Source organism: Ambystoma mexicanum, chromosome 2p (assembly GCF_040938575.1).
Source record: "Ambystoma mexicanum isolate Mex_15411 chromosome 2p, UKY_AmexF1_1, whole genome shotgun sequence".
Classification (NCBI taxonomy): domain Eukaryota; kingdom Metazoa; phylum Chordata; class Amphibia; order Caudata; family Ambystomatidae; genus Ambystoma; species Ambystoma mexicanum.
Window position 1 is genome coordinate 333,193,169 of NC_090923.1, and position 1,153,433 is coordinate 334,346,601.

The 1,153,433-nt window shown below is 46.6% G+C and overlaps 2 protein-coding genes across 4 annotated transcripts in view; one reads left to right on the forward strand and one right to left on the reverse strand.

Annotated features, from left to right (window-relative positions):
* The first annotated feature begins 99,224 nt into the window (after nucleotides 1–99,224).
* Nucleotides 99,225–661,011, forward strand: CCDC66 (coiled-coil domain containing 66). The gene is made up of 19 exons (XM_069643663.1): nucleotides 99,225–99,378; nucleotides 159,651–159,715; nucleotides 198,942–198,967; nucleotides 262,077–262,605; nucleotides 279,264–279,402; nucleotides 294,562–294,665; nucleotides 340,628–340,755; nucleotides 365,153–365,323; nucleotides 369,007–369,138; nucleotides 380,930–381,126; nucleotides 381,518–381,602; nucleotides 382,262–382,423; nucleotides 457,868–458,012; nucleotides 494,249–494,386; nucleotides 538,546–539,018; nucleotides 576,506–576,543; nucleotides 583,100–583,395; nucleotides 586,448–586,575; nucleotides 660,477–661,011. The coding sequence occupies exons 1-19, from the start codon at nucleotides 99,368–99,370 to the stop codon at nucleotides 660,531–660,533; spliced, it is 3,024 nt and encodes a 1,007-aa protein (XP_069499764.1). The 5' UTR covers nucleotides 99,225–99,367; the 3' UTR covers nucleotides 660,534–661,011.
* A 156,364-nt stretch (nucleotides 661,012–817,375) lies between these two features.
* Nucleotides 817,376–1,153,433, reverse strand: part of TASOR (transcription activation suppressor) — a 1,979,545-nt gene continuing 1,643,487 nt past the window's right edge. The window contains exons 20-24 of one of the 3 annotated variants that reach the window (XM_069643664.1): nucleotides 1,104,228–1,104,387; nucleotides 1,079,634–1,079,742; nucleotides 1,044,499–1,044,677; nucleotides 1,044,250–1,044,411; nucleotides 817,376–818,460 (exon numbers count right to left, since the gene is read on the reverse strand). In XM_069643664.1, coding sequence (XP_069499765.1) covers nucleotides 817,997–818,460; nucleotides 1,044,250–1,044,411; nucleotides 1,044,499–1,044,677; nucleotides 1,079,634–1,079,742; nucleotides 1,104,228–1,104,387 — 1,074 coding nt within the window. In that variant the 3' untranslated portion in view covers nucleotides 817,376–817,996. Of the gene's footprint in view, nucleotides 818,461–968,109; nucleotides 968,303–1,044,249; nucleotides 1,044,412–1,044,498; nucleotides 1,044,678–1,079,633; nucleotides 1,079,743–1,104,227; nucleotides 1,104,388–1,153,433 lie in introns of those variants that run through there. The other 2 variants (XM_069643665.1, XM_069643666.1) reach the window with 2 other exon arrangements.

Consider the following 1,153,433-nt stretch of genomic DNA (forward strand, 5'->3'; position numbering starts at 1 on the left):
CGCTCACTCATACGGCTGTCTGTGTGGCCAAAAGGACCTGATGTGGGCCCCTCCAAAACAGTACGAGACAGGATGCTCTTTCAAATGATTTTATCAGCACCCAGCTTCCAGGCCGTATTGTGCGACCTGGACTCTCATAGCTTACTGGGAGGGCTTCTCGCACCTGTTGATAAATCAAATGCAGATTGTTAGTTAACCGGTCACAGTAATCTGGAATAAGTACATGTTCAATGTCTCGCAAAGATTTAGGCTTAGGTAGGTTCCAAATTTTAGCTGGCCTACCCATAACCACCTCAAAAGGGGAGAGCCCAGTCTTAGTCAGTGGGGTTGTTCTCATTGATAATAACACGATCAGTAAGGTGTCCGGCCATTTCAGTTTGGTGCCGGCACACGTCTTATCAAGTTCGTTTTTTATGATTCCGTTGTGTCTCTCTACCAAACCAGCACTTTGAGCATGTCTAGCTGAATGGAACTGTTTATCGATCTGTAATCCCGCGCATATCTGCAGAATTACAGCAGCGATAAAATGTGGACCATTGTCCGACCAGGTGACCCTTGGCAAACCAAACCTAGGAAAATATTCCTTAAGCATGGTTTTCGCCGTTGTCATTGCTGCAGCATCTTTACCAGGAAAGGCTTCAACCTATTTACTAAAGGCGCAGATAACAACTAGTACATACTTGTAATTATTACAACGCTCCATTTCAATGAAATCAAAGTGTATGACCTCAAAGGGGACAGAAGGTGGACCAAAACTACCCCTTGGAATCGATGTGCCCTTTCCCATATTATGCTGTAGACAGATCATACAACTGAGCAAAACGTTCAGCTATTATTGGAGATGTTATCATTCACCCAGACATTTTGTAACATTTTGGAAACTTTCCTCGCACAAATGTGGGTGGGACCATGAACCATTGCGACCATCATTGTAATGTACGCATCTGGCAGCAACCATTGTCCTTCCAACTTGTCCACCCAACACCTGTCATCAATCATCCAATCTTGCCAAACCCTCAGCCCATTGTTTAGATTCTTCTAATGTGGCATCAGCTTGAATATTCTTTACAGATTCAATCCCTCATCCATAGTACAAACATTTGTGGCTTCCCTTGAAGTATACATTTCTGAATAGAGATCAGTGGCAGTCTGTTTGGCTATCTGGTCAGCGAAAGCGTTCCCTTTTCCTACGTCATCTATGATTTTCTGATGAGCTGTGCATTTCATGATTGCTAACTGAATGGGGAGTGCAAGCGCTGAGAGTAACTGTACTATCAAGGAGCCATATTGGATCTTAGTTCCATGTGAGTTCAAGAAACCTCGTTCTGCCCAAAGTCTACCGAAGTTGTGAACCACCCCAAAGGCATACTGACTATCAGTATATATATACTCTAAGCCCTTCGGAAAGTTCACAAGCTCGAGTCAATGCTATAATCTCTGCGGCCTGCGCGGAGTTATGCGTGATTCCCTTGGTCTCCACATTCGTGCTCAATAAGGTGATTGCATAAGCAGCCGTGGATGTACCATCCGGAAGTTTGAAACAGGAGCCATCACAAAACAGCTCCCCTTGTGTATTATTCAAAGGAGTATCTTTCAGGTGGATTCTGCCTTTAGTCTCTTGCTCTGTGGTGTAGAGGCAGTCATGTGACGCTTCATCACTGCAAGCAGTACCTTGCGGGAAAGCTAAAAGTTCAGCTGGATTCAGAACACAACACCTCTCAATTTTAATATGCGATGCAAACAAGATCAATTTGTATCAGAAACATACAGAAACATTGGTTTGCCCTGACAGTGGAATGTTTGGAACCCGTGAATGGTCAATGGAACACTTCTGTGCTCCTGTATCTATCAAGAATAGATGTTTCCTAGGATGATCAAAAATGTTTCTATTATCCACACTCAGTGACTGATTATCCTGTGAAAAAGGTTACGAATTTTGAGAAAACTGACTTCTACCAGGACCCCCTGCCCCAGGGCGGCCTCTGGATCATCTACCCATAGTACCAAATGCGTTATTCGACCTCTGCTGGAGGATCGGGCATTGTGCACGTCAATGACCCTCTTGTCTGCAATAAGCACATTGATTCACGTTTACAGGACCCAACGGTACATTTCCCAGTGGAGCATACTGTCCCCTAAATTGTGACGTACCCCCTCTAGGGCCTCTAACAATTTGTTGCAATAGAAATTTAGTTTTCAAGTCTCCCTTTCTCTTTTCAATTCTTTCTTTCTCGTTATTGACTCGGTTCTCATAGTACTGAGCCATATGCAATACTTCAGACTGAGACTTAGCTTGCCAAGCGCTCTCAGAAGACATCATTTGCGAGTGGATGTCAGGCAACAATCCACGCACAAATTTGTCCACAAATAGTCGTTTTCCAGACTCTGTGCTTAAATCATTCGGTAGCACCCTCAGACTTCCCTTGGACACAAGCAGTAAGTTTGCCCCAAATAATCCTTCTTTCAGGAATTATGACTTTTAGTTTTGTGACTATTCTATCAGGCAAAGACAGTATTACCCGTGACGGTCTCTCACCAGCTGGCCTTTCTCTATCCAGTCTAACTATATTATCCCATGTATCCCCTAACCCTAGTACATCGTCTACAGTCCTAATCTGTTTCCACAAATCAATAGGTAGGAGCCCGGGAAATAACAAATCTATATCACTCAGAGTAAATACTGATGACTGCAAGACAGATTCTATCTCCTTATCGAACCCTGTCGGATTCTTCCTAATATCGGGAATGGATTGTTTAATGGTGTTCACTTCCTGTCTTGAGAACGGGACGTGAACAAACTGCGACACATAATGTGCAGGAATGTCATGAGCAGCAGTACATGTTGCGACATTAGCTGGAACCTCAACTTTTGGGACAAATGTCGGAGGAACCTCTCTAAAAGGCAACTGAGACATAGGAAACTCCAAACGCTTACTGAGCAACAGAGCTAAATCGAGCACTAAAGCAGCTGAAGGAGTGTCAGACGAAAAAGCTCTCTTATAGATATTCAATAATTCTGCGGGGCAACAAATCTTTCTTTTTATGCATTCATCCTGCAGGTATTCTACCATTACCTGTATCACTTTCCTCTGCATTTCTGGCGTATACTGACTATACGTGTAATATACTTCTACGGAGATATCGACATGTCTAAAATCCATCTAATCGCATCCTTTGTGCAAATAGGTGTTTCCTCATTTATCGATTTACAACAAGGAAGGAACCGTTTTTGTACAAACATAGCACCCCAACTATCGCCATCAATTTCTTCATTCTGTAACCTTTCCAACTCCCTTTTATACTCAAAAACCCTCTTGACATGCTCATGTACTTTCTCTGCAGTATCTCTTGAATATGCTAAAACATTCAGATCCCTCAACCCTTGTGGGAGATCTATATAAATCTGTTCCACATTACACATAAATGAATTCTCAAACCTTCAATGAAATCGTTTTTCTCAGGAAAACTCTCTAGATTAGAGAGTGTGGCAAAAACATCAGCTTGTTCACCCCTCTCCATGCACTGTTTGGCCCATGGAGTAAAATCACACTTTTTCTCTTTAGACACAGTATTACGAGTTACAATCTTTGATTCTGCTCCCTTGTCATCTACACACAGAACAGAACAACTCGGAAGAGGGAAAGTAGGCAAATCTCGTACATTCGGTAACAAAGGCGCTATCACTGGTGCAGAAGGCAACTCTACCAAACCAGTAACAGTACTCAAAGACGGAGGTGCAGGTGGAGGAGCAACGATAAGAGGAGGAACAACAGCCGGAGGAAGAGGAATATTAGGAGGAACGATAGGAGGAGCAGGAATTACTACGGGAGGAGGAACGACAGCAGGAAGAGGCAAAACAGCAGGAATAGGTACATATGGGGGTGGCGCAGTGTCACTAGGCCTTCGTTCATTTAGAAGTTTGTCAATTAGCTCATCAGATACATGAACGTCTTTAGACGGATACATTGTCTGAATACCAAGTTGAAAAGCCCTATCCATATTCCTAACTGATTCAGACTGTTTATTTTGATCGTACAACAATGCTTTTTCGACGTTGGACATGTGACGGCGCGCATGTTTTTCTCTACTTTTAAGTTGCTGCATAGCTTCTTTCTTCCAATTCTGTAATACATCAAATGCTGCAGGTCTAGCCTTTTTCTTTAATAGTATAGACCCTAAATATTCTATACGAGGAATTTCAAAACTACCATTGGTTGGCCACTGAAGTTCGGAACCTTGTCTAGTTTGTCTGTGCCAAATATCATTAAACACTATACTACCAATGCCGTGCTTACAGTACATAGTACATGCCGGCGACCCCTCCATTGGCGCCGGTCGGCCAAATTCCAAAAATTGTCTGTCCTTGCGGAATAATGCCCTGAAGCAGGCAGACAATTTCTCAGGCATGTCAGATTACAGGTGTTACCTGGTCAATAATTGTGCTCGCGAGTACAATACCCCAAAACATATTATCAGGATACTTAAGAATCGGGTCACGACTCACCTGATCAAAGGACAAAGGAGGTCCGATCGGATATCTAAGGACACAAAGGACCCACGTGATTGGTGATTTCGGCAAAACTGCCTCGATATATGGATCCTCGTCAAGATGCCGTCTCGGACCATGGGCTCACCGTCCAGGGATCGGGTCGTGCAGTACTGTTGAGGTATTGCTTCTCATCCAAGAAAGAGGCCCCCTTTTTCACTGTCCGATCCCGGTCCGATAGCTGCGTCAACCTTCAACGAAATGGCATCAATCTTGAGGGTCCCTATTCGGGCGCCATCTGTAAAAGCAAGAGGAAATATCGAGGCTGAGTACCACAAAAGGAAATATACCAAACACGGGCTTATAAAGATTCACAGATCTTTAATACTGCGCAGTTACAAAGAAACAAATTCAGATAGCTATCTGGCTCTCAGTACATCGCAGTGAATACCAGCCCTTCAGTGTTAGAAGTGAGAGGTACTGGACATCTGGACATTAAGGTATTTATACAATTTCAGTAATAATGTCCAACCCCTCTGCAAGTCTAGAGTTTGTGCCAAGTTCACTTATGGCTCATACAACAATACACACGGATTATCTTTGGTTTACATTCAAACAAGTTACAATGCCAACAGTGTATGCCCAGATTTAGCAGTAAGCCTTAGCACATTTCCCTTCACAATGCAGTTCAGCCAGTGTCCACGTTCGCCATTTGCTTTGTATGTTCGTGGATTAGGCTTATTGGTGCAGACAATCCTAATACCACAAGTCAAGTATGGGACAAGGTCTCTTTGCCCAGTCTAAACATTCGGCCCTTCGGAAAGGTCTAAACATTAACTAGGTGTAAAGCTCGGGAAGGCTCGGTTACAAGTTGGAAACACAGTCCACCATTTTAGAACACAGATTTACATTTGAACAGAAATCAAAATGGCGGATGATCCTAAAATGGCGGCAAAGTCGATCCAAAATCTGAACTTTGCAACGCGGTTTTTTTCGCAGAGCGACTGGGCTTAGGCCAATATATATTAGAATGGAGGCACAATATGATTTCCTGTTTAACATACTGTCTGTCTGATATTTTGCCTATGTGGCCTATGATAAGGTACCAATGATTACTGCTCACTATACACAGTTGTGAGGGACACAGGCAAACATACCGTGGACCAGATATTGCCCTGACTGGTGGGCCAAGCTTCCTATTGTAGTCGTGTGCTAGATCTGTTTGCCACGGGTGCAGTGCCATTTATCTTTAAATCGTGGACCCTGCTTTTTCTCTCACTGCTAACTTCTCCCCACTGCATCATGTCTATATACACTGCTCTAATGTATGTCGACTAAGCTGGGGACTTCATGAACTAAGCTGCCACGGGTATTAAGGCTCCTAATACATGACCAACATGTTGCCATTCCATATTTTGGTGATAAAACTGCTGCCTCTATCTTCAGCAATCTTACACCCGGATACCAACACATTCCTCAATTTCTCATGGGCCTATGCAGATGTAATGAATACATCTGAATGTTACATATGTGCACACACCCCAACACATGCCAGTAGGGGAATTCCCTTTATTCCTGTCACCTTCGACCTGGCCGAATGGTGTTACTTCTTGAATTGGACTAACTCCCACTGTCCCACCTTACAGTACTCACTGCACGGGGTACGCATCTACCCATCCTTCAACAATACCATCCCTCCCAAAATTATCTTTCACTGATAATGGAACTAAACCAATGGGCTACCCTCCATATGACTACGTATTCTCCCGTGCCGCAAGTATCTCCCTCCACCGCCACTACAATATAACGCTTCATCCCGGTCGCACCAACACGTTGATGTCTGACAACGCTCATGGCGAACTCTATACCTACAGGGGAATGTATTTCCTTTGTGGCTCTGCTGCCTACCAGTGGCTGCCAACTAATTGGTCTGGTACTTGCACCATCAGGTACATACGTCTTACTATGAGACATACACCTCATTTTCCCAAACAGCAGCAGACACAACAACGTATACAAAGGAATGCGTGGGAATTGTTCAAGGGCCTCTTAGGTTCCCCGGTTCCTATCATACAGAGCTGACCTACATGCCCTCTCCCTATTGCTTGAACAAGTTGCAAATGACACCACCAAAGGATTCACTATTATGAAAAACGAACAGATAGCACTCAGAACAATGGTTCTCCAAAATAGAATGTCCCAGATTACCTGCTAGCTGCTCCATGAGGGACATGCAAATTTATCAGGCAAGAATGATGCACCTGGTACCTGCAAACTCCTCCCAGGTAGATGAAGTAATAAAGCACCTCCAGGGGGTTGGCACCACCTTGCACGAAATTAATACAGGATCTGAACCATCCCTTTTTACTTGGTTTCAAAACACTTTTGGTTCACTGGGATCATCGATTTTACATGGTGTATTGATAATTGTTGTCATAATTGTGCACGGTGCTATGCTGATTTTCATTATTCGCTGCCTGCTTTTATGCTGTGCAAAACAAACAGCTCCTGTTCCTGCTGCAGCTCAGCTGCTACCTCTAGAAGTTGATACAACCCTGGGGACAGAGTAAATAGAGAAATTATAGATGTTCTAGGTGAAATATCTGATGCAGAGAGAGAGAGAGGAATAATTGTGGGAGGACAGGATGAGCCCATACTGCCTGCGGCTGCGACCAGTTCATTTCCTGCATTACCCACATAAATATCCGCCAATGCCTCCCCCTCATGACCAACACCCATATGCTCCCAACAGCTATTACCATCCTTGGTGACAGAGGTGGGATGCATCATTCCCTGACAATGTGAAATTGGAAATTAGCGTGATATAAAACGGGGAGTCCCAGGGATAGAGTGAATTTGCCCTGGGGTCTTTCCCTGTTTTAGGGATGACAAAACGGGGGGTTGATGTGGTAAGATTTCCCTGCGATGATACATCACAATAATCATGCTTACACATTAAGGGCCTGGACATATACATTAAGCTGTTACGCTGACCTGGCTCCGACAGGGGTGTCGAGCGGAACTGGCCATCCACGCTCTCCACCAACGTGATGCGTAGTGCAGAGATGACTGACTGGACTGGCCCACCTAGCTTCGTCTGCTTGACCCGTAGAAGTAGTCTCCTAAAGACGGGGAAAAGGAATTAGCCACCCGTGGATTTGTGTATTAACACCTCACTACGTCCCCACTTATCACTTCTGACATTCCCTTTCACAAAGCTCACCTTATAGTTTTGTATGATGAGCTCTCCATCCTGCGAAAAATGCAGGGGCGCGTTGATGGCCAGTTACTTCACTGGCTTGAGGATATTGGAAGAGTTCTGGACAAATCTTGGCTCCAAACCTCCTGGCGAAAGGCCGTAAATATATAGTTCTAATGAGTTCAAAATGTCCGATTAATCACTCTTGTCAAATTCCTTGTTTCTTTTGCAGCTTAGACCCAAAAGATGATCGTCTTGTGACAGCTAAAAGCGTTCAGGTAAGAGTCAGTGTTTTGTAACACTGTCCGGTAAATGATGGCACAGTTTAACATGCTGCTTTCTCTTTTCTTGCAGGTGCAGCGTAGGAAGATTTGGTGTGCTGGTGGATAATAACTCCTGCGGTAAAATCAGGTAAGCATATGGTGGCAAGAGATTGTCCTTGTTTGTTCCCTTGGCTCGCCTTGTTGTTTTCTTGTCCCCCTTAGGCGCTGGAATGCGGCAACCAGGTGATGGAGACAGCACCGGATCATAGAGATGCTGCGAGGAACGGTGAGTATGGCGCGGCGCTGCTGCTGGCGATGCGACGCGTTTAAAATGAAGTCTGTTTCTGGTTCGAAGATGCGCTGAATCCGAAATCAGGTAAGAAATCCAGTAAAGTTATTGTTCTAACCTTTCTTCTTCTTTCCCTTCTTTCTAGGTGCTCTGGACTCGAGGCGGGCGTGGCAGGATGCTGGATGCTGACTGCAAACACGGTGAGTGTTACGCTGCTGGATGCAGAATAACGCGAAGCATGTGCTGCTCTTCGGGCGTGGTTTAAATAGCCTTCAAAGTAGCCTCACATAGGCTTGGATGCTTGGATCCCTTGCAGCATGGTCTGCATCAGGTAAGTTTTAACATATGAGCCTAGCGCCTATGGCGCCAGGACTGATGTTTTCACACTAAGGAAGACACAGTTATGTCGAGTGGGGAAGAGTTTTTCAAAAAGCCAAAAAAGCTAATTGCGCTTTACAAGTCGTCTCTTGTGCACTTGTGTTGTGCTAAAAGGCACATGCTCTACCACCTTGGTTTTTGCATGTGTTAGCTGCCATCCAGATGAAAGTAAACATTAATTTTAATAGGTTTTCTCTGGGTGGGCAGGTGCAGGTTTGGGTTGTTAAAACAGTGAAGAACTTTCTTCAATCGATGTTCTCTCTGGAGGTAGTTTACCTCAAACAGGAAGGGCCCCTAGATACTTAGGCAGGGCGTCCTTAATCAGAACGAGAATAGCCTGTGCGGTTCATACTGTGCACTAGGTTTGGTCGTTCTCTAGCCGATGTCCCATATGAGCCTGGCGCCATAGGCGGCAGGACTGTACCCAGATGGCCCCTAACAGGGGTTGCTAGGTTTGCTCCAGGTAACATGATGCATGCTTCCGGGGTTGATGGACTTGGTCTGGATGACCGGGGGTAGGCATCATGACATAAGCCTTGACATAGACATTAGGGCTTGCCAGGGGGGGCATGGCTATGGTGCCATGTAGGAGGACGTGCAAACTGCAGAGCTCCTGCCGATTCTAAATTGATCCTGGAAGAAACCACGCACAAAAGCGTTAAATATGGTGAGAAACATAGGTGCCCACAGATGAAAGACTGAGGCATGACTCGAGTGCCTCAGAGGAAGGATTGGAATGGAGACCTGCATTAATCCAGCTTCGTAAGATCGCCGCGACGGGGAAGGCAGCAGTCAAGATGGCGGTCTGGTGAAGAACAAAGGGACCGGGTCACATCCAGTACTTGGCGTTAGTAGGCGGCCCGCTGACAAGAGGAGTGTGAACAGGGACACCTGTGAGAGCACGTCGAGGAGGGGCTGCAACACAGACTGCCGGTGACAGTGAATCGGCCAGTACTGGAAGCCTGGAGCGAGCAGTGAGTGGAGCTTCGAGGCTGCCAGCTGGGAAGTGCGGAAGTAGGGAGACAGACAGGGACCACGGACACCTGGATGCTACGAGGGAGCTACATCTATGATCCATCCAGCGAGGGGCCGTGGAAAGGACTGAGGGCTGGAGAATAGCGCATGCAGCAGAGCACCAGATACAATGTAACACTGGCAGTGGGAAGAAGCGAAGCCAGTGGATACATTGTTAACCGGAGAAACGAACGAGGAAAAGGGAAAGTGCCCTGGATAAGCGGACCCAGCCATTGACGCACATGGATGGCTAAACGGAAGATCTGTGGAATTTGGGCCTCCCGCAGGGTGCAGTGAACACGGACACAACGGCATACTGTATGTGATGTCCCAGTTACTTATGGCACATGCGCGAGCCTCGTTTGGGCAGCGCGCATGCGCAGTGGAATAAAGCATGTCCATGCTGGCAGTTGCCGCCGGGACACGTAATAGGCAACATCGCGTCCCGTGTCTCTGTGTGCGAGTGTTCGTATGCATGCGTGAGTGGGGCCCACCCGAGGCACGGGTGAATATACAACAACTGGCAACGAGGCGGGACGCCAGCGGAGCGTTCGCTTCACAAGCGCTGCATGTTAACATTAGCAACGCTACACCGTGGCGAGTCACTGACCCGGCGCGAGCAGAATCACGATGTTCTAACATCCGGTATGATGCAGTAGCGGCCTGAAAAGGTGTTTGTAGGAGTTGGGAAATTGAAGGCTCCCCCGGTTCGTCTACATATTGACGACACAATCAGGCCCACGGCTCTCAAGCATCGGCGGATCCCAGTTCACCTTCGAGAAAAAGTGGAGGAGGAGCTCTGTTCACTTGTTAGTATGGACATTATTGAGAGGGTGGAAGGCCCAACACCCTGGGTTTCGCCCATCGTGGTTGTCCCCAAGCCAAAACAGCCCGGAGCGGTGCGCATTTGTGTAGATATGCGCCTCCTCAATGCCGCCATTAAGAGGGAGAGACACATTACCCCGACCCTGGATGATATCATAGGGGAACTGCAGGGTGCGAAAGTCTTCTCGAAATTAGATCTAAGAGCAGGCTATCACCAGCTTGAGCTCCACCCGGACTCTAGATTCATCACGACCTTCACAACGCACGAGGGCCTCTATCAATTTAAGCGTCTGAGCTTTGGCATTTCGTCAGCTGCCGAAGTCTTCCAGAACACTATTAGGGGGGCGCTGGCAGGTCTCAAAGGCGTTTTGAATATGAGCGACGACATTTTAGTGTTTGCCGATTCAGAAGCAGAGCACATGAAGAGACTCGAGGGCTCGCTGAAAAGGCTGAACGATCTGGGACTTACCCTGCACCGTGAAAAGTGCGAATTTTTCAAAGACCGGATCAGGTTTTTTGGATTTATTTTTCACGCCGCTGGTGTGTCGCCTGACCTGGCTAAGATCAAGAACATTCGGGAGGCCGCAGCGCCACTGTCCCCCACGGAGGTAAGGAGCTTCCTGGGGATGGTGAATTACTGTGGGCGTTTCATCAAGGGTTTGGCCTCCTTGTCTGAACCCCTCAGGGCGTTGACCAGGAATGATGCTGTGTGGAGGTGGGAAAGTAAAGAACAGGAGGCATTTCAAGCCCTCAAGAATGCCCTGTCCGACGGGGACACCATGGCGTATTTCAACCCTTCAGTAGAATCGGAGATTGTTGTTGATGCCAGTCCTGTGGGTGTTGGGGCGGTGCTGCTGCAGCCGGATGTGAGAGGGGACATGTGACCCATCGCTTATGCGAGTAAGGCTCTCTCCAACACCGAAATGCGATACTCGCAAATTGAAAGGGAGGCTCTGGCCATTTTGTGGGGCTGCCACCATTTTCGTCTTTACATCTTGGGCAAGCCCGTTGTGGTAGTGACCGACCACAAGCCGTTGCTGCCCATACTGGCAGGCGTGTCTTCAAAGCCGCCGCCCAGAATAGAGAGATGGATGTTGGCCTTAATGGAATATGGGGTTCGGCTAATATATAGACCGGGAACCGGCAGACTATCTTTCACGACACCCCAACGCGGAGAACACGGACAAGGACGAGGCAGTGTCAGATTGTCAAGGGCTGCTCTGTCATGTGGTAGACGGGGCATTACCAGTGGCGCTATCGAGGCTTGACATAGCAACGGAATCATCCAAGGATGAGGTTTTTCACATCATCAAAGCAGCGGTGAGAAGTGGCGATTGGAGGGAGGTACTGCGAAACAACTCCCGGCGACAGTCTGATGCCCAAAAGGACCTTCAGGCACTCTGGAGGGTAAGGGATGAGCTATCCGTCTCTGATGATGGGCTAATTCTAAGAGGGTGACAGATTGTGATCCCGCAGGCATTAAGGCTCCGTGTCCTGGAACTGGCTCACATTGGGCATCAAGGGGTTGTTAAGACCAAAGCGAGACTCCGGCCCAAGGTGTGGTTTCCTGATTTGGAGGGGATGGTTGAGCGGTTCCTGAGAAGGTGTTTGTCATGTCAAGCGCCAACTCCAGGGGACAAAGCCCCACCGATAAGCTCCATGGAGCGGAGCGAAAAGCCATGGGCAACTGTCCACGTAGACTTTGGCTCGACTGGTCGGGGCACGTATTTCCTGAGGTGGAGGTGGTGGAATCCACAGAGATGGAGTTTGCCACGAGAGCCCTCGACAAAATGTTTGCGACACATGGATTCCTGGAAGTGATGTGCTCGGACAATGGACCTCTGTTTACCGGCAGCCAGTTTGCTCAATATCTCCGAGAAAGGGGGATCCACCATCGCAGAGTATCCCCGCTATGGCCTCGCGCCAATGGAGAGGCCGAAAGGCTAATGCGTACTTTGAACAAAGTGCTACGGATTTCCGCCAGTGGGGGTGAAGATCTGCTAAAGAAGCTCGTAGAATTTCTGCGAGAGTACCGGACCACTCCCCACCAGTCAACGGGGGTTGCCCCCGCGGAGGCACTGTTTGGGCGCTGCCCTCGAGGCATGATACCGGAAATGGAAGGCCGGGAACCAGGAGTCATAGACAACGAAAAAGTTTGAGAGGAGCGTGCCATGCGCAATCAGAAGGAGAGTGAGAGACGAGGTCTGCAAAACAATGAGGTGTGTGTTGGTGATTCAGTGTTAGTTCGGAACCGTCACCCAGAGGGTAAATTGTCGTTGCCATACGAGCCTCGCCCGTGGACGGTCACCCACGTGAAAGGGACCATGGTGACGGCGGCCTGTGAACGTGGCACGGTCACCTGCAACAGGTCTTTCTTCAAGAAAGTGGACACGACAACAGAGACCGTTGATCGGGAGGAGATACCCCATCACGAGGTCATTCCCGAAGTTCCGGTTGAGGCTACCACGAGGGCCGTTGTCCCTGCTGAAGACAGTCCCAGTAGAGCAACGCAAGGCGCGTCGAGGTATCCAGTGCGAAAGGAGCGTAGACTGCCTGCTCACCTCAAGGACTACGTCCTGGAATCAGGAGAATGAGTCGAGGTCACAACGGATCCTCGTTTGTGATGGGGTAACCCGTTTATGTTTGACAGTTTGCATTGCCGTTGCACCATGATGTTATGTTGTGTTGTGTTGTTGATAAAGAAAAAAAGGGGATGTGATGTCCCAGTTACTTATGGCGCATGCGCAAGCCTCGTTTGGGCAGCGCGCATGCACAGTGGAATAAAGCATGTCCGTGCTAGCAGTTGCCGCCGGGACGCGTAATAGGCAACATCGCGTCCCGTGTCTCTGTGTGCGAGTGTTCGTATGCATGCGTGAGTGGGGCCCACCCGAGGCACGGGTGAATATACAACACTGTAGTTGGTAATTAACTGCTGCGGAAGGAGCGGATATTGCCCGTCTATAAGACAGGATGGGATTAGGTCTCGGGGCACTGCGCTGGGGGGGCTACAGAGCCAGAGGACACTGTGAATTTATTTTGAAATTTGTTTATTGGCATTTAGTTAGGGTTACAAAACAACACCATCAGCGGGTGCATCTGTCAATATCAAATGAGCAAATTTCCACATTGTACAGCAGCATATTAAACAGTAACTACAAACAACAAATTAACATTAACCGTCTCCTGAGTCGTCTTGAACAATGTTCTACTGGTCTCCGACAGGGTGGATGTTTGGGTTATGGGGGGGGGCAAAACCAGTTCAGGAGCCTTCTTGGGCCGTGATGGTTTAGTTCCAGGTAACTTAGTTGGCTGCATGGATCAGCGATTCGCCCTGGCGAGTTATTCAAGGAGGTTTGTCGTCTGGAGAGTGGAACAGTTTTACCATGGTGTCTTTCCATGCAGTTAGTGCCATGCTCGAGTCTTCGGAAGATCTGGCTACACTATCCTCCCAGGCCCTTGTTTCGGCGTTCGCCCATTTCTCAAGTTCTTTATGCCATACCGTGAAGATCGGACCTGTGGGCTTTTTCCATGACATGGCCATAGTTCTTTTTGCCAATATGCACACTAAGTCCATCAGTTTAACTGAGTGCTTGAATTTAGCTAGTCTGGGGTAGGTTCCCAAAAGGCATTCATGCGGAGTCCATGTGTACCTGGTCAGACCCGCCTTTTCACACGTTTGCTTTATTTTTGACCAGAGGGTCTGAGTTTTGGTGCAGTTCCAGAGCATATGGATCAGGTTTGCATTATCCGTCCCGCACCAGGTGCAGTTCGGTTGTGTAGAATTGTTGAATATAGCCAATTTGCTTGGGGTTAGGTAGGTGCGGTATAATACATTTATCTGGATCAGTCGAAATCTGTGGTTTCTAGAGACCTCCCTAGGGAACGCCAGTGCTCTATCCCATTCCTTATCTGACACCTCCAGTCCCATGTCCGTTTCCCACTTAGACCTAAGTACTGCACTCCGGGGGTTAGGAGTGTCGATTAGGTGACCGTATATTTGGGACACCACCCTCCCGCCTTCTCCGAGATTATATAGTAGTGTTATGAAGGGGTCCATTTCCGGTTCCTCTGGCCAGGTTACCCATTTTATTTGTGCTATTTTTCGAATCTTCTGGTACCAAAGGTATTGGCCAGAGGGGATACCATCTTCCGCTTGCAACATGGGGAATTCCCGGAAGGTTCCCTCAGCATATAGATCTCCCCAAGTGTATACCCCTTTCCTTTCCCAGAGTCTGATATTATGCAGATCGGTATCGGCCTTGTCCTGCCCCGAGATTATTGGCATTTCCGGGGAGTATGGCTGCTTTAGTTGCCTGACCGACTTGGTTCTATGCCAAATTTTCCTACCCAGGGTCACCAAAAAGGGTGCATTGCGTAGCAGGTTTTGGGGGGCCCAAATCAGTTCTTTCAGTCTTACCGGAGATATCATGTCCTGTAGCAGGGGAGTTTCAGACGTGATCTCGTCTGCTAGCCATTTAGTTACAAAGCCCAGCTGGGCAGCAAGGTAATATTTCTCTAGATTCGGTAGTTGAATTCCACCTTGTTTGTATGGTAGAACCAATGTGGATAGGGCAACCCGGTGTCTACCACTTCCCCATAAAAAGTCCCGGATTATTGCATCAAGTAATAGAAAGAAGGGTTTAGTGATGTAGAAGTGCACATTTTGGAACCCGTATAAGAATCTGGGAAGAACAATCATTTTAACTATAGAGGCCCTACCCATCATTGATAGAGGTAGCTTAGCCCAGAATCCCATGGATTTACGCAGTCCCGGGAGTGCAGCCCTCGTGTTACATTCATGCATTAGCTCTGGGGTGTGCATTATCTGGATCCCGAGGTAACGGAATGAAGTGGTTTGCCAATTTATGCCCACCGAAGGAAGTTCTTCAGCAGGCCGACCCTTTAGTCCCGCTAGCGGAAACAAGCAGGACTTGGTTTTGCTGAATTGTATGCCCGAGACCTTCGCATAATTGTCAAGGACTTCCAGCATTGTTGGCACATTAAGAAGAGGGTTGTTGACATATATAAGCACATCATCGGCATATAAAGAAACAATGTGGTCTACCCCGCCTATCCTTATGCCTGCGTCAAAAAACTGCTTTCTAAAGTAAATAGCTATGGGCTCCAGACCTAAGATATAAAGCATGGGTGAGAGAGGGCAGCCTTGCCTAGTTCCCCTACAGATGTCCCAGGCCTCTGACACATATCTCCCAGATTTTAGTCGTGCTCTTGGTTTATTATAAAGGATCTTAATCCACCTAATGAACCCCTGGCCAAAGCCGAATCCATCCAGAACTGCCACCAGCCACTCCCAATAAATAGAATCGAATGCCTTAATGGCGTCTAAGGACAGTAGTGCATAACATTCCTGGCTTGTGTCGGTTTGAGCTATTATGTGCTGGAGCCTGCGCAGATTCATGGTCGTGTTACGACCAGGCACAAAGCCGTTCTGGTCCGTATGTATTATGTCTCCAATTACTCTGGATAGCCTCTTAGCTAGAATTGATGTAAGTATTTTAACGTCATAATTAAGCATAGCAAGGGGGCGGTAAGAGTCGCACCTATCTGCGGGTTTATTAGGCTTGAGCATTGGGACGACCAGAGTTTCCCTCATGCTATCCGGTAGGGTCCCCCTTTCATAAAATTCCAAGAAGACTTCATGTAATAGCGGTGTTAAGGAGGGTTCATATGCCTTGTAAAATTCCGGAGGCAGCCCATCGCTGCCCGGGGCTTTACATGTAGCCAGGGATCTAATTGCCTCAGTTATGTCCTCGGGTGTGATGTCCATGTCTAAGGTCTCAGATTGTGTGGGAGTTAGTTTAGGCAGGCCAATCTCATCAAGAGTATCTAGTATTTGGTCTTGGGGGACTCGATCAGTGTGAGAGTATAATTGCATGTAGAAACTCGTAAAAGTATCATTAACACCCTGTTGAGTGTTGTGAGTTTCATCAAATTCATCCCGCAGTGTGGTGGTTATGTGTCTGGGGTGTTCTTTCTTGCAGAGCCAAGCTAGTAACCGGCCAGGTTTGTCTGCTTCTGCGTGTGCTTTGTTTGTTCTAGCGACAAAGTCAAATCTAGCTAATCTGCTCCATGCTTCAGCGCAATTCTCTCTAAGCGTACTAAGTTCTTCTTCCCTCTTCGGGGTGTCTATGGGGGCAGCTTCCAGTTTCACAATTTCCTGTTCCTTCCTGCTTAATTCGCTGCGCAATAGTTTCCTGATGCCACCCGCCTTAGCCATGACTTCTCCTCGCGTTACTACTTTTAGGGCATCCCATAGAGTACTGACGTGGTCTACGCTCCCAGTATTTTCTGATATGAAATTGTCTATGGACTCATGTAGCTCCTCTTTAAATGCCGGATCTTTCAGGGCTTCCACCGGCATTCTCCACATGGGGATGGGAGGTTTTGGGCCAGTGTGATTCCATTCCATTAGGAGTGGAGAATGGTCTGAAATGGTTCTTCCCAGATATTGCGCATCCCCTATCTGGGGTAAGTGCTCTCTTCCCACAAAGAAATAATCTAATCTAGTATGAAGGGCATGTGGAGACGAGAAGTACGAATAACCTCTTTCCTCTGGGTGTATTTCCCGCCAAACATCTGCCAGATCTAGTTCATCAGTCATAGCTTTCAGGGACGTGGTGGCAGTGGAGGGCCCCCTTGTTGGAGGCCAGGACCTATCCAGCGTTGGGTTGTGGACACAATTGAAATCACCCCCCCATATAAAGAAGCCATTCCTATATTGTAGCATTTTGGTACTCAGCTCCCTCAAGTGCGTTGGGATATTGTGATTGGGGAAGTACGAATTCACAATACATATTTCCATCTGCTCAAAGGTCCCCCATATTACCACATATCTGCCTTCTGGGTCTTTTTCCATCTTGGTGAGTCGGAACGGTAGCTGGGGGTTGATCCAGGTGTAAACCCCTCTTGCAAATCTGGAGTAGGAGGCCCCAAAGCCCTGTCCCACCCAGTGTTCCCTGATCTTCGCCTCTGACTCGGCAGTGCAGTGCGTCTCTTGTAGCAGAGCTATATCCACTTTTTTCCTATGCAGGTAGGATTTAATCCTATTTCTGCGGAGATAGGTGCCCAGGCCCCGCACATTCCATGTCATTATCCTGAATTGACCAGCCATAATGGTTTCAGAAGGGGTCCGGGGTCAATCCACCTCTCATAGGGGCCATCTGTTAACTTGGCTGAGTCCCCACAAAGTTCCCTTAGCTGTAGGTTCAAACCCATCAAGTCCACTATTTCCACCCTCTCATCCCTTATCCTCATATTGACGTTCGGAGACTTACCAACTTTCTCAACTTTCATCTCGAAGGATGTGTTAACCAAAGGGAACAACAAGTAACTGCCCCCAGCAGTTGTTTCAAACTCACAACGCTCGGGGGCTCCCGAGCCTCCGGGGCCTCTCCAGGCCTTTCGGTACGGGTGGTGTGTAGGCATTCGGCCAACACTGTATTGGTTGGGGCGGGTCGCTGGTGTTCCTGCACTTGGGCCCTCGTGCTCCTGCCCAATTAAGACTTCTGTTCGTTGCAGCGTTAATTCAGGCTCCGCAGACAGTGTCGTGATTGCTTAGTGTCGTGATCCTTTTCTCAGGCAGTTTCAATCGTTCCTTTATCGCTTGTTTCCTTTTTCGAGTTTTTCCGTGTCATCGGCGAGGTTGTTGTGTTCAAGCCACATATTTGCAGCCGCCGGAGTTTCAAGGAAGATTGCCTTCCCTTTGTACAGTATTTTGAGTCTGGCTGGGTACAGCAGCATATACTTCAGATTGAGTTCCCGTAGTTTAGCTTTTATCGGTACGAAGGAGTTCCGCGCTCGTTGCACCGTGGGGGTGTAATCAGGGTATATGACTATTAGAGAATCGTTCCTTCTGATCTCTCCGCCTTCTCTTGAGAACCGCAATATTACCTCTCTATCTCGGAAGTTTAAGATTTTAGCTATTATTGGGCGTGGGTATGAACCAGGTGGCGGCCTTTTCTGGAGAGACCTGTGGGCACGTTCCACAGAGAATCCCTGGGTGAGATTGCCTGCTCCAATTTCCTGAAGTAGCAGCGATTCGATGAACTCAGTGGGGTTCAGGCCCTCCATGTCTTCCGGAATCCCAAGAATTCGAACATTATTGCGGCGGGCACGTCCCTCCGCGTCCTCGGAGCGAGATTCCAGTCTAGCCACTATTGATTCCAGTTCTTGGACTTTTGCCTTCAGTTCACATGTGTCCTCACAGGTTTCTTGTAGGGAGGCTTCAGTTTTGGTCACCCTTTCCGTCAGGTTGCGGGCGTCTTGCCTCATTAGCTGTATGTCTGACCTGATTTCTCCTATCTTATCTTCCATGGAAGTTCGTAGGGCCGCAATAGCCTGCAGGATTTGAGTGTCTCGGGGGTCCGCCACCAGAGTGGGTGTCTCAGTCGGGGGAGTGATCTCCTGCGTTGGTTGCTGCCTTTGCAAAGTCGTTGTGAAGGCGTCCATCGTCGCAGTTTTTGATCTGTTCTTTGGAGGTGACATGGCCCGGTTTGGGGGATCCAGACTTGTATTCTATGGTATGAGCTTTAGCCTGTGACCAGAGGTTTGTTTCGGGTGTCCCTTGTTCGGGCGGAATATGGTTGCAGGTCCAGTGCGGATCCAGTATCTAACCCGCCGGGCTTTATGAGCTGTGTTTGGCCTCTAGTCTTCGTATTTTGTGCCTCCGGCAGGCGGGGTGGGAGCTCTACCTTTTGGGCACACGTGTGATTATTCAATTCTCCCCAACCGTTAGATGCCTCCGGCGGTCCCGTCTGGTTAGCGGTGTCTTTTGCCCTGGTAAGATCTGTGGCACTGTGGGGTGGTATTTGGGTTAGTAGGGAGCAGTGCAACAGACTGTTGTGGGTTCCCGGATGGTGGTGGTGCGTCCGGCCCCAGCCGCCTTGACCAGAGGCTCGCCTGGCGTATTACTTAGCCCGCCAAATTTCAGGCATAGAATTACCTTCTGTGGATCCTCCGTATTGTGGGTGCTTTGTGGTTCCTTCTACCGGTTAAGACAACCAGATGCGTGTATGGGACTATTCCCAGCGTGCCTCAGTTGTTTCCAGCAATCGGGTTCACCTTCCGCCTCCAACCGATGGGACCGTGTTGCGAGGAGTTATCCGTTGATAGCACTCGCGGTCTCCCGACCAGACGACTCGGCGATCCTCTTAACGGGTGCCGGCAGGAGCGGGCACCGAACGGTCCGCTCCGTCCCTGCTTCAGTGCACCGCTGGGATTCCCCGCTACCTCCTGTGCTCATCCGCCAACTGGGATCTCCTCTCGCATTCAGTACGCCGTGTATGCACCGAGGTCACAACGCTCGTGCCGGTGTTAGTCGTGCTTCGTTTCGGCTGCTCGCAAAGGGGCCCGAGACATCAGCCTCATCCAGCAAGCTCGCCGGCACTCTAGTCCGTCTCACTGTCGCGGCACTCCGTCAGCCTCCGTGCTGGAAGCCGCCATCTTGGGTGCCACCGGGGTGCCTTTTCCGATGCTCCGTTCACTGCTTTGCTGGTGCCGATTTTTTTCCAGCGACACGGTCAAGTGCGGCAAAAGGGTTCTCCTGCGAGCACGTTGATTTGTGTCTCGGATCTTTTAGTTCAGACGCCGTTATATCGGCCGTTGTAGGATCATGGGCAGGAGCACGGCGGGTTGCTGACTTCACTCCATGCGTGCAGGCCACGCCCCCCAGAGGACACTGTGAAGGCATACACGGTCTGAAGGGGATCGGGAGGCCAAAGCCCACGGCCAAACTGCAGTGCAGGAAGGCCGTTGCACTGCAGCAGTCGTACATATTGGCAGACCCGGTGAGAGACGACCCACCACTTGACATTGAAGAGCGGAGGAGGGCGGAATCATACGGCCACAGGAGCCTGCTATGCCACCAGTGTGACCAGAAAGCCACAAAGGGCTGCGCCCCAGGGGAGGGGAGCAAGCAGTACAGAGGGAATCCCGGTGAATAGTTGGAATTCCCCCCCTGCTGTCACTGCAGGCTGGGGCTGTGCAGTGACAGGAGCAAACGAAACCCCACGGATCCGTGACCCAGTAGGCCAGAAGGCCGGGGTTGACTGGGCTCAGTAAGCAAAGCGCGCACAACACGGGAAGGCACCCTACATTTCGCAACCACTGTAGGACCACCAGGGGAAGGAGCCCGTATGCAGGGACCGGCATTACATGACAGGAGGAAGCGCCCATAGCTTGCTCTCGCCCACAACGATTGGGGGGCAAAACAGCTGGAAAGGGGTGATAAACAGAGGAGGGTGGAAGCCAAGTCTGCGGCAGTAAGGGGTAAGAAGCGGAAGGGAGTGTGGGGGCCTGTTTGCACTTAGCGTTCACTCACGTACATGGTGGGCCTCCGCCTGACCGTGCCAGGAGACGTTATGCCCCGTGTCCCCACCCCCGGCTCACATGTAGAGGAGGCCCCACCAGAGTTGAACTGTGGGGCACAGTGCATCGCTGGGAGGGTATCTAGGTGTTGGCGAAGCTACAGCAAAAGGAACCTCTGGATGACGATGCAGACCGGAACACTGAGTAAAAGACAGGGTGGCCTGGGCAGAGCCCCACAAGTAAGAGTGGCAGACCAACACACACAGAACCTGGAGCATACTGGAATTTGGTGGCTTGGTCGGCACTGGCACGGGAGATGTCAAATAAAGGGGCTAAGTAAAAAAACAAGCAGACCACGCTAGAGACTTTCGTGACGAACCAGACACCCTGACAGGAAGGAGCTATGGAGAAGGCAAAGGGACTGTCTCAGCCTTCGGATAACCCAGGACCTATCAACCAACAGATTCTAGATGCGATAGGAGTGCTGATAATCAAATTGGAGGGGAAGATCGACGCAGTGGCTATTGACCTGGTGCGGCTGCGTCAGGATGTCCGCACAATTGAGGAACGCACAACTCGCTTAGAGGAGCAGGCGAAGGAGAACACTGAAATACGTGTGCAGACCATGAAAGATGTGGACGTACTGATACAGAGAGTGAAGCTGCCGGAAGATAGGGCGGAAGAGGCAGAGGGACGGGCCCGGAGGAATAATATTTGCTTAGTGGGCCTGCCGGAGGGCGCCAAAGGGGTGGACCCCACTAACTATGTGGAGAATTTATTGTTGCAGGAGATCGGAGCTGGAGAACTTTCCCAGGGGTTCACAATTGAGAGAGCGCACTGTTCCCTGGGCAGGAGACCGCCCCCTTGTACGCCACCCACACCCATGATAGCTAAGGTGCTGAACTATAGAGACCGCAAGAAGATTCTGGCCTTCTCCAGAGCAGGTGGAAGGATCCAAAAAGCCTCAGCGAAAGTAGCTGTGTACCCGGACTACACATTTCAAGTCCAGAAAAGAAGGGCAGAGTTTATCGTTGTCAAGGCTAGACTGCGGAAGGCGGTACTCAAGTATATGCTTAAATATCCTGCAATGCTGAAAGTGATCTATAACAACAAATCCCTTTTCTACGAGTGGCCGGAGGAAGCGCACGGATGGATGGACAGTACACAGTTGCCAGAGGAGCCCGAGACAGGCCAGGGTCCCGGATAGCGCCGGCGCAATGCAACAAGTCATGAAAGTGCAGAGACGAGAGAGGCTCTTGTCATAGCTCTCAACTCACACGCTTTTGGCGGGTGTCACCCGCCTTGTAAAGGGCTGACTCACCCGCCAAGCCTCCTGCACGCCCATTCATTCCAATGGGCGTCTCACCCGGAAAAAACAAAATCGGATGATTTCACCCGCCTTTGCGACACAAACGGTTGAGAGCTATGCTCTTGTGCACTGTGGCGGACCTTGATGTAGTTGGCAATATGACAACAGTATGTGTTAGGTGGTCATGATGCGTTAACAGGGCAGGAGCAATATGGGAATTGCGTTAGCCTGGCAGAGGAACGCAGAGGCATACCTGTGCCCCCCACCCCCTTTTGTTTTAGAATAGTTGAGGACCGTGTTGGCAGGATCCGCCCGTAGGGCACCAGACACTTGCCATATGGCAGGTGGAATGGAGCAGAAACAGGATTATCCCAGCATGCAATGCATAGCGGGACTAGTTATGTTTGCAGTTTTAGTAAAGGTTGTCATAGTGGTAGTTGGGTGTAAGGGGGGAGGGAGTTTGGAAGAGGGTGGGTAAGGGGAAGCCTGTCGCGATTTCTAATATGGTATGTCGATCTCCTCCGGAGACTAGCTGCAGGGCGGTGGCCACACAAGCCCTTCAGCATAAGCAATGATGGCTGACACGATCAGAATTATGTCCTGGAACGTAAGGGGGCTGAATAATTATGTGAAGCGGAAAAGGGTGAGCATGTATATCCAACGTCATAAGGTGGGAATAGCGTTATTGCAGGAGACACACCTGGACAGACAGAAAAAAAGAACCTAGAAAGGGTGTGCGGTGGGGTGCTGGTGGGCTCTACATACTCGACATATGCAAGAGGAGTTCTCATCTGGATACCTCCAGACATACCTTTCAAAGTGTTAGCAGTGAAAACAGATAACCAGGAGAGGATGGAGATGGTAAATGGCTTAATAGAGAACTGAGAGGTTTGCGTGGTGAACACGTACGCACCTAACCATGATGGCACTGTTTTTTTAGATCATTGCACGCAAGGTTGGGAGTACACAGAAGTCGCACTATGATATGGGGAGGAGACTGCAACTGTACAAGAGACCCGGTGCCTCATTACATGGACAGCGGTAAGGGTTTACCGGTACCGGAAAGGGCACCGGTACCGGTAAACCCTTACCGCCTTACTACAAGGTCCCTTTGCGGGAAGGGTACTTTAACGCATGCTGTTTAGCAGGCGTTAAAAACCAACCCGCAAAGGGACCAGGGTGCTAATTACGGTAACGCAATTTGCGGCACCGTAATTAGCGCCTTCCCCATTCCCATTATGCCCTATGCGGCAAAAATGGGAATGGGGAAGGGCAATAGGGGAAGGGGGAATTACCGCCCCGCCAACCTTGGAATAGGGCGGTAATTCCCCTTTCCACCAAGGCGGTGCCGGTATTTTACCGGCATGGACCAAGGTGCTAATAGCACCTTCGTCCTCCGCCTACTATGTAATGAGGCCCCCGGTCTTAGAGAAATCCGACTCTAAGCATAAGAGGCCATTCCCCCCCAGCGAAGGTACTGAACTCACTAGTAGAACAATTTAAATTGCGAGACTTATGGAGGGCATAGCACAGTGAAATGAGAGGGTATTACCATTACTCAGCGCTGCATAAATTGTACACTAGGATAGAGTATATGTTTACAGGGGAAGAAAGCGGTCCTGAATTCGCAGAGACAGAGTACCTGGATAGAATATTGTCAGATCACTCCCGCTGGTTGCGAGATGGAGGGTGGCAGCCTCTAGACCACCGATCCCCAAGTGGAGGCTGAGGAGTGAAGCGCTGCAAGATGTTACATTTGCCGAACATGTCAGGAAGAAAACTGTAGAATACATAGAAATTAACGAGGGGAGTGCAAGCGAAATGGGCACTGTCTGGGAGGCATATAAAGTGGTCATCAGAGGTGTGATGATAGCTGAATCAGGTGGAGTGCAAAAGGTACTGGTGAGGGAATTGGAGATGATGGAGAAGAAACTGAAAGAGTGAGAGAGGGAGGCCATGGTGGGACAGCAACAGCTGGAGGAGATGATAGCACTGAGGCATACTGGCCTCTCTCAATGGGATAGGCTGGGGAAGTTTAATTATGCTAAATATGTACAAAGGAGCCATGCATTACGGGACAAACCAGGTAAGATGTTGGCATGGCAGTCTAGGCGCAAGACCCTTATGCCCCCTATTTGTATGGTTAGAAATGAGGAGATGGAGGAAGTTGGGACGCAAGAAGGGATAATTGGGGTGTTTTCAGAATACTACAAGGCATTATATGAAGCGCCCCAGGACAGCATGGGGGAGGAGATACAGGACGTGCTGGAACAGATAGACCTGCCCAGATTGCAGGGCTCCCAGGCCGAGCTACTGGAGGCTCCAGTTACAGCAGAGGAGGTGGCAGCCATAATCAGATCTCTGCCCACAGGAAGGCGCCGGGTACTGATGGCCTTCCGGGAGAGTTCTATAAGGCGAATGTAGATATTTTGGCATCACTGTTGACGAAGGTATATGAGTCATTGGAGATCGGATTGTTACCTGCAAGTATGAGAGAGGCCCTAATAGTGCCCTTGCTGAAAGCAAACAAGGACGGTAGGGACTGCGGTTCCTACAGACCGTTGTCCCTACTGAATCAGGATAGCAAAATCCTGACCTCAGCCCTGGCAGGCAGGCTACGTAAAGTGATCATCCGGATCAGACGATTTATGTGCCTGGAAGAGCGATCTCGGAGAACCTGAGGCGGCTTCACCATGTAATACAGAGCACTGCGGATAGTCCCATACAGGGAGCAGTAGCTTCACTAGACGCTTTTAAGGCTTTTGACTCGAAGCACTGGGACTAGCTGTATGAAACGATGGGGAAAATGGGGATTGGACCGCAGTACCTGAGGTGGGTGCGCTTGATATATACAATACCAATGGCTAGGGTTAAAACAGGGTAGTCGTACTCCGAGGCTTGGCAACTGTACAGGGGCACCAGGCAGGGATGCCCGCTGTCTCCGATGTTGGACATACTAGCAGTGGAACCCATGGCGGCCTATCTAACAAAGGAATATGGAGATATAGGCATAGAGGTGGATAGGGTCAGACATGTGATATCAATGTACGCAGATAACGTGTTATTATACGTGCAAGACCCTGAAGCAAACTTGCCATATATGATGGAAGTGCTAGATAACTCTAGCAAGTTCACAGGGATTAAAGTGAACAAGACAAAATCGTGCCTGTTCCTCTTGGCGGCCACAGCTTCCCTGGAATCTGACCAATTGCCGGTACTGCCCCTGCCTTGGAGCAGGACCACGTTCAGATATTTGGGCATTAACATCCACTGGGACCACGCCCAGGAGCATGAGCACAACACGGTTCGCACTAAGGCGGGCCTAGTGGCTTCCATGGGGTTCTGGAGCAAACTGCCCTTGTCTGTGATGGGGAGAGTGGCACTGCTGAAAATGGTGGCACTGCCGCGTCTCATGCACCGCTTCGGGAATGTCCCATACGATATTCCGCGTGTTTTTTCAGGGAACTGGAGAAATTATGCAGGCGGTTCCTGTGGCAGGAAGGAAGACATAGAGTGGCTCTCCACACATTGCAGAGACCGTGTGACCAGGGAGGACTGCGGGTCCCAAATTTTGAGCTGTATTTCCTGGCGTGTCAGCTGCGGCACGTGGTGAAATGGATGGCCGATGAAGCTACGATTGAGACATCACTGCTGCAGCCCGCGCTAGGTGGACGGCACCTGAGAGATCTTCTCTGGGTTCCTTGGGGAGCGCAGAGGGGAGGCTGATACCTGGTGAAACTGAGAATTCAGATCGGGCACAGACCCTGTAAAGTGATTGGGGTAAAGGACCCGTTCTCCCTGCAGATACCGATAGTGGCGGTGGTGGGCACAGACCCTGTAAAGTGATTGGGGTAAAGGACCCGTTCTCCCTGCAGATACCGATAGTGGCGGTGGTGGGAAACAGAGCAGGAGAAAGGAGAATTATAGAAGCAAGTCAAGTTAGAAGATGTGTGGAGTGGCTACAGTTGGGGACCTGTGGAGTGAGGGGAGGTGGAAGATCTTCGAGTAATTATGGGAGGAGTCTGGAGTACAGGCAGGTCAGTTTGTGCTACATGTTACAGTCCAGGGATTGCTCAATAAGAGGTGGCCCGGAGTCAGAGAGGGGGACATAGAGAATGCAGATGTAGAGATGATTCTCACAGCGGCAGAAGGGGGACACAAGGTTTCCAGGATACAAGATGTACTGTTGGGCTGTGCTGCTCAGTCCGAACTGCACTGTAAAAGCAAATGGGAGGGGGAGCCGGTAAGGGAATTTGAGGAGTGGGTGATACCATAAGAAAGTCTCCAGAAATGCCAAGCTACAGTTGATACAACTATACATAGTTCAAAGAGCATATCTTACGCGCGCTGTAATAGTCACATATAAAGGAGCAGAGAAAGAGCCGCAGGAAGGGAGCTCAGCGATAGCCTCACAAGGGTGCGGGATGCAGACACCACCCACTACCGCAGAAGAGGAACTCAGCGACAGTGTAGATTGCACTGCACCTCGGCAGGCGAGCCCACGCTGCATGTGCAGGACGAAGCAGCGCCCGCTCTGGAGCCAGTGGCCAGGGCGGTCCGGCTACCAGAGCGACGGCTACCGAGGTACTTGGAGGTGTCCCTGATACCCTTGTGGTGCCCCAGACAATCAACGACGCGAGGCTCGCTGGTACCGCACGGGCAAACCTAAAAGCACCTGCCTCTACACCTGCCCACCAACACAGAGGACCACGAGACAGCGACGCCACCGGCCTTCAAGTAAGTGCTGCGCCCGGCGGAGATACTGCGGTGGGATGGCCACTGATACCACACAACCAGAGCGATTGCCCACAGAGGCACTGGCCTGCTCTCCCTCACACCACGGAGGGGGAGGCCATACACGTTGGAAGGGTCCAACACCCGTATATGTTTGAAGGGGGACGGACTGACCGGGCGAAGATAATACTCATCCACCTGAAGGGGACCAACGCAGCACACACCAACATAGGACGGGTGACCTCAGCACCCACACACGCCACAGCCCAACGGCGGACCCAGCACCTCAACGCGCAACAACCACCAGGGCCTCCCCGGGTGCCCATGACACATGGGGCCCATCAAGGCCAATGCTCCCTGACTAATCCCCTGGATAACCCCCAGACTCTGTGCCACTAGCAAAGGGAAAGCGGATATAAAAATTAAAAAATAAGGAACGAACAAAAGGATAGCCCGGGAAACGGCGTACAACCCAAGGCGTAGCACATCCCCCTCTGCTGAGCAATCAACCCGCACAGGATGGAGAAGACATTCAATCCCAGGCCCAAGGGACCACCATCGGGCCAGATCGCTGGTGCCCACTCAAGGGCACTGCAAACAACCGCCCCCGCAGGAGGAAGAGGTGCAGCCAGCACCACAGACACCACATCGGTGCAACCTCCACCAAAGATCTAGCAGAAGTCTGAGGCTCCCCCAGAACAAACAATTGGAGTGCTGGAAAGTGCAGAGCGGCCCAAGGCGCACGATCATAGGCCCCCACGTGCCCCCTTGGAGGAAGAACTTCTATCAGACCCCATCCAACAAGGACTACCCATACCCATACAGCAGGACGGCGTAAGCCTCATCTACAACCCCACGGGCAGACAGCGCCATCGCGACACCACCTCATTGTCAGCCTGCAAGCAAATCCCGGAGGCTCAAAAAGAACCCTCATCGAACGCTCCCAAACCAAGTAAGACAGAGGACGATCCAGATTCTAACACAATCGACCCTCCCCCCTGTGCCGCCACAGACTTAGCAAATACATCTCGGATGGCATGCAACAGGCTCCAGATACCCAACAACACCCGACCAACGGCCAGGATGGAATGGCAGCAGGAAGCCTACCCCGAACTCGGCTCGGAATAGAAATGGACGTCCAAGCGCAATTACAGGCCATACTGGCAGAAATTAAACTGATTGGGCAGCGAACCCAGGAAACCAACACAATGGTCCAAGACATCAAAAGAGACCTTCAAGACATCCAGAACCAACTATCAACACAAGCTGAGAGGACTACTGGCAACAAACAACAAATCAGCACTGTTGAGGACAATCAGGCATCCATTGGAACAGACCTAGACGGGGTCATCCGAGAGGTACAACGACTGGGGGAAAAACTGGAGGACCAGGAAAACAGGTCACGCTGAAACAACCTCAGGGTAGTCGGGTTACCGGAAAATGGCAAAGGGCCAGACCTCGAGAAATGTATCTACGAGCGCCTACAAAACAACCTGCACTTCCAAACGCCAGGGAACTCATCATAGAAAGGGTACACAGGACCCCGATACCAAAGCCCCCACTGAATGAGCGCCCGAGAACCATAACAATGAAGTTGCTAAACTTCCAACACAAGGTAGCCATATTGAAGGCATACAGAGAGACACCCACAGTACGCATAGGGGGCTCAGAGATTAAGTTCTTCAACAATTACACAGTGGAGGTCACCCGACAGAGGAAAGGGTTCAACCCAATATTCGAGGCACTGAAAACAACAGGACATAAACACTACTTAAAATTCCCCACGACTTGGTGCATGCAAATTAACCAACAATGGCACTCTTTCGACGAACTTGAATTGGCCTGGCGGTTCCTGCAGCAACAAAACATCATAACAGCAGAATGGGAAACAGCCTCCCCTGCGGAATGGGGCCATCCCACTCCACTCCCCACCAGTTTGAACGCTCAGCAGAAAGGAAGGGGAGATGGCAGAAAACCGGCAGAGGCCTTAAGGGTGGAACCCAGACCAAAACAAACACCGGGGCACAAGCTAAAGGCAACCCAAGCCAAGCACCGGTGGAAGAGGACTTAAACCACTACATAATCCAATGACGGCGGATCTCCAAGCAATCGCAGGGGCGGAAGACATGAGCCACCGCAATAAGAAGTCAACACCTAACCCACTCATGCCAACCACCCCCCCAATACCGAGAGTATATATGGAAGGGGGATGCAGGCCTCCGGCTCACAACTACCGAACCCATATATGAGCTTCAAAAGCCTTGTATTGGGCATGGGTGAATAAAAAATCCCACCCAATGTTACTGTTCACTGTTACGATCGGGTCTATGTTCAGACCACAAAGTCAAAAGAGAGGGGGTGCTCCCCCTCTGGTTGAAGAGAGCGGACATGAGACACGACACGCATGCAGACCAAAGCAATACATGGGAAGGCATCGATATACATCTCCATACGATACAACAGGACCTGAAAACCCTCTCCTCTCAATGGCTAAGCTCACTCTAGTGACGCTGAACATACAGGGCCTGGGCCACCACATCAAACGCAGACGGGCGCTAAACTACTTACGGGACACCCATAGTGACATTGCTTTCCTACAAGAGACCCACCTCAACAAAGGGGAGGCTGAGAAAATGACCAGAGGTTGGGTCGGAACCGCTGCTCACTCACTGCACCAAGGGAAGAGGAGGGTATCCATCTTAATTCACAAGCGAGTCCCACTACAGATCCTATGGACGCACAGTGACAAAGATGGTCACTTTATCCTAATACAAGGTCAACTTGCACAACGCCCAATTACCCTACTGAACATTTACGCCCCCACGCAGGACTCGCCGGCATTCTTTTTTTTTTTTTAAACAATTTTATTTGTTTCTTCAAACAAACAATACAAACCAAACATGCAGTGCATATATCAACAGTCCAATTGTACATTGCTTAATTCTGATCACTGCTTCCCTTATCCCACCCCCATTCCGAGCCTATTGCTTTCCACATTCCGTTCCTGCATCTTGTGGTAGGGTCTCCCCTTCCATGGGTTCTGCCGGGTCTTGTATTGACCCAAACAATTCCGCTATTAATAATTTCCAGGCCATCAGGGTCTCTGTCTCCTCCTCCCCCCCGGCGCTGTTTGCTTCTTGCCATATCATGGTTTCTGCATCCGCCCATTTCTGCAGGTCTTTCCACCACACCTCTACTCACGGTCTGTGACATGTCTTCCACCCCATAGCAATTCTCCTCTTTGCAAACAAATATGCCAGATCTTTCAGCTTACTCACATGCTTGAGTTTCTGCGATCTAGGGAACCCCCCCAACAAACAGGCCCACACTGTATCCACCACAATCTTGACCCCCTTCTCCGCTAGTTTTTGTGCCACTTCGCTCCAGAAGCGCTCAAAAACCAGGCATGACCAAAACATATGCACCATACCGCCTTCTCCTCATCACATTTAGGGCATGCTTGCCGTCCTGCGTTTTTAAACCTAGATATCCTCTGCGGTGTCATATACGCCCTATGCGTAATATACAGTTGTATCTGCTTTAATCTCGCATTCCTCAACACCTTCTTATGGTACCCCTGAACTCGTTCCCACATCCCGTCCTCCATCGGGGCTCCCACTTCCGCTTCCCAGTCTTGTCTCAATTGTGTTACCTCCTTCCCAACCTTAGACATCATCATCTCGTATATTCTAGATATCTCATGTCCCCCCTCCGTTATATCGTATATTATATCTATGGTAGCATCTGGTTCTTCCTCCAGTACAACTTCGGGCCATGTTCTCTTAATTCTCTGCACCATTCTATGATACGTAATATACTGGCCCATCTGTAACCCAGTTTCCTCACCCAGCAACTCAAAATCTATGATAGATCCCTCTCACCAGATATCACCCATTGTTGCTGACCCAACCGGTTCCCAGTGGTTCCTGATCATCATCCTTAGCTGCTTTTCTCCCCCTATTAGTGCAACTAGTGGTACCTGCGGGGAACATGGGGATGGGTTTTCCATCATCTGGCATGCCCTGCGCCACATCTTCCATCCAAGTATCATCATCTTGGGACGCCCTTCCATTTCTGTCTTGGGCAACCACATCATCTCTTTCAAGTAAAATGGGGGCACAATCTTGTCCAAACAACCTGGATTCTGAGGTCACTTCATCTGAGAGCCATTTGGCAACATACTGCAGTTGGCTCGCTATATAATAGACCTCATAATTAGGCAGTTTTATCCCTCCTTTCTTATAAAAGTTCTGTAGCTTCCATAGTGCCACCCTGTTTCGCGTGCCATGCCACAGTAAATCCCTGCACATACTCTTCAGTTTAATGAAGAACTTCTTGGGTATCAGGTGTGGTATATTCCCAAAATAGTACTAACGCCCATGGTATCTGTAACACTGGTAACTGTTCCATTAGAATTCCCTTATATCCACCTAATGGGAACATGCTAGATTTCTGAGGGTTCACCGCTATACCAGGCAACCCCGCATATCTCTCCATCACTTCTAAAATGTATTGAAGATTTTCTTCCGGGTGCCGCAAGTACAGCAGCATGTCATCCGCATATAGCGAGATCAGATGTCGTTCCCCTCCCACCACAATGCCTGTGTTGTCATATTGTTGTCTCAAATATATTGCTAGGAGTTCCAGGGCCAATATATAGAGCATTGGAGACCACGGACTTCCTTGTCTGGTACCTCTGCGAAGCTGCCATCTTTCCGATATCACTGCTCCCGTTTTAACTCTGGCCAGCGGTTCACTATATAGCATTTTAGCCCACTGTATATATCCAGGCCCCATCCCATAGCCCGCCAGGGCCGCCAGCAGCTATGGCCACTTGACCGAGTCGAAGGCCTTTATTGCGTCCAAAGACACAATTGCCATTTCAACCTCGTTCTCACTCCCAAACTCAATAACTCGTAGGAGTCATCTATGATTGTTGGATATATTCCTATTCAGGACATAACCCGTCTGATCAGGGTGTATTAGTTTACCAATAACCCTCTTCAGTCTTAAACGAACTCAAGTGTAAAGGTAAATGGGAATCTGAACTAAATATGCAGTTTGGAGGTACGGAATGGGAGGCCATAACACATTACCATAAAAAAGTATCCAGGAATGCCCGATTCCAGCTCATTCAATTCTACATTATCCACAGAGCCTACCTTACCCCAGACATCATCTCGAAATTCAATGGCACTGGTGCGGCGACGTGCCCAAAGTGCCAAGAACCCTCTGCCGCAATGACCCACATGTTCTGGAGCTGCCCAGCTATACAGACCTTCTAGTCCCAAGTTCAAGCTAAAGTAGCATAAGCGGATATAACACTTGACGTGCAGTCCCCTAGGGCTTGCATTCTAGGCTCATTGAGTCTGTTAAGAACAAGCCTCTTAACAGACTCAAGGATTTAATGTACATCCTGGCTAAAAGACGTATCGCCATGGCCTGGAAATGCCCCAGAGCCCCTAACGTCACAGCATGGTGGGAAGACCTCCGTAGATGGTCTGTGGCCGAAACCGGGGTCTGGGAGCTGGCGCAGCGACAACAAAAAATAGGCGACTCTGAGGACCTTCTACAGTGGATAGCCCTCACAGTGGCTCTGTTCCGCACCAAAGAAGACAGCTCCTCCGGCGAGGACCTGGACAGCCCAGGCTCACCCTAGCACAAATGGTCGACAGCACAACGTCCTGGTCTTGGTTTAATTTGGGGGGGAGGCTTGGGGGGAGTTATTATTGACACAAAACTGATTATTAATCTGATGATACTGGTTGTACTGTATTGAAAAAACAATAAATATATTTAAATAAAAAAACCCTCTTCAGTCTATTTGCCAAAACAGCCGTCAGTATCTTGCTGTGTTGATTCAACATCGACAAGGGTCTATAGGAACCACAGCTATGCCCAGGCTTCTTAGGTTTAGGAAGCGGTATTATAATCGCTTCTCTAAGTGGCTCTGGCAATCTTCCCAACTCAAACGCTTCATTCAGCATTTCTAACAATGGTGGAAGCACCTCTTCTTTATATACTTTATAAAATTCACTTGGGAGTCCATCAGCCCCTGGAGTCTTACTAGTGGGCAACTGTCTCACCACCTCCTCTAGCTCCTCCAAAGTAATCGGTGAATCCAACTCCTCTCTTTCCTTCGCATTTATCTTTGGCAGTCCTATATCCCCCAGTGTTTCTATTATCATTGCGCGACTACTCTCCCCATCATCTCCATATAGTAGCCTATAATAGTCTGCAAACTCCTGATTAACTCCCTCTTGGGTGTCAGCTACACTACCGTCTTCCCTCGTTATTGTTCTAATCGTGGGTCTGGGGGTTTCGCTCTGATATAACCACGCCAAGAGCCATCCTGGTTTATCCTCTCCCGCATGCTGTCTCTCTATATATTTTTTATAGTTAAGGTTACACAGTATTTCCCAGTAATCCGCGCATTTCTGCTGCAGCCTGAGTATCAGTTTAATTTCCTCCTTAGTGTTACTTCCTCCCCTCAATGCCTTTTCCAGTTCCCCTTCTGTATCCCGTAGGTCAGCCAGGATCCCCCCTTGCAGACCTTTAGATTTTGCTATGGCTACCCCTCTCATCACAACCTTAAAGGCTTCCCACAGTGTGCCCGCCGAGTCCATACTGCCAGTATTCGTCTCAAAATAGTTTATAATCTCCTCCCTCATATCCTCCCTAAAAAAGGGGTCTCTCAGTGCCTCCGCTCGGAGGCGCCATGTTGGAATCCTTGCTCTCGGGGGGCGGTATTGCCATCCGAGGATCAGGGGCAAGTGGTCCGAAAGGACCCTTGCTTTATATTCTACTTGTGTAATCTCTGTTATTACCTCTGGTGTAGCAAAGACATAGTCCAGCCTCGTATGTAACTGCTGAGGGGCGGAATAATGCGAGTATTGCCTTTCCTGGGGATGTCTCATCCTCCACACATCTCCCAAACCAAAGTCACCCAGCAATGTCTGCAGCGTTTTAGCAGCTGGGGCGGGTCTATCCATCTTCCCATCCGATCTATCTACCCTAAGGTTTATTACACAGTTAAAGTCCCCTCCCCAGATCACCGCACTCCCCATACACATGCTAAGATTAGTACACAGTGTTCTGAAGTATGCCGCTGTATTCTGATTCGGGGCGTATGTATTTACAATGCTTATCTCCCCGTTTTCCACCAATCCCCTCAGTATAACCATCCTCCCATCCGTCTCAGCTATCTCCTGCAACCGCTGAAAAGGGGCATGCGGCGCCACCCAGATAAGCACTCCCCTATTATAGGCAGAATAGGATGAGACCACCACAACTCCCTTCCATTTCTTAGCAATCGTCTCCATCTTATCCCGTGTCAGGTGGGTCTCCTGCAGCAGTGCAATGTCTATTTTTTGCCTACGCAGGTACAACATGGCCTTGTTCCTCTTTAAATAACTATTAAGCCCCCTAACATTCCAAGTAATTATTTTAAGGTCCCCCATGGCCTATTAGAGTTCCACCCCGCCCCCACCGGTGCTGTCCAGATCTAAGTTCCATCTCAGTCTATATAGGCTTGTTTCCCAATTTGAACTCCCCTTAACTAAAAACACACCAAACTCACCAATCGACCTCCCTCCCACCTCCCTTCCCATCCCCAACATCACCCCCCCCAACTGTTGCCCAGCTCCATCCCTGGATCTCAGGCATCCCCGCATCTAGCTCTTTCTGGAAATAGCCTGTACTCTCAGCTCAGCAGGATGAGGTCGCCCTAGTGGCTATCCTACTACTACTACTACTCGGGGGGCAGGGTGCCTTCGTCCTGCCGCTCCTATCCGCTTCAATTCAACCACGCATTGCTACTCAATTTACTTATGTACTCAATATTCTATATTCCAGTCCATTAAGTTCAAAAAAATCAAGGATATCGCATCCTGGTTTCAGCATTATCCGTCCGCACCCCTCTATCATTATCTCTATCATAGTCTCTACTGGGGTACCCCACTCTGTGTCATTTCAGTATGCATATAATATCCCAATCACTTATCGTGCTCCTCATGGGCCTGCACCGGAATCTCGTTCTGGGCAGCCCTGTAGGTCCAGCCATGTCGCTGCTTCCTCTAGGGTGTCAAAAAAGAACATTCTGCTTTTGTGCAACACTTTCAATTTTGCGGGGTACAGAAGCATGTATTTGATTCCGGCCATGCGTAACCTCCTCTTGACTGCCACATAGCTGTACCGTTGCCTCTGGACCAACATTGTGTAGTCAGGATACGCTGTGATGGTGGTTGAAGTTGTGTCGATCGTTCCCCCTTTACGAAAGTAAACCAAAGGCTTCTCGCAATCTTTATAATTCAATATTTTTGCAATTATCGTGCGGGGAGGGGCCCCAGGCTTCGGTTTCCTCATGAGGGCTCTTTATGCTCGCTCCTCTGTAAATCCTTGCGAGAGTTTGTCAGCCCCTATTTCTTGCAGGATCATGTTCTCCACATAGTCTGTAAGGTCCTGGCCTTCTTCCACCTCCGCAGGCCGACCACGTGGATGTTATTCCTTCTCGCCCTCCCTTCAGCTTCCGCTGCACGGTTCTCCAGGTTAGCCACCTGTTGCTTTAGTATGTGAACCTCCTTTGCATTATTGGTGCTGGTATCTGTGTTGGTTTTCACCGCACTCTCCAGGCTGCTCGTTCTATCTGCCAGCGCCCTGACATCTTGTCGCAGCAGGGTGACTTGTATGCCCAGTGCGTCTATTTTAGCCTCCTAGGAAGTTCGCAGGTCCGCCATTGCTATCCCCATGAGTCTCTCAACTGCATTATAGCCGTTAGTATCAGGTGGTTTTCAGTCGCCAAAGTACTCTCCGCGGGTGCAGTCGTGCCACTGTGCGTCGACGCCGCAGGAGACTGCTGTGCCCTGGCAAATGCTTCCATCGTGGGTTTCTTGCTTTTGCTCTTGGCTCCTCTCCCCGCCATCTTGCGATCTTAGTTATGTGTCTGAGGTTACTTGGTCCGTGGTGTGGCAATTCTGCTTCTATGTCTTGCTGTGACACCAGTGAGTCACTCCAGGCCTGGGGCCGTTGTCCTTGAAGAGCCCCTGTATATGTTCATGTGTGTTAAGCTATGTCTTCGTGTGGGTTATGTCCTCCCACGTTTACAATTGTCCTTACTGCTTCTTGTAGACTGCTTCCGACTTCCAGCAGCACCTTCCGTCTCTTGGGCTCATTGTACTCTGCATGCTACTGTCTGCATTCGCCGAGGTCACTCCTGTGTCATCAATAACTTGGCTCAGGCCTGTATACCGTGCTCTCCATTAGTAACACCCAATGTCCAGCCCATTCACTCTTCAGGGCCATTTGCTTATCCTTAGCGCCTCAGAGTTCATGTAACTCCTAATTCTGTGTGCCCCTTTATTTAATGAAGCGTCAGCACCAGCCCAGTGACTTAATCCTGTATCTTCCGTGGACATTGCTACAAGGAGTCCACTTTTGCAGTTATTTACTGCCGGCTTCAATGGCGAACAGCCATAATCCGGCCCCAACTTTCGTTTATGCAAGAATCCTAGTAGTCCTCACTCCCAGCGCGACTCCTATACCATTGCATGCCCCCGTCCGCCCTGAGGCCATCCTGAACACACCATTAAAATATGAGAATCTGCTACTTATGTAGCTACAAGTTTTTGCGGCGCACTCGCAGCCTCCGCTACAGTGTTTCATCCGGTGGTTACATTCGTATTAACTAGCCTCTTGCTCATGTGTCCCAAGCGGGGATGTGTCCATTCAGCCGCTCCATATAATCCCTGCCTCGCGGCACCCGGCTTCATCAGCGTCGTGCAGTAGGTCCTTTCCGATGGAACGTTTGGAAAGCCTTTGCATGCGTCTACTGTATCCACTTCACCGCTCGCTCCTCTGCTCCTGCGCTCCCGGACTTACAGTTACTTGCAACTTGACACGGTAATGTGCTTGGAGGGCAAACGCTGCTTCAAACACATGCTCCAGCAGGCACCCTGCCAGAAGCCAGTCCTCCGCTCAAGCTGCGACCCCTTTGTTGTCCGGTATTTTGTGTGCGTTCGTGCCCACGGAGCCACAAACTCAAAGGTCTATATCTCCGGCATGCTTCACCCGATGAGCTTGTTTTCTTAAGTTGTTGTGGGGTTCACCTTCCAACGCCTTTACTGGCATTTGTAGAGCATTTAGGTCATTTTATGCGTAGTTCTTCGGATCATAATAGGATCAACAGCAGCAGCTTCACCAGGGCACGTCCTACTCCATGGCTAGTTAGCCACGCCTCCTCTCGCCGGCATTCTTCACCAACATCTTCCGGGAATGTGCCCAATATATGAGCAATCTCACCATAATAGGAGGAGGCCTAAACATAACTCTCAATCCAGACATGGACCACAAAAGCTCGAAACCCACCAGCACACTCAAGGTCAATAAGAGACTTGTCCTCACAGCCCTAATGAAAGACCTGCACCTGGTCGACACCTGGCGGTACACTCACCCAAACCGGCAGGACTTCACTTTCTACTCACACAGCCACAGGCCCCTGCACATAATTACAGGGGATATGGACCCCAAGACGCCATAGTGCCGGTAGACGCTGAGAAAGCGCTTGACAAGGTCCAATGGGAATTCATGTTCTGCGTTCTGCCTAAGTATGGGTTCCCCCCCACGCCTAATCCAACTGATCAAACTCCTCTACACTAACCCAACGGCCTCAGTGGTGACTAATGGGGTGGCCTCTGCTTAGTTCACCTTGCAATGCGGCACTAGACAAGGATGCCCACTATCGCCTTTACTCTACGCCCTCTCCATCGAACCCCTAGCAATAAAAATGCTCATCGACCCGAACTGGACGGGCATACACCAAGGAACAGAGGAGCATATGTTGTCACTTTATGCAGACGACCTACTCATATACATCAGCAACAGCCCCACAACTCTCCCGCATATCAAAACCACAATGCAAACCATTGGCCCCATGGTAGGCTACAAAATCAACTGGAGCAAGTCCGAAGTGCTGCCCCTCCGAAGCAACATTCCCTGGGATCCAGGTGGGGTCAGACCGTTTTCGCTCCAAACAAACTCAGTAAAATACCTTGGTATGCACATCAGCGCATCAGTAGCGGAGCTTAGAGACCTCAACTATCCCCGGATTCTTCACAACATCAAACTGACATGGAGAGATGGGACACGCTGACCCTATCTATGTCAGGCAGAATCAACGCTCTAAAATGAACTCTTTCCCCAAGCTGATCTACGCAGCAATAATGCTCCCGACCGGCCCGACCCCCCACATGCTAAAAACACTAGATAAAACTATCAACAGATTCATCTGGCGGGGAAAGAAAGCACGGATTTGCCTGCCTGTACTCCAAGCCGATAAGCCCAACGGGGGCCTGGCGGTCCCCTCCCTCAGGGCATATCATCAAGCTGCCCAAGTGAACTGGGTAAAAGATTGCTCAATGCCGAGGATGATGCCAGCTGGCGGAACATGGAAATAGCTGCAATGGCCCCACTTTCACCCATAGAACTCATGGGAACCGCGCCACAGTACATCCCACCGGATATCAAAAGGCACCCAATCATCGGCCCCACCTTGCTTCAATGGCACAAACTATGTGCCACACAAGGGGTACAAACAGGGAGGGCACCGGCCTGGGCCAGCATCCACTCGGTCTTACAGTACCAAATGAAGCAGACAATTGACCAGAACAATCAGACACTTGGGCCAAGGTACGGATAATGGACATTGCGGAGGAGGAGCACCTGCTGGGATTCCAAGAAGTGAGCAGAATCTTGGACCTAGGACCAGGAGACCGGTTCTCCTACTGCACAATCCAGGCCATGATCACCAAGCACACCACGCTGGACACACAATTACAAACCCCCGTCCAATGTGAAACCAAAATGAAACACAACATCAACGCATTTCCGCACATCCGCACATTTTACCTAATGGCGATACCCGACAATAAGAATAGGCTACAAGCACTCGCAATGACCTGGACAGAAGACCTGGGGAGACCAATCAGTGACACCAACTTGCAGCGGGGCTTCACCACCAACCCCTCGGTCTTCCTAAACCTCAGAAACAGGGAAATCCAGTTTAAAATCCTGCAAAGGCTGTACTATACGCCAGCCAAACTTCACAGTATGGGCCTCACACCCACAGGGCTCTTCTGGAGAGTGTGCAACGCCATCCGAACATTGGGACACATGCTCTGGTCATGCCCTGCTATCGCCTCCTACTGGTGGCGATAGCAGGGCATGACCGCCCTTTACAACTCATCCAGAACAGGACTGCGAGACTTTCCTTGGCCTCAAGCCCAGGCATATTTAAAAAGAGGCTGTTGCAGTAGTCAAGCCTAGAGAGAACCAAAGCTCTGTACACAGAGAGCTTCTGGTGGAAGGAGAGGAAAGGAAGAATACCTCTGAGGAGGTGCAGTTGGTAGTTTGACTTCTTAGAGACGTCAGAGATGTGAGGGGAGAAGGAGAGTGTGGAGTCAAAGATGACCCAGAGATTCTTAGCCTCACAGGTGGGAGCAGGAAGAGAGCCAAAGGAGGCCGACCAGAGAGTGGCAGGAAAAGAAAGTGCAGGTATGCCGATGAGGAGGATCTCCGTTTTACTGGCATTCAGACAGAGATCATTGGCGGCACACCACTCCTGGATTGCAGACAGACTATCTGGGATGAGAGAAGGAGAAGAAGCGGTAGAGGGGAGCCTGAAAGCGAGCTGAGTGTCATCCACATAGCACTGAACGTTGGGGCAGAGAGCAACAATGCGGTGGGTGAGAGGTGCCAGGTATTGGTTCAACAACCAGGGAGAAAGGTTAGACCTCTGGGGAACACCACAGGTAGCGAGAGAGATAGAGGAGAGGAAGCACCCAAGTTGGACCTGTGAGAGTCGGTCCGAGAGGCAAGAAGTCAGCCAGGCCAGAGCCTAATCAGTGATACACAGGTTATCACGGAGGCGTTTAAGCAGGCTGGCATGGTAGACCATATCAAAGGCAGAAGAGAGATCAAGTAAAATGAGGACAGAGGGGAGATTAGCATCAAGATTACAGAGCAGGTCTTCACGGATGGCCAGGAGAGTAGTTTCCGTGCTTCTGGCTGCTGTGAAGCCAGACTGATGGTCATGGAGACAACTAACAGATTCAGTGTGAAGATTAAGCTGGGAGAAAGTCAGCTTTTCCAGGAGTTTGCCCAGGAAAGGAGTGATGGATATCGGGTGGTAGTTAGCCCGACAGGAGGGGTCGGCTGAGGGTTTCTTGAGTGGAGGCTGCACAAGAGAGTGCTTCAAGGGGAAAGGGAAGGTTCCAGTGGCAAAGTAGTGGATGCAGAAGTCAGCCAAGGCTGGAGCGAGGATATCAATGTGGTCCTTGATGGTTTTGGAAGAACAGGGAAGAACCTGTTTTGACAAGGCTATCATTGATCGGACTTGTCTAGAAACCTCCTCAGGGGCGAAGAGAGGAAAGGCAGAGAAGGGAGGGGGATGGCCACTTTGGGGTCAGAGGAAGAGGAGAGAGTGGAGGGAGAAGCAGCAGAGGAGGGGAGGGTGCACAGGATGTCCCGGGTTTTAGAGATGAAATGAGAAGCCAGGGCCGTACAGAGGGCCTGGGAGGTGATAGGAGATGTAGAGACTGTGGCAGGATTGGCCAGCTCCTTGCAGATTTTAAAGAGTTCCACCGAGTTGAGATCTCTTCTTAGTGAGTACAGAGAGTCGTATTGACTTTGGGGCAGGCCAGTTTGTCGGAGGATGTACAAGATGCCAACCATTTCCTCTCAACCACCCTACACTTGCGTTTAAGGGTGATGAGGTCTGACTCATACCAGGAGTTGCTCTTGGCTTTAGGCTTCATGCGGATCCTCGTGACAGGGGCAAGTACACCGAGCATGTCAGAGATAACAAAGTAGAGCATAGAATGGGCTGTGTCAGGGTGTGAGTCAGCCAGAGGAGCAGGAGGGAAGAAAAAGTGGTGGTGAAAGCCTCAACTGACACAAGCTTCATGGGTTGAATGAACGAGAAGGTGGGTGGCAGTGTGGGGGTTGGCTTGGCCTGAGTGTTAGAGGGAGAGGTGAGAGGAGAGGAGAAAGTGGTCACTCCAGGAGAGAGGGGCGGTGAGAGGGTTAGAGAGGGGGGTCTGAGGAGATCCGAACATCGACAGTGTGCCCTGCAGAGTGAGTCGGGCCAGAAGGAAGAATAGAGAGAGAGAGAGTCACAAAGGTTGCAAAAGAGTCCTGTGGCTGGACAGGAAGCATCCAGATGGATGTTGAAATCTCCAAAGAGTTGAGTGGTCGAGGCCAGGAGGGAGGAAGAGAGGTCCGCCCGCTCGGAGAGGAAGGAGGTGATCTGACCAGGTGGCCGGTAGATAGAAGCCACTGTGAGAGAGTGGCCAGGAGAGAGAGAAAGTCTACAGGCCAGGCATTCGAAGGAGGAGTAGGCCTGCATAGGAATGATAGAGGCAGGAATCCACTCTGGGTAGATCAAGGCTGCACCCCCACCGGAATAGTTAGATCTGGGCACAGAGAGGATCTTGTAGCCATCAGGGAGGAGAGTATTAACGCTTGTGAAAGAGCTGGCTGTGAACTATGTCTCGGTGAGACCAAGGACATCAAGGTCAAGTTTTTCCAGGAGGTGGCAGATATCAGAAGAGTGTTTGACAGCTGAGCGAGAGTTAAGAGAGGCGAGGTGGAGGAGGTTCCCATCCTTGAAAGACTTCGGGGAGGGGTACAAATCAGAGGTACTCCCCGCGGAAGTTTAGAAGGAGCCCGAGAGTGAGCAGAGGAGGTAGGAGGAGAGGGCAAGGGAGCCAAGGAGGAGGAAGAGGGCGCCAGAGAAGTGGCAGAGGGGAGAAGCAAGTAAGCCGAAGAACAGAGAGAAGGGACAGCGGGAGAGGAAAGGAAATTGATAAGGCGTGGGAAGTATCTATCAAAGAGGAGGAGGTTGTTCTGAGGTGCCATTCAGTTAAACATTAATGATGACCTTGGAGGATTGGAAAGAAGCCAAGAGGGCCTTCCGACCGGGTGCTACCATTAATGGGAGAGGAAGAGAAAGGAGAGAGCACAGAGGCCATATGAAGAGTCCATATGTCTGGCAAAGGAACGGCAAAGAGGATGTCGGTGAGAGTCTGTATGGAGGAAGCGCTGGTGTAGGCGCTGGTGTAGGTATCAGCTGGTATAGGTATCAGCGAAAGGGAGGAATGGGTTGGAGACCATGATATCCTTTTTTAAATTCTTCTGACCAGACGAAATAGAAGGGTAGGATTGTCAATAGAAAAGTAGTTGGAGAAGATAGGAGAAACAGAGAGCACCATAGATGATGCAAAGGAGGGAGATGAGAGGGGAGTGGGTGGGGAGTGAGAGAAGAATTGAAGTGGTGGGGGGAGACACTAGGGGAGAACACAAAGGGGGTAAGCACAAAAGAGATGGGACGAGACAAGAACAAGTGGTAAATAGATAAACTAAACTGAACTAGATGGAGTGAGCACAAAAGAACACAGGGCAGTATGATGAAACACAACCAGGTTAGCGGGGCAACTAGAAACCAGAGCAGCAAAAAGAGAACCTAAAGGAAGGAAGAGCACAGCAGCACAAATAGACAATTCACAGCAAAAACCATAACAGCCGGAGGAAGACAATGCAAAAACTGCAAAAACAAGATAGTGGACGAGGGAACCTAGAAGAAGGAAGAGAGCAGCAGAAACAAAGGGCAATCCTAGCAAAACAGAACCCATAGAGGGGGGTAAGCGGAGCAGACACATATCAAAACACCAAGAACAGAGAAGCAGCAGGGGGAGGGCATGGAGAGGGCCGGCAGGGGGCCAGCAGGGGAGTATGTAAACTCATGGGCCGGCACAAGGGTAATGGCGACCTGGAGAGGGAAGGGCACGGGACACACATGATTCGGGGTTGCGCGGGCCACGGACACGCAGTGCAAGCAACCAGGAAGGGGGGTGTGAGGAACCAATGCAGTCAGGATCACGAGGGACCGCGTGGGCTGGAACGCACAGGCGCAAGTGGCCAAAGATAGAGGAGTCAATGAAGCAAACACGATCACGGAATGTGAGGGACAACGCTGGCTGAGGATGTGTAGCATGGGCATGCTGGGAATGAGAGGACGCAGAGGCACACACGATCATGGAATGCAAGGGACCATGCAGGTCGGGGACGCACAGAGCAAACAGACAGGGATGGAGGCGCGGTGCAGAGGCGATCGAAGAATGCGAGGGCCCACGCACGTCAGGAACACACAGGGTGTGCGAAGCCAAGGATGGAGTAGCGCGGACACGAATACGTACAGGAATGTGAGAGACGACGCAGGGAGTGGACATGCAGATCAGCGCAGACAGGGATGGAAGGGCCGTGGAGGTACACACAATCAAGGGATGCAAGGGCCACATACATCAGGAATGTGCAACACATGTAAGCCAATGATGGAAGTGGCGTTGACGAACACGCGTAAGGGAATGTGAGGGGCCATGCAGGGAGAGGGCCGGGAAAAGGGGAAGACACCCGGGGCGAGAGGGGAAGTCAAGGAGGGGTCAGCACAGGTAGCGAGCGATAGGCGAGAGTTGCAAGGGACGCAGCTGGGAAAGGCTCAGGAAAAAGGGCTAAGAAGCGCAACGCAAGCTAACTTCACCAACTCCGTAACTGATGGCCTTAGACAGGAGGGTGAGTCATCCACACTCACTGGGCCTAATAACAAGTTTGCAGTTCCGGAAACAACTTTGTTTCTGGACCAGTAAACTACAAGCCTGCCTGCCGGAGCAGCTATGCGAGGCAGGTCAGATCATGCTGGACACAGCAGCCATGGTAAGCAGACCGCCATGGAAGCACTGGCACCATTATTAACAGTGACGGTGCTTCCGTGTTCCACATTCCCATAGAGTCACATGGGACTCTATGGGAATGGGGAATTACAATTTACCGGCGCCTGACTTTCTGGACCACCGGGGTTGTATTCCCCCGGTGTTACCTGCAAGCCAGGTGCAAGTAAAATGTAGAAGTCTGACGGCAACCCGCCGGTAGCACCGCAGGGTTACCGCCGGACTTGTAATTAGGCCCACTTTCTGCGCCACAGACCCCTTCATCACTAAACACTCGCGTTGCTCAACACTGTGGACTTGTCCTGCGAGGGCTTTGATGCAGAGGATCTGAACCTCAGATTTCATAGGCACGGTAGCGTGAACGTAACAAACGTGTTACTTCGTCATCGGGCAGCGTATCCTGCAAGCCTGTGTTGCTCAACACCACAGCCTTGTCCTGCAAGGGATTCAGCCCTCGCTAAACTGGTGGTCTGATGGTCATAGTTTTCTCCCATCTTTAGATTTAGGATTAGATTGGTGTTTTTCAAACCTAATTGAAGTTCAATAAACACCCTTGAACTGTGGTCAATTGTGTGTCTTATTGTTTAATACCATGCCTTCCTCACACGGCTACACAGGATAACTGGATTTCTCTCTTTTCTCAGCAGATTTTTCAAATAACTCCTTGCATGCATCCATTGGTATGAGCCCTTTTTATAATTCCTTTGAATTTCATCGAAGGTGGTTACCAACCCTCTCTTCTTCTGTGTCCTCTATTCCTGCCATAGAAGCAACCTTCAGGACCTTCATCATACCTCACAAGAACAAACCTTACAAAATCTATGAGTTGCACAAGGACGTACAAAAGAATATGATGATAAATGGCGTACCTGTAAACCCCTATGTTCACAGAGATCCGGCACAGAAACTGTGTAAGGAACCCCCATCAGTTCTTCTAGAATACCAGGGAGAATTTCAAGTACAACAAATTTGTGATTACCGATACTACAGGGGAACACTACAATATTTGATCGATTGGAAGGGATAAGATCCTGGGAACCAGCATGACATGTCCTTGCTCCTCGACTCATTCAGTCTTTTCATCTGAAACATCCTTGTAAGTCAGGTGGTCTGAGACCTGGCAGGGGGCATGATGATTGCCTTTGTTATCCCTCTGTCTTTGGCGCGTGGTTCCCTCTGTGAACCGCAGTATGTGGTCCAATCTTCCCCTAACATGACATCTGACGCCATCCACTATGAAATATGTAGGGATCTTTTGCCACAGGACTGAAGTGAGTTCAGGCTGAAATAACCATCCCGCTGGGGCACGTCTAGGGTTTTTGACTTGGACACAACATTTGCAGGACCTGACATATTCATGTATTTCCAGCAAGGAGGACACCTCGGGGACAATGTGCTTGCCTTGGAAGCAAGATGACGTAGAGCAACACAGGTTTGACCCCCAGTTCCTCCCTTAGAAACCTCTGGGTATTAAGCATGTTATAAATAATCAATTATTATTATAATAATTATAATAATCAGCGATAGCCGCTGCACCTACCAGAGAATACAGAACATCAGCCCAGATAAAAGCACTTGCTCCAGGTAAGGCTATGCATTGCAACCCTTCTTGTTGCAGGACATGTCCCTACCTGTTTCTACTTGAATATCTGTGCTTCATCCTTTCTTTACCCCTCAGTCTGTTTATGTAAACCTTCCTTTCCAAGCCCTCTAACTTCCTCCCTCTGTTACATTATTGTGGTCAGAAATGCAAGACGGACAAGTAGGCAAAAAGGTGGAGTGAATGCATGTCTGTCCCTAACCTAATAAGGATTTCCCTACCTAACCAACCAAGACTAAAGGAAGCAGACCTTATGTCAAAACGGTCCTAAGTGAATTGACCTTTTTAAAAGGGTGGAATAGAAAAATGATCGATTTGGAAAGACTGCACCGTGACCGCGCGGAGCAGTCTTTTTAAATTGAACTGTCATACTTGTCAAAACCCTGCTGCACGCGAGTGCATGCAGGGGCTGCCAGGCTGACAAGGACCCGGAGGAGCTGTTGTGGGAGTGGAAGGTTGTCAGGGTTCCATTTTATGCCCCATCGGATAATCAGAGGAGGAGTTCACGTAATAACCAACAGTCTAGTAAACCCACGGGATCTAACGTTTTTGGGTCCAAATTGAGAGGGTCTGCTACGACTCAGACCCTTTCTCCCTTGTTTCTTGCATGTCCTTTTTCAGAGTGCTATGGGTTACCATGGAAACGCTGGCAGCCATGGTATTCGCGTAGACGCTCAGGTCTACGGTGCTGTCCCGTGTGTAAGCTCAGGTGACCGACCTGTATTTAAGCCACGCCTCCGCGCACTCCGGCGCTTCTGAATTTGTCTAAATTCCTAAAGTTCCTTACCTCGTATCTTGTTTTCTTGGCTTCTTGTATCCCCGGCCCTGTCTTGTTACCTGCATTACCTCCTCCTTGCTACTAAGTCTTACCTGCTTGTACCCGACCCGGCACGGCCACGGACTGCATTCGTCTGAATCCTCAAGTCTTACCTCTTCTTACCCGACCCGGAACGGCCATGGACTGCATTTGTCTGAATCCTTAAGTCTTCCCTGCTCATACTCGACCCGGAACGGCCACGGACTGCATTCGTCTGAATCTTCAAATCTTACCTGCTCATACTAGACCTGGAGCGGCCGCGGACTGCATTCGTCTGAATCCTCAGTCTTACCTGCGCATACCAGACCCGGAACAGCCAAGGACTGCATTTGTCTAAACCTCAAAGTCTTACCTGTTCATACTCGACCCGGAACGGCCACAGACTGCATTCGTCTAAGCCTCAAAGTCTTACCTGTTCACACTCGACCCGGAACGGCCACGGACTGCATTTGTCTAATCCTCCAAGTCTTACCTGCTCTTACCAGAACCGGAACGTCCACAGATTGCAACTTCTTCATCCCACAAGTCTTACCTGTGTTTAATCTTCTTTCTGGAACTGTCAAAAGACTTTTTTGGACATTCAGGATTACCGCACATCGGCACAACGACCAAAAGCCGTTGGTGCATCGGCGCAGGATTTAAGGAACATCAGCGCAACGGTGCCAGGATCAATTAACTTTTTAGGTGTCCTCGTGCCGGCGGGTATAGGAAAACCAAAGACATTGTGTTTCCCGGACTACCAACTAATTTCCCACATTTTCTGCAGCGACTATCCAGGACACTCATTTGGTAAACTCAAGACTCTTATTTCTGCTTTCCTAGTTATTTCTTGTGCTCTTGGTAATAGTCCCTTTTTGCTTTCAGGGTACTCACTGATCTAACTTGGAACATTCGGTCCCAGTCTGATTTTCTTGTTTGTGATTATCAGTTCAGTATCTTGCTTTGAAGTTCTCATTGCATTTAGCTTCATGTTAATGCCTGATTAATTTTCTTGCAGCCAGCTGTTGAAGTACCAGGGTGTACCTTATTTCGGGCAGTACTCACCTCAAACTGTCCTTTTGTACACTTGAGGGGTATATTGTCAGAAAGCCTAAATTGCATCACGACGTGTCAAGCCACCACTACTATATTGAGCTCCTGGTTCCTGACAAAGGTAGGTGTATGTCTGTGTCTGCGCGTGTATGTAGTGAAAGTGTATTGTGATGGGAAGGGGCGGTGGGTGGTTTAAAAGGAGGGTTTGGGGGTTAACCCCCTTGTTTAAGTAAATGACCTGCTGTAGAGGGTGGGGTCACCTTGTCAGGGGCATGTGGGGGATTGCAGTAAGTGATATTTCCGCATTTAAAAGCCGAAACAAAACAGACAAAATAAATCTGTCTTTTTGTGTTCGGTTTTTAACATGCAGTATTATCACATAGAACCATCAAAATGTATCTGTCCCTCACACTAATATACATACAACAGAGTGTCTGGTAATGTGAATTTCACACAATCACATATAAACTCAGAACGACAATTGTAACCAAGGATCCATGTGACCTGATAGGTTCCCCTTCCCCAGGACCAATACAGGTTGTCGCCAACCACAGTTCAAGTTCAGTAAAGTTCCTTCTACTAGCCAAGGAGAATGTACCATCCCACAAATGTCCTTTTCTTGGCTTAGTTTATAAGTTCAGTTCCCACAAATATTCTTGAAGATAAATATCATAGCTTCCACAATCTTCGCTTAGTCAACAGAACAAGGATTCTCTTTCCATATGTCACATCAAAGGTCATTGTAAATATTCTCCATCCTGAAGACAAATCATTTTCTGTTATTACACACTTCTTCCTTTTGAGCAATGTTATTTTGGCAGGATGGTTTACATAACAGTTCATCAAAGTATAATATAAAATGTTCTCCACTCTGAAGGCAAATCACTTTCCGTTCTTTCACTCTTCCTTTTGAGAAATGTTATTTTGTCAGGATGGTTTACATAACAGTTCCTCAAAACATATTCATGGAAATGTCACTTCTTTTCCACCACAACCTTCTACTACTCTGCCATATTTTACATCTTCTTCGTGGTCCACTCGCCAGCCAGGACTAACCTCTAATTGTCCCTTTCCTGGTATACTCACCTGCCAGAATAAAAACTCATACCTCTAATATTTGTGCTCTGTTTTTGGGCTTGTTTCAATCTTTCCACACTTAATTCCTCAATGGGGAAAGAGAATTTAACAACTGCTTCTTGACTTTCAACACCATCGGTTCACAACTACGTTTACAAGAAAATGCACAAAAGGACAATATTTTACATGGGGATCTGTTTGTCTCGGGCAATGCAGCATCTACTTCTCAAGCCTTTGATCCTTTCTACAAGGAGGACCTCTCTTCTGCAGCTTTTGGTTTCCATTTACCCAAGCTATTGACTGTTGGTCATCTAGGCGAAAGTGCTCCTTAGTAGGATCTCTCTTTTTAAGCAAGTGAGATCCCTTTTGCTCTTTCAATGTGTCATTTTGGCTTTGGCAATGTGGGTTATAGTATTTCCTCATTCTATCTCTCCTTCCTGAAAAATTACACTTGTTTCCCTCAGTTTTTGCCCCCTTTTGTCTTTAGAAATGTGGGTTGTAATTTTCTTTCATTCCTTCATTCCCTTTCGAAAAGAGATATTTACTTATCTCAATTATTGCTCCCTCCTGGCTTTGGCAATGTGGGTTATCATTTTCTTCTTCTCACTTTAGTATAAAATTTCGGTATTTAAAACAAGTATTTATTTAACAGTCTACTTTGGAGTGCCCCAGGTTTACCTGTCATAGGCCAATTTACCAGTAAATCCTGGTGGCTCCTGTGGACACGCTGCTTCTGTTTCTTTACATGTCGGTCCCTCGCCGACATTTGACATCTCTGCAGTGCCTCTCTCTCATTGCGCTAACTGTCAAAGGAGCACTCACTGCTCCAAACACGCTTCAGTGAAAGCTTTTCACCGAAACCCAATGCAGGACACAGAGAGCCTCTCTCTCCATGGGGGCAGCTGGCCTCCACACTGCTTCTTACTGCACATCCTCTGCATCTCCCCAGGACTCTGACCTTCACCAATTTCTCTGCACGAATTCCTGTTTCTAGCTATATGTCGGTCCCGGCTTCTACTTCCTCCTGGTGCTGCTTCTGCTGCACACACTGCTCCCACTACAACATCCTATCAACCTGCACCTGAAGGGTTTTTACATGTTTAAAGGACTCACTCAGATGTGTGTTGTTACAACATCTAGACCACTCACTGCGGTTTAGCAACTCTGCATCCTTCGTCTTCGTCTCAGTACTAAGAACATTATGGGATTTGATGACAATAATGTTCTTAGTTGTTTTAGGAATATTTAATCTACTTGAATTACCTGTTTTACAAGATACGTTTTTACAGGAAGGTTTTAAAGGAGATAACATTTTCCTCTTAGGTTTACCTAAACCTATTATAGAATCATAACTACTAAAAGTGCTTGCATTATCTCCCTGTTCCCTATATACCTTGTTTTCCTGTTTGCAAAAAGGTATCTTGTGCTGTGTACCTTTAGGTGGTCTGGTGGAGGACGCCTTCCTATGAAAACATGCCATCAGAGATTCAGCCTCTCTCAGAAGAGGATGAATACTGCGTCCCTCCTAACAGAGTCCTCCCCTTTCCCTGAGGGCCTTCTCCTCCCATGTGATCCACCCGACTAACACCAACCCCACGATTAGGATCAGGTAGCAGCTGCCTTCCCCAATCCACATACGATAAGATATTAGGCAGGGTGAGATGCTGGAAATGCATCGGAGGGACAGGGCCTCCGTATCCTTGTCCTTTACTGTTTTTTATCATGTGTTCTGTCGTGTTTTCCACACAGGAGTTCACGTGGGACTTCTGGCGGTGCAGCTCTCTCTCTTTTGGTTTGGTGAACGGCCCGTGGGATACCCTTATGGCACCCATGGGTGGGGGTACAACCCTGTGCCCCTAGTGTATGTTTTTGGGCACCTGTGGGTGGCCCGCAGAGCAGGGTATGGGCTGGTGGCAGCTCCATGCTGAAAGTGAAAGGTGCGCAGAGTATCCTCCATTTTGGGATACCCCTGCCCTGCCATTGGGATCCGTTGATTCCTGATGGAAAACAAGATGGCCCCTGTGGCCTCTTGCTTTCTATTCCCCATTACCTTGTTTTCCCAAAGTCCTGGGAAGCCCTGACTCTGTCTCTTCCCCCTGACTGGCTGTTGGGTGGAAATGCCACATATGGCGTTGTTGTGAAGACCCGGCCAGACTAGCTGGAGCCTTCCCGGTTATGTATGTTGTGGGTACCTCCTGTGGGTGGGACCTGGGTGAATAGAGTGTCTGACGAAATTGCATTCTGTGTTGTGGGTGTCTAGTATCTGGTGGTTGACACAATGACTGAGACAACCCTGCCCGAAACCGGTATGAATGCAGCTTGGAGTGTTGAATGGCTCGGTACTTGTCCCAATACACATAACTTGTTGTGAGTGTCTGGAGAGAAGTGAATGGCCTGAATACCTCATGTGCCTGATTGGCTGCCTGCCTGCATGAATGCCCATAGTCGTGATTAGATGCTTGAGTGTGACCCAGCGGAATGAATGGGAGATCAACAGTATATCTGGGGACCTCTCACTGCTAGGAATCGTGTTCAGAAGCTGAAGTCCATTACGACGAGTAACTGGAATAACTGACACTTGACCGTTCAAGGACTGACCCAGAGAGGACCTGGTAAGGCGCCCTCTTCCCGAGCTACGAGGGACCATCGTGCACCGCTGATCTTTGCCAAAGCTCCCTGGTAGACAGACCTTCGACAGGCTGCCGACCCGAGACGGGGACTGCCGCGGAATCCCAAAGAGAAGCACTCAGACTGTTGTCCGCCACTGTCAACGACCGCCATCGCCGACCGGAGCCGCCGTGCTCCCGTTTGCCTAAGAACTTCCTTTGATCATCGGACGCTCTCGCCTGCATCGTGATCCGCTTGTCTCACGCTGGAGAAGGCCCGACCGTCGACGCGCCGTGGAGCATCCACCAGTGGGTTTCCCGCCACCTAAAGACCACAGAGACGCCGACGACTCGACGCCCTTGCTGGCCCACAGTTCTTCATCATCTCTTTGCGTTCCAGAACTATCGTCACCGAGGTGCCCCGCACGCCTCCTCCTTGCAGGACGCCAACGCTCTGTCGTTGATGAGCACCGCTAGGAACGAAGCTGCCACTTCCCTGCCGTAGTTCACCCTGTTCACCGTCGGACGTTCGACGACCCGTGACTCCTGCCTTAAAGGGAGGGCACTCAAGAAGGGCCGTCGATTCCCCGACACCGAACGCCAAGTTCCCTGACACCTTTCGACGATCCGTGGCTCCCGCCTGAAAGGGAGGCACTCAAGAAGGATCGGTCGACGCATCATCGGAGAACTCTACTCCACCAGGTACATTGGGGGGGTAAAAACCTTAATAGGAAGAAGTGAGATTATTTAACATATGGACTGGGCTTGTGCGATATATCTTATTTACAGGTTGCCCAGGTGGGGGGGATCTCCCCACAGAACTGTGCCTAGTGGTAGGGGTCAGTATTCTGCCTATTGTTCCTCCCTATCTCTATTGCTGGTTTCCTCGTTATTAATCTGTGTGACATTTTAACCGTACAGTTGATGCACTTTAATGAGATTTGATAACCTTACTGGTACCACTTTAGAATTGTAGATATTTATCATTATTGACATCCGAGTACAAAGTACGTTATTGTGATTGTGTACATACCTTTGAATATTAATTATATAAAGACTGTGTTTTCAGTAATACAGTCTGTGGACATTCCTTTGTGGGGGTTTGGGGACTACACTGTACTTAAGAACCAGCCTGCATCACTTCCTGAGAAGCTAGGCCTTGATTGCTCGACCATGTACCAATAATAGAGAATCTTGGCTGGGGTCCTCTGTGCCTCTCCTCTACCATATAGAGAACGGAAGTACAGACACCCCCTACCAGTCTTTACACAGGGATTCTGTGAGCTTTTTCCTCCTAATCAGTGAGGTTTTTTCCTAGGGTTTGAATCCTTTGGGGAGCCCTTCTGACTCTGTGTGCATCTGGAGTCCACTGTGGCTGCCCGATGGGATCAACCCTGTCTCTTCTCAGGGAAGGATCAAGAAACAAAGCTGGTAAGGCAAGTCGCTGAGACCTTTTCCCCACTTCCACTTCTCCACAGGAGGAAAAATGGCACAAGTTGGATGTCAAGTGGTCTTTCTTACCTTTGGGGGTGACGCGATTGGCATGGGAGCAACTGACCAGATGGATTCCGCAAGAGATTTTATGTTGTAACCTGGTGGGCAGAGGTTGTCCTAGCACAGACCAGCTGTGAGCCACTTCAGTATGAAGAGCCAGATAAGCTTTATTTACATATGTACAGTTCAGGGGTTCCAGTTACTCTTATAGTATATACATGGAGACAGGCCACCCACAGGCCATCCCCCAGCACACCAGTACAGGCCCAAACTGACACTCACAACTTTCACCAGCAAACACATATCAACATTCACCTGTGCTGTCAATCACTCCAAGCACCAACATTCTCTCAGCATCCATAGATGGCCAGCAGGACAGGACAGCATTTAAACATCACAACATCACCCCCGCTACAAATACCACACAACCATTCTGTCCAAACATACTGTATCCTTCCACTGACACACAAATGAATAATGCAACACGCCCCCAACATTACATTACATTAGATTACTGCATTTGTATAGCGCACTGTGGACCCTCAGGCATAAAGGCGCGGACAGTTAGACAGACACGTTACAAATAACAGTTGCCACATGGTGAAATGTGCGAAGAGGAGCCTGTAAGGAGCGGGGCAGGTAAGTGAGGGTTAAGCAAACAGATAGGTTTTTAACAGAGTAGGCACAGGTGGTGTGAAAAACCTGAAGGTGTCTACATAGCTAGTCCCAGGGGATCTGTCATCCAGGTGGCCAGGACACGGCCATCGCTATTGGATCCATTTCCTGGGGGTGGACCAGTGAGGGAGGATCACCTGGACAGCATTTCAAGAGGAGGAGAAAGACGGCACATATCGAGAGGGTGACAAGGAGAGAAGCGACCTTGCCCTTTCCGACCAACGCCTGTGAAACCTCCACAGATGGAATAAATAGCCAGCATGTGTTGCAGCAGATGTCAGTGGTACACAAGACCCTCCTCTGCTGATTACCAAGCCAGGGAGAGACGCTTGTCTCTGTGGTACCAACCTTGACTCCAAAGAGAAAGAAAGAGAAAGAAAGCCAAGCGGATCATCACAGCCAGTGAGTCGAGGGGAGAGTCAATAAGAAACCGTACTGTGTTGAACAAAAAGTAGCAAACGGCTAATTTGAACTGTGAAAGGCCTAAAGAAAGTATTGATTGAAAAAAGGGTGAAAACCAGCAACAGAGGAGTCCGGCACCACGAGGGTGCTCACGCAGGAAACTCTGGGCGATTACCCGATGCCAGAAACTACCGTAACCAGAAGCCCTTAGGAAAATGCAAAAAGAGGTCAAAGTGGTCATACAGGGGTCTTGTAAAATCCTCTGTACTGTTAAAAGTCTTTGACCAACAGATGATTGGAAAACAAAGGGAAATTAATCCCGCTTGGTGAAATGAGAACATGAACAATGTGTTGCAAAGGTTGGCAAGAGTGAACCCGGCAGAAAGATGCTAACAAGAAGGGACGAAGCCAGAAGTCCCATGACCAGTGTGTTGACAGGAGGGAACCTAGCCGAGGGATGTCCAGAGTGAATTGTTTGAAAAGACATTAAGATACGTGAAAGCAAGAAGTATTGTAAGACATGGGGAAGTGAATTGTCCCCCTTGTCATTTGGGTCTGAGCCCGACCAAGGGACACCGAGGGGTGAAATGTCATCACTCAAAGTCCATTTGGAAAGGAACTCTGTGTTTGTTTGTTGTTGAATATATCAGGACCTCGAAGGCATAAGACTTTTTATTGAAAAGAGACTTAACCATCGAAGAACCTGATAGCTGGTACGGAACTGTCGACTTGTGCTGGGAAAGCTCAAGTGCGTGCTGTGCTCAGGAGATCCACTTTGTCCCGTGCTCAAAACGTAGGGAGGGGAGACCCCTGGCAATCACATCCTGACTTATTATTTGTGAACACTTCTTTCTTTATTAAACACCCTATGCCACACTCTTTCTGTAATTAGTTGTAAGCATTTGGCAATAGTTTTTTTTAGCATAGGCCTTTTACTTTGACAAGACGCCACAAGGACTGCCTTATTTTTCATTTGATGGTCGAAGCTTGACCCATCTTACATTTAGGTTTAGGTTCAACCTTTCTTCCAACCTGCATTTACAGTTTAATAAACACCCTTGAACTGTGATTACTTGTGTCTGTCTTTACTGCTGCCACCATCAATTCCTTACAGTAGGGAACCACAAGTTGTCCATCAACCTGACTAGGATGCACCCCTCTTTGGGTGTAGAGCCTGGGCAAATCCCACAAGACCACCCATGTCCAACCATCACACATTCAGGTAGGTAGTGTTGCACGACCATGAATACAACAAAAGTGGGGCACGTAGCCTTTCACTCTTCACCATCTCTCAAGCAAATCCACAAACAACCTTCCCACTCACCTATCATACAAAAAACATGTCCATCCAGATGAACTCTCTAGCTTGACAACATCGGGCGATGGAGGTGAGTGTCCTAAGAAAACATTGTAATGCCGAGGCTCATGAAAGTCAACCAATATGTCAGTCCAAAGCCATGGTCCAACACATACACACTCCCAGCAAAGTAGGAGGATGCATCACAGACACATGCAGATGCCTGCTGCAAGGCAATGCCGTACCTGACACATACCATACAAAGATGTAAATGGCATGAGTCACACAGCGTGCAGGCCCCAAATAATATGCATGTCAGATAGCATAGCTCTTGGCCAACATGACTGACGCCGACGTATGCCTGCATAACCCACCCATGTATCAAACAACGTGCTCATCCAAACACAAATGCCAATTACCCCCAATTGTGTGGTTGATCAATTGTCCAAATGTATGTATGATGCCTATCAAAACATCACTCATGCCGTCCCTCTCTTCGACCCCCACAGGCTCTGACATGACAGCGATGGGCAGGACGCAACCCCCACAAAGACCACACCCCGGGCCAACCAGCCTTCGACCTTGAGGGGACAACCCAGGGGCAGCTGTGCACCAACTGAACTGGCAAGACACCCCAGGTAGCCATTACACTGGTGCCGCCAATGCCCGTAGAGGGCGAAGCACCACCACCACCCATTGGCCATCCTGAGGAATCAGGCGAGGTACTACATTCAGAGGAGTCCAGTTTGGTTGGGGAGGTGGCAGCCACAGCACCCCTGGCTGTGGAGGACCCACAGGATGACATATGGGTGCCTGTTGAGGACGATGCTTCGGAAGTGGTCCGTACGCACAGTCCACTGGCATTCCCCCATATATCGTCCCTCGAAAGTGACCACACCACCACCCCGGAGCCATTTGGTCAGGAGCAGATGGAAGGGCACTTCAGTCCTATTTTGACAAGTGTGGAGGCAGAGCAGGCTGAGCAGGACAGCCAGGGACCATCAACCTCCACAGGTGCACCCGCAGGGCCGCAGCAATCAGAACAGCTGACTGCCCTTGTGCGGCAGTTTGTCGAGGACAACAGACTGGCCAGATAGGAGTGGCGTGAGAACTTCGCCTCTCTAGGCAGGTCCATCACAGAGAGCACCGCCTCCATGGCCAAATCCATTGCAGATAACACCAGCCGCCTCTGCGAGGAGGTCTCGGCCCTCCGCCAGGTCTTAGGCCGCATAGCGGATAACATGGAAGGAGGGCATCCGGCTACCCAATCCCAGCAGCCAGCCACACCGTCATCATCCAGTTCGACCCAGACGAGCCTGCACCGCAGGTCGGCACTTACCCTGTGCCGGCAAGACATGCCACCACCTGGACCAGGGAGTGCCAATTGATAGTCAGGGCAGCCTCATGTAGGCATTGGTGACTCGATGGGACATGTGTGGGGGAGTTGTAGGGGATGGGGGAGGGGGTGAGGGTAAAGGGGGGTGTTGTTGGGGGAGGAGGACAGGGGGAGGGTGTGTGGGGGAGTTGTGGGGGGAGGAGGAGAGGGGAGGGTGGGGGAAGGTTTTTGCACTATTGTTAACATTGTTATATTTAATACACCTGTTGTGTGAAAAGCAAGACCTGAGTGGACATTCATCATTGCACATATGTCATTTATTCATATACAGTGCATAGTGTACATGTACCCCAGAACCCAGTGCCCTCTGTCCAACTATCATGTCACCCTCTACTGCCATATGTGTCAGACATATTGTGCAATAAAGCAGAAAAGTGCTTTATCCAACAAGATTTGGAGTAAATTTCTTTTATTGTACTGAACTTGATCTTTTGGATATGTTGGGACTCTGTGGGAGGTAAGGGGGGGTATCTTTCACTGTACATAGTTTGTTGTTCCTTACTGTGTTTGATGGATATTGTTTTGCAATGGTCTATGTATCTTGTTATTGTTTACATTTTTGAAAATAAAAATGTAAAACATTTTTTAAAAAAAATGAAATATTGTGCAATCACTGACTGGCGCACAGCACGTCCCTCCTGTGCATCGGCACCGCGATGATGTCCGGCCACATCTCCCTCATCCCCTTCATCATCACCAGGTGGAAGCAGTTCAATGTCAGGGGGCAGGGGCACGTTCCGGCGGATACACATATTGTGCAGCATGACACATGCCATGATGATCTTGGTCACCTTCTCTGCCTGTAGAGGAGTGCCCAACCCGACCGGCTGAGGCAGCGAAATCGTGCCTTCAACAGGCCAAAGGTCTGCTCAATGACCACACGGGTACGGGTATGAGAACGATTGTAGTCCTCCTCGTGCCTGTTCTGTGGGTTTTGGACAGGGGTGAGGAGCCACAGCTTCAAGGGATAGCCACTATCACCTGCATGAGAGGCAATAAAAGGTAAATGTTAGTCGATTCATGATGGACAGCTGTACTAGTCACACATGCCTGCAGATTATCGTTGGTCACATGCACATGTCCCTGGATGTATTTACCCCATTTTCAGTCCCTCAATGTGTCCTGTGCCATGGACTAATGGTGTGGGTTGCATCTTCAAGATGATACATGGTGTGCACTGATGTCTCGTTGCACATGCATCGTGTACGCATACAGCTGTGTTCGTGTCAAATTTGTGATGTGTTGTGTTCTGTGAGATTTACTTAGAGGGAGCGATGGCAGTAGTCTGTGCAATATTGGGCAATCAGCGCTGATCATTCCCATGGTGACATGCAGCACTCCTGTGGGTGTGGCAGCCCTGTGACAGACTGTGGATTCCCTAGTTCGTTCAGTTTAATGCACTCCCAGGGATGCTTGTCCTGTGTGGTGATATGCTGGAGACAGCAACATAGTGCATATGCAGTGATAGGTTTCGCCCTTACTACATTACAATGGGATTTGGGTGTCATGTACCGTTTGAGATGCTTTGGGGCACAGTGTTCAGTGATGTGCACATCATGCTGTCACATCAACATTGGCAGCATGGTGGTGTGTGCATCTCTCCCCCCATTTCAATCCCATGTGCCAGTCATGCAACTTACCAAGCAGCCAGGCACGTCGTCCAGCATGTCGCTCCATGAAGCGTGGTAGCTTGGAGCTACCGCGGGACCATAGAGTCATGAGTTGATCCGGGATATCGGGCACAACAATGTGTGATGATCTTGCTGGCGTTGCATACCATCTGCACATTGATGGAGTGGTATTGCTTGCGGTTCACCACCTCCATGGCATGCGGGACCACCAACTCCACGTGGGTGCAGTCGAGGGCACCTACACAATTTGGCATGCCTGCCAGTGCATGGAAGCCAACTTTTGTATCAAATATCTCCTGAGGACTCCGCGGTAGGGATATGTAATCCCTTGTGTGCTTGAGGAGGGCATCCATCACTTGGTTCAGAATCCGAGAAAATAAGGGTTGTGATATGCCATGCATGTGCCCCACTGTGCGCTGGTAGGTGCCTGTGGCAAGCAAGTGGAGCACAGCAGCTACCTTCAGTAGAGGGAGGATGGTGATGCGTATTTAAATGAGGCTGACAATGTCGTTGTGTATCATGTCAACAATGGTGGTGATGGTGTCCCGGTCCAGACGGTGCAGGGTGTGGATCTGCTCAGGGGTTAGGTTGAAAGGACTGGCTCTGATGCATCGATTGGGGGATGCCTGCGTGGTAACGGTGGCTGCACTGGTGTGGCAAGCTGGGCCTGTCTCACCATCCTTCTCCTCCTGCCTCTCCTCTGTGGTGCCGGCTGTTGTTGTTGTTGTTGTTGCTGCTGCTGTTGTGGCAACGCAAGCATATCCTCCAGCTCCAATAATGCTACTACTATTGGGATCATCTTGGTGTGGGAGGGGGTGTGGTGTGTGGGTGTGCTCCTTTTGTAGTGGGCCAGACTCCATTGCCTACACCTGTGCTGATTGTGTGCACCTGTGGCAGTTGGGATCAATGCACATGGCATTTTACGGTTGGTCTGCGATGCTGATATTTACGGCATGCCGGTAACCACTTTTAACACCTTCATGAAGCCGTTATTTGCATGTCCGCTTCACTTGTGATCTCCTACAGTTTACGGCATGCCGCTAATGCCAGCATGGCGGGCCGCGTGCCTGCGCACATGCCGCTATTAGAGACGCCGTAAATTACGATGCCGCTAATAGCGGTCAGGCTGGTCAGAATAGCCCGTAGCTGTAAGCGATGCCTGTAATCCTTTACCGGCATCGTTTTTCCCTTAGCACCAACCTCGAATGACCCCCCTATGTATTTTGCTTTTCGCAAGTTGCAGTTGTAGAGAAGCAGATGTGTATGTCATTGATCAAACCCGCCCCCTCACCTCCGATATACTCGATGAAGAAAAAGAAGACACATGATACCAGGTATTATTCCAACACTGCATCGAGTATATGAGAGACGTTATGCACTCAGACAACCCTACCCAATGTACCCTCAAAGTAAAGTGGTAGCAGGAGATCTACAAACTCCACTGAACATTGAAGAGCTGTAAAGGAAATCTGACAGGTGCAAAGTGATGTCATAGGGAGAAGACAGGATGAGACACTGAAGCAATACAAGAATACTTAAAGAATTAAGCCATAACTGAAGAAGTAAACATGTATGTGAATGAGAAGATACCATATGCACAAAGAAGATAAGTAACCAGACAGGTAGTAAATGTATATAAGCAGAAACGCAAGACAGATGAGTCACATAGAAGCTTGATGCAGTAGAAAATATAACACGGGTAAAGCGGCCATGTTGAAAAGATGGACATCGGCTCTGAATAATAGTAAGCAAGAAGCTTGAAGGAGAGAACCAGGGCTGCAGAGCTGACAGATGCTGGAAATACAAATGTATGCATAACAAAGAATAGCTGTTGGGCAGAGATCAACAGTAAGCTGCGTGAGAAACGCCCCTAACACGCCTCCACGCACACCAAAAAGCAAGTGAAAAACCTAATACTGCGCAAGCCTCCACGCCATCCCTGGCCCAGCATGCAGCACACTGCAGAAATTGCACGTCAACACCTCGCAATCCCTGGACGCATCCCAGAAAAAACACGTGCCCTCCCACGCAAACCCAAGCCGTACACCGGCGAATTACGCAACAACACCTTGCAATCCCCGGCTGCATCCGAGCGCAATCGTGCATCAGCACCTCACTAACCCCGGCAGCACCCCACAGAAAACGCATGCACTCCCATGCAACCCGAAGCCATAAAGCAGCAAAATCCCGTGACAACACCTCACAATCCCCGGCCGCACCCCAGCATAATCGCGCATTAGCACTGCACTTACCCCGGCTGCACCCCACAGAAAATGCATGCCCTCCCATGCAAGCCAAAGCTGTACAGCAGCGAATCGCGCAACAACACCTCACAATCCCCGGCTGCACCCCAGCGTAATCGTGTGTCAGCACCTCGCTAACTCTGCACCCCACAGAAAACACATGCCCTCCCATGCAAACCGTAGCCATACACCATCAAAATCACGCACCCTCTCGTAAGTGTAGGCTACACACGTTTAAAAACATGAATCCCCACAAACCCTCTGAACCCAGCCTGCCCACATAAACACCCACAGCACATTAACCACTGTAGCGCACACACCATCCCTGGGCACCCTCACCTGTGACAACCCCCTGCAGGCAGCCCCCTCCCCAAGGGAAACCAGCCCTCCTCACCTGTGACACCTCCCTGCAGGCAGCCCCCTCCACAAGGGACTCCATCCCCCAGCTCCCCTCACCTGTGACACCCCCTGCAGGCAGCCCCCTCCACAAGGGAACCCAAGTCCCCTCACATGTGACACCCCCCTGCAGGCAGCCCCCTCCACAAGGGACCCCAGTCCAACTCACCTGTAACACCCCCCTGCAGGCAGCCCCCACCACAAGGGACCCAGCACCTTTCACCTGTGACACCCCCCTACAGGCAGCCCCTTCCACCAGGGACCCCCCTGCAGGCTGCCCCCTCCGCAAGGGACTCCATCCTCCAGGCCCCCTCACCTGTGACACCACTGCAGGCAGCCCCCTCCACAAGGGACCCCAGCAACCCTCAGCTGCGACACCCCCCTGCATGCATCCCCCTCCACAAGGGACACCGGCCCCCCAGCCCCACTCACCTGTGACACCCCCCTGCAGGCAGCCCCCAACACAAGGGACCCACCCCTACAGGCAGCCCCACCACAAGGGACCCCCCTGCAGGCAGCCCACTCCACAAGGGACTCTACCCCCAAACCCCCTCACCCGTGACCCCCATAGGCAGCCCCCTCCACAAGGGACTCCACCACCCGGCCCCCTCACCTGTGACACCCCCCTGTAGGCAGCCCCCTCCACAAGGGATCCCCCCTGCAGGCATGCCTCTCCACAAGAGACCCACCCCTGGCAGGCAGCCCCCTTCCACAAAGGACACCCCTCTACATGTCGTCAGGCATAGTACGATAGTCGCTTGTCACATCACCGTTCGGGGCATGTGGGAAGGACATGGCATTCAGAGAGTGCACAACTCACAGAGGCAGCTGAATTGGGCAGCCACTGTGGAATATGAAGAAATGCCACTAGCGTATCCCAGTGCAAGAGGTTGACCAACACCTGAGATAATGATTACTGTCAAAACACATGCTGGTGAAGGGGAATGCACTACATGTGTGTTACACAGCATTAACTAAGTCATGTGCCATTATCCTGAACATGTAACACTCCCACAGTCACCCCACCCACATCACTCCCAAACACAGTGAAGGCAGACACAGAGTGATGCAGCACATGTGAAAGGAAATACCATTAGACAGTGCACACCCATCCTTCCACTTCACACACCACCACCGGTCAGCCACATGTGTATAGTGCCCTTACAAATAAACACATCAACAATACACATGCATGTAAGCAACCAGACACATGACTACCAATGTAGAGAATCAGGGCTACTAAATGGACTACCAAACAGGCACACGGCAAAATAACTGCTACAAACAATGACTGAGTAAATAAAACATTATATTATACAGTAGTATTACTGCCATACAGACTGTCAAACAAAAAAATAGGTGTCCATGTACATTTAAAAAAAGAAATGAATGTACAATTAAAAAATGTCCATAAAGTCTGGTTATGATTAAATCAAAAAATCACCCTAAAAATCTACAAAATAACCATGGAGGATTGTCCGAGTAGTCCACTTCAAGGAGAAAAAAATTGACTATTGTCCAATATGTCAACTCCAAATAATAATTAAAATCAAAGGAACTTACAACTACAAAACTATTTACACAGGCAGCGGGCTAGTCCTCCTCATCACCAATCTCACTCAATGTCTAGACCAGGGCAGCATCATCGAGCACTGCTTCCATTACACACAGGCGGGCCTCTGTTGTTTCCTGGAGGGCTTGCAGGGCCACCAGCATGTTCCTCTCCAACCCCTCTGGCTCCCTGCAAGTTGCCTCCAGGATGGCAGCCCGCCTCCTGGCCCGACGCAGTGCAACCTCCCCACTGGCCATTGTCACTCTCGCCTCCCGACCCCTCTGCCTCTCTGCTCTGATACGCTGCCCGTAGCGCACAAACACAGAAGATAACCTGGTTCTCAGGTGCACACTTGCGTCCTGCCTGACACTGCATACCTGCCCCCTGGTGATGGAACGCCCCGAGTATAATAGCCTCCTCCTCAGAGCCTGCTGCTGCCATAGCGCCCGATGCCTGCTTCGTGTGGACACTCTCTGGGCGGAAGACATTACCCAGGGGATTCTGGCCCGTGCCCTGCTCCTGGGTGCCTGCCCTCCCTCCATTGCTGTTGCTCCTGCCATTGCCTGGATTGGCATGGTGACCACCTCAGCTGATCCACTGTTGACTCCCAACTCAGGCTGGGATGTTTGCTCCATCAGATGGGCCGACATGGGTGGGGGTGCACAGGGGGCCTTGGTGTAATCTGTGCCGGAATGCGCCCCAGAGGATGACTGGAGCACAGAGGAGTAAGACGAGGAGGGGGTCGCATTAGTGGACAGCACATGCAACAAAGTCAGGACCAGGAATGCTGCTGGCCAGTTGAGGAGATGCCAGATGTCATTGTGATGATGTGCAAGCACTCGACAGGAAGCCCGCACTTCATCACTATGTCGCCAGTACGCCTCCCAACACCGACTAGCAGGGGTACCACTCCGACCCGAATGGCAACAGCTGCCTGCATTGGGGTGTCGGGCTGGGTGGAAGCATCCGACACCTGGGGCTGGGTCCCGGTTGGGGCATGCCGGCAGGTGCTTACAGCTGTAGCCGCTGTTCCAGGGACAGGATTTTGCAGTGGCACCTCCACAGTCACCTGCACAGCCTCATGCCCCAGGGGCAGGACTACAGTAGTCACAGCCACCTCACCACCCCAGCCTGACCCCATGGGCCGGGTTAATATGGCCCCCTTCTTGCCCTCATCCCCTGCTATCCTGGATGAATCCCAAGCGTCTTCCGCACTGGATGGCCCCTGTGTTGTCTCACCTGTCCGCCCCACCGCTGCTGAGGAGTCCACGTCCACCTTCGTCCTCTTCGACTTCCCCTCAGCAGCTTTGGCCGATGGTCCAGACGTGGCACCAGCCTCCTCGCTCCCTGATGATGATGTGTCCAGGGGCCGTAGCTGGGCCTTTCTTCTCTGCCTGGTGGATACAAACAAAAGTGAGACTGATTACCCCTCTTTACGCTACCTTGCCACTAGAAAGATGCTTGCTCATTAAGCAAATGTGGATATGGTAACTCGTATTCCACACAGGAGATGTGGTAGAGTACACACTGTACTTATATAAAAAACATGGTTTATTAAATTCTTTGCATATAAAGACTTCTTTAAGATACATCAAAAACACAAAATTAGACTTCATTGTTTTGTCATGGTTGACACTAATAAAAACAAGGTCTACAGATAGGACACAATACACAATGGACCAGGTCACAACATTTAAAACCAACAAGGGGACTTAAATTCAACAGCACTAAGACCAGATCACAAATAGTTGCAAGGCAAAAAAAATCAGTTCACATTTACAAGGAAAAAGAAGAAGAACCCAAAATTATTTCTGTGGGTATCTTAGATAGTCGACATGTTTCGGCTTGCTTTTATATATTAGACGCTATCCCTAGTGTCATTTAACTCAACAGGTTTTGGCCATCTTTAGGACAATGATTTCTTCAGTATCAAACGATGATTCTTTTTTACCCCTGATGAGTGTTCAAGAGTAATTGATCTACAAAACATATAAGGACATATCAAAAATCATAAGAATTTACACATGATAAATTCCATTGCTAATGCTTACTAGACATCTCTGACATGCACACATATCCATTCTCTTTCAAGGTATTACATGCTTATGTACATCAAACATACACTAGGTAGGGGACAAGCATATTCTTTCTTAATTGGCATAATGCTGGTAGCGTAAGACAAACTGTTTTGACTGCAGTTTCGAACTAATTTTCTGTTCAAATAAATTGGCCTATTGTTTCACAAAATGAAAGTAGGAAGCTCTCAGGGGCTCGTCATAGGCTTCCACAATTATGAGAATCAAATCACATAATCCGTGCTACTGACAGAAACTCAAAAGGTTAGATGTTTAATATTATTGAAGCTGCTCTTCCTTCTAATACTTCTGGGCCTACAAATAAGTGCAGAAGAACTCGAATTTACATTTGGCAAAATTATGAGTTACTCAAGGAGAGTCGCATTTGGGTAGATTTTGGTAATTGTCTGTTCCCAAACCATGCATACGATCCTAAGTAGCTCGGTCCCACTTTAAATAGAGGTGCCAGCAAGAGCCATACATCCAATTAGTTTGTTGCACAAGCTGTCTGTAGCTAATCAAGATATACATAATGTTGCCATGGACTTACTTATATGTTTTTTTGTCCGGGCCACGCGCAGGTGGATGGTTGAATGCTTGAGAGGTTTTTCATATATCCTCAGGATGCACAAAAAAACGGTTCTACAAACTAAAAAATTGTGTATGATTATTTTAAATGGTTGCAGGCTGCCGTTTATTTCAAGAGAAAATGAGCTTACAGTCGATTCTGCTGGGCCGGGGCACCTTGGGTCAGGCATAGCTCTCAACTCACACGCTTTTGGCGGGTGTCACCCGCCTTGTAAAGGGCTGCATCACCCGCCAAGCCTCCTGCACGCCCATTCATTCCAATGGGCGTCTCAACCGCCAAAAACAAAATCGGGTGATTTCACCCGCCTTTGCAGCACAAATGGTTGAGAGCTATAGTCAGGTTGATTGAATTATAGTTGTGCAGCATGGGATGGTTCAAAAAAGTTCTGCTGTTGATTCGATCACTATGAATGAATGAATATTTTATTTTAATTGGCTAATGCGCGTGTAGCCGGAAAAGCCACAAAATAGTTAAAAAAATTCTGCAGTTGTAGTTCAGTCCAACAGGGACTTGCCAAAATCGACTGTTCAGCACAATTAGGAGGCTTACCTTTAGCACAAATCCAGTATGGGAGACTTCTATCACTGCCTTGTAGAGACTGACATCCTCCTCAGGGGGGCTTTAAAGAATGTCATTGAGAGTCACGTGATTGCAAAAGTAACGCAGAAAACGGCTCTTGAGTCATGTGATAGTTGGAGTGACATGTGATCAGGGGTGTCACTGCAAGATCCAAGATGTTCGATTTTTTACCTGCAGTTCCGTGTTTTTTTTAAAAGCTATTCAGTAGAATCACATCATGTAAAATGTGTAGTCCTGATGTCATTTTAACCATTTAATATCTCGCGTTTGAAAAACACAAAGGGGCTTACTTATCACGTGATGCCTCGTGCATCATGTGATCACATATCTGTATTATTGCAATACTGCAGTTGTTATTGTATGCAACAGAGTGTTCACCTGCAGATATAGGGCGTCATTACGAGGTTGGAGGTAATGGAAAAACGATGCCGGTAAAGGATTACCGGCATCGCATACCGCTCTGGGCTATTCCGACCTTAATAACGTTGTCTTTAATAGTGGCATGGGCGCTGGCACGCGGCCCATCATACCGGCAATACCGGCATGCCACTAATGGGAGGAAATCACAAGTCAGGCAGACAAGCAAATACCAGCATCGTGAAGGCACTAATAGAGGATACCGGCATGCCTGTAATACCGGCATCGTGAACCAACCGTAAAATGCTATGTGCAGTGTTCCCAACTGCCACAGGTGCAAACAATCAGCACAGGTGGAGGTAATGGATTCTGGGCCAGCACAAAAGGAGCACACTCACTGTTAGGCAGAATCCAGGGCAGTTGCCTTAGGGAGCACTACCCCAGATTAGGACCACAGGTGACAGCAATAAATCCCCTTTGGTATCAGTCTGTACCACAATGATTTAGTTGGTAGCTGTGCTGAGCAGTCAGACTTATCTCAAGAGGGAGATGAGCAGTATTAAGGGTTGACACAATAGACAGTACAGTACTATGGAGCAAGGAAACACTGACCAAAGTTTTGTATTAAAAAGAGAATATATATTTATTTATACACTTCTAAGTCAACACATAGATCACAGTTAATAAAGTTAGTTACGTTTAGTCAAAAGAAAAACATATACAACTCCCTATTCAATTGTAGACAAGTTTGCGGTAGAGTGAAAACTGAGCAAAACGGCACAGTGAAAACCAACTACAAATGGCACTCTAACAATTTAACAAAAGGGAGGAAAAGCACACGTTAAACCGAAATATGTTAAGGCACTCCCTGGCAACACTTCCCTGAAGTTTTGTGAACATGTAATGCACAGTAACACTTTAACCAAAAGACAAGTGAATGAAAACTGAGCAAAATGGCACTCCACAAGTTAAAACAGTAGGAAGGAAGAGGGGTTTAGAAGATTTAGGTGCATCAACACATTTCTCATTGAACACCAATCTAGTGAGAGCAGATCTAACAAATCAGCAAGAGTCAATGGACCAAGAGCTTAGGAGCAAAAATGTTCTTGTAGCTGCAGTCCAGTATTTAGTAGAAAAATATTGAAGAGGTGGATGCGAGGCGAAAGACAATGTTAAGAGAGAAGGTGGCCGACCCCATAAGTATTTAAAGGATTTAAAACACCTTTAGAGCTACCATGGAGAAAGGGTGGCCTGGCGGAACAATGTACCTTAAACATGAAGAAGTGGCTCCTGCGGTGGCGGTTGTTCCTGGTAGTTCTCTGCAGGTCGAGGAATCCAACAGAGGAAGAGAGGCTCTCGTCATGGAGGAAGGTTCGAGTCGCTGCACTACCCAGGGATGAAACCAGCCGCGGTGCTGCCAAATGTAGTTTAAAAGGTACGCTCCCTTTAATCGCGGTCCGGGTCGATAGCTGCCTGGCTATCCGGTCTCCAAGTTCTAGGCACTGTCGATTAAACCAAGGCAGGTCCGAGGATGCGATAGGTGAACTGGTTGACCCCACCAGCTCAAGGGAAGGAGGCTCTTTTGCTGAAGATCTCCTCTCGTTGTGTGGAAGAAAAGTGGTGAGACGATCCGGCAGGGCTTCACCGGTGGTGTAGATGCTGAAGATGTCTCTGGCTTCTCTCCCCTTCGGTTCCGTAGTTCCAGTGGCGACGTCTTGCTCTTCCAGTCCACAGGACCCTGCTTTTATGCAGAAAGAGACCCATTCATACAGCCTAGCTGTCACTCACACAGTGGAGTGGTCATCTTGGCGGGAGACCCTCCAGCCTATCAGGTTAGAGTGCGACCTGAGTTGCTGTGGCAACTCTGTCCAGGGGTTCTACTGCACCTCACAAACAACAGACCCACCCCAGACTCAGAGGCGCCGAAAGGAGGGCTTCTTGGCAGAAGCCCGTCAAAATAGCGAACAAAGGATCCCCGACCTGGGTTGGGAAAATGGAGTAAAACTCGAGAAAGAAGTGGTAGCCTCGAACAATGGGAAAATCCCTTAGGAAAATATTTGCGGTCGAATGTAAAAGGTAGTAACCACTGCCACCAGCCAGAAACTTTGTAGAGGGGGACTTCAAGGTACCCTCTCGAAAATGAACATAGGGGAAAAACTATTAACCCCTTACAGTACTTCCATATTAAGATGGGGTGTAATGGTTAAGTTCATAAAAATCGACTAGTAAAGTCAATGGGGACTTTACATGTCCTGGGAGACAGTAGTCAGTCCCAGGGTATGGAGTCTATGTTTGGGGGTCGCTACAACACCCCTATGTCACTGTGCGGAGGGTGCTGTGTAACACATGTGCATAAAGATGGTTCCTATGGGTGAGAGAAAGGATCCAGTAGACATTAAACACAAAAATAGCCTAGAACACACATAGCAAAAATGCCTAAGAGTGGGAAAAAGAGTCTCACTTTTAGCAGGTAAAAAGAAACAAACCCTTCAAATCCAACAAAGCTGCTGGGGGACTCTATAGGTAAGGGAAATTAGCCATAAAATGAGAATTCTCCCTAACACCCACACACCACACTCCTTCCCACACCAAGATGATTCCAATAGTAGTAGCAATACTGGGGATGGAGGATGTCCAGACCTAAAACTGGTCGAATGACATTTGGTCGACGCAATTTGGTCGAAAGCCAAATGGTCGAATTTTTTTTTTAATTATATATTTATTTTTCGGGTTTTTGTTTTTTATAAAAATGGGTTTTTAGAAAAAAAAGGGGGTTGGGGGGGACCCCCCCAAAAAAAAAAAAAGGGGTGAAAATAAAAAAAAAAAATATTCGACCATTTGGTTTTCGACCAAATTGGTTCGACCATTTGTCTGGTCGACCAATTTTTTTCGACCAAATGTCTGGTAACCGGATGGAGGACATGCTTGCATTGCTACATCAGCAACAACAACAGCAGCAGTAGGGACCACAGAGGAGACGCAGGAGGAGAAGGAGGGTGAGACAGGCCCAGCATGCCCCATCAGTGCAGCCAGCGATACCACGCAGGCAGCCCCCAATCCCTCGCATGAGAGCCAGTCCATTCAACCTAACCCCTGAGCAGATCCACACCCTGTACCGTCTGGATCGGGACACCATCACCACCATCATGCACATGATACACGACAACATTGTCAGCCTCATTGAAATACGCACCACCATTCCCCCTCTACTGAAGGTAGTGTCTGTGCTCTGTTCGATCTAATTGATTCCCCTGTATAGGAACGCTTGGGCACACAACTCTGACCTCATTGCAGGATACACATCTTTCACATTTTATGCTGAATTGAGACATGCCTACACTCCAGGTCTGGCTACCTAATGTGTTTCCCCGATAAGAATGCCAAAAAGATCTATATGAGATCCCGCCTTGACCTAATTCATACGGGTTCCTGCATTAGGAATTGGTCTAGCAATCAAGATTTAGGGGTCGGTGAGATTTGTAGGTTCTGTGCCAATTTGAAAGAGCCTGAATCGCTGGAACATCTATTTATGCATTGTGTGCATTTTGAAACACAAAGACTTGTTTGCCTAGGAAGTTACCTGGGAGCTAACACAGGTTGGGATCGTAACATGGTTTGGTTGCGACGTATGTGGGAACGCAGCAACGCTATTATTCTGGCAACTGTGAGACTTGTGAGTATAATTGAGGCACGTTTGAAAGAGCTAAATGGTGGATTGCAAATTGATAGTGAAGAAGTGTAATCTTTATGATGAAATGTCCTTACATTTGTGACCTCAGGACTTGAACTGGTGTTGGAATCGGTGATGGCTAAATCTCCTTTTCCCTTTCTTTTCTCTTAAAACCCAGAATGCTGAAAAACAAACCTTTTTATGATGTGAAAAAATGCAAGTTGTTGTTCTATGAATTTTGTGATCATTTGTAACCTGGTGAAGGTTTTTCTGCCTAAGAGATGAACTAAGGGATGTAATAAGGGACTTGTGCCATCATTTGTTCTATCATTTGTTCGATCACGTGCCTTGTCATGTGTTCTGATTTTATGTTGTTGTCTTTAAAATTATGGAACATTGTGTTTGTTTAAATGTACAATTTTGTTCTTATTCTCTGTGAAACATTTTTTGTAAAGGTGTAAATTAATTTTTGTGTAACGCTCACCTTGTATCCACAGGGACGCCACCCAACTGGTCCGAAGCGCTTCTGGTGCTGGTTCACCTTCCCCGGCAACTTGCGCTGCGGTGGGCTTATCCTGGAAGACAGGAGTTCGGTTTTAGCTACAATCACTTCCTCCGGGGACCTGCCTCCCAAGTGTTCACCTTGCGACCCCCTCGGACCCTCGCTCACCTTGTATTTCGTTAAGGTGCACTCTCCGTCCTGCCGTTCTGTGCAGGGACGCGTCGTGGTTGGGCACCCTTCGCTGCGTTACTTCACTGGCGTGGGCCTGGGACTCCAGGCCGGCTGTGACTCCCCTCTTGAGGTAAGTCTTGAGTCTTTGAAGATTGAGTGTCCGCAATTGCTATTGCCCTGTTGACCTTCTCCTTCTCTCGTTGATGCAGAAGGGTGATGGAGATGTCGAGCTGATGGAGAGGGCAGTGCTCGAGAAGATAAGAGGATGCACAAAGCGCTGCGCTGTGAGCGTCTTTGAATAGGCTAACCTGTGCTGTCCTTCCTTACAGGTTGCCGAGAAGTCCCGGAAGATATGCGGCCAGATGGAAGCATAGCGAAGGATGGAGGATGTCCGGATGGCAGTCGAACTTCCAGGAGAGTTTCGATAAGTAGCGGAGTCTGGAGATGATGGTGTCGGAAGACAAACGCTCACTAATTATTTCCCTTCTAGTCTCTCCTTTCAGGTAAGGAAGAATAACGTTGTTCTTCTTCTCCCAGACAATGCAGGCCAAGGATGCTGCGAGCAGGTCGTGGTGAACATCACGCTACAAGTGCAGAACAACACGAAGCGCGTGCCTCAGCTTGGGCGTGGCTTAAATAGCCAGCAGGTATCCCAGGTGCCTCCAGGGCGGACCACACCCTGGATGCTAGACTGCATGATGCAGTTCCCTGTCGATCCTTGTGGAGGCAGCCATGTTGGTCCATTCCCCAATGGAAGCTCCACATGCCCTATGAGGACTGGCTCCAGGACAGCCAAGAGGGGCATGATTGGGCCCTTGGGGCCTTGCAGGAATACTGGGGTGAGGGGCAGAGGCCCTGGGTTCCCAGGCCAGGGGTAAAGTTCATGACAGCACTCCCCCAGAAGGACTCGGTCCTGGCTTGGTGGGGTACTCTTGGTGGAAGCGACGAATCAGGCGTCTCCCAAGTTCTGTCCTGTGGACCATATCCTTTCCAATCCACTAGGTAGTAGAGTTTCGTTCTAACATACTTGGAATCCAGAATGTCTTTTACCTCGAATTCTGGTTCTCCTTGAATTATCACAGGCCCAGATGGGGTAGTCACTCGGGTTCCAGGTTGAACTGGTTTCAAGAGGGATACGTGAAACACTGGATGTATCCGCATGTGGGTTGGCAACGTCAGCTTTTCCGCGGCTGGTTTTATGATGGATTCGATTGGGAGCGGTCCTAATAACCGTGGGCGGAATGTCCGGGTTCCTTATAGAGGTACATGTTTGGAAGCTAACCATACCATGTCCCCCATTTGGTAGTCGGGGGCCTTTGTGCGACGCTGATCCACGTATCTCTTTTGGCAGGCTTTGGGTTGCTGCAGATGTTCTTTGGCTCTCATGAAGGCCTGTGAAATAGTTGCATGTAGATTTGTGATGGCTGGCATTTCCAGAGTCATGGGGATGTCCAGTTTTGACGTGCGTGGGTGTCTGACATATACAGTAAAGAACAGCGTTTGCCCGGTGCTGCTATGTAGGGAGTTGTTATAGGAATACTCAGCAAGCCACAATAGCTCCTTCCAACTCCCTTCTGTTTGGTGAAGCATGCAATGCAAGTATTGCTCGAGCATTTGATTCGTCCTCTCCGTTTGACCATCCGTTTGGGGGTGATGGCTAGTGGTTAGTTGAATGTCTATTTGGGCCATCGAGCAACACTTCCTCCAGAAGTTGGACACAAATTGGGTACCTCGATCCGAAATCAAGACTGATGGGAACCCGTGCAGCCGTACCACCTGTTCTAGGAAGGTTCTAGCGAGACCCAATGCGTTTGGTAGTCCTTTGAACGGGAAGAAATTAGATATCTTGGAAAACAGGTCCACGATGACTAGGATAGTGTTATAACCTTGGCAGGAAGGTAGGTCAGTGATGAAATCAAGTGATAACGTGTGCCATGGAGCTGGCGGAATGTCCAATGGTTGTAGAAGTCCAGAGGGTCTTTGCTTAGTTGACTTATTCTGAGCACAGATACCACACAAGGTGACAAATTGAATTATATCTTTACGCCACGTTGGCCACCAGTAACTCCGCTTCACCTTCTCATTCATGCGCCAACTTTAAACAAAGAAAAACTCCACTCAATTGTAATATAGAAATATACTTCTGTATTAGTGAAAATGGGTGCCCTTTGTGATGACACGTGTTTCAACGGACTACGCCGTCTTTTCCAAATCAGGGCTAATTCGTTAACTAATTAATACCACACAAATCAAAAAATAAGGTCCAAACAGAGTCATTCAAAAGAATAAATGTGTCAGGTGTAGCATAGACAAAAAGGGGCATGGGGGAGTGGGAAGGATTCATTGGGATAAACACTGTGCCATTGAGCATCCAAGCAGAAATTCAAACATTGTATAATACCATCCAATTGAAAACATGAACATTTTGGAAACAAAAACGGGATGGGAACGGAAAAGAGTTTTGAGGAAAGGAGAGCGAGAGGAAAAACAAATAAAATGCCATGAGTTCGTTAGTCTCTGTACAAATGAATGTGAAAATGAAATATATAATCCTAAAAGTCTTTTGGGAATATTTATATTTTACCCAATTTTATGAGTTGCTTAATTTGGAACGTTGCTTTTCAGCTTAACAAAAAGATTCACGGGATCAATTCCAGCCTGCCGAACAAAATTGGTGTTTAATGTTCTGGGAGGTGTGATTAACTAGTTAAGTGCATCATGTTTATCTTTTCGTATAACAGGTTTCTCCTTACGGTTGTGTCTATTTGTAAGATCTTTGTTCGGATACCATTGTACATACTTCGTGCTCTTAACAAAAAGTGAAAGTAAGTGTTTCACAGTGTTTACTTATATAATTGTGCCTTTCAATCTAACAGAGAGCTACTTAGAGAGTGCGCGTGTATATCTACTTGTAAAAAAGATTCAGGGGATCAATCCCAGCCTGCCGAACAAAATTAGTGTTTAATGTTCTTGGAGTGTTACACTCACCTGGACCCCACAGGGGTGTCGATCGGACCCGGACAGCTGCGGTCTCCGTCAACGTGATGCGTAGTGCAAAGATGACTGTCTGGACTGGCCCGCCTAGTCTTGTCTGCTGGACCCGAAGAAGTATTTTCCTGCAAGTGGAGACAGGGATTAGCCACCTGTGGGTTTTAGTGATGGCCTCCCAACTGTTCTCGCTCTCCCCCACTAATCACCTCAGATATCCCCTTAGTAACCTCACCTTATGTTTGTAAAAGATGAGCTCTCCATCCTGCGTGTCTTGCAGGTCTCACTGGTTTGAAGGCGTTGGGAGAGTTCTGGTAATTATTGACTCTGAAGTCCCCGGCGGGATTGGTAAGTATCAAGTTCAAAGAGTTCAATGTGCCCGATGTTCACTCTTGTCCCCTTCCTTCCTTAAGTTGCAACTGAGTTTGTGAGAAGAAGGTCTTGTAGCTGCTGCTGGCGTTCAGGTAAGAGTCTGTGTTACCCAATGCTGTCCGGTAACTATTGCATGAGTTAACGTGTTGTTTTTCTCCCTCTTTACAGATGCGGCATATGAAGATATGGAGAATAATACCGCCGGTGGTAAATCAGGTAAGTCTATGGTGGTAAGAGGTATTTGTTGATTCCCTTGGCTCACCTTGTTATTCTTGTGCTCCTAGGTGCCGGAGTACGGCGAAGAAATGATGGAGACAGTGCCGGATCGAAAGATGCTGTGAGAACTGGTGAGTATGGCGCCGTGCTGGAGCTGGAGAAGCGACGCGTGCAGGACTGATGTACTTTCCAGGTCGGGAGATGAAATGGATCCGGAATCAGGTGAGGAATTTGAAATAAGTTTGTTTTCTAACCTTGTCCTTTTCTTCCTCTTTATTCTAGGAGCTCTGGATTCGAGGAGGGCGTGGCAGAAGACTGGATGCTGGCTGTAGGCACGCGGGCGTGGCAGAAGACTGGATGCTGGCTGCAGGCACGGTGAGAGTCATGCTGCTGGATGCAGAATAACACGAAGCATGTGCTGCTGTTCGGGCGTGGTTTAAATAGCCTCCAAAGTAGTCCCAGGAAAGAAGTTCCCCAGGACCACACCCGAGTAAAAAATAGTCCCTGTAGTAAAATAGTCCCATCCAGGCCTCACGTTGGCTTGGATTTATTTGCAGCATGGTCTGCATGAGGTAAGTAATGTCTATGAGCCTGGCGCCTATGGCGCCAGGACTGATTTTTATTATGAGCCTGGTGCCTACGGCGCCAGGACCGAACCCAGACAGCCCCTAGCTGGTGCTGCTGGGGTTTTTGTAAATGTCTGGATGCCTGCTCCCGGGGCTGATGGGCTTGATCCGGATGCCCGGGGGTAGGCATCATGACATGGAGGTGTGATTAACAGGTTAAGTGCATCATGTTTATCTTTTCGTATAACAGGTTTCTACTTACGGTTGTGTCTATTTATAAGATCTTTGTCCGGATACCATTGTACATATTTCGTGCTTTTAACAAAAAGTGAAAGTAAGTGTTTCACAGTGTTTACTTATATAATTGTGCCTTTCAGTCTAACAGAGAGCTGCTTAGAGAGTGCGCGTGTATATCTCCTTGTAATCATATGCCATTAAATAAGTCTCATCCCAAGCCTTGTGGGCTGGGACAATGAGACATTTAGTTCAAGCTTGTCTTACCTCTGCAGTGCCAAAATAACAGCTCCGTACGATTCTGTCCGCGTTTTCGGAAGAATCCAAAATGGCAGCTTTAAAAGGTTGTTGTTGTGGTTGTCACAGCGACCGCATGGGTCCTTTGTTAGCTGGTAAAAAGAGCGCCATCTTTTAGTGTTGTGTAATCATGCTATCTAGTAATCGCGGTTGCGTATGGTTATACTTTAAATAAATACAAATTGCATACATCTTCTTGCATTGACAAATAATTCCGTTTTTGTTTCCAAAATGTTCATTTTTTTAATTGGATCTTATTATACAATGTTTGAATTTCTGCTTGGATGCTCAATGGCACACTGTTTATCCCAATAAATCCTTCCCACTCCCCCAAGCCCCTTTTTGTCTGTGCTACACCTGACACATTTATTCTTTTGAATGACTCTGTTTGGACCTTATTTTTTGATTTGTGTGGTATTAATTATTTAACGAATTAGCCCTGGTTTGAAAAAGATGGCGTAGTCCGTTGAAACACGTGTCATCACAAAGGGCACCCATTTTCACTAATACTGAAGTCTATTTCTATATTCCAATTGAGTGAAGTTTTTCTTTGTTTAAAGTTGGCGCATGAATGAGAAAGTGCAACTACCTTTGTCTATATTGATTTATAAAGCAGAGTGGAGGAACCACATTTTCTCCGCTGTTGCGCAACTCATGCAACACAAAACATTTCTACAATAGATCATAGGGCGCTGAGGTCCACTTTGATAAGTGTCCATTGGAGAAAAGGTTCCTCATCAGGATTTACTTGCTGTACTAAGGCAGTTGGTCTTTTACGCTATAGTGTTCTCCTCTTGAACCCCACTCTCGTAGCTGCTCCTGAGTTAATACTTGCCGGACTTCATACTGCAACTCGTCTTGCGTCATCGTAGTTGTGATGCCTAAGAGTCTTTCTCCCAGAATGATGGCCACGGGGTCAGGAGGTGTATACACCACCTCATCGGTGCCCATGCTTGAAAGGGCGTCAGCCTTGCCATTTTTGACTCCTGGTCGATACGTGATTACATAGTCGTACTCCGCGAAGAATAGAGCCCATCGTAGTTGTCGAGAAGATTGAACCTTAGCACCTTTCAGGTATTGTAGGTTTCGGTGGTCTGTTATCACAGTGATTGTATGTCTGGCTGCCAACAGGTAGTGTCGCCAGGCCTTGAAATCGGCCTATATGGCCAGTAGCTCCTTATCTATGATGGCATAGTTGAGCTCAGGCGGCGAGAATTTTCGTGACAAGAACGCCACAGGATGTAGCTGGCCGGTGTGCGGGTCTCTTTGTGATAAAACTGCACCCATCGCCATACTGGACGCATCAGTCTCTACCACATATGGAAGGTCCGGGTGTGGATGTCGTAAGATTGGGGCAGTGGTGAATTTTGTTTTGAGTTCCTGAAAGGCCTATTTGGCCTCCTCTGTCCATCGAAAACGTTTTGTTTCACTTCCATAATAGCGACGTGATCGGTGTACTATTGGCCCGGACCCTGGGATGAAACGAAAGTAAAAGTTTGCAAAGCCTAGCATGCTCTGGACTCCCTTAAATGAACTTGGGGCTGGCCAATTGAGGACGGCATCCGCCTTGTGCACATCCATTCGGATTCCTTGTGGAGTGAGGATAAAACCCAGGAATTCTACTTCCGTAACGTGGAATGAGCATTTCTCAAGCTTGGCGTAGAGATGATGCTGACAGAGTTTGGTAAGAACAGCCCATACATGCCTGAGATGATCTTGTTCTGAAGCCGAATACACCAAGATGTCATTGATGTAGACTAAGGCACAGACATCGATCAGTTCTCTCAGGACATCGTTCATGAAGTATTGAAATGCGGCTGGGGCATTGCATAGGCCGAACGGCATCACTTGGTATTCGTATAAGCCGTACTTAGTTCGGAACGCCGTTTTCCACTCGTCCCCTTCTTTAATGCGCACAACATGGTATGCCCCCCTAAGGTCCAATTTCATGTACATTTGGGCTTCCTTGACTTGGTCTAGCAGCTCCGGGATCAGAGGTAGGGGGTAGCGGTTCTTGCCGGTGACTTGGTTCAATGCACGGTAGTCAATGCACGTTCTCAATTCTCCTTCCTTCTCCGGTACGAAGAATAAGGGAGACGCTGCCGATGACTTTGAAGGGCGGATGAAACGGTTGGCCAGATATTGCTTCAGATATGTTTTCAGATGTTGGTTCTCAGGTTTGGTGAGCGCATAGATTCGGCCACACGGAATTCGGACTCCAGGTATCAGGTCGATCTGGCAATCGTAGGGCCTGTGGGGTGGCAAGGTATTCGCTTGTTCCTTTTGGAACACACCTTGAAAGTCCTGGTATTGAATTGGTAAGGTAACAACCACGCCTAGGACACTTATCGTACCATCCTGGACAGGTGAACTGGCATGCTTCCCTTTTCTCCCTTTGGGATAGCAGGTGTGTGTAATCATGGGAGAAGACCAACTCTCAGGCACGCCAGTTGATCCGTGGGTTGTGCGCGACCAGCCACGGCATTCTTAAGATTAACCGGAACTGCAGTGCTTTGATGAGGTCAAAGGTGATAGTTTCCTGATGGCCATCCTCACATAAGAGGGTGAGTTCTGTGGTACACTCGGATACTGGACCGGAGGCGATTCCGGTGCCATCTACAGTGGTTACAGTCTCTGTGGTGGGCTTCGAATAGAGTGGGAGCCCCATCTTTGCTGCAAGATCCTGGTCCATGTAATTCCCCACTGCTCCGCTATCAATGTACGCTTCTAATGAATGCATCCTTGATGGCTGTTGATGAGTGATTAGGATCACGGGCAAAGAAAAATGGGAGGTCTGTAGTTGGATTTCTTCGCTCGACAATTGGACCCCCGCATTTGCCAGGCTTATTAGTTTTCCTACTCCTCACTTGGTTTCTCCTTGTCTGTGGCCCCTACGGTTCTTCTTGGTGGTTTAACTGGACATTCTTTAAGGAAATGGCCTGCTTTTCTGCATTACAGGCATAGCTGCTGTTCTCTCCTCTTATCCCGTTCGGCTTTAGTTAAAGGAGGCCTAACCCCTCCTAGTTGCATTGGTACTGTGGTGCCCTCAGATCCCCGCTGGGCATGCTCCTTGGGGCGCAGGAACATGGGGCGTGTATCCGGTTTACTTCAGTCTATTCTTCGATCTTGCAATCGATGATCGAGTTGCACCATCAGATTTATGAATTCGGCACAGTCCTTAGGTGGGTCCACTACTTGGGCCAATACGTCTTTTAACTCCCCTCGCAAGCCCCGGTGGAACAAAGTGGTCCGTTTGTCCTCCGGCCATCCTGCCTCGACCACCAGTCCATTAAAGGTGGCTATGTATGCCAACAGATCCTGGTTCCCTTGCCGAAGGGACAAAAGTTCGTTATCCAAAGCCTGCCCATGGGAGCGACGGGCGAAGAGCTTTTCCAACTCCTGCTGAAAACCCCCGAAATCGTGTAACAGTGGATCAACCCGGCTGATAAACGGTACCGACCAGTCTGCTGCACTACCACTCAAGTAGGATAAAACAAAGGCCAAACGCAATTGATCATTGCGAAACGCCCCAGGTCTGCACAAGAAGTGGAGGCAACACTGATTCATGAAGGTCGCGTATCTTCGGGGATCCCCCGAGAAATGTTCCGGTGGAGCTAGTGGTACTGCCCCAGGTAGATTGATCTGAACCGGATTGCAAGTTGGAGTTGGCATTGAAAGGCTGATTCCAGGCAACGGGGCTTGCCCGGCCTGCGATTGAAGGAGTTGTCTGCCAAGATCATCAGTTTGTTCTTTGTCTACAATTAGTTCTCTCCGCAGGGCGTTGGTTTCTTGTTGGGCGGAATGTACCTCTGCACGTAACTGCCCCAACAACTGGGCCAACTGGTCGGTTTCTGAGGTTTCCATACTAGGCGCCCGGGTGGATTATTATATTTGGGATTCGCGTTCTGTAACGCTCACCTTGTATCCACAGGGACGCCACCCAACTGGTCCGAAGCGCATCTGGAGCTGGTTCACCTTCCTCGGGGACTTGCGCTGCCGTGGGCTTATCCTGGAAGAAAGGAGTTTGGTTTTAGCTACAATCACTTCCTCCGGGAACCCGCCTCCCAAGTGTTCCCCTTGTGACCCCCTCAGAGCCTCTCTCACCTTGTATTTCGTTAAGGTGCGCTCTCCGTCCTGCCGTTCTGTGCAGGGGCGCGTCGTGGCTGGGCACCATTCGCCGAGTTACTTCACTGGCTTGGGCCCGGGAGTCCGGGCCGGCTGCGACTCCCCTCTTGAGGTAAGTCTTGAGTCTTTGAAGATTGAGTGTCCGCAATTGCTATTGGCCTGTTGACCTTCTCCTTCTCTCGTTGATGCAGAAGGGCGATGGAGAAGTCGAGCTGATGGAGAGGGCAGTGCTCGAGAAGGTAAAAGGATGCACAAAGCGCGGCACTGTGAGCGTCTTTGAAATAGGCTAACTTGTGCTGTCCTTCCTTACAGGTCGCCGAGAAGTCGCGTAAGATATGCGGCCTGATGGAAGCGGAGCGAAGGATGGAGGATGTCCGGATGGCAGTCGAACTTCCAGGAGAGTTTCGGTAAGTAGCAGAGTCTGGAGAAGATGGTGTCGGAAGACGAACGCTCACTAATTATTTACCTTCTGGTCTCTCTAGGATGTTGCTCGCGGAGGAAGACGAGGTCTTGTGAAACCCTGGAGTGAGCGGGATGCTGGATGCAGGACAGGTAAGGAATAATAACGGTGTTCTTCTTCTCCCAGACAATGCAGGCCAAGGATGCTGCGAGCAGGTCGTGGTGAACGTCACGCTGCAAGTGCAGAACAATGCGAAGCACCTGCCTCAGCTTGGGCGTGGCTTAAATAGCCAGCAGGTATCCCAGGTGCCTCCAGGGCAGACCACGCCCTGGATGCTAGACTGCATGATGCAGTTCCCCGTCGATCTTTGCGGGGGCAGACATGTTGGTCCATTCCCCAATGGATGCTCCACATGCCATATGAGTCTCCTGGACAGCCAAGGGGGGCATGATTGGGCCCTTGGGGCCTTGCAGGAATACTGGGGTGAGGGCCAGAGGCCCTGAGGTCCCAGGCCAGGGGTAAAGTTTGTGACATTTTGCTAGCAAAAACAAATAAAAAGTAATTAAAAAAAAAAAAATGTCAGTGCTCCACCTCCTTGCCACAGGCACCTACCAGCACACAGTGGGGCACATGCATGGCATATCACAACCCTTATTTTCGCGCATTCTGAACCAAGTGCTGGATGCCCTCCTCAAGCACACAAAGGACTACATATCCCTACCAGACTCCCCAGGAGATCTCTGATACAAAAGTTGGCTTCCATGCACTGGCAGGCATGCCAAATTGTATTGGTGCCCTCGACTGCACCCATGTGGAGTTGGTGGTCCTACATGCCATGGAGGTGGTGTACCACAAGCAATACCACTCCATCAATGTGCAGATGATATGTGACGCCAGCAAGCTCATCACACATTGTTGTGCCCGATATCCAGGATCAACTCATGACTCTATGATCCTGCGGAACTCCACGCTACCACGCTACATGGAGCGACATGCTGGACAACGTGCCTGGCTGCTTGGTAAGTTGCATGACAGTCACTGAAATGGGGGGAGAAATGCACACACCACCATGGTGTCAATGTTGATGTGACAGCACGATGTGCACATCACTAAACACTGTGCCCCAAAGCATTCCAAACAGAACATGACAACCAAATCCCATAGGAGTGAAGTAAGGTCGACACCTATCACAACATGCCAAACAGTAAACCACCCCACATCCCACAACACGTGCACCACTCATCAGCGGACCTCACCCTCCCTAACACCATCCAGCAACATGCAATGAATATGTTGCTGTCTCCAGCAAATCACCACACAGGACAAGCATCCATGAGAGTGCATTGAACAAAACCACCAAGGGAATCCACTATCTGTCACAGGGCCGCCACAACCACAGGAATGCAGCATGTCACCATGGGAAAAATCAGCGCTGAATGCCTAACATTGCAGAGCCTACTGCCAACACTCCCAGTCAGAAAATCCTACAGAACACAACACATCACAAATTAGACACGAACACAGCTGTATGCGTACACAATGCATGAGCAACAAGAAGGCAGTGCACACCGTGTATCATCTTGAAGATACAACCCACACCATTAGTCCATGGCACAGGACACATTGAGGGCCAAAAAATGGCGTGCATACAACCAGGGAAATGTGCACGTGTCCAACGATAATCTGCAGGCATGTGTGACTAGCACAGCTGTCCATCATGAATCAACTGACATATACCTTTTTTTGCCTCCCATGCAGGTGACAGTGGTTATCCCTTGAAGCCGTGGCTCCTCACCCTTGTCCAAAACCCACAGGACAGGCACGAGGAGAACTACAATCGTTCCCACACCCGTACCCGTGTGGTCATTGAGCGGACCTTTGGCATGTTGAAGGCACGGTTTCGCTGCCTTAGCCGGTCCGGTGGGGCACTCCTCTGCAGGCATGAGAAGGTGGCCAAGATCATCATGGCATGTGTCATGCAGCACAACATGTGTATCCAACGGAAGTGCCCCTGCCCCCTGACATTGAACTGCTACCACCTGGTGATGCTGAAGGGGATGAAGAAGATGTGGCTGCACATCATCGTGGTGCCGATGCACAGGAGGAACGTGCTGTGCGTCAGTCAGTGTTGCACAATATTTCTGACACACATGGCTGCAGAGTGTGACATGATAGTTGGACAGAGGGCACTGGGTGTGGGAGTACATGTACACTATGCACTGTATATGAATAAATGACACATGTGCAATGATGAATGTCCACTCAAGTTATTTTTTTGACACAACGGGTGTATTGAAATGTACAATGAAGAAGAAAGTGAACTAACCCTCCACCACCCTCCCCCCCCACAATCCCCCCACACACCCTCACCTCCCTCCCCCTCCCCCCACAACTCCCCACACACCCCCTCCCACTCCCCCCAGAACTCCCCCACACACCCTCACCCCCCCTCCCCACAACTCCCCCACACACCCTCACCCCTCAACCTACCCCCAAAACTCCCCAACACATGTCCAAACAACAAGTGTCTATTGCCTTCAACAGGCTGGCCAGTCTACTTCCCGCCACTCCCTGCACCTGGTGGTGGCATGTCCAGGCGGCGCAGGGTGCGTGCCGACCTGCATAGTGGGCTAGTCTGTGTAGAGCTCTCGTACGATGGGGTGGCCGCCTGCTCCATTTGGGGGGCCGGACGATCAGCCTCCATTGCATCAGCAATGCAGATGAGGACCTGCCGCAGGGCTGATACCTCCTCGCACAGTCTACTTGTGCTATCGGCAATGATCTTGCCTAGAGAGGTGGTGTTTTCGCACCACTCCTGCCTTGCTTGGGCATTGTCAGTTACGAATTGTCGCACCAGGGCAGTTAGCTCCTCCTGTCGCTGCACCCCCGCCGGTACACCTGTGGAGGTGGAGGGTGCTTGGGTGTCCTGCACAAATATTATTGGGTCCCCTATGGGACTCATGGCCCCTTGTTTGTACTCCCCCCAGACTGCTCCGGGGTGGTGGTGAGGTCGGAGTCTACCGATGTGAGCCGGGGTGATGGTGCCGGACTTGGTGTGCGAGGCATATCGGAGCAGTCGTCCTCCAAGGTCACCCACACCTCTTCCTGGGCCTCGTCCTCAGCCAGGGGTGCTGTAGCTGCCGCCTCCCCGACTGAACTGGACTCTGCTGAGAGTGCAGCTTCAGCTGTGTCCTGTGCCAGTGTGACTGGAGTAGTGGGTTCAGTGTCAACGGCCCTTGGCGGCACCAGTGCCGTGGCATCCGGAGGTGGTTTCCTCTGCGGTGCATGGCGAGGCTAGGGTTGGGCTTTTGAGGTTGAAGGCCTGTTTCCCTCATCCCGGGCCCTCTTCCGGGGTGTGGTTGGCTGTGGGGGTGAGTCCCGGGCCTCGCTGTCATGGTCTGAGCCTATGGGGGTCGAAGAGAGGGACGGCATGAGTGATGGTTTGAGAAGCATCATGCATACATTTGTATTATTGCTCATCTACACAGTAGAGGGTAATAGGTAGTTGGGTTTGGAAGATCACATTGCTTGCTATATGGGTGGGTAATGTAGACATCCATCGGGTCACTCATGTTGGGTCAGACGTATGCTATGTGACATGCATATTTGTTGTGGCCTGCATGCAGTGTGACTTATGCCATTAACATCTTAGTGTGGTTTGTGTGAGGTATGGCATTGCCTTGCTGCAGGCATCTGCATGTGTCTGTGCTGCGTACGACAACTATGCTGTGAATGTGTGTGTATTGGGCCATGGCTTGCTTCTTCAAACAGACATATTGGTGGACTATCATCAGACTCTGCATTACAGTGTTTTCTTAGGACACTCACCTCCTTCCGCCAATGAGGTGGCGCCACACTCCATGTCTCCCATGCCTTCAATGGCCTCCATGCCGATCAGGCTTGCACATATGTCCTCCCACCGGGACAGCTTTATGGGAGAGCTTGCTCCTCGGCCAGTTGCCATGGTCTGGCTCCTGTTTGCCGAGAGGATGTTGCGGACTCGCAGGGACAAGTCATCTAACCTCTTCCTGCAGTCCTTGGTTGTGTGGAGGGTGTTGCCAACCACGCTTACTTTTTGCGCCACTGGTGCCCAGATCTCCTTCTTTCAGATGACAGCCTCGCTCTTGAGGCTCTGGGCAAACACGACATCGGCATGCTCTGCCAGGGTCTCCGCCAGCATGGTGAGCTCGTCTTCATTGAAGCGCTCATTACGCTGGCGTGAGGCGCCCTTTTTCACAGCCTTGTGCATTGTAGTGTTGTAGTGGATAGAATTTGGCACACAGCAATGTACTACAGGTCCTGGGTGCTGAGGATGCCAATGGATTGTGTTTTTAAAGATGGCCGCTGTGCTCTTTCCCATTCCTGTGCGATGACGCTACTTCCGGTTCCGCTTATTTACAGTGACCGTTATTAGCAGTGACCTCTGATAGCGGTGACCGCTAATAGCGGTGGCCGCTAATGCCATCTTGATTCATGCCGGTAGTGCAATCTGCGCTTTACATGATGCCGCTAAGGGCCTTTTTCGGGACTTTTACGGCATGCCGAGAATGTCGTTACCGGCATGGCGCAAAGCTTGTGCCCGTGAAGTCGCAATGGCCCTCTATTAGCGGGCTCTTACCTACACGGGCACAGTATTTGCTCCATGCCGGTAAGGACAGTTACTTACCTCGAAACTCGGAATGACCCCCATAGACTTCGAAGAGCCACATTTGCCTGCATATTTTGGTAATTTTACAAAAACTCAATTCCTATATAACACGACACAATGAAACTTTAGGAGAAAGTCACAACAGGAGTGGGAGGGCCATCATATATCGCCAGACTGTGCGAGGATCCTCATTAGAGTGGCAGGTAAGAGATTACAAGGCACGAGATTGCTGGCATGTCACGTAGTGACTTGTGTCTCTCATAAGCACATAGCTGCAGCAGTGCAACACTGCATTAATTTGTTTGTGCAACTCCATGATGTTTTGAAAATTGTCATAAAATGGCACTATATGGTCATGTGGACTTGGACTTAGGAGGCCACTTATATTTACATGCTGTGGTAATTCTGCACATACTCAAAATGTCCTAAGGCGACAGAGGTGCTGAATCTGCACATGAGTGGAGCCAGTTATAGAAGAGTGTTCCACTCCACAGAAACATTGAGGCCCTGTTTTACTGTTTTCAAGATGTAAATCCAACGTTGCTCACAACGCGCCAGCAGATTCTCTCTATTTCCCCCTCTAGGTGTCGCCAGGATTTTTTGGATTACAAACCAAAATAAGTCGGTATACATATGTTTTTTAAGCTCCTAGTGTGCGACTTTTCCATTCAATTCAATGGATGCAGTATTCTTTGTCAGGGAACAGACTGAACACAGTCCACATTTAAAGTGCCCTACAACTGGGGGCAAACCCCATAGTGTGGTCTGTTGGACAGCTTTTTGTGGTACCGGATATGTGCAAACTCTCCTTTACTGGTGTTTACTTTCCATCCTCAATCAGGAACTCACTTGTGGGCACCATCATTTCTATGACATATGCACAGCCTTCCTGACCAGCAACATACTGGGGAATAGCTTTATAAACCTTCCAGGAGCAACTGCTTGCCAAATTGGTCCGCACGCAAATGTACACACATGAGGGCATTCTTCGGGATGTACATGGACACCAGTGTGGATTGAAACTCTCAGGATCAACAGACACTGATCTACAGGGGTCACACGAGTGAATGGTAGCATCCCATAATTCATAATGCCCTGCAATCCTCATAATCCTTGATGTCCCATATGATTTTCACACAGTGATGCATTGCATCCTCTTTTTGATGCTCCATGAACGGACAGTGGACTTGGTTAGGTCATTCCAAATAATCATTTTCATAGATACCCCATACTGTGTCCTTTCTTATACCTTGCTTCAGCCGCCACCTGCAGCATCATGCAGGTGTCCATTCCTTTTCCATGCATCTTTGACATATATATTTGCCTGCTGCAACTCATATTTGAACCTTTGTCAAACTGACTCATGTGCTATGATGAGGACAGACTACTCTTCAGCACTGTTCATAGTGACACACTTGCACCCTTACTCACCATGTCTGCCTCACAGCCATCCTGGACTTGTGCCCTCCAAATGACCTTGGCTTGTGTGCCATTTACATAATTGCATGTCCAAATTGGCTCCATGATAGCCTACTTCTGGCATTGACTCTGTCCTTCCTACATGGCCTCACTCCCTGCACACTCATCCCAGGCCAGGAATGTTGGATTCATCTTCCACTACCCCCTTCCCTTAACGCCACATATTTGTGTGATTGTCAAGGAGTGTGACTTGCAGCTCTTGATGCACACAGGTAATGTATACTTCTACAACATCACGCAGGGGTGCAATGTTACACGTGCTGTGTTACTCTCCATGCTACACTACTGCAACATCCGACTCCTGAGTGTTCCTTGTACTACCCTGCGACCCCTATAGCTTACCGAGATGATGTATGCGTGACTCTTCATTGGACTCAGGGCCAGGGCCAACGTCTCTCCTGAAATATGAATGCTTCTGAGGCTCACAGACTCTGCATGCACATATTACATAGTAATACCGGGATATCATCCACAGGGATATTTGGGTCCCTTTACCATCTTCAACACTTCATGATGATATATTACCCTTCTGTACTCCTGCATTCGTCAGGCAACTACTCCCTGTGTGTGAAGCACTTAGGTATTAGAAGGGATGTTGGTGGTTCAATTAGCTCTGTGTGATGCCTCCTGTGTAGTAGACTCACTCTCCCCCTGCACATTGAGCAAGTACTCCTTAAGGTCACATTTATCATCTAGTCCTTTCTCTTCTCCACTTCCATCTCCCACTGTATTCCGTGCTATTTATGCAGTAGCATGCTTCATGTCTATGTGATTTATGTGTCCTTGGTGCCCATGTGAGGTACTGTGTATATGGTGTACTTGCTCATGATCAGCATCGACACGTGACTAATCAATTTCATTAGTGTATTATTTTATATCCATTTCTGCCAAAGATGTTCTCCATGCACTAATCCCAAACTTTAGCCTTAACGACATCACCTGTACACTTGCACATTGTAAATTCTGACAAGACATTGTAGCCTTGCCTCCCCTTCAATTGATTGTCATGATTTCCTTGGAGTATTTATTGTCTGTTCTGCGTTGGTGAATGACTGATTCTCCTGGTTGCCCTTTGACATTTTTTGGGATATTGGATGTATGCCTGAGCTACGCGCAACACATTTGTTCATTGCTAATGGCAAGACCTCCGCCTCGAGAGGTAGTGCGATCTAGTCTTAGAAGGGTATAGTCGTCTGGGGTGGCTAGCATAATTGCTGGACCAGCTGTGGGGTGGAGCCAGGATTCAGTAATGGCTAAGAAGTCTATCTTTTCGTTTTGTAGTAAGTCTGCAATCTCTGTTGCGTGGGCGACCATAGAGCGGGCATTTATAAGTGCCTGCCTGCATATAGACAATAGCCTTATGCATTAGACTTTGCCTTATCTAATTTGTGTGGTTTACTAGACAGTAGCCCTACGCTGCATTATATTTGGCATTATTCTAACTTGTGTGATCTGCTAGACAGTAGGCCTACGCTGCATTATACATGGCATCATTCTAACTTGTGTGATCTGCTAGACAGTAGCCCTATGCTGCATTATACATGGCATCATTCTAACTTGTGTGATTTGCTAGACAGTAGCCATACACTGCATTATACATGGCATCATTCCAACTTGTGTGATTTGCTAGACAGTAGCCCTACGCTGCATTATATTTGACATTATTCTAACCTGTGTGATTTGCTAGACAGTAGCCCTACTCTGCATTATATTTGGCATTATTCTAACTTGTGTGATCTGCTAGACAGTAGCCCTACGCTGCATTATGTTTGACATTATTCTAATCTGTGTGATTTGCTAGACAGTAGCCCTACGATGCATTATATTTGGCATTATTCTAACTTGTGTGATCTGCTAGACAGTATCCCTACACTGCATTATACATGGCATCATTCTAAATTGCGTGATTTGCTAGACAGTAGCCCTACGCCTCATTATATTTGGCATTATTCTAACTTGTGTGATCTGCTAGACAGTAGCCCTACGCTGCATTATACATGGCATCATTCTAACTTGTGTGATTTGCTAGACAGTAGCCCTACGCTGCATTATATTTGGCATTATTCTAACTTGTGCGATCTGCTAGACAGTAACCCTACGCTGCATTATACATGGCATCATTCTAACTTGTGTGATTTGCTAGACAGTAGCCCTACGCTGCATTATATTTGGCATTATTCTAACTTGTGTGATCTGCTAGACAGTAGCCTTACGCCGCATTATACATGGCATCATTCTAACTTGTGTGATTTGCTAGACAGTAGCCCTACGCTGCACCATATTTGGCATTATTCTAACTTGTGTGATCTGCTAGACATTAGCCCTACGCTGCATTATACTTGGCACTATTCTAATCTGTGTGTTATATGCTCAATTGCCAAATCACAGAATTGTGCACCCACGGGTCTATATGTTTGACCTCATTTCCAAGTCCTATCCTGGAATTTAGCCTTACCAGCACCTTACACCTCACATCCATTTACTGTCCACAACCAGCTCCAAGCATACATCATGTACTTACCACCGCTCTACACGGGTATACTAAGGGCTCTCCTTTATATAATTACCCTACAAGATCTCACTATGACACAATGCCTCCCCCCACACTCGCCCGCGCAAACCTCCCTCAAGCAGACTGACATGAATACTAGACCTTGTACCTTAACACAAAGGAACCTCAAATTACGTGCAAGACTCCCTAGACTGTATGACCCTTTACCCAAAAAAGTGTCAAGTAATGTTATGACCGGTCCATGCAAAACTAGCCATTACCAACACCCTCTTCAACTTAATAGTAGACTTTTCCGAGAGACCACTTCTGCCCCAAAATGCAATCACAAGGTACTGCCATCCTTGCCCCAACCAGCTCAGTGGGTCTAGCATATCTGCCGAGCTAAATCATGTGCGTAGGAATCTAAGGATGTTCAATAAGAGGATACGTACACGGAATAAACAAACAAGCTAGTATACGGGTAGTGTAAATAACAGCAGGCGTTCGCTAGTGCGGTGTGCTTAGTTTAGGCAGGATTAATGGTGGTATGGCTAAGCAGGATGCAATAAATCTTTCGACAATCAGTGGCGGCAAAGGATTCAGCGGGAATCGTGGTCTCACGAGACTTATAGCCTAGCGTGCAACAGTACATAGGCGGCATGTAAAAGTCAGAGGGTATTAGCAGCACATAAGTGGGAGGCAAGTCTGTGCATAGTATGTTAGCTCAATATAGTACTGTATGCTTTGCTCGGGTGTGCGGTACGTGAGCAGCAATACCTTGGATTGGGGTAAGAGGATCCAAGTGCAGGAGAGGATTCACCAGCCCCAGTGATAAACGCTGACACGCCGGTGATGCTTGGTCAGCTCAGTCAGAGGATGGCCTTCTCTCTAGGCCTTACCCCGTTGGCCGGCTCTCGCCTGTCGGTGATTGGTGGCAGAATATGGTGCTGAATACAACCAATCCAGAGGCAGCAGCAGCTAGTATTCAGTCAGGCATACGGTCAGGACAAGGTCAGGCGCGGGCTACACAAAGCGCAGCGGCCATCTTAGAAAGCCCAGATCAGTCGGATTTCGGTAATTACAAATAGCACACGGGCAATGTGCACAGGAATTCTGCAGGCAAATGAGGCGGGTGGCTTGACAGATTATAGCAAGCAGAGTGCTTGACTAGAAATTCGAATTTAGATGGAATTTCGGCAGTTACGATCCGCGATGTTGAAGAGGGGCTAAAAGGCAGCTGGTAATATGCCTGGAGCTTACCTCTACATCCCGGCATCTCGGGGGCGACTGGAGCTGCTCCAGCAGCGTGCACCAGGGCGGTGGAGCTCCTGCTCGTGTTGTGGAAGGACTGGAGTTGTGCAGTTGAAATTCAGATTGGAGAGGAAGTCACCATCCCAGAAAGGACCCGACAATTCTCCCTGGAAGTGAAAGTTAAAAGAGGACAGAAATTGAAAAACCCTGATGCCTATATTCATCTAAATGCTTCTCTCCAACAGCAAGGGTTGGGGTAAACCCAACACCACTAGTCAACATAGAACATGACACCATTCCAGTAGAGGTGGATAACAGCGACTTAAAGAGTATCACTCTAGCCGCAGGCATCATTATTGGAATGGCGGTTGATGACCGACATTTTTCCATAGATTTAGGCAATGAACTGTTAGGACCAATCCCCAAGGGCTGTTTTGACTTTGATACTGATGACAACACAACACCAGACAGGATCTTTAGCCGGCATGGGGGGAACTTCCTGGTGTACACTTACTGCCCTTATGGTAAGGAAGATGTGACCTGTGACTTCAGGAGGGATGAGGTGAGTTTCCAAGTCCGCGAGGACTGCCTTCCCCACCTGAAGCAACCAGTCCAAATCAGCACTCTGACAAGGGACATCTCCACCAAGATGGAGGAGGCAGCTGAGATAGCAAAACCAGAAGTCTTTCCAGGCTTCAGGCAGATGGTTGAAGAGAGAGTCAACCTAGCTGATGCCTGTGGGACTCCGGAGCAAAAGCAAAAATTGAAACAAGTTTTCTTAGATTTTCAAGATCTTTTTGCGGTGGACTCATATGACTGTGGTCGCACCGACATCCACACAACAACAATTCCCACGGACCCTGGCATGACTCCAGTGTTTGTGAAGCTATATCGCTTGCCTCTCGCATCAATGGAGTCCCTTACTGAAACAATTAAGAACCTTGAGTCCCGTGGGATAATCCGTCCAGTCCACAGCACCTTCAAAAATCCGGTGCTGAGGATATTGAAGCCAAACGGCCAGTGGAGACTCTGCGCCGACCTTAGGGAGCTCAACAAACAGGTCCATACTTCCCGATGGCCTCTTCCCTACATTGACCAAGGGCTGGCCCAGATCCAGGGGTCACAGGTATTCACTGCAATAGACCTGACCTATGGATACTGGACTGTACCTGTCAGTAGGGAGGACCAATACAAGCTGGCCTTCACCTTTGGGGGGCAGCAGTACACATGGACTCGGACTCCCTTCGGATACATCAACTCCGGCAATGAATTCAACATTTTTCTACATAAGGCCATGCCCGACCTGGGTGAGAGGGGTAACCTGGCTTATGTACATGATGTTCTCATCAAAAGCTTAACTGTGGAGGAACAAATAGCGGAGATCCGTTATGTTCTGACACAGTTGAGGGCAGCCAGAGCAAAACTTTCCTTTCAAAAGGCACAGTGGTGTAGAACCTGTGTACATTTCTTGGGGCATGAGATTACTCCTCAGGGCCTCTGTCCCCAGGAAAAGAAAGTGGAAGCACTCCAGAAATTGAAAGACCCCACAACTCTGCAGGAACTAAGGAGCCTCCTCAGACTAACTAATTACAGTAGAAAGTTCATTGAGGACTACGCAGAGATCACAAGACCCCTGATTCATCTTTGAAGGGGGGGGTGAACTGGGAGTGGGGTCCAGAACAAGCCGAGGCAGTAAGACAACTGAAAAGAAGCCTCTCACAGGCGCCTTGCCTAGCTTACCCTGTCAAAAACAGGGAGTTCTTCTTGGAGACAGGGTTCTCTAATACATGCTTGACTGCAGTGTTATATCAGAAGCATGACAAGGTCAATAAAGTAATCTCCTATGCAAGTAAAACTTTATCCTCTGTGGAGGAAAAATTCAACGATAGTGAGAAGGCACTCCTGGCAACGGTGTGGGCATTGAAGAATTACCAGCCGTTTATCCAGGAGGATCACATCATAGTGGAGACTTCCACACCAGCCTCTAAAATATCTCCAAAGTGACAGAATCCGGGCCGGAAATGTGAGTAATTCCCGAATTACTTCCTGGATTCTGTCAATGTAAGGCTTTCCTGTGGAGGTCGGATATGGCCAAAACAAGAAGAGTCCCCTCGCGCAAGGTCTGGCTGACTTGCATGATTGTGCCAGAGAAAACTGTCTCGAGGACAAGAGTCTAAAAATCAAGGACAAAATGGAGGCATACCTCAATTCCCCACACAAAGTCTTTGAAGAAGACAAGTGTGAGGGAATGTCCACTGTCTATTTGGATGGATGTTCCTACCATGTTGACAACAACTGGGAAAAAGAACTCGTGGCCAGCGTTGGAAATGCATGGGTGAATGAGACCCCAGAACCCTCCGCTGGGTACAAGATTGGTCCCCGAAGTAGTCAAGTGGCAGAGTTGATGGCTGTGCATCAAGCCATCCTCACTGCTGTCCAACATCAATTCCACGAACTGGTCATAATCACTGATTCTGATTATGTACTGAACGGGTTAGTGGAACACCTGGTTAACTGGAAAACCAGAGGCATGTTATGTGCTAATAATAAACCCTTGAAACATGGGAAATTAATTCAAAATACTGATGATCTGGTCACCTCGATTGGGATGACCATCTACTGTAAAAAGATCAAAGGTCATTCCAAAGTAGAGGGACCAGACAAAACTGGAAATGACTTAGCTGATCAGCTGGCCAAAACCGGAGCCATCCAAGGGGATCTACTTGAGGTCGAGTCCCTGTTGGGGGAAATCCAGGTCACTGCTATCACTAGGTCCCAGACAAATGCTCACAATGAACTCTTAACTGCACAATGGAGTAAGGAGACCCCAGATGCTGATTTGATTACGGCTCAGAAGGGGGATCCAATAACTGGTACGTTTTATCAGAACACTGAGGACCCTGAGAACTTTCCCCTGATGGATACCGATTACATTGGGAAAGAGGACCTCAGAGTGTTGATGAAATGTCCAAAAAATGTTACGAATCCAAGACGGTTTGTTGGTGAGGAAATCCCTAGCTGGCCATTATCAGTGAGTGGTCCCTACCTCATTCCGAAGCCTGATGTTACGTCACGCCCATGATGCGGCCACAGCCGGTCATAGCGGGTTTCATACAACACTTAAAATCTTAAAAGAGGTTGTATACTGGCCACACATGGGGCAAGACCTCGACCAATACTTGAAGGGGTGTCTTGTGTGTGCACAATTTCAGTCAACATCCCTCACACACCATGCACCTCTCCAAAAGAGGGGGATGACACTGCCATGGTCAGATTTACAAGTCGATTATATCGGGCAAGTGATTCGCTCCTCTAGGGGGAACAAGTACATGTTGACCGTGACATGCTTGTTTACTAAATGGGTGGAATGTCTCCCGGCCCCAAACTGCAAGGCAGAAACAGCAGCTGTCCTGATGATCAACCACATCTTTTCACGTTTTGGACTACTCCAAAGCATCGAGTCAGACCGAGGTAGCCACTTCACTAGCGAAGCAATGACAAAGATGTGGGAGATACTTGGGGTCAAAAGGAAGCTACACATTGCTTACCGGCTAGCCTCTAGTGGTGTAGTCGAGAGATACAACAAAACAATTGTGAGCATATTAAAAAAGTTTGTGGCAGATTCTGGGCCAAGTTGGGATATTCGATTAGCTCTTGTCCTAATGGCCATCAGATCTACCCCTTCATCTGCAACTAAAATGTCACCGTTTGAGCTGATGACTGGACGCAGGATGGTGCTTCCCCAGCATCTGCTCTACAGAACCCAAGAGCAGACATTGATAAATGCCTCCACAACTCATGAGTATGTTGAAAATCTAAGAAAACACCTTCAACATGCTTTTGCCTATGCTCAGCGAAATCTAGAAAGATCTGCAGACAGCATGAAGACCCACTATGACTTAAAGACTACTAGAAAAGAATACAATGTAGGAGACCAGGTCTACTTATACAATTTCCAAAGGAACCAGGCCAAACAGCGCACATTTTTGCCTAGCTGGAGGGGACCTTTTGAAATTGTAGACAAAATCTCACCAGTCGCCTACAAAATCCGCATCCCCAAAGGCAGTTTGGCAGAGGGGGAAGATAAGTGGGTCCATATTAACCAACTAAAGTGTTGCCATGCCAGGCACACTCTGCAGCAACTGGAGGAATCTTCTGGAACCCCAGAGGGGGTCACTCCAGCTCCCTAGAATTCCAACTGAAAAATATTCCATCTATAGTCCATAAATTAGAATCTAAAAATGTGTCCTGATTTGTCAAAATGTATGTGTCTGCCCCACTACATTAATAGTGGTGGGAAAATGTCTACAAATATGTTTTTGCTTTGTAATCCTAGAATTGGAAACCATGGAGACTAAAACCGAGGAGGACCACCCAGCTACCGGAAGGAAAGATCCAAGGGGCCCAGAGTATCGCTCCATACTCACATCAGGACTGGGCGAGGGGAACTGGTCGGTCCACCCCTGATGGAGGAAAAGATGATGAACTTTGCCATTTCTGGAACCAAAAGAAAAGAGACGGACCATCCGAGTCTTGCGACTTCCCATTGATGGACAATCAATGCCAAATCGCAAGGGGGGGCTTGTGGGATGTTCTGACCCACTAGCCTATGCCCTGCAAAATCACTGTGTGCTGCTTTCATCAAAACAACAATATGGCCGCCAAAAAGCCTTATGTGCGGCAAAAATCTGTGAGAAGTGCGCAGGGAAACCTGAAAAATAGGCTGCCAAATCTATGTTTGCCTATGTCAGTGGTAAAACAGGAGTCCACACTGCCAAAACATATAATTGGGCTGCCCACAGAGTGAAATAGAACTGCTTGAAAAGGCAGTGCTGCATTGCCAGGAAAATCCAGAAGTGTTTAAAATCTGTTTTTCCTTGGCTGTTGAAAGTGCAAAATCATAGTTCCCAAACAGCAGTGAAGATCCAATATCCTTGTGGGGTGTTCACCATCACTTTATTTAAGGAATCCCCATAAGCACAATGCCAGGAGAAACACCTTTCATCATAAAAAAATCCACATTCAAAAGGTGCTTGCTTGGAAAAATATGTCAGATAAGGGTGCAGTACCGCCGCTCGCCTGCGTCCTAGCTGTCATTACTTATACTGTCAGTTTAAAACTTGTGTCTTAAAATCAAATTTTAGAAAAGAAGAGACTTGCCATCAATAGCAATATGGGTTGCTACAATTCAATTTCTATGTTTTAAAAAGACTCGAATGAAGAGATTTGTGTGAATATTTGTGGAAAATATAAATTGTATTTTAGAAAAGCCCATTTTTAAACAGTGTTTTAAAGTGGACTAATGTCAGCTACACTGGACTTCAAAGACATTCCACAGCTTCTCCCCGAACAAAGGAATCTTCCTCCTGCTCTCTGCTCAGGAACTGGCATTGAGTTGTTAATGGAAGTGGGAGGAGATTTTGGCCTGTTGCTCTGAGTGGAGACAAAAGACTTGCTTGACTGAAGGAAATGCAAATTCGGGCATCAACAGAAACCAACTGCCAAAGGAAGAGTGGCTCAGGTTGCTCTGGCCCAGCCAAACTTAGGAGGCGGAGCTAGACTGATATGTGTATCTGAAACTCCAGGGAAATATCTTTTTGGAAAAAGACTCATAGAAAACTGTGAACAATTTGGAAAAATATGTGTTTTATAGGTTGTTAATATAAAAATGCTGCTCACAATTTGAAACTACTCTGAACCCTGTGCAATATTCAGAGACCGGACTACTAAAATGTTGATATTGTAGCTATTTTGATAATGCTAGGAATGTGAAAGTTTACAGGATTATGCCCAGATGTCATGCGCATGTATGTGGAAAAATGTGTACGGATCTGACACTGGGTAACCAACCAAAAGCGCAGAAAACTGTCCATTTTGAACCGAAACTCTCAAGAAGATGGGACTCGGACGGATACGTGCTTTATTAAAAATCTGATGTGAATGTGTATTATTAGCAAGTTGGTGATATTGTAGTTATGCTTTCTATGAAAAATAGATTTTCTGTGTAGAAACAAAGGGGAGGTTTTTCCCTGGATTGTAAATTGCAGCATCACTATGACACTAGGTTTCCTTCTCAAATCAGGAGAGGGGTAATACTCTGACCAATTGGATTCCTAGAGGGTGGGCTTAGTATAATCAGCCTGTCCACCCCTTTGGGAAATAGATAAATAGGGACTGTTTAGGACCTACACACACACATTCACCCATCAACTGATTTACTGGCGAAGCGCTCTGCACGAGAACCCAGATCCAAGACTCCAGAACTCTGAAAGCAGAAGGCCCAATTCCAAAGCTGAACCCTTCTTAGCTGGCCTTTAAAATCTTGCAACCTGATTTTACCCCCAGACTTCTAAGGGGCACATCAAAAATTGTACAGCCTGGCTGTGCTGTTTTCTGCTTCTTGCCAAGAACTCTTGCCAGAACCCAGAGATCCAAACCAGTAGAGCAGAGCTGAAACCAGATCAATGTAAACTCCAGAACCAAACCGTCAGATCCAGTCCAGAATGCCGTGCAGAGACCATAGTGCCGTGCTCAGTGCAGAACCAGATGCCTGAATCCTGTCTGGTGGGCTAGCAGAATTCCAGTCCAAAACCTTTGACCAGATCCTGACGGGCCTATTCCAAAACCATAGTTGTGAGTATTTAACATAGAATTGTCCATAGCCAATCTCTTATCCTTAAGTAATCCTATCCCACCCATTCCAACATATCCAGAACTGCATTGTAGAATCTCTTTTGTCTGTTCTGAATCTTTCCCTCATCCATATAGTCCTTTGTTAATTGTAGTGATAATATCATCTTGCGCTAATATATTTGCTGAAGAAAGACAAGTGTCTCGGCGGGCAAAAGTCAGAGCGGCGGCGCCCTGTTCTGGTGGCTGTACCGTTGGGTATCTTGCATCTTCATAGCCTCCCTTAGTGCCAAGGAAATTATTGTTAGTAATATTCAAAAGCACAATTTTCATTTGAAGACCTTGACTCTTTCTAAAAAAATTGACCTCTACTAAAACCTTCATAACTTTTGAACCGTAAATTTAAGTGTCAAATTGAAGCTAACATCCTCAGCTTTCAAACAAACCTAAAACCAACTCCTTGTAGTTTTTCTGTAATCGCGTTTCTCGCGCGCTGAAAAGTTTGCCGCGATTCTGCATTTGGCTCAATTTCATCACATGTAAAATAGCTATTTCTTGCACTCTACCTCTGAATTCAGTTTCCTATCTGCCAGTCATTCAATCCTCGCTGCTAGTGTTTACCTGAAGCTATCTAAAGCGGCTCCCACTAGTTTTGCATCTAATTTAGAGAATTAAATCCATTTTTAGCATTTTTCCCATTCATTTAAAATCACATTAAAATGCAATTGACTTGTTTTGAAATCATTCCTGTTTCTCTCTAAGCTTGCTGGGGGAATTGGGATTGAAACTGCATTTGTAGAGTGTTTATTCCTGAAACCTGTTTTCTCCCCTTCCATCTCTATATTGCATATTAGGGGGGATTGAGCAGTATCAGGGGGAAAGAGTGATTACATTGCATTTGATTGAACACGCAAAGGTATTATTTCTGTGCTGCATTAATTTCCTATCATTGCATTTCCTTGAACCTACACAAAGTTTTATTTGATGCTACATTATACTTTTCATCCATACTCCTACTGATTAAAGAGATTGTTGATTGTAATATCACCCAACGCTGATCATTGTATAAATATAAATAGTGTGAAATCTAGATATTGTTCAAATTCATAAAAGTGTGATATATATATCTTGTTCAAATCCACCAAATAAATCTTTTAACTTTGCAAAACAACCTTCTTCTTGGTTCAGTGAGACCGGGGTGGGGGGTTCAAAGAGAGGGGCGTAATATAAGGGTACATCATTCAGAAATAAAAGAACTTTAGACATAAAAGAATATAATTAAAGGTTCCAGCTGGGCATCACACGCTAGGCATTGACTTAGGTGGAGTGCTGGGTTGAAATCACTTACAGTGCAACGGGTAGGTCCTGGGAGTGGGCCCTGGTGGGCGGATGATGGAGGAAGCAAAAGTCAGCTTCTGAGGAGGCACGGTGGGCAGTGGGTGTGGGCTCCTGCCCTCGCACGGCTGCAGGCTAATCATTCTGGCCTCGCCGGAGTTTGCTCCCCTCTCTGTTTGAGCTTCAGTCCCGGGAACCTTGGCTGGTTCTGAAGTGGCCGTGTCCCCTTCATGGGGGTCTGAGGTTGGGAGTCCAACGGATTCAATGGGCATTATGGCTATTGTACTTTCTAGGTTGATGTCTCAGGGGTTTTCAGGTTCTGTGGTTGAGTCTATCATAAATGCTCATAGACCTTCTACTCTGAAGGCATATGGCAGGCATTGGGTCCATTTCCAGGACTGGTGTTGGTGGTCTGGGATCCCTCCCCTGCGATCTTCCCATTCCTCCAGGAAGGTTTTGACAAAGGCCTGGGGGTCTACACGCTTTGTTCTCAATGGGCTTCCATTAAGTTCCTCTTGGGGGGACTCTGATGGCCACCTGGATGGAGAGGTGTTGGTGGGGAAGTTGTTCAGGGGTTTTTTCATCTTCCCGTCCCTGTTCTTATAAAGGGCCCCCCCTTGGGACATCCCTCTTGTTTTACGATTCCTTCAGGAGCCTCCTTTTGAGCCAATTTTTTAGATTGACTTCAAACATCTTGCGCTGACAACTGCCTTTCTTATTGCTATCACTTCTGCCCGTTAGCTGGGGGAGATTGGGGCTCTATTGTGTCACCCCTCTTTCCTGAGGGTGCTGCCGGACTTGGTGGTGATGAGGTGTAATCCGAAGTTCCTTCCTAAAGTTGTGTCTCGGTTTCACACCTCACAGGATCTGGTTCTCCCTGCCCTTTTTCAGGATCTGCAAACGGCAGAGGAGGTGGTTTGGCATGGCATTGATGTGCGGTGGGCGGTGTTGGAGTATTGGCGAGGACTGGCTTCTTCCCCAAATCTGATAGTCTACTGGTTACTTTTGGCCCTACTGGTGCAGGTTGCAAGGCCTTGTGGTCTCCATTAGCTGATGGATCCGGGTTGTTGTCTCCATGGCCTATGTGGTGGCTGGGCTGCCTGTACGCGTGCACATTCAGGGCGGTCCACCAGGGGTTTGGCAGCTTCCTGGGCTGATGCAAGAGGGGGTTCTCATACATGCCAACATTCCGAGGGACCTGGGAGGGAGATTTTGTCAGGGAAATCGGGAGATGTAACTTTCTCCATATGAATACATTGGGGCTAAAATGATTAAAAGCGGGAGAACGTGAAAAATAACTACATTTTTCACTGAAAAGTCGGGAGTCTCCCGCCTAAATCGGGAGGGTTGGCATGTATGGGTTCTCTACAGGAGATTTGTAGGGCTGCCACCTGGGCTGATCAAAGCACTTTCATCAACCACTATCGGTTCAATGTCTCCCACTCGGGGCAATGGTTCCTTCGGGGTTGGGGTTTTGTCAGTGGGGATGTGAATTTAGTTATTAAAGGTGTGTGCTTTTGCACTGTTTTTGGCTCTATGTCTCATTGAGACCTTTTTTCCACATTGCTGCTATGGTATGCCTCATGAGGTAAGTACTGGGATGAGGAAGAGTGGAGGTAATGCTCTGATTACTTACCGGTAATCTTCATTACTCATAGTCCTATTCTTCCTCGTCACAGTACTGACGACACTGCTCTCCCTCCCTGAGGGGAAGGTATGATATGATATGATAGGTTATTTATAATGCGCTTAATAACCAGAGGTTTCTAAGCGTGCACACGGTTATCGAACCTGTGTTACTACGTGATGTCTTGCTTCGAAGGGGAGCACGTTGCCCCAGAGCTATCCTTCCAAGGTTCCATGCTCCGGCTTGATAATATTGACCGGGTGACGTGGATAGAGGGGAGGAGTTATAGGGATTCAAAGAAAAAAAAGAAGGTCCTGTGTTGGAGGCAGGGGCCTCATGATGTAAGTACTGCGACGAGGAAGAGTGGGCCTATGAGTAATTAAGATTACCGGGAAGTAATCAGAGCAACTCTCGTAGTGTACACACCCACTGATTGACGAACAATTCAGCCACTTTGTCAAGAGTGGTATACCAGACTGAAAATTATTTCCTAAAAGAGGGGAATATTAGGAACATTTGTGTTACTCTAAAACACTAGAAATAGTATGACAATAGTTTTTTAAAATAAGTTCGATAAAGACTTATCAACCTTAAAATAATATCACGATTTTCAGAAATGCATATACGTTTTTGAAGTAAATGCGACTACTCTAACATGGCCGCGGCCCTGCAGTGAGCATTGGCGAGACCTTCGCTTTGCCCATCATTATTTCATCATTGTGCTCTCTTACCGTTTGTGAACGGGTATGCAACCTCGAAGCAAGATGCTCGTTCATTGGTTTAGGGAAGCATTGCTCTTAACCTGTGGTACGGCTTTTCATTGACTAGTGACAGCAACGGAGGTACACAGTGGAACTCCAGGAAGTGTCTGTCTGTAATGCACAGCCTGGCTACGAATAGAAAAGGATTCCTCTCGGGCTAACGTTGGTGATCCATTTATGCAGCAGAGATGAATTTGGGGTAAGCGTACTGAACTCGGCCCTTTTCAGTAGATTAGAGTTTAATGTCTGTTGAAACTGACCCATGGTTACCCCCAACAAACCGATGGCTCATGCATGAAAGCTTCTTAAAGCTGGTAATGGCTATCCATCAGGTTAGATGGGATTATAACCCTCTGTGTAGAGCTACCGTGTTTGGTCGTTTGTAATGAACTAGTTTACAACGTTATTGCGGGCAACTGACTGCGCTCATATTAAATAGCGTGGACTATAACCAACCTGCCCTGCAGGTTTGATCACCGCAGAAGATGGATAGCAAGCGCCTTTTAGAGTTGTCACCCGTTCGGATTTAGTCCGGACTGCGCGTATTCTTAAACCGTTGTCCGGTTAACGGACAATAATAAATACGGATTTTATCTCTACCTTGGGACAGCAGTCCGAGTAAGGTTCAGAGGCCAGGGACATAGCAAGAGCGCCATGTGTGGTTTTAAGACGTGTGTCAGCTAGGTCTGAATGGGCTTCCCGCAGGGTTCCTTGGAGGTGTGATTTACAGCTATATTGTCAGATTAGGGATGGCCAGTAGTCAACAATTAATGGCCCATAGGGCTAAATTCACCTTCAGCGACACTTTCGTGTGCAAAACACCCACTCGTCACGGAAAGTGCTAATGTTGCTACGTTTTATTTACAATTACAGGTATGTTAAACAATTCTGTTGGATGCGTGTTTTCACTAATGAAAAAAACAAGGGACGTTTATTAATAATTCAACTGACCCACAGCAGACTGCTGACACCACTAGTTGTTGCCCTGTCATGGGGGAATAGGACAACAGGACTGCCTCCCTTTTTTCATTCTGTCCACGGCAATACATGAAAAGCAAATACCAGAATGCAGACTAGCGCTCAGCATAGGATGCACTACTAACACTGGACTGACATGGATTGATATACATCTCTGCTTCACAACCACAATTTAAAGTGAGGAGGCAGCGGTGGTAAAGAAGCGACGTTGTGGTCAGTGTTTGCATTTTAGCTATTGCCTATTTGCATTTGATTTGTGGTACACACATTTGGAAAAGCTGAACTACAAGTCCCAAAATACAAACTACTGTTCCGATCCAGCCCTTGCTGTTCACTGAAGTGTCAGTCATCTTACCAGGAAATGTATTGATAATTAAAGCTTTGTTGGAATGTAGTCCCCTCGCTGTACATCTAATCAACTTAATTTGAGAAGGACACCAGTCCCACATCAAAGCATGTTACTTGTAGATCTACATTTCAATGTGGAAAATTAAACATCACTTTTGTATATGGGAGCAAGATATTTATAATGATGCCCCATGATGTGCTTAACAAGTGCAACAGCAAATATATAATGGCTAGATTTAATAGCATACCATTTTCCATGAAAGGATAGGAGGAACATTGGAAAGTCAGTCAGAAGTCAATGTAACCAACCAGCACAGCTTCTTATCTAACAAATGGAATAGGCTTCTAGTAGAACATATTTTTGCCAGCATTTTATTTGTATTTAGTTTATTTGTAAAGCGCAGCCAGGCCCATGGGCATCCGGGCGCATTATGATTGGCCTATTCCTCTAAAAAGTATGTAGCGAATGGGGACATCCAGCTTTATACTAGATGTGTGTAAACCGGCTTTGAAACGTTCTTGTACTTATAAAATTACTTTTGTAGCAAATACTGTCCAACTCGTGATGTGGCTTTAAGTATTTAAAATTTCTAAGAAGGTTTTACAACTGTTTATCAAAAATTAAACTATCATTGTCCTCTATCTGGCAAGTGGGTTGCAGGATGTTTTAATCGGGTGGTATCTAGCTGATAATTTTCCACCCACCCCAAATCAGGCATGCACCATTTTCATGTATTTAATAAAGTTCTTTTTATACACCTAGGACCCCCAGGTTAATAATCTTGATTCCCTATAGCATCCCTCCCCTTTCGGGCCATGAAACGCACAGGTCTGTACAGTAGGTTTTTAAAAAAAATAATAATAATGTAGACATGTATCAATTTAAATGTAAACATATCCTACATCAAGGTCAATGGTGAAGAATTTGCATTTCACTAGTCACCTTAGGGTTCAATGCTACATTTATAGAAATAGAGACGTTTGTAAGTGCACACATTACTGTGAGTACTTTTTGTTTACCACAGGCAGACATGCTCCAAGATGCATGAGGGTCCAGGATAAGGCTTTAATTCGTTAAAAAACAAACTAAATCAAAATGTCCCTCCCTATCTAAATCTCTCTACCTCCCCTTTATTGCAAAGAAAAGTGTATAGATACCCCTTTACTCAATGGACAAACAGCATTTTAGACTACTCAGTTGAAATGACAAACAACTTAACACTCCCATATGTCAATCACTTAACAAAGGAACGCATATGTATGCTAAACTCCCTTCAGTGGTGTTTCTATTGATTTAATGTGTCTAAAATGTTTTACTTTACTCATTTTCAATGGCAAATTAAAGGTCGGGAAAATAGGTAACTGTTAATAGCCATTCCCCCTTATTCTTGAGTGGATCAGCACCAGTAACAGGAACTTTGCTTGGTGATCTAACCAGGGAATGACTTAAAGCACATTACCCTTGTAAGTATGCACACAGTGAGATATTTTTGTCTCCCAAAATACTTCTTCTGTATGTGCACAATACACAGAGGTCAGGGGATCTCCCAGTATATGCACTGTTTGGGGTCTATCCTATCAAATTCTATAATTCAGACGCGCATACCCGTCTGAAATATTCCTTAACTTGTAAATAAATGTATAGACTCCCCCCCCACCCCGTCAGTACTTTCACAAATAACTGGGGGTGGGATTTACTCTACTCCCCTTTGAAATATAGCTCCCCTTGGTTTCTATACCTGCATAGGAGTTTCTTTTGGCTGCCTCAGACAGATGGGCACCCCCCACCCCCCAAGGACTGGTTTTGATTCTACCCCCGAGGAACACTTTTGCTATAGTCAGTAAGATGATATCGGCTTTGCTAGACAGCCTATCAGCTGTCTCTTCAACTTAAGAGTGCCTGGTATTTCCAGGAAGTCCTCTCTTATAGTGTACTGCTAGTAACCCAAACATGTGTCCAAAAGGAAAGCAATCTATTCTATTTCCTTTCTGTTATTGATGCTCCTTTCTCTCCCTCCTCCCCCAGGCAGTGAGTGAGCCACCTCCCCCACACCTTTTGAAATGTTTGGGCATAGCCTCTTGCATTGTAAATCCTTTCCTCCATGGACAAACAATGGTCCACCTTGGCAGTGAATGGGCTGAGTCGCAGTCGTTCAGCAGATCCCCACATCATTGCATTAGTCCAGTTTGCCAGCCCCATTGTCACAGCCAGGAATAATTTTTCATACTTCGTGAACCACACTTCTCCACATATCCCGAACAGCGCGAGAGGCACCGGAGAACCCAATATCACGGTCCGCTTACGTATACATTTCCCCCAAAACACTTGAATGTGTGCACAGTTCCACAACGTGTGATAAAAGGTGCCTCAGCACAGGCAGAGATCATTCGCCACACCCCACCATGCCAGTGCCGCACTAGAGTAATACACCCAGTGAAGTATTTTATATTGTACCAGGCAGAGCCCGGCCAAATTACCACCTCTCGTGGGAACATGAACGCCTCTACCCATTCTTCAGGCTCCATGGATCACACATCCCCTTCCCATCTATACCAGAGTCCGGTCAGTTCTGTACTTCCAAATGCAGTGAGCACTTGGTTTAAGGTGAAGGTCACCCTAGAGGTGATAGCCTCAGGGAGGAGGTTGGCCTCGAGGGGAGAACACTTCAGAATCTCGTCCAAGGAGGGGAGATGAGATCCCATGGCATGTGCCAATTGCATATACAGGAACTGTTCCCCCATCTTGTAGTTTATACTTATCCTGCAACTTCGCAAACTGGTTAAATTGACTCTCTTGTACCACATCAGCCAGGACCTGGATTCCCTTTGCCTCCCAACTTCCAGTGTCCCATCTTAAGCAGTTCATGCTGGTGTGCATTGTGCCAAAAGGGTTGGTCTAGGGTCACCCTATATTCCGGTGAGCGTATGCCCTTACCTGTCGGATCCCCATATAGCACCCATCTAGGTGGCCTCCCCCTCCTCATCCATCCCCTTTCTATCCCAATGTGGGGCAGCCTAGGGTCCCCGCAGCCCAATAGTACCGTTGGAGATTCGGCAGACCTATACCTCCTTTTCCATACTGACCTCTGCAGTGTCTTAAGAGCCACCTGGTGCTGCCCACCCCCCCACGCCGACAGAGCCCACGGAGGATGACCTCAATATTTGCAAAATCACCTTTGGTAACTGCGAGTGGGGCGTTTTGCAATACGTAGAGAAACTTTGGGAGAACCAGCATTTTGAAGAGCTGCTTTCCCTAGTAAGGTCAACGGGAGAGATTGCCAATGCCCCGTGTGTAGTGCACATTTATCGACCACAAGGAACAGATAAAGCCAATGGAAATCTGAGAGGCACTGACCCACCTGAATGCCCAAATATTTGAAGACTGAGACATGATACGGGATTGCATCTTCACCTCTTTGAATCGGGGGGAAAAGGACAGACATCTACCAATTTACCCTAAGCCTGCTAAAGTCTTGGTAGTCTGCTAGAATGCGGGTCACTGCTGGGCACAAGCTTGAGGGATTACTCCTATAAATCAGAAGGTCATCCACATAGAGCAAGACCCGGTCCTCTCTTCCCCCACCCAGCACTGCTTAAATCCCACACAGTCTGGGTGGACTGCGAGTAGTTCTATGGCCAGTGTAAACAGAAGGGGGGGCAAGGGGACACCCCTGTCTCGCCCCCCAGCCCAGTGGTGAGGTCCTGGAGGAGATCCTGTTGACTCTGACCAGCACCTCAGGGGAACTATATAACGGACAGACCCAAGACAAGAAGTTCTCTCCAAACCCCATCCAACCCATGAGTTCCCAAAGTGCATGCCAACAAACCAAGTCGGAACGCTTTTCTGAAGTCCATCGCTAGCAGAGCCAGTGTCTCCAGTATTGTGGCTTGACTTATGCCGAAATGCACTCTACTAAGGTTCATGTGAGTAGATCTAGATGGCATGAACCCACATTGGTACGGGTGAATCAGGGAGCCAATGACCCCTAGTCTGCGGTTGGCCAGGACTCGTGCCAGAAACCCCCCTCACCCACTCGGTTGATCAGTTTATATAGGCCTATAAGAGGCTTACCAGGCTTCGTGATGACCCCTATGCAGGCTTTTCTGAGGTCTGGGTCGAGGTGTCTGTATTTTCTACATTGTGCAAAGAAGCAATGCATTGACCTAATAACTAGCTCCATCAGTCATCTCCATGCTTCCACTGGGAAGCCATTAGGCCCTGGTGTTACCCTTTTGCAGCTGCTTAAGGGCTGTAGCAATCTCCTCTCCGGAGATGGCCGGCTCAACTGTGCATTAATACTTATGAGAGTTGCAGAGTCAAGAGCACCCAATCTATCCGTCCTGGGCTGCCCACCCTGAGGATTGTACAGTGCCTCCTAAAAGTCAGCTAATGCCCCGCAATGTCAACATCTTCCGTCACTTATCCACCTTGACTATCCATTATGGCCCTAACATACCCTTTGCCCTCTCCCGTCTTTCCAACCATGCTAGTACTTAGTCTGCCTTGTCCCCAGATTCATGGATCTGGCTATGCATGGCCCAGTGCACTGCTCTAGCGTTGTCTGAGGCCGCATTGCGCAACACTTCCTGTGTCCTAACCAGTTACAAAGCTGGTGTCCCTAAGGCGAAGAATTATTCTTCCGCCTGCTTAGCTTTATGCCTAGCCTCCACCAATGAGAATGCTTCCCTCGAAGCACTGCCTTATATCCCTCCCACAGGGTAACTGGGCTGTCAACTGTTCCATCATTCATGGAGAATACTCTGACGTTTTGCTGGACGCTTCCTACACGAAGTCGGGCGCCCCCAGATAGTAAGTGTTTAGGTGCCACATTGCTGTGGTCTTAACGCGCCCGTTTTTGAGCTCCATAACCAACGTGGAGTGATCCGAGATGCGTCAAGTCTAGAACTTCGCTGATAGAATCCTGTGTATGATAGTGGATGGGATAAAGAAATAATCAATACGTGACATAGAGGCATGCACCCCAGAGAGGAGTACCCACATTCCTACTCATTCTAGCTCCTCCAAATGTTGACCCAACCCAGAGCTGAAGCAAATGAGGATAATTTTGTGGGCAGTCTGGGGTTCCTGGTTCCAACATGGGTTCTATCCTGGCCCAGGTCTATAACTTCATTAAAGTCTGCACCCCCTCCCATCACCCATGTGTCCACCTGATAGCAGAGTATCAGTGCCTGGAGAGCCGTAAGAAGGTCAAGCAGGGGCAGTGCGTATACCGCCATCAAGCCCCAGGTGGCCCCCCACAATTCACCCTCCACCATAACAAATCTCACTTCTTAATTATTTGTATTTATTGTCTATTTGTAAAGTACCTATACAGCAAATGTTGTTTCAAGGCGCCACAAGACAAAAAAGGGGGCAGGGGAGACCAGGGAGAAAGATACCAGTAACTGTCCTAATAGGCCATGTGACAATCTGATCGTGCAAGTGCAGTAAAAAGGAGTGGAGGGGCGGGGGCGGTTTTGACGAGGAAGTGCTGGAAGTGTGAAATGCTAGGGTGCAAAGGGAAGTGCAGGCTAAAGAGGAGAGCGTGCAAGTCAAAGTGGGGTAGGGTGAGGGGCAAGGGGTCACAGGAGCAAGTGCCAAGTTGGGAGGGGGGGGGGCAGGTGCCAGGGTTTGCATGGGGTGAGTGTCCATATGCTAAGTACGAGGAGGGGGGGTGGCCTGGGCGGGTTGGCCCTGGTACCCTGTAGAACTCGGAGGGTACCAGGGAGGCAGTCACTGCGGCAGACAGGGGTGTTGGCAGGGGAGGGGGAGGGGGAGAGGGAAGGAATAAGAGAAAAGGAGGGTCTTGAGGAGCTTCTGTAACTTAGAAGATCTGGGTCAAGCCTGAGAGGGGCAGGGAGATCATTCCGGAGGGAAGATCCTGCGGAGGAGAGATCATAAACCCACCCCGACTCTCTGCTTAGAGAAGCATTGGATCTGCAGAGTGTTGTAGCTAGAAGACTGAAGAGCTCTAGCAGGGAGGTATTTAGGAAGACAGAGTTGGATGTAGTAGGGTTCCAGGACCCAGAAAGCCCTGTCGGTCTTAACTTGATCCTAGCAGCAACCGGGAGCCAATGGAGAGATTGTAGGGCTGTAGAGATGCGGTCCCTGGGCTTGAGGCCAAGGATAGGTCTTGTAGTCCTATTCTGGATTAGTTGAAAGTGAAGAGGGCCCTCTTGTGGAAGAATATTAGGGTGCTCTGTGAAACTCTTGAAAATCCCACCTGATAGGCCATTTTATCATTTGTTCATCTAAAAAAGATTTGCATTCTGTCCCGGCGAGATGCGTGTCTGTGAGAAGTGCAATGTCGGGGAAGTGCCTATTGAGGAATTGTAAAACTACCCTACGTTTTACACGAGAGCACAGCCCGTTCACATTCCAGGTCATCGAGGCCCTCCCCTCATGTGCCATCCTCCCTGAGAAACCGCATGAAAGATATATCCCTGCTGGGAATAACTCCCACCCCACTTCTTCCCAGACTCAATGAACTCTAGGTCACCCCCACCCCCATATAAAGCCCTCCAGCAAGACATTGAAACCAATTACCAAACATAGGAACATCCCCTTGCCCCTGTGAGTAGTCAGCAATGCGAGGCAGACAACATTTTGATTGTTCAAAAGATGCCATCTCGTTAAAGTATAAATGATATTAGTACCTGCCGAGAGTCATGCAGAATGCAACATGCATTCTGATTGGCTCTCGCCGGGTCGTTATCCTTCGATTCTCGGCCAGGATTCCAGCCACCTTGTCCTCGGTGGGGGGGGGGGGGGCGTGGCAGCCATCAGCCAATGAGGAGGCTCGAAGCGGGCCATCCCTGCTCCGAGCCTCCCCACGGCTGAGGCTCCCTTCTCCCCCCCCCCCCCCCCCCCACCGGGCACTCGGGTAAGGCTTTTTAAAAATGTCCCCTTTCCACCCTCCTCCCACCCCACTCACCTTCTTGCTGGCTGGAGGCTCCATCGTCCCCGGCAGGGGACGCAAGTATGTATTGATTTATTTATTTTTCTTCTGAACCTCCCTCCCACCCCACTTTCTGCTCCTTTCTTTTTTTCAGGAGTGAACGAGCTGGGAACATTTCTGTTCCCAGCGTGTCCGCTCCCGAAGGCCCCCCTTTCTCAGCGTTTCGGGACAGAAAAAAATGCTTTTAGTGCCCCGGTCACGCAGATATTGCGGGCCGGGGTACTAATGGCAATATGCCCCCCGCGGCGGCATAGGCGGCTCGCTTCGCTCGGGCCTATAACTATGGGCCCCGGGGCATTACCAGAGTCGGTAATGCCCCCACAGCTCGGGGCATTTTGCCTAATTAAATGCCTCACTATCCCTACACTGAGTATTTCCCTGCCTAACAAAACTAAAGGGAAACACTCTAAAAGAGGATGTCTGGCCCTCACACTTAAACATCAAATACACAAAGAAAATATGTGGCATTCAATTAACATCAACTATGATATTCATAACCTTTTAGTAACCGTGGTGAACTCCCTTCCCCAGGATTAAAGGTACATTCAACTCCAATGTTCATCAAAATAAATGGGAAAATCCCCATAGATAGCAGTCTCAATTCAGTTCTTGAAGGTTCAATATCATGTTTTGTAAACCAATGTTCCCACAACAACAAAGCTCTTCTTCTTGGTGAAATAACGACTTTCTACTTCCTCTGAATAGCATCAATGTTATTCCCAGCCACAATGCTTTGCCACCACCTCCAGTTATCCAAGAAGACTTTGTACAGTTCAAAAGAAATAAAACTTCTAGAAATACTGGAACTCAAGTCTTGGTTAACAGTTATGTCTCTATTCAAGATAAGGATTCACAATAGGTATAATTGTCAGGATGACTTCAATGTGCTGCAGCTTCTACTTCATCAACTTCTCTTCTGCTAGAGTTTACCCCAATGACCTGCTCCTTTGCCTCGTAGCATTCCACTTCACTTGTACCACTGAAGTCCTGCACTCACTGACAGCCAGATATACTACCACAGCTTCAGTACCATGTGATTCAAGACAGGTTTTGACAAGATTCACTTTAAGGTCCTTCAACACATTTAAATAGGCAAGACCCTCTTCCTCTGAATATCTCTGGTCAAAAAGGGGCAGCCCCTTTGCCTCATTTGTCTAACTGCCATAATAACCTGTGTTAGCAAGTTTCCCTTCCCCAACTTTGCCTTCACCTCTCTGCCTACTGTTGGCCAAAACAATTACCCAGATGCCTTGGTGCCACTCTCTTGGCTTCAGGTAATGCTTGCACACTTGGATCTTAGGCAATGTTGAACTTCTATTGGGGTCACAGTATTGGCTAGATTGTTTTCTGGCTCAGAGAACAGCTGCTTTCAGTTTTAAAAGGGGAACATTTTGGCTTGGATTACTTGCTTGCTCTCCAACTGCAGAAACAATATTTAACCACTTAACTTCTTTTATAAGTAATGATTGTTCGTATCGATAAAGAGGTAGAGTTCACTCTTCCTTTGAAAAGCAAAATTAGGCACACACGATCACGTCTTGATGAGTTTTGCCACGGTTAAACGTACAACAAAGGCTTTTGCAACATTTGTTCTGCGTATTGCGAGACAAACCATCCCTTCTTCATAACGTTTGTAAGGTTTAAGGGTTTAACAATGGTCTTTTACAGCGTTTGCTATTCATGCGAGTAAAGGAACAATTACCGATCACACACGAGTGCTTCTTTTCTATTGTCCAGTTGTTAAAAGATTCAACAAACAACTTAAGCTCACTTCTGCTTCTACACAAGGGACTATTAAACTGGATACTGTTGCCGGAAGTGCTTGCGCAATGAATCAGAATGCCATGTTTGACTCACCGGCTTCTGTGATCCTCTTTCCACGTGTTGCAGAACTTATACTGCTTCTGACTTCACTTGGAACCCACACCCTTCCTTGTTGAACCTGTATCCGGTCCGGCCACTCAATCAAGGAGCCCCTCTCGCTCCTATACAGCTTGACAACAGCTCCCCGTCTCGGTCTCAGACGCATTTCTCACACGGCAACCTCTGCAATTAGGCTCGCATGGGGAAAGGCAGCCTTCCTGCATTGTATTGTATTGTATTTCTTTATTTATATAGCGCCCCTGGCCCTAAGGCATCTGGGCACATGTCTTGGATTCCACAAGGGTCATACAAACATGATCATTTATAAAAGTCACAAAGTGGTTGACAGTAGTTATTTACAGGTAGATCTATAGTGCAAGTTTAAGTCATGCATACATAGTCAGTTATGAAGGCACAAAGGTTGACAATAGGTGTTTACAGATAGACCTATAGTAACAGGTTAGCAAATGGATTAGCATTGACTAATATGACATTACGAGCAGGATAAACATTTACAATATGTACAGGCAGATATAACATTTCTAGGATGTAATTTGAGAGGTTAGGAAGGCAGGGGGGATAGGTTGCTTCATCCTGGTCCAAATACCATGCTTTAGCTTTGCTTTTGAATATGCTAAAGGCAGGTTCAGGTTCAAGTCTAAGAGAGGTGGGCATCGAATTCCAGAGTTTCGATCCCAGTACAGGGAAGCTGGCCCCGCCCGATTTCTGTAGTTTGAATCTGGGGATGTTGAGGCAATGAAGTTGGCCTGTTCTTTGTGGTCGGTTGGAAGTATGTCTCGAGAATCTAATGGCTAGGTAGGGAGGTGCATTATCGGTCAGACATTTGTAAATGAGGGCCAAGGATTTGAGGGCGACTCTTTGGGGAACAAATAGCCAATGCAAGTTGCGGCAGGTGTCCATATATGTTGGTTTCTAGGGTAGTTCAGGGCGGCCCTAATGGCGCTGTTTTGGGTAACCTAGAGCTTACTGAGGTTACGGTGACTGGTCTCTAGATAGAGGGCGTTGCAGTAATCTAGCTTGGACATGATTAACGTTCTAGCAAGGAGTATGTAATTGGCTGTATTAATAAATGGGCGACACGCCGTGATAAGTTTGCACGTGTATGCTGATGCTGATGCAACGGCATTCGTTTGTCTCGTGAGCGTGACTGCAGAGTCCAGGTAAATATGTAGAGTTTTGGTATCATTCGTAACCTTAATGATGTTACCGTCAATGACAAATGATTTAAATGAGCTGTCAAGTTTGTTAAGTCTGTTATTAGAGCCCAGGATGAGGAGCTCTGTCTTTGTCATCATTAAGACAGAGCTCATGTTGGGCCATCCAAGCCAGGATTACTAAGTATATCTCGTTTAGTGCTTTATTGTCGGTAGCGTGGTTGCCAGTGATGGGGATGAGTATCTGGTTGTCATCCGCATAATTAGTGTAGGTGACACCCAGATAATCAAGGATATCAAAGAGTGGTTTTGTGAACACGTTAGAGTGTGGGTGAAACACAAGAACCTTGGGGTACTCCGCACAGTACTGGTGAGGATGCAGAGGGGGTGAAGACCCTTATGGAACGATTGGCCAAGAAGGATCTGATCCAGGTAGTGGCTTTGTCGGAGAAGTGCGCTGCCATTTCAAGATGTCGACACAGGATTTGGTGGTTAACCAGGTGGTATTGGACTGGAGCCTGCTTTTTTGTATTGATTTTTAGACTGAAGTGTTGAGATTTTGTCGAGGAGCGCCTTCTGTATGTTTGAGCACCACGTGCTATCTTTGCTACAGTTATCAGGCGGAGGGGCAGGAGTTTCAAGTTCTCTGAGAATCTTGAAGAGCTCTTTTGTATTAGATTTAGCTTGCAGGATACGTTTGTTGTATGTCTCCTTCTTGGCTGAGAGAATAGCCTGCTTATAATTAAGCAAGGCAATAGCAAGGCTGTCCTTGTTTGCCTCAGAAGGGTGGCTTTTCCATCGGGCTTCAGAATTTCTTTTTTCTTTGCGCAAGGTCTGCAGATGTGGGGTGAACCACGAGTTGAGGTGCGCACATGGTTTGGCTTTCCTAATTTTGTTAGGAGCTATGGCATCCAAAGCTTTCAGGATGGTCTTGTTGTAAGTGTCACTAGGACAGTTGGGTCAGAGCAGGATATTAGTGCTTTGTTGACAGAAGGTAGGATGTGCGGGAGAAGGCTAGTTATGTCTCTTTTGTTTCTAGTACAGGTGGTGGGGTGCCAGGTTTGGACTGGGTCGTTGATAACTGGCTACGATACTAAATGTAATGATGTGGTGATCAGACCAGGGACAGGGTGAGTTAACTATTGAGGTAAGAGTACAGTTTATATCAGCTAACCAGTCAAGAGTTCTTCCCTTTTCATGGGTAGGTTTGAGGATGCAGTGAGTGAAGCCCAAGTTGGAAATGGAGTTGGCAATTTCTAAGGCATTAGAATCGCTGGGGTCAAGTAAGCCCAGGTTGCAATCTCCTAGTAAAATCATTTGTGAGTTAGTCTTCGTTTTGTCAGATATTAGAGAGAAGTTATAATCTGCAAAGGTGGTGATGGACCCTGGTGGTCTGTAAATGAGGTACAAGGTGGCAGTTTGGTTATTTGATAAGGAGAGTTTGATTGACAGGAGTTCAGCTGATGGGATTTGTTGATTGGGTATCATTCTCATGTTTAAGGATTTTTTTTTTTATGGATGAAGACTACACCGCCGCCTTTAGATTGGTTAGAGGTGCGGTCACATCTTATGATGGTGTAATCGCTGGGGATGGCCAGCGAAAGAAGGGGGCCTGAAGCTGCATGCAACCAGGTCTCTGCAATAGCGAGGTAGTCTAGATCTTGTGTAGATATGAGGTCTGCAATATCAAGAGCATGGGCAGTAAGCGACTTAGCATTGATGAGGGTGCCTTTGATGGTAGTGTCTTTGGGGTTGTGGCTGGTCCTTGAGGTTGGGAGCTTGAGTGGTACTGTGTGGATCAGCAGAGGTGGTACTGTGATTGGGTGGCAGTAGTGTTGAAGCCAAGGGCAGGATCATTTTGGTAAGGATTAGTATGTGGTGAGGTGTATGTAATTGTGGTGTTGCTGCTCTGCTGCAGGTTTAAGGACCGGCAGTGAAAGGGCGGAGTAAGCAGCGTGACTCTAGGTGGCTAGTAGTGTTTGCCATGTTTTGGTTAATATGCTTTGCCGTGGGAAGGTGAGGTGATGGAATGCTGGCACACTGTATGAGAGCCAAGATTAGTATGGCTATGATGTGGTGTAGTGTAGGGTAGCAGCGAAATTGTACAGGTTTGTGCATGTTGTCGTGAGGTAACAGTGATGGTACTAATACAACTAAGGAGTGGCAGGACTCATAAATACATTAGTGGTCATACAAAATAAAACATTGAATATCGCATAATGCTAACATTGGTTCACAGGTGGCGTGTTTGGGTTTGGAAGGCGCATATGTGAATGAGCTGCAGTAATAGTTAGCGTGCTAGTGAGAGTATATGGGTGGCGAGCGACAGTAACATTGGCTAACCAGGTACCACGCCTGCGCCAGAAAGCTGGTTAGAGGTAGCAGTCATATGAAGCAAGGACATAGGAGCATTAAGCAACAAAGCGTGCCACGAACATAGGTCATGTGCAAATGGGAGGGGAGGTGCTATTGCTTAGGCAAGGCAGTTATGGCTACAATTGCACAAGATGCATGTAGGATGTACATCATGGAACACAGTGTACTTGTAGTGCGATGTAGCAGATGCAGTGCACAACAGGTCGAGCAATAAAAAGGTGTTCGGGACGAAGCATGTAGTAATGTTACAATGACAAGTAACAAGTCTTACTACATTTCGTTGTATCATAATGCAAGCACTGGTAGATACGAGTACCTTGAGGTAGTGGGTGACTGCTGTGGTAAAGTTAATGTTATGGGAGGGGGGAGCAGACGCATGCCTTTCACTGCGCAGTCTCTCCCCTCTCAAGCAGGTGAAATCTGCTGCATTCATTGTTCCGGGATCCCTCTGGTTCTCCCACTTCTGCGTGGATTGCCAACACTGTGCTGCCTTCTTTCTTCCTATGCTGCTACTACCACACGCACTCCAGTCACAGTTCCAGCTCTTTCTAATTGTCTGCACCCGAGTGGGCCTTATTATGCCTCTCGGGTTCCTTCAGGTGGGGCTGTTAAGCTTAATTACCTGACTACTGCTACAGCATAACTCTTCAGTCCTCTTCATCATCCCAGTACTTCTGGGCTTATGGGACTTGTAGTCCCCAACAACAAAGTTATTTCTTTTAAATAACTTCTTTATTTTAAGTGTAGATTTCCTTTATAATTATTTAAAGATGACTCATTATAATTTGTTATTATAGAGGAAGACAATTGACTTAAGGCAATACTTCTACATTCCTCACACATTATACCTTTGGGAGTAAGGAGGATATTTATCCTCAATTACCTTGAAGGAGCTTTCTGTTTTTAAGGTTTGTTCAGGTTTTATGCTATTTGTGCCGAGAGCCACAGATTTTATATGTGGTTCAGATACATCATAATGGCAATAAGCCATTACGGTTATATGTGGTAAAATCAGAGTGGCCAAAATACAGAAGAATTACCAAATTGTTTTTCTATTTTATTTTAACCCTTCATCCCACTACTATATAAACCACCCTGTTTTATTTTCGGTAAAATGACTGGGTACTGCTGTTACTTTTTTGGCAATCTTGAGAGGTTTTCCCTTTTAAAATGACAAATCTTGTCTCATCCAATGTGATATGATATGGAATTTATAACACGCCTATACACAAGTGTTTCAAGGTGCGACGAGGCAAGGGAGTGGGAACAGAGGGAAGAGGGACAACGATCCTACTAGGCAAGGTGTCATTCAGATCCACCCGCAGTACACCCCCCCCCCAAGGTCAGAATTAGGAAGTGCCTGCCTTTCCCTAGCAACCTGGGAAGGAGACCTTAGGGGTTCAGTAAGGGATCTGTAGGATTCTTCACACCCCATACTCCCCCACCCTTCGAGGAAAGGGAGGATAGGTCGGAGGATAGCTCGGTGGCAACGCACAGGTCTTGGAAGTAAGACCGTGCTGAGCAACACAGGTTCAAATCCCGGATCCGCATTCAAAACCACTCTCGGATTAAGTGCGTTATTTATAACTTGCACTTGTACGATCCTAAATGTACAAGGCTTAGTAGGATCGTTCTCTACCACCCTACACCCCTACCCCCCTTACCTTGCTGCGCCTTGAGACACACTTGTATAGGCGCATAATAAATTACCAATAAAAAAAAGAAAAAAACATGAGACACCTGTCGCCTGAAACCTGCATCAAACAGACACAAGAAAATACCACCACCCATGAGCAGGGTGCTCGTAAATGCTGGAGCAGCCGCTGCGATCCGAGATCCCCACCAAATGCCACCTATAACTCATGATCCCCTAGTGTTGCAGCAACCAGCTGTGTTTCGGTATTGTCCCAATGCTATGTTCAACCATCCCCACCTGCTACCGGCACAGCTTTCATGCTAGCGGATTGTTCCTTAGTCTGTGAGTCAAACAAAAGTGGAGATCGCCCGGGCTTGGCCTCCGGCCTAGGCCTTACCCTTAGCAGCATAGGTACCATACCATAGGAACTGTCCCCTCGTGGTACACCTTCAGCTGTGCAGGGAAGAAGGCATATTTGATCCCAAGCGTTTATTTGATCCTAAGCGTTAACAACTTCTTCGCCGAATCAAAGGACTGGCGGGCCTTCTGGACTTCACTGGTGTAATCTGGGAAGAAGACAATCCTGTGACCGTTGTAGGTAATTTGGCCAGTGGCCCCACTATCTGCAACAGAGCATCCCTGTCTCTATAATTCAAGAGTCTTGCCATAATGATGAAAGGGGGTTGGGGGGCATCCGGTAAGGGACGACTCGCTGGGAACCTGTCTGCTCAATCTATTGAAAAGAACCTTGAAAATGTCTTTGGGGCGAACACGTCCGCCAGCCATTTCTCCAAGAAGAGTTCCATGCTGGGCCCTTTCTCCTTCTCAGGCAGCCCCAGGATGCAGAGATTGTTGCGTCACAACCTCTGTTCTTTGCCCCAGGTGGGTGAGTTTCTGGGAGACTGCAGCCATTTGCCTCTCTAGCTTCCGAAGAGCAGCCTCTGAGTCAGAGATGTGCTGTCCCTCGATTCCAGTTTCCTCAAGTCTTGCCTCGGGAAAGGCACTTCCGATGCCAGCCCATTGTGTATTCCATTTTCTGTCTCTCGATGGAGGACCTGGATAGCTCCCACGATGTCTGTGAGTGAAATTTGAGAATCACGTCCACATTGGCCCCCGCCAGTGCCTGCGGGGCAGAGGGTTGCGGGCAAGTCACTGTATACTGGTCTGGTCCACTCTATTTATTCTGGATCTACCTCCCCCCCCCCCCCTTTCCTAGTTGTGTCCTTGACTATAGCGCTACACCTAATGGGACTGTGGGGAAGCCCGGACCATTGCAGTTCTTACGCACCAACTCGGCCCCCGTCTGCAAGCATAAAATACGCAGTGTTGCATAGCAATTTGCTATGCAATTCTATGGGTTTGCTAATTAAATTGACTGTTATTAAGCAAAGCTAACTATTTAAGTTCTCCTGTTCAATGAAAGCACAGCTCACCCTGCATTCCTCTTTTGCCTTGTGGGCTCTCTCCACCCTCTTTCCTATGTTCACTACAAGTTCAAAGGGGGTGGGAGAGAGAGTTGCATTCAAGTTTAGGTTACGCTATCTAAATCTCAGTGTCAGCTATATCTCATTTTGTTGGGGACGATGCATCACAGTGACGAGTGAACACAGTTGAAAATGTACATGACCACACGGCCAAATGCTTTCGATGGCATACAGAGTTCTGTGACCTTCTGGTAGCCTCCACCTGCGCAACTGGTGCTCAACCCATGAGCTAATCCCTACTCCTTGACATTCTGTCTTATCACCCTGTTGCTTTATACCAGATACCCTGAAAACGAGAGGGCAGCGAACTTCAATATTCCATTTCTTTTGCCCAGTTCTCTGCCTGCTATGCCATCTACACTGCTTGGTCTCTTACTTTCGTTCCTCTTGCACGACGAATACACAAAGTTAACATCATGGATATGCAAAGTAGTTAGTTATTTATAGTTCCATCTAGTCTGTATATCTACACATCTACTGCAATACTTGCACTGTAGTTAGCCTCCAGAACTCGCTTTGCTCTATGATTATGATTGCATTATATATTAGAACCTGTTGGAGAGAGCTGGCCAAACTGTTTTCAGAGCCTTTATCATATTTATTTATTTGTGTCATTCATATAGCTAACCTTTTACATTGTACAGACACTCTTGCAGTGCCTCGCAAAGTCTACTTGCCCACTCGAGTAGACTAAATAAAGGGCAAGTACCATTTGAAGGGGATGTTAGAAACATTTATGTAACATTACTTTGCATTAAAAGGCAAATATAAGTTTCACTGTGCATTGCTGGCTGCTGGGTGGCAGTGGTGTGCCAAGCATAATGTGGGTTTGTGGTACATGCACCATTTTACAGAAAGCACAGTTACATTTGTTGTCCTCCGTTGCCATGGGTTTAGTGCATTTCTCTTGGGTCAAGTAGGTAAAGGAATATACAATTTTAAAGAAGGTGCTAGGCCTGACTCCTCTCACTAATTCTTACATCAACAGTACACAACAATGGTATATTGATGCCTTTTTTGATGTATTTGGTACAACTTCTTGTGACGTAAAAAATATTAGTACAATATTGCTAATCAAATGGGCTACTTTTCTAATCATGAGTATTTTAATTAGCAAATTCTGCTAATCAATTTTTGAAAATGAATGTATGCCTTGGTCTGTCTGAATGTGGTGTGCTCTCCAACTTTCAGCACCAAGCTGTTAACTGCCCTGTCTTAGAGGTGGGCTTGATTTCCCCCCCCCCCTCTCTCCAGAGCTCTGCACCCATGCCGACGTGTCTTACACCCCCTCGCACTCTTGACTGGCTATGGCAGCTGTTCTGTGCTGCCAACCCTCCGTTATAGCCAGTCCTTGTTCACTGAGTCGCCACCGGTGGCCAACCTCTACTTATGGTCCTTGACACCTCCTTCTACCTGGTGTTGCTGAGCCCCGTGCTGCTGGCCCTGTGCCAGTCTTTCACTTGGCTATCACTGCGACAGGGCTCGTTTACAGTAACCAACCACCAACCTGGCGCACGCATCCTCCGGTGCTCACCCCCGTTGGCACAGCTGCTCTCAGCCTTCCCTCTCTGCGATTAATCAATGAGTGGGCTCCCATTGCGGGCGAGGCAGCACTGTTTCCTCCCTGCCCCTGCGGGTGTGCTCCTTAAAGTTCTTCCTTTCTGCTACTATGCATGGCTCCTCCCAGGCCACAGCCTTGGTCCCATGCCTGGTGAAAATTCTGCAGCTCGTGTGGTCTTGGGTACACACGCCCCAGTCTTTGGCCACTGTCGGTGCTCGGCAAACTCCCCAATGTGAGAAGAGCCCGGCTCTGTTTCAGGGAGTACAAAAGTTGTTTGTGTACCAGTGCCCCACTGCCTTATTAAGCATTGTGCTTCAAGCTGCCCAGATGGCCGCCCAGCTTCCCTGCAAATGTTTCCCTTTATGGCCTCCTTCACTGGCCGTGCTGCACTTTATTCGTTCTGCTTGCTGCACCCACAGCCAGCATGGTCGTCGGGTCTTCATCCCCGGCCTCTCCACCTGCCTTCACAGGCTCACCGCTGGAGGCCTGGGCACACAGCTCTCATGCTGCACTTTCATGGACCAGTGTTCACCTCTGCTGGCCTGGCAGCCATGCTGCCCATTGTCGGGACTGGTGTGGTTTAACAGCGGGCAGAGCCTGCACCTGCTGTGTGATCACTGCTGCTGGCCCGGGTCTCTCCCAATGCAGTGTTGCCTATGAGACCGCTCCCGCTGCGGGTTGAGCTGCGCTGATCACCCGCTGCTTCTGCTGGCACTTGATCGCTGCTCTGGTTCTGCCTCCCCTTCCCGGCTTTACCTCCGTGGGCACCGGGCTCCTGGTTTCTCCCAACCGCACTGAACAGACCGGGGTCCCATGCCGGGCTCCTTCACCTCTGCATGCCCTACCGGCAGCCCTCCTTTTGGCCACCCTGTCTGGGGTTCTCCCTGCTTTCTCTACCCCCCACTGTGGCCTTGTGGTGGTCCATTCGCTTCCCAAAAATGGTGACCAGCCAGATCTTCACCCACGGGTCGTGGGGCTGGATTCTGTGTTCGCCTGCAAATTGCACTCTGAGTAGAAGCAATGTGTAGCAGAGGCGTTCCGCTGTCGCTGGTTGTAGCAGGACGTCGGCGGGAATAAGGTTATATACCTTAGAATATTGACAGCTCTGACAGAGCAGCCCAGGCTCGCATCTCCATCAGCTCCCCCGCTGTGATGTAATCTTGGCAATGTTTGCATTACACAATTGTAACCTTCCAAAACATCATATTCCTCACATGTGATCATGTTACTAATCGGTTCATCAGATTGCTCTCACGGAGGCAAATCAAATAATGCAATTTCCATCTCAGCACGACATGGGATCTATGCTACAAATGTTTACACACATTCCATTTCCAGCTCAGAATAACAGGCTCTCCAGCATGTACGGTAGGATATATAAATCACTGGTGCTTACCATTTTTGTGTGCCAATATCCGCACTCTCCTAATTTACATAATGAAGATAACATCACAAAAAATGTTGTTTTGTATTCAGCTGATGGAGTCTTTCAAGCTCAACATTTAACAAACATTGGCAATGCAATAGTTTGGGATTTTGTTACTTGCCAAATGCCTAATACTTCTATAGTAGCCGAAACTACTGGCGTTTGGTAATTTGTTACAAGACTCCAGAGAAGGCCACGTAATGCTCATAAATTGAATGGCTGAAGCAGACCTGGTTTTATTACACCAATGGCAGGTTTACAACTCCAAATTAAGCCATTAACTCCCACATGGCCACTTTGAAAAAACACTGGCAGGCACTTTGAGCATAAAGTTTGATGTTAAGGCTATATTAAAGCGAGCTCAAAGACTTGCCATGAGGAGGTGTTTTGGGCAGGGAGGGGTAGGAACTAGGTGGGAATGGCCATAGGGATTAGCTTGCCCAGTCAATGGGTTGGCAAATAAACAAACAACTAAACACTTTGTCCTTCCTCATATGGCATGTTTCCCTTCCTCATATGGCATGTTTCCCTTCCTCATATGGCAGGTTTCCCTATCTGTACTCTAAACAACACCTTTAGGCTGTGTCCCACCTCCTGTCATTCCTCATCCCTATCTGTACTCCAAAACAGAAGTATGAATGAAAACGCTGAGGTTTGAGCAGAAAAGAGTTAGTGAATACATTGTGTATAACATAGAAAAAATTGAAATATGGGTCTACTGTTCTCCAACTATCAGCGGCAAGTGCTTAGGAAAACTTACATGTGATTTGAACAAATGAAAAAAACAACAAATGAAATTTCAACGAATAAAAAACTAAGACCAAAATAACTAACTTCTTTTTGGGGGGTACCCCCTAAACCCCCCCACCCCCTTTTTTTTTTTTCTTTTCTTTTAAAGTAATACCTTTCACCCACCCCCCAAAACCACTATTCCTGCTCCTAACCCGCTTTTTTTTATTTTTTTCCAAAATTTGTTATTTTTGTTTTTAGTTTTTTCATTCAAAATAACTTCATCCGTTTTCTATTTGATATAATCACTGCATACCTTTAGGAAAGGATTCACACATTCTTTTCCTGGTGCAAACTCAATGTCCATGAGCATTTCAGGTTTGCACCACGATTCGTATACCTGATGGAAAAGAGTCCGCAAATAATTAAGCGTACAACATGAAAAAAAAGTATTGATTTTTCTACTCCCGACCCTCATTGGAAGGCAATTCTTTTGGAAAGATGTTTACTAGAGCAAGCTAGGAGATGTCCATGGGCATTTTCAGATTTGCACTGCAACTGATTGACAAAGCCTTTCTAGAGCAATCCCAGACATTGGCTTTAACTAACATATTTGAGATTCTCGCTTGCAAACCAGATTAACAAAAATTTGCTCAAAAGCATCTCTGAGATGCTGTTGGAATCCCCTGATCTGCTCCAGTTTACAGTTTTGTAAATTTGAAATAAAGAAGCTGATATAAATGTGCTGTTCTTGCAACATCATACCGTTTTCTTGTGTGAAAAAATGTGTTAATAATGTATGGTCCTGGAGGTTTGGTAATAAGGGGACAAAGCTATGATAGATGACTGGATCTTGGATTGAACACATTTTTCAGAAAGCTAAAAATAAATCCAACACAAAAGTGAAAACTGTAGAACTAATGTGATAACAGCTGGTCAGCCTTTAATCGTCCAAGCGTTACTTGATGGTTGGCCTGCATGCCAGTCTTCCACCATCGTGTCCACTCCACCAATCCTTTTTAGAATAACATTGACCTCTTTTTCTATAGGTTCAATTGTAGTATTTACAGATACTAGCCTATTTTCTATTAGTGTCACTTTGACTTTTAGTATCTGGTTTTGAACCAAAGATAATTCTCTCCATCTTCAGTGACAATTGCCAAGTAATTCCACAAGGCTGGTGTTCAAACCGATAAAGACAGTCCATCCACTTATTTAAAAATAAATATTTGTGAATCTAAAGAAGCAACTGAGGCAAGCACCTCCAAGAATGAGGGAGACCTTTCTTGGTGACTTTCTCTCATATGGATGGCTTTGTGCACCATACAGTGCGACTTGAAATTCACTGGAACCTACACTGAAACCCGAAGCAAATGGCTTAACTTTGGAGGGATGTGATCAAAATCTCCAATTAAATGTTGCTTGAGGTTTTCTGCTGAATGCAAATAGCTTCCAAGATCACAGAATCCCCAACCATTGGGGTCAGCATAATCTGTAATGCAGGAAGGGAGAAAATAGCTAGTCTTGGTGCAAGATGGATTGCGATGTAACAAAGTGTGTATGGCTGAAATTCTACAAAATAAACAAAAGGGTTAAACCAAACACTTATAAAGCGGTTGAAAAGCTCAAAAATGATAAGGAATGTCTAAATGAAAACCATGTTGGGGATGTAGCAAAACTAAGTGTGATTTCTTCAGGTGTCCAAAGCTTTAGTGGCTTTTCTCAAAAACCTAATGTTTGTAGCCTAATTAGTTCTTGTCCCTCCAGCGACCATAGTCATTATTATCTGTATTATTATTATCTGTATTATTATTATTGTATTTATTGGCTGCAAGAAGCAACGGATCGCTTTACAGAGGTATAGAACAGTACAGATGTATAACAGAGAGCTTTTCAGAGGTAACAGAACAGATATACCGTGGGGTGTGGGGATACACCAGGGCACAGAGGAGGGCAACAGCTGTTTCATGTGGCGGTGAGGAGAGGGGTGTGTGATGGCCTAGGTGTTAAGGCAGAGAGATTCCTTGAAGAGGTGGGTCTTAAGATCTTTTGTAAATTGTAGAAGCGTGGATGCGAGCCTGATGCTGACAGGGAGGAGATTCCATTGTCTTTGGGCATAGGCAGAGAAGACTTGTTTTCTGGTCCTTTTTCTTTTTGCAGTGGAGGATTTCAAGTCTGCACATGTGGGAGACAGTGAAAGTCGATGACGGCTGGGGTGATGTGGTCGTACCTGTGTAAATCCTGATGAGGTGTGCAGCAGTGCGTAGGACACTTCTCAAGGGCACAAGGGATGACGACAGGTGGCCTTCGAGGAGTGCATTGCCCCCATCCAGGTGGGAAGAGACCAGTGCTTGGACAGTGGATCTAATGCTGTCCGGACGGAGTAAGGGCTTGACATTTTGCGGGAGGGAGAGCTTATACCAAGCTGTCTGTGTTTTCATAGGTATGTGTGGCTTGAAGGAGAGGTGTTTGTCGATGTGGAACCCAAGGGACTTGGCGCACGAGGTGAGCCCGGGTATGAATACTTCAGAGTTCATGGTTGATAGCTAGGTCTGTTTGTCTGGGCGTTCAGTGTTGGTGAGGAGTGGGAATTCGGTCTTTGAGGGGTTGAGCTTCAAGTATGCACTGGACATCCAAACTTTATCAACAAGTGGCAGGTTTTGAGCCTGTGGATGTCCTTGATGGAGTCGATCTTGAGGTATAGATGTGTGTTGTCAGCGTGTGTTTGTGGATGTTGTGTGGCTAGGAAGGCTCCCAGTTTCTCCATATATAGATTGAAGATCACTGACCATCTGTTCCTATGTCCAAACAGATGACCAATAGAATGATCACTACCTGTTTCTAACAAGTCCTTAGCCTTCTGGCTAATCCTGAGCTAAAACACAAAATGCTTCAAATCTTTGCCAACAGATAAGTTCATAAATCTTATTCTGAAATGACCAGCCCTAGTCCATAAGAATAAATAAATGTTCCCCTAGGAGAAGGGTCTTGCAAGTGTTGCAGTCTTGACCCTTCACTGGTGTCCTGCTATCACAATGCACCTCATTGAGCAGGCCAGGGTATAAAAGTGATGACCTAAAATTTGGTTTAGTTCAAAAAAAGGGTTTCAAGGAAAGCTGCTTGCCTGTACCATTAATGTTCTTCAGTGTCCCTCGCGCCTTATACGCCGGTCATAAAATCTATTTAGAACATCTAAATGGATAGTCTGAACTTCTGGGCTAAGGCCATCTTTCATCCTGCTGAGTTTTATAAAACCAGTAAAACTCAGTTGGTTAAAAGTGCTGGAGTAGGGGAGTGGCTTGGCGCCAAGATGGCTGGTCTAGCTCTCAGAGCTCCTGACCGGGTCCACTCGCTGCCATAAAAATGATCCGGTGGCCGACATCAACTGACAGTGTCCACGGCGCATAAGGGGCTCCTGCCTGCGGTGGCCGTCTTGCAGCCCGCAGGATTGGCATGGTCCTGAGAAAACCCCCAGCTGATGTGGGACCGGGGAGGTCTCGGCGCTCCCGTTCCAAAATGGCGGACGCCGCATAGCTAATGAAGCTCCCCTCCCGCCGGACGAGATGCTGACCTCGGCGGTCTCCTGGGCGGCCCCTCCGCTGGCCTGAATCCCTTCAGGGGCACCGCTCCAAGCCTGGCCCTCTGAGCCAATCTACATTCCAGCAGCGCTTTGCACGCCGCGGGCCTCTGGACGACAGGGGTCTGCCTTGCCCCCCTTGCGTGCCGGGACCAGAGTGCGGTAGGGGGAGGATCACCGGCAGGCGCTGGGGAGTGTGAGGCGGGGTGCAGAGCCTCCTCCCCCGAAGCGCCGTCACCCGTAGGTGGGCCGCACCAGGATCGGCAGCCGCGCCGTGTGTGGAAGTGGCCCCCCGACTCAGCGGAGTTCCATGTGCGTGGCTGGAGGGGTGCCCACAGAGTGAGTGGAGAGAGCGGCTGTCTCCCCCATCGACCCCAGCTGGAGCGGAGGGCGATCCGTGCCGAGCCAGGGAGGTGCCTGCGCTCGCCACAGCCCAGCAAACAGCAACAGAGGGGGTGAGCCCTGGGGGTGCGGCGGCACCGTTCGTGGAGGGGTGTGTCGCGGGCTGATCCTCCCCCCGACCCCCCCCCCCCTCCCACCCCAGGGGCTCCAGCGGCGCCGGAGGCATGCCGCGCTCGACGGGGGAGGAGACTGCTCTTCCCGCTGCCTGGAGCGGCTGGCTGCAGGGGAGGTGTGCTTCGGGAGAGCGGTGACCCCGCTCTGGGGCGGGTACGCCTGCACTGCCCACACCGGAGGCCCATTACCCCATATCTGCATCCTGACCCCGATCCCAGGGGAAAGGGGACTGGTCTTTGAAGCGCCGTGACTCTGGGGGTGAGCCCTGCACTCTTTCCCCCCCCCCCCCCTGATCTTTGAACTTCCATGCGCCTATAGCACGGTGAGGGGCGTGAGACCCCCCAAACATCAACCGAGAGGTCCATCCCCCCCTCCTGCCTGAGAGGGAGGGAGGGAGGCCAAGAAGTTCGGGTGGGGCCTCCATAGACAGCTGGCTGCATCTTGTGATGGTTGTGGCACTTGCTGGGGCCCTGAATACTACGCTGCACACCTGGGCCCACATAGCCTGCGACCAGTAGCCTGCCGACCCCTGGCTGCCTCTCGCCGGCCCGCAAAAAATGTCTGGCCCGGGGCCTGGAACCGCTGGCACCGCAATCAGGGGGCCCACACTCCAGCTGCTCAACACTTGACTCCAGTACTCCCCAGGCCCTCCCAGCGCCAAGAGATCCCTCACAATCTAACAGACTTTATACCCCCCGTACCTTGGGCGCACCCACCCGAAAGAACCCACCCGAAACCCTCCCTCTGCCTCGTGGCCCTGATATGCCAGTTGATCCAGGATCCCCACCGCAGCTCATTGGGTGCCTGGGAACCCGGCATTGCCCCAACCAACCCAGGTAGAAGTTAAGACCTCAGCCCTCAACTGACGGCCGACTAGGAGGACTGCTCCCATAGGTCCAGCGACCCCGATCGCAGAATGTCCACGAACACCAGACCCCCGAAGCAAGCGCACATCTCCGCCCTGTTCACAGCATCTACGGTGGAGAAGCCCAAGCGGGGAGGGCGCCCCGAAGAGCCCAGCTCGGAGTCCCAGGCGGATGCCAGCCTTGGCCAATCAGTGCAAGGGGTAACAAAAGGTGACCTCCAGGACCTCCTCGTGGCGATCACCAAAGAATACCAAAAAGGCACTGACGAACTGAAAGGCAAGATCTCCACTCTGGACAAAAGGGTTGGCGAAATCGAGTCAAGAACGGAAGAAATAGAAACCACCCTATTCGAGCAGAACTTTGAAATTGGGGAGAGTGCGGACCGAATTGCAGCGCTGGAGACCAGGTGTGAGGCCCTGGAGTTGAAACGGGAGGATGCCGAGAACAGATCCAGGTGCAACAATATCCGCCTGAGGGGAATTCCCCCCCATAATCTCTGATGCAGACCTGGGGCCCTACGTCAACTACCTCCTACGCTTCATCCTTACCCTTCCTCCTTACCCTTCCAGACGAGGCCCCCCTGGAGCTCGACAGAGTCCACAGAACCAGGTCTAGGCAAAGCAACGCTTCCCCTCCAGACGTCCTAGTGAGGGTGCATTTCTTTAAGACCAAAGAAGAGATCATGCGCGAGGCTAGAAACTCCCCCATGTACTCTTCCGGGACGCGGTTATCTCCCTATACCAGGACTTAGCGGCAGTCACCCTGGCAAAGGGGAAAGCCCTAAAACCATTGGCTGACTGGCTCCGCGAGAGGAAGATCATATACCGCTGGGGTTTCCCCACCTCCCTTTCCTTCACCTGGGAAGGCAAAACCCGCCATATTCTCACCCCAGAGAAGCAGCAAATTTCATGAACCCGGTGGAGATGCCAGGGGCAATGGACGAGCCCCCCCCCCCCTGTTCCTCGGGGGAGGGAACCGTGGGAGCCCCTGAAGTCCTGGACCCAAGTCGAGAGACGAAGACCACGTGGCCCCCCCCTGCCAAAAATAAAAAGCACGTCAACGGCTAAGTCCGTGTACTGTCTCTCCAGTTCAGGCTGCCCACCGGACCGCTGCTCCCCGCGACCTGGGCCCTCACACCAGATGGAGATTTCACCCATGAACCCAGCGTCTGGGGATCCGGTAGACCCATCCCCCCTGGGGGCTTGCCCAGCAGGAACTGTCCAGCTTCTTAAAAGGCACAAACTTCTCATGCTATGGAGGCTCCTAAATCTCCCGCCGAGGCCCGTTGGCCAGCCGGAGGGGTCCTCCCTGGAGTTAAACCCCCCCTCCCCCCTGCGGCACCACCATCAGTTTCACTGGTTACACAGGAGGCATTGTTGCCTCCAACTGACTCAACGTGTTGGACCGGTCGCCTGCCCCCATTGTTCTCAGGCTGACCTGGATGTTAATTCAAGGGGAGGGGGGAGGGGGAGCTCAACAGAAATGGGCCTAATCAAAAAGGGGCAGCGGGACTCTGTGGTGGAGGGTGACAGAATATTTTTCTACAGAATCACCAGATGGGGACCCCAGAACAGACTATTAAAGGGATGTCCTGGAACGTCTGAGGCCTTAACGCACCCAGGAAACGGAATCTTGTGGAGCAAAAGTTAGCTCGCCTGGGCTCGGACATAGTCATCCTCCAGGAAACGCACCTCTTGGAGCCGGACGAGAAGCGCATCAACTTCCGAAAATATCCAAGACGCTTCTTCGCCTTGGCGAAACAAAAGAAAAGAGGGTTTGCAATCCTCATCAGTGGCAATCTGCCCCTAACCCAAATCTCCACCAAGAAGGATCCTGAGGGCAGATTCCTACTACTGAGAGGCCTACTGGTCGAGCTACCGATCACCCTAATCGCCTTCTACAGCCCCAACAAGGACCAAGGCCCTTTCCTCCGTAAGCTCCTGCCAAATATAGCTGCCTTTGCCAGAGGCCAATTACTCATCGGGGGGGGGGACTTCAACCTGCCACCAGACCCCAACCTGGACAAAACCCTCCCACCTTCGAGAGAGGACTTCATTAACGCCCTAGCCCTGGCCGAATTCCTAAGGGAAACGGAAACCCTAGACATCTGGAGATTCCTCAACCAAGGAGCAAGACTACACACACCTGTCGCATGTACACAAGGGTTATTCGAGGATCGACTTGATGCTGACCTCTGGCCGCCTGCGTCGAGGGTATTGACATAGGGCACATCACCATCTCCGACCACGCGCCAGTGACTTTGTGCCTACGTACTCATGGGCTCCCGAAACCACAACACAGGCCCTGGAAACTCCAAGACCACATCCTCTCCGACTCAGCCATCAATGCCAAATTAGCGTAAACGCTTGTGAACTACTTCGAGGAGAACGCTACCCCGGACGTCTCCCGGGCAATCACCTGGGATGCAATGAAGCCGGTGATTCGGGGGTAGCTATGAATGCCACAGCAAGGCTGCGCCGCCTGAACCAACTACACCAAACCAACCTGGAGAGGAAAGTAATAGAGCTTGAAAACGGCTTCAAGAAACGCCCGGCCAAAGCCACCGGCCGTGACCTCAAACGAGCAAAGGCAGAACTAGAAATGCACCAGGCAGACCGGGGGCCAGAGCCCTGCAGTACACCAAACAATTCTACTACCTTAATAGAAATAAGGCGAAGCGCCTCCTAGCGCACAAACTGAAAACTAAAACAAGAAACTTCCTCCAGTGCCTGGCGGACCACGCTTGCACCCTGCTCTACCTAGAGGCGGATAAGCTCGACCTTATGACTCAACACCACGAAGGGATTATTACAAGACCCCCACTAGATGCGCTGGAGCAGCCAATCACAGCGGAGGAAGTATCTGACACGATTCACGCCCTGAAGAACACGTCCCCTGTGCCAGACGGTCTCACTACAAAATTTTACAAGAAATTCGCCCACATCCTGGACCCCCAGCTGGCTGCCCTGTTCAACTCCTTCCTAACGTCGGGGACTACCACACCAATCATGGAAGAGTCCTCCACATTCCTCATCTTAAAACCGGGCAAAGACCGCACACTCGGCGCATCTTACAAACCTAACACACTGCTGAACAACAACACCAACTGTTCGCCAAAATCTTGACCAACAGACTGGCCCCATCCTCCCAGACATTATCCACCCGGACCAAACTGGGTTTATTCTAGGTTGCAATATGCAGGATAACATCAGAAGAACGATCGATATCGAGTCAGCGCACAGAGTGGGCTCCCCCTTGGTGGTCCTCTCATTGGATGCTCACAAAGCATTCGACATGTTGGACTGGGGCTACATAGACGAAACCCTCCGCCATTATGGGTTCGGACCGAACTTCAGGAAATGGGCCCTCGCCAACTACCAGCATCCGTCCACCAACCTGAGATTGAACAGAGCTTGCTCCAGGAAAATCAGCATCACGAGGGGGACCAGGCAGGGTTGCCCCTTCTCCCCGCTGATGTTCGCCCTCTCCATGGAACCTCTGGCCAGCAGGATCTGGTGCAACCAATCTAGGGCTTGAACCTTAAGGGAGAATCCTACAAAACGGCCCTCTACGCGAATGATATACTGCTCACTCTCACCCGAGCAGAGGGCTCCATGCAAGCCCTATGGAAGGAGCTGGAGGAATTCAAGGAAGCCTTGGGGTTCACGATAAACATTGCCAAGCCCATCGCTATGAGGGGTCAACATGCCGGGCAGCCTCATGGAACGCCTGCAAACTTCCTACCTGATCCAGTAGGCCAAAGCGCAAATAAACTACCTGGGGGTCCAGATTCCGTCCAAATTGGAAAACATATACAGAACAAATTTCCCACAACTATTCAAAGATCGCAGAACCGACCTAGGCCGCTGGCGCAAGCAGGAAATCTCCTGGTTTGGCCGCATCTCGGCGCTGAAAAATGAACCTGCTCCCGAGACTGCTCTACCTCTGCCTGGCGCTCCCCACAACCGTCCCCACGAAAGCCCTGCAAAAATTGCAAAGAGCCATCTTGAAATATGTTTGGGAGGGCAAGAAACCGCAAATCCAAAGACACATCATTATCCGTGGCCCTGCTCTCAGGGGGCCTGGGGGTCCCAGACATGGCCAGATACTGCCTCGCAGCCCAGCTCTCTCATGCCTTTGCTCACCAACCAACCGACCCAGATGGCTGAAACTTGAGGAAGACTGGAGCCCGTCCCCGATCCAAACCCTCCCCCACCTGAAAGTAGGCAATAGCCCCGGGCATAAGGCCCCGCTACCGGCAACGTGGAACACTGTGTCGAGCTGGAGGAAAGCGGCCCTCCTCTGGAAATGCAGAAGCCTGACAGGTCCGCTCATCCCAATCTGGGCCAACCCTGATTTCTCCCCGGGTCTCGCTCCAAACGCCTACATCAGTTGGCAGGAGGGCGAACTGAGAACCATGGCGGATTTCTACATGAACGGGAACCCGCTAAACTTCGAATAATGTAAGGCCAAATTCTCGATCCCGGAGACGGAAAGATTCCGCTACGCCCAGCTCAGGCACTGGCTGTCCAATGGAGTAGCCAAGAAACTAGGCAGCAGAGAGCGCTCAGCCCTAGAGCGAACCCTCACGTCGCCTCCCGTTTCCCCCCCTCCCCCCCCTTGCCCCAAGGGAAAAATGTAGAAATGTAGACCTTATTCAAACTGCTTGACGGGTCGGACACATCCAAGAAGGAGCTGTACATGCTCAAATGGGAAAGGGACATTGGCAGGACCATGGAGCCGGAGGAATGGAGTCAGATCTGGACCCGCGCCCACAAGAGCTCCAGATGCACGACAAACCGAGAGGGCGCCTACAAGGTGTGCTACTGCTGGTACCGGACCCCAGAAGCTTTAAACAAATTCAACCCGGCCATACCCCCACAGTGCTGGAGGGGTTGCCCTGACCGGGGCACTCTGCTTCACTGCCTGAAGTCCACGTTGTTCTGGAGGGAGGTCCTGGACCAGATCAGAGGGATAATGGGCCTCACCATCCCCTGGGACCCGGGCATAGTTCTCTTGAGGGCTACTCGCGAGGGCCAGTTCTCGCTAACAGGCCTCATAGCGGACTTATGCATCCAACTCCTGACAGCAGCTAAGATCGCCCTGGCCAGACTCTGGAAGCACCCCGAGGGCCCAGCCATACAAATGTGGTGGCCCAAATGTTGGGAGACAGTGGCGGCGGAAAAGATCACAGGCATAAGATTTGGCACCACCGCCAAATTCGAACAAATTTGGTCCCCCTTCCTGGACTACACAAGGAAATTTCCGGGCCTAGCGAGACAGCCCCCCAACCTGCACCAGGGCCCTGCGTTCAATCAAGCGGAACACCCCGCCACTGGTCTCGTCAACCTAAAGACACTCGGCTCCCTCCACACACCGCCTTGCAGACAGCTCCCACCTCTGTCTCATCCCCGTCCCCCCCCCCCCAGAACCCCAAAGACTCGCCCACCGTTGGGCCTAATTTGTGGTCCGTTTCTGTTTCTGTTTTGTTGTCCTTTGTCGTTATAACTTACTGGCAGGCCTTCTGCGAAAGGCGTCTCTGATGATGCAATATTAAGCTGGCATGCATAAACCCCAATAAAAACATATTTGAAAAAAAAGTGTGTTGGAGTGGACTTAACAAAACAGAGGAGCTGAATCGGAACACGAGATGGTGATTTCCACCAATTACAAACCAGAAATGCAAAACAATACAGGACATTTCTTTAGATAATCTACTAGTTTCTACAAATGCTGTTGTTTCTACAGAGAACCCTTATAAAGAACATTCACTAAATGTACATGTGCTAAAGCAAGAGAAAATGTGCCCCATAGGTCTGGCATTCTGTTTTTCATGTCACCTGAAAAATGTTGCTATGTGGTTTTAAATGGAAACCCAGCATTGCACGTACAAATGTTGGAAAGCTGAGGTGAAACTATAAAAACTTTTACCTACAAAGAGAGATACCTTGAAAATGAACAGTTTTCAATTCTGTGTGTATCTCATGCAGAATATCTAGTAGCTGATGAGTGAAAATAAATAGATTTTCTTTTCTAATAGCAATAGATTTAAACCGTATTTTTATTTTATGAATAACTATTTGAGAGAAAAATGTCTGTGATACAACTGTAAATGAAGGCATGCAGGCTTTAAACATACCAGGAATTAAAAGTTATGAATTAAACATATAATTATTTATGTTATGGATGGCATAATACAAAAATAGGCTTTGCTAATGCTTGTTTTTCAGTAAGTCTAATGGCAAGGGTAACTATCGTTCACATTGCACTCGCAAACAAGAACTGGGGAGGTACAAATGGTCACAAGACAGCCATTTGGCAGATGAAAGCCTGTGATAAATGGGCTGCAGCCATGAACATCTGATTGCCTCAAGAGAAAAATACATCTATTTATATTCTGTGGAAATTAAATTTGTGGCCTCCCTAGCCAGTAAATTCTGGGAGGCGTTCAGACTGGAAAGGCCTGGTTTCAGGAACAATACACCTAAAAAAACATACTTGGTTATTGAGCAGATCTGTGTAGGACTAATGGAAAACTTAAACAAAGGGGCTGTTGGGGTGGGGCTAGCGCCTTCCTGCACCCCAAGCACTTTAAAATTAGGCAAGACTTCACTAAGCACTATAGCACTGAGAAAGCTTTTTTCATGCAAAAATAATCACACACAGGCGTGACCAGGTACTAAATGAGGAAAGTTAGTATAAATATAAGGTGCAAATAACCATTAGTTGAATACACGTGTAAATGTTATTCTGTTATTCTATGTGGTTTTAAAATCTCAAAGCACAGTGAATGCAGCCTGTGATAAAAATAGACTACAGGCATTGCCTGGTGTCGGCTAGCTCTGGCAGATCACACAACATGGCTGAGCAGCTGTTCCCTGTCCATCAAAACACCCAGGCCGGCTGGGGCTCATATGCACAATGTAACAGTATGGGAAACCAAGGTTTTAAGGAGAATTACTGGATCAGATAAAATAGCAGTATATTGAGTGAAGTATTGAGAGTATGGTGGGAAGGTGTGTTTATATATAACTGTTTATAATGTAGCAAATGATGATAAACGGGAGCTACAATGTATTCCTGCATAGGCAGCAGTATGCAAAGTAGTTTGTAACCTGGCCATGCAAGAAGGAAGACTGCAGCGTCCCTTGTAAGAAAGAACAGTTTTGGATGCGCTATGCCAGTATCCAGTGATCAAGTTGAACAGTATATAAGGCGCCTGCTTGGCATCAGTCTGGAGGAGCCGGCTTTAGATGGACAGAATGCTGGTCCGTGGGTGGGGGGGTGGGTGTAGTCCTTTGCCCGCCCCATCCTCTTCTTTTTTTTTTTTCTTTTTTTTTTTTTTTACAGATTAAATTGTTATCCTTGCAAGACGAGACTCTTGGCCATAATTCCCTAGAAGGATTAACTTTAATCTGATGTGAGTGTGATTAGGGGTACCCCTGCAAGTATGGGCTACCTTTCAGTGGTGACTCAGACGTGATCTCAGTCTCTCTCTTCCCCCACACCCCATATTTTGCGAAGCCCAGGCCTAGTCAACAGGAAGGAGACACGCCCATCTACAGAGATCGGTCCCCCGAGTCAAAAACCCCACGTATATTGAGCGACTTTAGTAGGAGCCATTTTAAAAGAAACCCTCACTGATCTCTGAAGCCGAGCATGGCTCCAGAAAGACAGGCCAGCTTCGTAACGGAGGAAACTCGAGTGAACAACGCCCATGTGAGTATACTCTTGCAAGTGATAACAACATGGGAGCATGTATGTATGATATGGTGATGTGAATGATAGTATGGTGAGGTGAACAAAATATTTGGTGATGGGAATGATGTACGGGGTCAGTGGAATAGTACTTTTGGTGATGTGTTATGGGATAGGGCTTTTGGTGATGTGTTATGGGATAGGGCTTTTGGTGATGTGTTATGGGATAGGGCTTTTGGTGATGTGTTATGGGATAGGGCTTTTGGTGATGTGTTATGGGATAGGGCTTTTGGTGATGTGTTATGGGATAGGGCTTTTGGTGATGTGTTATGGGATAGGACTTTTGGTGATGTGTTCTGGGATAGGACTTCAGGTGATGTGTTAAGGATTAGATTGGATAGGAGGTGGGTTATGTAGTCAAATTGTCGCGTGTTTCTGCTTTTAATAATGGAAAAAGGGAGCCCAAGTTTATAAGGACTGGGAGGTAAGGGATCCTCAGCCATAACGGGTTGAGAAGGTAGTACCAAGCATTATACTTGGATAACGATGGAAGCAATGGGATCCGCAGCATATTAAAAATGCTGGGAAGGTGGTATTACAAAGGCTATAAGGAAAAACAGTAGTGGCCCGGTATAAGGAATGGGCCAGAATTTTAGTCCATCAAATTTTTTGTATATTTTCTCTTGCTGTCTTTGGAAGGAAGGAATTGATTGATTGCCCGGTCAGACGGGGAGCATCAGAGTATTAGTTTACAGATCGAGCATCCCATGGGGAGATACCCTCATAATCTGAGATATGAGGGTAAAGTGCTAAACCCTCAAGCCATTAGGACACAGTCGCTTGATTGCTGCGTGCACCAGTCACTCAGGTCGATCCTATGTAGGATCTTTAAGTCCGACACTGACAACTCCAGGCCCTTTTCTTTGTCATAGCCATGCAAGCACCTTGTTTCGAAGTGCTTCCCTAGACTCTTTCCCATCCGCCTTCTCAATGTTGTTGATCACAAAGTTCCTTTGATCCATGAGAAAGGTTTTGGTACACGTGTTGTTGATATTAGGCATTTGTGAATTCCTAATGTGCAAGCTCCTAAAAGCCACCTGCTTTCATTTGATGTTCGCAACTGCATTTGTTTGACAGGCATATGACTGAGTTTAGGGTCAGGCAAGAGGTCAGCCTCCCGTGGTAGTTCACCCACCAAAGAGGGGGTGGGCATGACTGCCTTCATCTGCAAGGGCAGACTGAGATGGGGGACTCTGTAGGGTCTGTTTGGCAAACCTGATAGACGCCATACTGGTAGAGACTTTTGTGATGATTTTATTTTTCCATTCCTTCAAGTTCAGGTACTAATAGAATGGGCGTGTTAGAGTGTGGAAAAAGTGGGGTGAACGTGTTTGCACCTATAGACGCCACTCATCTCTGAAAGTCTTCAAGGTTAGAACAGGCTGCAAGGTCCTGCATCAACTGTTCCTTCAAAGGTCGCTGATATCTTGGTCAGCCAACCCCATATCTGTACTTGCTGCTGGACTTTCCCCTTATCTGCTCCCCTTTTAATAGTTGAGTTAACCCAAACTGTGCGCCCATCGGGATGTGACTTACAGGGTTATCAGGTTCCATAATCTTGGGATAGATCCCATCTCTCACTCCTTAATTGTGGGGGTTGGCTATCTTTAACTTGGAAAGCTTAGGCGTGAGTGAAAGGGGGCATGCAACTTTGTCATTCTTCAGTTCATTCTTAAGATCTTTGCTGATGAGCAAACGTTTGTAGAAGGAAAGTTGTTCTTGCTGGAGCTTCTGTCTCGTTTTGGCACCTAGTGCCAAGACTTCTGATAGCCTGTTGCCACTCTTATTAGTTATGTTACTTTGCATTTCTATAGCGCCTTATGTACCATTGGTATAGCCTCAAGGCGCTGGTAGGTTGAACGCCCTCGGGAACCGAAGTTCAAGTCAGTAGAGAGAGCAGAGAGAGTCAAAAGGTGCGTGCGAGCAGCGGATATATGTGCAGCTGGTGTGGCATTCGTTGTGATGGCTGCTTTTTAGCGGTAGGTGTGGTGGTTGGGAGATCAGGAGTATGTGTTCGTTCTGGCAGGTTGCAATCCAGACCGATTCTGGCTGCGTTAGGCCTGAGGTGAACGCCTAGTCTGGAGAGTGTGTAACCAGCAGTGTTTAGATGGGGTGATGGGGAGCATGAGGAGCATGACGCGGATGATGGTATGAGAACAGCTATACCGAATGGTGTCATAGTATCGCTGTGTTCTATTTGAGTGGTGGTGTAAAGAAGAGAGTAAGCATGGAGATGTGAATATGGTGGTTTACTATAGGTGCTTGAGATCGAGCCGACTCAAATAGTTCCATGTACTCCATCCGTTCCATGTACTCCGACTGCTTCACACACTCAGACCGTTCCTTTCAGTGCTCTTTCAGACGTTCCATGCCCTCTAAACCATTCCATGTACGTCACGCCATTCTATGCACTCCGATCCGTTCCATGCACTCCAATCCGTTCCATGCACTGCAACCATTTTATGCACTGCTCCATTTGTTCGTTCTACCCACGTTCTCCTTTCTCCATGCATCATCCATCCACATACGTCATCTTCACACGTTCCATCCACTTAAACTGGTTCCACCCATTTCACACGTTCCATCCACTTCACCTATTTTACATCAGTACATCAGTACATCAGTTCATCCGTTCCATCCACGTACTGCACCCGTTCCATCCACGTACTGCACCCGTTCCATCCACGTACTGCACCCGTTCCATCCACGTACTGCACCCGTTCCATCCACGTACTGCACCCGTTCCATCCACGTACTGCACCCGTTCCATCCACGTACTGCACCCGTTCCATCCACGTACTGCACCCGTTCCATCCACGTACTGCACCCGTTCCATCCACGTACTGCACCCGTTCCATCCACGTACTGCACCCGTTCCATCTTATAAATTCAACTTTGTACAGGGAGGATATTAGGCCCACTTCTAAATTCAACCAAGGCAGGCTATTAGGCACACTTCTAAATTCAACCAGGGCAGGCTATTAGGCACACTTCTAAATTCAACTTTGCACAGCGATGATATTAGGGACACCTCTGAATTCAACCAGGGCAGGCTATTAGGCACACTTCTAAATTCAACCAGGGCAGGCTATTAGGCACACTTCTAAATTCAACCAAGGCAGGCTATTAGGCACACTTCTAAATTCAACGCACCGCAATGATATTGGGGACGCTTCTGTATTCAACCAGGGCACGCTAATAGGCATACTTCTAAATTCAACTATGCTACAGGGAACATTTTCTAAATGCACTTTCTAAATGCAATTATGCCACAGATATGCTATATGGTAGACCTATTGGACTTTGGCACAGTGACGTTATTCGTGACACTGTCTAAATTCCGCTATGCCAAAGTGATGTTATAGAACGCCTATGGGGATTCACTCGAGGTACGGTGGTCTGATACAACACACACACAAGCTTTTCGCCAATCAAAGGGTGGATGGGCGGGACTAAGGGAATGAGGAGGATGGGAGGAAAACAGGGGCTGGGGGCGGGAAGATGGGGGGGGGTCTTGGGCAAGAAAACTGCAACCAGGGCACGCTATTGGGCACACTTCTAAATTCAACCAAGGCACACTATTGGGCACACTTCTAAATTCAACTATGTTACAGGGAACATTATCTAAATGCAATTATGCCACAGATATGCTATAGGGCAGACTTTCTAAATGCAATTATGACACAGATAAGCTATATGGTGGACTTTCTGGACTTTGGCACAGTGACGTTATTAGGGACACTGTCTAAATTCCGCTATGCCAAAGTGATGTTATATACACTTCTAAATTCAACTTTGCTCAGAGAGGATTTCAGGGCACATATCTAAGTTCAGCTTTAGCACAGTGATGCTATAAGGGCACACTTTCTAGATTCAACTTTAACACATTGACGCTATATGGGCACATGCTTTTTATCACAATTGTGCCTAATGTAGTACATGCTATCTTTCGCAATTCCAACTGAAAGTGGGACAGGCTATCATTCACAATGCACCTACGTGAGGGATATGCTACCCATTATAATTCTATCTAGGAGAGGCATATGCCAACATTCACAATTCCGTTTGAGCGTGATGCATGCTATTAATAACAAAAGTCAAGTTAAGAGTGGGACATGCTAGCATTGTTACACCCGTCTGAATGTGGCTAATTTTCACTATTGTCTCTAGGAGTGGCACTAGGAATTAATGCATGTATGCTAGAAAGTATTGCAGGACAAACTTTACAGTCCAGCATTGAATTAGGTTGGTGCTTGGATCTCTCTAGGTGTGCATGGGGTAATTATTTGTCAGTTTATATTATGGGAAGGTAAGGTAGAGTGGCAGGGGTTTTCTGGAGTAGAGTAATTGCTCTACACCCCACCCATGCCACTTACAGTTGTGGTGGTGTCTGTCCGCTGCTCGCTTCCCCTGCTGATACCTGCAGACACTTTGTGGAGCCGCTACTGTAGGAGCCGCCCTTGGCCTTGGGCCCTTAGCCGCAGGGGCTGCACGGGCAGAGGGCTGCCCTGGGAGGACCAGTGATGAAGGCCTCGAGCCCCAATCAGGGGGCGGATGGGCGGGACTAAGGGAATCAGGAAGCTTGGAGGAAAACGGAGGCTATGGGCGGTCTAGGGCAGGAAAACTGCAAAATCAAGGATGGATGGGCACAAAATGAAGAGTTACTCACCAGAGGAGCGTGCAGACAATGGGGGATTCACTCGAGGTACGGTGGTCTCATATAACACACACACACGCTTTGGGCCAATCAGAGTGGGGATGGGCGGGACTAAGGGAATCGGGAAGCTGGGAGGAAAACGGGGGCTGCAGGCGGGAAGAGGGGCGGTCTAGGGCAGGAAAACTGCAAAATCAAGGATGGATGGGCACAAAATGAAGAGTTACTCACCAGAGGTGCGCATAGGATGTTGAGTGAGGGAGGAGTTCCAACCTGCTCATGGCGTCGAACTGGGTACTATGTGGTCCCAACCTCGGGGTAGAAGCAGTTTTAGTAATTGTAGCTTCCATGGACAGGTCTGTGTCCTAGTTCCTGCCTGCCAAAGTATGTCACCTCGTGACTGGCATAACGCTGGAAGAGAAGTTGAGAGAGCCACTTATGGGCAAAGACCTAAACAAAATTAGACGCCAGTAAAAACCGGCGATAAGCCGCTTACCCACCACTTCCCGCCTGTACAGAGCACTGAGCGTGTAGCTGAAGGGTGCTAATAGTGCTCATTCCAGCCCAAACCACAGCCATCAGGTTGCCAAACACAGTTCTGAGACGAATACGGCAAGGGACTGGGGGACTTCAGGACTGGAGCCCGGGAGGCTTGGGGCCTAGGGCTGAAGACCGGCAGCTACAAGGATGTGGAAAAGCTGCTGAAATGCTGCAAGCGTGGCTGCGGTCCTCGTTGCCTCGCTACTGAGCATTCTCCTCTCTGCTCCACTGCCTCAGATTAGAGAAAGGGACCCAAAACAAGCAAAGCCACGTCGGACCACACCGCCTAACACAGCCGCCTCTGACAAGGCTCCCTCCTGTGATAGGATAGCTTTGAATCTCTTCTCTTGAGCAATAGCGTCTAAGTGAGGTATTAGGGACATGTGTAACACTATGGAGGAAGTAACTCCAATAAAACACATGCATAAGGTTCTGCCACTGTATTGTGACAGAATAAATAAACAATGGATGGTAGAAACAAAGGAAGGGGGGGCTGTCCTGCTCTTGGCCAGAGCAGGGCTCCCATAACAGAAACATGCTAGAAAAAATGTCCATCTTTTTAGCAGCATATGGAAGATCAGGAAGGAGAAAGAGATCCATTGTAAGGGGATATACCCCGAAGGTGAAAAAGAGATCCAGTGTAAGGGGATATACCCTGTAACGCATAAACCTGCAATAGGGTATACAAACCCAGTCTATAAGCCTCCAGTGGTAGAGGGTGTCAACAGGATTAGCAACTAGGGGGGGACTCAAGCTTTTGCACCTCCCATATAACCCATCCACATGTGCTTATATGCCTCTAGCATTTGTGTACCCAGAGGACCCACAAGCATACATAGACAACGAGTTAAGAGCATTGCGGGAAAGGTTAGTCGTGTTACAATAATAGGAAGAAGTATCACCAGAAATCAGGGTCCCGGTGCAGAAAATAGGGGACTGGAAGTTAGGAAATGTTTTGTTTAGGTTTAACCCTGGGGCAATAAGAAATGTTTGTGTTGAAAAGGATGATGGGCAGAAGGAATGGACGGTCCTGGGACAAGAAGTAGAACAAGCAAGGGAAAATGGAGGGGAAGATCAAGGTGGTAGAAATAAGGCAGGGCAAGAAGGAGATAAAGGAGAGGAGGTGGCGAGAAACCCGTCTCTGCCACAAGAGGCAGTGAGGAGGGACAGACCAAGAAATAGACCACATTTAATGGTGGTAGTACAAGATCAGAAGAACAAAAGGGTAGAAGACAAAATAGATATGCAGATGCCTCTTATACATAAAGGAGTAGAGATAAGGCAGTATGTGCCATGGCCTCAAACGGACACAAATAATTTGATTGAAGCTCTCCCCCAGCTTATAGCCGGAGCTAATAAATGGATTTAAGAATTTGAAAAACAAACAGCGGGGAGCCTTAGCCCTAGGAGATTAAGAGTCTACTGGTCACCATAGTTGGGGAGCAGGCTGGGAACATATGGGCAAGGCGGGTTCTCTGGGATAAGTCTTGCAGATAATGAACATGATGGAGCAGCCTTGGATGAGGTAAGGGCAAGGGTATGGGATTCCCTACGAAGGATGTACCCAGATAACCCTGACTTAGCTTCTTTAATGCAGTGCACAATGGGTGATGATGAGGACCCAGTTAGCTTTATTCTTTAGCCTCTTTCTTAATCTGCCTGCTTCTACTCTTCGCCCTCTGCAACTTATCCAGAATCATGACTGCGAGACTTGTCCTTGGCCTCAAGCCCAGGGATCGTATCTCTCCAGGACTGAAATCTCTGCACTGGCTCCCAGTGGTTGTGAGGATTAAGTTCAAACACCTCTGCATCGTCCACAAGGCCTTCTTGCAGAGGCCTCAATACCTTCAACTCTCTCTTCCTAAATACCTTCCTTCTCGAGCTTTTCGCTCATGTACCTCAAACTCTCTCAGGGTCAGTCGCTTCTCCAAGCAACGAGTTGGTGGTAGATCTTTCCTCGGCTTGGGGCCTCCGTCTGGAACAGCATACCTGCCTCCCTGAAACTTGAGGAGAATCCTCTTTGGTTCCGGAAACACCTCAAAACCTTTCTCTTTGCTTCTTTCTCTCCCGCTCTCCCTTGCTAACTTCCTGGCTGACCCTGAATCTGCACTGGTTACCTGGCCACCCTCTGATCTCTGGCCCAGGTCCCCTCCCCCACCAGTCGCACTCATGCACTGCCTTCCTGGCCACCCCCGCACTTTGGGACTGTTTCTGTATCCCTTCAGTCCCACTACCAGCACTTGACACCTATTGTCTGCCTTTACCCTTGCACTTGCCACCTGCTGGCCTTACCTTTACTGTTTATTTATTTATATTCCATGCAGTGCACTATCCTCTCCCCGCTCACTTCTCCTCCTTCCCCTTTCCATGCACTTGCACGATCTGAATGACACTTGGCCTAGTAGGATCGTTGTTTGTTTTCCCTCTGTTCCCCCTCCCTTGCCTCGTTGCGCCTTGAAACACTTTTGCATAGGTACGTTATAAATGCCATATCATATCAGAAGTTACAGGAAATGTGGAGAGTTGAGATATGAGATTCCAAGGGGTTGCAATGGTGGGGCGACCCTTTTTAGTCTCCGGGACAAATGCATATTCCGATTAGGACAGCCCACAGAGAGCACTCGCATGTCCAATCCTATTGATAACTGCACACCCTGAAGAGGAGCCCTTGGTGGAAGAGGAAATAGGAAACGGGCAATTTATATTTATGGTAGATTCAGGTGCAACTAAATCATGCATTATGGAGGGAAACTTTCCATTATCAGGTAAAGCTCTTTACACGCAGGGATTTTCTGGGGCTATTTCTACAGTTCCATACACTGAGGAGCTGGATATTCAAGTGGGAGGGGAGGTAGCACGAGCCCCCTTGTTCTAGTGTCTTCCCCTGTGAACTCTTTTGGTATGGATCTGCTCAGTAAACTAAATGTAACTATATCATTCACAGATCAAGGGGTAGTGTGTTCCACTCCAGGGATGTGTGTAGCTCGAGCAATAGTAGTAATTGATGCAATGACAAGGGAGTCAGTAGTCCATGGGGTTCCTGTGGTCCCAGATATACATTTATTTTTATGGTATTAGTAAAAGCAGTGACTCCAATTGCGACAAAATGTTGGCAAGTGCCTACAGATTTTTTTTTTCCAACCCATGGTGCCACCCGAGATGGTGGCAGGGACAATATTGTCATTAGATTTATAAGGACTAGCAGTATCAGACAAGAGTAGTCCTGATTGGAACAGACCAGGAAGGGTGCGAGTGGCGCACAGTCCTATCTGTATACCCTCTTAATACATATATTTCCAAAACATGATTATCATGAATATTATCTAGCCCAGTTTTAACTTTCGGGTGTCGTGTTTTTTCCGATTGATAAATTAACCAGAATGTCTTGTATAGTCGTCGACACATGTTTCAGTCCACATTTAACAGAACTTGCTGTCTTTCATTCTCGAGACCTTCTTCAGGACGTAAGGCACATACAATTGGGTCTGCCCTTGTGTTTGGAATGGTGTAAATCAGTTTTCAATCTAAAAAACATACATAAAGTGCCATCAATATCCAGTGTCATCCCATATTTCTTTACTTTAATGACTATTATTGTCATGTGTGTGTGTAACATATATCAACACACCCAACTGCTCACTCCCATGTGTTAATTCACGGGATGGCGAGTATATGTATGGAACAAATCCTTCACAATGTCTATAGCTTAATCAAGTCCCTGTGAAACAAACGGATACAAGTCCTCTATCAATTTCTACTCCTATTTCATAGTAAACTCTTGTACTTGCATAGAATTCTAGACTTACAATTATTTTGTATTAGTAGCCACAGCAACCAAATTTTCAACGGAGCTACCAAACACTTTCCATGTGTACATGGACACGAGGGCGTTTTAGTAATACTAGCCCCGCGCTTTCTTTAAAATAATTGGTGGCACAATACGCTCAGAGAGCGTCGAATGGATTTCTCCCGCACGGCATGGTCAATAAACACAGTCACTAGCCATACGCTATGTCTTTCAGCCGGGGTGTAACACCACAAATAACATTTCTTGTGGTTGATATTTAGTTGTTTTTTGGTGTCATTTTGCTACATTCTATAGACCACAGGGGCACACAGGGGGGGAGGGTTTCCCTTCTAGGAGTTAAAGAGAGCATTCAACTCTTAATCTACCCGCTCAAGGGGGACAGAAGTGAGAAAAAATGAACAATTAAGTATGTCTAGACATTGTAGACCACAATAAAGGAAAATCATGGTGGATATCTTATCTGTATCCCAGCAGATTTCAGCACCTGTATCCATGATGATGGATTCTGAGGAATAGACTGGCAGAACCCCATGATGGGATTCAGAGTCCTTTTAAGACTTTGGGTGAGTGACTATTTCTCCATTTGGAGGGTTTACAGTAGATAATAAAATCAGATAGACATGACATAAGAGACAACAGAATATTCTGTCTCTTATAGGCACTTGGAACAGGGAGAATATTGACGTGTATAAGATAACGAGAACGTTGAAAATTCGGTTGTTGTGGCTACTAATACAAAAGAATTGTAAGTCTAGAATTCTATGCATGTACAAGTATTTACTATGAAATAGGAGTAGAAATTGATACAGAGAACGTAGATGTTGTTTCACAGGGTCTTGATTAAGCTATAGACACTTTGAAGGATTTGTTCCATACATCTACTCGCCATCCTGTGAATTGACACATGGGGGTGAGTAGTTGGGTGTGTTGATATGTTATACACACATGACAATAAGTCATTAAAGTAAAGAAATACGGGATGACACTGGATATTGATGGCACTTTATGTATGTTTTTTAGATTGGAAACTGATTTACACCATTCCAAACACAAGGGGTGACCCAATTGTATGTGCCTTACGTCCTGAAGAAGGTCTCGAGAATGAAAGACCGCAAGTTCTGTTAAATGTGGACCGAAACACGTGTCGACGACTATACAAGACATTCTGGTTAATTTATCGATCAGAAAAAACACGACACATGAAAGTTAAAACTGGGCTAGATAATATTCATGATAATCATACTTTGGAAATATATGTATTAAGAGAACAATACATTATGTGTAATGAGTAAAATCTGTTTTTTAGGAAGTGAATGAATGAATGAATGAATTTGGGATTGTGGATGAAAGTTGAATATATGAAGTATATGATGATGAATTGTTATTTATAGTTTTAAAACATTGCATACAATAATGTACTATGTGTTTATTGATTAAAATTTGTAATAATATGTTTTGAATAATCCGTGTCATCTCCATCTATTGGTCCAATTTTTGTTTGTTTTTGTAAACATATATATTTTACCTGAAGGACCAGGGATTAAAAGCAGGTATTGGACCTGATATGGAAAGAACTTTCTGAGGGAAACAATCGGATGCTTGTATCCTGGGAACAATCCAACCGGAGAATATTGGAAGAATTGGATCTGCCCGTTGAGACACTCATACACAATCCAAATCGAGTGTCGAAAAAACTTTTGCAAGCCGACTGGATTCATACTCAAGAAGTGGCTTGGTCGTATTCCATCACAGCAAAATTACCAACTGCTCCAATGAAGCTAAATGCCACGCGAGGTTACTTATTGAAGTTCCCAGATAAGAACCTAAGTCGTCTGTTTTTAAGATTCAAGTTGAACCAAATAAAAACCAATGAGATCTTGGCAATTCGTAACCAAGTACCATCGAGCACCTGCCGCTTCTGTCAGCCTATAAACGCTATAGAAAGCACAAAACACCTGCTAATGGAATGTTCCGGGCTCAAAACGAAAAGAGACAAGTATCTTGCTGACCCACTGAAAAACCACCTCACCCTCGATGAGGATAATCTCTGGTCATTTCTGACGAATGGGAATAACACCAGATGTGTCTTAGGAGGAACACTCTTCCTCAAATCCTTGAAGCTTGAGCAGGAGGAACTCCACTATGCTCTAGCTCACTGAACAAAGATATGTCTAAAAGGAACCTGGACGTTTGATGTATGAAGACTACCCATGTCTTATTTTTGTAAAAATTGTGACACAATTAAAACAAAAATTTTAAAAAAAAAAAAAGCAGGTACACCCCTTTATTTTTGAATCTATGTGTAGACCCGACAGTACAATTGAAGAAAATGACTGCGTTATTTGAGGACAGTGAACAAAATGGGGAGATTATTTTGAAAATGTGCATCCCTTGTGATGTGATATGGTGCAGTATAGGGAGTTACAGTGCCTCCTGATGGCAGTGGTGACAGTCTATTTTTTGAGGAGGAAATGTGATGTGTGCCAGCACAAGTAGGGACTATTAATCCACATGTTGGGGTACTGAGAGATGTGACCCCTGTACAGATTACATTGAAGTCGGTTGCTTGGCACATCCAGTATGTGGATGATCAGTTGGTATGTAGTGAAAATGAACATCAGTGCAGGAGGAATTTCTGGTGCATTCTTGTAATTGCTGGCTCACGAAGAGTACAAGGCAGAAAAGCAGAAGCCATAATACAGCCAACAGGAGGTACTATACTTGGGACAGCTCATTTTTGCAATGAGAAAATTATTACCAGATAGGGCGGCGGCAGTACGCGCGGCCCTTAGGCCCAGTACTGTGAGGGCAATTTTTTGGGTCTTATGTAATTATTGTAGGGCATGGATCCTAGATTACGCAGTCTGCACAAGGCCACTGTTACAAATTCTCAGAGAAGGACTGAGGACTTAAAGTTCAATTGAATGGACTGATAAAATGACTAGACGGTGAGGATTTAAGCTATTTGCACGCCCCCGGTTTTAGCAATTCTGGATTATATACAGAAGTTTTATTTATTTTCCTACTCTGATGAACGGCTCATGCATTGACGGAAGGAGACATATTATATGTTGATGGGTCATAAATAATTGACCAGGGGACGGGACGGAAGCACACAGGGGCGGTAGTGGCGTGCGGTAAAGGTGGGGAGAAATAGTGACCACCCCTGTAAGTGAGACCACAGTTCCATACACAGAATTGCGCATATTACAACTGGACCATTATTACCCAAGGAACTGATCAACCCCAGGTTTAAAGGTCCATATGAGGTTGTGTTCTGTACTCCTCTCGCCGCCCGTATAAAGGAGTTAAATATTGGCTGCATCTCTCGGATGTCCGAAGAGCATCTGAGACAAGGCAAAGTTCAGTAAGGACATAGCCAAAGAATAGACATTTTTAAGGATCCATGCCTGGGTGGTGTGAAGTGGCACACGCCTGATTTGTGTTTTTTTTTTTTATTTATTTTTTCTCCCACTTTTTCCCCCTCTCCCCCTTCTTTCCTCTCCCCTCTTTTCCTTGATAACCTTTTTTTCTCCTCTCCAGCAATCAGCAAAGATGGCTGGCCGACCTCTGTTTTTGTAGGGATAATGATCATAAAGATGTTATGTATTGTAGAAATGTAGTAGTATAATTGTTTTGTGTGACACTGGTCGTGGTTGTTGGGGTGGATGAAGGTATGTCTGTTATATGGGGTGGGCATATAAAGGTGGGGATGAACAGTTGAAAAATAAAATGCTAAAATGAATGTCTATAAAAAAGGGAATACAAAAGGGCTCACTTTTTGCTGGCCATCCCTACAAGTTTTCTTAGACAAATGAAACGGGAAGTATGAATGATGTATGATTTATATTAGGGGTTGGGCTTTGAAACTATTTCTGACATCCAGCATTTAGAAACCTTGAATAGCTGGTACTCTGATATGCGCATTGCACGGAGGAATATAATCCATGAAAGCTGTTACGTGTGTGCACCTATCCCGCACACCTCTCTAAGGTTTTAGTTCCACATCCAGCCCCAATTACAGAGGCACAGTGCCTGTTACATCTTGCACTGTGGGGGATAAAGGGCACATTCAAGGCACACAGCATGCAGTTGAGGAGCATTGATCTAGACCCAGCGTTATGCAATGGCAACACAAAATACCGCCAGTGTCTACAAGGACCGTATTTTTCCTTGGGAGGTTACTTAAATGACAATGACAAATGGCAGGGCACCACAGTGACGTGCCAGGCAGATGGACTAATCGAGTACAGTGGAGAAGCAATATCAGAAATAGAGAAGGTGTGTGCGCAAATATGGTCCCAACACATCACAAGACTGACACTGTTTGCAACAATGAAGAAGCCAGTGCAAATACATAGAGCCATAGACTCAATGAAGGAACAGTTTCTGGTGGCGCACAGTGCAACCACACTCTTGTGATCCCTGATATGACGAAAGGTATGGCAGCAGTGATGGATTACTACTGGGTTTGTGGCCAACTATCCTACTTGCACTTCCCGCTCTCATGGAGGGGCAAGCGTTCACTGGCCACCCTGCACTCGGTACTACTAGTTGAAGGGAGAAGAAATGCCTGTCGAGGTGCCAACAGCCACTCTAGCACATGAAGAAGCAGAAGAAGGCTTTCAGATCACACAAGAATTTGGTATGCTGCCAGAAAAAGGATGATTTGAATGACTGGGAAGAAAGAAGAGCTCAAACTGTCTCAAAAGACTCTTCCACACTGCTCTTTGTAGCTCAGCAGAGGCTTTCTTTTTCATCTTTTTTTACTCCTGGGGTACAAGCAGCTGCTGCACCTTTATACCCCCGGAGGATTCTGAAAATGGGTCACTATCCCACGTCATCAAGGCGTTCACAATCTAGGCGTTCAAATGAAGAAAGAAGGTGGAGCTCAGAACACGGATTGGCTATCGCTTGCCTTTGATTGGGTCCCTTCATGGATGGGTGCAGCAGTAAAACTACTGGTGCCGGCGATCATGTTCTTCTTGGTTCTCTTCTGCACGTGCCAATTGTGTCTCCGATGTTGTGTTCATATAATCTCTAATAGTGCAAAGATGATGGTATCCGCAAAACTCAAACTAATATTTCTGGGATTGTAGAGCCGTCGGGTGGGGCTGAGTTTGTTACTATAGAAGTAATGAAAGGGGGGAATGTTGGGGAGGAGCTAGCGCCTTCCTGCACCCCCTAAGCGCTTTACAATTAGGCAAGACTTCTCTAAGCACTATAGCACTGAACTTTTTTCATGCAAAAATAATCACACAGGCGTGGCCAGACACTAAATGAAGATAGTATTTAAATATAAAGTGCAAATAACCATTAGTTGAATACACTTGTAAATGTTATTCTATGTGGTTTTAAAATCTCAAAGCACGGTGAATGCAGCCTGTGCTAAAAATAGACTACAGGCATTGCCTGGTGTCCGCTAGCTTTGGCAGAGCACACAAAGTGGCTGAGCAGCTGTTCCCTGTCGATCAAAACAGCCAGGCAGGCTGGGGCCCATATACACATTGTAACAGTATTTAAGGAGAATTACTGGATCAGATAAAATAGGAGTATGAGTGAAGTGTTGAGAGTATGGCGGGAAGGTGTGTTTGTATATCAATCTTTATAATATACCAAATGATGATAACAGGAGCTACAATGTATTCCTGCATAGGCAACAGTATGCAAAGTAGTTTGTAACCTGGCCATGCAAGAAGGAAGACTGCAGCATCCCTTGTAAGGCGAGAACAGTTTTGGATGAGCTATGCCAGTATCCTGTAACCAAGTTGAACAGTATATAAGGCGCCTGCTTGGCATCAGTCTGTAGGAGCCAGCCACGGAAGGACAGAATGCTGGTCGGGAATTATCCTTCCAAGACAAGACTCTTGGCCTTAATTCCCTAGAGGGATGAACTTTAATCTGGTTTGAGCGTAATTCGGGGTACCCAATAAAATTAAGGGTTACCCCTGTAAGTATGGGCTACCTTTCAGGGCTCTGTCAGCTGTTCACATTAATCAGTAATTTGAACTGAGGCCTTTGCGTGCTTGACAAGAATTCAAACTTCACATTGAACTACATTTACAGTGCAAATCCCAATTTGTTCTATAACTTTGCGACAAAGTGGTCTAGAGAAAAAGGCTATTCTGAAATCAGGAGAGCAAACCTCATGTTATGAGACCAAACATTCACTATATTACTATTTATTCTTCATAAAACAGTATAATTTTAATATGTTTTTAATTGTACGTGCTATAAATGGTACCAGACGGCTCTAAAAATCTAGACTCGCTCCGATCCATATGTCAATAATAAATCATGGAAACTGTTCCGATCAAGAGTTATGATGGAAAATATTAATTGGATTCTAAATTGTACAGAACTGCCTGTGTCCCATGTCTTGTATGCTGAACCTATCAAAGAAAGGGGTGCTTTCTCTGGGAGTGTCAACCTGGTAAACAAACCGATGGGAAGATTCCAGCAATCAAAAATCATGATGTCGATTGACACTCTGTGGGAATATTAAGAGCCTATTTAAATTCATACCTACAGAAAATGCTGAGAACTCTGGTAATTGTGAAGGTTTGCAGACGAGGAACCCTTGCCTGAATGCACTAGTGCTTGAGTGGGATTATACCTTGAGAGACCAATGTTCTTGTTCTATAGGAAGCCTAAAGCAGACTTGACCTGGAGTAGATTTGATTCCCTCGGAATTGCAAGCTGTTGGGGCTCACGCTGGTTGTCTTAAAAGAAATATCCAGAAGTGAGTACAAAAGCCCAAATGCAATTAGATATATCTTCATGGGTGACACATTTTTTTAAATCTCATTTTCTGTGCAGTGCATGCACTGTCTTTTAACCATAGCCACGTAAATTCAACCCTATCTTTTCACAGCTGTAGTTCGAGACTGAGGCTATGAACCGGTGCACAATGCTCCATAGTCTGACAGTGGATTAATAAATCATGACCTGTTAAGGCCATAATCGTTTGAAAGGACAATTTAGGAAATACCACATCATTTTTCATCTTAACATCAAAAAACATACATTCTTCATATAAACATTCAACCTATATGACCAGTGGAATGGTCCCTGGTCAGGTGAAAAACCAAGAAAGAAAAGAAGAAAGAGAAGAAAAGGAAAGGAAAGAAAAGGGTCTTGCAATGTCAGTTATTCCTCATGCTATATGCCAGATTGGATTACTTCTGCACATTGTGCCTTATCCTCCATTGTTCAGGTTGGTACAGTCATTGGGCTTCCTCCCATTTGTTCCATATTTTGTCTGCTTTCCTTGGACACCCCCTGGCTGTATGTACTCTCCGTTCCATTGCAATGCATATGTTGACGTCCGTCACCCATTGTTCGTACTGCAGTGTGTTTCTGAACCGAACAATTGTGCAATGTTACTTTTAATTATTGCCGAGGTCGTCGATAGAACCAACTTCTCGTATTTAGATGCCTCTCCCACCTCCTCTATCCCAAGCAGGAGTAGCTTCGGGTCTCTGTGTATCGTTCTCCCCAGTACCCGTGAGAGTTCATCGCAACATTTTTGCCAGTACTGTTGTATATGGTTGCAGTCCCACAGTATGTGGAAGAAGGTTCCCTCCTCCCTCTTGCACCGAAGACGGTGTGCGTCGGATGTTTTCCCCCAGCGATATAATGCCACCCTTTGGTAGCAAATATTGTGCAGTATTTTAAGCTGGATAAGTCTGTCTGGCCGAAATGGCCACCTCCCGAGGGTGCATGAGGGTCCCCACCCAGTCCTCTGGTTGTAGAAGTCCTATGTCTCTTTCCCATTTGCCCTTCAGGCTGGTTAGTTCAGTGGTGGCAAAGGAAGTGATTACATTATACATGGTGGACGTTACTTTAGTCTCTGTTTGCCTCAACTGTGTTTCTTTCGAGGGGCGTGCTTTCGGCTATGTCTTCAAGTGCTGGGAGGTGGGCTTGCAGGGCATGCTGCATCTGCGCGTATTGGAACCGTTCAGTGCCTGGGAGGTGAAATCTGGACTCTAGGGTTTCAGAGGACACCAGTCTGCCTCCTTCTACGATATCGCCCACTGTACTGATATCATGTTGTAACCATGTACACCACCTCGGAAGCTTGTTTACCTCAGGTAGATTCCTGTTGTTCCACAGTGGTTGTAGTGGGGTGATTTTCCCTTCCCATCCCAGGAACTTGTGTGTGTCTTTCCATGCTCGGGCAATGTGTGATAGCATAGACTGTGGGGTTGAGTTACGAATCACTTTGTAAAGGAGTTCAGTTTGAGGTCTAGTGTGTCCTCTGGCACTCCCCAGTCTATTGTGTGGCAACGTGGTGTCCCCATGCAGTAAGTCGTTGACCACTGCCATTTGGCTAGCCCAGTAGTAGGACTGTAGGCGGGGGAGCCCTATCCCACCCTCCCAAATGGAGCGCTGCAGAGTGCCCAGCGCAATACGTGGATGTCCGTTGTTCCAGAGGAGTTTCCTTAGTGCGTTGTCTATCTTTTTGAATTCTTTCGCTGGGATGTGTAGTGGGGCGTTTTGCAGTATATATAAGAAGCGTGGAAGAGCCATCATTTTGAACAATGCTGCCCTTCCTAGCAGGTTCAATGGGAGAGAGACCCAGTGCCTGGCATCTTCTGTGAATCTGGTTGTTATCGGGTGGAGGTTATTGGTCACATATTTGCCCAAGTCGTTTGTAATTTGTATGCCAAGGTATTTAAACTGCTCAGTTTCTAAGCAAAAGGGACAGTTGGCTGGCGGTATAAAAGTTGTGGTGCCTATTGGGAACATTATTGATTTGGGCCAGTTTACTCTTAGCCCGCTGAAAGAACCGTAGCTGTCTAGTATGTCTACAATCGTGGAGCAGGCATGGTGTGGGTCTTTTAAGTAAAGAAGCAAGTCATCCGTGTACAGGGAGACACTATCCTCTCGCCCGTCTTCCCACTGAATGCCACACCAGGCCAGTGACGTTCTCAATGCCTCTGCTAACGGTTCCACAGCCAGGGCAAATATCATGGCGGATAATGGGCACCCCTGTCTGGTTCCCTTCCCAAGCTTAAAGGCTTGCGATGGCCACCCATTCACTCTCATTTGTGCCTCGGGGGATTCGTATAAGAGTTGCACCCAGCTCAGAAACTAGGGACCAAACCCCATCCGACGCATTATTTCCCAAATTGCCTCCCAGTACACCGAGTCGAAAGCCTTTTCAAAATCAATAGCCAGTACAGCCAGGGGGCCTCGGGTGGTGGGTGCATTCTCTATTACAGTATGTAGGCTATGAATGTTCATGCGGGTCAACCATTTCGGCATGAATCCGCAATGGTCGGGGTGAATTCATGTTGTGATGACCTTTTGTAAGCGGTTGGCCAGTGCTTTTGCTAGTATTTTGGTCTCACTATTAATAAGTGAAATTGGTTGATATGAACTGCAGAGGTCTGGCGGTTTGTCTGCTTTGGGAATTCCTATCAACGTGGCTTTCCGGAGGTCTGCCGGTAGGCGTCCTCTCTCCTTGGACTGTAGGAACATTCGGAGTAAGTGGGGGGCAATTTTATTCGTACCTAGTTTACGCCACATCTCAATCGGGAAGTCGTTTGGCCCTGGTGTCTTTCCCGTCTGGAGTTCCGACATGGCCGCTATCAGTTCCTCCTCTGTGATATCTTTCTCAAGTAGAGCCTGCTGTTCAGTGCTTAGAGTGGGGAGGGTTATGTCGTTTAGTACCGATCTATTGATAGGCGATGTGGGTGACCTGTAGAGCTCTGTATAGTAAGGTGCAAAGCCCTTGGCTATGTCGCGGTTGGTCAGTAAGGGTTCAGCTCCTGCTGATCTTATCGCTCTGACCTGGCCGCTGCCTGTTTCGTGTTTTTCTAACCATGCCAGCATTTTGCCGGCTTTATCACCGGTCTCATATATTCTAGCTCTCGTCATATGTGCCTGCCTAGCATTGTCTAGCGCAACGTTCTGTAAGCGTTTTTGGCCGAGTGTTAGTGCTCGATTTGTTTCCGGTTGGTCTAGTGCCAGGTGGTTTAGTTCAGCCTGGGTCACTTGCTCTTCGGCTTCTACCAATTTCTGTTGGTGTTTCTTTCGGTGTGCAGCAGACCATGACACAATCTCACCCCTCAGCACCGGTTTGAGTGCCTCCCACAGGATCCCTGGATCATCCACCGATCCTGTGTTTAACTCAAAATAAGTTTTTGTCATTTGTATTTGCTCCAGAAAATCTGAGAGGCCTAGGTAGTAGTTATTTAAGCACCAGGAGGGGGGCGGACGTGGTCTAGCCATGTTAAGCTCTATTAGGAGGGGGGGAGTGATCTGATATGCCATGCGGCAGTAGAGTTGCCTTTGTGGCCCTGTGAGTCTCTGGCCCAGGCAGAAAGAAGTAATCTAATCGCGATAGGGAGGCGTGTACCCCTGAGTGGAAGGTGTATTCCCTCGCGTCTGGGTGTAGGTCATGCCACACATCCCGCAGTCCAATTGCTGTGGGGAACGCTGCTAGTTTGGTTTGGACGGTGGGGTTTCTTCCTTTTTAAGTGTGAGCGGTCCATCCCCACCTCCATGACTTCGTTAAAGTCCCCCCCAATTATCAGTAGGTCTGAGTTATCTCCCGAGATCAAAGGTGTAATGTCCTGTAGCAGGGTGGTGAGCAGTGTTGGTGGCGAGTAGATCCCGAGTAGGGCTATCGTCTGGTTCCATAGTGCCCTGTAATAAGTGTGTACCGTCCGCCAGTGTCTTGGGTCACCCGTGTCATGGTCAGGGGCAACCGTTTGTGTATTAATATAAGCACCCCACGAGAGCCTGTGGTGAACCCAGCATGTATTGCAATTCTGTAGTTGGTGCGTTTGAATAAGGTACATGTAGTGCCTGCTAAATGGGTCTCAGTTAGGAAGGCTACATCTGGTGTGTCGATTTAGGAGTTGTGTGATAAGTCGTCTCTTGATTCCACCTCCCATCACCTTAACATACCAGGGTAGGAGTCGTAGGGTCCTGATATCTGTTTTAGTGGAGGCCATTCGGTGAGGAGTGCGGGTTAGTCACTGGCTCATAGCACCATGTGCACATGTCGTCTGCTGATAGTGTTGTGGTAAAGCGTTCTAGATTTGAACTTTGGACCCTTTTCTTAACAAAACTGTCATTAAACAAACTTCCCATCCCCCACCCTATACTCCTAACTCGAAGCATCTGTCGCCCGAACATTCTACAACAAACCTCAGCTAACCGTAGCTGAGTAAGCCTGCTAACAAGTAAACTATTCGGGGTTGTATCCCTGTGTGTACGCTCCGGAGGTACCCCGGTGCGATGTCACAGGGTGGCACACCGGGGGTAGAGGGCTTCCGTCTGGGCTGGCCGCTTGGCTGTGTGTCTTTGTGGCCAATCTGTATACATGTTCAGCATTAGGTTAGTATACAGTACCTTAAACCCCGTATGGTAGGGTCTCGAGTGTTTCTGTTCGCATATATTTCAGGAGTCGGTGCTCTCATTCCTGCAGCTGTGGTGCGATTCCGGGTGCAGGCGGTTGCTGGTCTGGCGGTTCGGGACCCGGTCGGGCACGGGGTATTCCGTTTCTGTTGCCCCTCGTTGCTGTCCAGTCTCCCTCGATGTGGTGTTCCGCCCATCTCCATGCCTTTCTGGGGTCGGTGAAGTGGACTGTTTCTAAGTTGGGCGGGAACATCAGGCCGTATTTTACCTTGAGGGATTGTAGTTGTTTTTTCAGTGGGTCAAACGATTGTCTAGCCTTCTGCACTTCCCTGGTGTAGTCAGGGAAGAATGCTATTTTGGATCCATTATAGGTGAGGGTGCCTTTCGCCCTTGCGGACTGAATCAGTGCATCACGATCACGATAGTTCAATAGTTTGGCGATCACTGTACGAGACGGGGCGCCCGGAATTGGACGACCCGTCGGCACACAGTGGGCTCGTTCAATGGAGAAGAAATTGGAGAACGTGTTTTCTTCAAACATGCCTGTATGTCACTGTTCCAGAAATGGCTCCATATGTGGGCCCTCCGCTTTCTCCGGCAGTCCCAGGATCCTACGTTATTACGCCTGGACCCTCCCTCGCTCTCATCCACTCGCTCCTCCATGGTTTTTAAACGTGTTGTGACTCTGGCCAGCTGCTGTTCTATGTTCCTTATCCCATCTTCCGCGCCGGAGATGCGTTGTTCTGCCTCGCCGGTGCGCGATGTCAGCTTCTGGAGGTCATGTCGCAGGAGTGAAACGTCCATGCTGATGCCATCCATTTTCTGCTCCATAGAGGCACGCGAGTCGGCTATGGCCGTCATGATGTCCTTTAGTGATATCGTGCCCTCCGTTCCCGCCATGGTGTCTGTTTGGTCTTGTTCTTGCTCTGGTTGGCCATTAGTTGTTGGCGTGGTAAATTGATCTATCCTGCTCTGGGATATCAATCTTTTGGATTTGTCTTTGCCCATGTTGAATGCCAGTCCGGGCTGCCGTTGCGGGGTTGGCGGCGGTTCTTTTGATGTCACGGGCTCCCTCACCGGTCTCGGCAGCAGGGCAGTCCTCTGTGCTCCACCCAGCGCAGCTCCTTCCCGGCTCTGTCATGCGGGGATCGACCCGTACTTGGGGGGCGGAGGGGGGGTGGAGGGGAGGGGGCTGTTTCCTTTCGTTCGCCGCGATGTGTGGTGGGCGACCCGCTCGTCTTGTCTCCCTAGCCAATTCACGGGCTCCTTGCGGGGCATGTGGTGCGTTTCCCGCCTGTCTCGCCTCACCAGCCAAAGCCCCTCCGCAGGCCACACGGGGCTGCCGCCCAACAGCTCCGTTGGTTTATGCAGGTGCAGTGGACAGATCGTTTGTGTTGCGGTCCGTGGGGGGATAGTTGCGGATCTCCCTCAACGCTACTTCCCGCCGTCCTGCTTCACTCCGGTGAGCGCGGCCATTTTTATTGTGCGATGTCGCGAACGCGTCGCCTCCTTCCCGCAGCTCCGAACTCGCTCAAAACGATGCGTTTTGGCCTGGAATTTTCTGTGTGCCGGGGGCGCTTGCCTTTAGGAGGGTATGCGTTTTGGGCAGATTTGCCACTCGTAGCAGGCTATTTATTCAGGCTATTTGCTGCGGCCGCCGGAGCACCAGGAACTCACGTCCTCATCGCCCTGTTGCTGGCCATGCCCCCCAAAAATTGTGCAATTTTTAATCAACATTCAATTCTTCCTCATGACGTTGCGCCAAAGGTGAAATCCCCTGTATTAGATAGACCCAGGGGGCCATTGTAAGTATTGGGGTCCCAAAAAAATGCTGATACTACCAGCTCTGGCAGTTTGCCCGGCCCGGCATACTCCTAGTCTGCCGGTAGTCATCGGTGAACAACCGGTAAGTCCAACCTGGCAGGAGTTTAAGCTCCTACTGGCAGAGAAATAGATGAAACACTGTGAACGTTGCCAGTGCTTCAGTGGTTCCCATTCCATGGAGTCCTACGGTACTCCATGGAATGGGAACTTACTGCGTTGCCGGCACTTGGAATATCCTGGTAACACTGGGATATAGGGTTCCAGTAATGATCAGGTGAGTCTGCCGTAAGCATCGGCGGGTTACCGTCAGACTCATAATGAAGCCTCCAATCTGTGAAGTTGGGTGGGAAGCAATTATTAGTCTTGCAGAAAATTATGTTCCTATATGATGCAAATGAACTAATATTCTGTGCACTGTGGTGTACCAGGAGTCGTCTGATTAAGTAGTGCCATGGTCAAGTTTAAAAAAGAAAAATTCAAATAATAATGAAAAACATCTATCTAGCCCTACCTCTATGAGGGAAGTTCCCTACCAAACAACAAAACTAAAGTGTACTTGTCAAAGTACAAAGAAATAGTCTTAGTCCAATTGCTATTATCTAAATGGCCTTACTACTTACGAAAATGTAACCAAAAAAAGGAGTCCAGAGCCTATTTGTGGACTTCTATACTTGGCTTCTGCCTGGCATAACACTTGGATGCCTTCTCCAAGTGGAATGTTTTAAAAGATTGTCAAGGTCGTGGAAAGAAATACAGAAGTTCAGCAATATCTTGCAGCACAGTCCTCGGCCTCTCTGCAGGTTCTGTATGCCAAGGTTTAAGTATTTACCGAGATTCCATGCTGTTCCCTTTTCTCTGGAAAGACAAGGTTTTCTTAATACAATTCCACCATCTCTCACTTGGTGCTTGACAGTGTCCTTGTCTTATTTGTATACACTGGAACACTCGAGCTTCTCTTTCCTCCCAGTTCTGTTCACTGTTTGGGGTTACCAGTACTCCACAAAGTCCTCTGGCCCACAGACAGGCTTGCTTTACAGGGCCTTGGTGGGGCATCGGCGCGTTCAGGTTTTCTTGGCTCCCGTAACCCTTGTGACTCTCCCAGCCTTTAACATTAATATCTTTCTCAGGGCTCCCCAAAGCCCCCCGATAAGCTTGTTTTAGCAGGGCCTTGGTAGGGTGTCTGCCTGTTCGTGTTTTCTTGTCTCCTGTAACTCTTATAGCTTCCCAGCTTCTGAAACCATGGTTCGCCCCTCTCAATGGCGTTACCGCTTTGGGAGCGTTCACTTCCCTTACTCTACCTGGCTCAGCAGTTGTTGCACTTCTTGTGGAAAGATCGGGTTCCAACTTCTCCGCTGCAGTCTGGTCTCTGCGTCAGTTAACGGGCCCCAGTCATGCCACCAGGCGAAATGGTCTCTTTGCCGTTTCTGCCTCTCTCCTGACCTTGGCTTCTTGGACAGTTGGAATGCCAGCCTTCCAGAATATTGATAACGATTCGTTAGCTCTCCATGCTACAGCTGGCTCTGCGCACTAGCACAGCTCCGACCCTCTAGGACGCCTTCCCGTCAGAGGCTCTCCTCTACGTAGGATTCTCTCTCCTCCATTCTTGATTCCTCATCGTTTTATGTACATTGTCACAGATAAAAGGAGTGTGTCACTGTACTTTGATTGTGGAATTTGGGCGAGATCCAACATTACCTATAGTCAGAGACTGAAGAAATGTCACTATTTGTTGAGCCCAAAACAGAAGTAACAAGTTTTTCCAATTCTCATATAGATGAACAATGCATTCTCGACAGGGAGTTCCTTACAGGAATGGAAGTACTTGTCCCCAGAGGGAAGTCGCAACCAGTGAGGTCCCACTTTTGCAGACCCCCAAATGAGTGTCTTGCTTTGTGGACTCCCCTCCTTAGCCTCAAAGGGGGTGCCTCCCGGCCCGGGGAGATGGAACGAATTGAGCAGATTCGTCACAGCATTCTAAGATGAAAGTGCAGTTTCTGTAAACCCACACCTGTAGATTTGGATGAAACCTCCCCAAGTTTGTTTTTTATTTACATGCGTACTCTAGAAACCATTGTACCACATGGGTACGTGGAATACAATACCAATGGGGGAATAGAATACAATACCAATGGGGGAATTGAATACAATACCAATGGGGGAATGTATATCAAGTGTAATGAACCTGTGACGGGTCTGTAACCTTTCTGTAATACCAATACTTGTCGTTGATATTGAAGAAAATAGTGCTTTTAAGAATGTCACAAAAAAAGTAAAGCACTTAAATTGTATGGATATGGTTTGCGTAAGTCTTTCAAATATACTAGCCGGCGAGCGGCAAAGCTCAAATTACAGTATATATTGCACTGCCTAGAAATAGTTGTCTAGATATACATCTAGAATTGATTGATTTAAAGGACTGTGGGTGCATGCAAAAGTAGCACAACGTTTATAGGCAGAGAAAATGTAGGACCTTTCTGGTAATTTCCCAAGCATAAAGTTAGCGGACGACCTTTTGGTTTTGATTTCTTCATGTAAATGAAATGGAACCTTTAAGTCCAAATATATACCCGGTTTCGTGCCCCAGAATTTTGAGCTGTGATTGTGACAATAAGGCGTGTCTGATTAGGTGACACTTCAGCAAAATTCTACTTGGATTCTCTCTATATCTGATAAAATTAACCTCTGATATTTGTGTTATAGAACTTTAGTACAGAGAAAAAATTGTTGAAAAAAGTTGCTCCAATAATGTTTTGTTGTGGTGATGGTTCTTTCATTGCTTGTAATAAGATATCCTAATTGAAACTTATTTGACTGTTATGTGTGAAGACTTGGTTTTGATAACATTGATGTAGCTCTAAAAACTGGCGAGTCCCCAAGTAAGAATCCAATGCAACATAAAAGCTTTTACTATATACTGTTTTTTATAGCAGGGATTCCCAAATGTATATAATTTGTGTGTGCCAGAACATATGTAGTATAATTAACGTACATGTAGGCTGAATATAACCTATTTAGTCATTTTTTTTAAATCACGGGGAAGGCAATGCATTTTTGGCATAAAATGTACCACTGATAACCGATTGGAGGAATTTATTCCTTTACAATGGGGTGAGAGATGTGACTTGAAGACCAGATGTTGCAGGGGCAGGTGGAAACATAAACCACGGATGAGGACAGTGTTAACTTGCTGGTCTGTGTTCATTACATATTCTTTGACGCTGCAGAGCTATTCTTACCAAAATGCTGCTACCTTAAATGCCTCCTAAATCCCGTGAAAATCGTGGTATGCCATAACTATGCCAAAAGGGTATTCTACCATTGAAAAAAATAAATATTGTGATCACCCTAGTGTAAAGTGTAGCGGATCATTCACTGACAGGGTTTGCTTTTCTGCAAGTACCTTACTCCCTGTGTAAAGTGCTTTTGGATAAAAACCTATGCATACTTTGTTCTTCATCATTCTACCTACCACCAAGGTAGAGTATCCCTCTTCTGAACAAAGACAAATAGTACAAGATTTGGGGAGGCGGAAAGAAAGATGATGAAATGTTCATGGACTAAACTAACGCAATGCTGTTGTAGCTCGGTATGCTTTCATGAATAACCAGGCCTTCAAATTGGAGAGAAACTGAATGACGTTGCTGTAAGATCTTTGCATGAGTTGTTCAAAATCTACAGTGGTTTCACCACTCTTCCAACTAACGGACTGCCATTTGCATGGGACAGTAATGTGATGGGCCACCAACTCTACAATTTGCATATGCGAAATAAATGTCTGAATTGACAGATGCGCACCAATAAGCTCAAGAAGGAGCATGTTGATTTACAAAAAAATGAGCAAATGACTTGCTGCTTTTCCCCTTTGATCGTAACTTCACCCTACTCCCATCTGGGGAAAGTCGTATTTGGAACTGGATAGATCTGCAGAAATGAATTCCACTTTATTGTAATAAGTAATTCCTGAAAGTGTTTCCCATTCCCTATTGTTTGCCAACATACTTACCATGGCTATTTCAGTGTGGCAAGTAGAGCTGGTGTTTTGATACTTGTAAAGTGAAGTAAGGAGGCAGCCAGGCTGAGTCATTAGGTGCTGCCTTAGGAAGAAAAATGGTTAGAATAACGTGCCTGGTCTTCTTTTCGGGAGTCCATTTCTATGGATCTTAAATTATAATATTTAGTTTGTGCTGCTACAAAAACTGCACTATTCGAGTGTTGGCACTTTCTTGTTACGCCTATAATGAACGCTCCCTTTTTCAGTTTGTACTAACTTCTGCACATAAATACGGACTGAAATCAATCTGCTTCCTGTCTCAATTTATTTGTAAAAATGGAAATAAAATGGAAAAGCAGGTATTACGCAATGTTCTCCTTTCTGTCAATCAACTCATGACCTTTCAGACTACAAGCAGTGAGTGTGTCGAGATTGTTTTATGGCATGAAAAGTTTCAAATTTCTTCTAATTGCTGATAGCAGATATCCTAGGTCGGCAGCAGCCATTTGTCATTATAATAATGCACTCGCTAGTGATGTGGAATGACTGTTCTTTTTGTTTCCTGTGCGTCGGCGTGTTTAAAAAAAATAAATTAAAAAATTCATTTTTATTCTAATAAATTGCTGAAAAATACTGATTTCAAATTTGTATTACGAACAGTAATACATGTAGATGATTACAGATAAAAAGGCCACAAAATACATCTGGATGAATGCAGACGGCAATGACAGAAAAAGAAATGCACTGCAACTGGGAGACTTGCCTATAATGCACAAAGCATTGCACATTTTACGGACTAACACTTAATTATGATTCCTTCTTCTCTAATGTGCAGCAAACTCTCTTGTGTAAGCCAGCTTCCTACATTAAAGTAAATTTGATTAGAATTGGTCGACTCAGACTGTCAATTGTATCTTGACCAGTAACACTTTGCTATGTAATTGTGGACACAGATGCACTTAATGCCTCGTGAGACTATATACATATATCAGTGCTGTTTCTTTTAATTCTTTTTATTTCTATTTACAGTGATGGCCTGAAGCTTGAAACTCAAATATTGGATGGGAAACCCAAGTTAATTTTAGCACCATGTGGTATGGCAAACATTTCATATATACTGTTCATCTAAAGTACTGTAACTTTCTAGCAAAGGTTTATATAGAAACAATGTTTGGACCTGCTTAATGTCTGTCCTATAAGAAATGGTTGGAGGGTGCAGATCCTAGACTGAATGATACACCAGGCAATACGCACCCAAGGCACACTCTTCTCCTGCTATCAGTAGTGCCAATTTTACACTTTGTTCAGAGTTTGAAACCCTCCTTGCCCATTTAGTTTGCTGATTACGAATTTTGCTTTGTAAATATTACAAGTAGTGAGGATACCTGTGCAAAGCACACGCTAGAAAATTGTTTTGATTTTATATTGGGCCTAGTGGCCACTGTTTAGTCCTTCTCATTTTGCCATTCAAGTGTGGGGAGGGAGAGAAAGCTGGAATTGTAACCCACATCCACAGTTATGAAATTGTTGTTGCAGTTCCCAGTCTTCTAGTGAGGAGAGATGTGCTTGTGGTCATATCTGCTCTCCCTGCTTTCGCCCAAAAACAGGAAAGTACAGTCTTTCATGGAAGGATAACCCCTTCAAACAATACATACTGTCCATCCATTCATGCTTGGTTTTTGTGGCAGCTAACCAGTTCCTATATTGTCGTCAGTGTATAATATACATCAGCACTACATTACCAGAAAATACATTACATTTTTTGTTTTACCCTCGTCATTGGAAAATATTTAACCATAGTGGGATAAAAAAAAAAGTAAAAGGTTCATCTTCTGCAAGACCTGGCCCCAAATTTATGGCTCTTATTTTCTAGTATCTGTAGCTGGGTGTAGCTCAACAAAAGCCGCATTTAAGGGATGGCTGAATAATGAGTCGGGCGTTAATTGGGAATTTTACCTCCAGTTTTTGGCTGGAGGTAAAAATGTCCCCTTACCGCCCGTTTGTGGCACTATTACCGCCGCCGCAATTACTGCCAGCGGTAATAGCGCTCCCCAACCCCAGTGGGTCTTATGGACCCAATGAGGAATGGGGATTTACCGCCCAACTCGTGATGAGGCCTTTGGACTCCAAAGTGCTTCTCCCAATAAGATTATAATCGGCACCACTGTCTATTAGCATTAATAATTCAACTCCATTGACAGTGACAACCTCTGAGGTTTCTTCAGCTTCATTCCCATCCCATCACAGCATTTACAACCTGAAACACCCTCACACCGCCTAAATACTCTATCTGAATCCCCGTGCTCGCTCTCGTTTTCTTGAACATTCCCAGGTTTATTAGACATTCTGCAACACGTTGCTAGATGTCCCCCGAGTCCACACAGAAGCATTCCACGTACACTGCAATGCACTCTTTCGAATCGGCAAAATGCTGGGTACTCCCACACCCAAAGCATCTTTTCTGTTGCTGCACCGTGGGGCGATTTCTCTGTCTTCCCTTGGTTCCCAATTCTCTTTTTTTTCCTTTGTGACCTTTACAATTATATAATACTGCATGCTTCCTTTCAATAGCATAGTTTGTTGCATACACAGCTCAAACAAACTTCATAAAATCCTCCTTCCATTCGTTCCATTTTATCACTGCCTGCCATGTTGTGGCAAGAACAGTGCGCCATGACTGTGTACTCAATACAGTAAGGAAATATAGAATGGAAGAAACAAAACAAATGCCACAAACAAGCTTGGACAGAAATGGCTTCTTGTAACCAATTGAAACTCTAAGCACAGACCCATTGTCTCTGACACAATGAGAATATCTTCCTGTAACCAATAAAAATTCTTAGTATACCTCTCTTGTTCATAAAGGTATCTCCAACACAAAATTGGCAAATTGCTGCACATCAAATGGATGAAATTGCAAAAGAACAAAACTGCAGAAAAAAAGGAAAACAATTATTTTACATTCAGGGAAGGTCACTTGGCCATTTCAGTCAAAATAAATATGCCCTGATGAGATGAATGGCCCTGTGGCGCTCTACAGACCCGTTAATGCTTGTGAGCGGGCGCTCTCACTGTGCGTTGTTGAGCACAATGTTCACTATTTCCTTAACGCACGCCTGGTGCTGCTTGTAAAGCCTCTGTAGTCATCCGCACTCGGCACTCATACACAGACCTGCTGTGGAGACTAGGATTGGTCCAGGTAGGCTTAATCTTGTAGTATGGACAGGACAGGAACATGGATGGGTATTAACCGGAGTAGTCCCACCGGCCATCTTATCCCATTTTAGGCCCCCAACTGACACTCTCAGAACATTCTCACACAGATCCACTCAACATTCTCCTGAGCTGCATTCATGCATCAACATTCTAATAGCAAGCACTCCTGGCCAGTGACAAGACCTACAATATAACAGTGCTCTTCAATTAGCCGGTCACTAGGCAACTGAATGCCACCATTGAAGCTTCACATCGGAAGACCCACCAAGGGCCTTTCCACTGACATGCCGATGCGTGTTGCGTCACGGTTCTGTCTGTGCTCAGTGTCCACCTCCAGGCCACTGTGCCACGTCAGTCGTTGGCCACAGGACAAGTAAGTGTATTTACCACTCCGAAATGCTTAGTTTCAATGATGTCGTGTGCGTAAATGCCTGCCTCCAGGGCACTGTCATGTCAGTCGTTCTGGCCACAGAGGTGCTTCATTTGAATGACGCCGAAAAGAACTGCATTCCTGTTTTAGCCAATGCTGTGCTCCCTGGCAGTCCCAAGTACTGGTGGAGCGACTGTTCACTGTGCCATAGAAGTCACGCTCACTCTTCCGCTCCTTCAGTGAATATGCACTGTTGAGACTATACCAGTTGGGCGCGTTGGTGTAAACTCACCGCCAAACCCACACATGTTGGGCACCAAACACTCCAAGTTACTCCTTTGTAGAGGCACCAAACACACACTTCACCTCTACTTGTAGCCACCTGAGCAGGCCACCCACTCATCAGTATTCCTTACCGATCGGGCAGCATAGTCTAAAAGGATGCAATGTGTGCCTTTCCACTTCTGTAAAATTGCCTTTATATGTTGGCTGCTGTGAATGCAGCACTCCAACAGCAGACTAGGAAAACAAAACTTTCTCTGGGTCCTCTCCACCGCAGCCTGGGCGGGTGGTCGTCAACAGTATTGTAAAGTGTAACTGGAATGATGACAAAGACTTATAGTTGCTTTCCAAGGATTTTATTCCAACATCCTAGTCAGACTGTGGCTTCACCCTTTCCAAGGCTTCTCTTAACTGACTCCCTGGAATCTCAATTCTCAACAATTCTACTAGGTGCAACACTGACATTACATTCTACTTTCTGTAAAGATTGGAACCCATTTACAATTGGAGCATGTCAACTATGTACAGTAAATATTACTTGAAATTACATTGAATAAAGGTAATTGACTTTACAACACCTGGCTCTTTCTCTGTCCCATAAAACCTGACTTGACAGACAAATACATAGTGTCACCAGCATCCAGAGCACCAGAGAGTCCCGTATAGCAGAGTGTCTGTGGCAGAACCAATGTTAATTATCTCCCTTGTTGCTGCCAAATCCGACTTTGTTTTTTTTGGCCCATCGAGAGTATTGCCCCTACAGGTAAACCAGTGAAATTCTTTGATATGCCTTGTTCAGTGACGCTCTTTTGTCTTACACCTTCTGCTGTTTTTCACACATTTTTGGCGCTCCATGGTCTGCAAGAGGTGGGATGGGGGACTAACAAAGGAGCCGGGGCAGAAGGGCAAGTCTGCTTTATTGCAATGTTGATATTTGCAGATCTGAAAAGCTATGTCATTTTGTGTCGTACACATTTTAGATACTTTGCAATTTTCCTGGAGCCGTGGTTAATGTACATTCCAGCTTACTAATGTAATGACTGCCCACTGACCTGAGACACTCCACTGTAGTGTCGCTCATCCTTGCATGTAATTGTGGTAAAATGCAGATGGATATGGACCAATAACTAGCAATTGACAAAGCCATCATTTGGATAGTTAATCTATCCTGCCCCTGAGGTTTCTGTGTAACATCACTGACCCACGACATGGCAATCAATTCAGGGGAAGCCCTTTCCTCTCTCAAATCGCAGATCTCCCTACGTGTTACAGATGATTGTTCGATGTACATGATGCATACCTTTGTCAAGCCATGTTAAGCATACAGGTTCATCTCAAAGGCTCTTCTAAGGGTGTCCCAATCTGTAATTTATTAAGACTTATTGGCCAGTTGCTGGAGATCTCAAGTTTCCAATGTCATGTGTGAAATAATTAGCGATTCCTGGCTTTTCGGCACACAACAAAGATAAACGATGCACTTAAAACATGTTTGTGTACAAGTGTTTATTTTTGTGTGTGTAGGGCAAAGTCACAGTTTGAGAGCACTGAGAGCGACATGATGCAGAGCTGTGGTCAACGTGTGCATATATTAAGACCGATTTGCAGGATTAGATTTGCGTATTAGCAGCATAAAAGGAGCGCAGCGCAAGCATATTTTGTTGAGACCAGCCTTTATTTAGCAATAGCAGCATAACAATGTTTTACGGGGGTGATGCTGGCATGTATTGTAGAGAACAGCCTCATTACTTTCTTTGAACACATAAAGAAAGAAAGAAAGCAAGAAAGGAAGGACAGACCTCATGATCTGTTTTGGGCAGGACCTACTTGAAAGTGTTTGAAAGTGGGGCGATTCTGGCATATATTGAGGGCCCCCCCTTTTTTTTTTTTTGGTGTGGACAGTCAGCCTCTGTTTATATATTGTAATCCTTCATAGAATCTTGAGTGTGTCTTACCTTGACTTCATCAGATTATTGATGTGGAACCTAGGTGAGAGTCAGTTGGTAGTTGGTCCTGACTTGAGAAGATGGAGGGTACTGCAGTCACCACACATAATTGCCTTCATTTAGCATTACAGTTTGTTACCTGCGTTGTCCTGCAGCTTTATTATAGTGATAAAACCCAAAACAATAATTGAGGTTAATGGTGTGGATATACAAATACTGATTAATAGAGGTGCTGATTATACCTTGATTAGCAATGTGTTGTGGGAGATCAACAAGGTGTCGTGGGAAAAGGAACTTTCCAAATGTGTTTTGAAGGAGGCAAATATCAAGGCACACGCTTGTGGGGAAAACTCAATAGTGATCATTTGTGAGCTAAACGCCAAGTTGGCATTTAAAGGATTTAAAGGAAGGAGCACAGTCAGCCGAATTTATATAACTAATGTTGGGGTAATCTTCTGTCTTGGAGTTGTCTGGCTGTGCTGGGGATATAATTAGATCCCAATGCTACTGAATGGGTATACAATGATAGTAGTAATGCAGTGTTAGAGATTGACGCCCTCGGTGAAGGTGATGCAGCTAAGTGGGCTCCCAGAGTTTTCTGAGATGCAGTAGGTTGCCTCAATGGATTCATACATAAAATCGAACGCAAAAAGATGCTGTGCCCTCTGTCGCCAAACTCTGGTCTCTTCCCATGTCTTATAGGAAAAATGTTGTGTTGGTACTTGACAGGATGTTGAGAGGGTATTATTGAACGCATAGAGGCGTTGGACTGGATCAGCTCCATTGTGGTGGTGAAAAAGACCAATGGGGCAATCAGACTTTGTATACTAAGGGAAGTCAACAAGATTGTTGTCATGGAGAGGTTTCATTTGCCTAAGATCGACTAGTTGATCACTGATTTAGTTGGCTCGAAGGTGTATTCCCTATTGGACCTCAAATCAGCATATCACCAGATCTGCATGCAGCCAGGGTCTTACGACATCCTTACATTCATTACACATGTAGGGATTTTTAAATGTGTTAGGATTCCATTTGGGGTTAATTTCAGTGGCCAGTGTTTTCCAGAGGGTGATGCACAGTATTCTGGGAGGTGTGTGTGGAGTAAAATTTGATCAGGATGACATTTGGTGACCGAACAGAACATTACTCAAGATTGAAGGAGGTGTTGAAGAGACTGGAAAGGGCGGGTCTCACTTGAATGTAAATTTGGCCAATAGCAGTCGACTTATTTAGTTTCCAGTCTGTGTGAGGATGGTTTACGCCCAAAACTCAGTACAGTTAAGGCTATTATAGAGATGACTCCTCCAAATTTTATTTAGGTATGAATAATCGAATATTACTCAGTTTGTCGAGGGGTTGGCCAATAAGACTGTGCCAATGAGAACTCACCAGGAAAGGGGTCAGATTTCAGTGGTCTAATGACTCTAAGTAGGAGTGTGTACAGGTGAAGCATGACCTTATGCATGCACCCATTTTACAGGGTTTCAGAGAGGGAGCCACTACAATATTGTATACAGATGCTTCAGAGTTTAGTTTGAGGGCGGTGCTCATGCAAGAAGACAGTTCAGGCACGCACTCTATAGTGTACGCATCCATGACACTCGAGCAAATGTGGAGTTGCTATTCTGCCATTGAGCAGGAGGCGTTGGCTGTCATGTGGGTCATCATAAAATTCAGAGTATACTTGTATGGTCGAGTATTTGTGGTACGAACGGACCATAAACCCCAGGTGGCGATTTTCAATGCAAAGAGGTTGGATGGAGTTTGGAGAAGGGTTTCGATGTAGATCACCAGGTTGCAGGGTTTGGATTTCAAACATGTGCAAGGAAAGGAAAATGTCGGTGCTGATGTCCTTTCGGGCATCAAGTGTTGTGGAGGAGTCAGACATGTTCGAGGACGATGTCGGGGACATTTTCAGTAGAGGAGAGTCTCCAAGAGAGTGAGTGGGTAGAAGCATGTTAGGAAGATGAGGTTTACTAGCAGGTTAAACGACAGGATCAGGATACATGGAAGGCAGGTGTGATGCTGGAAATGCCTTATGGAGGGACAGGGCCTCCTAGTCCTTGTCCTAACACTTCTCTGTGTGTGATTTCTCTGTTTTCTCCCACTGAGGGCAAGCTTAACCTCTTGTCAGTGCAGCTCTTCATGTTTTCCGTTTGGTCAGCAACACCCATGGGATACCCATATGGGATCCATGGGTGGGGATACACCCTTGTACCACTTATGTTTGTTGTTGGGCACATGTGTGTTGCCCACAGAGCAGGGTATGAGCTTGTGGCAGCTACATGCTGACCTTTGGACACCCCTTCCATAGGAATCAATTAATTCCTGCAGGAATGCAAGATGGCCCCTGTGTCCTCTTGGTTTCTATTGTATTTTACCTTGTTTCCCAAAGTCCTCGGAAGCCCTGACTCTGTCCCTTCCTCCAGACTGGCTGTTTGTTGGAAATATCATAAATGACACCGGGGCTGCCTCCTGTCAGACTGACTGGAGCCTTCTCAGAGGCTGTGTTGTGGGTACACACCGTAGGGTTGGGACCTGCATGAATGGAGTCTGAAGTTACCTCAGTCTGTGTTCTAGGTGTCTGGTTTCTGTGTCCGACACAATGCCTGAGACAGCCCTAACTGAAATTGACATGAATGCAGTGTAGTGTGCTGAAAGGCTGGGTGCTTACCCCAATCCACATCCTTTTGTTATGGGTGTCTGGGTGGAGTGAATGGCCTGAATGCCTGTGAACCTGATTGGCTGCCTGCTTGCATGGATGCCCTTCTGCACGATTGGTTGACTGAGCCTGGCTCAGCCTGAGTGAATGGGAACCAATGTGTATAATTGGGGACTACTCGCTCATCAATTTGTTCAGAAGTTGAAGCAAGAAGAAGCTGCTACTTGAAGCCCAGCTGCAGGAGAAGTCTGCCTCTGCATTTCCTGGTGTAATCCAAAAGCTACCATGTTCTTCCAAGGACTTATCCAGAGAGGACCTGCAAAGGAGACCTCACCCGAGCTATGAGGGACCAACTTGCAAGCATGAGAAGTACCCTGGAAACCTGTGCCTGCCGTCCAGAGAAGCGGTCTTCGTGAGTCCTGAAGAGGAGTGCCCGGGCATCTAGTGTCATAGAAGTCCATTGGTGTCGCCCAGGGTCCGGAGCAGCATTTCATAACCGCTGGAAGCCGGTGCAGTCTACTGTCCAGAAGAGGAGGTACCCTGACATAGTGCTGCTGGATACCCAGAGCTGCGAAAATCCCAAACTGCCGAAGAAGATTTTGAAGGACATGGTTGACATCATCACTGACCACTTTGTCTCGCTGGAGAGAGTCCAGAGTTGCTGAGTGCAGAGAAAGATCAGTCGGTGAGTTTCCTGCCACCAGAACATGAAGACATCCCGAGGGCCCAGGATTGGTGAGGGTCCGAGTTCCACTCCAGTGGTCGAGTCCAGGTCGCCAGAAGCCACAGCTGCAGAACCAAAAGCGGGGAAAACCACGATATTCTGAAACCCCACACCAAAAGGGACATATGCACCCATCGCCACCAGAAGTCATTAAAGGGTTCCAGGAGTCTTACTCTCAACTGACTTCTACAGTGAGAGAAATCATCTACCGAAGGAGAGCACTGTGAAGGGCAAAACTACTGCACTTCAGAAAGACTTTAGTTCAATTTTTCTTGTGGACTCTGCATCCCCTTTTTCCAAGGGGGAATCTATCCTTGAAGGGAATAGTCAAACGAAACCGAGAAACTCTGCCACTTCGCCTGGCTAGGCACCAAAGTACTGTGATGAAGAACAGCATCTTCGAGCCTCGAGTCGTCCAGGGGTCCCAGATTAGTCTTGGATCCTGTTCTCCTGTGACATCTCGGGTACTTTGGGGTGGTCAAACCTTTTAAAAGAAAGCAGAAGGTTATTGAACATTATTGGACTTGGCTATGAAAGACCAGAAGCTTTTCCATTACAGATTGCCCTGGTTGGGGGCGGAGGGAGGTCTTCACACATAATTGTATATCTAGTCCAAAGAAAGCACCCTGCCACTGTTCACAACTAACCTGCCTTTCTTCCATATTCTATGCTGATATACCTCACATAAGAATTCACATGCCTATTAAAAATTGTCCGCAGTTTGCATCTATTACTGAATTTAAGTATTGTGTTGTCACATAGGGTGGTGCATATATTTACCATTCTTTGAATAGGTATTTACAAGTACAAAGTGTTATTATATGTATATCCGTTATTGGTAGCAACCTTATTTCATATAAAGAAGTTATCACCTAACATAGTGTGTGTACTTAAGAACCAGCCTGCAATTCAGAGCCCTGGCTGGGGTGTTCGGTGCCTTTACCCTACCATATAGAGGGCAGAAGTACATATACCCCCCCTCCAGTCTTTACACCAGGAAACCAGTTGTTGAGTGAGAATTTGAAGGTATAGAAGAGGGCCAAAGATGAATTGAATGTGCTAGAAGATTTTGTTTGCAGGGGTCAAAGACTGCTGGTCTTGTGTGGCATGAGGCAGACAGTTGTAGAACTAGGTCATAATGCCCATATGGGCATATGCAGGACAAAGTCGCTCATTAGGTTGCAGTTTTGGTGGCCGTGCATGGTAAATTCTTTGTGATGCGTGTTAAGGAGTGTGAGGATTCGGCACAGCGACAAGGTGTAGGAGATCAGGGTTCCTCCCATGGTGGTTCCACAGGTACCCAAGGTACCATAGGAGACCATGGCAGTAGATTTACTTGGACTGTTACGTTTTCGTGGTGCTAGGGACAGCTACGTGCTGGTTGTTATGGGCTTATTTTATAAGTGGCCGGAAATTGTAGTCCTCAGGGATGTCACTTCAGTGAATGTGATTGCATTTCTAGACAATGTGTTCTGGAGGGAAGGTTGGCCAGCACAAATTGTCAGTGACAATGGGGCGCAATTTGTATCTAATGAATTTCAGTCTTGGTTAAATGAAAATGGGGTGGTGCATAAGAGAACAGCACTTTGCCATCCCCAAAGTAATGGGTGTGTTGAGCATTTTAACAGGACAGTCTTGGCTGGGTTAGGCTGTCGGTTCAGAATAATGGAGTTTGGCAGATATTTGATTTGGAGAGTGTTTCAATACAGGGTGACTCCCCATCCCTCCAGTGGTGTTTCCCCATTTGAACTTATGAGGGGTTGCAGACCAAACATGTTACTATCCCCCCAGGTTGAATGCATAGCTCCAGGATGGTTGACACTGATATCAAACGGGTAGGAGATAGGATGAGAGGGGGTGGTGAAGCATCCAAGTGCCGGTATGATGTCAAGCACGGGTGCAAGTCTAGAGAGATGCTGGTTTGTGATTCAAAATTAATATTTGAGACTCTCATATGTGCTGAAGGATTATGGGAATGCTGTGCGCCTGGCAGGAAGTGAGGTATGGCACAAAGGACATGTTGTAAAGGCTAGTTGTGTGAAAGAGTGAACATGTAACGTATTGCTTACCCCCCCTTGCCTATAGCTTGGTTGAAGTTATTTTGTGGTAAGAGGGCTAAAGTATTATTGTTGTATAGTATATTTTGTTCTTACTGTGGTTGTTGTTTTTCATTTTGCTCTGTATTCCTTCACTCTCCATCCCATTCTTCGTTGACCATCTTTGTACTATTTGTGATAGTCCAAAGGGAAGAAGGTGGTGTGTTATATATTGTAAGTCTTCATAGAATCTTGAGTGTGTCTTGCCATGACTGCATCGGAATGCTTGGGGTGGAACCTAAGAATGTTGGGCTGAAATCAAGGAGAGGGTCAGATTAAGGATGGTACAGATTAAGGATGGTACTGCAGTTGCTACGCATTAACTGTAATGCTAAAAAAAGAGTTACCTTACCTGCATTATCCTGCAGCTTTATTATAGCATCAACACCTGTTAGAAAACCATCCTGTGTACTGTTGGTGACCTTTCACCTATTGCAGTGTTTCACGTGTGCCCTCCAGAGCACAAAGTACATTCTACATTGGTACATTCATCCCCCCCTTACCTCATTTTACAATTTTACCAGTTGCAATGGATCCAGAGTAGTGATATTGTCAAGAGTGACGCATGGAAGCACATGAAGATGGATAGTTTGGTATTGCTATCTTTGGTCGCACATTGGAAGAACTCAATTTCCCATAGTTTGTGTCCCCTCCCCCACTCCTACCACGCCCGATAGTCCTCTGCTTTGAAGCTAATATCTATTTTTTCTTTTTTTTAATACGAAAATTGACCGAAGTACTCTTATCCTGAACAAATTACATGACCATATCAAGATAAGCTGGTGCCAGAAGGGTTGATGTGCAGTCTAGAGTTATCTCACACCCAAGTGGGAAATCCTAGCCAATTGTCATTCGATTCCAATACTTAGTCACATCAAACACCTATTTGTAAACGGTAGATTGTAGACCAATGAAACCGAAGTTTGGTAACCCAACTCTCTTTGGCGCAGAGGGGCACATTGGTGTGCCAATCTGGCCCCGGGGTGCCCAAGCCTTACTGCCCCACCCACTGGGGGGGAGGGCCTGTCCCACAATATTTGGGGGCCCTCCCCCCTCACCCCAAATGGGTGGCGGGGGCACCTCATGCAGGCCTCCCTGGGCCTCCTACAAATGGCTGCGTGAGGTACACCCCCTCCATTTGGGGTGGGGGGAGAGGGCCCCCAAAAATTGTGGGACAGGCTCCACAGTGGGTGGGGCAGAAAGGTTTGGGCACCCCAGGGCCAGATTGGCACACCAATGTGCCACTCTGCTTCAAGGCAAGTTTAGTAAACAAAGAAAATAATTCCAAATGGCAGGCTGCCCTTTAGCGGGGGCTGAGGGACCCCATACACCGCCAGGTGATTTTCTATTGTGAAGGTGGGTGCACCTCTCCACCTCCACCCCAATTGGAGGGGTGGCGCATCTCCTGGAGCCCTTCCCGGGGGCAGATAAGTGGGGGTGGGCCGTCCTGCACTCCTCCCTGGGCTCAGGCGTCCCTTCCTAGGAGCAGATATCTGGTCCCAGATAGGGCTGCATGACATGGCACCCACTCCATTGCGGGTGTGGGAGACGGGGTCACGACCCCGTCCCATTAGAAAATTCCCCGTCCATTTGGGGTGCCCCACAGCCCCCCCTAAATTGCATTCCGCCATTTTCCATTTTTTTCTTTGTTTACGAAACTTGCCTTGGCGCAGAGAGGCACATTGGTGTGCCAATCTGGCCCCAGGGTGCCCAACCCTTACTGCCACACCCACTGGGGGGCCTGTCCCACAATTTTTAATGGCCCTCTACACACCCCCCAGCCCCTTTGATTTTATTATTTTTTTCTCCTCTCTCCTTTCCCTGGGGGCAGATGATCATCCATCTGCGCCCACGGTTGTACACATGTGCCCCCATGCTTTGGGGGCCGGGAGGGCGAGGGCTGCTTACTGTAAGCAGCCCTCACCTCCTCCCCCCCGCATTCAAAGACATCCGTGGTGTCTAGTGGGCATTGCTGCCCGCGCATCGAGCGCCCTGCGCCCTATCTGCGGGCAGCAATGCTGTCACAAAGGGGGTCGTTGGAAAGGGGAGAATCACCCCTTTCCAACGACGCCTTTCCCGGAAAAATCCCTGGTGGCTAGGTCCCCCAAACCCTCTTCCCATCACGTTTTTTTTTTTGTCTTTTTTTTGTCTTTTTTTTTTTATGCCCCCACCCCTGGGGGCAGATGGTCACCTGTCTTCCCCCAGGGGTCTTTATATATGTGCCCCCATGCTTTGGGGGCTGGGGGGGGAGAGGGCTTCTTACTGTAAGCAGCCCCCTCCCCTCCATGTCAAACGTATCCCTGGTGGTCCAGTGGATATTGCTGCCCACGCATCGAGTGCTCTACGCCCGATCTGTTGGGCAGCAATGCTGTCACACAGGGTGTCCTTGGAAAGGGGAGAATCTCCCCTTTCCTACGACACCTCTCTCGATCTCCGGCTTGAAATGCAGCTGCTGTGAAAATTACTTTCGCTTTACGCACACCGACGTGAAACTGAAGGTAATCCAGCCCCCTGGCAGTGAGGGGGGGGGGAACTCCCGCCTCACATAGCCCGGGGGTTGGATTACAGTTTTGTGTGATCCCTGCTTTGCAGAGATCACACAAAACAAGGTGCCAAAAAGGACGAGCTATCTCATCCTTGGCACTACAGAGTTAATATCAAGGATGAGATATCTCGTCCTTGGCACTTAAGGGGTTAAAAATATCTTTATTTATAGATGGAAGATATACAAATACAAGGCTTTATAGACTTTCAATGCCCTTATCGCCCTTTTTTTTTACTATGTCCAGCTTATATTCCCCTCGATCGGTACAGTGCTTTTACTCATTGCCCCCGAGTATTTACATGTTTACCCCTCGAACCTCCCCATACGTCCACCTCCCCCCCCCCCCCCCCAATTTCAAATTCAACTTTTGTGGTTCAGGGTTTGAACAGCATGAGTTCCTTCCCGGATGGCTGCGCCAGGTTTCTCCTCCCGTAGTAGGCCTCAGATGACATGAGTATTTTTGAGTAGTCGCGGTTTGAAGTATTGGGCTTCTCTGTCTTTCACCAGTTTGTGGAAGGGGTTTCCAGATTGTTAGAAACTTTAGGTATTTCCCTGTGTTGAGGGCACATATCTCCTCCATCGCCATCACTCCCCAGATCTTGACCCACCACCAGGCTGACTGCGGTCCGGATTCATTTTTCCAGTTCTGTGCTAGGGACATCCTCGCCGCTGACAAAAGGTGGGTGATTAGTGTGGCCTTTGCTCCTGACATTGCATACACTCCTTCTATGGGAGCCCCTAGCAGGATTGTTTTCAGGGACAGTGGCAGCTTGACCCCTGTGATGTCTATGATGTGGCCTAAAATTTCTTTCCAGAAAGTCACTGCTTTGGGGCATGACCACCACATGTGGAATAGATCTCCCTTCTGGCCGCAATTCCTCCAGCAATTAGGTGAGTAGGACTTATTGATTTTGTGTATGCGAAATTGGGACATGTACCATCTAAAGCATAGTTTGTATGCTGACCCTTTGATTGTGGTGTATCCGGATGTACCATGTGCCCTTGCCCATATATGATGCCATTCCTCCTCCATTTGCGTCTCTTCCAGGTCCCTTTCCCAGTTTGTTCTGTATGAGAGATTGTCCATAGACTGTGCGTTGGAGAGTATTATGTTGATTCTGGTCACTCCCTTCGTTGCCTGACCCTCCTGTAGGGTTGGCTCGAGGCCGGACGGTGTCCGTGTGCCCGCCTTCTTCACTGCCGGATGGGATATCCAATGCCTGACTTGTGCGTATCTAAAGCGCTCTGTTTCCCCCACTCCGAATTTCTACCGACAGTTTGTGCAGAGCGGTGGGGACCCATTATTATACATGTCACTCTGGGTCAATGTTTCTGCGCCTGACCATCCCTCCCAGAACTTTCTTTGGAGGCCTGGTGAGAAGTCCAGGTTATGCATCACCAGAGAGCAGGGGCCTAGTCCCCGGAGGTGCTTTTCCACCTCCTGGCTTTATCCCAGCTCAACAGTGACATCTTGATGGATTCCAGGAGAGACGCTCTCTGGCTCTCGGCAGTCAGACCTAACAGTGTTCTCAATGGAATTGTTGTAGCTGTGTTCTATCCGATGCCTTCCTTTGTGATTTTCTGGTCTTGCCCATCTCAGCATTGGTGCCAGCTGTGCCGCTAGTATATATCTGCCCACCTCCAGGACTCCCAGCCCTCCGAGGAGCGGGGGACACATTAGGATCTGTTTTGGCACCATGGGTTTCTTGCCTTGCCAAATGAACTTGAGTATGGCCTTTTGCAGCTCTTTAGTCTTGGCCGGTGGGATAGACACTGGGATCGAACCCACCACATAGAGCAGGTGGGGGAGGATGGTCATTTTCACTGCGATTATTCAGGCGAACCACAACGAATCCTGGGTTTTCCATCTGTCCATATCGTTCTTCAGCTGTTTCCACAGGGGTATTATGTTTGACTTGTATAATGTGTTGAAGTCCCTAGTTGGATGGATCCCCAGGTACTCTAAGGAGTCTCTCACCCATAGCACCGGGAATGACTTCGCTAAGTTCTCGATCACTTCTCTCTTCTCTGTAATGTTCAAAGCCGTGGATTTAGCGAAATTAATGGAGAACCCGGAGGTCTCTCTGAATTCCTTCAACTTTGTCATTGCTCTGGGCATCGTGACTTCCCGGGTCTCCGATGAATAGCATAACGTTGTCTGCATATAGTGCGATTTTTTTTGGGTCTCCTGCCCGTCTGTTATCCCTTTGATTCCCCACATCCTGTCTCAACTGAATTGCGCAAGGTTCCATAGCCATCGCGAAGACCAGGGGGATGAGGGGACATCCTTGTCGCGTGCCACGTCTTATCTTGACATATTCTGAGTTTTGACCATTGAGTGTGAAACTTGTCGATGGGAGCTGGTAGTTGGCTAGCACCATTTTTGTGAACTCTGGGCCGCACCCAAAGCTTTCAAGAACTAGTGCAAGATATTGCCAGTCCATGCTGTCGAATGCCCGGCTAGCGTCTAGGGCTGATATTGCAAATGTTTGTTGTGTACGTTTTCCAGCGTCTATTATATCTATCGCTCTTCGCACATTGTCCTGGGTGTGTCGACCTGTAATGAATCCTACTTGGTCATCATGGATTATGCTCGGGAGAACCGTCATCAGTCTGGTGGCAGGAATGTTGGCATAAAGTTTAGCATCTGCGTTTAGTAATGCAATGGGGCGGTAGCTGGATGTATTGCTCGCCCAGAGTTCACGGACAGTCATTGATCACCAGCGCAATTGCAGAGCCAATACTTTAAGTGCATGTAGACGATGCAATGACTTACAACCACACGCACGCTTAGAAAATAATGAGCACTTATACGGCTATTTATTCAAAGCTTGGAAGCAACAAGTGATAACACGGAAATAAATCACAGAAAAGACAGAGAATTCAAAAGAAAATACATCACCGTGGGCGTAACTGAATCCCTCATTTCGCCAGAAGCTGCTGGAAGACCCCGATAACAGCCAGGCCGAGAGCACAACAGCCCACAGGTATGCCGGACAAAGGCGTCCCCCTTCCGACTGAGGTCTTTGTACTTGTCCCGTCTGACCGTTGAGGGTTTCCGCATATATGCACTCCTCAAAAAGGGGTGGTAATTTCTCGAACCTTCTGGCAATGCACTTGCGCATTGATGGGCAACCGTTGGTTGCCAGATGGGTCAACCGACAGTAACCTCAAGGAGCAAAGCGCTTCCCTCCTCTAAACGCCACGGAAAACAGTCCCATAACTCATAACAATACTTAACAAAACCAGCTTTCCCAGCAGAATGTCCTTGACTGCATACCAGGTTTGGAAAGCATGTTTTCTTCAGCAAAGTAAATTCAGCTCTCAGCAAAATACGTACAGCTTTTCACTGAGGCATGAAGTACATATCCATTATGGCTCTGAGTGCCCCCAGAATACACTGCGCACCGGCGCCATGTTTTAGCTCAAGCATAACACTGGAACATTCAAAATGGTCATGGACCTACCCATATCGGGCATTACCTGCCCTCTTCTCTGATCACATTGAAGAGTCTTGTCAGTGGGGCGAGCAGTTGTGTACGGAAGGTTTTGTAATAGGAGTTTACGAGGCCATCTGGGCCAGGGACCTTGTTTGTTGGTAATGCCGAGATGGTGTCGCTGACCTCCTGTGCCGAGATTGGGGCCCCAAAAATGAATCTGTCCTGTTCGGTGATCTGGGGGAGGGGGATAGATCAGATATAGGAGAGCTGTAGCGCTGGGCCAAGGTTCTCGCTTCGTAAGAGTTCCCCGTGGAACTGCATAATTGCACTCAATTTATCCTGTTCTGCTGTGTGAGTTTCCGTTCTTGTCTTTCAGCTGTGCTATATAGTTATGGGTCCTCTTTCTCTGGAGTTTTGCAGCAAGCAATCTGTTCGCTTTGCCACCGTGTATGTAGTAAGTTTGCTTTGTGTTTAGCAACGATTGGGCCACCCGTTCCGCCATGTGGTTCTCAAGCTGTGCTCGGATCTTCCTGAGCTCCCGTAGTGATTGTCTTGATTGGCAGGTCTTGTGCTGAGTTCGGCCTCCCTGACCTCCTTCTCCAATTGGTGGGTCACCAGAGCTCTTTCCCTGTAATATGCCGCTACCTGTGATATAAACCCACCCCTGATCACCGCCTTCCACGCATCCCAGATCACCCCCAGTTTGTTACCCCATTATCATTCTCCTTAAAATAATTTCCGATGGAGCGCTCTATATGGGCACGCAAGGCTGTGTCTTTCAGAAGCAACTCCTTTTAGTCTCCAGGCAGGATTTTTCTTGCGGCATGTCATACCCCCACCCCCACTCCACCCCCACCAACACCAATGTGTGGTCTGATGGATATTTCACTATGATTTCTACCTTTTGTTATTAGGGGGACAAGATTGGCCGAGACCAGGATCATGTCTATTCTGGAGTAGCAAAGATGGTCTGCTGAATAGTGAGTGTATTCTCTACTCTCCCCCTGAAAGAACCACCAAGTTTCTATTACTCCCAGTTCCTTAAAGAAGCGACCCAGCGCCTGTCTGTTTTTCTGATCTGCTGATGTAGGTGGGAGAGTTTTGTGTAGCAGGGGATCCATAACACAATTAAAGTCCCATCCTATGATCAGTTGGTCCTCGCAACTGCTGACAAGTTTTCCCAGAAAGCCTGTTCTGAACATGTCTTGCCGGTCGTTGGGGCGTATATGGCGAGGATCGTGTATGTTACCCCTCATCATCCCCTTCAGCCCGAGGTATCTCCCTTCTGTCTCTTCGGAGCTGAATTTTTCTAAAATCTAATGCCCGCCCTATCAAGATGGCCACTCCCATCGTTTTCCCCCCGCTAGATGCGAAGTATTGCTGAGGGAAGGCGCGGTGGGCCAACCTCTTCTCTTCCTTGGGCAGGAGGTGTCTTCTGTAGGATCAATATTGATGCCTGCATTGCCCTCAGTCTTTCCAGTATCGCCCGGCATTTCACTGGCGAGGTCAATCCCTGTGTATTCAGGGAGACAACTATTGACTCAGCCATTCCCAAGTGGGGAGTGAGTACCTACTGTTCTGATTAAACCATATGTTACCCCTTTGCCACTTGCGTCTACTCCATGCTGCCCATCCCAGATTCTGAATCGCTTAACTATTTTTTTTAACCCTCATTCCCCCCTGCACTTCCTCTTCCACCCATCCCCAGCCCCTCCCCCCACCCCACACTCCCCCTTCCACCCGGCCCCTCCCCCTCATCCCTCCCCCTTGTATTCCCTGTGAACGGGATTCCGAAGAACCTTCCCATCCCCCCACCTCCCTAACGATCAGGAGTGTTGGGTCATTGCGCGGTACACAGGTTCCGAGTGACCAGAAATGCCCATAACTCGGAGTGGATTCCAAGGTGTGGCCGCGCCAGCAAGCCGTTAGGGTCATGTATTTGATTCAGAAGTAACTTTACGCTTTGTGGCATGAGTTAAGGCGATCGTCGTTGAGTTTCTTGTCGTGGTTGGGTGCTTTGTGGGCATGACAATTTTGGTTCTCTCCTGGGCCGGCCCCTTCATGCTGTGGACCATTCCCATGGGTTGGCCCCTGTAGGTTGAGTGTTTCGTGCTAGACCAATGTCCCTGCTGTTCTGATCCTCCTCTAGATTTAGCAAGGTAAGGCCCTTGTCACATGTGCTAATCCTTCTCACTTTGCTTTCCCAAGTAAACATTAGGCCAAAAGGATATGCCCAGCTGTAGGAGATCTCTCTCTGAAAGAGCCCGAGTCGCCTCTTGTTGAGGGTTGAGAGCGCCAGGTCTTGGAATAGATCAACGGCCACCCGATTCAACGTCGGGTCAGTTGTAGACCTAGCTGCGTGTAAAATACTCTTTCATAACATATGAGGTGATGGCCTCCAACACGTCCCTGGGCCTCGCGCCTGGGTCCATTTTCCTAGGCCCCACGCAATGTAGTATGTCTAATCCGATAGATTCCGTCATAGTGTCATGCAGCATACTGCTAAATGTTTGTTGTAGTGTGTCTTTGAGATCCCCCTCCAGCACCAACTCGGGAAGGCCTTTGACTCTGTTAGACCGACGTGATCTATTTTTGAGGTCCTCTGCTTGCAGCTCGAGGTTGTTAGTGGCTGCTGCTATTTGGTCTAGTAATTTGCTTGTCTGTTTGGTTTCTTCTGTGAGGTTGGAGAGGCCACTTTCCACTATATCTACCCTGTCTCCCAGTTTGTTCACCTCTTTGCGCACTTCTTGCAGGGAGGCCGTTAGGTCTTCCTTGAGCTGTCCAATTTGAGCCTGGAATGCGTTAGTCATCCTTGTTTCCATACCCCTCAGGCAATTCAGCAGCTCCTCCTTGCCTGTATTCATTGCGCCTCGCGATGGGATAGAGCCTGTCTTGGTTAGGTCCTGCCGTGACTGATGTGGTGCTTGGTCCTGTAGCTTCTTTTGATTTCAGCACTTAGCGAGTTGGTTCTCCTGTTTTTAGGTGAGCCCTTCACTCTTGGGGGTGCGCTTTTGTTCTAGCGCCTGGCATCTGGGCTGTCCGCTCACCTTCCCCACTCCGATGTGTCGATTCCCCGGGGCTCACAGGGGCTAGCTCCACAGGCTCGTTGTCTGTGCTCTTGGCCCCCCTGACCGGCTGTGAGGTTCCTACCCTTTGCTTCCTCCTTTACTGTCTGTTGTTTCTTCCAGCCGGGGTGTCTGGACTGTGGGACATGAACCGTATCTGTTCGGGACACCCATTGGGGTGCTAATGGTTTTTGGCTTTGCGTCGGGGATTGGGTAGGTGGCAGGAGCCCAGAGGCTCAACACTTTAATTTTCCATTTTCAGGCACCCCGGGGGCGACTTCTATTCGGTCCATCAGAGGTCTGATCTCTTGGGGGTGTGAGATGGCAATCGTGGCTGTCCACCTTTTGCTGTTGGCCCGTTTGGCTAGCTGGGTGGGATCCTCTATGCCTAGTCGATCCCTGTGATCTCCTCATCTCTTTGCAACACTTGCCGACAGGACCGCTGGGTTAATTGGGGGCTTGTTTCTCTGGATAGGGGAGCACTCGCAGGGACTCAGCTCACCCCCTCACCAACTTTGTGTCATGGGTGTGCTCCCGGCAGAGACTGTCCGTCTCAGTTCGGCATCCTTCTGTTGCAGGGAGAGTGTTCTGCTGCAGGCTGGCTTCCAACTGCTCTGTAAGGACTGGGGAGGGGATTCCCCCCTCTCTCCCGGTCCCGCTTTACCCCCAACGGGGTCCACCGGTCTCCATTAGGCGTGCTGAGCTGTCCGCTATCCCCTTCTTTAGACTCACCTCTCCGGGAGCGGGCCCTGCTGTCTGCTTGTTTGCGGGGCCTCCGTAGTTCAGAGCCGGCAGGGGTCGACTCTGCGGGGTACCTGTCTGTCTCGGGGTGCCTCCCTAGCCCCCTTTTCCTCCCCGACATAGTCTCTCGCCACCGGCTGGATGCTACCTTGGATGAGGCTATGCAGTCCTCCGCTCTCCGTTCCCCTCCAGCTGTCGCGTGGGCGGGTCTATCCTGTGGGTCTCTGGATCTTGCTACGGCTGCGGCCCCACACCTGGCTCACTTCTCTCGTCCTCGATCGGGCTCCCAACGCTTGGGCAGGGTCTCGACTGCGCACTCTGCGGGCCCTCCCATCGCCCCCCCTGTCCTCATCTCCTGCACTTCCACCATGGGTTGCTGGGTTGCCTGTGCTTGAGTGAGGGGGCTTCCCCTCTCTTGGGCTGCTGTGGAACTCAGCTTTTGGGTGTAAAGTTGCCTTCTGTAAGTGCTTTTGGCTCCTTTCTTTACTTGCTGAAGCGGAGCACTGGGGACGCGCGTCCTCTTCAGCTGGCGGCCATCTTGGAATCTGTGAATTCTTTTTTAAAAGAAATGCTGCATTCACTTCAGGCAACCTCTACTCGCTGTCTAACTAGCGACCGGCACAATGTTCCCTGATGTAGAACAGTATACGTGAAAGAACTCACTAGAGGATCAGGGGATTGAACCGACATTTGAAATGTTTGCATGGGTAACATTTAACGCCTTCTTTGAAATGACCAAGGACATCGTTTTTGAAGTTCAACTACTCCTGTTTTTCATAGAAGCAACATTTTGAGAAGTTTCTCCTGAGTCATCTGCAATGCGTCTTCGTGACACATGTGTTGCTCCTACAGCACACCTGCACGCTCTCCAAAACATCTCATATGAAAGTTCTCTGCTTAAATTGACATTCACTTGTTGTTTTCCAAAGAAATCTAACTTTTTATGAGGTGTTGAGGTGCATACATATATTGTTGACGCCCCTCTGCCCCTAATGCCATAACTGGTTATATTTGCTATTAAAAGGAGTCGCAATTCTGTCTTTTTAAAGGGTCTTGGAAACTCCACTGGATGGAGACCAGTCCTAGTGAAACAGCTTTAGCTTTGTTTTTTTTAAAAATGTGGGTTTTCATTGTTTTGTAGACTTAACTGCTGAACAACTGCACAGTGTAAGATTTAACCAGGCAGCAATACTGCACAACATTTTCCTGCCAGATAGAAATAGAAGTCGTTTCCCACATAGAAATCTTCATGCTGCCCTCCCCTCATCCTGACCTGTCTCTAGGGGTATTCCTTGCACCCTTTGTTGTATTAATGACCCTTTGTTTTTCTTGCTAGCGACTCCCCTACCCATCCGGACAACCATGTAAGACTCATGCCAGAGGAGTGTTTATCCTTGCGTCCATTGGGTCTACCTCTCTACCCTGATCCTTGCTGCAACCCTTTTTGGAATAGCCAGATATGTCTGTGGCAGGAGAAACACTTGTCTAAAAAAATCTTCAGTGGCTCCCATATGTCTCTTTGGTCTGCTTCTAGTAGGCAGCGTCCCCGCATGTTAGGACTCATTTGTTTCACAATTGGAAATGACGCACATCCAGTGTCTTGAGTGTGGGCAATTAGCGATTGTGCAACCACTGATGCCATGCTGAAGTCTACTTGTGGATCTACTCTCTCCTTCAGAGATCGCTAGTAGCCAATTCTGGGGTGCATCCAGGACTGGATCACCAACCATATTCCTAATGATCTCAATCTGTTGACATAGTACTCTCTTGCATTTCAACGCCTGGTGCAAGAAGTCTGCCGATTGACTGTGGCCCTTATACATTCTGCCGACCTCTCATGGGAATAGGAATGGAGTTGAAGAGGAGTATTGTGCCCTGCGGCATCAGGCCGCAGGGCAGGGGACACTTCCACAGTACGACGAACAGAAAGGCAGAAAGAGAAAACTATGCAGAAGAGAACAGATTAGTTAAATTGGTATGTTTTCAGCTGATGACGAAAGTTGGCCAGATTTAGTTTCAAGTCTCGCAGACAAAGGCAACGTTTTCCAGAGACTGGCTGAAGTTACTGGGAAAGCCTTCCCTAGGCTATTTTGTGCGCTTGTAGGTGGGTTGAGTCACCAGTGCCTGGCTGGAGGAACAAAGGGCTCTTGTTGGGGGATTTGTAGTTTGGCCATGTTTTCTTGCTAGTGCCCAGTAGCAGTGCGTTGCACTAATCCTAACGCGAGAGATTGGTGGCATGTGCAATGGAAGTGTAATTGGTCTCTGAGAGAAAAAGGCAAATGTTACTAAGTAGACTGAGATGGTATGAGCAAGATTTACAGGTTTGATTAACCCTGGTGTCCTGCAATTCGAGACTTTTAATTTTTTTTTTTTTTTTTACTAGAACAGATATACACAATGTTAAGTTCACTAGGCCTCACTTTAAATCACACACGACTGCACTACTTTGTTATTGCAAGCATCTCTTTAAATATGGTACTGTTTCTAACTTTGCTGTCTGCAAGCTTACAGTCCTGTTATGTAGATTTAGGATCGATCAGAGAATGTGTGACTCACGCAAGGATCACTCTGTGCACTTTGCTACCAGGCTTGCTGTAAATCCACAAATTCCTGGTATGCCGTAAGACAGTGCCATCTGTTGAGAGGATCTAAGATGTACATGCATTTGATTGAAGACCTTTACAATGAATGAAGCTAGTAGCATGTTTTGGAAAGTATTCTCTTGAACACATTTTATTAATTACGGCAGACATCCATGCCTAGTGGGACAAGGCCAAGGGCCTGACACTGTGAGAGTGGGGTGGGGGACCCAGAACTCGTTATACCTCCTGGTAATAGCAGAGAGGGCTCAGGTTCCTGCCCACCCCCTACCCCTTGTTGCTGAATGCTTCTTAAATCAGTTGCTTGCCAGTATTTTTCTTCGTGTTCCAGATACCCTTGAGATGACTAGTGCAATCCATATCAAAGACCCTAAAAACACCAGGGAAGATATTGTCCTCCTTTTCAGAGACTTATGTGCTGACGAGCAAGCATAATGACAGGAAGATGAGAGCAAAACGGATGGAGATGTAGCTTGTGGAGGAGATTGTTGGAGAAGGTTGGGTGTTGGTTAAGGAGTCATAGTGGTACTGCAATGTGAGAGACCATGGGTTTGGTACCAGTGTATAAAAGGGGAAAGTGTAAAGTGTGACTGAGAGAAGGTTGATACCAGGTGAAAGGAAGGCCAAATGCTGGTGGCAGTTTGAGGGGGTAGTAGCAAGAGGGCTGGTTGTAGTGGTAGTGGTAGTGGTAGTAGTAGAAGGAGGTGGGGTAGTGGTGGCAGCAGTAGAAGTAGGAGGAAGAGTGGTGGTGGTGATAGTAGAAGTGGTGCTGGCGGTAGGAGGCATGCTGGTGGGAGGCTGCGCGGTGGTGGGAGGAGGCGTGCTGGCTTCAGGTGGTATGGTAGGTGGAGGTGAAGTGATGGTGGTAGGAGGAGCAGAGTGGAAGGGGGAAGAGGTGTGGTGGTGGTTGGAGGAGGTGTGGTGGTGGTGGTAGGAGGCATGGTGGGGGAGGAGGTGTGGGTGGTTGGTGGTGGTAATAAGTAGAGGAGGAGTGGAGGTAGAATGTGGTAGTAGGTAGAGTAGGAGGAGTGGTGGTGCTGGCAGCATGAGAATGAAGAGGAGGAGGAGGAGTGGGGATAGAAGGCAGAGGAAGCAAGACAGTCATGGAAAGGAGTAGTAGTGGGAGAAGTGGTAACATCAAAGGGTGGAAGTAGAGTGGCGGTGGAGTGAATATTGGAGTGACAGATGATTCATGGGAAGAGTCCAGGAGTTGGAGGTAGAGTTGAAGGGTGAGGTGAGAGTGAATGTGTCTGGACGTGGGCAGATCCAACTGAGTTAGTGCAAGGCACTATTCCCTACATTCCCTAGAGCACTAAGCGGGGCTAGTGTAAGGTAAGTTCAAGGCAGTGGTAGACAGTAGGGCTTACCGATCGGTAGCCATAACCAGGGGTTATGGACATCTGGGTTAGGGACGGAATCTCACAGGTTGAGGGGGACTGCCCTGGTGGCACTTTACCAAACCCCATTTTCCAGTTGGTGCCTCCAATCAGTTGCCTGTCACCATTACTCAAAAGGTGTACTATTAGGAGGGTGTAGAGGTGCACTCGGTTTCCTTCAAATATCACTCCAATCTTAAGAAATTGTTTTTTTTTGTTAGGTCAACTTACAGGTGATCCTTGTTGGATCCGTGCTACCGGATCTATAAAGTGAGAAGGGAATAAGTGCCTCGATAAACGAGGTACAAACAAGGGCACCCACGTCAACTAAACCATTGTGCTAATAGGTATTCACACACATTTCATAATGTTTCATAAACTGTTATGACCATATGTAATAAAATTCAATAAAGATTCAAGCCGATTTTAAATACGTCAATTTCTATACATAGCAATTACTGACAATTACTGACATTACTCTGTAAACATCAATAGAATTTCCTTCATGGGTAAAAAGAAAAACATTTCTGTTCATGTTGCATAAAAATTTCAAAACATCTAAATTGAGGCATAGATTTCCCGATATCTTGATAGAAATTATTAAAGTTTGTGAGGACCATTTGTCCACCTATATGCTACTACGCGTTTCGGGCTTGTTGGCCCTTCTTCAGGTATAGATATCTGCAGTGATGTGATTCTGAAAATATAATGGAAGTAAATAATATTTCAGTATGCTATATCGAACTGCACTTATTTCTAACTTTATACAATGATTACTTAGTGCCACTGTACTAACCTGTGATTGGGCCTATCCAGTGACGGTTCCCTTCACTCTTCTTATTGAGATCAATTACAACGTCTGTAAATAAAAGGCATTCTATTACTAAGCCGTCGGAATTGGCACTAAAAAGTGGTCTCAAGTGTGACAAGTTGCTGAAAAAGCACTTTGTCCCACTTAGAGACCACCTACATTCAACAATGATCTCTTATTTTAGGTACGTATATCAATTGAGATGCACTCACCTAATATCAGTTGGGTATGCCGTGTCCAAAAGGTTTTTTGATTCTCTGGTATATTAGTAAATTGTCCAAATCCCAAGACGTGCAGTTTGTATTGCTGCAAAAGTGTATTTTTCAAGTGTTAGGAACTATCTCTGAATGGTAAGTCATTGGCAATAATGTATCACTAGTTGCCCTCGGATTCATTCAATAAGTACCTCTTTCAGATGAGCCCCTTCGGACATAAATACTAAATGAAAATAGTCTGTGTGGAAGTCTCACTTTGTATGGAATTGACCGTCCTTATCAATGCGTGCTGTACTATTTGTTTGTGCTCTTTACATCCTGCGTTCCTGCATGAAGTAAACTAGAAGTGCAAATGAGTGGTGTGTCAAGCCGTTCGTTTAGCTAGAGTACTTCGGATTTTCACATTATTACAATGTATACTTAATTAGAGCTGAGGTAAATTTTATAACAAAGCGAAATGTACTGGATCGATAAACTTGACTCTATGCATCCAAGAGGGATGAATCTTAACTCGGATTTGAATTGCTACTTATAAATCCAAACAAAAATTATTGGAGATACTACAACCTAAGATGCATATAATCCTACAAATTGTGATTTCTAACAGAAATTGATTTGATTGCTTATTTAATTAAGCCAATTGAATTTGTAACTGATATGAATCTATATAATTCGCTGTATGTTCAATACTGATAATGTTACCTTGCTCAAATGTGATGAGCAAAGGTGTATTTTCTGTACCTATTGTGATGAAAAACTACAAATGTAACTTTCAGTGAATAGCATGTACTGTTTAATTGAGATGAGGGACACCAACTACAAAATATTTGAAGTTAAATAATCCTAATTAGTGGGCTTGTGCCACGGATAGCATTCTAATTATTCTAACTACTAGCGGTCACGAGATATAGACTATATCCTAATTTATAATACCAAATGTTGATAAGCAGTCCCTTTAGGGCAGATGGCAAGTTCAAAGAACCTTTCAGGAAAGGCGACGCAGCATTAACTAGTTTTAGTTCCTAATTAAGAAAGCCATTGGGAATAGGAGGCTTCAGACTAACAACACAAATCTAATATGGCGGACCGAAAACGCCACGTATGCAACTCTCACTCTATACCTAGAGGCAATGAGGCTGCATTGCTAAGCAACGGACCGAAGTGAGGAATACACTCGTCTCACAGCGCGTTTGTCGGCAGCGACAAGGAGGGTACGAATAAATGCTTGTGTGAAAAATGGTATTTTACCACTATGGTTAAATTTAAAAATGAATCCTCAGTTTACCGACTACAATCCCTATTCCTTAAAACAATTAGAACGGGTCGCTGAACTTATGCCGATCAGCGAGCAGACATGATTGTGACAATAACCTAAAGTAATGACCAGGAATACAGTTGCCCGACTTAATTAAGAGGTTGATCTACAGCGAACAAATACCATTAAAGGTAAGATAGTGTTACCTCAGCTCGAATTAAATATACATTGTAATAATGTGAAATCCAAAGTACTCTAGCTAAACTAAAGGCTCGACACACCACTTATTTGCACTTCGAGGGGATTGGGTCCTCCGACGTATTCCATATCTATGACATGTAATCACCACAGCTATGCTGCTTCGGAAACTTTTTTCGGCGTCTGCGTCCTGCGTCGATGCGCCGTCATCGAGGACCTCCTCCGACGTCGGCGTCATCCGATGTGATAAGTAGGACGCACGACGCCCTTAGCCTCCGTTCCGTTTTTTCCACGAACGTGTTGCTTCGTGAATCTCGGTTAATGCCTCGACTTTTTGGAGTTCTGTTCGTTTTTGTGAAAATCCTTCGTGTGAAGATGTCTTCGACCCCGCATCCGGGCTTCAAGAAGTGCGGGGAGTGTGGGTCCAAGATGTCGGTGACGGACTTGCACGACGCCTGCCTCTGGTGCCTCGGGGAGGCCCACGACACGGATGACTGTATCGCTCACGTCCAAAGCCTTACGTGAACGTAAGAAGTTGTTGTCGGTAGGTCGGGTGCCCCGGAAGTCGAAGTCTGCGGGGCTTTCGACGGATGATTCGAGAGATGACTCTCCGCGTCATCGTCGGAAGTCTCATGGGTCTCCTTCTAGGAGTCGCTCTCGTCACTCCTCAGCCTCTTCGAGGCATTCTCGGAAGCGCCGACACCGGTCGTCTTCCAGGTCCTCTTCAGAGGACTCTGCCCGGCACGTCGCTTACCCCACCAGCCGTGCGACGCCGGAGGAATGGGCTTCCTTCGGGAAAAAAATGCTGGCGATTCTCGAGTCGCAGGGTACTAAGCCGTCCGCGCCCCCGAGTGGGGTCGGTCGTGAGAGGTCGAGAGACACCGCTCGCAAGAGTGGTCGGCACGAGTCAGGGGAGAGGTCCCGTTCGGACAAGGAGATTCGTTCTCGACGTACCCGTTCCAGGTCCTCGACGCGTTCAAGACCGTGTGTAACTGTGAGGTCTTCGAGGAAGACATCGACGTCTGAGGCGTCGAGGGCGTCGACAGGCTTTCTCGAGGCTCCGGCTCCGAGGAAGTCGTCGAAGGACACGCTCGGGGCTCCGGCTTCGAGGGCTGTGTCGACGCCGCCGATGCTGGTGGCGCTGCATCTGACGTTGACGCCGATTTACTCGACGCCGATGCCTGTTCTCTCGACGCCGGCGCCGATTCGCTCGACGCCTTTCGTGTCGGAGGTACCCCGTGGCACGGGGGAACCCCCTAGGAAGGCTCTGGTTAAGAGCAAGCACTCTCGGGTGCCTTCTTTTCACCACCTGGAATATATTTCGGAGGCGGATGAGGATGCTGATGGCCTGGTTTCTAGTCAGGTTCCAGATGAAATTGTCTCGGGCCATAGTCAGTTTGACGATTTGAGGCAGTCACTGCATGATGCCAGTGGACTGGACACCTCTCCGGAGGTGGAGTTTTGTAGGCCTGAGCCTGGCTCTCATGCCGATTCCTCGTACCGACGCCTTATGGCCAGGGTTTCTGAGTACTTGGGATGGTCTGCTCCCCCAGGGGAGTTTGTGCAGGATGATCTCACGGACATCCTTGATGTTGGTCCCCCAACTGACCCGGTACTGCCGTTCCATATGGCTTTACAGAGAAGGGTGGCGGCGGCTTGGACTGCTCCGGAGAGTCTCCCGGCGGTGGGCAGGTCCTTGTTGCGAAAATACTGTCCAGCCAGTAGCGACCCCTGCTACTTGACCAGGCACCCCACTCCGGAGAGTTTGGTGGTGCAGGCGGCCACGGCCCCAGCAAAGCAGGCGTCGAACCCTACCATCCCTCCTGATAGGGACGACAAACGTTTTGATGTCTGGGTGAAGAAAGTGTTTTCTTCGGGTGGTATGGCGCTTCAGGCGGCCAACTCCATTTGTGCCTTGTCTCGTTTCACACACACTCTGTGGAACTGTGTTGTGTTAGCGGCTGAACATATTCCCGAAGGGGACGAACGGGATGGTTTCCTTGCTATGGTCCAGGATGGTAAGGATGCCATGTGTGAGTCCGTTCAGTCGGGTTTGGACATGGCTGAATGCGTCAGTAGGTCCATGGCGGCGAGCACTGTGATACGCAGGTATGCGTGGTTGCGGAAGTCTGGGTTTGCTCCTGATGTGCAGTCCCGGCTCCTCAACATGCCCTTTGACGGTGAACACCTTTTTAGCAGCAAGGCTGACGAGAGCCTTGAGAGGTTGCAGACCTCAAAAGCTGCAGCAAAGTCGTTGGGCACTGCAGTTCGCCAACCTCTGCCTTTTTGTCCTAGGGGACAGCAGTGGATGGGTGGTTCCTTTCGCTATTACTCGTCCTTCTGTAAAGCGAGAGGAGCTGGCAGTCAAAGAGGCCAACGCAGGGGTACCAGAGGTGGACAACAGGGTACCCGTGGTGCCAAGGCCGCTCGGGCAGTTGCCTCTTTGCCCTCTGGTAACGCCGCAGCCGCTCCCACTCAGTCATGAGGCCATGTCCCATGGTTCGCCGGTTGGGGGAAGGCTGGTACAGCATCTTGTAGAGTGGCAAGCCATTACTTCAGATGTGTGGGTTCTGGAGATCATAACCCACGGCTACTGTCTTCCCTTTCGGCACAGGCCTTGCGACAATCCACCGGGGAACCTCTCTTTGCAGAGTCCGGATCCGCTCCCTGCGCAGGAAATTCAAGCCCTGCTGGAGAAAGGCGCCTCTCCCCCTCCCCCCCACACTTTTTGCCCCTTACCCTCCTCTGCCCCGCCCATCGTGATCTATTGGCACCTAGTCCGGCGCTACAACCAAACGAAGGTTGGGCTAACACTCCTCCAATCAGGATTGTTACCTGCCGGTCATTCCAACATTTCGGAGCTGCATGCGTGGAACTGTTTACAATGTAAGCAGCCGATTTTAGAACTCTGGTGGCTGGACGTATGACGGTACACTTCCGCATATACGTTGCCAGGCTACCTAGATGCCGACCTGGCATAGCCCCATAGCGCATGCGCGCAGGATTAGTGTACGAAATAAGGCGCATGCTCAGCACCGTACAGCCCTGCAACGTTGCACAGCTTCCTTTCGAATCGATAGACAGTCGGAGCTCCGTATTGTTGACTGGCTCCCGTATGTAAGTTAAATCATTGCCCTGATGGTCTGCTATTGTCTGACCCTCTATTTTCCATACTAGGCACTAGTCATGCCCACCCTTTCCTTCTGCCTTAATTTCGATCTTTTCCTTTGCTTAGGCAGACGCTTGGTGCTTTTTTCAGCTCCAGGTGCAGCGTCCAGCACGCCATTTTCCTTTTCTTTTGGCCAATACACTGCATAGCAGCCACAGAATTCCATGTGTTGGCGCCGCAGCACCATCTAAAGGTACTTTCCTTCCTCTCCATTTTGTACTCTTTCTACATATTTAGGATGGGGGTGGTTGGAATAATATGGCATTACAACTTCTCCATTGCACATATTCTCCATCTAGTGCACTTGGGCAGTATGCCTTTTCTAATTTTGATTTTAATTTTCAGAGGAGGATTTGATATATTTTATTATATTTTCTATGAGCTTTGACCATCTTTCTAGAACCCAGGTCGATTGAGGCCAGCCCTGGTTCACCGATTCGAGTACAACTAGACATGTACTTTGCAAGTTTAAATCATAGGGTCTTGTTTTCTTGTGACAATGACATGTTTATGTACATATCCCCGTTTTTACCATTATGTGCCCTTCAAATTTCATGTTACTTGTCTCAAGTAACCCCAGTTCCCTTAATTTTTTATAGGGTACTCCACTCCTTGGTTCCATGAAGAAGGCTGTGACCCACTAAGGCCGAAACGTCCTGGGACTCCCTTACCCTTGTAGTGTGGCGGGGTCCCCCCCAGATCCAGTAGAGATTCATTTCAGGGACGTCGATCAACTATATATTTTTTGGTCACCCTTTAGCCTGGCTTAGTTAGACCTATCCAAGGACTTTTACCTTCGAGGATAACTGTCTACAATTAGAAAAATGAAATGTAGTAGCAGCAACAGAATGTCGTTATACTTCTGTTAGCATGCACATGTATGACTTTGTCCTATCTTTTGCTACATGTCTTTTCTTCTTTTTTCTACATTTTTCTCCATTTAGTTTTATATTTGTTTATATTTTGTATATGTGACTTTGGTGAAAAAATGTACACCTGTATATTTTGTACTTATAATTTCTTTACAAAAAATATGTAAAAGAACAAGGACAGTCACTTAATAAAAGCTGTTCTTTTACAGACTAATGGTCTAGCACAAGTGGATTATTATGGTTCTCTTATGTACTGCTATCCTTCGTAAATACACAAATGGTGATATCCAAGGATAACACATTGTCGTTAAACCTAGGCTGCAATCAATAAGCGGCAGTCGGCTTAGACTTTTCCAGTCAGGACACCCCCACTCTTTGTACACAGCCATAGAACTGGTGCCTGTGGCGGAGAGGAACAAGGGATGGTATTCCCCTTATTTTTTGATTTCGAAGAAAGACGAGGGATTGAGACCCATAATGGACTTGCGCGGTTTGAACAAACTCCTCAGGAAGGACAAGTTCAAGATGGTTACTCTCTCTCTCAAGTCCTCCAGGCCCTTCAGCTTCAGGACTGGTTGGTGTCACTCGACCTCAAGGATGCTTACTTCCATGTGCCGATCCATCCCAAGCACAAGAGGTTCGCGGTTGGCGACTCGCACTTTCAGTTTCGGGTCCTGCCGTTCAGATTGACCTCCGCCCCGAGGGTTTTCACCAAGCTCATGGTGGTGGTGGCAGCGCATCTCAGGCAAGGGGGGATTCACGTCTACCCCTACCTGGACGATTGGCTGATCAGGGGGAGCTCAAGCAAGTCCTGGATCATCTGTCTGTCACCTGCCACTCCCTTCACAGGCTGGGCTTCTCCCTCAATTTAAAGAAGTCCCATTTGACGCCAACACAGCGGCTCCAGTACATCGGAGCAGTGCTCGACACTTCCCTGGGGCAGTGTTTTCCTCCCCAGGTGAGGGCTCTTCACATTCAGCAGATGGTGCACAAGTTTCAGCATGCCCAGACGCTCCCAACGTTCGAGTTCTTGAGGTTGCTCTTAATCTATTCTGGTTAAGAGACAGAGTAATAACCTGAAAACGGAACAAGCACGTTCGTGTATGAACTCGAGAAATTGAACCACATGTTTTTGTTATTTCTTTGTCTCTTAACCAAAATACATTTGATTTTACTTATTTTTTGTGCCCCACTAGTGTGATCTAATGTCATCTCACTAGGCTCTAGATACATGTCAATCCCTGCTTAGCGCTTGAAGGGAGAGGTAGCTCTGACTCACTTCCTTGTTCGCAATGTCACACCCTTACGAGTCAGGCCCCCCGTGACCAAAAAATAGGGTATCATAGCCTTTTTGCTTTTTGACAGGGTCTGCTGAAGGACAAGGCCGAGAGGTTGCCACTAATACATGGATTCCTCACTGAAACCTGTTTGAACCCGGCTGTTAACTCAAGCATCTGTTCAGTTGTGATGATCTCGACAAACCCCCACCCCCCAATTGCAATAAAGCCTATTGCTTAGTACACTTTATCATTTGTTTTACAAAGATTTGTTCAAGAACATTTCTCCGAAGTGGGAGGGATTTGGAAATGTAGGTATCTTAAAACCAGCACAATATATGTTGCCATGTACATAATAAGGGATAAATAACTCCAAATACATCCACTTAACAATAAGCTGTGCTGCATTTAAAAGCAAATAGCAGGTGAGTTGAGACAATCACATGTGAATATGCAGGTTGATTTGTGTTCTTGGTATAACATTTGAAAATATGATAACATGCTGGGAAATCCTAGGATGATTCTTTTAAATTTTATATCCTCAAATATTTTTTTGACACAGGCTGAGTTCTTTTGCTGGTAATTATATCTCAGATATTTGGTCCTCCCTGGATGTGCAGTTCCATTGCGCAGACACCGGTCTCCTGTTTTCAGTGCTGTTTCTCAAAGAAGCAAGTGACTGATGAAAATATATATTTATTGAAAATGTTGGGTTCTTTCAGCGCCTCCAGCTTTACATTCAGGTAGATACCCTGTATTGTGTTGGGGGCAGTACATTATAACAGTTGAATCATATCTGGCACACTTGAAGAAACCATGTAAAATTTCAGCATCCCTCCCTTTATTCCTGGCAGTCCTCCTTTGCCTTTGAATTCTCTACATACATACATACATACATACATACATACATACATACATACATACATACATGCATGCATGCATGCATGTAGGGATGGATGAACATGTATGCATGCATTCAATGCATACATGGGTCGGTGGATGGATACATATGCATGTGGATAGATGGCTGGATGGATACATATATGGGTGCATGGATGGATGGATATATACATAGATTGATGGATACATGGCTGGGTGGTTTGGTGGATGGGTGCAAATGGAGAAAACGGACAGCTTTGTCTCCTATTCCAGTGTTACAACCAGGGGAGTGCTAACTAGGAGAAACTCACCAAAATAAGGTGTTCAGATTGGGCAATCACAAGGTTGCGCCATTAAGACACTTGCTTATAATATGCAAACCTATAAATCGGAACAAATGGAAAAAGCGTCAATATGAAATGTATATACTGATGGGCCATATGTTATGTATTGCCTAACAGATTAAATCTGTGCAGGAAAAAAAAGATTGCCAACGCTATCAGCTAAGGAAAGTCTTCATTCTATTAAAGACAAGGAGGCGAGCATTATGTTTTTCTTTCTTTTAATTCTGCCATACCAGCACTTCAACTTAACTTTAACTTTTTTTTTTTCGATATTCCATGCGAAAAACAAAAGAATCAAATAAAGTTACAAGATTAATTTCCTTGAAAAACTTAAAATGAGTTCCAGAACTACAACTCCCATCCCCCTGAGGCCTTCTGTAGTCCTGACCTCTGTCCTTGCACCAATCAGTGTCCAGCTCGAGGTGTAAACTCTCTCACCCCTAGGTACTTTCCTCTTTCTTTTGCCATGGTCACTCAATCCCATAAGCATCCAGAACGTGTTCAAGCTACTCCATCAACTGTGCTTTGATCCGGAACTGGCTTAACGGCACGGCCCAACGGGGACAACTTGCCAACGAATCACTGACGCACTTCTCAACTTGCTCATGACGTCTTCTGCTCGTCTCCTGTGAGAACAGAGAATATCACGTGCGGGTGGGAAACAAATATCAATACTACAACTGCATCACAATTATTAGTTAATTTTAGCAGTAATGGGAGGGGTATAATGCTCGCCTCCTTGTCTTTAATAGAATGAAGACTTTCCTTAGCTGATAGCGTTGGCAATCTTTATTCTATGACAAGACAGGAGGCTCACATTATGCTTGTTCAAAGCTTGTTAAGACTCTGCTTTGTATATCAGAAATCGGTTTGAAATAAAAAGTCTTAAAGGTGGTTTCAGAAGACCAATTTGCAGACTTCATAATATTTTGTAATGAGACGCCCGTCACAAAAGCTCTAGAAGCCATTGCCCCTCTAGTGGAATGGTCCCCAAACAAGGATAAATCTATACCTGCCCATTGCATGACTTCCCTCACCCATCTCACAATGGTTGCTGTCGCTACTGCATGATGAGGCTTCCTACGCGCTATAAGTAACTGGGTCATGCCGCGCAGTCTAAACTGCGCTGTCGCTGCTTCATAATCTTTGATACACTGCGCGATGCATAACTTCTTATTCTCAGTAAAATATGGGTAGGAAATTACTCTGGAATCCGTTTTAGTCCTTTTAGCGATATTAAACGCCACTCCCTCCGGATAGAACATTTTTCTATCAATCTCCGCTTTCACATCTGAGACTCTCGAGACATGCTATCAAACATAAAAGCATCGCTAATTTGCCTGACAACTGCAAACGGGACAGGACGTCATTCTCTGGCCACCTGAGAAACAATTGGAAGACGTCCCTGACGTCCCTGACGTCCCATAAGACTGCGTATTTTGGCTCTGGTGGCCTCCTCAATTTCATACCTTTGAGGAGACGCAGTACTGCCGGGTGCTCACCTACTGGATTCCCTTCAACTGTGCTGTGTCCTTCTGAAATAGCAGATCTGTAGACTCTGATAGTCCTATAGGCGCCTCCTTCCTGAAATTTCGAAGTAAACAAATTTAGGATGTTCACTAGAGGCGCTGAAATGGGATCCAAACTGTGTTCTGTACACCATTTCGCCCAACTGTTCCAAGCTGTGTTATAGCTCCTGACGGTGGAATCTCGGATACAATCTGCAGCGAGTTCCGAAATTCCTGGCAAGTTCCATCTCCTCCTGAAACCCTGCAGGCAATCGGCTGCAGGGAGCCCGCTTCTATCAGCGGGTGGGTCCTGCCGGACGGGTCGAGTAGAAGGTCCGGGGCGTTCGGAACTATCCTCGGAAAATCCGTAGAAAGTTCCATCGCTACTGGAAACCAAGCCTGCGTCCTCCAACAGGGTAATAGTATCACCACCTCCGCTTTGTGTCTGCAGACTTTCGCCAGTGCTCTCGCGATCATTGCAAATGGCGGGAAGGCATAGTGCACTGCTCCGTGCCACGGGTGCAGGAAGGCATCTGTACCCACTGCTCCCGGGTCTATCCTCCAACTGAAGTACTTCTGCGTCTGCGCATTCAGCTGGGACGCAAATAGATCTATGTCTAAGGGTCCCCAAGTTTGCTGGATGCGCTGGAATATCAGAAGATGCAGTTTCCAGTCGCTGGAGTCTACAAGATATCGAGAATTCCAGTCTGCTATGCAGTTCTGGCTCCCTGGGAGGTATTCTGCGGTCACTGTAACGTTGTTCTGGAGACAAAAATGCCAGAAGTCCTTTGCGAGTTCCACTAACATTCTGGATTTTGTTCCACCTAACTTGTTGATGTAGCGGACCGCTGAGATGTTGTCCATCTTGAGCAGAACACAACATCTTACTCTGTCCTTCGTGAAGGCCTGAGCCTGCTAGAAGCTCGAGGCAGTTTATATGGAGACGTAACTCCTCGTTGGACCATCTCCCTCCTGTCTGAATGTGTTCGCATCTCGCCCCCCTCCAACCCCCAACCTGACCTGCTTGCGTCTGATTTATGACCAGTTCGGGACATCCCCAAAGATCGCTCGACCGTTCCAGGCCTTCATGTTCTCTAGCCACCAATGCAGCTCTGACATGGCTTCTTGATCTAAGTCGACTTGCTGATGGTACTGCAAGCCTCCTTGAAGATGTTTGATCTTCAGTCTCTGCAAAGCCCGGTAGTGCAAGGGACCGGGGAAAATAGCTTGAATGGAAGTTGCTAACAGGCCCACTATCCTGGGAGCTCTAGAATTGCTCTCACCGTGAAGCCTAAAAACTCTAACCTCTGCACCGGAGCTAAATGGGACTTTTCCAAATTCACCAAAAATCCCAGAGATGATAGGAGCTTGAATATCCACTGAACTTCTCTCGTGAGATTCTTTGTTGGATCCCATTACTAGAATATCGTCCAGATAGATAATCATCCGAATGCCTCTTTCCCTGATAGCTGCAGTCACCGGCTTCATTACCTTTGTGAAGGCCCATGGTGCTGAGGCCAGCCCGAATGGCAGGCACGTAAACCACCAGATCTCCCCTTTCCAGCGGAACTGCAGATATTTCCGAAAGGCTGTTGCTATCGGAATCGCTAGGTACGCGTCTTTGAGGTCTAGTCGCGCTAACCAATCTCCTGCGCGCAATAGGTCTCGGAGGAGGTGTATACCCTCCATCTTGAAATGGTTGTACTCCAACCAGCCGTTCAACTGTTTTAGGTTTATGACTGGGCGAATCTTTTCCCCCCCTGTGCACAAGAAACATGTTGCTGATTTAAACTTGTCCCTCTGTGACCTCCCGCTCTATCGCATTCTTCTCCATTAATTTGCTCAATTCGCTGTGCAATAGTACCTTTTCGTCTTGCGACATGTAAATGGGGGCTAGTACTGCGTTCTGCTTTGGCACGCCTATGAAATCTAGGGGAAGACCCTCTATCGCCCTTAAAACCCAAGCATCGCTTGATAAAGCTTGCCACGTCTTCAGAAAATGGAGGGTTCTGCCTCCGATAGGAATCCTTGGTGTACTCGCCGCCTGCTGTACTGGGCTGACGGAATGAACCTCTTCCTCTGCGGCCCCTTGCGTGTCTTCCTCTGGCTGGGAAAAAGGAGTCTTGTTGACGGCCTTCCCAATACTGCGCGCGTGGACCTTGAGGTCGTCTCTGATAGTTATAGCAACCGGACGAGCGACCTCTGAAGCGTCCGGTCCCCGCAAAAACACGTCCAGGGAAAATCTTTTTTCTAGAATTCTGGGCTTTCAAGCGCTGTATATGTACCAACAAATTGGGCCATCTCTTTCGCGAAGGCTTCTCCGAAAAGAAGGCCCTTGGCGCCCTCCCCGGCCTCACATGTGGCTAGGTCACCAAGTTTCTTGTCAATTTTAAGGAGGACACCCCTCCTTCTCTCCGAAGAGAGGGCGCAGTTGACGTTACCCAGTAGGCAAATCGCCCTTTGTGCCCAGTTCGCCAGTGCTTGATTATCAACTGGAACACCAGTGTCCTTTGACTTTTCGACCAAGTCCATTATTTTGGCTAATGGACCTGCTAGGTCCAGAAGCTTGTCCTGGCATCCCTTCCAGACGCGATCGACTCCTTTTCGGATGTCATTTGCAGACTCGGTTACAAAGGTGACCATCTTCGGGTCCAATTCTGGAGTGTCCGTTAGCTTGCTCGGCAGCTCGGGTCTTGGACATTCAGCGCGCATGCGGGATCTAACCTCCCTGTTCAGTGGTTTCCGGATGTGCTGCGCCATGTACAGTGCCACTCTGGGGGAGGGCATCCATTCGGAAGACCTCGGATGCCTGATGGTCTCCGGATCAAACATATCCAGAATGTTGTCTTCCTCATCGGGAGCTTCTTGTGGGAAGTGTTGAATGGGCTGAAGAATTTCTTCTTCTCCCTCTTCGCCGCCTTCATCGTCGGGGGCGTATCTCTCTTCATACTCCCCTGAATTATTCACCCCTAGGGCAGGGGGTCTGTTGTGGCTGTCCGCCAATTTAGCTAGAAAGGCTTCTTTCAGTCTGGTGACAGGGTCGCTCTGGCCTTGGGGAACGGTGTTACCCCTCTCTATTGTGCCCGCAGGGGTCAAAGAGTCTGCGCTCTTACTGGCCTTCTTACACCCCTGATTTTCAACCCTCTTCTGGGGGTGTCCAGCTGATGTCTCGCCCCAGGGCTGTCTGCCCGTCTTTTTCTTGCTGTGAGCTGCTCTTTCTGCTCGACCATGTATGCTTCCAGCAACTGTAACCTCTGTGCTAGAGGCTGCACCCCCTGAGAGACCGCCTGCGACAGCGAATCGCCCAGCACCCTCTTGAAACTGAGAGATAAGTCTGAATCTTGCCAGGTGGGCTCCTCCTCCCACTCTTGTTCACTCCATTCTGGAGAAGTGGACTGAGAATCCACAGGGTGCGACGAATGAGCCATGAAAACTGTGTCAGCAGAGCTGACTTTCTGGGAATCAGCTTAAAGGAGGCTCCAGCAGAGATCAATCCACTGTGTGCTTTCTAGCTCCTGTGACTGCACATTCTCCTTTTTTATTTTTATTTATTTATTTATTTTGTGCCCTGTATCACTGACAGGTCGTCGCTTCTCTCATATATCTAAAATGATTTAAAATTTTTTTTTTCCTCAACCCGTGCATGCCGGGAATACTCTGCGGCGCTGCTGGGTCTCAGCGCTCAGCGAATTCGGAGGCGCGAGACGTCCCTGCGCCTGCGCGTAGGGACGGCGCCACCGCGAGAGAGGGCTCCTGAGGGAAACGGCGCGAACGGGAACGCTACCTTGAGGAGAACGGGGCGGCTGCCTAAAGCGAGCGGCTTTGCCCGCGGCTCCGCCCTACCTCAACTCCGTGTACGGCGGACAAACGCCTACGCGTGCGCACGCACTGGCAACAGCGCTGCATCGGAAATGTATCGCGCAGAAAACAAACTTAAAAAGGATATCTATTCCTGTCTATACACCCTGTGGGCGCTTCTACATTCTAATAATATACACACATATAAAACAGTACTCGTCTGTCGTATGGCAGCCAAAAGAAAGAGGAAAGTACCTAGGGGTGAGAGAGTTTATACCCCGAGCTGGACACTGATTGGTGCAAGGACAGAGGTCAGGACTACAGAAGGCCTCAGGGGGATGGGAGTTGTAGTTCTGGAACTCATTTTAAGTTGTTCAAGGAAATGAATCTTGTAACTTTATTTGATTCTTTTGTTTTTCGGATGGAATATCGAAAAAAAAAAGTTAAAGTTAAGTTGAAGTGCTGGTATGGCAGAATTAAAAGAAAGAAAAGCATAATGCGAGCCTCCTGTCTTGTCATAGAATGTATTTATCTTATTGCAAGTATATTTGATTTTTCATAAACTGAACGGGTAAGTAAAACAGTTTTTTTTTTTTTTTTTTTTTTTTTTACCAATAGATGGGCACACAAACAAATTTGACCATGGTGTATTTTTTAATGCTTTGTCTACCCATACATGAGAACATGAAATAAATGGAGGTAGACGTGGTATCATTATCAGGTCTTTGACCAGATGGGCATCAGGGGTGACCTGGTTGAGAGTCAAATAGCAGTGTGATTTAAGAGTGTCCAAAGTTGGCTTGTGTGGAAATTTCTTTAATGTTCAAAATATTATTAGTACAATTATCTGTTTTGTCCCTTCTACTTCTACTGATGTGCGTGTTCAGGCAAATGCACTCTAGATTAATAATGGTTTTTATTTTCTCCTTTTCAGCCAAAGGCTCAAGGATCGGGAAGCAGGTACATGGGGCATTGTTTTTAAGCGTAAAATTGTTACCTTTTAAATCTTTTATTTTACTACTGCTTAGCTTTCTGGTTGGAGCTGATACAAATGTACTAAGAATTTAATGTTTTTTTCCTTGGGTCTATTATCTTGTATTTATATCTTTAACAAATCCTTGGTGCTTCTTTATGTCTCATAACTAAATGTAAAATCATTCTAGTGGGACATGGACACAGGCTAAAACAAGGGCCAGTCGGAGGTAGGGGCAGAACCGAGGATGTTGGATATGGGATGGTACTTGGATTGAACAAAAAGGGTTTACAGCTATTTTTCATGTGGGACATGATTAAAGCCATCTTTAAATCACTAGGAATTATTTGCTATTGGATCAATGAGGTGGTGAGCTGATTATTTTTATTTAAGCTGGAATTTTCTATGTGAGTGGTTTATTGATGTCTGGTGGGCAGTAGTCCGCTAGTGTGCGTGTACCTATTAGGTTTGCAAAATCGGAGCCGGTGGTGGGTGTGAAAGTGTTCAAGTTTGGTGCCTAAGCTATATGCTGCTTCTGTAAGTAAGTAAGTCGTCCCAGTTGTCTTGGGTAGCCGAGATGAAGCATCTAAGGTATTGTTCTAAAGACTGGTTCAGCCTCTCTGTCTGATCGTTAGATTGTGGATGATATCCAGAGGTCAGATCTCATTGTATTCCTAAGGATTGGCATAAATTCTTCCAGAATGTCGATATATATTGTGGTCCCCTATCGGAAATGATGTTTTTGGGGAGTCCATGCAATCGGAATATTGTCTGTAAGAAACAGGAGGCCATCAGAGCTGCTGTTGGGAGTTTTTCCATGGGAATAAAGTGTGCCATTTTGGTCATTGAATCCACAGTCACCATTATAGTGGTATTATTGTTCGAAGGTGGTAGGTCTACAATAAAATCTGTAGAAATCTTTTCCCAAGGTTGGTCGGGTAGAGCGGGTTGGACCAGTTTTCCTACCGGGAGCCTCCTTGGTGTCTTTTCTTGCAGACAGATGACACATGAAGAAACGTACTCTTTAACGTCTGCAGATAAGGTGGGCCCCCAAAAATGACGGCTGATCGGTTCTTGAGTGTTGGCTATTCCTCTGTGACCTGCTACTTTGTGATCGTGGCACATGTGCAGTACTTGCTGTCTTAGGGTTTCTGTAGGCACAAACAGACTAGTGCGATAGTAATATAGGCCTTGTTCTTCCTGAAGCTGGTAGTCTTGGATCTCACTATCCTTTGTTTTTCCATTGATTGCAGACATCTTGGAGAAATGACGAAACTACAAAAACAAAAGTAGTTTGCGGAAATATCTTCTCCTTTACTGTACCGTCTTCTGTTTGTAGACTACGAGACAAGGCATCAGCCATTTGGTTACAGGTGCCTGGAATGTGGGTGATCTGAAAGTCAAAAGAGGAGAAGAAATAGGCCCATCAGGCTTGACGGCTGTTTTGGCACTCAAAATTCGGAAGGACTTAAAGGTTCCTGTGGTCGGTTCTGATGGTTACGGGATGTCTTGCTCCTACCAGAAGATGTCTCCATTCTTGGCATGCCTTCTTAATGGCGAGCAATTCCTTTTCCAGAACCGTGTAGTTTTGTTCTGAGGAAGTCAAGGTTTTCGACATATATGCAATGGGGTGCTCCTTGCCGCTAAGAGAAGTCTGTTTCAACACCACTCCTATAGCCGAATGAGAAGCATCAGTCTCTAGAAGGAATGGTTTGGTTTGGTCTGGCAATCTAAGGATGGGAGCGGATGAAAAGGCAGACTTAAGTTCGTCGAAAGCTTGTTGTGTTTCCGTAGACCACACGTATTTCCTTCCTTTCTGTAGAAGTGTAGTCAATGGCTTGATGACTTTGGAGAAGTTGGATATAAATTTCCTGTAGAAATTCGCGAAGCCAACAAACCTTTGGATTTCTTTGACTCCTTGGGGAGTCTTCCAATGCAAAATGGCCTGTACCTTGTGGGGGTCCATGGAAGCCCCTTCTTTGGAAAGAATAAAGCCCAAATAAGGAATCTTTTCTTGATGAAAAGAGCATTTCTCTAATTTGGCGAAAAGGTGATTGTCTTGTAGGCGATGTAGCACCTCTGAAACATGAGAAATGTGTTCCTGTAGATTGGTAGAAAAGATCAATATATCGTCAAGATATACGATCAGTGAATGAAGTAATGAATCCGAAAACAAGTGGTCAACGAATCTTTGGAAAACTGATGGAGCATTGGCCAGGCCGAAAGGCATAACGTGATATTAGTAATGCCCAAAAGGGGTGCGGAATGCCGTCTTCCATTCGTCTCTGCTTTTGATCCGAATTAAATAAGCGCCCCTCAGATCCAGTTTGGTGAAAATGGAGGCACCCCTTACCGCTTCTAAAATATCTTGAATCAGAGGCAAGGGAAATCGATCCTTGTAGGTGACCCTATTTAATCCCCTATAATCGATGCACGGTCTCAGTTCCTTGCAGTCTCTTTTCGGTATGAAAAACAAGGACGCTCCAGCGGGACTTTTTGATTCAGTGATAAGTCCGTTGCGTAGGTTTGTCTGCAGATATATTCCTTCAGGGCTTCCTTTTCGGGATTAGAAAGGGTGTACATCCTTCCAAATGGGATCTGAGCGTCCGGTAGGAGATCTATACTGCAATCTTCTCTCCTGTGAGGAGGCAGTTCCTTGAATTCCTTGTTGGAGAATACTTTACGGTACTTGTGGTAGCATTCAGGTAACAATTTCAGATTTGGCACCACTGCATGAGAGTTCTGAGATTACAGGTGCATTGGAGGTGTGCATACCTGTTGCACCGTTATGTAGACATGTGGAGATACAGTATTCCGATCCCAGAAACATTGTTCCAGCCTTCCAATTAATATAGGGATAGTGTTTAGCCAGCCAAGGTATTCCCAGGATTACCGGGTAGTGAGCTGCCTTAATGAGATCAAAGATCACCAACTCTTCATGGGAAGATATCCTCAGTGTGAGGACGAAAGTATTGGCTGGTATGGGTCCAGAGGATAAAGATTCTCCGTCTACTCCCTCGACTGGGACAGGTAATTCTTTAGCCATATGAGGTTTCTTGTTCTTGTAAGCCCAATCGGTATCCATAAAAAGACCCGCTGCCCCGCAATCCACAAGAGCTGGAACGTTTTCGAGGGAAACGTCATTGAATCAGAGTTACCGGTAGAACCACCATATGAGGTGAATTAGCCACTCCGTTGAGGGAACTCGGAGTTCCGTGCCCGTTCATGGTTCCCTTTATGAACGGGTGGAGGCGTTTCCCGAACGGCGGGGAGGGACTAGATTACAGTCCTACAAAACATGCTTGTCCGAACCACAACCACAGTACATACAGAGACCCAGAGAGCGTCTTCTGTTTCTCTCTTCGGAGGTAAGAGGACCTCGGGTGATTCCTATTTGCATAGGTTCTTCCTCATGGGTTCGTGAGGTTTTGGCAAATTCGCTTCTTACAGCTGGAGGAGGTCCTTTGGCTTTTCCCTTCTTCCTTTCTAAGTTCCTTTCTTGGATTCGATAATCCATCTGTAGAACGAGTGTAATCATCTCTGCAAGGTTATGCGGGCGAGGTACCCGAGACAGTTCGTCTTTCAAGTCTTCGTTTACGTTTCTCCTAAAGATAGTAATGAGGGCGTCCTCTGCCCAGGCCGTTTCATGTGCCAGTTGCTTGAACTGTGTGATGTACGCCAGAATTTCCATTGTTCCTTGTGTCAGGTCTGAGGTTTTCTTGTGCAGTGACAACTAATTCTCTGCGTCCAAACATGGCCTGTAGGCTATTGGAGAACCCGGCTAGAGAGTCTAAGAGTTGATTATTAGTGGTCAGGGGGTGTAGCCCAAGCCAGAGCACTCCCTGATAGGTTGGATATCATGAAGCTGACCTTGGATCGGTCATTAGGAAAAAAGGCTGGTTTCAATGTAAATTGTACCGTACAAGAGTCGATGAATTCTTTTAGCTTTTTGGGATTGCCGTCATATTTCCCCATAGGGAGGGGTACTGGAGGCAGTTCAATTCTTGAATGTACCACTTGGCGAAGCATGGTGTTTTCATTGCGCAGGATTTGCATTTCGGTATTGAGATTTTGTACAGCTGCTACGAGTTGCTGTATCTGTTGCTCCATGGTTTCTTTTGGGCGTTGCTATCTCTTACAATCTTTCAACACCACACCTTTTCTTATGCCAGGAATGGTACTCGCGAATCTTCGGGTTTTATCGGAAGGTCTGTAAAGGAGAGAGGCGTCCCCCCGGGAGTCCAGAGACCGTGAGTAGTACCCCCTGGGGAAGAAAACCCAGAATAAGACAGGTTCCGATTGTGTAGAATGGAAGTCCACAGGATCAATGAAGAAGTAGACAGTAGTTAGCTTGCTGTTCAGTTAGGAGACTGGATGCGGAATACGATTAATCCAAGGTAAGTTGCTGAGGAGGCACTGAACCATGCCAGGAGAAGTGAACTGACACTCGAGAGACGAGCCGCCAGAGGTAGAAGAGGAGAAAGATTCAAAGTGACAGAAGGAGGAGAGGAGCCGTGGGTAAGTGAGGCCGACGGTGGAAGGAGGAAAGGAGCAGAGAGAGGCTTGCAAGACAGAAGCCGAGCGGAGGATAGAAGCAGCGAGCACAGTAGTGGCAGACGCCGGAGCGGAGTCAAAGATGCCGAAAGGGGCTAGGGTGGCAGACGCCGAGCAGAAAAAAAGGCTAGGAGAAGCTAGCAGGGCAAGCCGCGAACCGCCAGGGTTGGCAGACGCCGAGCTGAGGAAAAGCGCTGCGAGCAGCTAGCGCGGCAAAAGCCGAGCGGAGAAAAGAGCCGAGAGGGCAGAGGCGGCAGATGCCGAGCTGAGGGAAGGGAAAGGAAATTCGAGCGAAAGGACTGCAGGAGAGCATAGAACCAAAGTTCAGTGGTCCAAGGACCGGGAGCAATGCATACACGGGAGCGAGTAGCAGCGCAGAGAGTCATAGTGATTCAGAGTATAAGTAGGAGTGATCACGCTGATATTTGAGTGCGAGAACTAGACCTGCACTGCTAGAAAGTGGAAACGTGATCCAACAGGCGCCATCTTGGATTCCACTGAGTGCGCCGAGGATGGTGAATCTTCCAGTGTTTCCAAAGACTTCAAGGGGTTTTCCTAACAGGTAGTTGTACCCTCGATCCTGAGTGATCACAACATTCTCGAACTTGAAAGTGAGGTCTGGGACAGAAATGTATATACGCCGGATCAACATCTTCCGGATCATTACTTTGAACTGGGTGCAGGAGGCAACAGACTGCGAATTAAGAGGAAAGACATGGGTGCATTATTGGTCTCTCTAATGAGCTTAAAATCTGGTGATCATGAATCAAGTACTAACATCATCGAATATACAAAAGTACTTATTGACTTCCGTACAAAGGAGTCAGGAAATGGAAGTCTCACTAGCCACAGGCACGTTTAAGACGACCAAATAAAAGCTCAAAAAAAGATTGTTGGAAGGGCAAGGAGGCGCTTTAAAAAATCAAAATCACCAGGTGACTTGGCGCTTTTCAAGAAATTCAGAAATAGTTACGAAAACTGGCTCACCCAACACAAACATTCTATACTCCACCAAGACAGTGAGAAGATGTTAAATCTAGTTACAACCAAAAACACCTCTGGCATCTGGAAATTAATCAATGACACCTGTACCCCTGCAGAATCGAAAACCGTAAATCCAGTTTCAAAGTCAGCTTGGGAGGAACATTTCCAGAAACTATACTCTGAGAGGAGAGACTGTGCTGTACAAAAAACCCTCACATCGACTGAACCCTGGGACCTAAAATTTGAGTAACAGGACATACTCGATCTCATTAGCAACTCCAATTCTTCTAGGGCGGCAGGGCCCGACGGGCTCACCACTGACATTCTTAAGAGAGACCCGGAGAAATGGGCACCATTTATGACAAACTTATTTAATGTCATAAAGAGAGAAAAGAGGATCCCTCATTCTTGGATTATGTCAATAATCGTGCCCATTTTCAAGAGGGGCGATAGGTCGGATCCAGGAAATTATAGACCTATCGCCCTCTTGGACGTGGTGGGTAAGGTATTTGCTGCAATAGTCTTGAGACACCTGAATGAATGGAGTTGGTTGACCCATCATCAAGATCCTTGGCAGTCAGGATTTCGTAAAGGCATCGGAACGACCTTGAATGTTTTAATTATTAACACACTAAAATGTATGGTCAAGGAAAAAAAATATAACTCCATCTGCACTGCGTCCATTGACCTTGAACAAGCATTCGATTCAGTTGACCGTAGACTATTGTGGAACAAACCGAGAAAATGGGGATGCCCAAATGACCTGAGAGAGCCCTTGGAGGCATTGCACAGTGGAACAACTCTCAGAATCAAACTGGAGAGAAACGGAACTCTTTCGAATAACATTGTCTCACAAAATGGACTGAAACAGGGGTGTCGTTTGGCTTCAGCAGTATTCTGCCTATTTATTTCTGATATCCAGAAGTTTTCGATGCTATTAGAAGTTTCCCACCGAAGATTGCGGGGACTTCGTTGGGCAGGTTGCTGTTTGCGGATGATCTTCTACTGTTAGAACAGACAGCGATAGGTCTTCAGCGACAGCTAAAAGCATTGGAATCTTACACTCAGGACAATGATCTAAGAATGAATCCCAAAAAATCGAAAATCCTGGTACTAGGTACCAATAAAAACGTCAAGAAATTCAGGTGGTCCTTGTCTGGGGAAGCTGTTCCTGTGGTCTCGTCCATGATTTACCTTGGGATCTCACTAAACAACAGCATCAATGACGGTCTGGCCTGGAGAGGCTAAGAAGCAAGTCAAGAACTTTGCATCGCAAGCACTCTTGATCAATCAACGTTACTGTTAATTTTCATGTCGACCGCTCATCAATTTTTAAAAATCAAAAGTATCACCTATCTTGACCTACGCTGCTGAGGAAGACTTTTTCCTGGCCCCCGAGGTTTGGCGTTTACTGGAAGGCTTATTTTGGAAAAGAGTTTTGAGGCTTCCACCATCTCTACCCATTGAATGTGTGAGGAAAGAACTGGGGTTAACCTCCCGCTATACTGCTATGGTTTGGAAACCTGACTCTATGCAGCAAATGCCTTGTTCCTCCGGAAAGAAGTGGTTTTTTGACTATTAACGAAGCGCTGTCCACAAAACGGGTTCCAGTTCTAAATACATGGCAGAAAACTTGCAAGTGCATTTTGGACAATGTTGCCCAATCAGAAAACCTGTTAGTGGCTAACCCGTCCAAGGTGAAGAAAAAACTTCTCGACTGGGATCGGATCTCGACCCAGGACAAGCTTAATTCATTCAAGTCCCTGTCCTTGGTCCGGGAGGACTACTACTGTAGATGCACAGTGCTTCCCTACTTAGACACATTTCCTTCTCCCAAAGAAAGGCAACGATTCCTGAGATTCCGCTTTAACCTCTACCCCACAAGATAAGTCATGGGAAGAAGGACCAAAAATAGGGAAGATGGACTTTGTCATGCCGTTGTTGTGGTCAGGGGATCGAAACGTTATACCACCCGACAATGAGTTGTACTTCATTAACATTTCTCAGAGAAAAATGGTTGGCAAAACACTTTGAGAATTTAAATTTAAACCTCCTCAAGAGAGGTGGTCTATCTTAAGATGGGGAGGGAAAATATCTCTGACTTTAGCACTGTTGAACTTTGTGAGAGAAATCTTTTTAATGTTGGAAACTTGGTTCCTTTACGGCCTATGAACTCAATTCTGTACATTGAGGCCCAGCGCCTTCGTTCTTAAATACTGCTCTGTTTGTACATTGGCGGTTTTTATTTTTATTTTTTCTCCTCTCTAGAGTTGATTCATTTTTTGTTTTTCTTTTCTTTACTATTGATTCATTAAATGGTTAATAAGAACATTTACAGATGTAGCAGTCTCAGAATTCAAACCAATATGTAGAAAAAAGAAGAAAAACATGGGGACAATAAAAGACAAAGATGGAGAAAACAAAAGAAAATGTGATTAGTACATGTCCTGTTGGATATATAGCAAAGTGGTTGAGTGTCAATGAATCACATCAAACGATACATCAGTCGCTTCCGTTAAACAATGTACCTTAGGTTCTCTTTTGTTCTTGTGTGTGTATCTATAAAAATGACAGAAATAATCTTACTAACAATGATGCAGGAAAAGTAGCTAATGCCCACCCATCGGGCCAACTCTATATACTGTAAGCAGGGACTGCCACTTACCAATCAGAGCTTCACCTGCTGTTAAAACCGCTTGAGTACTTGAAATCACTGGAAAATTAAGAGTATGCACATGTTCTTCTAGTACTGAGAAACTAATGTGTCGCTTAACACAAAATAAATGAGTGACATAAAAATAGTGAAGATGTACCTCTGAGGCTTCGCAATTGCGGAAATGTGATCTGTCTTCCAACATTAATGAAGCCATAAGGGTGCACAATACAGCCGATTGATGTTCAATCAAGCGCAGTTATAGAGTGCCATGTAAAAGCACATATAAATGGGGAGAAACAAGACATTATAGTCAAGAAGCGAACAGCATTTTATTGCTTTGTATGTAATGTAGCGGCCGTGGGCATGGTTTAGGGACTGTTTGCGAAGAGGCTTACCCTCTCGGCTTGTATATGCCTTGTCAGGGAGTCGCAGCCGCGTCTAGCTGGTCTCCATATATTAACATTGTGGCACCTAGCGCTTTGCGTGGCGCAGGCGGAGCGATGCTTAGGTCTCCGCCATCTTGGTTGGGTGCCTGCTATGTAAAGGACCCATTGTTACCCATGTTGTTTACTCATTCTGACATAATAGATTCAAAGTACAAAGGTAAAAATAAAAGGACCACCATGTGAATGTTGGCAAAATTGGCAAATACGTAATTACATTGATAGATGCGTAGTGCTCTGCAATAGGGAAAAGTTAGTGTCGTCACAAAGTGTATCAACAATCAGGTGCTTGCATGAATATGGAAGTGAACCTGAAAGCTACTAATCGTCTCTTCCAATGTGGGCTGCAATCTATGCGGAGTCAACTGTTAGTGTTTCTCCTTGCGTGACAGCATAAAGGCTACCGAATAGATAACAGTAATAAATGCCTGTATGTTTTGGCTCTGAACTTCAGCTTCCCTAGTAGTAATTTAACCTGAGTTATAATGAATGTATATAACACCCCCCCAGAACCCCTTTCTGGTCCCTGGGGAAAAAGTATACTCTGAACATAACGAAAATGTATCTGAGATACTAGGTAATGGACTTACTGCTGGGCCGATTGACCATATTGTTATTGGTGGAGACTTTAATGCCAGATGCAGATGTCAGGACGAATGTTTAGTGACGGATTGTTAGTAGTGCTTGTATTATGGAGCAGAAAGTAGTAAACGAGAAAGGCATACAATGGTGCGATCTCTGGTTTAATTGGGGCTGTGTAATGAACGGGTGTGTCTGGGGCGATTGTCCAGGTTGAAAAACTTGGAAAGTTGCCCCAAGACAGATACGCTTGATTATTTTTTTTGCAAGTATCCCTTCCATTGTATCTGTTATTATCACCGACCTAGTATTCAGTGACTATGCTGCCTTCATTTTAAGGATAGAAGATCTTGTGAGGCAAATGGGGATTTAGAGGTAAATCCAAGTGGTAAAAAGATCCAATGGACGTAGAAGAACAGACACGGCTGGAAGGTACATATCAGTAAATAAAGAGCAATCTTTGATTCAACTGCAGGCTATGGCTGCGGATGAAATTGAGCCATGGTTGAAAAACCTGACAATGGATGTTTACTTGCAATAGGGTTATTATGTACACTGGTCAGACTGTAATTATAAACATTACTATGATGGTGAAATCAGGAACGCAAAACGAGAAATGAGAAGGACTGCGAGGAGGATCCAGGGTAGAACTCTGGGTTATCAGAGTAAATATAAAGAAGTGAGGGCCATCAAAAATAAGTACCGAAGGCATAAATCCCACAAAAATGCACAAATGCAATAATCAGCCACGTTAGGTAAAGCTACTAGAAGAATGTGGCAAATCTTACGTGGCACAAAAAAAGCCAAAGCAACACAGGTCATGAATACCATTGGGGCCAAAGAATGGGTAAATCACATCGGAAGTACCTTTTTGTTTCCTTATGCTTCTCATAAGGGATGTCCCAAAAAGAATAGCATTGATAACAACTTGGATAGCGATACAATCTTCAATCAGATCCTGAAACTTAAAGACTCAAGAGCGCCGGGACCAAATGGCCTTGCTAATGTGGTCTTAAAAAAGCACCCAGAATCTTGAGCAGAGATACTGTTTGTGCTATTTTCCAAAGTTTGTGCAGAGGGTAAAATACCTGTCTCTTGGAAAAAATGTCCCTGCTTGTCCCCATTTACAAGAAAGGTAATCGAAGTGACCCGTCACATTTTACATTTTTTGCAATGCTGGATGTCACAGGAAAAATCTTTGCATTTTTGCTTCTTGGAGAATTCACAAATTGGGTGAACTCCAATAAAGTATTATACAAGTTTCAAATGGGTTTTAGACCTGGTTCGGGGACATCTCATGTCTTCGCCTCATGGACTCCCTGATATCAGAAACTAAGATTAAGGGCAATCCATACTGATATGCTGCTATGGTGGACTTTAAAGCTGCCTTTGACACGGTGGATAGGGATAAGATATGGACAAGAATGTGTGGACTCAGTTGTCCTGACAAACCTCTTTGTGCTGTGCAAGGATTTTATGTGCAAAACAGGGAAATTGTTCCCAACAGATCCATTCATGAATCTAATAATTGTTAGGGCAATGTAACTATACAGTAAATGAAGCGGCAAGCATGTCTGTGCTTATTCAAAACCATAGATGTCGCATACATTAAATCATTGGTATAATTTAGTAATTTATTATTTTTGAACAAATGAATCAACAGTTCATTAGTCTTGAATCACTCATGCAAATCACTGACAAAACAAATGAAAAAGTGACTAGAACATATACAAAGTTCTTCTTGCTTTAAAAAAAAATATAGAACAGAGGATATTAAGTGTACATAAGAACAGTAGCCATACACATGGGGTACTTTTACTGCTACTGTCCATGCGATCCCCTACAAAGAAAAAAAGCACCCCCTGTTCTTGTCAAATTTAGAGAATAGAAAGGATACAGGAGGATCCAAATAATTGAGGCCAAAGTTCAAATTATTAGTAGCCAGTAAACACATCCCAGGTCAAGGATTCTTTGAAAACACCACGCTGTAGGGTAGATTGGATAGCAGGGGCACCATTGTACCTCTCATAATCACAAATGGGGGAGTAAAACAGGGCAGCGTCCTGGCACCCTTGATGTTCAATATATATCTCAGACCTTCTGGCAGAACTTGCACTGGAGCATAATTGTCCGCTTAACCTGCATAGAGAAAGTGTTATGCATATCCTATGCAGATGACCTGGTGCATTGTGACCGCACCTTCTCAGGTATTAAGAGGTCATTAACGGGATTACAGAGGTATGCGAAGATAAACGCTGTGGAAATTAAACATGAAAAAACAAAGGTGATGCACTTCTCCTACAGAGAAATGACCATACCCAAGGTGATCATATTGGGAAATGTAATTGAAAAGGTGATAATTACGGGGCCTCTCAGAGTTACCTGACATTGTGCCCGGCTCCTGCATTGTGGCGGTTTATTTTGGTTTTAAGAATAAACACATTTCCAGTGTTGTCGAATTTAGGACCGGAACTCGGAATGAGGCAAGTTGACAGAATGTGCTGTATATTTAAGGTGAAGGGGACCAAGGAAACTGTCCGACACGTATTACTTGAATGTCGTGAATTGGAACCTTTTTGTATATGAATATGTTGGACGGTTTTAAAGGAATAAAGAGTGAGGCCTTTTGGTGCTATTGTTTAAACGCTGAAAATAAATCAACGCACATAACATTTTACAGTGTATGGAAGGAGGAAAAAGAACAAATGAATTGGTAAACAAAATGGCATGGTACTTGATACTGGGTGAAACGCCATGATGGCAATGTATTCATTGTTTGTATTTAGGAAAAAGAATTATGAAAGAAGGTATGGATTATATATATATGTATAGGAATTATGTGAAAAGTTTTAATGAACTAATCCTATTAAATAAATAAAAATCATTGGGCCTGAGGTTCTGCTTTGCATCCACCAGTCACTGGGCCTCTGGTCATCAACCTGGGCCTGGAACTCTTCTGATGGGGTTCCCAGGACTTTCCAAACTGCGAGTTTCCACCTCTTCAGCTGAGCTTTAATACCATTGTGGTAGGCCAGAAGAAGGAGACAGACCAAGTGGTGGCATTCTTCAACTTATGTAAATGTCTCACTATCCCTATTCTATGGATTTCCCTACCTAACATAGCTAACTATGGGGTCTGGCGTGAAGTACAAAAAAATATGTCTGTCCTCTATCCAAAGCTAAGATACACTGACCCTATCACCAAGATAAAATAACAAAAAGGCGTGACTTTCATCTTGAATCCTAGGAAGGACCCCCTGGACTGCGCCTCCTACCGCCCAATATCTTTGCTAAATCTTGATACTAACGTTTTTGCCAAAGTGCCGGATCAGTCTGGTTTCATCCCGGGGCTGTCTACTGCGCTCAATATACATAGGTTATTTGCTATACTAGCTCAAATCGACCCTGAAGCGCAGGCAGTGGCGGCACTGCTTGATCTGGAGAAGGCATTTGATTTGGTGGAATCAGGCTATTTGTCTGAGGTGCTGCGGTATGTGGGTGTCCCGGAGTATTTCTTGATGGCGGTGCGTCTTCTATACGCTTGGGCAAATGCTTGTATTGGGTTGTGCGTTAAGCGGTCTAGGGCATTCGACTTGGGTTGAGGAACCAGGCAGAGGTGCCCACTATCGCACCTACTTCTCTCTAAAGCAATTGAACCGCTTGCGGCTCGGCTGCGGTGGTTCCATATCACAAGGGGCTTGACGATGGGCCGTACCAGAGAACTCGTGTCCCTGTACACAGATGATGCAATATTATATTTGAAGGGCCCGCCCAGTAAGTTACAGCTGCTGGCTCAGGAGGTTTTAGAGTTTTATTGAATCTCGGGGCTTGGAGTACACTGGTCCAAGTCGATAATGATTCAGCTAGTAAGCCTGCTGATATTGATGGTTATTGATGGGACCCGACCTCAGTGATGCATTTGGATCTGTGGGTCAGCCAGCCAGACCGCCAGCTCCCTACTCGAGGATAATCATTTGCAGTACCTTCAAATCTTAAGGTTGAAGGTGGAGGCATGGTGTAGGCTTCCCCTGACGTTACTGAGCCGGGTTGCGATCGCTAAAATGGTAGTAGTCCCTAAATAGCTCTACTTTTCTTAACGGTCCTGGGTGACCAGTGGCAAGCTTCTTTGCTGCCGTTAAAGCTTTATTGGTGCGACTGGCATCGTTTCCGAAGGCCGCCCCACCCCCTCGATTAGCTGGGAAACGTTGGTTATCCCCTGAGAACACAGTGGCATTGGCATACCGGATATGGATCTGTTTTCTTTTTTTCTGGCAGCACAGATGCATTTTGTTTCGTACTGGATTCCTGGGGCCACTTTTTATAGGTATAGAAAAATGCTCGGCGCACCCGCTTGCCCTGCAGGCGACATTGTTGTCAAGGCAAGCGTTTGATACCTGTAAATTCGATCCGGTGCTGTGCACATTACATGCATGGAAAGGAATCCTAAAGCGATTTGCGGTTGGATATCCATTTTGACCCAGGCCTCCAACTTTGGCATGTGAGGTGCTTTCCCTGACATGTGACAAAACTTTGGTTCGGGAATGGCAGGATATGGGGATAGCCTCTTTGGCTGATGTTTATCTGGAAGGCAGTTTTGTATCCTTGGATCAGTTTAAGATGGGGGATGGGTTCGTCGTAGACTACAGTACTTTCGGATGCAAACTGTGTTTAAAGACTGGTTCCCAGTATTTCCAAATATGCCTTCTGTGACAACGCTATTGCAATACCTGCTGAATTCATCCTGTGCGAAACAGAGTGTCCACTGTATATGCGTTAATCCAACGTAATTCCCCTCGAATGCCTAGAAAGTGTAAATTGCGTTGGGGGGGGGGGGGGGGTGGGAAGGACGCTGGGGTTGCGTTCTCTGAAAAACAATGGACTATGCTCTGTGCACGTACACACAGTGGGGCGTTCAATACAAGGTTTCAGTTGATTAAACTCAAGACCCTGCATCGGGTATACGCTCCCCCGCCTGTCTGCACCTGTGCAATCCTGCTAAAACAGATGGATGTCCTAGATGCAATGCAGAATCAGCTGGCTTTATACATATGTCATGGCCGTGCCCACATTTGCTGGTGATTATAGGAAGGGCTGGTGGCAACGCTTTAAAGCTTTCTTGGGTGTAAAGTACCATGCAAGCTGCTAAGTTGAATGCTTGGCTGGCTCCCGGGTGCGCAGAAACACTGTTGGAAGCTATTGACAACTAGTACGATAGTGGCAAGATGCAGCTCCCGATGAAATGGACCAGCCCGATTTTCCCCAGTTATGAAAGCTGGCAGACGGACTTGATTTGGTTGAGTGATATGGACAAGGAGTTCGGCTCTCCATCTGGACAGCGGAATAGGCCTAAAAACATGTCTCTAGTAACGTACTTGTTGACACGGTGCCCTGAGTCGTCAGCAGTGGCAACGACGTCTGTGTTAGGCTGAGGGACAAGATAAAGGATTTTTCTTTTTTATTATGGCCCGATGTGCTCTTGGACCATGAATGCGCATGATTTTGCTGCATTGATTTGTATACTGTCATTGCCCCTATCAATGGATATTGTTACATTGTTGTTGGGAACGAGACGTGAATCTATCTAAAGTTTTAAAAAACATGAATCCCAATTGTCGACCTGGCCTTTTTAAAATTGCTTTTAAAGAATTCGGTATTAAGTGCCACTTTTTGTTCAAATGCTACATACAGAATCTAAAATGAGACCTCATTCCATCGTTGGATGGGAATGTCGGTTTCCTAGGACAACTGATGCTTTCTCAAGCTAAACCCACACACATTGCCCTTCAAAGTAACACATCATGGTGGACAGGAACTGGTATGATTGCAGCCATGGCACAAACCCCACTTTTGAGCATAGAGTACTGTGTAATTTCATGATGACCTTGAAATCCGTAGAGATGTTATGATCGGCAGGAATGTTAGTGATACAAAATTGATGAATTTCCTAACATAAATGTTGGTGCGGGAGTCCTTTTGCCAATTGCGATTGTGTGCTTTGTTTATATATAAAGTTATTTGTTGTATAACAATTTAGAATACAATCCAGTTACTGCACACGCTTGCTGCCGGTCTCATTCCTCATCCCCGAAAAACTGAGGGAGCTTAAGCAATTTGAGCCTGCGATTGCAATTGGCTACATCTGCTGATATCCTAGCATTACGAACATAGATCAGGCTCTATGTGCATTTATGTTATTTTAAAAGGTGTATATAAAGCACACAATCGCTGTGGAGAAAGTCTCACTCAACAGAAATATGCATTTTAGTTTTTACAAGTGCCAACTGATGGGCAGTTTAACTCTCTCAAGTAAAGTGTCGAATGCGTTACACATTAGAATCCCGTTCCTAGATGACAACCTCTCCTTCAGAAAAGCACTCAAACCTTGGTCATTTACAGGGGTAGCCAAAGACTAGAAGAACAGGTAATTATAAAGAAACCGCTCAAACTAAATTTATCAATTAGTTGCAAGAAACCTGATCGATGAGAAAACCGAAGTAGAAAGACCTGCTTTAAATCTGCAATCAACACTGAACAGAAACTTTGCACATTGAACACAACAACGCACTGGTCTCTTTAATGATGGTACCATGAGACAATAACTCCCAGTAATCCGGAAACCCACGACAATTCAACTAGCCATCATGAGAGGGATCCTACCTGTGAACACGCCATATAGACAATTACCCTCTTCCTCATTTCTGCAAGCACTGCACTAACCCAGCAGTCGGTCGCCAAAGCCACTCCACCAAACAGTCCCCTCCACTTAAGATAGGGGAACAATAATACCGTTGTCTCAAGAGATTACACCCACCTTTAACAAAGGCAATAGGCCAGTGACACTATGTTCTCGCTCATCCCTCACTAGGCTCCCTCCAAGTTATCCTACATGGTAACAAATTGAGGCACGTTGTTTACACTACATTGACCACAGGCTAGTAATTTGTGTGATGTTGGCAACCCATGCTGTGTTATTTGTAAATTTAATCTGTGAATACGCTCAAACTGTCAACGTCCTACCTTAATCAACATTCCTCAACACACAATCCTCCGGCCTCACACAAATAGAGCACTTGCTGCACTCCTCAACTCTTAATGATCCCACCTCTCCCTTAACAACAATGAGATGCCCAACAGACTGGAAACATCCTGTCGCATACATTAACTTCATAATACTTACTATACCTGTCCATTTACCAGACCCGCTTTTGCCAGCTCGCCATTCACCCGCACTAAACTGCATGTGGGTGACTGGTTCTGACTTGCTGAACACCAACCCCCGCTAAACCCTTAAGCTTGGCGCATACCAGCCTCATGCACCCAGCCTTCCTCAAACCCTCGAAACCCTATGTCTTCAAAGTAACAGATCTAGCTATCATGACTGGATCAAGCCTAAAGGAACCCTGGGCCTGTTCCCTTCTGGTCACGGAAGAGGCAGAGCTTCATCATCCGGTTTTGCACAGTCCAAAATATGCTGCAGCAAATCTAAATTCATCCATCGGTCTATTGTCTCCCTCCTATGCCGTAGGATCAGATCCCTGAAATTGTGTCCAATTTAATGTCAAATGGGAGTTTTAGAGGGTGACGCTACCAGTCGTACACACAAACCTTGAAAACATTTTGGTCAGCCAATCTGTGCTGGTCTCCACACACCAACTCTTGCTGGCAAATCTAAAAGATGTAGATTCCAGAGAATAACCCCATACAGCCACTCTCTTTCAGGCACGCCCACAAATTCCTAAATGGCCATTCCGAGGATCTAGGTTTGAATGTAGCTTCCTATCGATTGACGCTGCGAGTGGCTGCTCTGTAACGATAGCTCCCCACAAAGCTGCTTTCTCTTTCATTCCTTCCCCTTGTCCATTTTGGGGGGAAGGTGGAGTTGTGCCCATGTCCTTGTACCCTCTCTGCTCTCCCGCCACAGTCCCCCACTCCCTCCAGTTACCTCACTGGCCTACTCTCCATTCATGATTCGTCTCCAGCCTACTGGGCTACTGTAGAATGACAAAACCCTAGCTATTCCCATAGCCTCACTTTTTTTGCTGGCAGGACAATACATCAAGAAGCAATGCAAATGGCAAATCCATACTGTAGCAAGAACCTGTAACAAAGCACAACCTAACCTAGTCTCATATTCATACTAGGAGCCTCCATGTTTCACTTCACTTGACCATATATTCAACTAGTTCCCATAGTGACGAGACCTCCCATTTGGCAAGTTTATCGGACACGGTTTGAAACCTACAGATGCTCAAACATCTAAGCTCTGACATGCTATTGATTTTCCATTAATTTAGATGCTGTGTATGGCCCAGAAGCAGGTTTGTCTGTTACTGGCAATTTTTGAGAGGGCATTGTTTAAATTGAACTAGTTCTGATCACAACTCAGTGTTTTAAGTTCTTTTGGGTCATATGTCAATATATGTACCTTACTCCTTCCAATTGGAAGCATTTATATAGTGGTTGGTTACAAGTCAACTTTCCTTGTAATAACCGAGGATAGTTTTGTTTTTTCCAATTGTGAATTCTACTGTAAGCATATGTGGTATGTCGATCCTTGAGAACAGACAAACGGATTGGCCATACTACTAATTGCCTAGGTTTACGACTCCTGATAATGCAATGTTGAGATAAGATAAATATACAATTAAAGTAGTTTATACGCCAAAGAATTAGTTTGTTCTTTTAAAATGGCATTCCCCGTGCCAAGGAGCATGTCATACCTGCGTACCAAGGAGCATGTCATACCTGTGCATTTAGCACATTGATGTGCAAACGTACTCCTTGCCAGTCGGAAAGTGCTTACCCCTTCAGATTACTTTTTAATGCTGGCTGACCGATATTCCCATGAGACGACACTAATGGGCTACAAATGTTTGCATAACATCCCTTTGATTGTCTTGTTTGTTAATTCTGGCGCCTTGTTTGGAAAAAGTAAGTGGGCTTTGTGGGACCTAATGAGCTGATGCCTCCCTTTCATACTTGTATTCCATCTGGAGAATAACAGAGTAGTTGATGAGCTGGGGCTGTTTCGCAGCCTTGCATCAAACCACGCTAATTTTGCAGGAAGGACGTTGCAACTTTTGAGAGAACCGTCTCTGGAAAGTGACCGGGCCTAATTCATTGAAGCGTTTTATAATGTCAAAACATCATTGGAAAACGCTCTGTGAATAAGACCCTCAGTCTTTTTACTCTAAAATGGAGGTGAAGGGTATGTCCTTCATTAGCTCGTTTGGTCAGCGCATTCTTTGGCAAAGGAAAGATCGCAGGCATTTGAAAATGACTATACCAATGCAGTAGCAACATTTAAATGGCTTTACTAGTGTTGGGGAGATTTTTCTTAGAACTTGACACTACAAATAGGTCCTATCTAACCACTTGATTTACAGAATATTTCCTTAAGAATTCCTGACCCTCTATGTGGTAGAATAGCCGGAGCAGGCAAGGCAACACTCCAATTTATATAAGCTGGTTTAAAAGGTGTGCAATGCATACTTTTGATTACACAATGAGTGAAGGGGCACACAATAGATGTTAAAAAATACAAATGTAATTAAAACAAATAAAAGCAAAAAGTTGTGCATAAGAAGTAACCCTAAAACATTTACAGGGAATCATTTATTGGGGATATGGTAAACACATAGGAAGTGGCCTTACAGGACATAGCATGTTCACACAAGTCCATAAGGTGGAGGTGAGTAAGGGGGCCTACAACAGGAGACCACAGCAGACAAAATTCCTGGTTTGTTCCCCTGAAGGGTCTGCAGATTCGAGCCTTTGGAGTAGCAGTAGTGATGGTTGTGGTTATCGGCCAGAGGGGCAAGCTCAGGAAATGAAGAACTGGATGCTGTAGGAACAGACTGGTAAGCCCAGCTGAGATCTGCAAGACCCCCTGAAAATGTGCAGACAAAGGAACAGGGACTCAGCGACTTGAGAGCGAAATTCAGCAATAGTGACCCCAATCAGGCGTTGCAAATCTCATTTCAACAAAAGCGTTGCTGGACATGCCACTGGAGGTCTCCACAATGGGAGATTGGTAACATGGTCCATGGTCCCTCTACACAGATGCAATGTAGAGCAAAGTGTCCAGGAGAGGCAACAGCTAAGCCTATATCCAATGGTTAAGCACAGAAGCAAGTCCTTGGACATGACCCATTAATATGTCTTCAAAGTAACAGATCTAGCTATTATGACTGGATCAAGCAGGAAGGAACCCTGGACATGTTCCCTTCTGGTCATGAGAGAGGCAGAACTTCATCCGTTTTTGCGCAGTCCAAAATATGCTGCAGCAAATCTACATTCATCCATAGGTCTATTGTCTCCCTTCAATGCTGTAGGATCAGATCCCTGAAATTATGTCCAATTTAATGTCAAATGGGAGTTTTAGAGGGTGACGCTACCAATCGTACACACAAACCTTGAAAACGTTTTGGCCAGACAATCTTTGCTAGTCTCCACACACCAACTCTTGCTGGCAAATCTAAAAGATGTAGATTCCAGAGGAACCCCATACAGTCACTCCCTTTCAGGCACGCCCACAAATTCCTACATGGCCATTCTTGAGGATCTAGGTTTGAATGTAGCTTCCTATCGATTGACACTGCGAGTGGCTGCTCTGTGAGGATAGCTCCCCACAAAGCTGCTCTTTCTCTTTCACTGGTGTTGTGCCCATGTCCTCGTATCCTCTCTGCTCTCCCTCCACATTCCCACACTCCCTCCAGTTACCTCACTGGCCTACTCTCCATTCACGATTCCAGTCTCCAGCCTACCGGGCTCCTGAAGCACGACATACGGTGTGTCTGCCTATGCGAAATAATTTTATGTGTCATGATTCAGCCTGGCGGTTTAGAGACCACAATTGTATTGCCAGTCTCCACCCAATCACACTCCTATGGCAACACAGTACAGGTCGCAGGATTTCACAACAGTAGAGACTGTGTTGAGAGCCGTCAGTAATAAATGGGTTCCCGTTTTTTCAAACCCTCTATTACTTGTGCAGCCACAAGCTTGGTGTACTACCACCAACCAGAATCAGTACAACTGTCTGGCATGAGGGGCCGGGTACTGACTCGGGTAGACTAAGGGCCACCTTGGAGATTGCACCATTTTTGGGAGTTTTAATATTCCCAAATGCCCACCGACATGTAAGGGGCACGTGCCCAGTGTGACCTGGATAGAACTCATTGTGGACAGATGATCGGAGCATCACAAAAAAACGAGCAAAAACTGAGTCTTACAAAAGTGTACAAACAAGGACTTTCTTCCTTACAATGAGCAAAGCAGTGAACTGCTTGAACCATGCTCTTGTTGTGTTAGCATTGTGATTTTTCTACGGTAGCCAGGAGATTTGTTGAAGTTGGCACAGAAACCTGGGAATCGGCAATGTGGTCATACCTTCCCTATCGGGCAAATGGTAATAACAAATACAGCTAAATCCCAGGTTTCATTTACTGCAACTCCTGACAGGCCCATCCTCCCCAGTAATTATTAGGGAAGGCTACTTTGTGCAATTTTCAAGGTGGGTGATGGCGAATACCTTCCAACTTTAATAACCAAATGGAAACCATGTTCACAATAAAGAAATGGGGGTAACTAAGCTAAATTATACTGGTCATTTTTCACGCATAACTTTGGCATTTTGTCCAATCCGTTGCACCTTTTAGAGCTTAAATCACCCTTTCCCACTTGGCGGTTGTATGATCATCACTGGTCTGGGCCATTCGGGTTTATTCCACCGTGCCATACCCTTTCCATGAAGGGACTTGCAGTGGCAAATGTATAATTCTATGTCAAGACTGGAGGCGAGCATTATGCTTTAAACTCCTTTATTACTGCTTCCAACAGCTTTTAAAATCTTCAATTTGTTTTCTCTTTCGTATATAATAATAATAATAATAATTAGGCTTTTATATAGCGCTACAAACCCTCAGGTATCTGAGCGCTGCTTATTATTACCCACGGTGTGTGGTGCTCACCGTGGGTAATAATATATATATATATATTTCTGAGGCTTGTGGAATATGCTTAGATCACATGCTGTGCATAGGCCGACATCTAGTGGAAGCTGCGGAGTATTAGTTTGTTTTTCGAAACTCGAAAATGGGCGTCGACACAGGGCGTGCCAGTAATACTATCCCTAGTGTGACATCCACTGTACCCAAGATCCCTCACGCGTCTAGGATCCTCAGATTGTTTTTTTCCGCTATACTGGTCGGAAGCATTTTGTGGAGTCCCCTGGCCTTAGCCATACTTTTGCTAAAATATTTAAAATATTAATCTATTGACATCCTTCCCCACCCCAACGTCGAACTTCGACACTCTACGCCGGCTGGAGAAGAAATCGACCGTCTGCTGCTGCATGACGGATTTGGGCCTCGGAAGGCCTCTGGCCTCGGCCCTGCAAGTAGGGAGAGTGGGGGGTTGTACATACCCCTTTTCAATTCTGCCCCAAGTGCAATCGCAAATACCCTTGGGTCGACAGGCACGCCACGTGCAATCTCTGCTTGCCGAGGGACCACCCCGAAGCGAACTGCAGAGCGTGTAGTAGGTTTAAACCTAAGACACTTAAGGACCGTTCAACGAAGCGTTGGGCCCACCACGCCAGGCAGGCGGCCATGGCAGCGGAGGGCGACGGCAGCGACGCCGTACTTTCGGACGGCGAGGGCATTACGGTGTCGAAACACAACCGAGCGCAAGTCCCCGACCTCGGAAGGTCGTCCGGCAGGGCGGCTATGGGGAAGACCCCCGGCGACACAAGCACTTCACACACTACACACACGAAGTCCAACCGAGACTCGACGACGTCGAGTTCTCGGAAAGCGGCACAAACAGAACGGTCTGATTCGGTGTCCTCCTGGCGCTCTCGATCAAGATCGCCGCATGACTCCAGGCAATCATCCACTCTTGCCAAGAGTGCCTCGCTCCCTAGGCTAACAGAAGTTCGATCGTCGGAAGACGAAGACGACTTCCACCCCCAGGCTGCGCTCCAGGAGTCGGAGCCCGCAGTTAAAATCAGCGAGGCCCCACGCTCGAAGGACAGGGACCCCACCCCCGATCCTCGACGCCAGGCATCGAAAACCTCCGGCCACTAAAGGACAGGGAAAACATTTTTCCACTCACGGGGACGGGGGAAAACAGCAGAAGAAGAAGCCTTTGCACTCTTCCACACCTGTGAAACACACCACTCCCCCTAAACAGACAGACAAAACCAGGTCTGCTGATATGTCTAAAACCAGCAAATCTACTCGAGATAAATCCCATAGACTTGCTGAGAGAGTCATTCCCAGTTCCAAAAAAATGGTCGAGTGACGACATAGGGTCATGTCAAGGATGTCTTCTTTGGCTGATTTTTATGATAAAAATCCAGAACATTTCCTCTCGTATGATCCACAAGGGGCGACACCCTCAGGCTCTAATGATCCTATTCCCCCCCCCCCCGAGTAAAAAGCCCCGGTTTGAAACACCAATGAGGTCAGACCCCTTCGAGGTACAACCATACTCAATGTATCAACGAGAGGCTTCCTTTGGTGAGGACCAAGAATTTGGCATGGTAGAAGAGCAAACCGGGACGGGCTACTATGGGGATGATGAGGACCAGGAAGAGGAAGACCCGGAAACATACAGAGTAGATTCCCCGGTAGAGAACGAAGCCCTGGTTACCGACTCCCCGGTCGATAACCAACCCCTCCTAAACGAGGATCTTGCACGCGCAGCAGAACATTTCCATATTGACACCCACGGTGTCCAGTAGGAGAGGGACTTCGCAGAAGAGTTAGTGGGAGAAAGGAGGCCTGTTGCCCAGACCATCCCTATCCTTAAGTCCATTCAGCGGAGAATAGACCCGTCCCTGGTGAACCCGAACCTCACCAGAGCCGTCAATCCCAGGGTTGAAAAACTTTTCAGGGCGGCCCAGTCTGACCCTCTCTATATAAGAGGACATCCGAAGCCAGACTCCCTAGTTGTCACTAACACTCGTAAGAGGGCTGGAACACCCTTGTCATCGTCCGAAGCTCCTACCGACAAGGAGAGCAAAAAACTATACAGTTTCGGCAGGAAAGTAGCCTCAACGTCCGCCTATCAAGCAAGGATTGCAAACTCCACCACCCTGTTGGCCAGCTACAACTGCCATCAGTGGGAAGAAGTCGCGGCACTCATAGCCTCTGCTCCTGAACCTTTAAAGGGCCAGTTAGCTCGGATTTCCGCAGAGGGTAGAGCCGTGACTGGTTGCATTTTGAAAGCAACCTTCAACGCCGCGGACAACTCAGGCAGATTGATAGCAGAACGCACTGTTATCAAAAGACATGCGTGGTTACGGCAGTCTGGTTTTAAGGCAGAAACCCAAGCATCATTGTTGGACAAACCGGTGGAAACAATCTGTTTGGTAAGGCGGTCGAAGACGCACTGAAGAATGCCAAGGACGAATACGAGACACTCAAGTCCCTTGACCAGTTAACCAATAAACCCCCTAACCAGAGAGGGACTAGTAATTTTCATCGCCCAAGCGGCCAAAATTCCCAGAGAGGATCTAACTATTCCCAGGGGCAGGGTACACAGTGGAACAACAACCAACAGTCTACCCAGGGTTACGGCAGGGGTAATAGGAGGGGTTGTGATAAAGGCAGAGGCAGCCCCAGCAAGGGAGGCGGCACGCCTCCACCAAAGCAGTGACGCTCAGTTCAGGGTCCCTTCTCACGCAACCCCAGTAGGGGGACGCATTTCCAACTTCACCCAGGCTTGGGAAGGGATCACATCAGACAGATGGGTGCTGTCAACAGTATCCGCAGGATATTGTATAGAACTATTGCAGCGTCCCCGGAACCATCCTCCACGACAAAGAGTACACTCTTTAGAACATCAGAAGATTCTCCTCGAGGAGATTGCCATTCTGCTAGAAAAGGACGCGATAGAACTCGTCCCGGGACACCAGGTAAACAAGGGTATTTATTCAACTTACTTCCTTGTGCCAAAGAAAGATTTGACAATGTGCCCAGTATTGGACTTGCGGCCTGCCAACAAGTATGTCAAGCCCCAAAAGTTTTGTATGACCACGCTACAAGAGGTAATCCCCCTCCTAAAAAAGGGGGATTACATGGCAACCTTGGATATGAAAGATGCTTATTTTCATATTTCCATGTTCCCAGCGCACAGAAAGTACTTGCGCTTCAAGGTGGACAGTCGACACTACCAATTCAAGGTACTGCCCTTCGGGATAGCTTCGGCACCAAGGGTATTCACCAAGGTACTGGCCGTGGCGGCTGCACACCTTTGCAGGGAGACCATCCCGGTGTACCCTTATCTGGACGACTGGCTCATAACGGGGGAAACCCCAGGAATTTGCAGGACAAACATTCAAAGGACTATCGACCTCCTCCACGAGTTAGGCTTCTCAATCAACGAGAAAAAGTCAAGCCTGGTGCCAAGCACCTCCAAACAGTTCCTAGGAGCAATCCTAGATACTCAAGAGGGGTTGACCTTTCCTTCAGAAGAAAGAATTCGGAAATACAACTGCAAATTCCGCATTATCAGTCCGGTCAACAAATAACCGTACGCAAAGCAATGCATTTACTGGGCATGATGGCGTCATGTATTTACCTGGTCCCCCACGCGCGCCTGCGCATACGTCCCATGCAGGAATGGTTGGCGAAACAGTGGTCTCAGGCAAGTGGTCAGTGGGACGATCTAGTGGTCGTTTCGCCAACACTGGCACAAAGCCTTCACTGGTGGACAAGAGAGAATCTCACACAGGGGAAACCCTTTTACGATCCCGAAGTACAGGCAGTATTCACTACAGATGTATGTCTGACGGGGTGGGGATCTCATCATCTCCACCACACAGCTCAGGGTCTCTGGTCTCACTCAGTGGCCAAGAACCACATCAACCTGCTAGAGCTTCTGGCAGTATTCAGAGCGCTTCAGGCGTTCGAGCACCACCTACTAAACCTGTCAGTGCAAATCCGGACGGACAGCACAACAGCCATGTTCTACCTGAACAAGCAAGGAGGGACTCGCTCGCCAAATCTGTCCAAGCTTGCCCAGAAAATCTGGATATGGGCACTCAGACGGAACATCTTCCTGTCATCACAACATGTTCCAGGGGAGCTCAGTTCCCTAGCGGATGCTCTGAGCAGAGACTCCCTCCCAGAGGAACACGAATGGGTTCTACACAGAGAGGTCGTAGAAGATATCTTCTCTCAGTGGGGTTTCCCCACTATAGACTTATTTGCCACAAGCGAAAACAGACAATGCCCAGGATTTGCATCCAGGTTCCCCCAACCAGACTCCCAGGGGAACGCCCTGTGGATGAACTGGTCAGGGATGTTTGCGTACGCTTTTCCACCAACTCCTCATCAGGAAAGTGGTGAACAAGATGAACAGAGAGTCGATGACGCTCGTCCTAGTTGCTCCCATGTGGGCAAGACAACCGTGGTTCCCACACCTACGCAGGATGGCGGTGTGCGAGCCCATCAAACTTCCAGCCTGGTACAACCTACTGTCCCAGCACCAAGGTCAAACAGTGCACCTGCAATCCAACTCAATGAACCTGGCAGCATGGCTCCTGAGGTCATAGAGTTTGGACATCTCAATTTGCCACATAGGTGTATGGACATCCTAAAGGAATCTAGGAAACCAAACACAAGGCACTGTTACTTTGACAAGTGGAAGAGGTTCGTTATCTGGTGCCAGAGTAGACAAATCAACCCGGTTGATTGTACTCCTTCCACTATTGTTACATACATGCTCCACCTGCTAGATGCAGGATTGGTTTTTAACTCACTGAAAGTACACCTGGCAGCCCTGTCGGCTTACACCACTTCCCATAGCAAGGTTTCGTGGTGGAAAGTACCAGTAGTTAAAGCCTTCATGGAAGGAGTAAAGAGACTTCACCCTCCTATTTCAAACCCACCACCAGGGTGGGACCTTAATGTGGTGCTAGCCAAGCTCATGGGCCCCCCTTTCGAACCTATGCATAAAAGCAGTCTCAAACACCTGACTTATAAAACAGCCTTCTTAGTAGCTATTACTTCTATAAGAAGGGTCAGTGAAATTCAGGCTCTGTCAGTGCAGGATCCCTTCTTTACTGTCCATAAAGACAAACTGGTTTGCACACACCCTAGGTTCTCACCTAAATTTATATCAAAATTCCATTTAAACCAGTCCATCGAGCTTCCGGCTTTCTTCCAGGACCCGCAAAGCTCGGCTGAGGTGAAACTACACACCCTAGATGTGCGTAGGGCGGTCCTCTACTATGTAAATAAAACCAGACCGCTAAGAAAAACAGATCAACTGTTTGTCTCCGTAGCTACAGGCAGAGAGGGGGATCGCGTCTCTAAAGGTGCCATCTCGAAGTGGATTATTAACTGTATCCAGCTGTGTTACTCACTCTCTGAAAGAACTCTGCCTTTCACGCCAAGAGCCCACTGTACTAGAGGCACTGGTGCCACTCTGGCTTTCATTGCAAATGTACCCCTTGACACCGTTTGCAAGCAGCTACTTGGAGCTCTATTCACACTTTTACTCAGCATTACTGCATTGACACCCATTCCAAGGCAGATACACAAGTGGGACAAGCGGTTCTAAGACACTTATTTGCTCATGACCCTTCTCACATCCCACCTCCTTCAGGTACTGCTTGCTAATCTATGCACAGCATGTGATCTAAGCAGATTCCACAAGCCTCAGAAGGGATACATTACTCACCGTTATCGTATTTCTGATGCTTGTATCTGCTTAGATTCACATGCGGCCCACCCTTCCTCCCCTCTGAGAGAAGGCGCATGATTGCTTGTAGTCTTACCTTTCTGTCTATCTGCTTGGATTATCTGTACTCCCGCTACTCCTCATGCTACCCCATGTCAGAAAAAAACACAATCTGAGGATCCTAGACGCGTGAGGGATCTTGGGTACAGTGGACGTCACACTAGGGATAGTATTACTGGCACGCCCTGTGTCGACGCCCATTTTCGAGTTTCGAAAAACAAACTGTAATACTCCGCAGCTTCCACTAGATGTCGGCCTATGCACAGCATGTGAATCCAAGCAGATACAAGCATCAGAAATACGATTACGGTGAGTAATGTATTTATATATTTCTGTTTGAAAACTGCAAACAGGAGTATAAAATAAACAAACAAAACATATAGAGAAAAATGTATCTAAAACTACAATCCCCATGTGGCCTTGCAGCCTAGTAGTCCGGCGCCTCTGTCCTGCTGTCCAATCAGGGCGCTCTCACAGGTACAAATCCCTTCTGCTCTATGTGCCTTCCCCTTCTTTTTTGCTGCAACCGACATTTAAGTACTCTTTACTACCTTACATACAGTGTTTGTGTGGAATTAAGTATTTTCATATTATGCGCAGAGAATTGTGCGCGCTATTATTGTATAACGTAATCTTGCTTTCGAATGTCACCCAGTAGAACTAAAATGTTATTCGCTCACTGGCATCCCTCATTTAGTGCGCCCAAGCTCGTACACGGCACTAATAATTGAGGCGTCGGAGGTCGCATGCGCATAACGTTTAACGTTGTGAAGACAGCACAGATCTCAATCCCTCCACTCCACAGGCCTTGAGGCAGCTATAGGAAGTGCAAGCACAGTGTTTCAGGAGAAAATAAGAGGCTTATAGTTATTTTAGCGTTTTTGGAAAAAAAAAAAAAAATATATATATATATATATATATATATATATATATATATATATATATATATATATATATATATATAATATATATATATATATATATATTCAATGAAAAAACGTTGTTAAAGGGACGTTATGGTTCCAAGTAAAACTGAAAACCCCCTGAAATTCGCCAGTTACGGTAAGCTAAGCAACCATAACTCGCGCCACCACTGTGCACTGATAAGCGTAACACCCAGGACATCAAATATGGCATCACAAATGTCATTGATGACATCACATGCCTGGCTCACTCTTTTTTTCCTTTACTCATATATCTAGGCCAGTAACAGTCAGGAACTAAAAATGCACTATACTATAGTGCAAATGACTATATGTGTTGTTCTTACAGTAATTCACTTAGGGTCCACTCAAAGCATATGAAACATATACAAAGGGGAAAACACAGACTTGGAAGACAGCAATGCTTTCTATGTATGAAGATGATTAGTAAGGTTATCAACACTATCTTATAGTTCTGTTTTTTTATTACTGTACTTTCCATGGATATGCTCATATTTGTACACATTGCGCTTACACTACTTTCCTTAGGATCTAGTCACAATATGTGATAGTTATACATAGGGAAGTAGTAGCTTTGAAGCAGAGCAATCATTTCTGTGCATGAAGATAATCAGTTAGGCTATGAAGATTGTCGGGTATTGCTGTTTTTTTTTTTTACTACACTTTCCCTGTATATGCTCTATTTGTATGTGTTGTCTGTGTTTTGCGTGTAGTAATGCAATAATGTAGTAAGTGGGTTTTATTAGGTACTTACCAATGTTTCACAGTATACAAGACTCTAATAAGAAAGCATTTATAATTTTAGTATTTAACATGGCAAGATTATTAATATTGCATCTCCATCACGTCTGCTGCACACTATGCCTATGTTGCTACATGTGTACCTTAGTATATTGGAAAAAACTTCATAATACAATGCTACGTTTGATACCGGCCGGTTGATACCAGCCCAGCAGTCCAAGTTATCACCCCAAGTGAAGTGAGGGTGGATAACGAGGTCACTGGACCATTATCCCCCCATTCCAGCCCCTGAAATGGGGCATGAACGCCATTGGCAGCCTAAGTTCCCAAAGCGGGAACCCGTGGTACTAAGAGTATTTTTCGTCCTAAACCGGGAGGCCAGAGGCGTCCCAGTTTAGAAAGGAAAATCCTTTTCCAAGATGGCCACCATGGAAAGGGAAGTCGGGGGTTCCATACAGAGCCCCGCTTCGCTTTCCATGGCAGCCTGCAGAAGGCAAAAAGAACACCCTGTGACCACATAAACATGAGCACATTTTTCTTCCCTTTCAAATGTATCCTAATTGCGAATAACTGCACCGCAAAGCCAGTCCCAGGTGGAGATGACCACTTTAATCCTATGTTTTGTCCCTTCTGGTCATGGCCAGTAGCCACATTGTCCGGATCATGACCTTATACCATGACCCCGACATTCTGGCCACTACCCATGTCTACAGTCTACCCCTCGGGCACTAAAGCTGTACCACTATTTTTTTTTTTTTTTTGGAAAACGCAGCCACATTTGCACAACCATGCTTTTTGATCGTTGGCAATGAGCCTTATGCAAATTTGCTGGAAATCCACCCATGTTTTATTTTTTCTAAACTGTCAAAAGAATGCACAAATGATTAGTCATATAACCTGTGCACAAAATCCCAACAAACTTTGTAATCTCATTCGAAATCACGTCAGAAATATTCCACCCATCACCACCCCTCACCTCCCCCTCAACTCTCCAAACATTATTTCATAAGTTTCACAAGTGCAACGCTCAGAAAATATTATTGTCCCGAGTGTTCAACCATGTATTTTTGTACATACGTTGATCAAGCGCAAACATTTCCAATTCACCTTACCTAATTTTTCCTCTTTTAGAAGCATACGAAATGTGGCAGCAGGGCGCGTCCATCTTGTGCTATTCTTATCCATTGCTGCATCAGCCTAAAGTAAACTGCCCTGACGTCACTAAATCATATGACCCGCCTCTGACCCTCACATAACCACTCCTAGTGATATTCAACACCTTTCTCTGTGACATTCCTCTTCAGCGTAGCCAAATGCGCCCATAATCACCTACGTGCCGTGACGCAGAACCCGAAAATCAACACACATCGAGTAACAACATAGTACGTCACAATTCAAAATATGAAACCGGTCTTTAAAAGAAAATAACACTGTACAATTTGTAAACTCATTTTATTTCCCAATAAACTCTCCGAGAACATCCAACTATTCCCATATTCAATCAAATCGCAAATTTGTTTCTTCGCTAGTGATCGAAAAAGTTAATCGTGAGGCACACGTTGTTCTTTTTCCATACACAAAGTGTTTCTTTTCGATAAAGGGTAGCACAGTGAATTCCAGGGCGTCTGCATCTACTTGGGCCTAGACCACCATAAAAGATGTTAGTTACTCCTAATCGCTAGTGCAGCTTACAGGCACATTGGACCTGGACGATCGTCCCACAAAACAGTCCCGGGGATCCAGCCTTTGACAATTACGTGCACCTGGCGAATGAAGAACCCATCAGTTGGCATCTGGAATCCATGGCAATCGCAGTAAGGCAGCATGTAGCTATTTGGAAAACATAACAGAAAATATGTATCAATACCCAACCTTTATTACAATACATCTATTGATGTCTCAATTCGGCATACAGTTTAAACTAAGGATTACCACACACATCAAACAATCTCAAAAAAGACTAAAAGAACGTGGAAACTGATACACAATTTGATATGGTCATACATGACATTTTAAAGAAATATTGGCGTGGAACCTGGGTGAATGTAGTGATGGACTACATACACCTATACTCTGCACTCTCCATAACCATGTAAAAAAGACAACCACACAGCAATATAGTACTTCAGTTATATTGGCAAAATTAATGTTCAGATAATAAGTTAAAGCTTGTTCCGGTGTACAGTCGTCAAAAGCAAACTTGCATGATATTCACCGTCTCCATTCTCTTTGTGTAACTCGGCCTGCAATGCTCAATGCGCTTGCACCAAAGAATATTCATGAACTCATTTTGCATGTTCCTTACAACTTTTGATATGCATAACCTGATCAAATGTTCCTTATGCCAAACCTCCTCTCACTGCATTTTTACTGAATAGTCCCTTTCCCTCAAGGTAAAAAAACAATTGACCCTTATAGTTTGTCCCATGTGTGGGCTTCCTTAGCTTGCAACCAAAAAATCAAAGCTGGTGACCTTCACTCAGAATCTAAATACATTCTCACTTTGCAACAACCTGGCTCAACGCATTCATGAGAACTCGTACTCGCATACACGTGCAGAGCCGTTGTTTCCATCAAACACTGCAGGTGGCTGCCTCAGATGCCAAACTCTAGGGGCCGCCAGTCTGAGTCCAATATTATTTTAAATACATTGTAACACAGACACATTAGTCCTTTGCCTTTACTTTACTCACATTACTTTACGCACATTATATCGAGGAACACCTGCAAATGTACCATATGACTTTCGTGACAAAAAACACAATTTCTGTTGCTTCTTGCTGCTATCTCATCCCAGCCTCATCAACCCTCACCTTCCGAGACAGTATGTGATAAGTTTAACAAATGCAATGTTGTGTTTTTTTTAAAAATGTTTTTGCAGCAATGTCCGCGGACACCAAAACATGGATGAAAGATGGCGGGCCTATTGGAACAATCTGACGCACTTCACGCTCTTCACCATCCAATGAACGAACGTGTCCCATGTCCGCAGACATGATGCGCCCGTTTAGCCAATCGTTATCTTGTCCGCGGAACGAACAGGGAAGTGTCTGTGGAGCGGACATAGATATCACAAATTTTTGGACACCTACTTTTTGGTTGTTTAAAAAAAAAAACTACTGGACGGATTTTCACCAAATTTACAAAAGCACGCTTTCGAGACCAAACCGCTGCTCCTGCCGCAAATTTGGTGACAATCCGTCCAGCGGTTTGATCTGTAGCCGTGCGCAAAGTTTCTTCCCCATTCAGTCTATGGGAAAAAAGAAATTTTGGGACACTCCCCTATAACCTTGCCTCCCCTGGACCAAACCACACCAAACTTTGCAAAGAAATTCAGAGTGGGCCATATACTTTTTCTACAAAGGGGGAGCAAAGGTATAAGCCGCCCAAAAAGTGCTTTTCCTATGGAAACAGCAACTTAACCATAACAACTGTAATTTATAATATATTTTTTTTAATTTTTTTTTTTTAAATGACCAGTTCTACTGGCAGAGAATACTGGTGCCTCGGCACAAACAGAATGGTGGCAGTGCCTTTGACTAGCCCCACAGCTTACAGAGCAACCTAACCTGGCCTGTGATATGGAAGATGAAGTGTGGAGTGAAGACAGCGAGCAAGATGTAGGAGAGGAAGAGGCAGACCTCTCTCAAAGTTTCAAAAACGTATTGGGGGACTCCCTAGTGAGAGCAGTAGCTCAGGGGGTTAAGCCTCTACAGAACAGGTTACAGGTCCTTGGAGGACATTTTGGGCAACAAAGCTGGCATACTTGAAGACCCAGGAAAGGGGACCTCCACAGATGAGCCTCGTAAATACACCAAAAAGGGGAGTGAATCGCCCCAGAGGAGGAAGGCCTCTTCTACTCCCCCAGGCTCAGAGATTGGGGCAAAAAAGAAGCCCTAGGAGGCGGCTGACACATTTAATAGACTGAAAAATGCCTTCCTATCGAAGTCTGCCTTGCCCAGCCTCATACCCCCTACCCCAGGGGCAAAGAATACAGGGGATGAGCTTTCGTCTTCCGAAGAGTTCGAACAGTATGATGAAGAGGAGGACGACAATGGCAGTATTGGTGATGAGAGCACTGAGCCGCACAGGAAATTATCCTGTGAGCCGAAAGCCAGCAAAGCGGAGAGTTCCCAAGATGAAGAGGACATGTTTGAACCAGAGGCAATCGGGCACCCCAGATCGACCGAATGGGCTCCACCACCAAGAGTAGCATTGTACATGGCGCAGAAAATGCGCAAACCGTTAAGAGAAGGAAACTAGATTCCACCTAAGATCAGAGTGTCCAGGACCCAATCTTACTGGGAGAGTGTCATGAGCATGGGTCATGCCCCTAGATTAGCCTCTAAGAATTCGTGGACCACGGCTTATCATGCTTGGTCTGTAACAAGGAAAATAACATGTCTAGGCTATATGGCAAAAGACACTTCCTCATTACCCAAGATGGCAGCCTAGTGCTCCTATGGGAAGTGATGGTGATGGTCTAGTGCTTCACACTCGCTGCATATATAAGCCTCTCCCCGCTTCTGCTCTGCGCTTCGCGTCGTCTGCTTCAGTGTACGCTTACCGCGGTGCCAGTTCCAGTCACAGTTTTCCTCAGCCCATTCTTGAAATCTCCTTTACTGTAGTTTCCATAGTTTCCTCTGAAGTTAGCCGTGTACTTCCCAGTCATTTCCACAGTATTCCATTGTGTTCGGTTCTAGTCAGCATTCTCGGAAGTTGCCTTCACGTCTGCCGCAGCACTGTTGCTGCGCTCATTCCTGTCAGCGGAATATTTTCGTTGAATCTCCCTCAGCTGTTTGAAGCTTGTTGTCTTGTCAACCAACATTTATCGCAAGTATTGGCTGTTAATGTTGTGTGCGCACTTTTTTTTAGCGTGCATTTTCCAGTCAGCTGAGTTACCTTGTTTTTGTGGCAGCTGTAAGAAGTTGTTTCCCTGTCAGTCAGCCTTTTACACACACTATGAAGTACTGCAATCCTGTGACAAAGTTTTGAGTCGTTATATATATATATATATTGGGTGTTACAATTTCTTCCAGTCAGCGGAACTAACTAGGGTCATATTGTTAGCGGTTGGAAGTTGTCTCCACTAGTTAGCATACATGGAACGGCTTTAATTGTGCTATTCTTGCCAGGGATAGTTTCTAACTCCTACCTTGTCCAAATAGCTCTCCCTCTCATATCACGCACACTAGTGGTCCTTACTCCCTTCAGAAAATTACATTTCATCACCTTTCTTCAGAACAAGTGCCCCTGCGTAGAAGCAGGATGGAGAGCTCCCCAAAAAATAACCACAGGTAACGACCCCTGAAGAGTTAGAGAGTTAATTCCTGAATTGGTGCATTAGACTAGCATATTGAGGATTGCTGAATGTTTCTCCTTAGATAACCAGACTACATAGATTAACAATGCACACTAAGAATAGTACAACCAGATTTTCCAGAGAAGTGCTCCCGCAGAGTTTGAGGTAAGCGTCACAGAGAGTAGCGGATACCCTGGAACTGGACCCCAAGATGCTCACCTTTGTGACGAAGGCTGGTAAGTACGACAGGAAGGCATGGACCGCGCCTGGAGGACATGCCAGGAAAAGATTTGTAGACTTAGCAGGGCCCATTGCAAAATTCATGGACCTGGCCGAAAGAGCGAAAGACACAGGAGAGCCAGTCGACCCACACACCCTGGCAGGCTGGGCGCAACAAGCTGTATGCTCGGGAATACAAACTGCAATTTTTTCAGAGAGGCGCAAAACAATGCTCCTAAAAATTGACAACAAATTAGGAAACCTAGATTCCTGCGAGGGAGCACAAGGCTTGCTCTTTGGAGAAGCATTTGTAAAGGAAATAAATACATTTTGTAGGAGCATTTACAGCCTTTGAGAAGGCACAAGCTTCAATTAGGAAAGTCTTCCATGGAAGAGTTTTTGCAGGGGCTGGTCGATACAGAGGCCGCTCGACCAGCCGCTTCAATGCAACTGAAGGCCTCAGAGCACAATACTGGGAATCAAGTCAGCAGGATGCCTTTTTCCCCCCCCAACAGAGGCTGAGGCTACAGAGGACAAGGATATTTCAGGAAACGGGGAAATGCCACAGGTGAGAACCCGCATAGCCTCCAGTAGGAGGGAGAACACTACTTTTTGTAAACAACTGGCGCGAGCTGTCTTCTGACGCCTGGATTTCACACAGTACAAGGTTTCGAACTAGTTTGTACAGACCCCCGAGCAGTGCAGACCTCCCTCACTCATACACATCTCCCAAACAGAGAGAGCATTGCTAGACACAGAAATCCAAGCTCTGGCACAGACTAACGCCATAGAGGGGACACAGCCACACACAGCAGGTTTTCTAAGCAACATATTCTTAGTCCACCGCAAAGGCAAAGTGCGGTCATAAATCTAAAAGACTTAAACAGTTGGCTAGTATACAGGCACTTCAAGATGGAGGGAATCCACCTCTTGGGAGATCTTCTCAGGAAGACTGATTGGCTTACGCGCTTATATTTGGAAGACGCATATCTGACGATAGCGGCAGAATGGGAAATCTCAGGAAGAACGATTGGCTAGCCCGCTTAGATTTGAAAGACACATATCTGACGATACCGATAGTGGCAGAATACCGCCCCTTCCTGAAGTTCCTTTGGAGGGTGGAGATATGGCAGTTCGAAACTCTGCCTTTCGAACCGCCTCAGCGCCGTGGGCCTTCACCAAGCTCATGAAGCCCCAAGGAGCCAATCTGCAAGCTCAGGGAATTTGGATGATCATCTATTTAGACGACATCCTATTCATGGCAGAGGACAAGGAAAGATTACAAAAACAAGTACACTGGGCAATATCCATAATAACAGGACTAGGGTTTTTAGTAAACATAGAAAAATCTGCGCTGGCACCGAGCAAGAGAACAGAGTTCCTAGGTTTCACTATGAGATCCCCAACTAGTCCCATTAGACGAAGACAGCAAGACAGAACTTCTCTGGTGGCTTCCCAATATGGAGGCATGGAACGGCAGTGCCATATTCGGAGACTTTCCAGAGCTCATCATAGAATCAGACTCCAGCAGATCAGGCTGGGGAGCCAGAGGCGGGCAGACAGAAACGGGAGGGAAATGGTCCCTACAGGAATTGGAATTGGAACTACTACTACTACTACTACTACTACTACTACTACTGTCTGGAGCTCCTAGCGGGCTCCTTTGCAGTGAAAGCGCTTACCAAGGACATGGCGCAATGCTGTATCCTGCTGTGGATGGACAGCATCTCAGCAGTAAGATGCATAAACAAGCTAGGAGGAACGAACTCCAAAATGTTAGTGGAACTAGCGAAGGACTTCCTTCTGCCCAGGAAAAAATATATCGGCACAGCGGAATATCTTCCGGTAGCTCTGAATACAATAGCATACTAGAATTCCCGATATTTACTAGACTCGAGCGACTGGAAACTACACAAGTCATTCTTCGATAAGTTACAACACAGTTGGGGCCCTTTCCATACAGACCTGTTTGCCTCCAGAATGAATGCCCAACTGACAAGGTACTTCAGTTGGAGACTAGATCCGGAGGCTCTAGGAACAAACGCTTTCCTTCACAGCTGGAGCGACCAAATACATTACGCCTTTCCCCCCTTTGCGATGCTGGCGTGGGCACTAGCAAAAGTACACAGGGACAAGGTGGAGTTAGTGATAGTGACACCAGAATGGAAATCGCAAGCTTGGTTTCCAGTTCTAATGGAACTTTCCTCTGATTTCCCCCGGAAGATTTCTCACAGACCGGACCTTCTGACAGATCCGTCGGGAGCCCCAACCGTAGTCATAAGGCATTGAGCAACTATTGATAGGACGCAGGAAACCATATAAGGCGGTAGCGCCAGCCACAATAGCTAGCTAGGTGGGTGAAAGAAATAATGGCTCTGGCAGGAATGGACATTTTCATTTTTGTGGCTCACTCGACCAGAGGCGCTATGGCTTCCAGAGATTTTGCAGCAGACTGGTCAAGCGACTCGGTTTTCAGAACTTTCTTTTTCAAGCCAGTCGCCAATATTGCCACAGCTGTGGTAGAGAGCTTTGAACAAGCATAATGCTCACCTCCGGTCTTAACCTAGAATGAAGATTGCCCAAGCGCTTAGCGCAGGTAGTCTTGATTCTATTAAAGACACCGAGGCGAGGATTATCCCTCCCAGTTCGAATACGCTGAATAGTGATTGAACAGTATGTTGTGTTAAAGGAAAAATTGCATTGACAGCAAATTCCCCTGCCTAATAACGCGATTCTCTTTCCACATAGGAGAGGATAAAAAGAATACTTGAGATTATTTGTCTACAGAGCCGACAGGGAGATTATTGAAAGAAATCCAAGTGTTGGAGCACAGGACAGTTCAAGACAGCAGAGAGCGAGGAAAGTTACCCAAGATTGTTTCTTAGACTGTTACAAAGTGTTAAAGCAGCACCCAAAAAGAAGAGGAAGGGACCTAGAGCAGCAGGGATTTGTACGTGTGGGAGAGCCCTGATTGGACAGCAGGCCCGAAGCTCAGGACTACTGGCTGCAAGAACTTATTGGGATTGTAGTTTTAGCTACATTTTTCTGTTTTATTTGTTTTATTCTCATGTTTACAGTTTTCAAACTGAAATATATATGAGAGAGAAAAAGTTGAAGATTTTAAAAGCTGTTGGAAGCAGTAATAAAGGAGTTTAAAGCATAATGCTTGCCTCTGACTTTAATAGAATCAAGACTACGTGCGCTTAGCGCTTGCGCAATCTTAATTATACACGCCACAACGTCTTCTGCAGTCCTACTTATAGGTTCCTTCAGTATCCTTTCACAATCTTGAACTTTAGTATATTGTGTAACTGTTCTGACCTTGCTCTCTCAACAATTCGTTTTTCCCACAACTTTATTTAATGTTTTGATTTAAACTACTACATTAAAATAGTGTTCCATTCGCTTTGAGGGGCGGATTATCGGATCCTACAGCACGGTGGAGCCTCTCTGGGTACCACCCAAGGGACAAACGGCTTTGGATAAGGAGCAAACTGTCTTCAATTGTAAGTAGAAAATGTGTGCGGTGTTCCCGATCAAGTGACCATAGATTCTAGCATGGTGAAGGGCACCTTCTGTTTTGTGTGCTGTTGCTGTTTGCCCTGGTCTTTTTTAGCTCTACCTGTTTTTGCCATGCCCCCTCAGCAGCATTGCAGAAGAGGGGATTTAAGTTGCAGCAGGACACTCTTGTGGCAAAGCATGCCTGGTTTAGGGTAACTGCTGTTTGGAGGTGCTGTGGGTTGAGGGAGCTGTCACTGTGGGGGTATGCCCCCGGCTCGAGTACAGAACTGTATCTTCGTTCCTGCATCTCATCTCCAATGAAGCCTGTACTGCTGAGGTGAGTGGGGTGTGGCGGTTAGTAACCAGCAGTCGCTTTATTTTTTTATTATTATGCTCTAGTTTGCAATAGTTAAACAACAACATTGTAAACAAATAAAATGAAAAAATAAAATCACTTTAATGCTTCATTCTCCATGATAAAACGACAAAAAGCAATAATCAAATAAACATTCTCTTCCCACATGAGCCAGGACCAGAATAGGTACTGCGAGAACTCAGTACCAATAGTCATTGTCTTTGTGGGATGATTTTTGCCTTAGCGCATGTAAAATGCGCCGTTGGGTCACCGAATGCTTCTTAGTTTCCAACTGTTCTTTAATATTACAAAAGCAACAAAGTCCACTTTTACTCCTGTGTCTGGCAAATTCCAAGTTCTGGTCCTTTCCTGTGTGAATTTGGTTAAGCCTAAAACGCATATATGTAATGCGTAATTTATTTAATGCAAACCACTTTAAGTATGCGGCATGTAGCACTCTTTTGCATGGAATTTTCCCATATTCCAAATACAAAGCCTAATTCGACATTGAGACAATGGTCAACCTCCAATCCTCCGTAAAAGAGTTTGAACTTCACCTTGCCTGGACAATTTAATTAATTCTTCTTGAGAAGACTCAATACTTGCCAGTAGATCTCGCATCTTCTGTTTGAAGATCTCTAATGAATACGCAGAGGAATCTTTCAACATTTTGTGCAAATCATCGTAGAGCGAATTATCTGGGGGCTGCAAAATGTTCATGTAATTCAATAACTGCCAAAACAGAGGTGATGGCTGGAAGGTTTAGAATGAATCTTAACCACTGGCATTGCTCTGTGCAACCCTCCAAACCATCGTTCTTCGCCTGCCAAGCCGTTACAGAAGGAGAAAGACCATATGCAAATCAGGCTTGGTCTCACTGTAAAGGGGCAGTCCATCCCGAACTGCTAGATCACATCCCTTCTGCATGAGACCACAAGCATCCCCAGACCTGTTTTGGCCTTGTTGGGCCTCATCAGTGAGGAGTAGCTTGGGTCTCTAGGCCCAGCATGCACTGGACCCACGTCTGCGCATACCCATCCCACTTGGGGTGACAAAGCAAAAACAAAAAGGTGATGGCTGCAAGGTTTGCATATGTTGGAACCCTTTTGCAATGGAACAGACGTTCTAATAAACGGTGGTGTGGAGGGTTGCCCAGAGCAATGCCAGTGGTTCAGATTCTTTCAAAACCTTCCACCCATCACTTTTGTGGTTAGTTTGTCTCACTATGTGAGAGAGGGTATGCCCAGACGTGGGTCCCTTGCTCGCTGTGCTATAGGGAACCAAGCTGCACCTCACTGAGGAGGCCCATCAAGGCCGAAATATGTCTGGGGTTGCTTGTGTTTCTGTGCAGAGGGGACATGGCCTAGCAGTTCAGGCTGGGCTGCTCCATTGGTTGCAGTACCTGATTGCATTGACCCCTTTTGCAATGGCACAAACGGGCTAAAAAACGATGGTGTGGAAGGGTGCCCAGAGCAATGCCAGTGTTTCAGATTCATTCAAAACCTTACACCCATCACTTTTGTGGTTGCATCCAATAACTGCCTCCATAGATGGTGAGCTGTAAGTGAAACCAGGGTGAGTTTGTGGTGAAGAATGGAATTGGGGACCGAAAAAGCCAACCCCAATACCTTTTTCCATAAAAGACACTGCAACACATTTAGGTCTTTTCCTAGATCCACAGTAGACAAATCCAGCTCATAAAGAACTGGCTCAATTTCCCTAATAATAAGCCAACACTGGTAGGATCGAAAATGTGCGCAATTTAGACATCAAACATTTAATTTGCCTAATATGAGGTGTAACCTTTACATGTAAGCTATCATTCCACATACGCCTGGAGGAAGCGTTCACAAGATTGTAGCCTAAATATAGTAACAATGTTACACACTCAATTCTTTCCTTACCAATGGACCACAACTTAAGTTTTGGCTTGATTTTTCTGGCAAAGATCATCACCTTTGATTAGCTCCCATTAGCTGAAAGAATATTGTTTACAGCATATTGATGAAACAAATTGAGTTTACTTTGTAGCTAGCCCCTTGTGCGTCTGTAAGGATGATGTCTGCAAACGAAAGCCGATGACTCCTCAAATGACCCAACCTAACCGCAACCATATTTGCCTTCCATAATTCATCGATATCACTCACATAGATATTAAAAAGTGTCGGAGCCAAAATACACCCCTGTATAAGTCCTAGATGTGAAGGCACTAACCTAGTCATGGCTCCTTCTCGTGTCATTCTGATTTTGAGAGATTAATTCTCGTCTAATAAAGCAATGCGTTGGATCAGCTTAGGGGGGGGCATTGAGTTTAATCAACCTTTTGATCACAGAATGTCGAAGGCGCAGCACATGTCCAGGGATGCCATATAGATAGGCCCTGTGCCCCCCTTTCTTCACCGCCAGCTAAAGATGTGCCAAAATTGTGGCGTTCAAGGGAGTGCCCATATTCTGTCTGAAACAAACTTGGAAATAATTATAATTGGTTATTTATATAAGCGCAGATCCGGGGATCAAATCTGTGTTGCTCCGCGTCGTCTTGCTGCCAAGGTTAGCACGTTGCCCCCGAGCTATCCTCCCGAGACGAGAGTAAAACAGACTGATGCTTAATTGTGTTGAGGTCCCTTATTAAAGTGTAGCAAACGCTGTACTCGTAGCATCGATAGGTGCTTTTGGTCTATAATTCCATGGAATGGAAGGATTTCATTTTTTTAAATTGGGATGATGATGGATTGCGACCACAGAAAAGGAATCCTATGAGTCTGAAAAATGTGGTCAAAGCACGGTTTTAAGAGCTTAGACCACAATACTGGTGCTTTCTTCAGTAGAAAAGGTGGCAGACCATCGGGCCCTGGGAGCCCTTGAGGGCTTCATTTTAGCGATGGCCCATAATAAATCATCATCATCCTCCTCCTCCTCCTCCCAGAGGCAGGATCCCTGTGTAGGATCATCCAGACCCCTAAAAGTACTTCGTAGTTTATATTTGCAGAAAGTCTATCCAAATGTCCTCTGAAATTGAGCAATCAACATGTGGTAAGGAAACCCCTATACCATAGTTTATACAGTTCCAAAAATTATGTGAATTATTCACCAGGAGATATTTCCGTATATTATGGTCGTCATTCATATGCATCTCATATTTCACAGATTTTAAAAAGTTTTAATGGTGTGGACACATTTTTTAGCAGACAGGTTTTCGTTAAGAGTTAAACCCCTTGATTTTAGCTGTTTTATAGATGCCCGTTTAGCTCTTTTGGAGGCAGCAATTCTTACATCAAACTTGTGGGCCTTACTCCCTTTATTCCACCCCAATCCCTTTCTTGTAATACACTTTAGACATTCCCTAACGAGCACATATAGAGCTTCCAGTGACCCGCAAAGTGACCTTTGTCGACAAACCTCCTTCTTAGCCATCTCCACAGCATTTAGCAACAATTATGTGAATTTCTGATTCAGATTCTGGTTCCATCGTAGTGAGAGGCCACCTCTGAGAGACATGCCATAGTCTGAATCAACTCATAAGAGGAGTGTTGAAAAACAAACTCAAAATAGATCATTAAAAGATTGCCTTTTTCGCGGGTCATAGATGCCTAAAGGCCGGCGTTTTGATATTGTTTGCCGAGAAGAAAAAAGTGGTTGATCCTCGAGGTGGCGAGTCCCCTATGCCATGTTGACCTGGGGGAAATAGTGTGAAATGACCCCATAAGAGATGTGAACTCCCAGGCAGTCAAGAATTAATTCCACACTACTCCCTGTTAGCGCCAATTGGGGAAGGATGTGGAAGGGCACCAGCTGCATACAATGTAACACCTTCCACACAATTTGAGTTAAAGTGCACCCCCCATATTATCTGATGTTCAAAGCCCTTCATTAGCCAAAGTTCAAACAGTTCCGACAACTCCCGATGAATCAATGCCAAGAATAGTTTGTCCAGGTTCCAATACACATTCACCAGCAAAATACTTACTCTCCAAATATTGTTAGTAATTGATACTGCAAGGACTTCTGAACTAAAGAACTCTGATATTAAATCCAAGGTTGCATCAATAGCTATGAACAAACCACTACTCAGTCGACCCATGTCGGCTCGGTAGAGCACAGGTCCGATACCCCCTCGAGATCCACATGAGAAGATGCCATGGATTCCTGCATAATGAAAACATTTACCGATCTTATAAAGTCTGAGTTATGAAACACCTTGTTATAGTTATTCAGTCCACATACGTTCCTTGATAGATCTTTAATCAACGTAAGGTTAGGTTAACAATATCCTCTGACTGTTCTCAACACTGGAATCATTTTAAAGATCTCCAACAGCTTAGTTCTGTTCAGGAATTTTAACACTCTTGTTGGTATATTCCCATCCTGCTATCTTGGAATTGTCTTGAGCATGTTATTGACAGTCCGCACACCCAATTGGTCTTCATTGAATGTTGGGGGTGCCACAGGTCTCGTTATATGGTTTGAACGCCCATCTGTAGTATGTTGACAAGTCTGCAACTGATTAACTTGCTCTGTAGTTGCCACACTCACTGGAACAAGGCAATTAGATGGAGGAAAAAACTGTCATTTTCGTTTGTTTAGCCTTCATACGATTCCCAGATATAAGTGGCAGGGAGTCCAGTAAAGGTAAAGCGTTTTCAGAAGCTCCCACCCTCTGCACTGCAGAATCTGAAATAGCTATGGTATTATTCGTTGGTTTACAACCAGTAAACGGGTCTTCACTGGTAGCAGCATGAGTCTCAAGAACCCTCCCCTTCAAATCAATATTTTCCTCAGAGGCAGGCAGTTGTCGTAGATATTTAAGTGAGGAATTCCGGTGATTTCGTTTTGGGTCTGGTTGATTTTCAGATTTTTATTTTTTTTATTTTTTCCTTCCATTAGACTGTATTTGACTTTATTTGTTTGGGAAGCGGCGTGGCCACAGAACAAATCAAAACCTCTTCCCGTCACTCCTACTGCTGTTGTGATCCGGTGACTTGAAGTACTCAACCTGGACATACATTCCAATAGCAGAGAAAGAGTTAGGCGTTTTGGTAATGACTGGGAGGACTAGCGTATTGGTAACCCCTTGACTCTGAGTTGAGTTCAGATGGACACATTGAATATTACTATCCTTATCCACCAGATCCAGACCAGAATGATTCACCTCTTGGCTGTATCCTTCAACCATAAAATGTGGTTCTGAAGAGATGACAAATTCTCTGAATTGTTGGTGACAATATCTGTTATCGTATAGTCTTAAAAGAAACTCTAATACCAGATGTAAAGCAGAAATGGACGCCAGGCCTTAATGCACAATACCCGGTAGCCAGGACCAATCTTCACACAACTGCCGATTTATACTATTCATTGGGGTTTTCAGGCGTACCTCACTCCTAATGCTCGTTAACTTATTGCATGTTATCTTCAACTGCTCACGCACTCCATTACAATATAAATTGTCATTCGCCTCTCTCAACACAGAACACTGCAAACAAGTTCAGTTTGGTTATCCAGAAAATACACATGTTCTATGTCTTTAGAGGCCAACAGCCGGAGTGCTGGGACTTCCTGGAGAAGCTGTAAGCTGTAAGATGTTGCTTCTCTTTAGAATCACTTCTGTGTCTTTTTTTCGCGGAAACTCCAGGAAAATCTTGTTTGATAAAGGGATTTCCGGCAATGACTTTTCAGGACTTTTTGACACACCCAGACACTTGGGACCACGGACGGTCTGGGGACAAGTAGGGAGATTAAATATGCCAGCAAGAGATTGAAGCCTGTTCCTGTTGTTGATTGCTCAAAGCCACCGGGAAGAAGTTAGTGATGGTTTGTTTTATATTGATTTGACTATCCACACCCTTGGTGGACATTGCTGTGGAAACTTTCTCTCCAATAGGCAACATTTCCCTCATCCGACACTGTATGAGAGCCCACCTTTAAGCCAGTGTTGAGCATCAAGTTCTTTTTCCCATGGTAACAGTCAGTTCAAGACGTTGAGAGCTTAAAGTTTGCCCCACTAATATCGGATTGTCCTCCCTCGTCCAGTTTATATGTGCCAAAGTGGGGGCGAGCACCATAATTTGATCATTTGCATAGATGCCTCTTCATTTTTTGAGTGTAGCCCCTGATAACAGGGGGCGGGGAGATTCCCCCTATATACAGCCCCGCACATAGTATAAGATGCATCACCCATAGCATTTGTGCTGCTTCTTCCGTCAAGTGTATATTTCTCAAATTTCCTGGAGTTTTTTCTGGCACTGTTTTTCCTGGCTTTTAACGAAAAAAATGTATTAGACTGTTTTGGCTTAGGACCCCCCTGAGCCTCCTTTTTAAATGTTCACTCTTTATTCTCAACCATTCGGACAATGATTCTAAGTGTCCTTGCAGGAGCCTGGTTATTACCCTTGTTACATAGCTTTTCCGCCACCTTACTGTGGCCTTCAATTAATCAAGGTGTGCGCTGATGACTTCAATTTGATATTTTCATACAGGCTCGAAAAGGAGCTTAATACAAGTTTCAAAGCGGATAAGTAACGGGCGGTTAATTTGACTTTGTTATTTAAGTCCCGAAAGGTGTGGTGGAGATCCTGGTCCTGCCTCTGCTCCGACCTCTGTTCCATTGATGGTATTGATCAATTTAAGGCAGATGTAGGATGGACAGTCATAAATTACGACATATCCACAAAGTCCAGAGATAATACCTCCATTACTACTCCACCCTCACCGACCCATAACCGCCTCTGGTACAATGGCTTGGTTTAAATCCACCTTTAACAAACTTCCATCATTAATGAAATAAAATTCTCCTTGTGCTCAGGATCAACTGTTTGTTCCTGGGCGAACCTCTGTACTCGTACTGGCGGTTGCAAATTGGATTGCTTCCCTAGAGTGTTTGGTAAGACCCGGTTTGCGATTTCTATCATATTAAGCAAATTATCTGGCACTGATTTACTACGAAGCCCCTACATTGTTGCTTCGTCTTAACTCTTGGTGCTAGTGCAGGGCATGTAAAGCAATTACAAGATAAAGTACTTACGAAACGCCAGGCACTACTACCTCTTCAGCATGTGTGGTTCACCAGTTGTGCCTCCCGCCATAGACTGCCACAACTCCGCAGCGCTCCACACTTGGAAAGACTGCTAACTCTGCCACAACTCTGCATTTCATTCTTTAGGCCTGCAAGTAGGTCTTGTATATCTAGCTTGCTGGCTGGGAAATCTACCAAACAATCCTGGTGATGGGGTTCATGAATCTGAGCTGATATTTTGGTCTTCTGCATTTTAGGAATTCCAGCCACTGTCGTCCTCGCCAATACATTCCCACTCTTAGAATTGTATGATTGCCCATTTCAAAAGGAAAGAAAATATCCCGTCAGGGCCAGGCAAGGTGATTCCGTGAATACTATGGGATGTTGCATGGCTATCTGTTATGCCAGCTGTGGGGGAAGTGCAAGATGGGTACGATTATGCAGAGTTTCTGACCTCAAGGACATTGCTGCAGATTATCCTTCTTGATTCTGCCTCTTGTATTCAAGATTCCACATAGACTACTTTGGGATGAATCTAAGCCCGCCTGGCTGCATTCATCCTATTCAGGGGCCCATGTATGGAGCAAACCCCTCCTCAAAAGCAACATTAAGGCACAAACCATTCATGCTGCAACTTTGTTTGCTTGATTTGACCTTCTCCACAGAAGGTACAGTTTGATTCCTTCGATTAGCATGACCGGTTCATTCCACCCTGTCCTCTGCATTGTTACTTTTCCATGGTAGAGTGTAGGAGGCCACGCACCATCACTAATATGCCTTCCTGGATGTGCTTGTAGCTGCAACAAGAGACTTCTCTCCAGCTCGTAAGCCCTTTGCCCACCCAACCCTATAACAAAATCAAGGTGTTTACTGGGCTGCTGCCACCAATCAGTCCATTGTTGGTCCATGGCCCCTCTGTTATTCCTCAGGTACCATAAGACATTGGCAATGGGTCGAAAAGGAAGCCTCCCTTGTTGAAATTCATGCAGTCTCTGAGATTTTGGCAAGCAAGATCATTCTTATTTTATTTATTTTTTATGTTTGTACCTCGGTTAATGCAGAGCACCGTTCTCTGCCATCGGACCCTACCAGTACCTATTCTGGATAGTTCTATTCTTGTAAAACCCTGGTAAGCAGAGCTTTTTCAAAGTGCCCATCAAAAAATAGTCATAGGCGCCCCTCTACGAGAACGTACACGGCTAATTGACCTTCCCAAAGAACCGGTCATTTAGCTGTGTTCGTTCTCGCAGAGGGGTGCCTATGACTATTGTTTGTTTAAGGGACTTGGGTTTAGTCACCCTAAGTTTCCTAGGGTTTCCAGACGTGGACCCCTTGCTCAGTGTGCTCAGAGAGGCACAGCTCCACCTGAGGCCCAACAAGGCTGAAACATGTGTCTGGAGTTGCTGTTGGTACTCTTGTTCAGAAGAGATTTGACATAGCATTTCGGTGCTGGATTGCACGTGTGGGCGGGACAAAGACTGATAAGCTAATGGTTATTTCCCTTCTGTGAAAGGTACAGTGAGCTAAAGTGTGGAGAGGGTACCATCCCAAAAGACGGGTCATTTAGCCGTGTTCGTTATCGCAGAGGAGCGCCTATGACAATCTTTTGGCTCTTTCAAAGTGTGCCTGCCAGGCTTGCGCTCCAATCCATGCTACCACACCGAAAATTTCTTTTACATTTACACTTTCTTCACCCAACAATCATTCCAAATTTGGTACACCCGACCTTGCCCAAATTATCCCTGTGGGGAAAAAATCTTTGACACGCTCAAATTATTCAAGATTTTTTCTTGAATATAGAGGAATGCAGCATTGGCATCTTATGCTATGGTAAGATTTAAGAGGTGCACAGGCCACACATTTATGATTTAAACCTCAATTCCTCGCAACTGGGAGCGTAAACTCAAACGCCTTGTCTCCAAATCTGAAAACCACCCAATTTAAGCTTCTGAACATGATTGTCAAGTTTGGAACACCATAACTTGCCTTCGGGACTACCAACCTCTCAAGCAGGATTCAGTGTTATGTATTTTAAACATTGTATGTGTTCAGGTAACCACATCAGCATGATTTAAGTAAAAGGGTACATTTTTAAAGCCGTAAGAAAAAACATTGCGGATTTAAGGTGCCCAGCTCACCAGGAAGAGAATGGCAAAGCGCCTATTCCCTATGGTCTTACGTTTAGAGAGGGGGGTATGGTAGTATAGGCTGTAATTCTGGTTCAAGACTCCTTCCATCCCCATACCCCCAGAAATTCTGAAGAAGCACCAAACATGGTACCCCCCTTTTCCTATAATCCCCACCTGACATTCCTTCCTATTACATGACCGCATACTGTTCCCTTTTCCCTTTGACAAAAGCTCCCTTCACTGTTAAAACACGGCAAAATCCAACGGATGCACTCTTCATTTCTATCATTGTCCCATTAACAAGGACCGGCAAACTCTGGCACCAAATGCAGAGCAAGCACACCCAAGGACTGTTAGACCACCACATGTGTATGAAAGGAGTGAGCCAGAGAAACCGAAAGAGCAAGATGGAGCCCGAGGAGGTCCTTGAGTCGGAGTATGAGAGCACAGGTGTACTGGGATGCCCAGAGAACCCGATACCTGCTGGGGGAGAACAGAGGGCCATGACACGGAGAGCCTATGGTGTAAAAGGGCTAACAGCGTCGCGAGAGAGCCGTGTCTCCAAGGAGCCAGAAGGGGGTTAAGTGCAAAGCTGCTCTCCAGAGTGAAGTCTGTGGAAGGGTGTTTGTTCTACTGGGCCAGATTAGCCACCCAGGAGAGTTGGAGGGTACTGGCGAGGAGCCCTTGGTAATCAGTCGATAAGACCACAACAGTGACGTTAAAGAAATCGCAACTGGTGAGTTCAAAGCCAGAGGGAACCCGGTTGATAGTGCCAAAGCGCGAGGGATAAAATGTTGCAAGCAGTAAGATAATTACAAGGACGAGCGTAGGATAAGGAGAGCGCTGAAGGGCAAAGCTTTGATTGTCCGTTGTGAAAGATGAGGGAAACAAAGTAGCGAACATTCGTGTGTACGTTAACGCGTGTTAAAAGGAGCTCTAGTGGACAGAGACATTGTGTACAGGAGTGAAGTTCACCGAGAGGACCAATATGGAAGCAAGTGGGGGCTATGCTTGGGGGAAATGACACACTGAGGCCCGTGCCAACTTGGTGATGAACTGTAAAACTGTGCCGGGGGCACGCTGATGAAGGTAAGCCAAGATTTAACTTCAAAAAGGTGCCGGGGGCACGATGAGAAGAGCAAGCTGAAAGAGAATCCTAGGTATCCTAGTGGTCCTACATTAGACCGAAAGTACCGTGTGTTAAATGAAAGTCTCTGAAATGTTGAACTGCTGAATAACTGTGTGTGGAGAGATAAGGTGTCAAAGTGGTCCCGTCTGGGGCTGAGGAATACTAGGCGTTGTCGAAAGGCTCTGGAACACCAATACATCAACCTGTTGTGAACTGTGAAAGTCTTGGGAACTAATAAGTAGCAGACATCCTGAGAAGGGGTGACAGAGGAATTGTTACCTAAAGGAACTTTGAACTTGTGCAACCAGAACTGTTTGAACTTTTTAAAAAGAACTTTATGCAGTGCCTTTGAAAGCCGAGGAACGCATCCTGAATCCCAAGTGGCTCAAGACTTGGGGAGGGGATCTGTGGACCAGCTCCAATACTATCCTGACCTTTACTTTGAAGCATGCTTTTTATTTAGTCCAATCCCATGTAAATGATTGTATTAGAGTGTGAAAGAGCAAGCATAGGTTTTGAACCTTTTGTTTTGACTTACTTGACTGACTTTGGACTTCTACTTTCAGTTGGTGGTCGAGACTACTCCCATTCTAGACATAGGGCAATTTAGGCAGTCTCCAAACCCCTTCCTTTACCAAATAAAGGTTTTCATAAACTTGAATCATTGTGTCTGTGTTTCTCTCATGAGACCAATGCCGGTCTCACCTCCCACAATAGGCACATTAACAAATGTGGCACTAGTGTTTTGGATGCATGCGGGCCACAAAGACTACCCAGAGTTATCTGAATTCATGTTACTCATGAGCTCTACTGATGGTTCACAAGTTTATTGGGTGTCCACTTGTGAATACTCATTGATGTAAATCTGACTCCCTACAGATGTCAAATGGGGCCTCTAATTTAATAGAGACTTTTGCCAAGGTTCAGATTGGAGGCCTCCAAAGCAGTGATTATGGAATGTACATATTTCAGTGATTCGGGAGCTGATGACATTTATTTAGGTCCTTTATATATCGTTTCCTATGCCAGACCAAGGTCTAGATACATTGATTGCAGAATGTCTCCAAAACAGCCGCCTCAAAAGGGCGCTTACGTGGCAGTAACATTGATTGTTTGCATTGTTGGTCTTTTTGTTTACTCAGATATAGTTACAATTGAGCTTGTGTTTAACACATCTGAGTTTGGGAGCGAAAGTGAGTGTGGAACAGAGTAGCAAGAGGGCCACCTTCTTTTTCTGCCATGAAAAAACTCACCAGAGGCATGGTTTAATCTGTAGATGTAAAAGTACTAGGTATTCATGCAAGTAATTCCATTATGGGAAAGGGGTGTGGTGGGAGAGCCAGCTATGTTTGCATGTCAGCACTCGAAGCAAGTTTTCCTTACAGAGCGACTGCTGATCCTCGCTGTACGTTCCCCCACACCCAAAATGTAGCAGTGGAAATACTGTAAATAGGAATGATGTGAGAAACCTCAGCAACATTTTAAATTTCCACATTGCGCTCATGAGCATTCTTCTGAGTGGACTATCATGGTAGTTAAGGCACCTGCTGACAATACGGATGGGGTATGAGCATGGTTTCTTGTGTCGGGGTGCGACAAGCGCAGTAATCTGTGGTGGGAGGACTACTAGTGTTGAAGCCAGAGCCACATCTATCCTAGAGTGGTGAAGTGCTTCTTGTCTCCTCCCCAAGTGCTTGCTTATATATGAATAATGCCACATTGCATATCCCCATACCTAAACCAACAAATGCTGGCCAGTCTCATTTATTTCATTGCATGCAAACTCCAGCATCAGGAAGCAACACAGGCCACCCGTATGAATATAGCCAATTAAAGCCTCCCAGGGGCAGACTCAGCCAGCAGATGTACGCGTGTTGCCAGAGGAAAGAGAATCCACAACTGTGGAAAGATGAGAGCCGCTGTGAACTGCATCACCTTCCAGAGAGTCAACTGCCCATGACAGCCTCCATTCTTAGAGAGACATAATGTAGAGTCGTGAAGTGGCTTATTACTATTCTTGATTCCTCCCGTCACTCTGCATTAATTCGCACATACACTACTGTGGGCTGCCATTGTTCCAGCAGAGAAGGTGCAGGGCTTAACCACCTATTTGTAAGTTCTTGCTGTTGTAACACCTCATGGGATGAGAAGACAGCACTAGGTTAGACTGGGGAAGTCTACCAATGAGGGAGGTGAAGTGTGTGTATATATAAGGGAGGAGACCGAAAACTGGAAGGTGTGGGTTATCGGGTGAGGTCTGAGCAGGAGGTTGTGGCGGACCAAATGACCAAAGCGTGGAGATATTGGTTGGTAAGAGCAAGTGATACTGTAGTGATTGTGCAAGGTGAGGGAGTTGACCTGTTCGAAAGAGAGTAGAGAGCAAGTGGAAAGTGAGTGTTGCAGTGAAAAGAGAACTGCTACATCTAGAAGAGAGATTGAGGGGACGGACCAAAGTGCACACAAGTAAATTACAATAAAACCTCTTGAACCATGCCTGTGACACAAACTATGGACCATTTATATACTGAGAGAATAACCGACTTTAATCTTCACTTGGAAAAGTTGAAAATCAACTCTAAAAGCAGAGGGTGATTGACAATCAGACTTGCTTTCAAAAGAAAGTCATAGCCTCATTCGATCAGTAATTGTAATGCTGTCTTCACTGTTACTGACAATTTACAACCCCTGTGCTGGAGAGGTTACAGCAAGAAGAGTGAGGGCAAATGAATAGTCAGTGATGGAGGTCTGTATGGAGAAGTCCTACTTTCGTTGGATCCCTTTTGTATATCTGGCTTACAACCACAGGTAAGTGGCAGCTACCAATCCAGGGATCCCATACAGGATCCCTGTGCACAGGTTATCCAATAGCAACAGAAAGGCTTCAAAACAGTTCAGAAAACCAGCCCCTGTTACTTCAATGAGGATAAGCTGAGGATAAATGCTCTCACAGTAATGTTGGAGTACAGGAGGTTGCAGGTTAATATTGTCCTTTAGATGGCAACTTTGTCAGCTGGGTTTGGCGCTTCCAGTATCCATCAGTGACCTGACTGTTACAAACATCACCTGGCTTGAAGGTGAAGAACTGTTTGTTTTCCCACAATGTTGGAGGATCCAGAAATGAACCCAGAGGGTCTGAAGGCATGACCATTCAGGGCCTCAGGACTTGAGATCCAACAGAACTCCTCTTGTTGATTGAATGCAGCAGACCAGCAAGGTCTAGAGCCCATGAGGATTGTGGTGAGTCAGAAGAAGGACACAGACTCTTAGATGGCATGATGTATGTATTTTTATTTATCCAAAAGAAGATGGAACACCTAACTTTCCCTAGGACCATAGGGGGTCCCTGCCTACTTTACTAACTAATGTGCTCATCAGTCTGTCGTGAAAGTCCAAAAAGGTAAAGTCAGCTGTCCAAAAGTACCCTAGCTGACCCTACCACTGCATAAACTAACTTATAAGTGGAGAATGACTCCCTTCTCCTTAGGATACGGCTAGTACCAGTCTGTAGAGTTCTTTCAGTAGTATGAATTTCTCACCTAATCTCTTTGGATATCTTGCATCAGTCTCTGTAACTCTTCAAGGGCAACTTGTAGTTTTCCCTTGTCCTCAGGGTTCCCCTTTCTGTTTCTTATGTCAGAATATCATTTTTTTCCTGGCCAATAAAGGTTTGTATTTCTTTGGTATGTTGATCTCTTGTTTAACTTCACTTTCCTGAATTCTCTAAATTCAAGTTCACCGTAATTATTCCAATTTGTTTTCTCTTCTTGTATGTCTTGGGGTAGTTTTCTCCCCGTTTCCCAGGGTATGGTTCTCCACAATTGGCTTCTCTGGTTATTATTCTTTTCTCTTATTTCCTCTTTTCTCCCCATAGTTGAAATGTATTTCCTCAAAGGGGACTTTTATGCTGTGATTTCTACTTAGATTAGTTATTTGCTTAACATACAGCTTATTTCTTGGCAGCCCGTTACATTTGTAACCCCTGCTACCCTCTATTCTGCGGGGAAAATGTTTCGGGAAGCCTTGTTGCGTTGTGAGTGCTTCTCCGGTCTCTGTTCTTTGTAGCCTGTGCTTCGGCATTTGGCTTCTCCTTCAGCTTTCTCTTAGTGAATTCCTGCTCAGTTGACAAGGCGTTGGACACCCTGTGTTCGTTGCTGCTTGGCGGCTTTGGTGACGTTTCAGGGACTGACTGTCCACCACGAGGTTCCAGTGGTCTTGCCACCACATAATGTTGGGATCCTGTCCCACTGTTTGCTCTTATTCAGTTGGCGCTCTGGCATCCCAGCGTCTCTCTCTCCGGTTCACGTCTCAGGATTTCTCATGCTCGGCCGGCGTCTTTGGTCTGGCGTTCCATCCTCTCGCTCTGTTCGTCCTGTCTGTGTCTCATGTTCCCGCTTCAAGCGAGATTCTAATGTGCAGGCTTGTGTTGACTCTACCTTCTTCCTCTTCGTACACCGGACGTCCATTATTTAACCTACTCATCCCATTGTATGTGACCTTAAGATTTAAAGGGATATGCTTCTTGTTTGTGAGATTTAAACATCTATTCTATGTTTCTTCGACCCAGTTGTTAGAAGTCTTGGTCGTGGTGAAACATCTCATGTAAGTGATAAGGTGGATATCTCTAGGGAGTTCCTCAAAGGAACAAGAGTCCTTGTCTGCCAAAGGGGGACTCTCTCCCGGGAAGGTCCCACTTGCCTCTATATCCCTAGGGAGGGCAGTGCAGAGCGGGCTCACCTTCCTAGCCTCTCACAGCAAGGGGCTCCCTCTTGGTAGAAGAGACAAATTCCCTTGATTCGTCACAGGATGCACTACAGGTTTCACAGTCCCAGGCTAAATGAGATCAAGGCAACCAGAGAAATACCCTCTTCAGTTGGTGGATGCCAGCTACAGGCCCAAATATTTTCAGTGCTCTAGGAAGATTACCTCTGAGATGCAGGACAGTGCACTGGCTGGAGCCACATCGACCAGTTCAAGGAAGGCAGGCACATGTAAGGTCTCCCCATCAATGAAAGAGCAGAGCTTTGCTTTCGGGTAGATGGCTTGAGCAACGGTTGTCCCTGCAGTAGTCTTCGAGCCTGTCTCTGTGGCTTCTTGTGTTTCGAGTCCTTGGCTCTAGTGGTTGACAGAAGAATCACTCCAGATCCTCTCCAGATGTACACAATCTTGATCTGGTGACCCCACGTGACCTACCAGGAAACCTGCAACATTCAAAGTCTGGGCAGCTGTCCAGTCATGGAAGCTGGCTCAACTACAGCCATAACCTCACACAAGGTCCAGGATGTGAATTTGGGCTGATCAGTTCAAAGCACGCAAAATGCCACTTCCCAGACTCAGTCTAGAACCTGCAAACACACAGATGGGCTTCACAACACAACCAGACATGTTGAGCTTTGTAGTGCCCATAGGGCTACGATGTGCATTAAAAGGTGCACCCATAAATGAGGAAAATAAAGGTATCGCTGTCAACCTCTCTGGATTTCACTTTTTCTGGAGCAACTACCCATAGTCCAAAAATAATTGGAACATGAGGTATCCCTGCACTACTCTCCTTCAGGGAGGTAATAGTGCTACAATACATATAAATAGGGGGGGGGGGGCAGGGTTCCCTTTACTGTTACCTTTAATGACTCACCATTGTCCCTGATGCAAAGTGAGTGTAACTAGGAAGTGAGGTTTAAAAGCGAATCGCTCCTTAAAGTCAGGTCAGGGTCAGCAGATATGCTGGAAGTCTCATTGAAGAAGATGCGGGGGTTAGGGAGAAGCTGGAAAATAATATTAGCTTAATTAATGGGGAGATTGAGCGATGTCACTTTCAGAGCAATAGTACATTTAGGCACAATGTGACATTGAAGCTTTTACCCTACTTTCACTTTGCAAAATCACATGTAATAATAAATGAAGTAACCAAAACCATTTGTGTAAATTGACTACTGATGTTAGGCTGGCAGTAGCTTTCTTTTTAGCACCATGTACCTTGGCTAAATATTAGTGTTTCATGCACTAATGGGCTCGTTTTTTTTCTTTTCAAGGTGACCAGACTGTAGCACGAATAGTGCTGTGGAGAAAAAGCATCAATTGACAACTTTGCGCTGTTCAACTTCTGATCTGTATATTGCATCCCATATCCTGTTATGAACTTGTAACGGGTAGTAACGGACCATGCTTCTGAGATTTCCTCCCAGATCATTGAACCTTATCGATGCTGGTATCAAATGTTTTAGACTTTTGATGGTCATGGCGTAAGTGCACTGGTTATGTCTCAAATGATAGTGTTGATCATGCCTGTTCTCCTGAACATCCTGAGTCAATTTGATTTTAAGGGTTTTGATCTTTCTTGGCTTGCCTTGTGTCTCTGGTATTGCCGACGGGTGCCTTATCACTGTTTCTTGCCTACATGGAGAGATCGCTGTGCCGAATCCCGCAAGGATCCTTACTTGCGCCTAGCTTTTTCATTTGGTATCTCCTTTGGCCTTGCTAGCTTCTTTTACCCATTGAATAAGGCTTTCCTGGTAGTGCACCAATCAAACATAGGATTGATAGAGATTGAGCCTCCAGTGCATCAAAATCATTATCTGGTGAAATAATCAGTTAATGGAAGCTTGCTTCTTGTCCGATTTTACTATGGGCACCTGTCTTGCTACAGTGCATATGTACCTCAGATTTTTAGTGGAACAGAACATGCCGCTGCTAGACCTTCTGGTCCCATGAGTAACTGAGATCTGCTTTGTTTTCTCAGTTTTGGGAAGACCGTTTTTTAAATTAAGACCCACCCGTAAAGGAATCTTCATATGCTCTCCAATTTCTTTTCAGACTTGAATATGGGAACTGGGTATTTTCTTGAAAATCCAGCCTATGTGCTGTGATGTTGGCAGTGGGTGCTGAAGGGAGCAAGTCTGATAATCATGGACCAATGGAAGATTCTAGTGAAGTGTTGTGGGGTGGGGGGAGAATTGAAGGTGCTGTGATGTGCATGAAATCATGAATAAGAGCAGAGGCCCTTGTTCTCGGAAGACCAACTTGCCCCATAAATCTCCTTGCTGCTGAAAATCTTCCACGCAAACATCACATCGACCTCAAAGAGGTCCTGTGACCAAACTGTGCAAAAATCTCCCCTAATCATCTAAAAGTAACGGGCAAATATTTGGCATCCTGTGCCTCCTATTCAGTTCTGTTCGATGTTCCTCTCTTGGTCTAAGAAAGCACCATAAAGCAGCTTTGACAGTAAACTGGCACTACTTCGAACTGCTTACATGGTATATTATCGCATTCATTCAAACAAACAATGCACACAGTTTTGAATTATGTTTATTTATGATTATTTCTTATGTTTGGATGCTTCAACATACATTATTAATTTTCACTATTCACTTTGTCATATCATAGCGCCTTTCATACCACTCATGTAATTTAAAAGGGTTTACAGCATGCCTGCAATTAATCTTCTGTAAAGATGTGGTGAATGGCAATTTGGTTGTTGTAGTAGTACCCTTGAGTATGGAGGGGAAGGGCATGCTAACTGGATACATCAGTTGTTTGTACTGCAATTCTGACCATTTATAACTTTGTCATGAAAATCTGTTTTTCCATTAATATCTTTTTGGAACTTTTATTTATATATATATATATATATATATTTCTGAGGCTTGTGGAATCTGCTTAGATCACATGCTGTGCATAGGCCGACATCTAGTGGAAGCTGCGGAGTATTACAGTTTGTTTTTCGAAAGTCGAAAATGGGCGTCGACACAGGCGTGCCAGTAATACTATCCCTAGTGTGACGTCCACTGTACCCAAGATCCCTCACGCGTGTAGGATCCTCAGATTGTTTTTTTCCGCCATACTGGTCGGAAGCATCTTGCGGAGTTCCCTGGCCTTAGCCATACTTTTGCTGTTATTATAATTTTAATTCTTATTCATTCCCTTCCCCACCCCAACGTCGACCCTCAACCTCGACGACGGCTGGAGAAGTCATCGACCGTCGACTGCTGCACGACGGATCTGGGCCTCGGTAGGCCGCTGGCCTCGGCCCGGGCCTAGTAGGCCGCTGGCCTCGGCCCTTACAAGTAGGGAGAGTGGGGGGTGGTACATACTCTTCACTCTTGATATATAGTTACATTTATATATATTCCTACACTTAGCAGCCCGCTGCCTTAAGGTGCGTATGGAGGGTACCCCTTTTCAATTCTGCCCCAAGTGCAATCGCAAATACCCTTGGGTCGACAGGCACGCCACGTGCAATCTCTGCTTGCCGAGGGATCACCCCGAAGCGAACTGCAGAGCGTGTAGTAGGTTTAAACCTAAGACACTTAAGGACCGTTCGACAAAGCGTTGGGCCCACCACGCCAGGCAGGAGGCCATGGCAGCGGAGGGCGCCTTCAGCGATGGCAGCGACGCCGTACTTTCGGACGGCGAGGGCATTACGGCGTCGAAAGACAGCCGACGAGCGCAGGTCCCCGACCTCGGAAGGTCGTCCGGCAAGGCGGCTATGGGGAAGACCCCCGGCGACGCAAGCGCTACACACCTAACACACACTAAACACACTAAGACCAACCGGACCTCGACGACGTCGACTTCCCGGAAAGAGGCACAAAAAGAACGGTCCGACTCGGTGTCCTCTGGGCGCTCTCGATCGAGATCGCCTCACGACGCAAGGCAATCATCCACTCTTGCCAAGAGTGCCTTGCTACACACACTAACGGAAGTTCGATCGTCGGGAGACGAAGACGACTTCCACCCCCAGGCCGCGCTCCAAGATACCGAGACCGCGGTTAACATCAGTGAGGCCCCACGCCCGAAGCACACAGATACCTCTCCAGACCCTCGACGCCAGGCGTCGAAAGTCTCTGGGGCCCCCAAGGGACAGGGAAAACATTTTTCCACGCACGGAGAAGGGGGGAAACAGCGGAAAGCACAGCCTTCCACCCCTGTAAAGCCTAAGCAGACAAGCAAACACAAGTCTACCCTTGAAAATAAATCACCTGCTAAAGTAATACCCTGTTCCAGGGAATGGTCCAGTGAAGACATAGACAGGGTTATGTCTAGGATGTCTTCCTTGGCTGATTTTTATGATAAGAACCCAGAACACTTTCTTTCATATAACCCTCAAGGGGCCACACCCTCAGGCTCCTCCGATCCTATCCCGCTAAGTAAAGAGCCCCGGGTCGAAAGACCTGAACCCTTCAAGGTTCAGCCTTACTCCACTCCATATTCTACTCCACTCCCCAGTTATCAGGGACAAGTTTTCCCTGAAGAGGACCAGGAGTTTGCATTTATGGAAGAACAAACCGGGACAGATTACTATGCAGAGGATGAGGACCTGGAGGAGGGAGAAGATGAGCAGGAAATTTACAGAGTAGATTCCCCAGTACAAAGCGAAGCCCCAGTTACTGACTCTCCAGTTGATAACCAGCCCCTCCTTAACGAGGTTCTCGCTCGAGCAGCGGAACACTTCCACATCGACACCCACGGTGTACAGGAGGAAAGGGACTTCGCGGAGGAGTTTGTAGGAGAGAGAAGACCGGTCGCTCAGACCATCCCTATCCTCAAATCCATCCAACGAAGAATAGATCCTTCCCTGGTGAATCCTAACCTCACCAGAGCTGTCAACCCCAGAATTGAAAAGATTTTCCGGGCAGCCCAGTCTGACCCTCTGTATATAAAGGGACATCTTAAACCAGATTCCCTAGTGGTGACCAACACTAGAAAGAGGGCTGGCACGCCCTTATCTTCATCAGAAGCTCCTCCCGACAAGGAGAGCAAAAAACTTTACGGGTTTGGCAGAAAGGTAGCCTCAACGTCCGCCTACCAAGCAAGGATTGCGAATTCCACCACCCTGTTGGCTAGTTACAATTGCCATCAATGGGAAGAAGTCGCGGCGCTCATTGCCTCTGCTCCAGAACCGTTAAAGGGCCAGCTGGCTCGGATCTCGGCAGAGGGGAGAGCCGTGTCTGGTTGCATTTTAAAAGCAACTTTCGACGCCGCTGACAACGCAGGGAGATTGATAGCAGAAGGTACTGTTATCAAGAGACATGCGTGGTTACGGCAGTCGGGATTCAAGACAGAAACCCAGGCTTCTTTAATAGACAAGCCAGTGGAACCCGACCTATTGTTTGGGAAAGCGGTCGAAGACGCACTTAAAAATGCCAAAGATGAATATGAGACTCTCAAATCCCTTGGCCAGCTTACCAACAAACCCCCTAACCAGAGGGGGAACAATAATTTTCGTCGCCCACGCGGCCAAAATTCACAAAGAGGCAACTATGCCCAGGGACAAGGTACACAATGGAATAACAACCAGCAGTCTACCCAGAGTTACGGCAGGGGTAACAAGAGAGGTCGTGGAAGAGGCAGAGGCAGCCCCAACAAGGGCGGGGGCACGCCTCCACCAAAACAGTGACGCTCAGTTCAGGGTCCCTTGCCACGCAACCCCAGTAGGGGGACGCATTTCCACCTTCACCCAGGCTTGGGAAGGGATCACCTCAGACAGATGGGTGCTGTCAACAGTATCCGCAGGATATTGTATAGAACTACTGCAGCGTCCCCGGAATCATCCTCCACGACAAAGAGTGCACTCCCTAGAGCATCAAAGGATCCTTCTCGAGGAGATCGCCATTCTGCTAGAAAAGGACGCGATAGAACTCGTCCCAGGACACCAGGTAAACAAGGGTATCTATTCAACTTACTTCCTTGTGCCAAAGAAAGATTTGACAATGCGCCCAGTATTGGACTTACGGCCTGCCAACAAATATGTCAAGCCCCAAAAATTCCGTATGACCACGCTACAAGAGGTAATCCCCCTCCTAAAAAAGGGGGATTACATGGCAACCTTGGATATGAAAGATGCTTATTTTCATATTTCCATGCTCCCAGCGCACAAAAAGTACTTGCGCTTCAAGGTGGACAGTCGCCACTACCAATTCAAGGTACTGCCCTTCGGGATAGCTTCAGCACCAAGGGTATTCACCAAGGTACTGGCGGTGGCGGCTGCACACCTACGCAGGGAAGCAATCCCGGTGTACCCTTATCTGGACGACTGGCTCATAACGGGGGAAACCCCAGGAATTTGCAGGTCAAACATTCAGAGGACTATCGACCTCCTCCACGAATTAGGCTTCTCCATCAACGAGAAAAAGTCAAGTCTGGTGCCAAGCACCTCAAAACAGTTTCTAGGAGCTCCTAGATACTCAGAAAGGATTGACCTTCCCTTCGGAAGAGAGAATTCGGAATATACTTCTGCAAATTCCGCATTATCAGTCAGGTCAACAGATAACAGTACGCAAAGCTATGCGGTTACTGGGCATGATGGCGTCATGCATTTACCTGGTCCCCCACGCGCGTCTGCGCATGCGTCCCATGCAGGAATGGTTGGCGAAACAGTGGTCTCAGGCAAGTGGTCATTGGGACGATCTAGTGGTCGTTTCGCCAACACTCGTACAGAGCCTACACTGGTGGACAAGAGAGAATCTCGCAAAGGGGAAACCCTTTTACGATCCCGAAGTACAAGCCGTGGTGACTACAGATGCATGCCTGACTGGGTGGGGAGCTCACCATCTCCACCACACAGCTCAGGGTCTCTGGTCTCACTCAGTAGCCAAGAACCACATCAATCTGCTAGAGCTTCTGGCAGTATTCCGAGCGCTAAGGGCGTTCGAGCCCCATCTACTGAACTTGTCGGTGCAGATCAGGACGGACAGCACGACAGCCATGTTCTATCTGAACAAGCAAGGGGGGACTCGTTCGCCAAATCTGTCCAAGCTTGCCCAGAAAATATGGATATGGGCACTCAGACGGAACATCTTCCTGTCATCGCAACATGTTCCAGGGGAGCTCAATTCCCTAGCGGATGCTCTAAGCAGAAACTCCCTCCCAGAAGAACACGAATGGGTCCTTCACAGAGACGTAGTAGAAGATCTCTTCTCTCAGTGGGGTTTCCCCACTATAGACCTATTCGCCACAAGCGAAAACAAACAATGCCCAGGATTTGCATCCAGGTTCCCCCAGCCGGACTCCCAAGGGAATGCCCTGTGGATGAACTGGTCAGGGATGTTTGCGTACGCTTTTCCACCAACTCCTCTCATCAGGAAGGTGGTGTACAAGATGAACAAGGAATCTATGACGCTCATCCTAGTTGCTCCCATGTGGGCGAGACAACCATGGTTTCCACACCTACGCAGGATGGCGGTGTGCGAACCCATCAGACTCCCAGCCTGGTACAACCTACTGTCCCAGCAACAGGGTCAAACAGTGCATCAGGAACCCAACTCTATGAACCTAGCAGCATGGCTCCTGAAGTCATAGAGTTTGGACATCTCAAATTACCACAGAGGTGTATGGACATTCTAAAGGAGTCCAGGAAACCAAATACAAGGCACTGTTACTTTGATAAGTGGAAAAGATTCGTTATCTGGTGCCAGAATAAACAAATCAACCCGGTTGATTGCACTCCTTCCAACGTTGTGACATACATGCTCCACCTGCTGGATGCAGGGTTGGTTTTTAACTCGCTGAAAGTACACCTGGCAGCCCTCTCGGCTTACACCACATCCCATAACAAGGTCTCGTGGTGGAAAGTACCAGTGGTTAAAGCCTTCATGGAAGGAGTAAAGAGACTTCACCCTCCTATTTCGAACCCACCGCCAGGATGGGACCTCAACGTGGTGCTAGCTAAGCTCATGGGACCCCCATTCGAACCCATGCATAAAAGTAGTCTCAAACACCTGACTTATAAAACGGCCTTCTTAGTAGCCATTACCTCCATAAGAAGGGTCAGTGAAATTCAGGCTCTGTCAGTGCAGGATCCTTTCTTTACTATCCACAAGGACAAACTGGTTTTACGCACACACCCTAGGTTCTCACCTAAATTCATATCCAAGTTCCATGTAAACCAGTCCATCGAGCTTCCGGCTTTCTTCCAGAACCCGCAAAGCTCGGCTGAGGTGAAACTACACACCCTAGATGTGCGTAGGGCGGTCCTATACTATGTAAATAAAACCAGACCGCTAAGGAAAACAGATCAACTGTTTGTCTCCGTAGCTACAGGCAGAGAGGGGGATCGCGTCTCTAAGGGCGCTATCTCGAAGTGGATTATCAACTGTATACAGCTGTGTTACTCTCTTTCTGACAAGACTCTGCCTTTTACGCCAAGGGCCCACTCTACTAGAGGCATTGGTGCCACTCTGGCTTTCATTGCAAATGTTCCCCTCGACACCATTTGCAAAGCGGCTACTTGGAGCTCTATTCACACTTTTACTCAGCATTACTGCATTGACACTCATTCCAAGACAGATACACAAGTGGGACAAGCGGTTCTAAGACACCTGTTTGCTCATGACCCTTCTCACATCCCACCTCCTTCTTCTGGTACTGCTCGCTAATCTATGCACAGCATGTGATCTAAGCAGATTCCACAAGCCTCAGAAGGGATACATTACTCACCGTAATCGTATTTCTGATGCTTGTATCTGCTTAGATTCACATGCGACCCACCCTTCCTCCCCTCCGAGAGAAGGCGCATGATTGCTTGTAGTCTTACCTTTTCTGTCTATCTGCTTGGATTATCTGTACTCACGCTACTCCTCATGCTTCCTCATGTCAGAAAAAATACAATCTGAGGATCCTACACGCGTGAGGGATCTTGGGTACAGTGGACGTCACACTAGGGATAGTATTACTGGCACGCCTGTGTCGACGCCCATTTTCGACTTTCGAAAAACAAACTGTAATACTCCGCAGCTTCCACTAGATGTCGGCCTATGCACAGCATGTGAATCTAAGCAGATACAAGCATCAGAAATACGATTACGGTGAGTAATGTATCCCATATATATATATATATATATATATATATATATATATATATATTAGTGGCTAAAGCAGTTCAATTTTCAGAAAAGATATTCCTTCCAAGCGGTTTGTTTAGTTGGCTGCCAAGGCACCTGATTCCAGGTTTAGGTGGCATGTTTAAGGCAGCAGCAGTAGACATGGCAAGAGCTGCTGGAAGAACGTGCTGGTGGTTAGCATTTGAGAAGTGCTAGTGGAGCCGAGAAAGAGGATTTAAATAGGGTTGTTGAGGGAGGAGGAATAACAAAAGTAGATGTAAATATGAAGGAGGTATTTGTGAGATGCTGTGGGAAAGGGTGGGAGGCCCCTATTGACTGCCAGGGCAAGCCTGGGAGGCCGACCATCACCCATGCAGCAGTCATCCTCAACACCTAGGCCATCACATCGCCCCTCTCGTTACATGACTCACTAGATGTCGCCTGCCCCTCCCCTACCGCCACCCGGTACAGCGATACCCCCAACTCCGTGCCCCACTCTATCCTACCCCCATCAATCCCCTGGCTGTATATCTGTTTAGTTGTTAACACTGAAAAGTGCTTCGTTCTGCATATGTAATGTTGTATACCTCTGTAAAGCGTTCCGTTATGTATCTGTATTGGTGTATATCTCTGTAAAGCGCTCTGTTGATTCTCAAAGCCAGATCCGCGCTCAAACACCATAATAATAATGACATATACCCAAACCTAAAAAATGCAGAGGTGAGGAAACCTAAGCTCACTGACCCACCTGTACAAGCACCCAATTATCCATCCTTTGGCATACCAACATACAGACCCCTAAAAATAAAGAAACACACTTTAGCCTATACAAAAGCCAGACCTGTTGTCTTTGCTGATGCATGTGTGATTTAAAAAAAAAAAAAAAAAAATTGGTATCCCATTTTCTTTAAAAAAAAAAAATATATATATATATACGATTTCGGCTTATACTCATGTAACCAAACTGTTTGCTCTTACAGACTGGTTTCAAGAAGGGATCCCAGGAACAGGCGGCTGTAATAAAACCAACTGGACAGCTTCTTAAAGCAACACTGAATCGGCAAATTATTAAAGCAACACAGAATGACAATGTTCTTAAAGCAACTCAGAATACCTTTGTTACAACAGAAAAGCCAATTTCAAAAAAACGAACTGGGTCTGGACTTTCGGAGACAAAGAGTGAAAAAAATTATGCCACTTTGGTTTCAAAGAAACCGTACAATGAGCCATTTAAGCAGGTAAAAGAAAAAGACCGAGATGTAATACTCCATCAAGATAACCATCTGGGAAAACAAAATGCACAAAAAGGGCCTGCTTCTGTTAAAAAGGATTCACAATCCACAGTTTTGTCAAAACAGAGGACTCATAAGAAACATAACCTATCAGCTGACGATCTAAGGGAAAGTTTGGTATGTTTGACCCAGGAGCAATTTCAGCAAATCTTGAAGACCATAAATCAAGCAACTAGATCCACTGACCATGCCAATGATTGTGCAGAAAAGACACCAGGTACGTTTATTTATATTCTTGTTAGTTAGGTGATGAACTGTCAGCAAATTCGACCCACAAAAGTAGTCTGTTTGTTTTTTTATGTTATTTATTTTTTTTCTTTGCTGTTCATTTCTATTACTGTCCATGTTCTAACCAACTGGCTAACTGACAGTTTTACATGATAGACATTGTTTTTGTGAGCGGCTAAGGGTAGGAGCAAAGGGCAACAACACTTTATGTAGTTGAAGTTGTCATTAATCAATAAATGCCATTTCAATACGCTTAACACTGCTTCTCCTCCAAAAGATGTAGCAGTCCTCTCTTGACCTTTCTCAGCATATTGAAGCAAGTTTGGGCCTACCATCATACCAGCAATGTTGGAACTACAAACCTCATGGTTAAGAGCATGGTGAGGCTTAGGAATGTGCCCCTGACACCCTTGTAGTTTAATACGTGTCACCAGGTTTCAGTCAATCTCCTTAGTTCTTTGGTTTCGCTCTCTTTAACTAAGTAGACCATTCACCATTCCTGCTCCAACCTCAGTCTGCAAGGCAGCCTACCGTAGGTATTTTAATGTTGGGGCTTCCTATGATCCAATAGAGATTCCTTAGCAGCGTTGAAGCAGTTACAGCTTTAGTACAGGGGTTTCTGAACTATGACCAGCCTTTCCTCCATCATTCAACACATTTAATGTCTCCTTGGAATTTGGAATGGGTGGTCCCTAGGGTTATGGGGAGAGCACAGTTCTGTAATCTTCAAACCTCTATACTATCTCCAAAGTACATAAAGCATAATGCATTAACTGTTTTATGTACTTTGTATTGACCACAGATCTTTCTTTCACACAGGTCCACACTTCATGAATTAGACTGGCTCTCTGGGTCCAGTGTCAAACTCTTTGCTCACTTAATGCATTGATTTTTCAAGTTCCTTGTATAAGGGGCTTTTCACCAGCTCGGATCCAAATATCCTGATTATTCATTATCTGGCTTACCGAAAGAAGCCACTGTGGTGGTCTATGTGGTGTCCTGTCAATTGGTCGACTGCAATTTGGTCGACTGCAATTTGGTCGACACCATTTGGTCGAATGCCAAATGGTTGAATTTTTTTTTTTTAATTTATATATATTTTTTGTGGGTTTTCGTGTGGGGAAAGAAAAAAAAAAAGATAAACAGGGGCGTTTGGGGGGGACCCCCCCAAAAAAAAAAAAAAAGGGGTAAAAAAAAAAAAAAAAAATTCGACCATTTGGCATTCGACCAAATGGTGTCGACCAATTGTCCTGTCGACCAAATGTTTTCGACCAATTGACTGGTAACCGGTCTACGCATATAAACTTATTGGCATTTGGTGAACACCTGCCTTGGGACAAAGCCAGTTGTAGATTCCAGAAACACTTGGCATGCTAGGTACACATTGAAACCGTTACTGTAAGAGCTCCTGTAGGTCCACATAATAAACTTCTCATCTGGGAATTACTAAATGGCCATTTTCCTTAGCGATGCAAACTCACAGAAAAGGTGACTTATTTTGCACATACAAATTAAACCAATAAATACAGCCAACATCATTTTGTACCTCCTGTAAAACGTACAGTCTAGGTGCAAATTATGGCTTTGGTTGCACGAAGTCCAACATACTTGAAACTTTAAGCGAAAAGGTATTGCTTTGTCCCCTTATTTTATGTAAATGGGATTATTGATAATGAACTAGAGTTGTTTTTGTTCTCTGCAACAACCCTGTTTGGTGATATTGTGTGTAGATGGTTATCCAGGCTGCAGAGAGAGGGTGCCATAGAATGTGTTCAAAAATAGAGAAACAAGGGTCTTCTTTGGGTCTTCTTTGGCGAACTTTGGCCATGGTTCATGTGGTTCAAAGTGTCAGCAAAAGCCTAAAGTAACCTCCATGTTGCCTTTTCGCTAGATCTGTTTTGAGCTTTGTGTTGTGTTAATGAGACGTCAATGTCCCAAAAATCTCCAATGGCCATGCCTTGAAATGGCCTCAAACCTCTGATTTCTCTCTAGGTTGCCGTCCTTAACCTGCACAGGCATGACGGAGGCAACTTCCTCAACCTCATCTCTCACCATTTGCCTACCTCTCTACGATCACTGTAGTTGCTTCACCATTGCCATGCCTCTGCCTTCTGACTTTCCACACGCTTCCACTACCATGTGCCTTCACTTCTGCATGTCCTGCTCTCTGAATTCTTATCTCGTCTTCTATGAGGAACACCTTTCTGCATTAAACGCAGTCCTTGACTCTGCTGAATTTAGCTACTACAAAAACATTGTTTCTAAAGCCCCCAACCCTCGGAAAACCTCGACCATCTAGGCCATGTCCCCCCCCTCACTCCCCCCCACTCCTATCTCTCTCTCGCACCCAATGACTTTGCACTGTACTACTCTTCTCAAATCTTCGAATTCAGGGACGGCCTAACATCTTTCTTATTCATTCTTCCGCCCTCTTCCCGGAACACCTCCTTGCCCTGAATATATTTGCTCGTGTGTCACTCTCCTTGACCTCACCAACTGAGATTGCTCCCACCCTTCAGGCAGCAATCCATCCTGTGTCATTGTGGATCCCTTTGCACAAAGGGTGTTCAAAGACCTTTCACCCATTACCTGCTCTCATCTCTCCCTTTCCTCAAACATTGTACTCCCATTACTCCCATCTGGAATTTTATTGGCCTGCTACAAAGCTTTCACTGTCCTACCTTTTTATTTTTATTTTTTATTTTATTTTTTTAAACTTTGTTATATTAAGAAAATGCTAATAAAACCAAACGGGCTCCATGCATGTTCAAAAGAAGTACATATGACAGGCCCAATGAACCCGAACCCCCCCCTCTCTTTGTCCCCCCACCCCAAAACATGCCCTTCCCCCTAACCCCTTAATTAAACATGAACCTAATTTTGGGCGTCTTAAACTGTTCATTTGTGTCCAGAGCTTGGTAAAGAGTGTGAACGTCGACAATCGTCTATGGCTGTGATTCGACTGCCTACCCCCGGGCCGTGGGCGCCCGTTCTGTCTTTGGTTCCTCCCAGTCCCGTCTCACTGGGCCCCGCCCCGGGCCCCTACCGGGCTTCAGTGGACGTCCCATCCCCAGGTCTGCTGCACCCCATACCAGTTCTCTTGGAATACACCAGAATCATTGTTCATCATTGTCGTTAGCTTGTCCATTAAGAACATATTTTTCACTTTTTTTAGCCAGTCATCCTTTGAGGGGGTCTCCGGGCTCCTGCGTTCTGAGCCAGGGCCACCCTTCCCACCCTCGGCATTGTTTCCCACATTATGGGGTAGCTGTAAATGTCCGTGGCCTCCGGGGGGAGACCCAACACCGTCAGAGGGTTCTGGGGGAGCAGTTCCTCGATGACTTCAGCAATCCAGCCCCTGACCCTATCCCAATACGCCTGTACTTTTGGGCAGTGCCACCACATGTGGCCCCTCGATCCTGTCTGGCCGCACCCCCTTGGACACATGGGGGACACTCCCGTGAACATTTTTGATAACTTTACGAGGTCTCTGTGCCACCCCTGCAAGATCTTGAAGTTGTGTTCCATGTCGGCTGTGAATAAATTCCCATGGAATGCTATTTTAAATATCCCTGACCAGGCGTCCTCCGAGATCACTTCTCCTTCCAGGTCATTCCAAAATGCGCGGAAACCCCGTCTCTCCACTAAATTAGCAGTGTTCAGGATCCTGTACATCCCTGACACCGTTCCCTTCCTGGAGGTCGCTGTGTCAAGTAGTTTCTCAAAGGGGGTTAGCTGTCTCTTCAGGTTCTGACCCCATGTTTGGTCACAAAGAATGCCCTTCAGGCGGAGATATTCGAATATGGAGAGGGACCCTGCCCAATAGCGTCCCTCAGATCCTCATATGGTAGGAATGCCCCCTCCCGGAAAAACTGCCCAGCCCATTCCAGTCCCGAGTCGGACCAGGCCTGTGCCTTGCGGTACCCTCTTCTACCCATATTGAGGGGTGTCCCCAGAGTGAGGACATCGGCGATGGCCACGATGTTAGGTGCGCTGTCTGGGGGCCCTCCCTCCAGATTGTCCAGAGAACTCCCAGGGTAGGATGGGTTTTAAGTCTGTTCGGGATGAACCTGCGCGGGGCCCAGAGGAGATCTCGAACTTTAAGAGGGTGGGCATCCATATCCTCCAAGTAGGACCAGTAGGTGCCCATTCCTTCCCTCATGTGCTCCAGGAGGACGCGCAGTTGGGCGGCGCGGAAATAAAGTTGGAAGTCTGGTGAGCCAAACCCTCCCTCTTCTCTCGGCAGGGTCAGGACCACCTTTGCGGTCCTTGGGGTCCTGCCTTGCCAAATAAACTCACAGACCGCATTCTGCAGAGTCCTAAAGGTTTGGTCAGGGACGCTGGTTGGGAGGGAGGTGAAGAGATACAGCAGACGCGGCAGTACATTCATCTTCACTGCCGTCATGCGGCCGTACCTGGACAGAATCATTGAGCCCCACCTCCTGAGGTCTGCGGTAATACCTGCTAAAACGGGGAAATAGTTGGTCGGGGTGAGTTTTGATAAATCCCTGGTGAGGACGACGCCCAGGTATCGGATAGAGACCTTTCCCACTGCTATCCTGTTAAGGACGCCCACAGAGTCTAAGCCCGGGTCCCGTGTTCTCATGGGGAGCAGAACTGATTTGGACACATTAATCTTCAGCCCAGAGAAGTACCCAAATGCGCCCACCAGAGACAGGAGGGGGGGAGGGAGGAGCCGGGGTCCACCAGGTAAGCCAAGATGTCGTCCGCGAACAGGGAAAACTTAAATTCCACTTCGCCCCTCTTAACCCCTTTGATATCCAGGTGTGATCTAACTGCTATGGCCAGGGGCTCCATTGTAAGGACATATATCAGGGGGGACAGCGGACATCCCTGTCTTGTGCCCCGTGAGAGGGGGGAAGGGATCCGATAACCTGCCATTCACTTGTACCCTTGCCATCGGAGCTCTATATGGTGCAGCCACCCATCCATCCCTGATATGTGCGCCAAATCCCATTTTCTGGAGGAGGAGCTCCATGTATCTTCATTCGACCCTATCGAATGCCTTTTCCGAGTCCAGGGAGAGGATGCTCGCGTCGAGGTCCAACTCCTGGGCATGGTGGAACAAGTCTATGGTTTTACGGATGTTGTCGGAGCCCTGTCTTCCCCTTACAAATCCTACCTGGTCCCCATGGATCAGTTTCGGTAGTATCTCCTCCATCCGCCTCCCGATTACCTTGGCTAGGATCTTAACATCGATGTTCAACAGGGATATCAGGTGGTAGGAGGAGCACTCAGTGGGGTCCTTCCCTTCCTTGGGCAATACCACAATTATGGCCTCCGTCAGGGAGTCTGGGAGGGTCCCCTCCTCTAGTACTGCGTTGAAGACCTTCACTAAGTGCGGGGTAAGGTCGAGCGAAACCTTTTATAAAAGTAGACTGTGAAGCCATCCTCGCCCGGGGAAGTGCCCACCTTCATCCCGCTATTGCGTGTTCCACCTCATCCTCGGTCACCAGGCCCTCTAACCCCTCTGCCATCTCACTAATCATGGCCGGCATTCGTATTGAGTTCATGAACCCTTCTATCTCCGCGTCTCCCCCATTATATTCTGATGAGTATAGTTTTTCGTAGTATCGGCGGAATGCCTCTCCTATGTGGGGAGTGTCGTGATAACCCCTCTTCGTTCTTTACTTTTTTCACCATTCTGCTTCTCCGCACCTCCCTCAGGTTCCAGGCCAGGATACTATCCGCCCTGTCCCCCTTTTTGTAGTACTTTTGCTTAACCAGTTGGAGACTCTGTTCCGTTTTGTGCAGGAGTAGATCTTTCAACTGGAGCCTATAGTCGGCCATGGTGGCGAGCTGATTTCGATCCAATGGATCTGCAGGGGGACCCCCTGGTTGGAGTTGAGCTATTTTCTCTGTGATTTTTCCTGGGCCTCCCTTACTCTTTTATTTTGGGCACCCATTTTGATAAGGAGTCCCCTTACGGTCGCCTTGAAGGCGTCCCATAGGGTGTGCGATTGCGTCTAGCACCTCCTGAGCGCGGACCTCATCCTTCAACAGAGAGTCGTTACATTTCCATCGTCCCCTACGGTCACTTAGCCAGCCCCTTGCAATGGTGGTTCGGACCATGTCGTGGTCCGACCAGGGGACGGGGTCGACTTTGTGGCCAGTGACGAATGGGTGCAGGGTCTCGCCCACTAAGATGTAATCTATTCTGGAAAAAGACGAGTGAATGGCCGAATAGTATGTGAAGGAGGGGGCTCCCGTTCTGGGAGTCGGGACCGTGTCCACCAGACCCAACCCCGAGTTAACCCTTTGGAAGGTCCGAGCCATGGATCATCCGTTGCCCTGGACGACTGGGGACCAATGCGTTTCCTGTCCTGGGTTGGATCCAGGACCATGTTGAAATCTCCCCCCACCACCAACACACCCCGGACAAAAAGCTTGAGTTTCTCCCCCACCTCCTCCCAGAATTGGGCTTAACCTTCATTTAGGCCGTATACCACCGCTAGGGTAAGTGGGGCGCCCTCCAGGGACCAACAAGTAACGGCCCTCAGTGTCTTTCAGTATGTCCTCTTTTTCGAAAACCAACATTCCTCGCCAGGAGGATGGCTACCCCTCTTTTACCCTTGTGGGACGCACAAAAAACCTCCCCTATTCCTCCCCCCTGCATCTTGGGCTCCTTCTCCCGTGCCCAGTGAGTTTCTTGTAAGAAGAGAAGGTCAAGGTTAGCCCTCTTAAATTCCCTACAGACCAGGGACCTCTTTGTGGGGGTGTTTAGGCCCCGCACGTTAAGACAACCCACTCCCAGGGCCGGCGGACTTTCAGCCATTATCTAAGATCGCTCCTCTCCCTGTCGACATATTCTCACCACCCTTTCCTGCGTGCTCCCTTCAATTCAAATTGTGCTCCCCCATTCCTCCCTCCCCTGGGTGGGCCTGAAACTTTTCCCCAACTGCCCCCCAATCCCTGTCCCGAACTGAACAACCCCAACTGTCGTGTATCCCCCCTCGCCCCTCCCCGGCGTCCAGCCAATTAGTTCTGCCATCGCTGGCTTTGGCCGCACCACCAGCCTGCCCACCTCGGCCAGGCCATCTGTGTAAAGCTCATCGTCTTGAGCCCCCTCCACCCCCTAATTGTAGCGACCCCTCTCTGGCCCCCTTATACTTGCTGTTCGTGGGGACGCTGTGAGTAATTTAACTTCCGAGACACCAGTACACCATTGTGGAGCCTGATGGGATGCCCCCATCCTCAGTCCTCAGTTGTTCCGCTCCGTCCTTCGCTGGCGATGGTGTATTCATTTTTCTGAGTTTCCTTGCGCCCTTTTTTCCTTCTCCTGTCTCCCGATGGGCCAAAGCCGCTTGGTCTGCCCGTCTCCGGGCCCGATGGGGCCCCTCCGGGGGTTTGAGTCCAGGATGGCTCCCCTCATGTCGTCTTCCGTGATCAGAGTTGACCTTTGACCCATATATTCGAAGGTCAGGGAGAAGGGATAGCCCCATCTGTATCGCACCACTTTCTCCTTAAGCAGTTGCGTTAGGGGGCAGCACATTCTGCGTTTGGCCAATGTGTAGGCCGAAAGATCCTGGTATATTGAGATCTGAAGGTTATTATAAGTGATCTCCCTGGCTTTTCTGGCCTCCTCCAGCACTTTTGTCTTTTCTGAGTAGTAATGGAACTGGACCATGATCGACCTAGGGCCCCCCGCTCTGCCCCCCGCTCTGTGCACTCTATCAAATGTGAGTTCCGTCGTCATCTCCTCCGCGAACAGGAGGGTGATGATGTCTCTCACCGTTCGGGTGATGTCTCTCTCCGTTTCTCCTTCTGATTCCGGGACCCCAAAGATCCTGAGGTTGTTCCTCTGTTCCCTATTTTCAAAATCGTCCATCTGCCTGGCCCGCTCTTCGTCCCTCTTCTCCAGGGCCGCTAGACTCATGTCTACTTGTATTACTTGGGACGCAGATGAGGATTGGTTGGTCTCCACCTGTAGTAGTATGTCCTCGCCCTTATCCACCCTCTGGTCAATTTTTTTCAAATTTCTGGGCGATGTCCGAGCGCATGTCCCTGATCTCCTGCACGATCGAGGCAAAACACTTTTCCATTGCCACTGTGGAGGGTCCCGGGGACCTCCGGCTGGGCCATTTCGCTCCTGAGGGTCGTACCTTGGATGCTACTCGCAGCCTCCTGAAAGCGAAATTCCTGCAATGTTTTCCGCCAGTTCATCTGGTCACCCCCAGTCCCCCACCGTCGAGGCAGCCGGTGATTTTCCTCCTGGGGAGCCCCGGGGGGCCAGCGAGAGAGAGGGGGGGGCCGGGGTGGGGTCTCTCCCCACCCACCCCTAGTGTGGTTCTGCTGCTGTGGGGGGTACCGGTGTTGGGCAGGCACATGCCCCCGCCGGGCGGGGGCCTCACACCCTCTCGTTTCACCGTGGCAGTCGGGGGTTCTTGGCGGCGCAGGCAACTAGGTCCGTCTGGCCAGGCCCAGAGGGGGGGTCTACGGGCGGGCACACGCCCCACTGATGCCGGGTGGGGGGCCGCGCACCCTGGGCCTCCTCGGTGTCTCCCATGGGGGAGGGAATGGTCAAAGGGCCTGGCTACTCCACCTCGCCGTCCTCACTTAGTGCCTGCGGATCCCTCCACGACTGAAGTCGGCGTGTTCGGGCTCCCTCCACTCGCTCTTCTGGTGGGAGCGGCACCTCCCGGCCCACCTTAACTCTCTCAGGCTGTCCAGAGCTCAGCGATTACCTGTCCCAATGAGTGGGGGCTCCACCGCTCCTGTCCCCCAATCCCCCACCTCCCGATGGCCTTGGGGGAGGGGAGGGCGAGGGCACACCTCGCGCTCCGGGTCCGTGCTCTGTCTCCGCCTCCTCTGGAGCCGCAGCCGCCCAGGCCTTGTTTCCCTTCTCCCCTTGTGTGCGTCGGGGCCCGTTCTCAGGCTCCACGGGGATCTTGGGGGTCGCTCTTTCGAGCCTAGGGTGCCCGGGGGGGGGGGTCACAATGCTGAGTCGCCGCATTGAGTTCACCTGCAGGGTTCGGGGGGGCTCAATCCTCCGAAACGGCCAGGCCTCAGCGGGAGCTGTGCACTCAGGCAGCCATTGCATGTGCGCCCCCTGGTGGCCTCCTCGTCCTACCTTTTCTAAAGAGCCGACCAACTCGAATAATTATCAGCCTGTCTCTCCGTTCTACTACTACTACTACTACTCCTCCTAAATCCTGGGACAGGTGTCATGAAACTACATCACCAACTACCTGCAGGTCATTTGCCTATGCAATTTCCTTCAATCTGAATTTCGCTGCTGGCACTCCATGGAGAAACCACTGATGCACTTTTCCTACTCGTTAAGGATCTACTATTCATACCTCTATCCTGTTCTTACGGTTCCATGTGATATTTTTGCCGCAAAAATATCGCGATGCAAAAATATCGCCATATTTTTGCAGCGAAAATAACACATGGACCCTGCGGGGGATACCCCCGCAACCCCCGCACCTAATATTTTCGCCACCCAAAATATCGGCTATTCATATCGCCGTTCCCAATGACCATATGTACGGCGATTTTTGCTGCCGAAAATATTACCTGATACCGTTCTTAACCTCCTTGATTTATCTACAAGTAATACATTGGACTACTCCTCCCTCCTTCTCAGTCTTATCAGCAGTTCATGGCTTTCTAGCAGTGGCTCAGAACTCGAATGTCAGATGGCCAACTGTGACTCAACCCAATGTTTCATCCTGTTCAAAATCTGGCCCAATGAGATGGCTCCTTTGCCCACACCAGTCGAAGGTTCATTTTCTAAATGCCTCATTTACTCTCGCCAGATTTCGGCCACAGTGGCCTAATGCCATTTCTTCCTAAGTCCTTCCGGCCCTAGTCATGAACTTCAGTTCCAGATTATCCTGTCACCAGCAATTTCTATATTAACTGCTGTAACCTTCTACTATGGAGTCTATCCAAAAAGGAAATCCACTGTTTCCAGTAAGTCCAGAGAATAGCGGTCTGCCTGATCCTAGGCCTTAGAAGATGCATCATACCTCTGCAGCTCTTCTTAAGTTGCACTGGCCTCCATTTACATTCCACCTTGCTTTCAAGTTCCTATGGATCACCAGAAAGGCTCATTGAAAAGGGGGCCCAAATACATAACCAAACAAGCTACTTAAAAATTCCCTCATAGACATCTGGGTTTGTAAGCATTCAAAACGTATCACTGAGCTTGGAAATTCAAAAAAAGTCTAGCACTTGCATGTCATGTACAATAGCCCCCCCCCTTCCCCTCCCATAGACATGTGAGAAGAACCTAACCAGGTTCAGATTTCTTTTCCATATGTCAATGATCCCTGACAGTTTTCAAAATATTTGCCACGGACCACTGCACACTCATTTTTACTCTTCATGAGAAATTGTGCATTTTCAGACTGAAATGGGCAATAGCAATATAGCTCTTTTAATTTGTGGATGATACTACCTTCCAGTGTGCTGGACCCTCCCTCTCAAGCTCCAAGAAATACATCACCTCTGCCGCTAAGATTAACCTCCTTTTATTACCAGTTTCTTTTTATTTAACATTGTATAACCCAGAAGAGAGTAATAGCATTATTGTTCAAACTGTATGTAGCTGAAAACCACAGCGCTAGAGGCAACAGAATTTTAAGAATGTTTCAACAGCTATATCTGGGTAAGAAAAACAATTACTGATGGTGCAAATATACTTCGAAGGGATTGTGTCCTCCGACGTATTCCTCATCTTGATGGATTACATCCCAGCTTGCTTGCCTCGGACATGTTTTCAGTAGAGGTTGCTGCGCGTCGACGTCCCTCGAGCTGATGTCCCTCGACAGCCACCGTCTCGGCGCTGACGTCATCGTGCGTATAAATGGACTCGCGCAGCGACCGTTGCTACAGTTCAGTTTTTCCACGCTTCGTGGGCCTCGGAATCGTGTTGCTCTGTTCTTTCTTCAAGTAGATTCTACTTATTCCTCGAAGATATCCTCTTTATTTGATGGCTTCCTCATCTGAACTGTCGACCCCCGCGGTCCGGCTTCAAAAAGTGTCCCGATTGTGGGAAGAAAATGTCACTGACGGAGCCTCCCAGGATCTGTTAGTGGTGCCTGGGATCGGAGCATCACTGTTCGGAATGCGAGGACTGTATCTTGATGACGACGAAAGCCTTGAAGGGTCGTAAGGGGAAGCTAGAAAGAGGTAAGAGTCTTAAAACTTCTACTCCTTCGAAAGTTTGCTCGGCAGAGTTGAGACATTAGTCTCCTCGCCGTCACAAGAAACATTCCCGTTCAAGGTCTCGAAGCAGTTCCCCTCAGGCTTCGAGATCGAAACACTCGAAAAAGAGGCTTCGTAGATCTCCCTCTTATTCATCTTCTATTTCCCCATAAAGGGTCACCTGTCCCACGAAACACATTTCTCCAGCTAAGTGGGAGGTATTCCATAAGAAAATGCTTAGCGTCTTCGAAAAAGCGGCCTCGACCCCTTCAGAGACGGCTAAAGGTGATACCCTGGGTGAAAGACCCGAAAAATCAAAACGCTGCAAGTCGTTGCACCCGGTGAAAGAAACTGCCCGAGAGCGTCATGAACCCTCGAGTAAAGGCAGTAAGACCGCGTCATCGACGCTGTCGTCGAAGGTTTCTTTTACTCATAAATCTGCAGCATCAACGCCTTTATCGAAGGGTCCGTCGCGCATAAATCGGTTTCATCGACATCGTCTTCGACGCCACTGTCAACTCTGATTAAAAAAACAGGCCTACTACTGTCACTACATCTCAGTCAGTAGAGGTGCCGAGGACTTCGACCATGACCTCAAGGATGCCGTCAACAACTTCGACGACTCCAAGTAGGATTCCGATCCTCTCAAGTACTTTGAGGTCTCTTCAAACTTTTTTGACGCCCTTTTCGGGTTTGTCGAAGCCTTTGACTTCCACGTCGACAACTTCGACATTTTCTCAACCGGTGACAACAAATCTGTCCCCTTATGGTCTAGAAATGGGTTTTAAACCATACCCGAGGTCTGATTATTTTAGAGATTTGTATTCTATATATGAGGAAGGGGAGGAGACTTTTGGGTTGCAAAGGACCACAACACCTATTCCTGAGGAATTTATCCCAGAAGAGAACAGGTCAAAGGATCTTCAAGACTCTTTACATGAGGCAAGTGGTTTAGATACTTCTCCAGAAGTAGAATTTGCTAAACCAGACCCTGGGGAGCATGCTGAGACCCCTTATAGGGTTCTGGTGGCCAGAATAATGGAGTTCATGGGGTGGTCTACACCTCACCTTCTTTTCAGAAGAATGATTTTACTGACATTTTAGTTAAAGGTCGACAGGAAGATCCTGTTGTTCCTTTTCATACTGCACTGCAAAGAAAAATCTCTGCTAATTGGGAAACTCCTGAGGTTATCCCGGCAGTTAACAAGAAACTATCTGCCAAATACAGGGTATCTGATTCAGACCCTGAATATTTGAGCAAACATCCAACTCCAGAGAGTTTGGTTGTACAAGCAGCAACTTCATTGAACAGTAGATCTGCATACCCTACTATTCCACAAGACAGGGATGATAAAAGGTTTGACGCTATGTCAAAGTCTTCTCGGCATGTAGCATGGCACTTAAATCTAGTAACTACACTTGCACGCTTGCAAGATTCAGCCATACACTTTGGGAGTGTGGTTCATCTGCGGCTGACTGTCTCCCGGAAGGAGAGGAAAGGGAAGCATTTTTAAACATCATTAAAGATGGGAAAGATGCAATGTGCAAGTCCCTTCAAACTGGCATTGATTCTGCTGACGGTATCAGCAGGGCCATGGCGGCAAGTACTACAATCCGCAGATTTGCGCGGTTGCGAAAGTCTGGTTTTGCTCCTGATGGACAGGCCAGACTTTTGAATATGCCCTTTGACGGCACTTCTTTACTTGGTAAGAAGGCTGATGACAGCCTGGAGAAGTTACAAACATCTAAGGCAGCAGTGAAATCTCTTGGAGCTGCAATCCGTCAGACCCCGAATCGCCCCTCAGGAACCTCCTGGAGGGGTAGGTCCTTTCGCTTTTACTCCGCATTCGGAAAAGGCAGTGGGCAGCCAGCTCAAAGAGGCCAAAAACGATTCACCCGTGGTGGACGGGTTAAAGGTACAAAAGCCGCAGCAGCAGGTGCCTTTTTATCCTCGACATCTGCGTCAGCCGCTTCTAAACCCCTCTGAGGTGTCTCCTCACAAGACACTAGTAGGGAGCAGGTTAACTCAACATCTGGCGTAATGGCAGGCTATTACGTCAGATGCTTGGGCATTGGAGACAGTTGCCCAAGCTTACTGCCTGCCTTTTCTACACACCCCTCAGAGTCATCCACCGGGGAACAACTCTTTGAAGTTTCCAGATCCACTCCTTCTGCAGGAGATTCTAGACCTGCTAGAGAAAGATGCCATAGAACCGGTACCTGCAGCAGAGAGGAACAAGGGTTGGTATTCCCCCTACTTCCTAGTACCGAAGAAGGACGGAGGGCTGAGACCCATCTTGGAATTACGAGAATTGAACAAATTCCTCAGAGGACAAGTTCAAGATGGTAACTCTCTCTCAGATCCTTCAGGCCCTCCAGCTTCAGGACTGGCTGGTATCTCTAGACCTTCAGGCTGCTTATTTCCATGTGCCAATCCATCTCAAACACAGGAAATACCTGAGGTCTGCAATTGGCAACTCTCACTATCAATTTCGAGTTCTGCCATTTGGGCTGACCTCTGCCCGATGGTCTTCACCAAGCTAATGTTGGTAGTGGCTGCAAGTCTAAGGAGGGAAGGGATCCACGTCTACCCCTACCTGGACGATTGGTTGATCAGAGCAGTATCTTCGAAACAAGCTCAGATCCAGCTAGATTATGTCTGCCACTTCCTTCACAAACTGGGCTTCTCCCTCAATTTAAAGAAGTCACAGATGATAACATCACAGAGACTCCAGTTCATTGTAGCGGTCCTGGACACTTCCCTGGGGAAAGCCTCTCCACCAGAGGTGAGAGCTCAAGATATTCTGCCGATGGTCACCAAGTTTCAAAATGCCCAACGTCTTCCAGCCTTCGACTTTTTGAGGTTGCTAGGCCTCATGGTATCCTGCATCTTCCTAGTGCCATGAGAATGAGATCCCTCCAGTGGGCACTAAGAACCCAATGGTCGCAATTCTCAGGAAGAATGACAGATCTCCTTCAGGTCTCGGACAGAGTGGCTCGAGACCTTCAGTGGTGGGCCTGTCGGGAGAACATTTTGAAAGGAGAACAGTTTTGGCAACTATGGCCGGAGATAACAGTAGTCACGGATGCCTCACTCACGGGGTGGGGAGCCCATGCCAACGACTTGACCATCAGCGGTCGTTGGTCTCCATCGGTGGCCAGGCTACATATCAACCTGTTGTAGCTGAGAGCTATCAGACTAGCGCTGAAGGCTTTTCTGCCATATGTACAAGGGAATAATGTCCTAATAATGACGAACAACACAGTGGCCATGCACTACCTCAACAAAGAGGAGGCGTAAGATCATCTGCCACTGTGCAGAGAGATGATGCAGCTCTGGTTTTGGGCAATTCAAGAAGGAATCACTCTATCGGCAGTTCACTTACCCGGAGAGAGGAACTTGACAGCGGATGCTCTGTGCAGGCAGAGCAGTCTTACACGAGTGGGAGCTAGCTGAGGAAGTCCTTCAAGAGATCTTCGCCCTTTGGGGAACCCCTCAAGTGGATCTGTTCGCCACCAGTATCAACAGGAAGTGCGATCAGTTTTGTTCAAGGGAATTTCCCCCGAGAGGAGCTCTAGGGGGCGCGTTTGTAGTGGACTGGGAGTTTCCACTTCTGTACACATTTTCTCCAGTCCCTGTCATTCCTCAGATGATCAGGAGGTTGAGAAGATTCCGGAAGACTATGATCCTAGTTGACCCAGACTGGGCCAGGAGAACGTGGTACCCGGACCTTCTGGACATGTCCATCTACCCTCCGATTCGTCTTCCGGACAGAGAGGAACTTCTCTCGCAGAAGGGAGGTCAGGTTCTCCATCCAGACATCAGAACCCTCCACTTTCACGCTTGGTTTCTGAAAGGTTGAGATACAAGGATTGGAACCTCCCGGATGACGTCATGGAGGTGTTGCTTTCGGCTAGAAGGCCAGCTACAAAGACTTTATACCGCTGCCGTTGGAACCTGTTTTGTGGCTGGTGAAGAGAAAAGAAGGCGGTACACCAATGGTGCTATCTTTTGCTCTATTTGGCGAATTCAGGTCTTCAAGTTGGTATGATCAAGGGCTACCTCGCAGCGCTGTCAATCTTCAAGCGCACTGCGGAGGAGCCATCATATTTCAAATTACCTCTAGTAATCCAATTTCTGAAGGGTTAACTAATGTCTATCCCCCAAAGCCATTCCAAGTTCCCTTGTGGAACTTAAATCTAGTCTTAAATTTCCTGATGGGTACTCCCTTTGAACCACTCCATTCTTGTTCATTAAGATTTCTCACCCTTAAAACAGTCTTACTAGTGGCTCTAACATCTGCCAGAAGAGTGAGCGAATTACAAGCTCTATCTTGTCCTCCTCATACAATTTTTCACAAAGACAAATTTGTCTACAAGTGGAGCCTAATTTCCTCCCAAAGGTAGTCTCTGAATTCCACATCACTCAGAAGATAACCTTACCTTCATTCTATCCTCCTCCCCATCCAGGAAAAGAGGAAGAGAGGCTACATAGGCTGGATCCAAGGCGTGCCTTGAGTTTTTATATCAGCAGACTTGCTAGGATAAGGCAAGCAAACTGATTATAGGTTATGCAGGACACAAATTAGGATTGCCAATCACAAAACAGACCATTTCAAGATAGATTATTTTAGCCATTCTAGAATGCTACAAATTGGCAGGGAAAAAGACCCCTCAACACCTTAGGGCTCATTCAACCAGGGGTATTGCAGCCTATTCGGCTCTCCAGAGGGGTACCGATTCGGGACATATGTGCGGCTGCCACATGGTCATCCGCACATACCTTTACAAAATTCTACAATCTGGATTCTTCCTCTAGCCAGGAGGCAAGATTTGGCAAAGCTGTGTTACGCTCTGTTCATTCTTAAAGGGAAATATTCTAATTTTATTCCCACCTCCGTTTGCACACCACTGCTATGGGAGTCTGAATACGTCGGAGGACACAATCCCTTCGAAGAACAAGTTACTTCTTGCCTTGTAACGTTCTTTTGATGGGATTTTCCGCCGACGTGTTCCTTATCGCCCCTCCCATCAATCCCCGCAGTAATTCTTCCCTTGTAGCTGCAGTTTACACTCCTTCAAGACCAATAACCAATTCATGCACAGCTAAATTTCAAGCTTCAAAACGGAACTGAGCAACGGTCGCTGCGTAAGTCCATTTATACGCACGATGATGTCGGCGCCAAGCCGGTGGCTGTCGAGGGACACCAGCTCGAGGGACGTCGACACGCAGCGCCCTCTACTGAAAATATTTCCCAGGCTAGCAAGCTGGGATGTAATCGATGAAGATGAGGAATAAGTCGGAGGAACATCCCATCGAAAGAACGTTACAAGGTAAGAAGTAACTTGTTCTTCTCTATGCGACCCTCAGATTTGTTAAATGGGCGTAACTTTACCATTTTATTAGTAAGCAAATGTATAATTTGATCTTTTAATTGGTATTCTTTTATTTCTGGTGCAAATAATTTTCAGAGGATAATGATTCATCAAAAGAAGAGAGTATTAATGGATTGGTCCGAAAAGCTTCTGATGCTTCGTCTGTGCAGGAAGGAAAGAATTCTTCATGTGAACAACACGAAGCAGGAACCCTAATGGCTCAGAAGGATCACATGTGAGTTGCATTGCTCTCCATCACATTTCCTAGTAGAATTGCTTTGTCCTTAAAGGAATACCATCATATTTCTAGGTGCAAGTCATCAGATGTTGGTAAAACTGCAGTGCTCACAGGACTCGGGTAGTGCCTTGCCCGCCTTATGTTGCTAATCCTTTGAATCGCCCCATAAAGGCGAGAAAGAACTTACTGTACGTGGACAGTCATGGGTTCAATCTGGTCCTTAAAACCAAATAGCAATACTAGGTTACACAGCTGCTCTCTTTTGGGCCCAATCTGGGTACGTAGTTATACAAAGTTCAAAGCAATATAAGCAGGTATCAAAAATGTATAATGCTTAATTAAAAAAATAGATGAGTCTGTTTCATGGTTGAGTATCCAGAACGATTATTTATCCTAAAGAAATTCAAAAAAAAAAATGTCACTAATGAATTCTTAGTGAGGGAGCAATTGCCACAATCCATACATAATTCAGACTGAAATATGCCAATGCATTTCGGAAATAATTTCCTTCTTCAGGGCAAGTCTAGTAATCAACATGGATATGTACAAACACATTAACATCATAATAAGCACATTTGTTGTGAAAAATAAAAGAAAATGTAACCTACCGATCAGCAGTGTTTTCAATAGTTGGTGGATAGAAAAGACAAAATAAGAATACCCTATAAGTGATAGGAAATGTAAATCAATAGCAACATAAGGCAATGAGGGGTTTAGTTTTACCTTATTGGTGTGGCAAATGGTGTAGAACAAAGCGTACATGCCCACAGAGAAATGGGCCAACAGCAATATCGTAGATAGCAGGGGTAAATATAAAATCCACTTATGTTCGTAACAAATCGAATCTGGTAATCGAAAAAGAGGATCAGATCAGATGCCTCGTCATTACTGGCATATGCTTGTATTTAATAAGGTCAAAGTGATGAAATATACCTTTTAAGTACGTGGAGCGTGCAGATCCTCCTGTGTGTGGCTTCACTGCAGTAACTCGGACTGCCGTGTTAAGCCGTTGCCGGGACAATGGTACTTTTATAGCACACGTGGCAAATCGAATCTAGTAGTCAAAAAGAGAGGATCAAATCAGATGCCTCATTATTTACTGGCATACGAGTGTGTGTAATGAGATAGGAGCGGTGTGTTGAGCATGAATCTAATACCTTTAGGCACACGGAGCGTGCGAATCCTCCTGTGTGTGGCTTCACTGCAGTAACTCAGACTGCTCCGTTAAGCCGTTGCTACTACGACGGTTCTTTTGTAGCACACATGACCGCTTCGCAACAGCGGGTGGTCACGAATTAAGTTATGTAGCAGGTGATAGCCTGCGGAAATGAAGACATTAAATATTTGAGGTATGCCGTATCCATGCCCACAATTGTGATAGCAAAAAATAGGAAAGAACAAAAATCATAAAAATGGAAGAAATACTTCATGGTTGAAGCGCAAGTAAAGGCAGCAGAAAGCGATATTCCTAAACTCCACGCGAACACCAGTATGTGAACAACTGGATCAATAAATGCAAGTACTGGAATCAACCTCGTATGCTAAAGATGATCAAGATCCAGCCTCTTCGCGGAAGGTGACACCCGTGGGTGGCACCTTGGGTCCCAGACGACATCTGGGACATGCGGTAAGGCTGATTTAGGTGACACAAAGCAAAGTTTCAAACTGGAAATAGTATGAATTCTCGGAACATGTAGTCAAATACACAATAGGAAGCACACTGGAGGCACAAACAGTAATGTATCTCAAACATAACAGTGATGGTTGATTTCTTCATTCAAACCATTCGGAACCAGACTGCAAAGTTTGTCGATCCAAAATGTCTCCCTGCGATTAAGGCGCAGTCCCAAATCTCATGGGGATTGTTCTTGGTCAGAACTTCTAGGATCGAAAAACTTGATTTGTGAGAGGTTATGATTGTTCGAGGCCCAATGGCGGGCCACAGCTGAATTAGGGTTGGAGTTGCGGATACAAGACTGGTGTTCGTTCTACCGTGTCTTCGCCACTCTGGTTGACTGGCCCACGTAGTATTTCCCACATGGGCATTTGATGCCGTATATGATGTTCATACTGTCACATGTACCGAATGTCTTCAGAAGAATCTTCTTACCTGTTTGTGGTTGAAAAATAACATTACCTTTGATAACTGAGTTGCAATTGATCCAGTGTAAACAGGGAAATGTACCGCGCTGTGTGATCAATTTCTTCAAGGGTGGTCTTGTATGTACCAGTTCATCCCTGAGGTTCCTATTTCTTTGATAGGCAAAAACAGGGGGCTCATTGAATAGATTTTGTACTCGTATCATTCTTAAAAATGCTCCAGTGTTTCTTGATGGTTTTCTTAATTTTATTACTCTGGATGGAGAATTTAGATACATATACTGGTGACTTAAGCTCCCTTGTTGGTTTCTTCGGAGCAGATAGTAGATCTTTGCGTTCAAGGGAACTGACCCTTTCAACTGCAAGATCTAATTCTTCTTGGTGGTATCCTCGTTTCAAAAATTTCTCCTTCATAGTCAATTGCTGTGATATACAGTCATCAGGATCACTAACGATCTTTTTCACTCGCAGTTGTATAACTACGTACCCAGATTGGGCCCAAAAGAGAGCGGCTGTGTGACCTAGTATTGCTAATTGGTCTTTAGCTTTTGTTGGATTTCTTTTGAGTCAGGGTGTCTCCAGACTTATCACAGCCAGCTCCTTCAGAACTACTATTCTGAACATTTAACTTTTCTCATTTTCTACATTGACTTTAATATTTAGAGTAATTTTTGAATTTTGTGGTGCCCATTCATCTCTCCGTTTGCCTTCAATCTAGTCCTTATACAGGAAACAAACCTTAGTACGTAGCATGAGTTATGAAATGGGGCTAACATAGATATTTGACTTCTTACTCTAAATATTCCAGAGGGTTGCCAGCATTAATTTGGCGGTTTGTGGTAATTAAGCACATGGAAACCCTTGCAGATGAGGAGGGAAGGGTGCTGTTTTTAGCAGTGGATATAAGGGGTCACCTTGTAGTGATAGTTGGCACTTATGCACCACAAATAAACAGCCCTGAATATTACGACTGAGTAACATTTCAATTAAGTTTAGTGGGGCAGTCGTAATATGGGTGGAGGTGGTGATTTCACTGCTGTAATGGATACTGGTGTTGATTGTTCCCACAAGCCCAGTAGAGTCTTGTCTCGGTCAACAAGAAACAGAAAGCAAGTCTGTGAGCTGCATGAGTTAGTAGATGTATGGAGGCTGCGGCATCCACTGGATAGGGAGTTCACACTTTAGTCTCAACCGCACCAGACTGCCACCCGCATTCTTTTCTTATCTGGCATGAAAATGGGTTGTGTTCAAGAGTGTGAAATTCTGCCTTGCACAGTATCGGACCATTCGCCGGTAATGCTTTGGCTCACGGTCCCACTCGCAAAGCCTCACACATGCACATTGCGCTTCAAGTCTGAGGCCCTCACAGATAACGCATTCTGTAAGGAACTATGTATGAAATAGTGCAGTATTTTGAGGTGAATAGGGGCATGGTGACTAAACATGTCTCCCTATGGGAGGCCTTCCAGTGCTTTGTTAGGGGGATGTGCATATCTAAAGGGGCAAGGTCCCTAAAGGTAATCAAGGTTGCACTCAATAAGTGGGAGTCCACTCTGAGGGACCTGGAATGAAAGCACCAGAAAGCAATGGCCCGGTTTTACTTGGAGACTCCAGCGATGCACTACAGAAATTTCAGGAAGCTGCCGCTATGAGGTGAAATGCATGGTTTGGCTGCATCAGGCCAGGCTGTATGGGGAGGGTCAGAGACCAAGTAGAACCCTTGCTTGGCTGCTGAAATTGGATTGAAAGCCTACCTCCAAACGGGAAGCCCAATATTCACACTTTCATCTTAACATTTTTAAAGAGTTCTACTTTGCGCTAAACTCGTCCAAACTGACAAGATCCAGGGATCAAATCCATCACTGTAGACGAAATGAGTCATTTCTGTCTCACAGCTGATCAGGCAGAGGCATTTTGCCCGCCATTTACTGAGCAGGAGGTATACCGGCCATATTGCAGTTACCCGGGGATAAAACAAAAGTCCCTGATGGCCTCACCTCCTAGCTTTTATAAGAATTTTATAGACTTTTTTTTTTGTTTCGCAACAACTACACATGTACAGCAAAGCATTCAAATGCAGGCTGGGCCCTGATCCAACCAAGGAGGCAACTATTATCCTTTTCCTGAAGCTGCCAAGAATCCTTATAAATGTAGACAATAAGAGTTTGGACCAAACGGCTGTTGCCTATGATACTTCAAAGTATTGTGGCTGGCCTGGCGGGGGTTCATTCCAGGAAGGTCGGTCTCCTATAACCTGTTCGGGCTCAAGAAAGCTTTAGAGGGACTCCAGGTTTAAACCTATGGGCCAACCTTAGTATAAGAATACAAATTCAATACAAAAAGGCACTATGTAATAGTTTGTTCATGATATTCAGGAATATAAATGTGTCCCTCTAAATTCACATGGATATAGAAGTCCAAAATGAGAATGTTCGGGCTCATACACTTAGTGGACTCAGATAGTCCAGCGACAGCGGTCCTGCTTGATGCAGAGAAGGCTTTCGACTCAGTGGCCATATTTATTTGCAATGCCCTACAAGATGGTTATCTCCCCACCTTTTATTAAGTTGGTTCAGCTCCTCTACACTCAGCCCCTAGCCAGAATACTGATTGACGGACTTCTGTTGTGGGCCAATGCCCCTCTGCATAGGAACCCGGTAGTATTTTGCCGCTATTTTTTGCCCTGGCAACCTAGTTCAGGGAGAATCATATACACGGGCCTTCAATTCTCTACAGACATGTTTCTCCTAGTCCTGTACGCTGGCATGCTTTTTCGTACAACAACCTCGCTTAAATCTTCCTTCCATAATGCGAGCCATAAAACAATTTGGTGACTTCACAGGATTTCAAATGAATGCCTTTAAATCAATACAATTTCCTCTTGCAGAAGTACAGGGACACCATTCTGAAATTGCCGGCCTGCATGGTATCATGAGCACATGCGTTACCTAGGTATTGAACTTGCAAAGGGCAAAGAACAGCTACTGGTGGTAAATTTTGATCCGGCCCTTAAAATGGATTACGATATAGAAATGGCATAGTCTCCTGCTGTCAATGATTGGTAGGATAGCCCTAATCAAAATGGTAGTGTAAACGAGGTATCTTTATTTACCAATATACCGTTAACATTTGCCAAAGTGTACTTCAACCAACTAAGGAGCATCCTGCTGCGTTTTATTTGATCTAGAAAAACTGCTACTACTTGGTGGCTCGTGGCCAGTACCTTTCGCACTGTTACGACCCAACCCCAGATCGGTCCTATGTGCAGGTGCTGCAAGCTCTAGCTGCCCCGGCTCTGTTGAAATCATGCATATTTGCAAATAGTGACTTCTTCTATACTCTCCCCTGCTCCCAATATGATATATTCCCCAAATCCCATAATTCAGAGGGGGGCTTTATAAGGACCATGCAGAAACTAGGTCTTGAAACATGGTCCCAGAAGAGATGTTTATTTCCTTGAAAACAAACAAAAGCCTTGGTGGTAAGTCTGTGCTCAACCTCTTATTTCTGATGGCTGCACACCTGTAGCGTCCTTTACCAACATTTCCAACTCCCCGTCCACTTTCCAACTGCTATCAATGCAAGGTAAAAGCTGGTATTCCTAATGTACCATAGAATAGCAAACCTGCCAAGTACCATCTAAGTACTGTTGGCTGTGGATTGGACTGGACTGCCCTGCCGTTTGGATTGCTCCTGCAGCGCCGCCTCTGCTTTGCGCTGCATTGCGCCTGCCTTTCTTGTTGCCGTGTGTACGGCTTGGACTTTCTGTAAGCCAGGAGGACGTCTCACTGTGTGACACACAGTTTGCCTGGCCTTCGAACGAGGAAAGGAGGTGACTGCTTTCAAAGTACTGATTTGTCCTTGCCCACTTGCCTTGTTGTCCCTCACTTGCCTTGTTCCCCGGGAGGGGAAACATTTCTTGTTACACTAGTTTTTTTGCTGCCTTACCGCCTTACCAGCGCTGCCCTGGAGGTGTGGTTAACGTTCTTTCTTTTGTGTTCCTCCCCCCTAGGTTTCCCTTTTAGAGGAGGCCCCGCCCCCCTGTGCCGTGTGACGGCCAGGAAGCCTCTTTGAAAACCAGCCTCCTCGCGCACCCGCGCCGCGCACCTGCCAAGTACCATCTAAGTACTGTTGGCTGTGGATTGGACTGGACTGCCCTGCCGTTTGGATTGCTCCTGCAGCGCCGCCTCTGCTTTGCGCTGCATTGCGCCTGCCTTTCCTGTTGCCGTGTGTACGGCTTGGACTTTCTGTAAGCCAGGAGGACGTCTCACTGTGTGACACACAGTTTGCCTGGCCTTCGAACGAGGAAAGGAGGTGACTGCTTTCAAAGTACTGATTTGTCCTTGCCCACTTGCCTTGTTGTCCCTCACTTGTGTTACACTAGTTTTTTTGCTACTTTACCGCCTTACCAGCGCTGCCCTGGAGGTGTGGTTAACGTTCTTTCTTTTGTGTTCCTCCCCCCCTATGTTTCCCTTTTAGAGGGGGCCCCGCCCCCCTGTGCCGTGTGACGGCCAGGAAGCCTCTTTGAAAACCAGCCTCCTCGCGCACCCGCGCTGCGCACCCGCCAAGTACCATCTAAGTACTGTTGGCTGTTCGCGGTTCGCGTGGAGCGCGGAGGCGGCTCCTAGACCTCCAGTAGCGTTTTGCATGGTATAGTGTGGCGAGTGCTCAGGTTTTCCCTTTGACACTGTTATTGCGCAATCCACTCGACATCTTTGTTGTAAATTCCGGTACTGCGGCCCACCAGGTCGTATACAGCGGGGTCAGCTTCTGGTGAGTTTCCTTGAGTGCGGTGCTCTCTTCTTGGTGTCTAAGGCACGATAGACATGTACCTGCTGTGTACCTGCTCTGGCATAATTTCAAAATGTTTTTCTTATGTGCTTAGAGTTTATGTTTACACCTTGGTAAACTTCTTAGTGAATCTACGGAGGAAATTTCAAGAAGTGTAGGCCTGTGCTATTGCATTACTTGGCCCTTAGTTGTTTGGCACCACCCTTCTCCTTGGATAAAAAGGGGTGGTTTTCATTGTTTGGTTTTGGGGCGTGTATAGGTGTTGAGCATGAGCCCAACTTTAAGAAGTGGCTGTAAAACTGGCTCACATCCGCAGGAACCCGCCCAAGAGTCTGTTGTTAACACCCAACTCACCCTTCCCCCTCAATTTCTGGCAGCATCTGACCTCTCACCATCTATGGCTGCCTCACTAATAGAGAGGGGGGCTGGGCTGGGCCATGAGGGGTGTAATGAGACTGTCTCAACGGTTGTACCACCTTTGGTCTTCCCCCAATCCCTACATGGTTTGCCCCCGTCTTCGGCAGTGTCAACCTTCTCAGTCCAAGAAGCCAATGAGTATGTTGGGGAAGAGGATGACGTTACTAATCATGGTCACGAATTAGATTGTTCGCCTATCCAAGGCCGTCGAGGCCTTTCTTGTTTCGCCGACACTTCTATGCTGGCCCCCACCATTGTTAGTGAACTAAGCAAAAGAGTGCGTCTCTCGTTGGGACCCTCGTCTCCTGCGTCGACTGCTTTTCCCTTTCGTGAACAAGTTCACTTTCATCTTCCCTCAGAAACCAACAGTGAAAAAGATGGCGACATCGGGACTATCCCGTCGACCTCCCAGAATAGGGGTTTGGAAGGGGGAGCCGCCTCTTTCTATGATAATATTCAGACTGGTGAAGAGTTGTCTGTAGGGCCCTTTCCTTTAGGAGGTGTGGACCCCTTCTCTTCGGTGAAAGATGAGGCAGACCTTGCAGCCCGAAGGGGTGAAGTGAGATCGGCATCTACCCCAGAGGACTTTTGCTCACACACTCAGCTCAATGAACCTTCCAACTTTCCTGTAATCTCACGTATTCTCAACTTGCTGGATAAGGGTCATGAGCTTACACATTGCTCCATAAGGGAGATGCAGTCTTCACTATCGTTTATGAAAGACAAGATGGCCAGATTGGAAGGTTTTATTATAGCAGAAGAACATTCCAGATCCTTCTATCTGGCCCAATTTCAAAAAATGCTGGAGAATGTTCCAGATAGAGTAATTCAGCACCCTTCTACTATTTTGACTTACACTCAAGGTTCCCAAACCGACCCGGGAACTTGCCCTATAGTTTCCTCACAGATTCCTTGTTTTGAGGTTGCGAAAGGGGATAAGCGGGTTATGTTGGAGCATGCAAACTCGGAGGCCATAGGCTTGGTGGAGGTTCTTAAACTCCAGCACGACCGTCTATTACAGATAGAGCAACTTCTTCATAAGATGGCCGCAACCGAGCATCATTTGGATCCCATAGATCCCCCAAGAGAGGCATCCAAAGTTTCTCCAGGTTTTGCTGCTCCTCCTGACAGCCCCTCCCCCCTGATTGACATTATTGAGGCCCTGCCTAGTCCTGTATCGATGGCGGCGGATGTATCCCCGGATTTGGAGGAAGGACCTGTGGTGCATGAAGGAAGACATTTTGTCTCGCGAAAAGCAAGGAAGTCCTTCCTAAGAGCTCAAAAACGCCTAAACCTTACCAAGGCTAGTCAGAAGAAAGCTACCCCTAAAACACCAACTCCCGGTTGTGCCCAGTTGCCCTCTGAATCTAAAGTACTCTTGGGTACTGGGACTAGCCACGATGATCTTGGTCTAGTCTTATATGATCTTAATGAGGAAAGCAGGAAACACCTACAGATTGCAGCGTTGAAAAAGGGCAATATTCAGATCGCCCCATATGGCCCACAAGGAACTCCCACGGTCAAGCTGCAATCTCAGCTTCATTCCTTCTTTCCCAATATCCAACCTAGAAAGGCGAGCACTACGATTCCAGCCGAGGGCACCGTGACATCTGCTGTGAGCCCAACTAGCGCCCCCTTACAGTTGGAAAGAGTGTCGGATGGTAAGGCAGTAGCTGCCATTCCTTCTGCACATCTCCTTGTGGTAGTTGAAGATCGCGCTTGTCCCCCCCTCCTTTCAGAAGCACCTGTGATTCTGGCGTCCCCGGTACGCCCTCCCAGTGTGGAGGTTGTGCACTCCCCACATACAGTGGCAGGGAAATCCATTCCTGACACCCTGTCTTTCATACATACACCAAAGGACATGAAACTAATCCTGGGTTGGACTAGTAATCCAGAGATAAATGGCCCTGCCCGTATAAATAGGTCTTTTTTGATGAATTCGTTTTTCCATATTCCAGCGCTTAGGAATCTTTCATCCAAGGACCTTGATTGGGTCAAATTGGCAACTCTTAACAATCAGAGAGCCCTCTGCAGAGTCCAATCGCAGATTATAACTAAGATGCTGATGGAGTTTGCTGAGGACTTTCATTCCATTGGTCACATACCATGCCTATTTTCGGATATGGATAGTGCATGGGCCTTTCTTGACTGGGTGCCTCCCACTTTGCCAGTATGTCCAGTGGGTCCAGGCATAGATTCGTCTGACTCCCAGGTTACTCAATTATCACTCCAACTAGCATCGCTAACCCAAGCACTGAGTGGGCTGGCTTGGCTGGAACCTTTGATAAAAACAGCTGCAGCCATTAAAGGGCCCACTCCGGGCTCATAATTGGCCAGTCTGACCATCTCATCTTGGAATTGTTGTGGCTTGGGCAACCTGGCAGGATGGCATAAGCGGGTTGTCCCTGAGAAGAAACCAGACATATTATTTCTTCAGGAAACGATGAGCCTAAATGAGATTACTCTCGATGGTTATTCCAGTTTTTCTGTTCCAGCCAGCCGCATACTTGCAGGCCGTCCTTCCGGGGGTATCGCTGTTCTTATTAAAAATGGTCTCAAAGCTGTGGCCTCTATACTGGATACCTCGATATCATGCATTTTGGTGGAGTTGTCGTTTGAAACCACCAAGGTCTCACCCTTGCTTCTAATGTCGCTGTATTGGAATCCTAAGTCAGTCTCTCTTGTCTTTTGGAGGATCTGGATAGGATTTTGGGCCATGTCTCTGTCTCGTGCCCCAATCACGAAATTGTGATCGGTGGCGATTTAAACTCATACCTACAGTTTTCTAATATAACATGCTCTCCTACTTCCTGTTCCTCCTACGCTCAACAAGCTTCTCTTGGAGGGCAACAACTGACAAGTTTCTTTGAAAAATGGGGCATTTACCCAATTCACTTGGCACCTCATTCTCTACAGACTTCATGGTCTCGGGGCAATGCTTCTTCCCTCATCGACTATGTCCTGGCATCCAAAGTGTGCTCTGGGTTGCTTGATCCAATCTCAATTTTAGATCTGGGCCTGAGCGACCACCGCATGCTGTGCTCGAAATTCCATATGAGGTGTGATGCCTATATGTCGTCACCTCCTGCCTGTTTGGCGGCTCCCAACAGAAGTACCATCTCTGTCAACTGGAATCCCGTCGTGTGCAGGAAACTGGTGTTTCTGGTGAATAGAGACCTTATAGTTTGCCATGACGACTCCATATCGTTGGGGAATATCGAAAAAATTAACGAAAGAAATATCAATATGATCCAGACACACCTCGTATCTTTAGCGAAGGATGTTCTGTGTAAAGGTATCCCTCTGGATACCCATCCAAACTTGAATCAGATTGCAATCTTAAAAAAGCAAAAAAATCGCGAATTGGCCAACATAAGGAAAAAGTCACTCAGTCCTCCTATCTATCATCGTGAAAAAAACTATATCATTCAGCGCTTTAAGCACCTAATAAAGCCCCTACATCAAGCTGCCTTTACCTTCGTCAACCAACGTATGATTAGTCTGCTCTGCAAAAAAAAAACTCGAGACATATGGGCCATTTTAAGAAATCCGTCAGGTAAGGCAGATACTCGCTCTGTGGCGACCATCTCGGGACTGGAATGGGAGAAGTTTTTTTCCCAAAAATATGCTCTGCCAACTATGCATTCCAAAACAGAAAGTAGTTGTATGCTATTGTCCTTTCCGCGGGTTTGTCCCTGGGATGTAAAGGATATTATATGGGCAATCTCCCAATTGAATTTTTCTAAAGCAGCTGGGCCAGATGGGCTGCCCCCCTGCGTCCTAAAAGACGATCCCTATTTCTGGGCCAGATATCTCCTTCCTTGCTACCAGTTGATCTACAAAACTGGCAATATTCCAAAATCATGGCTGACCGCCATAATCATTCCAATACACAAAAAGGGTGCTCTAAGCAATCCTCTAAACTTTAGGCCTATTGCCCTTATAGATACAGCTGGGAAAATCTTTGCACGACTGATCTTGTCAGAACTAGAAGTCCATATACATGACCTAAACATTCTCTCAAAAGCCCAGGTCGGTTTTCGGAGAGCAATGGGCACTCAACTAAATGCTTCAATCTTAGCCCATCTCCTTCGGAATGCTCACTCCAAGTCAAATGGAACCACATACATGGCAGCACTGGATCTTTCAGCTGCATTTGATAATGTGCTTCGCACTCGGCTCTGGCAAAAGATGCTGTCTTAGGGTATACCATCTACACTAGTAGCGTTAATTGCAGCACTACACCGGAATACATCTTACAGGGTCCGTATCAATGCGGAAGGGTTATTGACTGACAACATACCTACGTACATAGGTGTCAAACAGGGCTGCAATTTGGCTGCGGTCCTATTCAATCTTTACCTTGCCGATATTGATAAAATTTGGCAGGGTTCCATTTCTTTTCCGGCAATACTGGGTTCCTTGCGGCTCCATTGGCTAGCATTTGCCGACGACGTCATAATATTCGATAGAGTGCCGTTTGGACTCCAAAATAAATTAAACCTGTTTGGCGAATACTGTAAACTGAATAACATGACTATCAACTCAGCCAAATCACACATATTGGTTTTTACTGCCAAAAAAAAGCTTCCGAGATTCAACCTTACAATAAATGCCCAGCCGATCTTGAGAAAAGAAGAGATCAAGTATTTGGGCTATCACCTATCGAATGGGACGTCTATTAGCAAATGGCGCACAGTGTTGAACGCGAAGTTTAACCCACTATTGGCCCAAATGAGAATTATTTTCATCAAATATTGTCGTTTTTCCCTCCTGCCTCTCATACAATACTATACCATGAAAATAGAGCCCATTCTTCTATATGCAGTTGACATGTGCCTTCTGAATTTGGGGCCCCTTCTAAATCTCCTACAAGGTAAACTTTGGAAGAAGATTTTGGGGCTTCCCGGATATCTACCCAACGCCATCATTATACATGAATTGGGCTTAATCCATTAGAAGATAAATATCTTTGGAGGATTGTAACTGCATTTTCTAAAATGATCTCCCCACCCCCAAATTCACTTTATGAGGACTTTCATGAAATGCTTGCTGGAAAGTGTCCAACTTCGATCTACACAGTAAAAGAGAAGATACAAGCGATCTTAACTTCATTAAATATGACGCTGGATGATTTGATTAATACCCCCGCTAAAGTTAAAAGGCGTTTCTTTAAAAATTCCTGGGCTCGCAATTCCGATCAGATTGGAGGCTATTCTTCCTTTACCAACTATGCCACCTTTAGGCATGCAGTTACACCGCGGCTGCCATATATTTTATGTTTTCTGGACAAAGTAGCAAGAAAGTCCTATATGCGCTTCCGCCTGGATCTTATCCAGACGGGTGCTCGTATTAGGAATTGGGACTGGTACAGGGTTTTGGCAAAATGGGAGGGATGCAGATTTTGCCTAGATACATCTGAGCCCGAAACTCTGGAACACCTTTTTATGTACTGCGATTTCTTTGCAAAGGATAGGCAATGTTGCTTGGACGCATATTTTACATCTTATTCTCTGTTTGAATGTCACCTAGTATGGCTAAGATGCATGCAGGGTAATTCAAATTCCATTATACTAGCAACTGCCAGACTGGTTGCAATAATTGAGGAGCAACTGCTGTCACTCAATAGGACCTTTTGGAGAGGGTAAATTTTTGGGTGCTTGAGATTTTGTCTTCCTTATGATTGATGGCATTAGCCAACTAGCTGTGGGAGTAGTTAAGTTGGTGGAGGGCTGCGATGCCAATTTATCATCATTGTCATGCTATGTTTGGTTTGCTATCTGATGTTTTAAGATTCCCATTTGCGACTACTGGTGATGTATTGGAAATATGTCTGTCTTTTTACTGTTTTTAGTTGTTCAAGTATTGATCAACTTTGATCAAACTGTTTTGTTTTACATGATTTCTATGTGTTATGTATTATTTGTAAAGGTGTAAATTAATTTTTGCTACCAAAACAAATAAAATAAAAAAAAAAAAAAAATAGAATAGCAAACAGTGATGAGTAGGCCACTGCTCAGCCCGCAGCAAGTGGGACAGGGATTTGCAATTTGAAGTGAGAGATGAGCAGTGGGGATAGATTTGTAATCAAGCCAGGAAAGTGTCATTTAATGACAGATACAAACTGGTACTTCAAAAGTATAGCCATCAAATATACTACGCCCAGATACAAACTGCATAGATACTATCCTGAGATAAAGCAAGAGTGTCGGAGGTGTCAGGCAGATTGTGCAGATTTCTTTCATTTAGCATGGGCTTGCAGGGATATGCATCGTTTTTGGGTAAAGGTCTTTGAAATAATTAGCCAAATACTTGAAGAACGGGTAACCGCGACACCAATGGCGGCACTATTGAACTACACCAGGGACATCTGCACTTATGGGCGTTGACTGGCAGGGCTGCTGTTTGTCCTGGCAAAGAGGAGTGTGGACAAGAGTTGGGGCAGGGGTATGCCTCCTACAGTTGTCACCTGGCTTAACGATGTCACATTCGCATACAATACAGAAGACCTTTTATAGGGAAATAATTGTACAGGCCAGAGGATTTTTGAGCAACCTACAGGAACAATTTGGTGACTAGAGCAAATCTGGGAATTGTGGCTTGGCGTTTAACCCTTTAGCGGGAATAGATGGAGATAGCAGACTTTTTTCTCATCCAAGGGTGCTGTGGGCCGGTTTCTGATCTGATAGATGGTCAGGATATGTCATTTTTGTGTGACAAGGTGGGAGGAGGAATCCTGGCGGGTAACTATGGCCCGGTGAACCTGGAATACATGCCCTGAACATTTATTGTCTTGGTATATTTCCCTAAATGTAGTGGTTGAATACTCTTGTGATGTGTTTCAGTGCTTTAATGAGAAAATGAAAAATAAAAAAAGATAATCATTGGAACCAAGACTTCTACGAATATTAGCAGCCCTCAGACGACCCGGAGGCGGCTCCTTCAGCTGACCAGTAACCACTCCAGTGTTCTGTTGAAGCCCAGCTCCTCTGGCCTTATCGCAAGAAGGCCTTCGTCAGTGCTTCAACCACTGGGGTAGTTGGAACAACCAGTCACTCCAAAGAAAGCTGTACTGGGGCTGCGCCTGAGTTCACCGGTGTACAATCGCTCCCTTCAAGCAAAGTATCGCATCTGTCTAGACTACCCTCAATGTAGGACCCAAGTAAGAAGAACAAGCCTGGAAACAAAGTCTTGAACCTCCAACCGTGATATCCGGCAAACCCTGAGCCAGGGGGGATACATCTACTATAGTTTTGCTTTCTCCACCTGTCTCCCAAATGGTAACTAGGGGGTGTAAAGTCCTCACTCTGACCTGACCTTTGGTGGTGGAACTTGGGTTCAGAATCCCTCCCTAGGCCTATCTTAGTGTGTTGGATTTAGATGCGTACTCACCTGAACTTATATCTAACTTTTGAAACTCTTATATTAATCATAACCACTGGTACTACAAATATCTATATAACTCTACTTTAAAAGTATATACCTTGGAACTGGTGACTTTTGGGCACAATGGTTGGACTTTATACGGTTGTGGCCATTCCAAAGAGGTGTGCATATTTTCTTTACTTTTGACTACTCCTCTGTTTTGCACTGATAACTGATTTCGATGCAATTTTAATTCCTCCCTCTTAGCTGTGGTGGCAGATTGTCCAATAATATCTAAGCCGTTTTAGGGCTTGTCTGCAGATGCAGCTTAGATAATTTTGAAGTATTCATTCATCAAGAATGTCACAATTGTTGTTCTGACGTGGGTCATGCTTTGAAATAACTTTTATTACTTCTCAACCTTAAATACATTCTTCAATGATAACAGTGGTATATATTAATACTATATTTTTCTGTTTTTAGCAAAAATACACAGCAAGATGGCGACTTGTTTAGTACCCTTGGTGAAAGAGAACGAGATAAAACATTTTTGGAAGAAAAGAAATCACAATGGAGAAAGGAACTGGGTGAATGCTTTATTGCTTTACATATTTCTTTATGTTGGCATATGAGTCATCTCAAATCTTATTTTATATAGGTAGAAGTTAATTCATTTGTTTTTTCCTTCATATTTATGTTTCCAAAAATATTAAGTGCCTTTTGCCATCAAGCATATGATTAGGAAATAACATTTTAATGTGTACAGTTTATATATGTAAATGTTTCAAAACAATAAACAGTACTACATTGTAACTGTTAATGCAGAACCATACCATATTGAATTAACCACAACAACATTTAAACAGTGAATGTTGTTGCAGATTAATATAATTGTCCCTATTGTAGATCTACTTACTCTATCTTCAGTCTCTCACTCCTTCCCAACTGTTTTGGTAAGCCTGTACCATAGTCTGGATTGGAAAAAGATTCTAAAAAAAAAGATATAGTCCAGTTGAGAAGTTTGTAGTGGGGTTGGTATGCAGGATCCTCTGTGACGAATCCAGTGGAGTCCTCACGGATTCCCCGACAGTAACCTCCTCCCATGTAGCCAGGGACTGTCAGCCACTACCTCCCTCCTAGCTTCCCCCAGGGACAGGATCAGAATCAAATGGGAAGAGACAGCCACCACTGAGATGTTGGGGCTTCATTAGATGAGACCTGATAGCCCCCATTTGCCCATGAAGAAAACCCTTTATGCTCAATAACCTAATGGCTTACTGTCTTGCATCTGTTTACCCCTTTAAGGAAAATAGAAAATCCTTTTCCCAAAACCCTTCAGGCCAAATCTCTGTTCCCTGGTCTAAAAAGTAAAAGCTTCAAGAATACCTGTTCTAGTTCCCCCTTCATGTTGAACTGACATGTCATATGGAACTGTTAGGACAATTTCCCCAAGCAATCTGCATCAGTTCAATGGTCTCCAATTTCCACAAGCACCTTACAATGAGCAATGCAGAGCAGAAGGAGCCTCAAGCTTGTTGAGCGTGCTAGTTGTTTTCAGAAGGCACTTGTGCGCGTGCCATTTAAAGATTGAGTTATTGGAGGCTACTGTTCAAGAAGACGTTGCATCTCTCTCTGAGGCATCTGGAAGCTGGAAGCACGAACCGGAGTGGTGGAGCCAAGGAGCTCACCAGCAAAGAGGAAAAAGAAGGCTGCGCGAGCAGGACTTGGTGCAGAAATCACGCCAGTAACAAAGGGAAGTTTCTTGGCGTTGGGCAGCTGGCGAAAGCAACATCACCCTTACTGGGACCTGAAGGAAGGCAGCCGCAAGAGAAACCAGAAAGACATGGAAGCAATTCAGAGTGGAAACTGGTGGAAAAGCTACGCCACGCAAGCGCAAACGGGGCTAAACACCACACATGGCCGTTGACTCAACCCAAGCAAAGTGGGGACCCCAGGCATTTTCGGCGACTGAGCCAAACAGTTTGGGAACGTTGGAGCCACTGAGACAGAAACAATAAGAAGATTGTTTTCAGATCAAGCAGGCAAATGCGACCCTTAGCCACATGAGTGCATCGAATGCCGATAGGGGGGAAACTTGAAGCAAATGTTAAAACACCCAGAAATTCAGGACCAAAGAAGATGTATGAAATTTGTGGATGTAAAAGAGAAACATATCTATGGAAATTAGAAGTCCTGGCAGGCGTTGAGACCAGGCAGTTGCAAGTGCATAAGAAGTCCTGGCAGCGGAGTATACCAGGCAGTTGCAAATCTACATGAAGTCCCAAGAAAGGATTATGTTTGTGGAACAAAGGCAGAACTTTTCAAAAGACGGAACAGCAAGGTAAAATGACATTTTAGCTTAACAGGATTGTTGTGGATCAAGAAAGATGCAAAGAACTGCTAAACCAAGCAACATTGACACAGCATTGAAGAATCCAGGGGAAGGTGATCACCCTCTGGAACCAAGGTTCTGTTACCTTGGGGAACTTTATGTTGGATCTGTTCTATTTTCAATTATGAACACGTTTTGCAATCACCAGGTTAAAGACATTTACCTTTTCACCTTAATATTTGGTTTGTAGTGTGAGCGTCAGTATAGAACGTTTGGACACAAGGACGATTTTGATTTTGACATCCTGACACAGACAGATCCTTAGTTTTTGGTTTTAGCTAGGGAAATTCCTCTTGGAGCAGGGTCATAGAGGCTTTTTCTTGATCTGTTTGTTAATCAAAGTCAGTCAGTCAAACAACTTTATTCGGCCAGAAAGGCCATCCTACAAATACAATTATAAAACTAAAAATATGATTCTAATGCATGATAACAAAAACGCAACAAAGGAAGGACAACGGAACATTGCAAAAAACCGCCCCCTTTATGAAAGCCCCCAAACGGATCTGTAAACCAGTGGTTGGGTCCCGCCCGCCTCTAACCCCTGGTAGTTACCATACCGCCTCTGACCCAAATGTAGTCAAGGTAGTCAAATTTGCCCCTGAAAGGGGACTGTTGCCAGGGGGGGGTCCACAAGGGTGTGAATGGGAAATGAACCAGCTGTGATGACACTTTTCCATGACTGCCCGTGGCCATTGCACTTTTCCAAGATGGCCCTTGCCATGTGGCTGTCCCCAAAGACTAATTTAACAATAGCCATATTTCCTGAAGAATTGGGCAGTCTGGTACACTCCAACAAAGAGTCCCTGGACACAAACACACATTCCCCCACAGTCACCAACCAATGAAGACATTTGTTCCGAAGGGCGTCCCTTGGTTCTCTTGAATCGATGTATAGTTTTGGGACACCATGGAGCTGCTACAACCTTCACGTAAATGGTGCCCAGACGGAGGCCGACACAGGCCAGGGATTAGGGCACCAACCTCCCTCCCCACTGGGCGCAAAATGTCCTGGGCTCTCCTAACGGGGTTCCACAATGGTGAGGGCTCGATGCCCGAGACTGTAGTTTCGGTGATCTCCCTTTGTTCTAAAGATTCTGGGGGCAGGACCGCCTCTGGTCGGCTCCTCAAGGAAGGGGAGGCCTAGCCACAGAGGCATGGGACAGTCCAGAGTAAGAGGAGTGTTCCTTTAGCAGAACCAAGAATCGGTCCCTCTGATCTGACCCCTGATCCTCCCCACACCTCCTTCCCCCTTGTCCCCCAAAACCCCCTTAATCAGGACAAGTAGAATGTTTTTGATCTCAGCCAGCTCGGGGAGCAGGAGGTGACGGGGGCAACTTAACGGATTGGTGGAAGCGATGGAAGGTGGAACTGATGGTTAGTGTTCTCCTTTAGTGGGGGGGTTTAGAAGCCCAAAGAGGGCTAAGAAAAAAAGGAATACGCTAGCCCCCCCACATATGCTGACTCCCAAAGCTGGATGGAGAGCTGGTCTTCCCTCCCAGACCCGTACCCAAACCATCTGCACCCACACCTCCGACATCCAAAGTCATGGGCACAGGAGGCGGAAATTAGTGTGCTTCGGGAAAAACCAGTGTCGGGTGCAGAACTTTGGTATCAGGACCTGGACCAGGGGTTGGATGAGAGGGGGCCAGTTCCAAGTGCTGAGTGAGGCCAAGAGTGGGTCCAGCAGGTCCAGCAGCACAGGAGCAGGACCAACAGTCAACTTCGAAATGCCCATTTGAGATCCTCTCACAGCCATTTGCCAAGTTATTCAGAAGATCAGCAGTAGCCACTCAAAGCCCCCACCAGGAGTAAGCAAGTTAGCAGGAGGTGCAGATCCCTCCAGAGAGGCGCAAGCCAAGCTATTGGTTGAGAGAGGAAACAGCATGGTACTGCAAGTCCCAGGGGGCTGTAATAAAGGGCCTGCCAGCAGGCTGTAGATAAGGGGAATGTAAAGGCATGGGCTCCCCAGATGCTCCCTCGTTGTCTCTCTAGATCGCAAGCAGTGGCCAAAGGTGCTCCATTACATACTCCGTTTCCCTGCACGGCCCCCAGTGCCATGCACAACAAGCCCCTCATTCTTCTTCCCAAAATGGGTTTATGGTCTGCCTGTAGAACCGGGGGTCCTTGAAGTTTCGAGAAAAGAGTGGATTGCAACAGGTGGTGGGAGGAGAAGGCGGAAGAGAAGTCTCCTTCATCCGAAGCTCTCTGGGTGGGTCCCTAGGCGGGCCAACCATCATGTAAATTGGATAGTGAGATGCCCTGGGAGACCGCTCCAAGAATGCAAAAAGGTTCCAAGAGTTCCAGGGGTTCCAGAGGGAGAATATGCCTCACCACCCCTACAGAGCACTCATAGCTTGTAGCATAGCAGCTTCCTCCCCCCCCACCCCCAACACTTAGGCTCACCACAATGGCTGGCTAACCTCATAGTCCAGTCCAGACCAGTCCGGCGGGTCAGGACCCCCGCAGGACCGCAAACGCCCCAAGCGGGCTGCCACCACCCCACACCCTTAACCCTGCGGGATTCACCCGTTCGGGCTGGGGTCTGCAGCAAATGAAGGCGAGGGAGCGTGGCCAAAGGTACAGTGTCCCTCCAGGGACCAGGAAACAAACAATGGGTCGCCAACATCCCACGCCCTTAACCACGTGGGCTGTTTGTTAATAAAAGTCTTTAACCAAAAACATTGCAACTGTGTGTCCAGCTTTCATTTCGAACGGATTGTGTCCTTCCACGTATTCCTCATCTTCGACGGATGTTATAAGCTGCTTCGGGAATAAATATTCGGCAAAGGGCGCTGTGCGTCGATGGCGTCGACTCATTGTCCCTCCAAGGCCTCCATCAAGGATGATCTCATCGAAGGCATGTACAGCGCAGCACCCGTTGACCTCAGTTATGTTTTTCCCCTTTAACAGCAGACATACCCACAAAACCCGGGAGTGACCGTACTCAGCCTTGATGGAACAGAAGCTGTAACAGCAAGGGGAATTCTACTGAGGGGTAGGATGGGAGGGCAATGAGGAATAAGTGGGAGGAACATCCAGTCTAAAGAACGTAAGTAACTTGTTCTTCGAATGGATTGTGTCCTCCCACGTATTCCTCATCAATGACAGACTCCCACAGCAGTATTTGATTTGAAGGAGGGAGTAGCATTTGAATTCATATATTTTCATGGACGGAGTGCAGGACCACCTTACCAAAAGTACCATCCTGACTGAGGGAAGATTCCAGGCAATAATGATTTGTGAATCTGTGGATGGAAGACCACGTTGCCGCTTCATAAATGTTAATTAGTACGCCCCTTTGCAGGGCTTTAGAGGTAGCCATGCCCCTGGTGGAATGGGCCCTTAAACCTTCAGGAGGGTCTTTCCCTGCCAGCCTGTAACACTCTGAGACTGCCGGAATTATCCATCTGGATAAGGTCTGTTTAGTAACAGCCTGACCCAGCTCATGTCCTGTATATCCAATAAATAGTTGGTCATCAATACGTAGCTTTGACATTCCAGATGTATAAAAGCTTAACACTCTCTGAGGGTCTAACCTATGCAGTCTTTCCCCTTCCTTGCCAGGATGAGGTGGGGATATAAAGAGGGTAGAACAATATATATATATTTTTAACAACTTTATTTCCATTTTGAATAAACATACAAAAAACAGAAACAAAATCCAAGTTCAACACCAGTACATTGCATGGATCATAAAATGTAGAACATTAACAATAGTCAGATGACTTTCAATATAAGTCATGAAACAGATAAATCAAGATAACCATAAGATACTATTTAACAATACATTCAGTTAAGAATCTTTGGACACGCAGCAATCAAGACAAGACAACACGAAAAAGCACAACAATGATGTATAAATCATCCAATCCAAACCCCCCCATCAATGCTTATTAACAATCGTACATAAGATACAGGAAATCTAGTCATATAATAAATTAAAGGCTGCCCAGAGTCGTAAATAACAATCCTCCTTTCCCTGTCTCAAAAACCTATCTTTCTCATAATTGGACAGTATTTTCATATCCAGTAACCAATCCTCCACCTTAGGTTTCTCTCTCGACTTCCAAACCCGTAGTATCTGCTTTGCCGCCATCACCAAAACTTTATTAATCCAATCCGCTTTGTCCCTAGCCTTATTTCCCCTACCCCTGTTTGACAATAAAATAGTGGAACAAAAGGTACTTGGAAGTTGTTCCTCCACCACAATGGCCAGCCTATCCAACACATCAGACCAAAAGTCAGACACTCTTGAGCATACCCACAGCACATGCATCAAAGTACCTTCGCCACATCCACAACCCCAACATGAATCCATTTCCAAATGTCCCAACCTTGACATCTTGGACGGCGTCCAATACAATCTATAAAGGATCCGTTGCCTAACGTAACGCAGCCCCAGACCCAGTTTTGCTTGCACCCCCACACAAAGTAGATATTCCCATTCCCTCACAGGGATACCAAAACCAAGGTTTTCTATCCACGCCTGGCGAAGCTTATCCCAAGCTTCCACCGTCCGATTATCCATTAGCATCAACTTTATATATGTGGATACAGCACACTAGTAGGAGCGAATAATCTCACACACTGAGGGTCTCTTTCATTGCATCATTCAACATACCAGTCCGTTCAATCAAAAGAGCCTTCAAAGACCTATAACGCTCCCGTTCCCTACCCCCAATCCCAAAAGACGTCCTCAATTGATCAAAGGGAATCATATGATCATTGTGCCACACATCGCGAATCTTGAGTATGCCTTTATTAATCCGACTTTTCCAGCAGAAAGGCATATTTGCTAATTGCAGACTCATATTATGCCACAGAGAAGCATCATAATGCATCCAGACATCACCACTATGAACCACAAAACTTTATAATGCCCCCCTAGTAGCACACACAGTCTGCAATTTCACGCCCGAATTCGGCAGCTTTGACATAGAGTAGATATCACTTGGAGCATAAGGCGAAACCTGAGAATTCTCCATGATATGCCAATTGGGCACATAGCTATTTACTTCGGAGAAATAAGAAGTTAATTTTTTCAGGACAAAACCAGTACAGTATTTCCTCAGGTCCGGGTATCAAAACCCTCCCTCCTTCACAGGACACAATATATATTTAGGCACTTTCGGTCTATTGCCGCCTCCCCAGGGGAAGGACTGAAAAACGTTATCAATAGAACCAAGGACTTTATTAGTGAATTTTAAAGGGATGGACTGTATGATATAGAGAACCTTTAGTAAAGGAACCATTTTTACTGCATTCACCCTAGCCCATAATCCTAATTTCAATTGGCCCCCTTTTAGTATAACCCTTTTTACGTTCTCCAACACTTTAGACACATTGAATCCAACCATTCTTTTCAAGTCTTGGACCAAATAAACACCCAGATATTTCATATTCCAGATAACCGACCCACCTCATCAAACATTTCTTTTAGCCTGTTGCACCCCTCCGCTGGATTAGACAAGACAATAGCCATATCATCAGCATAACAAAGAACTTTTACCTCATCATTCCCGAATTGAAGGCCACGAAGATTTGGTTCCTGTGTGAGGTACGCAATGAGAGGCTCCAGTGCCAAATTAAATAGATATGGTGACAATGATCATCCCTGTCTTGTCCCCCTATATAGGAAAAAAGAAGACGACATAGCACCATTCACCCAAACCTTTGCATTCATTTGAAAGTTCAATGCCCGAATGGGATTAATGAACGTGTCCCCGAATCCCATTCTCTTAAGGGTATGATGCAGGAAGGACCAGTTGACAAGGCTTTCTCAGCGTCCATGAAAATTAACAGGGTATTCTGAGTTTTTGTCTTCGGTAGTCTAATATCAATCAGCGTCCTGATGTGATCATACCCGTACCTACCTCTCATGAACCCAACCTGGGAGCCGCCAATCAAATTACCAACACACGTGTCTAACCTATTAGCCAATATTCTAGTAAAGATCTTTAGATCCACATTTAAAAGCGAAACCGGCCTGTAATTTTCACACTTTCTACAATCTTTCCCTGGCTTTGGCAGAACCACCACACAGGCTTCTCTCATTGTGGGAGACAGGATCCCCTCCCTCATAAAACCATTATACAGATTGCATAAGAAAGAAGCCAACACTCCACTCAGCCCCTGGTAAAATTCAGCGGGAAGACCATCCAGGCTTGGTGATTCACCCCTATTAAGTTGATTAATCGCTGTCAACACTTCATCCTCTGTTATAAGACTATCAACAATCCCTGCCTGGTCTCCACTTAACCTGGGCAAAACAAGTTGATCAAAAAAACATCCATATTGTCCAGTGTCGGAGATTGCTCCTCTCGATATAAAGTAGTATAAAACCTCCTAAACTCTTTGCATATTTCACCTTTTTTGACAATAAATTCCCCATTTACACTTTCCAATTTTTGAACAAAGGAACCCTCTGTGAGACCACTAAGTCTATTAGCCAGTAGTTTACCATTTTTGTCCCCCTGCTCCCAGAATTTTTGCCTCATAAAGAACATACCTTTTTCATATTGAATATCCATCACCTGTTTAACCTGTTCCCTCAGTCTACCAATTTCTGCCTTGTCCTCAAGTTTGTTAGACACTGCATATTTTTTTTGAGCTGCATTCAGCTTATCTTCCAATTTCTGAAGGTCCGCCAATCCTTTTCTCCTTAACCTTGAAGTAAAGTTCATGAGTTCCCCTCTTATGGTCGCCTTATAACTGTCCCAGACCACATGATCAGAAGCCGAGGCAATATTTAAGTCCAAGAAAGTTTTAGTGAATTCTTCCAGGGATTCAATTACCCCTGATTGATTCTTGTAAAATATAGGAGTTCTTCCGCCATTTAGAAAACCCTGAACCTTCCTGTCCCATAGTCACTTGCATGGTCATCATTGAGTGATCAGATATCCCCCTTTCTTTAATAACAACAAAGTGGGCTTTTTCACTCAACAGATCTGAGATTATGAAATAATCAATTCTCGAATGAGAATCATGGACAGGTGAGTAAAAGGTGAACTCCCTGTTTGTAGGATGCATGAGCCTCCAAGCATCCACCGGGCTCAGACTGTCCAAAAACTCCCTAAATGCCTTACTAGAACTCTCAGCTGTGTATCTACAATGCGCATCACGATCCATCCTCCCGTCAATTACACAACTGAAATCGCCCCCTAGTATCATGTATTCGCCAGACATGTCCCTTAAAAGTGATAACATCCTATTAAAAGAAGAATTACCACCCGCACATGGGCCATAGATAGATCCAATTGTGACAGACCTACCTTCATACTTATCATCCATGAAAATCATTCTTCCTTCCCCATCCATCACCACCTTATCCACCACCAAATTTAACCCCTTGCGTAACAATATACCCACCCCCCTCGATTTGTTACTGTAACAGTTCAATAGAACTTGTGTGAACCATTTATTCTTAAGAAGGTGCATCGACTCATCCAGCAAATGAGTTTCTTGAACAAGAGCAATATCAAGCTTTTCCCTTCTCAACCTAGTTAGTACCTCCTTTCTCTTCCGCGGGATGTTGAGGCCTTTAACATTCCAAGAACATATATTTAATTAAACCATCCTCAGAGTCCTTCTGTATCATGTTTAGCCAATCAAACAGTTCACCCAATGAGTGATACCCAAGGGAGCTGAAATCGAACAATTGCACGTGTGCCCTCAAGACAAGAAACAACATTGATAAACACGACAAACAGAAACGCAAACAAACATATAGAACACATACACACCTTGAATCAAACCACACAGGTAGCGTTATCGCCAGGTGATACTGAGTTCCAATATTTACAACTATTCCTGCTTCCAGAATTGCAATCACTCCAGAGCCTACACCTGAAACCTTATTCCAATATAAATAACTTTGAAATGACCTTCCCCTGTCCCACTCTCCAGCCCCCTTCAAGCACATGAAGAACACAAGATTCATTAAGCCTCTCACCTAAGGCACTTTTAACCGAAACAATATTAATGCATAGAAACATTTGCCTCTGCATCCTTACTCCCGCAACTCCAGAAATCCCAGAGTTTATCACTGCCCCCCGAACATCAAAGTAGCAGCAAAAACACAGATACAGAAACAGCCCATAGCTCATCAATTACAATTGGCCTTACTGCATAGACAGAAGGCAAATCTGTGGAGAGACTTGAAGTAATGCGCCATAGAGCCAAAAAAAAAACTGCAAATGTTGTAGGAACCTGCGGTTGCCATACAGCGACCATTGAACCACACTCATTCATTTTTTTTTTTTTTTGAATGGTCTAATATCCAGGATGAGCTGGTAAATAATGACCCCTCAATGCATCAAGGAGCCCCAAACATCACCCGAGTCCATTTGTCCACCCCCTCCCAAGCCCAAGCAGACTGTTCTTTCTTTTACTAATACAACATATCACACACTTCACCCTAGAACTGAAACGGATGCACCGAAGTCCATTGCCACCTGGAAACCTGCCAAAAGCCACAATCGCCAGAAGCAACAAAAGGCATACATCCAGCTTCCAGCTTCTCTGCAACGGGCCGTGAAACAAAAAATAAATAACATATGTGCACCATTCCTTCCAATTAAGCAGTCTCCTAGCCTGAGAGCAGATTACACACGTTAAGCCCTGAGGCTTTCCCAGCAGACAGGCACACCATTGGACGCCATTGCAGTCCTGTTAAAAAAAAATAATCAAGTAAATAGGATCACTGACAAAAGCAGTATTACGCAGAACGGTGGGCACGCCCAAAAAAAAAAAAAAAAAGGATCCCCCGGTGCGCACCAATCAGATAATGTCATCACTTCCAGGCACGAGGTTATACACTGAAAGGCACCTTTCTGCGTTCACCAATGGATGATTCCCGTATCAATGTTGTTTTTCAGGGCCATCACGTTGGCAGTCGCTGATATGGGTTAAATGGTACAGGTTGAATGCCAATGCCATAGTGCGAGTCACCCTTCAGAAAGGACTTGTCTGGTAGATCGGCGGCATGCGGGAAGGGTCTCGGAGTGCCTCCGTTATGTGGGTTGGCTCTGATTCCATTCCCTTTGCATCGCCTGCCAGTAAACACCTCCTCACCTGCAATGGAATGGGCATGTTTTTGTCCTCCATGTTAGTCGTCTGCGGTAGTCTGTCAGTTACGGAGTCACAGGAGCTCTGCTCCGATGACCGCACATCCATGTTTACTCCACATTCCATTCACATCCACGTTCAGCCACGACGTATGAATGTAATGAACGCTGCTAGGACCCTTTCTCTAATGTCCGTATCTCGTAACACGAAAGCAGCATAAAGGTAAACAAGATGTAACCGACTGAACGGTTCACACAAGGCGACATTTCCTTTTTTTTTTTCTTCCTCTCCAACATTACTTATAAAGATAACATTAACAAGAAAGTAGAAGCAACCAAAAACATGGGGAGGAAGAACAGTAACCAAAAACAATCAATACCACCAAATTATAAGTTAAATCATCTTTTCTTTTTGGAAGGCAACGACCTCTGTGAAGTGGAAGCAATTGCTTCCATGGGCTGTTCCAAATCTACCTAATTTCCCAAGTCACTGAGATAAGCCTCCGCACTGTCATTAAAGGAGAATAATCTACCATCCTTGACAACACGGAAGATGGCATGGTACACCATGTAATATTTAAGGTTCTTTGCTTTTGCCTTGTCCTTCGCTGCTCTGAACTCTCTCCTCCTGTCTAGGACATCACAACTGAGATCCCCAAAAATCATCAGTCTATGGCCATTCCAAGATAAATCCTGCAGTTCACAGGCTTTTTTAAGTACCATTTCTTTTATAGGAAACCTTAAAAATTTCACCACAAAATGTCTGGATTGCTGGCCCATGCTAGGTTTGGGTCCCAAACTCCTGTGTGCCCTCCCATTCCAAATTCATTTTAGGGTCCAGTTTGAGTAAAGAGATTAGCATTTTCTCCACAAACTTCATTGGCTTCCCCCTCTCAGCGTCCTCAGGAACACCAGCAATCCGGATATTACTTCTCCTTGAAAAGTTTTCCTGCTCAGAGTTTCTGGGACAACTACTCATTTTTCAACTGCAGGTCTTTGATGTGGTTTTCCATCCTTTCCATATTTGCATCCATTACATTCAAGTGAGTTTCAACTCTATTAAAGTTAGTAGCCAGTTCAGTGTACCTTTCTTCTACCTTGGTCATCTTGTCTTTAATTTCATTCACATCCAGAGTCAGTTTAGTCAGCAGGTCCAATATTTTGTCCACTCATCAGAGGACACGCCTCCATCTCCACCTCGCTGCTGCCGTTTCGCTGGTTGTTTTGAATCAGAAATGATAGAATCAGCCATGGTAGGGCAGGGAATTCAGTTCAGGTGTGGGAGCTCAGCCTTCAGGCAGCCATTCTTGGAGCTGACAATTCTAGAATCCGTAGAACAATTTTCTGACATGTATGAAAATCAGAAATGATTTTGGGCAAACATGAAGGTTTGACCCTAAAGACAACCCTATCCTTGTGGAAGATGGTAAAGGGTGGCTTGAACGAAGGTGCCTGCAACTCGCTCACTCTATGGGCTGTTCTTAGAGCTATCAATAGAATATTTTTGAAGGTTAACAAGGGCACATCCTCTCTGCTGAAATATTGTTTCCGAAGCAGCTGATGCTGGACATGTCAAAGATGAGGAATACGTGGGGGGAACATCCAGTCAAAAGAACTTTACCAGGGGTAAGTCACATTTTCTTCTGACCCCTGCACACCTTCCTTTCCCTCTCCCCCCCCCCCCCCCCCATTTTATCAGTTGGACATCGGAAGAGCTTTCTCCATGTCCTTCCCCTTTTTTAGAATGCGCTTTTTTTGTTTTCTGTCTCCCCTCCTTGAGCAGATTTGTAATTTCAGTTTTTCTTTTAAAACAGTTTTTATTTTTTAACAATAATGCAAACCAAACTTGCAGTACATTCAAAATCACTTCAAAAAAGGAACTATATACTGCTCCCTCCACTCCCCCCACCCCCCTCCCTCCTGAGCCTATTCTTACACACCTTCTGTTCCTGCACCGTGCAGGTGGAATCCTATATCTGCATTCTCTGCTGAGTCTCGATCACTCAACCCATCGTACATGGGCCCAAATAGTGTAGCCACTAAATGCTTCCAAGCTGTCAAGGTTTCTGCTTGCTTCTTGCCATACTACAGTTTCAGCTTCTGGACATTTTTGTAAATCTTTCCACCACACTTCTACTATCGGGCCATGGCATGCTTTCCAGCCCATAGCAAGTATGTATGCTAGATCTTTAAGTTTGCTGACATGCTTAAGTTTACTCGGTCTGGGAAACCCTTCTATCAAGCATGCCCATGCCAATTCCACTATTAGCTTAACCCCTTTTATCTGCGATCTATGCGCTACTTCCCCTCCAGAATCTTCCAATCACTGGGCACGTCCAGAACACATGCACCATCCCGGCATCCTCCGCATTACATTTAGGGCATGCTTGCCGTCCTGCATTCGAAAATGTAGCTATTCTTTGGGGCGTCATATACGCTCTGTGGGTGATATACAGCTGTATCTGTTATAGCCTTGCGTTTCTCAACACCTTCTTATATCTTTGGGCCCTCTCCCACATCCCATCGGTCATAGGGGTGCCCACCTCTTCTTCCCATTCTTGTCTTAACTGTACTAGTTCTTTCCCGACTTTGGACATCGCCATCTCATATATTCTGGATATCTCATGTCCCCCTTCTTCTATATCATATATCGCATCTAGGGTGTCCTCCGGTTGACCTTCCAATATTGCCTCTGACCATGTTTCTTTGACCCGCTGCACCACTGTGTGGTATGTGATGTATTGTCCCCTATGCAGCTCAGTTTCCTCCACCAGCGTCTCAAATTCCATAATTCTACCTTCTCGCCATATATCACCCATCATTGCTATCCCGACTGGTTCCCAATACTTCCTAATCATCTTCAGTAATTGGCCGTCTTTTCCCATGAGCACCACAAGCTGAGCCTGCGGGCAACATGAGGATGGGTTCTCCATTGCTCGACAGACCTGGTGCCAAATCTCCCATCCCAGTAACATAATTTTCAGACGCTCTTTCATATCTGTTCTGGGCAACCACATCATTTCTTGTAAGAAGTACGGGGCGCATTCTGATCTAAACAGTCTAGATTCTGTGGTCGGGTCTTCCGACAGCCATTTTGCTACATATTGTAGTTGACTCGCCAGGTAATAAACCTCGTAGTTTGGCAATTTTATCCCCCCTTTCTCATGTGTGTTTTGTAGCTTCCAGAGGGCTATTCTATTTCTTGTCCCACTCCACAGGAAATCTCTACATATACTATGCAATCGGGCAAAGAATCGTTTAGGGGTCAGATACGGTATATTACTAAAGTAGTGCAGCAATCTCTGCAGCACCACCATTTTCAACGTTGCTCCTCTTCCCATCACCGCCAAGGGGAGCTTCGCCCAGAACTTCATTCTTCTTTCAATGCTCTTAACCGCCCTCTCAGTATTATGTTGGTGCTCTGCCTCCCCGTGTGGTAGATATCTATCCCAGGGTACCTAAACATGTCGACCTCCCATGGTATTTGTAATACTGGCAATTGCTCTAGAGGAATCCCCCTATATCTACCCAACGGGAATATGCATGATTTTTTTAGATTTACTGCTATACCGGACAGTAACGCAAATTGTTCCATCACTTCTAGCACATATTGGAGGTTTTCTTCAGGGTATCGGAGATACAACGGCATATCATCTGCATACAGGGAGATTATGTGGCTCTGCTCTTATGGCGGTACCTATCTCACTGTATTGTTGCCTTAGGTATATCGCTAGGGGCTCTAGTGCTAAGATATATAACATTGGGGACCACGGGTAACCCTGTCTAGTGCCTCTGCTAAGCTGCCCTCTCTCTGATATTATCGCCCCTGTTTTCACTTTGGCTAAAGGCTCACTATATAGCAATTTGACCCATCTAAGGTACCCTGGCCCTATCCCGTAATTAGTCAAGGCAGCTATCAGCCAATGCCATTTTACTGAATCAAATGCTTTTATTGCGTTCAGTGATATAATAGCCATCTCTCCCTCTTCCTCGTTCGCATACTCAATAACTCGATGGAGTCGCCTGTGATTATTAGTGATGTTCCTATTTGGGACATACCCGGTCTGGTCCGGATGTATGAGTTTGGTGATGACTTTTCTCATTCTGTTTTCTAAAACTGCTGTGAGTATTTTGCTATCTTGATTTAGCATTGACAGTGGCCTGTATCCGCATTCCCTGGCAGGCTTATTGGGTTTCGGGACAGGTACGATTATTGCTTCCCGCAGGGTCTCCGGGAGCTTCCCCTTGTCATACGCCTCATTTAACATTGCTAAGAGTGGGGGGAGCACCTCATTTTTGTATCTTTTTTTATAAAAGTCCATCGGCTCCTGGGGTCTTGCTTGTGGGTAATTGCACTACTACTTCCTCCAATTCTTCTAGGGTAATCGGGGCATCTAGTTCTTCCCGTTCTTCTGCACTAATTTGTGGCAAGCCAATATCTTCTAACATTTCATTTATTTTCTTATGATCGCTTCTTTCTGCATCACCATATAGGGTTCGATAATATTCTACGAACTCTTGATTGACACCTTCTTGGGTGTCCACCATGCCCCCATCATCTTTCGTGATTGTCCTGATTGTGGGTCTGGGGGTTCCATTTTTATAAAGCCATGCCAACAATCTTCCTGGTTTGTCCCCTCCAGCATGTAGTCTCTCTACATACTTCTTATAGTTCAGATTACACAATCTCTCCCAGCATTCCATGCATTTTTGCTGCAATCGAAGTATCTCCTCGTTCTCTTCCTCAGTGATACCACCCCTTCACGACACCTTCTCCAGTTCGTTTTCGGTCTCCTGTAATTCGAGCACTATGCCTCCTTGCAATCCTTTGGCCTGCACTATAGCTATCCCCCTTATTACCACTTTAAAGGCTTCCCACAACATGCCAGCTGACTCAACACTACCTGTATTAATATTGAAATAGCTCACTAGTTCATTTCTCAGACTTTCTCTAAACATGGCATCCTTCAGTGCCTCAGCTCGGAGGCGCCAAGTGGGTATCCTAGCCCTCTGGGGCTGGTATTGCCATCCCAGTATTAACGGCGAGTGGTCTGATAGGACCCTTGCTTTATATTCCATTTGCATTATCTTCAGCATTAGCTCTTGTGTGACAAAAAAATAATACAACCTAGTATGTAAATTTTGCGGGGCTGAAAAGTGGGAATATTGTCTCTCTGGTATATGTTGCACACTCCATGCATCCTCAAACCCAAGGTCCATTAGAAGTGACTGCAACGCTCTAGCCGCTGGAGTGGGTCTATCTATTTTGTTGTCTGACCTATCAATTCTTGGGTTTAGCGCACAATTAAAGTCCCCTCCCCAGATCACTGCCCCTCCCAGGCACCCGCCCATTTTACTATGCAGAGACCTAAAGTATGCCGTTGTATCCTGGTTTGGGGCATATGTATTAATAAGTTATTTCTGTTTTCTAATAGCCCTCTTACCATTACCATCCTCCAGTCCGTTTCCGCTGTGGATTGTAACAGCTGGAAAGGAACATGCGGTGCCACCCATGTAATCGCTCCTCTAGCATAGGCCGAATATGTGGCGCCTATGACAGTCCCCACTCCATTTTTTCTGTATCACTTCTAACTTTTCACGCGTGAGGTGCCTCTCCTGTATCAATGCTATGTCTATTTTATGCCTGCGCAGGTACATCATGACCTTATTCCTTTTCAGATGGCTATTGAGCCCTCTGACGTTCCATGTAATGATTTTAATGTCTCCCATTATTGATCAATATGCCTCTCCCCTCCCACCGGTGCAGTCCCTGTCCAGGAGATATGTTGCCACCTGTGGGCTCTTATAGGCTCTATCCCCAACTACAAACGCACCCAACTCCCCAACACCCTCCCCACCCTCCCCTTCTTCCCCCCCTCTATCCTTTTTACCAACTTGCCCAAACTCAATATCTACCCCACTACTACTCCCCAACCCTCCCAACTGTTGCCCAGCTCCATCCCTGGATCTCAGGCAGCCCTGCATCTAGCCCTTAACCCGACAACTCGTGCGCCGGGGCTCAGCGGGGTGATTCCGCCCTAGTGGCTTTCCTCTTCACTCTATTTACCGGGGGTAGGTCATGTCCCTTTTACGTCTCCTGCGTTAGACATCACATTAGAATATCGCTATCATCTTTTAGCTGTGCCGTCTGTATTCCAGTCCAGTATGTCCAATATTAGACATCATGAGCAATCAATGCCATGCTTAAGGCAGCCCCATTATTTTATTGTCAAGTGTCACTTCCCCGTATCCCTTTCTCGGCTACCAATAGCATTATCACATGTCACTTATCTTGTGCCTCTCGCCTTTGCACCTCCTGTCCATCCGGGTAACCCTGGGCGTCCAATTCGTCACTTCTTCCGGAGTGTCAAAGAAATGTATTTTACTTTTGTGTATTATCTTGAGTTTTGCTGGGTACAGAAGCATACATTTCAAACCAGCTGTGTGTAGTCTCCTTTTTATTGCTACATATCCATAGCGCTGTCTTTGTACTTGCATAGTATAATCTGGGTACGCTGTTATGGTCGCTCATGCTCTTTTTATCGTTCCTCCTTTCCTAAATAACTCCAGGATCTTCTCCCGGTCCCTGTAGTTCAGGATTTCTGCTATGATCGCTCTGGCCGGAGCCCCAGGCTAGTGCCTTCGCATCAAGGCCTTATGTGCGTGTTCGATTGCGAAACCTTGGGAAAGCTGGCCGGCTCCAATTTCCTGTATAATCATATTCTCCACATAGTCCGTTGGGTCTATTCCTTCTTCTCCCTCTGGAAGGCCCATCACGCGTATGTTACGTCTCGCTCTCCCTTCTGCTTCCTCTGCTCGATTCTCTAAGTTGGATACTTGCTGCTTCAGTATGTGGACCTCCTTAGTATTGCTGGTGCCAGTGTCTGTGTTGGTTTACACAGCGCTTTCAAGGCGAGTTGTCCTCTCTGCGAGCGCTCGCATGTCCTGCCGTAATAGGTTGACCTCTATTCTCACCGCGTCTATTTTAGTCTCAAGCGCTGCCTTCAACTCCGCCATCGTTGATCCCCATGAGGTTTTTAATTCTGTGATTGCAGCGAGGATCGCTTGGTCATCTCTCAGGGGGGCGACTTCTGCTGGTGCGCCCGTGTTGGGCCTGTGCCGGGGTGGTCAGGGTCTGCTGCGTCTTGGAAAATATGTCTATTGTTGGCTGTTTGGCCTTTGCTTTGCCTCCTCTGACTGACATTATTCCACTATTGGTTCTTTCCTCAGATTGCTAGTCCTTAGTTGTGCTGAGGGTCTCACGTTCCCCACTGATCTTTCCTGCTTGGTTCCGCTCGATTCCTTAGGCGGGGGTTCTTTCTCCTGAGATGTCCTCCCCATGTACTTCGCCAAACTCTCACCAGGGTACTAAGGCACTGTGTGATGGCTGATCTGCAGCCTCACTTGCCACAAGCCCTCACCCTCGGCATGAATCTCACATCAGCTCCTCACGTGCCCCTTACCCCCATGTATATGTTGGTGAAGACAGTTCACTATATCACCAGATCCATTCAGCAATATATATATATCCTTCATCCAGGTGAGCCTCGGCGCTGTCATCTAGCGCACCCACATGTGTTGAAGCCCCTCCAACCCGCCGCAGAGGCCTCCCTATCTCCTTGCTGCGGATCACCAGCACCTCGTCCTTGCACGGGACCCAAAGTCAACACTGCATCACACTCTGTGCAGTTAGGACTCCGGCCTCTGTGCCTCCAACGTTCTCCAGTACCCCCATGATTGTGGGGGTAGTGCGCGATGGTCTCCCAATTGCTCCTCAGCTGCGCTCAGCGCTCTGTCAACCACATCCAGATCAATGGCGTGCCCGCAGCTTCCTCATTATGTGTGTCAACAGGATTTCGACACCGTCCTCTATGTGGGGACGGCCGCCATATTGGTGGAATCCTCGCTGTCCTTTTTCACCGCTCTCAATGCCTTCTGGGCTTTGTTCCACACCTCAGCTTTCCCTGGAATCTGTGCGCTCGTACCGCTTACAAGGCCACTGCTACAAGCGTATCAGTGTCTAATGCACCTCCTCTACCCTGCGTGCACTCCAGTTTCCTGGGGCCAGCAGGAGTTTAAAGGAGATGCAGCATATTTATTCTCTCTGCGTTATGCTTGCGTGTTCTTGGCTCCTAGTCTCATCCACTATGCTTTGTATTTGGTGATCACTTGTTTGCAGTTCGGTCCGCGTTTCCACGCGGGCTCGCCTGGGTCTGCCAGCTGCAACTCCTTGCAGCGATACTTTGTTGCCCTGGATCAGCTGTATGTTCGTTTCCGTCAGTGTGCCGGAGCGCATCAGCTGTGAGCACTGCCGCTGCTGCCCACTTGTATCGTGGTCCTCGTTTAGCGCATCAGGCTTGCCTTCACTGCCAACCTGCGCATCTCTGCAGTGTCTTGGTGCGAATGTTTGGCGGCTCACCTCTTTGTTCTTAGGTGAGCGCCATTTTGGATCGCTTGCCGTCCGGTGGCCGCTAACTTCATTTGGCTCATATTGCAGCCCTCCATGCACAATTTGCACTGGCTTCACAACCTCTGCATGCTTTAAATATTCACGAGTTTGTAGTCTCAAAGAGGCGGCACTCTGCAGTCTCCGATTGTGTTTTTTCAATCGGATCAACGTCGAATCGGCAGGAGCTCGTAGGCATCACGTCCTAGTCTGTGGCCATGTAGCCACGCCCCCTAGATTTGTAATTTCAGTTGGCTGATTTTCTTCTAATATTTCCTCCCCCCACACGGAAGCTGTCGATGACCGGGTTCAAGCAGTTCATAGCATGTTATAAACGCTTCTCAGCAGCTGATCCTCACAGACCCTGCATAAGCTGTATTAGGAGCTTTCACCTGTTTAGTTCCTGTCAGTTCTGTGTCTGAATTAAACCAGGGTCACTGAGGACTCACTTAGTCTGCATGCTTATGAAAGTTCGATTCCACAATCCAATATGGATTTTATGGAGGGAGAGAACATGTTGCAGCCTAGCGCGAAGAGCGAGTCTGGACCGGGCCTGGTCTGAGTGGTCATCGCCTACCGCTGCCACTCATAAGTTCACTACCTCAGGTATCAATTGGATCCTCCTATCACCCATTCAGCTGTTCACTCCTGGCTTACCTTTTAGAGGGACCAAAGAACCCAGCCTCAAATCTTGGCCTGCTTTACCAGATGACTGTTCCTCCCCAGACAAGTTTCTGACGATACCACAGAGGAGTGTTCCAATTTTGCTCTGTACCATGCAGAACAGGTAAATGACACTTTGGGAGTCTAGCACTCCTTTTCTTCTTTAATTATTCCCCCCTCCCCCCAACGTTAAGTCTACCTCTCTCCATGGTCTTGGTGCTAATAAGATGGCACCAAAGAACTATTCCTGATACTTTTTTTGTTGGACTCATTCCAAGCACCCTAAGAAGGATCATAAATCTCCTTCAACACCCATTGTGGCACCTTCGAAGGCTGCTACTGCTTCCACAAAGCATAATGGACAAACATCTGTTACCTTCTACTAGGCTGGCGGGAGAGTTTGACCATTCATATATCTGATACTGCGGGGGGGGGGGGACTTTTTTATTTCATGGTACTGCTAGAACAACCTTTCAGTGCACCAGTGAGCGAGCAGCATTCTCCCATTCCTCTATTTTCAGAGGAGGAAGAGATGCCTTCTACTAGTCTGTACCTATTTTCTTAGCAAACATCAGGTACTGAGAACAGATTTTCATGATAGTTGACACCTAACACTTCAAGGGTTCCGAACCTGGTTGAGTCCTCTGTCCCCCCCTGGCTTATATGGAGGGAGGATTCTGCTTTGGACCCTTCTACACCCACCTTAAATTATGGGGCGCTGTTACATATGGTTGTATGCAATCTATCCTTTCAGACCAGCCTCTGACCAATTTGGCTTCCAATTGTAATAACAAAGGGCTGCAACCTGTCACCTTTCACTCCATTATTATTATTATTCCTCCACTCTCTAAACCCTAGCTCCACTTCACCTATTGCGCTAGTAGACTCTCTGACAGAAATGACTCCCCCGCGTGAGATACAGAGAGTTGAGGAAGAAAACAGAGTATGACAATGTAATTCCTGTGCACTCATCAGAACAATTCCATTTGGTTATGTCCAAGGCCATTCATGACTTGTTACCTTCCTAGATAAGAGAAAAGTGGACTCTAGTATAGAACACTCATGTGCTGAGCACGGTTTGTTTTCTGTTTGTCTTGTATTGTTTTGTGCAAGGTCACAGGTGTGAAAAGGTGAACCCAACACCTTTTGTAATGAAATAGTCGGTATTCCTGGTTACCTTGCTGCAACTAGTTTTCATAGTCTTGTGACTACAAGGATTTGCACGCTGGATGCAGTGTATGGAGGTGTGTGCGTGGAAAGGGTTCAGTGAAGTACACACAGACAACTCCTAATCATTTTAGTGTATAAAAATAGTTATTTATTTAGGCCTTCGGTAAACTCTTAGCAATGAGTACAGGTAAAATGCACACTACCATTCCCTACTATTATACACATTTACTTTGGTGTGCTCTGCTAAGAGCAGTACATTTCATTATATTTCACTTTTAGAATACAGTTGGCTAATTTTTTAAAATACTGTAGGATAGCATAGCAAGTGAATAAAAACCACATAGGTAACCATTAGTTGGAGAACTAATTTGGCAATATGTCCCTCGACTGCGGGCCATTACCACATAAGGTAATGCCCCGGGGCCCATATTTAATGAAGGGCTGGGGCGGCATTCCCTATGCTGTAATAGACCGCAGTTGAGGGCCATATTGCCATTAGTACCCCGGCCCGTAAGACCAGCGTACTAATGGCCACCATGGAGCAGGGAGAAGGGACTACGTGTGGTCTCTTCTCCCTTTCCGTGGTGGTCTGAAAGAAAAAATAAAATGGCCAAGACCGGTGTGAGGGACGCGCATTTCATGTGAGCGGGCTTACCATGAGGTAAGGCTCTCAAATGCACCAATCAGTGTGTTTGTGTCATTCAAAATAACACGCGCCGGATACTAATGTAGAACAAAACTCCTTCCCTAGCTATAAAAGAGGAGGCCTGACGCTCTAGAGTCTGGAGTCACAGGCTCCAATACGCTTATGTTCAGAAGGCTAGGAGGAACAAGTCTTGGAAAAAGCCAGCAGGCCATTTGTAAGGGTATCCAAGGTTGAAAATCATTTAAGATAAGTATACAGCGGACCCTTTCTCAATCCAACCACCTTGGGTAATGCCAAGGGGAGGATCCTTGACCAGAACTCCACTGATCAGTCGGGCAAGGCAAAGGTAGTGCAATGACTATAACTGTTAAACCCTATATCGATACACATGCTTACTCACCCACCTGTACTCCAATTCACTCGGGAGGGCACTGTAGAGTTCACCTTTTGGTGTCCAGCTTGTCGGCAACTCTGCGGTCCAGTGGATCAGTTCTAGACACTGGATACCTCTTCTGGACTGAAGAAAGGACCCACCACTCCGAAGACCATATCGGAGCACCCCCAAGATACTTTGCAGGCAGTTATCCGCAATGGGTACTCTGAAGAAATGACGGTAGTCGACCCTCATAGAGGAATCCAAGAAATGGGTCTTCCTTGGCCCCTTTTTGTGTTGGAGAGCTGCAATTTTGACATGGATGTCATCTAGAACTAGCAGTCTCAGCTCCAAACACTTAACGTTGAAGCTTTCCACAGGAAAGGGATTACCATATATGGAAAATCTGGCCTTGAGAGGGCAGGAAGGACAACATAAAAGGACAGGCAACATTTCATGGCATGGCCATTTTAGAGTGTATGGTACTCTTTGTTTTGGCATTATGTGGTCAAATGCAAAAGTGCACAAGATAATAAAAACAAAACAGTAGAAATGTATCCGCTGCCATGAGCCCATCCTGGGTACATTATGCAAGTAATCAAAAAGTTAGACATAACAAAGTTATAGGCACACAGTGTCTTTACCGCAGTTCACAGTAAGGTGATGTGTGCAGGAAAAAATAGAGATTTTTATATTGGAGAACACAGTTCTCCTGAACTGATACTCATGAGGTGGGATCATTGCCCCCAAAACGAATGCGCTTAAAAAGGCAAGTGAAGTAAAAAGGTTTAACTTGCCTCCTAGTCAGACCAGGTTCCAGACCATAGCAAAATCTTGGCACCCCATTGTTGTCTATGGGGGGAAAGCCTTAAAAAGAACTTCTTTCCTAATGCTTTCCCACCCACAGACTAGGGAAAGGGGGATTTAATCCACCCTTGGATGGATTTTTTGATCCAGTCTGTCGGTCTAGAAAAATGGACCCCTCTCACGATTGACGGCAAACGTATTTTGGTGGCCGAAGGCCAACCGTCTCATGTACGAAACGATAGAAATACAGGTTTCCGAGTTTTACCAATGAACGACCATTTTGATGTAACAAGGATCGCCATTTTGTTTTCTAACGATTGCTCATTGCTTTCTGTTCAAATTGCTTTGCAGCACATTTCTGCTTACACTGCTCGACTGTTATTGTTGTCTGAACGTGAAAGGACAAGGCCGCGAAGCTAATAAGAGTTTGTTGAAACACAACGTAGGCAGCTCCGGAGGGGAATGCCCGGCTCCCTCCCGAATGTAGCCTTGAAGCAGAGCCGCAGGGCATTTAATCATTTCACAGCTGCCAGCCAGTCTCGTTATATGGTAGAATATGTTAGAATAAAGCAGCTGAAGGCTTGAATTATGCTCTTCTTACGGCCCCCCTTTTCCGAGCCCTGTAGAGCGTGTCGGCTCCCAGGACACGAATAGCACCTCATAGATAGCAAGGTCTGGAATGTGACTTCCCCCCGTATGTAGCTCGCTTACAAGAACAGAAGCACTGTGTTCTGTTCAACAAAGAAAAGATGTCTCTGCACTTGCAAGGTTGCATATTGTTATAGAATAGATATTTGAAGGTGTCATATTCGTCGGAAGTGTCCATCAAACCGAGTTCAAAGAAACCCAATAAAGGGGGGTGTTAAACATGTCACAGCTGATTGTATGATATGCATTTTATATATATATGTAACTGATGTACGTAATTCACTCTCTTGCGTCCCTCGAGATACATGTCGCGGGCGTGAAACCAAGTTGGCCAACTGAGACTATTTGCTTTGCAATAAACCCTAGCTTTGGGAATACAACCTCGTGTCTGGCTTATCTATCGTGTGTGGTGACTTGCCTTGTTTCCATAACGCGAGGGACCCCTTTCAGGATGGCGCCTGAATAGGGACCCTCCCCCACTTGTTCCATCGTGTAAGTTGTAATTGAGTAAAGGCGGAGAACGACGAGGACGGACGATCGAGCCGGGATCAAGAGGTGTTTGGGGCGTCCTGTAGAAGTGATGAGAGATTCCTTTGCAGATCTGCACACATCTGATCCCTGATCGACGTTTCTGGCTAGAGAACAAGGAGGCGAGGGTCCCGAAACGAGGCAGAGCCAAGAAACGCAGACACAACGTCATTGGTTGTGTCAGTATACAGACGAATTGTGTCTTGGAGGACAAATTGATTTATCAGGTGAGTCATACCCCGATTCAAAATAATCCTGATATTGGTTGAGAGTTGACTTTGCAAAATCAAACGCCCTAGGTAAGGTTGATTAACCAGGGGGAAGGTTGAAACATGCCTGGGGTATTGCCCACCCTAGCGGGGTTTTTCCGCTGCAGTAGACAATCTTTGGAAAATGGCCAAATTGCACCACCTGGGGGAACGCCGGCATATGAAATGTATCTGAAGTATGGTGTGGGAGCAATAATATTCTGTGAGACTTGGCATAGGCAAACCAGAAAGCAACAAGACCATCAGTGGCCAATAAATGGTAGTTTTGAGATGGCGAGAATAGATCATTTGGAAAGGGTGTTGATAAGAAAGAAAGCACGTCCCGCAACATTTGATATTAAGGACTGGAGAAGGGAAGCAATGCTCCAATTTAGAAGTAGAGCGAAGCATGCGCGCAGGCATAAATCGAAAGGTGAAGTAGCGGAAGAAAAGGAGGAGGAGGAGTGGACTGAGAGTCTAAGGAGGTCAGGTAGACGTGACCAGTTGAATATAGAAAAAATATACCCACAACGAGAATTGCACATAGCAGATGAAGTGATGGAAAACATATTGATCCATACAAAACAAGGCCCAAGAACAGTAGAGAGGCCAAACACGTCGGTAACTATTGCTCAAGCCCCTCCCGTAGCTCAAACTCTCCCTTCCGTAGCTCAAGCCCTCCCACAGCCACAGACCGTGCACGTAACACTTCCTATTAGCCAACCAGGCCCACAGCAGACACTCCCTGTTCCTATTGTCCCATCCGCACCTCCCGCCTTAGATACAGACTCGGTACCGTCTGTCCCTCCAGGGGTTGAAGTTGAAACCACGTTGGCAAGAGGCGGGACTGAACAATCAGCAAAGAAAGGAAGGTGGAATTGCAGCAACTTGCAGAAATGTATATAGACAGGAATGATGGGACGGCAGCATTGGCTTTGATGTATGACTTCCGAAGGAGCAACGAAAGACAGGTAGTGTTGGAATGCATGGGTGAATATCTAGTGGAGAGATGGAAACAGTTCATTCGGAAATTACCACTGCACTGATTGTTGGACTTAAATGCATTAGCACGCTGTAGACAAAGATGTAGTGAGGGAACATGTGTATGGACTTTTTGAGCTTAAAAATGAATTGGATAATGATTATGCTGATATGTTTACTGCACCTGGGTACAGGGGTAAGGATATCGGGAGAGATGGGAAGGAAGCGGTAGAGCCATATATACAGCGACGACATTCAATGTCAGTACAGAGGGCGACAAATTAAAAGTATGTATACGAGAGGCGTTCAGATGGATGTCGGATCCCAGTATCCCTGCAATGGAGATACATGAGATATTTGATGAATATTCTATGCCCATGAAAAGAAAAGCACTGCAGTCGATGGCTGGACATTTAATAGACAAAGATATAAAAAACGGCAAGGCCAGCCCACCCGAAATAATGGCAGTATATAAGAGAGCACTAGAGCGAGGGACAGGAGAAACAGCCCAATCGCTTTATCTGGCAATATTATTGCACATGAGAGAAGGGGGAGGGACAGTAAGTAGGGCATTCCCTATGAGGGAGGTCCCACCTACCTTTATGCCAAAAACAGAGGTTCCCGCAACGGGCACCGTAGCGGCGCAGGTAACGCCAGCCCATTATCACCGCCCAGTATGTACATGTCCCTTTTTTCAGACAGGAGGTGAACATAAAGCAGACGATTCCCGATATAAGAGAATCCTGCAGGATTTTACAAGGAAGTAGAGTCCTGCCTACAATCATCCGTGCTTACCATGGGTGATATAGACCTAATATTCCCAGTGATCCTGCCAACAGACAAATGGAAGCAAATAAGAAAGGTGGATGACGTAACGGCCTATGGCGCCACATGGGCGGACTTGATAATAGAAGACAGGAATAAAGCGGTTGGAGGGACACCAGGAGCGAACATGGTAGCATTACCAGCACTCATAATACAGAAATTAAAAGAAATTGTCCCAGAGAAAAGCATTCAATGGGACAAGTTGACTGCATGTGTGCAAGGCAAAGATGAGTTAGCAACAGATTATTTCAATACATTCGAAGAAGTATTCGCAGACTTCAGTGGGCTGGATGTGAGCTCGGAAGCAGGGAAGAGGCTATTTGTTGATAAATATGTGAGGGGGTTGAGACTTCCAATTCAGAACCTAATAATGGCATCAGAGTGTGCATGGCAAGCAAAAACGCTGGGTGAAGTATTGCACATGGCCCAATATTATGAGACGAGAGTGAATGCGGGAAAGGACCAGGAGGAGAAAGATAGAGTAAATTTGAAAATATAGAGTAAATTTGAAAACAAGGGTGTTACTGCAGCAAGTAGCAGGACATAATAGAGGAAGAGGGAACGCATAAGGGAGGAGTAATTTGAATATGCATGGGGGGCCATTGGGACCAAATCAGTGTGCATACTGTAAGGAGGAAGGACACTGGCGAGCGCAATGTCCACATTTACAGAATAGAAATGGACCTGGTCAGAGAAGACAGCACAGAGGGCACCAAGGAGCGAATGGACAAAATGGGAATAGTATGCAGCAGCACCACAATAATGAAGGTAATCAAAACCAAGCCCAAAACCAAAGTGCTCCTAACCAGAGTCGGGGTCAGCAAAACCAACAGTATGGGAATCAGAGTGGGGGAAATGGAGGAAAGAATGGGAACATTTTCAATACACAGCCAAATACGTATTACAGTAATAGTAGTGACTACACATCGGATGATGTGTTATTTCCCCAATAGGACAGCCCAGGGCAAGGCTCGGAACCAGTGTCTATTCCCGTGAATCAGAGAGGACCCTACGTAGAAATGGGAGTCGGGAATAAGGAGCACCGCTTCCTTATAGATACAGGAGCGCAAACGTGTTCAATAGACCATCACTTGGTTCCGGATATCCCACTGTCGGGGCAGAAGAATGTTTCTGTAGGGTTTGCAGGTACACCAGTCATAAACCCAGTATCCCAACCAGTCCCAGTTACTATAGGACCATTCACTGAACAGTGTCCCTTTCTCCTAACAGAAAATTGTGGGGAGAACTTGTTGGGATTGAACTTGTTGAAAAATGTAGGTGCGATTATACATTGTATGTCAGACGGGGTGTTTCTGACGATTTGGCCACAAGATGCCCCTGTGTCAGAATTCATGTCTGAAACCTTGCCAGGAGAGTTATATGGGTGATGCATGACAAAGATGTAGGATGCTTGAAGACAGAGCCAGTGAGGATCCTTTTGAAAGAAGGAGTTACACTGCCAAGAATTCCCCAGTATAAAATTTCAGCAAACGGAGAGAAAGGATTGAAAAGTATTTTCAGATTTGGTGAAATTAAGGGTAATTGAAGAAATTACAGGCAGTACATGTAACAGCCCGATTCTTCCAGTGTTTAAGAAAGGCGGCAATGAAGTACCATATTGTTTCATAATTGATTTGCACGCGCTAAGTTAAGTAGTAGACCCACAATTTCCTTTGGTCCCAGACGTCACTACAATATTGACAATGATACCTCCCTCAGCAGAATACTTTAGTGTAATTGATCTAAAAAACGCTTTCTTTAGCATTCCGGTGGACAAGGACAGTAGATATTTGTTCCCGTTCACATTAGGGGGACGATCATTTACATTCACGCGCATTCCACAAGTATATACGGAAAGTCCGAGTATTTACAGTAGAGCGTTAAAAGAGCAGCTAGACATGCTAGAATTAACAGTGGGGTGTGTACTATTGCAATACATAGATGATCTGTTGATCGCTGCTGATACAGAAGAGATTTGTAAAAAGAGCACCATATTACTACTGTCGCACCTAGCGGCACATGGCCATAAAGCTCGTTTGAAGAAGTTTCAATATAATCGAAAGGAGGTAGCTTTTTTGGGATACCTACTTTCGAAAGAAGGGAGAAGGCTAACGCCAGAACGCATAGAAAGTATTTCTTGTATGCCTATTCCAAAGACACAGAAAGGAGTGAGAGCCATAATAGGCATGACTTCTTATTGCCGGCAGTGGATCAGTAATTTTGCGTTAATTGTGAAGCCAATAGTGCTATTAACTAAGAAGGATGCGGTGATGCCTTTGCAGTGGAATGAAGAATGTCAGAGAGCGTTTGATCAATTGAAAACTGCATTATGTTCTGCTCCAGTTTTAGGCACGCCGAATTATGAAAACGTTTTTAGATTGTTTGTATGTGAGAATGAAGGATGTGCATTAGCTGTTTTGACATGGGAACAAGGTGGAAGAAATAGGCCGTGCGGCTATTTTTCTTCTGCGCCGGACCCTGTAGCGCGCGCATTACCACAATGTTTGCGATCTGTTGCGGCGGCTGCTACATCGGTGAAACAAACGGAAGGGGTGGTATTGGGGCATACTTTAATTCTGATGGTGCCACATGCCATAGATGTCCTATTAAATAGTACACAGATGCAACACCTCACCTCTGCTAGACTGACAAGATATGAAATTCTTATTCGCGCCCCATATCCAAATTATGAGGTGTAGCGCTTTGAATCCTGCAGAATGAATGCCACTGCCCATAAAAGAAATTGGTGACAACGAATCGCCACCCCATGATTGCTTAGTGGTCACTGAGGAAGAAACGAAGGGGAGAGTTGATTTAAGTGACATCCCACAAAAGGAGCCAGATAGAGAGTTATTTTGTGACGGCTCTTGTTTTAAACTACCTGATGGCACATCAACTGACGCTTACGCTATCACTATCCTAGAGAGCATTGTAGAAAGCAAAAGAATTCCCTACAACTCGGCACAAGCCGCAGAAATAATAGCATTGACCAGAGCCTGTGAGATTTCTGAAAATTTGAACGTGAATTTCGAAGGGATTGTGTCCATAGAAGTATTCCTTATCTTAGATATCTCTTTCCAGCTTTGCTGGCCTCGGAAATTTTTTCTCTCTAGAGGGCGCTGCGTGTCGACGTCCGCCGAGTCGATGTCCCTCGACAGCCGCCGTATCGATGTCGATGTCATCCTGCCTATAAAGGCCGCGCGCAGCGTCCGTTGCTCAGTTCCGTTTTTTCGCGCTTACTCAGTGCCTCGGAATATCGTTGCTCAGTTTCGTAGAGAATTATTCCATTTTCCTCGAGATATTCGATCCATACTCGATGGCTTCCTCGTCTGAACCGACGACCCCTCGGTCCGGCTTTAAAAAATGCAGAGACTGTGGAAAAAGATGTCGCTGACGGACCCTCACAGGGTCTGTATTTGGTGTTTGGGAGCTGAACACCATTGTTCGGAGTGCGAGGACTGTATGTCCATGACAGCTAAGGCCCTGAAGGAGCGTAGGGGGAAGCTGGAAAAAGGTAAGACTTCTAAAGCTTCTTCTTCCTCGACGAAGTCGAGACATTCGTCACCATTCGCGCTTCAGGTCTCAAAGCGGGTCCCACCACTCCTCGAGATCGAAGGACTCGAAAAGGAGACGCCGAAGATCCCCTTCTTCGTCCTCCTCTTCCTCTGTTTCACCTAAGAGAATCCCTTGCCCCACGAAACATAGTTCCCGGGCTGAATGGGAGGAATTCCGAAAAAATATGATGAGCGTCTTCGAGAAAGCGGCCTCGACCCCCTCGAAGACTGCCGAGAGCGATGCTCTGGTCGAAAGACCCGAAGGTCCAAAACGCCACGAGTCGCAGCACCCTGCGAAGGAAGCTTCTTGAGCGCGTCACGAACCCTCGAGTAAAGCAAAGACCTCGAATCCTTCTTCGAAGGTGCCGTCGACGAAGGTTCTGTCGACGCCGAGGTCGATGTCTTAGACGCCGTTGTCGAAGGGACCTTCGACACACGGGTCTGTCGACTCGACGCCATCCTCAACACTGGCGTCGACGCCAAGGAAAGTCACGGTTGCGGCGCACCCAGTGGCTATTCCCAGGTCTTCGATGACGATGTCGTCAAGATTGTCGATATCCTCAAGCAGAATTCCGATTCTATCGAGGACCTCGAGGCCTCAACCTTTGTTCTTGACGCCACGTTCGAAGCCTTCGGCGTCAACGACATCGACGTTTTCGAGGCCGATTACAAGTTTGACACCCTCTGCCTTGGAGATGGGTTTCACACCCTCTGTGAGTTCAGACCAATTGAGAACAATGTCCTCAATTATGGAAGAAGGAGAACTGTCTGACCAAGAAGAGACATTTGAGTTGCAGGGATCTGCAACCCCAGTTCAAGAGGAGTTATCCTCAGAGGAACGCAGCTTAAAGGAACTCCATGATTCCTTACATGAGGCAAGTGGTTTAGACACTTCCCCAGAGGTGGAGTTCGCTAGGCCAGACCCGGGGGAGCATGCTGAAACCCCTTACAAAGCCTTAATGGCCAGGATTACAGAATTTATGGGGTGGTTAACACCTTCACAGGCTTTCCAACAGGATGACCTCAAAGATATTCTTGATAAAGGTCCACAGGAGGATCCTGTAGTACCTTTTCATAAAGCTCTTCAAAGAAAAATAATGACGAACTGGGAAACCCCAGATGTCGTCCCGACAGTAAATAAAAAACTGTCTACTAAATACAGGGTATCTATTCAGACCCTGAGTTTTTGTCCAAACACCCATCCCCAGAAAGTCTGGTGGTACAGGCAGCATCTTATACGGACATCAAGACTGCTTACCCTACCGTCCCACAGGACCGGGACGATAAAATATACGATGCTATGGCTAAGAAAGTCTTTTCGGCATGTAGCATGGGGTTAAAATCTATTAATGCTACTTGCACACTTGCTAGATTTAGCCATACACTTTGGGAGTGTGCTTCTACAGCGGCTGACTGCATCCCGGAGGGAGAAGAAAGGGAGGCGTTCCTAAATATCATAAAGGACGGTAAAGACGCTATGTGCGAATCCCTCCAGACGGGCATTGATTCGGCTGACAGTATCAGCAGAGCAATGGCGGCAAGTACAACAACCAGGAGATTTGCTTGGTTGAGAAAGTCTGGTTTTGCCCCAGATGTGCAAGCCAGGCTCTTGAACATGCCATTTGATGGCTCTTCTTTGTTTGGGAAAAAGGTGGATGACAGTTTAGAAAAACTGCAAACATCAAAGGCAGCAGCAAAATCCCTAGGCGCTGCAATCAGTCAGACACCTTTTCGTCCCACAGGAACCTCTGCGAGAGGCAAGTCCTTTCGCTTCTACTGCGCATTCGGAAGAGGTAGAGGACGACCGGCTCAAAGGGGACAAAGAAGAACTACCCGAGGTGGACGGGGTAGATATTCAAAAGCCGCAGCAACAGCAGGTGCCTCTTTACCATCGGCATCTGCATCAGCCGCCCCAAAACCACTCTGAGGACTTCCCTCACAAGACACCTGTAGGAGGCAGGTTAACTCAACATCTGGCGGAATGGCAGGCTATCACGTCAGATGCTTGGGCATTGGAGACAGTTGCACAAGGTTACTGCCTGCCTCTCCTACGCATACCTCAGAGTCATCCACCGGGGATCAGCTCTCAAAAAGCTCCAGATCCGCTCCACTTGCAGGAAATTTTAGACCTGCTAGAGAAAGGTGCCATAGAACCGGTACCTGTAGCGGAGAGGAACAAGGGCTGGTACTCCCCTTACTTTCTCATACCAAAGAAAGACGGAGGACTGAGACCCATCTTGGACTTGCGAGAATTGAACAAATTCCTCAGGAAAGACAAATTCAAGATGGTAACTCTCTCTCAGATCCCTTCAGTTCCAGGACTGGTTGGTATCTCTGGACCTTCAGGACGCTTATTTTCATGTGCCAATCCATCTCAAACACAGGAAATACCTGAGGTTGGCAATTGGCAACTCTCATTATCAATTTCGGGTGCTGCCATTTGGGCTGACCTCCGCCCCGAGGGTCTTCACCAAGTTAATGTCGGTAGTGGCTGCAAGTCTAAGGAGGGAAGGGATTCACGTCTACCCCTACCTGGACGATTGGTTGATCAGAGCTGTATCTTCAGAACAAGCTCAGATCCAGCTAGATCATGTTTGCCACTCCCTTCACAGACTGGGCTTCTCCCTCAATTTAAAGAAGTCACAAATGATACCATCGCAGAGACTCCAGTTCATTGGAGCGATCCTGGACACTTCCCTGGGAAAAGCCTCGCCACCAGAGGTGAGGGCTCAAGATATTCTACAGATGGTCACCAAGTTTCAAAATGCCCAACGTCTCCCAGCCTTCGACTTTTTGAGGTTGCTAGGCCTCATGGCATCCTGCATTTTCCTAGTGCCAGAGGCCCGCCTGAGAATGAGATCTCTCCAGTGGGCACTGAGAACTCAGTGGTCACAATTCTCAGGGTGAATGACAGATCTTCTTCAGGTTCCCGACAGGGTGGCTCGAGACCTTCAGTGGTGGGCCTGTCAGGAGAACATTCTGAAAGGAGAGCAGTTTTGGCAACCTTGGCCGGAGATAACCGTAGTCACGGATGCCTCACTCACGGGGTGGGGAGCCCACACCAACGACTTGACCATCAGCGGTCGTTGGTCTACATCGGAGTCCAGACTACATATCAACCTGTTAGAGCTGAGGGCCATCAGACTTGCGCTGAAGGCTTTTATGCCATCTGTACAAGGAAAGAATGTCCTGATAATGACGGACAACACAGTGGCCATGCATTACCTCAACAAAAGAGGAGGCGTAGGATCACTACCTCTGTGCAGAGAGGCGATGCAGCTCTGGTTTTGGGCAATCCAAGAAGGAATCTCTCTATCGGCAATTCACCTAGCCGGAGAGAAGAACTTGACAGCGGACGCTCTGAGCAGGCAGAGCACAGTCTCCCACGAGTGGGAACTAGCTCAGGAAGTCCTTCAAGAGATCTTCGCCCTTTGGGGAACCCCTCAGGTGGATCTGTTTGCCACCATTGTCAACAGGAAGTGCGATCTGTTCTGTTCAAGGGAATTTCCCCCGAGAGGAGCTCTGGGAGGCGCGTTCATAGTGGACTGGGAGTTTCCACTCCTGTACGTGTTTCCACCGGTCCCTGTCATTCCTCAAATGATCAGGAGGTTAAGAAGATTCCGGAACACCATGATCCTAATTGCCCCGGATTGGGCCAGGAGAACGTGGTACCCGGACCGTCTAGACTTGTCCATCTGCCCTCCAATTCGACTTCCACTCAGAGAGAATCTGCTCTCACAGAAGGGAGGTCAGGTTCTCCATCCAGACATCAAAACCCTCAACCTTCACGCTTGGCTTCTGAAAGGCTGAGGTACAAGGATTGGGACCTCCCTGATGACGTTATGGAGGTGTTGCTTTCGGCAAGAAGGCCAGCAACGAAATCTTTATACCGCTGCCGTTGGAACAGATTTTGCAACTGGTGTAGGGAAAAGAATATCGATCCCTTTTCATGTGGTACATCAATGGTTTTGTCCTTCCTACTTTATTTAGCGAATTCAGGCCTTCAGGTTGGCACCATCAAGGGCTATCTCGCAGCGCTATCCATCATCTGCGGAAGAACCATCCTATTTCAAGTTACCCTTGGTAATACAGTTTCTAAAGGGGTTAACTAACGTTTATTCCCCAAGACCATTCCAGGTTCCCCTATGGGATTTAAATTTAGTCCTAACTTTCCTGATGGGCACACCTTTCGAACCACTCCACTCTTGTTCGTTAAGATTTCTTACCCTTAAGACTGTTTTATTAGTAGCACTTACATCTGCTAGAAGGGTGAGTGAGTTAAGAGCTCTTTCTTGTAAACCCCCCTCATACAATCATTGACAAAGACAAAGTTGTTCTGCAAGTGAAGCCTAATTTCCTCCCAAAGGTGGTTTCTGAATTTCATATCACACAGAAGATTACCCTTCCATCTTTCTATCCTCCTCCCCATCCGGGGAAAGAGGAAGAGAGGTTACACAGGCTGGACCCAAGAAGGGCTTTAAGTTTTTACATTAGTAGACTGGCTAGGATAAGACAAGCAGACCAGCTGTTTGTAGGCTACGCAGGTCACAAGCTGGGGCTACCGATAACTAAGAAGACCATTTCCAGATGGATTATTTTAGCCATTTTGGAATGTTATAAACTGGCAGGAAAAGAGCACCCTCAAAATCTTAGGGCTCATTCGACCACAGGGATCGCAGCTTCATCGACCCTCAAAAGAGGAGTGCCGGTTCGAGACATTTGTGCGGCTGCCACATGGTCGTCCGTCCATACCTTTACACGGTTTTACAACTTGGATTCCTCCTCCAGTCAGGAAACTAGGTTTGGAAGGGCAGTATTGCACTCTATTCATCAATAAAAGGAAGCATGAAGTCAGTACTCCCACCTCCAATAACAGAATACTGCTATGGGAGCCTAAGATAAGGAATACGTCGGAGGACACAATCCCTTCGAAGAACAAGTTACTTCTTACCTTGTAGCGTTCTTTCGATGGGATGTTCCTCCGACGTATTCCTTATCGACCCTCCCATCCACCCCCGCAGTACTACTTCCCTTGTTGTTGCAGCTTACGCTCCTTCAGGGTGATTAGTTGAGTCCAGAAACAATTATTGTGGGCTACAAAACGGAACTGAGCAACAGCGGCTGTCGAGGGACATCGACTCGGCGGACGTCGACGCGCAGCGCCCTCTAGAGAGAAAATTTCCGAGGCCAGCAAAGCTGGAAAGAGATATCTAAGATAAGGAATATGTCGGAGGAACATCCCATCGAAAGAACGTTACAAGGTAAGAAGTAACTTGTTCATCTATACTGATAGTCAGTATGCTTTTGGGGTGGTTCATAACTTTGGTTGACTCTGGGTTGAGAGGGGTTTCTTGACATCAACATGGCCCTTTCATTCTACGATTGCTGTCTGCACTCACGTTTCCAAAGCGCCTAGCAATAGTAAAATAGGAGGCACATAAAAAGATAACATGCAAAGTGGGAGAGGGAAACGCATTTGCAGACAGAATTGCGAAACCAACTGCCACTGATTTGAATAATAAAATGATGACAGTTCAGACTGAGGAAGTACCCTGTATGATAGAAGATGGAATTGCCACTTTCAAAGAGATGCAGGCCGAAGCCACGGCCGATGAGATACAACGGTGGGCAGAGGGCTCTGCTGAGATTTAGAGGGTTGTTGGGTGGACAAGGGAACAAAAAACTGGATATTGCCAAATTCTTAAGTGACTGCAATGGTCACAATGGCTCACATCCCTACCCACATCTGTGAGAAAAAAAAATAATACAGCACCTATCTACGGTATGGCAGAATGTAAACATAAAGAAGAATGCAGAGAGGTTGGTGCAGAACTGCATTACAAGTTTACAACACAATGTAGGAAAGGGAACAGTGACTCCAATAGGCAGTTTTGACCCGCCCTCTATGCCTTTTGAGGTAATCCATTTTGATTTCATAGAGATGGAGAGGTGCCAAAACTTGAAATATGTCTTAGTGGTGATCTGTGCATTCAGCAAGTGGGTGGAGGCATATCCCTTAAAAGACTGCACAGCAATGAGTACGGCAAAAGTAATACTTAAAGAATACTTTTCCCGTTTTGGCTTGCCCCGTGTCATATGGTCAGATAACGGTCCACATTTTGTGGGTGCAGTGGTATTACAGATATGTGCAGGTCTTCAGATTGATAAGAGATTTCATAGTTCGAGGCATCAGAGTTCGGCCGGTCTTGTTGAGAGGCACAACGGAATCCTCAAGTAAAAAATTAGCAAGATATGTTTAGGGAGCAAGTTGAGTTGGGTGGATGTATTACCGATAGCGCCATTGTGCCTGCGTACGTCTGTACAGGCTAGAACTGGGCTCTCCCCGTATGAGATTGTGATGGGGAGGGCGGCGAATGTTTGGTGCGCACCTCAGCCAAAGCGGTGAAGTGGAACACCCTGTACTTAGCACTTATTGTGGCCTTTTAATGCAGAAATTGCGTTTGATTCATCAGCAGGTGCAGGAGGCTCTACCCATACCAGATATACTTGTCCGGGGCACGCGCTGGAGCCAGGAGACTGGGTGCTGCTTAAAAACTTTGAGAGGAAATCGTCGTTAGCACCCAAGTGGCGTGGCCCCTATCCAGTGCTCTGGCAACGCAGACGGCAATACGGGTGGATAGGAGGAAGTTGTGGATCCATGCCACCCATGCCAAGAAGATCCCATCTTCACTGAAAGACTTGCCCAATCCGGACGACCGGAAAGAGACAGTGGTCCCAGAAACGAAAGAAACTGCTGCCAGTCCACCGCCGCTAAATCTGTCCGAGCGGGAAGTGAAACTCGAAACAAAGCCTGAAAAGATTGCCAAAAAGGGGGGCGGGCAAAGAGTGCCCCAACGTTGCCCGGCAGAACCTATATCACTGTTGGCCGACACGAAATCTGCATTGCAATTAACGACAGATACTAAACGTGTACCCCTTTGTGCCCACCAGCACTTGCCAGAGCCAAAGACCGAATCCGCATCACTGTCGCGGCGCACACCAGAATCTGCCATTGCGCCGCAGGCTGGCTCTGAGCCTGGATCTGGAAGTGCACCGGCACTGTTCACGGATCACACAATACCAGGAGTGAGGCGATATGATTTGCGGCCTCGAAAGACAGTGATCCACAGTTCTTTGGCGTTTATGCTAACCTCTGGTTCCGCTCATGGACGGAGAAGGAATTAGAGGTGTAGAGGAGAGAAGCGTGAGAATTGTGCAAGTCGGACAATTAAAGACTTGCGGCTCCTCTGTGCGATCATAAAAAGTACATGTGTCCTGAACCAGAGCGGACAAGCTGGTCGCACATGGTACAAAGGCCATAGAGAACTGTTCAGAAGTCCTCTGAGCAGTATGAGAGAGGATAAGTGATCTTGCCTAGAACGAATAAGCAAACCAAGCTGCAAAGTGCTGGCAGACTAAACTGTTGACAATTCCTTTGAACTTATTGACATCCGTACAAGTGCGACGAAGAGATATCCACAACGAACTTTGTCAGGAAGAAGGACGGTGAGAAAAATGTCGGGACCGGTTTCAGCCTCCTCCTGCACCACTGCTTAGAATGAGTTAGTTATGAAGACTGTAAACTTAGGGAAAACGCATGGTAAAAAAAATGGTATGCTGGCTTTGACAATAATCATGTGCTTCATGAGTGTTGTAGCACCAATAACGACAGCCTTCGTGTTATGGTATGTGGAGTCTATACACCCATTGGGAATGTTTTTACCAATAGTTAATATATCCACTACCGAAAGCCCCATTCAGGTGATTACTTATATCTTGTCCCCAATGGAAGAGAGACACAGAGAAGGGTATGGGAACAGTACGCTATTACTCATCATGAACATGACGCATGCAATTCTAAAGAAAAATAATTGTTGGGTATGCGCCCATTTACCGCAGCATGCGGGGAAAGGAATAGGTTGGTATGTACAACCATTACCATTAAGTTCTGCATGCAGTGCATCTTTAAGTGCAATGTTTTATGGGAAGTGGAATAAGAGTAGTACGGGTCAATTAGATAGAACAAACATGAATGAGTTTGAGGAAATAATTGAGGCCTGTGGTTTGTTCCATATTCCATAAAGCACGAGTTTCCCAGAAACTACGCGAAAAATAACACGTCAAAATAGACAAGATAGATTGTGCCCACCAGTTAAAACATCTGTGATGATGTTTCGTGTAAGAACAGACAGGAACAAAGATGCAATTCCCCCTTCTTACACAGTGAATTACAACCCGAGAACTGTTCCGTTTTGTCTAAAAAAGAAAGGATCCTATTCAGTAGGAACATTTACTGGATGCATGAATACAGCGGTACTAAAATGGGAAATAGCACCAGTATATGTGGGAGATCCAGTCTATTTTATATGTGGAGAAAAATCAGATCCTTGGTTGCCCAGAAACTGGGGGATACATGTTACGTAGGTCTACTGTTCCCGGGAGTATTCCTCTTAGAAACAACAGACATGGCCAGGCTATCCAGATCTCGAACCCAAAGGAGTAGCGAAGGTGTTTTGATAGCGAAGGGCGTAGCAAAATCATTCATTCCATTCTTGTCCCATATGGTGAACTCCTATAACATAAGGCAGCTGTCCAGAATACTAAAAGATACTATAAACGCAACAACAGATATACTATTTAACATGACGTTAGAAGAAAAAGGAATTAGGTTAATGACACTGCAAAATAGAATGGCTCTCGATGTAATCCTGGTTGATCGTGGGGGAATTTGCAAGATTGTGGGATCAGCATGCTGCATATTCGTAGATGACTACTCTCCTACGATTTTTGAAGCAATAAAGAAAATGCATGTCCTAAGCTCCGAACTCCCTACTGAAAAAGGGGGCTGGGCAATAGAGTCCTGGTTTTGGGGAATACTGCGTTCTTGGGGATGGAAGTTGATTGCGATATTAGTAGTAGTGTTTGGAATATTCATAGCGTGCTGTTGCATACACTGCCTACCGATAGTTTGCACTGAGATAACTGAGGGATGTACTAAGGGATGTATGCATATGATAACAAAAAGAAAAACTTATGGCCGGGATGACAGAGACACAAATGAAATGAAAACAGTGAAAGAATTAATGGCTATAGATATTAATGATGATGATGTTTATAATAGCATGAAAAATTCAGACATAAGTACTTCAGACTTATCATCATCAGAGGATACAATAAATGAATGAGATGTTTGGCATACGGCCAAAAGGAGGGTTTGTCGGTCTAGAAAAATTGACACCTCTCACGATTGACGGCAAACGTATTTTGGTGGCCGAAGGCCAACCGTCTCATGTACGAAACAATAGAAATACAGGTTTCCGAGTTTGACCAATGAACGACCATTTTGATGTAACGAGGATCGCCATTTTGTTTTCTAACAATTGCTCATTGCTTTCTGTTCAAATTGCTTTGCAGCACATTTCTGCTTACACTCCTCGACTGTTAACATTGTTGTCTGAACGTGAAAGGACAAGGCCGCAAAGCTAATAAGAGTTTGTTGAAACACAACGTAGGCAGCTCCGGAGAGGAATGCCTGGCTCCCTCCCGAATGTAGCCTTGAAGCAGAGCCGCAGGGCATTTAATCATTTCACAGCTGCCAGCCAGTCTCGTTATATGGTAGAATATGTTAGAATAAAGCAGCTGAAGGCTTGAATTATGCTCTTCTTACGGCCCCCCTTTTCCGAGCCCTGTAGAGCGTGTCGGCTCCCAGGACACGAATAGCACCTCATAGATAGCAAGTTCTGGAATGTGACTCTTCCCCCATATGTAGCTCGCTTACAAGAACAGAAGCACAGTGTTCTGTTCAACAAAGAAAAGATGTCTCTGCACTTGCAAGGTTGCATATTGTTACTAGAATATATATTTGAAGGTGTCATATTCGTCGGAAGTGTCCATCAAACCGAGTTCAAAGAAACCCAATAAAGGGGGGTGTTAAACATGTCACAGCTGATTGTATGATATGCATTTTGTATATATGTAACTGATGTACGTAATTCACTCTTGCGTCTCTCGAGGTCTAGAGATACACGTCGCGGGGCGTGAGACCGAGTTGGCCAACTGAGACTCTTTGCTTTGCAATAAACCCTAGCTTTGGGAATACAACCTCGTGTCTGGCGTATCTATCGTGTGTAGTGACTTGCCTTGTTTCCATAACGCGAGGGACCCCTAGGGGCCCCTTTCAAGTCGGTTGTACATCCTAGACAAACCATGAGCATTTTTAAGTTGGAGACCTGGCCTATTTGCCATATTCAAAGTCTTATAGACAATCTAATCAGTTTAGGATTCTCACCCTTTATGTTAATTGGCCACTTTAATGGATTATGGTCAGTCTGAATGGTGAAATGAGATGGGGTCTCTGCTTCCTAAGGGCCCACACATTGGGAAAACAATCTATTTCCACGGTGACCCACATCAATTGTCTGTCCTTAAGCTGACGACTAATAACACGTATAGGATATTCCTTGCCTTTGGCCTCATGCTGTGAGAGGACTGCTTTTCCAATGTACGAGGCATCGGTCTAAACCATAAAAAGTCTGTTGGGTGCTCTGAGAATAGGTACCTTGAACAATGAATCCATAAGCCCTTAATGGTCTTCTCACACTCCTAAAAGCAAGATACCTTTTTAGGTGGAATTGCTGTGGTAAGAGCAGTCAAAGGGACCATTATGGTGCCGTAATCTGCCATGAAATTCCTGTAGTATCCAGCAAGGGTGTTGGGGAGAATTCTCAGAAATGTACTAATTCCCTCTACCTTAGAGACCCCCAGCAACTTTGCTGGATTTTGAGGACTTGATTTTTTTAACCTGGAGAGAGTGAGGCCCTTGATTTCCCGCCCCCCCAGCTACCCCCCCACTCTCGTATTTTAATGTGATTTTGTACAGTGTTTCTTTTGGTTGAGGAGTCTGACAAACTCCATAGGCATCATCTTTTACATTGTCACACAGCACCTTCTGTGCAGCGACACCGGGAAGTCTTTCAGATTTCCCAAAGGTTTAAATACCTTCTCTGGGATAAACTACTGTTTTCCAGAGCAGTAAAGTGAAATTGACTTTACTTGCATTTGGAACTTTCTAGACCCAGCACACACTATCTTACAGTAGGGTGCTGGAGGGCTTACTTAGTATCCCCTTTGTCTAGCATCTTATGTAACATTTGTAGGTTACCCTTTCATCATTGAATGGCTGGTGGGAGTGGTTTACTTTTTACTACCATTATGGGATTTTACCGCGGGCTGCATTGTCAAAATGGCCTGGTCTTCTTTTTTCGCCATTTCTTTGTGCAAAGATCCTTCTTGAGATTTCCTCTGCGCGCCAAACCAGCTTTGGTCCCTTTGTTCATTTTGCCTTTGGTGGGATTCACAAGTGAAGCCCACCTCTGGCTCCAGGGTGTCTGGAGGGGGCAGGAAGCAAGGGAGGTGCCCGAAACTCCCTGTGCTTAGTCTCCTAGGAGACAGGAATGCACTAGCTGTCCGGCAAGGACAGCCACCCTGCTGGGTGACTGACAGCTAGGCTGGAATGAATGGGAGCAAGCTGCATAAATGGCGAGGCTTTTTGGCTAGGAAGGAACCGCGGTGGTGCTATTTGCGATAGACGCGAGGAGCTGAAGCACTGAAGTGCCACTTGTTTGAAGATTGCCGGTTGCGAGCGGTGACCGCCCCATTCCAGTGCAGGAGTCCAGACATCCTTCCTCTTGTGCCCACGACTGAGGCTCAGGAACAACAGGATCTGCAGAGGTAAACCAGAGCAGAAGTCATCTGCTGCAATTATTCTTCAACCTAAAGGTACTGTACAGTCTAAGAGAACTCTCCTCTTGTTGTCCAGCCACTTGTCCTCGTTGGAGACTTGCTTGGTTGCATGTGTAGAGTTGCTATCAGCTTCTTTACCTCACAAGCCTAACCAGCTTGTGGCCCTACTTTGATTTCTTCTATTCTACCTAGACTTTCAAAACATTGTGAGACTTTCTACTTACCTGCAAGAAGTGCTTCAGTTCTCCTTGGCTTTTGCTAACTTAAACATTCGCTGGCCTGGCTCCCTGAATGACTCTTCTCTCCTCAGTGTTTTTGCCTTTCTTACAGGAAAGGGTTAACTGGCTTTACTTTGGGGGGGTTTTGAAAGTACTTACCTGTTTAAGAATCATTGTATGAATACTCGTTTTATTCTGATCCATCTTTTCTTTGACACTCTCCTAAGAAAGTCTGAATGCAAACCGTGATACATTAATGTCTACAGCACCCTAGCAATTGAAGTCACCTGAGGGCGTGGGTAGAGTGTGAGCCATCCCAAATGGGTATCTGGGGATTTAGAAAACGAAGAGTGTGTATTTCATTGAAGTCTGTGTGTTGCTTAACATTGCTCCCTTCTGTAGAAGGCTTACTAATTAATAATTGTTTAATCAAGAAACCTTGTGTGTAAGAGTTTATTTGGACACTTGTCACTGTGAATCTCTGTGTAACTCCCCCACAGCTCACATTGACCCCTCTTGAGATAAGCCTGGCTACTCTACCACACTACCAACCTGTGTAGTACAGACTTGTACCAAAGGTTGGGATCTTATTGCCAGGAGGGCAGGGTTGTTGTAGTGCACCCAAAGGTACTGCATCCTGCCTAAGAGGACCTAAAAGGCTCACCTGGGTTTGGGTTGTAGAGATATCCCAGTCTTATACCACTTGTACTTTACTGCGTAGAGGCTGAACCTTACCCCCATCAACCACATGCCCAAGGTAGGTCACTGATCCATGTCCAGTCTGGCCTTTATGGGGGAGGACCTGTGGAAGGACCTGCAATACTGTCTGGAGGTGTCCCCACGTGGGGCTGAAAACTACAATATCAAGATATGCCATGCACAATTCATCAAGTCCATTCAGGACATGGTTGACCAACCTCTGAAACGTAGCAGGTGCATTTTAATATCCTAAATGGCATTACCCTGAACTGGTAAAGAATCTCAGATGTGGAAAATATAGTCTTCTCCTTGCCATTTTCAGACCGAGATATTTGCCAATATCCTCATGTAAGGCCATTCTGGGCTGCAACCCTTCCAGATGAATTGGAATCATAGCTGGTAGGATAGCTCAGCGGGTTGAGCACTTGCTGCAATTTGTATGAGATCTGCAGGTTTGAATCCCGGCTAGACCAACTCTGCTTTTCCTACTTCCGAGGTCAATAAATGAGTTCAAACTTTGGTTGGATGTTAATTGTATGTAAATATTTGTACCATGCTTTGGCAAAAGCGCTATGTCAATAACCTATCATTAATTATAAGATCCACAGTCCCTGAAGCTTACATCACAAAGGAGGTTCACTCCTGTGGTATGAGGAAAAACTTCTGAAAGGGACAGCTTTTCCCTGTTACCAGTCCCTTATCTCGCCACCTAGGGAGAACATTGCCCAAACTGCAAAATCCATGGCCTATTTCCAAGAAAAGCTTTTCCCCAATACATACTTATCTGGAATTGATGGCTGTCCTGAGTCTTACCTTTCCTTCCAATCCAGGGGAAAGTGACTCGATATTCACTGACAAATGCAATTGTAGCATCTCACCTTTCAAACTTGAAAGCCGATGACTTGACCAAGTTCCTACATGCCCCAAATGAATTGGCAATGAATATTTCAGTCATCATGGCGATCTTTCATCAGTGGGGCTTTCCTGTTCTAGATGGACTTGTTTTGACCCTATACATATTGTCTGGGGAGGGGGGCTTCATTCCCTTGGCTAAGCTTTCAACCTAGATTAGTCCTGGAAGTTACTTTATGGGCTCCTCCCTGATTTTCCCCCCACACCCCTTTCCCTCCTCGTCAATCATTGCTTACCTTCAAGGAAAGCATTACTGCATGTTGTGTCTAGTGGACCCTTATTTCCCTACACATGTTTCTCAGACCAACTTCATCAATCAAGGGCAGGTTTCAAATTCATATGAACGTTCAGGACCTTCTTTTATAGCAAGCAGGTGTGGTGCTTCACTCATACTTTCTGTTGCTGACCTTGTTAGTACCTGGAAGGTTACCTTATTCTCGACAAGGGATAATTGATGAAAAAAGTTCCATTATCTGCACTGAGGAAATACGGTGACAAGGCAGTACGAAAGCAAACAGTTCACATTTTGTCATTGATCTCTTGTAGATGGTATTGATCTCTTGTAGATGGTATTAATCTTCTCACGCCTTCATTAAGGATTGTCCTTTCTTTTCTTTTATGCCTTATATAGCCTTATATGCATTCAAGTTCCACCTTCCAAGCACTACCTCTCGACTGTTTTGGCTTATCTTAACACTCCTTAAAGAATGAGGTTGTTAAATGAAACTTCATCCCATGGCCACCATGGGACAAACAGAAGGCACAGGGAGCATGTTTGAGGTAGGAAGGGGCACCTGTAGTCTGACAGTGGAGGTAAGGCAGGGGCCAGGCAACACCCATTCTCTGTGTGGACGTCTGAGATCGCTGGAGGAAATCCTGCGAGATTTCGGGAATCTCACGTGATGGATGGGAGTCTATTTAAAGCCCCCACACCCAACACCACGTGCTAGACATTCAAGGAAGCCTGTTTGGAATCAGCTGACCCTCCCTCCCGTGTCCAGAAGAAAGAGGGAGAGAAAGAAGGCCCTGAGGACAGCCAAGAAGAAAGCAAAGAAGAAACGGAGGAAGATGAAGAGGGCCGCGAGAGGAAGACCAGAACCTACTGGTTAGTCTCTGGGTTCTCCTTTCTGGCAGAGCTCTCCCCTCATAGTGTCCCGCAAACCCTTTGCAACAAAAAGAAAGTGTTGGTGTAGAGCTGCCTTGCCCGTATCATTCTTGGGCATAGCCCACTTCTCAGTGATACTGAACTTGGTATACCTCTAGGAGAGAGCTCCTTGCCGCTGCAGCTCAGTCCGCATTCTCCCAGGTGCATATGACGCATAGAAAAAGACAGAAAAGAAACAGAGCATTAATGTAAGGAGTGGTAAGATATTGATACATTTGCCAACCACAACCTACTGATGAGCAGACATGGATTTTGTGTGCTGTTAACCCCTTTGAGACTTGAAGCTTAAGTCCTCTTCAACGGAGTGCAGATTATTTCAGCTACTTCTTTGAGCCCCCTGAACTGTTTCCAGGTTGTTGCTGGCTGAGACCTGGGGTCGTGTCAGAGGATTTGCCTCTCCACAGAGAGGAAGGATAGAGCCTCCATCAAAGCAGGTACACAACACAATAGAGGACAAGGATCGGTTGCTGTGTTGTGGGTGAGTAAAGGGACGCACTCAATTTTTAACTAGGGTCTCGCTCTATTTCCTAGATCCGGAAGAATGACTACGCAGACGGCAGGAGGGTCCTAGAGCACCCATAAAATGGCAATGCTATTCAGAGATTACAGGGGAGACAACAAAATTCCACCCCCACCCCATTGCATCCCCTCCCTTCATTGGACGCTCCCTGCTAGCTGTGCCCTCGCATTTCAGTCGAGTGTGGAGCATTCCCGTGTTGGGAGGTTGGCACGAGCATCAGGCATCAGTGTCCAGACGTCCCCGATGGTTGGCCACCAGGTAGGACGTTACACATCCAGTCTCCTTCATTTACACCCACCTTTCGTGGATCTGATTCCCCAGTGAGGTCATATGCAACTATGCATAGCCTTTTGATATTATTGCCTCTTGTAAATTGGAACTTCTTACTTGGAAGACTTCTTTCTTCAGCTAGGTGAATAGGTGTCAAGCTTTGAGTACACACAGCTGTTGAGCTATTTTACCGTCTGTACTTCGATATCTTATCATGTTGAGCGCTCGCTGATGAGACCTGTGTAATCTGCATTTCGCAGGTTCCAATCCCAGCAGAGCCAACCTAGTCTTCACTTAACCAGGAAATGATCCTTCAGTCTTCAATCCCAAGCCTAACACTTCTTCAGCATCGATGACCTTGCACAATGATCAACCTTCCTAGGATCTTACAAAGGTCTTTCACAGAATTGGCAGAGCTTTATAACATTGGGGCTTTATGCAAGTGGAACCTTTAAGCAAGGTTTTTGGCTGTATGTTGCCAATAGGGCACGCATGGAAGTCATACGTTCCCGCTTTAGAATGCCACTATAGATTGTTTTACAAGTTGTTGTAAATACATTGCTCCTTCCAAATTGAGATCAGTACAACCCACTCGTGGTTCCTGCATTTCAAAATGTTTTCTCATCCACATTTTTGATTATTTTGAACGTTGTAATATTTTTCTTTTTATCCTTTAGATGCACAGGTTGCTTTGAAGAAGAAAGAAAAAGAAAGTTCTTCAGATCATACACAATATGGAGTTTGGGCTAATTCTAGTCCTGGTAACATTAGGTCTGTGAAAATAAATACAACTGTACAACCAAAGGCAAGTACATGAAATCCTAGTATACATACTGACCACTTATATTGCAATTGGTGAATAGTTGTCTCCATCAGTGTTGTCAGGTGATCAGCGCCTACAAATGGCTCTCTGGCTGACCAAATTAACCTGCACATTTCAATGCCTTATTTTATGTTGTGGACTGATTCAATAAGTTACTGAACTGTGTGTATGTGAATTGAACTGGAAATAATTGATGAAATTAAAGTTATAGTGGGCAAATCTATTTTCATCTATGATGTGGACAAACATGTGCATGTGACATGTTAAAAAAAAAGCAACGTAACCCATTTGCTAAAACATTGGTTTCCCCATTGATCCATGAGGCCTAGCACCAGAAAAACAAAAATCTTGTACTGGATTCTGTGCAATGACTGCTGTTTAAATGAATTTCTAGAATCTGGCCTGGTGGACAGTTTTTAGAAGGAAACCCTAGTTACAGTGAACGGGGGAACTCGAGAGGTTAGCCAAATCCCAATCATGGTAGCAATGGAGAGCAGTCAAGGCTATTCTCAGGACAGTGTGAGTGGGGTCAGGGGTCCAAAATGAGTCTACTCGGTGAAGCACACAATAAATCAATTTAGACAGGAATGTATAAAAATACAGTATTCTAGACCTCAAACAGACACTAAACAATGAAAAAAGCAGTTAATACTATCGCACAAAATACTCAATAATAAATATATTTGCAATCACAATAGGTTCTTAAAATGTATTAAATGACTTAAATCGATAAAGGAAGGTAAGTAAGTGATGCAGTAAGATGGGGCCAAGTTGCAAGAAATATGCCATAGCTTCAGAAGTCCAATCTCTATGAAGAGTGGGGCCTTCTGCCCAAAAGTCACATTTCATCTCCCCAGAATCTGTCTGGTACAGGTAAAGTACTTGTGTTGGTGATTGTTCATGAGAAGAGATGCAACAAAGGTACTGGTAAGTAAAATGTCGTCTTAGCTTTCAGGTTTCACTGCTCAGGTGCAGCGACCAAGAAGAAGTGGAATGGAACGATAGAAAGAGACTTATTCTCGTTGCTATCCTGTGGGGGTTGGGGGAGACAAATGCTTTGCTTTTACCTACCCCATGACTACGATTTTCCCAGAGGATTGGATGGGTCGCTGGATGTTGGTTTCCCTCCATTGGTTTTAGTGAGAGTTGCCCAGGAGCAGAGTGCAATGCGTGGTTGCACTCTGGCGAAATGAAGAAATGCCCGATGGAGAAATGCAGAAAGCACTGATGCAGACCTCTTCAGGACACTTCACAGGAGGGGAGAGAAGGAGAGTTCCAGTGATGCCCACCGCACACAAACAGCAGGCGCCATTCCAGTTGCGGTTGAATTAAGACTTTCCAGAGCAGGTTCCCTTGAAGCTGGGAGGCTGCAATTCGGCAGGAAGGCGGCTTACACCACAAGCTGGCAACCACCAAAGTTCTAGCTGCATATGTGGAACGCCAATGGTTCTAGCATGGTAGCCCAGTGGAGAGCTGATCAGTACACCTGGTGGTCCAGGGACACCTTCCAAGGCTCAGGACGGCTGGATCCTCAAACACTTTGAGACTGGTTGGTCCGATCAGCTCAGGGTTGCAAGCACTGCAAAGGGCCTTTGCAGATCAGGTAATCCAACAGGGCTTCACCAGGCCAGACGCAGGAATGGATGCTGGGCCTCTTCAGAACTCTTCTTCGGATCTTCAGTCGTCTGTTCTTCTACACAGGATTCTTGGCTCCAACGCTGATCTGAAGAAATGGCTGCAGGAGTCCCCTTCTTTTCCAAAATCCAGCCTGGAAGATAGTACAAGCCCACCAATGTTAAGGATCTGCACCATTCAAACAGCAGGTAGTTGTCCAATGAGGGGCAACTATTGGTTTCACTCATGCTCCACACCTAGACTCTCCTGATTCAGGAAAGTTGAATGGGACCTGACGGTCCCGCCCACTTCTTGAGCCATGCACACACAAAGGCATCAATAGCCTGCGAAAGCAGCAGCTGTTGCAGACAAGTTCATGACCGTATATGGGATTTACTGACTTGGCAAGGCAGGCAGAAGGCCAAACAACAATCTGTTCAATTAACAATCAAAAGTCTTATGGCTTGGCCATTTTGGGGCACTTGTCACATTTAGGAGCCATACGCGATAAACGCGACGTGCAGACTAGAAATAAAATGGTAACAATATGATTGCTGCCACCAGCGTGTCTCTAGGCACATATAAAAGTAACCAAAAATCCGAAGTGTAAAAAGCTAGGGTGAAACAAAAGTATCCCTATTGCACTGCATTGTAAGATGTTGTGTGCAATGTTAAAAAGTTACAAAAAGTGAAACTTAGTTTCACAGTACTGATATTCTGAAGGACTGATCATTTTCCCCATAACACAATTAGTAAAAGGCCAGGCCAGTGAAGCTGAAGACTTCACTTCCCTGTAATATCAAGACAGGTACAAAAACAAAAGCAAAAAGCTTGGGGGGTGGGGAAGTTGCTAAAATAGATCTCCCCCTTAATGCGTCATCCTGCATCCAGTGTCATTTCCATCACTCCTGACCTTTTCTGTGAGTGCCTCCAGAATTGAGCACAATATTAAGATGAGACCTCACTAATGATGATTACTTGTTATGCATGTTCCCATTATACACCAAAAAGTGATAAAGGGAAATCTTTGGATTAATCAGAACTACTGCTGTTGCTCTGAGTCACCATTTTATTGTTTATTAAATTTTCTGTGCCATTACAGAAGAGGACCAGGCATTAGTTTTGTTTCTGATGCCGGATGGAGCAGTCCAGATGGCCTGCTAGGTCATGCCCCCCCCACACGGGCATACAATCAACTCCAGAAATGTGTTGGCTTCATTTATCATCAGTGAGTTGTGCAGCTTGATTCCATAAACCTGTTTCGGATTCTTGTGAATCTGCTTAGAATCACATGCTGTGCATATAGTCCAACATCTAGTGGTAATTGCGGAGTATTGCATCTTTTTTTTTTTTTTAAAGATCGAAAAAGGGATGTCAACCTGGGCGTGTCCGTAACACTATCCCTAATGTGTAGTGTACCCATGATCCCTGTTGGGTAATATTTTTCATTTCTATGATAAATCTTCCTTACCTGTGTCAACCCCAGAACATTTTGTTTTTCCTTGTTCCTGGGAGAATGGGAATCTTTTTCCCCCTCTAATCCTTTTTCTTTTTTTATGGGCACATTTTAGTAGGTCTCTCCATAATAAATAATAGTTTATTTAGCGCTCATACACAGGTGGAGTGCATCAAGGCGCAAGGGAACAAGGGAATACAGTATTAATTCTTAGGCCTTAGAGTTTCCGAATGATCTGACAGAAAAACTAGCATACAAGGCCTGACGGCATTTCTCCTATTGTAAGTACATGAAGTGTTACAGTAGTGTATGTTTGGATTTATAGATCTCTATAACCTTTGGACTGAATGCATTTACCTATGGCAGCACACTGCACCTTATGGGCAGTGTTGCTGGTTTGCCCCATGGGCTCCCATTATTACTTTCTCTTTAATGTACGGAGTGGAGAGATGAGTGGTCGTCTGTGGCGAGAGTCTCTTTTTCCCTGCAAAGTGAAAGGAGGAGGTGCCTTATTGCAGTGTCCACATTGCTGCGCGGGGGAGATGAGTGGTCTTCTGTGGTCCTTGTGAGTTTGCATGGAAAGCGGCTGCTTTGTGAGTCGGTAAGGCTTAAACGCGTATATTTTCTTACGTTTTGCTTGCTGCCGGGAATCCTGATGCCGCCCAGCGGGCCGTGTACGCAGTAACAATAGTGGCGTCTGCATGAGTTGTGCTTAGCCCAACCCAGCTTGCAGAGGTTAGTGCCCCTCAACCCCAATTGAACAATTGACAATCTATGTAACGGAAACGGTTCCTAATACTGGTGGGACAACAGAACCTAAAAGACCTGTGGCTGAACTGTCTGTTGAACTGTCTGTTGAATTGCCTGTCGAATGTCCGGTATCTATGGAAATGCAAAATTGGCGAGGGAGGATTGAAGAGAGCCTGGGGGGGTATGATTCTGGCTGCTATGCTTGCCCGTAACTCAAACGACTCATTAGAAACCCTTGGGAGCAGTGTGCAAAGCTTATCCAATCAATCTGAGATGCAGCAGTAGACTGTGGAGCCTCCTGAGGCATCAGAGGCTTGTTGGGGGGAGGTGAAATGTATCTGCCCCAACGGTGGATGTTTCCACTACCCAAGCTGTTGGTGAGCCAGCTTTAGTGCAAGCAGTACCATGTGAATGAATGCACTTCGCTAGAAACTCTATTTGCCATACCTAGCTACCCAGCTACCCGGTCGGACCAATTGCTGTCGTGGACCCACAGTACCCTAGTAGCCCTCAGACGGAATCCTCGCTAATGCTGGAGAACCTTGAGGGCCAACGCTCTGCCTTGGCAGAGCGTTTATCCCGAGACATTGCAGAGGTAAAAACGCACCTGGTTAAGTAGAAGAAACCTAAGGGCTTCAGGATTGATGGCCCCAGTAACGGTGAAAGCGAAAGTGGGAAATCAAAATTATTATCAAAACCCGGGATTAGCACACCTGTGCGAATGCCATGAGATGCAGCCTGCAATGGGACCGGCAAAAGACCTGGTTGATTGCGAGGGCTGCCATCTGTATAATTTGGGCTACTGGGAAACCCATGTTGAAAGCGTCCACAGGGAGGGGAAGAAAAGTGTATGCTCACGTAATACGCTCACGCCTACTCCGATGAGTGAGTCTGGAAATTATTCTGTTTTAAGCACAGCAAATCTTGAATGAGGCCCATCTGTCAGCTGCAGCTGTTGTAAAATTGCAAAATAATGTAATGACGGCCTTAACAATTCCAATGGCTCTATTTTTCTAAATTCTATTCTCTTAATGACACGTTGAAAGACCAGGCAACTCTTCTGGCAATGATGCATTCAAAGCTGATATTTTTGGAAAGCTTTACTGCTTATGTGCATAGTAGATTGGAGAAAGGGGTGTACGACTTGGTTGGAATCTATAAATGCCTCTGAAATGCTGAAAATGAACCCGTAGAGGTTTAAAAAGAAAATTCAAAGATCAGGACTGGATAAAGACACAGGAAACAAGATACATGCTAACTTTAGTGTATACATGTGAAAGGCGAGCTCTTAATCAAGTGCCTTTGTTTCCTAGCCAAATTTCCGCCCCTCCCCCCCCTACTATCGAGGTTTATTTATGAGATTGTGTTTGAATATTTTGCCAACGGTTGCAGTATTGCAAGTCTGGAAACGAAGCCCGAGGGAGCCACCGATATGTAGGTTTTGTGGGGTAAAGGATTGAATAGAATCACTGTCACCTGATGGTATGTAGGGAGCTTGTGGGCTTGAAAACTAGATACTTGGAGGTAAATTATTTGTAGGCATAGAGTGGTGGGATAGGCTGTTAATTGGGGATAACCCGAGTCTGATTTTGGTAGCCATGAAATGTATAGAAGTCGTCTTGAATATGGACATGGACAAGGATCCCGAGAAGGAATGCTGAGGGGTCATATGGTTTGAGCTTATCTATGTGTTATTAATTTCAAATGTTTTTAGGTGAATGCATGGAAGTGGAATATGTTTTAGATGTGTAAGGAATGTAATAGATCATGGATTTTTGTTTTTTATTTTCTATATGGATTTGTGAAATTTCAAAGGTTTGTTACAAACCAATAAAAGAATAAAATAATTAATGTGCCTTGGGTGAACTACTATTCCCAAGGATAGAGAGGGATTTCCATCCCCTTTAAATTTTATATGCGAGACCAACACATCTCACCTTATGTGGAGTGCTGGGGGAGATGCATAGTATCCCCTTTCTCACTAACCTAGTAACAGTTTTGTGTTTCCCACCTAGGCTCTAGAGTATTTGTGAAGGCAGAAAGCAAAGGAGGAGTCTGTTGCAGCCTTTTTTCTTCTGGTGTGTCTGAAAGGAAACCATTCCTACTGGGGGAGTCGACTGTCCTGATTGGACAGCCACCCACCCCTTTCTGTAAACTGCAGGGAGAGTTTGCAGAAGTTGTGTGTGGGTTCATAGATTAGTCAGATTCTGGAAGCTGAAGACCAGTCAAACCACTGGAGCTGAATCCAAAGAGGAAGATGAAGAAAAGACAGCTGTAACTGATTCCAGCTACCAGAGAGCCTGCTGTGTAATTAGAGCCTGTTCTGACCCTCCCTTCCAAGTGACCTGGGGGTCCTGGAAATGGCTACTCCTACCCAGAGGCTTGTGAGACTCACTAGTCTTGAGACGACCTGCAAAATGAGCTATCCCTCAATGTGCTGCAACCTTGCTTGGCTGCAAAAGGCCAATACCAAGGGACCTTGAGCCGGAGTGCTGTGCATCATCTTCCAAAATCTGATTTGTGCTGAAACTTTGGTGGACTCCTGCTGTACCTTCAGAGACGATTTGAATCCCTGAAGTCCCCTCACTGGAGTGCTGGACTGAGAGAGTGAAGAGACTCCATCCAGCAGTATCCGTTCTTCAATGGGTCCTGTAAAAGGACGCCAAAACCAGAGAGCCGCGAGAAGCATTGAAGACTCCTTTGTTGGGAGCCTCTTCTGTCGACTGCTGCTGCAAGTTGACATCCAGTGTCTGTTCCTTCATCACCAGACCAAGAATCCAGGGACCGTGTCTTGAGCGGCTGCAGCATGAAGGCATCCGTCTTCTCGTCTCTCCTAAGGTACTGTGTTGTCGTGGGCAATACTTACTTTGTCATTCCTGTTTGTCTGAGTGGGTGATTTGCGTGTTTTGGAGCTAGCCCATACCGTTCACCCAGGCCTAATGCTGGAACTCATTGAGGGAGCCTTCTACGAAGTCACTGAACACGTTCTGCTAACTTTGAAGTCTGTACTTTCTTGCGGAAGGAGATATCCTCTGCAACTCCAACTTCCCTGCATCTGAGCCTCATCCTGGCCTGCCTACTGTTGGCTCGTAGACCACTAGGGTCCCTCTTCTGCCTCTGCGATAACTCAAGCCTGCAAATGGGGAAGGACCTTATAAGTATAAGCCTGTGTCTTGAAAAGATCAAATGTGTGTTACAATGTTGTTGCTGTGTTACATGTCGTAGTGTGTAACTTTGATTCCTAAACTGAATAACTTACATAGTGTCCTGAAGGTTCTTAACTTTCAATTGCTTGTTGCCCCTCTGAAAAGTATAATAGGTTATTTACTTATCTCTTAATTGTGTTTCACCCTTCTAGAAAGTAATTGAGTTGGTATTGTTTAATTCTTCTGAAACTGAGTGTAAAAGCTTACCAATAGGGTTTACTCGCCTTGAATAGCTGTTGCCATTCTAAATGTGTATCATTAGGTTATTACTCAACTTGAACTGCATATTGCTGCTCTAAAGAAGGTTATAGTTTGGTTTGCATACCATAGTATTGTGGTGTTTATTTAATAATTGTTGATGAATTATGACCTAGTACTTACCTTAGATGTATCTTTTCCTACATGTATATAAAATGAACCATTATTTTTACAATACCTAAGTGTATCAATGTTTCTTTGGACCATATGTATGCTAGAATTTCCTTGTACCTATCTACAGCCCTTTCTAAGATGAGCCTGGCTGCTCTGTCATTGTTACCAAATATCTCGGGTGGTATAGTCTTCTAGTAAGAGTGGAGTTTCTGTATTGCCTCGGGTATAGTTTGATAAATCCCTTAGGTGGACTTTAGAAAAACTGTCCTAATACCTCACGTGCCGAGGTCCCCCACATTGTATACATATATATAATCTTGTCTTCGACGATTTGACTCGACAGCTGTTTCCTGTTTCCAGTCTTCATCTCTGGCTGAATTCTCGACAACTGGCAGTGGCCTTCACCATCAGGCTTCGGCCCAACACAGGCAGAGTGTGAGCCTTTCTTCTCAACATTACTCACCTTTTCTTGTTATGCCCTCAAATTTCCCTTATCTGGCTCCTATTTTTCTACTTAATCATGGAGCAAACTCCATTTAAATATTGCCCTTCCTGTTTAGTTTCGTCATATGGAGTGTGATTACTGCGTACCTCATGGCCACGACGAGCAGCGCTGCAAGGCCTGTCTACTCTTTAAGCCTAACACACTTCAAGAAAGGCACCTGAAGTGATGGGCGTCCTACGCCATGCAGTACAAATCCTATTCCTTCACTGTCACTGTTACTGTCGCATCGGACGAGGACCCCTCCATCAGCCACTGCTTCAATTCGAAGGTTGAAGACATTGTTGCAGTCTGCCGACTCCTGCATGCCTGCCCCAGCCCCAGTAGGTGTCATGACCCTTGCCCCTGGCCCTCACTGGCAAGTCAGCCTTCCAGTTAGGGACAGGTCAAAGGCCTTAAAACCTCATCCAAGACCCTCTTGGAGTCAATCCTGGACTACTTTACCTGAGACTATTTAAACCACACCCAAACAGCACAACATGCTTTGCGTTATTCTGCTGTGGGCAGCGGAATGCTCACCGTGTCCAGTTCTTTGCTGCCAGCTTACCTGAAACCAAGGACCTGCAGAGAGAAAGAACACTACGAAACTTACCTGGAACAGTATCCTGTCTTCAAGCCATCGCTGACTTCAGTTCCACTCACCTGAAGGTTCGAACTCCATCATCCGGCACCGCATGCATCCTGGAATACCATAACCTGGAAAGAGGAGAAAGAAAGACAGCATTAGTGTTTACTCGCGTTTCCTCCCGAATGATGAAAGCCACACAATTCTTACATGGGTAGTCGTCTCCTGGTCAGAACGATTGCTGGAACATTTCGGCGCTCAGCGAGGAACATCGCAACCTGCAAGGAGAGAAAAGACACAGGTTAGCAATATAAAGGGCGAAACAGCGACGCGCATTACTCACCAGACAGCATTGCGCACACCGCGCTTTCGCCTACCGGCCCATGCTCATCTTCAAACTGGATGACACCAAAATAGCTTTTCCTATGTACAAGGAAAGAAGCAAGACATTATTATTCAAACTAAGAGGAACATAAGAACTGCATATAAAGACTGTAAAGCAGCAAACCTACGGAATCGCAGCAGGCCTGGATTCCCACAGGGGGGCTTGCACCAGTAAAGTAACTTGGGGGCGGCTCGCACCCCACATCTACGCGCCCCTGCCACGAGGAGCAGGACGGAGAATCCACCTCATAAAATATTAAGGTGAGGAGAAGGCCCAAGGGAGGTGGGAAAACATAAAGACAATCTGGTATTGAATCCAGCTCTCCTATATTGCAGACCCATCTTTAACCAGGGGCCTTACCAAGGGACCGGGAGAGGGTTCGAGAGTGCAAATCATCCAACCAGGGCAGGGTGGTGTCCCTGTGGATACCAGGTGAGCGTAACAGAAGGCATGCAAAACGCACTGCTACGGGGAAACCACCCACTCGCGACAGAGGCCCACACACTTACACCAGCAAGGCTAAGCACCCAACTCCTTCGCATCCCTTGATGGTACTGTCAAAGAAGCCACTGGCACACCTGTCTAAATCGTTGGCGGAGCCTGTTGAACCTTTCGTTTCTCGACCCTCTGCGCCTCTGTGCCTCCGCCTCTGCATTTGGTGTATTGTTCTAAGTCTTCATCTATTCAGGGAGCGCCCCCTAAAGTTTCCACGCCTGTTTCAGACCCGTAGAAAGATACGTCGCAATGCGCAATCCTAAGTAAAACGCACCATAAATTAAGGGAAAAGTTGCCCAAGGCACTTCCTCGTCAGATTCACATGGTTGTGGTCCCCAGACACGCCTGGTTTACCTCAGGGTTATGGCCAGGCCTCTTCTCCATTCTGTCCTTACAAGGTCAAAAGGGTCCTATTCAGAAAAAGCTTGCTTTTCCGCTCCCTCGAGTTCCAATTACAGGTTCCTGGACTATGGCACGGTTTGAGGAATCTATGGACAAGGTCTATGTTATTGATTTCTCAGACAGGTTTGATGATACTAGTAAGATGACTCACTCCTTTGAGGATGACCATAGACCCTGCAAGTCTCCTAGACTTCCGTCCCGTTTTCCTCTCTCTCCTGTTCATAAAATGGCTGACCCCTTCGGGATATTTTTCAGGATGATCAGTATGACGAATTCTTCTATGTCCCAGACCAGGATAAAGTATCCCAAGATCCTGCCTCCCAGTTCCCAGACGCATGGATCAATACAGATGACCATGGGGGTTTGGTCCACTACCGCTGCTCACGAGTCAGAGCCTGACAATATTTTTCTAGATGCCGTGCCTGTCACACTGCCCAGGGATCTTCCCCTATTGACTACCAGCTGCTCATTAATAATATTCTTAAGAAGGCAGAGGACCATTTCAAAATCATCACCCATGAGGCGTGTCTGATTTCGACTTTGTGGAAGACATCCTAAAAGAAAAGATAAGTCAGTCAGTGGTTCCCCTTTCTCCAGCATGGGGTCTGGCATGGATTCACATGCTCATGAATATTCCCCGTCGTCAGGCTGGGAATCCTCGGTAAAGAAAAAGCAGCAGGTGAGAAGAAGAAATCCGAGCGGTCTTCTAAGACCTTTGAGGGTGCTCCGGCGATGAGGGCCCAACAAAAGGCAAAGCGCCGATCGGTCAGGCTCCTCGGCTGCCAGGCAGAGCGCAGTATCACCAACGCCATCAACCACGAGCCAACGCTCTGGCTCGTGAAGAGGAAGTCTGAGAGCCCGGGTAAGCTTCGGGAGAAGCCCCGTCGATCCCGACGGAGACAACCGAGGGGGAGTGAGGCGACAACCCTCCCCCCGCCCCCCAGGTGAAGGCCTCGGGCACGCCCAAGTTCGTGAAAGCCCCGATTCACCCGGCTAAGGCTTCGATTGAAGGAGTCGTGGCGGCCCTGGCGAAACCTACGGAGGCTTCCCCAGTGGAGACGGCTTCAGGGGCTAGAGTTTCCCTACCACCCCGTAGGGAATCTTGTTTTCTGCCTATCAAGAAGACCCCAGTGAAACCCCAGCAGGAAAAAGGGGGACGGACACGGATACTACCTCTGAGGATGAGTTGGCTAGCAAAGGATTCGAGACAAGAAGTCTGAGGAATCCAGGGCCCACGGGACGGATCCTGACGAGGCCGACGAAGAGAGCAACGGGGGAGCCGACGAGGAAGATGAGGTCGCGGAGGGCCCCACGCCCAAGCCGTCGGTTCCGTTGCAGCCGGTGCCTGTACCAGTAAGATAATTCAGGAGCTATCTTGATGGCCATACAGGCCCTGTGTACGGAGATAAGGACAAGGATGCCCTTACCCCCACCGACGACCCTGCAGAGCCTGGACCTTTGGCGGAGCCCACCTAACAAGCGGAGATGAGTTCATCCTCCTTCCCCCTTCCAGCCTTCACTCCCATCCCCTCCTCCGAGGGATGAGACGGGAACGGAGACGGAGGCGACGGGGACAGACGACAGTGGTGACGACAGTATGGACCTCCCATCACCACACCTCGCTAGGACCCCGCCCCAGACGAAATTGCCTCCTTCCACGCCATGATTGCCAGGGCATCTGAGCTCTTCCAGCTCTGCCCCGAAGAACAGAAGGAGGGCTTCCTCTACCAACGACTGGAGGCCAAGATGAAGACTGTCCTCAGTCACTTTACTGGACAAACATCTGGGACGAGGGGCTGGCACTCCTTAAGAACCCGTCCACGGCTCCTGCTAAGAGACCGGTACGAGAAGTAGTACCGGGTCCCGGACTCCGCCCCATGTGCTTCAGAGCACAGCCGTCCCCGAATTCAGTGGTCTCTGCAGTGTCCAAGAAGAAATCGGTGGGGGTGACGGCCTCAACTTCACCTTCACCCCCCGGACGGTGAGGGAAAGAAGCTGGATGCCATGGCACGATGGGTCATCTCATTGGCGGCGACGACCCTTAAAGCGGCCAATGCCTTCGTGATCATGGCTCGCTACGACAGGGAGCTGTGGTTCAAGATCGCTCCCCTCCTGGACTTCCTCCCGGACGACAAGAGGGCCGAGGCCCTGGAAATCCTACAGGAAGGTGAGGTGGCTTCGGACCACAACATTACAGTGGCCACGGACATCGCCGACACCGGCTTTTGCCAGATGGGCAACAGCGTTTGCCTTTGCTGGCGCAGTTGGCTCAATGCCACCGATTTCCACCAGGACGTGCAGACCAGGGTTCTGGACATGCCCTTTGACGGGAACAACCTGTTCGGCAAGACATTGGGCGAGTCACTGCAGGCCATCAAGGCGGACACTGAGACTGCTCGGGCCCTGGGTGTTCTACAACGACGACGGCCGTCCTTCCTGAGCTCCAGGGGCAAGTAAGGTGCCTCAAAGGATTCGGCGGCGGCTCGTACCGCCAAGCGGCCCGCTCCTCCTCATCGGCGGCAAGGCCGTGCCGAAACAAGACTTAACCGGCCGTGGCGCTGGGCCCCCACCCGAGCACCCCGGTGGGAGGACGGCTGGCAAATTTTGTCAGCTTGTGGAAATCCATCTCCACCGACCGATGGGTGCTAGATGCCCTCGCCCGCGGGCACACTCTGGAGTTTCAAAGAAGGTGTCCCCGTATTCCACGCGTGGCCAGGAAGGAAAATCACATCCCACAACTACTTCTGGAGGTACGAGCGATGCTAAGAAAGGGAGCCATAGAACTCGTCCCAAAGAAGCTGCGGGGTTCCGGAGTGTACTCGCGGTACTTCCTTGTCCGGAAGAAGACTGGTAGTTGGTGAACCATCCTGGAACTTCGTTGTCTAAGCAAGTACATCAAGTCCTAGAAATTCTGGATTGTCACCCTCCAGCACGTGCTGGGACAGCTGGAGGAAGGTGACTTCCTGTCGTCGCTGGACTTTGAGGATGCCTACTGCCACATCCCCATTCTAAAAGGACATTGAAAATTCCTACGATTTGTGGTCCAAGGGCAACACTATTAGTTCAAGGCCCTTCCCTTCGGATTGAAGTCGGCGCCCAGGGTGTTCACCAAGTGCCTAGCACCAGTGGTGACACGGCTGTGCCTGCAGGGGATCCACATCTAGCCCTACCTGGACGATTGGCTCATCCGAGAAAAATCAAGAGAACTCGCCGTCGACCACACATCGAAGACCATCCAACTGCTCACAGATCTGGGATTCTTGATGAACTTCGCGAAATCCCACTTGGTACTGTCTCAAGACGCCATGTTCCTGGGAGCCAGACACGACACGATGGCGCAATTAGCTTCGCCGTCAGAGGAAAGGACGAAGGTTTTCCTGGGCAAGGTACAGCGGCTGTTGACCATGGACATGGCCAGGGTGAGGTCCATCAAGTCCCTACTCTGCATGATGTCATCGTGCATCTACCTCATGCGCCTATGCAGGTTGCGGATGATACCACTGCAGGAGTTCCTCGACGCTCGTTGGATGCAAGCGGCGGGCAGCTTCGAAGACAGGTTCTCACTCAACGAGACTTTCCGCCAAGCGATCCGGTGGTGGGGCACCCGCGCGCATCTAACCCCAGCACATCAGGAAACGGTGACGACCGATGACTCCCTGGAGGGATGGGGAGCACACACCAGAGATCTCCACGCAAGAGGCCTTTGGCTCCCAGAGGAGAAGTCACTACACATCAATGTCCTGGAGCTCTGAGCCGTGTTCTGGGCCCTCAGGTCTTTCTTCCGTCCCTCAAGGGCAAAGTGGTAAGGATCTTCACTGACACCACCACCATGATGTTCTACATCCGGAAGCAGGGGGGCACCAGATCCCCAGCCCTATCCAAGGAAGCGCAGGATCTGTGGCACTGGGCCGTCACCCAAGGGATGGTCCTGGTACCCTTCCATCTGGCAGGAATAAAGAACACCATTGCCGACTCAATCAGCAGGGAGCTGCGCTCGTGCCACGAGTAGGAGCTGCAGTAGGATCAAATGGATCTCCTTTTCCGACGATGGGGCAATCCCCGGATCGACCTATTTGCGACGGCGACATACGCCAAGTGCCGGAGGTTCGCCAGAAGGTTTCCCCAGCCGAGGAGCATGGGAGATGCCTTCTCATTCCCCTTGGACGGCCTATTCCTGTATGCGTTCCCACCGTTGCTGTTGCTGCTGCGACTCATCAGTCAACTCAGGATGGTCCCAGTGCAGGATGATCCTCGTATCGGCGTGGCTGCGGTAGATCTGGTTCCCGGACCTTCTGGACATGTCGGCGTCCCCCCCCCCAGTCACACTAGCAATGGACGTGGATCTTCTCGCCAGGGAAGGAGAGACACGGATCTTCTCGCCAGGAAAGGAGGCGCCATCCTCCACCACAACCCAGGATCGCTGAACCTGCAGGCATGGCTCCTGCAGGTTCTCACAAAGGAGGTGCTCACAATGGCCAGGGCATCCTTGACTCTCAAGTGCTATGGACACAAATGGAAGATGTTCTCTGTCTGGTGCCGTGCACAGAAGATCAACCCTCTGCGGTTTACGGCCCCTCAAGTGCTGCCGTACTGGCCAAGGCGGGAATGGCAAATGCCTCCATCAAGATCCATCTGGCGACTATCTCCCGCTACACCAGAACTCCTGGGCGGTCATCTCTATGGTCTCATCGCCTGGTGGAGTACATGAAAGGACTGTTCTGATCGTTCCCTCCGGTGAAGGCTGGGGCCCCGGCGTTCAAGCTCAACGTGGTGCTGACCAGGCTCATGGGGCTGCCATATGAGCCACTGCATTCAGCACCGTTGAAGTTCCAGTCGTGGAAGACAGCGTTTCTTGTGGCCATCGCCTCTGCACGACGAGTGGGAGAGATCCAGGCCCTCTCCTGTAAACCTTCATATCTGACATTCAAAGAGACGAGGGTAGTGCTGAGGATGCAAACCTCCTTCTTGCCCAAGGTGCCGTCAGACTTCCATCTTAAAGAGCCCTTTTACCTGGTTTCTTCCCGTCGCCTTCATCGCCGGCTAAGAGGACTTTGCACTCGCTGGATGTGGCTAGAGTGCTGAAGTTCTACGTGGACAACACAGAGTTTTCGGAAGAAATCACAGCTGTTGGTGAACTTTGGACCTGTGAACCAAGGGAAGGCCCTCTCGAAGGCTTCCATTTCCAGATGGCCCTCCGGCTGCATCATGCACTGTCACTGGTTGGCAAATCGAACGTTGCCCGAACGTCCGAGAGCCCACTTAACCAGAGTGATTGCTGCTACCACGGCGTTCCTGTCTGGTGTGCCCCTGCTGGACATCTTCAGGGCTGCTACGTGGAGGTCGACGCACACCTTCACGAGATTTTACTGCGTCGACCGGGATTCCAGGGAGGAGTCCAGAGTCGGCCAAGCAGTGTTGCGCAACCTGTTCGCTTGAAGGTGAGCCTGGTGAGGAGGTAAGAGATGCTTAATGTTGAGCCTTGCCACCTCCCGTGGTTGTGCATGTGTGTACTGCTATGTATTCTTGTATTCATGAGCATGTGAATCCATGCCAGACCCCATGCTGGAGAAGGAACAGGTTACTTACCTGTAACTGTTGTTCTTCAGCATGGGTCTGGCATGGATTCACATGCGAGCCCTCCCTCCAACCCCTCTGCAGCTCTTCTCTTGTTCCTACTGCCACTTTACGTGCTACCAAATCTGAAGATGGCTGCCAGGGGAGGGGCTTAGGTAGAGGGCAGTCATTGGCTGGAGGCAGTATGACCCAGAGACCAATGGTTGGTTATTAGTAAAAGGACAGTTCAGAAACAAAACTAAAACTGATTTTTTTCTTTACCAAGGATTCCCAGCCTGACGGGGAATATTCATGAGCATGCAAATCCATGCAAGACCCATGCTGGAGAACAGTTACAGGTAAGTAAACTGTTACTTCTTAACTCCATGAAGTAGTGTATCGCCGCTTCTTTGCTCGCGCCCTCCCTTACTCAGGCAGTAAACTAACGCAATGAGAAAATCTTTCGACACGCTCCCTCTGATCCCCTCTATATTCAGGGACACTCCATTCCAGATCCCCTGGTGGTCACCACAACTTGAAAGCTCGCAGGTGTTCCCTTGTCTTCGGATGAGGCTCCTCCTGACGAGAGCTGTAAAAAGCCCTATGCCTTGGGCAAAAGGATAACATCTTCTACAGCTTATAGTACCTGAATAGCCAATAACACCTTTCTTTCCCGCTTCAGTGATGTCCAGTGTGGTCTGGTCCAGGACGAACTGCAGAGTGTTCTGAACCGGCTAAATCGCAGCTCCTCGCTATTGTGCAAGAAGGATGCCAAGTAACTCTGAATATTCCCAAAAACTCATTTGATGCAGCTAAGACGGCTGGCAGAGTGTTAACGGAAGGTACTCTTTTGAAGCGTCAAGCTTGGTTGAAATACTCGGGTTTCAAACCCACTGATCAATAAGCCCATAAGGGAGTCTGCAGTCTATGGAAAGGCGATGGACGACCCTCTCGAAACGGCAAAGAAAGAACATGAGACCCAGTGCTCCAGATTTCAAGAGTAAAAATGATTTTCCTCCTTCGCACAAGAGTAAAAGGTGTCGGACAACTATCCAATTTATGTGTAAAATTAAAACTTCGAAAACCTAAGTGACAAACAGAACAGCTGTATTTCAAAGTGGTTCTAAATGTATTGTATCTGTGGAAATAATTTTCCCCACACAAGAACCTTGCATACTACCCAGCTTCATCTTCATGATACTTGGGCACAAACTCTGTTAAGAGTTACTTCGATGCCACCTAGTTACATCAGGTGATTCATAAATCAAGTCCCTCACTCTACTAGCATAGCATCACTTCTCTGCCTCTCGGGCCTACTGTTGCTGCCTAGAACTACCTGCTAACATTGGTGGGTAATTATATTAGAGTCGCAAAAGTGCCCTATGTACCCTATATTCAAATAGATGGTTTGTGTGAAAGCCAAAGAGTTTCCTATTGTGCTTGTGTGTGTTCTTTTTGTGGATGCATAGATTTAATGATGCATGGTTTAGCATAAATGTTAATGAATACATAGATATGTCTATTCTCAGCAAATGAACATCATGATGGAAAGATAAATCGGCATACATTATTATGACATCATAGAAAGTGGCTTAGTTCATGATCAGAATTTAAGCCAGTAATGCAGCGGTCCATAGAGTAAATCCAATTCACTTTCACTTTTCGTAGGGATCTTTCCCTGTTTCCTCCTCTTTTTGGTGAAGTCACATGTTCAAGGCCATAAAATCTGATCAGGTTCATCTGTTCATCATGGTGATTTTCCAAAAAATGTTTACTCAAGCGATAGCGTATGTCTTTCTGTTTGATTGAGCGGATGTGTTCGGATATTCGAATTTTGAGAGGTCTTATCGTGGTCCCTATATACAGTTTAGAGCAGACACATTTTATGGCATAAACTGAATTTTGTGTTGCATTTCAGAAAATCCTTTATAATGTAATGTGTGGCGTTAGTTTTGATGAATTCTTTCAGTCCATTTACTGCATATGCACACATTTTGCAGTTCCCACATTTGTAGAATACTTTGAGTTTGTCTGATGTCCACAATTGTTGCTGTCCTCCCATAATTTTGCTTTACAAAAAATGTGAGGGGCATAATGTTTTTCAAATTGGGTGCTCTTCTATATGTAATGGTGTCAGATAGGAAAGATTTCAGATCTTGATCCATTGTTAGGAGATTCCAGTGTTTGTTTCAAAGTTTTAACTTCTGAGTTGTAGATTGTAATAAATCTGATTGTTTGTGTCACATTTCTTTTTGTTGCTTTGGCATTGTGTGGTTTAGTTGTTAGTAGATCTTGCCTCGTGCGTTCTTTGCTTCTGTTTTTGGCCGAGTTCAGGATGTTGGATTTTGTATCCCCTTTCCAGAAAATTTGCTTTTGCTAGATTCAGATGGTTGTTCAATTCATCATTTTCAGTGCAATTGCGTTTAATCCTCAGATATTCTCCATAGGGGATGTTGTTCTTGATGTGTGTCGGATGGTAACTTGCTGCATGTAAAATGCTGTTGCCCGCTGTCGGTTTGGTGGATAGCGTAGTATGAATTTGATTGTTGTGGATGTATAGTTCTAGATCCAAGAAGTGTATTTTGTTGGTGATCTCTTCCATGGTGAGTTGTAAATTGTAATGATTGTTATTTAGGTATTGATGATATTCAACTAATGATTTATTTTCTGTCTCCTTTCCATATTATTAGAATGTCAATCTATATATCTACTCCAGTAGATTACCTGGTTGAGGTCAGAAAATGAAATATGTTGCCAAGCATGGTGCAATTCGTACGAACCCATATATAAATTTGCATATGGGGGGGGGCAAATTTTGCCCCCATTGCTGTTCCTTGTTTTTGCTTGTAAAGGTTTTCGTTGAAGAGAAAAATATTAAGCGTGAAATTAAGCATCTCCAATATCATTTCATTTTGTTTTCTGTATGAAATTGATCTTGTTTGGAGGAACTCTTGAGTTGTTTCCAATCCTTTCTGATGTAGTATACTTGTATAGAGACTAGTTACATCAAAAGTAACTAGTCTGTAGTCGGGTTCCCATTCAATGAGCTTGACAGCCACTCAAGGTTTTTGCTCCATCTGTCCTTCACCTTTGCTACTTTATTTTCCATGTCCCTCACTTTCTACCGCTGTGCTTGTCACCCTTAAGTGTTGCAATGCCATATTTTGCAGTCTATTTCTCGGCCACTCTGCCTCTCCCGTCTCTGCAATCTATTGTTGCTTTTTACCCTCCAATGGGCCTCATTACGAGTCTGGTGGTAACCGTGCCTGAAATTCCGGCAGGTTACCGCCAGACTCGTATTACCATTCCGCCTCCGTGATTACCGGGGCATTATGACTCTGGTGACCCGGGAATTCCGGAGGCAGAATTCGGTAAATCCCCATTCCCATTGAGTCCTATATGGGAAGTGGAAACACCGGCACCATCTTGTGATGGTGCCGGTGTTTGTGATGGTGCCGGTGTTTCCATGTCCCCCTGCAGGCGGGTGGTGTTAAACCCGCCAGGTCAGACCTGGTGGGATTGACACCTCCGCCTGCAGGACTCGAGATCACCCGGTATGGAAACAACGGTGGCGGCGGGTTTACCGCCACCGTTTTTTCCATACCGGGTGAATTGTAATGAGGCCCTATTTCTCACTGTATCGGCTGATATAACTCTTCCTCTCTCATGTCATTATTCTGGCTATATCTGTGTTTTCATTTTTATCGGTTGTGGTATATACTCATTTTGATTATCTTTCTTGCGCTGTCTCTTATGTTATTGCCTGCCCTTCTCTAGTCTTGCTTTTCTATTTCCATCTCTTCCCACCTGCTGTTGATCAGTCTTTTATTTAGCTGTCTCCAAATGTCTCTTTTGCTCTGCTTCTATCCCTCACTCCTATTGTGTTTGTCCTATTATTAACTCAGTTTCCCTTCTCACTTTCTTTATTGCCCTATTATTTAGCTCATTTCTCTCTCTTTTGCTCTAATTCCTGTTTTGGATTGTCAAGTATGTTCTCTGACCCTTCGTCCACCCATGCCCCTCCCCCCTCCCCCAGCCACACCTTTTTTCTTCGGTATTGCTTTGGTTCAGAGTAGCTGTTCCTTTTTGTCTCACCAGATGCAGCACTTGCTTGAATGTATATGCTTTAGCAACACTGTATGCCATTACAAGAGCCCGTATAAGATGTGTGTTCTGAGCCATAACAAGTATAGCAGGCTCGATGAGGTGTCTGTTCTGAGCCATTACAAGTATAGTGGTCCTCATGTGATGTGTGTTCTACTTCTGCACCATTACAAGTACAGCATCCCGGATGAAATGTGTGTTCTGACCAATGAACATTTAGTAGTCCTTTTGATGAGTCGAAAGTTAAGTCAACTGTGTTACAATTGAATGTTACCTGCATCTTAAATGCATGTCTCTGACTCATGAACTCACCTATTAACAGGATTTGAACTAACGGGTACCCAATAATCTCTGCAGGAGGGTTATTGACCCACTGAGTTGCCTTTCCCAACAGGCTGTTGACACAGAAAGGCACATAGTGTTAGGGTACTGGCAGTTCCATGTGAGGCTTGCCTGACATAAATGGCTTGTCAAAAGCTCTAAGCCTGTTTGGGCTATGCTAAACTAGTCAGGAGATTCATAATGAGGCTTTGAAATGTGCTTGATTTATGGCTGTGGGAGAAGCATAAGTTTTGAAAGCTTTAGACCGAGTAGAAGGGATTGAAGTATGTTACAACAGTGCCATCTTCTCACACTGTCGGAGGTTGGTGGGAAGAGCTCAAACACTGTTCTTGCTCTGTACTTTAGCTCACTGCAGAAAATGCCAACACATGTTCATACTTTCTTAGCAGGATTGCTATGTTTTGGGACAGTACCTGAATTTCTTAAGCTCTGCTGTTAAGAAAGGTGGGCATAATGCAATCAGCCCTGCTGTGAATATTTGGCATTGTGCGATGACATGCGTTCAGTATAGAAGCTCCTTTGCCTGAATATATAGCCGTCCTGTTGAGCGGTAGAGGTACAATCTGTGCCACTGAAAATATATACAACACTGCTTCTATCTGTATCCATTCTACCTGCTTGCAGTGTGTGGTCGGAAAGGGAGTTAAAGTTCAGATCACATGTCTAGCTTTGCAGTTCGTGTGCTTCTGTGATGAAAAAAAAACAAAATATGAAATGCCCAACTGTGCTGCCTCTATTAAAGCCATTTAAGCAGATATGCATCCCTTAAGACAACTTTTATTTTACATAATACCTGTATCCTAAAGCAAAGTAAAACCATATTTATGATTCAAGATGTAATAACCCTGTAACCTACAAAATGCAGGCAGTTGAACAAAGTGAACAAAACACAAATTCCATTTTACGTTACTCTGAATGTATTATCTTGATGGAATCATTAACGGAGGAGAGGACTCAACCCAGTTGCTTTTTTTAAGGAACTGTGTTAGTTACTAGCGTAAAGAGTGGATTTGCAAGCTGCTGCTAGCCAGGCTGTCACCAGTGAGCTCCATGATTTATGGGGGTGCTGCCATAAATAGCCTATGTAAGTGGTACGCAAGGAAGAATTAAAGGGGCCGTATTGAAAAGATTTCTGTGCGTAAAAAGGCCTGATGTGCACCTTTTCTGGGGGGCTGATGAGACCCTAAAATCTCTCAACCAGATCTCCAGAAGGCTGTACGTGTAGCGCAGTGTTTTTCCTACCCGCCGCTCCTTTCGGGGGTAAACCTTCTCTAGACCCACTCAGGGTTCTAATGGTACAAGAGGTTCACCCTGGTACTCTGGCCAAGGAGTGTCCAACGCATATCAAGCCCCTCAACAGTGGGGATTTCGGCGTGGCAAAGGACTGGGTAGGAATGCAGCAGCCAGAGGCGCGCCCCTACCAGAGGCTTCCCTGCCAACAAATGAATCTCCAGTACAAGACCCCTCCCCTGCATCTCTAGTAGGAGGTTGGACAACATGCTTCATCCACACATGGGAGGGTAACACTTCAGACAAGTGGTTGCTCAAGACAGTGGCCAAGGGTTATTGCATTAAGTTTTTTCAGACACCTCGGTACCACCACCAAAGAACAGAAGAATATCTCTAGACCAACTCCTCATCCTTCAGGCAGATGTGGAGGCCCTGCTGCAAACGGGAGCAATAGAACTTTTACCAGATCATCAGTTAAACACGGTTATCTATTGAATATACTTCATTGTACCCAAAAAGGATCTAGCCATGCACCCTGTCTTAGACCTGTGCCTTGAAATCAGTATGTCAATTCTCAAAGATTCAGGATGACGATTCTGTAGGAGTTAATTCCACTGGTAAAGCACATGGATTACATGGCAACCTTGGATATGAAAGATGGATACTTTCATATTTCAATGTTGCCAGCGCACAGAAAGTACCTAAGCTTCAAGAGAGCGAACACTTGCTATCAATTCAAAGTACTCCCCTCATTTCCCCCCTCCCCAGCCTCACGCAGGCATTGCCCCAGCCCTGAGGGTTTTTACCAAGGTTCTGGCTGTGGCAGACAGTCTGTTCCAGTGTACCCTTATCTAGACGACTGGACCATAACGGGGGGCATGCGTCAGGCGGATCTAGAGAATACCCAAAAGTCTGTAGACCTACTATTTCAACTGGGGTGCTCGATCAACGAAAAGAAATCGGATCTTGTCCCCAGTCAAGTGAAACCATTTCTGGGAGCTCGGGAGCTCTTATTCAGACAGAAGACAGACTTGTCTTCCCCTCCAATGAGTGGGTCAAAAATGTTAATTTTTTTAGATTCCTTACTATGTGGCCGGTCGTCAGATAATCGTACAGCGAGCCATGCGGCTATTAGGAATGATGGCATCCTGCATTTTCCTGGTCCGACATGGCCGCCTGCGCATTCGTTTTATGCAAGAGTGGCTCTCGAACCAATGGTGTCAAGCAAGCGGCCAGTGGGACGATCTAGTGGTTGTCTCGCAAGCCCTTGTTCTATCACTACCGTGGTGGACAAAGAAAAACCTTCTGAATGGGAAATCAGTCACCACACCTGCAGTAGAGGCCGCTCTCACCACAGACATATCCCTGTAGAGGTGGGGGAGCTCACCTTATACACCAGACGGCGCATGGCACGTGGTCATAATCTGTAGCGAACAAACACATCAGTCTTTTAGAACTACTAGTAGTGTTCAAAGCCCTGATAGCTTTTCAACAACTACTTCAAGGGAAGACTATTCTAGTCCTAACAGACCGCACCACAGCCAGGTTCTACATAAACATACCCATAAAGCACGCGTACCATTTACACAAACACATTTTGCACAACGTAGGCATCCAGACATCACTCTTTCCCACACTGTAGAACACACAATGCCCAGACTACGGCTCCAAGTATCCCCAAAAGATGACCAAGGGGGAACGGTCTATGGATGAAATGGTCAGGGAGATTTGCTTACGCTTTTCCCCCAACACTACTCGGGAAAATCCACAAGATGCACCACACTAATCCTGATGGCACCAATGTGGGCTTGTCCACTGTGGTTCTGGCATCTCATCTTCCGGTCAAGCTGCCTTGCCCCTACAACATGCTGTCCCAGGATCAGGGAACAGCACTGCACCCATGCCCCAAACTATGCAGCATGGCTCCTGAAGTCAAGAGTTTGCATCTCCAACTACCTCAAAGATGTTAAAGAAGCACGAAAACCAAATACGAGACAGTTATTTCAGTAAATGGAGACGTTTTGTCGTTTGGTGTGGTACATGTGACATCAACCCTGTTGATCACCCACACACACATAGTCCTTTCTAACTCGCCAGGGTTGCTGTTGGTACTTTTGTTCAAAAGGGAATTGCCATAGCATTTCCGTACTGGACTGCCCATGTGGGTGGGACAAAGACTGATATGCAAATGGATATTTCCCATCTGTGAAAGGTACATTGAGCTAAAGTGTGGCAGCGGACTATCGAGTGGGTACTTTTCCAAAGAACAGGTAATTTAGCCGTGTTTGTTCTCGCAGAGGGGCGCCTATGGACTAATGTTTTTCACATTCTACTCGAGGCTAATGGTTTGCTATTGCTTTCATTGCAAATATTCCTCTAAATTCTATTTGCAAAGCGGCTACCTGGAGTTTTGTTCACACATTTACACAATATTACTGCTAAGATACACATTCTCAGGTGGGTCAGGTGGTGTTAAGACATCTTTGGTGCTGTTCCGTCACACATTTCACCTCAATCATCTGGTACTGCTCGCCAGTCTATGCACAGCATGTGATTTATTTTTTATTTTTTTTAAAGCATATTTACAAGCATCAGAAGACATACATAATCGTATTTCTGGGGCTTTTATCTGCTTAGATTCACATACGCCCTCCCTTCCTCCCCTGTTGAAGTTAAAGGGACATTGACATCTTGCGCCTTCTTTACTTCTGTAATCATTCACGCATTCTCTTCAGGCTTCCTCATGGCAGAAGAAAACCACAAGGGAGAACTTTGACGCGCGGGGTATCATGAGTATACTACATGTGACAGTAGGGATAGTGTTCGACACTCACAGGGCGGCGTCCATTTTCGATCTTCGAAGAAAAACAAAAGATGCAGTACTCTGCGATTACCACTAGATGTTGGACTATATGCACAGCGTGTGAATCTAAGGATATACAAGTACCAGAAATATGGTTACGGTGAGTAATGTATGTCATATTTTCTTGTGCATCCTAATATTGTCTAGGCCCTCTTGTACCTTACTATACTGTGTCACCTGAGAGAATTAAAGAAAATAGTTGCCAAAGTTAATTGCTGGAGATGAATTATATTGACTTTTGTTGTACCTGTCATAAGCAAGAATACAATTCCTACTATAGATTAGAGCATGTTGTATGTCTTAACGTTATTTTTAGTGTCCAGTTCATTGTGCTTTCTCGTGACCTCATTGTGCTGCTAGTCTGGGTCACCAAGATGATGATCAATCGCAATGCCTCTCTATGACGGATAACCTTACTATTAGCACTTAATGACTGTGCACCCTGTGAAATATGTTTAACACACAAACTGAACCCGCATAAATGCTTTTGCTTCTTGATTGGCATGTTTATTCAGACTAATTACTATAATTGTTTTACAGGTTACATTTTCACCTTTTCACAATGCTGAAACAGAAAACCTGCTCAAGGCTAGTTTGGGAATGAAGGGTAGTGATGCAGTATCCACAGTTTCAAATGGACCAAGTTTAAAGCCTTCAAGTTTCAGCTCTCCAGATTTGCCAGCTGCCATACGAACTGCCTTTGTTATGGGGGTACAATACTTTATCTAAACATCTTTTAAAAGTTTTTTCTGTGATATGCACTCTCGATACTAGGTAAAGATTACTGGTAATTTCATTAAACTTAAAAGAAAAATATAATCTTTTGATTTCCATTATCAAAGCAAAGGTATTTTAAATTGAGCATTTCTAAACACTTTGAAACCAGCGTCAGGATTTCAAGTTACAGAATTTTTATAGGTGTTGTCTTAATGAAATGGGGGTGGGGGTGAAATGGCAGGATTGGTCAAGAAGACATAAACATTTGCTGCACAAACTGCAGCAAAAAGGCAAAATACTAACCGATTTCAATGAATTTGGTTACAGAATATTTATTTAGTAGGTTTCCAATTGGTTTTCGGCTCCCTGTCGGATACTGGCACAATAAAACACAAATTCAACATTGATACATCGCCATGTAATCTACATCCAATTAGGAGTTACTGTAAAGTATGGTCGTACTTGAAAAATGAGATTGGGTGAAGCGGCCAAGCACAGGTGCGTGATGGATCCCTAGAATTGAGGCTGCTAGAGCAGAACATTAAAGTTTGGTTCTGAATATTTAGGAGTTTAGGGAGAAGAAATTAAGAAATCAGTTTAAGAGGTAACACACAAAGCAAGGTCTTACAAAGCTAGGAGAGCCCCGACACCAAGCCCACACTACCTCACCCGAGGTAGGTGGAGAGTGAGACGTTAGGGAGAAAGGTACCAATGAAGTGGGGGTAAAGGGAGGGCGCCACACATTGCGTCAGACCCGGGTGCTGTGAGTTGTGGAGCCATAGGTGCACAGGAGAAAGTATGGCCTGTGTGTTGACCCTGGCGAACAAGGAACAGTGAGGGAGGAAGAGCCCTGGGAAGAATCAACCTCAGAACCACCTTTTTTAGAGGACCCAGACAAACTGACTGCTCCTGTATTCCTCACAAAGACCATACAATCGCACAATCGGCAACCTCAAAAACGAAATCGAGTAATGTGAGAAACGCAGGGAAAGTGGAGGAAATGGGCGAAAGGCCAAGGGAAGACATTTCATCAAAGCACAAAGGATTGGACAGTAGCAACACTTTAGGTGCAATAACCTCCCGATGAAACAGGGCACTCAAACGCATGGCAGCTGTCGCATACATACTAGACAACCGAGAGTCGAGCAATAGGAGGAACAGCGTAAAGATTGTGGGAGTTCCAAAAGGGAGGCAGGTGCCCAGCATGAAATCCTTCATCATGAAGTTGACTTCTGCAGCTCTGGGAATGGACATCTCAGATCACTCTGACATGACCCGAGTAAGGCCCCCAGATGAATAATTGTGAGATTTTTTAGATGCATGGACAAAGTTCATGCATCTGGGCAGGGAAAAGGCTTGAACCACATGGGGAAGTCTAGACTTTTATCAAGATCTAGGCCTGGGAGTGCTGGAAAAGAGAAGTTCACTGAAGCCAAACAAGAATTGATCAAGCACAAAATTTGCTACAGTCTCTTCGATTCCAGGTTCCAAAGGATTTCATATTCCTGAATTCCAAAGGCTTGACCAAATCAATAGTTCAAAACCTATCCTTCATTAGTCGGTGTTGCTACTAATGTAGCAACAAGGTATCTATTTTTATACAGTTTACAACATCTTGGCCCCCACTCAATCCTCTTGTTTTATCTTGTACTTCTCCTGATACTTTTTCTCGATTTAGGACTTTCTCAGTTCTTTGTCGGACTTTGGGATCTATCACCCTTGGCTCACTCCGAATTACTCAATCCCCAACATAGATACTGGTCCGGATGTGTTATGACTTTTCCCTGCTCCTTACACCGCTGGATTATTAAAAGGGTATTTGTGAAACCTTGGACTCATCCCTTTTCCTTCAGAACCAGGCAGGATTCTCCCGAAGTTATCCGAGGTTATAGAGGAGGAAACGTAAGCCTGAACACATAGGCAGACCAAGACGGAAGCACTTAGATGACTCACCCATAGCATCCCGGCCGGTACCACACTCGAATTTCCAACAGACACATTCACATAGAAAGTAGGGCTTGAGGACACCAGAACTCCTGCTCTGACATCCAAGGAAGAGAATAGACACCCCAACCTCACTACATATAGTTCACTAGAATACAATACTATACATAGTTCATTAGAGTACAACAGGGAGTGGCCACGCTAAAACCTCAGTTGTTCTGTTAGTCGTGGGCTTCTCTCCCTCTGTGCAGGACTCTCAAATCTATTGGCGTTTTAGGATTGTATTGAATTATTCAATTATTTCTCAAACCCTGCTGCGGATGGTACCATACTCAACTGTTCTGTTAGGCGTGGGCCTCTGACTCTGATATGAAGGATATCAAATCTAGCTATTGTCGCACCATGCAAGATCCCCGAAATCCAGGCATTTATCCATTCTGTGAAGATTAGCTGCAAAACATATAACCCACTAACAAAAAGCTCAAAACGTTCTGCTTACTTAACTCACACAACCACCTCTCGCACTGCAAGCCGCACAGTGTATATCGAGATGAAGCTGCCAACGGAACACTACTCCTCTCACTTTCTTACTCCCTCTTCATCCTACTAACCCACCCCGCCTTCTCTTATGCAGATCCTCCAGAGCGCCTGGGATCCTGGGGACCACCTCCGTTGTTGACGGTGCGCGGTACAAATATCTGAACATTTAACTGGCATGTCCCAGCCACGATCGACTATCTGGTAGTGCCTTGGCTCAGTGCTCTTGTGACTCGAGGGGAATTGCATGAGCTCTACAGTTCTTAAAACCACCACTAATGTTGAGGGCATTGGGTACATATAAACTTAGATACCGTTTGTCCTCTTTCAGCTAAGTAGACAATCTCTCCAAAAGAACTGCATTCCTTTTCCCACATACACATTTGAGCTCCAATGTAATCCCTAAATGATTAATCGCATGGAAAGGCACAATACCAAGTTTGACGCCACTTCTTGTCCTCAACACCAGATCCTGGTGACCCGTGCAAAGAACGCCCCCCACCCCTTCTCTCTAGCCTCCATCCCCCAAATGCATTTCTGTAAATGGGTTGTAGTCCTGCACCTCTTAAGCAAATACAGTGATACATAAAACATCCATTAAGTTGTCTTTAGACATAGGCTCACATACAGGCCTGTGGTATGCAGTGTTTTATCCTCTGAGAGTTAGTTGAAAATCATGGTGCTGCAGTGTTAGCATTATTACATCTTTCTGTGGCATTTGACACCATGAATCGAAATATTTTCCTGCACCTCCTCAAGGCTTTAATGTAGACCAGCGTATTATGAATATCTATTACATCACAAAAATGACAAACATATCTTGTGTTTCTGAACTTTAACAACAAAATCGGAGCTTTTAAAATACCTCCAATCTAATTATCTTTTTAAATTCAGTCAAACAAGACAGGAGGGATCTTTTTTTAATCAAACATTTTTGAGTCACATGATTTGCTTAACTCTGATATCAGCAGACATTTGGGGCTATTTAATGAGGCTTGACTTAATACAGCTTATCTACTTACATTTTGAAGTGGCTGGACGGAAAGAAATGTAGACAAGTTTATACATGTTTTAATTGTGTTTGCTCAATGTAATACTAATATATGTTGGGATAATTTACGAAGAAAAGCAGTAAGGACTTGTCTTAATGGCTATAATTTCTAGTATGTTTAAATATGTAACTTGTGTGATTTTAGGAAGCTGCTCCATTGGACCATGCATTTAGTGCTGTGAAACGTGAGCAACGAAAGAAATGGGTTGAAGAATTGAATAAACAAAGGGAAGAAGACAGTATAAGAAAAATGAAGGAAAAAATGATACATTCAGCGGTAAACTGATTAGCAATGATTTGGGCAAATCGAGAAAAAAAAGAACTGTAGAAGGCAGTACATTTTTGTGACACTTAAATTGCATAGGTATCTGCCTTTCGTAACAAAGAAGCCAAAGATTAGCAGCTTTTAGCTGGGTAAAATGACATGCACAGGATAGCAATCATGAGTTTTACTTATTCAAAAAAAGGTTACATTTTGCCTGGAATGGAAATGCTTATCTGAGTTTCTTTCTTTGCATTGATTGCATTTTGTTATTTCAATGAACATAGACTGCCAGAATACAGACACTTGAGCGTGTAAACCAGAATGTAGCTAATGTGATTTATGTTGTTCATTTGGAATGTTCTCCCCCAGAAATGGGTGTGTTTACAGTCTTGTGTCGTAAGGGAAGATCTCTGGAGCTTCAGGTAAGTCCTTGAATAGGTTGCTTTATTCAGTAACAGTTAGGAAAGATTTTTCTTTCACCACCGAAGGCATCTATAGAACTCCCAACTTTCTGCTGTTTTGAACCTGACCTGACTTTTGAAAAGTATAGCCGTTTTGCTTTTCGTACCTTGCTTAGCTACTCTGCTTTCGGGGCACTGAACCGTCCCTATGGCTATAAGTGCAAGGGGGACTCTGTCCACCATTGTGATATTCCTTGTTTATTTTAGACTGCACATATCACCTTCTAGTATAAGCAGGAGTCTGGGAGCCCCTCTACTGAGGACCAACATGGTTCAAATAACCTGTTCTATGGAATTTGATTCAATTAGGAGGGTGTATAACCACGTTTTAGCTCACTGCACCCTTCACAGCAAAGAAATATCGGTTTGCATTTCAGTCTGGTCCCACACAAAGCGGCAGTCCAGCACTGAATTGCTAACCAAGTCCCCTCCTCATAGTCCATCTGATGCAAGGACCTCCTCAAAGGTTAGCAGGACTTCAGAAATGTTTGTCAAATGTCTGTTGTGCATGGGGCAGAGCAAAGCAGAGCAGAGCAGAGTCAAAGGCAACATATACTAGACTTGGTTTTCACATTATCCCCCTGCATCATCTGTGCAGCCCCTGTCCCACTTGACTGGCCTGAAGATGCTGCCATCCCATTATCAGTCACCCACTACACTACAACTCACAAAGATTAGGCTAAAAGGCCCCTCACTCAACGCCAATTATTACCTTCTCGGTTAATGAACTGGAAGCAAACTTTGCAGATGTCCCCATCACAGGGAATGCCTTGGGCCTCCTGGAATAATTCAGCAACTCTGCTATGAGACTGGTGGACACTTGTGCCACCCCAAAATCTAGGCAGCCAAAGACCACACCATCCGCCCCATGGTACACCCCGAGCTAGCCTCAACCAAACTCTGTCAGAGCCTTAAAGAAACAGTGGCACACAAACCATAACTTCGGAGACCTCGCCAAACTTAGATCTCTCCACAGAAACCGTAGAATTCTGATTACTGTAAGGAGACATAAATGAGACTCGAACACAAGGTAGTCATGGTTTTGGTCAAAGACTTTTAAGATAGAAAAGGGGTGGAAAATGCCTTTGCCCCTGCTCTAAGAGGTGTTTCCCTACCTAAGACCAAAACTAAGCGTCTGTAAATGTCAATCTCCAAAGCAAAACCATCCCTTGTCCAAAGTACTATTCTGGCCTTCACCTTCCAACAAAATAAACTCTTAAGGTAAAAGGTGTAATGTCTTTGGCCTTGAGTGGTTTATAAATGTTCAAAAAGGAAAAGAGTTCCTTGTTCCAGAGGGTTGATTCCCTTCCCCTGGATTTTTCTTCCCACTGCGTATAAAGATATCAGTTCCTTGAGTTTCTCTTGATCCACAACACAAATGGCACACAAAACAACTTAGCTCTTTGTCTTCATCTTGTTAAGGATACCTGTTGTACTCTCCTGCCAGGTTTTTACTCTTCTTCCCTTTGGCTTCACACAGCCTTTTTTCTAGTGCTATTATCCATCTCAGGACCCCTTTAGGTGGTGTATTTTGTATACACTGTTCAGTTTGTCCTTGCCTGGTGTGCTTCCCTACCAGGTTTTTCTTATATGAACGCAATTGCCTGATATGTTCTCCTGCCGGGGCTTTCTTAAATATGTTTTCCTTGCAGCTTTAATTTGCCTGGTGTACTCTCCTTCCAGGGCTTTCTGTTCTCATATGGGCTCTGCACACACTTCCAAACTTGATATTCTCTAAAGTGTGCTTTACCTGATACTGTATCTGCCTGCTATACTATCCTGCATGGACTTCTCTCATATGTGTATTGCACACAATCACAAACTTGAAAGTCTTACTTTTGTTCTGTTTTCCCTTTGAAAGAAATGCTCACTGGCTCTATCTCTTTCATGTACTTAATTTGCTTCCTTAAGTTATTTGCATTTGGCATGGCTACCAATACACCCCAGTGTCACTGCTTCCATTTTGTGGACTCACCGGATCTTGCTGGCGTAGCTAGTTTCTCCTGCGGTTTTTTCAGCATTTTTCTGACTCTCCGGCTTCGTTCCTTGGCTCTCGTGGTTCCTGCTGGGCTCTTCTGCATCGCTTCGGGCTATGGTAAGGCAAGCGCTTCCTCTCAACACCTGCAAAAGCCCAGGAGCCCTGTGTCGGCTTCTGGCATTTACGCAGAGTATTCTCTCTTGTGGTGAGCTTTCCTTTTCTTCTTCCTTGAGCTGGTCGGCTCCACATCGTCTTGGTCCGTACTGAGAGAAGCAGCTTTCTCCCTTCAGCAGTGTGCCGCAGTCATTTACTTCTGCTATTTTAAATTTCCCGATCACAGCACATGCGCTCACAACTAGAGCACAGCTTGTGTTCTTGGTCTTTGCTCTGCATTACTCATCTCATCTTCCTCGTCCCAGTATTCTTATAGTTATGGTAATGGTAGTCCAATCTTGATGATTTACATGTAAAGTCTGGGTTAAGTATTCTAAATGTTCTTTAAGGGGAAGTCAACTCTCGCCCTGGATGACTTGTAGATATAGTTTGAGAAGCTGTTTTCATGAGTCTTAGAGGGTGTCAGATTTTGAGGGCTCACATACAGATCTCGCTAGGACTTCAGCACCCTTCCTAGGTGGATGAGGGGAGGTGTACCAATATGCCATTATATCATTTGGTATGAATGGGGTAGCCTCGAAAGAGGAAGGGGAATACCATGCCTTGTCCGATCGTGCACTTACGCTCTCCCGGAGGATGTCTTCTCCCCTCCACCAAGTGATCCTCCCTCATATAGCCACCCCCAGGGTCATGATCAGGTAGCTACTGCCATCCCCTGGCCACATGGGGTGAGGTTACCGTCGGGAAAGAAGTGTTGACAACATCAGATTCATCACATTACTGGGGGGAAAGACTTACTATTCCACCACCATTGCCGCAGCTAAAAGGAGCAAAGCCCTCTTTGAAGTAATGAAGCATTGTACCAAACCCTTACCTGACTCTTGGGTACCAACAGCTCAAGAAAAATGCGATGCATCAACATATCTTTTTTGAAAAAATAAACAAAATCTGAGAAACCCTTGAATCAACCTCACAGCATTAGCATCCGCGGCACCCTGGCACGCACACTGCCCCTCTGGATCGAATTCTCTACACTTTCCACTGGATCTCCTCAAAATGATTGCCTCCCTCAAACCTACTTCTTACTCTGACAATATCATTCTGGCCTCCATCATTAAAAAAATATCAGGCCCAGCGCTCAAAGCGGCCCACTGCATCATCAATGCCTTCCTCGCCGAAGGATAATTCCAGACACCCTCAAAACTGGTCTCGTACGACCTCTTTTGTAAACATCAACCCTTGATCCAGACAACCTAGCTAAGTACTGGCCCATTGCAAACCTCCCGTTTATTAACAAAATCTTGGAAAAGGTAGTTGCTACACAACTGCTTGCCACAAATGCACAATTGCACCTCCTAAATGACTATCAATCAGGGTTCTGGCCCAAGTGTAGCATTGAGACTATTCCAAATTGGTTTACCTCCTACCTCTCAGGCAGAAACCATGCTGTTCAAATGAACTTGTTGCATTCTAACCGACTCCAGGTCTCCTTCATAGTCCCCCAAGGCTCCATCCTCTCACCCTTTCTTGTTAACCTTTACATGGAACCTTTTTTGGCACTCTCCTCCAAGATCCCAATGTACTGAGTTGTACGTGAGATTAAATGGGGTTCAGGACATCATTTGCCTCTGCAATTACCTAGCCATCATCCAGTCCTGGATGCCGACTGCCTATCTCAAACTAAACCCATCCGTGACTCAATTCATCCTCATTTATCCGCCCGCTAACAAATAACTTGTCCAACAATGGCTCAATGATATGAGCCTAGAAGGATTTGGTCCACAACTCTGACTCAGCAAAATCCTTAGGCTTTTACGATTGACAGCAGCCTGTCCTTCCAGAAACATGTAGCCAAGACGGCCCAAATAGCCTGGCTCAGAATCTATACCCTTTTGAAAAATCAAACCCTTTTATCCTGCTGCAGGACTTCCGGCCAGTAGTACAGGCCTTTGTGGTCTTGCACATTGATTGGGGAAATGCTCTCCTGACAGAGCTCGCAGCTGCTAACTTGGCTCCCCTAAAAACAGTCCTCCACGCTGCAACACAGCTTACTGCAGGAGCCTGGCAATTTGACTGAATTACCCCCATCCTATGCAAACTACATTGGCTTCCACTCCAAGCCAGGATACTGTTCAATACTGTATGTTTCGTCAACAAAGCAGTCATGAGTAGCACACAAGCTTACCTGGCAGCTAAGCTCCACATATCTGGTGGTGGACACTCCTCGCGCAGCAAATATACCAGCAGGCTTGATAACACCCACTCTCTGGAACTCGATCCTGATGTCGTCTCGGAATGCCCAAACAATTGTCCAATTTCGCAAATCTCTTAAAACATAGCTTTTTCAACAATACCTGACCAAGGACTAATTCCAGTGGAGGCACATACCGATGCACAGGCATCACAGTACTGTGCTAATGTTAAGAGGGCAGCCCAAATGCTGGCTACCCACACTCGTAACCACTGCACTTGATCTATGTCAGCGTTTTAAACCATAAAAACCTCTAAAACCATTCACGTGTCAGGATCACCTTTAAAGAACTGGCATGTCAGGGACATTGTTAGCCACACGTTAAGTTGATTAGGGAACACCTCGATTTAGTAACTACATTATGTTACTTGAACAATAAACATAGTTCCAATTGTTTTATTTTACAACACAGAAGAGTTTATGGGGAAGGAGTGAGTACCGATCTTGTTCTAATTCTTGGGCTTACTAGAACATGAATAAAGTCAAGAAAGGGTCATGAGTTCATGGGTTACCCCCTTCCTCAAAGGGTAGCTACATTCATAAAGCAAAGTGCTCGGGAAGCATACAAAATCACAAATAATGCAGAACAAAGGTGTGTGTGTATGTAATGAAGCTTGGCTGGGACCTACTTGATCCACCACAGACCTTCCCCTACAACATTGATGTTGAATTGGCACCGGAAGAGGCCAGCAAACTAACCTGGGCTGTGGGGAGCAGCTATCTGAGGATCCAGCGCTCACCACAGAGGGAAGCTTCTTGATAAGGTCTGCCCGAGTAGTCGCAGCGTTCCCTAGGACAGTGCTGTCCTGTGTGCAAATAAGACTGAGAATGTTTTAATGCGGTTGGTCAACATGAGGGCCAAGAAGCTGATGGCATAAGGGCTATGTAAAGCAATTACGATATGTAGTGAGGAGAGTGGTAGGGCGCTGCATGGGAAAAAGGCATCACATGGGTATTTGTAACTGGAGAGACAATTCCTGAAGTGCTGACTGGCAAATGCTGAAGGGCACGGCATAAAGGTATATCAGGGAAGGCGCATCAACGTCTGGCCTGAGAAGTAGTGCTTATAGCGCCCTCTGGCAACCATAGAAGAAGGCATTCTAAAGGGGGCGCCCTTGTTTGAAGTGTTTCAACAATGGTCTAGGGGGAGTTCAGTGAGCAGCGCAAGAGGTATGCATCGCTTCGAATCAGGCATGGAAAGAATCATGTGGAACGGAACGGTTATTTTTTGGAATGTTGCTCCCATGCAAAGCTTCCCGACCAAGAGCAAAAGCTCAGTAAAGTACGCTGAGAGGCCACACTTCTGAATGGATTGTGTGCTCCAATGTATTCCACATCTTTGACATGTAATGTCCACAGCTGTGCTGCTTCTGAGGTTTTTCGGCAGAGGGCGTCCTGCATCGATGGCGTCTGATGTCCCTCGAAAGCATCCGTCGAGGGCGACTTCATCGGATGTTATAAGTAGGATGCATGGCGCTCGTAGCCTCAGTTCAGTTTTTCCGCAAACGTGTTTGCTTCAAGAACTCTGCGCTCTAGTGTTATCTACTTCAATAATAGTCTTCTTCTACCCCACCAACTACGCGGTCGGGCTTAAAAAGTGCAGAGACTGTAAGTCCAAGATGTCCATCACGGACCCGCACTGTATCTGCTTGTGGTGTCTGGGCGAGAGCCATGACACGGATCACTGCTCCAAGTGTCAGTCGTTGACTGCCAAGGCCTTGCAGGAGCGTAAGGGGAAGTTGCAGGTAGGTTGGTTATCCAAACCCTGTAAATCCCAAAAGAATACCAGTCTTTCCACCGACGACTCGATGGGTGACTCTCCCCGTCAGAGGGAATCCAGGGGATCTCGGTCCCAGAGTGCTTCTCGCACTCCCGGAATTGGCGTCACCGGTCGCCTTCCCAGTCCTCGTCGGATGATGGCTCCGCTAGGAAAGTGGCTTGCCCCACTAAAACCACAACTCCGGAGGAGTGGGAGGCATTCAGGGAGTAAATGCTGGAGACTTTTCGATCCCAGGGCACTGGCTTGTCTGCACCTTCGGTTGAAGCCGGCGTGAAACGGTCCCGGTCCGATGCTTGCACGCCTTCAGGCCCAGGCAGTCAGCGCGATAAATATCGGGAACTGTCGAGGTCCCGTTCGGACAAGGCTCCGGTAGATCGCCAGAGACATGCCCGATCCAGGTCGTGGTCTTCGTCCCCGATGAGACTGTCGAAGTCTGGGAAGGTGTCGATGCCATTGGTGCCGTGGCCATAGTGCGGTGGTCGGGGCCTTGCCCTCGTTCAGGCCCTCAGAGCACTTGTTGACGCTGAAGCAGTCTGCGCCCTCAACGTCATCAGGGCCTACTGGTCTGTATTTGCCGGTGGAGGCCACTAGAGCTGTGGAACCTCCAAGAAAGGCTCTGTCTAAGACTGTGAGAGTTCCTCTTGACTCTAGGCCTGTTCCTTTCCCTAGGAGGGAGTTCTTTCATTCTCTACAGAATAGATATGAGGATGAGTAGAGGTCGGATGTGGAGTTGGAGCTTTTTGATGCTCCTGGTGACACTCCTGAAGCTCCTGGCATGGTCTTTTCTGAGGAAAGTCAGCTGGAGGCTCTGCATCAATCTTTACATGATGCCAGTGGCCTGGACACATCTCCTGAGATGGAGTTTGGCAGGCCAGAGCCTGGGGCTAATGCTGAATGCTCCTATAGGAGGTTGATGTCGAGGGTTACAGAGTACCTGGGATGGTCCGGCCCTCCAGTTGAATTCGATCAGGATGACCTGACTGACATTTTAGAGCAGGGTCTGTCCACTGACCCAGTGTTGCCTTTTCACATGGCGTTACAGAAAAGGGTGGCTGCTGCTTGGAACACCCCGGAGTCTCTTCCGACGGTCAACAAGTCGTTGACTAAGAAATACTGCCCATCCTGTAGCGACTCCAGCTACCTATCCACACACCCCACTCCTGAGAGTTTGGTTCATCTCGAGGCAGACGGCATACCCTATGATCCCTCCAGATAGGGACGACAAGTGCTTTGATGGATGGGCATGCAAGGTATTTTCGGCTAGGAGTATATTCCCCCCCCTCCTTTTCCCCCCCTCCTTTTTCCCCCCTCCTTTTTCCCCCCTTCTTTTTCCCCCCTCCTTTTTCCCCCCTCCTTTTTCCCCCCTCCTTTTTCCCCCCTCCTTTTTCCCCCCTCCTTTTTCCCCCCTCCTTTTTCCCCCCTCCTTTTTCCCCCCTCCTTTTTCCCCCCTCCTTTTTCCCCCCTCCTTTTTCCCCCCTCCTTTTCCACCCCTCCTTTTTTTTTTTTGACTCTACCCTCTCCTTCTCTCCTCACATTTCTGACGTCTCTAAGAAGTCAAACTATTGGCTGCACCTCCACAGAGGTATTCTTCCTTTTCTCACTTTCCCCCAGAAGCTCACCGTCTCCAGAGCTCTGGTCCTCTCTAGGCTGCACTACTGCCTCTTTCTAAATCTGCCTGCCTCTACTCTTCGACCTTTACAATGGTTTCTTCACTGGCTCCCCATGGCTACTAGGATCAAGTTAAAAACCCTCTGCATCGTCCACAAGGCTTTCTGGGGCCTGGGCCCGCTCTACCTCCAACTTTCTCTTCCAAAACATCTTCCTTCTCAGGCTCTCCGCTCATACCACCTCCAACTCTCTGAGGGTAAGACGCTTCTCCAAGCAGAGACTTGGCAGATCTCTCTCCTCGGCTGGGGCCTCCGTCTGGAACAGCCTCCCTGCCTCTCTCAAACTTGAGCAGAACCACCTCCTTCTGGAAGCAACTCAAGACCTTCCTTTTTGCTTAAGCTTTCTCTTCCTCTCCCCTGCTGATGTACCTGACTGCTCCATGCACTGGTCACCTGGATACCCTCTGAACTTCGGCCCAGGCTCCTGCATGTCCACTTGCCCTTGCACTGCTTCCGGGCTCCCCCAGCACGTAAGGGTCTGTACCTGCAACCCTACTACAGTCCCTTCTCTCTGCACTTAAGAGCCACCCACTGGCTGCATTTTTTGAGTTACCTGCACTTCGCCCCCCACACTCCTCCCCGCCCCCCGTGCCCTCCCGGCACTAGCAACTGGTCATCCTGGGATTTATCATTCATACATGCCATACGAGGGTAGTTGTTTCCATACCCTGTCTCCCTGACTAGATTAATGCAAGTAACATTAGTACCTGCAACATGATAGGGCCCTGTCTTCGTGATTTCATCACCATCATGCAATTTTTCATTAGCTGGTCTAATGTACCCCCAGTAATGCTAGGGCAAATAACCCTTTCAATCATTTTTGTTCCAAGGCACTGCAAGAGCTCGTTTAGATCACTCGCAATCTCTTGTGCCACGATATCGTCACCAATAGCATCTCTATCGTTTTACAACTCTAATATATTTTTGGGGATATTAGTTGGTCATTACCGAAACTTTTTTCCCAAGTCCACATTTTGTTATTGTTTTAGGTATGCAGGTGCGGTTTCCCCTAGGGGGGGTATGCATGTGTGGAGGGGATTTCAGTTTAGGAGCTAATACAAGGTGAAGCTCATTGTCATTATTCACCATCTGCGGGGACCCTGCTACATGTAATATGTTGGTAATGGTGTTAGCAGCATCATGTGTGTTTACATCTAGCGTGGTCATATCCATTTCCACTAATGGCTGCACAGCCAAAGACTTGCAACAGTAAGCTTCAATCGGATTCAATCACTGCCTCTAAGACACTTCTGTTTTTGGCTAGTGTTAGCCAAAGATAAAAGTACTCCCAAATGCACTCAGGGACACATAGGCTTGCAATACCTGCTAAGGATCAGGCTCACCTCCTCATCCCACACCCAGCAAATAGCCAAACAGCATTTCCGGAGCACTTCCGGATGTGCACGCGCAGATGAGTGCAGCGGCTCCTTTTGTAGCTGTTTTTCCTGGGGTGGACGGGGCCAACCCAAACTTATAATCCGCTCACCACGACCGGCAGAACGTCCAGCCAAACAGCACTTCCGGATGCGCACAGTGATGTTACTACTGGGAAGAGGAAGAGTAGGGTCGGCTCCAATGAGCTGTCCTCTCAAATAATTGGGACAAGGAATATCAGGACTAACCCCACTGAGTCATCCCCTCAAACTACTGTGATGAAGATACAGAGTCCTAACCAACCTCTCAAAAAAACGGAGTGTACGGTCTAGTTATCCTGTCACAAGTAGCTTAAAGATGGAAGAGGGACTAACATTGTCGTCAGTCCCTCCTTGGAGGCACCACGAGTGGAGGTCCTTGCCTGCACTAGGTAGAGCAGAGACTACAGCTGCTGACCCAGATGAAATGGGGTGAGTTCCGGAGTCCCTGCCTGCTTTGCCGGAGTGCGATGTGCTGAAAATCAGCGAGACTGAACGCCCGGGCATAGGAGAGCATTGCACGACAGACTAGCAGGTATACGCTGCGTGGCCCCACGGGAGAGTGGCAGAACCGCAGAAACCGGTGTAAGAACAGGAAACTGCGAAGAGCTGCAGGAGGAAGAACAGAGACCCGAGAAGGCTGCGAAGGACTGGGAGCCCCGAGAGAAGGTAATGGGCTTCACGGGGACCTCTGGGACAAGAAACCAGTGTAAAAAGGTCTGGGACTGACACTTGAGAAGCCTGTACGAAGGGGTCTGTGACCCACAGATAAGAAGTCCATACAGACCCTGGCAGCAGAGTGCACCAGGGCTCCCTAGTGAATAACGAGGAGGAAGCACAGGTTAGGGGTCTGGGACCCGTACATGGGAAAGACAGCCCTGGCAGAAGAGTACACCAGGGCTGTCCATTGAACTGGCAAGAGAAGCCCAAGAAAGGCCTGGGGAAGGGATACATTCCCCCAACCATAGTGAATCACCAATAGGAGCCTGAGAAAGGCCTGAAGAAGGGAAGAGATTCCCCTACTCCCCTACTTTGCAAATCATACCATCCAGAAGAGGGGGTGGGGGTCATTCGTCTGGCCCCTGAAGAGCAAATCCATTTTAGTTGTGTTAGAGAAGTGTGAGGGTTAGAAGTAGGATTTTGACACAGGCTGACGGACTTTTTTGTTTTACCTTTAAATTCTGATATTTCCTTAGTTTTATTTGAGGCAGGGAAACCCCTCTTAGAGTTGGATTGGTTTCTTTCTTTCATTTGGTACAAAATAAAAGTATTTGCCCCAAAGCATGCCTCCTGTGTCAGTCTCGTCCTTCCACACCCTCACACAATGCAGAAAGCTTTTCAGTCTATTCTCTAGCCCACTCAAAGACGAGGATCAAGCTTGCAAATAAGTCAGATTAGACTATTGTAACTGAGTCTACCTGTGCCTCCTGAACTTTTTAATGAAACTTCAGAGAGTGCAGAATGTAAACCATAAACCTGCTTTCGAGCCTGGCTGGATGTGCAACTAGCAACTATTAACCACTGGTTGGTTGCCAGTTGCAGTTCAGTTAGGGGAAAATTTAAATCACTTTGGATAAAACAGAAATCAATTACTCAAAATGACCCAAAATTCTTGATTAATACATGTATTATGCCACCATCACAATCTCCACTCAGCTTGTCTGAGTCTGCAACATTTGCCTATCTCTTACTATGTGATTGGAGGAAATCTTGAAGTCATGTCCTGGGACGTGTGAAAAGAGGTAGATACCCCCCCACACCTCCCCCGCTCCCCTGAAATTTAGGAAACATATGAAAATGTTTCTTGTTGCTCCTTAATCATCTTTTTCATTTATCCTTTATTTACGATTCACTCACTTTGCACCTTGTGCTCTGAAATTATTTTAATTATTGTCAGATGTAAGTAGATTCTGGCAGGATTCAGTTATGTAATGTGGATATATGCTCCTGTCTATAACTGTCTCCTTGAAAACACTTTCACAGGCTTGGGATGCATTTGTAAAGTGCCTTTAGGATTTATGTGGATGGGAAAACCCCTACATATGTACTATTGTTATAAATGTTCTTGAGGGATGTGCATCATGTGTTTTCTTATGTATCGTGGTACAGTAAATCATTTCTAACATTGTTTATTGCCTAGGTGGAAGATCATGATCGATGGGCAATGCATTTTGACTCCTTAAAGAAAGCAAATTCTCCAGCACTTCCTTTAAATCCACCACAGATGGAGCAACTGGAAGTTCCACTTCTGATTCCTGAACAAGAAGAGCCCATTGATCTTCCCTTTTCTGACCGAGAAAAAGGTTTTGAGAATTCTTCTGACATGCAAAAGTCTAGGTGGGCATAAGTCTTAATATCCGTTTCCTTAAACTCCAATAGTCTCTTCATGTGATGCTTTATTGTTTGGTGGGTAGATGACCACCCTTATGAATTGTCCTACTTTATACATCACCGCTTGCACTGTATTTCACTGAAGGACATAGGCAAGCCAAAATTATACCATGCTACCTGGGAGGAGCACCTCCTTCTAGCAGACTTGTCCGCTTAAGAGCCATGTTAGATAGTGTTTTATATGGTTTGTCTTCCTATGCGGAAGCAGAGGCAAGACAAGTTTATGTCCCAGGGTGGTCTGGCAGATGCAGAAGTCACTTTATTTTCCTCAAGTGTAATACTCAGTTTTGTATAATGACCTTGTCTGTATAATCTCTTTGATATGTTTGTTTCACAGCTTTCTACGTTCTATGACTGCTCTTTTGGATCCTGCACAAATTGAGGAAAGAGACAGAAAGAGGCAAAAACAACTAGAGCATCAGGTAATAAACTTGCAAAATGTTACGTAAGCAAAATGTAAGCCCTTATGACTTTTTCTCAAGTTCTTTGTTAAAATATTTAATCAGACACACATAATAGGCTCTATTGTGGTAAAAATGGAGTGCTCTACAATTGTGCAGTTTGATTACTCCATTAGACTTTTAGTAAGAGATGTGCTAATATTCAATTAAGTGTGTTGGTAACCTATTGAGTGTTCATAAATTTGGAGGAAAAAGACCCTCTCAGTGGATTAGTTAAAAGACAACTTCCAATTTTATACATCTCTATCCGACATGTTGACTTAAATCACCCATCTGGTAATTATGCCAGACCTAAAAATGGCCTGGGAAGGAGTCCATACTGTGATTGCTCTTCCTCCACAAAGAGCTCTATGTAGGATAAGCACCCTGGCTATCCATCTAGTACCCTGTCTAAGATTCTCCAAGTAATTCCTTATACCGAAACATCCTATCCAGTGCCAGCATGGGCCCTGTGAAAGGTACCCAGAGAATAGGTCCCCCTATCTTGCCAAATAAATATCAATTGAATAAGGGATAGCTTTCTTCTGAATTCAAAATTCTCTCCTAAGACTTAAGTCTAGGCCCATGTTACAGAGACCTGTAATGATTTGCTCTTTGTTTTATTCAATGTTTACAACTAGAAAGCCATAGCCGCTCAGGTAGAGGAAAAACGCAAGAGGAAGCAGATTGAAGAAGAGTTGAGACAACGGGAAGAGCAAGATGAGGAACAGCGATTGTCATTGGAAAGACAACTAATCCAAAGACAGTTTGACGAAGACCTGTTAAAACAAAAGCAAAAAGAAGTATGTATTTTTATTGTCAGTTTTTCATTTTATGTTTAAGTGAGATGTGCAATACAGGGCTTTTTACATGCATGGTGACCTGCATGGAAAATGAAAAATAAGCTGCAGCAGTGCTGCCCTGCACCCCAGACAGGTTACTAGGGATGCCGTAACCTGTAACAGACTGTTTTTGTGTGCCTTTCCGACTGTGGAAAATAAAGACCACTTGATTCCGGTGGATTGATGAACACTTTACTAGTCAAAGTAGTAAGCTAACGAATGACCAACAGCAACCCAGGACCTCAGTGCAAGTGAATCCAGTATTTTATACTCCCAGGACTACATGGATGCCAATGAAAGAGGCTGGTCTCAGGCTTGTCAAGGCCACTCCTTGCGCTTTATTGCTGAGACAAAGCCCTTCTTGTAGTCTTTTGTTGCCAGCTTCATTCGGCAGCACTTAGTGTTATCAGTAGGTAGCACAGTGTTAACGCATTTCTTCAAAGTTTATACTCCAAAACGCTTTGCATCTTGCCTCGAAGCAGACGAGAAGCCTTTAATATGACATCCACCTGCTAAAGCCGCCACAGTCTAAAAGGCTAGACCAGAAAATGCGCTGCTATGCCAGAACAGATCTACATCAGAAGCGTGAACAGTGAAGGCGAGCATTTTTTAATAGGTGACGCGCCTCTTGAGCAGGGCCGCGCACACGGAGGTTCAGTACTTTGCGTTGTGCGGCTAGGAGTAGTGGTTTAACATGGTGTATGACGAGCAGAATATGCTGTTACATAATGACGGAGTACCAGGGGAATACATATGATTTAATACTCCCCCCGCCCCCCAGTCTCCTCCTATGAGACCTTCTCTCCAGTCCATTACACATTTTTAATAGTGCATACTTTACATCTAGCCATGTCATAACAAATTGTATCTTCAGCTTCTTCACAGTACATTATTTGAGCAGTTGGCGAACCATCAGGACGGGTGCAGATTATACCATGGACAGACAGGACATCCCTAGGAGTATAACCACAGCTATGAGCAGAATGTGCCCAATAAACGCTCCTTGCGGCCCCAATAATTCTACAATCAATTATCTAAAGGACCAGGCAGACTCTTTGCCGCATTGTAGGCGGGTTACGGTGGTATGAATGCAAGTGTTGTCCGTGATATTGCTGGCGTGATTTTGTGTGACTTCACGGGTCCCCCCATCCCCCACCCGGGAGGCTAATATGATATCTAGGGCCATGCGGTTCTGGAGTACCATCAAACGAATGGACAGCTGTTCCCAGGACAGCAATGATGGGGAAGCAGTGGTGGCATTAGCACCTTCACCTGCTTCTGCCACCCCTTAGTCCCCTCTGCCACCACCGAACCGACGGGTGTGCCACATTCCTGTATGCCTCCTTGGAAGACCTTCAAAAGTGGCAACCAACTCCACTTAGCTACCCTCAACTCTCGCTCTGCTGTTAAACACTCCTCTGACATCTGCCACTTCCCCCGAAGACCTCTACGCCCTCGCTCTCACTGAGACGTGGTTCACGGGCAGTTCTGTCACGATTTTTGGCACCCTCCTCCTGGAGGGCTACAAGATCCTCTCTAAGCCACAGCATATCTGGTCCAGGGGCGGAGTGGCCCTGGCCTTCCCTGAATGGGTCACTGCTACTATCATACCCACTCAGTCCTACCCCCCCCTCCCCCTTCAAATGCCTGGTCTGCAGGCTTTGTGTCTCACCTATCCTCTCTGACTCTGGCCACCATCTACAGACCCCTGGTCTGGTCTCCCTCTTCCTCAGAGTGGTCTGACCTTACCTCTTCTGGCCTCCAACTCCAAGCTTCTCCTCTTCGGAGACTTCAATATTCATCTTGACTCCCTTGATGCAACCTCTGGACTCTTCCACAACCTGACTTTCATTCTCCATTCTTCCCTCTGGTCCGACGCACTCAGCTGGACAGACATTTGATGCTCTCATCTCAGCAGACATCTCCAACCCTCTCACCACACCTCTCTCCTGGTCTGATCATTCTCTCTAGTCCTCTCACCTGGACCTCCTGGGTCACCGAGCTAAGCCCCCCACCCGCGCTGCCCGTCTCCTTCTCCATCATTCGACCAGTGAATATCCTTTACTAACCTTCAACTTTCAATTTACAACACTCTGGACATCCTTGGCCCTGTCATGAGGATCTGCATGAAGCCTGCCTCCAAGCGCAACACCTGGCATGACTCCGACCTGGCCTCTCTGAAACACAAGTGCAGAGCTGCTTAGCAGAAGTGGCAGGCTTCGAGCACATCCTCTAATAGACTGTCCTGCCACCTGCTTCAAAGGCAATAGAGACTATCCATCTGCACGAAGATGAGGGCCTATATCCAAGCCTGCATCTCTGGGGCCACTAACAACGCAGTGGGACATTTCAAAATCTGCAAGGAACTTGCCACTCCTAATGCAGTCTCCATTTTTCCTCTGCACTGCACTGGCCTCTCACTTCTTACTAAAACTCAGGACATCCTGCCCTCACTTCTCTCCATCACTCCCTTCTTCCTTGCCTGTTCTCAGGCCTCCATTTGCCCCCTCCCCTTCTCTCCTATATCACCTGATGAGTTCTCTAGACAAGTCTTCTCTATGAAAGTTTCATCCAAACTGGTGCTCCTCTGCTCCTCCAGAACTACCAAGGACAACATTGCCTCCCTTGCTCCAGCCTTGGCTGATTTCTGCAATCACTCCTTTGCCACCGGATCTTCCCGCTACTCCTCACAAGGCATAAAATATGCAGTGTCGCATAGCAAGAGTTAATATTGCTTGCTTTGTCCCACGACCTACGGTCGTATAGTTTCCTGACTAATCTTCTCGATGACTGCCTTGTGGGCTTCCTGCTGCCGAAGACATCCACAACTGCTCGGCGGCTGACAATCCCGTGGCCTCAGTTAGGGAGAATTCTCATTCTTTGGCTAATTTCCCTTACCTATAGAGTCCCCCAGCAGCTTTGCTGGATTTGAAAGGTTTGTTTTTTTCTCCTGCTAAGAGTGAGACTCTTTTTCCCACTCTTAGGCATATTTGCTATGTGTGTTCTAGGCTATGTTTGGTGTTTAATGTCTATGGGGTTTATCTCACCCTCATAGGAACCATCTTTATACACACGTGTTACACAGCACCCTCCGTGCAGTAACCCAGGGGTGTCATAGTGACCCCCAAACTTATACTCCATACCTTGGGACTGACTGTCTCCCAGGGCATGTAAAGTCCCCATTGACTTTACTAGTCAATCTTTATGAACTAAACCAGTACAACCCATCTTACTATGGAGGTACTGGCAAGGGTTAATAATGTTTCCCTTATGTTCATTTTCGAGAGGGTACCGTACAGTCCCTCTACTAAAAGTTTCTGGCTGGTGGCAGTGTTACTACCAAAAATATTCGACCGCAAATGTTTCCCAATGGGATTTTCCCATTGTTCGAGGCTGCCACATTTACTGACAGCCTCTAACATACTGCTGGTTTATTTTTATATTAACTTTACTCCGGTAGGTTTTATTTGCCAGAACTTTTATAGAAATTCTTTCTCGTGTCTTTCTCTAAGATCCTAACCCAGGTCAGGGATCCTTTGTTCGTCCTTTTGGCGGGCTTCTGCCAAGAAGCCCTCCTTTCGGCGCCACTGAGTCTTGAGTGGACCCATTGTGTGGGAGGGTGGAGTAGGCCCTCTGGACAGGGTTGCCTTAGCAACCCAAGTCGCACTCTGCCCTGATGGGCTGGAGGGTCTCCCGCCAGGATGACCACTCCACTGTGTGAGTGACAGCTAGGCTGTATGAATGGGGGTCTTTTTGCATAAAAGCAGGGTCCTTAGGGCTGTAGGAGCAAGACGTTGCCACTGGAACTAAGAAGCCGAAGAGGAGAGAAGCCAAAGACATCAGCAATAACTGAACCACCGGTGAAGCCCTGCTGCAGCGTCTCACCACTTTTCTCCACACGACGAGAGAAGATCTTCATCTGCAAGAGCCTTCTTCCCTTGAGCTGGGGGGGCCAACCAGTTTGCCAATCGCCTTCCAGGACTTGCCTTGGTCGAATCACCAGTGCCCTGCACTCGGAGACCCGATAGCCAGGCACCCGGCCACCACGACCGCTATTTAAAGGAGAGTACCTTTTAATCTGTTTCGGCATCACCGCAGCTGGCTTCTTCCCTGGGCAGTGCAGTAACTCGAACCTTCCTCCACAATGAGAGCTTCTCTTCCACTGCTGGACAACATGAACTGCAGGAACTGCCAGGAACCACCGCCACCGCAGGAGCTGCTGCCACTTTTTCAGGTACATTGTTCCACCAGGCCTCCCATTTTGCGGGGTATTGCTAAAGGTGTTTGACATCCATCACCTACCTCCTGGGTTGGCCACCCCTTACGACCAACCTTGTCGTTCACTTTCTGCAACCGCTTTTTTGAATCGTTTAACAAAGACTTGACTGCAGCTACAAGAACATTTTTTGCTCCTAGGCACTTTGCACTGTACCACTGACTCTGGCCCAGGCCTATTGACGCTGGCTAAATCTGTTATAACTGCCTTCTCTAGATTGCTTCTCACCTAGAAACGTGTCGGTGCACCTAACTCTTATAACCACCTTTTCCTTCCCTCTTTTTAAACTTGTGAAGTGCCATTTTTCTCGGTTTTCACCTCCGTATTATACATGCTAAAATACTGCCTTGCCTAAACTTGTTCACAATCTCATTGGGAAGTGTTGCTAGGGTGTATAAGAGTATATTCCTGTATAACTTGTTCTTTCCCTCCCTTGTGAGAAATTGAGTGCCATTTGTGTTTGGTTTTCACTGTGCCGTTTTGCTCAGTTTTCACTCTTGCTCAAACTTAATTTAATCAGGGAGTTGTCTACTTTTCTTGACTGATTTTAACTTGCTTTAATAACTGTGATTAATGTTTTGAACTATAAGTGTGTAAAATAAATATATATATTCTTTTAATGCAAAGCTTTGGTCAGTGTTTCCATGAACCATAGTATTGTAGTCCTATTGTGTAAACCCTGAATACTGCTCATCTCCTTCTTGAGATAAGTCTGACTGCTTAACCACAGCTACCAACTTAATCTTTGTGGTACAGACTGATACCAAAGGGGACTTATTGCATATACCTGTAGTCTTAATCTTCTGTAGTGCTCCCTAAGAGAACTGCACAGGATTCTGCCTAACGGCCTCGGCCCCCCGGCCATGCCCTTTCAGTAGGGAGAGTGGGGTCCTGGTTTTTCTACAAGAATGTATTTCCATTTCCCATTTCCCTTCTCTTTCTCCATTTGGTCTGGCTGTCGTCACCCTCTGCTATGGAGAGGATGATCTTTACATTTTGCCCATCGTGTAACGGCAAGTTTCAGTGGAAAGACACTCATCGCTGTTGCAATCGGTGTCTACCTCGAGACCACGACGAGCGCTCTTGCGGGTCCTGCAAGCTATTTCAAGGACAGGTGGACCAAACGGTGGGCGCCCTACGCTATGCAGGCCGAAAGCCATTCGCCCGTTGGTGCTGTCGCTTCGGACGACGAGGAATCAATCGGCAGCCATGTCTCCAAATTGGAAGCCATCGACCTTTTCGGCGGAACCTTCAGTCTCCCAAATGCCCATCCCCGCCCCAGACAGGCCACTGACTGTTATGTGGAGTACAGCCCAGCGACCAGGGCATACACGCACCACAAATACCTAAATACGTAACCACTTAGGCCTCCTCGAAGCAGTCCTCAAAGAAGCGCACACCGCAAACAGCGCTGCTGAAAACTTCAGCCCCTCCCGAACCTCGCGGTTCGGCACCCTCCATGCAACCGTCTTCGCCGCATGCGGCTGGGCATTCCCCTGGAAAGGGCGGTCACCCAAAAAAAGTTGCTGACACACCGTCCGTCCAAGGGTGCACAAGCACCTAAGATTTCGGTGGAGTTGTCGACCACAATAGCACCATCAGGCACGTCGAGACCTTCATTCAGCCGCTGAAAATCTGCGAAAGCCTTTGGGATATTATTCCGGCAGCTACAGAACACAAGGACATACCCTCTCGTCGAGAAGAGTATTCATAAGCCCCCCCAGCCTCTCTGGAAGGCCTTGTTAGGAAAATCACCCCCTTCTGGGAAATCTTTCCCACCTCCTGACCCTTCTAAATGTTCCCTGTGGACTAGGGAGAGATGGACACAATGCCCCAATTTATTGACTTTTCGGACAAATATATCACTCCCAAAAGACCTAGGAAAGAGGACTCCTGCCCCATTCCACATGAATTGCAGAAATTTCCCATATCTGCACAAGGCCACCGAGAGGATATCTTGGATGTCTCCGAGCAGGAGGATACCTAGGAGGACATTAATCCATTTGCTCAGGACACAGCTGACCAAGAGCCAGACTGGGATCAGGATCAGTCAGGAGATCAGGATTCTTGGCTATCACCAACACACACCGTGACCCGGACATTATTTGTCTAGATCCCACTTGTTAGCCTCCACAAAGGGAGTCGTCACCTGTGGAGGACCATATGTTTCAATGCCATTTTAAAGAGGCCGATAATTTTGCGGTCACAACACATGAGGCAGCCCCTGACTCTGACTTTGTTGAGGATATCCTCAAGGAGAAACCTCCAACTAGTCAAGCAATCTCTTACTCAATGCTATAAAGAAGTGCCTAGCTCCTTCTTTGTTGTCACCGTCCCTCACACGGGCAGTCAAATTATTCCCCCCATCTCGTTCCCACCCACTATACATATGGGTTCATGGCACACCAGACTCCCTGGTGGTTACAACCACTGGAAAGAGAGAGGGGGTTCCACTGTTCATGGCGGGAGCCCCTCCAGATAAGGATTGTAGGAAGCTTCATGATCTCGGAAAACGAATCACTACCTCTGCGGCCTATTCAACTAGGATCGCAAACAATACAACTCTCCTGGCAAGCTACAGCAACGACAAATGGGACCTAGTCCAGGATGGCCTTCAAGAAGTCCCAGAGCCTACCCGATCACGCCTTCAGGCGGTTGTTGCTGAGGGCAGACGGGTTACCCACAACATATTAAAAAAAAACAAACTCTGGTCTCTGCTGAGACTGCTGGACGCACTCTAGCCTAGGGGACTTTACTTGAGAGACACGCCTGGTTGAAGAACTCCAGTTTTAAACCATAAATGCAGGCCTCTCTTATCAATAAACCAGTTGAGGACTCCAACATTTTTGGGAAAGCTGTCGATGACGCCCTGGAGACTGATCTTCCGGTAACAGCCAGTATCAATAGAGAGGTCCTCAGAGAGGCAAGGGTAGAGGCAGGAACTCTACTCCTAGAGGCTCCCCGGCCTTTACTTCAAAGTGACTCGCCGATTCAGGTCCCTTCCCATGCCTCGCCAGTCGGGGGTCACTTATCATTCATTCATGCCTGGGAGGGGGATCGCATCTGACCAGTGGTTGTTGAAGACTGTTACCCAAGGCTACTGCATAGTTTCACCGACCACCTCGATACCACTGAGAAGCAGACGCTTGTCACCAGAACACCTGTGCATCCTGCTGTAAGAGGTTCAAGTCATTCTGGAAAAGGGCGCCGTAAAAGTCATCCCCATTCGCCAGGTAAATGAGGATATTTACTCAGTGTACTTCCTTGTACCCATAAAAGGATCTCACTATGCGCCCTGTGTTAGGCCTGCGCCCAGCGAAAAGTATGTCAAACCTCAAAAATTCCGAATGACAACACTGCAGGAAGTAATCCCTCTGCTGCTGCAGCGGGTTTACATGGCCACATTGGATATGAAAGATGCATACTTTCATATTTCAATGTTGCCAGGGCACAGAGTACCTCAGGTTCATGATAGAAGATGCTCACTATCAGTTCAAGGTTCTTCCCCTTCGACATTGCCTCAGCTCCACAGGTGTTCACGAAGGTACTGGCGGTAGTAGCTGCTCACCTGCGCAGGCAGTCCATCCCAGTCTATCCTTACCTCGACGACTAGCTCATAAACGGGGATTCGTACGGAACATGCCAAACAAATACCCAGATGACGGTAGATCTCCTCTTCAACCTAGGTTTCTCAATCAACGTGAAATAGTCCAGTCTAAACCCCAGCCAAGTCAAACAGTTTCTGGGGGCTCTAATTCGGACCAAAGACAGTTTCGCCTTTCCCTCCCGAGAGGGTTCAAAATATGCGTTTCCAGATCCCTCACTATGTAGCCAGTCACAAGGTGACCGTACGCATGGCCATGCGACTGTTAGGGATGATGGCCTCCTACATCTACGTAGTTTCACATGCTCGCATGCGCCCCATGCAAGAGTGGTTCTTGATCCAATTGTGTCCGGCCTGCGGCCAGTGGGGCGGTCTAGTGGTTGTCTCTGCAACCCTTGTTCAGTCTCTGCTGTGGTGGTCAAGGGAAAACCTTCTGCAGGGGAAAACCTTCACCACCCCCCACAGTAGAAGCCACTCTCACCACAGACCCATTTCTGATGAGATGGTGGGGTGGGGGGGGGCTCACCTCCTTCATCAGATGGTGCACGGCGTGTGGTCCCCAGCGGTAGCATCCAATAACATACTTTACTTTAAAACATTTGTATAGCGCACTGTAGACCCTTGGGCCTAAAGGCGCTAAAAAAAAGGACGAACAAGATACAAAACATAACAACCAGGATAAGTTCTCCATAATGGTTTCTAGCGAGGCGGTCCATAGAGTTTATGCAAATAGATATGTTTTCAGGTCTTTCTTGAAAGTCTCCAGAGAGCATTGGAGTCTCAATGAAAGAGGGAGTTGATTCCAAAGTTTTTGGGCAGTGAATTGGAAGGCCCCATTCTCAGCCTTTGAAGTTCTAAACTAGTTGGAACTGCTAGCAGTGTTCAAGGCCCTAAAGGCCTTCCAAACACACATCCAGGGGAAGACAGTTCTAGTCCTCACAGACAATACTACGGCCATTTATTACAAGGGGGCACTCGCTCTCTAGGGCTGTCCAAACTGTCCAAGAACATATGGAAGTGGGCTCTCAAACACAAGATTTTCCTCCTGTTACAACATGTTCCAGGGGAACTCCATCTTCTGGCGGACATACTCCGCAGAGTCTTCCCTCTACCCGAGTGGTGACTACAGACATTGTACTCGGCATCTTCGCAGACTGGGGCTTCCCAGAGGTCAACTTGTTTGCCACTCTGGAGAATGCCCAATGTCCAGATTACGCATCCAGGTACCCTCAGAACCGCTCCAAGGGGAATGGTCTATGGATAATATGGTCCGGGAAATTTTTGAACGGTTGCCCCCCCGAAACCCCCCCCGCCCCACCCCCCCAATTACCCTGCTCAACAGAATAGAGCACAAGCTGCAAGCCAGCCTTTGTTCTCCCATCTCATGACACATGTCAGTCTCCCCTCCCAGGAAGCTGCCATGCCCATGCTGTCTCAAGACCAGGGGGGAAACACTACATCCATGCCCTTGACCTCTCAACTTAGCAGCCTGGCTCCTGAGGTCATAGAGTTCGGGCACATCCAACTTCCTCAAAGATGTATGGCCATACTTGGAGAAGCACGGAAACCTAACACCAGGCATTGCTACTCCTGCAATGCAAATGGAAGCACTTAGTCATCTGGTGTAATGGCAAGAGCATCATTCCTATTGAATGCACACCTAAACATATTGTCCTGTACCTAACCCACCTGTTGGATTCAGGTCTGGTTTTCCAATTCTCTAAAGGTCCACTTAGCTGCGCTTTCGGCATACACTGCATCCCAAAGGAAGGTTTTGTGGTGGAAAAATCTGGTAATTAAAGCATTTATGGAAGGGATAAAGAGGCTTCATCCCCCTATTTTTCAACCCAGCTCCCGGGTGGGACCAGAATGTTGTTCTTACCAGAAGAATGTGGCCTCCCTTTGAACCAATGCACAAGGCTAGCCTTAAAGCACTCACCTACAAGACCCCCTTACTGGTGGTGATCACCTCTATACGGAGAGTTAGTGAACTGCACATCCTTTCAGTTTAGGACCCATTAGTCACGATTCACAAAGATAGGGTGGTTTTGCGCACACCTTAATTTATCTAAAAGTTCCATGTAAACCAGTTCATAGAACTACCCTCCTTTTTCCAGAACCCCAGCAACTTGGCGGAAAGAAGCCTCCACACACTGGATGTGAGGATAGCGGTTATCTACTATCTGGAAAAGACAAAGCTGGTAAGGAAAACCAACCAGTTCTTCGTTTCAGTGGCAGCTGGTAGAGAAGGGGACCCTGTATCTATCTCCAAGTGGATTGTAAACTGCATCACACTGTTACCTTCTTGCCAAGAGAGATTTACCCTTCACGCCTAGAGCACACTCTACTTGGGGCACATGGGCTGCCATAGCATTCATTGCAAATGTTCTTCTAGATTCCAGTTGCAAAGCAGCAACCTGGAGTTCTGTACAATCGTTTACACAACAATGCTGCCTAGATACACACTCTAGGACTGATTCTCAGGTGGGACAAACGGTGCTAAGACCGCTTTGCTACTGTTCCTTCACACATCTCACCACCATCTCTGGGTACTGCTCGCCAGTCTATGCAGAGCATGTGATTCTAAGCAGATTCAAAAGCATCAGAATACATGAATTACTCGCCCGTAATAGCATTTCTGATGATTGTATCTGCTTGGATTCACATGCGCTCACCCTTCCTTCCCTTGTGGAGTAGAAGGAACATAGACCTCTTAAACCTTCTCTCTTCTGTACTCGCTCACGCTGACTATAGGGCTCCCTCACGGCAGAAAAAACACAACCAGATGTGCCTCGACGCGTGAGGGATTTTGGGTACACGACACATCACGTTAGGGACAGTTAGTCATGCCCATGTCAACGTCCCCTTTCGATCTTCAAAAGAAAGATGCAATACTCCTCAATTTCTGCTAGATGTCGGACTATATGCACAGCATGTGAATGTAAGTAGATACTATCATCAGAATTTCTATTATGGTGAGTAATGCAGGTCTTATTGTGTTAGGGTTAGATTAGATGGTTTCCGACAGAGTTCGAAGAACATTTCATTTTGACTGACTTTCTGGCCACTCGCCAAAGTTTTCCTTGCTTGAGGGAGGCAAAGGTTTCTTTGTTGATTCTAAACATTGTAGCACACAAGATGACACCTCCTTGTTGGTCTTCTGCTACACCCTCACACCTACCAGAGCCCAAAAGAAACCAATTGGTGCAATGTGTAGAGTGGCCACAGCCAAAGGCCATGGCTAGGGGGCCCGAAAGAAAGCTATTGGTGCAGCATGTACGCAGGCCGTGGCCACTGGCCATGGCTGTAGGGCATGGCTAGTGGGCCCAAATGAAATCTATTGGTGCAAGATGTGCAACTGCCGAAGGCCAGGTCTAGTGGTCTTGAAAGAAACCTAATGTTTTATAATATACAGTTGGCATGGCCAAAGGCTGTGCTTGCTGTCCAGGGCCAATGGCCATGGCTAGCAGGCCCGAGGGAAGCGTATAGGTGGAACATTTACCCCTAGCCATGGGTAGTGGCTCTAGAATAAACTACGGTATAACAGAACCCTTGAAATTCACTGAAAAAACATTAGTTAAGGGACCGTTAAGGTGATCCGATTTAACGCAACAAAGCCCTTGAAATTTAGCAGATGTGGGAAGTTATGATCATCTTAACTCTGCATCCCCCTGATACATAGCCCATGAGCAAATACAGAACGGGATTCACAATGACCTACAAAATTAGAAACTAGCAAGATAGCTCCGTTGGTTTAATTGCTCGCTGCTGCGATCTTCGTGATCTGCAGGTCACTGACTCAAATCACAGCAAGGCAAACTTATCCTTCCATCCTTCTGAGGTCGATAAAGGAGTACCAAATCTGGTTGGTTGATATCGTATGCATGTGTGTTTTATGTAAAGCACTCTGGCGTAAGCGCTATATAAATAAAACCTCATTAGATCCTATCGGACAACAACGGGGATCACAGAGTTAAGATGATCATCACTTCCCACTTCTGCTGAATTTCAAGGGTTTTGGTGCATTAAATCGGATTACCTTAACTGTCCCTTAACTCAAGTTTGTTCAGTAAAAACACACACACACTCGCACTCATAGAGACAGTGAAATGAGGAAATGTTAGCCCGAAGCAGCAATAGTTAGAATAGAGACTGACTAGCAGAGCGTGGACAGTGTCGGAGAACTGCACAGCACTAAATCTCTTCAGTATGAATACAGATCAAGCGAAGTCAGCTCAGAGGGGTCGTTGGGTAGAGAGCTGACAGTAAGAGGCTCACGAATCAAATATTCCAAAACTTTTGAGCAAGACTCTTTAGTGGATTGGTGATGAAAAAGGTGAAAGTTACCAAGAAGATTAAGACATACATTGAATGATACTTCAGTTTAAATAAAGGAAAGCCTATCAGCACTGCAAGCATAGGCTGCAGGTACTAATTGGTCAAGGGCGACCAAGAGACAAGGTAAGAGTGAGAGAGGGGCAAGTTGGAAGTAATTGCTTCTATTGTGATTGCTTTCTAGGTCTTCACAGCAATTTGCGAATCCAAGTATACCCAGTCCAGAAAGGAAGCAGGAGCAGTGGTGTAGTGAATATCTGCGTTTGTTATTTTTTTCAATTCCCCTTTCCCCTTGTGTTTGCCAGTTTGATAGTTTTTATTAATCGGGATTGTAAGGCTGGCAGACTTGGGGGTGGGGGGCGTGGGGGCTATCGTCACTCATGCAGGAATTCGCAACTGGACCTGACAAATATTAGTATACAAAATGGAATAATCTTGGTCACTCCTCCAAACGCATGTTCCGCCAAATTCATAATTTTTACTCTGCAAAGCAAGGAATAGTAGTATACAATATGGAACAATCTTGGTCACTCCTTCAATTAATTTGGGAAGGTGGGAGTGTGATGAGAAATCTGTGGGAGGAATTAACGTGTCCACCAGAAAAGACATTACCGAAGGCAAATAATTTGTTGCTAATCTGCTGGAAGACTGACAAAGCTGTATTCCAGAGAAAGAGATGTTGATGCCCAGTGTTAAGGCAGTTTTTGTACCACCCTTGGTTAATACTGCTACAACTACTATACCTAGGGTGAAGGCTAACACACCTGACAAACTAGGGAAGCAAACCTCTAGTATGCTTAACTCTGGTAGGGACATTAGGTTAACATGGAGATATAATTAGTCCATACACAACTCTAGTAAATACACCACACTGACAATTGTATACTTTAACACATCTAAAACTTGAAAGTACTCTGGTAATAATACACAGCATTAAAATATACCAAGAATATTGTGTTAGGTCAGACATAGGAGACAGACACAAGGTCATGTTTCTAACTTGGTATGTTTTATTGAAGGCAATAAGGTCTCTCCTGGCCCTACTTCTGAGGGGGTGGTGTAGAGGAGCAGCTGCATGCCTCTGCAGGAAATCCCACCCCCTACCTCCTATATGTTGGAAGTCTGAGACAGTGGCATGTTTGACACCAGCAGTTGTGCCAATACTGCAGCAAATCTTTGAAAAAAGGTATCCACTGAGGTAAACCTATCGAATGTATCCCTCAAGAGACGACCATCTGAGGGAGGAACTCCCTGAAGGAATATGAAAAGGAGCAAAAGAGAGAAGCTAGTGACATCACAAAAGACAAGCATGACTCTCTGAGAATACTGGCTGAAGAGAATACATAGACCTTACAGAATCTTGTGACGAAGTTAAGAAACTAAACTTTCGTATGCAGATAGAAGATTTCACATGTGCGAAGTGCTACAGAAACTCATCCATTCAATAATTGTTCAGACGCTAAAACGCAAGTAGGCAAAGTCGTCATAGAAGCTGGTTATATGTAGTGAATAGACTGCAGGCAAAGCCGCCATTGTACAAAAGCTGGGCATTGGTGTCATGAATTTTAGTAAGCCAGAACACGTGGAGAAGAAAGACAGAGAATTGTGTTGCAGCAAGAATAAGCTGAAATTGTGGAAGTGCCTGGCGAAGCTGTCTGTACTTGCATCAAAACAGAAACAGCCAAGGTCGATTATCTATTTTTGAAAGCAATAAACATTAGAGGGATGAATCATCCCTTATTAAGGTTTTATTCATTTAAGACATTTAAATGCTGCAGAATAGACCAAATCGTGGTCTCCTGTCATGTGAGCCATGGATGGAAATATGGTTGAGCTTGGAGTGCTGGAACAACGATAGTGAGAGCCTGTACTCTCAAATATTCTCACAGACAAGGATACTGTGCAAAGCCAAGTTCAAAGACGATATACATGGTAGAAGGCATGGGTAAGGAGAGATGTCGGGCTAATTGGGTGGGGAGGTAAAGTCAAGTCCACCTCCTGGCACCTGGGTCTGAGCTTACATGCTGCTTAGTGAACCGAATGTTCCAGACATGGCATGAGCACCCTCAGTTCAGTGACACAGGGATGCCTTTTAGGCTGTTCCAAGGTTTAAATACATTCTCTGGGATAAAACTACTGTTTCCCAGAGAATGTAAAGTTAAATTGACTAGTAAGTCTTTTTAAATTTCTAGACCCAGCACACACTATCTTACAATAGAGTGCTGGAGGGGTTACCTAGTATCCCCTATGTCTAGAAACTCATGTAACAGTCAAATGCTACCCTTTCCTATCGAAATGGCGGGTGGCAGTGGTTTTACAACGAACTACCATGATTTTTCCCGACCGCAAACACCAGTAGCTAAAAATCACGGGAACCATGCTTTTCAAGATGGCGTCTGAGCCCCCTTTGTTTATACAGGTCCCGGTCTTCTTTTTTCACCATTTCTTTTTTGGAAAGGTCCTTCTAGTGTTTGTCCCTGCGTGCCAAACTAGGTTTGGTCCCTTTGTTCCTATGCCTTTTGACAGGCTTTAAGACTGAAGACTGCCTCTGGCGCCCAAGTGTCTGGGGTGGGCAGGAAGTGAGGGAGGTGCCCGAAACTCCCTGTGCTTAGTCTCCTAGGAGACCCAAATGCACTCTGGTGTGATTGGCTGGCTGACTATCAGGCAAGGACAGTCACCCTGCTGGGTGAGTGGCAGCTAGGCTGGAATTAATGGGAGAAAACTGTTTAAAAGGCGAGTCGCTTGGACTGGAAAGCAGTCGACCACTGGAACGAAAGAACCGAAGACGAGCTGGAAGAGGACGGCTGCTGCAACTACTGGACCGTTGGTTTGCCTGGGGGAGCCCTGCTGCAGGTCCGAATCGCCATGTTCACCTCGACAGAGAAGCCCTTCAAGGACGACTTCTTCCTTTGAGTTGGTAGGACCAATCAACTCGTAAGCCACCTGGATACCATTCTCAGAGCTGGTTAGGATTAACCAGGGGGAAGGACACCAGCTTGTGTGCATGAAGAACACCAACCGGAATCGAAGATTTGACAATTTGCCAGCAGGCCCAGTGCAGGAGTCCCCCGACGTCCTCCCTCTTGTCCCCCACGACTGAGTGTCAGGAACAGCGAGATCTGCAGGAACTGCCAGGAACAGAAGTCTTCAGCTGCATCTTTTTCTTCAATCCAAGGCACTGTGAAAACTCGACAGGGAAACTTACCTCTCACTGCGAAAGTGCATTCAACTTTGGCAACTTGCAGGCCTAATCGGCTTGTGACCAGACATACAAACCTTTCTTCCATGAACTACTTCTAAGAACTGTGGCAAAGACTTTTCTGTTTTAAATACCAGAACCGTTTTTACTTGTACAAGACACTAGCCCATTAACTTTGGCCTACCCATTGCATTGAATCAACTCCTCTGGTCAACTCAAACTATTTGCACTGTTTTAGAATAACTGTAATATTCATTGTATTAACTTATGCCTTTTTGCTCCTACTTCCATGCTATTTTGCTCTTACTTCAAGGGAGCTCCACTGCTTAGTAATCAGTACTGTAGTATAATTTTTGTATAATATTGGTTGCCCAATTTAGTGAATGCTTTATAAATGATTGTGTAAATAATTAAGTGTTTTTACCAAGAAAACTTGAGTTTAATTGTCTATCTGAATACTTGTAATTATAGACATCTGTGTAACACCCTTACAAGCTCACATTCCCTCTTGAGGTGAGCCTGGCTGCTCAGCTCGCTACAAAAAAATGTGTGGTACAGACTTATACCAAAGGTTGGTTTTGCTTACACCTGTAGTCCTAGTTATGTGTCGTGTCCCAGACGGTACTGCATACAAACTTTGCCTAACACCCATCCATTCATGCTCCCCTAACCCTCTTTCCGGTGACCTTCAAAACCCTCTACCCATCCACAACCTCTCCTTTGCCTCGTGGTGACCTGTTTAGGCAGTATCAGGGTGGGTGGGTCCTACTCCCTTCGGCTTCCGTGGTTAGAGAGGGGTTGCGGATACCCCTCTAGGTGTGACCTATGGCATTGCGTACCTTAAATGGTCCGGGTGGACGTGAGCAGAGATTGCTGCAGGTATCTTCAAAATGGCGATGCCATGTTAACTTGACCCTTTTTTCAGGAGGTTTCTTCTCACACTCCAGGCCGTGTCCTCTGGTCATGTTTCTAGCTTGGACTTTAACAATGTGCTAGACAATAATCTAAATAAATCATCCAATAACGTTGGAGCAACCAAGTGGCGAAAGTATGTTGCCCACGTGCTTAAAGATATGGCCCTGAAGAAATGTTGGCTAGCTGAAAATCTGGAAATTCTCTTATTCCCTTGTTCATGGAACCTACTGAGGCATAGGTGTTATGGATGCCGGATTGGACATGGAGTGTGAGGAAGTTCCTCAATGGGGCTTGTTCTGTTATCTGATCATATGGGAGGGTGGGGGAACCACAGCCTAGAATGTAGAAGCTGAATTCTTCATTTTTAAACAATACAGTTTTCCACAAATAACTCAAGCTTGATATAGGTGCATTCCTCCAGTAGAACGGAAATTCCAGAGCAAGTTACGTGGGATTCCTTGATGGCGTTTGTGAGTGGCAAATTTATAGCGGTTACCTCTTTTTATCTCTATAAAAATTGGGCACAGTGTTGTATGATGGGGAGGCTATGATCTCAGTACTTCGTAAGCCTGGGAAAACATGGAGCATTGCAGGCCTATAGCTATATTTAATTTGGGGGTCACAATATATATGCCAAAGTCTTGATAAACAGTTTGGAACCTCTTCTGCCAATTGTGGAAGAACTGTGTGGATTTATTATACATAGAAAAGCCTCAGACAATGTTCGTAAATTGATCAATCCAATGAATCTAGCACACATAACCAAGATCCTTCACTGTTGACCAAATTAGATGCCGGAAAGGCCTTTGACAGGGTAGAGTGGAACTTTCTACAAGCAGTTTTGTCAACGGTAAGAAAGGAGAAGGCTGTTGGGGGATACACACCAATCTCACAGCAAAAATGTGCTAATCCCACAGTGAAAATGTGCATGAATGCATTTGTCTTTGATTCATTTCCGCTTTTGATATGGACTCGCCAAGGATGTCACCTTTCACCATTGCTATTCCCTCTCTCAGTGGAACCCCTGGAAGAAGTCATTAGAAGAGACCATGATTTATATGATATCCAATGCCACAGGCTCAACTCTAAGATATCACTGTTCGCAGACTAAATGAATCAACAGTGTTTATAGAATATTCAATGACCTTTGGGAAGGTTTTAGGGTAAATCTCACTGCATATGAAATATTAAATGTATCAATGGCAGAATCCCAATGGAAGGCTTTGAGACTGAGCTCAACTTTTAAGATTGCAGACTCACCTGAAATACGTGGCATTCAACCTCGCAGTGAAGACCTCTGATCTTGATATGTCCAACTATCCTGAACTTCCAGATAGAGTGTGCAAAGATTTAAGATCCTGGAGCACTCTTGCTATTACTTGTATGATAACTTATTTATGGAGCACTTCTGTACAAAGCACTTTACATAGAACATATTTACATACACTATTATTACCCAATCAAAATTGGTACTTGATTGACCTCAGAAGGATGAAAGGCTGAGTCGACATTACCCTTATTTGGACCTTCAGATCAAACGCAGATTACAGCAAAAAGCGATCAAACCACTGAGCTATCTTAATGGATAGGGATGTGACCTCTGAAAAATGTAAATAGTACATAGACTTCTTTATGATTTTCTAACTATCCATTACAGTTTCCATTAGGGTCACAGATGGCATTACAAACAACTCAAGATGTACAGTTTTTCACTGTAGGGGGTTGAGTGGTGGGACTCTTAATGTATCACCCTCTCGTCTCCTTGTGGGCAATCCCCTCTATAACTCAGGCATCCCTAAACCCTCCATCCCAAAGTTTGTCAGCTAGAGATTGGTATCCCCTACTACTTAAAAGCTATCTGAGATGATGGCATAAAGGTTGTGGCCTTATCTATCTTACTCCTTCTGGGGTTCTTCAATGGTTGACCTAGTTCACCCGCTCCCCTGGGTCATGTTATATATGTAGGTTTGCAGCCTAGTTCCTCACCAAATATCAAGCTCCTTTCTCTCTGAGCTCGGGCTCCTGTTATTTCCTTGCCCTCACTCTTTCTCTTTGCTTACTCTCTTCTCCCGCCCTCCCTACTCACCTCTGCTGTCCATCTGATATTCTACTCCTCTCTTTCCCTTCTTCTCTCCTCCCCTCCCCTCTTCTCTCCTTTTGCCTCTGTGCTATACATACTGCTCCCCTCCCCTCTCCGCTCCACTCTCCTATAACCTCTGCTCTCTTCTTCCATCTCCACTCTTACATTCCTTTCACTATATCACGCCTCTTAGTCACTCAGACTTCTACTCTATACCTATCCCCGCTCACAGTCTATCAAACAATCACTCATTTGCAACCTAACTCTCCCAATCGAGTGCCACTCGGTCTCACCACCAATACCTAATCTGCAACAATCTCCTTAATGCTACGCTCTGCTGTCTGTTCCTTGGTTACCATACACATCTGCCTCTTTGGACCAATCTGGGCTTACTCTTCTCCCCATCCCCTGGGGTTTGGCAACACCAGGAAGTTTTAAAACCCTCCTTTAGCCCTGCTCTCTTTTGCATGTAGCAGTTAAATCACTCCTTCTGGTGCAGGGCTGGGTTGCTGTGTGGCTATCACAGACAAGTGTTGAGTCCCCTTTTGTTGTCTGGACATGCCGTTTGCTCAGCACTGCCATTCTCTCATCACTTGCGATGCTACAGTCTTTATTGTGCGGAGTGATATGACTTTCAGTTGCTACATGGCATTCTGGAACTCTTAGTCCTTTATTGAAACAAAAGTAATTCTGACAGAATACAGAATAGGGGTTGAGGGGCATTGGTTGATCGACAGTTGTTTCCCCCTTCAACAATCATGGCACATATAGAGGGGAAGAGACTAGGGCCCTCAACTCCACCCCACCAATGGGGTAGGTAGGACTGGCTCTGGTGAGAACCCCAACCAGAACCCCAGTAGGTGTCCTGCCTCAGGTCTAGCCGGTCTCAGTCCCCCACCTCCCAAACCATCCCCCCAATCCCTAGGCCAACAGGTTCATGACCCTATCACACCTCCCATACAAAGATGTCGTATGGGTTTTATCTGGTTGAGGTTGAACCTGTGTACCCAACACTAGGCCCTTTAAGACGAGGTAGCAAAATAAGACGAGGTAGCAAAATAAGTCTGTTTTAATATCAATTGTCTAAAACAGGGAGTATAACAAACATCAACGAACATCCGCTCGATCTTCTCACTCAGCGAGTTTAGTAAGAAATGCACCTTATATAGCAAAAACTATCATTGACACCCATCTACGTGGCAAACTACAAAAACCTACTTGGGAAAGTGATTGGCTTAAAGGGAACATCAAGGTATACGTTCCATACTTGTTGGGAAAGTGATTGGGGCTCTAACATCAGGTGGGGCAACTAAGCCCTACTCTAGTGCAAGTCACTACAAATGTCATCAAATACATGACCTCCCATTGGTTACATAAACTATAGGGCTCTCTAGTACATGGCCCCCTACAATTGGTTGGCACCCTTGTACCGCTCTGTAATATTACACACACACATGCTAGCAGCACGCAGGCTGGCACCCAGGTGCTGGTGAGCTGATCATAACCATAGCTTCCCACCTAATTAGCCTGCCATCTATCATCACTCTTGCCGTCTGCCAGACAATTGGCCTTTGAACATGGCCTTGGAAATGTTCTCTGTGCCTGAGAATAAAAGGGAGTATCGGCATACTTTGTCTCTTGGTTTCGATGTAGCTCAACTGAGTATCTTTTTTCATCTGACCATTTGACTGGGGACCACTTTTGAGAGCTTTTCTGTATTTTAAATACTATTAAATGATGGTCCTCTGACGTCTTCAATGTTCTTGCTCCTCACCTGAGACAGGAGTTTGTTCTTATGACACTTTTTGTGGCTACTGCATGAACAACCAAGCTCACGGTAGCCTTGAGTTCCTGGTGCTGGGTCAGCCAAGCTTCTCTTGAATGTTACCTCCATCATTAAGTCGTTTTCCAACTGCGCCACACTGAAAAAGCCTTTCTATTTACTGGGTCCAAGCTCTTCTCAAGTGCGTTGTTGAACGTCCATAGTCTATACCTTCCTATGCATATACGTTGGCACATCGCCACAATCTAGTCTCTACGTAGCCAGCCTTTAAGAATACTTTGCTTGCGTTAATGTGTCTGTACAATTTTTAAAATTACTTGGCATTTTCTTCATTTCTATAGCATGTGCATCTTGATCTCGAGCCCGAAATGTTGCTCATCTTGAAAACCTCCTCCTTATATCTAATAGAATGTTTATGGTCTTCATGCTCTTTTCTGGATGTGTCTACTCTACTTCGCATGACATCACCGATCTTCTTTCTTGCTCTTTTTCACACTTCCTCTGGGATTTCATTCAAATGACCATCATATTGTCGTGAGTGCATATATGGTTTCCTCAATGAGTACCTCACTTCCAGGATTCTTTTCGGTATAGGTATTTTCACTGGTACTGCAAGTGTCTCACACTCTGGCTCCCAACATATAGGCATCATGGGGGCGGAGCTTTGAGTGGGGGTACTTGGCTCCACCTCTAAACTCCCCTTCTGGGCGATTCATCGACCACTCTCACATCCTCGTCTGAAGAAATGCTTTTTTGAGACCCATATCTTTAGGACTACTTTCAGGCATCCTGCTGATTTCACATGCTCATCTTTATTCTAGGACATAAGCATGCGTTGTCCATTTGGACTACAATAGATCCACCTCCCCACATACTACTTGTGATTTTTTTTGGGTATAGGAACTTCGTTCCTTCAGGTGCATGGATGCTGGCCTTCACGTAGTCTCTGATCTCTTCATCTGTCAGTTTCTTAGTTTTCCATCCTGATTCGACATCAATCATGATCTTCATTCGTACTCCCTTCTTTGCAGTCTTCTTACATTGTGAGATTATTATCCTGGTCACACAAAATCCAAGCAAAACGATCACTATCAGGGCTCCAAAGAACTTGAACATGTCCGCCATCCATTGTGAAACCCATGAGAAGACTGATCCAAACCAACTGTCATCAGCAGTGTCTTCCACTTAATCCATCATCGGGACGTGTAGTTGTTAGCAGCGTTATTGCCTCTGTCAAGGTGCCATTCTCGTCATGAGAAGGTATGAAAGTGCAACATGATGCTCCGATTTCGGCACAAACACCTCCATCCATAGCTGTTATCACCTATTCTGAAGAGTCATCAGTCGTATGGCTCTCAGCTCTTCCTTGATAGCACTGAATCCCTTTTATGGTAGTGTTGATTGTCTGTTACCATTCCCATCTGGTTATCTGTAACCACTTGGTATTTGCTTCTGCTTGGATCCTGGTCATGAAGATTATCGTGAATATCGATGAGGTCTGACTGAATAATCTGTCTCCATATGGAATGGAATCAAAAGCTTCTATTGACTTAGCTGAAAAATAGTACTCTCTCTTCATCCGATTTATCAGCTCAGCTGATCTCTTACAGGTGAGCATCTGCTTTTGGAAATTCATCAATGTTCAAGTCACTTTTAGGAATCCCCAACGCTGGAACATGGATGTTTACTATAGAACACCGTCCTCCCCAATCACTGGGCAGCTTCATGTAAGCTCTGGATCCACAGGCCCAGTAGTGATCCATTATCACTGCTGTTTCAATGTACATTCCTGGCACATCAAAGACTTGTTCACAATTTTGATTCTCTCTAACTTTTCTTGTGCCATTGTTTCTAAAACACAGCTTTGCACTATCTGTAAAGGCCCTCTATCTTTGACCCATATCGGTAGTTTAGCAAGTCTTGGCCATAAAGGTTTGCATCCATTTTCCACAATGTCAATGGTTGGTTTGTAGCAACCAATTACTACCCACGCTCTGCAGATAACCACACCTTCCTCCCATCCGTCTGGAGAAAGTACTTGGCCTCTGCCCTTCCATCTTCAAATTTCTTCTGTAGTTTTTCCTGGGCTTTCAAGCCTTCTGTTTACCTCCCATCTGATTCCAGCTCCTTTCACTCCAGGTTGTTCATATCTTATCACATCATTTCTAGTGTGTGCTCTTGACTTTGTCTTGTACATAATCATCTTCATCTGGAGCTGACTATTCTGTTGCCAATACCAAAGATGCTGTTCGGCCCATGAACTGACCACTTGCTCGGCAGAGTGCTATGTGAGATAGGCAATGTGCTGTCTGAACATCTATTTCAATAGCTATGAATATCTTAGACTTTAACATAGTGTAAGGCAGGAGTGCACATACATAGCATTCCTCCTGAGGTGCTCCTTCCAACCTCTTTCATATGCTGATACCACATATTATTCCCCAAATGTGCTGTGCTATCTAGATTATCATCTTATCTTGCACTTCTTAGGTCTCTTTCTTGCCTCATTAGCTTTTATGATCATCTCATGAAGTATATCAGCATAGTTAATCTTACTGGGGGAAATCATAGGAACACTTGTCAGTAAAGTCGGTGTGTTTACATGACACAATCACATAAGGCCTTGGTTTTCGTAAGATTGCTATATCTGTACCTTCCTTCTGCATAGGAAGATACATGGGAACCACTGCTTTCTTTGGACCAGCATAATAAACCGAGTTTGTGTGTGTGGGGGTAAGTGTATATCAACTTCTGGTGCCCTGCACTCCCATTCTCTCATAAGTTGGTCGTGTTGCGTGCGTGTGAAGGTAAGCGGAGGAAAAGGTTCCCCACCTCTGTTATAATCATTAGAGAGTTCGCTTCCACACAGTAACTGTGCCACAGGTATATTCAAAGCCTTCTCTGGTTTAATGGCTATTCCATTCAGCTCCCGTCGGAGGGCCCTTTGTGAGACGCTTGTTTCGGCACGTCATGTGCCTTCTTTAAATATGGGCAATAGGTGTTACAATATCAACATTTTCTTCAAATCAAAACGATTTGTTAAAATATCACACGTTTCTTGTAAAGGCAAAAATACAAAATGATTACCCATGTACATGTTGCATTATTTTGCAAATTTAAATGAGAATAACATGTACATGTCACATAGATGAGGGAGTGGTGAAGGGGAGGATAAGTGGGGTCCATTGAGAAACAGCGCAGAAAAAAAGGAAGAATAATTATAGTAATGCATACATATGTATAGTTAATTGGATTACTTTGAAATATTTAAACTTCGAATGGATTGTGTCCTCCAATGTATTCATCTATGACATGTATTGTCCACGGCTGTGCGGCTTTGGAAATTTTTACGGCAGAGGGCGTCCCTGCGTCTATGGCGTTGGGTCGATGCCATAGACGGCCTTCAATGTTATAAGCCTTCAATGTTATAAGTAGCACGCACGGTGCCTGTAGCCTCAGTTCCGTTTTTTCCGCAAACGTGTTTGGTTCGAGAACTCTGCGCGCCTCGTGTCTTCTACATCATATTTTGCAATTATGTCTTCCACCCCGACAACCCCGCTGTCTGGCTTTAAGAAGTGTCGGGACTGTGGGTCCAAGATGTCCATCATGGACCTGCACTGTATCTGCTTGTGGTGCCTGAGCGGGGACCACGACACGGTTGACTGCTCGAAATGTCAGTCGTTGACTGCCAAGCCCTTGCGGGAGCGTAATTGGGAAATTGAAGGTAGGCCGTGTTTCCAAGCTTTGTAAATCTGCTGGTATGTCGACCGACGCGGAGACTCACTTGACTCTTCTGAAGACGTCCAGGAGGTCTAGGTCCCGGAGTGGTTTGCGCCACTCTTCCTCTTTGTCGAGGCGGTCCCGGAATCTGTGTCATCGTTCGCCTTCCTCGTCAGAAGATGACTACCCAAAGAAAATGTCATACCCCACCAAATCCCCTACCCCCGAGGAATGGGAGTCTTTTCGAGAGAAAATGTTGAAAATATTTCAATCTCACAGCACAGTTCAGTCCGCACATTCAATTGAAGCAGGCAAGAAACGTTCTTGGTCCGATGCTCCTGCTCCTTCGGGTCCGGGTAGTCGGCGCGATAAACACTTGGGAGCCTTTGAGGTCCTGTTCGGGCAAGGCATCAGGGGGTCGCCAGCCATGTTCCAGGTCGCAGTCTTTGTCTCCACCGAAACCGTTGAAGCCTGTGAAGTTGTCGACTGTATCGACGCAGAGCCCATCGAGTGAGTCTATCGGGTCCTTACCCCCGGTCAGACCTTCGAAGCCTTTGACGCCTTTGTCGACGCCATCAGCGCCTATTGGGCAGAATTTACCGGTGGAACCCCGTGTGGCTGTTGCACCTCTTAGGAAGGCTACATCTAAATCTGTGAAGCCTGTCCCTGATGAGGTGTACTCCTCTCCATGGGAAGGAGTTCATTCAGTCTCTGCAAAATATTTTTGAAAAAGAGGGGTCTGAGGAGGAGGAGGATGTGTCCTTTGGTCTTCCTTATGGGACACCTGAGGCTCCAGAATGTCTAATTTCCGAGGAAAGTTGGATTGAGGATCTGCGTCAATCCTTGCATGATGCCAGTGGCCTAGACACGTCTCCTGAGATGGAGTTTGGGAAGCCCGAGCCTGGTGATCATGCCGAATCTTCCCATCGGAGGCTGATGTTGAAGGTTGTAGAGTACCTAGGTTGGTCCAGGCCTCCGGTAGCTTGTAATCAGGATGACCTTACAGCCCTCTTGGATCAGGGTCCGTCCACTGACCCAGTGTTGCCATATCATGTGGCTCTGTAAAAGAGGGTGGCTGCTACTTGGAATGCCCCGGAGTCTATTCTGGCGGTTAAAAAGTCGCTATCAAGGAAATACCACCCATCCTGTCCACACACCCTACTCTTGAGAGTTTGGTGGTCCAGGCGGCTACAGCCACCTCAATGCAGGCAGCGTACCCTACCATCCCTCCTGATGGGGTCGATAAACGCATGGATGGATGGGCTCGCAAGTTATTTTCTGCTGGGAGTACGACGCTAAAATCGGGCAACTCGACCTGTGCCTTGGCAAAATTTACTCCCACTCTGTTGAATTGTATTTCACTTGCGGCTGAGCATATTCCCGAAGGGGAAGAAAGGGATCGCTTTCAAGCTATTGTGCAGGATGGCAAAGATGCCATGTGCGAATCCCTTCGGTCCGGGTTGGACACTGCGGATAGTGTTGCAAGGTCCATGGCTATGAGCACCATGATGCGCAGCTTTGCGTGGTTTCAGAAGTCAGTTTTTTTAACCGAATGTGCAGGCCCGTTTTCTCAACATGCCCTTTGATGGGTCACGTCTTTTTGGCAGCAAGGCTGACGAGAGCTTTGAGAAGTTGCAGACCTCCAAGGCAGCTGCCAAATCTTTGGGTGCAGCTGTCGGACAACCTCTTCCTTTTTGTCCAAGGGGACAGCAATGGAGGGATGGTTCCTTTCGCTATTACTCCTCATTTGGAAAGACGAAAGGGATTGCGAGTCTAAGGGGCCAACGTAGGTTTACTCGTGGTGGACGAGGTAGAGGTGCCAAAGCCACTCAGGCAGCTGCCTCTTTGCCATCAGGCATTGCCACTGCCAAACCGCTATGAGGCCAGATCTCATTTGTCTCCGGTGGGGGGGCAGGGCTGTCGCAGCCTCTCGAAGAATGGCGAGCCATTACTTCAGATGCGTGGGCTCTGGATACAATAGCCCACGGTTACTGCCTCCCTTTTCTCCAACGGCCTCACGACAATCCACCGGGGAACACTCTTTGAAGGTTCCGTATCCGCTCCTTTTGCAGAAGATTTTCGCCCTGCTGGAGAAAGGCGCTATAGAACCAGTGCCTGTGGCAGAGTGGAACAATGGTTGGTATTCCCTTTATTTTTTGATACCCAAAAAGGACAGAGGACTGAGACCCATCTTGGACTTACGTTACTTGAACAAGTTCCTCAGGAAGGATGAGTTCAAGATGGTCACTCTCAGATCCTTAAGGCCCTCCAACTTCAGGATTGGTTGTGTCATTGGACCTGCAAGATGCTTATTTTCATGTGCCGATCCATCTCAAGCACAGGAAATACCTTGGGTTCGCAGTCGGCGGATCCCACTATCCGTTTCGGGTCCTGCCATTCTTGCTCACCTCCTCCCCAAGGGTTTTCACCAAGCTCACGGTGGTGGTTGCAGTGCATCTCAGGAGTGGGGGGATTCACGTCTACCCTTACCTGGACGATTGGCTGATCAGGGCGCGTTCTCACAAACAAGCCGTGGATCATCTCTGTTAAGGAGAATTCTCTCTTTAGGCTGAATTTCCTAACCTAGTGAGTCCCCCAGCAGCTTTGCTGGATTTCTGGAGTTTATTTCTTTCTCCTGCCAAGAGTGAGACTCTTTTTCTCCCACTCTTGGACATGATTTATGGTGCTCCTTTGACTGTTAATGTGTTTTATGGGCTATGGGGTCCTTTACTCCATAGGGTCTCATGTGTTTTTACTATGTATGTTACACAGCACCCTCCGTGCCGTAACACAGGGGTGTCATAGTGACACCCCACCATAGACTCCATACCCTGGGACTGACTACTGTCTCCCAGGGCATGTAAAGTCACCATTGGCTTTACTAGTCCCAAATTATTAACAGAAACCAGTACAAACCATCATATTGTGGACGTACTGGTCGGGGCAATTCGATTGCCCCGGGGTCTGTTAGTTGAGGGGCACGTCTCCGTTCTGCCTGATCGAGTTTTGGCTGGTGGCAGTGGAAACTACTTTTTATATTCCACCGCAAATATTTCCTTATGGGATTTTCCCATTGTTCGAGGCTACCAACTTTAATTATTTAATTCTCATAGCCTCGAACATACCGCCGGATTATTTATTTAATATTAATTCGCTGGTTGGTATTTTTTGCCAAGACTCGATTCTAAAATGGCGTTTGTGTTCTCTTCTGTGACTCCAACCCAAGTCGAGCCCTTTGTTCCACTTTTTGGCAGGCTTCTCCACAGAAGCCTCCAAAGGTGGTGCCACTCTGTCTGGGTACCACAGGGGGTGTAGGAGAGGGTTTAGGCACCCTGGACTGAGTTACCTTAGTAACTCAAGTCACACTCTTGTGTGATTGGCCCAAGTGGTGAGCCGGCCGGCTCACCACTTAGCATGTTTGATTGACAGCTAGGCTGAGTGAATGGGGGTATGCTGCATAAAAGCAGGGCTTTGGGGACTGGAACTTCAGAAATCGCCACAGGACCTGAGAATCCGACGAGGGAGAAGCTGAGCCGACCTACCACAACACCACCGGTGGAGCCCTGCGGAACCGACTCACCACTTCCCGACGACAGAGAAGATCTCCCGGCTGGAGAGGCTTCTTCCCCTGACTGGTGGGCACAACCAGTTTACCTTCTTTCTTCGCACCCCAGACCGGTTTGTGGTCGAACTGCCCATGCCAAGCACCCCGGTGGCCGGATAGCCACTCACCACTGAACCACAAATCAACGGACCGCTCCTTGTACCTGAGAAACTCTGCAGCTGGTTTCTTCCCTGGCAGTGCAACAGACTCCTGTCTTCCTCCCCGACGAGATCCTCTCTTCCCCCGGACGAAGCACCGACTTGCACCCGCTGCCAGGAACAACTGCCCCCGCTGGAGTGTTCTCACCACTTTAAGGTACCGTGTAGGCCAGGCCTCCCTTTCTAAAGATTGCTACAAGGTAATAATAACCCCTTAACCTTCTGAACTGGCCGCCTTGACCCTCTAACTGGTCCCTCTCTTTGATCCAACTCCTTTTTGAACCGTTACAAGACTTTTGTGCACTGCAACCGTGTGACCTTGGACACATTTCGTTTGGATCCTCTTAAGCGGATCCGGCCTACTGACTCTGAATTCCTAGTGTTACTTTGCCTTCCTCCCTTGTTGTGTTCGTGAAAAAGTGTTGGGATCTGTTTCAATTTATTCTCTGCTTCTCTCTCCCTTGTAAAACTAATTATTAGATTGCCATCTGCGTTAAGCGCTCACCGCTGTCTGAAAATAAGTGGGGCTTTACTTAAGACTTGTCTAATATTCTTTTAAGGGAGTGTATATCTTTTAGTGACCGTGTTTTTGAATTGCTTACTATTAGTGCCTGTGTGTTTTTCTAGATGTGGTATTAAATAAATATCTTTTACACCAAGCCCTGGTCAGTGTTTACTCGTTCTATTGTGTTCTCTTGACCTATTGTGAATACTCTGTATACTGCCTAACTCTTCTTGAGGGAAGTGCCACTTGGTAGCTGGGCAGTCAATTTGTGTGGTACAGACTGCTACCAAGTGGGTTTACTGCCAAACACCTGTAGTCCTAAATCTTTTGCAGATGGAACTGCACAGGTTTCTGCCTAACACTGGTGTACAGCGGTGGGATTTGTATCCACTGAGTATCCACTTTAGAGTGCTTGTTGAACACTGTCTGCTATGGAGAGTTAGACCCTAGAATCTTTGTCTGCCAAAACTGCTGATTGCTTAAAAGTATTGTGTAGACATAAGAATCTCTCTGAGAAGGGCAAGAAAATTGAACTTATAGAAAGATTGTTAGAAAACTAAAGTCTGGGTGGTACAGAGGAATCTACCCCCCCCCCCCCAGTAAATGTAGAAAACAGTGATGGTATTGATCTGAATCAAAGTCTTGATAATGAGTCAGAAGAGGAAAGTGAACCTACTCTGAGCCTCTGTCTGCCTTACCTACTGGGCCTATACCAGGTCCCACATGTAACCCTGCTTATTTTGAATTAGAGTACAAATGTTTTATTGCTCAATCTGAACGAAACCAAGAGATAGCGTTCAGAAGAATGAATGCCCAGGCTGAGCAGAAGCAAGCTGAGTTAAAACTCAGAGAAATAGAGCTTAATCATGAACTATAAATGAAAAAGTTGTCTGTGGAAAATGCTTCTCTCTCCTCTGGTTCTTCTAGGAGTTCCAGTCCCAAATGACCCTGGATGCCTAAGGAATTAGTGGCTATGTATGAACCTAAGTTGGATGTGTTGGATTGGTTAAAGTTTGAGTATAATCATGGGCTCCAGGACATCACAGGGAATGAGTTACTTTCCTGGTTGTTCTCTAGGCTTCCCCCTGTTGCAACTGATGTGGTAATGGAGTTGGGGGAGGTGGATAAGAAGGATTATGAAAGTGTGAAACTAGCTTTGATAGCTAGATTTGGGAAGACCCTTCCCAGTACCTAAAGAGGGTTAGGACCCTCAAAAAGCATGATGGTACTCCTTGGGCTACCTGGGTGAGTGAAAGTTTGAAGAACTTGGAGGGATGGATTAAGGGTTACAGAGTTAACACTTATGAAGGAATGAAGAATCTTGTAATGTTGGAGTCAATTTATGATGCCTGCTCTCCTGAGCTCAGACAGCACTTGGCTGATTCAAAGGAATTAGATTCCAGGAAGTTAGCTAAGGCTGCTGACTTGTGGGTTGCCAACAGGGCCACTCACAAGGATTCTGGGGCTACTCAGAAAAAGGATGAGAGAAAACAGCCAAAGAAGGACTCCAAAGAGAATTCTAATAATTCCAATTCCAAAAAGGGCCCCAAACAGAACCAAAACGGTAAGCCACCAGGGAAACCAAATCAGGCTAGTGTACCTCCTGGTGCCAAAGCAGAAGGAGGTCAGAACAAGCCACCATTCCAGAAAGCATTTGGTAAATGCTTTGTTTGTGGCTCTACTGACCATGTGAAGGGAGATCCCAGATGTAAGGGTAAACCTTCATGGGTTCAGCTTGTCTCCTTAGCCTTCGCTCCAGAGGAGGAAGTACAAATGGCAAGTGGAAACTTTATATTACTGGCTGATGAACCCATTGGAGTCTCAGCCAGTGTTTTAGTATCTCTGGGTTTGTGGGAACAACAGAACTTAGATGTCTATAATTCTCTCCCAGATAATACTAAAGAGTATTATAAGGACAGTGTACAGGTGAATGGTCATGAGACTCCTGCCATTAGGGATACTGAGGCCAGCATAACTGTGGTGGACAAATCGTTTTTTCAAGGCTGAGGATGTTGCTAAGGCACCCAAACGCCTCACCAAGTTAGCTGGAGGGCCTGTGCAAATGCTTCCCCAATTACCAGGTCTCATCCAGTGTAATGACATGACTGTGAAGATACCTGTCCGCATACAAAGTGAGGTGCCAGGAAGGGTTCTGCTGGGTAATGACTTGAAAACTCTTGGAGTAGTGTCACATACCCCCAGACCTCCTAGTAAAAGGTTACAGGAGCTCACCAGACCTGCAAGGGAGAGAACCATGAGAGGTACTCCCAAGGAGATTATGAAGAAAGAGATCACTCCTGCTCCACTGGAGATGTCAGCTGCTGTCTCTAAGCAACAAGAAGCAAAAGGGAAACCTAAGACTTCTAACAAGAAACCAGCAGTCAGCACTCCAGTGCAGCCAACAAGGACTTCCCCTAGGAGTCCAAAGTTACACCAGTAACTCCCCCTCCAGCTTAGGCTGAGAGGGAGGTACAACCCTGTGTGGTTGAACTAGACTCTGAAGAAGAGCTAGCGGAAGGCCAGGAACTCATTGGAGATCTGGATCCTGTTGACCATCCTGAGTTGCAGTCTTTACTGGCAGAGGGTGGACCCAACAGGGCAGACTTCAGTAAGGGACAGAGAGAATGCCCAACTCTGGAAGGTCTTCGCCACCAGGCAGATGCTCAGGCTGAAGGGCAAGAGCCTGGGAAATATAGGTTACACTGGGAAGATGGCCTCTTCTACAGTGAACCAACCGAGTCTGCACCTGAGGACAACAAACGACTTGTAGTACCCCAAGAAAACAGACCACAGTTCTTGCAGTTAGCCCATGAGATTCCTTTGGCTGGTCACTTGAGTTTCAAGAAGAATAAGGAAATTCTCTCACTCTACTTTTATTGGCCAAAGATGGGGGCTGAAGTAGATGAATACTGCAGGAGCTGCCACACCTGCCAGACTTCTGGTAAGGTTGGCGCCAAGAATGTGGCACCTTTAGTGCCTCTCCCAGTTGTGGGAGTCCCATTTGAGAGAGTAGGGATTGACATTGTTGGTCCCCTTGATCCTCCAACCTCCTCAGACAACAGGTTTATCCTTGTTGTAGTACACCATGCTATTAGGTACCCTGAGGCAATTCCTATGAGGACTTTTACAGCTCTGGCTGTGGCTAAGGCCCTCCTTGGTATTTTTACCAGGGTTGGGTTTCCTAAGGAAGTAATCTCTGACAGGGGGTCAAATTTGATGTCCCACTACATGAAAGCCATGTGGAAAACCTGCAGAGTTACTTACAAGTTCTCAACCGCATACCACCTTCAGACAAATGGGCTGGTTGAAAGGTTCAACAGAACCATGAAGAGCATGATAGGTGCTTTAGAGGACCCCCTTAAAAGAAAGTGGGACCTTCTACTGCCATGCCTTCTCTTTGCTTATAGAGAAGTCCCTCAGGAGGGAGTAGGTTATTCTCCCTTTGAATTTCTTTATGGTCATCCGGTCAGAGGTCCATTGGCCCTGATCAAGGAGGGGTTGGAGAGTGCTCCTTCCTCCAAGCCAGTCAGAGTGACTGACTATGTGATAGGTCTCCAAAGGAGAATGTCACAAATGATGGCGGAAGCAAGTGATAACTTGAAAGCTGGACAAGCATTGGTCAACCACTGGCATGACCAAAAGGCTAACATGGTTGAGTTTACTCAAGACCAGCTAGTTCTCGTTATGATTCCAACAAGGCAGAGGGCCTTGCAAGACAAATGGATGGGACCCTTCAAAGTTGTGGGTAAACCTGGAGAGGTCAACTATCTAGTGAACTTGGGCAACCCCAAGGAGGCTCCAACAGTCTTCCACACCAACAGACTAAAAGCGTATGTCTCCAGACCTGATGTAGGAGCTTTGCTTCTAGCATCATCAGAGGAAGAAGAAGAGAGTGAAGCTCTTCCTGATCTCCTCAGAGGCTTACCTTTAGACGAAAAAAGATTGAAGGAGTAAATCTCTCTTCAAATCTGACACCTGAGCAACAGGAAGAGTGCAAATCCATGTTGAATCAGTTTGCCTCTCTGTTCTCACTTTCACCAGGCTTGACCCCTTGGGGACAGCATGACATACTCACTGGTGACTGTCTGCCAGTCAAAAGCAGAGGATATCGAATGTCAGAAAATGTAAGAGCCCACATCAAAGGTGAGGTCAACAAGATGCTTTATCTCGGGGTAATAGAGCCCTCTGCTAGTCCATGGTCTAGCCCAGTTGTGTTAGTACCAAAGGCAGGATCTAAAGAACTTAGATTCTGTGTGGATTACAGAGCTCTTAATGCAGTCACTAAGACTGATGCCCACCCTTTGCCAAGGACAGATGAGTTGGTGGATAGACTAGGTGCAGCCAAGTTCCTCAGCACATTTGACTTGATGTCAGGCTATTGGCAAATAGACCTGACAGACCATGCCAAGGAGAAAACTGCATTTTCTACGCCAGTTGGCTTATACCAGTTTAAGGTTATGCCTTTTTGGATTGAAAAATGCACCTGCTACGTTTCAAAGGATGGTAAACCAGGTTCTGAATGGGATGGAGGACTTCTGCATGGCATACTTGGATGACATAGCAGTGTTCAGCAATTCCTGGGAAGAACATGTGGACCACCTGAGATATGTTTTGCAGGCTCTTGGAAAGGCCAATCTGACCATAAAGAAAAGTAAATGCCAGATTGGGCAGAGTAAAGTGGTCTACCTTGGACATGAGGTAGGAGGTGGAGAAATAAAGCCTTTGCCCAGTAAGATTGAAGCTGTGCAAAATTGGACAACACCTACTACTCAGACCCAGGTGAGAGCCCTCTTAGGTCTCACTGGGTATTACAGGAATTTCATTGAGAACTATGGGTCCATAGCTTCTCCACTGAATGTCATCTCCTCTCCTAAATTCCCTAAAAAGGTTAGGTGGAATGAGGAATGCAATCAGGCCTTTGAAACCCTGAAAAAGGCTCTTTGCCAAGCCCCAGTACTCAGAGCTCCTGACTACCACCAAACTTTCATTGTGCAAACAGATGCTTCAAATGTAGGAATAGGTGCAGTCCTCAGTCAACTGGATGGGAAAGGTAGGGAGCACCCCATTTGCTCCATCAGTAGAAAACTGAAGGATCCTGAAACAAGGTGGGCAACCATTGAACAAGAGTGTTTTGCTATTGTGTGGGCTCTGAAGAAGTTTAGGCCATACCTGTATGGTTCTACTTTTTTTTTTTTTTTAACTTGTTTATTTTAAATCAAGGCAGGTTGATAATTACAAAACATTGTCAGCAAAAATCATTCAGGCATGTTGATCCCCAGTCCTTTTTCCCCCCGATCTCCTCCCCCAGTCCCACCTTCCCCTCGGTCCTCGGAGGTGGTTTCCTCCCTCCTAGATCGCCTATTTTGCGCCTCAAAGTCTGTGTCTCCCTCAGGGATCACTTGGTCTTTCAGGATCCATCCAGCCCTGGTGGGTTTGTAGGTCAGAGCGGGAAGCGCTGGTCGTATTCAAGTACTGGGGCCCAAATATTCTGGAATCGGAGAGTTCCCGCCTGCGCTGCCATCACCTTCTCCGCAATCAGAATATCCCAAAGCTTAGTCCACCAGTGGGGCATATGAGGGCCTTCCGGGGACTTCCAGGAGCGGGCCAGCACCGTTTTCCCTGCTAGCAGACAGTGTGTGAGTAGTTTCGATCTGGTCCCGGAGCGTGGGTAGATCGCGGGAATCGGTGCTCCCAGCAAGACTGGCTCTGGTTCCAGCGGGATCACCATTCCAGTGATTTGCACGATGGTTCCCAAACACGTCTTCCAAAATTGCTGAATCTTTGGGCAAGCCCACCACATATGAAAGAAGGAGCCTGGGCGGCCACATCCTCTCCAGCAGGAATGGTCTAATTGTGGATTTATGTGGTGGAGTGTAAGGGGCGGGTAATACCACCGTAACATGATCTTGTATGCGCATTCCCTATTGGTGATGCAGGTGGATGAGGCGTGAGTTCTGGTCCAAATGTCTACCCAGGTTTGGTCGTCTATTGGGTGACCCAGATCTGCCTCCCACTGGGCCATGCAGCGAGTTCTTGCGATCAGGAAGTCACCTAAGAAGCGCCTATAGAGAGTGGATACTTTCCCACGAGCGGGAAGATCTCCAAGTGTGAGTTCCAGGGCGGTGGGAGGGCGTGTCGCTGCTTGCAGAGTTTGAGGGTGCGAGCACCAGTGGCACAGTTGGATATAGGTGAATCTGTCCCTTTCCTGGAGTTGGAACTTTTCCTTACATTGCTCAAATTTATCCAGTTCTGAAAATTTGCGGGGGTGTGCTCCAGGTGAGAATGCCGGATAATGGAAGACCGGGGATCATGGGCTCAGGCCTCTTGGCACTCCCTTACTCTTCAGCGCCCAGTCCCAGGAGCTTAGGGTATGTTTGGTTGATAGGAGGAGGTCTTCCCAGTGCGCTCTGAGGGGGGGTGGGATGTGTGGCAAAAATCGCAGGGGTAGGGGCACTTGCGATTGTTCCAGTTCTACCCATCTAGGGCAATTTGTAGTAGTTTGCCACGCCTGGACCTGTGCTAGTTGAGCCGCCTCTCTGTATGCCCGTAAGTCTGGGACCCCCAACCCTCCCAGTCTGGAGCCCCCTAGTAAGGTTCTGAGGGGGATTCTCGCTCTCTTACCTTTCCAGATAAATTTCAACATCTTTCTCTGGATATCGCGAAGAGTTAGTGCAGGAATCGCTACTGGGAGGGAGGCACAGGCGTACAGGAACCTTGGAAGGAGGTTCATCTTGCAGGCTGTAATGCACCCCAGCAGTGAAATCTCCTGGGTCGCCCAACGTTTCAGGTCTCCTTGCAGTTCTTTGAACAACCGGGGGAAGTTAGCTTTATATGTGTCTTTTGGGTCAGGTGGGATGTAGACCCCTAAGTAGGGGATGGCTCTTTTTTCCCATGTTATCGGGCACATCTTGGCCAGTGGTTCACGCTCTGCCGGGGTGAGGCCGATGCTTAGGGCCGATTTATCGAAGTTTACTGCAAAGCCTGAGACCTCACATAGCTGGCTATTTCTTGTAGCACATGTTTCAGGGATGACTGGGCCTCCGAGATCGTGAGCAGTATGTCGTCCGCATATAGGGCGATTTTGTGTTGCGTGGGGCCACTCTGTGGGCCTTTGATCTGGTTGTTTCGCCTAATTCTCTGAGCAAAGGGCTCCATGGTGAGTGCAAAGAGCAGAGGTGATAGTGGGCAGCCCTGTCAGGTTCCGCAGGACAGGGGGATCGGAGCCGAGCTGTGCACGTTGATTCTCAGGAAGGTTCTTGGTCTGCTATAATTAGCTAGAATCATCGTTTGGAATGCTGTCCCGAAGCTGTAGGCCCCCAGGGTGTGTTTCATGAACGCCCAATCCACCCTATCAAATGCCTTGGCTGCGTCCAGTGCCATTAAGACTAGTTTCTGGGAGTTCCGTGAGGCAAGGTCTACCAGGTTCAAGGTTCTCCGAATGTTGTCTCCTGTCGTGCGGTGTAAGATGAAGCCGGCCTGATCGGGGTGGATAATCTTCGGTAGGACGCGACTCGGGCGATTCACCAACATTTTGGAGTATATGTTTGCGTCAATGTTCAAAAGGGCAATCGGCCTATAGGAGGTCTGGTTTCTCGGATCTTTTCCTGGTTGGGCAAGAGGATGGTGGTTGATTCCTGCATCGATGGGGTTACTGATCCCGTTTCCCTGAAGGAGTTGAACAAAGTTACTAGGGGGGGAATCAGCTGGGATCTGAATAGTTTATAGAATCTGGTTGAAAAGCCATCCGGGCCTGGGGCCCGTGTTTGAAGTGATTTAATTGCCTCCTCAACCTCTTCCTTTGTAATGGGCTTCTCCAATTCGCCCTTCATCGTGTCAGGGAGACGGGGCAATGCTGCCTTCTGCAGGTATTCCATCTGTTGCGGTAGGTTCCGTGGGGTTGCCGTCATGATTTGGGTCAGATGGTCTGTTGCCAATTGTTGCTTTTCGGGTTCTGAATATAGTATGACCCCATTGGGATCTCGCAGGCCGGTGATCGTATTAATGCGTCTCTGCTTGGCCAATTTGGCCACCAGGAATCTGTTTGCCTTGTTGTTCTTTGCGTAGTACGACTGTTTGGCTTTTGCCATCAGCAGTGCGGTTTGTTCCGCATAGTAGGCTTCTAGTTTTTTCCTCGCCATGCGTATGATTCGCTGCGTCTTAGGGGACCAACCCTTTTCCCTGAGGACTGCCTCAGCTTCCTTCAGCTAATCTTCCAGAGCTATCCGAGTCTGTGGCCTATCCCGGTGATAGGCCGCTCCCTGGGCGATCAGGGTGCCTCTAATCCCTGCCTTCATGGCGTCCCAGTTATTTGCCAGCGAGGTGTCTGAGGCTGGATTCTCGTCAAAGAAATTTCTTATCCCCTGTGCGATCTTGTCTCTTGTAGCCATATCATTCAGGATCAGGTCGAATAAGGACCATTTTCGTAGATTATCGAGTTTGGGGTTCTGGGCCTGGAGTTCCAGGATCACTGGGGCGTGATCAGATATGACTCTTGTGCCGATGGATACCTCCTTGATGAAGGCCAAGGTTTGCGGGGAGGTCAAGAAAAGGTCCATCCTCAAAGGTTCGGTGAACGAATGAGTAAAAGGAGTAGTCTATTTCGGTGGGGTGAAGCACCCGCCATGTGTCTACTATCTCTAAAGACCTGAACAGCTGGAGGAGGCTTAGTGCTTGGGCAAAATCGCTTGGAGTCGGGGGTGCAATCTGTCCTTCGTGGGGTCAGGAACCCCGTTGAAATCCCCTCCAATTATCGTTTGGCCCTCTACGAAACAAGCGAGAGACGAGCCAAGGGTGTCATAAAAGTGCGATTGACCAGAGTTAGGGGCGTACACCGAGATAAAGGTATATAGGTTTCCTAGTAGGAGGCATTTGACAGCTATATATCGGCCTTCCGGGTATGTTTTCGTTTCCAGAACCTGCGGGTGCAAGTCTTTTCTAAAAAGGATCGCAGTGCCTCCCTTATTGCTTGCTCCAGAGCGAACAATTGAAGCGGAAATAGCTGAGAGCGAAGCCGAGTAACATCCGCCGGCAGCAGATGAGTTTCTTGGAGCATGGCTACCGCAGCAGCTTCGTCCTAGAGTTTTAGTAGAATTGCTTTTCGCTTGTTAGGAGAGTTCAGTCCATTAACATTTAGGGAGAGAAGCCTCACGATTTGGTGGTCTGATGTCCTTTCTTTCTCTATTACTTGGGTTGGGGGGGAGCCGGGAGCTGGTGATTCAACTGCCATTTCTACTGTGAGTCTTTAGAGTATCATCCTGCGCTTGAGGTTTTAACGTGGGACCCCAACAGGGAGCCGCAACTTTAACTGACGGGTGGGCCGACATTGTGAGTACGGACGCACCCTCGGCCAACAGGCTGTATTGTGTACTGTGGCTTTCCAAGGAACCAGAGGTGGAAAGTATCCTTGGAATGGGTATGAGCCATGGGTATGGCCCGCCGCCTACGTCTTCGAGGCTTATCAGTTCAGGAGTGAGGTGGTGGTTCCAAATTTAGGTGAGGCCAAGTGAGTTTGGGCTAGGATGATGTTAGTATCTGGGGACGCAGGAGCACCTCTGATCATCTCCTTATATTGTTCCGCTGTGTTGTCGACCATGACGATCGTCTAGGCTTTGGGGAGAGGGGTGGTTCAGGGTCCCCAGCCCCCTCCGGGTTCGGCGTGGAGGGCTCTCGGGGCGAGGTCGGGTGCATGATTTTCTCTGCGTCCTCCAGGTGGCTAATCCGGCGTAGGGTGCCTTTTGTATGTGAACTGCAGAGCCGTCGGGAACCATCTGTAGCGGACCTGCTGGTCCTGGAGGAAAAGTGCCAGGGGTCGGAGTGCTCTCCTTTTCTGTAGGGTGAGTAGTGAGAGGTCCTGGTAAATCTGAAGTGGAGTGCCCTGGAAGGTGATAACCTCCCCTTGGCGGCTGATCGCCAAAATTGCCTCTTTGGTCGTGAAGAAGTGGACCCTGGTAATAACATCTGGGGGGGGGATCTGAGTCCACCCCCCCGGCGCGGGTGTAGCCTGTGAGTCCGGTCTAGCAAGAGCTGAGATTTATCCAGGTCCGGGAGTAAGACCTCGAAGAAGCTCCCCACGTAGTCCGTCGGCTTGTTGTCGGGGACGGAGGTTGGGACCCCCCGAATGCGGAGGTTGTTGCGACGTGCCCTGTTTTCAAGGTCCTCGTGTTTAAACTCCAGGATCTCGCATTTGTGTTGCAGGGTATTAATGGATCTCTGCATTTCCCCTAGATTGGTAGTGTGATCCCGAGTCTGGTCTTCGACTTCCCCGAGTCTCTGTTCGACCTCCGTAACCCTCTGGTCTGTCTGCTCCACTTTGGTGGCAAGTTCTGAAGGCTATTAGGTCCTCTTTAGTAGCAAGGGCTCCCCTGTCCTCTTGTGGTTTCTGTGGGGTCAGTTTAGGAGGATCTTGCTTCTTATTCTTATCCGGTGCGGCGAACATGGTGGATATATCCGTGCCCTTGCTAACTTTTGATGGCCTGGACATGCTGGTTGTGCTGGGCGGTCTCGGCCAGAAGAGTCGCAGAGGGGGACTAGGATTGTAGGCGACGACCCCAGAGAGTTGTTGGGGCAGTAGGTTGTGTGCTTCCGCCGCTAGCTGTCAAGGAGTATCTGAACGTAGCAGAGAAGCTGGCGAGGAGCAGCCGTTGCCCCGCAATGTTCCAGGTCACTGGGTGGGTGGATGGGCCGGGGCGCCCCAGGAAGTGATAGGCCGGGGGGGACCTTGGGTGATTGCTGGTCCCGTTCAGGATGCCCCGATGTGTGCGTCAGGGCCCCGAGTCCGCTCAGGAAAAGGGGGAGGGGTTCCAGCACCCCGCTCGCAGCCGAGCATACGAGCCGCCGAAAGAAGCCCCTGCCGTGGACACCAGTCGCCACTGGCACGATCCGAGCGGTTCTGTGCTGGCGGGTTTGCGGGCCCCTGAGGAAGGTCAGGCGTCCGTCCGCTCTTCCTCCTTGGCATTCCACAGTTTCGTCACCGCGAGGCACGTAGTATGCTGCTAGGCTCCGGTGTGGCCGCCATCTTGTTTCCTTCGGCTGGTGACGGGGGCAGGGTTCGGCGGCTGGATTCGGGTAGAATGGTCCTGCGTTCGAAGATCATGTTGGGCCAGGTTGTGCTGTGTAGGTTCCGGTCGCCTTAGATGGTGTTGGCGACCCGGTAGCATCAGCGGAACCGCCAGAATTTGACGCAGGCGGCGGGCATCCCACGGGCAGCTTCAGCGGAGCGACCACATCGATGGCGCTCCAAGCCACGCCCCCATGGTTCTACTTTTGTCATTCAGACTGACCACCAACCCTTGAGATGGTTAATGCAAATGAAAGGGGAAAACCCAAAACTATTGAGATGGTCAATCTGCCTGCAAGGGTTTGATTTCACCATTGAGCACAGGTCAGGGTGTCACCACCAAAATGCTGATGGTCTCTCTAGGATGTATGTCATCGACTAGAGGTATGAGATTCATCCAGGAGTGGATTAAATCCTCCTGTCCCTTAGTCTGGGGGGTGTGGGAGAATTCTCTCTTTAGGCTGAATTTCATAACCTAGTCAGTCCCTCAGCAGCTTTGCTGGAGTTCTGGACATGATTTATGGTGTTCCTTTGACTCTAGATGTGTTTTATGGGCTATGGGGTCCTTTACTCCATAGGGTCTCATGTGTTTTACTATGTATGTTACACAGCACCCTCCGTGCCGTAATACAGGGGTGTCATAGTGACACCCCACCATAGACTCCATACCCTGGGACTGACTACTGTCTCCCAGGGCATGTAAAGTCACCATTGGCTTTACTAGTCCCAAATTATTAACAGAAACCAGTACAACCCATCATATTGTGGACGTACTGGTCGGGGCAATTCGATTGCCACGGGGTCTGTTATTCGAGGGGGCACGTCTCCGTCCCCCCTGATCGAGTTTTGGCTGGTGGCAGTTGAAACTACTTTTTATATTCGACCGCAAATATTTCCCTATGGGATTTTCCCATTGTTCGAGGCTACCAACTTTAATTAATTCTCATAGCCTCGAACATATCGCCAGTTTATTTATTTAATATTAATTCGCCGATTGGTATTTTTTGACAAGACTCTATTCTAAAATGCCGTTTGTGTTCTCTTCTGTGACTCCAACCCAAGTTGAGCCCTTTGCTCCACTTTTTGGCGGGCTTCTCCACAGAAGCCTCCAAAAGTGGTGCCACTCTGGGTACCACAGGGGGTGTAGGAGGGCGTTTAGGCACCCTGGACTGAGTTACCTTAGTAACTGAAGTCGCACTCTTGTGTGATTGGCCCAAGTCACTTAGCATGTTTGACAGCTAGGCTGAGTGAATGGGGGTATGCTGCATAAAAGCAGGGCTTTGGGGACTGGAACTTCAGAAGTCGCCACAGGACCTGAGAATCCGACGAGGGAGAAGCTGAGCCGACCTACCACGACGACCCCACCGGTGGAGCCCTGCAGAACCGACTCACCACTTCCCAACAACAGAGAAGATCTCCCGGCTGGAGAGACTTCTTCCCCTGACTGGTGGGCACAACCAGTTTACCTTCTTTCTTCGCACCCCAGACCAGTTTGTGGTCGAACTGCCCGTGCCAAGCACCCCAGCGGCCAGATAGCCACTCACCACTGAACCGCGAATCAACGGACCGTTCCTTGTACCTGAGATACTCAGCGGCTGATTTCTTCCCTGGCAGTGGAACGGACTTCTGTCTTCCTCCCCGACGAGATCCTCTCTTCCCCCGGACGAAGCACCGACTTGCACCCGTTGCCAGGAACAACTGCCCCCGCTGGAGTGTTCTCACCACTTTAAGGTACCGTGTCTGCCAGGCCTCCCTTTCTAAAGATTGCTACAAGGTAATAATAACCCCTTAACCTTCTGGTCTGGGCTGGCCGCCTTGACCCTCTAACTGGTCCCTCTCTTTGATCCAACTCCTTTTTGAACCGTTACAAGACTTTTGTGCACTGCAACCGTGTGACCTTGGACACATTTAGTTTGGATCCTCTTAAGCAGATCCGGCCTACTGACTCTGAATTCCTAGTGTTACTTTGCCTTCCTCCCTTGTTGTGTTCGTGAAAAAGTGTTGGGATCTGTTTCAATTTATTCTCTGCTTTTCTCTCCCTTTTAAAACGAATTATTAGAGTGCCATCTGCGTTAAGCACTCACCGCTGTCTGAAAATAAGTGGGGCTTTACTTAACACTTGTCTAATATTCTTTTAAGGGAGTGTATATCTTTTAGTGACTGCGTTTTTGAATTGCTTACTATTAGTGCCTGTGTGTTTTTCTAGATGTGGTATTAAATAAATAATATCTCTTTTACACCAAGCCCTGGTCAGTGTTTACTTGTTCTATTGTGTCCTCTTGACCTATTGTGAATACTCTGTATACTGTCTAACTCTTCTTGAGGGAAGTCTGACTTCTCAGCCACAGCTACCAAGTGAATCTGTGTGGTACAGACTGCTACCAAGTGGGTTTACTGCCAAACACCTGTAGTCCTAAATCTTTTGCAGTGGTCCCAGAGGGAACTGCACAGGTTTCTGCCTAACAATCTCAGCGTCACCTGCCACTCCCTTCACAAGCTGGGCTTCTCCCTTAACTTCAAGAAGTTGCATATGACGCCTTCCCAACGGCTCCAGTACATAGGGGCAGTTTTGGACACATCCTTGGGGTTGTGCTCGCCACCCAAGGTGAGGGCTCTTCACTTTCTTCAGATGGTCACAAAATTTCAGCAAAGCTAGAGTCTTCCGGCTTTCGAATTCTTAAGGTTGCTCGCCTCATGGCATCCTGCATTTTTCTGGTGCTGAGGCCCGCTTGAGAATGAGTCCTTCAGTGGGTCCTACGGACTCAGAGGTACCAGTTCTCGAGCAGAATGTCGGATCTCCTTCATGTTCTGCTCTCGGTCTCACAGGTGCTTCTGTGCTGGGCTCAGGAGAAGAATTATCTCATGAAAGGTGAGCCTTTTTGGAAGCCATGGCCGTATGTCACAATGGTGATGGACGCTTCCCTGACATGGTGGGGAACTCATGCCGACGATCTGTCCATCAGTGGTCGTTGGTCTCCATCGGAGTCCAGACTTCACATCAATCTTTTGGAGCTGCGAGCCATCAGACTGGCGCTGAAGGCATTCCTGCCAACTGTACGGGGGAAGAATGTCCTGATAATGACAGACAACACGGTGTCAATGCATTACCTCAATAAGAGAGGGGGTGTGGAGGCAATGAGGCTCATGTTTCTGGGCAATACGAGAGGGAATGTCCCTGTCGGCGGTTCATCTAGCCTGCGAGGAGAACATGGCGGTGGATGCTTTGAGCAGGCACACGGCAGTCTCCCACAAGTCCTTCAGGAGATCTTTGCCCTTTTGGAGAAGGGAACCCCACAGGTGGACTTGTTTGCGACTGGTGCCAACCGGAAGTGTGAAAGGTACTGCTCGAGGGAATTTCCTCCGAGAGGAGCTCTAGGAGACGCGTTCGTCGTGGATTGGCTCTTCCCGCTACTGTTCGTGTTTCTCCGATCCCAGTCATCCCTCAAGTTCTCAGGAGGTTGAGAAGGTTTGGGACCCGCATGATCCTCATTGCTCCGGATTCGGCCAGGAGAGCGTGGTACCCGGACCTTCTAGACATGTCCATATGTCCTCCAATGCTTCCTCCCCAACGAGCAGATCGTCTCTTACGAGAGGAAGGTCTGGTTCTCCATCCAGAGGTCCAGACTCTCAACCTTCACGCATGGTTTCTGAGAGGTTGAGATGCAGGGTTTGGGACCTCCCGGATGACGTAACAGAGGTGTTGCTTTCGGCTAGGCAGCTGGCAACCAAGTCCCTGTACCATTATGTATGTTTTGCGACTGGTGCAGAGGACAGAATGTGGATCCTTTTTAGTGCTCCATTCCAGAGGTTCTCTCCTTCTTGCATTCTTTGGCCCACAAAAGTCTTCAAGTGGGCACCATTAAAGGTTATTTGGCAGCGCTGTCTATATTGAAGCGCTCTTCAGAGGAATACTCTTATTTTAAAATTCCACTGATCACTCCGTTTTTGAAAGGGCTCACAAATGTGTTCCCGCCGTTGCCGTTTCAGGTGCTGGTCTGGGATCTTAGTTTGGTTTTACAATTTCTGATGGGTGCTCCGTTTGAATCTTTGCACTCATGCCCATTAAAATTGTTGACACTTAAACTGTTTTCTTGGTTGCAGTCACATCTGCTAGAAGAGTGAGCAAGTTGCAGGCACATTCTTCTAAGCCACCCTTTACTTTGTTTCACAAGGACAGGGTTGTATTGAGAGTACATCTGTCCTTTTTACCTAAGGTTGTGTCAGAATTTCATTTGAGTCCGAAGGTGGTACTCCCCGCTTTCTATCCTCCTCCTCATCCTAGTAAGGAAAAGGAAAGGCTCCATAGGTTGGATCCTAGAAGAGCCTTGAGCTTTTATCTCTCCAGGATGGCTAAACTCCAAGTGGATGACTAGCTCTGTGTGGGGTATATTGGACACTGTTTAGAGCAGGCTGTTTCTAAGCAGACCTTGTCTAGGTGGATTATCCTCACTATTTCAGAATGCTACATGTGGACTGATAAGGACCCTCCTGAGGGCCTGCAGGCTCATTCCACCAGGGGAATTGCTACTTCAACAGCCCTCCAGAGGGGGGTGCCAGTAAAAAATATCTGTGACGCTGCAGCGTGGTCTTCTATACACACATGTTTGTTAAGCATTACTCTGGATACTTCCCATGTTCAGGATGTTGCCTTTGGTAAGGCAGTGCTTTACTGTGCCATTTAATTGGATATGTCTAAATTCTTTTCCCTTCTTTTAGCTCCTTCAATCATTATTGCTGCTTTGGGAGTCTATCATAGATGACAAATACGTTGGAGGACACAATCCATTCGAAGAACAAGCTACTTACCAAACTGGTAACGTTCTTTCGACTGGATGCTCCGCCAACGTTTTCCTCATTGCCCTCCCAGCCTACCCCTCAAGAATTTCCCATGCCATTACAACTTACGTCCCGCAAGGCTAAGTGCAGTGGATGCTGTGTTCTGGGCATGTGTGCCACATATTGTGAGAGGGAAAAAACATGAACCGACGCTGCGGGCGTCGTGCGTTTTACTTATAACGGAGGCCGTCGCGGGCCATCGACCGGACGCAAGGACGCACTCTGCAAAAAAAAAATTCCAAAGCAGCACAGCTGTGGACATTACATGTCATAGATGAGGAATACATTGGAGGAACATCCAGTCAAAATAACGTTACCAGTTTGGTAAGTAACTTGTTCTTCTGTGTTAAATCATTCAAATATTGTTGATCCGATACATACCTAGTAACACTCTTAAATATTTGAGTTCTCAAGTTAGGTCTGATCTACGTTGCAAATTCATAACCGGGCTCTTACCATGAGTTCCTCTGGTCTCATTTACCCAGTTCTTTGGTCTTTATTTATTTTATTTTTTTTAATTTGGTTTTATTGATTTTGAGACAAAAACAAAAGGAAAAACAAAAGATTTGAGCATTTCACTTGTTACAACTCTGTTGGCATATGGTTACATCAAAAGAACAAAACTAGAGTCTCATTATACAATTGATCGTCCTTGTGTTTGTTTCCGATCTCTAGTAATAACAATTAATATAACATCCCCCATACCCACCTCCCTCCCCATGGTTGGGCAGACATCATTGCGTCATCTTTTCTCTGTTGACCTGTTCATAGCGGGTAATGTTCGGTTCACTATTGTGAGGTTTCCTCGATTCTTGGGTCATAACTGTCCTGTATTGAGAGTTTTTGGAGATTTTTAGTTCAATTAAGATCCTGTAGTGTCTTCGGGTTGGGAGTCCGTCGTCTCTGAGAGGTGTTTGCCTCGAAATTCTGACCATAAGATCTCGCATTGCTATGCTTTGTTATGTAGGGATGCCATGAATCAATTCCATTGCATAGATGTTGGTGGACAAGTTGATCCATTCCTTCTTACTTGGAACCTTTTTGTATTTCCATTTTGTTACCAGCAGTGCACGGGCTGCTAGTAATAGGTGTGGGGCAAGACCCCTGAGTCTAGTCCATTCGTCCTCGTCCTTTTCCATTCCGAAGAGAACCAAACGTGGATCAACGTCTCTCTGTATGCCGTCTGTCTTTTATCCATGCCAGGACTTCTTCCCAGAATACCTTAATGCGTGGGCAGCTCCATCACATGTGCCAATAGTCGGCTGTTTCTCCACATTCTCGCCAACATCTCGGGCTCAGAGTCTGAAACATCTTGGACAATTTGAGTGGGTCGTATTGCCATCTGTGTCGGAGTTTGATGGCGTGTGCTTTATATTGGTTGGATAAGGATGTTTTAGATGCGTTTTTGCACATCATTGCCCATTGGTCTGGATCTATCTCCACTCCTAAGTCTCTCCCCCATCTGCTTCTGAGATGTTCCGTGGACCCGGTGCCTGCTTCGATAAGTTCCTTGTACATAGCCGATATCAAACCCTTCATTTCCGACTTAGAATCCAAGAGTTGTTCGAATGGGTTGAGTTCCATCTGCAGCTTTTCCTTCCATGCAGATTTTGTGAGGACTCCTTTTATCTGGATGTATTGGAAGGTGGATAAAGGGCCTATCCCTAGGGCTTCAGTTAGGCCTGGAAGAGTTATGAATTTGTCCTTCTTCTGGAGTTGCCCTACTCTTTCGAGTCCCGCCTCGTACCAGGATTGGAATCTTCCTACTTTGGGTATGTGGTCGTTTATGCCAGGGGACCATAAATGGCTAAGTGGGGACGGCCAGGTGGTGTTCATTGCTTTGCTTGGTTGCCAGATGTTCCAGATGGTATACAGTATCGGGTGGCCCTTAATTTTCCTTTGTATTCTTTTGTGAGGGGTCCATAGCCATTCTGACACAGTGGCCGGCGAGAAGTAATGATTGTCCATGTGGACCCATTGGAGGTGGTTGTGATCACCTAGGTGTGGGATAAGGATACGTAGTTGTGAGGCTTTGTAGTATGCTCGCAGGTCGGGGAGACCTACTCTTCCTTTATCTTTGGGAAGCGTCAGAGTGCCGAATGCAATCCTCGCCTTCTTTCCCTGCCAGAGGAACCTAAGCATACGTTTTTTGGCCTCTTCAAAAAACGCATTTGGTATCTCGATAGGTTACATCTGGAAAGGGTACAGGAATCGGGGGAGGCATACTATTTTAATGGCGTTAATCCGTCCTAACCACGAAATCGTGAGTTTGTCCCACCTATTCAGATCGGCCGAGAAGCTCTGGAGGAGGGGAGGAAAGTTAGCTTTGAATAGGTCCGTTATGTTTTTGGTGATCTGGATGCCTAAGTATTTGAAGGCAGAGTGTTAAAGTTTGAGGCCTAAGGGCAAGAACTTGGTTTCGTTTTCCTCTTTCGTTCCTTGCAAAGGGAACAATATTGATTTCGTCTTGTTCACCTTAAACCCAGAGAGTTTGCCATATTCTTCTAATAGTTGGAGAGCATGAGGGACAGATACAGAGGGGTTGGTAATGTGTAAAAGTATGTCATCAGCATAGAGTGCTATCTTATATTCTTTTGTTCCCAATCGCATGCCTTCTATTCTGGAGTCGGATCCTATCTTTTCGACCAGGGGTTCTAGGGAGAGCGCAAAAAGTATTGCAGAGAGGGGGCACCCCTGTCTAGTACCCCGTCCCATTTCAAACCATCTGGAATACTCCCCATTTACAGAGATGGATGCTGTTGGGAATGTGTATACTGCTTGTATTCCTTTCCTAAATCTCGGCCCTATCCCCACCTTGCGAAGGACTGCCCTCAAGAATTCCCACTCCACTCTATCAAAGGCTTTTTCTGCGTCTATTGACAGTAGGGCATGGTCACTTAGTAGTTCTGGTGATGAGTGGATGAGATGGAGAGTTTTGCGCATGGTATCAGTCCCTTGCCTACCCAATATAAATCTGACTTGGTCATTGTGTATGAGGTGAGGGATCAGTACTTCTAATCGGGCGGCTAGTACCCTGGTGTAAATTTTTGCATCTAAGTTGAGCAATGAAATCAGGCTTTATGCACCACAAAGTTTGGGGTTCCTTCCCTCCTTTGGGATTACTGTTATGAGCGCCTTCGTAAAGGAGTCGGGGGCTGTCCCTGTTTCTAATATCTCGTTAAAGAGCTCTGTCAGGAATGGTGTTAGTTGGTCACTGAGGGTTTTATAAAACCCGGCGATATAACCGTCCTCTACGGGGGATTTGCCTACAGTTAATATTTTAATTGCCTCTTGGACCTCAGATTCGGATATCGGAGATTCTAAGAGCTCAGTCTCGGGGTATGAGATTTTGGGCATATCTATCTAGGAGAGATAGTGATCTGTATCTGATTGTCCTGGAGTCACTTCTGAGGTGTACAACGCCTTGTAAAAGTTGGTAAAACTCTCTGGGATAGTGTGGAGGGTTGGGGGGGTCGTGGGGTTTTCTTCAATTATCTCATTCACTTTCCGCTCCGCCCTTTGTTCTCTGAGTCTGGCTGCCAATAGTGCGTCGGCCTTGTCCCCCTTCTCATAGAATTTCTGTTTGAGGAATCGGAGTTTGCGCACAATCTGTTCGTGCTCCAATAGTCTTAGTTCTTCCCTTTTACGTTGTGCTATGTTGATGTTGTCGCGGTCCGTGCCCACATGTTCCCTGTTCTCGCTTTCCAGTTGGCATATTTCGGACCTAAGTCTGTGCTCAATGATCTTTCTCTCTTTTTGGTAGATCCTTCTCGTATCAGGATGCCTCTCCAGGTGGCTTTACCCACCTCCCATATTGTCTGTTTGGAGACTTCCCCATTGTTGTTTAATTTGAAGTATTCCTCAATTTCAGTTTAAATACTGTATCTTTGAACAGGCTTTCATTACAGCGCCACTTCCCTCCTGAAACAGGTAAGTCTGCCCATCTTGTATCTGACAGGACCATGTCATGATCTGACCATGTTATCGGAATTATTTCTGATAGCGTTGTGGTGTCAAGGAGCTCTTTGGTGAGGTACAAGTAATCAATTCTGGTGAATGTCTTGTGCGGATTGGAGTAAAATGTGTAGCCTCTTTCATTAGGATGTTTAGTTCTCCACACATCTTGCAGGTCCATTATGTCGGAAAGCCCAGTGCGATCAATTCTTGTTTGGCTTCTTATCTCGGGGTTGCCTGGTTCCCAGTCTTTAGTCGGGTCTGCCCATTGATTAAAGTCTCCTCCAAGAACAACTTGGCCGGATGCTTCCAACATTATTTTGGGTATTGTCTTTTCTAGGAACTTGGCTTGTCCTGCATTGGGAGAGTATATTACTGCGACTGTTACTTTAACCTTTGCAATTGTCCCGGATATCAGGAGGGCACGCCCGCTTACATCGGACCAGGTCTTATCTACTTCAAAGTCGATTCCTTTCTTGATCAGGATTCCGACTCCTCCCTTCCTGAGTGGGCCCGAGCCCCAGAATTCCTTTCCCCCTCTTTTTCCTAGTATTCCTCTCTCCTCCCCCTTGGCAAACTTTGTCTCTTGTAGAAGGAGAATGTCCATTTGAGATCTACGGAATTCCCTTGCCACTAATCTCTTGGTCGGCGAGTTGAGGCCTTTCACGTTAAGTGTTCCTATCCTTAGGGATTCCCTACCCTTCTGCTCTTCAATTGGTGCCATCATCAGAGTATTTGCGGTTGTGGATTCGAGACCCGTGTCAAGTAAATATTTTGGTCATAAGGATTTGCGTTGTCTTTAGTGATCCTTTTAATTGCAGATAATGCTTCATCCTCTGTACATTTCTTGTCTGCCCAGCTCCCCCACCCCCCACCCTTCCCACATTGACGGCGTCCATGCGGACCCAGGTAAAGACACTGGTCCTGCATCGAACCACCTTCAGGGACCGTCACATCGGGTCCCCAAGATTGTTATAACATCATAATCTTGATTGAGCCCCCATTCACCTCCCTCCTTCGTTTACATGGTTTGAGTCTCTTCCGAGCCTAGACATCCTTACACAGTTCAGGCCATGGACATATGTATTAGAATATATGTTGTCGTACCAGTGTTGTAGTTCATCGGTTCTCTCCCTCCGGGGGGGTATTACCTCTCCGAAATTTCCTCGATCCCTTGAAACGTTTCCTTCTGGGGCCCTGTATACGCCATCCTCTTTCTTCTTGACGTGGGTCTCCCCGATCGTGTTCCTCTGCGCTTGGTCCAAGGAGGTCAGAGATGTACGCCTTGATCTCCCCCTCCGAGCTTAGCTTGACTTTGTTTCCGTTGTATTCAAAGGACAGAGAAGGGGTACCCCCACCTGTATCTTATGTTCTTTTCTTTCAGATGTATGGTGATGGGCCCGCACATGCGTCGGAATGCCAGGGTCATGGATGATAGGTCCTGGTATATCGAGATTTGGGATCCTTGGAGGATAATTGAGTCGCTGCTTCTTGCTTTCTCGCGGATCCGTGTTTTGTCCTGAAAGCGGTGAAATCGAGCAAGGACAGATCTTGGTCCGCCTGGGGGCCCTCCGGCTCTGTGTATCCTCTCTGTCTTAGGTTCATCAACCGCGTCATCAGCAACTAAGAGTTTGATGATGTCATGCAGGGTGTTCTTCAGATCGCTCTCCGTCTCCCCTTCTCGTTCTCGGTAAGGATTCCCAAAATCCTCAGATTGTTCTGCCTCTCCCGGTTTTCCAAGTCATCAAGCTTGAGTTTGAAGCTCTCCTCTCGTTGCTCGAGTTCGGTCATCCGCTGGTCGACTTGTGTTTCAAAGGTGTCTATGGACGCTTGATTGTTCTCGACCCCTTCAAGCCTCTCCTCCATGGTATCTAGACGTTGGGTAATCTTGTCAATTTTGGAGCCAATGCTATGATATGATGATGTGTATAGGCGCGTTACAAATGCCATATCTTAAGTGTTTCAAGGCGCGACGAGGCAGGGAGGGAGAACAAGGGGAAGACAGACAGCGATCCTACTAGGCCAGGTGTCATTTAGATCGCGCAAGTGCAGGGGTAGGGGGGAGGGAAAGTGCAAGGGGAAGGGAGGGGGGGGGTGAGTGCAGTACAGGGTAAGTAGAATAAAAAAATAAATAGGGCCAGCTGGTGGCAAGTGCAAGGTAAATGCAGACAAGTGCTGGGGAGGGGGCTGTAGGGATACAGAGACAGTCCCGCAGTGCAGGGGTTGCCAGGGAGGCAGTGCAAGTGGAGAGTGGCTGGGCCAAGGACCGAGGTCGGAGAGAGTGGTCCAGTTGCAGATTCAGTGCAGTTTCAGTGAAGAATTTAGCAGGGGAGAGGGAGAGAAAAAGCAGAAGCAAAGAGGAAGGTTTTGAGGTGCTTCCGGAACCGGAGATGGTTCTCAAGGTTCAGGCAGACAGGAAGGCTGTTCCAGAGGGAGGCCCCTGCCGCGGAGAGAGATCTACCCCCAGCTTGTTGTTTCGAGAAGCGGCTGACCCTGAGGGAGTTGGAGACGGATGAGCGAAGGGCTCGGGAAGGAAGATATTTAGGAAGAGAGACTTGAAGGTATTTAGGCCCCAGGCCCCAGAAGGCCTTGTGGACAATGCAGAGGGTTTGCCCATATTCTTTATTTCGCCCAGCAAGGCGGCAATGTCCCCTTTGATAGCTGCTGATTCACTCCCCGAGGTATTTTGGTTCGCCATGGTATGGGCACAGTTTTCAGCAGGAGTCGAGACGTAAGAGAATGTAGCTAGTTTCTCCCTTATGTCCATTGGTTCTCCCAAAGCTCTGTGGTGTCACCAGTGCTGTTCGACGGAGACGGGGTTGGGGGCAGAGGAGGCACACGCCCCTGGGTCGGGGGCCTTACCCTCTGCACTCCGACGTCGTTGTTCTCGGGAAGTTCGTTAGGTGTTGAGGGGGGTGTCCGTTGTGCGTTTGTGGATATGCCCAGAGTACGTGCTGGGTCACCCGGGGTGTCCTTTAAGCAGTGTCCAGGCCCGGCGACGCTTTGGGGGTGTTCTCATGTGCAAGATGCAGGGGTAAACATTCAGGGCGAGAGAGGTCCGAGCTGCCGCTGCTTGGTGATGGCGCACCGCCCGTTGTTCACGAGGAAGATGGGACGGGCCTACCGCCTCCCCGCTGTCTCAGGGCCTAGTCCGATCCCGCTCTTCGGAATCTCCGCTGACTCGACCGAGGCTGTCCTTTCCCGTTTGCGGCAAGGAACGTCGTCGGGAGTGTGAGTTCCGTGGCCGGGGTTCAGGGTCTTTCAGGTTTTCTTCGTTCGTCAGGCCCAGGGTCCACCTCTGACCATTGCGCAGTTCCCTGCGAGCGATCCGCGGAGCCGTTGTGTGACGACTTTTTGAGGGAGGTATATCTCAGGTTTGCAGGGGTCGATTTTGATCGGGTTTTTGACCGACCGGAGGGGGGGGTCCTCAGCTGGCGGCACACCGGTGTAGAATCTTGGGGGGGTCGTCAAAGTGGGGGCTCAATCCCTCCTTGGGACCCAAAGCAGCGGAGCTCACGCTAAGTCAGACCACATCCGCGCGCCCCCTGGTGGCCAGTCCGTTCTTTGGTCTTTAGTCTCTACATATCAACAGTCTTGGGTTAAATCCCACCTGCAATACATTATTACGTCTTATTTCCAAAACAATATATATATATTTTCCACAATCGCATGAAATCCGTGTCGTGCTGACATTCTTATATCTGTTATACTGCATATATTGATGATATAAATATGTTGGAGGCTGGTTTGCGTACGTTATAAGATGCTTGTCCTTTCTCATGTTCATTACACATCTGCACGTGCGTTGCAACATAGGTTCTTTTACTAGTTTTATTTGTGTTAATGCATTGTCCCAAATTCGTTTTTATTGTCAGTGTCCTAAACCCTTGTGGGTGCAGATGCATGTTTCATGGTGTTGTATCTTAAGTGTTTGTTGGCGTTTAACTTATTGAAAATGCTTACAACTTAATCCCATATTAGAATCTAAACCCTTTGTGCGCTTTAACTTAAACCCTGTTGTGTATACGTGCATTTTGCATGCATCATAGCCTATGCCAGTCAAAATCTGTCTCCTTCGTTTGACATCTGTGTTGCTTCAAATGATTACTATCAACGTGTTTGCCTTCTAATTATCGAAATGCTATCCCATTCATTTGTGCTAGTTACCATCAAAGGCTGTGTCAATTAGCATCTGTGCTTAATTTCAGAGTTATCTCAGCCTGTTAGGGCTTACCTGAAAAGTTAGTTTAGTCCATTTGTGTCGGCTCTCCAATTCGTAATGGAGGCGCCGGCTTCTGGCTATACTTGTGTACTGTTGTTGCCATTGTTACCTTCCGTCCTTCTTCAATGACTTTTACTCGTCTTTCAGCGGACACCATCTTTTGGGAAAACAATTGCGTTTTTGCAATCTATGAATAGGTGATGCTTCCCAAACTGGTTATAAATTCCTTTAATGTGAATAGTGTGCCTCTAATAAATACTGTGTCGTTATCTTGTATCTCCCGCAGAAGTTGCGGTGTATGTTTTTAGTATGTGGCCTTAAATGAACTTCTTCCTTTTTATATTGCATATGCTCCATGTGCCAGGGTGGTGGTGTAATATTCTATTACACTAATTTTGTAATCAGAGAACACTGATTAATTGTTCATTATTTTTAGGGAGCTAATATTCCTAAAAATCGGATAAGTTTGAGTCCCATAATACCCGATTAATTCTTGTATGTCATGACCCCCACTTGCTAGTATCATTAAGATGTGTTGCATTCTGCACAGAGAGCAAAGTTGCTCCTTAAAGGGATTTCTCATAACTCCCACTATGTGTTGGTGATGTGTGTAGCATAGTGAGGGGTGCCCTGTTTATAACCATTAAGGGGTATCTTAAACCGTTTCTTCTGATTTACCTTATGTTGGGTCATCATAATAATCCTGCCCACTAAAATTTTCCTCACAATGCTGTTACACAGTTTTTGCTGCTGTTGCCAATTGCTTGGCTGCGCAGTAATTCTTCCAAAGTAATACAGAAATACAGAAGGTTAACAATAAAAACATGTATGAAAATAGACATAAATGTAAATATGTGCACCACACGAACCCTTGGTAGGAATTAGTGATTCAAAATGTCCGATGGAACATTCATGGCTGCTTTACATCCTGACTCCCCACTGTCTTGAATGTGGTCCTTATTTTTTGTATGTTTCTTTATTCAACATAAGTAATATAAATCCATTTTTTTCATGGATCTTAAGTTCCAAATATTACAGGGACAATGCCATTTCAATGTTCGTGTTCAGTCCGACTTCCAATGTTCTGAATCTGCATATAAGCCGTGTCTCTGCATACCTCAGTAAAAGTTCTCCATTGCCACCCCTCTTGCCGAGGGTCACTTTCCGTAATCCTAAGAATCTAATGTCTTGTTTCCTGTCCATTTGGTAGTTCTTCTGCCAATGTTGTGCAAGTGGAAATGTGGCATCTTGACTCCCTATTGATGATGGATGTTCCCATATCCGTTTTCTCAGCTGTCATATGGTGCTTCCTATGCATGTTTATTTATATATGCAGATTGGATATATATTTACCACATATTTTGACCTACAGTTAATGTTCGCCTTGATTTACATACTGATCCCATTTGGCTCAAAGTATCTGTGCTTTCATGAGCATATTTGCATAAAGTACTGCATTTCCTGAAACCAGTCACCTTCGATTTCAGCCAGGATTCATTTGGTTGTCTGTCATCAGGGAGGAACTATGGACTCAAGAAAGTTTTTAGAGTCTTTGCCCTTCTGTAGATCATATTTGGTCATTTTTCCACGAATTTCGATACATGTGGATCCAGTTGTAAAAGGTGCCAATCCTTCTTGAGGATTTTCTTTATCTCTGTTATTAGCGCAGAAAGTGATTATCAATTTCACTTTCTCCGTCGCCTTTGTGGTGACATGTTGTTTTTGAGTTAGTGTTTGAGCTCTTGTTCTTCTTGCCTTATCACGAGCCATTCTAATGCATTTGCTTGAATATCCTCTTTTTCTAAAACAAGCATATAACAGGTCACATTCTTGGGCAAATGTGCATGGGTCTTTACAGTTTCTTCGAGCTCTAATGAATTCGCCCGCTGATATATTTCGTTTGACTGGTTCATGTTGACAGCTTGTTGCATATAGCGTTGTTAACTTCTGTCTCCTTTCAGTAGGTCTGTGTCCTAAAATGGTTACCTGCAGTATAAATCGTTAGGTCTGAGAAGTTAATGCTGGTCTGACTGTCCCAGTAAACTCTATTCCTGCATCATTCTGGTTGATCCGCATCATGAAGTCATCCAGTTCTCCGGATGATCCGTTCCAGATTAGAAGCATGTCGTCAATGTATCGTGCCCATTGGATCATTTTTTCTTTGTATGCCTTGTCTGTGTACACGTGGTAGTCCTCAAACATCCCCCATAAACAGATAGGACAGCGTGGGGGCGTATTTTGTGCCCATTTCCACTCCCCCCTCATTGTCTGTAAAATGTATTGTCAAAAATAAATACATTGTATCCTAGGGTTGCCATGAGCATTTCTTTCAACATGGATACAAAATGATAGTGTGAAGCAGAATCCTCTTTAAAAACATAATCTATGGTTTCCACTGCTGAGTCATATCTGATTGAGGTGTACAGGGCGCGCACGTCCCATGTGGCCAGTAGGAAATTTGATTGCCAATTAATTTGTTCTATGATCTTGCAGTAGGAAATTTGATTGCCAATTAATTTGTTCTATGATCTTGCGTCGGTTGTATCCTTGATGTAAACTTTTAATTTGGGTACCCATGGGCGTAGTGCATTGTCAATGTATTCTGAAAGTTTCTGACTGGCCCACCCGATGCCGCTAAGTATCGGTCTTCCTTCAGGTATATGCTTGAATGTTTTATGAACTTTTGGGAGAGAATAAATTGTCTGTAAGACTGGTTGTCTAATGAATAGGTACATTTTCTCATCATCTGTTAGCAATCCTTTCCAGTTCAACCCGTGATCAGTTCTTCCAATTCCTTAATTATTTGATTCCTTGGATTGCTAGGCAACATTTCATAAGAGTCTGGCATACTTAGGTGGTTGTTAGCCATTGTTATGTAGTCTCTCCTGTTCATGATTATGATGTTGCCACCTTTATCAGCTTCTTTGACTATTCCTTTATCTTATTTCAGTTCTTTAAGTGCTCGCTGTTCCTCCGTTGTTGGTTTTTCCTACGGATTTCCTTTTCCTTTTATTTATCCTGTTCCTGTCCGATATATTATTGATAGATGCCCTTTACAAATCAGTCACTAGAGACTATCTTGTTTTTAGGTGACAGATGTGGCGTAAACTTTGGTTTGCGTTTCAGTTCCTCTTTAAGCAATATAACTGGTGCTATTCCTAGCTCCTGCAGTGTGTTATGGAGGAGATTACACTATTGAATAAAGGGCTGTCATTCGCGACCACATGCGAATATGACAGCACAGAGATACAGATGGATCTATACAAATTTGTACACCAGCTCAAGTTGAAAATATATTTTTCTACGCAAATAACGTGAAAACACAAATCTCAAATTCTGAGAGATAAAAGTACATTGACTATTGAAGACCTAGTGTCATGATTCCTGCCCCTCATGTCCCCAGCCCTCCAAGACGTCAGGCTGGAGCCAGGCCACAATCACCTACATGGCCCTCAAGGGCCTCTCCATCCCTCCAAAGACCCACTTGGAGTCAGACTTGGCGCTTGTGGCACCAGACTCACTCGCTCCCATAGGATAACATTGGGGATTGGACTTGTAGTGCATTGATGGGGACAAGATGGATGCCCCCACATATTCCGGTTCCAAGAACTGCATGTGCGGTCTAGTCTTTTGGGTGTGGTTCAGCCCAGATACACCTGGGATACCCAGAGACTATTTAAGCCACACCCAGGCAGAGAAACATGCTTTGCGTTTTCTGCACCTGCAGCATGACACTCACCGTGTTCAGATTGGTCTCCAGTAGGCCTGCATCTTTCTTCTGCGCTCAGCTCCTGCAAGAACAAGAACACTGTTAGGAACAGCCTTACCTTGCAGCGCTTCTGCCCATCATTCATCGCTTCTTCAGTTCTGTGGGCATCTTCGGCGGTGTCATTCCCATCCCGGCACGCCGTTTCCTAAGGAAAAGGGAAAAGAACAGAAAAAAGGCATTAGTAAGCATTCTGCAAATCTTCACTTATTTTTAAATACTATACGAGCTTCAAACGCTTACCTGAATCCCAGCCGCTCCAGGGGAACTCTGTCTCCGGAACTTCTCATCCATCTGCAAGAGGGAAAAGACACTCCAGGTTAGCGTGGAAACATCTAGAGGCGCCGCATACCGCGCTTACCCACCGCATTTGTTCTTCATAACCGGCATCCACGCTGAAAACGTCGCGGCACCTAAAAGACACAGAAAAATAACTCAGTTCAATGCAAATACGAAAGGGGTGCCTCGCGCATCGCGCTCTCACTCACCTTCAGCGCTTCTCATCTCAGCAGCACGCCATCCCCAGACGCTGGTCATCTTCTAAAGAAGGAAAGGAACAAAGTTGGAGAACTGTTCAAAAGACTCATTATACTTACCGGTCGGACTCTTGCCAGTGAAGTAACTAGGCAGCAACGAGCCCACATCAATCAACGCGCCCCTACGCTGAAAGCAGGACGGAGAGCACACTATCCAAGAAAACAAGGTGAGCTGTGGATCAAAGGGAAGAGTTGGACCCTGGGGAAGAAGGGGTTCAAGCACACAGAGACAATAGGGAGTTAAACTCTACCAATCCTGTGTTTCAGGCCCAGTCTCCAGTCGAATAGCCTCCAGGAAAGGGCTTGAGGTTGTAAGAGGTCAGAACAGGCTGAGTGATGTCCCGGTGGATACCAGATGAGCCTTACACCTAGAGAAAATTCACACATGGAGATCCCTACAGGAACCATAAACTTTTGAAGTGCATAACACACTGCAGGAGCTAGAAATGGCACCCGTTAGTTTGCTTAAAGAGGAACTGAAACCCAAATTAATGTTTAAGCCACAACTGTCACCTAAAACTGAAAACATGATGGATGCCTTTTACAAATCAGTCACTAGAGACATCAAAAATATATCGGACGGGAACAGGATAAATAAAAGGAAAAGGACATTGGGAATAAAGGAAAAGGAAAAAAGGGTAACAGCAGGCGCCGGTTACACAGCAGTCACTCCGATCAATGGAAATCCTTTCTTCGGATTTCGTTCCTGTGGTCGACTACCTCTTCAGCATCCAGGATAAGACTTTTATGCAGGAACCCAGTCAATCAAAAAAAAAAAAAGACGTGCAACATCCAAACATTCAGGAAAGCCAGCCTCCCAGTTTGAACTGGATTCTCACAGGCAGGCTGGAAGACAAAGGGCTACTATACTGAGACTCAGGAGAACCCTACGCTCCGAACCAGGGTATTATACCAAAGTATACTGAAAAATTGTCCAGATGACCCGATTTAAATGTGGCGTATCAAAAATATTATTAACCTTGATACAAAATTTATAAGAATGAATCAATCATGTATTACTTAACACTCAGAATTACATAAAGGTTGCAGGAAACGCAAAATTAAAAACATTGTAGATAACCAGACACATTACTGCAATATACAATTCATTCATTCATCAACATACATTCTCATACATACAACAAATACATCCACAAAAATGTGTTTTAAATGTGAAAAATCATTCAAATGATGACATGAAGGAACATTTTCTAGAGATAATTTCATACTATATAAAATGTTAAAAACGTCATCAGTTGTTGGAATGGATCTCATTTCCGACCGGTTTCTACGTGATGGAATTAAGTCCACGTCTTCATCAGGGAATCCTAACAGTTTTACCAACTTTTACCACTGGTGTCAAGGGCGCCAGGGAATGTTCCTGCAATTAAGTGTCTGCAAGGCTCACAACAGCCGTATTATGTTCCCATTTAAGCTTGCCACAATGTTTTTTCGTCAGTGCACAGCATCAATTAGCTGGAAAAGAACATGCGTCATCCCGAGAAGTACACGTCCTTCAATATGGCAGCAGGTGGGGTGTTCTGGTTTTGCCTAACAAAATGTAGAAGGGATAGACATTCCTTTCTACCCTTGGGAACTGTACTTCTCACAAGGTTAGCCAGAGAAAGTAAAAGGGGAGCCCAAGGAGCAACCCTGTAACAATAAAACTGTATGTGCCAAAAGTTGTCGGAGCATACAATTAAAAGGACACTATGGAGAGTCTTAAAAATGACACCCATAAAAAGAGTAAAAGGATCTTTCAATGTGGAAAAAGTTTCCCACTCACTGAGGTATAGGAAAAAATAATCTACCAGTTCAGCAAAAAGTTCTGGGGTTCTCACAGGTGAGTTAGATTTAGCTCTAAAGTAAACATCTTACCTAACAGTTGCTCCTTGTCACCCTGACTCTGGGAATCTGTGTCCTCAGCACAGCGATAGCAGAGGGCACAACAAGTTGATGAGGGTGAGGACTGCATGGGCGATATGCTGGGCAGGGGGGATGAATCTGAGGACATCTGCCTCGCAGGGGCAGCTGCAGAGGTTGAAGCAGTGGTGTCAGACTCTGGTGTCAGCAGGTGCAGTTTGCTGGTCACATGCCTGCATTTTGTCGGCACTTGGATGGGTGGGTTGGTCCTCAGGGACCCCCAGCAGTGGTGGTCGGTGGCTCAGTGGTGGGAGCTCCTGTAGCCTCTGTGATGGCCAGAGTTGGTGGCACCATCGTGTTAGTTGTCTTTGCCCACAGAGGTGGCAGCAGCAGTGCCCTTGGACATTGGTGTTTTGGGTGTCTTGTGGGTACTCCCATTCCTGGGTGCGGCATGTCCTGTGCCCTTTTTCCCACGTCCTGGTGCAGGTGTCCCAGAGGTGCTACTGCCTTCACTGGGGTCTTTGGTGTCTTGTATCCCTGTTGGGAGACGGGCAATACTGCATCAATACCTTGATGGACCTTAGTAGGGCGTGCTCTCCTATGTACTATGAGTCACAGGGTGCTATTGCCCCATGAGGGCAAACTCATGTGGCAGACAGTTTGATGGTTTACTGGCTTGATGGTTGTGTGTGCATATTGGTTTTGTTTACTCAAGTACGCCCACCTGGGTTTTTCAGGGCTTTGCCAGGTGCCCTTATATTGAATCTGTGTGTGCATATGGACAGTCGGGAATGTGTGCCTTGCTTGTACTGTGGTACTATGCGCTACACTTGTACAAGGTCATGTGTGCCCATGTAGGGCAGGCCCAATGTTGCTTTTGTATCCTGTTGTACAGTCGGGTGCCCTGCTACCTGTGGCAGTGTGATTGCAGCATTAGGTGCGACTCCATCTTCATGGAGGCCTTGCAGCTACTAGACTGTTGCACTAGTTGTCATTTTGAGCCACACATCTAGTGGTGTTGATTAATTGCCATCTGTTAGATGGGTGCTCTGCATGCTGGCAAGGGGTGGTGGCAATGTGACATGTAATTGGGTGACTGTCTAAGATACTTGCTGTTCCATTGTATGTGTCCTACAGCATGACCTCTTAGTTCTACATGGTCCTTATGTAAGGAGGTTCACACCTTCCATGCCTCCTGATGTACTTTCCTGCGGTGTCACATTGATAGCTTGTGCATTGTCTGGATTACTCTCAGCTGGATGCATGGAAGAATGCGAATGTCAACATGTAATTTCGGTTGTTGTGCAATGTGTCCATCACTCACTCATGTATTCCCTGTGTTCTTTCTGGCTCATGGCTCCGACCTCACACTCTCCAGGCCCGCTATGTGGAGGATGCTGCTCACTAGCTTCTCTCACAGGGTCAGCTGCAGCAGGGCTGCTGTGTCCCGACGGTGGTTCGAGAGACTGGTGACTCTGGCTTTCAGGTCCTTTCACCTTCCCATTGGTCCACCATGTCCCTGATTTCAGTCAAGATGGTGTTCTTTCACTGCTGGGATATTTTGTGACCCATGCAGCTCTGCTGCATGGGCCACCACCTACGTTGCAAGCACACTGAGCTCTTGCTCAGTGACCTACTGCTTGCGTTGCAGCATTTCAGGCACCTTTCCCTTGTCTTTGCATCCTAACATGTTTTTGTGCCTTCATGGGGTGGATGGCATTTATTTAATGGTGATTTAAAGTGGATTTTGTTTTTAAAGATGGCCGCCGGCAAACTTCCTGTTCACATCATGACGACTTCCCATTCAGCGGTAAATCCATTGGCGGGATTACCGTTGGGTAATTCTGTCAATATACAGCAGTAACAGTAATTCTGCTCAATATGTGCGGTATTATCATTGATGTTCCGTTACTGCTGCTTACCACAAAACTCGTAATGAGGGCTCATGCCTTTTTATAGGGAGTTTCCTAATAGTAGAGAGCAGGAATATGGCAAAACGCCAGGTGCCCAAATGACTGGACTGTGACCACATGGAACAGACATTTTAAGTATATAGTACTCAAAATGACATTATGCTACATAAAACGATGGTGCATAGACGTGCACTGGGTGGTTGTCGGGGCGAAGAAAATTTCAATTTTTGTAGGCCGCATAAAAACTGTATTTTTGTTAGACGACCTACAAAAATCGAGAAAATGACATAGAACCGTTTATATACCTGTTAGCTGTGCAAATGAGAGAAGCAGCATTAGAAGCTGTGGAGTGAGACTCCGCAGAGAGAAGCAAGCTGTACGTGAAGCCAGTCGGAAGCTGGAAAGCAAGCAGAGTGATGCCCAAAGCTGGAAGGCTGTTGGAAATGCCATCCAGACAAAGCTGAGAAGCCTAAGGTCTGCTTTAGTGAGGTCGAGGGCAGTAGAAGGCTGTCAGGAAACAAAGCGAGCAGTGGAGAAGTGGTGGTTCGCTGTACTGAGCCACTGGCAAGCCACAGCTCAACGGGACGACGCAAAGAACTCCGGAGCGGCCAGAACAAACGGATGAACCCAAAAGGGAATAGCGGGGCACTTCAGGGCGAAGCCCGCGCACCGGGGGAAGGTTAAGGCATCTGCTAAAGCAGGCGGGAAGCCCTGGGACAAAGAGTGAAAGTAACGAATGAGAAGGTGGAGGATTGCTGACCCAATTGAATAAAAGGGCCATGGACAAGGCTGTTGCCTAGTAAAGTGTGCAAGTCTGAAACCCATCTACATTGTGAAACAGTGTGAAAAGTCCTGGCGGGAGATTAAACCAGGAACTGTGCAAGTTTGGGAACCACACCCAAATATATTTCTGGACCATTGTGAAGGCGAGTCTGGAGACCCCCAACTGAAAGGAAAAGCAACTTGTTGTGAATGCGCAAATATCGTGAAGTCCTGGCAGGAGAAAAAACCAAGCAAAGGTGAATGCAAGTCTTGAGATCCGCATTTTAAGAGTGTGAAATGTAGTGGAAGGGAACCATACCCCCTGAGTGGAAAAGTTGTGAAAAAACTTGGAGCTGTGAATTGTAAAGAACTGTGAACTGTGGAGTAAGTCAAGGGGTGAGGAAGAACCCTTGAATGTTTGATGCTATGGGAAGGGGAATCATACACACTCTTAATTGTAAAGTTGTCTTTTGCCAAGGAAAAGAACGGTGGTAGAGCGGCTGAAAGATCTAGGGAAGGGAGGTCCTTCCCCCACCCCCATCGTTCTGAGAGCTATGAAAACTAGGGAGCCTTATTGTATGTTGCTGAACGGGTCAAATAAAAGGAGAGGAACCCTTGATTGTATGAGGTACATGGGAAGGGAGATATACATCCTGCTTTGAATAACTATGTTGGTGAAGAGAAAAGAGTTGTGGAGAAATAATAGTGTTAAGTAACTCAAGAGAAAGAGCAAGAACTCTTGTGTATAAAAGACTAGGGAAAACAGGTCCATACGAAAGATTTAACAAAGAGTGATATCACATGAAGTGGAGACAAGTAATTAAACAAAATTGGGAATAGCAAGTTGTGGTATATGTGCAACCAAAGGAAGTAGGAATCCATAACCACAGAAGGAAAAGAGTACACAAAAGTGAAGCTAAAAGCTAGAGTTTGTTGAATGTAGACGCAGTTGGGTAGGTAATAACTTGTGAACACTCCAAAGATACCATTGGTGAGGTTTGTGTGTCTTTTTGTTTCTTTCATTTTTTTTGTCTTCCCATCCTGTTCCCCTTTTCTGGTTCATCTTCCCTTGCGTTTGTTTCCAATTGAATTGTCATCATGCCTTGGATATGTGATAATCATGCAATATCATGGATTGTACAATGTAACTGCTGATGTACCTTTGACAATATGACCATACATCCCTGAGAAAAACCTGTGAAAGGTTGAATGAAGCACATGTCGACTGTACTAAGCACAACACGCTCAAATAAAACATTTATGTGTGAATTAGGAGTATGAATAATATGTTCAAGTGAGAGGATTGTGGTATCGGCACAAGTGGTCGGTTGGACACATTAGGATTATACAATATTTTAGAGGTTGAGCCTTTTATCCAACACTAGCCTTTGCTAGCCATCCACCCCACTAATTGATATTTCTATTCAAATGCCATATGTGGTAGAAGCTCTGATTGGGTGCAACCTTCTAATTTGGGCTAGTTTATCCAAGTGGCCTGTAACAATTTCTGCAGGTGGCTGACATGCTGCTCCAAACTCTTGCTGAAGACTTCTCTGATGACCTCTATGCGGCATAGGTAGGTTACACTGAAGCTCTCCAGTCCCATAATATCAAGGCTTGTCTATCCCTCAAAAAAGATTGGTGTATTCTTTTTAACAAAGAGCATGACCTTGCACTGGTACAAGATTATTTTTACAGTTTCCTTTTGCTAACTTGGGAACTGACATACATTTTCTTCTGCCATTTTGTTCTATGGATATAGTTCTTTATTGTTAGAGGGGCTAAGTCCACAGCGGCATAACTCACATATGGTGTGCTGCCCTTCAAAGGCCAAATGGCTCTCTGGACAGGGTACTCCTGAAGCAACATCCAGTTTTCTCCCTGGGTCTATTTTTGTCACCCAGAAAGTGTGTTGGGAAGTAGGTTGGTGGCCGTTCCGTGCTTTATTTTTGGTTAAACCATCCTGCAGTCTTTTTTTATTTACTGTGTTTTAATCAAATAGCTACCACATAGTGTCATTTCTTTTTAAATCCTGCACCATAGACCTGTTTTGTGGTATTTGTGTGGGCCAGGAGGATTGGCCAAAACAGCTCTTCTGCCTTTGCAAAGCCTTCTAGATCACCCTTTATGTGAGTGGTATCTGGTTTTGGCTGAATCAGTGTGTCCCAGACACAGCAATCTACATCTGCGCTGGTGTGCCTAAATTAATGGAGTTTGGCTTTTCCTTATGTGCCCCAGGCCTCCTGTGCAGGAAACACTGTGCCTGCTGACTGGGGCCCTCCCAAAGTGCCCCCACCGCCCAACATATATATATGCGGTCAAATTGGGCATACCAAATTTGGTCTTTTGAGGTTTTTTTCTACCTCCAGTCTTTTTGGGTATTACGCTGCCTTTCTTCAGCTACTCCTCGTCATGGAAGAGTCTTGATGCCTGTCCCTTAATTTGTCATAAGAGAATATGACTAGACCGAATGATCGCTACTGAAGCTGAGTAGTACGCTGATGGACAGAAAATGACAATTCAGGACCTTTCCGGAAGTAAGCATTACTGTTGCTATGATGCAGAAAGCTTTGAGGAAGGCAAATTAATCTAAACAGTTGAACATTTCTTAAACTGTTCTGTTATGTGGCCTACTTAATTTTTGTATTACTTTTCGACGCAGCCAACTGTTGATGGTAGATTTAATCGTAACCTGTTGTGGCACAGATTAAGGATCTGTTGCCAAATGAAAATTGGAAATTAAAAGTTCCTTCATGAAAAGTAGAGCAGTGTCGGACTTCTGCATGAAAATAAGACAAAGCGCATTGGCTTGAGGTCTTAAAAAAAAAAAATGAGAACCCTACTTTTCTTACCACACTGTTGGGAAAGAATTCATCAATGTGTAATTTTCCCTCCATTTGTGGACCCCCCAAACTTTTTGCTTCTGTTTGGCTCTCCTATCCTCACTTTTACCATTGGAGCACAGCCTTCAGCTGCCCTCCCTGGATTTTGCACTTGTTATGGGGAAACTGACCCGTCCTTCAGACGGTCTGTGTTAGGCAAAGTTTGTATGCAGTACCCTCTGGGAACACTACAAAGAACTCTGACTAGAGATATAGGAAACCCAACCTTTAGTATAAGCTTGTACTACACAGTTTTGGTAGCGTGTTGAACAACCAGGCTTATCTCAAGAGGGGTCAATGTGAGCTGTAGTGGAGTTACAGTTACAAGTATTCAAATAAACTCTAACACTCAAGGTTTCTTGAATAAACAATTTGTTAATTTATCAGTCAGTTAGAATAAGCCTTCTTCAGAAGGGAGCAATATAATAACACTCAAATACACTTCATGAAATACACACTGTTAATATCTCTAAATCAGTTGATACCCTTTTGGGATGGCCCACATACACTACCTAGACCCTCAGGTGACTTCAATTGCTAGGGTGCTGGGGACATTAATATATCACTGTTGCATTTAGGATCATATAGTAATAAGTCAAAGGAAAAGATTATTTAGAACAAACAAGAGACCACAAATATTCATAAGCGGGGAAATACTTTCAGGTCCCCCAATAAAAGTCTGTAACGCTCACCTGATTCCCGCAGAGGCGCCGGTCTTGACTGGGTGAATGCCGTATCTTCAAAGGTGATGTGTAACACACGGTTGGCTCTTTGGGCTGGACCTCTGTGCACTGTATGTCTGACTCTAAGAGTAAGATGTCTTAGGTAAGTGAACGCCGAGCTCTCCATCTGCCTCGGGGCTGGTGCCGTAACCAGTTTCTTCACTGGATAAGGGTGCAGGCCTCTTGACCTCAGAGGACTGCTGTCCGTCGTTAACTGCACGAACGGTAAGTTCTGGGCACTTCAAATGTCTTAAAAGTCTTTTGTAATGATATCTCTTGTTTTGCAGGGTTCTGGCGATGGCGGATGGCGGGCTGATGAGAGTTGAGGATCGAACCCGCGTGAGGAATAGAAGCGCCTGGAAGCACGTAAGTATGCGCTTGTAGCCTGCTTCACGATGCGCACTAACTGTCCCTTTTATCTTGCAGGTACAAGTTCGGAGCTTTAGAGAAGCTGAAGGGTGCTGGAATGCCCACTGGATTCGGCGTGGGAAGGAGTAATGGCACGTGAGTAATAAAGTTGCCCAATGTCTTTAAACGCACCTTCTTTTGTCTTTCAGATGCGGGATGCAGCGCCGAAGGCCTCCGGAGCGTGCGAAGAGCTGGTAAGCTTTTGTCTTTCAGATGCCGGAATGCAGTGCGAAGACCTCCGGACCATGCGAAGAGTAGGTAAGCCTTTGTCTTCAGATGCCGGAATGCAGCGCGAGGCGTTGGTCACAGCCGATGGACCAGGTAAGAGATGCGCTGCCACTGAAGACCGTAGTGCTAACCTGTTCTTTCTTTGTCTTTACAGGTGCTGCTGAAGACTGGATTCCAGGATAGTAAGCCTTTGTTCCCTTAGGCCCAGGATCAGAAGCAGAAGACACGATGAGCGTTCTGCTGCAGAGAATGCAGAATAACACAAAGCAAGATTCATCCATCGGGTGTGGTTTAAATAGCCTCCTGTAGTGCTTAGGTGTCTCCTTCCACAGCCACGCCTAGGTAAGAAAAGAGATCCTGCTTTCCAGAAGAGTTCCAGTGTTCTGAACCTAGGGAGTGGCTCCTGCCCCACCCAACAGGAAAAGTAGTCCCAAAAAGAAGAGGATCAGGGGTTCAACTGGCAGGTAAGTAAGCAGCATGGTCTGCTGCAGGTAAGTCCACCCAAGCATTATGAGCCCGGCGCTTCCAGCGCTGGGACTGGGCATCTTTATGAGCCTGGTGCCACTGGCGCCAGGACAGGGTCCAAAAGGTCCCAATTGGGACTGGTTGGCACTCGGAACCGGGGTTATGGGTCTGCTTCCAAGGGAGTCGGGCAAGTCCTGATCTTTTGGAAGCAGAGATCATGACAGCACCCCCCTCAAGGCCCCTCCCAAACCGGGCTTCTCCGGGGGTTTGGGCTTGTTAGGAAATGTTCGATGAAATCTTTTGATTAGACGAGGCGCGTGGACATATTCTGCAGGTTCCCAGGATCTTTCTTGGGGACCGTAGCCTTTCCAGTCAATCAGGTAAAATAGTTTAGATTTGGAGATCTTGGAATCCAGGATGCTTTTGACTTCAAACTCGAGTTCTCCATCAACTAGAATAGGTTTTGGAGATGTAGTTAGTCGGGATTGAGGTTGCACGGGTTTTAATAGAGAGACGTGGAAGACCGGATGTATCTTCATGTGAGGGGGCAAGTCCAACTTGACCGCTACTGGATTTACTATGGTAGTGATGGAATAGGGACCCAGGTATCTTGGGTTGAATGTGCGTGGTCCTTTTAGAGGTAGTAATTTGGTGGATAACCAGACTTGATCTCCTACTTGATATTGGGGGGCTTCCTTCCGATGTTGGTCTGCTCCTTTCTTGTATTGTTCTTTAGCCCTTTGAAGGTGAGAAACGGCTTCCTTAAAAGCTTGGGTGATTGTAGAATGCAGGTGGTCTACTGCTGGTGTTCCAAGATCTTGGAGTGGATCCAACTCCGAGGTTCGAGGGTGATTACCGTATAAAAGAAAAAAACGGGGTCTTCCCAGTTCCCGAGTGGACAGAGTTATTGTAGGCATATTCGGCTATCCAAAGGATATCTTTCCAAGTTTTTTCAGTTTGTTGTAGCATGCAGCGCAAATACTGTTCCAGAGTTTGATTGGTCCTCTCGGTTTGTCCGTCGATTTGAGGGTGGTGGCTGGTCGAAAGTCTCACATCAATTTGAGCCGACCGACAGCAACTTCGCCAAAAATGAGAAATAAATTGACTACCTCGATCCAAAATTAGAACTGAAGGAAAACCGTGCAGTCGGACGATGTTTTCGAGAAATTCTCAGGCCAGAGTTGCTGCTGTTGGTAAGCCTTTGAGTGGAATGAAATGCGCCATCTTGGAGAATAGGTCCACGATTACTAGGATCGTATTGTATCCGGAGCTTGGAGGTAGATCGGTGATGAAGTCCATAGAAAGCGTATGCCAAGGGCGAAGCGGGATGTCAATAGGGCGTAAGAGGCCAGCTGGTTTTTCCTTTTGACTCTTGTTTTGGGCGCATACTCCACAGGACATTATAAAGTCTCTGATATCTTTTTTCCAAGACGGCCACCAGAAGTAGCGCTTGATCTTTTCCGAGGTCTTGGTGATACCGGGATGTCCTTCCATTAAAGAATCGTGATAACAAGAGATTACCTTTTTCTGTAAATCTGTGCTGGGCAGGTATAACCGTTCTTGGAAATATAATCGGTTGTCCTTAACCGTAAAGTCCTTTCCCTGCAGATGCCAATTCTGTATGTCTGCTGGAGTTACCAGTAGCCTGGCTTTATCCTTAACTTCCTCTATGGATTGTGTGGCGATTACACCTAGAATTCTTTGTTCGGGAATGATAGGTACAGGTTTAGGATTGATCAAATGTTCTTCCACTCCCATCCGAAAAGGGCATCAGCTTTACCGTTTTTTGTACCAGGTCGATAGGTAATTATGAAGTCAAACTCGGCAAAGAATAGTGCCCAATGGAGTTGCCTAGAGGATTGAGCTTTTGCGGTTTTCAAATATTGCAGGTTTCGGTGATCTGTAATCACAGTAACAGTGTGTCGGGCCCCCAGAAGATAATGCCGCCAAGCCTTAAAGGCAGACTTGATAGCCAGAAGTTCCTTGTCAGTAATCGTGTAATTGATTTCAGGAGGCGAGAATTTGCGGGACCAAAATGCCACGGGATGCAACTGATTGGTTACTGGGTCCTTTTGTGATAGAACTGCCCCCATGGCAAGGCTCGAAGCATCAGTTTCAACGATGTAGGGGAGTTCTGGGCGAGGATGTTTTAAGATCGGTGCAGAGATAAATCTAGTCTTCAAATTCTGGAAAGCTTGTTCCGCCTCGGTAGACCATTCAAAACGTTTGTTTTTCTTTAACAAGGCGGTGATGGGCTGGACTATTCGAGAGAATTCGGGGATAAACCTGCGGTAAAAGTTAGCGAAGCCTAACAGGCTTTGAACACCTTTTACGGAGGATGGCGATGGCCATTTGAGAATTGCATCGACCTTCTTTGAATCCATACGCACTCCGCTAGGTGATAATATGAATCCCAAGAATTCAACTTCACACATTTTTCCAACTTAGCGAAAAGTTTGTGTTGACGCAATCTCTCGAGGACCATTTTCACGTGTTTCCGATGTTCAGTTTCCGATGAAGAATAAACGAGGATGTCGTCAATGTAAACAACAACACACACATCTATGAGCTCTCTGAGGACATCGTTCATAAAATATTGAAAGGCGGCCGGGGCATTGCAAAGTCCGAAGGGCATGACCTGATATTCAAATAGCCCATACTTGGTGCGGAAGGCCGTCTTCCATTCATCGCCCTCTTTTACTCGTACCAAGTGGTAGGCTCCTCTAAGATCCAGCTTTGTATATATGCATGCTTTTCTGACTTGGTCCAGGAGTTCAGGGATCAAAGGTAACGGATATCTATTCTTAACGGTGATCTGGTTCAGGGCGCGATAATCTATACAAGTTCTAAGGTCCCCTTCTTTTTTTGGAACGAAGAACAAAGCTGAGGAAGCATGGGACTTGGAAGGACGAATAAACCCATTTGCTAGGTATTGATCCAGGTATTGTCGGAGGTGAAGATTCTCAGGCTCGGTGAGGGCATAAATTCTACTACAAGGAGGAGTAGATCCAGGTATCGGGTCTATCTGGCAGTCATAAGACCTATGAGGAGGTAGAGAGTTAGCCTGATCCTTCCGGAAAACATCTTGGAATTCTAGGTATTCAGGAGGTAACTGGGGAGCCTCCGAGGAAATTGCTGCCAGTGCAACACCAAGTCGAGGGTGACAAGTAGAGACACATTCTGGAAACTGAACCGTTCTTGCTCGCCAATCGATCTGAGGATTGTGCTTCTCTAACCAAGGAATTCCTAGAATAATCTGGAACTGAGGGGCCTTGATCACATCGAACACAATCTTCTCATGGTGTCCATCTTGACTTACTAGCGTCACTTCTTGGGTGGTATGCGTTACTGGTCCGGAGGCTATCTCCGTACCATCCACCGTAGTAATGACGTCCTTTACAGCCTTGGGACAAAGAGTTAGATTCATCCTCAAAACCATTTCATGATCCACATAATTGCCGATGGCACCGCTGTCGACGTAAGCTTCAATCGCATGTAATCGATCCGGATGTTCAGGGCTAATGAGGACCATAGGTATCACGAAATGCGAGGTCACTGAACTGGTTTTAACGCTCGGCAAGAGGACCTCTATTCTTGTCGGGCGAGGTCGTTTCCCTGCTCAGAGTTTGTGACCCTGGTAACTGCAGCTCCTACTGCCTTCTTGGCTGGTTTCACCGGACAGTCTCGAAGAAAGTGCCCCGAGTTTCCGCAATAGAGGCATAATTGCAGCTGTTTTCTCCTTTCCCGCTCCTTTTGTGTTAGTGGTCCTTTCAGGCCCCCTATTGGCATGGGTTCCCCGGAGTCTACTCCTTTGGTAGGAGTTGGTGGTTTGGAAAATACTCGAGCATCAAACTTGGAACGATCGGCCTTCCTGTTCTGCAGTCTGTGGTCAATTTGAACGACTAAGTCAATATAGTCCGAACAGTCTTGCGGGGGATTCACTACTTGGGCTAACACATCTTTGAGCTCTCCACGTAGACCTCTATTAAACAGCGTAATCCTTTTGTCCTCAGGCCATCGAGTTTCCACTATCAGTCTGTTGAAAGACGCAATATAAGCCAAAAGGTCTTGATTACCCTGTCGCAATGAAAGGAGCTCATTGTCCAAGGCCTGCCCCTGTGAATGTCTTGCAAACAGTTTTTCCATACTGAGCTGAAAAGCTTGAAAATCATGGAGAACCGGATCATCTTGATTAACTAGAGGGATCGACCAGTCTGCCGCATTGCCACTAAGGTACGAAAGCTACCTTAGCTTGATCAGTTGGAAAGGCTGCTGGCCGGCATAAGAAGTGCAACCGGCACTGATTAATAATTACTGCAAACCTCTTTGGGTCACCAGAAAATCGTTCGGGCGGAGCCAGAGGTACATTCCCAGGTAGGTTGATCTGCACTGGGTTCGTAGAGGATGTTGAAGGAATATTTGCCCCTGATGCGGGTAACCGAGTTTGTCCGGCTTTTGACTGTAGCAATTGTCTAGCGAGATTGTCTGTTCGCTCCTTGGAAATAATCAGTTCCCTTCTTAGAGCATTCGTTTCCTGACGGGCTGCATGCACTTCTGCTCTTGGTTCCCCAAGTAACTGGGCTAGCTGGTCGGTATCCGAGGTTTCCATAGCGCCTGGGTGGGAGTTTTGCGGTAGGCTTTGTGTTCTGTAACGCTCACCTGATTCCCGCAGAGGCGCCGGTCTTGACTGGGTGAATGCCGTATCTTCAAAGGTGATGTGTAACACACGGTTGGCTCTTTTGGCTGGACCTCTGTGCACTGTATGTCTGACTCGAAGAGTAAGATGTCTTAGGTAAGTGAACGCCGAGCTCTCCATCTGCCTCGGGGCAGGGTGCCGTAACCAGTTTCTTCACTGGATAAGGGTGCAGGCCCCTTGACCTCAGAGGACTGCTGTCCGTCGTTAACTGCACGAACGGTAAGTTCTGGGCACTTCAAATGTCTTAAAAGTCTTTTGTAATATCTCTTGTTTTGCAGGGTTCCGGCGATGGCGGATGGCGGGCTGATGAGAGTTGAGGATCGAACCCGCGTGAGGAATAGAAGCGCCTGGAAGCACGTAAGTAAGCGCTTGTAGCCTGCTTCACGATGCGCACTAACTGTCCCTTTTATCTTGCAGGTACAAGTTCGGAGCTTTAGAGAAGCTGAAGGGTGCTGGAATGCCCACTGGATTCGGCGTGGGAAGGAGTAATGGCACGTGAGTAATAAAGTTGCCCAATGTCTTTAAACGCACCTTCTTTTGTCTTTCAGATGCGGGATGCAGCGCGGAAGACCTCCGGAGCGTGCGAAGAGCTGGTAAGCTTTTGTCTTTCAGATGCCGGAATGCAGTGCGAAGACCTCCGGAGCATGCAAAGAGTAGGTAAGCCTTTGTCTTCAGATGCCGGAATGCAGCGCGAGGCGTTGGTGACAGCCGATGGACCAGGTAAGAGATGCGCTGCCACTGAAGACCGTAGTGCTAACCTGTTCTTTCTTTGTCTTTACAGGTGCTGCTGAAGACTGGATTCCAGGATGGTAAGCCTTTGTTCCCTTAGGCCCAGGATCAGAAGCAGATGAGCGTTCTGCTGCAGAGAATGCAGAATAACACAAAGCAAGATTCATCCATCGGGTGCGGTTTAAATAGCCTCCTGCAGTGCTTAGGTGTCTCCTTCCACAGCCACGCCTAGGTAAGAAAAGAGTTCCTGCTTTCCAGAAGAGTTAGTGTTCTGAACCTAGGGAGTGGCTCCTGCCCCACCCAACAGGAAAAGTAGTCCCAAACAGAAGAGGATCAGGGGTTCAACTGGCAGGTAAGTAAGCAGCATGGTCTGCTGCAGGTAAGTCCACCCAAGCATTATGAGCCCGGCGCTTCCAACGCTGGGACTGGGCATCTTTATGAGCCTGGTGCTACTGGCGCCAGGACAGGGTCCAAAAGGTCCCAATTGGGACTGGCTGGCACTCGGAACCGGGGTTATGGGTCTGCTTCCAAGGGAGTCGGGCAAGTCCTGATCTTTTGGAAGCAGAGATCATGACAGTCATTCAGTGGAAGAGGCTAACCCAAAGTCAATAGGCAAAAGTCTTTGTAAGCTAAAGCACTTCTTTGTAGGTAAGTAGAAAGTATTTGCATAATGTTTTTTAAAGTCTTTGAAGAAAAGAAGAATCAAATGTAGGGCCACAAGCTGATTAGACTTGTGAGTAGTAGAAGATGCAAGCAACTCTACAGTAAGAGGTAAGTTCTCTCAGACTTTTGTACAGTACCTTTAAAATGAAGAAAAGATGCAGTAGTTTACTCCTAATTTTTGGCATTTTATATAGCGCTACGACCCTCAGGTATCTGAGCGCTGCTTATTATTACCCACGGTGTGTGGTGCTCATTTATCGACCTCGGAAGGATGAAAGGCTGAGTTTGGCCCCGCCGGGATTCGAACCTGCTTTAGCAGACTCTGCACCGATGTCAAAACAAGCGCTCTACTCGCTGTGCCACTTGACCTGTTCCTGTGCAGCTCTGCAGATCTCACTGTTCTCGCCCTCAGTCGTGGGGACAAGAGGGAGGACGTCGGTGGGACTCCTGCAATGCACTGGGACAGTCAAAACTTGCAACCGGCAAACTTCACTTTCAGTGGCTTTTCAGTGTTTCAGCTCCTCGGATCTACTGCAAATAACAACACAGCAGTTCCTGGTTTTCAAGATGGACTTTTCTTACTTCTGGGGTCCCACACTCTGTAGAGGGGGCTCGGTCAGTCCTGCCTCCTGGGGGTCCGGAGGATGTTCCTGGCGCTCCAGGCCAACTTAAAAGCAACGCACACAATCTGGTGTTCCTCTCCCTGGCTATATGGTTTCCAGCAGAAAAACTGTGGAAATTCAACCAGCTCAGAGATGGATGTCCAGGTGGCTTACTTTGGAGTTGATTGGTCCCACCAACTCAAGGGGAGAAGTCGTCTTTGCAGGGGCTTCTCTGTCGATGCAAACTTGGTGTTTCGGCACTGCACCAGGGCTTTGCCGGTCAAGCCAACGGTCCAGGAGTTGCAGCAGGCATTCTCTTAAAGTTCTTCTTCGGTTCCTTTGTCCAGTGGTCGACTCTGCCTTCCAAGCCAAAAGACTCGCCTTTTATTCAGTTCTCTCCCATTCATTCCCGCATAGCTGTCAATCATAGCTGTCAATCACCCAGCAGGGTGGCTGTCCTTGCCGGACAGTCAGCCAGCCAATCATCACAGAGTGCATTTGGGTCTACTTTTTGTTTTATGGCCCTAGATACCCTTGAAGGATTTTTAGGTGATTGTGCAAGTGTGTCTAGAACGAACTGTGGCAGCAGTTACTTTTTATAAGTGTTTTACTTCTTTTTACGCAATCACCTCTTTTACCAGCATTTACCTCTTTTGGTTCAAGACTGGCCAGGTCCAAAAATGGCCCAGCCACAAAGTCTTTTGTTCTGTTCTTAGGCCATTTATGTACATTGCCTTCCCCCTGGTCGAGTAACCCGGGTTTTCCTTATTTGGGCATGCAGCCTCCCGCGAAAACCAATCTCTTTCGCAGGCTTCTGCATGTCGCGTGTTTGCCCAGTCTGGTCCCAATCCACACTACTGGTGCCAGGATGTCTGGAGTGCCTGAATGACTAGAACCACTGTGGACTGTGATTGGTCCACAACTGGGATGCCTGCATGAGAGCAAAGCTTCGATTGGAAGTCCTTGATTTTGGCGCAAAGCTAATCTTAGATAAGAGAAGGGGCTCTGCATCCATTCCAGGTTGATCTCTCCGAACTACAGAAGGAGCCAAGTATCCTGCAACGAAGAAACAGACTCATGAAACTGCCAGTGGTGCATTGGAAGGATTGGGACCCTGAGTCGAACCCCTGTTTTCTAAATCGATAAAGAAGGCCTGCAAGGGCGCTTTGCCCCTTTGGAGTAGTGGGAACAACTACCCCGGCACCCCCTGCTTACCCAGAGAAGGAGCCCTTTCTGAAGTGTTCCTGGGCTAACCAGTGAACTATCCAGCTCTACCTTCTGGTGTCCCGCAGAATCTCTGCCGTCTTGAGTTGAAACCCGAGACTTGGGGCATCCCACCAAATTTCATAGGCCTAGCTCCTCTGGGTCGCAAATTAGGTCAGTGGGTAATGCCGCACACATCTGTGATTCCCGCATCACTAATGTTTGGTGACGGTCACTGTAGGTGCCTTGTTGACCTGCCCTCCTGTGCCCTGAAGCCTGCTGCATCAGAACTTTCTTTGCATCTCCTTCGGAAGCTGAGAAAAGGTCACTGTCCCGTCATGAATGATCGTCCTGTCACGCAGCGCGCAGCCGCTGAGAGCCGCAGCGCTGTGAAACTGGAGGACGCTAACCTACTAGCGACCACGACTAAACTGGCAAAGTTTGGTCCGGACTGTGCCGAGGGTCGGGGAGTACTTGCATCACTTACCGGTGGCCCCCTGGTACAACTGATCTCTTTTACACATGAATATCCCTGAAAAGATGCTCGCTTTTGGCTGATTTAGCCTGCCCTCCCTAGCTATTCCCACCTCTTGGAAATTGCTCTACCACCCAGGGCAGATTCTACTTGAATAGAGGGAACCATTTCTTCATCACCCCAAGCCCCACCCTGACTCTCTACAACTCCCTCAAGAAGACCCACTTTTTGTTCTACTTGCGTAATAGAGCGTTTTTACGCACACAACTGTACTGTTGAGCACAAGGCTCTCCACTTCTTAGGGCTGGTATGCGAAAGTTAGAGAACTACTCTGACAAATTCTCTAATGTTCCTAGTGTATTAACTCACCCTTCTCCTTACAAGTTGTGGCTGTGTTTTACTCCTTTGTCGCATTAGATAACATGCTGTGTATATATATTAGTATGGGATTTGTGTGGTAATTGTTTTTATATAACTGAAGTTTACTCGTGTCAATTGATCCGGCTGACAATAAATGTATAAGATATTTTTTATGTACACTTGTCTAAGAGTAATCTGTGGTTCGTTACTGTGTGTGCTCATTGTGGGCTTCCGATCAGTCTCACCCCTCCTGAGACTTAGTCTTGACTGCCTGCCAAGCTACCTAGATTGGTCTGGCTTGTCCGGAAGGTTCCCCTGTTCCACTAAACTAGAATGGCCTTCTAAACCTCTGCACACCAGGTCAGAGTTTAGAAATCCATCTTAACACCCACTCTAAAGGTCGGTATGGAAAGGAAGCAAAGGAGGAATAAAAGAGGGAGACTAGGCAAAGAAGTAGAGGCAAAAGGGACTCTGAGATTTGGAAACTCCCATTTAAAAAAAAAAAATAATAAAAACTGAAAAATGTTTTGAAAAAACAAAATATTTTTTTAGGGAGTTGTTTAAACTGGTAAATGATCCATAACCTTATCTCTGGATCTACTTTTCTCGATCTGGCTATTTTCAGAAAACATCAGCATTTATTTTTCTTCCTAGTAGACTTTTTTAAAGTTGAATTATATACAATGGCAATTATTAATTGTATGTGTTGAAAACCGGTTATGTTTTGGGCCTAGAGACTGGTTAGAACCTTTTTTTACGGGATGTTTGTACAGCGTTGACTACCCATTGAACAGTTGTTCAGTTAATTCTAATTAATGCCTATTGGAAGATGGGTCTGTGCTCTCTGTTGACATGACTAAATATCTAATTATATTTTCTCTGTAGGAAATTCTGACTCTCAAGACGAAAGAGCTGTATCAAAGCATGCAACGGGCTCAAGAGGAAGCACAAAAACTGAAGCAGGAACAACGAATAAGATCATTGGCTCAGAGGGGACACAACATTTCAAACCTGCAGATGAATCTAGGTGGTATGTATCACACTGTGAGAATTTAGTCGATGCCTTTTGTTCAAGGCTGAAAGTTGTTTGATTTTAAGATACTTTTAAGCTTTTCACTGAAATATACATGTTCGTGAGTGTGTTCACTCCTGTTCATAAATGCTTCATGTAACATTGCTCCAGTTCATCAGCGCTTCCCTCGCTCTCTGGGCTTGGCTTTTCGCTTGTTAGCTGCTTTGATTGAGGAGAAATATCAGATTAGCTGCATGTGGACCAACTTTTGCACCTCTAGATTTCTAAATTGTGGCAGAAATTTATTAAATACCCACTGATCACTGGCTGCTCTGGCTGTCACGTGTCGGAATAAGATGTTGAGGGAGCGTAATTTAATTTACTGCCGCAATTCTAGCGACTTTCAGCACTGGAAAGCTCAGTTGAGTTACTAGTTTACAGACAGCCAAATGTAAAACACATTGATATAGGTATTGATTAGAATTCTTTCTGATATGCTGCCAGATATTTGTACGTTTTAGGATATTGATAATGTTTTCATTCTATTTATGCCATGCACAATCCCCTAATTCATTAATAATCCAACTAAAATACAGTCAATCTCCAGCACTCTACGGTTCTTACCCCAGCATCCATTGTAAGCATGCTCCCCACTAAAGTGGGGTGATTGTGGGCTGCGGAGCAGAATCTCAACGTGGATAATTTTCCCCCCAACATTTATTTAACCAAAGATGCGACGCATGCAGGGATCGATGGGTGTAGCAGTAACCCTAGTAAGCAGAAATGCAGAAGTCCTGATACATTAATGCCCCCACGTCCTGCCCCACATCTAGTAGGGACGAGGATAGTTTATGCCCCCCACCAACATCACTGCAATAAGTAGCCTGCTGAAAGGGGTGGCCTGAAAGTAAAGAACAGGGAAGTTCTGACAGTATTCTGTAAATGGAGACCACATATTTTGACAATTGATTATTCATACAAGCAGTGACATTCTCAGCAACCTCTTGGCTCTTCCAAACCTGTCCAACTGTGATTCTAGTGGCCAGCAGAGGCTTGGTTACCACGTGTGCTTGGTAACCAGACTAGGGGTAAACGTCCTCAACCAAGCACCTCATGAGAACCACCAAGGGGTCCCGTCCCAGTAATCTCTCTAGTGAGAGTTAAAATAGATCCCCAAAAAATGCGGCTCATGGGGCAGGACCACAACATATGAAAATAACTACCCCAAAAGCCACACCCACACCAATAGTTTGGTTCCAGGTCAGGGTTCATCATATGTTACATGAGGGGGTAAGTACCATTTAGTACATCTCAAGCACAACTTGTACATGCATTCTCTAACGCATTTTGAAGAGGTGTGATTTCTATCCTGGACCCACCACATCATTTTCCCAATTAATGACATAAGGCTTTGCTTGAAGTAAGTTTACCCCCAATAATTTGTTAAGCCGGGAAATCCTACCCCTGTCGACACCCTCATCTAGAGTGAGCTCAAGTCCAACCGGGTCTCTCAATATCCTACTCTTTACCAAGGGGTCGGTAATATACACATATCTAAAACGTTCTGACTCAGCGAAAGCAAAATTGGCTTTACAATCGAACGTGAGGGGGAACCGCCCTGAAACAGATGAGATAAATAACAGACCTCCTCTGGTCCAGCTTGAGAATATGTGCTCTGAAAACTCTGGCTTGAATTACGGGTGATCCACAACTGGGTGCACATGGACCAAACTCAGGGCGCACCCCCCACCTTCTTCAAAGCCCTCTGCCAATAGTATAGGAAGCAGGAAGCTTGGCATGTTCTATAAAGGGCAATAAAACAAGCTTACAAGGGGACAAAGCTTGCTCAAGGGCTACCCATTTGCACAGAGTAATGGGATTCTCCCCGGTCAAAATACCTGAGATAATACCTGCAGAGGTTTGGATCCCCCATGCCCTCTCTCTTGACGTCGCTCAACATGACGGACCTGGGAATCCTAGACCCCCACCCCCAAATGTAGTGCTCAACCTTGCATTGTAAAGTCAACACAGCATTTTGACCGGGAGAGCCTGGCAAAAATACAAGAATCTGGGTAGGGGATTCATTTTCACTGCAGTAATCAGTCCCATTAATAATCTTTCTTGTTTACTACAATGAAGCAGATCATCAGCTAGATCTCTGAACATTCTGGAGATGTTGGCCCGCTAAATCCCCTGAGAAGTGGCAATACACACCCCTAGGTACTTAAGGCCTCAACTTCACCGGGCAGATATCGGAAGCCTCATCTATCGCTTTCTCAGACATCCTGATTGCCAAGGCGGCAGATCTGTTGTAATTAGAGGGACAGGGAGACGACCTCAGATTGCTGCAATTCAGTCATCACAGCGCCAAGGGAAGCTGGAATGTCGGTTAAAGTCAACTTGACATTGTCTACATGCGTAACGCCACCAACCAGCACACAGTACCACTACGTTGTCTCTGGTTCTTTGTGCGAAAGGTTCCATTCTTAGGGCGAATATCAGAGGAGACAACGGACAGCCCTCTTTAGTCCCTCTGTTAATGAGAATGGTATAATCCTGATTTTACCATGTTCTGGTAGAGGGGAGAAAGAATTAGCCATGACCAAGCGTTGAAAAGCCGTCCCAAAATCAAAGCCCTAAAGAACTTCCTGCAGATAAGTTCACTGCACTCTGTCTAATGCCTTTGTGGCATCCAGTGTCAACACCTACAGACCTAGGCTGTCCCTCCCCGCCACGTCAATTAAGTTCAGCACCTGTCGAACGTTGTCATGCGTACAATGCCCTGGAATGAACCCTGCCCGGTCCGGATCAATAAGATGAGGGGAACGGGTAGCCAGTCTATTGGTTAATATTTTAGAGTACAGCTTGGCATCAAGGTTCAATAATGTGATTGGGCTCTAAGACTGACAATCTTGTGGAGACCTACCAGGCTTTAGCAATAGAATAGTGGTTGATTCTTCCTTCTAAAGGGTGATTGACACCATAGAGGGAAATGAATTGAACAATTTAGTTGGGGGCATAAATAGTTGAGGCTGAAATGTTTTATAAAAGGCAGTGAAACCATCCGGCCTCAGTCCTATTTTTGAGACCTCTCACAGGCGACCTCCTCTGCCATGATCGGGGTGACCAGAGTCTCCCAGTCTTCCAACATTAGTTTGGGGTCTTAACAGGCATAAGAACTGTGCTCACCTTATTCCCCCTAGCTTAATAATACTGTTTATTGTGAATAATTGCATGAGCCATGCGGCCAACCAGGTGAGCGTCAAGCGCAGTTGTGATCTGGGGGTGCGGCTTTCCACAAGAGTCACTAGTTTGAGCTCCTGAGATAGATCCTCTGATTGATCCTTGTTACCTAAGCCTGATAATTGATGTTTGCTGAATGGATGTTTGAGGGGCTGAGGCATGTCCACGCCGACTCCTGAGAAGTTTGGCGGCCTTGAGCGGGAGATATTTATTGTAGTCTGCTGCTGCCGAAGAGCCCAAGATAGCAACTGCCAGGGCTATCTGAAAGGCCTGGTAGTGCGACACTGGAAAACCCACTGCAGCACTACTGAAGGTGTACCCGACGGCCCATATAACGGTGGACAGACCTGGCTGCTGCATTCGCTGGAGCAGTGCCCTCCGCTTGCCTGCTGTTATGCGAACGTGTTTCGCCCTGACTGAGAGGGGAGCTGTGAAGCGGGCCTGCTGCACTGGCTCGGGGAGGCTGACTGGCAGCTCTGCGGCTTCACCGGAGATCGTTTTCCATTGCCGTGGGTGCTGCGTGCATTCTCTTGGGGTCAAAGTGTTGTGTGCCAGAGGGGAAGGCACATAGCGAAGCCAGTGATCCGGCGCCTCATGGATAGCTGCCGGAGTGCTCATTTGATGTGTGCTTGCTCCCGGAGTGCACAACATCAATATTGGACCTTGGCGACTGCTTCCTATGTGCTGGGGACAGGGGCCCCAAGCCTGGACAATGCATGAGTGGCTGGGAATAGTCCACACCTGGTGAGATTGATTAGACACAGAAGTCACCCTGGCATAGCCTCTGCAGTGGAAAGTGGGGCACTGATCGCTAAAGACGCTTATCACTGTACACTTTGCTGTGCAGGATAGACTGTACTAAAGGGCTGCACGCAGATGGCCACCTCTTTCATGTGGCACTTGAGTCGGCACAATAACTTTAGATAGACCACCCAGCGCGATATTACACTGTCGCCTCCCTTACTTGGCAACTGCGGCAGCCGATTTAACCTTGTGGCTGCAACTTTGCGCACTTTGATTTACTCTTGCTAGAGCCTTCTACAGAGCTGACCCCTCGCATGCCCATTGAGAGACCTTGTGCTGGTGCCTGGGCATGTTAGCCCGTCAGTGACCTCAGTCTGCTGTTTAGGTAACATTGACCAGCAGCGGTGCCACATAGTGAGGCCTTATAGACTGGAGATTGCGTGTTTTAGTCAGCAGCCTACAGGAATTGCCTCACATTTAATATGCCGGAAACAAAGAGAAAAGGGAGTCAGAACACCATTATGGACTCCTTTGGACCTACGGGTTCCGTCCGAGAAGGATCCCCCTGTGAGGCAAAATGGGGAGCAACAGATTAAACGGTACATGCCCACAAGACCAGGAGGACAAGGTGTTGGCAGCTATTGCAGCGCTGTACACCTCCATCTAGTGCAACATTGACGAAGTCAAGATTGATGTCAGCGGGGGGCACTGTTGAGCAGCCGGCATATGCAGACGTGAGTTTCAGCTGCTACGCCGGGGCTGCTACAATCCTGAGAAAAGATCCAGGTTGCGGCTTGGAAGTCCCAGCAACTTTAACGTGGCCAGAGATGGGAAAGTCTCTGCATGGTACCCTGCTAAATTCAGAAGAAATCGCTGCGGTACAAGCCTCACAGCGGCATCCGCGGCATACGCAGAGCCCATCTGGCATCCCGATCCCTGGAAAGAGGCTTGAAGCAGACCGCAGCTGCTGCACAATGCGACATACTGCAGCTAAATAAAGAAAGAGCTGGCCCAGTGTGTGTTTCCATACCGATAACGACACCAGTGAGTCTTTGCCTGACTTCTACTGCCGGTGCGGGTGGCAATCAAGGCCCACAGGAGGAGAGATGAATCCGACCCCGCAGCAGAGATGCCAGACACCCAGAACCTGAAGGAGGGACTAATACTGAGGGAGAGGGCCTGATCGTACCCCGGTCTCCGCCTGACTCCTTCTGCCGAGGGGGAGAGGCGGAAGGGGCCCACGAAAGGAGGGGCAACTCAACCCCACTCTGGTGTGAAGAGATGAGGGACAGATGCTGAACTGAGGGCGAGACCGTAATTCGCACTTGCCCTCGACCCCCTGCAAGAAGTATCCCGCCCTGCATGGGTGTGCGAGAGGCTCTCCTGGAATTGGTGTAGGGCTGGGACCCTGCCCACTCCACTAGTAGATCAAACAACGCCGCCCTACACGACAGCAGTAGAGGCTATCCGGAGCCCCAGGGCCGATCCGGCGTGACAGCAGCAGTATAGGAAGCACCAAAGGGCACACACTACAAGACCTAAATACTGCGGAAAAACTGAGACAACCCGGCCCCATGGCGGTGAGTGCATGGCAGTCCGGTAAGAGGGTGGACAGTGGCCAGCCAAGGGAGTGCTTTTGAGACCCCCACCTTCCCTCAGTACCCCGTGGCATCAAATCCAGATCACCTGATTGCATCGATGCAAGACTGCTTCTGGACCTGCGGTGTGGTGGAACAGGCTGGGGGAGACAGAAGGAAATCTACATAGGGCCGTGGGACCTGAGAGCCTCCACAAATATCAGCAGGCCCAGGGAGAATGACGTCCAGACTCTTCTTGGCATCTCTGGGGGAGCTTCTCTGACCACAGGGACCTCGTGTGCCCAGCATTCAACCCTATATGCCCCGAGACCCAAAGGGAGGGCTATACGCCTGGGCCTGAAGACCCCCATTTGCCCGCCCCCCTGTACGCACAGATGTGGGACTGGGGCCAATAATCCAGCAGAGGAAGCCTGAACAAGTGCATTCTCCTGGGGCTGCAACCCACACGGCAATGGTGAGATATGCCCCGCAGATGAAGATGGACCGCTATACGACAAGTATTTCGGCAACCGATTCTTCGGAATGTGACAAGCCGGTGGAGGAGGGGGAAAATGCAGAAACAAGCCAGAGAATATCACTAGCAGACATCATGGCCGCCATTGTCGACTCCAGGTCATCGGTCGAAACCAAAATTGATGGCCTGGCATTTGAAGTCTCCTTCCTGAGACAGGACCTACGCAACTTGACCTTGATATGTATTTGATTTTATTTGAAAATAATAAACAGAGTTATAAAAAATAAAAAAATTGATGCCAGTCTCTTCCGACAGGATGTGTGGAGCCTATCCTCCAGAGTGACGCAGACTGATGAGCAGATCTCGACCAAGAAGGCTGATACCGATATCTTACCTTAAAGGCGACGGTAGAGTAACTGGGGTGTAGAAATAGGTTCTTGGAACAACGTGTTGATGATGCAGAGGGTAGGTCCCGCCACAGCAATGTCTAAATAATGGGCCTCAGGGAAGCCTTTGGAGGGATAGGATCCTACGTCCTATATAGAGAACCTCTTGCTGCAAGAGATTGGCCCCAGGAATCTATCTCGGGGCTTTACTGTGGAGAGGATGCACAGATCGCTGGACTGTCACCCACCTCTAGGAGCTCCTCCTCTGGTTATTGCAGAGGTCCTTCATTTTCGAGACCGGGAGATGATCCTTAAGTTCTCGAGATGGCGGCACGATTAGCCGGATCATCAATTCTGGCGATTTACCAGGACTGCACCCTTCTAGTACAAAAGAAGAGGAGCATGTTTGTTGCAAATAAAGAGAAGCTTTGCAATCTGGGACTTAAGTATATGCTGATATACCCAGCCTGGCTTAAAGTGCTCCACACAGGCAAATTGCTTTTCATTGAACACCCTAGCGAGACCAACCAACCAATGGATGGATGGATGAATGTGATATGGCGCGGGGGCCTGAGCGGAGAACAGATAACCCTGGGACTGGTTGATTAGTCTTCAGTGGTATATAGTGGACGGCGGCGCAGCTCAACCAACTGCGACACAGGCCGCTAACGTGGGCTAATGGTACTTTCTTCCTCGGGTGCAAAGGTTTGTCGGGTGATGAGCATTCGACGACTTGGACAGACTCTGATATACTCTGACATGGAACGTGCAACCCACGACCCTGGGACGAATGTGCCACTGGGTGAGCCCAGCACGTTGGCCTCAATCAAACCTGCAGACCCCTAGAGCATTTGTTTTCTTGTGGCGGCGGGAAGGCTTGAGCGGTGCTACTGTTGTCTGTTTCTAACAAATGTTCTGGTTTGTTTTTGTTTTATTTTACCTTTGTTGATTTTAGGCTTTGTTGTGGCAGTGGAGGTATCGATACATATCTAGCCGGTGAGATAGCACAGCGAGTAGAGCGCTTGCTTTGACATCCGTGCAGAGCCTCCTGACGCAGGTTCAAATCCCAGCAGGGGCAAACTCCGCCTTTCCTTACAAGCACCACACACTGTGGGAAATAGCAGTGCTCAGATGCCTGATGGTTCGTAGTGCTATATAAATGCAAAATGTGTATTATTAGTATTCTTATTATTATCTACAAGTGGGTGGGATGGGAACCGGGAGTGTTCAAAGCATTTGATGAGGATTGGGTGGCTCCGGTTCAGGGGTTGCAGTTGGCGGGGTGTGGGGTGGGAGTCCTTTTGTTCCCTGAGGGATGGCTACACTTACAATTGTGTCCTAAAATGTCTGGGTCATGTCCTCCTATTTAAGGCAACTCAGGGTAACTTCCTATTTACGGAGGAGATAGATCTCTGTAGTCCTACTTTTGGAAACACACCTCCAGGAAGACTAGCTCACTAGAATCATTCCTAAATGGAGAGGGGTGGGATATGGCTAGTCATACTCCAGTTATGATAGGGGAGTCCTGGTGTGGATTGCTGGCTCTGTACCATTCAAACTGATTTAGGTGGAGGCTAATGACCAGGGCGGGCTGGTGATGTATACAGGGCTTTATTGAACACAGAGGAAGTTCTCCAAGTTCATCAAAGAATGGTCCTATAAGACCAGGAGGGTGATAAATGTAGAGGATGCGAACTGAGTGAGGCGAAGCAATAGTAGAGATGGTGAATTCAAAAAAGGTTGGAGGGGATGTAGCATTGGCTATTTGTGAGCCAATAAGCAGGAACAGAGTAGGTGTCCGCCTCCACTGGTTAGCAAAAGGGAGCGAGTGAAGGATCATTTTGAGTAGTGTAGGGCTGCCTGGCTGGCAGTGTCTGATGGAGAAATCCAGGTGTAGTGATGGCAATGAGATCTAGGGGAGGAGAGTGTTGGGAGGAACTACCGGGTATGCCAGAGGGACACTGAAAGTTTGCGGACTTGGAGGCCCCAACACCCTCCCCCAGGATACACAGAGGACTCGGTCAACGGCAAGTTCAAACTGCAGTTTATTACAGACAAAACCAACATGGATCAACACAGAAGCGGAGAATATTCACGCTTCCTTGGCTCGCAGGCTAGTTTTACCCTCAAATGGTGTCAGCACTTGGTCTCAACCTGGGCCCCTCTCCAGAAAATCTATTGGGCCAAGTGATTGGGTACTGAACACTCTATCCTATACAGGACACTATATATGTTATCCTACTGGCCCTCACATGTCAGGTGGCTGGCCTGTCCCATCCCCAGTTCACCAACTATAACATTGTTGCAGTGTTGTGGACTTGCCATTGGTTCTTGCCCGTTGCTACCCACCCCTAAGGTACTAAACTGTGATTGGCTAGAGCTGATGTCCCCATGTCTGGGATCCGCAGTGATTCTCAGCTCACTGTGTACCTCTTCAAGGTGATGAGAACGATTGTGTCTGTATTGTAACTTGTGTTTACCACCTTTGCCGTATAAAAATATTCTCCTGTCCGGCGCAACACTTGTTGCATACTTGTTGCAGTCTGTGCCTGGCTGCCTGAGACCAGCTCTCCTTCCCCATTGCTGATCTCTGTCCATTGTCTGCTTCGGCCGGGTCACGTTTTCAGTAACCACAAATTTGAGCTCTGCAGCTCTGAATTATGAGGATTTATTAGTATTGTCTGCAGCTGGTCCCTTTGCCGTCTGGGGACTGGAATGTCATCTTTATCTCTTGACCTTGGCTGTAGGTCCTGTCTCACACGTCTTGATCTCTGCCCAGCCTGAATCAGCTTGGCTTCTCTCTTGCTCAGAGGCCTCAGGCCTGCTGTAATTTTCCAAAACCTTATAATGCGGTTTCCAGTGTCCATGCTATACTATAGTCTACATAGGTTAGTCACTCTTGGCTCTGTCAGGTCCCATAGGTGCACCTGCAGTTCCATAGGGTTATTTGCGTGTAAGCATCTGCAAGCTTTGCTCAGGATCTCTTGCACCTTGCGGTTCTGCGTTACTGCAATTGGCTAATGGCAAAAATAATAAAATCACAGACAGTATGTTTATGCATCTGTCCTCTGACTATAGAACACTATGCTCGTGTTCTTCATGTATTCGAGTGTGTGTTTGTGTTCCGAAGTGCGGATGGCACGTGTACGCTGCTATGTCGTGGTGTCTCTAACGATGTCAGCAGCATGGCTTTCTGGTGCTCTAGTCCAGGCTGTCCATATAGGTCTCTTACCATGGCCTACGGCTCTTCATCCATACAGGGATAGATCTGTACCGCACCTGGTCTGTATGGCTGGCTGAGGAGTTTCCTGCTCATCGTATTTGTCAATCATTAGTCTGTTAGGAATTCGTCCGAAATAGAATGGATGATTGCTGTGTTTCCTGGTCTTTCTCCTTATGAATTTAGTGGGGGGGGGGGGGCGCGAGTGGTGGCAGGATCCTGAACCCCTCTTAAAGAGCTTGCATGAAAGTAGTAGGTGATAGAGGAAGTTTTGTTGCATGCAGACTGAGCCTTCCAGAGAGCAATGTTCAGTTGATGCTGTAAGGAAGAGGAGAGAAGTTGAGTCTCAGAGGAAGCAAGGTGAGGTGGATGGGTGTTAGAGGAGGTGTGGTTTCCTCATCTGCTTTGTTTGTTGGAAGTAGGAGGTGCAAGAGAAATAGAGCAGTGGGAGTTTTGAGACCTGAGTTTTATCATAGAGATATGAAAGGAGGACATTGTAGCGTAATTCGAGAAAGCGCAGGCAGAGTTCAGTAGGGGGAGCAGCATGAGTGAATGTATTACAGGAGAGTACTGCAGTGTGGAGAGAAAGCACAGTCATTAGGAAACTAGGGGTACTGGCAGGTGCAGCAGGTAGGAAGCCAAACACAAAGGCTTATAGACGAAGAGCTGGTCAAAGGCTGGTCTTAGCCCTTTACTGTTTCTCCCTTAACTTGGGTGCCCCTAGGGAGATCAGATAAGACATCACACGCTCTCATCACTTGATCGCTTAGTTAAAGAGTGGCTGGTCTCTCAAATTTTGTACCTTGTGTTGCTGGGATGCAGCGATTTCTTCTTGTTTGGTGTTAAAATCTATTATGGCACAGTGCACACCAGTAGTTAAATTACTCTTAGTGTTTAAAGGAAGTTTTTATGGGTTGCAGGGGAGAAAAACAACCTTGACACAGGGTTGTATAAATCTATGAAAAAACAGGTGTCCATACACTTATGGAACACTCCTGTCCCCTGCACACCCTTAGAATTGAAAATACAATCAATATTTCTAACATTTGGCTTGATTATACGTAACACAAAAATTTAGGAAACCAGTTTTTTGTAAAAAATTCTCTGTATATTTCAAATAAATTGTTGCTGTAGTCCACCAATTGTTCTTCACATATTATTTCAACAAAACATTAATTTCTGTATTCTCAGCATACTAGAAAAAATGCAGTTCCTGAAAAAAGATGTTTATGCAATTTCTTTCATTGGTCCTCGTGGGTAAACAATGTTCGTGGCTTTAACTCGACACGGTTAAAAAAGCAGAGGAAAAAACACAGAAGTTGGATAGAAAGAATCTACTAATTGCAAAAAACAAATCCAAGGAGATACCATTCCTATACGCATTAAGATACTCTGCTCAAAGTCACCATATAACAAGAATGATTAAGAAGAACTGGAGAATTATAGAACTTGACCCGCAACTCAAGAGACTCTTTCCCGAACCACCCATAATTGCGTATAAACGAGGACGGAACTTCAGGGATCAACTAGTTAAAGCTGAAAGACCCAGATTGGACAGTCAACGAACATTGACAAAGAAAAAAGCAGGCACCTTTGCATGCTTAAGCTGCGGTAATTGCAACAATATAATGAAGGGCAGCTATGTGAGACACCCAAACAATGGTAACAAAATTCAATTACACGACTTTGCTACATGTGATACTAAATCCGTCATCTACGGACTAAGTTGTCCCTGCGGGATCTACTATGTGGGCCAGACCCAGAGAAAGGCGAAAGAGCGCTGGAACGAACATAAGAGCAATATAAGGACTAATAACATACATTCACCAGTAGCCAGACACTTTGCTATGAAAAAACACAGCATAGCACAATTAAAGGTCATAATACTTGAAGTAGTAAAGAAATTCCAGAGAGGAGGCAACCATGGCAGACTGATGGACCAAAGAGAGATCCGTTGGATCGAAAAACTAAACAGTCATGCACCAAATGGAATGAATGAAGACTATAGCTTGGCTTGCTTTTTGTAAATCACTAATGATGGACTTCTGGTGAGCCCTCCCCACTCTAAACACCATAACAACTGAGGAAACAAATATAATCAGAAAGATACAGGTGAAAATAACATAAAACCCCATTGGTTGGGCATCATCATCATGCCATAGTAAACCATAAATCCATTCCTCATAGATCTTTTCTCCCAATTATGCAATAGATGACCTCCCCTTTTTTCTTGCAGCCAATGTTCCACAAAGTGGCGAACTAGGATGAGTAAGAGTGTAACAGATGTGTAAATACAAGACACTAATATGCTTACTAACGGTGCACGTTGTCATTAAACTGCAAAAATATGTGTTACAAATAGTTAAGGGTTGCTACACAGCATTAGAAAACATGATGATTTATAATGTAACAGATATGTTATGAAAGAAAAATTGTTTATTAATGTTTTTTATTTTCTATACACAACATTGTGATACATGCATATAATATACAGCCTAAAACTTTAGAACGAACAACGCAGCATGTGAGCATACTATCATAAAAGTTCTAATGAACGCCTAGATGTTCCGATTTATTAGTCTCTCTAAACATCTCTCCTTAACATTTTTTACCATGGTGCTATTGCCATTGTGGAGTGCCACCCACATGTTCTTGTAAAAAGGATTACATTTGAATATATTCTTACATATAGACACACATACACAGCATAGATCGATCTGTACGCCACCGTCATGCGCAGACGTCATCACGTCATACGCTGACGTATTGTGGACGTGACGTCATCACGCCGTGACGTGATTTCGTCACAATATAAACAAACGGCCATTTTTTGGTTAATACGAACGCTGAATGAAGCGGACAGCCGCTTTATCTACTCTTTAAGAGGTGAGTCACATTAGATCTAAGGAGATGCACTGGTTGCATTCTAACTTGTATTTTAATTACCATGACGTTTTGATACTTCCACACGGCATATAGAGAGTTCGACTCAACATGTGATTTGTTGATTATTCCTACTATAGATACACACCAGTGAGGGACTCCCCATTGAGTGGATTCTAAACCAAGCACTTAGGATACTGAGTGGAACCACTGCACCAAGCCCAGTTATCCACAATTGGATGTTCATAATACCTATAATTGGGGGCTTGGACCCGACACCTCGAGGTAATTACAATGTTGGTACAGTTCTCATGATTGATAGACTGAGAGATGAGATATTATAGGCACTATAATTCTATATATCCTTTCTTCCAATTTTTTGTCAAAAATAAATTAGCTTGTGTTTTTTAGATGTTTTTTTTTAGAATTGATTAAAAGTCACTAGATTTCTGATTGAAAGACACTTTGAGTAAATCTACCATAGAGAGAGGTGACTGTCTAGGCGATCATTACTTCTACCAGTGATTATGACAATATGACAGAGGTATTCATTACTAAAATACAGAATCTAACTATAGCATTATATGTTATAGGTGATTGAGAAAAAGTTAAAGAAAGAAAGTTTGAAAGTGGTGAATAACTCCTGAAGGAGGGGGCTCAAACCCCGAAACGCGTCGAGTTAAAGCCACGAACATTGTTTACCCAAGAGGACCAATGAAATAAATTGCATAAACACCTTTTTTCAGGAACTGCATTTTTTCTAGTATGCTGAGAATACGGAAATTAATGTTTTGTTGAAATATGTGAAGAACAATTGGTGGACTACAGCGACAATTTATTTGAAATATACAGAGAATTCTTTACAAAAAATGGTTTCCTAAATTTTTGTGTTACGTATAATCAAGCCAAATGTTATAAATATTCTTTGTATTTTCAATTCTAAGGGTGTGCAGGGGACGGGAGTGTTCCATAAGTGTATGGACACCTGTTGTTTTTTCTTGTTGGTGTTCCCAGGGGAGTCTCTTGTGGCCTATAGCTGGAGGTTGGGCTAAATTACCAGTCCTTGGGTCTAATGGGAATCCATAGAGGACTCCTATCCCCGGGCACCACTGTTAGGGTAAGAAAACGATAGTTACAAGTGGACGTCCCATTCCAATTGTTTTCATTGTGGTCAGCAGGACCTAAGGACATATAGGCAACTCACCCTGCATGACCGAATTGCGTTGGGAACAACTGGGCTCACAGGTCACTCTACAGCAGCAGACTCCTGATCATTGTTTCAAGGCTTCATCACACGTTCAGGAAAGACACCAGTGGGCACCCCCGGATGAGGGGAATATGTCCTGAAGTTGAATCTCATGAGGCACGAGGACTCCTCCGAAGCAGCAGGTGGAAGAAACAGCAAGTTCGCCAGCAACGAGGCCGCACAGTGCTCAGACTACAGGCAGAGTCGTGCCTTCTATGCTGTAAAGAAAGACTGGTGTAGAGGTCTTTGCAGTGCAGGGAAGTTTCTCTGGAAGTTTCTCACAAACTTTCCAGCCCCAAGGCTAGAAGGTGTCCATGCAACAAGGCAGTCCAGCTCCAAGAGATTGCAGGCCGGATGCAACAGTGCAGTGTTTCCAAGCTCCAGGACCGCAATGAATTCAAACATGACTTCAGACTGTTTGGTTCCACCTGTCCAAGGGAGTGAGGCACCTCTTGCAATTCTCCCTAGTCGTGAGGAATGCAGAAGTCTGCTTCAGTGGTTGGCTGGGCCAATGCTATTCGCAGAAGCAGTCCTCTGCTGGCTTCCCTCAGATGATTTTTCTGCATGGGATATTTGGCTCTAGTGGCTGAATGAAGAATGTCTCTAGAACGCAACATGTATTCTAAATGCAGGCTGGTAAGAGACCTCAACCCTCCAATGGAAGGGACCATGGACCTTGAACCAGGTGAAGACTCTCCGCTCATGGGCGGCCAGCTTACATTTGCCCTGCAACAAGTTGCACATTGCTCGGGATGTGGATTGGATCAGACCATCCCCGTCCCCCTGTGAACTAGATCAGAACCATAATCCACTGACTGGCTTACTTGCAGGAACCCCGTGAAGTGCACAGACGTTTGTGTTTGTTTCTGATCTGAGAGGACGGGAAGACGTCCAACAAAGAGTTTGGCACAATGAACAGTCGTTAAACCACAAAAAGTTTATAGAATGAAATAAAACCTTAATTTGACAAAAGAAAATCAATACTGGTAAAGGTTTAAGATTTAACGCAATACGACTTTATTTGGCATGCAAAGAGGCATTGCATAATGGTGCACTGTAGACCACTTACAGAATAAGCATCGGTTGACTTCCACCATCTTGTTGAGTGGACATCACAAAAATATTACTTCCTGAAAAGTTAAGGGGACACAATGTGTCCCTGCAGCACTCCACTTCAGGAGGTATGTGCTATAATGTAAAACCAAAGGTGGAAAAACAAATGGAAGAGATTCTGTTTGCACTGGCAATCATTGTAGCTGAACAGTGTGTCCCAAACGGAGTGAGTTGAGTAAGTGAGTGGAGGAAAACTCACTCAAATCAGTACAAGCCAGCCTATTTGCAGATTTGCTGGGGTCGCCATTGAGGTCAGTGGGGTACATTTGCAAAACACTATGGCTCAGGGGCAAAGCGTTTGTCTTGGAAGCAAGACAATGCATCGCATCACAGGTTCAAATCCCGATCCTGCGCTTAAAAACCACTCAGTATTAAGCGCGTTATAAAAGAACAATTCTAATTATAATTCGTCTTTGGGTCTAACTCCTGAACTGGCAAAAAGGTAGCTAAATCATCTGTTGCCTGTTTGATCTGTTATTGTGTTTCCAAATGTTACCACGTTTATAAGCGTTTGTCTGCATGGGGCTTATGCTCCCACTTGGGAAGAGGCATGGCAGCTTCAAGCGCCTTCCAAAGAAATGAGACTTGCGATTTCATCTGCATGTGGGTCACTCCATAAGCATTTTGTTGACACTGATGGATTCCTCAGAATTGATGGCTGGTTTGGCCAGACAGTTCTGTGCTGATTCTTCTGGCTAGATGAGTCCTATTCTCCAGCTCCCTTTGTCTTTCTAGCTTTGAAATCTACGTCAAGGATCAAACGCTATAGACTAGGAGTGACCAATGTCAGTGCTTAATTTGTGGGGGTGTTTGCCACTACCCAGCCCTTGCACTTATTTCTGAACCCAGTTTGATATTAAGTTGTGTTATTTTGACAATTTTATTATTTTAATTCAGTCAGTTGTAGTAACACAACACGCCACCACAGTGTGACGTAGGTTGGCAGGTCATGTGTATCCGTTTTCATGAATAACAAGGAGTTGGAAGGTGACGATGCTGGTCACTCTTGCTAGCCGTGCCTGCACACTTCTCCACCTAGTCTGCATGACATTTGTGCAAATTCTCTACTTTTAATAACCAGCAACACTGCCACAGCAGGTTGGGTTGGCAACAGGACAGTCAGCAGTTAGGAGCCCCAACATAGGGACAAGTCAGTGAAAAGGCCAATGTCGAAGAGGGGTACCTGTCGCGAGTAAACCTATACAAGAACACCTTACTGCAGTGTTTGACAGGAAATTTCTTTAGTTCCGTAATGATTTTTGACTGTATTTGTCCATCGTATAGAAGAAAAGCATGTTTGCTCTTTTGTCTGTGATTAGATGGTCCATATGTTCCACTTGCCACTGATGGAATTAGAGCAAAACATGAATAATGTGTTTTAAAGAAACACTTAAACGTTTATATCAAGCCACATCTAATCTGTTAGTCAGATCATTCATCACCTTCAATAAACCGATGGGAGTTGTAGCTTTAATATCGAGCAGATGTGGGTGGTGTCTACACTGGTGTTTCACAGGCTTGCTAGAAAATATTTGGGCCCTGGCACTTATTTTCTTAAAAAAGCTCTGAATGTACTCCTAGTCTATAGTGCCACTTCCTCCATGCACCATCCAACTTAAGTATCAGTTGGGTCTGGTGAGTTGAAATAGACTAGAGAAATCGGGGCAGAGTTGGCAGGGCATGGCCGGGTGCAAAGCAAGAATTTTAACCTCCTTAAATTGGAAAGATATTCTTTTCTGATGTATTTACTGCCCAATAATTTGGCGAAAATACCCTCCAATATCGCTGATTTGCTGTTAAATGGTGTCTTGGTGTATATATGAAAACTGGGCAAAATTTGTGGGCTACATCCTTCGGGGGAGTGATTTGGCAATTAGCCACCACTCCTCACTTATTTGTATGAAAAGGAAATTCCAAGTACATTTGAAGATATGAAGAAGATTTTAGTTAAGAACTTCTGGCAAACCTCATTAGAATATTTATGGTTTTTTATACACTGAAATGCAGGTATGGTGGGTGAGGGTGGACATGTCTTTCAATAATACAGTGGACATGGAAGGCACACCAAAAATAGTTCCCAAATGTAGGCTGAAGTGGAATGGTGAGCTGGGAGAAATATGTATCAATGGGCAAGGGAGTAAAGCCTATTGTACTTAAACGACCTAGCAACATTTACACAGTGCTTATCTTGAACCGCTAAAACTACATGAGGTGGATGTATCAGTTTCTGAATTTCTCTTTTGACGCTTCTCACAAAGAGATTTTCACTTGTGAGTGTGCGAAGTTAACTAAACACAAAAAGGCTGAATTTTGCAATCCTCTGGCTGAACTGATTGATAGCAGTCATATAGAAAGTAACCAGTGACATTGTTAGTCTAGCAATGATCTTGCCAGACGTATATTGATGTTTTGAAAGCCCGCAAAAGGAGCACTCTGCTGGTTGGCTGCCCAAATTCGAGGTGCTGGATATTATCAAGGGTTTAAGGTGGCAATAATTAAATACGGAGCTTTGTAGAATATACTTCTTATACCACGTTCTCGAACACCTTCATTTAATCTACTGCACAGAAATGCAACATCATATTGCCAAATGTCCTTGAAAAGAGCTAGACCAAAACAATACATGTGCTCCTCATGAGGTAGGTGCCTCTTTTATTTTAGAACAATTGGTGCATGGAGAAATGAACATCACTGCAGTAATAATTCACCTAATTACAAGAAATCTACCAGGTTGGCAGTAACAGACGCCTAATTCTCGAAATCGCGCATTCAGTGTTTCTGGAAATCTTCGTTCGTTCATATTTTTTTTAAATCCATTTCCTCATTCATTTTGAAGATGGGAATGGTTTCCAGTCGTCCACACTCCTGCTGTATAATCTGTTTTAAATGTGCTAAAGGGTAAATTCTGATGCTTTTATGCACATTTTTCCTACCCCAATGAACCTTCCCATCTCAAAAAGTTAAGCACTGGGGGCCTGGCTAGGCAGCGCAAGAGATGGCGGCATGAGAGGAGAGCTCTCTGATGGAGATACAATTATAAATATGGACTGCATTTTATAACCTCTTTCAAGTCATGGTGGAGTGCTGAACATGCATTGAACCAAACTTCAATGTATTCATATGTTATTTCGTATTAATTCTATGACAAGACTGGAGGCGAGCATTATGCTTCAACTTCTTTAATTTACCACTCTTCAGCAGTTTCAATAAGACTCGAAAAACCATAAAAAAACACTGAAAACAGTCTGAACAGACTTTTCTTCTTTTGAACTACAATCCCCATAGTCTCTGTTGTCCATCTCACTCCATGCTCAGCTATGACCACTTCCTGTCCCTGAGCTGCTCCTTCTTTTACTGCTCTTCAAGCAGATAAGTACTATCCTAGTTATCCTCTTACTGATTGTGGAAATGTGATAGTTTCGGCATGTAGAGTTTGATAGTGTTATTAAGAGTAAGCAAGCATACTGTATTGAGGCGCTGTGGAGTGTTAAGGCCAGTGGCTTAAGATAAGCGTATAGTCAGTTTTAGGTGGCGTCATTCGGACAGCCATGTCGATTGCTCGTTTGGCCGAGCGGGCGGCTCCTCGACGCGTCCGCCCCGTGCCGTACTTACGGCACCCTAGGGGTGGCTGCCCAGCGACGAGGAGCGTGACGCGGCTCCCTGGAGCCTTTCGGAGATTCCAAGCCCTGACCCCTCCACTGCGGAGGCAAGGCAGCGGGGCTGCAAGCGCCAAGAGCGGCCCCCTCCCTCGGGGAGGCGGGTCCAGCAGCGCTCGAGCGTGCCGGGGCCCAGAGGCTCCCGCCGTTGCAGAGGCTGGGCCAGAGTGAGCTTGTCGCTTCCGTGATCGCATTACAGCACTGCGAAGCGGAGCAGATCAGGGAAGCCGGGCCCGGCAGTGATTTTCATATTAAGCTACTCAGTAGCCTCGGAGAACAGGCAAACAAGCTCTGAGCATGAGCTCGATCTGATACATGCGCCGAAGCGCAGATTAAGCGGCAGGCAGTTGCTAGAAGATTACAGCCTCACATGACGATAAGACGTTAGATTGAGGTTTATCCAACTCTCCTCACGGCCAGGAGAGTTACACGAATAACGCCCATTACCAGGCATATGTAAAACTATTGTAAGTCCGGCACAGCCACTGAGGAAAAAAAAAGAGAAAGACGACAATAAAGGATTTATTGTTAAAAGATCTTAAGCACCTATAGTGAAAGGGCGTGCAACGACACCCTCATAGGTATTTCAGGCACACAGCACCCTCCCATAATGTCGGATTTTGAGTAGAGCGAAGAGGAGCAACCTTCAGATCTCGCTGCCAGCTTTAAGGCGGTGCTGGGGAGTTCACTTATAGATGCAGTGGCGCAAGGGGTTAAACCCCTTCAAGAAAGGCTGGAGTCCCCAGAGGCTATGCTGATTCAGCCCTTAGACAGCGCCGGACGAAAGGAGTGCACGCCCACAGAACCCTCGGAATCAGGCTCATTGGGGAGTACTAAGGCCCGAAAGAGAAAAGCTCCTCTAGACCCCCAGGGCCCTTCGGACGGGGCGAGAGATAAGGCCCCGGAGGTCGTCGATGCTTTCCAAAGACTTTGCCAGACCTCACGACCCCCACTCCAGGGGAAGAAGGGGATGGAGAAAAGAACCCAGGCTCGGAAGAAGAGTTGGAGGAAGGGGCTCCTCCCTCCCAAGACGAGGAGGAACGAAATGAGGAGGAGGATTCCACACCCAGCAGAGGCAAAAGACTTTGCAAAGAGAAACACCTCGGTGAGGAGGAAGAAGATATGTTTGATCCGGATAGCATCCGGAATCCGAGGTCTTCTGACTGGCAGCCCTCGCCAAGAGTGGTGCAGTATATGACCAAAAGGCTAAGAAAAGCGCTGGACAAGGAAGTCTGCCAGAGACTACGAGCGGAGTGCCCGAGGCCGGATCTTCCAGGAAAAGTGGCCGAAACACCAGAACTAGACCCCAAGATGCAAACTTTCGTATCGAAAACAAGCAAAGGCTCCAGGAAGGGTATTGATCTTGGAGGAGTTGCCAGGAGAACGTGTTGGATCTAGCCGGACCACTCAAAATCATGGATCTGGCAGAGAGGGCTAGAGATACGGGGGAAGAAGTGGACCCCGACACTCTGGCAGGCTGGGCGCAGAGAGCAGTATGCCTCTTGGGGAATGCGAACTGCGCCATCGCTTCAGAACGTCGGAGAGGACTATTATTGAAAATCGACGAGAAGTTTAGTGATTTAGCCTCATACGAAGCCGAAGAGGCAGCTTGGGGGCTCCTATTCGGAGAGATCTTCGGCAAAGAAATGGGTCGCTTTGTGGGCACCTACACGTCTTTGGAGAAAGCTTGGGCTTCCATCCGGAAGATTTTTCCCAACCAAGTTTTTGGAGGGACCAGTCGCTACAGGGTTCGTTCGACTGGTCGCAACCGGGTTGGACGAAGACCCCAGAATCCCAGGGCTCAATACTGGGAGAATAGGCAGCAGGACTCCTTCTTCCCGTCCAGAGGGCGCTTCCCAAGAGGTCGCAGAGGAAGAGGATCCGGTCGTGGACAAGGATTCACGCAAGGTGAGAGCAGCGTATTATCACCCAGTGGGGGGGAGAACTGGCATGTTCTGGAGAAACTGGTGCAAGCTTTCCAGCGATGCCTTGGTGTTGCAAACAATTATGGGTATGCGCTTAGAGTTCATACAGCCGCCCGTGCAAGGGCACAGGCCTCACCAGCAGAGCCTAGAGCGCGCAGAGCAGAAGCTTCTAGATCAGTAGATAGGTCAGCTAGCGGCGAAGGACACCATAGAGTGGTGCCCGAGAGACCCCGAATTTGTAAGCAATATGTTTCTGGTGCACAGAAAAGAGAAAGTGCGGCCAGTTATAAACTTAAAGGAGCTGAACGGTTGGATAATCTACCGACATTTCAAGATGGAGGGCATCCATCAACTCCGAGACTCGTTCAGAGAGAAGGATTGGCTGTCGAGATTAGATTTGAAAGAGGCCTACCTGATGATCCCAATAGCAGAAGAGTTCATGTCTTTCCTAGCTTTTCGCTGGAAAGGACAGCTTTGGCGGTTCAAGACCATGCCCTTTGGGCTTGCCTCGGCGCCTTGGGCTTTTACCAAGGTGATGAAGCCAGTAGCGGCGGCAATAAGAGAGAAAGGGATAAGATTGATCATTTATCTAGACAATCTACTGCTCCTAGCCCAGGATCAAGAGACCCTCAAGTACCAGACAAGATGGGTCCAGGAACTGCTAGGTTCCCTAGGATTCCTAGTGAACATGGAGAAGTCGGACACCGAGCCAGCGCAAAGACTGGACTTTCTAGCCTTCATCCTAGATATCAGGAAAGCGACGCTCGAACTTCCAGCCCGGAAGATTTGCGACATCAAGAGGGAATTGAGAGGATGTCTACAAAGACAGGTACTGTCCCTCAGAACGCTAGCGAGAATTGTGTGGCTGCTGGCAATCTCTATTCAGGCCATATTTCCAGGCCCATTACACTATCGAGCACTGCAGAGGTTGAAGATGAGGCATCTGCAACAAGGTCTGATGCCGTTAGATCAGGAATCCAAGACAGAACTGGAATGGTGGTTGAAGAATATGGACACCTGGAATGGATGTGCCATTTTCGGAGACAGACCAGATCTGATCATAGAATCCGACGCCAGCCGACTGGGCTGGGCCGCGTGGTGCGGAGACCTGCAGACAGGGGGGAAATGGAGCGAGGATGAACTCCGCTTACACATAAATTGCCTAGAACTGCTGGCAGGATCCTTCGCGAAAGGGAAATGAGATTGTGCCTCCTGCTAAAGATGGACAACATATCGGCACTGCGATACATAAACCACCTAGGTGGCACCAAATTCAGAATGCTAGCCGAGCTAGCGAAGGATTTTTGGCACTTCTGCCTTCAGTCAGAGACGTCGGTCACAGTGGAGTACCTCCCCGGGACGCTGAAAATAATAGCGGACTGGAACTCTCGCTACTTCACGGATTCCAGCGATTGGAGGTTGGATCCAGCAGTGTTTCAGAGGATGACCGAGATATGGGGGCCAGTACACATAGACATGTTCGCATCCCGGTTGAACGCCCAAACAGCAAAATATTTCAGCTGGAGGCTGGGCCCGGGAGCTCAAGGAACAGATGCGTTCCTGCAAGATTGGAGCGGGGGTCCGCACTACGTGTTTCCCTGATTCATGATGCTGAGCAGAGTTCTAGCGAAGTGTCGAAGGGAGACTGCGGAATTGCTGTTGGTGGCGCCGTGCTGGAAGTCGCAAGTATGGTTCCCGACGCTCATGGAGCTAGCAGTGGATTACCCGAGGATGCTCCCGGAAGGAGAGCACCTGCTCAAGGACCCAGACGGATCGTATCGCTCTCTGAGAGTGAGGGGGACACTACCGCTAATCGCGTGCAGGATATCAGGAGACGATGGGCGTTGCCAGGCATTTCGGATCAGGCTGCGCAGCTCATCGCTGACTCCTGGGTCCCGTCCACTAGAAGGAGCTACGACGCGGCTTGGGCCAAGTGGACTGGCTGGTGCAGAGGAAGAGGTGTTCATCCCATTTCTGTGCCTGTAGTGATGATTTTGAACTTTTTAGCTCAATTATTGCAAGGTGGTAAAGCGTTCCGCACCATAGGAGTGTACAGGTCCGCCATTTCCGTGGGACATCTCCCTATCGAGGGCCTTCCAGCGGGTGAGCATCCAGCAGTAGTTCGGCTTATTAGAGGAGCCAAATTTAAAGTACCTCCAGAGCCGCGATATAAGACAGTCTGGGATGTGCAGTCATTTCTTAAACTACTGGAGAGTTGGCCAGCGCACAGATATTTATCGCTGAAGCAGTTATCAGGAAAGTTAGCGATGCTGTTGTGCCTAGTTTCTTGTAAACGCGTGTCAGACGTGAGAGCCCTAGAAGTAGATAGGAAGGCTTACGGGCCGGAGGGCGTAACATTTACAATTATGGGAAGGACTAAGACGGGGACATCCTCAGTTCACTACCCATATTTCCCAAGTAGACCTAAATGGTGTGTAGCAAGCTGCGTAAAGGAGTAAGAGTGCAGGACAGCAGAATTTAGAGAAACGAATGTTAAGCAGTTGCTTATAGCGTGCAGGAAGCCCTTTAGAGAGATAGCTACAGCATCTATCGCCAGATGGGTTAAAGAAATCATGCAGGCAGCAGAGATAGATGTGGGGAAGTATGGAGCCCATTCTGTGTGTGGAGCTATGGCATCTAAAGCTTTTAAGACTGGAGTATCTCTTAGAGATATCATGCTGACAGCAGACTGGTCGAATGATCGAACTTTTAAAGAATTTTATTTCAAGCCGACCGAGAGTTTAGCGGTCGCAGTGTTGGGAAGCGTTGAACAAGCATAATGCTCGCCTCCAGTCTTGTCATAGAATGAAGATTACCCCTGCTATCTGCACAGGGAGTATTAATTCTATTAAAGACTAGGAGGCAAGCATTAAATTCCCACCCAAGTTATATACGATCATCCAATATCATGCTCAATACATAATAATATGATGGTATGGTCAATACATGGACACCACCCTGATTTCTCTGCTTTCTATTATTCCTAGGAGAGGAGCAGAAGAACAATTGAAGTAGGAAAATTTGGCAGAGGTAGTAGCCTGGGTCAAGGAAGTTCGACTTTCGTTTGGAGTCGTTCAAGTCATTGCCAGTTGCAGGACTTAGTGTGGAGTTCTCAGTGTGACTTTCAGTGTGAGTAAAAGAGGGGAGGAGTGTCATGATGCCTACCCCCAGGCATCCGGACCAAGCCCATCAGCCCCGGGAGCAGGCATCTAGACATTTAGTAAAACCTCAGCAGCCCCGGCTAGGGGCTCTGGGTTCAGTCCTGGCGCATATGGCGCCAGGCTCATAGTCATTACTTACCTCAGGCAGACCATGCTGCAAATGACTCCAATCCAACATGAAGCCTGAAAGGGACTATTTTTCTACAGGGACTATTTTTTACTCGGGTGTGGTTCTAGGGACTTCTTACCTGGGACTACTTTTGAGGCTATTTAAACCACGCCCGACCAGCAACACACGCTTCGCGTTATTCTGCATCCAGCAGCGTAACGCTCACCGTGCCTGCAGCCTGCATCCAGTCTTCTGCCACGCCCTCCTGTTAGGAAGAATTCTGTTTAGGCTGAATTTCCTAACCTGAGACTCTTTTACCCTCACTCTTGGACATGATTTGAGTGTGTTCCTTTGACTCTAGATGTGTTTAATGGGCTATGGAGTGTTTTACTCCATAGGGTTGCATGTGTTTTTGTGATGTGTTACACAGCACCCTCAGTGCAGTAACACAGGGGTGTCATAGTGACCCCCCAGTATAGACTCCATACACTGGGACTGACTACTGTCTCCCAGGGCATGTGAAGTCACCATTGACTTTACTAGTCTTAAATTCTGAACAGAACCAGTACAAACCATCATATTGTGGATGTACTGGCTGGGCAATTCGATTGCCCCGGGGTCTGTTAGTCGAGGGGGCACGTCTCCGTCCCCCCTGATCGAGTTTTGGCTGGTGGCAGTGGATACTACTTTTTATATTCAACCGCGAATATTTCTCTATGGGATTTTCCCATTGTTCGAGGCTATTATCTTTATTTATTTAATTACGATAGCCTCGAACATACCGCCGGTTTATTTAATTATTATTAATTCTCTGGTTGGTATTTTTTGCCAAAACTCGGTTCTAAAATGGCGTTTGTGTTCTCTTCTGTGACTCCAACCCAAGTCGAGTCCTTTGTTCCACTTTTTGGCGGGCTTCTCCACAGAAGCCCTCCAAAGTGGTGCCACTCTGTCTGAGGTACTTAGGAGGGGTGGAGGGGGATTTAGGCACCCTGGACTGAGTTGCCTAGGCAACTCAAGTCACACTCCGTCCTGATTGGCCCAAGTGGTGAGGCGGCTGGCTCACCACTTAGCATGTTTGAGTGACAGCTAGGCTGAGTGAATGGGGGTTTTCTGCATAAAAGCAGGGCTTTGGGGACTGGAACTTCAGAAGTCGCTAGAGGACCTAAGAATCCGATGAGGGAGAAGCTGAGCCGACCTGCCACGACGACACCACCGGTGGAGCCCTGCTGGACCGTCTCACCACTTTTCCCAACGACAGAGGAGATCTCCCGCCGGAGAGTCTTCTTCCTTTGACTGGTGGGGATAACCAGTTTCACCGTTTTTTCGCCTTCCCGACACATCTCGTGGCCGCCTTGCCTGTGCCAAGCACCCCGGCAACCGGAATACCACGTTTTACCACGACCGCGAAATAAAGGGTAATGCCTTTAACCGGAAAACTCTGGCTGGTTTCTTCCCTGGCAGTGCAACGACCTTCAGCTTTCCTCCAAGTCGAGATCTTCTCTTCCCCTGGACGACGTCGAGACTTGCACCCGCTGCCCGGAACAACTGCCACCGCTGGAGGATCCTTCCCACTTAAGGTACTGTGTTCCGCCTGGCTTCCCTTGCCACCGACTGTACGGGGTAGATTTAGGACCCGGCTTTCGAACCTGGGTTAACCTGGGACACCCTGGCTAAACTTTTCTGAGCCTTTCTAAACTCTTTTCGAACTCTCTGCAAGACTTTCAAAGCCTAGTGTAACTGTGTGATCTTGGGCGCATTTGTGCTCTGCTCTCTCTAAGAGTGGGCCCAGCCTATGGACTTTGGCTCACAAGTGACTTTTGCTCTTCTGCCTTGCTAAAAGTGTTCCTAAATCTTAGAGTGGTGTATCTTTCCATATTCTGTCTTTTTCCCCTCCCTTCTTCATGAATTTATTGGAGTGCCATCTATAGTTAAGCGCTCACCTCTGTCTGGAAATAAGTGGTGTTAACTAAGACTTATCTGATAAGGAATAAGGGTTGTATATATTATAATAGTAACTGTGTTTAGAGTGTTTTACAATAAGAGTGCTGGAGTGTTTCAAACAGTGTGTTTTTAAATAAATAATTATATACTTTGATACCACAGCTCTGGTCAGTGTTTGCTTGTGCTATTGTGTCTGAGTGCCTATTGTGTATACTTTGCATACTGCCTAACTCTTCTTGAGGGAAGTCTGACTGCTCAGCCCCAGCTACCAGGTACATCTGGGTGGTACAGACTGCTACCAAGTGGGTTTACTGCTAACACCTGTAGTCCTAAATCTTTTGCAATGTTCCCAAAGGGAACTGCACGTTTCTGCCTAACACCGCCTTGAATGCGGAGCTCCTAAAACAAAGGGGAAAGAAAGGGACAAGGTTAGAAAACTAACTTATTTCTATTCCACACCTGATTCTGGATCCATCTCGTCTCCGGACCTGTAAAGAACATCATTTCTGCACGCGCCGCACCTCCAGCTGCAGCGCCGCGCCATACTCACCAGTCTTCACTGCATCCTTCGGGTCGGCGCTGCCTCCATCATTTCTTCACTGAACTTTGTCACCTAGGAGACAAAAGAAAACCACAAGGTGAGCCGAGGGAACCAACAAACATAATTCTTACCACCATAGACTTACCTGATTTACCACCGGAGGCATCCTTTTGTGACACTCCATATTTTCACGTGCCGCATCTGTAAAGAGAGACAAAACACGTTTTCCACGTGCAACATTTACCGGACAGCGCCGGGTAATACAGACTCTTACCTGAGCGCCACCAGCTGCCACAAGAGCATCTTTTCACGAGCCAGCTGCAAGACAAGAAAGGAAGGGGGGAACAAGAGTGAACATCGGACATATTGAACTCTATGAACTTAATACTTACTGGTCCTCACCAGGAACCTCAGAGTCAATACTCTCGAACTCTCCCGAGCCTTCAAACCAGTGAAGTAACTGGAATTGACGCGACCCTGCAAATCCACGCAGGATGGAGAGCTCATCTTTCAAGAATATAAGGTGAGATTGCTGTGAGGGCATTTTGGAGGTGATTAGTTGGGGGGTGGTGGGGGACTGTGGGGGTGCCATCACTTGAATCCACAAGTGGCTAAATCCATCTCTCCACTTGCAGGAGAATATTTCTACGGGTTAAGCAGACTAGATTAGGAGGGCAGATCCAGTCAGTCATCGCTGCACTACGCATCACGTGGGTGGAGACCGCAGCTGTCCGGGTCCGACCAACTCCCCTGTGGGAGCCAGGTGAGCGTAACAAGGAGCTCAGGGACAGGAAATGGTCATAGCTGAGCATGGAGTGAGATGGACTACAGAGACTATGGGGATTGTAGTTCAAAAGAAGAAAAGTCTATTCAGACTGTTTTCAGTGTTTTTGTTATGGTTTTTGGAGTTTTGTTGAAACTGCTGAAGAGTGGTAAATTAAAGAAGTTGAATCATAATGCTTGCCTCCTAGTCTTTGATAGAATTAATACTCCCTGCGCAGATAGCAGGGGTAAGCTTCATTGCAGTGTTTACTGCGACATAAACAGCCTTGGATGACTGGAACTGTGACATCCATAAGCAGCTGATTCGGACTCCCCTCCTTCTTCTTGAGGGCCAGACAAACAGATATACAGGCAAGTGAGTGTGGAACTTCTTCTTAGCTCCCACTAGCTCGGCAGGCAGTAATAGAGCCAGATAACTTAAGTTACTTGTGGATCGCCATATATGCACAACTGTTCGCCGGTAATTCCAAATCCTCCTACATTCAAGACTTTAAACAGGATACAAAAATGTTTTCAGGCAGACTGAACAAAGCAGAAGAGCTTCTTCTGTGGAAGACCGAATGGAAGGCCTAGAAGATACTTCAACTGGAAATGGAAGTCAGATTTGGAAGACAGAAATCGTTGTGATAACCTACATTTCTATCGAATTCCTGAGAAAATAGAATTAGACTCCACACCAAGACCTTTTATTACTTGCTTCCTCAGGCATCCGCAAGCGCACCAGATTGTGTTAGCCGCCAGGAAAAACACGTGTTATATTTCAAGGTCGCAATCTTTTTCTTTTCTCCTGACTTTTCAAAATCCACCCAAGCCAAAAGGAAAACATTCCTGGATATGGGACCTCTCGTAAAATCTTTAGGTATCAGATATGGACTACTTGAACCTGTGAAAATGATGATCACTATTCCAGAGGGTCCAACCAAGGAATTCAGATCCCAATGACCTCTATAGTCTACTTCAGTCACTCTGATATGCACCAATGGAAACTTCTTCTCATGATCCAGCTTTCAGCGTTTCCAACTGCGAACACCATTCAGAGCAACGCTTATACAAAATATCAAAATGCAAATTTGGCTCCACATGGAATAGATCTGCTCCATTGACTCCTATGGACTCTTCTGCCAACACCAATACCTCAGTGACAAATCCGGATCACCTATTAAAAATACAGAACCTACTCTCGCTGGTTTACAATCTGGAACCCAATCTTAATCCATATACCTGTTCTCCTGCTTTTTCTTGGTTTTTACCAACTTTGTGCCTGATCTACGTTTTGTGCACCATAATAGTATGATAAACTTTTGTCCTAATATTCTTTAATTATTATTACCTACCATTATCTCCTGTTGGACCGGTGTTCATCTCTTGTGCTCAGCCCATCGTTCCATGGCATGCTTTATTACTATTTTATATGGCTACTGTTCAACTCTCCTATTCGAGTCTTTTCTCCTATCCACATGGACACAGACAATATCATTGTCATTTTTTGTGTACCTTTTCCCCTTTGTTTCTGTTCCTACCCTCTTGTGTCTTCACATTCTCCCCTTCACTGCTGCAATGCCTGGAAACTAACACCTTTCCTGTTCTACATATCTCTCTTGCAATATATTCAACTACTTTCTTTTATTTGTGGTCACATCATTTAGCTAAATCTACCACATTTATACAAGAACTATTTCTATTAAGGTAGTCACCTGGAATGTTAGGGGATTCAATCATCCCATTAATAGATGTAAAGTTAGTTCTCAATTTACCAAACTTAAGGTTCACATTGCTTGCCTTCAAGAGACTCATCTCAACTCGGACAATAAAAAGTGTAAATTGAAAGCTTCATGGATTGGTCATACCTTCTTCTCAAATGCTGTGAATAAAAAAGGCGTCTTTATTTTGATAAACATCGGACCTTCTCTATCATCCAGGAAGAAAAGGACTCTGATGACCGCTAGATTATTATCAACCCAATCATAAACGAGCTACCTTTCTCTATGTATGTGGCCCTATTGCTACAGACCCCTTTTATTGGTCTAATCTCAAAATGAAACTTGTTCCGAATTTTATGTACCGTCTTATTTTATGTAGAGATGTTAACCAAATTGTTGACTTTACTATTGACCAAAAGTCTAATTCCAATTTTGTCAATTCCAAGTCTTGCAATAACTCTGTGTGATAAATCACTTTAATTTGTTAGACTCTTGTCGTTTTTGCCATCCAGATGCTGGCTATTAAAGTTTTATTTTTCTCCTTCACATCATCTTTTTCTAGAACTGATTACATATTTGTTAACACTTCATTAACCTCGACTTTAATAAATTCAGACATTGGCCCCATAAATATTTCTGATCATGCTTCCGTTATTACCAATCTGGAATGGGCTCCTATTTCTAAATTCTCCCCAAGATGGAGATTCAATTCTTTCCTTCTAAATGACACCTCTTTCATGGAAAAAAAAACGATCTTTTATTGATTATTTCTACCTCAATAATCGCCCAGAACACACCTCCATAAACAACAACTTGGTTGGTTTCAAAGCTACCCTACAGGGATTTATCATCTCATTTTCAGCCTTTTAAAAAACGACAATTCGAATCCACTCTTAATAAATTGTTATCTTCCAGTAAGGATCTCGAAACGTCATATTATAATAAGCCCAATGATGATGTGGCTAAAATCCTGATGAGCAAATGCATTGAATTTAACAAATTAAGTACTAATAAAGCTGCAAAATTCCATTTTGCGATCCAAGTCTAAATGGTATAGTGGGTCTAACAAAACTAGGGAAAGCCTGGCCTCTTATCTGAAGAATTTAAATAAAAATCACTGATCACACACATCGCCTCTTCGGATGGTAGAAGATTAACGAACCAAAATGATATTCATAAGGCTTTTTTTGATTTATATTCTAATATATACTCATCTGATCCCTCCATTAAATTATCTGAAATTCTCTTTTTTTGATACTAAGAAAAACTCCACATACCCTGTTGATTTATCTCCTCTTGATAAACCCACTTCTCTAACTGAAATTAAACCAGCAATTCTTGTTCTTAAACTTTACAAAGCTCCATGTCTTGATAGATTCTCCATTGACTTCTATAAGACATTCATTGACTCTATTTCTCAGAAACTCTTGATTTTTTTATTAAATTAGATGGTTTGTTCGGTTTTTTCAGTGAGACCGAAGTTCAAGAATGTATTTAAGAAATAGGGCAACTGTGTAGATGTATGTGTTTTTGCCCGTTCAGTAGAGTTGTCCATCTTTCTACAGAGCCCATTTGCTGGGATGAGAGATTGAAGAAGGCACTGAAGCGTTCTTTGAATTGAGAGCAAGGGGCATTCCATGACGAGATGGTATAAAGTTTCCGTCGTCTTTTTGTCTTTACAGAATCAACAGTACTGTTCGTTTGAGGGTATCAATTTCATGTTAGCGAGCTTCACTCTTGTTGGATTCAATCTGTCTGTGCTGCAGTCAAGATTCTGTCGGTAGGTTTTTTGAGTTGGATCGCCTTTAGCCAATCGTTCTGCATTAGTTTGATTTTGGCGTGCTGCGGGCGCAGAGTTAAAAGTTCTACATAGATATCTTCTTTGATCATTTCTTTTAGAAGTTTGTGTTTCCAGTCTAGCAAAACAGCATTGTTGAAAGTGTCTGTATGAGCCCTCAGGATTTGTGTAGCCGGAGTTCTGTGATGAGATAGAATTTTGCGAAATAGGTCCAGTCTTTTCCACAGTACAATTGACTCCAGCGATTGTGTAGCCACCTCGCGTCTTATTCTCTGCATCGGGTATGATCGAGGCAGATGCAGAATTTTACGCCAGATTATCGCCTCATATTTTGTCCAATATAAGGTTGATGCATTCATTGCCTCTGTTCCATAGGTAATGATGTGTATGAATGTATGTCTATAGTAGTTTATGATAGGCTTGAAAGAGCATTTCCCATATTTTTGATGGATTACACAGCCTTGCCCCTGGCCAGGGTTTGCGACTTATGTTCGTGTTTTTTTTTATTTTTATTTTATTTTTTTTCCGAGCCATTGGGTTTCCGCCTTAGACTGGTTTATTGGGATTCCAAGATATTTGAAATTTGCAACAGTTTCTAGTGGCATACCATCTAGGCTGAGTGGTAGATCTTTCCTTTTTTAATGGAATCTTGGCAAGTGACATTACCTTTGTTTTGTTGGTGTTGGACAGTTCATTTGTTTTCATATATCCACTTAGAGGTGAGGCTGATCTGTAGTCCTGTTAGAGTCTTGTCTAAGAGGATAATGTCATCTGCGTAAAGCATCACTTGAAACGGAATAGAATTCATTTTAGGAGGGTTTGTTGCATTGTTCGAGAGGTGTTCATTGATGTCAGCCGTGAATAGGTTATATAAGGTAGCGGCGAGTAGGCAGCCTTGTTTTAGTCCGTCTGACGTCTGAATGGTTGATGTTGTTGAACCTGCTTTTGTTAGTCTGACTGCAATCGATGTTTCGGAGTAGAGGAGTTTGATCGGTTCTAGGATGTTTGTTGGACATTTCCATGTCTGTAGTTTTGTCCATAATTTATGCCTTGAGATGGCATCGAAGGCCATGTGTAGGTCGATGAAAGCCGCGTATACTGTTGTATGGTTTTTGATGGCTTCATGTTTGATTAAGTTAGTCAGGAGGAGGTTGGTTGTTCCGACATTTGGTGTAAATCCTGTTTGTCTGACACAGAATCTGCCCGCATTCCTTGCCCAATTTGTTAGTTGTTTAAGTAGGATTGAGGCAAATAGTTTTCCAAGAGGGTCTAACAGGGCAATGGGCCGAAAGTTGGCAGGATTGTCGCGTGGGCCTTGTTTGTGTATGGGCACTATGATGGCTGTGCGCCATAGATTCGGGATCTGATTTAAAGTATTTATCAGATGGAGAAGATTACACATGATTGTTGCCCAAGTTGTAGGATCCTGTTTGATAGTTGCGTTGAAGGATTCGTCAGGGCCAGGGGTTCTTGAGCAATTTAGATTCTTGATCATCAGGATTATATCATCGTAATTTGCCTCTACTTGCCATTTTTTTGTTTCTTGTGAGCTTCTAGCAGGTGGATCGGTTGGCCGCGCTTTGTAAATATCAGAGAAGTGGACAATCCACCTTTCTGGAGTTACGTTGGCACCGAGTTTGTTTTGGGTTTCAGCATTATTTAATACATTCCATAGTTCTCTTGTATTGTGAGTTTTGTAATTTTTCATGATATCTTCAACGTCAAGTTGTTGGAGTATTTTTTTGTTGGAATTTTCTCCAATTTGAGTAGTTTTGTTTTATTTTCTTTGCTTTCATGTCATTCTTTATTTTTTGTTTTTCCTAGTTGGCGGAGTGCTCTCCATAGTTGTTGTTTTTATTGTTGCTGTTTCTTCGTTGTATGCATGTCGATGTTGTTTGAATATTAGTGTGCGAGACGAAATGGAATGAGCATCCATTGATAATTTAGCTTGTCTGAGTCTTTCAAAACTGAGGTTTGAAAGGTATTTGGCATGGTAGACATTGCTTTTTGTGGTATTCGTAGTCTGGCTGCTGTGCTTGTCAATTCAAGATGTGTTTGGGATTGTGGTCATGATGTTTCGCTCAGGCCGCATCTGTGTATTACTAGTCGGTTGTGGTCGCTTTTGTCAGAGATCAGAATTTGTACTTTCGATATAGATTTATGTAGTTGCGTTGTTAGAAAGATATAATCGATTATGGCAGTCGAGTTTCCTCTAGACCAAGTTGGAATACGTTTTTTGGTCGCATCAACGGGCTGTTCGATTAGCTTTAGATTGCGGATGTTTGTTTCCTTCAGCCATTTTCTGGCGTGCATAGACAGTTTGCTTTGGTTTAGAAGTATCCCCTCTGAGGTATAGAGGTGGATGTTTAAGTCTCCGCACAGTATAAGTTCAATTTTATGGTTGGCGGTCAGTTTGTCAATTGATAGCAAGACTCCGTCAATTAATGTTTCGCTTATTATGGCTGCCGGGTTCCAGTATAGGTTGAAGATCGCGATCATTCTTTCCGTTGTAGATGCTGGAATCTTGTAGTGTTCGGCGTACATAGTTGTTTTGATTTTTATTATGGTAATTTGAATCCACGGATTGATGTTTTTTCCGTGTTAATTACACTCCACTCTGGATTGTTTTTGATTAGAGTGAGGAGTCCGGAGGCAGGTCTACCTTGGCTCTTGACAATTGCTGGGTTTAGGTATGTAAGAAATCCGTCACAGCATGGCATTGTGTTAAGCCATGTTTCTTGTAGGCATATAATATGATACATATCCAGCGTGGAGGGGGAGAAAAGATGGGAGTGGCCTCTTGTATTCCATGAGCAGAGCGGCCAGGTGTCGTCTGTCTCAGTTGGTGGTTATGAATTGGTGATTGGTTATACTCCCATTTTAAGAAAATTGGTCATGGCTGCTGCTGCTCCTTTGGTGAGGCTCTTTTTATACTATTTCCCAAGAACGATAAAGATCCTTCATTTGTTAAAAATGATAGACCCATTTTCCTTATTAATTCAGACTCCAAAATATTTGCCAATGTATTAGCTAAACGCTTGGTCTTCTTCCCAAACTTATCCACATTGATCAATCCATATTCATTAAAAATAGGTACGCTTCATCCAACACTAGATTACTCTTCATTTTATCTAATTCCCAAAAATCAAATTAACCACTAGCCCTCCTTGCGTTGGACACGGAAAAAGCTTTTGACCATGTTTCATGGCCCTTCATGCTACACTCCTTAAAGTTGCATGGTTTTTCTCTGTTCCTCATCAACCTCGTTCGAATACTATACTCCACTCCCTTATTGATGATCACCTCTCTCCCTCTTTACATATGAGAGGTACTGGCCAAGGGCGCCCTCTCTCACCTTTACTATTTAACCTTGCAGGGGAACCTCTCCTTCAAATTATAAGGTCCTGCCCAGACATAAGAGGTTTTTTTGTGACTCCTGTAGAAGTTAAGATCTCTGCCTATGCAGATGGTATTTTACTATATCTTTCTGAACCTGCCTCTTCCTTCAACCCCTTATCACTACCATAAATAATTTTTCTAAGGTATTAGGATACAATTTAAACTAACACTGCATTACTTTGTATGACTTGGCAATCAACATATATTAAATATTTAGGCCTACTCATCGCCTAAAATATCCATACTACTGTCACTCTTAACACTAATCTTATAATAGTGACAATTACCAAGCTGATTTCTGGATGGTCTCCTCTCGCCTTGGTGGGGACGTCTCAAATCTATAAAAATGATTAGCTCTATAATATTTTATTTTCTATCAATGATTCATGTATCTATCAACACCAATTTTTTAATAAAACTAGACTCTTTGCTTCTTAAATTTCTTTGGAATAAAAAAAAATGCTAGAATCGCCTTCAGTAAACTTAGGCTTCCAAAACCTGAAGGAGGAGTGTAATTTCCGAACTTCAGTTATACCACAAAGCATTTATACTCAAGTAACTGACCTAATGTATTTACTTTGAGAACCATCTCTGTGACGCTCCTTCATGGATCAGTTTTGAAGCTATTATTACCCCTTTTTCCGTTTCTCATTTTTTACTCTCCTCCACTGGGCCTAATATCACTACTTCTCGTTCATTACACTTGTTTAAATCTATATTGGGACAACTCCCTGCTCATGCCTTCTCTATAGTAGATTTGGGGGACATTTACTTTTGTTTTGATAAGTCAGTTTCAATTAAACCTAACTTTCAACAGATGGTGTTTGTCCGGCATTAAACATGTTGGTATTAAACATGTTAAACAATTGTTTAATAATTCTACAGTAATCCCGTTTACACAGCTCTGTCGCTAGTATAATCTCCCCAAGAGTGATTCCTGCTTTCATCGATCTCTTACAAATTTGTTAACAAAATCCATGCTTACCTTAACTCAATCCCCATCACCTCTAACCTCATTAATTTGTAAACCCTCCATCAAAGCTGCCAAATGGTATATTGGCTTTTTAAATGATACTCAACTCAACAATCTACTAAACTCCAATATCATTAGACAATGGGAATTAGTTTGGGATTTTCATCCCTCCCCCGACACTTGGTCTAAAATATGGAAATTATATTATTCCACATCTATAGCAGCCAATCTAACTCAAACACATTATTTTATCCTACACCGTGCTTTTCTCACCCCCACTAGCATTGCAAAAGTTAATATTAACTTGCCCACTAAATGTTGGTCTGCTTCACCCCTAATGTTGATTTGTCATTTAATATACAACTGTAAATCTGTACATTATTTTTGGAAAGAGGTCTGGGTTTGCTTGCAAAAGATTTTTCATTTTCAATAACCATTATCGCTTTGTAACCTTATGATTGGTCCTATTGTTAATCCATATTTTCAACTGAGTGATTCAACAAACCTATTTAATTTGTTTATTAGCATTGCACTTCACAGTATTCCCGCCAATTGGAAAGATTTCTACAAACTATCTTTCTCTGCTTGGTGGAATTACATTTGCTATATACATCGTATCGAAAAATGTCACGCCTCTTTTTATACTTCCATGCACAAGTTTGATAAGTGGAACATTTTCATTCGTTATCTTAGTAATATAGACTAGCATTGCTGTTGTATCATATTTGCATTAATTACACCTTCTCTTTTCCTCCCCATTGTTGCTTAGTCTTTCTGTTTTGTATGTTCTCTGTCTCCCTTGTTTGTCCATATTCAACCTATAATATGAATCCCTCATCACTGCAACTTGCATTTTCAAATTTGTTCATTCAACACTAATTGTTTCTTTAACTTTAAAATGTTAACGTTTTCATGCTGTATTTTCATTGTTCATGTAACGTATCTAATACAAATTATTAAAAAAAAAAAAGTTAAGCACTTTTAGCAAAGGCATGAAGTTTGAAAAACTTACAAGGACTTTTAAAATGTTAACTTCGATCTATCTGGTGAGTGTAAAAAGTATGCTTTTAACTCCTTAGACGGCAGTAATTGCAGCATGCCATAAGAATACTCCATGCATTAATGGTGTTTGGCCATGATAAGACTGGAGTTAAAAGAAAGCATTTCTGTTTTTACCATTAACTTCATACACCTAATGAGAGCCAACTATACCCCATGGCCACTACACACTTAACAGTTTGCCTATTAAATTGGTATCATTGATGCATGTTCTATATGATTAATTTGCTTTGGATACAGCATCTGAAAATTGTTGTTGATGAAAATATACTGTTCGGATGCCTTGTGTCATTGAAATGCATATCCATTCCTTTTTTCCCAGCCAGTTCACTGCATCTGGATTCTGCTAGAGTGGAGAGCAGCCTCTCTTGTGTAAACCGTTCCATTGAAAGCTGTGCTAAAATGAGCCACGAACCAGAAATGGTGATTTCTCCTCGGATAGACACTGCTGTGCAAACAGGTATTGATTTTGGAAGAGCGGCAGTCTTTTTCTAAATCTTAAGATATTTTTACATGTCAATTTTTTTTCTACATAAATGAACATTGTCCTTGTGAATACTGAAACAATTATAAACTTTTTTTCCATAAACTGAAACCTAAAATCTCCATCATGCATGCGTACCCAGATTAAAACTCCTGGGCCCAGCCTTGCAGCCAATTGCAATGCCAACTCTCAATACCCTCTCAATGCCCTTGTCCCTGTTCAGTTTCCCCCACTTCACTTGCTCCATTCCATTCTGAGGTCCGTTAAATATTACTTCTCCCATTCTGAGTGATTTATTGCAATCCCGTTCTCAAAATAAATCTGTTTTCTATATTGAGGAGTCGATGCTAGTGAAAAGTAACTTTAACCACTTTCTGATTGCATTTGCCTTCAGCTAGTCATCTTTTCCTCAACAATTTCATTGGAATAAAGTGTTTAGGCACCTGCCCTTTTTATTAATGCTTCCTCAGACGGCATCTGTGTATTTGAACAGCTATTTCAAGTAGCCTCCATTAACCTAAACAGATCTCATTACTACTAATGTGATGTTAGTGCAAGTTGGTCCCTTCCTCTGACCCAGTGTGGAATGTGTGTTTCAGTTTGGAGTACAGTTTTGCAATTGTTTAATTCAAGAACCTTGCTTGAACCGTCTCTTCAATGGCAGAAAATAATTAGAACAAATGACTTGCCTCCTCTGTAATGTTTACTCTGATGGATTATTCCTTCCTCCCACAGGGTCTTGGAAATATCTCCCTGGTTGCGAACTAGCATTAAAAACCTTGCCAGAGTCCCCTGGTGGTGCATACGGCTGCACCCCTGGTATCATTGGCACAAATTACTCTAGCTGTAACACCATGGTCGGCCTGTTCTGCTCATTTTCTCCATACTCAGTAAGCTGATTAGTTGCATACTACCACAAATTGTGAGCAATCAGATTAAGGGGTAGGTAGGTGAGTGGGTCAATGAGACTCTGTGGGATGATGGACTTATCCATCAGAACAAACCTTACCAAAAGTACTACATTTGTTATAAAAGTTGCCTAAAATGTACATCCTCTCCAATTAAGGAATCCAGGCAGTAATGCTTTATAAGCATGTGCAGGGGCATAACAGCCTGGTAGACGTCAATAATTAGCACGTCTTTTTCAGAACACTAGCTGCTACCAGAACCCTTGTGGAATGAGTCTGAAGTCGCGCAGGAGCTTCTTTGTTTGCCAGCATGAAACACGGCCTGCAGAGGATGATCCACAGAGTTCATAACTTTTAGCCCTGATTGGACAGTTGATGAAAAGCTGGTCCTTCTTTTAGAAGGCTCTTAATCCAAAAAAACCTAAACTTTCTGGGCCATGTTGGGATCTAGATGATGGAGCTGCTTCTCAGTCTTGGCAGAATGATGAGGAGGAAGAGCGACAGGATGATTGATCTTCTTGTGTAACGCAGTTACCACCATTGGTAAGTAATGGGGGGTCACCCCCTTAGTCACCTTTTACTTGGAAAAGAAGAGATAAGGAGGTTTCACCGACAGAGCCTGGCTGTGGTTATGGCAATTGGGACAATCACTTTATGGCTGAATATTGAAAAATAACAAGAATGTAATGACTCAAATGAAACCACAATCAAGAAAGTGACAACTAAATGTAAATCATGTGATAAAATTTATGTGTGTGCATCAGAAACTGAATAACTCGGATATAGAGGAGAAGGAACCCTATTCTGGAGTACTTTTTAGAGTGAAATGGCAGCCAAGTGCATCCTGAGCCATGGAGACTGGGAATGCCAGCACAGAAGAAGTTGCGTAAGTCGGTGTGTCCGGCTCCTTTGTCTTGCACTAACCTGAGGACTTGCGTTACCCTACAGGCATAGATGGACTTGGTAGCCAGCCTCCTAGCTGACAGAGGATAACCAGAACCTTGCCGGGTAAGTCACAATCGCTGCATCTCAGCTACCAATCATGAAGGTCGAGGCTCCCCAGGTTTGAGTAGAGGACTATTTTCTGTTCTAGAGAGGGGTACCAAGTCCACTCTCTCGAGGCGGTGACAATGATGGGAAAGAGTCATGTCCAGAGGTTCTTAGTTTACTATGTCCTCCAGACCCACTATGGGGAGATCTAGCTGCATCTCCTGAAAAGGGATGGATAGGGGTGGGGAGGTCAGTTTTAGTTCCACTCTATAATCCATAAAGAGCTATTTACACTTCCTAGTCAGGATGGCAATTAAGAGGTCCACTTGAAGGGTCCTCAGTAGGCAAAGATCGTCCCCAGAGCTCTTGGCAAAGCTACCACTCCTTATATACCATTTAACACCTCATCAGAGCATCTGCCATGACTTTCAATGTCCCTGCCAAGTAATCTACTATCAGTGTGCCGTAGTAGTCTGGAACCCAGAAACAGTTGCACCAGCTCCTTGAATTGAGGCTTGTTGGGGAGAATTCTCCAGAATGGCCAATTTCCCTTACCTACTGAGTCCCTCAGCAGCTTTGCTGGATTTCTAGGATTTAACCGTTTCACCTGGTAAGAGTGTGAGCCTTTTTTCCCACTCTTACATGTGTTTTTGTCTATGTGTTGTACATTTTGTGCTCATGGTCTATGGAGTCTCACCTACTTCCTAGGCATCTTTTTACTGTGTCACACAGCACCTTTAGTGCAGTGACACAGGGTTGTCTTTTTAGACTTCCCACTGTTAAACTCCATTTTCTGGGACTGACTCCTGTCTCCCAGAACATGTAAAGTTGCCATTCACTTTACTAGTCTTTTTAAATCTACAGACCCAGTACAAACTATCTTCCATAGAGTACTGGAATGGTTAATAGTTATCCCTTTTTGTCTGTTTCTCATGGAACATTATTTTGTTCCCCTTTCCCTAAGATTTGGCTGGTGGAAGTGGTATCTACCATTTTTAGTCTACTGCAAGCTATGAAATTAGCCTCAGTACTGTTAGAGGCTATGGTGGTAGCCTCAAACTCTAACTCGCTGGACCCCATTGATTTTATTTTGGTTCCGGTCGGGTTTATTCACCATTTCTTTTTGTAAAGGTCTTTCTCGTGTTTTACTCTGTGCGCCAAACCAGGTTTGGTTCCTTTGTTCGCCGTCCTTTGGCGGGCTTCTGCACAGAAGCCCTCCTTAGGCGCCTGAGTGTCTGGGTGGACAGGATGTGAGGTAGGGGTTTTAGGCTCCTGCACAGGGTCTCCATGTCGCACTCGAGTTTGATTGGCTAGGTGACTGTCCTGCCAGGACAGCCACCCTGCTGTGTGATTGACAGCCAGGCTGTGTGAATGGGGACAAACTGCTTAAAAAGCAGGTGTCTGGGACTTGGAAGGCAGAGTCGCCACTGGATCGAGAGAGCCAATGAGAAGCTGAAGGAAAACGACTGCTGCAACTACTGGACATCCCGGTGAAGCCCTGCTGCAGGTCCGAATAGCCTGAACTTCGTCGACAGAGGAGATCTGCAAGGAGTCTTCTTCCCTTGAGCATGGTGGGACCAACCAGCTCACAAAGCCCCTGGGCCTCCCTCTTCAGCCTGTTTGAATTTGCTGTGCCACAGGAAACCGGATAGAGAGTTCCTTCATGCTTTTAAGGAACGCACCTTTTATTCGTCGCTGTGCTCTGCTGCTGGTTTCTTCCCTGGGCAGTTCAAGACCCTCCAGTCTTCCTCCTTGTCAGTCCGACAGTCGCTTCAGGAACTGTGAGCCTACAGGAACTGCCAGGAACTACCGCCTCAGCTACAGCATCCTTCTTCATCCGACCGCGGTGAAAGTGTTTTAAATCTTTCGCTTCTCCGGAGACTTGTCCTTCTCTACTCTTTTGAATAACTTTTCCTCCGACCAACTTCATTTGGAACTCTTGGCAAAGACTTAACCACAAACTACTCCGAACTGTCTGATCCTCTGCAAAGACTCTGTACCATTAACATTGGCCCATGCCTATTGATTTGAATCCTAGTTATAGTAAGCCTTTTCTAGATTGCCCTGCCTATAACTTGTTGGTGTTGCTGATTTTTGATAACCTTGTCTTTTCCCTCCCTTTTAAATTGCTGGAGTGCCGTTTTGCTCACACTTCATTTTGAGCTTAACTTGTCCAGAATTGATTGGGTAGCGTGTTGTGTATTAAGATTGGGATTTTCTGCTGCTTTATATTAGTGAACTGTTTTATAACTGATGGTGTAAATAAATGTATATTCTTTTACTCAGAAACCTTGAGTCATTGTTTGTTTGAACCATAGTAATTGCTGTCCTTTGTGCAACTTCTGATACTGCTCACTTTACTCTTGAGATAAGTCTGGCTGCTCAGCCATCGCTGCCACTTTACTGTGTAGTACAGGCTTGTATTAAAGGTTAATTTGTACTTGCACTTGTAGTCTTAATTGTGTGTGGTGTTCCCAAAGGGTACTGCATATGATTCTGCCTAACAAGGCTGATAACCCATACGTCCCTCCTATTGTTGATTTAGTGCATTGCCATTGAGACTTGGAGACGTTTTCCACGGACAAAGAGTGAAAGTCGACAATTGTAAATCTGATGGCACATAGTTTCAAGACATTGATGTGCCGCAACGCCTCTGCAGGGCTCCACAGACAGCTCACTGCAAGCTCATTACAGGCCAAGATCCCAACCCATCAGGAAAATACCTGTAACCAGCGTGGGGCTAAGGATTGTGCAGTGACTCCCTCTCCAAGTTTTCTAACTGCTCCGCAAAGGGAGTCCTGCAATACTCTGTTCAAGACCAGATCATCTGTCATTTTACCCCCATGTAAGGGGCCATTGGCGTTACAACAGCCACTGGGTATTTTATGCAGAAACCCTCTGCCCCACCCAGTTCAATCCCTTTAAACAAATCATTCAAATTCAGGTCCATCTTGACCAGCATTTTCTTATCTCCAAAGACCTGCCGCGTACAAGGACAGTGTACTCCCAGCCTCTGACATGAAATATTTACAGTGCCAAGTGCTCTGCTAGTCCTCCAAATTATCTGTGTCTCTCACAAATCGCCTTCCTTCATCACTCAAAACAGGCTTAATATGCTTGCTTCTCTAAAAATGATTTGGACCCAGATGGTCTCACAAGCTACTGCCCGATCACAAGCCTTCCCTTCTGTTACAACATATTGGATATTTTTTGGATGGTGAGCCACTTTCTAGAGTCCCTAAAACATTTGGCCTTTTTCCCTTTCTTTTATGGCTGACTTATTTTTGGTGGCCAGGGGGCACTTCTCCAGAAGTCCCCATTCTATCGCAACACTTTTTCTTTTATTTATGATAAATGGTACTGGTTCGCCCATAAGGCTGCCAGTACCAGGGGTCCATCTCGCAGCTCCACCCAAATTATCGTCCAAGGATGATTATATCACTCTACATTGGTTTTAGGGAGTAAGTTGGTGGGAGCTGTAATTAATTTTAGCTTCACCAGGGGTACAAGCCATTTTACTGCACTTGTAGTGTAAAGTACAGTTTTGGTAGACATTAGGGAACCAATGCATCTTTTAAGTCTTGCTCACAGCTATTTTGTATTTTAGAGCTTCCTTTGTTCAGGGCTACTACCAAGGTACATCTAAAATGACAGTTGTAACCATATGGGCTCACTGTAAGCTCTCTCCCTAAATACCTCCCTACTTGAACCACTTGGTTCTCTAGCTCCAACTCTCTTATGTTTTTCCAAGCAGAGAGTGGGGGTAGATCTCCTTCTTCGGCTGGTGCCTCCCTCTGAAATAGCCTCCCTGACCCTTTCAGCTTTGAACCGGACCTCCTTAAATTCTGGAAAGCTCTCAAGACCCTGCTTTTCTTTACCTCTTTCCCTCTCTTGCTAAATCCACTTCTGCCACTGTGACTGGCGGCCTAGTCCCTAGTGAGTCTTGCAGGCTACCAGGCCCCTCTGTCCAGTTTATACCAGCCCTGCCCTCCCGAGACCCCTCCTAGGCCAGCAACCCTCATGATTCTGGTCCACCACCACCCTTTCATTAAGTCAGTGATACCCACCATTGGCACCCCTGCCACTTACCTCTCTGGGTCCCCCCAACACTTGCCCAGCCCTTGGGCCAACTCTGCCCTCACGCCCTCCCCCCTGCACCTCTGCACAGTATGCAGTTCCACCTCCCCTGCCCCCTTCTTATTTGCACTTCTTGTCACTGCACTTGCATGATCCGAATGTCACAAGGCCTAGTCGGACCATTATTCTTGTATTTTTGCTGTATTTTACTATTTCCCCTGTACCTCCACCCCTTTTTGCCTTGTGACGCCTGGAAACACTTTTTGCTGTATATGCGCCTTATAAATATTCAATACATCCCTCACCTCCTATGGGTGTGGTCCAGGTGAATGGCAATCCTGATGGCCAACCATTCCGGTTGGCCACCTGATTCCTTCCTCCATACCCCCTCGGATTAGTCGGCTACGTTGGCCCGCCCTGGTTTGCAGTGGTATTTAAAGCTTTGTCTAGTCCTTGCTCTCCCTGGCTGCTCTGTTCCTGGAACTTTGAAGAAGCAGATATTTAGACAGCTGGAGGTGTTTCCCACAATTTTCCCTCTAGTGATGCCATTTTAAGCCCTCATCTGGCCTCCTCAGTTCGTGGAGGTCCGAGAAACACATTTTTTCGAAGCACCTTCGGTACCAGGCAAAGTGGGGGGAAGGCACAACTTGCCTACCAACCTGCACTTAAAATATTTCCAAGGTTGGTTATCCTTAATTTATCCATGTCCCCCCTCCCCTGCACATGCGCAATCTCAATGTCACCTGGCCTAGTAAGATGGTTGTCTTTGTCTTCCCTCTGTTCCCCCCTACCTTGCCTTGTCGCCCAATGAAACACTTGTGTATAGGCGCGTTATAAATGCAATATCTTAGGGGGGCGTTGCGCACATCACGAATGGCTGCCTGAAAGAGCTCCGGCCCGAGAAAAATCCTGACAAAAATGGATCCTACCCGGGCTGATCCGGACACATTATAACCTAGAAATCTAGCAGAGGAAGACTTGAAGAACATGTCCTGAAAAAACTGGACACACGTTGGGAAGCCGCTGAGAAATCAGGCCCGAAACTTGCAGCGACCCAGCGGCTCGAGCGTGGCCGCCCAGCAGCTCCATGAGACATCCACGGTGAGCCGGGGGTCGGAGACCAGCAGTAGGCCGAGTTGGGTGAAGGGCGTCATAGCCACAGCGAAGCACTGAGGCACCGCAGGACGGGGCGAAAGAACAAGTGGCTGCCCCTCCCCCCGTGCGATACACCCGCAGCCATCGACTCATAGGAGGAACGGAGGACGTCTGCAGCTGGGAGCAACTGCAACGGGAAAAGGGCCGCGCAACACCCTAAAACCCCTGGCGTCGGAAGGGGGAGTCCCGAGGTGCTGCACGAGGGAAAGGAAACTGCACACTGCTGCGGGATGTGTGTGCGATTGGAAGGTGATACAAACTCCTCAGAAACCTGATCTCTTGGCCCCCTCCCACCCACCACGGACCCCCTGCGCCTGCCGTATCTGCGTGGCGGCACACAACTCAAGGCGGAAACCCGATCCGTGAGGCCCGGGGCACCGAAATGAGTCAGATCACAGCACGGCCGCTGCACCACGAGAGCAGACCCGGGACAGAGGCATGCAGGAGGAGCAGTCATCACCCCCCCGCCAAGTAAGTGGAATGTGACGGGGGGTGGGGGGGCTCCTGCCAGCGAACACACGCCTGGAAAATAGCCCCAGCATACGATCCATAGAGGGGGACGCTTCAGAAACCCACGTGGTGGAGGCCATAAACAAAGACTGGGAACACATAGCGGCGCTGTGTCTGTGGCCCATAGCAACATATAGTCAGAGCCCACATAGATGCCGCTGGTGAGATAAACGAGCAGAAACTCTGTGATAGCCTCAACATAAACTGTAACGGGTGGTGCAGCTGGCTGCAACTGCAGTCTATTCAAGCACATAGTAAATACCATCAGACATCCCCCAGCTGGGACACTGCTGGCCCCTCCAGGCGACATTTCCACCTGTACTTCTGTTGGCTGAATTATGCAATCAAGAAGCGTGCAGAAGTGTGCTCTACCAAATCCTCAATAAGGCAACAACCTATGCGGACTTGGAGGTACGCCGGAGGAAGTGCGAGTGCCAAAAGGAGTAAGGCCAACCTTAAACAAACGTGAAGTACACATTCTGAACCCGGTGGGAATACAGTGGAAAACTGCCTTTTTCTGGACAACATTGATGCCTGACACGGATACTTGGGAGAACACAGTCCACCCTCAAGTGGATAGCTACGACACGAGCCGCAAGGGGAAGGGCACAGGAGGGAAGAACGCCCCAATGGACTCCTTTGCCAGCTCCCAGCCACATGGATCGAACGGTGTGGCACCACATATACCTGACAGACAGGTGGAAAATCCTGTAGACCCCAGGGAAGACTGCCTGATGACGCTGGTGCAGAACTGTTTATTGGTGGTTAATGTCAAGAAGTTAGATGACATAGTTGCGACAATCGGATCTCTGAAGGCACGGGTGGAGAAGGAGAGAACACGCATCACGGAGGCAGAAAACAGGATAAGTGCGAACGAAGACACGATTTCTCAACATGGCAGCGACATAGCCCAACTAAAAACAGAGCTTCATAAAACCCAAACAAGTGCGAGGATCTCGAATCGAGATCACAGAGGAATAACATCCGGATTGACAGGGTCTCGGAAAATTTCTGCAAGGGCCCCATGGAGAGACGTGGAAAACCATCTGAAAACTCTCCTGGGAGCGGAATCCTTCTCAGACCACTTCCTCGTCGAGAGGGCCCACCGCACCCTTGCACCACCTTCGAGGCCAGGTGCACCATCCCACACTATAATAGCATTTCTCATTAACTATAGGGACAGAGATACAATACTCTGATTTATCCATTAAAAAAAAGAACTCTACACTACGAGGAAAATAGAATACACATATACCCAGACTTTTCAGCTAATCTCCAAACACAGAGAAGGTCCTATGAGTTGGTCAAGAAACAGCTACGGATGCGCAATGTACCGTATGCCCTTATCTTCCCGGCTAAAATGAGAATTCAGCATGGGGGTAGGGCCCACTTTTTCGAGAATCCTGTGGAGGCCATGACGTATGTGGAAGCCTCCATCCCATTGCCTCCCGCAGACCGAGTGATCGATCAAAACGCTAGACCAAGACCAGGAGAGTAAAGACGCGACTGTGGATTGACAAAGACACGCTGTGTACCCTCTAACACCGGTGGAGACATACTAAAAAGGATGACCCGGACAAAAGATCATTGATAATCGGGCCGTGAGCCTCTGACGAGGTCGGCCAGATGGCTACAACGGTCGACCCTCAGGAAAGTTCGAGGGGATGCCCAAGGGGAAGGTTTCGAGAGTTACTGGGCTGCATCGTCAAGTTGGGGGAGATGATGTGGGGTGGGGGTTGATATACCAAAGAAGGATTAGCCATGTTGAGCTGTATGGGAAGGGTGGGGGGAGGTGGGGTTTTGGGACCCAGTTGGAAGAGTCCTATTGGTTAAAACCTGTGGTCGCACTACTGCACATGACACATTCCTAAATCATGGAGATGAAAGAGATAGTAATGCAATGCAGACATGGCACACGCCAGGGCAATGGTTAAGGGGCCGAGGCTAAAACTCCTTACTTGGAATGTCTGAGGCCTCAACAATCGAACTAAGTCGAATAAGGTGGGGGCCTATGTCACCAGGCGCCACGCCCAGGTGATTGTTACAAGAAACACATGCTCTCCGGAAGGTGAACACAGAGCTCTTGAGGTGCTGGGGGCAACAAAGCTACTATACTGAGTACTCATCACAGGCAAGAGAAGTCCTCACCCTGATTCATCCCTCCATTGGATTCCGATTTGAAAAAAGCAAAATAGCCCCCCAGGGTCGATATGTCATAGTGTGGGGTAGTATTGCTGGAAAAGTGTTAGTACTTGTAAACGCGTATGGACCAAATGTTGATGATCCCGATTTCAATATGAATGTGGTAAACAAAATAGGCCCCATATAGAACAAGTAGATAGTGGGGGGGGGGGTGATTTTAACGCCATTTTGGTTATCGCCCTAGACTGCTCCACCACCAAACATAGAACTCCCACCAAAACATCCGCCAAGATACTGCAAATCCTATCACAAATGTCTATGGTGTACTCTTGGAGAACGCTGCACCCACAAAAAAGGCAATACTTGTGCATGACACCGAGTCCCGTATAGATTACTGGCTGGTATCTGCGTCCCTCATGAACCAGACCAATAATTGTGAGATACTGCCCCGCACCCTTTCAGATCACTCCCCTATCATTATAGACATAACACTAGAAAATGTAAAGCCCCCGGCCAGGAGATGGAGGATGCCACCCGAGATCCTTAAAGACCCAGCAGTTGCAGATGCTTTACATACAGAGGTGAAACACTTCCTTGAAACTGATAGGGGGTCGGTTGACAAGAACTCAACCCTATGGGAAACCTTTAATGTCTGGGTAAGGGGGACCCTAATTTCTAAGTCCACAGGACTATTGAAGTCAGTCAGGACAGAACTGGCGGAGGTGGAGAAACGCCTCGAAGAACTAGAAGCACGTTACACAGCCACACATGAGGAAAAAATTTACAGTAATTTACAAGAGTTCAGTAAACTAGCAACCAGGGAACTGCTATACATGGCAACCCCACTCAGAGCACGCCGCTGTGGCGAAGGGAACAGAGCAGGCCGCTCCCTGGCAAACCTGCTAAAGGCTGAGAGACCACATACGCCAATCTCCAGCATAGTAGTGGGAGACGGCACAGTGACCACCAGCGAGGAGGGCATAAATAGAGAGTTTGCAAATTTCTATTCAGAATTATACTCCAACCATGACCTGAAAACAGCCACCGAAATAAGTGAATACCTGAACAATATAACAATCCCGAAATTGTCAATAGAGAATAAACTAGTGCTCGACCAGCCCCTAACATTAGAAGAAATTACTGAAGCAATTAAGTCATTGGCTAATGGAAAAGCACCAGGGTCAGATGGGCTGGGAGCAGAGCTGTACAAGGAGCTCCACGCTGAACTGGCCCCAGTACTGCTGTTGGTATGGGAGGAAGCAATAGAACTGGGAACCCTACCAATATCGCTGAGAGAAGCCATAATAAGTGCTTCTGAAGCCCAAGCAACCGTCCCACGAGATGTCCTCATACCGGCCCCTGTCTTTAATAAACTGCGATGCAAAAATATTCACCAAAATCTTAGCCACGAGACTCTTACCCAACATGCCCATGCTGGTTCACCTGGACCAATGCAGCTTTATTCCAACCAGGTCCACAGCACTGAATCTTCGAAGATTATTCAGAGTCATGGCCCAGATAAAACCTGAAGCCCAAGCAGTGGTTGTATCCCTAGATGCTGAAAAGGCATTTGATTCGGTGTCGTGGATGTACCTGTTAACCATACTCAAAGTTTGGAATAGGTCCATACTTTCTCAAATGTGTCAAGCTACTATACTCTAACCCAGGACCCAGGAGCCAGGGTACTAACCAACCGCACCATGTCCGACTGGTTTGGGCTGGGCAGGGGTACTAGAGAGGGATGCCCGTTCTCCCCCATACTGTTTGCTCTTACGATAAAACCAGTCGCAGCAGCCATAAGGGAACACCAGGGGCAGAGAGGTATTAGAATGGCCGGCCTGACTCAGTCAATGTCATTATACGCAGACGGCACGCTGCTATATATCCTAGAACCCAACGTACACCTGGGGCCAGCAATGGAAACCATATATGAATTAGCAGAGTACTCGGGCTATAAAACCAACCGCTCTAAATCTGAAATTTTTCCCCTAACCCCCGTCACTAGACGCCCGAACAACACATATGGCCTGCAGTGGTCACCCATGAAAATAAGATACCTGGGAATTGTCGTGTCAAGAGACAGGACCTCCCTATACTTGGACAACCATGAACTACTATTAAACACAATCTCGACCAAACTCCACTTATGGGCTAAACTCCTATCTCACTCATAGGCCGGGTTGCAAAAATGATGATCCTGCCAAAGCTACTATATGTATTCACTAACATCCCGATATGGCCAGGCAGGCAGTTCTTTGATACCCTCAGATCCATAGCTGTGGAGTTTGTCTGGTGCGGGGGGCGGCCAGAATGAAATGGGGAAAAAATGGTGGAACCCTACGACAAAGGGGGAATAGCAGCACCTGACTTCGAACTATATTACCGGGTGGCACAGGCTCCGTTTGCCAGATACTGGTACGACCCCCTAGACACTGCACCACACGTCTGTATAGAGAAACGCTCCACGCGTCCAACTGATCTACGGTCCATCATATTTAAAACAAAACACAGACGAATGCTCGTTCGACCCAGTTAATACGACGGTGCATACTTGGTCCAAGATCTACCATAGGCTTCAATTGGAGACACCGTACTATTCAGAAGTCCCTCTCTGGAACTTTCCCGGTATTGCACCCACATACGATACCGATGTGCAGAAGATATGGGACTCAGATGGGGAATTTAAAATGAGGGACATATTCCCCAACAGCAAATTTATTACCCTGTAAGAATTCAAGACTGGGATGGGGAGGGATCAGCTGAAGATACTACAGTATCATCGGATGAGACTGGCCTTTAAGGCTATATGGCCATTATTTCCAGACGAACCCCCACCACATGCATGCCTCATGTCTATATCCACTCGATCAGGCACCAGTGTTTCTAGACTCTACACAACAGCACAGGCACATACACTGACAATATGCATGATTAAAGTCTCCTGGGAACAACCATAGAGGATAAAACCTGGGCGGGGTACTGTTAACTGACCAAGAAGGTATCCATCAGCGCAGGCCTCCGGCTGATTCAACTCAAAGTGTTGAACAAACTCCACTATACACCAGCAAAAGTTGCTCAATTTGCACAAAACTGCCCCAGTAGTTGTCAGAAATGTGGGCGTGATCACGCAGACTCATTCCATATGTACTGGAGGTGCCCACTCATCTGTGGGTTCTGTGGGAGGTGGCAAGAATTTTGTTAGAAATCACACAGGTTCCAATAGACCTTACACCCCAGAAATACCTGTTCGGGGATATAGGAAAGATGGCTGAAGTGACAAGAAGACTTTTTAATGTTACATGTGAAGTGGCCAAGAAGTGTATACTGCAGAGCTGGAAAAGCACACACGTGCCATGCGTAAACCACTTCCTTAAAGAACTGATATAATATGTCAGTGAGTGTGAGGAACAGTATGTAATGACACTCCCGAGGGCAAGCAAACCAAAGGACATATGGGCCCTGTTCAGGATGCATTTGTGTGATCTGGGATCGGCCGGAAACAGCCCGACAAGGCCCGAAAGTGCACCGGCTCTGAAAATTGTTTGTTGTGTTATGAAGTTGAAAAAAATATCTCAGACAGGTTAATGTATGGAATGATGTGTTGTTGCAGTGACGTGTACCACAATCAATAAATGCAATATTATATGATATCATATCATGTATTGTCCCTGGTGACTGTTCCATCTACTCTTCTCTAAATCTGATTTCTTATCTATTGTATGTTCTTTTGTGATCAAAGGGGCTTTGTTCCTCCTTAAACCCCCACCAAAACTGAAATCATGGTGTGTGGCAACACAGAGCTTCTCCCCCGCCCTCTACCCTGGCCATCATCCATGGGCAATCCACCAACCAATTCAACCACAGTAAAAAACCTTGGATGCATTCTCGATTCTGACCTAACACACTCTCGTCAAACTAACAACGGCTCTAAGTCCTGCCATTACCACCTCAAAATTCTTAGATGCATTTTTCCGTGCCTCTCCTTTCCCAACAGACTCGCCGCTGTCCAATCGATTGTAATCTCAAAACTGGACTATGCTAACTCCGTAATCTCAAAACTGGACTATGCTAACTCCCTCTACCTCGGGGTCCAAGCATACCACCTCACTAAACTACAAAGAGCACAAAACGCTGCAGCCAAATTGCTTCTAGCACTTGGCCCAAGAGATCACACCTCTCCAGATCTCAGAACTCTCCACTGGCTCCCTGTTGGACAAAGGGTGTCTTTCAAAACCTTATGCATCTCCCACCGAGCAGTGTATTAAACCGGACCTCGATACCTACAGGACAACCTAAAACCCTACCACCCACCGCGCACTCTAAGATCAAGCTCTGCCCGCCTCCTATTGATACCAAACACAAACTCAGTCAAGTTAGGACGATCATCATTCTCAGCCCTGGCCCCCACTCTGTGGAACTCGCTCCCACCCCACATTTGACTCACCGAAAGCTACATGTCTTTCCGCAAACTACTTAAAGAATCGGCACTTACAACAAAAGGAATAAATAGCCACAATAAATAGAAAACCAAGGTTGTTGAACAAAGAAAACAAAGAAGAAAAGGGAGTCGATCAAACAGATAGAAAGACTAAAATGGATAATGTAACTAAAACCAATAGACTGAGTGGAATGGATAAAATTGATGGAATGGACGGAGCGGATGCACTAAATAAAACTGATGAAGCGGTTGCACTAAATAAAACGGATGGAGCGGATGCACTAAATAAAACTGATGGAGCGGTTGCACTAAATAAAACGGATGGAGCGGATGCACTAAATAAAACTGATTGAGCGGATGGAACGGATACACTAATTAAAACAGATGGAGCGGATGGAACGGATTCACTAAAATGGTTGGAACGGATAGAGTACATGAGCGAATGGAATGAATGGAATGAATGGAATGAATGGAACGGATGGAACGGATAAAGCGGATAGAACGACTGCTAGGTACCTGTATCCCCATGTTACCCTATCCACCCTGTCGCTTTATATACGTATGCTGCTATGTACACCTCCTGTCCTGCTCTCATACCTGGCCGCACGCGCTTCACTGATAAACCACCATATCACACTACTACGCTTTCTCTCCTATACACCATCATTCAACTAGAACGCAGCTATTTAATGACACATTCGGCCTAGCTGTCCTCATACGAACATGACCCCACGAATACCTCCTCATCCTAATAAAACACAGCTAGCTGAGCACATTCCGGCTAGCTTAGGCGTCTCCTCAGGCCTAACGCAGCCAGAACTCAGTCTGAGTGTCCACCCCCCAGACTGAACACAACCAACTGATTTCCTCTGCACCACACATACTGCTAAGAAGCAGCTATCATGCAACAACCACACCAGCTGCACACGTATCCGCGTCGCCCACACACCATACGATACTCTCTCTCTCCACTGACCTGAACTGCGGTTCCCGAGGGCGTTCAACCTACCAGCGCTTTGAGATCATACCAATGATACATACGGCGCTATATAAATGCCAAGTAACATAACAAAACATATACATTAAATAAATGTATCCCAGCTGGGGGTTTCTACTGAAAGAAATGTAGGACAGGCTTCCTGCATCCTCCTTCTGACTCCTCTAAAGTGTTAGGGTCCTCAGCCTTGCTGTTGCCTGGAAAGTTAGTGGGGCACCACTCCCCAGCCTGCTAGTTCAGATAAAGGAAAAACCTTAAATATTCAATTTCAGTAATATGATTGCCATAAAACGACCTTACTATCCTAGTTATGGGAAAATCCAGAACCATCTTCAGGAGCCAGACACACACTTTTTAGTTAAACATTTCTCTGAAGGTACTCTGGCCCACAACCTGACATCTTTACAAGGATTCTGTTCATGGATGTGGATTCTCGTAAATTTATTCAAGCCACTTATTTCAGAGAGCATGAGGGTCAACTTTTTTCAGCCATGCCAGGATTTTATTATGTAGGTCCTCCCATGTATCGATCCTTTCTTGTTATCCTAAGGATGTTGCTTATGACAATAATTCATAGATTATTAAACTGGGGCAAAACATTTATATCCTGGATTATTTTGTTTTGCTGCTTTGCCTCCCTAGACAACTATAGAACCCCACATATTTTTCTATTTTGAACCTGTCCTGACTTTTTGCTTTACTTAGGTTGCTCCGTTCATCTATTTTGGGGGGGGGGTCACTGCGCCATCCCTATGGCTGTCAGTGCAGGCAGACTCTGTCCCGCATAACTAAATTCATTGTTTGTCTTACAGTGCACACATTACCTTACAGTGATGTGTGGTAGGCGTTCTGTGTTTTAAGTAACATCTGTTACTTGCATGATGTTCCAGGATGGGCTCGTGGCAGCAGATATTTTTCTACTGTGCTTTTTACCTTTCTGGCATGCCCATTTATTTTTGTATGGCGCATATAGACACAGGTGTTTCCAGGCACCACATGACAAGATGAGGGGAGAGGGGAATGAAATGGCCTTGTGACAATCCTACTGTGTAAGGGGGAGGGCGGTGAGGGTGAAGTGCAGGAGTGGGGTCCCCGCAGGGTGGGCCAAGGAGTCAAGTGCCAGGGGAAGAGGAGGTTGGGGGCGGATGAGTGTGGTGGACGGGGATGACCAAATTGGGCGAGTCAGGAAAGTGGACCCGAGGGCAAGTGCTGGGAAAGGATGCTGGGAGGACTGGTAGTTGGTGGTTTGGCCCATGTATGACTATGAAGGAACCAGGCCCCTGTCGCAGAGGGAGGGGGAGAGGCAAGGAAGAGGAAAGTCTTGAGAAATTTCCAGAACTTAAGAAGATCCGGCTCAAGTCTGAGATGGGGAGGGAGGCTGTTCCAGAGGGAGGAGTCCGCTGAGGAAAGGGATCTACCTCCCACTCTCTGCTTGGAGAAACGTTTGATCTGCAGAGAGATGGAACCAGAAGACTGAAGGACTCGGGCCGGGAGGTATTTAGGGAGGGAATGCTGGATGTAAAGAGGACCCAGGCCCCAGACAGCTTTGTGGACGATGCAAAGGGTCTTGAATGTGGTCACCGGGAGCCAGTGTAGAGATTTTGGGGCTGGGGAGATGCGGTCCCTGAGCTTGAGGCCAAGGATCAGTCTCACAGTCCTATTCTGAATTAGTTGAAGGGGCGAAGGGAGGAAAGCGGCAGGTTGAGGAAAAGTCTGTTGCAGTAGTCTAGCCTAGAGAGAACCAGGCTCTGAAAACGTTGGGCTTCTGGGGGAATGTGAGGAAAGGAAGAATGCCCCTGAGGAGGTGCAGCTGAAAATTGGGCCTCTTGGCAAGTTCCATGATGTGTGGAGAGAAAGAGAGAGATAGCTGTCAAAGATGATCCCAAGGATTCTTGCCTCACAATTGGGTGATGGGAGAGGACCCCAGGTAGTCTGGCCAGAAGTGGAGGGGAAGCAAGGAGCAGGCGTCCCAATGAGCAGGATCTGTCTTACTGGCATTAAGACAGAGATCATTGGCAGAGCACCATCCCTGAATGGCTGTCAGGTATGGGGGAAGAGGAAGAGGAGGAGGAGGAGGAGGAGGTGGTAGGGGAAGGCAGCTTGAATGAGACCTGTCTGCGTAACACTGGAAATGAGGGGAGAAAGTGGAGATCAGAGGGGCCAGGTAGATGTTGAAGAACCATGGCGATAGGATAGATCCCTGAGGGACACCACAGGGGGAGAGTGAGGTGAAGGAGAGAAAAGGGCCCATTTGCACTTGGGAAGGTCTATTTGAAAGGCAGGTGGTCAGCCACACCAGTGCCCTGTCTGTGATGCCTACGGGATCATGGAGACGGTTTATGAGGATGGAGTGGTTGACTGGCTCAAAAGCAGAAGAAAAGGAGACCACCAGGGGGCGTAGGTGAAATGGTAGACTAACCGGTCGCCGCTGCGGGAGCCCACAAAAACCAGCCATGTTTCAAAGCTTGCCCGCATAAAAAACAACAAAGCTGTTGTGAATGTGGGGGAACTGGTTGTGAAGCCACATTTGCAAGGATAAATGGGACGCGACTCACCAGAACCAGGCAGTGTAGAAAAAGCCACCCTCCGCTTGACTTGCAAAGCAGCCGAAGCGGAAAAGACACATGCCACGTGGAAGCCGCAGAACCCCAGCGGTGAGGGACAGTCACAGTGCAGCTCGCAGCAAAGGAGGAAAGCCATTCCCGAGCCGGGACACCTAAGCATTAGTATATGCTCTGTGGCCGGCAACGTGGGGAAGAATGTACAGCTGATCTTGCTGGCGTCAGAGGAACCGAAGAAGGCGGACGTGGCGTTGGAAAGCCCGGGGCAAAGGCAGCATTACAGCGGTAAGGAGAGGGTGGAGGTGAATGAGAGCGCATCCCCACGGCCTCGCTCCTAACTCAGGACAGAGTCAAACCTGCTACAAAGAGCTACACTGGAGGCCCGGACACACTAAATCCTAAGGTTTGAGTGCAGCCCTGTGAACACTAAACACTAAACTGAACGGAACTTGAATATTATCAATAATCCACGGACCTCAAAGAAATGAGGACGGAGAGCCGCTTCCAAGATCTCAAACAGAAAAACATTGACCTGGCTTACAAAGCCGATCTGGAAAACAGGGAGAAAAGAGCGAACATTTGTATACAAGGCCTTAAAGAAGCACCCAAAGAAACCCCGGAAATTCTTGAGAGTAGAGTCAAGGACCTAGTGAACTTGCTCTTTGCGACGCCCCTGCCCCAGACGTAGCATTTGAGAGAATCCACCGAGCCGGAGGCCCCCACCCCGAATGGCCCAAGATCAGTATTCGCTAAATATCACCACTATAGACACAGGGTGAAGATAGTGCAGAGGACCAGAGAGCGGGAACACATTGACTTTGAAATTCTTTCAAGACCTGTCGGCTACCACCCTCACACAAAGGAGAGACTGCCACCCTCTAAACCGCCTGGCTATGAGAGCACGGCATCTGCTATAGATGGGGCTTCCCCTTTGCACTCCAGTGGTCTCGGGAGAGGAGGCAAACAGTCTAGCAAGGCCTAACGGCAGGATCAGGGCCCGCTGAGCGGGAAGAACTCCCCTCCTCTTCAGAACCGGTCAGAAAACCCATGGGCCCCTAGCCTAAAAGGGGACGTTCCAAGGGCACAAGAAATTGTAAGACACTAAACACTCCCTAAAATAAGAAGTCATCCAATTACTGCAAACACGTAATAGGAACTTGAGTTAGAATTGAGCGAGCAAAGTGCCGGGAACACAGGGCAACCCCATGATAAGAAGAACTGGTTCACAGTCGAACACTCCTCGCTCGACGATCAATCGCTAACATGTTGTGGTCACATTTTGGGGGCCCCCGGGGTGTCTCCCGTAGTGTGGCCCTATGGTTTTTTTCTAGGGCATCTCCAGTTTTAAGGGGACCCCATTTTTGATGGGTCTTCATGTTTCATATGGGGGTTGGGGGGGAGGAACCAGAGGGGTCAGCACAGAGATGTAGGGGGGGTGATGGGTCCAAACCGAGGGTCTTTCAAAAGTCAATTATGCATAGCAGGAAGGCGTGCGGCACTGTCATATGAGTCATTCACTCACTTCCATGCCACAGCCAACCAACAACGGCAGCACACCAGGCTAACCTAGACATACCCTTTATAAAGGAACCCAAATTCAAATGTGGGGAGGAAATCTCCCCCAAGGGCAGACAGCTAGGGGGGGGTACCACGTGGGCATCAGGGCCGGCCAAAAGCGGTGGGGTGGGTCTAATGCACAGTACAGTCCTGGAGTGACAGACCACAAACGTTCATAGAGACACAGAGGGGTAGGTATGTAATGATAAAGGGCACCATTAGAGCGAGGGAATACACTTTGTGTTGCACATACACACAAAACACCCAGCAGTTGGCATTCACTAGAGGTCTCTTTACAGTGTTGGAAAGGGAGAGAACAGGCACGTTGATTTGTGGAGGTGATTTCAATATGGTGACAATCAGCATTAGATTGGGTATCATTCAGGAAGGGGGCTATTCCACTTCGGACGGAAGGATCCTTTCACAGCCTAATTCAGGAGCACTTCTTGGTAAACGCCTGGAGAGCCCAGCACCCACTGGAAAAGGCATATACATTTTATTCACCCTCCCCTCCGCCCCCCACCCCCACAACACATTTTCTCGCATAGACTACATTTTCCTAGAAGTCGGTGCTTGAACACAATATTAAAAGAGCATCCATTGAGATTGTTGGCTGGTCAGACCACACAAGTTTGTCACTGAATTGCAACTAGGTCCAGGCATGGCCAGAGATAAGAGGTGGGTCTGCAATGACCCACTTCAAGGACAGAATATTCAGGGAATTTCTTGACACTGAGATGCGAGAATATTTTTAACAAAACGATCTAGGTCATCCCTTGAAAGCGACTGTGTGGGAAGCGGCAAAGGCCACAATAAGGGGACTGTTGATAGTGAGAGGATCATTTGTTAAAAGGGGGAGACAGCTGTGTGAAGCCCAACTTAAAGCAGCTTAAGCCAGAAAGAAGCCGCCCTGAAGGGAAGAAGGGGGGAGGGGCGGAATAACGAAAATTCTGTTGGTAGTCAAAGAGCTTAGGTAAGAGCTGAAGGCACTATGGCAAAGCAAAGCGTTAACACACCTCTGTTTATGTTAGACAAAAATTCTACGAGAAAGGGGATTAAGGCCACACTATACTCGCAGCGAGGTTAAGAGGGCAAAGAGCTGAAAGAGCGGTATATAAAAGAAAGTCGCGATGGGGATAACATTGGATAATCCGGCGGACATAATTGCATGCTTTGCCCAGTTTTATGGTGAATTATACACCTCAGATAGTACTACAACTCAAGACGGCGTCACAAGTTTCCTAGAGCCCCTGGCAATACCCTTGCTACGCCCCCCAGACTCAAACTTGGCGCTCCCATCACCGTGGAAGAAGTGGATGCAGCCATTTCCAAACTGAAGGCGGGATCCGCACCAGGGCAAGACTGCTTCACACCTGCATATTACAAGACCTTCAAAGGAGCTCCGTCACCCTTCTTGGCTGATATTGAACAACATCATGGATGGGGGGGGGCAGGCCCCCCTTCCTTCACAGAGGCAAGAATTAATTTGTTACCCAAAGAAGGTAGAACATTTTTTTTATGCGGCTCATATACGCCAATTTCGTTGATAAACATAGTTGCCAAAGTTTACGCCAGCATTCTCGCCATTAGGCTCAGTGAGGTCCTGCCCACGCTGGTGCACAACGACCAAGTAGGTTATGTGAAGGGGGCAGGGTTCCGACAATGTCTGCAAAACCCTAGATTTAATGGCATCAGTCGACGCCGGAGACACGCACCCCACCCTGATTTCAATCGTCACTGAAAAAGCTTTTGACAGGGTGGAGTGTCAATTCATGCATCAGGTGCTAGAGAAGGCAAACTTGAGATCTCATTGGATTTCAGGGGTGCAGGCGTTATACTGCAACACCAGGGCAAAAGTGATAGTCAACGGCGTAGCATCCCCCTCCTTTGCCCTAACCAGGCAGGGATGCCCCCTACCCCTTGGTCTTCGCCCTAGTAATGAAACCCTTGGCGCAATCCATCCGGAGGGACACCTCCATTGTGGGCATCAAAACATTTGGCAGAGAGTATAAACTAGCTTTGTTTGCGGACGATGTTTTGGTCTATCTGACATAACTGCACCTAACTTCCTGTCCAGAATTGAGGAGTATGGCACCCACTCAGGCTTCCGCGTAAACAAGAGCAAAACAATGGTGCTGGTCGTGGGAGTGGGGAGTGCTTGCCCTTGCCCAAATCCTACAGCTTGTAGTTCAAAGGAAACTGCCAACAGCATCCAATACATAGGGGTAACCATAACGAAGAAACTAGCTGATCTGCTCCAGGCAACTACACACCACTCTGGAAAGCAATAAAAGGCGACACTCGGAAGTGGCAAACCTAAACCTTTCACGGGCTGGTAGATTTTTGGCCATAAAAATTAATGTTTTACCAAGACTGCTTTTCCTGTGCCAGTCGCTAGAGGCAATCCTCCCCGACTCCTTCCACACTCACTGTTGGCGTTGTTGTTGTGGGGGGCCCCCACATAGCATATAAAACAATGATTCTCCCCAAAAAGAGGCGGCATGGCATACCTGGATTTTTACGAATACTATAGAGCGGCACAGTTGAGTGCTACTGGACCACCTGAGAGAATCTGATAGCAAACAGTGGATTCATTTAGAGAATGGCTACTTCTCCCTGGTCACACTTGGAGAATGGCTTTGGGCCCCCTTGAGCACATTCACGCGAAAAGCGAGAGAACATCTAATCCTAGGGGTCCTGTGGGAATTATGGAGGAAAAAGCCAGACATGTGTGGGGTCCTCACCTGGCCCTCCCCCCTCGGCTGTATCTGGGCCCCCCTGGTCAGAGACTTCATAATAGACCTGATTAGTTTCCAGCCTCAATACGAGCAAGGACTGATTATGGCGGGCCAGATATGGAAAGAGGAGTCCTTCCTGACAAGGGAGGAAGTGGAGGAGGCACAGCAGGGTCGGAGGATCCAACCCTTCCCATATTTACAACTAAAAGGGGCCCTCACAGACTCTAGATGGGAGTACCAGCACCAGAGAAGTCTCCTCCCCTTTGAAAACATCTTGAATACACACACAGCCACCAAAGGGCTGATCGCAAAATTATACAGTGCGCTCTTGGAAAGAGGACACCTACCAATGCCCCGTAACATAGCGAAGGGACTTGGGGTGGGACGATAACCAGGATGGGCTGCAATCTTCAGAGCGGTTTGGAGCTCCACCATATCAGTTCAATATAAGATGCATAACAGTAGACTTCTCATGCAATGGCACCTAACCCCACAGCGCTTAGCGAAAATGTACACAGGCGTTGGACCTTACTGCTGGTGAGGCTGTGCGCAAATTGGCACCTACTGGCAATGGTGGGATTGCCCCTGTGTCCAGACCTACTGGAAGGAGATCCTGGGATGGGTTCATGAATTGGAGGGAATAGAGTGCACCTCCCTTCTGGTGCTATTTGAAGTTGAACTGGTAGAACAGCAGCATCTGGTCCTCTCCCTCCTGCCTAGGAACTTGCTCCTTGCAGAGCAAGTTTGTTTGACCATAAAAAGGAAGGGGAGTGCCATCTAAAATGAATTGGTTGCGCAAAGCCAAGGAAATCTGAGATGGAAAGCCTCACGGCGGTATTACTGGAATCACACTTACACATTACATGCAGTGGCTTACCTTCCTAGAGTACTGGGAGCAACACAAAACGCTCCCCAATTTCCTGGATAGGAAGGTGCACGGAAGGGTGGCAACGGTGGAAAAAGAGGAACTCTGACCCCAAAGCCCTGGGGACCCCCCCCCTTGAGATTGAGATACCTAACCAGGCCATAGCCCCAGAGTAAGGAAATGTACTGATGAATCCAATGGCGAGGCAGCCTGCACAAAAAGGCGTTACGATAAGGGAGTTCTTTGAATGACATTTCAGTTGTTTTTGTAGCTTGTGCTTATTGACCCACACCAAACCCTCATTTCGGTTAAGGGGAGGGGGGAGAGGGGATGAGGGAGAGGGGAAGAGGAGATTAATTAGTATTTTGAAAAACTCTTCACCAATTTTTACTGTTCAGATCTTGATGAGCAATGTGACAAAATCCACAGACACGGTATTAAGTACATTGTTTATTCTGGACCCCAAGCCGACGCAGCCGGCAAAGACTCAGCCAACAAACAACTAGCATGCCTGGAATGTTATTCTCCAAAGCAGAACAACATTCCACACATGCCAGACTGACGCATCTCTCTCCCTTAACATAAGAATTACATAAAGAAATATGAACATCTACATTTTAGTTACTGAAGAAAACATTTTGCAAAAACAAAAGCAATGCAAAACATGACATCAATGCAACAAAACAATTGCAATACATATACACTAAATGGAATGATCATCAACATACTCAAAGGACTGATGTAAGGATGCCTCAAAATACAACAATGAATGGTAACATATGAAACCCTAAAGCACCTAGTCTCTTAATTTGATGGGTGGACCACAGCTCCTCGCCGGGCGATAAATACCACCAGCCCGTACTGCATCACAACCTAACCCATTTCCCTCACCACCATCCCCACCTGATTCATTGACAACTTCATCATCCGACTGCACAACATTCTCCCTTGACAACACTCATCTGTCTCCTTTGTGCACTAGGATGAAAATCTAAAACTGAGCCTTGAAGATCATCATTCCCATGATGATCCCCAAAACACACACCTCCTTTGCCACCATCTAGAACCACAATGCGTCTCTTACTCCACCTTGAACCATCTTCCAACTGTACATGCCCTTCCCCACACTTCACCACTCTTAAGGAAGGAAAAAATGCACTCCAACCCTTCGGCACAAACCTGGGATTCTTAACACAAATCATACCATCCACCTTCACTTGTAGCCTCCTCTTACCCAATTGACTCACTCTTACCGCCTCTTGGTGCGCTAACACTCTCTTCCTTACGCTACTAAGATCCATACAACAAGGACCACCCCCACCCAAGGCCATGGACCTTAATCTTGACCCTGCTTTCCTTCCCCTCATCAACTCAAAGGGCGTCCTCCCTGTGGAAACAGATGGCGTCCTCCGATAAGCAGACAAATATTCCAAAACCACAACTTGCCAGTCCAAACCATTAGCCAGAGCCAGCTGAATGGCACATTTAATCACACCATTTACATTTTCTACCAACCCGTTGGCACTCTCGTTGTATAACGCAGTGCGATGATGATCTACACCAAATTGCTCCAAAAACTCCCTCATTTTTTTTAATACAAATTGGACGCCATTGTCCGTTACTATGCTGGCTGGTACTCCTTCCCTGTCAAACTTTCCTCAGAAAAGCAATAACACTCTGTGGTCACCCTGTCAAAAGCTGCCACCTCTACCCACCGAGCGGTATAATCCACTAATATCAGTAAAAACCTACATTCTGGTTGTAAACACTCAAATGGACCCATAATGTCCAGCACCACCTTCTTCCAAACTTCCTTAGGCACCTCCACTGGATAAATTGCCACCCTCCAATTCTGACTGTCCCTTTTCTCCAGTCTCTTTTTAATATCTCCGCTGCTTCTTTTAAGTTGGGGTAAAACTGCTTGTATTAGGTCTCTTGAGCCCTCTTTGTCAGTAACAATCTGTACACTGGCCCTTGACACTTCAATAGCCCTAGCAATCTCCACCACTTTCTCTAAGGGTGGATCACTCTCAATCCATAGTCTCTCTAATTTTTGGACTGCTTGTTTTCATCATGATCTGGTCCCGTATGTATTCATCCAGTATACCAGAAAAATTACATGTAGCCATTAGCGTACGTAACACCGTAACAGAAGCATCAATAGACTCTCCCACACCCTGTGCTCTTGAAAAGAACTGATAACGTTCCAAAACAACATTGATCCTTCTCCCAAATCGTCCCTCTAGTTTTTTTTAAAGCAGTTTCGTATGCACTGACTGTCTCCATCGCCTTGGACGAAGACATCTTCCCCAGATAAATGAGGGAATATCCGCAAACCCTCTGTGCTAATGCAATTCGGGAGCGCAGCCTCCTCATCGTCACTAAAACCTGCACCACCAGCCACTATCAAGTACACCTTGAAGGCATCAATCCATTGGTCCCATGGAGATGCTGGTTCACCAGGGGCTGGCAAAAAAGCAGGGAGGGGGCCTGGCTGCAGTGTGCAGCATGTTGCAGTCGATATGAAAACAGCTGGGTACAGCTGTGAGTCAGTATACCCCTCCCCCACCTGTACAGGACCATATCTCTGTCCAATGCTTGAGCAAATGTACTTGCCTCTGGATGTACTTTGAAGTACCTTCAAGCATGTTGCAATGTGGGAAAGTATCGCCACAGTATCTGCACTGAAATTGGATCAGCGTGATGCCAGTATATCCCTCTCTCCTGGTGAGACACACTGGCAATTAGCCCTTCTGGAAACTGATGTCTGAGATGCAATCTCTCTCCCGCCCCCCCCCACCCCAAGCAGCGTCCACTTCGTAAGGATGGATACGTGAACTAGATCAAAGCGCGTATGACATGCCTGCTCTTAGCGCTCCGGTTTACTTTCGCATGTGGCTTCCGGGTATGGCTGCGTATTGACAACCAATCAGATGGATATTCTTCTGCTGCGCCTTCCTTGCTTGCGTGCGATACGTCACACGTCTCCTTTCACCGACCACCAATCAGACGCCCATGAGTACTTCCTCCAGGCCTTTGAGCGTTAGTGCATACGCTCCTCCTTATTTCCACGCCTCCTCTCCAGCCACCACTCAGATGCGTATGGACACCTTCCTCTGGTGTCTTGATTGCGTGTTGGTGCGCAAACACTCCTTACTGCTTCCACGCCTCCGTTCGTTCACGCTTTCCCCGCCTCTCCTTCACGGCGAGGAACACAGGAAACGCCTCGCATAGGAGCCTCGCCGCTTCCACTCACAATCAAGGGCGAGTGTAGTGCTGCTGCGTATCGGTGAGCGGTGCTGCGGCATAACGCTGAGGCCTGGACTCACCGGGCAACGTCACCACTTAGATCGCTCCTTTCCGACGGGAGGTTGCCTGCACACGCGTTAGGGCAGGGGTCCAGAGGCCTCGTTGCCAATGACAAAATCCACAGACACTGTAGTAAGTACGTTGTTTCTTCTGGACCCCAAGCCGATGCAGCCGGCAAAGACTCAGCCAACAAACAACTGGCACACCTGGAATGTTATTCTCCAAAGCAGAACAACATTCCACACGTGCCAGACAATGACACAATGTCATCTTTGTGCAAATGTTGATCTAATAAAAATATATTTTCACAAAAAAAGCAGAAGAAAGATTGTGGAGGATCAGGACTGATGGAGAGTTAGAGTCCAGGTTAGAGAGTAGGTCTTCACAGGTGTTCAGGAGAGCTGTTTCCATGCCCCTGGCTGCCCTGAAACCAGACTGGTGGTTATGGAGACAGCTGGCCAATACGTTTGTGGAGGGTCAGCTTGCCCCGAAGGATAGAAATAGGGTGATAGTTAGCCAGGCAAGAAGGGTCAGCAGACAGCTTTTTTAGGAGAGGGTGCACAAGAAAGTGCTTAAGGGGTTGAGGATAGGAGCCAGTGGCAAATGAGTGGTTGCAGAGGTCAGCCAGGGCTGGAGCGACTCTAGAGATCTCATCTGGTGCAATGGGAGAGAAAGCGGAGTTCGGTGGTTTAATGGAGAGGCTAGAGGAGGGACGGGGTAGATGACCGAGAGGACAGGATGTCCAGGGTTTTTGAGGAAATGTTGGTGCCCAGTGAAGAGCAGAGGGCCTCGGAGGGAGGAGGAGGAGACTGCGGTAGGATTGGAAAGTTCCTTGCAGATTTTATAGAGTTCAGCCATGTTATTGGTAGCTCCAGAGATGCGGGCTTGGACAGGAGCCCTCTTTTTGGAGCAGGTGGAGACGGTATTGCCTTTGGAGTAGGCAGCAGGCTAGTTTGTCAGAGGATGAGCTAAATGCTTGCCACTTCCACTCTGCAGCTTTGAACTTGTGTTCCAAAGCGGTCAAGTCAGAGTCAACCAAGAGTTGCAATTGGAGGCAAGCTTCATGCTTATCCTCATTATGGGGGCAAGGATGTCCAGGGTATTGGAGATGGAGAGATGGAGATAGCTACAACAGAGTCGGAAGGGGAGTCTAATGCAGGAGGTGGATGGAGATGAAGCAAGAGGCAAATGCAGCGACGGACACACACTTCATCGGTTGAATGACAGAGGAGGAGACTGGCAGAGGTGACGGGGAGGTAAAGGTGGGAAGAGAGGAAACAGTTGTCAGACCAGTAGAGGTGTAGTGAGAGAGGAGAGTTGGAGAGAGGGGATGTCATTGAGATGAGAGCATCCAGGGTGTGTCCAGCAGAGTGAGTTGGACGAAGGGAAGGATAGTGAGAGAAAGACTGTCGCAGAAGTCGCAGAAACGATCAGTGGCCAATTCAGGAGAGTCGATATGGAAATTGAAGTGCCTGAGGAAGATGGTTTTGGGGGAGGAGGCAAGAAGAGGACGATAAGTCGGCCCATTCTGAGAGGAAGAGGGAGGTAGGTCCTGGGGGTCTGTAAATGGTAGTGAGGGTGAGAGAGAAAGAAGGCGAGACAGCCTGCAGACTAGGCTTTAAAAGGAAAAGTAGGTTTGAGTTTGTATAATGGAGGCAGGAACCCACTAAGGGAAGATCAGAGCCACTCCACCACCAGGCCAGGAGGGCCTGGGATTGGACAAGATTGTGTAGCCCACAGGAAGAAGAGTATCAAAAGCAGTGATGGAGCCGGCTTTGAATCGCATCTCAGCGAGAGCAAGGATGCCTGGATCTTCAAGGACATGACAGATGTCAGAGGAGTGTTTGATAGCAGAGCGAGAATTGAAGGTAGCTAAGTGAAGATGATGTCCCCCTTTAAAAGATTTGTGAGGGGGGGCACGGGTGGGGTGCCACCATCAGGGAGGGGAGAGATAGCATGAGGGAAGGAGGAGTGGAAGGAGAGTGGAAACTTGAAGAGATGAGGAAAACTCCTGTCAAGAGGGAGAAGGATGGGCTGTGTGCCCTGGGCCATGTTAGTGCCATTATTATGTTTATTAGGTTTACATAGCGCTTTAATCCAAAGCGCTTTACAATATAACAACAAGGTACAATAATGAAAGAAGCATATTTACAACCGTGAAACAAACCAGTGAGACAATATGTAGAACAATTTACTTGGATGGAGGGGGAGAGGGAAGGTGAGGAGAAAGGGAGAGGAGGTGGTCAGGGAGGTAGGGGTGATTTTTAAGTGTGTCAAGAACACTTCCCATCTGGTGCCACCTGTAATGGGTGAGGAGGAGAAAGGGGAGAGGCCAGAGGCCATATGGGGGGGGGGTCCATATGTTAGAAGAAGGAACAGCAAAGAGAATGTCAGTGATTGTCTGGAGGAAGCATTGATGTAGTGTCTGTGATGGGCAGACCAGGGTTGGGGTTTAGGAGTGCCTTTTTTAGTTTCTTCCTTCCAGACTTTGTGAGAGGGAGGATAGGAGATGGAGAAGCAGTTAGAAAAGATAGGAGAGACGGAGAACACCATTGGGGCAGAAACAAGTGGGAGGTCTGTCAAAGGATAGCAGGGAGAGGGTCAGAAACACTGTGAAATGATAGAATCGCACCAGGCGGCCAAGAAGACAAATCGGTGAGTAAGCTGCTAATGCCCAGGATTACAGATAATTAAACATTAATAGGCACACCAAAATTCGATTTTAGCCAGAAAGCACTCAAAAGTCTCTCTTTAAATGACTTACTTGATTTCAAACTGGTTTATTTATGACCATTGTTTTCTTCACTTAATTTAATACATTAGTGCTCTATTATCTGATATAACTGTTTGAAAAATAACATGTATGTGCCCTTTATCAAGAGCACCTTAAGGTGAATGTGTTTGTGACTGGTGTTTGTTTGGTAGTTTTGCTTACCTGTGGTTTTCAGTGATATGTTTGTTCAGGGCCTAATAAATATTACTGTATTTTTATACATTCTTCCCAAATTGAATTAAGGGTGATCTGTGCGTGCTTAACTGAACCCTTCACCACACCCACACTCTTCTAAAGCGAACCCTTACTGCTCAGTCCCACTATATTGATAGTTTGGTTCGACATTAGTGTGGCCAGCATAGGATGGCCTCTCACAATTGATTCTCAAAATACAACTAAACAACTGTCATTTCTCCTTTCCATCTTACTCTTATCCTCACTCAAAACTAAACTGGGACAAGAATGAAAAGTTGAGGCAGCAATATCCAGATGTCTCATGTGAACTTTCTTTGGGCTGGTTGCAGAAAATCTGTGTGAATGTAACATCTGAGCCTTGAGTTCGATACAATACTTGGATTTGTGTTTTGGGGTGTTGTGGTTGCCTGGGTCTGACTTTCAATGTTATACCCCAGCTTCTTGTCTGCATGTGTGTCCGTTGCCATATGTTAGGAAGGTTTTCTCTTTTGAACAACTTTCTCTCCATATTGCATGGACCCCCATATGTTTTGCTTTACACCATTTCCTGACTTTTTACAGTGAAGTGAAGCCTTCAGCTTCACTCCACTGGCCGTTTGGTCGCATTTTATGGGGAAACTGACTAGTCCTTCAGGCTTTCGGTACTGGGAAACTGTTTCTCTTAGTCATTTGACTTTGTTACTTTTTTGGCTAACTTTTTAACATTGCTCAATGCATACTCCAATGCAGTGTAATGGGGTTTCTTTTGTATGACTTTAGATCACACTCGAAGGTATTTTTTTGGTTACCCTTAAATGTGCTTAAGGAAAAACTTGTGGCAGCATTAACTTTTTTTATACTTTACAGTATTTTCTTTTTTTAACCTTACTGTATTTACCACATTTGTCTACTAACAGTGGCTAGTGTCCCAACATGGCCGTGCCACAAGGTTTTTTTGTTTGTTCCTTGGACATCTTGTCCCTTGGTCTTCTACCTGCCTTGCCAGGTCAGGAATTTCCTTTTATGGTCATACACTTGCACAGGAAAGGCTTGCCTTTTGCCGGCTAGTGTATACCACATGTGGGGTGTCCCAGGAAGTGGGCTCGGACTGTCTGGTCCCAACGCACATACTGACACATGAGTCTAGTATGCATGCTTGAGTGAAACCCACGGTGCTCCCTGATTGGACCACTGCTGGTGTGCATGTGTGGGGCAGATCTTGCCATTGTAGGGCTGAGTCTGATCACTTGACTGACTTTGTGCTAAGAAGAGGTGTCCTGCAGTCATTCTAGCAGATATGAAGAGGAGGCAAGTATCCTGTCGTAGCTGTGAAGACCGTGGACGATCCTGGAAGAGGACTGGTGGTGGAATCTTGCTGCAGAGCCCCATCTGGTACTGATCTCTGAAGACTGTTGGTGTTTCAACCTTCTGGATGGTAAGAATAACTGGTCCTGGTGTCTTCTGGTACCCTATCAAGTTGGTGTTCTAGAAATGTCCCAGGACCATCCAGTGGACTGACCAGCTCCAGATTGGGCTACCGTGACTGAAGTGCTGTCGTTCCGGGTCATAACTTGAGGGGTCTTCCGCTCGTCTGACAAGAGGTCCTCTTGTGAAATTTCAACTTCCTGCCACCAACGGGTCCCGAGATAGGTCTTCACCGACTGCGACAACTGTGATGTCTGCTGTCGCTGTGCAACAGGAACAGTCCTTAAAACAGGCTTTCCCTCATCTGGTCAAGTGCCTAGAGGAGGCATGCATCAGTGTTTCCATCGAGAAGAGGTTGCACCAAGATTTCATTCTCTACTAGAAATCTTCTTGCACCCGTAGCTCCTGGGCACCAGCGACTGGAACAAACAGCGGCAGCATTTACCTCCTGCGATCCTCTGACGACCTGTCAAATCTGAAGAGAAACCGGAGTACGGGTGTTAAGTTGTAGCTATACTTACCTGCCCCCCACCTAAACCCTTACACTTTGAATAATGTCTGAAACGTTACACTTGTTTGGCTTTGGCAAAACATGTTGCTGAAAACCCTGTGAAAGCTGGGAACTGTCTTATTCAATAGAATATTTCCATATCTGACCTTTGGACCCATTTGCATGTCCCCAGGACTCCTCTCCTAAACTATTGGAAAACTTTGAACTTTTGGGCACAAGGCCCCATTTAACCTGGGGTTGGCCTTCATAAGTTAGGATTGCAAATCCTGTGGACAGTTGGTGCTAACCTAATCATTTGCCTTCCTTTACAGGTATTGGGATGTGGGGGTGGGAGGGAGGAAGAGTGGGTGGTGGCGTAAATTGTTTATTTTGCACCAACTACATGGACTGTATATATGTTTTATAGTGTTTAGTATTGTGTGATAAGGTGATACTTGCCATTGGTCATTTTTCAGTGCGTTTTCTGTGCCTGAAATAAATATATTTTTGTAACTAACGGTCTAAGTGTAATCCTTGGTGTTTCACTGTGTGGACTCATTGTGGACCCCTGACCCAACTCACCTCTCCTGAAATTTAGCCTTGGCCTCCGTCCATGCTACCTTGATTGGTTTGGCTAAACTCCTGGAATTTGCTCCCTGTTCACTATAACGAGGGTGGCCTCCTAAACATCTGTCCACCAGACCAGTGTTTTGAAATGTACTGTAACACCTTACAGACAGGACTAGACCGATCGCAATTGGATTTAAGATGGCGTAGGTTGTTGCAATATTATTTAGGAGGAACGGGTAACTTGTTTTCTAAAAACCAATGCATATTTGGCTTGTTCTTCTGAGTTTCACAATTTCTTTCCATTGCTTGTCAAGTAGTTACTAGTTCCGAGGTGTGTCCGTGGAGAGGTTGCATCCGCCAGTGCAGAAGGACCGTCCATAAAGGCCATTCTCATATTTCTATGCTACTCGTCCATTAAAGACCAGTTATTTTCTTTATATCTGTAGTGAGAGGCTTCTGTTTCCTTGTGACAGGTGATTGATGGATTAGAAGTGAGCTGTTTGCAATCTACTAATGGCATGGCAGCAGTATGTGATGGTGCAACAGAATAGGCATCTTTACAAAAACATTTTTCTTTTTAGAACAGGATAGAGTTCCACACTGGCTGACTAAAGATCCAGGTTACTTGCCACATTTTGTGACCATGGATTCATGAAACCTGTCTTGCTTTCATCTACCTCCACGCCCTTATCTCCTGGCACAACTGGGCAAAACGTCCTCCAGATGAGTCAGCAAGGAATTGGGTGAGAACCTATTCTCCATTGGCGCAGAACTTCTATCAACCTTTTTGAATATTTCATATATTTCAGGGTTTGAAATTGAGATTGGATAACCATGAGCTGAAAGCAGCTGCTGAATATCCTGCCTTAACCAGTGACCAGGAGCTAGCACTTGGGAAGAAGGAGCTAGTACATAGCGTCTCGTAAATCTAACTTAAACATAACATGCAAACGTATCATTTTGTCCATTATTTGACGCATTATTCTTTGAATGTGTACAGATGTGTTCTAATGCTTATTCATCGATTGCCCCAGATACGCAAAGTTATATTTACATATGTGCATTTGTTCAGTGTCAGTTGTACTGGAGAGCCAAAAGATGCTCCTGGTAGCTGTTGGTGTCAAGCTAACCTGGCGTTTCAAGGCAAAATAGCCCCTAGCTTCCGTCACTTTCAAACCCTGTATTTTCATTTTCCTTTGACATTCACCACTTATCCGCAGTAAAGCGAACTTGAAAGATTTTCGGAAAGCCATATCACCTCATTTATTCTGATGTGATCCTCCATGTCCCAGCTTTTATTGCACATTTTGCTATTGTTTAGCAATAGCTACCAGCTTTCTTCCATTACCCTCAAACCCGAGGTGAGAGAGCACTACATTCTTGACTTGTGAAGCAGTCATGTTTTATCTGGATGGCGCAAAGTCACTGTATAAGACCGATTGGTTATCTTTTGCAACTGGTCAGGAGGGTGTCCAGTCATTAAATCTACTATTGTATGATATACGAACTAAACTAACATGCACAGTGTTGGGGAGATGTATCATTTTTATGCTTCATCCCCTCTCCTAGTCAGACCCCACACGTGTTTGCTGGACTTCTGGCCCTTTTTTCTTTAATCCCGAATGAGTGGAGCCTTTTTCCACTCATTTATTTTTATGGGCTCTGTCTTTTGGAACTCTATTCTTTGCATGTTACTGTCCTATGGAGTCTACTTTCCTCCATCTCTTAAGGCATCTTTATTTTACTATATCCGCACACAGCTCCTTATGGGCAGTGTTGCTGAGGACCATTTGGGTCCTCGTTTGAGTTTCTTTTCTATGTCCTAAAGTAACTACAGTTCTGAATAGTCCTGGGAAACTGGCACACACAACTTTCTGTGGAGTGCCAAGGGGATACTTAGTATCCCCCTTCTCTCTGCTCCTGTGACATTTGTCACCTAGTCCGTCTCCTAGTTATGGCTGGTGGCAGTGGATACGTTCTACCAACTATTGTGTGAATAATCTACCGCAGGCTATGTCCATAGCCCTGGTAGTGCACAATAGGGTCATCCAAGTACTAACTTAGTGGCTCCTTTTTTTTTTTGCCATTACTAGCATGATTGTTCTTTGTCAGACCTTCTTGTACCGTCCTGGGGGGGGGGGGGGGGGGCCTTGTGAGTGTTTTGCCTTTGGCGGTAACCCTTAGATGTCCCCACTTGCGCTCGAGTGTCTGGGCAGGCAGGAAGTGGTGGAGGAGTTTTTCACTCCTCTCCCCTGCCCTGTATCTGCCTGAATGGAACCAGCTCCCACTGGGGGTCTGGCTGTCCTGATTGGACAGTCACCTGCCCCTTTATGTAAATTGCCTGGAGAGATTGCAGAGGAGTGTGTGCTGAAACTGTATAACAGATGAGGTTCGGGGGGGCGAGGCTTGAAGCACCCGCAATGTGGATGCTTCCTTGATGGCCTCTGCACAAAGCCCGGGTAATGCATATAAATTGCTGGTTCCCACGCCGCTTGACTTCCATCGACACCAGGAAATGAAGAATGAGAAGGGGAGATCTGGGGAGAGTGGTGAGGTGAGCTGTCCCCCGGGAGCCGAGATAATCAAAAGAATGGCCCCATTGGGTCTGCGGCGGGGCTTCTCCACAATGGCGACCGCCCGCTGGGACAATGCAGCTCCGGTGACCTAGCCCTTTACCCACACCCTGAATTCTGCCTGCGGGAAGTGTGGAAGATCCATCACTTAGCAACCCATGATCACCTGCCATAGGGCCCCGCAGCACGTTGTCTTCATTCCGGCATGGAACGTTCATCAGCAGCCTGCTGTGAGGTAAGGAAGAAGGTGACGAGCCCCTGCAATCAGCTAATGAACCGCGCTTGCCGAGGAGGATATAAAACTCAATGAAGGAAGCCACACACGCCGATCTAAGGCAACGGCCCAGCCTGCTCATAAAGTGAGGGACAAACTCCTTACTGTCCATTTATGGTGTCAGGAACATGGCTATGGGGCAAGTGAGGAATACTAAACACATTGGGGCCTGGCAGGAAGACGCCAGCACCTGAAGCAGCCACACAATCTCCATCCTGGAGCCCAAGAGCTGCCTACGTACGCCCCAACTCTCCATCATGTGAGGGACAACTGAGTAAATCGCCCAGCAGGAGTGACTGAACTCCCCTTGTGGAGCAGCTTGGGGGGGTGAATCGGTGGCCGATCAGGAAGCGCAGCCAAGCGAATACCAATGGAGGTACTGCAGAGAACCCCCACCTGAAGGGCAGCACAATCCCATAACGCCTGAGGCGGTAGGAAAGGGACAGTCACCCACTCCCCACTTCACAGCATTTACCTGGTTGACGCACCTAAAAATCCACCCAGGCACTATCGGAGCTACCCTCTCCTCATTCAGCGCATACAGAGCCTCCAGCTACATACTAGCCAAGACTCTGCCCCCTTCACCACTCCAACCTGAGGGACAGCTCGCCACGAAAGGGAACATTTAGGCATTGAAGTCTGAAATCAAGCTGAAATTTCCCAGCTGTATGACAGAAATCTCAGTGAAGGTAGACCGCCTGGACCAACGAGTGCTGGAAACAGAGCTGAGGCTGAGAGGGGTGGAAGACCATACAACTGACCAGGCAGAGACAGTGTCGGAGCTGGAGCGTAGGATCAAGATGCTGGAGGGCAGAAAGGATGACATGGAACGCAAGCAGGAAGATATGGAGAACAGAGCCTGCAGTAACAAACTGCGGATCGGGGGGGGTTTCCCCTCATCGGTCCCAGACCAAGCCCTGAACGAATATATAAGGGACTTCTGCCAACTCTTCTGCCGCATCTTGATAGATCAATAATGCCCCTGGACCGCACCCACAGGCTGCGCTCGCATAGGGGACAGGCCTCGGACCTTCCACCAGACGTAATTACGAGAATCCACTTTTTCATGGCCAAACCAGAAATCCTCACAGCCAGCCAAACACGTGGAGAATTGACCTTTCAGGGGGTGTTGCTCCAAGTCTTTCAAGACCTAGCTACAGGACTGGGAAAAAGGAGAACGCTTAGACTGCTAACCACTTTTCTACAAGATCAGAATGTTAAATACTGCTGGCTGTTCCCTGCTACTCTACAGTTTGTACTGGATGGTAGAGGCCAAAGGTACTCTACCAGACATCCCCTTAGATATGGGCGGTGGCACCCTCTCACTCCCATTCCCTTTACATCACCGAAAAAAGATGCTCCCTTGCCTAAACGGAACACCTGGGTGAAAGTAGCCAGGGGGCGAAAACCTAAAATGTCTGCATAACAAACCTGAATGTCTCCCAGCCAACCTTTAGTGGAAACCTCTTGGCACCTCTAAACCCAAACCGGCAGAAACTAGCATCGAAGTCTGAGTCCCCAGCTTCATGAGGCCTACGCCTAAACGGGAGTATGATTCCACACAGAATCCAACCGGGCACCAAGCCCATTTCTTTTGTTCTATGGTTACAAGTTACCAGTTAGAGTATAAGTAAAAAATCTGGTTGATGAATGGAATGAAGATGGAGACAGATTTTGATGGCGGATGAGATCCATCTGGATTCCCCCCCCTCAAGGCATAAATGCTCCAGCCAAGTGTAGATTCACGCCTCAACGCCTGCAAGACCTCAACAGCCCGGTGGTCTTGCAAGAGACCCATCGTCTTCCATCTGACTTTGCCCGCCTTCGAAACAGTTTCCAGTTCAATACCTGGCCTCCAGTGGTTCCAAAAAAGGAGGCACAGCTATTCTCCTGGCAAAGCGGGTGGCGTTCAGGGAACTGGAAATGCTCTACAGCTCGGAGGGCCGATACACAGGGATCAAAGGTATGTTATTTGGCCAACTATATATGTTGATCTGTCTACGCCCCCAACAAAGGGAAAGAAGCCTTTCTCCTGGAATTAGAAGCTAAACTTCTCCCCTTCCTTGAGGGTCAGGTAATCATCAGGGGGGCGACTTCAATGCGGTCCCGACCCCCCCTGATAGAAATCACCCACCCACCCACATCAAAAGACTTCAATATTGCCCTGGATCTCCTTCACTTATTCAAAGCTTTGGCAGGAATTGATACATGGAGACTATTACATCCGGGAGAGAGAGACTTCACCTTCTTCTCGCAAGTACACCATACTTTCTCCCGTGTAACCCTACTCTTGGCGTCCCCCCCCAAATTATGTATTATGTTGATGAGGTGCTCATAAAAACGTGGATATTATCTGATCATGCCCCAGTTCTCCTGACATCCCAAATGTATGACTCAAACCCCCTCCCGCCCTCCACAGGCTGCTATTGAGCCTCTGACCCGATCCTGAACGACATGGCGCTTAGGTACGCAACCCTGCACCTCACGGCAACCACGTGGGACGCCATGAAGTCAGTGATTAGGGGAGAACTCATAGCCCACAGCTCGGGGAATCGAAAGCGTAAGCAAGAGGTCCGAGTCCAGCTAGAGAAAGAAATGATAGAAGCGAAGCAAAACATAAAAAGGGGGGTCTCCTAAAGCGCATTGCACCCTGCAGGTGGCCCGAAACAAACTGGAAGCACACTATGCCGAAGAAACGTCCCACTCGCTACTTAAAACTGAACAGGGATACTACGGCTAGAATAATAGAAGTAATACTGGTTAAAAAACTGGCGAAAATAACATGGCACAATGTGATAATTGACCTACGAGACTCACAGGGTAAAACCCAATATTTGGAAGAGGCTAAACTACAACTAGCAGCAGCCCACCTGACCAAAACCATCACCACATCCCCCCGTGGTCATGGTTTTGGTCAGAACAATATATTAAAGGCGCTACCCTCCCACACCTCTCGAAGGGGGACTGTGAAGCCCTAAACGCCCCAATCACTGGTGAGGAGATAGACTGTCATCAAATCCTTAAAACATGGGCCCCTGGCCCTTATGGGTTCTCCTCTAGATTTCATGTGCTTTTTCACCCTCAATTGCTGACCCCCTCACAAACCTTTTTAACTCCTTTGGCCAATCCGGCTCCACAACTCCATTAATGCAAATCTCCTCAACAATCCTCCTGCTAAAACCCAGCAAAGATCCTTGAGACTATGCCTCATAAAGGCCCCATTTCATTACTCAACATAGACACCAACATTTATTCTAAAGTTTTGGCTAATCGCTTGTCCTTAGTGCTACCTAAAATAATTAACTCGGACAAACTGGCTTCATAAAAGGCAGATCCACAGGGGATAACATTCATCGAACCCTGAACCTGGATGAGGTGGCAGCTTCATACCACCAGAAAATGGCACTGCTTACTTTAGACTCAACTAAGGCCTTTGACAAAGTTGACTGGTCCTTTCTACACCTAACTCTTGAGGCCTTTCAGTTTGGTCCACTCTTTCACAAGATGGTCCTTGCCAACTATAACTCACCAGAAACAGCTTTGCTGTTTAACCGGGGTCAGATGGTGCCCATATCACTGATTTGTGGGGCCAGGTAGGATTGTTCATTCTCCTTTACTTTTCTCCCTGGTATTGAAGTCCTTAGCCCAACGAATTTGAAAAAACTCTGCCATTGACGTGGTCCAGGTTGGCCATACGCACCATAAGCTTTCTCTCTATGCGGACGATATCCTGCTCATTTTAACAAATGTCCAGCCCTCCCTTCAACAGTCCCTTTTTGAACTATGTAGGTTTGGCAGGGTTGAGGGGTTTGCGATAAACTTCCATAAATCATCGTCCTTGGGAGTGATTATGACCTCAGAGGAAATAGATGCCCTCTGACCCCCATGTCCCATTCACTGGTCTGAGAAATCCATAATTATTTAGGGTTGCACATTCCAGACTTCCCAGGTGAAGTTTACACAGTTAATCTCCCATCCTCTTTAGAGCACTAGAAACTGACCTAAAAACGTGGACCAACCAAGAGATCTCTCTAATGGGGAGGATCACCGCTTGTAAAATGAACATACTCCCTTGGTTCCTATATTTCTGCTCCACTCTTCCCCTGGCGATCCCGCTACCACCCCTTCTCTGCCTACAACAGAAAATGCTTCATTTTATATGGAGAGATAAGAAAGCTAGGATCCCTAAAAGTGATAATGGGCAGTGCCTGCTTGGTGGGGTTGGGGGGGGACCCCAATTTACGTAAATACTGTGAAGCTGCACAACTGGTGTGTTTCCAAGTGTGGCTCTCTCCGGTGGATTCTCCACAATGGGTGAATATTTAACAATCAATACTGCCTCTTCCCCACATAACCCCCTACCCGCATGAAAATATTGGCCTGGCCTACTCTCCTCCACAAAATGAGAATCTGGGACTGGGCAATCAACTCCAAGGGTATCCCGACCTGATTGGGTCCACACATCCCGGTCTTCGATAATCCCGCCTTCACTCTAGGCATGCACGCTTCAAACTTTGGAAACTGGATGAGGGGAGGGCTGCAAACTTTAGCGCAGCTATTTGAAAACCCCCAGCTACGAACTTTCGAAAACTGTTGGGGGACATTCAAGCTGACCGAGAATGACAGATTCTCCCATGCCCAACTTCGTCGTTGGTACACACATCTGTTGGTCCGACAGAGGGCCACATGGGACCTCAGCCCCATTGAACTCTCTTTGCTAGAGGGTCTAGATGGTGGGGAATGTCACCAAACTATACAACTTGCCACAGGACGACATGCTGATTCTTCGCCCTGCATATATGTCGCAATGGTAAAAAGACTTGAGGTTCTCGATTGAGGACCATACATCTGTACGAGAATCTATTCCTCCTCAACCTGTGAGACAAATTAAGAATGTGCCCTTAAATTGCTCCTTCTCTGGTATTATCCCCCAGTGCGGTTTCACCAAATTCAGAACACATTGGACCCGCAGTGCTGGTGAAATTGTGGAACCCAAGGCACTTACTTATGTGGTGGGACTTCCCTGCTTTTCAAACGTTCTGAGGAGAAGTGCTTACTGTGATTGAAGGTATCTTTCAGGTTCAACTCCCGAATTAACATGAAGTAATTTTCCTGGGAGCACCGATTCATGGAGGATCTACCCAAGGTTGGGGGCGACAGCTGAACTAATTACTCAGCTTCTCCTAGCAGGGAAGATCATGATCGCCCGGTCTTGGAAATCTCCTGAGGGCCCATTGATATCCCTATGGTGGGGGGGCAAGATGTGGGACATCCTGGTGGTGGAAAAGGTCATAGCGACCAAAGAGGGCCTCCTGCACTGCTTTACAGATGTATGGGTCCCTATCCTGGAACACGATCAGACACACAAACCATAGCTTCCAAAGCTTTTCCTCCAGGACAACGTTTGAAACAAGGCCCTCCTGGTCACCGTCTACCAAATGTCGGGACAACGGACAGGAGGGACAACAGTTTCTAAGATTGGGGAGAGGGAGGGAATATTCATGTTGGTAGTGCTATTTGAGATGTCTGTCATTCGCATTCCATGTTTGCAACAGAATAAAATAAAATTGTTTAAAAAAAAAAGTGAGGTTCCCAAGGTGAAAGGCAAGTCGACTAGTGGAAACAGAAGTAACCGAAAAGACAACCACAGACTCCTGCAGACCCTTTGTAACACTGTGAAGCGACCACTGCTGTCCTGACCCTGTTTGTGGTGCGACAGAGGAACCCCAAAGAGGACGACTCCTTCCCTTTGACTAGTGGGGCCAACCAGTCCCAAGATAAACTTTAATCTAAGCCATCACCCAAGCTGCTGTGCCTCTCCAGAGATGCAGAACCCCAATACCAGGAGACCTCTGACCCAATTGAAGTGCATGGTCATGGTGTTGCGGAGAATTTACATTTTCTGTGCTAATTCCCTTTACCGTGAGAGACCCCAGAACTTTTGCTGGACTTTTTTTATTTTAATCTCCTGACTGAGTGGAACCTTTTACCACTCACTGATTCTTTTTCTCTGACTGGGATTTTTATTTTCACTGTTTTATGGAGTCTGGTAAACTACTTCTGTTTAATACAGGAATCTGTCTTTTGCTTTGGGACACCCAGCACCCCATGTGCAGTGTCACTGAAAAGTCTCTAAAACTTCTCGTAATGTTTAAATACATTTTCTAGTGAGAACTAATGTTCCCAAGAATAGTAAGAACTTTTATCTTAACTTTTGTTTTGTGGGTCCAGCACACACCACCTTATTTGGGGTGCTGGGGAGTTGCATAGTAACTCCTTATCCCACTCCTCATGTAACATTGTGTTACAGTGACTAACCTAAATGGCTGGTGGCAATGGTTACTTTTTACTATCTTTTGGGCAGGTTATTAGCCAGCCGTACAGCACCCACGGGTGACCATTTTCTCAAAATGGCCCCAGTCTTCTTTTCTAGCCATTTTCTGTTCCTTCTGGGCTTTTACTCTCTCCTTTAGAATAGCTTTGAGTCCTTTGTGAGTTTTGCCTTTGGCAGGTGTCGGCCCTGAAGCCCACCGAGGCTCGGGTGTGTCTGGAAAGGCATGAAGTGAGGAAGGAGCCCGAAACTTAACTGTCCTTTGTCTGTAGGTATGCCTGGCTGAAACCAGTTCTAACTGGGCGGTTGGCTGTCCTCGAGGACAGCCACCCCCAGGTGATTGACAGCTCCATGGCTGTGAATGAATGGGATCCTGCATAAAAGGCGAGGATTTTGGGACTAAGGATTAAGTCGACCACTGGAACAAAGAATCCGAAGCAGAAGAAGAGCAGAGATGCCAGCAGCACCTTCCAGGACCGCAAAAACACTGGTGAAGCCTTGCAGCTGTGCTGATACCGTTTTCACACCGACAGGGAAGACCCGGCAAGGGCGACTTCCTCCCTTAGGCTGGTGGGACCAACTAGCCTCAAGACTTTCTTCATTTTGGGACATCCCCTGACTTTCCGTGACTTTCCTGAGCTGCAGAATCTCAATACCTGGGGTGCCTGGACCATTATCGAGTGCTTTGTCTTCCCAAGATCGAATCCACCTGAAACTTTGGAGGCATTGGTGTGGACCTCCAGAGGCAAGAATTCTTCACCAAAAGTCCCCTCACCAGAGTTCTGGACCGAGTAATCGAAGTAAATCTGACCAGTGATATTAGTTTCTTCTTGGCACTAAGAAAAGGCACCAAAACCACAAAGTGCAGCTGAAGTGAGCTGAATCCATTTCTGCCGACGACACCTCCCGAGTGCTGCCACAGAAGCCCGCCAGAGGTCTCCCCTTTCGTCACCACAACCCAGGAGCAGGAATCTGGGTCTGCAACGCTGCACCTAGAAGGAAGCCAGATACAATGTCTTCACTTTCATGGTACTATGGGGCTTAGGTTGTATTTACCTTGTGCCATGTTCGGTACTTCCTGGCTTGGGAAGTGCGGTTTTCTTCAACTGAGGTATGACCTCAACTCCTTAGTGCACAAGCTGCAAGGCCTGCACAATCAGATAGGCTCTCCTTGAGCTCCTGTGTTTCTTCAAGAACCACTGACTAGTTAACTAACCTTTCCTCTGAAGATCTTCATCTGAACTGGAACTGTCCATTTGACTTTGGCTGTACTGGTTTCCGAAAGGTCCATCTTCTTGGTCTGTGTTGAAGTGTGTTCTGCCAAACTCTGAAACTTTCCCTCCCATCTCAATTTTGTGAAGGTGCTATAAAGTGCTAATACTGACCTTAATTGGCATCGCTCTGTATGCTGGATATGTAAAGCATAGAAAGTTACTCACCTGCAATATTGTTTCTTATATAACTTTATAACTTGATTCGATTTTACATTGAATGTTATTGTTGGTTGCTGCATTTTAGATTAGCTTGTGTGTATATATGTGTGTATGTATGTATGTGTATATATATATATATATATCATATTTTGATATAACTGAGTGTTTGCTCTGATCCCCATGTTTACTGATTTCAGTGTACTGCTCTACAGCTCACATAACTCTGTCCTAAAATAAGACTGGCTGCTCAGCCACTCTACCGACTTGTGTAGTACAGGCCTATATTAAGAGTTGGGTACCTAATACCAAGAGATACGTTTTATGAAGTCACACATCAGTTGGGACTTTACAGAAATGTACCGATCACGTGGAAAGGCCAAATCCGTCCAATTCTTTGCTTGGCTCCAGGTGAACCTCCAGAGACACAATCCGACCAGTCCAAGTCCCCTCAACAGAGTACGGGACTTCAGGAATCAAAGGAGTGTGTCCGGGCGTATCGCGTACTTGGTTGGTGCTGCAGAAAAGGAGCCAAAACTGGAGAGTGACCAGAGAAGCTGCGGAAAGCCGTGCCACCGGTCCCCCCTCAAGACTGCTGCTGAGAGATCCAGTCCATTGTCCTGCCTTTCATCCTTAGACCAAGGAATTCGGCGGTCAGGCCAGCGCTGGCCCACCGAGGAGAATCCAGCCACCATATTTTCTTCTACCCTAAAGTTCTGTGGGCAAAAAGGTATTGCTTACCTTGATCCAAAAAGTCTCTCCAGAGGATTGGAGTGCACATAGAGATGTTCGGGGTCCCCTCCTGTTAACTCAGACTCAAGCAGTTGCTTGTGTCCCTGTAGCAAGTCCTTTCAGGGTCTCCAAAGTTGGTTGTCCTCTTGCATCTTAGAGACTAGAACATATTCACAGGATTTTTGGTTATTCTGCTGCTTGTCAAGAACTTTAGCCCTCTCTGAACTGCCTTTAGCTAGGGTTCCATTTGGACGTTTAAAAGACTTTGTGTGAAGAAACTGCCTCTAGAACCTCAGGCCCTGCTAGTATAACACTAACCAACTTATTTTCCTTCCCAAAAGTCACTATCTTATATGTGTATGCAAAGGAAATGTCTTTAATGTATTTGTGCTAAGATTTGCGAGTGCGCGTTATTACAGATAATACAATAGAACTTTCATTACTGTCAAAATCTGTAACAAATGTAACCGCAAGCAACTACAAACTAAGCAGTGGCCTTTGGAAAGTACCCTAAAGTAATTCTGTGTGTTTTGGTTCTATGTACTAAGTATTTAGAAGTGATTCTTGCAGAAATATAATATATATTTTAATATACATTTATAGAGTGTTTCTTTGATGTGCATTACTAGCTAGGTTCAGGGTACTTACCTACAACTCGCATCTTCCTCTTATGATAAACCTGACAGCCCTGCCACTCTGCCAATATTCCATGAGTAGTACAGACTGATACTAAGAGTTGGGGGATCTACAAACCATTGGGAAGAGGACTTTGGGAAAACTGCGACTCATTCCTGGTTTCTCACACAACCTAGATCTATTTTCGTCAGCTTCCAAGAGCTATTGGTGAATTTTCTTTTTCTTTTTGCAATATACTTTGGGTTTCCTTGAGCTTCTGTTGAATAGGCCATTCCACACCTTCCATCTCCGGCAACCAATCCAAAGCATCACTAGATCTTCTATTCCGGTCCATAACTGGGACTTTAATTTTTGCTGTAGAGATTTTTACTGTTCATATCATCACTGGATACAAAAATGACCACCCAGATAGGCATCATGGAATTAGGTCTTTTATAGCAAATAAACAACTGTTCATGTTTTTTTCCTGTTTTTATTTAGATGATTACACATTTGGTACAAACAACCATTCCAAGGCATACATTGGGGAAGATGTACACAGAGAAAACTCTCCAGATATTGCCATAGAATTTAAAGAGCAAACTAACAGCAAAAAGCAGAAAACTGACACGAAACATCCTGCTAAGAAAAACATTTCAAGCAAAGAGAATAACTTTTCCAGTGAAACAAAGGACCAATTTGCAAGGAGAGAAAGTGAGGTGAAATTGGGGCCAAAACATATAAAGAAACCAGTATGGAATGCAAATAAAGGAGCCAAAATATATGTGCCAGCCTCTGAACGATACCCAAAAGGACACCAAAAGCAGAGGGAAGAAAACAAAACAAGGCGGCAAATGGAGCTGCTGCACTTAGTTGAAAGAAATATGTCGCAGAACATGCATCATAAAAATGTTTCTCCTGCGGTCTCTCCGTCACCTCAAGACAGCAAAAAAGAAAATTATCAAGTCATTAAGGTAGTATCCTTGTATCAAACATGTGATATTCTACTGCAGGTTTTGTCATAATAAGTATTAAACTGTTCTTCTCTGACGGTTACCTCTAAATATTTTGTGATTCTTCTGTGATGCCCTGACCATTTTCCCCATTGTGTCCCTACCTAGGTCTCACTGGGGATGCAACTCTGTGAATTTTGTGCCCCTTAGGTACCTTTTAGGCCTCTAACGTGGGAGCTACTGGGATTGCTTCCCTGGGCAAGTTAGTTACCTTGCACAGAGAGTGTGCCCAAGGTCTGGTTGGTGCAAAAGGTGATGACTGGAAGGTTTTGAATCAATCATAACCACAGGCACAGGTCTGGGTAACCCTCAATACAATCCTCTATGTGCCTACGAAGCCATTATGGAAAGGGAAATACCATATGCAAATGAGGCCTGGCCCAACCCCAAAATTGGCAGTCCAGCCCGAACTTCAAGTTCACATCCCTTCTGCATGAGACCACAAGCAACCCCAGATATTTATCAAGCTCATTGAGCATCCACAGTGAAGTGTAGCTTGGGTCTCTAGGCCCATTGGGCTCGGGATCCACATCTGGGCATACCCGACCCACTCTGGGTGAGTTGAGCAAAACCAAAAGGTGATGCTAGACCCAAGCTCACTTATGAGGCAGAAACATATGTGGTTTCTTGTGGCCTGGTGGAGAAGGATGTGACCAAACGATTTTGGTTGATTACCGCAAATCCATCTGCTTGCAGGAGAATATTTTATTTTATTTTTTTCAATTTTTCTGCAAATGGATATGGGAGGAGACCTTACCATATCCCCCCGCAACACTCACCTCCCGTTAGTGACCCTACATTAATTACTGACCTAAACTCACCCCCATATATATATGCGGCAAAATTGGGGGAAAAATCTGCGACCAATCCTCTTGTGACCAAATTCATCGCACAGTAATCTGCCAATCCCGACCAATCAGTTCTGGCCTTATTGGCATGTGGTCTTTCCCATTACTGTAATGGCTTGACAGCCTGAAGTATGATGGTCTAGGGGGTTTCCCAGAACTCTGCCAGAGGACCAGATCAATTTTAAACCTTCCAGCTATCACTCCTTTTAGTTGGTGGAAGCTACCTTATGTCATGGGTGTGCTAGATTTGGTATTATTGAGTTGTGTAACAACAACAGTTTTGATTTACAGCACATCAAAATGGGCACAATGCAATGGTGGTAACAATAGCACTGCTGTGCTGCTCCAGTATCGCACACTACCTTCATTCACTACCCTTTCAAGTGCCACATGCAACCATTTTACAAATGCCCTTTTGTTTATCTTACTGCCATTTTGCATTCATATTTTTAACGAAAAAGAGTCACTCTTTAGCATTTCTTATAATACCTGATGAGAGGTTGAAGATTTCTTTTGACGCCTCAAAACACAGAACATAGCAATGGGCCTATTATCCCTTTTTTTGTAGGATACATTAATTTCAAATGTACTTGTATTTCTCCACAGTGAAGTTTATCACCTTTATAGGTACTCTAGATGCAGCTGATGGATGTGTTTGTTCACGGGTGGCTGCAGGGCATGCAGAAACTCTTCTTCCAGTGTGGAAATTACTGACAGCTACTGGCTGGTTGGAAGGTTTTCTTGCATGGTCGTAGTGTGTGCAAAGTTATGTTGCAGTTGAAAGCCTAGCTATAATTGCAGAACCTTTCCATCTTAACCAGGACGCTTTGAACTTTGGTTCTCAAGAAACCAAGATGCACAATTTCAAACTATTTCTTTTTTTAAAATTATTGGTGGGTGTAGCTCCCCATTGAGGTTGCACCTGGCTCCATTGCTATGTTCAGTTTCTGGGCTAATTCGGGGCAGACATTTCCAACTCTGCTAAAAGAAATCTACAGCGGCCAATGTCTGTCACATTGAATTACATCTTACACATTAGTTTTATAACCTTCTGTATGACTTTATCCGAAACCCCACTATGCAATGCCATAGAGCCGGGGTGCCCAAATGGTTTTGCTGGATGGCTAAATGTATCATGCAAGTCCCATACTGTGGGCTGAACTAAACATGGGATTAAGTGAGTACTAGGGGCATTGGTGCAGGAATTTGAATTAAGAACAACATGGGTTTTAAGGCATACTTTTTATTTATTACTCTGTTACTGTAACACAGGATACATATTTTTGAATGGCATTACTAATGACTGGCTGACTGTAGCCCAAGCAACGCTTCATCATTAAGCTCATGTGACTTGGAGCGCCATACATAATGTTCTGAAGGGCCACATTCAGCCCACAGGCCATATGTTGTGCACCACTGCGATAGAGTAATGAATAACGGGATACATTTACTAGGAAATAGGGTATTTTAAGCATAGGTTTTTTTGGTTAACATTGAATATATTAAATTAGAACAAAGGAGTAGTATGGCTTCACCTTGAATCCCATAAACCCGAAAAAACAAAAAGTTGTTGGTGTTAAAACAGTCCTGCAAGTTGATTTCCCAATTGGCAATTATTTGGAGGTTGACACTGTCTATGGTGTCAAGTGTCTCCTGCACTACTTTGCTTGTATTCAACTGTCTTTTGGTTCACTTTCATCATTGTAGCAGTAGGGCCCTTTTCCATGGATCACACTTTACTGTCATCCAGATCTGTCACGTATTGCGGGAAGGCTTGAAGCCACCAAACTCGAGCCACAATGGTGTGTGCAATTTGGGCCAGTAGACTGGCTGGAGGGAGGTTTGTCTAACTCTGGTCTGTGTGAGGAAATCAGGAATTCAGTCACTTTCTCCAACAAGAAGCACCTACCTGTGAGGCTAGGGAGGTGAGCCTGCTACACAACATTTCCCCTAGAGGTAGCGGCTCTTCACAGGGAGATTCTCCTCTCTTGGGGATAAGGACTGCCTTACCAATATGACCTCCCTTTGTATTATCCTCAAACACAATACAGTTCTATCAAGTGACAGATATAAAGACTAGTCCTACATATGCTATTGTAATGTAATTACTGAAGACGGAAATCTGTATGATACTGTGAAGAGTAATAATGCAGGAGTAATAAAGAATGACTGTCTAACAACCACTGAGACGAAGAAACCATACAGAGTTATATAGACTACAAGTCCAACACAAAGGAAGGACTATGTTGAGAGGCTGGGGAATCTCAGTTGCGTGATAAGTGGGAGGATCCAGAGAACCAGTAAGAGGAGCCTGGGAGATTCAAACCATCTGGCTGAGAGAAGCCGGTGATGCAGGGAGAATGCTGGTTTGCATGGCAGCAAACCGATTTAGACGAACCGTGCCGAGGAGCACTAGGTAGCGAAAAGCTGTTAGCAGGAATGTCCAGAGGCTGGTAGTCCCAGGAGGGACATTTGACCAGGGCTTACAGAGAGCCCGAACTTCGATGTGCCGTGGGTACAGCACTCCGACTGCAGACCACGACAGGTCTGCCAGACTGAAGCATGTCCCCAGAGGTGGTGGCCAACAATGAGAAAGAAGGCCCCTGACGGAGCTGATACTACTTTCAGATACCGGAGCGTGTCTCAAGAGAAATTGGAAGAAAGCGGAAAAGCCATCCTGAAGAGCATTGAAACTGAAGCAGGGAAAATGCAGAACTGGTGATGCAGCCAATTACATTATAGGTAAAGGGGAGAGCGGGAGATCCTGGAAAACAGTTGACAAGAAAAGCGGACAGTAATAACCTGGAAAGTTGTGAAATGGAATATAAATAATGGAGCAGTCCTACTCGTCCTGTTGAGTGGGAAACTTATAAGAAGAGTGAGAATCGAAGCGAGAGTAATCATACGTGTCCCAGTGAGTGGAAAACCTATATGAAGCGTAAGAACCCTAGTGGGACTAGTCGTCCCAGTGAGTGGAAAACTTGTAAGAAGAGCGAGAATTAAAGCGGGACTATCATACTTGTGAAGAGCTAAGTTGTGAAAATCCTACAATGACTGATAAGGAGAGTAAAGGGTTTAACAAGGACTTAACCTGTATGGTTTAGTGAGAAGAAGAGAAAACAAAGATAATTATTCTGAGAAAACTCAAGAGAAGAAAAGGAACCCGAATATAAGGGTCTGGAGGAGTCCCGTTGAAGAATTAGAAGACTTGCTACAAGAAGTGGCAAAGGACTACCTGAAGCTTTCCTATTAAGGAGAACTGTGAGAGCTGTGCTGAAAAAGCAACCCAGGAGAAGGGAGTCATTCTGCTGGTCTTTTCTGTTTAATACAAGTGGTAGGGTCAGGTTAGGTTTTCTTTGGGACAGAGGACAGGCTCTTGGTTGCAGACTTCGCTACTGACAATGAGCACCTTAGTTTAGATGTGTTGGGTATGGAAACCCTTAGGTTAAGGAAAGTTAGGCATGTTCTTTATTATTTCATAATAAATCTTGTTGAACATGACATCCATTGGTCTGTCTCCTCCTGCTGGCCTACCACACCTGCACTCTAACCACCTTGCAACTCTGCAATTATCTTGCTCCTTGAGAACCATCCTTTGCTGCTCCTACTGATTTGCTGCTTTTTACTCTCCCCTCTGATTATTCACACACATGCTCCTTCCACCACCTCTCCACCACTATTGTCAACTTAGTTTAAGAGGAACTGCCTCTCTGGTTCTGTATCTGGTGATTGGAATAGGGTTTCATAACTGCTTTGGTGCTAATCCTCTTGTTATTTCTTCCCTTTAACATTCTTTCTGTCCCAAATGTAGTTCCACCTTCGTGGATGCATCCAAAAGCATTGTTTGACCCTAAGGTATCTTAGAGCGATGCAGTTTATTTTTCATACAAAAGGTGGCCTTTTGTACAGGTGCCGTCATTCAGTATGGAACCAGTGACCAAGTTTCTCTTCTACTCAGGCTTTCTATGGATGCTCTACACATAGGATTTGTAGACTTCTCAGCAAATCATTCTTTATGCAATGTGGTGAGCATGTGTTTTGGTACATACTTTTAGATTCTTGCTCATTCTTCCAAATGTAGGAAGGAATTAATTGTATTATTATTATTAACTTGCTCTGCTGTTTCCACTCAATCTGGTCACCCTCTTTGAATAAGCAAGATGGTAACCTAAAAATGTATACGGTCACATCAATGTCATATCGAACTATGGTATATCAAAGCCCAGAACTGGTTTACCAATGCACCAACAGGTGCTCATAATGTTTTAAGACCATGGCATAGATAGGTCTTGACTATATGTATGTCATGTAACAGTACATTTGTACATGTACCTTCAGAATGGTTCCTGAGTGTGGTACATGTACATGTCTGAATAAAGGAACTGCCTGACTGCTGCTAATCATTCACTAAGATCAGATGCTAAACTGCGTATTGCTCACAGGATGAATTTCAACACAGTCCCGGCAGACCTAGACTCTGGTGGTGTAAGGTGAGTGAGCTCATGCAGCTAGTTGGGGGTTTGTTACTGACAAATGACAGCAAGAGGTTGGTGGGGTCTGCTGGCAGGGGTTGGAGGACAAATGTTGATGGTGAGGGTCACTGCTTGAGGTGGAATGAATCTGATATGGCTAGGTGCTCAACCTCAGGGCTCCACCCTCTTCTGGCCCGGCCAGTGCTTCGTGGGCGACGTGGGGGGCTTATCTAGAAGGGGCTACCACCTGAGGTTGGCTGTACAAGCCGATGGTTTGGAAAAGATTAGAGAGGGTAGACCCCCATCAATTTGCCTCTTCACTTTCTTATATCATACTTCTGTGCTTACCTTTTGTAATTGCTTAATTTCATCCTAAAAGCAGCATATATACTTGGGACATTTGTACTTGGCTGTGGACAGCCTATTTTTATAGACGGTTACCTGACACCAGGCCTCGTGGCCTGGAAACCTGATGGGTTTTCAGGATATCCCTCATTTAAGATTCATTAGCAAAATGTGCATATATTTAGAATCAGTGTATGCAAATTTATCTCATGAATATTAAGGAAGGGTATCTTGAAAAATGACATGGATCCGGCCTTTGAGGCCTGGAGTTGTACAACCCTGAAGACCTTTATAAAATGACAGGGCCCATCCATTGGGATGAACCTGGTCAACCAGGCTCACAATATATTTAGGATAGCCCGAGCAAATCTTGAGCCCTTCACATACCCAAACTTATGTATATCTTTGCATTACGTAATCTCCACCCATCTATCAACCGTTTACACACGTACTCGTGATCTGCACCAGATTTTACTCCAATACATCTCTCCCTCTTATTATCACATATTTTGCCGGCTAATGCAGCCAAAGCAGACGAAGGTCCTGCTGTTTCTGGGCAGGACTTAATCCACCTTACTTTGGACAAGGTTTACACACTTTGAACTACTACGGTTATCAGCTGGAGCAGTATTAAAAGAAAAATACCAACATAATGTATTTCCCTATACGTTTTATTGTAAAACAATAGGCTGTAAAATTGTACAATACATTGGGAAAACATCCCCAGTTCTCCTATTTTCTATTACCTATCCTGGTGTGTTCTGTCATCTCCAAGCCTTCCCCCACTCTCCTATTTCTCCCACACCGTCAGTCTTTCCCATTTCATTCACACTATCTCATGTCATTCATGAAATGCTGCTCCAGTTGAATTTATTTTTTTAATTTGCTTTAACTTGTAGTTTTGCATTTCACATTAAGAACACGGCTACGGGGTGTGGCCTGGATGCAGAGCAATGGAGGCGTGAAAGTCTCCAGCTCTGGCGTACGGCAGAAGAGTCTATTGAGACCTCCTTGCTGAACAATGATAACCCGTGATATCTGCACTCGGACTCAGGAAGTGTCAGGAAATGGTGCACTTTAACCTCCCATTTACCCGTACCTGAGGTAGCAAAATATCATAAGCCGCACAACCCCGGAGAGACAAAATGGTGACCATGAAACCACACTAGCCTATGCTGCGATTGACCAGCCCCACTGGATCGTGAGGTGTCTATGGAACCTCTGGCCCAACAAAATAGCTCTGTACATGGATGATCTCCTGTTTGTCATGCATAATTCTATCACCACTATACCTAAAATGTGTTCTCACTTAAACGACTTCTGCAAAGTATCAGGCTTGACACCAAGTCACATATAAACATCAGGCTCTAGCCCAACCATAGCACCCTTAAGGGTTTGGAAAACTGATAAATTGAAATATCTGGTAATATACTTGACCAGCTCCCACCACCTCCGACCAGCAATAATGGCCCTACACTTTTCAACATTAAGCAGCATTTCTCTCGTTGGGCTAAACAGGAAATATCTTGGTTAGGTGGGATAACGGCGATTAAAATGACCCTTGTCCCAAGACTTGTCTACATATTCCAAACTCTTCCAATAATAATTCCATCATTTGGGCCAAACGGATACCCAGATTCCCACACAACTATGCTCTCAAACATGCTTGAAGGGGGACTGGTGGTCCTGGACATCAAAGGGTATCTCTTTGCTATCCAACTAACCACCCATGCTTAACTGGAACAGCCAAACTAAAACCAAATGCTGGTTAGAACTGGAATTACATATGCTAACTAGCCCTTTAAGCAAATGAAATGGCTTGCCTTTGGAGGGAACTATCTCCAAGTCTTACCTTCTCCCAGCTACAAAAGTGACATTGCAATACTGGGACTATGCGATAAAGAAATTTCACATATCCTTTCTCCCTCCCCTTATCCCAGTTTTAGGCAATCCTGTTTTTCCCTGGGTATACAATCTGCTAGATTTTCACACTGACAGGAAGGGGCACTAGAAAGACTTGAGCATCCCATAAGGATGGAGCCCCTTTTATATTGGAAGAATGTAAACAAATCGTTATGCTCCCAGACTTGGTGAAATACCTGTACATACAGGTAAGGCATTGGATTAATAAAAAACAGGATTAAACTGGCAGGAAGCATGGAAGCAATGGCATTTGAGTATACTTTCATATGAGATCCTCCAACAAATGAGTTGCCACCCAGTTTGAAATTGTATGCACTGATCAGAATAAATCTCTACATGCTCAAATTGGAGAAGGACCTCAACATCCCGATGGACGACCTTCCATGGTACAATATCAGCCAGCTTGTCACCAACGTTTCCTCACACAGACTAAGCCTAACCAACTCACCCTTCTCAATGTATCATGTTAGTGAAATGTGTGCATCTCCTGCTCTTTCGGATGACCTGATCCCATTGATCATTCTTTGCCCACCATCCCACCAACACATTAAAGTAGCAGCAGTCAACAAGTCATGCGCAGGGAGCTTATGAATGCCTCATTCAATGCTGCTCACTTTGAGCAGGGCACAGTCTTTCCCAGAGATAACATGTACTACCTTGCAGATTTTGTGTGCTTAAAAGTCATAGTCCAGGAAAAACCCAGCAAGTAGGTAGCTATGATTGCACTTCTCCATGTCATCCTGGGTGTTAAATGGGAGGGAGTGCAGGTCTCCTCTTACTGTTTTCTTCATGGGGGCATGTCCTTCTGTGGGTTGGTAACTTCCTTCCCTTGGAACTAGTTTTTTCCCGGGTCCACTCTCGGTTTGCCTTCTGAGAACAGGATTCTAAGCAGTGTGGTGTTCATTAGTTTGGCCCTACCAAATGCATCACTATGTATTCCCCCTATGCATTAACCTTACCATGGTATAAACACCATTTTTCCCAAAAGCTTTTACCAAGTTGTATCAGTCAAGCATTGAGATATTGCATTCTAATCCACTCTAAAGACATATTCTCACTCTTACATATAACAATTATGTTTTTCATTATACAAAATATTTCCATCAAATCGTAATGATATCTAATATATTCTCAAAGTGTATCTCTTTATCTAAAATTTCTCAATCATTTTTTAAAAAATGAAATGGGGAAAATAAAAATAAATTCAAACATCCACATACATACACATGAACTCAAAACCTAGCTACACTACTGCTGTCTCTTATCTTGTGAGTTGAACTTTATTTTTATATTTCAGTGGCCTGGGTGATACTCATCACACAATAGTCTTTCTTCAATTGTGTATACACCACTCAAAATTAATCCAGTCATTGTAATTCAATTACATCAAATTCTAATCCTTTAAAGGATGTTAATTTCTATTAGTAATAGTACAACCATTCTTCCCGAAACTATATTACTTGTATGGCAAAAAACAGATCCAAATGCAACAAAATGGTAGATGAGTAAATTACCATGCCTCTTTCATCAATCATACTGGAGACTGGGAGCTGTCCAAAAACGTTAATCCTCATCTTAGATTTAAATTTTCAGGTGAGTAGCTGACCTCAGTAAATTGACATTTCATATTAAAATAACAAGGACAAAGGAGGATCCATAGCTGACATTAAGTTTTAATTCAGTTGTAATTGCCTTTGTTGAAAAGATGGTGTTATTACCATAGACAATGAGCTGTACGTGTGGTTACCTGCTAAATAAATGTTGGTAAAGCGGAAAATCATTTTAATTTCTTTATTCTTCAATACTGTTTGTCAAGTTATCATTGGTCACAGAAATATATCTGGGAAAGTAACAAGAAATACTCAAAGATTTCAGTTCTATCAGAATCTGCAGTACTGCAGAATCTCTCAATGTAACGTACCTACACATAGACGTTGGAAGTGCTTGCCATCATGTTAAAATCCTTAGGATGCGAACCTCTCCTCTACTTCACTGAGCTCCAGACAGCAGCATGGGCTCACTGTTAAATGCCTATAAAAGTGTTACCATGGTTTCTCCAAATGCATATGCAGGTTCCATATCACATAGATAAACATGGCCTGCATGTGTCATGATGGATTCCAGCCAAACTGAAGTTGTTTGTATGCATAGAAGTTTATCATGTTCTAAATTCTGGTTACAGTGCTACATTGCCAATTCGAGTCTCTCTATGTCCATGGGGTAAAACCTTTAAAGAGTCCCAAACTAACTACTCCAGTTATTGAAGCCTTGCAGGAGTGCAGTCCATGGGCTACAACTCCACGCAGCATCATCACTTCCATTCCCTCCATATCCATAGAGCGAAACATTTAAAAGAATGTTTTTGTCTCCCATCAAATACCAAGTATAGCAAGGTTGCCTAAAGGACATAATTCTGTCATTTGTAGAGATTTGCCAAATCAGCCATATTATTAGACCTATTTTATTCCTACTCGGACAGTAATTACCACCATTACTCACATTCCATGTTCCATTTACATTGTTCTACGTGAGCTAGTGGAGTATATTTATCATACACCAGTCTTAACAATTAACCAATTATCCAGTTGTGACTGTAGTTCATTTTCCAGATTCAGTGTAAGGATTCATTGATTGACTGCCTCTCTAAATACTCATATGTTCGAATCAACAGACTCCAGCTAGTTTTCCCTTGGACCATGTTTGGATGCATCACATTTTAGAATGGGGAGCGATTCCATCCATGCCAAGTGGCTTGACATGTCTCTTCTCTCATCCTGCCTAATAGCATCCTGAAATCGCCAGGAAATATCAGTGTTGTGTTTTGAACTTGAAACATGCCATAAGTGGAGGTAGTGCAGTTCACAAACTTATTCCAGAACGAGGTTAGGTGAATATAAGTCTCCTGTATGCTAGTCATACACACATTCAGTATTTATAGCAGCATTTTATGGCATAGACCACAATATGCATTTGACAGCATGTGTGCTGCCTTGTCTTCCAACAAGCATTGCAATATACATATTTCTCATCGCTCTATTGAACATTACATGTTCTTTTATTTGCCACAACGGTAATGACCCACAATTCTTCCATCCTTCCTTTGCATAGAGTGCACCAGATGGTCATGCACATTAGAACCCTATTTAAGTATGATTAGGGTGCACTTTAGCGTGTTGCCTTCAATGTTTAAACATGTTCTAGTTCTGAGGGCTCTGATTTCTTTTTCTTTTACTTTTTTCTTTTTGTTTTTACTGCCTTAGTAGATTTAAAAAATGTGGTGGCGCATACGGTTTTGTTAATTTTTTATCTTTTTAACCCATGCTCCCTGCATAGAGTGGCAGACTAATCATCTTGGATAACCCCTTGATGTCAAATTTGCCACCATTTTGCCTGTCTCTTCAAAATAGTCATCTTTGATAGCGCAATTATCTCACCGATAAACATTTCCAAATGGGATGTTAGATCTTTAAAAGTGAGGATATGAACTTTTTCATGTTAAAATTGTGTTTCAGTCACTAAGTTTCCTGGACAGTTTTGATATCATAGCTCCATATTTTAGCTCCATTTCAATGTCCAAATATACCAAAATTGACTCATCGATGAACTCCAAATTGTGATCTGTAGGATTCAGTCCCTTGTTAAATTCTTAACTGTTTCATTGTCCCACATCACAAATTACCAAATCAACCTCAGTACAATGCTTCCCTAGGCAAATATTTATTAGAGATTAGCAGAAATCTGTAAGGTCTCAAAATAGTCCATAAATAAGTTTGATAATCTGGATGCAAATTCTGTGCATATAGGCGTCTTTTTACATTGGATGTACAATTTCCTTATAGAAAATAATTCTGGACTAAGGCGATCTGGAGATCAACAGTAAATGGTGTGGGCAAGTGATGGGGTTGTTGTCTGTCCCTGTATGCTTACTGTATTACTCCCACAGCTTTTTTTTTCTATGGAAGTAATCTAACTTTTGGAAATATTATTATGACTAATAGAAGTGAACATTATTATATGATCAGAATGAGATGTCATTGAGCGCTGCTGATTGGATGCATGACTGTTAAGTGGTAAATATAAAATTGAAATATAAATGTCTGTTGTGTGAATATCATCCCTTAGGCCAGTGAAATATTAAAATCATAAAGTGAACCAGGAAGTCCAGTTGACCAGGAGTGAGACAGGGCTAAGTATATCTGTTTTCAACAATAACCCCCCACCCCCAAAAAGTTGCCTTACTACCTAATAAAGGCCAAAGCATATTGACTATTTAGCTGGCAGGCCAGAACTAGCATGCTAGAGATCATTGTAATTATTGTTATCATTTTTTCGAAAGTTTTAGTTGTATTTGGCAAGTTGAGGTTTTAATGCGTTTTGGAAATTGTATTTAAATAAGTAGGAATGTGGTTGTTTGCATGAAAAGAATATGGTTAGAAATTGATTTTGAGAGGTTTTAGAGAAATGTATACTTTGTGAATGAAATAACTGACTTTAGCATTTGACGTATATGATATGGCATTTATAACGCACCTATATACAAGAGTTTCAAGGCGCGACGAGGCATGGGAGGGAAAACAGAGGGAAGACAGACAATAATCCTACTAGGCCAGGTGACCATAAAATCGTGCAGGAGATGGGGGAAGGGGAAGAGTGCGGGGGAAGGGGAGGGGGCAGTGCAGTTCATAGGATAGTAGTAATAATGAATACAATAAGTAAAAAGTGCGGCCAGCTGGTAGCAAGTGCTAGGGTAAGTGCAGATATCAGGGGTCAAGTGCTAGTAGGGGCTGTAGGGATACAGATACAGTCCCAGAGTGCAAGGGTTTCAGGGGGGCAATGCAGGTGTGCAACTAGCGGGTAGGGGACCTCGGCCCGAGGTCAGAGGGTATCCAGGTAACCAGTGCAATTTCAGATTCAGCCAGGAGATAAACAGGGGAGAGGAGGAGAGAAAGCAGAGGCAAAGAGGACGGTCTTGAGGTGCTTCCAGAACCGGAGATGGTTCTCCCCAAGTTTCAGAGAGGCAGGGAGGCTGTTCCAGAGGGAGGCCCCAGCAGAAGAAAGAGATAGACCACCAGCTCGCTGCTTGGAGAAGCGACTGGCCTGAGGGTGTTGGAGGCGGATGAGCGAAGAGCTTGAGACTGAAGATATTATGGAAGAGAGAGCTGAGGGCACTGAGGTCCCAGGCCCCAAAAGGCCTTGTGGACAACGCAGATGGCTTTGAACTTAATCCTCGCCGCCGCTGGGAGCCAGTGCAGGGATTTCAGTTCTGGAGCAATACGATCCCTGGGCTTGTGGCCAAGGACAAGTTTCGCAGTCCTGTCTTTGAGTTGCAGAGGGTGGAGAGTAGAGGCAGGCAGATTCAGAAAGAGGCTGTTGCAGTAGTTCAGCCTAGAGCGTACGAGAGCTCTGGATACATTGAGCCTCTGGAGGAAGGAGAGGAAAGGAAGAATACTTCTGATGAGGTGCAGCCGGCCGTGCGGCCTCCCAGAGACGTCCGAGATGGAAGGAGAGACGGAAAGCGTAGAGTTGAAGATGACCCCAAGGTTCTTAGCCTCACAGGTGGGAGCAGGAAAGAGGGCCAAGAGAGGCCGGCCAGAGGGTGACAGCAAAGGAGGGAGCAGGTGTGCCGATGAGGTGAATCTTGGTCCCACTGGCATTAAGGCAGAGATCATTGGCGGCACACTACTTCTGTATGGCGGACAGATGAGAGAAGAGGTGGCGGAAGGGAGCCTGAAAATGAGTTGTCATCCGCATAGCACTGAAAGGTTGGGCAGAGAACGGCATGGCGGTGGGCAAGAAGTACCAGCTATTGGTTGAACAGCCAGGGAGAGAGGGTAGACCCCTAGGGAACACCACATGTAGAGGTAGAGATCGCGATAGCAGAGAGGAAGGACTCGAGAAGGTCCATCGGAGAGGAAGGAGGTCAGCCAAGCCAGGGCCTGATCTATGATACCCAGGTTATCACAGAGACGGTTGAGCAGGATGGCATGGTTGACTGTGCCAAAGGCAGAAGAGAGATCAAGAAAGATGAGGACACAGGGGGTGTTGGAATCAAGACTGGAGAGCAGGTCTTCACGGATGTTCAGTAGAGCAGTTTCTGTGCTTCTGACAGCCCTGAAGCCAGACTGATGGTCATGGAGACAACCAACAGATTCAGTGTGAAGATTGAGCTGGGAGATGGCCAGCTTTTCCAGGAGTTTGCCCAGTAAAGGAGTGATGGAGATTGGGCGGTAGTTAGCAGGGCAGGAGGGGTCGGCAGAGGATTTTTAAGTAGAGGGTGCACAAGGGAGTGCTTCAGAGGGGAGGGGAAGACTTCAGTGGCGAAGGAGTGGTTCCAGAAATCAGCCAGAGCATTAGCCAGGGTGTCAATGTGTTCCTTGATTGTTTTGGAGGAACAGGGGTGAACCTGTTTTGACGAGACGTTCATAGATCAGACTTGTCTAGAAACCTTGTCGGGGAAGAGCAGGGCAAAGGCAGAGAACGAGAGAGGATAGGTGGCAGAAGGGCCAGAGGAAGAGAGGGGAGTAGGAAGGGGAGGAGGAGAGGAAGAGAGGGAGGACAGGATGTCTTGAGTTTTAGAGATGAAATGAGAAGCCAGGGCCGTGCAGAGGGCCTGGGAGGGGACAGGAGAGATAGAGACTGCAGCAGGATTGGCCAGCTCCTTGCAGATTTTAGAGGTTGGCTGAGTTGTTATATGCCGCGGAGACACAGCCTTGGATGTGGGCTCTCTTCTTGGTGCGGACAGAGAGCAGGTATTGCCTTTGGAGCAGGCGGCAGGCCAGTTTGTCAGAGGATGTGCTGGAAGCACACCATTTCCTCTCGGCTGCCCTGCACTTGCGTTTAAGGGTGACGAGGTCTGAGTCGTACCAAGAGTTGCACTTGGCTTTGAGTTTCAAGCGGATCCTCATGACAGGGCAAGAACATCGAGAGTATCAGATATAGCAAGTGGAGCATGGAAAGAGCTGTGTCAGGGTGTGAGTCAGCCAAGTGGGTATAGAGGGGAAAGTGGCAGCGAAAACCTCAACTGCCACACGCTTCATGGGTCAGATAATCGAGAAGGTAGGTGGCAGTGCTGGAGTTGGCTTGGCCTGAGGGGTAGAGAGGGTGAGATGCGAGGAAAGGAGAAAGTGATCACCCCAGGAGAGAGTGGTGGTGAGAGGGATGGAAAGGAGAAGGTCGGAATAGATCAGAACATCCAGGGTGTGCCTTGCTGAGTGAGTCGGGCCAGAGGGGAGAGATATATATTTGCAGAGGTCACAAAAGAGTCCAGTGGAAGGACAGGAAGCATCCAGGTGGATATTGAAGTCTCCAAGAAAGAGGAATTGAGTGGTTGAGACCGGGAGGGAAGAAGAGAGGTCTGCCCACTCAGAGGAAGGAGGAGATCTGACCAGGTGGCCGATGGATGGTAGCCACAGTAAGGGAATGACCAGGAGAGAGAGAGCCTGCAGACAAGGCATTCGAAAGAGGAGTAGGCCTGCGTAGGAATGACAGAGGCACAAATCCACTCAGGGAAGATCAGGGTACACCTCCTCCAGAGAGGTTGGATCTGGGCACAGAGAGGATCTTGTAGCCATCAGGGACGTAGTTTTGTGTAATAAAAAAGGAAACATTTTCCTATGTGGTTGTGAGAGAGTATTATTTTAGAGTGTACTATGTAATCTCAACACTCCTTCCTAGTACTGTTGGCATCAAATGTCCTGGTGATAGCCTTCAACAACCAGCAAGTCACTTTGTCACACTCTCTAACCATTGGTATGTAATCATTTTCCCTTTTTTCATGTCTGCCCATACTGCATTTAAACTGTGGTCTCCCCTATATGCTACTCATTTTAGCTGCTGTTGTCCCTGCTCCCGTCCCAGCTCCCATCCATTGTATCTGGTCTTCGCCGGCAGTCTTCACACCACAACTTTATTCACTGGTTTCACTTGTACTGCTGCAGCAGTCACAAGACCTATTATTCATCAGCACTCTGGCAATACGTTAAGCATTGTTCTGACTCATAAACCTTCCGGGAAACGTGAAGTCTTCCTCATCCTTTTTGCTGTTTAGCAGTGTGCTCCAGAATTCAATCTGTCTGGATTACAAAAACTGTAGATTTTTTTTTTTAAGGTATATTACTATGGTGCTAATAGGTTCAACAGTGTACAAACTGGTTCAACCTCACTTGAGCGTCAGACAGTTGAATTTCAGATTTGTATTGCTGACCATCAGAATGTCATAGCTCACAGAGGGTATAGTTGAATCCCCAGAGCACCATGCAGTGATTGTCAGACCGAGCATGAGTCCCTAGACCAGATGACCAGCCTGATGGTAAATTCAGCATACTAGGTCTAGTAGGTGATCCTCCATAGCTCAAAGAAAAACAGTCCGGAAGGACCTTACACAAACAGAATGAGGGCATAAACTATGATGAACTCTGTTACAGAACAGGGTCTGGAAAAGAAAAAAAGAGAAGACAGTTACCACAGAAGTATCCAAGGATGACCAAGCTAGATAAGTTCCTGATAAGTCCCAAAAATACACCAGTCATAATGAGTAACCCAATGACCAAATCCCAGTAAAAGCAAGCCGGGCTGTTGCCAGGTGAGTCCCAACACTGTGAGCCAACAAGGGTAATCCAGGAGCAGATCCGATGGGAGTAATCCAATGGCCACATCCTAGTAAAAGCAAGCCAAGTAGTTACCAGATGGTGAATCCAAACTCTGTGAACCAACAATAGTAATCCAAATAGGGTATCCAGGTAGACAAATGTCATAAGGGCGGGAGCACTGGAGCCGGAAAAAAGAACAAAACACTGCTCGCGCAGAGAAAGCCATTTGAGGAGTGCAGAGCTGCTGTAATACAACAGGTTTATTTCTGTATTGGCATGTCTCCCAGTAAGATGCTGGATTGGTTGGGCATCCTTTGGCATGACAATGCTGCAGTCGCTTTGGATACTGTGATTCATAAGTCCCAGGAGGCGTCCGGTCTCCCAGGCATCATGGCCACTCCCAGTTATGTCACCATCAGTGCCTGGAACGGGTGCTGAACTGTGACAATTGACATCAGGGGAGGGTCTTATCCCCAGATCTTAAAGAGTGATATCCTGGCACTTTGAAGTCCTCTGGTCACCTACTCCGCCGAGTAAGTTGTTACATTATTTTTTGACTTATGTAGCACCAACTTCAAGTAAACTTGCATCATACCGCACTTTGGTGAGGGAGACCAGTATAAAGGGCAGGATTGCAATAAGTCGTATCATTTGCAATCCGTGGAATTTTACGATCAGCAAAGTGTGCAGGGGTGGTGAAGAGAAAGTGTCTGTTAAGAACCCATATGATGGCAAATTTAGCCAGAGTTACGGTGCTGGGAAGGATCCAGTGTGAAGTACCTGGAACAGTCTATAGTTCTTTGCTGATATGAGGACTTGGTAAGAACTTGCTTAGTGCTTGTGGTAAGGGTGAGTTCCAGCTTGCATTGCTTTTAGAAAACATCTATGGTACTCAGTCATGGGAGAATCCGTTACATAGCTTTCTTTTGCAAGAGCAAACAATTAGCCTGGCTTTGCATACCATTGTCCTGCATTTCAGAAAATCAAAGATGTAGCTTGGTTAAAAACCCACAGTGTCGCATTGCTTCAACAAAAGCGTTTCTGATAATCTTTCGCCTATTAATTCAAACCAGGACCTGCCCCTATCGTGCACGGCAGAAGGGACAAGCAATCTTGAATTGTCGAAAAAAGATTACATCACCATTTGGGTCAATGGTTACCCTTCTGTGCACTACCACACCTGTGAGTACATCCTGGGAGAACAAATTGCAAAAAAGTATGTAGGATAAAACCACTACCACCAGCCATTCAGATTAGTTTGTCACTGTAACTAAAAAGTTACATGACAGTGAGAAAGGGGATACTGTGTAACCCCTCAGCACTCCACATAAGCTTGGGTGTGCTGATCTCACAATAGAAAAGATAGGAAGGATACTAAATATCCCCGGCCCTTTGGAACATGTTTTCCCACAAGGGAAATAACAGAATATAAAGCTGAATGGGCTCCCAGCAACACTGCTCAAAAAGAGATCTGTGCTGCAAAAGTCAAAGACAGATGCCATTAAACCTGGAGTAAAGCATTTCGTCAAGAAAAAGAATACAAAACTATCCCAAAGAAAGTAAAAGAATGAGTGAGTGGGAAAATGTTCCCACTCACTCAGGATAACTGACAAAAAAAAGTCCAGCAAAAAGAGCTGGAGGACTCGCATGTGAAGGGGATTTTGCATAAAAATGAAAAGTGTGTGTGTTTGTGTGTGTATATGTATATATATTTCTGATGTTTGTTAATCTGCTTAGAATCACATGCTGTGCATAGGTCCGACATCCAGTGGTCATTGCAGAGTATTGCATTTTGTTTTTCGTAGTCGAAAAGGGGACGTCGACAAGGCGTGTCTGTAACACTGTCCCTATAGTGACGTGTGTTGTACCCACAATCCCTCACGCGTCGAGGTCCCTCAGATTGTTTTTTTCCGCTCAGCTACTGGTCGCCTTTATGCAGAGCTCCTCGAGAGACATTGCCAAATAGTTTCTTCGACCTTTGGTCATTTGTTATTAATATCAATAACGTAGATCCCTCCCTCGACGCAGAGCGTTTCTCCGGCGAGCAAGATCTTCGATGGAAGGACGAGCGGAGGGGATCCTTCGGCGCTGCCGAATACGTGGCCTGGCCTCGCTGGCCATACACAGTAGGGAGAGTGGGGTTGTGTGGTCTTTCTTTCTCTTTAAGAATGCCTTTCTCTTTCCCCTCCCTCTCTTTCGAGGTCGTAGTCACACTTCTTGCCCTCAGCTATGGAGAGGACGCCATTTAGGTTTTGCCCGCTTTGCAAGGGTAAATATACCTGGAAGGATAAGCACAAACGGTGCAACCGTTGCTTACCCCTCGATCACCAGGAGGATGGCTGTGCAGCCTGTAAATTACTAAAGCCCAAAACTCTAAAAGACCGCAGGGTCAAAAGGTGGGCGGCCTACGCCATGTCTAGGCCTGACACCTCGCCCGCCGCCGCCGAATGTGATGAGGACAGTGACTACACGGCCCCCGTAACGGAGGTTGTAGACCTCTCAAAGGAGCTTTCACGCTCCTCGTCGTCCGTCCCTGACCCCGACAAGCCCGGCTCACGCCCAGTTTTTGGGGATGAACACCCCGGCGACAAGGACGCACACGGAAAAACACCAAAGCACATACCCCCGGCACGCATTCGTCGAAGACGAAGGCAGCCATAGCGCCAACGGGGCGCCGGGCCCACCGGCGTCTTCCGCCGACTGTAAGGGTCGTCAGCCCTCCCCGCCACCTCCTCCGCGACAGGCGACTGGGCATTCTAAAAATAAGGGCGCTAACACCAAAACCTCCGGCGACGCGCATCGTAAGAGCACTCACGTTGCCAGCAAGGACTCGACGAGCAAGGACTCGACGTTACATAGCGCGACGGCGACCGATCCCTCGGAAGAGAGAATGATCGCCGAAAGCCTCGCGCGCATAGCTGAAGGCTACTCAGAAGGTGAAGGCTCACTTTCTTCGACGTTATGGGACAGAACCAGACAACTACAGGAGGAAGAAACTCCTTTTTCATTCCCAGACCGTCCTGGCCGACCTCAGTGGACCTTTGAAAGGTTCCAGACCTGTATGGATAAACTAGACCGGTTCATGTCCATCCCAGAAGACCAAGGGAGGCACCCCTGGAGAGTCCAAGGGCTAAATACCAGAAGTTTTATAACCCCATACAGGAGGACATATACTCTTACGACCTCACTGAGGAAGACACCCTCTTCCAGGAGGAAGATGAGTTCACCTATGTTGAAGACCAACAAGAAGAGGAAGGTTTTCACGAGGACACTAACCTAGGTGAGGAGGGATTCCAAGAGGACACAGGCGAGGGCGACCCAAATCGCTGGCAGTCACCGGCTAGGTCTACAGACACAGGCAGTAGCAGTATAGCCATCAGGTCTACTGAAACTACACCAGTCAGGAACCCTTCACCTGTTGATGATCAACCCACCTTCAATGCACTGCTGAAGAAGGCAGCAGCACATTTTGAACTTGAAACTGGAGAGGTCACCCCAGACACCGATTTTGTGGAGAGGATTATCAAAGAAAAACCCCCCACTAGCCAAACTATCCACATCCTCGCCTCAATTAAGAGACGTATTACCCCTTCTCTGTCCACTCCTGCACTGGTGAGAGGGGTCAATCCGAGGATTGAGAAACTGTTCTCTCTCTCTCAAACAGACCCATTATATATTAAGGGTTACTCAATCCCGGACTCCCTGGTCGTGACCAACACCAGGAAAAGGGCCGGAGTCCTACTATCTACCAGCGAGGCACCCCCAGATAAAGAGGGGAAGAAGCTTTATGCTTCTACCAGAATTGCCAATAATAACACACTATTGGCAAGCTACGCTGATGCTCAATGGGAAAAGCTTAAACAGGACATTGAAGAAGCTCCCGAACCCCTAAGAACTCGTTTGCTGGCTACAGTTAGCGAGGGCTCTCTGGTCAACCAAAGCATCGTCAAGAATACCCTCGATGCAGCAGAAACGGCTGGCCGCACTTTGGTACAAGGAATTTTGCTGAAGCGTCACGTCTGGCTTCGCAATTCCGGGTTTAAGGCCGAAACACACGCGTCCCTTATTAATAAGCCCATAGAGGAGTCCAACCTCTTTGGGAAAGCAGTTGATGATGCGCTGGAGAACACGAAGAAAGAATTTGACACAATAAAGACCTTAGACCAAATTTCAAAACCCCCTCACAGGCGGGGATTTGGTAATACGTGCTTTTTTCGTGGCCAACGCCAGCAACAAAACCACCAACAACAGTATTCTGCCAGCAACTACCAAGGAAATAGTGGCCAGTACAATCAGAGGGGTCCAACGCCGTGGCAAAGGGAGAGGCCGGGGTTCCACCCCCAGAGGCTCCCAAGCCACCAACACCACCAAGTGAAGTGTCCCCTCCCATGCAACGCCGGTCGGGGGCCGGTTAACATCCTTTCTTCCAGCATGGGAGGGAATAACATCAGACCGCTGGGTGCTTTCCACCATAGCCCGCAGCTACTGTATAGAGTTCAACAGTTCCCCAACATACAGACCCCCGAGGGGACGCCGCATGACACCAGAACACCTTGCCATCCTTCTCCAAGAAGTGGACCAACTGCTGGAAAAAGGAGCCATAGAGGTCATGCCTCTATCTCGGGTAACGGAAGGTATTTATTCAGTGTACTTCCTTGTACCCAAAAAGGATCTAACCATGCGCCCTGTATTAGATCTGCGCCCAGCGAACAAGTTTGTCAAACCCCAAAAGTTTAGTATGGTGACCTTACAGGAGGTGATCCCACTGCTATCACAGGGAGATTACATGGCGACACTGGACATGAAAGATGCATACTTTCATATTTTAATGTTGCCAGCGCACAGAAAATACCTCAGGTTCATGATAGAGGGCAAACACTACCAGTTCAGAGTGCTACCCTTCGGCATAGCATCAGCTCCAAGGGTATTCACGAAGGTACTGGCAGTGTCAGCGGCCCACCTGCGCAGGTTATCCATCCCAGTATACCCTTACCTCGACGACTGGCTCATAACAGGGGACTCTTACGAGACATGCTTCTCAAACACCCAAAAGACTGTAGACCTTTTGTTCCAGCTGGGCTTCTCCATCAACGAGAAGAAGTCCAGCTTAGACCCCACCCAAGTCAAACAATTCCTAGGGGCTCTAATTCGAACAAAGGACGGCCTCGTCTTCTCCTCCGAGAGGGTCCAAAACATGCTGTTTCAGATCCCCCAATATGTGGCAGGTCGAGAGGTGACGGTGCGCAAAGCAATGCGCTTGCTAGGAATTATGGCGTTGTGTATTTATTTGGTACCTCACGCGCGCCTGCGCCCAATGCAAGAGTGGCTCAACAGCCAGTGGTGTCAGGCCAGCGGACAATGGGACGATCTAGTGGTGGTCTCGCAGGCCTTGGTTCTCTCGCTACGGTGGTGGACAAAGGAAAACCTGATAATAGGGAAACCTTTTGCCACACCCGCGGTGGAGGCCACTCTAACCACGGACGCATCCCTCACAGGATGGGGGGCTCACCTATCCCATCACACTGCTCACGGAGTGTGGACTCCGAGCATAGCATCCAAGCACATAAACCTACTGGAGCTACTGGCGGTGTTCAAAGCACTAAAAGCCTCCCAAGAACACCTACAAGGGACGACAGTGATGGTCCTTACAGACAGCACCACAGCCATGTACTACATCAACAAGCAGGTGGGCACCCACTCTCCAGGACTGTCCAAGCTGTCCCAGAATATATGGAAATGGGCTCTCAGACACATGTTCCTACTGTCACAACACGTACCAGGGGAACTCAATCTGCTAGCAGACGAACTCAGCAGAGACTTCCCCCTGCCCGAAGAGTACGAATGGCAATTGCACAAAGACATTGTCTTAGACGTCTTCACGCAATGGGGATTCCACGAAATAGACCTGTTCGCAACTCTGGAGAACTCACAATGCCAAAGTTACGCCTCCAGGTACCCCCAGAACCAGTCCAAGGGGAACGATCTGTTGATTCAATGGTCAGGGAAAGTTGTGCACAAGATGCACCAGGAACAAGTTACCATGATACTAGTGGCCCCGATGTGGGCCCGGCAGCCATGGTTCGCTCACTTGATGGAGATGTCTCTATCTCCCCCAGTGAAACTTCCCTGCCCACACAACATGCTGTCACAGGACAAGGGCAGGACACTGCATCCATGCCCTCAGACCATGAACTTAGCAGCCTGGCTCCTGAGATCATAGAATTTGGACATCTACAACTCCCGCAGAGATGTATGGACATCCTCAGGGAAGCCAGAAAACCTAATACTCGCCACTGCTATTCTAGCAAGTGGAGAAGATTTGTCATCTGGTGTAGAGGAAAGAGCATCAACCCGGTTGACTGCTCTCCCACACATATTGTTCTGTACTTGCCCCATTTATTGGATTCAGGTCTAGTGTTCAATTCCATTAAAGTCCACCTGGCGGCACTTTCTGCATACACCACTTCCCAACTTAGTGTCCTGATGGAAGATCCCAGTTATCAAGGCCTTCATGGAGGGGGTAAAGAGAATACACCCTCCGATAGCTAACCCAGCTACCGGATGGGACTTAAATGTGGTACTTACCAGACTCATGGGCTCGCCATTTGAACCCATGCACAAGGCAACTCTTAAGGACCTCACTCTTAAGACTGCTTTTCTAATAGCTACCACCTCCATCAGGAGAGTAAGTGAACTACAGGCTCTTTCTGTTCTAGACCCCTTCGTAACAGTTCACAAAGATAAGGTGGTTCTACGCATACACCCAAGGTTTGCACCAAAATTCATTTCGAAATTCCATGTAAACCAATCAATAGAACTACCAACTTTCTTTCAAAACCCTTCCAACTTCGGAGAAAAAAGTCTGCATACACTGGATGTACGCAGAGCTGTCATGTTCTACATGGAAAGAACCAGGCCACTGAGAAAGACTAATCGGTTCTTTGTCTCGGTGGCAGCAGGAAGAGAAGGCGATGCAGTCTCAAAGTCCACTATATCTAGATGGATTGTTCAATGCATCACTCTCTGTTACACTCTTGCTAAGAGAGAACTACCCTTCAAGCCAAGAGCACATTCTACTCGAGGCACTGGGGCATCCATAGCATTCATTGCAAATGTTCCCCTCGAGTCCATCTGCAAAGCGGCTACCTGGAGTTCTGTGCACACCTTTACAAAACACTTCTGTCTAGATGCACACTCTAGATCTCACTCCCAGGTGGGACAGGCAGTATTAAGACATCTTTTCTCTACTGTTCCTTCTCATAACCCACCGCCGACTCCGGGTACTGCTCACTAGTCTATGCACAGCATGTGATTCTAAGCAAATTAACAAACATCAGAAGACAATGCATTACTTACCGTAAAAGCATTTCTGATGGTTGTATCTGCTTAGATTCACATGCGCCCACCCTTCCTCCCCGCTCGGATGGAAGGAACATAGACATCTTTCTACATCTCTCTTTTCTGTACTCACTCACGTATAGAAGGCTCCCTCAGGGCAGAAAAAATACAAACAGAGGGAGCTCGACGCGTGAGGCTTTGTGGGTACAATGCACTTCACTATAGGGATAGTGTTACAGACACGCCTTGTCGACGTCCCCTTTTCGACTACGAAAAACAAAATGCAATACTCTGCAGTGACCACTGGATGTCGGACCTATGCACAGCATGTGAATCTAAGCAGATACAACCATCAGAAATGCTTTTACGGTAAGTAATGCATTGTCATATATAGATATATAGATATATAGATATATAGATATATAGATATATAGATATAGATATATGTGTGGGTTTGACGGCCTGAAAAAGGCAGTCTTCTCCAGCAAGGGGTCTGGCATGGATTCACATGCTCATGAATATTCCCTGTCAGGCTGGGATTCCTTGGTAAAAGAAAAAAGTTTCACATTCCCTTATTAACTGTATTTCTCCTTTAAACCAATCACTGTCCACTGGGTCATACTGCCCCATCCAATGACAGCCCTCTCACTACGCCCCTCCTCTGGCAGAACATCTTCCGATTTTTACTGTGCGCTTCAGTGTTGGGAGTCCTCGAGTTTGTTCTGCAAGCTACTTCTACATTTTTGTGTTTCTGACAGAAAACGGTTCTATTTTTGTTCCAAAAGACAGAGTGCTCTTTTCTCAATCTGCCGACGGCGGGGACCCATTGTCAATGAATTTTGTTTCTAGAAGGCCATCTGGCCTACTTCAAGCCCTCCGACCATGATGGGGGAGTGGAGGTCACTCTTCAAGCCCTGCACCAAGTGTGGGCTGCGGAATATGTTTGTGGAAGACCAGCACCTTCAATGCCTCTACTGCCTGCACCAGAGCCATAAGGAGGTGGAGTGTGAGATTTGCCTGGGGTTCTCCAAGAAGACTATGAAGGACAGGGACAGTAGACTGGCAGTGTGGCTGAACGGTAAGGCCTCTGCCCTGTGCCCCGAGCAGGTTCATGCCTCACCCAGGACCGGCCAGTCCGAGGAGCGGTCTTCTAAGTCCTTTGAGGGCACCTCATCCGTGGGGGCCCAAGACAAGAGCAAGAACTGCAAGTTTGAGTCCACCAACTCAGGCCGCAGTTCAAGCCCCACAGGGTAGAGAAAAGAAGCCCTCCCAGGCCATGGCAGAAGCCATGGAGGTCTCGTCCACAGACGAGGACCAGGAGTCCTTGCACACAGTCCACCAGGATGTGGAAGAGGGAGACGATGGCGCTGGGCCTAGTTTTCCAATCCCGGCAGCTCAGCTGAGGGATGTGTCTCTGAACATTCTGTCAACCTTTCACACCTTGCTGTCAGAGATCAGAAGAGGATGCCACCGGGCCCGGTTCCTGTGGTCCCACAGGCCCCCGTAGAGCCTCAGACTAAGAAGAGGAAGCATAATCAGTCGCCCCCATTTCAGCCTCCACATCAGCCCCCCAGCAGACCCTGACACCAGTACTGGGACGGACACGACCACAGAAGACGATATAGTTGCCACGGGCGGCGAGTCAACGCATTTGGATGCTCCACCTAGGGCGTCCCCACTGGACGAGGTGGGGTAATTCCATTCCATGATCGCCAGAGCCTCTGAGTTTTTTCAGCTTGTGCCCGAAGAAACCAGGAAGGAGGATTTCTTGTACCAGAGGCGTGGGTCCAGGAGGAAGACCATCATGGCAGTGCTCCTTCTGGACTACGTGTAGGATGAGGGCCTGCCCCTCTTTAAGAACCCTTTCACAGCTACAGCCAAACTGGATTGACTGGATAAGAAGTACCGGGTGCCGGAATGCACACCCAAGTGCCTGAGGTCGCAACCATCGCTGGATTTGGTGGGATCAGCGGCCGCGAGGAAACGGTCGGCTAACCCGTCCTAGTCATCTTGGGTCCCTCCTGACAGTGAGGGGAAGAAGCTGGACGACATGGGAAGGAAGGCGATTTACACTGCAACATCCACAATCAAGATGGTCAACACACTGGCGATCCTAGCCAGATACCACAGGGAGCTGTGGTACAAGCTAGCCCCTATTCTGGAGTTCCTCTCTGACGATAAGATGATGGAGTCTATTGCTTTTTCCAGGAGTGGTAAGTTGCATCTGATCATGCCATTTATTTATTTGGATTTGTATAGCGCATATCTGCCCGGGGGCATCGTGGCACTGATTAGGTAAGCTCACTTAGTACATGTAATTCAAGAGTGCATACTTTACAGCAGGTAGGTAGTTTGAGTGGGTTACATACAGTAGTTGCGTGTGGTCATTGAATACAATCGATACAAACAGTTGTTACATATAACCAGTGTGTACGGTTGTTACAGACAGTTGTCGTCACATACACTCATTATGAGGATTATGGAGAGGAGTTAGTTGAAGAGTGGTATTTAGCAGTTTGCCGAAAGCTAGGTATGATTTTTCGTTCCTTGGTGCCGTAGGCAGAGCGTTCCAGCTTTTTGGTGCTAGGTGCTGGAAGCTGGACCCCCCGGCTTTGCTTCTTTTGAAGGTGGGTACATAGGTTTGGTTAGACAAGTGGGATCTGGTTGGTCTGGCGGACGCGATGCGGGTTATCCTTTCGGATGGATAGGGCGGGGCATCAGAGGAGAGGCATCTGTGATGGCCATGGATTTGAAAAGGATACGTTCTTTTATTGGTAACCAATGGGCCTCTTTTCTGACATGGGAGATGTGTTCCCTTTTTGGAATACTCTGGGCTGCTCTTAAGGCATTGTTCTGGGTGACTTCCATTTTTTAAACGTTTTTTTGTCGAAGTGCCCAGGAAGAGGTCATTGCAGTAGTCCAACTTGGTGCCTACTGTGGCTCTGGCTATTGACTGGCAGTTTTTTGTGGAGAGGAAAGGTTTCACAGCATTAATTATCTTAGTGGTAAGCGCAGTGGAAGACGCTATGGCATTGACTTGCCGTGACATGGACAGAGTTGAGTCGAGGTATACTCGTAGGGTTATTACAGCAGAGGAGACTAATGGTGGAGTTGTCAATGTTAAAGGTTTTGTATTGCAGTGGGAGTTTGTTTAAGGTTTCTTTGGTGCCAACTAGAAGGATCTCTGTTTTGTTGCCGTTTAGGCAGAGGCCATTGGCTGCCATCCAGGTTTGAATGGCTGTGTAGATCTTAGTTAGTGCCGAGGCGTCTTGTTCATAGATGCCTGTGAGGGGGAGTAGAACATGAGTATCGTCGGCATATTTGGTGTAGACTATGTCTCGACGATCCAGGTCATTGAAGAGTGGGAGGGTGAACATATTGTATAGTGTGGGGGCAGTGCAGGAGCCTCGTGGGACTCCACAGTGGATGGTGGTAGGCGCATGCAGAGTCTGAGAAGACTTTCATGAGTCGACCCTCGAGGAAGGATGTGGATGTGACCCAAGAGATGGCTTGCAGAGAGAAGTGGGCTTCGTTTTTTAGTTGTGTGCCTAGGATGTCATGGTTAACCAGACCAAAGGCAGCGGATAGGTCCAGCAGGAGCAGGAGTGCTGGTTTGCCTTTGTCCATGATATCATTGAGTTGTATTTTGAGATCGAGTAGGTTTGACAAAATGTGGTTTTCTTCCAGGTAGTGCTGGATTTGTGTGTAGGCCACCTTGTACAGGATCTTAAGCAAGAAGGAGACGGTGGTGATGGGTCTATAGTTGTTGGCATTTTCAGGATCTAGGATTGGTTTTTTGAGAAGTTTGGCACACCCAGGCTTCTTTTAAGCTATCTGGGACTGAGTTAGCATTGAAGGAGGCATTTATGAATGATTTGAGAAACGGTGTAAGTGTGCACAGTCTTTGACTAATTTGGCGGGGCAGGCATCGCCTTTGCAGTTAGGCTTGATTTTGTTCACAATTTCAATTATCTCTAATTAAGAGACTTCTCTAAATTTGAATGGTGTGGTGTGTTTTTTTTTCTTTGACTTTAGACACTTTTTCAGCGTGGGAGGCTGATAGGATGTACTGAGTGAGGTTTTTGTGGAGGGCTAGAATTTTTTTATTAAGGAGCTCAATTTCGTTTAGGAGGGCGAACTGTATGGTGTGGCACCATGCTTGATCTTTAACAATCTCTTGAGACTTGGTGGCTGGTGTAGATAGTTCCTTGAATATGGCGAAGAGCTCTTTAGATTCTGAGCTAGCATTGGAGATTCTGTCGTCGTACGATGTAGACTTAGCTGTAACGATGGCTTTTTTGTTTTGGGTGGCCAGGATTTATAAGAGGATAATGAGGACGCGCTAGGAGAGCATTTTCCAGGAGTTCAATGCTTTGCGTTTTTTGGTGCCTAGTTCTTTTAGTTTTGATGAGAACCAAGTGTTGGAGTGTTTGATATTTTGGGATTGTTTCTTTTGGAGAGGGGCGATGTCTATAGCAGTGCTGATAATGGATTTGTAGATGTCCGCAAGTACTGCTGGGTCTAGGGCCTGGGAGGTTGTTAGTGAGTGTGTCTGGGTACAGTATGATCCTTTCTTTAGTAAGGTTCCTGGCGCTTCTGGCCATGGCTGGTGGTGTTGGGTTAGGTTTTTTCGCTGTGCTTGCGAGGGTGGGGATGAAGAAGTGAATAAGTGAGTGGTCCGACCATGGGGTGGGTGTGATGGAGCTGATATCGATGCCACAGTTGTGGTCCGCTACCCAGTCAAGTGTGCCTCCTTTGCAGTGCGTAGGTGAATTGATTTTTTTGATCAAAGCCTAGTTCTTGAGCTAAGGCTGTGGATGGTCTATCCTTCTGGTCATTGAATCCCAAGTTGAGATCGCTTATGAGGATGGTTTTGGTGGTTGTTTTTAAGTTTTCGTCTAGGAGGTGTGTAAGGTTTTCATGGAAGTCTGACATAGGGCCTGGTGGGCGGGAGACTAGGTTGATGGTGATGGTGGTGTTGGAGGATAATGAGAATTTAGAGGTGAGGGACTCGATATTGTCTCCGAGTTCAGAGCAGTCTATAAGAGCAATTGGCCTGTAATTTCCAGGTTCTGCAGGATTACCCTTTTTATATATAGGCACAATTAAGGCAATGTGCCATGAGTGTGGAATGAGACCTGTGTTGAAAATATCTTCAAATTTTAAGAACAGAATTGCAGCACAGAAGTTTGGATCAGTCTTCAGGGCACATGCAGGAATGCCATCTGGACCTGATGCCATCGAAAAATTTAGTTTACCTATAGCCCAAGTGATGTCATCAATTGACCAGGTGAATTGAGGTAGAGTGTGTAGCTTCTTTATGGGAAACTGTAGAGAAGAAAAGTGACTGGGGAGCTGAAAAATGTCCAAAATGAACAAAGACCAAGTGTTAGCAGAGATAACCTTGGGTGGAGCCAACTCAGTTAAGCTGGGGCCAGAATCTTTGAACATTTGCCAAATAGATTTTGTGTTATGTTTGCATAAATACTTCATTATTTCTTTGATTATCAATAAGATGCATAAAATATCGATGTCTTCTGCATTCATTGTTGTACATCCGTACAATTTTCTTTTTATTAGCCCGATATTTATCAATGGATGTCTTTTGAGAAGCTAAATGTCTCAAATCTCTATGCCTTTGTTTCTTAAGGGCAGCAATGTGTGAGTCAAATTGATGAGTCTTCTGCTTATTTTAATATGTTTTGGATAGACACAACAGTCTATCACGTATAATTGCATTATTAAATCTTTCCAAAAAAAATAACCCTGGCAAGTATAGCAGACACTTGAAACATATGAAACCATGCTCAGACTTTCAACCAGTTTTAGACATAGGGATTTGTTCCAATGAATAGTGCACGGCAGATGCTCTATTTCTGCCAGAGCCAATTCCGGAACAGTAGCAAGCTGCACCCAGGATACTTCTATTGTAATTGAGATGAGACAATGATGACTGTAACCCAAGTCCCTAGAGCATGGGTGCACAACATACCGCCCGTGGGCCAGTTGTGGCCCGCCATGCCGTTTTGTCCGTCCCACCAGCAACAAACACTTTCTGTCATGAGCATGGGTCCTGCCCCTAGATTAGCCTCTAAGAATTTGTGCACCACGGCTTATCATGCTTGGTCTGTAACAAGGAAAAAACCATGTCTAGGCTATATGGCAGAAGACCCTTCCTCATTACCTAAAATGGCGGCCTAGTGGTGCTATGGGAAGTGATGGTGATGGTCTAGTGCTTCACGCTCGCTGCACATATAAGCCCCTCCCTGCTCCTGCTCCGCGTCGACTGCTTTGCAGTGTACGCTTACCGCGGTGCCTGTTCCAGTCAGTTTTCCTCAGCCCATTCTTGAAATTTCCTTCACCGTAGTTATTCATTGTTCCCTCTGAAGTTAGCCTTGTAACTTCCCAGTCATTACCACAGTATTCCATAGTGTTCGTTTTTCAGTCAGCATTATCGGCAGTTGCCTTCACGTCTGCCGTGGCTCTATTGCTGCGCTCATTCCTGTCAGCGGAATATTCTCGTTGAACCTCCGTCAGCTGTTTGAAGTTCGTTGTCTTGTCAACCTACATTATCGCAAGTATTGGCTGTTAATGTTTATTGTGCGCACTTGTTTGGCTATCACTAGATGGTGCAGCGTGCATTTCCCAGTCAGCTGAAGAACCTTGTTTTCGTGTCAGCTGTAAGGAGTTGTTCCCCAGTCAGTCAGCCTTTTACACACACTGTAGGGAACTGCAGCCCCGTGACAAAGGTTTGAGTTATCATATATTGGATGCTACATTCATTCCAGTCAGTGGAACTAACTGGGGTCTTATTAGTTAGTTGTTGGAAGTTGTCTCCCTCTAGTTAGCATTCCGCCCATTCCGCACGAAGCTAGTGTTTCATGTAAAAAAGGCAAGCACATTGTTGAGAGTGTAAAGGTGTAGTCGCCTTGGTTGTTAATGTCCAGAGGGGAATCACAATAGTGGCAAGTTGTATAATTATATATATAAATATAATATTGAGTTGGGTGAGTTTTAAGATTTACAGAGTCGCTGTGTTAGGTACTCCTATTTTAGTGGGGACACATTTTCTCAGCAGTTGACATTGTTTGGTCACGTGTTCTCACGCACATATAGGCGTTCCTCATTTTTGGTTTAGGAAGGTTAGGAGTTCCTTGTCTTGCACGTTCTATTGTTAATGTAACAGCTCCAATTGTGCTATTCTTGTCAGGGATAGTTTTTATCTCCTTGCCTTCCTCAATAGCTCTCTCTCTCATATCACGCACACTAGTGGTCCTTACTCCCTTCAGAAAAATACATTTCATCTCCATTCTTCAGAACAAGCGCTCCTGCGCAGAAGCAGGATGGAGAGCTCGCTAGCAAATAATAAAAGGTAAAGACCCTAGAGAGTTGAAGTAATTTCTGAATTGGTGCATTTGACAAGCATATTGAGGATTGCTGAATGTTTTTTCTTAGATAATCTGACTGCATAGATTTACAACGCACACTAAGAATAGTACAACCTGATTTTCCAGAGAAGTGCTCCCGCAGAGTTTGAGGTAAGCGTTACACTTTGCTAATGGAGGGCGGCCCGCAAGCAGCATCGGCCGCCCTCCATTAGGACAAGTCTATGTTGTCTTCCGGGCCGGACAAAACACTGGCCCTCATTGGCTCAGGGCACACGAACCACGTAGCTCCTACGAGCCACGTAGTGCGTGTGTGCTGCACCAATAGAGGGCCAGCACTACGGCTGGCATGGCCAGTAAGGCTTGATGCCGGAAGGCATTTCAGCCTTGCCACGCCAGCCGTAGTACCGGACCTCACCAGCGTTCCAGCTAGCCTGCCTTGCAGTACGTCGTCCGGTAAGTACCGATTTTATTTGGGAGGGGGGGATGTTTGTGTGTGTCGGATCTTTGTGCTGCTTGTTTGTTGAGATGCGGGTGTGGGGGGGGTGTGTTCGGTCTGCCTGAATGTGTTTGTATGCAAGTTCAGTGTATGTTGAGATGCAGGGCTGGGGTGAGTGTCGGGTCTGCCTGAATGTTTGTTGTGTGCACGTTCAGTGTATGTTGAGATGCTGGCGGGGGGATTGTAGGGGGGGGTCGGTCTGCCTGAATGTTTGTTGTTGTTGTGTGCGCGCATTCAGTGTATTTTGAGATGTGGGCTGGGGGGGTCCAGGTCTGTATGGGTGCATGCTTGTGAGTTTGTTTGGTGAGTTGGGGGTGGGGGTTTGGGTCTGTATGGATGCATAGTGTATTGGTGTATGCTTGTGAGTTTGTGTGCTGAGTCGGGGGTATGGGTCTGTATGGGTGCATGGTGTATGCTTGTGAGTTTGTGTGCTGAGTTGGGGGTGTGGGGGTTCGGGTCTGTATGGGTGCATGGTGTATTATTGTTAGTTTGTATGCAGGGGTGGGGGAGTTGGGGTCTGTACGAGTATGTATACATGGTGCTTGCTTGGTGGCATGGGGCATAGTGTTTGGTTGGGGGATGGGGCCATGGTGTTTGGTTGAGGGGTGGGGGCCATGGGGCATAGTTTTTGGTTGAGGGGTGGGAGCCATGGGGCATAGTGTTGCACTCCAAGAGTGAACCCCTACCGCCACACCCACATTTACTTTTCAGCCCACTATAGCAATCATGTAAGGTACTTTCGGCCCTCTGTCAAAATCAGTTGTGCACCCCTGCCCTAGAGATACTAGGAGAACACAGTTTCAGTATTTTGTCAGATATCACAAAAAAATCGATTTGTAGAGACAGATTTCTCCCTATGCTTTGTATATTGAAGAGTGTCATGTGAAAATCTAGCAAACTTCATATTCCAAGGAAGGAAGTATTCCTTCCATCGTAGCCCCATCGATATAGATTTTTTTTTTGGTAGTTTAAACCTTTGTGGGTAGGAATGTCAAAAAAAATCCCAATACAATTTGCATTAAAGTCCCCTCCAACAATGAGACCCTCATACTTATTGCATAACACTGAGTTTTCAAGAATTGAGTCAAGGGTGTTCACAGCCTCATCCAAATTATGTTTGTTGGTTGAAATATATATTAATCGCCAACAATGTCTCCTTATTTCCAACATTCAATTCTATATCAATAGCAAGAATATTGCTTGATGAATAACGGACCACAGAATTGGCATTGATCTTATGATTGACCAAGATTGCTAAACCTCCTATTGGATGACCCAGTCGATACTTTGTTGCAGGACTGGAGATGGCAAAGTATCCATTAACAGACATTTGTTTAATGAACATTGTCTCCTGTAAGAGAATAATAGCCGTAGTGTTGAATATAGAATAATGGTTATTTATATAGCTCTTTTGGCAAAGCGATGTACATAGAACTTATTTATCACAATTACCACCAAACCAAAGTCGGTACTCCTTTATCGACCTTGAAAGGATGAAAGGCTGAGTTGGACTTGCCGGGATTCGAACCCACAGATCACGCAGAGATTGCAGCAATGAGTGCTCAACCGGCTGAGCTATCTTATTGGCTAACATCCTTCAGAGGTTGGTTAACGGAGTACCGACTGAGGTATAATGATCACAGTACCTAGATGTATGACGAACCATTTATGAAGCGCTACATAAAGATAAATACCTATCTGGATTATCACAGGGACAGGTTTTGCTGAGTTTCTATTTCAATTAGCAATGTCATTTTCATTTGTTTGTTTTTTAAAAGCGCTTGCACTTTCTTGAGAGTCAGGTTTTGGATGTTTTATTTGTAGTCTTGAAGATTTGAGAGGCTAGAACACCTGTGATTAGTGTAATGACAATTACTCACCCTTGAGCAAAGCCTCTGCTCCACTGACCATTTATAGTATTGTATCTAACTGACTGTAAATTGAATTAGAAGTGTAAAAATTATCTGCCTCTGCATGATTATGCACACAGCATCGGAACTCTGAAAAATACAATTGTGCAATACTGGTTTGCTTTCACTGCAAAAAAAGCATAAATTGTTTAAAAAAAAAAAATAATAATTCTCAATTGCAACTTAGTTTTCCATCTTATTAATTATACAATCCTAAAATTCTAGGAAATCATGCCCAGTGCTTCTGACGCTGAATGGAAAGAAACCATTCCTTTTATCGGTGTGCAGTTTATTTTTTTGAAAGGCTTCAGAGAAATACATTCTGTTTCAGAGGTGGCTTGCAATTACATCCATGTAGATACAAATCAAAAGAAGCTTTCTGGTTTCTGTCAAGTAACCTGACCTTTGCACTGCACTATCTTCTAAACCTGTGTGTAAATGTACCCAGGAAAATAATAAAGCTGGCGTATTTACAAGATTTGCATGCGTAAAAAGGCCTGGTACTCACCTTATCTGGAGCCCTGCCTACAAGACACAATAGACTATTATTTTGAACATAATACGGGTAGTGTAGACAGTACTGGGACAGTTTGGGGTGCCTTTAAAGTAGTGGTCAGGGGACCGGCTATTGTGAAGGTGGTGGGGACTCAAAGGGAGTGTCCTGGCAGAACTTTGGGAAGTAGAATGTGAAATAGAAAGAGCTAAAACACAGGCGGGCACAACTGGAGAGGAGCCGGCGACACTTGCATCACAGAGTCTAAAGTGTATTACCATCTGGAGAAGCTGAGGAAACTAGATTACGGGAAGTATATACAGAGACTATATGCGGAAGGGGATACACCCAGCAGGCTCCTAGCCTGGTTAACTAAACAGGAGGGGAAAAATGGGCCGATTAACACAATAAATGGCGAGACTGGGAGGAGGTGAGGACCCAAGAAGGAATTAAATTATTCTCAATTCTATGAGAGCTTGTACTCCTCAAACCATGTGGTGGAAAGCCTCGGATATTGCTGACGCCCTGGCCGAAATCAGTCTTCCCAAACTAATTGAGGAGCAGGCACCGATGCTAGAGGCCCCCTTTACAGTAGTTGAATTGACAGCCACAATAGTCTCCCGACCGGCAAGTCCCTGGGACCCGACGGGTTACCCAGTGAATTTTATAAGAAATACAAAAGCATCTTAGCACCAAAGCTGTTGGAGATATATGAAGAAGCATATGAGAGAGGTCAGTTACCAGACAGCATGTTGGAATCTGTAATAATACCCAGCCTAAAACCAGGTAAATCACAGCTAGACTGTGGCTTCTATAGACCGATTTCCCTGATTAATCAGGATTCCAAAATCCTGACAGCGACTCTTGCTAGCCGACTCAAACGAGTCTTACCCATGCTGGTGCACTTGGACCAAACAGGCTATGTCCCAGGGCGGAATACCACATGGAACTTGCGAAGGTTACACCACGTAGTAGATCAAACGGATCATAGACTGGGTGAAAGCCTTTGATTCTGTGAACTGGAACTGGCTGTTGTGCGCACTGGCCCACTTTGGGACAGGGGAGAGATTCCTTTGTTGGATCAAGCTGCTATTTAAAGACCCCCAGGGCAAGGGTGAAGACAGGCAGACATATTTTGGAGGCTTGGAGGATATACAGTGGCACAAAGCAGGGATGCCCACTATCCCCGATGCTATACATATTGGCCTTAGAATCACTGGCAGCCTTCCTAAGGGCATAGTACAAGGAAACCGGGATAGTAATAGATGGCATCATACACCAACCAGGTCTCGCTATAAGTGGACGACGTGCACCTATTGGTCAAACCCACGTGTGCATTTACCAGATCTGCTAGAAGCCATAGATGCATTTGCTAAACTGTTGGGAATCTCCATTAACAGAGGAAAATCTTCCCTGTTCCTCCTAGCTGACCTAAGGCAAATCACCTCAGGCCAATTGCCGGACATAGGTCTCACATGGGCGCCATTATCTGGGGACAGATGTATACCACGAGCCCACAGACGCACAAGGCTAACATACAAGCAGCCCTAGACAAAATAGAGAAAGCCATGAAGTTCTGGAAGACTCTCCCATTAGGACTGAAGGGAAGGGCCGCTCTGTTGAAAATGACGGTACTGCCCCGCCTGTTATATTACTTTACAAACATACCTCACGACATACCTGGGACATTCTTCAAACAGTTAAATACATTGACACAGGAATTCCTGTGGGGAGGGGGGAGGAACAGAATAGCCCTAAACCCTCTACAAAGAGTCTATGAAGCGGGAGGGATCAGACTACCGGACTTCGAACAATATTATCAGGCAGGACAGCTGCAATTTGTAATCAGATGGCTGGGTGATGACCCAACCATAGACTCACTGCTGTTCCAACCCGCGCTGCAGCAGTACTATCTGAGAGAAGCATTATGGATGGACAAGTCCCTGACCAGAGCCCTCCCCACCATGGTCAACTGGGCCTGACCCTATGGAAGAAGGCATGGAAAGCCTGACTGATCGGAGACCCCTGCTCCACGCAGACTCCCCTTGCAGGATTGTCTGGCGCCCGAGCCCAGACCCTGCGACATATCTGAGACATTGGGAAAGTAAGGGGCTAGCCCAGATTGGTGAACTGTGGAAAAATGGACAATGGGTGGATTTCCAAACCCTGATGGATGAGTATGACATAGACAAAGGCCAATTCATACTGTAGAACAGTATGGTTCGGACAATCAAAAAGAGATGGCCGGAATTATCCAAAGGCGAGGAAACCGAGAGGGTGCTAGACGCGTTGTACGATGTTTCAGAAGGGGGGCATACGGTCTCCAGACTCTACGAACAGCTCTTGAAAAATAACAATGCGCAAGTACTCCAGACACAGGGAAGATGGGAAGGGGAACACCAGAAGACCTTCACCGATCAGGAATGGTGCAGAGCCCTACGCCACATGAAGGAAGTATCTAGGAATGTGCAGCTGTATCTCACGCACAGAGCATATCTCACCCTCAGGCGAATGTCCACCACAGGGGACAAGGAAACCCAAAGCTGTTCACGGTGTGCAGCGGAGGACGCAGACATGCTGCACATATTCTGGGCCTGCCTGGTGATAATGAAGTTCTGGGATAACATTAAAGCAAAAGCAGCGGAGGCGGGAATCCATATGCAAGAGTGGACGCCGGAATTTTACCTGCTGGGTCTGTTCCCAAGAGGTGGTAAGCAGAGGACGTACATAGCAAAAATGAAAGACTTAATGACCATTCTAGGAAAGCGTTGCATAGCAATGGCATGGAATTCTAGTACAGGCCCGGACATAGAGGCATGGTGGGCCGACTTGAAGAAATGGACACTAGCCGAAACAATAGTTATGGACCAGGGCACTGCAAAGGGGGGAAAGTGAGAGTGGAAACAAGATACTTGCTTGGAAAGCGCCGGTTGAACACAGACGTAAACGGTTCAGAACTAAGTGGCCTAGAAAATGCTATTGAAACAGTAGAAACAACGGTAGAGCACCTCCCTTAGGGAGACAATTTGGCAGGGGGCCTGAATCAGGTGTCAGATGACCCAAAAGGGACAATTTTGTAGCAATGCAGAACCACCAGAGATCCGTGCAAGGACGGCTGCGGAAGCACGCCAAGACAGTTGAGAGAGATGTGCGAAATCCCAAAACAAAGTACCAGATTGTGTGTGGTGTTATTTGTTGTTGGTTGTAAGCTCATACATCTGGCATCACTAAAATCATTGATTGAATGAGCTCTGAAACATGCCCTATTCGATTGTTATTGTCAATACATTAGATTAATATAGATTGATTACCCATCATATTTAAAAGCACTCATTGTTGTGAAGCCATCGCTGAGTGGGTGTTGACATTTCCATGCAGATCCATCTGCCGTCAATGGCTCCTTTAATGTTTGCCACATTACTACTAACCCATAAAGCTCAGTTAAGAGAATGTTTAGGGATTTGTGCAAATAAAGAATATTGACAAAATCTCTATTTACTAGTAGTTACTGTCTTTTTTAAGTGTGCACCATTGGTCACCAGGAACTTGAGCATCCTCTGAGTGGTGACATTTTATCTTTTTTGAATATTAAATTGGAGTGCTCTGTTCAATAGTGTGTTAGTTAAATATTTTTTATTTCATTTTAGGATGCACCTAACTCAAAGAGAGAACACATTGTCAAAAGGTAGGTATACATATTTTATACATTTGTTTGCACTGCAATTCTTAAAGGCATCACAAAAAACATGTACTTGCAATACATTAGGTCACCATATTTCTCAAAAGGTGTTCAAAGGGTTTTTTCAGCATGTACTCTGATAATGGGTTCTGAGAAGACACTTTAGGCTGAAACCAGATACACTTAAGTCTTTGTTTAAACGCCCAATGGCAACTTAACTGAGCAGTTAGGCTTAGACTCTGGAGGTAGTAGGCTAGTGTGAAGTACAGTTAACAATTGCAAAGTGTTTAGGGACAGTGGTCTACAATGTACACCACAATATACGATTTATGAACACCGATTTGCATCCGGTTCAGTACACTACTAAAGGGTAAACGCCATAAAACATTTGTGCATCACGAGTTTAGTAATGCCAAAACTGGTCACCTACCACTTTCATATTTTACACATTTAGACAAAGGTGTGTATGTGTGTATATATATAGTGGTATACCTAAAATGGTTCAAAAAAGGGGTTAGAGTGAAAATCACAAGGCTTGAAATGGTTAGAAACCTCCAACACAGGAGAACAATGCTTTAGAAGTCCGTACCTGTCATTTTCAGAGTTTAGTCTGTTACATGCAGGATTCTGAAGAAAAGTATTACATCTGATCTTTACTAATCTGGCTGAGTTTAGCATGTCATAGAATGGGGACTTATGAAACAAATACCATGTCGCCACATGGGCGGATGTGTAATGCGAGCGGTGAAAGATCGTAAATTAGATGGATGACTGGTGGTTACAGCCATTAATAGAAACTGCCTCTCAAGTCTTAATGTGTGCTACATAAACATAAGTCAAAGGAAATTTAGAAAGTTCTGAGTTCTTCAGATTTTCAGAGGGTAGACTACCAGGCCCTAGGCGACTAGAGAAAACTCCAGACTCTGGCTTTCTGCAAATGCCCTGGTGTAAGGGACCTACTTTTTAAGTTAGGAATTTATTTATGACAATTGGAATGAGAGAGAAACTGTTTTGACTGTCTTGCTAAGCCAGTATACCCAGGCCCCCGGAAATGAATCACTTGGGTAACTGGCCTCACCTTTGCTGAAAATCTCATTCATGAAAGACATCCACCAGCTCAAGGCCTACCTTATCCTGATACAAACCTAGATGTCCAGCACATATGTCAAAAAACACCACAAAAACCGAATTCCTTCTCTCCAATAACCCAGAACTCTACCACGTTGACACATTGCTGTCTTCCATGAACCTAGATGGCTTTATTCTGTTGCTGATACTATGCGCCAAGTCCCTGGGACTCCATATCGACAGCATCTCTCCTTTAAAACACACATAGCAAAGAAAATCCATGCAGCTTGGTGCCATTTTGTTTATTTTATGGACAATTGAGTCCTTCGTTTCAGACAATAACCTCAGATCCACAGGCCCTGATGCTTTCTCACCTGGATTGTGGAAACGGTGCATTCACTGGCCTTTCCACCTCCATACTGACAGCAATGAGAATTGTCCTGCCTCAGCAAAGTTTTCCGCAAATTTGACCATGTTATGACCACAATCCTCAAACTACACTGGTTGCTCCTACAAGAAACTATCACCCTAAAGACCAGCTGCATCTTTTACAAAGTAATAATTTTGCATGCGCCCTTCTTCCTAGCAGACAAATTTGCTATCGCTGGCTGGTAATGCTCCACAAGAGGGCAGGATGTGGATCTCCACCCACAGGCTGTGGTATCTCATACCTGTCAACATTAGACACAAACCCACCCACATGCAATTCATAAAGGGGATCAAAAACCCCTATTCAAAGAGCATCCTCACACATCATAGAACCCCCAGAACCGACATGCCAGCTGAGACTACCTCACCCATAATTGCTGTGCTGGTTGCTTACGTTTTTATCTAAAATGCCTCTCCTTTGTCCCACTTCCAGTTTTCCTTCTAACCCATTGTTCTCTCCTTTCTCCAATAATTGATTTTACTTTTCCTCTGCCTCTTTGATTTATCTGGAATGTATTGCCCACTTGTATTGTACTACTTTAATTCTTTCTGTTCAGAGGTTTGGCGTAAGAGCTATACAAATTATGTAAACACAAATACATTTCAAGATTTGTACCGGCAGTAGAAGAGGACCCCGTAGGAACAGTAAATGTGTTCAAACGTAGATGTGACCCAGTACAGGATAGGGACAGCGGGCCCCTCGAGCAAAGCTGTGGAACTTCGGTTTTCCTCCAGGCCTTTCTTCATTGTGAGATTTGGCAGCAGGTTGTCGAGTTCCCAAGAGAGCAGTGCGAATGGCAGCAAAGTTACCAGTGACAAGGCAGGAAAGTACTAGTTCAGCTGTGTATCCCAGTGCCATGTAGATACATGCCAGTTGCAGACACAGCTACATCTCTGGCCTGATTTGATAAGGGGTATTTCCATCGGGGTGTGGGCAGAATCTACTGCATCTAGGCACAGATTCGATTTATTTATATAACATACACCAAAATCCAATACTATATAGATGAAAATTAAACTGACCAGTATGCACTCATCTAAAGATATGGATTTTCAGTGCCTTCGAACACTTGAGATATGATTCGTACAGAGTAGGGCTGCATACTGGTTGTCCCACCAGTCTAGAGTATAAAGACACCGGGTATAGCGCTTCCTGAAGGCAGAGGTCATTGACTTTGACAATGCTGGTCGCTGCCACAGTCTTCTTGCTGGGCTCTGGTGGTCCTTTGGCTTCCAATGTTTGGAGCTGATGGTTGACCCGTGGGGGAATCTGACCAGCAGCGATTGTGTGGAAGATGGACTTCCATGGATCTCCCAGAGGATCCTTTAATGGATATGCTTCCCGTGCATAGGTTTGCTTGCAAAACGCCTTTTTGGTGCAAACAGATGGTGTGACCTTGCCTGGCTTCCTCCCAGGCTGGGAAACCAGTAATAAGGGTGGCTGGTGGACGAACAAGGAGAGCGGATGGCGATTCCCGTGGAATCAAAATGTTGGCCGCGACTGGCTCAGTTTGTCAGACTGGAGGTAGCTTGCTCCTGCTGGGCTATTGGGCGGACCGGAGGAACCAGGGGCACGTACCGCCCAGAAACACCAAAGATGCAGGCGCCCGAGACAGCGGAGGAGCCCGCAACTTCCTCAGATGGTGTGAGGCAGTCCGAGACCAGTATGACTTTGGCAATGGGGTGGAGATGTGGCTGCAATGTATGCAGAGTGGGGGAGTCCCCTGGAGGCTGATTGCTGCAAGAGACTGTGAGTGCCCGAGAGACGGCTGGCAGCGTCCGCAGAGCAGGGAATGCCCGGATTGATATTTTCGGGCGGCAGTCAAGGAAGGGGAACCCTAAAGGCTCTTTATCATGCACGCAGAGTGGTACAACAAAGAGCCGGCAGTGAGACGGAGGAAAAAGTAGAAGAGGTGACGACCCTTGGCAAAGACTTAAAATCAAGGGTGCGGGATCTCACGACGAAAGTGTGTAGGCTGGAAAAAACTGCCACGGATGCGGAAGGGAGAGCTAGTTGGAGTAACATCAGGATTTTTGGCCTGCCGGAAGGGACAGAAGGCAGAGACCCCTCCACATATGTGGAGAAAATGCTGCTCCAGGATATCGGTCCCGGGAACATGACGCAGGGATTCACGGTTGAGAGGGCCTATAGATGATTGGCGCAGCAACCTCCCTCGTGTGCACCACCAAGACCTGTCATAGCGAAGATCCTGAACCTTAAAGACGGGGGGGGGGGAGAAGGAGGAGAGATACGCGGGCATCAGCTGCACTGGTGATCTACCCTGGCTTCAGCATACAAGTCCAGAGGACGAGGAGTCAATTTAGTCGCACGAAAGACAGGATACGTCAACAGGGCCTATAATCTGGCTAAGTTGAAGGTCCTACATAATGGGAAAGCCCTGTTCTTCGATACCCCAGATAAGGCAAACCTCTAGATGGACTCTACCAAAATGGTGCCTATGATGGAGAAAAGAAATTATAGAAGCTAGGAAGCTGTGACTGGAACCGAAGGGGGTGCAGCTGGATATGCATGTACATTGTGCATATGTTCGGATCCAGATTTGTTTGTTTGTTTTTGGACTCTGAGCCCGTATCGGAGGGACGATTCACTGGATTTTCTACTTTAACAGACAAACATGATGCTGACTGGTGGGTCCCCCAGGGTCCTTTTTTTTGTGTGTAACTATAGATACCCCCAGGTGGTATCGACCTGTCAAGACCTACTGTAGTTGGTGGGGTCACTAAGTTATTTTTTTGTGTGGAATGTTCAGGTTACAATACAGCTTGTTAAGGTATCATTGGAGGTGGGGGGTATTCTGCAGAGGTTCAGTGGAGGGCACGAAGGGAGGCTTCTCAAGGGTGTTAACTTGTAGAGGTGGGCTGGGTTTCCAGGGAAAGGGGGATGTCGGAGAGGGAGCAAGGGGGATGGGGGAAGACACATGGAAGAATTGTTGAGTGGCCTCTTGGAATCCGAGGGCCCTGAACAGCTATTTCAAGCACAATAGGATTGCCACATATTGCATAGGAAGGTGGGAATTGCACCTCACAACAGAGAGAGGCCGTTGGTGGGGGTGGGTGGGGTTTGGAATCAACCTTTTCCTCCTATGCCACATCAGGGGTCCTTATTTGGGTGGCACCCTCAGTACCTTTCTGATGGCGGAAGTCCGAACAGATAGCCAAGGGCGGATGGTCCTGGAAGACGGTTATGTGGGCAATAGAGAGGTACAACTCATCAACATTAACCATGATGCATCCTTCTATCCCTATATACTAGATTGGCTCTTTTTCGAGTTCTCATGTGAATCTCATGTGAATCTGGGAGACTTTAACTGAACATTGTATCCCACAAGGATAGATCGGATGATGGATATGTAAAGCCGGCTCCTCCTGCTAGAACTTTTGGGAGGCTGTTGGTGGAGTTGATAGACATTTGGATATGGCTGCATGGTAACGATGTGGAATTCTCATTTTACTCGAGCCTACATGAGACTGATGCGTGCAATGACTATTTACTAGCATTGATAGGGTTGGAGAATTTGTGGACACCACATATGAGATTGGAACGCTTTCACACCACTCTGTCCTGTTTGCCAACTGGATTGTGAATTTAGGTCCTTCACCAGTGCCGACATGGAAACTCCTTGCAGAGACCCTTCAACATGGATCTTTCCGGGACTACATGGCAGAACACATAGGAGTACTTTTGTATTAATAGTCGGAGTGTGGGGAATGGGGCATTCCTGTGGGATGCATTCAAGGTCGTGATGCAGGGAGTAGCACTGGCCAAGGTGGGAGGAGTACAGGAGTTGATAAGGGATTTATCAAACATAGAAGCGAGGTTTACGCAAATTAGAAAAAACATAGCCCCTGAAAGCCACAATTGAGTGCAACCTTCTCTCCACAGTAATGCACAGAAAGCTTGGAACGATTAGGTAAATACAATTTTGGGAGGTTACACAGCAAAGGTGATAAACCCGGTAGAATGCAAGCAAGGCTATGCAGCAAGGAGAAAGCCTGGATCGGGGTAGATGAATGTGGCATGTTTTCAGAGATTCTATCAAGATCTATACAGGTGGGAAGGGGTAGATAACCTGCAGGAGGTAGAGGCGACTTTGTCCCAGATAGATTAGCCCACATTGTAGCAGGCAGAGGCTTTGGGAGCACCACTTACATTGGAGGAACTGCAGGTGGTGATTTGTGCATTACCGATGGGAAAAACACTGGGAGGAGATGGCCTACCGGCCAAGTTCTATAACAGATTTAAAACTTTGAAGACTCATGCAGGGAGGTTACCACCAAGTATGTGGGAATCCATAATTGTCCCGATACTGAAACCAGGCAAGCCGATGGGAAATTGCATGTCATATTGGCCTATATCTAGGATCAATCAGGATTGTAAGATTCTCACAGCCGTCCTTGCAGAGAGGCTTAAAGTAGTGATTGGAAAACTGATACATCCAACCTAGGCAGTCTACGTCCCTGGTATGACTACTTCCGGGGCAGTGAAAGATGGGATGTGACTATGGAAAGACTGTTGTGCTGTAATATTGCTGAATAATGGCATTTGATTTGGTGCCGTGGGATTGGCTCTATGCCATCTTGCAGCGGTTTGGGGTGGGGGACGGGTTCCTTAGATGGGTCAAAATACTATATACACAGCGCCTATGGCCAGAGTTCGAACAGGCAAACGCATATCAGAATCATGGAGGTTACAGAAGGGCACAAAACTGGGATGCCCGTTATCCCCCATGCTCTTTGTAGTGGCATTGGAGCCCCTGGTAGTGTTTTTGCAGACTGAATGGCTGGCAAATAATATAATCCAGGACCCCCTGCTCATTCTGCAGTTGGGGGAAGAGGATTTGGGCCAGGCCCAAGAAATTGCTAAATGCAGGTGAACCGTATTCCCCGAACATACTACTGGCTGCATTCTATGGGGAGGGTAAGGGCGTCTCATCTACATACCAAAGCATTTGTAACAGCTATGTTTATATTCTAGACATTTCAAGAAAAAAGTTTGATCCTGGATTTCTTTTCAGTTCATTTGTTTCTTCTCTTTTTTGCTCAGATCTGAATCCCCACCTGTCCCGGCAGTCAAAAACAAATTAAACCAACTACAGCAAAGACATTTACATGGCTCAAATCCACCAGTACAGAGTGAAAATCGTTGCAAGGATCGACCTATCCGTGCGGAGTTGAAGCAGAATGAACCGTCTCCAGGAAAAAGTGAATCTGAATTTGAAAGACCACCTTCTTCTCATCATTTTATACCTTTTGTGCGGACAAAAGAAGTATATTACCTTGATCCTGAAGCACCAATGTCAAGACCTTCAACACATGATCCACAATACAAACGAATTAATGGTATTAACACATTTTATGATTTAATTTTAATGCAACTTTAGTTTAGTGATGACAGGCTCCTCCTAAATTCAGTGCAACTGAGGATCTTAAACCCTAGTTACACTTTTATATATTTAATTTTCAGAACTGCTCCCACCGTTTAATTCTTGGACGCCCCATCTAATCATTTTCCCCTGTTGAATGCCACTTGATGAGTCTGTGTCGCTGACCTTTTTCTATCATGTTGTGGTGCATAATGTTTAGTTTTACATTTCAAGAACATTTGTGAATATCTCCTACTCTTAGTGTAAATAATCTCACTTGATTTTAAAGAGGAGCAATCATTAACTCAATGAGCATGACTTCCCCATCCAACGGACCCTGTTCCACCACTATTAAATTGCCTTAATTCCTCATAAGCACTCCATTCTATTTTCTTTTTTGCAGATCCCTAAATGATATCTTTTTCATAGGAGACAGTGGGCTTGTTTTCCTCAACCATAGCCAGAGCCATAAAAACCTGACTCTCCAGAGAAATCAAAAGAAAACATGTGCATCCTCTGTATACAAAAAAATCAATGCATTTAGTACAGTTTTTCCATGTTTAAATACAACGTTGTACTTCAAGGGTAGACCTCCAGCGCTGTAACTACCACTAATACTAGATCCCAGTAGAATTCTTTAGTGGGACTGCATGTAAGTGTGTTTAACAAATATGTACCCCCATTAAAATAATACGCTTGAGCTCTTTATTATATACTTGAGCTCTTTATTGTATACATATTTAAAATCCGAGCCATACTAGGGAGGCAGCATCATTTAAAAACCCCTACCCAACAATACTGTGTTTTACCACACAGGTATTTCCACTGAAATTACTCTTATTCAGACAGCTTTTTTTTAAAAAATGATTTGGTTGATCTAAATGAATCTTTGCCAAAATGTACAAATAAAACCTAGAGGACAACTATATTGACAAAGAAATACATCAAATGACATCCCATGTATAAATAGATCAATATGTTGAGCATTCTTAAAGTTATGATATCACACTACTAAGTATAAGTTCATTATTACTACCCTCTACTATTTCATATAGAAAAATTAACTATCTTAAATTTAACAGCAAAAATAACTGTCTGCCTTCCATCATTCTATTCTAAAAATTGTCATTTGGTGGTCAGTAAAATTATATACAAGTTTAAAAAAATGCATGGTCCTCATGTTTATTGTTGCAGGGCAAGTGGTGATCAAATGTCTTAGCGTCTCCATTTCACATCCTTAGCTGCATAATCTACAAGTGTTTGGCACCCTGGCCGTCCCCATTCTGGGTCCCAGGACTTCAAAGAGTGGAAAATTGATTGACTCTAAATCTAATGTACGTCGTTATGAAGTGACCTGATGGGGATCTAGACACATACCTTGGTAATGTTGCCGTTCGTCCCCAAAATATACTATATTCGTGATACAATTTGTAAGATTCAATCTTTTGTGCCGTTTTAATCCATTCCATTTATATCATGTGTTCTTTACTTTTTGAGGATTATGGACTAGCTCTTGAATATCCAAGCCCAGATTGGACAGGATATCATCATTGGATTCTGCAAAGGTGGTTACCTATGGGATGTTTTTAGCTTTTACCATAGTTATTAACTCCGCCAAAAGAGACTCAACTAGAGGATTCACAATTCTTTAATACAGGCTTAGTTTATTTTCACCAGAACAAGCTTTCAAGTGAAATTAATCCAACCTCATGGTGTATCAAAAACATAGGAAGGCTAGAGGCAAGTGAAAGAACAGTTTTCCAGATAAAACCTTCTAACCTGTTGTGGCAGAAGACACATATGTTACCATAGGCTTTCACTTGGCCCATTCTGTGTAGCCATGTATAATCATCTTTAAACGTTGCAACCACTACAGGCCTGGAAGATTCTGCTACAGCCTAGCAACCCGACATCACACTTCACTGGTCTGCTTCTCTTTACATTACCTTATTTTAGTATACAGTTGCTGTTATGGTGTTTTCCATAGAAGTGATAGTTGAGCTTGCTAAACCCTATGTTACAAAAGGGTACAAAACCGGAAGTCTAACTGCTGCCCTGAAACAATCTGTGTTAAGGAGCCGTTACCACTATGCAAACCTTCCCGGTAACACTCACCTAGATTTCAGCCCATGTGTTTTCATATTATTGGTCTCTGTATATAGGTTATGTAAGTTTCCTCTCCAGTGTAATTTGCAGAGAGTCCATGTGAACTCTCACCTGTCATTTGTGCCTAATAAGAATATCTTTGTTTATCTCTCAGCCTGGCTGAGGGTGTCTCATTATTTTGTTTGGCTCTCATGCCAAACATTTGTTCTCCACACTATTCAGGATTTCTGCCATGTTATCCATTTTTTCTAACCCATAAATAGCACTAGGTACAATCTTACTAGAGTTGTTCTATAGTAGCATTAGAAGCTTTAAGATGCCCACGGTTGCTTCCACTGTTAGTTTTTAGCCCATAGTTTTCCTTTTGCTGTTTCACTTTATCGTATAAAGGTCGATGCTCGCTCTGTAGCTATGTAGTTTCTATAGTCCCACATGTCTATGGGATGCCAGTAGGAGGGCATGAGCAGAACTGCAACTCATTGTCTTTGTATCACTTTTCTCATAGATTGGTGAGGTTTCCTTTCCCACAGACTTTTTCTTTAATTGCACTTTCCCTTCTATTCCACAGCTGTCAAGATAGATGTACATATAGATTTTTCGTTCGCATTGTATTCTGAGATTGCATATCACAATGGGCTCATTTTATAAGGAACCTTCCTGCAGTACGATTTTCACAGCAGTCGTGTATCTAAGCTTGGGTGAGAATATCAGTTTTTCATGGTAAAATCAGCCAGTGCCTTTATTTCGACAACTCTCTGCCTGACTTAGAGGAATCTAGCCTGTTCATTAATTAATCTGCATATGTCTACTCTTTGCCAACTTCTAAATAGGACATTCTGATTCACTTATAGGCATGCACAAATGCAGACCATTTTTTATGGTATCAACAAACAATTTTAAGCAAAGTGATTTCTTTTGTCTAGGTGGGGACCATCAACCTCGGCAGATTTTTAGCTCTGATCATATGCGAGACCCTTTGCTAAATCCCAACGTTGTGAAAAATAAAGACCGACAACAAGCAATCCTGAAAGGGTTGTCTGAACTCAGACAGGTACTGTATGATCGTGTTCTATTGGTGTTTTAACAGCCAAGCTTTTTATTAAACTGTTTTCATGACTTAAATATGAGCTTCTTTATATCGAGCCCTGGATCGGGATGTGTCCCAATGTATGCGAGTATGATGAATGCATGTGGAAGTTATGAATGAAGATTATATGGAGGGATGTGTTTGGTTCACTCAGCTGAAATTTGTGAAATGCAACTGCTAACAATTCTTTGTGTATAAAGATTGTATTTGTACAATAAATATGATGCGACTATGATTTAAATAATAGTCAGCTGTCCTCTCTGGTCTAGTTGGCCCACCTCCTTCTTACCTTACTGTTTAATTGCCTGGAGGGCCATAGACGTTAATCAGGCTTCCCTTATATTTTTTCTCCATAGATAGGTTTGTGACATACTCCTTACTTTGTTTGGAATCTATACACATGCTTAATACCATTTTATGTTAATGTTAAAGGATATTTGTACCGCGCACTATCACCACCGGAGTGGTCCTCTGGCGCTCTGGTGAAGATTTGTTTTTTGTAAAGGTATAGGGAATAGTTCCCTTAGCAATTTGCTAATACTGCATTATGCAATTAGCCACTTGTGATGCTTTACCTTCTTCCAAGCCACACTGGAGGTCCCCCATAGATGGCCATCGCACAAAGAAATACACCCAGGGACTCCGTCTGCTCTTGATCATGCTTCTTAGTATTCCAGTTATCCCAAAAGCAATGTTTTTACAGGAACATCATTCTGCCCTCCCTACATTTCCCAAGATGACTTATTTTGATAAATTAACAGTACTCCCGTTTATATAGTTGGCTTGGCTTAATGATCATTAAAGGTTCTGATTTCAAGATTAATTGCTTGGTGCTCTACTAAACAATAAGAACATCTGAATGTGCTAGGTTTCGATTCCTTCACTAGTATTTTACGTGCTTTCATCATTACCACTAATCCTTCAGCTGGATATTCCAAAGACTTCTCTAATGAAATGGGCGGATGCACAGACTTGATCTGAAAATGTCCAAATAGAACGCCCCGAGGACGCAATGGAGCAAAGCTAACTTGACTGTCATGGTAACAAAAGCACCACTGACACCAAAAAAAATTGCATTCTGTATATTTCCTGAAGCTGTTCCGACTCCCTTACATTAATGCTCAACGCAGACAATTTTCTTTTTTTTTTCTTTTTTAAATAATTTTTATTATTTGATAACAAACACGTCAACCATGGTAACTTTTTAGGACATACATAATCAATATCAAAACATCACATTATACATTGTTGCTTCCCGTCCTCCCCCTCCTTCCCCACAAACTCGAGCCATCACAGCCTCATCTACATGAGCATTTTCGGGAATCTGTGTTTGTTGACTCATCGGAGTCCTCTGTATCATGATTGACCTCGTGGGGGCTTGCCATTGAGGTCACCAGCTGCCTCCAGGCTATCGGGGGGGGGGGCCTGCTTCCTCCTCCCCCCCTTCTTGGTGACAGCTTCAAACCATACCACAGTTTCTGCCTCCGCCCATCTGAAAAGGTCCACCCACCATATCTTCATTCTGGGTCTGTGGGCCGCTTTCCAGCACATTGCGCTTCTGTGTTTAGCCAAAATATAGGCCAGGTCTTTCATTTTACTGATATGCTTCGAATGACGTGGCCTGGGGAAATTCCCGAGCATGCAAGCCCAAGCAGATCCTACGTCCAGTACCACTCCCCCACCAGCCATTTTAATCTTTATTTCCTCCCAGAATCTGTGCACCTCAGGGCAGGCCCAGAACATGTGTAGTAGTCCTGCCTCCTCCTCGCCGCACCTGGGGCATTTTTGTACAGCCGAGCCTCCAAACCTAGCTATTCTACTGGGAGTCGGGTAAGCTCTATGAACGACATACAGCTGAATCTGCTGGAGTCTCGCATTCCGGGACACCTTTTTATGGTAACTTTGGGCTCTATTCCACTGTCCCTCTGTCATGGGTTCCCCCACCTCCTCCTGCCAGTCATGCCTCAATTGGAGCAGCTCCTTCCCCGCCTTCGCCCTCAGGAGCTCATATATCCTAGTTATTTTGTGCCCGCACTCCGCGTTTCTAGGGAGGCATCGGGTTCTTCCTCTAGCACAGTCTCAGGCCACCTCTCTCACCTTTTTCATGAGCCTGGTATAAGTAATTGGCCTCTATGCACCCCTGTCTCATCCTGCAGCTTCTGGATTCCCAACGCCTCCCCTTCCTACCATATGTCTCCAAGGGTGGCCAATCCCACTGGTTCCCAGTACCTACGAACCGCTTCAAACAATTGGGAGTCTGCTGGGAAAGCGGATCTGGGTTACCCACCGTTCTCCATGTCCTGCGCCATACTTCCCAGCCCAGCTTCAATAATCTCCCCATCTTCGCCATTTTAGTTTTGTGCAGCCATACTGTCTCCCTCAAAAAGTAAGGAACCGATTCACCTTGCAAAAGCCTAGCTTCTGCCGAGTCTTCTGCAGACAACCACCTAGCCACATACAACAACTGTCCTGCCATGTATCACGTGTTCTGTAGTTTCCACAGGGCCACCCTATTTCTGGAGTTGCCCCATATGAAGCCCCTGCACATGCCATGAAGTTTCACAAAAAAGCATTTGGGGATTAACTACAGAACATTCACAAAAAAGTGCAAGAGTCTGGGCAAGACCACCATTTTGAGTAGGGCTGCTCTCCCCATCATGGCTAGGGGGTAATTTAGACCAGAACACCATGCTATTCTTAACTCCCTCCATCGCCTTCTCTGTGTTATGTTTGTGCTCTGTCTCTATATTGTGGTAAACATTTACGCCCAGATACCTAAATGTTACGGTCTGCCAGGGTATCTGCAAGACGGGCAGCCTCTCCAATGGGGTGCTCTTGTACCTTCCCAGGGGGAACAAACTGGACTTCCCAGGGTTCACCAATATGCCCAAGAGGGTGGCGTAACGACCCATCACCTCCAACACATATTGCAGGTTCTCCTCTGGGTAAGTACAGAAGCACATCATCTGCATACAATGATATCAGGTGTGTGCCCCCTGTCGTGCGGATCCCCACCTCCCCGTATTGTTGCCGCAGGCATATTGCCAGCGGCTCTAATGCCAGGATGTATAGCATTGGTGACCAGGGGCATCTCTGTCTGGTCCCCCTGCTAAATTGCCATTTATCTGAGATTGTGGTTCCGGTTTTGACTCTCGCCGTCGGGGTACTATATAGCATCTGGACCCATCTAATATATCCTGGTCCCATCCCGTATCCTTTCAGAGTCGCTTTCAACCACGGCCACCGCACTGAATCAAAAGCTTTCACCGCGTCCAACGACATGATAGCCAGCTCGCTCGAGTCTACCTCAGTTTGGTCAATAATATGGTGTAGCCTCCTGTGGTTATCTGTAATATTTCTACCGGGGACATAGCCCGTTTGGTCTGGGTAAATCAATTTACCAATTACCCTCTTCAACCTATTGGCTAGCACTGCCGTGAGTATCTTGCTATCCTGATTGAGCATAGACAAGGGCCTGTAGGATCCGCATTCCGCGTCTGGTTTGCCTGGTTTCAGGAGCGGAATGATCACCGCCTCACGGAGGGACGCCGGCAGTTCCCCCCGCTCATATGCTTCATTAAACATGGTCAGCAGCGGCTGGAGTAGCTCCTGCCTGTACGTTTTATAAAACTCGCTGGGTAACCCATCCGCCCCAGGCGCTTTACATGTGGGCAGGTGTTGGATCACCGCCTCCAGTTCGTCCACAGTGATGGGGGTGTCCAGGTCCGCTCGCTCTAGGTCATCCAAGGTGGGCAGCCCTATGTCTTCTATCGTATCTAGTATATCTTGACTCATGTCCTCTCCTGTGTCCTCGTATAATCGTCTGTAATACTTGAGGAACACCTCATTTACCCCTTCCTGGGTATTATGGATTTGACCCTCCGCGTCCCTGATCTCTCTGATCACCGAGCGGGGGGGTCTCATTCTTGTATAACCAAGCCAATAACCTACCCGGCTTAACCCCCCCAGCATGCAGCCTCTCCGTGTATTTCTTCTAGTTCAGTTTGCATAATCTGTCCCATAGTTCACTACAAGCTGGCTGTAAGTCCTTTATTTGAACCCTGTTCGCACGAGTGGTCCCCTCATTTCGTATCGGGTCCTCTAGCTCTCTTTCTGTCTTTTGCAGATCCCGCTCAATACCCCCTTGGAGTCCTTTGGATTTAGATATTGCTACTCCCCGCACAACCACTGTGAATGCCTCCCATACTGTTCCCACCGAACTTACACTGCCCGTTTTCATTTCGAAGTATTCCTCGATGGCCTCCCTCAGATCCTCTCGGAAGCCTGCATTCTGTAGAGCCTCAGTCCTGAGCCGCCACATAGGGATCCGTGCCCTGGGGGGTTGATGTCGCCTCTCTGACCAAAGGCGAATGGTCGGAGAGTACCCGGGCCTTGTATTCCGCCCCACCATTTCTCCCACTATCTCAGCAGATGCGAACACGTAATCTAGCCTTGTGTGCAGGTCGTGTGGCGCTGCATAGTGCAAGTATTGCCTATCTGTTGGGTGTAGCCTTCTCCACACATCCTCTAGGCCGAGGTCCATCAACAGTGTCCTCAGCGCTTTAGCTGCTGGCGCCGGCTTTTCTAATTTGTCATCTGATCCATCTATCCTGGGGTTCAGAGTGCAATTAAGGTCCCCTCGCCACACCATCGCGCCACCCGCCAGGGGGCTAATTCTACTATATAAAGACCTAATATATACCGCTGTATCATGGTTAGGGGCATACAAATTTATGATATTCACTTCTCTGTTCTCCAGGAGTCCCGCCACCACCACCATTCTGCCTTCCGGGTCTATTGTTGAGTTAAGCAGCTGAAATGGTACATGCGGTGCCACCCATGTAATCACCCGTCTTGCATATGCCGAATATGTGGCCCCCATGCCGTACCCCTCCATTTCCTCCTGATCACCTCCAACTTCTCCTTGGTGAGGTGTGTTTCTTATAGCAGAGCTATGTCAATCCGCATCCTCTTTAGGTACATCATCACCTTGTTACGTTTTAGATAGCTATTAAGGCCCTGCACATTCCAGGTCACAATTCTGAGATTACCCGATGCCATTGATTTGTCCGTCATTTCCCTGTAGGCTCATACACAAACTAAAACGAAAACTCCCCAAAACTATATACACCACAAACTTCCCCGCCTCCCCACCCAACAGCACACTCCCCAACCGTTCCCCAGCTCCATCCCTGGATCTCAGGCACCCACACATCTAGCCCTGCCTAGCAAGTCTATACTCGGGGCTCAGCAGGGTAAAGTTGCCCTAATGGCTACTTAACTACCAATTCTTGGGGGTAGGTTGCTACCATCCCATTGCTCCTACAACCACGCATGATGTTAATGCTATTCAGTTCCAGCATGCAGTTGATACTCTATATTCCAGTCCAGCCAGAGCACAAGGTCCAAGGGCTGCAAGTTCACTCAAATCTCCCGTGTTCCCAAACAAGTCCACCTACCCACTTATCCCCTTAATGTCCATGGCACCGACTCCTCACTTGTCACGCTCGAGGCGATCTCAGTCAGCCTCCTGTTCCGGGCAGCCCTGCAGGCCCAGCCACGACGACGCCGCCGCCGCCGCCTCCTCCGGAGTGTCGAAAAAAAGCGCCTTGCTCTTATGCAGCACCTTTAGCCTCGCCGGGTACTGAAGTATATATTTGATGCCCGCAGCACGTAGCCTCCTTGACGGCCACGTAACTATACCTTTGCCTCTGCACCAGCATTGTATAATCCGGGTACGCCGTGATATTGGTGGATGCTCTCTCAATTGTCCCGCCCTTACGGAAATATTCCAGGATCATCTCCCTGTCTTTGTAATTCAGGATCCTTGCGATTATTGGCCTCGGCGGAGCTTCAGGTCGTGGCCTCCTCAAGGCCAGATGGGCCCGCTCAACAGTAAACCCCTGTGAGTTTTTCTGCTCCTATCCCCTGGAGGATCATGTTCTCTACATAGTCCGTGGGATCATGGCCTTCCTCCCCCTTGGGCAGGCCGACGACATGTATGTTGTTCCTCCTCGCTCTTCCTTCCGCCGCCTCCACTCGATTTTCAAGGTTGGCGATCTGCTGTTTTAGCACATGGACCTCCTATGCATTGCTCGTGCTGACCTCCGTGTTGACTTTCACTGCGCATTCCAGGCCACTTGTACTCTCCGCCAACGCACGGACATCTTGACACAGCAGGGTAACTTCGATTCCCACAGCGTCAGTTTTATTTTCCTGGGCCGTCCGCAAGTCCGCCATTGCTGTGCCCCATTTGGTGCTCAAATCCGTTATGGCCGCCAGGACCTGACGGTTATCTCCTTCTGCGGCGCCATCAGCTGAGGCCACACCCGTGCTTTGCGCCGCTGTCGTGGGGTTCCGCTGCGTTTTCGTAAAGACCTCCATTGTGGATTGTTTGGATTTGGCTCTGTCCTTTCACATACATCTGTGATTCCCTATCGTACCTGGTCTCCACACTGCGATGCTGATGTGTCGTGCAACACAGACACTTTGTGAATTGTTTTTTTCTTTGCTGTTCGCCAAGCTTTTTGTGATGATGCCTCCAAATACTTTGGATTTTATACCTTGCAAAGATTGCCATAAACAAAATTTCAGTTTTGAAATTACACTAATGATTATTGCATTAGTTAGCCCCCTTGTGACATTGTGAACTGAAGTCTGTATCCATGGCTTCAGACTCGGGCATACAGACTATGGGGAAGAGATAATTTAAGGCAGTGATCTCTACTCCAAAACATTTCTCATAAACTGATTTTAGGAAAGAGTGTAGGAGTCCATGCACATCATTCACGATGAGAAGCTGACCATGGTTCTTCAATCTACTCCCTTTTTCTACCTTCTACACTTCAGCCGAGTTGGAGGCATTCAGCTTACCATGATGGCCATCATTCAGCAGATTGACAGGCACCCTGTGCTGTGGCTCCCACTTCTCCTTTGCTAGGGAATGTTGTGAAGCCTAGAGACCGACACAAACTCTGATGCTCTATGCAAGGCCATACTCGCCCCAGTTTTAGACTTCTGCTCTTAAACTAACAAAGAAAACAAAAAAAACTGTTATACTGTGTTTTCATATGCCTGATGGGCATGACTTGGGTGAACTTTAGATCTCTAGGAATGGGGAACGTTCAGCTCATTTACCAGGATTTTCTGTGTTACTTATGCGACAAAGAACAATCTTCAAAGTTCAGATCATGTCTAATCATGTAGTGTGATCCATTGTAAAACAATTTAGTGCAGTTTGTGGAACTACAAATCCCATACTTTCTACCATTAGTCACAGTGGCCATCTTTTGAGTACTATGTATGTAAATTCTGCCCACTCCCCGTCTTATTGCTTGCAATGGTGATATGAAAATTAACAGCAAACAGTTATAAGCGTATCCTGCCTTTAGTGTTGTAGCAGCATGTTGCTTCTATTTGTATTTGTTTTATTTATAGTGCGCACCTTGCCCAAGGGCTTCTGGACGCATGTTTAGGAAGCAGTTACAAGTTACAGCATAGATGCAAGAGAACAAGTTACATTGTAATCAATTTACAGCATGTTCAAAGTAGAGTAAAAGCAGGAGAAGAAAAGCGATAATTACAGTTCCAGCAAATGAATACATACAATATACATTTGACAAATATACAAGTGTTCAAGCAAATCTCAGGTATGAGGTCAGGTCAGTCTATGAGCAGAGTCCCGGAGGGTTAGCTGTGGGAGTGTAGTGTAGGGGCCAAGGCATCCTGTTCATGTAGCCACTGTTTAGTTTTAGCTTTGAAGGAATAGCAATAAGGCACGTTTCTCAGAGCGTTAGAAAGTGAGTTCCAAAGCTTTGCTGCAAGGACTGGAAAACTAACACTACCAGCTGTCCTTAGTTTGAAACTGGGGATCGCCAGTGTGTGTGCCTGGGCAGATCTCAGTAGTCTGGCTGCAGTGTGTTGTGAGAAGCGCGTGGACAGGTAAGCAGGGGCTGCGTTGTTTTGGGTCTTGTGAGTAAGCACAAGTGCTTTGAGAGATATGCGATGAAAGATAGGTAGCCAGTGCAAGTTGCGTCTAGTGTTGGAGATATGAGAGCGCCTGGGTATGTTAAGCGCTGCCCTTATGGCGTTCATCTGCGTACCTGGAGTTTGTCAAGGTTTTATTGACTAGTCCCTAGGTAGAGGGAGTTGCAATAGTTGATTTTAGACATGAGGGTTCTGGCTAGAATCAAACAGTTGTCAGAAATGGGCGACAAGCTGTGATCAGTTTACAGGTATAGGATGAGGCAGAGACATGTGCATTGGTTTGTCTATTGAGGGATAAGGTGGAGTCAAGATATATTCCCAGCCTTTTTGTGACGTTGGTGACTTTGATCTTGTTCCCGTCAATACTAAAGGAGTTGTATTTGGGGTCAAGCTTGGTAAGTTTAGATTGGGAGCCTAGGATGATTAGCTCTGTTTTTTCATCATTAAGGCAGAGCCCATGATGAGCCATCCAGGCCTGAATGACAGTATAGACTGTGTTAAGAGCTTTGGCGTCTGTTGCATAATCACCAGTGATAGGGATGAGTATCTGGGTGTCATCCGCATAATTAGTGTAGGAGACACCCAGATAGTCAAGTATATCAAAGAGTGGTTTAGTAAAGACGTAGAGTGTGGGCAATACGCATGATCCTTGTGGGACTCTGCACGTGACGTGGGCTGGTCAGCAGCAACTAGAGGAGACGAGACCCTCATGGTTCTGTTTGCTAAAAAGGAGCTGATCCAAGATATGGATGCCTCTGTGAAGTGAGCAGCAATCTTAAAATGGTGACGGAGGATTTGGTGATCGACCAGATCAAAGGCTGCTGAGAGATCAAGGAGCAGGAGCGCCTGTTTGCCCTTGTCTTTCAGATCCTCAATTTGAGTTTTTAGCTCTATTAATGCAGTTTCCGTGCCGTGTCTAGGACAGAACCCAGATTGTCTAAGCCCTAGGAGATTGTTATTTTCGAGGTAATCCTGGATTTGGAGATAGGCCGCTCGGTCGAGGATTTTGAGAATGTAGGGCACCGTGGTGATGGGCCTGTAGTTAGAAGGATTACTGGGGTCGAGATTAGGTTTTTTTATTAATGTGATGACCCAGGCATCCTTGAAGTTGTCGGGTACAGATCCCGATTCGAATGATGCGTTAATGAATGATGTAATGAATGGAGCAAGATTATGTGCCGCTTCCTTTATGATAGGAGCAGGGCAAGCGTCACCTTGGCAGTTGGAGGGCTTGAGCTTAGTAATATTTTCTACTTCCTTGACGGTGAAAGGTTAAAAACTGAACGGTTTAAAGGCGTGTTTAGTTGAGGGTTTTTTTATAGAGCATGGGGTTGCCAGTTGAGTCAGAAAGGAGGCTTTTTTTGCATTGATTTTGGTGTGGAGGTGGTCAATTTCGTCTAGCAATGCTTTTGAATATTAGCGCACCACTCCGTGTCAGTGATACACGTATCAAGTGGGGCAATGGGAGACTCGTTCCTTAAGGATCTTGAAGAGTTCCTTGGTGTTTGATTGGGCTTGAATGATCCTTTTGTTGTACACTTCCTTTTTAGCAGCTAGGATAGCTTCTTTGTAGGTCAGTGAGGCTGACAGAAGGTTACTTTTGTTGATTAGCGAAGGTGAGCCTTTCCAGAGAGCCTCAGCTTTCCTTTTTTCTTTCTGCAGGTCGCGTAAGTAAGGTGTGAACCAAGAATTGAGGTGGAGCCGTAGTTTTTGTTTGTGCAGTTTGATGGGAGCGATGTTATTGAGGGCTTTAAGCATGGCGCGGTTATAGGTGTCAACTAGTGCTCTGGGGTCCGAGCAGGTGGAAGACACAGAGTTCAGTAGAGGGAGGATGAACGGCAGTAGTTTCTCAACTGTAATGTCCTTTTTATTGCCTGTGTAAGTGGGAGGAGCAAGGTTAGGTTTAACTAAAGGGGGACTGGAGTTAATGGAGAAGGATATTTTGTGGTGATCGGACCAAGCGCACGGCGACACGGAAGTGACACTAAGTGCACAGTTGATGTCAGAAACCAAATCTAAAGTGCGACCTTTGATGTGGGTAGGCTCATTGGCATGTTGGGTAAGGCCAAAATCGGTAAGGACACTTTCTAGGTCGGTGGCTTTGGGGTCATTCTTATCCTGGTAGCCTAGCTTGAGGTCACCCAAAATAATAATTTGAGAGTTAGGCTTAGTACTAGAGGCTAGGATAGATGATATGTCTTCTACAAACGAAGAGGTGTAGGTCCAGGGGACCTGTAGGTAAGATGTACTGTGGTTGGGTGTGATGGGTAGTTTAATGGACAGTAGTTCCGGTGAGGGCAATTTAAGGCTATTGGCAGCTCTGATGTTCAGCGAGCTTTTGAATATGAAGGCCAGTCCCCAGCCCTTAGTTTGACTAGTGCCTCTGTCACACCTGATGATTGAGTAGTTGTCAGGAATGGCTAGGGTCAAGGTGGGACCAGAGGCTGCATGCAGCCAGGTTTCCGTGATTGCAAGAAAGTCGAGGTTTTCAGTGACAATGAGATCTGCAATATCTAGGGCATGTGCCAGGGTGGAGCGTGCATTGATGAGTGCACCTTTGATATTAGAGATCGTGGTGTCATGTGCATGGGATGCAGTGCTAGCCATCAGAGTTGGGTGTACTGTGGTATTGTTTATGCCATAGTTGGAGATTTTGTCGGTTGCAAGGTTGTTCTGGTGGTATGACCAGTGACGACATCTGGAAGCTAATCTTTGATTTCTGACTGATGGAGAACATGGTAGGCTGGGTGGATGGGGCAAGGTAGATGAAGGGTGGTAAGGCAATATTGTGCAATTGGTGGTGGAGTAAGCCTGGGGTGGAAGGGTTAGTGAGATAGCAGCCAGGTTCTGAATGTCTGAGCCCTGCACAATGTTTTGGAGTGCAGGTGTGGCTAAGTTGGAGATTGCTGGCGATGAAGGAGGTGCAGGCGCGAGCCAAGCCTCGAGTTTCTGGAGGAAGTAGAGCAAGGTTGAATAGGGGTAGGTTTGGTAGCGAAATGACGTAACCAAAGGGCTGGCTCGTTTAGATAAGGATTGGGATCTGTCATGGTAGATACGAACTGTGGTTTAGGCGACGAGGTGCCACTGTGTAACAGTGAGGGCAGGGCGTTAAGCAATGTGCTACTGGGGCAGAGCAGTGACCAGATTAAAACCTGCAGGGTGACCAATGTGCAAGTGGCCGTGGGTGAACTAGGCAAGTGTGCATGCTTAGGTGCATAAGTGGATAATAGCTGATGGTGGGTAACACCAGTACTGTGCATTTTAAATAATCAGTAAGTGGTAGCGTGAAACCAAGGTGGGCAAAGGGTTCACAAAACCGAAAACATGTTAGAATCTATTGGGTAGAAGCGAGCCGTAGGATTCCGGAAGGGCTGGTGCGCAGGGCTAACAACTGGCATAGAGAAGGCAACCTATGGGAGCGCAATGAGCAGAGTAAGGTACAGTTCACAAGCTTCGCCTGGCATATTCAATGCAAGTCAGTTAGATATCAGACTGAAACAAGCGTGTCAGAGTGCAGTGAACACATTGAGCATAGCAGGAGCAATAAAGGGTAACATGGCATGTATTTAGCAATTTAAAGCAGCGACCGACCCCTAGAGGCACGGTGCCCAGGCTGTAGCACATTGACTGTCCTATTTCTGTCTAGGCAGGAGTGACAACCGACCAAAAGCACAGTAGATACGGATCACATATGCTAACAATGGGCATGTGCAACAAGGCAAAATTAGCACTCGACCGCTAAGGCACGGCAACCAGACTAACATGGGGCAGTGGCTGGTGAGGCGCATTTAAGACTACTAGAGTGGCGACCGACCGCACGAGGCACAGTGCCTGCGCATTGAGAGTCTTAGCGTGGATGCTAATGCAGTGACTGGCAACCGCTCAGTGGAGCATTAACGAATAGTACACATTGTATAACTTAATATAAGCAAGGGATTATGCACAGGCATACACAATACACACAATACACACAATCAATACACATTGATTAGCTTATTACAAGCAAGGGAGTATGCCCAGGCAGGGAGTGGCAGCTACGCAATAGGCATAGTAAGTACAGTTTAATTAGGCTGGCAAGGTGCATGTGCAGCCGGGCAAGTGTAGGCTTGACCGCAAGTGGCACAGTAGTTCTACTATACAGCGGACAGTTCAAGTTGACAAGGATCAAGTTCGGGCACGGGGCATCAACCATCACGGTGCAGTGTGAGGCACTGCTACATAAAGCACAAAAGGGATTGAGTTGCACTCGTGAGACGCAATGAAAAGTGCAACACACAGAATCTTTCAGATTAGTAATACAGTTACCGAAGCAGATAGTAATTAAAGGAGCATATGGAATAGCAAACATCAAAGCTTACAGTTAGCTGGGACATTGACTCGTACTTAGGCTCAAGGTGCCAATAAGGATGCGAAAAACGCAACCAGGGGCGTTTCTGGGCGCGGACCAGGCCTTGTTCAAGGGGAGTTCTGAAGACACACTACCTCATAGTAGCAGCCTAAGGTCAGGTCCGAGGTGCAAAGTTGCTGGCAAGAGGCAAGTGCCAGGCAAAGGACAGGCTAGGAGAGGCAGAACGCCTCGTCGTGTCGGCCTTAGTGATAGAGGCCGGCTTATGCCTGCCGGTTGCTGGTTGGGCCAAATGAAGGTGAAGGCAGCCAATGAGGAGGTGGCAGCTGCCTATGTGGACAAAGCAGAAGGCCGATGCCTAATAGCAAATGACGGCCATCTTGGAATGGCTACCACGTAGTCCAGTGAAGCAGGAACACGTGGGAAAGCACAATATAGCACTAAAAGGCGTGGGACAAATCAGGCAGCAGAATGAATTCGTATTTTGTAGGATACGAAGCACAATGTCAGCATTCTTCCATTGTGCATTCAAGGTGAATTTAAGAGGTTGGAAGTGCCCACGGGCCTACCTCTTATGTGGAAGGAAGCTCCAGCTTCCCTCCTACGGCGATGCACTGCTCCTGCAGTGTTGGAGGGGCTCCTTGTCCTCCGGCGCTGTGCTGGTCTGAAGAGGCACAGGCTTCTGCACAATGTGATCAGTTGTAGCTGGGCATCCAACTCCTGTTCAACTCCTAGAAAGTTAGATTACTCAAAGGGGACCTGGCAAGTCTGCCCTGCATAGTCTGGGCTAACGTCTACCATTTTGCCAACCATAACTGAAAATCCTGACCAGACCCCATGAGAGACGTAAAGATGTAAAGTGTGCCAATGCTCGTACATTTCCTCTTAAACTGTCTGAGATATAACCATCTACGGACTGCAGGTATTTACCCTTTGTTGTGAGAAGCTTCATCAGACCGTCAAAGGCAGCAATGACTCTTCTCTTGGGGGACTTTGAGCAGAGCATTACTAAGATGAGTGCTACATATCTTGCTCGAGCATGTAGAATGCAAGATCATTTTTAATCATTCATTCAAATGTTATAGGCAAATTTTAACATTGGACACACTGAAAATAAATAGCTGACATCCTAACCTCTGAGGACATAGACTTCCTAGCTGTTATGGAATCCTGGCTGCACGATGCAGCGGGCCCAGCCCTCACATTAACCATACCTGATAATTATCAATTAATCAGAATGGACAGACCCAATGCCAAAGGAGATGTCTTAGCTATTATAGCTAAAACCAACCTCGCTGGAATACTTCTAACTCAACCCCCACTCACATCATGCAAACAACTCGCCGCCAAATTGCCCATATCACATTGCCGTAACCTTACTATCTACCTAATATACAGGCCACCAGGGCCTATCGGCACATTTGAAGCAGACCTATCCAGTCTCCTAGCCAATAATACCAAAGACTCCTCTACTACTTATACTGGGAGACTTTAACCTAGGATTCAATGGTCCAGAGGACAAACAAGCCCAAGCAATAGCGACAATGCTTGCTGAACATGGCCTAATCCAGAAAGTTCTTTCCAACTCATGATAAAGGAAGGGCCCTAGACAGGGTTGCCGCCTTGAACTGCTCTACCGCCATTACTAAAATGAACCCCCCACCCCACTATGGACTGACCACCATTTAATCGCCTTCTCCATAACTATAGACAAACAAATAGCCAAAGTCATGGCACGTCCTCTCCCTACTAGATCTAAAACTAATATTACACCTGACAAACTTCTACCACTCCTCCTTCCTGCTTTTAATGCCCTCTCAAACAGTTCAGATCTCGATCTCCTCGTGGATCTCTACAACAACACAATGACTAAGGCCCTTGACACCATTGCACCACTCTGTTATGCAAGAGTAAACAGCAGGCACACCTCAACGCCTGGTTTACCCCTCACCTTAAAGCATTAAGATTGCAAAAGAAAACATTAGAAACCCTATGGCGACACTCCCCTACTGATGAAAACAAACTGCAACTAACTCACTTTGCAAATAACTACAAAAAAGAAATTCTCTGTACTAAATAAAGATCTCTCCAACGAAAGAATCTCAAATGGCAGATGCAATACTAAAGAACTGTTTGTGATCCTTTGGGAATTAGAATCCCCTATACCTCCACCTGACCATATACCCAAAGACAAACAAATGTGCACTAGCATCCAGAATGCCCTAGCCATCAAAATAACACTGCAAATTAAAATTGCCAAATAAAAGCTTCCTTGCCTCCTACTGAGACGCCATCTACCAGCCCTACTAAAGACACGCCTAGTGCAGCATTGTTCAAATTTACCAAAGTATCCATTCAGGAAACCGAAAAGATTATTGCATCCCTGAAGCCCTCTAACTGTAACGGCGACAATTGGCCTGCCCAAATAATTAAGGATGCTGCAAGAGACTTAGCCCCCTTCATTTCAAAATTAATTAATGCCTCCTTCTCAACTAATACTGTCCCAAGCAACCTAAGAGTCTTGGGTCTTACCTCTTCTCAAGAAACAAATGCTAGACTCATCCATCCCCGCCAACTATAGGCCCATTACTATGGTACCCTGCCTTCTCAAGATAATAGTGACCTATCTTCAAATTCAGAACTATCTTGAAGCCAACCATCTCTTGGTCTCCCGCCAATCCGGATTCAGACCACAACATGGTACGGAGACGGCCTTAATTGACCTCAAGGCACAAATTGACGAGTTTAACGACAAAGGAAATACTGCCATGTTGCTCCTTCTTGACCTGTCGGCACCCTTTGACCTGGTGGACCTTGCAGTTTTATGCAAACACCTAGCATTGGCTGCCCACTTCTCGAGCGAAGCCATAGCTTGGGTCCAGTCATTCCTAGAAAACAGAACAATGAGAGTTTTCTCCTCATCGGCAGACCCAATCCAGACAACAAGTGTAATATATTTACCAAGCCCCTATTTGACAAATTGGACAGACTGGGTGTCACCTACACAAATTACGCAGATGACACCCAGATCCTCATTCCCCTTTCAGGCAATTTTGTCTCTGATACGGCCTTGGTAAATGAAATATACCTCCTTATTCAGGCCTGGATGGCCACGCATGGCCTCTGCCTGAATGACGATAAAACAGAGATCCTGATTCTTGTCTCCACTACTAATCTAAAAAAACTTGCCACTAACTAGTCTGCTTTCAACATCGATGGCAATATAATCACAGTAGCCAAATAAGTGAAGACGTTAGGTTTTTATCTTGACTCTACCCTAACCTTGAGAAAACAGGTAAACTCTCTGGCTTCATCTACCGCCTAGATCTGTAAACTTATTAGATCATGCAGGCCATTCCTAACACAAATTCGTTGCATTATCCTAGCCAATGCCCTAATACTATCTAAACTTGATTATTGCAACGCCCTATATCTAGGAGCCAATAAATAAATCACTAACAAAATCCAGACACTGCAAAATAATGCCCTTAGAACGGCCCTGAACTTACCTACCAGAGAACATGTATCAAATACGAGAAGAGATCACCAGTGGCTAAAAATCAGTGATGGGAGCCTTCTTAAAACAGTCTTGCTAACTTTCAAGTGCCTTAATAACGCAGCCCCACCTTACCTTATGGAAAGAATAGTCGGAAGAACATCGACCCGCCCCTCCAGAGTGGCTAACTCCCACTGCCTACAAATACCTAGATTCAGGTTGAAAAAAACCAGGTGGAAACAGCTTTCCGGTAAAAGCTGCTCAGCATTGGAATGCACTCCCACTTGATCTCAGAACAAACCAGTCCGACTATAGCTTCAGACGTAAAACCCTTAACTGGCTACGATCCAACGACCATTATGACTGACTAATTTGCGCTAGCCTCTGAACCTTCTCTTGCACTTGATTGTACCCCTGTACCTGGCTCCTTACTGTAGTTTATCCCGACTCTAGTAATTATGTATGTATTAACCTCATTTGACCACCGGATTATACAATGCATGTATGTACCTTTCCTTTCTCTATGTAACTAAGCTTTAAGTATTCTTTGTATTCCGTTGCGCTCAGTTACCTAAGGGTTTCGGTGTGCCCTTCAAATTAATAATCAAACAAAACAATGTTTCTTCCCCATTAATCAAGAGCTGCAAGGGATAGTTTGAAAATAGTCTTCCTCGTTCCACGGGTTGTGTGATGCACTGTAAGGGTATGTATGCAGTATGTCAGGTGGGGTGGGTTATTTACATAGCCCTACCTACATTCTGCTATTTTAATTATGATTTTAGTGTTTTTTTTAGATTCTTGGTTTTACATTCTTGTCAAAGGCTCACATAGCTGAGATTGTTAATACAATAAATCCACCTCACAGACCCAAATGGGAGAATCCGGTTCACCACAGTTCTTTAGTTTAGTTATAGTTCTATATAATGGTTATTTTCCTTCCACAGATTCCTCATCTTTGAAAGCCTTCCAAAACCATACAGTAAAGGAAGAATGAACAATAGCGAGTGACTGGCACATACAACTAGTCTTACGGATAAGCACTGCAAAAACCACTAATGCATTAAAAAAAAAAATACCAACAACAAACAATATTAAGTAAACATGGTACAACTAGGCAATATTGGAGCTGGCCCTTTGTTTCCTCCCACAAACTGCACGGATATGTTGAATTAAATCACATCAGGAGAGCAGTGGCCAGCCGACGGCTTACCTTTTTACATGTACGATGAAGAGTTGCTTCTCGAGTGAGACCTTTTCTTCGGCTTGTTTCTCTCGGGGGTATGCTCCTCGGTTTTGGTCTCCGAAGACCGAACCGTCGACTGCACCAGAGATTTTGAGGGCAGTCGACAGAGTGAGTTTTGCAGCTCGGTCGCGAAGGGATTTCGGTGGCATTTTGGCACACTACAGACACCTGTCAGTCCCGTGCCGAGGCACCAGAAACACAACTCATGTGGGTCGGTGAGGGGCATCTTGGTGCTGCAATCGGAACACTGCTTGAAACCAGACACCCGTGCGGCCAACATCTCGTGTCAAGGACTTATGAAAAATATAGGTTTTCTGATGAAAATGTCGAAAGAGTCGAAGCTCTGTGTTCCCAAAGCAGCGTGTTAGCGCACGGAAAAAAGGAACTGAGGTTGGGACGTAGTGATGCGCTACTTATACGACGACTGATGTCGCATCCGGAGCTGATGACCAGACACAGAGCAAGACGGATCGATGGTCCACAGCCGGGTCAAGGTCCACTACGCCCCCTATCAAAGAAATTTCGGAAGCGGCAGAGCTGGAAGGAATATAGATCAGATGAGGAATCTGCGGGAGAAAAGCAATCCATTGAAACAGATGAGCTTAGCAAGGAAAGTGAAGAAAAAAGGTTTACCTGGCTCCAAAAGACAGAACAGGTTACAGATAATAGCAAAACATTTAGTTGTCACATTGAGGTCTATGGAGGGAAAGCAGAAAAAAGAAACCCTTTCCCAACACTGCCTATTCTTTGAAGTTGGGGGGAAATGTGGTGATTTTTTATTTATTTAATTTATTTATTTATTTATTTTACTCCCTAAAAAAAGTACTTACCATTTCCAATGGGGGTATTTGTTTTAGGCAAGAAAATTATGTGAACTCTAGAAGAGATCTTGCCTATCCTTTGACAGCTCCATGGCAAACCCCGTCAGCTCCATTATTTATGGGAATTACAGGGCGGCTAGAGGAGACCCCTCATACCTCTCCTCTTACCTTTGTTATGCAAGCTGCTACGGCCTCTTCTAGACCTGCACCATAATCTACATCCACTCTGCCCCCCAACAGAGAAGCACAAAAAGTAGATGCCTTGGCAAAGAAGGCATTCACTTTGGGTAGCATGGCCCTCAAAGCCACCAATGTTGCAGGCAGTTTTGCCAAATACTCCTTCGGTCTATGGACGGTGGTGGAAAATGCTGCCCAGTATGTCTAGGAAGGAGAAATGCACAAGGGCTTCCTACAGCTAGTGGAGGATGGGAAGGAAGTGGCTAAGCAGTCACTGCAAATGGGCCTGGCCATCGCTGAATGTGTGGACCAATCTATGGCTTCGGCCATAACGCTAAGAAGGCAGGCCTACTTGGAAAAACGTTCACCTAATGTCCAAGTAAAACTTTTGGACATGCACTTCGAGGTCGATCTTTTCGGCCACAAGGCGGACCATTCCTTAGAAATATTCAAGGAATCAAAACTCGCTGCCAAATCCTTAGGCTTAGCTGCACAGCTGGCCAAACCTGCTTTTAGCTTCGCCTGTAGGGCACAGGGCTACAGGAGATCTGCTCCTTATGGCAGAACAGCACAGCTCCTACCGGTCAGGCAATGGCAGAAGTGTTTCTCGCCCTCCGGTAGGGGCAGAGGGGCTTCTAGAGGTCAACAGGCAGCTTCAGCTGCAGCCCAGCCTCCAAAGCCACTTTGATGTCCCCTCTCACAGCGCACCGGTTGGAGAACGGCTGACGGAACACTTGCTCCAGTGACAGGGAATTACTTCAGATGCCTCGGCTTTACAGCTCATTCAATGGGGTTCTTGTCTGCCATTTGTAAGAAAACCGCCAGACAGACAAGACCCACCTCCAATCCAACCAGGACTGGAGATCCTGGAAGAACTGAGAGCCCTGTTGCTGAAGGGTGCTGTGGAAGAGGTACCTCCCGAGCAGAGAGACTCAGGTTGGTATTCCTGGTATTTCCTGGTGCCCAAGAAAAGATAGGAGGAGGTCGTCTCCGTCCCATTCATGACCTCAGGGCCTTGAACAAGGTCTTGAGGAAAGGCTTGAGGCTGGTGACATTGAGAGAGATTCTTCATGCTCTCAAACTTCAGGACTGGCTGGTGTCCATAGACCTATAGGACGCCTATTTCCATGTGTCAATCCATCAAAAGCACAAGAAGGTCCTAAGGTTAAACATGGGAGATATGCATTATCAGTTCAAGGTGCTTCCCTTTGGTCTTACCTCGACGGCAAGGGTCTTCACCAAGCTCTTGGCGGTAGTTGCGGCTCACCTCAGTAGATCCGGAGTCCACATATTGCCATATCTGAACGACTGGCTGATCCAATGGAAAGTCTGTAGGGCAGATCTTGTCCCATCTGCAGGACACCTGCTTGCTGCTGCACAGTCTGGCCTTCTCCCTAAACTTAAAGAAGTCCCACATGACACCAGTCCAATGGCTCCAGTTCATCGGCGCATTCCTAGATACTAGGTAATCAGCTCTACAAAGATGGTTAATTTATTCCGGAACAATGGCACTCTACCAGCAGCTCCCTTCCTCCACCTTCTAGGCCTCATGGCTTACTTTTTCTGGTGCCAGAGGCCAGGTTGCACATGCGATCCCTGCAATGGTTACTGAGAGATCAGTGGTCCCAGTCCCTCGGCACTCTCTTGGATCTCCTCAGGGTGTCCGCGGCGGTGGTCAAAGACCTGTCCTGGTTGGGGGAACCGCAACAGTCTTTCAGCAGGGGAAACCTTTTGGCCTCAGACCCGAGTGGTCACGGATACGTCCTTGAAGAGTTGGGGCCCTCACTGCAAGGATTTGCAGGTGAGTGGGCTCTGGTCACCGACAGAAGCCAGGTGGCACATCAACAGGCTGGAGTTACGTGGCCTATCTATCAGGCTAGCCCGGAAAACATTCGCCACAGTCTCTGCAAGAAAAGCATGTCCTCGTTCTGACGGACAACACAGTCGCAATGCACTGCCTCAGTAAGCAAGGTGGTGTGCACTCCCCTCTCGCCCCCGCTGCATAGAGGCAATGATGCTTTGGTTCTGTTTGCTGGAGAACAGGATCTCGGTCTTGGCAGTTCATCTGGCTGGCACAGAGAACAACTTGGCAGCTGCTCTGAGCCGGCAGAGCGCACTCTCACACGAGTGGGAAATGTGCCAGGAGGTCCTGGAGGCGATCTTCACTCTCTGGGGTACCCCAGCAGTGGATCTGTTCACTACGCAGTCCAACAGGAAATGCAAACTGTTCTGCTCAAGGGAATTTCCTGTGAACGGTGCACAGGGGACGTGTTTCTCGTTGATTGGACCTTCCCTCTCCTTTACGCGTTCCCTCCGATTCCCGTCATTCCATGGGTTCTCCGGAGGTTGAAGAGTTTTCGCGCGCCCATGATCTTGATCGCCCCGGACTGGGTGAGGAGAACATGGTACTCCGACCTCTTGGATCTGTCCACCTCACCTGTTGCCACAGCGCCAGGATCTCCTAACCCAGTCGGAAGGCTGGATACTCCATCCGACCCCGGAATCCCTCAACCCACATGCATGGCTCTTGAGAGGATGAGCTATGATCACTGGAACCTCTCAGAGGAAGTACTTGAGGTGTTGCTGGCTGCACACAGACCATCTACAAGATCTTTGTACGCGTGCAGATGGAGAAGATTTGAGGAGTGGTGCAGGGAACGCGAGATTGACCCAATCTCTTGCCCCACCACTATAGTGATAGCGTTCCTTCTGTCACTGGCCTCTGCAGGCCTTCAGGTTGCCACAGTCAAAGGAAATTTGGCGGCCTTGTCTGTATTTAAAAGACCCCCGGATCAAGGTTAATTTTTCACGATCCTGGAAATGGCACAATTCCTGAAAGGCCTTGCAAATAAACTTCCCTTTGTTGTCCCAGATTGGGATCTTAATCTGGTCCTTATGTCTGATGGTGGCTCCTTTTGGGCCAATGCACTCTTGTCCTTTACGACTTCTCTCATTGAAAACAGCCTTCTTGGTGGCTATTACATCTGCTAGGTGGGTGAGTGAAGTACAGGCCTTATGCTGTAAGCCACCCTTCCTTTGCTTTTTCCCGGGAGCTAAGTTCTGGCTTCCTCCCCGAGGTCGTATCAGAACTTCACATGTCACAGTCCATCGACCTTTGGGTCTTCTATCCTCCTCCTCACCCTTCTAAGCAGGAGGACCGGATACATCGTATAGACCCTAAGAGGGCGTCGAGTTACTATATCACTAGGGCAGCTGATTTCAGGAGAACAGACCAGTGCTTTGTGGCTTTTTCCTTAGCCCATCAGTAACGAAGCAGACTTTATCCTGTTGGATAACTCTCTGCATAGTTGAATGTTACCAGGCCGCTGGGAAGGAATTACCAGCAGGTATCCAGGCCCATACCCCAAGGGGGGGGTCTCTGCATCTACCGCATTGCAGATGGGGGCGAGGGGGTCCCTGTCCGGGAGATTTGTCGCGCTGCGACATGGTCATCTTTGCATAGCTTTGCAAAGCACTATAGCCTGGATGTGGGTCGCACTTCTGATGCGTGTTTTAGCAGGGTAGTGTTGCAAAATTTCTTAGTATAACTTTCTGCCCCCCTCTGTCATTACTGCTTAGGGAGTCTATCAGATGAGGAATCCTGCAGCAGAAAAGCAATCCATTGAAGGAGAAATTACCTTACTGTAATGTTCTTTCTATGGATTCTAATCCTGCAGATTCCTCATCTCCCCTCCCATCCGTCTCCGCTGAGAAAGTGGGTGGTTGGTGCACACCTTTCTATTTAAAAAAAAAAAAAACATGGACTTGGAGATGGTCCTCTGAGTCCGTTTTTCTGTCTTCCTGCCACAGTCTTAAAACAAACATTTTTCTAACTCTAATATTGGTGTTCTTTTTATGACTTGTTCCTCCTTCTGAGGCCTGTTATTACTTTCTTTTTTAAAGGGCTCATTAGCCTGTTTGTTCTATCTTTTTTCCTATGCAGTGTGGTGCTCTTGGAAAAAAGGGAGAACTGAGGTCGGGGTATAGTGGCGTGCTACTTATACAATGCCTGACGTCTCATCCGGAGCAGACGGCCAGACACCGAGCAAGATGGATCGATGGCCGACGGCCGGATCGTGGTCCACAACGCCCCCTATCGAAAAAAAATTCCAAAGCAGCGAAGCTGCAAGGAATATCTATCAGATGAGGAATCTGCAGGGGAAGAATCCATAGAAAGAACATTATGCTAAGGTCATTTCTCCTTTGGTGGCATTGATCAGTCTCTGTGACTATAAGTGTAGGTGAACTCTGTATTCCATTGTAAAATTCTTGGTTTATTTTTTCCTGCACACATCACTTTACTGTGAAATGCAGTAGACATATTCTCTGTCCCTGTAACCTTATTTGTAAATGTGTCATTACTTACATGATGTGTCCAGGACCGGCTGGTGCCAGCAGATACTTTTCTATCGTTTCCATTTCAATAGTCTTTTGCAATTTTGCATTTTAACAATTAATGCCTTTTAGAGTAGCATACACCCTAAAATGCCCATAACCCAAGGATGCCTTTTATTTTTAACTTTTACCTGCCCTCTCATGGCCGGATTTGCTATGTATGGCAGGCCATTCCCCAGGCGAAGCTCCAGCTTTCCTGTGCAAAAAGTGTTAATCTGTGTGTTTGGTCGGATGTGAGTAGTGTGACTCTCTGGTCACACTCCAATTCTATACCAAAGTGTCCGTTTCTAGGCAAATATGTTGGCCAGAGGCTGTCCAAGATTTAAAATGGTGCAGATCCTTACTATTGGTGGCTTGGGAGCGACTGCAGCTCGACTCCAGCCAGCATTACTTTCTTCAACCATCCCGGGGAAGACCTGCTCCTTTGCTAAGCTTCAGAAGGCCTTCATCGGTTCTTTCGATCACCGGTGGGAAACAACCAATCGCAACTCCTGCTTGAGCATCCTGCCCTTGGAAGCCTTCGGAAGTGTTCCGGGACCATCCTGTGGGCTGGTCAGCTTCTTTGTGGTTTACCTCACTGAATCGGCCGTCATTCTGAGCTGATCTTTGGGACTCAATAGATCCTTGACAAGTGAAACATGAAGCCTCCCCCTCCAGTTGCAGCTCACCTGCATGAAGAGTGGCCTTCCAGGACCAGTTAATTTTCACCACAAGGGTAGACTCTTATAATTTCTTCGGAGTGTCCATCGCTGATCGCTGCCTACATCATGTCCTAGAGGTTCTTTAAAGTCGTCACAGGAGTAGTGTTCCATTCCTCGGTCCACTAGATGTATGCAGCTGTCCAGCGTCAAGAACCAATCCATCGGAACACGGAACCACTGACTAGCCGGACCAAAAACATGACACTTGAAATCACCTTTGCACTTGAGACCCTTGGACTTCCTTCAACTGAACCAAGGCATGCATATAGTTGGCCCAGCACATTCTGGAACTTATATGGTGGTCCTTGATTGAATCAGAGTACAGGGGGTGAGTAAACATACCCCCTCTCCCCATCCTCCATAGGGTTTAACAGCTGTAAAGTCCTTACCCTGCGCCTCCTCCTTGCCGGACCATGATCTATGGAGTTCTGAGCAAGGATACTTCCCTGGGCTTCCTCTAAGGTGATTGGATTTGGAGTGGGTATGCTAAGAACCTTTCTTCAATTGTTCTCTAACTTTGAGAGCCTTACAAACTGCCTGTTGGCTTTGCCAACTCTTGTTCAGACTTATAAACAGTCTCCTAGACCTCTGAAGAGAACTGCATTGGGACCTGTGACACCAGGCCCCCTCTTTTCTAGCTAGGGAGGTAAGAACTTTTTAAGGTGTAGTACATTATACGCTAAGGTTTTGAATGGTGTTATAACTTCTTTGTTTTCAACAGATTTGTTCTCTAACTGATGGTTACTTACCTGGCTCTTTTATTCACTTGCTTTGCTATCCTATAGTATTCTGAAACTGAGCTAATCCTGTTCAAAATGCAGTCTTGGCATAACAGAGCACACCAAAGTGAATGTGTGTATATAATAGTGAATGTTTTAGTTTACTTGCCTGTGGTTTTTGATTGCTTAGGGATTGTCTAAGGCCTGAATAAATAACTATATTTTATACAGTCTGCCTAACTTGGATTAGTAAGAGTGCTCAGTATGTGGTTAACAGAACCCTTTACCACTCTCATACTTCATAAGCCTTGCTGCTCAGTCACACTATGCAGCTACAATTTGGCTAGACAGTATCTATACCTGTCCAACAGAATATGGTGGCACCTCAGAATCTGTCCACAAGGCTGATTGTGAAAACCCCCCTTAACAGGCAGTCAAATTCTCCCACTTAAAATCTTACCTGGAGCTATGCCTGCAACATGAACCTCCGCAGGATTTAACAACCAAATGTCATGTCCTCTCCACCCAAATAGTCCAATTAGCAATGTGTAGCAAACTTATGCAGATAGACCCACTTCACTGCTTGGCAAATGGCCAGAATAGGGACACCTCTGCATTGCAGAGGTTGAGGTAGACCTTTAGTGGCATGAGGACCAACCCTCTTTGGCAACTTCTTGTTATCCAGAGCATAGCATTCAGAGATGAGCTGGGCAATCAAACCTAGGCAGCCTGCTTAGTGACAACTCTGCCTGAACAAGTAACAACCAAATATTGCAAAAAGCTTGTCCTCTTTCATTAGTCCTTCATAATGGAGATGTAATATCTCAAGGCCCCATCATTCTTGCAATGATGAGAGGAAAGGGAAGAGGAAATTAATTACCGGTAATGTTCTTTGTATGGTTTCTCCTCCTGCAGATTCCTCCTCAGATCGATATCCCTTCCAGCTTCAGCTGCTCTGAAACTTTTTCGACAGGAGGTGTAGTACAACTTGGTTCGGCCGTCAATCCCACTTGACTCAACGCACCGGTCGTTGACTCCAGACGGGACATCGGTCATTGTACGTATCCCACGCCACGGTACCTCAGTTCCTCGCCTTTTTTCCCCTGAGCACAGCTACAACGGGAGAATAATCTAATGATTCCGCTAAAAAATTGCCACAACTCAAAGAACAGATCAACCCAATGAAGGTGTTTAACATTTAAAGGAAAAGTTTAGTTGAAGAAAAGACATTTCCCAAAACACAAGGAATTAAACTTGCCTCCTTCTTTCAGTTAAGATGGCATTCATCAGACTGCAGGCCCTTTCACACTGGGGTTGGATGGGAGGGTGATGAGGAATCTATGGGAGAAGAATCCATGGAAAGAACACTACTGGTAAGTAATTTCTCCTTCAATGGATTGCCTTTCTCATGCAGATTCCTACTCCGATATTCTTCCCGAGCAGTACCAAGGAGGCACGATGAAAGTCCTCACACAAGGAAACTCTGCAAAACGGCTCTCCCAAAGGGAGGGTCAGCTCCGCAGGCCACATCTAAGCAGTATTGTTTGGTGAAGGTATGCAGTGAGGATCAAGCCGTTGCTCGGCAGATGTCTCTCACTGGCACCTAAACTCTGCTGTTCTCGCAACATAAAAGCTGTGAGCACTTTTAGGATCTAGCCTACGGAACCGCTCCTTGTGATTAATCCAATGGTGTCATCACTCCCTTCCCAGCGGTGACCTCTCGCCATGTTGCCAGGGGACGGCAGCCGCTACCTTATCCTGACCCTGGGGATGGCTATATGAGGGAGGATCACATGGGGGCAGGTAACCCTCTGTGGAGTGACACGTCATCAGACGAGATATGGTATCCCCTTTTCTTTTTTGGATGCAGTCTCCATTCCCCCTGCCTTAATGGCATATTGTCATAACTCCCCTCACCCACCTTTCAAGGCTACTGAGAATACATTCCCAGATTCTGCATACAAGTCATCAAGAACTGACTTTCCTGTCCCTAAATACAAAAATACTGTAACGTGGAAGCTGAGCCGAGTAATGAAGATCAATGGAGACCAAGAGCACAAGCTGTGCTCTAGTTGTTGTAAGCGCATACTTTATGCCTGGACATTTAAACCGTTGAACAAGCTGGCAGGAGAGAGACGCTGGCTAGAAAAGTATTGTCCTCTCTGTGGCAACCGAAGGACTGCTGGGCTGGCACGAGGTCTGTGAAGCCAATTAGCTCACAGAAGAGCAGACTGCAGGAGAGGGTACGCTGTGAGGGCGCCAGACAAACAAAGGTTTCCTGGCGTAGTACCAAAACGCAGCCTCCATGCTGCTTGAGCACAGAGAAACCCAGAGTAGGCGAGCAGGAGCCATAAAGGGCACAGAAGCCACAGAGCCGAGGCAGCAAATCTGGAAAGTGGGAGCGGGAAGCCAGAGTTACTGGAGGCTTGCTGCAGAAGAACCGAAGCACGCCACAGAGCCGGTGAGTCCACCTAACAGAACCAGGTACACCTGGGCACTTCGGCAACGCTACCGAAGGCAAACAAAAGTAAATGAAACTTCTAAGGAAAAACGTGAGACGCAATATTTCTTAAAGACAGAATAGAATAAATATAAGAGACGTCAAGTTTGGAAGTATGCGTAGTGTACCTATGAGAATGCCCTGGCAGGGGAGTATACCAGTCAGATTCACGTTGCATGAGTAGTCATAGGAGAAAGCCTTGGCAGGAGAGAATACCAGCAGATTTAAGTTTCAAGTGTGTTCACGTGAGAAAGCCCTGGCAAGAAAGTATACCAGGCAAGGTCAAGTTGGACTGTGTGTAAAGGTCATCACATGAGGACGTCTTGATAAGGATACAACCAGAGTAGCTGAAGACTGTGTTGAAATTATATTGGAGAGGAGACTAAACGTGGTAGGAGTGTACACCAGGTATCCTACCAAGATTGAGACTAACAGCCAAGTTGTTTTACATGCCAGCTGTGTTAATCAAAATAAACTCGAGGAACTGATATCCTTAAAAGTATAAAGCAGAGTGAAGAGAAATCCTGGGGAAGGGAACCATCCTCTGGAACTGTGGACTTTATCATTCTGTAACTTTTGTTTTTGAGTTATGCAGTTTTTCTTTAACATTTGTACACTACCCAAGGACAAAGACATTTTCCTTTTCACCTTAGAGTTGATTTTTGCTATGTAAGGGCAAGAATAGTACTTTGGACACATGAAATTTTGCTTTTGACATCGGACAGACCCTTAGTTTTGTTTTACGTACGGAAATAGATAAGCACCTGTTAGAGTAGGGACAGAGAAGCATTATCCAACCCCTTTTTGTTTCAATAAAAGTTTATATGTATGCGTTTCATTCCTGGCTCCTCAAATACTCCTCCTTGGAGTAAAGGCTCAGAGGGAGCCGCCATGAGGAAAGTGAGAACTAAATTAAGGTCCCAGTCCGGGAACAGGCGGAGGCTGATTCATCAGGACCTTCAGGAATTGGGCCATAACTGGGATTGTAAAGAAAGACCCTAGATCCAGAGACATTTTGAAAACAGATAAAGCTGCAAAATCTCCTTTAAGTGTTGCAACCTGAAGGCCTGACAAGGCCAGTGATGGAAGGACTCCATCACTGCAGTGGTAGGGCAAGAGATGTGGTCAATCTCACGTTCCCTGCACCATGCCTCGAATCCTCTCCACCTGCACGCATACAGCGATCTTGTTGAAGGTCTGCGTGCAGCCAGTAGCACTTAGAGTACCTTCTCTGAGAGGTCCCCGTCATCGTACCTCATCCTTTCAAAAGCCACACATGTAGGTTGATGGATTCTGGGTTCGGGTGGAGTATCCAACCTTCCGACTGAGATAGGAGATCCTCCCGATGAGGTGGCTGAGCAGGTGGGCAGATGGCCACGTTCAGAAGCTCCGAGTACCACGTTCTCACCCAATCCGGGGCAATCAAGATCGGAGTTGCTCGGCCCTCTTCAACCTCCTGAGAAACCATGGAATGACGGAAATCGGAGGGAAGGCATATTGGAGGACGAAGTCCCACTAAACTAGGAACGTTTCTTCCAGTGCGCCTCTCACTGGGAATACCCTCAAACAAAACTGATTGCACTTCCTGTTGGACTCTATGGCAAACAGATCCACCATCTGGGTGCCCCACTGAGTGACGGCCTCATCTAAGCCTTCTTGGCACACTTCCCACTCGTGTAAAACCGTGCTCTGCCTGCTTAGAGCATCCGCCAATCCATTCCCAATCCCCACCAGATGGACTGCTGACACCAAGATCTGGTTCTTCAAAAGCCAGAATCACTGCTGCATCGCCTCTCTGAAAAGGGGGAGATTGCGCACACCTCACTGCTTGTTCAGGTGGTGTATAGCCACTGTATTGTCTGTCATAAGGAGCTCGTGCTTCCCTTTGAGAGAGGACGCGAAAGCTCTCAGGGCCAACCTAATAGCTCGCAGCTTCAGCCTGTTGATGTGCCATTGAGCTTCCATTGTTGACCAAAGGCCACTCACCTGCAACTCCTTGCAGTGGGCGCCCCAACCCTTCAGAGATGCCACCATGACCACCCTGATCTGGGGCCATGGAGGCCAGAAGTGTTCTGCCGCTAACATGATCTTGCTGTAGGACCACTAATAGAGATCATTGGGCACCACACCTTTTAGAATATCCCGAAGTACTGAGACCATTGACTCCATAGTAGCAACTGCAGAGTCCTCATGGCACTGGTCAAATGCAGGATGCTATGAGACCTAAGAGGCGGAGGAATGAAACCGCTGGACAGGTGGTGTGACTCTGGAACAGCTGTACCATCTGTCTGACACTGGTGACTCTCTCCTCAAAGGGGGTGGGGGCGCCAGGGGGGTGCCCTCACCACTCGAGTTTCCAGGACTGCTCCAATGAACTGGAGCTTTTGCGCTGGTTTTGTGTGGGACTTCTGTACAGTCAGAGAGAAGCCCAGCCTGTGGATTAGCGAGCAAGTGTCCTTGAGATGGGACAAAACCTGCTGCGTCGACTTCCCTCAGATCAGCCAATCATCCAGTTATGGGAAAACGTGAGTGTCAGCTGTCCTGAGGTGGGCAGCAACTACCGCCATTAGCTTGGTGAAAAATCTTGCAGTGGAGTACAAGCCAAAGGGGAGCACCTTGAACTGGTAGTGCTTGTCCCCTATGAGGAATCCCTGAAATTTCCTGTGCTTTTGGTGGATAGGCACATGGAAATATGCATTCTGGAGATCTAACGACACCAGCCAATCCTGAATTCTGAGAGCATGGATAATTTCTCTCAACATACCCATCTTGAACTTGTCCTTTCTCAGGAACTTGTTTAAGGCCCTGAGGTCCAAGATTGGACGAAGTCCTCCCCCTTTCTTGGGCACCAGGAAATACCGGGAATACCAGCCCAAACCTCTCTGCTTGCACCCTTTAAAAGAGGTGGAGGTGGTTTATCCGGAGGAATTTTTGGAAAAAACGGTACCCCCATTGAACAAGCTGAAGGGCACAGGCACTGCTATTGGCACCAGTGCTCGCCTAGCTGTCCTCCAAGTAGTGAAGCATGTGGGGATAACTCAAAGCGGCTTTGAGGGTGCTGCTGCTGCCGCCGTCTGATGGCCCGTAGAGGCTCTCCTGCCCCTTCCGGACTGTGGAAAACACTGCTCTCCTTGCCTGGGCTGTGGGGTCTGTGCCTTCCTGCCAAAGGGGATGTAACGCCTGTATCCCTGACCTCTAGAGGCAGCATTGGATGCAGATCTTGATGGTTGCTGCACTGCTTGGCCCAGTGACTTTGTGGCAAGCTTTGAATCCTTAAACCTTTTTCAAGGGCTCATTTGCCTTTGATCCAAACAGATTCCTGCCATCAAAGGCGACATCCAGCAGTTTATTCTGGACGTTTTACGAGAAACCTGAAGTATGCAAGTATGCCTGCCTCCTCAAGACCGTTGCTGACCCCATTGACCTTCCGACACAGTCAGAGACATTCAGGCCCATCTGCAAAGACTGCTGGGCCACCTCTTGGCCATCTTCCACCATCCTTCAAAAGCCTTCCTGCCTCTCCCCTTCAGGAATGTACTGGGAAGCTTCCCCTACGTTTTCCACAGCCCAAAGCTGTATTTCGCAAATGCGCAAGACGCATTGTCCGCCTTTAAGGCCATACTACTGGACGAAAACATTTTCTTTGCCGGAGCGTCAGCTTACTTACCTTCCCTGTCCGTAGGGAGAATCTAAATTGAGGTAAACGGTCAATACTACTATTGACCATGGCTGCTTGTACTACTATCCCCTAGGGTATAGGATGAGAGGAGAGGAGAGGTACAGTGTGTCTCCCCTTGCCAGCTTATACTTCTTTGTGAACTCATAGGCGGTGTGGTGTAAGGCTTCGGATCAGCAAAAATGTCAGCGAGTTCATATCCTGACAGAGGTCTAGCTGGGACATTCCAACTTGGGGCCTCCACCATCCTGTCAACTGTGAAACGATAACTCCCACTTGCATGAGCATAAGGGTGGGCTTGCTGAGTCTCAGGGGAAGTGTCCAGGCCACTTTCCTCTTCATGCAAGACCCTCAAATCAGACTGGTCTGAGAAAAAGATGTCTGCCTCCAGAGCCTCAATATTCAGGATCAAAGCCAAATGGCTTGAACGTCCTCGTCACCAAAGATCGATGCGATAGTGCAGAAAAAGAATCAGATTGGGACTGAGGCGCGTACGACTGGTCGGGCATCGATGCCGACAGATCCACACCAAAAGGTGCTGAAAGCTGCTTTGACGCCTTGTCAGCAGTCTGCATTGATGCCCGTACAGTCTCCTTGGGCCGGGGATTCCGCGAGGCACTGGAGCCGATGGAGCGTGCAGCTTTGAGGAGTCACCTGTACCCACAGCTGCTTTCTTGAACATAGCGAGCATTTGCTCTTTTAAAGCCTCCCACTCAGCTTTATATGTAGGCCCTGAAGCTGATTTACTGTGTTCGTCAGAGTAACCAGAATTGTGCCTGCAGCGATAAGTTTCTTTTTATGGGAGGAGGAGGAGGAGGAGGAGGATGAGGAATGGCTGCACAGGAGTGCTTTTTGTCCTTCTTATGGCACCCATCCTCTTTTTCTTGAGTGGGAGCCTCTGTCTCTCGTTCCGACGGTCGAGCGGGCCAGAGATTTTAATGGGGGACGACCCAGCGCGAGTGACAACCCCTCTCCCATAGTGATTTTGGCTTCATCTTTATGCAAGAACCGCAGTCCTCAGTGACGTGCACAATGCCGTAATGGACATCTTGGATCGACAGTCCTTGCACCGCTTGAAGCCTGACAGCTTGGGAGCTGGCTTAGTGCCAAAACCATGTCGAATAAAACCAGAAATTCATCCAATGAAAAGAAGATTTCTCAGAGAGAATGCGGTGTTGTATATTTGCAGCATGCTGAGCTTGTGGAAAAAAGGAACTGTAGTATGGGGGCATAGTCGTGTGATATATTTACGATGACCAGCAGCGTTGCGTCTGAAGTCGACCATTGAGTCAAGAGGGATCGACGGTCGAGGTACACTATGCCCCCTGTTGAAAAAGTTTTCGAGCAGCTGACACTGGAAGGGATATCTTATCTGATGAGGAATCTGCAGGAGAAAGGCAATCCATTGAAATGGGCCATACATAAGCTCAATGGTACCTTTTCCTTGGAAAAGCACAAGTAGATGGGCTTTACATATCTAGGCTAGAGGTCGCTCAACTGCCTAGCAACCAGAAAATCACTAAGTGTTTGCAGTTGCAGCGAGTTAGGCAGTCGTGGCTCAAAAGTAGCCATTGTGAAGAACGTCAAAACTAAATTCAAGTTCCACACTGGAAAATCAAACTGATGTTTTTGAAAAACATTGGTCATCCATTTTCAATAATGCATAAAAGTAGGTGTGGAGAAGAAAGAACTGCCATCATCTTGAACACAGAGATAGCAGGTATGTAGCCCTTTACTGTCAATCGGCAAGCCATCACTTGCAAGCACCAATAGAAACTCCAGCACGGCTATTGTGGAAAAGATCATTGGATTAAGGTCCCTTTCCCTGCACCAGACAGAAGACCTGACCAATGCACAGCATAAACTAATTTAGCATCCAGCCTCCTGGCTGGCATTTTGTTCAGAGCTTCTTTGCTCAGATCAAAGTCATTGTACTTAGCTCATCACAACCTCCAAGCATGAACGCAGGGGCTGGCCAGATACAGGTGCCTTTACCCCATATCCCTCTTCCTTGTCACAGTCCCCCACCAACCCCACCTCACTCTTTCTAGTCGCAGTCCACCACTACCCACACCTCTCTTCCTGGCAACAGTCCACCACTGCTCCACCTCACTCTTCCTGGTCAGTCTCCCACTACCCACACCTCACCCTACCTCGTCACAGTCAACAGCCACCCCACCATTCCTTGTAACAGTCGCCCACTAACCCCACCTCACTCATCACAGTTCATCACTACCCCACCTCACTCTTCCTCATCAGTCCTCCACTCCCCCTGTCACTCTTCCTAGTCAGTCCCCCACTTCCCACACCTCACTATTCCTCATCACAGTCCCCCACTGACACCACCTCACTCTCTTGTCCCTATCCTCCTCTACACACACCTCACTCTTCCTTGTCACAGTCCTCTCACTTCCCCTCCAGACTCTTCCTTGTCACAGTACCCCACTACCTACAACTCACTCTTCCTCGTCACAATCCCTTGCTATCCTACTTCCCTCTTCCTTGTCAGTCCCCACCTCACTCTTCCTCGTTACCGTCCCCCACTACCCCTACCTTCCTTTTCAAAGTTCTGCACTACCCCACCTCACTCTTCTGTCAGTCCCCTGCTACCCTACCTCTCTTCCTTGTCACAGTCCCCCACTGACCCCACCTCACTATCATTACCCCCACATCCCTCTTCCCAATACCACAATAGTAATCATTGTATTATACCTCCTCCCTCTTGTTCGTTCCAGTACACCATTATTAATCCATTCTTATTTAGTGGGGGAAAAATAGATTAAATACCTGATAAACTCAATGATGTGTAGCTGCAGAACACATGTTTGTAAAATGATATATGTCAAATCATTTGTTATCAGAAGAAGAGGCAGCCATTCAATGCAAAACACGAAAATAGACACAAAGCACACCTGGTTAGATGTTTGTTGTTGGTAATTTGAAGTAGTATAGTATGGGAATAAGATATTTTAGTTTTTAGGGTAGATTTTAGGTGCGGGGGAGAAAATCACAACCTTGGCATTTAGGCTGGTAAGAAACACAACAAGAATGAGTTCCCTATTGTGGAACCCGCATCCCCTGAAGACATGCTACCCTAACAGGGTGGTAGGTATGGCTTATGTAGTTAGGTTCTGGGTGATCACATGTGTTAAACAATCAAACATAGCTCATGACATTAAGTATTATTTTCTTTGTTCAAAATAAAAAGTATTTATTATTCGAATGGCCCAACGCGTTTCGAGTATGTCACTCTTCATCAGGGGCAAGAAGTATTTTCAAAAATGATTCAACAAAAGACATTGAAATAATAAACTTGAATAGACAACCGATTTTTAACCGTCCTTCAGACATGTATGCTGGTGCACTTAGACATTTGCTGTTATTAAGTTCACAACAACTAGTCCTTGCATTAAGAATGCGTTAGACATCCTTTATTTATAACAGATTTTCAAACGTCATTTTGACATATATTCTGATGCACTTAGTCATATATTATTGTTGTTAAATTCACAACAGTCCTGACAAAAAATGCAAAAATCATATATTGAGAATTCTTCTACACGGATAACATGTCAGTTCATTTAGCCCACCGCTTAATGGTGCAATCATTTCATTAGTCATTAATTATATTATTCCCATTAATTGCACTGGACATAAATTAAATCTTGGGCTGTTTTTAGACCATTTCAGAATGGTGACTGTATCGTTACTTAATGAGGGGCTGAGTAGTGATCAATTGGATTCCGGCTACTTAGAAAGACCAGTATTTTTGGCGTAAATAAAAGCAAAAACTCATTGGTGGTTTGTTCAACCTAAAATGTATTAAAGTTGGCCCACTGTGGACTAAACCAAGTAAATCATGCTAACCTTTGTGTGGATCCTTAGATGGAAGTGAGGGATCTGTTCCAAATTCTGTTTAACGTAATAATATTCTTCACTCCAGAAGTAATTCTAAGTACCTGAGTGCTGGTCGCCTCTACACAAGGGTAAAGTTCATATGCTCAAGTGAGTAAAAGAACAGAGCAAATTTGTGCAAAGATGCCTGAGAAAAAGTCAATTTCTCTGAGAAAAAAAGTCAATTGATCTTACCAGCCACTCGTTTGTTGTGGAGGTATAAGATGATCTAAAGATATGAAGCCATAGAAATCAGGCCTGACTTCTTTGTTCAAACAATAGTGAAACTACTGAGTCGTAATGAGCTCTGTAAAACATACGTATTCTCAATTCAGCTTAGTTTAGAAATGATTACCAATGTGAGAATATCTTTTACCACATGTTGATGATAGTCTACTGAGTTTGAGTGGTTCTCCAGATTTGTGCCTGGGATGTAAATTATCTCAGTATTAAAGGGTCAGGGTGAGTAACTTCACCTATCTGCAAAATATACATGTACTTATTGGAACAATAAGTAAGCTGCCAAGGATACAATAGGTTGGAATATATTGAATGCAATGCGTTTTACCAAATATTTCCAAAGCAAACCATTCGTTGGAGAGTATTCCCATTGGAATCATCAGTCTCTGCTCCAGCAGTTGTTCCCACACTAACCGCAATTCATATGTAAATGCGAGCAAGTTAACCAGAGAATAAGTCCCGAGAATGCTCAATTAGGATAAAAAGAGATTAGGGGGGACTTACTTTTGTGTCACTAGTAGACGGCAAGAAATTGAGACTTCTTGAGTTCTGTAGAGCTGCTGAGTTGTCCCTGCTTCCATTTTGCAGAATGATCGACTTTTTATATGTAGCATCTCAATTGCAACTTAATTTTCCATCTTATTAATTAAACAATGCTAAAATGCTAGGAAAATAAATATACACAGTGCTTCTGTTTGCTCCATGAGCATCTACACACAACACAGCAGAAGCTGAATGGAAAGAAACCATTCCTTGTATTGCGGTGTGTAGTTCTTTTTTTGAAAGGCTTCAGAGAAAACAATCTGTTTTAGAGGCTTTTCTCCATGGCTTGCAATTGCATCCATGTAGATAAAAATCAAAAGAAGCGTTCTGGTTTCTGTCAAGTAACCTGACCTTTGCACTGCCCTTTGCTCTAAACCTGTGTGTAAATGTAAGCAGGAAAATAATAAAGCTGTTGTATTTACAAGATTGTCATGCATACTAAGGCCTGGTACACCCCTTATCTGGAGTCCTGGTTGCAGTGATGTTAAGGTGCCAATTTAATGCAACAAAGCCCCTGAAATGTGGCTGGTGTTGGAAGCTATGCTACGTTCACTCTGAGGCCCCCATTGCAGCGCTCCTCAGCACGCGCATGGCATTACAAATTACCTCATCAGTGGAATCACTGGTACAGCACATCACATACGCAAGGAAGAGAGATGCAACTTTTAAAAAGTGTTTCTGCAAATAAGGGTAGATTCAAGTGCAAAGCTTGATTGGAGTTTGCATTTTAAAATACTGTCCATTTACAACCATAGTATCTTACACACTGAAGATACTCTTTATTGATTGCAAAAGACCACTGAAGAAAACAAAGTATATGAATGAAAAAGAATAGATTCCAAAATCAACATATCTTCATATATCGGGCCAATTACTGTCAGGATAACAAATCAAAAGGTAGGTCTTAACCATGTCAAATGGTAAAGGTTAGGGTAAGTGGCATGCAAAGATCAGCCATGTTAAAAGCATGTGTATGTTGTGAAAATACATGGTTATCAGGACTGGAGTTGCTTTTTCACCGGACAAAGGTTTTAGTGCTGGGGTTTGAAGCTGGCAATTTGCTACATTTTGGGGACTATGACTCCCATCATCCCTCAGCATTGCTTATGTTGGACCCATCGCTGGTACTTACCAGTAAGGTCATTGAGGTGGTCATAGGTGATGTCCTACCTGATTTCTCATGTTAGCACTGATGTCATCTAACATGTCCCAAGTGATGCCAATTTTGTTTGTCATCATTGTGCTTGGGGCTGCACAGTGTGTGCCTCATAGGGAAAGTTGCATAGGGGACAGAGGGGCACAGCAATCGTCCCACCAAGCAGGTCCACCTCTCACATATATCATCTTCCCCACCTCCCATTAGCCTAAAACCTGCATGATGTACCATTCTCCTTTTGTCAACTGTCAGCCCATATGTAGCCACTAAACTATTAACTGTATTGCCTAGCCATATCTCGCATCTAGATGAACTGTACCCTAATTGTGCTATCCTAATAGAACTGTGAATATTAGCTTGCGTTACATCTAGACAGAATTGTGAATACTTGTCATTGCCACATCCAGATTAAACTGTGAATATTGACCAGGGCCACATTGAGAAACAACTGGGAATAATGGCTTGCGAGGCACCTAGATAGTATTGTGAATACCAGCCAATGAAACATTCAGATAGAACTGTTTATATTAGCCAGTATGAACGCCTCAAATCTTGCTTTACCTTTATCCCGCAACACCCTACTAATAATCCTACCGTCTCAACTTTCAGACCCGCCGTAGCGCCAGCAGACCAGTCTGGCAGTGATGGTGCATGGTATAAATATCCTTAACATAAGACTTAGCCTGACTGTGCCAGACAACTGGATTGTGCCAGATAGCTCGATTGTGCCAGATAGCAGTATTTTGCATTTAGCCTGTTTGTGCCAGATAGCCTTAATATGCCAAATAGCATTTAGCCTTATTTTGCCAGTTAGCGGGATTATGCATTTAGCCTAACTGTGCCAGCCTGAATATATCACAGCATTTCGCATTTAGCCTGAATGTGCCAGATGGCAGCATTTTGCATTTAGCCTGATTGCACCAGATAGTAGCATTTCACATTTATCCTGACTGTGCCAGATAGACTGATTGTGCCAGATCTCACATCAAGATAACCATTAGTGAGCAATATCTCACAACTAGGTAGACTATACTCTGTGCTAGGTAGTCCAGATAAAATTGCATACATGAGCCAGCATCACAATTAGACAGAATTGTGAAGATTACCTTGCCTCATATCTAGACAGAACTGTGATACTAGCTTGCGTCATATCCACACAGAATTGTGAAGATTTGCTTGCGTCATATCCAGACAGAATTGTGAAGATTTGCTTACATCATATCTAGACGGAACTGTAAGATTAGCTTGCCTCACATCCAGATAGAATTGTGAAGAATGGCATTGCTTCACATCTAGACAGAACTGTAATACTAGCTTGCATCATATCCAGATAGAATTGTGAAGATTAGCCTCTGTCACATCTAAAGAGAATTGTAATACTAGCTCGCGTCACATCAAAACAGAATTGTAAAGACTAGCATTGTGTCACATCTAGACAGAATTGTAATACTAGCTTGCATCATATCGAGGCAGAACTATGAAGATTAGCTCGAGTCACATCCAGATAGAATTGTGAAGACTGGCGTTGCTTTACATGAAGACATAACTGTAATACTAGCACTGCGTCATATCGAGACAGAATTGTGAAGATTAGCACTGCGTCACATCTAGACAGCAGTGTGATACTAGCCTACGCCACATCCGTATGCAATTGTAAAAGATTAGCTTGCATCGCATCTAGACAGCATTGTTAAGATTAGCATGCATCGTTTCTAAATAGCGATGCCTCTAACCTACCCCACTAATCAATCTCACCCCTCTGCATGCACCTCCCACACTCTACACAACCACACCTCCAAAGCACTACAAACTGCACGCACTTCACCGCATCGCAACAAAACAACGTAACACACATACCCTCACACAACAACACATGACGGCTATCAACCGAAAAGCGCACCTAAGCTCAGCGAACGGTGTTAACCGAACTGAGGCTGCCAACAGCACATCACAGCTCTCTTGCTCTTTTCCTCGCTCAACCTTACTAACCCATCCCACTTCCTTCCCTTTTCAGATCTGCCAGAGGACCACTGTGGTGGTGATCATGCGTGGTATAAATATCCTTTAACGTAACATAACATAGCTATCAAAAACCTACTGAATTTTAGGGGTTTTGTTGCATTAAATTTGCACCTAAACGTCTCTTCAGCTAAAGTCTTTTCATAACTTGTATCTGCAATTTGCACTATATAGGTTCTACTATATGACCTCTCAAGCTACGTATATTGCAACATTACAGGGCCATCAAAAACAGGGACTTGACCTATCCCCTAACAGGACATTTCCTAGAGAAACACTGTGGTAACATCAATGAGATGACATTCATGGGTTTAGCCCATGTGCCCCAATACAAAAGGTTGGGCAACAAAGAACTTAAATGGCGACAACTGGAAGCTTCTCTGATTTGCAAATTTGACACCTTACGACCACAGGGCCTTGACATCGACTCAGATGTTTGTGTTTCTCCAATGCCATATATGCATGTATTAGTTTGGGATTGGAATGGTGAGTTTGGACCTGGTATTCTGTGCAGCATCTTTGGTTTGGTCTTCAAATATTTGTGTAACGCACTAATAATATGAGATGAGATGAGTAGTATAGTGGTATGACCATATACCTAGCACTGGCATATGAGTCTCAGCACTCCATTATATACACTCATGCAGTAATAGCATTTGAAGAGTTAACCAACATATGAGTGTTGGTACTAGTTAAGCTATCTATGGCATCTCACTAGTAATTATTGGTCTAGCACTTTATTAAAGGATGCAAATATAGAGACTTTCTTTTCGGATTGATAGGGCCCCAACACTTTCAGGCAATCCGTAGAGATGTCATGTGATGCTGCATGGGAATCATGGGCACTTCGCCGTTTTACTTTTGGAACTTTTTGTGATCATATGAGTCATACATTTAAATATACTGGTAATGGTATTCTCTGCCGCATTGACATGCTGTTTTTTGATATATATGCACTAGCACTTTCTCAACATGTCCGTATTCTAATGTTTGATTGAAATCCGTTAATGGGTTTAATGATTTGTTTTTAACATGTTTTGACATGTGGAGAGTCTAGGTACTGTTCCACAAATAATTGATTATTCTGAATTGTAAAATTTGCTATGGGACATTTTGCTGTCACCCGCGAGGCTTCACAAGGCACTCGTCTCACTCTTTTTGGGCCGTATAAATGTTTGCTGCTATTTAGAGCGGCACATATTCTACCGAAAAAAAATTGTAGCGCACAGGCGCATTTACAAACCAAATTTTCTGTCTAATAAGGAATGAGTTGACAGAGGACTTCCAATAATGGTGCATCGCCTCAAGTCAGTCTTAATGATGTTATGCACATAGAAAGTTGTGCATTTAAAGTTTTAGGGGCATTTATCCCAGTTTATAGCATTATTTGGTCATTCCAATATAGTAGCATTGTTTACATGGGCAGTAGCCCGAATTGGAGCGATCATGTTATCGCAAGGCATATGACTTGTGGGAATAGTTTGCCATGTTTGGGGGGCTTTTTTCACTTTAACTTGGGAGTGTTTGTGGCGAATTTGGATTATAACAGCCTGACGAAGCTCGGCACACGAGCAGAATGCGTAGCGCTAGTCCACCCTGGAGGGTGAGTGGCTTTTACAACTTGTCTGTCATGTGGGTAGGCGCACTATTTCTGCGTCCCTGCAATGTTGTGTGTTGCACTATTATGCTAAAATAAAGATGACTTGACTTTTTTCAAGAAGACCGCAGTAATAGGTAGTAATATATAGTAATAGAGTGGCAAGTGAACTTTTATCAGTCTCCCCGCTTACTTGCCAGAGGAACTGGCCCTGGAAATCCCTTGCCCCAAGAACGGAATACCCAGCCATATGACAAAGTTTACTGTCTTTATTAACAAATCAAATGACTGGGATCGCAACATTGACAATGCAAATTCTCCAAGTGCTCTCTCTCTCCAGGTGCCTGGCGGTCCATTTTGTTAACCAGTCACGTCACAAAAACTAGTTGCATCCCAAAAACTTAACGGGAAAGGATTGGTTAGTGAGGTAAGCTACATATAGGTTCTATACAGGATTAGTATGACCATTGGGTAAGCCATATCTGGTGGCTCCTTTTGAGACCACCTCTGTGTGCCACTAATACAAAGTTACAGGTTAGTATAAAGGTGATTCACTGGTGCGACATAGTGTATGCTCAGCGTGGAAGGTGGTCAGGGATTGGACAGGAAGGGAATTCTCAGCCTTGGAATTTTGGACAGTTCCCAAGCCAAATGCAGCTATTCAAGGTTGTGGGAACGGCCCCGAAGGTGCTGCATGTTCCCAATAAGTTACCTTCTTTGATCTCCTAAGCCTTGTGACAGAACATTCAGCCTTGAAACTCTATAACTGTTGTATCCTTCCATCTTTGGTTCGATGGGAACAGCCACCTCAGCCTAGCATGGTTGAATAGGCTTTGTCTTGATCATGTGTCCAGGGACCACGAAATGGAATTCCCCAGGTTTTTGAGTGTGTCTTTCGCAGATGTCCCGTCTCTTCTCTTAGCTTGAAACTTTCCTTCCCTACATGTCCTTGGCAACTCTGTGCATGGTGTCTGCTCTGGAAGCCTGGTCTGCATGCAGGATCAGTCTTTCAGCCTTTCTCGGTATTCTGAAGTTCGTCTTGCCTTTCCAATTCACTCCAGTGTACCTATGGCCTCCATCTTTATTTGCATGGCCATCTGTTATTTGCGGTTAAGCATTTGCGGTTAAGCTTTTATATTTGTTCATGTAAATCATTAGTTACAATTTAAATGTTATTAAATTTGTAAATTGTATAAGTTGTGTATTTGGTTGAGATAAATGTTATTAAATGTTTATTATATTGGAATTGTTTTTTGTTTAGTGTATATTTTATCTTTGTGTATTGTATGTTGTATTTTACGTTCTGTTTTTTACTGAATCATGTATTTGTAACTTTTAAATGGAATTTATTTTTATATAATGTGATTTATAAAATTGAAATGTTTATGTATGTTTTTTTTATTCAGTTACTTTGGAGTTTTTTATTTTCAAATAGAATTGTTGCCTATTTATATGTATAATGTGTTTTTAATTTTGGAGTATTTTTCATATTATGAAAATGTTAGTTTATATTAATGGTCTACATTTAATTATGTTTAGACTTTTGATTTTGATATATATATTTTTTATTATTCATGGTTTTATCGCCTTTTGATATTTCTAACGTGCGTGTCCCAGAGGGTAGCTTGGCAGAAAACTTCATCTGGGCGCAGATGAAATCTAATATAGATAGAACTAGGTTGTCTGCTTTAAATTAGCACAGAATTTATTTAAATAATTGCTTCCTGAAACTAGATAAAGAATTGATTTACAGCAAATGTTGTGGGAAAGTAGATAATTAATTGGCCCAAATGTTGTAGGAGAGTTCCAGGCACAAGGGTCTGTGTAAGAGAACCATCTATCTCCCCAAGTATTTGTTCTCGAGGGGGGAATTGCTAGTAAACATTGTCCATTGGATCGCAAAGTATGAGTGGGACAGTGTGGTAAAATCTTAGAAGTCAACTTGGGGCAAGCCCATAGATGCATTAAAAGACGAGGCATAGAATCTTAAAATTGATCTTGTGTTGAACTGGCAGCCAGTGGAGGCCTCCCTGGAACTCTGAGATAGATGTTGTCTGTGGCAATGAAAATATCATGCGTACTGCTGAATTCTGTGTCACCTGTAAGCGTTGAAGTTGATGTTTTTGGTATTCCTGATAGAAGGGCATTGCAGTAGTCGAGTTTGGAATTTTTAAGGGTACCTAACACAGTGGACAATTCTTCTCAGAAATGAGTGAGAGCAGGGGTTTGAAAAGTTTCAATTGAAAATAAAAATACTTGATCATTTGATTATTGCAGCCAAGACTCTAGGCCCTGGCCACAACCACCGCAGCATATCACACCCATAGATCACACCCATAGAATCAAACATTTGAACTGCACTGCATAGATTTGTGGATATCTGATGGATGTTTGAGTGTGTTATGCTAGGCCCTGGCCACAACCACTGCAGCATAACAGACCCATAGAATCAAACATTTTAACTGTGCTTTATGGGCTACTTATACGGGATATTAATTACAATCAACACTGTACTAACAAGCCAAAACCAATATCATACTAAAGTAAAATAGCCAGAAATGCATTATTTTATGTCCATGGACAGCCGCGGTGACCGCGGACATGACAAACACATATGGGGTGTCTGCCATCTAAACAAATACAGCATTTGACCCATCTCTTACTCCCCCCACCCTTCCCAAGCACTCTTACACACCAACACACTTGCCAAAGTTGTATTTCTCCCCCGTTTGCCACCGCGCTGTCTTGTCTTGATCCAAGATGGCAGGCGCATCGAAACAATACGACGCACCTCGCGCTTCCTTCTAGCCAATCAGTGAACACGTATGTCCGGGGACATGACGTGAGCCGATTAGCCAATCCGTGTCCTGTCTGCGGAGAGAACAGGGAAGTGTGTCCGCGGAGTGGTCATGGATATCACTAATTTTTTGTGACCTAATTTTTTGGTCTTTTTTATAAAAAAAAAACTACTGGACGGATTTTCAACGAATTTACAAAAGCACGCTTCTGGGACCAAGTCGCTGCTCCTCCCGCAAATGTGCTGAAAATCCGTCCATCGGTTTGGGCTGTAGGCGTGCGCAAAATTTTTCCCCCCATTGTCTATGGGAAAAAAGTTTGCTGTGGATTCGTCCAGGGGGAGCGGAGTTATAAGATGCCCAAAAAGTGCTCTTCCTATGGAAACAGCAACTTCTCCAGCATTGGATCTTTCATGGATTCACATGCTTAGAATATTCCCCGTCGACAGACTGGGAACACTACCGAGGATGTCCTGCTTTGTGGATTCGTGGACAGGCACCCTGAAGAACTTAGGTCTCTTAGGGACTCCTCACAGATGGGGACTGCTAAACACAAACCCCCTGCCAAAAAGCCACGTCTTGACACCTCGCAGCACAACCCTTCTGCCCAGGGCCCGACAGCCTCCCTTTATCAAGACCCCACTCATGACATGTATGTTATCGATCTCTCAGGGTATCGGGACCCTGGCTCTCTGAGACCCGGCAGACCAGTACAGCCAAGACAAGTACTAAGATGACTGCAATGACGACATTTATGGCATCCAATCGCCTGACCACCAAGATCGGCCTGTGGCAGACTCTCGGACCATCAGCTACAATATAATCTGCTGCTAAAGGCTGCCCAACACTTCAATATTGACACCCAGGAGACCTAGGTGGACAAGGACTTTGTGGAGGATATTCCTGGTGACAAGAGGTCCGCCACTCAGTTCATCCCCCTCTTACAGTCCATCCAAAGGCATATCCAGCCTTCCCTGCTTAAGCCAAACCTCACAAGGGCAGTTAACCCACGTATTGAAAAATTATTCAAGACAGCACCTACAGACTCCCTGTACATTGGGGATCAGCTTAAACCTGACTCGTCACCACTACTAGAAAAAGGGCTGGCACTCCTCTGGCATCAGCTGCAGCCCTGGCAGATAAGGAGAGCAAAAAGATCTACACCTTCGGTAGAAAGGTTGCATCCTCAGCAGCCTATCAGGCAAGAATTGCTAATAACAACATCCTCCTAGCTATTTATGGGATGATTTGGAACGCCAAGTTGAAGTGGTTCCTGAACCCTTAAAGTCTCAGCTACTAAGCACCATCTCGGAAGGCACGTTATCCAACTTCATTCTTAAGAACATCCTCGGCGCCGCTGACGGTGCGGGTCCCATTATTGCACAGGGAACACTTCTCAAACTCCATGCCTGGCTTAGACAGTCTGGGTTTAAATTGGAAACGCAGGCCACCTTGATTAACATGCTGGTGGAACCGAATGCCCTCTTTGGCAAAGCAGTTAAAGATGCCCTTAAAAGTGCGAATGAAGAGTATGATACTTCCAAGTCCCTCAGACAATTGACCAACAAACCCTTCGTCCAAAAGGGTTCCTTTAACTCCAAGAGGTTTCGGGACAGGGCACACAGCACTCTACCGGGTACAATCAAGGCGGCCATTCTTCGTCATGGGGCTCCTCACAGGGATAGTCTTTATCTTCTCATTTTCAATGAGGCCATAAAAGATCCAATGGAAGAGGCAGAAACTCCCTGGCCATAGGCTCCACCTCTCCCAAGCAATGTCGCAGCACTCAAGTCCCCGCCCATGCCACTCCAGTAGGAGGTTGCATCTCACATTTCACCCACACATGAGATGGGATCACGTCAGACAAGTGGGTATTATCCACCGTAGCGAGCGGGTATTGCATCAAACTTTTGCAAAACAACCATCCACCCACCAAGACACAGAAATATGCCAGAAGAGTGGTGCATACTACTGGAGGAAGTAAAAGCCCTGCTGGAAAAGGGAGCCATAGAGATTGTCCCAGAAAATCAGGTAAACAAGGGTATTTATTCAACGTACTTTCTCGTGCCAAAGAAAGATCTATCCATGCGTCCAATACTAGATCTGCGGCCAGCTAACACTTATGTCAAACCTCAAAGGTTTCGCATGACTGCGCTCCAAGAGGTGTAAACTCCCTCCTAAAACAGGGGGATTGCATGCAACATTGGATATGAAAGATGCATACTTTCATATTTCAATGTTCCCAGCGCACAGAAAATATCTGCGATTCCGAATGGGGATATTACACTACCAGTTCAAGGTGCTCCCCTTCGGCATCACCTCAGCCCTAAGAGTGATCGCGAAGGTGCTCGCAGTAGTGGCAGCACACCTCTGCAGAGAGTCAATCCCTGTGTACCCTTATCTAGATGACTGGCTAATAACCGGGGAGTCTCCTCAAGTTTTCAAAGACAACGCCCAAAGAACTAGCAACCTTCTGTAGAGGAGGAGCCAAGTACCCCCACTCCACTGGCTCCGCCTACATTAACTGAAAAGTATGAACCAAAGTATGTGACTTATACTGTACCAATAAGAAAGCAGGAAGAAGAGCAAGGACTCTGTGCAGTACCCCTAAGAATACCTATACCTAAGAGAATATGGGAAGTGAAGTACCCATTGAGGAAACCATACCTACATTAAAGACAATATGATGGCCGTTTGAACGCTATTCCTGATGAAATAAAGAAACTGAGTGATCAGGATGAATGGTGACATCATACAAAACTAAATTGACTCCATATAGAAGATAACCAGACCAGAGCGACAGACGATTTATGAAGAACAAAGAAGTGCCAGGGATAAGTGTGACGTCTTGGGATCAAGATGAAGAGACTTATGCCATAAGCATGATGAAGATACTTAATTAAGTTTAAATGTGTACAGATACAATGAAACGCAAGCAGCAAAGCAATCATGGAGCTAGCCACCTGCTTATAGTGAATAGATCGCAGCAAGTGCCAACATATACATATATACCTCATTGATACATATGGATTAAATAAAGAATTAATGTTCCACTATGTATATAGCAGTCTTGAGCAACAAGGAAGGCCTCAATTCAGTGTTGCAGTTACAAAAGCAATTGGATTAAACAGAATATAGTGCAGCTAAGCTGTTGGCTGAGCCAATAAAGCCAAGGTCTTATCAGAACTAGAATTGGCTGACATTGGATACAATTAACGTGAAAGAACAGAAGCTCCTGTTCAAGAAGGTCAAGTGAAAACGAAAGACGTCGGGGGACTATTGGAGAATAAAATCAAATGCACTAAAAGGCTCAAATCGTGGTGTCCAGTCATGTGATGGAAGGAAGTTGGACGCATGATAAGATCACACCTACGCACAGAAGCCAGACAGTACCCATACTCCTTAAAAATTCTCAGAGAACAGTACAGACTCAAGGCCAACTTCAACGTGCTAATTGACACTGAACCATTGAGGTGATGATGGACGAGAGTTTTAATTGGTGGGAAGCTGGTTTCAAGACGAGCTTACCAGCACCTGGTTGTTCGGTCTGCGTGCTGCTCTCGTAGGTGGAAAGTTACTGACTGGGGTTAGAAGCCAACCAATTGTAGAGGACCACGTAGTTGGGGGTCGTATTGTTTGTGTAGCCAATGGGACGTCGTACATTTAGTGACGTTCATAGTGGTCATTTTGAAGGGAGGACTTATTTGCCCCACCTGATAAGTATCCAATTAGTTCTCTCCGCTATTCTATACAGATATAACACCTATGCTTAGTTATTCACTTAGAACCAATCCCACTTCCCGATAGGTTTTAGTAGTTTGCCACGTAGGATGCGTTGGTAATGACTCAGGTCAGCATGTCAGCTATGACCAATTTTGGGTTTAAGAACCCAGCTTTTTTATGAAATTGAGAGTTGAGTATCGAGCGATTGCTGATGTTCGTTGTACTCCCTGTTTTAATTTCTTGCATTAAAACAGACAAACTCTCCAGGGTATTGCTACTCCTCTTACAGGGCTGGAAGCCTCCAGTTCACTTATTTTCCAATTGGGATTCTCCATCAACGAGAAAGTAAAGTTTCATTCCCAGCCAAATAAACAATTTCTGGGAGCCATCTTAAAGACCGAGGACGAGCAGGCTTTCCCGTCAAACACGCGGGTACAAAACATGCTGTTGCAAGTACCTCATTACTAAGCCGGTCACCATATAACTCTACGCAAAGCAAGTTGCTGGCTCTGGATGATGGCCTCATGCATGCACTTGGTCCAACACGCGTGACACACTGCACCCAATGCAGGTGTGGTTAGCAAAGCAATGGTCTCAGGCAAGCGGTCAGTGGGATAATCTAGTGGTTGTTTTGCTAACCCTGGTACATGCTCTTTGCTGTTGGTCCAACCTGCTGAAAGGAAAACCCTTTTGTATTCCACCAACACAAGTGATCCTAACTACAGACACCTCACTCGCCGGATTGGGGGCTCACTTCCTCCACCACACAGCCCACGCCCAGTGGGCACGCACCACAGCCCAAAAACTCATACATTTCATAGAACTTCTGGCAGGTCTCAGGGCTCTCCAAGCCTTTCAGCAACATCTTACAGGTCAAACAGTGCAAGTCCTCACAGACAGCATCACTTCCATGTTCTACATAAACAAGCAGGGAGGCACACACTCCAACTCTGTCCAAGCCATTGCAAAAAAGATGGAACTCAAGTGGACCATGTTCCTAACCTCTCAACGCGTTCCAGGGGAACTCGGTGCTCTGGTAGTTACCCTCTACCAGAAGAACACGAGTGGCAACTCATCAGACATTCTAGCTGGAATCTTCTCCCAGTGGGGTCATCCCCCATTAGACTTGTTCACCACAAGCCTAAGCCTAAATGCGCAATGCCCAGACTTTGCGTCCATGTTTCCCCAACAAGGTTCCAAGGGGGAGGGGTGGGGGTAAACACCCTGTGGTTGAAATGCAGAGTCTGTTATTTGATGAAACAATCGTAGCAATCTACGCCTATTTGAGGCCTATAACTAGATTTCACCAATGATAACATAGCTGAAGACTAGAGTGGTCGACACAGGCATCACACCGAAAGGCGATTAGTAGGGAGAGTGTCTAGAGAATGCCTTTAACCCCACTACTTTTTTACACTAATATTTTCAATAGTAAGCTTGCCTGCTCTTTTGACCCCAATCGTAAGACCCCAGATTCCCTTAGAAGACTATTGCACACCCGGTGCATGTCCTTCCAAGTGAGCACCACGATTCTCAGTGTAAAGTTTGTAAGCTTTTTAAGCCGAAAACCCGTAAGAAGCGTAGTCAAAACAACGGCAGCCTTTGCAATGCAGACACACATTTTGGGCGATTTTACCACTTCAGCAGAATATTTCAAGGCCGAAGAAGCAGGCATCAGATTCTAGAGTGACGCTGAAGAGCATGAATTAGAGGAAACATCAGAAGTAGGGACCCCAGCTTCATAGGGTCGTCTCGTCGAGCTGCGGAGACAACCTTTGGTGTCCAAAAGGCTGCTCCTGACCAACCCAAGCCAAAAAAACAAAAATCGGCAACACCATAGTTAAACATGGGTCCGATAAATCAGTTTCGACACAAAGTAAAATTATCTGAGCACACTGCTTCGATGACCAAACCAAAAGTGGCAGGTGATAAGGGCTTAGTGGCACAGTAACACAGAACAACATTGGAGCACTCTTATGCAGGCATCTAAAAATTAAGGAAAAGGCAAAGCAGAATGGAGAAAGTCGGTTTCCAAAGACATTTCAGTGTCAAACACCTAAAATGCCCATTTAGACTACCATAGAGGGGAAAGAAGATCTTCTGTGTCCACGTCTTTATAAGGGACAAGGAACATCCATTGCCACGTCTGTCAAAGAAAAGCGAACTCTATCCTCACCAATGCAGAATTTCTTCAGCAGCTTCAGAATTAGAGGAGTAAAGGTTACCTATAAGATCAACCCAACAATTAACACCTCAAGGTACCTTAATTAAAGACTTATAATAAGCCTACTGCTGTGGTCCGCGGCTGCACTGAAGTAATGAGGGCACGTCCCACGCTAGCCCCTTTCCACTAAGTGTGCTTGTGACTTGCCGATCCCTGAAGTGGGTGAGTCTGTTCACAGGTCCAGCTCGCTCCCCTACCTGAAGTTATTCGCTAAAAGCACTTAAACTAACTGAAGCTAATCCAACGCATACCTAACACGCCCATGCAGCGCGGATGCTGCAAACTTGATAGCTGTTCTCGCGCAGAGCACGCAATCATTCCTCTTTGTACCCAAACATTGCAATCTGTTATATAAATACCCTGTAGGGTGTAAGTATGGAAAATCACAATAATAGCACTAGAGAACAGCTAAAAGATGAGGATGGGTCCCAGGCAGGGCATGACACTTGAAGGGGGGAGTGTATCCTTATTGGCCAGGAGCAGGGCACTCGGGACTACCAAAGAGAAAGGAATATAAGGAAGTGGGAGCCGGGATACTTACCATCTGAGGGCCCAGTGGTGGGGCTTACCTCCTGGATGGGCCCAGACCATTGAAACTGAGGTCTGGGATAGGGAGGAGCCCGGCTGGGAGCCGGAGTCAGGCAGAGTAGACCGTGCCTTGGAGAAAGGCTCTTGCCTGCAGCGACTGAGGGTGCTAGAGACTCCTGGATGGCAGCCGATGGAAGGCTGGGAGTGGTGTCTTGGCTGGCTGGTGAACGGTTGCAGGGAGGATTGGCGCAGCAGCAGTGGCAGCACTGACTTTCGGGACTCTGGTGTGGAGGGTTGTTCCTGTCTGGAACCCCTAGTAGTTTGAAGTGGCCTTGGGGCAGCTTGAAGGGGGCCTTTGGGACTGGCTGGACTGTTAACCCCTTTATTGAGGCGCAGTGCGAGGGCACTGGTGTAGTTGTGGATTGCCCCTCCCTCATTGGTGCTTGCACTGTGAAGACAAATTCTGACGGCCAGGGTCAAAGATGGCATAGGGGCCCAGCAGCAATTTCAGAGGCCTGTGGCAATGGAGGGTGAAGGCATGTATAGGCCCTCAAGGATGGAGACGGTGGAGGCAAGCAATCCCTGTTCATGGAAGATGTAAAGGACATTTTTCAGGAGATATGAGAGCTGCAGGGCATGCTACAGGTCTCTGTTTTATATCTCCGGTGTTGGGTGAAAGTGCTGGAGACTAAGGGTTTGAGAGTCTCGAGAACAATCAACTCGATGTGGTTGAAATGAAGTTCGAGGGAAGATTGTCTGATCTGGAGTCTAAGGACGAGGACTATCAGCTGAAGATGGCTGACCTAGAAAATGGGGACTGGAGAAACAACCTTTGGGTTCTTGGCCTCCAAGAGGAGAAGGGAGAATCCTCCAGTGATGTGCTGCAACAGGTCAAGGCGTTGGTCAATGTCCTTTTCGCTGAAGAGGGCGGAAAGGCAGTGGAAAAAGAACGAACCCACCGTGGAGGCGTGGTCTGAGGGAGAGGGCCGAGATCTGTGGTGGTGAAGCTTTTACTGTACACTGAGAAAGCTACGGTCCTGGAGAGGGCGAAGCGTTTGCGTACTGTTCAATGTGAGGGAGTCTCAATCCAGATATATCGGTATCTCAAGTTTCACACTGGCCAGACGCTGAGATTGACGCCCCACTCACATCTTGGTTGATGGACAGAGAGACAATATAACAGAGATCCGCTACAGGTGGATCTTTCCGTTTGCATTGGTGTTTGAGATCAAGGAAGTTGATAACAGGGTGACCAAGAGGGCAGAAGCGGAATAGGTCCTGCAGCATCTTTCAGAAGGGGAAAACAACAGTGATGTGACGGGAGTGGCATGGCGGAACAAGCAGTGGCCCAATGCAGGAGGGTCCCTCAGGGCCACACATTTAAGACTGAATACACCCTCCTGTATGAAGTGATTGAACTGGTTGTGTTTTTCTGGTGCCTTACTGGTTTGAGCTTTTTCAATGGTTTATCATGCATGCATTCATTTTGAGCAATGTTGTGCAGGCCTTGCTTGGCGGAGGGGGTGTTATCCCATGGTGGCCCAGCTTCGGATGGGTGTCTCGGGGAGCGAGGGGGTGGAACTTTGGGGAGGGGATGGTTGTGGGATGGGTTGGGGGGGGTTGTGACTCTGGGGACTAGTTTGTGATGGGTGTGACGTAGAGCGTAGTGGCTACAGTTCTGGTGCATTGAGGCGATTGATGGAATGGCAGCAGTGTCAATGAGTAGGGGGTGTGCTGATTGTCTGATGTTGGGGACATTGTATGTAAAAGGACTGAATTCCCTGTTGAAACGCTCACTGGTGGCATGGGAGTTTAAGAGATCTGGTTTAGATGTGATGTTGGATGGGGAAGAGCTGCATATTCCCTCCGGGCTGATAGCTGGTGCTTATTGGGCCTCCGGAGAGGTGCAGCGGGGGGGAGGGAGGGGGTGATTTAGGTGCATAAAAGCTTCAGCTCGATATTATCTTTGTGTGGAAGAGGGGAAGAGCGCTCTTAGTGTAAAAGGTCGAGGGGGTTGGGGGGTTCGTGCTGTCCTTGGCCAAGATGTATTGCTGCAATTCTGGCCAGAATATCTTTTTAGAGGAAACTTTAGTCCAACTGTTAGGGAACCTAGGAGCCCTGTTATATTGGGGGGTGATTTTAATATGTGGGCTGGCCCCATGCGATAGGACGACGCTGGGAGCGGAACAGACCGGCAAATGGGTGCGGGGAGAAGGGTGGCTGAGGGATTGTTTGGATAGATTTGGATCGGTGGATGTATGGAGGCAGCTCCATCTGCAGGAGCCCTGATTTACCTTTTTCTCCTCCCCACAGTACCACTTTGTGGTGATGCAATGATTCCTTCTGGAAGGATGTAAAGTTCAGTGAGGCTTTTGTAAGGGGCTATCAGAGAATACTTTGATAGTAACAATACTGAAGAGGTGGGCTATTGCACGATGTGGGCAGCGGCCAAGGCAACCTGGCGGGAGTGTTGATTTGAGAGGGGGCAGGGAGGAAAAGGAGTAGACTTTACCAGAGTCTAGACTGTGGGGGGAGATTGACTCTTTTGAACAGAGTGCACGGTCCTGTTCGGAGGGGAGCGAGGGTTTGATACACGAGGTCCAGATGAAGAGAGAGGAATTGAGGGCTCTGGAGATGGGGGAAGGTTGAGAAGCAGTTGCATTTCTTGTGGCAGAAGTATTATCAAATGAGGGACAAGGCACACTGGCTGTTAGCAGCACGTTTCCGGGGGCAGAGGGCTGAACGATGGGTTGATCTGATTGAGGGAGCAGATGTCAAGTGGAGACAACATCGGAAGGGATAGCCGAGAGCTTTGATGCGTATTATGAGGGACTGTACGGCTCTGAGAGGGAGCCGGATCAGAGAGGGATAGAGGCATGTTTGCGGAATATCACTCTTTCTGGGATGAGTGGGGAGGAGATGACGGTCACAGTTGTTTAATCATATTTTGAAAACTGGGAGGGCTCCCGACTCCTTTCGGCATGCTTTGATATCAATGATTCCCAAGGGAGGGCAGAACCCCAGGTCATGAAGGGGATGTTTCCTGATATCCGTGCTTTAATTTGGATGCGAAGATCTTCACAAGGGTGCTGGCCTCTATACTCGAACGTGATGCAGCGATTGGTCCGTGCGGATCAGGTGAGGTTCATTGGCAGGAGACAGGGTGCCGATATCCTCTATAAGACCCTACATTTGATGGACATGGCTCGAGGTAAAGGGGGTAAATCCAACTCTTGGCCCTCGATGCGGAGAAGGCTTTTGATCGGGTCAAGTGGGCTTTTTGTACGGGGTCCTCTCGAAGTATGGGTTTGGCAAAAACATGGTTAAGGGTATTCGGGGCTATGCCACTCTCGCCTCTTTTATTTGCACTGTCTATGGAGCTACTTGCTGAGCGACTTAGGGCCACCTCTCAGGTGGAGGGGATTCGAGTAGGGGGACAGAGTTAAAACCAGGCGTCTGCACTGATGATGTGCTGCTTCATGTGCGCAACCCGCACAACTCAATCCCGGTGGCCCTGGAGGTGATAGGTCGTTTCAGTGAATTCTCAGGGTTTAAGGTTAACCGGGCCAAGTCTGTCCTGTTCCCCTACGATGACGATGGCTCTAGTGGTCTGGAGAATTTGTGACGCCTGTGAATGGAGCTGCATTTGGAGACGTCGTGCTTTCTTGGGGTCATGGTCACCCGTAGGTTAGGGGATCTATGCAGAGTTAATTATCCACCTTTGTTGTAAACTTTGTACAGGAATATGGTGACCTTGGAGAAGCTCCTTATATCATGGATGGGGCGTCTAAATGCATTGCAAAAGAACTTCCTCCCTAAGCTCCTGTATCTTTTTCAGATGCTCCCAATATGCGTTCCATAGGCTTTACTTCGTGAAGCTAAGTGGGGAATGCTGCTTAATTTGGGAGTCCTGGTTCCCCATCTATGGGAAGAAATACAGGCAGTGTGTTTCCTTGGAAAATCTCCACCTGAGGCCTGCCACGTGGGGGAATGGCTATGGGCTCCCAGGGGGAAGATCCTTCATGGGGTTCGCAAGCATCCCATTCTGGAGGTTATTTGGGATCTCTGGCGTCCAGAGGCGGTAATGTGGGGGATACTAGGTGGCCGTCCCTGATGAGTCACTTGTGGGCCCCTGGCACAAGAGAGGAGATTCCCTATTTGTCCAGACATCAGGTTTGGTTCGAAGGTGGTTTGGCCGGGGTGGGGCAATTGTGGCGGGAGGGTTCATTTATAGCCCTTCAGGAGCTGGAGGAATCATTACAACTAGGGAAGTTACCTGTTGTTTTGTATATAAGGCTCGAGGGGGTTCTTATGGCTGCAAAATGGAAACTACAGCTGCAAAGGGAGCTCACGCAGGTCGAGAGAATATTGGGACTCCTACTTGGACATGAAGGGATTGTTTTACACGTTGTACGGTGCGTTTATGGCTGCCTCAAGACATAGAACTGTTGCTTTCTGGGCATGTGAGAGATGCAGGTGTACTGGATGGAGGATTTGGAGTGGATTAAGGGGGTGGAGGTGCTATCTCGCCCCCTGCAGCTCTTGCTGGTGCCGTTTGGTTTGGAAGAAAGGGAGGGCGAATATAGTGGTCTACCCACAATGGTCCACTTTCTGTTGCTGGCAGCCAGAGCATGCTTGGCGTGTCTTTCGAAGAGTGAGGGCCTACCTGGCCATGCTAAATGGGTGTCCAAAGTTAGATATTTATTGGATGGAAAGAATTACAGCGGTCCTTCATGGTGGGAGCGCTCAGGTGGAAATGGGAGTGTTTTTCGTCCGCTTGGTCTTTGTGTTTTTGAGGGGTGGTGGGCCCGCTCCCCCCTGAAGGTTTTAGTTTCTTTGGGATTGTATATTAAGCTGCTTGAAGAGAGGGACTGTAGCTATTTGGAGGTTTTACTGTTTTTCTTTATTCATCACAAGCCAGATGAGCGTGGTGATATTTTCACACGGGTGGGCGATTGAAGAGCTTTGCTCCGAATTGTAGTGTTGTGACCCTGATTGGGGCCTCTGGATTTCCCTTCTGTACTTGATAATGTAATAAAATTTGAAGTTTAAACAAAAGAAAAGTGGCAACTAGATTTGATTTTCTGACTCAGGAGCCTGAGGAAGAGACAGATTTCATTGAAGATATTTTGAAGGACAGGAAATCTCTCAATTCTGTTACTTAAATGTATACTTAAGCAGATTACGTCTTCACTATTGAACCCAGTACAGACTAAGGCGATAAACTCACATTGAGAGAAAAATAAAAGCAGCACTTACTGATCTACTATACACAAGGGGACTCTTAAAGGAAGCCTCTCTTGTAGCCACCACAACTCGAAAGAAGGTAGTTGATAACTCCATTATCAACTAGCGACTACCCTCCTGATAAAGAAAGCAAGAGAATGTATGCTTTGGCTAAAAGGGGGTCTATTGCAGGGAGTGGTTCACTTGGGTCCAGCCATATAATCGGCCAGCAGACCACTCAGATTTCCCACAAGTTACCTCCAATTACCAGCCTTCCTTTTCGCAAGGAACAGAATGGTATGCAGGTATTGAACAACCATGTAGAGGAATAGGGAATGCCTCAAGGGGTCGCAACCTCCTCTGCATAATTACTGCTCAGTCATTGTCCCCTCCCATGCAACTCCAGTAGGACGCATACCATCATACATTCATCCATGGGCTGGGATAACTTTAGACAACTAAGTGTTAAGCACAGTCAGAAAAGGGTACTGCATCGAGCTATTATCCAAAGCACGTGGCCACCTGCCGAGAGCAAGAGCAGTACCCTAACAACATCTGAAGCTTCTTCAAAAAGAGATCCAAGCACGCATCTTTAAAGGAGCTACTGAACAAGTGCCAAAATATTGGGTAAACACACAAATGTACTCGGTTCCCTTTGTAGTTACCCCAAAAAAAGAAACCATGAGACCACTCTTGAACCTAAGGCCAAGAAAAAAAATATGTAAAACCACACAAGTTCAGAATGACCACCCTGCAGGAGGTGCAGGCATTGCAAGTACTCAGCCCGCAATAAACAGTGGGCAATACATGGTGGGCCAAATGCAAACTGTCAGAAAGGTAATGGGTTCTGGGCATGATGGCATCATGCATTTTGATAATACCCCATGCATGCCTCAAGGTGCATGCAATACAACAGTGGCCAGTGGATCGATGGTCTCAATGAACAGGCCAGTGGGACGTTCTAGTGGTAGTCTTGCAGTCGGTGCACAAAAGCTTTAGGGGTGGTCAGTAGACCACATGAGACCATTCACTACTCGGTCAGCACGGATAACAATAAAAATCGCATCTCTAACAGGCTGGGGTACACTTTACCACCTTACCACACAGGGAAGGTGGTCAAAGACCCAAATAAACAACCTCATAAATTGTCTAGAACTTCTAGCAATCAAGATGGCATTAAGCTCAGTGCAAACAAAATGAAAAGGAAGTAGCATCATCATACAAGTAGACAACATAACCATAGTGTTTTACATCAACAAACCGGGCAGAACACACTCAGACTATCGATTCTAGCACGAAACATTTGCACTGGTACTTAGAAAGAAACCTGTTCATCCAAGCACAACACATGTTCAAGGGGGGGCGCAACTGTCTAGCAGACACCCTAAGCAGTGTTCTATTAACACGAGTGGGAACTCGACACCAAAACACTCGGACAGATGTTTGCAACATGGGGACAACCATCAGTTATTCTGTTTGCAAAATGTGAAAACTAAAAATACCAAAACTTTGCATCCAGGTAACCATAACCAGGGTCCTTATGCAATGCACTATGGATGAGTCGGTCAGGGATATTTGCATAGGCTTTTCCCCCCTCACCCTCCGACACCACTAATTCACAAGGTAATTCACAAGTTACATCAATAAAAACTAACAAGGATACTCATCGCACCAATGTGGGCAAGGCAACCTATTTAAACAGGTCTTTCTGCCCACCACTCTAACTCCATCTAATCCAAGATTTGCTTAAGAAGAACCACAAACAACTCATTCAAGCCCAAAGACAACCAACTTAATCAGCTTAACTGGTAAGGTTATAGAATTTGGCAATTTACATTTACCCACTCAAAGTATGGATATGTTGCGCGAAGCAAGAAAACCAAACACCAGGCATTGCTATTTCAACAAGTGTAAAAGATTTGTATTCTGGTGTAGGAGAAAACTGCTCAATCCGATAGATTGCTCAGCTACAAATGTGGTTATCTAATTTATGTACCTATTTAGACTGTGGACTAGTTTACAACTTGCTGTAAGTACATCTAGCAGCTTACACCACATCACAACAAAAAATATCTTGGTCGAAGATACCAGTAGTTCAAGCCTTCTTTGAAGGAGTTGCGCGTATATATCTAATGTACCATTTAGAAACCATTTGCAGAGCCATTTGAAAAGCGGCAACATGGCGTTCTACATGCTCTTTCACACAACACTATTGTTAACACTGTGAGAAACCAGAAGGAGTCTCATTCTAAGCCCCGCCGGGATCTGTCATCCGGGTGGCTAGGACACGGCCATCGCTTTTGGATCCAGTTCCTGGTGTGGAACAGTGCAGGAGGATCACATGGGTGAGGGGTCTTCAGGAGTGGGACACCGGATGGTGAGGCGTGGTATCCCCTTCCCTATAACACCTACCAGGATATCTAGGAACTCTACCCCTCCTCCCTCCTTTTACAACACAAACACTTTCTGGGGGAAAAGAGACTAACACCCGAGCAGTATACCTGACGTGTCCCAATTCAATGGTCAGGTGAGGTCAGGCAATTGCTGATAATCACACACACACACCTGACTTCCATTATACTTCCTCACACTGATAAAAGGCGGAGCACGAGAGCACGCTCTGAGCGAGGCAGAGCACACGAGGAAACCGTTTCGAGATGGCAGCTGAGCAAGAGAGGAAAGATGTCAAAACCGAAGGGGATTGCAAGAAGGAAAATTCCCTTGACCTTTTCGACAAACTGTTACTTTCCAAAGACCTTGAATAGAAAGTGTAAGACCAGGAAACCAGGCTTAAGAATCCAGCATTGTGTGTCGGCGATACCCGGGCCCTCCTGCGTCAATGAAAGCGGGGAAAATCACCAGCCGCTGTGGTACGGTCCTTGGTTCCAAGAACAAAGCAGCTTCAGTGAAGTCAGCACAGCCGGTGAGTTGGGGAGACCGATGCAAGACCGGTCTGTGTTGAAGCCAAGGTTGCAAGCAGCAACGTTGTATGGCGAGTGCTGGGATTAACATTCTTAAAACACGTGTGATAAAAGACGCAAGTGAAGTTGAACTGCTGATGAGTTATTGAACTTTTAAACAAGCTACAATATATTTGACAGTGTGCTCCGGCACCACGTGAGTGCTCAATCGAAGGTCCCTTTAAGGTATCCAGCTGGGAAGTGACACACACGTAAATACATTTGGTCCTGTCCAGACAGAGGGAGACAGATTGAAAGAGAATGGATAAATGTGAATTCGAAGTGGTCCTGCGATGGTCACAAAAAATCCTGCGAACAGTCGAAAGTCTTCGATTTTTATGAAGTAGAGAACGTTTGGAAAAGTACATGAATTTGGTCCGAGCCCCGCAGATGGAGACTAATTGAAGATTCTGTGTTAAAGTGGGTCTGAGCCCGGCGGAATGGGGTTCCGGGGTGTACAATAAATCACCTGAGAAGGTGTATAATTGAAAATTCTGAGAAGAAAGGAACTTTAATGTTTTGTCGTGTTGCATCAGGCCCTTTGAAATAAGAGACTTTGAATGGCAGACACTTTGCCACAGAAGGCCCTGATGTTGAAGTTTTGAACTGCATCCTTGTGCTAGAGAAGGCAGAGAGTGTGCTAAGCTTGAGTGTGCCCTCCTTGTCCTGTGCTGAAAACATTAGGAAGGGAATATCCTGACAAATCATTTCTTGAACACTTTTCTTTTGCATATCATTGTTTCCCACATTATTTGTATTTAGAAGTAACGCTTGGCAATAGGTTTATTAGTATAGGCCCTTTTTATTTTGACGGCTCGACAAGGACTGCGTTATTATTTGATGGCCGTAGCTTGCTCCCATCTTTAGATTTAGGATTAAATGGGTGTTTTTCAAACCCAATTGAAGTTCAATAAACACCCTTGAACTGTGATCACTTGTCTGTTTTACCGTTTGATACCACGCCTTTCTTACAACCCACAAACGAGCAGATTCTCAGATGGGTCAAGCATTTGTATAACATTTATGTACTTCTGCTCCTTTTACTGTCCCACCGTCAGCAATCCATGCTTGCTAATCTATGCAAAGCATTTGAATCTAAGCAGATTCACTAGCCTCAGAAGGCAAATATTGCTTACCAGGAAGTCTTTCTGTAACTTGTATCTGCTTAGATTCACATGCCCCTACCCTGCCTCCCCACATGGGAGCAAAAGGAGCATATCAAAGCTTTTTTAAACACTGTATCACACACCGTGTCTACACGTAGAGTCGGCATAGTGTTGCAGGTACGACCCTGTCGACGGCCCTTTTCGAATTCACAATCTGTAATACTCTGCACTAACCATTATATGAAATCCTAGGCAAAGCATGTGATTCTAAGCAGATACAAGCCATAGATATATTCCTGATGCTTGTAGTCTCTCAAAGATATTGGCGGAAAGGGAACTGGGTGTACAAGTGCAAGTTACTCACTGTAGTGCCCACTGCACTCCTGGTCCATAGTGTAATGGTCTATAGTCCACTTTCCTATGCACAAACACACCACCCTTCCATGTCTGCAAAAAGGAGTTGATCATACTTTAATGAAATTAAAAGACTAAAAGCTAGTAGCAGGTTCACACTTGGAGGTTGGGCAGTGCACAGTTCATCACACTCGCACGCCAGCTTTTTCTATTTTGCTCTGAGCCAGGAATGCGCAGATCCCATCCTAGTCCCATGAACAACTTTTCAAACACATTGAGGAAAGGTGACTATGGACTAGGATTGCAGCAGTCACTAAGGTGAGTAACTTCTATGTTAAGACTTCTTTTCATGAGAAAGTGTCTTCTTGCTGTTTATGAAACATTTTCTCAGTGCTTGCAAACTGCAAAATGCCTTAGACTGTCTGCATTGTAGGTACAGTTCTGATGCAATTTATCTTTAGGCTAAATATTAAGAGGCACTGTCATCACTCATTTTGTTTTTAAACCTTGATTGCCAATTTCAGCTTCGAGAACACAGCCAGACTTGTACAGAGTCGGTAAATAGTTAAACAAAAAGAAATTGTGGCCTACGGTTTCCCACCTTTTATACGCTCTTGAGTAAAGCAGTCAATGGCTCTTATTATAAATTATCAATAATAGTTTACTGATCACTGTAGGACATTTCCTATAACTTTGAGATTTAACCAATACTACTACAAAATATCAATAACGGACTTCAAAGCAGAGAACATTTTTTCAACTCTGAAGTGCAATGAGATGATCTTTTATTTGTATCGCGCTCGTACACAAGTGTTTCAGAGTCCGACAAGGCAAGGGAGGATAACAGGGGAGAACAAAACAGTGATCTTACTAGTCCCAGTGATATTGAGAACGCGCAAGTGCATGGGAAAGGGAAAGGGGGAAAGTGCATGGAAGGGGGAGAGTGGAAGGTGCGGGTCAGAGAACAGATACATAATACATAAAATAAATGGATAATGGAGGCAATGAACGGTGGTAGTGCAGCCAGCAAGTGGCAAGTGCTGTGTTTACGGCAGCAGACTGGGTAAGTCTGAAGTGCACAAAAAGAAGAAAATGGGGTGGGGGCGGGGGACTATATGGGTACAGATCCAGTGCAAGGGCTGGCCAGGAGGCAGTGCAGGGTGAGCAGGTACCTGGGGCCCAGAGGACAGAGTGGCTAGGTGCACAGTGCCAAGAGAGCAGAACAGCAAGGGAGAGAGGGGGCGAAGGCACAAGCAAAGAGGAAGGTCTTGAAGTGCTTCCGGAATCGGAGATGGTTCTTAAGTTTTAGAGTGGCAGTGAAGCTGTTCCAGAGGGAGGCCCCAGCCAAAGACAGAGGTCTACGCCCAGCTCGTTTCTTTGAAAAACGACAGACCAAGAGGGAGTTAGAGGTAGAGAAGCAAAGAGATTGGGAGGGGAGGTATTTGCGGAGGGATAGCTGATGGTATTTTGGACCTAGGCCCCAGAAAGCCTTGTGGACAATGCAGAGGGTTTTGAATTTAATTGTTGCATCCAGTGGGAGCCAATGGCGAGACTTCAGAGCTGGAGAGATACTTTCCCAGGGCTTGAGGCCAAGGACAAGTCTTGCAGTCCTGTTCTGGATTAGTTGCAGAGGGTGGAGAGTTAAGGCAGGTAGATTTCAAAAGAGGCTGTTACAATAGTCCAACCTAGAGAGAACCAGAGTTTGGGAGACGGTGAGCTTCTCGGGGAAGGAGAGGAAAGGCAGAGTACCTCTGAGGAGGTATAGTAGGAAGTTTGACTTTTTAGAGACCTCCGATGTGGGCGGAGAAGGAAAGTGTGGATGTCAACTATGACCCAGAGGTTCTTAGCCTCGCAGGTGGCGGTCGGAAGAAGCCCAAGGGAGGCTGGCCAGAGAGTGAGGGGAAGGATGGCGAAGGTGTGCTGATGAGGAGGATCTCATTCTTGCTGGCATTCAAAGATCATTGGCGGTACACCAATCTTGAATAGCAGTTAGGCAATCAGAGATGAGAGAGGGAGAGGAGGTGGCAAAGGGCAGCCTGAAAATGAGTTGTCATCAGCGTAGCACTGGAAATTTGAGCAGAAAATAGCAATGCAGTGGGCGAGAGTTGCCAGGTGTTGGTTGAAAAGCCAGGGCGAGAGGTAGGACCCTGGGGAACACCACAGGTAGCGAGGAAGATAGATGATAGGAAGGACCCCAGTTGGAACTGGGAGGGTTGATCGGAGAGGAAAGAGGTCAGCCAGGCCAGAGCCTGGTCAGTGATACCCAGGTTATCACGGAGACGGTTGAGCAGGATGGTATGGTTGACAGTTTCAAAGGCAGAAGAGCGATCGAGTAGGATGAGGACCGAGGGAATGTTAAATCAAGGTTGGAGAGCAGATCTTCACAGATGTTCAGGAGAGCAGTTTCCGTGCTTCTGGCCGCTCTGGAGCCAGACTGGTGGTCATGGAGACAGCCCACAGAATCGGAATGAAGGTTAACATTAGAAATGGCCGGCTTTTCCAGGAGTTTGCCCAGAAAGGGAGTAATGGAAATTGGGCGATAGTTTGCCGGACAGGAAGGATCAGCTGTGGGTTTCTTGAGAAGAGGCAATCGGCAAGGGCCGGAGCGAGGGTGTCAATGTGGTTCTTGATGGTTTTAGAGGAACAGGGGTGAATCTGTTTTGACGAGGCTTTCATAGATCGGACTTGTCTAGCGACCTCATCTGGGGAGAAAAGAGGAAAGGAAGAGGAGGGTGGTGGGGGGCGGTTAAAGGTGAGGTCTGCAAGCACAGACTCAGAGGCAATAGGAGGGGGAGGGGAGGAGAGGGTGGACAGGATGTCATGGGTTTTTGAGTTCGAGACAAGGGCATTGCAGAGAGCCTGGGAGGCAGCAGGGTTGGCAAGCTCCTTGCAGATTTTAAGAGTTCGGCTGAGTTGTTAGATGCCGCAGAGACACAGGCTTGAATGTGGATTCTCTTCTTGGTGCGGACAGAGAGCCGGTATTGCCTTTGAAGCAGGCGACATGCCAGTTTGTCAGAGGATGAACATGAAGCCCTCTGTCCTCCCGGCCGCCCTACACTTATGTTTAAGTGTAGCTAGGTCGGAGTCATACCAGGAATTGCACTTGGCTTTGGACTTCAAGCGGATCATCATGACAGGGGCAAGAGCATCAAGAGTATCAGAAATAGAAGAGTAGAAGGGGACATGGTTGTGTCCGGGTGTGAGTGAGCCATAGGAGGAAGGGGGGAGAAGGTGGCAGTGAAAGCCTCAACTGACACACGCTTCATAGGTTGGATGTCTGAGAAAGTGGGTGGCATTATTGGGGTGGGCTTGGCGTGAGGGGAAGAGAGTGAGATGAGGAGAGATGGCAGTGGTCACTCCAGGAGAGAGGAGTGGTCAGAGGGCTAGAGAGGTCGAGGCCAGAGGAGATCAAGACATCAAGTGTGTGTCCTGCAGAGTGCGTCAGGCCAGAGGGAGGATGGAGAGAGAGAGAGAGAGAGAGAGAGAGAGAGGGAATCACAGAGGTCGTGAAAGAGCAGAGATGAGGGACAGGGAGAATCGAGGTGGATGTTGAGAGGTCCCAAAGGAGAAGTTAAGTTGTTGAGGCCAGAAGGGAGGAGGGAGAGGTCAGCCCACTCGGAGAGAAAAGAGGTGATTTTCCCAGGGGGCTGGTAGAGAGTAGCAACAGTAAGAGAGTGGCTTGGAGAGATTGAGAGCCTGCAGACAAGGCCTTCAAAAGAGGATTAAATCTGAGTGGGAATGACAGTGGCAGGAATCCACTCAGGAAAGATCAGGGCTACCCCCCGTCCAGGTCGAGTGGATCTAGGAACAGAGAGGACCTTGTAGCCATCAGGGAGGAGACTCTCAAAGCTTGTGACAGAGCTGGCCGTGAACCATGTCTCCGTAATCCCAAGGACATCCAGGTCCAGTTCTTTAAGGAGGATACACATCTGAACTTTATTAATTTGCAAATAGTATACGTATAAACTATTTAGCACTAATATTTGACCCTACTACTGTGCACTAGAAACTAATTTACGACCATTGTGAAACTCTTCTCACTACCATCCGGGGGAAATCAATTTGATTCTCAGATCATTTGCCACATGACATTGGTCAGCACCTGAATCTCAATGAAATATACAACCACATCCCTCAACTAACTTCACGGTGGTAAAATCGTGCATCCTAACACTTCCCACTCCCCTGCAGACGACTGACCAGATCTAGTGTGATAACAGACTCTGAACCTATCCATCTTCTGTCAATAACCATTCTGTCCATTTCGGCACTCCACAACCCTGGGGCTGCCCATATGGCTAAACGTAGAGATTTTCATATCGTCACACACAGGTAATGGGTACGTCTGACCTCCATCCATCAACACCAGAGTTTTCTGCTTCAGTCTTCTCGTTATCCCACTAACACACTCTGCCCGTCTTAAGGCTTATTGTGCAGCGACAATATCAGACCCAGTTTACATTACATTTTTGTCTGTCTTTCCCATTCTTCCTTTTTTCTCTTTTTAATCTTTCTTCTGTCCTTTAGTTTCTTTACCGTTTTTCTATCCTTAATGTCTGTCTAATCTTTTCTTCTGTGTCCACCTCTCTTCGGTTTCTTTCTCTTCCGATCTCTGGTTTTCTTACTTTCCATCTATCTTCTCCTTCCTTACTACCATCTATTCAGTGGTTTCCTTTTTCTCACTTTCATTACATGTTCTTCCGTTCTTTCATTTCATCTTTCTCTCCTACTTTCTTCTGCTTTGAAATAACAAACTTTGTTAGATTCAACATTCATCCAGTTTTTGAGGCGTGTGCAGTTATCTAGGCGATAATGCAAAGATCTGCTACATCAAACTAAAATCTTTGTCAATCTTGTTTACAGAACAGGAGGCCATCCACTGCACCCTATTGTAAATATCATGATCAAAACAAATGCGTACCAGCTCCTTCTGTGATAGATAGCAAAGTCTTTGCACTCCTCCAGCCTAGAAATGGTGCTTTTGAAGGGATCATAATACACAGAGCAATGATAAACTCTGTAGCACAGCCTTTCTCCCAGTCAATATGCAATTTTTGTCCAGTCCCAGTTGATATTTTTTGTGGTACGGTTGTTTCTCCAGTAAACCAGCGAATGCCAATATCAACAGAAACTTGTATCAGAAAATGTTACTGTGGGAGGTTTGGGGGATGAAACCTTCAATTCATCACAGCTGTGCGCCGATTGCTGTGCATTGATTATTCTACATGCATAAGATGCTAATAAAGAAATTCAGTACCATAGCACTTCATTCAAAGACCCTTCGCCATCAAACATGGTTTTCGAATAAGCAAATCATTTCTAACATGCACAAAAGATTATGTAATAGCGACCATGTATAAAGAAGGCACCACAAACTAAATATGCTTTGTTGGGAAGAATGAAATAGTAGGAGCAATTGGTGGATGCTGTAACTAATAGGACATAATTGTGTTGTAGTGTGAACTGCTGCTCTATGAAACCGGCTCCCATCAGAGGTAATAATCCCAGTCCTTATCTGTTTCCTGGCCGGGGAAGTAGGAGAAATTACTTACTGTAATGTTCCTTCTCTGGATTCTTCTCCCGCAGATTCCTCACCTGATAGATATCCATTCCAGCATCAGCTGCTCAGAAAATTCTTTGACAGGGAGCATAGTGGACATTGACTCGGCTGTCGATCCATCTTTACTCGATGCTGCGGTCGTCGACTCTGGACGTGACATTGGTCATCGTACATGTACTTCGTCACTACACCCCTGTATCTCCGTTCCTACCTTTTTTCATCCACTGCAGAGGAAAAGTAACGATATGGCCAAACAGCCAAAGGTAAAAGAAAAACTAAAACCCCAACTTGGATTCCTTTTTTGGGGTGAGGGCTAATAGAGACAGCAGAAAGAATGCAGCACTGTAACCAAAAGAAACTAACAGCCCCTGAAACCATAGCTCACCTCTTTCCTCCCAAGAGAAAGACAACCACTGACCACAGACACTTTCATAGCAGGGATGAATGGGTGGGGTGATAATCTGCGGGAGAAGAATCCATAGAAGGAAAATTGCATTAAGTCCTTCAATGGATTGCCTTCCTCTTGCAGATTCCTCATCTGATAGATTCCCTAAGCAGTATTCGTGTTGGAGTCAGGATAAAAGTATTCACAGCAAATGATTCTGCAGAACCACCCTTCCAAAACGAGCAACGGCCCCACAAGCGACATCCAGGCTGTAGTGCTTAGTAAAAGTATGTAGGGAGGACCATATTGCGCCTGGCAAATGTCCTTCACTGGTACTCCTCTTTGCAACGCTGTTGAGGTAGATACCCCTCTGGTGGGGTGGGCTCTAATGCCCAGCGACAACTTTCTCTGCGTTGTGATAACTCTCGGATATGCAACACTTGATCCACCGTGAGATGGTCTGTTTTGCGACAGCTCAGCCTTTCCTGGACACAGAAGGCCACAAATAACTAATCTGCCTTACAGAATTCTGCCGTTCTGGCGACATAAAAACCCATTGCCCTCTTTGGGTCAAGTCTGTGAAATCGCTCCTCCCTCCTTGGAGCGGTGCAGAGGCAGATAAAATACAGGAAGTTAAATGGCCTGGGACTAATAAAATTCAGACACAGCCTTGGGCAGGAATCCAGGCTGCACCTTTTAAAGAAACATTTTCTTGAAAAAATGAAGGGTGGTTTGCAAGACCAGGCTTCCAGATCGCCGACCTGTCTGGCTGAAGTGATGGCCACGAGGAAAGTGGTTTTCGAGGTGAGCAACCACAGAGAACAAGAATGTAAAGGCTCAAACGGAGCCGCCATAAGAAACATGCGGACCAAATTGCGGTCCCAGTCTGGAACGACAAATGGAGTAGGCGGAAACCTATTCACAAGGCCCTTCAGGATTTGGCCCATAACCAGGATCATGAAGAAGGACCCTTGATCCAGAGACCTTTCGAACACAGACAAAGCCGCCAAGTATCCTTTGACTGTGGTGACCTGACGACCTGATGAGGCTAGTGACAGAAGGAACTCTCACTGTAGTGGTGGACCAATAGATAGAGACAATCTTGCGTTCCCTGCACCACGCTTCAAATCGTCTCCATCTACACACACAGCAATCTTGTTGAAGGTCTTCGTGCAGCCTGCAGTGCCTCTAGAACTTCCTCAGAGAGGTCCAGTCATCACATCTCATCCTCTCAAGAACCATACGTGTAGGTTTAGGGATTCCAGGTTTGGGTGGCGCACCCAACCTTCCGACTCGGATAGAAGATCGAGCCGACGAGGCATCCAGAGAGGTGGCCAGATGGTCAATTACAGCAGGTTCAAGTACTATGTCCTCCTTGACTAATCCAGGGCGATCAAGATCAGGGTTGTTTGAAACCTTCTTAACCTCCTGAGAATAACGAGAAATGGAGGTAAGGTGTAGTGGAGGGACAAGGTGCAGTCCACTAGAAATGCATCCCCAAGCGTGCCCTTTGCTGGGAATTCCCTCAAGCAAAACTGTCTGCACTTCTTGTTGCACTTCCAGATCCCCTGCTGAGGTAGGAAAGAAGACCTCTTCACAACTTCCTGGCACACCTCGCACTTGTGTGTCTGTGCTCTGCCTGCTCAGAGCATCTGCCAAACTGTTCTCTGTCCCCACGAGATGGACTGCCGAGACAGAGATCTGGTTCTCCAAACAGCCTGTATCACCCCTCTGCAAAGGGGGAAGGAGTGCACGCCACCCTGCTTGTTCAGGTAGTGCATGGCCACTGTATTGTCCGTCAAAACTCTTCAGAGAGTGCAATTGCCTTCAGGGATAACCTGATGGCTCGCAACTCCAGCCTGTTGATATGCCACCTAGCCTCCATGCTGACCAAATGCCACTCTCACCTGCAAGGCCTCACAATGAGTGCCCCAACCCTACAAGGACGCATCCATGACCACCCTGGCCTGGGGCCACGGAGGTCAGAACAGAACCCCCACCAATAGATTGCCTTCTGACCCACCTAGAGAAGTAGTCGACCACAGGCCTAGACACCCTGAGAACGTTCTTCAAAGTGCAGAAGTACTGGGACCACTGACCCCGCAGGAGCCATTGCAGAAACTGCATCCGCTGTCTTGCCTCTGGCACCAGAAAAATGCATGAGGCCTAAGAGGCGGAGGAAGGAAGCAGCTGCTAAAGTGGCATGGTTCTAGAAAGGCTGGACCATCTGTTCGACGCTAGTCAATCTCTCCTCAGGAGGAAAAGCCTTCCCCACCTGAGTGTCTAGGACTGCTCTGATGAACTGGAGCCTCTGTGCTGGTGACGTGTACGACTTCTGCAAGGTCAGGGAGAAGCCCAGCCTATGGAGTAGGGAGCAGGTGTCCTCTAGATGAGACAACCTGCTCCGCCGACCTTACCCAGATCAGTCACCCAGGTTTGAAAACACATGGACACCGGATCTCCTGAGGTAGGCCGCGACTACTGCCATGAGCTTGGTGAAGACCCTTGTAGCGGAGGTTAGCTCAAAGGGTAGGACCTTCAATTGGTAGTGCTTGTCCCCTGTGGAATCTCGAACTTCCTGTGCTTCTGATGGATCGGCAAATGAAAGTAAGCATCCTGGAAATCTATCGACACCAGCCAGCCTTACAACTCTAGAACGTGGAGAATCTCTCAATGTCACCATTTTAAACTTGTCTTTCCTCAGCAACTTGTTGAAGACCCTAAGGTCCAAAATGGGAATGAGGTCTCTCCCCTTCTTGGGTACCTGGAAATGCTACCAGCTCGATCCTCTCTGCTCATTAGGTACCTCTTCCACAGCATCCTTCAAAAGTAGGGCTTCCAGTTCTTCATGGAGGTCCTGTTAAAATTGCTGAGGAAGTGGTTGTGGTCTGTCCGGTGGCCTTTTTAAGAAAGGTAGACAGTAACCCCACTGCAGGAGCTGAAGAGCTCAGATATCGGAGGTAATCTCCCGCCATAGGGCCCAGCGATTGGAAATCCTCCCTCCTACCGGGGAATCTTGTGGGATGGGAGGGTGAAATCGAAAATGGCTTTTAGGGCAGAGCCGCCCCAGTCCCTGCTGCCACTGTCGGCTGGCCTCTAGAGGCCCTCTGTCCCTTGCGGAGTGCGGGAAAGGCCTCTGCCCCTGCCTGGCTTGCAGGAGCAGAGCCTTCCTGACATAGGGGACATAGTGCCTGTAGCCTCTACCCCTTGACTAAAAACTAAAGGCAGGGTTGACCGGCTGTTGCACAGCTATGCCCAATTAATTTGCGGCCATCTTGGACTTTCTACAGAGTCTCGTCGGCCTTGGGACTGAAAAGGTTCTCACCATCAAAGGCAATGTCAAGCAGTTATTTTGGACATTCAGTGAGCATCCTGGGTCGCGATGGGGTCTGCTATAGCTGCGTTGAAGGGCACAGCCCTCTCAGTAGCAGGACCCTCGTCAAGGATGTCGGTCATATCCTGAGACTGGCCTAACTGAGCACTCCACTCCAGGATATCTACCACCCTGTCAACTAAAGCCCTGTACTTGCCATTAATGTGACTATAAGAGTGAGCCTGCTGCATTTCTACATCCGGGTATGTGTCCAGCCCACTGGCATCATGCAGACCTTCAGCTAGCACCACCAGGTCTGGTGGTCGGTGGAAAAGTCAGCTCCTCCAGACCCTGAATACGTAGGATCAAAGCTACCCTGGTCGTCAGCGGTGCCAAAAATGTCAGCCATGGAGCTGAAAAGGTTGGTCCTGGACTTTAGCACGAAAGACTGCTGGATGGCGGTCGACAACGACAGCTTAGCAGCCTGCACCAAAAGGATTCTCTGTGCCAAGAGCACTTTGGAGGGAACTAGCGCCGAGGCCCGCTGGCAAGCACCAGTGCTGAAGGCGGCCCAGCCTTGCACTGCGCTGAGCCATATGGCTCCGCCGATGCCAATGGCTATGTGATAGTTTTTGCTTTGGGACTGGAGTCCCCGGGTGCCGCTGAAACCACTGGGGTCTGCTGCATTGAGGACTCACTCATACCTGCAGCTTCCTTTTTATGTCTAGCATCTGGGTCTTCAATTCCTCGCATTCAGCCCTGGACGTCGGCCCTGGCGATGACTTACCACGTTCACTAGAATAATGGGACTTGCGTCAATGATGTAATTTCTTCTTGTGGGAGGAGGAAGAGGACAAATGGCTTTGGGAATGAGATCTCTTTTTAGTATTTCTCTGATGCCTCGCTTTTTGTCTGAGGTAGGCCCCTCTGTTTTGGCCTCTGATGACCGAACGGTTGACTATTTGGAGGGGGTGCAAGTTTTGCCACCCGTTCCCTGAAGGACTTTGGGTTAATTTTACCACGTGACGTACAACCTTCGGTGTCCTGACCGGTGCCGAGGCACCACACACAAATATTGTGTGGACCGGTCAGACATTTTAGAGCTGCAGTCCTTGCAGTGTTTGAAACCGGAGACTCCTGGAGGCAGACATGTCCGAACTTGCAACAGGCAAAAAAATGACCAAAACTTTGAGTGATCTACGTTATCTATTGCAGTGTTCCTCTTGTGCAGCGTGCTGAGCACGTGGAAAAAAGGAACTGAGCTACAGGGGTGTCGTGACGCAGTATATGTATGACGACCAACGTTGCGTCCAGAGTTGACAACCGAGGCATCAAGCCAAGACAGATCGACGGCGGAGTTGAGGTGTACTGCACCCCCTGTTGAAGACGTTTCTGAGCAGCTGGCGCTGGAATGGATATCTATCAGAAAAGTAATCTGCATGTGAAAGGCAATCCATTGAATAAACATTTTGCTATCAGTAATGAGTGTTTACTCTGATCATGATACTTAGGGTCTCAATGCAAGTTTAGAAGTGCTAATAATGACAAACTGAATTAGTTATTGCAAGTGGTAACAGTAATTCAACACATAATAATGGGTTTTGGTTACACTTCATTCTGGAGTTCCATATGACTCCATTGGGGAGTGATGGTAATGCTACATGTGCTGATACCACCTGCACCCTCACCGCCATTGTGAGTGGGGGCAGCCATTAGCGATAAGAGATTTCAGTTTGATGGATTAGATCTTCTAATGCATCATCAACTAGATAATTGCAGCGATCACAGGAAATGGAAGGATGTTGAACGTGATGGAGTTTATCGGTTGAAATAAATAAGCGGACAATAAGAGGGGACAAGAAAAGACATGAATGGATAAATGGCAAGAAAGATTAAAAAAAATATAACGAAAGGGCAAGAAGGAAATGAAATAGGAAAAAAGGGAGCGAGTAAAAGTTGGAAAGAGCGGGAATGAAGGAGAGATCGATCGATAAAGAGAAAACATCAAATTACTGAAAAACTAGTAAAGAAGCAAATATAGAAGGAAAAGGGAATAAATGTCATGATGCCCGCTCCTGGGGAGCCGGCTCAGGCCTTGCGTCCCCGAAAGCGGACATCTAGTCCCAGGGGAAGGTCCCAGCAACCCCTTATAGGGGCCCTTTGGACAGGCTCATAGAAAACGTCAGTCCTGGCGCCATAGGCGCCAGGCTCATTATGAAAGTGTTTGGGTGCACTTACCTGATGCAGACCATGCTGCAGAACCCCGGCCTCCTTGAGGCCTGAAAGGAACTACTTTACCTGTGGGACTCATTTACCACCCGGGCGTGGTCGGGGAAGGATACATACCTGATTGGAGGAAGGACACATTCTAGGAACTTCTTCCAAGGCTATTTAAACCACACCCGATCAGCCACACGTGCTTCGCGTTGTTCTGCATCTAGCAGCTGGACGCTCACCGTGTCTGCTCCTGCATCTTGACTTCTGCCACACCTGCCAGCATCCTGAATCACCTGCAAAGGAAGGGAACAAGAAGGAAAAGGCCTCACCTGCTAAATCTGCATCCCAGAGACATTTCGCCGACAATCCTGAAAAGGAAGACATTTATTTTTAAAAGCACATCGCATCGATCGCTGCAGCGCCGCATTCTACTCACCTTTACAGGGCGCCTCCATGTTCAGCAGCGACCATCCAGATTCGCAGTCGCGCCCTCGCGCCTAGGGAGAAAAAGACAAGAACAAAGGTGAGAGAAAGAAGGGAAAAGGGAAGCTAAACTCCATGTCAAGACTTACTTGTTGGGTCATTCCCTTTTCATTTCGGGTCCGCGCCGCATCCAGGCATTTTCGGACCCCGGCCCCTAAGGGGAAAAAGACATCAGCGTTAATGAGTGAATGAAAAGACATTACCAAAACACTCATTAAAGACTTATCTGATTTCCACAAGGATTTCACCGCTCACCTCGGGTCGGTGCCTGTTCCCCGGCATTCCGTACCCCGTCCCCTATGGGGAAAAAGACACTAGCATTAGAACATTAATGCATGGACACAAGGGTAACCACTTATAGAAAAACTTACCTGGAAGCCAAGCAAGTTTGGTTCTCACCCATCCGAAAAGTCAGTGACGTAACTGGATACCAACGCGCCCCTGCATCAGTAGCAGGATGGAGAGCTCGTCCTTCCAGGCCCTAAGGTGAGACGCTACGGGGAAGCACAGAAGGGTTTTGAGGAGGGTGAGAGGGGTAAGTGGGAGGCCGATTGCATTACCCCGCAGACAGTTAACCCCCTATTCTCACCTACAGAAGGATACTTCTGCGAGTCAGACAAGCCAGATCTGGGGCCCGGTCCAGTCCGTCTTCCGAACCCTGCGCATCACCTTAGACGAGGTCACAGCAGCGCGAACCAGGCCAGCGCCCCTGTGGGAGTCAGGTGAGGGTTACAATAAAGGATGGGATGGAATGATAGAAATGAGAAAGAACGAAAAGATTGACATTAAAAAAAGATAGAAATATAGAATTTTGGAAAGTACAAAGAGTAATTTGAAAAAGGAACTAGGAATCAAGAGAAAAAAGTGAAGAAATGCATAGAACGTAGAAAAGACAGGTAAGACTGATTGAAAAAAGGATCAATATAGTGTTGTAATATAGCATTATGTATATGTTAGTACATTTCAGAATTGTAGTATTACATCCAGATTTAAAAACGTTTCCTGCAGTCATATCCATTCTTAATTATTTTTAATAGCAGCTGATGCCTCAGAGTTGTAGAAAAAGGGCCTGAATTGATTTTGGAGATAGGTAACATTTATTTCAAGGCTGCTGGCTTTCTCTGAGGTGCCATTGGTGATTGTTAAAACGGATTTCTAAACTCTGTCCTGGAGGGGCAGAGGTTCAGAAGGCCAGCCTAGTTTCTTGGAAAAGGGTAACCTCTGGACAAGCCAGACCAATCAGGGTAGCGATCACGGCGGTCAAGACTAGGTCTCAAGAGGGGTGAGGGTGACTGAAAGCCCGCAATGAGCACACAAAGCAAGGATACTTACAAATTACTCCAAGCAGGTGTTATATTAAAAATATATACACATTTATTACAAGGCCTTTGTAACATTGACCGTAGCGAGAAATCACAATACAACTCAAGTAAACCAACACATACCAAACCAATACAATATATATACAAATACAAACGAGTCTAACGAGTTAGACGCACGAAATGTGTAGACCACCTAGATGGGGAGGAAAACGGGCAGTGCGAATAATAATTAGACCCAGTCCGCCTTCAGAGGCACCTAACTAAAAGGAAGTCCAAGCCCTACGAAGAGTGGAGCCTTGTGCTCAAAAGTACCTGCACACGCTGGTGCCAACGGGCAAAAAAGGGAGTCTCTTTGTGGGAATCGGGCAGTTTAGTTCGGTGAACAAATGAAGATGAACAGAGCTCTGCGACTCAAGCGCAGCCTCCACTGTGGGCAGAAGCAGAGCACGAGTACGGAAAGGCGTGCTGTTAGACACAGCGGGGAAAAGCTATGGGCTCCTGCAGGAGGGCGACCAGTTCCTAGCGATGCTACTCACCGGTCCCCCGATGCAAGCAGACCCAGGCTTCTCCGCGTCAGTTTCAGTGCTGGCAGGTTCAGATACGAGCAGGGGACGTCTCGGCGTCGTGTAGATTCCGCAGCAGCAGAAGTTGAGTTGAGGACGTCCCAAACGCAGGGAACCCGCACAGTTCGTTACCACAGCAGGGCAACGGAGCGGCCGTGTGTATTGCAGCCAAGTGTACACTGCTCACTTCAGACCTGGGAATGCCAAGTGTACGAATCGTGTGAGAGTGACAAGGACTCGTAATACAACACAACCTGACGGCGGTTACAGCGCAAGATTCCTGGGTAGGCTGGTCAGTCTGCTGGATGGCCCAGAGACACTTCTGAAGGCCTACGTGCAGGAGATGGTGAAGATGCCGAGAATAGTTGTTCCCACTATTCCAAGGGTCAAAGTACCAGTACAGGCCTTCTCGTTCGATCAGAGGTAGAAAGGGTTTCACCAAGCGACAGTGCAGAGGAGCAGTCCTTCATCGGGTCACCAGCGATTCCTCGTTTCAGCCTCGTGGTTGCAGGATACCTGGTTCCTGTATTCCTTTGTTCGTGAGAACTCAGGAGATCGACATGGTAGTGGTGTTTCCAGCCCCCTCTTATCCACGGTTCCCTTGAGATCTGCTGACAAAACACTCACACCATACGTGGACCTATCAATTACCACGGAGGTCCCAGGCATTCACACCACCCTAGACTCTCTGGCACCCAGGATGTGTATTGGGACCAGACATCCCAGCCCACATCCTGGAGGCACACACAAGGCCTGTAGTAGCCCGCGAAAGCATCTGTGTTTCGCGGGAAAGTACATGCCCAAATAAGGAAGGCCCCGGGTTGGCTCGACCTGGGGAAGGTGAAGGGGGAAAGACGGTCAGCGGACAGGACAACGAGCCTCGTGGTCTGGCCATTTTGGGAGCCAGGCCACCATTTTGGGCAAAGCGCGAGAAAAGCGCTTAAAAGCCAAAAGGAGCTCAAAAACACAAAGAAACGATCGCTGCCACCATTCCCATCCGTGATTCACTTGCACCGTTCGTTAACAATCCCAAGAGAGTATCTAGGGCCTGTAGAAGACTAGAGACCCAAGAGAGCAGTAACTTAGCTTACAGTGCCCTCTTGTGCCATGTTGCGCGAAAGCTGCAACATGAGAAAGAAACTACGGAAAACGTTTCCCGGTACTGACTGTCTTAAGGGCATGTCAGTTTCCCCGTAAGAATGAAGCGAAAGCCCAGAGGAGTGCGGCAGAAGGCTGCACTTCTCTGGCAAAGTCTAGATCATGGTGAAAAGAACAGCAAAACGTTTAGGGGTTGCCACATGGAAGGAAAATTACCCACAATTAAGAAATCTTTCCTAACAGTGATTGTGTCAATTTTTAAAATAAAATGATTCATGGCGGTATGCCTTTAGGAAATTGACTTTGGAAAATGTGGGTTACAACAAGTAGTATTTTTCAGGCATGCCATGATACGGCAGCAAAAACCACAAAGTTAATTATTTTGCATTTAAGTTTTGTCACACAATCGTGTTTGACTTGATGTTGGATATTTCAATGCCACTGGTTTGTTAGTGAATGTTTTCACCTCACCAATTCTAATATTATAATTCTTACTTTAGGGTCTCTTGCAGAAGCAGAAAGAGCTGGAGACGGGTTTAATCCCAGATGTAAACTAGGATCTTTCCATTTCAAGACACACATAGATTGCTCGGTGGATGTGAAAGGCAAAAGTAGAAGAATTCAAGGTCTTCAAACCAACCGGATCATAATTACTGCACTTTAAAAGGTCTTGCATAAGAACGTAAAAACATTCAGAAACGCTCAGAAATGCTGCTGCATAATTTATACCAGCTTGTGGTTCATAGACCTTTTTGAAATCAACCATAGATTTTTCAAATGTAAAACGTTTATTGTAGTTTAAATGTATTATTTTGTATATATTTGTATATATTTGTAATGATGGATGAATTGCTGCTACAGTATCCTAAGTGAAAATCTATCCTAATTTATGTTCAAAGTTGTGTTAATGCTGTGTGTCTTTTTTATATTTGTGAATGGATATTTTGTAATATTTTTTTACCTAAGCTAATTTAACAGTATTTAATTTGTATCTCATTGTGTGGCAAGAAATAAACTAGTTTTTTTTTTTTTTAATCTTCATCTCTATTTACACACCTTGAAATAATTTACTTTAGTTCAGGAAATATATTACATGTTTTCTACATGCACTATTTTATTCTCCAAATCAACAGTTGCATACTGTGGTTCAGTGTCACTGTATTGCTATTCTTGGAAGATGCATGTTTTTACAAATATAAAACTAGGGGGCATCATTAGTCTTTTACATCCATCCCCCTTCTTTAAAGTGACACGGGCACACCTCCATCTACTGTAAAGAACCTGATCACATGCCGTATCGACAGCAAACTCATCATTTCAAAGGTCACAGTTTGAAGGTGACTGAGGCAATCCACATGGATAGACTTTCTTTCATTAAAGCCGAACTGTTGCCTTCAGCAGTGTATTGATTTATTAGTGATTCCTGCTACATTCCATTGAAAGCAGGTTGATTCATGATAGAAGGTAGAAAATAGGGAAACGGGCAGAGACACAGTAGGATCTTCTTGAGTAGGGTGAGCAATTGTGTATATCTGTAACCAGAGGTCACCTTCCGAGGTCGCAAACTGCAAATATCCATCTGACTGAATGGAAGTCGTCAAGCGCAATATTTTGGTTGAAGGGTTATCTATTTGTTGGTGAAGGCCTGCTTCAAGAGTTATATTTCAGTGCACGTCTGGGCTTTTTGAAATTTGCCATTTTTACTAACCACTTTTGGACCAGCCCTTTCATGCACAGAACACTTATAAAAAACAGAAATACACATCATTTTGGTTTCAAAATAGATGGCTCAGGGGTTAACATTATTATTGTCTCCAATAGAAATAACACATTTTGAATTAAAAAGAAAGAGAAGGGGTAAGATGGGAAGTGGATGAAGGGATCTAATTACAAAGAGTGTTTGTGCAATGGAGTGTTGGAAAGGTTAAGCCTTGAAACAATGTGTTTTCCAGGCCATATAAAAACCTGGCTGGGAAACTTTGAGATGGGTTTTGTAATAGCAGTTATACACATTACTCTTTTCTAAGAATACGCCTACAAATGTTGTGGCCACTAACCGACAGGAAAGTCAATAATTGTTGAGGCTGGATATCTTGAGGAAGCACACACATGTGTGAGATATATTGACCCACTCAGCTGTGCTTTGCCACATCATGAAACTGCATTTGCGCAAGGAAACAGCAAAATGGCTGTGCTGACTCCTGTGCGCACCAGTACCTCAAAACTGTGTTTTTGCAACAACCAAAAAGATGGCTGCATCATCCTGCCACACACACACTTCAGGCAGGATGGAACAGGGGGACACACTGCAGAAGCGTGCTAGTGTTATCTTAAACATATAAATGGAGTTAAGTCAAGAGGCAGCATTGCTTTGCTGAAAACACAATATTCCCCTTCAAAATGAAACCTTTTTCATCCTTTAAAATGCTGTTTAACGCCAATTCCATCCATTCATTCTGAAACCACTGTGACTGAAAAGTCCCTGCCGTGCCGAGGAGAATTTAATGTGCATCAGCAAAACTGGGCATAATTCCTGGATGACTGGCCCTGTCAATTTAGCTTTGAAAGAAATCAACACAGATCCTTATTTTCACCCACACGGGAATGCGCGTTTACTTTCTTAATAATGTAGCAAACACCAGTAGTTCAAAGGAACTCCAACTATCGGAGCTTGGTCAGTTTCATATATCAATGTTAAGATAAAACTCCAAGAAAAATGACTTTGGCTGCAGACACAGTGTGGACATCTGATGAAGCTGCCAAAACCGAACTAAAGAAAGAAATGTTAGCTTGCACCATGTGCAAAAAAAAAAAAAAAAAAAAAAATGGGTTTTTGCAAAAGAAAGAAACACCAATGCCTGTGTTTTGAAATAGTGCACTGATAAATGAAAGCTTTACAGTCTTTAGCAATATGAAGGGGTTTGTTACTGGTGAGACTATATCACATGTGTTATTTATGCAACAGGCTTGTTTAATTCTGGATTTAGGATCAGAAAATGAAGCATTTTAAAACCAGGGTGGCTGGAGTTGCAAAGTTGAAAAACGGGTTTCTGCCAAAAGGGAGGGCTATCTCTCTCAGCAGATCCTGGCAACCCTCTGATAATTATAGGGTGGGACAGACCTTTGTCTCTGCTGGAACCCAGGACGATGAAACTCTGAGGGAAGGAAGCTGAAGTGTAAGAGACCATAAAACTTGAATCAGGCTGAGAAACCCCCTCTTCCTGCTTCGAAGGAAATGCCAGTTGGTGTCAGCTGAAAAGAAAATTTATCCAGTGACTCCCATTTGTTTCTAAAGACTATTTCATAAGTAAACTTTAAAGACTTGTACCTCGGCAGCAGAACTTTGTAGAAATGTGGAATTTCCACAGTGTAAATGTGAATTTGTGATCTTTATTTTAAAACTTGGTACAATGTATTGACACCTGGTGGACAGAAATGGTGAGATATGTTGGATTAGAAAAACCGGAATGGTGGGCATTTCAGAAAGTCACTCTTACAATCTTTTCAGCTTTCCAAAATTATAATTCTGTCATGATCTCTGCTTCCAAAAGGTCAGGGTTTTCCCAACTCCCTTGGAAGCAGATTCATAACCCAGGTTCCGAGTGCCAACCAGTCCCAATTGGGACCTTTTGGACCCAGTCCTGGCGCCAGTGGCACCAGGCTCATAAATATGCCCAGTCCCAGCGCTGGAAGCGCCGGGCTCATAATGCTTGGGTGGACTTACCTGCAGCAGACCATGCTGCTTACTTGCCTGCCAGTTGAGCCTCTGATCCTCTTCTGTTTGGAACTACTTTTCCTGTTGGGTGGGGCAGGAGCCACTCCCTAGGTTCAGAACACTGGAACTCTTCTGGAAAGCAGGAACTCTTTTCTTACCTAGGCGTGGCTGTGGAAGGAGATACCTAAGCACTACAGGAGGCTATTTAAACCACACCCGATGGATGAATCTTGCTTTGCGTTATTCTGCATCCTCTGCAGCAGAACGCTCATCGCGTCTTCTGCATCTGATCCTGGGCCTAAGGAAAAAGGCTTACCATCCTGAATCCAGTCTTCAGCAACACCTATAAAGACAAGAAAGAACAGGTTAGCATTACGGTCTTCAGTGACAGCTCTTCACTTACCTGGGCCATCGGCTGTCACCAACGCCTCGCGCTGCATTCTGAAAGACAAAGGCTTACCTACTCTTCGTACGCTCCGGAGGTCTTCACACTGCATTCCGGCATCTGAAAGACAAAAGCTTACCAACTCTTCGCACGCTCCGGAGGCCTTCGGCGCTGCATCCCGCATCTGAAAGACAAAACAAGGTGCGTTTAAAGACATTGGGGAACTTTAATACTCACGTGCCATTACTCCTTTCCACATCTAACCCAGTGGGTATTCCGGCACCCTGTAGCCGCTCCGAACTTGTACCTGCAAAATAAAAAGACAGTTAGAGCGCATCGTGAAGCAGGCAACAAGCGCTTACTTACGTGCTTCCAGGCGCTTCTATTCATCACACGGGCTCCATCTTCAACTCACTTCAGCCCGTCATCCACCATCGCCGGAACCCTGCAAAACAAGAGACATCATTACCAAAGACTTTAAAGACATTAGAATTACTCGAAACTTACCGTTCGTGCAGTAAACGACGGACAGCAGTCCTCTGAAGTGAAGAGGCCTGCTCCCCTTATCCAGTGAAGAAACTGGTTACAGCACCCTGCCCCGAGGCAGATGGAGAGCACGGCGTTCACTTACCTAAGGTGAGAGCGTTAACCTTCGGGGTTCTACAGGAGAAGAGAAAGGGAAGAAGAGAGACATTCAATAACCCAGTTCATTAATCCCATATTTTCTATCTGCAGACATCTTACCCTTCGAGTCAAACATACAGTGCACAGAGGTCCAGCCCAAAGAGCCAGCCGTGTGTTACACGTCACCTTTGAAGATACGGTATACGCCCAGTCAAGACCGGCGCCTCTACGGGAATCAGGTGAGCGTTACAAATTCCTTAGTTTTTTGAGGTGCAGACCATCAAACACCCAGACACCTGAGTACATGAACAATCTATAAGCAAAAAGCAGAGTGTCACACCCTGCTAGATGGTCGCTCTCTCTCCTGTACCTCTAGTTAGAGTTTACTTGTGGTCGATGAAATAAATAAATATTTATTTATATGTATATATATTTATGTACTGTGCAAAACAAAAGTAGATCCAAAAGTTGTGCTGTCTTGGCATAGGAGCAGATATTTTTTCAATTTGTAGTTAATGTACCACTGTACTTAGGGTGAACAGTAAAATTGAGGTGTGCCAGCTAACGGAAGCGAATACAAATACCGCTAGCTGCTGCAAAGTGGTGGAACTAGTAGGAACCTCAGGCCTACAACAAATTGACGAAGGTAAACGGGGAGGGGTTTAGTTCCACTGGTTGCTTGCGCTGCTAGATCCAAAATTTGGAAAAGACAAATGTTACAATGCTAATGCAAATCAATCAACTGGCTGAAATGTAGGTAGTTGTCAAAGATTCTTGTATTTAAATTCTTTTGTTAAGGATGCCAGGGAAGTCTACCGACACGTGTTTCGACCTTCAACGGTCTTTCTCAAGGCAAGACTCTGTATATTACAAGCAACAAATAATATAAGCTAAAATCATATTGTGCAAAACATTTGTCAAAACATCATTCATTAAAGTCCCCAAGAGTACATTGAATAAGGTAACCATGCATGGGAGATCAAGGGCATAGATAAAGGAGATAACATCAAACACATTTATGGAACCAGTATTAGATCAATACATTACCATGACGCAAGGAAAAATGCAAGTTCATTCGACAAGGAACATGTCATCACAAGTGCGGAACAGAAACAAAAACAAAGAACAAATGACGGAGGCACAATGAGCCTCTTTATGTATTTCCACCATCATTAAAATTCAAATTAAATAGTAATACTGCCTGTCTATGATGTGCCAAAACGTATAAGTATCACCATTGGGTGTGTTACTAATATTGCATGCATACATTGTGACTTCATGTATAGCAATAGTCAAAACCCAGTGCAAACCGCCTGCCGTGTAGCCATCTACGCCTGTTCGAAAACCTTTATCAAGTGAAGAGACCTAATATCCATTTCCACCCTTGTGTTCAGCATGTGAATTTTGACTCAAAAATTAGTGAATAAATCAATCAAGACAAGTCTGTGCAGCTGATCTATTGAAAGTTTTTTACCAAGCAAATTGTTCATCGTCCAGTGTCTCGTTGTAAACTAGGTTAGGTTAACTTTGGCCTGGGAGATGGCAAATGACCAAACTAGGTAGATGTAATAATGAGAGCTTTATAATGTTGCCAATTCATTTCGGAGAACATTTCCTCCTTCGTCAGGGCTGTGCTCTCTTTTCACAATCCACATTTTAATATTAGGAGTAAGTAAATTTCAACATCAAAACATAAAGTATATCAACATTATATAAATGAGGGTTACAAGTGACATATCACAATTTCCATTGTTGATGCGAACAATAGCTTAAAGTAAGAGAAGGTAAAAAAGAAGAAAGATGAAATCAGGAAATGGTTGAGCTTTACCAATGTTACAGATTGCATTTATAAGCATAGGTTTTAAAAGTATATGCCAATCTAAATACCTTAATTATGTATGTCTCTCATGTAGATTCCAATGAACCATGTAAAGTTCAAAGCACCAATTCCTAAAGTAAGATATGCTTCTGGTTAGAAGTAATACCAACAAACCACTTAAGCTAAGTTTCTAAAACTAAAATGTGTAGCACTTACTTCAATGCTGGCGTGTCTGTCATGCACGCGGTACGGTAGTAATGATCAGGTTAAGTTCGTAAACCCTTAAAGTAATGAACAAACTTGGCATTACAAGCATGTCTATAATAATGCCCCTTGAGTGTATCTAGAAATAGTTAGTTAGCTCCACTCTGATGGAGCCTTCTGCTCACCTTCCTTCTCTGTCCCATGCCTCCAACCTGTGAAGAACGCGCACGCGTCCTATCAGCTGATTTTATACGTTGACATGGTAGTAGCTGGAGATGCCCGAGTCAGACCCGCCCGTGGGTGTGTCATGACTCAGCCGTCTCGCGTCCCAGCTCAGCTCAAAGAGCAGGAGCCAGGACGTGCTGTGCACCATGATACGTTTACTAGATGTGCGGACTTCATTTCATACTGTTAAGTACAAACTCATTCACTCACTCTCCTGATATGTGGAGGCGCCTAATCCCATTCCTACTATTCTAACTTCGCATTACGTAGTAAAAATAGAGAATACTATATTGTTTACTGACTCCGTAGGCATGACAATAGGTGACATTGCGGAGCGTAATGTTCAATCCTGATATATATCTGTTGAACTCGCAACGTCTTAGCCAGTACTATTCGAGTAAATATACTAACTCTTTCAAAAGGCGTACTTGCTTCCGGTATGTGGGTTAAAATCTTAGATGTACTTAGAACATCATTGATTGTATATGTCAAAGAAGACTAAACGGAGTACTGGATTAAATGGGCTGTTCCTATATCTGGTATATAGTTATATGACACTTTGTAACTGGGGGTGGAGGTGGGGGGGTGGTGTTATTCATTAACCTAACCTTACTCATGTGTGTAGCACAACTGTTCCTCGTGCTAACTGATGTGAATATATACTACTTAATGTCAGCTAGAGACAACATCTGGATAAAAGGACATTAATATCAGCTTGTGCAAACATATGAATCCATGTACTGGTATTAATACATTTACAAGTAGCATTGGTAGTTGATCTCTTCGTTCATGCCAGATGGATTGAGGCATCCTAATTTATCAATCCAAAATGTTTCCCTTTGGTCTAATTTAATGTTCACATCCTCATGTGGATTTCTTGTTTTCACCACTTCGAAGATTTGAAATCTTATCTGCGACACATCGTGTTTATTTTCTAGCCAATGCCTCGCTACTGCTGAGTTCATGTTGGCATTCCTTATGCACGAGCGATGCTCGTTCCATCGTGATTTGGCCATCCTCTTAGTTTGGCCCACATAATGCATGCCACACGGGCATTTGATCAAGTAAATGATGTTCATACTGTCACATGTAGCATAGTCTTTAAGTTTAATCTTCTGTCCAGTTCGTGAGTGACTAACGGTGTCTCCATTTATGACAAAGTTACAGTAAAACACAGGAATGTTCCTTTTCTTTCAGTACTTAACGCTTTGATCGGTGGTCTATTAGACACAAGTTCAGCTCTCAAATTTCTACTCCTTTGGTAAGCAAACGTTGGTAGTTCTTTAAATAGATGTTGCACCCTTGTGTCACATGTTAATATAGGCCAATTCTCTTTGATGATCTGTTTACTCCAAATCGAAAATTTAGACACATAAACCAGGTTTGGTAAATCCTTGGTCTTCTCTATGGTGTTAAGCAGGGTTTCTCGACTTAGAGAGTTGATTCTCTCGGTTGCTTGACAGATATCACTTTCTGTATATCCCTGTGCTTGAAATTTCTTGCACATATCTGTGTGCTCTGTCATATTCAGAGGGGTCACTAATAATCCTTTTGATGCGTAACATCTGGCTGAATGGTAAATTCTGAAGGAGACTCAGTTGGTGAAAGCTCAAACAGTGGAGTAGGTTAGTTCTGTCCGTTTCTTTACGGTATAGAGATGTGTTGAATCCCGTCTCGTTCTTACTTACAAATACATCAAGGAAATTAATCTGTGTCGTTGAACATTCGTAAGTAAACTGGATCTGCGGGTCTATTTTTATTAAGGTACTCAAAGAATTAATTGAGTTCATCTCTTGTTCCTGTCCAGATTCCAAAGATGTCATCTATGAATCAAGTCCATAGGTGTATCCATTTCTCGGTCTCGCATGTGTTAGTATATGGTCAGTTTCAAACTTAAACATGAATAAATTAGCATATGTGGGGGCCATGGTTGCTCCCATCGCTGTGCCGGAAACCTGGAGAAAAAACTGATTTTTAAATTGAAAGTAGGAATTGTCTGCTATGAACTGAAGTAGCAACAGGATGAACTCTTTCTGAGCTTGAATGTCTGGTGATTATATCAGTATCCATTCAATTGCTTCTTGTCCCAAATCATGGGGGATTGATGTGTATAGATTTGTGACATCTATAGTAAATAGAATGCTATCATGTCTGAACGTGTTTTCCATCAGTTTCTTGAAAAAGTGGGTAGTATCCTTGAGGTAAGTATGAGTTTGTTGAATTATGGGTTGAAGAAAAAAAATCAATGTATTTTCCTAATGGTTGCAAGATGCTTTCAGTGCCTGCCACAATGGGTCTTCCTGGTGGGTGCAAGGCGTTCTTATGAATCTTTGAGATTGTGTAGAAATTAGGGATACAGGGATGTTGGTTCAACAAGAATTTGAAAGTATTGAGATTGATCCATTTCAATTCGAGTTCTTTATGCAAAAGTTCTTTGAGGTTGCTTTGAATACTTACTGTTGGATCCATATCAAGTGTGGCATAAACATTAGTGTCTCTGTTGTCTCCAGCATTCTTCTTCATATTTACTCGTGTCAATTCTCACCAAAGCTCCTCCCTTGTTCGCTGGGCGTATCGTGATCTCCTTAGTGCTATATAGATTTCTGATCAATTTAAGCTTATGTGGTTTGAGATTCTTGTGAATATGATGTTTAAAATTCAATTTCTCAAATTCTTTAGTCACTTTTCTTTGGAAAATCTCAACTGATGGAACAATAATGGGTGGGGTAAAAAGGATTTTCGTTTTGAATTCCTGGTAGTCGCATTCATCTTCAGTAGATATTGCTTGGCCATCTGCTTCAAATTCTTTAAAAAAACGCTAAGTTTAAGTTTCCTTATAAATCTGAATAATTATATTTTACTGTCAATCAAGGTGGTTCCATATGTAGGAACAAAACGTAAGCCTCTCTGTAAGGTTTTGATCTCAGATCGTGTGAGTGGACAGTTTGAAATATTTACCACTAAGTTTTCTTCTGTTGCAACCTCGTCTGAGGACCTTCTCTTTGACTTCCTTTTGCCCAGTCATATTATTTTTGGCGTTCTCCTAAAAAAGATTCTGGGCAAATACTAGATTGCTCTACCCTACCAAAAGGGTGAATCCCAGTGCTGGTTGTGGCTCTTGTGTCTTCTGTAGAATTTGGTATGTTTTCTTGGTGGTGCGTTTCTTTTGAAGAGTCTGTGTCTGAGCTAGAGGTGTTATCTGACTGGTTATGGGGGTTTGTTCTAGGCCTTGTAGTGGGTTTTGGTCCATATTTGTCCATCCACGTATAGACCTCTTCATTTAGATAGTCATGTGTCTCTTTTGAATTTGCAAATCTTTTTTTGTTCCAATTCTCTTTTGTAACTGTCAAATTTATCATTCATCTCTCTAAGTATCAAATCATAATCTTCTTTTCCCAAGATCTCCACTAGTTTTTTTTCGATCTCTGCAATTTCAGCATCTAGCGTAGTTGATTCCTAGATAGTTCTTCAATAGTTAAAAGAATCAAGTCCAGTGAACATTTGTTTAAAATTGTTTCCCACTTTCTAACAAACTCTTTACTTTCTTTACACAATGTTGGGCGCAACTGGATTCTGAGACCTCTTGGTATTCTTTGGTTTTTAAAATATCTGCCAAGAGTTATGGCGTGCAATTTGCGGTTAATCTCTTTCCTTATTAAATATTCCAACTGCTTAATTCTTTTAGCCAGATCTTTCGGTTGACTGGTAGACTTATCAATAGCTGCTTCACTAATCAAACCCAGAATTGCTGTTGCTTCTTCCGATGAAAACCCTAAAGTTTCTGCACATTTTGTTGTAAGCCCTTCAATTTCTTCAAATTACATATTTAAAGTAATGTGTACTTAATCGTTTTATATTCTTTTTCCGTAAGCGGTGTGCCTCCACTTGAATGTGTTGGATTACACGAAAAGCATCCACATTGAAATTGTAATACAATACAAACGTCCCTAATGATAATCCGCACCCTTGTATAAAGTCATAGAATTTTGAGTAATCTAAATCCCATTAAAAAATGTGAAAAACTGGTAAAAGAGCGAAACAAGGCCTCACGGAATGAAGGTTTGGACTGAAATGTGATGCATAAAATATGTGATCTGTGGATCTGATTTGCGAAGAGGTTGCAATTGTGTAAATAGGTCTGTGGCAAAATTAGATTTTAGTTCCAGTGACTATGGGAGGTTTCTGGACACTGTAAAACTCACCCCATAAACCTGACATCATTTTTCTTAAATCCAACCAGCAGATAGCTAGGTGGAGACTACTACCCTTGCCCAATCCGGTTGACAGAGGCGTGTGTAGTAAAGCCTGCCCAAGTCATATACTGTGATGTCACCTGGCATTATAAATAAGAGCCCCTGACAACACACACTCTGCCTGATTTCTTGCGCTTCGTTCCTGTACCTGTCGTCTATCCAAACTCCAGATCCCAACTACAAGGCCAAGAATTGCTGATCTTACTCCAGGGCCCATTGAAAAACCCAAGCATTGCTGGTCCTGCTTCAGCAAGGCCTCAAATTCTGAAAACCACTGAAATTTCCCATTAACAAGGAGAAAACTGGGGTAGTTTTGGCATCCTGATCCAGATTGGCTTGCTGCCACTCACTGCATGCTGCTGCCATCCTGCTACCCTGATGCCCTATTTTATCCAGTGACCAGAAGTGCTACCCGGTAACCAGTCCATGCCCAGCTGAACCTATCCCGCTGAGTTTATCCGGCTGTCCTTTGTTAGACCAGATCCGGGTGGTGACCAGAGCGCTGACTGTCCAAAATCCAAAAACTAAAAAGTGGGCTGTGAGTATCAATAGGAACCATAGAAATGTATAGTATACCTTGCCTTGTTTTGTCCTATCTCAATCTCTAAACTATCCTATTCTGACCCTGATATCTTGTTAAAAGTGTCAGCATTATATGTGAAACCCTGCCTTTGATTCCTAGTGTTAGCGCCGATTTTATCTTCATTTTTGTTTTGCATAGAACCTAAGCCATTAGTGATTTTGATTAAATAAATTAATTTCCCAAAAATGTCACGGGGTGCACCACGTGAAGGGTTACAACGGCGGCGTATCTGAGATTCACTGGTGGCATTCTCTTTTTCTTAGTCATTAAATCCAGTTTAAGTAATATTTGCAATCCATTTTAAAGCTGTTTTTCTTTTGCTTCTCTGCTCTATTTTCCTCAAAACAAACCTCACTAGATCTTGCATAACTCACTCAATTTACCAGCTAGAGACCTAATTTCACTTCCATATTGTACCTATGATCTATAGCTACACCCCAACACCCGTTTCTATTGAAAACCATTTTGTTAATTTCAGGCGGGAATTGCAAATGTTTGCTCATTTTCCAACGTGTCATTTGCTGCAAACATGTTTCAAAACCTGCCACTCATTTTCAAACTGTATGCTCTTGGTTATACATTGCTTGTGATTATTTGTATTTCTACATGGTTGCTGTAGTGAGGTATAATATTTGTTTCAAGGTTTTTACACACATTAGTTCATTTATTCATCCATTTACGAGTGTCATTTTTAGCATTGCCAGGGTTTAAAGTAATTTTTTTTTCTCTTGTTTGGGAAGGGAAAGTTGGATCTCAATTCTGTTTTCAATTTGTCATTCCTGATGACCTGCTGCTTCGGTTGATCCACCACTCAGCATTGATTTGCGGGTTGAGGGAACCTTGCAGGGGGAAATTCTAACTCAAGTGCTATCTTACCTAAAATCAAAAAGTGCTTTTATTCCCTGGTGTTTTGTAGATGTGTAAATAGAAGGTTAACTAAGTGCATTGCTTACATTGCTTTTGTTCTTATCATCCCATTGGTGATTGCTGCCCCATATTAAAAATTGTATGATTTATTTTAAATTTAAAATAAATATTAAATTTTACCAACTAGCCTCGTTCATGGTCCATTGTGACCCGGGTATTTGAAAAGGGTGTGTCATATGAGTGGTGTACCATCTCAATATTGAATCATAAACATAAGTATTTCAATTGCGCGCTGCATACGGGGCCGAGACTAAGGTGTGCGTCGCCTGATTGAAATCCTTAACACATTTTGGGGACTCGTGCCGGGGATTGATTTGGTTACCACCCGTGATAGTCTAACACAGCAGACAAACCTGAAGGGTAGTCATACCTTGTGTGGTGTGGATACTGGGTTACACTGTACAAGTGCCTCCCAAAAGCAAATACTCTAAGTACCAGGCCTGTGTCTATAAAAGTAAAATTAAATCAACCCCGAAATAATTAACAAAGAAAGAACATTTCCAAAATAGCTGTTCCAGTAGATATCAATATGACTAGGGAGCACCTTCTGCACAAGCTATTTGTCAGAGGTGAGTGGCCAGAACAGGATGAAAGTCTGGCTACAAGAAATAACCCAACATATTGTGAAACCAGATGGTATGGAGAAGCCTGGTTTGTTATCATTAGAGAATCATTACCCATTTAGGGATATGCTATCCATCATTCATTCTGATTAGTACTGATTAATAGTGACATGAAGTAGTGACATTAGATTATCCACATATGTAGCCATTTGTATTCGCTATAGAATGAGGCCTGTTATATTTGAAGTGCCATGTAGAGACACATGTTAGATTTGTAGAGACACGTAGACACATGTAGAGATTTGTTGTGCATTATGTATGCATTGTAGAGAGACATGCATGAATGTGCACTTAGAATATACACGAAGTCTGCATTATTGATAGCATTTGGGTTTGCGAGTGAGAGTAAGCACTAGAGAAAGCATGAAGCCATTCCATTGAGACAGAATAGAAGCGCTTCAGAGTGCGATATGAGTTACAGTGAAAGATTGAAATGCGTAAACCGTTTCTTAGCAGACAGAGATTAGACGTGACTTTTGCCTTAGAGACACGGAGTAGGGCATGGTATTATCAGCCTCGGTTGTGCTTCGCAGACAGAAAAGGTGGGGGCAGGCAGCAGCAGAGAGAGAGAGAGAGAGAGAGAGAGAAGCTTTGCAGACAGAGGCATGCGAGGAGAGAGGGATTTTAGTGGAGTGAATGGAGATATGAGAAATGGATGGTATGGTAACAGAAGAACTGATAGCATGGTATAAATATGTAGAAAATGTCATGATGACCAGAACACGCAGTGATTGAGCAGAACACGTAGTGTATCACAGACTTTTGGGCACTGCTCCGATTTAGAAATGCTGACAGAGGCATTTTAGCTTAGAGAGACGTGTAACCATGGATATGTATTTGTCATTGAACAGTATAATGAGAGGTGAATCTTTGGGAATTTCTAGTTCTAGATAGAGATGTAGTTGGAGATGGAGTTCTAGATGGAGATGACACACTGAAACTCTGAGAGATCGAGGGAGCTGCTCTCTGAGATGGAAGAGAGATGTTTGGTGGTAGCATAGGAGAGACTCTGAGAGAGGGAAGCATTGGGGAAGCATTATGATGAGAGCTGATGAGATCGATCTGGCAGAGAGAGTTGGCAGGAAGACCAGACCACTAAGAGGAGAGGCCTGTCCCTGACTGGCTGGTTGCAGAGTTAGCTGGAGAGGAGGGACCGAGCAAGAAGGGGAGTATTGATAAGACACATGCATGGGGAATTAGGACAGACACTCACACAGAGCTTTGGCTGACATGATAGATGGGGTAATCAGACAGGGATTGTCTTAGAGAGAGAGTGTGAAGTGTGGTGTGGATTGGAGAGGAATGGTGTGGATTGGAGTTGCTATTAGATTGCTTGCATTAGAAGCCTATAAGGCTTATAGTTATTGCATTGCATTGTAGGTTTGCACCAAAAGCATAAAAGGTGCAAATTCGAAATTTGCATTATAGTAGTTTGCATTATGCATTGCTGTGTATGAATAAGTGTTTCGAGGGGATTGGTTCCTCCGACGTATTCCATATCTATGAAGGGTAATCGCCACAGCTGTGCTGCTTCGGAAATTTTTCTGCGTCCTACGTCGATACGCTGTCCTCGAGGACCTCCGTGGAGCCGACGTCACCGGATGTTATAAGTAGGGCACACGACGCCCGTAGCCTCAGTTCTGTTTTTTCCGCGAACATCTGGCCGGAGACAAAAACAAGACAGCGGACACTCTGAGCAGGCAGAGCGTGATCTCTCACGAGTGGGAGCTGGCTCAGGAGATTCTCCTGGAGATCTTCGCCCTTGGGGGGACTCCACAAGTGGATCTCTTCGCCACCAGTGTCAACCGGAAGTGCGAAAGGTTCTGCTTGCGGAATTTCCTCGAAGAGGAGCCTTAGGGGACGCGTTCGTGGTGGAGTGGTCCTTCCCACTGCTGTACGCGTTTCCTCCAATCCCCGTCATTCTGCAAGTGCTGCAGAGGTTAGAGTTTCGGTTCCAGGATGATCCTCATTGCTCCAGCATGGGCCCGGAGAACGTGGTACCCGGAGCTTCTCGACTTGTCCATCTTTACCCCACAAGGGCCTGCAAGTGGGTACCATTAAAGGTTACCTGGTGGCGCGGTCCATATTTAAGCGCTCGTCTGAGGAGTGTTATTATTTTAAAATTCCTTTAATTTCTCAGTTCCTGAAAGGGCTCACTAATGTGTTTCCACCGTCACCTTTCCAGGTGCCCAGTTGGGATTTGAACCTGGTTCTAAAATTCCTCATGGGTGCTCCATTTGAGCCTTTACATTCTTGTCCTTTAAGACTGTTAACCCTTAAAACAGTATTTATAGTTGCGGTTACTTCTGCTCGCAGAGTGAGCGAGTTGCAGGCACTTTCTGTTAAGCCACCCTTCACGGTGTTTCATAAGGACAGGGTTGTCCTTCGGGTTCGTCCTTCCTTTCTTTCGAAAGTTGTGTCCTAATTTAATTTAAGCCAGAAGGTCATTCTTACGGCGTTCTATCCTCCTCCACATCCTGGTAAGGAAGAGAGGAGGCTCCATAGGTTGGATCCTAGGAGAGCTTTAAGTTTCTACATTTCACGCATGTCCCGGGTCAGAGTGGACGATCAGCTCTAGGATACGCTGGAAGGCGTTTGGGAGAAGCTGTTACTAAGCAGACTTTGTCTAGATGGATTATCTTGTCAATTTCTGAATGTTACCGCTTTGGGGGTAAGGACCCTCCGGTAGGCTTGCGGGCCCATTCTACTAGGGGTGTGGCTGCCTCTACTGCTCTGCAGAGGGGTGTTCCCATTCGTAACATTTGTGAAGCATTCACATGGGCTTCGATCCATACTTTTGTAAGACACTACTCCCTAGATTCTATCCATGGGTAGGATCTGGCCTTTGGCAAGGCGGTCCTTTATTCTGCAATTTGGGCATTCTAAATTTCTAAATTCTTTTCCCTCCTCCATACGTTGGTACGGCATTGGGAGTCTGTCATAGATATGGAATACGTCGGAGGAACCAATCCCCTCGAAGAACAAGTTACTTTCTTACCTGCAATGTTCTTTCGATGGAATGTTCCGACGACGTTTTCCATATCGTATCCTCCCAGCCTGCCCCGCTACAGAATTTCTTATGCGATTGCAGCTTACGTTTCCGCAAGGCTTTCTGTGGTCATACTGGCAGAAGATTGGTGCCACACGTTCTGGGGAAAAAACTACAACTGAGGCTACGGGCGCCGTGTGTCCTACTTACAACATCCGGTGACATCAGCTCGACTGAGGCCCTCTAGGACAGCGTATCGACGTCATCAACGTAGGACTCAGACGCCGAAAATGTTCCGAAGCAGCACAGCTTTGGTGATTACCTACCTGTCATAGATATGGACTACATCGTCGGAACATCCCATCGAAAGAACGTTACCAGGTAAGAAAGTAACTTGTTCTTCTATCGGTTGAATCGATTCATGTGTTTTCTTTGTGTTTTATGTTAGTGTGTTCATAGGAGTAACTTAGGAGTAACACAGTGCACAGAGGGCGTGGGCATAGTGATCCACACCCCCTAGGTAGTTAGATCTGAAGCCATGACAAATGGGATAGATCGGAGGTAGATCTGGAAAGGTAGATTTGTTGCAGTTCCACAAATGGCGCCCGTAACGCAGGACTTCACTGATGCTGATAACATGGAACAGAGGGTTTAGTCTGCAGAGTTTTTTGCAGCTAGCTTTTTGGATCTACTTATCGATTAGCTGGAGTAGAAGTTTGAACATCGTGTGCAGCTGTGTTTTCTGTTCGTAGGAATAGATATTTTATGTTTTGTGTTTTGTCTGTCTTGGGGATGTTATGAATTACAGCATGCTTCGACAATTTTGTTCACCGTAGGAAGGGGAACGCAATTGTCTGACTTTGAATCTGGAATTTGAATTGATCCAGAGCAGTGTTTCATGACTGGCAAAGTTTTGGGAATTAATGTACATCCATTTGGCCAAGCTAGAGAAACAGTTTTTTTTCTTCATGACGCTTGTGGTATTTTGTTTGGAACTCCGCGGAGATTGATAGTTTTTGGGGAAATCTGACCTTTGTTTTGGATTCCTGTTGGTTGCAATGTGTGCACAGATTTGGCAAGTCGACAACTGTATCTGCATGTTTCGAGAAGTTCTTGAAACTTGTTTTTGGAAACTCGCATAAGTTGCGAGGTTTGGTTGAAGAAAATCCAGAGGGTGAATTAATGCTGCAGAATGAGCTCCTTTTTTACTGACTTGAAAGCAATAAGAAATCAGCCTAAACATATACTTGATGCCTGGGAAGTTTCGCCGGCACCAACCATAATGATTGGAGAGTTGAAAGTGAATGGTGAAGAAGCAGGAACAGAAATGACACCATATATTAGTGACTTGCGAGCAATAATATCTCGTCTCAGACATGTAATTGATAACTGGGAAGATGTCCCAGCAGCATTGAATTACCCTTTGAAACCTTTGACGACAGCAGTGATGGGTGGGAACAGAGTTCCTAGAGAAAACCTGGTAGGAGTGAAGCATGAAGAAGTGCATGGAGAAGATTTGGATGTTGTTCGTGGGGAGAAAGAGTTACCTCCGAACAATACGAGAGATAATGTGACCCAGACAGATGTTTGTTCCACTGATAGTGCAGCAATAAATGAAGAGATTGCAGCAACAGCAGAGCAACAAATTGAATGAGATTTTTGCTATGAAGAGGAAATGGAGAGTGCATTTTTGAGACATGTGCATAATGCATAGAGGGTTTGCCTATGAAGATTTGCATTATGAAACTGAATCATTGGAGGCACCTTTGCATGGAAGCAGTTATGTGCATGGATGCAGTTATGTGAAGCATTTGCAAACTGGGTTTGTGAGCAGAAATGAGATGGTTTAAATATTTGATTTGAATAGTAATGGTATTTCTGGCAGAATTTGTGACAACAGCAGTACTTTGCCTAGGTTACAGTGTGAAAATATTGTTTTGTCTATCGACAAAGAAACTTGGATAGCATTGAAGGAGATAGTGAATCGAGTGAATCATGCTAAAGTTAGATGTTCTGAGTTATTGCATTCTTTGAATTGTTTGAGTTTGCGGACTGATTGAATGAAATCGATTTGTTTTGTCAACATTTAGTGATTCAGCTTCGTCAATACATTATGTTGAAAGGGGAGTCTGTGGCTAGAACTCATGAGAATGACACAGACAGCAATGCTTTTGCAGGACATGGAGTGCAATTGAATGAGAATAATGCAGTTGTGAAGCATTTGAAATTGCATTTTTTTAATTATGTGAAATGGGCTGTCCTGTTTTGTTTTGAGAAAGATAGAAATAGCGGGAGTAATGCATTATGCAGTATGAAGAGACAGGCATGGTTACAGATGCACTGGCACATTGATACACTAGAACTGATGCATGTACACCGAGAGAACTAGCATTGATGTCTTTTGAGAGACATGGGGAGTTTAGAACTAGCAATGTGCACTGAAGCACAGTGAGTGAGAATGGGGTTTTGTTTTTGGCTTTGAATACACCTGAATGTGATAGAAAATTGATAATTGCACTTTCTTTTCTCTGCATGAAATCTGGAGAGACACCCTAACCAGACAGAGATTTGCAGACCGTGAGACCTTGATTGACCAAGATCGCCTTGATGACTGACGAAATTGCATCGGATGAATTGACCAGACCATGATTGGCAGCAGCAAGACGACAAAGATTGACCAGACCTCGATGATAACATATGACTTTGCATCATGAAAGACATTGGCATTTGACACCTACGTTTTGCAGCAGCACTTCAGGGGAATGTCTCTGATTTGAGGCCTTAGGGTGTAGCTTTGTCAATGGCTGTGCTCTGAGAAGGTACTCAGAAAATCTGCTTGCTGCCTGATTTCCTGCAAATTAACAAGGGGGTCATGGGAGTCCCTCTGCCAGACATGAGTCCTGGTTACAAGAGACTTACCCAGAGTCTTTAGCTCACTATCTTTCACAGTGAAGAAATATCTCGAACATATCAGTCTTTGTCCTGCACTGGGGCAGTCCAGCACCGAAATGCTAGGCAATTCTCTGAACAAGAGTACCAACAGCATCCCCAGACACGTGTTTCGGTCTGGTTGGACCTCACCAGTAGGGAGGAGCTGTGCCTCGCTAAGAATAGTGAGCAAGGGGCAAAATACATTTTAATAGAGCCTGCACAGAGCAGATGGTTCCACTATAAGACCAGATAGACAAATTGAAAGAGGAAAATAATAAATTAATCGTGAGACCTCCACTCTCAAGCAGAATTTGATGAAGAGCGCCAGAAATTCAATATCATTAGGCAACAAAAGGATGACCTGGCTGAACAGAGAGGCACCCTAAATCAAGAGAAAGATGCCCTCAGCCAGGAAATCAGCAAATTAAAAATAGAGTTACAGGAGAGTGAATTAGCCCTCCAGAAACTCAATGAGCTAAAGACCTAGTATGGGAAACTACTGGCGCACGCCAGACGGGTAGAGGGTGCTGTGGAAGCGAACACCCAGACCAAAGATGCTAAAACTCAGGAGGTGAGTCTCCTGCAGCAGAAAATGTCTCAGTATTCCCAGACCATGCAGGATGCACAGAGAGACAATGAGGCTCTCTGTGAAAAGAATGATGGGCTCAACAAACCAGTGGCAACACAAGAGCCGGTCATAGAGGCCAGTAAAGCCTTGATAGCTGAACACGAAGCTCAGATCTTTGCTTCTCATCTAGAAGCAGGGGCAGAAAAGGAGAAACTACCAAGATTGGAGCAAGAGGGTGCTAGATTTAATCTTAACTGGAGAGACCCTGAACAGGTAGCGAGGGACAGGGTAACCCCGGATCATAGTATAAGGACCTCTATGCTAAGGGACTCAAAACTCATTTAATACTGTGAACAGCCAGCTTCATGACTACCGGTTCACATGAGCCAGAAACCATGAGGCCGGCAGAATTCAATAGCCCCAGCATGATCGAACTGACAGGTCAGCGCCCCACAAAAATTGATGGAAGGACGTCCCTGTATAGATACCCAAACATTCAGGCAGATGTCTCTGACCTGGACGTCTCATATGAGGGGAGGGTCGGGGAATCAGATACACCGAAATATTATTTTCCAAGGGACCAGTTTGTCCAATTTAATGAAAAACCCAATGAGATGAGGCCCAAAAAGAGTATCTTGAAGACCTCTACCCAACTAGGGCAGTGGGGGGACTACTCAGCCAAACCTGGGAGTAGGGAGGAGTCAGAAGACTACACTCCTGTGCCCCACATGAGTGGAGAAACTAGGCCCCACCATTCTGTGAGCCCCTCTAAAGCTCGCAGAATCTGGGAGAGCCTAGATGATCATGAGGGGACCTCAGCTAGTAGCGCCTCTGAGTCTGAGAGCGAGTGGACTCGGGTGACTAAGCCAAAGAAGGCAAACAAACTCAAGCGAGTTATGACCAAAGACCCCCATTAGGCAGATTAAGGCCCTTAGGGAGTGTCATAACCCCCTATCAAAGAAATGCTAAATATTCAGTTTGGGAACACCTGGAGCTCTATGAGCATATGATGGACACTTTTCATATGAAAGACCACCAAAACTGTTTCGAGTATGTGAAATGGACATTCTCCACTGAATACTCCAGTTTCTTTGCGGGACTGGAGGACCAGAACCATTCAAGATGGTCCACCTACAGGGCGGCCATCTTGAAACACTTCTCCACCCACCAAAACCCCCAAGAGGCTTGCAAAGCGGCCTGCAATCTATTGTGCAGGGAAGATCAGGCCCCACAAGAGTTTGTACTTGAACTTATATGCACCTTTGCACAGACAACTAGGAGGGTGCGTACAGATAGCGGGGAGTTTATGACCACCTTCTTTCATGCACTCCCCAAGTATATTATGACCCAGCTGGTGAGGGACTTCCACGAGAAAAGAACGCTGGACTTTTATGAGGCCCAGAAACCGGCAGAAAATAAAACATTTGGTAAAAACCCCAAACCAGCCAACAGCCCTGCTGCTGCTAAGGTGGCGGAGGTGAAGGTTGCCCCCATTTTAGACTTGGAGATGGAGGAGCCTAAAAATACAACTGCACAAAGTCAGCAGAATCCCAGACCCAGAAGGCCTGGCCAGTCACAAACAGGTGGTAATCAGGGAGGTATCACCACTAATGGGACCCCTACCTCCCCTGATTATATCAGCGCTTGGATACAAGGGCAACAGACCAATCCTGGGGTATGTCTGTACTCCCCCAGCCCAATGGGGGGATCCAACCAGGTAAGTGCTGCCCAGCGAAACATCCCTCCGGAGGGCAGGAATTCCCCAAATGCTGGGTTAAGCTTCTTTCCCCGATACCCACAAATCCCCCAACCTGCAGGACAAGCCTCCTTTCATTCCCCGCTTACAGGAACCCAGACAACCCAATCCAGGAGAGGGGAGGCCAAGGGTGGAGCTTTACCAGAATTCGCCATATCAAGGGTACTATGGGAGAAGGGATAGTTACCCTTCCAGTGACCCACCTAGGGTTGACCAAAGACCCCTGTACCAGCCGGAATGGGTGTCTGACCTGGAGCGCCAGGTCCAAAACCTAACACAGGATCTGGGTCGCATGCTGAGGGCTCAACAGAACCCTCAGACAAATATGGCGGCTCAGAATCCCACAAACCAAGGATCTGGCACCCCAGAACAATGACGGGGCGAGAACCCTGACAACTCACCGGTTCCAGAGGAGGAGGCACGGAGGGGAAGGGGGTGTAAAGCCCTAGAGGAAGCTTCCTTCTTCACTTGTGAAAAGAGCCTGGACACCCAGGAACCGGAACCAAAATCTCCTGCCCCCAAAAACCTGACACCCGAGGAACAGAGGGCGGGTAGGAGAAATAAAGAACCCCAAGTTCATGTCCTCCAATTTGAAGGAGAGTAATCCTCAGAGGATTCTGGGAAAAATCTTCTCCTTCAGGAAAGGGGGGACTCCTCCCAAAGAAAAATGGGTTCCAAGAGATTTAAATGAAGACTGGGTGGGAGTGGGGACTGATTCAGAATCACCCATCCTAGAACCCCAGAATGAGCATCAAGAAGACATAATCTTAAAAGGGGGTTCTCAAACTCCCCAAAGCAATTCTGGTGACTGCCTCCAAAAAAAGGGGGGTGGGGGCAAGCCCAGAATCAGAAAAGGAGGAGCCCGAAACTCCTCGTATCTCCAAGTGCAACATTTTTCTTTCAGATTCCCAAACTCCTACACAGACGCATGCCCAAACTACCCCGGTGTCGGTGTCAAAAATAAGGAAATTAACCACCCAGCTTGCCCAGAAAGATCATTACCTTTGCCCATTCGAGGGGAGAGAAGGGAGATTCTATGCCTCTGTCCAATTGCCAGGGCAATGTGCAATTCCAGCACTGCTGGACACTGGATCCCAAGCCACACTTCTGTCAAAAAGGGCCTTTGAGCAGCTAAATTCAGGAAGGGGGGAGAGGTACCAGATCCCTCTCCCTCTCTTCCTGGACAACTCCAGAACTTCGATTGAAATGAAATTCCTGTCGAGGGGACTGCAGATCTGGAAATAAAAATAGGGCGACACAAGATGAAGCACCCGGTCATAGTCGTGGCACCAAAGGGAACCCCCTGTCTATTAGGGAATGACATCCTGCGAAGGTTGTCCCCCTTAATAGACTCTGAATAAGGTACTTTGGACCCAGCTTCACAGGCCAATAAAATTAAAACAGAGTGTCAACCATGTTAGTCTAAATGGCACAGGCCACGTGGTTGAACAAAAACCAGATCAAATTAAGTTTTGTTTCCAGAATAACCAAATACCTGACGTGACAGTAATTGCTGTAGGACAACAAACTGGTGATGGGATCGCCTCTCCTTTCCTGAATCAACCTTCCTTCTAGTTTCAAGTGGCATTCCACACTGGAAGAAAATACTTTGAATTTTTATACCAATTCACAATCTAAAAATCCCAATTCCATAGCAAAAAGTGATAACAAACCAGCACAAAGTGTAGCTGGCATTCAGAAGAAGGGTGAACGGCTCTTCTTTCCGATTCAGTTAAATGACGGGAAGGAGCCTGTCCTCACCCAATTTGACTTGAATAGCGAAGAAAGCTTCATCAGCAAAGTATTATTCAAGAAACTCCCAAAAGACCAGACCCTGCCCGCTGTTGAGTCCGTTTATCAATAGGTATGGGGCCTGGAAATTCCCCGTTCCAAACTTCTGCTTAACAGTTGCATGATAAACATTTCTAGAGGTGACAAAAGCATAGAGCACAATTGTTGGGTCGTGCGAGGTGTTCCTTCTGCTTTTTACATGGGCTGTCACATCCTCAACCGACTCCACATTAATTTGGATCCAAGTTATTGCCAAGCAGGGTCCCAACTGGAGAGAAATCTCAGGGCCCTGGCAGTCCTAAAGAAAGCCTTCTGGTCAGCCCCAGTGCTACGGTAGGAAATTGAAGTTCAGAAATGGAGGAGAGTCACCAGCCCAGGCCTCGCCGACAGAATCCGCATCCCAAAGGCGAATTGACAGAAGAGAAATGGGTACATATTAATCAGCTAAAGAGTTCTCACTCTAGGCACACTTTGCAACAAATAGAGGAGCCCAGAGAGAATCAAACAGAGGAGACATCGGACAACTGAGGACAAGGAAAAGAAGAACCATAAGCGAGCTGATAGGATTTATAGATATGATTATGTAACAGAGTATTTTCTTCGTTATCACTTGTTATTATTAAATGCCTGTGTATCCCACTGCTGTCAACCCAATTGGTGGGCAGTTAGTGGGAAATGGTTGTAACCGGTTTGTGTTCATTTTTATAGAGGCGGACTGGTTACTCCTATCTAACAACCAGGGAGGACCTCCCCGGCAACCTAGAAGGGAGAAACCAAAGGAGATCCGGAAGTGTCGCTCCACTTCAAGAAAGGAAAACGCCAAGAGAAGGCTGGGGCTATCGTTCCATGTTGCAACCAGAGGCAGTGAGGGGAGCATGTTGCATCGTTCGCTGATGGAAGGACTCGGACCCGACAGACCCTGTCTTATCCGATGAAGGAATCCCACTTGCCTGATTTTCCCTCGGCTCAACATCTCAGGATACTCGAAGGGTGGGGGAAATGTGTGGGATATATCGACCCACTCAACTATGCTTTACCACATCACGGAGCTGCATTTGCGCAAGGAAACAAAATAGCTGCGTTGACTCCTATGTGTGCCAGTACCTCAAAACTGCATTTTTGCAACAACCAAAAAGATGGTTGCATCATCCTGCCACACACACTTCCGGCAGGATGGAACAGGGGACACACTTCAGAAGCAGTCTAGTGTGATCTGAAACATATAAATGGAGTTAACCCAATATTCCCCGTCAAAATGTAAAATCTTTCATCCTTTAAAATGCTGTTTGATGCCAATTCCATCCATTCATTCTGAAGCCACTGTGATTGAAAAGGCCCAGCTGTGCCTAGAAGAATTCATTGTGCCTCCTCACAACCGGGCATAATTCCTGGATGACCAGCCCTGTCAAGTTAGCTTTGAAAGAAATCAACAAGGATCTTTATTTTCACTCACACGGGAACGTGCGTTTACTTTCTTAATGTAGCAAACACCAGTAGTTCAAAGGAACTCCAACTATCTGAGCCTGGTCAGTTTTATATATCAGTGTTCAGATAAAACTCCTGTCTTCAAGAAAAATGACTTTGGCTGCAGAGACAATGTGGAAATCTGATGAAGCCGCCAAAACCAAATTGAAGAAAGAAATATTAGCTTTGCACCATGTGTAAAAAAAATGGGTTTTTGCAAAATAAAGAAAAACAAATGCCTGTGTTTTGAAATAGTACACTGATAAATGAAAGTTTCAGTCTTTAGCAATATGAAGGGTTTGTTACTGGTGAGACTATATCACATGTGTTATTTATGCAACAGGCTTGTTTAATTCTGGATTTAGGATCAGAAAATGAAGGATTTTAAAACCAGGGTGGCTGGAGTTGCAAAGTTGAAAAACAGGTTTATGCCAAAAGGGAGGGCTATCTCTCTCAGCAGATCCTGGCAACCCCCTGATAATTATAGGGTGGGACAGACATTCGTCTCTGCTGGGACCCAGGACAATGACACTCCCAGGGAAGGAAGCTGAAGTGTAAGAGACCATAAAACTTCAATCGGGCTGAGAAACCCCCCCTTCCTGCTTTAAAGGAAATGCCAGTTGGTGGTAGCTGAAAAGAAAAAAAAGTGATCCAGTGACTCCCATTTGTTTCTAAAGACTATTTCATAAGGAAACTTTAAAGACTTGCACCTCGGCAGCAGAACTTTGTAGAAATGTGGAATGTTCGCAATGTGAATGTGTTATCTTTATTTTAAAACTTGGTAGAATGTATTGACACCTGGTAGACAGAAATGGTGATATATGTTGAATTACAAGAAAAGCATCCATATTGCAAATGTAATATTTTGTACACATATCCCTAATGACAATCCCCACCCTTGTATAAAGTCGTAGAATTTTGAGTAATATAAATCCTATTGAAAAAATGTGTAAAACTGGTAAGAGCGAAACAAGGCCTCACGGAGTGTAGGTTTGGACTGAAATGTGATGCATAAAATATGTGACCTGTGTATCTGATTTTCTAAGAGGTTGCAATTGTGTAAATATGTCTGTGGCAAAATTTGATTTTAGTTCAAGTGACTATGGGAGGTTTCTGGACACTGTAAAACTCACCCCATAAACCTGAACTCATTTTTCTGAAATCCAACCAGCAGAGACTACTACCCTTGCCCAATCTGGTTGATCGAGGCGCATGTAGTAAAGCCTGCCCCAGTCATATACTGTGATGATGTCACTAGGCATTATGAATAAGAGCCCCTGACAACACACCCAAACACACACACTTCCTGATTTCCTGCGCTGCATTCCTGTACCTGTCTTCTATCCAGATTCCAGATCCCAACTACAAGGCCAAGCATTGCTGATCTTACTCCAGGGCCCATTGCAAAACCCAAGAATTGCTGATCTTGCTTCAGAAAGGCCTCAAACTCTGAAAACCACTGAAGTTTCCCATTAACAAGGAGAAAACTGTTGTACTTTTGGCATCTTGAACCAGATTGGCTTGCTGCCACTCACTGCACGCTGCTGCCATCCTGCTCCCCCTGATATCCAATCCTATCCAGTGACCAGAAGTGCTAGCCAGTAACCAGTCCATGCCCAGCTGATCCTGTCCCGCTGATTTTGTCCGGCTGTCCTTTGTTAGACCAGATCCGGGTGGTGATCAGAGCGTTGAATGTCCAAAATCGAAAAACAAAAATGGGGACTGTGAGTACCAATAGGAACCATAGAAATTCATATTATGCCTTGTTTTGTTTTATCTCAATCTCTAAGCTATCCAATTCTGCCCCCGATGTCTTGTTAAAAGTGTCAGCATTCTATGTGAAAACCTGCCTTTGATTCCTAGTGTTAGCACCGATTTTCTCTTCATTTTTGTTTCGCTTAGAACCTAAGCCATTAGCGATTATGATTAAATTAATTTCCCAAAAAGGAAACGGGGTACACCACGTGAAGGGTTACAACAGCCGCATAACTGTGGAGATTCACTGGTGGCATTCTCTTTTTCTTAGTCATTAAATCCAGTTTAAGTATAATTTGCAATCCCATTTTAAAGCCGTTTTTCTGTTGCTTCTCTGCTCTATTTTCCTAAAAACGAACCTCACTAGATCTTGCTTAACTCACTCAATTTACCAGCTAAAGACCTAACTTCACTTCCATATTGTACCTATGATCTATAGATACACCCCAACATCCGTTCTTATTCAAAACCGTTTTGGTAATTTCAGGCAGGAATTGCAAAAGTTTGCTAATTTTCCAACGTTTCATTTGCTGCAAACATGTTTTAAAACCTGCCACTCATTTTCGAACTGTATGCTCTTGATTATACATTGCTTGTGATTGTACTTCCACATGGTTGCTGTAGTCAGGTATAATATTTGTTTCAAGGTTTTTACACACATTCATTCATTTATTCATCCATTACTGAGTGTCAGTTTTAGCATTGCCAGGGTTTAAAGTTGTTTTTTTTCTCTTGTTTGGGGAGGGAAAGTCGGATCTCGATTCTGTTTTCAATTTGTCATTTCTAATTACCTGCTGCTTCTGTTGATCCACTCAGCATTGATTATTTACGGGTTGAGGGAACCTTGCAGGGGGAAATTCTAACTCAAGTGCTATCTTACCTAAAATCAAAAAGTGCTCCTATTCCCTGGTGTTTTGTAGATGTGTCAAGATTAACTAAGTGCATTGCTTACATTCCTATTATTCTTATCACCCCATTGGTGATTGCTGCCCCATATTAAAAATTGTATGATTTATTTTAAATTTCAAATAAATATATTTTACCAACTAGCCTGGTTCATGGTCCATTGTGACCCGGGGTATTTGAAAAGGGGCTGTGATATGAGTGGTGTACCATCTCAATATTGAATCTAATCATAAACATAAGCATTTCAATTGCGCGCTGCATACTGGGCCGAGACTAAGGTGTGCGTCTCCTGATTGAAATCCTTAACAAATTCTAGCATCTCCGAACTTTCTCATACTTCGGTCCTTCTGCGGGCTTGCAACCTATAGCGCATTAATTAAATGAAATATCTTGCATATCACTCTTTGTGGCTGTGTTGTTCACAACTCCTTTTTCGTGTTCAATGTCGCTGCTGCTCGTCCATTGTGTAGCTTCTGAATTTTTGGAGCAGCTGTTTCCCCTTTGCTGCAGCCATGGTCTTAGTCCCTCTGGGGCATGTGAGTCTATCATTTCTCATACTTCCCCCTTTGAGTTATCTTCGATTGCAAACCAGTAATCCCGTTATGACGTGCTTTGCACTAGTTTTAATGATGCCCAGGAGTCGGTGTCTACCCCCCTTTCTCTGGGCCTTGTGAGTGATCAGAAATGAGAGGCAGACACAAAGTGGTAGTGTTTTCAACATCGGATATCTTTATTAAAAGAAAAGGGATGGATAAAGGCCTCTCTATCCCTATCCCAAAGAGTTTCCTTGCCTAGGAAACTAAAACTGGAGATCAGGATGTATCTTGTCAAAATTATGTAAACTGTCCTTGTGTCCAAAACATATCTGTCCCTCACACTAATTGAACAACTAAGAAGTGTAAGGAAAATAGTCTCTGATCTAGGTTTAGCCAAAAAGTGTTCAAATGTAAAGCAAATAGAAAAATACAGCAAAAATTGTTTCTTCTGAGAAAATATCTTTGGATCCAGAGGGTAGTTTCTTTCCCCTGGATCATTTTAGGAAGGGTGGCAAACAATGTTTCCTTAAGGATGGTAGGAATGTTTCTTCCATACAGCAACTTCTCAAAGCTGCCAAAAGTCTTTTATACAACAACTGTTCAAGGAAGACAAAAGTGTCTCTTCAACACATAACCTTTCTAGGAAGGCAAACTTGTATCTTTTATATAACAATTTCTTAAGGGTGACTTCCTGGTATACTCCCTTTCCAGGAATCCTTCAGTAGATTCTTTAGATCCCCTGGTATACTCTCCTGCTAGGTATCTTTTCATAATCTGCCTCATCAAGAGTTTGGCGGTAACTCTTAAATACGGCAGAAAAGCTATTGCATTTAAGTGTCCGCCAAATCACGGGGTTCAGAGCTGGGGGTAAATCCACTGCGATTTTGCCAATTTTCAGCACTATTACTGCACGCTAATAGCAGTAGGGCCGAAAATTCCCCATTGGGCCAAATAGGGAGTGGGGAATTTCTGTATCGCCCAATGGGGAATGAGGACTTACTGTTCCACCAAACACGTGATTCGGCAATAATATCTCCAGGGGGTTTGGCGGTAACGCTAATAGCCCTGGCGGGGATACCACCCAACTAGTGATGTGGCCCAGTGTATTTTCTTTCATACACTTTAAATGGATCAACTGGTGTAATGCCCTGCCAAAAATCACCCTCTGGGTTTTGTAGATACTCTGGTATACTCTCCTGCCAGGTATCTTTTCCCCAAAGGATTACTGCCTGGTGTACTCCATGTACCAGGGCTTCTTTCATTGTTCCTGCTGGCTTTCAGTATAGCACAGTTTTATTCCTGCACTGTCTATACTTCATTGGCTTTAGGTAATACTTGTTCTAACGTCCCCTTATTGACATTTCATATATGGAGACTTGTTCAAGTTCTGTCTTTTAACTTCATCAGTATTCATTTGCTTGTGGCAATACTTGCTCCAACTTTCCCCATATTGGAATCTCATGCATGAGGATTTGTGCAAATTCTGTCTCTTTTACGTGGACGGTATTCAAAATTAGCTTTCAATTGTTCATGTTCCTGTCGGTATGCCTTGGGTTCCCACCATCATTGGGCCAACTCACTGGTTTCTGATAGTGTTTCCGACCCAGAGTATGTTGCTGCAGCGAAGTCTTCACTCTCGGATGGCATCTCCCGCTTTGCAGACCCTCTTTCAGCTCTCCCACCGGCTCTGGATTCACTTGCCGGTGAGGCTGCTGCTCTTTGGCACGACTGCGTCCTTGACAGCTTCTCTGCTGCTGCCGGCTCCTTAGCGACTCTGCCCTGTGCCTGCCACTCTTCCCTGGGTCTCGCGCCACTCTGGTAAGTAATGCTGACGAGCAGCAGCTTGAAAGCATCTCCCTCATTCAGCACAGTCCATTGATGTGCCTCTGCCTTCACCTGCTGTTCTGCTTCCCACTTTGCCCGCTCTGCTTCTCTTCTCTCCGACTTCCAATTGAAAGCATAAGCCATTTTTAAATGTCCTGCGCAGTTCATCTTCATTGTAACAACTAGTCTGTGTGTTTATATTGGGGTTTCTTTCAATCCATACTAGCTCTTGCTTTCTCTTCCTCGTCTCAGTACTTGAGGCATTATGGGAGTTGGAGTCCATAGTATTTATAGGACTTCTAAGGTGATTTTGTTTGGGATATTTGTTTGGTACAAAAACATCAGAGACAAAGGATGTTAAATGTGAGTTGTGTGTATTTGAGGTATGAATGGTATTCTGCTCAGAGTTATGGTAGGAAGGGGCTTTAGGGTTGTGTAACTGGAGGGATTTGTATAGTGGCAACATGCCATCTGGAATTTAGGAATTATGTGGTCTTTCTCTTGGGGAAGGGAAGAATACTGCATCCCTCCCGATGGTGTCACCACTTCTCCCCGACAGCCATCTCCTTCGATGTGATCCTTCCTCTTAATACCACCCCGAGGGTAAGAATCAGCCGTCCCCTGGTTACATTGGAGGAGACCGCAGCCCACAGATCAGCAAGGACTCCGTAGTATTCATCACAGCCTCCACAAGTCTTGATGTGTATTTTGTTTTGCTTCGAGAGCCCTGTTGATGGGCAAAGTGGGTCCCATCCACCACTGCGGCTAGGCGAATTGTTTTACACTGCATTACTGGCTTCAAGCTTCTCCATGGTGGGGCTTAGAGCCCACCCCTCAGATGGAGTTTATAGCTCTCACATCTATTTCATGAGCATACATTTTGAGACACAACTGGGCCTCTGCTTAACTCCCAGCCAGTTCATATGCCATCACCCCGAAAGGGTGGGGGGCACTGGCACTCCACCAGTGTTCCTCTTCCCTGTGATCTGCCTGCCCTTCCCCTGCCTCGTTGCAGCCCCCTAAATCCAGCGAACTGCATCGCTTCCAGGTATGCAAGATCTCTTCCTAGCTGCACTCCTCTCCTCACTGTAGTTCTCCAGGTGGGTCCAGATTTCCGTGCCCTCACCGGGACGATTCTAGATCCCTCTGCGAACCAGGCACTCTGCCTCCTTTTTTCTGTTCTCCGAGCATTGTCTTTCACTCCTTGCCTGTTCCCAAGCAGTCCCATTTCTAGGTATTCACACAGCGCAGGCCTCACTCCTCTGCTCCCACCGCCCCTCACATCTCTGCTACGTTCTGTCTTTCCTGCGCTTGCACAGGGTTTGTTGTCCCTGTTTCATGGTGTACCCACAGTGGGTGGCTTTCTAACTGGTTTCAGTCTTCGTCCTGCGGGGGCTTTCTGTTCAAATCTCCGGCATGGGGAGGAGGTTTCCACCGAGATTGCCTTTTCACAGCCATGTTATTCCGCACCCCCTATTGCTCTCCCCCAGGATAGTCTTTTAAAATGTTTACATCTGGCAATCCGCTGAATATTAATTCAGCAATGCCATAGAATGGGTCAAAGTTAAATGTAGTTGAAGAACACAGGGGTTCTATGGATCTATGGGCATATTGTAAGACTGGAAGTCAGAAGGGGGTTGGGGGGCTCTGGTGTATTTTTGTGATGATAATATATTGTCAAAGTGCAGATGCTGCCAAGCTCAAGGCTTCTGTGCAGACCTCCCTCTCCCCCTCCACCCCCCCCCCGATTTCCTCTGGTGCATGTTCTGTTAGTTTTCTTGCCCCACCAGGTTGTTAACTTGCTGCTTCAAAGTTTCACTCCTTGCTTGTCAGTGCTGTGAGGGAAGGTTACTGTTGCTGTAAAAGCAACAAAGCTAGGTGCTGCCCTAAAAAATACTACCCACCACAAGGATATCTGTCAGTAATTGGGGGCTAGCAAGTAGGAAGAACAACACAAATACGCTCCCGTAGCCCCTCACTCCTGGCTTGAGTTTTCGCCCCTTCATTCAATGGATCGAGGGTTTATTGAAGATGATTAGTTAATTTTTTGTGAATGGACAGGCCATGACTTTTCAGGAATGTAAACTGTCATTTTTGTTCTCAGACTTAGCTGAATATACAAATAGCCAATTAAGGCATTGGATTGGGAGACCTAAGATGTCTAAAGTAGGAAACAGGGACACCACTTAATTTGAGGATCTATTAGTTGGGGACACACAGGCCAGAAAATCTCGACTCTGTATAGGATCTTTAATGGTACCCCCCGATGACTATATGACCAAATGGGAATCCGACATTGGAGCCCCAATAGATGACTTATCATGGTACAATATTTGGATGAGAGCCTGTGAAAACTGTTACAGGTTGTTAGGCCGTTGGTATCTCGCTCCAGAACAGCTTCATCGGATGAATCCTGCAGCATCGCCAAATTGCTGGCGATGCGGTCTCGCCCGGGTGAACCCTATTTCAAATTTGGTGATCCTATTCTCTTATTCAGCAATATTGGAAGGAAGTGTTATTGCACATAAAGGAAATCACTGGGATCGACCTTCTGTTCAATCCTCTAACGATTCTATTGGGCAATATGGAGCCGGGAGGCACCTGCAAGCTCTCCGACAGAGGAACCAAACTAGTCTCCTCTTCATGGCCCCCAGAATTGCATTAACCACAATTGGAAAGGGAATACAACTCCAGATATATGGGAATAGTGGGCGAGAATATGGTTCAGACTTTCCATGGATAAAATCGATGCAGCCAACAAGAGTGAGATGACGAAATATTTGGAAACATCACTCGCCTTCATAGATTTTGTGCAACAAATGACTTCCCAAATGTGCATCATAAACCTCATGAAATGCATGCGTTTTTGATGGTATAGCATAGACTGAATACATGGTGAACGACCCTTGGGGATAGAACCTGTTACGATTCAGGTGATCCCGTCACTTCTCCCCAAGGGGGAGCCCTTCCCTGTGAGGCTATGGAGGTGCGACTGCTACCCGATAGGCCACCATGGGGTGTAAACAGTAGGAGGGCCTCGCAAGGAGGGACTCCCCCAATGGGGATAAGGAATCCCAGTCAAGGCTGCTGCCCCTAATCCTCTTTCTGTAAAACCCATGGCACCATTGAGGTCTGACGAGTTTCAGGTTGACGGTACTTCTGTGTACTATTGTGATACTCCTTCTCTTCCTGTAAGTTTGAATACCTTTAATATGAAAACTCAGGCTGATCAGGATTTGTATTATGAAGGTACTGCGAAGAGGAAGAACATTCCCAGAGTCATACAGAACACTCATGCAAAAGATACTGGTACGAGCGGTCCCCAAGGAGGCAAGATGAGTACTCAAGTAAGCCTGACTATGGCACTCCTCTGGGGAAGTCCAAGTTGAATCAGATAAAAAGCAAAGAAGGACTTACTACAGGGAGCAGGAGGTGCAGATCCTGGTCAGCCTGGGAGAGTCGAACTGGAAGAGAAGACGAGACGCTGCAGGAGCAACTCTGGGCCCGGTTGACGCGGGCTATAGACCAGAAGAGTCCTATGGCCAAGTTGGAGTAAGCCGAGCTAGAATCTGGCAGATGGTGGCATGATCTCAAGGAGGAGGACCGAGTGGTTCTGCAACTACACTGATACTGCATGGTTTGAATACCTGCAGAGGTATAGCAGGACTGTGAAGAGAGAAGATCGAAGGGACGCTGTTGAGTAGCCATGTGATGTAGAAGCAGGCAGCCGTGGCTCCACCGAGCCACAAACATCCTGACAATTATCCTGCGTCTTGTGTGGACTTCCGTGCCCATAATTACGATATCTCTGAATCCAAAAGACTGGGCAAGGCATCGCTGCTCAAGCAGTGATGATCAGAGCTGGGCAGCTGGAGGTTCAGCTGCATCTGCCGCCTGTCGCTGGAGAAACGGACCCGGGCGCCATCTTGAGGAACACAAAAATGCGAAAACTTGCAGTGGGTCCTGGGTCCATCAACTGGGACCGACAGACCTGCAGGGAAGCAGTGCAACCCCATGGGCAGAAGGCAGAGACGGTGGAACCTCTGCAAGGCGTGGGTCCTCTGAAGGCCCGCTTCGGAGCCTGTGGCAAGCTAGAACCCGCACGGACAAACAAGAAGCTAACCGACCTATGCTGATGCAGGAGGGGGCGCGTCCACCTCTCCCCGTTGCGATCCTGGTGCCGGGAAGGTGGTAGATGTGGCTTATTAAGGGCAAAGGAACAGAGACAACCCCCTGTGCTCACACTGGGATGTTCCCATTACCGAAAGATTTGCAGCGCACAGCGAGGGTGAAATCAGGAGTTAATCTGGCAGCAGGTGAGCGGGGACTGGACCCGGGAGGAGGCCTGGGGAGTTCCACAGGCCACCTCTGTGCCAGGGTGCATATGTATTAGGTGACTGGGCAGCAGCAGCAACGGACCCCAGGTGAAGGTGAGACTGTTAGGGTTCCACTGAGACACCAACACTGATCGCAGTTGAAGACCTGGGACCCAGTGGGCAGTCCGGCTCAGGGCACTGTCGGCGAGCACTGGGGATAGTGAGCTGGCGGACCCTCCCTCCTCCCCCACACCTGGTCTCCTTCCCTCCGGCAACCTTGGTGAAGGATAAAGGGAAGAACAGACTGCACCAGAATACAATAGAACACTATACAACCGGACCCCCCGGGACCACTGAATCTTCCTCGAGAATATGTCCCAGCACAGGAACCGCTGCTGGACCCACAAATCTTGCTAAGTGACCTCATGGGCGCCATCCAGAAGTTCTGCACGTTTATGGAGGGAAGGATAGACGGATTGGCATCAAAGGTTTCCTTCCTAGGCAAACTCTCTGCGTGTACCGCGGAGGCAGAACAGAGGCTGTCAACGGCAGAGGACATGGTGCACAGGCTGGAGAAGGAGCTGGCAACTGTGACACATAGAGTGGGGGCCCTCGAAGTTTGGGCAGAAGCTAGTGAACAATGGTCTAGACGGAACAACCTTTGCATACTTGGGATACCGGAGAACTCGGATGGCCCGAGCATGGAACTCTTTCTGGACCAGTGGCTGATGGACCTTATGGCACCCAAGAAGTTGTCAAAATTCTTCTCAGTGGAAAGAGCCCACAGAGTCCCTGCGGTGGGGCCCACCCATGAACAGTGATCGCCACACTTTTAAACTACTGTGGTAGGGACGCCCTCTTACAAATGGCGAGGTTGACGGGTCCGGCCAGTCTTAATGGCTCAAAGATGGGTTTCTTCCTGGACTACACGAGATTGGTACAGCAGGCTCGCCAGTCATTTGAGTTAGCAGCTGCTGGCACCAAATATGCCCTCTTCTTTCCCTCAGCACTAGAGATATACCGCAGAACAAAAGCCCTCCTGTTCAATCCGCCGCGGGAGGCCTAGGAGTGGTACGCACGCCGAATGGCAAGCCCCAGCAGGAACCACCGAGATGCGACCCATCATCGGATCCGTTGTAATCCCAGGACCCAGTGATGCTGGAGGACGTGAATGAACGTGTCGATGGCGGAGCTAAAGGCTCACCGCGGTGGATCGGGGAAACCGGGTCCAATAGGAATAGCCACCTACCCCAAGGTGAAAGGGGACATGGGGGAGCTCGAAAACTGACTCGCGGTGGACGACCAAGCAGGTCACACAGCCCTAGACTGGTTGTACTTGAACAGCAAAAATACCCCAGGAATGGTTGACAGTTGGAACATGCCACGGTGGCATGTCCAGGGGGCGACCGGTGCTTCAAGTCGGGGAGAAGTGTGGGGTGGAGGGAGTTGGGGGAAGTTCATAATACGGCTAGGCAGAAGGGTTGGGGAGCGTGCATGATGCAGATGGACCAGGGGGTTGGGGGTGGATGATGTCTGTATATCTGGTCCCTCACTACAGGATTGACAATGTCCAGAACGCACAGGTACATTTCCTTACATGGAACATTAATGGTCTTTGTGCCAGCATAAAACACAGGCTTGTCCTGCAGTTCTTGAACAGACACTACCCTGACTTCGCTCTCCTAACAGAAACCCATCTAGCTGGGACTCTGTGCCGTTTTTTTGGGAGGTTGAATTATAGAACTATTTTCATACAGGATTTACTTGATGGGGCAGAGGGACCATGATCAAAATCCATAGAAGAGTGCCATTTTCTCTCATGGAGGTACAGACTGACCCCTGTGGGAGGTTTATCATGATACAGGGTTAATTATGGGTGGCCGTTTGGGGCATAGTGGTGGTATATGCTCTCCTCTTACCCTGGAACTGCTCAACAACCTCCAGAAGTGTATTGTGATGACACTGGTGGATAGATGGGTCTTGGATGGAGATTTCAATGACGTGATGGATACAGCGCTAGATGGGTCTCGATTGGGTGGGAGGAACCCCGCGAAATTGTGTGCGTTTGCCTCAGCAATGGGATTTCTATACACGTGGTGGGAACTACATGTGGGTGAGAAGGGGTTCTCTTGCCTATCCAGGGTACAATCCTCTGTCTAGACTGGATTATCTCTTCATCCCGCGGTGGGAGGGACAGAGACTGGTCGATGCTAGGTTCCTGGCCAGAGCGATCTTGGGCCATTCCCCGCTACTTGTTGGGCTCAAGAGTGGTCGCCAGGGGTCAACAATGGCGTAGAGGTTGAACTCCTATTACCTGAGTTTCCTGGAATTCTCAGATGCGCTACAAGCGGCGGCAGATTACTTTGCCTTAATGAGGGCTCAGTGGAAAGTCCTGTTACACTCTGGGAAGGCTTCAAGGCCATCCTTAGTGGGGAGGTGATGTCACTGGTATCAATGCGCTGTGAACAACATAGAGCAGAGGTGAGAGAAGCGGAGGGGGCAGTGACAATCACAGAAGAAAGTTTTCGGCAGAACCGGGACATATGACAAAAAGCTGGCACTGCAGACTGCCCAAGAGATTCGACGCAACCGGGCTGCTGACACGGCTAAGTGTGCTCACAACTAACGTACGAGTCAGATTTATGAGACAGGTGACAAGGCAGGGAGGATGCTTGCTTCGCTGGGGAGTAAGATGGGGGCAACAATCGGGTATGCTGCATACGGGATGGGACGGGGAAGGAGCTGTTCATGAATGAGCAGATAGTTCAAGCATTTGCGGTGTACTATGGGACTCTACGACGCCCCCATAGAACACCCGCTTGGGGAAGAGTTCAGGGACAACGGCTTGGTGGTTCTCCCGTGGCTTGCCTTGAATGCTGAAATCTCGGAAAAGGAGAGATTGAAGAGGCGATGTCTCGGGTCCAATCCGGTTTCCCACTCGAAGTATGGAAACAGTTTAGGGACATGGTGATGGGCCCCTTGCCGCGGCTGTTTGTCCGCAGTAAAGCTGGCAGCAATTTACCTGAGGATCTTGACAGGCATGTATCATTGTTATGACAAAAACAGACAAACCACCCGAGGCATGTCCCTCCTACAGGCCGATCTCCCTGATCAATGGGGAGGTGAAGATCCTAGCAAACATTTTGGCTACCCGGTTGCTGGGTGTGATCAATCACCTGGTCCACCCAGACCAGTGTCGTTTTTTTCCAGGCGAAGTGTACACGCATAACCATATGAAGGGTTCAGCTGACCATGGAGCAGGCTCCCACTGGCCCTATTGACGGTGGACTTCGAGAAAGTATTCAGCTTGGTTTATTGGGACTCCCTGTAGAGCATCATGGAACATATATGGGCTTCGGTGAGGGATATCTGGGCTGGGTCCAGTTACTATACGCTTCCCCTGTGGCCGAGATGAGAGTTTAACGGAACAACATCTAGGTCGTTCCCCCATTAGGCGCGGGACAAGTCAGGGCTGCCCCCCTAATGTTTACATTGGCACTGGAACCATTGGTGATTGCCTTCAGGAACAGTCCAGATTGGGTGAGGTTTCAATGGCCTTGCGGGGTCGAGGGTGAGGAGTTTGGGTGGGGAGGCTTTCCGTATATGTAGACGATTTATGTTGGAAACCCCTCCACGGCTTGTAGGGTGGTGACAAAAATCCTTACCGAATATCAAGGCTTCAGTGACCTAAAAGTCAACTGGCTGAAATCTGTTTTCTTCGTGGTGCAGGGCGGACAGGGTGTGGTTCCTCCATGCTGTCCATACCAGGTGTCACAATCAGGTGTCGTTTACCTAGGGATCCAGGTGGGGACGCGTAACAGCGAGTTTTCCAAACTGAATGTGGGCCCGGTTATGAAGAAGTTTAAACTCAACATGATATACTGGCTGACGCTACCATTAAATCTGATGGGCAGAGCGGCCCTGTTTTAAAATTATTTATTTGCACACATTTTTATGCGTATTACCGAATGCTCCACACGCGATCCCGGGGAACATTTTTGGAGATATTGAAAAACTACTTTGGGAATTATTGTGAGCAGGCAAACAAGCAAGGATATCTCTGTAAACCCTACAGAGATCGATTTGGGAGGGGGGGAGATAGGGTTTCCATGCCTGCGACGATACTATTGGGCAGCGCAGATGGGGGTAGTTAATGACTAGTTGCTTGGGCACCCCAGATTGCCACACATCTCAACTGAAAGAGGATGGATGGAGGGAAGGGGAAGGGAGGGGAGGCCCCCTCTACAGTCTCTGTGTGGTCTAGAGGGCGGGAGTCGGGTGATCCCGGCAATGAGCAGGTATGTACGGGTGGTATGTGTGGCGGTCCACAAATTCATTAGGTGGAAGGCAAAACCTACCCTTCTCCAGCCCCTATGGGGGAATCTCCATCTTGTGAAACATAGGCAAATGGGTCGTCTGGGGAACTGGGAGCGTAATGGGATTTTGGCCCTAGTGGATGTTGTTAAAGAGGGGAAGCTCCTTCTGTTTGCCATCCTACAGGAACTGTTTGGCCTCCGCAAATGCAAATACTTTAGGTATTTCCAGTTGAAACATGCAATGCAAGCACAATTTTTAGAGCCACAAGAGGTCCTGTTAAGCTCCCTGCTAAAAGCTAACATGATCCTGGTGCATATTGCAACTAAGGTCACGTCCACCCTATACCAAGTTATATCTGCATTCAGGTCACAGAAGCTCTCTGGGCTGAAGGAATGGTGGGAAGGGGACATGGGTCATTTGGAATCAGAAGAATGGGTGGAGGCACTGATGTTCCCCAGGGAAGGTCTTGCACCAAGTGTACTATTCCCGTACGTTGCTTTTAGCCTGGGGGAGGGTGACAAATGTTTAAGATGAAGGGGTAACCTTTTCCCATACCATGTGGACCTGTCCACAGGTACCTATCATTTGGAAGAAATGTATTGACAAAATGTCGGCGACGATATTCACTGAAATAACCATTGATCCTAAATGTGCGCTACTGGGAATGTGAGGTGAGTCGGGGTACATGATATTTGAGAAGTTGTTCCTTTCGGTCGCCATGGGGCACGTTACAACAATTATTGCAATGCTGTGGTGGCAGAGGGGGGGTTTTGGGGTGCTGTCCCATCTACAAATGTCGGGTTCATGAGATATGAGGTTGGTGGAATGTCCCTTAGAAGTATGTGGGATCGCCCCATTGCGCAGCACCACTGTGACCATACAGAGCATGTTACTTATCTGCTCTATTTGTGCTCACCTTTGTCGCTATGCCAAGCCTGGTTTGTGGTTCTATGCTTTGTTAAACAAAAACACAATAAAAAGTTTTATTTAAAGAAAAAGAAAAGGAGAGATCAAAGCTGGAAACGCTGATGTCCCACACACCAGGAAGTGCCAGTGGCTTGCTCCGACCAAAGTAAAGGTAATGGGAGCTACGCGAGACCCGGTAGGAGAGTGGGGGCGTAGGAAATAATCCCCTGGAGTGATCTCCCTCATCTCAGTATTCATATTGATAAGAACTATCAAATAAGCCTTGGGAGTACTCTCCCTCCTATCAGTAATTACATTGCAAATAAGAAGTGTAAATCAATCCTCAGGAGTGATCACCCTCGTCTCAGTAAACACACAGAGAAAAGAAATTGTGAAGCAAGCTTCAGGAGTAATCTCCCTTGTTTCAGTAACCACGCTTAGAGTAAGGATTGTGAAGAAAGCCCCGGGAGTCGTTTCCCTCCACTCAGCAAGTATACTGAGAATAAGAACTGTGAAACGAACCTTGGGTGTGGTCTCCCTCAGCTCAGTAAACACATTGAGAGTAAGAGTTGGAAACAAAACCTCAGTACAATTCCTAGGGCAAATAAAATCACTACTGAGGGTAACACCAATTGGGATGAACGGCTTGGGGAAGGAATTTCCTTCATTTCAGTAACTTTTCCAAAAGTAACCAAAGTTAACAGAGTCTCAGGAGTAGTAGCCCGTATCGCAGTAAATGGGACAGGTTTTTCAGAGATAGTGTTTTATCTTTTAAAAGAGCCTTCCAAGAAGCCTCGAGGGAATTAGAAGGGCTCATAATAACTGTTGTAAAGAGCACTTAGAATCACGGAACCAGGAGAAGGGAGTCGTTCTCATGTGGGTGTATTTGTGGAATCGGAAGATAAACCCAAAGATTCTAAAAGCCTGCCAAGAGAAGGCTGAGCTTTTGCCAGATGAAGGGAGTAATTTTCCTGGCACATTCTCTTCAAGACGAAGATTTCAACTAAAGCAAAGACTTGAATATTGCCCTTGAGTCTGATTGCTATGGAACCCAGAGTGATCATTCTCCTGGCACTATTTAGGTTATTTTTCCGTAACTCTCTGGTAGGGCTAGAGTAGAGGAGATGTTTGGACAGAGGACACATATTAATTTGCACTCTTACCCCGACGACGAACATCCCAGTTATTCCTTTAAGTAGGGATATCTCTTTAGAACTAGGAAATGCAGGTATTTTCTTCTTTCGTTGAATAAAATCACTTAAATGCCACCTCTGTCTCGGACTCCTCACTCCAACACATCACAGGGTGCAGTTGCTACATAGAACACTTGCTCCTCCTGTTGTCCTACGAGAACCGTGCCTCAGCTACTCAACAGACTGGTGACATGCATTCCCATACATATCCTTTTTTCTTTCCCTCTAGATCTTCCTGTTTTCATGATTTCTTCTCTTTGCTTGCGTTCTTTGAGGTTCTTTTGCCTCTTTTGCAATCGGCACACATATTGTATAATGTTTTTAAATGCCTTGTTTGGTATAATTGTATTATCCTGCTGATTATATACTAAAACAAAGTTGATTTAAAAAAAATGGTGAACGCAGGAGTGGGGGGGGGGGGGTTGGATTGAGGAGATTTGGAACACCCAAGTGGCCTATGAGTGGATGGGTACCTCAAGGAGGATGGGCAGCTCAAAGATGGAAGATGTACATTTTACTCTTGGTTGAATTTGTTGAGGTAGTTATGGGGCGGGAGTGGAGATGGAAATGTAGCTGATGTGTAGCTGATGGGATGAAAAACGCAGTTCTATGCTATACTTGAGGGGGGTGGGTCATTGTGATCCACTCAAGACATGACTCTAGAGCACCACAGCTGATGAGAAAATGATGACCCTGCAAGAGGGTAGGCAACCACTAATATGTGGGTTCAAAATAGGAATACTCAATGTAAAAGCTATCAATTCCCCCACCAAGAGATCTTTGGTGATGAGGGCTTTTAACTGAGATTGTCCAGGGGAGGTCTCATAGGTCAAACATATTGGGATTCCAGAGACAGTAAGAAAGTGGGGGTTGGAGCGATACCAAACAGCAAAATGAGAATTGAAGTGAACAAGGTGATTAGGGTAAACGAGGGTCAACTACTAATCATAAGAGGCCAGGTCAGATGATAGTAAATGACACTTTGCCCTTGGGTCAGGCAGAATATTGAGCAATCTACATTCTGTGACCAGGCCCTTAATAAAATACTGGAAGTATCAGAAGGTGTACTGATTGTAGGTGGGTACTTTACTACGTGGGCAGATCTGGATCTAGATAGGCTACTTATTTATTTGCATTTGTAAAGCGCACAACTGCCCTCGGGCGTCGCTGCGCTGTTAAGGCTTACTTAGTTACATAAGTGCTTGTGAAAAATCTTGGTTACATAAGTGCTAGCTAAGACATACAGTTTTCCTGACCCCCTTTGAAGGGCGGCATCGACATATAATGCAGAAAGTCAATATATGTGGCACAGACATGATGCACAGCCCTATCTTGAAGGGCAGCATCAGCATACAATGCAGAACGTCAATATATGTGGCACAGACATGATGCACAGCCCCATCTAGAAGGGCGGCATCAGCATGCAATGCAGAAAGTCAATATATGTGGCACAGACATGATGCACAGCTCCAGATTAAAATGTGGCATCAGCATACAATGCAGAAAGTCAAAATATGTGGCACAGACATGATGCACAGCCCCAAATTGAAGGGCGGCAGCAGCAGCATACAATACCTAGGAGCTGTGGAGGAGAGCATTCAGCACACAGAGGACCATAGAGGGGGTTAGGGGAAGCATTCGGCACACAGGCGACCATCGCGTACCTGTAGCAGACAGGTAGCTGACAGGGGCCTTAGGAGTGGGCCTTTGGAGGGAGGGCCTGCCGGCGACCCCATAAACTGAGATGTAGGGTCCTGGGACCAATTGCAGGCAATCGGCAACAAAGGAAGACAAAAGGCTCCAGACGACGAAATACAGGCCACCATCTTGGAATGGCCGGGCCACATTAGGCAGATGGGGAGTAAACCTGTTTCAAGTTTAATAAACAGGTGATCCTTAATCTTAGAATCAATGTTGTCCTTGTCCGCAAAAGTTATTGTGCTTGGTAACATCACAGCACATATTTAGATTCAGGAGAAAGCGCCAGTGCGTGCGATGGAATAATCCCAGGAAGGGCTTACCTTAATTCTTCTGATGTGCTGGCTGGCGTTCCGGAGGACTCCCAATGTCAAGGGAGAGGGGTGCTGCGCCTGGTCACGCTCCGAGGGAAAAGGTCAGGGTACTACCAGACATCACCATGATGCACCAAGCGCCATATCCCAGTTGATAAATATTCCCTGGTCGTATGGAGGGAACAAAATCCTGGGAAAAAAAGAGTTCTCCTTTCTCTCGGCACCGCATGGCACCTTCACCAGAATAGATTATATTCTTTTGGAAAGAGGCCAAAACCTAGAGATCAGGCGAAGAGACACAGTGAAGTTAGCCTGGACAGACCATGACACAATGAAGGTCACAATCGGCATGGGAGACATCTTTAGGAGGGCAAGAGATGGTATTGTAACGTCTCACTTTAGCAGAATCCAATATTCAGAGAGGAATTGGGACAGAAAATGGGGCTGTTCTTTGTGCAGAATGACAATGGCAAAGTCAGTTACATGGCAGTCTTGGAGGTAGATAGCAAAAGCAACATTTAGGGGCTTACAACTAAAGAGGGGACAAGAAGGTAAAAAGAAAGGAGCCTGGGGTGGTGTGCCTTGGCAGCCATCATGAAAATGGCTGCCCAAGTGTCTCTGGCATCGAGAGTTCAGAAAAACCCATTACAGTCCTCCTAGCACCCCACACACATATGATAATGGAGTGGGATTGACCCTGAGCCCCTTGGCCGCTGCTGGGTGAAGCTTGGAGTGCTGGGGGGTGCTCTGGCTCCGAGGATTGATCTTTGAGTGCGCCCGACCTTGCAGGAAAATGGTGGACCCGGTTGTGAAGGGGCTGGAGAGGCTGCGGCACGGCTTCGACTGAAGACCTGGGTTGGAGCCGCTCTTGGGGCGCTCAGTGGTGTGGTGATTACCGCCCCTGGAGCCAGCGCTGCACTGGAGCCGTGCCTGCGGGCCAATCTTGAGTCCATGACACTGACCTCGAAAATAAGTTTGTCCCCGCTAATGAGCATGAGCCCGAAGGTGCAGGACCCTATGTGCGCATTTGGAGCCATCAGTGTTCTGTGCTCCCTGCCTGTAACGCGCTCGGGCCGCGGTGGCGAGGATCTGGCTGCGGCCTGCTGCGGCTGATGTAGCGACGGTGAGTCGGGGGTGCTCATTCACTGGCGCTGACACTGCAGAAGCTGGAGCTCTGGGTGCAGGTCCCTGAGCCCTCTCTTCCTGAAGCACTGAGATCCCTGTAGTGCGGCAGTGATCAAGGGGGCCTGTGGACCTACCAGCGGCTCCTCCTCATGCTGGCTCCTGGCTGCAAGCCTATATGGAGTGTCATCTACCGCGGCAGACTACAGACAAATGTACAGGAAGACTCAAAGAATGACAGCTGTAAAAACACATGAATAAACTGGCTCCATAGTTTTATGGGAAAGCGCCCGCTGCTACATTGTAATGCCTGGACTCACTGCTACTGCATCCTATTGCGAGGCATTAGCAGCATTTTGATCCTACACTGGACAATATATTTGATGTGTCGCAGATTCAGCGTGTCGGGGCATTGGGCTCCTCCGACCCAGTTTTGATGGATGAGACGGACATGATCCTGGCCCCGCTGAGGCTGCGGCTGGAACTATTGTCCCAGGATACCTCAGACTGTACCCCGGGTATGTCCATGATACTAAGGTAAGCAGTGGAAGGTGGCACCCGTTAAGAAAGATTTCCAATTCATGTGTAATTTTCCCTCCAGTTGTGTACCCCCCAACTTTTTGCTTTGTTTAAACACCATAGTCTGACTTTACCAGAGGAACACAGCCTTCTGCTGCACTCCCCTGGGCTTTTCGCTAACTTCTTATGAGGAAACTGACATGTCATTAAAGACAGTCAGTACTGGAAGACTTTGTTTCCCTTAGTCCTTGTTACGTGTTTCAAAAAAGTTCCAACATAGACAAGTGTACAATGTACCTTACAGTACAGTGCACTTGGATCTTTCTGTCATTTCAAAAGGCCCTAGATAATCTCAAAGGATTTTTAGGAGAAGTGCAGATGTGCCTTGGACAGGGCTGGTGGTGGCTTATCATTTCGCATATTTTTAACCCTTTCCTGCCAGGTAAACAGCGGTTACCGCATTTGGCACAAATAGGTGGCCTGGCTCCAAAAAGGCATGCCACAAGGTTCTTTGTCCTGTCCTTTGGCCATCCTGCCCCTTCACTTTCCCCAGGTCGAGCCAACCTGGGTCAGTCCCTATTTGGGCATGCATTTTCCCGCAAAGTGCCAAGCTTTTGCGGGCTTCTGCATACCTTGTGTGCGCGCCCCCAGGATGTAGGCTGGAACGTCTGGTTCCAATACCCATCCTGGGTGCCAGAGAGTCTGAGGTGCTGTGAATGCCTGGGACCACCGTGGTCCGTGATTCGTCCACCTATGATATGCCTGTCTGAAAGCAGATCTCCCATTGGGTCCTCTTCGTTTTTACGCAAGGGAGATTTTGGATAAGAGAGGGCTCCAAACAACCATACCATGTCGATCCCTGGAGTTCTCACTGAACGAAAGATAGGATCCTAGTATCCTGAAACTAAGAAGCTGAGTCGAGGAACCGCTGGTGGCCCGCTGGAAGGTTTGGCACCCTGAGCCCACTGTCATCCCGTGGGACCCCTCTGCATCTGGTCGTCCTAGGAGGTCTGCAAAGATGCTTCGACCCATTGGAATAGTGGGACCAACTATTCTCGGAACCTTCATCAAATCCTGCAAGTAAGCCTTTTCAGGAGTGTCCCTGGGCCAACCAGTGGGTTTACCAGCTTGTGCAGGAGTTTTGCACTGATACCGCCGCCGTTTTGAAGAGGCCCTTGAAACATGGTACATCGCAAGCACTGTGTTCACGGCACTCTCACACCGAATCTCGTACACTTGGCGTTCCCAGGTCTGGAGTAAAGTGAGTGCGCCCGAAGCGGAGTACATTCGGTTACTGTGTCTCCCAGCCGTGGTGACAAACTCTGCAAGTTCATTGCAGCTGTGGTCCTCTGTGCCCCGAAGCCTGTAGCAGCAGAACTGGCCTGATCCATCCACCAGGAGTGGAAAAATCGCCACTGTCCTGTAGGGGAATCAATGCTGTATCTTCGTTGCTGAAAGCCACAGAGCCGTGAGATTGCCGCATTTGAACCTGCAACCGAAGTGGACTCGACAGCCAAAGTTTGGTCCGGAGTGCGCCAGTGGTCGGTGAGTAAATGCGACCCTAACCGGTGGCCCCTAGCACGTCCATCCATTTTTATGCACGAGTGGCCCCTGAAGGCCCCTCTCCTTTCCACTGCTAGTGCGAACTAGCAAACTCTTCCCAACTCTTAGAATCTACTCTGCCGTAAGGTGGAGGCCCTCCCCGAATAGTGGGAACTTATTCTGCATCACCTCACCTACCTTCCTGGGCTGCTACAGCCCCTACAAATGACCCTGCTTTGCCCATTTGAACTAACGCGTGCGCCAGCTTTGCAAGTACATTTCAGCACTAGGCTCCCCTCATCTAAGGGATTGGACTGCCTTTCAGTTAGGACTGTGTTTGATGCAGAAGGGCCTAAAGACTATTTGCACTGCCCGCTTCCTTCCCTGTTTAGGTTGTGGACCCATTTGGTGCATTCATCCTTTAGACCCCATTGGTCTTGTATATTACACAGCCCACGATAGTGGACGTGTAGTTATGGTTAAGTTGCTAATCCCATAGGAAGAGCACTTTGTTATATATGTATAGATATGATTGTATTGGTTTAATAGTATTGCTGTGATTTTCTTACTGTGTGTTGAATTGTAAAGGCCTTGGAATAAATGTATTTGTATTTTTGATATGTATACATCTGACTGGGAGCGATTTGTCCTTTACTCTGTGTGCTCATTGAGGTCTTTCTGTCACCCTCACCTCGCAGCCATGTCTGCTGCCAAGCTACCTTGATTGGTCTGGCTTGTCCAGAAGGTTGCCCTGTTCCAAGAAACTAGGCTGGCCTTCTGAACCTCTGCCCACCGGGTCAGAGTTTCGAAATCAGTCTTAACAGCACCTCCAAGCTCTCTAATATCCCTGTCTGAAGGGGATTCTATGCTCTGGCTGCAGCTTCACTCAACGCACTGTCACACGCTTCCTAGATACTGAGGTCCTGGCTAAGGGGGTTCCACTGTTACCAGCATTCTCAATCTTGTGGCCAGGAGAGTTTGGGGTGGTGCCACCCTGGAAGTACACCCTCGTTCCCTTGGTGGTGAAGGCATTACAGTTTAAGAGGAACTGGCCAGCTACTGCCTCTTGGGTATAACGTGGCTTAAACTCCCAAGATGGGGAAGCAAGTGGGGACATTGCTACGATGCTGCAGCCCACTGACAAGAGCAAATGCTTAGAGGTGGTAGCGGCTCAAGTCCACAGGGATCGACCCGTTCCTGGCTATGCTTACAAAGATGTCTACCAAGTCTGACCTGCGGGAGCTGTTAGCTGAAATATGTAAAGAGATCCACAAGAGCACAGAGGAACTCTCCCACAAAATCCTAGTGTTGGACCAATGATCAAGAAGCAGTAAACTGCATCGAGAGTGCATCAGAGACTCTCCCTGAGCCCATGGGGCCTGGAAAAAAAGCAATTTTGCCTCCACACACTCCAACAGTTTCGTCTTTAAAATTTGTTCCGGCTCTTGCATCAAATCCCACTTTGGATTTGTCCCTTCCATCTCAGTACCAGGAGTCAGAAGGTACGAACTGCGTCCGAGGAAATGGACCTACTGCACGGTTCGGCTGTGCCATCAAAGAAAGTCATCGAAGGGCTTGCCTTTTTGGCCCGATCAATTGTATATTGGGGGATTCTGTTGGCTAGGGTTTGTGAAAGGACTAAGAAGACGCTCGGCCTTGAGGTCCCCAACAAAATAACATCGGTGCAAATCGTTTGTAGAACAATGCCCCCAACCGCTCCCACTCGTACGGAACAGATAAACTGTGTGACCAGCTACAGAAACGAACATTAAAATGCGCGGGCCCTGAAAATGTATTGTTGTTTAGTGATAATATTGATTGGTTTTACAATAGTCATTGCCTTAGGATTTTGGTATCTGGAAGAAGTACATCCGCTTGAAAATGTGTTACCCACTGAAAATGTACCCACTGTTTCTACTCCTTTTATACATCTGCACACTTTATCTCTTAGAGACTCTCAGCACAGACAGTTACAACAACAATACTTTATTACTCATCATGAACGCTACACATACCATTCTTAATAGGTCCAACTGTTGGGTTTGTTTGCAGTTACCGCAACACAGGGATAAGGCGCTGGGTTGGTATATTCACCCTTTACCTTTGACAACTGCTTGCTATGCTTCTCTTAGAGCACTCTTCTTTGGCCGAGGGAACTTCGATGGGACGAACTTGAATGATTTTGAGAAACGTGTTCTGACGCCCTTGGGATGCTCATTCTTTGCGAATAGGAGCAAGCCAAATGTTGCTTCTATTAGGCCTTCTGACAGACTGTCCTGTCCTTTTCAATCCTGGATCTCTTTCAAGATGGCTCCTGTAGGCAATAGGGATGTTACGCCACCTTCTTATACTGTCTACCACAGCCCCGATTCAGTTTCTTTCTGCATACAGAGGAATGGTACTCAGTCAATGGGTGATTTTAAAGGTTGCGCCAACGTTGCGAATTTGACTAGTGAGGACAGACCTTTGTATGTAGGCGAACCTGTCTACTTTGTTTGCGGTAATGTAGCATTTCCATGGTTACCCAGGGATTGGCAGGGAACTTGTTATTTGGGGATTCTTTTACCCGGGGTATTCATTGCTTGTACTGTAGAAATTTCAAAGGCTCGTCCACGACGGGACGAGAATGGCGATACTTCACCACAAGTTCTGGGTGATGTAGCTAAATCCTTTGTGCCGTTTTGGGGGCAAATACTAAACTCAGAAGATATCAGGAGACTAGCGAGAGTACTGGAGAGGACCATCACCCGGACCACTGACATACTCTATAATATGACGTTAGAACAGAAAGCAATAAGATTAGTAGCACTTCAGAACCGGATGGCATTAGATGGCATCCTGGCTGAATGTGGTGGGGTATGTAAATTAGTGGGGTCCGCTTGCTGTGTTTTTGTGCCAGATTCCTCCCTAACAATCTTTAGGGCGATCCAAAATCTGCATGATCTTGGGATGGAAGTTACTTTCGGTCTTGCTGATTATTTTAGGTATTCTGTTGTTTCTTTGCTGCTGTATAGAATGTCTTTCCGGTATATGTTCGATGTTAGGAGGATGGTGTGCACAAGCGATGGGTGCATTAGGGCACAAGGTATACGCCCCAGAGAAAACCTCCAATGAATTCATGCTGAAAGAAATTTTAGTATCTGACCTCATGGCAATTGATATCTCCGATAGTGATTCAGGATGTATGGACATTGAGACGTGGAGTTACTCGTAAAGTGACTAGAAGTAGTTTAGCGCTTGGCTTAGGCAAAAAGGAGGGTTTGTTAAACGGGATATCATATTGTGCCTCCTTTTATTGTATATATTGGCCTAAACCCAGTCGCTTTGTGAAGAAATCCACGTTGCAAAAGTTTTGACCTTAGATCGACTTAGCCGCCATTTTAGGTCTATCCGCCATTTTGATTTCCATTTCAAAAGTCACTCTGTATTCTAAAATGGTGCACAGTGTTCTCCTGTTAATAACCTAACCGCCCCGACCTTCACATAGGTTAATGTCTAAACTGCCCATAGGCTAAATGTTTGGGTCGTGTAATGAGACCATGTCCTATGTTTGACCTGTAGATCAAAGGATTACCTACCCCAACAAGTCTGATCTGCGGACATACATCAAATGCAATGTTGTTTAAAAACTAAATGTGAACACTTGTTGAACTACATTGCATAGGACATGTGCTAAGGCTTAATGTTAAATTCGAAGATACACTGTTGCCATTGTGACTTGTTGTATAAACTATAAGTAATCCACATGCATATAGTTGGACTAACTAGAAGTGAACTCGGCACGAACCCTAGACCGAGAATTATTAACTTGCAGAGGGGCTGAACATTACGATTGGAAACTGTATAAAAGATGTGAATATTTAGACGTCCAGTACCTCTCACTTCTCACACCGAAAGGGCTGGTATTCGCTGTGATGTACTGAGGGCCAGATAGCTATCTGATAATTTGTTTCTTTGTAAGCTGTACAGTTATAGAATAAAGATCTGTGAATCTTTATAAGCCCGTGTTTGGTGTATTTCCTTTTGGGGTACTCGGCCTCAATATTTCTCTTTGCTTTTACATCTCAAGCAACATTATTCACAGTCATATACATACAGTGTATAACACTTCTAAATAGGATCAACATCTATAACATCTTCAAATGAGTACCAACTTGAGTTCAGCTGCTATTTACATCAGAATGAATTTCACACAAGTACTTCCTGAATGGAGCCCAAATGTCCTTAGGGCGGCATGTCGGAGGTACAGAAAGAACAAATTGCTCTTCACATAGGTTAATTTGTATAACCAGTTACTATGGCTGGGTGAATTCTTGGACTTGCAACATTTTAATATTTAATTCTTTGCAACAGCACATGCAACATTAAACAACTTCTTGTAGTCTCAGAGGTCTTGGCAATATTTCAAAACAGGTTCTTGAGTGGAACAAGTGAGGATAGAATCTGTACTGTCTTCTATGGCCTCAGAGACCCTACCCCAGAATGTCAGAATCAGGGGGCACTACCAGTACATATGGAAGGCGTCCGCTTGCGGGCTCCCACACTTTAGGCATTTGCTAGTGCAGTCTAGCACAAACTTAGCCATTCTGGCAGGGGTGTAGTGCAATTGGTTCAGGACCTTAAACTGAATTAGCCGAGCATTTAAAGATACCGATTTAGTTAGTTGGCAGTATTTGCTCCATTTATCATCTCCAATTGTGGTTCCCATGTGCCTTTCCCATACTACTTTAATGGAATTGTGAGGGGGAAGATGAGACTGTATTAACCTATATAATCTAGACATTCCATTTTTTTCGTGCCATTATTAGATATGATGGTGCTTATATATTCATGTGACTTTGGTTCCATTTGCAATGATAGGCCATCTCTTGCTTAATGCAGATCTCATTTGGTGGTATTGCAGCAATTTCAACTGACCTCCCCCTACAGTGTCAATGAAGTCGTTTTGAGTGACAAATTTCCCTTCAGGTTACATGTCAACTATCTTCAATTGCCTTAAGGGATCCCAGGATTTTTGGAGAATCTTGTCAAACGTGAAGGTCATACCCGGAAAGCACCACAATGGAGGGTCCCTCCACACCAATCCTCCCAAAGATTTTCCTCCATGCATTGACAGTAGTAGTTACAGGGTCAAATGTGCAGGAGTCCCTATGCCTTTCGCTAAATATAACTGAGCGAAGATTCATGGGGGGCGCTGCATATTTCTCGATGGGTATATGTGTAGCTGTGTCCTCAGTGTTATACAAGTATCTGGCAAATTGAGCCTGTGATGACAGGTAGTACAATTCAAAATCTGATGTCGCAAGACCCCCACATGCATATGGTTCAGATGGTTTTTGCCAATTTATTCTTGCCACTTTGGATCCCCAGACAAACTCAGAGGCTAATGATTTTAGCTCCTTGAAAAGTGCACGTCCCGGCCACAAGGGGACATTACCAAAGAAATACAATCATTTCGGGAGAACCACCATTTTCAGAAGTGCCACCCACCGTAGAGTGAAATTAGGAGTTTTGCCCATCGAAGTTGCTTGGTAGACAATTGTTGCAAGTAGGTTTCATAGTTGTCTGCATACAGCTATTTTCGGTCTCTCAACACCATGCTGCCCAAGTACCGGAAATGTATTGGTGGCCATTCAAAGCCTCCTATATTAGATGGCTGATTGGTGATAGGTGTAATGCGGAACAATTCCGACTTGGAGTCGTTTATCCTGTATCCTGAATAGCAATAGCGGGAATATTTATGAATGTTGTTCATTATAGGAGCGAGATGTTGTTTATGGTCACGCACAAATAGGAGAGTATCGTCAGCATACAATGATATAATCTGGGGAGGTCAGTTTATTCTTATAACTCTGTGTCGATGTACCTTTCTAACCAGCGAAGCCATGGGTACGATAGTAAGAGTAAACGGTAATCCCGAGAGAGAATAGTGCCGAAAGTGTTTGGTTTGTTAAGACTCTTGCTCCTGGGTTGGAATACAGTAGTCGAACAGAGCTCAAGAAGTATGGGCCGACCCCAAAACAGCGCAGCACCAAAAACAATGAACTTCATGACACAGAGTGAAATGCCTTTTTGGTGTCAAGTGCGGCCACTACCGCTGTTGCATGAGGACTCACGTGTACCATCACCTCGAATAAGCAACGTAAATTCAAAGCAGTCAACCTCGTAGGGATCAAGCTGGACTGATCTGGATGCACCAGTTGGGGGGCATAACCGGGAGAAGCCTTGAAGCCAGGATTTTCACTAATATTTTAGCATCTATATTAATTAATGACAGTGGCCTAGAAGTGGCCACATCATGGGTGGAGGTTGTTGTGAGATTTAAGTAACACTGTGATAATGGCCTCGCTCATTGACTGCAGGAGAGTACCTCGTTCCATGGATTCCTCCCGCACCCCATGTAGGATTGGAGCTGGTTCCTGATGTAACTCTTTATAGAGTTCGATCCCCAGTCCATCCGAACCCAGCGCCTTCCCAGACGCCAACGACCGAATGGCATTAACCATCTCGTCTTGTGTTACAGGATGCTCCAGAGTGAGCCTAGTTCGATCGAATGAGTGGGAAGCCCCACGGCCATTAAATATCTGGTGAGTTCCTCCTCCATAACCTCATCCCGATGAGAGTATAGAGTGGAGGAGAATTATGTAAATGTGTCATTAATGTATCATTTTCTTAACCATGCCATCCAAGCCCTGAATCCCAGTATTAGAGTTACAATGGTTCTCGGCTTTTACCAGATTTGCCACTGATCTACCGGCCTTATCCCTTTCTCAATATCTTCGAGCCCTGGTAGGGGCAGCCATATATAAAACCTCCCTATCGGCTAATTTGTGGAATTCACTGAATAACTCTTGTATCCGTGCAAGGGTCCCCTCATTGTGTGCTTTACCGTATTTGTTTTCCTGTTCCGTGAGTTGATTTTCAACTTGGCCCAGTTCCCTTCTGATACTTTTGAGTGATCCAAAGGTTTTGGCCATTATGATGCCCCTTACCCACACTTTGAATGTCTCCCAGAGGACTGTATGGGTACGGACCGATCCCACATTAATGGCAACAAATTCAGTAATTTCAACATACAGGGCTTCGGTCATGCAGGGGTCTCTTTGGAGAGCGGAAGGCATTCTCTATTGCGGGGTATGTGCTGGAGAGTCAGAAATTTCAAGGGTCATGGAGACTGGAGAGTGGTCGGACAATTTGCGTGGGAGGATGACAGAATTCTGAACCATATTGGCGAACAGGGGGGTTAAAAGCCAAAAATCTATACGGGACTCAGAGTCATGGACTAAGGAATAATACATGAATTCTTTGCTTCGTGGCTGAAGTGTTCACCATATGTACGTAAGGGAGAGCTGCAGTAAGATTTGATGAAGTGTGTGTGCCGCTCTAGTGAGCGCCCATGGAGCATCTGAGGACCGGTCCAATTTCGTATTCAGAATGGTATTAAAATCTCCCCCCATACCACCCAGGTATCATCTAGTGGAATCAACATTTCGGCAATGGTATGGTAGAACACTGGATCATCCAAATTGGGTTCATAAGTATTGACCAATACAATCGGATGGCCAGCTACCTTGCCCCACACCAGCACATACCGACCCAGTGGGTCAACCCTGCTTCTAGTGAACCGGAAACCCAACATGGGGTGGACGAGAGTTAGGATGCCTCTGGCCTGTGTGGAATATTCTGTATAATATCTTAGTGGGCCCCAGTTGTGAGTAAAGGAGGTTTTTACTTTCTCCAGAGCATGTGTCTCCTGCAACATCTGTATCTGAGGCCCGTGCCTTGATCTATATATATGCACTGACTTTCCTTGCCTTAACCGGGTTGTTAAGGCCGCGGACATTTCAGGTCAACGGTTTCATTTGCCACCTCTGTCTTTGGGTCTTTTAACTGCCATATACAACGAGCACTACCAATCAGTATGATGTGTGTACACTTATTAATCATACATTTGCTTTCAACATGACCATTATAATATTCTAGCTCCGCTGTTGCCTTTTCCCCTCTGCGTGACCCTCGTCCAGACTGCTGCCTCTGCTATTGCCCATTTTTGCAGGTCTGCCCACCAGCCCTCCTTCGAAGGGCCTTCGCTCGTGTTCCAGGCCATAGCTATGCGGCACTCCCCCCAATATTGTCCTCAGATCTTTCATCTTTGCCACATGCGACATCTGCCGGTCTCCCCTCGGGAACAGGCCCAATATGTAAGACGCTGGCGACCAAGCCGGCATGTGAATTCCTGCTGTCATCGCCCTTTCCTTTACCATGTTCCAGAAGTCTATTATTTTTGGACACGACCAGAACATGTGCACCATGTCAGCTTGTTGTTCTCTACAGCGCGGGCAGCACCGGCTCCGTCCATCCCCCATCTTCGACATTCTCTTGGGGGTTAAGTATGCTCTGTGCACCATATAGATTTGCATCTGCCTGAACCTAGCGTTCCTGGAGACCTTCTTTGTGTACTGGAGGGTCCTGTTGCACTCCTCATCTTTGAAGGGTTGTTGAAGCTCCTCCTCCCATTTTGCTCGCGCATTCAGTGTCTTTCTGTTGGTGGTTCCCAGTAGTTGCTCATAGAGTCTGGACACGGTGTGTCCTCCTTCAGAAACATCGTACCATGCGTCTAACGCACCTTCGGTGTACTCTGTCTCTGGCATGGTGGCCCATCTTTTCTTTATTGCTTGTACCAGACTATTATGCAGGATGAATTGGCCTTTGTGTATGTCCTGTTCCTCTACCAGGGACTGGAATTCGACCCATTGTCCTTCTTGCCACAGGTCCCCTATCTGGGCTACTCCTTTGTCCTCCCACCGTGTTCTATACGTGGCCAGGCTCGCCACTCGGGCGTCAACTAGTCCCGCCAGGGGGATCTGTCTCGAGCAGGGGTCTTGCGTGCCTTGTATCTTCCAGGCGCTTTTCCATAGCGTTCGGCCTAGTTGGGCCATGTTGGGGAAGCCTTTGGCTTGAGCGGCGTTTAACCATAGAAGTTCTCTCAAGTAGTATTGCTGGAGTGCCGGCCGGAAAAGTATTGAATCTATGGAGGTCTCTTCCCCCAGCCATCGCACCACAAATTGAAGCTGTGCCGCTAGATAGTAGTACTCAAAATCCGGGAGCCTAATGCCCCCCACTCATAGCCCCTTTGTAGTGCTTAGTGCTACCCTGTTTCTCCCCCCTCCCCACAGGAAGGTTCTCGCCATGGTGTGTAGGTGTTTAAAAAAAGCCCTTGTTATGTTGTAAGGGATGTTTGTAAAGTAATATAGGAGCCGGGGCAGGACCGTCATCTTTAATAAGGCCGCTCGGCCTATCATTCCCAGTGGTAGGGTCTGCCAGAATTGCATGGCGTTCCCAATTTTGTCCAGGGCTGCCTGAGTGTTGCCTATATATGTTTCCGTAGTGTCATGATAAATGTCTACTCCCAGCTATCTGAAGGTGGTCGGGGTCCATGTGAGGCCCAGGCTCGGCAGTTGGTCCGCTGGCACTGTGAGCAGGCCAGCCAAGGGGAACAACGAGGATTTTTCTCTGACCACAATTCCTGATAACCTGCCGAACGCACTCAGTGCCTCTAGCAGATCTCGCAGATGGATGCGTGGATCTTGTACAACGAGCAATATATCGTCCGCATATATTGATATCTGATGCGTTTCCCCGTCTATCACTATGCCCGTGTCTTTGTAGTCCATTCTTAGGAAGGCCGCGAATGGCTCCAGGGCCAAAATATATAACATTGGGGACAGGGGGCACCCCTGCTTTGTACCTCGCTCTATACCCCATTCCCTGGAAACATGTCTACCTGTCTTGGCCCTTATTCTCGGATCTTTGTAGAGCAGCTTTATCCAATGTAGAAACCCATGTCCTATCCCAAAATGGGCGCGCTCCCAGGAGCCATTCCCAACCCACCGAATCAAATGCTTTAATCGCATCTAGAGAGGCTGCAGCGCACTCCCCCCTCCTCCTGGTTCGTCCTATCAATAACGTAATGGAGTCTTCGAAGGTTCCATGTCATTTTTCGTTCCGGTACGTACCCTGTCTGGTCCGTGTTGACCAGGGTGGGTATCACTCTTTTAAGGCGGTTAGCTAGCGCCGCTGTCAGGATCTTGGAGTCCTGATTTATCAGGGAGATCGGTCTATATGACCCACACTCGAGGGGTGGTTTACCTGGTTTAAGAATCGGAACTATAATGGATTCCGACATGCTGTTCGGGAGCCTTCTCGTATGCCTCCTCCAATGTTTCCAGCAGTCTCGGGCTAAACTGTCTCTGTATTTTTTATAGAATTCCCCCTGTAACCCGTCATGCCCCGGGGACCTCCCTGTCGGTAGTTGGGTGATCACTTCCGCCAGTTCCTCTATGGTAAGAGGAGCGTCCAGCATTTGGGCCTGCTCCTCTGTTAATTGTGGGAGCCTGATTTCCGCGAAGGCGTCCTCTAGGTCCCCCTCCTCCGCTTCCTGGACTCTGGTGTATAATTTTTCGTAGAATTGCGAGAACACCTCATTTATACCCTCCTGGGACCTTATCACCTCCCCCTGGCTATTCTGGATTGCATTAATAGGTTCTTGCTTGGTCTCCTGTTTAGTTAGCCAGGCCAGGAGTCTGCTAGGCTTATCCCCCTCTGCGTGCAGCTTCTGTATATACCTCCCATAGTCCAGGCGCCCCAGTCTTTCCCAGGTCGCTGCACAGTGTTGTCGCAGAGTGGGGAGATTGCCCTGTTCTCCCCCTTTCTCCCCTGCCCATTTCTCGATTTTCCTTTCCAACTCGTCTAGTTGTGCTAGGGTTTCCCGCCTGAGTCCTCCCATCTTCCCCATTGCCGTGCCCCTGACCACAACCTTAAGGGCCTCCCAGACCGTCCCCGTGCTGTCCACGCTACCTGAGTTATGCCCAAAGTAATCATCTATTGTGCTTTGGATGTGCTCCTGGAATTCCCCATCCATTAGTGCTTCTGCCCTTAACCTCCATGTGGGTATGGGGGCTCCCCTGTGTGTATGTGCCCATGTAACTCTCAGGGGGGCGTGATCAGATAGGGTTTGTGCGTGTATATGTGCCTCAGTGAATTCCCCCAATGTTTCCTTGCCCGTAAAAAGATAATCTATCCATGTGAAAGTCCCGTGTGGAGCACTGTAATGCGTGTATCCCCTTTCTCCCCCATGTACCTTTCTCCAGATGTCCTCAAGCTCGAGCTGGTCCAGCATCTGCCGTAGCAACCGTGCTGATGGTGCTGCTCTTTTATGCTTGTCGTCTGACCTGTCCAGTCGGGGGTCCAATGTGCAATTATGATCTCCAGCCCAGATTATCGTGGCATTCCTGTACGGGGGCAACCGGGGCGGAAGCGACCTGAAGAAGGCTGTCGCGTCGTGATTGGGGGTGTAGGTGTTCACCAGGCACACCTCCCGGTTCTCCAACATTCCATGGACAATTAGGACCCTACCCTCGGCGTCCTTTCCTTTGATTAATGAGTTGGAATGGGATGCAAGGAGCAATCCAGGTCATCACCCCCCTTGCGTAGTTGGAGTATGTTGAACTATACATCTGACCTCCCCTTTTTTTGGCCACCTTGGCTTGTTTTTCGACCATCAGGTGCGTCTCTTGCAGCATTGCAATATAGGTTCTCACTTTGTTTAACCAGGTGTAGATTCTTAGCCTCTTGACATATACATTTAGCCCTCTAACGTTCCACGTGACGATCCTCAGGTCATCCCGGTTTTTGTGGGGGTTAGCGCTAGCGGCCTGCTCTTTCCCATGGGCCTGCACACTGTTATGGTCTCCTGGCATGCCGCTTTCGGGGATTTATGTCCCGTCGCCTGCTTGCTGTGCTTTAAATGGTTTGTTTGTCCTCCTTCCCAAGTTGATCTTGCGGCTATTGGCTGCGATTCGTTGTTGACTGTTTTTTCCGGTGTGCTCCACCGGTTCCTCGCGCCTGGGTACTGCCACCTGTGTTTATCTTTTGTGCCTTCGCCTTGTTTTCGCCAACTGTTATGTCCACTTTCTCCCGTGCCTTCACCCTGCAAACTTAACCTTAACCTTTGAACTGCTTCAACCGAAAACCACAACAACAAAAAATGCCCAGCCTCCCTCCCCCTGCTCGGGCCCCACCGCACTCCGGGTACCGCCAACATCTCCTCTGGCGTACTTGTCGCGGCGTAGTGTCTCAAAACTGATACTGCAAACATTCTCTACTTGGGGTTCCTACTGTGGGTCTTGGCGGTTCCGCTCTCTAAATCTTGTGCTCCCATTTCAAGTCTCTAGTTTAGGCCTTTAAGCTTTTAGGCTATTGATTATCCTGCTCTGTCCCATTTCAGCAGGATGTCTTGTTGCAACGAGGCAGTGTGGCACTCGGCGGCCCACCGCAGTGTTTCTCGGGTTCTGCCTCGCCCGGATTTGTTCGGGCTCCTAGGGCATGCATGCCATACCTGATCTCAAACTCTGCCGCGCCAGGGGGTGTTCCTGTTACGCCCATTCCCGTCTCTTAGCTGCGGGATCCCCCATTGGTCCATCCACTCTTGGGCCTCAGCCGTGGTCTCAAAGATCTGTGTCTTCCCATCTTGCAGGACTTTAAGTTTGGCTGGGTATAGCTGCATACATTTCACACCCGCAGCCCGAAGGCGCTCTTTGGTCGGCCAGAACTGAGCTCTCTGTTTTTGCACGAGTGCCGTGTAGTCTGGGTAAATTGTTATCCTAGCTCCATTTTGAGTTATGTCTCCACCTTCTCTCGAGAACGCCAGGATTTTTTCCCTGTCTTTAAAGTTCATGATCTTTGCGATCATTGGTCTCGGTGGTACCCCCGGGTGGGGTTTCTTAGTTAGTGCTCGATGTGCCCTATCCACTACGAAAACCTGGGACAGGGTCCCTGCTCCCACCTCTTGGATCAGGAGGTTCTCTATATAGTTCGTGGGATCTCTGCCCTCCTCTCCTTCCGGCAGCCCCACTATACGCACATTGTTGCATCTGGCCCTGCCTTCCGCGTCCTCTGCTCTGAGTTCTAGTGTGCTGATCCTCTCCGACGCCTCTGACATTTGCGATTGGGAGGTGGTCATGTTCGCTGTATTGTTATGTACTTGTTGTTCCACCGTTGTCCCCCTCTCTGCCAAGTTCCTCATGTCCTGTCGGAGGAACCCCACATCTACAATCACTGCATCCAGCTTGCCTTCTATCGACGTCTTCCACCTGTCTGATCGCTCCCTTTGTGGCGTATGGCTCTGGCGTGTCCTTCTCGGCTGTCTCAGGCTGCTGGTCATCACTTTTGTGGGCGAATGACTCCATGACTGTCTGTCTCCCCCTGCCACCTTTTTGCTTATCTGGCATGTTGGCTTTGGCCGCTCTATGCCTGTATATGGGTCTTGCTCGTGCAAGGTCTATGTTGTGCTTCGGTGGTGTTTGTTTGCAGGTTTCCCCCTTGGGTTGTTGTCCCTTCCGCAGTTTCTCACTTGCTCTGATCTCTGATGGGCAGCCTCTCCCCATCTTCTCTGTGTTGTCCAGCAGCCGTGTCTATACGGCACAGCTATCACACACGTGGGTGCGTTGTCTGTCTTGCCGTGCAGTAGTGTTCCCCCTGGCTATTGCACTTGCCTTGGTGTTTGTAGGAGGAGGCTAGCCGCCCATGGGGGCCGTTTCCCCCACCGTGTTACGATCTGCCTAACCTGGGGTCAGACTCCATGTATGTCGTCTCTGGCCCCCTTCTCCAGCGTCCCTGTTGATGGCCACCACCCATCCCAGTGTTTTTTAGGGAGGAGGTCGGCCGCGCGTGGGGCTGTGTCAGCCACCGTGGCGTAGTCCGTGGTTTCCCGCCTCCCTCGCTTGGTGGTCGGCACTGGCAGCCCAGGTGCTGCCCTGGGTGGGCTGTGTCTCGTCACACAGGCCCAGCGGTCCCCCGCTTTGCCTCCAGGCCCAACGCTCCATTCGTCCGCCTCGCCTCCTGGTGTCGGGGTCCCCCGCTGCTCCATTGGGCCCCCGTGATAGTCCTACTGTTGGCCTCCGCTCCGGTGCAGCTGCTCGTGTTCGAGCTCCTCAGGCTCTCGCGGGCCCCCCTTCGGACTGGTCTGTGCCGCAGGCTGCTGCTCGTTTCCTACAGCCGTGGGCCACCGCGTCGCTGCCCACCCTAGTACAGCGCGGCATCACACAGCACTGTCTCGATCCTCTCTCCCCTTCCGCTGCGGCCGGCCCCTCACGCTTCCAGGGTGGTTCTCTGGTCTCGACTGGGCCGGATGCTGCCAGTCAGCGCCTCCCAGCCCTGCCTTCATCCGCCTGCGTTTCTTCGTGTCTCAGGACGTGGGCAGCAGTGTCAGCGAGACGCGTCCGCCATTTTGCCTGACGGCTCCGCGTACCTCGCTCTCTCCGTTTCTGCCTTCCCGGCTTCCGATTTTCACCGAGTTTTTCCCGGTGCCTGCTCCGTACCCTCCGGTGCCTCTTCCCAGTGTTTGTTCGGTCTTTCCACGGTTATTTTCGGTCTTTTTGTAGGATCAGTCATCGGATCGAGTGGGAGCTCTTCAAGATTAGCTCATGCTCGCATGGCCGCCAAGCCACGCCCCCCAACTGGTGTATACTTGGTCCCCTTGCACCATCGGCCCCAACTGGATGATGAACCCCCTTGTAACTCAGGGAACTTTCCCTAGGCGCGTTAGCTGCAACAAACCCAAGGCCGGTACCAGCTGCACACCACTGCCTGGGCTGTTCTAAAACGTATGTGTTGTTGCTAACTGATTGCTCAATCTTATTGTGCAGAACATAAAGGATATCATAGGTCTCATGACTCAGTCCGCAGAATCTCTTTCGTCTTCGGATCTCAGGTTCTTGTTCTAGTTTGCTCCACGGGCCGAGGTGGGAGCAGAATGGAAGATTCCATATAGTTCTTGGCATCAGTAGGTTTTTCAAAAAAGTGTGCCCTGCCTCCATGTTGAATCTGCAGTTTTTCTGGGAAAATCAATGCATATGGAATCCTACGTAGTCTAAGTTGTCTTTTCATCGGGTCATATGTTTTCCTCTGGGCCTGCACCCCTGCTGCAAAATCCAGATAGATGTGAATATTGCTTTCCTCATATCTGAGCGTTCCCGCTTCTCTTGACAGTCTCAGGATTAAGTCGGTCTCTGTAATTTAGCAACCTTGCTATGATAGTGGGGGGGCCCTGGTTTAGGGGTTTGGACCAGGGTGCGATGTGCACGTTCTACCAGGAAATGTTCTGAGAATGAAGCTGTGGCGAACGGGGATCTGAGAAGTGCTTCCATGAATATTTCCATTTGGCCTTTGCAGGCTGATTCCGGGACTCTGACAATGCGTTTGTTGTTTCTCCTGGATCTCGATTCCAAATCTTCACATTTACCTTTTATCTTGGATAGTTCTCCCTTCAGGTGCGTTTTGTCCCGGTCGTGTTGATCTACCTTGTCTTCAGTCACACTGATACCTGCTTCAGTGTAGGTTATCCGTGTGCTCTCTTTCTCCAGCTTTGATTTGAGGGACCCAATTGTTGCTACTATGTCATCTAGTTTGACATTTATCGACAAGAAGCTGGTCTGCACCTTTGTTAGTAAGTGGTCTTCTCTAGAGGTGCCTGCTGACATTGATGCTGCATCAGCTTCTGGGATTGCTGATGAACTTGCCATTTGAGTCTGCAAGTTTCTGAAGGAATCCATCGGACCTTTCTTCTTCCTTCCTGCGCTTTTGTAATTTTCGCAGAGAATTCGCAAAGATGTCCCATACCAACCACTCAGATTTATTCAGTTGTTTCCACCCGAAGAATCCGGTATTATTGGCATTTGTAGTTGATCAAATGGGCCCCCTCCTCCACTGGTTCCAGTGTCAGGCTGGCACACTCCCCAATAGCATTGTCAGATATGCCCAGGCTGCTGCTCGTATGCTTCCCCACAGCAGGTTTGAAATCAGGAAGCCCGAGAAGGATCAAGCCGTCTACACGTCTGCAAAAGGAGACGGTCCGCCAAGTACCGGGCAAGATCGCAGAGCGGAAAGGTTCCCTCTACATAGCTGTAGTTTGTCCACAGATATAAGTGTGTGCTCTTTTCGTGCCATGATGGCTCTGCTCACCACCTTCGGTGTCCATTTAAGGGTTTACACTGTACTAGGGTCCCAGGGACCAGTGGTGTCCGGCCTGCACCCTCCAGGGATTTTATTCAACTATAGGGGCACTGTGTCCGAGCTTCGATGTTGGTTTTTCGTACAGGTTGATGGCGCGCACATTCAGTGCGTATTGTGCATCAATGTATGCTTAGTTTGTGTGAGGGCCAAGCATTGCTTCCACTTATTTATGACCTTTACACTGAGCCATGAGAAGGTGCAGGATTGATTGTACTCCCCCACATATTTTAAGGGTATGCCATGTGTCAGGGGCGCCCTGCAAGACCCCCCACAGCACAAGGACTCTGTGGACTTGCCTGCGGTCACACCGCTATTCCAGGATGTCAGATGTATTTCATAGCCATTGGTAAGATGCCCAAGGTCTGCCATGCTGCAACAGGACGTGTTGCAGCTTCTCCCCTCCACACAGGGAGGTGTACGTGTCTGGCGGATGAATGGCTGGGAGAAAGAGAGCCTTGTGTACTCACTTGAGTAGATGGAAGTGCTTCCCAGCCATCCCGCTCTACAAATCAGGAGCGGTTCTCTCATATTACGCTCCTGCCGCACATATGTCAGCGCCGCAGAATGTTGGGCCTCCGGTGCAGTGGACCAACCAGAGTTGCAGGATGGTGATGTATGGCTCCGCCGGAAACAGGGATACAGCTCTTGGTCCGCACAGGCGGAGGCGACTCAGCTCTGCTTCATCGTCCCGTTTTTGCCACCGAGGAGCAGTTGGCACAGTACGCCTTTGCACCACTCGCACACAGCAGTGTTATCCCTCACACAGTCACGGTGGGGACATCTCACCTGGCCTGCATCTCTGCTGGGTTCTGCGTGCTGCACAGGTCACGGTCCTCGACTGCATGCCGGGGCCACCCAGCACATGCACTGTCGGCCCGCAGCCCCACCGAGCGGGAAGGCAATCTAGTCACCCAAGTAGGGGGGGTGACTGTTCTTTGCTGCCGTCCCAAGCTGCGAGCGGCAATCCCAGGCAGCACTCACTGATGCAATCGTGGGGAGCGGGATCTTGATCTCTCCTAGGAACGCACAGTTGGTGGATCCTCCCTCATATAGGCCGCCAAAGCCACGCACTTTCCTCAAGCAGGAGGTCTCTTATCACAGAAGTCCGACATGGGCTTCAGCTGCTGCACCACTCGGTCTGCTTACAGCCGAGAATCCCACAGCATTACGGCACCTAGGGAGCTCTGAGGAAGACAGTTGCCGCACTTTGTCTTCCTCTACGTCCCCTTCAGAAGTTTATGCAAAAAGAAAGCACGATCAAGATATTTTAATATTAGGGATCTAGCCCGAGACGGAGCTTCGCAGCTAAGCAGCCATTTCCAGTGCTGCTAAACGGCGCACCCTTGAGGCCCATTTTAAATTGATATTCAAGGGTGAGCTTCCTCTTGCGGAGGCCCAGGCCCAGTATATGGATGGTGTGCAGCTGCCCAGTCTATCTGGTGAGGAACGGGAATCTCTAGAGGTGCTGATCCTGCTGGGAGAAGTGGAGTGGGCAATTAAGACCCTGAAGAATAAGGCCCCGTGTCCGTAAGGTACACTGCTCCCTTTTCATAAGAAATGTTGTGAACTCCTGGTTTCCCCCCCCCCAGTCCCCTGGTAGATCTCTTTAATTACTTTGTCCTCTGGTAGGGTAGCCCCTTCGATGGGGTCTCTACAACTGTCCTAATTCCCAAAAGGGGAAAAACCTGTTACTTTGTGACTCGTTTCGCCCCATTACCCTCACTAATATGTACTCAAAGCTTTTCTCAAATTTTGGCTAGTCGAATGATGGCGGTCCTTCCCAGACTCTCAGTGATCAGGTGGGTTTCATTGTGGGCCGGAGTGCCCACGATAATGTGCGCCGAGTTCTGAGCCTATTGGAAGTGGGAAAGCGCTGAGGCATAGATTTTGGAATTATTGTACTGGATGCCCATAAGGCCTTGACACAGTGGATTGGGGGTATCTTCATGAAGTTTTGGAGCGGATTGGATTTGGCCCAGGGTTTGTCAGCTGGGTGATGGCAATATACCAACATCAGCCTACATACCTTAGGGTTAATGTAGCACTGTTATCCAGGCTGTCAATTACCAGAGGTTCAAGACAGGGCTGCCTGTTGTCTCTGTTAATTTTTGCTTTATGTAGGAAACCACTTGCTAGCTGAATTAGAGCCAATGGGGCAATCAAGGGCATCTGGGTTGGGGAGATGGAATATAAGGTGTCTCTTTACGCAGATGATGTCTTGCTCACTCTGAGTAATCCGCGTTCATCTCTAGCCGAGGTGCTGTGGGAGTTGGGTGGTTTTGGGCAGGTTTCTGGGTTCAAGGTGAACTATGACAAATCTCATGGGTGGATGTTTCTTTGAGGTCCCGTGATAGGAGTGTGATTGGGACACTTGCCCCAATACAATGGACCCGGGAGCCTATCTCCTATCTGGGGGTGTGTATCCCTAGGGGGATCTTTGAGGTCTTTCGGGCTAATTTCCCATCACTGTTCCAGGAACTGGCTGAAGACTTACTCAGCTGGGAGCGCCAGGAGATAGCTTGGTTCGGTCGGATCGCGGTGGTCCAAATGAATCTGATCCCACGTCTGCTTTACCTTTGCTCGGCATTGCCGGTGAGGATCCCTGACTCGAATCTCTGCACACTTCAGGGGAAGATCTTACATTTATTTGGGGGAACGAGCGTGCCAGGATATCTAGGAAGGTGGTGTTGAAGCCAGTGGGCTTGAGTGGTCTGGGGGTCCTCAATGTGTTCCGTTATGACCTAGCTGCGTAGCTTTCTCATGTTTTTGCTTGTGGTGAGCCCAGTTTGCAACCAAAATGGAAACTAATCGAGCAAGCCCAGTCAGTGGTCAGCTTAACTCTATTTTACTATTGTGCTATATTCGTCGCAAAGGGTCCTATGCCTCCAGAAGTGTCTGAATTGTGCCCCTCATTCATATTTTGCTCTGTACCCACAGTCAATGTTCCCTCTAAGCTGTGCGCATGTGCGCTTGCCCAGCTTCCTTCTGGGTGCCGCTCAGAAGATTTTTAGCAGCGCACACAGATTTCTCACCTATGCAATAAGATTTAATAAGGCATAAGCCACAGCAATTACCTGACATTTGCTTTCACTTAAAGTAATGAACTAGGTATGATATTCTGGTCTAGCTAATTTACATTACTCTACTATGCAAGTGTGACCTTAACAACCACAAGAGGTAAAAACGGAAAAAGTGGTTCCATGAACAGAAAAATCTAGTTATGCCCACACACATTAATTAAATACTTTTCCCTCCCTACTCCTGACCCCTATGCCTTACTCTACCACGCATTTACTCAAACCTCTAAACTCTACCCCAGAACCTATTTAGATATTACCTGATAACCAGGACTCTTCCTCTCTTGGCTCTGTAAAAGGTTACCAGACTTGTACCTACATCCACTTGTTTTATGTTTGATGTAATTTTAATAATGTTCAAGCAACGGACCTTCTATTATTCATGGTGCCTTATCAAAAGGGCTGTTTTGACTACCTTGGCCCCCCTGAGATGTGTTTTGCATGCTGCAGCAAGACTCATCAAAGGACTCTGGAAATTTGACCCTGACCCTCCTCTAACTGCACTGGCTCCTTCTGCAAGCCTCTACAAGCTACCCTGAAGTCCCCAATCTACTTTACTGAGAAACTCTGCATCTATAGAGGCCAGTGACCCACTAGAAGTCAGGAAATGTGCAGACTTGAACTCTTGTGACACAGGAAGAAAAAAACGAGCCGGGCATCAGACTCCCCCCATTGCTGCTACCATTCAGGAAAGAGCTCAAGACCTTCCTTTTCAAGGAATGGCTCCTCTGTAACACATAGGTCCACACACCCTGCAGTCTCCACCGTACTGAGACTCTATCATCTGCTCCTCACTGTCTCCTACCCTGGTTGCTTGTAGATCCCTTGCTGCAAATTGCACACCTGTTAGCTCCCATTCCCTTTTTCTCTGCTTCCCTTACTGTGATTGTAAAGTGCTCCATTGCTTCCTGAAGCTAGGTCTGCGCTCAATAAAACCATATTAATAATAATATGATAATAATAAGTGTCACCCAACTATCATCTTAAATATTGGATACTGACTGTAAGTAAGCAGGCTACTTGGATGTGTAACCTCATCCCATGCTTTCTATTCTTGGAACATATGTCACGCAAGCGCTTTGAATGGGTCCTCTTGCAAGTTAATGCATTATAAAACTCAAATATGAATTTTCTCTCTGAGGATTTTGAGTAGACACGTTATGCTCAGCGTCTCCTACTTTAGCATTGCTAACATTACCCTATAGGTGGAGAGTAACATTACAATATTTACTTGGCCTGCAAGGGATAATGGCTATGGGCTAACCTCAGTATTACTAATCTATAGTATTAGGGCAACAGATATTCAGATAGTAGAATGCTTTTCACACAATCTGCATCCTTTCCAAGTGTTCAGAGTGTCATTGAGCATAAATCTCAACACATTATATTGTAAATCGCTGCTATACAAAAACGCTTTCACTTATCAGTTGTATAATCCTACCCAACTATATACGGGTAGGATAAGTTGCAAAACAATAGTGTACATGCAGATTCATGACACTTTATTAAAATGCATATCATGTCATGGTGAGGCACTAAATTGTTTTAATTGCACAATATGATGGGTCTGCAAATCTCCCAGTGAGTGTTTTACAGCTGCAATCCTTCACTTTTTTTGTAGTGCCCTGTCAACTAGTATTGGAGGCTACCACGGGAGCCGCAGAGGGGTACGAGTGGAAGGGCACAGGAGAACACTCCTTGCGGGTGATTAGCAAATCAGTAACTTTCAAAAACCATGTTCGTTGTTTCGCCAGAACAGTACAGTGAGGGAAATGTGTTGTTTGCTAAAGGGTAGGAAACTCTAGTAACAGTCTATAGAACTGCACCTTCTGTGTCATTCTGTGCTCAGCTGCTGAGGACATTGCAATATAAACATGTTGACTGCATCTTGTTTAACTGATAAAAATGAATTACAGAGGGGTCCCTAGTTACAGAAGAAGACACTCAAGCTGTTGTACTTCTGAGCATTGATACTATTAACCTAAAAGGCATATATATGTGATTTTCTTCAACCGAGCTCCATATGAAACCTCAGTAAGGCCCTTTTTCTATTTTTGCCTAGGCTGTGGTGAGGAAGAGTGGGCGAAACTATAGCAGTAATATGTGCCCTGTCATTTAACTTCCTATGTCAGGGTAGCAAGCAAGGCACCAATAAGAATTTGCTTCCTACGTGGAGTGAAATGATTTTTCAGGGAGTCAAAAAGTAATTACCTTTGCCAGCCAGGATACTTTATACTTATTAAAAATCTTCTTTCCCGTTGAAATTCAATTTGAGATTGGGCAGAAATATTATTAGAGTGCCTTCCTATGCCACTGCTATGCAGGCCACTGATTAGAAAAATATCAGTGGAGCTTTGTGGGCAGAAGCCAGGGGATTGCTAATATGTGTTCATTGTTTCCTGTTTTTGTTGGGCACATTTTTCTGTTTTAGGGAGTAAAAATTGATAGTGTATATGTCTCCTGGCTGTAAGGCTGTTTTTGAGTAAGTGTTGTCACAACTCGCATGACAACGTAATGTGGATAGTAATCAGAAGCTAGGGAATTTTGATCATCATATTAAGTGATGCAGTTATTCTGATGCAATTATCATCCATACACAAACTATGAGAGGCATGTTCTCCTGGCCCTTGAATTACTTAAAGTGGCACATGAACTCCTATTGGCATGTTTTATTGTCACATTCCTTTTGTTTGCCATTATTCCATCTGTAAATATTGTATCCTGTCTGTTTTTTTGACAGCCACATCAGTTATGAAAAGCAAGATTTGTTTTTTGTAATACACATGAGTGTTTTTCCATTGGCACAAAGTAGTTTTTGCTAGCTACTGTGGCAGATCCTGAGATCTTGAACTGGTTGTTAAGTTCTCATTATAATCACATATACAATAATTTTTTTAGCCTATCTGCTTGGAAAAAGAGCTGTAAGATGCACCTTGTACACAGATTTGTAAAGAATTGCAGTGGTTGGGAAGGGGCAATTCCTTTCCAAACTCTCTTTGGAGATGGTAACGCACTAACTACGCATGCTCACAAAGTGGCTTACCTCGTTAGTCAGTTGCACACATGGAAAATAAAGTGTGCACGAAAGGCAACCAGTTCCGCACTTAGAGAAAAACAATTAGAGGGAACATTGCCCACAGTACGTTAAATATGTTTTTTTAAAAACAAAAAAAAAAGAAAGGAGACTGAGCCAAAACTGAAAAGGGAGCCGAGGGGTCTGTGCAATAAAGCCCAACGAAACAGGGGGTTTGTGTAGTGATATTTTGTATTGCCCATAAAAGAGACAGAGCTGTAATCCCTTACGCATGGGGAAATAATGTGGAAGTTGTACTACTTAAGGCAAACGTACGTTTTATGAGCAGGGGGACAGGGCTGACTCCTTATTACCCAATGGAAAGTGTTAAAATGCCAAAGGATATTGTGGAGTGCTTCGCAGAATACTAGCAGGAGTTGCATATGGAAATCAGCTCAGTAATACAAAACATTATGAGGGAGGTATCCAGTCATTTTATTGCAAACATTACAGAGTGGTACATAACAGAGTAGACAATAACACAGAAAATCCCAGAAAAGATTAAATAAATAAAAAAAGGTAAGTGGGGTAGGGGGTTAATATGGGTCGGGATGCAGGTGGGGTGGTGATATAAGGGTAAAAAATCAGGAGGTTGTGGGGACCCAAATTTAAAAAATAAATTGGTGTTTTTCAGTGTTTTGCCCGCAATGAAATGTACCACTCTGTAATTGTGGTCGGTAAAATCACATTTAACCCATGAGGGATTTTATCCGAGTAGCGAAGCTCCCTGGACTTAGCGAGAAAGAATTTCTTGCAATTGAATTCTTAGATCACGGTGGAGGTGGTACTGGGACAATTGGAGGGATTCCAGCGGGAAGGGCCCCAGGGGCAGACTGCTTCACATTCGCCTTCTTTCAAAAGTACCAAGTACACTGGCCCCTCAACCAAAATATTGAATACCATTTGAAGGGTAGGGGGATACCCCACGCACCTTTTGGGAGGCCCTCATAATTGTTACCCACAAGAAGGGAAACATTTAGAGGTGTTAATCATATTCCCCATTTCCCTATTGAATACAGACATGTAGGTATTCACCAAGGTGCTGGCCACCAGATTAGATGTGGTGCTTCCCAAATATATCCACCTAGACTAGGTAGGATTTATGCAGGGGAGACAAGGGGCTGACACAGTTCTAAATACATTGAACGTAATGGCGTCGCTGTAGCACAAGGGATAAAGTAAAACTATTAAAACTTGCTACCCCACCCTGCTTGAAGCCATTTGTAAATTTGTAAACGCATCCCTCGTGGAGGGATCAGTGCCCCAGGAATTATAGAATTACGATCTTAAGCTTTTGGCCCACCTCCAACCTTTTATCACCCAGACCAATGCAGAAACCATTGCAAGAACTATTATAGGGGCCAAGTTAGATTATTGTTGTAGCCTGCTTGCAGGCATTAACAAAACTTTCTGTAACAGATTGCAGGGGGTTCCGAATGGCGCAGTACGTGTGGTTATGGGACTCTGCCAGAGAGATCATGTTTCGGTGGCTAGACAGGGGTTGCATTGGCTCCCAGTTGAGGCAATGCTTCTGTTCGCCCATTAGTCATCACAAATGTAGACAGGGAAAAATGTCTCTCTACCTTCAAGATCCTCTTACAGAAAAAACACACAGGAGAACTCTTTGATCTAGTGACCAGGATCAGTCGATGATTCCCAGGTGCAGGACTGTGAGGGCCGAGAAGGGTCCCTTTCATAATGCAGCACCTAAGGCCTGGTATGATTTGCTTCTCGAACTTAGATGCCAGAGGTCAATTGATCTCTTTAAGAAGAAATTAAAAACACTCCTGTTTGCTGGAATCAGCAGGTATGAATTCCTATGAACAGATTTTTACTGAATAGCCCTATGTTGTAGTTTGTGTCTCTGTGTGTTTTGCCCTGATGCCCACGGGTCCATGGCTGCGCATTATAAATATTTTAAAGTAAAGTAAAAAACCAAAAGTACTAGGATGAAGAAGAGCACAAGAGACGTGAAGGTCACCGATTGTGCTAATACTGATACAAGGTGGCCCCAAGGAGGCATGAGGATTTAGGTGCCAACAGAAACAAAGGACTTTTACAATCCGCCAGGTCGGGACTGTCAACATTGTATAAGTAGAGACAATGGACTAACAAACTTTGACACAGTTGGAATAAGGTCACTAAACAGCAATTAGTAGCCTTGTTAATATTCCACTGTAAGTCGGTCTTTCCCTGCTCTCTGTCGTCTATTGAATCCTCATTTATTGCAGTAGGTGATACGCTCGCTCCTCTAAAAACTGGTAAACAAAACTAATCTGCCTTCTGAGCCTTGGTTTTCAGAAGAGCTTAAAGCTGCTAAACTTAGATGTAGAAAAACTGAGAGGAAGTGGCGCATTGACTACTCCCTGGAAGCTAGGCGTATTTTCCGCCTCACTCTTTCAGATTATCGTAAAGCCGTCACTGAAGCCAATAAAGCTTTCTTCTCTCACGAGGTGGAATCGGCAATGAATCAACCTAGGGCCTTATTTGAGCTGGTACAGTCTCTTTCTGCTCCTACCAAAACTGGCCCGCAGGCTTCCCCCTCTCAAGATCTGTATGACACTCTCTCTTCGGTCTCTTTCTTACCAAGATTAAGGATATCCGTAAGAACATTCAGGTGAGTACCTGCCCTCATACTGCACCTCTGAACCTCAGTTTTCTCTGAGCCTGATGTGCTAGCTGCAATTGGGCATCTTAAATCCTCCTCCCCGGCTGACCCTATTCCCTTGACCCTTCTCAAAGAAATCTCAGCTGATTTGATCACGATGCTTAACTCTGCTGTTAAGGCCTCTTTTCAGGATGGTGTGATTCCTGCCACCCTTAAACATGCTTTGGTGATCCCTCTTCTCTAGAGGCAGTCCCCTGATCCTGCAATGCTTGCCAACTTCCGTCCCATCTCGCTTCTTCCATTCCTCATGAAGTTATTGGAAACTTTGGTGTCCCCACTCCTCTCCACTTTCCTCAAGACAGCTGGGTTCTTTTACCAATTCAATCTGGCTTCCTCCCAGGACGAGGTACTGAGTATGTCCTTATTTCTGTAATGGACGACTTGGCTCGTCTGGTGGATCAGGGTGGAGTGGGAGCAGTGTTGCTCCTTGACTTGTCTGCCTCGTTTGACATAGTGGACCATGCCATCCTGATCTCCCGTCTATCTGCAGCCGGTCTATCTGGACAAGTACTGAGATGGTTCACGTCATTTCTCTCTGATCGCTCTCAATCTGTTTCTCTCACCACCCTTTCAGTCCAAAGCAATGGGGCTTGACTGCGGTGTCCCTCAGGGGACCGCTCTCTCTCCTATACTTTTTCAATGTCTACATCTGCCCTCTCCTGTCCCTCATTTGCTGTCATGGCTTTCGCTATTATTCTCATGCAGATGATACTCAGACTTTGCTGCGTTTAGATCTTACTCGCCCTGACACACCCGCCCGCCTCAGGAAGTGTTTTGAAGATCTGGGGGCGTGGATGATGGCAAACTGGCTTAGGCTAAATGGAAGCAAAACAGAGGTGCTGGTTGTGGGCACCAATACCCCCCTTCTATTCTGGACGAGTGATTTCTGGCCCTCTTCCCTGGGCCCTTTTCCTCTTCCATCTCCCTCAGTCCGGAACTTGAGGGGTTCAAATTACTTCTTCCCTGTCAATGAATGAGCAGGTTGCTACTGTCTGTAAAGGTGGTCACTACTTCAAACTTCGCATCCTGCGCAAGGTGCTCCCTTACATCCAGGAAAAATTACAGGCACCTGTTGTAGCTGCTCTTGTGCCAAGTGCAGTAGACTACTGCAACTCGCTTTACCTAGCCCATCCGCGGTTCCTTATAAAACGTCTTCAACTTCTGCAGAATGCAGCTGCTAGGGCTGTGCTGCGCCCCTCTTATGGGGCTCACATGACCCCCTTACTCGGACAACTCCACTGGCTTCCAGTAGAGCAGCAGGTTTTGTTTGTCACTGTCTTGTCCATCGTGCCTTTTGTGGCACAGGGGCAGAATATCTTCAAAAGAATTTCTTACTGTACGTGCCATCTCGCTGCTTGCGCTCTCAGTCAGCCTGTGTAGTGGCAGTGCCCCGCATCAGACTTTCCTGTGTTGGCCACCGGGCCTTCTCAGTGGCCGCCACCAGAGCATGGAATGCCTTGCCTGTTGCCCTTCGCACCACTGGGACTATCTGCTATTCCGTCGCCGTCTCAACACCTACCTCTCCTAGTTCCCTTGTAACATGCTTAAGCGGCTAGCGCCATGATGCCTCTGGCGAATGTGCGCTCTAGAAATTCCGTTAACATAACCTGTCAAACCCAGCTCAAAGAGGCAACAGATGCGGAAACCAGCAGGAGTTTCAAATGCTGTGGGCAGTCCAGAGTCTGAGAAGAGCAGTAGATGCCAGTTAGGCACAGAAGAAGTTCTCTGTTGGTCCAGCTGAAGCAGACACGAACGTGAAGCAGGAGGTAAGACTTGAGCGGCATACCAGAGCGTGGAACAACCGCGGTGCAATGGAAACCGGAGAGAGTAGCCCGAAGCATCGGAAAGAGAAACCCCAGTCCCAGGAAGACCCAGCGGCATACTGAAATCCCTCAGAAGGTAACAGGAGGTGCGAGAGACCCGGAAAGGGTTTGGGGGTGGAAGAGAGACGGTTCGGGGTCTCTAACTCTTGTATACTCAGCATCCGAGGAGAACTTTCTTGTCGCAGTGGCGACAGTAAGCCCACTAACCACCTGAGACTGGTCAGAGACCCTAACCAGTAAAAAACTAAGCATCTGAATAGAGCTTTCTCATTGCGGTGGTAACAATAAGCCCACTGACCACCAGAGAAGGGTCTGGGACCCCAACAAGGAAACTGAGCAAGCAACGAGAACTTCCACATTGCAGCAGTGGTGGCACTAAGCATGCTGATCAACAAAGAAGGGTTTGGGACTTTGCAACTCTGACTTTGTGTTAGCAAAGTGTCCATCAAGCTGAAAATTCTGAGAAAAATGTTGTTGGACACCAGGAGAAGGGAGTCATTCTCTTGGGAAAGGGGCTAAAGCTCTTGGAACTCCCTCTAAAGACGCCAGGGGAAGAGAGTCCTTCACCCTGGCCTTATTGTAAACTGTACAAACCAATGTCAGGAGAAGGGAGTAATTGTCCTGGTCCAGAACTGGGAGTTGTGTTAAAGAAGCCAGGGGAAGGGAGTAATTCACTGTGGCCTTATTGTGATCCGTACCGATCAATACCAGGAGAAGGGAGTAATATCCTGGCCCCAAACTGGGAGTTGTGCTAGAGATTCCAGGGGAAGGGAGACATTCCCCTGGCTTTATTGGAAATTGTATAGATCTATACCATGAGACGGGAGCCTGGATGTGTAGTTGTATAAAGGCTGTATGAAACCTACAAGCCAGGAGAAGCGAGCCATTCCCCCTGGCGTTCTTGTTGCAAGAGACATTCTTTTAAACACTATACAAGCATCAGGAGAAGGGAGAGCGTCTTCTGGAGAAGAACATTTCTGTTGGATTATTATCCTTTAGTTGTAGTGTGAGGGATAGAAGTAGGTTATGACATAGGATGGTGGAGTTTGATTTGATGGACATTCTGACTGACCTCTTTAGTATTAGTTTTGAGGCCGGGAAACCCTTCTTAGAAGATATTGATAGTCAGGACCTTTTTATGCACAATTAAGTTTATATCCCCCACCATGCCACTTTTTTGTCAGCTTCCTTCTATGACACACTTACCAGAGACACTAACAGTCTTGCAGGAATATGGAAAGCTATTGGATTTAAATTCCCTACCAAAAGTCAGTGCTCTTCACCTTCAATAGGATGAAGATGATTGTAGCGGCCTATGGGGCTTGCCGTTTATCGTTGAAAAGAAAAAGTATTCTGTACCCGGTGATCTATTTTGAAATGTGTTCCCCTATGGGAAAGGCTCAGGCAGGATATGATGAGTTGGTCCAATCTAGGCCTTTCCTGAAACAGTAGATTGAACGCCCTGAAGATGAATGAGTACCCCATACCCCTATTACTTTCAAATGCTTCCTTTTCAAATGCCCAAGGTGGTTTTTGACTACTGGATAGGTAGAATGATCAGATTTCTGGGGTGCGGTAGATTTGCCACCGGACGCTGACCCGCCCCAAGGAACTGGATGTAGTTTGGGTCCCTGATTTCTATAAAAATGCTATAAAGCTTCCTGATTAAAGGTGCTGGAGGCCCACTTGAGAGAGGGTGTTGACAAACAGTGGGTCCTGCTAGAAAACCAAGTAATGGCCCCAGTAACTATGGGAGAGTGAATATGCATCCTGGAGAATAGGCTCTTGGAAAAGGTTAAAGAACACAGAATCCTAGGTACACTGTGGTCCATATGGAAAAAAGGAGAAGAGAACGAGCCCTGTCAACATGGCTGTCCCCAATCAGATATATTTTGGCCCCACCAGTCAGGGACGACATTGTGGAACCCCTGCAATTCCTGAAATAGTTGGACGGGGGGGCGTAGAGAGCGTAGGACAGTTGAGGAAGAACAATAATGTTATTGCACTCCCGCAATTACAAGATGAGTTGGAAATATATCAGTATTCTTATATCTGTATTTTAGGGGCTGGGGGGGGGGGGTCTTAACACCTCCAGAGTGGAAGAATTGTCTACAAGGGGAGTTCACACCATTTGGAAAACGGTTGGATACACACATTGGTTTGAGAGGTCTAATGAAAAAATTGTACTTGCTGATTTACAGGGCCCATTAGGAGTAAGACAAAATGGGTATCTGACTTGTGAAGCTCAATCACAGACAAGCAATGGGCCAAACTCTGTACCCAGGCATTTAAGACGTCAATATCATGCCAATACATAATGCACAGTGTTGAGCTATTCCATAATGATTTAGATGGTAGTACAACCCATTGAGGCTCTGCAGGTTATTCCTGGCCACTAAATCTAAGCATTGGAGGGGTTGTGGGAAGACTGAATCTTACTGGCACATTCGATAGGCCTGCGAAAAAATCCAACTGTTTTGAAAGGTGCTGAGTTGGATCAAGTAACTGGAAGGCATCCTTGCAAGGTTAGATCCTCTAATGGTGTAGTTTGGTTTGGAACAGTAGAAGACGGATGGAAAGGGCTACCACATATGGCTCATTTCGTATTGCTAGCTGCAAGAGCATTTCTGACCACATTCTGACCAAAAGAGAATGTCCGCCTATGATAAAAGAATGGCTCCAAAATTTGTGAGTTGGAAAGACTGTCAAATTTAAAGGAATGGTGGGGTCAGAAATATTATTGTCCCTATGGTTCGGCCATGTGTTTTTAAGCGTACGTTGATCGATCGTGCAAACATTTCCAATGCACCTTACCAGAGTTTTCGTCTTTTGAACACAAGCGAAATCAGTCAGTAGGGCGCGGCCATCTTGTGATAATCTTATCAGTTGACGCATCGTCCTGGGTGAACTGCCTTTGCGGCACTAAATCATATCCCCCGCCCCTGAGCCTGACCTCACTAGATGCGTACCGCCCATTTCACAACACCAAAGCACGTCTCGTGTCAACATTCTCTGCGCTTCAGCTAATGACGTGTCGCCATGGAAATGGCAGGACTCCTCTTTCCCCAATAAGTATAAACAGACCGTTTCACAACACACAACAGCATATTTTCTATTCCATTCCTCTCACTGTATTTCTTTGAGTATTTTGTGACTCGTTGCTGTGCTCTGGTCAGCTACCTTCGTTGCTTGTAGCATGTGTGAACAGATACCAGTACCGTCGCTATAAATTATTTTTGTTTGTTTACCACACAATGGCAACAATAATGCCCTACCAGTACGAGCCCCAGTATTCCGAGGAGGAATTACTGGAAGGGGAAAGATGCGGAAACGATGGGGCTTCGGACGACAGTTGGGAGGACGATTCAACAGATCAAGAGCCTGAGCCTAGTCGCATGGACGGCGCCTCCACCTGGTGCCTGCAATCGGTGCGCGCTAATGCCAACCGAGGTGGAGAACTGCTGCTGCTGAGAAAACTCTGGATGCTTGTCCTACATATCGTAAGGCGAGCCCCCGCTGCAATGCGTTACCGAGCTGCAAGACTTCAGGGCAGCCTGCCTCACACGGTGCGTATTGAGGATTTTGATGGTGCTTATGCACTAACTTTGTGCAACAGTTTGCCCTCGTAATCCAAGTAACGAGTAAGTATACTCTGCTTGTGATGTCAGTTAGGCCACTACTATTTCATGGTTGTCTCTTATATTCTTGTAACTTCAATATATCATTGTCATATCAATTTAGTCTTGCAATTCTCTAGTAATAGTCGTATAAAAGTCGTTCAATGTTGTGCAGTGTCTAGGTAGCATCTGTCCTGTCAAAAATGGCATTGGATACAAGAATTGTCATTGACAACTATGGTTTAATACACTTATCTTGGTCATTTAAAAACAGTTTGTATCTTTCTCTTTCACAGGTGGTACCGGCTGGTGGCCTATCGTTCTTTTACATGGTGGCTTCATGGGAGGCTTGGACACCGCGTTCGATGAGTAATACCCACCTGTGTCGTTGGTGCCATTAGAGAAACTTTCCCCAGTGACAACGGTCAGTACAGGGGATTTTCCCTCGCTGTGCTGCAACCAGAACATTTACAATGTGTGGTAGTTTTGTGCCATCAAGATAAGAAACAAAATAAAACACAACATATATTTTATTAATGGTTGTTTCAGTTTTTCAGTGAATCAAGTGCGCCTCCATTCGGCAGTGTTCCGGTGCTTTGTCTGCACCCCCAGGCCCATCCATCCCCCTCCATTATCAAAGGCAGTTGGCACCAGTGGATGTGCGCTGCCAAGGGGTGCTGTCGGGCGCGAACGGCCAAGGTGCCAAACACCATGTACACTTCAAGGCTATCTTTCGCGCAGGGGTCATTGTTCACATGCCCTCCTCAGACCCTGTGTCTCCAGGCAGGCTCCCCTTTAAGCAGGCCACGCCCCTGCAATCCACATAATACCACGAGATATACATGTCCTTCATTCACATACACACCCCTTTCTGTAATTCTTTATAAACCACTTGATATTTATCATGAGACCATCTTTGAGCACTGCAAGTCAACTCGTGAACGTGCTACCTGAGAACCCCCGGTGACCGATGCTAATCTGCTCGTCGTCGTGCTATCTGTGAACTTCTGTGACCGATGTGAGTCAACACGTCAATGTGCTACCTGTGAACATCTCCCTATTCTCCTGCCACTAACTACTTGCTTGCTGAATCGAACTGTTTGTTGGTCAAGGTAAGGGCATGTATCCTAATCATATCTCCTTCATCTGTAAATGTCTATTTTGAAGTAACGTACTCAGTAGTGCTATGTTCATAGGTCTCATTGCTATTGACTTGAGTTTCATTTGTTATGTTATCGATATATCAATTTTCATCAGTGTCAATTGGCATCGAATTGCATCCTTCGCGGACCTTGTCTATAATATAAGCATGTTTCCTTTTCATGCACGATAGTACATTCAAGGGACGAGTAACATGTTCTGATTTTTGTCACATCAATGAATTGTTTGTGGAAGTTATCCTATAATACAGCCGCCCACGCCGCACTGGTTTTGCTGTGGTGAGCAAAACAAAGCTTGCATTGAAGAATGTATGGTGTAATTCCTTCTTTCTCACATTTTTATGCAAAGTAAATTTCGAATATTGTTGACCTTTTTTTTGCAGAATTTACAAAAATGCCTGCATGTTCGAGTTTCGATTGCCCTTCGAAGACCCATGACAAATCTGAAGGCACTACAATGCATGTATTCCCTAAGACTGTAGATCGAATTAGAGAATGGGTCAGATATTGCGGTTATGCACCGGCAGAGCTTGAAAGTAGAGTCAAAAAAGTCTTGGAGGACAAGAGGGGTGATCGATACCGCATCTGCAGCCTGCACTTTACCCCGAATATGTACGACACATCCTTGTACACAAAGAAGAATAAACTGAGAACGACTCAAATTGCTCCCAAACGCTATTCCGACTTTAATCGTTCACATGCCGCCACAGTTAAGTCACGCTTCCAGATTTAGCTTTAGACCTTGTGGTAGTGTGCAGATAACCAAATGGAGTGATTGGTATTTTAGGTGTAAATGTCACTTATAATACTTTAGATATTTATATGATTGTATAGCTTTTTAAAAAATGACCACTTTTCTAAACATCAGTCCTTGTTTTTAGAACCCTCATAGAAAATTGATTTATGGGCAGAGATAACCATGCTATATTATGCATTTACATAAGCATAATTTTCTCGTATTCAGTCTCCTTAAATGCCAATTTTTAATATTAGCATTTCTAAATCAAATAATACTTTCCCTTTACAACTCCATGACTATCCACCGAATATGAAGCAACAAGATTCAACATCCATGTATTGCCTGGAGTCATCAACCACTTGGAGCGTGTATCAGGTAATCTTACTTAGCTATTCTGTTCCAGACTTGTTTTAAGCATGGAATTTGAGATAATGTAATCATATTTGCGTATCGTGTAATTCTGTTACAGAATGTTTCATTTGTGGTTTGCTATTGATATGTACGGTTGTCGTCTTTCCAAAGTGTGTTCAATTTCCAGTATTTTCATCATTATTAATGCAAGTACTCTGTTTCAGGGAGATGCTGAAGCGTCCACTACAATTACAACATCCCTTGTAGTTGATCCAGATGTTTGGGTATTGACAGTTGCATCGAATGAGATAATCTGATCATATTTAGATATCGTGTAATTCTGTTACACAATGGTTCATTTGTGGTTTGCTATTGATATGTACCTTTGTCGTCGTCCCAAAGTGTGTGTTCAGTTTCCAATATTTTAATCCATACTAATGCAAGTACTGTGTTTCAGGGAGTTTCTGGAGCGTCTTCTACAATTACTTCATCCCTTGTAGTCGATCCAGAGCCAGACCTTGTAGTCGATCTGGAACCAGAGGTATGTGTACTGACAGTACCCTCTAATAAAAGAAAGTGAGGCTAATTTTATGTGTAATCCAAATGACTTCTTTTAAATGGATACTCTTTTCTAGGGATCTATACAAGATCCGTATATTGAACGGGAGGCACGTTGATCCGAGTCGGTGCACCAGCTTGCTATTGGTGATGTTAGAGTAAAGAAGGTTTCAACGAAAAGAAAGGAACAGTTTCTATTTTTAGCAATTGTTTTGTGCTGGGGCCTTCATCATAGGCTTTTTTAATGTAAATTGTACGATACTGTATGTTGGATTTACATTGAGCATCCTTGTTCCTATCTGTCCTGTAGTTGCCCGATGGAGTACGGACTATGCAGACACAGACAGCAACACAAATGAGAGATGCTACTTGCCAAACCGTTTTCACCATGTTGGAACTATAAATTGAGATGCGGCGTGTTCAGACTTGAGATGCCTGCGTCCAATGGCCAGAAAATGAATTTAATGTGACCGGCGAATACATCAAAGTGTTTTTGGACCATTGCTACAATGCGACTGCTCCACCAGATGAAGATGAAACTGAATGTATAGAAGATATTTTATTTTATTACATTAGTTACTCACCCAGACCCTTGGGTATCACGGCGAGGTTACAGACAGCTTGATATAGAATTAAAAAGCAAAGCATCACAAGGTACAGTGGTAGTTGATTATATACAGACAAATTAAGGAATGGGTAATTTATAATGTAACATAATGGCCTATCAGGGTAGGCAGGTCTTGTACGAGAACAGTTGAAAGTATGTGTTCATGGCATACAGTATAAATACAGAATAGGGTATATTTACAATAAGGAGACAAAGAGAGAATAGTTCAATTAATGGTCTGCTGGGGGTCGTGATACCCAGGTTTTACATTAGTAAAACTTTAAGATAGTTTTACATTAGTCGCAGAGCACTTGACACAATCGACACCCGCCAAAAAAATGCCACCCAAAAAGCATTCGACATTGATGTTTTCTCCTATCCACGGTCAAGTAACAGATGTTGAAATGACAGAGACTGAAGCATCAACACAATTGACCGATGAACTAGACAAAGATCTCAACTATAGTATGTACCGATTGGCTGATATGTCCACAGCGGTTCAGTTCGAAACAACATTAATGCAGGATGACTGTCTAATAAAGGAGGCCAAATACATAGTATTCACCAGCAGCTAGATGGAGATTGTAAAGATGCTGAAATGTGTGCATTCAGTGAGAGGGGAAGTATGTGGGAAGCCATTGGTGAATGTGACTCTAACACAAGGCAGTAACCTCAAAATACATGCCACCTGAGAAATGTTACATAAAACGTTTTCATGGTCCACTCAACCGATGCTGAGGAAACTGCCAGCTGGCAATCTACTGTGTGCAGCAGCTTTACTTTTCAGTGGCTCTAGTTTCAAAATGTTATCCAGTTTCTGTCGGTTTGTGGGACTCCATTTAATTTCTAAAACGCAGTACTACAAATATCAACGTGATTATCTATTCCCTGCCATTAGTGAAGCTTGGAAAATTGAACAATTGTCTATTCAAAATACATTCTCCAACAAACGGTTCAGGCTAGCCGGCGATGGACAGTGTGACAGCCCCGGATTTTCTGCTAAGTACTGCACATAACACTTTCAGGACATTGAAAGTAAGAAAATTGTGAGTTCGGTGGTCGTGCAGGTGTCCGAACGTAAATCCTCAGTGGCCATGGAGAAACTTGGTTTTATAAAATCACTGGAAGATCTACAATTGAGGCGAATGCAAATCGACCTCATAGCCACAGACAGACACGTTTCAATAGCCAAGACAATGAGAGAGCAGTTTCCAAATATTAAACATAAATTTGATGTATGGCATGTTGCCAAATCAATCAATAAAAACATCTTGGCTGCAGAGAAAAAAAAGGTTTGGAAAGTATTTCACAGTGGTCCCAGTCTTTCAGCAACCATCTTTGGTGGAGCTCCAAAACATGTGATGGGTCTGTGGAAATTCTACTGGAAAAATGGCGGTCACTAATGCACTGTTCCAACGTTCACCACTGGACAGAAAACCAACATTTCCACCAATGTGAAAATGGCCCTTTGTCCCCGGAGCAGGCACGGAAGAAGTGGTTGATTCCATCTTCACCTCTACACAAAGCCCTTGAGAAGATTGTTTGATAAAACTCTATCAATAGATCTGTAGGGACTCACAGAATTCTGTCACACAGGAGATTTGGTGGTGTTCCACAATATGTGCCTAAAGTACAGGCCAAAGAGATTGCATTTCGGCATCGGAGGGATGAAATATAGGACATTACTAGCGGTATTAGCGCATAACGAGAATGTAGGACGTGAACAATCTAGGACTGCAGGACACTTGGGGATGCTTCGCTACACTATGGCCTTTACGAAAAGAAGCAAAAAAAGGGTGGTCAAACCAGTATATGAGGAAATGGAATTCGATTTTGTTAAATATCTTATTAATGTCGTAGAGATGCATACTCATGGAATTGCGCGCAAATCTGTTCAGAGCACACATGCATTGCCACAAAACATTGCCAACGTGCCATGTCCACCCAAAGCAGAGCTTGTTGAACAGTTCAAATCCTGGTACAAATGATAACCATCTGTTTTTATTTTTGTCAAAAATGTGTTTATGAAGTGTCCAAATAAAGTATGCAATTTCTCTTTTGAAATCTATCCTCTTAGTCCTTTTTTTTAAAAAATAGTAAATTTTTTACGATCGACATACAATGTAACACTGCTTTCACATTTCACAGTTTCGTCGAGCTACTGTGGGACCTTCATTTATCGTGTTAGTGCCCGATGGATAACAGTCTGTAAGAATCTTTGGGTTTCGGCAGTTGCTTTGCCATACAGTTCCCCAAACAGCTGAATATCTGCTCATCACACAAAAGGGATGAGACCTAGGCTACATTAAATACTAGGCACACAAGAAGTACTGACTGTGAAAACATGCCATGGGGTAGGAGGCCGTGAGATAAGCAGAGGTGGGGCTATTACTAGACACACTTTGACTCCGTTTTTGTGTTTCATCGACTACAATTTTGGAGTAGGGCGCATTCTGTCATTGGCCAGTTTCCCCTACCCCTCAGCAGCGCCACGAACAGCGAGCAGTGACAGCCCCCAATTTTTTCCTCCAGGGCCCGGGCTTAAAAATTCCAGTTCTCATGGATGCGTTGACACAGGATGTTGCAAACTAAGAATGTATGTTAATTGTGAGCGAAGGTCACCAGCTTTGAATTTTTGCTTGGGAGCTGGGGAGGCCCATGCGTCGCACACACAGTATAAGGTTCTATTGTTTTTTGACCTTGAGAGACCGGGACCATTCCGAAAGGGATTGAATTGAAGGAGGGGTGTAATAACGTAAGATATGATAAGGTTGTCCATTCCAAAACTGGACTTAGTGACATGTAAGTTCAGTTTATGAAAAATCGTTGACACGAACAGAGACTGCGTTGCGTCTGCATTACGCCAAGAGAATGGAAATGCCGACAATAATGTACATTTCTCTTTAGACGATTTTATACCAGTACTAGTCCAAATATCAATAGCTGACCGTTATTGCTGGGTTACATTGTACTCGTTCGTTCTGTGTGGCATATTGCAATGAAGAGCAAATACAAACTTTGTGTGCTGGTCTTTCTACCGGGCACGTGGGCAGTCTTGCGTCGAAACGCATGTAGACCACCACTCGTTTCCCCCTGGTTCAACGCTAATAAATCATTACATTGTGCACCTCGAATTGTTACCTCAGTTTAGGCATTATGTTTAGAGCTGAACATACTCCATTGCACTATCCTCGGAAACAAATAAGAGTACATGTGTTCTCTCGGTTCACATTGTGTGACATCTGTGCTAATAAGTAAAAATGATTAATTGTAATAAAGATCGGCTACTGAGACACATTTCTATTTTTATGTTTTGCAAACAGGTACATCCTGCCATTCTGCGATTGTCATCTATTCCAGACCCCTACCGATGGTTTCTTCAACCGCCAGCTGCAACTACATGTCAATCACTGGATTTATTTGACTTTTTTGGGACGATCGCCCACGGCTGATATGCCCTTATGTTGTACCAGCGATTAGGAGCAACATAACAACCTTTACAGTTGTCTAGTGCCAAGTTGATGCATCAGCCTTGCAATTCACTGTGCGACCAAAGTGCTTCATTTACCCAAAACGAACACCCTGTGTACCCAAAAGAAACAGCTCGTGACTCACGATAAACATTTGCGGATCGAGAGCAAAGAAAAAAAGTGCCATTTTGATTGAATATGTCAATCGCTGAATGTTCTCGAAGTATTTAATGTGAAATAAATGTACTTTACCAATTGTACAGTCTTGCTGCTTCCTTTTAAAGTACAGTTTCATATTCCGAATTGTGACGTGCTGTGTTGTGAGACGATGTGTGTTGTTTTCTGGGTTCTGCGTGAAGTCGCGTAGGTGATGACTGGGCGCGTTTTGGCTACGCTGCCCAGTAACGTCACGAAGAGAGGCGAGAATATCAATGATTTGGTGATGTCAGGCTCAGGGGCGGGGGGATATGATTTAGTGCCGCAAAGGCAGTTCACCCAGGTCGATGCGTCAACTGATAAGATTATCACAAGATGGCCGCGCCCTGCTACCTGATTTCGCTTGTGTTCAAAAGACGAAACACAGGACACACACACACACACACACACACACACGCAGGTCTCTGGGAAGCCGGGAGCCGGGCATAGCAGCGGGAGCGGGACTTCGCCGGAGCGCTTCTGACTGAGGAGTGAGGAAGCAGCCGGGTCCCGCTCACTCAGGGCCGGTGTTGAGCTCAGCCTTCCTCTTCACAGCTGGACCTGGCTCAGTGTTGGTGTGTTTATATGTGCAGGCATTATCCGCTAAGAGCCCTACTAGTTGATACTCAGGAATGGGTGTGCAGGAATGCCAGCATGCTCTCAGTACCCAGGGTAAAGAGGACCAGAGCAGGGGGCTCCAGTTTCCCGTACCTCGCTGCCGTACACTGGAACACCCTCCCTAGCTCCCTGCGCTCTGAACCTTCACTGACCGCCTTTCGGAAAACCCTGAAAACGACCCTGTTCATCTAACAATTACATGGCCTAGCCCTCATAATTGTATTGTATGATGTATTATGTGATATATCTGATCACAGGTCACTGCCTTACTGTAACCCAAGGCACAACCTGCTCACATTGTAACTAAGTCTTCCTTGCAAGTAACAGTGCCACAATGCCCCTGGGCTGCCTGCGCGCTATATAAATTTAATAAATAAATAAATAAATAAGATAGAATGCTACGATTGTGCAATCACGTGACAAGAACTTGGCCACGCCCACAGAAGGCGAGGACACCATAAAAATATGAGGCCGCGCGCCATCAGCGCGTGCGCCTCAGCAAGTGGCCTCTCAAGTGGTCTGTTTCGCCTGGGATCTCTACTCAACTCTCTGCATGATTGTTTCTTCGTTTTCAGGAAGATAGAATACTACGATTGTGCAATCACGTGACAAGAACTTGGTGATTATATATTAAGAAAACCTTTTCTATGTATAGAAAGAATATATTTATAATAATAACATAGATACCTATCTGTTATAGGCCACGCCCACAGAAAGGGAGGACACCATAAAAATACGAGGCCGCGCGCCTCAGCAAGTGGCCTCTCAAGTGGCCTGTTTCGCCTGTTTAGCCTGTGGGGCTGTGGGTTAGGTAAGAAACTTTGGAGTTTTGAATGCTAGTTCTCTATTTAAGTACAAACATAGTGATAGCCACTGCCTAGCTGAATGTAAGAAGTGGCTTAAGAAGTGGTGTCGAGACAAAAATGAGTGAAAAAAAAGCGGTGATAAGTAAGCAACATCTAACAATAGCGCCGCCTACAAAGCAAATGACCACTAGGATGAGTGTAGCCCGTGCTGCTGCTGCGAGTCACTTAGGCTCACCGTACTTAACAGACGAGCTTATTGAATGGGCAATTCAGTGTTCTTTAGAACAAAGAATGGATAGACCAGCCCAAGCGCTGGGAACTAACACTGAACTAATTGAAAGTTCACAATCATTGTTTGTAGAAGATGGTGATACAAATAGCTTCCAACTGAACGTTGACCGGGGAAATAATATTGAAAAAATGGCTAATGGAAATAGGGAGTATGTTGATACACCCCAAGTTTTTCACACTATTGATAATTCCTTGTTGGAGATGTCACAACTCATAGATAAAAATATGTTGGATGAATTAGAGAAAGCGAACCATACTGACACAATACAGACCACAAGTAACGAAACGCAAACGCAAGTATTAATACTAGCTGAATTGAAATCCCAAACAAATCTCTTAAAAGAAATGGTAATGGCATTTATAGCATTACCGGACTTCATCAACGAATTAATGAACAAGGAACGACGTGAGGTAACAGATAAAACGCAAAACTCAATATCTATCAATAAAGAAGTATATACTGGAATTGAAAGCATAGACCGAGAACTCAATAATGGTAATGAAACAAATTGTAAGGTGACAAAATCTAATGTATCGACTATTAAGATACCCTTACAAAATGAAGACAATGGCAAGACATCAGAGCCCAACATGGAGGTAATTGTGGTAGAAACCAGCGAATCGAAAGAAGCGGTTAGTAACAATCCTACCACTGTCACTGAAATAAGTGATGATGACAACTCTATGTTTGTAGAAAAAACTTCAAAAAGGAAAGAAAAAAAGCAAAGGAAAAAACAGGCCAAAGCTGCAAAAGCAAACAACACATCCTCAAGAAAATTCTTGAGAAAAATGGACATACGTAAGGCATGGCCTGATTGTCAGGTAACAGACAAAAGTAAGAAAGATCAGGAAAAAAATACACCTAGTGACAAAACAAAGACTAAGATAGTCAAAGAAATAGATATTGTCAGCAATACTGGAAATTATGGTATTGCTGAATCTAGTTACAGTGAAGGATCTTCCTTGCTCTCAGAGGTTCTGAAAAATAAAGTAACATCGGAAAGGATTGATAGTAATCTTAGAGCCGTAGAGAGAGGACTCCAAGATATCTTTGACATATTTAAAAACCCAGATGCTCCATCGAGGCCTAATACACCTGTGTTAATGAATAATCCTGAGTTGTTAGCCAGCAAGCCATTGTTGAACTCCAATACACTGCAAGAATCGAAAGAGATATTAGCCTCATTAGCTCACCCGAAGGAGTCACAAGAAATTAAACAACTAAAGGTACCATTTGATGACCCCAAGGAGCATAGATACGCAACTAAGCAGCGATGCAATAAGTTTAATCATAGAAAACTTATTGAAACAAAAATATCAAGATCCAAGTAGCTCGCTGCATGTCTCAAACACTTTGCCAAAAGGAAATACTCAAAAAAGGAATGGAAGTAATTTACCCCCCGAAGATGGAGCAATAGGTGAGAATTCGATCACTCAAGAACAAGCGAGATCGATAAATGTGCAGAAAAAGATAGACACTGACTCAGCGAAGGCTACCCTTGATACAAATAAAGCCATCCAATTAAATAAAACAGACTTAAGTACATTGGTGGAGGAATTAATACATCAAAAATTGAATGAATCTAATCACCAATTACCAAAAACTGATGATCTAATGCAAGATAAAGATCCACAGCTTAATAACATGAATCATCAGTAGCTAGACTATAAAAAGGGGGGGTTGTTATCAGGAGTCACACATGACTCGAATCATTGGAATAAAGAGTATAAGGTATCATCCATACCAAATTTAAAAAGACCGGCTTTTTCAAATGAACCGAGTATAATGTGTTTGACGAGGGTGGCCCACGATCTCTCAATAGATCTTACCTGCTATCTTTATTTGGGGAGATACCAGAATTAAGTCTAATAACAACTTCAGATATCCAGCTTGTGGATTTCATACACAACGAAAGGTATGATTATGTCAGATTAATCATAACATCTCCATTAGTGAGAGCTCTAATACTGAAGGAGGCAGGTGCTCTACAGAAAAGGGTTTTTGATGTACAAAAGTATCAAGAATGTACACAAGGGGACGATGGTTTAAGAAAACAAGAGTTTAGCAGACAAGAAGCAGCAGGATACTGCACCGACAGACTGGGAATACAATCATTATCGACAAAAATGCAAGATAGCATAGTAACAGACATTGCTAGGTCTCAGTTGATTGACATGCAGGAATGGAGGTCACTTGCCATATCGCTGCGAGACGCCATAGAGAATCTGAAATCGGCAAAAATATCACTTTGACAAAAGGACCCCGTTTAGTTTCCTGGAACACAAGGGGTTACTCACATATTGTGGCAAAAAAAAAATATTGTCAGTCAACTGGAAGAATTTGACTTTGTGTTATTACAGGAAACATGGGCAACTAACAACTTGCTGTGGGATGGGTACGGAATTATCAACTTTAAAGCGATCAAAGGAACAATAGGTTGACCTAGTGGGGGATTGATCTTGGCGTACAAATCGGATACTAATATTACTATGATAACTAATCAACAAATATCAGAAAGCATAATAATTGGCACATTTAAAATACGAGCAATTCAAATGGAAATAGATATTTTGATAGTAAACATATATTGGAATGTAGCCAGCCACTCAAATGATCAGCTGATTGAGGTCTTGGAGTTGTTAAATGATAGAATCACGGCCTGGTTAGAGCTCTACCCTATGGGTGCGCTTGTATTGGCAGGTGATTTGAATGCAGATTGTGACTTAGGAAATTCAGATACCACATGGACACTTACATCTATAAACCCCAACTCGGTAGTAGCCCTCAGTAAACGATATAGAGGCAGTCTCTGGATTGATTTTGCATCAAGTTGGGGCTTGCAACTTATACATAACGCACAGCCAACCTGGAAAGCCAGAGGACTGAGCTCTATTTTAGATTACATAATAGCCAGTAATCACTTTTTTGTAAATAACTGTGAAATGAAAGTGCAAAGCTGTAAGGAAAGTGCTCATGCAATGATATCAATACAGATGCCTTGGAACAAAAAAAAATGTGAATGGAGAAGATTGGGATATGCATATAGAAATAAATACAGCCGGTAACAGAGTAAAAATGGACACCAAATAACCTCGAAAAGGTAAACTTTTTGCTAATACAGGATTATATGTCTTTCCCGATGGAATGGAAAATGTCTACTTACTCTGGTGAGGTTTTTAAGGATTATATACAAGAAACACTGGAGAAATGTAATGTAAAGAAAACATATGAACAAATACCTGTAACCAAAAATGCTCATGTCTTTGACATTGATATCAAAAAAGAAAGGCGCAATTGCGTAAAGAGGTGTGTAGCCTAAAAAAATTAAAGGGTAACACAGATGAAATCACCCAAAAAATTAAGCAATGCAAACAGAAATACAAAAATTGGATAATATCATATCGCTCACACATGGCACAAAAAGACGGCGAAGCCATGTTGGCAGCCATGAAGGATTGCAATACAAGGAAAACTTGGGCATTGATTAATGGCACTGAAATTACGCAAATGCAACTTTCTTTAAACCCGATTGCAGGAGATGTATGGGTAACCTATTTTGAAGACTTATATATGAGCTCAGAGGTTCAAATGATGGATAACTATAAGTGTAATCAGACATGGTATTTGGATATCTCTGTAAAGAAGATTGCGATGTATATAGAAAAAGTTAAATCCTCAACCACTCCGGGCCCAAATAATTTATCCAATATTACCTTAAAATATAATATTGATTTGTGGGCTAACATTCTACATTGCTTGTTTAAAGAGATTATAGAAACCAAACAAATCCCAACCTCCTGGAAGATGGCATATGTAATCTTAATTTTTAAGAAGGGAAATCGTTTAAGCCCTCTAAACTATCGACCCATAATGATATCAGATGTGGAATCAAAAATTTTCACAGCTATGGTATTGGAAGAAATCAATATCTGGATCGAGAATAACAATATACTAGATCCGAGACAAATAGGCTTTAGACAAGCCATGGGAACTGAAATAGGAGGTTTGATAGTAGCCAGTCTACAAGCTAAAGCCAAAGTAAAATATAATCATGCACTGTACATAGCATCAATGGACCTTTCCATGGCGTTTGATAAAGTAGATAGAGGAATGTTATGGAGAACCCTGGATAGCCTGGGAATGGAAAAAGGTCTACTAGAACTAATAATTATGCTATATTCCGATACGGTATTGAAAGTGCGCTTAAATAATAGAGGCAAATTATCAGAACAAATAAAAGCAAATAATGGCTTAAGACAGGGTTGTAGACTATCAGCGACTTTATTCAATCTCTATGTCTCTCAGATAGGAAAAATTATGGATGTGAGTGGCCTGGTCTCACCAAAGATAGGCAAGCTCACCATAAAATGGATAGCATATGCAGACGACTTCTTGTTATTTGATGGCACGAAAGTAGGTCTACAGAGGATGATGAACACATTTGTAAATTTTATACAAGAAAGGAAACTGATGGTAAACCCAAACAAAACTGTGATTTTTCATACTGGTGTGAAATCTTTAAAACAAGATTCTTTGGTAATGTTTTGTGATGGTGTAAAAATAAAAAACCAAGCTGTCCTCAGATATCTAGGATATACCTATACGAGTAAATATACACTTAGCTATATGATAAAGGAGCTTAAAAGGAAGGCTGTGGGTATTGCTAATCAAATGATGGTAATTGAAAAAGAAATATGGCAAGTTCACATTAAGCGCATATATTCTTTTTTATCGCACTAAAGCCATTCCAAGACTGACTTATGGTCTTGAACTTTGTTCAAATAATCTGATACCACATTTGAAAACAGTTGAAGCTTGTATATGGCGTAAAGTTTTGAGACATCTACCAAAATGTCTACCAATAGAAGCAATAAGATATGAATTGGGCCTAACGTCACTGAAAAGTATTGTATATCGGAAAAAGATGCTATTATTGCGAAAATGTATCCTTGGTAAAAATAATACAATGTATCAATGTTTAGGAAATGACCTAGAGGGTGTTTTCATGAAAGAACTAAAAGAAATATGTGATTCGAAACTACGGGATCTAGGCCTTACAAACGAGACCCTACTTAAAAATCCCCTGAAGGTAAAAGAATTAATAAAAGCTTATGATTGGCTAGAGAACAACGTGGTGATATTAAATTCAACACTATATCATCAAGTGATATCCTTTTGGAAATGGTATGCAGTTCCGGAAAAATACTTAGTGAATTTCTGAGAATAGTATGCAATGTTTCCTGAAACCTGAGTTCAATCTAGATTATCGTAATAATTTCATAAATAGCTGAGTACACCGAGATATCATGACAAATGTTGCCATCTAAAAAGCTTTTAAAAGTATAAAAAGAAAAAATGAAATGATTAGATGTTTAAGGTTTTAAATGTGGTATAGTTTCTAGTATACTATTATGTTCTAAAAAATAGATTGAAGGTTGGTATTGTATTGATTTGAAAGTTGTGTTTTAGTAACTTGTAAATGATTGATTCGTAAGGAAAAATGTATTTAATGTTGGTTTTGAATTGTTTAGAAAATTGCGTTTTAGAAAATCAAAAATTACCAACTCTTAAGGAAAAAGTGTATTTTACACTAGTATTGAATTGATTGAAAATTTGTGTTTTAGAAACTTGTAAATGATTGATTCTTATGAAAAAGAAAAAAGATTTTGTAAAGGTTTGTAAAAAAAAACAAAAACAATAAAGATAATAATAATAATAATAAAGACGAAAACTCCAGTAAGGTGCATTGGAAATGATTGTACGATCGACCAACATACGGTTAAAAACACAAGGCCGAACCATAGGGACAATAATATTTCTGACTGCACCATTCCTTTAATTACTCACATTTCAAAGTTGAAATAGAAGGGACCAATTTGATACATAAGTACAGAACCTCTTGTGGCATGAACATGATGGATCGCTCTTAAAGTAAGTTGAGAATAGATCCAGGTTGAAAGATTTGTGTTTGTTTGGGGGGAAAATATATGTTGTGCTTGTTATTTTTCTTTCCAGCTGCACTCCACAATGGGTGGATAGGGAAGGAAGGGGAACATAGGAGTACATTTAGTGATAAAGTTGTATAATGTTAGTCCTAATTTTTGGTTTTTTAAGTGCAAAATGCTATATAAAGATTTTTTTCAAAACCTTATCCTGGTTGAAAAAGCAACCACAATTTAACTGTGCAGTTGGAACAAATCTCTGACCTGTTTATCTAAACTGCTTCACATAGACAATTCTTTTGATGACACACATTTAGAATATATCCTCCTTTTTACAAATCTCAGTCTGCGGCTCACCTTAATGGATCCACAAGCACCGAAGCAATCACATTAAATTTTCCCTTCTACATCCCACTAGCCCCATGTCTGTGGCATTTCACCCACTTTCCCATCCTCATATCTTCTGCCTACTCCTTTTTCTATACAGACTAAGGTCTGGAAACTCCTGGTGGGAGGGGTTACGGTGGGGCAAAAGCCAGACAAGCCTGGGGCTCTGAGATCATGTCACTGGTGATTTAGTGCAGGGCCATGTAACCTAAAATAACCCACCACAATACAGTCCATGGTGTTGATCCAATCTGGTGTGCACAGACCCATAACCGTCCATGTGTCCAGGGCCAACCCTTTTCCTTAAGCAACGCATAGGCTTATTTTCAAGTGCTTCACAGGGTTCCCTCTGCACCTTCTGTCTATATTGGTAAACATAACATATTGATATTAATCAGCTCTTGAGTTCTATCACACACAATGGGCATTGATGCTCTCCCTTTACAGATATTTCCCAGTCTGCCTTCCAAATGCCAAATCTTTTTTCTCCAATTCAGCCCATCAGGCCTAAACTGAGTATGGAATAGCTGCCCTCTGTATGGAGAGAGCAGTGGATGGTATTAATTGTCTTTGGGGATATATTGCTTCAGGTTTTTAACAGGTGGTGTTGGTACTGGAGGTGAGCCCCAGAAGATAGGTCATGCAAAAGGTAGCAGAGCGGTTTCAAATGGACTCACTGCACAATCTCAAATGTCCCACCAATGAGACCAAGACAGTTGGACTTCATTAAATTTTGGTCCTGGGTCAAGCAGTCTGTGAACCAGAGGTGTTCCTTTGGTTCATCCAGTTTCAGGTGAAGCTGGGTATTGTCTGTGTACATGTGGATGTTTTTGTTGTCTGTTTTAGGGTGCAGAAAAGATTTTAGAATATGTTTCGGTGATGGCCAGCAGGTTTGGGGGGGAGGCGGAATGGTTGGTGATCTAGGAAGCCATTTTGATTGCAGGACCTAAGCTCGTACGAACGAAGAAGGAAAAGGCATGAATGATGATACCAGCGTACGTGTGGTCGATTCAGTGTTTCATGATGGCCTATGATTTGCATGACAGCTGGGTATCATAGTGTTTCATAGTGTGCTGTAGAGGACCGTGTGCCTTTTTAAGAGATCATTTTTCATCTTTTTTGTCTATGTGAGGAGTGGGTGATGGACTTGAGGAATATCAGTGACTTCTTCCGGGGGAGATGGTGCTGAATGATTCCACAGATGATTCTGGGATGGGGGCAGCTGATTGGTGCGCGTGACCCTTAGGTTATCAAGAACCCCTTCTGAGAGCACATCTTATTGATGGCAGAAGAAACATTGGAAAATGCCTGGTTTACAGTTGTCACTGTTGAGCAGTCCCTTCCTTACCCTCCTTTCCTTGTGTGTCATGTTTAAAAAAAAAAAAGTATAAAACAACAAAAACAAAAAAAACAAAGGCTCTTTTCATAGCCGCCTTTCAGTTTATAAACAGAAGTGACAAATAAATAGTGCATGGCCCTGTGCATTTTTAGAAGTCCGCGGACAGTCCACGGACATCTAAAATCTGTGCAGTGCTGCCCTGTCACAACCATTGCACTTTTCTCTGGGAGGAAGTGGTGGCCCTGAAAAGAGGCTTTTTTTGGTGTTTTTGTGTTTCAAAAACTTCAAATGGTCAACACCTACTGCAAAATGGATTGCTGTAATCCCAAAAAAGGGTGCAATGCATTTTGTATATTTCGCAGAAAAATCTGATTGTCAGCATAAGTAAGATGTACTCCATCTCTGCGAAAAATGTGTGTGCTACAAAACATAATGTTTTCATTGTGAAAAGAGGACATACCAACATCTCTCAAAAAGGCACAAACAGCCTTTTGTGGACCAAATAAAAAAGAACGCAGCCACATTTGTCTCTGCGTAATAGGGGAAAAAATTACTCTGGAGTTTAGATACATGTCCATGACTTTCCCAAGTCCTTCTTTCATTGCAAATTGCAAAGAGATTCCAGACACATGTCCTAAACTGTTCCCTCCACAATGAATAATAATAATGCTGGATGATGTCGTGTCACCAAAGAAGCACAGAGAGGTACCAAATCCACCCACTTAATTCCACGCACTCCATGCCAGTGCACTTCCACATGAGAGAATCCAAGATGTGCAGCCACTCCACAGAGATCTTCATGCACCTCCAACCAATTTATCCACGAATCTCCCAAAATCCAAACAATCTGCTTTCTGAAAAACACAGCCATAGCTATCTGCTCTTCTCTCAGGAAAAACACCTAATGACAAAACTTTCTCCTTACACAACACACCCAGTAAACCTTATTGACCAATCTCTTCTCTGCTCAGTCTCATTTGCATGGCTCTCAACCCCAAAATCCCTTTATGTAATATGCCCTATCCGCGAACAACCGCGCTGTCCGTGGACAAATCAAAAAATCTGAGTGTGGGGAATGAAAATTTAAATAGTGTTCCCCCTTTCCCCTTTGAGGTTGGCTCCGTTGCCCCGGATTAATCCGAAAAAATCCTGCTGTTCCAGAGTTGGTTATTCCCAACCAAGTGGTGTCCCCGGTTCCTAAACTCCCCGTCTGCCCTCCCTCCAAATCCAGAGGAAAATCGGCTCTGCTACGCGCCGATACGGCCCATCAGGTGCTGGGGCCCGAATGGTCGCGTGGGCCTGGCGAGCTGCCCCGCCGTGCGAGCCGCCTCTGCGGTGCGGGCGTCCCTGGTGCCCCGGGCCCCTGGGCGGCTGCACTGCCCGGGGCACAGACAGAGGTGAACCATCGGTGCGAGCCCACAATGAAACCTCGGCGGCCCCTCTTCCCCACCGCCCACTTCGGCCGGTGGTCAAGGGCGGTGAACTGTGCTCCGGGGGACGGGCGCGCCCCGGCGCGACAGGAGGCCGAGGTGGCTCATTTCGTAGGAACCTGATGAGGGAAGTGACAGTGGAGCGAAGGCCCGGCCAGTGCCAAGACTGAGGTACGAGCGGCTGGAGGCGGGGGCGGGGAGAGGTGGCTCATCATTCTTAATAACCTGCTTCACTAGACCCTCTCCGTCCCGGAGACATACTCCACAAACGAGAGGGCCCCGTGTCCCTAGGGACCCGAGACTAACACAATCCTCCCGCTACCCCCTGTTAGATCAAATTGCCTGGGCGGAGCGCCCATATGGAGAGAGGTGCGACGGAGGGGATAGCGCTGCCGGAGAGGCTCCCACGAACTCAATACCATCAACGACCTACTCTGGCTGCGGATGTCTCATGGCGAACAACTTTTAGACTGAAGGCGAGCTGGCCCCCACTCCTATTCCTCTCCTTACCGATAGAACGGGCTTGGCACGACCGCACACTCGTGGCAGAACCTTCTCGGCCACACCAGACGGCGCCATATTAGAAGGCATCCACACCTCCCGCCACCCTTAGCTTCTGTCGTAGCTCTTGCCCCTTCTAAGGGCTCCACAGAGAACCCAATTCACAGCAGACCTCCAATCAAGGCCTACGAACTACATCCATCCAGCAAATTACGATGGGGAAAACTGATAAAATGCAAAGGAAACTGAACTTTGACAATGGCACAGCCTCAAAAACATCCCGCTTACAAGACGAGGACGAACCCACACTGAGAAGCTCACAGCAAACAGAACCAGGGAACAATTCGCTGGAAATAAAAGAACTCCTTCTTGAACTGAAGGTGGGCATCGGCTGCCTGAACAGTAAAATGGACGGCCTATCCTCTAAAGTGGACCAATTACTGCACTGCATTGATGTCATGATGCCCGCTCCCGGGGAGCCGGTTCAAGCCCTGCGTCCCCGAAAGCGGACATCCAGTCCCCAAGTAAGGACCCAGCAACCCCATATAGGGGCCCTTTGGACAGTGTCATGGCGCCTATGGCGCCAGGCTCATAAAAGACATCAGTCCTGGCGCCATAGGCGCCAGGCTCATTATAGATGTGCTTGGGTGCACTTACCTGATGCAGACCATGCTGCAGGATCCCAGCCTCCTTGAGGCCTGAAAGGAACTACTTTACCTGTGTGACTAATTTACCATCCGGGCGTGGTTGGGGAAGGATACATACCTGATTGGAGGAAGGATACATACCTGGAACTTCTTCCAAGGCTATTTAAACCCCACCCGAACAGCCACACGTGCTTCGCGTTGTTCTGCATCTAGCAGCTGGACGCTCACCGTGTCTGCTCCTGCATCCTGACTTCTGCCACGCCTGCCAGCATCCTGGATCACCTGCAAAGGAAGAGAAGAAGAGAACAGAAGAAGTAAAAGTGCTTACCTACTAAATCCGCATCCCGGAGACATCTCGCCAACAATCCTGAAAAGGAAGACTTTTATTTAAAAGCTCATCACGTCGATCGCTGCAGCGCCGCATTCCACTCACCTTTACTGGGCGCCTCCATGTTCAGCAGCGACCATCCGGATTCGCAGTCACGCCCCAGCGCCTATGGAGAAAAAGACCAGAACAAAAGGTGAGAGAGAAAAGGGAATAAAGAAAGTTAAATCTCCATGTTAAGACTTACCTGTTGATTCATTCCCTCTTCATTTCGGGTCCGCGCCGCATCCTGGCATTTCCGGGCCCCGGCCCCTAAGGGGGAAAAAAGAGACATCCGCGTTAATGAGCGAATGAAAAGACATTACCAAAAAACGCTCATTAAAGACTTACCTGATTTCTACAAGGATTTCACCTCTCATCTCGGGTCGGTGCCTGTTCCCTGGCATTCCGTACCCCGGCCCCTATGGGGAAAAAGACACTAGCATTAGTACATTAATGCATGGGCACAAGGGGAACCTCTTATCAAAAAACTTACCTGGAAGCCAAGCAAGTTTGGTTCTCACCAATCCGAAAATCCAGTGAAGTAACTGGATACCAAAGCGCCCCTGCATCAGAAGCAGGATGGAGAGCTCGTCCTTCCAGACCCTAAGGTGAGACGCTACTAGGAATCACAGAAGGGTTTCGAGGAGGGTGAGAGGGGAAAGTGGGAGGCTGATTGCATTACCCCGCAGACAGTTAATCCCCTATTTTCGCCTACAGAAGGATACTTCTGCGAGCCAGACAAGCCAGATTTGGGGGCCCGGTCCAGTCCGTCTTCCGAACCCTGCGCATCACCTTAGAAGAGGTCACAGCAGTGCGAACCAGGCCAGCGCCTCCGTGGGAGTCAGGTGAGCGTAACAATCGACACCCACACAGAGCGCCTAAACAAAGTCGAACAAAGAGTCTCTGGCTTGGACGATGGTGCGGCATCCCTGTCGAGCAAAGTATCCAGGCTTGAAAGCCAAATGACCGCAACTCTGGCCAAATGTGAAGACTTGGAGGGCCGAAACAGACGAAATAATATCCGCATCATCGGAGTGAGAGAACAAGAACCCCAGTCGAAAATGGAAGAGTGGGTTGAGTCACTCTGTGTATCCCTCTTTGGTCGAGAAATCCTTTCCCATCTGTTCATAGTGGAAAGAGCGCACAGAATCCCATCCGCCAGACCGGCCCCTGGAGCTCCTCCCAGACCGATTATTGCAAAACTACTTAATTACAGGGACCGGGACACTATCCTCCGACTAGCTAGAGAAAATGGAGAGCTGCTACACGACGGGGACAAAATCCACCTCTACCCCGACTTCTCTCCGGCGGTCCAAACACAGAGAAGAGCATTCACCAGCGTCAGACAAAGGCTCAGGGACAACCAGATGGCCTACTCAATGCTGTTCCCAGCAAGGCTCATAGTGCAACACAACGGAAGAATTCACTTCTTCCAATCTCCTGAACAGGCCCACACATTCCTCGACCAGAACGGATGCCCTGGCCAACACCCTCGTCAACCACATCCCCAAAGCAAAAGGAATCCTAGAAACCCCCTTTAAAGAACCAGAAACCAACACATCCTAACAGACCACAACAAACCCACCGGAACAAGATCAAGATGGAAGAAAGTGGGGCAGGGACAATTGGGAGGCCCCAAGCGCCCCTTACACAGTATTTTTTACATAATTCAAGTTGGGAGGGGTCCCGACGGACAAGTTGGGGGTTGTCCGCGTAATGGGAAAAGTTCTAAAGTTACAGGGGGGATACAGACAGCCTGGAGATCCCAGGGAAAGTGTCCAGCGTCAGTTCGTATACGAGCCAGTTGGGAGTTACTCGTAGAGACAGTTCACCAAAAGCAGAGGGGGGAAGCTGCGCCGCCCTCCCGCTCGCCACTCCACCATCTCTCATCTCAGCGTTGGTACTACTGCACCATCCAACAAGAACCTCACAAACAGTTATCAAGGCGATCAATTCAAGGTCAGCTTCGACGCTCTTGGTCAATATAGGCCAATCAAAAGCCAAGATATACCCTAACCCGCTCCATTCAAAGTTGCAACTTGGAACATAAGGTGGGGTAACATCCCGTCCAAAACACAGAAAATCCTACAGTATCTGAGAAGACATGAGGTCGATGTGGCTATGGTCCAAGAAACACATCTAATCTCTGGCAAAGACCACACTTGGGCCAAATCCTGGGGCTGCCACAGGTACTTCTCATCATACTCGTCCTACTCAAGGGGAGTCGCTTTCTTAATCCACAAGAGAACTAATTTTCACCTAATCAACGCAACCAAAGACTCCGAAGGCAGAGCCATCCTGGTGAGTAGCATTATAGCAGGCAAGAGGATAACCTTAATCAACTCTTACGCACCAAATGTGGACGGCCCAAATAATTTTGGCTGGGTACTGTCACAACTCTCCTCACAAGAACCGTCTACAATAATATGGGGTGGAGACATGAATACAGTTCTCGACCCAATAAAAGACAGATCAAGAGCCATACCTCAACCTAAATCTAAAGCCAGCCTGCAAATAGCTGAGATCTGCAGAGCATTCGATTTAAAAGACGCATGGAAAGCGGGCAACGGAGAAACATGTGACTACACATTCCACTCGACGGTACACAACTCGAGCTCAAGGATCGGTTATCTGTTCGTCTCAGCAAATGGTCCTCTAAAGAATGGCCCTTGCCACATACTTCCAAGAACTCTCTCCGACCACTCCCTGGTTATCCTAAACCTCATCTCCTGTCAGCCTAAATCCACGCTGCAACGCTGACGCTTCAAAACCGGCTCCATGCAAGAAGAGGTGTTCGCTACCGAACTGAAAGAAGAGAGTGATACATTCCTGGAAGCCAATATTGGCTCAGTATCTTCTGCCAGCACGATCTGGGAATCTCTAAAGTGCTTCTTAAGGGGAGTGTGTCAAGCCAAGGAAAACGGCATCCTCAAACTCATTAGACGAGAACTGGCAGCCAGTGAAGACCGACTCAAAAACCTTGAACGCCAGAATTCGAGCTCAGACGACCCGAGAGTAAAAGCCGCTCTGAGAGAGGAACTACAGAAATTTAACGCCACAGCAGAGCGAGAAATAAAATTCCTAACCCGCGGCTGCCAAATCAGACAGTACGGCGAGGGTCAAAAACCTGGTGCCCTACTAGCAAAATAAAAGCCGACTGCAAACGAACTCCAATCGAAGGCATCCGCAATACGCAGGGTACGCTGGTACGCTGGTACACACAGACGAGGAGATGGCGGAAGAATTTAGACGCTACTACCAAGACCTCTATAACACCCAGCATAATGGAAACTCAGATGTATCACTCGAGTATTTAGAAGACACAGAGTTGTTTTGGGTCGAAAGTCAGCTAAGGGAACCACTCAACGAACCCATCACACAAGAAGAGATCCTGGAAGCTATCAAGTCTCTTCCAAACTCCAAAGCCCCTGGCCCGGACGGTCTCACCGGAGAATTCTATAAAGCCTTTGTGAATACTCTGGCCCCTCTCCTAGCAGCCGTGTACGAGGAAGCCCTAGAAAAAGGCACTCTCCCCCAGTCTACCTGCGAAGCCAACGTCGTCCTCTTGCACAAGCAAGATAAACCTCAGGAGCAATGCGCATCCTACCGTCCCATCTCCTTACTAAACCTTGACAATAAAATACTAGCGAAGGTTCTCACAAGCAGGTTGATGCCGCTGATGCCCGCCTTGGTACTGGCAGACCAGGCAGGGTTCGTACCAGGCCGCAACACGACCTTTGGAATCAGACAGCTGTTCGCCGTCATGGAGGCGTTGGACCCATCCCAGCAAGCAATCGCTGTCCTGCTCGATGCTGAGAAAGCATTTGATTCGGTGGAGTGGCCATTCCTGTTCGCAGTGCTCACCAGGATGGGACTAGGAGCACGCTTCATTAAACTAGTATCCCTCTTATATACTAACCCACAAGCCAACATCATAGTGGGGTCAGCAAAGTCAGCTACCATCAATCTGCGGCACGGTACCCGGCAGGGTTGCCTGCTATCAACTCTTCTATTCGCCTTGGTAATGGAGCCACTTGTCTCTAACCTTCGGGAACAGCGACAACAAAGAGGACTCATCATCGGTCCACATAAACTCATCATCTCACTATATGCGGACAATGTTATGCTATTCGTACGAGATCCCGCGGATAATTTGAACCTGGTCATGAGAGAGGTGATCAAATTTGGCGCAGCATCTGGGCTGAAAATCAACCAGTCAAAATCCATTGTGTTCCCACTGACCTTGGCGACCGAACCTTTCGCAGATGACTTCAAGCTTAGGTGGAAGACATCCAAAGTCCGGTACCTAGGAATACAACTGTCACGAAACCACCAAGAAGTGTTCCATGACAACTACGAAGTAGTCGCCAAATCACTGCAGGAGAAGGTGGATCGTTGGAAAACCTTACCGCTAACCCTCTGGGGAAGAGCCTCCCTAGTCAAGATGGTGATCTTACCTAAGCTGTTGTACTTATTCACAAACATTCCCTTATTATTGCCGCAATCATTCTTGAAAAAATTGAAAAGCATGTTCCTCGATTTACTATGGGCGGGCAAACCTGCCAGAGTGGCGCATTCAACATTGACTCTTCCAGTGATGAACGGAGGCCTGGCCCTTCCTGACCTGGAGAAATACTTCTGGGCGACACAGGTGCAATTTCTTGGTCATTGGTACTCGACACAAGCAGTCAGACCCCACGTGCAGGTGGAGCGAGCCCTAGTGACGCCCAACTTACTGAGGGCGGTCATCTTCAGCCAGATCCCGGTCTCCAACAACACCATGAATGTAGTACTCTCAACGTATAAAATCTGGAAGAAACTTGCTCAAAAATGTGAAGACGATTGAGATACACACCCCTCCTTCCCGTCAAATTCATACAGGGGATCCCGCTGACGTCTGAGAGAGTTTTCCATCAATGGGTAGAAAAGCTTCAGATAAATTCCCTGGGAGACCTGTTAGTCGAAGATACCTTCCTGACTCCAGAGCAGGCGAAAATGAGAGGCGGGACCACAGCGCTCGACATCTTTATTTATTTCAGAACTCGCTACACATTCCAAGCACTCCTACCCGACTTCCCTCGCCAACCTCCGACCTGGCAACTTCTATATAACGTAATACAATCACAAGGTGAAGGAAGGCTGGTCTCACAATTATACAGAGCCATCATCATCAACACAACCCCCGACAACTCCCGTGCAATAACCAGATGGGAGAGGTACCTCGGTACAACCATCTCAGAAGAAGACTGGTCATTCATCCTGAAGCAAACGCAAACAATTGCGCTCAACACACGCCTCAAATTAATCCACTTTAACTTCCTTCATCAAACTTATCACACACCAGCAAAGACCAATAAACACCATCCTGAATCTCCCTCAAGATGCGAGCGATGTGGGGCAGCACCAGCCGACTTTGTCCATCTCGCATGGGACTGTCCCAGACTGACCACGTTTTGGAACCAGGTTCTAGAGACTACTGGAGCAATCATCGGGGAAGCTATTCAACCTGCCCCCACGGCAGCCCTACTGGGAATGACCAAAATGCTACCAGCGCCAACAAGAAAACTGGCAGGCCGACTGTTAACACTCGCCCGGACAAGGGTCGCCACGGCATGGGGCCGAGGCCCGCCCCCCACAGTCTCCGCCTGGCGTAAGGACATCCTTTATTGCCAGGATGTTGAAACTGACTTTGTCAAACTGCTGCCTCTCCACGCCCGTCCTCCTGACATATGGGGCCCACTGACACTGTTCTGATGAGAGAGGCCGAGGATGCCCCGGCCTCCCCTGACAGTACTCATTAGTCATCGACCGCAATGTTGTCACTTAAGCCCAGCACTCCATGTCGCCCTATAACGAGGAACTGGCTTGGTGCGGAGTATGCCGACATCAATACCGAACACCATGATGGAGGTGTGGGGGGGTGCGGGGAGTGGGGAATGGGAATGGTGCAGTTAATTCCACCCTAATGTGGGTGAGAAGTTGTATTGTGTTTCAAAAAACCCAAAAATAAAGGTTTTAAAAAAAAAAAAAGAAAAGGCTTTTTTTCCCAGATGCTTCAGAAACACCTTTTATTTTGTATTTTTTTTAGGGGGGGGTTCTTATTTTCCTCCAGAAATCTTCACATTAGTATCTCCAAAGCAACCCTTATGTTCCAAAACAGCATGGCATTTCCTATAAAAGATAAAGAAATGCCATCTTCTTTAAAATAAACATTACCAGAATCAATGTTCTCATTATTACAAAAGAACATACCAGCTCTAAGCATGAAAGCAAACATGCCTTGGTTGATTGCACACCTAGCAATATTTTGCTGAGGACAAAAAACACAACTATTGTCCCATACTGATCTAGGTAACAAAGCAGAAAAAATACCCTTGGCATTTGGAAGGACTTTCATGATTGCCTGAACCAAGTAGGGGCACTGACATAGCCCAACAGCACAGCACCACAGTGTAGGACAACTACATGTGGACTATGAAACCTAGCCATATCCTGACAAACTACTAGAATTGCCTGCAAATTCAAATCAGGCACAGTGCTCCACACCACATCCACTCCTTTTGTGTCAAAATCGTTAGCCACATTCCTAGATTTAGCATACTGCTCCAAACCATTCACAAACATATATCCAACCACCAACACCCTGACTTTCTGCACCTCTGCCATCTTCACTACACACAGCCCCCCTCAATACGAAGCAGAACCTCAACTCCTGATTGGCTAATCCTCAAAATACACTCCCACTTCATGCTCGGAAACCCCGACTGTGGCATGTCCTGTCTGCGAACAACCGTGCTGTCCGCAGAGCGTGTAAGTAACACTGGTGCAGCCCTTCTACCCTTTCCACTGCACTCACTGCACCACTTCCTCATTGGCTAATGTTAAGTAGTCACACAATCATCCACCAATCGCATCCAAGAACTCTACATCTAACCCTGTCATCACAGATCAGCACTTTAGATGTACTCTTCATCACTCTCAGTACAATTTGGCTGTGACTGCAAAGGACCTACAGCAACAACTACTATAAAACTCCCCAAGATTTCTACTTGCAGATTCATGCCCATCCACATGCATGAACACAGACTACAGGTATGAATATTTTCTACATACTACATGTACACCTCTTCTAGTAATACAATACATCCCAGGAGCATAGCTCAGCGGCAACGTGCACGCCTTGAAAGCAAAACGACACGAAGCAACACAGATACGATCCTGCAGTTCGCGCTTAGAAACCTCTGGGTGTTTAAGCGCATTATAAATACGCAACTAAGACAAAATAATTACGCAACTAAAAAACAAACAATTCCTGTAACAGCACCTCGATGCCCACGGCCTGGGTAAGCGCTTTAAAAATGTAAAATAAAATAAATAAAAATATGAACAGAGTAACTGCCACTTATCCTGTATAAACTGTAAAAGGGACTTACTGTAATTTCTCCCATCTGCTATGATGAAGTGTCAATTGCAAACCTTTCAGCTTTCCAAATTTTTGTTTATACACACACCTATCTAAAAAAATGTTTTTTCATATTATAAGATGGGGAAAAATAACAATATAATTATGAAAAATACTGTCCAGTGTATTATAAAATTACACGCAGCCAGGATGAGTACATACACCTTCATTCAAGCACACACACAGACAATATCATTAGAAAGGCTCCCAGATCAAACACCACTGCCTCTATATGAAATCCTTCTGCTTTATTTCCCACACCTTCACAAAGCCATATATTGAATGCTTTTATGTACAATCTCTGACATTTACCCTGTAAAAATAGCAAAAAATGCATATGATTATTTCTTCTATCCCTTAACACCCATTAAAATAACATTAAAAAAACAAGTGTGCTCTATACGTTTACTATTATACTCATTTCAAAAACATATTCAACTAACAGATTCTAAATGAAATATGCAGGATGCACATAGGCAAAGGAAAGTGCAAAACAATGTCTACATTAACAAAAGTGCTATAAACACACATATTCACTAACTTCTTTCTTTTACAATTTCAGTGAAGACCACTCTCCTGAAAAGCAGCAGCGTCTGAAGTACGAACAAGGACTTAGAAGAAACATACTCTTTCCATACAAAAAAGTAAGTATAAAACTAACATAATGTTCTAACTGTTACTCAAACACAGTAGCATTTTAGTATTGTAGTAGAAACAAATATATTAACCCTTTACCATTAGATGTAGTATTAGTGCTTCCCCTTACCAGTTGCATACTTTATATTGTTATCTGAAGCCCAGTATAGTAACACACAAATACAAGAATAGCCTTCCCAACTTGATGTAGCTGCCCATTGCACAATCACACACCTCCACAATCATACTTACCATCATGCTCAGACACTCATGCACAACAGCCCAACCCAGACTTTATTTTTCTTCTCCAACAGACCCCAAAGAATGCCTACCAAAAAGCAACTCTGTAGAAAGCAACACAGAAGTAGAGCAAATCAAAATAAAATTGTCCAAAATAATTATCCATCTCTAGCAGATTTTGTACAAAAAGTTCAAACAAAACAGCTAATACAGAATGGGGTTTTTGGGGAGCGGGCGGGGCAGACCAGCAGGGAACATAGTTCCACTACTTCTTTTTTTCGTACACTTCGACCACTGCATATCATTAACTGGGAGCCTAATTTTTCTTTCATGTTTCTATAGCTTATATACACCAAGTTGCCTGTGCTTAAGAAAACAACATTAACATAACATGCAAGCATTCTGCCACCACTCAATTAGCTCTCCTCTTGCTGATCAGGTAACTGTAAACAACGCTTTGTGTCCAAGTGCTGTGCCCAACTCCTGTCCTGGATGCCACTGTGATGTGGCCTCGTGGGCAAAGACAAACCGCCAGACAGGTAGGTTAATTAGTCGTAACTTTATTCCTTGTTACAGTGCAGTACTTCGATCAGATGATATGTGCAACACCGGCAACACCCCACCCGGCAGTAACAGTTCTCTCCAACTGCCAAACCTTGAATGTAAACACACAATCCCACACTGCACGCTCTGACCTTCACGAGCCATGCTTCACTTTCACGTGCACAACGCCACAAGCACGTGATACACATTACAACACACTGCCACATATTTCTTTCCAGGACCTAATTTGCAATCCATAACAGACTTTGTCTCTCTGATGTGCTTGGGCATAGACTACGGCTCTGTTCTTAGACCTGCATGACCAAGTCCAGATTGTGTGGCAACTGTTTCTTTCTTTAGTCAGACTCCTATAAACCACTGCGCTTCTGAAGTTTCTACATGTCAGTTGTATTCTCTTTAGGAGGCACATATTTTCATACTCTTTACTACCAGTTGTGGGAAGACTGGAGCTCTCGGGCTGTTGCGTTTACCACCTCCGTCTGTCGCATCACAAAGCAGGTGGGTGTCGCATCACAAAGCAGGTGCTGACCCTGGTCCCAGCATTCCGCAATCTCCCCCTGCTGGTGCAGGTGAAGGAGTAAATTGCTTAGTATAACTCTAGTTCTCCAGCATTGGTATCTTTCATAGATTCACATGCTTTGAACATTCCCAGTTGGGTTACATACTTCTTACTTCACAGTAAAGAAAGAACAAGCACATTTTGCAGTCTATCTACCTTGGTTTGAGCTTTTTTCCTTTCAGCCAATTGGACGTCGAGTGCTCAACCCGATCCCTAGAGGACATATTCAGATTCTTCAACCTAGTAGATTTTACTGTGGTAGGTGGAGGTTGCATCTGAATCTATGAAAACAGGGGTGACCATAGGATATTTTCAGGGCCGCCTTATTTGCATATGTATCAACATCACAGAAAAAGGCGCCTTGGAATTAGTTTGTGATACTGGGGGTAGGTGGAGTCAATTGAAGTTACATTAAAAGAAGACGCCAGGAGTAAGACAAGGGGCAAATATATTTTATGATTGGTCACAGCTATTACATATGGTGCAATATCATGAGGGAGGCTTTTTTTGGCATAGCGGGCAACGTGAGCTGAATCACATGTAAGGACTGCACATTTTGGCATAAATCATAGTGAGATAACCAAAGTCCTTGCTCCCCGCCAAACCATGTTAAGTGGATTTGAGACCAGTGTGCACTATGTCTACCAACTACGGCTGTAGTTGGTAGACATAGTGCTAGTTGCAGGTCTTTTTGCAAATTTGGTTTGAAAACATCACCTGGCTTTGGATAGCAGTGCAAAGAAAATGTGATTGTGTTTTGCTAACTGAAGTTAATGGTTGTTTCGTAGTATTTATTTATTTTATTGTTCATTTATAGCATTCTAAATGCCAGCGAGTGGTTTCTAAGCACAGGATCGGGATTCGAACCTGTGTTGCACCGCATTGTCTTGCTTCCAAGAAAAACTTGTTTCCCCTGAGCTATTCTTCCTCCCCAGTAGTAATTTAAACAAGTGCTTTTATTTTATGGTCTATATTTGTTTTCCATATGGTCCAAACTAGAAATATAGGTTTAATTTAAAAGACACAGATGAGCATAATTTTGATAGTCAAAAGAAATGAAACTCCTACTAATGTTTTGTTGGCAGGCTCCAAGAACCTAATGCCTGGGATTGCCTTTGGGGCAGATGGAGCAAAGTGCCTTTACTGCAGGATTGCCTACTGGTGTAATCAAAGCAGACGCTTTTAACCAAAGCTCAAGTCTTCAAATGATTCCTGAATCAGCACTGGGCTGGGGCCAGGGAAAGCAACCTCTCTAGTATCCATGAGATGAACCTCTCTTCCCACATCCCTGGACCTGGCAAATTATCATGGCCCACACCTACTTTCCTCTCCTAACCCCCTTCTTTGGCTTTCAAAAGAAAATTGTATACAGACCATAATAAGTCATTGTGACAATATATTATATATCCTTGGTCAAAGATGGCACAGAAATCACTACCAGTTGTAGAGACAACAGTTTCCATTTTCGTTGTTGGGCTTGACCCTCTCCTTCCTAATCCAGGCGTCTGTAAACCTTGATTCGTGAAAGATGGCCGCTACTGTCTATAACCAGTCTTATGCTACAGACGGTAAACTAAGATGCTATCTTTCTAATCTTCCTCAGGGACTTTATAACTGCCCCTACTTTATCCAATGGTTAGTGCTCTAACAGGAATTCATTATAGTGCCTTGCACTTACTCTGTTTTGTGTTAGGCTGTCCCACTCTCTCCTCCCTCCTTTCTGATGTTGCTTCAATGTTTCACTCTTCCTGACCCTGCCTCCACCCTTTAATGTTACTTCTCATCCTACTCCACTCTACTATACCACTCCAGCTCCCTGCTACTATTCCCCTCCTCCACACTGCTACTCCCCCCTTCCTCCACACTAAGACTACTCTGCTCCATCACCACACAAACACGTACACTCACACTGCAGAACCACTTGCACTCCTAAGCCAATCCCTCACCTGCTCAAAATTCTCCCAAAGGCCACCGCTTCCTCCTTCCTCTTGCTGGTCTCTTGGTTGTCCTCCACATCTGTCTTCATCTAAGAAATCCACACCCCCAGTCTCCTCTTAAACACGCCCCTGTCAGGATTGGCCGACTTTCCCTGTCCAAACTGGCCCCACAATCCTCACCTGTGACATGTAGATGGGGTCTAAACCCTGTCTACTTTCTAAGTCCAATGTTCAAGCTCTGGGACCCATTTCTGTGGGGGATCCTGGTAAGTTTGGGAGAGGATGGTTCCTTGCCCCCATTTATTCCCTGCTGGTATAGGGGACCTGTGACTTGTGCAACCTTGTCAGTGGGCTCTGCCAGCCCCGTGACGCAGGTCCCTGTACTGTGTCTGTGCACAGCTGTGTGTGCCTCTCTCTCTCTCCTGGTGAGGCACTGCAGTTAGGTGTCTGCAGGTTTGTGGATTGCCTTTGTGCTTTTAATCTTCATTCTGCCTGTGGGGTGCTGATGCTGATGTTCTTGCTTGGCCTTGGCTGTTGGTTTTTTGCACCGAATTGGTGCTCTCTGAAAATGAAAAAAGACACTGACCAGTTTCTAAGACATGAGGCAAGGCTGATGAAGGTCTGCAAACAAACATGCAGGTACAAGAGGGGAGGAGGAAGGAATTATGTTCCACTCTGCTGCCACTGTCCACCACAGGGGTGGGAGTGGCTCTGGATTTCTCCTTTTCAGACCTCCAATCCCAGACTGAGAGAAGATCCATGTGCCTTCTTGACTTGAGGCAACCATGACCTTGCCCTGAAAAAATGTGAGCAGAAGTGGATTTTTAATCTAAATACAGTAAAGAATGTATTGAACTCCGCAGTGTAATGGAGTCTTGTTTTATAAGAATAATGCATCTTGCTGCTTACACCATTTCTCTTTATTCCATTAAGACTAATTCCAATGGTTTTTTCTGAAACATTTCCAGTAGAGTCAGTCACCAAAAAATTGACATCTCGGACCGATGGTTTTCTTCTTTCTATAAAAATAGAAAGTCAGTAAGTTTAATAAATATTGCTTGTTACCAACTAATGTAAACCATTACCCTTTGGGTAATTGATACTACGTATTAAAAATTATACGAAAATCTCAGATCCATTCACATATCTAAATTAACATCTTTTTGATAAATCCACATTGCCACTTATAAACTTTAGTTTACCAAAAAAGATCATCTACATTAGAATATTCTTGGGAAACTTATTTTGGCAGAAAGGGACAATTGAGAAATTGGTGCCCTGACGGGTTTTCTATCCTAGTGTTGGGCTGCAGATTTAGGCAAGGTGTGGGCAACTTGCCAAAGTTGCCAACAGTGCGTAAATTGTATGAAGGGGTAGTTTGCCTGTTGTCTGCACACAGAACACAATTACAATCACAATTGTAGATGAATTTTAATTGTTGAACAGCATTTGAACAGCCTGACAAGTGTTTTGAGCTTAGGCGCTCATCATCAGAGGCTGAAAGTTGATTACACAAGTTTTCAAAAGATGCAAAAGTAAATTGAACACAAACATAAATTATAAATGAAAGGACAAAACACAGATCCAAGCATGGGGCATATGTGTGGTGAACCCCACAGATAAGTAAATCATTTGCATAACAAAATTAAACCAAACATATGCAATGAATTGCATCATAAATCACATTATAAAAAAGGATATTGTGTGGTGCATCCAAAGTAGGAAAGACCACGAAAAATTATACAAAGAGAAAAGGAGACATAAAGAATAACCACAGTAAAATTAGTTATAGTCTAAATAAATTTAGACTAACATATCAATTGTCTCTCCAGTTAATGTTCATGCCAAATTAAACTAATGAGAACATGATTTGATTACCTTAGGTTCCGTGAGATTAGTCAACCTGACTAAGATTTAATTGAAAAATATTGGTGTTATTTAGTATGCATACATATAGTGTTATATAGTTAAGACTAAAGTAAAAAAATTGCATAATTAATAAATGCCATGAAGTGCTTACCAATAGGCTATTTCAAGTTGAAGTACAATAATTACTGTGGGCTCCACTATTCAAGGAGAAAAACAACCAGTCAAAGCCAAACCAAATATGTCACTGAATTACTTCATAAAAATCCAGCACTTAAAAAGTGTACATATTGTACATTGATATTATGTCGCCAACATACCTATATATACGCTTTTGTTGCGTTGAAGGGATTAGATGTCTGTGGTCCATGTCCACAGAATGATTTCACAGAGAGACAGAGAGATGAAAACAGAACAGGAAAAATACCTAATTCGGTACTCATAAACAAAGGCTAGACGCTCACCTGCGCAGCCCCCCAGGCTGATTGTAAAGTCCGGGGGCTTGCGCGAAAGACCATTACTCACCGGAGTCTCCGCCTGTGTGAACTGAAGCTGGAGCTACATTTGCCGCCATGTTGGATGTATAATTAGAATCGGCGCATTCTTAGTAACGTGCTTACATCGTGTATTATTGTATTAAACACTAATATGTATATAGAGTGCCTCATTGTTTAATAATCGGTGAGTTGAAGCAAGCCAATTGAAAAAGAAATTATGATTTAAATTTATGGACCACGAATTTAGTAAAACTAAAAGTAAAATTATAATGATATTAGTCTGACTCACCATTTGGTGTTCCAATAGTTGAAGACTGAGAGGAAGGTGCAATTCCTCTCATAATATAAAATAATAACCCATACAAGTGGATGGGTTAGTGCAGTTCAATAAAACACATACAATGGCTATGCATGTATATGCCTATTCCTTTAATGAATGCAGACACTATGTTTAAAGCCAGTTGGTAGTCTTAGGTCCCTGTCTAAAAATCACCGTCTCACTGGGGTGTCATGTCTACAGACAGTGACAGACAAAGGGAGATCCTATGTGAATGAATAGAGAATTTTTTGGCAAGTACAGTAAACAGGAGAGACAATGATCTATATTGATCCTAAATACATAACATAAAAGCTGGATGGTTATTCACAATAGAAGGTGATGCATATATTTAGAATTAATTAGAGGAACACAGATAATTCATGGTCAGTGTTGAGTCCATGTGCGACCGTGCGATATTGGCAAATGAGCCTTGCTTCTAATTGTCTCAGTTTCAGGATGAGATTACCACCACGTTGCGGCAAGGAAGCTTTTGCCATGCCAGCAAATCTGATACTGCACTTATTATCTAATTGGTGTTTTTTTCCAGTGTGTTGCTAATGGATATTAGTAGTCCTGATTCGAGATGGTAGCTAGATGTTCTCGTATTCTTATCTTTAATGGTCTAATGGTACTGCCAATATAGCGCTGACTGCACACACACAAGATAAAGTAAACACAACATTTTGTATTGCAATTGATGAAATAATTGATTCGGTGTGAACCCAGTTTGTCAAAGTCAATTATGGTGGTTTCCAAAGCTTATTTTTTTTTTTTTTTTTTTTATTATTTTTATTGGCATAAATGCCTTTAAAAAAGGAGAACAGATATTTGCAATGCAGTCTATTCCCTCTTCTCTCCTCGAATGACCAGGTGGCTCTCGTCTGTTTACACCTTAACAGCGTATGTTTGAAAGTCGCGTTCGATCCTTCGCCAGTTGAGGGCCTCTTTGGTGCCGCCTCACAGTTTTACTTTGTTTTAGGTGTTATGTCAATAGATTTTTCAGCAGACTCAGGAAACGAATTAGCGCATAATTCAGGTGTTTCTCCCGGCTATCAAACAGGGCTTGCCACCAGTCGTCCGCACTTGGCGTTTGAAATTTCATTAGATACGGGCCTAATGTCAGTGTTCTCTCCCCATGTAATCTCTGACAGTGGAGTGTCAGATGTTTTAGAGTTTCTTCCTTTTGATTACAGAATCTACATACCGCATTGGGGTCTTCAGTCTTACGTAGTTCTCTAGACCACTCTCTTGTTTTAAATGCGTTTAGTCTAAAGTGAAGAAACAAGGTTCTGCTACCATTGTCTGGGAACAGATCAATATAAGGCTGAAGAGTGTTTAGATTTCTTGCTTCACTCGGCACCTCTTTCATTAAGTTGTTAGCTGATCTTAAGGTCCCAGTCATGATCCAGTCCAATCGCCAGATCTTGGTTTTTGCAGCGTCCGGATTATCGTGTAGGGTTTTTTGGTCGATGTCATAAAATGCCAAAATTTCCTCACAGCGTTTGTACCACAGCGATAGCAGACAGTTAGGATTTCCTTTACTAGGATTTTGTAATATTTCGAATTGCAAGGCCACTTTCTTCATGGTCATCTTTCTGAAGAGGCTCAGCAGGTTCCAACTAACTCGTGCATTAATTGATATTAAGTTTAACTCGTATCTGATGCACACAGTTGATGTACCCTTCGGTAATTGCAAAACTTTTACCCAGAAGATGTTTTCTAGGGTAGACCAGACATCGGCGGAACATCCGAGAGCATTTTCTGCACCAAAGATCAAAGCCGGCACTACCTTTTGGCAGTAAAAGTTCCTTACTGGTTTCATTGAAAATTTTCCATATTTCTTATGTAATATGCTGGCTTGGCATGCAAATTGCCGGCATTTGGTTTTGGCTACCTGTTCCCATTGACTATCATTCAGGCTTGAGTTAATTTGCATGCCTAGATATCTTGAGTTTGTTGTGTTGTTTAGCCATTCCTTTCCCAAGTGCCATTTAGGTTTTTTGTGCTTTGATGTTTTCAAGTTTTGCATTGTTAGCACCTCGCACTTCTTTTTGTTAATTTGTAAGCCATTTGCACTCGCGTATAGATCTACTGCATCGATCTTTCGTTGTAGCCCTATAGGTGTTACATCTAGCAATATTAGGTCATCGGCGTATAGCATCCAGCTTAATGGGGCTCCGTGTATTTTTGGAGAGAAGGAGCGTACGCTGTCGATGGCTCCTCCAATGTCCGATAAGAATAAGTTAAATATTATAGCAGCCAGTGGGCAACCCTGTTTGACCCCGCGAAAGGTGTATATCGCTTTGGATAGGGTGCCTTTTTGATCTAGGCGGATATTAATGCTTGTGCCAGTGTGGAGCTCTTTGATGGCCGCTATCAGATCTTCCGGGCATTCCCACGACTTCATTTTCTCCCATAGTAGCTCTCTATCTATGCTATCAAAGGCATGTGAGAAGTCTATCAGTGCGAGGTACACCTTGGATCTTGTTCTTATGGCTTCCATTTTGAGAAGGTTGATTAGGAGGAGATTCAAGGCGCAACCTACCCCCTTGACAAAGCCAGTCTGTCGTGAATCCAGGTGATTTGATTCAGCTGCCCATTTCACAAGTTGTTGTTGTAGGAGAGTCGCATACACTTTGCCTAACACATCTAACAGCGCGATGGGTCGATAATTTGTTGGATCAGATCGATTCCCTTTCTTAAAGATTGGGATGATTATTGCACGTTTCCATGAGTCCGGGCTTTTACAATTAGCTGCTATTCTTTTAAACATCGTGTGGCATATCTCAGCCCACAGCTCTGGGTTTTCTTTGATTGTGTGGTTTGTTAGACCGTCCGGACCAGGTGCTCTGGAGGAGCTAGCTCTTTTTATTATCTCCTTGATATCATTTTTCTCAAATTCCAACTTCCATTTTTCTCTGATAGGTGATGATGTCACGGCTGCGGTTGTTCTCTTGCTGTATAACTTCGAGAAGTGATGTGTCCATTCAGCTTCAGTAATGGCGTTTGTCAGTACTGCCATTTGGGGGGCTCCTTCGTTGTTGATTATCTTCCAGAAAGCAGAGGAGTTTTTATTTTGCAGTTTTTCCATAATTAGTTCTGCATCATTTTGCATCATGTCCGCTTTATGTGATCGTAGCCAGTTTTTATACTTTTGTTTGCACTCTCTTTTTGCAGTTAAATAACTATTGGCATCAGTTTTCGATAGATGTCTTATTTGCGCTCTTAATTCTCTCTTTCTTTTTCTCAGCTCTAGATCAAATTTGTGTCTTGCGACAAAGCCACGAGCTTTGGATCCTTGATGTTTTTCTTTGAAATCGTCTAAGAGATGGATGTAATCAGTCTCTTTTTGCTCGACTACATATGAGGTTAGTATATTTTTAACCTCTGTTTTTTTTAGTTTCAGTCTGACCCTATTGGATTCAATCATTACCGGGAATTTCCATGTTGTAAGTTTAGCTCCATAAGCTGTGATGCATGACAGAATAACTAAGTCATGATCACTGTTGGTCATAGGATGCACCTCGAGGGAAGTTGCGTATTGATGTATTTTCTCGCTGACGTAAAAGTAATCAAGCGTCGATCGTTGTGTGCCTCTGGACCAGGTTGGTTGAGCTGGAATATCACCTGCTATGTTACCATTCATCAGCAAGAGGTTTCTTAGCTCCATCTCTGTCGCCCATTTACTGGCGAGTTGTAATTTATTGGTGTTTTTTGGATCTAGTTTGTTGTTTGTTGATAGGCAATTCATATTCAGATCTCCACAAATCACTATATCGACGCCAACATCTGCTTCGAGCCAATCGTCTATGACAGTTGTAACTTGATCTATGTATTCGTTGCCGCTTGTAGTCTTGTGATTCCAATATAGATTCAGGATGTGGGTTTTCTTGTTTCCTAAGTTGCTTTGTGCAATTGTCGTGGCCTGAATGTAGGGAGTCACGTTTTCAGTGTTGAGAATTTGATATCCAGAACTTTTTTTGATCAAGGTAATAAGGCCTGCCATGGGCCTACCCGTCAGTTGTTTGATAGCTGGATTAAATGCAATCTCATATTCTCCAGAGATGGGGTGTTTGTCCAGCCACGTTTCTTGAAGGCACACAACATCCAGCCCCGGAAAGTAGCTCTCTTGATATAGGTGCACAAATCCTCTGGTGTTCCAGGAGCCGAACTTGACTGTCGGGGGCGGATTTTCCAGTTGGCATTAGCTTCGAGTTGTTTTGTTCAGGGCTTTTGCCAGCCACCCCCAGTTATCCGATGATTCGTTTTCATTGTTTTCCTGTTCGGCAGTACAGTTTTTTTTGTTTAGAGCTTGGGTGTCAGTAATAGTGATTTGAATTTGTTCCACCATGTCATTTTGGACATGTTCCGCGTTTCCTAAACCACACTCGCTATTGGTGCGCTGAATTCTGTTAAGTTGTCCAGCCTCTTGCTTTTTCTCAGGGCTCTTCACTCTTCAGAAGGATGAGACTAACTGTGGTTCTGTAGTTTTGTGAGTATAGGTTTTGTGATTTTCTTCGTTATTTAATTCCAGAATGTCGAATCCAAGTGACATCAGCTCTGGCGTTGCATCCAGGATACTGTCGGTTATCATTTTTGATTTTAGATGTATTAGTACAAGGTCGTTTTGACCTTCCTGTGGGAATTCCACTGTTTTGATGTCGTACGATTGTATCGTTCTCAGACGCGGGACGCAGTGAAGTAATCGTAGAACATTGTTACGGTTCATGATCACGTCATCTTGACTTTCCAAGCTTTCAATCTTTATTTTATAAGTAAATGTGGAAGTTTTGCTTCCTAGGTGTTCATTTTGGTAAGAGTCTCTTCTTTTGTGTTCTCCAGGCATTTGTTTTGCTGCGGGAGCTTTGATGACCAGAGGTCCTGTCCCGTAACACTTGTTTGGTGCAAATTTTCGAACCTCTTCGTGAGGCTCTCGAATAGTCTTCCTGAATTCAGGTTCGGGCAGACTTTTGGGTATTTTAATGTTTTGGCAAACTCTATCCTCATTTTTCTTTAGCGTCATTTCTCGTCTTTCCAAAGCTTAGTCACATATGGAGCAACAACTTCCACACTTGTGTTCTGTGCGCAGACAACAGGCAAACTACCCCTTCATACAATTAGAATATTCTTAAATTGTAATCTGGCAGGTTTCCTTGCCTCCGTTCCAACCAAGTACTGAATGACACACACCTAATATGGCAGCCACATTAGTGCGGAGACGCTGGTAGGACCAACGCATTAACAGCAGCACAGTTTACGCGTCACTCGTTATAGAAATCTAAGATGAAAAATAAATGAAGCTAAACACTTTGGAAGCAAAAGAGCTCGAGTATTGTTGGGTTTTACCTATTCTGCCTATGAGGCTATTTCCTGTATGTATGTATGTGTGTGTGTCTGAGCCTGGAATGTTTGGTATGGAGTGTTGGCTGACTAGAATGTGATGATGTAGGTGCTGTGTTCCAGAAAAGACAGTTGGGAATTTATGCCTGGCACAGGGGGACCGGTGGATGTTTCTCTCCCATAGACTTGTCTTATGTTTTACCATATGTATCCCTGTGTACTCACCTCTGACTAAAAGAACCCAGTAAAGTCTGTCTAGGTCACCTCTGACTCCTGAGTGATTTATCAAACCCCAAACTAACATTTCAACACTGGCAACGAGGATTTCTAAAACTGTGGTACCAGTGAGCCCATTGAACATTAAAGCCGTCGCTTTATCAGATCTTTAAAAGAAGTAATTAGAGCTGGGTGCACCGTGGTGATAGCGTATGGGACGGCGTAGTATTTGGAAGTAGCACCTTCATTTAACAGCGTGCAAGAAGTCCGTCCCAGCTGGTGACCATTGGCGTACTGGAGCTCAGCATAGCTTGGCTGCTGTTCGTGACTGATTTCATAGGGATGACACGGGGAGTAGGAGATTTAGCAGAACGTTAAGATCCCAAGTTCCTTTTACCGGTGTTTCCCTTTGCAGTTCCGCGCATCAGTGGTCTCTGTAGGTGGATGCCAGCATTAGAGTAATGCACCCAAGGAAGCGTGCTCACGCGTGAGTTAACGCTGCAGGAAGTGAAGGGCTATGACTTGTAGAAACTGCATTGCTGGAGATCAAGTAAGATGCTGGAGATTGATTATTGTAAAAGTAGATGGGCTTTATTGATAGTTACAGGGTAAGCTTTATTACTTGAGATAGGAGCTAGGCAAGATACATCCAGTCAGTAAACTCTCCCATCCTGAAGTCCTTAACTGTAGGATACAGAACCTCAATGACCATCAGGTTCTGGATGACATCATCACATTCTACTATCTGCACAGAGAGCACCCAGTGCAGATGGATACTCTAAATGCTACAGTAATGCACCCAAGGAAGCGTGCTCACGCGTGAGTTAACGCTGCAGGAAGTGAAGGGCTATGCTTTAATAGCCCTGACGGAGCATCAGCGTTTTGTTTTGGAAGTTTCTTCAATACAAGAACTACGACAGAGTGGCAGTACGACGTGGGGCACAGGGCAAGCAATCGTGATTTGCTCTTTCAATGTATCCGGAAGGCTAAGTGTTGCCACACAAGATAAGTGAACGCTCTGCTGCCTGGGTCTGGAGCGGGACTGGCATAACGCTTCTTTTGTTTTCACAGGATATAATTGAGTAAAGTGTTGTTTCTGTTTGAGATCTGGAAATGGTACAATTGCCTCAGAGTAGTTTGATCACTGTACCATCGCAGTACCGCAATGTTTCCAATGTGTTTTGAAATTAGGATGCTGTGTCTTAAGTGAGGTTGGTCTGTATTAAGTTGTCCAAATGGGATTTAGTGGACATGTAGGTGTGGGAAGTTTCCCGTCTTGTGTACCAAGAGTTGGCATGTGTGTGGCAAGAGGTTGTGTGTATGAATATGGAGTGTGTGTGAAAACATGATGATTTGCAATGGGTCTCGCGATGTTGCTTTTAGTTGTGGAAAGTTGTTCCCAGTTTAGGGAGTGCCTCTGTATCTGGCATGTGATGGCTCAATTGTGGGCAAGTTTATTTGTTGGAGCCATTTAGTGGTATGGTGCCAAGCTTAGTAGTGTTTTTGTGGCGCCAAAATGTGATGTTGATGTTTCATGGTGCCAATGTGTTTTTGGCAAGTTTTTTTGAGGTTTGAGTGGACCTGCTGCATTTAGAAGAAATGTTTATTAATGTTTTGATTTGCACTAACCTGACGATTTTTCCACAGGTACTTTCCAACACGGACTCTGCAAGCATAACATTTGTGGGATTTTTGTGTGGTGCAACTTAAATTCCATTTACCATATTTTTTGTTGCTGAATTCGTCCAGTTGGTTTGGGTGGAGAATGCTGAGGGTGATGGTGTGAGTGAGGGTGAGGACGCTGGTAATTTGGTAATATTCTTGTGTTTTTGGACCTAATGCATTTCGAGTAAATTTTCAGTCATGCTATGCCTTGCATTAACCTAACAATTTCTCTACAGGTACGTTCCAAGTTGGACCTGCTGAATTAGTTAATTTGGGTTGGTTAGGGGAATGTGTGTGGGTGATGATGTAAGGTCAGCTGTGAGTATGTGGTTGTTCAGTTGTGAACATCTGGTTGCTGGTGTGAGCATTGGTTGCTCAATGGTGAGCAGTTGGTCGCTCAGGTTTGGTGCCTGGAGTGGTGCCAATGGTAGTGTGCTCAGTTGTGAGCATATGGTCGCTCAGGTTTGGTGCCTGGAGTGGTGCCAACGGTAGTGTGCTCAGTTGTGAGCATTTGGTCGCCTAGGTTTGGTGCCTTGAGCGGTGCGAATGGTAGTGTGGGTTGGAGGCCCGGTTTTTAGTGTTGGTTCACTATTGGTGTCAATGTGATGGTATGTTGATACTGAAATTTTGGTTGGTGCCAAAGTTGGTGTTGTGGGATACCGACATTTTGGTTGGTGCCCAAGAGGGTGTTTTGAGGACACCCACAGTGGAGTTAAGATGTGTACGCTTTAGGCGGTTAGTGGGGGCTTAACCCTGTTTGTGTGAGCACAACTTTTTGCTGGCGAATGATGGCGCAGGGTTATTGTTGTGATGTGAGTTGGTAATGGTTGTGCACAGGATTTTGGGCTGGTTCCCTTGTAGCGAGTTCCATAAAAAGCCTGTTATGGTACTGGTGATTGTTCTGGAAGTGGGATAGCTATTTGGTAGCTACATTAAAAATTTGGCGGGGAAAAGCTTTATGCTTGGAGCGGTTTGCTGGTTGGGTATTTAGAAGGATATATGTCTGTGGTCTATAAATTGTTCAGAAATGACTGTGCCTTCGGTTTCTTCCTCTTATTGTATTGTTATGAAAGGGGGGAGATGTGTTGGGTTTTACCTATTCTGGCTATGAGGCTATTTCCTGTGTGTGTGTGTGTGTGTGTGTGTGTGTGTGTGTGTGTGTGTCGGAGCCTGGAATGTTTGGTATGGAGTGTTGGCTGACTAGAATGTGATGATGTAGGTGCTGTGTTCCAGAAAAGTCAGTTGGGAACTTATGCTTGGCACAGGGGGACCGGTGGATGTTTCTCTCCCATAGACTTGTCTTATTTTTTACCTTACTTATCCCTGTGTACTTACCTCTGACTGACAGAACCCAGTAAAGTCTGTCTACAACACTTCTGACTCCTGAGTGATTTATCAAACCCCAAACTAACATTTCAACAAGTACGCAATAAGAGGGAGAGAAGCCTCCACCTCACCCGTGATGGTAAATCTTTCTCAAATAGTCACGTAAGAGGTTACGAACAAACCGCACCTTAGATGCTAGAAAAAAACCCAAGATGCGTTATTTCATATAAAGTAATTCCTTTTTTACAGTGCTGAGAATCAAATGAAAAATTCCCTTTACATTGCCGAACAAACAAACAAACAACCGATAGCAGTTCGAAAGCATACTAAGGAAAGAAATCATATATCCAACCGATGGATTTTGATGAGTGAACTAAACTGAACTTAAACTAAAAAGCAGGAAAAAATTAGCTTCCTAAATATAACATTCTTTGAAAAAACAGATCTTGATTGACTGCGACTGTTGCCAATTTATAAATAAAGACAAGACCCAGGAGTAACAAATTTCTTGTTTCTCTGTTTGGTCTGCATTTTTGCAAATAGCGATACAGATAGAAGCTTGGTCGGACTCAGCCCTAAAACTCTGTTTCTCATGAAAAATTTAAGAAATCCAAATAAAGACAAGTATTTGTGCTTATCTAAAAAAACAGGCCAGTACAAGTTTTTTGATAACAAAACATGAAAACATGTTCTAAGTAAGGTTCAATAAATTGACCAACATTTTATTTATTTAATATTGCAGACAAAAGCAAAATGTTTTTTGATTTCATTTCAAGTAAAAGATGATAAAACCTAAAGAGCCTAAGGGTTTTGCTTATTCCAACTCGACTTGCTGCCACAAGTAAGGTCAGTGTCGGTTTAGCTCGAAATAACCTAAAAAAAAAAAAAAAGAAAATGGTCGCGTTGACCACCAAAGGTTCGAACACCAAAAGTTCGAACCTTTAGTGGTAGCATTGAAAGAAACGGGGGGTGCTGTGGTGTCTGCTCACTATACTTCATGGTATAGTGAGCGGGGATTGCGGGGGAGACCCCTGTAGCCTTCCATTTAAAAAAAAAAAAAAATAGAAAAACAGGGGCTGCAGGTGTGTTATGGTATAGTGAGCAGGGGTTGCTGGGGACACCCCACAGCCTTCCGTTTAAAAAACGAAAAAAGAAAAGAAAAGGACCCTGCAGCGGTTCCCGGTCACAGAAGGCAAAGGGAATTGGCGCTGCAGGGAACCAGCGTGAAGATGAAGGTAAGTGGGGTTTGTTTATGTTGGGGGTGTGGGTGGGGGTGTGCTGAGGGTGTGGGTGGGGGGTGTGTTGTGTGTGTGTGGGTGTGAGAATCTGTGTGTTCGCATGAGAAAGGTACGAACTTTTGGTAGTTCACACCTTTCTCATGCAAACGATTTGCCTGCGGTACTTTCAGCCGCGGGCAAATCACTTGGATTCGTCAGTGTCCACCATTGTCATCACATGTAGCTTTTTTCTCTACCATGTTTTATTCCTAAAAACTGTCAGTTGCCATATTGAATTGACACTTCGATATTGTGTTTTACAGTGGGTTCAAAGAACAACTTTATACGAAAGAAAAGGTTCTCGATCCAACACACCATTACTAAATCAGTACCATTGTCCTGAAGAACGGCAAAGAAAGCCACTAGAGATAGTGACTTAGCCAACGCAAAATGCCGAAACATATGTCGACTATCTAAAAGGCCAAAAATATCCTAGCCTCCATGACAGAGTCTTGTAATGTTATATCTCTGCGATAACCTATTCTGTGATCGTGCTTCAACAATATGCATTGAACTGTCAAACAGTGATTTTCATAAAACTGTTTCGTCCATAGTATATACACCGTTGAACTTGAATCAACCGTTGCACATATTAACCCCACTTTGGAAATTATTCTCTTTTAACTGAAGGACATCTGGAACTTAGTTTCCAGAGGAACATATTTTTTTATTGTTTTTATAATTTTGTAATAAACTATGCTTTTTTGATATGTATTTCTGATATGGTAGAGTTATTTGAAATGATCATTTTGCTCCTATAATTGAATTGGGATGTTGTGAGACTCTGCTTGGGACACTGACTTAAAACAAGTCGAGTTTTCAGAATAGGGGTAACTGTCTTCAATGTTCTTGATTCTTGTATCGTTCTCCCTATAGAAGACAGTCCCTCAGTAACAAAAAATAAGGGCCACCCACTTTTTCTACTACGTTCTTGACGGGGCCATGTTACTTTGAATATGTTGAGTTTTGACTTTTCCTCATAACGATACATCTAAAGCCCTAGGGTATTACATTTCAGCATGTTAGGTTTATACAAAACATAGTCCAAGATGGTGCATACAGATCACCAGGCCAAAAACAGTGAGCTTATTTAAATGTGTATGTACCGCAGTTGCTAAGCAACGCAGCGATGCGAGAGACGCGAAGGACCTGTTCAAGCCGTCGTAAGCACAGACACCTACACAGCAGATATACAGAGGTAAGCAAGGCTAAATCTCTAGACATAAATATATTGCGGATGAAATACGATCGCACAAATCACCCACCGCAATTAAGAAAGATTGATAGAAGTACATTATGACATACAGATAGATGCCTGTGAAATATCGTAAGTCACCACGTTCCCAGTGATGACTAGACGCCATTAAAGACAATGCTGAAGTGTCCCATAGCAACTGGAATCGGGAGAATGTGTACGTGATGATCACGCTTCACTGGAAGGTACGATTAGATGAATGCAACAAACACCAGCAGGATGCATATCACATGAGCAAATAGCAAACTAATGCTATAACCGACAAGATACAGTAAACGAATCAGTTGAGATAAAGTACTAATATACTAAACCATTCTCAGCTTCCAGAAATTATACATTCCGTATGTGAAAGACTCAGTCAGTGACACAGCTGATCAAGAAGCAATTCTGCTTTACAACATTAGAAAGTTGATGAGGTAAGTTATTGCCATCTATTAAATGAAACCCGTCACCAAATTCATATCAATGCCGGTCTCCAAGTGGGACACAGCGCTTCACTAACCGACTGATCCCACTGGAGACAATTTTTTACCGAAAAGTTTAAGTAGCTTCTTTATTTACAGCGCATTAATTTCTTTAGCAGTGAGAAGGGCCAGGTTACCTGGTCCACAACTGGTTCAAAGGTCAGTTCCTTAGAGTATATTAATACCTTTGATGTAGTTTTGACATAATAATTAAAATAATGAATTTGAGTGTTTGGTATTCAAACACTAATTAGGAATTATCATGATATCCATTTTTCAGAATATAATAACAATCCCTGATAGTCATACCTGACGAAGGGCGTGAGCGCCCGAAATGTGTAGTATTTAATAGGAGATATCAATCTGAGGAATCTCAGCACAACACAGACAGAAACATCAATTCCTATTGTGATATCTGTATTTACAATGCTTATATTATTTATAATGATATGATGGGTTATTTGTAACATGCTTAATACAGAGAGGTTTCTATGCGTGGACCTGTGGATCGAACCTGTGGTGCTCCTTGTCGTCTTGCTTCCAAGACGAGCATGTTGCCCCTGAGCTATCCTCCCGAGAATGTGATACTGCTTTTGAATCAAAAGTCAATTAATTGATCTCATCTTTGTTATTCTCATGCAAAAGGTATAACAGTGACAATTGAACATTGATTGTAGTGACATTAACTATCAACATAAGAGTTTGCCAGTTTATGTAATCTATATACATGGTCATGACAGTAATTACTTTGTATTACCGATAATTCGTATCATTTGAAAATTGTATCCTATACAGACTCACAGATTACTGAAAAAGTAAGAATTCTATAACATTTTACAAAAAACATATTTTGAATGGATTTTTCCAATAAGACCCTTATGACAAAGAATTGCAGCAATAGCAACACTAGTACGGCTCTGAGTATTTTGAAAGCATTTGCCAACCAGGTTGGAATCCATTATAATATTGAGAACCGGTCATCTGCCGCTGTCTCATCAACTTCATCCTCCATTTTCGTTTGTAGGGTCGTCAGTATAGTTATTGCCTCTGCCAGGGTTCCATTCCCTCTGTCATGCGATGGAATAAATGTACAGCAAGAAGGCCCGATCTTGGCGCACACGCCTCCTTCCATTGCTGCAATCAGATCTATAACCTATCTGTTCTGAAGAGTTATCAGCCTGATGGCTCTTAATTCTTCTCTGATTGCATTGAATCATTTGATTGTAGCATTGTCTGCACCAGCTCTCATCTTGTAATCTGCAGCCACTTGGCGTTCACTGTAGTCTGGAGTCCTGGCAGGAATATAGATGTCACTATTACTGCTGTCTTGCTAATCTGGAATATTATCATAGGCCTTTATTTTTGCTGAGAAATAATTGCTTCTCTTCTGTCGCTGGAGGTTGAGTGACCTCTTCTTTCTCATATGGTTATCCACTTTTTGTAAATTCATTGACATGAAGGTGACTTTGGGGATCACAAATGGAACATATTCCTCCCCAATTCTTATGCAACTGCAAGTAGGCCCTGGATCCACAGGCCCAATATCGGTCCATCAACACTGCAGTTCCTCCATTCATTCCTGGGACTTCGATTATCTGTCCACATCCTCTGTTTTCTCTGACCCACGACCAGGCCATCATTCCTGAAGCATGTTTTTGCATTCTTTAGTGATATTATAGATACAGGCCTTGCTTCATTATCGACCCATGTGAGTAACTTTGAGTATTTGGCCCATTTGTCACTCACTATTTGCACCGCTTGCTGGTTCTTTCTTCAATAGATGTGCATGGCAGGCCAATACACCTTCTTCCTATCCGATACTGGTGACAACAAGTACATATAACACTAGCTGAACTCTCTCTCCACATCTTGGCTCTCCGGGGTTTTCAATTATTTCTGAACAGTTTAGCTTCCTCATCTGGACAACTGTTATTTTTTCTCCAATCTTGGATGGATACATTAGCTTCTTGCTTGTCCAGCCTAGTCGATTTTCCATCCTCTTGTTTTCACATAGGTGTCTTCATATGGAAATGCCATTTTTGTTCACATCGTAACATTGCCAATTTTCCTCCGAATTGTCCTTGGTTATGTATGCTGCTAGATGGCTAAGGCACTTTGCATAACGTGTAGACATTTCTCTTGCAATAAATGTTCTTTCCCCATTCATGGCATGCAGCATTAGGGAACAAACATAACAGCTTTCGTCTGACGTTCTTTCTACCACCTCTTTCATGTGCTGGTACCATAGGTTGTTTTTTAAATTAATCTAATTATCAAGATGTGTATTTATAGCTTCCTGGTCTGCCCCAACATCCCTTTTATATCTAAACAAGTGTCTAGACACATTATGGAAAAGCTGTCTGTACCACCATTGGGAACAATAATAAATGTTTCATTAACATAATTCATTCCTGTATTACCTTGTGTAACATGTCTAAATGCCATAATGATAAAGAAGCTAACACAAATCATAATACAAAATGATACATATATATATATATTTATTTATTTTTCATTTACTTGTTTTAATCAATTAAAGATTTTTACAAGGGAAACAGAAAGTTTGTTGCTGATTATTTGTTAATTATTTGTTAAGGTTCTCTATTTTTCCAGTGCATTCTGTAAGATTTTTGCTGTGGCAATAGTCCATGCTGTCTTTTCTCCAGAGATCAGACGGGCCTACCAAACGTCCTCCTCTCGGAGCCTGACTTCAGAAAACAGTGGTTTCAGATAAGCAAGTCTCAATGATTTAGTTTCTGGACAAGTCATTAGAAGATGTCTTAAAGTCTCAGGGTGTTTTTGGCCTTTGCATAGTCTGCACGTGTTAGAATTTGAGAGAGATCTTATTTCCAGAACTTCATTGGTTGGAAGAAGATTTAGTCGAGCTCTTATGAAGATGCTGCTCAAAGTCTTGTTCGGGAATTTTTTGATGTGTTCTTGAACTTGGTTTCATTTTTTTACGGTCGTTGGGAGATGGCTTTGCAGTTTATTTTCTGTCGCACCTTCTTGGGTATGGATCCAATCCAATTCCTCCATTTTTTTCTTTATTCTTAACGGATTTGGGATTAGGTCTTCCTCTGTGCATTGAATTGCTGCCAGTTGGGTCTTTTTGTTGGCGACCCAGTTGTTCAACGTTTTACAATAGCCTCCTTAGCAATCAGATGGTAGGTCGGAGGGCTTTCTTGCACCAAGATTTTCCTATAGAGTTGCATGCTGCTGGATTCTACCATCGCTTTCAGTGAGAGTAAGCCCATTTTCCGTTTTATAGCAGCTGTCACAATCCATGCCCCTGACTCACTCTGGTATAACACATCCCTGGCAGCAGTGCGGCTAAAGCCCTTTCCACTGGCCCCAAGGGCCTTAAAACTCCATCAGAAACATACATGGAGTCAGTCCTGGCGCCTTAGGCGCCAGGCTCATTATCAGGAATAAAGCAATACCAGTTTTGGACCTTAATCCAACATGGAGGCCTATTACACAGCTCAGTTCTTTAGAACCAAGCCATGCCGTCTAGTGTTTTGGGTGTGGCTGTGCCTGGAACTACTTAGCCTGGAACTACTTTACCTGGGTTATTTAAACCACACCCAAACAGCAGAACACGCTTTGCTTTATTCTGCACGCCTGCAGCGTAACGCTCATCGCGTCCAGCTCCTGCTCATCTGCTTCTCCGGCGGTCCAATCCTGAAGCCTTAGATCTGGATTCCATTAATAACCTGGAAGAACAAGAACAGCATTAGCGAGCAAGAACACTTACCTGTGAAGTAACCAGTCTTGAATCCATCCTGCGCTTCGCTTACCTCGCCCATCTCCGGAGTTTGCTGCAACCTGCAAAGGTAAAGAAACAAGGACAGCATTAATAACAATTCTTACCTGGGCAAGCAGCAAGTCCTGGCAGCACCCTGCGCTTCTCTTACCTCGCCCATCTCCGGGTTTCACTGCAACCTGCAAGGGAGAAGGAACAAGGTCAGCATTAACAAAGCACTTACCTGGGCAAGCAGCGCTTCGATCGCTCATCACTCCGGAACATCACTGCAACCTGTACAAAGAAGGGAAGAGAACACAGGTTAGCAATTAACACCAATAAACAGCGCAGCTCACTGTGGTCTTCGCCATCGGCGCTGCAACTCTGAGATCGCAACCATCCCTGTGAAAACAAAGAGAGACATTGTTAGAGAACAGCATAGTGGAGCAAGACGCCAAGAAGACAGAGAAAACGGAGGGAAAGAAAGAGACAGAATAAAGACGGAAAAGACATTATAACTCACCTGGAAGTCAGCAAACGGAGTGGGAGTCACAGCCGGTCTGGACCCGACATAAGGGCACACAGACCAGTGAAGCAACTAGGTCCATTGAACGCCCACACCAACCACGCACCCATGCACAGAGAAGCAGGACGGAGAGTTCAACGTACAAAAACCTAAGGTGAGCAATAACCCCAAGGGAGGGGGATTTGGACGAGAGGGAGGTGGGAATCCACCCATCACAGAACCAGTATCTAAACCCTCCAGTCTCCTGTTATAGGCGCTACCCAATATCTGGCACATAACCAAGCAGAGGGGTCTGGGATAGCGCTTAGACCTCCATCCAGTATCATGTGGTGCCCCCGTGGATACCAGGTGAGCGTAACAGCTGCCAGTCAGGTCTTTTTGTTGCTTCCTGGAGGTTGGTTTTGGTAAACTTAGTACTGATCTCCAAAAGTAGCATTCCAGCCATGTGTTGCAGGGGATATTTGGCATCGTGTCAGCCCCTTCGCTTTGTAAAGTTTTATAGCCGGAAGAAGTGAAAACCGGCCAAATTTCTTGTCTATCACTCGGGTTTGAGATGTCAAATTCGCGTCTTGTCTCAATGAGCTTGCTGCATTTTTGATTTGAATCTTGAACTATCAAGCATCACTCTCACATACTTGAATTGATGGACTCATTCAATTCGAGATCCTTCCAGGTTCCAATTTAGTTTTTTGTTTCTTTGGGTTGATTTTGCCAAAATCATGATCTTTGTTTTTTCCTCATTTATTTCCAGGTTATTTGAACGTATGTATTTCGCAAGGTTATTAAGTTGTCTTTGTGTTATTAAGTTGTCTTTGGAGACCAATAGGTGTTTGATCCAAGAGGATCACATCATCTGCGTAAAGCATTCGTAAAACTGTTGAGTGCCCATTTTCGGTGGAAATGACCTGACTGCTGCCTCAGATTCTTTAATGTCACCGAGGTAGGCGATGAACAGGGCCGGCACCAGGGGGCAACCTTGCTTTACCCCCCCCCTTTTTGGTAGAACTTTCTTCTGAAAGGAGGCCCTGTTGACTGAGACAGACTCTCATCCTTGTGTCCGAGTGTAGGGCTTTTATTGGCCCCAGATTTGTAGTTGGACACTTCTAGGCTTCAAGTTTGTTCCATAGTCTTTATCGGTCGACTTGGTCGAATGCTTGCGTCAGGTTGATAAACGCTAAGAAGACCCTTGGGCTGCCCTCTCTGATTTTACTTTTAATTATGCTGAGGAGCATAATATTTACAGAGGTACCCGAGTTCTTCATGAAGCCCATTTGAAACGGGTCCGCACAGGGAGAAACCTTTGCCCATACTTGGAATCTTGTGAGTAGCAGAGATCCGAGACCTTCCCGATAATGTCCGGTAAGGCAATCGGGGGAAGTTTCTCAGGTCTTCTTTCTTGCCTTTCTTGTAGATCGCTACCTCCACCGCGGAAGTCCATGATGACGGGATGGACTTCAGGTCCTTACATCTTTTGAACACCTTACTAATGAAGTTTGTCCTCTCCTCAGGGTGGCTTTTTAGATCTATGTTTGTCAGCCCGTCAAGTCCTGGGGCTCTTAATGTTTTCAGTTTGAAGATGACTCCTTTTATGTCCTCTTTGTTAGTTAGGTCTTCCCAGGTTGTGTACGTTTTCTTCTTTGCTGGCGAGTTTGTACATGGTGGTAACTGAAAGAGTATCGTGAAATGGGTCACCCAAGCGGCTTCTCCTACGCAGTTTGTTAGTGTGTCATCAATTTGTGGACCTGTTTTGATTAGGGACCAAAATGTGCTGGATTTTTTGCCGCTCGCTGACTTTAACATTTCCTCCGAGTCGTGTTGGTATAGGCTAATTCGATAGTTCTTGAGCCACAACTTATATTTTATTTGTCTCTTCACAGAGAATGTTTCTAGATGATTTGGAGTTGTATGTTAACACCTTTCTTTTAGTTTGTCGTAGCTTTCATCTTTTTTCAACCAGTGTTCTATCGAAGTTATGCATTTTCACTTGTGGAGGTTTGTTTGATTTTCTTTGTCCCACCTTATATGCTGCGAGTAGTGGTTGGTAATTTATTGTTGTAGAAGTGTCCCTCTCTGCCGAAAGTACTGATTGTCTTCTGTAGTTTTCCATTAGCTCATTTATATTTCTGGCAGTTAGTCAAAGACTATTTCATTGGTTGTTGATTTCGATTTTTGCTGTTAAAGTTGTTTTTTGTGGAACCATTGAGGCCCAACACATGGCCAGAAGATTATGGTCACTTGCTTTTGTTCTTATTACCTTGAAAGAAGAGATTAATGGGAGAAAGGCACGCGAAACAAAGATATAATGTATTGTTGTGGATTACCTATCTCTTTCCAAGGTGGGGATACAGGATTTCTCGTCAATTAGGTGGTCAGTATTGAAAAAGTGTCTGGAATCCATTAGTTCTAACCAAAGAGCCCCATGCTCCATCGTTTAAGTCGCCACAAATAATTATGCGTGCTACTTGTTGTTCCACATATATTTCATCAATCATTTGTGTCAGCTGTATGCAAAAGTTTCTGTTTCGAATAGTTTGAGGATTCCAATATATGTTGATGACCGCTATCGGTGTGTTTACCTTTTTCCTTGAGTGTGGGTTGAGGTGTTCCCAATTTGCTAATATTTAAAGATGCAAATGTGATGCTGAAAGCCTTTTTAGGATGTTGATCCCAGATCATGTGCAGGATATTACAATCAATACTCCATGAAAACTTATTGACTTTCTGGATGGCAGGGAATCTCTGAAATTTTGAAGCCTCTCCATTTTGCGTTTACTTTTTAATGCACATTTGTTATCTCCTTTTTAATCACTTTTATATCAAAAACTGTAATATGATTCCAATTATCGCTCTCTTGGGATCTCCAAGAAACGTGATATTTCCTCTTCTTCGTATCAGGGCTTGTTAGGACTGTAATATGTAGGAAAAAACAGCATACAAGAGTGTGTGTATTATCTCTTTAATAGGTAGCATGCACAATGGCCAAACAATACTGTTCTTTTTCTCTTTTCTTCAAACTCCAAATTCTTCTCTCGTTGTTCCTTTAATTCTATCTAAAAACGTTCCAGGGTAATTGCAAGTCTATCTTTTCTTTATCGAATTTTGAGAAACGCTGGTCTTTAGTTGATGATGCTTGTGTGCACTTCATTTTCCTTATTCTCGTTTCTAGCCATGGAATGTGTTTGCATGCATATAACTTCTTCTCTTGTTTCACTGTGGGCAGCTGCACGAGGGGTCGATGGTTCACCTTTATACGGTTTAATATCATGTAGGTGCAGCCAGACATGTCTCCCTTTCAGTTTGACTGCAGTGGGACTAACTTCCTCCACTTCACGTGGCCCTTCAAAACGGGGTGTGTTCCAGGTGCGCACAAACATTCGTACTAGTACCTAGTCTCTTGCATACAAAATAGGAGGTTTCAGCAACTCCTCTGTTTGAATACGTTGATTGTCTTTGTCTCTTATTTTTGACCACTCCCTTCTGGTTTTGATCTGTTGAGACATGAAAGAAATACTTGCAGTCAATGTTGTTAGGTAATCATGCATTTCGTCACCTAAATATGGGCATCGGTTCTTACTCTAGTCGGAGGTGAAAGCAGGGTTCTCATATAGCATCCAGTCACCAATTTATGAGGAGTTAGATGGTGATCTGAGCCGGGATGATTTCTTAATGCATACAAGGCTAGGGGTAGGCAGTGCAGACATCCCTTCTTCAGAGTTATTTTCAATGTGGGTATTCTCTACTTTAAAAATCTGTTTAATCTCTCACAGATGCTGTTAGTCTGTGGGTGATAAGCAGAAGAAAATGTATGTTTAATCCTTAACAACAGAACTACTTGCTGAAATAGTTCATTCACAAAATGCGGTACATTGTCAGACCGCAGAACCTCACGCACAGCCCATCTCAGAAACAACTCCTACACTAGGAACTTGGCAGTACACATGGCATCAGGGTGCATGCATGGACTGACCTCAATCGACCTAGAGAGTGGACATACTACGACCAGCATTTATCTGTAGCCGTTGCATGTCGGTAGAATATCCACATAATCTATATGGCGATGCTGAAAGGGGCCATTGGGACAAGGAAATGTTCCTCTCACTATTCGCAAAGTGTGTTCTGCAGTATATTTCTGGCACACAATGCAATTTACAATGAACTGTGCCACATGCTCTGGGGAAAACCAGTCTTCTACAATAGTAGCAGCAATACTCTCTTGAGTTGTGTGTACTGTGTAGTGAAGATGCTCCATTGCTTCTCTTAAACCTAGAGGAATAACTGTCTTTCCAATGCTACCCTGTCTCCAAATTGCCTCAGTGGGGGATAAAGAACACCCCCGCTTTCTCCATAAATCTTGCAAAGCTAGTCGTTTTATTTCAATTAACTGGACAAGAGACAGCATGTTAAAGCCCTACTTTACTAACATGCATCGTCCTGTCATTTGTTTAACATCTTCTATTTCTAAACTGGACATAGGCGGGAAATTGCATCTGCTCTTTTAGAATGCGCTGAGCATTTTATGACTGCTAGGGTCAATGGAAGACTGTATGTTTCAAAAGGCCGGTCTAATAGGGCTGCATGTTGCAGCGGAATGCTGTCCGCATGAAGGAAGCCTCTCCTTTTCCAGCGTGACAAACCTGGGTGCACAGTTGACATCACATAGGCAGAGTCGGAGTACACCATCACTTCCTCATCCTCAAAGCTCTGCAGTGCTTGATGATTGCCACTAATTCTGCAGCTTGTGCTGAATAGTTCAAGGACAATTTCTCACTTGTCACTACCTCAAATTCACCCTCTCGATTCAGCTTTACTACTGCTGATCCTGTGTGCCTTTCCCCCAGTTTTTAGGTTCAATCCTCAATGACCCATCAATAAAAACGGCTCCCCCACCCCTCCCAAGAACATTTTGTCTAACCTGAGGGATTTGGTTATAATTTTCAACATACAGTGTGCAATCATGTACAATATCATCCTCTCCTACTGACTCTGCTTGAAAAATTGCTGGTTTCACTGTTTACATCTAACAATTTTAATTGCAGGATTCAATATGATTACCTCGTATCCTGCTGCTCTTTGCGTGGTCAGTGTACTTTTGGGCTTCTCTAAAATGGCAAATAATGCATGCTCTACAAATAATGTTATTGATTACCCCATTGGTTATACTTGAAGCCTTTTCTATTGCAAATGCAGCAGCTGCTAAAGACTGCTCACCAGAGTAGTGCCCTTTTATAACTGGATCTAAAATCCCACTATAAGGATAGCTCAGGGAAAACATGATCACCTCGGAAGAAAGACAATGCGGAGCAACACAGGTTCAAATCCCGGGTCCATGCTTAGAAACCTCTGGGTATTAAGCATGTTATAAATAACCAATTACAAAATTACATGTCCTAATGTCGTCTTTTGTGTGAGAACTGCTGTCATAACTTCTCCATTTGAATCGGAGAATAAGTACAATTCTTCATGATAATCTGCTATCCCCAACACAGGGGCTGTGCTAACTACACAATATTGTTGCAGGATTCAAAACTAAAGGAAACTCTGCTTCGACTATATTATTTAGGAGGTAAGTTCCTGAATAAATCTCCATGACCCACCCTTTGATTTTTTCACAGGGTACACAGCCGTGTTACACAGAGAGTCAGAAGGCACAAATATGTCCCGCTTCATTAAAGCGGAAATGGTCTCAAATATGCCTTCATCCGCTTCTCTAGACGCAGGGTATTGCTTTTCCCCGTGGCAAAGGGCCTTGTGGTTTAATCTTAATCTGAACTGCCCCTATTCCATTTAATAGACATACATCATATGGGCCTGTGGACCATAAAATACTTGGCACTTTCTCTAAATTGTCCTATAAAAACAGCAGTTTCTTTTTTACCAACGCCATTGTTTGCAGTATTTCTTTATTGTTTACTTTAATCCAATAAGTGAGATTTATAAAAAGTGCCAATTCATCATCTGAGTAGTCATCTCTAAACAGCTCTTTGTCAGTCAAATCTGTCAATCTGCATCCTTCACTGGGAGCCATTGGAGCATCACCCTTTCATCTCTGACCAATGCTGCTTCTAATTCTAAGGGAATAATCTGCACTTCCTCATCATCCATAGGGATTTCTGGCCTAAACAAAAATTCATCAGGTATTCTCAATATTCTGCCTAAAAGCTAAGATAAACTCTCCTATATTCATGTAATGTATCCCAGGGATGAAAGATATCGTCATATTAGGTTTCATCATTAAGTCACATCCTAAAATGTTAACGGGCGTCTGTCTAGAATATAATAATAGCATTGACATGTCATGTTTTCCTATAGAGATTGGTAATACGTCTGTAAAAGGAACTAAAACTCATTGCTCCAGAGAATCCCTGAGCATTCATGGCATTACCTGACATTGGGTAGTTTCCCTCACGGACACAGGAACAAGTTGCTCTAGTGTCTACAAAAAATGAAAATGTCTTGCTTCCTATCATCACCTCTTGGGGGTCTGGCGTTACTGATAGTACTGCACACATCAGGTCAATTTGTGGGCTATCCTATTGTGGGTATAAATTAATTCCTGTACCTACCACAGTCACACTCCCCAATTTACGCGCAGGTGCTTGCTGAGCTCCTGTGATCATTTTCCATTGTGGTACCATAGCTGTTGTGTCTGCGGTTGTACCTGTAGTTTTTGCATAGATACTTGCATTTGCTGTGGCACTGACTGCATTTGCTGGGGTTGCGGCGCATATGGTTGAGCCTGCGTGTGATCTTGGACATAATATTCCTGTGGTTCTGCATTAAATTGAGGAACATAACCAATCCCCCCTCTCGGAGCTTGCCAATTCTGTTGCATGCCTCCTCTGCTTCTGAATGTCCTTGCTATTTGTCATATGTTTCTGCAATTCCAACATTGTGGCGGCTGTCTACCATTAAACCCTCCTCTCCCCTGAGGGTTTCAAAATCCACCTTTTCCTACTCCTCTAGACCCATTCCCTCCTCCTCTTGGCCAGAGGTTGTTCCCACTATGATCTGTGGAATACCCTGCATTATTTTGCTGTCCTGACTGCATGTCCTGTGTCACCTTCCTTCATTACTTGTTACTGCCGCTTCTTCTTTTGCTATTTTTGATAAATTCTCCTGAACTAGCATGGCTTCCTCCTGCTTTCTATTCTCGGCTTTCTTTTTATTCTTCTCCTGCATCAATCTGCAGTTATGCACAATTGTCAATTGTATTTTTGACCATGGTTTCGCTTCCATTCCCACCTGTTTTTTCAATTGTTGTTGCACTGCCTCGGGCAGCCCATGAGATGAAATATGGTAAAATAATGCTACTGTTTTATCCCACGGTTAGCTCTGTCCGGACTGCACTCTATATCTTTGTTCAAGCCCCTTGGATGAAACAGATTCCAGTTACCCTGGTTACTGACGCTGGAGCTGCCATTTGCAGTATTCCACTCTATTTTCTAAGATAAGTGTTTGGTTTATTCACCGCCCCATGATCCACGGGTGATAGCTTCGATGAGACTGTACCCGTAATCTTGTTTCAAGTCAGCGTGCAGTGCTATGAATTTTAGAATGACAGAAGCAGAATCCGTCTGAACAGGCGGACCCCCGACACTGCATATATCATATGGAACTGTTTTAAATGCATACAGATGGAAATATTGGACCGTTTGTCCTATTAGGCTCTTTCTGAAGGATTGCCTCGAAACGCATCAGCTATTGATATTGGACTTCCTGATGTGCTTTGCCTGAATATTTTCTGCTAATTAAATGATCTTGTTTTACAAAATGTGTCTAGGCATACTGCCTGTCTAATTGGCGTACTACAAGATTGGATTGTTTCAAACTGTATATTACTTACTGTCATTAATTGAATTACTAACCGTCTTTTTGGTGTATGTAGATAGTGTGCAGGGGACGAGAGGATTCCTGATTTGCATCCTTTTTTCGTCTCTTATGTATAGTAGGGCCTTGTGCCAAGGCCTTTTTTCCTCCCCCGCACCTTCAAATTCGTAAAACCAGCATCGCTGGACCCTGAACAATTGAATATTGTCTGTTCTAAAGACTGATGTGCATCCATTAACCCAATTCCTTGTGTCCTAGCTATTTGTTCTATGTTTCCACAATTCCAACATTGTGGCGGCTGTCCACCATTAAACCCTCCTCTTCCCTGAGGGTTTTGAAATCCACCTTTTCCTACTCCTCTAGACCCATTCCCTTTTCCTCTTGGCCAGAGGTTGTTCCCACTCTGATCTGTGGAATACCCTGCATTATTTTGTTGTCCTGACTGCATCTCCTGTGTCACCTTCCTTCATTACTTGTCAATACCGCTTCTTCTATTGCTATTTTTGATAACTTCTTCTGAACTAGCGTGGCTTCTCCTGCTTTCTATTCTCGGCTTTCTTTTTATTCTTCTCCTGCATCAATCTGCAGTGATGCACGATTGTCAATTGTATTTCTGCCCATGGTTTGGCTTCCATTCCAACCTGTTTTTTAAATTGTTGGTGCACTGCCTCGGTCAGCCCATGACACGAACTATGGTAAAATAATGCTACCGTTTTATCCCACGGTTCATTTATCTTGAGTGTAAGCAACAGGGTTTTCATCCTCCCCCATCATCCTAGTCATAATCGCACCCATATCTGATTTAACGGGATACTGCACTCTGAGTACCCGGCATACGTCTGCTCTGCAATTGTTAAATGGCGCTCCATTGTGTGTCGTTTCCTGCACAGTCACAGCTGTGTATCATGCTAGTTTCCAAATGTTGTCAGCTCTCTCCCCTAGAATAGCTGCTAGTAAGCCTTTTACATTACCTATAGCTAACGTCATTCCTGAGGTCATTCTTTCTAGTTCATGAATCCAATTTCCTGCACCAGAAGTCAAACTCAGCAATTTACACCTTAAATTGTCTTTATCCATCTGTGGCCACGGTATATATTGTGTTTGTCCTCATCCCTTCTCCAATAATGGGAATTGTGATAATCCCGCTCCATAATCACTCTTGACCATGCTTTGTGTTTTCCAGGCGGGGCTTGTCTCGCCTGTTTGTCTCTGTCCTAGCAATGCCCTTAACCTACTTACATAAGGCAATGATGCATCCCCTGTACTGCACGATCGTTCTTGTGGTCGATTGGTATATAACATTGATTCTGGTGTTCTCTCTTTAGGGTCTTCTAAATCTGTCCCTTTTACCCCTTTGCCTATTCTCGATTCTTTTGAAAACCTACATGCGCCCTCTCTTTTTGTGCTTTCTTATTCTCCTCCCTTTCTTCGTCTAACATCATTATGCCCCAACTTGGGTGACTATTGTCCTTCTCTGCGTCGTCAAGATCTATTCTGTTTAAAGACAATGTTTCATACTTGTCTGTTATGGCGTCATCTAGCCTACTTTCAGTTCCCCTTAATAGGGATCCCCCTGCGTTCTCTTGGTTTTTTTTACCCGTCTCTATCCATCATTTGCACATATAAATTCCCATACTTTTGCTCCAAGTCTTCTGTGTCCTGCCCACCAGCCCATGCTGATCTCGGCTTTCCTTGCAGCTCCCTACGGGGCTGTTGTGACCCTCTCTTTTCCTCCAATTGTTCTCATGCATCAATCTGCACTATGCTCTTAAAATATAAATATTCTATCTTGTCATTTTTCAATCCCCTACACCTGTTAATTTCTTCTACTCTTCTCCTCATTTCCCTCAATTCATCTTCCTCTTGCTTTCTTTACAACCTATGTACTTTAATTCTTTCGGATTCTATCTCTTCTAATCTCTCCTTTTCTTGCCTCATACCTTCTTTGTTCTTCCTTTCACTTGCACTATTTATCCCTTTCTTCTTCATATGCTCTTTCCTTTCTTTTCCCACTCTTCACTTTCTCGAAACCCATCAATGCCTTTATACTATAGTTTAAGTAATATTTGTCCTCCCATCCATTCATTTTGTCCTAACGCAATTCCTTAGCTTTATCCTTCATTTCTTCCTGCTTCTTCCTCTACCTCCATCTGTCTGTTGTGTCTGCCATCACACTGTTTACTTTCATTGCATGTTACTATATCCATGCGTTCACTGCTCCAGTTCTCTTTCTCATTATCCTTGCTGTGATAAGCGGGGGGCGCAGATGTTGGATTAACATACCCTGCTGCTGCTTTTAATTCCTTTTAAGGGTAAAATCCTTCTCCTCTGTATCTACGCTCTTGAGGGAAAAGGAGAGCCAAAGGCATTTCATCCTCCCCTTTATGCTGATTAAGCGTCCACTCCTTCTCCGTTGGATCTTCCTTCTCACTCTGGTACATCTTCCACAACTTTAAAATGGCCAGTCTTTTTTTGTATCCGGTTTCCCTTATATGTGGCATGCACATAAGTCTGGATATGCCGCAATATGGCTTTTTACAGCAACCCCTCCTGAGGTCACAGCATGAGTTTCTTATTAGTCGTGCCTCAAACACATTCCGAATGTTATTTCCTTATTTTTGCTGTATATCTTGGCAATGACCTACACAAATGTAAAAGCGTAGTGTCCCCCATAATGGCGAGTCAATCTCAACTGCCGAAACATACCCAATGATTTATCCGGTTCTTTATTTGATCAAATATACCACGTTGATCAATTGGCACAGGCACCATCAATCACTATTCATAATCCCAAAGGAACAATTTTTACTGCTTACTTTTTTATTGGCCTTTCTGAGTGCCAAATACAGTTTGCCACGAGGGGAAGGAGAGGGCACCGCAATCTATAAGGGAAGAGACGATAAATCGGGAGATCCATGGGACAAGGATGACATAATGTGGACAATTGGTAGAGCTAGACCATCCAGGGCACCAGATCTGGAATGCATTCCACATTAAAAATAAAATGATCCGGGAGCTTGGTTGCGTCCACTGGGAGACTTATTCAAAGATATCGGCACCACTCATAGTGTTCCTTATGCATGGCGTGAATCCAATATTATACCCATATATGCAAGGAGACAGTGCCGACCCAAAAAACTACAGGCCTAGCTCCTTGCTGGATGCTTCCAATAAAGCTTTTGCTACCTTATTATTGAGAGATCTTCAGACCCACATTCTCAAAAAATCTACTCTCACGTTATCAGATGGGCTTTCGCTCAGGAATGAGGACCTTGCTGAATGTTTTTACCATTACCATGTCCCATCTGCTAGCTGCTGTTAAAAAGAAGGGGGTAGTGGGGACCATATATATGGCCTCAATCGAAATGTCATATGCATTTGATACGGTTAGCAGGCATACCCTTTGGACAAACTTGCTAGCCTGGAAGCTCCCAATAAAGATGGTGCAGCTTTTGGCCTTGTTACGCACTAATACCACTGTGAGGGTTAGGTTGTGCTGGGAGGGATCCTTAATGAATACCTACATATGTAGGGTTGCATCAGGGATGTGTCTTGGCTCCCACCGTGTACAATTTATATACGTCTGACATTGGTAGATTATGAGAGGCGGGTACAACAAATCCGGTGACAATGTTACACTGAACTGGATCGCCTTTGCAGACAATATTGTACTGTTCGATAAAACCCCAAATGGCCTGTACAGGACGCTCTGTCTTTTTCACAGCTATGCAGTAGATAATAACCTAAAAGTAAATGAACAAAAGTCCAAGGTTATGAAATTCATGACCAAAAGACAGCCAAAGACCTTTAATTGGGGCGTGGGAGACCAATCTCTGGAAAGAATGAAATCCTTGAGATATCTGGGTTACTGCCTAACAGCAGCTCTATGGTGGGTTGAAAATTGTACCTCAAGGGTAAATGCATTCTGCTCTTGACTAAGATGAATATAATCTACTCATTGCAACCACTTGTTCAATACTACCTGTTAAAGGTGGAACCTAGGTTACTGCATGCCTAGACATTCCATAATTTGAAATGGGGGCTTATTTAAACTCGCTTCAAGGGCTGTTATGGAACAATGTTCTGGGATTGGCAAATTCCATTCCAAATGCAGTTATTAGACACAGGTTTGGTCTGATCTCATTGGCCGCCAGAGCAATTTGAAGAAAACTTACTGAGTTTTGCCAGATTGCAAAATGAACCGACAAGCTCGCTTTAACAGCAGTGGGGGTTTGGGGGCGAAACCAGACCTCAATCACAGCCACTACCATAAACGATTTCAAAACATGTATGAGTGCAATGTTAATACCAATTGGCTCCACGAAGGAGGAGCTAATCATTAATACATGAAATGTTAAAAAATAAGCTGTTTAAATACGACTGTGTGGGACAATGGACTTGCTGCCATCATACCCTCTCTACGTAGAATATGCAAAGTTTATTAGGAAAAGGGAGGATACTATGAAATACATATCTCTCTTTCCATGTCCCAATACTCTGACACTATATTTACGTTTCCGACTAAATCAATTCTTAACGTTGGAGGAGATAGATAAATGGGACAAGTCTAGAACTAATCGGCACTGTAGGCTCTGTAATAATGGTGATAAAATGGAAAGTCTGAAGCATTTGGTTATGGACTGTCATGCGCTCAGAGAGCTAAGATTACTATTCGTGGGATCAATGCAGTTCACTGAGTCTACATGCATTAGGCTAATGTGGGGCAATCGTCAAACCCTAATTATATCACTGTGTGCTTTTCTAAGGACTCTCAGTATAAGGCTGAAGGACTTTTAGATATTTGTGGCCATGTTACCTTTCCCCCTAAATGGGATCCCCTGCACATTTTGAATGGTCACATATAACAGCTGGTGGGACGGTGAGTAATACCATTATGTGCCGGGGAACAAATTAATGAGAAGTAATGTATTAGTTATGCGCTGATTTTGGTTGTGCTAAATCAAATTGACGTTTGACAGTGTTTACAAGGTAAAATGTATAATGCATGGAGGAGTTGCGTTTTTATTCCATCTACCAAATTGTACGAGTTTTAATTGTTTTTTTCTTTCACATAACTTTTTTTATTTTATTGTATGATGTGAAATGTTTATATTTTATTTATAAGCACAAACATAGACAAAATAAAAGAAGTGTATGTAATAATAGTCTGTTTTGCTCCTTCGTTTCCAATAATCAAGTTTTATTATTTTGTTCTTTCATTATCAGTATTTTAAATCTCTTTTTTATTTATGTATTAATCACCTTAATTGTTTTACTATCGTTTTATGTCTATTAACTTAAACACAACAAAAGCTTTATATTGACATTTACATAACCCCACATGGCAAAACACTCGTTTATTCAAACACCAAACTGATGCATGTACTCTCTCAAACAAACTTGATTACACAGAGGTCTTACACCCCCAAATATGCGTCATCTATGAAGTTATTCTACGGGGGAAAATACAAAACCTATTGAGGGGAAGGATTGGTTAAGGGATCGATCTACTCATAGAATATATAAGAATTAGTGCATCATTGGCTACCTCTTATCTGTAGGGCGAACCTTGAACTACCTCTTCATACGTACAGTACTGATTATAATGAAAAAACTGTCAGTGGATTGGTCTTTGCAACATTATATGTAAGGTTGTCCCTCAAACTCACTGATTGGTTGGCATACTATTCCAACCATGGACTTTCGACTCTTTTAGCACTATCTCATACAAACTTTGTACACTTTTATTTGACCAACAGTTGGCTTTCGCAGATGTTTTCTTAGTCTTCAATCTATGAGGAATTTCCATATTCCAAGCTTATGCATGTAACTCCCTTTGTGCTCTGTGCATATTCCTTAAAATAACATCCTTTATTCAAGGCCAACCTTGACTCATCATCGGTTCTGCACACAGACCTATACTTCTGCGTCTCCTGGTCTTGTAGCCTATGTCTGTCTCTAAAGTAGCTTGGTAGTATCAGACATGAATCGGCATCCATTTTCCTATCATGGCCATCCTAGCCACGTTATATATACCTTTGTAGCAAACTTCTATGTTTCCTTTCTACCTCCCGTTACTGCATATTTACAGTTATTATTCAATAGGTAACTTCTTCTTTGTAGTCATGATTACGTTAGCTTTGGATGCATGTTTCTCTTTGCACTTTAGTTACATTGTTACTCAAGTATTTTCATATCATTTCAACATAGGTTCATATATCTTCTTTATGACATCACTCTCCGATTTCACTTAACGCTCCATAATGTCAATAGGTGCGTGCTGGCATCCTTTCATGCATCCATCCTATCACTGGCTCAATGTGAGGATACATTCTGTACAGCTGTCTGAGTGCGTAACGTCTCTCGTACACTCGATGTGGTATGGGAACGACACAGGGGGTCCCATTTACTACACTTTCCCGACCATTCCAGTACGCCAATGGGGAGGGAACTAGCGAGAAAGCAGCGACCTGCTCCTCTACAGCTTGACAAAGTAATGCTTAAGTATATTGCATGAGAGAAATGTGACATTCAACGAAATGAACACTTTTTGGTGCCAAATACGTACACATGAAAATAAGAGTGATCATTTAAAACTTGGTTCTTATGTGACATTTTAATTATTTTGAACATATGTCAGCGTAGCTAACTGGTGCTTTGCGTGTGCTTACAGAATGAAAAGGGCCCTATTGCTGTTCCTGTCTGTCACCATGGAAGCGCTGGTGCATAAAACGCCATTAATGTTCCATCACGTTTTGACTGGAACGTTCTTCCCGGTCTAGTCTTTTTTCCATCATGGCCACCGACATTCATATAGTTGGCGTCCTGCAGCGGCTCAGTGTGTTGCAACTGCTGAGTTTTATCATTTTGGGTAAGATGCTGCTCATTTCCTTCGTGTTATTCCTTCGCTCTCACTCTTCTTCGGCTGCATTGCCTCTCGCTGCTACAGCGAGCTTCACTTTTCGTTGCTCCTCTCATTCTGCCCTTCTCGTGCGCAGACTCTCCACAACATACTGCGGCCTTGCACTCTGCCTCTGTCCACTCTTCCTTTCTGCTGGGGCTCGCCTTTTCCCCTTCCCTGCTTCCAGATACCACTATAGTTACAATAGTGTTTACCTCATTTCTTCGGATTTATTTCACTGCATTCTCCACGGATCCACTCTACAAATCTTCGTTTGACTATTCCACCGGAAGTCCTCTCCATCAATGGTCTGCTGCTCAAGGTCTTTTTTATGCCAATCACAACTTTTTTTCTTTATTTTTGGTTTATCCCTGGGGAGAGGTCTCTTGCCAGGACTGTCTAAACAGTGGGCATAGTGGCTTCATCTTGAGGTAGACGCTACCTCTTTGAGGACCCGAAGTCATCTCGAAAGAAGGGTGCTTTGCATCCGCCAGACGATCTATTGGAGGAACTGTCAAGTGAAGAATCCGGCGAGGAGGGCCCTTCCACTTTGGACACTGTCATTTAAACGTTAAATTGTAAGGTCTCGTAGTAAACAATGGTTATTCAAGAGAACCATCTTAAACAAATAGCTACCAATTTAATTAATTAACATAACAAAGGGAATATGAAGTACTTAAGCTTATTCAGGCCCCAGTGGCACCTGCTGTACACCTTTTTCCCAGCTGAGGATGGACGCATGGCCTTGATAATCAGGCAGAACAAGAGATCACACTGGAAAAAACATAGCCTCTCTGCCAACATCATTTTTAAATTTGTAACCATGTGACAGGTGGTGGGGCCTGCATTAGCACGGGAAACTGCAGTGCAGCATATTATGTTCATTCCTAATTGAAAGATACCAATGCAGGAGAACTGTAATTACAGGTAAGCAGCTTGTCCCTTCTCCAGCATTGGATGTTTCTGTCAATCCCCTTTTCACTCTTCCCCCACCTGAAGCTCTCCACCTCCTCCTCACCTTTATCGTTGGTGTCGGCACTGCTCTTTGTTAGGCGCCGTCTGGAATAGTAGTCCTTCTCCTTCTTGTGAAGAGCGGTCCTCCCCGAGAGGAAACCACAGTGGCCGCCTGTGAACTGGAGCCCTGTGGCCTGTCTCCTGAGGAAGGCCAAACACGGGGAATAAGCCTGGAAGGCCAAAAACCCTGGATAGGCAGAGGACTTGGGGCTGCAGCATCTGCCTAATCTTCAGCACAGGCAGTTTGAGATGCTCCAAACGGTATGTCCACCATCATGTAGAAGTTCCAGTGGTAGTTCCGGAAATGGGGATTGTAGCAGTCTGAGGAATCCAAAGAAAGTCAGGCTCAGGTCTGGGTGTGTGGGACAGAGTCAACCACGCGAGGGAAGGAGAATCCTCAACACTGCTGCAGAGAAGGTGTGTGAACATCCTCACGGGAGGCGAGGACAGAGAGAGGGAAAGCTACAAGAAAGGACCAGCCCAAAGGGACAGGCGAAAGGGAGGCAAAGTGGTGCCCTGCGGTGAGTAGGAATACAGGGAAAGCCAAAACGTGGAGCGAGAAACGGGAGAGACTGGGGGGAAGCCCCCAAGGGAAAGAGAAACAGAACAAAGAGAGGGAGGCCAGCGGGGAAAGTAACCCTCGGAGAACAGAATCTGGAAGGAGGCCGGCACAGCCAGGGAGACGGAGAGACAGGATAGGGGTGTCCCGTGAAAGGAACTAAGAGGATAAACTTACAGCATAAACCACAAAGCAGAGCAAAGGTACGAAGCAGGTGCAACGCGCCAGCTGCCGAAAGTTCGCAGACTAAGAAGCTTCCAGCAGCGGCCATGACAGGGAAAAGACTAGACTGTCACAATGGTAACGTGCAGTACGTGATGGAACAGTCTAATGGCGGCATTGGCACAAGTCTCCGCTTGTGCCAATGCCCAGGGTGCATGGCAGTATTCCCCCTCCTGTGCCTAGGGAACCCAGGCTTCCCCGGATGGGCTCTATGGAACCTATTCACCAATGTTGGGGCATGGGCAAAAGAAGCGGGTTCCCAGGAGTCCTCCGACTGTGAGTACCCCTTCCAACTGGCCAGGTATTCAAGAAGACCTCGATGGTGTCGAGAGTCACAGATGCGGGAGACTTCGTATTCCACCTCAGGATCTCCTTAAAGGTGTGTAAGGTCAGAGATTGGCTGACAAGAAACATCAGGAATTAAGGCCTTGAGAAGAGGAGTGAAAGACAGGGTGAATGAGGCAAAGGTTAGAGGGTAATTTGAGCCTGTAGGCCACTGGGTTGATTTTTGCAGTAATGGAGAATGGACCCAAAAAACGAGGAGAACGTTTCGAAGGGCAAACCCATTGGGGTAAGAACTTAGCAGAGAGCCAGACTGTGAGCCTACCTTCCAATCAGGTCACCCCCTGTGATGTTGATCGGATTGGGCATTGTATGTCCTTTGTCTGGCTTCAAGACTAAGTTTAGTGGTTTGGTGGGCTTAAGAAATCTTCGACAATGTGACCTCTATAGTGGGCAAGTTGGTTGGTCCCACATGAGGTGGACAAATGCTACGAGGATGAAGACTGTAAGTGCAGTAGAATGGAAAAATGCCTAGGGCAGAATGTTTGGAGTTGTTATATGCAAATTCCGCTTAAGGTAACAAAGGCACCCGGTCGTCCTGTTGTTGGTTGGTATAGCACCAAAGATATTGCTCCAATTTGAGGTGTATTGACTCCCTCTGTCAGATATGATTTTATCTGATAGGCCATGGAGGCGGAATATATCCCGAACAAAGACCTCAGTCAGTTCTGCAGCAGTGGGTGTACCCGGGAGGGGAGAGAAGTGAGCCAACTTGGTCAAAGTATCGATGTGACCATGATGCAGGTACAAGACACGAACACCGGGAGATCGACTATGAAGTTGGTTGATATGTGGCTCCAGGGACAAGATGGAAGGGGACCTTGCTCCAGCAGACCAATAGGTTTGCCAGGTGTGTATTTACTCCTGGCACAGGTGGGGCACGAGCTTACAATCTTTCCACATCCCTCCTTAAGCTAGGCCAGTAGAGGGAGCGACGGACAAGGTTTAAAGTGACTGACTGTCCCCTGTGGCCTGCAGTCTTCTTGTTGTGACACCAGCCAAGGATCGTCTGGCGCAGTGGCTCTGTGGGTATAAACAGGCAGTGGCCCTGAAACAGCAGACCCTCCCTTTCTTCTACCAAGGTGGCAAACTCCCTGGGAAAAGAAGGCCGCTCGAGAATGGTGGCTTCTTTGACCTGCTTTAAGAAGGGCTTAAGATGTGCCACAATCCTATTTCGAAGAAACAGACATTCAGGTGGGTGGAGGACGGTGGCGGAAGAGGGCATCTGCCAGGGTATTTTGACTCTCGGGCAGATATGTAATGCGAAAGTCATATTGCGCAAAATAATTCGCTCACCTAGCTTGGCGAGAGTTTACGCATTCCATAGACTGTAGGACCTGAAGGTTTTTATGATCAGTTTGAATCAGAAAGGGGTGAGAACTGCCTTGCAGAAGGTGGCACCACTCCTCGCAGGCCAGTTTCATGGCCAGAAGCTCCTTTTCCAGTACCGAGTAATTGCATGGACTTGCGGTAAGTTTCTGAGAAAGTTAGGCGATCGGATGTTCCACCCCGTTATCTTCTTGGAGGAGAACTGCGCCGATTGCGGCTGCCGATGCATCGGATTCTACCATGAAAGGCTGATCTTGATCCGGTTGTCGTAAAATGGGAGTCAAGCAAAATAAATCTTAAAAGGTGTTTAAAGCTGTTGTCAGCTAGCAGAGTCAATCGGAATGGACCAGAGGCCTTCTTCAAGAGAGTGGTGATGGGCAATACAACTTCGGAAAACCTCGGCACAAACTGCCGGTAGAAATTTGCCAGCCCTAAGAATCTCTGAACCTCCTTCACGGAATTTGGGGCCAACCATTCTAGGATGGCAGATACCTTCCTCTTGTCCATCATAATGCCCTGTCCTGACAAGATGAAACCCAATAGGGGTATGGAGGACACTCCGAACATGCATTTCTCGGGGTTGGCGAGTAGGTGATTTTCTTATAGATGGCGCAAGGTTATGTTTTCTGAGTAAAGTGATTCCCAGGATGATCGGGAAATGAACAGCCCGTATGTCATGACTTTGGTATGTTGCGCAACTGTGACGAGCAAGTCCTCGGTGTTATGGGTGATGGGATCAGACGTAGTAAGAGGACTCCCATCCACTCCTCCTACCTTCTGTCCTTCCTTGCGCTCAAGTCTCCAGAGGCCTACTTTGTCTGCCCAGATGGTGTCGACGAAGCTACCTGCCGCCCCACAATCCAGGAGCGCTAGGGAATCAATCTGGTACTGATTGAAGCAGAGTTGGACCACCACCACCACCATGAGACGCGAATCCTCCTTTACGTCGGTTGAGGTGACAGAGAAACGTAGGGACTGACAAGAATCGTACCCTCAGTAACCCGTCCCTCATAGGGCCGAGGGGGGTCAGTTTCCTGGACGGCCAGGAGGCACTTCTGGGCAATCCCGGAGTAGGTGCTTGTACGGTCCGCAATAGGCGCACAGACCCTTCTCTCTGCGTCGTTTCCATTCTTCCGGAGTGAGGGGAGAACAAGCAGCTCCTATCTGCATGGGCTCTTCTCGAAGAACTTGCAGAGTGGAGGCCGGAGAAGAACGGGTTAGTTGAAGTAAGTTGCCCCAGTGTCTTCTCCTTTCCGTCCGTCCTCTCCTGGAGCTGGAATTCTGCAGAAACGTGGACAATAGGTCTGGAAAAGCTGGGGTCCAGGAGAGCATGCCAACTCGTCTTTAATGTCTTCTCTTAGTCCAGGCCGGAAAATGGCATACTGGGCTTTCGGTGGCAACCCTTTTGAAGGTGGTTATGTAGGACAGCATGTCCAACGAGCCTTGGTGTATGTCCAACAATTTTTTGCAGGCTGTAAATGCAATCTCAGGTCATTCGAAGGTCTGCTTGAGCAGGGCCAGAAAGCCTCCGAAGTCATGCAGAATGGTGTTGGCGCTTGTGACAAGTGGCGTGGCCCAGGACAGAGCATTGCCTGTCAAGTTGGATATCATATACTTAATGCGTGCATGATCTGTAGTGAAAGTGGTTGGCCTGAAAATAAAATGCACCATGCATGCATCCAGGAATTCTTTCACCTTCTTAGGTGTTCCATTGAATTTGCCTGACGGTAGGGCCATAGGTGGCAATTCGGAGGAGTGGTGTTCACGAGCTGTTACTAACTGCTGCAACACTGTATTTTCGGTTTTCAGGGCTTGTGCTTAGTGAGATAAACCCTGGACCGCAGCCAGGAGTTCTTGGATCTGTTTGGCCATAGCCATTCTTACTTTTGGGCGCTGCAATCTGTCAATCCCCTTCTCACTCTTCCCCGACCCGAAGCTCTCCACCTTCACCTCACCTGTATCGCTGGTGTCGGAACTGCTCTTTGTTAAGCGCCATCTGGAACAGTAGTCCTTCTCCTTCTTGTGAAGAGCGGTCCTGCCCCGAGAGGAAGCCACAGTGGCCGCATGTGAACTGCAGCCCTGTGGTCCCTCTCCAGAGGAAGGCCAAACACTGGGGAAAAAGCCTGGAAATCACACAAAAAACCCGGATAGGCAGAGGACTTGTGGCTGCAGCGTCTGCCTAATCTTCAGCGCAGGCAGTTCGAGATGCTCCAAACCGTATGTCCACCATGATGTAACAGTTCCAGTGGTAGTTCCGGAAATGGGGATGGTAGCAGTCTGACGAGGCCCGCTGTGGTGTTGCGATAGAGATGACACTGAGGAATCCCAAGAAAGGCAGGCTCAGGTCTGGGTGTGTGGGAGAGTCAAACGAGCGAGGGGAGGAGAATCCTCGACACAGCCGCAGAGAAGGTGAGTGAATGTGTAGAGATATCGCGAGAGCGCCCACTCTCGCGAGATCTCGCTGCGAAAGTTAGCTCCGCCCCCACGCGCTCCGCGCGCATTACGGGAAGAGCTGAGGACGCGATAAGGTGCGTCCTGCCGGCTCCTCCGAGAACGGGGCCCGCGGCCCACACCCAAAGACACGGACATTTCGGCTGCAGCCTTCCAGCCACGTTAGGCCCGTTGGCCTTTGTTATTGAGGCACGCACTTGGCGTGCAGTGTTGCATGAAACCTGTGGGAGAATAAAACACAGTGAGACAAGCCCTGCGACTCCTGTCTTCATTGTAAGCATTATACAACAGAATGTCCTCACGTGAGGCGAGGACAGAGAGGGAAAGTTACGAGACAGGATCAGCCCAAAGACACAGGCAAAAGGGAGGCAAAGAAGCGCCCTGCAGTGAGTAGGAATACAGGGAAAGCCAAAACGAGGTGTGAGAAATGGAAGAGAGAGGGGGGGAAGCCCCCAAGGGAAAGAGAAACAGAACGAAGAGAGGGAGGCCAGCGGGAAAGATGACCCGCGGAGAACAGAAGCTGGAAGGAGGCCAGCACAGCCAGGGAGGCTGAGAGAAAGGATAGGGGTGTTCCGTGAAAGGAACAAAGAGGATAAACTTACAGCGTAAACCACAAAGCGGAGCAAAGGTATGAAGCGGTTGCAACGTGCCGGCTTGCGGGAGTTCACAGACTGTCACAATGGAAACGTGCAGTATGTGATGGAACAGTCTAATGACGGCCTAGTCTCCACTTGTGCCATATGCGCCAATGCCCTGGGCGCATGACACTTTAATTGATTCAGATGCTTTTAATAGATTGCAAAGCAGTATGCACATATAGGTGCTGTATAGGTAGCAGGTAGTAAAGGCTCACCTTATTCAAACAGATGCTGAAACAATGTTTGGCAAACGACTGCGGTTCTGCCAGGTAGCTAACCTACAAATGCCTTGCAGGTGAAACCTTGCCCACATAGCAGCTATCGTTCTAGTAGAGTGGGCATGGAATCTGCTGTTGAAAGGTCGGTTAACGTTAGCATGACAAAAGGAGATAATTGAGGCTCAAATGCCCTGTTAGGAAATATGGCTTTTTATGTTAAATGTCCCAAAGGGGATGATATTTTTCTTAAAACTTGTGTTTTGTCTATATAACATTACAGTGCCCGTTTCAGTCCCTGGAAATGGAGGGTGTTTTTAGAAGGCAAGCTTGCATTTGCAAAGACAGTTGATTGTATGATGGGTGAATATATGTGGAACAAAGCGTGGATTGGTTTTAAGAACCACATTAACCAAATGTAAGTAGGCCTCATCATCAAGATAATAATCTCGCAATGCCAGAAAACTGCGAAGAAAGCCATAGGGATGAAGATCATGATTGATGTCAAACTAGGATGGAAGCCCAGAGATCTGACTGATGAAAAAATAACAGACTTCGTGAAGGCTGGCAAGCACGCACCAGAAGGTACAAAGTTTCTTTATCCCAGAAAACACAGAAATTATGAAGGATAATTGATTTACTGCAGTCCAAACGGACAATGTCAGCTGATGACATGGAACAAAGACTAACATGTAAGGACAGCAGGAAGTCTGAAAGGAGTGATAAAAATATGGACTCCAAAGAGACACTTCTTCAAACCATCATGTACAAACCCAGAAGATGAAGAGGGGATAAATACAGAGGAACCAAGTAAGATTAATCCAAAGGAGGAAGTGGTCAATGAATCGAACTGAGGGAGGGAGGGGTTGGGGGGGGGGGGGGGGAGTATAGAGGAGGTCCCAAATGAAGCCGGCACTCCAGCCGCCCATTTCGAAGTACCAGAAACGTTCACACCGAGATATGTGACGTATGTTGAGCAAATAAACCAGCAGAGAGCCGCAGTAGGGCTCTGCCCAGTGCCTATCAGAAGAACAATACCTATTGAAGTACCAATAACCAGACAACCATGGACAGTAAGGTACCTATTGAGAAAACCCTACCAGCAAATGAAACGAAATGAAGGTTGCTTAAACACTGTCGAGGAAGAAACTCAAAAGGCCTTAATTGAAAACGAATGGTGACGTTACGAACACCCGGACAGACTTGCAGATAGAAGATAAGATGACCCAGAGATGACACACAGAGACAAAACGCCATGAATAAGGATATCGTGAACCTAGGAGGAGAGACGATGTTGAAATATAAAGAAACGTAAACTGTAAGCAGGATGAAGATTTTGAACCCGCAAACGCCTGTACATATGCTTGTAACTGCAAGAAAGCTAAGAAAAGAGTGCGGCTTGCTATGCTAGGTAGAAGAATAGAGCGGAAAGCGCCATTATACACAATCTACCTCAAAGCGAAGCATGTTATATAAGTGCAAGTCCACTTACACAAAAGCAGAATTAACTCCGGTTACTAGAGGTCAAACAGGACAGGATTCGCATTCCAGCTAAAACAAGAAGAGATGGCTGAATCGAAACTCAGCAGAGGCAACGTGAGTCAGGAAGAGCCAAGGTTAGACCAATAAAAGGAGCGAACAGTAGCTTTGCGGAATCGAAACTTAACAGAATAGCCTATCTCAGGAAGGCCGAGATAAGGAGGCGTAGGCAGGTGGCAAGCCGAATTAGAATTAAATGCACAAATTGAAGGAAACTAGGCCGATTCACAGTGCGAGCAGCATGTGACCATCCAAGCAAGAAGAGGCACGGGTTCACACCTACGCCTGGCTGTCACCCAGACGGAGATATCATAACTTTTCCTGACAAGAAGATCCAGTTTCGAGGCCGACCACAGCCAACTAATTGACACATAGCCACTAAAGTAATGATGGATTGAGAGAAGGCAGGGTGAATCTTAGGGCACCATGCACCTGGCTGACCATTCTGCGTGCTGCTAAGTAAAGTGGAGATTTATGCATGGGGTTGAAGCCAACCCAATCACAATGGACCAAATAATCCATGGTCCTATAGATAGTAGAACCAATGGGACGCCGTACTCATAGTGACGTCTACTAGAGTAATGTTAGAAGGAAGGGCTTAGAAGCCAATCTTCTTACTCCGTTACCATATACAGATATAGCACCTATAGTAAAGTTACCTTTTACTAACCAATAGAATTGCATGTTAACTTTTTAGTGTTAAAAGTCAATGATGACGAGTTTTGAGTATAAATGTTACGGTTTGTATGAAGTTCTTGGGAGTTGAAGCGAGACGGGCTATTGCATCACTGTTGATTTCCATGTTTCCCCGTTTTTTGTACTTGTCATTAAACGGACTCCCCTTTGCCAAACCATTGAGTTGTCCTTATTGATTGGTGTTGGAGTAAGAAAACCTGCACCCCCATCCATCTCAAGGTGCAGCTATCTTGTCTTAAAGTACTGCAGAGCAAACCCCGACTCTATAGGCCAGCCGGGGGTCTCCCCATTACACTAAGACCACCTTGGGCAAGATGTTTGGATGAATGCGCAAGAATCCACCTGGACCACTGACTGAGTCAGGTGTACAGAAAGAAACACCACGTCATCCAAGAAGCAAGAGAGAGGGTCAATACCCTCACCACGTGCCCAGTGGCAAAATCTGGTCCACTTACTCCTGTACTGCGAGCGAGTGGAGGGCCTCCTGTATGATCTCCCAATTACTTTCAGAGTACAGCGAATGATGAAGTTATAGCTGATCAGGAAGCAGGCTGAGAGTGCCAGCTTGGCCGGGCCCAGGCGTTTCACCGCCCATGCTGCTGAGTGAGGAATCCCCTGTTGGGGATCGGAAGATGGACCGGTGCTGGAGGAGGTCCAAGAACCACACCCTTGAAGGCAAGTAGGGGGCAATCAGAATAAGGCTGCAGTGCACTGAGGCCCGGAATTTGCAGAGGGTCCGCTGGAGCAACAGAGGGGAGGGGAAACGCATAGCACATGTGGCCATGCCAGCAGAGCGGGAACGCGTCCCCCAGATACCCCTGGCCCGACCTGCCCATGAAGCAAAGAAGGGGCATTTGGAGTGCTGAGGCAATGCAAATGAATCCAGAAACCCCCACATCTGGAAGAGAGGTAACAAGGAGTTGGTGTGTAATTCCCACTCCTAGGTGTTGAACCCCAAGCGGCTGAGCTTTTTCCGCCTCTGAATCACTGTCCCCCGGGAGATGGTCCAGCGAGATCCAGATCTCCTCCGACAAGGCCCATTCCCAGATGGCCACCACTTCCATGCAGAGGAGGGGATACTGATTTGCCCTGCTTTTTCAAATAGAACATTGTTGTTGAGTTGTTGGTACTGACCAGAACCGCATTCCCCCTGATGACAGGCAAGAAAGCCATGAGAGCCAAGCCTACTACTCTGAGCTCCAAAAGGTTGATATGAAGGAGGGCCTCCGCCCTGGACCATGACCCGTGAATCAGTAGCCATGCAGAGTCGCCCCCTAGCCCACATGGGAGGAGTCCGTTGTCAGCGCCAGGGCTGGCTCCGGCTGGGGAAACGGGGGGCCCAGCACCACATTGCTGTCGAGGAGCCACCAGTGCAGATCCGGAAAAAGGCCTGTGGGAATGCACAGCATCTCCGACTGTGCCCCAGTTTCCTGATCCCAGTAGGACGCCAAGTGGAGCTGGAGATGCCTCATCGAGTCTGGCATGCAGAACCATGATACCAACACACCAGGGAAGTTGAGTTGGTCAGGAAGTGATTAATTTCTCCCCGGAAGGACAGTAGCCTGTCTGCAGTGGGGAAAACTTTCCTAACCGCCATGTCTCACCTCACTCCGAGAAACACGAGGTCCTGGGAGGGGTTTAACTGCAACCTCTGCTGGTTGAGGAAAAACCGCAACTGGTGAAGTACATCCGCTAGCCGCTGGCAGGAGTGAACAGCCCCTTCTGGAGAGCTGCCATCATCATCCAGTCATCCAGATAAGGGTGGCGCTCCAAGCGAAGAAGGCCTGCCACCGCGTTCATAATCTTTGTGAACACACGAGGGGCTGTGCGGCAGCACTCTGTATTGGAAGTGGTGGGACAATCGTGAACCGCAGGAATTCTCTGGTGCGCTTGGAAGATGGGGATGTGTAGGTACGCATCTTTGAGGTCTAAGGAACACATCCATCCCCTGCGCACAGTGACTCCACCATGTGAGCAGGAGTGATCATCTTGAAACGTTCGAAGGATAAATACAAGTTGAGGAATTAAAGATCCAGGACAACACTCAGCCCGCCTGGTTGTTCTTGGACACCACAAATATCCTGGACTAATAGCCATAGCTCCTGTTTGGAGGGGCCACTGGTTCCACCGCCTGTGTATCTAATAGGAGCAGGATCTTTACCAGAAGCGCAGGCGACCCTATCTGCAACTACCGAGAAGCAGGGGGGAAAGGAAGCGGGGGACTGTACACGTGGAGACCTCTGCCAGAATCCATGGATTCATGAAAAAATACTTCCAGTTGCACACAAAGAGAGCCAGCTGGCCCCCTCACAGGAGAACTGTGGTCTCTGACCAAAACATCATTGCTTTTTTCCATCAGAGGCAGAAGTGGAGGAGGTGGAGCAAAAAAAGCCCTGCGATGTCCTCTGCTGCTTCCTCCTATGCTCGCGGGACCACCTGTCTGGTTGGCGAGTACTACGGTTGCGAAACCCTTGAAGCTGCCGAAGGAGCGTGACTTGAAGTTTGACCTGCCCTGGCTAGGTGGGTAGGATTTCAGCTCTCGCTTGGTCAAGATTGGCAAGGACTTTGCAGTCTAAGTGGATGTCTTCTTTTTTTGTTAGTTCGTCTGTTGATGAGTGGAACAGATCCAACCCCTTCAATGGGAAAAATGTGTTGCGTGCATCCACGCTGTCCGTCTCATCTCGATACCCAAGCAGAAGCTCCAGCTAGCTGTGTCAATATGGAAGACCGTGGACTCCACAAGATTCTGCGCCTCCACTAGACCCGCCTTGAACGAGGCCTGGCTCTCCAGAGGCAGGCATGGAAGATATTCCCCAATCTCACTCCACAATTTCTGGTTTACCACTGTGGGGATGGCATCAGCGTTGGCCTGGCGTAGATGAAGGCCAGCGTTGATGTAGCATTTCTTGCCGAAAGACTAGAGTGCCTTGTCCCCTTTGGACAAACAGTTGGAGGCGGCACCTGCCGTAGAATACGACAAAGAAGACTTTGAATATAAAGACGCAGCCTTAACGACTGAAGAATGTGGCTGAGGGTGTGACGCAAGGAGGACTGGTTCCCCATCCAGGAGCCAAAAACGCCCATCCAGCTTCTTATTTGTCTGGGTATTGGCCCGTGGCTTTTCCCAAACCTTCTTGGCTAAAGACAGTACATCTCTTGGCAGAGGAAAGCCTGATCAGCCCGTGGTGCCCAAGGCCACAAACTGCCAGCACTCCTGGCACTTGGGGGACCTGCTATGGATGTGCACTCCTAAGAACCCTGTTAGGCCATGAAGATGCTCATGAAACACTTTGACCGACGCCAAAGGCACCTCTTCTGGTCAGGCGGAGGGGAGACCAGGTACTGCTGAGGGAGTCCCCCCCGCACCCTCCCCCAGTCCACCCCCTAGAGAAGGCTGTGGAGCAACAGGTGTCTGTGGCAAGGGTGTAGGCATTACAGGTGCAGCCAACGGAGCCGAAGGAGTTGGGTGACGAGGGGGGACCTAGACCGGCCACATGCTGGAGGTACTGGGTCCCCCTTTGGGACTTACGGAGGGCCTAAAGTAGGGGGCCTTGGAGGCACCAGCTGGAGGACCACTTCCTTAAGATCCTTGAGCAATCCCGCCATCGGCAGAGCGCATAAGAAGAAGGAAGCACTCGAAAATACGGTCCTTGCAGGCTGCGAGAGGGCACAACCTTCTGGCACACTGGGCCTCCGGTCCTGTTGAAAGCGCTGAGGCAACTGGGAAGGGTATCCGTACGGCTGGACAGCATAAATGTAGCCCTGTGGGGACCACCCACCTGGGCCCTGAGGCCCCAAACTGCTGCCTGAAGGAAGAGGACTGGGCCCCTCCTGCGCCACCCATTCTGGGGTTTATGGGGCTTCCTGAGGCTTAATGTCAGAATCTACGATGGCTGCTGGCTGTGAATGCTTGGCCACGTGCTTGCCTGCCATTGTGGGGGGCTGCGCCACACCCTGGGAGGGAGGACGATAAGGCCCTGAAGCCTGTGCTTGTTCTGACATAGGAGAGGACTATGACTGCTTTTGTCCCGACCCTGAAGCAGAAGCACTGAAAGGGCTCTGGTAGGCCTAGGGCCTTCGGCCAGGAGGCTGAGGTCATGACACAGGGGGAAAATTTGACTTCCAAAGTGGGCTCCGGGAGCCTTTTTGCCCTCAGCCGCTGGTAGTCATATTGTACTGCGTCTCAGGTTTGCGCCTGGAACCGGAGCTCAAAATCCCCTTGAACCCCAGTGCATAAAAGCCCCTGGGCCCCTCAGCCTAGGGAGCCGTTAGCCTTGCCGGCCGCACACCGGTGTCATTCTGAGGCACCCCTCCGAGCCAAAGGCTCCGGGAAGGAGACTCAAGGCTGGGGTGCCTTAGAGAATAGAGGGCCTGAGAACCTACCTTCTCGTGACGCGAGGTCTTGGCCTTCAGATGACTGGGTGGTGAAGTGTGGAAGATCTCCCTCCAGCGGGAAAGTCTATTCTTCAACAAATGATGACCGAGAGAGCTGAAATCAACGCACACATGCCAGCAGTGGTCGGGCCCCAAGCACACGAGGCAGATCACATGGGGGTCCAAGGTCGGGAACGACTGAACACAGGATGTACATCTTGTGAAGCCTCCTGCTGCCGATATGCCTTGGGGAGGCAAGGCACCAATGGGAGGTGAAGAAATTAGAAAAAGAAAAGAACAGGGAGCATGCTGAACGTTCAAAACTTGTTCGCGCCTAGCGCCAGGTCCGACGCCGTCCGTGCGCAAAAAAGGGACTGAGGTGAGGGCAGGCCCTCAGGGGTATTCCTACGCCAGTGCTTTGCCCCTGCGCGCCATACTAAATTTAAGGAGGTAGTTTACATTTTTTGCTGCCAATGGTTCCGGTGCCGTTCCCATGTTGGCGGACGCCCACAAGGTTGGAGGAAAGGGGACAGGACTTATGAGTATATTCAATGCTGGAGAAGTGATTTTGTCACCCAGGTCTATTTTGGGCAGGAAGTTTATAATTTATGGGGACAAGGTTGTTCAAAATGCTACTACAAGTGTCTGAGAACCAGGTCTGAGATGTACAAATAACGCCCAAATCAATATGCAAGATAAATTCATGGATTAGGAAACTTTTTTTTTATTGTGAACCATGAACTTGAAGGTAAATTCTCAATTTATCCAAAGGGATTTTGTAAGCAGAAGTAAAAGTAGAGAATTACAGGCACATTTTGAGCATCAAGTGGAGCATTCAATTTAAAAACATTCTCCCACTGTGGACACTAGCGGAGCATCTCCAGAACATGAGGCTTAGGATGTCTCAAATATTTAAGGTACACTTGGGAATTGGGGAAAATAGTAATCCTGACCACAGGGCCAGTTGACAGACACTCTTAGATGGGGTGAAATCTGGCACAGATTCATTGACGCCCCATACATAACATCTGCCAAAATAGGAGGATGTTGGTCAGTGTCCAGATATCCAATCTGAGGCACTGGATTAGAGTGTATGCAGTGACGATTTTAGAGTGGCTTTGGACTCATGTTGGAAGCAGGAAATCTGGGCACTGCATGCCACGCACCCTCCAGACCCATACACCCATACACTGTTGCTAAAAGGTAAAAGGTAAAATGGGTCCAGGACCTAATGTGCTACAAAGAAATAATGTGAAAATGAACAGAACAAAATAATAATAATGTAAACGAAGCAACAGATTAAAATATCAGAAGGTGCTGCGCTTCAGGATTGAGGCACATTGATATAGGCATGTGGATCCAGGAAGAGTAGAATTAAAATGTATTTCAGGGCCAGAATCGATAGAAGAACAAGTTACTCTCTTACCTGGTAACGTTCTTTCGATGAGATGGTCCGAGGACGTATTCCATATCTATGACAGTAATCAGCACAGCTGTGGTGATTACTGTCATAGATATGGAATACGTCAGAGGACCCAATCCCCTCGAATTTCCAATACAGGAAAATCACATGTGTGGCATTATTTATATTTGGATTGAGTAACAATGCAGTGGTTTATATGGTCCCTGCCATTTTACTAGAATTGCAAGGGTTCCATGGCCGTCACAGTGCTGGAATAAAGGTGGACACTGTTTATCGGAGCTGAAGTGCACCTTTTGTGCATCTCAGTCTTGGAAAAAACGGTGTATTGCAGGTCTGAGAAGAGGTGCATTGGAAGCAACATGACAATCCGGTCTCTGTGTCTCAACGCCCTTAATGAGAAAAAGAATGTGAAATGTTTGGAGCATTCCAAAAGATTTGGTCATGTCTAAGAGAGGGTGATTATAAGAGCATTAGCTTTACCAATAAAACCAGAGGATGCTAACCTAGATGAAAAGCCCATTTAATTTTTATAAAGGCCCGTAGGCCTCTGAGTGCATAGCAAGACAAACACAACTGAAAACAGTAAATCATACAGGCTGGAAGATATCAGAACCCCATTAGGAGGTCATAAAACCTTAGCAGGTTAGTCTGTATTGCGATTGAACAAGAGGGTCTTAAGACCTTTTTTGAATTCGGAAGAGGAGTTTGCCTGCCTAAGCTCAGACAGGAGTTTATTCCAAAGGGATGGAGCCTGGACATCAAACAGAGCTTCCGGAGGTCGTGAGCTTGTATCTAGGTTGTACCAATTGGGAGGGATCATAGGAGCATAAGCAGCGGCCCGGTGGGAGGGTGTTGAGGTGATTTGCCAGATATTGTGGAGCCTCACCATTACGGCATTTGCACATAGTGGACAGTACCTTGTGTGTGACTAAATGTTTGATTGGGAGCCAATGAAGATCTCTTCTGGCTTCCATAACATGGTCTCTCTCCTGGACAGGCCAAACACGTCTCTGACTGCCCCATTTTGAACAACTTGCAACACCTAAAGGTTAGCCTTCAATGTGCATAGTAACAGGCTGTTGCAGTAGTCCTAACACAAATTAATCAGGGCTGTAGCTAGTACAGATCTATTCTGTTTTGCGAAATGTAAGGACGAATATGATGCAATAGTTATGTGATGTGACCACATGATGCTCGAACATGGGTAACATGAGGTTTCATAGAGAGTTCGGCATCAAGAATAACACCAAGTGTCTTCCCCTTCTTGGACACGTTGATTTTGTTTCCTGCTTTGAGAAAACTTTCATAGTCTGGAGCCAATGTATTAATCTTTTGTCCTGAGGCTATGTTCAGGAGCTCTGTTTTTTCAGTTTTTAGTGCCAAGGAGTTAGTAATCGTCCATTCTTTAAACGAATTCATGAACTAGATTAATGGCATCTAAGTCATTACTGTAGCAGCCGGACAATTCCAGAACGACCTGGGTGTCGTCTGCATAGTTAGTGTACTGGACATCCAGGTCATTAAGGAGAGCGAGAAAGGGCATGGTGTAGACATTAAACAGCAAAGGAGAAATGCATGATCCCCCGAGGGACCCCACAGGTGACGATGTGGGAAAGGAACTAGCACTATCCAGGGACAGTGTTGCATTCCTGGGTCCAAGAAAGGATGCAATCCACTGGGAAGCCTTTTTAGAACAGTATGCCTGGTCATTCAGACTGGTGACTAACAGAGTGGTCCTCCAGGTCAGATGCGGCGAATAGACCAAGAAGAATGAGAGCTGGCTTGCGTTTGCCCACAATGCTGGCGATGTTAGATTTGAAGTCCAGCAATGCAGTCTCTGTCCCGTGCTTAGATGTAAGTAAATTGTTGCTTTCTATGAACTCCCAGAGTTGTGTAGATAGGCAACACAGTCCAACATTTTGAGTATGAAGGGGATGTTAGTAATTGGTCAAAAATGTTTTGCTATGTTAGGGTCTAGGTTGCTTTTTTTTCAGAAGTGGAGTGATCCACACTTCTTTGAGGACCATGGGAACAGTGGATTCAGCAAAGGGAAGATTGACTAGTTTAGTCACCCAGGGGGCAAGGGTGTCCATACAGCACTTAAAAATGCTGGGAGGGCAGCTATCCCCAAGGCATAATATCGGCTTAAACACTTTTACTGATCTGGGCTTCTGTGCAGGGACTAAACTCATACGGATCGTTCATGTGCATTATTGAAAGAGGATGCTAAGAAGTCGGTACAACTGCGAGAACTAATAGTCCTTCTAGGGCATGATTTTGCCAGGCAGCTTCTTAAATGTTGATGACTTCTATGACTTTAAACATAAGTGTCCCTCTTCTCTGATCCTTGGTGTTAGGAAAGCAAATACTGGGTTTGATATCTGAATGCAGTGTACTACTCTTGATGGTCATTAAAAACAAAGCTTACTACTAAGCTCTAGGACCATGAACAGTTTATTTTTGCAAAAAGGTAACTGCACTGCTGCTTTGTTCTAATGAATCCAATGTGGCAAAATCCATAAAATATTTAACATACTTAAACTGGCATATTTACATGGAAAAGGAAAATACATTGTACACAATTCCAGGCTGAAAATATGAATAACAATGTGATATTCATTTGATGGAAATGTGTTGCTTTGAAGATAGTTCACATGAAAGAAACATGAAGGTTTAGCATGCACTATAGTGAAAGATTGATTTTCATATAAAAACACATTTCTGGATAGAAGGTATTATATACAAATGCATAATAAAAGTGCCAAGTGTGTGTATATAAATATACACACACGTACATAGACAAATGCATATATACGCACACATAAAATTGAAAATTCTTCAAATGTTATAGACCACCATGATTTGAACAAGTTAGGAAACATTTGTATGATGAAAATATCAACTGTTCTTGTGTAGAGTATTAAGTACAAAAGTGGTATTTCAAATGCTTCAGAAAGAAATGCACCCATGACATAACCTACAAAATGCTTTTGTATTTTGTATCTGGCCTGGAAGAATAACAATTTCATATTTTATTCCAAGCAGCAGTTAATAATTCATCCATTTCTGTCTTGACTATAAGTGGACATTAAACAAGTGCCATCTTCTTGAGGCTGACCAGCTGATATAGGATATGGAGTTCCCAGAAAAGTCTGATGTGTGAGAACATTAAATTGACTGGACGGGTGTGCCACGTTTACTGGACGACTCTGGCAATCCTGCATGTTGCAACCAGGAAGTTGCTCTGGAGTCGTGCTTTGCTCTGCATTGTTGCAAATTGTTGTAGAAACAGAAATAACTGGTATGAACTCTTCTGAATGATTGGATCCCACAACTTCTGTCAATCCACTATTTGTCAATTGAGTTTCACTTTGAGATGCTAGTTTCACGTCTAGTCCATGAGCCTGACTACATCCAGTCGACAGCGCTTCGTGTGTTGGTGGCTTGCTGCAAACTTCAATTTGCGATGTCTCATCCCCTGAATCCAAAGACATGTCTTCTTCATCTTTTTCATTGCTTTCTACAGGAAAGAGAAATTCCTACTTAGAATACAGCTCATTAAAGTACATTACTCACTATGGAATGCATATGAAATGCAGGGAATATGGAACTCACATAGAATGCAAATCACTTCAGGGAAGGCTTTGTCTTGTACCATTTGTGCCCCCGACATTCAAACTTGACCCTTTACAGTGCAAGTCAGGATTTTCAGATAATTGCATATGGGCTTAGTTTTGGGAAATCCTGTACATTAAGTTTCAAAGGGCATAAATGGGAAACATACTTACTTGTAATGCTCTTTCTATAGATTCTCCTCCCACAAATTCCTCATCCGGATGGATATTCTCCAGAGCTGTTCTCAGAAAATCTCAACAAGGGTAGTAGTGCGGCTCAAGGGCATCTTCGTCGGCTTTCGTGCACTCTCCTCTCACACTCCTCGACTCTGGGCATGATGTTGGCATTCAGATTTATAGTATGCACTAAACCCCCCTACCTCAGCTCCCCACGATTGCCCCCCCCCCCACGCTCAGCAGTCTAGGAAATCGATTCCCATATTAAGTAAGAAACGTGTGTGAAAGAAATTGGGAACACTTTTGTAAGGAACAAAAGGTACAATTGCCAAAATGTGCAGATAAACATAATCTGGACTATATTTGTGCAACGTGCACACGTATTCTGTTTTTCTTTTTTTTAAATTCCTCTTAGGACTCACCCGCAAGAAAGCTTTTCATAAGTGGTGAAGGTTGGGAAGGTGATGAGAAATCTGTGGGAGGAGAATCCATAAAAAGAACATTATTGTAAGTAATTTTCCCTTCCATTTATTGCATCCTCCCACAGATTCCTCATCTGGGTAGAAACCTATGGCAGAATTAGTATTATTAATGGATTTATTTCCGTATCAAAGACCATAACATTCACAAATTAACACGGATCTGATCACTAGAAAATGTTTTAAAAGGACAGTATCATTGATACATTACATGTACCAAATCTCCCAAGGAAGTACATGAAAAGGAGAAAGGCTGAAAGTCTTACACTAGAAAACTTCGCAAAACGGCCAGCATAAAGTGGGCTTGGCTACCTTGAGAAAACTCCAAGCAGTCACGGTTTGAAAAAGTATGAAGGGAGGCCCATGTTGCAGCCTGCCAGGTGCCGTCACCAGCACCTTTCTTTGAAGAGCAGAGGCAGCAGCTTCCTACCTTGTGGAGTAGGCTGAAGACCCGACGGGACCTCCCTTCCCGCCTTTTCATGACACTCGGCTATACACAGTATGATCCAGCAAGATAAAGTCTGTTTTGACACCACACTGCGCCTGCAAAAACGCAACAAACGGCTGGCTGTCCATGGAAAAGGGTGCTGTTCTGACCACATACAAGATTAAAGCCCTTTTCGGGTCCAGTCTATGGAGCCTTTCCTCCTTAGATGATTGAGGCAATGAAAAAAACTGCCAACTCGATAATGTGGAAAATATGAAACTTCAAAATAACCTTTGCCAAAAACTTGGGCTGACTTTTAAGGTGACTTTCTCCTTAAAAAACATAATCAATAGGACCTTACATGATAGCACCTGCAACTCGCACGTCTGGCGGATATAATGGCCACTATAAACATGTCTTCAAAGTGAGAAGACTTGTTGTAGAGGCCCAAAAGGGAGCCACCATCAAGTAGAGAACTAGATTAAGCTGCAAGGATGGGACTACAATCTTAACTGGGGAAAACGCATGCGCAAGCCCCTTTAGGAATTCGGAAAATCACAAGGACTGAAATAAATGACACTTTGCCCAGTAGGCTCTTAAGGAAAGGGGAGCCAGGTACCCTCTAACTGTGCCCACCATTAAACATTACTTAGTCAGGGACAACAAACTCCAAGACCACCAAGGTGTGTCACATCTGGTCTGTGCCTTTCTCCTTACATTATGCTACAAATCTTCTCCATCTGCACGCATGGATGGAGTCTTAACCATCATATCTCAGCCTCTCAAGGGACATGCATGGAGACAGACTCTGGATTTGGATGTAATACCTGACCATTTGACCCAGACAAGACATTTGCACTAAGAGGAAGGCGATGAGGGGGGTAAAAAAGTTATAAAAAATAAAAGTCAAAAGGGAACCCAGTACTGAAAGTCTGAAGGACTGATCAGTTTCCCAATAACAAATGAGCAAAAAGCAGGGGAAGTAAACCTTAAGGGTTTACTTCTACTCACAAAGTCAGAACAGGTTAAAAAACGAAGCAAAAAGATTGAGGGTCCATAGAAACTATGGAGGTTGGGTTGCCAAAAGGGAAATCTTTCCTAACAATTAGTAAAACAATGGTATGATCATAAGGCTATTTAAGTAGAGTTCACTACAGGACAGCAGGTGCTGGTCTTTCTTCCAGCATGGCCCGGAGCCTTACAGGACACGTGAACTGGCCCCTATGCGATTGTTGAAAAACTTGGAGAGGTCAACTATTTGATAGATTTGGGTAACCCAAATAGGCCCCTAGGGTCTTTCACACCAACAGATTGAAAGCTTTCGTCCCTATGTTTGAAATATGAGCCATACTCTTGGCCGCAGCCAAAGAGGAGAGTGAACCATTACTGGAACCTCTCAACGGTAGGCCTCTCTCCATAACGGACAACTCAGCAGCAGAGTAAGTGCAAATCGCTGTTAAATAATATTGCCCCTCAGTTTTCTTCTACACAAGTGTTGATTCCTTGGAGACAACATGATATAGACACTGCTGCTAGTGTACCTGTGAAAAGCATACAGGATGTCAGATTCTGTAAGAAAACATATTAAGTCCGGGTTGACAAAATGTTTGATCTAGGAGTAACTGAACACTCCCGCAGTCTATGGTCTAGTCCAGTTGTACTTGCACCAAAGGCATGGACTTAAGATTCTCTACAATGCCCTAAATGCAACCACCAATACTAATGCACATCCTTCACCACAGGAATGATGCTGTTTTACGTCCACTGCAAAAATTGGGTAGGGAAACACCCTATCCGTTTCATCAGCAAATCGCTTATAAATATTAAGTTGAGGTGGGTTATGTTGGAAAAAGTGTTTTGCCATTGTGTGATCCTTGAAAACGTCTGGACTCTATTAGGGTATACTTTCAAGGTTCAGATAACCCACAAACCCCTTCAAAAACTGAACACTGCTCAGTTGGTCCATGAGCCTTCAGGTGTTCGACTTATAGTGTATAGGCCAGGATGCCCAGATTGTAATGCTGATGGGCTGTCCAGAAAGTATAACCAACTGGAACAGGAGACCTATCTAGGGCTAGATTAACTCCCAGTGTCTCTTAGTGTGGGGACGGACAAGTGTTGGGTAGCTTTTCTTTTTCCAAATCTTGTCCTCTCTATCCTAAGTCTCCCAGCACTACTACTGAACTCATTGGGATTTTGTTATTGACTTTGAAGATGAGATCTTTTTTTTTCATCTTCTTCACCTCCTGCATTGGCCCTTTTTCTTGGAACACTGGACCCCTCTTCCAAGGTTCCACTATGGGGAGATCTCTCCCCTTAGTTATGGCTATCATGGTTTCCTAGGCAGCACCACCCACCTAATGTGGTGTGCTGCCAGGGGACCTCCGGGTCCCTTTTGCAATGTCGATTTGTATTCGCTAGTGTGTCCCCAGACCCACCAGTACAGGAGTGGTCATCTCTTTTAGGACTTTAGTATTGTATTGCTTGCAGCACAAGCCATTTATTTGGGGTGCTGTGAGGAAAACTTTTGTGCCCTTCTCTTTTTACCAAGTAGCATTTTTGCTACTTTCCGGGCAACCTCGGACCAGCCTGGTGGCTGTCTTTATTGTTTTACCTATTTTGTGGATGCCTTATCCTGGGCTGCCTTTTTGGACTTGATAATGCATTAATGCGGGCCATATACTCATAATTGTCTCTCCTCATGTTCTAAGTCCTGCTCAAGATGGCCTGTCCTTTGTTTGCTGTCCTACCCTGCTAGGTGGTGGAGGGAGCCCTTTCTTCATGCACCTTGGAAGGCTTCTTGCAAGAAACTTGTAAATACTCTCCTTTGTGTGTGTACTGACAGGAAGGGGGGAGGTTGCCATCTACCCGATTCCGCATTCCTCGCTCTCCACTATTGGACAGCCACCTCCATGTTTGCATGCTGCAGAGACCTTATTGGAGGGCTGGGGTCGTCCCAGCCAATTCTCTCGATATGAGGAAAACAAGCTGGACCCAGAAACCAAGTCGACCACTAGAGCTGAAGCGATCCGAAGATGACGACCAAGGGACTCTGGAGGACTGCGGCAGAAACCAGCTTTTGCTCAGCTAATGCCACTGCGCTGTACACCTCGACCTTCTAATCAACAGGGAAGACCTCTTGCGAAATGCCTTCCTCCCAAGACTGTTGGGACCAACCAGTCACCTGTCCTCCTCAGAGTACACCACCAGTTTTTTGTTGACAGAAACATGTATCTTTGCATTTCCTCTTCAGTTGTTGATCGTTGCAAGGACTTCTGGCCGGCCAAACGGCTGGAACTCTTCTTGGGCACCCACAAGGCTCTGCTGGGACTCTCGAAAAACCAATGTGCTGCCCGACAAGTTGTGAAATGCCTGCTTACTCTGTCTGGGGTCAATGCAAGAATTTCATACATGAAGAGCTCCGTTGAAGAGCTCTCCTTCATCATGGAACCAAATTTGGTTGTCCACCCTTACAGTCAGATCTCCAGAGAAACCTAAAGATGACCGGTGGTGAACGCCCTCGACCTTGCGACCCTGCACGTCGTTCACAACAGCGAGCCTTATTTTCACCAGAAATTTACTCACCAGGGATTGTATTCTACCTTTCTAGAGGTTTGGGCCTGAGATGCCTTATATTTGTTGAGCCACCCGCCCTCCCCATTGGGTTTGCGTTGGGTGTAATGTTCTACTTACCATAGCGCTATCCGGTACTGTCCCAGGACAGTGGTGTCTGGGTCAGTACTTCTGTGGGTCATCCATGAGAACTTCAGGGGTGGTAGCTGTTGCTCCTTTTGCTGGAACACAATTTCAGACCCTTAAGACCCTATTTCTCATGTTGTATTTTCCCTGCACTACGTAACCAGTACTTTACCTGCACTAGCTGAGTGGGACTTCTTGGACTACTCACATTTCATCTCAGAACCCTTTTTGGAACAACTGGTACAGGCTGTGGCTGGACTTATGAAATAGTAGAATATGGTGCTGGGTCCTACATAATTATAAGGCCTGTGTATTAATATGTGCTTAATACCTGTCCGCCCTACTTTTGTGAATGCATTTATTGTTCAGATAACTGCTTGTGATTCCAAAGTAATAACCGGTCTATAATGTGTTACCTAGCTACGAGATGTATATTTGTACTAAAGTATTTTTATTTACATTGAAATATTTAAAGTGTGCCTTTAGTATTGAAATATAGTATTTTTTTTTTATAACTTACCTCTGTGGGTCTTTTTCCTATGCATCCTGCTAAGTGTACAAAACAGTGCCCTCTTCTCCTTAGTGCAGCCTTTCTGCTTAGCGAACGCTACTTACGACTGGCTTTGCTCAACTGGGGTTGTGAACAACCTTGCTAACGCTAGGTTGGATTTTCCAAGTCCTACCCCAGGTAGTAACTGTAAAAAACCCTGATAACAATGGAATTACACCAAATTCCATAAGCTCCACTGTACAAATGTGTGTTGAGAAGGCAAATAACTATTGACAATCATCGTATAAACCTTGAAGACGACAGATTGTCGAAAGGAATAGAGAACCCAAAATGTGGACATAGGGGGAATGAATAGTCGTATTCTTCCTCGCAAGCAAGTAGTTATTAGGGAAATGTCCCTGGTAAAAGATAATCAAACAGTGAAGGAAAAGACCAAGCTTTCAAGCAATTGGTCGGGGTGTTGAAAAATATGTGGTAATCTCCAACTACTTTCAATGGCTCTCGGAGGAGTGAATTAGAGCCTATTGCCGAGTGACAATGTGATCAATCCACAAATGAAACTAAAGTAAATGATGACTATGTGACTGAACTATTGTAAGAAGAGTGATGGCAATAATGATGGGCGAGCACACAAATGCCCCTCACACTCCTGTATCCCAGGGAAAAAACTTGCCATTGTGTTCCTCAAGGGACCCCTAACATCCAAATGCTGAGACAGGGTGACATGTCACAGACATGAACACACGCTTATAAAACGAGGCTACCTCGCATTAGAGAATTAGAGATTGCACCTGCCAATATTCCCAGAACTGACATTACTGGAAATTGTAAATTGCATGATTTAATGAAACAAGAAAATAACACCATGCTGCAAAATTCTGGGACAGTGACACAGGCCTCCAGACTGGCCTCCCCTAAAACAGTTCAAAAGAGTTTTCTAAATCAGGTACAATGGAGGAAACCTGCACACCCGGACAACCCGAGTTTACTACTCTATTACTTGTTCGACTTTGGGGGTCCTGAATCACTCACAAGAGAACGTGTTCTGGGCCTCATGAATGAAATACCGGTTCTGAGAGTGCTATCCTCAGCTGACATCAAGCTAGTCGATTTTATCCATCTGGAAAGACTAGATTATGTCCGCCTGGTATTGCATTCCATATCTGTTTATGATACTATTTTACAACAAGCAGAACTGTTTGAACAAGATGGGTTACAATGTTTTGTCTTTTTGTCCTGGCTTTACGAAAGCAAGCGATAATTGTTATGAAAACATTCAAAAGACAAGTGAGGGAGGTAATCGACCACAAATCAAGTTGCACAATGTTGGAGAAGATGAAACAAGTTGCAGATGGTTAGCCATGTCTCTCAGAGAATCAATAATTCAACTGAGAGACATGAAGGCCAATCTTTAATCACAGTGGTCTCTCGATTATCTCTTGGAATTTCAGGGGCTATTCTCATCTTTTGAATTCATTGGAACTGGGTTAACTGCTAACACAGTACTCTGATTTGTTTGCAAGAAACGTGGATGACTGGCCTGTGTGTTCTGGCTGGCTATGAATGTTTTTTTGAACCTGCTAGCCAAGGAGCTTTGGGTCGACCGTCAGGAGGTTTGCTCACAGCGGTGCAAATGAATGGTCTCTTCAATGTTGTGTATTCAAAAGGAATATTACATGGAATACTGTCTTTATTACTTGAATTTACACAAGACGCAGGAGTTTCTTATCTGCTATTGATAAACGTGTATTGGTCGCCTAAACAGAATCTTGATGAGGCTCTACAAATCATGAATGACTTTATTTCTAGCCAAATGGCACAATACTTTGGTCTCCAGATTATTGTTTTGGGTGACCTAAACGTTGAGATCACTCAGGACGGGGACCTTTTTCTCACACCCATCGTAAGATTGGCAACCACTGTTGGGAGCCTCCATGGGAAAAAGCTCTCTCTAATGTTAATGTGACTAATAGGAGCAGAAGGAGATTGCAAGGGAATCAGTGGTATACCTTTTTTCAGATCTGGGGCTTAACCTCTGCTTGAACAATTGGAGGGTTCCGTCATGTTCCAACCTGGTCAGATGAAACGTATACGTCTTTTATTGACTACATATTTATGTCCCAGTATCTAATACAGCTTGCTCAAACATTTCAAATTTATAAAACAACTCTAAGTGACCACAGTATGCCGTCAGTCACCTGGCATTTGGTCGTAAATGTACCCAAAACCAGACTAAAATGGCATGCTGGAAATGTCACTAAAGTTAATAAGCTATTTTTGAAAGTAAACACAGAGACTACTTTTCATGAAAAATGAAACTTATACACTCATGATTCCTTCTCATTATATACAGCTGAAATGTTAGATAAGATCAGTTAAAATGCGTTTAACGGTGCCTCAAAGAGAGCTAGATACAAACACACTTTCGATGAACAGGTGAGATTGAAAAAAAAACTTTTGTAATAGAGAGATCAGGCAACTAAGGAATTCGGACTTAAGCCTCGATACCGTCAAGGGGGACATTAAGAAGTTGAAACAAAACCAGAAAAACTGGTTAAAAAATCATAGATGTCTTCCCCATCAGGCCGACAATGAAGCCATGCTTGAAGCACTCACAGATGGGTCCAGTTGAAAGTTCTGGTTAGTGTTAAATGACCTTGAGTATAGATGAAATGCCATTACGGAACGTAATTGGCGTGACCATTTCGGAAATATATATAAGCCCAGGGATGGAGGGGAAAAAATGGAAGGGCACTTTTCCTCAGCCATGGGCTATAAAGTTTCTGATTGAAGATATTTAAATACGAATAAAACACGCAAGCTCATCTCGAGCAGCCGCCCCTAATGGCCTATCTAATTCTCTCCTCAAGGGCGATCCACCCCTCTGGGCGAAGATCTTATTCTTTTTATTTTAAGACATTATTACTAAAACAATCCCAATGTCTTGGCATTTCTTGTATGTTATACCCATCTATAAAAAAGGAGACAGAAACTTGCCTAAAGATCACCGGCCTATAGCAATATTAGATGCCGACTCAAAAATCTTTGCTGGCTTGATATTTAATAAAATAACGTACTGGATAGACCAAAATTCGATCTTGTGACCACAGCAGTATGGTTTTAGAAAATCTTCGGGTACAGAAGTGGGTGGTCTATTAGTAACTATACTACAACAGAGAGTGTGGAGAGTTGGGGCCACTCCCATCTATCTGGCTGCCATTGACTTAACTATGGCTTTCGATTTAGTAGATGGGCACACCCTTTGGGACAAGCTGAAAATACTAGGTCTGCCAGAGAATATCTCACCTGTTCTTGTTCATCTTCACGAGGATTCCCAGGTATTGGTTAGGTTAAACTTAGATGGTTTTATGTCCACACCAATAAAAATAGGTAACGGGTTAAGGCAAGGGTGCATACTTGCCCCCACTTTATTTAACCTATATGTTTCTGACGCTGGCAAATGTTTGGATGCAACTGCATTCATTCCCCCTAAAATAGAAGGCCGTGCTATAGCGTGGTGTGCATACGCTGATGATTTTTTATTGATCGATTAGTCAACTAATGGGTTACAACGCATGTTAACAACCTTCAATTCTTACACTGAATGGAATCATCTATGTATTAATCCTACCAAAACGGTTATTATGAAACTATCATGCACCAAATCCAGAAAGGGGGTTGAACTGTTCATTAATAAGGGAAAACTTGAAGTTAAAGAAATGATGAAATATCTGGGTTTCCCAATTTATGATCGACCTAATAAAAAGCAGTACTTGGAGTATCCACTCCACAAGATCACCTTTGCTATCGCCCAAATGCGAAAGGTTGATAATAAGTTTGGTAAGTTTACCATCCAGCCATTACTGCGTTTCTAAACATGAAAGTAGTACCTAAGATTGTTTATGGCTTAGAAATCTCTCCAGATGACATAATAACAGAACACCCAAAATTGGAAGCTAAATTATGGAAAGCATTAATGTACTGGCTCCCTAAATCAGTACCTATAGCCGCAATTCGTTATGAGTTGGGATTACTATCATGGATCATGGGTAATGTGGTGCAAGTTATCTTTGTATAAAAGACTAATAACTGATTCTGGGGACAATCTCTACAGAATTTTTGGGCAGTGCTTGAGACGCACACAAACCAAATCATTAGAAAAACTGCAAAGGGTCTGCCTGTTGATTTTGGAAAACTTAGGTCTGGCGGCTACTGATCTAATGGACAATCCACTTAGGGATAAGAAATATTTCCGAAACACAGACTGGTCCTCTACTATGGACAAATTGGTTTCTACAAAGCTTTGCTCCCGACTGGTTACACATCAGAAATGTTTTAGCCAACCAGAAGCATATTTGTTAAAATGTCCAAGTAAAACTCTACGCAACGGAATAATGAGATTTCGGTTTAAAGTTTGCCCGACGGGAAAAATCCTTGAAATAAGAGCCCCGCGAACACAATCACCTAAATTGTCCCTAGGTTTTCCATGTAGATTTTGTAACCATCCGACAGAGAAAGTGTCGTTGGGGCATCTTTTGCTAGATTGTAAGCCGTTAATGGCAGAACGTATCAAGAGTTTTGGGAAATTCGTCCACAACCTTGAATGGATGGACTCCGACTGTCTATGGTGGGAAATGTTGTATGGTACAGCTATATCATTGAAAATTGCAGTGGTTTGCTTTTTGTCTGAAGTGTGTAGAGTGTTGACTCTTGAAACAGGTATAGGATTGAGGAAAGAAGTCATGAATTTGGAGAAATGTTATTAAAAACATGGTGTTTTTTACAGGCCCTCTACCTTTTGGGAAAATGGCAATTTAGACCCTCTGAAGTTGTTACTAGAAAATTTGACTCTGGGAAAGGCATGTTTTCTTTGCAGGAAGGATTGTACAGCAGCACACTTTGTGATCTACTTACCAATTTTTTTTTTTTTATTTGTCAAAGGTATTTGATTAAAGATGTTTTGATACAGAGTATTTAACTGTTACGAAAGGTTACTCTTTTTTCAGTTACGTCTTTACCATTTCCAGAGATTTTATTTGTTTTTAGATGTGATACATTTTCAATTATTCTTTATGTATAAGTTATGTGATATATTTTCTATTATCCTTCGATTTCTTTCTGCTGATGTATTTATTTAAAATCATTTTGATGTTTTAATACGATTTTTGTAAAGGTTTGTTTTCCAACCAGAGACAAATCATAAAAAATAAATAACAATGGAATTACTACATCAGGATTCCCATGTCAGCAAAGGAAGCAAGTCTGGCTTCAGCTATGCAATTCTGCGCTCACATTCACTTTCTTAACTCCTAAGTGGAGCAGGCATTGTCAAACAAAAACTTCATTGGTTGATCAGGAGGAAAAACACACAAAATAAGATGTATGCCACAAGCATTGCTAGCTCCATGACAACCAGAAACCCTGGTACTAAACTTCTCCTTTTTATGTAAGCAATGTTTTAGTCCATGTTGGTGGAAGGGCCACCAGATGCACCAAAATCACAAATGGCACACACTTTTGCTGTCATTGGGACTAGAGGAAACATGGCATATGAAAAACAAATTAACTTAAGTTGGAAAACTGAACCTTACTTTTGAGGCATACAAGCCTCTATCTGCAAGATCTGGACCTATCGGCACACTTTTTATTCTGAAATTAAATAAATCTGCCATTTATCCTTAGCAAACCCAATACGGTGCGCTCAAATCCCATTGAATCGAATACACAGAAAGCCTGAGTGCTGCTGTTTGGCAATGGACAGGGAATAAACAAATTACTCACCTCTCAGTAATACAGTTTCTAAACAATGAGTCCTTCCTACGAAAGATTCCTCATTTTAGATATATCTTCTGCAGCCTCAGATGTCTTCGGAAACGTTTCCTGCCACCAAAGGGTACAGAGTGGCTTGGTCTCTGCTCAGATGCTAAATGTGACGTTGGGACTAGTAAGGAATGGAGTCCATTACCCTACTTCCAGTTTTCCCTAGCTTTCAGCAGCTGTGGGACTGTCGAAAAGCATGAGATGGGCAAGCGATCTACTAAAAGATGCGGATTGGGAGGGCAATGAGGAGTTTCTAATCCATCAAAAAACATTCAGCACATGAACCACCATGTGCAACACCGAGGTAGCGGTCAGACCCCATAATCTGTAAGGCACATCTTTCCCAGTCAGATCATAAAACTCTGAAATATAGATGGCAGTCCACCACGGATGGATCTGCTTACTAATAGCCCAGCCTGTATGGGCATCAGTGTAACTCACAAAGAGCTGGCCATTCTTCCCGATGTCCCTTATCTGAGATACATGGCACAGGGCTCTTGTGAGGTACAAGTGCTGAAACCTCTCCTCTGTTTAAGAAAGCTGAGGCAAAGGAAAGGTTGATATTCTGTGAGAGATGGAAGTCCGATACGACCTTGGATAGTAAAGTTGGTTCCACCTTCACAGTAACTTTCTCCATGGAGAAAACAAGGAAGAAAAGTTTAATGATGGAGTCTGGAGCTCACTCACCCACATACAAGAGGGCGTAGCAACCAGGAAAACCACCTTCAAGAAGAGCAATTTCAATAATTTAAGCAGAATGTTCAAATCCCATTGAGGAACAATAAATTGACCTGAGGGAAACTGGTGCAAAAACCGTGTAATCGTGGGGAAACTGAAAAACTAACCCTGCTCGCGCATACTCAAACACTGAAATAGCAGGTATTTCCCCTTCACACTGCCAATCTGAAGGCACCACTAGGCCAAAGAACCAAGATGCCAGCAGTGAGGAGGATAGACAGGTCAAGGTTCATACCCCTCCTGGCACAAAGCAGACAACCCACACCACCTTCAGGCATAGATAGACTTAGTGGCAGGCCTCTTGGAAGAACGGAGAACATTCAAGACATCATCAGACAGAACCCACTCTTTCTACACTAGCCTCTCAGAAGGTAAGCATAAAGGCTGAGGCTGCTGAGATCCGGGTAATGGGAGATCAGGTGCAATCTTGCCGGGAGACACCAAGGAAGACCGATGGACATGTGCAAACGTTCTGGATACCACATCCTCCGAGCCCAGTCCGGGGCAAGGAGGATCATAGGGTACCCAAACTTCTGGAATCTCCAGCAAGTCAGAGAGATGTAAGGAATCGTTTGGAAAGAATAGAGGAGATCGATGTTTCATTCTCTACACTATGCATCCTCCAAGGATCCTTGTTTAGGAAATTCCCTTAAGCAAAACAGCTTGCACTTTCTGTTTAAACTGGTGGTGAAATGGACTACCTCAGAGGTCCTCCAATGGGAGATCTCATATAGAAAATCCTGGCAGAACTCCCAATCATGGGAGGTTGACATCCGTCTGCTCTAGGCATCCACAACCACGTTCTCTGTGCACGCAAGATGGGCAAAAGACAGGGACATATTGTTCCAGTGCCCAGAACCATAGTTGCATCGCATCCCTGCAGAAACAGCAACCCTACACCACAGCATGTGTTGAGGTAGTGCATGGCTTTCATGTTATCTGTCAAAATCAGGGTGCACATACCATGTACCGAGGGATTGAAAGCCACCACGGCCAGCCTGATCAGCAGTATTCTTAGCAGGTTGATTTTTTCCTGATGCTCAGATGGGTACCAAAGACCACACTCTTCATCCAATCGCTCAAGTGGGCACTGTAAGGAAGGCATGGTATCAAACAGTGAAGACAGACACAGTTAAAGGGTGTTTATTGAACTTTAATAGGTTGGTTAAACGCCTATCTAACCCTCAACAAACAAGTAGGCATTGTAGCTTCAACAGCAGCTTACATCGCTAAGCTCTTCAATGCAGCAGGACAATACCTCACCACAGAGAGTTGCATGACTATTGCCAGAGGAATCACGGTGCAAGATTGGATTACTGTAATGTCCTATTTGCAGGAACCTCCAAACGGAAAATAAACAAATTACAGGTAATACGGAATAACTTTACTGACATTGATGGACAACACATCTATGGGGAAGGTTTTACAAGTCACACACCCTAATCCTTTAATCCAAATAATAGCACTCAAGTTACTTGGCTGCCCTTCTGATAAAAAGGAAAATCTAGTCTTAATTAACCTGTACTGGAATCCTAATGCCATAGTTTCAAAAACGTTCATCCAATGTATAATGAATTGGATAGACCGGCTATATAAACAAATCGATGACCCGTGGCAATCTAAATATTGACTGGCTGGGCACGGCTCTGAGAAGTGACAAGGGGTCTGAGAGGCAAAAACTGAAAAAGATCATCTGCTCTCAGGACTGGTTGGAGGAAACGGCCTGGCATGATATACATATGGTAAACAGCCACGTGAAGGGAGATATATCTGGCAGGAGCCACAACTTGGCACTCGGGGACATCAAGTGTGACGTTGGATTACTTCTTTGTAGGAGGTTCCATCTTCCCACTAGTAACTTCGCTGAGAGTAATAGCTATGGAACAAAGTGACCACGATCTGTTGGTGTTAACCTGTGTGAGATTGTCTGAGACAGAAAGAGAAAAAAAGAAACCCAAATGTTGGAACCCAAAGTTGACAGTAGAACCTGACAGCAACGGACTCCGAATCAGCCCTGAGACCTTGCCCCAGCTCACGGAAAGACTACGAGACTGGCAAGAGAAGGTAGCAGTGGGGGTCGAGTATGAACCCAGTTAGCTATCTTTAGGGAGGAATCAAACAGAGGAACAAAATCCTGCTTTAAGCCAAAGCATGTACCGAATGCAAAAATTGCAGAACAAAAGCGTTTGCTGCTACGTGATTTGAGGAGTTTAAAAACCCTCTCAATGGTATCCAAGGGCTTTGCAGTGAAAAAGAGGAAACGGAAATACAGAAACTGGATCCTATCTTACAGAGCCATTCTCTATCAGAATGACACTGAACGCATGATGTAGGCCTTGGACACAAAGAAGTAGAGACATTTATAGCAACTGCTAAATGGCACGGAAACAGATAATGCCTTGTTACAACTTAACCCAATCCATGAACATAGGTGGGCCGAATGCTTCAAAAAGCTATTTTGCCAGAAGATAGAAAAGAAAATGCAATTGTATAGTGAACATGCAGAGTCCTGGTCAATCAACTTCAAAAAAGATAAAATCCAAAGTATTATAGCAAAAGCAAGTAATTTGCGAGCCCCTGGTCCTGTTGGCATGACGAACACTTTCATGCTAAAAGAGGCTCCAGAGGCCTGGATGGATATTTGGATGCTTCTGTTTTAAAGGATATCCCAGTGTGGAAGAGTTCCAGTCTCCTGGAAACAGGCAGTGGTGGTCCCCATATTTACCACCCAATTGCCCTACTAGATGCACTGGGAAAAACATTTGCTGGGGTTCTGCTGTTGCGCCTGAAAGATTGGGTCAAGAACTCAAGGGCTTACAACCCCAGGCAAACTGGCTTTGTTAACAACGTAGGCTGTGGCCTGAATCTCTTACTCATTAGTCTACTTAAGACACAAAAGTTGAAAGAGAAAGATTGTCTCTATATAGCATGCATAGACATGGAGCGTGCCTTCGATTGCATTGACAGAGAACGACTATAGTGTCGGCAATCAAAAACTTGTATACTGGGATGACGCTGCAGGTCAGACTCGATCAGCCAGTGAACATCATGAAGGAGATTTGAATACACTAGGGTATGAAGCATGGTTGCCCTTTGGCCCCAATACTCTACAACATATTCATCACAGACAGGAAAGAGATTCGAGACCCTCCTAGATCCTGTCCACCAAGGATCAATGTTACATTGGCTGGATGGCTTTTGTATACCGAAACAAGCAATAACGGCGCAACCTAAGCAAGCAACAATGGTTAGCTATGCGAAGAAAAATGAAACCAAAATCAACTCTGCCACAGTCAACATGGAGCAAAAGTGAATGAAACAGCATCATTGTCCTGAAAACCGAAAATGCCTTTTAAAATGTTAGCTTTTCAACCATAAAAAGTGCTGTTTTGGTGCTAAGTCCATTCATTTATTATGACCACAATGATTAAAGGGCCCTGCAATGCCCAGGATTATCCAGTGTGGCTCAGAGGAACCAGGCCTCATTGTAATGACAGCTCCTACAAAATGTATCCTTGAGAAATCAATCAGGGACTGTTTTAAAATGTTTCACGGCAAACAACTATTTTCTCTGCAAGAAGTATCAGGAAACAGCTGTCCAGATAAAAATTGCAGCAAACAACTCCAGCACTCAAGGGAAGAACTAATGCTGAATAAAATGTGCATTTGCTGCAGAGGAAAACTGACTTTAAAGGAAATATGTTAAATGTGCTTTTGCCTGAATGGGAAGCAAAATCGCCTGTTGCAAAGTATATATTCTTGTGTATAGGCTTAATTCTTTAAGACTGTCAAAGGATTGCTAATGTTAAAAATCCACCTATAAACTGTTTAATTTTATATGTTTAAATGAAAGATTTAAAAAGGTGAAACTTAGAGCTAAACCCACTGGCAGTTCTTAGCCTGAGAAAGGTTGAAATCTCCACTGCTGGCAGGAAAGGCTAATTGCTGCTGGGAGGCATCGCATACTCATGACAAAGGGACTTCATTAGACATTCGTCTGTGCCCCAGGCAAAGACAATGGCAGGCTTGGACACTCACCCTTCCAGGGGAGGGGCATGGAGCTCCACTCTCCAGGGAAAGGCCCCCATCCAACTTGAAAGGATTTGACAGTTGCTTACACTTGAGAAGAAAGAAAATAAAACTGACGACTTTTGGGTTTAAAATGCTCATTTTGCCACTGAACTTCAAACATTTAACTGGGCAGCCAGAATGAGAAAAGATATGAAAAATGCATACATGTAAATCTGAATGACCAATGGCGCCAAAACTATTAATCTTGCAAACCTAACATTGTGTACACATGTTCTAGGGATAATTGCGCATATATGTACAGAATTCGGGAAATGTTAGGCCTAACCTTTCATAGTTAAAATTGTCAAAATTCTAACAAAGACTGAACCAGGTCCCAAGACTTGGGAGTTGGATTGGAATGTGACCTACAAAATATGTAATTTATGTATCTGATTTTCTTAGAGGGAATAATTACATAAATATGGATTTGTGGAAAAGTTAGATTTTGGTCCCAATAGTTATGGGAGGTTTCCAGATCATCTCATTAACCATGACATCCATTTCTGTCATCCAACCAGCAAAAAGCAAGGCGGAAACTGTGCCTTTGACCAATCGCAGCATTGTGGGTTTGGGTTGCAAGTCTGCCCCTACCATAAACCTTAGTGACGTCATTTGGCATGATAAATAAGGGAACCTCACAGCACACAAACACACTGATTCCTGACTCCATCTTGATTTTATGCGTGGCGCCCTGTTCCTGAATTCTCCATCTTGTTCCTGATTCCAGATTTCTTTGCAAAGCCAAGGTCTCAGCATTGCTGAACTCCTTTTCAGCTAGGCCCAAATTCTGAAGCAATCCCAAACTTAAGGGAAGCAATTTTGATCCAGTCTGGTTTGCTACCATAAATGCTTGCCTGCTCAAAACTCAACATTCCACTAATTTCCAGTCTCCAGTAACCAGAAGGGCCAATCCAGTCCAGTCCGAGGTGCCAGTCCAGCTGACCAGAACCGCCCAGCTGACCAGAACCGCCAGATGTGCCCTGCTGTCCGTTGTTAGACCCGACCCGAGTGATGACCATAACCCTTAAGGGTCCAAAATCTTAAATTAAAGTGGAATGTAAGTATAAGTCATAGTAAACCATAGCATATCTTGCCTTGCCCTATCCCAATCTCTCAACCATCCTGTCTTTACCTTAAGAACATATAATATTGTCAGAACCATTCTTGCAACCCTGTCTGTATTCCTAGTGTTAGCGCCGATTGTTCTCTTCATTTTCCTTTTACTAGACCATAAGCCATTCGTGATTTTGATTAAATAAAGTAATTCCCATAAAGAAAACCGTGTATCCACCATGTGAAGGTTTACAAGCGGCTGTGTAACTGTGGAGATTCACGTGTGGCAGGCTCTTTTTCTAACATGCATGCCATTAATCTAGTTAAGTAAAATCAACCTGTCATTTTAAAACAGATTTTCTGTTTTTCTCTGCTCTATTATTCTAAAAACACCTCTCATTCAACCTTGCATAACTTTCTCAATTTAATAGCTAGAGACTTCATTTCAACTCTGACTTAAACATAAGACCTGTAGCTACATCCCGACAAACACTTTTTGTGAGGTCTTAGGCGGAAACTAGCATTTCTGCAAAGTTTTACACGTGTGATTTTCAATTTCAAGTATTTCCAAACTTCCATTAAGATCGAAAGTGTTTACTGTTGCCCATACTGAAGCATATGATTGTTGGCATCTTTGCCATGTTGCTCCAATAGAGATTTATATTGATTTAAGGTCTTTTTCACACTTTTCATTGTTTTGCTCAGCCATTTTTGAATGTCATTTTAAAAGTGTAAGATTTCCAAACCGTTTTTCTCTCTTGTGTGGGGAGGGAAGGTTATCTTTAAATTCTGTTGACTGTTCTTCATTCCTGAATACCTGCTGCTCCCTTACATCTGTTTAGGATTGCTTATTTGTGAGTTGAGAAATTTGCAGGGGGAAATCTTAACTTAAGAACTATCTTTCAAACAAGCCAAAACTGTTATTTTCTCTGTGTTGTATATTCTGTGTTGCTAACAAGGGAATTCAACTGCATTACCTACTTTCTCAATGGTATTGTCACCACATTGGTGATTGCTGCCCCATATATTAAAACATATGTTTGATTTGAATTTTAAATAGATAAATAAATATTACCTTTACCAACCAGCCTGATTCCTGGTCCATTGTGACCTGGGGGTATTTTGAGAAGGGGTGTGATATGAGTGGTATATCACTCAGAATATTGAACCTATAGACACAATAAAATAAGTATTTCATTTGCGCACTGCATACTAGGCTGAGACTAGGGTGTATTGCCTGATTGAAATCCTTAACAAGACCAAATCCTTTCCATTCCCCAGAGTGTGCTGGGCACGCAAACCAGAAAACCAGCTTCTTTGCCTCGAACTCAAGTGGAACCTGCATACGTTCCGTTATTTAGGTATAAACATATGCTACAACATAAAGGACACCCACAAAACCAACACATTGAGGCAAGGCCTAGAAGCATCCATAACATTCTGGGAGAAACTCCCTCTGTCAGTAATGGGGCGGATATCCCTGATAAAGATGATAGCCCTCCCCAGACTCCTATACCACTTCATAAACGTACGGTATCTCAGAGCAAAAGCGTTCTTCAAGGACCTCAACTCAACACTAAGCAGCTTCATATAGGATAAGGGACGGAAAAGAGTAGCCATAAAGGCACTATGCGGAGACTATGCAGAAGCCGGAGTGCGCCTCTCACACTTCGAACTATACTTCCTAGCAGGTCAACTCCAACATGTAGCTAGCTGGCTAGCCGACACAGAGACAGTGGAACATGGCATCCTGAGCGACACTGCGACCCTATTCTTCCTCAAAGTAGTACTGTGGTTGGAGAAGAATAGAATCTCTCAGCCACCAACGTTCCTGCAACTAGGACGACAGGTATGGAACAGGACAAAGAGAATCCTGAAAGTAGACAGACCATACTCTCCCCAGATACCACTGGCGCCCCCGAGTGGCACCAATACAGAAAATCTCAAACAAACCAGGACCCACTGGGAGACCAAGGGACTGATCACAACACAAGACCTAGCCCTGACAGGGACAATATTGGAATTCCAAGACTTGGTTGAATCCCATGGAATAAACAAGGGCCAATATATAACCTAATCAAGACTCACTAAACAGCTAAAGACCAAATGGCCATCTCCAACAGCCCTACAGATTGAAAATCCTGTACTGGGCACGCTATATGACGTAACTGAAGGCGGAAATATGGCATCTAGACTGTACCAAACGCTCATAGAAGGAGTACCCAAAGATGCGAACAAAGGAAAACAGACTTTGGAGGCAATAATAGGAAGAACAATAACAGATGTTGAATGGACGAAAGCGAAACTATACCCCGAGAAGGTATCCAGAAATGCCAGATTGAAACAACTGCAATTCTACATATTCCATAGAGCGTACCTGAGCCCAAAGAAGATATCACGCTTCCCTGGATCAAATATCCAAAGTTCCGAAGAAAACGCGGATATAGGACCCATGTTTTGGCATTGTCCAATGATCCAAAAATTCTGGCAAGGAATAGAATCACGACTGTGAGGATGGGATTAAAGGCCTTGGACTATACAATTACCCGAACAAAAATAAAGCAATGAAAAGGATGATAGACTCAGCATGGGCACTTGCTAAACATTGGATAGCGATGATGGATAGCGATGATTTGGAAAGCCAAAGAAGGACCAAACGTTGAATCGTGGTGGAAAGACTTGAAAAGGTGGACCATGGCAGAAACAGCAGTCTGGTATGAAGCGCTGAGGAGGGGCAGGAGAGAAGATTCACAGGTATCACATCATGGAATGCAATAGTACAAGGACTATACACCTCACCAGATGATAAGCCCCTCTAAAATATAGCAGCAAACAGACTCATCCTACAGACGAGTACAGGATACCCGAGAAACGCGCACCACCCATGATCCTCAACATGCATCATCTCCAAGAACTTTGACCTAAGAACCTGCAATCTCATGAACTATGACTCAGTGTCAAGTTACCGTTTAAGTTGGGGTTGGGGTTAGGGAGGGCAATGAGAGAGGGAGGGTGGAGTGGGCCGGACAAAAGACAGAATGATATGCTAAAACCATGTGTGTTATGCTATTTCTGTAAAAAAACTCAATAAAATATATTTTAAAAAAATAACCCATTACAATTACTTTTCCCTTTAATCACTTTTAGCTGGACACCTTAGAGACCTTTGATTGAGCACACTCAGGTAGTCGGACCACTCTGTCACAGATGTCGGATCTTTCTTCTCTTAGTCAAACAATCAGCAATTCAGCTTTCATCGCGTCTTTCATCACACGCGTTACAAATCTTCCTTCTTGCGCTCTTTATACAATCTTGCTGCTTGCAACCTTGATTTCAACACAGACCGTTCTTGCATCGGTCTCCCCAATTTACTGGCTGTGTTAATCTGGCTGGCGCTGCTTTAATCTTGGAGCCAAGGACGGTACCACAGCGCTGCTGCTCCTCCCCAACTCGATCAGCCATGCGGGAGGGCCCTGGGTTTCTGTGACACACAATATAGGATTCTTCAGTCTTGTTTGCTGGTCTTTCAATCCAAAGGACTGTGGAAAGTAATGGTTTTCCACCGGGAAGGTCAAGGGTATTTCCCTCCTGATGCACCCTTCCTGTTTTGCCATCTTTCTCCCCTCGATCAGCTGCCGTCTTGAAAACACTGTTCCTTCGGGTGCTTTGCCTCGCTGAGAGTGTGTTCTTGTGCTCCGTCTTTTGTCCGTGTGGGGAAGCTTAATGGAAGTCAAGTGTGAGTGGTTACCGTGAATTGCCTGACCTTGCCTGACCACAGTAGTGTGACATGTGAGGTACAATGCTCTGGTGTGATTCTGTTTTCTCCCAAAGCGGGCTATCGGTGTGCAAGTGTTTGTGTAGGGAAAAGGGGGTCGGGGCGGGGTAGAGTTCCTAAATATCCTACCAGGTAGGAAGGGGTAAAGGTGTTACAGGGAAGGGGTATTGCATCTCGCCATCAGGTGTTCGACTCCCACTGCCCGAAGACTCCTCACCCAGGTGATCTTCCCGCACTGGTTCACCCCCAGGGTCTGGATCCAAAGGCAATGGCCGTGCCCTGGCCTCTTGGGAGAGAGCAGGGACTAGCGGGTGAGACATTTTCTGGTTTCTCACATACCCTTCCCATATGCAATGTAGCCGCATCTGTTTCTCAGGGAAACCGGGAAAGAAAATCAACGCTCCCCTGGGCTTTACCTTTTTCGGTGTTCCACAGTGAAACATTAGGGTTGCAGGTCTAAGAACCATCGCATGACTCGAAGGTTAGAGTTCTTCCGTTGACTTATCCACACTAAAGGTGAGTGGTCGGTGACAAGTGTGAACTTTCTCCCTAGAAGGTAGTATCTTGGATGAATTATTACCCATTTGATGGCAAGGACTTCTAATTCCAACACTGAGTAGTTATTTTCACGTGGGAAGAGTTTAGGGTGTTCTTTCTCCAGTGCCGAAAACATACAGAAAAACACCAACAGGGAAGTCATGGGACAAGGACAAGAAGGCCATGTCCCTCCAAAATCATTTCCGGCATCACAGACCACACTAAAGGTTTGTGAATGAATGAACTTGTTCATAAAACAGAGGTCCAGTATGGGACTCCAGCTGTTTGTCTTTTTCTTCACAAGGAAGTAGCAGAAGTAAACACCCTGACCACACTAGCTGTGCAAGATGCATTCTATTGTTCCTTTTGAAAGGAGTGTGCGAATCTCGCATTGTGACATGCAAAGCTGTTATTTCACCTTTGTGGAAGGGGGATTGGTGGGCAGTTGTGTACAGACTCCAGAGTATCGCGCTGTTTTAGTAGAGAAAGCAACCACTTGTCTGCAGCAATTTATCACCATTCATGGTGAACGTAAGAAAGGTGCCCTCTGACTGGAGTGTCGAGGTGAGGGTGCGGGGGCTTTAGGCCTAATGGCCTGTGAGGACCGACTGGTTCATTGGTTGTCTCTATACGACTGGGACTTGGCTTTGATGTCACCGGAAGCATAGGCATTTGTTCTGTATGGTTGGGAACAATAGGCCAGTCCACGATCTTAGCCGGATCTGGGAAACTGCGACTGGCTGGACTTTAAGGGCTGGTATGGCTGCGGATGCTGCATGGCGCCCAAGAACCAAGTGGTAGCAATGTCCACCTTGATGACATGAAGGGTATCATCCACGTTTGTCCCCAAAGAGTTCTTTGCCATCAAAGTGCATATCTACGACCTTGGCCTGTACGTCCACGTGAAAGGTTGTGGCTTTGAGTCATCCTTGCCAATGCAGCACACCACGATTCCCCATCTGGTGAAACCCAGTATTGGTGATGTCAAGCGCCACTAAGATGGCGTAGTCAGCTGCAGCTTCACCCTCAGTAAGCAAAGCAGAGACTTTTTTCCTTCCGATTGTCTGGCAAGAGATCTGGGATGGGTTCCATCGTGTATTACAGCTCCCGATCCTATTGGGTAAAATGGTAAGGGAGTTTGCGGCCCTTGATAGTGGTGCCTATAGTAGAAATGATTTGTTTGCGGCACAGATTACAGAGATGAAGGATTGGACGATCTCTTGCATGCCGCAGTAGTCACAACAAGATCAGGACTGGATTGGGTACGAAGACATTTGGCGCATCCTATACATTTTGTCAAATCTGTCCTTTTTAGAAGGCACAGTAAATGGGGTTTTCATTCTGAGCAAGCCGTCCTCCCAAATGCCATCCAGAACAGGAATCAATACCACAGGTTACCTAGCCTGTTCCCTGTGTTGATAGAGTAAACCCTCATTCCTCTATTCCGTGGGGAGGAGGCCAAACATGTAAGCCGCTTTGGACTTAACAGTGTGAAATGTTGCAACTTCCTCAGAAGGAGAGTCCCTGATTGGAAGCTCCTCAGGCTCGCCAACCACTGGAATTAAATCATCATACTCATAGATCGAAGAGTGAGTGGACACAATGCCTGGTGAGGGCCCTCCTGTGAGTCAGAGAGCCGATACATCCTGTGGAGGAGGAGGTATAAGTGTAGAGGATGTCCCAAGCCCGACCCGCACTCAAATCGCCCATTTTGAAGTGCCAGGAACTTTCACGCCGAAGTATGTGACGTATGATGAGCAAATAAACCAGCAGAGAGCCGCAGTGGGGCTCTGCCCGGTACCTATCAGACAGACAGCACCTATTGACGTACCTGCACCTAAGAAACCTTGGACAGTGAGGTACCTATTGAGAAAACCATATCGACAAGTGAGACCAACTGACGATTGCCAAAACACAATGCCCGAAGAAGCCAAGAAATTCCTAAAGGAAGACGAATGGTGACGTCACAAGAACCCAGACTGACTCACATATAGAAGATATGACAACCTGCGAATGACGAAAAGAGATGAAACCCCATGGATAATGGACATCATGAATCTAAAGTGAAATAATGATGTCAAAGGTATGAAGCTTATGCCATAAGCGTGATGAAGATATGCAGCCAGTTTACACGTGTACATATGCTTGGAACCACAAGAAAGCTGAGATAATCGTCCGGCTTGCTATGCTTAGTAGTAAAATAGATTGCAGCAAGCGCCACCTCTACATATCTACCTCAAAAGGAGCATTTTATATAAGTATACCTCCACTGTGCAACAAGAGCAGAATCAACCAAACGTTACTTAAAGGCTGCCGGAGAGGAGCCCTCAACACGGGAATCGAAAGCTAAAAGACAAGAAATGAAACTCAGACGCATGCAACCCGTACCAAGAAGCCAAGTTTGCATCGGCTGACATAGACAAACCCTAGATACGATTTATGAAGCAAAGAGCGGAGTATCCTGTTCAAAGAAGTCAAGATAAGCAGCAGAAGGCAGGTGGTGGGCAGAAAGCTAATCAAATACACAAATTGCAGGAAAAAGGAGACGATTTCACGGTGTCTGAATCACGTGACCTGCCAACTAAGAAGAGTTGGGGCCTTCACACCTACACGCAGACTTGTGCCATGCACAGATATCTGAACTCTTCCCGACTGTAAGTGGTTTCAACCCAGCACTCCACCTAAGTCGATGCCTAGCGTGAGATGCCCAGCTGGAACCCTTATTTATATATTTTTATGCCAAAAGTTTTTATTTCTGGATATGATGGAATGGGTTGGATAGGATTCTCCTCCAGAGCGCTTCGCCAGTAGATCAGTTGATGGGTGAATGTGTCCCTCTGTGCCCTCAACAATCCCTATTTATGTATTTCCCAAAGGGGTGGGGAGGCTGATTATACTAAACCCACCCTCTAGGAAACTGATTGGTCCCAGTATTCCCTCTCTCCTGATTTGAGAAGGAAACAGTGTGTCATGATGTGTCATAGTGACACTGTGTTTATGGTCCAGAGAAAAAACCTCCCCTTTGTTTCTACCCAGAAAATCTATTTTTCATAAAAAACGTATTCACAATATCACCAACTTGCTAATATTCCATATTTACATCCCAAATTAATAAGACACGCATCTGTCAAAGTCCCATCTTCTGGAGAGCTTCGGTTCACAAATGACAGTTTTTCGCGCTTTTGGACGGTTACTCAGTGTCAGTCCTGTAACAATTTTTTCACATACATGCACATACCATCTGGGCATATTCCTGTAAAGATTCATATTTTTAACACTATCACAACTGCTACAAAGTCCACATTTTGATAATTCTGTCTCTGAATATCGCACAAGTTCCAGAGTAGTTTCTACTTGTGAGCAACATTTTCATTTTAATAACCTCTAAATTCCATATTTTTACCAGTTCGGCACAATTTTCTATAAGTCTTTTTCAAAAAAGATATTTTCTGTGCTTTCTGAATAAACAAAACTGCTTGTCTCCACCTCCAAGGTCTTGGCTGGGCTAGAGAGCAGTCCCAGGCCTCAGTTACTTTGGTATCTGGTTTCAGCCTACAACGAATTAGCATTTCCTTTGAGTCAAAGGGAGTCTTTTGTCTCCTAGCAAAGCAACAGGCCGAAGTGCTCCTCCCCTTTCCTTTCACACCTCCCTGCTAGTTCCTCAGCAGAGATCAGGGGAAAAGATTCCTTTGTTTGGGAGAAGGTGTGGAATGTCTTTGAATCCCAGTGTAGCTGGCTTTAACTTTTAACAGCATGTTTAACCAGCTTCTGACACAGGCGAGCAGCGGTACTATGCCCATTTTTGACATTTTTCCAAGCAAGCATCTTTAAATGTAGATTTTCTTCTGATAAAATATGTTTCTGCTGACATTGTGCTTAGGTGAATTCTTTATATGCATTGATGTTTAACACCCAACAAGGAGGTTGGATCTCTTGTGATGTTTGGGAACCATGATTTTTGCACTTTCCACAGTCAAGGAAAAACACATTTTTAAACAGCTCTGTGTTTCTCTTGCAATGCAGGACTGCTTTTTCAAGTAGTTTCATTTTCCTCTGTGGGCAGCCAAATGATGGGTTTTGGCAGTGGTCTCCTGTGTTACCACTGACATAGGCAAAAGTGGATTGGTGGCCTATTTTTCAGGTTTTCCTGCGCACTTCTGGGGGATTTTTAGCGCACATAATGCTTTCCGGCGGCCATTTCTGATGCAAACAGCGCACGATGATGTTGCAGGGCATGGACTAGTGGGTTAAAACATCCCACACGACAGAGATACAGTGTCAAGGCCAATCCAACACGAAATAACTGACACATGACCATTGGGGAGGTGATTAATGATGGCAATGGTTGGGGGAAGGCTGGAAGAGCGGGCGAGCACCCTGCACCTGGCCGATCCATTCTGCACGCTGCTAAGCCAGTGGAAAAGTACAAGGAGGCTTGGTGCCAACCCAATCACAATGGACCAAGTAATCCAGGATCCTATAGTTTGTAGAACCAATGGGACGTCGTACTTTTAGTGACGTCCACAAAAGCTATTCTCAAGGTATGGCTTAGACGCCCCATCTGACACTGATTACCCAATCCAGTCGCCGGGTTACCATATACAGCTATAGTAAAGTTACCTTCCTATAATCAATAGAATTGCATGCAACATTTTAAGCGTTACACGTCATTACTGACAAGTTTATAGTATAAAAGATGTTTTCTATGAAGTTTGTTTGAGTTGAATCGAGAAGGAAGATCAAGCAATAGCCGATGTTCATGAACTCCCCGTTTTTTGTACTTGTCATTAAACGCACTCCCTTTGCCAAACCACCAAGTTGTCATTATTGATTTGATGCTAGAGTACGAATCTGCATCCGCATCCATCTCACGGGTGCTGCTAACACATCTTAAAGTGCTATTGGGCAACCCCCAGCTTTATGGGCCGGTTGGGGCCCTGGTGCACACTTGGTAGCAGAGGATGGTTTATCGATTATATCAGACACCCATTGACCATCGACATAAAGTAACTCTAGGTCCTCGGCAATATCACAAGCCATCCGGCTAAGTAGACTGAGAAGTTCCCCGTAGACAGTGGTTAGTTAGGTAAAAACCCTGGAGGTCAAGGTTTGAAGGAACCTGTGTTTTAAAGGTAGAGATAGAATATATATATATATATATATATGGGGAAGGAAATAAAGACTCAAGAGTGACTGAGTAACACATAGAAGAGGATACCGGGAAGATACCCGAGCATAGAAGAGAATACCGGGAAGATACCCCAGCATAGAGGAGATACCGGGGAGGACACCAGAGAGGGAGGATACGCCCAAATACCTACGCTTAATATAGCGGCTAGAAGAAGCCTGCCTCCAAAGTCCTGAATTAATAGGACGAATTAGGAGACCAAAGCGGTTAAAGAAGCTTTTTGAAAGGGAGGGTCTTTCACTCCATGTCGGGGTAACTCATAGGGGCAGAGATCTGTATAGCCGGCTGAAGCCTGTCTTGTCTGTCACATTTGTTTCGCGTTTTTCTCTTTCCTTTTCTTTTTCTCTCTGATGTCATAATAATTAAGGACATTTTGAGGACTGAGCACAAAAATTGTGCGATTGTGTAGCCAAGACACTGTATATTATGAATCGATGATTATTGTTTGAAAAGGAAAAAAAATAATTTTGTGGAAGAAAAATAATTTTGTGGAAAAAAAACGGGGTTTGGAGCTTGCGACGATTGTTGTTCGCTCATATTGTTGATATTGTTTAAGCAGAGTAAAATTTGACAAAGTGTTGTGTGAGGAAGACAAGAGATCATTTTAAGTATGGAAGATGTTACACCGTTGATACACTTATGTAACCAGTTGCCAACACATGCAGCTAAGCTGAAAAAGAACAGTGCAGAATGGGTTAAGGGAAGCGCTAACAAAATGTTTATGCCGTGGCCCCAGGGCGGGTCACTATCCAAAACGGTCCTGCAACACATGAAAACATATTTGCACGCTACGTACACTGGCAAGAAATTAGAGAAACGCCTAGCGAGTTTAGAACTTTGAAAAATGTACCAAGAGGACAAGGAGGTGGAGCTGCCTTTAGATTGGATACTTAACGTATGCACAGAGGGGTTTGAGACGCCTTCCGCGCCACCCGCCCCGCCTGAAACAAAAGGTGAAGTTAGTAAAGACGAAGGATTATACCTGCTAAGGGAACTTAAAGCAGCCACGGGATATAGCAACCCAGCATATGAGTCACTTACGCAAAGTAGTGACAAAAACCCAGACAAGGACAGAGATAGAGATATCACCTCTAAGGTCCTGAGGGACAAGGAGAGGCGCGAGAAAGAGAAAAGAAGACCAGGCACAAGCAAGTACATCTCTGGATACCAAGCGAGAGGGCAAAAGATGGAAAGGAGATGAGGATAGAACTGCTGAGATGGCATTCACACAGAACAAATGGATTGGATGTCAGATTCTGTTGAAACTCGATAGTAAAGGCATTGAAGAAGTGAGACAAACAGGAGAGCTAGACGAGTTTCGAAGAAGTGAGAAGGAAAAGGAAAAAGGATTGAGAGAGGAAAGGATCACAAGAGGAGACAGGCAGACACAAGACAAAATTGTATCGTGAGGAGCAAGAAAGGAAACTCAGTCACAAGCAGAGAGTAGCCGACTAACAGAGTAAGCAGGAACTACGGAAGATAGAAGAACAAAAGATCAGGCAAATGAGTATAAAAATACAAAGGGATGAGGAAACACGAAGGACAAATGAACAGAGAGATGCAAGGAAACAGGAAGATAAGAGTCAGGGAGGAAACGCAGAAGCACAGAGAGTTTGATGACGACATAGAACGCAAGCGAAGACAGAGCACACGTTCTTGAGTATCTGGAAAGAGGTTAAACAACCTGATCCAGTGGTAAGCTGGGAGGACATAGAAGAATTCTTTCCTGAGTAAGATTCTGTACCAGGCACGTCTAGGGAAAATATCGAGGATGACTGACAGCCGAAGCATCGGAGAGACTATCGATAGAATATATGATGAAATGGGGCTAGAACAAGTACCCCCAGGGACAGGAGAGGATGAGCGTATTGCGAGCACTCAGTTGTATGACACTGAGGACGCCTCTAGAAGTAGTCAAAACAGAGAGCTGTCCCTAGATGGGTTGACACTAAATCGGAACGAGGGTGATGAGGAGTTGCACGAGTTGGGCACAGACAATGTCAGATGTTGAAAGAGAGGAATATGACGGAAAGGAGGATGAGAGAAGGCGCGAAAAACACTTCTCAAGGGGAAGGAGAAAAATATGGTCGGATTCTAGTGAATCTGCACCTAAGGCATCAGAGTCAGCCACGCAATCAGACCGACATGAAGGAGTATCTTATGGTCAGAGGGGGGTGTCTCCACCACCCTATGTGAGCCGACTAAGGACATTGCCAGGTAGACGGCTATGCGGGACTATCACCCCTGCAGTGGATAGAAAAATTATGAGGAAAAAAAAGAGTGTCACATATCACAATTCCCGTTGTTCGAGAAAGGAGGAACGAGGCCACTGTATATTCCATGGCTACACATGGATCGAGAAAACCTGAAAAATAAGTGTCCAATGTCAACATCGGGAGCCGGGAAATTGATACATGAGCTGGAAAAAATTACAGGAGGGAACACGCTAGCTATTGGAGATATTAAAGGTCTTTTAATTGCCATAATTGGTGATCGAGCTGACGATGTGTGGACACACGCAGGTTACCCTGGCGTGACTACAGTTAACACTGTACACGATGGAACTCCATTTAACAATTGCAGAGCCGCGATATGGAAAGCATTAGGATTGCTATACCCGGATACTTCTGACATGGGAGCCATAATGACACGAAAAATGAAGGAGTCAGAAGATCCTTTGCTTTACATTCAGAACTTCCAAGACGCATGGGTGCTCAAAACTGGTGAATCTTTGGGGAAATCTATACCTGTGTTTTACCATATATTTTGCCAAGGGCTGCCAGATCAGGTCCAGAAGCAGCTCAGGAAATTGGTAGGAATCGAGGCCAAACTGTTGTCTGAAATACAGTTGACCATAGCTCACTTTTGCAGATTACTGCAGGAGAAGAATCGCAAAAAAGAGGCTGCACGAAAAGCTGAATAGGCCAAATGTGTGCAGAAGAAATTGTCATAATATGCCATTGAAGGGGCAATGATAACTACCACAGATGGACCGGACGTGCAGCAGGACAATAATCAACAGCAAATTAGTCAGGGCAGTAATGGGTTCTACCCCAGAGAGAGAGGCATTTGAGGAAGAGGTTTCCAGAGCAATCAGGCAAGTTTCCAAGGTAATCAGGGAGGTGTTCAAAACATGCAAAACAGCAATCAGGATAGCCAAATAATCAGACCACCGCCAATATGTTGGAGGTGTGGGATGTCAGGACATTTAGCAAGCACATTCAGAAGTCAAGGCATGGTGCAAAGCGACCAGGGAACAAGAATAGGAATGGTGAATCCACCTGTGTTTTTTCAGCAGGGTGGAAATGGAGTTGCACAGAATCACACAGTGCAACAGCAAGCGCCAGGAGCACAGCAAAGCTCGCAAATTACGTTTTCTGGACGAGAATGATCACAAGATAGGTGCCCCAGAGAATGATGTTGGCGAAAAAACGCCCTGAATATTTTGATGACGACATGCACCAGGTGCCTGTCTCGGTGTGGACCACAGGCCCCTATGATGTACGCCTATTGAAGGGAGTCAGAGAAGGATTAAACTGAAGCCAGGAGCAATTCTGCCAAGAGCACGGCAGTATCCCATGTCTAGGGAAGCAAATTAATGGATTTTCAAGACAATTTCTGCAATGATGGAGCAGGGAATCTAAGTGACATCAGAGTCGTCATGCAATACCGCGGTTTACCCGGTCAAAAAATCAAGGGAGGGTCCTGGAGACTAGTTCAAGATTTGCACCCGACAAATGATATTGTTGAGGCAGAGTTCCCTCTAGTTCCTAACCCGTCCACGATCCTATGTAACATACCTGTTGAGGCTCAATATTTCACGGCGATCGACTTGAAAAATGCATTTTTCTCAATCCCATTACACAAAGATTCGCAAGATTTGACGTCATTTACATTCAGACAGATGTGTCTGAAGAGCAGGAGGCTACCCCAGGGATACTGTGAGTCTCCTTCAATTTTCAACAGAGTCCTACAAATGGACTTAAGCAACATTGCATTAGAGAGTGTTGTCTTGCAATATGTGGATGACATTTTAATCTGCAGCACAACAGAGGAAAAATGCAGCCATGATTCTATTTAACTATTGATTATACTGGCTGAGAAAGGATATAAAGTTGACAATGGAAAAGTTACAATATTGTCAGCAAGAAGTGCTGCATATAGGTCAGCTGATCTTGCATAAGGGGAAACAGATTACCCCTGAAAGGGCTGAAGCCATACTGAACACAGCCAAGCCACACACGATAAAACAGATGCAGAGTTTTCTAGGTCTTTGTAATTAAGTCAGGGCATGGGTCTTTGACTACAGCTCATATACCAAGCCCTTGTTGCAGGCCCTGAAGAAAGCACAGGTGACAAAAGAAAGAATTGAATGGTCTGAGACTATGGAGGAGGGGTTTACTGAACTCAAGAAAGTCATTTGCACCGCACCAGTTTTAGGGATTCCCAATTATGCAGAGAAATTCTACCTGTTCTCACACACGAATGGCAGCTTTATGACAGCAGTACTGACACAGAGAACCACATTGGGGTACAAGCCCCTAGCATACTACAGTGGGACTTTGGACCCAGTGATGAGAGGCCACTTCCCCTGCGAACAGAGTTTAGCTGGCTCAGCGTTCCGCCATATAGAAAGCTACAACCATTGTGATGGGATGCTCAATGACGTTCGTCGAGCACGCACTATTTACCATTCTAGAGAAACCAAAGGGCACATTGACATCTCAGAGAGCTTCTGCTTATGAAGTGATCATATTGAATCCATCGATTAAGATGTAAAATAGGGAACCAGCTATGTTTATAGCAGAGCCAGTCACTGAAGGAGAACCAATCCATGACTGCGCAAATTATGAGGAATTCTATGACGAAATTCCCAGGGAGAAAGAAAATGCATTGGCAGAAGGAGACATTGTCTTCGTTGACAGTTCTTCGAGAATCGATCAAAATTATGGACAGAGGCACTGCTGTGGTAAAGCACACCGCAAATGGAGAATTTCGGGTACTTAATTAGTGCACGATTACCGTCTCATTATTCAGCACAGGCTGCAGAATTATTGCCGTTGATACTCACCATCGAGAATCACGCAGACCAGGAAGTGACGGTGTACAGTGACTCCGCCTATGTGACATCCACAGAGCACGCAGGCTTAGCGCACTGGAAAAGGAGGGGCAACCTCCGAGCAGACGGCACAGCAGTACACAAGCAGCCCTATTGAATAGGCTCATTAAGGCACTACAGCTCCCAGTGGGCATAGCCGTCGTGAAATGCGCCGCCCACACAAAGGGGACAGACTTTATCTCACGAGGAAATCAAGCAGCAGACAGAGGCCAAGCGTATGGCATCCAAAGGCAAAACCATAATGGCCGTGGAGACAACTGATGTAAATGAAAAAATTATCATTGCACAAAGTGAACCTGAGGGTTATAGCAACATGGGGCAAACCCAGCTGATGGAACTCCAAGGGGAAGCACCACAGGAGGAAAAGAATCTCTGGAAGCAGCAAGGGTGTCCTTCAAACCCCTCCCAAAGCTTGTGGCAACAAGACAGCACTGGTAAACCAGTAATGCCTATAGCCCTATTAAAATTAGCAGTGGAACATTTGCATTATCCGACACACATGTCAAAGGAGAATTTAGCAGCAAATGTCGGTGAACACTGCCTTGTACCGAAATTAGCGAAACATGTTGCAGTGATTAGAGGAGTCATCCCAAGGCCAAATGGACCTTTTCAGCACTTGCATGTTGATATGATTCAAGTATGTAACGGGTACATGTATTTAATTGTTGTGGTGTGTCCATTCTCTAAATGGATAGAAGCAGGTCCATGTACACAGCCAGACTTTACCTGTGCGGCCAAATTTCTGGGGTGAGAAGTATTTCCCAGGTGGGGAGTATATGAGGTCATGAGGTCAGATAATGGACCTCACTTTGTTTATGCAGTCTTCGAACAGATTAGCTTCCTGCTTGGTATAAAGCACAAGTTCCCGTTGGCATATCACCCGCAAGGTAATGGAGCATGTGAGAAGCTCAACGGCTTATTAAAGGAAAGGATAGCCAAGTTGAAGCTTACTCTAAAGAAGGGATGGCTAAACTGCCTTCCATTGGCACTGTATGCACTCAGAAAGCAGCCTGGTTCTGACCATCATCTTACGCCGCACAAGATAGTAACAGGCAGAAGGATGCATACTCCGCTGACACCCCGAGACAGAGCTAGATATGATGCCCAGCCAACAGGAGAAATCTTAGGGTTTGAAATGCAAAATTACTTGACTGGCATTACATCTTGTCTTACTGTCATTTCAGAACAGCTGCAGCGATGACGAAAAGGGTGTAGGGCAGCACAGAACACAGAAGGAGATCTTGCTTCACACTCAGTTCAGAGTTTACGTGTTCCACCAATTTTTCCTGGAGACATGGTCCCGGTGAGAAGCCACACGAGAAAGAAGTGGGACGAGCCAAGGTTCAACAGACCTTTCACAGTGGAAGACGTGACCCCATCTGCAATCAAACTATCAATCAAGGACACAATATTTCTTCCGGAGTGAAACAGATAAGAGGAGTAGACTTAGGAACTTGTGTATTTCTGAACACGTACAGTAAAAGAGAACTTGCCGAACGTATTGCATTCATTGACATTTTTCGAATACAGAAAAGAGAACTGTATCCAGAGACAATAGACAATCTGTGATCCAGGCAAATGAGGACAATTGTTTCAGTACCTGCATCCGACAAGCAGAGACCACAAAATCCAGAGCTTTTGTTGCATAGAGTATATATGTTAACCTTCATCTTTTTCTTCCAATGATAGAGATCGGAAATCAAACCAGCAGCATTGTCACTTCCCAGGAGGAGAGAAGTACTTATTGTCCCAGAACTAAGTACTATCGCCTAACCTATAGGGGCATAACGTATTTATGCATCATATTCATCATTGTTTAATTATCAGTGACAATGTGAACTGCATTTTTTGTAGGTGTAAAAAAGTGTTCCAAGTCCAGTGCACCCACTGAATACCGTACGCATGACACCCACAACAGCACCACAACCCTTTATAGTGATCCCAGTTCCTAGAAGGTCTGACACAGGAGTGAGTGAACTTGAAATGTATGTGACTAGCAATGACACACACAGTGATAATCAAGTTGAAAAGCGGGAGACAGGGTCGGCAGAGTAAAAATGAAAGTGAGTTAATTACAACCACGCGCATGCAAGCGATAAGTGCACACACACACCAGGTCTAGTGTCAATAAAAGCAGAACCTCGGGCCAAATAAGGAGAAACGTTTGGACAACCAATGACGAGAAGCTATCTTACGAGTGAAATGAAAAGACAAATGGGAAAAGCTGAACGTTTAAAGAAACAAAAGGAGTTGGAGAATAAACCAACCGAGATGTTTTGACAAGCACGAGTCCTGCAAAAATGTCACGTGCTTAGATGATAGTAGAATCAATTTGGCCATTCATAACTAGAGCCAAGAAAATGCAAGAGGAGAAGGAAAGAATTGCCAGACTTTTGCCTACCCCACTAGTACCTGAAGAGAAGAGGCCTGAACCCTGGATTGAGGTACCTGAGAAACCTCCAGTAAGAAGAAGCCATACCTAGGTGTTCAAGGACGTAGTTATAGCAAACTACATGAAAACCCTGAGAATCAAGAGAAGCATACAAGGAGATGACAGTGAACTAAACGACTACTTGGACAGCACAGCACACTTGGAGAATAACATATAGTACCAACATATGAAAGAAGTTGGAAGACGGAATTCAGAGGAGGAATGCTTTGTTTGTGCACTCCTACCTTACAGCATGGGGAAGTCCAAGATCTTTATAGCTGTAGAAATCGATGTCCAGACAGCACACTGTCTGTCAGACATAGCAATGTGCCATTTCATGGGAAGTGATGCCTCACTGAAATGGGCAACTGAAGCAACTAATCCAAATGAAGACAACTATGTCCAGGACGTAAATACAAGGAACAATGGAAAGACAAAGCACATTGTGATCGGATACGAGAAGCCTGGAGTTAAAGGGGCGCAGATCAGAAGAGAGGCTGAATGTCCAAGGAAGAACTCCAGAAGAAGCCAGAAAATGGAAGAACAGAGGTCAAATGCAGATCTGGGGAACAGTGCTTTCACCAGACAGATGGGAGAAAGGAGTAGTGATTTGCAGAGCATGGATGGTCCTTGGAGCCTGCAAAGAAGCAATTGAAAATTTGCAGAAGATATGCAGACCATTATGGCCAAAACTCACAAAACTACTAACATGCGTTGAAGACAGAGGAGGACCCCTACAGATACAGATAGTGCCATTGGAAAACAGCAAACTTCAGAAACAATGGTACAAGGAAAATGGGAGGAAATCAGAACTGTGGACGTATCTTTGATGCCACAGGAATGGCACATACCACCGCAATAATCATGGATCATTCTGGGCATGTGGACCCAGGGCATATATCAGGCTGCCGAAGAATTGGGGAGGTAAATGCACATTAGTGAATGTCCATGTCCCAGCGTTGGTGATTCCAAAAAGTGATCTGAATATTGACAGTTTCCTGAAAGCCGATGCTCACCTAAGAAAAAAGAGATCTGTGGAACTGATGAATAGAATGAAGAGAGAGAATTACTTTTCCGCCAAATCAGAAGAAGCTTTCCATGCAATCCCGTATGAACAAAGACTGTTCAGTCTGACCTCATCAGTGTTCACAACAATCTTCATGCCATGGATCCAAGTTGGAGCAAATACTAAATGGTTGCAGATAACCAGATGGGAGTTACTGCAAACCATCAACACAACCATAAAGGGATTCAACGCGATCAAGGAAGAGTTAAGGGCTGTTAGGGAGAATTCTCTTATAAGGCTAATTTCCCAAACCTAGTGAGTCCCCCAGCAGCTTTTCTGGATTTTTGGGCTTTTTTTTTCTCCTGCTTAGAGTGAGACTCTTTGGCATGATTTGAGGTATGTCTTTGACTTAGTATGTGCTTATGGGCTATGGGGTTTCTTTTTACTCCATAGGGTATCATCTGTTTAGTGTATGTCTTACACAGCACCCTCAGTGCAGTAACAAAGGGGTGTCATAGTGACCCCCAAACATAGACTCCATACCCAGGGACTGACTACTGTCTCCCAGGGCATGTAAAGTCACCATTGGCTTTATTAGTCCAAAATTGTGAACAGAACCAGTACAAGCCATCATATTGTGGAAGTACTGGAAGGGGTTAATTAGATTGACCCTGGGTCTGTTTTCAAGGGGGCACTGTCCAGTCCCCCCCTTGTCGAGTTTCTGGCTGGTGGCAGTTGTGTCTTTTCGCCAGAACTCTTTTCCAAAATGGCGTTTGTGCCCGTCTCTGTAACTCCAACCAAGGTCGGGCCCTTTGTTCCACTTTTTGGCGGGCTTCTCCACACCACTCTCACCACCTAGCATGTATGAGTGACAGCTAGGCTGTTGAATGGGGGTTTTTCTGCATAAAAGCAGGGCTTTTGGGACTGGAACTTCAGAAGTTGCCACAGGACGTAAGAAATCAGAAGAGGGGAGAAGCTGAGCCATCTGCAACGACACCACCGGTGGAGCCCTGCTGCAACGACCTCACCACTTTCCGGACGACAAGAGGAGATCTTCTGCTGGAAGAGACTTCTCCCTCTGAGCTGGTGGGATCAACCAGTTCGCCATTTCGCCTTCCAGGATGTCTCTTGGTCGAATCGCCCGTGTCAAGCACCCCGGCAGCCGGATAGCCAAGCTTCACCACTGTGACCGCGAATAAAAGGAACGCACCTTTTAACCGAACCAACTCCGCGGCTTGTCTCTTCCCTAGGCAGTGCAACGACTCCAAGTTTCCTCCTCAACGAGATGATCTTTTTCCCTGGTCGAAACCACAAACTGCACCCGCTGATAGGAACAATAGGCACTGCTGGAGCTTCCTCAACTATAAAGGTACTGTGTTCCACTTGGCCCCATTTCCACGGTTTGCTCAAGGTGACCCTTAAATCCTTGGCTTTTCCGACTGGGTTGGCCCCTAGACCTTCTAACTTTACCTTCTGAATCAATCCAACCTCTTTTGAACTTTTTTACAAAGATTTGAATGCATTTCTAAACTGTGATCTTGGGCACATTTCGCCTTGCTCCATTTAAAGTGGCCGTGGCCTATGAACTTTGGCTCTACAGTAGACTCTGCCTTCACCAACTTGTTTTGGTTTTAGAAATTTACATGACCTGCCTTTTTCTCTCCCTTTAACTTAATTATTGGAGTGCCATCTAGGTTACACGCTCACATCTGTTTTTACAAATAGTGGTGTTTTGACCTAGACTTGTCTAATACTTTTTAAGGGAGGTGTGTATACTTTTTCTGATTGTGTTTGAACTTGCTTCGATATATAGTGCTAGTGTATTTCCTAAAGTGTGTGTTAAATAAATAATTATATACTTTTGATACCAAGCTCTGGTCAGTGTGTGCTTGCTCTACTGTGTTTTTTTAGCCCTATTGTGTATCCTCTGTATACTGCCCTACTCTTCTTGAGAGAAGTTCCTGTAGTCTTAATCTTCCTGCAGTGTTCCCCAAGGGAACTGCACAGGATTCTGCCTAACAAGGGCGATTCGACTAATGACGCTCCAGAACAGATATGTCCTTGACATGATCACAGCCATGGATGGAGGTGTTTGTGCAAAAATGGGAGAATCATGTTGCAATTTTATACCATCTCACGACAAAGAAAATGGAAAGAGGCCTTAGGTATGCTGACGGAATTACAGAATCGAATGATTGATGGAGCTGACAAAGTGGACGACGACAGTTGGTTTGGATCGCTATTCTCATGGGTTTCACAATGAATGGCAGATGCATTCAAATTCCTAGGAGCCCTGGTAGTGATGATATTGCTTGGATTCTGTGTTATCAAAATAATAATCTCCCAGAGCCAGAAAACTGCAAAAAAAGCCATAGGGATCAGGGGCGTATGAGAGACATAAAATCTGGGGGGGGGACAGGTGACAACTTGGGGACACTTCTTTCTTTATTCATTGTGTTTTAGTCAAAGAACTCAACTTTTCACAACATTAAAATTAAAGTAGCAGTACGTATTATATTACAAATATCACTGTATAAAACAAGAGAAAAGAAAACCGAATGATATGATATGGCATTTGTAACGTGCCTATACTCAAGGGTTTCAAGTGTTTCAAGGCGCGACGAGGCAGGGAGGGGGGGGGGTACAGGGGAAGACAGACAACGATCCTACTAGGCCAGGTGTCATTCAGATCAGGGTAGGGGTAAGGGAGAAAGTGCGAGGGGAGGGGGGGAAGTGCAGTACAAGGTAAGTAGAATAAAATAAATAAGGGCCAGCATGTGGCAAGTGCAAGGTAAGTGCAGACAAGTGCTGGGAACAGGGGCTGTAGGGATACAGAGACAGTCCCGCACTGCAGGGGTTGCCAGGGTGGCAGTGCAAGTGGAGAGTGGCTGGGCCCAGGACCGAGGTCGGCGAGAGTGGCCCAGATGCAGATTCGGTGCAGATTCAGCGAGGAATTAGCAGGGGAGAGGGAGAGAGAAAGCAGAAGGAAAGAGGAAGGTTTTGAGGTGCTTCCGGAACCGTAGATGGTTCTCCTCAAGTTTCAGGGAGGCAGGAAGGCTGTTCCAGAGGGAGGCCCCTGCCGCGGAGATCTACCCCCAACTCGTTGCTTTGAGAAGCGGCTGACCCTGAGGGAGTTGGAGACGGATGAGCGAAGGGCTCGGGAAGGAAGATATTTAGGAAGAGAGAGTTGAAGGTATTTAGGCCCCAGGCCCCAGAAGGCCTTGTGGACAATGCAGAGGGTTTTGACCTTTATCCTCGCAGCCACTGGGAGCCAGTGTAGAGACTTCAGTCCTGGAGAGATATGGTCCCTGGGCTTGAGGCCAAGGACAAGTCTTGCAGTTCTGTTCTGGATGAGTTGCAGAGGGCGGAGAGTGGAGGCAGGCAGATTAAGATAGAGGCTGTTACAGTAGTCCAGCTTTGAGAGAACCAGGGCTCGTGAGACAGTGAGCTTCTGGGGGAAGGAGAGGAAGGGAAGAATACCTCTGAGGAGGTGCAGCTGGTAGTGTGACTTCTTAGAGACGTCAGATATATGAGGAGAGAAGGAGAGTGTGGAGTCGAAGATAACCCTGAGGTTTATTGCCGTGCAGGTAGGAGCAGGAAGAGGGCCAAGAGAGGCCGGCCAGAGAGCTGCAGAGAAGGAGGGAGTGGGTGTGCCGATGAGTAGAATCAGTCTTACTGGCATTAAGGCAGAGGTCATTGGCGGCACACCATTCCTGGATAGCAGACAGACAGTCAGAGATGAGGGAAGGAGAGGAGGCGGCCGAGGGTAGCCTGAAAATGAGCTGGGTATCGTCCGCATAGCACTGAAAGTTGGGGCAGAGAGCGGCGATGCGGTGGGCAAGGAGTGCCAGGTACTGGTTGAACAGCCAGGGGGAGAGATTTGATCCCTGGGGGACACCACAGGTGGAGAAAAAGATGTCAGAGAGGAAGGACCCCAGTTGGACCTGGGAGGGTCGATTGGAGAGGAATGAGGGCGCCATGCCAGTGCCTGAACAGTGATACCCAGATTATCAGGGAGGCGGTTGAGCAGGATGGCATGGTTGACAGTGTCAAAGGCAGAAGAGAGATCGAGCAGAATGAGAACACACAGAGTGTTGGAGTCAAGGTTCAAGAGTAGGTCCTCACGGATGTTCTGGAGAGCAGTTTTCGTGCTTCTGGCAGCTCTGAAGCCAGATTGATGGTCATGAAGACTGCCAACAGATTCAGCATGGAGGTTAAGCTGGGAGATGGCCAGTTTCTCCAGGAGCTTGCCCAGGAAGGGAGTGATGGAGATTGGGCGATAGTTAGCCGGGCAGGAGGGGTCAGAAGAGGGTTTCTTCAGAAGAGGGTGCACAAGGGAGTGCTTAAGGGGGATGGGAAGACTCCAGAGGCGAAGGAGTGGTTGCAAAAGTCAGCCAGGGCAGGAGCCAGGGAGTCGATGTGGTCCTTGATACTTTTGGAGGAACAGGGGTGAACCTGTTTAGACGAGACTTTCATAGATCGGACTTGTCTGGAAACTTCGTCAGCAGAAAAAAGGGGAAAGGCAGAGAAGGAGGGAGGAGGGGTGGCTGTAGAAGGGCCAGAGGAAGAGCCAGGAAGAGAGGGAGGGAGGTGATAGGAGGAGAGTGAGGACAGGATGTCCTGAGTTTTAGAGATGAATCGAGAGGCCAGTGCAGTGCAGAGGGCCTGGGAGGGGACAGGAGAGGTAGAGACTGCAGCAGGGTTGGCAAGCTCCTTGCAGATTTTAAAGAGTTCGGCCGAGTTGTTAGATGCCGCAGAGATGCGGGCTTGGATAAGGGCTCTTCTTGGAGAGACGGTATTGCCTTTGGAGCAGGCGGCAGGCCAGTTTGTCAGAGGATGAACATGAAGCACGCCATTTCCTCTCTGCCACCGTGCACTTGCGTTTAAGGGTGACGAGCTCCGAGTCATAACAGGAGTTACATTTGGTTTTGGGCTTCAGGCGGATTCTCATGACAGGGGCAAGGTGTAACGCTCACCTGACTCCCACGGGGGCGCTGGCCTGGTTCGCGCTGCTGTGACCTCGTTTAAGGTGATGCGCAGGGTTCGGAAGACGGACTGGACCGGGCCCCAGATCTGGCTTGTCTGACTCGCAGAAGTATCCTTCTGTAGGTGAGAATAGGGGGTTAACTGTCTGCGGGGTAATGCAATCGGCCTCCCCCTTACCCCTCTCACCCTCCTCAAAACCCTTCTGTGCTTCCCCGTAGCGTCTCACCTTAGGGTCTGGAAGGACGAGCTCTCCATCCTGCTTCTGATGCAGGGGCGTGTTGGTATACAGTTTCGTCACTGGATTTTCGGATGGGTGAGAACCAAACTTGCTTGGCTTCCAGGTAAGTTTTTCTATAAGTGGTTCCCCTTGTGTCCATGCATTAATGTTCTAATGCTAGTGTCTTTTTCCCCATAGGGGCCGGGGTACGGAATGCCGGGGAACAGGCACCGACCCGAGGTGAGCAGTGAAATCCTTGTGGAAATCAGGTAAGTCTTTAATGAGTGTTTTGGTAATGTCTTTTCATTCACTCATTAACGCTGATGTCTTTTTCCCCTTAGGGGCCGGGGTCCGAAAATGCCTGGATGTGGCGCGGACCCGAAATGAAAAGGGAATGACCCAACAGGTAAGTCTTGACATGGAGATTTAGCTTCCCGTTTCCCTTCTTTCTCTCACCTTTGTTCTTGTCTTTTTCTCCCTAGGCGCGGGGGCGCAACTGCGAATCTGGATGGTCGCTGCTGAACATGGAGGCGCCCTGTAAAGGTGAGTAGAATGCGGCGCTGCAGCGATCGATGCGATGTGCTTTTAAAAATAAATGTCTTCCTTTTCAGGATCGTCGGCGGAATGTCTCTGGGATGCAGATTTAGCAGGTGAGGCCTTTTCCTTCTTCTGTTCTCTTGTTCCCTTCCTTTGCAGGTGATTCAGGATGCTGGCAGGTGTGGCAGAAGTCAAGATGCAGGAGCAGACACGGTGAGCGTCCAGCTGCTAGATGCAGAACAACGCGAAGCACGTGTGGCTGATCGGGTGTGGTTTAAATAGCCTTGGAAGAAGTTCCTAGAATGTGTCCTTCCTCCAATCAGGTATGTATCCTTCCCCGACCACGCCCGGGTGGTAAATGAGTCCCACAGGTAAAGTAGTTCCTTTCAGGCCTCAAGGAGGGCGGGGTTCTGCAGCATGGTCTGCATCAGGTAAGTGCACCCAAACACTTTCATAATGAGCCTGGCGCCTATGGCGCCAGGACTGACGTTTTGTATGAGCCTGGCGCCATAGGCGCCAGGACGCTGTCCAAAGGGCCCCTATAAGGGGTTGCTGGGACCTTCCCCAGGGACTTGATGTCCGCTTTCGGGGACGCAGGGCCTGAGCCGGCTCCCCGGGAGCGGGCATCGTGACACAAGGATATCAAGAGTATCAGATATAGCAGTGGAGCATGGAGAGGGCAGTGTCAGGGTGGGAGTCAGCCGAAGGGGGAGGGGGGGTGCGAAGGTGGCAGCGAAAGCCTCAACTGACACGCGCTTCATGGGTCGGATGACCGAGAAGGTGGGTGGCAGTGATGAGGGTGGCTTTGCCTGTGGGGTAGGGAGGGTGAGGTGGGAGGATAGGAGAAAGTGATCACTCCAGGGTGGAGTGGAGGTGAGAGAGGGACGGAGAGGGAAAGGTCAGAAGAGATCAGAGCATCAAGAGTGTGCCCTGCAGAATGAGTAGGCCCAGACGGGAGAATAGAGAGTGAGAGAGAGTCGCAGTGGTCACGAAAGAGTCCCGTGGGGGGACAGGAGACATCCAAGTGGATGTTGAAGTCACCAAGAAAGAGGAGTTGAGTGGTTGAGGACAGGAGTGAGGAGGAGAGGTCAGCCCACTCAGAGAGGAAGGAGGAGATTTGACCAGGTGGCCGATAGATAGTAACCATGGTAAGGGAATGGCTAGGAGAGAGAGAGAGACGGCGGACAAGGCATTCAAAAGAGGAGTAAGACTGCGTAGGAGTGACAGTGGCAGGAATGCACTCAGGGAAGATAAGGGCTACACCCCCCCCCCTGCACGGTTGGGCCTGGAGAGGATCTTGTAGCCGTCACGTAGGAGTGTGTCAAAGCTTGTGACAGAGCTGGCCATGAACCATGTCTCAGTGAGACCGAGGACGTCAAGGTCCAGTTCCTCAAGAAGGTGACAGATATCAGAAGAATGCTTGATTGCAGAGCGAGAGTTAAGAGTGGCAATGTGGAGAAGGTTGCCATCCTTGAAGGACTTCCGGGGAGGGGTACAGATCAGAGGTACTTCTGTGGAGGTGTAGAAGAAGGAGCAAGAGAGGGGGCAGGGAGGGAGGGTAGAGGCAAGGTAGCCAAGGACAGAGGAGGGGGGACAGCAGGAGAGGAAAGGAAGTTGATGAGGCATGGGAAGCATCTATCAAAGAGGTGAAGGTTGCCCTGAGGGCCTTGGACCAAGATGGTCCCATTGGCGTAGACATTAATGATGGCCTTAGAGGAGTGGAAGGAGGCCAAGAGGACATCCCAACGGGTGCCACCATTAATGGGAGAAGAGGAGAAAGCAGAGAGCACAGAGACCATATGAAGGGTCCGTAGGTCAGGCGAAGGCACGAAAAAGAGGATGTCAGTGAGAGTTTCCTTGGAGCAGGCACTAGTGTAGGTGTCAGCGATAGGGAGGCCTGGGTTGGAGACCAAGATGTCCTTTTTAAATAAAATTAAAGGATGCAGCAGCAAAGAACATGTCTTTATATGTTGCATTTCTGGATTTGTCATCTGACTATGAGCTCATGGTAAGAGAGGAAATAGCAATTACTTCCAGTGGGCCACAGCTAGGACGCCAGCTCGTTAAGAGACAGATCACCTGTAAGTGGATTCCTGCCAAATAAAGGTGTTGCAGCCTTTTCTTCCAACTGTAAGCTGCTACTTTTTTTGTGTGGGGCAAGGAGACGTGTGTGTCTCATGGAATGGAAGGATGGCGGTTTCAAAGAAAGAGGAAATCTTGCTTGTACCTCTGAGTAAGCCCTGTTATTGGAGTAGACGGATCAGGTGTGTGATGTTGCTGCTTTGACTGTCCTACGGGGGTTGGTGGGTACATCAAACAAGGAGGACGAGCGATCGCAAGCCCACCCCCTTATAAGTACTCCAGAGGTCCGCGGCCGGATGCGTCAGACCCGGGGGATGCCTAGTAAGTGGGGTATATGTGGACCCAGGGGGGTGACCAGAGGGGCAGCCTGCTATGTGGCTATTCAAAGAGCCCCTCTGGCCTTTCTTTGCCTCTCCCTTGTCTCATTGCTTGCTTGCTTAATACATACCTTCTTGCTTGAACACTCAACATATTCTCCCTAACACAGCAATGGCAGCTGCAGTCTGTCTTTAGTGCTATTTGTTCCGTGTCTTGAATTGGCCTCTTATTTCCGCTTTACTGTCTGCCGGGGAAAGGCATTATGGCAGTGAAAGGCATTTGCCAGTCACTGCCATAATGGTTCTACCTGGCCATAAGAGGGCAACAGCTAGCCAATATTGGAAGAACATGGGCATATTATGCCAGAGGCTGGCAACTGCCTTCCTAATGCCTACACAAGAGACCCAACTCTTGCCTTTTATTTCTAAAAGTAATTCAGTGGATGAAGAAACGCAAGAACACACATACTGCTTATAAATGAAGGGGATAATGTCACACTTGGTTAAGACATTTTGATCACGCCAGGAGCTAATTTCCAGCTGCAATTAAGCGTTTACCTTTAAGACTTTTGCTTTAAATAATGTTAGTATCACCTGGAAAGCACAGAGGTTGCTCAACAGGGTTCCTGGAGCACGAGGGGTACCCTGCTCGTGGGCATGGATGATTGGAGGACATTCTTGCCATGGTGTGGAGCCGGGCCCATACAGCCATGATGGGGAGGGGCCTATTACTTTTGTTCGTATGTACCCTTTGAGGGTGGGCAGACATTGCCTCCTGCTTTAGCCCACTAACAGCACTGCTTTGCAACTTTATCACACATACCTGTCAGATGGCATGTAACTCAATGCTACTAATGTTATCAGCCTCAGAAGTCTGGAATCCTTTGCCACATCAACTAGGTTACAATGCTTGCCACCTGAGACTTACCCATGTCTGAGTCGTCATCTGTCGCCCTGTGGGAAAGACGCACACAGAAAGAGTAGGGTACGGTGCCCTTGTGGGTTTTTCACACTTCTTCCTCAGGGTGGGCACAATTAACACCGCCGAGAAAGTGGCACATTCTGAAAATCCACGCTGGCAGTAAGGCTGCATTTGTCTGGTGGAGCGGGAAATACAGGGGGTCCTGGTGTGTCCACTCCGCTCCCAAATTCCACCCAGAAAATGCACCAAAATTCGGCTAATTAGAAAAAGCGTCAGTAATAGTGTTTTCCACCACTTTTTCTGAACCAATTGACCTGGAAAATGCTTTGTTGCATCGGAAGCTGAATGAATTCACTCTGCATATTATGCCACCGGAAGATTAAGGCAGGTGCTGAACACAGGTGTTACATATTCCTGTGCACAATGTGCATTTGGAGCATTAACTCAGTGAGCTACCTTACAAATGATATCTCTTTTAGGGCTTTACCGTCTTAACCCCTTAACTGCCACGGGTGTTTCTGCCAAGCCCTTTTTTTGGTGATTTCGGTATGTCGCCATTCAATCCCTTGTAACTTTTTTGTTACATAAGATATCTCGGCCAAATTTGGCCTCTTTTTTCCCCAAAATGTAGGTGGTCGTGACGTTTCGGACTTGCCGGGGAGTGTGGGTAATAAATTCTAGGGTGATTCGCACAAGTCAGTCATCGGTGTCATCTTTTCGGAAATGCATGAAGTTCCCCTGTTTTCCTTGGTGGCTTCGACACCATAGGCCCAAATCTGTATGTTGTCCACATGAGAAAATTCTGCTCTGCCGAAAGGCTTGGGGTTACCAGTGAGTTAGCCTTTTCCTTTTGCGCCCAGGTAGGTGCACCCACACGTGAGGTACCTTTTTTGTTGGGACACCTGTGGGAATGCAGGATGGTAGGACATGTGTTGTTGGCGGCGTGTTTCGGTGCGTGTCCAAAGTGAAATGTCTGTAAATTGTGTTTTCCACCAAATTTCAGAGACATTTCCCTCTGCCCACCCACTGAAACACGCCGCCAACAACAGATGTCCTACCGTCCCGTGTTTCCACAGGTGTCCCGATGAAAACGGTACCTCATATGTGTGGGTGCACCTACCTGGGCGCGAAAGGAAAATGCTAACCCACTGATAACCCCAATCTAGCAATCCGCCCCCATGGAGGGCTACATGAGCTGCCCCCATCCATTTGGGGTGGGGGAGAGGGCCACCCCCTTTCCACTAATAACATCCAGATGGGCACATGTGTGTGGCCATCTAACCCCGGGGGGGGGGGGCAAAACGTACTGCCCCAGGCTTGGAGGCCGGATCTGCCAATATTTGCAGTGGCCTCTCCCCCCACCCTAAATGGATGGGAGGCATCTCATGTACCACTTCCTAGGGGCAGAAATCTGCCCCCAGGCCGGGCTACATAAGGTGCCCCCATCCTCTTAGGGTGGGGGGAGAGGGCCAGCCCCTTGCAAAAATCCCTGGTGGCTAGTGGCCCCACCGCACCCACCCACACCCAAAACTATGTTAAAAAATATATATGTTTTTGTTTGCCCCCTTCCCTGGGGGCAGATGATCACCCATCTGCCCCCAGAGTATTGCCCCCATGCTTTGAGGGTCGAGGGGGAAGAGGGCTGCTTAGTAAGCAGCCCCCTCCCCCCACTTCAAAAACAGATCCCTGTACGACACAACAAACATTCGGGGGGGGGGATAAATGACATTACACCCCCCCCCACTTACAATTGTGGGGTGGATATGTCCCCCCTGATCCCCCCCATGTCCTACGCCCATGGTAGGGATGAAGATCATGATTGATTTCGAACACGGATGGAAGCCAAAAGACGTGACTGATGAAGAAATAAGAGACTTTGTGAAAACTAGCATTTATGCACCAGAAGGAACAAAGTTTTGGTATGGAACAAGTTACTTACCTGTAACTGTTGTTCTCCAGCATGGGTCTGGCATGGATTCACATGCTCATGAATATTCCCCGTCGTCAGGCTGGGAATCCTCGGTAAAGAAAAAAATCAGTATCAGTTTCGTTTCTGATCTGTCTTTCGTAGTAGTAACCAATCTCTGATCTCTGTGTCATACTGACCACAGCCAATGACTGCCCTCTACCTAAGCCCCGCCTCTGGCAGCCATCTTCAGATTTGGTAGCACGTGAAGAGGCAGTATGACCAAGTGAAGAGCCGCAGAGGGGTAGGCGGGAGGGTTCGCATGTGAATCCATGCCAGACCCATGCTGGAGAAAAACAGTAACAAGTAAGTAACTTGTTCCTTCTCCAGCATGGGGTCTGGCATGGATTCACGTGCTCGTGAATATAAGAATAAATAGCAGTACACACATGCACAACCATGGGAGGTGGCAAAAGGCTCAACATTAAGCAACTCTTACCTCCTCACCAGGCCCTTCAGGGGAACAGGTTGCGCAGCACTGCTTGGCCGACCCTGGACTCCTCTCTGGAATCCCGATCGACGCAGTAGAATCTCGTGAAGGTGTGCGCCGACCTCCACGTAGCAGCCCTGCAGATGTCCAGCAGGGGCACACCAGATAAGAACGCCGTAGTAGCAGCGATCGCTCTGGTCGAATGGGCTCTCGGACGGCCTGGCAGCGGTCGGTTAGCCAACCGGTGGCAGTGCATGATGCAGCCGGAGAGCCATCTGGAAATAGAAGACTTCGAGAGAGCCTTCCCTTGATTCACAGGTCCAAAGTTCACGAACAGCTGTGATGTCCTCCGGAAACTCTTCGTGCGGTCCACGTAGAACTTCGGCGCTCTAGCCACATCCAGCGAGTGCAAAGTCCTCTCGGCCGGCGACGAAGGAGACGGGAAGAAAACAGGTAACACCAAGGGCTTGTTAAGATGGAAGTCTGACGGCACCTTGGGCATAAAGGAGGGGTGCGTCCTAAGCACCATGTTAGGCAGAAACCTGTGCAGTTCCCTTGGGGAACACTGCAAAAGATTTAAGACTACAGGTATAGCAGTAAACCCACTTGGTAGCAGTCTGCACCACCCAGATTTACTTGGTAGCTGTGGCTGAGCAGTCAGACTTCCCTCAAGAAGAGTTAGGCAGTATGTAAAGTATACACCATAGGTACTCAAACACAATAGCACAAGCAAACACTGACCAGAGCTTGGTTTCAAAAGTATATAGTTATTTATTTATTAAACACACATAAGTTGAAATCACTCTAGCAAAAATATAGTAAAGACTCTTCAAACACAGTTATAATGAAAGCAGTTTCAACCCTTACTCCTATCTAGACAACTCTAGGTTAACACCACATAATTCGAACAGAGGTGAGTGCTTAACGTTAGATGACACTCTAGTAGGTTCAAGAAAGGGATAAAAGAAACAGAAATAGGTTAAACACACCACTCTAAGGTCCAGAACACTTGCAATAGGCTCAAAGAAGTACAAAGTCACAGGTGAGCAAAAGTCACTAGGCAGGGCCCACTCTTAGAGTAGCCGGAGCGAAAATGTGCCCAAGATCACACTGTTAGTAGGGATTCAAAGTCTTGCAAAGAGTTAGAAAGAGTTTAGAGTGGCTTAGAAAGTTTAGCCAGGGTGTCCCAGGCACTCCCAGGTTCGAAAGCCGGGGGCTAAATCTACCCCGTACAGTCGGTGGCAAGGGAAGCCAGGCGGAACACGGTACCTTAAGCGGAAAGGATCCTCCAGCGGTGGCAGTTGTTCCAGGCAGTGGCAGCAAGGCTCGACGTCGGTCAGGGGAGAAGAAGTTCTCGCTGAAGAGCAGAAGAAGAAGGTCGTTGCACTGCCCGGGAAGAAACCAGCCGCGGAGTCCTCCGGTTAAAGGGTTGTACCGACTTTCGCGGTTAGGGGTAAAAGTGTGGTATTCCGGTTGCCGGGGTGCTTGGCACGGGCAAGGCGGCCACGAGATACCTCGAGAAGCGGAAAGAAGGTGAAAACTGGTTGTCCCCACCAGTCAAGGGAAGGAGCCACTCCGTTAAGAGTTCTCCTCGGTCGTCGGGAAAGGTGGTGAGACGGCTCAGCAGGGCTCCACCGGGTGGTGTCGTCGAAGCAGGTCGGCTCAGCTCTTCCCTCGTCGGATTCTTGGTCCTGTGGCGACTTCTGAAGTTCCAGTCCCCAAAGCCCTGCTTTTATGCAGCAAACCCCCATTCACCCAGCCTAGCTGTCACTCAAACATGCTAAGTGGTGAGCCGGCCGGCTCACCACTTGGGCCAATCAGGACGGAGTGCGACTTGAGTTACCAAGGTAACTCAGTCCAGGGTGCCTAAATCCCCCTCCACCCCTCCTAAGTACCCCAGACAGAGTGGCACCACTTTGGAGGGCTTCTGTGGAGAAGCCCGCCAAAAGTGGAACAAAGGGCTCCACTTTGGGTCAGAGTTACAGAGGCGAACGCCAACGCCATTTTAGAATCAAGTTTTGGCAAAAAGTCCCAACCGGAGTTATAATAATAAATATATAAACCGGCGGTATGTTTAAGGCTACCGTAAATAAATAATTAAATGTGTTAGCCTAAAACAATGGGAAATCCCATAGGGAAATATTCGTGGTCGAATATAAAAAGTAGTTTCCACTGCCACCAGCCAAAACTCGATCAGGGGGGACGGAGACGTGCCCCCTCGACTAACAGACCCTGGGGCAATCGAATTGCCCCAGCCAGTACGTCCACAATATGATGGTTTGTACTGGTTCTGTTCAGGATTCAAGACTAGCAAAGTCTTTGGTGACTTTACATGCCCTAGGAGACAGTAGTCAGTCCCAGGGTATGGAGTCTATGTTGGGGAGTCCCTAGGACACCCCTGGGTCACGGCACAGAGGGTGCTGTGTGACCCACATCACAAAAATACATGAGGCCCTATGGAGTAAAAGACCCCATAGCCCATTCAACACAAGGTTTAACCAAGAAAACACACTTCAACAGGTCCAAGAGTGAGGGTAAAAGAGTCTCACTCTTGGCAGGAGAAAAAAAAGAAACCCCAGAAATCCAGCAAAGCTGCTGGGGGACTCACTAGGTAGGGAAATTCAGCCCAAACAGAGAATTCTCCCTAACACACCACCCTCGAGGCATGGAAAGTCAAGTACGGTGCTTTGCAGGATAGGGCCTGGATCTCTCCCACTCATCGTGCGGAGGTAATGGCCACCAGGAATGCAGTCTTCCACGACACAAACTTCATCGGTGCGGAGTGCATCGGCTCGAATGGGGGCCCCATGAGCCTGGTCAGCACCACGTTAAGTTCCCACGCCGGGGCCGGGGCCTTCACCGGCGGGAACGACCGGAACAGTCCTTTCATAAACTCTTTTACCAGTCGATGGGGCCACAGGGACGTCCGTCCTGTGGTTCTAGTATATCTGGAGATCGCCGCCAGATGAATCTTATTGGAGGCATGGGCTAGCCCAGCCTTTGCTAGCGAAAGCAGGTACGGCAGCACTTGAGGGGCCGTAATCCGAAGGGGGTTGATCTTCTGTGCTCGGCACCAGATAGAGAACCTCTTCCACTTATGACCGTAGCATTTGAGAGTCGAGGACGCCCTGGCCTTTGCAAGAACCTCTCTGCATTCGGCAGGTATATCGTAGCCTCCAAACTCTAGCGCTGCAGGAGCCAAGCCTGCAGGTTCAGTGACGCCGGGTCGTGGTGGAAGATGGCGCCTCCTTCTCTGGAGAGAAGGTCCGCCGACAGCTTGATGGGAGGGGACGTTGGCAAGTCCAGAAGGTCCGGGAACCAGATCTGCCTCGGCTGCGCCGGTGCGACGAGGATCATCCTGCACCGGGACCTCTTGAGCTGGCTGATGAGTCGAAGCAGCAACGGCAACGGAGGGAACGCATACAGGTATAGGCCGTCCCAGGGGAACGAGAACGCATCGCCCATGCTTCTCGTCTGGGGATACCTGCTGGCGAACCTCGTGCACTTCGAGCTCGTCGCTGTTGCGAACAGGTCGATTTGGGGTTTGCCCCATCGTCGGAAGAGTTGATCCACCTGATCCTGGCGCAGTTCCCACTCGTGACACGCGCGCAGCTCCCTGCTGAGCGAGTCAGCGATGGTGTTGCTTTCTCCTGCCAGGTGGAAGGGAACCAGGAACATCCCCTGGGCGACCGCCTAGTGCCACAGATCCTGTGCCTCCTTCGTCCCAGTACGTGCTGGAGGGTGACCATCCTGAACTTTTGTGATCTGATGTATTTGTTCAAACGACGAAGGTCCAGGATGGGGCGCCAGCCGCCCGTCTTCTTCCTGACGAGGAAGTACCTTGAGTACACCCCGGAGCCCCGGAGCCTCTTCGGGACAAGCTCGATGGCGCCTTTCCTGAGCATCGCCCGTACTTCCAACAGCAGTTGCGGGACGTGATTTTCCTTCCTGGCCACAGGTGGAACGTGAGGGCACTTCTTCAGGAATTCGATAGAGTGTCCTCTTGCCAGGGTATCCAGCACCCAACGGTCGGTGGAGATGGACTTCCACACGCCAACGAAATTCGCCAGCCGGCCTCCCACCGGGGTGCTTCGGTGGGGGCCAGAGACCACGGCCGGTTCAGTCCTGCTTGGAGGTGGTGGCCTTGCTGCCCTGGCCACCTTGTCGACGGCAGCGAGGCACTCCCTGCTTGCCGTGACCCCTGTAGGCCTCCTGAGACGAGGAGCGTGCCGCCTGGCGGTAGGACGACGAGCCACCGCTGGATCCCTTGGAGGCACCCTGTCTGCCTCCGGAGCTCCAAAAGGGCCGTCGTTGCTGAAGGGCTCCTAGGGCGCGGGCCGTCTCCTTGTCCGTTTTTATGGCTTGGAGGGATTTGTCCACTGCCTTCGCGAACAAGTTGCTGCCGTCGAACGGCATGTCCAACACCCTGGTCTGGACGTCCTGACGGAAGTCGGTCGCCCGAAGCCTACCCTGTCGTCGTAGGCCAACACCGTTGCCCAGCTGGCGGAACCCGGTATCGGCAATATCGGTTGCCACCGTTATGGCATGGTCCGACGCCACCTCGCCCTCTTGCAGTATTTCCAGGGCCTCGGACCTCTTGTCGTCCGGCAGGAAGTCCAATATGGGGGCCAGCTTAAACCAGAGCTCCCAGTCGTAACGGGCCACGATCGCCAGGGCGTTTGCCGCTTTGATCGTCGTCGCCGCCGACGAAATGACCCTCCGCCCCATGGCGTCCAACTTCTTTCACTCGCCGTCCGGTGGGGAATTCGACGTCGAGGCTCCTGTCCCCGCCGCTTTCCTCTTAGCCGCCGCCGAGACGACCGAGTCTGGCGTTGGCTGGGCCCTGAGGCACAGGGGAGCGGTTTCAGGGACCCGGTACTTCTTCTCGTACCGGTCCCGTTTGGCTGGTGCCGTGGAGGGGTTTTTGAGAACCGACAGGCCCTCCTCCCAGATGTCATCGATTAGGGGCACCGCGATGACCGTCTTCCTCTTGGCCTCCCGGCGCTGATAGAGGAAACCTTCCTTTTTCTGCTCCTCCGGGCAGAGCTGGAACAATTCAGACGCCCTGGCGATCATGGCGTGGAATGAGCCAATCTCGTCGGGCGGCGAGGCCCGTGCGACGGGAGACCCGTTCCGTCGTCGTCGCCCTCAGAACCCGTCGTCGAGCCCAACGCACCGTCATCTCCCAACTCGTGGGAGGATGAGGAGGGAACTGTAGGCCTCACGGGGGCGAGCGGAGGAGAGGGTTGGGTCCTCCGTCGTTTGTTCTGAGGACTTCCCGATGGGCCAGGTTGCGGATCCTCCGGCCTGGGCCGTGGGAATCTCGTCCTTATCTCAGAGCATAAGGACTGGATGGCAGACAAAATGGCCGCCGAGCCATCCTGAGGCCTAGGGTCCGGCCGCGCCGGAAGGGAAGGCCGCTCTTCCTCACCATCGTCGTCTTCCTCGGTTATCTCCTGAGGATCTTCCTGACGGGATCGAACCTTCTCGAATTGGACTTCGAGGTTCCTCACGGCCTCGGTCAGTTCCTCCTCCGAGGCTGACTCCGAGCTCGAAGAGGGCACCGTGCCCCCCCTCGTTTCTTCCATCATGGCGGCCACGACGATGGGCTGAAAAGAATTCCCTCCTTGGCGGCAGGGAAACTCTAGTCCCAGAGGCAGTCTCCGCTGGCGGTGTCTCTGCCGGCTTGGCCAGAGTCGCCGCGATAGCCTCGATAGAGGCCTTCGCCTGCTGGGTAGGGGCCTTCACCACCTTAGGTGCGTCCCGGGCCTTCTCCTTCAGGGAAGGGGTGACGCCTCGCGCCCCCTCTTCCGAGATCGGACGGGGCTTCTCCCAAAGCTTACCCGGGGTCTCGGACTTTCTCTTCCCCGAACCGGAGCGTTGGCTCGTAGTTGACGGTGCCGGGGAAGGTGCGCCCTGCCTGGCGATCGAAGAGCCCGACCTTTCGGCGCTCCCGGAGCCAGCGGACTTGGGGCACTTGGCCTGGTGTTGGGCCCCCGTCGCCGGGGCCCCCGTCGCCGGGGCGCCCGCACAGGACTTAGAAGCCCGCTCTGACCCTTTCTTCTTCTTCTCACCCGTCGAGCCCTTCTCCAACCAGCTTGCGAGATGGGATCGACGGTCCCTCATGGTACGCTCCGACAAGTTCTTGCAGAACTGGCAGTCCTTCTCTACATGAGTCTTGTCCCCATGAAGACAGTAGAGGCATCGCGAATGTTCGTCTTCCTTAAACACATCTTGCAGACTGCATCCAGGACAGCTAGCGAAACAGCTTGGGTCCGGGCGACTAACTCGCATCCTGGGCCATCTTGAAGTAGGCCGCAAAATCTTCTGGAATCCTCCAAGAAGTTGATTCGACGAAATCTTCACCCTTGAGGGGCGTAGGAAAATCCCGCAACGGGTAGCCGTTAACAGGAGTAGAAACGGTGGAGCTTGAGGCTCGATTAACGGAAAAAAATGTGAAAAATCACCTGAAAAAGCGCGAAACACGCAGTAAAAGCTCGAGAGCTAAGCACGAGGACTCCCAACACTTGAACGTGCGGTAAAAATCTGAAGATGGCTGCCAGAGGCGGGGCTTAGGTAGAGGGCAGTCATTGGCTGTGGTCAGTATGACGCAGAGATCAGTGATTGGTTACTACTACGAAAGACAGATCAGAAACGAAACTGATACTGATTTTTTCTTTACCGAGGATTCCCAGCCGGACGACGGGGAATATTCATGAGCATGTGAATCCATGCCAGACCCATGCTGGAGAACAACAGTTACAGGTAAGTAACTTGTTCCTTATATAAAATTCTCCTTTTGAGGTAGATATGTATAGGTGGCGCTTGCCGCAATCTATTTTACTACTAAGGATAGCAAGCCGCACGATTTTCTCAGCTTTCTTGCGGTTCAAGCATTACGCATTACATCAAACTCAACATTAAGCATCTTACCTCCTCACCAGGCTCACCTCAGGCGAACAGGTTGCGCAGCACTGCTTGGCCGACCCTGGACTCCTCCCTGGAATCCCGATCGACGCAGTAGAATTTCGTGAAGGTGTGCGTCGACCTCCACGTAGCAGCCCTGCATATGTCCAGCAGGGGCACACCAGAAAGGAACGCTGTGGTAGCTGCGATCGCTCTGGTGGAATGGGCTCTCGGACGGCCAGGCAGCGGTCGGTTTGCCAACCGATGACAGTACATGATACAGCCGGAGAGCCATCTGGAAATGGAAGCCTTCGAGAGAGCCTTCCCCTGATTGACAGGACCAAAATTCACAAAGAGTTGTGACGTCTTCCGAAAACACTGCGGTCCACGTAGAACTTCAGCGCTCTAGCCACATCCAGCGAGTGCAAAGTCCTCTCAGCCGGCGACGAAGGCGACGGGAAGAACACAGGCAACACCAAGGGTTCGTTGAGATGGAAGTCCGACGGTACCTTGGGCATGAAGGAGGGGTGCGTCCTGAGCACTACCCTCGTGTCGTGAAAAGTCAAGTACGGGGCCTTGCAGGAAAGGGCCTGGATCTCTCCCACCCGTCGTGCGGAGGTGATGGCCACAAGAAACGCTGTTTTCCACGACAGAAACTTCAATGGGGCCGAGTGCAGAGGCTCGAACGGAGGTCCCATGAGCTTGGTCAGCACCACGTTGAGCTCCCACGCCGGGGCCGGCGCCTTCACCGGCGGGAACGATCTGAACAGTCCCTTCATGAACTCTTTCACCAGACGATGAGACCACAAGGACGTCCGGCCCGTGGTTCTGGTGTATCGGGAGATCGCAGCAAGATGAATCTTGATGGACGCGTGTGCCAGTCCAGCTTTGGCCAGCGTCAGCAGGTACGGCAGTACCTGGGGAGCCGTAATCCGTAGAGGGTTAATCTTCTGTGCGTGGCACCAGACAGAGAACCTCTTCCATTTGTGTCCGTAGCATTTAAGAGTCGAGGACGCCCTGGCCTTTGCAAGAACCTCTCTTCAGTCGACCGGTATGTCGTATCCTCCAAACTCTAGCGCTGCAGGAGCCAGGCCTGCAAGTTCAGCGATTTCGGGTCGTGGTGGAGGATGGCGCCTCCTTCCCTGGAGAGTAGATCCGCGTCCACCAGCAGCTTGATTGGCAGGGACGCTGACAAGTCCAGAAGGTCCGGGAACCATATCTGCCTCGGCCATGCAGGTGCGACGAGGATCATCCTGCACCGTGACCTCTTGAGCTGGTTGACGAGCCGGATTAGCAGTGGCAAAGGAGGGAACGCGTAGAGGAACAGGCCCTCCCAGGGGAACGAGAAAGCATCGCCCATGCTCCTCGCCTGGGGAAACCTGCTGGCGAACCTCCGGCACTTGGAGTTTGTCGCCGTCGCGAACAGGTCGATCTGGGGTGTGCCCCACCGTCGGAAGAGGCGATCCACTAGATCCTGCCGTAGTTCCCACTCGTGGCACGAGCGCAGCTCCCTGCTGAGTGAGTCGGCGATGGTGTTTTTTATCCCTGCCAGATGAAACGGCACCAGAAACATCCTTTGGGCGACGGCCCAATGCCACAGGTCCTGCGCCTCCTTGGACAGTGCTGGGGACCTGGTTCCGCCCTGTTTCCTGATGTAAAACATGGTGGTGGTGTTGTCGGTGAAGATCCTCACCACCTTGCCCTTGAGGGACGGAAGGAAGGACCTGAGGGCCCAGAACACTGCACGGAGCTCCAGGACGTTGATATGGAGGGACTTCTCCGTCGGGAGCCAAAGGCCTCTCGCGTGCAGATTTTCGGTGTGCGCTCCCCACCCTTCCAGGGAGGCATCCGTGGTCACTGTCTCCTGGTGGTCTGGGGTCTGGAAATCCATGCCCGCCGTCAGATGCACGCGGGTGCCCCACCACCAGACCGCTCGGCGGAAACTCTCGTCGAGTGTGATCCTCTCCTCGAAGCCGCCCGTCGTTTGGATCCAACGCGCGTCCAGGAACTCCTGCAACGGGCGCATCCGGAGCCTGCACATGGGAATGAGGCAGATGCGAGAAGACATGATTCCGAGGAGGGACTTGATGGACCACACCTTGGCCGCGTCGGAAACCAACATCCGCTGTACCTTGCCCAGGATGGACCTGGTCCTTTCCTCCGACGGGGAGGCCAGAAGGGACACTGTGTTGAGCTTCGCTCCCAGAAACAGTGCGTTTTGCGCGGGTACCAGGTGGGACTTGGCGTAGTTCACGGAGAATCCCAGGTCCGTGAGAAGTTGGACGGTCCTTGCCGTGTGCTCCACGGCGAGCTCCCTCGTCTTGGCTCGGATGAGCCAGTCGTCCAGGTAGGGGTAGACGTGGATCCCCTCGCGGCGCAGCTGCGCCGCCACCGGTGCGAGGCACTTGGTGAATACCCTGGGTGCCGACCGCAGTCCGAAGGGGAGGGCTTTGAACTGGTAGTGACGCCCTTGGACCACAAACATGAGGAATTTTCGGTGCCCCTTTAGGATGGGAATATGGAAGTAGGTATCCTCCAAATCCAACGACGACAGGAAGTCTCCTTCCTCCAGCTGACCCAGGACGTGCTGGAGGGTGACCATCCGGAACTTCTGCGCCTTGATGAACTTGTTCAGACGTCGCAGGTCTAGGATGGGGCGCCATCCTCCCGTCTTCTTCTTCACGAGGAAGTATCTTGAGTAAACTCCGGAGCCCCGAAGCCTCTTTGGGACGAGTTCGATGGCGCCCTTCCTGAGCATCGCCTTTACCTCCAGGAGAAGCTGAGGGATGTGAAGCTCTTTCCTGGCCACGGGGGGGACGCGCGGGCACCTTCTTTGAAACTCGAGCGCGTGGCCCCGGGCTAAGGCATCCAGCACCCAACGGTCGGTGGAGATGGACTCCCACACGCTGACGAAGCTCGCCAGCCGGCCTCCCACCGGGGTGCTTCGGCGGGGGCCCGACCCCACGGCCGGTTCAATCCTGTTTCGACGAGGCTTTGCCGCCTTGACCTCCTTGGCGACGACGGCGGGGTCCGCCAGACTTGCCTCGTCCTCTGTAGGCCTCCTGAGACGACGAGCGGGCCGCTTGACGGTAGGTGGAGAAACCGCCGCCGGAACCTTTGGAGGCGCCCTTGCCTCCGCTGCTCCGAAAGGGCGTCCGTCGTTGCTGCAGAACCCCAAGGGCCCGGGCCGTCTCAGTGTCCGCTTTAATGGCCTGAAGGGAATCGTCCACTGTTTTCCCAAACAGGTTGTTCCCATCGAACGGCATGTCCAGGACTCTGGTCTGTACGTCTTGACGGAAGTCCGTAGCCTTGAGCCATCCACGCCGCCTAAGGCACACGCCGTTGCCCAACTGGCGAAACCCAGTGTCGGCGATGTCCGTCGCAATAGTGATGGCGTGGTCCGACGCCACCTCACCTTCCTGTAGGATCTCCAGGGCATCCGTCCTCTTGTCGTCCGGTAGGGAGTCCAGCAGGGGAGCCAGTTTGTACCATAGCTCCCTGTCGTAGCGGGCCACGATAGCCAAGGCGTTGGCCGCTTTAATCGTCGTCGCTGCAGACGAGATGACCCTGCGTCCCATAGCGTCCAATTTCTTTCCCTCGCTGTCCGGTGGGGAAGTCGATGTGGAGGCCGCACCCCCCCCCCGCTTTCTTCCTGGCCGCCGCGGAGACGACGGAGTCCGGGGTAGGCTGCGCCCGGAGGCACACGGGGGTCGCGTCCGGGACCCGGTACTTCTTCTCGTACCGGTCTCGTCTAGCTGGCGTCGTGGAAGGGTTCTTGAGGAGGGCGAGGCCCTCATCCCAAATGTCGTCCAGTAGAGGCACCGCAAGGACCGTCTTCCTCTTGGCCTCGCGCCGTTGATAAAGGAATCCTTCCTTTTTCTTCTCCTCAGGGCAGAGTTGGAAAAGCTTGGATGCCCTGGCGATCATGGAGTGGAACGATCCAATCTCGTCGGGCGGAGAAGCCCTGGTGGGAGGTGACGACGGCAGATCCTCGTCGTCCGTACCCGTCGCTGCCGTGTCAGTCACTGTATCATCCCCTCGGGTGGACGGGGAGGAGGGCTGGACGGGTCGCGACGGCTGAAAAGGAGGTGGAGGGTGAATCCTTCTTTACTTGGGCGGGGGAACACCCGAAGGTCCCGGTTCAGGATCCCCCGACGGGAGAGGTTCCTCCGTCGGCAACGGTAGTCTCGTCCTTATCTCTGAGCATAAGGACTGTATAGCCAACAAAATGGCCGCCGAGTTGTCTTGCGGTGCTGGCAGAGGGGAATCCGACGGGCGATCAGGGGCTCCGTCGGCACCCTCGACGATGTCGTCGTCACCTGCGTCGGGATCCATCCCGACGGGCCGGTCTTCATCCACGCCAAGGCCGTGGCTTAAGACCTCGATCAGCTCTTCCTCCGAGGTTGGAGCCGAATCTACGACGACGCCCTGCCCCCCCTTTTCCTTCCCCGCCGGGGATTTCACGGGGGTCCTATCGATGGGCACAAAAGAGGACTCCCTCCGAGGTGGCAGGGAGACTCTAAGCCCCGAGATCGCCACCACTGGTGTAGCCTCCACAGGCTGAGCCAGGGCCGCCGCGACCATATCGATAGAGGGCTTGGCCGGATGGATTAAGGCCTTCACCACCTTAGGTGCGCTCACCGCCTTATCCTTGAGGGGGGGGGGACACTGCCTCGCTCCCCCTCCGATGGGGCCTTCGAGCTCGACCGGGGGCCTCTCCAGGAGCCTCGCCGGGTGCTCGCCCTTCCTCTTACCCGACCCAGAGCGTTGGCTCGTGGCTGAAGGTGCCGGGGAGGGTGCGCCCTGCCTGGCACCCGTAGAGCCCGACCGTTCGGCGCTCCCGGTGCCAGCGGACTCGCGGCGCTTGGCCTTGTGTTGGACCCCCATCGCCGGGGCGTCCTCAAAGGTCTTAGAAGACCGCTCGGATTTCTTCCTCTTCTTCTCGCCTGACGGGCTCTTCCCTTCCAGCCAGTTGGCGAGGCGGTGATGGCGGTCCTTCATGGTCCGCTCCGACATATTGCCGCAAAACGCACAGTCCTTCTCCACGTGCGTCTTGTCCTCACGTAAGCAGTAGAGACAAAAGGAGTGTTCGTCCTCCTTAAAGACGTTCTGCAGCTGGCATCCAGGGCAGACCCTGAACAGCTTTCCGGGCGTCGAGCTTCCCTTCTCCAGGGCCATGTCCGGGCCTGAGAAGCTTCTGGAGTCCTCCAAAAACGTAGCTCGACGAAATCTTCACCCTTGAGGGGCGCAGACGAATCCGACACGGGTCCCCGTTGATCGGATGGAGAGTCGGTGGAGCTTGAGGCTCTTTTGACCGAAAAAAACAAAGTTTTTGAGAAAAAACGTGAAAAAATAGCACTAACGCTCGAGAGCAATAGCACGAGGATCCCAACACATGAACGTGCGGTAAAAATCTGAAGATGGCTGCCAGAGGCGGTGCTTAGGTAGAGGGCAGTCATTGGCTGTGGTCAGTATGACGCAGAGACCAGTGATTGGTTATTACTACGAAAGACAGATCAGAAACGAAACTGATACTGGTTTTTTCTTTACCGAGGATTCCCTGCCTGACGACGGGGAATATTCATGAGCATGTGAATCCATGCCAGACCCCATGCTGGAGAAGTATACTTCCACTGTGCAACAAGCGCAGAATCAACCAAACGTTACTAAAAGGCCACCGGAGAGGAGCCCCTCAACACGAGAATCGAAAGCTAAAAGACAAGAAACGAAACTCAGACACATGCAACCCGTACCAAGAAGCCAAGGTCGCATCGGCGACATAGACGAACCATAGATACAATTTATGAAGCAAAGAGCGGACTATCCTGTTCAAAGAAGTCAAGATAAGCAGCAGAAGGCAGGTGGTGGGCAGAAAGCTAAATCAAATACACAAATTGTCGGGAAAAGGAGACGATTTCACAGTGTCTGAATCACTTGACCTGCCAACTAAGAAGAGTTGGGGCCTTCACACCTACGCATGGACTTGTGCCATGCACAGATATCTGAACTCTTCCCGATAGAGATACAGTCTCAAGGCCCAACCAACAAGAAATAATTGACACATGGCCATTAGGGAGGTGAATAATGATGGCAGTGGTTTGGGGAAGGCTGGAAGAGGCACCCAGCACCTGGCCAACCATTCTGCACGCTGCTAAGCCAGTGGAAAAGTACAAGGAGGCTTGGTGCCAACCCAATCACAATGGACCAAGTAATCTAGGACCCTATAGTTTGTAGAACCAATAGGACATCGTACTTTTAGTGACGTCCACAATAGCTATTCTGAAGGAAGGGCTTAAACACCCCATCTGACACCGATTACCCAATCCTGTCACCCTGTTACCATGTACAGATATAGTACAAATAGTAAAGTTACCTTCCTATAACCAATAGAATTGCATGCAACATTTTAAGCATTACACATCAGTAATGACGAGTTTTTAGTATAAAAGATGTGTTTTCTATGAAGTTCATTGGAGTTGAAGCTAGAAGGAAGATCAGGCAACAGCTGATGTTCATGAACTCCCTGTTCTTTGTACTCGTCTTTAAACGGACTCCCTTTGCCAAACCATTGAGTTGTCATTATTGATTTGATGCTAGAGTACAAATCTACATCCCCATCATTCTCACGGGTGCTGCTACCTCATCTTAAAGTGCTATTGGGCAACCCCCAGCTTTATGGCCCGGTTGGAGTCCTGGTGCACAGAAGTGCACGGGGAGGACGTCTTGGTGGAACAGGAACGTACAGAGGGTAAACCCCACCCCCCTTCAAACTGAATGTGTAGGAGGTAGACCCCACCCCCATCGACCGAATGCAGATAACTCTTCGGGTTGATCAATGACTCTAGTACTACGAAAATCAGAATTACAGTGCCTGTAAGGTCAAAACAAGCACATTGTAGAGCGACATACATTTGTAGGGGGTCAGAATGCCTTGTGTAGCAAAGGGCATGTTAGATAGCATACATTTGTTGTAGTTATCCAACATTCTAGGCTTGAACCTGAACAGCAGTTAAGTTCTGATCAAAAATAGATTGGTCAGTAATTTCGTAATTTGATCAGCCATTTTGGTTAAGACAAGTAAGGCAAACTCTAAGATGGATGCTGAAAATACAAACTGGTCGAATTTCACAAAGTCATGATGATGTTATTAAATAATGTTTTCATAGAAGTTCATGGTGAGTCCACTGGTTTAGAATAAGTTAGGTGAAAACTGTTTAGACTTTTTCTAAGTGGCAGTTAAGCCAGCAAATCACAGGTACATGTGGGTTTGTCTCAAATGATAAACACCAATAGAAAGGGCTTATGTATTAATTATTAAATTACACAAACTTTGAAACAGTATATAAGGGGGCTTAATTCAGAGCTCATCTGATAACTGTTGGGGTTCCTGATGCTGATGTATGCCGACTGCTGTATTCTGCTTTGCTAAAAAGAATAAAAGCTGTCTTTTGAAATCTGCCTGCTTTCCTACTTGGTCTCCAGCCCGTCTTCCCTGATCCAGAAGCCCCAGACTCCCAGAGAGGGCGCTGATCCCATCTCTACACATGGCACCTTCAGATGGGACCCTGAGCTGAAGACTGATTGGCCACCTTCTCTCCAGGGTCACGGACCACGTAAGGTGCATGCTAACAGGGTTGGGGGAAAGAGAGAGGGGGGGGCAAACTGCAGCTGCCCGCACATTATTGAGGAGAGGGGGATCCCAGAACTGATAGCATGGAAGGGCCCTTTGGCACCTATGGATTGGGGGTTTTTTTTGGGGGCCTTCCAGAAAAATTATTTGGCTATTTTTTGGGGGTCTTTAGAAAAATTATTTTATTTTGTGTAATCAATAGTTTAAAGTGTAAAAATAGTAGTTTAGAAGAGTAACGGGTGGTTGGGGAATTAACTTGAGACGATGAATGTCGAGTTATTAAGTAATTGACTTCAGACGAGGATCATCAAGCAATCAAGAAACTGTGAGATGAGGAGCGTCACAGTTAGAAAAGCCTAGGGTCCTGCGTCACAGCACGATTTCAGAAGGAGTCGTATCCAGATTCCCAATAGTGGATGACGTAGGCTAGGGACACATTTAAAGATTGTCTAAAGAAAACTACTCACATTTGTAGAGGCAAGGATAGACACGAAGAGCGTGAATAAAGAAATGGTCATGAGGAGCGTAGACAGATTTATGTGGCTGGCCAGTATTGTCTGTGTGTATTTTGTGTTATGTACTGTATGTGTTTTCATGATAAGAAGTCAAGAACATATATTTTGATTTATTTGAGGAAAAACTGGCAGCAATCCAAAAAATAAAGTAATTAATAGAAAAAGAAAAAAATATATAAGAGCAAGCTAGCGATGAGAGTATACTTATGTGCATATTTAAATTGTGGTAAATGAAACGCTAGGTAAGAAAATGGTAAAATTAGTCAGAAAACGCAGTCACTTTGAACCTGTGCAGTAGCCAGTCCTTGGTAGACACAGGGTTAATGTTTGTGTTCCTGAATAGTACACAGTCCTAGCTGTTCAAATTACTTTATACGACAAATATCAGCGCTTGTTCTCATGCAAACGAAGTCAAGATAAGGTTTGACGGAAAATGAAAAATGGTGACTGAGGCTTTAAAATTGCCAACTGCGTAGTTGAGAAAAAAGTTGTAAATCTGCCAGTACATTCCTTTCTTGCTTAGAGGAGCTAGAAGGACACCTTGAAAATAACCTTGCAGAAAGAAGGGTGTTATCCCAAACTGAAGTAAGTTTGTTTATTTTATTTATATAGCGCTCCTCACCCAGAGGTATCTGGGCTCGACAAGAAAATGCAGTTTTTTAATATACAGACAGAAATACAGAAATTGATACAATTCAACATAAGTTACAAATATGATTACAATATTTACAGTATAGGGAGATTACATATGTACTGTACAATGATATGGAGCATAATAAACTTGTATGGGTGACATAATTACATTAGATGTCGTTTGATGCAAGTCAAGTTTTCGTGTTTTTCCTGAAACTCATGAAGGTTTGGTCTGTACGTAGGTGCAGAGGGAGGGAGTACCGGTATTGGGCGGCTTGGACAGGGAAGCTGTTGCCACCCGCGCTTTTCAGATTGAATTGTGGGAATTGTGATGTAATGAGACTGGGCATGCCTGGTGGGGCATGATGAGATTTTTCTGGTGATCTTTTTTTCTAAGTATAGCGGAGCAGAATTTTTCAAGCATTTAAAGGTGATCGATAGTAATTTGAATTGAATGCTGTCCTTAATGGATAGCCATTTTGATTTTCTTCTAGTTCAGAGATGTGTTCTCTTTTTGGGTAGCCTAAGGCTGCACTTAGAGCGTTATTTTGTAAAATGTGTAATTTGGTGGTAATCCGTTTGCTTGCTCATGCATAGAGGGCATTGCAATAGTCAAGTTTTAACAATATTAATGCTCTGGCTAGAGTTATGCAACTCTTGTTAGATAAGTACGGTTTGCAGGTGTGAATCTATTTGCATGTGTATGCCGTTGCCGAGGAAGTGGATTGACTTGCTTTCATGTTCAGATTGGTGTTCAGGTAAAAGCCTAATGTGTTGGTTTCTTTGGTTACATTAATGTTAATACCATCGATCATGAAGGCCCTAAAATTAGGAGTTCTCTCTTTTCGTCATTCAGGCAGAGGTCATGGGCTGCCATCCATGCCTGAATGACTAGGTATATTTTGTTCAAGAGTGGGGGATCTGCGCCATAGTTACCCGAGAGGGGCAGTTGTATCTGGGTGTCATCTGTGTAGTTGGTTTAGATGACACCCAGACAGTCCAGCCTGTCAAATAGAGGCTTGGTGGATATATTGTACATGGTTGGAGAGACACAACAGCCCAGCGGTACTCCACATGTAATTGGGGATGGACCAGCAGCTGCCAACCGAGAGAAAACCCTCACTGGCCTGTTAAGGAAGGATCTAATTCAATCAGCAGCTTCTTGAGAGAAGTTAGCCGCCGGGAAAGGTGTTTGCAGAGGATTGTGTGGTCCACCAAATCAAAGGTGGCCGATAGGTCTAACTGTAGGAGCAAGACACATTGCCTTTTGTCCTTGAGTAGGTCAATTTGCGTTTTCAAGTCTATCAGAGCTGTTTCAGTACCGTGAAGTGGTCTGAAGCCTGATTGTCTTAGTCCTAGGAGGTTGGTCTCAAGATATTGTTGGATTTGGAGGTATGCTGCCTTATCTAGTATTTTAAGGATGAAGGGGACTGTTGTGATTGGATGGTAATTGGTTGATATGGTTGGGTCAAGTGATGCTTTCTCAACTAAGGGGAGGACCCAGGCGTCCTTTAAATGGTTGGGACACTGAAAGTACGAAATGAAGCATTTATCAATTTGGTAATGAAGTGGGCAAGGTCTTTGGTTGCTTCTTTGATTGTTTGGGCGGGGCATGCGTCACCTAGGCATCTAGACGGCTTAAGTGAAGTAATGATTTTTTCCACCTCCCTAGTAGAGAAAACTGAATTTGGAGGGGTGATTAGTGATGATTTCGTCTGGTTCTAAATTTGAATCTTAATTAGTAATGGTAAGTCTATTGGCTTTAATTTTATTTTGCAGGGTGACCATTTTATTAGACAAGGCATTTTTTATGTCTGTACAACATACTTTGTCATTCGTGCAGGGATCATCAGGCGTATTGGGGATTCCAGTTCTCTTAGTATCACGAAAAGTTCCTTAGTACTAGAGCTGGCCTTGTCAATCCTGTCATTATAAGTTTCTCTTTTAGTTCCTAGAATTTCCGTTTTATATTTGTTTTTGGTGTGAACCACGAGTTAAGGAGAGCTTTCGGTTTGCTTTTTCGCATTTTTAGTGGCGTAGTGGTATCTAAGGGTAGAGTCATAGTGGAGTTATATAATTCAACTAGCTCGGCTGGGTTTGATTGTTCTGGTGAGGCATTCAAGGTTGGTATGAGGAGAGGCATTAGCTTGTCCACAGTTATGTTTCGCTTGCTACTCGTAGGGAGGACGGGCGCTCTTTGGTTGGTTTTAGAGTCTGTTTGTTTGGTCTGAGTTGTAAAGGTGGTAAGGTGGTGGTCAGTCCAAGATAACGGTTGAATAGATGTAATAGCGGTGTCCGAGTTATAATCTGCTACCCAATCTGATATTCTGCCTTTCTCGCGAGTTGGTTGATTGACTCTCTGAGAGAAGCCTAATTCTGTTAAGGCGTTGGACAGAGCTAGGGCTTGTAGGTCATTTGGGTCATGGAAGCCTAGGTTGAAGTCGCCTAATAGCAGTGTTTGTGAGGTGGGTTTGGTATTGTCTATGAGTAAAGTCAAGATGTCTTCTTCAAATGACCTAATAGGGCCTGGCGGTCTGTAGATTAAATGGACAGTTAATGTGCTATATTTGGACGTGTTAAGTTTCACTGTAAGGAGTTTGTAAGACTTAGAGTAACCACATCACCTAACACTATTACTAAATGTAATTAAATTAAAATGACTCAGCTCACAGCATATATGTACTTCCATATGATGATCATGGAAGAAAGATACCAGGATAGTGTAGCCTCTGTGCAAAACCAGTCTGAGATTTTGAACCGAGCACAGAGATAGTTGAAACAATTAGAAGAAAAAGCGCAACAGAGAACATTTAGAATCAAAATTAGAAAGTATTAATCAGCAGCTAAAAGAGGAGTTAGCAACACAACAGCTAGCGAATGCAGAGCAAGAGGTTCAATTTTCTGCACTGCAAGGGGAGTATCAAGAATGTGTTGAAAACCTGAGCGCGAGTCAACACAAATTAAGTGAGCAGGTTGTTCACAATAGAGCCTGCTTAGAGGATATATTCACATTTCAAGCACAGATTAAACAACTGAAAGCTGAAAACAGCCGCTTAGTCATTAGGGATGTTAATTGGCAGGGGAATTTGATCAGGTGCGCCAAGATCTGAACACTTTAAAACAACAGAGAGAGCAGTTGAGGGAAGAAAATAGCAAATTGCGTCAAGAGAATAGTACCCTGTTTCAGAGAGTGTGCCAGTTAAGGACAGACATGGAGAAAAGTGAGTTATGTTCGCAGGAACTGCCTGATATGAGGCTAGAAAATGAAAAATTAAGGGAACATGTAAGGCAAGCAGAGGTTGACATATAGCAGGCAACACAGGCCAAAATTGCACAAGGGGAAGAGATTAGTCTCCTGAAAAATAAGGTCGGAATATGCACAGACAATACAAGCCTCACAGAAGGAAAACTAGTCCCATTGTGAGGAGAACAAGAGACTCCGAGAACGATTGATGGCACAAAATAAAGTGCTAGAAGCAAATCAAGCCCTGGTGTCAGAATTGAAAACTCAGCCCTCTGTATATAACCAAGAGATAGGGGCTGAGAAAAACAAATGTGAGAGGTTGGAAAATGAAATAGCCAAATACAAACAGGATTTGAGGCACCCCGACCACGGAGTGATGCCCTATCTACCAGGGACCTCAAGCCAACTCACAACTTCATATGTACATGGTGCAGTTAACTTCATACCTGCCCGTTTTCAAGAACAGGGAAACATAAGGCAGCTGGACTCAACCAAGCCCAGTCCAACTGAGCCAGAAGGCCAGTCCCCAGCAGATACTGATGAATATTCATCCCTACCCAGATTTAAAAATACCAGGATGGCTCCTATGATGAAAAGCTCAGAGTGTTAGACTGGCAGAAACTCAAGTTACAAACGGACCACCTGGTCCACTCTGCAGACAGAGAAAAACCAGAGTCCAGGAATCAAAAGAGTATTTTAAATACCTTCACACATTCAAGGAGGTGGGGGAATTCCCTACTACACCCGGAATGAGGGAGGGGGAAGATGTGTACTTCCCTGTGCGAAAAGGGGAGTACATGGGGAGTGACCGTGAGAGTCTACAGCACCACAGAAGAGAAGATACCAGACCCCTTCATTCTGGGGGAGGGAGGGGGTGTTTCCCAGTCTCATAGAGGTAGGGAGTGCCTAGAGGACAGGGAGTTGACAACAAATAGCAGCAACTCTGAGTTAGAGGGCAAGTGGACTCCGGTGCAGCGTAAAAGAAAGTTTGCCAAACAGAAGAGAGGTCTTGTGAAAGACCCAATTTGGCAGATAAATGCCATAAAGAGCTTTATGACACCCTACCATAAGAACGGCAAATACTCAGTATGGGAGCATCTAGAGCTTTATGACCAAATTATGACTTCATTTGATATTAAGAATGATACAAATTCCATGGAGTTTGTCAATTGGACATTTTCCACTGAATACTTAACCTTCTTTGCAGGGCTGGAGGACCAAGATCACCAAAAATAGTCCACCTGCAAGGCAGCCATCTTAAAGCACTTATCCATTCATAGGAACGCTCGGGAGGCCCACAAGGCTGCCTACAACCTGCAGTGTGGTGAAGACCAAGCGCCTAGAGAGTTTGTACAAGAGCTGAAGCGGGGATTTACACAGACCTCTAGGCGGGTGAACACCAACAGCCGGAGGTGGTTCAACACTGCCATGCACTCCCGAAATCCATTATGACCCAACTGGTTTGTTTGTTTTATTATATATAATGCGCGACATACCCTCGGGTAACAGGGCGCAACAGTTACAGGTATATGCGAAGCTTAGTTACAACAGAGTAAGTATTTACATGCAGGTAGTACATAAAAATGTGCACATTTACATACAGGAATTAAGTACAAAGTATATACAGAAACGACCTATTTGCGGGTGGCTGGTGTAAGGGCAAGAGTGTGGTTGTTGATGTATGCAGCTTGCTTCTGGGAGTAGTATGATCAGGGATATGTGATCGTAGGGTGGTCAGGGACTTCCATGAGCGTAGGACCCTGGATTGGGTGATAGAACAGGCCACCCGGATGTTTGAAGTACAAAAACCCCCTAAAAACAAAAACAACCCTAAAAACCCCAAACCGTTAAACACACCTGCGGCTGAAAAGGTAGCAGAGGTGAGAAATATTCCCATACTGGACTTGGAAACGGGGGTGAATAGGCCTAAATATACTCCTTCCACTAACACCAACAAGCAGAATGAGAGGCAGAGAAGACCCTCAGAACCAACCCAATCGGGTGGTAGCCAGGCAGGGTATCAGACCAACGCTCCATCTGACCCTGCCATCTATGTCCGGCCAAGATACAAGGGTAACAGACCCATCCTGGGATATGAATGGACTCCCCCAGCACAAGGGGTGGGAGCCCAGTCAGGTAAGTACTGCCCGAGGAAAACTCTCTCAAAACCTCCCGCAGAACTGCCCTCAGGCGGGAAGAAATACTCCACTCCCCAACCTCTGTTTCTTTCCCAGATACCCTTCAAACCCCAATTTCCAGAACAATCCTCCTCTCTCTCCCTGCTTTCAGGACAATAGATCAATAGATTCCCAAATAAGGGAGAAGGGAGACCTAGGATGGAAGGTTATCAGGGAAATCCACAATACCCAAGCTACTCCACGAGAAGGGGCAGTCACCCTTTCCGGGAGCGGCAAAGGTATGAATCCAGACCTCTCTACCAACCCGAAAGGATGTCTCAACTGGAGCGACAAGTCCAACACTTTACACAAAACCTGGGTTGCATGTTGAGGGCTCAATAGAGCCCTCAACTGGAAATTGCTGCCCAGAACAACTCGACACCGGGGTCTGGTGCCCCAGAGCAATGACAGGAAGAAACCTCTGACAAGCAACAGGTTCTAGAGGAGGGTGCCTGGGGGGAAGGGAGATGCAAAGCCCTAGAGGAAGCTTCCTTTCTCACCAGAACCAAACCCCATGAAACCTCTGAACCTGAACACAAATCTTCTACCCCTGAAAAACTGGAACCTAGGGAACAGACGGTAAGTAGGAGAAATCATAAACAAAAGATAACCCAGTTTGTGGAGAAAGTATGCATCCCGTTCGAAGGGGAAAAATCCCTGGAGGATTCAAGTTAGAAAATCTTCTCTTTCAGGGAGGGATGGAGGGACCCCCCCCCCCCACCCGCAAGGAAAAATTGGTCCCAAAAGACACTGATTTTGACTTGGTAAGTATGGAGACTGACCCAGAGCAACACATTCCTAAAGCCCCACAATGTCACCCAGATGACCCTGGAAGCACAGAGGTATCCTCCCCCTGAACAGGTTAGGGTAACTGTCTCCAGGAAAAGGGGGACAGCAAAGAATCGGGGGAAAAAGGGACTGCCCAGACCCCTTGTTTCTGGGTGCAAAATCTTCTTTGCAGATTCCCAGACTCGGACACAGAAAACTGTGCAAGATCACAGAGTGTCAGAGTTTTATATAAAAACTTTAACTGCCAAGCTGGCACAGAATGCACATTTTCTTTGTCTTCTTGAAGAGAGAGAAGGAAGATTTTATGCCTCCGTCAAGGTACAGGGTCAGTGTGCATTATCAACGCTGGTGGATACTGGATCCCAAGCCACCTTCCTGTCCAAAAAGACCTTTGACCAACTAAATTCAGGGAGGGGGGGCAGAGTCACCAGATTCCCCTCACACCTCTTCCTGGACAACTCCAAAACTTCAATGGGAATAATATTTCCATCAAAGGCATTGTGGATCTGGAGATCAAAATTGGGTGACATAGGGTGAAACACCTTGTAATAGTCACTCCAGAGGGCATACCTGGTCTACTGGGGAATGACCTCCTTTGGAGGTTATCACCCCTGATTGACTGCATGAACAATGGCCTCTGTACTCAGACTTACCGGCCAATAACATTTTTAAAAAGTACACATTATGTGAGTTTAAATGGCACATGCCACATGATTGAATAACGGTCCGCCAAAATAGAATTCCACTTTAGGAACAATCAAGTCCCAGACATCACTGTCCTCTCTGTAGGAGAACAAACTGGTGATCAGAACCCATCTCCATTTTTGAAAATTAACCTCTCTCCCAGTTTTAAGTGGCATTCCACACTGGAAGGAAATACTCTGAAATTGTATACCAACCCACAATCAGAAGAAAACCCAACTCCCATGACGAAAGATGATGAAAAACCAGCTCAAAGTTTGACGGACATCCACATAAAGGGTGAACAGCTGTTTGTCCCCATTCAGGTAAATGAGGGAGAGGAGCATGTTCTCGCCGCAGTATGCTTGAATAACGGAAGAAGATTCATCAGTGAAGCATTATTCAGGAAACTCCTAAAAGATCAGACCTTTCTCACGTTTAAATTGATAAGTGGTAAATGGGCCTGGAAACTCCAAATTCTAAACATCTCCTGCCTAGCAGGTGCATGCTAAAAATGTCCATTGGCGACAAAAGCATAGAACATAATTGTTGGGTTGTGAGAGATGTTCCCTCCGCCTTTTACTTATGCAGTGACATTCTGAATCGATTTGCAATTAATTTGGACCTAATTAATCACAAGCCTGGTCCTGACTGTGGGGTAACCAACCCCATGGACTTTGACGACACAGACAAAGCATTTCGGTCAGCTCAACTGCCATATACGGTTGAAGTTCAAGTGGGATAAGAGGTTACCATCCCAGGTCAGGTGCGACAATTTACAATTCCCCTAAAAATTAAGCGAGGGCAGAACTTCAAAAACAAGGACGCTTATATAAATTTGAATTATCACCTCCAACAGTAAGGCTTGTATTTACATCCGACACCCTAGTTAAGTTAGAACATGACACCATTCGAATATTGGTGGATAACATTGACCCTCGAAGTATCACTTTGGGCGCAGACACCTTTATTGGAATGACGGTTGATGCCCAACATTATGCTACTGAATTAGTTAATGAGATCATTGGACCAATTCCAAATGACTGCTACAATTTTAACAACAATATCCCTCCAGAAAAGATTTTCACCGGGGAGGGGGGGCCCTTATGATGTGGAAGAGGTGACCTGCTCTTTGATCTACGAAGTCAGTTCATATAATAGACAAATTGGCACATTAGGAACCATTTCAGGAAATGAGATTTTTCCATTTGTATTCAGTTGTAAAGAAAAGTTCTGCCGATTTACTTCTCAGGATTACACACTCTTTTACTGTCTTGCTGATTTATTTCTTAGGATTATACATTCTTTTACTGTTAAATTTCATTACAAGTTTTGAAGATTTGTTTTTCGCTTGAGTTTCACTGTTTTTTCAACACATGTATCCTTATGCTAAATACTTTTTTTACCTTTTATATTCCTTTTGAATTCAAATAAATCTGAAATCGATAAATTATGACCACTTTGATTGTTTTCAGAGTTTAAGATGGCTCTAAACCATATGGTGATATCATATAGATACACACAATATTTGAAGTTGCATCAATATACTCTTAGCACAGTGGACCTTAATGTACTCTTAGTTTTATGTCCCATTCCAATGTGTCTTAAGAGGCTCTCCCTACTTTTTTGTGTATGAAGAGGTGACCTGTGGTGTTTCAAGTCAACAGCGACTACCTCCCATCCTTGAAACTTCACGTCCAGGCCAAAACCATAACAAGAGATCTCTCCACCCGACTGGAGGATACCGCTGAAACTGCCAAGCCTGAGGTATTTCCAGGCTTTAAGCAGATGGTCGGAGAACAAATCAATCTCGCTGAGGCCTGTGAGATCGAGGAGGAAAAGCAGAAGCTGAACAGGTGTTTTGGGATTTTTAGGATATCTTTGCAGTGGATTCTTATGATTGTGGACGGACAGAGATATATTCAACCTCCATACCTACGGACCCTGAGATGTCTCCAATATTTGTGAAGCAATACCGGTTACCTCTCGCGTCTATGGAGTCACTCACAGAGATGATTAAAGACGTGGAATCCCGTGGGAGAATTCGTCCAGTCGACAGTACCTTTAACAACCCGGTACTGGGGATACTCAAACCCAATGGCAACTTTGCTCAGACCTTATGGAGTTAAATAGACGGGTCTACATGTCAAGATGGCCCCTTCCCTACATCGATCAGGAACTGCCCAGATCCAAGGGTCAAAGGTGTATACCGCCACGTACCCATGAGTAGGAAAGACCAGTACAAGCTTTCCTTTACCTTCAGTGGGCAGCAATACACGTGGACCCATAAACTCGGACAACAAATCTAATATCTTCCTACATAAGGTCATGCCCTACTTGGGTGAAAGGGGAAATCTGGCCTACGCAGATTATGTCTTAATCAAGAGCTCAACTGTGAAGGAAGCTATGTTCTGACCCAGTTGCAGAAAGCCGGAGAAAAACTGTCCTTTCAGAAGGCACAGTGGTGTAAGACCCACGTGAACCTCTTGGGGCATGAAATCCCCCTGAGGGTCTCAGTCCCCAGGTGAAAAAGGTGGAAGCATTATTGAAATAAAAAGGCCCTACCACTCTACGAGAACTAAGAATCCTTCTTGGACTCACTAATTATAGTAGAACATTCACTGAAGACTACATAGAGGTCACGCAACCCTTGGCCCATTTATTAAAGGCTGGGGTGGAGTGGGGCCAAGAACAATACGAGGCAGTAAAACCACTAAAGAGAAGCTTTTTCCAAGCTCCTTGTTTGGCTTACCCCATAAAGAACAAGACATGTTTCTTGGAGACAGGGTTTTCAGATACTTGCTTAACGGCACTATTTTACCAAAAGCACAAGGTCAAAAAAGTATGTGAGCAAGACTTTGTCCTCTGTGGAGGAAAAATACAATGAAAAAAAGACACTCCTGGCAATGGTGTGGGTGTTGAAGAATTACGGCCCATTCATCCAGGGGGAGTACATAATTGTGGAGACTCTCCACCAACCCTTGCAATATCTAAAAGGGACCGAACAGGGAACTTGAGTAATTCAAGAATTACTCCCTGGATTCTGTCTAAGGAAGGCTTTTCTGTGAAGGTCCGATATGGCCAAAACAAGAAGGGTCCTCTACCGCAAGGATTAGCTGACCTGCATGACTGTGTTCAAGAAAACTGTCCTGAGGACGAAAGTCTAAGAACTAAGGACAATATGGAGGCATACCTTACTTCCCCTCACAAAGTCTATGAGGAAGACATGTGTCAGGGGTCCCACAGTTTATGTGGAATGGTGCTCCTACCATGTGGACAATCACTGGGAAAAAGGACTAGTGGCTGGCGTTGGGAAGGCCTGTGTGAAGGATGCCCCAGAACCCTCTGCTTGGTACAAAATAGGTCCACAAAGTAGTCAGGTGGCAGAGTTGATGGAGGTACATCAAACCATTCTCACTGCCGTGCAGCACCAACTCAAAGAACTGGTCATAATCACTGATTCAGATTATGTCAGGAATGGGTTCATGGAGAACCTGATTAATTGGAAAAATTGAGGCATGCTGTGCGAGAATAACAAACCGCTCAAGCACGGGAAATTAATCCGATGAATTGACGATCTGGTCATCGCTAATGAAATGACCATCTATTGGAAAAAGATCAGAGGTCACTTCAAAATAGAGGGACCAGACAAAACTGGTGCCATTCACAGGGATCTCCTAGAAACCAAATCCCTGTTGGGGGAAATCCAGGTCGCTGCTGTGAATAGGTCCCAAACACATGTCAAAAATGACCCCTCAACTGCCCATGGAGTTAAGAAACCCCACATGCAGATTTCATTACCGCACAAAAAGAGGACCCAATTATTGGGAAATTTTTATCAACATATTGAAGACCCCGCAAATTTTCCTCTGACAGAATCTGATTATATCGGGAAGGAGGATCTCCAGGTGTTGTTGAAGTTTTCCAAAATGTTCTGAAACCAAGACAGTTTGTTGTTACGGAGATCCATATCTGGATGTGACCAGTGGGTGGTACCTACCTCATTCCAAAGCCTGATGTTAAGTCACGGCCATGATGCGGCCTCTGCCGGTCATAGGGGGTTTCATACTACATTAGAAATCTTGCGAGAGGTCACATACTGCCCCCCCATGGGTCAGGACCTCGACCTATACTTAAAGGGGTGTCCTGTGTGTGCTACGTTCCAGCCAAGTTCCTTCACCCAAAGAGCTCCTCTACAGAAAAGGGAAATGACGCTGCCTTGGTCAGATTTGCAAGTCGATTTCATCGGGCCAGTGATTCGCTCCTCTAGAGGATACAAGTACATGTTTACTGTGACATGCTTGTTTACCAAGTGGTTGGAATGTCTTCCGGCCTCAAATTGCAAGGCGGAGACAGCTGCTGCACTAATGATCAATCACATGTTCTCTTGTTTCGGCCTTCCCCAAAGGAGTGAGTTGGACTGAGGAAGTCATTTCACCAGTGAGGTGATGACAAATATGTGGGAGATACTAGGGGTAAAGAGAACTCCACATTACCTACCACCCAGCCTTGAGCAGGGGAGTTGAGAGGTACAATAAATTGTGGCCATCTTGAAGAAGTTTGTGGCAGACTCTGGGCCTAGTTGGGACATCCGATTACCGGTTGCCCTGATGGCCAATAGGTCTACACCATCATCTGCTACCATCTTCATGACTGGACGAAAAATGGTGCTACCTCAGCATCTGCTCTACAGAACTCTAAGAGCAGACCCTGATCCACGACCCATGAGTACATTGAAAATTGACGAAAACACCTTCAGCATGCTTTTGCTTGCGCTCAGCGCAATTTAGAAAAGCCAGCAGAGGGGATGAAACCACACTATGACTTAAAGGCTACCAAGAAGGAGTACGAAAGTAGGAGACAGGTTCTATCTGTACAATTTCCAAAGGAATCTGACCAAAGACCATAATTTCCTCCCCTCTTTGTGCGCTGCCTTTGAAATGGTTGATAAAATCTCACCCGTTTCTTATAAGATCTGCATCCCTAAAGGAGAACAGATGGAAGAGAAATGGTTCCATATCAATCAGTTGAAGAGCTGTCACAAAGGCAGGCTTTGCGACTGATTGAATAACCCAGTGACGGTAGAGCGTACGAACCATCTGAAGAATAAAAGGAAAGAATGGAAACCCGGTTGGAGAAAATCACACATTTACAGGGAGTAAAACAACAAATACTTATAAGGAAGGTACCAAATGTAATTATGTTCTGAACTGTATATGTCAAGTGAAAAGTAATGTTTAACTTGTTGTTCTGTTTTCAATTCATATGTTGATAATACCGAGGAAATTAGCAATGTATAAATACTTAACCTCTCTTTTACTTTAGCCATATTAAATAACTCCTTGCCTCTACAGGCCGGAGGTGGAGCTACCTAAAAAGGGGAGGGATTCCAGGTCCATAACCCCAAAATCTAAAGAGAGTGGAGGGCAGACCAGAGCGCCACTCCCTCAGGATAGGAAAAAGAGCAGACGTGCTCCAACGAGAAATGTTCTGTGCTCCAAAAGAAAACCTACAATAAAACAAAACCCCCACTCTCCCTTGCTCTTTTGCACGGGTCAAAGACCCGGGTGGAGGGGGCAGTGGGGTACAAATACAGTTCCAGAGTTTGAAAGGCCATGAAAGGCCCCTATTGAGTGACAGAAACTGGCTGCTATGAGATTTATTGGAATATGCATGCCAGCCAAAACTTTATTTTTCAGACATGAGGCCTACTGAAGGAAACAAAAGGCCTACTTCAAGTGAAGGAGAAGGTGCCTGAAAGCTTAAAATGATTGTGCACGCCCGGTGCATGGAAAAATAAGATACCTGCGGCTGGGAATGATATTTTCCTAAATACATGGAAAGCTACACTTTCTACTTAAAGAGACAGAAAACAGTGTGTACATTATCTTTATGCAACATAAGACTGTGATTTAGGAATCAAGGTGAAACCGAGTCTATCATATTTCACACGAGGGAAAAGAGCATTTATTTTCAACAGCCAAAATGACATTTAAATGGAAAGGCTCATTTCTTTTCATAACTGAACACTGGTGCTCTCTATTAACTGGCCTATTTGGTGCAATTCTGAATATAACTCAGGGTTCATATTGTGGAAGCAAATATGATGTGTTATAAACAGGTTTGAATGTAATTTACTATGCAACTGGTAAACACAATGCGGTGCAAAATGTCAAAAGGTAAAAACTTTTGGTTGATCTAAAGCTGTATTTTGAAAACTATGGATGCAGAGGGGCATTTCCACTGAAACGAAACTTTGACTCATGACCTGTTGGTTTGGGCTCCATAGGAAAAATATGTTTGGTTTTTTAAATTACATAGAAAAAAAATACAAAGAAATTATGCAGGAGACATTTCAACTACAGTGGTGCAGATAACCCGGCTTGCAATGATGACATTAAAGTCAGGTCTTCACATAAAATGCGGATTAAGCCTGAAACAAAGTCCTTTGAAGCTCTTGAGGAGAGCTAGAATAAACATGGTCTAAAGGCCACGTGCCGTGCAAGTGTATTTGGGAATCAAAACCTAAGGAAAAGGTGGGGGCTATGAAAGTGGGTGAGGCTTGTGAGGGAGGGGTTTAATTAATGGAAGAAAACATTTTGTTGCATAAAAGGTGCATCGTACATGCTACAAAGCTTGTTCCAGACTTTTATTAAAGGTGACAGAAATATCCTTTGAACATACTAAAACGATTTATGTGTGATAAACATAACAAATGTTATTAAGAACAATGTGATACTGGCCTTCCCATGATTCTGAGAAATGTGAAAGTTGGCGTGAGGGTGACATTTGTATGATGAAGTGTCATATTGTTTACTAGTACGGTCCATGAGGAAATAAAAAAAAACTGTAGCTTCACCCAGGAACGGTGTGCTGACTTCAAATTAGCATCATCTGATTTGCCGTAAAATGTAGTTCTTAAACATATATACATATATGCAATTATCAATGACGGCAGTTTCCTTGTAGACAGACTTGCAGAGGTGAAAAATGCAACTTGGCTTGTCATTTTGGAATGAGTATCATTCCTCCTCCCGGAGTTTACATAATACACCCCTCTCAATTTCAGATCCTATTAGTATTAGTGGGAGGTGAGGGGAGAGAACCAGCTAATCCCTTTCGTGGAAAATTATGATGTTGGAGTGTCATAGCCCCTATAAGAAGGCAATTGTGCATTAAAACTGGGCTTTTTGTGAATTATTCCGGGAGAGAGCTGCTGCTGGGCTTGCAAGGAACAACTAGCAGAGAGGCCTCAATCCTTGCATTGGAGACAGTGGCTGGGAAATAGAGAAACTAGCTGGGACCCAAACCAGAGGAGCAGAAGGAGTTTTGGTGCAGGAGAAAAGCCTTGCCTGAAAGCCCTTGACTAGACCTGTGCTGTCTTCAGAGGAGCCCTGAAGTTTTTCCTCTACAAAGCCTCCCATGTAAGTAGATATCCCAAAGCCATCAATTGTGTGCGGAGCCACCTGCCTTTATCCCATTTCATTGGTGGGTCAAGGAGGGGGTGACACTGGATAGGCCCATTGCATAATTCATTAAATCTATCCAAAGTTAATTCCCCATAGAAAAACCACCCTCTCTGTTGCAATTGCATTGTGTTGGGAGCAGCCAGCCTTAATCCTTTCCATTAAAGTATGGGGAGGGAGAAGCTGTGTAGATCCTTAGCACATTTCATTTAAGTAAATCAATTATTCCCATATAGAAAATCACGGCATGAGTGTTGTTCGAATTCTAAACTAAAAAAAGCTCATGCCCAGAGTGTTAGAGCCGGTATAGCCTATAAAGACTTGGTTGACTGTTTCTGAAATCCTTGACTTCCACATAGAAACGGGGGGTGGGGAGTCCATAATCCCAAAAATAAAGTAACCCACAAAACACCACCTTTCAAGTCAGTGTGGAGGGTGCAAAAAACGAAATTCCAATCAGAATGACAAATTATTGTTCTCATCTGTATGAGAGTTACAAAACGCAATTTCCCCTTTTTCCCATTTTTCTCGACCCCAAATTACCAAGCCCTGCCTTTTATTTTCATGTGTGTTGAAAAACGAGTTCCATTTTAGTCCCTTTTTCCCAACCTTGCACTTTAAATAAAAGCTGAAAAACGATTTTTCCATTTAATTCCCTTCCCCAAAAGCACCTTTTAAATCAGCAGTAAACTATTTTTAAATTGAGCCTTCGTAGGTGGCGGTTGCTGGGATTAAAGTATTGTTTCAAAGTAATTTCTGTGGACTTTGTATTGCAAATGTTTTTATTGGTTAAAGTGAAATCAAATCTGTTGTAAGTGGTTATTACAGGCTTCAAAATTTCATGTGTGTGGTTTGAAGAATAGACGTATGGTTGCGATATTGGGTGTTGCCACAGCATTGATGGCTGACGTTAGTCTGTTTGTCAAACCTTGATTAAATAAATATATATTTTTACTATACACCAGCCTGGCTTCTAGTTCATTGGTGACACAGGGTATTTGTTGGGGTTTGTGCAAGATGGGTTGGAGGCCTCACCAAATTGAATCTGAAATAAAAGTGCTTTATTGCGCGCCACCTTGCTTGAGGGGAAAGGAACTCCTTGAGTTGAGTGTGACCGCATAATAAACCGGCCTGCAGTATGCTATTCTGAACCCATCCAAGTTGAGGGTTTCCCAGGGAGGCAAATCCCTCTTTGTTTACAGACCCTGGGGCAGTTCAAGACTTTTTGGAAACATTGCCGAAAGCGTGAGATGGACTACGAGTTGGTGTTATGAGTGCTATTGTTGCTGTGCTGGAGGCGTTATACCTATTGGGTGATACTTATATTTGTAGTTTGCCACAAAACCGTGTACCTAAGTGTGGATGCAGAAGATGGGTCTGTAGCAGACTAGCCCATGTAACAAATTGGTCTAGCAGTGTTATAATTGATTCTTGTGCCTCCCCCGAGTATCCGGTGGAAGAGGTGTGCCATTAGGGTGTCAGAGTCCGACGCTCCCGGGCTGTTGCCCATGTTGGTTTGTTCTTGTGGGTTGGGGAAAGGGGGGTATTTCACTGTAGGTTGGAGGGGGGGTGGTGGGGAGTGTGGGGATTTTTTTTTTTTAAGTGATTCACGTCTTACATTGGAATGTCTATATTCTGTCTGGTTTTGGAAGTACACTAGTTTACAATTTATAAGCTTACAACTGGTCATGCCTTTCTAATTCTAGTAGACTCGCTGTGTCGACCATCAAAAGCTGTATGAAACATTCAGGAACTAAACGACACACGTACAGTCCACAAGGTGGTCAATTACTGTGAAAGACATGGCGTCAGGGTGGTCTTGCTACAAGAGACCCATCGGGTTGGTTGGGTGAATGAAGGGGCTGCTAGGTCCTGGGGGAAATGCAGATATTATACCTCGTACTCCACATATTCGGCTAGAGTCATGATATTGATACACAAGTCCCTCCAGTTGCGTATGCAAGAAACAGTGAAAGACCTGCTGGGGAGATTTGTGATTGTGTCAGGAAGTTGGGAACATACCCCAGTTACAGCCCCAATGTGGAAGATCCCTGTTTTTGAGTCGCTCCTTTCCAGGTGCTATACATATTTAGGCACTAATATTGTTTTCAGAGGGTCTTTAATGTGGAATTAGATCCAATGAAAGACCGATCTTCTAGTGGTATCCGCCCTGTCTCTCGGTTGGCGGAAGCTATGCAGAGATGTATGCTTGGGTTGGAGCTGCTAGACGTCTGGCTGATACTTCACGTTGAGGACAGAGTACTTATTTATTTATTTAAAACATGTTGTCGATCGTGCCACAGGCCTCAGTTTGCGCAAACAACAACAAAAAAAACAGACAAACGATCATAACCAGTAAAATACATAGCAGGATGCTAGGGAAACCAGGGACGAAACCCAGAAGTCAAGGTGGATGACCAGAGAAGCAGTGTACAGCTAATCAGGCGAAATATTAAAGAGGTACGTTTTCAAATCCTTCTTAACCTTTAGTGGTGGGTCAATCACTCTAATGTTAGGTGGCAGCGCATTCCAGAAGCACGGACCTTGAGAATTAAAACTGCGCCCACCTGCCTTCACCAGTTTAAACCTTGGTTGAATAAGTCTCAGATGTTGTTGTGATCTGAGTGAACGACTTTAGGCATATAACTGGATGCATGCCTTGAGATATTCAGGGATATTCAGGGGCAGCATTCACCACACATTTGTAAGTTAATGTTAACATTTTATGCCAGTGTAGGGTCCTTCTGGCCAGCGTAACATGAGAACGTCTGACCAGGCTGGCAATAACCCACACTGCCCCATTCTGGGTGACCTGAAGGGTGGATATAACAGACGGCGCAACCAGTGAGCAAGCTGTTGCAATAGTCTAGCTGAGTGTTCACAAGAACTGAGGCCAGAGTCGCCAAACTCTCCTGTGTAAGAAAGGGTTGTAGATTTGTTTATGAAACCACAAGCGGATCTGACAACAGCCAAATGATGACGCATAGAGAGTTCAGCATCCAAAATCACTCCAAGTGTTTTTACTTTTTTTGTACTGGAATAGGCATGTCCATGATGTAAACTTTACATACTCTCCTGACAAAGATCTCAATTTATGGCTTGAGGAAACACTAAGAAGATCTGTTTTGCTTGCATTCAGCACCAGGGAATTTAGCCATCCATACATGGATGGACCTGTAAATAGTACTCAAGGTTGCTGAGTCCGCAGAGTATGAGCCTGAAAGTGTAATGCCAACTTGGGTGTCGTCAGCGTAGTATGCCACCAACACACCCAAGCTAAGTAGTAGGAGCAGAAAGGGGATCATATAGATATTAAAAAGCATTGGTGCGATGCAAGACCCCTGAGGGACGCCACAGATGATAAAAGAAGGGGCAGAGGAAGCATCACCCACACTGACTCGTGCAGTCTTGGGACCCAGAAATGAAGAGATCCAGAGGGCAGCTTTAGGTGAGCAAACCACAACTAACTGAAGTCTTTCGGCTAGGAGATAATGAACTACTGGTACTCCTTCCATTCAACGGTCCACAATACGTCCTCACATTTAGACTATATTTTGGCGGGCCCCCTTATGGTGCATGTGACTGTTGATTGTTCTCTCTTCCCGAGGACGTTGTCAGACCACTCACCGGTTCTTTGGATATTAGATATGAGTCGCAAAGGGGTGTCTAGACCTTGGTGGAGATTCAAGGCCGCAGCCCTGACTGATGTAATGTTTCAAGGGAAAGTGAATAATCTCATTAAGCTATGTTTTTAAGAAAATCTGGGTTCGGTGACCACAATGGGCTCTGTCTGAAATGCATTTAAGAAAGTCTTGCGAGGGGGATGCATGTCCTTAGAATTTGGCATTTTAAAGATGATTTGTAGACAATTGGCTGAGGTGGAATGGGAAATTAAAGAGTTTCAGACTAAGGGTGAAGAAGCTAAGGATGCAGAATATAGGGCTGGGTTACGAGACACACTGGACCCCTTTAACGACTTGGCAGATAGACTACTTCTATTTGTCTTGGCCCGTGTACACATAGATCAATCTGGCTTTATTCCAGGAAGGTCAACTTTGAAGTGTAAACTGCGAAGGGAAGGTCAACTTTGTTAAATTTGCATAGGTTATTTGCTATCTGGGCTCAAATTGACTCTACTGGATATGGAGAAAGCATTTGATTCAGTGGAATGGGGCTATCTGTTTGCGGTGTTACAGCATGTGAGTACTACGGAATATTACAAGGGCAGTGTGCCTTCTATATGCTGGGGCTAATGCTCGTATTAGGTTATATGATAGATGATCCAGGGCATTCGACTTGGACTGTGGGACCAGACAGGGGTGTCCACTGTTGCCACTGCTCTTCGCAGTTACGACTGAACCGCTAGCAGCCCGGTTGAGGAGGTTTCATATTACAAGAGGCTTAGCGATGGGTGGTACCAGAGAACGAGTGTCCCTATATGCAGATGAGGTGATTTTATATTTTAAGGAACCTGGCAAGCAGCTTGCATCTGCTGTCCCGGGAGACTGCAGAGTTTGGCCAGTTCTCGGGGCTCAGAGTAAACTGGTCTAAGTCGATTCTGTTTCCGCTTAATGACTCAACCAGTAAGCCTACTGATATGTGTGGTTATAGATGGGAATAGACTTCAGTGATGTACCTGGGTGTGAAGGAAAGCCGGGCCGACCGCTCGCTATTGGAGGATAATCATTTACAGTACCTCCAAATCCTAAGGACGCGAGTGGAGGGGTAGTGTAAGCTCCCCTTGACGTTACTGGGCTGAATTACCATCGCCAAGATGGTAGTGGTCCCTAAACTGCTTTACTTTTTCCAGAATTTTCCGGTATGGCCAGGGATGATTTTTTTTGTATGGGTTAAAGCCCCCCTCCCACCCCCATATTAAATGGGATACGCTGGCCCTTCCCTGGGAGCATGGTGGTATTTGTGCACCGGATATGGAACTGTATTATTATGCTGCTCTGATGCACTTTGTGTCATACTGGATGCTGAGAGCGCCTTTTTACCACCTGCACATGCGTATAGAAAAATGTTCGGTGCACCCTCTCACGTTACAAGGGGCCCTGCTATGAAGGAAGGTCATGGATAGATGCCAATTTAACCCGGTGGTGTGCACGATACACGCATGGAACAGAATCCTAAGGCACCTGTGGGTCGATATCCCTTTTGACCCAGGCCTCCAGCTTTGGTATGTAGGGTGCTTGCCTCCAACGTGTGATGAAGCCCTGGTTCAGGAGTGGAGGGGTGTGGTGATACGTTCTATGGCTGACTTCTACCCAGATGGTGCATTTGTATCCCAAGATTAGTTTAATGTCAAGATGGGCGTTGGGCTTTGCCGTAGGCTGCAGTACTTTCGAACGAGGGCTGCTTTTAAAGAATAGTCCCCAGTGTTCCCAAATATGCCATCCACAATGCCATTATTGCAGTACCTCCTTAATGCATCCTCTGCAAAGCAGGTAGTATCTACTGTATATGCGCTGATCCAGCACGACTCCCCTCAAGCGACCTTGAAGTGTAAACTGCGAAGGGAGGAAAATGCTGGGTTTACGTTCTCTGAAAAGCAGTGGGCTATGCTCTGTGAACGTACACATGGGGGGGAGGGGCATTCAACTCCAGGGTCCAGTTGATTCAATACAAGATTTTGCCTCCACTTGTTCAATCATTCCAGAGTGGATAAATGCCCCAGATGTGATGCAGATTCAGCGTATTTCACCCATATGCTGTGGTCGTGACCAAGGTTGAGGGACTTCTGTATGGGTGTAGCGGCAACGCTCTCAAGCATGCTTGGCAGGGAAGATCCTTGCAACCTGTTTTGTGGTATGTTCGGTTGGCTCCCAGAGGCGCCAAAACATTGTTGAAAATGATTAACTAGTATGAAAGTAGCAAGAAGATGTATCCTGATGAAATGGACTAGCCCGGTACCCCAAGTTACAAGAGTTTGGTTGGAGGAGATAGACAAGGAGTACGGCTCCCTCGGTGGGCAGCGGAACAGGCCTACAAATATTAAGGGACCATTGGTAGCTTACCTGATGGCTCGGCGCTCAGTTAGCTGGTATTAAAACAACACTTGCATGTTAAGATGGGGGACCGGGCAGAAGCTGTGTGAACTACAGGTTTGTGAGCCCTCAGATTGTGACTGTACAATAACTTGCTGCATTGATTTGTGTACTTTCTATCTCCCTGTTAATGTATTTCAATGTGTCAATGTTTGTGAACGAGATGTGAATCTGTTAATAAATAACGTTAAAAAAAAAAAAGATCAAGAGAAGGGGTGAGAGCGGACAATCTGGACGGGTTCCGCAACAAATCTGAAACGTGTCAGAACGTAACCCATTAAAAATTACTTGAGAATTTCTAACCGTATACACTACAAACAAATAAATGGATTATCAACCCCTTCCCTCTCTTTGAGGTGAGTAGAAGCACAATGGCATCCATCAGAAGGAGGGTGGAATGGTGGACAGTCTGGAGACCATTGAATGGATGACAGTAGCCCCGAGATACAACCTTTAAGGATCAAACATCAGACCTGCTGTGATGACATTCCCTGAAGAAGAGGGACATTAGGATGGAGTAGCCAAAGTCAAAATGAAGGATTATTTTTTACCATGGTTGTCTCAAGGACTGTAAAGACGCAACTCCTCTCTGGGTACCCCTACCTCCACTTTGGTAAGAAAAACACTGGTGGGTTTGTTTGCTAGAGGGGCACCTGCCCTTTACCATGGTGGAGGTGAAGGTCTGAAAGCGGTAACCTTTAGAAGAGGACAGTGAAATCCAGGGATTTAGCCATGGCTCCTGGACCCAAAGATATTAGTATGGATGTCTGCGGAAGCTCAAGCCCATACCTATGGCACAAGTTACAAAGTGAGCCATGACCAGGCATGCCTGCAGGACCTTTTCTAAAGACGTACTGTTATCCTTCAACAGTGAGGTAAAGTCCTGCGTCTCAGGTTTGGGACAATTCTCTGTAGCTTCAGAGAGGGCACGTCACTTACGTGTGGAATTTGGCTAGGGCACAAGTGGCACTTACAGACCTCAAAGCCAGGCTACCAGAAGCAAACCCCTTGCGACCCATGGCACTGAGCTTCTTGTTTTTCCTATCCAGTGCCAAAGATGGATGGTAGCTGGCTTAGAACCCACAGTGTAGGTCTGGACCAGACAGTTTTCCAGAGCAGGATGATGTAGCAGAAAATCCTTGTCTGGGGGAGTCCGACAATGCCTTCTAGCAAATCCCACTCCACAATTGGGGCTGAGACAGGCCTCTGCCTTGCAGCCATGACAGGAAGATCTTATTTCAAGATGCCAATATGTTGTACTGGATCATAAGCTTTAAAAGATGCATACAACACAAGCCTCTGCTACCCACACAATAGTCTTATGAAAGAAAAGTCTCATAGAACAAGGCATTAGTAAAATAAAGTTCTGGCAGGGTATCGAATCCACTGCATTGTGCAAATCAAAGTGTCACTTTTTGGGAAACTCCTCCACCTCTCTAGAGTTAAAGGGTTCCAAGCCATATGGCACAGGGTCATGTTCCACATCAAAGATTTGGGCCATATTTGAAAATAATTGATTTCTGGGAGCTGGAACAACTTCCAGTGCTGAAGGAAAGAACGCTTGCACAAGGAAATTGACTACTGAAAGTCAAACCTTGTGGGAGCACCTCCACGGCCAAATGGCTGGAACAAAGCAAGCAGGCATGTGCTTGCAGCTAAAAGGGAATGATCTGCCAGCTTCAGAAAGCATAGTGTGCGCTGGGTGCACCACAGAAGCCAAGGTGCAGCCACTGGGATCCTGGCAAAGAAATCCCTAGAAGAGGAAGAGTGCCACTTTGCGGTGTCAGTGGGGTGCTGGACACCCTGCAATGCTGCTGATTTTCATCTTGGCAGTCTCCATCACGGGAGCGGTCTTCATCAGGTCTCCACCTTGACCTACGCCATCTTGATTTAAGGCTGAGGTGACTTCCATGGAGTATGCTTCTCACCCTTGCGGAGGAATGTGTAAAGTTTTGTAGCACACACCCAGATACCCTGGCAGTGTGCAGACCTTCATCCATTCAGCCTCCTTTAGTGTGCATCCTATGGCCTCTTTTCTTGCCGGTGAGTATTTACTATATTGCTAATGGTTCATCTCCGTCTTCTTCGTCGCCTCATCCTGTCCAATACCTTTACCCTTGTCTCCATCTCTCTTAAAGTCTCAGGCAAAAGCCTGAAGTTTTATTTCTAGTTAGTAGCTGGCTCAGGAATTTTATAGGTTTCTTCTAAAGTTAACCCATACATGTGTCAACTTTATTATGGATAATCAGTGCAGTATAGTATGACACATGTTGCTGGTGTTTGCTAAACATATCCCAAGCCTCCAACCACAATGCTGTCAGACTATACTTCACTGATGATATATAAGGGTGAAACATGTATGCAATTGTCTGTATCCCTGAGAGCGGTCTGTCTTGTTTTTTAAAATGCTAGATTTAAAACTGCACTGCCCTATAGACAAAGACATTTTTCCTGTAGAAAAGGCCTGCATATGAGCTAAATTTCATACCCCTAATTCATTACCCAGTCTGGCTCTGAACAAGGAGAACTTCCAGTAATGGCTACTGGGTGGCCCAGTGTTGTATGCGACTTAGCCGAAATGGTTATATCCACTTGTTGGCTTACGCACTTTTGCCATGGTACCTTTTACTGTGGACATCACAGCCTCGTCCATCTTCAAGCACTGTGTTTGTATCTCTTACCCTAGCATCATTGTCATTAGAAATGCAAAACAAGTGTTTTTCTCAATTGCAATCAAGGCAATCCTATTGTCGACATCTACACCAACATGGCCTATAAACTTACCGTCTGTTCAAAATTCATCATCCTTTGCACTAGTCGCATGAATGGAGTGCACAAGGTGAAACGGCCCTACCCAGCAACCATACAATAACCTGTTTTTAATTCCAAGACAACAGAACGATTGTGCTGCAAGGAAACCACAAACACCTCTCTTCCGATTGCCCATTACGGCATTTCCTGGTCAGCACCAAGCCCCTTCCGCGCAAGCTCCTTTTGTATCTGTTGCTAGCATGGCCAGTATCTCTTTTGTATCAATGTCGCCCTCATAGGATCACCATGACCTCCCGCCCTTGACCCAAATGACCACCACTCGCTGAGAGAGAAACGTAGGGGTGCTAGTCCCTGGTCCTCTCACATTGTCCTCATGTTCGACGGTTACCACATCCTCCTCGCTGATCCAACATTCGTCAGCAAAAATTCTGAAGCCTAAGATACTCAACTTTGGCACTTTGCATATCGGATCTGCGGTCAAACGTGACTGATATCCAAGACCTTAAAGTAGCGCTTACAATGAGCATCCACACAATCACAGAGGCATGGTTCACTGCAGCCTTTACAACCTTCACTGATGGGCATCTATTTCATTATAAAATGTTACACCAAAAACAACCAGATTTTAAAAATAAAATAATTACTGAGACAAAGGGGCTTAGCTGGGGGTGTTGCCCTGGTGTACCGCCTCCATCAGAGTGGTATTGGTTCCGACCAACTCCATTTATTAATTCAAAATCCAACTCTCTAAGTGCAACCTGAACCCTAACATGATCATCTTGAGCACTGTCACCTATGGGCCTCCTGGGGATGCATCTTATGTAAGAGCAGTTTCAGTTTGTCAGATGCACACAGGCCATAACTGACAAAATACATATGAGCGGAGATATTAATATATGGCTGGATAGTGTCACAAGCCCCACCACCCAGTCCTTTGTGGAGCTTACTGACAACCTGCAAACTCCTGCAGAGGTGTGCTATCAAAACAAAGGGGCAAACTGTCAATGCCATGCTTTTCTCCAATATCTCCATTTCGGGAGCTGAACTCACTCTGCTCCCCCGGTCGGATTGCTTTCTTATCTCAATCAAGCTGTTAGGGAGAATTCTCTGTAAGGCTAATTTCCCAAACCTAGTGAGTCCCCCAGCAGCTTTGCTGGATTTTTGGGGTTTATTTTTTTCTCTCCTGCTAAGAGTGAGATTCTTTTTCTCCCACTCTTAGACATGATTTGAGGAGTTCCTTTAACTTTCCATGTGTTTTATGGGCTATGGGGTCTTTTACTCCGTAGGGTCTCATGTTTTTTTCATGTGGGTTACACAGCACCCTCTGTGCCGTAACCCAGGGGCGTCGTAGCGACCCCCCAACATAGACTCCATACCCTGGGACTGACTACTGTCTCCCAGGGCATGTAAAGTCACCATTGGCTTTGCTAGTCCCAAATTATGAACAGAAACCAGTACAAACCATCATATTGTGGATATACTGGTCGGGGCAATTCGATTGCCCCGGGGTCTGTTCGAGGGGGCACGTCTCCGTCCCCCCTGGTCGAGTTTTGGCTGGTGGCAGTGGATACTACTTTTTATATTCGAACGCGAATATATCTCTATGGGATTTTCCCATTGTTCGAGGCTACCAACTTTAATTATTTAATTCTTATAGCCTCGAACATACCTCTGGTTTATTTATTTAATATTAATTCGCCGGTGTGGTATTTTTTGCCAGAAATCGATTCTAAAATGGCGTTTGTGTTCTCTTCTGTGACTCCAACCCAAGTCGAGCCCTTTGTTCCACTTTTTGGAGGGCTTCTCCATAGAAGCCTCCAAAAGTGGTGCCACTCTGTCTGGGTACCACAGGGGGTGTGGGAGGGGGTTTAGGCACCCTGGACTGAGTTACCTTGGTAACTCAAGTCGCACTCTTGTGTGATTGGCCATAGTGGTGAGCCGGCCGGCTCACCACTTAGCATGTTTGATTGACAGCTAGGCTGAGTGAATGGGGGTGTGCTGCATAAAAGCAGGGCTTTGGGGACTGGAACGTCAGAAGTCGCCACAGGATCTAAGAATCCGAGGAGGGAGAAGCTGAGCCGGCCTGCAACGACGACACCACCAGTGGAGCCCTGCTGAATCGTCTCACCACTTTTCCCAACGACAGAGATGATCTCCAGCCCGGAGAGTCTTCCTCCTTCGACTGGTGGGGATAACCAGTCTACCTTCTTTTCGCCTTCCTGGAGCATCTCGTGGCTGCCTTGCCTGTGCCAAGCACCCCGGCAACCGGGATACCACGTTTTCACCACTACCGTGAACCGAAAGGGTAGTACCTTTGTACCGGAGAACTCCGCGGCTGGTTTCTTCCCTGGCAGTGCAACGACCTTCATCCTTCCTCCACGACGAGATCTTCTCTTCCTCTGGACGACGCTGCAACTTGCACACGCTGCCAGGAACAACTGCCCCCGCTGGAGGATCCTCTCCATTTAAGGTACCGTGTTCCGCCTGGCTTCCCTTGCAACCGTTTGAACGGGGTGTATTAAATCCTCGTCTCTCGAACCTGGGTTAGTCTGGGACACCTTAGCTAACTTTTCTGCACTGAACTAAACCTTTTTCGAACTACCTCCACAAACTTTGAAGACTCTGTGTAACGGTCTGATCTTGGGCATCTTCCGCCTGGCTCCCTGGAAAGTGGGCCTGGCACCTAAACTTCCTTGCTCACCAGTAGACTGTGCCTTCCTAAACTTGCTGTGGGTCTTTAAAAAGTGTTTAGTGTGTATGCTTCCATAATTCTGCTTTTCCCTCCCTTTTTATCTGACTTGTTGGAGTGCCATCGAACGTTAAGCGCTCACCTCTGTCTGGAAATAAGTGGTGTTAACTAAGACTTGTCCAACAAGTAATCAGGGATGTACATATGATAATAGTGATTGTGTTTTGAACTTATCTTACCAATTTAGTGGTAGTGTGTTTTAGAAGTGTGTTTTAAATAAATAAGTATATACTTTTACACCCAAGCTCTGGTAAGTGTTTGCTTGTGCTACTGTAATTCTGTACCTATTTTGTATGCTCTGTATACTGCCTAACTCTTCTTGAGGGAAGTCTGACTGCTCAGCCACAGCTACCAAGTGAATCTGTGTGGTACAGACTGCTACCAAGTGGGTTTACTGCCAAACACCTGTAGTCTTAAATCTTTTGCAGTGGTCCCTAAGGGAACTGCACAGGTTTCTGCCTAACACAAGCTACTCAGAATGGACAGAAGAGCGTACTGGTCTACGGGCACCCACACAATTTTCTATCTTGGAAAAGGGAATCCTGGTTAACTTTAATGAATTCTATTCCTCTTCTTTAATGAATCCTATTCCTCTTCCCAGACATCTGAATAACATCCTTTGAGCCCATGACATAACTGGAGTCCTACTTACACTAGCACTTACTTGAAAACCGATTAAGTACCCTGCAAAATGTATTAACAGGTGGTATGATGGAAAATACTGGAAAGAAAAGTGGTATTAAAACACAATTCTCCTAAGATGGCATGCCTTTGTCATTACAAAGGATATCGACATTAAACACCAGTAAAAAAAAATGGCCTACTTCCAAAGTCATATTGCACAGGCCAGCAATAAAATTATGGAAATGTTCCAAGATCTTTAAGAAACTCATATATTCCCCGCAATTCATGACAAGCCCTTACAACAACAACTTGCTGGTGATCTCGCCTTCTGCTTCGATGAAAAGGCAGGGGTGTGGAATTCCTATAGCCACACTCCCAGGACAAGTTCTTTGTTGACAGGGACAAGAAGATTTCATAAACATATTGTCCCTTGGGCAAGTAGCGATTAGGTGAAATCTGTATAGGTGTTTGGACTTCAATATAATCTTTGAAACTGTGTACCTAGCAGCATCATGGCTAGCAAGTGCGTGTTGGTGACTCGGCTGCACAGCTCCAGAGACTGTTTGTTGAATTGTGCTTGAAGAATCGGATTGGGTAGGTATGGTGAAGTGACAACATTGACTTCGCCAAATCGACCTGATATGGTAGTGTCAAAAGTAAAAAGCACATTCCCTTTGAAATAAAGAAACCAGAAAAAACCAACATGTTCTATAATTCTCCTCTTGAACAAAACCAAAACCCGAACTGGATCCATGGAGGGGGAATTTTAGACACAAGAGGGATGGATCCAGTCAAGTTACTTGGGCCAGGAGAAGGCTGTAAAATACGTATAAGGGCCAGACAGCCCAAATCATGTTAAAAGACCAGCACGAAAGGGCCTAACATCTCCCATAATCCCTCTTTCCCCAATTTAAGAGAACCCAGACCGGACTATCAAAATATGCTTACAGATTCAGGATCATGAAAATAAGGGGGTTGTCTTGCGTAATCCAGGGGCGTGGTTTCCACCCCACAAAGGGGGCAATCTTGGGGAACACACATCCCTCACCCATTTGATATCCAAAGTGGCAGTAGAAAGCCCAGTCCACACCCATTCAGTTAATGGTAACAGCCAGTGCATTATTTCCTTCACACACCACCAGGAACACTGTAGAGGAGAGCTTATGCGTCTCTCACAATTGCCAGCACAAAGGAGACCATTACCTGCAGCTGCAGCCTGCCTTATAAGCAAGAGAAGGGACACCAGCACGGCACCAAACAAAGAAGAAAACTCCCACCCCACAGGAGTAATGCTTAATACATAAATACATATCCTGAGCTGTTTGACACAGGTCACTAATATGAAATTCAGAGAAGAGATACTCCCCCTCCTGAGACAGTGACACAAACCAGTAGCTTCTTCCCCGCCAGCAACAAAACACAGACTTAAGTGGGACCAAAGATGGTGGCTTCCCCATTTAAAAGACTCAGGAGTTCAAATTATACCAGCCATGGAGCATGCCCAGAATGGGCATGTAAACCATACAGCCAATCAAAGGGAAGCTAGTCCGTCCAAACAGTATGTAAGGCACAGTTTCCATGTTAAGAGTGGGAGTGAGTTTTGTGGTACAGAGAAGGTGAGTTGTGGTGTTTAAGAGGACGAAGATTGCTGGACTGGCTGTAAAACCTGGAGTGGAAGACCAGTAAGACCCAAAGAGGCTAGGAAGACGTCTGGGTTGACTCGAAGAACTAGAGTGGAAGAATGGATTGCAAGACTCAAAGAGGAGCGGCGGATTCCTGGGAAGATCGTATGACATGGAGCGGAGTGGTGAATTTGAACTCTTGAATAAGAGTGGCTGATTGTAAGACATATATAGGAGAGACTGTTACTAAAACCTGGAGACCAGAAATCCATTAAAGGGAAAGATTGAAGCAGAGACCAAAAGGCAGAAGATTAGAGACCTGGGCACAGCCCTAGTCAAGAAAAGGGTACAGGAAGCAAAGGTGGAGGCCTTTGATGAGGGAAAGATGGGGTAGGTGAAGACAAAGGCCCTGACCAAGGTGAGACAGAGAAGTAAAGGGCAGAGGCCCTGAACAGAGAATGGAAGAGTAAAGATCCTGGCCTAGGAGACAGAGAAGGTCAGCAGGACGAGGAGGTGAACAAAGTAAAAAAGGTTCCCTGGGGACTTACCCAGGAAATAATAAGTGTCCTTGTGAAATATTGGTTAACACTATAAACAAACCCCAACCGTCCAGACACCTTGAATAAATATCGAGCACTTGAATATCCTTGTTGTGCCATTTGTTACAAATTGTCACAGTAGGATTTTCAAAGTTCTCCATCTTTCAAAATAGCAATCAGTCGTATTTAAAATTGAAATGTAGCTCCAACTGCAGTTGCCCCTTAAAATGCACTGGACTGAAATCAGGTCATGGAATCTCACAGCATAAAAAGGCCTATTTTTGGAATAAGAATGAGGGAAAGATTCTGGTCAATGAAAATTACTTTCAGTAGCAGCGTTTTTAATACTGAAGTGGCTTTAGCTCAGCAAGCGAATGAGTTGGGATGAACAAAGCTTTGGTCTGGAGTGATGAAACCATAAAGAGTCGTCTAGACTAGTCACAGTTTATTGGCAGTGAGTAGATTATTCAGGCGGTAACAATCCCTTTCTTTTGGTACATTGAATCTTATTGAGTTTTGGCACAGTCAAACATATAATATTGCAAATCAACTTCGGGGAAGTGTCCGACAATTCACCCTTATAATCCTATGTCCTCCCTCCCCTACCTGACCCCCTGCATCAAGGAAAAGCAAAGGGAGGTTAATCCTGGTCTCAGTGTGTCCAGTTTTCAAACATTAAAACAGTTAAACAAGGGTCTGAGTGTTTCCAAGTACAATAATTACAGTATTTCTTTCTTGAAAGTGTGCGTTTCCCAAAGAACATTTACCTGGCGGCCGGTCTGAGTCCTATTATGCATTCCCCCTGTCACCTAATACATCATCCAAAGGTATCACGGAACTGCTGCCACTCCAGTTCTATGGTGGCACCCCCCCCCATGGATTGCCGCTGTGATCTTTTTCTTCAAATACAAATCTTTTGCCGTCCCAGCCCATTCTTTCATCATAGGGAGTGTCGTTCTCTTCCAATATCTAGCATGGACTGCCCTGGCTGCCAGGAGCGGAAAGTGCTCCAGTTACGTGCGTGCCATCTGTCCCCCTGTCTCTCAAGACCAAAAAGCACCAACATTGGGTCAGACACGCACTCCACCCCACACCCCTCGCATCCCCTGCATCCCTAATCCAGCCCAGGTCCTCTGTCCAGTATATCCGCACTCTGGGACAACCCCACCACATAAGCCAGTAGTCTGATACCTCACCGTTTTATATGCCCTCCGACACATCTGTCCCCATAGGTTTTCGTCTAACTCCCTACCCAGGTCGCTCTCCCACTTCCGGTGAATTCCCTCAACTGCACACCCCTTTGTTTCCAACAGGGCCCCATAGAGATGCGAGATGAGTCCTTTCATTTTGGTGTGCCCATCTAGGACCCTTTCTACTGGTGTCAAGTCCCTCTGGACCGACGGACTCCATTTCTCGGCAGTGAAAATACCCTTCTAAGATAGAGGAGCACTGACAGCGTGCCAATGCCCAGGGCCTCCTCCAGCTCTTGAATGCTCTTGAATTCCCCTCCACAGTTGACCCACCCGAGCAAGCCCGTCCTCGAACCATGCCTGGTACCTTTCAACCTCTGGTATTGCATCTCGTACTGGGGGACCCACATGTGACTCATCTGTGAGGGCCATGTGGTGATCCCACCCATTCTGCCTCCCATGCTTAGCACCTCCCAGTAGACTCCCAGGAATGGGTGATCCCGAATTCTCTGTGGAAGTTTCCCCTTAGGAACCCAGAGCCATTGCCCCACCATTGCTGGAAGCAAATGTTGGTTTTCCAAATAGACCCATTGTTTTCCGTGGTCCTCCCTCAGGTGCGGAACCATTGCTCCGATTTGTGTAGCTCTATAATATAACATCAGGTCCGGGAGTCCCAACCCTCCGTGGTCCTTTTGGTAGGATCAAAGTATCATAGCCCATCCTGGGTTTCTGATTTTGCCAGAGAATCTTCAAGATCTGTGATTTAGCTTCATTTAGATAGGCCTCGGGGGCTCGGATTGGCAACATCTGAAACATGTATAAGACCCGTGGGAGGAGTTTCATTTTTATGGCATTGAGCCTTCCCATCCATGACAACTGCCCTTTGCTCCATGTCTCCTTCTCAGAGAATGGTTTATCAAACAGGGGGTATCGGAGGAGGGGGGAGGGAGTGGTTCGCTTCACCCAGGTCTACCCATGGCCTAACAATCGTGACACCCAGGTATTTAATATTGTCGGGCTGCACCTGCAATCCCAGGGTCCTGAGAGTTTCCACATCTCTAAAGTTTTCGGCTGCAAAGGGGAAGATCATTGACTTTTCTTTGTTTACCTTGAAACTCGAAAATTCTATTATTGTCAGGGCGACCGGAACAGATTCTACAGGGTTCACCAAGTGCAACAGCACGTCATCTGCATAGAGTCCTAGTTTGAACTCTCTGCTACCCACCTTGATCCCCTGGACCCGTGGAGTCTGCCTTAGCTGCTCGGCCAATCCCTCCATCGTTAGTGAAAAAAGGAGGGGTGAGAGCAGGCAACGCAGTCTTGTCCCCTCTGTAGCTTAAAGGTCCTTGATAGTCGCCCATTCACCGTCGCGCGCGGCACAGAGCTCCGTATAATGCCCTTATCCCTCAAGATCTGATCCCCAAACCCAAATTTCCATAAGACCCCGTCCAGAAAGCCCCAGTCTACTTGGTTGAAAGCCTTCTCGGCATCAAGGGCTACCAACACCGGGTTCCCCTCCCTCCCACCCAAGCCTCCATCAAGTGCAGTATCTTATGTACAGTGCCAGCCCCTTGCCTTCCCTGAGTGAACCCCACTTGGTCCGTGGCAACCAAAGCATTATACCCTCCATCCGCGTGGCTAGGACTCTGGTGTAGATTTTCGCATCTACGTTGAGTAAAGAAATGGGGCGAGAGGAACTGCAACTCCTGGGGCCTCTGCCCTCCTTCGGTATCACTGTTATTAACGCCTTCCCGAAGGGCGGAGGGGCCCTCCCCGTGGACAGGATGTGATTAAATAAGTTTACAAGGTGTTCGGCGAGGGATCCGGCAAAGGTGTTCTAGAACCCTACCGTATGAGTCTTCCCCGGGGGCCTTTCCCAGTTTGAGTCCCGCAATCGCCTTCAACACTTCCTCCCAGGTAACGCACCTCATTGCATTGAACACACAGCAGAGACACCTCCCCCAAATTCCTCGTCCCTAAGGAACAAGTTACTTACCTGTAACTGTTGTTCTCCAGCATGGGTCTGGCATGGATTCACATGCTCATGAATATTCCCTGTCGTCAGGCTGGGAATCCTCGGTAAAGAAAAATCAGTATCAGTTTTGTTTCTGATCTGTCTTTCGTAGTAGTAACCAATCACTGATCTCTGCGTCATACTGACCAAAGCCAATGACTACCATCTCCCTAAGCCCCGCCTCTGGCAGCCATCTTCAGATTTGGGAGCACGTGAAGAGGCAGTATGACCAAGTGAAGAGCCGCAGAGGGGTAGGCGGGAGGGTTCGCATGTGAATCCATGCCAGACCCATGCTGGAGAACAACAGTTACAGGTAAGTAACTTGTTCCTTCTCCAGCATGGGGTCTGGCATGGATTCACATGCTCATGAATAAAAGAATACATAGCAGTACACACATGCACAACCACGGGAGGTGGCAAAGGCTCAACATTAAGCATTACATCCAAAACTCAACATTAAGCAATTCTTACCTCCTCACCAGGCTCACCTTAGGCGAAGAGGTTGCGCAGCACTGCTTGGCCGACCCTGGACTCCTCCCTGGAATCCCGATCGACGCAGTAGAATTTCGTGAAGGTGTGCGTCGACCTCCACGTAGCAGTCCTGCAGATGTCCAGCAAGGGCACACCAGATAGGAACGCCGTGGTAGCTGCGATCGCTCTGGTGGAATGGGCTCTCGGACGGCCAGGCAGCGGTCGGTTTGCCAACCGATGGCAGTACATGATACAGCCGGAGAGCCATCTGGAAATGGAAGCCTTCGAGAGAGCCTTCCCCTGATTGACAGGTCCAAAGTTCACAAAAAGTTGTGACGTCTTCCGAAAACACTTCGTGCGGTCCACGTAGAACTTCAGCGCTCTAGCCACATCCAGCGAGTGCAAAGTCCTTTCAGCCGGCGACGAAGGCGACGGGAAGAAAACAGGCAACACCAAGGGTTCGTTGAGGTGGAAATCCGACGGCACCTTGGGCATGAAGGAGGGGTGCGTCCTGAGCATAACCCTCGTGTCGTGAAAAGTCAAGTACGGGGGCTTGCAGGAAAGGGCCTGGATCTCTCCCACCCGTCGTGCGGAGGTGATGGCCACAAGAACCGCTGTTTTCCACGACAAGAACTTCAACGGAGCCGAGTGCAGAGGCTCGAACGGAGGTCCCATGAGCTTGGTCAGCACCACGTTAAGCTCCCACGCCGGGGCCGGGGCCTTCACCGGCGGGACCGATCTGAACAGTCCCTTCATGAATTCTTTCACCAGACGATGAGACCACAAAGACGACCGTCCCGTGGTTCTGGTGTATCGGGAGATCGCAGCAAGATGAATCTTGATGGAAGCGTGCGCCAGTCCAGCCTTGGCCAGCGTCAGCAGGTAGGGCAGTACTTGGGGAGCCGTAATCCGCAGAGGGTTAATCTTCTGTGCGTGGCACCAGACAGAGAACCTCTTCCATTTGTGTCCGTAGCATTTAAGAGTTGAGGACGCCCTGGCCTTTGCAAGAACCTCTCAGGAGCCAGGCCTGCAAGTTCAGCGACTTCGGGTCGTGACGGAGGATGGCGCCTCCTTCCCTGGAGAGAAGATCCGCGTCCACTGGCAGTTTGATTGACGGGGACGCTGACAAGTCCAGAAGGTCTGGGAACCATATCTGCCTCGGCCACGCAGGTGCGACGAGGATCATCCTGCACCGTGACCTCTTGAGCTGGTTGATGAGCCGGATCAGCAGCGGCAATGGAGGGAACACATATAGGAACAGGCCCTCCCAGGGGAACGAGAAAGCATCGCCCATGCTCCTCGGCTGGGGAAACCTGCTGGCGAACCTCCGGCACTTGGAGTTCGTCGCCGTCGCGAACAGGTCAATCTGGGGTGTGCCCCACTGTCGGAAGAGGCGGTCCACTAGATCCTGTCGTAGTTCCCACTCGTGGCACGAGCGCAGCTCTCTGCAGAGTGAGTCGGCGATGGTGTTTTTTATTCCTGCCAGATGAAACGGCACCAGAAACATCCCTTGGGCGACGGCCCAATGCCACAGATCCTGTGCCTCCTTGGACAGGGCTGGGGATCTGGTACCGCCCTGCTTCCTGATGTAGAACATGGTGGTGGTGTTGTCGGTGAAGATCCTCACCACCTTGCCCTTGAGGGAGGGAAGAAAGGACCTGAGGGCCCAAAACACTGCACGGAGTTCCAGGACGTTGATATGGAGGGACCTCTCCGCCGGCAGCCAAAGGCCCCTCGCGTGCAGGTTTACGGTGTGCGCTCCCCACCCCTCCAGGGAGGCATCCGTGGTCACTGTCTTCTGGTGGCCCGGGGTCTGGAAGTCCATGCCCACCGTCAGATGCGCGCGGGTGACCCACCACCGGATCGCTCGTCGGAAACTCTCGTCGAGTGTGATCCTCTCCTCGAAGCTACCCGTCATCTGGATCCAGCGCGCGTCCAGGAACTCCTGCAACGGGCGCATCCGGAGCCTGCTCAGGCAGATGAGATAAATGCAAGAAGACATCATTCCGAGGAGGGACTTGATGGACCTCACCCTGGCCGCGTCCGCAACCAGCATCCGCTGCACCTTGCCCAAGATGGCCCTCGTCCTTTCCTCCGACGGAAAGGCCAGAAGCGACACTGTGTCGAGCTTCGCTCCCAGAAACAGTGCGTCTTGCGCGGGCACCAGGTGGGACTTGGCGTAGTTTATGGAGAATCCCAGGTCCGTGAGTAGTTGGACGGCCCTTGCCGTGTGCTCCACGGCGAGCTCCTTCGTCTTTGCTCGGATGAGCCAGTCGTCCAGGTAGGGGTAGACGTGGATCCCCTCTAGGCGCAGCCGCGCCGCCACCGGTGCAAGGCACTTGGTGAACACCCTGGGTGCCGACCTCAAGCCGAAGGGAAGGGATCTGAACTGGTAGTGACGCCCTTGGACCACGAATCTGAGAAACTTTCGGTGTCCCTTTAGGATGAGGATCTGGAGGTAGGCATCCTCCAAATCCAACGACAACAGGAAATCGCCCTCCTCCAGTTGACCCAGGACGTATTGGAGGGTGACCATCCGGAACTTCTGTGCCTTAATGAATTTGTTCAGTCGTCGTAGGTCCAGGATGGGACGCCATCCTCCCGTTTTCTTCTTCACAAGGAAGTATCTTGAGTAAACTCCGGAGCCCCGAAGCCTCTTTGGGACAAGCTCGATGGCGCCCTTCCTGAGCATCGCCCTTACCTCCAAGAGAAGATGAGGGACGTGATGTTCCTTCCTGGCCACAGGGGGGACGCGCGGGCACCTCTTTAGAAACTCGAGCGCGTGACCCTGAGCCAGGGGGTCCAGCACCCAACGGTCGGTGGAGATGGACTCCCACACGCTGACTAAGCTCGCCAGCCGGCCTCCCACCGGGGTGCTTCGGTGGGGGCCCGACCCCACGGCCGGTTCAGTCCTGCTTCGACGATGTTTTGCCGCCTTGTCCTCCATGGCGACGACGGCGGGGTCCGCCCGACTTGCCTCGTCCCCTGTAGGCTTCCTGTGCCGACGAACGGGCCGCTTGACGATAGGAGGAAAATCCGCCGCTGGAACCTTTGGAGGCACCCGGTTTGCCTCCGCCGCTCCGAAAGGGCGGCCGTCGTTGCTGGAGAACACCAAGAGCCCGGGCCGTCTCCGTGTCCGCCTTGATGGCTTGTAGGGAATCGTCCACTGTTTTCCCAAACAGGTTGCTCCCGTCGAACGGCATGTCCAAGACTCTGGTCTGCACGTCCTGACGGAAGTCAGTAGCCTTGAGCCATCCACGCCGCCTAAGGCACACGCCGTTGCCCAACTGGTGAAATCCAGTGTCAGCGATGTCCGTCGCTATCGTAATGGCGTGGTCCGACGCCACTTCTCCTTCCTGCAAGATCTCTAGGGCCTCCGCCCTCTTGTCGTCTGGTAGGAAGCGCAGCAGGTGGGCGAGTTTGTACCACAACTCCCTGTCATAGCGGGCTACGATAGCCAAGGCGTTGGCAGCCTTAATCGTCATCGCTGCCGATGAGATGACTCTGCGTCCCATCGTGTCCAATTTCTTTCCCTCGCCGTCCGGCGGGGAGGTTGACATAGAGGCCGCGCCCCCCCCCGCTTTCTTCCTGGCCGCCGCGGAGATGACCGAGTCCGGGGTCGGCTGTGCCCGAAGGCACAAGAGGGCCGCGTCCGGGACCCGGTACTTCGTCTCGTACCGATCCCTTCTAGCCGGCATTGTGGATGGGTTCTTGAGGAGGGAGAGACCCTCATCCCAGATATCGTCCAGTAGAGGTACAGCGAGGACCGTCTTCCTCTTGGTCTCGCGCCGTTGATAAAGGAAACCTTCCTTCTTCTCTTCCGGGCAGAGCTGGAAAAGCTTGGATGCCCTGGAGATCATGGCGTGAAATGATCCAATCTCGTCGGGCGGGGAAGCCCGGGTGGGAGGTGACGACAGGAGATCCTTGTCGTAAACCTCGTCGTCTGTACCCGTCGCGGCCGTGTCATTCCCCGTATCATCCCCACGTGTCGTGTACGGGGAGGAGGGCTGAGCAGGGCGCAATGGTTGAAAAGGAGGTGGAGGATGAATCCTTCTCTTAAGAGGAGGGCTCCCAGAAGGGCCTGGCTCCGGGTCCCCCGTCGGGAGCGGTTCCTCCTTTGGTGGTAACGGCAGTCTCGTCCTTATCTCCGAGCATAAGGACTGTATAGCCAACAAAATGGCCGCCGAGTTGTCTTGCGGCACTGGTTGAGGGGGTGCCGACGGGCGATCAGGAGCCCCATCGGCACCCTCGACGTTCTCGTCGTCTCCCACGTCCGGGTCCCTTCCGACAGGATGGTCTTCTTCCACGCCAGCGCAGTGGCCTAAGACTTCGATGAGCTCCTCCTCAGAGGTTGAGGCCGAATCCACAACGACCTCCTGCCCCCCCTTTTTCTTCTCCGTCGGAGGTTTCACGGGTGTCCTGTCGATGGGCATGAAAGGGGACTCCCTCCGCGGTGGCAGGGAGATTCTGGGCCCCGAGGTCGCCACCAGTGGTGTAGCCTCCACAGGCTGAGCCAGGGCCGCCGCGACTGTCTCGATAGAGGCCTTGGCCGGATGGATCAAGGCTTTCACCACCTTAGGTGCGCTCACCGCCTGTCATGATGCCTACCCCCGGAGCACCAGGCCAGGCCCAGCACCCCCGGGAGCCGGCATCACGCCCCCGGGTAAAAGCCCAGCGGCCCTTTATAGGGGATCTTTGGACTGTGTCCTGGCGCCGTTGGCGCCAGGCTCATGTTGGACATCAGTTCTGGCGCCATAGGCGCCAGGCTCATAAAGGGAAGTGTTTACTGCACTTACCTGAAGCAGACCATGCTGCACACTCACCTGATGCAGACCATGCTGCATGAAGAACCAAGCCAAATGAGGCTTAGGAGGGACTATTTTTCTGAAGGAACTATTTTGTTAGTTGGGTGGGGCTGTGGAAGAATACTCACCTGGAACTTCTTCCAAGGCTATTTAAGCCACACCCGGACAGCCACACGTGCTTCGCGTTGTTCTGCATCCCAGCAGCTGAACGCTCACTGTGTCTGCTCCTGCACCTGGACTCCAGCCATGCCCGCCTCGAACCTGGAACACCTGTAAGGGAATAAGAGAAGAGAAAGGTGAAAACCAAGAACTATTTCAACCTTCTTACCTGCATCCGGAATCTTCACGCCAGCATTCCTGAAGGAAGACTTCCATTTAAAAGTACCGCGTTGCTCGCAGCAACGCCGCGCTTCACTCACCTGTTCCCGAGACGCCGCCCGGCTCCATCGCGGCTCTCAGTGCCGGTCGCCACATCTCTGCACCGCACCTAAGGGAGAGAAGAAGAGACAAAAGGTGAGCAAGGGAACACAAGAGGAAAGCCGGATTTTCAGCCATTTTACTTACCGGCTATTCTTGGTGAGCCATTCCACATCTTGGGTCGGCGCCACATCTCTGGCAGGTACCGCACCCCGGCCCCTATGGAGAAAGGACAAAAGACATTACTGGGGAATTATAAAGACATTTAAAGGGGTCGCCCTCATCACTGACTCACCTGATTTTACCCCGGCAATTTAACCCCTCAACGCATCGCCTTTGTTCTGCACCTGAAATAAAGGACAGAAAAAGACAACATAAAAGGAGGCTCACACTTGAACTTTTGCATCTTCATACTTACGGCGTATCGCTCAGTAAAGTCAAGTGGATTTGCCAGCGCCATTCTGAAAACCAGTGAAGTAACTGGACGAACGCGCGCCCCTGCACCAGAAGCAAGATGGAGAGTTCATCCTTCCAAACCATAAGGTGAGCTTAAACCGGGGGTTTTGGAGGAAGTCAGAGGAGAACGAAGGGGGAAAGGGGAAAGCAAGCACATTATTCAGCAGACAGTTAATCCCCTTTCTCATCTGCAGAAGGATATTCCTACGTGCCAGACAAGCAAGATTTGGGGGTCCTGTTCAATCGGTGGTCCGAATTCTGCGCATCACGCTTGAAGAGGCCACAGCAACCCAGACCAGACCAGCGCCTCCGTGGGAGCCAGGTGAGCGTTACACCGCCTTCTCCTTGGGGGGAGGGTCACCACCTCGCTCCCCCTCCGATGGGGCCTTCGATGGGGCCATAGGCGCCAGGCTCATTATGAAAGTGTTTGGGTGCACTTACCTGATGCAGACCATGCTGCAGAACCCCGGCCTCCTTGAGGCCTGAAAGGAACTACTTTACCTGTGGGACTCATTTACCACCCGGGCGTGGTCGGGGAAGGATACATACCTGATTGGAGGAAGGACACATTCTAGGAACTTCTTCCAAGGCTATTTAAACCACACCCGATCAGCCACACGTGCTTTGCGTTGTTCTGCATCTAGCAGCTGGACGCTCACCGTGTCTGCTCCTGCATCTTGACTTCTGCCACACCTGCCAGCATCCTGAATCACCTGCAAAGGAAGGGAACAAGAGAACAGAAGAAGGAAAAGGCCTCACCTGCTAAATCTGCATCCCAGAGACATTTCGCCGACAATCCTGAAAAGGAAGACATTTATTTTTAAAAGCACATCGCATCGATCGCTGCAGCGCCGCATTCTACTCACCTTTACAGGGCGCCTCCATGTTCAGCAGCGACCATCCGGATTCGCAGTCGCGCCCCCGCGCCTAGGGAGAAAAAGACGAGAACAAAGGTGAGAGAAAGAAGGGAAAAGGGAAGCTAAAACTCCATGTCAAGACTTACCTGTTGGGTCATTCCCTTTTCATTTTGGGTCCGTGCCGCATCCAGGCATTTTCGGACCCCGGCCCCTAAGGGGAAAAAGACATCAGCGTTAATGAGTGAATGAAAAGACATTACCAAAACACTCATTAAAGACTTACCTGATTTCCACAAGGATTTCACCGCTCACCTCGGGTCGGTGCCTGTTCCCCGGCATTCCGTACCCCGGCCCCTATGGGGAAAAAGACACTAGCATTAGAACATTAATGCATGGACACAAGGGGAACCACTTATAGAAAAAATTACCTGGAAGCCAAGCAAGTTTGGTTCTCACCCATCCGAAAATCCAGTGACGTAACTGGATACCAACGCGCCCCTGCATCAGAAGCAGGATGGAGAGCTCGTCCTTCCAGACCCTAAGGTGAGATGCTACGGGGAAGCACAGAAGGGTTTTGAGGAGGGTGAGAGGGGTAAGTGGGAGGCCGATTGCATTACCCCGCAGACAGCTAACCCCCTATTCTCACCTACAGAAGGATACTTCTGCGAGTCAGACAAGCCAGATCTGGGGCTGGTCCAGTCCGTCTTCCGAACCCTGCGCATCACCTTAGACGAGGTCACAGCAGCGCGAACCAGGCCAGCGCCCCCGTGGGAGTCAGGTGAGCGTTACATGCGCCTATCATCCATGGCTCCACGCAGGGCGAGGAGCGTGCAGCAGAGCTGCGGCCCGACATCCCCTCCCCCCCACCGACCAGCGCACATTAAAGAGGCCCCGCGGGGCACTCGCACCGTTCATGGAGAGGCTCGAACTCACAATAAAGGCTCACAGTGAAAAGGCTCCGGAGGGGTGCCAAGGCTATAGCCTGCCCTCCCCCCTGACCAACACACAATACAGGGGCTCCGTGGAACGCATGGAAGGCATTGGGGGAGGCCAAGACACCATCCAAGGATAGAAGGGCGATTAATGAAGAGGGCCCGGGCCCAAGGCAGTGAAATATCCCACCAGTGACAGATAGAGATCAAAATATCAATAGAAGGGGGGGATAAAATGTGCAGAGACAAGAAAGGAAATCAAGCTGTGGAAGCAGTAAATTAACCCCCAACAAAGACCTAAAGCAAGATGATCTCAGGGGAGAACTAGAGCTGACAGGAGGGGCTCAACCCCATATCCTGGTCGGGGACAACCACAGACTCTCTTCAGAGACTGGACGCCGCCCCTAATATGACTGAAAGTGAGGCCCAGGTACACCTGTGCCCGATTGAAAGGTTGAGCAGGGGCCTGCGTGGTGAGGGCACAACAGGAGCGTGGAGAGGGGGCGCAATAGCTGTGGAACCAGCGCCACTTGAACTCAATGGAGACCATTCAGAAAGGTGTGGAGCAAAAGGGGTCAGACTACCCTCGGGACCCCCCAAAAGGCACCAGTGGGTTGCACTTGCTAGCAAAGATCTGAGCAGTGCCAGAGAGACATCTGCTCTTCGAAGTGAAGGGGGAAGTTAGGGGAGACCCAGCAGTGGTACCCCCCCAGACCATGTCATGCGGTCCATGGCATAGAACCAAGCTGGGGGAAGAGTGACACCTGGGGAAGCTGGGCTGGGAACGAACAGGGCCGCTTGGGCCCGGAGGCATCTGGGAACTTGTGTGCACCATAAGCTGGGACAGTACGGAAGGTGTGGCCGGGGGAGTCCCACAGTGAAACGCTGGAACCTCGGATTCAGAGACTGTTCATGGGTTGTTAAGCTGAAGAAGGACCGGGACCGCAGGTGTACAGACGAGTAGCGCAGGCAGGGGTTCAGGCGCTTCAGCGGTTTCGTAGGAACCTGGTGAACAACCGAGAGGAGAACTGAACCCCCCCCCCGCCCCACAAACACACAGCAAGATGCACCAGCTATGACCTGAGACGACAGGAAAGACATTTTCCTGGAAATAAAGGCAATTCAAACAGATATCCACGCATCCATTTGCGACCTAAAGGGCAGAGTAGACGAGCTGGAAGATAAGATGGAGGGAATGGAGAAAAATCATCTACAAGTGGACCTCCTAGGCATGAAGTATGAAGCACGCCTGGCAGACCTGGAAATGAGAGAAGAAGAAACCCTTCTGAAGCTGGACGATTTGGAAAATAGGGAATGTCGGAACAACCTACGTATCTTTGGTGTCTGAGAGCAGAAGGGAGAGACAGCGGCAGATGTGGGAAAGAAAGTGCAAGGACTGGTCAATCGGCTTTTTGCCCCGGAAGGTGTAACTGGAAAGGGCCCACGGAGGTGGAGGGGGAAAGGGCCCGAGATCGATGGTGGTCTGCTTCCTGAGGTATAGAGATAAAATGGAGCTCCTGGAGAAGGCTAAACGCTTGGGAGTTTCCAATACGAGGGCGACACTATCGGGGTGTTCCAGGATTTGTCGGGACTCACCCTGGCCCGCCGAAGAGACTGTCGCCCATTAACACAGTGTTTAACTGACAAAGGCATTAGATATCGCTGGTCCTTCCCATTTGCACTGTCATTTGAAAAAGGGGAAGCAGACTATCGGGTGACCAGTGGCCAGAAGACGCAGCAAGTAGTCCAGGTCCTCAAAGGAGAGGAATCGACAGAATGCCAGGAAGGGTCCTTGAATGCTTTGGCAGCTGAGCGTGGGCTGGGGGTCCACAGAGTACTAAGAAGAAAATGCCGGGGGGGGGAAAGAAAATTTAAAAAGCTCAATACACCCCCGCAGAAGGACATGGGCGGCACCGGCTGAGGGAGGGGGGGTGAGATTCAGTGTGTACACTGCAGATCTGATGGCTAACATTTTAGGCGTAACTTAAGAACAGGGGGTGGGAATGGCAGATACGGCAGCGGTTACCTCTGGTGGCCCATCACAAGGTGGGTGTCATGGATGTAAGTTTGTTTTGGGGAGTTGGGGGCGGGGGGGTGGCGTGGAGGGTAATGGGAGAATGGGGAAGCGGTTAAGTTGGAGGTGATGTTAATTGTTTTCAAAATGAGACGAGTGGCTCAGTTTGAGAGTGAGTCTATGCACTTCAATGGCGCAAGTTGACGGTGGAGGCTGGGCCGAGGTGCTGAAGCAGGGGACGCTTAATGTTAAGGGGCTGAACTCAACCACCAGGCACTCTGCTTGAAAGGTAAATCCGAAACAGGGACCTAGATGTGCTGCTTGTGCAGGAGACGCAGTGGCTTCAGGGGAAGAGAGACGCATCCCAGGAGCACATATTGGACAGGTCTTCTTGGCCTCCGGGACATCCAAGAAGGGGGGAGTGGGTATTATCCTTAATGAGAGAATCCAAATTACCAATCCTTCGGTATGGAAGAAAACAGATGGGAGGGCGTTGCTGGTCTCTGGGTCAGGAGAGGTGGTGCAGGTGACCATCGCTGCGGTGTGGTGCCCAAACACGGGGCAGATGCAATTCCTCCGGGAGACCGTGGGAGAGATACTTGAGAGGGTCACAGGATTGTTCCTACTGGGGGGAGATTTCAACATATGGACAGACCGCACCTTTGATCATAGTGGGAGGCAGGACCACGGGAGTGGGGGGGGTCTCGGGCTACAAAAGGGGGGACTTGTGGGATATATGTCCGATCAGGGGCTGGTGGATGTATGGAGAGAATGTCACCCAACAGAAAGAGGTTATACCTTTTTTTTTCCCCCCCTGTCCACCGATCCCAGACAAGGATCAACTACTGGTTCTTGCACCAGCACTTCCTTGGTAGGGTCGTCAATAGCGATAATTCACTGATTAGCTTGTCGGATCATGACGTGGTGATTGTTGACATGGCACTGTCGGGACTGAGGCCCCGAGAATCACTATGGCAGTGTAATGATAGCCTATTGAGGGACACCGCTTTTGCAGAAGTAATGCCAGAGGCGATTGAGGAGTTCTTCCATTTGAACGACACAGGGGAGGTGGAGTTGGGCGACATGGGATGCAGCCAAGGCCACTTGGCGATGCCTCATCATCCGAGAAGGGGCGACCAAGAAGAGAATCCGGACCCTACAGGTGGGGAAACTGAGGGGGGAAATTTGCAAGTTGGAGTCAGTGGAGGATAAAGGGGGAGGGAAGAGGGAGGACGATCCGGCGTTAGCAAGGGAGAAGCGTCAGCAGTTGAGAGACCTAGAGGTTGGGAAGGTGGTGGCAGGCCTGCAATTCCTGAAACAAAAGTACTATGAAAAGGGGAACAAAAAAGACGCATTACTTGCGGCCAAACTCTGGGGCCAACGAGCGGAGAGATGGGTCGAAGGAGTTGAGGACTCAGAGGGACGGCTGCACTCACTCGGGAGAAGTGGCTCAGGAATTGGCTGGGTTTTACAAGCAACTTTATGGGAAGGAAACTGAGTTTCTCCAGCATGGGGTCTGGCATGGATTCACATGCTCATGAATATTCCCCGTCGTCAGGCTGGGAATCCTCGGTAAAGAAAAATCAGTATCAGTTTCGTTTCTGATCTGTCTTTCGTAGTAGTAACCAATCACTGATCTCTGCGTCATACTGACTAAGCCAATGACTGCCATCTCCCTAAGCCCCGCCTCTGGCAGCCATCTTCAGATTTTTACCGCATGTTCAAGTGTTGGGATCCTCGTGCTATTGCTCTCGAGCGTTAGTTCTTTTTTCGCGCTTTTTCTTAGGAAAATTTTCTCTTTTTCGGTCAAAAGAGCCTCAAGCTCCACCGTTTCTTTATCGGATCAACGGGGACCCGTGTCGGATTCTTCTACGCCCCTCAAGGGTGAAGATTTCGTCGAGCCACGCTTTTGGAGGACTCCAGAAGTTTCTCAGGCCCTTCTCAAGCATGGCCCAGGAGAAGGGAAGCTCGACGCCCGGAAAGCTGTTCAAGGTCTGCCATGGATGCTAGCTTCAGAATGTCTTTAAGGAGGACGAACACTCCCTTTGCCTTTACTGCCTGCATGAAGACAAGACGCACATGGAGAAGGACTGTGCGTTTTGCGGCAATATGTCGGAGCGGACCATGAAGGACCGCCATCAGCGTCTCGCCAACTGGCTGGAAGGAAAGAGCCCGTCAGGCAAGAAGAAGAAGTCCGAGCGGTCTTCTAAGACCTTTGAGGGCGACTCGGCGACGGGGGTCCAACAGAAGGCCAAGCACCGCGAGTCTGCTGGCACCGGGAGCGCCGAACGGTCGGGCTCTACGGGCGCCTTGCAGGGCGCATCCTCCCGGCGCCATCAACCACAAGCCAACGCTCTGGCTCGGATAAGAGGAAGGCCGAGCACCCGGCGAAGCTCCTGGAGAGGCCCAGGTCGTCAGGACGCTGTCCAAAGGGCCCCTATAAGGGGTTGCTGGGACCTTCCCTGGGGACTTGATGTCCGCTTTCGGGGACGCAGGGCCTGAGCCGGCTCCCCGGGAGCTGGCATCGTGACAGCGCATCCACGCGTTGGCAGGTGTATCCCCGATTCCTCCTCCGCCCTTCCCTCTCACCTCGATCTCTCCGAGGTCTGGCCGGTCATCCCGGCGATATCGCCTCTTGCGCTCTGCCCCGGTAGCCTTGTTGGGTGCGGCTACTGGTGGTGCCGCCGCGCCACCACTCAGATCCACGGGACCTGTGCCACGTTCCCTCCGGGGACCTCAGCTGGCCCAATTGGAGCCCCGAAGCTGCTCCTCGCCGCTTCGGGGCTCCAGTTCTGTGAAGCTCTCCCCTCTCTCCTTCTAGACAAGGGGGCAGCTGTCTTCTTGGCGCCCCTGTCGTATTTCACTCACGCCACAACTCGGGACCGCAGCAACTGCAATGTCGTCCCACGTTTCGCAAGTGCAGTCTCTTCCCCCCTACACTCAATGGCAGGGGGGCAAGGGGGTTCAGCAGGCTTCACCACATGGCTAACACTGCCCGGGGGGGTTGAGGGACAGCAAACTTCAATTCGACAGAGCTTTGCAGGAGCAGCAGTCCCACGCGGCCATCACAGTCCGCACCTCCTACCGGTCTCCGCAATTACGTTTTTGTGCATGTAAAATTGTCGTTTACTTGGAGGGTTCGTGCACTAACTCTCTTTTTCAGTTAAATGCACATGATCTGAAATAGCAGATGCTGGAAGGTTGGTTCTAGTTGTTCGCTCTAGACTTAGTAGTAATTATGATTACAATAATAGTGTTATGTGTTGAAATAGGGGGATAGAGCCTTTTAACCCTCTTCATAAAGGCTTTAAATAATTGAACCTTCCACCATGATACTTTACTTTGAGATGGTACTTTGAAAGGTGGTGTATGCTGAAAGTGCAGCTAGATGAACTTTAAGAGAATTAAGGACTAATCCTGAATCCAGAAGATAAAGCAAATATTGTACTAGTACTATATGTGAAGGTGAGCAGTCTGCAGGGTTGATGCTGCGTGTTTTACACCATACGACAAAGTGTTTCCACATGTTGAAATAGCTTCCTTTAAGATGTCCATACATCTTTGGGACAGGTTTAAATGTCTAAACTCTAGGACTTCAGGAGCCAAGCTGCCAAGTTCAGTGACTGGACATGGATGGAGCGTTGTCCCCTGATGCTGGGATAACATGTTGTAAGGGCATGGTAGTTTAACTGGTGGGCAAAGTGATATTTACAAAAGGTGCAAGAACCATGTTTGACGTGTCCACATTGACGCACTTCCGATCATCTTGACATGTTCCTGGTGCAACTTGTCAATTTTGTTTAGCAGTGGTGTTGGGGCGGGGGAGGGGTGGTAGGAGCATAGGCATATCTCTCAGACCAATTCATCCACAGTGCGCTCCCCTTGGACCCTGTTTGGGGACACCTGGATGCATAGTCTTGGCATTGTGCATTCTCTTGCGTTGCAAAGAGATCTATGCCTGGATGGCCGCAGTCTTTGAAGACGTTGTGTAACTGCCATTCATGCTCTTGGGTGACTACACCCTTCCCTCACATTCAGCCCACCTAGACACCCAGGCGCCTAGAGGAGGGCTTCTGGGCAGAAGCCCGCCAAAAGGTAGTGAACAAAGGAGGCAAACCCAACCGGAGCCAAAAGAAAAAGCATTTGGTAAAGCGGGTTTAAGTTCGAGGCTAATATAATAGCCTAAAACAATACCACGTTTATATAGTATAATCACGGTAGAAAAGTTAGGGTAGATACCACTGCCACCAGCAAAGTCTAAATGTTAAAAGAGCGAAACAATGCTCTAGGAGGTACAGATAACAAGGGATAACAATTAACCCTTTCCAGTACTCCATGTAAGATGGGGCGTACTGGATCTGTGGTTAAATGACTAAGTAAAGTTAATGGCAACTTTACCCTTTTCTGGGGCACAGTAGTCGGCCTCAGAAATTGAGTCGGTGGGAAGTCTAAAAGACAACCCTGTGTCACTGCACTGAAGGTGCTGTGTAACACACAAAAGAAGGGGTGTACTCCAGAGTCCACAATCACAAAAACAGAGGAAATACACATGGCAAAACACAGGTAAGAGTGGAAAGAAAGGGGTACACTCTTACCAAGTGGAAAAATAAACTCCAGAGATCCAGCCAAGCTGCTGGGGGACTCACTAGTTAAGGGAAATTGGCTATTGAATGAGAATTCTCCCTAACACCAACCCCAAGTTTCTTGCAAAAATTTCAAAAGCAGGCGCTCCTCTCCAGAAAGAACATGGCATGACAACTTGTTCTGAGATGAGAGTTTGCAGCACACGCTTTTTGCTCACTGTACCTTTCACAGATATGAAAAATCCATTTGCATATCAGTCTTTGTCCCGTCCACATGGGCAGTCCAGCACCGAAATGCTATGGCAATTCCTCTCTGAACAAGAGTACCAACAGCAACCCCATACACGTGTTTCAGCCTTGTTGGGCCTCATCAGCGAGGTGAAGCTGTGCCTCTCTGAGCATAGTGAGCAGGGAGTCCACGTCTGGTTGCCCCAAGGTGACTCGGGGTGACCGACCCCAAGTTCCTTGCAAATATTTCAAAAAAAGGTAGCAGGCGCTCCTCTCCAGAAAGAACATGGCATGATAACTTGTTCTGAGATGCGAGTTTGACTTCTGTAAATACCCTTGGTGCTGAGGCTATGCCAAAGGGAAGTACTTTTAATTGGTAGTGAATTGACCCTACTTTCAACCTTGGGTATTTAATGTGCGCTGGCAATGTTGAAATATGAAGTATGCATCTTTCATTTCTAATGTTGCTATGTAATCCCTTGTTTTTACAAGTGGAATTACCTCCTGCAGTGTTGTAATCCTGAATTTGTATGGCTTGACATACGTGTTTGCAGGACGCAGGTCTAACACAAGGCGCATAGTTAAATCCTTTCTTGGTACAAGGAAGTATAGTGAATAAATGCCTTTGTTTACCTCTGGAACTAGCTCTATTGCTCCATTATGCAGAAGAGTGTGAATTTCTACATGTAGAATCAAAATGTGCTCATGTAACGTTTTTCTTGACCTTGTTGGATGGTGACTAGGTGTTCGATGGAATATCCTTTGGCTACTGTTGACAACACCTACTCATCTGATGTGATGCCATCCCATGCGTGTGCGAAAAGTAAAATGCGACCCCCCTACTGGGGAAACATGGGAGAGACTTGAACAAATGTGTAATTTGTTGGAGGTGGTAGAGGAGTCGCTTGAGGCTGCACTTCTGCCCCAACCTTTGACTCGCCTAAAACATCTTTGATTAGAGGTTTGAAAAATGGTTGTTTGACCTTGAGATGTGAACCAAGGGGAGAGGGTTGCTCCAAACCCTGACTGTATGGACCTTGAATCAGCCTGGCCCCGAAAGGAACAACGGGTATTAAACACCCCGGGTTGGACGTAAGGTTTATTGGATATTTGCCCTAACTTTGAGGTTTTGTGCTCCTTTTTTGCAGTTTCAGGCACTTCATAAACTGCTTTTTCCAAATAGGACAGAGTCCTCTATTGGCATGTTAATTACAGCGGGCTTGTGCTTCTGGCTAAAATCCGGAATTTCACACCCAGTAGTGGCATTTCTACAAGGTAGCCTGTGCTACCTTTGTCTGCGGCATCTAGGGTGTTCTTAAGGTTATTCTGAGCCACCCATTTTCCCTCTTTAGCAGTATTAAGCAACTTTGACTTAAAAGGTGATTGAACCGAATCCAATTGATTCTGTTCTCCATCCCATTGAGCACTATTGTAGCTTGCAAACATTTGTAACATTTTGTAAAAGAGATTTCAAAACCCAAAATACAGAATTCGTTTTTTTTTGTTCTACCCCATTTCACCACATATATATGCGGGGGAGAACCCCCAACATACTCCATCACCTTTTTTTGTATTAACCTAACCCAACCCCCTCCTGCCCCGCTCCCCCCCCCCCCAACACACACACACACATATATATATATATATATATATATATATATATATATAGAAATGGGGTTCTACAAATTCGGTATTTTGGGCTTCTCAGTTATGGGCGGAGGTATTTAGGTATGATCCCTTGAAAGGAATCTAGAGTGTTATTACCTATTTGTGAAGAGTAAGCAGTTGATGTAGCCACTCTTTTCCCTAGGGCGTAAAGTTTTTCATACTCCTTGGCAGGGAGAGCTTCAGCAGTAGACAATAGGACTCCTGCACGTTTCTTTGTATTGGTAACGGATCAGGTGTTAAATGGGCCCCAATATAAAATGAGTCTGTAGGCTCAGGTTTAAAAACCTTTTCATTTCGTGGGAGGTGCTGTGAGAAATCTGAAGGTGCCTCACCTGCTAGTCCCTGGGAATCTGTCATCGAGGAGGCCAGGATCTGGCCATCTATTTTGGATCCAGTTCCTGGGGGTGGACCAGTGCGAGAGGATCGCTTGGATGAGGGGTCTTCGTGGAGTAGAAGAGGGACACCGGATGTGAGATGCAGTATCCCCTTCCCTGTAACAGATTCCCCATCCTACTAGGTAGGATACCTAGAACTCAACCCCCCTCCTTTCCCGACACAAACACTTTCTCACGGACAGCTCACCGTGAGCGAAACAAACTTTGGCTTCGAGTAAGTATTTGGCCAAATTCCAGACAAAAAGCCGGTATTTAGCTTCGGCTGAATGCTTACTGCAAACCTTATTCGAAGCCGAAGTTGGAATATGAAAGGATAATATCTCCTAGTGTTCCATGTATTTAGACTGAATACAAGGTGACATGTACCTGCAATGTTCACGGCAGCTCATCTGTGTTTCAGCATCCGATGGAGCAAAGCGCACAGCAGAGACAGCATGCGCTTCTGGCTGAAAGGCAGGGGTGCATCACTTAATGAGATTACGGTGATACGCAAATTGAAGCTAAACACGAGGACCTCACAGATGCAGGAAGTGTACTGGGAATTAGGCACTTACTGTCTGCTGGAACCAGTTTTGGAAGTTTTCAAATACAACTTGCAACCATTTTAATTGAGGGGGAAAAGGCCTGTGTACGCAAGGGCCTTACTGCCAACTCTAATCACTCTCGGGTTGCTTTGTGAAGGCCACAGCCGTCTGGCCCAGAGACGCGCAGCGGGTGCACAGGATGCCTGACTCGGAAGACTGCAGAACATTGCAAACACAGCTCTTTCAGAGAGACTTGGGCCCACACTTTGGGGCATACATCTGGTCACTTATCTCTATAATGTTTACTCGCTTTTCACTTTTAAACAATGCCCACTGCCATGCTATACATTTGTATAGTGTCTGTCATTGCCATGGCGTGGAAGCACTTTAGGTTGCCTAGGAGCTCCCCAGACCGTAGCATATCCACGCATGATAAACAGTCCATTTCATAACAGTTCTGTGGAGCATCAGTGTGTGGGGCGGGCTTTGTCTAACCTTCAATAGGTGCCAGAACCATCGCAGAGTCTTGTGCGTGTTTGGGGGTTGGGTATTTGTGGAATGTGCGTTTAACAAGTCTCTGAGCAGAGGATTCTCCTCTAATGCTGCCCCAGCACCTTCGGTAGTGAGAGCGAGGCACATTGAGGTCAATACAGAGTGTTTATAGCTGGGCTGGCCCATTGTCTCCCACCATTAGCGTGGTCTGAAGGAGGTTAAATAACAAAGGGACTCCAACATACCCTTGCAAACAATGGAGAGCTCGCCAAGCTCTGGGGTGTGAGGCAGTGTCCAACACCTCCCTGCCAGGTGACTCATCACAATTAAGGCTCCCTTTGAAGTGCTGTGGGCCCACCTCAGCATTTCCTGTCTCACTTAATGGCCGGAGCCAAGGCTTGTATTCTCTTGCACTCGGTCTGCATCTGTCTTAACGGCATTGTGGTAGGGCCCAAGTCACACCAAGAAACAAACTTGGATCTCACGAGGGCCCAGCACAGCTGCACAGAGGCTTACACATCAGCCTGAGGTATTATGCATTTATGTTAAACCTCACACACCATCTGCACAAGTCTCAGGACAAAACCAGCCACATTTTTATTTAGACAAATGCACCCCAGTTAACCAGTGATCAAACAAAGAAAGAGGCACAAAAGTGACAGGATATTTGTGTGACAAAAAAAGAAGAGCATTTAAAAAAAACTAGTGGATGCAAGTTTGAGCAACATTTTTGAGTTTCAAAATGTCTTTTTTTCCTATGAAAGTGTAAGATGCAGATTTGCAAAACTATAGTCTGCTCAGCAGTAGAAAGCCTGCTTTAACAGTGATGACCCCAACCCAGTGCTAGTAATTGGTAAACACTACATAGGTTTCAAGCAATGCATAAGCAATGACAGCTTATGCTTCATGCCATAAGCGGGAAAGAGCTATTCGGTTAATATTCTGCTTCAGCCGAATACTTTCCGGTATTCGGCTGAATACTAAATCTACCATTCGCTACACCCCTAGCGAAAACAGACTAACACCAAAGCTGTATACCTGACATGTCCCAATACAATGGTCAGACAACTACTGATCATTACGCACACCTAACTTCCATCACACTTCCCCATACGTATAAAAGGCGCAGCATGAAAGCACACACTGAGCGAGGCAAAGCACGAGGAAACATCGGTTCCAAGATGGCAGTTTAATACAAGGAGACAGACGGCGAGACCAGAGAGGGTTGCAAGGAGGGAAGTGCCCTTGACCTTTTCAGACCATTACTGTTGCGAACCTTGGAAACGAAGAAATCTAAGAACGGGAACTAAAGCTGAACAAACCTGCATAGGCAGGTTCACTTGTGAAACACTTGTGTATAGGCGCATTATAGATGCCATACCAGATCTGCATTGTGTGTCAGAGGTACCCGGGGCTCTCCTGCGTCGATAACCAAGGCACAGGGAGCGGCTGCCACTGTGGTACTGTCCTTGGCTCCTACAACAAAGCATCACCGGTAAAGACAGCACAGCTGCTGAGTGGTAGACACTGACACCAAACCAGCCTATGTTAGAACCTAGGTTGCAAGCAGCAACATTGTACGACGAAATCTAAAGAGAATAGCGTGGAAGCGTATGTGAGGAACAACGCAAATATAATTGAAAATCAGAGGAGTGATTGAACTTTGGGAGGCCAGATAAGATACCATAGACAGAGTGGTCCAGCGCCATGTGGGTGCTCACTCAAAGGTCTCGGTCAGGTATCCAATTATTTGGAAACTATTGAAAGGGGAAATTTAATATCGACGTGGTCCTGCAAAGGGTCAAGTTAAATCTTGCACACATTTTAAAGTTTTTGATAGTTGAGTGCGTGCTACAATTGGTCTGAGCCCGGCTGAGGGGGATCCGGGGTGAACCGTGAATCACCTGAGAAAGAGTATTCTGTAAACATTGGAAAAGAGGGATCGGAACCCAGAAGAGGGGGATCCATGATAACTGAAAAAGGGATTTGAGCCCGACTGAGGGGGATCCAGGGTGAGACACCCGAATTCAACATTCGAACAAAGAGAGGAACTTTGTGTTTATTTTGTTCTTGTACATCAGGCCCTCTAAGTCAAGAGACTTTGGAAAAGCAAAGAGACTTGCAGCACAGAAGGCCCTGATGCTGGTAATGGAACTGTGTCCTTGTGCCGAAGAAGCCAGAGTCTGTGCTTTGCTAGAGTGAACCGCATTGTCCCGTGCTGAAAACATGGGGAAGGAAGGCCAACGCCCTGAACATCCCGACATATTATCTTGTGAACACTTCTTTCTTTTTCATGAACAATACCCCTCACTATGTATGTTTAGCGGTAAGGATTGGCAATAGGTTGTTTTTAGTATAGGCCCTTTTATTTTGACAAGACTCCACTAGGAACGCATTATTTGTTGGTCGTAGCTTGCTCCAATCTGTAGATTTAGGTTAAGATAGGCACACCCTTGCTAAAGTTCAATAAATACCCTTGAAATGTGGTCACTTGCGTCTGTCTTACTGTTTACACCATACCTTCCTTACAGTGCGCTCGGACCGACGACGGCAACATCCTGCAAAATCCTTCCGTTTTTTTCGAAACAAGCGACCACTGCGGGGCTACATCCTTGTGCAGTGACGGCTGCAGGACCCTGTTGAGCGATTTGCTGGCTGTGGAGCCCAACACTGTGTGTAAAAATCGTAGTGTGACCGGGGGTGCATGGTGCGGCCCGGCGGCCCTCCCTAGATACCGGAGCCGCAACGAGTGCGGTGCATGTAGCGGACAGGCACCAATACCCCTCTTCTGCTGAGTGGTGTTCCTGGCTAGGCGGGCCGGGTGGAGGAGCACTGCCGGGAGGCCTGCTGGTTGCTGCTGCGAGGCGGAGGTGAGCTCTACCGCACTCGAGTCCCATATGGCAGGCAGCTGCGGCCTGCGAGCCCCGGCTTGGAAGGGGCATCCTGCTTCTCTGACAGAGCATCCGACTTGACGTGTGCCTGTGCAGTGCTGAGCTGGGGGTACTTCGCTGGAGGACTCCGGACTCGGTGAGAGCATGAGGGCACGCGGCCCAAGTGTACACCCTGTCCCTGCACCTACTGCAGTCCGGAGGGGTGGACGGCCTGCCGGGAGGCTGCCACCGTATGGAATGCAGGCAACTTCTCTGCTCCTGGGGCAGGCATATCCCTGGGCTTTGATGTGGTGCCCCAACTCCTGCTGGAAACACGTCTGTGGGACAAAGCCACCTCATAGATCTCCCTTGGTCCTGTATGGAGCGGTGAGGGATCTTGCTGGCTGGGTCCGGGAGTGGTCTTGTGAGTGGACTGTGGGGTGCCTGCCCCTCTTTTGAGACAGTGCTGATCGCCTTCCTCCCTTGGGAGCCGCACTGCTGAGAACAGTTGGTGTTAGGGAGAATTCTCTGTTTAGGCTGAATTTCCTAACCTAATGAGTCCCCCAGCAGCTTTGCTGGATTTCTGGAGCTTGTTTTCTTCTCCTGCAAAGAGTGAGACTCTTTTTCTCCCACTATTGGACATGATTTGTGGTGTTCCTTTGAATGTTAATGTGTTTCATGGGCTATGGGGTCTTTTACTCCATAAGGTCTTATATGTTGTTTCTATGTGTGTTACACCGCACCCTCCGTGCAGTAACACCGGGGTGTCATAGTGACCCCCCACCATAGACTCCATACCCTGGGACTGACTGTCTCCCAGGGCATGTAAAGTCACCATTGGCTTTACTAGTCCCAAATTACTAACAGAACCAGTACAAACCATCATATTGTAGACGTACTGGTAGGGGCAATTCGATTGCCCCTGGGTCTGTTGTTCGAGGGGGTACTGTCCCGTCCCCCCTCGTCGAGTTTTGGCTGGTGGCAGTGGATACTACTTTTTATATTCAACCACGAATATATCTCTATGGGATTTTCCCATTGTTCGAGGCGAATACTTTTTTAACATAGCCTCTAACATACCGCCGGTTTATTTATTTAATATTAATTCACCGGTTGGTATTTTCTGCCAGAACTTGGTTTTAAAAGGGCGTTTGTGTTCGCCTCTGTAACTCCAAACCAAAGGTCGAGCCCTTTGTTCCACTTTTGGCGGGCTTCTACACAGAAGCCCTCCAAAGTGGTGCCACTCTGTCTGGGTACCACAGGGGATGTGGGAGGGGGTTTAGGCACCCTGGACTGAGTTGCCTTGGCAACTCAAGTCGCACTCTTGTGTGATTGGCCCAAGTGGTGAGCTAGCCGGCTCACCACTTAGCATGTTTGATTGACAGCTAGGCTGAATGAACGGGGGTTTCTTGCATAAAAGCAGGGCTTTTGGGACTGGAACTTCAGAAGTCGCCACAGGACCTGAAAATCCGACGAGGGAGAAGCTGAGCCAACCTGCTACGACAACACCACCGGTGGAGCCCTGCTGAACCAACTCACCACTTCCCAACGACAGAGGAGATATCCCTGATGGAGAGTCTTCTTCCCTTCACTGGTGGGCACAACCAGTTTACCACCTTTGCTCGCATCCCAGGACGTCTTGTGGTTGAATTGCCTGTGCCAAGCACCCCAGCAACCGGATAGCCACTTACCACTGGACCGCGAATAAAAGGACCGCTCCTTTTAATTGAGAACTCTGCGGCTGGATTCTTCCCTGGCAGTGCAACGGACTCCTGTTTTCCTCCACGACGAGATCCTCTCTTCCCCCGGACGAAGCACCGACTTGCACCCGCTGCCAGGAACAACTGCCCCCGCTGGAGTGTTCTCACCATTTTTAAGGTACCGTGTCCGCCAGGCTTCCCTTTCTAAAGATTGCTACAAGGTAACAATAATCCCTTAACCTTCTGGACTGGGCTGGCCGCCTTAACCATCTAACTGGTCCCTTTCTCTTTGGTCCAACTCTTTTTGAAACTTTTGCAAGACTTTTGGGCACTTTCAACCGTGTGACCTTGGACACATTTCGCCTGGAGCCTCTTAAAGTGGGTCCGGCCTAGTTAACTTTGACTTTACGGTTTTAATCTGCCTTCTTCTCCTACTGTGTTCTTCCGAAAGTGTTGGGATCTGTTTCTATCTTTGCTCTGCCTGTCTCTCCCTTTTTAACCGATTGATTAGAGTGCCATCTTCGTTAAGCGCTCACCGCTGTCTGAAAATAAGTGTTGCTTTACTTAAGACTTGTCTAATAATCGTTGAAGGCAGTGTATATCTTTTAGTGACCGTGTTTTTTAACTGCTTACTATTGGTGCCAGTGTGTTTAACTAGATGTGTTTTTAAATAAATAATTATATCTCGTTTACACCAAGCTCTGGTCAGTGTTTGCTTGTTCTACTGCGTTATTTTGACCTATTGTGAATACTCTGTATACTGCCTAACTCTTCTTGAGAGAAGTCTGACTGCTCAGCCACAGCTACCAGGTAAATCTGGGTGGTACAGACTGCTACCAATTGGGTTTACTGCCAACCATCTGTAGTATTAAATCTTTTGCAGTGGTCCCAGAGGGAACTGCACAGGTTTCTGCCTAACAGTTGGCCAGACTGCAAGAGCTCAGGGTACAGAGGGGGTAGTGCCAGCGGACGAGAGGCCTGGGCAGCCCAGCATGGGCAACCACAAGAAACAAGCAAAGATGGATCAGTTTGCCTAGTCCGATCAACCAGTACCCCCGGTGACCACCTCCCCAGGCTCCTCACAGATTGATGTGGCAGCCCCAATTTACACTCTCCTGGCTTTGAAGGACAGCATAGACAATTTAGTTCCAGATAGATAAATTGTCTGGGCATATGACGGAAGCAGAACAACGGATCGGAGTCAGAGAAGACAACTTGGCGGAATTACAGAGAGAAGTCGCGCTCCTACAACAAAATGTATAGAGAGTCGTGGCTAAGAACGATGACCTTCAGGGGAAGTCACGGAGGAACAACCTGCAAATACTGGGAGTCCCGGAATCCACCCTGATTGAGAATATGGAACACCTTGTAGAGAAACTACTTCTGGACTCTCTAGGCTCCTCCCCTGTCCCCAGCTTGTTCCTTGTTGAGAGGGCACATCAGTCCCTAGAGGCTAGACGACCTCTGGGCGTCCCCGAACGGGCGATTATCCCTAGGATTTTGAATTATAGGGACAGGGATGTGCTCCTCGGGGCAGCGAGGGAGAAGGCCGACTTTAGCCCACAAGTTTAGGAGCACAAAGACTTTCCAAGCAGTCAAGAATATTCTGCGGAAGAAGGAGATCCGTTATACAATGCTGTTTCCCACAAAACTGAGGGCAGTTCATAATTGCAAAATATGGTTTTTCATGTCCCCTGAGGTGGCAGAGCGGTTTGCAGCAGAACTACTGGGAGGATTCCAAAAAGACCAAATCGTTGATCAATAGTAAGTTAATAAGGTTCTGCTCTATGCACTCGACTCCCCTATCCCTAGTTTAAGCTTAATATGAGCGGACCCTGAGGCGGTCCTTAGTTCTCCTTCTGCGATTGGTCGCTACAGAGAAGTGCATATTATGTATACATCGTCAGTCACATGGAGTCAATGTGACCGGCGACTGCTCTCCAATAACACAGCAACTGCGTGCGGGGGTAGATTGTTAGGAGTTTCTAGTTTGTTGGAGGGGGAATTGCAGCCAGTATGTTTGAGTTTCTGGCATGGGTTGGTGTGGGAGGGGGGATGGATCAGGATGAGCAGAACATTACCACCACGTTTGATTTATTTATCTATATTTTGTTCCCTGGGTGCACAACATGCCCGGTTATTCTCCCTTCAGGGTACCCCGGGTGGTAGTTGGGTTTGTACAATGGCGCTGATGTATATTTAGGATGGGGGCAGGTGAACAACTCACTTTGATGACCTTCAATATCCAAGAGTTGACAAAGGGGAAGATAATTCTGCCTGATTGTGAACCAAGCGAAATGGCACCAGGTAAATGTGATGTGCCTTCAAGAAACCCATTTGGCTAAAAGTGGGGACTCAGGGTAGTGTGGGAAGGTACATAGATATGGCTCCTCATATTTGCCCCACTCCAGAGGGGTTGCAACGTATATCCATAGGCCCCTGAACTTTGGATTGCATGAACAAATTGCTGACAGTGCATCTCCTGGTGGGTGAATGCATAGGCACACAGCTTCTCGTTAACAGCTATGCTCCGAATATCGACTCTCCAGACTTTTTTCGTGGCTGTGCATCCCATATACATATATTTCCCTCTTATGAAATTGTGTGGGCTGGGGACATCAACATTGCCCTGTCCTTATCGCTGCACCGCTCGGCCTCAGCTCAGCAGATCCTCTCGAAGGCTGCAGTGGCTTTGGAGGACATAGCAATTATCACAGTCTTGTGGAAGCATGGCAACAACTCAACCCCACAGCGAGGAAGTACTAGTTTTACTCTGGGGTACATGACAGTGCATCCAGAATTCTTTACGTTATGGCCACGATGGGTCAAGCCAGATTGGTGAAGGCAGCCAAAATACTGCCTTGGCTGCTATCAGACTATTTCCCAGTGCTGATGGCGTTGTCTGTGCTGGATCAGGCAGCCGCAAGCTCCGGTGGAATTTCTGAGCCAGAGTCCTCTGGGATGCAGTATTTAGGTATGACATTGAGCAGGACATACAGGTCTTTTTTCAGACGATCGTGGGATCGGTCCCTGACCCCAGAGTGACTGGGGACGCATTTATGGTTTACATTAGAGGCTGTTGTATGTTCAGGGAGGGGGGTGTTGAAATCTTTACATAGATCCATGGGTATGCTAGAGGGGGAGATTAAGGAATTGGAGCAACACCAGGTGAAGGATAATGACACGAATGTGGGTAGGACCCTGCGAGAGAAAAGAGGGGAATATGCTGAGCTGGCTTGTAGGGAAGATATATCTGGGGACCCGGTCGCTGCGGCTGCCTATGGCGAGAGGACAGGCCAAGTCGAACCTTGGCTTGGGCGATAAAGGAGAGGCACCACAGCTCCAGTAAGAGATTCTGGGAGAATCAACGTGGTGTTCCACTACTATGATCGGTTATACTCCTCTCATGTGCGGGTGACGAGATTAGACAATTCCTTGATTGTATAGGCCTGGGATGGCTCGATCCCATACACTGACTTATTAAATAAACTGCTGCCCGAGGAGGAAATACATCACGTAATTCTGTCCCTCCTGAACATTAAAGCTTGCGGGATGGATGGCATCACTGTTGAGATGTATAAGGAATATGCAAATCTCCTGGTTCCCCATTTGCGTCATATGTATGAATATTTGCTTTCCTCTAGAGTGCTACCAGAGTCTACGAGGATGAATCAGATTATACTTCTGTTAAAACCCGAAAAAGATCTGTGTCAGTGCGCCTCCTACAGGCCGTTATCTTTGATAAATATAGATAGTGAAATCATCGCTAAATTGCTCTTTGATATGCTTCTTCTGCATATGCTGCCCTAATTCTTCCGGAACAGGGTTTATCCCCAGGAGGTCCACCCAAAATAATTTGTAACGCTTATTCACTTTGATGCATAATGTGGATGTCGAGGTCCCCCCCATGGTTGCGGCAATAGAAAAGTCACCATGAGTGGCCATTCTTGTTCGAAGTCCTTTGTCGCTCGGGTTTGGGCCCGACATATCTTCAAAGGATTAGGCTCCTACATATGGATCCACAGGCAGGTGTTCTGATTAATCTGATGATATCCAACTACATCGAGGTAACTAGAGGAACCACAGGGGTGTCCACTTGCCCCTATATTATTCGACTTGGCAATTGAGCCACTGGCCTGCTACATATGGGAATACCATGCCCATAGGGGCGTTAAAATGTATTTGCATGTCTCGATTTTATTGTTATATGCTGATGACATGGTGTATGTTAAAAACCGAAAAACATAATATGCGACTGTTGGTACAGGAGGTGTTCTTGAAGGCCTCATGAAGAAAGACACAGACAAACTGATTCAAAGATCAAACAGAATTGTTTTATTAACTTAAATGGCAGGATGGTTGAATGCCTAACTTGCCCTATACTAAGGTGGAATTTCCCTACCTAAAGAAACTAAGGAAAGTCTGAGTCAGAAGGTTCAGTGATTTTCCCTCTTCACTCACTGGTCGCTGGCATTTCCTCCGGACAGCTGTACCTTCGGTTTCGGCTCCACCGACATGTGTTCCTTCAACCACAAGCTCTCTCTCTGTCTCCCGCCTGCAGCCCAGCTTTCTCTCAGCGGATGTTGTTGGTCGTTTTACTTCTTTTTGCTGCGTCGACAGCTTTGGCTACAGACCTTCGACCAATGAGGCTCCCACGCCTGTGGCCTATATGCGGCCCGCCTGGCCCTTGCCTCCACAGCTCCTGGGGTCGTCTGCCAGCATCCTGGCTCTCCCGCAGGATCCACCTCGGCTGCCTCCTTGCATACAGGACTCCCTGCTGGTCTCTTTGCTGCTGGTCTCCTCCTTTTTTATACACCTGCAACCCCTTGACAGGTTGCATGTGTGAGTCCCAAATTGTAAGGGCCTGGCCGCAATGAATGAAATACTTGAGACATGCCTGACCTTTAGAACACTCTGCAAACCTCTTCCTCGTCTCAGTACTAGAGTGGTGAAATGACTTACTATTGTTCACTACTCCTAGTTGCCTCTTCCTCGTCCCAGTACTCAGCCCTCCCTCTCTCCATCCATGGCTTTCTCCATCTCTCCTATTTACTCCAACTGCAACTCTATCAGCTATCCCTCCCCCCTCTGGAAGTTTGGAAGGAAAAAGTTCAAAGGGAATCTCCTGGTTTCCAACTCAGGCCTGCCCATTGCCGACACCTATGTCAACGGCTCGTCCAGGCAGACATTTACAGACATCCTCTTTGTCGCTCACTCCCCCGATCTATGGATTCCACTTATGGTCTCTGTCCTCTCTCCCTTCTCCTATTAATGGAGGCATCAGATGTATAGTACTCTTTGCCGGTTTCTCATCCTCTAGTGCATCAGTAATATCCATCTCAATGGCACTGCCATGGCCCAAGGCTCTCAACTCAACCTACTCCTTCTTGACAGGCGTCTTCCTTTATCAACTGCATTCCTTCTCCCACCACTCTTCTGGCGGCCACCCCCATCCCCTTCTCCACCTCCGATGGACATACCAAGTCCCTGTATAACCCTTGCAAAATATTCAAAGATGGTAATCCGGTCCACCCTGCAACCCTTGCTTTGCTGTCAAACATGCTTCGGATATCTGTTTCCTCCTTGAAGACTTTGATCTTTATTTTCTCACCCTCCTGGAGACGTGGTTCATTGCCAGCTCGGCAGCTACAATATCCTCTCCAAGCCCACGCCTAACCGTTTCGGAAGCAGAGTAGCCTTGATCTTCCCTGAATGGATCCCTGCCACTATCATTTCACCCAGTCCTACTACTCCTTCAAAAGCCTTGTCTGCAGGCTCAGCATCTCTCCATCCTTTTCGCTGACTCTTGCTACCATCTACAGGACCCCATGTCCGGTCGCCCACTTCCTCTCTGAGTGGTGGGATCTCACCTCTTCCCTTCTTGCCTCTACCTCTAAACTTCTCCTTGGCGACTTCTATTTTCAACTGGCCTCGTCTGAGGTGGCCACCAGTTGCTTTTGCAGCATCTGCAATGTTCTTTCTTTCACCATCCATCCCTCAGGTCCGACACATTCTGCCAGACATACCTTGGATGTTTAATCTCCTCTGACATTCCTATCTCCAACCTCTGCACTACTCCTCTCTCCTGGTCTGACCACTTCCTCCCGTCTTCTCATCTGGATCTCTTAGGTCCCCCTACTATGACCTTGCCAGCACTACCTGTCTCCTCCGTCATTCGACCAATGAAGCAAGTGTCAGTTGCTGCCTTTGCTACCACCTTCATTCCCCCTCCATCCCCTTCCATGTGTATCCTTGCCCCAGTCATGAGGATCCAAATGAAACCTGCCTCCAAGCGTAACACTTGGTATGACTCACCTACCCTCTCTAAAACGCAAGTGCAGATTGGCTGACCGGAAGTGGCGGGCCTCACACGCATCTGCTGACAAACTGGCCTGTCGCCTGCTCCAAAGACATTACAGATTCACCATTCGCTCTCATATTTCGCCATCACTGGAGCCTTTAAAAACTCTAGCGGACTATTACAAATTTACAAGGAACTCGCCAATCCTCCTGCAGTCTCCACATCTCCCCTTCCTTCCAGGACCCTCTGTACCTCTCTGGCCTCCCACTTCCTTTCCAAAACCCAGGACATTCTGTCCTCACTGTCTTCTACCCCTCCCTCCCCTGCTATCATGCCTCCCCTCTTCCCTCCCCCACCTCTCTCCTCCTCCTCTCTCATAGCACAGGATGAGGTCTCTAGAGTAGTCCTCTCTATGAAAGTCTCCTCCAAACAGGTGCTCCCCTGTTCCTCTAGAACTATCAAGGACAACAATGCCTCCCTTGAACTTTCCCTAGAAGATTTCTGTAACCACTCCTTTGCCACTGGCTCCTTCCCTGAACCACTCCTTTGTGCATCCCCTCCTTAAAATGCTGTCTTCTGACCCTTCCTGCGCTGCTAACTATCGCAGTATCTCCATCACCCCCTTCCTAGGCAAACTCCTCAAGAATCTTGCCATCTCCCAACTGATTCAACATTTTACGACCATCAGAGCTGCCAGAGGCACGGAAACTGCTCTAATGAACGCCCGTAATGACCAGGTCTCTAATCATGACTATATTTCTCCTTCCATTATTATCCTCCTTGATCTTTCTTCCGCCTTTGACACGGTCAACCATGCCACCCTAATGAATTGGCTTTGTGACACCCTTGGCATCACAAGTCTGGCTCTGGACTGCTTGACCTCCTTCCTCTCCAAAAGACCCTCCCAAGCCCAATTGGGCCCTTTTCTCTCCCCCATCACACTCACCACCTGTGTTGTCCCTCAAGGTTCAATCCTCTTGTCGTGGCTTTTCAATATCTACCTTGCCCCTTTGGCCAATCTGATCTCCTCTTTCTCTCCTCACTTCCAATGTTATGCAGATGACGCGCAGCTCTCTTTCAAGCTTCCCTATCCTTCCTCCTCGTCCTCACGTATCCCTGAGTGTCTGACTGACATTTAGTCATGGTGCGCTGCCAATGATCTCTGCCTTAATGCCAGTAAGACCATGATCCTCTCCATTGGGACCCCAGCTCCCACGTTCCCTCCCTCCCTCTGGCTGCCCTCTATGGGCACCCGCCCCTCACCCCCTTGTGATGCAAAAAACCTTGGGATCATCTTGGATTCCTCTCTCTCCTCACATTGCAGATCTTGACGTGAAGGCCCACTATCAACTGCACCTGCTCAGAGGAGTGCTCCCTTTTGTCACCTTCCACCAGGCTAGGCTTGAGTACTGTAACAGCCTCTTCCTTAATCTTCCTTCATCCTCCCTTCGTCCCCTTCAATTAGTTCATAATAGGACTGCAAGACTTATTCTTGGCCTCAAGCCCAGGGATCGCATATCTCCAGCACTAATTTCTTTCCACTGGCTCCCGGTTGCTGCTAGGATTAAAGTCAAGACCCTCTGCATCATCCACAAGGCTTTCTGGGGCCTAGGACCCCGCCAAAACCTTCTTTCTCTCCCTATATACCTCCCTGCTAGAGACATTCGTCTGCAAGCTTTAACTCTCGGGAAATCCTTTGCTTCTCTGAGCAAAGAGTGGTAGGGGTGGGGGGTGAGAAACCTGAAGGTGTCTCCCTAGCTAGTCCCCGGGGATCTGTCATCCAGGTGGCCAGGACACAGCCATCGCTATTGGATTCAGTTCCTGGAAGTGGACCAGAGAGTGAGGATCACCTGGATGGGGGGGGTCCTTGGGAAGTAGGAGTGGGAAACCGACGGGTGAGATGCAGCATCCCCCTTCTTTCAACACATTTTCCCCATCCTACCACGTAGGGTAGCCCCTTTTCCGACACAAAATTTTTCGCACAACACGGAAGTCAACGGACTGACAGCAGAGCCGTTTACATGAAATGTCCCAATACAAGTGTCAGGCAAAGTCAGGTAATTGTCCAGAATCACACAAACCTGAAGGCCCCCCCCACAGGGATAAAAGGTGGAGCACAGGATGTGCAAGGCAGACCGCACAACATGAGAGCTAACTCATCACAGCAGTTCAAGAGGAGGCGAAAGACAGTGAATACCGAGAGTGTGAGACAGAGATAAGTGACCTTGCCCTTTCCGATCAGGGCCTGTGAAACCTCCACAGACGGAAACATAAGTCAGTGAACAATAGCCAGCGTGTGTTGCAGCAGAGGTCTACAGTACATGAGACTCTCCTTTGCTGATAACCAAGCCGCGGAGAGACGCAAGTCTCTATAGTACCAACCTTGACTCGAAGGAGAAGAAAGCCAAGCAGTTCATCACAGCCGGTGAGTCAAGGGAAGAGCCGATAAGAAAACGAACTGTGTTGAACGATAAATAGCCATGGGCTAAATTGAAATTTGAAAAGCTAAAGAGGGGGAAAACCAGCAACAGAGGAGGCCGACACCACGTGGGTGCTCAAGCAGGAAACACTGGGCGATTACCCGATGGTAGAAAGACAACAGTAACCAGAAGCCCTTGGGAGGAGGCGAGAAGAAGTCAAAGTGGTCATACAGGGGTCTTGTAAAATCCTCTGTACTGTCGAAAGTTTTTGACAGATGATTGCGAAGCTAAGGGAAATGAGTCCTGTTTTGTGAGATGAGCGTATGAACAGTGCGTTGTAAAAGTTGGCGAGAGGGAACCTGGCAGAGGGAAGCCAACAAAAGGGACCAAAGCCAAAGAACTGTTTAAAAAGACATTGAGATTCGTGAAAGTAAGAAAAGCCACAGTGAACCTGAAGGAGGGAGGCTAACGTCTGAAAGGGGTCTGAGCCCGAAAGAGGGAGATCCGGGGTGGAAAGTTATCACCCAAAGTTCCTTGAGAAAATAACTGTTTATTTTCTTTGTTGAATATGATTCGTGAGGGGTCAGCGCCTGGAAGAGGGGGACCCAGGGGTAAAGCCATCACCCAAAGTATATGTGGAACCGAACTTTGTGTTTGTTTGTTGGATGCATCAGGCCCTCGAAGGCAAGAGACTTTTATTGAAAAGAGATTTAACTATTGAAGAACCTGATCGCTGCAACGGAACTGACAGCTTGTGCGTGTGCTGTACTCCAAGGTCCCACCTTGTCCCGTGCTGAAAACGTGGGGAAGGTAGACCCCTGGCAATCCCACTCAGGCTTATTATTTGGAACACTTCTTTGCTTATTGAAACCCTATCCCACACTCTTTCGGTAATTAGTTCTAAGGATTTGGCAATAGGATTTTCTTAGTATAGGCCCTTTTATTTTGACACGTAGGACTGCCTTATTTTTCATTTGAAGGTCGATGCTTGCTCCCATCTTAGATTTAGGTTATTTTTTTTTTCCACCCTGCATTTTTATAGTTCAATAAACACCCTTGAACTGTGATCACTTGTCTCTGCTTTTACTGTTGCCCCATGAGTTCCTTACAGTGGGGTAGACGTCTCTCCTCTGCAGTGGCCTCCCTCTGGAATGGTCTTCCTTCCCCGCTCAGACTGGAGTCGGATCTCCTTAAGTTCCGGAAGCCCCTCAAGACCTTCCTTTTCTCCTCCTCCTCCTCCTCCTCCTCTCTGCCATGCTAACTCCTTCTTCCCCCTCTATGACTGGCTTCCTGGTTCTCTCAAAGTATTACAAGGATCCAGGCACCTTTCTGCCCAGTCCTCCAACGCCCCTTCCCCTCCTTTTCTTTCCCTGTGCTTATCTGCTCTCCATGGCACTTACCCTTGGTCCTCCCCATAACACCTGCACTTCCCCTTTGACCTTTTCCTCCCACCATAGCACTTATCGCCCAGATCTTCACTCCCCCCTCTCACTTCCTTCGCACTTCTTGTTTTGCACGATCTGAATGTCACAAGGCCTAGTAGGACCGTTTTTGTATCTTTAATCCCTTGTTTCCTCCCTTGCCCCCATTTGTCTTCTGGTGCATTGAAGCACCACTTGGTGCATAGGTGCCTTACAAATGTCCAATAAATACATAAAGAAAAACAAAATGAGGGAAAACAAGGGGAGATGTTTTGCAATAGCCCACAAGGTGAGGTTGGTTCTCAATAGGGAAAGGGGGATACCATGTCTCGCCTGTGGATATCTTCTCAATCCCCAAGGACCCTCCACCCACATAATCCACCCCCAGGGTCAGGATCCAAAAGTGATAGCCTATCAGATGCCACCTGAGCAGAGGATCAAAGGGGAGTAAGTGTGAGGATATACGTTTCTCACATATCCCGTTATGACGATTACTTCGCGTTAAAGATAAATTGGACAAATTCGGAGGGGCTGCCTTTGACAGCTGCAGTGTGCGCCAAGGACATCTGGGAGGGTTTCAGATGGTGCCCGTAAGGGCATCCGCTATTTGGGTATTATGGCGTCGGCTGCTCCGACCTCGCTTTGTGTGGACAACTATGTGAAGACATTGGAGCAGCTAGGGCATAGGGTGGAGGTGTGGATTCTCCTTCCGCTATTGCAGGCTGCGCGTATCCCGCTTACGAAAACCGTAACAGTCCCAAAGCTGGTATATGTCTTTAACAATGTACCAGTGGTTCCACCATCTAGTTTTTGGACGCACGTAAAGTGTCTGTTAGTGTGGATGGTGTGGGTTGGGGGCAAGCTAGGGTCTCCTTTGATATCCTGACCCTCCCCTTTAAAGGAAGAGGACTGGAATACGCCAATTTGTATGCTTACCAACGTACATCCCAGATGCAGTACTCTGGTGGTGGCCCCCTTGCCCGAGTTCCCACATGCTAGATTGGAGGAGGCAACAACATGGCCGGACGAGGGGGCGCTGTTGCGCGAGCGGCAAGATTGGCATTTTTGTGTGAGCTCTGTGGATGTTGTGGACTCTCCAGCACAATCCTCCCATTAGTGATGGAGGGCGGACCGCTTGAATGATACATGAATGGGTCCAGCAAGGACAGACCGAGTTCCAAGAAGATTGCTTCAATAGCGCCAGAGATATCTAATAAAATTAAATGGGCCCAGTCAAGACGCGTACATTGCTGCGCACATCAGCCCTCAAACGATTTCTTCGCCGGAGCAGACCTGGTAGGGAGGGGGGAACATCGGAGACACACCAAGGTGTCCGATAGCCCGGAGAAGAGACCATACACAAGCCTGCTGGTTCGTGGACCCAATCTACGACAACAAGTGCTGTGCACAACTCCCGGCAACCCGTGCTGAGTGAAGCCCTGAGAGCGCCCACGCTAACTACTGGACCTGCTGGAAGAGCTACTGTGGGGGTCAGCGTGTGACCCAGCGGGCTCCCCTCCCTCAGCGGCCTGCAATATCACACAGTGCGAGAGGCGTGTGGGGCCTGAGGGGCAGCGTTGCTGGCAGAGCTCACCAGTGGGTGAATTTGGCAGCCGCCGCGGGTCATTGACTCACGGCTCGGGAGACAGGCGCAGAGAAGTTTGCAATATAGGCCCCCAGAGGCCAGGGAACTCCCAGACCGTATTGCCAAAAACACTTGGTGAGAGGTGCAGCGGGAAGGCGGTAAGGCTGTTAGGGTGTGAAGAACAAATGTTCCATATACCGTGGTGGGAGCAGCCCCCCTAACGTGCTGTGAACTGTTGGGGGGGAGACTGCAGGGCATTCGCTCGTGCTCACCATAAGGACTTACTCATTTTCGGCCTACAGAGTCAAGAAAGGGGATAAAACATGAGAGGGAGCCCAGCCTGACGGCGGCTGCATGCTCCTTAATCTCCTGATGTGTGCACGTGTGGGGCGAACGCCGAACTCGCAGGGCTGCAACCCAAGGCTGGTGCAGGGGGATAGCAGACCACAGTGTTATCACGAACATAAGTAACGTGCTATGACCCTTAGTCTCTCCCTATCCCTCTGCGAGGCTAACATTTTCGCATGACACAACCCGAAGGTCCGTTTGAAGTCGGGGTCTGGAAAGGAAGTGAACACACTGATCTCCCTGACCAAGCCCGACATAGGGAGTAAGGGTTGTGGTGATCTGGCAGAAGGCAACTTTTAGTTACATATTTGGGGCAAGGACAGTGATTGCACCGAGAGGCATTGAGAATAGCGATATTGACTCCCCGCACTAAGGCTGGCCGGCCACTGCCACAAGCCGAAGCACAGGACTTCACCTTCAATCGGCGGTGCATGACCCGCTGGAGGTGGTGGTGATTTGGTCTTGGTAGTGCGAGACAACCTGACCATTCTGCGAACTTGAAAGCCATATACAGATCTCTAACCACCCCCTCCCCACCTCAGAAAGTCTATCCTGCTGTACTATCATCTGTGCACTGGACACATTGAACCGGCACAGATGAGGCCTGGGGGTGGTGCGTATGGCAGACATAGCAGGCGGTAAGCTCTCGGACAACAGGAAGGAGCACCCCTGACCGGCTTGTCATAGACTTGTTGTTTACTCTTGGAGAGGCTTGGCTTGCTCTGCCGACACTACAGGGCGCACCTTTTACATGCCGGAGAGGCAACAGTGGCCTACTATAATGCCTAAGGGTCAGCTCCCCAAAAAGGAACACCATGGACAAGTTCGCCAAAACAGCAGCTAAACAATTGGACGCCAGTAATAAAGGATCAAGCAGCAATGAAATGCTGAACGGCCCCAATGTCGCCCCCTGCTGACTTACGGGATGCGGTGGCAATTAAGCAACAAGGATTCGCATCCATTAACGACAAATTGGATGGCATAAATGTCACTGTCTCCACGATCCGAGCTCAACTAGAAAAAGCTACCCATCGTATTACAGAGGCTGAGACGAGAACAGGCACAGCGGAGTGTGCCATTGAATCCCTACAGAACACAGTCACAACGATGGCAAGAGATCTGGGCAGCATCAAAATGAAGTGTGAAGACCTGGAGGCGAGATCACGGCGGAACAATATTTGTATCATAGGAGTGCCGGAAGAAGCCTTAAAAGGCCCCATGGAAACGGCTGTGGATGGCTTGTTGAAAGACTTGTTAGGAGACCCGGGCTGGTCCCAAATGTTCGTGGTGGCGCGAGCACACAGGTCTCTGGCGGTTAAACCCTAGACAGGAGCGTTCCCTAGGCCAATCATTGCGAGGTTTATGAACTACCGTGACAGAGACATGGTGCTGAAAGCAGTGCAGGAAATGCAAGATCTGAAAATGGGCTCGAGTGTGATTCGTATTTTCCCGGACTTTGCACTGGTGGTGCAGCAGGAGAGACGTTCATTTGTTGGACTCAAGAAATTGTTGAGGGAGCGTCAGATACCCTATGCAATGCTATATCCAGCTAGTCTTTGCATGCAATTTAAAAATAAGAGCTACTTTTTCATGTTCCTGGATAAGGCGGCTTTGTTTGTAGAAGCCAACATTCCATTGCCAGAGAAACGACCGCTGAAGGTGGGGCAATGACAATGGGGAGTGATGCAGCACGCTTAAGAGGACACTTAATATGTTGGTACTATACCACTATACTAGTGGCTGTGTAATGTGCACTGCTACCCTAGCGATGGTTGATTGACAACTATTCAATGCTGTATGTTACGGCGGGTGGTAAAATAAGTTTGGGATAGTGTCGTGTGGTGTATTCATGTTGACACAGAGCGTTGACTATGCCAATTTTCTACAGCGGTCACGCAATTCATTATGTGAGTTGGCAACAAAGGTTTAAGAATTTGCAAAAGGTTCCAGCCCGGTTTCAGTTTCGATATTGCGCAAGCTGGGAGTTCTAGACACCACAGAAGCAGTCGCCCCTAATGCGAGTGGACACTTTGGTTAAACTAGTTAAAGAGAGAGGGGCTGGGGGACAGCATAGTCGAAGTTCAGGGTACTATGAGGGTTGGGGAGGCAGGATCCAAGGGAAGTTGGGGTAAAACAGTTTTGAAAATGCACAGATTGATTACAACACGGTATGGTGTACGCAGGAGATGGTATGGGAATGTAAAGGTCACGCAAGGACATGATGGCTAAAATTGGTCCAACTAGGGTGAAGTTACTGAGTTGGAATGTGAGGGGGCTGGGCTCCCCCATAAAGTTACGCAAAGTAATGGCATTTGTGAATAGGCAAGAGCCCAATTGTTATTCTTGCAGGAGACACACCCGTTAGAACCCCAGGCACGGAGAGTGGCCCCAGGGTGGGGAGAGAACCACTATTATACTTCATATTCAACTAAGGCCCGAGGGGTTATGATCCTGGTCCACAGGTCGCTACCATTCATACACTACACGACAGAGAGCGATGAATGTGGCAGATACGTGATTGTGAATGGGAAACTGGGGAGTGCTGAAGTTCTGTTGATAAATGTATACAGCCCCAATATAGATGACGCACATCAGCGTCAACCAAAACCCTAACAGGTGCAGCACACAAAATACATACACACACATTGTAGATCTGGGTTTGAAAGATGTATGGCGCTTGTTGCATGGATCACAGAGGGGCTTCACCTTTTACTCGACGGTACACGACTTGCACTCCCGTATAGATTTCTGGCTGACGTCACAAAGGGTATTCAAATATTGCCCAGAACACTACCTGATCATTCACCAGTGACACTCACATTGGACATTCCTGAGGCAGTCCCCCTGGAGGCCTCAATGGCGATATAAGTTTGCATCCCCGTTAGACCCAGTATTCCAGTCCAGTATGGCACAACACATTACCGACTTCTTGGAGAATAATGAAGGGTCGGTGGACAACAAGCAGTATTGTGGAAAGCTTTTAAAGTCTACATGCAAGGGGTTGCGATGGCTATGGAATTTGGAGTCCTTCGAGACATCAACGGGGAACTCAAAAAGCAGGAAGAGGCCTTAGTGAAACTGCAGATGGAATACGCAAGTAACCCAACGCCACACATCTACAGGGAAATTAAAATAAAACTATATGAGTTTCGGGAAGTGGTGGACAGAGAATTATGTTACTGGCGGCAGCACGCAGAAATGGGGAGCAAGAGAGGGAAACTCCTAGCCCAAATGGTTCGTAGTGAGAGGGGTAATACGTCCATTCTGTGTATAACCAGGCGAGATGGAAGGGTGAACAATGTGGAAGAGATCTGCGAGGTATTTTACGACTTCTATGACAACCTTTATTCACTCCACAGAAAGCGAGAAAGACAAGTATTCAGCCAAGATACCTACAACGCTGTTATCTACCGATGCCCGCGATGCACTTGAAACACCTATGACACTGAGCGACATAAAGGAGGCGATTAAGAGTATGCCGGGAGGGAAGTCACCGGGCTCCGACGGGTTAGGTGCAGAGTTTTACAAGGAATTTAGAGAAATCGTGGCTCCTCGTTTACTGTTGGTCTGGACCGAGGTATTGGACACTGGCATTTTACCAGAGTCAATGCAGGAGGCAATTATTACCTTAATGTTGAAGCCTGGGAAACCTCCGGAGGATTGTGGGTCATACCGTCCACTGTCTCTTATAAATACAGACGTGAAAATATTTGCAAAGATACTGGCATCTCGACTTAATCCTCTGATGCCTCATATTGTGCAAGAGGACCAAGCGAGCTTCATACAGGGGCGATCAACAGCATCCAATATACGGAGGGTGTACAATGTCCTGGCAAGGATACCGCAAGACACTGAGGGAGCTGCGGTGTCCCTGGACATGCAGAAAGCCTTTGATACAGTATATTGGCCATTTCTGTTTAGGGTGCTGCATAACTATGGGTTTTGCCCTAATTTTATAAAATGTGTCAGTCTTCTATATACGCAACCATATGCCAGGGTGTCTGAACGGGGTCCTGTCTGCAGTGTTGGCACTTGAAGGGGGAAACAGGCAAGGTTGCCCATTATCACTGTTATTATTTGCTCTGGTGATAGAGCCCATAGCGGATCCCATGAGGGCACGCCATTGCGAGCTGGCATAACCGTAGCTGGCCAGGCAGAATTGATGACACTTTATGCTGGTTATATCCTGATGTATGTGAGGAGAACTGAGAGGTACCTACAGACAGTGATAGTTGCGGTCCAGGAATTTGGGACTACTTGGGCCTCTGCCTGAACAGCAATAAGACTGAAGTGTTCCCGCTGACGGACGGCATGAAAAAGCCTAGCAACCTGTTTGGACTGATATGGTCACCTACACAGATGAAGCATCCAGGGGTCGAAGTAGCAAGTTCAGCGTCCCTGGTGCACTCCCTGAATTATGACACATTGGTCACGGAACTGTGCACTAAACTTGAACGATGGAAACAGCTCCCCATAACGCTGATGGGCTGAGTGGCATTAGAGAAGATGATTATCCTACCCAAATTATTCTATCTCTTTAGCAACACACCAGTATGGCCGGGCAGGTTCTTCATGCAGGCAACCAGAGTGATCTCCGCGTTCCTGTGGAAAGGGCTAGCTAGGGTCAGCTGGAACCTTCTCACGTTGCTGTACAAACAAGGGGGCTAGCTACCCCTGACTACGAACTGTACTACCTGGCGGCTCAGGTATACTATGCGGCATACTGGGTAGAGGACAGGCCACACACATCATACAAAGTACTAGAAAGACATGGGAAGAGCAAGGCCACACTTTAACACGGGGTGGTAATGGGAGGACAGAGAAATGAGAACCACCTAGACCCAGTACTAGCCACACGACAAGCATGGTGGAGACTGGCCTGAAAACCTAAAAACACGACAATATACAGCCCGGTTATGCCAATCTGGGACGCTCCATACCTGGACCCATCCAGAGATGCAGTACTGGCCACACACTGGCACGGAGCGGGTGTAATTCAATTTGGTGATTTGTATCGAGAGGGTGCGTTTGTGACATGGGAGGATATGAAGTCACAGATAGGCGACACACCACTTCAGAAGCTACAATATTGCAGACCTTCGATCAGCAGTGTGGGCTGGATTCCCTTTGGAACCCTCTCGCTGCAGAGTCTGAATTACATGATATCCCCTGGTACAGCAAAAAAATCTGCCTCGGCAATATATAAATTGGCACTATTGACAAGGGAGGTCCATATGCCTGACATTAAGTGCGATTGGGAGAAAGACTTCAACACCACCTTTACTGACACACACTGGCTCGAGTTATAGGCTAATAAAAGTAGTGTCGTACAACTCTAGATATAGAGTGCACCGTACCCCAGCTCGTCTTAAGAAAATGGTTGCTGCGGCCGACGGAAGGTGTTCGAGATGCTGCAGTGAAGATGCTGACATAATGCATATGTTGTGGGTACTAACCGAATACTGGCAGAAGGTATGTGATGCACTAGAAGAGATGACAGATCAGCCAATAAGTTGGGAGATCGCAATATGTATACTAGGATATGCCTTCAAAATGAACCCACTGAAACGTAAGCTTATAAATATTGGTCTGCTGACAGCTAAACGTGCTATATTAAAGAAGTGGAAGAGTGCTATGTCGCTTACATTTGAGGACTGGGGGAGAGATATGACTGGGCGCACGATAAGGAGGAAGTATATTCCAGTCTACTACCCATTACGAATAGACCAAAGGTTATTTTGGGAGGTTTCCGCCAATACCTGATTAATAAAGAAGCTAGCAGGTTTGATGGAAATGTGTAAATGTGTTGTAAAGTTGGACACTGTGTAAACTGATCATGCATTATTGTAATGACTCCTTTACAAATATCATGATTGTAAGCATGAGCGATGCTGTATTTCTGTGCAAAGCTAAATAACGTTTTATTTTTTTTAAAAGCATGGCCGGACGACTTTAAAGGGATGCTTTGGGGGAGGAAGAGGGTGGCTATTAGATGGGAGGAGCTGCCAGTTGACCCCACTTGTTGGTCCTGAGAACCGGCAATGCAGTGGGGGAGGGGGAGATGGAGGGGTTTGACCCAGGCTTTGTGATTTATGCCGTACATGGGAGAGGCATCATGCACAAGAAAGATTTCAAGCTCCATTTTGAAAGGTTGGGGATCCACACACTTGGGGATGTGGTGCAGGATGGAAGATATCTCTCCTGGAATGTGCTGAAGGGAAGGGGTGTTCGGAATGCATTGACGTTACTATACTTCAGGTCGAGGGAGACGTTCCGTGGTCTGTGGCCGCGCTTTCCAGAATTGCCTGCAGGCTCCCTCCTGGTTACATTTGCGGTCAACCCACCTGGATTCACTAAAATAGTGTCCCCACTATACAAGCTTATAAAGGCACAGCCGGTGGGAGGGCACACTACATTTAGGGAAAAGTGGGAGATGTCATTGGGAAGGGTACTTTCTGAGTCACAATGGAAACAGATGTGTATGTTATCTTGGAGAGTGTCACTGAACAACAGGTATTGTTTGATACATTTCAAGTTCCTACACCAGTTGTACTAAACCGCGGCCGAGCTCAATAGGTACTACCCAGATAGGCCCACAAAATGCACTAGAGGCCACGTGGGCGCTGCTGATTTTATACACGTTATGGGATTGCATAATGGCCCGTAACCTGGTTTGACACGCCTTCCAGGGCTGAGAAGAAACTGTCGGGAATGGCATCCACAGTTGCACAGTCACTCATAGCAAAGGGTTGGGGGAAAACAAGGGCGCCAAACGTACATGAACTTATAGGTTACTCACCGTAGTGACCAATGTACTGTTAGTCCCCTTTCCTCCATACTGCATAGGCGTCCCTTCCTAGGGACGGGAAATGGAACCTTTTTCACCAGACAAAACCTTCTTCCCTTTAAATTTAGAGGTGCACAGGAGTGCAGACCTGGGCGCATGCGCTATCCTGACTCCGTCCACCGGCACCACAACTCAGTTCCCACTGACACGTCGACAATATTTAACATGGTCTAAAGACACCAGTATTGTTAGGGGGGAAGTTGGTGGGACGTATGGAGGAAAGGGGACTAAGGACTAAGATTATGTTGGTCACTACCGTGAGTAACAATTACTCTTACGTTCCGTCCCCTTTCCTACATACTGCATGGGCGATCACAACTGAATGTAGCCCCAGGGCAGAGAGGAGACCCTCCTTATGCAAATACGTTCCTTAGAACTGCCTTTCCGAAGGCCACATCTGACTTCGACCTGGCGTCCAAACAGTAATGCTTACAGAAAGCCGAAGGGGTGGCCCAGGTGGCCGCCCTGCTTATGACTTGCCACGGAACCTGCCACTGGAATGCGATGGCCATGGCCTTGGCTCTGACAGCGTGAGCGTGCATGTTAGCTGGCAGCAGCTAGTGCTGCCCCTCATAGGCCTCTTTGGTGGTCGCAACCATCCACCGTGCAATAGAGGCCTTGGATGCTTGATACCGGGTCTGGAGCCCTCAAAGGTGACAAAAAGTGCGTCCGACTTGTGGAAGCCCTTGGTCCTGTCCAGATATAATTTCAGAGCGCGCCTGACATCCAGACAGTGCAAGACTCTCCGAGCCTCGTCCTTGGGTTCAGTGAAGAACGTAGGTAAGACTATTTCCTCGTTTAGATGGAAAGCTGAGGGTGAGTCCACAGGACCACCTTATCCCTATGGAAAGTGGTATAGGGTTTCGAGGCCACCAGAGTCTGATCTCGCTGACTCTGCGAGCAGAGGCGAGTCCCACTAACAAAGCTTTGTTAATGGCGACCAGCCTGATGTCCACGGATGCCATTGGCTCAAAGGGTTTGTGGGCCAAGGTGCCCAACACCACATTGAGGTCCCTCACAGGGTGTGGCTTCTTGATGGGCGGGTAGAGTGGACAAGTCCACCAGATGTTTCTTGACAATCGGGTTGGAAGAGAAGACCCCCCTCCTCCGAATTTCTGTAGGCCCCTATGGCTGCCAGACCGGTGTGACACATGTCCACCTGCACGCCCGAGTGCGCAAGGTGTGCCAAGAAGGAGAGTACATAAACCAGCGTGCATCCAAGGGGGTCGATCTCTGTGTCCGCCCAATGACAGAACCTAGTCCATTTACTCTTGTATTGGCTCCTGGTAGCCTTGCTCCTGGCGCCCTGAATGATCTCCAGGTTAGCCTGTGATAGGCTCAGGTGCCTGAGGGAGACCTGCTCAGGAACCACACTGCGAGGGCTAACTTCGGTGGGGTGGGGTGTATGACCCTGCTCCTCTGCTGGGACAGGAGATGGGCTGGACCCAGCGGAAGGTGAATGGGAGGTCTGTCTGAGAGGCTGAGCAGTTCGGAGAACTGCGGTCTTGCTGGCCACCATGGAGCTATCAGAAAGATGCTGAGGTGACAAGCTTCCTTTATCTTGCAGATTACCCTGTGAACCAGGAGTGTGGGAGGAAAGGCATAGGCCGACATGCCGTCCCACCATATCTGTAATGTGTTGCCTAGGGAGCCGGGGCCCTGCCCCCGCCAAGATGCAAACTAATGGCACTTCCTGTTCTTCCAGGAGGCAAACAGATCCACTGAGGGTGCCCCCATCTGCTGAAGACCTCCATCAACACCTGGCCGTTCAATTGCCATTCGTAATGGTCCACTCCCAGTCTGCTGAGCCTGTCGACTTCCAAGTTGGCCTCCCCCGGAGGACAGCTGTGAGTAGATGATGTTCTCCAGAGCCATTCCCACATGCTGGCCGCTAGGATGCACAGCGGAGGGGACCAGTTACCTCCCTGCTTGTTGACATAGTACATGCTGGTGGAGTTGTCGGCCTGGGTAAGGACGGTCTTTCCCCCTAATGAGCCAAAGGAAAGCTCTGAGAGCTAGCCAGGTGGCCCTGAGTTCCAGCCAGTTAATTTGTGACTCCTGCCGGGTCCAGACTCCATGGACGCTGTGGCTGTCCAGAGTGGCTCCCCAGCCTTCTAGGGAGGAGACCGTAGTGATGGTCACCTGCGGAGACAGCTGCCGGAAGGGCTTGCCCGTCCGCAGGTTGCAGTTCCTGGACCACCATGTGAGGTCCGAGTGGAGAGAAGGAGGTATGCTGATCAGCTCTGCTTGGGAGCCCTTCGCCTGATTCCATGAGGCGGCGAAGTGCCGCTGTAACCTCCTCATACTGAGTCTCGTGTGTGGCACGTCCTGGAGGAGCACAGCCATGATACCCAGTAAGTATTTGTACCACCAGGCCGAGGTCACTGCTCTGGTAAGGAAGCACGAAGTGGCCATCTTGATGGCCGTGATCTTGTCCTCCGAGGGAAAGACCTTCTCGGAGCTCGTATCCCAGTTGAAGTCCAGAAAGGTGAGGCTCTGCGTGGGCTGCAACTGAGACTTCTTGAGGTTGATAGTAAACCCCAGGTCATGTAGAATGCTCATAAGTGCAGAGGAGGTGTGGGTAACCCCCTTTGGAGATCTCGCCTTGACGAGCCAGTCATCCAGGTACGGGTAGACATGGGGGCCTTGGGCCCTGAGGAGGGATGCCACCGCATTCATGAGTCTGGTAAATACCCTAGTGGCTGGTTTGAGGCCCAAGTGTCGCACCTTGTACTGGAAATGGCAGCCCATGATCCTGGAGAGATGTGGTTGCCAAATCAGGACGTGTAGATCCAGGGAGCACATCCAGTTTGCCTTGTCTAGTGTCTCCGCAATGAGTGCTGGTGTAACCATCTTGCATTTCAGAAGAGGGAGGGAGAGGTTGAGGGTGGATAGGTCCAACAACTCTCAGGCCAGCCTGGTTCTTCTTTTGTGTAGTGAAAATCCTGGAATAAAAGCCCAATCCTCTCTGGGAGGCTGGGACTTCTTCCACAGCCTGGCTCTCGACGGTCGCCCGGATCTCTGCCAACAGAGTTGCAGACCCAATCTGTGGGAGTGGGAGAGAGGAAGGAGGAGAGGGGACTGGGAGGTGGTACCCCAAGGACACTACAGAGACTATCCAGGGGTCCGCAAAGTACTGGCGCTAAAATTGCATGTGGAAGGAACGCCTGCCCCCCACTGGAGACGCGTGGACCCGAAGGAACGCATCATGCTTTCTTTCCTTCTGAGGCTGCTGCTGGGGAGGGGGACTGGAAGAAGCCCCTTTTTGTTGTTTGCGCCGGTGCTGACTGGGCGAGCGGTCAGGTTGTCTCGACCTCTGTTCCTGGAAGCCCCGGAACCCGCCGAACGACCACCCCGTCGGAGCGTTGATGCGACTGGGTGTATGCCTTGGGTGTGGCCTTTATCAGGATGAAGACCTTGCAGTTTGCGAGCTGTTCTTTTTATCTAATTCCTCGTTGGTGGTAGAGGGAAAGAGGTTGCTACCAAGTAAAGGAAGGTCCAATATGCGTTTCTGGACATCAGGGTTAAATTTAGTTGCCCGAAGCCAGGCCGTCCTTTTCATGTCCGTGGCGATGCAGATGGGATCGACGTGGGCCACAGAGGACTCCATGATGTTTGCGCTACCAGCTTGGCTTCTCCTAGACCCGCTTTGAAGCAGGCCTGGCTCTGCACCGGCAGCTCTGGAAGGAAGTCTGCTATTTCCCACCAAAGCCTCTGGTTAGCGGCGGCCAACATGGCATCCACATTGGATTGGCACAGATGCCGCGAGGCATTGAACACAGCTTCTTCCCTTGCGCCTCCAAAATCTTCTTCTCCTTGCCTAGCAGCGCCAAGGACGAGGTGGCCGAGGACGACTGAGGCTTAGAGTAAAGTGACGCTGCAGCGATCACCGAAGAGTGCGGTTGAGGGTGCGCCAACAGCAAGAGTGGATCCCCTCCATCTGTCTATACTTGCAGTTGAGGCACTGATTAACAGGTTGGGCCGAGTGTGGCTTGAGCCACCCCTTCTTGGCCAAGGCAACAACGTCCTTCTGCATCGGGATAACCGTTTTGGTAGGGGGTTATAGGGTGAGGACTTCTCTTAAGACCCCCTCTCGGGCTGCTCAACCTCAGTTTGAGGAAGGCCCAGATATTCAGCCAAACCTGCAAGCCGGTCTTGGAAGGCCTTTGCTGACGACAGCGTGCCAGGGTCGTCGTCCTCTTCTGTGTCCACCAGAGTGGCCCGCTGGTCTGGAGCGTGTGGAGGAGTGCTGGGCGCCGTGGGCTGCGGTGTGGAGACTGGAGCCAGAGGCTGATGCAGAGGCTGGTGTGGAACTGCTTGTACTATGGGAGGCAGGGGAGCCGGAATCGAAGGAGCCGGCAGGGAGATTGAGGGGTGCTCTTGCGCCTGTGGCGCCGGAGCCATGGGAGGAATGACTATGGGCGCCGGTGGAGTGACCGGAGGCAGCAAGTCCCTGACTGCATCCCGCAGGATGGCCCCCATCTGGGGAGTTTGCATCAGTGCCAGGAACCTTTCGAAAAAACTGTCTTCAGATGCAAAAGAGGTGGCAGGTGATATTGACGCAGTGGCTGGGGGCTCCTGGGGCAGGAGCGCACCCTTTTTAGGTTGCAGGGGAAACCTGCCCTGCACTGCTGATGGATAAACTGTAGGCCACGTATCTGGTTGACACCAGTCCCACCTTGAAACCCTTTCACCCGCCTGCTCTGTTCCTAGGAATAGCATCAGCCCATCACCCATGTTGTCGGGCACGGTGGCCATTTTTCCGAGCTGCGTGCCAAGTGCCAAAGTCGTGGTGCATGGCTCCCTGGGCCCGACCTCCTCCAAGACTCTTGGTGGTGGAGCATGAGGCCTACTCTGCACCTCAGGTCTAGGCCTGCAAGGCGTATTGCCCTCGGCATGGTCGCCTTTAGTGGTGCGTGCAGGTGCCCCCTCGGACATCGAGCTGGTACTAGGGTATTGCCCCTCAGGTGTACACCCGGTAAAAGAAACGTGCGGTCCCTCAGCACTGATTCTGGAAGGATCTGATGACCCCTCCGCCGTGAGGCTGGTAGCTGGACTAGCCTTGGTGCGTGTGCTGGTATCAGAACCCGAGAGGTTCCTCCCGCTCCGGCGTTTCCTCTGGAAGGAGTCAACCTTACGGGGTGCAATGGAAAACAGCGGCCCTCCCTTGGGCCTTGATCTCTGTTTGACGAATTTCTTCCAAGTCCTCTGGAGACGACCTTTCGAAGAGCTCCCTCCACCTGGTTAGCCTGTTTTTCAGTGCACGCAGAGTTAATGCATTGCACGTGGTACAACCTTCCCAACCGTGGTCAGAGCCAAGGCAGCAGAGGCAAAGAGCATGAGGGTCGGACGTAAGGAAGAGCCCCTCACAGGCTGGACACCTGCTGAAGCCCGCTGCAATCGACATGTGCCGGGGAGGAGTGTGACGCCCGAGTACCTGAATGACAAAAAGATAGAAGAAGAATCCGGGGAAGAGCGCATGGTATTACATGGCCGAAGCCAAACCCAGGAGCACTGGTTAATCGGCCTGTTCCCGTTGACGCTGAAAAGGGGACTGAGGTGTGGCGCCAGTGGGCGGAGTTAGGGATGCGCATGTTCCCAGGGCCGCACCCCCACACGCCTCTAAATTTAAAGGTGAAGGTTTTTTTCTGGTGAAAAAGGTTCTGTCTCCCGTCACTAGGAAGGGACGCCGCCCATGCAGTATGGAGGAAAGGGGACTAAGAGTACAATTCCTGTGAAAGACGTGAGACTGCCTATGCCTCTCCGTTACCAGTCGGGGTAGACCCTTGGACTATTGGTCTTCTGTGCGATCCTATATATGCAAGGACTTGGTAGACTCTGAAACAGAGGGGGGGGGGAGTAGCTGAACTCTCGCTGCTGGTGCATTCAGCCGGGGTAGGCTGTAGGAATGGATGGGGGTTTGTATGGGAGGAATGCTTTGGCGTCCGGGGAAGGCAGGGTCCGTGGCGGGTGGGGAGGATGGGGAGTGTTGGTCAGAGATTTACACTTTTTTCCTCCTATTCCGTTTCTGGTGTGACCTGGGCTTGGCTATGGTTTGGAGGGAGCCTGGGGGGATTTGTTTATCATATGCTGGACATGACAGTTATATTTACTTGTGCTCTCCTTATGGACGTACTGTAATCTTAGGAGTTTTGGGTAGTGGTGGGGGGGTTGCTGGTTTGTGGTCGTTTTGTTTTCTCTGTACGATTCCATGGTTAAAAACTCAATAAAGCAAGTTTTTAAAAATAACCTTTTCAGCTCTAGGGTTAACCGCCCTTATAAAGGATGATGTTTTTTATAGATTGAAGCAATGCTATTGGATTGACGAACCATTTTTTCTCATTTAGAATACCATCCACAAAGTCTGTCTCTTCCACAGACTCTTGTGTTTGAATTTTAAAATGATCAGCAGCTTTTTTGAGTAGATCATTAAATAAAAGTTGGTTGCTAATTGGGAACTGGATCATCAGTGACATCGGGAGACTGCAAGATATCAATATCTGGGTCATCCTAGGTAGGATCATCATACCATGTACCCTGGTCATCGGTGCCCTAATCATCCTGAAGGGTGCCATGCTGTGTTTCTTCAGTTACATCAATAATAATGTGAGATGGTGATGTATGCATTGTGTGAATTCTCTGGGATTTAGCTGGTGGTTCCCTTTCTTCTGTATCTATATATTTTTGTCTTACGGTGTAGCGTTCCATGACATCTACAAAGGAGGAAACTTTATCCATATTTTCCCCAAAACGCTCCCTGGTCCATGTTTCAGTTTTGGGTGTCTCTGGAAGTGGGAAAACAATAGCCTCTGGGTCAACAGTATATTGTCTCTTTTGAAGTGTTTGAGACAATGGAGATGTGGCCTTAGTGTATTCTGAGGTCCTATCTGACTGTGTTTTAGCAGCACTTGTAGTTGGAAGTTTCGTGAGAGATTCCTGTATCTCTTGTAGTTTTGTTGGTGTTTTCAATGTATATTTCGCCACCTGTTTTGCCGAGGGTGAATGTAAAACATGTTCCTTCAAAGATTTGCGCATGGCAAATGTAACTTCAGCATTTGTTTTCTTTAGTGGCATGCACTGAACACAAAGGCATAAGCACAGCGGGGTGTGGACGCATGTAGCCAGAAGACACTGATGTGGAATGCTTTAACCCACTTTCTACTCTGCTATGCAGCATCACTGTGTTATGATGGTGCCAGGAATAGCAAAATGGCCGCAAAACCCTTGTGCGCGCCAAAACCTCTGAAAAGCGCGCTCTGCAAAGCACAAAAAGATGGCTGCCCAATCTGCCATGCATGTTGTCAGTGGTGGAACAGAGATCTCACTCCTGAAACATGTCACTGGGCTCCACAACAAGTGAAAATGGAGTGCAGAAGAGCAGTGTTTTGCTAAAGGAAATACAAAATCTTGCTTTAAATCCTTTTTTGTTTTGTTGCTGAAACTGCAGAATGCTGGTGCAAAACACCCTCAAACATCCAAAATGCTTGCTGAGTGCTACAATTCACTTCGTTTAAGAAATCATTGTGAACTTTCAAGGTCCTGAAAAGCTGAAAGCATAAAGGGATTTCCACAGCAAAAGTGGTTTGTCTGTGGATCTGTCAAAATCTGGGCACAGTACCCTCGGCCGCCTGAATGACAGCTGTCAGGGGCCTGCATGATTAAACTTTAAACATGTATAAACTGAAATAAAATGTTTGCAATCTAAGTGGCCTGTTACTGAGAGTAACCTATGTTGTAATTGTTTAATCCCATGGTTTAAAACTTAGAATGAGAATTCTAGCTGCTATTTTGAAATCACAAGTTTGGTTAAGCTAAGGAAAAATGCAACAGAATTAACATTTAAATTTAAGCCTGGCTAAAGCCAACCAAACGGGAATAACAGGTTTCCTCACAGAGGCCTTCTTCCTCTCCAACAGGAAATCACACCTAAGTGATAAGTACAGGGTTTGGAAAGAATTTGGGCTGCAGTAGGGAAGCAAACAATGAACAGCTGCAAAGCAGGAAATGCTAAGTGCGAAGACAGTCGTAAATGGCCTCTGCCAGGAGAAAACAAAGGGGGATGGCTCCTGGGTCCCAGGGAGAGACCAAAGGGGTGGAGCTAAACAACCATTTGTTGCTTAACAAGGACAAAAGACACATTTTAAAAAGACTGATAACTTTCTATGTAAAATTGTGCAAAATATAGAAATAACAGCATTATTAATGTAATTTTTGGCTGCACAAAGGCAGCAAAATCGTGTGACATATTTTGGAAGGAAACGGCAGAAAACACGAACACGACACCAAATGGACACCAAATGTATTTCTGCTAGAAGTATGAAACTTTATACACTTCTTCCCATGTTATACGCGCACACTTGTAGAAATTTGATGATAAATTGGACATTGTGTTCCTGATGAAAAGGGCGAAATTCGGTGAAAAGCCGACACAAGATCCCACCGCGACGGGGTTCGGAGGAGTAGCTGCTGTACAAAATATGTAATCTGTATATGTAGTTCTTATAGAAGTTGTAGTTGTTATAGAAGTTGCACATGTGTAAATATGTATTGTGTCAAAAGTAGATTTTGTGTTCAAGAGGCTAGGGGTGGATTCTAAGCCTCATAAACCCACACCATAAAGGTGACACCCTGTTTCTCTCGTCCTATCAAGGCAGAGAGGAGACCATGACCAATCCCTGTCAAAGGGGCGAGCTTAGGCTAAACCAGCAAACACACCCCCTCTAGCAAAGCATAAATAGAGACAGCAGAGGGCAGATAAAGACAGACCGATTCACCCACTATCCGAATGCTGGCGGAGCACCCTGTTGCAGAACTTTCCATCTTCCTTGCTCCAGACTCCAGAAACTTGGCAAAGCAGAAAGGCCCATTGCATAGCTGAACCGGTTTCAGCTAGGCCTTAAATTCCAGAACCAGAATCCCACAAATCTAAGGGGAGCATCAAATACAGCCGGGCTGCGCTGTACTGCTTGCCTACTGAAAATAATGATCATCAGAACCAAAAAGGGCAGATCCAATCCAGTCCTGTGCCGTGCGGTGACCAGAGCGCCTTGCTGATTGCAGACCCAGTCCAATCTGATGTGCCCAGCTGTCTGTCCCAGAACCAGATTCCATCCCCTGATCAGAATTTTGATGGACCAGAATACTGACGGTTCCGTTTAAAAACATATCTAGTGAGTATCTATAGATAAAACTGTGTCACTAGCCTATGTACCTTGCTTAGTTAATCCCCATCTTAAACCCATCCTACCTTGTCTTCAGAACCTGATATTGTTAGGAGTATTTTTGAATTGTCTGAACTCTCTATCCTATCCCCCCTATCTTCCTCCTGTGTTAGTATTGTTAAAACTATCTCTGGGCTGAACTTTACTCAACTGAAGAAGGCGGGACCACTGCAGGCAGTCACCCTGATCAAGTGGCTGTGTTCTTGTGTGATACTCGTTTATTCATAGTCATCCTCTAGTGTAAGAAATCCTTTCTGTCATTCTAAAAGTGCATTCCTGTTTCCCATTCTTGCGCCTATCTCGAAAAAGCGACCTTCACTAAAAAGTCCATAACTTCCTCAGTTTTTGTGCTAGAAACAAAATTTCAACTTCTGCTTGTAGCTAACCATTTGCATTTAAAACCGCATCCCAAATCCCTATGGTTCACCCTTAATCGCGATGTGTAAAGTTGGCCGCGAATTTCGTTTCTGGGAAATTCCGACACGTGTAAAACAGCTTATGATTGCTCCCGACCTTAATTTTAAGATTTCAAATTCTTTCTTGCTATTGAATCATTGGTAGTGTTTGTGTGCAACTATCCAAAGCGGCTCCCATACGAATTATAACAATTTCAGCAATTTAGACCATATTTACTGTTTTGCCCAGTCCATTCTAAGATAACTTTAAAACCATTCTGACAGCTTGCCAATCAATTCCGTTTTTCTCTTGTGTTGCTGGGGGAAATTGGGATTGATATTCTGTTTGATTTTGCCATTCTGGAATACCTGCTCTTGCCTCCTATCTCTGTACATTGTGTATCGGGGGATTTGAGGGGTGTGCAGGGGACCTAGTAACCACAGTGCTACTTGGTCTGAACACACATACAAAAGTATTATTTCTGTGCTGAATTGTTTTGCTCACTATTACTGCTTGTGTATTAAAGAGATTATTCTGTGTTACATCACCCTATTGGTGGTCATTGTGTACCCATTAAAACATAGTGTGATTCATTTGTAAATACATAAAAAAATGTTTTAACTTTGCAAACCAGCCTGATTCCTGGTTCAGTGTGACCAGGGGGGGTTCCAGGAGAGAGGCGTGATATGAGTGGTACATCGTTCAGAATAAAAACTTTTAGACAAAAATAAATAAGGATTTCAGTTGTGCATTACACGCTAGGCGTTGACTTGGGTGTGTGCCGGATTGAAATCACTTACACTGAAGTGCTTTCTGTTGCCGATTGGCCCTTTTTCGACAGATCCGTAGAAGAATGGCTAGGGGTTGTGTGCTTATGTTGGTGTTTGTGACCCCACATGGTGAGGCTGCTTGTGTGTGCCTTTCGTCGCCAGGTGTTGCCCCACAGCAGTAGGCGGGGCCAGCCCTTCAGGGTTGGGGACCGGCATGCAGCAGTCTGCTGACTCGTCTTTGATGTCTTCATCATCCGAAAAGGGAGCTGTAGCTGCCTCGGTCTTCCTCTCACCATTCATAAGTGCCGATGGGCGAACATGACGTAGCCAGTATGGCGTAGGCCACCCACCATTTAGTGTGCATCTCTTTGAGCGTTTCTGGCTGAAAGAGCTTGCATGCTGCACAGCGCTTTTTTAAATGGACACAGAGAAGACCGTGTTAGCACACAATATGTGTGTGTCTTTCCGCAGAAATGTTCTATTGCATAATGGCAGAATTTAAATGCTGTTCTTTCCATGTTTAGGTGGAAAGGCAGCTATGCAATAATAAAGAAAGGGAAAGATGGGAAGAGACATTCTCTAAGAACTTTAAATTAATCCCCCCACTCTCCCAACTATAAGGCTGAGGCCTGGTGTAGGCCGAAGCATGTGGAGAGATGTCAAAGACATTGTTGAAAGTCTTCAGTCACCGGCTGCCGATGATGTCCGCTTGTTGAGATGGGTGTTGAAGATGCTTCTGTCGAAAGACGCAAGGAATATAAGTTTTTAAGAATATTAGGCAATATCACAAATTAGTGAAAAGCTAACGACTCTACATAAGAGAGACCGACCACAATGGTGGAAAAAAACGATCTGAGGACTTCGACACATGAAAGTCCATGGGTACAGTACACATCACATTAGGGATAGTATTAAAAACACCCAGTCAGCGTCCCTTTTCGAACTTCGAAAACAAGTCATGCAATACTCTGCATCTACCATAAGATGTCGGCCTATGCAAAGCATGTGATTCTAAGAAGATCCACAAGTCTCAGAAATATAATACATGTATTTAAAAGGTACAATAGGTCCCTAAATTCAATTAAACTGTCTGGATTGGCCAGGAATGTTTTATCTAAATTATCTGATAACAGAGGCAGAAATTAATATAGTGATAACATTGTTGTCCAATGGTAAAGCCCTGAGACTGAATGGCCTGAGATAGGAATTTGATAACTATGACATACCAACCCCTCATCAATTAAATATGTTTGAAACTTCACTCCACAGTGGGTCTCTTGCAGAATCTATCTCTGCAGCCCTGGTGACAGTCGTACTACACCCTGATAAACCACCATGGAAATGTTCATCCTACAGCCATCACATATTAATATACCTTGATAATAAAATGTCAGCTAAACTTCTTGCAAAGTTTCTATTACCACTGATGTACTATCCTGATGTCTAGGACCAGACAGAATTTATCTTGAGTCATACGCACAGAAGAACCTTTGCAGACTGTTCTCACTGCTGCATGATACAAACCCAGAATTCAGGGAGATGGATAGCACACTCTACGCAGAGCAGGCAGACAATTCATACAAATTGCCTTTTTTGCTAAAAGTTGGCTTGCAGCTCTTGCATGACAACATGTTTTGTCTCCCGGGGGAGATCACTCTACTTAAATCCTAGAGCAATGTCCTTGACTAATTGGACCTTATCTGATGCTTTCTTCCATTGCAGGGGTCAATTGTATGCTACCTTATGGAATTTAATCAGCATTGGGGTGTGACATAGTCACTTGCCTATACCTAGGGGTAGTAGCAGGGGTTGTCATGTGGGCAAGGTACACCAACCATGGCATGAAGTTAGGCCTGGTAGAGGTAAAAAGGGTTTAACCTGTTACACCCTACTGTCGTAGATGTTCTACGACAGGGGACTGTCACTGGGTCTTACAAGACTTGAGGCTGGGTCATTTAAGAAATGCCTGTGAAAACTGGAACAGTTAAAGCCCTAGTAATCCTATTTTTGTTGCTATGTTATAACTGATAGTTGCAATGACAGCAACTTTCTTTCTGACGGCTGTTCAGAAAGAAATGACCGCTACTGACTTCAGACTGCAGAGCTCAGCATAAGGATCACTGGCAGCCAATGAGCAAGCATCTAAGATGGTGGACATGCCTTGGTCCTGCAAATTGTGTTAAAATCTCAAGGCAAACAGATAATTTAGGGCTTTGGGAACTGCTGCTTTAATCCCAACGTGGCAACAATCAGACCACAGGTGCATTCATTTGAAAACAGGGCAGCCCACTGGGAGGAACTAGGGGCATATATTGTGGCATGGGCTGTTGTAGTGGTATAGCGAGAGAAGGATGCGGTGGAAAGTAGTATTAAGGAGGCAGAAAGAGCAGTGACATCAAATTCGGGGGCCGAGCTGTACACAAATAAAATTACATACGAACACCACTGCAGCCCACCACATGTGTGTTCCCACAAGACTATTCATAACATCTTGCATTGAACTAATGTGGTTGGAAAAGTGAATGAGATCACCGAGAAGAAAATATACTAACACCACCACAGATTTGTTTTTTGGGGTTAAAGAGAACAGGCTGGCAAGTCTTAGACTCAGCATGGTCAGGGATCCTGTCACCACACATGATATATGGTTGAAGAGTGCAGCGCATTCTGAGAAGCGTGAAGTGTGCTATGCAAACCTATCAGTCTGCAGGCCTAGAAACATTTGATCAGCCCTTCAAGCCTATGTGCTTATGTGTCTGTACTCTTCTCAGAGATAGTGTAAATCAGATTGGTCTGTCTAGAATACACCATGAAGAGGAACACACGTGTGGGGAAGGGGTGTATGTAAGATGATGTATAGTGTTAATGAGTAGGCAATGTTGATCATAATGAACACCAGTCTGTACTGTGTCTTATCAAAATGTTGCAACGTGCTGTTATTGACATCTCATTTATTGTTGTGAATTGCTGCTTGACTGTTATATTCCTACATGCTATCTTCGGTACCTGCTGCCTTTGGGGATCTCTGCTTTAACTAGGACACTATACAATAAAGTACTATAAAAAACAGGATGCCTGAGGTTGACTAGTTTGTAAATGGACTAAAACCCTAAAAAGCACTATTTGATCATAATACACAACATCTATTGTGTATTTTTAATTATACATACATAAAATCCAAGAGTCCCTATACATATCATTTAGGAGACTGATGCATGTCCCCTATATTGTTGAAAATATTTCCATGGAATGATAATCTGTGACTATTTGGAAAAAGTGCAATTTGTAGAATAACCAATCAAGTAATATATATATTTTTTATTTTATATATACATATAATTTGGCTGTTGAAATTAAAACAAATGTTAAAACCCCCTGCACATTTTTACAGTCCCTTACCATGATGCAGTAAGGATAATTACACTAACATACTTGTACTTAAAAATAAGTGTCTATTCTCTTCTTTAAAAAACACAAGGTTCTGATCCTAAAATGGACTTGCTTTAGGTGCTTAAAGAGAAAAAATGGTCCACATATTTTAGTCTTCTTAGTAGCACATATATTGAAGACCAATACAGATGGAAACTGATTTGTCAATCAACTTTGTAGATCCGCCATCACTCCCATAGACTACAGGACAGTCTTCCTTTTGATTTGCAATGTAATTATTCCAGACACCTTTTGAGTTGATTCATAATCCTTTCACTTTAAAGGCTTCTTCTCAAATTCATAAAGCAAGTGTTACTGTAGGGTGACTTGTTTATGCCCACAGCAGCAAATCTCCTTCCAACGACGTTTAGAATCTTCTTGTTTGTACTGTGCTTGGGATGCCATCTTCTCTTTTCTCTCCACTATTATCTCAGATCGGTAGTATACAATTCATTGGGCATCCGTTCTTCCAACCGAAGACTTCAAACAATTTACTCTCCCAGATGATCCTGTGAAAAAAGAATGTTCTTGCCACGGTGACTCATTTACATTTTAATATGCGACTTCCTTGTTTCAACTCAAAGACATTGTTGAATTTAATGTATATCACAATTCCGACAAAACGGGTAGTGCATTCAGCCCTTTCTTCTGGATCTATTGGGACTGGAGGTATATGAAGCCAATTAATGTTTTGCTGTAATTGCTGTTTATAATTGTTGACACAGTTCATGGCCACATTTGAATGCAGTCCCAGCAACTACAGAAGATTGGTCATGGAGAAGAATTCTAACATTGTTCTTCCTAGTTAGCCTGTACTGTTTCTCCAGCATAAGCAGGGCAACACCACTGATGACCACCTTTCTCTGCATACACTTCCGATACCACAATTAATTGTTTAAGAGACTTTCAATTGCTACAATAAAACCCATGCCGAAGCCTAAGACAGTACGTCTGAAAATTAAATGTCTGTATACTAGTCGAATTAAGGGCTGACAGATTTAAACTAGCACAGAATTCTGGTGAAATAAATGTATTGGCAAATGTTATACATTCATCTTTACATATTCTTTATTCTATGTCCCCACTACGAACATCCTGATTGAATAGGTCACGCAGCAGCACTGTTTTACAATGCTTAATCCCAATAAAATGTAATGTTACTTGCAAGCATGTATTGTTAAGGCATTTTGCAAAGCACACTAAATACTGCAGAGCTCGTTTGCAAATGCTTATGAGCTAAGTAGAGAGCAATGTAGAAAACATGGGGCAACTGTTAAGTTTTTAAAAGAAGCCAAAACGCAAATGGAATAACTAGGCCGGTGTCAGACAAGTATTCCCATCTTCTCTAACATGAGCTCATTAATTTAAGTAGACACAGAATATTGCTGCCGAAGCTGAATATGAGTAAAATAAACAAAAAGGCTTATTTGGCTTTAATTAATTTTAAAGCTAATTAGGTAATTCTACCATTTCCATTAATTATGTAAAAGAAAACAGTAAGCAAATAGGTATGACAATCAGGTACAACCTAATTGTAAGATAGCCAGGCTGCTCAAGAATCCCACAAAGCAGTGCATTAATTGTGTATGTTCATTCTTCTGCTATCCTAGCAAGCATCTGTTTTTGGAGTATTTGGAGTTTGAGTATGGTCTTTCATTAACATCTGGCCTTTAAAAGCGTTTTATGTTAAAGATAGAGCGGGTTTAAATATTTTGTTCTTGTTAGCCACTTTTTCCTAAATGATTCTTAGTTACCATGCCAGCACTTTGTGGCAAGCCTCCATCTCCTTGTGAATCATCATCATCTATGAATTACAATATTACTTTTGCTCTTCTAATAGCAGAGCAGACAATTCCAATGTCTCTCCCGTGACAAGAGACCTCCATTATCTTTGAGACTACAACCGAAGAGACATTGTTCTCGTTCCAGTGATACCCAGGCTTCTGGAATAATGTAAAGCATTCTGACTTCAGCTAACCTAGTTCACAAAAGCTAGGGAAGAAGTGAAACATATTCCATATTGATAGACTTCTACATCGACATCCGCATTTGAAAAAAGAGCAGGTGCATGATCAAGGTGGGAAAATGGTTTGTATCAAGTCAGCAGAGATATTGAGAACTACCTGCACTACGCTACCCCTTTCCTAGGTAGATACTGCATAACACCTAATTGACTATCACTTAAAATACCAGTGATCAGTCAGCTGGAGATTGTGAAATAGGGTCACATGGACTTAAACCTGGTCATCAGGGCAGAGGCATGCCAGCAAGCACAAATTGTCACATCATTCCCAGAGGGGGTAGGCCAGGGCAGGAGTTTATGGCAAGATTGGATGCTCCTATTAAGGGTCTCTATCCAGTTCATAGCAATAAAGTAGAACAAGGAATACCTGCCCCATCAGGCGTTGGGTAAAAGCGTAATCCTAAACCCCAATCACTGTCCCATTCCCCATATATAATGTGCTTGAGTAGTCCTCTTTCTTTCCTGCTTAGGGCACAAGATAAGTACTCATGTGTTTAGCGTCTTACTGTGTATGGACTTACTTAGGATGTTCGGTTAGATAGTGGGGTATTCTTTTCATATTAGAGCCTGTGTGATACTTGCACTCCTTGTGGTGAGCTTTCTGTTCTGAACCATTTAACTACAGAGTTGCTTTTTCTTTTTATTAGGCACATGGCCACCAGGTTTTACAGGGCCTATAGGCTGTGCCTTAATCTGAACCAAGAGTCGTCTGGCCGACTCTATGCATAATGCTCTGAACCAGATTTGCTGGCCACAAAACGCCAGGGGAGCGGTCTCAGAATGGAAGAAAAATGGGTGCTTTGAGGAACTTTAAGCAGAAGACAAGCTGCAACAATTTGCACTCTTGAGAATCTTTTTATTGTTTACCCTGGGAGGCGCAGATGGACAGATTTGCAGTAGCCAATTCAAGATGAAATAGAGCTATTCATGAAAGTAAATTAATGGGAAAAAAGTCACTTTCGCGGTTGTCTGATTTGAGAGAAGCATAACTTCACAACAATATTGACTTGGTAGATCAAAGTAAGTTGGTTAATAATGATCCCACAAAGATTGCACAACTGAATAACTGGTTTAACATAACGGGTGTATTTGTACATCACACATGGGCAGAAACACTCATGCCCAATGCTAAAGGCATTACTGTCTTAACAGATCAGCACTCGAATTTTTTATTTTTAATAGCAATGCAAAGCAGTCCACATTGTTGAAAAAAAAGCAACATAACGTAAGCGAGTGCTGCAGCAACGCATGCAATTAGAATACAAATCTTCTAGTTCCAAGGTCTACAATTTAGCTACAAGACTACACCTTTCCTCACCGCTCTCAAAGTTCACAGATACAGAGGAGAATAGGGAGGGAAACATGACAGAATGTGGGACTCACCATAGTGATAACTGTGCACCCATAGGCCCCTTTTGTTCCACTCTGGTGGGATACGTCACAGGGGAGAAGAACACGTTATGAGATAATAACAAATGACTTACCTTCGAAACTGTACCTTCTGATGGATTAGTCCTTCCTCCCATAGACTCATCTTTTTGCAAATAGCCCCATGCACAAGTCTGGATTTGGAAACTATTTCGACCATCAGGGGAGCACAGCCGTGTCCCTCGGCTTCATTGGTGCCCATGACTCAGGGCGGGACATCATGGCCGGTATGCATGAAGTCAACTATGCCCCATGAGCCCAGTTCTGCAGTTTTCCCTGGACTCAGAAGCTAAGGAAGAACAAATAATTTCCCTCTCTGCAATGTTCTTTTGGATGGATCTTCCTCCCACGGATTCCTCATCTATGATAATCTTATCCCCAGAGAAGTTGTTCCCAGAAACTTTCCTGCAGCCAGGGAGTGCTGTGCAGCTCCGAGTCGGCTTTCTACCCACGCACCTACACGCCAGACATGACGTTGGAGACAGTATATAGAGAGGCACTGTGTCTCGTGACCTCAGTTCCACCCTTTTCCCCTAGTTCTCCGATGCTGAGGGAGGATAGAACCGATGGTGTACTAGCTTTCTGCCAAGAGGGGCAAGTAAGGAGGGCGATGAGGATTGAGGAACGTCCATCAGAAAGTACACTATCAAGAGGCAAGTAATTTGTTCTTCTAATGGATTCTTTCCTCCCATGGATTCCCAAAGCAGTATGTAGATCTGGAGGATGGATGAAGCAAGGATAACACCTAAACCAGAAACCTCTCGAGGACTGCCCTGCCCAAACCAGCATCCTGACATGCTAGGGAATCTAAGCAGTAATCCTTAGCAAACATGTACAAAGACGCCCAAGTTGCAGTCTAGAAAAGTTCCCAGACAGGGACTGCCCTATGCAGAGAAGAGGTGGCTGCCACTCCTCTGGTAGAATGAGCTCTGAGACCCTGGGGTATATCCTTCTCAGTCAGATCGTAGCATTCTGAAATAAATGGAATGATCAACCTTGACATGGTTTGCTTGGTCACAGAACGAGCAGGAGCATAACCAATGAACAGCTTGTCATCCTTCCTAGCGTCTCATGTCCGAGAGACGTAGCAGCCAAGGGAATGCACTGTGCCAGCCAATAGAACCGTTCCTATGCCTTCGAAGGATGGGCCAGAGGGAAAAACACGGGAAGATGGATCTTCTGAGAGAGATGAAAATCTGAGACCACTTTCGGGAGAAAGGAGGGTCTCATTCTCAAAGTCATCATCTCTTTGGAGAAAACCAAGTAGGGAGGCTGCACAGACAATGCCTGTTGCTCACTTACCCGTCTCGCGGAAGTGGTGATAACCACAAAAACCACCTCAAATGTGAGCAGCCCAACCGAAGAGGAATTAAGTTCCCAAAAAGAAAGTCAAAACCAAATTAAAATCCCATACTGGAACATCAAACTGGCGTGGAGGAAACTTGTTACACAAACCCCGCAAGTACTGCATAACAGTGGGGATTGCGAAGAAAGAGCCCTGCTCAGGAGACCTCTTGACAACCGAAATAGCGGTGAAATCCAACACAGGGGATAAAAGACAGGATAAACAATCCAGATCCCTTGCCTGGCACCAAGAAGAACATTTATGCCATCTGCGGGAAATAAATAAACTTTGTGGTGGACCTCCGAGATGAAAGTAGTAAATCGAGGTCATTGTCTGACAAGTCCCACTCCTTGTATTTCAGCCTCTCAGTAGCCAAGCAAGAAGGCTCAGGCTGCTGAGGTTCAGGTGGAGGAAGCCGCCCCTCTGACTGGGAGAGCAAGTCCACTTTCCTCGGAACACCCCAAGGAGGGCAGATGGCCATTTCCAGCAACTCCGGACACCACATTCTCTGGGCCCTGTCCAGAGCGATCAGAATCAGCATGGTCCAAACAGGCGAATGTCCATTCAACCATCAACACATCTCCCAAAGCTCCCCAATGAGGAAAGTTCCTGGAGCAGTACAACTCGTACTTGCTTTTGACACTGGAAGCAAAGAGGCTCACTTGAGGAGTCCCCCAACAGGAGAAGATCTCCTCCAGAACTTCCTGACAGAGCTCCCACTCGTGGGAGGCGAAGTCTATCTGCTCCAGGCATCCGCTGTGACATTCCCTCGTCTGGCTAGATGTACTGCCGTCAGAGACACGCTGTTCTCCAGAGCCCAGAACCACAGTCGCATTGCTTGTCAGCTCAGTTGCGGGGACCCAACACCACCTCATTTGTTGAGATAGCACATGGCCACTGTGCTGTCCGTCAGGATCAGCACAGTCTTGCATTTCACGGAGGGGAGGAAAGTGACCATGCCCAGCCTGATTGCCCTCAGCCCCAGCAAGTTGATGTGATCCCGAGACTCTGCAGGAGACCACAGTTTGTTCACTGTCCGATCCAACAGGTGAGCACCCCAATCAGTCAAGAGTTGCATACATGACCACCATTACCAGGTTGGCAAAACAACATGCCCTTCAGCAAATTGTCTTGAACAACCCACCATGCTAGATCCTGAGCCACCTGGTCCGAGACCTGTAAAAGGCCTGACAAGTGGCCCCGAAACTGCAAGAATTACAACTGAGAAACCACTGAAGTGATCGCCTGCTCAGCCTCGCCTTCGGCACCACTAGGATGCAGGAAGCCATGAGGCCCAGAAGGCCCAGGAAGGCGGAGGACGGGAGTCATTCCTGAGACTGAAAGACATGGACCATCCGAAAAAAGGTGGACACTCGGTCCATATTCCCTGCCCAGATGAGTGTCCAAGATTGCTCCGATGAATCGAACGACTGGGACAAAAAAAAACAAGACTTTTTGTAAGTCAGGGAAAAGCCCAAGCTGTGCAAGAGAGTGCATGTGTGGCGAAGATGCTCCAACATCAGACTCTGTAGGCGCGCTCAGATGAGCCATCTGTCCAGGTAGGGAAAGACATGGATGCCTTCTCTCCTGAGGCGAGCCGCCACCGTCACTAGCAGTGTGGTGAAATGCTTTGGCACAGAGGAAAGACTGAATGGCAGGACTTTGGACTGGTAAAGCTGTTGGCCCATCACAAACCTGTTAGTATTGACTGTCAATGAAGCTCCCTCTTTCTGTGAATACATTCCTTCCTTCCAATCAGACGCATTTCAATCAGCAAGTACATCTCCTTCAATTTGGTACAGAAATGGCAAAGACCCAATGTGCTTAAAGATCTATTCAGTTCTCCTGAAATGTTTCAGCTCCGCTGGTGCCTGCCTGTCCCCTGATAATCTGTAACTACTAACCACCAACAGGCAAGGTCGAATATTGTGCTCACATTACTGAGAGAGGCACCAGCCTTCTTTAACCAAAAGCTGTGTCACTTTAAATGTGCTTATGGTGATTGAATAAGCACCTCAAGGTGTTAATTTACTCCCAATATGTTTTACTTGCTTTCAGCACTTTGGTGGGGGGCAGGAAGCAGGCATGGAGTGTAATGAAGCTCGAAGTGGGGCCCTTCTTATGCTCTCCGTACCATGAAACCAGATAAATCACTTGCTGGAGTTTGCATTCGAAGCATCTCCATTATAATCTGTGCACCACACATCTGCCGGAGAGGAGGTGGGGTGATGGCCACCGGAGGCCCCATGCATCTTCAGCCAGTCCTGAATTAAACCCATGAGGGCACCAGTGAGAAAGGGGATGAGGACAAATAGCACCAATGTTAGCTACTTGGTACTTTGCATAAAATAAAAATGCATTTTGGGAACATGAGAACAAAAAAACCTTTTTATATGACATATCTGGGACAGTGATTCAAGTTTGGAACCCTTCTTAGCACATAATGCACACTGGCCTTCCTTTTTATTTAATTTATGATAGCACCCCAACAGTAAAGTAACAGCATACTACGAGCTATATATATTAATTTGGAGCATATAAACCTCCAGGAGTCTGGCTTCCATGCTTTAACAGAGAGATGGCTTCTCTGCACAGCTTTCTTTTACAGCATGTTAATCTATCCCTCTCTATTGCACTTCACCTGTGAATACTCGCAGACCCATGATGTTACAATCATTCTAGGTGCTTATCTGTGGGAAGTGAGCGGTCCCCCGGCTCAAGGGGAGTTTTTGTAGAGTGCCGGGGCGCCGCCTCACCTAGCCCAGCCCAATTAAAGCCCTTTTTACAGGGCAATGTGTGTAATCTCATACTCACAAGTTCACATCCTAGCAGGTCCAGTTAGCCATTTATCCTTCTGAGATCAATGTAATGAGTACCATTACATTGGGTAACAATAATTGCCAGTTATTACTGACAAGATTCTCCACTGGGCACAGTAATTATCTTGATATCTGGCTCGGTCGATGTATGTATATTTTGCAGCTTTCTTATCTTTAAGCAATCTGGTTGGACACTTATTTTCAAGCATTTGACCTCTGTAGCAGGACTCTTACAGCTTTTACACAGGTGTCGGAGTGCGACAGTTGAAGGGAAGTGCAAACCTCTGTGGGAGTCCAGGTCTGATTTGCATGCACTTGTTGCACTTCTGTATTGGCATAGCAACGGCTAGGCTCCCTCTCCCCATGCCTAAGGGGCCAATGGTGCCACAGCTCAAAATCAGACCAGCAGGGCCCATACCAGTAGAGCTCAGCTTGTGAGTAGCAGGGGTGGCGGCCAAGCCCCAGAGCACAGACGACCGGGGGACATCCCCATAGACATTGGTTCATGGGGCCAGTGCTCCCCCTAAGAATGCAGGCACAAGGGGACACAGGGGGCAGCCTCCAAGTACGACAAAGCAGGGCAGGGCGTGAGAGGCCCTCATGGACTCTATCTAAACCCCCTGCACCGGGACATAAGGCAAAGGCAGAACAAAGGTCACAGGGTCCTGCATGGTGGGACAAAGCAGGACCAGAACCCGACCCAAGGCAGCCTCTAAACACCCAGACACACTGGAGAGACTTCAAGACCAGACCCCACAGCAGATGGGCTCGCAATCTGCGATAGTGACACTACAGCGTTTTAAGAGACGATTGGAGGTGGATTCGGGAGGCAGCCCAGACAAAAAGGACACTCTGGCTCAAGGCGGAGGCTCGCTGGCTCGGACCAGGGATGATCTGAAAGAAATTTTTCAGGAAATTAAAGTCATCCGGACAGACATCCAAGCTTCAATATGTGATCTCAAGGGGGGGTCGACCAACTGGAAGTTAAGATGGAGGGGATGGAAAATAAACACCTGCAGGTCGACCTTCTAAACATGAAGTATGAGGCACGGCTCACCGACCTGGAGTATAGGGAAGAGGAAACGTTGTTGAAACTGGATGATCGAGAATAGGGAGCTTCGCAAAAAACAACCTATGCATTCTCGGGATAAGAGAACAGAAGGGTGAAACGGCAGCGGGTGTAGAACAGAAATTCCAAGGACTGCTCAATTCCATCTTCATGGCATTTGGAGAAAAGGAGGTCCAGATGGAGAGGGCCCATAGAGGCAGAGGTGGCAGGGGCCCGAGGTCCATAGTGGTCTGCTTCCTGAGATACAGGGAGAAAATGGAAGTGCTCGAGAAACCTAAGCGCCTGGGCAGCATTCAATTCGAAGGGGAAACGGTCAAAGTGTTGTCTGACACTGTCCAGACGTAGAGATTGCCGCCCCTGACTCAATGGCTAACAGAGAAGGGTATCAGATACCATTGGTCCTTCCCCTTCGCAATGACATTCGAAAGAGGAGAAGTGGATTTTTGTATCACGAGCGTGCAGGAGGCACAACAGGTTCTACATGTCCTAAAGGAGGAGAACTTGAATACAGATCCCGAGGGAGACAGGAGCGGCACGCCAACAGAGAAAAGTCAAGAAGGGGATCGTAGTGTAGAGAGAAGGATGCCAGGGGGCAGGAAATATAAGAAGCTGAACACTCAGCCTACAGCAAAATAAGACAATGGTCCTGGCAGAGAAATGTAGACTGGATATGAACGGCCGGTCCTAGGGGCCTGCAAAATATATGGGCAAACGGGGGGAAGGGAGAGTTTAAGGGAGGCGGCGGGCCAAGCATTGGTCACCTCTAATGGCCCATCACAAGGTGGGCATCACACAGGGTAAGAAGGGGTCCCAGGGCAGGGGGGAATGGGACGGGGACAGGGTAAGGAGGGGGAGGGGGTACTGGGGAATGGAGGGGGAGGGAGACAGTCCGGAAGCAGACGAATTCCAGGGATTCAAGGAGAAGAAAGTGGTCAGGACACTGGTCTGATTCTCAGAATGGCACAACTTGATGTAGGGGTCCGAGCCGACGTACTTAAGATGGTGACCCTAAATGTCAAGGGTCTGAATTCCCCCACAAAACGAACACTGCTGGGCAGGGAATTCCAAAACAGGAGTCTAGATGTGTTGTTGGTCCAAGAGACTAGGTTGATTCGGGGAGTGTAGAGGCGCATCCCGGGGGCTCAATTCTGGACATCAGGGCCTACCAAGAAGGGAGGAGTGGGTATCCTTATTAATCGGAGGACTCATATAGGTGAGCCATAGGTTTGGAGGAGTGAAGACGGGAGGACCCTGGTGGTGTCTGGGACTATGGAGGGAGTGCAGGTGTACTGCCTGAATATGGGTCAGACTCAATTACTACAGGTTGTCATAGGAGAGATACTCACCGAACGGTATGACTACTCTTGCTAGGAGGGGATTTTAACATGTGAACAGATAGGTTCCTGGATCATAGTGGGGGTCAGGGTTCATCCGGAAATGGTGGCACACAGGATGAGGGAGGACTCCTAATATACATGACTGATCAGGGTTTAATCTATGTTTGGACGGAATGCCACCCAGCCACAAGAGGTTTTATGTTTTTTTTCCCCGGTCCACAGGTCCCTACAAAGGAGAGATTACTGTTTGTTCGCCATCAACATATACAGAGAGTAACAACCAGTGAAATCAGTCCCGTTAGCTTGTCTGATCACGCCATGGCCGACATAGGTGTAGTTTTGACGGGCCTCAGACCCAGGGAATCACTATGGCGCTGCAATGATATCCTATTAATGACCTGGCCTTTTCCAAAGAAATGAGAGAAGCCATATAGGAGTACTTCAGAATAAATGACACAGTAGAGGTAGACCTCTAAGTCTGGGAGGAAGCTAAAGCCATATCGAGGGGGCTGCTGATATGGGAGGGCGCTTCGAAGAAGAGGGCAAGGACCCACAAAGTGAAGAAATTGAGGGGGGGAGATCTGCAGGCTGGGAGCTGAGGTGGCTGAGGGATGGAAGACAGACAACAAACTGAGAATGGCGAGGGAGAAACAAAGCGAGCTGAGGGAGCTCGAAATGGGGAATGTGGTATGTAGCCTACAGTTTCTCAAACAAAGATACTATGAGAGGGGGGACAAGGTGGATGCCCTGCTGGCATCGAGGCTTAGGGGTCAGAGAGCTGATAGATGGGTCTCCGAAGTGGTGGACTCACAAGGACAATCGCTATCTATGACAGGTGAGGTCTCCCAGGAATTTGCCTCATTCTATAATCAATTATAAGGCACAGAGAGGGTGGTGGAGCGTGTGGAGCTCCAAAGATATCTGAGGGAGTTCTCCCTCCCTATCCTCCAGGAAAGTGAGGTCACAGACCTGGAGAAACCAATCACACATGAGGATGCACTGTGAGCCATTAGCGGACACAAGATAGGGAAGGCCCCTGGCGAAGATGGTTACACCGCAGGATTCTATAAGGCATTTGCGGGCAGCTTGGCCCAGCACATGGCTAAATTGTTTAATAACATCCTAGCCTTGGGAAGGCAGCCCCCTCGTTTGGGAGAGCACTTATAACAGTTATACCCAAGGCAGGCAGGGATCCAAAGAACTGTAAATCGTACCGTCCAATCTCCCTTTTAAATGTTAACGCTAAAATCTTTACCAGGATTTTGGCCAGGAGAATGGAGGGGCTAATGCAGAAACCGGTCCACTCTGGCAAGGTGGGGTTCATCCGGGGGCGACAGGGGGTCTATACACTACATAAGACACTATACTTGATGGAGGCTGCAGTGAAGAAAGAGGGCAACCCAGTGCTGGTCTCCCTTGATGCGGAGAAAGCTTTTGACCAGGTCAACTGGGACTTCCTTTATGGGGTTTTGTCAAAGTACGGGATAGGGGGCCGGTTCCTTAAGGGGATAAGGGCGCTGTACGACTGCCCAGTGGCTCGGGTGGACGGTCAATGGGAGACTATCGAGGCCCATCAAATTGAGGAGGGGTTCAAGGCAGGGCTGCCCACTCTCACCACTTCTGTTGCGCTTACGATGGAGGTGTTGGTGGAACGACTTCGAGGGGCTGCACAGGTGGAAGGAATCGGGGTTGGTGACTGGGATCAAGGATGTGCGGTGGGTAGGGGGGTTGGACCCCACCCCTTGTTTTGTTTGGATAAGCAAGAGGAGGAATGGCACCTCCTGCCCTCCATGGTTCACTTTCTCCAGTTGGCGGCTAGGGCGTGCCGAGCCAGACATTAGAAGAGAAGGGAACTCCCCAGTCTAAATGAATGGGCAGACACAGCAATTTTCCTTATGGAAAATCTTATGGCAGCAATTCAGTGGTAGGGCAGCCGTGGAGGGGGAATGGCAGCAATTTTGCAAAAGATTTGGAGCAAGGTGAGGTAGAATCCCTATGGTACAGACACTTTGGCTCGGCCCAGGTAGAAACATTTACAGTTTTTAAGTTAACTTGGTCGAGAAATGTGCCTGACTACCACAGGATTGGATTTTCTGTTCGAGGCCTGAGGCTCAATACTTAAGTGGCATCGTGGGCCAAAGGACTGGAGGGAGGGAACAGGGGGGAGAGGGTAAACAAGTTCTGATGAACCAGAGCTGTAAACATTTAGAGGGCATGTGCCCTTAGGCTGTTTTTTATCTTTCAATGTTCCAGTAAAATCAGTAAAAATGCAATCAATTTACAAAAGAAACTAAAAGAGGGACTTGATGAAGTGTCAAGCCCTCCCTGGAGGGGCCGCAAGAGCAACCATGGACCAGGAGTGAAGGCCAAAGCTGACCGGGATGCCCGAGAACAGAGGGAGAAAGTCTGCGGCCAGTTCAGGACGCGAGGACCATACGGCCAGCAAGTAGGCTGAAATTCCGGGCATCCCAGAGAACCGGACAGAGCGCAGGGAAGAAACCGTGCTGCCGGGAAGGAGGAGAAGACTGGCGAGCCGCCATAGAGCAAAGGAGATTCCAGAACGTCAATGAGGCCCCGTGAACTAGCCCAGCTGCCTCAGAGAAGCCGACGTCCGCGCAGACCACGCAGTAAGGTATGTGGTTAGTCGGGGAGGAGCTGGAGGCCCAAAGAGGTGGTTTCCTTCTCGGCATTTCCTTTGCTATATCCTTGTGTACTTTGACATCACCTGATTTGTGCAATGAACCTCGGACTGCCTACGGATTTCGTAACCTCTACACTGATTTTGTCTCTGGCTTTGCTCGCCTCCTGACCGCCCACTCGCCATTCTTCTGCAAATTGTTTTGCAACTTGGTATCGCTCCGCACAACGCCGACTTGGACAGGATTAAAGGATCACCTGGATTGTTTGGAACACAAAATTAACCTCCAACGGCACTCCGGTGTACCGCTACCAAACGCTGCGCCCAGACTAGAGACCTCCTTACTGGCGCAACCCGTTCGGCGTCCTCGTGCAGTCGGGACAGGGAAAAAACAAGAACTAGAGACTTACCTCATTGTAGGCGTCCTCGTGCCGTTGTGGTTAGTACTTTTGGTGGAGTGCACAGGGTGCATTCTTGGAACTAGCTCTACACCCATTTGGAACCACTATTCAACACCATATGGTAAGTCTTGTATCCCATTCCCGTTCCTTGCATTTGTATACCTTTCTAGCCACTACTCCTACAGTGTTTACTCTTTCTTAGACTCCAGTTAAAGACGATCCCCATACCGCTTCCTTACTGTCCATACTCAGAAGAACAGACTGTAATACACCATTCAGGTTAGATTACTGATTTATGTTCCATATTGCTGATTGCCTGTACAAGATCAAGAATCTGATCTCTTGTTCTTGTTCATTACAGTTCCTGAGATTTGTGGAGTGTTCCATCTTCCCATTACTAGACTCCTCTACATGCATAATTCATTTAGAGGGGTACATTGATCGGAAGAATTCTACGGCTACACTCCGAGGTCAACAACCGGATTCTAACAAAAACTAATACAGTCCATGCAGTACTTGGCAGGCAGGTAAACCAAGTCTGTGTGGGACGCCATAGCCTAAGAGTGCATCCAGACTGCTGTTCTTCATCGCAGTACCTGGTGGGAGGAAACCAGGACAGCCAACCAGGGTCGGGGACCCACCCGAGCTTGGGGAGTACATCCAGGAGGTTGTTATTCATCACAGTCACTGGTACAGGGAAAACCATGTCTGCCAACCAGGGTCGAGGACCACACCAGTTTGGAACACATCGAAAATCCTTTTGTTTTTGCAACTGTGTCGGGTCAGTGTGAAAAGGAACCAGGTTTGCCAATCAAGGTCAGGGACCCAGGGACAGAAAAGAAGCCTGAGAAGGGCCAACAAAGGGATGAAGTTTCCCCAACAATTGGTGAACTTTTTCACGAAACCTGAACAAGACAAATATTCCCCAATCCTTCAAGTTCTGAAAATGTCTTAACTAGCTTTCATCCAGGGGATGAGTACCACTCCCTTTGGGAAAGAAAGACCCCTTTTCCATTTCGGTTAAACTTAAAGTGTGAGGGACAGAGTTAAGATTTTGACATTGGGACATTTGCTTTGGACATTCTGACACTAGTTATTTCAGTTGAGGCAGGGGAAAACCCGCTTAGGGATACGGCAAAATAGGATTTTCTTTTCCTTTTTAGATTTGAATATAAGTTACTAACAATCAACATGCCCCCTCTACCCCAGATTCTTACTTCCGCATCCTTACAGGTGGCTCCTCCGCTTAGGAGTATGAAGAAGAGAGACAGTGGGAGGAACCACTCAGAGAGCAGGACATCTTCCGGTGCTGCTGCTCGTCTTTCTTTCATCTTCTTTGTGTGGAGCCGTTTTTTTAGGATGACGCTCTGCATCATGCGACCAGGAACAAGGCCACAGCTCCACACTGTTTGTTATTGTGGATGTAAGTGAAGAGCTTTGCCACTCTTTCCCGGGAGGGCCTTCGTGTGCATAGATTGGCACAATCCGCAACCCTGGGTGTCGTGACTTTCGCCCAAGCAATAAAGACAGATCTGGGAACCCGACATCCACCACTCGCAGTCCGCGCATGCCTTAAATCATGACACCTTCGACTGAGTCAGCATGGCATAGTGATTATACATTTTATTAAGTGAACGTGTTCCGATCAGGACCTTCAAAGTATCAATTACGTGTTCTAATATGTCCTCAGGGTGAACTATAGAAGGTCCTCGAGCCACAGGAGGTACAAATGGCTTAAGGGTAAAGAGTGGGTGTACGAGAAGGTCTTTCTCGTACAGAGCACAGTTGCTGAGTCCTGGACCTAAGAAACGTCTCCTAGAGTTGCGGACGGGAAAGCATACACCTTAGTCGTGGATGAGGTGGCAGCAGACGTTTATGAGGGTTTTTTCACTGTCAACAGTGTCATTGATGAGGTAGTTGTCTGTGTGGATGTCAACGGAACAGATGACTGGACCTGCTTATGGGCCGTGTGTTAGGCAGAATCCTGTGAAGTTCCCTTGGGGACCACTGCAAAAAGATTAAGACTACAGGAGTAAGCAGTAAACCCAATTGGTAGCAGTCTGCACCACCCAGATGTACCTTGTAGTTGTGGTGGCTGAGCAGTCAGACTTCTATCAAGAAGAGTAGGGCAGTATACAGATGATACTCAATAGGGCTAAAAACACATTTAGAGCAAGCAAACACTGACCAGAGCTTGGTATCAAAAGTATATAATTATTTATTTAACACACACTTTAGAAAACACACTAGCACTATATATCAAGCAAGTTCAAACACACTCAGGAAAAGTATACACACCTCCCTTAATAATTATTAGACAAGTCTAAGTCAAAACACCACTATTTATCAAAACAGATGTGAGCGTGTAACTTAGATGGCACTCCAATAATTCAGTTAAAGGGAGAGAAAAAGGCAGGTCATGGAAAGAAATAAAACAGTTCCCAACACTTATAAGACCACAGCAAGTTAGCGAAGGCAGAGTCTACTGTAGAGCCAAAATTCATAGGCCAGGCCCATTTTAAATGGAGCAAGGCGAAAGAAATGTGCCAAGATCACACAGTTTAAAAAGCACTCAAGTCTTTGTGAAAATGTTCAAAAGAGGTTGGGTTGAAGCAAAAGGTAAAGTTAGAAGGTCTGGGGATCAACCCAGTTGGAAAGCCAAGGATTTAAGGGTCACCGTTCCTTTTATTCGCGGTCACAGTGATGAAGCTTGGATATCCGGCCGCAGGGGTGCTTGGCACGGGTGATTCGACCAAGAGACGTCCTGGAAGGCGAAATGGCGAACTGGTTGATCCCACCAGCTCAGAGGGAGAAGACTCTTCCAGCAGAAGATCTCCTCTTGTCGTTGGGGGGAGTGGTGAGGTTGTTGCAGCAGGGCTCCACCTGTGGTGTCGTCCTTGCAGATGGCTCAGCTTCTCCCCTCTTCGGATTTCTTAGGTCCTGTGGTGACTTTTGGAGTTCCAGTCCCAAAAGCCCTGCTTTTATGCAGAAACCCCCCCCATTCAAAAGCCTAGCTGTCACTGATACATGCTAAGTGGTGAGCCGGGCGTCTCACCACTGGGCCAATCAGAACAGAGTGCGACTTGGGTTGCTAAGGCAACGCAGTCCAGGGTGCCAATTCCCCCACCCACACATCCTGTGGAACACAGACAGAGTGGCACCAGTTGGAGGGCTTCTGTGGCGAAGCCTGCCAAAAAGTGGAACAAAGGGCCTGACCTTGGTTGGAGTTACAGAGACGGACACAAACGCCATTTTGGACAAGAGTTCTGGTGAAAAGACCCAACCGGAGATTTAATATTAAATAAATAAACCGGCGGAATCTTTAACATTGCTCCAAAAAAGTGGCGAGTTTAAAACCAATGGGAAAGTCCCACAGGAAATATTCCGGTGAAATATTTCGCGTGGTAACCACTGCCACCAGACAGAAACTCGACTGGACAGTGCCCCCTTGGAAACAGACCCAGGGTCAATCTAATTAACCCCTTCCAGTACTTCAACAATATGATGGTTTGTACTGGTTCTGTTCACAATTTTGGACTAGTAAAGTCAATGGTGACTTTACATGCCCTGGGAGACAGTAGTCAGTCCCAGGGTATGGAGTCTATGTTTGGGGGTCACTATGACACCGCTGTGTTACTGCACTGAGGGTGCTGTGTAACACATACACTAAAATAGATGATACCCTATGGAGTAAAAAGAAACCCCCATAGCCCATAAGCACATAAGTCAAAGACATAACTCAAATCATGCCTAAGAGTGGGAGGAAAAGAGTCTCACTCTTAGCAGGAGAAAAAAACAAACCCCCAAAATCCAGAAAAGCTGCTGGGGGACTCACTAGGTTTGGGAAATTAGCCTTAAGAGAATTCTCCCTAACACTACCACTCCTGACCAACCATCTAGACCGAATCCAACTATTTCTCATTGCCCAGTAACCCTACGAGTGGAGAGCAAGCACAATGCAAAACGCACACACCTTGAATCACAATGTGCATGTTGCACTGGACTAGTACGAGTCACCTGCAGCTGGAGACGTCTCTAAACATAAGCACAACATAAGGCACAAAGCAAGATCATACACTTATCTCACATGGCCCAGTCACCCAGACGTAAGTCCTTTAAGACAGCAAGTGAATTGAGTGTCCAACACCCACGCACTGAAGAGTAAGCAAGAGTAAGGCAACATAGGAAGGGTGATGCTCAAAACATGTGTAAACATTGCTGTAGTAAGCCAACTGCCCATAAGATTTAACATCAGTAAGGGCTCCCCCTCCCCCCACACTGGTTTGCTAGGTCATGGATCCAGAAACTAGAGAAACAGGTCCCAGAACACACAAGTACGCCACCAATCACCAAGTCAGTAAGGGGGCTACTGTCTCCCAGGGCATGTAAAGTCACCATTGGCTTTACTAGTCTTAAATTGTGAATAAAACCAGTACAAACCATCATATTGTTGAAGTACTGGTAGGGGTAATTCGATTGCCCCTGGTCTGTTTTTCAAGGGGGCACTGTCCAATCCCCCCCTTGTCGAGTTTCTGGCTGGTGGCAGTGGATACCACGCAAAATATTCAACTGGAATATTTCCCATGGGATTTTCCCATTCATTTTAAACACACCACTTTTTGGTGCAATGTTAAAGATACCGCCGGGTTATTTATTTAATATTTATTCCCCGGTTGGGTCTTTTTGCCAGGACTCGGTTTTAAAATGGCGTTTGCGTTCGCCTCTGAAACTCCAACCCAAGTTGAGCCCTTTGTTCCACTTTTGGCGGGCTTCTGCACAGAAGCCTCCAAAAGTGGTGCCACTCTGCCTGGGTCTACAGGATGTGTGGGAGGGGGGAATAGGCACCCTGGACTGAGTTGCCTTGGCAACTCAAGTCACACTCTTGTGCGATTGGCCCAGTGGTGAGCGGCCCGGCTCACCACTTAGCAAGTTTGATTTGACAGCTAGGCTGATAAATGTTTTTTTTTTTGCATAAAAGCAGGGCTTTGGGGACTGGAACTTCAGAAGTCGCCACAGGACCTAAAGAATCCGAAGAGGGGAGAAGCTGAGCCATCTACGACGACGACAGCACCGGTGGAGCCCTGCTGTACGAAACGCACCACTTTCCCAACGACAGAGAAGATCTTCTTCCAGGAGAGTCTTCTTCCCTTTGAGCTGGTGGGACCAACCAGTTCGCCTTTTTTCGCGTCCTGGATCGTCTCGTGGTTGAATCGCCCATGCCAAGTACCCCGGCGGCCGGATAGCCACGCTTCACCACTACCGCGAATAAAAGGGTAGTACCTTTTAACCGGGAAACTCTGCGGCTGGTTTCTTCCCTGGCAGTGCAACGACCTCCAGCTTTCCTCCACGTCGAGATCTTCTCTTCCCCTGGACGAAGCCCCGACTTGCACCCGCTACCAGGAACAACTGCCCCCGCTGCAGCTTTCTCACCATTTCAGGTACTGTGTCCCGCCTGGTCTCTCTTGCAACAGACTGTCCAAGGTGTCCCGTAAATCCTTGACTCTCTATCCTGGGGTGACCTCGGACCTGTTAACATTACCTTTCTAACTTGATCCAACCTCTTTTTGACTTTCCTGCAAAGACTTTGAGTGCATTTCCACTGTGTGATCTTGGGCACATTCCACCTTGCTCTCTCCAAGAGTGGGCCTGGCCTATGAACTTTTTGCTCTACAGTAGACCCCGCCTTTCTTGACTTGCGGTGGTTCTTTAAAAGTGTTGGTACTGTGTGATTTTCCTATTCTGCCTTTTCTCTCCCTTTTAAAAAAAATTATTGGAGTGCCATCTATGGTTACGCGCTCACCTCGGTGTATATATTTCTAGTGACTGTGGTTGAACTTGCTTGACATATTAGTGCCAGTGTATTTTTACAAGTGTGTTTTTAAATAAATAAGTATATACTTTTATACCAAAGCTCTGGTCAGTGTTTGCTTGTGCTACTGTATTTTTAGCCCTATTTTGTATACTCTATATACTGCCTAACTCTTCTTGAGAGAAGTCTGACTGCTCAGCCACACCTACCAGGTAAATCTGGGTGGTGCGGACTGCTACCAATTGGGTTTACTGCTTACTCCTGTGGTCTTAAACTTTTTGCAATGGTCCCTAAGGGAACTGCACAGGTTTCTGCCTAACAGGTATCCTTTGAGCTCTTGGGCTGCATGAGTGTTCCTGCCTCAGCACCCTTTACTCAATTTTTCTAGTGCATTGTTGGGTACGGCAAGAGATTGAAGATCAATCCCAGAGTCATGTGGGTGATGTGCTACCAGTTGGCACATGAGGATGTTCAGTCTTGGGATGTGATTCTAGCATTAAAGCATGCGTCCTCTTGACAGTGATATTGTTGAATCCCCCGAGTGAATGTGGTATGGGTACTGCGCACTCATTAAAGTAGTTGATGGACCTTTGATTTCATGTGGAGGGGTTATATGGTTTGGTCAATGGTTTGTGAGCGTATTCTACCTTTACATACTAATTCTTCTTTCTCTGGTTAGTCCCTTTTAAATGTTCCTGCTTTTCTGATGTTTCCTTGAGGAGGAAAAGTGTTGTGATGTACTTTCCTTCTAGCCCATCTTCCCTGCCGGCATGCATGAGGTGTTGAGTATTCTATGTACGGGATGCTGTGTGAATAAGCTACAGAATGTTCTGCGTCTGACAGTCAGTGAGAGGCTGGATTAGAGAGACGGTGTGCTGGTGGACATTCCCCTGTTACTACTTATCTGCCAAGGCGTATCCTGTTGCAGTCAAACTGCAAGAATAAAGCCTTCCTTTTGTACCATAAAAAAATGAGAAAAAGGTGTAAATATGAGTCAACCCTGCCAAATTCTAGCCATCATTAGGCACAAATATAATTGCTCTTTTATAACGTGCTTAATACCAGAGATTGGTTTCTAAACACGGGATCGGGATTCAAACCCGTTTTGCACTGCGTTGTCTTGCTTACAAGACAAACGCGTTGCCCCCGAGCTATCCACCCTCACCAATGAAGAAACCCTGCTCAGGAGTCCTCTTGTAGACCAAAACAGCAGCCAATTAAACCTCGATAGTGACAATAAAAGGCCATCTTGAGCTGAGGAAAGCAGAAACTCAAGTACAGAAGAGGTCAGACAAGTCCAAGGATACAGACCCATCTCTCCGAACCAGCTAGTGAACTCAGGGTATCTTCAGGCATAGATTGCCTTGGAGAATAACCAGGACCAAGCTAGAAAGATCCCAGTCCTTGTATATCATCCTTTTAGTGGCCAAACATGACATCAGAGACTACCCAGCCTCGGATAAAAGACCCTGCTTTAAGGCTGAAAGCAGGTTCTCTCTAGCCCAGTCCAGAACCTCCTCAACCTCCTGGTAAGAGGGATGACCGGAATCAGGGGTGTGGGAGATGTGGAGGTGCAGGAACACAATGTTTCACTCTACAACTAACACGCCGCTCAGAGTTCCCTTAAGGGGAGATCCCCAAGAGGCAGTCCAGACAACAAACACCTGCTCAAATAAGAACCACTGGAGCGACCTTCCATGTAGCCTGGTCTCTTGGTACTAGAGAGACTCACGTTACCATGGGAACCAGAAGAGGAAGAAAAGTAGAGGTTTGTCCTGGAGAGTGGAAATTAGACACCTGTACGATCTTGGCAATGGAGACGACCAAGTCCTCAGGCGGCACCGCCTTGCCACAGCATGTGTTCAGAACCATCCCTATGAACTCTATTAGGGGGTGATGTGGACATTTCTCAAGTTGAGAGAAATGGCCAAGCAGTGCAGCAGATGATGTGTGTTACAGGTGGGCTTAAAATCTACCTGTAGAATGAGCTGGTCATATAGGAAGAGAAGAACAAATTACTTACCCCAGGTAATGTTCTTTCTGATGGATGTTCCTCCCATGCATTCCTTATCTTTGATATATCTGATATCCTGCTAGAAGCTTTGGAAGTGAGCTGCAAAGGGAAGTTGCAGTCTGCAGGATTTCCTTACCTGATGCCCTACTGCTTGGAAGTCTGTTCTTGCTGTCAGTGAATACCTTGGTAACCCGCCTCTCTCCCGCTGCAGTCAAAAGGGCTTTCCCGAAGCAAAGTGAGCTGCAAAGGGAAGTTGCAGTCTGCAGTCAGAAGTTCACTGTGGTGAAAAGACCGCTAAGGACGGACAACACCCTGCTTGAAACCTGTGAGTAATCACTAAACACTCAAACGTACAGTCCTGTACTGTCTCTGCAATGTTGTGAAAACTGTGCCACGCGAGACCTATGGTCCCTTAAGTACTTAAACCTACAAAGATTAATTTCACAGCTAACCTATAGTTAATCTATAGTGACCTTTTTACATCAAACCTTGCAAGCGCTAAGTAACGGCTGTTTGGATCACAAGATTTTGAGAGTAATAGTGCCCAGCTCTTGGCCCATCTCTCGATCTCGCCTACTTACCGTCCATTAAATTGAGTGCACACATTGCCCCCTACTCCAGAGTGATAGTGAGCAAAACGAGTATTGGAGCGCCAGCCATCTGGCAATAATGGTCGGCTCTTTCAATTAGGCATGTTCCAGAACAATGATGCACGGAGAGGCGGAAACCCACTGGCAGGCGTATATGAGCCTGTGGTGGGTCTGCGTGGCTCCTACATTTCAGATGCAATCAGTGAAGCTTCTCTGTAGCAAGAAGTCTTGTTGGAAGCCAACGCAGCTTTATTTCCCGCAGCTGGCAACCCTCTCCCCAACCTGGCAACCCTCTCCCCAACACCTTGGCGAACCTTGCAGAACCAATTGTGAGCTGCAACGTGAACTTGCCACAAATGATGAACAAACTAATTTCCCCCGCAGACAACAAAAAAAAAAGCTGTCCTTCCGGCCTAGTCTTCCGTCGTCTCAAGCTGTGGGGAGTGTGATGTTATACGAAAGCCCCCCTCTAAACATCCCTGCCTCAATAGGTCAAAATTCATCACGTGACGTAAGAGAACAACCAAGCACTAAAAAGGCCATACAATTAATAAAAACAGTGATGACCCAGAATTCAAATGGCCAAGGACACAAGGTGCAAATGCAAAAAAAAGAGAATTAAATCAGTGGCTGATTTACCAAACTTGAGATGGCATTTTAACCAAACGAGATCCCCTTTGACACCTCCAACTAAGCAAAGTCCAAATCAGATCACAGAAATTAGCCAATCAAACCAATGTACCGTAAATGAGGAACACTTGGTGAACTTAAGCTGGAGCAGACGACTTTGATTACTCTAATGAATTCAAAATTGATTCATATAGAGTCCTTCATCGAAGCGACAGGAGATTAAAGGATAAAGAGCTTGATGGTGCAGTCCTGAAGTCCTTGGTCGAGCTAGTGAAAGATGCAAGAGCCGACCAACGGGCTCATTGTGAAGAAGCACTTGGCTCCATCACAAGCAAGAGACTAGAAGAACCTTTGCACACTTTAGTGAATATGACAACTCCTGAGAAAGAAAGTTCAGATCCGAATCAAAAGATTATGCAGGTTAACCAACTACCACATAACCTGAGTAAATTCCAAGGGCCTTTACAGGTGGACACCGAAATAGCAAGCGCCTCAGGGTTAAGTGTAAACACAGAAATAAGAGCTTTGACCCAAAATGATATGCTGGCAATAGTGAATGAGCGAATAGCAGTAACAGAAGAGCTACCGCAAAGAAGCAAAGCCTGAGGCCATCCTAGTATTGGATGCCGAAGAATCACTCTCTTGAGCAGTGCCACAACCTATTCAAAATGTGCTGCTAAATCACAAGGATCGTTGCCAAAATCAAATCCGGCAAAGACGACAAAAAAGATGCCTATGCCAGGTAACTCTATAAAAACAACAAGTTCACAAAGCTTTGTAAAGAATGTGAAGCTACCCTCAATAGAGGTACTACCTGTTGAAAACCCCGGACTTGGGCGGGAAAAAAAAAAAACAAAAAAACACCAACTCGTGACAGATCCACTACAAAGATTCGGCCCAAACGACTCCCCTTAACCGTCAAGTGCCTCTCGAAGCGGAATCACTGGATGATCTTTTACTTCAGATGTCCACATATGAAGAACCACCTGAAGAAAGAATGCGACGAGGACACCTGAAATGTGCCAAGGAATCTATGCAATGAGTATGTTACCGATACTTCCCCTCGGATACCTTATTAGCACAATTAATCCGAAACTCACTGACTACTGAACCAACCAAGAAAGCAGATCTTTGAATCACACCACCCATACTCACAGACAAACTAGACTTAAGAGACACAGCGAGAGAAGTGGTGCAAAAAAATCCAAGCTCCTTCCAAGTAACGTTGGAAAGGGTGCTGAGATCAGATGATGGCCTCATCCTAAATCGCTCTAACATCATGCGCCTCTTCCATTACGTACCAAAGTTAAAGGTGATCCCCTCCAACAACATCGAAATCCTGGCCTTTTTAAACGAAGATGAAAACGACAGTGTCCCTTCACATGGCAACTGCGGCATTGGCCTCCCTTCTCTTAGATACACGTGACCGGTTTCACTGTAAAAGATCCAGAGAAGAGATATCTCGGGAGTGACTCCAGATGTTCATCAACGACTAGACCTTACACGGAACGCAAATCCTGTAAATACAATGAAGAAACCAGTCACACCCTTGCTGATTCCCATACCAAAAACCCAAAAAAGTGATGGAAAGATGTTTCGACCAAGCAACCAAAAATACTTTAAGATTTACATCAAAGGAGGTAATGCTCTGCCTGAGGTAAATCATACTGGTCAAAAAAGATGCTACAGTCTTACAACTACTTGTGGAATTGGCTCAGGAGAGCACTGTTTGTAAACAAACCGACAAAGCCAGAAGGAGCATTAACAGTGGTCTATGGAGATCGGATCATGGAACACCCGAGGATTTACCCATCTCCTGCAAGGACTATCCCCTTTGTTGGCCAATTTGGGCCTACTATGCCTCCAAGAAACCTGGTTGGTAGAAGTCCCTTTTTAGATGACTTCACCACCTATCACAGTAAAGCAATCAAAGGTACTGCTGGCAGGTCTACTGCAGGTTTGATCATTTTTGTGAAAAACAGCCTAAAATTAGAAGTAATGAGTGAAATCCAGCCAAATCCCTTTATTCAGATTCTGATTATAAAGCTCAAACAGGGATAGGCTAGCGACAATTGCAAGCATTTCGTTCTAGAATCCAAACAGCTTGTTTGTAATTTCATAAAAATGCCAAAAACATATTGCTTAAAATGAATACTAAGAATTCACGATGCTAGAAATGGAAGGGTCAGTAGCGAGACATTTTCACATGCTGAATGGTGATCTACAGGGAGATCTTGCAGGAGCCAAGACCTGGCAAAAAGGGCTAGGAGCTTTTGTATAAAGCAATATGTTGAGTAGAACCACTTCACTGAGAGTACTGTCTATGCCAGCCACTGATCATGATCCCATCATACTGTAAGGGATTTCAATCAGGCACTCGCCCAGGTCTCGCCAGGCATCAGTTAAAGAGTTCTAAACTTTAATCAAACATAAGGATTTAACATGAAAGTCCTCCTTTGTAACCTCCCCTTCTCAAGCAGCAGCTGTCTAGTCCTTTTGATTAGGGAGGTGTGTCCCCCTTCCTGGAGGGAGGCTCCCGTGTAGAGATCAGTTGGGCAGCTTGCCATTGTCCTTGGCTCAGCCCCAGACGAAAGTCTACTGGGGTCCATTGTACTGCTTGTTGTCATTATGCAGGAACCATTAGCATCACTTAAGTCTTCCTGTAGCAAGGTAGTGTCAAGCTGAGATGTCAACTTTCCCAGGCCAGGCACTGTCAGATCAGAATTAAAGAGTTGATTAGCTCCAGACTGAGTTCCTGTAAAATTCACCTACAATCTTTTATTTAAAAGATTTAAAATTAACAGAGTTCATAATGGATTTTGACATTTTAAAGGCATTAAGCCCTTCACAGAAAAATGCTTTAAACAGGCAGATTTTTCACTTCGTCAGGAAAAAGAAAACACATTTAAACTGGTTTTGACAGCCAATTTCCTTAGGCAGCTGTCAGGCAGTGATGCCTGGATTCCTCAGACTGCCTGGAGAATCCATGATTTCAGCACACTTTCCTTTCAATAATTCTCTGGGAAAATGACTGAATTTTTAAGGGCATTTTCGGATTTTGCACTTCTGTGGCCGTGTTTCAGGTGACAGATGACAGCAGTGATTCATGTTTTTACACCAACTTTGCCTGTGTGTGTGTCAGGGTGTGCAGCTCTTTTGTGGTTTATGCACCATGCACAATTTCTCAGATTTTAGTGCGCACAGGGGTTATCGCCTCCATTTTTGGCACTTTTCTTTCCCCATTGGCAAAGGGTTGCAGTGTGGCGCATTGCCGTGGATAAAAATATTCCACAATACTATCTTGTACCATGTTTGACAAAATCGCGTCAAAAAGGCGGCCTCATAACATCGAATTAGAACCAAGTAGAAATCGGCTGATTAAAACCACAAGACGCAAAAAAACTCACTGAAAAGCTGCTGGTCTGACAAGAACTTGACAAATCAGGAGTGGATTATGAACGTGTATTGATAAACTTTAGGAATTCAAGGCTGCACTTTAAGGCAAAGCACTGTTTTGACATGGTTTATAAGCAAAAGCGCACCCTGCTCAAAGAAGTGAGAGAACTGCAGAGCGCACCCTTAGTTGTGAGAACACAGCTGATTAAAAAGAGAAAACAGAAATACCGTAATTGGATAGCAGCACATAAAGCGTTGTTTCAAAAAGATGCTGAAACAATGTTCAAAGCAATGGGATCAAAGAATACAAAGAATGTATGGCAACTGTTAAATGGAGGAAACTCCTCCACTTCCGTTTCTCCTGAACCCAGTGCCGGAAAATGTATGGGTGTCTCACTTTACAGACTTACATAAAAACACCATTCATCAAAGCAATGATCCTTTATCGATGGTGAGAAGCTCAGGGAACATCAATTTTGATCTGGAAGAAATCTTAACTATCATAAAGAAAGCAAGCAACTCCAGAGCTCCGGTACCGGATGGGCTCACCAATGAATTCTTAAAAGGCAGCCCCCAGATGCATGGGCTAAATTTTGCTGTTCTTTGTTTAAAAGGATTGCCCAGGGTGGACAAGTCCCCATTTCATGGAAAAAGAGCATGATAGTCCCGATTTTCAATAAGGGTGACCGGTCGAAGCCAGGCAATTACCGTCCAATTGCCCTTATCGACGTGCTGGGCAAGATTTTCACCTCTGTACTGCTAAAGTGACTGAATGAATGGGTGACCGTGACTCGAGCACTGGACTGTAGACAATCGGGTTTTGTCAAAGGCGTTGGGTGTAACGTCAATTTGCTACTAATGAGCTTGAACCAGTTGTGTTGGAAGCTGCCTTGTTTGGTCCTGTGCATATGGAGGTGTGGCTTGAAACGTAGGTACTTTCCTCTATTCTCATCTCTCTACTCCCCAGTCTCTTTGGCACATCAGCTGTGGAGGAGCTGGATTTGAGAGAGAGCTGAGAGAGGTGGTGGCAGCGGAGAAAAGCTGACGGGTGAAGACGTGCGGGGAGAAGATGCAGGGGGAGCCGCGAAAGGCCTGACTTCAAGAACGAGGTGCCTGGAACTGAAGCAGCAGCAGGTATCAGGTGATAGAAGGCTCGCTGAGTCCACGTTTCCCCCACGTGTCCTTGTGGATTCAGAGGAAAGGCCAGTCCGTTAAGAATTGCTGTAGCAGCCAGTGGGCCACATCCATTTACAGGCCCTTAGGCGAAAGCTGCTTTAAAAAGTCAGCGGTAAGCCTGGGATCGTGGCTTAAGGGCCAAGGGGTGTAAGCCCTGGTACTGCTATTGGTGCTGGAGTATGCTTTAGATTTACACGGGTCACTAAATTCGGGGAAATCGCTGAATCCAATTCCAGTCGGAGGGAGGCAATTTGACCATTTATATTTGATCCTTACTCTTATTTGTTCACCTGGCGACCAGTACATTTATCGTCTGGATCATTCTCATCACAGCTGTTAGAGGTATTTGGTTGGTTTCATGGTCATACCGTGAGGCATTGCCTGAGCTGCTTTGAGACGCTAAAACATCGGTAAACAAATCTAAGTCCTACGACTCTGGTCATTTTTCATTCTTAAAGATTATTCGTACTGTTAGCACACCCTGTTTGATTAGGTGATCTATCTGCTTAGCAGTAAAAGGGGAGTGCTGCAGCCTAAAGACATGAAGCTACGGAGTACAATTTTACAGGAAAATAAAAGATCCCCAGAATGGGATGGTTCCATTATAAAGCATTTAATTGCTCAGGCACCACAGCCTACATTGGTGAAGGAGAATAATGCAGTGGCCAATTAAACTCCTTTGAATCAAGTGCAAGTCCATATTCAGCAGTTACACCATACACTGCAAGCTGGGCCCTCAGGGAATGAGGACCAATAAACCATAAGGAAATCATGGAAACGTGGCCTGGAGTACACAGTGACCACAGAGAAATCCAAAAAAGAATTGAAGACCACTTAGGAAGACAAAGAAGCTAAAGTGCTAATGACAATGAAAATTGGACCGCGGCTTTGTACCCTCCAGTAGAGCAAGATGCCAGACAGGGGGTCAGAAGCAGAGCAGGAGGGTTTACATTACAGCGTGTTTCCTCTCCAGAAAGGGAGGAGATGGATACTATTAACACTCGGGAAGAGTCGATTTTTGTCACCCAGAGGGGCCAGAAAGAAGTACAGCATTTGCTGTGGGAGTTTCCCACTCAACTGTACAATCAAGTAAAGCAACACTTTCGGCTCTACATTTCCCAAACTCCCTGGTGTATGTGTTTGAGCTGCTAAAGACAGAAGGGCAATCTCAACCAGGGTTTTTGCTAGAACTCACTACGGAAACAAGGAACTGTGAGTCAACCTTAGTGGGGATTGGCTATGTTTTCAACTCTGTATTGGTACCAGTGGTGAAGGATATACGGTTAGAGGTTACAAAACAAGGGCTGGATATTTCAGCTTTGCAGGCATCTGTGTCAATGCGAAGAAAAGAGGAAGAAGCAAATACTCTACTCCTTCAAGAACTGTTATTATATTGGAAACCCGAAAGTCCATTAAGGAGTAGCGACGAAGAGGGGGTGAGGGAGGAGGTCTCGAACACTATGTTCGACTGAATCAACTCTGGAAAAATTCAGAAGGCTGGCCAATGTGGTGGAGGAGACTCCGGAAGGAAGGTCAATCCCTGTTAGGCAGAAACCTGTGCAGTTCCCTTAGGGACCACTGCAAAAGATTTAAGACTACAGGTGTTTGGCAGTAAACCCACTTGGTAGCAGTCTGTACCACACAGATTCACTTGGTAGCTGTGGCTGAGCAGTCAGACTTCCCTCAAGAAGAGTTAGGCAGTATACAGAGCATACAAGATAGGTACAGAAATACAGTAGCACAAGCAAACACTGACCAGAGTTTGGTGGTAAAAGTATATACTTATTTGTTTAGCACACTCTTATAAAACACACTAGCACTAAATTGGTAAGATAAGTACAAAACACACTCACTATTATCATGTATACATCCCCGATTACTTGTTGGACAAGTCATAGTTAACACCACTTATTGCCAGACAGAGGTGAGCGCTTAACGTTCGATGCCACTCCAACAAGTTAAATAAAAAGGGAGGGAAAACAGAATTATGGAAGCATACACACTAAACACTTTTTAAAGAACCACAGCAAGTTAGGAAGGCACAGTCAACTGGTGAGCAAGGAAGTTTAGGTGCCAGGCCCACTTTCAAGGGAGCCAGGCGGAAGATGCCCAAGATCAGACAGTTACACAGAGTCTTCGAAGTTTGTGGAGGTAGTTCGAAAAAGGTTTAGTTCGTTCAGAAAAGTTAGCTAAGGTGTCCCAGGCTAACCCAGGTTCGAGAGACGAGGATTTAATACACCCCGTTCAATCGGTTGCAAGGGAAGCCAGGCGGAACACGGTACCTTAAATGCAGAGGATCCTCCAGCGGGAGCAGTTGTCCCTGGCAGCGGTTGCAAGTCGCAGTGTCGTCCAGAGGAAGAGAAGATCACGTCGTGGAGGAAGGATGAAGGTCGTTGCACTGCCAGGGAAGAAACCAGCCGCGGAGTTCTCCGGTACAAAGGTACTACCCTTTCGGTTCGTGGTAGTGGTGAAAACGTGGTATCCCGGTTGCCGGGGTGCTTGGCACAGGCAAGGCGGCCACGAGATGCTCCAGGAAGGCGAAAAGAAGGTAGACTGGTTATCCCCACCACCAGTCAAAGGAAGAAGACTCTCCGGGCTGGAGATCTCCTCTGTTGTTGGGAAAAGTGGTCAGACGGTTCAGCAGGGCTCCACCGGTGGTGTCGTCGTTGCAGGCCGGCTCAGCTTCTCCCTCCTCGGATTCTTAGGTCCTGTGGCGACTTCTGAAGTTCCAGTCCCCAAAGCCCTGCTTTTATGCAGCACACCCCCATTCACTCAGCCTAGCTGTCAATCAAACATTCTAAGTGGCTCACCCCTTGGGCCAATCACACAAGAGTGCGACTTGAGTTACCAAGGTAACTCAGTCCAGGGTGCCTAAACCGCCTCCCACACCCCCTGTTTTACCTAGACAGAGTGGCACCACTTTTGGAGGCCTCTGTGGAGAAGCCCGCCAAAAAGTGGAACAAGGGCTCGACTTGGGTTGGAGTCACAGAAGAGAACATAAACGCCATTTTAGAATCGAGTTCTGGCAAAAAATACCAACCGGCGAATTGATATTAATTAAAGAAACCAGTGGTATTTTCGAGGCTATAAGAATTAAATAATTGAAGTTGGTAGCCACGAAAAATGGGAAAATCCCATAGGGAAATATTCACGGTCGAATATAAAAAGTAGTATACACTGCCACCAGCCAAAACTATCAGGGGGGACGGAGACGTGCCCCCTCGAACAACAGACTGCGGGGCAATCGAATTGCCCCGACCAGTACGTCCACAATATGATGGTTTGTACTGGTTTCTGTTCATAATTTGGGACTAGTAAAGCCAATGGTGACTTTACATGCCCTGGGGGACAGTAGTCAGTCCCAGGGTATGGAGTCCATGTTGGGGGGTCGCTACGACACCCCTGGGTTACGGCATGGAGGGTGCTGTGTAACCCACATCAAAAAACACATGGGACCCTATGGAGTAAAAGACCCCCATAACCCATAAAACACGGACAGTTAAAGGAACACCTCAAATCATGTCTAAGAGTGGGAGCAAAAGAATCTCACTCTTAGCAGGAGAGAAAAAAATAAATCCAGCAAAGCTGCTGGGGGACTCACTAGGTTTGGGAAATTAGCCTTACAGAGAATTCTCCCTAACAATCCCTCCTCAGGTTGTGCCAGCGCCTCGGACCCAGGACTTGTAGGAACCTGAACAAGCTTGGTCAGAAACAGGGTACCAGAACTCGCAAGGCAGGGGGAGGATTCGGAGGAGAGAAGCTAGGAAGAGGAGTCTGAAAAAGACTCGGGAAAGTTCAAGAAAAGAGACAAAAAAAAACAAAGAAACAAAAAGTATGAGACAGAACAAATCGGAGGCAAATGCCTTCTTTAAAGCCCTCTCGAAACCAGTGAGAGAACAGTAACAAGAGAGCTGAAAACTCCAATCCCATAATCACCATCAGGTCAGACTCAACGATTTCACAAATGCTGAAGAAAATCAGGATTTGAGAAGTAAGAAGGGAAAAGGTAAGGGGAGGATCCGTGGGGACGAGGCAGAACAAATGACTAAAACCACAAATGTAAGCGTGGGGCTCCAAACAGATATGCTTGAACTGCAGATTGAAAGTAGAGGCCAGCCCTTGTTATATAACCAAAAGGGGCAGACCTGTTCCCTAGAAACATCTAGCATCGGGTTGTAAAAAGAGCGCAGTGCTCCCATGGCCCCAGTCTTCCTGTTTAATAAACAATCCTCCCAGTGTTCAATGTCAAAATGTACATCGGTCGCCCATGTCACAAAGAGGGCAAGTGTGAACATTGCACCAATATTTCTAAAACATCAGAACAAGGAAACAACAAAAAAAAAGTATGAATGGAGAAGAAGAAAGAAAGGGTCAGAGGAAGCAGTAATTTCTCACTACGAACTCCAATGGAGCCGGAAAATCCTCTGAAATAAAGGAAGACGTTATGCAGGTTATTCTGCCTATTACGTCCCAGCCGCCATCGACTATTTCTCAGAAGAACAAGGATGACGTATCAGTGTTCTCTATCCTGAAAGTCTGGCTAACATCAGTAGTCAAGAACAAGAAATACAAGTCGCTCTGCTGAAGTGCAATATTGTTGCACTTCAAAAGGGTGCCGGACCTGTATCTGTTTGACTCAAAGGATATGGAGTATGTGCGATTCCCAGCTAGACACAATTCCTTCTTGGTGGAGGTCGGTCTGACTTCACGAAAAGCTCTGGATTTTGGGGGCATCCAGGCAATTGATGGACAAAGGTCTCTTAGTATCCCTGTTAGCACCATCAGAAATGGGTGGACTAAGTCTTGGGGCTGAGATCAGACCATCTCTGCCTCTGGTGGGACAGGAGGGGAATTTAACGTCAGATTTATCTGGGAAAGGTAGTAAGAAAACTGGTACCAATCCTTACGATAATACCCTCGCACTGCTACCTGAAATCCTGACGCAAGTTATGCAGAAGTTGGGAGTAGGGTCGCGGCCCCTTTAGACAGTCTGAATTTCGCCCAGTGAGCTGGAATACGCAGCGCTCCAAAACATTCACCTCAAGGAAAATTAAAGAGCTTCTGTTCCGGAATATGGATGTGATCAGCCTTCAGGAAACTTGGCTAAATCCTACAGCCATTGAAGGCTATACAGTATTTGTATAACCAGCCCTCCAAAAATCTAAAGGCAGACCTGCATGGGGGCTTTTAATGGCCTTCAAAAACACTACAATTGGAAATGTCAGGATGATTTCCAATGACAAATCGGGTTTCCAGCCCAGCTCATTTTTCGTAAAATGGCAGAAGTCAGCTCTCGGGGTGATTTTAATAAATATCTATTTGAATCCCGCCTGTTCTGAGCTACAAGAATTTTTGGGGGCTCTCAACATTGCTGGAAACTATCAAATTTCTTCATGGGGGTGCTCATATAACCCTCGTAGGAGATCTCAACTCACAGTGTATTCCCTTGACAAAGGACCAAGTAATTACAAGAGGACGAAAAAGTCACAGACAATGGGAAAGGTGGGTTGAGTTTCTGGCAGTTGGGGACAGATTATGACCAATGGGTCAATGTCAGAAAATACACTGTTCCAGCCGACGTGGTCTCGAGGTAACTACATCAACACTTGATTACATTTTTATGTCTGCAGCGCTTTACAACAGAAAGTTTTTTTTTTAGTATTAAGGCGGAGGGGGGCAGTGACCACTCTCGACTAGAACTAATATTCTCTGACATAATCTCCAGTCATCCGGATAAATACGCTCAACAACTGATGAGTAAAAAAGGATGGATTAAGACTTTCAAAGTATAAACGGGAGGGTGGTGCACTGAATAATGCCCTGGCAATGATTCCAGAGAAAGACTGGCAGAGGAACTGCGAGTGAGAGGATTTAGTCAAGTAAATTTGGTCTATCTGTCCACCGAGTAGGGCGGGAGGGATGGTGAAACGAGCACACTGCCATACTTTTGATCAGGAGACATGGAGAAAAAAAATAACTCTTAAAACAGCAAAAGAGAAAGTTAAACATTTCGTCCCTCAGTTTGGAAAACTGTAGGAGAGAGGTCAGAATATTGGTCAGTAGGCATAAGATTGCAGTGCCTGTAATAGGACGGTGAACTGATGCTGAAACTAATTGGGAATAAGGATGCCAGAATGTCTGGTCCGTTATTCACCAAATGGAAGATGACTCCAGGAAATCACAATGTAATCTGGTGTCGGAGAAAGGGTGGATTGAGCATCTAACAGCTAATTTCGCAAATGAGGGTGGGGGAGACATACAGGTCCACCGAGGAGGTTTCCTGTGACCTGCCGGTCGATGAAGAGGTTTTAGAGGAACTGATCTCCTCCTCCACTTCAAAAGCTGCTGGCCCTAATGGGTTGATTTATCAAGTCCTGAAGAACAATATCACACTTTGTGCCTAAAAAGCCAGCAGAGTAGTTTAGCCCAATCGCAAAAAACAATAATTCTCCCCTTCATGGAAATCGGCAATAAACATTCCACTTTTCAAGGGGGGCAATCGGTCACTACCAGCTAACTATCGGCCGATCGCCCTCCTCAATATAGAGAGCAAGCTCTTTATGAGGTTTCTCCTATCCGAATTAGAGGGCTGGGTGAAATCTAGTAACATCTTATATAAATATCAAACAGGCCTCTCTACCGCCGTTAATTGGGTAGCTCTGAACCTATTAAGTGAAAATACCAGAAATAAAGGAGAGCTACAACTCTATGGGGCATGGGTGGACTTTTCAAAAGCCTTTGATCAAGTTAACAGAGAGCACCTATGGGCTAAGCTTAAGAAATTGGGTATACCGGGAGGAATCTTACCTATGTTGGTCAAGCTGCATAAGGACACAACTATAAGGGTTCGGTTAGATGATAAAGGTCACCTTTCTGAACTATTACGGTGGAAAGAGGTGTTTGTCTGGGCTGTCTGGGGGTGCCATTGTTTTTCAATCTCTATTTGGCAGATATGGGGAACTTCTTGGAATCTTCGGCTCTTGCCAGCCCAGTACTTAATGGTAACAACATAGTTTCGCTGGCATATGCCGATAACGTGGTCTTTCTTGACAATACAGCAGTAGGGTTGTAGCGCCTTCACTCTAACTGAACTCTAAACTGAAAGAATATGCCAAAGTGAATGGGCTATCGGTGAACCCATCGAAATCCAAAGTGGTAATCTTCCGATATGCGAACAAAAAGGTATCCAGTTTCCATTGGGAACTAGCAGGGCATGTCATTCCGAGAGTTGAAGAACTAGTGTATCTGGGTTACAAGGTATATGCTTCGCCCTCTGTCAGTAAAGTGGAGCAGGATGTTCAGAGGAAAATAGTGCAGCTTGTTCCCCAGATGAGGAAGGTTCTCCTATGATTCTGTAAATTTTCACTCATCCCCTTAATTAAATTCTACTCGGCTAAGGTCGTCCCAGTGATCCTATATGGACTGGAGGCCAAAGCGCTTCTGTGGCCCATCGACTGGGAAAAATTAGACGGAATGGTCTGTAAGAGAGTCCTCAAACTCCCGATGAGCCTTCCCATTCGAACTGGGTTTAAAATCATTGAGGGTCCAGGAAGACTGGAAATTGATCTCCTTATATCGGAGGGTCTAGGCAGACACGCTTTATGATGACATCAGGAGTCTTCTCTGAGCCCGCAAATCTAAGATGCTATTAGACCTGGATGAAGGAGCAAAAACGGTCATGGACAGAGTAGATTCCGATATAGAGACCCTCATCAGCAATCCGTTGAAGACCAAAGAGGCAATGGATAGGATGGACTGGATTAACACAATTGAGAACATGAGCACCTTGTCCCTTTGTAATTCTTTTTTGAAGGTTGATAAGAAATTAGGGAGTCTCCCGAGTTACTTGGTGAAGTTCCCGGATTGGAAAATCAGGAAAGGCTTCTTGAGAATTCGCTTGAATTTAGCGCACACCGGGGAAGTTCTGAACAGCAGGGGGCAGGGAGACACTGCTAAGAAGTTGTGTAATATTTGTAAAAACCCAGCTAATCAATCTCTTAAACAACTATTGGTAGTCTGTGAAGGTACACAGCAAGTTAGATCACTTATATTTGCCAGATTTGGAGCGGACAAAGACATTTTTATGCCAGACATGTTTTGAGACAGGTTGATTTTGGGTTATGAAAGAGCAGCAGTGGTGGTTCAGGTATTGACAAGAAGTAATATTGTGATTTGACAAAAAGGCCCCGTTTGTTCTACTCAATGTTCTACAAGGAGAGTAATGTAGAAACCCACCCCCCCTTTTTTTTTATAGGAGAGCCGTCGGCCCCTTTCTTATTTTGCACCTCTTTTATTCTCTTGATTTTTTTCTGTATTTTCTCCTCTTATATGTTTATTTTTTAATTGTTTTGAGGTTTTTGTACTCATATGTACTGTTGATTGATTTACTCTGAGCTGGTTTATAAATAAGCACAGACTCCAGGCGGTACCAACGATTAAATATCTAGGGACCATGATCAGTGCAAGTGCAAATTCCTGGAAAGAACATCTGGAGTGCACAATAAAACAAATGACTGCTCAAGCCATAATAATTGGATGAAAATATGGGAAATTCTCACTCCTGCCAATTGTGCAATTTTATAGTCAGAAGGTAGTTCTGGCAATTACATACGTAGCCGAAGCCTAACTCGACCTACCATGGAAGACGTGGTATCATGCTTTATGTTTTACCTGTATAATTGCAACATGTACGAACAGCGCCCAGATGCCTCAGAGCTGGGTTTGCGCTCTATAAATAAATAAACTAATCATCTTGAAGGAAAGTTCTGGTGAACCGTTTTGCATCTGCCGAATGCCGTCCCTATAGCTATCATCCGACACGAGATTGGATTGCTATCTCTTTATGTAAGAGTGAAATGGAACTCATTACTGCTCTTCAGCAAAATGCAATCACCCGACTGCCCGATCCAATTCGCTGTTCTGTTGCCAAGAATGGGCGTCTCTACAGACTGGTCATTGGACCTGTGAACGAGATCTTGTCTCGCACTGGTGTCAGATCTGGGTGTTACAGTTGAGATGTTATGTCGTAACCCTCTGTATGTGAAAAGAATCCTGTGGGCAGATGATTGGAGAATCACATAAATGGAAAGATCAAACTCCAAGACTCACTCACTTTCAAAAACACTAATGGCATCCCTCAATGTGACACCGACTTATTTGACAAAGGTTTTGAGTCCTAAGCATCGAGATTTGCTCTTAAGTTTTCGATTGAACATTCTACATAATAGGACAACGTTATGTAGATATGTAATAGACACAGACAATATAAAGTGTAGACTATGCGATGGAGAAGTGGAATCCTTGCAACACTTGGTTCTCTTCTGTCTGGAATTATGACGACTGAGAACTGTGTACTTGGACAATCATCTGTTCTCAAAATTTGAATTAGATGCTGAGGCTTGGTGGGAGGCACTATGACTGCCATCTCCCTAAGCCCCGCCTCTGGCAGCCATATTCAGATTTGGTAGCACGTGAAGAGCCAGTATGACCAAGTGAAGAGCCGCAGAGGGGTAGGCGGGAGGGTTCGCATGTGAATCCATGCCAGACCCATGCTGGAGAACAACAGTTACAGGTAAGTAACTTGTTCCTTCTCCAGCATGGGGTCTGGCATGGATTCACATGCTCATGAATAAAAGAATACATAGCAGTACACACATGCACAACCACGGGAGGTGGCAAAGGCTCAACATTAAGCATTACTTAAGCATTACATCAAAATCTCAACATTAAGCAATTCTTACCTCCTCACCAGGCTCACCTTAGGCGAACAGATTGCGCAGCACTGCTTGGCCGACCCTGGACTCCTCCCTGGAATCCCGATCGACGCAGTAGAATTTTGTGAAGGTGTGCGTCGACCTCCACGTAGCAGCCCTGCAGATGTCCAGCAAGGGTACACCAGATAGGAACGCCGTGGTAGCTGCGATCGCTCTGGTGGAATGGGCTCTCGGACGGCCAGGCAGCGGTCGGTTTGCCAACCGATGAAAGTACATGATACAGCCGGAGAGCCATCTGGAAATGGAAGCCTTCGAGAGAGCCTTCCCCTGATTGACAGGTCCAAAGTTCACAAAAAGTTGTGACGTCTTCCGAAAACTCTTCGTGCGGTCCACGTAGAACTTCAGCGCTCTAGCCACATCCAGCGAGTGCAAAGTCATTTCAGCCGGCGACGAAGGCGACGGGAAGAAAACAGGCAACACCAAGGGTTCGTTGAGGTGGAAGTCCGACGGCACCTTGGGCATGAAGGAGGTGTGCGTCCTGAGCACTACCCTTATGTCGTGAAAAGGATCTCTCCCACCCGTCGTGCGGAGGTGATGGCCACAAGAAACGCTGTTTTCCACGACAAGAACTTCAACGGAGGCGAGTGCAGAGGCTCGAACGGAGGTCCCATGACCCTGGTCAGCACCACGTTGAGCTCCCACGCCGGGGCCGGGGCCTTCACCGGCGGTAACGATCTGAACAGTCCCTTCATGAATTCATTCACCAGACGATGAGACCACAAAGATGTCTGTCCCGTGGTTCTGGTGTATCGGGAGATCGCAGAAAGATGAATCTTGATGGAAGCGTGCGCCAGTCCAGCCCTGGCCAGCGTCAGCAGGTACGGCAGTACTTGAGGAGCCGTAATCCGTAGAGGGTTAATCTTCTGTGTGTGGCACCAGACACAGAACCTCTTCCATTTGTGTCCGTAGCATTTAAGAGTTGAGGACGGCCTGGCCTTTGCAAGAACCTCTCTGCAGTCGGCCGGTATGTCGTAACCTCCAACCTCTAACGCTGCAGGAGCCAGCCCTGCAAGTTCAGCGACGTTGGGTCGTGATGGAGGATGGCGCCTCCTTCCCTGGAAAGAAGATCCGCGTCCACTGGCAGTTTGATTGACGGGGACGCTGACAAGTCCAGAAGGTCCGGGAACCATATCTGCCTCGGCCACGCAGGTGCGACGAGGATCATCCTGCACCGTGACCTCTTGAGCTGGTTGATGAGCCGCATCAGCAGCGGCAATGGAGGGAACGCATATAGGAACAGACCCTCCCAGGGGAACGAGAAAGCATCGCCCATGTCCTCGGCTGGGGAAACCTGCTGGCGAACCTCCGGCACTTGGAGTTCGTCGCCGTCGTGAACAGGTCGATCTGGGGTGTGCGCCACTGTCGGAAGAGGCGATCCACTAGATCCTGTCGTAGTTCCCATTCGTGGCACGAGCGCAGCTCTCTGCTGAGCGAGTCGACGATGGTGTTTTTTATTCCTGCCAGATGAAACGGCACCAGAAATATCCCTTGGGCGACGGCCCAATGCCACAGATCCTGTGCCTCCTTGGACAGGGCTGGGGATCTGGTACCGCCCTGATGTAGAACATGGTGGTGGTGTTGTCGGTGAAGATCCTCACCACCTTGCCCTTGAGGGACGGAAGAAAGGACCTGAGGGCCCAAAACACTGCACAGAGTTCCAGGACGTTGATATGGAGGGACCTCTCCGCCGGCAGCCAAAGACCCCCTCGCGTGCAGGTTTTCAATGTGCACTCCCCACCCTTCCAGGGAGGCATCCGTGGTCACTGTCTTCTGGTGGCCCGGGGTCTAGAAGTCCATGCCCGCAGTCAGATGCGCGCGGGTGCCCCACCACCGGATCGCTCGTCAGAAACTCTCGTCGAGTGTGATCCTGTCCTCGAAGCTGCCCGTCATCTGGATCCAGCGCGCGTCCAGGAACTCCTGCAACGGGCGCATCCGAAGACTGCACAGGCGGATGAGATAAATGCAAGAAGACATCATTCCGAAGAGGGACTTGATGGACCTCACCCTGGCCACGTCCGCAACCAGCATCCGCTGCACCTTGCCCAAGATGGCCCTCGTCCTTTCCTCCGACGGAGAGGCCAGCAGCGACACTGTGTCGAGCTTCGCTCCCAGAAACAGTGCGTCTTGCGCGGGCACCAGGTGGGACTTGGCGTAGTTTATGGAGAATCCCAAGTCCTCTTTGGGACGAGCTGGATGGTCCTTGCTGTGTGCTCCGCGGCGAGCTCCTTTGTCTTTGCTCGGATGAGCCAGTCGTCCAGGTAGGGGTAGATGTGGATCCCCTCTAGGCGCAGCCGCGCCGCCACCGGTGCGAGGCACTTGGTGAACACCCTGGATGCCGACCTCAATCCGAAGGGAAGGGCTCTGAACTGGTAGTGACGCCCTTGGACCACGAATCTGAGAAACTTTCGGTGTCCCTTTAGGGTGGGGATATGGAAGTAGGCATCCTCCAAATCCAACGACGACAGGAAATTGCCCTCCTCCAGTTGACCCAGGACGTGTTGGAGGGTGACCATCGGAACTTCTGTGCCTTGATGAATTTGTTCAGTCGTCGTAGATCCAGGATGGGACGCCATCCTCCCGTCTTCTTCTTCACGAGGAAGTATCTTGAGTAAACTCCGGAACCCCGAAACCTCTTTGGGATGAGCTCGATGGCGCCTTTCTTGAGCATTGCCTTTACCTCCAAGAGAAGTTGAGGGACGTGATGTTCCTTCCTGGCCACAGGGGGGACGCGCGGGCACCTCTTTAGAAACTCGAGCGCGTGACCCTGAGCCAGGGCGTCCAGCACCCAACGGTCGGTGGAGATGGACTCCCACATGCTGACGAAGCTCGCCAGCCGGCCTCCCACTGGGGTGCTTCGGTGGGGGCCCGACCCCACGGCCGGTTCAGTCCTGCTTCGACGAGGCTTTGCCGCCTTGTCCTCCTTGGCGACGACGGCGGGGTCCGCCCGACTTGCCTCGTCCCCTGTAGGCTTCCTGTGACGACGAACGGGCCGCTTGACGATAGGTGGAAAATCCACCGCCGGAACCTTTGGAGGCACCCTGTTTGCCTCTGCCGCTCCGAAATGGCGGCCGTCGTTGCTGGAGAACACCAAAAGCCCGGGCCGTCTCCGCCTTGATAGCTTGTAGGGAATCGTCCACTGTTTTCCCAAACAGGTTGCTCCCGTCGAACGTCATGTCCAAGACTCTGGTCTGCAGGTCCTGACGGAAGTCAGTAGCCTTGAGCCAACCACGCCGCTTAAGGCACACGGCGTTGCCCAACTGGCGAAATCCAGTGTCAGCGATGCCCGTCGCTATCGTAATGGCGTGGTCCGACGCCACTTCTCCTTCCTGCAAGATCTCTAGGGCCTCCGCCCTCTTGTCTGGTAGGAAGTCCAGCAGGGGGGCGAGTTTGTACCACAACTCCCTGTCGTAGCGGGCTACGATAGCCAAGGTGTTGGCAGCTTTAATCGTTGTCGCTGCCGATGAGATGACTCTGCGTCCCATCGTGTCCAATTTCTTTCCCTCGCTGTCCGGCGGGGAGGTTGATGTAGAGGCCGAGCCCCCCCCCCGCTTTCTTCCTGGCCGCCGCGGAGACGACCGAATCCGGGGTTGGTTGTGCCCGAAGGCACAAGGGGGCCGCGTCCGGGACCCGGTACTTCTTCTCGTACCGATCCATTCTCGCCGGCGTTGTGGATGGGTTCTTGAGGAGGGAGAGACCCTCATCCCAGATATCGTCCAGTAGAGGTACAGCGAGGACCGTCTTCCTCTTGGTCTCGCGCCGTTGATAAAGGAAACCTTCCTTCTTCTTCTCTTCCGGGCAGAGCTGGAAAAGCTCGGATACCCTGGCAATTATGGCGTGAAACGATCCAATCTCGTCGGGCGGGGAAGCCTTGGAGGGAGGTGACGACGGGAGATCCTCGTCGTAAACCTAGTCGTCTGTACGCGTCGCGGCCGTGTCAGTCCCCGTATCATCCCACGTGTCGTGGACGGGGAGGAGGGCTGAGCAGGGCGCGATGGTTGAAAAGAAGGTGGAGGATGAATCCTCCTTCTCTTAGGAGGAGGACTCCCAGAAGGGCCTGGCTCCGGGTCCCCCGTCGGGAGCGGTTCCTCCGTTGGTGGTAACGGCAGTCTCGTCCTTATCTCCGAGCATAAGGACTGTATAGCCAACAAAATGGCCGCCGAGTTGTCTTGCGGCACTGGTTGAGGGGGTTCCAATGGGCGGTCAGGAGCCCCGTCGGCACCCTCGACGTTCTCGTCGTCTCCTACGTCGGGGTCCCTCCCGACAGGATGGTCTTCTTCCACGCCAACGTCGTGGCCTAAGACTTCGATCAGCTCCTCCTCAGAGGTTGAGGCCGAATCCACGACGACCTCCTGCCCCCCCTTTTTCTTCTCCGTCGGAGGTTTCACGGGGGTCCTGTCGATGGGCATGAAAGAGGACTCCCTCCGCGGTGGCAGGGAGATTCTGGGCCCCGAGGTCGCCACCACTGGTATAGCCTCCACAGGCTGAGCCAGGGCTGCCGCGACTGTCTCGATAGAGGCCTTGGCCGGATGGATCAAGGCTTTCACCACCTTAGGTGCGCTCACCGCCTTCTCCTTGGGGGCAGGGTCACCGCCTCGCTCCCCCTCCGATGGGACCTTCGAGCACGACCGTGGTCTCTCCAGGAGCTTCGCCGGGTGCTCGGCCTTCCTCTTACCCGAGCCAGAGCGTTGGCTCGTGGTTGATGGCGCCGGGGAGGGTGCGCTTTGCCTGGCGCCCGTAGAGCCCGACCGTTCGGCGCTCCCGGTGCCAGCGGACTCGCGGTGCTTGGCCTTCTGTTGGACCCCCGTCGCCGGGGCGCCCTCAAAGGTCTTAGAAGACCGCTCTGACTTCTTCTTCTTCTTCTTCTTCTTCTTGCCTGACGGGCTCTTCCCTTCCAGCCAGTTGGAGAGACGCAGATGGCGGTCCTTCATGGTTCGCTCCGACGTATTGCCGCAAAACGCACAGTCCTTCTCCACTTGCGTCTTGTCCTCATGTAGGCAGTAGAGGCAAAGGGAGTGTTTGTCCTCCTTAAAGACATTCTGAAGCTGGCATCCAGGGCAGACCCTGAACAGCTTTCCGGGCGTCGAGCTTCCCTTCTCCTGGGCCATGCTCGAGAGGGCCTGAGAAACTTCTGGAGTCCTCCAAAAGCGTAGCTCGACGAAATCTTCACCCTTGAGGGGCGTAGAAGAATCCGACACGGGTCCCCGTTGATCGGATAAAGAAAGGGTGGAGCTTGAGGCTCTTTTGACCGAAAAAGAGAAAATTTTCCTAAGAAAAAGCGCGAAAAAAGCACTAACGCTCGAGAGCAATAGCACGAGGATCCCAACACTTGAACGTGCAGTAAAAATCTGAAGATGGCTGCCAGAGGCGGGGCTTAGGGAGATGGCAGTCATTGGCTGTGGTCAGTATGACGCAGAGTTCAGTGATTGGTTACTACTACGAAAGACAGATCAGAAACGAAACTGATACTGATTTTTCTTTACCGAGGATTCCCAGCCTGACGACAGGGAATATTCATGAGCATGTGAATCCATGCCAGACCCCATGCTGGAGAAAGAACATTACCAGGGGTAAGTAATTAGGTCTTGACTACACTCTAAGGGAGTGTAGTGTCCTCCCACGTATTCCTCATCTTTGATAAGAATTCCCCTAGCGGTATGCAGAAGGAAGTGGGAAAGGAGAATTTATTTCTGATTTATGCTGTTTAGAACACTTTTTCCAAACTTTGCCCCCTGACCCGATACAAAATCCAGGCAGTAATGCTTGGTAAAGGTACGCAGTTAACACCAAGTTGCAGCACTGCAAATGTCCTGCACTGGTACCCCTCTATGAAGAAAGTAACCACACTAATAGTGGAGTGTGCTCTCAAACCATCAGGGACATCCTTGGCCACCAGGTTGTAGCATTCAGTAATACTTTAGATAATCTATCGTGATAGGGTCTGTTTTTTAACAACCTTCTCCTGCCTATGACCAGTATATCTTATGCCGAGACTTATGCTTGGTCTCAAGCCCACATCTCTCCAGCCCTAATTTCTCTTCACTGGCTTCCGGTGGATGCTAGGATCAAATTCAAGACCCTCTGCATCATCCACAAGGATTACTGTGACCTTGCTACATCCAAATCTCTCTACCTAAATATCTCCCCTTCTAGAGCCCTTTGGACTGCTACCTCCAACTCTGCATGCCAAATGCTTCTCAAAGCAAAGAGTGGGGGGGTAGATCGCTCACCTCAGCAGGAGCCTCCCTCTCAAATGGTCTCCCTGCCCTCAGGCTTGAGCCGTATCACCGTAAGTCTCGGACCTCAAAAAGACATTACTTTTTTCCTGCTCCATCCCTCTCCCTTCTAACTTCTCATTCTGCCTCTGCGACTGGCAGCCTGGTTCCCTCTTAGTACTACTGGGTTCCAGGCTCTCCCCCCCCCCCATCCGAGTCCCTGCACTTATCTGCAGCCCCTGGCACTTCCCCTCTTTTTTCTCCTGTTGCACTTCCCCCTTCCCACCCACCTAAGCACTTCTTTGCAGACATGACACCCCAACCCCTCCTTCCTTCCCTAGCAGTTTTTCTGCTGCACTTACACGTTCCAAACGTCATAAGGCCTAGTAGGACCGTTATTGTTATTTCCCCTGTTCCCCTCTTTTTTTCTGTCATGTGGCACCTTGAAACACCATTTGTTCTATAGGCGCCTTACAAATAACCAATAAAATAAAACAAATCTTCAACAAATCATCCTGTCTGATCTCAGCAAACCAGTTGTTGTAAAAACTCAATGCCCTTTTAGGTTCCAAACAGTGTAGCCTCTCTTCACCCTTGAAAGGATTCAGAGGCAGATAAAAAGTAGGTTGTACAATCTTTTGTGCCAACTGAAATTCAGACACCTGGGTAGGAATGAGGGACAAACCCACAAAACTACCATCTTACTAGACAAACCCTGAAGGCTTACCCTGCGGGCCTAGGAGATTGCTATCAAAAAGACAAGTCTTTAGAGTCAACATCCTCAAATGGAGAAGCTCAAATGGAGCTCCCATCAAGAATTTTATAAAACAAATTAAGATCCAAAATGGAACAATGAATGGAACAGGTGGGAAAATGTTTGTCAGCCCTTCCAGAAATTGGATGACAAAGGAACTTTAAAAAATTAAAATAAGAACCCATGGAAAACGCTGCCAGATATCCATTCGCAGTGGAAACCTGCAGCCCTTAATGGGCCAAATGTAGTAAGGACGACAACACCTAAGGTGTATCACAAGAAAAAGTATCACTGTCATTAGCTCTACACTAACTGCAAAACTTGTTCCAACGGCAGCAGTACAGAGCTGAAATACTGTTCCAGAGTAGAGGAACTAGAGGGGAACAATACCGGAAGCAGTCCAGGTGGTGGTTCCTTGTATGGAGCCCAAGTCACTTTTCGGAGGACGACGAGGTGTATGGTTACACAACAGAAACATGTGGAACAAGGTGTGTGGTTGCACATGTGGAACAAGACCTGCTTTGCCAGTTTTTTCATCTTCTTGTTCTTTCTTTTCAGCTTCCTCACAGGGTCGAGCATTTACTGATTCCTTGCTTAGTGGCCCAGGGCTCCAAAGGAGCTGGGTACTTGGTAGGGGTTTGCCTGTTCTTGTGTAGAGATAAAGATCTTGGCGACCTACATCTTAAAATACACAAATTGCTAGAGCCAAACTCCTCTGTGCAGTGATCCAGCCCGAGGTACCAAGTTGCAAAAATAGGACGAGTGGGGGTTTAACGCCAACCTGGGCTTTACACAATCTTTGCAGTGAAGCTAGCCTTCAGAGAAGGCATGATGCAGGCCAAAACAAATTGAAAGTGGTGGTGTCACTAAATGGGGCCCTGAGCGCGCACAAAAAAAGAGCCTAGGTCACAGGGTTCAGTCGGCTTCATATATACTCCCTATGACATCATAGCATATACTAACACTGATTAGTTAGATCATAAACGTCTACTAGATACTCTTGTTCATACAGGAAATTGTTCAAAGAATGTTATTGAGTGGATGGACTCTTTTGCAAGTGGAAGAAAATCCAGAATTTTTTGAGGGGCACCTCCTCGGAACCCTCCCAGATGTATCATGTGGTGCCACAAGGTGCCGGTTTATCTACTTTGTTGTTTAATGTTTATATCATACCGTTATGAACATAAATGTAACTGATGGGTCTGCAGGTTACGAACCACTCAGACAATATCCAGCTGACAATGGAGCCTAGTGGAGACTCTGCACAAGATTTGGGAAAACTAAATAGAGTATATGGCGTCATCAAAGATTGGATGACAACAAACTGGCTATGCCTGAACAGCTCAAAAATGGATCTTATGATTTATGAATCTAAGCAAGCCAGGGCCAACTTGGGACAAGCATACAAAGGGTTTGAAATTGAAGGATGCCAAATCTTGGTGGCAGACAAGGTAAAAACATTAGGTATCTATATGGAAGCAGCTCTGGGTGCTGATGCTCATGTTAATTCTGCGGTGAAAAAATTAAAGTTACTCACCGTAGTGACTAGAGTACCCCATAGTCCCCTTTCCTCAGCTGTGTTAACTTGCCTCATATCTAGGATGAAGCAAAAAGGTTCTTCAGAACCGTCTGAGCAAACGCTGCATCGCGCCTGGAGCTGGTGTCCAGTGAGTAGTGATTACAGAAGGCCGACTGAGTGGCCCAAATAGCCGCCTTGCTGATATCCTAAGAAGCAAGTCTCTTAAATACGACAGCCTTGGCTCTGGCTGCAGGGGCATAAAGCCCCTCAGGAGCAGGTTTGCCCATGGCCGTGTATGCCTCAGATGGCCTGAACCATCCAATTGGTGATGGAAGCCTTGGAGGCCTGAGAGAAAAAATTAAAGTTACTCACCATATTGACTAAAGTACTCATATTCCATAGTCCCCTTTCCTCCATCCTTGTGGGCATCTCCCAACATGCGGATGGTACCGGAAACTTTGGCAGCGAAAAATTGAGCTTCCCCTTGAAATGTAGTATAGAGTGTCGGGGCGCAGCCTCGGACGTGGGCACACCCCAATGTCACGAACAACGCTTCAGACTTCCAGAAGGATTTAGTCAGAGAGATAAAACTTGAGGGCTGTCTTGAGGTCCAAGGAATGTAGGGCCCTCTCTGCCTCAGACTGTGGGTTCGGGAAGAACACCAGCAGGCAGATCTCTTGATTCAGATGAAATGGCAAGTCCACTTTGGGCAAGAATTTTGGGTGAGTGCGCAAGATGACCTTGTTGTTGTGAAACGTGGCGAATGACTCGCACGAAGACAACGCCCGTAGCTCACTAACCCTGTATGCAGAAGTGAGAGCCACCAGTAAAACCATCTTTAGCGTCACCAAGCGATGACCACCAAGGCCATCAGTCCGAAAGGCTTGCGCTGCAAGGCTGTAAGAACCACATTGATGTCCCAGACCGGGTGCCGCCTGTGCACCGGAGGTAAAAGCCTAGTTAACCCTTTAAGGTGGGCCTTAACCACGAGGTTGGCTGACAAAAACACATGCTAAAGCAAAACCCCAATGGCTGCCAAATAAGTGCAGCAAGTAGTCAAGAAAACTCCACAGCGAGCCAGGTGTGCTGAAAAAAGCTAGTATGTCATCTAGAGGACCGGTGACAAGGGTCAGACCCTTGTCACGAGCCCAATGGCAGAACATAGTCCATTTGCTTTTATACTAGGACTGTCGAGGGCCTCCTGGTCTGCTGAATTATGTCTCAGTTTTCATCTGAAAATTGAGCATGCTGAATTCTCAGCTGGTCAGGAACCAGGCTACCAGTGCCAACTTGGCCGGGTCCAGATGTTCCACTGCCCCACCCAGCTGCATCAAGAAGCCCTGCTGGAGATCTGGACGTTGATGGGACCCTGGGAGCACAAATGCAGCAGATAAAACAAAACAGGGTCTCGAAGGCCAGTGGGGGGCAATCAGGATGAGGCTGCAACCCACCAAAGCCTGGCACCTGCAGAAGGTCAGTTGGAGCAGAGGGGTGGGAGGGAATGCATAACACCTGCAGCCTTGCCAACAGATCTAGAAGGCATCTCCCAGAGACCCCCCCAACCCCATCCTGCCCACAAAGCAAACTGGGGGTACTTGGAATTCAGGGGGGATGCAAACAGATCCAGGTCCGAAAACTGCCAACACTGGAACAGGGGCAACAAAGAGTCAGCGTGTAACTCCCACTCGTAGGTGTTGAACCCCAATCAGCTCAGTTGGTCCGCTTCTGCATTGCTGTCCCCAGAGAGGTGGACTGCTGAAATTAAAGCTCCCTCCGTCAGGGCCCATAACCAAATTGATACTGCTTCCATGCAGAGGAGGGGGAATGGGTACCAGCCTGCTTGTTCAGGTAAAACATCATAGTAGAATTGTCTGTCCTGACCAGAACAGACCTGTCCCTGATGAGGGGCAAAAATGCCTCGCGGGCCAGGCCCACTGTCCGAGCTCTAGCAGATTGATATGCAGGAGGGCTTGCATCCTGGACCAAGCTCAATGAATCACGTAGCCCCCCTCAGCCAAAAAGAGAGGAGTCTGTAGTCACCACCAAGGTAGGCCCAGTTGGGTGAAGGGGGCTCCCACTGAAACATTGTCGTTCATCATCCACCAGCAAAGATTAGACAGAAGGAGCAGTGGTGTTGGGATCCTGTCCGACTGAGACCCCGTCTCCCGATCCCAACTGGCCGCCAGTTGAAGCTTGAGGTGCCTCATCTTGAGGAGAGCGTGCTGTACAGTGAGCATGCAGGAGGACATCAGGTCTAGAATGTGCTGGAGCCACCAAGCAAATGTGGTTGAGTTTGCCAGAAAGTGCCCCACCGCCATGTGGAGGGACAGGAGCCTCTCGGGGGTAGGCACAACTGTGACTTCCTCTGGTTGAGGGAGAACCTCAGCTGACGAAGGATCTCCGCCAATCTCTGGTAGGAGTGCACCACCCCTCCGGGTGACCCCACCCTCACTAGGCAGTCATCCAAATAAGGGTACAGAGGGTGGCCCTTGTTAGGCAGAAACCTGTGCAGTTCCCTTAGGGACCACTGCAAAAAGTTTAAGACTACTGGAGTAAGCAGTAAACCCAATTGGTAGCAGTCTGCACCACCCAGATTTACCTGGTAGCTGTAGCTGAGCAGTCAGACTTCTCTCAAGAAGAGTTAGGCAGTATATAGAGTATACACAATAGGGCTAAAAATACAGTAGCACAAGCAAACACTGACCAGAGCTTTGGTATAAAAGTATACAATTATTTATTTAAAAACACACTTGTAAAAATACACTGGCACTAATATCTGAAGCAAGTTCAAACACAGTCACTATAAGTATATACACCTCCCTAGTTAATTATTCGACAAGTCTAGGTTAAGACACCACTTATTTAGCAAAACAGAGGTGAGCGCGTGACCGTAGATGGCACTCCAATAATTTGTTTAAAAAGGGAGAGAAAAGGCAGAATAGGAAAAACACACAATACCAATACTTAAGAAACCACAGCAAGTCAAGAAAGGCAGGGTCTACTGTAGAGCAAAAAGTTCATAGGCCAGGCCCACTCATGGAGAGAGCAAGGCGGAATGTGCCCAAGATCACTAAGTGGAAATGCACTCAAAGTCTTTGCAGAAAAGTCAAAAGAGGTTGGATCAAGTCAGAAAGGTAATGTTAGCAGGTCCGAGGTCACCCCAGGATAGAGAGTCAAGGATTTACGGGACACCTTGGACAGTCTGTTGCAAGGGAGACCAGGCGGGACACAGTACCTGAAATGGTGAGGATGCTCCAGAGGGGGCGGTTGTTCCTGGCAGCGGGTGCAAGTCGGCGCTTCGTCAAGGGGAAGAGAAGATCTCGGCGTGGAGGAAAGCTGGAGGTCGTTGCACTGCCAGGGACGAAACCAGCCGCTGAGTTTCCCGGTTAAAAGGTACGACCCTTTTATTCACGGTAGTGGTGAAGCATGGCTATCCGGCCGCCGGGGTGCTTGGCATGGGCAATTCGACCACGAGGCGATCCAGGAAGGTGAAAAAGGCGTACTGGTTGGTCCCACCAGCTCAAGGGGAAGAAGACTCTCCTGGAAGAAGATCTCCTCTGTCGTCGGGGAAGTGGCGAGTTCGTACAGCAGTGCTCCACCGGTGGTGTCGTCGTTGTAGATGGCTCAGCTTCTCCCACTCTTCGGATTCTTTAGGTCCTGTGGCGACTCCTGAAGTTCCAGCCCCCAAAGCCCTGCTTTTATGCAGCAAAACCCCCATCAGCCTAGCCGTCACTCAAACATGCTAAGTGGTGAGCCGGGCGGCTTACCACTGGGCCAATCACACAAGAGTGCGACTTGAGTTGCCAAGGCAACTCAGTCCAGGGTGCCTAATCCCCCTCCCACACATCCTGTTGACCCCAGACAGAGTGGCACCATTTGGAGGGCTTCTGTGGAGAAGCCCGCCAAAAAGTGGAACAAAGAGCTCGACTTGGGTTAGAGTTTGAGGCAAACACAAACTCCATTTTAAAACCGAGTCCTGGCAAAAAGACCCAACCGGGGAATAAATATTAAATAAATAACCCGGCGGTATCTTTAACATTGTACCAAAAAGTGGTGCGTTTAAAATGAATGGGAAAATCCCATTGGAAATATTCCGGTGGAATATTTGGTGGTATCCACTGCCACCAGCCAGAAACTTGACAAGGGTGGACTGGACAGTGCCCCCTTGGAAAACAGACCCAGGGGCAATTGAATTACCCCTACCAGTACTTCCACAATATGATGGTTTGTACTGGTTCTGTTCACAATTTAAGACTAGTAAAGCCAATGGTGACTTTACATGCCCTGGGAGACAGTAGTCAGTCCCAGGGTATGGAGTCTATGATTGGGGGTCACTATGACGCCCCTGTGTTACTGCACTTAGGGTGCAGTGTAACACATACCAAAAACACATGAAGCCCTATGGAGTTAAATACCCCATAACCCATAAAACACATTACATAGTCAAAGGACATTCTCAAATCATGCCTAAGAGTGGGAGAAAAAGAGTCTCACTCTTAGCAGGAGAAAAAAGAAACCCCAAAAATCCAGCAAAGCTGCTGGGGGACTCACTAGGTTTGGGAAATCAGCCTCAACAGAGAATTCTCCCTAACAGCCCTGCATCAACTTTGTGAAGACACGAGGGGCCAAAGGGCAGCACCTGCTACTGAAAGTGGTACAACATGATCGTGAACCGCAGAAACTTCTGATGCGGTTGGTAGATGGGAACATGCAGGTACGCATCCTTAAGGTCCAGGGAACACATCAGTCTCCTGCACACAGCGACTCTGCTATGTGCACGGGAGTAATCATCTTCAAGCGTTCCAACTGTAAAGATAGATTTAGAAATTACAGGTCCAGGACAACCCTCAGGCCAGCCTGGTTCTTCCTGGGTAACGCAAAAATCCTGGAATAGTACTGGGAGCCCCTGTCTGAAAGAGGAACCGGTTCAATCGCCTGCATCTCCAAGAGAAAAAGAACCTCCCGTAAAAGAGGTGGGGACCCGATCTGACGAAGAGGAGGAGAGGATGGTAGAGGCAAAAGAAGAGGAAGACTAAAGCCTGTGGTGACCATGTATAGCATCTGCAGGTTGCTGAAAAGACGCTTCCAGGTGTCCTGGAACAGAGCCAAACAGCCCCCACAGGCGTGCTGTGTTCCCCGACCTGGACGTCACTGATTCTTGGAGGGGGGGGGGGGGGCGGGAGTGTGGAAAAACCTGCACGTCGTCCTCTGTTGCTTCCTCCTGTTGTCGCCGGGTGAGCTGCCAGGCCTCAGTGTACCGCAGTCCCGGAAGCCCTTGAAGCCGGAGAAAGCGCAGGGCTTGAACTCTGTCCTGCCGTGGGACTGAGGGAAGGATTTCTGTCCAGGTTTTGTCAGGCTGGACAAGGACTTGGCGGTTTGAGTGGAGGTTTTCTTCTTTGTCAACTCGTCATCCGTTGATGAATGAAATGGTTCCACGCCCTTGAAGGGTGGGTCCAGGATCCGCTCCTGCACGTCAGGTGAAAACATATTGTCGTGAATCCACGCCGTCGTCCTCATCTCGACACCAAGGCACAGCCCTCTGCTGGCTCCTTGGAAAGGCAACTGGAGGTGGCTCCCATGGAGAAAGACGACGAAGACTATGGTTTAGAATACAAGGAGGCTGCATCTACCACTGAAGAATGAGGCTGCAGATCGGAGGCCATGAGGAATGGCTCCCTGTCCGTCAGCCTGAACCTATTGTCCAACTTCTTGTTCATCTGGGCGTTGGCCCTGGGCTTCTCCCAGACCTTTTGTGCCACTTGCAGGACATCCTTCTGGAGAGGGATGCCAGACTGAATCGTGGTGCGCTTACCCAACACCTCTTCTAGCACTCCAGAGTCCTGGGGGCTTCCTCAAGTAGAGGAACCCCCCCCAAGAAAACCACCAGGCCCTGAAGGCGGTCATGAAAGGCCGTAACGGATGCTGTGAGGGTTCATCGTCCTGGGGGCCTTTGTCCTCATCGGCCCCCCCCCTTTTTCACAGACAAAGGGGCATCCGGGCCCTGGGAAACAGGTGCCGATGCCCCCCCACCCCCCCAAATCTGGCACCGAAGACTGGTCCAACCGCTTTTGAGGGGGAAGGAGGCTTTGTTGGTACAGGAAGGGGTGGAGGGGTCTGAACAACCGTTAGGGCCGGGACCGGCACTGGAACCAGTATCGCTGGAGGAACGGGAGGAGTACCAAGAAGAGGGGGCCGGGGCAGTGCCACCTGTGGGATGACCTCCTTCACTACATCCTTCAGGAGTCCCTTCATCTGAGGGTAACGCATGAGAAAGAGCTCGAAGAAGCAGTCCTCGCAGGTCGTTGGGTCCCTAGGGGCCTGGCCCTTCCTGGCACTGGGCCTTAGATCCTGGTCAAAGTGCTGAGGCAAGGCGCTTGGGGCGTGTAGCTGCAAGGCTGTGATGGGTAGATGTATCCCTGAGGAGGCCAGATGCCTGTACAGTACAATCTGCAGCCTCTTCCAGAGGGGAGGGGACTGGTATCATCTTGCAAAGCCCATTTGATGGGTGAAAGCACGGGCTGGATCTAGGACGGCTGCCGGCCTGGCAGGCTCCGCCACGTGCCTCCCTGCCATTTTGATGCCTTGCACAACGCCCTCGGCAGAAGGGCACGGAGGCCCTGAGCCACGAGAGGCCTCAGACACGGGAGGATACAGCTTGGATCTTGAACCCAGAGCAGAAGCGTCGACCTCAGAGATCACTCTGAAAGGTGCTGAGCCCACGGCTGGCAGTCAATGCCCTGACTCACGACCTCAGAGCGAGCTCCGGTAGGCTGGGTGCCCTCGGCACCGGTAGCCATGTTGGATTGAGCCGAGGACAGACTCTTGGAGGTGACATTTGACGATCCCTTATCACCTGGGGTAGAAGAAGAGGACAAACCTGATTGCCCTTCCGAGGACAGCCCGGTAGAGCCGCTCAGGTTGGGAGCCAGTAGCCTGAAAGGCCTCAGGTCTGCCCCCAGACCACTCGGTGTGGAGCCGTGCTAAACAGAGGGCCTACCATGTCTTGACGGGAGGTCATGGAGACGAAGTCCTTAAAGTGGTGCGGAAGATATCACACCACCGCGACAACCGATTCTTCAATGCCCTGTGATCGAGAGTGCTGCAAGCCGAAAATGCGTTGCAGCGGAGGTCGGGCCCCATGACTCAAGACAAAGTGCTTGGGGGTGCGAGGACGGAAAACGAGCGGTCGCCTGAGGAACATCTTGTGAATCCTCCTGCGTCTGACATGTGCCAGGGGAGGCGAGGCATCGAAGGGAAGTTAAAGAAGATTGAAAATACAAAACAGGGAGCAAGTAGAAAGCAAAAGAAAAAGTCTCAAAGCTGGCCTCAGCGCAGCGTTCCACGGCTGAGGTCGCGCTCGAGCACGCTATACTAAATTTAAAGGAGAAGCTACATTTAACACTGCCAAAGGTTCCGGTAACGCCCCCATGTTGGGGCACGCCCACAAGGATGGAGGAAAGGGGACGGGACGTATGAGTATTCTTATTATCATCTAAAGTCATTATGGCGAATGGTGAAACGTTAGTCTGTGCAATTATCACGCCGAGACTTGACTATTGCAATTCTGTTAGGCGGGGCCAGCAAACAGTGGTGAGAAAAAGGCAAAAAAATGAAAAATGACGCTGTGCGGATAGTATGCAATATCCGGAAGAGGGAACAAGTGTTCCGGTCTCGGAAAGAGCTTCATTGGCTACTGGTGGTAGCGGCGGTTCCATTTAAAGTTTTTACCCTGGCCCATAAATGTTTAATTGGAGATGCTTCCGATTATTGCAAAGAAAGTTTGGTGTTCTATAAGCCTCACCGATCCTTGCGGTCAAGTGATGCTCAACAACTTACAGTCCCTTGGTGTAAAAGAGCATGGGGGAATGGAAGATAATTCCCGGTACTCGATGCTCATGCATGGAATGACCTTCCCATTGACCTATGTTTGGAAGGACGACATCTCACCTTTAGGAAATGCTTGAAAACTTTTCTCTTTGAGTAAAGTTAGTTAGGGAGTGGTTGCCTGTTGTGTCCTGTCTCCTCCCGTCCTTGTGTTTATGGAGCGGCCCGATGCCTGTGGGATTTGGCAATATACAAAGAGATAAATAAAAATTAAACACTTGCATTTTTCAAATTTCACCTCATAACTGAAATTCCTATGTAGAAAAACACAGTAGCTGCCTATAAAATCATTAAAATCTAAATGCATATAGAATTCGCATCTTTACCATTTGGTTTATTTTTTTTCAGTCATAGGATCATCGTTTAGTTGTAATTGTCCTCCGCTCAATATTTCTAGAACAACCCAGATGACAACAGTCCACGTAAATATTCCAGTACAGCCGCAATATGACCATATTTCATGCCTAGCATTCTATTGACATCAACCACCCGGTTCCGTCAAATACAAGGGAAATATTTAAGATACTAAAGGAACAGGAGATTACTCCCGCTCCATTAGATTCCCAAGTTAAAAATGATGAGAATTGGTGTCAACTCATACAAGAAGGCTTATATAATAAGTTGCATAAAATTCAGACAACAATGCTAGAAAAAAAGAATTCCTCTACTTCTTCTAGTAAGTACTCAAACAAAGGGTACAGTCATGACCGTTCAGTTACTCATTTCGACTTTCATCCTATAACGGAGAGTGAACTAAAAAAAAAATCCTCGAGCAAATGAAACCCTCACAGTGTAGAGGAGATGCTTGCTCATGTTCATAAAAACATGCCCTCCGCGTCTCATTGGAGCTGTGTGTACCTTCATAAACACATCTCTGAAGGAAAGCAACGTACCAGATATGCTAAAATCTACCATGGTTCCCCCAATTCTCAAGAAGAAAGGTCTGGCAATGGATAACCCACTCAACTTTTGTCCCATTTTCAACACACCCTTCTTACTTAAAATTCTGGATAGGGTGGCCTATGGTAAATTGGCTGAGCATCTGGCGTTGCATCCTATTCTCCATCCTAACCAGTCAGACTTCAGAACAAAATATGGGACAGAAACCGCTCTACTGGAGCGGAAAACAACTTTTGGGAGAAATGCATAGAAGTGGTCTGTCCCCGATTATCTCATTAGATCAATCTGCGGCATTTGATTTAATCGAACACTCCATCCTTATTCCCAGACTACAGGAGGTAGCCAACCACTCTGACTCAGAAAGCCGAGTGGGTTGCCTCATTTCTGCAGCACAGAAGTAGCAGAGTCTGCTCAGCCTCTGCTGAAGCTACTCCGCTATCAGTGCTGTACGGGGTTCCTCAAGGGGCAAGCATGTCGCCCGGCCTCTATAATTTGTTTATGGCCCCCTTCTTCATGTTAGAGGAAGAGAGGGTCGTATTCTCAAACTATGCAGATGACACCCAATCTGTCATCTCATTAACCGGACATCAGGAGACAGATGAGTTGGAGGTTAATAGAATCTCTGCACTGATCGAAAGATGGATGCTGGATTATTTTTTAGCCCTGAATCGAAGCAAGACAGCGTTGCTGATAGTAGGCAGTTCTAAGGCATTAAACTATCTAAATCAAGACTATAGCTCTTTCATATTGGGAGCCGACATCTCTCCTCTAGCTAAAACAAAAATTCTGGTGGTAACTCTGGACCCGACCCGGGGTATGAAGGCTCATGTCTCAACAGTAGTGGCGGGTGTAGTATATTGTGTTAAACTATTGGCTCACTTGAGGCCCATGATCTCTCAAGAAAGTGCTGAGACTATTGCCAGGGCAATAATTGGAGCAAAGCTGGATTATTGCTGAAGTATACTGCTGGGCATTAGCCAGCAAGAACAGCGCAGGCTGCAGGTAGCTTAGAACTGGGCAGTCAGAGTCGTTCTCAGACTTCCCAGGCACAGCCATTTAACAGAGGCCAGGCGATCTCTTCACTGGCTTCCCATTGATTCCCAGATCTCTTTTAGAGTGTTGGTTATTACATTCAAATGCAGGATACAAGTAATGCCCGCTTATCTACAAAACCATATAAAAGAGAAATGTAATCAACAAACTCTCAGATCAGGAAACCAAAACCTGATAATACAGCCTAGATGTAAGACCTCAAAGGCAGAAAATAGGGCCTTTAATGTGAAGGCGCCTTCCCTTTGGAATAAATTGCCTGTCAAACTTAGAAGCCACAACTCTCTCCAAGTTGTCAAGAAAGAATTGAAAACTCCTTTTTTCCGGACACCTCTCCGATCTGGTTTTACCAGGACTCAGGAATTATTCCACTCTATTAGTTAGTCTGTTTTTGGTGTAATGTCCTGTTTTTTGCTTTCTTGCGGGGGGCCAAGTTAATACCACTTGGGGGTTCTTTCTCTCTTGTCCTTCTGTTGTCTTGTTTTCTGTTTTTTTCTTACTGTCTTTTCTAGTCTGCACCTTTATGCCTGAGGGCCAATAGTGCGCATAACAAATGTAATGTAATGTAATTCTTTGCTTAACAGAAAATTTGAACAGATTTAACCAAGCTTATTAATGGGGTTGTAACATGCCTTTGTTGAAAGTGTATTCACAGTGAATAATGGTGATGACATTTTTACCGGATTTGACTTGATTTCCAAATGTCTTGCTTACCAGTTAAAAGAAGCCATAATGATATCTCACTTTCCCAAGAACACATATACCATGGGATAAACTACTGATGCTAGATATTAAAAGTATGTGGTTGCACATAAGCATGTGATGTTCTGGTTGAATTTAGAGTTCTCAGCAGTTCAGAGCTGAAATTGGGGATGCTGCTGTTGGACTCCATAGCTCTTCTCGCCACTTCTCTCCACCTAACAAATCAAAGGCACAATGTTTAAAGCCTCTCTATGTATACAATGCTTGTGTTTTTCATCCCTGATTGTAATTACTCACAATCTTAAGAAAGATACTAAAGAGCTGTCTTTAGATGCAACTCTCCTTGCCAATAGAATAGAGCCCCAGTTGACCAGTGTCAAAGGTCAACAGATTATAGACCATGCTAAATGATTGATAATACTTCACATGAACTGAAACTGGCAGTTCTTGAAATAGGATTTTTTATATTCGGTTTATAGCTAAATTCTGAACTTTTACCATAGTTACAAAAGAATTATGTTCTCACTCAGCATTTGTATGGAAGCAGCTCACTGAAGACTGTGTCCACGGCCAGTTAAGCAGAGGATGTGGCATAACCAATGGAAGCTATTTTGAAGATGTCTATGCAGTAAAGCCAACAACTGACACTCGGGTATACAAAACATTATAATGGATTCCTTCCTCCACACAGGCCACCGCTCTTAGAAAGGCATCCTTCAGCATCATTTTGGCCCGGGATTTATTTTCCAGCCATCAAAGGGCGCGTTGCAACTTCGCTTGCCACCATCAGCACCTCATCACTGATTGTGAATTCATAAGTGGCCGGGTACCATTCACCTCAGTTCTATTTCTATGTGCTAAGCACGCTGTTTTGGAACATTGCTAATCTTTAATCTTCCGAATTACCTATTGCACCATGTGTCCCAAAAGGTTTCTGGCTTTCAGCTCAGCAAGGTTTTGAGGGATGTGTGTGGTTGGGGGGCTATTTTCTGTGTAGGACACAGAAGTGCAGTCTTTTTTACGTAAGTTCTAATAACGTCACAGATTATTGTGGGCCCAGATCTATGCACCATGAGGCCCTCTGGGAATGTGTCACCAAACTTCACCACTCCCAACAAAGGCAAGAAATGTCCATTAAGTCCTAGACCTCAACCAAGTGTTTGTCTCCAAAGAAAAAGTCACAGTTCAGAAACCACTCCTAAGAGCAACAACAAAAGAGACAGAGAAGATTCAGAGGTGATACCACTCATAAAGTGATCCGTCAAAAAACAGCACTCTTCTTCCACCATCATCACCACTCCCTCCACAGGCACATGGGAATCCTGGTAGGAATTACCACATGCACTGATTCAGGTATCTTTTCCTATCATCTCCTCTGCCACTGAGCAGTGGGAGGAGAGCGGGCGTAACATGCATGACATTTGCCAAAAGCGCCTCTGCCCCATATGTTAATATCGGAGTAACATTCTATTTAAAGAAGGTTAACACAGACAGAATAAAGAATGTCCCATATTTCTCATGGATTATGGAACCCTGCATCATCAAATTTTTCAGTTTATCTTTTAACTCTCTGCAACACGGACAGACATTTATTCTGGAGTTCATCTGCAAACCTAGATATAATGTAGAGGGGACTTCTGTGAGCTAGTGTGTCCCCCAAATACCACTTAAAGGCTTGTTTCCGTCTACCCCTCTTTAACCCCAAGACCAGAATATTAGTTTTCTACATGCTTATCTCAAGATCATTTTTGGTCATGTACAGGGTGTTCAAGCTACATTGGAGGTCTATCGGAGTATGGTCAATCAACACCAGATCATCTGCGTAGAGGATCCAATACAACGTCTGCTCGCCCATCCTGGGGGGAAGGATCTGGTAGAATTTAGGCTTTCAGCAAGCTCAGACAAAAACAGGTTAAACACTGTTGGGGTCAATGGGCGTCCTTATTTTAGCCCTCTGTATGTATTGATCTTTTTATTTAAGAGACCTTGGGCATTAAGCCTTATCTGAACCTTTGTTGTCGTGTACAGCGCCTTGATTGCAGGTAATACATCTATCAGGGATTCCCAGGTCTCTAATTTAGACCAAAGGAGTTATCTATTAACACTATCAAATGCCTTTTTCAAGTCTACAAAGCGAAAATATATTTTTGAACTATTTTTTAAAGTTTTTCATTTCAAGACGTTAAGAAGGAACAAGTTCAAGTCAGCCCCAAAGCCCCTTGCAAATCCTATTTGCCGCGGGTCACATCTTTTTGTATCTTTAACCCACGTCTGTAGACACGACAGAAGTAAGGCTGCAAACAATTTGCCCAAGACATCCAGAAGGGCAATAGGGCGGTAGTTTGCAGGGTCAGCCCTATTGCCCTTCTTAAAAATTGCCACTATAATAGCTCATCTCCATGACTCTGGAATGTCTCCTGACTGTATTACCTGGTCTCCTGACTGTATTACCTGGGCCAAGAGTTTATCAATAAAAGGAATCCATACTTCCGGAGATTTCTTAATCATGTCATGGGTGAGGCCATCCGGGCCCGGGGCACTCGATGAGTTAGCTTTTTAAAATCAATGATTCTAAATCAGAAGAATCTAATTTGAATGCCAATGGAATGTTAACATTCAGTTGATTAGATCAGTTACATGATTCTGGATGGGCGGATAGTTTTCGGTAAAACAATACCCAGTCGTCTTCCGTGACTACATTTGTTAAAGCAGCTCATTGGGATGAGATTTGATTATTAATTAGTTGCCATGTTTGTCTCGATTCTTTGTTCCTGATGGCATTTAGCATTGCTTCAGAGTCCAATTGCAACATGTGGGCCTTGTGCACTGACAACCAATTCTAATATTTTTGTTTCCTCTTTCTGGATAGGTCAAATTTTACAATGCTCTCGGATTGGTTCAATCTCCGGAGATCCTTCTTCAGTTACTTTTTTTCTAATTTTATTTGGAAGTTCAATTTATTACCTCTCTTACCTATTACCATGAAATCCCATGGAACTGGAGTATAATTTACCTCCAACAGGTTGCTCTTCACTTTATTGTTACATTTTATTAAGCGGTTCCCCCATCTTCTGGGGCTCCATGTGTAAACGGTTTCTTCCCTGCGAGATATCCACGCTTGTTAAACAGGTTGTATTTTTTTGTTTTGGGCCTATCGAGCAGGTCATTTCTATTAAAAGTGTGATCACTTTTCCCTTGGGCATCACTTGAAAGCCTTTCACAAAGTTTACCATGTTTCTTGAGACAAAAAAATAATCCAACACTCTAGAGTCAAACCCATTTGTTCAAGTCAGCTTACTTGGAATGACACCAGCAATCTGACCATTTTACATTTGAAAATCCCCCATATTCATTGCAACCACCATAATTTCACCCTGTTTGCAGAATCAAGATCATCAGTGATCGTACAATTTTTATCAATACAGGGAATGTCCAGGTCCCCGAAAATAATCATGAATAAATTGTTCAGGACACCTGAATCTACGTCCTTTGGGTTCCAGTATACATTAAAAATCAGGAACCAGCTCACCCTTCGAGGGATCTTGATCAATTTTACAGAGCAAAAATTGTACAGAAGGATTTAGGTTTCGCACTTCAATCACTGTAAACCCCATTCCATTTCTCACCAAAGTTAGGAGGCTTGCAGCTGGCAACCCACAAATACCTTTATATGCAGAATTTAGGTAAGAGCTGTAACTGTCTACTAGAGGGGTCAATTGTAACCAAGTTTCTTGTAAACCCGATACGTCACATTTTCCAATGGCAAACAGATGAACAAATCCCCTAGTGTTCCATGAGCCCATCACCGAGTCATCATCCACTTCATTGTTTGTTTTAATCTGAGAGATCGGCCTTTATGGACATTCATCACTTGGCATGAGTTTACAGCGATTGGATCGTCTTTGGTGATCGAGTCGTCCTTGATCATGTGAACCTCGTCCTTTTCACAGTTAAAGGTAATTTTTAACGCTCATTTTGAGGTTTCCCTTATCGGATTATGGTGTTTTAAAGTCATTGCAAATGTGTCTTTCATTTTCTCTCTTCCTCTCATTATCAGAGAACCTCTCGATTTAAAAGGGCTTAATTTTTTCCCCGTGTGACCTCATGCCACCCGCTCTTGCGATATCTGCCCGAATTTTATTTCCCAACTCTTCTCCTAAAGACATCAGCCCTCTCAGTCTCGAAAACCTATTGTCCTGTCGCTGAGTATTTCATTTGCATGAACTTGACTTGGTTCTCCTGTCTGTGACTGCCAATTCTATTAATTCAAAACCCAGTGCGAGCAGTAGATTGGATACCTGTAGAATGGCTGTTTTGTTTCGCATTTGAGCTTAGATGTAAAATTACTTTGTCTGTATAATAGTCACTTACAAATTGTACGATTTGAATATCTTCAGTGTTCACGAATCTCAATACTGGGATGTGGTGGAATAGCATGAGAATGTTTTAGAGATTTAGAATCAGCCCATCTTCTGCCGATAATAGGCACGCCAATAGTAGAGTGGGGGCATCCGGATCCTGCTTGGATCTCGATAGAGCAATCAGGCAGTTCCATACCTCAGAAAGTTAGATAGAGCATCCTTTCTCGAGCGAGCTGACTTTTTAGTAGTACAATCAGGGGTCATAAGAGACGAAACGTCTTCCTGAGCTTTTTATGACATCTTGAATTTCAAGTCCTCAGCCAATCGTTTTTCTGCCAAAGTATGGAATGAAGGAGTTGTCGCCGGTGGAGATAGCTGGAAACTTTGCCCATCTTCCTCAAAGTCAGGTGCCACTAAATCATCAGGTTTTGACGATAGTAAGTTCCTGTTCTCCGTGTCTTCATCCATCGTATACATAGAGAGGTTCAGGAGATCTTGGTTGTCAAGCTGATCGTTGCTCACTTCGTAATCCACCATTGAGACACAATCACTGCTTTCGTAATTGCTGGTTGCTTTGAAATCCCGTTCTACGGGCCTTTGGCTTTTACACTTAGAGAACACCTGTTTCCGAAATACTAGGGGTGTTGAAAAATTGCGCAAGAATGTTGTAGCATCATATGATTTTTGATTATTTTGCTGTTTAATGTTTTTCGTTTTTTTCCATTTGGATTGTAGTTTTTGCTCATTTACTCATGAGTTTACTTTTTTTTCTCTTTTGGAAGATAGGAAAGGGAGTAGCAAACGAGTTTGAGATACCCTCCAAGTTTTTTATAGGCGTGGGGACCTATCCCTCTATGGGAGGGATTTTAGATGTATCCCTTCCATTTAGCTGAAGCTAGGCGTTAAGACACGCACCATGGTGTAGAATCACACTACTTGGGGGTCTCGCTACTTCTTTTTGACGGACCACCAGTAGTTGTATAGTCAAGTCAACCACATCCGCCTGCTTGCTTGGTAGTGTGGGGGAAAGCCCACTCTCGTTCTTTTTATTTTTTAGGAAGGGGTCACAACCAAGGCTCTTTGCATCTAACTCCTTGTGATCACGGAGAGCCTTCTTTCATTGACAAATCTCTAATAATGAGGCTAAGATGCTCTTTATGTCAACACGTTTCTGTTTGAGTATACTGAAGTTTTTTTGTAGGTACGCAGATGTTGCCATTTTGTTGTCCACTCTAGTTTGCAGAGAGGTAATAAAGGATTCTATGTATATCAGCTTTGTGTGGATCATGGCTAGTAAGTTGCTTGGTCCTTCAGGTTTTCGTTCATGGTTTCATGTAGTTTTATGAACGAGTCAAGGCGATGGGTATAGCCGACATAGTATTGAAATGAGTTTGGAAGGCGCGTTAAAAGGACCTTGTAAAGGTTTGGGTGAAAAGATGTCACCCTCAAGAGAAGAAATACACAACACCACAGAATCGATTATGCAGGATGACTGGCTTAGTTATCTGATCTGTTGAGAAAGACATCAGTCGTGAATGCAGCTTGGAGAAAACTCCACATTCTCTGACGCCTGTGTCGTCCTCGCCTCCATAGCCTTATAGATTCGGCTCACATCGTCCATCGGGGTTGACGCATTACCATCTTTACAGGATAGGTTTGCCAGATTCACACGGTTCGGCTCATCATTCACTGTAAATACTTTTGCCCTTTGGTCCAGTTTTTCCTTCATAAAGTCAATGTCTGGTGATGGTTCATTCTCACTATTTCCATGTTTATGTTTGTATTGGGGTAACCGAGTTGTATCCGTTTGGGGCGCTGATTCAGAATGTGAGTTGGTGCCAATGTTAAACGCATATCAGTGCCAAGAAACAGCTAATCGCTTTTTCTACTCCGGTTAAGCTTAGTCCATCTCCAGCAGAGCACTATGGTCGGCCATTGGCAAAGATGTTCTCAATGCCTGCTCGGCCTCAGACAAGGCCTCTCCAGTAATGTTATGTGGAGTCTCACGTGCAAGAACTGGTGATAAATCGATTTCCAGGATCTCCGCGTCGGTTAGGTCATTGAGATCTCTTGTTGTCAGTACATCTTCAGTCTGCGTAAACAGAACTGAGAGGAGTTCTTTTGTTTTTGCAAAGTGATAGTATTGGCTGTGTCTAGCAAAGGAAGAGGTTCCAAGGTCTTTGGTGGTGATTTTTTTGCTTTCATGATTTTTAGCAAGCCTCCACATTCAGTGCCCCTATCAGAATCCTTTTTCCAAGACTTTCCATCCTGATTCTGCTGATTGTTGAGGTGGAGGTTCGGCAGAGTCTACCATCTGGGCCACCAAGATTTTAGCGGTATCTGCTTTAACTTCTTCCTCTTGGTGCCTAGCTTGGCATCTTGTGTGAGGGAGCTGTGGCTTAGGATTTTGTCTAAGTAAAGTGGCTTTTGACATCACAACAGTTTTGTATCATTATTAACAAGCGGATAAAGTCTTTAGCAAACTGATAAAGTCTTACCCCATCAAGTTTGTTGTAGTCCGAATGTGGCCATTATTTCCCAGCCTTCTGAGTAACTCTGGGGAAAACCTGAAACACTTGCACACACTCCGCAATGCACCGCTTAGTGTGAGGCTTTTAGCTGCTTAGAACAGCCTTCCAGGAGGAAACAACAGCAAGGCAAGACTGCCAGGGAGAACCCACACGGGAAACACTTGCAAACACTCTGCCAAACTATGTATTGTAAAAATAATGTATTATACATACATGTCGTCCAAGATAAAAATTGCTAAAGGAAAGTAGTATTACATATTATGGAAGCACAATCATTAAAAAACAAAATACTTATGGGATACAAACCATAATATAACCTTCAATAGCATCAGCAGTTCAAGGTGAGTAAAACCTAATGCAACACTTCAGAATGGCATTAAGCTATTCTTGGGGAGTAAAACCAAAATACTTAGACTTTTAGAATACCATAATTAGTTTAATGGTAGCGGAGACTTTTGTCCATAACATACAGTGTTATTCACTTTCCGAATCACTTAATTAGACCAGCACTGTTACAAGTATCCATTGCAAAATTTGTACCTTTCTTCTATTGTGAATGAATACCGTTACACTACCACAATTACTTTGAATAACACACTTCAGAGAGAGTAACCCAAACCATATAGTTTCTAGAGGGGCTTCAAGTTACTCACAGACAAATAATAAACTATTTTAGAAATGCATTAAAGCAATTCCAGGAAAGCATAACCCAACATTACAGTTTAAAAAGAGCAACAGCTATTCAAGGTCAGTATAACCTATTGGTATGTGAACTATCCGTTTTAGGGGCCCCAGGTCGCTTGGAATGAAGGGTTAAAACAGGCTCTGGTTACACAGCAGGCTCTCCGGTCGCTGGAATTCATTACAACAGTCTCTTCTTCATCTTCCTTTTGAGATTTGGCTCCAGTGATCGACTTGTCAGCAGCTTCCAGGATCAGACTATTTATCAGGAACTACAGCATAACTTCTGCAAACTCGTTTACAGAAAGTGGCTGCTGGCTGTTCTTTCAGGACAGCCAGCCCCCCCAGAGGGAACTGGTTACTTTCAGGCAAGCTGGAAAACAAACGGCTGAGGAGTTTTGGACTCCCCCTTCGCTTCCTGCCTTTAATGACACTCTGGGGCCTCAGCGGGGAATACAAAGGATTCCTGCCAAAGAGAAAACTTAACCAAGATCTTTCCCACCTAGGATGGCAGAAGAAGACTTAAGAAACAAGCAAACGAGAAATTGCAAAAAAAGAAGGAGCCCACCATTCTAGCAGAACGGTGACTCTCCGGTGCATTACTGTGGCTGATTTGACAGCCTAGGTTTAATAATGAATAAAAGTCAAAGTAGTTTCACTGCCACCAGCCATTCAAGTTAACTTGCAATTGTAACAAAAATATTACCAGGTAAGTGAGAAAGGGGATATAATGCATCTCCCAAGCAATCCACATAAGGTGGGTTGTGATGGCCCACTATATAAAATGTAAAAGGGATTTGAATCCCACTTTACTTCTTGGGAGCAATCGTTCACCCAACCGATAAGAGAAATTACAACCAGAAGCCCAAAGGGGCAACCTAGCCTAAACCCAAATGTTATAGGGAACTCTAAATCCATACACATCCTGGTATCAGGTAATATTATCCCCATATATATGGTCGCCGTACATAATATTGCCGGGAAAAGGCTGTGGCAATATTATATGGGCGACCATATATATGGGCATAGGGGCAGCCAAAAAAAAAAATAAAAAAATGCAATAATGTCCCCACAAAAAACGGCAATTTTTCGGCGATATTTTTGTATGGCGATATTTTTGTGGGGACATTATTGCATAGAACCCATATACTATGGAGACATATAAAAAGGTCACCCATAAAAGACTAGGTGAGAGGGGAAAAGTATTCCCAATCATCTAGGGACAAGGGAAAAATTATCAAGTCCAGCAAAATGTTCTGGGTCGACACAGGGCAGGAGGATTTATCACATTTAGCAAAATCTTCCCTAACATATGCTCGTGGAACAAAATTAGGCTAAGAAACTCTGCACTGCTCCTTCTGACCCACATTTCCTCTACTGTCACGGCTCCCTGGCATGCTTGGTAGTCCAGGCCTATGCTGTGGGTTAAAAGTCTGCTAATTTCCCGGCTTTACCACTAAACGGGGACAGTAAAACGCTTGATGCCATAGAGTGCCAGGTCTTCACAATGCAAATTGCCTTCTTGTAAGATATTCTCTCACACAGTGTGTTATTTCTAAGTTGGCAGAGAACGTGCCTTCTCCAGAAGAGAAAGTTTGGTTCACCGGCTGAGTTGCAGGTGTTATGTTCATGTAATTAGTAGCATGCCCACGTCCATTTGCATAGTCCCCGACGCTTTGCCTGATCTACAAGGGTGGGTGGGGGGCGGGGGGATAAGTGAGATTAGTGGGGAGTGAGAAGAAAATGCAAGATCACTTTGCTGTTGTGTTGATACAGGAAGGCATAAGTGAACTCTGTTTGGCTGTTTCTAGGTGTGCTGTGTGAAGAGCAGAGAGGTTTTTGGGTTTGAAGGCGAGCCTTGTGTGAAGAAGCTGCTATGCAAATCCTTCAATCGGTTCCCTTTGCTTGCGACTTAGCAGACGCAAGCCTGATCTGCCAAGGATCTTTCTTTTGAGCCCGCAGGGGAAGAGGGCCAAGCCCCTTCTGATTAACACGTACAGAGGCATTTGCTTGCCAGGAAAGGGGCAGAGGTGCACAGAGACATGTCTCTACCTCCATCGCCATGGTTTCCTCTGCCACATCAGGTCTACAACCACTTTCATTTGGTCTTTGTTCCTTCTTTACCTGTGGGAGTTGGAGGGTGGACTGCACCAGTTTGTCAAGGAGTGGATGCAAGCTGCATCCAATGCCTAGGATTACCGTGTTTTTTCCCTGGCTATCTTTTTTCGCTCGACCCCAGACGAGTCCCTTTGCCTGCCATCCCCTCGACAGGATGTCCTCAAATCATCCAACTCCCAGCATAGGTTGTGATTCTACTTGTTCCTTCATTGGAGAGGGCGTAGGATTGGTAGTCCCATCATTTGTAGGTGCAAAGGGAGGACGGACACCTGCAGGCAAGCATGGATCTGAAGTTTATGAATTTGTTCCTATGCAAGGACAAGTTCAAAATTGCCAGGTTATACCATAACCTTCGGTTTCTAACTTCAGGATTGGCTAGTGTCACTGAAACTTCAGGGCACTACTTCAATGTGCATATTCATTCCAAACACAGAAAGTACCGGAGATTCTTTGTTGGAAACACCCATTACCAGTTTGTATTCCTGCCCTTCAGCCTCTCCTCAGAATTCAGGTTATCCAATAAGCTGTTGGCCGCTGGGTCTATGGAGGGATCGAATTCTCATCTTTCCCAAAATGAGCAACTGGCTCATTTGAGCATGTTCTCTTCAGTTTGTGTCAGCCTACCTGCACCACACTTAGCATCTGCTGCATTGCTTGGGATTGCCCCTAGATCCCAGGTAGTTGTGTATTGCACACTCTCAGATACGTTAATACAATCGCTGCTCTCCTTGCCACATGCTTGGGCAGTGGCTTGCCTGATAGAGGACCATGTTATCAACTCTGCCTTCTTCAGCGTTCTTGGCCCCAATTAATGCATTTGCCTAGAGCCAGACAACCAATTGCACATGATGTCACTCCAGTAGTTGATACGTTGTCCATAGTCTTAGTTTAAGGGCAACAAGATGTACCATTTACAGGTCTCAACCAAGGTATCTCGGCATATCCAGAGGGGGACCTTCACAGACAAGACAGGGAAGAGCATTTTCTGCAACCTTGGCTTTAGCAGATGATGTCACGAACACTGCTCTGAAGGGTTGGGGGTGCTCTCCTGCATGAACTAATGGCGGGTGGCCCATGGTGCCCAGCAGAGCCAAGGGAGCACATGAACCTCCTGTGCGTCCCCAAGTGTGTCCTGATGAACAGACAACTTGGTGGCCATACATTAGCTCAATAAGAGTTTGTGTGGTCATGCTGACTTTGTGCAGCAATGTCATGTAATTATGGTCCTGAAGTCTGCACATACATTTCTTTCAGTCAGCAGCCAATCTGGCCGGGACTGAGAATGTTGTCTGGGATAGGGGGACTCATGTTTTATTGGTGTTCCAGAACATGTACGTGGTCTGGAATGGTGGATCGTTAATGTGAGGGAGCTTGGTTGCCTATGTGGAGGGCACCTGCTGCTCTGTGCTTATCGAATACACTACTTGGCAATCATCCCACCTGGCTCATAGCGTCAGTCTCTGAACCCTACACTGGCGACGAGAACTGGAAAACCGCACTAGGGGGCGGGAAGCGAGTGCAGAGGCCCCTCCTTGCAGTGGCACAGTTCCCTGGCGGCACCCCCGTCGACACGCCCAGAGGCCACGTGAGAACGGAGGGGGACAATGGATTCGGAAAGGAGGCCTGGGGGCTAGAAGGGTGACCCAGCTAGCTTCCACTAGCACTAGAGAAGCAGACCCTCTACGTTCTACGCTGAGGTGAACAGTACCCCCCCCCCCTGCTACAAAGTGATCATTGTTGGAGCCTTGCCATGGCGATATTCAACACAAAGCAAACAGAGGAAACCTAGGAGAACCAAGTGCTACCAAAGGCAGCAGTATCTACTGTACAACTGTCCAAGATCATTTACGACTGCTCTTATTTTAATTGCTGAAAACTGCCAAATAAACAGTTAACCGTGGCCACAGCTGTAATACCTCTTCCACCCCCATTTTTGGCTGACCCCGGAACACCTCTAATAAGATGGGAGAGGTGGAAGAAAATGTTTGAAACCTACAGTGGCCATGGGCGGGGACACATGTAACCCACCAGGAAACAGGTATTATTGTTATATAATTTGGGGTCAGACGGCTGCAGTGTATTCAATGGCCTACCAGAAACACAAGGTGAACGGGCAGGGGATCTAGATGAATTCACTTTTGCAATGAGGAAGATTCAAGACTATTTCAAACCCCCAAGAAATGTGACTTTTGAGAGAAACGTTTTTTCAGAGTGTACAGGAGCCAATGGAGCCTGTGGAAGGGTACGTAGCTGTGTTGAGGACACTGAGCCACACCTGTGAATTTGGTGCATTGACCAACTCATTGATCAGATATCGGTTAGTAAGATGCACCAGCAATCCCAGCTAGAACAATTATTAGCAAAAGATAGGACCTTGTAACAAGCTCTGGAACTCACCAGGAGCATTGAACAGACAGTACACGAAGGAGATGAAAATGGAAAAACCCAACCACGAGGTGTGAGCGTTGAAGCAGAGGAGGAACAGTGAGGGAACAAAGGAACTGAAATGCTTAAGATGTGTAAACCTGAGACATGGAGCGGCTAGTGTATTTTGTCCAGTCAGGAATGCAGACTGCATCAAGTGCAAGCACAAGGCTCACTTTGCATGCATGTGCAAGGAGAACACCATCAATTTAGTGGAACACTGTCTGGAGGAAATATGCAGATATATTTTGCATAAATGGTTCGGATCTTTCGATGAAGGTGGATAGTGCATCTCCTTGGACTATTATTTCTAAAGATACGTTCTCAAGTTAATTGTCAGGGGAAGAGCAGGAGTTGGAACCTGCACACATTCAGCCGTGTGGATATGACGAGACGGCGGTTGAACTTGTGGGGACATTTCAGGCAAACATTGGCTACAAAGGCAGGGAATGCACTGCAGACATTTTTGTAGCAAGAAATGGATCATCCTTACTGGGTTGTGAGGAACAAAGGAACCTAGGGATTTGCATCCAAGCAAGTGCTTCTGATCCAGTGACAATAACAGCGGTGGAGGATAAATGGCTTTGGGATTTCCCAGGGTGTTCTCAGAGAAATGAGGGAAACTAAGGGACTTCGAGCATTGCATTAAGATCAGGTCAAAGGCACAACTTGTGGTACATAAGATGCAGCCCGTTCCTCATCAAATGAAGGAGCAATGGAGCAGTTACATGGTGAACTTGATGGATTTTTGCAAAGAGGAGTGATAGAACGAGTACATGGGACGGATTGGTTCTCCACAGTGGTCCCAGGGGCAAAGAGCAATGGGAGGATCTGCTTGTGTGTTGATTTGAGAGACCTGAATAAAAACATTTTAATGGAGAGACACCCTTTAACGGTCATATCAGAAGTTCGGGCTGTACTTGGAGAGTTGAGCTGGTTCACTGTTATGGATTTGTCTGCTGCTTACCAACAAGTGGCGTTGTCACAAGAATGTCAGGAAGTAATAGCATTCATTACCATATTACCATGGAAGGGACTTAAGTTTCTCAGGATGCTTTTTGGCTTAGCTTCGGCAACGGCTGTTTTTCAACACATTATGGAGAGAGTTTTGGAGGGTGTCAAAAAAGTGATTGTTTTTCAAGATAACATTCTCATTCACGCTAACTGTATTGAGCAACACGACAAGGTGTTGAGAAGTGTCCTGGAGAGGTTGTGCGAGGCTGGTTTAATGGTTCAGCGCAGCAAGTGTAAGATTGGTGTGCATGAGATAGAGTATCTTGGGCACAAGATTTCAGCTCAGGGAATAAATCTGGAATACAGTTTGATAGAAGCAATCAGTAAAGCCCCAGCACTAAAAGATAAAGATCAGTTGAGATAATGTATGGGCATGGCAGAGTTTTATCACAAATTTATACTCAACTTTGCTCTCATCTTGGCTCCCGTGAGGGCATTACTCAAGAAAGGGGTTACATTTACGTGGTCAGATGAATGTATGAAGGCTTTTCACGAGATAACAAAGGGGATTTCTGATGTGCCTTCTTTAGGGGAGTTTGTGAGTGGGCAGAAGACACTGCTGACCGTGGATGCCAAATTATTGGGAATGGAAGCATCATTTTCACAACAAGACAGTGGGAAGGAGGAGCATGTGGTAACTTTTGCGTCTAGGCCACTAAGGGGTGCTGAAAAAAATGACTGTGGTTGAAAGAGAAGCTTTGGCTGTGTTTTGGGCCATTATGCATTTTAAATTCTTCCTGTGGGGCCAACGGTATATTGTGAAAACTGAACACAGACCTCTGGTACAAAGGTCTAAGGGCACGCCCAGGTGGTCCAAATGGGTATTAGGGTTGCAGAACTAGGACTTTCAGATTTGCTATGTACCTGCTAAGAAGAATGTGGTTTCAGATTGTATTTCTCACCTTCCAGTGGAGTGTAGCAACAATAGAGAAAGGGTAAAAGATAAGGAAGAGAACATTATTGTTGCCAGTACTGAACAAAGTGCTTTGAGTGAAGAAGAATGGAGGGTGTCAGAGAGAGAGGATGTGGTATTTGGCAAAGTGGACAGCGGTTAAGATGGCCCAGCAGGAACAACATTGAAAGAAACATTTTAACTATTTTATGAAGTGAAAGATGGGCTGGCACTCGTTGGAGGAAAACTCAGGAGGGGCTACAAAGTGATTGCCCCTGAGGGCATCAGGGGGAACTAATAGAAAAAAACAATCAAGGGCATTGTGGCGCCAATGGCACCAAGAGGATGCTGAGGCAGAGTTACTGTTGGCCAGCAATGGATAGATGTGTAGAATAAGAAATAAGGAATTGTATTTGTATTTATTTATTTATTATGCGCACCGGACCCTAAGGTATAAGGGTGCAGAAGGTAAGATAATGTACAGCTTAGAGCAGGTTACAAGGTCAAAGGAGTGTTTGGCAAATGACAGAGTAAAGTAGCGCGCGAGATGCCACTCCTCCCGGTGCGGGTGCCCAGGGAGCATTGTCAAAAAGTGGCAGTGTATATAAAGGGACCTATTTGAGGTTTGGGTGAAGGGTTCAAGTTCATTTTTTTCATGGTGGATTACCATTCGAAATGGATAGAGTCGAAGGCCATGAGCGAGGCAACCACTGCAGAACTAGTGTTATTTTTTTAGGTCGTTTTCTATTGTGAGGGGTTTCCTACGGAAATAGTGACTGATAATGGTGTTCAGTTTTTTTTGGACGTAATGAGGACATTTTGGCTGCAGTTTTTAATGAAGCACACACGCAAAGTCTTGTGCCACCTAAGAGAAAATGGTCTGGTGGACAATGTTCCCTCTAAGCTGTGCGCATGTGCGCTTGCCCAGCTTCCTTCTGGGTGCCGCTCAGAAGATTTTTAGCAGCGCACACAGATTTCTCACCTATGCAATAAGATTTAATAAGGCATAAGCCACAGCAATTACCTGACATTTGCTTTCACTTAAAGTAATGAACTAGGTATGATATTCTGGTCTAGCTAATTTACATTACTCTACTATGCAAGTGTGACCTTAACAACCACAAGAGGTAAAAACGGAAAAAGTGGTTCCATGAACAGAAAAATCTAGTTATGCCCACACACATTAATTAAATACTTTTCCCTCCCTACTCCTGACCCCTATGCCTTACTCTACCACGCATTTACTCAAACCTCTAAACTCTACCCCAGAACCTATTTAGATATTACCTGATAACCAGGACTCTTCCTCTCTTGGCTCTGTAAAAGGTTACCAGACTTGTACCTACATCCACTTGTTTTATGTTTGATGTAATTTTAATAATGTTCAAGCAACGGACCTTCTATTATTCATGGTGCCTTATCAAAAGGGCTGTTTTGACTACCTTGGCCCCCCTGAGATGTGTTTTGCATGCTGCAGCAAGACTCATCAAAGGACTCTGGAAATTTGACCCTGACCCTCCTCTAACTGCACTGGCTCCTTCTGCAAGCCTCTACAAGCTACCCTGAAGTCCCCAATCTACTTTACTGAGAAACTCTGCATCTATAGAGGCCAGTGACCCACTAGAAGTCAGGAAATGTGCAGACTTGAACTCTTGTGACACAGGAAGAAAAAAACGAGCCGGGCATCAGACTCCCCCCATTGCTGCTACCATTCAGGAAAGAGCTCAAGACCTTCCTTTTCAAGGAATGGCTCCTCTGTAACACATAGGTCCACACACCCTGCAGTCTCCACCGTACTGAGACTATGATCTGCTCCTCACTGTCTCCTACCCTGGTTGCTTGTAGATCCCTTGCTGCAAATTGCACACCTGTTAGCTCCCATTCCCTTTTTCTCTGCTTCCCTTACTGTGATTGTAAAGTGCTCCATTGCTTCCTGAAGCTAGGTCCGCGCTCAATAAAACCATATTAATAAGTGTCACCCAACTATCATCTTAAATATTGGATACTGACTGTAAGTAAGCAGGCTACTTGGATGTGTAACCTCATCCCATGCTTTCTATTCTTGGAACATATGTCACGCAAGCGCTTTGAATGGGTCCTCTTGCAAGTTAATGCATTATAAAACTCAAATATGAATGTTCTCTCTGAGGATTTTGAGTAGACACGTTATGCTCAGCGTCTCCTACTTTAGCATTGCTAACATTACCCTATAGGTGGAGAGTAACATTACAATATTTACTTGGCCTGCAAGGGATAATGGCTATGGGCTAACCTCAGTATTACTAATCTATAGTATTAGGGCAACAGATATTCAGATAGTAGAATGCTTTTCACACAATCTGCATCCTTTCCAAGTGTTCAGAGTGTCATTGAGCATAAATCTCAACACATTATATTGTAAATCGCTGCTATACAAAAACGCTTTCACTTATCAGTTGTATAATCCTACCCAACTATATACGGGTAGGATAAGTTGCAAAACAATAGTGTACATGCAGATTCATGACACTTTATTAAAATGCATATCATGTCATGGTGAGGCACTAAATTGTTTTAATTGCACAATATGATGGGTCTGCAAATCTCCCAGTGAGTGTTTTACAGCTGCAATCCTTCACTTTTTTTGTAGTGCCCTGTCAACTAGTATTGGAGGCTACCACGGGAGCCGCAGAGGGGTACGAGTGGAAGGGCACAGGAGAACACTCCTTGCGGGTGATTAGCAAATCAGTAACTTTCAAAAACCATGTTCGTTGTTTTGCCAGAACAGTACAGTGAGGGAAATGTGTTGTTTGCTAAAGGGTAGGAAACTCTAGTAACAGTCTATAGAACTGCACCTTCTGTGTCATTCTGTGCTCAGCTGCTGAGGACATTGCAATATAAACATGTTGACTGCATCTTGTTTAACTGATAAAAATGAATTACAGAGGGGTCCCTAGTTACAGAAGAAGACACTCAAGCTGTTGTACTTCTGAGCATTGATACTATTAACCTAAAAGGAATATATATGTGATTTTCTTCAACCGAGCTCCATATGAAACCTCAGTAAGGCCCTTTTTCTATTTTTGCCTAGGCTGTGGTGAGGAAGAGTGGGCGAAACTATAGCAGTAATATGTGCCCTGTCATTTAACTTCCTATGTCAGGGTAGCAAGCAAGGCACCAATAAGAATTTGCTTCCTACGTGGAGTGAAATGATTTTTCAGGGAGTCAAAAAGTAATTACCTTTGCCAGCCAGGATACTTTATACTTATTAAAAATCTTCTTTCCCGTTGAAATTCAATTTGAGATTGGGCAGAAATATTATTAGCGTGCCTTCCTATGCCACTGCTATGCAGGCCACTGATTAGAAAAATATCAGTGGAGCTTTGTGGGCAGAAGCCAGGGGATTGCTAATATGTGTTCATTGTTTCCTGTTTTTGTTGGGCACATTTTTCTGTTTTAGGGAGTAAAAATTGATAGTGTATATGTCTCCTGGCTGTAAGGCTGTTTTTGAGTAAGTGTTGTCACAACTCGCATGACAACGTAATGTGGATAGTAATCAGAAGCCAGGGAATTTTGATCATCATATTAAGTGATGCAGTTATTCTGATGCAATTATCATCCATACACAAACTATGAGAGGCATGTTCTCCTGGCCCTTGAATTACTTAAAGTGGTACATGAACTCCTATTGGCATGTTTTATTGTCACATTCCTTTTGTTTGCCATTATTCCATCTGTAAATATTGTATCCTGTCTGTTTTTTTGACAGCCACATCAGTTATGAAAAGCAAGATTTGTTTTTTGTAATACACATGAGTGTTTTTCCATTGGCACAAAGTAGTTTTTGCTAGCTACTGTGGCAGATCCTGAGATCTTGAACTGGTTGTTAAGTTCTCATTATAATCACATATACAATAATTTTTTTAGCCTATCTGCTTGGAAAAAGAGCTGTAAGATGCACCTTGTACACAGATTTGTAAAGAATTGCAGTGGTTGGGAAGGGGCAATTCCTTTCCAAACTCTCTTTGGAGATGGTAACGCACTAACTACGCATGCTCACAAAGTGGCTTACCTCGTTAGTCAGTTGCACACATGGAAAATAAAGTGTGCACGAAAGGCAACCAGTTCCGCACTTAGAGAAAAACCATTAGAGGGAACATTGCTGGTGGAGCGTGTCAATAGATTCCTCAAGGGCGGCATTCAGTTGGCCACGTGTTTGAGGTTGTTGTGGAGCATGCTTTTGAAACAGATGGTATGGAGTTACTACATCACACCCCACTCAGTTACCAAAGTGTCCTTTTTTGTCTTGTTGAAAGGACGCCAACCAGGGACGAAATTGTGTCCAAGATGGATGGGGTTGGCATGTACTGTAAATGTGGATCGTGATGAAGTTGGTGGAGGAAGCACAATGTCACTATAAAAGTGTGTTTGATGAAAATGTCAATGTTAAAGAGCGCAAGTGGCTTGTTGGAGATTGGGTTTTGATCAAGAATCCCAGGTATGGGCTCAAATGTTTAGAGGGCACATTTCTGGGACCCAAAAGGATTGCAGCAGAAAGGAACAGTGGTGGTGGATGGGGGAGAAGCGTGGTCAAAGGGTAGTTTGGCCTTGTGCAAGGAGAAGTCGGGTCCTTCCAGGGAGTGTGATGAAGAACTTGTGGTGATGGTGGAAGAGTGGTGACTGGTGAGAGGTTGGTGGAAGCAACCTTTGCTGGGTGTCGTGTGCGTGAGAGAACTAAAATGTTCCACACCAAGCTCAAAGATTGTGCGTGTGATTAATATTTTTGTGCAAATCAATTTCCTTCTCTTTCTGGTTGTATTTCCTTTAGTTTCTTTTCCTCAATTTGTTTTTCTGTTTTTCCACGAGAGAGAAGATGTGTTATGTTTTACTGGTGTTCCAGAACATGCAAGTGTTCTGGAATGGTGGATCGTTAATGTGAGAGAGCTTGGTTGCCTATGTGGACGGTACCCGCTGCCCTCTGTGCTTAACAAATAAACTACTGGGTGATCCTCCTACCTGGCTCACAGCGTTAGTCTCTAAATCCTACAGACTCCTCAAGTGGATTTCTTGGTTTTGTGGTCAACAGCGAGTGTGAGTTGTTATGCTGTGTGGGGATTTGACTCTGATGGGAGATCTCAGGGATGCATGAATTATAGTGTTGAATGTCGATCCCTATGCCTACCCTCCTGCTCTTGTCATCCTGATTGTCCTCAGAAGACTAAAGTGGTACGGATGGACCCACTTTCTGATCACTCCAGAATGGGCCCAGAATACATGGTACCTGAAACATCTGGACATGCCCATCTGTCCTCATTGGAAGTTCATGGCGGGGGTTGAACTGCTCTCCCAGTTAGAAGGTAGGGTCCGCCATCCCAAACTGTCTAACCTCAGCCTTCATGGTATTCTGCTGCGAGACTGTGGTATAAGGACTGGGAGTACATTGGCTAAGTGCTACTAAGTTTATCCCCCCTGGAGTTGACAATGTTTTCTGACTGGCACCACATGGGTCTGGACCTTTTGTCCTGTACAAACTTCCTATTCTGATTTTCTGTTCTTTGCATAAGGGGGCTTTCAGATCGGCACTATTAAGGGGTGCCTGCCTGATATTTGGGTCTTCAAGAGGGGCCCCAAACAGGGCTTATTCTTTTCCATCCCCACTGTTACAAGGTTTTTAATTGGGTAGACCAATCAGTTTCCTCCACACCAGTTTGCTTTTCCTGCATGGGAATTGACTCCTGTTTTGACGTTGTTGCATGGACCCTTACATTCATTCTATTGGATGCTGTTTACCAATTAGATGATTTTTCTGGTTACCATCACTTCCATTAAGTGGGTGAGTGAGCTCAAGGTTGTTTTTGGTCATGCCCTAGTGTCACCTTCTCCTTGGGGAAGTAGAGTGAATGAGGGCGATACTGGCCTTACTTTCCAGGACTTTCACCTTTGCCAGAAGATCCATCTTCCAGTCCGCATCCCTCTGCATCAGCCATCTAACACTGCAGCAAGGTTTCATAGCTGGACCCGATGAGGGCTTTCAGATGGGGAATGGTGACCATCTGTTTGTTAGTAACGCTGGTGCACGGGCTGGCACCAAATAGATCCTGTCCAGGTGGAGTTTCCTTCGCAGTTCCTAAAGTGAAAAACTGGCTTTAAGGTAATGCCTCAAAGTCTCAGGGCACATTTTCTTAGAGGTTTGGAAGCTACTGTCTAGAAGGGTATCAGGCAGGTAACGTGGCTTTCCCGCACGTTTGCCAGCATTACTGCTAGGACTGGTCAGGCCTGAATGCCTTTTCTGGCCATGTAGTGCTCCAGAGTTTCCTAGTGTAGGTGATGGCTCCTCAAACTCTATTCTCCTCCAAGCTCTGTACTGCTTTTGGAGCCTTTCTAAGATGTTATATCTGTGGGAAGGAGCCCATTAAAAGAACAAATTAATTATCTTTTATAACGTTCTTTCAGGTGGAGTAGCCCTTCATTCCAAAGGTCTCTGGTTGATCCCCCGTCCCCAATCAATCCCTTTTGTGGAAAGCACATAACCTCTAGAAGAACCTCAGCAGCGAGGTGAAGGGTAAAACTGGGAGAATATATGGGCGTGTGGCGCAGCTAGCTTCATATCCCCCATGGCATCAGATTTGGAATAAGAAGACCCAGTTCCTCCCCTAGTGGCTGAAAACATTTCCGAAGCAAGAATAACAGATGTACTTGTATTTGTAAGTTGAGGAATCTGTGGGAGGAAGGACAAGTCATTCACCGAGAACATTACCAAAGATACGTATTTATGTCTAAACCAATTTAAGGTTTAAAACATTTAATAGTACCTAAAATAAGAATTTAAATCATTTTAATGTATAAGTGCTTAGAAAATAGGGTTTTCAAGGAACAAACAATGTTGAAAAAATACCACTTAGCAATATAATATTTTAAATTAAACACGATCTGAAAAATATGTTATATCAATGAACCCTCATCTGCAAATATGAAAGAAAATATTACCTGGTTGTTTTGCTTTTTCAGCTCCTATTTGTGACAGGCAGCTTTCCTGATCAGAAGAGTTGTGGTGGCCAACAATGATTTCAAAATCTTCCATAAATTCTTTAATTGTAGAGATTATTATTCCATTATTGGTGTAATTTGAAAACATTTTGACATTTTTTTCTGAAGGAAAAATAACAAATACAATTAGGTGTTGTAAAGGCATAACAAAGCCTACTTTAAAAACAAAAAATATGAAAGATATTTTACCTGTCAAGAAGACAATGTGCCTCTGCTGTATGTTTTGAGCCTGAAGTCTCACAAGACAATCCAGTTCTGGAGCATTTCGTGTTTGTGAATCACAGCTATGATAAGCCAAAATCTCAACCAGGTGTTTCTTTTGATAAGTATTTAGAAGTGTGAGTACACTTAATGCTTTAGCATTAATTCTGAAGGGAAATAAAATCACAGATACACATAATTAATGCAAGACAAATTTGCAAAAGGATAATTCAGGATATACAATTCCTTTATATTATCTACAACTGATACCACTACAAAACAAGTTATTGGCAAGTAAAAGAACAAGGAACATAACTTAATTTAGCACTGCTATATGAATTGCACCACTGACTAGACATTTCGCTGAAAAGTGTAAGATTCAATAGCAAGACATGAGGTGGGTATTAGATTTCTCATCTTACAAAGATTCCCAAAGCAGTACAGAATCTGGAGGTGAAAAGAGAACAAACCTTCATCTACTTTACTCCAGAAACGTCTCGATGGCTTTATAACCAAAGCATTTATACTGACTATATAAAGAATTCAGGCAATAATTCAGCCATAATCACACATTTCACGAGCTAGTCCCCGGCCTGGGTGCTGAGTTAATAGGCTTGCGGCCAGAGTTAATAATAGGCACAAGCAGGTGATTATGGCTATTAGCACCCCAGGTTTCCAATCCGGAAAGCTGGGGTGCTAAGAGAAAAGTATTTTGTTTAAATGCACGGGAATGGCGGTGAGGAGGAAGATGGAGCAGTGGCGGGTGCTGCTGCTGAAGTAAAAGGGAAAGTGGGGCTGGGAGAAATAGAACATTTCATTTTGTGCTTATAAAGCAAATTCAATCCAAAATGTAGTTACAAAAGAAAGAGAATTGATAAATATACAGTTTTTCATTATTATCTCTCCAGAAAGTATAGTACACTAATTGTTCCAATTCTTCCCAATCAAATCCTAAACAATGTTTACACATTGGTGGATTCGTAGTATCGGTGGTATCCTAATTTCTCGAATATCTGCTCTACGCGTTTCGAGAAACCATTCCCTTCCTCAGGAGTTGTTCATTCAGTATGATGCTATTCATTTTCTTTTCTAAAATTAATATATAATTATCATATATTAGATTACATCTAATTAATCCAATTTATCATATTGTTGTTATCAATAATTTTGTCTGGCATGAATCCCAATTAAAATAATCACCTGGATGGTACTGTATTTGCAAGGAAATGTTGAAATGTTCCTTCTATCAGGATTTCCTTAAGAGAACCAGCTTCCTCCTGCAAATAGGAGAGGTGTAGTTAATAAATAGAAATGCTAGGTCTTGCTGAATTAAAATCATAGGGCTTAAAAGACAATGTACTGATCTCAAATTAAATACCTTCAATTATTAAAAAAAACACTTTGGCTGGCTAAAGAGCGGATACACTTATGTCTTTAGGGTCAGTCGTTATCTAAGAAACAAGCTTGGGGTAGGTCTCTGTCTTAGGCTAGTGCCTCCCTCTGGAACAGCCTCCCTGCCACTCAAACTTGAGGAGAATATCTCCGGTTCAGGAAACACCTCAAGACCTTCCTCTTTGCTTCTGCCTTCTCTCCGCTGCCGACCTCTTCTGTCTCGGCATTGTGCAACTGGTCACCCTCGGACTCTCGGGCCCACGTTCCTCCTCACCCTGCCATCCACCACCCACACTGCCTCCTGGCAATCCCTTGCACTGGGGCCTGTATCTGTTACCCTAAAGCCCCCACCACCTGTTTTTCTGCACTGATCTGGCACTCCCTGTCCGCTGCCGTATACCTAGCACTTGTCACTTGCTGGCTGCACTACCACTGCTTGTTGCTCTCATTTATTTATTTATTTTTCTCCTTGCTCAGCACTTCCCCCACCCATGCACTTTCCCCTTCTTCCTCTCCCATGCACTTGTTCATTCTCAAGGTCACTGGGCCTAGAAAGATCATTGTTTTTGTTCTCCCTTGCCTTGTCACACTGAAACACTTGTATACGAGCGTGATACAAATAAAATATCAATAATGTTGTTAATCTGTGTATAGTTTACCTGTTTAAGGTGGCATAGAGTCCAGCGCTCTGGGCTGGTAAAAAATTGTCCAGTCAATTTCTTAGGTCCTTCAGTTTCCGAATTCTTTTGGCATAATATCTAGCCTCAGTCACCTCCTGAAATCAGGAGAGAATACTGTATCACTTAAGCTCTCCATCTCTCTACAATGTTATTCCTGATCGCTCAAATCTCAATGCTCAGTAATATGTTATAAAGGCTTACCAAACTGGTGTGTAGTCACCAAAGTTCTTCTTGTCGGCCCACTTTGTTTATAAGCCCGGTGGACAAATCAGTGACCTGTTGATGCAGATCGAAAAATCAAATTTTAGGGCAATGTTTAAAGCTCTCATTAGTTGTAAAACTATTTGCTAAGACAGCATTTGTCAATGTCAATGGCATCCACTTACCCTAGAACGTCCTCTCAGTAGACTCTATACTTTCACAAGGAACCGCGAGGAGCGTGCATCCCCAAAATGGCTGCTTTATGTTATTGTACGTCAACACAGCGTAATGTGATGACATCACATGAATGTTTATCTTTATGCCAGTCGGCGGTTATAGAAGTTATAAAAGCATCTGTGTTGCAAAATAGACACTGCTAAACAAATCTTACTACATTGTTATAGAGATTTCTTCAAATTCATTAATGTGTTCAGACACCCGAAGAAATTTAAACTATTAAATTGTACCTCGAAAACAGCAATCCTATAAATAAATGGTGCTGACTATATATCTGTCAGTATAAAGCCCTATAGGAATATGTGTCGGCCACTATCAATTATTGTGGTGACAATATTTATGCCTGGCCATATCATGTAGTGGGTAGGAGTATATTCGCTTCACCCTTTATCTGATCCTTTATGCTTAATTTATAAAGGTGGGGGATATCTAGGGTTCCATGGGTTAGGGCTGATTAACTCTACATGGAGAGGTTTTCAAGTTAGTATTCTAGTTGGTATTCTTACAGAATAGAGTGTGGTTGGCCTCTGGCTGCCAGTGATGTAGAACAGTTGTCATAATAGGGATAAACTAGCTTTTCAGTTAATGTAATAACACTGGATTAATACTGCAGGATAGGTGACAAGAATCCAAAATGGGTTTATCTACTGTACAGTACATCACCCATGTGTTTATTTTAAGGAACATGCGCCAATTCTTGTAGAGTCTTGTTAAAATATATTCATAAATACATGCCTGTACATAAATTGCACATTATAGAGGTTGCTGTTTCACAGAAAGGATCCCAAACTGTAATCCTCGGTTATTCCATCAGGGGTTAAGCTACTTAAAGTTTCAATCCAAAAGATTTCTCTTTAGTCCATATGTCTAGCATGATCCCCCCCCCCCCCGCCTGTGTGCTTTCTTGACTATCTCCAATATGATCACTTTGAGCTGTGCAATAGTGTTTCTGTTTTCATTGAAGTTTGAGCTACTGGTGACCTCGATTATTAGTTCTTATATTACTTTTATGCTCGTTCCACCTCTCCTTTGCTTTTCTTGAAGTTTTGCCTACATAAACTATTCCACATGGGCAATTTAGACCGTATATGATTGATTTAGTATCGCAGGTTGCAAAGTCTTTCAATTTTTTTTTTTTTACCTTTCTTCGGGTATCTGACGTAACTACCTCTCATAACATTATTGCAGTTACTGCAATTTAAACAGGGATATGTCCCCGTTTTCTTTGTCCTCAACGTCTGTTTATCCCTTGGTGGTCTCTATGCTTTGACCAACTAGTCTCAAATTTTGTCCCCTTTTATACACAATGATAGGGGGTTTTGGGAACAGTTGATGGGTTTGTGGGTCCAATTCTATGAGCCGCCAATTCTTCATAATTAATCGCTATACCTGATGACTTTGTCCCGAGTACCGTAGTGCATACAGAAATGGAATGCCTTGATTTCGTTTTTGGAACTAGAAGGTCCGTCCTCTCTAGGTTTTCCGTTTTGGCTTTTGAAATTATGTCTTTAGGGTAGGTAACCCCTCATCATGTATTTTTCAGTCAACTTGTCATTCTCAACCCTTAGTGTTTCTTCTGATGATATCCTTCTCATGCGGAGAAATTGACTGTAAGGCAAGTTATTTTTGAGGTGTTGTGGGTGATGGCTCAGATAGTGTAATGAATTATTCACATCTGTCCTTTTATGGTAGATGTTGGTTATTATTTCATTACCATTAATCTCTAATTCTACATCCAGGAAGTGCAATTTCGTGGTGCCTTACCTCCATGGTAAATTTGACTCGCTCATGAATGCAGTTTATGTATTCTAGGAATGTATCTAGAGCCGTGCGGTCTCCTCTCCAGACGACAAACACGTTGTCTATAGCTTTTCCAGGTGATGATGTTATCATGCCATCTTTCATTTGAAAGTATAGATGTAGTTTCCAAGTGGAACATGAACAAGTTTGCGTAAGCTGGGGCCACTGAAGACCCCACTGATGTTCCCGAAGCCTGTAAGTAAAACTGGGTTTTATGTCTGAAGTAGTTATTATTTACCATATTTATTATAAGTACCAATATTATTTTACTTAATTCCAAAATGAATATTTTATTGGCTTCACAATTGTCCTCTTAATAGTGCCCATTCTAGAGCGCCCAGTCCACCATGATGTGGGATTGACGTGTAAAGAGACTGAACATCAAATGATACTAATAGGTCGGTCTATTGTACATCTGTCAGTTCCTGTAATGAGTTTAGAAAATCTGTGGTGTCCCTGAAATATGTGGATGTTGTTTGTACCAATGGTTGCAAAGCTTTATCTACATATATTGCTAATGGGTTGAAGATACTATCAGTACCCGCCACTATGGGTCTAAATGGTTGTTTCTTTGGACCCTTATGACTTTTTGGCAATCCAAAGAATAGGAATTGTGGGGTAATCATTTGTCAAAAATCTTTGTGTATTTTTTCAGATATCCAATCTTGTTACTGTGCATTTATCAGGGTATCCCTTATGATCTTAGACACCTCTGTGGTTGGATCTTGATAGATCTTAACAAATCATTACCCCATAACTCCAGTGTTCTATGGATTGCCAAAAATTCATAGGGCTCTAAATAAACCACCATTAAGATCCATAGTGGCGGGTACTGATATATGAATATATGTTGCTAAAGCTTTCCAACCATTGGTATAAACAACCTTCACATATCTCAGGGACACCACAGACTTTCTAAATTCATTACAGGAACCGACAGATGTACAAGAGACCGACCTATTAGTATCATTTGATGTTCAGAATCTTTACACGTCAAACCCACATCATGATGGACTGGATGCTATAGAACAGGCATTATTAAAAGAGGACAATTGTGAAGCAAACAAAATATTCATTTTGGAATTAAGTAAAATAATATTGGTAAATAACTACTTCAAACATAGAACATAGTTTTACTTACAGGCTTCAGGAACATCAATGGGGTCTTCAATGGCCTGGCTTACGCAAATTTGTTCATGTTCCACTTGGAAACTAATTCTATACTTTCAAATGAAAGATGGCATGATAACATCATCACCTGAAAAAGGTATAACACGACGTGTTCGTTGTCTGGAGAGGATACCGAACGGCTCTAGATACATTCCTAGAATACATAAACTCCACTCATGAGCCAATCAAATTTACCATGGAGGTAGGCACACCGAAATTGCACTTCCTGGATGTAGAATTAGAGATCAATGTTAATGAAATAACCAACATCTACCATAAAAGGACAGATGTGAATAATTAATTACACTATATGAGTCATCACCCACAACACCTCAAAAATAACTTGTCTTACAGCCAATTTCTCCGTTTGAGAAGGATATCATCAGAAGACACACTAAAGGATGAGAATGACAAGTTTACTGAAAAATACTTGAGGGGTTACCCTAAAGACATTTCAAAAGCAAAAGCCAGAACGGAAAAAACAGAGAGGACGGACCTTCTAGTCCCAAAAACTAAATCAAAAGACATTTCATTTCTATATGCACTACGGTACTCGGGACAAAGTAATCAGGTATTGAGATGAATTAAGAAGAATTGGTGGCTCAGAGAATTGGACCCACAACTCCATCAACGGTTCCCAAAACCACGTATCATTGTGTATAAAAGGGGACAACATTTTAAAGACCAGTTGGTCAAAGCAGAGACACCACCAAGGGATAAACAGACGTTGAGGACAAAGAAAACAGGGACATATCCCTGTTAGAATTGCAGAAACTACAATAATGTTATGAGAGGTAGTTGCGTCAGACACCCGAAGAAAGGTAACAAAATTAAAATGAAAGACTTTGCAACCAGCGATACTAAATCAATCATATACGGTCTAAGTTGCCCAGGTGGAATTTTTTATGTAGGCCAAACTACAAGAAAAGCAAAAGGAGAGGTGGAACGAGCATAAAAGTAACACAAGTACAAATAATACCAGGTCACCAGTAGCGCAACACTTCAATGAAAATAGACACACTATTGCACAGCTCAGAGTGATCATATTGGAGATAGTCAAGAAAGCACAAAAATGGGGGAATCATGCTAGACTTATGGACTAAGAGAATTCTTTTGGATTGAAACTTTAAATAGCTTAACCCTGAATGGAATGAACAAGGATTACAGTTTGGGTTCCTTTCTGTGAAACTGCAACCTCTATAATGTGCAATTTATGTAAAGGCATGTATTTATGAATATATTTCAACAGGACTATACAAGAATGGGAGCATGTTCCTGACAATAAACACATAGATGATGTACTGTACAGTAAATAAACCCATTTTGGATTCTTGTCAGCTAACCTGCAGTATTAATCCAGTGTTATTAACTGAAAAGCGAGTTTATCCCCATTATGACAAATGTTCTACATCATTGGTAGCCAGAGGTCAACCACACCATAATCTGTTACAATACTGAATAGAATACTAACTTCAAGAACTCTCTATACCATCAACTGCAAAGCGAGTTTACTCTTATTATGAGATTTGTTTGACATCATTGGCAGCCAGAGGGCGACCACACTGTATTCTGCAACAATACCAACTAGAATACTAACTGGAAAACCTCTCGATGTAGAGTTAATCAGCCCTAACCAATGGGACCCTAGATATCCCCCACCTTTATAAATTAAGCATAAAGCATCAGATAAAGGGTGACACAGATATACTCCTACCCACTACATGATATGCACAATATAGTAATGGCCGAGCATAAATATTGTCACCACAATAATTGATAGTGGCCAACACATATCCCTATCGGGGTTTATACTGACAGAGTCAGCACCCATTTATTTATCGGATTGCCATGTTGAAGCTACAATTTAATAATTGGAACACATTAATGAATTTGAAGAAACCTCTAACAATGTAGTAAAATTTGTTTAGCAGTGTCTATATTGCAACACGGATGCTTTTATAACTTCTATAACCGCCGACCAGGTAAACATTCATGTGACGTCATCACGTTACGACGTGATGACTTACAATAACAAAGCGCCTATTTTGGGGATGCACGCTTCTCGCGGTTCCTTGTGAAAGTACAGAGTCTACTGACATGATCGTTCTCGGGTAAGTAGATGCCATTGGCATTGGCATAATGCTGTCTGATCAAATAGTTTTACAACTAATGAGGGCTTTAAACATTGCCCTAAAATTAAATTTTTCGATCTGCAGCAACAGGTTACTGATTTGCCCACCGGGCTTATAAACAAAGAAGGCCCACAAGAAGAACTTTGGTGACTACGCAACAGTTTGTTAAGCCTTTATAACATATTACTGAGCATTGAGATTTGAGCAATCAGGAATAACATTGCAGAGAGATGGAGAGCTTAAGGGACACAGTATTCTCTCCTGATTTCAGGTGGAGACTGAGGCTAGGTATATATTATTATGCCAAAAGAATTCTGAAAATGACGGACCTAACAAATTGACTGGACAATTTTTTACCAGCCCAGAGCGCTGGACTCTTCGCCACCTTACACAGGTAAACTTTACACAGATTAACAACATAAAACAGTGTATCCACTCTTTAACCAGCCAAAGTGTTGTTTTTTTTTAAATAATTGAAGGTATTTGAGATCAGTACATTGTCTTTCGAGACCTAATATTTTAATACAGCAAGACATAGCATTTCTATTGATTGACTACACCTCTCCTATTTGCAGGAGGAAGCGGGTTCTCTTACGGAAATCCGGATATAAGGAAGATATTGAACATTTCCTTGCAAACACAGTACCATCCAGGTGAGTATTTCAATTGGGATTCATGACAGACAAAACTATTGATAACAACAATATGATAAGTTGGATTAATTAGATGTAATCTAACATATGATCATTATATATTAATTTTAGAAAAGAAAAGGAATAGCATCATACTGAATGAACAGCTCCTGAAGAAGGGAATGGTTTCCCGAAACACAGAGCAGATATTCGAGGAATTAGGACACCACCAATACCATGAATCCACCAAAGTGTAAACATTGCTTGATGGGGTGACAAACCGTAGTTGAGTGTGGGCGCTGGCTGGATCCGTATGTCCAATGTTGGTAGTTAAGCGAACTTTAGTCATCTAGTAATAGTCCAGTCTTTAGGTTTGTAGACATGGTGTTTTATTGGTGTACGTTACCAAAACCAGTCAGTATGGCATTGTGCGCTAAAAGTGAAACAAAACAGCCGACGCGCGTTTCAACCGAAGTCTTTCTCAAGGCTGCGAGTAGTGAAGTGAGTGATGTGATGATGTGAGTGTTTGGAATACAGTGCCGTAACATCATGTGAGAATTGCCATATTATTGTATAGATACTACGCATTATTGCATCATAATAAACACATTTGTTCATGAGAGCAGTTAAGGTCACAAAGTAGAATGGAACAAAAACCATTGACTTTGGTGTACGTGGTGCATGGTGCCTTGTGATTACATTACAATCAGTATTACATTTGTCATTTAGTATTGCAACATGAAGAATTGTCAGCATTACAATTTAGAGATTAGTTGGAGACCCAGTACCAAGGAAGGAAGAAGGGGAGAAGTAGTATTGAGAGATATGTTAGAGCCACTGTCAGTTAAGAAGGCTGGTTGTTGAGTTCAGGAAGAATTAGGGAGAAACTTAAGCGATGGATCTTACCAGGGGTGTTATGTAGGATGGCTCATAATGGAGCTGTTGAATGTTGACACGCGTTAGGATGTCAGAAAGTTGGCTGATTAGCCTGATCTGTAGAAGATAGGAATATAAAAGGCCCTGGGTAGTGTCCAGTTGCTTAACCCTAGTGGTAAGGAGAAAATCGCGGTAATTTAAAGTGCCTGGGGATCCAGGCTGGGGGGTGTTTGGGAATCTGCTGATGTGCCGTGTTTTAGTCACTTGCAGGATTCCGCCCCTTTGAGGATCAATTAAGTGATGCGAGCTGCTTGGTTAGAGTGGCAGTGCCTATGGTGGTGGTATCTTTAAAGGGACACAGAGTGTGCTAGCAGGGAGGCCAGTTAATTAATATTCCACAGTGAAGCCCCGGGGCTGTGCGAGTCACTGCCGTGTGAAGGGCAGGGAATTTTTGTGCTGTGGGACTGGAGGCATGTGGATAGTGCCTGCGCGTTGCTGTGGAGCGTGTCCTAGACAATGGCGGTGCCGTGTCTGGTGGTCTGTGGTCCCGGTGCCATAGGGCCGAGAGTGCAAGCTGGGGCAGGTGATGGCAGTGGATGAGGTTGCTGGGCGTGGTGGGCCCGGTGGGGTCGGAGTACGCCACCCGATCTGAATAATAGCAGGATCGCAGAAGTGCAAGGGGGCAGGGCGCGTAGCCACGTGAGGACCAAGTGTGGAGCTGGCTAGGGGGAGAATCCGGTGGTGGAGTGATGGGAATCATGTGGAGTGGAGCGAGCCCCTGCTAAATCTCAGTGCTAGGCTGGCTGTGGTTGGAGACCTACCTTGCCGGGATCGTCAAAATGCTCCAGCCGCAGTCCTGCTGGAAAGTGAGTCACGGACTTTTGGTCCGATCACTTCCTGTTTATAGAGGGCCGTGCCTGCATGTGAGTGGTTTGTTGGTCAAGTCCACCGATTGGCCAATCCTGACTAATTGGGCAGGGAAGGGTGGGGGGCGGTGTTTGGTTGCGTTATGCAGTTTAGGCTGCATGCAGGAACCTCCTGGTTTGAGGTCCGTGCCTGCCCTGATTGGTTAGTTGGGCAGAGCATGTGAGCCCTTGATAGGACCATCTAGTTAAGCAGGGAGAAAGTGTTCATGACGGTCCTGGGAGTCCAGATTCATTACCAGTGCCCGTCGTATGTGGCAAGGGAACCGTGTTGGGGTTCCTCAGTAGCTGTCCTTTATGGGACGGCATCTGGGCTGGCTGTGTGATGTTAAGCTTAATAATACTGGAATTGGGGGAGGGGGGGCAGTGGTTGAGATGGCAGTGGGTGTTTGGTGTGCTGGCCTGTTGGGTTGTAGGTCAGATTTAGGGGGCTATGTTAGTTGTGCTCCTGAGGATTCGTGGGAGGAGACGAATTTCAATGTGTGGGGTGGAGTTGGGTCCCTTAAGAGGATGCCTGTTGGTGGGAGGAGTGAGGGATTTGGGCATGTGGGCATCCTTGGTAAGGTGACGATGGTCGGAAGGGGAGAAGAAATTCTAGAGCTTGTTGAGGCTGCTGATTGGGACATTAGCAGTGTGTGAATTAACGGTAGAGCTAAGCTAATTCACATCTGTTGGTGCAGTTACAGAATTGGGTCATAAGAAATTGGGTCATAAAAACACATGGAAGTCATGATCACTGTTTAGGCCAATGGTGACTCATCTGTATTTGCATATCAGGCGAGCTGCTTTCCGACGCAGATGGAGTTCTCTGTCCCCTCCTCTTGCGTCTGTTGGTATTGCTTCGAGTTCCACGAAGGTGATGTCATCTGTTGTCCCACTGGTGTTGTTCTTGCTAGTGAATCGCCAGTGGGTATTTCGCGTCTTGTGCTTAGAGGGAGATTAGATGTTCCCTTATAAATGTATATAATGTGACAACATTATTTAGGATTTGATTGGGAAGAATTGGACCAAGGAGTGTGCTATACTTTCTGGAGAGATAATAACAAAGGAAATGTCATGATCTCTGCTTCCAAAAGATCAGGACTTGCCCGACTCCCTTGGAAGCAGACCCATAACCCCGGTTCCGAGTGCCAGCCAGTCCCAATTGGGACCTTTTGGACCATGTCCTGGCGCCAGTGGCACCAGGCTCATAAAGATGCCCAGTCCCAGCGCTGGAAGCGCCGGGCTCATAATGCTTGGGTGGACTTACCTGCAGCAGACCATGCTGCTTACTTTCCTGCCAGTTGAACCCCTGATCCTCTTCTGTTTGGGACTACTTTTCCTGTTGGGTGGGGCAGGAGCCACTCCCTAGGTTCAGAACACTGGAACTCTTCTGGAAAGCAGGAACTCTTTTCTTACCTAGGCGTGGCTGTGGAAAGAGACACCTAAGCACTACAGGCGGCTATTTAAACCACACCCGATGGATGAATCTTGCTTTGCGTTATTCTGCATTCTCTGCAGCAGAACGCTCATCGTGTCTTCTGCTTCTGATCCTGGGCCTAAGGGAACAAAGGCTTACCATCCTGGAATCCAGTCTTCAGCAGCGCCTGTAAAGACAAAGAAAGAACAGGTTAGCACTACGGTCTTCAGTGGCAGCGCATCTCTTACCTGGTCCATCGGCTGTCACCAACGCCTCGCGCTGCATTCCGGCATCTGAAAGACAAAGGCTTACCTACTCTTCGCATGCTCCGGAGGACTTCGCACTGCATTCCGGCATCTGAAAGACAAAAGCTTACCAGCTCTTCGCACGCTCCGGAGGCCTTCGGCGCTGCATCCCGCATCTGAAAGACAAAAGAAGGTGCGTCTAAAGACATTGGGCAACTTTATTACTCACGTGCCATTACTCCTTCCCACGCCGAATCCAGTGGGTATTCCAGCACCCTTCAGCTTCTCTAAAGCTCCGAACTTGTACCTGCAAGATAAAAGGGACAGTTAGTGCGCATCGTGAAGCAGGCTTACTTACGTGCTTCCAGGCGCTTCTATTCCTCACGCGGGTTCGATCCTCAACTCTCATCAGCCCGCCATCCGCCATCGCCGGAACCCTGCAAAACAAGAGATATCATTACAAAAGACTTTTAAGACATTTGAAGTGCCCAGAACTTACCGTTCGTGCAGTTAACGACGGACAGCAGTCCTCTGAGGTCAAGAGGCCTGCACCCTTATCCAGTGAAGAAACTGGTTACGGCACCCTGCTCCGAGGCAGATGGAGAGCTCGGCGTTCACTTACCTAAGGTGAGGGCGTTAACCTTTGGGGTTCTACAGGAGAAGAGAAAGGGAAGAGGAGAGAGGCACCCAATAACCCCAGTTCATTAATCCCATATTTTCTATCTGCAGACATCTTACTCTTCGAGTCAGACATACAGTGCACAGAGGTCCAGCCCAAAGAGCCAACCGTGTGTTACACATCACCTTTGAAGATACGGCATTCACCCAGTCAAGACCGGCGCCTCTGCGGGAATCAGGTGAGCGTTACAGGAAACTGTATATTTATCAAATCTCTTTCTTTTGTAACTACATTTTGGATTGAATTTGCTTTATAAGCACAAAATTAAATGTATGTGTGAAATATGATCTGATGTGGTTCATATGAAAACTAATACACGGGAATAGTAAAGCTACTTTTATTACATACTCCATAGTGGCGTGATTAAAAATAATACAGTAAACAATTAATGTTTGGTTGTACGAGGGACGGGAGAGTTCCACAAAGGTGTGGACATCTGTTGTTTTTTCATTGTTGCTACCACCTAGTTTCGGGGTTGGTTTATCTCTCTTGCACCCCATTACCCATCTTAAAACCCAAAAGAGTAAACAAACCAAAGGAGGGCTTCTAGAATCTTGTGAAATAGAAATTGATTATTTGACATGAAGGGAAGAGGGGGGGGGAGATGCCAGTGCGGGTGATGTAGCCGTCAAGTTGCTTGAACACGGGCTTGGCTCGTGGGATTCAGCCTGCGAGCCAAGTAACCCGATTGGTTGCTTACCCCGCCCTGGGTGCTAATGCTTGGTCAGCACATGCAAAGGCATCCATTATTATTCATATTACCCAGCTGCCTGACAGATGTCAAGATCAACAACGGACAGATCACTGCGAAGCAGAGTTAGCCAGCAGACCTTTGGTAGAATGAGCTCTACGTGCAGGCGCCTGCTTGTTGGCCAGATCTAAGCTTTCAAAAATGCAGAGAATATCCATCTGGATATAGTCTGCTTTTAATACCCGCTTGAACACTGATAAAGCCAACAAAAATCGGGTTGACTTTTCTAAAATCCTTCATCAGAGATGTAGTGACTTGGAGCCCTCTCGAGGTGTAAATGACAAGACCTTTCCTCGGTTTCGGAAGCATGAGGTGGAGTAGAAGATTAGGAGATTTATCTGAGAAAGATGAAAGCCCAGCACAACTTTAGGAAGGATGGACTGTCTCACCCTCAAAGTCCTCTTGTCCATGGAAAAGACCAGGTACTGTAAGGCGGCTTAACAAAAGAGCCTGGATCTCGCTCAACCACCTCCTGGAAACGATGGCAACCATGAAAATAATTTTTATTCAAAGAGCACAAATGCTCAAATTTAGCTGCCATTAAATACCGAAACACTAGATGGAAACTGGTTAGGTAAGCCTTTTAAAATCTGCGCAACAGCGAGGATAGTGAAAAAGGAACCCTGCTTGGGAGTCCGCAGGCGGAAATATTGGAGATAGCAGCCAATTAACCATTAAAAGTACCAATCTGGAGACCCATTTGGGACAGGGAAAACAAAGTAAAATAATTGAAGAGGTCAAACAGGTCAAAGGGCCCAGAAGCTTCTACTGGCACTAGCCCAAGAATGTACACCACTTGCAAGAGTAGACTGACTTTGTAGCAAGCACCAGACAGAGAGGAGCAAATCCATGCTCTTGTGAGACTGAGCCCAGTCTACATACCTCAGCCATTCAGCAGCCCATCATTAATGCTGAGACTGCTCAGGCTCGGATCGATGACCCTCTCCCTCAGTCTGCGAGATGAGGCCTACTCTTGCACAAGGCGCCAGAGAGGACAAATCAAAATGGTCAGAACTTTCCGTACCACGTTAATGGGAGAAAGCAAAAGGAGCATGATCTTGAACGTCATCAGTCTCATGAGCACCTATAGGATAACAGCAACATCTGAACATTCATTTTCCAGGCTAGATGGGGTGCCAACAGGGAGACAGCGTTCACCAGAGTACAGAATTGGAGTTACTGTGTCTTCTTTCAGGAGGATCTTTCATTTGTCCCCTGAAGTGGCTTGAGAAGGCCACTGGTAGCTTGTTAGGCAGGGTTTTACTTACGTTTGTCCTGATTCAAACAATGGTATTAAGACCGAGCACCACACACGACAATTCTACAGATAGGTAACATTGCAAGTACTGGTAGTTAGTTTAAAAAGCTTGAAATGTGTGTCCATAGACTTTAACGGGTCAAAGTGAGCAGGCCGCTCTTCGCAACAGTGAAAATACAGACAAGTGTTAGAAGGACAGAGCAGTGGAAGTAATCTTCATGCTGGTGAGGTTGGGGTGGGAGTGCATGGGGGTGTGGAATACTGGCCCGTTGGCACATGGTAGTGATTCTCCAGTCAGAAAAAAAAGTCTGACAGAGGACAGCTTAGGGTCCCATGAAAGAGGACTGTAGGGGTACAATGTATTAGGAGGCCCTTTTGAATAGCATAAAAACTGCCATACATTTTCCAGCAGAGGCAGCAGGGCCCGCTCCACCCTTCTTTTGTTCGAGTTGAAGAACAAGGAACTTGTAGGCATGCAGACAGAGCTGCAGTGCAGAATGATCTGGCTGTTCCCACCAGTTCAAAGGGAAAAAGTATCAACCAAGATTACCTTCTAAGAAAGAGGCAGAGGTTTGCGTCTGGTGGTTAAGGAATCTGTTTGAACAGGGAACTCCAGCAACGTGCCCTTCAGTTGAACTACACAGGAAATATTCCAGCTAGACCTCCACAGATATAGAATCTCCTCTGCCTGGTTTCAATTAACATTGGTTGCTGAGTCCCACTGTGCATTTCTGCTCCTGGGTCTAGAACCATTCACTGGATTTACTTTTCTGGTTCTCCACTGGTGTCCCCCCTGGGGTGGATTGCTTTCTTTTGGGTACCTGTGGAAAGAAACTGAGACTTACCTGGGTTTCCCCGTTTCCTATGGGGCACTGTGTCCAACACATGAACTGATGAAAGCGACACTGCAAGGTACTTACCTGGACTGTACCATTTTTGTAGGGTGCCTGGAGTTCATCACCAAGTCATGGATTTTTAGAGATGTCCCCTGATTTATTAGAAATTCTTCAATCTTTGTATTGCACTCTTGCATAGGATATACAAGCCTCACAGTGATGCCGTTTCCTTCCTTGGTGTACGCCCTTCTAGACCAAAGGACAGTCTTCCAAAAATATGTACTGGACTTCGATAGCCTTCTTGGCTTGTTTGACATTGTGCTCCCGTTTTCACTACATCTAAATGCTACAATTGTGCTATGTGTACATGTATTAAGTTTAATACTTAATTTAGAATGTAGTAGAATACCTGTGCTATGTTCTGTGTCGTACCCTTAGATCCTGAACATAATAATTACTGTGTGCAATAGTTTCTATGGGTCTACCTCTAACTTACATCTGGAAGTCTATATGTTCTGTGTCTACCACCAGACGTGGGGCTAACATTTTAGGGTAACGTGAGTTAGTCCTCATTTACTGTTTTATACTTACACTATGCTCTATTATGTGTTCTGTATAACTTGAATACTTATTTTCCCCATTATAAATAGTTTATGTATGACCTTAGAAATGAAGAGTATATTTTTTCAGTATACCAGGGTGGTGCATTCTTTTGTTGTGTCTGTGGGGATTAATTGGATCTCCCTGCCAGCCTATCACACTCCCTGAAGTTATGATTACTCTGGTACAGCTACCATTTGAGAGTCAGGTCTTTCCGTTTGGGCGAGACACCGTTCCACCATTAGGTTAGAGGATAAACAAGCCCTCACCAGATGGTTGTGCAAAAATATGCTGATCAGTCGTAGGATCCAGATAAGCCAGAGTGTCAGAGTAGTCTTACTGAAAATTGACAGTAAGCTTGGGGAACACAGTTCCCCAGAAGACGTCCAGATGCTAAGGGCCTGGCATTGGAAAAATCTCAGACATCTACAGGGGGGGTTTACCCTTTTTGTGTTTTGAAGCAGGGCAAAAAGAGCTGGGCTATTCTGTAAATGTGCTTAGGTATTTCATAATGCAACCATCATGATAGGATTGACTTTCAATAGAAAATCAGATCTATAAACAGAAACAATTGTCAAACAAATAAGAGTGGAATATTCTATTGGGCTGTGCAAGAAAAGATTATTCACAACATGTTTATATTGGATTCAGAATGTACAAATTAACTTGGCTTCAGTTTAACCTTTAGGTATGAATGTGGTTCTTATTCAGAACACAACCGAACATGCAAACAAATGATTTTGGGTTTGCAAGTTGTGACTAAGTGAACATGAAAATTCAAAGCACTATAAATAACAAGTTGCCGGAATCAAATATATTTGTATTTATTTATTTATTTATTTATATAGTGCACCTGGGCCAAAGGCATCTGGACTGTAGGGGTACATGTCTTAGGAGGCACTTTTGAATAGCATAAACTGCTGTACATTTTCCAGCAGAGGCAGCAGGGCCCGCTCCACCCCTCTTGTTCGAGTTGAAGAACAAGGAACTTCTAGGCATGCAGACAGAGCTGCAATGCAGAATGATCTGGCTGTTCCCACTAGTTCAAAGGGAAAAAGTGTATCAACCAAGATTACCTTCTATGAAAGGCAAAGGTTTGCGTCTGATGGTTAAGGAATCTGTTTTAACAGGGAACTCCAGTAATGTGCCCTTCTGTTGAACCCATGTTCTACCCAACCCCTCTCCCTCTTCCCCCCCCGCGCCCGACTAATTTTGTATCTTTGAGAAAGATGAACAAGTTACTTACCAACTGGTAACGTTCTTTTGATTGGATGTTCCTCCAACGTATTCCTCATCTTAGATGTATTCCATCCAGCTTTGCTGCTGTTCGGAAATTTTTTCGGTAGAGGGCGCTGTGCGTCGATGTCGTCGAGTAGATGGTCCCTCGAAGGCCTCAGTCGAGGGTGACGTCATCGGGTGTATAAGTAGCACACGCGGCGCCCGTTGGCCCAAGTTCTGTTTTTCCCCTCTTTTATATCTGTGATCTTCTACTGTGTAGATTGTGCCGGCAGACAGGTATTAGCCTTGAGAGATTTGAGATGGCAATAACCCGGAAAAAATCTACAGAGGGGTAGGCTGGGAGGGCAATGAGGAATACGTTGGAGGAACATCCAATCGAAAGAACGTTACCAGTTGGTAAATAACTTGTTCTTCGTGTGGATTGTGTCCCCCAATGTATTCCTCATCTTAGATAGACTCCCAAAGCAGTATTTTGCATACTTTCTCTGGAGGGGCGGGGGGGCAGATTTTTTCCCCACCAATGCCCTTAGATGGCGGAATAAAGCACTGCTTTTCCAAAAGTCAGCTCCCTAGACTGGGAAGCATCCAGGCTATAGAATTTTGAGAAGGTGTGAAGTGAAGGCCAAGATGCTGCTTCGCAAATGGACCTTATTGGGACACCTCTTTGAAGGGCCGTGGAAGAGGCGAATGAGCCCTTAACCCTTCTGGTGGGTCTTTTTGTGCTAGTCTGTAGCATTCTGAAATGCAAAGCACGATCCAGCGTGGAATTGTCTGTTTTGTTACCGATTGACCCAGTTTCCTTCCTGTGTACCCTATAAACAACTGGTTGTCTACTCTAAGCCTAGAAAGTCTAGAGATGTAAAAGCTTAAAGCTCTTTTTGGATCCAGTCTGTGTAAGGATGAGGTGGAGGATAGAATGAGGGTAAAACAATTTTCTGACTTAAATGAAAATCAGATATTACCTTTGGTAAAAATGATGGTTTAATCCTCAATACAACTCTGTCCTTATGGAACACAGTATAGGGTGGCCCAGAAGACAGTGCCTGCAATTCGCTCACTCTTCTTGCTGATGTTAGAGCAACTAAAAAGGCTGTTTTCCATGTTAGTAATCTTAATGGACACGTGTGCATAGGCTCAAAAGGGGCACACATTAAGAATTGTAGGACTAAATTTAGATCCCAAATCGGTACTTGAAATGGGTGAGGAGGAAACACATTAGTGAGACCTTTTAAGAATTGTCTTATCAAAGGAATTTTGAAGTAGGAGCATTCTTTCGATGAGCGCTTGAAAATGGAAAGCGCCGCAAGGTAACCTTTTATTGTTCCGATGTTCAGACCTCTATGTGTTAGGGTCAGAAGGAAAGATAGTACATCCGGAATATAACATAGAAAAGGATCGGCATTCTTTTCCCTGCACCAGTTGCAAATCTTTTTCCAACGGCAACGGTATAGAGACTTTGTTGCTGGCCTTCCATTTGAGAGAGAAGGTTCTCTCTCTGAGGAAGACGTACTGGAGGACAGATGGACATATCTAGAAGGTCCAGATACCACGTTCTCCTGGCCCAATCCGGAGCAATTAGGATCATGCGGTTCCCGAAGCGTCTCAGCCTCCTGATGACCTGAGGAATGACGGGAATCAGAGGGAACGTGTACAATAGTGGGAAATTCCAATCCACCACGAACGCGTCCCCCAGGGCTCCTCTCGGGGGAAAATCCCTTGAGCAATACCTTTCGCATTTTCGGTTGGTAATGGTTGCAAATAGGTCTACCTGAGGGGTTCCCCAAAGGCGAAGATCTCTTGAATGACTTCCTGAGCCAATTCCCATTCGTGGGACACTCTGCTCTGCCTTCTCAGAGCATCTGCCGTCATATTCTCTTCCCCGGCTAGATGAATTGCCGTTAAAGAGATTCCCTCCTGAATCGCCCAATACCAGAGCTGCATTGCCTCTCTGCACAGGGGTAGTGACCCCACACCTCCTCTTGTTTAGGTAGTGCATGGCCACTGTGTTGTCCGTCATTATCAGGACATTCTTTCCCCTGACAGGTGGCAGGAAGGCCTTCAGCGCTAGTCTGATTGCCCTCAGCTCTAAAAGGTTGATATGTAGTTTGGACTCCGATTGGAGACCAACGACCGTTGATTGTCAAATCGTTGGCATGTGCTCCCCACCCCAGGAGTGAGGAGTCAGTCACTACTGTGATCTCCGGCCATGGTTGCCAAAAAGGTTCTCCTTTTAGGATGTTCTCTGTACAGGTCCACCATAGAAGGTCTTGTCTGACCTTGTTCGGAATCTGAAGAAGATCCGTCATTTGACCCGAGAACTGGGACCACTGAGTCTTTAGGGCCCATTGAAGGGATCTCATCCTCAAGCGTGCCTCCGGCACCAGAAAGATGCAGGATGCCATGAGGCCGAGCAACCTTAAAAAGTCGTAAGCCTGGAGATTTTGGGCATTTTGGAATTTGGAAACCATCTGAAGAATGTCTTGAGCCCTCGTCTTGGGAGGTCTAGTACAGCTCCTATGTACTGAAGCTGTTGGGAAGGTGTCATTTGAGACGTCTTTAAATTGAGGGAGAAGCCCAGTTTGTGGAGGAAGTGGCAGGTGACTTTCAGATGATCCAGTGCTTGCTCGGCAGAGCGCGCTCTGATCAACCAATCGTCCAGGTAAGGGTAGAGATGAATCCCCCCTCTCCTGAGGTGCGCTGCCACCACTACCATTAACTTGGTGAAGACCCTTGGGGCGGAGGTCAACCCGAATGGCAGGACTCGAAACTGATAGTGTGAGTCGCCAACTACGAACCTCAGGTATTTTCTGTGCTTGAGATGAATCGGCACATGAAAATAAGCATCCTGGAGGTCCAATGACAACAACCAGTCCTGGAGTTGAAGGGCCTGAAGGATCTGAGAAAGGGTAACCATCTTGAATTTGTCTTTCCTGAGGAACTTGTTCAAGTTTCTTAAATCCAAGATGGGTCTCAGTCCTCCGTCCTTTTTAGAGATCAAAAATACAGGGAGTACCAACCCTTGTTCCTCTACGCTGGAGGTACTGGTTCTATAGCACCTTTCTCCAGCAGGGTTAGAATGTCCTGCTGTAGGAGCGGGTTTCAAAACTTCAGTGGGTTTCTCCCTGGTGGATTGCTTTGAGGTTGCTTTAGAAAAGGAAGGCAGTAGCCTTGGGCTATTATTTCTAGAGCCCAAACATCTGAAGTAATGGCTCGCCATTCTTGCAGATGCTGCAACAGCCTGCCTCCTACAGGTGTTTTGTGGTGCAAGTCCTCAAAGTGGTTTTGTGGCGGATGTTGCAGCTGCTGATGACAAAGAGGCTTCAGCTGGAGCTGGCTTAGTACGTTTTCCTCATCCACCACCAGTGGCCTTTCTTTGGCCCCTTTGACTGGCCATTCCTCTCGTCTTTCCATATGAGGTGTAATAACGATAGGATCGTCCCCTCCACGATTACCTTTGCGCACGAAAAGGCTGAGGCTGCCTAATAGCAGCTCCTAAAGATTTGGCCGCTGCTTTTGAGGTCTGCAACCTCTCAAGGCTCTCGTCAGCCTTGTTGCCAAAAAGGTGAGACCTGTCAAAAGGCATGTTCAGAAGGCGGTTCTGTACGTCCGGTGCAAAACCCGACTTCCGTAACCACGCAAACCTGCGCATTACTGTGCCAGTGCCCATGGACCTGCTTACACTATCCGCAGTGTCCAATCCAGATTGAAGAGATTCCTGCATGGACTCCTTTCCATCTCTAACGATGGCTAGGAAACCTTCCCCTTCTGGTACGTGCTCCGCCGCCATTGCGATGCACTCCCACAGTATGTACGAAAATTTTGCCAAGGCACATGTGGAGTTGGCAGATTGTAATGCATGCTCCCAGCTGAAAATACCTTCCGTGCCCAACCATCCACACGCTTATCGTCCCTGTCTGGAGGGATAGACGGGTACGCAAGTTTGTTGGAAGCAGTGGCTGCCTGTATGACCAGACTCTCGGGAGTTGGATGTTTTGACAAATAGCCGGGGTCACTACTGGCTGGGCGGTATTTTGATGCACGGGACCTATTTACCGGAGGAATAGGATCCGGAGTTTCCCAATTCTTGGCCACCCCGTTTTGTAAGGCTACATGAAAAGGTAGTACTGGGTCTTCAGTGGGACCATGGTCCAATATGTCTGTTAAATCGTCTTGGACGAATTGGGCTGGTGGTCTAGCCCATCCCAAGTAATCTACCACCTTGGTCATTAACTGACGGTAAGATGGACTGGAATGCTCTCCTGGATCTGGTCTACCAAAGTCATTCTCAGAAGAAGTGTCAATGCCACTTGCATTATGTAAAGACTCCACCAAATCCCTCATTCTGCTTTCCTCTGAGATCAAACATTCAGGGACATTTGGGGTGCCATTTTCCAGTCCAAAAGGTACAGTTTTCCTCCTCGGATCTCTCCTGTTCCTCAAAAATTGAGGTCAAGTATTTGAAAAACTCCTTCCTAGGGAGAGGCTTGAAAATCGTCTTTGGGAGAGGAGGAGGAAGAGGTGTAGTACCAGGTTCTGAAGAAATTACACATTTTGTAACTTTCTCCTTTTTTTCTGGCTGCCCTGGTTTGGTTGGAGCCTTTGGAGCCGAAGGTTTTGGCGTCGATAAAGGCGTCGACAGTGTCAACGACATAGTGGTCGTCGACAGGGTCTGCTTCGAGGGCATCGAGGAAGTCTTCGACGATTTTCCCTTTGAGGTGCAACAAGTCTCGGACGGCGTCAGTGACCTCGAGCGGTCGACTCGACTCTATTGTTTAACGCTCGGCGTCCTGGTAGGTTCCCTATCCTTCCTTTTACGATCACCTGGGCTCGAGGGCGCGTGAGTGTCGGAGCGATGTCGCTCCCGGCCGGCTTCCGAAGAAGGCACGGACCGAGGCTTTGCCTTCTCAAACACCTCCATCATGTTGACCCTGAATGCTTCCCACTCTTCGGAAGACGAATGTTTCGTGGGGCATTTAATTTTTTTCAGAGACTCGTCTGACGACGAGGTGGAGGGAGACCTATGGCGTCATTTCTTCGACTTTTTTGACGAAGACGAGCGATGAGAATCGCTTCAGGATCTAGATCGATGCCTTTCACGTCAAGGAGATTTTTCCTCATGGGGCCTCGACTCGACGCTAGAGGCTTTTCGATCCTTCCGACCTACCTTTAGCTTTCCTCTCCTTTCTCGCAAGGCCTTTCCCGCCATCGCCTGACACTTCGAACAGGCCTCCATGTCGTGGCCTTGTCCGAGGCACCAGAAAACCTCGCGGTGCGGGTCCGTGATCGACATTTTTGAGAGACACGACTTGCATTTCTTAAAACCCGATCTCGGGGTCGTGGTCGGTGTCGATGGCGAGGACATAATTTCTTCTTGTTATATTATATTTCTTTACAGAACTCGAGGCGCGCCGAATGTCCGAAGCAACGTAACTGCGGAAAAACGGAACTGAGGCCAACGGCCGCCGCGCGTGCTACTTCTACACCCGATGACATCACCCTCGACGGAGGCCTTAGAGGGACCATCGACTTGACGACATCGACGCACGGCGCCCTCTGCCGAAAACATTTCCGAAGAGCAGCAAAGCTGGATGGAATACATCTAAGATGAGGAATACGTTGGAGGACACAATCCACTCGAAAATATGTTTCATATCAAATTATAATAGAGCATTTACAGCATGTGAAGCCAAATCTGTTGTCACATCAGAAGCCAAAGATTCCAGGAGAATACTTGCCTTCTTAAACAAATACAGGAAATTATCATTTTATTCAGTTTGGTGAGAAAAATGCTGCCCTCTTCCATTTTGTCAAAGTTCTATTGCTAAGGGATTTATATTTAAATACAACAGGGGGAGAGTTCACTTACATTTTCAGTTCTAGAATTCCGTTTTGTGAGCAGAAAGGTTATGTGTATTCTGGCCAGACAGGATGGGCTTGCCAACTGACTGGGCAGGAAACTGAATGGTTATTCCTCTCCTTTGATCCTTTGTGAGGTTAGGTAATACATCTCTCCAACAAGAGAGCCTCCAAGCAGGAGCTGCCCTGGGAAACATAAATCAAAGGGCACACCCATCCCAAAGGGACTAGCCTCACACCAGGGTTCTGCATACCAATGGACCTTTGATGCCATTGACAATGGAATGGGGCAAAGTTAATAAAGACAGAGAGCTCAACATAACAGGAGGAGTATTCCACCATCTTATTACTTTCTGCATCTCTCTTTCCATGCCCCTAGTGGAGTGAGCTCTCAAACCGTCCGAAGGGTCCATGCCCGCCAATCTCTAACATTCAGTAATGGTGCGGATAATCCACCTGCACAAGGTCTGTTTAGTAACAGCCTGCCCCAATCGGTGTCCAGTGTATCCCACAAAAAGCTGGTTGTCCACTCTGACCCTGGACATCCTAGAGATATAAAAGCTCAAAGCTCTCCGAGGGTCCAACCTATGAAGTCTCTCCTCTTCCTTACCAGGATGAGGGGGGTGATAGAAAGCAGGAAGTACCACTTTCTGGCTCAGATGAAACCCAGACACTACCTTATGTAGGAATGACTGACGCACCGTCAGTACAACCCTATCCTTGTGGAATGTTAGGCAGAATCCTGTGCAGTTCCCTTGGGGACTACTGCAAGAAGATTAAGACTACAGGAGTAAGCAGTAAACCCAATTGGTAGCAGTCTGCACCACCCGGATTTACCTGGTAGCTGTGGCTGAGCAGTCAGACTTCTCTCAGGAAGAGTAGGGCAGTATGCAGAGTATACACAATAGGGCCAAAAACACAATAGAGCAAACAAACACTGACCAGAGCTTTGCATCAAAAGTATATAGTTATTTATTTAAAACACACTTTAGGCAATACAATAGCACTCTCAAAACACAGTCAGGTAAAGTATAAACACCTCCTTTGATAACTATCAGACAGGTCAGGGTTAAAGCACTACTATTTGTTAAAACAGATGTGAGCGCATAACCTAGATAGCACTCCAATAGTTCAGTTAAAGGCAGAGAAAAAGGCAGGTCATAAAAATAATACAGTTCCCAACACTTTTAGAAGTTCAGAGCAAGGGAATAAAGGTAGTGTACACTGTAGAGTCAAAGTTCATAGGCCAGGCCCACTTTAAATGGAGCAAGGCAAAATGTGCCCAAGATCACACAGTTTAAGTTGCACTAAAAGTCTTTGCAGAATGTTCAAAAGAGGTTGGGGTGTTTCAAGAAGAATAGTTAGAAGGTCTGGAGCCAACCCAGTTTAGAAAGCCAAGGATGTAAGGGTCACCTTTAGCAATCTGCAGAAAGGGAGGCCAGGCAGAACACAGTACCTTAAAGAGAGAGGAAGCTCCAGCGGGGGCGGCAGTTCCTGGCAGTGGTTGAAGTTCGTGGTTCCGACCAGGGGAAGAGAAGATCTCGTCGAGGAGGAAACTTGGAGTCGATGCACTGCACAGGGATGAAACCAGCCGCGGAGTTCCCGATTAAAAGGTGCGTTCATTTTATTCGCGGTCAAAGTGGTGAAGCTTGGCTATCCGGCCGCCGGGGTGTTTGGCACGGGCGATTCGACCAAGACACGTCTTTGGAAGGCGAAAAGGGCAAACTGGTTGATCCTACCAGCTCAAAGGAAGAAGAATCTTACAGCTGAAGATCTCCTCTTGTCGTTGGGAAAGTGCCGAGTTTGTTGCAGCAGGGCTTCACCGGTGGTGTCGTAGTTGCAGATGGCTCAGCTTCTTCCCTCTTCGGATTCTTAGGTCCTGTGGTGACTTCTGAAGTTCCAGTCCCAAAGGCCCTGCTTTTATGCAGAAATCCCCCATTCAACAGCCTAGCTGCCACTCTCACATGCTAAGTGGTGAGCCGGGCGGCTCACCACTGGGCCAATCCGAGTAGAGTGCGACTTGGGTTGCCGAGGCAATGCAGTCCAAGATTCCCCCCGCCACCCCTCCTGTGGAACCCAGACAGAGTGGCACCATTTGGAGGGCTTCTGTGGAGAAGCCTGCCAAAATAGTGGAACAAAGGGCTCGACCTTGGTCAGAGTTACAGAGACGGACACAAGCGCCATTTTTAGAAAAGAGTTCTGGCAAAATAGACCCAACCGGGGATTTAAAATTAAATAATTAAACCAGAGGTATCTTTAACATGGTGCGTTTAAAATCAATGGGAAAATCACAGAGAATATTCCGGTGGAATATTTTGCGTGGTAACCACTGCCACCAGCCAGAAACTCGACAAGGGGGGACTGGACAGTGCCCCCTTGAAAACAGACCCAGGGGCAATTATATTAACCCCTTCCAGTACTTCCACAATATGATGGTTTGATGGTGACTTTACATGCCCTGGGAGACAGTAGTCAGTCCCAGGGTATGGGGTCTATGATTGGGGGTCACTATGACACCCCTGTGTTACTGCACTGAGGGTGCTGTGTAACACACATAGCAAAACAGATGATACTCTATAGAGAGAAAAGGCTACCCCATAGCCCATGAACACATACTAAGTCAAAGACACACCTCAAATCATACCCAAGAGTGGGAGGAAAAAAGTCTCACTCTTAGCAGGAGAAAAAAACAAACCCCAAAAAATCCAGCAACGCTGCTGGGGGACTCACTAGGTTTGGGAAATTAGCCTTATAAGAGAATTCTCCCTAACATGGAACACAGTAAAAGGTGACTTAGATGAAAGTGCCTGCAATGCACTCACTCTGCGAGCAGACGTAACTGCAACCAAGAAAACTGCCTTGCAAGGCAACAGTCGCAAAGGACAAGAGTGCACTGGTTCAAACGGAGCACCCATCAGGAATTTTAAGACCATATTCAGATCCCAAACCGGCACCTGAAACAGGGACGGAGGGAACACAATCGTGAGCCCTTTCAGAAATTGGGAAATCAAAGGGATCCTAAAATAAGAGCATTCTTCAGACGAGCGCTTGAAAATAGACAGCGCCGCCAGGTAACCTTTAATGGTACTGTTGTATATTGATGTCGATCAAAGGCTGTTTGTGTGTTGCTCTGAATTTACAATTGTTGAGAACACGTGGAGCGACCATTGTACCCTAAGAGCTAAATTCATGCTTCCACTCCAAATTAAAGAGCAAACTATAATTGGGCCAAAACATGAAAGTGACCTCCAGCAAAAACGCAGTTTGTTTGGTCTGTGAGAAACATTGAGATATTGTGCAGTGAATTTAACCGGATGATCTGTCAACCCGCGTTAGAGTGGGAACTGGAAGTATTCAATGAGGCTAATTTCGATTTGACTGTCGAGGAACTAATGACAGCTGTTATTAATAATCCAAGGTAGAATAAGCATAAAACATACAAGATACATACCCGTCTTTTATGGAAAGTTAGCCCTTATGAAAGTAGACCTGAGACGAACTGTAAGACAAATAATGAGCTCTAACATGTCCTTTGTAGTTAAGCTATTAAAATGTAAAGCGGAAAAACAAAGATACTGGCCCTCATTACAAGTTTGCTGGTCTGGAACTAACGGTGCCGGTAAAACCGTAAAAGCACAGTTTTCCGGACCGGCAAACTACGAGTTCTGTGGGCGGGCGCCGTCCCACCCACCAGGTCTGACCTGGAGGGCGGAACGGTACCCACACGCAGAGATGCACGGAAACACCGGCACCATTACGACATGACGCCCGTTTTTCCACGGGAATGGGGATTCACAGAATTGCCAGTGCCGGATTTATCGGACCACTGGGGCTGTAATGCCCTGGTAATTCCGGCAAGTCCAGAGCCGGTAATTCACTATGGGTCCGGCGGCAGCCTGGCGGTTTTACCGGCACGGCTACTGCCGGACTCGTAATGAGGGCCATAGACATTTTTTGTAGGTTCACTCGTTTCGCGTTACTACAGCAAGACACAGACGATGCTCAAGATACTAACAAAAAAAGATCTCGGAGCATTTTGGTACAAAATCAATGGCAGGAGAAGCAGGTTTTTACTTCTCAGCTGAATGCTGCTGATGAATCTGCCTCGGTGGCATTTTTTACAGATCTATACGCCCCGGGCGAAGCAAAGCCATTATCAAATGTCTACTTGTTAGACACTGAAGTGCCTCATGAAATTAATATTACAGTTGCGACGAACAAAGTACACAAACTGATAACCTTATCTAAATCTTCCAGATCTGCTGGTCCTAATGTCATTACCAATAGCAAATTAAAGCAGGACCCTACTAAATGGGCAAATGAATTAACCATTCTTTTTAAGAGTATTATAGACTCGACTTGGCCAGCGACAGCAGGTACAGCAGCACTTGAGGGGCCGTAACTCGCTGAGGGCTAATATTCTGTGCACAGCACCAGACAGAGAACCTCTTCCACTTGTGTCCGTAGCACTTTAGAGTTGAGGACGCCCTGGCCTTTACAAGCACCTCCTTGCAGTCTGCCAGGATATCGTACCCTCCAAACTCTAGTGCTGCAGGAACCACGCCTGCAAGTTCAGCGACTCTGGGTCGTGATGGAGGATGGCGCCTCCTTCTCTGGAGAGAAGATCTGCGTCCGTCGACAGTCTGACTGGGGGGGACGCTGACAAGTCCAGAAGGTCCGGGAACCAGATCTGTCTCGGCCACTCCGGCGCAACGAGGATCATCCTGCACTGGGACCTCTTGAGTTGGTTGACGAGTCGGAGCAGCAACGGAGGGAACGCATACAGGAACAGGCCATCCCAGGGGAATGAGAAAGCATCGCCCATGCTCCCCGGCTGGGGAAACCTGCTGGCAAACCTCTGGCACTTGCAGTTTGTCGCAGTCGCAAACAAGTCGATCTGGGGTTTGCCCCATCATTCGAAAAGTCGATCCACTTGATCCTGATGCAGCTCCCACTCGTGGCACGAGCACATCTCCCTTCTGAGTGAGTCGGCAATGACGTTCTTTATTCCTGCTAAATGGAAGGGCACCAGAAACATCCCCTGGGGGACGGCCCAATGCCATAGATCCTGGGCCTCCTTGGACAGGGCTGGGGATCTTGGTGCCTCCCTACCTCCGGATGTAGAACATCGTGGTGGTGTTGTCGGTGAAGATCCTCACCACCTTGCCCACGAGGGAAGGTAAAACGACCTGAGGGCCCAGAACACTGCTCGGAGCTCCAGGATGTTTATGTGGAGCGACCTCTCCTCCAGGAGCCAGAGGCCTCTCGCGTGCAGATCTCCGATGTGTGATCCCCATCCCTCCAGGGAGGCGTCCGTCGTCACCGTCTCCTGATGTACCGGTGTCTGAAAGGCCATGCCCGCCGCAAGATGCGCGCGGGCGCCCCACCATTGGATCGCTTGGCGGAAAGCCTCGTTGAGCGGGATCCTGTCTTCGAAGCTGCCCGTCGCTTGTATACAACGGATGTCGAGGAACTCTTGTAGAGGACGCATCCGTAGCCTGCACAGGCGCACCAGGTAGATGCATGAGGACATCATTCCGAGCAGGGACTTGATGGATCTCACCCTGGCCACGTCCGTGGCCAGCAGACGCAGCACCTTGCCCAAGATGGCCTTCGTCCTTTCCTCCAACGGCGAGGCCAATCGCGCCACTGTTTCGAGCTGGGCTCCCAGAAACAGTGCGACCTGCGACGGGACCAGGTGGGATTTCGAGTAGTTGATGGAGAATCCCAGATCCGTGAGAAGTTGGACAGTCTCCGCTGTGTGTTCGACGGCGAGTTCTCTTGTCCTTGCCCGGATGAGCCAATTGTCCAGGTAGGGGTAGACGTGGATCCCCCGCAGGCGCAGGCGCACCGCCACTGGTGCGCGCACTTGGTAAACACCCCGAGTGCCGACTTCAGCCCAAATGGCAGGGCCTTGAATTGGTAGTGCCGCCCCTGGACTACGAATCTGAGAAACTTTTGGTGTCCTTTTAGAATGGGGATGTGGAAGTAAGCATCCTCCAAGTCCAGCGACGATAGGAAGTCGCCCTCCTCCAGCTGTCCCAGCATGTGCTGGAGGGTGATCATCCTGCACTTTTGCGCCTTGGTGTATTTGTTTAACCGCTGCAGGTCCAGGATGGGGTGGCAACCCCCTGTCTTCTTTCCGACGAGGAAGTACCTTGAGTATAATCCGGAGCCCTGGAGCCTCTTGGGGACGAGCTCGATGGCACCTTTCTTGAGCATCGCCCTTACTTCTGACAGCAGTTGAAGGACGCGATTTTCCTTCCTGGCCATGGGAGTAATGCGGTGGCACTTCTTTAGAAATTCGAGAGTGCGCCCGTGGGCCAGGGCATCCAGCACCCAACGGTCGGTGGAGATGGACTCCCACACGCTGACGAACTTCGCCAGCCGGCCTGCCATCGGGGTGCTCAGGTGGTGGCCCGATGCTACGGCCGGTTCAGTCCTGCTTGGAGGCGGCCTTGCCACCTTGGTGACGACGACGAGATCCTCCTGACTTGCCGCATCCTCTGTAGGCCTCCTGCGACGAGGAGCGGGCCGCCTGGCGGTATGTCGAGGAGCCGCCGCCGGATCCCTTGGAGGCACCCTGTCTGCCTCTGGCGTTCTGAAAGGGCGGCCTTCACTGCTGCAACACTCCCAAGGCCCAAGCCATCTCTGCGTCGGTCTTGATGGCCTGAAGTGACTCATCCACTGTTTTTCCAAACAGGTTGTTCCAGTCGAAGGGCATGTCCAAAACTCTGGTTTGCACGTCCTGGCGTAAATCAGTTGCCTTGAGCCATCCCCGCCGTCAAAGGCAAACACTGTTGCCCAACTGGCGGAATCCGGTGTCAGCGATATCCGTGGCCACCGTTATGGCGTGGTCCGACGCCACCTCACCTTCCTGTAGGATCTCCAGGGCCTCCGACCTCTTGTCATCCGGTAGGAAGTCCAGCCGGGGAGCGAACTTGTACCACAGCTCCCTGTCGTAGCGGGCCACAATCGCTAGGGCGTTGGCCACCTTAATTGTCGTTGCCGCAGACGAGGTGACTCGTCGTCCCATGGCGACCAGCTTCTTTCCCTCACCATCAGGTGGGGATGCGAAGTTGAGGATGACGCCCCCGCCGCCTTCTTCTTGGCCGCCGCCGAGACGACCGAATCCGGGGTCGGCGGTGCCCTAAGGCACAAAGGGGCGGAATCGGGGACTCGGTACTTCTTCTCGTACCGGTCCCTCTTGGCAGGCGGCGTGGACGGGTTCTTCAGGAGAGCAAGTCCCTCTTCCCAGATGTTGTCAATCAATGGTACTGCGAGGACCGTATACCTCATGGCCTTGCACAGCTGATAGAGGAACCCTTCCTTCTGTTCCTCAGCGCAGAGCTGAAAAATCTTGGATGCCTTGGCAATCATGGCGTGGAAGGAGCCAATTTCGTCGGGCGGGGAGGCCTGAGAGAGTGGTGATGGAAGGCCCATCCCGTCGTCACCACCGTCGTCATCCGTCCCCGTCGTGGTCGTATCCATTCCCGTGTCATCCCTAGGATCAGGGGAAGGAGATGAAGGCTGAGGGGGCTGCGAGGGCTGGAAAGGTGGGGGGGATGAACTCTCCTCCGCTTGTTTGGAGGGCTTCCCGACGGGTCCGGTTCTGTTGGGTCGTCCGTTGGGGGGAGGGGCAATCTGGTCCTTATCGCCGTGCATAAGGTTGGGATTACCATCAAAATGGCCACCGAGTTGCCCTAAGGCTCAGGCACTGGCTGCGACGGGCGCAATAGTTGCTCCTCCTCCACGGGAGTCTCGTTGGTGCCATTGTCGCTCTCTTCGTTACCTCGTGGTTGATGGCGTTGGTGAAAGTGCGCCCTGCCTGGCAGCCGAGGAGCCCGACCCTTCGGCACTCCCGGTGCCCGCGGGCTCGCTGTCCTTTGCCTTCTGTTGGGCCCCTGTCGCCGGGGTGCCCTCACAGGACTTAGACCACCGCTCAGACTTCTCACCTGCTGGGCTCTTCTCCAGCCAGCTGGCGAGGCGGGTCTGATGATCCCTCATAGTCCGTTCCGACAGGTTCTTGCAAAACGCACAGTCCTTTTCCACGTGCGTCTTGTCTTCGTGAAGGCAGTAGAGACATCTCAAATGCTCATCCTCCTTGAAAACATTCTGTAATCCGCATCCTGGGCAGTTCCTGAAGAGCTTGGATCCGGGTGTCGAGCTTCCCTTGTCCTGGGCCATGTCCATGAGGTAGGCCTCAGATCTTCTGGAATCCTCCAAGAAGCGTAACTCGATGAAAACCTCGCCCTTGAGGGGCGTAGAAAATTACGAAACGGGTCCCTGTTGATCGGAAGTAGAAACGGTGGAGCTTGAGGCTCCATTGACTGAAAAAAAAGAGATAAAACTCCTACAAAAAAACACAAAACGCAGTAAAAGCTTGAGAGCTATAGCACAAGGACTCTCAACACTTGACCCTGCGGTAAAAATCTGAGGATGGCTGCCGGGGGTGGGGCTTAGGAAGAGGGCAGTCATTGACTGGGGGCAGTATGACCCAGAGACCAGTGATTGGTTACTTCTAAGAAAGACAGATCAGAAACGAAACTGATACTGATTTCTTCTTTATCGAGGATTCCCAGCCTGACGACGGGGAATATTCATGAGCATGTGAATCCATGCCAGACCCCATGCTGGAGAACTATGTTGAGGTCCCACACAGGGTGTGGCCTCCTTATGGGCGAGTAGAGTCTGGCGAGGCCCGTCAAATGCTTCTTGACAATAGGGTTGGAAGAGGAAAACACTCCCCCTTCTGAGTTTCTGTAGGCCCCAATGGCTGCCAAGTAACTGCGGCAAGTGTCTACCTGCTTACCCGAATGGGGGAGGTGCGCCGAGAAGGAGAGCACGTCATCCAAGTACATGCAAGGGGGTTGATATCCTTAGAGTCTGCCCAGTGGCAGAACCTGGTACACTTGCTCTTATACTGGGCCCCGATAGCCTTGCTCCTGGTGCCTTGTATGATCTCTAGATTAGACTGGGAAAGGCTGAGGTGACCTAGCGTACCTGCTCAGGAACCATGCTGTGAGGGCTAGTTTCTGTGGCGCGGGGTGGATAACCCTGCCCCTTTGCTGCGCAAGAAGATGTGCTGGGCCAGTCGGAAAGCGACTGAGGTGGCAAGACTCCTTGATCTTGCATATCACCCTGTGTATCAGCGGTGTGGGCGAGAAGGCGTATGCTGTCATTCTGTCCCACTGAATCTGGAATGCATCGTCTGGTTAAATGGGCCCTGTCCCTGCCAGGAGGTGAACAGTTGGCACTTCCTGTTGTCCCAGGAGGCAAAGAGGTCCACCTGGAGGTGTCCCCAGTTATTGAAGATCTCCTGCAGAATGAGGTTGTTCAACTGCCACTCGTAGTTGTCTGCTCCCAGTCTGCTGAGCCTGTCTGCATCCAGGTTGGCTTTCCCCGGAAGGTGGACAGCCGTGAGGTAGATGTTATCCAGAGCCCATTTTCACATGCTGAATGCCAGTCTGCACAGTGGAGGGGATCTGGTACCTCCCTGCTTGTTGACATAGAACATGCTGGTCGAGTTGTCTGTCCGAATGAGGACCTTGCCCAAGATGACTGGAAGAAGGCTCTGAACGCTAGCCAGATGGCCTTCAGTTCCAGCCAATTGATGTGATACTCCTGTTACTGCCCAGGGTGGCCCCCAGCCCTTGAGAGAGGAGTCTGTAGTGATGGTGACTTGTGGGGTAGGAGGACGGAAAGGCTTTCCCATCCGCAGGTTGCAGTCCCTGGACCACCATGTGAGATCCGGGTGAAGAGAAGGAGGAACGTTAATCATCACTGCAAGTGCAGCTGAATCCTCCTCATCCCGAGTCTCGTGTGGGGGACGGCCAATAGGACCGCTGCCATGAAAGCCAGTAGGTGTAGGTACCACAAGGCCGATGTCACCTCGCTGCTTAGGAAGTGCGTTGTGGCTATCTTGATGGCCGTGATCTTGTCCTCCGGGGGAAAAACTCTGAGCACATGTCCCAGATGAGACCCAAGAAGGTCAGTCTCTGCGTAGGCTGCAGTTGCGACTTCTTGAGGTTGAGCGAAAAGCCTGTGCATTGTGTTCATAAGAGCGTGGTGCACCGCTTCCGGAGAAGTCGCCCTGATGAGCCAGTCGTAGAGGTACGGGTAGATGTGGTGGCCCTGAGCCCCGAGTAAGGGCGTCTCATCAGGCTGGTAAAGACCCTGGGTGCTGAGATGAGGCCGAAAGGAAGCAGCATGTATTGGAAATGGTAGCCCATGATCCTAAATCATAGAAAGGAACAATGGGGCTACCGAATCGGGACGTGTAAGTACGCGTCCTTCACATCCAGGGAGCACATCCAGTCTCCCTTGCACAATGTCTCTGCTATTAGAGCTGGTGTAAACATCTTGAATTTTTGTAGAGGTACGGAGCGGTTGAGGATGGAAAGGTCCAGCACAAACTCTCAGGCCCGCCTGGCTCTTTTTCTGAATGGCAAAAACCCTGCAGTAAAAACCCAAGTCTCGCTGGGAGGCTGGGACTTCCTCCACTGCCTGGCTCTCGACGAGCGACCGGATCTCCGCCAAAAGAGTTGCTGTCACAACCTGTGGGAGAAGAGGGGAGGAGAGGCTGTGATAGGCTAGGTGGTAGCCTGTGGATACTACGGAGAGGATCCAGGGGTCCGCGAAATTCTGGTGCCAGATGTGTGCATGGAGAGCAAGCCTGCCCCCACTGAAGGCACGTGGACCCGGAGGGGCGTGTCATGCCTTCTTTCCGTCTGAGGCTGCTGCAGAGGAGGGGGACTGGAAAAGCCCTTACCCCCCCCCCTTTTTATTGCTTGAGCCGATGTTGGGTCGGCAAACGGTCCGGCTGCCTGCACCTTGGTTCTTGGAAACCGCAGAACCCTCCGTAAGTACTCCCCTTGTCCGAGCGCTGCTGTGCCTGGGTGTACGTTTTGGGCGTGGTATTTTTAAGGAAGGATATAGACTTGGCCGTTTGTGAGTTGTTTTTCTTTTTATCCAGTTCCTCGTCCGTGGTGGAGTGGAAGAGGTCACCCCCCTCGAACGGCAGGTCTAAGATACGTTCCTGGACATCCAGGTTGAATTTTGTAGCACAGAGCCAGCCCGTTCTTCTCATGTCTGTGGCAATGCAGATGGCCCGGCCAGAGGTGTCAATGTGGGCCAAGGTGGACTCCATGATGTCTTTTGCCATCATCTTGGCCTCTGCCAACCCCGCCTTGAATCGTGATTGGCTCTGCGCCGGAAGCTCTGGGAGGAAATCCGCAATTTCCTGCCACAGCCTCTGGTTAACAGCAGCCAGCATGGCATCCGCGTTGGCTTGACGAAGATGTAGGGACGCGTTGGAATACAGCTTCTTCCCGTAGCTTCCAAGATCTTCTCCTTGCCTAGCAGAACTGCAGACGAGGCGGCCGAGGACGACTGAGGCTTGGAGTATAGTGATGCCACAGCCATCACCGAGGAGTGTGGCTGAGGATGGGCCGATAGCATCCCCCTCCATCTGCCTGTACTTGGCGTCCAGGTGTCGATTGGCCGGCTGCACCAAGTGGGGCTTGAGCCAGCCCTTTTTGGCCAAGTCAACTACGTCCTTCTGCATCGGGATCCCCGTTCTCACAACGGGATGTAGCGAGAGGACTTTGGCTAGGACCCCCTCTGCTGGTTGCTCGACCTTGTGTCGAGGATTGCCCAAGTACTCTGCTAGCCCTGCAAGACGTTCATGGAAGGCCTTGGCTGACTATGTGTTGGGGTCCTCTTCCTCATCTGTGTCCACCTGGGGGTCCGGTTGGCCGGGCTTCCGGTGGAGGGGTGCTAGGAGCCAAAGGCTGAGGAGTGGCGACCGGAGCCAAAGGCTGGTACGGAACCTTCGAGGGACATCGACCCGACGCAATCGACGCAAGGCGCCCTCTGCTGAAATTTTCCGAAGCAGCCGAGCTGTGGACACTACACATGTCAAAGATGAGGAATACGTTGGAGGACACAATCCATTCGAATGTGAGGATCTGCAGAAGTGCATACTGCCACAGGGAGCAAGGGTACAGATAGTTTTGTACCAGGTTTCCCCCTTGCCCCTGAAAAGGCCAGAGAGAGTACTGGCCTTGTCACAACATATTTTAAAAAGCCAATGCTGGAGACCAAAACTGTACAGCAAAGCTAAACCTTCCTCTTCTCTGTGGAGGCAAAATAAGCAAATAATGGACTATTTAAAATAAAATGTAACATACATGCTAATGTGTGTGCCAAGTCTTACCTTCCCAATTCCTTGAGCTTTTTTTGAATTTTACAGTGGATTTTCCACTGCCATTTTCCATCTGGGGAGCTCAATTCTTCAAGGAAATTGAGGAAATCTTTCAATTTATCTGTTGCAAAGAAAATATGGTATTATTATGTTATTTTCAGTATACATTAGAAATTCAGTACAGGGTGTTTGTTTTCAAATATGCATTAACATAAATTAACTACAAATAACCATTACTGGAGAATAAAGAATCTCCTCAAATATCTCCAATTTAATCAAAAGTATTATATGTACTTGCAAGAAGCAGGGAGAAGGATGAATGTTTGTTAAGGCAGTTTTGTACTACACTCTGTTGAGAATGCTACAGCCACTAGCCCCAAGGGAAAGGGTAACACACCTGACAAGAAAGGGAAGCTAAACCTCTCAATGTTGGTAGTGTGTTTAGAGTGATAAGGCTAAACTCTCAAGTATGGATAGTAAGTTGACACAACGGTACAATTAATACACACACAACTCTTAAAATGCACCACACTGATATACTGAAAAATATATATACTTATTTTAAGTAACATATATAACACTATTCGGTCTTTGGGCATTAATACACAACATTAAAGAGACACCAGTATATTATGAAAACAGTACTCCCAATACAAGGACTCTCCTCACCACACTGCCTTTATCTGGGCCCTCTCCCAGAGGTGAGCACCAAACATAATATTACAGAGGGATGGGTGGAGAGAACAAGGGAACCATACAACTAGCAGGCAGTTAAGTATTCTATGGCCCTACACCATACAGTAAATTGCCCTATAAGCACATGCCACCCTTCTATATGTGGAAGAACCTGGACCGAGTAGTCCGCACCTATCACATATAGGCAGGACAGGAGAAGTGAAGGGAAATGCAATTCTACCAACAGGTAAAACATATAATACATTCCTACGACCCAAAACAGTCCTCCATATTCATTTGAACTCCCCAGGGCATTATACAAGGGCATTTCCACATATACAAATAATAAAACTATTAGAGGCAGAGAGAGAACAAAATAATTGTAAACACAAGCCAAAGGCTACCAAGAATTAGTCCAAAATTTCAGCAACTGTTACCGGACTCATACATATCAAGGGAAAAATATAGAGTTACTAGAAATAGTCATAATGTTATACTTACAGTCCCATGGAAGAAATGCATATGGAGACTTTAAAAATCAATTAGAAAACACAGTTAAGAATAAAAATGACCAAACTTGACAAGAGCTCACTGCACCCCAAGTGGATCCGAGAAAAACGTCCATGGCAGGTGAGTAGCCAGAGTCAATTTTAGTAGAGTTCCAGTTAAGTTCACAGTTCTGTGGGAATAAATGGAAGAAAGTTGAAAGACCATCCGCTTTAGTGGAGGTAAGTCTGTTTGACCCCAAATTCTGCGACGGTCAACTCCAGGAAGTCCACAGGAGACCCCAAGGAAGTGTTAGAGGTTTGAGGATGGACCCCAGGACCCTGCCCTCCATCCCAGAAAAACAGTTGCCACTTCCACCTCCCCAACAGAACTCTATGGGAAATGTGGTATATTCTCTCCTTATAGAAATCCCTACCCTGCACCAGAGGCACACCTAGGGTTAATTATCTCGAATCAACACCCTCCCCAGGACCCATAGGTATGTAGGTACTCTCAAGAGTAGTTTAGGTGACAAAGGCTCCAGTGGCTAGAAACAACCCTGCAAGTAAAATGCTCTTTCCTAAAAGGTGAGGTTGGCAGGTTTCGGTTCTCTAGAAGTGGATCCCTGCACAACAAAGACCCCGGAATCCATTGAAGAAACAAGGGTCCATCCCAGAACATATACCTTCAAGCCAGGAGTCATAAATACAGAGAGGAAGACTTGAGGAAGACGACGGATCCTGAGAAAACAGCTCCCAGAAGCAAGGTAAACAAATAACAGCAGTAGTAATGCAGCAAGTGGTCCTAGGAGGGCGACAACAGCTGGTGGCACCCTCAGATGTGCCAAGCTGAAGATCTGGAGGGTAGTTGAAGCTTTAACCACCTGCTGGACCGCTGCAGCAACACACAGCCAATCAGAAGATTCTGACGGTATATGGCAGGTAGCACAGATAAAACGCCCCAGAAACTGTTCAGGCATGGAGTGCTCAACCCAGCCAATGTGGGGAGACTGCAGAAGACTTCAGGGGGCTCATACTGGATGTCCAGAGGCACAAAACACATACAGGGATATGCCCAAACCACTGGATTTAGCCAATATGGTCAGGAAAGGGTTACAAAAAGTCGAAAACCTAGTTTGGAGAAGATTGGAACAAGCATTGACACTAGCTAAAAAGGAAGGAGGAGTGAAGAGGAATAACTGTGTTGTACCAAGAAGGAAGGTGAACATTGTAGGAAGTCCCGATGAAAGGACCATCGGGCAAAACAATCATTTTGGGGAAAGATACCTGGCAGGACAGTACACCAGGGGCTCTACAAGACCCAGAAGGGGAATTCCTGGCAGGGGAGTACACCAGGAGATTCTAACTTTATAGAAGAAGAAAGACTCATTCAGCAAGAGACATTTTATTTATGCTTACAAGCTCATTGAGCTATCCTTTTGCCATCCTGAAGAAAGACTTTAAGGAGAAATAACTTTCGTAATTATACATCTATCGACTCTTCTCCCGCAGATTCCTCATATTGATAGATCTCCATCATCCAGCTGCTGTTCGGAAACTTTTTTGACAGAGGGCGTAGTGGACCATGACTCAGCCGTTGATCGTCACTCTGCCTTGCTCGGTGGTCGATCGTTGGCTCCGGAAGTGATGTCAAGTGTTGTATATATAACACCTCACTAGGCCCCATGCTTCAGTTCCTCCCTTTTTCTGCCCTTGCCTGAACGCTGCAGAGGAAAACCAATGAAAGGAGGCTAATCAGCCTGTAAAAAACAAAGGAATACATTCTAACAGGGTGATCCCATATAATCAGATTAAAAATGTTTTTTTTTACGATTAGTGAAAACGGACACCCAATTACTTTTTCAGTTAGATAGAAGCATTGAGCTACAACACTTCCTGAGCAGGGACAGCTGGGAGGGCGATTAGGAAATCTGCAGGAGAAAAATCCATAGAAAGATCATTAAGGTAAGTAATTTCTCCTTCAATGTACTGCTTTTCTACCGCAGATTCCTCATGTTGATAGACTCCTAAAGCATTCAGGCTAACGGAGCAGGGCAGAAAGTATTAAACATGTAGATTCTAAAGAATTGCCCCCCACAAAGCATGCATCAGCACTGCGGGCAACATCCAAAGCATAGTGCTTGGTGAAAGTATGTAAGGAAGACCATGTTGCCGCACCACAGCAAATGTCCCTAACAGCAACCCACCTCTGTTGGGCTGTGGAAGCTGAGACCCATCTGGTTGAAGGCGCCCCGATCCCTGGCGGAAGTTCTTTGCCTGCCGACTGGTATCACTCATATATAAAATAATCCAACGTGAAAAGGTTTGTTTTGTTAAGGTCTATTCACCCTCCCCTCTGCATCTCTTCCTCTACTATTTTGTCTGATTGTAACCAGCGCCTAGATGCCTTTGGGCTTTATGTGCTTTATAAATGATCAAATAAATACATATGGCGAAACCCTTGCAAGCTAGAGAACGTGCTATGAACAACTGGTCCGTCTTCCTGAACTCAGGTGTATGGGCAACGTAAAAGCTCAAGGCTCTTTTGGGGTCAAGACGGCGCAAACGCTCCTCTTTCGAGGAGCGTGGAGGGGGGTAAAACACAGACAAATCAATAAATTGTGAAAGATGACATTCAGAAAAAACCTTTGGAAGGAAGTCAGACCTGGCTGAGAGAAACCTTTTTTCTAAATAAAATGCAAAAATGGCGGTTTGCAGCATAATGCCTACAGCTCGCCAACTCTCCTGGCTGACGTGATCACAACCAAGGGACTACAGCCACAACGAACAGGAATGCATATGCTCAAACAAAAAGGTCAAAACCAGATTAAGGTCTCAATCTGGAACTAAAGGGGTCGGCGGAAACCTATTGAGAAGGCCCTTCAGGAATTCAGGAATTGGGCCATGACCGGAATAGTGAAGAAAGAACCCTGATTTGGGGACCTTTTGAACACAGACAAGGCCACCAAATACCATTTGACTGTGGCAACCTGAAGGCCTGCTGAGGCCAGTGACGGAAGGAACTCCATCACTGTAGTGGTGGGGCAAAAGATAGGGTCAATCTTGTGTGCCCTGCACCACGCCTTAAATCTTCTCCATCTGCACGCGTACAACGATCTGGTAGGTCTGCATGCAGACAGCAACACCACAAGCACCTCCTTCGAGAGATGCCAGTCGTAACTCATCCTCTCAAGAGCCACGTATATAGATTGAGGGAATCCGGAGTTGGGTGAAGCACACAACTTCAAACTGGGTCAAGAGATCCGGACGCCGAGGCAACCAGCGTGGGGGGCAGATGGTCAGATCCAAGAGATCGGAGTACCACGTTCTCCTCGCCCAGTCCGGGGAAATGAAGATCATTGTGGCTCGGAATCTCAGAACCCAAGGAATGACGGGAATGTGGGGGAAAGCGTAGTGGAGAGGGAAGGTCCAATTCATCAGAAATGCATCCCGCAGTGCTCTGTTCGCTGGTAATTCCCTCGAGCAAGACTGTTCGCAATTTCCTGTTGGACTCCGTGGTGAACAGATCCGCCGCTGGGGTACCCAACAGAGAGAAGACCTCTTCCAGGACTTCCTGACACACTTTCCACTTGTACGAGACCATGCTCTGCCTGCTCAGAGCACCCACCAATCCATTCTCTGTCCCTGCCAGATGAAATGGCAAGACCGAGATTCTGTTCTCTAGCAACCAGAACCACAGTAGCATCGCCTCAGTGCTAAGGGGACGGGAGTGCAAGCGACCCAGTTTGTTCAGGCAGCGGATGGCCATTGTGTTGTCTGTGAGAAATAAGACATGTTTCCTGTTGAGAGACGGGGTGAAAGTCCTCCGGGCTATCAACTCTAGTCTGTTGATTTGCCACTTGGCTTCTGTTGTGGACCAAAGGCCACTCACCTGCAAGTCCTTGCAGTGAGTGCACAAACCCTTCAGTGATGCATTCGTGACCACCCGAGTCTGAGGACAAGGGGGTCATAAGTGTTCCCCCGCCAGAAGGTTGCTGCAGTTGTCCCACCAGCCTAGGTCAAGGACAACTTGGATAGACACATGGAGAGGATCCGTGAGGGCTCTCAGATACTTAGACCACTGATCCCGTAAAAGCCACTGGAGAGATCTCATGCGCAGCCAGGCCTCTGGCACTAGAAAAATACAGGAAGCCATGATACCTAAGAGGCGGAGGAAGGAAGCAGCTGGTAAAGTGGCATGGTTCCAGAACAAATGTACCATCTGCTGTATGCTTTCGGCTCTCTTCGGGTGAGAAAGCCTTCCCTATCGGAGTGTCTCGGAACGCTCAGATGAACTGGTGCCTTTGGACTGTTATCATGTGGGACTTCATGTTTCAGGAAAAACCCAGCCTAAGCAGTAGCAGACAGGTGTCCTCCAGATGAGACCAAACCAGCCCGGCTGACTTCCCACAGATCAGCCAGTCGTCCAGGTAAGGAAATACGTGGACCCTGGATCTCCTGAGGTGAGCCGCAACTACTGCCATGAGCTTGGTGAAGACCCTCTGAGCAGAGGTCAACCCAAAGGGTCGCACTTTGAACTGAAAGTGTGTGTCCTCCATGAGGAACGGTAGGAACTTCCTGTGCTTTTGAAGCATAGGCACATTAAAATAGACGTCCTGTAGGTCTATCAACACCAGCCAGTCCTGAAGCTTGAGAGTGTGAAGAATCTCTCAACATCGCCATGCTGAACTTGTCTTTCCTCAGGAACTTGTTCAAGGCCTTGAGGTCCAGAATGGGACGGAGACAACCTCCCTTCTTGGCTACCAGAAAATACTGGGAACACCAGCCAGACCCTCTTGGTTCGGGAGGCACCTCTTCCATGGCACCCCTGGTTGGATTGTGGAGGTGGCGTTCTGTTCGGTGGCTTTCTCAAGAAGGGCAGACAATAACCCCATCGAATTGTCTGCAGGACCCAGGCATCAGAGGAAATCTCCTGCCACTGGGGCCAATTCCCTGTCAACCGTCTACCAACTGGTAAGTCGTGGGAGGGGAAATCATAGTGGCTTAGAAGGTGTGGCTGCCACTGCCGCTGCTGTTGACCTCTTGAAGCCCCTCTGCCCCTTCCGGGACGCGAGAAACGACTCTTCCCCTGCCCGGCTTGCGGGAGCTGTGCTTTTCTGCCATAGGGTTCATAACGCCTATGCCTCTGCCCCTTGAGGCAAAGATGAAAGCAGGTTTGACCGGTTAAGCAGCTAGGACCATTGACTTAGAAGCAATTTTAGACTTATGCCGATTGCTCTGACGGACGATGGTCGTTGTGGGAGGCAGCCTGTAGTCTGCTTTCCGAAGGTGACTTTCCTGACTTTTTTGGTGTCGAGCCCGATGGCTTCGTCGATCCGGAGGCGTGGGATCGGGGGTGCAGAGTGCCACTTTCGCTGCCAAGGCTTGCTAGTCAGGGGAGAGAGACCACGCTGCCAGCCACCTATTAAAACATGTTAAGCGTTTCTTGGTTAAAACTGTTCCACTTTTCACGAGTGGAGGATCCCTTCGAGGGCTTACCTCGATCCGCAGACGAGCTCGACTCCCGCCGATGGTGGTGGCCTTGCTTCTTCCATGAGGAAGACGAAGAGGAATGGCTCCTGGAGTGTGACTTTTTCTTTGTTTTCTTCCGATGTCTGTCTTCACCCTTCTTGGGGGTGGGCTCCTCAGCCGCGGAAGACCGGACGGGAGGCCGCACCAGAGATTGAGGGTGGTCGGCCCAAATGCAGTTTTCCGGCAGTCTCACGCAGAGACTTCGGTTGCATCTTGGCACACGATGAACAGACCTCTGTGTCCTGAGTCTAACACCAAAACCACAGACAGGCGTCCTGTGGGGTCGGTCACTGACATTTTGGCCTTGTAATCAGTGCACCGCTTAAAGCCTGAGACCGGATGAGTGGACATTCATTTTTGTGAGAAAAAACACGAGTAAACGCAAGTCGTGTTCCTAATGCAGCGTGCAAGCCCATGGAAAAAAGGAATTGAAGCATGGGGCGTAGTGACGTGCTATATATACAATGCCTGACATTACTTCTGGGGCTTACGATCGAGCACTGAGCAAGGCGGATCGACAGCAGAGTTGAGGTCCACTACGCCCCCTGTCGAAAGGTTTCCGAAGAGCAGAGCTGGATGATGGATATCTATCAAGATGAGGAATCTGTGGGAGAAAAGCAATCCAATGAATGAGTTTTCATCTACTCTTACAAGCTCAGTGGGATATCTTTTTACCATCCTGGAAAAAAATGGCTCATTAAGGAAAAGACATTTAATCTATTCTCAAGGCTCACTGATGGAAAGAGATATTCTCACCATCCTACTTCAAATAATCTAGGGAAAGGGGATCCAGGATGCAGAGACTATTTGTTGAATTTTTAGATTTGATTTTTGCACTTTTTACTCAGTCCAAACAGAAACATTTACCACACATCTTTAATTTTTTATTTATAGTGCGAGGGTCAGAAACCTTTTGGACACATGGAGATATAATTTTGATGATGAGAGACAAACTGATCTTTAGTTTTAGTAGGGAAACTCTTTTTGGATAGGGACAGAAAGGCCTTCAAGAGACCCCTTTTAATAATAAGATGTCTGATGTTGAAAATGTTACAATTTGTGTCCGGTGGTGGGGTGGGCAGAAACAGTTCTGTAAATGTACCCCCTGGCTTCGATTTCTCAAGAGACCAGTGCTGGTGTTCCGACAAACATCGAAAGAAAACAAAGAAACTGTCCCACTGGTGTTTTGGAATCTGTTTGGGGGACACTCTTCGGTGCTTGCTCCCGTTGAGAAAGCCGCAGGGGTTGCAGGTGCAGAGGTCACTTTCAGATGCTGTGCTTAGGAATCAGTTGCAGACAGCTTCCAATAGAACACCCAAACGAGGAAACATGAAGACTTTGGCAGTGCAGAACACCTCAGGACACCTCGAGGGAAGAGATGAATGTTGCAAAGTCACCACAGTCAGGCAGAGACAAGCGATCTTCAAAGGATGAACTAAGGATCACACCCAGCACAGCTTCCGTTCATGCAACATGTCTGTAAACGGAGGAGCAAAATGAAAGATCCTTAAAATTCCAAGGATTTACAGAACGTCGACGGCTGCAGTGAGGTACCCTAGTAGACAGCTTGTCAGTCCACCGGTTGATTCAGGGACACTTCTGAAGGCTAAGGCGGCACAGATTCTTAGGCAGGGATTGAGACTAGTTGTTACAACCGGTCCAGGGTTTGAAGAACTGATGAGGGTATTCTTGAAATCGGAAAGGACGAGCAGAGCTTCACCGGGACAGCACTGGAGTCGATGCTGGTCACTCCAGGAGTCGTCGTGATGCTGGAAATGCATCGGGGGGACAGGGCCTCCATATCCTTGTCCTTTACTGCTTTTTATTGTGTGTTCTGTCGTGTTTTCCACGCAGGAGTTCATGTGGGTCTCCTGGCAGTGCAGCTCTCTCTTCTGGTTCGGTGTTCAGGCCCATGGGATACCCTTATGGCACCCATGGGTGGAGGTACAACCCTGTGCCCCTATTGTATGTTTTTGGGCACCTGTGTGTGGCCCACAGAGCAGGGTATGGGCTGGTGGCAGCTCCATGCTGAATTTGACAGGTGCTCTGAGCGTCCTCCATTTTGGGATGCCTAGGCCCTGTCATTGAAATCAGTTGATTCCTGATGGAAACAACAACCTACCGTGGACTCTTGCCTTCCATCGCCTGTTACCTTAATTTTCCCTAAATCATGGGAAGCCCTGACTCTGTCCCTTCCCCCCGACTGGCTGTTGGGTGGAAGTTCCATATATGGTAGTGTGGGGGAAGTGCCGACCAGACTGGCTGGAGCCTACCCAATGACCGTATTTTGTGGGTACGCCTGTGGGTGGGACCTGGGGGAATGGAGTGTGTGACGAATGTGCATTCTGTGTTGTGGATGTATAGTATCTGGTGTTTGACACAATGATTGAGACAGTCCTGCCCGAAACTGGTATGAATGCAGTGTGTAGTGTTGAATGGCGTGGTCTGAATCCACATTCTGCGTGCGTTGACGCGCAGAGGATCATCCGCTGGTGGGTTTCCTGCCACCCAGAGACAGTAGACATGCCGGACGACTCGACGCCCTTGCTGGGCCAAAATTCTTCACAAACTCTGTGCGGTCCTGAACTATCGACATCGAGGTGCCCCGCACGCCTCCTCCTTGCAGGACGTCTTCGACTCCTTGACGAGTACCGCCAGGACCAAAGCTGCTGCCTCGACGCCATCGAACTTTCCATCGAGGATCACCGACGCCAATTTGACTTTCTTTGAGGCCCATCGATGATCCGTGGCTCCTGCTTTAAAGGGAGGCACTCAAGAAGGATCCATCGACTCCTCCTCGAGGAATTCTGCTATTCCAGGAACATTGGGGTGGTAGAAACACTTTAGAAGGAAATAAGACTCATTGAACAATATATGGACTGGGCTTGTAGTATATCTTTATTTTACAGGTTGCCCAGGTGGGAGGGGGATCTCCACACAGAACTGTGTTTAGTGATAGGGGCCAGTATTCTGCCAATTGTTCTAACCAACTGCTTTCCTCCTATGTCTATTGTTGGTTACATTTATTAATTGATTTGTGTGACATTTGACCAGAGTACAGTTGATGCACTTTAATGAAATCTGATTATAATTGTGGTGACCCTTAGAACTGTATATATTTGCCATTGTAGATTAACTGAGCACTTAGTGAGTTATTGTGAATATAACTTGAACTTTAATTACATAAAGACTGTGTTTTCACTAATACAGTGTGCGGACATTCCTTTGTGGGTGCTTGGGGACTACACCTTGATTGCTTGCCCACGTTTACCAAATAGAGAATCTTGGCTGGGGTCCTCTGTGCCTCTCCTCTACCATATAGACAGCACGAGTACAGACACCCCGCTCCAGTTTTTACAGTCGTCAGCAGAATATACTTCATAGCGGTCTTGGTTCCAAAGATGATCTCACGAAGAGCTGCAGAAGCCCTAATTTTTTCCAAGATTTGGGTTGGGAGCCTAAAGGTAAGGGTCTGCACCATTCAAAGAGGCAATGGATTTGCAATCGGGAATAGCCACTGGCTACAAAATCTGTCCATCAACAGACATACAGGTACCAGGGATGTGGGTTGGAAATCAATACTCCCAAGACCCCTCCGCTGGCCACACAACAAATCACCCCTTAGCCCGCGAAAGTCACCGCTTTCCACAGGAAAGGGCTTTCCCTATAAGGCATTTCCTGACCTGAGAAGGCAGGAAGGAGGTCAAAGAAAAATATGGACCAAGAACAAGCGAAAAACCTCACCCATCTTAGGGTGCTAGTAACCTTTAGTAGCCAATAGCAAAAGCGCACAAGAAAAATTTAGCAATAATTGTACAAATATTGCTGCTGCCATCCTAGCCAAGCTGCTTGTTTTAGGCACATTATAAACATAACCAAAAAGCCAGTATATAAAAAGATCTAAGTGTATGAAGTATTCTAAGTGCACTTCACTATATGGAGATGTGTGTAATTGTAACAATACAGGCAATTCACAAAGAGACACATAGGGGGTCATCAGGTGTTGGGCGGAGCGGTAGAAATGCACCGGTAACCACAAGGTTGGGCAGAAAGTGGTAATATCGCCCAGAATGTTCCATTGGGTCAAATGGACCCAATGAGAAAGGGGACTTTATGCTCCCCCTCCTGTAACTCGGAATCCGACGCTAATAGCGCCAGAGAGATGCAGTAACGCAATTTGCATTGGCGGTATCCCAGTAGAATTACCGGCATGATACCGCCAGACTTGTGATAGAGCCCATAGTCTTCAGTACTGACAGTCTTAGGGAATGATCCGTTCCAAAAAAGAATGAGCAAAAAGGCAACGGAAAAACAGCAGGCTTGGCTTACCTCCAAAAAAGGTCACTTATGAAAAGCTGCTCCTCCATTTAAAATATCTCGTTTTGGAAATGTCAAAGCCCTTCTAGTCCAGTCTAAGAAATCCCTCCTCTACTTTGGATGGGTGATGAAGATCATGGGAAAAAGAAGGCAAATCTTCTGGTGAGATTAAATTTAGAGACCACCTTTGGTAAGAAGGTTGGCCAGACCCTAAGTGCAGCTTAACCTTGCAAAATACTGAAAATGGGTGCTTGCAGAATAGGGCTGGTAACTACCTATCCCTTCGTGCAGGAGTGATTGCCAGCAAACAATGTATTCCACATCTGCAGTCCAATTGATGAAATCTGAAAGATTTACATCTCAGGACAGCACAATGAAGGGGGCCAGGATAAACATTAGGTAATCCTTTGAGGAATTGTATCATCATGTGTATCGCAAATTATGATCCCTGCTCAGGTGTGCGCTTGAAAATTGAGAGCACAACCAAATACCCTTTGACAGTGAGTGGTTGAAGCCCATGTCGAGCAATGCGCAAGAGACTTTACAGTACCATATCTGTGTTGCACAGGATCTATTAATTTAGCCCTGCACCACCTACAAAATCTTTCCAATAGCAGCTGTACAGAGACTTGGTTGCCAGTCTTCTTGTCGAGAGCAACACCTCCATGACGTCCTCGGAAAGATCCCTGCTCTTGTATCTCAGCCTCTCAGGAGTCAGGCATGAAGGGTGAGAGAGCTGAAGTGTTAGGGAGAATTCTCTGTTAAGGCTAATTTTCCAAACCTAGTGAGTCCCCCAGCAGATTTGCTGGATTTTTGGGGTTTATTTTTTTCTCCTGCTAAGAGTGAGACTCTTTTTCTCCCACTCTTAGACATGATTTGAGATATCCTTTGACTTTGTAATGTGTTTTATGGGCTATGGGGTCTTTTACTCCATAGGGCTACATGTATTTTTGGTATGTGTGTTACACAGCACCCTCCGTGCCGTAACACCGGGGTGTCATAGTGACCCCCAAACATAGACTCCGTACCCTGGGACTGACTACTGTCTCCCAAGGCATGTAAAGTCACCATTGGCTTTACTAGTCCTAAATTGTGACCAGAACCAGTACAAACCATCATATTGTGGGCGTACTGGTAGGGGCAATTCGATTGCCCCTGGGTCTGTTGTTCGAGGGGGCACTGTCCAGTCCCCCCTGAGCGAGTTTTGGCTGGTGGCAGTGGATACTACTTTTTATATTCAACCGCGAATATATTCCTAGGGGATTTTCCCATTGTTCGAGGCGAATACTCTTTAACATAGCCTCGAACATACCGCCGGTTCATTTATTTAATATTAATTCAGCGGTTGTTATTTTTTGCCAGAACTCGGTTCCAAAATGGCGTTTGTGTTTGCTTCTGTGACTCCAACCCAAGACAAGCCCTTTGTTCCACTTTTTGGCGGGCTTCTCCACAGAAGCCTCCAAAAGTGGTGCCACTCTGTCTGGGTACCACAGGGGGTGTGGGAGGGGGTTTAGGTACCCTGGATTGAGTTGCCTTGGCAACTCAAGTCGCACTCTTGTGGGATTGGCCCAGTGGTGAGCCGCCCGGCTCACCACTTAGCATGTTTGAGTGACAGCTAGGACTGATGAATGGGGTTTTTCTGCATAAAAGCAGGGCTTTGGGGACTGGGACTTCAGACGTCGCCACAGGACCAAAGAATCCGAAGAGGGAGAAGCTGAGCCGACCTGCAACGACGACACCACCGGTGGAGCCCTGCTGAACCGACTCACCACTTCTTCCAACGACAGAGGAGATCTTCATCCCGAAGAGTCTTCTTCCTTTGACTGGTGGGGATAACCAGTTTGCCCGCCTTTTCGCCTTCCCGGATCATCACGTGGCCGCCTTGCCTCTGCCAAGCACCCCGGCAACCGGAATACCACGTTTTTCCACTACCGTGAATAAAAGGTAGTACTTTTTTTACCGGAGAACTCTGCGGCTGGTTTCTTCCCTGGCAGTGCAACGACCTTCAGCTTTCCTCCAGGTCGAGATCATCTCTTCCTCTGGACGACGCCGCGACTTGCACCCGCTGCCAGGATCAACTGCCCCCGCTGGAGGATCCTCTCCACTTTAAAAGGTACTGTCTCCGCCTGGCCTCCCTCGCAACGGTCTGTGTGGGGTGACTCTTAAAGCCTCAACTTACCACTTGGGTTGGCCCTAGGCTGGCTAACTGAACTTTTCTAAACTGAACTAAATCCTTTCTGAACTCTCTGCAAGACTCTCCAAGCCTTTTAAACTGTGTAATCTTGGGCGCATTGGTGTTCTACTCTCTCCAAGAGGGAGCCTGGCCTCTGAACTTTTTGCTCACAAGTAGACTGACTTTCCTGCCTTGCCGAGTGCTTCTAAAGGATTGTGTTGTGTGCTGTTCCTAATTTCTGCCTTTTCCCTCCCTTTTTCTTAAACTTATTGGAGTGCCATCTTTAGTTAAGCGCTCACCGCTGTCTGGAAATAAGTGGTGTTAACTAAGATTTGTCTAATAAGGAATAAGGGATGTATATATAATAATAGTGACTGTTTTTGAACTTGCTTATAATAATAGTGCTAGTGTTTCTAAGTGTGTCTTTAAATAAATAATTATATACTTGATACCAAAGCTCTGGTCAGTGTTTGCTTGTGCTACTGTATTTTGGTACCTATCTTGTATACTCTATATACGGTCTAACTCTTCTCGAGAGAAGTCTGGCTGCTCAGCCACAGCTACCAGGTAAATCTGGGTGGTACAGACTGCCACCAATTGGGTTTACTGCCAACACCTGTAGTCTTAAGCCTTTTGCAGTGGTCCCTAAGGGAACTGCACAGGTTTCTGCCTAACATAAAGAATCATGTCTTCCGACTGCAAGAGCAAGACTGTCCTATAAGGAAGATGCCACGTTCATTAAGTCTGGGTACCACATCCTCCTCGATCAGTATGGGGCAATGAGAATCCTTGTCGCCCGAACCTCCCCAACCCACTGAAAAGAGCAAATGACTTACTTCTTTATAAAGTTATTTCTGATGGATGTTCCTCGGATTCCTCATTTGTGATAATCCTATCCACAGTGCAGCTGCTCTTCTGAAATGTTTCTGCCGTCAGGGAGAGCAGTACGGCACAGGCCGATGCTCTGGACATATCGGGGCCAGTATATATTGAGGCACTGCACCCTGTGACCTCAGTTCCACCCATTTTAGCACTCTTGATGCTGAGGGACTTTCAAGCGATGGTGCACTAGCTATTTGCTAATAGGGGCAGGTAGGGAGGGTGATGAGGAATCCATGAGGAACATCCATCAGAAAGAACATTACAAAGAGTTACGCAATGTATTCTTCTAATGGATTCTTTCCTCCCACTGATTCCTCATCTACGATAGACCCCCAAAGGACTATGAAAGTCTGGAGAAGGAAAGAGAACAAGGACATATCTAGACTAGAAACTCTGGATGATCACCCCACCAAATCGAGTGCATCCTGTCCTGAAAGGGAATCTAAGCAGTAATGCTTAGCAAATGTGTGCCAAGATGCCAAAGTTGCAGCCTTGTAGATGTCCAGGACTGGGACTCCCCTCTCGTCTGAGAGACATAGTATCTGAGATTCACACCGGGTCCAGCCGAAGAATCCCTCCTATGCCGTTGGGGATGAGGCAGAGGAAAAAACACAGGAAGATAGATCTTTTGAGAGATGAAAATCCAAGACCACCTTTGGAAGAAAAGAGTGTCTCACTCTTAAAATCACCTCTTTGGAGAAAACCAAGTAGGGAGGTTGCACAGGTAAGGCCCAAGCTCACTCGCCCTTCTTGCGGAAGTGATGGCAACAAGGAAAATCACCTTAAGGGTCAGCAGTCTAATAGAACACAAATGGAGCTCACATAAGGAATGTCAAACCCAAATTTAAATCCCACGCTGGGACCATGAACTGGTGTGCAGGAAAAGGGTTATACAAACCCTGCAAAAACTGCATGACAGTGGGGATTGTGAAGAACTCTGTTCTGTGGACCTCTTGTAAAACTCAAATAGCGGCGAGGTATCCTTTGACAGTGCCAATATGTAGACCCACTTGGGCCAAGGATAACAAAAACTCCTGAGCAGTACACCATCTGAAGGCATCATTAGGATTTGAAGAAAGCCTCCAAGCTGAAAGGGGTATATTAAGAACGGCATCCGACAAGTCCCACTCCTTGTATGTCAGCCTATTAGTAGCCAAGCATGAAGGTGCAGGCTGCTGAGGTTCGGGGGGGAGGGGGTGGGAAATCAGATTGGGAGAGCAAGTCGACTCTCCCCCGGAGGTGCCAGAGGGGGCAGATGGACATGTCCAGCAACTCCAAATACCACATTATGTTGACCCAGTCCGGAGTGATCAGGATCAATGTAGTTCCAAACATGGGCAATATCCTTAAGACCAGTGGAATGATGGGGATAGACAGGAACGCATTAAAGGAGGTCAAAAGTCCACTCGACAATCAGCGCGTCCCTCAGAGCTCCCGGATGAGGAAATTCCCTGGAGCAGAAGAACTCACATGTCCTGTTCACACTGAAAGCGAAATTGGCCCACTTGAGGAGTTTCCCAAAAGGAGATGATCTCCTCCCGAGCTCCTGGAAGAGGTTCCATTCGTGGGAGACTGAATCTTTTCTGCTCAAGGCATCCGTGGGGACATGCCCTCTTCTGGACAGAGAGAGAGAGGCACTATTCACCAGAGCGCAGAACTGCAGTCTCATTGCTTCTCTTCACAGAGGCAAAGACCCCAACACCACCTTGTGCACCCTGATGCCAGACAAAATAACATGAGGACCTTGGTGCGTGAAGGGATCATGGACCCTGTACATGTCACAGTAGGGATAGTATTACAGGAATGTCCTGTCGACTTCCTGTTTTCGACTTCGAAAAGAAATCATGTAATACTCTGCACCAACCACTAGATGTCGGCTGAACTTGTAGTGATGCTGGCCCACCATAAACTTTAGGTACTTCCTGTGTTTTTGATGAATCGGCACATGTTAGTAGGCATCCTAAAAGATCCAATGACACCAACCATTCCTGCAGATGGAGGGCTTGCAGGATCTGAGCTGCTGTAATCATTTTAAACTTGGCCTTGCCCAGGAACACATTTAACAGCCTCAGATCCAGAATGGGATGCTGGCCCATCCTCCTTCGGCACCAGAAAATAGGTTGAGTACCACCCCTTGTCTCGTTCTGAGTGCAGTACCAGTTAGATCACACTCATTGACAGAAAACTGACGTCCTCCAAGAGGATGGAATCTGGAGGCAAGGTGCCCATGTAAGGGCCATGACCATGAGGATGCTGCACAAAAGGGAGACAGTAACACTGTTGGATGACCTGCAAGGCCCATGCATCGGATGTGATTTTGACCCATTTGGTGCTGAACGAGGAAAGTCCCATCCCTGCAGGGGACCTGTGGCAGAAAACCCTAAAGATGTTTGGCCCCTTGAACTGCTGAAGGGACAGTGCCTGCTGCTGCATCTCCTCTGGGGGCACCTCTTACTCTACCCCTTGGAAAGTGTCTGAGCTGCAGTCTACCAGGGCTGCCTGGCCACTACCTTGCTGAGGGCTTCTTGTCCCAACGACTTTGCTGAGGTCTTTGGTGCCTGAAAGTTCTGGTCGGCATCATCAGCTTTCGCCCCAAACCGATTTTGGCCATCAAAGGGCATGTTTAGGAGCTTAGCCTGCACAACATGCGCAAATCCAGATGTCCACGTCCATGAGTGGCACCGGAACACTTCCCTCGAGGCCATGGACTTGCCAACGCAGTCAGCTGTGTCCAACACGGATTGCAAAATCTGACAGGATGTTTCCCTCCTGTCTGTCACCATTGTCAGGAAGCAATCCCCCAGCTCCCCTTCAGGGATATGTTAAGCAACGCTCCACATAACAGAGGAAAGGCCAAAAGAGAATTTCGACATGGTGCAAGAAGCCATCACAGCTTGAAGGGCCAGGCTGCCTAAAGCAAAGACCTTCTTCCCTCAGGTGCCCTGTCTCTTACTTTACCTTTCAGGTGGAAGATGGGGCACAGTGGACTTCATGCTAGCCAGCTCCCTCTCAACAGCTTCCACCGCCACATTGAAGAGCAGTTGTATTACCTTCCTGGAACGCTCGGACAGAGCATCCATGAATTTGAACTCAATTTTCAGTTTAGATGGGGCCGAGAGTCCCAGGGTATCATCCACCTTCACTATCAGCCTGTGAAAGGAGGCCAGAGGCTTAGCACGGGTAAGGGCTGGTTGAATATGAAGATCAGGCGAGGTGTCTCTGTCATTAGACTCTTGAAGTTTCCATTCAGCCTCTGGACCTCCTCTCCCGTTCCATAGAATTCCCCCAGAAAGTCAGTCTCCTCCCTGGAGACCAGGGGTTCAAACCCAAAGGGAAGCTGGTCCCTCTACTCATCGTAGATGTCACACATCTTCAACATATAGGGTTTAGATGGAAGAGAAGCATACTTCTGAGGCTCTATACCGCCTGCGGAGCCTACCAGCCTCGTCGAACTGGATGATTGGGTGGGGGAAGGGTACCTTATCAGCCTCTGGAGAACATTTGGATCAGTGACTCTTCTTCTTGGAAGAGGAAGAATGCTGTTGCGAGGACCCACTTGGAGAGCGGGATCTCGTGCAGTGCTTCTTTTTCTTCTCCTTTTCCTTACACAGAGGGGATCTCTCCTCGGACCAAAGCCACACGACATTGAACGTGACCGTACAAAATCACCTTTTTTTCTTGGGGACCAAGGTAAAATGTTATGCCTCCCCTTCCCGGTGGGCCTTTGGGTGCATGGACTGTCATGGCCAGCCACCCTGGGTGTCCTGTTCCTCACCCAAGCAGTAGAAACAAATCCGGTATGGATCAGAAACCAACATCTGCTGGCCAAAGTCCACACACGGTTTGAACACTGGTGCCTTTGCAGGGTTTTGCATGGCAACAACAACTTTGAAAACTCAAAGATCGTGTTCCTGAATTTAACAGAGTGTGCACAAAAAAGGAACTGAAGTCACGGGGCACATCGCTTCAATATATACTGGCCCGGACGTCATGTCTGGTATGAGGCGCATAGAGCCATCAGACCGGAGCCAATGGGGAGCTGACCTGTGCCCTCCGAAAGTGCAAAGGTTTCCAAAGGGCAGCTGCGCTGTGAATAGAATTATCATAGATGAATCCATGGGAGGAGGAACTCCATTAGAAAGCTGGTGAAGCATAGCCTGCCCGACCCTGGACTCCTCTGCGTTGTCTGTCGTCGAACCATTTTAAGATATGTACCAATCTCCACGTAGCTGCTCTGCAGATGTCGACATTCGGACTACAGAGGGGAAGGCAGTGGTGGAAGGGATGGCCTGGTGAAGTACGCCCTCAGCTGACGTGGAATTAGCCTGTTGGCGATGCAATGGCAGTATGAAATTCAGGCGACAACCATCTGGAAATGGTGGCTTTAGAGAATCCTTTGCTTACTGCCATTGGAGGAAAAGCTACAAAAAGGTGGCATGACTTGCAAAATTGTTGAGTGCGGTCAACATAATATTTCGAAGCCCTCAAAATGTCCAAAAAATGCAAAGAACGTTCCGACGTAGTTGACAGAGTCAAAGAAAATGGGAAGGAAAAGTTAAGATGAAAGGACGTAGAAATTTGCCACATGTTGGTAGGCTTAGTACGTAGCCGAACCATGGTTTTGTGGAGGACTAAGTAGGGAGACTTACAGGACAGAGCTTGGATCTTTCTTTTTAGAGGTAATGGCAATGAGGAACATAGGTTTCAAGCACAGTAATTCGATATCCGCCTTGTATAGGGGCTGAAAAGGGGAGGCCAAGAGCTTAGAAACTACCACATTCAGTTCCCAGGCGGGGCGGGCGCATAGGTGGAAATGCACAAAAAAAGCCATTAGGAATTCCTTGAATAGTCGATGCAAACACAGCAAGAGCGCACCCGAGGTGTGGATGAATCTCGGTATAGCAGCTAGTTTGACCTTAATTGAAAAGGAACCACATGCTAGTGAAAGCAGGTACAGTAGCATGCATTGCAGCTGGACAAGCAAAGGATGAAGTTGTTCACTGCACACCACATCGTAAATCGCTTCCACTTACTATTATAGCATGAAAATTAAAGTTACTCACCATAGTGACTAGAGTAGTCCATTGTCCCCTTTCCTCCATCCTTGTGGGCATTCCCCAACATGGGGACAGTACTGGAGCCTTTTGCAGTGAAAAATTGAGCTTATCCTTTATATTTACTATAGCGCACCTGAATCAAAGGAACCCTAATATATACAGAACCTGAATCAGGGGAACCCTGGTCTGTGGGAAACCCGGGGGAAGGAGTTGCAGCTCTGTGGATCCGTGCTGATCAGAGGCCCTACCTTGTCTTGACAAAAATCCTTAAGGTGGGGCGGAGGATAAGTGCGGAAGATCTCCCTCCGCTGCGATACCCGATTCTACAATGCCCTGTGACCGAGCGCGCTGCAATCCGCACATGCGGTGAAGGGGTAGTCGGACCCCAGGAACTCAAGACAGAGTTGGGGGTCCGTGGCCGGGAACGAGCGGTTGCATGAGGCACATCTCATGAATCCTCCTACAGCCGACATGCCCTGGGGGAGGTGAAGCACAGAAGGAAGGTCAAAAAAGATTGAAAAACCAAAACAGCGAGCAAGAGGAAAGTTAAGAAATTCTCTGTGCTGGCTGCCATGTCTGTGCGGAAAAAGGGACTGGGGTGAGGCGCTGGATGCTGAGCCTCGGTGGGGCGTTCCCATGCCCGCGGCCTGTGCTATACTAAATTTAAAGGGGAAGTTCAATTTTTCACTGCCAAATGTTCTGGTACCGTCCCCATGTTGGGGGACGCCCACCATAATGGAGCAAAGGGGACGGGATGTATGAGTACTGTAGACAGTGCATACACTTTCACACGAACATTCCCGCAGTCTTGAGGCATAGGAAGTTGTCCAAATTCTAAGGAAGCGGAAGCCAGGCTTTCAGGTTGAGGGAGGCAGGGTCATGGCGCAGGACTGCTCTGTTGTTCCTGGACAGGAGGTTGAAAATGTGTGGTAATGTAATGGGAGGAATCGAAAAGAATCTCAGAGAACCTGAAAGCCAGCCCCACCAGGATCAGTCTGCATTGACTTCGAGTGAAGGAGTGGAGGACCTTTGAAATCAGTGGAAATGGCAGACATACATAAAGTAGAGTGTTCTGCAATGGAAACAAGAAAGCATCCCTCAGGCATCTGTAATCGTAATGCAGAATCTGCTGGCAAACGCTTTGCACTTCATATTCCCTTTGGTGGGGAAAAGATAGATTTTGGGGACCTCTCACATTTCAAAGATGCAGAGCACTTGGTCATGGTCAAGTACCCACTGTTGGCAAGAACGTTGTTCCCTGCTCGGAGGAACCAGCAATTGATTTATGAATGTATGGCAGATAAAATGTCAGGAAGAAGATCCTGTTAGCTAGAACACATCTCCATAGTGCTTGAGTTTCTGTAGAGAGGAAAAGAGATTGGGCGCAACCCTGTTTCTGAATGTAGAACATGGTGGTGGCGCAATCTGTAAATGCCCCAACAACTTTCTCTTGAGGGTGGAGCCAGAGCAACTTCAGCACCCAGAAGACGCTCTCAATTGAAGGACGTTGATGTGTAGCCGTTTGTCTTCTTAGGACCAGAAACCTCTGGCATAGTAATTTCCGAAGTCGTCTCACCAACCTTGCAGGGAGGCATTCGTAGTCATCGTGATTTGGTGAGCTGGGTGCTGGAAAGGGGCACTTTGGGTGAGATTGGAGGTTATTGACCACCAGTGAAGAGGTTAATGGAAGGCATGCGAGAGGGTCACTGTCGTCCCAGGGCCCAGAAACCAGTTTCCATAGGGCGTCTACGTATTCTTGAACTTGCCGCATGTGCAGCCAACAGTGCAGAATTAGTTGAATAAAGGAAGACCTCATCCCCAGAAGAGTTGCATTCACCCAGTCAGAAAATGGGGTTGTGCCGTAAGAGTACATGTTCAACTGGGTCCCCAGAAACAGCATCTGCAGGAGTAAGCAAGCAGGACTTTTTGTAATTTATAGAGATTAAGCACCTTATTGTGGTCCTGGTATGTAATTGGGCTTAAGGAAGAGGTGTGCTATGACTAGCCAATCGTCGAGATAGAGGTAAACATGTACCCTAAGATTATGCCGAGTGCCACAGTCAGAGCATTGCATTTCTTGAAGACTTGCAGTGCTGATTTGAGGCCGAATGGTAGGGGCCTTCAACTTGTTCTAGAGGCCAGCCATCATGAACCTTAAGAATGTTCTGTTGCGGCTATGAATGAGTATGTGGAGGTAAGTGTCTTCCAGATCCAGAGGGGGAAAAAAAGAAAAATCGCCCTGCTTCAATTGACTCGTATATGTTGCAGCATGACCATACGGAAGGTTTATAACTGGATTAACTTGTTGAGGAGGTAGAGGTCAAGAAATGGGGCGCCAACCGCCTGACAGACTTACTACAACAGGAAGTATCTTGAGTACACTCCTTGGCCTTTTTGCATGCAAGGTGCACTTTCCATCACACTTTTGGAGAGGACAAGTATTTCACGTTGCATCACCGGGAGATGTCTTTCCTCCTTTGGAGAGGGGGGGTATGTTGGGTGGTTGTAACGTAGCAGGGATAGAATCCACTTGTCCGTTGCAATGTTTTCCCAATTTTGATGGAAGTGGGAGAGCCACCCCCCCTCCACTTCTCCCCCGAGGAGTGTGGAAGTGGGGGAGCGGTTCTGCAGCCTGGTCAGGCCGGTTTACCTCTTGGTAGCGAGGATCCTCGTCGGCGTTGGACTGAGATTTCGCTGTATAGCTGGCTCCAGAGGCATGATCTGCAAGAAAAAGGAAGGCTAAAAATCCGGTGATGTCTTGGAGAAACAGGATTTCCCAGACTGAAAGAACTGACAGCGCTGCTACAGGGTCCACAGAGATCGTGCAGTGTCAGTATCAGTCTTCATAGCCTGCATGATGTCATCAACGTTCTTTCCGAAGAGAACCCATGCCAACGGCCTTGACTAGAAACATCCGGGCAGAAGTTTGTTGCCCTCAATCAACCATGTTGGCGTAGGACTTCCCACTTTCTCATCTGCCGAATTCTAGCATGAGCAATGAACACCACCATGGAGAAAGCATGGTCTGAAGCAGCTTCTTCTTCATGCATATGCTTGAAGTCCTCATCCTTCTGGCAAGAAGTCAAGAATGGGTCCCATCTTGTACCATAAGTCCCTATCGTAATGGTACAGGATCGCCAAAGAGTTGGCCGCCTTAATTGTGATGGTGGCAGTGAACACAATCCGATTCCCAAAAGCGTCTAACTGCATCCCTTCTTTATCTGGTGACACCGCACACAGAGAAGAGAGTTTAGCCAAATGCTTGCACCCGGCTACCGACACGACAAAGTCCAGGCTGGGCTACATACGGAGGCATTTGGGGGAGATGTCTGGCACCATATACTTTTTCTCTAGTCTGTCATTGAGAGGGCTGTGAAGGAATTCTTCATGGTCAGAGACCATCTTCCCAAATGTCGTCCAAGGCAGGGATTGAGACAGCAGTCTTCCTTGTTTGTCCCCTGCTGGTTTAGGAATCTTTTCCTTTCTTTGCTGTGTGGGGAGCAAATCGAACATCCTGTGGACCTTGGACAGGGCTCACCATCTGCCTGGATGTGGTCATCAAACTCATCTGGTGAAGTAGGAGGGGAGGTATCCCCTACAAGACATCCTCCTATGATTAAGTATCCTGAACATGCAGAAGAGGCCGAGGGACCCTTACTGCGACACTGTCATGGAGTCTAAGAAGTTCAGGCAATTCAAAAGGCATGACTTGTGGGACCTCAACTGGTTGAATCAGAGGCACCCTGGACTGTATTGTTGACTCTAAGATTTGTAAGGTAGAGAATATCTCCATCGAGAAATCAGGTGGAGTGAGGTTGCAAAGAGACTGAAACACAAAGCGTGTAATGTGGTTGCATAATCGGTGGTTGCAAAGAGGTGTCTTCCTTTTCTTCAGTGGAAAAAACACCTTCTGGGCCGTCGTAATCCATGTCAATGACCTGCTCCAGAATTTCTTCAGGAGGCACCCGAGAGGGACCTTGAATGGCAGGTGTGATATATCTAGCCAGTATAAACAAGGGCTGCTTATGTCGACTAGAAGAGCTGGTTGCCATGGAAGACGCTGAAATTGCAGCTGCGGTCGTCAACGGTACTCTCATTTACAGAGCAATCGCCGACAAGACAGGAGATGAGGTTGCCGTTGTCGAGACTAATTGATAGGCCCCGTTGTCGATGGTGGTGGACGGAGCCTTGGGTATATGGTTTGACGACAAAGTTGTTGTCGGCGTAGACAGTGTGGTGGACAAAGCCTTAGGTCTATGGTTCAATTACTAAGATGGTGTTAAAGTATTGTTGCTGGAGATTTCATAGAGGAATGATTCTTGATGCTGGCGGTGTCGCAGATGTGGCCATAGACTAGGTCCTCGTGACCGTGACAACAGGCCATTTTTAAGTAGATTTTCTTAATGCTACCCGTTCCACACGAGCAACCTTAGCGAGGGTGGAACAGACCTTACTCACCCCTCTTGCCATGAGGTACCTCTTCATGAGACCTTGCCCTTCTGAAGAGTGTGTGTATGCTTTTGGGGTCTGTGGCAAGGAAGGCCCAACTCCGAATGGATGCCGTGTCTGAGTTCATAGTACCCTCCATTTAGCCAAGTCACTAACCTTTGCTAACGTTGCTTGAGGGTTTTTCTGGAATGACAATTGAAGCAGGAGTTCACATTGTGCTCTGGATAGAGGCAGTATATGTGCACTGCTCACACTGATCCTCCACAGACATTCTTCAAATGGCAGGTGGTGCATGACTTGAAAAGGCTCCTTCTTGCCTTTTGTTTTGCCACGGCAACTGAAGAGATTGAAGAGGCCTGGTGTCCACAAAGCTGATAGCATTTGTACTGAGACATGCTGGAGCGGGCTCTCCGTAGATGATCTGGGACCAAGCCTGAAAAAGACACCAATAAGCAGGCTACATTAGAAATATTGTAAAAATCCAAAAGAATCGTTGAGTAGTCTATGATGAAACGTCAGAACACAGAACACTTGCAGAGGACTCCCAACACTTGAACGTGCAGTAGAAATTGGAAGTGAGTCTCTAGAGGAGGAGCTGAAGTGCATGGTGCCGATTGGTTACAGGGCATGATGACCCAAATCAACTGTAATAGAACACTAAAGTGATTGCAATTTTACAATTTAAATAAAAACTGCTCTGTTACTGGGGATTCCTGGCCATGCAGAATATTCATACAGCATGTTAATCTATGAAAGAACCAATGCTACAGAGGTTAAATGACTTAAGTCTGCCCACAACTGTAAATAGTGGCTCTTCTAGACATATATAGGATGGGGTAGCACTTTCAATTCGGTAAACAACTCCCCATTGAAAAAGTTACCATTGATTCTACCTGACACAAGCATGAATATTGGTAATCGTTGGAAAAATAACATTAATTGAAGATCAATTCATCCCAGACAAATCTCTTTCACTTGCAATGAAGAATCATATGACAATAATAAGCTACTATAAAAATGAATGAGTAATCCTTACCAACTGTCACGGATTCAGGATCAAGTACAGATTCATCGGACACAACAAAGCCACCAGACACAAACAATTCGTTATAGGTATGGTTTTTCACATCATCCAGGCTATCCACACCAGCAAAACTGACGCTTGAGTGTCTCTTTAAATTCACTAACCCAGATATCTGAGAAAAGAAGATAGATGGATCACAAAAAAACGGTGGCAAATATATACTTTTTACCAACCCTAAAGAAACACATGGAAAGGAGTACATGTACATATGACGCAAAAGTTACTCACCATAGTGGCCAGAGTACTCATAGTCCTTAGTCCCCTTTCCTCCGTCCTTGTGGGTGTCCCCCAACATGGGCAAGGTACGGTAACCTTTGGCAGCGAAAAATGTGAGCTATCCCTTTAAATTTAGTATAGCGTGCACGACCACGGCCCTGGGTGTGGGAACGCCTCCAAAGCTCCACCCTTCGGTACCTCACCTCAGTCCTCTTGACATATCGGACGCTTGTAAACCTGGCTGTACTGACAATTGTAGCCCCTGGCATACTAGCAGGGGAAGGTGGGAGAGATGAAAAGGGGACTAAGGACTAGGAGTACTCTAGTCACTACGGTGAGTAACTTTAATTACTCGTGCATCCAGTCCCTTTTCCTCCCACCAAAACAAGACAACTGGTTGGAGCTGTGACCACATGCCTAATACTTGTGTAAAAGCAAAAAGGTTCCTCAGAACCGCCTGACCAAACTCTGCATCCCGCCTGGAACTGGTATCCAGCGAAGTGTGTTTAAAGCGGGTGGAGTTGCCCACATTGCCGCCTTACTAATGACTTCCCAAGAAGCTTGCCACTGAAAAGCGATTGTGGTAGCTTTGGCCCTGACCGTGTGAGCATGGATCCCCGCGGGCACAGTCTTACCCATGACCAAAGCCACAAGCTTCTGAAATGGCCTGGACCATCCAATGGGCGATGGAGGCCGTGGCGGCATGGGCACCGCAGAACATGACAAACAGTACTTCCGACTTCCAGAAAGATCACATCTGGGAGAGATTGAACTTGAGCACTCTGCAGAACCAGAGTGCAACACGCTTTCCGCCTCTGACTGTGGATTTGGGATGAACACAGGCAAGCACATTTCCTGGTTAAAGTGAAATGGTGAGACCACCTTGGGCAAGAAGTTTGGATGAGTGCACAAAATTAACCTTGTCGCTGTGGAAAGTAGTGAAGGGTTCACAGGACAGCAGCTGCAGCTCGCTGACTCTACGCGCAGAGGAGAGAGCCACCAGCAGAACCGTTTTGAGTGCAACCCTACCTGATGACAATGCCATGGGGTCAAAAGGTTTAAGCTGTAAGGCAGTGAGAAGCACATTTTGGTCCCAGATGGGATGGGGCCTATGCACAGGTGGGAACAGCCTGGTCAAGCGCTGGAGATGGGCCTTAACCACCGGGTAGGCCACTGAGAAAGTCTGATCCAGCCAGTTTTTGTACGACCCTACGGCTGCCAAGTAAGTGTGGCAAGTACCCACCTGGACCCCCGAGTGGGCCAGGTGCGCAGAAAAGGACAACACGTCGTCTAGGGAGCAGGAGAGTGGGTCCAATGCCCTCTCGCCATGCCCAGTAGCAGAACCCGATACTATACTGCGAGTGAGTGGACGGCCTCCCAATTACCTTGAGAAAACAGTGCGGGATGAAGTTTTAGCTTATCAGGAGCCAAGCCGAGAGTGCCAGTTTGTCTAGGTCCGGGTGTTCCACCATCCCGTGTTGCTGGGTGAGGAAGCCCCGGCTGGGAATCAGAAGATGGACCGGTGCCTGCGATCGGAGTTGGACGAGGTCTGAGGACCACGCCCTCAACAGCCAGTGGGGGGCGATCAGGATAAGGCTTCAGTGGTTCTACGGTCGCAAAACGCCTTGAAGCCGAAAAAGCGCGGCTTGAAGTCCAACCTGCCCTGATTGTGGAAAGGATTTCTGTCCCGGCACTAAGGACTTGTAAATTCATCTTCTATCGACGAGTGGAACAAATGCGACCCCTCGAAAGGGAGGTCGAGGATCCTATCCTGCACGTCCGAGGGAAACTTTGTTACGTGCATCCACGCCGGCCACATCATCTCGACACCCAAGCAAAGGCCCCTGCTGGCCGTGTCGATATAGGAGACTGTGGACTCTATAAGATCCTGTGCAATCATGCAGGCCTGCCTCTTGAGGGTAAGGATGTTATAAATTCCCCAATCTCATGCTACAATTTCTAGTTTGCCGCAGCGAGGATGGCGTCGGAGTAAGCCTGGTGGAGATGAAGACCGGCATTTAGATAACATCTCTTGCCAAAAGACTTGAGTGCCCCTCTTTAGACAAGCAGTTGGAGGCGGCGATAGCCACAGAGGAAGACCTTGAATATAAAGACGCAGCCGCAACGACTGAGTGGGGCTGAGGGTGGGATGCTAGGAGGATTGGTTCCCCCTCCAGGACACGAAAGCCGCCATCCAGCTTCTTGTTGACCTGAGCGTTGGCCCAAGGCTTTTCCCAAACCTTCCTGGGTAATGAGAGGACGTCTTTTTGCAGAGGAATGCCCAAGCAGCCAGCGGTACGCAAGGGCAAGCCCTCCGGCCGCACCCCTGGCTCTTGGGGGCATATTTAGGAAGAGGCACGGCTAAAAACTCTGCTAAACCCTGTAGACAGTCATGAAACGCTTTGATCGACGCAGAAGGCTCCTCTTCCTGTGTGCCATCATCCCCTGCCACACCCTGTTTGTATCTGGCAGAGGAGAGCCCGAGTCCGGCTGCAGCAGAGCGGGATGAAGCCCCCCTCTGGTCCGCACTCCGAGAAGGTTGCGCCGGAGCAACAGGTGTCTGCGGTAGTGGTAGCAGTGTGGGCACCGAAGCTGGAGGAAAAGGGACACAGAACGTAGTGGCCACAGGCTGAAGTACCGGAACCCCGGCGGACCTGGCATGGAGCCCAAGGAGGTGGCCTAGGAGGCAACACCTGGGAGACTAACTCTTTGATGAGCTCCTTGAGGAATCCTGCCATTAGCGGAAAACGCATAAGCAGAGTAAAGCACACGGTTGCGTGAGGGAGGAGCACGGCCCTCTGATGCTTTGGGCCTTCTGTCCTGCTCAATATGCTGAGGTAACAATTTGTCAGTGTCCAAGACTTGTAGACACTCCCGTCCCATGCACAACTATTGTACTGATAAAAACTTCAGTCAAAAACGATTAACAAAACAGTCAGTAATTTATTAACTAATGATGTAGATGTGGTAATCAAGTTATACCATGTGGTAATCAAGTCATACAATCAGTGTGACATATCAATCTTAGAACATCATAATGAAAAGCCCTCAGCTGCCGAGCTGATTGCCGTATGGGACTCCGCCTCCCTGGAACAAGAGCTCGAAGGCCTCTCAAACCCCGGTACAGAAGAAACAAGTGCTGGAGCGGCCCTGCTATTGGCCCGGAAGAGCCTGCAGGCTCCTCTGCGATTGAGCCAGTAGCCTTACTGACCTCAGGCCTACCACCGACGTCAAGAGTCCGGAGGACCCCTCCCAGCCAGAGGCCCAAGGAAGGAGTCTCCAGGCGGGGCTGCCTTAGAGAATAAAGGACCTACCGTCCTGTGATGCGAGGCCTTGGCCACAAAGTCCTTCAGATGACCAGGAGGTGAAGTGTGAAAGATCTCTATCCAGCGTGAAAGTCAATTCTTCAACGAACGACGTCCGAGAGAACTGCAAGCCGTGCACGCATCCCAGTGGTGGTCTTGCCTCAAGCACACAAGGCAGAGGGCATGAGGCTGGGAAGCAAGGAACCGAAGGGAGGTGAAGAAATTGACAAAGAAAAGACAAGAGGAGCGCACGCGCATCGCCCAAAAAGTATCTGTGCCAAGATGCCAGGTCCGATACTGTCCATGCGTAAAAAGGGACTGAGGTGAGGCGCTGGTGGGTGGGCCGTTCCTGCACCCCCCACCCTGCACGCTATACTAAATTTAAAGGAGAAGCACACCATTTTTACTCCTAGGATCGAGGTACCGTCCCCATGTTGGGGGACGTCCACAACAATGGTGGAAATGGGACGGGACGTATGAGTAGGACCACTGAGACCTAGCAATGCGATGAAGCAATCTTATTTCCAACACATGGGACTTAGACGGCCCAGTGGTAAAATCTGACTTTGATTTTCAAATCTCGATTTCAATTAATCTGTTAAAATCAGAGCTGTATGCCGTCTCTTGTGGTGCCCACATTCAAGGATATGAATATAATCGTGCTCCTTCCCAATGCGTAGTTAAACACACACATTTCCTTTTCTTTTTCCTAATATTTGTATTATCATTCATCATATTTCAAAAACAACTCAACATTGATTCCCCCAAATGCAAAACTGCTGCAAGGAACAAGTTACTTACCTGTAACTGTTGTTCTCCAGCATGGGTCTGGCATGGATTCACATGCTCATGAATATTCCCCGTCGTCAGGCTGGGAATCCTTGGTAAAGAAAAAATCAGTATCAGTTTCATTTCTGATCTGTCTTTCGTAGTAGCAACCAATCACTGATCTCTGCGTCATGCTGACCACAGCCAATGACTGCCCTCTACCTAAGCCCCGCCTCTGGCAGCCATCTTCAGATTTGGTAGCACGTGAAGAGGCAGTATGACCAAGTGAAGAGCCGCAGAGGGGTAGGCGGGAGGGTTCTCATGTGAATCCATGCCAGACCCATGCTGGAGAACAACAGTTACAGGTAAGTAACTTGTTCCTTCTCCAGCATGGGGTCTGGCATGGATTCACATGCTCATGAATATAAGAATAAATAGCGGTACACACATGCACAACCACGGGAGGTGGCAAAAGGCTCAACATTAAGCAATACAAAAAACTCAACATTAAGCATCTCTTACCTCCTCACCAGGCTCACCTTAGGCGAACAGGTTGCGCAGCACTGCTTGGCCGACCCTGTACTCCTCCCTGGAATCCCGATCGACGCAGTAGAATCTCGTGAAGGTGTGCGTCGACCTCCACGTAGCAGCCCTGCAGATGTCCAGCAGGGGCACACCAGATAAGAACGCCGTAGTAGCAGCGATCGCTCTGGTCGAATGGGCTCTCGGACGGCCTGGCAGTGGTCGGTTAGCCAACCGGTGGCAGTGCATGATGCAGTCGGAGAGCCATCTGGAAATAGAAGACTTCGAGAGAGCCTTCCCTTGATTCACAGGTCCAAAGTTCACGAACAGCTGTGATGTCCTCCGGAAACTCTTTCTGCGGTCCACATAGAACTTCAGCGCTCTAGCCACATCCAGCGAGTGCAAAGTCCTCTCGGCCGGGGACGAAAGAGACGGGAAGAAAACAGGTAACACCAAGGGCTCATTAAGATGGAAGTCCGACGGCACCTTGGGCATAAAGAAGGGGTGCGTCCTAAGCACCACCCTCGAGGCATGGAAAGTCAAGTACAGTGCTTTGCAGGATAGGGCCTGGATCTCTCCCACTCGTCGTGCGGAGGTAATGGCCACCAGGAATGTAGTCTTCCACGACACAAACTTCATCGGTGCGGAGTGCATCGGCTCAAATGGGGGCCCCATGAGCCTGGTCAGCACCACGTTAAGTTCCCACGCCGGGGCCTTCACCGGCGGGAACGACCGGAACAGTCCTTTCATAAACTTTTACCAGTCGATGGGACCACAGGGACGTCCGCCCTGTGGTTCTGGTATATCTGGAGATCGCCGCCAGATGAATCTTAATGGAGGCATGGGCTAGCCCAGCCTTTGCCAGCGATAGCAGGTACGGCAGCACTTGAGGGGCCGTAATCCGTAGGGGGTTGATCTTCTGTACTCGGCACCAGATAGAGAACCTCTTCCACTTATGACCGTAGCATTTGAGAGTCGAGGACGCCCTGGCCTTTGCAAGAACCTCTCTGCAATTGGCCGGTATATCGTAGCCTCCAAACTCTAGCGCTGCAGGAGCCAAGCCCGCAGGTTCATCGACGCCGGGTCGTGGTGGAAGATGGCGCCTCCTTCTCTGGAGAGAAGGTCCGCATCCACCGACAGCTTGATGGGAGGGGACGTTGACAAGTCCAGAAGGTCCGGGAACCAGATCTGCCTCGGCCACGCCGGTGCGACGAGGATCATCCTGCACCGGGACCTCTTGAGCTGGCTGATGAGTCGAAGCAGCAACGGCAACAGAGGGAACGCATACAGGTATAGGCCGTCCCAGGGGAACGAGAACGCATCGGCCATGCTTCTCGGCTGGGGAAACCTGCTGACGAACCTCTTGCACTTCGAGTTTGTCGCTGTTGTGAACAGGTCGATTTGGGGTTTGCCCCATCGTCGGAAGAGTTGATCCACCTGATCCTGGCGCTGTTCCCACTCGGGACACGCGCGCAGCTCCCTGCTGAGCGAGTCGGCGATGGTGTTGCTTTCTCCTGCCAGGTGGAAGGGAACCAGGAACATCCCCTGGGCGACCGCCCAGTGCCACAGATCCTGTGCCTCCTTGGATAGGGCTGGGGATCTGGTGCCTCCCTGCTTCCGTATGTAAAACATTGTCGTGGTGTTGTCCATGAAGATCCGCACCACCTTGCCCTTGAGCGACGGGAGGAACGATTTGAGAGCCCAGAACACGGCTCAGAGTTCCAGGACGTTGATGTCCAGGAGCCTCTCCTCCGGGAGCCAGAGGCCTCTTGCGTGTAGATCTCCGGTGTGGGCGCCCCAACCTTCCAGGGAGGCGTCCGGCGTCACAGTCTCCTGGTACGCCGGCGTCTGAAAGTCCTTGCCTGCCGTGAGGTGCGCTCGAACGTCCCACCACTGAATCGCATGCCGGAACACCTCTTTGAGGGGGACCCTGTCATCGAAGGTGCCCGTCGCCTGCATCCAACGGGCGTCGAGAAATTCTTGAAGAGGGCGCATCTGTAGTCTACAGAGGCGCACCAGGTAGATGCAGGAGGACATCATCCCCAGGAGGGACTTGATGGACCTCACCGTGGCCACGTCCGTGGCTAGCATGCGCTGCACTTTGCCTAGAATGGTCTTCGTCCGTTTTTCCGACGGGGCCGCCAGGCGCCTCACTGTATCGAGCTTCGCTCCCAGAAACAGGGCCACCTGCGACAGCACCAGGTGGGACTTTGGGTAGTTTATGGCGAATCCCAGGTCTGTGAGTAGCTGGACGGTCCTCGCAGTGTGTTCGACGGCGAGTTCCCTCGTCCTTGAGCGGATGAGCCAGTCGTCCAGGTAGGGGTAGACGTGAATCCCCTGCCGGCGCAGCCGCACCGCCACTGGTGCTAGGCACTTGGTAAAGACCCTGGGGGCTGACTTCAATCCGAACGGCAGTGCTCTGAATTGGTAGTGGCGACGAACCTGAGGAACTTTCAGTGACTTTTGAGGATGGGAACGTGGAAGTATGCATCCTCCAGGTCCAACGACGATAGAAAGTCGCCTTCCTCCAGCTGTCCCAGTACGTGCTGGAGGGTGACCATCCTGAACTGTTGTGATCTGATGTATTTGTTCAAACGACGAAGGTCCAGGATGGGGCGCCAGCCGCCCTTCTTCCTGACGAGGAAGTACCTTGAGTATACCCCGGAGCCTCTTCGGGACAAGCTCGATGGCGCCTTTCCTGAGCATCGCCCGTACTTCCAACAGCAGTTGCGGGACGGGATTTTCCTTCCTGGCCACAGGTGGAACGTGAGGGCACTTCTTCAGAAATTCGATAGAGTGTCCTCTTGCCAGGGTATCCAGCACCCAACGGTCGGTGGAGATGGATTTCCACACGCCGCTGAAATTCGTCAGCCGGCCTCCCACTGGGTGCTTCGGTGGGGGCCCGAGACCACGGCCGGTTCAGTCCTGCTTGGAGGTGGTGGCCTTGCCGCTCTGGCCACCTTGCCGACGGCGGTGCGGCGCTCCCTGCTTGCCATGACCCCTGTAGGCCTCCTGAGACGAGGAGCGAACCGCCTGGCTGTAGGACGACGAGCCACCGCTGGATCCCTTGGAGGCACCCTATCTGCCTCCGGAGCTCCGAAAGGGCCGTCGTTGCCGAAGGGCTCATAGGGCGCGGGCCGTCTCCGTTTTTATGGCTTGGAGGGATTCGTCCACCGCCTTCCCGAACAAGTTGCTGCCGTCGAACGGCATGTCCAACACCCTGGTCTGGACGTCCTGACGGAAGTCGGTCGCCCGGAGCCAACCCCGTCGTCGTAGGCAAACACCGTTGCCCAGCTGGCAGAACCCGGTATCGGCAATATCGGTTGCCACAGTTATGGCGAGGTCCGACGCCACCTCGCCCTCTTGCAGTATTTCCAGGGCCTCAGACCTCTTGTCGTCCGGCAGGAAGTCCAATATGGGGGCCAGCTTAAACCAGAGCTCCCTGTCGTAACGGGCCACGATCGCCAGGGCAATGGCCGCTTTGATCGTCGTCGCCGCCGACGAAATGGCCCGCCGCCCCATGGCGTCCAACTTCTTTCCCTCGCCGTCCGGCGGGGAATTCGTCGTCGAGGCTCCTGACCCCGCCGCTTTCTTCTTCGCCGCCGCCGAGACGACCGAGTCTGGCGTTGGCTCGGCCCTGAGGCACAGGGGAGCGGTTTCGGGGACCCGGTACTTCTTCTCGTACCGGTCCCGTTTGGCTGGTGCCGTGGAGGGGTTTTTGAGAACCGACAGGCCCTCCTCCCAGATGTCATCGATTAGAGGCACCGCGATGACAGTCTTCCTCTTGGCCTCCCGGCGCTGATAGAAGAAACCTTCCTTTTTCTGCTCCTCCGGGCAGAGCTGGAACAATTCGGACGCCCTAGCGATCATGGCGTGGAATGAGTCAATCTCGTCGGGCGGCCAGGCCCGTGCGACGGGAGACCTGTTCCGTCGCCGCCGCTGCCCTCAGAACCCGTCGTCGAGCCCAACGCACCGTCATCTCCCGACTCTGGGAGGATGAGGAGGGAACTGTAGGCCTTACGGTGGCGAGCGGAGGAGAGGGTTGGGTCCTCCGTCGTTTGTTCTGAGGACTTCCCGATGGGCCAGGCTGCGGGTCCTCCGGCCTGGGCCGTGGGAACCTCGTCCTTATCTCAGAGCATAAGGACTGGATCGCAGACAAAACGGCCGCCGAGCCATCCTGAGGCCTAGGTTCTGGCCGCGCCGGAAGGGAAGGATGCTCTTCCTCGCCATCGTCGTCTTCCTCGGTTATCTCCCGAGGATCTTCCTTACGGGATCAAACCTTCTCGTGGACTTCGAGGTTCCTCACGGCCTCGGTCAGTTCCTCCTCCGAGGCTGTCTCCGAGTTCGAGGAGGCTACCGTGCCCCCCCTCGCTTCTTCCATCATGGCGGCCACGACGATGGGCTGAAAAGAGGATTCCCTCCTTGGCGGCAGGGGAACTCTAGTCCCGGAGGCAGTCTCCGCTGGCGGGGTCTCTGCCGGCTTGGCCAGAGTCGCCGCGATCGATGCCTTTGCCTGCTGGGTAGGGGCCTTCACCACCTTAGGTGCGTCCCGGGCCTTCTCCTTCGGGGGAGGGGCGACGCCTCGCTCCCCCTCTTCGGAGATCGGACGGGGCTTCTCCCGAAGCTTACCCAGGGTCTCGGACTTCCTCTTCCCCGAACCGGAGCGCTGGCTCGTGGTTGACGGTGCCGGGGAAGGTGCGCCCTGCCTGGCGACCGAAGAGCCCGACCTTTCGGCGCTCCCGGAGCCAGCGGGCACGCGGCTCTTGGCCTGGTGTTGGGCCCCCGTCGCCGGGGCGCCCGCACAGGACTTAGAAGCCCGCTCGGACCTTTTCTTCTTCTTCTCACCCGTTGAGCCCTTCTCCAACCAGCTGGCGAGACGGGATCGACGGTCCCTCATGGTCCGCTCCGACAAGTTCTTGCAGAACTGGCAGTCCTTCTCTACATGAGTCTTGTCCCCATGAAGACAGTAGAGGCATCGCAAATGTTCGTCTTCTTTAAACACATTCTGCAGCCCGCATCCAGGGCAGCTGCGAAACAGCTTGGGTCCGGGCGACAAACTCGCATCCTGGGCCATCTCGAAGTAGGCCGCGAATCTTCTGTAATCCTCCAAGAAGTTGATTCGACGAAATCTTCACCCTTGAGGGGCGTAGGAAAATCCCGCAACGGGTAGCCGTTAACGGGAGTAGAAACGGTGGAGCTTGAGGCTCGATTAACCGAAAAAATGTGAAAATTCACCTGAAAAAGCGCGAAACACGCAGTAAAAGCTCGAGAGCTAAGCACAAGGACTCCCAACACTTGAACGTGCAGTAAAAATCTGAAGATGGCTGCCAGAGGCGGGGCTTAGGTAGAGGGCAGTCATTGGCTGTGGTCAGTATGACGCAGAGATCAGTGATTGGTTACTACTACGAAAGACAGATCAGAAACGAAACTGATACTGATTTTTTCTTTACCAAGGATTCCCAGCCTGACGACGGGGAATATTCATGAGCATGTGAATCCATGCCAGACCCCATGCTGGAGAAACAAAGAATCTTCCATACACTGCAATCAAACTGAAACCCACTCTTCTCCCATAAGTCTCTCCAGAAGTTGTCGTAAGTCCCAGAGTGCTTAATCGTATGCGACAAGTATAGTCCTTATTTGAGCTCTTAACATACTGCAGAAAGCTCCCCCATTTTTCTAAACAACCGAGGAACTCTATTCCACAGTAATTATGATACCTTCTCACAAATCAGCAGTCTCCACATCCCCTTTAACCAGTCATCCAGCAAGGGTATGCGAGCCGATCGTCAAACTGCTGCAATGGTGTTTCTTACCACTATTAGCATCAATCTGAAAAGTTCAACCGAACTACAGCCCTCTTGCCTCCCCCTTCTACCTACCCACCCACCCCAGCAGACATTCCTCTAGTGTGAGAGGCACCTCCTCTACAACCTGCAATACATCTATCTGGTAGGGCTGAGGTTTGGGGCAGCTTCACCAGATATGTAGGTATGTGCCTGCATCTCTACATCCTCTCCAGCACAATGCTGTTGCCCCTTCCCCATATATATATGACTCTCCTTATCCGGGGTAAAGTACCATATAGCTACCGATTTGTAGTTTGGATCTGCATATTGCATACTAATTGTTGCTTTTTTCACCCCTCTCCAAATTCCCAACCACTGATCCTCCTCCAGCTCCCTGCCCAAATCCCTTTGCCATGCCGGTACATAAGAAGGGAGACCCGCAATTACCCGGCTGTTCAGGCACTTATAAAGGCGAGAGATGAGCCCCACCGAACCGACCTGGGCAAAAATCAATTTCTGAAAGGTCGTAAATGGTCTCACTGCTGCCTCTCCGTTTCCCTTCGGTAAAGCTCAGTGCCTAAGCTGCATATATCTATACCTTTTCCTCTCCCCTAGCCCAAAAATCACTTTGCAGGAGTCAGACGATCTGATTTGCCCCTTCTCAAATATATGTGCCAGAAATCGTCTTCCCCCCCCCCCCAGCCCCCTTTCCACTCTCGAAACATATTCTCCCTATGGGCGGGAGTAAAGTCTGGGTTATAATAAATAGAGGTCACTGGGCCTGGATAGGATGTCATCCTTAACCGCCTCAGGATTCTGTCCCACACCCGGAATGTCGTTCTCTATGATGGGAGTTCGTACATGCTCAGTGGCCTATGCACCTGTGGAATCCATGGCATGTAGCAGAAGGGACTGCCCGCTACCTGGTCTTAAATTCACATCCAATCCTTTGATGAGCCATGGTCTATCCACTCTCACAGAACTCTCAACAGGGTCACTTGATAGTATCTCCAAATATGAGGCACTGCCAGACCCCACCTCGCTCCCTATCCTGAAAAAGAGTTGTCGCAACCACCCTGGGCAGCCCTATTTTGGCATAGAAACGCTCTTACCTCTCGTTGTAACTTTACTACTACCCTTGTGAGGTCTTATACCGGTAACACCTGGGACAGGTACAGTAACCTGGGAAGGATATTCATTTTTATGGCAGCCACCCTCCGCAGCAGTGACAAAGCCTGCGAGCTCCACCTCCCCAACGCCTCATGAACACCCCGGGGAAATTTGCCTCATACAGGTCTGAGCATCTCGTTAGCTGTATCCCTAGATACTTGATGCTCTGGAACATCCACTGGAAAGGGGATATACCCTTCAGCCCTTCCGTCCTGTCTACTGCCATATTTAGGTTCAAGGCCTCCCATTTGTCTAGATTTATCCTGAAATCCGACATCTCTTGATGCTCTTTGAGAAGCCCCATAATGCAAGGAAGGGATGATTCCGGCTCTGAGATTGCCAAAAAAATATAGTCCGCATAGAGAGCAATTTTATTCTTCTGCCCTGCATAAAAAATCCCCCGAACCGCCGGGTGGGCCCACAAACTGACCGGAAAGGGCTCCACTGACAGGGCAAAAAGCAGGAGAGAGGGGACTCTCCTGCCTCATCCCCTTAACAAGCCTAAACCATAGCTCGCTGTTCACTGCTACACTCGCGTAATGCCCCTGATACAGCCCCCCGTGTAAAGACCTCTCCTAACCCAAATCGCCCCATCACTGCTCGCAAAAAAGACCACTCCATGCGGTAAAATCCCTTTTTGGCATCTAATGCCAACGCCATCGCCAGCGACTTACTCCTATGCCCTACATCTATCAAATCAATTATTCTATGGGTGTCATCCGCTGCCTGTCTCCCTGCCACAAATCCGGACTGATCTTCCCCCACCAGATCTGGCAGTACCCTATCCAGTCGCCCGCCAGTATTTTTGTATAAAGCTTTCTGTCAATACTCACTAAAGCAACTGGTAAGAGGCGCACAACTCTGGATCCTTCCCCTCCTTATAGCGAAACACATGCCTCCTCCAGTCTCTCTGCAAACCTTTTTTGAAACCTGGAATTAACCCACCTGGCCCAGGGGACTTGCCCACGTTCAACAATGCAATTGTGCGCAGAACTTCCTCTTTAGTAATCTCCCCGTTCAGGATCTGCCGATGAGACGGCGACACCACAGGCAACGTGCAATCTACTTTAAAAGCATCAATCCCTTCCTGTGCCAGAGCGTAAGAGGAATACAATTCATTATTGTGCTTATCATAGTCCCCATGTACGCCCCTCTAGAAACATCCCAGTTGGCATCAGATGCCTTACTGATCTCCCCAGCCAAAATCTTATGTCCTATGGTGAATGCTACAAACTCCTGCAGAACTCATTTTGCCCACTGTTGGACAACAAACTGAGGCAAACGATAACAAGGTGCCATTAAACCACCCCTTCAGAAAAACATTGTCATTCTTTGTCCACCTTTGTTTTGACCTCTTAGAAGGTTACATTCCTGCCTATCAGAATGCCCACCCCTTTGCTCTTCTTGGTGAAGGCAAAGAAATTAGTGCGGGAAGTACTTGGACTTGAACCTCCCACTATCCTTCCTAAGTGAGTCTCCTGGAGGCAAGCAACATCTACCTGCTCCCTCCTCAGTTCTGAAAGTACCATCCACCTCTTCTGCAGGGAGTTATGCCCTCTCACATTATAGGTTAATGCCTTGAATAAACAAGTTTACTGTATGCTCATTCTTATACTTATACCTCACTCATCGGGGCAGTGGCAAGAACCTACGTGGAGAAACTAAGATAACAATGGTGCCCCCCTCCCAACAATGGAAACCCTCCCGTACAATACCCCACCGCACCTCCCCTTCCAATCCCTCATCCAAATGCCACAGAGGATGCACAACAGTCTCCCTCCCGTCCCAACAGCCTCTCGATCGCCCTTTCGCTATACCCCCCCCAGATTGGTGTGCGATGGAGGCACAGGCCAACCACCGTAGATCCATCATCTCGCCAGAACATGATCGATTAACGTCCTCCAATTTTCCTGCCCAGGGAAGAAACCGCTCCTTACACAATCACCCCACCCCCACGCGTTCATGACGATTGCTGCTGACCTTGCTCTGCATCTGCCGGCCTCCTCCTTCCTGGTACCGTTGGTCCCCAGTCTACCTGCTGGGTCCCCAGGTTCCTCCGACCATTGGATTCCCAAGATTTGTGCCGCTTCTTTCAGTGATGTGCACCTCATCTCCCTGCCAATCCAGCTGAACACCAAACCAAAATGGAATGTCCATTTGTATCTCACAGTCTTCTTCTGCAGCTTCTCTGTGATCCAGAAAATGCTTAGCGTTTCTGCAGGACCAGTGCCGCTATATCCTGGAAGAACAGCAGTGATTGCCCCTTGAATGAGATAGGCCCAAGACACGGAGGCCTGCAGATCCCTTTTGTGGTTGAGGCCTGCAGATCCCTTTTGTGTTGTAGGAGTGGAACTTCATGGTGCCTCTCGCAGTTAATTCCTTGCTGTGCCACCTCTGGAAACAGAGGTGAATACCTGATGCATCCACTTCTTAGGTCTGCACCTTCCACTCCCTCCTTGGCACCTCTTCTCAGGTTGTTGCGAAGCCACCAGGTCACCCTATCATCGTGGCTACTGACAGCCTATTAGAACCTCTAGGGAAATACCTGGACAAGATCCTTCAACCATTAGTACAAAAGACAGACACGTATTTCCTCTGCATGATAAAAGATGTGAACTTTGTTGAGAACAACAAGTTACTTCTCTTACCTGGTAACTTTCTTTCGATGGGATGTTCCTCTGACGTATTCCACATCTTTGACAGTAATTACCACAGCTGTGCTGCTTCGGAAAACTTTTTCGGCGTAGGCGTCCTGCATCGATGACGTCGATACGCTGTCCCTCGTGGGCCTCCGTCGACGGTCAACGTCACCGGATGTTATATCTAGGACGCACGACTCCTGTAGCCTCAGTTGTAGGTTTTTCCCAGAACATGTGGCACCAATCACCTGCCAGTATGACTGCAGAAGCCTTGCGGAAACATAAGCTGCAATCGCATAAGAAATTCTGTAGAGGGGCAGGCTGGGAGGGTACGATGTGGAATACGTTGGAGGAACATCCCATCGAAAGAACGTTACCAGGTTAGATAAGTAACTTGTTCTTCAAGGGGATTGTGTCCTCCGACGTATTCCACATCTTTGACAGACTCCCAAAGCGGTAACAACGTATGGAGATGGGAAAAGAATTTACAATTTCATCAATTTAGAATGCCCAATCAAATTGCTGAATATAGGACTGCCTTACCAAAGGTCAAATCTTGCCCATGGATAGAGTCCAGGGAATAGTGTCTCACAAAGGTACGGACAGAAGCTCATGTGGCTGCTTCACAAATACTATGAATCGGAACACCCCTCTGTAGAGCCGTGGAGGCAGCCACACCCCTAGTAGAGTGAGCCGTAAGCCTACTGGAGGGTCCTTACCCGCCAACCGGTAACAATCAGAGATCAACAAAATGATCCATCTGGACAAGGTCTGTTTGGAAACAGCCTGACCTAAACACCTTCCAGCGTAACCAACAAAGAGCTGATCGTCCACTCTGACCCGGGACATCCGTGAGAGATAGAAACTCAAAGCTCTCCTAGGATCCAACCTATGGAGCCTCTCCTCTTCCTTACCAGGATGCGGAGGTGGATAGAAAGCCGGAAGAATAACCTTCTGGCTTAAATTAAATTCCGACACAACCTTCGGAAGAAAAGAAGGACGAACCCCTAAGGACAGCCCTGACCTTATGTAACATGGTGAAAGGTGGCTTGGCGGAAACGGCCTGCAACTAACTCACTCTGCGTGCGGAAGTAACCGCCACTAAAAATACACTCTTAAAGGATAACAGTCTCAGTGGGCAAGAATGTAAGGGCTCAAACAGAGCTCCCATTAGAAACTTTAAAACCAAATTCAAATCTCATCCCGGCACCTGGAAAGGTGACGGTGGAAACACATTAGTTAGCCGTTTTAGAAACTGAGAAATCAAAGGGATCTTAAAATATGAACATTCCTCAGACGAGCGCTTAAATATGGACAGCACCATCAGGTACCCCTTAATGGTACCTACTTGCAGGCCCTTATAGGCTAAAGTAAGCAAAAAAGACAAAACCAAAAGGAATGGAACATTGAAAAGGATCCACATTCTGTACCCTGCACCAGTCGCAGAACTTCCTCCAACGGCAGCGGTACAGGGATTTCGTTGCGGGTATTCTGGCCTAAAGCAACACCTCCATCACATCTTCAGGGAGGACCCAATCCTTATACCTCAGCCTTTCAGATACCAAGCATGAAGGCTGAGAGACTTTATCTCTGGATGGAGAACTCGACCCCCCTCCGTGGGAGAGGATCATCTCGGTAGGGAAGACGACGTGGATGGCAGATGGACATGTCTAGAAGGTCCGAGTACCATGCTCTCCTGGCCTATGCCGGAGCAATGAGGATCATCGGGAACCGAACCTCCGCAACACTTGCGGAATGACGGTGACTGGAGGAAACATATAGCAGTGGGAAGGACCACTCCACTACAAACGCATCCCCCTAAGGCTCCTCTTGGAGGATAGGAGATACGATGCCACCACCACCATCAGCTTGGTGAAGACCCTCGGGCGGCGGTCAATCCAAATGGCAGGACCCGAAACTGAAAATGCGAGTCGCCAACCGCGAACCTCAGGTACTTCCTGTGCTTGGGATGAATCGGCACATGAAAGTAAGCATCCTTGAGGTCGAGAGACACCAACCAATCCTGAAGTTGAAGGGCCTGGAGGACTTGTGAAAGAGTAACCATCTTGATCTTGTCCTTCCTGAGGTGCTTGTTCAAACCACGCAAGTCCATGATGGGTCTGAAGCCTCTGTCTTTTTTCGGGATCAAAAAATATGGGGAATACCATCCCTTGTTCCTCTCCGCTACAGGCACCAGTCTATGGCGCCTTTCTCCAGCAGGTACAGGATTTCCTGCGCAAGGAGTGGATCCGGACACTTCAAAGAAAGTTTCCCCGGTGGATTGTCGTGAGGCCTCTGCCGGAAAGGAAGACAGTAGCCGTGGGCTATGATTTCCAGAAACCACACATCTGAAGTAATAGCACGCCATTCTACAAGATGCTGCGCCAGTCTTCCCCCAACCAGCGAACCATGGGACATGGCCTCATGACTGAGCTGACGCGGCTGCGGCAGTGCCTGAGGGCAAAGAGGCAACTGCCCGAGCGGCTTTGGCACCTTGAGTACCTTGCTTTCTACCTCTGGTACTCCTACGTTGGCTCCTTTGACTGGCAGCTCCTCTCGATCTACCAAAGGAAGAGTAGTACAGAAAGGAACCTCCCCTCCATTGCTGTCCACTAGGACAAAAACGGGGAGGTTGGCGTACTGCAGCGTTCAATGACTTCGCTGTAGCTTTCGAGGTCTGCAACCTCTCAAGGCGCTCGTCAGCCTTGCTGCCAAAAAGATGGACACCATCAAAGGGCATGTTGGGAAGCTGGGATTGCACATCAGGAGCAAACCCCGACTTCCTCAACCACGCAAACCTGCGCATCACAGTGCTCGCCGCCATGGACCGGCTGACAGTCTGCCACGTCCAGACCAGATTCACACATGGCATCCTTGCCATCTTGGACGAGGGCTAGAAAACCATCCTGTTCCTCCCCTTCGGGAATATGTTCAGCCGCCAATGACACACAATTCCACAGAGTGTGAGTGAATCTTGCGAAGGCACAAACGGAGTTGACTGCCTTTAAAGCCATACCCCCAGAAGAAAATACCTTCTTTGCCCAACCATCAAAGCGCTTGTCGTCCCAATCAGGAGGGATGGTAGGGTACGCAGCCTGCTTTGCTGGGGCCGTAGCCACCTGCACCACCAAACTCTCCGGAGTGGGGTGCATAGACAAGTAGCAGGGGTCACCACTGGCTGGACAGTATTTTTTCAGAAGCGACTTATGCCGGGAGACTCTCCGGAGCAGTCCAAGCTGGCCGCCACCCTTCTTTGCAACGCCATATGAAATGGGAAAACCGGGTCAGTGGGTGGACCTTGGTCCAGTATATCTGTCAAGTCGTCCTGCAGAAAATCAACAGGTGGAGCAGACCACCCCAAGTACTCAGTCACCCTTGACATGAGACGCCGATATGAGGATTTGGCATGTGTACCAGGCTCAGGCCTGCCAAACTCAACCTAAGGAGAGGTGTCAAGACCACTGGCGTCATGTAAGGACTGACGCTGGTCTTCCATTTGTCTGTGACCAGACAACAGGTCATCAGGAACCTCAGAAGGCACAACCCCCTCCTCATCCGACCCTTCTTCCACCTCTGAAATGTAATCCAAAGGCTTGAATAAATCCATCCTGGGGGGGATGACTAGAGAAGTCTCAAAAACAGGCCTCACTGACTTACTGAGAGCCTTCCTCTAAGTTTCCAAAGCCCTTCGGGGAACCTCCGGTAAATCCTCCTCAAAAGGCGTTGAGGACGCCGATGGAATTGGCATCGATGTCGACCGAGGCGCGGACGACTTCGACAACGGCCTCGAGGCCGGAGCCCCGAGCGTGTCCTTCGACGGCCTCGGCGCCGATGACTTCTGCGGAGCCGGAGCTTCGAGAGAGTCTCTCGACGGGCACAGAGCCGAAGGAGTCGATGCCTTCTTAGAAGGCCTCACAGGTTCCGACGGTCTCGAGGGCGTCGAGGACCGGGACCTGGCACGGCTATGGCGATCAACCTTGTCTGATCGGGACCTCGACTGCTCCCGATGATCGCACCGACCGACCGAGCCCGAAGGCGTGCGAGCGGTGGCTCTAGCTCGTTCCTTGCCGGCTTCTCTCGAAGGCGCGGACGGAACGGTGAGCTGCGATGCGAAAATCGGCATCATCTGCTAGCGGAATATGTCCCATTCGGCCGGCGATGAAGACTTCGTGGGACAAGTCACCCGCCGTCTGGAGGAGTCCTCCGACGGGGATGGAGACCGGTGACGGCGCTTCCGAGAATGCCTAGAAGAGGCAGAGGAATGGCGGGACCCACTCCGACACCGAGATCCCCTGGACTTACGCCGACGCAGAGAGTCGCCCCTCGAGTCGTCGGTCGAAAGTCCAGCAGATTTCGACTTACGGGTTTTAGATACCCTACCTACCGTTAACAACTTCTTCCGCTCCTGCAAGTCCTTCCCTTTTGTCGGGCCCGGAGGATGAACTACAAAAACTGTGAGACAATGAACAATATGCATCCAAGAATCAAATTCACAAATACCACGAGCAGAACTAGAATAAACTATCTTGATGTAGACATCTATGGTAAGAACAACATATTAGCCACAAAGATATACACAACAACTACTGATCAGAATAATCTATTGATGGCAACCAGTTTTCATCCGAAGCGTACAATAGAGAGTGTGCCATTTAGCCAATTTTTACGTTACAGACGGAACATTTCTGAACCAGAAGAGTATAGACAACAATCTCAGACACCGTGTACAAAGTTCCAAGAACGCGGCTACAAAGAAATCGAGAGAAAAGTGGAAGCTACAGAGAGGGAGAACTTACTCACTCCTAAACCCCCTAAAACTGGACAATCACTTGTTTACGTGACTACTCACTCACTACAAAGTGGCAAGATTAAAGGCATAATCAAAAAGAATTGGCCCATGTTGCAGATGGACCCTACATTACAACATCTATTTAGTGAACCTCCTATGTTCACTTATCGCAATAGTAAATCATTGCGCAAGAGCTTGATTAAAACCGAGATTTCTATGACTGATTCTACCAACAAGCAATACAAAGGTACTGTTCCTTGCCACAATTGTCACAATCATGAAAGGCAACACGATTGCACATCCCCACACAGGTAAAACAATAGCCTTGAAACATTCATGCACGTGTGACTCTAAAAATGTAGTATACGCACTGAAATGTCCATGTGGACTCTATTATGTAGGGATCACAACAAGAAAAGCTAAGCTCCGCTGGACCGAGCACAAGTCAAATATACAGACACGAACCCTCAAATCCCCAGTGACATCACATTTCCTTGAAGCGAGACATACAATAGCACAACTTAAATGTGTGATATTAGAACAGGTCTCCCTTGGAAATAGAGGGGTGGGGGACATCACCAGGAAATTACAACAGAGAGCGTGGTACACCAAAGTGTGGTGGATTCATCTGCTGGACTCTATGCACCTGAGGGGAATGAATTGTGAAACAGACTTTGTGCTTTGTGTGACACGAATATGTATATAATAGAGCCACACCAGATTTGGAACAGAGAGCGCTGTTTTTCGCTCTAGAACTCTGTATAGTAATTTATTGTATTGCTTAGTACGGGTGTACACAGTTATTTACGTCCTGACCCACATATATACCTCTCTAGCTCAATTTTTTGCTACACTGTTGGGGTAATCATTATCTTGTTGTACTGTTGGGGTACTTATTTGTTTGAAGATGCGTTGATGCAGATTCATCTCTATACTCTGTACATATCTTGAGCATGTTGAGTTCGATTTAGTTTTTAAACGACCCAGGGAGACACAATACACTAGATGGCTATATGTTTTAGATGGACTCTGAGCAAGCGACTCCACAAGATCAGTGATGTATCTAAGAATTGGCCGGACCATGCCCGCTCCCGCTATCTTAGAGCCGGTGGAGACTCTGTACCCACCAGCACACCGTAGCGGCCGCTATATTAGGACGTGAGGAGGGACACAAGCGTCTACTTTTTGTGACGTGAGGTCCCTTCTCCTGCCCGACCATCGAATTATTTTGATTTTCATTTATCTGCTTAGATCTGGTATGGATTAAGGTACCTTACTGCTGATGTGACATCTGAGGGACGAGCTTTCTTTTTTAAACACTGACAAATTGATTGTCATCCTTTGAAAAAGGTGACTACGGGCTAGAGTTGGCAGATCTACGCGTTGTACATGGACGGTGTGAAGCTATCACGTCACCATGACTACTCGTGATAAGCCCCTTCCAATATGGCGCACATGCTACTATTTATGCATCCGCGCCGGTTCCCATGACTATGTTTATACATTGTGCTCACTTCTGCCCGGCTTCGCGAGCAGACAGACGCGCTGCATTTCCTCCCGCAGTCGTAAGTTTCAATTTGTATTTCATTTAGCTTAACTAGCGCAAGAGACATGAAGCTGATTTAATAGCAGTTCAGCGCTCGAAGCTGGCGAATAGTGACTAATGTAGACAGTAAGCGTGTGTTATGGTGCAACTTAGCGAATAGAAGAAAATAGGGGGTTGGAGACCTATTAGTCCCGATAGCTGGGACACAGACTCGGCATTGCCGACCGAGTGGATATGTGCATAGATTGACGTTGTTAAGTTGAATTACTACCTTGAATTATATGCAACCCGTACAATTGAGCCGCAAATGCAAGGTGCTTACGGCATCAGAGCACTACACGCACAAACACGCTTGTGGCATTGACAGCACAGTGACACTTCCCAATACTTCTTTTGTAGTAAGCTACATCCAGACTGGATATGCTGGCTATGTGGAGAAGGCTGCGCGATGTACCATCTACAGCCTCGATATAACCATTCTCATCTACCACTGCCCCTGATGTGACCGAGTTGGTCTTGACTCCGGGTTTCGACAGAAGGTTAGTTTTTATTAATTATTCTCAGTCTAATGTTTTTCACAATTGTTGAGCGTAGATTAGTGACAGTATAGTCTGACCCACTATTATATCTATGTGCTATCTACAGATACACATCACAAGTGTGAACTGAAATTGAAAGTTGAGCAGTAACCGCCCTGAAGAAGGAATTTTTCTGAAACGCGTTGGCACTTTGGACTGACACTGTGGACACTGCCCACAGATTTGGATCACATTGAGACATTAATACAGGATATGCAACTAGGTGCAACAAACATCATATGTATCTGCCACTTGTGATCTGCCACACTGGAAGCCACTAAGGAATGTGACAATATCCTATATGAATTATATGTCTTGATCTGATCTAACAATTGATTTTACTGATCTCACTGCAGTTTTGCCAGTTATACTGGCATCGTTTCTAGGTTGAATTACCTGTTAGGAGTGTGGCATCACACATCATCTATTTATGATAAATACCTGTTATGTTGTTTATAATACTATGCTATGTTTTTTGATAACACTATGCAATGGTCTATGTTTGAAAATCCGTATGTGAACTGAATTTTTTGTTGATTGAAAACCCTCACTATATAGTATGTTTTGTGAAAAAGAATTGATGTCTAAGTTTCTATTAACACTTCTTTTAAATTATTGTAAGTTGTGATAACTTCAACATTGAACTTTGGGGAGTACTATCCCATTGGAGTGCATATAGGGACTGTCAGCATACGACAGGTTCTGTTCTGCCTTGGCGGTACCAATTTCCACATCCTCAAATGTCATGACCAACATAGCCATGATGACCAACATAGCCATGATGACCAACATAGCCATGCCCTGCTTTGCATTTATAAGCTCTCCCTGCAGATGTAGGGCATTCTCATGTAGTGACTGCACTGAGGTTTCAGTGTCCTCAAGCTTACTATTGAGCTGCTTTGTGCCCTTCATCAGGCCAGCAATTGACCGCCGGAACTCCTCTTTGGCCGATTTAATGTCTGCACGTATCGACTGTGTGATCTCCTTCTTTATCGCTTGCAGGCACTCCTGCAGGTCACCCCTTGTTAATCGCTGGGTCGTACTCCCTGGTCATCGCTGAAGCCCCCTCCCACCTTGTAGCCCGGCGCTCCAATGGCTTCTGCTGGCACCACGGTCTACAGGGTGCTCATTCTGCTACTTATCGCCGTCTTGCGCCTCGGCATCCGACACCCCGGATCTTTCCAAGTTCCCTCCTGAATCCTTCACCGTCTTTAAGCTGTCCCGGGCTCTTCTCACGGTCGGTGCTTCCCTCCTAAAAGCACTGACAGCCTTCAACAATCAGGGCCCCCCAAAAGTTCAGTCCAGTGCTGTTCCAACCACCTGCCCCTCTGTGCTGCCCAACACCAGGCTTCCCCTGCTTACAGTCTCCTTCCAGCACCATAGGGCCATGCCATCAGCCTCCACACCTTCTGCTGAATTCTAGGATTCTTCCACTGGGCTCACGCTTGCCCCAACTGCTCAGAGCCGCTCCCAACAGCGCCCCTACACCATTCACTGCCGTCGCCCAGGTGCTGGCTACGATTCCTCTTCCTCCGCATCCTCATACGCCACGCTCCACTGCAAATCACTCTACTGCCACTCCAAAGCCTCACCTCTCACCTACTGCATCCCCCTTGGGCCCTGTGTCAGTCTTCGGCCACTTGGTGGTCCATCAAAGCTAAAGCCGGGGCCCGCAACACTACTGACCCCGCCTTCCAAAACTTTACCAGGGATCTGCCAGCGTACACAATGCTACTACCCCCTCTGGCCACACATAGTCCGCTGTCTCTGGCTGGGGACCCGGAACAGTCAAAGCGGGACTCCGCACTCCAGCTCTCACAGCCCCTTCTCTGGTGTGTTCACCCTTGTGTTCACGCACCAGCGCCAATCCCAGCAGGGGCTCACCTCCCTACACCCGCCTGCCACGCTAGCTCTGCCTCCGCACTCCACACGAGGCTGCCGCCGCTCCTCCCAGCTCTGCTACTGGCAGCAGGTCCCCCACTGGCAACCTCTGCATCGCCACCAGAGCCAGCCCCTCCACTCATCTGATGCTCTGGTCATTTTTCTTACCGGGGGGTGCTTACATGGGTGCTCACAGCACCGTGCTCAGGCTGTTGCCTCCCTGGTCTGTGGAACTGCCACATGTGGCCAATTTGGGTGCTGCTGGCACGCCTCTCCCACACTTTCCCTTTTCAATGATCAGTTGGATTGAATCGACTAGGCAGACCGACAATGAGGTTTGGAAAAGCAGGATAACGAAATAGTATTATACAAAGAGAACCAAATATACTAAGAAAACATGACGGATGCCATCCAAACAGAGATGAGGTTCAACAGAGAACACCCTGTCCTATTTGCATAGTAGGCATCTTGTTTTGAAATTTTTTTATTTTCTTTGGAAAAAATAACCTGTGCGCTCTCCGTGCCATCCATTTCAAAAATAAATCTAGCACTCCAGATGTTTTGTATGGTTACTGATGGAAATAACTCTTTGAAAGGGGGCATGTACGAGCTGTTAACGTCTTCAGACCGAATCAAATTTGTAGAGCCTGCAATCAGCATTGGCTAATTATGTGCCTTGCAATGGCAATATTAAAGACAGGTTTACCTGCACCTGACCAACCAATGTCACAAAAAGGGGAGCAGCTCTGTGGAAAAGGTGTTATCCAAGTGGAATCGCCAAACACAGTGAACAAGTTACTTACCTGCAATTCCTGCTCTCCAGCATGGTTAACTTTCACATATTCACATGCCGTTCTAAATTTGAACCAGCAATCACTTTAGTATGCTCTTAGAGTCATCTTGGGTCATATTCCCAAAAGCCAATAGGCTTTGACTCCCTTAGCTCCACCCCTGGAGGCCATATTCAGATTCAGCATATCACATGTGAATGTGGCAATATGAGCCTAGAAGTGCCATAAGCGGAGTAGGCAGGAGGGTCACATGTGAAGCTATGGAAGATAAAGCCGGAGAACAGGAGTTAGAGGTAAGTAACTTGTTCCTTCTCCAGCTTTGGGTCTTTCATAGATTTAAAGGCTGTTTGAATAAATTACAAAGCAATATAGACATACGCATATAATACAAACACTAGGCAGAGGCAACAGGCTCACATTCAGTAAAAGCTCAACTCACACGAACAGATGACAGTGCATTGTTTGTCTGCGTCTGTACTCCTCCGTGGAATCCCCATCAACGCAGTAGACGTGGCCACCATATAAGTATCCAGCAGCAGTACACCAGCGAGGAAGGCAGTGGGAGAAGAAACAGCCCCGGGCCGACCGGTAAGCGGCCTGTTCGCGATGCGGTGGCAGCAGGAGATGCAAACCAACAGCGATCAGGAGAGGGAGGATTTAGGTGGCCCCTTGCCCACAGATGTGGGAACAAAAGCCATTAATGTTCGAGATGACATGCAGAGTAACTTGGTGCAGGCCTGCATGACATTCAGCTAATGAAAGCTAGAGTCACTGGGGTAGAAGGCGAGGCAAAAATAAAAAAAGACAGGCAGGGCCAAATGTTCATTAAGCTGGAAAGACGAAGGCACCTTAGGCACGAAAGAAGGATTTGTCCGTTACACATTCTTGAACTTGCAGAACATCGGGCGCATTCAAGTGTGTGCAAGTGTGCTGTTTGGCTGAGGACCACAGACCTTGGCGTGTGCAGAGCTGTACGATCCTCCACTGGGAGAGGCTGTAAGGACAAGAGGAAGAGCTGTCCTTGCTTCTCAGGCGAAACTCCATTAAGGACTATCATTATTCAAGGACTACAAACCCCCAAATTCATTGCATGGCGAAGCACCGCCCCCTGTGTTCCCGGAAGCCCTACTTATAATACTGTGTACACGCATTCCGCGCGCATTCAAGTGTGTGCAAGCGTGCTTCTTGGCTGTTAGGGTGTGAGTGTGTGCGAGTGTAAGGTAGGAACTTTGATATTTTATCATCTCACACCCTTGCCACTGTATTTAGGATTGCGGACAAGTATATTGATTAGATGGACTGAGCCGGGTGTTTGGTTTCCTGTGCCGGGGCCTGTTTTGCATAAGAGTATGGCATGTGGCTTGCGGAGCGGGCATTGTGCCGACCTAAATCAGCCAGATAAAATCAATATTGATCTTTTGGTGTGTCCAGGCAGTAACACCTATTATGGTATAAAGGCCTTGGGCCTAGACCCCAGCATAGGAAATGCTATCCGCAGCATGGAAAGTGACAGACAAGTGCAATTTGCTCCTCGCGCTGCATCTGCAATAATTGTAAATAATGATATAGCAGCAGGAGCCCCCAGCACATTTACCCTTCACACTGCCCAGATACATCTACCTTCAATTGATATTTCCAATAGAACACTGACCTCTACCCTCATTCCAAGTCAAGGGGCTCTTGACAAGGATTCAATAGAATGCATTAAGGGAGTTGAAATCGCTATCGTGCATTTGCCGGAATCCCGGTCATTACAGTTACATCTCTTTTGAATAACGAATCGATAAATGACTTATCTAAAATAGGACCTGAAGTCATGGCTGAATTGGACAAACAGGTGAGACTATCCATTGGCCTGTTAACTCCTTTAATTCGGCGGTTACGCGATAATGTGGATCTCGGTTATCTTGGGGATAAAAAAATATCTGTGCATGATAATAGTAGTGTGGATAATCCAATGTTATGTTCACAACCAAAATCTTCTACTGATTGCAAGCCTGGCAACAAGAATAGTGAATATATAGCAGGGACAAATAGCGATTACCCAAATTACTCCCCTTTTGCAAGCGATGAAGTCAATGATAATCTCTCGCATGGAGTGGCATCTAATATCAATATATCATCTAGACAGGATGCAGAAAGACCCTACACTTTTCCGGTAATAATCTGTGTTAGGACAGTTTTTCTGAAGTCCAGTTAAGGGCCTAGTAAAACCATTCAACTGAGGCAGTACAAGACTCCACTCTTAGAATAAGGCTGTACCACCTGAGTTCGGGGTAGCGTAGACAGAGCAGCCAGGCTCATCTTAGGAGGGAGAGAGGGCAGTAGATACAGTACAAGTGAAAATTGTAATACAAATGATCCAAAGAAACACTGAAACACTATGTATTATAAAAATAAAGGATTTATTTAAATACAAGTAGGCCCAGATAAATCTAGGGGTTAAGTAAATACTGAAACATTATATGAAATCACAATATAAAACACAACACTATACTTGAAAGTACACAGACCCAAGTATAGACCTTATTTGGAACACCTAACAGTAGTTCTAGGGAAGTCAAAACCTTGTTATACACATTTAGTATAGGCCGAGCCTATTCCTTGGGAGTAAAAGACCAATGGTTACTTTTAGATTACTTTTGGTAATACAAGGACAGTAGGCCCTTCCAGTTGTACAGTGACTCTTGGAACAAATCACATAAAAAGTCAACTGGACAATATACTTTTGGTGAATAGTGAAACACTTATTCTAGGTGCAGTAAAAACCTATCACTACTTTTGTCATAACACACAGTTATACCAGGTGAGCAAAACCTAATGGATGTAATATACAATTACAGATGCTTTGGAAATCAGGGAACCCCAGATTGAGATAAGCAATAACTCTTGTCACTTATTTTGGATGGCACACAGCTATCACAAGGTAAGTAGAACCCACTTACTTTAACTTCACAATGAAGGGGAAAGTAAAACCCAATGTCACACTTTACAGAATAGATATTCTAGGTAGGCAACAACCTATTGTAGACTTATTAAAGACAGGCTAGCAGCAAGTCAGGGGAAGCAAGACCCAGTTGGGGGACACTCATACAGTTATCCTAACAGGACTAACCTGGTGATACCAACAGTTGGAGGACACTCATACAATTACCCTTTAGGAATAATCTGGTGAAACCAACACATTACTTTTGTAAAGAGGCACAACCTAATCACAGGAGAGTAAAATACCTTCACATCTACTTTCTTTTAGACTGGTAAAACAGTGGCTAAGGAAGAAAAGATGTTAACCATACTTTTAAGAACAGTGCATCACACATTCAAGATCAGTAAGAACTTTTGTAACTGTTCACTCTTAGAATTACAGTTACCAACCAACCAACTCTTTACAAGTAAGTAAAACACTTGATTTCTTTTCTAGGCAGAAGTCCCAATCCCTTCAAAGTCTTTTCCCTTAGAGCATGAGTGTTCTCAGTGGCAGAAGGGGGTCACTGGGACTAGTGACCAACAGGCAGTGTTAGAATAAGTTCTTTAGTAGCAAAAGCCAGAGTTTCCTTAGGAAAACTGGGCAAACAAGTGAGTACTTTACTTCTAGGGTTAGAAGAGGGTCCAGGGGCTTCGCAGAAGACACCCCAGCAGGATTCTAGCAGTGGGACTGGGTGTACTGGACGAGGGACCTCCCAATCACAGAAAACACCCCAGGACTACACAGAAATCCCAACAGGCTTAAGGTAAGTATATACCCAAGCCAACACAGTACCTCAGCAATGGAGAAGAGATTGCAGCAGGAGAACTTCAGGGACTGCAGCCAAATACCCGGTCACTGGATTCCTTGTCCTGGAGACTGAACACAAGACCTCAGAAGGGACTTTGCAGCAGGGATCGATGAAGAAGGCTCTAGGCAAGATTTCTCTCGCGGCTGAATGCGGTTCTGCGGGTTTGGCGCCTTTTCAAGGAGCACAGATGAAGACAGACAATCGCGGTTGAATTCTCGTTGTTTAAAAGGTCCAGCACTCTTGTGAGGGGACTTTTTGGACTCGATTCGTGTCTCTGGAGCTAGACCAAGGTGCCCACGAAGTTTCAGCGAGATTCGGAATTCGGAAGACCGTGCACCGCACAGTGGCAGGAGGTCCCAGGGTATTGGGGTATTGCAAGAACGCAAGGTCGCAGGAACCCGTGGGATGGCTCAAAATGCAGGTCGTCTTGAGTCTAGTGGGTCTCACCAGGCTCTGGGTTCGGGTCGTCGTTTTCGGAGACCCCAGGTCGATCGGAAGGAAGGGCTGCAGCAGGCTCCGGTTACAAAGCAGGCTCTCCGGCCGCTGGAAATCATTCCCGCCGCTTTTCCTTCGTCATCCTCTTCGGTTTTCGGTTCCAGTGGTCGACATGACTTCAGCTTCCAGGTTTCCAGTATTTATCAGGAGCTGCAACACAACCTCTGCATTCTCTCCCCGCATTTTACAAGAAAGGGGCGTTTGGCTGTCCAATCAGGACAGCCAACCCCCCACTGGGATTTGGCCCAGTTGAAGGAAGACCTAAGACAAAGGAGGGGGAAGTTTGGGACCCCTCCCCCACTTCCTGTGCTTACAGACTGACTGGAGCCTGGGCGGGGTGTCCAGGGGACTCCCGCCGAAGACAAAACTCAAACAAAGGATTTTCCCGCCCTGGATGTCAGGGGAAGGAACAAGAAACGACAAGAAACACTAAAATGGCAGAAAAAGAAGACAGGGGCCATTTTGGTAAAAATGAGCACCCTTAGGTGCCTTTACTGCAGCTGTGATTACAGCACGCGGTAAAGGTGCACCAAATTAGTAAAAGGTATCACTGCCACCAGCCATTAAAGGTAAGCTTGTCACTGTAACATAATTGTTACAGTTTAAATGTGAAAGGGGATACATTGTATCTCCCCAGCACTCCACATAAGGTGGGGTGTGCTGGTTTCACAGAAGTAAATGTAAAAGGGATCCAAAGATCCTTTCTACCCTTGGGAACTGTAGTTCAACTCAAGGTTAGCACAAGAAAGTTAAATGGGGAGCCCCTAGGGCAACCCAGCAACAACAGGCACTTATTGCCAATAAGTTGTTAGACATGATAACTTTAAAAAGACACTATGGAGAGTCTTAAAAATGACACCCATAAAAAGAGTTAAAGACAGGTGAGTGTGGAAAAAGGTTCCCACTCACTGAGGTATTAATGGAAAATATCTCGCTAGAAAAGCAAAAAGTTCTGGAGTTGAACCAGGCAAGGAAGATTTACCAGCCCTGTGGAAATCTTACCTAACAATCTGAATATTGGATCTCTTGGACAAAGGACATGACTTTACACACCTAGAGACACAAGTTATCAAAGTCTCAATGAGTGACATCCTCACCAAGATTAATCGTCTTGAGGGCTTTATAATAGCAAGGGAGACTTGTATTAATTCTAGTAAACAGGCATCGAAAGATTCTAGTTCAACCCTGTTATCCCCTACCCCAAAAGGTGTGAGCAGCAGTTATGAAAAAAGTACTCGGTGCTCTATAGCTGGTAGAGTTGATACAGGCATAGGACAGTTCAAATCTCTTTTTGTGGCCCTGACTTAAATCCCCTAGTAATTCTTTCCATCTTATGGCACGATTAGTTGAAGACACCAAGGCTATGAAAAGTGCTATAGAATAAATAAGATTAAATACTCTGCCATCCAAAATGGAGCCAATTACTCAATCACCTCAGCAGGTAAATGAGCACTTAGACAGTCCCTCGGCGCTCACTAAAATTATTGAACACATTGAGAATGAGGATGGAGAGGCTGTGTCTACTAATGAAAAAGTAGGCTTTATGTCTCGATGTACCAAAAAACTCCAGTTGAGAGCAGTTAAAAGGGCTGGGAGAAGAAGAAAAGTAGCAGACGATAACTAATATTAATTTTTTTTTTAAACTAAAAACATAACTACTGGTAAACTTAAAGATAGCAAAGCGAACAACAATGAGACTAGCAATGGCATCAGTGAGGAAGACCCAACTGATGTGGAGCAGCTCACTGCTTAGAGCCAGGCCCTACTACTTCCCACTAAAGTAAATGAACAGAAGGGGCGCAAGTGCATTCCTCTTTACCAATTAAGAGGATAGGAACGATCGTTCACATGCCCCCCCCACCCCCGTAAAAGTAGGGTGTCATGCAAATACAGTGTCTAACACAGACAACATTGATAAACATAAACAATCAGTATCTGGTGAATATACCATACAAACTGAGAAAAAAAACTGCAATAACTACTTGCCCATAGAAGGAAGGAAGTGTACGCACATTGTTCCTATTGCTAGCACTGAGGAGCTCTCCTCCGCCAATGGTGGTGGTAAGATTTGCCTAACCAGTACCGACAATCAAGTGCATAAAAAAAACCCTGATCGTACGTGGAGGTCTGCTGCACTGAGTTAGTGCAGTCACCAGAAACGACCATCTTGGACACGAAAGGCTTTATTATAGTAAGTGGATCTGGGAAATCTAGGGAAATACCAGCAGTCAAACTTGCTGAGCCGTCAGCACAAGGTTTTACTTATGAGCCAAGCCTTAAAGCTAAGTCACAGCCACTGATTAACAATTCTAAATCGCACATCATTCCTAAACCTGTGTCGCCTGCTCAATGTAAACCCTTTATGATCCCACAGGAGGCGTACGCCTCAAGGGAGATATATTCTCCCCAGGCAAGGATTCCTGTTATGACTGAATCTCGCGCATACATCTTAAGCACTCTGAGAAAAGCTTTGGAAGGCTGCTTAGTTACCTCAGAGGCTCTAATAAAGGAATTAAACCTACCTGGGAGCGACGGGCAACTTACTGGTAGGCAAACAGGGGCAGCAGGCACTTTATCGTAAGAACTGATCCTATGGCGCCTGGACAGGCGACAGGGATCTGCGATGGTGGGGAGATTCCTGCAGGGTTAGCCAATGCCAATAGGCCAATAAATGGTACAACGTTATCTGTTGAATCAACTGCTAATCCCTTGATTAATGTACAACCTCCTCGCAGTGCAATTAACACCATTGGTCCAGAAGGAAAGGCCGATCTAATAGGAGATGCAAGAATAAATCGAAATTATTTCCTTTAACTAATTTCCTGCATACCCTCTTTAAGAATATTAACCACAGCAGATTTGGAATGATTTTCACTTGCACGGCAGAATATTTACAGAATGATTGGCTACTTACCGTCTGCGAATATTCTTACATTTATATGGTCACATAGGTCCGAGTTGTTGGACTTCGGTTTCAAATTACACACCTTCAACGAAGAGATGGTTGCACAGGAATTCTTGCCTCTCCAACTGCATAGTCAGGGAATGTCAGAGGCAACCACAAGAGGGCTAGTGACCTCTGCCAATGAGAAACTGTGTATCTCGCAATTCATGGCCATTGCGGGGAATAATAAGGAACTGGCTTGGGTAGAGCCCATATTGTGAAATATCTTGAATACCAAAACGGAAAATGATTCAATTTAGCAATATGCAAAACAGGTGTTCGTGATTGTATCATGGAACTCATGTGGTTATCATAATCTCTAAGTGGTTGGCTTCACTTTCTGCCCTGCAAATTCCGAATGTATTGCTGATCCAGGAAACAATGAAAACTGATCCACTGGTATTGCAGGGGTTCCAAATCTTATGTTTATGTTTATTAAGTTTATATAGCGCATTAATCCAAAGCGCTTTACAGTATAACAACAAGGTACAATAATGAAAGAAGCATATTTACAAACATGAAACAAACCAGTGATACAGTATGTAGAACAATTTACTGAAAAGGAGGGGAAGAGGGGGGGACAGGAGGTAGGTAAGTAAGGTTTCACTGTCTGATTTGAGGTCAGCGGGGGAAGGAGGGGGGGAAAGAGGAACAGGAGGTTTGGGGGGGAGAGGTAGGGAAGGAGAGTCTGGGGTGAGTGGAGAAGATGCAATTATGCAATTAGTGCAAAAGAAGTACGACCCTTTGGTGGCTTAGCCATTGCTATTCATAACATTGAATGCCACACTGAGCTCATGTATGAAACCAAACATATTTTAGCTGTTGCTCGGACCCTTGAACAAAACAAATGTAAACCATTTATTATTAGTGAGTGTTAGGCAGAAGCCTGTGCAGTTCCCTCTGGGACCACTGCAAAAGATTTAGGACTACAGGTGTTTGGCAGTAAACCCACTTGGTAGCAGTCTGTACCACCCAGATTCACTTGGTAGCTGTGGCTGAGCAGTCAGACTTCCCTCAAGAAGAGTTAGGCAGTATACAGAGCATTCACAATAGGTCAAGAGAACACAATAGAACAAGTAAACACTGACCAGGGCTTGGTGTAAAAGAGATATAAGTATTTATTTAAAACCACATCTAGAAAAACACACAGGCACTAATAGTAAGCAATTCAAAAACACGGTTACTAAAAGCTATACACTCCCTTAAAAGAATTTTAGACAAGTCTTAAGTAAAGCCCCACTTATTTTCAGACAGCGGTGAGCGCTTAACGTAGATGGCACTCTAATAATTCGTTTTTAAAAGGGAGAGAAAAGCAGAGAATGAATTGAAACAGATCCCAACACTTTTTCACGAACACAACAAGAGAGGAAGGCAAAGTAACACCGTGAATTCAGAGTCAGTAGGCCGGATCCGCTTTAAGAGGATCAAAACGAAATGTGTCCAAGGTCACACGGTTGCAGTGCACAAAAGTCTTGAAACGGTTCAAAAAGGAGTTGGACCAAAGAAAGGGACCAGTTAGAGGGTCAAGGCGGCCAGCCCAGTCCAGAAGGTTAAGGGGTTATTATTACCTTGTAGCAATCTTTAGAAAGGGAGGCCTGGCGGACACGGTACCTTAAAGTGGTGAGAATACTCCAGCGGGGGCAGTTGTTCCTGGCAGCGGATGCAAGTCGGTGCTTCGTCCGGGGGAAGAGAGGATCTCGTCGGGGAGGAAGACAGGAGTCCGTTGCACTGCCAGGGAAGAAACCAGCCGCAGAGTTTCTCAGGTAAAAGGAGCTGTCCGTTGATTCGTGGTTCAGTGGTAAGTGGCAATCCGGCCGCCGGGGTGCTTGGCACGGGCAGTTCGACCACAAACCGATCTGGGGTGCGAAGAAAGAAGGTAAACTGGTTGTGCCCACCAGTCAGGGGAAGAAGCCTCACCAGCCGGGAGATCTTCTCTGTCGTCGGGAAGTGGTGAGTCGGTTCCGCAGGGCTCCACCGGTGGTGTCGTCGTGGTAGGTCGGCTCAGCTTCTCCCTCGTCGGATTCTCAGGTCCTGTGGCGACTTCTGAAGTTCCAGCCCCCAAAGCCCTGCTTTTATGCAGCATACCCCCATTCACTCAGCCTAGCTGTCAATCAAACATGCTAAGTGGTGCACACAAGAGTGCGACTTGAGTTACCAAGGTAACTCAGTCCAGGGTGCCTAAACCCCCTCCCACACCCCTGTGGTACCCAGACAGAGTGGCACCACTTTTGGAGGCTTCTGTGGAGAAGCCCACCAAAAAGTGGAACAAAGGGCTCGACTTGGGTTGGAGTCACAGAAGAGAACACAAACGCCATTTTAGAATCGAGTCCTGGCAAAAAATACCAACCGGCGAATTAATATTAATTAAATAAACCGGCGGTATGTTCGAGGCTATGAGAATTAAATAATTAAAGTTGGTAGCCTCGAACAATGGGAAAATCCCATAGGGAAATATTCGCGGTCGAATATAAAAAGTAGTTTCCACTGCCACCAGCCAAAACTCGATCAGGGGGGACGGAGACGTGCCCCCTCGGCTAACAGACCCCGGGGCAATCGAATTGCCCTGACCAGTACGTCCACAATATGATGGTTTGTACTGGTTTCTGTTAATAATTTGGGACTAGTAAAGCCAATGGTGACTTTACATGCCCTGGGAGACAGTAGTCAGTCCCAGGGTATGGAGTCTATGGTGGGGTGTCACTATGACACCCCTGTGTTACTGCACGGAGGGTGCTGTGTAACACACATCATAAAAACACATGAGACCCTATGGAGTAAAGGACCCCATAGCCCATAAAACACATTAACAGTCAAAGGACCACCATAAATCATGTCCAAGAGTGGGAGAAAAAGGGTCTCACTCTTGGCAGGAGAAAAAAACAAACTCCAGAAATCCAGCAAAGCTGCTGGGGGACTCACTAGGTTAGGAAATTCAGCCTAAAGAGAGAATTCTCCCTAACAGTAAGCCGGTACTGGAACCCACATAAATTGGCTATCGATGAGATGTTCGACGTGATCAATAAATGTTTAGAAAGTGCAATTGTGAAAGATTCCAATTTTGAGATTATCATTTGGGGGGATTTCAACTCATTTTGTAGCACGAGGTCTGATGTAGATGAAGCATATCCAAATGAAGGAGCTAAGATAGCGAGATTGCGAGGTAAAAGATGGGTGGCATATTTTGAGGATTGGGCAATGACTTTTGTGAAATGCGAGGAAACATGCTCAAATTATACGTGGAGCCGTGGTGAGTCGCGCTCAATGATAGAGTTTTTTTGTTTATCGCAAACAATAGAACCCTTAGTTGACCCAGTGATGTTACAAAAGATTAGTTTTAGTGATCACGCACCACTATTGTTGTCTATTGATATCGCACATTCCTTACTTGATGTCGAAGAATTGTTGCAGTTACCGGCGATTCATAGGGTAAATACTTCCCTTCGATGGAATCCTGGGTTATGTAAACAACTCGCAAATAGGGTGAACACAGAATTGAATGATGCTGACGAGTACATTTTACATTCTATTTATCCGATTCATCAGAGGGAGGAGATTGTTTCCAATATAGTGGGCACAGCAGTACTGCATCTTATTTCTAGGCATAAGCCACATCCAGACTGACTACCCATTCGTTTGATTCTAGGAGCAAAATGTTAAAACGCGAAAAGAATAGAGACCTGAGAATCCTGAAAAATCACAGTACCACTATGTAAAAAGACGGATCCTGAAAACATAGAAATAGAGTTAGAGGATTTCGAATTCAGAGCGATAATAAAGTAAACTGTGCACTCATTAGATCGATTTGTCAACACGATACGAGATCTATTTGGGCAGCAGTTAGGCAATCATCCGTGCAGAGTAATTTAATCTCTGCGAATACGACTTCGGCAGAGGTTTGGAAGTTGCACATTGCAACCAAATACGAACCTCCAGCACGATTTACGGATTGTATCTATGAGCATTCCCGAGGTACTGTTATGCAAGAACTGAATTGATCTCCAGTGGGAATTGAGTGGGCTATCAGTAGGTTGTCCCACTTGAAAGTAGCGGGCCCGGACTGTATGCCGCCTTGTGTATACAAGGCTGATCCAGCGCTATGGGTCAGAATTCTTGAAATTAAAATCGATCTAATCTCCTGATCTCTCAATATCCCTCAGTCTTGGGTTACCTCAATAATAATCCCAATTTTCAAAAAAGGAGACCCAGCCAACCCTGACAACTATCGCCCTCTCTCTCTGATGGATGGGGCTGTAAAAATGTTTGCAATTTTGCTTTTGCATGACTTTTAGAAACATATTGCACTACATGACATCTATTCCAAATCCCAAACAGGATTTCACAAAGGCATGAGTACTGTATTAAACGTAACCATCATGTCACATATATTAGCGGGTACTAAAACTAAAGGGGCCTGTCCAGTTTATATGCCATTCATAGACATGTCTGCTGCTTTTGATAGCGCGGTGAGGAACTTGCTATGGAAGAAGATGGCCAATTTAGGCATCCCAGCGGTCCTGATATTTTGGATCATCTTAATTCACACAAGTACTTTGTATAAGATTAGGACAACACATGAAGAATCAATGACTGAATCAGTAAGAACTTACCTTGGATTAAAACAAGGCTGCAATTTAGCAGCAACATTATTTAATCTTTACCTATGCGATCTAGATGAGAAATGGAAAGTTTCAGATAGGTTTGCTGTAAAATTTGGTACAGCGTGGCTGCATTGGATAGAATTTGCAGACAATGCGATTCTACTTGATCCTACGCCATCAGGTCTGCAAATGAAATTACATCTTTTTGAGGAGTTTGCGCAGATTCACAACCTTAGACCCAATGCTACAAAGAGCTGTACGATGGTCTTTAATGCAGAGAAAAAGCTGAAACTGTATCGGTGGGAGATTGATGGTATATCAATCTCTCAATGAACCGATACTATCTACCTTGGGTATTATATCAGCAATGTCTTGTTTATCAAACTTTCGAACGATAGACTTAACCTGAAAGCAAGACCTATACTGTGCCAGATGAAGGTGATCTTGTCGAAGTATTGTAAATTCTCCTTGGCTCCGCTGCTTAAATTTATTAACCTTAAGGTAGAAGTTTTACTCCTATATACCTTACATATTTGCTTGTTCAATCTTAAACATCTCAACACTTTTCGGGCACCTATTGAAATCTGCATTGCACCTGTCTTTAGCAATCCCAAATAGTATAGTTAGACATGAGCTTGGTCTTATATCACTCTCTTGTAGATGTGAATGCCGAGCTCTTACTAACTATGCTAAAATTCTTGATCCACCCAGAAATTCTCTTTATCAGGATCTTCACCAAATGTCAGTGGGAAATAGTGTAGGCTCACTTAGGCAATTTCATGGGAAAATGCAAGGTCTCCTGGATGAACTATATGTTACGCCCCTTGATCTATGTATTAGACCAGCATACGTCAGAAAAAGTTATATGAAAGACTGGATCAGCACAGTTGACAGACTTTGTAAATACAGCATGTATAGCGAATACGCAAAGCACACACGGAAAAGAGTTCCTCGTTGCACTTAAGTATGTTTCTTTGTAACATTACATGCAGATATTACATGCGTTTTAAACTCAATCAATTTTACACACGAGAAAGGACTAGACACTGGGAAAGTGCATAAAGGTATGAACATGCAGCGAATTGCCGCTTCCCGTATTGTATTGAGCCAAACGAAACCCTGAAACACTAAGTGTTGGAATGCTCTCACTTTAAGGTAGTGCGAACAAACCTGTTAATGAGATTTACCAATACCGAATTTGAGAATTCCCTAGAATCCCTATGGACTAGGATGATGGTGGGCAACTAAAACACTTTGATATTTGCACTGGTACAGCTAATGACAACTATTGAAATTGAATTGGAGAATCATGAATGCCAAAATATAAATAGCCTACTAATCTTATATCGGTGAGTCTATCGTGAACTAGTAGGTCGACACAATATGCATTTTGCACTAGATTCTGGCACTTGTATGTGTACCCTATGGGTTAATTGTACAATGATTTAAGTGTAATCTGAATACTGACCTTTTAATTGTGAATAGATTTTTACCCCCAATTGGTGGTTGTTACATTAACGTGACTCTTATATCGGCTATGTGTCCGCACAGTTAGTGTTGTAATTGACATCCCGAAGTGGATCCCAAGTGGCTGTTTGGCTGCGTCGTGCTCTGCTGTCCCTGAACACCGTCGGGAAGAGGAAGTTTGCGTTCACTGGAAACGAAGCTTCTAAGGAATACAGAGTGTAAATATATATTCACTTTGTCTATTTAGTAGATTGTGGACTTTGTGCTCAGGACTCGTCTTGTGGAGTTTCACCTTTTTCCCTTCTTACTTCTCCTGTAGCACCTCTGACCTACTGATGGCCCCGCCTATGCCTACCCAGCAATCCTATAACTGCTTCTCTCCTCACACACCGTCGCGCGCACCCGAAGTGGATCCCAAGTGGCTGTTTGGGTGTGCGGGTGCGGAGGTTCTCCACTGCCTCCCTCCTTGTTTCCAGCATTGTGGCATGCATTGCCTTTTATCAGCATGATTTGAATTGGAGATAAGGTAATAAGGCACGTGTTTTTGTACTTTCGGGTCGGGAGCAGCACTTTGTGGACACTGAAGTTGACCCAGCAATACACTCACATATTGTATTATAAACTACTATTATCTACTGTGTAATTTGTCTATAGTCAAATTGTGTTTCACTCTTGATCTGGGGCATAAGTAGTATCGGTCTGCCTCACGGAGGGCAGGAAGTGGAGGGACACATACACCAACTGACTTTGGGGCATCTATAAAACATTTCTATATGTGCATGTAATTCTTACCTTTGCCCTGGAGTATAAGATTGACTAGTTCTATCTATATACTGATTTTGCTTTATTTGGAAGAAGGGGCTCAACATTTAGTCTCCTAAAGAGCATGGCGGGCCCACTAAGAAGTAGCAAATTGCGAACCACTTTATCTACAAAAAATGAAATGCCTAAAATTATATTGATGATGCGATTAACAAGTCTACTGGATCATCCCAGTGACAACACTCTTGGGTCCCAGAATGCTCATCTTATATCTGGTATGCTCTCGCCCAACTCTATAAAAACAGAGCCTGCACAGATTTGCAATGAAAATATTCCTCCTTGTGGAGAGATAGTCTATAGCCTTTCACAGCCCCCTAAGGTACAACCAGAAAAGGGGATTATGAATAAATGTCCCCTTCATATGGTTTTGGATCCGGACTTATCTATTCACCAGAGCTTTCTAATTGTACAGGAGCGCTGCCCCCCAATTAGCCCCTTGCCTGCAATTAGAGATATCTCCTCTAACCCTCTACTGGATACATCAATGATGGCCCCAGTAATAAGTGCTGAATTGGATAAGCGGATATGGTTTTCCTATGGCCCTTCTACACAATACAGTTGAGGGGGGGGTGGTATTGACAATGTCCACTTCGATAAGTACAATCAGGAGAACCTTGACCCCTCAACCTGATCTCCTCTTCTTACAACAGACAGGAAACTCTTTAATGAGGAATTCTGGGCTGGAGGCACACTTTGAATCCTTTCCTAAATTGGACCCAGAAGAACCAGAATTTAGAAAGCAGTTGCAATCTTCTAGTCCCCTTCAAATACATCCCTTTATAAATCCACAGATAACAGAAAGGGCGTTCTCCTCCTTGGAAGCATCATTCTTGTATGAGCATCAGGAAGCGGAAGGCACATTTCCGGTCCTGCCGCTTATTCTAAACCTTCTTGATAAGGGTCATGAACATACCCATCAAGAAATGAAAGATCTAAATTTGAGGCTAGTGGATGTTGTAACAATAGTAAGTAAACTTGAGGGTCTTACTTCTATTCAGGAACTTCTAAGAACTATTAAGGCTGTCCCTACCCCTACTAAGCAGGGTACTCCCTTAATGCTATTTAAGAGTACTCAGACCCTTATCCAAGAAAGGAATGAGAACTCCACTCAAACATTACTACCTTTGGAACCATATGACAGAAACTATGCTCAGGTTGCTCAATCTGTTCCTTTAAATCAGGTATTTGGGAAACGAGTAGAATTAGACTTATTGCCGAAATTGGTTAGTCAGAACTCCACCCAGATGATTCAGTTAGAACCCTTACACAACTTGATACAAGCTGCAACCAGGTCAAGTCATTCACCGGAATCCCCTTTAGTATCGGGGACATCAGCGGAGGAAAAGTCCGACAGCCCAACTCTACTTACTGATATTATCGATGAGGAAGAGAGAGAAACAGCTGAAGATGCTGAAAAACAAATAGATAATCAGGATTTGACACAATATGTTATACCTAGGTATTTTAAAAAGAAATGTACTTTAGGGCTTTAAAACGAAGATCTGCGAAAGAGCCCTTGTCTAACCAGGAAAGGAAAAAACTGGATAAGGGAAAAAAATTGGGAAAACAAAATCGTATCTTACAGAAAAATCCTCAATTGAACACCTCTCAGTAGGAAGGAGTTTTAGATCTAAGCCAACTAAATGAAGCCCGCAAAAAGGCCCTGGAACTAATAGATAATCTCCCCATGCCAGCAGCACTGCCGCCTTTGGAAGCGAACAAAAGGACAGTTATGGGAAATATTAAGACCTTATCCAAATGCGATGGGGGCTCCGGCCAGCGCCACTCTAACGTCAGTTTTAAAAACGAAGTGTTATTCCAAAAATGTTAAGGGCAAACAAAAAACCTTATCGTTTGAGCAGATCTCAGTATGTTCTCAAAATATCCTCCTTAACTCCTTCATAAAAAAGGCAAAGGGGCTTCTGATAGGGAAAGATCACCTTACTGATTATACCTCCACCACCGGTATCCTGGACACACCAAAGGAAAATAATATGCCTCTAATGGAAACTCTTACACAAAGATCTCCACTAGCAAAGGCATATTCCTCTCCCTTAGCTCTGCACTCAACTAAAACTATTACTAGAAATAGTAAGAGTCCCGCTATGGGTAATTCTCAGCTTAAGGCCTTAGGTAAATCCCCACACCATGGAAGGGGAGGAACTTTGAATTGCCCTCCTTTTACATCTATAGAGGACACTTGCACTATTCTAAAGCAACAGAATGGAGTAAATGCTGCTATTGTAGTCCCCCACATCACTGGTTTGGGGAGGGAAGAATATCTTAAAATCAACCCACGTATGTCAGTGATGGATGACTCGGTGATGAATGGAGTGGGAGTCTTAAGTGTGATAAAAGAGCCTATGTAATTAGACACTGAATCTACTGTTAGAATGGTGTTGAAATCGATGTTTGAGCAACATGTTAATGCAGTAAACGCCCCACAAAAGGGGAACTAGGGACATAACCCAATAACACAAGGTGTGACTTTACAATCAATAGTGTAGGAGTTGCCTCCCCCTGCATCACAAATTGCACTAAACTCACTAGTATATAGGACAGAGTCCCAAAACTCCAGGGCTCCCCGCCAGTCTATCCAACACTGCCGGATATTTGAATCGAACTGAACTGAAGTTGCCTCTAAGCGTAATCCTCCAAATACCTTGATTAATTGTGATTTGGATCCGATTCAGTGGGGAAAGCCCGCCCACCCACCCAGACTACCATAGTATGTTGGTATATTATCTATTTGATTGTGATTTGGATCCGATTCAGTGGGGAAAGCCCGCCCACCCACCCAGACTACCATAGTATGTTGGTATATTATCTATTTGATCATGATGGCCCTGAATCATTAACAAGAGGCAGAATGTTGGCTTTATGTAATGAAATCCAATCCTTTAGAATTGTTTCATCAGCGGATATTAAACTGGTGGATTTCATACATCCTGAACGTCTGGATTGTGTCCACCTGGTGTTCCATACAAGGGCTTTGTATGAGGCTTTTCTAGCAGCTACAGAAGATTTTAACAGGCTGGGATATGATATGTTGTCTTTTCTCGGGGGCTCTATGCGCTAGATAGGAGCACACAGGATAAGATGAAAAATGGTAAAAAGGGGCAGGCCGATCCAGGACAGACTAAGAAGGTAGACTGTGCGGATAACTAGACAAGCTAGAGGTGGTTAGCCTTGACTAAGAGAGACTTTTTTTCTTTATTAAAAAGTTGTATTAATCAAGAAAACTTGATTTTTCAACAAATACATTACAGATTCTTTAAATCAAGACAATTATTTCGAGATAAAATAAAAATAAAATACACTGTACATACACATCAAGTTTCAAGCAGTAATAAAACTTAAGTAAGCATAATTCAAATATTCATAAGATAATATAAAAGAAAAACATTATTCATCATCATGAATAAGGAGAAAACATTTTTTACAACAACAATAAACAATAAGCAGGGGGCAAAAGCCCTTGATAATAAATGTGTTAACATGCTCACAGTTTGCTGTGGTTTGGGTTTATGACTAGGAGTTTCAAACTGTATAGATAATTCAAGATTGCATCTCTAATCAGTTGCAAGTTAGAATGAAACAGCAGTTCCCATAATTTTTCAGTGGTTGTTATGACGTAATTTTGTAATAAAGGTTTAAAATGCAAGATTCTCCGCCTAAGTAATGAAAGGCATTCTGCACAAAGAGGTTTCATGGATTCAATGGCTGATTTGCAGAATCTACATGGAAGCTCAGCAATTGTTATTTTGCGCTTATACAATATTTCATGCGTTGGCCAGATGTTCAAACGAAAGCGCAGGAAATCATTTCGCAATCGAGAATCAGGAAAAATCATCAGGTATTTTTCGATGGTGCCAAAACGTTTCATATTAAAGGGATTGTCGTTGGGGGGGGGGGTGGAGGGGGGCGCTGTTGCGCACGTCAAAGATGGCCGCCTAGGTGGAGAGCTCCGGCTCGAGCGAAATCCTGTTACCCCGAATATCCTTCCAGTCAGCAACTGCTTAGAAAATATTTACAAAATATGGTGGGGGAGGACCCGAGGAAGTGCCCCTTAAAAAAGGGAGCTCGCCGACACTGGGATTGAGGAGATATTGATCGGTGAAGTCGCGGAGCTCAGAGAGCTGAGACGTAGCCACTGCTGGGCTCCACGCTGCTCCCGCGCGAGCCCGGAGGGGGAGGTGCGGCCTACCAACATACGGCGCTGCAAAGAGGCGGCAGCGCTCCGGCTCCCCCTCTTCGCCGAACAGGAGCTTGGGGCAGCTCCCTCCGCATCGGGCCTGTGAGAGCCCACACTGAGTGCCTGAAGGCGGCCAGGACTGCAGCGCGTGCCCCGGACCTCTGCGGCGGAAGTCCAGCGGAGGCGCGCTAGTGAAATAAGTGGGCCACTGTAGGAGGCGGGAAGCGCCGGGGGCCCTGAAACATCAGACGGCCGACACCAAGGGAAGGCACGGTGAGAGGCGAGACACCCTGGGTCGCATGGGCACGGGGAGTATACGCATCAACAAGACCGAGGCCTCCCTGCGTAGGCGGCGGCTCGGAGGAGAGGTGGGGAGCGTGGCTGGCCGCAGGGTGTGAAATTTGCATAGCACACCGAGTACCTCACCAACCTAGAGAACTGCACTGTCACAATCCTTCAGAAAGGGAAACGCACGCCAGATAAATTAGCACTGGATAGGACGGCATACCCTGTGGCCAATACCCGTTCATACGCCGGAGCTGTCTGGTTCCGTAACTAGGCCCCTGCAGTGAAGATCTTTCGCCCACAGCGACCAGGGCCCAGTTTCCTGCCTGTACTGCGGGGCACCCTGGCTGTGGATCAGGGCAGGGGCTGCACTGTCAGCCTCCATCGTAGCCACAGTGGGCAATAACTGAATGCAGGGAGCGATTCCATTCACGTGGGAAAGCACAATCCATTCTGCAGGTGGTCACTTTGCCTAATGGGCCGCACTGAGAAGAAGGCCACAGGGGGCAGAAAGACAGGCCCAATGGAGTCCTTCGCCAGCTCCCAGCCGCAGGTGACAACAGGAGGGGCAACACAAACACCGGAAAATCGAGACACAGATCCCCTGGACCGCCTGGCAACAATTGTGCAGAATGGGTTCCTTGCGTCAACGTAAAACTGGATGACATAGTGGCGACGATTGGATCCTTGAAAGCGCGAGTGGAAAAGGAAAGTGCACGCATTTCGGAAGCAGAAAACAGGATAGGTGTAAATGAAGATGTGCTTTCGCAACATGGCCGTGATATAGCCCTACTCCAGACGGAACTACGCAAGACTCGCAACAAGTGCGAGGATCTCTAATCCAGGTCCCGCAGGAACAATATATGCATTGTAGGGGTGGCGGAGGCGTTTGGCAAAGGCTCCATGGAAAGGCAGGTGGAAGAACTGCTGAAATCCGTTCTGGGGGAAGAATCTCTTTCAAACCATTTCCTCGTTGAAAGAGCTCATCGCACCCTTGCACCAACCCCCCAAGCCGGGCGCTCCACCCCGAACCATTATTGCACGTCTCCTGAATTATAGGGACACGATATTCCGTCTGGCCAGGGAAAAAGGGACATTGCACCGTGAAGAAAACAGGATCCATATATATCCAGACTTTTCTGCAAACATACAAGCGCAACGTAGATCCTATGAGCTGGTAAAGAAACAGTTACGGCTTCGCAATACGCCTTATGCTCTAATTTTCCCTGCGAAAATGAGAATCCAACATGGAGGCAGGGCCCATTTTTTTGAAAACCCTGCAGAGGCAATGGCATACGTGGAGGCCTCCATTCCACTGCCCCCAGAGATCGCATAAGGGACCCAAATGCAAGACCCGGCCCGGGTGAAGGCAGAGGAGATCCGATAGACGGATGAATTGTGCCTCCTTTGCAACAGTAACATGCTTTTCTTTCGCAAAGTCAACACAGCTGTACTGGACTAAGATCCGATGTTATCGGGCCATAGAGACTCCCATGTGGGCAATCAGACGACTGGTCATTGGACGGCAACGAAGCACCCTCAGGAATGTTCCAAATAGTTATTTGGGTCCATCGTCAAGTTGGGGCAGATGATGTGGGTGGAGGGTGGGATAAGGCGAAGAGGGAAGTTTTTTTGTTGTGATACCCAACCGGACGAGGTTAAGTCTGGGAGGAGAGTTTGCACTGTTGAAGGTTGTTGGTTTGTTGAAATAAGGTCTCGCAGGTACTGGTGCTACCCTAGTTCTGGTCACTCATGCATTTATGGTTGTTATAATACATTGCAATGTGTATATATAGGAAATGGGTGACGGGTTGAAGATTAAACTAATGTCATGGAATGTTCGAGGCCTAAATAACTCAATGAAGGCCAGGAAGGTTGGTAATTATGTCACCAGACATGGGCCCCACATTTTAATGTTGCAAGAAACGCATGCACACGGCCCGGCTAATAAGAAAATACTGGCAAAATGGGGCAAACAGCGCTATTACACAAATTACTCCTCGCAGTCCAGAGGGGTACGCACTCTTATTCACAAATCACTAGGTTTCATCGACAAGGGCCACCTTGTAGACCTGATGGGCAGATATGTGTTGGTCTGGGGGGAAATTGTGGGGGAACACAAGACCCTGGTGAACACCTATGGCCCCAATCTCGACAATCCGGACTTCTACTTACATATACTGGAGATCCTTGTTAAGCACGAAACGGCAACTATACTATGGGGAGGGGACTTTAATGTGGTGCTCGACCAGACCCTGGACAGATCCGCCAAGGCAATCAGGCCACCTTCCAAGACGGCACTAGCTTTGAAACAGATCATCCAGCAACTATCCATGCTGGATGCCTGGAGAGTACTTCACCCAACAAGCAAGCGTTACACGTTCTACTCTTCCGTACATGACAGCGAGTCGCGCATAGACTACTGGTTCGTACCCTCAAATACAACACACGCCCTACATAATTGCGGAATCCTTCCATGCACACTATCTGATCATTCCCCGGTGAGACACTTGAAATCAGTCTGGGAAATGCCCCTAGGTCGACTAGGAGATGGAGAATGCCTAGAGATATATTAAAAGACCCAAACGTTGCTGAAACCCTACACACAGAAATTGCCAACATCGGGTCTGTTGACCACATCTCGTCGGTGTGGGAAGCATTTAAAGTCTGGGCGAGAGGGACCCTGATATCTAAAACTACGGGCCTTCTAAAGGAGGTACGACGGGACCTTGAGAGGGTGTAGAAGGAACTGAACGTACTAGAGGAAGTTTACAGCCGGACGCACGGTGGAGACACCCTGCTGAAATACACAAATCTCATAGGGAATTTGACCGACTGGCAGTAAGGGAGGTACAATATAGCAGGCCGTGCAAAGGCTCGCAGGTATGGGGAAGGGAATAAAGCAGGGAAAATGCTGGCCAATCTGGCTAAGCACGAAAAACAAATGGCCCGGATCGCATCAATTCACACGACACAAAACGTGATAACAACAAGCGAGCAGGGAATAAATGATGAATTTGTTGATTTTTACAATACACTATACGCGAATAAAGATAGGAAATCCCCAGATCAGATTAAAAACTACCTTGCTACATTGGACCTCCCTAAACTTGCAGAAGAAAATGTTAGGGAGAATTCTCTCTTCAGGCTGAATTTCCTAACCTAGTGAGTCCCTCAGCAGCTTTGCTGGATTTCTGGAGTTTGTTTGTCTGCCAAGAGTAAGACTCTTTTTCCTCCTACTCTTGGACATGATTTATGGTATTCCTTTGACTGGTAATGTGTTTTATGGGCTATGGGGTCCTTTACTCCATAGGGTCTCATGTGTTTTTCCTATGTGTGTTACACAGCACCCTCCGTGCAGTAACACAGGGGTGTCATAGTGACACCCCACCATAGACTCCATAACCTGGGACTGAATACTGTCTCCCAGGGCATGTAAAGTCACCATTGGCTTTACTAGTCCCAAATTATTAACAGAAACCAGTACAAACCATCATATTGTGGACGCACTGGTCGGGGCAATTCGATTGCCCCGGTGTCTGTTAGTCGAGGGGGCACGTCTCCGTCCCCCCTGATCGAGTTTTGGCTGGTGGCAGTGGAAACTACTTTTTATATTCGACCGCGAACATTTTCCTATGGGATTTTCCCATTGTTCGAGGCTACCAACTTTATTTAATTCTCATAGCCTCGAACATACCGCCGGTTTATTTAATTAATATTAATTCTCCGGTTGGTATTTTTTGCCAAGACTCTATTCTAAAATGGCGTTTGTGTTCTCTTCTATGACTCCAACCCAAGTCAAGCCCTTTTCCACTTTTTGGCGGGCTTCTTCACAGAAGCCTCCAAAAGTGGTGCCACTCTGTCTGGGTACCACAGGGGGTGTGGGAGGGGGTTTAGGCACCCTGGACTGAGATACCTTGGTAACTCAAGTTGCACTCTTGTGTGATTGGCCCAAGTGGTGAGCCGGCCGGCTCACCACTTAGCATGTTTGAGTGACAGCTAGGCTGAGTGAATGGGGGTTTTCTGCATAAAAGCAGGGCTTTGGGGACTGGAACTTCAGAAGTCGCCACAGGACCTGAGAATCCGACGGGGGAGAAACTGAGCCGACCTACCACGATGACACCACCGGTGGAGCCCTGCAGAACCGACTCACCACTTCCCGACGACAGAGAAGATCTCCCGGCTGGAGAGGCTTCTTCCCCTGACTGGTGGGCACAACCAGTTTACCTTTCTTTCTTCGGACCCAGCCCAGTTTGTGGTCGAACTGCCCGTGCCAAGCACCCCGGCAGCCGGATAGCCACTCACCACTGAACCTTGAATCACCAGACCGCTCCTTGTACCTGGGAAACTCCGCGGCTGGTTTCTTCCCTGGCAGTGCAACGGACTCCTGTCTTCCTCCACGACGAGATCCCCTCTTCCCCCGGACGAAGCACCGACTTGCATCCGCTGCCAGGAACAACTGCCCCCGCTGGAGCGTTCTCACCAATTTAATGTACCGTGTCCGCCAGGCCTCCCTTTCTAAAGATTGCTACAAGGTAATAAAAACCCCTTAACCTTCTGGACTGGGCTGGCCGCCTTGACCCTCTAACTGGTCCCTTTCTTTGGTCCAACTCCTTTTTGAACCTTTACAAGACTTTTGTGCACTGCAACCGTGTGACCTTGGACACATTTCGTTTGGATCCTTTGAAAGTGGATTCAGCCTCTTGAACTCTAACTTCACGGTTTTACTTTGCCTTACTCTCTTGTTATGTTCTGATAAAAGTGTTGGGATCTGTTTCAACTTATTCTCTGCTCTTCTCTCCCTTTTTAAAAACAAATTATTAGAGTGCCATCTACGTTAAACGCTCACCGCTGTCTGAATATAAGTGGGCCTTTACTTAAGACTTGTCTAATATTCTTTTAAGGGAGTGTATATATTTTAGTGACCGTGTTTTTGAATTGCTTACTATTAGTGCCTGTGTGTTTTTCTAGATGTGGTTTTAAATAAATAATTATATCTCTTTTACACCAAGCCCTGGTCAGTGTTTACTTGTTCTACTGTGTTCTCTTGACCTATTGTGAATACTCTGTATACTGCCTAACCCTGCTTGAGGGAAGTCCGACTGCTCAGCCACAGCTACCAAGTGAATCTGTGTGGTACAGACTGCTACCAAGTGGTTTTACTGCCAAACACATGTAGTCCTAAATCTTTTGCAGTGGTCCCAAAGAGAACTGCACAGGTTTCTGCCTAACAGAAAATAAACTAATATTGGAGCAACCTGTCACGGCAGAGGAGCTCACCGAGGCAATCAAGGGGCTTGTGTCTGGCAAAGCGCCGGGCTCGGATGGCCTTGGAGTGGAATTTTATAAGGAATTCCGGGAAGAATTGGTCCCCGTTTTGCTGGAAGTGTGGGGAGAGGCCCTGGGTAAACAAATTTTGCCACAATTGATGCGCGAGGCCATAATTACAGTGCTGCCCAAACCCCAACGCCCGCCACAAGACATGTCATCCTATAGACCCCTGTCCCTGATAAACGTGGATGCCAAGATTTTTGCGAAAGTACTGGCGAACCGCATGCTACCCGTAACGCCAACACTAGTACACACGGATCAAAGCGGGTTTATTCCCCAAAGATCCACTGCCTTAAACCTACGCAGGCTATTCGGCATAATGTCACAGATCAATACAAATAAGCAAGCAGTAGCGATATCCCTTGATGCCGAGAAAGCTTTTGACTCGGTCTCCTGGGAGTACTTTTTTCTGTATTGGAGGCGTTCGGGGTAGGCCAGTATTTCATCCAATATGTCAAACTGCTTTATACAGCTCCATGTGCGAAAGTATGCACTAACATGACTATATCCGAACTGTTCAAGCTAGGCAGGGGTACCAGGCAGTGGTGTCCCTTCTCCTCTATCTTTTTTGCCCGGACGATTGAACCCATGGCGGCGGCAATACGGTTAAGACATAACAGAGGCATAACGCTGAAGGGAGCCACCCAAATAATATCATTATACGCAGATGATACGCTGCTTTATGTCCGTGAACCCAACAAAAACATTGTCCCTATCATGACAAACATCAACGAATTGGCAGAGTACTCGGGATATACGGTCAACAGTGCCAAATCAGAAGTATTCCCGCCCACCCCCTCCACAAAATGCCCAACTCAAATGTGCGGCCTCAAATGGTCTGAACACCACATCAGATACCTTGGGGTACTGGTTTCTAGCAATAAACAAACCTTATACGCTGATAATCATGATCGGGCACTACAAACACTTAACACTAAGCTGCAGGTTTGGAGGCATCTCCCAACTTCATTACACGGCAGGAATGCCATTCTTAAAATGATTGTACTTCCAAAATTGCTGTATCTATTTGTAAATATCCCTATATGGCCGGGGAGGGAGTTCTTCTCCAGGCTTCGATCCATGGTAGTGTCGTTTCTTTGGTACGGTAAGACGGCTAGGATCAGCTGGGAGAGAATGACAGAACCATATGAAACGGGGGGTATAGCTGCGCCAGACTTTGAGCTTTATTACACAGTGGCACAGGCACAGTTTGCAAGGTATTGGTACGATGAATCGGACAACTCACCTCAC

What these genes read in the sequence shown, in the direction of transcription:
- CCDC66 (XM_069643663.1), top strand. An exon ending in GAACTGCCTTTGTTATGGGG is followed by an intron (nt 365,324 to 369,006) that starts GTACAATACTTT and finishes GTGTGATTTTAG; the next exon opens with GAAGCTGCTCCATTGGACCA. An exon ending in CCTGCAGATGAATCTAGGTG is followed by an intron (nt 458,013 to 494,248) that starts GTATGTATCACA and finishes CTTTTTTCCCAG; the next exon opens with CCAGTTCACTGCATCTGGAT.